This window comes from Vulpes lagopus, chromosome 13 (genome assembly GCF_018345385.1).
Source record: "Vulpes lagopus strain Blue_001 chromosome 13, ASM1834538v1, whole genome shotgun sequence".
Taxonomy (NCBI): Eukaryota; Metazoa; Chordata; class Mammalia; order Carnivora; family Canidae; genus Vulpes; species Vulpes lagopus.
Genome location: NC_054836.1, coordinates 7,517,979 through 8,671,411, shown reverse-complemented (window position 1 = coordinate 8,671,411; position 1,153,433 = coordinate 7,517,979). Strand labels below are relative to the sequence as shown.

General features: G+C 40.3%; 3 protein-coding genes, 1 long non-coding RNA gene, 1 other non-coding gene and 2 pseudogenes across 14 annotated transcripts; 3 read left to right on the top strand and 4 right to left on the bottom strand.

The window, feature by feature from the left end:
• Window positions 1-101,395: 101,395 nt before the first annotated feature.
• Window positions 101,396-136,643, top strand: SLC35B4 (solute carrier family 35 member B4). Its single transcript, XM_041727803.1, has 10 exons — window positions 101,396-101,905; window positions 106,537-106,650; window positions 119,221-119,323; window positions 120,679-120,728; window positions 123,002-123,083; window positions 123,303-123,363; window positions 125,290-125,399; window positions 126,833-126,908; window positions 129,624-129,699; window positions 130,563-136,643. Exons 1-10 carry the CDS (start codon window positions 101,829-101,831, stop codon window positions 130,807-130,809), a joined length of 996 nt encoding a protein of 331 aa, XP_041583737.1. The 5' UTR covers window positions 101,396-101,828; the 3' UTR covers window positions 130,810-136,643.
• A 36,366-nt stretch (window positions 136,644-173,009) lies between these two features.
• On the bottom strand, window positions 173,010-290,533 carry LRGUK (leucine rich repeats and guanylate kinase domain containing). 6 transcript variants are annotated; one of them, XM_041728194.1, is made up of 20 exons: window positions 282,162-282,749; window positions 274,108-274,215; window positions 271,611-271,692; window positions 267,634-267,734; window positions 264,308-264,389; window positions 254,207-254,331; window positions 250,072-250,215; window positions 244,479-244,559; window positions 242,607-242,693; window positions 240,924-241,030; window positions 237,104-237,223; window positions 230,060-230,156; window positions 226,070-226,183; window positions 223,224-223,425; window positions 222,490-222,585; window positions 203,489-203,628; window positions 186,457-186,545; window positions 184,165-184,287; window positions 179,220-179,371; window positions 173,010-174,080 (listed from the first exon to the last, which is right to left on the bottom strand). In XM_041728194.1, the coding sequence occupies exons 1-20, from the start codon at window positions 282,456-282,458 to the stop codon at window positions 173,950-173,952; spliced, it is 2,478 nt and encodes an 825-aa protein (XP_041584128.1). In that variant the 5' UTR covers window positions 282,459-282,749; the 3' UTR covers window positions 173,010-173,949. The 6 variants fall into 6 exon arrangements, with proteins under 6 accessions (XP_041584128.1, XP_041584129.1, XP_041584127.1 ...); XM_041728195.1 differs by lacking the exons at window positions 173,010-174,080; window positions 179,220-179,371; window positions 184,165-184,287; window positions 186,457-186,545; window positions 203,489-203,628 and adding exons at window positions 205,760-213,406; window positions 216,037-216,435; XM_041728193.1 differs by lacking the exons at window positions 173,010-174,080; window positions 179,220-179,371; window positions 184,165-184,287; ... (1 more) ...; window positions 203,489-203,628; window positions 282,162-282,749 and adding exons at window positions 205,760-216,435; window positions 290,383-290,533.
• A 3,964-nt stretch (window positions 290,534-294,497) lies between these two features.
• Window positions 294,498-308,978, bottom strand: LOC121474965 (annotated as a pseudogene).
• An 11,709-nt stretch (window positions 308,979-320,687) lies between these two features.
• EXOC4 (exocyst complex component 4) lies at window positions 320,688-1,075,861 on the bottom strand. Of its 4 annotated transcripts, XM_041727473.1 has the most exons (18): window positions 1,075,734-1,075,861; window positions 1,053,386-1,053,575; window positions 1,042,046-1,042,240; window positions 1,024,307-1,024,491; window positions 1,014,026-1,014,135; window positions 997,711-997,954; window positions 977,642-977,816; window positions 878,808-878,953; window positions 873,803-873,891; window positions 744,679-744,775; window positions 541,767-541,986; window positions 477,599-477,735; window positions 459,612-459,767; window positions 433,654-433,832; window positions 388,285-388,426; window positions 378,003-378,181; window positions 375,902-376,061; window positions 320,688-322,236 (listed from the first exon to the last, which is right to left on the bottom strand). In XM_041727473.1, the coding sequence occupies exons 1-18, from the start codon at window positions 1,075,817-1,075,819 to the stop codon at window positions 321,999-322,001; spliced, it is 2,928 nt and encodes a 975-aa protein (XP_041583407.1). In that variant the 5' UTR covers window positions 1,075,820-1,075,861; the 3' UTR covers window positions 320,688-321,998. The 4 variants fall into 4 exon arrangements, with proteins under 4 accessions (XP_041583407.1, XP_041583408.1, XP_041583410.1 ...); XM_041727474.1 differs by lacking the exons at window positions 320,688-322,236; window positions 375,902-376,061; window positions 378,003-378,181; ... (3 more) ...; window positions 477,599-477,735; window positions 541,767-541,986 and adding an exon at window positions 632,632-633,144; XM_041727476.1 differs by lacking the exons at window positions 320,688-322,236; window positions 375,902-376,061; window positions 378,003-378,181; ... (4 more) ...; window positions 541,767-541,986; window positions 744,679-744,775 and adding an exon at window positions 840,127-840,212.
• TRNAQ-CUG lies at window positions 561,160-561,232 on the bottom strand. The gene has a single exon. It is a non-coding gene; the product is annotated as a tRNA-Gln (tRNA).
• LOC121474541 lies at window positions 673,380-674,005 on the top strand (annotated as a pseudogene).
• LOC121474542 lies at window positions 788,903-857,170 on the top strand. Of its 2 annotated transcripts, XR_005983425.1 has the most exons (5): window positions 788,903-788,998; window positions 802,957-803,054; window positions 813,768-813,862; window positions 824,174-824,264; window positions 852,606-857,170. It is a non-coding gene; the product is annotated as an uncharacterized LOC121474542 (long non-coding RNA). The 2 variants fall into 2 exon arrangements; XR_005983426.1 differs by lacking the exon at window positions 813,768-813,862.
• Window positions 1,075,862-1,153,433: the final 77,572 nt, after the last annotated feature.

Sequence of the window (1,153,433 nt, the reverse complement as noted above, 5' to 3'; positions counted from 1 at the left end):
GCATGTTCTTTTCATTTAGGACCCTGAATATATCCTGCCAGCCCTTTCTGGCCTGCCAGGTCTCTGTGGAGAGGTCTGCTGTTACCCTAATATTCCTCCCCATAAAAGTCAGGGACTTTTTTTCTCTTGCTGCTTTAAGGATCTTCTCCTTATCTTTGGAATTTGCAAGCTTCACTATTAAATGTCGAGGTGTTGAACGGTTTTTGTTGATTTTAGGGGGGGATCTCTCTATTTCCTGGATCTGAATGCCTGTTTCCCTTCCCAGATTCGGAAAGTTTTCAGCTAGGATTTGTTCAAATACATATTCTGGCCCTCTGTCCCTTTCCGCGCCCTCAGGAACCCCAATTAAACGTAGGTTTTTCTTCCTCAGGCTGTCATTTATTTCCCTTAATCTATCCTCATGGTCTTTTAATTGCCTGTCTCTTTTTTCCTCAGTTTCCCTCTTTGCCATCAACTTGTCTTCTATGTCACTGACTCGTTCTTCCACCTCGTCAAGCCTCGTGGTTAGGACTTCTAGCTTGGATTGCATCTCATTTAATTGACTTTTAATTTCTGCCTGATTAGATCTAAATTCTGCAGTCATGAAGTCTCTTGAGTCCTTTATGGTTTTTTCTAGAGCCACCAGTAGCTGTAAAATAGTGCTTCTGAATTGGCTTTCTGACATTGAATTGTAATCCATATTTTGTAACTCTGTGGGAGAGAGGGCTGTTTCTGATTCTTTTTTTTGAGGGGTTTTCCTTCTGGTCATTTTGCTCAGTGCAGAGTGGCCAAAAACAAGTTGTATTGGGAAAAGGAGAAAAAGAGAGAGAAGGAAAGAAAAGAGAAAAAGAAAAAAGAGAAAGAAGAAAAAAATAGGGGAAAAAGAGAAGAAAAAGAAAGAAAAAGAAAGAAAGGAAAGGGGATCCCTGGGTGGCGCAGCGGTTTGGCGCCTGCCTTTGGCCCAGGGCGCGATTCTGGAGACCCGGGATCGAATCCCACATCGGGTTCCCGGTGCATGGAGCCTGCTTCTCCCTCTGCCTGTGTCTCTGCCTCTCTCTCTCTCTCTGTGACTATCATAAATAAATAAAAAAATTAAAAAAATTAAAAAAAAAAAAAAAGAAAGAAAGGAGAAAAAAGAAAAAAGGGGGGGTGGGGGAAGCAATCATAAATCAAGAAGAAAGAGAGAAAAAAAAAAAAGCACAAAACAAAACAAAAACTAAAACTAAAACAAAAACAAAAAAACAAAAAACAAAAAAAAAACCACGGGGGAGTATCTTCCGATTCTGTGTACTTTAAGTCCCTTGACTTCCCTTGGAACTGGTCCGTGTCACTGGTCTTCTGGGGGAGGGGCCTGCTGTGCTGATTCTCAGGTGTTAGCACTTGGGGGAGCTGCTCTGCCCCTGCCCCTGGTGCAGGGCTCGGTGGGGGTTGTTCACCCCTTGAGGCCCCGGGAGGAAGCCACAGTGGCGGGGGCAGCTCTGGGACCCTCGAGTCAGCTCCCGCAGTAGCTCCGGGGCTCTCCTTCTGCAGGGCCTGGGGGCTCCGGGGCGGGGCCGCTGATCTGCTCAGTTCCAGGCAGGAGCGTCCTTGCTGTCCTGGGCCCTCCCGGCCTCTGCCTGTCCCGGGGGAGGCCGGATCCTGGGCTGTGTCCCGGCGCCCTGTGCTCCGGGGCCTGCGCTGTTGGATTCGCGCTCCCGGCGGTGCAGCCCCCTCCGCGGAGCCGCCGCCCGAGCCTCTCCGAGCTGTTCCCGGAGCCGCGCAGCCCCCTCCGCGCGGAGCTTCTTCCTCCGCGCGAGCCGCCGCCGCTGAGCTGTTCCCGGAGCCGCGCAGCCCCCTCCGCGGAGCCGCCGCCCGAGCCCCTCCGAGCTGTTCCCGGAGCCGCGCAGCCCCCTCCGCGCGGAGCTTCTTCCTCCGCCCGAGCCGCCGCCGCTGAGCTGTTCCCGGAGCCCCGCAGCCCCCTCCGCGGAGCCGCCGCCCGAGCCCCTCCGAGCTGCTCCGGGTCCCGCCGAGCGCTGCAGCCCTTAGGGAGCTCGGCGCACTCTCCGGGGCGCAGTTCCTCTGTTACTGTCCCAGGGAGCCCGAGGGCGTCCCCGCCCTCCTGGGTCCTGCTCTAACTCCCTGCGGGCCCCTTTCCCCCCGGGAAGGTTGGTGCAGCTCCTGCTCCTCCGGGACGGGGCTCTCCTGTCCTGGGGACACTCGCCCCGGCCTCAGCCCGGCTCCTCGGGCCCCTCCCCCTTGGAGGCCTTTTGTTTCTTTCCTCCCCCTCGGAGGCCTTTTGTGTCTTTATTTCTTTTTCCCCGTCTTCCTACCTTGATAGAAGCGCGAACTCTTCTCACTGGAGCGTTCCAGCTGGTCTCTCTTTAAATCTCAGGCCGAATTCGTAGGTTTTCAGGATGATTGGATGGTTTTCTAGGTAATTTGCTGAGGACAGGTGACCTGGAGACCCTGCTCCTCCGCCATCTTGCCCCTCCCCCCTCATAAAGCTCTTATAAAATGAAAGTTTGATCATGAGGTTTCCACTTGAAGGCCCACAGCAGGTGCCGTTTCCTCAGACCCAAACTCTTCACAACTGGTGCCAAACTTCCAGAAGCAGCTGGCTCTGTCCCGCACAGATCCTTCCCTCCAGCCAAGCTGGAAGTTGCCATTTGTCGGGCCATGCCAGGGTCTCTTGGTCCTGTGGGCCTTGGTTCCTGCTGCGCCCTGCACGGGGCTATCAGTGCCTGCTTCATGCTGTGTATTCAGAAGGCCCTGGGTAGTGAGCTGCCTGCTGGGCCCGCCCCCAGGTGAGGGCTGGCGTTTGGTGAGGACACTTGCCCTCACCCTGGTCTTTCCGGCTTCCCTGCCCGCATTTGTGCCACGAGGGCACGAGGCTCCTGCTCTGCACAGGCTATTCGGGCGAGCCCTAGATGCTGCCACTCTCTCTAGTTTAGGAGTTTATTTAGTTTAGAGAATCCATTCCCCCTTGCATCCCCAGGCTCCGCCGTTGAAATGAACCAAGCAGCCACGTAGAAGGCGTGCACTCCGGTGTCCCATGAGCAAAGCCATATTTTGTCCTCTGCTGTGCATTTTCCTCAGGTCCTGACCTGAGGGGAAGTCAGGCCTAATGGTTAGGTGCAGCGTGGGCTCTAGATCCACACTCTCGGGGTGAATCTGGCTCCACCGCTTGCTGGTGGATCCTTGGGCAAGTCGCGCAGCCTCCCTGTACCCCAGCAGCTCACCATCTACAAAACGGAGGCGATGATACCCGCGTCTCAGAACCGTTTTGAAGACTGGATGGGAAAGCACGGCTGAAGCGCCGGCAGGCTGCGGGCATCTGCATCCTCGGGCGTGGTGGTTGCCCGCTGGAATATGGGCTCCTCTCCTAAGTCACTGCACTGACAGTCATTGCACTGGCTCCAGGCCCTTCTCTGTCATTCTCACGCCCTTCCCTGGTAAGGGCACATTGTCAGCCACACGGTCACTCCAGGCCCAAGATTTCCTGCAGGCTGCCCTGACTAGGCCTGGGCCTCACCTTGCCCCACAGTCTTGGTGACCGGCTCATCTCACCCTGACCATCACTCAACTGTATGCACTCAACCCGGATCCCCTCCAGTCCACTGAACCAGGAAGCAGCAATCAGTGTTTTCTCTGGCGGCAAGACTTCTGCTCCGTGGTTAGGACCCATGAGAATTTGGAAGTCCTGGCTGTGACGAACACTGTTATGGAAGCTGATTCAGTGAAGGTCCTTTCTGCGGCTCTGAGACATCCTGGGTGTAAACTGCAAAAACTAATGTGCGAATAAAACACACTGGTTGGAAAGGATTCTGTGGAAATAGTCTATTTCCCATCCCGGTTTTCTTTTTTTTTTATTTTTATTTTTTATTTTTTATTTATGATAGTCACACAGAGAGAGAGAGAGAAAGGCAGAGACATAGGCAGAGGGAGAAGCAGGCTCCATGCACCGGGAGCCCGACGTGGGATTCGATCCTGGGTCTCCAGGATCACGCCCTGGGCCAAAGGCAGGCGCCAAACCGCTGCGCCACCCAGGGATCCCCCCATCCCGGTTTTCTATCCCCCTCTCTGCTCATGTAGACTTGCAAAAAGCATCCATGCTTATCATTTCCCCCCCTTCTAGTCTTATTGAGAAAGAATAGATAAACATTACTGTGTATGTATAAGGTGTACAGCATCATGACTTGATGCACATATATTGCAAAATGATCACCTCAGTAACTTTAGCTAATATTCATCATCTCCTAGAGCTACCAAAAAAAAAAAAAAAAGGCTCCTCCCTGGAACAGCCTCCCCTCCTGTTCGTTTGACCCGGCTGTGGCCACCTTCTCTGGCCAGCCCACAGGAATCCCTTCGTCTGGATCCAGGATGCTCGAGTCTTGCTTAGGACTCCCAGAGTACCTGGCAGTAAAAAGATCCCCAGATCCTGGGTACGAGCAGGCCTGGGCCTGGAGTTTGATCTAGATTTGGTGAGGCTTCGCAGCCAGCTATCCTGCAAGCCAAGCTCTGAGGCAAGCTTCAGAGCAGCTCTGAGGACAACTAGGTGGTTCTATTGGCAAGCCGGACCTCACCCGGTGGAGACCTCTGACCTGGAGGAAGCACATTTCTGCCCAGCCACCCTGATGTATGCTAGAGGCAGACCCTGCTCAGTCCTAGGAAGTCGATACTTAGGGCAGGACGGGATCACCAACACCAGCAGCTCCTGGCCTTGGAGAGCCGAAGGGAACTAGAGAGTGGGTCTCCCCAGAGCACTCTGTCTCTGCAGTGGCTCGCCAGGGACTAGCTCCTATGGGCTCCTGTCTTTTCTTTCTGCTCCCACCTCTGTTGTGCTAGTCGCACCAAGCCTGATTCAGGCCTGTCATTAGAAAGGATTCCACAGACAGACACGCCTGTGACCTCACAGTCCTTCAGGAGGTGGAAGCTGCCACAAATCCTTTCTTACAGCTAAGATCCCTGCACCAGAAGCCTCAGTCCAACCTCAAAAAAGTTTTCATAATCAAAGAATTTAGAGCAAAATGGCTAGTGAGCTATTTTCTTGAAATACAAGGGCATGAGAATGAAGTCAGATGCTGCTGGAGAGAGTTGATCTCCCTTCCCCATGTCCCTCTCCCCAACCCCTTGAAACGTGGTGGGGAGCCAAGCCTGAGGCTGCCTCTGCTGGTGTATTCAGCACCTTCCTTCAGCTCTCCAGGGGAGGATTTGCCTGCTGCTAGATGTGGAGTCCTGCTGAGCTCCTGTCCCACATACCTATTTGAATTCACACTGGCTAAAAAAATAAAATTCCCTGAACAAAAAAGTGATCCAAATTCTAACTTCCAGGCGCACCCGGGTGGTTCAGTGGTTGAGCATCTGCTCAGGCTCATGATCCCAGGGTCTTAGGATCGAGTCCTGCATCGGGCTCCCCATAGAGAGCCTGCTTCTCCCTCTGCCTGTGTCTCTGCCTCTCTCTGTATGTCTCTCATGGATAAATAAATAAAATCTTACCCCCCCCCCCCCACACACACACACAACAAATTCTAACTTCCATTGTGTTTCTAGAAAGAAAGAATACATTCTAAATATTGGGTGACCCCATAAAAGGCCAAATTGAAAAAGCCCCCAGAAGACACCACAGGGCACATTCTGAGGGAGGAACCCAGGGACACAGGGGAGCGCTGAAGACCCCCTGGACACCTACCTTTAGAGAAACGTCTGTGTGCGTGCATGCAGGTGCATGGTGAGACCTGAAAAAGCTGTATCCCTCAAAAGGGCAGTATCTGGGCCCCAGGCTTGTCATACCTTGTTGGGGGTTGTCCCTGAGGGAAGGTGACAGAGAGGGAACGAGCAGTCCTTCCCCTTTACAAGACATCTGCTGTCCAGCAGGCCTGCACAGAGTGGTCAGCAGACACAGGCCCCAGTGGACCCCACCTCCGTGGGCCTTGGGCTGCCAGGGGTGTGAGAAGTGCAGCTAGCAGGGGGCTGCCAGGACGGACTCACAGACGTCTGTGAGCACAGGCAGCAAAACTCAGAGAGACGTGGAGCGAGGCGATCTGCAGGAGGACAGGGGCCCTGCCAACAGGGCAGGCCCAGCTCTGGGACCCGAGTTGTCAGGTAACGTACACGGACCGGCCTGTCTCCCCAGGCAGAGGAAGACCCAAGCTGGGTGTTACGCCCCCTGTTTCTCTGAAGGTGGCCTTGCTAGCCCCTAGGCTCCCCGGTCCTGCTCCCTCCAGCCCAGCGCTGCCTACAGCAAAGTACCCACCACCCACTAGGGAACAGAATTCCGGAGATGGCACTGCTTTCCTCTCTCCCCTGTCCCACCACGCCACCTTTCAAGGTTTTTCTACTCTCTTCTCTAAAACCACAAAAGGGCCTGAGCTGGCTTCTGGGGTGCCCCATGTCGAGGGCCCAGCTCTGTGCCCCGTATAAGCACCTTCCACCACCACCACCCCCGCCCCGGGTCATCCTGGGCAAAATACTTCTACCAGGAGGATGAGTTGGACCAGGAGGTCAACACGGTTTCTAACAGATCTGTCGCTCTGTAACTCGGGGATTAATCTGGAAAGGAGCATCATAAAAAGTCCTGCCTAAGCCCTCGGAGATGCGGCCACTCAAGGCTCCTTCTCCAAGGCCCAGCCTCAGACATGGCTTCAGGGAAGGGGGGGCGCAGAGGAGACTGGGAAGGAAAGACACTAATGGTCTCAAAGAGGGGTCTTTGTGAGCGGGGTCCCTGTTCAGACTTGAGATAAGAGAAGAGATCCCACCAGCTCTCTCGCCCCAGCTTTGGCCTGTATTTTGACCACAGTGGAAATCTACCCTCGGGGAAAATGGGTGGTTGTGGGGTTTTTTTTTTTTTTAATACCTCTGTGCTTTTTTGGTTTGAGTTTCTGAGGAAAGATTCCTTTTGGAAAATGCCAACCCAGTCTCAGCTGAATAAAAAGGAAAGAGGGTTTTTCCACAGAGGCTGTGGCTGAGGGGAACCCAGAGGCACCAGCTGACGCTTGTCTGAAAGCTGTAAACAACCAAGGACTGAGGGTGGTCGGAAGGGAAATCCCAGGAGGACTGGGGCTGCGGGGAGCCCAGGCAATACCCTGCTCTGCTCTCCCACCATCCTCTCACCCCCACAGGGTGAGGCTCTCACACTCTGACTTGTGCTTCTTCCAGAACTCAGCACTTGGGTTCAGATGAGCACTAATTATCCAACATATTAAATCAAGTAAGGGCATCCCCCTTACTTGCACTCAGTTTTAATTCCTCTTCCAAAAGGAAAACCCTCTGCCTGGAATTAGTCCAGAAAATCCTAGAATATTCTTTCACTTCTCTTTACCCCTAAGAGCTACTCTGTGACTTCTTCCTTCTTCTCCTCCTCCTCCTCTTCTGCTTCTGCTTTTGCCTCAGCAAGTATCTGAATGCTTCTTATTTTATTTTATTTTTTTATTTTTATTTTTTTACATATTTTTTAATTGGAATTCAATTTGCCAACATATAGCATAACACCTCAATGCTCATCCCATCAAGTGCCCCCCTCAGTGCCCATCACCCAATCACCCCCACCCCCTGCTCACCTCTCTTTCCCCCACCCCTATTTCGTTTCCCAGAGTTAGGAGTCTCTCATGGTCTGTCTCCCTTTCTGATATTTCCCACTCATTTTTTCTCCTTTCCCCTTTATTCCCTTTCACTATATTTTATATTCCCTAAATGAATGAGACCATATAATGTTTGTCTTTCTCCGACTGACTTATTTCACTCAGCATAATACCCTCCAGTTCCATCCACGTCGAAGCAAATGGTGGGTATTTGTCGTTTCTAATGCTTTTTAAAACAGATAATTTGGGGGCACCTGGGTGGCTCAGCGGTTGAGCATCTGCCTTCAGCTCAGGGCGTGATCCTGGGGTCCCTGAGATCGAGTCCCACATCAGGCTCCCCACAGAGAGCCTGCTTCTCCCTCTGCCTGTGTCTCTGCCTCTCTCTGTGTGTCTCTCATGAATAAAGCAATAAAAGCTTTAAAAATTTATATATAATATTGAGATAAATCATCCAACGTAAAATTCTCCATTTTAAAGCATACAGTTCACTGGCTTTTATTATAGTCTCTATTACGTGAGACTTCTTATCCCATTGACATCTTCCCCAAGACAGAGAGGAAAGGAGCTAGGACTGGAAGTCTCCCCCACAAGGTAGTAAGTCACCTCTGGTGGCTCAGCTGGTGAAGACCTGCTCCAGCTGGCGATGTAGCCACACCCTTCTCTGGAATTTCTGGGGGAAATCCTGTCCCAGGAGCTGGAATCCTGCCACTAATGGAACAAGTGGATTCTTTTTTTTTTTTTTTAATAAATTTATTTTTTATTGGTGTTCAGTTTACCAACATACAGAATAACACCCAGTGTTCATCCCGGAACAAGCGGATTCTTAAGCAAAGTTTTCCATTATCAGTCCCTAACATCAGTGGCACCAGGATCTAGCCATAAGGGGTTAGAGAACCCTGACCTCATGATGAAGTCAAGCCCTGAAGGTGAGATGAGCAGGCCAAGGCCTCAGGCTGGGGGGTCCCAGGGCCAATCATCTTGGAGAATAGAGTCCTGGGGATACTGGTAGAGTCCTCAGAATCACGTAGCTTAACTCCTTCCTCCAATAGATGAGGAAACTGAGACCCGGAAACCACAGAGTTGAACAACCTGGCAATGGCAGACCCAAGACCCAAGACCAGAATCCAACTGATCTCTTCTGACCCTGGCACAGTACCTTCTGTGCCAGATAATCCATTCACCAGTAAATGTTCATTGAACCTCCCTCCTGTGGGCTGGGGACTTCACTGGGTGCTGGGCATGGTTGATCTGGAAGTCCACATGCAGGCCACATAGCCCCAGCACTGGGCAGTGGATCAGGGAGGACTTGGAAACAGCTGCTCCATGCCCAGTGGAGGGCTAACCTCAAGAGGAAAGATCCAGAGAGAAAACCCCTGTTCAGTAGTGATAGGATACTTCCTGGGGCAAAATGATGATATGTTGGAACTTGCTGCTACCAGCCCATGAGACCCGACTGCCACGGTTTCAGTAATTTTGCAAAACCACCATTTCTTTTAAAAAAGGATAACTTATAATTAAATAAATCATATTAGACACAAAGGTAAAAAATACTCAAAATTCATCACCTCCTAATTATTTTATTACATTTCACTATGATCTGTACTCTTGGGGTTACAATTACATCTATATGGTAAAATACTCCGAGACTGTGTATCTCTTCTGTGTTCAGTGATGCCAACACGGTGGCTCGACATAGGCCACAGTGGAGGTATTTACACCACAGAAATGGGCAAATGATACGAACAAAGCTTTGGTTTGGTTTTTACATTTATCAGTCACCAAAAGGTCCTCAGATTAGCAGATTGTTTGCATATAACTACCGAGCTTCCAGAGTATAGCTGTTCCCTCCCCATCAGCCATTGTGGAAAAGGACCCAGTGGGACTCAAATCAGAGTTGCCACTGGGGCAGGTTACAGGGATGGACTGGAAGGGAGAAGAAAGAAGAGGACAGACACATCTGCCCAGCTCCTCCTCTCCCTCCCTCCTCCTTCCTTCCTTCCTCCAGCCCTCTCTACCCCCTACCCACCTTCCTTCCCCCCTTCCTTCCATCACCTCCTATCCATTCCATTCATCGAATATTTACAATCATTTTCCGTCAGGCACCGTCCTGGCCTCCAGGAGAAAACAAGTGCCAGAGAAATCACCGTTTTCTTTATCTGGAAGTAAATACAGCCCCTGTGAGCCTAGGTGGCTAATTTAAAACTTACAGAGGGTGGGGAACACAGCATCCCCGGTTCCAGGTAAGAGCTAAAGGTCCCCAAATGGAACTGGATTACTTAGGACTAAAACATGTGAGAAGTACTGCAGCTTAAGGAGCTTAACTCATACCTGATTGAACAACAACACAACAAAAGGATCATAAAAATCCTCCACCCAGCAAACAAACAAACCAACCAAAAACCTGTTCACTACCCACTCGACCCAAGGGGGGGTTGGTGGGGTGCAGGACCATGTGCGCACGTCTCTCGGTGTGCACGTCTCTGTGTGTGCGCGTGCTTGGGCAGGTGCCCACCTACCATTCGGGGGTTCCTTTCCCTTCAACTTTCTGTTTTAGGTCTGATCGTCTCTTCTGTGCATTGCCTTAACCATCATTCATTCATTCTCTTATGACACAGAGAGAGAGAGAAGCAGAGACACAGGCAGAGGGAGAAGCAGACTCCACGAGGGGGCCCCATGTGGGACTCAATTCCAGGACCCCAGGACCCCAAGATCAGGACCTGAGCCAAAGGCAGATGCTCAACCGCAGAGCCACCCAGGTTCCCCGACTTTGTCTTTTTTATACAAAATGAGTTCAGGAAACCTTCACAGCTCCTCATTTATTGGTTTCTGTTCACTTTCTGGTCCCAAATTTTAACATTCCCAGGCTGCCCAGGATGCTTGTTGGTTTTGTTTTGTATATTTTTTTTTTATTGGAGTTCGATTTGCCAACATATAGCATAACACCCAGCGCTCATCCCGTCAAGTTAAAATGCAGATGCTCGGTGCCTGTGCATCAGCAGCGGTCTGGCCTTGGGAGGTGTGGGGCGGGTCCAGGAACCTGCACCTGTACCAGGCTCTCCAGGGGATCCTGACGCAGGGCTAGTGGAAGAACAGCATTTTGCAAAATACTTGCCTGTGTTGCTGATGAGCTGTAAATAATACAGTTATTTACCGTTTTTCCCCCTAGAAAGGATTCGTTTCCGCGGCCCCCTTCCTCGCAGTTGTTTGAAGCAAGGCAGCGTCCGCGAGCCGCTCCCTCAGCCCCGCGCCCCACTGCGCCAGGCCTTGGGTCCTCAGGTTGCAGGTGCCCGTGAAGTTCCGGGACCACCTGCGAGCAAAACTGTCATTCGCAGTTTTACCGCGTGGTGGCGCCATTGCTCCACTTACCTTTTCCGGCCAGTTCCTCGTCCGGGAGAGTTTTGCGGACGGTTTACAGGGGGTTATTGTGGTCTTGATGTTTTTCATCCTTTGTCACGACTCTGATTCACATAGACAGTGACGCACGGAGAGCCTGGAGAGGAGACGCACCGCATCGTGTCCACGCTCGCCTTGGGTTTGGCGGGTGCATTGCGGATTGAGGTAGGGACGGCGGACCCAAAGCCCCGACAAGGCCTGGGATTGGGGAGGATCAAGTTGGGAGGGGCTGACCCGTGACCCAGAGTCTTGGGGAGTCGTTTCCCGCCTCCCCGCTTGGCCCCATCCCGTGCAAGGCAGAGACCTCGTGTTTGCTGTCACCTCCTGGGTGCCAAGCTCCGTGCGGTCCCCTCATTTAATCCTCAGGCTGATCTTGTAGTTTGTGTCTGTCTCCAGCGGGCAGGTGGCAGGCCTACCTAAGGAAACAGACAGAGGGGTCTCGATCCCACTTGCTTTCTGTACGCAGCATGGTCTGCTCATTCACTGGCCAAACATTGATAACCAAGCAGATTTGTAAGAGATTCTACTTTGGACAAACTGACAGGCACTCAGGCCTCTGTCTACACTCAGGAAGGAAAATATTGAGCCCCCAGCTGTAGAGTGGACACAGACTGACTCAGTTCTTTTGCCGAAGGTGGAGAGATTAAGGAATAAATGGGAGGAGGGGAAATGAAGTCCTTTCTAATGAATAGGCAAACAGTCCCACCAGCATCTAAAATCGATGAAGCAACAATAGATGGCATTTCAGTAATTTGGGATGAAGGCCTCCTGGGCCCAGAAGCCCACATCTCCTTCAGTTTTCTAAGGACATCTCCTGTCCCTCTCACATGTGTGGACTCTGCTACGGCTCCAAAAGCCATGGCAGGGGGTGGGGTGCGGGTTGGGGGGGCGTCCGCCTAGAGCCACATAAATAGTTGATGTCCTCTCTATATGGATAATGTGGGTACAGGCAAGGTGGGGTCCCGGGTTAGTTAAGGTACAAGTAGAACTTCAAAAGAGCTAAATTTAGGAATGACATAATGTCATTAGGGGGACAATTAAAAGCAGATATGATGATAGGAAAGAGCCATACCTGAGCAAAACCAACAGAAGTAAGATGCAGAGAGTGCTGAACCCAGGCAGGAGATGGAGAAAGCATCTATTTGGGTGGGCAGCTTATTTTCTTATTTTAAATGCCTTTGGGCTCTTTTGTCTCACTGGCATTCCATAAGCCTCCCATACACCCAACTGGCCAAGTAATCCGAGCCTCTGAGACTCCATCATGACCTTCCTGAGATCAACTCTACTCATGGGACTCCAAATCTCCCTAAACAAGGTAAAAGGGGGGAAACCCCACCTGATAACCTTTTGAGGTGACATGCAGCTAAGAGACTGTTGGATCTGATTTGCTCAATACTAAACTGTGTGCCAAAGCTTAATTGCAACTGGCAAGGAATTGTGCTGTGCAGCCTCTCCATGGCCACTCACAAGCTGGATGTTTGCTTCACATATTGGTTGGTGGCCAGACCTGGATGTGTGGGTGTCCTGTGGGCCCTGTCTGTGTGTGCTGGGCGTCACTGACACTTTTGTTCACTCATGTACTTGATTGGCAAATGGCTGTTGAGTGTCACCCACTCTGTGCCCAGCAGCCCTTCTAGGAAGTGGAGGCCAGGGGGCTGGGCATGATGAGGTTTCTGTTCTCATGGAGCTTATGTTCTAGCAATGGGAGACAAAAAATAAGCAAGCAAGCAAACCAAAGTCATGTGGTAACGAGAGCCAGGATAGACGTAAAGAAACATGGAGTGACCAAACGTGACCGAGTGCTTAGTTTAGAGTGGTTGGGATCTGTCCCCAGGAGCCGTGCACACCTTCCCCAACAGCACACTTACCCGGATTGACTCAGCCCTGGTTTCTGTAGGAGGGCAGCCCGGGAACAGGCATCATGGCAAATGGGTGATGTCATGGCTTCTCAATGATGCTATAAGTCCATGGGGCAGAAGATAAGAGATTTCTTTTTCCTATTTTTAAAATTTTTATTTACTTGACAGAGAGAGCAAGCACAAGCAGGGGGAACGGCAAGGCAGAGGGAGAGGGACAAGTAGGCTCCTCACTGAGCAGGGAGCCAAATGTGGGGCTCGATCGTAGGACCCCGGGATCATGACCCAAGCTGAAGGCCGACATTTAACCATCTGAGCTACCCAGGTGCCCCAGAAGATGAAACATTTCTGGAGGCATTGCCGCTCTAGCCCTGATTGGTGTGGAGAGGAAGGTGGAAGGTTGAAGTAACCTGTGTCTCCCTGGGGCGTAGACTGCTCCAGCTAAAAAATGCCCAATCTTCCCTTACAGATGAAAGAACTGAAGCTAGCCAGGCAGGGTGGGGTGGGGAGTGCTTCTCTGACATCATACAACTACCCACCTGATACTTATTTTCCGTTTCTCCTCTGGTCCCTCTATCTTTTGGAAAAGGAAGGGAGAGTATGGAAAAATTGACAAAAAATTGACAATAAGTTGTTTTGATTTTCCAGATTCCTGGTTTCCCCTATACATGGCAGTACTTGAATCAATTTAGGGGGAGATTTCTAAAGTCTTTCCATGCTCTACTATTTTGATGCCACCAGGAAAAGGCAGCAGGGTTGTTGCTATGCAGTGAAGGCCTGGCAGGATCAGAGTTGGCACAATGGCCACCCTTACTGAACACTTGTTGTGCCAGAGAACCATGCATGATTCGTCTTACTCCCTTGTATCCACCCTTCCAGTCGGAGTTTGCTCACGAGGAAGCTGAGGTTTGGAGGGGTTAGCTAACTTGCCCAGGTAGCACACTAAGTAGCACAGTCCAGATTTGAACGCAGATCTCCTTGACTCCAAAGCTTTCTTTTTTCTACTACAGCATGCCAAGGAGAGTGCTGGGGAAAATGAGAGTAAGGAATTAACCTATAATCTTTGCTCAAGATACCAAAGCTCTGAGCCCGCATTGTCCTAGCCTTGTGTGATTTGTGCGCTCGGGTGCCCCTGAGCCCCCAGCCATGCACCATCGCTAAGCCCTCCCATAGGATGACCTTGGCTCCTTGCTTGGGCTGCTAATATCCTAAGATGTGGAAACTCTCAGAGAACATCACTGAGCACCCAGCTTATGGTGAACAGCTGGGTCAAAATCCCGGCTCCACCTTCTGTGCTTTCCCTCCTGTATAATCCATTCTCCACACACCAGCCAAGGTGATGCTTTGACAGTTTGAAATCCATCATGCTCTCCCTCACATTTAGAATGAAATCTGGGATCCTCTGTGGACCCAGGGCAGGTGTCTGCTTGCCTCCAGGTCTTCTGGAGAGGAAGAAGACTTCTTCCTACCTCATCTCTTTCCCTCTGCAGGAGCCACACCCTATGCTGGCTGTTCGTACACTACAGTCCTGTCTCAAGACTCTTGCAGATGTGTTCCCACAGCCTGGGGATGGATTTCTCCCCAGAAATCCCTGGGGCTAGCTCCCTCACTTTATTTAGGTCTCAACTCAAGCATCACCTCAGAGGAGCCTCCCCTTGCCATCTGCCAGGACCTAGCCTTCCCTTCACATGCCACCACCTCACTCTGCTCTGTTTTGCTACCTGACACATTTAACCACTTACTCTTATTTTACAATTTCTCAACTCTGTCTTGACTGCCTGTTTCTTCCACTAGAACATGAGCTCTCGGAGGGCAGGGACTTTATATATAATCTTCTGCCCAGTGCAGCATCCATGAGGATCCGCGGCACCCAGTACACTGAGGACTCAGTAACTACTTGTTGAATGAATGAATGAATGAATGAATGAATGAATGAAGAACACAAGCTTATTCTTCTTATGAAATAGTGGTTCTGAGGAAATTGGAACCTTTTTGCAGGGAAATTTTCCAGCCATTCTTGGGCTCTCTGGCTGCAGGCGGAGATCCATATTCATGGTCTCGTTGCTCTCTTCAAGGACCTCTTTAGGAAATCCACCTCTCAGAGGCACCAGGAAAGGCTGGTCCCTGAACGCCGCCTGCCTTAGGATCTCACACCTTCCCATCTCCGCAACCCCCTCCTTCTCCTGCCCACCACCCTGGCAAGGCAGGATGGTTTCCCCCTCTCTTGCTCACAGCCTGCACCTTCACACTTCCTGCTTTGGTTTGGGTCAAGACCAGCTCCCAGAAATATGCCTCTGTCCTAGACAGTCTTGTTTGAAATGTAAGTCATTGATAATGAGGACAAAGAGCCTTGGAGGGAAGGGAGAGAGGGAGAGAAGGGAGGACCAGGGAGAAGTCATATGGAGGTTGGCAGTCCCTCTCAGGTCCTTTCTGGATTTTTCCTTCTGTAGCAATGAAGGTAGAGTCACACTCTACTGCCCTCCCTGGGGCAGGGATGTAACTCCTGACCCCATCCTTTTGCACTTTAAGTTTCCTGTTTGGGTCTCCATGTTCCCCTTTTGGGAAAAAGGTTGATGATAAAAACAAGGTCACCACAGATTCCACTTCCCTCTCCTTTGAGTGATGTCAAAGGTGACACTGAATGAATCTAGCAAAGAAGTATTTTCTAAAGCTTTTGATTCTGAAATGGAATCATTCATCCATGATCGAGCAACTCTAGAGACCAGATGCCCTACCCAGTTGGAACCACCAAGATGCTGCAAAGGCAGATTCTTCTCACTGGGAAGCCCAAGTTCCAGAATGCACATGTTTTGCCCCATCTTGCAGGTAATTCCCCCAAACGATCAAGGCTGCAAACATACCCCATTAGCCTAGGTTGTTGTGTAAGGATCTGTCACTTTGACCACTGGTCATCATCCACTTTGTCTCTTCCATTCCCCACTCCCATTCTTTTCAAATCCAAGCCTGCCCCTCCCTACTCCCCCAGCTTTCAAATGACTGTTTCAAGTGTAAGCATAAAAGTCTACAGCCTACTGATCCAGGACTTGTGCCCACGTCACACCAGTTTATGGTTGGAGGGTATTTTTGCTCTCCCAATCAGCACCTTCCCCTCCTACCCTATCTAGGGTCAGCTCCCCCTGGGAGCCATGCATGGCAGACCAGACCAACCACTGACAGCTCTGGCTCTTTTTTTTTTTTTTTTGTGAAATGCTCTCCTCCTGGCAGCCTGTAAAGTGGCCATTTAATAGGTGGTATCACACGACTTAGCTTCTACAAAGCCAATAATAAATTGCATCCCAGAAAAATCTATATTTCAGTATTTGCATTATTTACATTTTTCATTTATTAATCCTATTAGGAATGTTCCCTCCAGGAGAAGAATAAAGCTAGAACAAAAAAGCAAGACAAACAAGCAACTGTGAAAAAAAAAAAAAAAACGCCCCATTCAAAGGCTTGCTTTTTCTCTTGGGCACAGGCATATATATCACCTGTGTGCAAAAAGGACATCTGACCATCTGACTTGGTGCAGATACAAGACCATCTGCTGCTCAAAGTGTCTTCTAAAACCCCCTGAAGATGCCAGGAGATCCCAGCCTGTGTACAGCCTATTTTTCAAGGAACACTGCGGCCAAACATTTCTTTGAAATTCTGGTGACAGCCCTTTCGAATGCTACAAGAAGTGTTGGGAAAAAAAAACGTTGAAAACAAGATGTGATTTAAAGAAGAGCCAGGTGGGGATGCCTGGGTGGCTCAGTGGTTGAGCACCTGCCTTCAGCTCAGGTCGTGATCTCGGAGTCCTGAGAAGGAGCCTGCTTAGAGGGAGCCTGCTTCTCCCTCTGCCTATGTCTCTGCCTCTCTCTGTGTATCTTTCGTGAATAAATAAACAAAATCTAAAAAAAAAAAAAAAAAAAGCCCAGTGGAAGAGCTAGCAGGCAGGCATGGGCTTTTGGTTGGCTAGCTGGTGGTCATGTGTACAATGGCTACATATGATCTTATCAGCACTACGGTGAGTGTGATTGCCCTCATTTTAGCTCAGGACTCAGCACTCAGTAAGCTCAGGACCATGAGTCCATGAGTTACTAGCTCCTGGGGTCATCACTGCTGTTTCATCCATTAAGGATTCCAAGGATCTAAGGGAGGGATCGGCTCTCGAGCTGCCTCATTTGTCAAAGCATTCCAGCATCTGTGCCTGCTCTAAACTCCTGACAGATTGGGATCCTCTTCTTTTCCCTAATGTGGTAGTCTTCTGACTACTTTATGTCCCTTAATGGATGGCTTGCTCCACAAGAACTATTATTTTTATTCACTTCCTTTTAAACCACTCACATGGTATACAGTAGGGGCATAATGAATAAGCCATACAATCACGAAAGTTGAAAGTTGCCATATTTGTGTGTGTGTGTGTGTGTGTGTGTGTGTGTGTGTGTGTGTATGTGTGTTGGTTGCTCAGTTTCTGCTTCCCAGCTCTTGTACGATAGCTCCGGAGATGGGAAGAAGAGGCTACAAAGCAGATATGTGTGAGAGAAGGGAAATTCTCTTTCTCACTTGTCTTCATGTTTTAGCCTTCTTGGATTTTGGTCAATTTTTGTAAAAATCAAGAAATGCAACCCATTTTTGGAATATAAGGCGGAGGTGCAACTTCCCTAAGTAGTCACTTCTTTCTCCTCTAAGATAATAATTCCTCTTGCAGCCACCTCACAGGCCTATCATGAGGCTCAAATAAGATAATGTGCATCTGAAAGCTCTTTGCTAGTGGGAAAGCATGATATGGGTGTAAGGTATCATTATCCCTTTAATCTTTCTAGTCTCATAATGGAGAAAAATTTCCAAAGAGAAATTGGGAGCTCATTTCAGGCTCTCAGCTGCCTCCTGCTACATGAGGTCCATGACAATTAAATGCTGCAGAACAGTCTGGCTGAATTCAAATAAACAGCAATGTGAAATACATATGTCACCCTTCTAGCGCTGCTGCAGCCTGCCAGGATTCTCCTCCAGGCCTCTGGGACTCCCCCACTGACTGAGATGCCAATTTGCAGAAGACTGCAGATGCCATTCTGGGTAAGACCTTTATATCTCATGCATTTCCTGCTCTTACCTGCGACCAAGGGTCATTCTGCAGAAGAGCAGGGCCATGCCAGGTTGCTGAATACAGAGCCTCTGGAAATAAATTCTGGGAGCTCTGCCCAGAAAATCCCACCCTTTGGGATTTATAGACCCATTCCCCCAGCTGATAGGAGTCATGGCAGTTGATGGCTCTCAGTTGAGTCCCAAGTGAGGGCATCACCCTAAGCCTAAGAGAGCCCCTTGTCCAAAGCCTTTTGTCCCTCTCATCTTCAGTGACTGGTCAGTAATGGGGAGGGATGGTTCCCTTGCCCTGGCTCCCTTGTCTCACAGTGAACAACCCTGAAGGGCCATCCCAGCTCCAGAGTTCCCCATGGGATTCTTGAAGTCTCTGATTTGAGGCCGCTCAACTTCTCGTTGCCCAATTCTATGCCCCTCATCCTTCACAGCTGTTGTTCTTTAAAACACTACTTGATAAAGCTCCTGCATGCCAATGTCCAAGAAACTTTACCCACGACACCTTCTAAGCGGTGACTGGGTTACTCGTCTGCAGGGATATTGATCCGCTCAGCTCTTGGAGAAGCGAGGTCGGTCCAGTGTCAATCCAGGTAAGTTGCCTGGGCCATCAGCAGCATCCTCTACCTCCTGTGGGTTGCCATACAAGCATTATTTTCCAAGTCCCATGATAAAAGACTGGGAGCCACTAGTGTAGTATGTGGAACAATCAGAAATAAATCTATTTTAACATGACAGGGTTGCCTTTCTGACATCCGTTCTCTCTCTTCCTTACTAATGGAACCTGGTTTTAATTCCAGGCAGTAATGTTCTCAGCTTAAAAACAAAACAAAACAAAACAACAAAATAGCACATTTCCCAGGCTTCTCTGCAGCCATGGAGAGCCATGTACTTAGTTCTTGTTCAGTGGAGAGAGGCAGAAATTTGTTACTTCCCTAATAAAAGCATCTCCCTGCCTTCAATGTCATACTGCCTGGAATGGGAAGGGAGTGGTGACCAAGAGGAAGCCCATGTGTTGAGCGAATTCATCATCTATTGACACATAAAGAAATTACCTCCAAACTTGGAAGCTCTGGACAAACATTTATTATCTCACAGATTCTCTGGGTGAGAAATTATGTATCTATGATGTATATGACGTATACTATGATGTATCCTCTTGGTAACATGGCACAAATTTGGTATAACACGGGAGGGAGCTACACAAGTATATAAATAAATGGCAGGAGGCAGAGATTATTAGGGGCCTTCTTAGAGGCTGCCTACCCCCATCCATCCTCAGGCCCCAGTGGTAAACATCCATCCATCCCACATGCAAAAGATACTCTCTGCCCCCACCTCTGCAGGTCTCATCCCATTCCAGCATCAACATATGATTCAGAACTACATCACCTAAGTCAGGTCCAGGTGTGGATGAAGCACCGCGGGTGTAGTTCCCAGCAGCTCCTCCAAGACAGTACCACCCCAACTCATGCAGTCTCTACAGCATGACATTTTTGTTTCATGACTTATACATGAGTGTGTCGGGGAGAAGCAAAGAGAAGGATAATGTGGCTGTTATGTGGATGCACTGCACACTAAGCTAGAGTGTGCATATAGGAACCTGGACACACACACACATGCACACGCACACACTTCCTCCAAAGCACATTGTGAGAAGCAGTGCTCCAACCACATATGTGGACAAGACAAAGAAGACAGCACCCAAGCAGAAATGCCAAAGCTGATATTTTTGTGATGAGAACAACAACGTGATCAGAAATGTTGCTCACACGTGGCTCATTCAGCAGATGCCAAGTCTTCTTCAACCATCCCTGAGGCTCCCCATACAAAGCAGTGAAGGAGCAAGCGTGGGCTGGAGCAGGAGGTGCATAGCCAAGTTAGGAGTAGGGTGGTAAAGCTGGAAGCAGGAACAGAACGACAGAGAATTTCATAGGGCAGTGTGCCTGTCTTGCTTCAGCAATCTGAGGGGGGCCTCACCCTGGTGGTTTTACGTTGCCAGTAGAAACACTGTGTTCCACAAAGCGAGGGGTAAAGAAACACCCCTTGGTGAGACTATCTTCAGTTGCTAAATTGCTTAACTGTGACCTGAAGTCCCTCATTCCTAATTGATGGCGCATCTTTGGCCTTTGCATCAATTTCTGATAAGCATTCCAGGTGTGGCTCACTAAGCACTTGCTTCCTTGTGCTACCTGTGCGAAGAGTCGCACTTGAGGGCTCTGGGATGACGATTACAGATACAGATGGAAAAGCCCGTCCTGCACACCCTCTACTGGCTTTGCTGTCTATGCAGATGTTCCCAGAGATTCAATCACTCTCTGAATTTTTAAAGTTCATTCTATAAAATTAACATCAATAACCCACTGAAATGCACTCACTTTTTTTTCCAACTGAGGCCACCAAACCAGAATTTGAGGTTTAACCCTTTTCATCCTGTATCCAAGTAAGAGAAATTTAAGAACATAAACCACCTTGGCTATTAGTCCCTATATGATCTCTGTCTCTTGGTTCCAATAATTTCCCCTGCCTTTTTCCACTTGGCCAAGGCTTTGTCCTGAGCCCCAGTTCTAACTAAATCCTAGCCTTGGTTCCAAGAACTTCAGCACATCCAAGAACAGGATAGCTCCTTATTCTTCATCCTCCACAGACTGATGTCCTATTTTGAACCCAAATTCCTAAAAATGGATATTACCTGATGAAAGTCTCCCCTGGTCCCTTCTTGTTCTGAACAGATACTTCTTCCTGAAATGTGGGTTTGCTAGAACCCTAACTGTTCTCAGGTCAAGGTTGGTGGCCTTTCCACTATGCCCTTCACTTGTCAGACCACCTATGGGAGCATGGCATTCAGGGCTGGAAGGGACTTCAAACATCATCTAGTCCAGCAATTCCAACACATCTTGCCTGATGGTAAACTCAGGGAGTCATTCATACACTCTTTAGATTCAGAGCTCTCCCCTTATGCTGAATAAGTCAAACATTCCATAAAGTTTCTCTAGTATTAAGTGTCAGGGTTTCCTTGGAGATCTAGGAGTGCTATTTTCAGATTGTTTTAAAAACGGACTGGCTAATGGGCAGAGGAAGCCTGGCCATGATTGTCAGACACAGAGCCAAGTTTCATATGGCAAAGAGGAGATAGAGAATGAGAAGGAGGCACCCCACATACTTCTGACTTACAGCCATGGCCAGCTTGTCCTCTCCGGGGCTGGGCGTAAACACCCTGGCTGGTTCTTAATCCATTTCCAAGATGAAGCTATCTCAAATACTGTAGATGAGGTTTTTACCCAAACAAGGAGGACTAACCTATGAGCTTCAGTTTTTCATTTTGCTGACCACCTCAGAGCCTGTGGATCTGAATGGCTCCAGATGACCCTTTAAAACAAAGAAGATCCTTCCTAGACTCAAGACCAGCTAAGGAGCTATGAAGAGGCTGTGGAAACACACTCTCATCTCCACCCAGAGCTCTGAAGCTTCTTTGCAAAGCAACTACTCTCCCAGACTACTCCTTGTGGGTTTAGCCCTGTCTAGTCATATAGCCGAAAACTGGTCCTTGACCCAGTCCTGGACTGGATGTGGTTGAAACTGCATGCTTACAGACAAGCTCGTGCACAAGACACCCTGACACACCAGATGGCCAAACACGGTAGGGGAGGCTGCGGGTGTGGGACATGGAGAAGGCCAATCAACTGAATCTGGGAAGCCCATGAAGTGTGGCAGATTCTGGGCAAGATGGAATCAACAGGACACAAATTATTCAAAAGGTGCCCTGCTAGGAGCTCCAAAGCTGCTGCTGCTGCTTCGTTTTTTATCCCCCTGAAGCTTCTAACAGAAGGCTCCTTGACTTTACTCAAGCTCTTGAGAGTCAAGGGCACACTTCCTAAGGTGATGGCCAATGGCTGGGCAATGGGATAAAGACATGGAAGCACAAGGACTCAGATGCTTTGGCTGAGCCATTTCTAGATTATTTGTGGAAGCAGGTAGTTTGGAGGTAGCTTACCAAATGACCACGAATTACTTAGTTGTTCAACAAGATAAACCTCTGGGTCGGGATGGAGCTCACTCAGGACTTTTTGAGGGGCTGAGGAAGGAGAGATGGTGACATTGTGCAACTGTCCGTCCATGTGTCATGTATCAGCACCGCGAGCTGTGACGCCTGGGGGCAGAAAATACTGGTGTGACTCCAGCAAGGGGAAGACTCTGCAGGGGCTTCTGGGAACCAGGAACAGAGCTCACTCCTTCCAGCATCACACAGGCAGGAGTGTGGAATTGATGGGGTGCACTCAGATACGCAGAACTTCCCCGGGAAAGGCAATTCCAGGAGAAGGCAGGCCTGATTAATGTGCTGCAGCCTTTGAGAAGATTAATGAGTGGACAAGGGGAAACCAATGAATGTAATTTATTTAGACTTTCCAAAAGGCTCCACACTAACGGCTATTTTTAAAAGTCACTGTGCAATCTGGGTTTTAAAGAACTAGCTTTTTGAGGTTAATGCCAACAAAGACACCCACATTTCCCTGCTGCCACCACCACAGGATATGGATGACATGTGACTTTTCCCCCGGTGCAGCGGTTTCTGAGCAGATTCCCATCACCCTTTGCCCCTCAAGAAGTGACCTCCCTCTCTTACCTAACACTTCCTACCATGTGTGTAGTGCTTTCCCTAATGACTGGAACCCCCCAGGATGGGGACAGTGTCTTAGCCTATTGCTGTATCCTATAGAGCACTCTGCCTAGGATTCCCTGACCCTAAGTCAGAGAACACAGGTGACTTCAGACCCAGGAATCCTAACCACTACTGACTCCTGGTTATATGGCACAAGCATCTCCAGTTGGGCCTGGCCGCCTCTGCAGTCCCATCACACTGCTCCCCCCTGCCCTGTTCTTGGTCACAGCTCCACCCCCACCCACCTGGAAGTGCGACTTCTTTTCATCCCCACTGCACCAGCCTTAGCTCAGGCCCTCCTGCTGCACCTGTATCACAACACCTCCTAAGGGTCAAATCCTTCAAAGGCCCAGGGCCAGGTGGAGGGCTCCTCGTGTCCCCTCCTGCTTCTCCCTCCAGCCTCATCCTTTGTGCCGCCCTTTGTCCTGCCTGCCCCGAGCTGGGGCTGCTGCTGGACGAGGGCCCCTGCAGATGCCAGACAAGTAATAACACTCCTATTACTTCCCCCCTCTTTAACTCACTTCTTCCAGATTCTTCCTGTAGTGAAATCCTGCTTGTCTTTTATGTCTCATCAAGTGCTGTCTCCTCTAAGAAAATTTTTCTGAGTCCTCAGTCTGGATTTATTGTTTTTCTTATGTGCTCACTCATTCATTCCACAAATATTTCTATGCAGTTACTATGTGGCAGGTGTTATGTTAGGCAAGGGTGATACAATAGTGAACAGGACAGACACACTCTCTTTTCCTCCAGAGTTCAGCATCCAAGGAGGGGTGCAGTTTTACAAGGAACTATAAAATTACAGTAAGTGTTAAAATAAATGCCCCCTTCCTGCCACAGGGCCTTTGCATATGCTATTCTTCCCACTCTCCTCTCTAGAAGTCTCTCTCCCCTTGTCTAAATCTCCTTCAGGTTTAAACTCAACTAATTCCCCAGGGCTAAATCAAATCCCCCTCCTTTATGCTTTTATACCAGCTTGTACTTCTCTATCAAAGCATTTAACACAATTGTAATTTCATATTTATTTGGATCATTAGCTGATTAGTGACTACTCACTCCTCTAGACTGTACACTTCATCAAGTGCAAGGCCATGTCCATTTTGCTTACCTGAATAAACCTGGAATAACAAACTCATCAAGTATTAGTTGTAGGAATAAGTGCTAGGAAAATAAACAGTAGAAGTACCCAACCTGATTTAAGGAAGGTTGGTTAGACAGGGGCACCTGGGTGGCTCAGTGATTGAGCATCTGCCTTTGGCTCAGGGCATGACCCCGGGGTCCTGAGATTTAGTCTTGCATTGGATTCCTTGAGGGGTGCCTGCTTCTCCCTCTGCCTATGTCTCTGACTCTCTCTCTCTCTGTGTGTCTCTCATGAATAAATAAATAAAATGTAAAAAAAAAAAAAAAAAAAAAAGGAAGGTTAGACAAAGCTGCCCAGAAGCTCCTTGAACCTTGAAGGGAGTATAGAAATTAGGCCCTGAGTAAGTGGGCAGCAAAAGTGTACCAGGCAGCAAACACAGCCTTGGGGAGACTATGGCTAGATGGCCTGTGTTTGCAAGCACAGGTTTCCAAAGCAGGGTGCTTATTTCCAAAGGGGTCCATAAAATAATCCATGATGAAGCAGGAATAAGGAATAGTCACGTACTTTTGCTGAATTTTTAACAGAATAGGAGAAAATCAAGCTCTATTATTGTCTAATAAACAGGCTGAAACCAGCATATCCCTTAGTGTCAGAAGGTCACATGCCGTGGGAAGAATATGGTGTATTCTGGAAGCAGAACAGCCGGGCCCTAATGTGCAGCTCATCTGTGTCTATTACATGAACTCATGCATTATATTGCTTAGTCCAAACCTAACAATATAGTGTATTCACAGAGGTTTCTGCAAAGAAGCCACAGATGGAAGGTATGTAAGTAGATGTGAACAAGAATTTTTTTCTGACCACTCTGTTACACCATACACAAAAATTAAAGACTTGAATGTAAAAAAAAAAAAAAAAGACTTGAATGTAAGACTTCAAGGCATAGATCTCCTAGAAGAAAACATGAGTGGTAAGCTATTTGACATTGGTCTTGGCAATGAATTTTTGGATCTTACTTCAAAAGCAAAAATAAACAAGTGGGACTACATCAAACTAAAAAGCTTCTGCACCACAAAGGAAACCATCAACAAAATGAAAAGACAACCTACTGGATGGGAGAAAATAATGATATGTTGATGATATATTCAATGCCCAAAATATACAGCAACTCATAAAGCACAATAGCAAAAAACAAACAATCCAATTAAAAAATGGACAGAGGATCTGAATAGACATTTTTCCAAAGAAGACACACAGATGGCCAACAGGCACATGAAAAGACGTGAGTCTCAAAATCATTCATCGTCAGAGAAATGCAAATTAAGGGACACCTGGGTGGCTCAATGGTTGAGTGTCTGCCTTTGGCTCAGGTCGTGATCCCAGAGTCCTGGAATCGAGTCCTGGATTGGGCTCCCCACAGGGAGCCTGCTTCTCCCTATGCCTGTGTCTCTGCCTCTCTCTGTGTCTCTCATGAATAAATAAATAAAATCTTTAAAAACAATTTTAAAAAGGAATGCAGATTAAAACCACTATGAAATAATAATCACCTTACTCTAGTTAGAATGGCTATTGTCAGAAAAAAAAGCCCTAATAAATAACAACAAAGATATGGAAAAAAAGCAACCCTTATATATCGTTAGTGGGAACATAAATTGCTACAACCACTTGGAAAATAGTATGAAGGTTCCTATAAATATTAAAAATAGAATATCATATGATACAGCAATTCCTCTTCTGGCTATTTATCTAATGAAAGCAAAACCACTAATTTACAAAAATATATGTACCCCTGTGTCCATCACAGCATTATTTACAATAGCCAAAATGTGGAAACAACCTAAATGTCCATCAGTGGATGAATGGATAAAAAAGATGTGGTATCTAGATGTAATGGAATACTACTGAGCCACTAAAAGAGTGTAATCTTGCTATTTGTGACAACAGGGATAAATCTTGGAGTAATTCTGCTAAGTGAAATAAGTCAAAGACAAATACCATATGATTTTACTTATAAGTGGAATCTAAAAAACAAAATAAGCAAATCAACAAAATAAACAAAATCACAGATACAAAGCACAGAACGGTGGTTGCCAGAGGGCAGGTATGTTGGATAGTGGGTAAAACCGATAAAGGTCAAGAGGTACAAACTGCCAGTTACAAAATAAATAATGGGAATGTAATTGTAAGGCATGGTGACTAGTTAATAATATTCTTGAGTATAGTTGGAAGTTACCAAGAGAGTAAATCCTAAAAGCTACCTTTGTATGATGACAAATGGTAACTAGACTGATTATGATGATCATTTTGCAATGTGTACATATATCCGATTGTTATGTTGTGCACCTGGAACCAATATAATGTTATGTGTCGGTTATTCCTCAATTGAAATTTTTTAAAGATTTATTTGTTTATTAGAGAGAGAGAGAGAGAGAGGACAAGTAGGAGGGGAAGAGGAAAAGGGAGAGAGAATCTCAAGCAGACTCCTCACTCACCGTGAAGCCTGATGCAGGCAAGGGCTTTGTCCAGCAACCCAGAGATCACCATCTGAGCTGAAACCAGGAGTCTGATGCTTAACTGACTGGGCCAGCCAGGTGCCCCTATACGTCAATTAAAAAAAATTTTAAGGGGCACCTGGGTGGCTCAGTGTTTGAGTGTCCGCCTTTGGCTCAGGGTATGATCCCGGGGTCCTGGGATCAACTCCTGCATCAGGCTCTCCACAGGGAGCCTGCTTCTCCCTCTGCCTATGTCTCTGTCTCTGTGTCTCTCATAAACAAATAAATAAAATCTTTAAAAAAATGTTTTTAAGAATTTGCTTCTGAACTGACACTGCCTCATATAAGTTCTTTGTCAACTACATTATGAGAGAAAAACAATTATTTAATCAGATCTGACAAGAAGGCTGACAAAAGAATACAAAATTATCACCACGGTTTTTTGAAATATGTATTTGTATCCTCTGTTGTTAGTGTCAAATATTACCTTATTTATAGTTCTATTAGTAAATGGTAATAATATATGTATATAATTTATAAATAAATACACATATCTTGGAGTGTGTGTGTGTGTGTGTGGGGGGGGGTGTGAACCTAGAAGCTTTTTGCTTATTTATCTGTTGTTGTGTTCTAATTGGGGTATACAACCAAGACTTTGGAAACCATTTCATTAAAGAATGAAAGAAGGTCAATATAGTAGAACTGGAGAGTAGGGCAGGTCAGTGTTGAGAAATTGGACTAGACAGTTAAATAGGAAATGTATCTCTATATAGTATTGATCATACTATTTATAATTATTTATTTTAGGAGTTCATAACCTGGTACATAGGGTTAAATTATACTCAATAACTTATGAGTATGAGTATTTTTGTGGAGATGATTCATAATCCTCATACAATTCTCTAAAGGCTTATGTCTTAGTGAATGTTAAGAACCATTGATTTAGTTAATAGTCTGCCTTTCCCAACTAAACTGTGCTCCAGTGCCAAAGACTCTTATCTTTAGGATCATCATTGTAATAGATAGAAAACAAGGCCTCAACAATTATTAAGTGAATCAGGCTCAGTTGATTAAGTGTCTGCCTTTGGGTCAGGTCATGATCCCAGGGTCCTAGGGTCCAAGGCCCTAGGATCAAGTCCCACATCAGGCTCTTCCCAGGCTCCTCGGGGAGCCTGCCTCTCCCCCTGCCTCTGCCTCCCTCTCTCTACCTATCTTAAATAAATAAATAAATAAATAAATAAATAAATAAATAAATAAAATTATTAAATGAGTCAGCGATTTACCTATTGCGTTCTCTTCCAGCACTGGAAGACAAAGCCACCAGAAAAACACATGAAGCTATAAGTTTATTCTTTCATGAAAACAGACATAGACTTACATGACACCGACTGTGTGCAGAGATGATTTTTAGTACTTTAGTAATGTAAGCTCATTTAGTCCTCATACTAAATCTAGGAAGAAGGTACCATCACTGTCCTGTTTTGGGGATGGTGACGCTGGGATAGAGAGGTTAAGGGGCCCACCAAGGGTGTCCAGCTGGTAACTGGCAGAGTCAGGGATCAAACCCAGACAATCTGGCTGCAGAGCCTGTGCTTGTGACTGTTATCCCATGGCATGACCTACATGTCAGCCCACATGATGAAAGGGTCAATGTCATTGGGAGATGAACAGTGTAACCTGAGAGCAAAGACACCTGCCATAGCCTCCTTCACAACTTGGCAAAGAAGGCCCTTCAAAAGCAAAATAGGGAAAAGCATAATTAGATTCAAAGGGCTTGAATTCATGCAGCTACAAATCATAAAGCTTGAGTGGAGAGCTTTACTTTTTTAATGTAGCAAAGTGCTCAGAAAGGTGTGAGATTTCATTGTGAAAATCCTCAAACATGCCCAAAAGTGTAGAGGAAAATACAATGAGCCTCCATTTACCAATCACCTAGCCCCAATAATGATCAATACAGAATCAATCATGTTTCATCCATTCTCCCACTTAATTATTTTTAAGTAAGTTCCTCATATGTGATTTGATAATGGGACTTTATGTATTACTCCCTTAGAAACTGTCTATGATTGAAATCAGGGAACCTGAATGTGAGTCTTGCCTCTACAATTTTCCAGCTGTCCTTGAGCAGTAGCTTCTCCGAGTTTCAACTGCAACTTCTGTAAATTATGGATAAAGGAAACAAAAGCATAAATGAACCACTGGGGCTTCATTAAAATAAAAAAGCTTCTACACAGCAAAGGAAACAGTTGACAAAACCAAAAGACAACCTACAGAATGGGAGAAGATCTTTACAAATGTCTTATCAGATAAAGGGCTAGTATCCAAGATCTATGAGGAATTTATCAAACGAATCCCCAAAGAACAAATAATTCAGTCAAGAAATGGGCAGAAGACATTTACAGACATTTCTCCAAAGAAGACATAGACATGGCCAACAAGCACATGAGAAAATGCTCCACATCACTTGCCATCACGGAAATACAAATCAAAACCACAATGAGATACCACCTCACACCAGTGAGAATGGGGAAAATTAACAAGGCAGGAAACCACAAATGCTGGAGAGGATGCGGAGAAAAGGGAACCCTCCTGCACTGTTGGTGAGAATGTGAACTGGTGCAGCCACTCTGGAAAACTGTGTGGAGGTTCCTCAAAGAGTTAAAAATAAAGCTACCCTATGACCCAGCAATTGCACTGCTGGGGATTTACCCCGAAGATACAGATGCAGTGAAAAAACCGAGACACCTGCACCCCGATGTTTATAGCAGCAATGTCCACGATGGCCAAGCTGGGGAAGGAGCCTCAGTGTCCATCGACAGAAGAACGGATAATGAAGATGTGGTATATATATATACATATACTCAGCCACCAAAAAAAAAGAAATCTTGCCATTTGCAATGACATGGATGGAACTAGAGGGTATTATGCTAAGCAAAATAAGTCAGAAAGAGATTTATCATATGATCTCACTCATGTGGAATTTTTTTTTTTTTTTACTCGTGTGGAATTTAAGAAACAAAACAGAGGATCATAGGGGAAGGGAGGGAAAATAAAACAGGATTAAATCAGAGAGGGAGACAAACCATAAGAGACTCTTAACTGTAGGGAACAAACTGAGGGTCACTGGAGGGAAAGGTGGGTGGGGGCAGGAGGTAATTGAGTGATGGGCATTAAGGAGGACACGTGATATGATGAGAACTGGGTGTCATGTGCAACTCATGAATCACTGACCTCTACCTCTGAAATTAATAGCACACTATATGTTAATTAATTGTATTTAAATTTTAAAATTAAAAAAATAATAATAGTTTGGGTAAAACAGTAAGTAAACAACAACAAAAATTATGGATGATAATGCCTGTTTAACTATATGGTTTTGAGGATTAGAGAAGTCAACACGTGTGAGAGTAATTTTTCCAACTGTAAATTTCCAGATTGAACCTCAGCCTAAGTCTGCTTTCATCTTGCTACGCCACAAGGAGTGTGATGGTTAATTTTAAGTGTCAACCAGACAAGACCATAGCGTCCAGATATTTTGACCAAACACCAGTCTATGTGTTGCTGTAAAGGTATTTTTTTAGATGTGATTGACATTCACTGTCAATTGACTTTGAGTAAAGCAGATTACCCTTCATAATCTGGGGAGCTGCATCCAATCAGTTGAAGGTCTTCAGAACAAAAATTGATGTTTCCAGAAAAGAAAGGCATTCTGTCTCCAGATTGCAGCATGGAAACTCTGCCTGAGTTTTCTGCCTTTGGACGCAAGACTGCAACATCGATTTTCTCAAATTTTCAGCCTACTACTTGCCTGTGAGTTTTGGACTTGTCAGCTACACAGTCATGTCTGGCTTCAAAGTGAGATAAACCAATGGAACTCAGCAATCGGCGATTGGAGGATGAAGGGAAAGGGGCCTGGGTATTTATCCCCATGACTGTCATACGTCTCTACCAAGGTGGTCCTCTCCCCACTGCCCAGGTTCAGTCCTGGTGCCTCCAGCCCCCTTCAGATGATGGGGTGATGATGCTCTCCCCACATGGTTTCCTGCCCCAAACACTGTCCCTTGTGGTTTTCTCACACTGCCCACACCTTTGCAGAGTCTTTATGAAGCTCTCCTGAGTTACCCAGTGTGAGTTCTCCACCTATTTCCTTCTGGGACTCCAAGCGATACAGATGCTAGGGTAAGGACCTTACCAGGGACTCCGTGCTAGGTATGTGGATTAAACGTCTCACCAAGAATTCCATCAGGAAAACTTGCTCGCCAGTACCACCTTTTATTTTCCATCAGGAAAAATTATTCCATCAGGAAAATTATTCCATCAGGAAAAATTGCTCGCCAGTACCACCTTTTATTCCCAAGTCCTCAAACTGTCATGTTCCAAGCTCTCCAGCTCTCTAGGAGACTCAGCTAAGGAATGCCTCTTCCACATCCTCCATCCTCTTGCCCTACAAAGGCTTCCCCAACTGGGGACTGGACTCCCTCAGGTCCCTCCAGTCCCACTTTGATGGCATCTTAGCAGAGGGAGGACCAGCGTCTCCCCCACTTCATCTTCTTCCTTCACCAACCCCCGCATCCTCCTTCCTGTCCTCTGAGCCTTGCTCCCTTGGGCATCCACCAACCCGCAGCCTCTCTGAAGCCAGCTCAGCCCAGGCCAGTGGTTCCCCCATCCACCCCCCCAAATGACCTGCATGAACCCCCCTCACCCACGCGTGCAAAATGCTTCAGTTATTTAAATCACTCTTGTCCCTTCTCTTTCAGATGTGGTTGATTCACCAGCTTGGTCCTTCCTGCAGGCTACACAGTTAATTTCCACCCAGAGCTAATTGGACATCCTTTCATTTCCTCCATGAGTCCCCTAGTGTGGCTCCCCACCCCCTCTTGCCCCCATAAATACTTACAACTGCGCTCCAAATATTAGAAACAGTATGTTTTTTAAACACAGCCAATTTTACCAGGAATCTGTTATTATATTCAAAGCCGGTCACAGCCTTTCCTTCTTTGGCAGCTTACTCTGGAAGCAGGAAAACAACCTTTCTTGTTCATTAAAAGAAAGAAAGAAAGAAGACAGCTTGACCTCTATTCACCAACGCAAGTGTGTGTGGAAATTTTCTCTAAATAATTAAAAACACTGATAAACTACAAAGCAGCCCTTCTCCCCTGCCATAGCAAGAGATGTCCATTTTAATGAGACACTGATACGATAGAGCCATTCTGATCCGTCCCCTGATTCCATTAAAATAGGATTATGTATGGGCGGCTGTGTGTGGCCATAAGAGCAAACTCAAAGACCAAAAAGCACAGAAGCTGTTTGAAAGCTAATTAAAATGGCCTTCAGGATTCAGGGGGCAGGGATAAAGTAAACACCATCTCCCTGCCAAGCACCCTCTGTGTCACGAGCATTCAGGATGTAGGCAGCCAGCGAGCGTTTCTGCTCTTGGAGTTTTAAAACTCAGCTGGTGAATGGCCTGTGGATGTGGACATTGCCCACCCCAGAGTCATCATTCATCTGGCACCTCTTTAACACCCTCCCCCACTCAAACCTCCATTAGGGCCTGGCCCCCAGCAACGGGGGACCTTCTGGAGCAAATCCACCCAATTACACAGCCGGGGAAGGGTCTGCTACTCAATGGCGAGAAGACATAGCCAGGGACAAAGCTGAGAGTCTCTGGGAGTCAGGGCCACTGGGGCCCGCAGCCAAGATCTGGGGTGGGCCAGCCTGACCCCACCCCGCCTCACTGCCCACCCTGGAGATGTGGCAGCAACCAGAAGGCCCACACAATCCTCACAATCCTTCTAAGAGGAACGTGGCTTTCCTTTGTCGTTGTTAGCCACTGGCCTCCCTACCGTGGGAACCACTTAGAAATGGCAGGTGAGCAGTCAAGACATCTGCCCAAATTTGCCTTTTTGGGCACATTTCACTACCCTCCTCTTAAAACCTTCCCTTCCTTCTCTCACTGACTCCAAACCCAGTTGGACAGAGGGTGTCAAACAGCCAAAGGAAGGAAAAGGGTTTTACAGGGAAGTGTAGGTCTCTCATGATTCTCTTCCAGAAATAAGCAGCAAGATTGTGTGGAAGCGTGTCCTTTGGAATGTTCAGGACCTTCTGATGGGCTGGTCTTCACGTACCTCGGGAAGGAACCTTCAGGGTAAGGTAGACCTGCTTGCTATTTACTACTGGATGACTTTGGGACACTATTTGACCTCTCTAGTCTGCAGTCAATAAGCCTAATAATGGGACAATTGTGACGACCAAAATAGTTAATAAATGTAAAGGAATTTTGGGTAGAACTTGGGATGGATCAGGTCTTCCAGACACCACACTATCTGCCCGAGTCATTATAGGAGCACAGAATTCCCACTTTCTTGGAAACCGATAGTTAAGTTTCATTCTGTATGGAGATATTATGACACTTTCCAAGGGGAGACCCTAGCCTGGGAACTTTCAGGGACAGTCAGAGCAGTGTCACCAAAATACTAGGCTTCCAACAACTCTTATGAAAACTAAATTCTGTCCCCATGTTTCCTTTCTATGTACGGGAGGCCAATCCTTCCCCCCCCCCTCCTTTTTTTTTAAATGAACCAGAGGCTCAAACAAGGACATGATCCTGTTTCTAGGTCTAGCTATAATACTTCTTCCCACCAACTCTGCAGAACTTAAATTAGGTCTTCTGATTCCATTCTTCCTCCCACGATAGTCTATTCTTCTCACAAGAGTGAGAACTTTCTTAAAAATAAATTGGGCAGTGTCACTCCTCTACTTGCAGTCTCCCGAAGGCTCCTCATCTCACTCAGGGTAAAATCTCATCTCTTCATGGTGACCAGTAAGCTGCCGTATGACATGTCCTTTCCCCCACCTCCCATCCCTACTATCTCTTCAAGCTCATTTACTCCAGGCACACTAAGCATATGTCCACTGCAGGGCCTTTGCACCTGCTTCTCTTGACCTGAAAAGTTTATTTTTTCCCCACTAGAAGTCTACATGACTTCTTCTTCTGTCACTTCTTCTAAGACTTTTCAAACATTACCTCATCCATGAGGTCATCCCTAACCACCTAAAAAGTAAAATAGTTTGCACTCTTACTTCTATACCTGTGTGTTTATTTTTTTTTCATCCTCATCTAATGTACTGTGCATTGTTAAATTGATTTTCTCCTAGAGCAGTTTTAGGAGTATAGAAAAACTGAGCACAAAGTGCAGAGAGTTTCCAGATGCCCCACCCACTCAGTTTCCCTATTAGTAACATCTTGCATTAATATGCTACCTCAGTTACAATTAATGCGCCAATATCGATATGTTATTATTAACTAAAGTCTATGGTTGACATTAGAGTTCACTCTTTGTGTTGTGCAGTTCTTTGGGTTTCGACAAATGTGTAATGACCTGTGTCTACCAGCACAGTATCGTAAGGAATAATTTCACTGCTCTAAACACCTTGTGCTCCACACATTCTTCTCCCTTCCCTCCATGCAAACCCCTGGCAACCACAGATCTTTTTTCCTGACTCCATAGCTTTGCCTTTTTCAGAATGTGTTGTAGCTGGAATCCTACAGTAGCTAGCCTTTTCAGACTGGCCTTTTTTGTTTGGCAATACATGTTTCGCTTCCTCTCCCCGTATCTTTTGTAGCTTAATTGCTCATTTCTTTTTTTTTAATCACTGAATAATATTCCACTGTACGAAGGCATCACAGTTTGTTTACCCATGTGCCTGTGGAAGGACATTATGGTTGCTTCCAATTTGGGGCAATTATTAACAAAGCCGCTATAAACATTCAAGTGCAGATTTTTATGGGGACATAAGCTTTCAGCTCACTTGGGTAAATGCCAAGAAGCACTGGCTTTGTGAGAAAATGCCAAACTATCCTTGAAGTTGCCGTATCGTTGTGCATTCCCACCAGCAGTGAGTGAGAATTCCTGTTGCTCCACATCCTCACTAGTATTTGGTATTGTCACTGCTTGGGATTTTACAGATATGTGTGGAATCTTGTTTTAATTTGCAGGTTCCCTGCTGACATATGACGTTGAACATGCCTTTATATTTTTATCCCTCGTTCAACAGCCCGACAGTATTTTTTAAATGTTTGCTAAACGAATGAATGAATGCATCTTAAGAAGAGCAGGTTTTATTATTTTTAGTTTTCAGCCACACCTCATGTCCAAGATGACCCCCAGTGTCTTATGGAGATGGGGCTTCCAGCCACCTACCGCTGCAGACACCGGGAAGCTAAACACAGCTCCCAAACGGGTAGGGTGACAGGGGTAGTTTCTTATATCTTGGGGACTCTAGCAAGCTGAATAATAACCCCCTAAAGATGCCCACATTCTCACCCCCAGAACCTGTGAGTACAGAAGAGATTTCACATGTGTGATTACATTTGGCCTCTTGAGGTGGGGAGAGTAGCCTGACGCAGCCAGGTGGATCCAATGGAGTCACAAGTGTCCTTGTAAGAGGGAGGCAGGCAGGTCAGACTCAGAAAGAGGGTCATGTGGTAACAGAAGCAGAGGTTGGAGTGTTGCAGAAACAAGCCAAAAAATATTGGCATCCTCTAGAAGCTGGAAAAGGTGAACAAATGGGTTCTCCCCTAGAGCCTCCAGAAGGAACACGGCCCTGCTGGCTCATTTTCGGCTCCTGACCTCCGGAACTGTAAATGAACACATTTATATTGCTCTAAGACACTAAGTTAGTAGGGATTTGTTTCAGTAGCAATAGTCAACATGCAGGCAGCAACAGCATATAAGAAAATATGAAAATGTAGGAGGACTGCTAGAATTGAGGCTAGTCTTTCTGAAGGATGGATCTCAAAGATGAGGAAAAACTCTGCCTTCCAGCAGTGTGCTCAGAAGCCAAGGAGGAATAAGGGATCAGTCCCCTGGAGCCCAGCCCCCCAGGGGTGCAAAGAAAGGGTGTGTCCTCGTCCCCTAGATGTTGTGTTAGCCGTGTGGCCAGGGCCTTGTGAGGCATCAAGCACAGAGTTGGTGCTCAGGGAATTTTGCATGGGATGAATAGAGTGGCACGGAATGGAGTGGACAAGAAAAGTGGCGCAGAGGTGGGAGTCCTCCTAGAAACTACAGAGATTTGGGTATTGGCAGCTGTCAAGGAGGTGAGATCCTTCAGAGGATCTCCTCCTGCGGAGGCCCCTTCTTAAAGAGGGAAAGAAATGTGCTTCAAAGATAGTCAGAGGAGGTGGTCGCTGGGGTCAGTTTGTAGTAGTTTCTGAGCTGCAGCTGCCCTGGGCTACACACCTGTCTGAGCTCACCTGCAGCCCTGATGGGGGCACAGCTGCTTTGGGCTCTATTTGCATAATCACAGACCAGGCAGGCTGCACAGGTTTGATTTCAAATACCAGAAATATGGTGCTGCTGTACAGATGGCAAGTGGTCCGTCTCGCCTTCTTTTATCTGTGTCTGTGACCTCTGTTTTGCCCAGGGTGGACATTTACCCTGTTAGCCCTGTTCACAGGTTTCCATAAGAAATCCAACCAAACCAAATATTTTATAGTTTTTAATAATATTGGTAAAGATGAATTCCACTGTGCAGCACATGGTCTCCGGCACCCTACCTTATCCTTCCTCTGTTGTATTTTCCTCTTTCCATTCTCTAAGACAAAATAAAAACCGTTTTCTCATGCAGAATAACTTTGGCTCTTTCTCTGAAATCTTGGCACTGGGGAAAAGCCATGCTTCAAAGGGAACTGACTACACAAGTAAGCTTCTCAAGGCATTTTTCTCAAAAAGACAAGTCTCTTTCTAGGATAAATTCCTGTACTAGCTCTTAAATGGATGACATCTTCCCCATTTCACTGTGCCTCAGACTGTAGCTGGGTTCAGTAGGCATCTGTCACATAGACCATCTCCTGGCATGGACCTCAGGTGCTCATGGCTGCGTTCGGTAATAAAAGGGCAAATCAAATCTCAGCTTTTTCAGGGCACCTGGTGGCTCAGTGGTTGAGCATATGCCTTTGGCTCAAGTTGTGATCCCAGGGTTCTGGGATTGAGTCCCACATCAGGCTCCCCACGGGGAGCCTGCTTCTCTCCCTGCCTATGTCTCTGCCTCTCTCCATGTCTCTCATGAATAAATAAAATCTTAAACAAAAAACAACCAAATCTCAGAGTTTTCATCATCATCTCCAAGGAACTCTAAGAACACAAGACACCACCATCTTGGTCCCCTCTGCTCTGCTCTGCCCTGGTGGAACATAGCTCCAGGAGCTTCAGAAGTGCTACAGGACAACTCCCTTGCTGAGATATCTAGGTCTTCACACTGAACACCAGCTTATGGAGGGCTGAGGTGGTGACCGAGGTGGAAAACTTAGGCCTAGGTGTTGCTCTTGGAGTTGGCCCCATTTGGTATCACCCGATTAACAGGAAAAGGCAAACTGTAGATGCCACTGTGTAGCCAAGATAACTAATACACAGAATTCATAGGAGATCCTTCCTTACCCCCAGGGTGTCTTAAGCACTAGAAAGATAAACTGCCCTAGGTTCTCAGCAGTGGTGACCTATCAGGGGTCTCTCTGTCAGATTTCTGTAACAAATGGGAAATAATCCACGAAACAAAACATGTGCTTTGTGAATTTGTCTTCCATGGCATGTAGCAGTGTGACTTGTCTTGCTCAAGGTTATTTAAGAATAACTTCAAAGTGTTGAGGAAAATGAGCTTGGCTGACCCAGCCTTCACTTCTTTTCTTCACGGTTCTCCCATTTCTCTCTCTCTCCTTCCTTTCTGAGGCTCACAGGTTTGGAGACAATGGTTCTCTTTGCTGATTCATGAAAGGGCAGAGACAGTTCCATCTCTAATTAAAGATTAGAATCTGTGACTTTCCATAACAACGTCCCTATCCCTTCATCTTTCCCAAATCTTCCAGGAGACTCAGTTGATACATGGAGCTAAGATCTTGGTGCCTATGGTTAAGTGAGGCTGAAGCTAGCTCTGTTAGGCTACACATCCTGTTCCCATAAATCCAGATGGGGCCAGTGGCTTTACAGCCTGCTAACTCCTACAATCATTCTCCAGAGTTGAGCTGGAGCCCCTTGGTCCATCTGTTCCGCACTCCTTGTGTTGTCTTCAATATCCTTCGCAGCTCTTTAAGTTGTAAATAGATGAGCCACAAATTGGGGAAGACAAGAAATACACTGGAAGGGAGTTGTGAGTTCAGTGCTGTTGTCAGCTTTACTTGGTGTCAATACTAATTTGTTTCATCCAATGATCTGCATGGCAAGAAACATAAAGAGTACAAGAAAATTGTGCCTATGGTTATAATTCTTATACTTGGGGTCATAGGTATCAGAGTTCTATGGAGACCCTTTTGTCTCTACCTGACTCTCTCTCGGTGCTTAGAGCCATGACAGCATTCCCCTGGGCAGCACTGTTTCTAGATAGAGGTCACCCAGGGGCAGTAGCACCCTCTGACCTCATGCCATCTTCCTCCTCCCCAGAACTGCTGCTTCCTCCCTGGCCCACAGGAATGCAGTTCTTTTTTTTTTTTAATTTTTATTGGTGTTCAATTTACCAACATACAGAAAAACACCCAGTGCTCATCCTGTCAAGTGTCCACCTCAGTGCCCGTCACCCATTCCCCTCCAACACCCGCCCTCCTCCCCTTCCACCACCCCTAGTTCGTTTCCCCGAGTTAGGAGTCTTTATGTTCTGTCTCCCTTCCTGATATTTCCCAACATTTCTTTTCCCTTCCTTTATATTCCCTTTCACTATTATTTATATTCCCCAAATGAATGAGAACATACACTGTTTGTCCTTCTCCGATTGACTTATTTCACTCAGCATAATACCCTCCAGTTCCATCCACGTTGAAGCAAATGGTGGGTATTTGTCGTTTCTAATTGCTGAGTAATAAGGAATGCAGTTCTGATAGGCTTCTGAAAGGATGGCTGTTTAGGCATCAACATCCTTTCTGTCTCCCAAACTGAATTTCAAGCATTTCTCTGGACCATCTGCTCCACCTGCCATCTCTTCTTCCAAACATCTATGGGTTTTCTGTTCCGTGGGTTCATTGGTATTTTTAACCAGCTACCAATATCTATAGTTTGCCCTCATACTGTTCATCTTTAATTTTTAATATTTTTTTTATTTTTTTTTAATTTTTTTATTTATTTATGATAGTCACAGGGAGAGTGAGAGAGGCAGAGACACAGGCGGAGGAAGAAGCAGGCTCCATGCACCGGGAGCCCGATGTGGGATTCGATCCCGGGTCTCCAGGATCGCGCCCTGGGCCAAAGGCAGGCGCCAAACCTCTGTGCCACCCAGGGATCCCTAATTTTTAATATTTTTAATCTTTTTTTTAAAGAGAGAATGTGCACAGGGGTGTGGGGAGGGGCAGAGAGAAAGGGAGATAATCATAAGCAGGCTCCACACCCAGTACAGAGCCCAAAGCTGGGCTCCATCTCATGACACTGAGATCATGACCTGAGCCAAAATCCAGAGTCAGATGCTTAAATGACTGAGCCACCCAGATGCCCTCAATATTTTTTGTTCTTATTTCTCTGTCTCTCACACACATGCATGCAAAATGCCTATCCCCAATACTTCATCTCTTAGAGTTCCTTTTACCTACACAGTTTTTCACTTCCTATTGCCTGTGATGAAAACCTTAGACTTATAAGGGCCACACTCTTTTATACAAAGTAAACTGGCTATTTGTTGAGATTTCTGTAATCCCTGAACTAGAGATGCGGAATTTGGGAGTCAGAATGTTTGAGAAACCTGTCTGGCCAGTGGTAGAGCTGGGACTCCTGTCAGAGTCTTTTTGAGTCTAGAACATGTTTCCTTAACCCATGGTATAGTTCTAGTACTGAGTGTTTGAAACCAGTACGGACACTAACATCTGATTGCTATACTACTCCCCCTATATTTCCAGGCTCCCCATCTTTCATGTAATACCCGTGTATTTGGAAGAATCAGGAGATTGGGAGGTGAGGATCCTTGTGTATTCCGTTGCGCCTTGGCATCACAACGCCAGATTTCAGGTTGTACTACAAAGCTGTGGTCATCAAGACAGTGTGGTACTGGCACAAAAACAGACACATAGATCAGTGGAACAGAATAGAGAATCCAGAAGTGGACCCTCATCTTTATGGTCAACTAATATTCAGCAAAGCAGGAAAGACTATCCACGGGATAAAAGACAGTTTCTTCAATAAATGGTGCTGTGAAAATTGGACATCTAGAAGAATGAAACATTCAGGACATTCAGAAGAATGAAACTAGACCACTCTCTTGCACCATAGACAAAGATAAACTCAAAATGGATGAAAAATCTAAATGTGAGACAAGATTCCATCAAAATCCTAGAGGAGAACACAGGCAACACCCTTTGAACTTGGCCACAGTAACTTCTTGCAAGATACATCCACGAAGGCAAAAGAAACAAAAGCAAAATGAACTATTGGGACTTCATCAAGATAAGAAGCTTTTGCACAGCCAAGGATACAGTCAACAAAACTCAAAGACAACCTACAAAATGGAAGAAGATATTTGCAAATGACGTATCAGATAAAGGGCTAGTATCCAAGATCTATAAAGAACTTATTAAACTCAGCAGCAAAGAAACAAACAATCCAATCATGAAATGGGCAAAAGACATGAAGAGAAATCTCACAGAGGAAGACATGGACATGGCCAACAAGCACATGAGAAAATGCTCCGCATCACTTGTCATCAGGGAAATACAAATCAAAACCACAATGAGATACCACCTCACACCAGTGAGAATGGGGAAAATTAACAAGGCAGGAAACCACAAATGTTGGAGAGGATGCGGAGAAAAGGGAATGTGAACTGGTGCAGCCACTCTGGAAAACTGTGTGGAGGTTCCTCAAAGAGTTAAAAATAGAACTGCCCTAGACCCAGCAATTGCTGGGGATTTACCCCAAAGATACAAATGCAGTGAAATGCCAGGACACCTGCACCCCGATGTTCATAGCAGCAATGTCCACAATAGCCAAACTGTGGAAGGAGCCTCGGTGTCCATCGAAAGATGAATGGATAAAGAAGATGTGGTTTATGTATACAATGGAATATTCCTCAGCCATTAGAAACGACAAATACCCACCATTTGCTTCGACGTGGATGGAACTGGAGGGTATTATGCTGAGTGAAATAAGTCACTCGGAGAAGGACAAACATTATATCGTCTCATTCATTTGGGGAATATAAAAATTAGTGAAACGGAATAAAGGGGAAAGGAGAAAAAATAAATGGGAAATACCAGAAAGGGAGACAGAACATGAAGACTCCTAACTCTGGGAACTAACTAGGGGTGGTGGAAGGGGAGGAGGGCGGGGGGTGGGGGTGAATGGGTGACGGGCACTGAGGGGGGCACTTGACGGGATGAGCCGTCAATAACACTGGGTGTTATTCTGTATGTTGACAAACTGAACACCAATAAAAAATAAATGTATTATTTAAAAAAACTTAAATTTATAAGTGGTGAGTATGTTTTGCTGTTTTACCTCCCAAGTTGTAATAATTTTCTGCTTTTTAAGAAACAATTCCTGCTTTTACTGCTGCCATTTTATTCCTTCTATTAAGATTTGTTTTATTCTCACTATTCTTTTTTTCATTGTTTGCGAGGCACCTGGGGAGCTCAGTGGTTGAGCGTCTGCCCTCAGCTCAGGGCGTGATCCCAGGGTTCTCGGATCGAGTCCCGCATTGGGCTTTCTGCAGGGAGCCTGCTTCTCCCTCTGCCAGTGTCTCTGCCTCTCTCTGTGTGTCTCTCATGAATAAATAAATAAAAATCTTTAAAAAAAAAAAAACATTGTTTGCATCTAGGAATTTACCAAGTAGTAGAGCTTTGGCTACTTTCCATTTGACATCGTAGGTGACTGATAGAATTGTTTTCCCCTTGTTTCATAATCACAGTTTTAATATTCTGTTTGATTCAACAATAAAGAATGTTTTATTTTATCTTAACTAATTGGGAGTTTAGGGGTTTCTTTAAACTTTTACTATTTGGGGTAATAGCATATATGACCAAAAAATAACAATTGTCATGGTACCAATAGCTAACCTGTACCAAGTGGTTATTATGTGCCGGCCCCTATAATAAGCTCTGTAGAAACTCATTTGCCTCTCATAATACCCATAGAAGTGACCTATTATTAATATTCACATTTTACAGATTAAGAAACCAAGATTAATATACCAGAATGTGACCTTAGAGTTTCTGCATCGTATTTTCAGTCCTCATACTAATTTTCACTCATTTGAATTTTTCAGTGTTATTAGGGCTTTGATAGTGCCCCATGGGGTCTTTCCTCATTGTCCTCTTACTGCTGTGTATTTCTCCACCAAACTGTGAGCTACAAGAAAGCAGAGTGGTCTGCCACCATGTTCGAAAATTTCCACCTTAGTGTCCTTTGTTAGAAGTACTGGTTCTAGGAGGATAAAGTTGAGCTGCAGTTATGTTTTCTGGCATAGAGAACCTTATTAGCACACATAATTATAATGGCACAGACCTAAAGAATTATTAATAGGTGTCATACATTTACAGAGGAACTTTTATCCCTTATAAGGGGTTTCAGCTGTCTTTACATATATTTTTGTGTTTCCCATCCCAGCAAAGTTCCTGAACATAGTAAGTGCTGAGTAAAAGTATGTTGAGTAAACAAATGAAGGACTTTCAAACATGTTATCACCTTAAATGCTCACCTACAAAATCCAAAGCCAGGAGAGACCCTGACTACAAACCTCCTGATGTCATTTGCCTAAAGGAATGGGCAATTGAGAGCTGGAAAGGAGATGACCCATGATGACACACTTGTCTGGTGGGTGTGCATGTTCACTCACAAACTAGGGCAGGCAGGAATAAACTTTGTGAAGAGGAAGGACAATGATGGATTCACCTGAGCCCAAACTAGGTGCTGAGATGCCTCTTCTGAATCCTGTCGATTCAGCAAGGGGTTAATAGAAGCTTTCAAGCAAGCTAGATAATTAACGGGATTAAATCTCTACCTGTCAATTAAGCCAATATATTTGAGTATAATGCTATTTAATTCTCTACCAGGAACAGTGCAATAAATCAAAGTATACAGATGTCTTCAGCAAGCCCTTGATGGATGAAACACTGTAACTCAGAGGTGCATAGAAAATCTCAAATAAGATAACCTCCCATGTGATTAATATAGCTGTCTGCATTGGCATTGGCTCCAGAAGGTTCTAATCCAAACATGTTTAACATCACATACTTTATTGTGACAGATTTAGACACCTGAACTAACTAACCAGGCAAATGGTGCTTAATTATACTGACTCATTATGGACTTTAGCAATAAAGCTGGAACACAGAATTATGTGTTAATTCCCACCCACACAGTCACATACACCATAAGCAGCCCGGTGTCCAGAGGGCTTTACAGGTCTGGTGCACAGGCACAGGGTAGAAGAGTAATCTGATTCCTCCAAGGGATGCTTTCCTTCTTTCTGTTCAGTGACGCTTGTCCGTATACATTGTTCAGACTGAGTGGCCAGCAAATGCATATCACTGATCATCAGGAGAAAGAGGCAATGTCTCTATGAACATCTTCCCACTTAAAAACCAAAAATAATTGAGGTTCAAGTCTTTTTTCATACACAAAGGATGGTATCTACAAAAGCACACATGCATGACTGGAGATCTTGTTTAAGAGGCTAAACCAAATGCCTATCAACCCTCTGCATTGATTCTGGAAACTTCCAAACAGGTACACATATCTTAAGTTATCAGAAGTGAGCCCAAACCTTCCAGATACAAAACTTAACTCCCATTCCTGTTCCTAAACTGATCTTACTCAGAGGGGACCTCTCCATCTTATAGGAGTGTCAAAATATGCAAAATTAGTACAGATTTTTTTCAGTAGGACCAACAGGTTTGATGCCGTCTGTGCTAATGTCATGTGTCACCATGAGGCGTGGGTCTCCATCATTGCTTGCTGCTTGACTGAAAGATCAGCAAAGTGTGCCAAACATGTAAAGGTGGTGTTGGACAGAAATGAAACCTAACAATAGTCTCTGCTCCCAAAACCTCCCTCATCTATTTGGGGGAAGCAACTTAACACATACTAAGGATCAGTTATGGTGTTGCTATACACAAAATAAGAGCTCAACGTGGAGAGACCAACATAGGCTAGAGTTAGCCAAGAAAGTCCTCATGAAGAAGGTGAGTTTCAGACAAACGTTTCAAGGGATTTGGATAGGCAGAGAAGATGGAGTAGGACATTCACATTGGGAAACATCACACAAAAGCATGGAAGCAGGAGTTGATGTGTTGGGTAAGAGAGGCAGCGATTTAAGGAGTTTGGGCTGGGGCTCCCAGGGGTCTCAGTGGGTTTGACCCAGTTCATGATCTCAGGGTCTGAGATCAAGCCCCGGAATCAGAAGTCCTGCCTGATTCTGGGGCTTGATCTGCCTCTCCCTCTCCTTCTCCCCCTCCACCTCATACATGCTCTGTCTCTCTCTGTGTGTCCCAAATAAATCTAAAAATGTGTGTATATATATATATATATATATATATATATATATATATATATATGAGAGAGAGAGAGAGTTTGGGCTGCCTCAGAGTGGTAGATGGGATTGACATAACAAAAACACCTCTGGAAAACACCCAGAAATATCTGAACCAAAGACCAATAACAAGAAAACCGCATAAGGATGTGACAAGAAGAGAAGAAGGTTTTAAGAAACTTCCTCAAGTGGAGGCATATACAGAATGGACTGGAGAAAAGGGAGATGAGCTGGAGGAGGCAGGTGAGAAGTTATTGCAAAATCTATGAATAAAAGCATGAGACTCTTTAGCGTCTATAACACAGTAACACGTGGTAGTGATAGAAGGATTAAGACAAAAGGAAGCCACTCAGCAGAACCAAAGGGGATAAAATGCCCCAGTATGTCTGTTTCTTTGACTATAAAGTAGAAATAGAACTAATGTCTGTGATAGACTCCCCAGCATTCATTCCACCCAAACGCTCATCACCTTACACCTGCTCTAATGGTTCTAAATCAATCCTGACAATTCTGTCCTTTTCACCAGTGATGGTTTCAGGATGGAGCATGTGAACGCTTTGGGCCGATGAGCAGTGGCTTGTCAGAAATGCTTTTCTCTCTTTAAGCGAGAAACAGGATGAGATCATCTATCTTCTCCCTTTGAACGTTGTCCCGTGTGGATGTGATGTCTGGAACTGCTACATTGCCCCACTATCAGCTTTAGAAAATAATCTGAATCCACAACAATATAACTAGGTTGCTGAATGAGCTCACCCTGAACTCCGCAAAATCTCCAGACTTTTGATAATGTGAGATAATTCAGGTCCTTATTGTTGCAACTAGCTTTTGGTATTTGTAGCCAGAAACATCCTAACTGATCCATAGTTGTATCTTCTCAATAAAAAAAAACAAAACAAAACAAAACAAAAAAAAAACCACCTTTGTAATGCACTATAGTAAAAAGAGAAAATGGAGGGGGAAGTAATAACTCAAAAGTTATGATGCAATGGAGACTTCTTTTTAAGTTTTATTTCATGAGTCTATTGCTAAACAAAACAAAACTTTTAAGTTGCAGCACCACAAACTGAAATTCTTTATTCTTCAGAATTGCAAAATTGGCATTTTCTATTTCCATCAACAGAGATGCCACTAACCCAAATAGGGATTATAACTCTTCCTTCTTACCTCACGTGAGAAGTTATTAATGATGACAATACATATTTTGGTTATTCCTTAAGAATGCTGTGGAATGGTGGCTGGACATTTAACTTTTTTTAAAAAAGATTTTATTTATTTATTCATTAGAGACACAGAGAGAGAGGCAGAGACATAGGCAGAGGGAGAAGCAGGCTCCCTGTGGGGAACCTGATATAGGACTTGATCCCAGGATCATGACCTTCAGCCAGAGGCAGACGCTCAATCCCTGAGCCACCCAGGTGCCCCTGGACATTTAACTTCTAACATGCTGTGTGATTCCAGTTCATTTTGAGTGCTGACAAAATCTATAGCCAGCTAAAAGCACACAGTGTACTAATTAAGATAAGCTAGATGATGCTGTAGTAACACCACCAATATCTTAGGGGTTTAATGATATACTTAGCATTACTATTCATTTTGGATCTGGAAAACTCTCCAGGCAGCTGTTCTCCATGTGATGGCTCAGTGGTACCAGGTACTCTGCTCTTATGACCTTCTCAACACAGGATTCCATGTTCACCACAGCAGGAGAAGAGAGGGCTGGAGGTTCTCAACCTAGAGAGTAATCAGTCAGCCCCCATAGGACACCCTACTTGCAGCCCGTGGGCCAGCACTCATCACACGGTCAGCCTAACTGCAAGGATTACAAGGGCACATAGCCCACTCACATGCCCCCAGATATGAGTGGGCACCAGAGTCTCTGCCACACCTCCCAACATGGTGTGAAGTTCTCATTATCCAGTCCTGCTGTTTGGAGTCTGGTGAGAGATACAAGACCTTAAAGGGTTATTAAATAAAATAGACGTAAGTTGTCAATCAGAACCACTCCAACAAGGGGGTTCTTGGTGGACTTGCAAAAACTGTTTTTCCATTATCAAGTCTCCTAGCCCAAACTATTGTCCGCCTGGACCATTATCTTCCCTGTGGCTCCTAATTCCTTGAGCTCGGTACCTTGTAGGAAAACAAAATCAGGGAACAATAAAAAGATGGAACTGGATCAAATATGAGTAGGGGAAGTATTGGGGATAAATATCCAAGGACATCAGATATCCAGACTTTAAAAAGCCGTACAATGGAGAATGGGGAGTATTCTGTACTATAAAAGCTGTAGAGTGGAGAATATCCTGGTCTAGCCAGGCACTGCGCCAGATTCTCCTACTGACAAACTGTGAAACATTGTCAGTTGCTTTGTGAGTGGACATAATGTAATGCGGTAGGTTTCCCTACCCCACCCTTTCCCAAATTGCTCAGTATTTGGAGCAAAAGAGCCGTTCAGGAAGACTCAGCTTCCAGTCCAATGGGCTTCATAGTAGCAGGAGAGCTTCTCTAACCAAATTCTTGCGACACAGCCCTCAAAAATGTCATTTCTACTTGGTACTTGCCAGCATCATATTTTACCCAAATCTTTGCATTTCCCTGGCAATCTTTCCTTTCTATCATTAGTAAGAATATAGAATGATATCAGTTCTCTGAGATTTGGGAGCTTTCACTTTTTACACTCCCTCTAGAGTCCAAGGGAAATGCTGCTCAGATAGAAGTGTGTGGATGGGCAGTACGGGAGAGGTAGGGGGGATTTCTCTGCCCATCCTCTCACCACATTTCCTCCTCTGATCTCTTTATGCTCTTCTCACTAGCTCCTCCTCCCCCAGGACTGACTGATCAGAGAATAGGACATTCATTAAGTGTATATGGCAGAGGTTAGCATAGCTGCATCTACAGTCAGTAACCTGGGCTCCACTTCCTCTCTGGATTCTTGGGGACTTAGCCAACTATCAATAAAGTGCAAAGTGGGCAGAAAATTAGACTGATTATGATCCCTTCTCCCACTGCAAGCAGCTAGCGTCTGCAGAACAGGAAATAGATAGAAAACTCTAAGACATAAACTCCAATAGGCATCTATTCCATATTTAAGGGAAGTTAATCTGCTGGGTATGTCACAGGAATCTAAAGTGATGCCTGCCACCTAATAGATGCTCACTAAATATTTTTTAACAAATAACTGAGTAGGTTAATTGGGTTTGTGTCTGCTAATTGTTTCTCTTTCACGATTGAAACAGGCCTCCTGTAAACCCCAGCAGCTCTCCAACTTGCTTTGGGGCCTAGGGCAAGTTATTGAGCCTCTCTGAGATTAGTCTCCTCATTTATCAAATGGAAATTATGATGATCATAATAATACCCCACAGCATTGTTGAGAGGATCAAGTGAGACATAGTATATAAAATGCCTGATAACATAACAATAATCCTATGATTATAATGCTAATAAAGCTTCAATGCTCTCTCCATCCTCTTTCCATAATTAATGGATTTGACTGAAGCATTTATTTGGTAACTTGTTTCAACGTTCCTAATAGCAGCAGAGCACTATTGTCATATCAGCAACTCTTGAGTTTTCCCCAGGCCCTTTGTCACTAGAATTTCGGTTCTATCATTGGTCATCTGGTAAACTGAGTCAGCTTTCGCCTCCAAACTGTGTTTTCCGATTTTCACTTGACCAAAGAATTCCAGGAAGAGAACTTGTCTTGTTTTTTAGTTTCATTTTCATTTTCTTATTTTGGGGTAGGCAGTAGATGGGGTCAAATATTAAAATGAATAAAAAGCCATACCTTGAATGGGCTCACTCTCTCCTGTCCAAACCTCAGCCCTGAGTCCTCTCGATAATTATTTGCATTATTTTCTCTATATATTAGGTTTATTCCTTTCCATATGCAAAAGATAGTATACTTTCTAGAGTGCTCTGAATCTTGCTTTTATCACCTAACAATGCATCATAGGGCTCTTCCATATTAAAATATATGGAGTTACTAGATGCTTGCTTATTTTCTGTCTGTCTGTCTCTAACACTGCATGGGGTTCTGCTGTATGCATCTACCATGGTTTACTTAACCAATACCCTATTGTAAACAGTGATGCTGTTTCCAACCTTTTGTTATTACCAATAATACTGCAATAAATAATTTCACGCATATATCCCACGTGTGTGGAGATGATCAGGAGACCAGATTCTCCGGGGTTTTGCTAGCCCAAGGGCGAGTGTACTTCGCATCTTGATAGATCTTGCCAACATGGTCTTTACACAAATTCTACTACATTCTACTCCCAGCAGGAATGTCTAAGAGGGTGAAACAAGCATGCTTCAAGCAATTTAGCAAAGGATAAATGAAGATAAATAATGAAAGCAAGCAGAACCATGGGTAAAGAACCTCCAAGAGTGGTGGTGTCCTCAGGGACTCGGGATCCAGTTGCTTCTCTTTCTCCAAGACACAAAACCAGCAGCGAGAATCAGATGAGATAAAGCTCAGTGGAGTCTGCACGTGGTGCAAATACTTATAGGGAACAAAAGTGAAGAATCAATGGAGAGCGGTGCCATGGCCCCTCACCTTTAACACCTTCTTCTCTCACTCTCAGGGCTCTGCTCCAGTCCTTGCACCCGTGGAACCTCCTGAACAAGTGGGGCCCAACCACAATTGCCTCTCAACACACACCAGTTTGTGGAATGATGCACGGGTTTTTAATGCCTAAGTGTGGAGTTCAGGTGAGCCCCAGGAGAAGTCCCCTCTCTCTCCCCATCCTGATGACTTCCTCAGGGAACGAGAGCAGGATGGTCCTCAGCCTGAGGACCTGGAATGTGTAGCCCGGGCTCAGCCTACCTGGCCCCACTCCAAAATGGGCAGCCAGCTGGTAGACAGTTGGAATTGATAAAGGCATCTGAAGTTAGCATGGGGCTCTGCTCGACCACCAATGTTGGGGAGTTTCTTCAAACTTGAGTCTGCTCCAGAAAGTGTTAAATATAAATCTTTCCCATTTGGCTTGACTGAGTACCAGTGGCTGTAACCTGTGTTAGGGTACAATTGGAGGCTGCCCCTATAAGAAAACCAATGTCCGGTGGAGTTAATTATGAAAGAGTATATTTATTTCTGACTACTAGGCCCAGAGTGGGCAGCCCTGGCCAGAGGGGCAGCTCTCTCCATCCACTTCCTCCTTGCTCATTGTCCCACCATGCTGGAAGGCACTGGGCCTAGATGGCAAAAGCTGGGTCACCTCACCCACTTTCCCGCTTGCAGAAACTTAAGAAAAGCAATTTTCTCTTAAGCAACTGTAGCAAATTTGCACCTCAGCCAATTTCTCCCCATTCCCCTCTCCTTGGTAGTTCCACGCCGAGAGTCCACTATCATAAATGCAGAGAGACCAGCTGTTTTCAATGTGCCAGTGAGAAGAGAACATAAAATATAGACTTAAAAAATTTGGTACAGAGACACACAATTGATAGAAGAAGGGACTGTCACAGAGGAGGGGCTAAAACACGCAAGCTGCGACGCTGGGAAAAACTCTAGCATCATCTTTCCTGCAGGCCTTCAAAACATGATCCTTTCCTCCTGGAAACCTTGAACTCCCTGCAGATTTATGATTCTTATTACTGCAGCCCCTAAAGGCCTTGTCACCTACCCCACCCCCACCTCCCCATACCAAAAAGAAGAAAAGGCGAAGAAGAAGAAGAAGAAGAAGAAGAAGAAGAAGAAGAAGAAGAAGAAAAGAAAGAAAGAAAGAAAGAAAGAAAGAAAGAAAGAAAGAAAGAAAGAAGAAAGAAAGAAAGAAAAGAAAGAAAGAAAGAAAGAAAGAAAGAAAGAAAGAAAGAAAGAAATAGAAAGAAAGAAAGAAAGAAATCAACTTAGAAATAGTCTGTGTAAAGAGAAATGCTATCTGAGGAGAGCAATCAATTCCTAGATAATTCTACCTTCATGTTAAGGGATTTTGTTCCTTTTTTTTTTTTTTTTTTTTTTACTTTGACTGACTCTTTGCATGAAAACGGAATCACAGTTGGGCTCCTTCAGTGGTGCTATTCTTCTGTGTGTTCATATTCTCATCTGCTCTGTGACCTGACAATCAGCCGCCGTGGAGACGACCACATGTGTCAAGAATAGAGAATTTCATAATGACTTGCTACATCCTTGGCTGATAGTTTCTGTGATCATGTCAGCTCCTCGGCTGTTCTTGGAAGAGCAGATAAGATCTCCCACTGAACAGAATTCTTCTGACTCACATTTTGAAAACATATTTAATTCTTTTCTTACTCTCAACGATGCACAGATTGGTGCCCAGAGAAAGTCACCGTCACTTCACAGTTGTGGCAATCCCAAATATCAACAAATTACTGTCCCCTGGTTTTCAGGATCCACAGAAAGCAAGAGAAGGACCTGCATTTTTTTTTTAATTTTTTTTTAATTTTTTATTTTTATTTATTTATGATAGTCACAGAGAGATAGAGAGAGAGGCAGAGACACAGGCAGAGGGAGAAGCAGGCTCCATGCACCGGGAGCCTGACGTGGGATTCGATCCCGGGTCTCCAGGATCGCGCCCAGGGCCAAAGGCAGGCGCCAAACCGCTGCGCCACCCAGGGATCCCCAGGACCTGCATTTTTAAAAAAACTTTTATTTATTGATGATAGTCACACACACAGAGAGAGAGAGGCAGAGACATAGGCAGAGGGAGAAGCAGGCTCCATGCACCGGGAGCCTGACGTGGGATTCGATCCCTGGTCTCCAGGATCACGACCTGGGCCAAAGGCAGGCGCTAAACCGCTGTGCCACCTGCATTTGAGAACAAAAGAGCAGGCTGCCCAAGGGCTGTGAATGAGTGGATGTTTGGCAGACGCCTAGAAAGTAACTTCTTTCAAGGTGCTCTGTCTCTTCCAAAACATATTTCTCAATCAGATGAAGTTTCGTAATTAAAAACTCCTTCCTTGGACACCTGCTGAAAGGCAAACGCTAATTTGAGCTCCTGCCCACCCCCCACTCAATTACCTGGAGCAGGGAGATGAAGAGTAGGGACTTCGGGGATGTGGAATGGGTAGGGAAACGCATGGAGCACAGGAAGAGGGGCAAAGTGGGGAGCTGGGGATACCGGGGCCAATGTTTTCTTAGCGTTTCTTTCTTAGCATTTTTCCCTGAAGGCAAGAGGAACCCAAGGCAGAAGCTGATGGTGCCCACACATCTCTCCTCTGCTCACCTGAAGTCACCTGTGCAGCTCAATGGGAAGTTCCCATGCGGGGGGTTGGCTAAGCTCGTCAAGCATCACATTTTCCTCTGCCTCATGCTGGGAGCACACTACTCTGTGGGGAGGCCAGTAGTGTCCTGGAGTTAAAGCCCAGGAGCAAACTTCAGGTCAGTAAGACAGGATTGGATGAATCGAAACCTCGGCTCCCTAATGCCTGAAGTCTTACTCTTGGCTGCGCCACTATCCATTGTCAGCTTCGCTGGAATGCTTTATGCTCTTTGATAAACACAGGTTTATTCCCAGCTTTATTTTCGGATGCTTGCCTGTTTGGGCAGTGAGGTCTAACTTTGGATTGAACTTTCTCATGCTCAATCTCAGGCTAGCTATGAGGGTATTTGTGACGTTTGAGTAAAAGTCTGCCGCTCATTTTTAGTTCAGCATGATGAAAAAGTGATTGTATGTTGGAAAACTGAAATTGTTCATTTTGTGGTAAATGGTCAATTCCAAGAAAAAAAAACACCTGAGTGTTTCTCAGGTGACTCTGAGGTCCCCGTGGGCCGGAGCACCAGTCACCCATGGTGCCAACCCTCACTGACACACCCGCATTGGTTTCCCTCCACCCATCCCACTGGCCCATTTGGTCACCACGCATCCTGAGATTGCTTCCTGAATCAACTACCTGTACACAGTTCCTCATTCAAGAGGTGTTTTGGAAGGAACTTAAACCACAACAGCATGTCTTCTCAAACAATGGCAACCCATTCATTCCCACCGTACCACCCACTGCCCTACGTCACATCCTCACAAGTCCCTGCAGAGAAACATCTGTGTCAGACACTCTCTTGCTCGCCCCCTGCCTCCCCTCACTGCCCCCTGATGTCCATCTGGACCCATTTCAACATCTTTCGTCCCAGTCTTGGCCTTCCTAGAAGAACCTTTCCTGGCCTTTCTGCCTGCCTACGACTTTAAGACCCATGACGCCGGTCCTTGATGTATCTAGCAAAGTGATTTGCCAACATTGTAAGTTCATGTCTGCTTTTCCTCATGACCATTTCTCTGTTTAATTGCCTCATTAAAGCCAAGTGTATATCAATGATCCTATTAGAGGGTTCAAGAAAGAAATGCACCCTTGGGTTAACCTGATGACCCATGGCCTCTCTGTAACCTCAAATGACAAATGCTGGTGACAGAGACACCTGCACAGATAAGCGTGATAAAAACGAGGGGAATCACACAATGGGTGTGCATGATTCTGTTAGAGAAGGTAGTAGTAGGTTCTTATTTTCTGTCTTAACGAAAAATTGTAAATTGTACACTCTTGCAGAACCAATAAAATTGTGACTTATGCTTCAAAATTTATGTAATTGATTACTTGGATTTTTTTTTGACAGTTCTTTCATGCTTTCAACAAATACCCCTTTCTTCCCTAAGAAGCTGGTCATATGGTAGTAGGAGGGGGTGGTTCAGGGAGCCCTAATTATTTTCCTGTCTTTCAATTGCAAGGCAATTAGTGCCTAAATCATTTACTTGGCACTTAGCAGAAGCCACCTTGCATTTTAAATTCCTTTTTCTGCCCACAAAAGCCCAGCTTCCCAAGGTAGGCATCTTGCCTTGTACTTCTCTTAGGATCTAATCATTGCCAGGCATCTAAAAATGGAAAAATAAATTTTTCTCATTATTGAGAATGTTGACACTTTCCTGAAATGTATTAAATATTGTCTGACTTCTTGAAGAGAGATACCAACAGAATTGGATCTCAGCAATTGCACCATGCCCTAATACAGTTCTATCCGGAGTTTTGATTTTCTGTCTTTGTTCTTGCATCGGGCTGTTGGCCAGCTCTCCCATCCCATGGCACCCACCTCAAATGCCACCCTTTCCACACTACAGGTCACTGCCCAGTTCACAAATTACCAGACATCTGCCCTTTGTTCAGCAGCTCTGTTTGTCCATATGGATGGACATACCCAGTGCTCACAGATCATTCTCTTCCTATTTTCAGACTGGGGCTGTCTGTTGCAGAAGGCCAACATCCCTATGTATGCAGGGTCTTGGGCAAGTCTGAGCAGTGTCTGGTCAATGTTAAATGATGCAGACAAAAGAATCATTGATGCCCTAAAAGCCAGCTTGAAAATCTCCTGTGCATAGCTATGACTCGTGTACAATTTAACTCCCCAGACTTGGTTTCCAGAACTAGAAAAATAGAAGAGATCTCACTTCCTCAGAATTCAGAAACACTTGTGATCAATATCAATCAGCATTGCCCACACAGGACAACATTCCTCAGTGCTCCCTTCTGTTTATTAACTTTGCTTTGGCCTGTGGCCTGAAAACCTCACCTCTTGAAGGCAACCCCAGGCAGCTATCCTGGATCTACCATGGAAACTAACCGCAACCCATGTCCTCCTCAAGATGATAGAGTAGTGTTAAAATGTACACTCCAGGGGGAAACAATAACAGCAACATAAAATGCATTTAAAAAAATGTTCACTAGGAACACCTGGGTGGAGCAGTTGGTTGAGTGTCCAACTTTTGGTTTTGGCTCAGCTTATGATCTCAGGGTTGTAGAATCAAGTATTGCTCAGTGCAGAGTCTTGAGATTCTCTCTCCTTCTCCCTCAGCCCCTCCAACTCGTGCTTTCTCTCTCTCTCTCTCTCTCTCTCTCTCTCAAATAAATAAATCTTTTAAAAAAAATTGTTCATTATCTGTCTTTTCTACAAATGAGTGCTATTTGTTCTATAGGCAACTGCATGTTGCATGCAAATAAAAAGCTCTGTCTAACTGAACAACCGGTTGTGTTTGTAATATGAGATCTTGGGAAATTTGAGTTAGATCATTAGTAGACATGGGGCTTCTCAGTTTTAATGGACTTAGTCATCACAAGACTGTACACACACGTCTCCTCCTGTAGTATCAAATCCTTACCAGAAGAGTTTGCTCTGGCAGTAAGAAAACCAAGAAGCAGTTTGGTCACTTTGATGGAAAATCCCAGAAAGTTCCATTTTTCATGGCTGTTGTAAGTGTTGTGTAAGTTATTGCCCAGTCAGAAATAACCTGAGAAGTCTGTGGCTGCTAGCATGCTGGTAGTGTCAGCGGAAAGTTTCTGCAATTGAATCAAGTCAGCTAAAGAATATTCCATGGCAATAATGGTTCACACATTGTTAGAAAACAGCAGTGAAACCAGCAATTCCTGGAAAAGATTCACCAGCTTTTTGGTAGTCAAAAAGACTATGTATGCAGGTGTAACCGATACTTTAGGAATTCCGTGTTAGGCCAAGGTCTACCTGGAGATCCCACGACTACAAGGCTAGCCAGCAAACAATATGGCACCTCAAATATAGTTTGTGTGGACCAAGATGAGGCCAACCACATCTCACAAGCTGCATAGGTTCTGGGGAGGTATTTCTTATTTCCATTTTGTAAATGAGTCTCAGATTAAAGCAATCTGCCTAAGGTCATCCATCCAGTAGCAATTGGAGCCATTAAAACCTGACTTTTCCACTGAAACTACATACATATTCAGAGGAAGAAACTTAGTCAGAAATTAATCTTCTGGTGATGCAAGTTTTTTCCAGGAGTGATAGTTGAAATATTGAACCAAGCATATGCCAGGGCATTGACCAAATTGGAAAAGACTCAGCAGTTACTGTATACAACCTTATAGGTACATGTCTGCTAAATATCTGCCCCTCCAAATCAGCGCATGAATGAGCCTCAGAAAAGTGCATAGAAGGTCACTGTCATCAAAATATTTTATTTCAAATAATATTTTTGATGATATAGGTTGCATAAAATTACAAAACATTTAAATTATAAAAGAAAAAATAAAACTTTCATGTAATTCATGCACATACTCCTGTTGTAGGTAGGATCTTGACTTTTTCACTTATAAACCTGTTTCCATGTCATTAAAAAAATCTCTGGTAGCTTTATACTGATAGCTGCTTACTATTTAACTTTAGAGGTAACTGATTTAATCCTCATAAATTTTGAGGATTTCAAAGTTTTCATTTATATAAATAATGTGTTGATAAATATCTTTGTGCCTGAATTTCTGTTTGCCTTAAGTTTATGTCCTTAGAAACATTCCTATAACAATTATTGGTAAAGATGATCACAGAACCACTTAATATTATAAACCTGGACTCTTACTAAGCTGGATATTTATCTCAATTTACCTCTTCAGTGGGGGCAACTGCCCTTCCATTTATGACAGCTACCACCAATACCAGTAATTATCATCATCATTATTATGGTTATTACCTTTATGTGATCTATCACCTGGGACCCCATCACATTCTATCACATCCCCACCAGCTCCCCTTTCCTGGTTCCCCCATTGTGTTAGGCTAACACAATGAACTTTTATGTAGTTCACAAGGCTATGTGTGAGCTAATTTTGCCTTGCCCTCTCTATCTCATGTCTTGTTATTTTATCCTTGAACTCCATGTTCTAGCAACATTATACAACTTCCCATTTCCTAAATATACAGGAAGGTCTCCAAGAGTTTGTATATGGAGCTTTCTTGCCTGGGCCACTTCACCACCAACCCCCAACTTTACCTCCTTAGCTCTTGTAATCTCTCCAATTTATGCTTTGATATCTTCCTTAATAAGGAAGCCCAGCCATGCACTGTGCCCCATCCCAAGACTGGGCTATGTGCCCCTGGTAATGCCCCCATTGCACTGGGTGGGGTCCACCCTATTGTTCATCATGCTGTAACATAACTGACTATCTTCACCACCAAATACTAAGCTCCTTGAGAACAGGGACTGTGTCGTGCTGGCTATTCTATCCTCAGGGCTTTTTTCAGATCTGACCTATGGTAGGCAGGGAAGAGATATTTGTTGAGTGAACAGGACACAGTCTGTGTGTAAAGTACTGCTTTGCTGCTCTGATTGAATGAATCTGAGAAAGTACTCAGGAGCTGGGCAGTGATGGGCCTTGTGGAGGTGCCAATTTCTTGAAGGATTTTTTTTTTTCTGATTAGAAAATGATGCACCTCAGCAGAAATGGCAAGAAAGTCAAACCAAATGTGTAAGGCTCTGGTTAGTGAAAAGGCACAGAGAGAGGAGGGAAGCGCATCCATCTGTCATCACATGGTGAGTTTAGATGGTAGATCTACATGCTAAGTTCTAGTAGAAAATTCCCATTCTCATGAATTGGCAGGGCAGGAACGGATGAATAATTACCACTTTCAAAAGCCCACAATATGGAGCTCATCATCCCATCATGGTCTGAGGAGAAAAAAAGCAAAACAAAGCAAAACAAAACCATGTCCAAGGAGGTAGCCTCTCACGCCTGCCATACCTGCTTTCCAGACACAAAAAGGAAATGTTTTCTCATATGTATCCAACACTTAGGGATCAGCTACCAGAATGAGCTACTAGATTCCAGCACTTTCTAGAATCTTTAGAGGAGACGAGCTTGTGGTTGACTCATCCCTCCATGATCTGCTGTGCTCTTCCTCTCTCCCTTGAGCTTATGTGTCAGTACAAATGCTTCTGGGCTGGCCAGTCCAAGCTGTCAGAAAGCTATGTAGTGCGTGGAAGAGTAGAGAATTGGACATCAAACGAACTGAATTCTGGTCTGTTTTGTAAGTAACTTGACTGTGTCTATTTCTCTATATGTTTGTTTCCTCACCTGGAGATAGAGGTGTCTGGGGTAGGCCCCTCCTGAGATCACCTTCTACCTCAGATTTTCCTAATTTGACTCCTACACAGCTCTGCATGGCATTGTTGGGAATCATTTAAGTATACAACATGATTTCCGTCTCGAGGCAGATGTGTGCGGGAGAAAAGACAACCTGGAATGGTTTACACATTCTTCCATTTGTGTCAATGCCAAATAAAAGGTTATTATCACACTGTTGGAGATAAAGGAAAGACTTCAGGGATGGACAAACGTTAAGCCTGTCCTTGAAGTAAGCCATTTTGCAAAGGCACTTGGCAAGAAATAACCCCTGCCATAAGCCACAGCCAAAGGATAGCCCTAATGTAATAAAATTTACCCTCCACCAGGGTCCTAGAGGATCCCTAAGAAGTAGGTGCTCAGTAAAGCTTATAGGATGCAATAAGACTGGTGTACTCGTGCCCAATCTACACTTTACCACCACACTCAGCTGTAATTCCTTATTCAGAGACTAAGTCTCTGTGACAACACTATTAATACTTTTAAAAATTATTTTAGCTCAGCATTGTATGGCATGTCTATATTTCCAAAAGGTCTTACATCGGTCCCTGAAGTCGGAGTCTTAATCTCTGACCCTTCACCTTGGAGGAAAGAGGGATTGAGAACAAAAGCTGGGCATGCACTGAGTCAGGATTAGACGGCAAGGCCCCTCTGTGACTTACCTCCCCAACCCCTCTTTCCATCTGGACCTCCTGTTATCCAAATGAGTCATCTACTGCTTGCCTCATCTGGTAGGTTAACTACCCAATGAACCGTGGGGCTTTACAGGCTCAGAAATTTTCCAATGGCTCACTATGTACACCTACCACATACGATTGTGCTTCCAGTGAAACACAGGGACACCTGCACCCTGATGTTTCTAGCAGCAATGTCCACAATAGCCAAAATGTGGAAGGAGCCTCGGTGTCCATCGAAAGATGATGGATAAAGAAGCTGTGGTCTATGTATACAATGGAATATTCCTCAGCCGTTAGAAATGACAAATACCCACCATTTGCTTTGACGTGGATAGACCTGGAGGGCATTATGCTGAGTGAAATAAGTCAATCAGAAAAGGACAAACAGTATATGGTCTCATTCATTTGGGGAATATAAAAAAAATAGTGGAAGGGAATAAAGGGGAAAGGAGAGAAAATGAGTGAAAATATCAGTGAGGGTGACAAAACATGAGAGACACCTAACTCTGGGAAATGAACAAGGGGTAGTGAAAGAGGAGGTGGGCGGGGGGTTGGGGTGACTGGGTGATGGGCACTTACAGGGGCACTTGGCGGGATGAGCACTGGGTGTTATGCTATATGTTGGCAAATTGAGCTCCAGTAAAAAAAATTAATAAAAAAAAAAAAGATTCTGCTTCCCCTCCTGTGTTCACCTTTGGATTTTAAAAGGGAAAAGAAAAGGGAGGCACACAGAAATGGAGAGGGAAACAAGGCATGGGGGAAGGGCAGAAGGGGTGCTCCGGAATTGTTTATCTGGCTTGGAAGTAGGAGACTGAAATGAAATCAGCGGAGGACCATCTCTGTGCCACTCAAACTGGCCCCATGCCCAGCCTCAGGCTTCAAGTCTCCATTGTGCCCTGGAGAAGTGGCTGGGTGATCTGTAAACCGTGCAATGTGGATTCACTTTCTGAATTGTATTTTTCATATGCTATTAAAATGAGTTTGGACTTGACTTTATTAAACAACAAGGAGTTATCACAGGTTCTTAGTCAAGGGGAATACTTGAATACAGCAGCTTACATTTTGTATCTGCCAGAATCATGGGGGGAAACAAAGGCCACATTCCAAAGGGTGTTTGAAGAAAGCTCATCAAAGAGAGGATATTCAATGATGGGGGTGGATGTAGGGGAGTCAACAAAGGAGAATGCGGGAGACCTGGAAGTGCCACTGCAACTGGATCACGCTCTTGCTTTGGGAGGCAGGCAGCTGTCTGCCAGAAGCTGGAGCCTTCAGTAGAGAGGATCACAGTGTGGCTGAAAGGAAGGGAGCTGGTGAAATAGCTCTGACTTCTCTTCTTGCCTTCTAGTCCCCCATGAAAGTCTCCTATTGACTGAACACAGTGAGATTCACGGAGAGGGCAAGAGACCCTTGGATGCTGTGCATTCAGGCCTGCTCCCCAGCATCACAGCGGGGTGGGGATGTGAGGCACTGGGTCCACAGGGGCAAACAGAGAACATCTACCCCACATCTGTGTAGTATTTATGATATCCAGACATATAGCTATTCTATTTTGTAATGTCATTTGGTCCTCACAACAATCCTATAGGGTTTTCTTGTTTTTCAAACAAGGTCAGTGTGGCTCTCAGGGATCAAATCATTGACCCAACTAGAAGAGGTGGCAAAGTGAGGACATCAAACCAGCTCTTGACCCTTCGAGATGTCACTCCCTCCCTGTCTTTTCTCATCCTACTGTCCCTCTTCTCTTCACCTGTCCAGGGTTGACCTGTGCTTCAGGTTTAATTCAAAACTACTTGAACGAAGTAACTCCATCGGTCCCAGTCCTTCTGATTGCCAAGAGCCCTGGGTTGTTCAACAACGCAGAACATAGCAACTACTTGTTTGTATTGTTCTATGGTGTTGTTCCCTGAGTTCCAGGGTCTGTTTTCTTAAGATCAATAGAAGATTCCTTTGGATAGCAACCTCCAACAGCACCTGGCACATCCTACCACTCAGCCAATGATCAATAAGTATTACCTAAATGTAAATAAGCAACATGGGAAGGCAGTCAGGAAAATGGGCATGTGACTGAACATACATGTGTCAGGCAGGGTTCAATGCAGGACACAGCCACTCTAGCCAAAAGGGATTCAATACTGGGAATCAGGAACTCTCACAATTGGGTGAGTAGTAGTAAGGGGGCCAGCTTCAGGTGATTGGTTTCAAGATCAAATTACTCTAGCTGTACTCACAGGTCAGAGAGTTGTTACTGCTAATGACACCATGCAACTGCCTCACGCTTCTCAAGCAGTGACCAGTCCCTGAGAGTGGAGTGAAACCACCACACACAATGACCTCTAAGTGACCTTCTTACAACAGCTACCAAGCAGGCAGTTGACCTCAGCTTGCTTCTCCATTATTCACACATATTCATTTCACTTGGCTCAGCCTGAATTACACCTCGAACCCTAGCTCTAAGAAACAATGGGAAGGCAGTTTTTGGCCTCTCCTCCTTTGCAATATTGAAGGAGGTGGGAATGGATTCTAAGTGCTAACAGCGCACACACAGCACATGGCTATAAGTGTGCAGACAGACATAAGGCGCCCATATGCTGCCACAATTCAGAAACTAGATGTCATTGTGGCTCGATAACTAGGGGCATGGGTAGGCTTGGTTAGTTGGATTATTTTGAAGAGTGCTTTCATTCCAATCTGCTAAATTTGATAGGACCTTCAAGATCAGTCTTGGAGGGAAGCGTCATCAAAGAAAGAATCTGTACCAGGAAGGAGTATGTGGAGAGGCAAGGCAACTAGCCAGCAGGGGTGGAGAGGGGGTGAGTCGGCATACCAGATGCTTTTAGCAACATGAACCTGAGTCTCCTGAACATCATCTGCTCATTAAAAGCCTCCCCCCGGGATCCCTGGGTGGCGCAGTGGTTTGGCGCTTGCCTTTGGCCCAGGGCGCGATCCTGGAGACCCGGGATCGAATCCCACATCGGGCTCCCGCTGCATGGAGCCTGTTTCTCCCTCTGCCTGTGTCTCTGCCTCTCTCTCTGTCTCTCTGTGACTATCATAAATAAATAAAAATTTAAAAAAATTAAAAAAAAATAAATAAATAAAAGCCTCCCCCCAGCCCTCTGTTTCCCTCACCAGCCACACAGAAGTGTGGTGACCATCTTGAGTCTTCCTTGATCAACAGGGCCCCCTAGTGGTGTAGCAAAACCACCGTATTTTCTGTAGCGTCATAGCAAATTAAAAAGCTCAGTTTTATTTTTATTTATTTATTTTTTTTCTAATTGCATCACTTTATTTCACCGACCTCCACTCTCCACTCTCCGCTCTCCATCTCCCCAGCCCCCAAACCTCAGAGCAGGAAACAAAAAAGCTCAGTTTTAACTCAACGTATAGGTGGAAAAAACCCACAACTCTCAATGAGACAATGAGCAAGTTGGAACTTATAACTGGAACCCATAACACTTAGGCCACTGTAATTGGGGCAGCTTCCACCTCTCCTCCAGAGGTACCAGGCTGACTTCAGCTAGTTATGATTTAGACAGTGGTTCTCAACTGGGGCTGTTCTGCACCCACCCCCCACCCCCACCCCCACCCCTACCCCTAAAGGCACATTTGGTAATGCCCAGGGACACTTCATTGTCACTACTCGGGAGGAGGTGCTATTGACAGCTAGCAAGGAGAGGCCAGGGATGCTGCTTAAATACTCCACGGTGTGCAAGACGAGAGAAGGAAAGAAGAAAGAAAGAAAGAAAGAAAGAAAGAAAGAAAGAAAGAAAGAAAGAAAGAAAGAAAGAGAGAGAAAGAAAAGAAAGAGAGAGAGAGAGAGAGAAAGAAAGAAAGAAAGAAAGAAAGAAAGAAAGAAAGAAAGAAAGAAAGAAAGAAAAAGATCCAGTCAAAATGCCAATAGTCCCTCAGTGTAGAAATTCTGCCTTGGAAGAGGAGTTTCCCCCTCAGGATGTTCCTTGGGATGTCACCAGGTTCAAACCCTCTGCATTGCTTACAGTTCTCCTCAAATCTGAGACACTAAGAGAGATGCAAAAAGAAAAGACTTAAAGCCCACAAACTTCACAGCCATTAGGATGGTAGGATGGCTATTATTTAAAAAGAAAGAAAAAGAAAGAAAGAAAGAAAGAAAGAAAGAAAGAAAGAAAGAAAGAAAGAAAGAACAATAAGTAACAGGATGCTGATGGGAATGTAAATGGCACAGCCGCTATGGAAAACTATATGGTGTTTCCTCCAAAAGTGAAATCACGGGATATGACCCAGGAATCATTACACACACACACCCCAAAGAGCTAAAAGCCAGGATTCAAACAAATACTTGTTTATGAAATCATTACTCACAGTGATCCAAAGGTGGTTACAACCCAAATGTCCATCAACAGAGGGACGGATAAACAAAAAATGTGATCCATGCATACAACGGAATATTATACAGCTTTAGGGAGTCAAAACGTTCTGCGATATGCTATAGGAGATGAAATCTGAAAACAGTAAGTGAACTAAGCCAGACACAAAAGGACAGACACTTGTGATCCCCTTCATATGGGCTACCCGGAACAGGCAACTTCATAAACAGAGACAGTAGAATGGTGGTTGCCAGGAGCTGAGAAATAGAACAGGGAGTTACGGTTTAATGGGTACAGAGTTTCTGTCTGGAAAGGTGAAACCATTCCGGAAATGGACAGTGGCATTGCTCACCCAATATTGTGAATGTACTTAACATCGCTGAGTTGCACACTTGAAAATGGTTAAAAGAGAGGCGCCTGGGTGACTCAGTGGTTGAGCATCTGCCTTCGTTTCAGGGCGTGATTCCAGGATCCTGGGATCGCAGGGAGCCTGTTTCTCCCTCTGCCTGTGTCTCTGCCACCCTCTGTGTGTCTCTCATGAATAAATAAATAAAATCTTTAAAAAAAATGGCTAAAAGAGTAACTTTTCTTAAGAGTAACTTTTATTTATTTTTTTTAAGATTTTATTTATTTATTCATGAGTATACACAGAGAGGAGAGAGAGAGAGAGAGGCCGAGACACAGGCAGAGGGAGAAGCAGGCTTCACGCAGGGAGCCTGATGTGGGATTGGATCCTGGGTCTCCAGGATCACACCCCGGGGCTGCAGGCGGCGCCAAACCTCTGAGCCACCAGGGCTGCCCTAAGAGTAACTTTTATATCATGCATATTTTATTACAAGAAACCCCCTCAAAACTTGGGGTTCATAGCTCTTTTAGCTCACACAACAGCCAAGGTCAACAGGGTCCCCAACTTGCCAAGACCCTCCGACTGACCGACAAGGGCCCAAGCGTGTGTTTGCCAGGACTGGTGCCAGGACATGACATATTAGCCAAGGATTTGCTGCACATGGCTTTGATTGCCCAGGGCTCAGATTGGATTTCCTGGGACTGGGGACAGCTGGCAGCAATGCGGCCGCCCCTTTAGTTACCAGGAGGGCATTGCTTAAAAGTCTGATACGTGCTGCACGAGGGAGCTCCCTGGAAGGCCTTTTGGCCTTAGCTGCGGATTCAGCAGGACTGTCTTTCTGTGGGAAAGAAGATAAGAGACAGGGGCTGGAACTTGTAGAAGGAATGAGGACAGTGCCAAGTCCTTTTGGCTGTCCCGGATTCTCTGCTGCGCCTGTGAGGGGTCAGTTCTGCTCAAGACAAAGCTCCTTTACTTCCCTTAGTCCATTCCGCAGTGGCATGTCACCCTTTGCGTGTGCGCGTGCATGCCCACATGGGTGGTGTGTTTAACATTTTCCTTTAAGTCCCTGATCTCAGTCTTTAGAACATAGGAAGGGTGAGTCCAAGGTTGTAGGTTCGACTCCAATTACAAACAGCATTACAGGGTGCAAAGTGCTTTGGGTCTCAGAAAGCACCCTGGTCTCGGCTGACAGCTGTCACAGGGAATCAGTAGAGGAACAGGGATGACTCTGGACAAGCTGTCCACACCCAGCCATGCCCAAGCCCCCCAGGCAATGGAAGCCTTTGTAAAGCACTGAGTAGTGCTGTAGGATAGTGGTAACTGGGATACGGCACGGGCTGGTTTTCACAGAAAGGATGCCGCAGACAGACCCCAGGAATACCCTGTTGCTTATAGTAATCACTTCCATCAGCTGAATTAACCTGATGATTCTCTTTTTGCAGTTGCAGGTGGTATACACTGTGCACACCCCAACCTTTTCCCCAATAATCCTTTGGCATCCCCATCGAGAGGTGTCATTAGCCAGTGAGGGTGGTAGCTGGGCGAATGCGGGCCCTCAGCTCTCAGGACTGGAGACATCCACATATCCAGCCCCTGCAGAATCCACTGGCCAGCAGGCCACTCTCCTGGCGGAGACCTTGACCAGTGGTGCTAGTGCTGCTACAGGATTGTCCTCACAACCACAGAAAAGTGCTTCACCAAGGGACCGAGTGTAGGGTCACAAACTCCATGAGTACCTAAAGCCTGGATGGTAGGGGTAAGCCCACACCCTGACGCCAAGCATGTCCCCGTCCATTGCCCACATGTGCAAAGTCTGGGGCAATAGGAGAAAACGCATCTCTTGAATCTCTTTACTATATGTCTCCCCCCAAAATTCAGTGTACTAATTCCCGTCTCTGGTTTTGTTCATGTTGGTCTCCCAGAACCAGATGCCTTCCCATTGCCACCCATCTCTTGGATATCTCCGAGTTTTCCACCCATCTTTGCGCATCCTGGTGTTTCGGGTCCAGCAAGCCACCCCATAAAAAGGTCTTCTCCGGAAGCCTTTTATTTGCAACCCCGAAATCTGCCAGCAGGTGGCGGCCGCACGCTGCGCTCCGCGATCCCGGGGCGAGGGGCGCTAACATTTCCCCGGGACCCCCCTGCGGTCCACCACTCACCTCGCCCCGCAGTGACCCTAGTCTTGCCGTCCCCATTTTACAGATGAGGAGACTGAACTGCGGAGAGGCCACATAACCACGATCTCACCGCTCACGAGAGTCGGGGGGGGAGGGGTGGTTAGGGCTTTGAGCCCGGCCTGACTAGTATGTTGCCGAATTGCATTTAAATTTTAAAAAGTAAAAAAAAAAAAAAAAAAATTAACGCGGACCTAAAAAAAGAAAGAGTCGTGCCCTGAGGGCAGAGCGTCCTGAAGAAGCTCCTTCCGGCCCCGCCCGGCCCTCTCCCCGCTCCGTGGGGCTCGCAGAGGGGTCGACGCATGCCACGGGCTTGACTGGCGGAGTCCGCGGGGCGCGGGGGGCGGGGCACGGGGGGCGGGGCGGGGCGGGGCGGGGCGCGGGGGGCGGGGCGGGGCGGGGCGCGGCGCGGGGGGCGGGGCGGGGCGCGGCGCGGGGGGCGGGGCGGGGCGCGGCGGGGCGCGGCGGGGCGCGGGGGGCGGGGCGCGGCGGGGCGCGGGGGGCGGGGGCGCGGCGGGCGGGGCGGGGCGGGGCGCGGGGGGCGGGGCGCGGGGGGCGGGGCGCGGGGGCGGGGCGCGGGGGGGGCGCGGGGAGCGGGGCGGGGCGCGGGGGGCGGGGCGCGGGGGCGGGGCGCGGGGGCGGGGCGCGGGGGCGGGGCGCGGTGGGGCGCGGGGGGCGGGGCGGGGCGCGGCGCGGGGGCGGGGCGGGGCGCGGCGCGGGGGCGGGCGGCGCGGGCGGGGCGGCGCGGCGGGGCGCGGGGGGCGGGGCGCGGCGGGCGGGGCGGGGCGGGGCGCGGCGGGGCGCGGGGGGCGGGGCGCGGCGGGCGGGGCGGGGCGGGGCGCGGGGGGCGGGGCGGGGCGCGGGGGGCGGGGCGCGGGGGGCGGGGCGCGGGGGCGGGGCGCGGGGGCGGGGCGGGGCGCGGCGCGGGGGGCGGGGCGGGGCGCGGGGGGCGGGGCGCGGGGGGCGGGGCGCGGGGGCGGGGCGCGGTGGGGCGCGGGGGGCGGGGCGCGGCGCGGGGGGCGGGGCGGGGCGGGGCGCGGGGGGCGGGGCGCGGGGGCGGGGCGCGGGGGCGGGGCGGGGCGGGGCTGCTCCCCCGCTGGGCTCCGGGCCCGGCGCGCCCCTGCCACGGCTCAGGCCCAGGCTGTGCCCCGAGGACCCCCAGGCCCCGCTTGCCTTGGGCGCCCACAGCGCTTGGGGCCGAGCCTGCGGAGGAAGGGAAGGCAGGGGCGCCTGGGCGGCTCGCGGGCGGGGGGCTGCGGCCCCGGGAGGGGCCCGGGGCGGGCGGGGGCTCTGCTCGGCGGGATCCGCCTCCCCCTCCCCGGCTCGTCCTCTCTCATTCATAGACAGAGAGGCAGGGGCAGAGACACAGGCAGAGGGAGGAGCAGGCTCCGCAGAGACCCAGCGTGGGACTCGATCCCAAAACCTCGGGATCACGCCCTGAGCCCACAGACGCTCAACCCCTGAGCCACCACGTACTCCCAGCGACCTCCAATCTTAGCAGGAGACTCCCAAAGCTGGAGCCCCCCAAATGTCAGGGCCCCCAGATTCCCTCTGAGACGACCCACAGCTCACGCTGCGCCTTCTCGTAAAGTCGGATGTGATGCGGGCAGCAACCCCATCCAGCTGCTGTGCTGGGAAAAGGCGGCAAAAGCTACTGGTGCCTCTGAAGGGGCTGGGCTGGGATTTAGCTAGAATTTGATGGCAGTGTGAACTTTTTTTTTTTAAGATTTAGTTGTTTTAGACAAAAAGAGAGCATGAGCACGGGGAGGGGCAGAAGGAGAGGGAGAAGCAGATGCCTCCCCCACCATCAGGCAGGGAGCCCAGTGCAGGGCTCGATCCCAGGATCCTAGGATCATGACCTGAGCCAAAACCGGGAGTGGGAGGCCCAACCCACTGTGCTACCCCAGTGCCCCCCAAAACAACTTCTTATGTCACTTTTGAGGTAACCGATTTCAAGAAACCAGAAGTCGGAGGGAGAGGACTCAGGCGAGTCTGGAGCCGTGGGAAACCCCTGCAGGTACTTGTGCGGGAGCGCCCTGGAGGCGCAGCGCCCAGCACAGAGTAGCACAGGGGGGTTACAGTCCCGTGTGCTCAGGGAGCCAAGGCGAAGGCACTGGAAAGGAGAACACAAACACAAACAGGACAGACAGGCCCCAACCTGCTCCCAGCATGTGCCACCACTGCTGTCCCCAACAGAAAAATCCCTGTGTGACTCCCAACGTCGACCAGCAAGGGAGCATCCCGCTCTCGCAACTCCTTTGGCCAACAGCCCCGGTGGGAGACAGTATTTAACCCCTGTAAGGACCTCGGAGAAGGACACATACTATTTGAGCAGCTTTAGCCAAACCATCTTTCTTCCGTCACGTCAATATTATTAGCAAGCAGAGAAAATCAACCGTCCAACTGAGCCCTGTGCTGCTGTGGTCGCGTCGGGCCCACAGGCCCCGAGTCTGCCTGCGGCTGGCCTCTGCCTGTCTCCTCCCAGCTCACCAAGCCCTTTCAGCGTCCAGGCTTATTGGAGTCTCAGGAGTCTCAGTGTGGATGAAACCAAGGCCGAGAGACTGGATGTGGCTCCCCCAAGCCACGGAGCCGATGGGCGAGTCGGGACCTGAACTGCGGCTTTTTTTTTTTTTTTTTTTTTTTTTTTTTTTTTTTTTTTTTTTATTTATTTATGATAGGAACACAGTGAGAGAGAGAGGCAGAGACACAGGCAGAGGGAGAAGCAGGCTCCATGCACCGGGAGCCTGACGTGGGATTCGATCCCGGATCTCCAGGATCGCGCCCTGGGCCAAAGGCAGGCGCCAAACCGCTGCGCCACCCAGGGATCCCTGAACTGCGGCTTTTCATTCCAAATATCATCCCCACCTCATTTTCTCCTTTTTTTTTTTTTTAATAGGTCAGAGACAAGTGATACAAAATAAGATCGATCTGGGGAGTTTTTAAAAAGCAAAAATTTTCATTTTAGAAGATCATCCTGTATTCTGTGATCATTTCCTTCCTGCCTGTTTTTTTTGGGGGGGGAGTTTGGGGGGGGTGGCATTGAAATGTCCTTTCTTTACAGAACAATGCTGATTGTGGTTGGTGGGTCTAACACTTTTTCAATTTAAGCCCTACTTATTGAGATAGAAAAATGACAGCCCTATATTTGCCTCTAAGATTTCTGCTGGGAAACTTCTCTGGCGTTTGACATCTGAAAGCCCGAGGACCGTAGCCCGTGGTATACAGTCATGTCCACCTGCCAGATGCTTGGAACAGCTGGGAACCCTGGCAAGCCCACGTCTTCTGACTGGCCCTGCTAGAGTTCATGGAGGGGACCCAGGTTCTCCACCAAGGTGGTGACAGCCCTTCCAGTCCCTGGCTGCTGCCCATCTTAGATGCTCCATCACCACCTGGTGGATATTGGTGGGGACAGGAGAGACTCCATATAGGTCACACAGGTGGTAAAGATCTCCAGGCGCTGCAGCTGCTTGATATATCCTGGGAGACAGAAAAGACCTTGCCATGCTTCTCAAGCAACTTTGCTTATCTATAATATTCAGTTGTGCAAACTGGATTCAGTACTGCACCTTTTGCGAGAGAAGTTTGTGAACCACTAGACCCCAGCTGTGTACTAGTTTGAGCTGTAATCTTCCAATTCCTCTTCTACATTAAAATGCAAAATCCTAACTTGAGTCAAGCCCATGCACATTTCGGACCCATCGCCCTTTCCAGGAAACCCTAGCCTCGCGGTCCACCACGCCACAGTGTTAGTGGAAGCCATTTCACTCCCTAACACCCCCACATTGTGCCCCGTCCTGCCCCTCCCCTGAATTCACTATTTATTTATTTATTTATTTATTTATTTATTTATTTACTTATTTATGGGAAGGAGAGAGATAGGCAAGGGCAGAGGGAGAGGGAGAGGGAGAGAGAGAATATTAAGCAAGCTGCACACCCAGCATGGAGCCCAGCATGGGCCTCAGTTCCATGACCTGAGCCAAATCAAGAGTCAGATACTTAACTGATTGAGCCACCCAGGTGCCCCCAAACTTTTTTCTTAAAGTAAGCTCCACACCCAATGTGGGCCTTACACTCACAACCCCAAGGTCAAGAGTCTCATGCTCTGTGGACTGGCGTCCCTGGCGTCCCCCAGGACTAGACCTGACTTGGTTGTTGTCTGTCCTTCTGAGGACCTCAAAAGGCTATTCCATGCGTCCCTGGCGTCCCCCAGGACTAGACCTGACTTGGTTGTTGTCTGTCCTTCTGAGGACCTCAAAAGGCTATTCCATGTTTTCACCGACTCCCCTAGAAAATATGAGCCAGGACCTCTCACAGGAAGCTGTGGAAGCAATCAGCTCATAATTGTATGCTGAGTGTGTGGAGGACGGATGGGGTTGCGGCTCAATTCCCCACTATCCCCTAAGGAAGGCATGCTGTGCGATGCACTTAGCATCTCCCTATCATGGTGCTCGCTACCCAAATTGTCTTTTTTTTTTTTCATTTATTTTTTAAGGACTAAAGCTCCCCCAAACTACCCCAGTCAGATGTCAACATTTCCAGGGACCATTATGAATAGAGTTGTAAGAGAGGATGTTGGTAAATGGAATCGGACTTGATCTGCTTTGTGTTCGATATAAAAGACAGATGTTGTATGGGCTCCAGAACTCCTCTGCAATCCACTCTGGCCCCTTAAGCAGGTGACACATGCTCATCTAACCTTGGGGATTTGTTGGGAACACTGGGAGCCCTTGGCTGAAGTCCCTCACACTGAGAAGGAGACAGGAGCTGTAACTCCTCAGTGGTCTCTCGGTCTGAAGGCTTCACCTCCACAAGTCCTTTTGTGCAGAGACCCTCCCCTCCCTGCCCCCAACCCAGGAAGACTGCATGGAGAGAGATGTCTGTTCTCTAGACTCTTGGTGATTGAACACAAGGCTCCTTTAGAACCACTAACCGCTGCTCCCAAGCTGCGATGCCTCCCTGGACCTGTATGGTGCCCCCCATAGCCAGAGTGCCATCCTGGCTGGACGATCAAAGCCACCAAGCTCTGCTTTTCAACATAAACCTTCTGTGACTGCCACCCCACTGCCCCCTGGGGCCAGGGCAGTGGCCCCACCAGTACCACTGCTAGCAGAGCACACTTCCCAGATCTTCCAGAATCCCACCTCTCCTTGAGAAAGTACTGCTGTCCTGCAGAAGCCGGTCCACCACTGTCTTACTTGAGGGTGGAGGAACCCCAGTGGAGATCTTCTTGTTCTTCCTATCTCAGGCAGATGGGAGAATGGACCTCCCAATGCTACGTCCCCCAGGACTAGACCTGACTTGGTTGTTGTCTGTCCTTCTGAGGACCTCAAAAGGCTATTCCATGTTTTCACCGACTCCCCTAGAAAATATGAGCCAGGACCTCTCACAGAAAGCTGCGGAAGCAATCAGCTCAATCCACTGGCAATGAATGGGCTTCCTCAATCCCACACCCAGCAGCTGACCCGAGGTGTCTCATCAATAAAAGTATGTCCAGATGCACCTTTCTGATACCCACTCCCCATGATGCAATCTGGAGAACAAAGTCCTCTAAAACACCTTCCCCCAGAATTAGCTAAACTCAAGTTAAGGTTAAAGGCCAAGTGAGTCTGCCCAAGATTTCTGGCCCCAACTGCAAGCCTGGGGTTTTCCCAAAACCATCCTCAGTTTGGATCCTTCACTAGAATGACTCACAGATCTCAGGGAAGTGTTGTATTTATGCTTACAGGTTTTTTTCATAGCACAGAGAAACAAACCAGAACCAAACAGAGAAGGACACACAGCGCAAAGTCTAGGCGAGTCCCAAGTGTGAAGCTCTTGTGTCCTCAGGGACACGTTATCCTGTTGTCATCAACGTGTGACAATACAGAGTGTTGCCAGCGGCTTACCGGGACTTCGGTGTCCATAGTTTCTACTCTGTAGGCATGACTGATTGAATCTCTTGCCACGTGGTTGCCCAGAGCTCCAATCCTCTCATCACATGGCTGGTCTCTCCGACACGGCTAGCCTCACCCTAATCACCTGGTTAGCGTAAACTATCAGTGTGACCCAAGAGGCCTACCACCAGTAACAAGACATTCCTGTCACTAGAGAAACTCCAGGGTAGCTTAGCAGCTACCTCGCAGGCCAGACAAAGGCCAGACCTCTGTGTGGGTACAGCGAGGTCTCCACTACACACATCTCCAGGACAAAACAAAGTCCCCTGGGGTGGTTTGTTCTAACATTCCTCAATGTCTCATAGACCAATGGCCCAACACTAAGCACAGGTCAGAAAAGTCATAACACTGAGCTTATCCCGAAGTAATGTGGCCAAAGTGTGAGGCCCTTTTTATCTGCCTCAATTCAGGGGTAAATTGGAGTATTTAATACGATATCTCCACTGCACGCCCTACGCCCTAATGGAAAACTTCCATAAATAGAATTTCTCTCAGCTAAGCTTTTGAGAGCTAGCAAGTCAATTTACACTCCCTGACAACCATTGGAGAGCAGGTATTTTATGTTATGGCTAAGAGTCAAGCCATGTGCCTTAAGAGTCTGCCCAGCGAAGTGTGGGAATGATGGCCTCTGACGAACGTAGAAAGGCTAATGAGGATATGGACCTACAGAGAACTTCCCTACCCCAAATGTGATGAACTTTGAAGTATCCCTAGCACCTGAATGGATTAAAAACATGTCCCACTTTCCAAAATGTACGGGTGTATATCAAATTAGCAGCATTCTTTCTGCCAAAAGAACTTTCCAGGTCTATTTTTAAGTGTAACACTTTGGCAAGTAAAGGTATTCAAAACTCTGTGAGCTCAAGGAAGCCTTACTCTGTGAACAAAGTAACTTTTAAAAAAAAATTCTCAGCCATCAAAACAATATTTTAATGAATCTCTGAAAGTATCCCTATGTACCTGACAATGGGAGGCGTTTTTAAATTACCATTGGATCCATGCTTAACAATTGTGTCTATGCCCTGCCATGTATGATGCTTAATTAATTGGTAGCCATTGGTTGCGTACAGTCTAAAACAGCCCGTGGAAAATGGTGTGCAAGTGTCATCACAGGACAGGCTTTGTCATGCTAGGATCGGAAGACCTCAACCTGCCCCACCACATCTGCCATTTGGGGAAGTTTATATCAATTTCACCAATTCTATCAGTGTCCTCTCATTTTAATGTAAGAGAAAAGTAGATCGATGTAGTAACCTCACTTTCAAGAGTAGATATCATGCAGCCAATGACAAGAAAAACTGACAAAAATTAACATCCTTCTATGAGGCAGAATTTGTCAAGATAATAACTGCTTGGGGACCCCCACAAAAGGCATGAGCCAAATCATCACTTCGCTCCTCTTCCCAGCAAGTTGGCCACAGTACCCTCCTGACAACTTGTCCTAAGAGTGTGGTTGAATCTAAGGATTCACCAGCAGCCGTTTACCTTGTCTTAAGTTTCTCACAGTTAAGAAAAGAAATGCTCAGGCCAAACTCCTCTAAGGCAGGTCAAGAAACGATGTCCACCAAAGGGATCTTTCTGGATCCTGCACCGCTTTTGTGTTTCTGTGATAATGTGGCACTGTAGCATTTAGCGACATCACTGTGCCACTTTCCAAACCACGCTGGGCATGTTTTTGGCAAAAGTACAAGATTCTTTTTATAAATATGTTCTGTATGTTGGCAAATAGAATACCAATAAAAAAATAAATTTATTATAAAAATAAATAAATAAATAATCCTCAGTTCACTTTGTGTGAGTATTTACATATATCACACATATGTAAGGTATGTGTGTTCCTTGGAAGAGGGTAACTACAGACGTTCAACATTCCATAGGACCCAGAACTTTGCCTTTCACCAAACAGGTTCATATTTAATAAATGATTTATTAAATCATGGAAGGGTTTTAAGTCAGCATGTTACAGACTCCCCCACAGGGCAGACTCTCTACAAGAATTTCTTGTGATGTTACAGTTTGGATATATACAGGAAATATTACTGATGCAGTGCGCCTGAACTAATAGCCCTCCATCTAAGAGGAATCTTGAAAGAGATCAAAGGAGATATGTAATGGTGAAAGAAATGAAATAGTTTGGGTTCCACTTGGCAGTTCCAGAAATGTAGGTTACTCCCAGAGTATGTGTAGCCCTGGAAGGTTCTAGTCCTAGCACACCCTAGAACAAGTCTCAGGGTGAATCCAGAACAACTATAGCCCAAAGCACATAAATTATCATTTCCTGTGCACACTACCCAATTTTTTAAATTAATTCATTAATTAATTTGTTATTTTGATTAGCCATTGCTGAAACTTATTGCCAGGAGCCTATAGGAGAAATAATAATACGTTCATGGTTCACAGTTTACAAAACACTTTCGTGTCCAGTATCTCATCAAATCCCTTCTAATAACCAGGTAAAGTAGATGCTATTTTCAGAAGACAACGGCTTAGAAACGTTGCCCCTTACCCAAGCTGGGTGGGAAAATTGTGTCTCAAAACTGGGACTTCAGCTTCAGAGCTAGCTCTCCCCCACTCCGCCATTGCTTTAGATCATCTGACCCTAAAGAACATACTTAAACAGATCCAAAGGACAATGTGGACACAAACCCAAGTTGACTAAAAGTTATTATCTTGCATATTAGTAATTTCAGTGGGGTTAATAGTAGGGTTGTTTTGTCAAATTTTCAGAGTTCTTTGATGGAGAGATCAAATCCTTTTATTCCTTACTTGGAATTCATCCCCGGCCAGTGATTCTGATTGGTCTCATTTGTAGTTGGAAGATACTGGAACAACCAAAATGTCCAACCGCAGAGGATGTATTAGATCAACCTCAGTCTGTTGGCTTCTCTGCTGGAATTTGGAGAACCTCTCTCTCTTTTCTGTTCAGTCACCTGTGAGACTCTGGAAGCTTCTGGTCTCAGCCTCCCCTTGCCCACCCAGGCACAGGCAGGACTTCAGGAGCCATGCAACCATAGGAGTGACAAACCCTCTGCTCAGAATTTCTCTTCCTCACTGATGGATAGGGAAGCAGCCACCTGGTAGCATGTGTCACTAACACCAAATATGAAGTGCCACACGATGACTTGCTAATATGAAAATTAAGTTGTAAAACAGTAAAAACAAAACAAAACAAAAACCCACCCCCTTTACTGACTTCAGTTGTAGACCAAGGCAATCTTTTTTACCCTAATCAAGATTTCACACACTTCCCCTCTCTCCTCTCCTACCCCCACCCCACTGTATGTATGTTATCATGGGGAGCGCACTCATTTCAGAGGTCCAGTCCTCACGTGACAAGAAGGATTTTAAAATGAGAAAAGCTGAGGGTGGAGGATGGAGGAAAAGAAACAAGCTAGCTAGATCGACATGCCTCCAAATCTCAGGGGGACTGGCTAATGTTAGTGCAGCTTGGAGACCGCCTAGTCATTTAATGAAACACAGGGAAGAGAGAGATGCATTTGCTATTCTAAAAAGCCCCAAGTCAGTGAATGCAAATGTGCCCTATTCAAGAAAACCAAATTAAAGGAGCTGCTGGGAATTCTCTGCATAGTTAAGCAGAACAATTTTTCCCCCTTTAAGGCCATGTTTACCCTTCAGAAATCACATACCCTTAAGCACAGAGACCTAGAAATGCATCATTTTCAGGAAGGATGTATTGCATTAGCCCAGCCTCAGCCTTCAAAGAAAGAAAAGAAAAATCCATCATTATCCTGGACATCTGCCATGCTGCAAAGAGAGAGAATGGACCTCAGGGCTCCCATCTGACTCTGAGGTGACAGGTGTCTGGGGCAGTCAGAGCCTTGGCCCTGCTCTAGCCTACGGACACATTCCAGCATGAGGACAGTTCCAGAGATTTTAGACCAGGGAAGCACCTTCCAAAGCCAGAGACGAGACATAGGCAAATGAACAGGTATGTGGAGAGCTCGCACCCCAGTTCCTGAAATGTGTCACTTACAACGATTGATCCGAGATTCATATTCTTTGCTTAAATGGCTAAGAGAACCTTCTTCCAATTGTTCTGGCTTCATATCCAACCAGCTTATGCTGATTTCAGGTTATGGGAATGCGCTCAGCCTAGTCCAAGCCCAGAGGGGATTGATGTGAGGATTCAGAAATCTATCTCCTAAGGAAAAACAAAAACAAACCCAGCGTGGGCAGGGGCCTTTCCACCTCTTTCTCTGGGTTTCTCTGTGTCTAGGTCTCTCTATCTCTCCATCATGGTGTCTGTGTCTCTCCCCTCGAGAAGACTTTTCTTCTTGCTTCCTCCACATTGTCTTCGCTGGTAGGAAGTTCCTTCCCACAGCACCTGGAGGACTTGTCTGCAATGCAGACACCAGTCCTGATTCTCCATTCCAGATTCCTAGAAAATCCCTGAGCAAACGGAACATACCCTCTTGTCTTTATGGAACTGTAATGTAATAGAGACAAAGGACCCTGTCAAAACCAGGCCTGGAAATTTCTAAGTCACTATGTGAGAAGACGTCGTAGGCTGCTATGGTAGAGAATGGTTGGGGGGCTCTAGACACTGAATGTTTGTGTTTTCCAGAATTCTTGTGTTGTAACTTAAATACCCAAGGTGATGGCATTTGGGGGTGGGGCCTTTGGGAGCTGCTTGGGTCATGAGGGTGATGTCCTCATGAATGGGATTGAGTGTTCTTGTAAAAGAGCCCCCAGAGAGCTCCCTTGCCCCTGCCACCCGGTGAGGCCACAGCAAGAAGGCATCCATTTATGAACAAGAAAATGAGCTCTCACCAGACACAGAATCTGCCAGCACCTTGTACCTAGACCTCCCAGGCTCCAGAGCTGTGACAAATAAACTTCTGTTATAAACAACAGCCACCCAGTCTGTGGTATTGATTTAGCAGCCAGAATGGCCTATGACAGGGAGGATTATATAAATTGGGGGTGCCCAGAAGTGCTATCCTGAGGGACCAACATTGAGGCCGAACCCTGAAAGAGAAGTAGGAATTAGCCATTCAAAGAGAAGGGGAAGAAGAATATTCCAGGCCAGAGACCCACATGAACAAAGCCCCAGGGCAGGGAAGAGCTGAGCTTAAATGCCAGTGTAGTCAGAGGTGAAGGAGGTAAAGTGTAAATTGGGATAAGCTACAGAGATCTCAGGAGCTACAGTGAACTAGGGCTCACAGCCATGTTAGATTTTATAAGAAGTACTATGGGAAGCAATGAAAAATTTTCAGCAGAGGCACCACTTTTCTGTTTGTTTTAAAAGATCATTCTGACAACAGCATGAACTGATAACCAGAAAGCAACAATGGAGCAGGGAGGCTAGTTAGGAGCCCGTTTGAAGGGTCCAGAGGAGAAACTATGCTGGCTTGTTAGTTCAAGGTAATGACAGTGGAGACAGAAGAGAAGGTTCTGGGATAAATTTGGGAAATGGAAATGGCAGGTGTTGGGAGTATATATATATATATATATATATATATATATATATATATATAGTGTGTGTGTGTGTGTGTGTGTGTGGTGGGGGGAGGCAGGTGACATAGAGGGTAGAACTAAGAATGCTCCCCCAGACTTCTGGTCTGAGCAACTGGGTGAATGCAGGTGCCAGTACTGAGACCAGAAGCCCCAGATAGAGCAGGAGCAGATAGGGTAGGAGGGGAAACTGCTCTGTTTTGGTGTTGTACTTCAGCTGCCTCTGAGACTTCAAAGTAGAGTTGCAGGGTGGGTCATTGGGTATCTGTATATCACATATATGAATCAGAAGGAAGATCTGGCCAAGAAATTTGCATTTGAGAGCCATTCAGATCAAGAGGGTTTTTAAATCATGGGCATGGATGAGGTCACCCAAGGAGAGAGTGGAGCACGAAGTGAGAACAGGGTCTAAGGCTGAGTCTGGACGACTCCAACATTGGGAGCTCAGGGAGAGGAAAATCAACTAGGAAGTCTGAGAAGAAATAACTGGAAAGGAATGAGGAAAACTGGGCAAGCTGGCTGTCACAGAGCAAGGAAGGAGAGGGGGTTGTCCCACCCCTCTTCTGGTCAGTGCCCCAGAAGGTGTTAATTAACTATTATACATTATCTGATGATGACTCTATCCCTATTTTCCTTCCGAGCCCTTCCTGTTTTACAACTATTTCAGGAAACTTTTTATTCTAAACTCTAAATTGTTAAGCATCCGGTCATCCTACTCATGTATCCATCCATCCATCTACCCATCCATCTGCCCATCGACCTATCCATCTATCCATTTACCTAACCATCCATCGACCTATCCATCCATCCATCCATCCATCCATCCATCCATCCATCCATCCATCCAACCATCCATCCACCTGTCCACCCACCCATTTATCTAACCATCCATCAATCCATTCAAATCCAAACAAATCCAATTTCCCACTAAGGTGCAGGACACACAAGGGTCCACTAGGAGGAGCCCTCAGTCCTATTTCCTTTCCAAGGTTCCTTTTTCTTTACTGGTTTTTGTTTTCTGTCTCTGAAGGAATTGTACAAAATTTGCTGCACGTACATATAATGATATCCATTCTGGTAGTTGGTCTTGGGAAAGTGCCTCAGATCGCAGCTTAATTATATTGAGTTAGTAGTAGTAATAATAGCATTAATAGTAACACCGTGATTGGAACAATCTTCCCTTTAATGAAGACAAGGAATATTTCAGCGTCCATGTTTCCCTCACTGTGCTTTCATACAGTCTAGATTGCTTCTAACGCATTTGAGCCCACTTTCCTCCATTCACTTAGTTTCTTTCAACATTTGCTTTTTCTTTCAGCCTGTCAGCATGAAAACCCCTCATGTGGTGCTGTGCTAAAGGCCACATCACAGGGTGATGTGTTAGAGAGCTTCACAAAGGCTGTGAGACTATCTTCTGTTGTGCTGCCTCATTCTCTCCCCACAGCAGGGGCCCATCCTGGTTCAGCCAGCACTTCTGCCCGTGGCCAGTGTCCTCCCTAACTTCCACCACCACCAGAAACACAGGATCTCCCTGAAATTTGCCTTTTTTGTAGGTCACATCTCCATCAACTCTAGAATGGTGGTGGATTTCACTGAGCTTCCCCACATAGGCTCACATATGTCATAGGGACCCTACGTGACACAGATTATACACAAAGGCCTTACCAGCCTATCCTCAAATCTTCAACAGTGTCAGCATTTGCTTTTTTGCCACTTTCTTCTTTCTTTCTCTAGACTGTTTCAAAACAACTTGCAAGCGGTTCTCTCACTGTGCCCCTCCGCCTCTCCACTCACTGCCACTTGGCACATTGCAATGACGCCAAGTCCAGCCTGGATTTTCATGTGCTGAAGCCCGCCTTGGTCTTTCTTTAGGGCTCATATCACATAGCACTCAGCTCTTTTACATTCTCCTTTCCCTAAACCCTGAACCAACTCCATCAGCGGGTTGCCTCACACCCATTTGGAAAGCAGGTAAGGACGTAAATCCTTAGAAAAATAGATAGACTCAATCAGCTTGTGTTTGCTGTGGCAGGTGATGAATTGGGGGGATTAAATTTCCAGCGAGTGAGAGCCGTTAACACAGTAATGGCTCCACCAAAAAGAGGTTTTTGAGTGTCTTTCCCTGGGGGTCTTTCAAAATAAAATGAACCTGCTTCAGATGATTTAGGGGCACAGATTAGATGACTCTTCAAAATTCCATTCAGTGCTGAGTTCCCATTTGTCTCTCCCAGACTCTGCCCTCTGATTTCAGAAGGCTGAGTTAAGTTACACTGGGATGGACTGCACCCACCCTCTCCACCTGTGTTTTCGGTTGCCCCAGTTTTATTGACGGAGTGAGGTAACTTCTTGTAAATCCATCAAAAACATATCTGAAGCATGCTCTGGGGCACATATTAAATCTAGAAACCTGATATCCTTTCATTTTTGTCCCTGAATAACGATTAGGGATCTATTCCCACAGTTGGCCATGTCTTGAATTTGCCAACCTGATGATTTTCTTTGCCCAATGTTTATCTTACAAGTTTTGAGTGAATTTGAGCCACTGAAAGTCTCCCAAGAAATAGCTTAAAATGTGGAACTCTTCACTTAAGAAGTTAACTATGAACCCAGATGTGTACCAGGTGTGAAGCCTTTTACATTCAAAAGACAAAGAGGATTGATTCTCCCCCTCTTGCTCAGCCCAGGTGTATGGATTAACTGGGTAGCTGTGACTCCAACCATCTCCTTGCTCCACAAACATCACTGAGCACTCACCATGTGCTGTGCCCAGTGCTAGGGAGACTTCTGAAGACACAGCACAGTATGACTGTCTTCCAAAAACATAGCACATCCTACAACAGAGAAAGGAGAGAGCAGGAAAGAGGGTGAGAGTCTGGATTCTAGAGCCAAATGCTTCTGCCCTTCTAACCAACCCCAGTCACACCACTCCACAGCTGTGCAACTTTACTGAACCTGTTAGCACCTTGATCTTAGACTTCCCAGCCTCCAGAACAATGAGAAATAAATGTCTGCCGTTTAATTTTTTTTCTAGATCCTGCTAAGCCTTGGTTTCTTAGTCTGTGAAATGGGGCTAAACATTAGATTGCTGTAAGGATTGGGTGAGCAAATGAATGTGAAATGTTCAACCAGTGTAACCAGGGTTCAGAGCCCAGCAAACATGGAATAACTACTCCCAGCCCCTGACTTTAGCTGGGCTGTTTGATTGAAGGCATGTCTCAGCCCCAGGGCTATATTCAAAAGAAATACAAATTCTCCCACGGAAGGTTTTGAAAGTTAGTATTTACCTTCCCAAAAAGTATCTCAAAGAGGCAGAGAGAGAATGCGTTACACAATTGAGGGAGAGTGGGGCTCCCCAACAAGGATCATTATACCTCTCCTTCCCCAGAAGCACCCCTCTCAATTACAACCCCGCTTCTCTACTTTCCATAATCCTCTTCACCCTCTCATGCTCTCTCTCCCACTCCCAAACTACCCCCAGTACACCCTGTCCCACTTTCCCGCCACCAGGAAACCTCCTCCTGGAGCATCCTGAGTTGGTTTCAAGCCATGCCAGGCATTTGTCAGCCTCTCTAAGGACTGTGAAGGTTAGCTTGAGGGAAGTGATTTTTCCCACTTGTGTTAAACAAAACTGGATTTTATTTATTTTTTAAAAGATATTATTCATTTATTTGGGAGAGAGAAAGAGCATGAGCAGGGGAGGAGGGCAGAGAGAGACAGAGAAGCAAATTCCCCCAAGGAGCAGGCAGCCCAGTGTAGGACCCAATCCCAAGACCCTGGGATCATGACCTGAGCCGAAGGCAGACACTTCACCGACTGAGCCACCCAGGCACCCCAAAAACTGGATTTTAAAGAGAAAATCTCCAGGAGAATCTGAAAGGATGGAGGAGAAAATAGAAGAAGGTGGAAGGCAAAGGTTTTCCCCTGCTTTGCAAGGCAGAATGGGCACTTGTCTTTCCAAAGAATGGAGGGAATGACTATATGTTTACCCTGGGAGGAATGTGGGGTTACCAGTCACACTGAGATGTGAGTGGCACACCTTTCATAGGCTCCACAGAGCCTCTGGTTACTTCCCACCATCGCTGTGAGAGCAAGGCATTCTGCAGAAGCTCCGAGAATGCAGGTTAGCACCCCACATCTCTACCCAGGAACCCCAGAGAACATTACTCGCATCCCCCACCCTCCATCCCCAAGAAGAAAGAACGGAAGAAATGTGTGTTTGGTGGTGCCACTGGTCATCCAGCTCCACACTGCCAGGCCAGGCTGATGTCCTTAAGGTCAACCCTCTGTCTCCAAAGAGGAACAAAGCATTAAAGGATCTGGAGGATTCCACAAAGATGGTATGCAGTAAGCAGCTGTCCAAAGCCCCCGGCACCCCAATGTTTCTTTTTTTTTTATATTTTTTATTTTTTTTTATTTATTTATGATAGTCACACAGAGAGAGAGAGAGAGAGGCAGAGACACAGGCAGAGGGAGAAGCAGGCTCCATGCACCGGGAGCCCGACGTGGGATTCGATCCCGGGTCTCCAGGATCGCGCCCTGGGCCAAAGACAGGCGCCAAACCACTGCGCCACCCAGGGATCCCTACCCCGATGTTTCTATCAGCAATGGCCACAATAGCCAAACTGTGGAAGGAGCCTCGGTGTCCATCGAAAGATGAATGGATCAAGAAGATGTGGTTTATGTATACAATGGAATATTCCTCAGCAATTAGAAACGACAAATACCTACCATTTGCTTCAACGTGGATGCAACTGGAGGGTATTATGCTGAGTGAAGTAAGTCAATCGGAGAAGGACAAACAGTGTATGTTCTCATTCATTTGGGGAATATGAATAATAGTGAAAGGGAATATAAAGGAAGGGAAAAGAAATGTTGGGAAATATCAGGAAGGGAGACAGAACATGAAGACTCCTAACTCGGGGAAACGAACTAGGGGTGGTGGAAGGGGAGGAGGGCGGGGGGTGGGGGTGAATGGGTGACGGGCACTGAGGTGGACACTTGACGGGATGAGCACTGGGTGTTTTTCTGTATGTTGGTAAATTGAACACCAATAAAAATTAATTAAAAATAAAAAAATAATGCAAAAAAACACAAAACAAACAAACAAACAAAAAAACAAAGCCCCTCATGGGGCCCCAAGCCTCAAAGCCTCACGTGGCTCTGGGTGTGATGGGGCCGCAGTGACAGCGGGTGTCTGGAGAACACTTAGCAACAGCTCTCTCATACATTACCAGAGCTTTCTCCATTAACCCTGGCTCTGCATTTAATCAGACGTATTTTAAGGTGGATGAAGGCTAAAGAGACAGAAGTTCACTAGAAGGCATTCCATATGCCAGGAGCTTTACAGATGTGATTCTACTGAATTCTTGTTATAATAGGTAAGTGCTATTATTCTCTTTCATAACTGAAGAAACTCCAGCTGCAGGGGTTCGAGCGAATTGCATGAGGTCGCAACACCTAATAAGCAGAGTCAGGATTTGAAGCCAGATTCATCCGATTCCAAAGTAGCTACTTTTCCTGTAACTGCATGCAGGTTCCCTTTCCTCAGGGTTTTACATCAAAATGGCAGCCCCTTAACTTTTACAGACCAGCTTACACATTTGTAAATGAAAGCTGGATGAAGAGACCCTCCAAAGAATCATTTTCTCAGAAACAATCACGCATGCCGAGCTCGATTATAATCATCAATCCACCCATTACTCAAAACCCTGCTTGTCCTCTGCTGTCTTCATCCGTAGATTTACTTATTTCCTGGCCATGTCCAGAGCGGACAAATGACCGTGACAGCTGACATGCAAGTCAAATAGGATTTCTTTGCAAATGGAGGAGGAAATTCTCTTTTCGAGAACATTATGGTCCAGGTCTCAGCCCAACATAGGCTCCGAGCGGTTACGATCATTTGCCAAAACAGTCGGAGCACCCAAATCACACTGAACGATTAGGCGTTCACTGCTGCCATTCATCATCTCAGGAGCCAAAATAAATCTGGGTAATTCTTTTTCTTCTTTCCCCGAAAGATGGAGAATCAAACATCAAATGAACCTGATTCCTTCCCTCCTAAAGCACATTGCCTAAATGGGCTCCTTTTGTTCGCCCCATTAATGAACTCCCCTCACTGTCAGGTGAAAAGACCAAAAAGAAGGGGGAAAAAATCTTTGATTAAAAGAAGAAGAGGAGGAGTCCCTTAATCATTACCTGCCCAGTCTGGGAAGTCTGCAGAGTGTCTGGGGCAGCTCTATTAACGGTTTCTTTAAAATAAAAAAAAATGAAAAATGAACCTCCTGATATGTGGCTTTTGTGTTCTTACATGTCTGATTTGACCTTCCCAAATGACAGCTGGGTCTAGAAGGAGATGGCGTAGAGTGTCTCAAAGAGAAGAATTAAGGGAAGTCAACGGGCTCCTGAATCTTTGTTCTTTTATTATTTCTCAAACCCTCATAGGTAGGACCAAGAGGCCTGACCTGACTTGCTGAGACATTGGGCAGAGAGAAACCGGCAAAAATGAAGCAAAGCATGAACCCTCTGGATATCCCAGGAGAAGGGAGAGGAAAACTCGGGGTCCCTGGGTTCCCTCTGTCACACAGCCTCACAACACGTCCCTGGAGGTCTGGTGTCTGTGGCCGCTCCACCCTGGATTGCCCCGGGCTGGGCCATCACCCTCAAAATCCTTGCAAGGGAAAAAAGTGGTGTCAGCCTCTTCCCACACTGTGCATAGCCCACGATGGCCTCACTCCCCGAGACGACAACAGGTGTCACCCGAGGCTCAGCTTCTCAAAGCTCCTGCGAAGCTCTCCCATGAGGCTCCAAGGACCAGGCCTGCCTCCTTAGGGTCCACCGTGTATGTGTTGCTCTCTGGCGCATCGTGGACTCTGTATTGACAGAAATAAAAACGAGGCTGACACGTGCCAATGAGCGAACAAGAGGGGAGGAACCTCAGAATCCTCCTGATGCCTCCGCCGTGGCGAGGTGAGGACCCTCTTTGGAAACCTGGGCTGGAGAACACATCACCAGTGTGGCCGTGGCCGGTAGGAAGGCGAACCAGACGGCGGGCAGCGAAAGGAGAGGCGAGGCACCTCTCTCCACCCTCAGCTACTTGCAACCGCCAAGCAAACAACCAGTTGAATTATATGTTGTGCAAACAGCGCGTGCCAGAGACTTCAGGTCCCTGTAATTAGCCGCAGAGGGGGGTTGGCCTGCGTTTAGAGGCTTGCCTCTAACGAGATCATTACTTTCTACACTGATCCAATTCTGCGTGAGGAGTTTCTTTATGATCCCTTCACCAACTTCCTAAAAGTTTATGTTTGGCAGGAGGCAGGGGGCATCTACACCTAAAACTTGGACTCTGGGCCCCAAGAATGGTCTGAAAACTCAGGAGCTGCACGTTTAAATTGGACTCCTGCAGGATGAAGGTTTCTCAGGTTGCAATTTGGTGCCTCGGTTTCCCTATCTGTAGCCCTCCTGAATCCCGTAGGATCGAAAGGATAAGAATTTTAAGAGATTAAGAACATGGAGCAGACACAAAGCACACATGCAATTTATAAGGTTGCCTTATTCTGAGACAACCGAGGCACTTTAAGTAAACTCACTCAAGTAAACTCAACTTATTTACTGAGCCCAGGCTGTGGGCGCCCAGAAGTGATCTAGGTGCCGCTGGTGATGCAGTAGTAAAGGGAACAGCTAAGTTTGAGTCTTTAAGAAGCTTATATGCTACTCAGAGGAGACAGAAAACAAACTATAACATAATGTAACAGTGTAATATAATATAATAATTTCATGTATTGCTAAGTATGTTTTAAAAATAAAGATCAAGGGACTGGAGGCTGATGAGGGAGTAAGGATGCTATTTCAGACAGGGTGACCATACACCGTCTTTCTAACAATTTGGTATTTGGGCAGAAACCCGAACGAGTGGGAGCAACACGACATTTGAGAAAGGAGCACTCGAAGCCAGGGGAACCCACAAAATGCAAAAGCAGCTCACCTGTTGCTCAACATTGCAGTCAGGAAAGAGACCAAGATCTGTCTCCCCAGATGGAGGCCGAGAAGGTGAGGTCTGGGGAGAGGCAGAGACTCCGCAGAGTCCACAGGCTTTCACAGTGTGGCCGGGAGCGGGTGAAGGCAGAGGAGGCCTGGCAGCAGTGAATGTGGCTCCATCCAGCAGCTGACCGTGCATGCCGTGTTTGGATGCAAGCTGGAGCAGCCTCCCACCCTGAGACCCATCTTTCTCTGTGAAGATCCTTCGACTTTTTTATTATTATTATTTTTTGTAATGGGGATTGAATTGTGTGTGCCACCGAGCAGGGCAGCAGGAAGCTCTGCAAGTGGCCTGACACAAAACACGGCCCTTCCCCACCCACACCACACATGTGAGGGGGCAGCTAACCCCGCCAAGCCAGGGCCCCGTCTTCATAAACCAAGTGCCCATTACCCTCTCACTAAATATTGTTTTTGCAAGGGCTTGAGCAAAATGACAAGCCCCTTTACAGTCTGAGTGCACCCCACCGTAGTGCGTATATTATCTTAAGCCATAAAATGCTTTGAGGTTTCTTGGGATGGGAATGGGTATAAAATTACAGTCCATTATTATTATATATTTCTTTTCATTACTCTCTGTTATATTTTGTGGGTCTCACCAAGATAATTCTTGCTCCGCTGTTTACAACCTTCAGATATAAGTAGATGGTCCCTAAGTTCCCCCCAGAACATCATTTACCTATTCAGCTCTTTTAATCTTTCTTCATAAATCCAGCTGTCCTCTTCCATCACTCTGGTTGCTTTTCCCCCAACATTCAGCCCCATTTGTCTGTACCTGCCTGGTAATTAGAGGCTCAGAGCTGAGCACAGCTTTCCAGGTGGGGTCTCAGCATGGTTGTCTGTTACTTCAAGTGTTGCTTAGCAAATCCATTTCCACCTCCTCCTGGGCCCCACATTTCACCCCAGACAGTGTAATACAAAGGGAACCCCAAGGAGAACAACACAAATATTACCCCGACCCAGAAAATGGGTCCTGGGAGGAAGATTACAAAGCTGGGCCCTGTTCTGTGTAGAGCCCAGAAGCAGTCCCAGCAAGATGATATAAAGAGAGTAAGGATTCATTTTCTCCTTCATCTTCAGTAACAAGAGAGCAGATTTGACTCCACAGAGGACACATCTTGTGTTAAATGTTATTAAAATCTGCCTGGGGCTGAGCTTTCTGGGGTTCCTCTCCTCCCAGAAGTTACTAGAAAGCTCCTCTTCGGTAAGATGGGACACAAGGAGGAGTGTCCCGTCCCAGGACCAGCATGCTTCTTCTCCCTTCTCCACACTCTTGCCCCCCTCCCCCCGCCCCGCCATCCTCTTCCTCTCCTCAGTCATGGAGAGCGCAGCTTCCTAGCTGCTCACGGGCCAGACCATGACCTGGGACTGATGCATTTTCTCCTTGGCAGGTTTAGGTTTAGGGAAGGGAAGAAAACCACCTGGGCAGACAGCTTGCATGAGACTGTCACACCTCTGGCAATGGTATCAGCTTGGTTTTGCCTCATCTTGTTCACCCACCCCAACCCTAGAGAACATGTATTATAGAGTAGGAATCTGACGGGGGCTGGGGAGACATCCCCAAGCAGTGGGTTAGAATGTGTTTTTGTTGGTGGTGGTTGGTTGGGTTTTGAGAGAAAGAGAGAGAGAGAGAGCAAGAGAGAGAGAGCATGCACACATGCTTGAGCTGGTAGGGGCCCAGAGGGAGAGGAAGATAGACAATCTCAAGCAGACCTCCCGCCTGCAGTGCTTGGAGCCTGACATGGGGCTCGATCTCATGACCCTGAGATCATGACCTGAATTGAAATCAAGAGTCCGACACCTAACTAACTGAGCCACCCAGGCACCTTAGAATGCGTTTTTAGGGGATCCCTGGGTGGCGCAGCGGTTTAGCGCCTGCCTTTGACCCAGGGCGCGATCCTGGAGACCCGGGATCGAATCCCACGTCGGGCTCCCGGTGCATGGAGCCTGCTTCTCCCTCTGCCTATGTCTCTGCCTCTCTCTCTCTCTCTGACTATCATAAATAAATAAAAATTAAAAAAAAAAAAAAGAATGCGTTTTTAAACCAGACAGCACTGGGCATGGGGCCTCATTCTCCTGTCAGCTGTGTGCTTTAGGGCAGGCAATCTAATCAACCCAGGCCTCAGTTTCCCCATATGCAAGACAGAAGCATCTCTCGAGGTTTTGTGAAATGGAAGGGAGAGGGGCATAAGGAAGGCCCCTAATACTTCACAGGCATTTATTTGCTGTTAGTGTTTCTTCTCTGGGAGGGAAACCTATGATGGGGGGCTGGTTCTGGGAGAACTCATGACATCTTGTGCTTATAAAATCTCTGTAATTATCTCTACTTACGGAAAGTTAGTGTTTGGAGGGAAAAAAATTCAAAGAATACAGTCAGTCAAATCCATTAGCAAGACAGCCTGGAAGTTCATAACCTAGCTTTGATCTGCAATTTAGAGGAAGGAGTTTCCAAATACTTGAGGGATCATTTTCCCCCCTTGATGTGATGTTGGAATTTAACTCCCATTAACCGTTACAGATATAATGAGTTGGCATCCAGGGGAAACATACCCTCTAGTGCTTAATGAACACAAAATAAAACATTTCCTTTTATCTTCAACATCCACCAGAGTAATTTGAATGATGATATTCATATTCATGACGCATAAGACCCTTCCATCAGCTCTGTATTGTCACTAACACTCTTATAGAATGCCAATAAGTATGCTGAGATCTTTTTTGATGATACTGTGGTATGGAAGCTGCCGCTGCAGATGAATCATGGGGTCGCAGGTCAGTAGAAAGTAAGAAACATTCCACAGTGGCTGTGTCTTTCCATTGGAACCAGTGGAAGTTGGTGGCCTTAAAATAATCACTTCCAAATAGAACATAAATTAATAGAGCAGGGCTCCTCTACCACCTGATAGGATGAAAATAGGGCCGTGGCAAAAATGAAGACTGTTCTCCCAAGCAGGAAGTTCTACAGTTTGCCCAGCTGGGACTAGAAAGGGCAGACTTGGGACTTTGAAAAAAACTTCGGGGTAGAGGGGAAGGCTGTTCAGGCTGTGCACATATTGAATGTGAGAAAATCTCTGCAGTGAAGCCAACTCTCTCCCTCATTGTACCTGCAGGTCCTTGAGGCACAAGACTATGTCTTTCAGGTCTTTATTTTCCCTGCCTTTCCTAGCACAGAGCTTGGTGCCCAGTGGGTAGCAATCTTGAAGCCTTCACCGTGCACCAGGTCCTATGTTAAGCATTTTGCATCATATCATCTTATCCGTTTCTCATTACAAGTCTAGGAGAGAAAAAAAATAGTATTATTACTTTCCCTTTTTATAGGTTGACAAACTGAGGTCAGTTTAGGGAGTTCTAAAAACGTGTTCAAGGTCACCCAGTAGATGTCAGAGCTGAGACTTGAATCCAGGTCTGTCTGATGCCATAATCTGTGTTGAAGCTACACACTCTGGGGTATTCAGTGAAATGTTTGCTGAACAGCACTAGAGTCAGTAATAGGGTCAGCATGTGCCAAGGCCTTTTATACACAAGTCTGTGGATACAAACAGTAATTCCAATATGGGATAAGCCTAGAAGAGATATATAACATTCTGTAAAGAGCTATATAGTTAATATGTTGTAGGCTTTGTCATGACTATTCATCTTTGCTGTGGCAATTTGGCTAAGTCCAATAAAACTTTATTGACAAAAGCAGGTAGTGGATGGATCTGCATTGCCTTCCCATGTGGAATTTGCCAACTCTTGGTATTGCCAACAAAATCAATGGCTACATTAAGTTGGAAGACAGGTATACCCCAAAGAAGATGGAGTAGAATTTGACACTATCTCTCTAAGATCCCAGAGGGAAACAGATAACACACTCAATGAGTTAACTAAATAGAGTTTTTTTGGCAGGACTTCACCCAGAAATGTGCACAGAGATAAGAGGACCAATAAAGGATGGTGAAATGTCCAGGGACCAGCAACACTGGGAAGACATTACCAACCCTAGGCCTAAAGGGTCAAAGGGAAGAACATTATCACTGGAACATGACATGAACCATATTCATGGGAAAGGAGCTCTCTGTAAGGAATTGTGGCTCTAGATAGAAAGATGGATCCATTGCTTGAACCATGGCCCAAGAGATGAGGGGCAGGGTGACTAAAGACCCAACCTCTCTCACTTTGTGCCCTCTGATCTCCTGGCCTTCTACATGCCAAACTCACCTGGAAACCAGGAAGCAATGGAGCCTGGTGTGTAGCCCAGATGAGTAGAATTCTCAGGGCTCAAAGCAGGATGGAGAAGAGTGGAAGAAGGATCTGGAAAGATAATGGAGAATGATCATCACAGTTTTCTATGTTAAAGTTAAGCAGCGCTCTTCCACTAAGATGCTTACTAGTTTTCATGAATCAACCAATATTCTTCTATACTTCCTTTTCCCCATATCTTTTTGGGCCAAGAAACTAGAAAAGGGTATTTTCTGGACAAACTACTAGTGGTCCTACAGATGGTAGCTTTTTTGGAGAATAATTTTGCAGTTCCCTCTACAGATATACTGGAAAAGTTTCCTTATGTACAGTTGCCCTGTGTCTCTGAATGCAAACGTGAAACCAGGTAAAAACCAAACAATGCATAGTGAATCAATGAATACTAAGAGAGAGTTAATAACATTATTAAAAAAAGAGGATGCCAGAAGGTTGTGACCTCTGGGTGATTTTTTTCTTGATATTTTTCTGTATTTTCCTTTTATTCTGTGGTAAGCAGGAAAAAGACACACACCCACCCAAAAAAAAGAAGAAGAAAGAAAAGGGAGATCTGTCCTAATAACATACTTTATTGTTCCGAAAAATGTCAAGGTTTACAACTCCAGGCTCTCCCGAGGATGTGTTACCATTACCTACACACAGTCACTAATGCATTCACTCACTCATTTCACAAGTATTTACTGAGCATCTAGTATGAAACAATTAGGATGCTAAGCACTAGGTTGCCAGTGCTGAAAAAGATTAGCACAGCCCTGCTTACATGGAGGCACCAGAAATAGATAAATGAGGCCCAGAGTCCTTCACCTTGAGGTCTCCCCAATTCAGATACATTGAGTACCCAAGAGAATAAGTGCTATGAGACAGGTAGGCAGAGGAAACTATAAGCACCCAAAAGGTGCTTAACCCAGTCAGGATTAATGGAAAGATTCCTGAAGGATATAACTCCTGAATTCTGTTGGGAAAGAGATACACAAAATTTACGCAGAAGAATAAGGATGGCAAAGGCAGTCCAAGCTGAAGGACCAGCACAAGCAAAATGTTGCAAAAAGTGGGGGTAAAAGGCTCTAGAAGAGTGCCGTCCTGTTTCTTTGATGATGGAAAGGTTCTATAAATCTACCCAAAATGGCAGTCACAACCACCTGTTTTGTTGAGTGGCTAATCTGACTAAAGAACTGAGTACAGGGGCACCTGGGTGGCTCAGTGGGTGAGCATCTGCCTTTGGCTCAGGTTGTGATGCCAGAGTCCTGGGATTGAGTCCCGCATTGGGCTCCCTGCAGGAAGCCTGCTTCTCCCTCTGCCTGTGTCTCTGCCTCTTTCCGTGTGTCTCTTGTGAATAAATAAAATCTTTTTTTTAAAAAAAAAAAGAACTGAGTATTTCATTTTAAATACTTTACATTTACATAGCCACATGGGGGGGATCCCTGGGTGGTGCAGCGGTTTGACGCCTGCCTTTGGCCCAGGGCACGATCCTGGGGACCCGGGATCGAGTCCCACGTCGGGCTCCCGGTGCATCGAGCCTGCTTCTCCCTCTGCCTGTGTCTCTGCCTCTCTCTCTCACTGTGTGCCTATCATAAAAAACAACAACAACAACAACAACAACAACAACAACAAAATACATAGCCACATGGGTCTAGTAGCTACCAAATCAGGTGGACAACACAGTTCTGGAAGAAAAGGTTGGGGTCATGGTTCACAGCAAGAAGGCCATCAATTGGACTATATTCAATGGGCAACGGGAAGCCACTGAAGAGTGTTAGTCTGGAAATGCCCCATGGCCAAAGTTGTGTTCATGGCAAATTGCAGCATGTGGAGGATGAAACACAAGGTGCTGCAGAAGCTCTTAAGATGGGGCCCCAACTCAGGATGAGGGTGGAGGGATCATTACAGAAGAGGAGGCCACACCTGAGCTGACCTGAACCATGGGCAGACATTTCTCAGCTGGCCCTGAAGGCACCAGAGACCTTGACAGGTGCAAAGTGACAAAAGCTGTCATGCTCAGGGAGTCCCAGGTATTTCCCATAAACCAGGTTCTGATGCAAGAGGCAGTGGGCATGAGATGAGGCCCCAGAGACCGGGATGGGGGCAGGCCCTGGAAGGAAGCTTGGGGATTTTCCTGTAAAGAGGTAGGGGGTCAATGTAGGCTCTTACACAGAGCAGCAGATCTTAGGTGGGACTTTGAGTTAGCTATCAACCTCTCTGAACTTCCATTGCATGTTTAGGGAACTGCGAAGCAAGGATAATGAGGCTCCTTGCACAGGTGTGCATGAGGGCCACCAGCTCTCCTGCAGCAGAGGGGCTGCCTGGCCCCTCCTCCTCCCTGTCACCCGTGGCATCTCAAAACGTGCTGTAGCTTCCCCTTCTTAGCTGTCACCACCACGGCCTTGACACTGAACCATCTGGAACATCTTCTTTTCAAATCCACACCCCCCACCCCCAACATCCCTATTCTAAATCATGGGTGTTAGGGGCCTTGAGGAGGAAACCAAAGCTCACTCTGGAACAATGACAAAAAGCATCCGGATTGTTAGAGAATTTGTGAAAATAAAGAAATGCCAAGACTTTTATCTGTAGTGAAACCCCAGGCCGCCACACTGGTGCCTCATGGGAAACCAAGTTGGTATGAATTCTGAGTTGCTCAGATTTTGCACGAAAGAACTGTCTTCCTTCACCCCTTCCCCCAAACACCAGCTAAAGTGAATGGGGGTAGGCTTGTTATAGGTGAAATCTTCTAGGTCCACATTTTAAGTATTATTCTCTAGCAGATCAGGGGCTGACTCTCCATGTTCTGAGGGCATGATGCAACGTCTAGCAATCAGAGGCGTGCCAGTTGGGCTGCTTGCAAAAGCCACACTTGAAAACACACACACACACACACACACACACATACACACAAACCTGTTGCCACATCATTGAAAACTTTGGAAAACATTGTGTGTAGGAATAAGTGCTCCTTGCGTCAGGGCAGTGGGCAGTGACACAAAACCTCTGCCGCGGAGTTGCTCTGACCACTCTTCCTTGTTACTGCTTGATGAGTTATGTGTTCTTTCTGAGCCATTTGTCATGACTGAAAAAAAAGTTGGGGGATCTGAAGCATTCTAGAGGAAACTTGGTGCCAAATAAAGAGCTGCCCCATGATCTGACCCTTGTGAGGTTGTGCTACAGATGTTAGGTCGGAGCTTGAAAAGAATGATCCATTCTTCTCTGTTCTGTTAGAACTTGTTGAAATACCATTAGAGCAAAACAAAGGAGAAACTGTGTGCTCAAAGTTTTGCAGGTATAGACTGCAGTGTGCAAGGAAGCGAAGCCCTGGGAGGGTGAATTCTCAGGACATGATCCATAGTGGGAAAGAGCACACCCAGATCCCAGCTCGGCCAATGAGCCCAGGAGCACAGTGTTCAACGTCTCTGAACTTCGGTTTTCTTATCTGTGTCTGTAAAACGAGAAGAAAATGATATGCTTCTCTCATCGGGGTGTAACACAAGAGATAGTGTAATGCAAAACATCTGGCAAAATGCCTGGTGCAGAGCTGCTGTTCAATACTTATCAATTATCTGAAAGATAATTGCCATATGACAAAGTAATTTATTCATTTGGCAGGTGTATATATTGAGTCAAGCTATGTGCCAGGCACTCTTCTAGTTGCTGGACGAACATACAAAACCCTTAGTTTTCTGGAGTCTACTATGTAGTGGAAGGCACAGAGATTAAAAGTGAATATATAAAAAGATAGCTAATACCATATTAGGGAATAGTAACATAAAGAAAATAAAGCAGGCTACATTCAGGAAGAATGTCAGAGGATGTTATTTCAGAAACCGTGGTCAGGAAAGGTCTCTCCAAGGAAGTAAATTAAGCACAGGTATTAACAAAATGAGGATGATTGCCACAGATAAAGCTGAGGAAAGAGTGTTCGCAGCAGAAGGAATAGCAAGTGCAAAGGCCCTGGGGCAGGAATGTGCTCCACATATCGCAGGAACAGCAAGGAACTCAGTGTGGCCCAGAGAGCAAATTCTCAGGGAAGAGCAGTGGGTGAGTGGAGGAGAGATACCAATGGCTGGTCATAAGCCGGGGTGTTTTGAGAAGTGCTAGTAGTTTCATGTGTGTTTATCTTGTCTCTATGATGAGACTGAAAATCTCTTGGGTCAGTGGATCAGAGCAGTTATGACTCTGGTCTCTCGTACCTGGGGTGTTAGCCATGCTCAGTCTTTTTATATCGCTTTGAAAATCTCTCTTAATCTCTCTAAGCCCCAGTTTCTTCCTCCATAAAAGGAAGATGGAATGGTGCCTACCTCCCTGGATTTTTATGATGATTAAATGAGATAATTTTAGTAAAGTGCCCGGCATTAAGTGCTCCATATGTTAGCTATTATTATTGAGGGCAGCAGGACCATTCTCTGCACTTTCCCTTTAGCAATCAACAAACACGTATTAAAATCTTACCTTTTGCAAGCTTTGTGATATATAATCCCGTACTCCCCACTGTGTGTGTTGGGCACATAACTCGACTCTTAATTAATTTTTATAGCCTTACAAGACAGCAATACTTTCTAACCCAGCAATCAGCTGACTGATCACTCTGTGCAGAACCCAAGAATCAGAAAGAAAATAAATCTTTGAATTCCCCAAACACCCGTCAGAAACGATTATGCACTAAAGCTGTAAACTTGAGCGACGGCGAGCTCTTCATTCCTTCCGTGCTTTTAAACCCAATCACATGCTCAGTCGGCCAGGTTTTCTCAGGTCACAGAGGGTTGAAAGGGACGGTGGCCAAAGGCCAAGATGCTGAATGTCCAGAGAGCCAAGAGCACCAAAGAAGACAAAATCAGAGCTTTAAAAAAGCAGAGAGAATTCCAACTATTCATGCACTCCCTTATTTATTCAATAACTCATTCACCTGACTAATATTTATGAGGGACTCTTGCCAGCGAGGCACTGTTGTTGAGAGCTGTGCACACAAAAGTACCAAGAACATCATCCTTGCCCTCACAGGGCTTCTTTCAGCAAGGGATCTGACTCAAGAGCATGCTGAGTGCTAGGCTAGGGTCAGTACTGAAGAGCAGAGGGAGCTGGAGAAGCACCGATCGGTCTGGGGCCACCAGAGACCATTTCCTGGAGGAAATATGGGGCCATTGATATCAGGGCACTCAGGCTGTGGTTCATTCAGTGACTCAGTGAGAATCATCATGCTGCAGTCATGGGTGCTCAAAACCATGACGCTGAATGCACAAGATAAAGACAACCAATGTTCACTGTGCTACACTTGGTAAGGTGGGGAATTACACAAAGACGTCCATTCAAAATTATTTTAGTACAAGTTTCAGCTCCCTTTCAGCCTTTTTTTTTTTTTTTCTGAAGTTCACATTGCCTGGAAATTTTGGCTTAATTTCTAGGTTGGACTCTTGCCCTTGTGGCACTAACATTTATTTCCTAGTGAGAGTCAGTCTATGAGGAATTATTGTTAGGCTGTAGTTTTCAGACAATGTATGAGGTATACTGTGTAATATTTTGTATTATACCTAAGTATTAAATTAAATATCTGCTTTGGTCTTTTTTTTTTTTTTTAAGTATCTGGTTATAGGGAGAGGATTTAGGAAGAAGCATTCTTCACTATAGGAGACCTATGAAAGCTTGGTACTACCCAGCTTGGTACTTGGTACACTTTTGAATCTAGAAGACAAGTAAGTCTGTTAACTTGACTGTGACTCGTAACTAAGTAATGGCCAGTTGTCCACCTGTTTGGTTTACTCAGAAATACACGCCATTGATATTCAATGCAATGCTGTTTGTTAGAGTAAAAGATTGAGAATAATCTAAAACTCCAATAACAGAGCACTGGTTAAATAAAAGATGGCAAATCCATAAATGGAATGTTATGCAATCATTAAAAAGAATAAGATTATGCTATATGGAACATTCTCCAAGATACATGTTAAGTTAATCTATAAAAAAATAGCATCTAATCTTTTTTCATTTATTTATTTATTTTTTAAAATATTTTTATTTATTTATTCATGAGAGGCACAGAGAGAGAGAGGCAGAGACACAAGGCAAAGGAAGAAGCAGGCTCCATGCAGAAGGTGGTGCTAAACTGCTGAGCCACCGGGGGGTGCCTGCATCTAATCTTTTTTTTTTTTTTAAGATTTTATTTATTTACCCATGAGACACACACACACACACACACAGAGAGAGAGAGAGAGAGAGAGAGAGAGAGAGAGGCAGAAACACAGGCAGAGGGAGAAGCAGGCTCCATGCAGGGAGCCCAACGCGGGACTCGATCCCGGGTCTCCAGGATCACGCCCTGGACTGAAGGCGGCACTAAACCGCTGAGCCACCTGGGCTGCCCTCTAATCTTTTTTAAAAATAAAACCTCTTTTGTAATGAATGGGAGGATGCGCAAAACATTAGTGACAATGGGAGCCTCAAAGTAGGGGTGCTGGGTGACCAGAGTTTAGGAGAGGAAGGAAAATCACGTTACACTGGTAAATTTTTATGTATTACAAATTCAAAAACAAATTGCAAACAAAATTTTAAAGGAAGAAAAAGTAAAAAGTATCACCAATTCCAGAGGGAACACGTTGGGTGTAAGATGGTGTTACACACTGAGAAGGTGTCAAGCGAGGGCTGTCCTGGCGCTGTCATTTGGGGTAGAATCAGTGATCATAAGTCAGCAGTCTGCAGAGAGAATCTGTCTCCAAGATGGGTGTGCTCCATGCTTTAAAAATGTGGATTCAAAGGACTGAGCACACATTTCTCCAAAGAAGATGTACGTGTCCAATAAGCACATGAAATGGTGCCAAGCATCACTAATCATCAGGGAAATGCAAATCAAAATCACAATGAGATACTATATTCCATCGATTAGGATTGCTACTATCAGACAAATAGGCAAAACCCCAGAAAATAACAAGAGTTGGGGAGATATATGGAGAAAAGGAACTCTTGTGTCCTTTCCTGGAATTATAAAATGGTATGGTTGCTGTGGAAATAGTATGATAGTCTTCAAAAAAAAAAAATGAAATACAGAATTACCATGATCCAGTGCAACAATCTAGCAGTTCCACTTCTGGGTATGTATCCAAAACAATTAAAAACAGAGTTTCAAAGAAATGCTTGTACACCCATGTTCATGATAGCATGATTCCCCATAGCTAGAAGGGGAGAGCAACCTGAATGTCCATCAAAGGATAAATGGATAAACAAAATGTGGTAAATACACACAATGGAGTATTATCCAGTCATTAAAAGGGAGGAAATTCTGACATATACCGCAACAGGGATGAACCTGGAGGACATTATGCTAAATGAAAAAAGCCAGTCACAAAAAGACAAATACTGTGTGATTCTACTTACCGGAAGTACCTAGACTAGTCAAATTTATAGAGCCAAAAAAAGTAGGATGGTTGCTAAGGGCTGGGGGGAGAGAAGACGAGAGATGTTCAGTGGGAACTGAGTTTCCATTTTGCAAGATGAAAAGAGCTCTGGGGATGGACAGTGGTAATGGTTGTACAACCATGAAAGTGTATTTAATACCACTAAACTGTACACTTAAAAGGATTAAGATGATGGATTTTATGTTATATGTACATTAAATAATTATAAAAAAAATTCATGTGAATTTGGATGTATCCAGACAGACTTCCCAATTCTTCAACCAAATTCATATGTTTTGTAGCCAGACTCACACATTTGCATGAAAAATGGGTTTTGCACATTTACCTCACCTCCCTGGCCCCACATGCATCTAAGTTTGTGAGCCTTAGGAAATGTATTTAACCTTCTTAGATGTGTGGAAGTGTCTGGAAGCTGAAATCATCAGACTCTGTGATGTACTGCATTCACGCCCTGCAACAGATTGAAGATGTTTTGGTACATGGGTTAGTGACAGCTTCACATGCACTTTAGTACCTCAGCTGGGCAAAAGGTGACAGAATCAGTGCAGGGAAATTGAAATGAAGTGATCCCATGGGTTTGGGTTTGTTTTTTGTTTTTGTTTTTGTTTTTTTTCCTCCTTAACATCTTATCAGTCATTCCGGGTTGGGTGGGGAGAGGGGGAAGCCTGGTATGTAACTTTGAGACATGTCACACCATGTAGAAAACCTGGTTCTCTGCTATCATTTTTAGGACAAGTGATATAACAGTGTCTTTTCCTCATGGTTAGATTTTCCACCTCAACTCAAACAGGAATGAAGGAGGAAACTGTAAGGTACATAGATCAATGGGACAAGATTTCTGCAATTCAGGCCCACAGCCCCAGGCACGAAGGACTGGCACTGAGTGGCACTTAGGGACTTCAGATAACGATTCTTACTTATTTCTTCCATGGCAGGTAGCACTTTCAACCCCTTTCCTGTTTGTGTATAAGAGATCCCTAAAAAGGAGCTGGTTTTACTAAAGATTCCTCTTTTTCTTTTTCCCTCCCTCTGCTTGTCCCTCCATCCCTCCATTCCTTTTTTTCTTTCCTTCTACCTTGCTGCCATAACCATCACTTACCAAACTTCCGCTATAAGCCAGACATATCTAAAAGTAGAAGATACTGTGGCTACTAAGACAAAGTCCTAGACCTTTTCCCACTAACATCCTGGTTAGGAAGATTGCCTTCCTAGCCCAAACTCTAAAACTCTATGTGTCTGAAGGTAGTGCTCTGAAAAAAAAAAATCTGTCCTTGAATAATGTCCTTGAAGAAGCTAGAGTGCATAAATCCATCAATACGCTGGGGCGTTGTTTGAACCTGACCTCTGAAACAAGCAACAGAAATATTTTGACTTTATAAATAATGCCTTAAGTATATTTATAGTGTGTCTTTCCAGGACACAGCTCCAAGAATCTCAAGATTTATGTGATATATAGAGAGGAAAATCATCCTTGTGTGATACATATGGAAAATAGGTTTTAAAAAAATCAAGTGACAAACCTCTGTAGGGTAATCAACTTGAGGACACTTGTCAACCAGTATCCCACAGGAGTCATCTTACTTAATTTTTTTGTCAACAACGTGGTTAAGTGGATCTTATAAATGATTCAAAATATGTCTGAGTGGCTGGAACTAGAAGCAAAAATGGTTTTTCAAACAACCTTGACAGCGATTCCTGTTGACAAACAAGGGGGAAGAGATGATGAACGTTCCCAAAGTGATAGGTCCTTCTTCACAAGGGAAGGGGGTTGTGGGAAGGTTTAGCACATTGAGCCCAGCTGCTGTCTAAGAAATTCTGTTCATTCAAAGATGCCAGAATTTTGAACTCAGAGAAGAAAAGAAGAAAACATCTGGGAGACGAAGCCTTGCCTATACTGCATAACTTTGGTTTTACAATCATGTCATCGGCGAAGAGGGAGAGTTTGACTTCTTCTTTGCCAATTTGAATGCCTTTAATGTCTTTTTGTTGTCTGATTGCTGAGGCGAGGACTTCCAGTACCATGTTGAATAGCAGTGGTGAGAGTGGACATCCCTGTCTTGTTCCTGATCTTAGGGGAAAGGCTCCCAGTGCTTCCCCATTGAGAATGATATTTGCTCTGGGCTTTTCATAGATGGCTTTTAAGATGTTGAGGAAAGTTCCCTCTATCCCTACACTCTGAAGCGTTTTGATCAGGAATGGATGCTGTATTTTGTCAAATGCTTTCTCTGCATCTAATGAGAGGATCATATGGTTCTTGGTTTTTCTCTTGCTGATATGATGAATCACATTGATTGTTTTACGAGTGTTGAATCAGCCTTGTGTCCCGGGGATAAATCCTACTTGGTCATGGTGAATAATTTTCTTAATGTGTTGTTGGATCCTATTGGCTGGTATCTTGTTGAGAATTTTTGCATCCATGTTCATCAGGGATATTGGTCTATAATTCTCCTTTTTGGTGGGGTCTTTGTTTGGTTTCGGAATTAAGGTGATGCTGGCCTCATACAAACGATTGAAAGATTGAAGTTGAAATGACAACCCCCCACCCCCCCCCCCCCAAAAAAAAACAGGTTGTCCCAGTTGTTGATTTACAGCTTCTCACCTCCAAATTCACTCTTCACAGTTTTGCATGTGGTGCTGGCGCGCTGGATCCTGTGGACATCTGTCCTCTGCCAGGTGACCCAGTGAGGAGCTTTGTCACAGGATGTGCTCCAAGAGCAGTGTTGTGAGGATGCAGAATTCAGCAGACCTTTGCAGGCGTCTACTAGAGAGTCCTGTTCCAGAGCCAGAGCCGGCTTCCTAGGAAGTACCATATCCCCAAGCAGCTTCCTGATGAGTTGGCCAGTGACCCAGCTGGACTCCAGAGGGTGGCTCACAGTGAGTTTGATTGGCAGCTCACAGAACTCTGCTAGCCAGATGGCCATAACCACACCCTTTTCAGTAAGGCCCAGATCTCAGTTTGGCCTTCAAGAAGGCCGTCTTCCAAATTTGTTCCTTCCTTGGGTTGTCTACCTCAGTCTCAGGTGGGAGCTGCTCCTCGTATCTGCTATATGTACAATCCTGGGAGTTCCTTAACTCCTTAGAGTCACGAATGAGAATTCGTGTTACTAGTTAGTAATTCTTGAGATCAAACTTTCCCTGTTCACGACTGTGTGATTTCTGTTTCCTGAATCGCGTGCTTAATAGCTCACCAGAGGCTAAGTGGGGCAGATTCCATAGTAGTGCTATTCGTAATAGCTAGACTGTCCATTCCCAAAAGGAGAGAAATAATTTGTGGTATATTCATGGCAAGGAATGCTGGAGAGCAATGAGAGTAAACGAACTACAAATACATGCAACAACACAGACAAACAGAAACAGAATGTTGAATGAAAGAAACAGAAACAAAAGAAAATATGCTGTATGATTCCATTTATGTGAAGTCCCAAAACAGGCAAAACAAATTCTGGTGCTGGAAAGGAAGAAAAGTGGTTATTCCTGGAGGGGATTAGTGATTGGGAGGGGGAATAAGGAAATTCTGGAATGTTTCTTGGCCAGGGTATTGGTTATGTATATCATTGTTTATGCAAAGGAATTGAGCAGTGCATTTTTTGTGTTTATACTTTTGATGTTTAAAAATGAGTCATGGCTGAAAATATGTACTATGTAATAAAAATATTTAATAAAAACATACATATTTATTGAATGTACAAGTTATTAATTATCTGACTCAAGTAGTAAAGCAAAGCTCATTCAAGTCAACAAAAAAATATATGTACATAGTACAATATCAGTCACTGTATATGATACTGAGGATCAAGGGATGAATCCAATATTCTTGGTTCTGTCTGCAAAGGAGCATGGTCTACAGGGGAGACCGACTTGAAAGTGACAACTACAACACAACAGGTTTCATGGGTTCGTTCAGGAATGGATGAAGCGCTGCAGAGAGAGGAGGGAGCCGGGAGTGGTAGACTGTAAAGCTACACACAGAAAGGTGGTATCTGAGAGGGGACTGTCCCTCCACACGGTGCAGAAGTATGTGCTTGCTCCACTGTCCTCCACTGCTGTGAAGGGATGAGTAGAAGATGACCAGGGAGAACGGGGGTATTCTGAGCAGAGAGGACATGTGCAGAGATGTGAATTTTGAAAGTCACCATAAACTCAGAAAGCAGAGAGTGTTTAATGTGGTAAGAGTCTGGATAGCACTGAGAAGGACAGTAGCAGATGAAACTACAGAGATCAACTGTGACTTAATTGTGACATGCTTGTCTACCTTCTGCAAGTGTGGTTTTTACACAAGGAGCCAAGAAGTGCCATATAGCTAGTCTTCAAAGATGCCCTCCTGGCCCGCCCCCAACTGATGGCCTTGGTTAGACCTCTCCCACAGCGAATCTGGGTTGGCCAATGGAACTAATAGATTTTGGTGCAAGTGACACTATGTGACTTCTGAGGCCACTGCAGCTTCTGCCTTTGTTTCTTGGAAAACTCATTCGAGGGATGACAGTTGTCATATACGAAGTCCAGCAATCCTGAGACTACAGCATTGAGAGGAAGCACGGCCTAAGAGAGACCATGTGGAGAGGGCTGTTCCTCAGCCCAGCTTTCAGGGGACTCCAACCTCAGGTGACATCTGACAACCACTACATCAGAAAACCCCAATGGAGCTCCGTGTTGAGCATGTATAATATAAAGAACTGCAGGAAAGAATTTTTTTTTTTGGCTCTACACTATATTTTGAATCACTACACTTCAGTGTGATCTATTACACAGAACTAAACAACTAGAAAAGACATTTTAGCATAGCAGTGCGACACAGAGAGTTTTGCGTTTGTTTTTTGGAAACACAGTCTGGAGACAGCATGAAGGGTGGGCTGAAGAAGGCAGAGGTTGAAGGCACCAAGACATGTTTAAAGGCTTCTGCAAGAGGATAAGTGGATTGAGAGGCTGGGATCTAGAAGTATCTGTGAGGCATACTTGACAGGATATAGAGATCAAATAAATGTGCGGTGACAAGGAGAGGAAGACTGTGAAAATCTTTCAGGTTTCTGCCCAAAGAGAATAGGTGGATAGATAATGTCCTTAGTAGAAATAAGGGCCTATTGGGACACCTGGGTGACTAAGTCAGTTAAGTATCTGCCTTCAGCTCATCATGATCCCAGGATCCTGCTTCTCCTTCTCCTCCCGCCCCCTCCCCTCTCCCTGCCTGTGCTCTCTCTCTCTCTCTCTCTCTCAAATAAAGCAATGAAATCTTTTTAGAAAAAGAAATGAAGGCCTATATGGAAGGGTAGATGAGCTGTGAATATACTTAAGCTGAAGGGTTTACAAGGACATATTGCTGAAGAAGTCAAATAAGCAGTTGGAAAGTTTAAGGCACACAGGAAATTGGGGCTGTACCTGCCCATATATACACACACGGGCTCTGAGTTACATAGAATGATGGTTCAAGTTATGGAAACGAGATCACCTATAGAAAGTGTTTCGGGCAGGAAGAGGAGGAGGGACAAATAATCGGACTTTGGTAGGCTTGGGGCAGAGGAGGAAAAGCCCGCAAACAAAACTGGGGGAAAAAAAAATAGAGAAATAGAAAGAGAAGCAGGAGACTTGTGTCTTATAGGCAAACGGACAAGAGAATGTCAAGAGGATGGAGCTTTCATTGTCAAAAGCCACTGCAGGATCACGTAAGGTGAGAAGGTGGTATATGGTTTTGACAATTAAGAGGTCATCAAGAGTCAGCCTTCGATCAGAGTGAAAAGCAAAGACTATGAATTTGGATTAGTCTTTAAAGATACCTGGTGGCCACTGAGGGGTCCCCTGATGGGATGAGCCCTGGGTGTCATACTGTATGTGGGCACATCGAATTTAAATTAAAAATGTAAAAAAAAAAAAAAAAAAGATACCTGGTGGCAAAATGAAAAGCCAAGATAAGTTCGTCTGAGCAGGACAGTGAGCCATGGGGGTGGGGGGGGGCTCGGGGCAGGCTGGCCGGCGCCACGCCCCTGGACCAACAGGAGGGCCGAAACGGGTCCCCGGGCTCGCCGGTACGGGCTCACAGGCCTGCGTCTGCTCTTCCAAACGTGGTCCGCAGAGCAGCAGCGTGCGCGCCACCCGGGGGCACGCACCACGGTGCTGACTGACTCACAGCCTGCAGTTAGCCAGGCCCAGGGGTCCAGGTACCGCGGCGTGCCCGTGCCCGCCTCCAGCTGGGGCGAGCCTCGGCCAGGAAGTCGCCCGACGCAGCGGCGCCGAGAGTCTCAAGCTCTTTCCAAGAAGTAGACGAGCAAGTTCGCAGGCTCCGTGTCTACGCCCGCTCTTGTCAGGAGAGCTGTTTCGGAGGACACCGTCTCCCACAGTCCATCCCAGACCCGCACTTCTGGCGCCGTCAGCGCGACCCGCACAGCACCCCCGTCTCCGAGCCTCCAGCGGCCTCTCCGCACCGGAACTTCACTTCCCAGCAAGCCCAGCGGCGTCCTGCCGCGCGGGGCACGACGGGCACCTCGTCGCGCTCCCCTCTCCGGCGGAAGAACCTTGAACCTTGAGGCGGGACCCGACGTGGCCGGACGCAAGGGCGCGCGGCGCCCTGGGACATGTAGTCTGGCCCCGGCCGGGACGCCCCCTCGGATGAATGGGGCCCGGGCGGACTGCGAACTACAGCTCCTCGGCCGGCTGCGTCGGTGGCCGCCGCGGGGGAAAGGGAGCCGGCCGCGGCCCGGCGGGGATGTTCCGTGCGGCGGGGGACGCGGCGGCGCGGCTTCCTGGGGCGGCGGTGTAGGCGGGCGCCTGCTCCCGCGCCCCGGCCATGCGCCCGGCCTTCGCGGTGGGCCTGGTGTTCGCAGGCTGCTGCAGTAACGTCGTCTTCCTGGAGCTCCTGGCCCGGTGAGTGCCCGGCGCGGCGAGGCGCGGCGCGGGGCGGGGCGGGGCGGGGCCGCTGGGGACCCGGCATCCCCGGAGGGCGACGCGGGGCCCGCCGCCCTCACCGCCTCAGCCGCGCACGGGCGCTGAAGCCTGCGGAGGGTTCCCGGCCGGGCCCCAGGCGGCCGGCGGCTCGTGGCAGCAGCCGGCGTTCCTGCAGCTCTGGCCGTACGCCGGGCTTGCGCGGGGTCTGGTACTCGAGGAGCAGCTTCCACTCAGGTGGCCGCCGAGGCGTTTGCGCTGTTGGCCTTGGAGATGGCCTGGACCCAGGCGCCCCGCCCGCCACGGCGTGGACCGAGCCCCAGTCCGGAGTCGGGCCCCTCGGCCGCAGACAGGAATTGGGCCTTGCGACGCTGCAGCCCGCGGACCGAGGAGCGCGCGTCCACACCAGAGGGCAGATGGCGACCCTGCGCGGGGGGAAGCGCGGGTAGCTGCGAGTGGCTGCGGGGCTCAGTGCAGGCGCCGCCGCAGCGGACAGGCGGCGGGGGACCGCACGCGCTCGGCGCTCGGCCCGGACCGGCAGGTCCTGGTCTGGGCGTCCTTCTCGTTTAGCCGCTCTGGGCTGAGGACCCCAGACTAGATGTCTGTGGGGTCGTCCCGCGCCCAGGGTCCTAGGTCATGTGGATGTGTCTATGGCCCAGTGTGATATTCCGTGGCCTTCACAGGATCTCTGCCTAACGTTTCGAGCTCTGTAAGAGCGTAAGATTTCAGGCTTATCAGAACAGTCTCGTGTACCAAACAGGCCGGGAGTCACAGTCTCTTTACTGAAAGTGAAACAGGCCCCAAGAAGTTAGGTGAGGTGGCAGGGCCAGAACTGGAGTCCAGACACCTCTGCCCTCTGCCCCAGCCGCCCACAGAACTTGGGTCAGTCCTCCCGCGCAGCCCGCTAGGACTGTGTTGCCTTCGCGTTACCATCGATTAGTCATTCTGAAGCAGTCAGTTTGCTCAGGGTGTGGGTTAATTTTTGCTCTTACAGAGCTTGAAATCTTATGCAGAAAGTGTCGATGAAGATCCGTCACTTATTTTGGGAGTAGGTGAAGAGAGGTTTAAAAATGGAAAGAAAAAAAAAAAAGCATCCCGTTGTCAGTCTGGTACACGTGGAAGGAAGATCACTTCGGAAATGGATTTAAAAATATTAAAAAAGTGGTACGATTGGGGCAGCCATGGAAATGGAGGTCAGAGAATAATGTTATATTATAAATGTATATAAATATAATACTTGCGTTGAATATGCCATTAAATTAAATCATGCCACAGGCTGTATAACATCAGCATATGCTGGCACCTGAAAGCTCTCCTTACCAAGTGGGGCTCTTGGCTAAATTAGTTGAAAGGTGCAGGTGGTGGCTCCAGCCTCACAGGGTTTTGAAGGATTCCATAAAATCCAGGCGCAAAGCACCTGAAGCACATTGACTTCCTCTTCTAACAACTTCTGTTTCAGTACAGGTGAACCTTGTATTAACGAGCTACTCCTGAAAAGTCGTGGATAAATCTAACGTTATGGAATGTTTTGGTGAAATATAGCAGCTTCTATGTAGAACAGCTGGAAGAATTTATAAATAAATCCTTTTTTTTTTTTTGTAAATCTAGCTTTTTGCATACAGCAATGGGTTTTCATAAAGTGATGGAGGGATGCATTTATTAATTTAGTGACTGGTGTACACCAGACTGAATAGCAGCTTTTTCCTGATTTGCTCGGGCAACTCACAACGTACCTTGTTAAACGATCAATAAAATAAGAGCAGGTTGGACCAGATGGTCTTTAAGGTTCTTTGTAGATTTGGCCTCCTCATAAATTTTGACTTTATCATGGGACATTACAGTGGAAAGCTCGTAAATTTTTGTAGAGCAGGAACTGTGCTCTCATATGGCTTCCTTGGAACCATTATGTGCCCTAATAAGTGCCAACTAGAACACTAAATATAAATGGAAATGGTAGAGTGACTTGCAGGGAGAAGGAAACATTTTTATCCATTTCCCCCCAAATTGGAAAACAGATTTAGGTTTTTCTTTCTGATTTTTATATCTGTAATTGGGACCTATAATAAAAAGCACCACCCAGCCATACAGAACGGACATGAAGTCATGAATGGATTCCTTGATGTCCTTCCTGAAAGAGCTTGGAAACAAGATGCGCACACACCAGCTAACTAGCTAGCCAGGGTAGTGTGTGTCTTACGTCAGGAAAGCAATCTGAAACATTTTCTTTTTCCTATTTTATTTCACAATCAAGTGTATAATGTTAACTCAAGGAAGTTTCCTAAATCTGGAGAACTACAGAAGGCATAAACTTCTTCAAAGTTGCTTGTCTTTCAAGTAAAAATTTGAATTGGCAAAGAGAATTCAAAGTAAAAGAAACTTTGCAGTTGATTATAATTGTTAAGAAGTTAAAGTTCAAGGAAACAAGTGATTTAGAGAAAAGGACCCACAAGCTTTTATACTGAAGTTTTAAAATGAATTACTCAAGTTAAAACAAATAGTTCCATTGGTAGCCATACAACAGCGTGTTCCCCAAAAGAGCTCTCTAAAATGACTTTTTAAAAAAATTTAATTATGTGAGTACATTAGGGATATTTTTAAATCCTATGGGAATAGACAAAGTAGAATAGGGTTGTCAAGGGATGAGGGAGGAGGCAATGGAAAGGGACCCGGATGGGTATGGGATTTCTTTGGGGGATACCCTAAAATGGTAAGCTGCACAACTCTGAAAATACTAAAAACCACTGAATTGTAAACAGTTATATAAGGGAGCCTGCAGACATCACTTATTTGCCCTGTAGCTCTGGGAGACTTACCTGAGTCAGTGCCATGTGACCCTCAGTGTCTTTAGCAGTGCAATGGGCATAATAACTACCTCTGTAAAAATACAAATAAAGGTAAAATTAAAAATTATTATGCCTTTTAAAAAATTCTGTGAGAAATACACTTGTAAAGTGAATCATTTTTAGAAATAAATGGCTTCTTTTTATCTTTCACACAATACTAATATTTGAAGTCATATTTCCTTAAAGTGAGGCACCCTTATATTCATTCAGCCGCTTGAGTGAAGGCCAGATACTGCGCCCAAAATGCGGGGCACGAAGATGAATTGGACGTGGTCAGTCCCCCGACCTTCCTTCCCTGTGTGGCCCCAGGTTCTTCTGTTTCATACCCCGTGTTTGTCACCCTCATTACGTTGTCATCTCCTTAAGGGTTCAGGGATCATCGGTCACCACAGTGGGAGCTCCCTAGCACCTAACGTTACACTTGGTAGGTTCTCCATAATTGTTCTTCAGTTGAATTGCCTTGATCTATTGGTAAAGAGAAACTGGGTGGGAAGCAAGGAAGCTTGTTGAACCGCATTTGGGCTAAGCCTTGTGATTGGCACTTGACATTTTCTCATTGAATCCTCACTCCAGAATTAAAAATTTATCACCTTTTTATAGGTGAGAAAAAATGGTCAAGATAAATGTCTTTAAAAGGGTTACTATACTTTAATTGAAGACCTTCCAGTGTGCAAGATCCTGATGTTCTAGTCTTTACCTTTTTGCCCCCCCCTGTGGCACACTATCGAGTACTTTCCAGGGACTGGCTTATTTACTCTGCAAGAAACCATCGAGACAGGCACTAATACTGTTCTCATTTTAAAGATAAGTAAAGGGATCCCTGGGTGGTGCAGCGGTTTGGCGCATGCCTTTGGCGATCCTGGAGACCGGGGATCGAATCCCACGTCGGGCTCCCGGTGCGTGGAGCCTGCTTCTCCCTCTGTCTGTGTCTCTGCCTCTCTCTCTCTCTCTCTCTCTGTGACTATCATAAAAAATAAAAAAAAATAAAAAAAAATAAAGATAAGTAAACAGGATATAGATAGGGTAATTAACTTCCACTCTCACACTTCCATTCTAGAAAACTGGATCCTGCCTGCCATTGTGTAATTTTAACCACCATGGTTATTATTATTGCTCCTTATCTCGACTTACCCCTGTCAAAGACCTTTGTCTCTAGACACTTTTTTCCTAATCACCCTTCCACAGATACATTTTATATTCTTTCATGTGCTTGATACTTAGAAATACAGCATGCATCTCCCCACCCCAAGAATCACTTGTTGCCCCCATGGGACCTTATCTAAGTGATGTTCCAGTCACCAACAATGGGTCCATGTCTTCTATTGACACTAGTCTTGGTGGCTCTGGGGCAGGAGGCTTTGTGAACATTCCAGGAGACCTGAGCATATTGTTGTGCTTGTGCTTTGCTGCTGAAGCTGACTAGTAACCTGACTGAAGCCCTTTAGATGAAGTGCATATCCCAGGTACATACGATGAACTTCCCAAGTTGACTAGAAAAGTTGTATCGTAGTTCTGACAACGAGTGTTATTGGCGTGATTCTTACTCCTGGCCTGCTACACCTAGGAAAGAGTGAAATAAGCTTGGATTCTTCTCTGTGAGCTCTGTTGATAGTCTGTGTGTGATCCATGGGATATGAGATCTGAGATAAAGGTCAGTGGGTAATAGAAATCAATATTCCCTGTTACTTCAGATTCTCAGTATAACAAGTCTTGGTGCCCTTTATCTCAACTTTTTGTACCTTATTTGCCTTTTTGATATTTACTACACAGGAAGCATCCAGGATGCGGGAACATTGTGACATTTGCACAGTTTTTATTTATTGCTGTGGAAGGCTTTTTCTTTGAAGCTGATTTGGGAAGGAAGCGGCCAGCGATCCCAATAAGGTATGGCGCATTTTGAAGTCTCCTTTAGCCGTTTTTTGTTTTTGTTTTTTAAGAAGTTCAGGGCTATTCTGGTACCTAGATAAAAGGAGTATGAGACATCCTTTTATACGATCTGTGTAAAAGATATTAGTAGAATAATGTAATTCAATTTCTGAATTTAATATGTTGTAAAACCCCAGGGGGCCTATTTTTAGAATAAAATTCCCACCGCAACACAATAATTATGACAGAGACAACAATGTGTATGTGTGTAATACATGGTTGGTTAAAGGCTTAGTGTGACCACGATGCTTTTTAATAGTTATGTATGCTAGCCTCATGTTGGTAAAGTTATCAAAAGCACTAAGAGTGGTATTATTGTTCCCTTTTAAAAATGAATGGTTTTGGGGAATAAACAAGTGGTGCTTATGCAGCCTTGTGTTACACTAAATGCCACTGAATTGTTCACTTTAAAATGGTTGATTTTATGTTATGTGCATTTCCTCTCAATTAAAAGAAAGTGAATGGCAAGCTAAGGCAAAATTGTTGATTCCAGACCTCTACCCATTAGTCTAAATTTGCATAACTGTACTCAGGGGGCCAAATAGAAAACAAGACAGTTCTTCTAATAAGCAGTGTATTGAAAATTCAGCATTCTTGCTGAGAAGAACTTGAAATAAAAGTGTAATGCATCCAACTGTGAGTCTGTAGTAAGATCAGGTCACTTAATCCCTTTGATATGGATATTCCTGGTGTGACCCTATCCAAAGACTGGTTAGGGCTCATAGTGGTTGGTGTTCTTTTGCAACATTCTTGAGTAGCCTGCTATAGAAAATCTGGTTGAACTTTGTTATTAATCTTGGGCTTTTAAATTTCCCAGCGTGATGCTCAGTATTCTGAATAGGTTTTTCATTAGCTTTAATATCTACGTAAAACTTTCTGCTTCCTAGACCAGCATTTACATCATGGTAGGAGCCTCTTTTTTTTTTTTTTAATTGCTCTATTGTTTTATTTTCAAATTTTTATTTAAATTTTAGTTAACATACAGTGCAATATTGGTTTCAGGAGTAGATTCAGTGACTCATCACTTACATGCAACACCCAGTGCTCATGACAAGTGCCCTCCTTAATGCCCATCACTCATCTAGCCCATCCTGCAATCACCTCCCTCCATCAGCCCTCGGTTTGTTCTCTATTGTTAAGAGTCTTCCTATGTTTTGCTTCCCTCTCTTCCCCCCCACCCTTTTCCATGTGTTCATCTGTTTTGTTTCTTAAATTGCACATATAAGTGAGATAATGTGGTATTTATTATTTCTCCTACTGACTTATTTTACTTAGCATAATACACTCTAGCTCCATCTTGCAATCTTGCAAATGGCAAGATTCCATTCTCTTGAATGGCTGAGTAATATTCCATTGCATATATTTACCACATCTTTATCCGTTCATAAGTTGATGGACATTTGGGCTCTCTCCATAGTTCAGCTATTGTTGATAATGCTGCTATGAACATTGGGGTGCATGTACCTCTGAAAATCTGTATTTTTGTATCCTTTGGGTAAATATCTTGTAGTGCAGTTACTGGATCATAGGGTAGCCGTGTTTTTAGTTTTTGAGGAACCTCCATACTGTTCTCCAGAGTAGTTGTACCAGTTTTCATTCCCATCAACAGTGCAAGAGTATTCCCTTTCTCCACATCCTCACTAACACCTGTTATTTCTTACGTTGTTAATTTTAGCCATTCTGACTGACAGGTGTGATGTGGTATCTCATCGTGGTTTTGGTTTGTATTTCCCTGATTAAAGATATTGAGCATCTTTTCATGTGTCTGTTAGCCACCTGGATATCTTCTTTAGAAAAGTATTTATTCGTGTCTTCTGTCCATTTCTTAACTGGATTGTTTGGGTCTTTTTGTGCATTGAGTTTGATAAGTTCTTTATAGATCTTGGATACTAACCCTTTGTCAGATATGTCACTTGCAAATATCTTCTCCCATTCTGTAGGTTGCCTTTTAGTTTTGTTGACTCTTTCCTTTGCTGTGCAGAAGCTTTTTATCTTGAGGAATTACCAATAGTTCATTTTTGCTTTTGTTTCCTTTGCCTCTGGTGACAAGTCTAGTAAGAAATTGCTATGGTCAAGGTCAAAGAGGTTGGCTGCTGCCTATTTTCTCCTTTATATTTTGATGGTTTCCTGTTTTACATTTAGGTCTTTCATCCACTTTAAATTTATTTTTGTGTATGGTGTAAGAAAGTGGTTCAATCTCATTCTTCTTCATGCTGCTCTCCAGTTTTCTCAACACCATTTGTTGAAGAGACTCTCTTTTTTTCCATTGGCTGTTCTTTCCTGCTTTTTGAGTATTAATTGACCATATAGTTGTGGGTCCATTTCTTGATTCTCTATTCTGCTCCAATGATCTATGTGTCCCTGATAGCCAAAGCAGTCCTGAAAGAGAAGAACAAAACTGAAGGCATCACGATTTCAGGTTTCAAGCTATATTACAAAGCTGTGGTCATCAAGACAGTATGGCACTGGCACAGAACAAGGACACCCCACACACACATTTTTGATTCCTCTGACCCTTTTCCCCCTCTTCCCACTGTCTCCATTCAGGTTGCCACTAGCACAATTCAGGAATCCATTCACTCTCAACCATTAACTTGAATAAGGTGTCCTAGCTGGCTGGCTTCTTGCCTCCCATGCCACCCCTCCATCCCTGTGTTTTGACTTCCTACTGTTGTATTGTGACATCCCCCTCTCACAAGCACTCAGGGGGTCACCAGTAGGTTCAGAGAGGAGCCCAGCTCTCTAACCTGCCCTTTGAGGCTCCCCGGGATCTTGCCCCAAAACTTCTACCTCCATGTGTGTCCCATGGTGCTGGCTATTTTATTTTCTATCTGTGAAGTTGCAGTCAAAATCTTGACATCATGGAAATGCCATTCATCCCGAGGAACAGTTTCTAGGCCATTCTATGTAGGCGCAATGTGGAATAGTTGGAATTCATTATTCTATAAGGCCTTCATGAACTCTATCTCCGAATGGCATTGTTTTAAGAAAATTTGGCAAGAAACCTTGTAGTATTTTAGAAGCTGTGAAATAGCTGTTCTTGGTGTTAAAAAAAAAAAAATGTCAACTGAGTAAATTTGAAGATCTAAGTGGTTTTAGTAGATGATTCATGAATCAGGCAGTCAGTATCCATCTACCAAGAATAGAGGACCTCTACCTCAGCTAGAGAAGGGAAAGGATCTTCAAGGCAGAGAGCATTAAAAAAAAAGAAGAAAGGAATTTATTAGCAAGATATGCATTGTTTAGGTGAAGTCACCTCGAAAGGAGAGCAGAAGGGGGTCTATCAGAAAATTCCTCAGTGTTGACCAGGAGATTCTATGTTGGCTGGTTAAAGGTGACATTGGGTGGGGGGAGGAATAAAGTCTTGGTTTAATGAGGTGGGTTGTTAACCTAAGTGACACAATTTGGGGCCTGTGGTTTTCTTTTGAGCACTACCCCATTTCAGTCAGACTCTCAGCTCCACTGAGAGATGTGATAAACATGTAAGGCCTTAGCACCACTCTCCAGTTACTGCCCTGAAGTTCTTTAAGTTTCTGTTGTTCCTTTGTGTGATATCCATAGATTGTAACCTTTTTCTTTAACCTCTGTAGTATTCACAGGTCACAACTTCAGATTACCACTCCTTAAATTGGTTATTTTGTTCCTTAGATGTTCCAGTTTTAGGGAGATTGTTTGCTTGATGGTTAGCGTCTACATATATTTCAGGGTTGTGAAAGAATAAAATGCACCAGAGAGATTATTATCATTACCATAAGTGGGATAAATCCCAGTATTTGGAGTGCACTTTAGAACCATTGTCCCCAAGACCCAGACCAATCAAAATCAAACGAGTCCAAGACTCTGTGAAGAGTCACCTTTTTAAGCCCAGTGACTTGTTCTGTGATCCTACCTGAGTTTCAGCGTCCCCATGTGTCCTGTCCAGGCACACCAGGTGGTATTGGCCACAGCACAGGCACCTCCTTTGTCAGCTAATAGATAATAGCTGTTCTGTTATCTGGGAAATAGGGACCTGTCAAAAGGAGTGAATTCATCATGAATTCATGATTCATCATGAATGTCTTCTGGTAGGCCCCCTCCCCTTTTCTTAAAAAAAAGATCTATTTATTTTAGAGGGGGCACACAGAGGGAGAGAATCTCAAGCAGACTCCTCACTGAATGTGGAGCCTGATGCAGGGCTCATTCTCACCATCCTGAGATCATGACCTGAGCTGAAATTAAGAGTTGGGCACCCAACTGGCTGAGCCACCAGGCACCCTGATAGGCGCTTTCTAACTCAACAATGTAAATTTAGGGAAGTCGACCAATGAAGTGTCTTATTTTATCTGTGAAAAGTTAGGGGGGGGGGCACAGTTAGATTTTTTTCTATTTTGAAATAAAGGGTTGTTTAAATTTCAGAGGTTGCTGTGTTATAAGGACATTGAGACAACACAATCTGGCAGTGAGGGGCTATTTTTGCGGAAGCAGAATGGACTTTATCCACATGTGCCACAGTCTTACAAATACAATATGAAGGCTTGGTGTTATTTTTTTGACAGTGTTTTCCATGTAATTTACACATCAAATGAGCCTAATTCATTTAACAAGTCCTTTGGAATGTTTGGGTCAAAAAACTTCACTTATGATTTGGTTGAGGAAGTTACTAAAAAAATTTTTTTTTAAGATTTGATGTATTTAGTTGAGAGTGAGAGCGCAGGGGAGAGGGGCAGAGGAAGTGGGAGAAGCAGACTCCCCATTGAGCAGGAAGCCTATTGTGGGGCTGGATCCCAGGACCCTGGGATCATGACCTGAGCCGAAGGCAGACGCTTCACTGACTGAGCCACCCAGGAGTCCCAGTCAAAAATATTTTTTAAAAAGGTTTTAAAGTTCTTACCTAAATAGGATCACAGATTACCACAAAATCTAATACTTAAAAAGTGAAAGGGATTTTTACAGTCTTAGCCAAATGAGACCAAAAGCCTAAGAAAATCTTGTCCTTTTAATAGAGATAAAACCAAATTCTACTTTTCCACTAGCTTACTTTTGATATTAAAACTCATTTTTAAAAATAAATTTATTTTAATCGTAACCAGTTTGACCACACATGAAACTTCTTGTTTAAAGATTATTTTTCCACAAACCTACTACTTTTTTCCCCCTCTGCATTCCAGTTTTGTTCTATGTTTTTTCCCTTTAAACAACCAACCTCATTTTAGGACAAAATTACTTTTTTTCCCCTTAACAAAAAGTGTATTGATAATTTTTTTTTTAATTTTTATTTATTTATGATAGTCACAGAGAGAGAGAGAGAGAGAGAGGCAGAGACACAGGCAGAGGGAGAAGCAGGCTCCGTGCACCGGGAGTCCGACGTGGGATTCGATCCCGGGTCTCCAGGATCGCGCCCTGGGCCAAAGGCAGGCGCCAAACCGCTGCACCACCCAGGGATCCCCAAAAAGTGTATTGAAAGAGGACTTTGGCTGCCTCCATTTTGACCTCAGACATTCTAGTCGGGTTCTTCTTTCCAGCTTGTCTCTTGGCTCAGGCTGAAGACCATGAGGGCAAAGCATCCTGTGATGGGAACGGAAGCTACCCCCTCGAGTAGTAGGAACTGCCCTGGGCTAGCAAGGTCCTGTCCATGACCGACCTGAAGACAATGGTTAATTTGACTTTCACTGTCTATGTGTACATATCGTGTACATTACATTTTGCTCCACATTTTCTTAAATATAAATCTGGAAGTATTTTTGGCACTTTAGACACATTTTCTCCACATTTTCTTAAATATAAACCTGGAAGTATTTTTGGCACTTTAGACACAGTCTCTCAGATGTTAGTCCCCTATCTTCTGGATGTTGGCCTCACTGAAATAAATTCCTTGTTTCACCACCACTCTTTTTTCTTCCTTCAGATTTTGTGAGCAGCCAATGGCCAAACCTGGTCTGTTTAGGACCCCTGGAGCCAGGTGTTCTTGGGTTCCTGTGCCCTGGCTAAACTAGCTCCATTTCTCACTGCTTTGTCTCCTAAAAACACATCCTACTTTCCTGCCATACAGGGATGTTTTCCTTATTATTTCTACTAGCTTTAATTACATATTAATTAGAATTCTTCGTTTTTAAGATTTTATGTATTTATTCATAAGAGATACAGAGAGAGAGAGAGAGACAGACAGAGACACAGGCAGAGGGAGAAGCAGACACTCCTTGCAGGGACCCTGATGCAGAACTCGATCCCAGGACCCTGGGATCACAACCTGAGCCGAAGGCAGATGTTCAACCACTGAGCCACCCAGACGCCCTCTATTAATTAGAATCCTTAATCCTGAGAAACCTTAATTTCTATGAAAACTAAGAAGTAAGCTATTGGGGGGCTGTCAGTGTTACCAGCATTTTTTTGAACTTGAATTTTATGAATACATTTCAAAAATTTTAAAAGCACATCCCTTTTAAAATTTCCCAGTGGAGTATTAACATATCCAAATATTTTAGTTTCTCTGTCATAAGAAACCAAAAGTAGATAAATTTAGTTTAATAATTAACGGTTTAGTATTTTGTCTTTTTTGGAAATTATCTAGATTTGTTGTCAGTCTTTGCTTTACTTCCAGTTAGTTAACATACAGCATTATATTAGTTTTACATGTATGATACAGTGATTCAGCACTTGGATACATCACTCTGTGCTCATCGTGACAGGTGCACTCCTTATTCCCTGTCACCTAAGTCACTCATCCCTCCACCCCCACCCCTCTGGTAACCATTAGTTTGTTCTCTATAGTGAAGAGTCTATTTCTTAGTTTTTCTCTTTCTCCCCTTGGTTATTTATGTTTTTTTTTTTTTTAATTCCACATATGAGTGAAATCATGCGGTATATCCATTCTCTGACTTACTTAGCATTATTCTCTAGCTCTATCCATGTCATTGTAAATGGCAAGATGTCATTCTTTTTATGGCTGAAAAATATTCTGATATATATAGATACCACATCTTCTTTATCCATTCATCAGTTGATGGACACTTGGGCTGCTTCCATATCTTGGCTATGGTAGATAATGCTGCTATAAACATAGGGGTGCATGTATCTCTTTGAATTAGTGCTTTTGTATTCTTTGGGTAAATACCCAGTAGTGTGATTACTGGATCATAGAGTAGTTCTTTTTTTAACTTTTTGAGGAACTTCCATACTGTTTGCCACAGTGACTGCACCAGTTTGCATTCCCCAACAGTACATGAGGGTTCCTTTTTCTCTATATGCTCACCAACACTTGTTGTTTCTTGTATTGTTGATTTTTAGGCATTCTGACAGGTGTGAGGTGATACCTCATTGCAGTTTTGATTTGCATTTCCCTGATGATCAGTGATGTTGAGCATTTTTTCATTGTCTGTTGGCCATTTTTATGTTGTCTTTATTTATTTATTTTTTTTTATGTTGTCTTTAGAGAAATGTTCATGTCCTCTGCCCATTTTTAATTGGATTATTTGTTTTTTGAGTGTTGAGTTTTATAAGTTGTTTATGTGTTTGGATGCTCTTTATCAGATATGTCACTAACTAGTGTGAGAAGAATAAATATTAACTCTCCTTTAAATGTCCCTGTGAAGCCATCTGGTTCTGGACTTTTGTTTGTTGGGAGTTTTTAAATTATTAATATTGATCTGTTTATTGATAGTATTGATAGTTTTTGTAATTTATGGGTTTCTGGGAATTTATCCATTTCTTTTACGTTGTCCAGTTTGTTGGCATATAGTTTTTCATAATATTCTTTTATAATTGTATTTCTGTAGTGTTTGTCGTTTTTCCTCTCCCATTTGTGATTTTACTTATTTGGTTCCTTTCTCTTTTCTTTTTGATAAGTCTGGCTAGAGAGTTATCAATTTTATTGTTTCAAAGAACCAGCTCCTGGTTTCGATTTGTTCTATTGTCTTTTTAATTTCTACATCATTTATTTCTGCTCTAATCTTTATTACTTCTTCTGCTTGCTTTAAGCTTCATTTGTTCTTTTTTTAGCTCCTTTAGGTGTAATATTATGTTATTTGAGATTTTTCTTAATTCTTGAGGTAGGCCTGTATTGCTATAAACTTCCCTCTTAGAACTGCTTTTGTTACACATCATTTTAAACCATTGTGTTTTCATTTTCATTTGTTTTTGTGTGCTTTTTAATTTCTTATTTCCTGATTGATTCCATTCGTTGTTTAGTGGCATGTTATTTAACCCCCATGTATTTGTGACATTTCCAGATTTTTTCTTGTAGCTGGCTTTTAGTACCATAGCATTGGATTCTTTTCGAATAGTCTTTTAATTTGTTGAGGCTTGCGTTGTGGCCTTGATATGTGATCTTTTCTGAAGAATGTCTGTGTGTACTTGAAAAGAATATGTATTCTGTGTTTTAGGATGGAATGGTCTGGATATATCCATTAAATCCATCTGTTCCAGTGTGTCTTTGAAGGCCATTGTTTCCTTGTTGATTTTCTGTTTAAACTATCTATTGATATAAGTAAGGTGTTAAAGTCCCCTGCTATTACTGTATTATTATGAATTAGTTCCTTTATGTTTGTTATCAACCGTTTTATGTATTTGGGTGCTCCCATGTTGGTTGCATAAGTATGTATAATTATTATTTCTTCTTGTTAGATTCTATTATTACTATTTTTAGTATTATTTACTATTATTACTATTTGCTGTCCCTATTATTACTATTACTATTATTACTATTTACTGTCTTTGTCTCGTTATAGTTTGTTTTTTGTTTTTTTTTTTTTGCAATTCTCAATTTATAGTTTTTATTTATTTATTTTTACAGTGTTTGTTTTAGTTTGTCTGATATAAGTATTAATATTCCAGCTTTCTTTTGACATTCATTTGCATAAATGTTTCTCCATCCCTTCACTTCAATCTGTGCATATCTTTAAGTCTAAAATGAATCTCTTGTAGACAGCATATAGATGGGTCTTGTTTTTCTTATCCATATTGTCGCCCTATATCTTTTGAGTGGAGTGTTTAGTCCATTTAAATTCAAAGTGATTATTTATAGATACATATTTATTGCCATTTTATTACTTGTTTTCTGATTGTTTCTGAAGACTTTCGCTGATCCTTGTCTTTCATGGTTTGCTGGTTTTCTTTAGTGATATATTTAGATTTCTTCCTCTTTATTGTTTGCATATTTATTACTGGATTTTGATTTGTGGTTACCATTAGGTTTGTATGTATATATAACATTTTCTGCATATAGCCATCCATATTAAGTTGATGGTTGTTTAAATTTAAACTTATTCTTTACCCCTCGCTTCCCCACATTTTAGGTATACAGTGTCATGTATTACATCTTTTTATTTTGTGAGTACCTTGACTGATATTTTACAGAAATACTCGTTTTTACTGCTCTTGTGTTTTGTACCTTCATATTGTCATTTTTGGTCTTTCCTTTCCACTCAGAGTCCCCATTAATATTTCTTGCAGGGTTGATTTAATGGTCACAGACTCCATTAGTTTTTGTTCATCTGAGAAACTCTTTCTCTCCTTCTATTCTGAGTGATAGCCTTGCTGGATAGAGTATTCTTGGCTGCAGATTTTTCCCATTCAGCACTTTGAATGTATCATGCCACTTTTTTCTGGCTTGCAAAGTTTCTGCTGAAAAATCCCTTGATAGCCTTATAGGGGTTTCCCTTATATGTAACTGTCTTCTTTCATCTTGCTGCTTTAAAATTTTTTTTATCACTGTGTTTTGCCATTTTAATACAATATATATTGGTGTGGATCTTCTTTTGTTGATTTTGTTGGGGATTTCCCATGCTTCCTGGATATGGCATATCTGTTTTCTTCCTCTAGTTAGGGAACTTTTCAGTTATTATCTCTGCAAATAAATTTTCTTTATTTGCCCTCTTTTCTTTCTCTTTTTGTAGGACACCTGTAATGCAAATGTTAGTGTTTTATGGAGTCACTGAGTTCCCTAAGTCTGTTCTCATTTTGGATAATTCATTTTTCTGTTTTGTTCATCTTGATTACATTCCATTACTCTATCCTCTAGGTCATTAATTCATTCCTTTGCTTCCACTGCTATTTATTGTATCAGGCATGTTTCTCGTTTCATTTATTGAGCCCTTTATTTCTGTTATGTTGTTATCTCTGTGTTAAGGGTCTCGTTCGTGTCTTCCACTCTTTTCTCAAGCCTGATGAGTATCTTTGTGATCATTACTTTAAATTCTGTATCAGGCATATTATTTTTGTTTCACTTAGATCTCTGTCCATGGCCTTTTTCTATTCTGTCATTTGGGACAGATTCCTCTTGTCTTCCCATTTTGTGTAAGTCTCTACACCTGTTTCTCTGTGTTAGGAAAGGCAGCTACATCTCTTCTTGAGGATAATGGCTTTATGAAGAAGAGGTCCTGTAGTGCCCTGCAGTGTAGTGTCCTCTCTTACCCTGCCACTTCAAGGAGTGTCTCTAATGTGTACAGCATGTGGTCTGTTGTTGTGTCTTGGCCACTTTATCCTTCAGGCCAGTTGTCTACAGAGGCTTTCTTTGCCTCTTGTGGGCAGTGTTTGGTGTCTGGCCTGAATGTGCTGCATTTTAGCTAGTTGTGCACTGGTCTGCTCATGAAATGAGACCTTTCATCACTGCCACTGGAACCAAGGCCCTGCAGAACTCAGGGCCAGGTACACTTCAAGTCACTGGTGCTACACACTGTATTTCCCCAGGCTGTTTGCCCTACCTTCTCTCCAAGAGTGCCTCAAAGGCTCTATCTGAACGAAACCCACTGACCTCTAGACCTCCAGGCTTTAAGCTCTACTGACTGCAAGAACTCACGAAATTCAGCCCCTCTCACTTTCCAAGCCAATCACTGTGGGGATTTGTTTTCTCTGTTGCTCCACCTGTGTTAGTCTGTCTCTTGCTCTTCTCTGCAACAACAGCTCCAGGAGTCATTTCTCTCTCAAACTGTGTATCTGCACTTCCTACCTTCCTTGATGTGGCCTCTTCTCCACCTTTAGTTGGAGTTTGTTCTGCTAGTCTTTGGGTCAATTTCTGGGGTATTTAGGTTGATTTGATAGTTATCTGGTATGAAGTCAGCCTAGGGTCTTTCTACTTCTAGACATAATCTAGATATCTAATGAATTTAACTTAATTCATCATTTAACCTAACTCAGCAAAACTTTAAGGTTTTAGGTAACCAAAAAGAAATTGAGAAAACTATTAAGTAGACATAAATATTGTTGAAAGTTTATTTATGAACTTTTATTTATCTATTTAACTTACTTGTCTTTAATAACTATGTTTAGATGACCTATAAAAACTAAATTAAACATTAGATGAAGTCAGCCATTATCCTAAGCTATTAATTTTTGTTGACAGATCTTATAAAGGTGGGATCCCTGGGTGGCGCAGCGGTTTGGCGCCTGCCTTTGGCCCAGGGCGCGATCCTGGAGACCCCAGATCAAATCCCACGTCAGGCTCCCGGTGCATGGAGCCTGCTTCTCCCTCTGCCTATGTCTCTGCCTCTCTCTCTCTCTCTCTCTGTGACTATCATAAATAAATAAAAATTAAAAAAAAAAAACTTATAAAGGACAACAAGAACTTATTTGAAGGCTAGTAAACTGAACTAGAATAACAGTTACATATTTAGTGTTGGTAACTCTAAAGACATGCCTGTTTTAATTAAGCCATCAACCTTAAACTAGCATTTATATTGAATATTTTTTCAAACCATGTGAACTTGAAAAGTGGGTTAGTTTCTTTCTTTTTGAGAATTGCAGAATGCTTAATCCTTACAAGTGCCTGCCTTCAAACCAACTAAATAGAGCTTTTACAAATTAATTTTAGCAGAACCCCCCAGAAGTAGAAAATACCACAGAGCTACACCACGTAAATATAGATAGACATGAACATACAGACAGAGAGCCTTTATAGCTTCAGGGTTTTTTGTTGTTGTTGTTTTTGTTTTTTGTTTTGTTTTGTTTTTTTTATAGCTTCAGGTTTTAAATTACTGCCAGGAAATAGGTTAGGTACAGGATTTATGGTAATAATGATAAAAGTTAAATATCTGTTATTTTTCTGGTAGATGGAATAAGGCTATCAGTCTAGATGGCTAAAGCTTTGTTTAGTATTTGTGAAGACACTTAAGATTTGAATTTCTTCTTGGCAAGTCAAGTTCTAAATGACCTCTCCCCCTTGTGTTTTTTCTTGATAAGAATTACCACTCTGAAATTTGTATTTTAAAGGGAGAGACTAGAAAGGATTTCCTAAAGAAGACCAGTAGAATATTGAATATTTACATCTGAAAGCCACAGGGAAAGAACACAAGTTTCTCCTAGAAGGACTCTTACTCCCTTAAAGTCAGAATTTTTATACTTATAAGTCTTTTGAGATAGGGGAGTTTGTTAGTCTGGCTTTGGATGTATTTTTATGTGTGCTTGATATTGACTTCACATTATAGTAGTATTAGAATCTTTTAATCTGTAGGGACTAAAACAAAAATACCTTTCTAACCAAAAATGACTATTCCTTCTAAACTTGATTTTCTTGAAATAGTAGACTTTGTGTGATATGCTGTGATCTCTGCATTTTAGGTACTATGCCGTGATGGTAACCATGTTCTTCACTGTCAGCGTGGTGAACAACTATGCCCTGAATCTCAACATTGCCATGCCCCTGCATATGATATTTAGATCTGTAAGTGCTGCTGGCTCACATGCATATGTTCCTCTAGGAAATGAAGCTAAGTGGGTAGATTGAATACTTGACAAAAGTAGAAAGAAAATAAAGTGTGAGTAAAGGTTGGCTTTCATCTGCGCAGTAATGAGGAAAGTGGACAGTTGACTTTTATCCCTCTGAGGTCTTATGGGTGATCAATAAAAGCTGAAATTTCCCTGGGAAACAGATTTTACATTTAATTTCCTTCATCTGATTGATTTTATAGTCAGGCTTGCTATGAATGTTATTTAACTTATTTCTCATTACTTTTGGTTTCTATCCTAAAATTACACTTACTTCTAGTACATAAAATAAACACTTCCCTTTTCTGATGCCTTTTTTTTTTTTTTTTTTTAAGCAAGAGACTTTTGAGATGAGGGGAAATTCTTTTAAGGTTTATTTATTTTAGAGAGGGTTGGGTGCCTGCACTCAAGTGCTGCAAAGGGCAGAGGGAGAGACTCTCAAGGAGACTCCCCACTGAGTATAGAGCCTGATGCAGGGCTTAATCTCACCACCCTGAGATCATGACCTGAGCCAAAACCAAGAGTCGGATGCTTAACCAACTGAGTCACCCAGGTGCCCTAAATAAAGGGAAATTCTTGAATGTAAAGTTTGTCCCAGAGCAGCAGAGGTTTCTTCTTCCTCTAACGTTTGGTGGGAGATCTGCAAATGTGTATAAATAAATAAGAACAGAGCACTCTGTGAAGAGCGGGAAAAACTTCAAGGGGGAATGTAGTTAGGATTGCAGAAGAATGCAAATTGGTGACCGTTGGAATTACAATATTTCTGTGTAGTTTGAGATTTCTGTGAGACTAAAGGTGCTATCCCCAAAGGAACTTTTCAGAGCTAATTATAATTACAAAAATGACTTTCAAAGTACCAAGCACATAATAGACTTTCAATAAACTCTTGCTGATTGAGCGACACCTTTCCAGAGAAGAGAAAGATCCCTGCATGCCTTCTTTCATTAATTAAAACCAGGGATGAGGAAAAGCTTAATGAAAAAAAGCTTAGTAAAAGCTCTTGTAAATCTGATGGAAAATTAAACAAAATTAAATCTACAGTATAATTTGTTTCTGCTAGCCTTAATTTCAGCTCTGGCCAATATTTAGAGAATTGACCATTTTTATTCTCGTTATCTTTAGAAGGTTTATTTTACATAACATTTGTATGGTTTATACTTTTTGCCATCATAAGAATAAGTGAAGCTTACTAGTTATTCATCCTAACCTCCTTTCTGGCTCTTTTTTTTGCTTGTGCATGTTCATATTTATCTTGAATTATTTTCTTTCTCTGGTGCACTAAACCTCTATTACTGTTGTCTCCTTTTACAGGGTTCTCTAATTGCCAGCATGATCCTAGGAATTATCATTTTGAAGAAGAGGTAAACAGTACACTTTCATATTTTATGTACAAGAAGGATATCCAGAGCCCTGTCCATTAGCTGGATTCCTTTTCTTGTAGAGGTGATAAGTTTGCTTGTGATCATCTAGCTTGTTTCTTAGTGTTCTCTGTGGCAGTGTTGTGTATCTTGAGGCAGTGGGCCAGGTAAGGAGCCCCACCTGTGGCTTTGGAGCAGCATTTTCTCTGTAGAACTAAATAGCTCTTGTCATCATGAATCTTTAATACTGTAGTAACCTATGAAGCCAGTTGATCTAGAACTTCACTCTCCCATATGGTCTCCACTAGCTACATGGGATTATTTACACTTAAATTTAAGTTATTTCAAATAAAATAGTTTCTCACATTTTAAGTGCTTAGTAGTGACATGTGGCTAGTGGCGACCATGTTGGAGAACCCAGATACAGAACATTTTCAGCTTCACAGAAGTTCTTGGACAGTGCTGTCCTAGAAGGAGTTTATCAGCACAATGTGATGAAATAATGATAATCATCCATATTAGGAAGAAAATTCCTAATGAAGACCCAAATGGCCAACGAGATGGAACAAGAAGTTTTCAGGACTGTTCCATGTGGCTGTCACCAGTGGGGGTCTCCAGGATATGGTTGGGAAATACCAGAAGTATCTGGGATACTTTCTCAAAGTATGGATCTTCCACCTTCTTTCTGAGCCTTACCCCTTACTCCCAGGGAGGAGAGGAACTGGGGAGAGTCAGCACATTGTCTGGAACACTTCACAGGGAAAGTTCACCGTCAATGTTAAGATCACAACTGCACAAGCTCACGCCAGCTTTTCTGTGTATTCAGTATCTAGCCCCAGTGTTGGAACTCTAGACCAACTTAAAAAGTGCTGTGAATTAAGAGTGTGGGAACCTAGAGTTTTTAAGTAATAAGAGCTGTGTCATCAGAAGGACAGTTGTCCCTCCTGCTTAGGCTCATGAACCCATTATCTTCTGAGGCTTATGCATTCACCAAATGAGTACAACTGCATTCGGGTTTGTCACGTTGAAGTGACTGCTACATTTCTTGGTGGTATAGAATTCATGTTGGGACGGACCTGCTGTCCTTCCAACCTTTAATTTTGTGCATGATAGGGATACAGAAGATCATATTATGAAAAGAATGTATTCTCCTGATAGTGCTCTGAAATGTCAGGGGCCTTTGTTAAACATCCATTTCCCTGAAGAACTTGTTTTGGGTCTGACCCCTTGAGTCTACCCACGTAAGCCTGTGTGACTCTCCTTAGTGTGTATCACCCAGAGAGCAGGGATTTCCCTAAGGTAACTATGTAATATCATGAATTAGTAAGTTGCTGTCTCCTTTTGCGTATCTTGAGTAGAGCCCCTTTGGTCCATAGTGGGTTCCTCATTCCAGGATATGAAGACCAACTTTTTACTTACCTTAGCCTGCCCTTCATTAATTCTTAGGCCTGAATCATTTCCTGCCTTGCCCCTCTCTCCTCTGGTGTCCTGCTCTTGGCCCCGGATCTGCCGCTAGCCAGTTCTGTTGGCCCCTTATGAGGTGATGTGACCAGAACCGTACAAAGTACTTGACAGGAAATCTCGGGAGGTTCATCCTATCCATTTAATTCCTTTTCATTCTTGCCCGAGGCCTTTCACTTTTATCAGCAAGAGCACAGGAGAGATGTTAATGCGGTTGTTTTAGTTCATATGAAACGCCACTGTTCTTACCACCAGCAGTCCTTTTAGTGTAATATTTCTCCCTTTATCCAACTTATGTGCCAGCATTTAAAAACAACATTGATGTCATTCAGAGATGTTACAAAAAAAAAAAAAATCCTCTCTTGAAAATGGACAGTTGAATGATTTCTTGAGCATTGAATCCTGCTCCGAGCATTGAATCCTGCTCCTTGTCCCTGATGCTCCATTCTTCCTCTTGCGTGGCGTGTCTCTGACGCTCAGGTTTGCGGCCTTAAAGAGGAAGAGCAACAGGTGCCAGTGAAGACCTGTCTGGCTTTCACTGGAACTCTTGAGCAGAATGGAATGTCATGTCTGCTCTATGTCTTTTTTTATTATTTTCTGGTGAAACAGTCTGTCGGTCCACAGACTATTTAGGCAACACTGAGAAGGGGTGTTCAGTCCTCAGTCAGCATCCTGATTCTTTCACACACACATGTGATTCCATTGGCTATATTGTGGGGATTTGTACTCTTACCCAACATCCAACTGTGAATGTCATGTGGATATTCGTATCTGTGCATTTGTTTTCCTAAGGTGGTCTGTTCTTATTTTTGCAGATACAGCATATTCAAATACACCTCTATTGCCCTCGTGTCTGTGGGGATATTTATTTGCACTTTCATGTCAGCCAAGCAGGTGGTAAGAATCACTTCACAGATCCTTTATGTTCACTGCTTGCCGTGGGGGCCCCAGTACTTTTTATTGATGCGATACATGCACATGCTTATGCAATAGAAGGATTCGGGTCTCTGCAAGAGAAAAGTGGAGGTCAGTGGGTAACACAGAGGGTTCCTTTGTACCCAAGCACTTTGTGTGAAGTTTTGGCCTCTGTACCTGGTGTTTTTTCTTATTTCCTAGACTTCCGAGTCCAGCTCAAGTGAGAATGATGGATTCCAGGCATTTCTAAGGTGGCTACTAGGCAAGTACAGTAATTACACTAAAGCTAATAGCCTCTGCAGTCCTGTTTGCTGAGTTTTCTCCTGAGGGACAAGTTTCTTGGCAAGAAGCGTTGGCTCAACAGATTATGCCACCGAAGAGAGAGGCACCTGGAATCATCTAGCTTTGAACTTTGGTGTTGAACATGAAAAGAAGACAATGTCCATGTTTGGGGTAGTGTGTATGACAACACGGGGCCACGGTTTCCTTGGCTGCCACTGGTCTAGAAGGAAACGTACATGTCCGCTTGCCCGTCACTCTCCCTGGGAGTGAGTGCTTCGAGTGTCATCCATTTCTTCATGATCTGTCTGCTGAGGTGCAGCAGTAAATTTCCAGGGGACTCATTTCTAAGTCTTAGATTCATTTTCTTTATAAGCTAGCTGTTCCATAATGAGTGTTCCCAAACCTGCCTAATCATCAGGATCTCCTAGGGAATTTTTAAAAATAAGAGTATCTCTTTGTGGAATTAATTAGACAACTCCTATAGAGCTTTGACCTCATGTTGTAGGATATGGAGGTGGAACTCTTTTCAAGTGCAGTTGGTGGCAGCAGTACCAGATTAAGATGAAGTGGATGAGGGATCCCTGGGTGGCGCAGCGGTTTAGCGCCTGCCTTTGGCCCAGGGCGCGATCCTGGAGACCCAGGATCGAATCCCACGTCGGGCTCCCGGTGCATGGAGCCTGCTTCTCCCTCTGCCTGTGTCTCTGCCTCTCTCTCTCTCTCTCTGTGACTATCATAAATAAATGAAAATTTAAAAAAAAAAAAAAAAAGATGAAGTGGATGAGAAATAGTACAAAAACTCCATTCTCCCTGTTGCTTGGCTTGGAAACTATCCCTTTAGGTTGCTCTTCTTCTTCTTTTTCTTCAGATTGTATTTATTTATTCATATTGGGGGGTGTGGTGCGCAGAAGGAGAAGGAGAGGGAGAAGCAGGCTCCCCACAGAGCAGGGAGCCAAACACAGGGCTTGATCCCAGGACCCAGGATCACGACCTGAGCGAAGGCAGAAGCTTACCCGACTGAGCCACCCAGGCGCTCCTAGGTTGCTCTTCTTAACGTAGATCTGTATGAGCTGTTAGAAAACACTCTATCCAATAAGAAAAATTTGCAGAGGATATGAACATACAATTCACAGGGAAAAATTAATGTCTGATCATTGTACGTTCAAACTCAGTAGTCTTAGAATCTGAGAAATGCAAATTGAAACTAAAATGCAGTACCTTTTTATTTTTGGTCCATTTTTTAAGGCAAGAGAATGAATGATTATTTTCATTGCTGAGGGTGCAGGAAGAGAACCATTTTTGTATGAATTGTTTATGGTAGAAATTGACACAGCCTTTCTGGAAAAATTTATGTTTTGGGTTTTAAAAATGTCTGTACCTTTTGACTCGGTAATTCATTTAGCAAAGTTTATCCTAAGGAAATCATCAACATTTTGTTTAAAGATTTATGTCCAAGGATGTACATTGATTTTAATGGCGAAATAATTGGAAGTAATCTAATTCTCATGTTGTAAGACATTTAATATGGTCCCTCCACGTGATAGAGTCATGGAGCCATTAATTCATACTTTTGAAAAAATTTTAATGAATGACTTGAAGGGAAATCCAAGAAAAAGATTCTGAAGAAAGCAAGAGATACAACTGTGTATTCATTATGATCCTATTTTAGAGTAAAAAATACATACATAAATGTGTATATATATATATAGAGAGAGAGAGAGCAAACTATTATGGACTGGGTAGTTAGTATACTGTGGTTGAACTTCATTTCTTTTAAAAATGTTGTGTATGTTCTATAACTATCTCGTAATATATGTAGAACAGTCAGTGTTCTTTAGGAAAACATCTGGAAATGAGCAAATCTAGTATCCTGTAGCCTAATTTTTGGTTTTTGTTTTTTTTTTTTTAGGGATTGGGGCACTGACTTTTGCACTTCTGATGTCAGCAAGGATGGGTATTTTCCAAGAGACCCTATACAAACAATTCGGGAAGCACTCCAAGGAGGCTTTGTTTTATAACGTAAGCAATTTCTTAAACCTGGGGAAGATAGAAAGTACTGAATTGTAGTGTGTTATTTCAAATGAAATATGCATTTTTCTGATGTAGTTAAAGGACCAAGTATTTTTAATAGGCTACTACTTGTATTCTGAGCCACGATTCTCTACGTGAGATGATCATGATCAGTGAGCATGAAGCTAGCATGTCTGCTAACCAGGAACAATCCCTGGGAATGAGGACCTTTACCCCCAGTGTTCCTGTAGATAAAGTCAAGTTAAAACTACCATGGGAACTTAGAATAAGAAAATAAGTTCCAAAAACGGCATGCTGAGGGGGATGCTGGCAGGCTGGCAGGCAGGCATTTGAGGGAGAGGGGAAGAGGGGTGAGAGAAGTCCCTCCGGGGAGCGCTGCATATGATGGAGAGTTTCATTAGCTAATGCTGTGCACTTCCGCCTCTTTTTTGGAAGCTGCTGAGCTAGAGCCACCTCCTCTAACTCCTCCTCCTCCAGCCTCTCTCCTATGGGGAGAACGTCCAACCTAGGAGCGCTAAAGTTGCAGAAAATCAGTCTGAGATATTTAATTGGAGCTGGAGTATGTGGCTGGGCATTAAAAAAAATAAGGAACAGTCTGTGTGGTTCACATCTTTCTTTTAGGACAGTACCTGGCACAAAATGGCTGCCCCGTACTGTTAGCTATGATTCCATACCGTGGTGGTGCCGGGTTGTTGTCACACCCGTTTACCTGTGCTTCTGTGTTGTTTCCCCTTCATCCTCTTTTGATTCTTGTCTTCATTTTCCCTTGACCTCATATTGTCCTCAAATCTCATTTTTCCACAAGTTACCTGAATGCCCTGAGATCTGCCTTTGCTTTCTTCATAAATTGTATTTATTTTTAAATTTTTTCCAAGAATAGAAGTGTTTTTACTTTTTTTAAAATTTAAATTCAGTTAGCCAACATATAGTACATTGTTAGTTTCAGATGTAGATTTAAATAATTCATCAGTTGCCTATAATTTTTAAGTCCTAATATTTGCTATTTTCAAAAGGAGCAAAACGTCGGAAATTCTGTGGGCCAAATGACTAAGTTTAAATTTCCCTTTTGTCGCGGGAAGGATGCTTGTTCCTTTTATTTGTTTAGTGTGTGATGATCATCTGACTCCACTTCTGAAGGGCAAAAACTGTGGCATGTGGCCGATGGCACACTGAAAAAGCCATGTGGTCCAAAGCACCGGATACATTTAACCTAACGAGTCTAAATTGCTTTTCTTGATACTGCTTGTCAAACAACTTGTGAAACTGTAAGTCATTGTAAAGCCACTCTACATATTCTGTGAAGTAAGTGTCTGTATTTAAATTTACATGGAGCTTTGCGCACTGGCAGTATCGTAGCCAATGAGGTTTATCCAAGCCACAATTATTGCTAATTAAATTTAAAGGAATCTTTTTTCTCATAGCATGCCCTTCCACTTCCTGGCTTCATCTTCCTGGCATCTGATATTTATGACCATGCAGTTCTATTCAATAAGTCAGGTGAGTGTGGGGTCATCCAGTAGAATTACCTGACAGATTCTGAGGCCAACTCTCAGCCTTGCTATTGACTTGACCACCACTTTTGTCATGATCTTACCCAAATCCCTGCCCTGTTGGAAGCCATCCTCAATCCACCTCCCAGTAAGATAGTGCTGTTAGTCAGCAGTTGCAGCCACGAAAGCTCTATATAGGTGCTTTCTCAGTTATTTGCAAGTGATGTCAAAGTATCTTCAGATTTTGTCTTCTGCTTTGGAATTTGTTTTTGCGTTTGCATGTGGAATGTTTGATGTTTTGAGAATGAAAAAAAAAAATAGCAATAACACTCTGCAGAGATGGGACCGTGAGAAACTGGGCAGCAGTCCAGCTCTTTCTGCTGCCGCTATACCTCTTGTGCTGGTAAAGACAGACCTGCTCGCACACCCAAGTCCTAGCTCCCTTGGAGTAGAGGGAAACAAAAACACGAGGGGGCTTTTTTCTGAGGTACAGGATAAGTAGGCAGCAGGAATAAGCAAAATTTGCTTAGATGTCTACAGGGTAAGTTAGCTCTTGTTATAAAGTGGCTTTTTAATAAACTAGCTATAAATTGCCAATTAACTGGAAAGGAATTACTTATGTGATTATCTACTAAAAGACATACAGTTTATACAGACAGAGGAACACACAGGAACAAATAAACATTTGTAAAAATAAGGCTTTCCATTGCTCATGCCTAAAATGGTAAGTATATTTTGTAGAATGGCAGTGTGTGCCCTATAAACAGGTTTGCCATCCGAACCTGCGTTGTGAAGTTGTGAATGCTTTCTGTTTGAGTTTGCAGTGTTGCCTGTCCCATTCGCCCACAAAAAAAGTGTATCAGAAAGTTTCTATGTCTCTGAATTAATCATTTCTGACTTGTTTTTTAAAGATAAAATTGACACATAGCCATTTTTGACACAATGATTTTTTTAAGGTCTCTTGTGAGTCTCCACATAGTGTCAGGCTACTGAAATAAACATTATCAGATCCCTTGGGATTGATTTTGATATAGTTACTAGAATGCTGCTTCTGAAAGTCACAGGTATGGGTCTTTATATAAAATATTTTTTAGATTCTTTCAATTTCGGGACACTGGGGTGGCTCAGCAGTTTAGCACCTGCCTTTGGCCCAGGACATGATCCCGGAGTTCCAAGATCGAGTCCCACATCAGGCTCCTGGCCTGGGGCCTGCTTCTCCCTCTGCCTGTGTCTCTGCCCCTCTCTCTCTCTCTCTCTCTCTGTCTCTCATGAATGAATAAATAAAATCATTAAAAAAAAAAAAGAATCTCAACTTCTTCAAAATCATCCCTTAGTTAAGAATATGCTTTTTCTTCTCTTCCTTGCCTTGAGGTTATCTCAGATGAACGTATTATCCTTGAATTTGTTAAGAGAATTGAATATCCATCTAAATATTCTGAGTCCTACAGCTTGGCTATTCCCCAGCCAATTAATTCAGTGGATCTCTGAAGTTACTAAACAGTAATAATACTTGTTAACTTTCTTTTCATTTCAGTATGTCCTAAGTGTTTTAAAGATAACAGAAAACCAGATTATGGGAATTTCCCACAAATCCAGACAGTTATATTACATTTATGTATATGGCTTTTTCTTTTTTTGCCAGAGAAAGTAGCTATACTGTATATAGTTCAACCCCCCAAACAACCTGGGAATTTTTAAAAAACTGATCCTTTAAGGATCACTATGTCCTTACTCTTTGATCTTGAATATTTTATTTCCTCCCAAATATTTACTGTGTAAGCATCATTATATAAAACATAAGAATATATTTAAAGGAAGAAAAGTTAGAGTTCCATTGCCTTAGATGGCTGCTAATTTCATTTTGACCAGTTTCTTCCCAGACTGTTTCATATATTCCAACATAGTTGTCATCTTCGTGCAGATAAGATTTTATACTTGATTTTTGACTTTCCTTCTTTTTTATGTGACTGCATATAATCTTGATGATTCTTTTTTATTCAAATGTGTCATGCCTCACTTAGTGAAAGTTCCTTTGCTTACAGAGCCATTGCTCTAAGATTAGCCATTGAGATTGATTCAGTTTTTCCTCATTATAAATAGTACTCCAATCAATGGAGGACTTTCTTTTGCTTCTGAATGAGGATTAATTCCTAATAATGGCTATAAATACTTTTATTGCCCCTTAATATAAGCATTATGAAAGTGATTTAAGAAAAAATGCACACCAGTTGATACTACGACCAACTGAGTGGTTGCCAATTTCACTAGCACCTTTCTAGATTAGGATTTTATAAATTTTTAATTGCTGTTTTAATAGCTGTAAAATGGTAGCGTCTTGTTTAGTTTTGCATTCTTTGATTTACTAGTAGGGTTGCATGTATTTCCAAATGGCATTTAGTTACTGGTTGTCTTTACTCTTGTGTTGATTGTGTGTTAAGACCATGTCATGCTTAACTTCTCTGTGCCTCACAGTGTTTCTTTGTAAAATGAGGTCCTATTCAGATATATGGTAGAAAGTTTATTTTACAGTGTAAAGAAATCATAATTTAAGAAACCAATGTAATAACTCTTGATACCGATGTAGCCTGGATTCAAGACAAGTTTTACTGTGCTGTACAGTCCAGATCTGTTTGCAAAGGAAGTAATGCTGCGATCTCTATTCTGTTCAGTCTCCATTAAGCTGTCAAAAATATATGACGATCTCTCCTCTTAATCTTTGCAGAATTGTATCAAGTCCCAGTCATTGGTGTGACAGTGCCCATCATGTGGTTCTACCTCCTGATGAATGTCATCACTCAGTATCCTTTGCAGTCCTCTGCCATATGGTCTGCTCTGTGTTATTTTGACATAGGAATGTTTATTCTTCTAATGGTGCCGTGATAAGAGTTTCATTTCTGCCTTGATCTGTTCTGGACTACCGGAGACAGAGGTGCCCATCCAGTTAGTGCCTTCGTGGAGGGCCAAAGAAATGTTAGTGGTGCAGTAGGCCAGGAAGTCACTGGCCACCATAAGGAACTTGCTCTGGGTGGAGGGGTAGAAATCACTGGATAATTAAGTTCTGCTTAATTATTAGTAGATGAAATGAATGCTCTGTGATTTCAGCTGGGGTTTTTCAGTAGCCCAGGATACGTCATAAGCCACCACAAAATTCTGCAAGAAATTTCAAACTAATTAAAACCTATTTTTTTAAATTAAGGTTCTTTTGAACAACCTTGAGTACGTTATAAAAGTCATTAAGGCTTTGAAACAATGAAACAGGTTGAGATTGGTCTCATTCCTCTGACATCACCTAATAGATTTGCCCACAGAGCTCCTTTTTGGATGAGTAGGTGAGGCCCAGGTCCTATAAGGTGGGTTTGCTGACCTGTATTGAAAGTGTTTCCCACCGTCCTTCACTATCGGGGAGGGGACGCTCACTGTACACGGTGTGGAGAATTCAGAACAAGAACGGTGGGAGGTCTGCAGGCAGTTTCAAGTTAGGATCCACACACGAATGGTAGGACGTTCACCTGCTGGATGTTCTGCTAAGGAAGAACCTCAGAGTAGCCATAACGCACCCCCATGTTTTCTGGTTCTTATAATATGAACATTTAAACCAAGAGCGATTCCAGAATGTTCTCTCGATAGTCTACAGAAAACCACCTTAACCCCACTACCCCAGGTATGTGTGCATCCGGGGCGTCTTCATTCTTACCACAGAATGCGCCTCCCTTACTGTCACCCTTGTTGTGACTCTCCGCAAGTTTGTCAGCCTCATCTTTTCCATCTTGTACTTCCAGAACCCTTTCACTGTGTGGCACTGGCTGGGTACCTTGTTTGTCTTCATTGGGACCCTCATGTACACAGAAGTGTGGAACAACCTAGGGACCACCAAAAGCCAACTGCAGAAGGAGGACAAGAAGAACTGAGGTCTGCCTGGAGCAGAGACCAGTATGCTAATGTGCCAGGGCTGGTGAAGGTCTGGCCACCATTTCACTTTTGTTAATGCTGAAGTATTGAACCAGCCATGTTCCAGAGAATCCTCAGAAGGAGGGACTTCTCAGATTTTTTTAAGGCTGCACAGGCCAACGTTCGCGGACTCCAAATGGAAACCCCTCAACCACGAAATAGAAACAAGAATAGTTCTCTACTGTTGAACAGCCAGTCTGTTACTTGTTTTGTTTACCAAAATATTTAGTACCGTTACTTGTTTATTGAATCCTCAGTCCCCACAGCTACTAGTTTTCTATCCGTGGTCTCAGACAGGCTTTTCTCTTGTTGACATTCTGACAATTCTCTGCCATACGGTCATTCTCATCCCATACCCACCACCCTTTTTCTTGTCACTCTTCCCCTCCCCCACCACCTCTACAGCACTGGAGCCAGTCAGATGCTCCAGGCATCATCACCAGGAAGCAACTATGAGGGGCCCTGTGACATTGGGACTGGAAAGGAAGCGGCTGTCCCTGTGAGCTGAGCCCTGGTGACACTGGAGCAAGACTGGTGGTCGTCCTTTCCCACATCTTGCTTCCCTCCCCCCACCCCATGTGCAAGCCTTTTTGCTTTCTGTGCTTAGACCATCAGCATATCTGTATGGCACAGAGTTAATAAGAAAGAAAGGCTGTGTATGAATCAGGCAGGACGTTTTTCCCCTCAGTCTTCTATACAAAGCCCTTTAGCCCACAGTTGAAATGGTGATGCCAGGATGCCTGGGAGCAGCTGGCCCTCGTCGGCACCCAGGGCACCACAGCTCCCCTCTGGGCCCAGCCAGGCCCTCACGGGGCTGGTTTCAAGTGGGTGCATTCAGTGTTTGAAAGGCTTCTTAACCAGAGAGATTGAGCACTGTCTATCAGTGTGAGAGCTTCGTGGCCAGTCAGGCTAAGGAGTAGAGACTCTCATATACGATGGATGTGGGTGTGATGTATCAATCAGGTCCAGTCACAACTAAAATGAAAAGTTGTGTGTTTTCGTTTTTGTTTTTTTTTTTTTTTTTTCCTATAAGGTATCTTAGTGTTCTTGATGGGTATTTACAGGTGGTTGGGAAGTCATTTGTTTTACTCTGTGAGGAAGCGTGATGCCCCTGTAGGCTGATCATTTCAGAGGTGTGGTTTTCTTCCTGGGATAATTTTGAGAAAGAGGAACAGTGTCAATATGGTGTGTGTAGGTACTGAAAACTTGCATAGTTTGTGTGTGTGCACGCACGTTTATGCGTTTGTGTAGTTTCTGCGATAATATTAGAGGAGAAAATAGCATGAGAGTCTACTGTTTTATTTCCTCATTCTTCACTCAGCCCCGAACCTTCATTAAACTTGCACAAGTCCATGCTCTTCTCTCTTTTGCACACGTGAAAAAAGCCTTCCTCCCCCCCCCCCTTTGGATATAGATTGTATTCTTAAATTGTGATGCGGCTCTCGAGATCACCTTGGCTCACTCTGTGGTATGGCCTGTTTCCTCTTCCGCCTGCAGCTGTTCCCTGAATGGGTCTGAGATAAGTGTCCAAGAACCATTGGGTCACTCAGGGAAAGGAACTTAAGCTGCCTCATTGTTTGTTCCATAAAATGTAGATACTGTTTCTCCATCTAAGTCACAGGGTTTTCAGACAGTGTTGTTCTGGACATGGACAAATTTCTAGTGCTGATAATTGGTCTGTCCTAAAAAATGCCAAATTTGGTATGAACCCATTCGTGGAATCAAAAGGTATTTTCTTTGGAATATGTAGAGTTCCTCTGACTGATGGTGCTATGATAAGCATGAATTAAATATCCTCTTAAAAACAAAATAAAATTACTTTGTAAAAATCACTTGATAGAAGAACCCGTCCCTAGGGGCTATTAGATTTCTGTGTATCTGGAGTCTTCGCAGGCTGGAGCTTTACGTAACTTAGTGTCCTCCTTTTTATGTTGATGAACATTTTTAGTAACTGAGATGTGTTAATGTACACAGCATTTAACTGGGTCTATTAGGTTTTAGATTCTGGATTTAGAAAGTACCTGTTCCTCTCAGGCTGAATACTGCTGCTGGTTTTATTAATAAGAGATTACATATGGACAGATTATGGCATTTACACTAAGAAATATAAGAACAGAATGTCTGAAATGCCTTGTGAGTTGATTTTCTCTCTAGTGGCCAGATGTAAGAAAATATGTCTAATGGACACTAATACTTTCATTAGCAACTTCTTTTTTTGACAGTTTGTTTCCATAGGATAACTGATTTTTCAATCAAGGTTGAGATTAATTTCAACTTGTATTAAAGAGGCAATAAACCATTTTGAAGAGGACCAGACCCACGCAGCTGGAGGAGAAATGTCTATTAAAATGCTTCTCCTCTTTCTCTGGGTCGACTATGTAATAACTTTGTACCCCAGAGATAGTTTGCAAAAGGGATTGATGTTTAAGACATCCAAAACTCTGCCCTTAGACTGAAGATCATAGCAGATGACACTAGCCAGAAACTGTCCTGTGTGCGTGTACATGTGTACACATATCTGTGCACCCACTTAACAGCTTGACCAGCACCATAAAGTAACAGGAGAAGATGGTGGATATTTGAATTATATTAATGTAATACCTAGTTAGCTTTTACCACAATTCTGTCCTCACATTATGTTCTCTTTTGTTTTTGTATTGCTTTATCTTTTATCCCTTTTATTTTCCTTTTCATCTAAACCAATCAGTAACGTACTTGGTAGGTGTCTGTCGAGCTTTAGACACAATCTAGTTTTTCCCCCCTTCTTCCTTTCCAGTTACCCAAAATGAAATGCTACATACAGTACCTTATTCTGAGAAGATTACCTGACATTTTTAAAGGATTCTAATAACTTGGGGTCATTTCTCGAGCAGCTTTCCTCTTTCCTGCCCTATTTTGTTTTCCTCCTGAGCCCCACCTCCATTGTCCTCACTGCAGTCTCTGTTCATCTGTGCACTTCTCCACTGAAAACTTGCATAGTTCTCTGTGCCTGTCATCTTGCATCTGTTTATGCCTCTATTCTCTGGGGCCTCTCAGCTGTTTTTGTGGATTTTTACAAGGTATTTTGTTAGACATTGTTACAGGCACTGATACTTGGAGTGCGAGAAGATGTGGCCCATATGTGAATATATGTATAGATAAGTATAAACATGAGGGTTAATGTAAAAATGTTTATTTTGTTACCTGAAACTGGAACTGAGAATCTTAACCACTATGCCCTTCTATATTTGGAAAATAATGTTCTTGTTTGCTCTTTTCACCCCATGTTGAGCTCACTTTGTTCAACAGTGCCAAATGCCTATGGAGAAGGGAGGTGGAAAACCTCAGGAATTATTCAGAGCCAGTGAATTAGCTGTGGGCTGGGAGATGTGCTCATGGGTGGACCACTTGGCATGTTAGAGTGAAGGAGAGGAAGAAATTTTCCTCTGTTCAAGATTCTTCCAGTTGGACTACGAATTAAAATTTACATGAGACAGATTAACAGGAGAAAAAAAAAAATCGAAGTTTGAGTTTGTGCACCCAAAACCTAAACAGAGGACTAGAGCTGGCATTTTTAAAATCTACATTTTAGACAATAAATCTGTTAGGAATTGACAGGATAAAGAAGATGGATGTTTGGGAGTTTTAGTAAGGAATTCAGGCTGTAGTAATAGATTAGTAAAAATATAGCCAGATTTGTTTCTGTAGCTTTCTTGGCTTTAAATAAAGACATCTTTTTAGTTCTTAGTGCAGGGGGAGCATACCTTTCAAATGGGAGTTTTGTTTTCTGTTCTTAGAAGGACAGAGGAGACTCTGAGTATCCTTGTATCTGCTGCTTCCCACATAGCTTCAATTCAAAATACCGAGTATGCCACTGTGGTACATTATGGGTAGTCTGCTCTTGGCTCCTGCAGTTCCCTCCTCTGCAACTTCCCTGGAAGTTTCACACATTAAAAGTTGATAGATTGTTCCATTTCAATGAACCTGCTGGGTCCTGACAATAACTATGTCAGTTTCGTTAAACTCATTATAGGAGGTGGCTATGTGTTCTCAAAGTTAGTCCATTGATTCAAATCAGGTAATGAGTAAGAGAGAGGCATTTCTGATGGGAGCCAGCCAAGTGGATTTCTGGATAGCAGGCAGTGGCAATCTGATGTATTTTCTTGGTTTGTAATTTTGAGTTTTTTGGTGAACTTTTTGAGTAGCCCATAGAGCAACAGGCATGGAGATTGTCTACATATGGGCTGTTCTGATTTCTCTGAAGTTGTTTATGTGTAGTTTGCAGGGCTTCAAGAAAAAGGACAGTTTTTTAAATCAAGTTATTCCAAGTAAAAAAAGATTGGGGGGGGGGGGTGTTCTTTGAGGAAGTTGTAGCCAGACACTGGAGAAAACAAGAAATCAAGATCTTGTCCAGTTCATAATGAAATGTATGAGAATATAGTATTCACAAAGGTATGTTACTGAAATAGCTTTTCTCTTTATAATCACACTAACTTTTACCAAAGATAGCCCAATTAAGACTAATTGGTTTGCAAAATAAGTCTAGTGTTTAAAAATTTGACCTGATTATTTACACAAGTGCAGTAAGAATAGTAAGTGATCCTATAGGCCCTTTTTTAAGGACTTTCTAGACTGAACTTTTAACAGCCTCTCAAGGTGAGAAGCCAAACAAAAAATACTTGCTCAGACTTCCCCTGTAACAGCTGTAGGTTTGGTTAATTCTTTCTCAAGTCCCCAAAAGTGTCCCGAAGTTCTTGGACCTGCCAGGAAATGACCCTCCCTCTTCACCTGGTAAATCTGCTGGGAACCCTGTAAGCAAGGTATCAGGCTGTTTTTCCAGGGGGCACAGGGGGCTTTATTGGCTCTGTATAGTCAACCTTATTTCCTTAAGCTGTCTGGTGGTGTCTGAGTTTGTGCAGGTCTCCCTCAAATATGACATTCTAGTCAAAGCCTTGGTAATATAATCAGTGTTTCCAGTTGTGTCCTATTACTCTTATTGAACTTATGCAAATGAGTATATTATGAAAATATAAGAATATTGAAGGGATTAGGTAGAGAAGATAAATGTTTTGTTCACAAAGATATGTTTTATCAAATTGCTGTAAGTTATAGTTATCTTAAGAAAAAATTTCTTTAAAGCTGGAAAAAAAAATCAGTGTTTAACAAAAAGTCATAAAAATTACAATCATCCTCAATTCATTCAGTTCCATGTTATTCTTACTTTGCTTAAATCTAATTCTTTCATTAGTTCTGGAAATTCTTACTGAGTTCAGTTGCGTGATCTTAATTATTATCAGAGACACGTGTACTCAGATTTCTTTCCATGAATCTCAATGCAGACAAAACATTTGCAGGAGGGTTTGTAAAAGCATCTGAGTATAACTGTCTGGAAACAACAAAAGACAAAAGTGGCCATGGTTAGAAATCTGATTAGAGTTCATGACCATGCACTTGACAAGGAAATTTGGTTATTTCTGTGACACACAGCACTTTAAGATAACATACTAGGACATACCTGATTTCTAAGAGTTTCATAGAGTTCTTAATACCACTCCTACATAAATATAATCTGAGAGGGTTTCAGAATCAGTTGACAGAGCTTCCCATGTAACTTAAGCCTAACTAGCGTAATCTTTTTATAAGGAGACCAAATATTTTGAAAATTTCTATTAGATTGTGATGAAAGGACTTTTTAGAATTTGATTTTGGACGGGATCCCTGGGTGGCGCAGTGGTTTGGCGCCTGCCTTTGGCCCAGGGCGCGATCCTGGAGACCCGGGATCGAATCCCACATCAGGCTCCCGGTGCATGGAGCCTGCTTCTCCCTCCGCCTGTGTCTCTGCCTCTCTCTCTCTCTCTGTGACTATCATAAATAAATAAAAATTAAAAAAAAAAAAGAATTTGATTTTGGAAAGTTTGTCAATAAATATCAAAAGGCTTGAACATTTTATTAAATAGGATTCCTAATCATTATGAAATATTTAACCAAAGTGACAATAAGATATTAAAGGCAAATACCAAAGGTTACATCATTGTGAGCAAAACTTGGCTCTTTTAATATTGAAGACTCAGTTTTCCTGATGATCAAAGATCTGATGAAGACATAGAATCTTAGATTATTGGTTTGCTTTTCATAAATTATAAACAAAATTATGTAATATTAAAACTTAAATTCTGATCTTAGCCATTACTGACCATATATTAAATTTTTTTCTATAAACCTACAACTTTCTTTTTTACATTCATTCAGGTCTTGTTCTAAGTTTTCCCTCAAAATGTCTTTCTAGTCTTCATACCTTTCTTTTATTGAAAACATTTTCTTATGTACAGAGTTGTTTCCTTTATTTGGGGGTAGCTTTAACCCATTTGATTTGAATTCTTAACACTTAAAAACTTCACTTACAGGATAGTTAAGTTTTAACTTTAGTATTGGTTTATCTTAACACTGGTTGGAAAAAAAAAAAAAAAACACTGGTTGGCTCAGTGGCTGAGTATCTGCCTTTGGCTCAGATCGTGGTCCCAGAGTCCTGGGTTCAAGTCCCACATCAGGCTCCTGCTTCTCCCTCTGCCCATGTCTCTGCCTCTCTCTCTGTGGGTCTTTTATGAGTGAATAAATAAAATCTTAAAAAAAAAAAAATTCACTTCACTTACTATATAGCTTTCACTAGAAATTGAAGTTTGTGAAGTAGAATCTTGATCTTCTCTCTGGACACAGTGAATCTATAGCTATATAGATATATATACTATATCTATAGTTCCTCCTTAAGAACTGAGGGCTGACTGGACAACTTCTGCACAACAGAGGATGGAGGGACCATGTACAGAATGGTGAGAGAGAGAGATGGTGACAACTGGGAACCCCGACACTATAAACTGCAATGGGGAGGGATAGAATTGGACTGTGAGCCGATTTATCTACCCTGGGATGCAGCTAATATCTAGTTGCTGTTTTAAGCCATGGCTTTTTAAAGAAATAGCTCTCTACCAAGCAGTAGGGTTCCTGCTAGAACACTCTCTGGGGTCAGAGAGGCTACAACATGCCACTGTTTACACTCTTCCTCCACCTTGATGGTAATGCAGATACAGATAGGATCCTGGCTGGCCTGCTGTATCACCAAGGTGACACAGGGGCAAAGCATCCTGGTATGCTCCAGGTGACTTGCCTGGGCACCCCCTACACATATTGCTGTGGGACTTTCTGCACAGGCCTCCTGTGGCTTCAGCTGTCCTGCAAGAGTGCTTTCTCAGAGCCCTGGGATTTCCAGTTTACCCACCTGCTACAGCTCCAGTCAGCCCAAACAGCTAGGCACACAGTCCATACCAGATATCCTTACACAAGACAATTTCTTCAAGTTTAGAAAGGAAGTCGCTGTCCCATCTACTTCATAGAAATAAACACAAACTAAATGAACGTGCTCTAAACAAAAGCACAAAACTTCAGAAAAAGAACTAAATAAAATCTACCCAATAAAGAGTTCAAAGAAATGATTAGAAAAATGCTTATTGGAATAGACACAAGAGTAGATGAACTCAGAACTTCAACAAAGAGAAAATACAAAAAAGCAGCCATCAGAGTGGAAGAATACAGTAACGTGAAAAATACACTAGAATCAACAGCAAATTAGAGGTTGCAGAAGAGTGGATCAGTGATCTGAAAGACCAGCTAATGGAAAGCACCCAACGTGAAGAGGGAAAAAAAATTAATGAGGATAGCTTAAGGGATCTTTGGGACAACATCAGGCTTACTGACATTTACATTAGAGAGTTCCCAGAAGGGGATGGGGTGGGGTGGGGGGCAGAAAACTTACCTAACCTGGGGAAGGAAACAAATATCCAAGTCCAGGAGGCCTAGAGAGCCACAAACAAGATGAACCAAAGGAGGTCCACAACAAGACACATAATTAAAATGTCAAAGATTAAAGAGAGAATCTTGAACCAGTAAGAAGCAACTAGTTGTGTATGAAGAAACTCCCATAAGGCTGTTTTTTCAGCAGAAATTGTGCAAGCCAGAAAGGAGAGACATGACACATTCGAAGTGCTCAAAAGAAAAAAGAAACCTATAACTAAGAGTACTCTACCCAGCAAGACTGTCATTCAGGATTGAAGGAGAGAGAAGGAATTTCCCAAACCAAAGGTAAAGGAGTTTATCACCACTACACTGGCCTTATAAGAAATGTTAAAGGGAATTCTTTACATGGAAAAGAAAAGATCATAATTAGAAGAAAATTAGGAAAAAAAATTTCACAAGTAAAAGCAAATATACAGTAAAAATAGTGTATCAATCACAAAGCTGAGATGAAGATTAAAAGACAAAAGTAGTAAAAGCAATTTTATCTGATAGTTACATTGTATTTAAGTAGGGACTCACAAAATAAAAAGATACAAAATATATATACATAAAATATGGAGGGGGTGTAAAACAAGTTCTTTTAGAATGTGGACTTTTTTTTTTAAGATTTCTATTTATTTATTCATGAGAGACACAGAGGGAGAGAGACAGACAGACACAGGCAGAAGGAGAAGCAGGCTCCATGCAGGGAAGCCTGATGTGGGACTCGATCCCGGGTCTCCAGGATCACGCCCTGAGCCAAAGGAGGACACTCAACCGCTGAGCGACTTAAGCAACAATCAACGATACAGACTGTGTACTTAGGATGTTATATATGAGCCTCATAGTAATCACAAACCAGAAATCTATAATATGCAAAAAAATAAAAAAGGAAGCCAAGTATAACACTAAAGAAAGTCATCAATTATAAGAACTACAAAATGGCACTAAGTACATATTGTTAGCAATTACCTTAAACTCTCCAATCAAGACATATAGGATTCTCTCAAATAAATGAATAAAATCTTTTAAAAATAAATAGATAAAAAATAGATGATAGATAGGTAGGTAGGTAGGTAGATAGATAGATAGATAAATAAAAGGGGGTACCTGAGTAGCTCAGTCTATTAAGCATCTGCCTTCAGTTCAGGTCATGGTCTTGGAGTGCTGGAATCAATCCTGCATCAGGCTCTGTGCTCAGCAGAGTCCGCTTGTCACTCTCCTTCCTCTCTGCTCCTCCCTCTACTTGTGTTCTCTCTCTCTCTCAAATGAATAAAATCTTAAAAAAAAAAAAAACCAGACATAGGGTGACAGAATGAATAAAAGGGCCAGATCCATCTGTATGTTGCTTATGAGAGACATACTTCAGACTATTTACAGAGTAAAGTGAATGGGGTAGATAGATCATCCAGACAGGAAATAAGGAAACCGTGGCCTTAAATGACCCACTAGACCAGATGGACTTTATACATACATACAGAACGTTCCATCTAGAAACAACAGAATACACCTTCTTTTTAAGTACGTGTAAAACATTCTCCAGAATGGATCACATGTTAGGCCACCAAACAAGTCTCAATAAATTTAAGGAGATTGAAATCCTATCAAGCATCTTTTCTGACCACAACAGTATGAAACTAGAAATTACAAGGATGGAAAAAAACAAGCACATGGAACCTAAACATGTTACTAACCAGTGGGTCAATGAATAAATAAAAAATGAAATGAAAAAATGGAGACAAATGAAAATGAAAACATAACAGTCCAAAATCTTTGGGACACAATAAAACACTTCTAAGAGGGAAATGTATAGCATTAGAGGCCTACCTCAAGAAACAAAAATTCCAAATAATCTAACAACATATAAAGGAATTAGAAAAAGAATATTAACAAAGCCCAAAGTTAGTAGAATGAAGGAAATAATAAAAGAGTGGAAATAAGTGGAAACAGTAAAAAAAATAAAAAAGATCAAGGAAACCAAGAGCTGGTTCTTTGAAAAGCTAAACATAATTGATAAGCAAAAAAAGGACTGAAATTAAAATCAAAAGAAGTAACAACTGACATCACAACATTAAAAAGGATTATAAGAGGGTACAAAAAATATATGCCAACAAATTGGGCAATCTGTATAAATTCCTAGATGTATACAATCTTCCAAAAAAATGAATCAGGAAGAAATAAAAAAATCTGAACAGGCCAGTTACTGGTAGTGAAACTGAATGAGTAATCAAAAAAATCCTCAAAAGCCTGCTTCTCCCTCTGCCTCCCTCTGTGTCTCTCATGAATAAATAAATTAAATCTTTAAAAAAAAGAAAAGTCTAGGAACTGATGTCTTCACAGATGAATTCTGTCAAACATTTAAAGAAGAGTTAAGAGACCTGGGTGGCTCAGTCGTTTAAGCTCCAGTTCTTGGTTTCCACTTAAGTCATGATCTTGGGGTCCTCGGGTCAAGCCCTGCATCAGGCTCTCTGCTCAGCAGGGAGTCTGCTTCTCTCCCTCTCACACTGCCTCACTGCCACTTGCATACTCTATAAAATAAACAAATCCTAAAAATAAGTAAATAGGGGTTAATCTTGTTTTGTCAAACTATTCTTAAAAATAGGAAGGAAATCTTACCAATTCATTTTAAAGGCCAGCAATCACCTTCATAACAAAATCAAAGACGCTACAACTATAGGCGAATGTCTCTGATAAACACAGATTGAAAAATCCTTAACAAAATATTAAACTGAATCCAACAATACATTAAAAGAGTCATTATCATATGGGATTTACTCCAGGGATGCAAGTATGGTTCAATATTTGCAAATCAATCAATGTGTTACATCACATCAACAAAATGAAGGATGGGGCACCTCGGTAGCTCAGTTGGTTAAGTGTCTGACTCTTAATTTTGGCTCACGTCATGATCTTGGGGTCCTGGGATTGAGCACTGTGTTGAGGGTTCCATGCTTAGTGGGGAATCTGTTGGGGATTCTCTGCCTTCCTCTGCCCATCCCATTGCTTGCATTCTCTCTAATCTTTTTTTTCTTTAATAAAGGATAAAAACCATATGACCATCTCAAAAGATGCAGAAAAAGCATTTGACAAGATTTAACAAAGTGGGTTTAGAGGAAATCTATCTCAGCATAACAAAGGCTATTATGACAAACATAACTGACATAGTCAATGAGGAAAAGCTTTCATCTAACAGGTTTTCCTCTAAAACCTGAGACAAGACAAGAATGTCAGTCTGCTCTAGCCACTTTTATTCAACATGATACTGGAAGTCCTAGCCACAGCAATCAGACAAGAAAAAGGCATAAAAAGCATAAAAAGCAGGAAGAAGTAAAGCTTTCAGTATTTGGAGAAGACTATATATATAGAAACCCTAAAGATTCCACCAAAAAAACCGTTAGAACTGATAAATGAATTCATTTATGTCTCAGGATATAAAACCAATATACAGGAATCTTTCTTTACACTAATAAATAGCAAAAAGAGAAAGAAAACAATCCTACCTATAATTGTACCAAAAGGAATAAAATACCTCGACTAGTACTCTAAAACTATAGAATATTAAAAAAAAAATGAAAGATGACACAAAAAATGGAAAGATATTCCATGCTCATAAAATGGAAGAACTAATATTGTTAAAACGTCCATACTACCCAAAGCAGTATATAGATTTAATGCAATCCTCATCAAAATATCAATAACATTTTTCACAGAACTGGAACAAATAACAGTTAAATTTGTATGGAACCACACAAAACCCCAAATAACCACAGCAATCTTGAGAAAGAACAAACCTGGTGGTATCACAATCCCAAACTCAAGATACACTACAAAGATGGAGTAATCAAAACAATATGCTACTGACACAAAAGTAGACACAGATCATTGGAACAGAATAGAGAGCCCAGAAATAAACCCATGCATATATGGTCAATTAAAACAGAGGAGGCAAGGATATACAATGGGGAAGTGACAGTGTCTTCAGTAAACGGTGTTGGGAAGACTGGACAGGTATATACAAAAGAATGAAACTGGACAACATCCTTACACCATACACAAAAATAAACTCAAAATGGTTTGGAGCCTTAATTATGAGACCCAAAGCAGTAAAACTCCTTAAAATATTAAGACAGGGGATCCCTGGGTGGTGCAGCGGTTTGGCGCCTGCCTTTGGCCCAGGGCGCGATCCTGGAGACCCGGGATCAAGTCCCACGTTGGGCTCCCGGTGCATGGAGCCTGCTTCTCCCTCCGCCTGTGTCTCTGCCTCTCTCTCTCTCTCTCTCTCTCTCTCTCTCTCTCTCTGTGACTATCATAAATAAATAAAAATTAAAAAAAATTAAGACAGTAATCTCTTAGATGTTGGCCTTAACAACATTTTTCTAGATCTGACTCCCCAGGCAGGGGAAACAAAAACAAAATTAAAATTAATTTTTATTTATCAAAATAAAAAGCTTCAAAAGCTTCTGTATAGTGAAGGAAACCATCAATAAAACAAAAAGTTCAACCTACTGAATAGGAGAAGATATTTGCAAATGATATACCTGATAAGGGATGAATATCGAAAATATATAAAGAGCTCATTATACAACTCTACATACACACACACACACACACACACACACACACACGCACGCCAAAAAATCCAATGTAAAAATGGGCAGAGGACTTGAATGGTTTTTTCCAAAGAAGACATTCAGGTGGCCAACAGATACGTGAAAAGATGCACAACCTCACTAATCAAAGAAAATGCAAAACTGAAATGAGATATCACCTTAGACCTGCTAGAATGCTAAAATAAAAAAAGACAAAAAGTGTTAGGATGTGGGGAAAAGGGAACTCTCATGCATTGTTGGTGGGAATGTAAATTGGTGCAGCCACAGCAGAAAACAGTATGGACCTTCCTCAAGGTTTGGTAATTCCTTTTTATGATGACACAAAAGACACAAAGGAAAAGAGTGACAATCTCTTGGAGGAAATAAATCCATAAAACCAAGAGTAGCAAGCCCAAGGAACCAGTTCCACAATATTTTCTCCTAATCTAAATTTAGAGAAATTAAGGTTGTCACCACTCTCACTCCATTGGACTCTGTAGACAGAGATTCTGGGAGCTGGTGTGGTAAGAAATCTCACCTTCTACCAGCTATCTGTCCGATGTCCCAAGATCTCAAAGCTGCAGAACTTTCACGGCAAATATCCAGTGGAAGTGTAACCTGCCAACTAGGCCAATTGAAGATGAGGAAGATATTTTTCTTCTTTCCAAGGTTCTTCTGGCTGGACTACAAAATCTATAGGAGAAAATTAACAGGAGAAACTAACATCTTATTTTGTGCACACAGACCCAATAATGAAACTGAGATGTAAATAAATGAGCAAGGTGGGGAGTTTTTGTGCATTTTAGACAGAGACAGTAAATCTGTGAGAAATTGACAGCATAAAGAAAATGGATATTTGGTAGTTTTATTAGGGAATTCTAAGTGGAATTTGGGCTGAGGTAGTAGATTAGTAAAGGAAAAGTAACAAAGTTTGTTTCCATAGCTTTCTTGGCTTCAAAATCCTTTTCTCTGGTAATGAGGATATCTTTTTAGCTCTTAGTACAGAGAGAGTACCTTTCATATGGGAGATTTATTTTATGCTTCAGGAGGACAGGAGAGGGTCTGAGTGTGAGTGTCCTTGGACCTATGGTTCCCCAAGTAGCTTCAATTCAAAATAATGACTATGCCATTGTGCTACGTTATGGGCGGCCTGCCCTTGGCCCCTGCAGAGGAATGTGGCAAAGACCTGGGCAAATGCACAGATACACATTGAAAAGATCTCTATCATATAGGTTTGAAATCAAGATCCTACATTATTGTAGTTTGTTTCTCTTCAGCCTGGAGTAAATAGAATCATGAGTAATTCTGCCCTTTGAGGAACAAAGCATTTTGGTCTCAATAGCTTTATTCTGAAAAGTAGATCTCACCTGTGTGTTCATTCTTAGGTTGAAGCAACTGTCAATGTAGATAAAATCCATTAACACCTTATTATTGATCGATGTTTCAACATGAGTATGAACAATATTTGTAAGTAAAAAGTGGTCATAAGTGTTAGGATATGTTCATTATGTACCAAGCTAGGGTGGAGACTGTATTGTGCTCTCCTTCCAGCAGCTTCCTGCCAATAGACACTGCAGAGAAAGGAGGCACCGGGGACCAGTCTTAGTCGGTGCTGTAGTGCCAGCCCCAGCCCCAGCCCAGTGTCTGACTTGCATTAATGGAACAAGTGTACTTTTCCCAGATTTCTTACTCCATCAAGTTTCTGAGAAACTTTTTATTGGTTCCTGATACCTGTTCCCGCTCTCCATTAGCTGTTTGGCAAGGAAACAGTAAGAGGAAACATTTCTGAGACTCATTTACAAGACTTCTAACATTTCTGAGAAGGAATGGAGGACACACGCAAGAGATTGCTCTCTGATTGCCAGTGGTGTTGCGGGGGGAAGAGCATTCTGGATTTAGCACCTTGTGTCTTTTGATGCTTGGTGCAGGAAGATGCCTCTCAGGGTAGCATTAAAGACTCTCCAGTTTTTGAAGTAGGCTGCCCAGGGTGAAGAGCTGGTTGGCTGATGCCTGGAGTTCATTGTCTGTCTATTCTCAGTACCATTTTGAGACATCTCCTCTGAGATTTACCTACTTAAAATGCTAGCCATTCTACCAAATAATCCTCAGTTTGAATCAAGGAAGGCAGGCTGCAAGTGCACCAGAGGTTGGCGGGGTTGGGGTGGGGGGAAGCTTGGTCTCCATTTAAAAGAAGACCCATACCTTTTAAGAAAAAAATGTAATAATTTGTTAGCTTCTTGAATTATTTATATCTTTTGACATGTGAGAAGATGCCCGTGAACCAAGGGGAGAAGCAGTGGTTGTTCCTCAGCACAATGAAAACGTCTATGCATCACTTGCAAGCACAGATCATTTCTGTGCTAGTTGTTCTCATCTAGAGAATGGCCTCATCCTCCAATAAAAGGGATGATTTATAAAGTGGGACTTCTGAACAAATTTTGTGGAGGAGAGGTGGGAAGGGACAGGGGAAGTTTGATTTTTCCAGCCTCTTTGCTCTTCCTTCAGTTTCATACTTTAAGAACAGAGATTGGGGGAGGAGAAGGCTGCAGAGCAGTAGGGTGTGTAGTAAGGCCAGCTTAAAGACATGAGTTCATATTCAGATTTCAAGCTTATAAATACCAACACTGATTTCCAGCCTTCTGAGTTATCTGAGCAGAAAGTTCAGGAGGAAAGGGAAATTTTGTAATAAACTGTTTTTGCCAAACCGAATGGGTCTTTTTACCATGATTTCTTATGAAGAGTAATTTTCTACCTTCTGAAACAACTTATCAGACACCTGGTTTTTATCTTGAATCTGTACATTGTTTCTTAATAAAAGTGACAAATTTCTTGCAGGTGTTTCCCATCACCATTACCTTTCAAGTGCTCGTGTACTGTTTCAAAAGCTCTCCAATTTTCTCCTTGGATAGTGGCGGTAGTGCCTTTCACTACAAACATCGTAAGCAACCTGTCTTCCTAATGCCTAGCAGCTGGATCAATCGTAACCCACTTCTCAGGCTACACACAAGTCTGTTTCTACTTTAGAAATTTAAGGAAGATCCGTCTACTTTTGGAGGTTTTAGAGGCTCAGGCAGTAAGTTGCTATAGCCAATCTCTCAAATCTTCTTTAATAAAAACATGTTGATTTTTTTTGGTAATACTGCAATGGCCAGTTCTCTTTATCTCCAGTCTGTTGCTTTTACATAAATCTTAATATGAAAGCATCTTTCCAAGCAGTCGGCTACACCTAATCTATGTTTAATGTTATCCAGTAGCCCGTAGATCCAGGACACCGAAAGAAAAAAACAAATGGGAGATTTTGTATTTAAATATAGGATAAGTAAAATTCATCTCTTTAAAAAATCACAGCACAACTGTATTGGAAGGATGAGGCTTGATGTTCCCAACTGGCCCTGAGCCTATGCTGGACCAGCCTTGGCTGCTTCTGAAGCCCCTTCACACTCAAGTCATACAAGAACAGAGGACGTGGAATTCTACAATGTGAACTGCAAGCCTCCAAAACGTAGAGAACCCTCCAGGAGACTACATCATGGTTTAGGTCAGTGCCTTAGCAAATTTTCTATCTCCCCCGTGGAGCAGTCTTCTCCAGGGCAGCTTGTGACTCCAGCGTATGGAAGTGTAATTGCAGATAACACAGCAGTGTCTCAGCCTGAGATTTCTCTCATTAATAAGGGCTCGAGCATATAGGTGGAAGACAGAAAAGATCCAATTTCTTTGTCCCTGGCTTCTATTCGTCATTCAAGCAACCATCAAAGATAAGCACAGATCAATGAATTAAGTGTGATTAATGTCAAAACTTCTTCAAAGAAAAAGAAAGCACATCTGGCCATGCAAGTACTTGTTGAGAGTTTTTCAGTGATGTTCTTTATCTGCAAATTAACTTAATAAAATCATCCCATCATTAAAATTAAGTTATGTTCATGTCTGATTTTTTCTTAATAAGCATGTCAAAAATTTAGCATCTGGCTTCATTATTGCACGTGACTCTGGTACACAGATGCATTCTGAAGCTAAGGGAGCTTCTGGTGAAAATTATTAGAGTTTTATTATTTCCCGTAATAGCTTCAAATGAAGTTTACTGCATGAACATATTCCTTTCATGAAGGCCAAGCATCAATTTCCTGGAGTCTTTAACGTGGTTACTAGAATGGATTTCATCCCAGCAATTAAATGAGGTGACATGGTACTAATAGTAAACCTATATTTACCATGTATGAGGCACTGTGCTCCACCTAATCCTCATGAAAAGTCATTGAAGTTAGAAAATTATCTTAGTTTCACAGGCCAGGAAACTGAGGCACAGAGGAACTAATGGCCCAGTTAATCATAAGCAATGGAGCTGGTATTTGAACCCATGTAGACTGATTCCAGAATCTACAGTCTTAATCACAGTGTTGTGCCAGCACTAAAATCTCAGAGGCCGTTTGGTGTAGATCTCTATATGCTAAAAGTCAGTGATTAGTCTTGAATTGTTTTTTTCGCCATGATGTTAACATGCATCTCTGAATTCACAACTTACTTTCTACCTTTTCTCTGAGAACTTATGATCTGTTCTGTAATGCAAGCAAGAATATAAAACCCAGGAAGTTAATAGCAAAACAGCACCCTGAAACGGGGCTGGTTCTTAAATGTTCACACATCCAAATGTACCTAGTATTCCTGGTATCTGAATCCATGGCTTAACCCATGGCTTCTGGGTTAATCAAGAAGATCAAATACGCAAGATGGAAACTTAGGTAATTAAATCACAAAGCCTTTATCAACAATTTGCTTAAGTAGCTGTAATTTACAGAATGTTTAATGTACGCATTAACCATTCTTCTAGTTTCTCCAAGGCCCATCTCAGAAAGCATTTAAATTATGTTATCTCATCTACCTGGATACATGCCATCCCTGAATTATATGTTGATCATAAACCTTCAACCATTATACAAGGATCATTACAAGAGTTTTCATTTTCAATGATTCACTATCTGGCACAAATGGAGTTTAATGCACCATCCATTATCCACTGGATTGTCCAATATCCCTCTTTCACACAAGAATCAATGTTACAGTATTGCTCAAATTTTGATTCTAGAAAATATTGGTCTCTGTAGATATGTTTGCATATGTAATTGTATCAGAAAATGAAAACCTGTCATCCCTTTTATACAAGTGTTATCAGGATTAGGCTTAACTGTGTGTAATGGAGACCCAGACCACCGTAACCTAATCTAATGGCTTATTTTTCACAGGAGATAGGCCACTAGTGGGACTAGTTCAGCCACTCGAGGAAGTCCTCAAGGAAAGCATCTAGAAGCCATTATACAATGACACATCTGCAAAAGCCCTCTTGTCTGCCTGCTGTTACCAGAGGATCGATTATATGCCTCTCACTTCTGCCTCCCATGTCACACCAAGTACATGTTGTTCGAGGAAACTGTCCCCCATTACTGCTGGTGAATATTCTGGGGGATGTACATTGCAAGACTCCCAAACCCTCTGCCACAGGGGAGAGATTAGAATTACAGGGGCAGGCCAGCATAGTTGGGCCCGAGGCTGGACTATTAAATAATATCTAACGTCCAAACAGTGGAGTGAAGCAGCATGCTTCTGCCTAATGTGATAGGTCGCCTCATCCAAACACGCCACCCTTTTCAGTCACAATTCCCTTTGCTATCCTGTAACCTGAAACCAAAAATTAAGCCAACTGTCATATGTCTTATGGAAAATGCAAAGGGGTAGGGATCTGTCACTGCTAATAAAATTAATTTGCTAATGTCAATACACTAATCCATTCATAACAATGCATTGTAGCAGTTGTCTGTGAGGCCATAGTTGGTGTTAACAACTTTCTTAGTTGGCCTTCCATGCCGTGTTCCCTCTGCCCTCTGTCTGCCCCTCAGCTCCTCAAGGGGCTTTGCCTCGTGGAATGACCCCAACCTTCGATCCTCAAGTGCCTGGCACCTCTCCTACCTGTACCGGTGGTGCCGCCTTCCATGAACTTGAGCCTCTGGACATGTAAGGACCAGGACGGGTTCCAAATTCCCCCTCACAGTGACCACGACCCTCTCCTTTGCCTGTGGCCCCAGGGATGGAAGGAGCCAACAAGGACCAGGCGGCGGTCTCACCTTCTTCCTCCCCCAAAAACATTTGACACATCCCTTGGTAAAAGCATTCCTTCCTTGGGATCTCAGGCTTCTAGGCCAGCAGCCCATACAGGGAACAAGAAACATTTTGCAGGTGGGTTTGGTGAAGGGTGAGGGTATGAATCCACTTCCCTGTCTATCCCAGTTCTTGTCCCTGTGTTTTCTCTCTGGGGGCGGAAAGGGACCAGGTACAGGCATCTGGTTCAAGCAGATAGGGCATCTTGCAGGACAGCAGGATTTCATTGCTCAAGCACTCCAACATCTCGAGACCAAACCAAGCAAACGCTGGTGTGTCGATTTACCTAGAACCTTCTCTTCTGGCTACCACATGGGTGGCCCGTCTCAGGTGTTGGTTACCGGTCTAGGCCAACTTGAGTGACACAGAGTTGGCCTGGCTTCATCCGTCTCTGGCATCTTCCTCCAACACTGCTTAAACACATGCAAATGAACACACACATTTGCAGCGTTTCTGGTGTGAATCCTGAAAGCCACATTTTCTCTCTTTTTCTCCTGAAGGCTCCCTGGCCCCCGGCCCCCACCCGCTTTCTTTGGCGGGCGCATCTTAAATGTGTTAAATCTAGGAAAAGATGTCATCAAAGGGAGAGAAACAGGTGGGGAAGAAAGAGATGAAAACACTCTTTGACAGTTCACTTCTGTTTTGCAGCTGTGAGGAGAGCCGCAGATTTGAATCGCATTACCTCCCTCACCAAGCTAATTAATTCTCCTTTTAAAACAAAACAAAGCAACGTCTCCTTCCTTCAATCAGTGTCAACAGCCAATTACAATCTTTCATCACCCAGTGTAATAACACAAATGTTATCAAGGAAGAAAACAGTTGGACTGACAAGATTAGCAATTCACTCCTTCTTTCTTAATCTTGTAATCACCCGGGATGCAGCAGTTTACAATAATATACACCCAAGTTTGCCAGTAAATTACCCCATAAAGGCCACGTGTAAATTCCCCATCATGTCATGTCTACTTTTGGCACAGAAGCACGTGTCTTCCTGTAGGAGACAGGGGATAAATTAAGATCAACCCCTTAGAGAGCTTTTCCCTCATCCATTAACCACTGCAGAAGGCTGTTAATTATGTAAAGAGGGGCATGGTGGGTAGAATACATAACCATGGATGGCATTTGGGGGCGACAGAAAACGCTGGCAGCTGACAGTGACAGAAGGTATTTTGCCAGTGAGACGATCAGCACTTTGCTGTCACGTGCTAGAAGACAAAAGGCTTCTTGCCTTGTTGGGATCAAATGTTGGTTGATAGGACTTGGGTTTCTTCCCTGACATCTTTTTTGGGAAGCCTGACTTGGTTATCAGGGCCTAAAAACCACACTCCTTGCAACTCTAGCAGTTGTGAGTGTAATGGTGTGAATGCTAAACTGCAACGGGATTGTGAAAGCACGGTCACATAGAACTGCTAGCAAGAAAACGGTCGCAAAGAACTGATCCCCAGCCCCCATCTGATTGGGCTGGCGGGGGTCTCGTTCTCCATTGGGGTGCTGGCTCCCACATCTCCCTGGAGTAGAACAAAGACCCCGGGAGCTTCTATGATATCTAGAAAGAGGATGAGGGGTTCTGATATCTGTTTGCCCTTGGGTGTTGGGGTTTCCAAAGCCTGGTGACCCTGCAGCTCCAATCCTGCTCTGGAAATACTGTCTTGGTTTCCCCTTGGCTATGTTGCTCTCAGTGTTTCCGTGGCCCAAATGCCCAGCTTCCCTCAGGTGGGGGGTGCAGGGCCTGGACAGGCAGCTAGAACCACATAAAAGTCTTCAAGGAAGGAAAATAATGGGAAGGCAGAGGCAAGTGTAGAGCTTGCTTTGCCTACCTTGGGTGGAGAAGGGATGGGGGCTTGGTGAGAGGCTTCTGTGTGCCTGTACTATCCTAGCTTCCCAGAGGACTCACACCTACCACCACTTGGGTCAGAACAGGGTATAGCTGGTGCCCATGCTGGCCTGGAGGCCCCTCGGCTTCGGCTGCTGCACCTATACTTGACTCTGGCCCCTGAAGGAGGATTTCTCCTTCCTGCATAGCTATGGGCACTTTAGATCTTTTCCGAGATCTATCCCACTTCTTTTGGAGCACCTCCCCCCCGCCCCCCATTGAGGACACTTCCTGCTTTCCCGAAGTCCTCCTCATTGGTGCCAGGAGGACCTGTGATCTAAAACTGAAAAGCCCAGGAAGGCACTTGAAGAAGCAGACCCCACAACTAACCAGCACCGAGAGTGTCACACTTTCCACACAGGATCAGATCTTAGCGACGTGAAAGAAAATATCAACACAGAGTCGGTGCTGCTGAGAGAGTGATTCCAAATGGAGCCAGGAGGCCATCGAGGAAGCAGAGCTGATGCACATCCCCACCTGAAAGAAAAGATAAACTTGAAAATATAGGTCATTGCCAAGCATCTTGGAGCACCAGTGGCAATGCTGCTGTGTCAAGAAATGAACTTCTTTCTTCTTAGAACACAGACTTTTTGCTTAGTGATAGCCCTTAGCAACCAACCACGTGCAGGTGAGAATAGCTTCAGCTTGTCAACACCAATCACAATTCTTGACAAACAACTTACGTGGCTTTACAGGGAGCCTCCTCTTTGCCTTTGTAAGCCCGCCTCTTTTCTCCTTGCTTTGGAATAGATTTTTCATTCCTGCTCCTCAGTCTCTCCCAAACTGCAGGTCTCAGGCCCCAAACAAAAGTCTTTGGTGGTTTGCCTTCCAGTCTTGCTGAATTTCTTGTTCAACAGCAATCAACTGGGTAATGTGATGAGATCAGAATATTTCTTAATGACAACATACAGCCCAAAACTCCAAATCATCCTTAAGTAGCCAAAATGCAATCACCATAGATAATTTATGGAAGCCATGGCAGGCTCAGCACGCTTAGTGCCTCGTGTTTGATGACCTCCCACCAGAAGTGAATGGAAATACCTGTATTTCAAATCAAAGATGCACAAACTCTGCATGTTGAGTTCCTTTCACACAACTAAGTCATAAATTCTGCAAAAACACTTTGTCGTGGCAGCCTGCAGGCATTCGAGGGCTGGTGCCTCTGAGCCTCTGCCATTTCCAGGCCCCAGAATGCCTGTGGTGGATGCGGCTGGCACGGCCCTGTCTGCAAACAGAAATATATGATGATAAAAGAAATTTTAGAATACATGACCGATGACAAGTTATTGATCATGGGCTATAAAGGATTAAGTATTTATACTGTTTCTAAGGGCATTTTCTAATGAATTGTTGAGTACCACAAGTCCCAAGTGCAGTGCTAAACTATAGCAATACCAAGCTAAAATACTTGGTACTAATTTTAAGGTGTTTGCAGTCTAATGCAGTAGCCATACGTACTGGTGATTCCCACCCCTCAAAGACAGCTACTGAAAACTACTGGTATATTTCTTTCCGGTTTTCTCTATGCCTGCATATCATATACCAAAATTAGGATCATGCTGAATAATTCGGTTCCGGGTTCTGTGTTATTTACTTAACAGTGTTTTGTATGTGTTTTTTATGTGCTTTGAAAACGTGATTTTTAATGACATCATGACATTATTATTTGTATGTCCCATAACTATTTGAACAAATTCATTATTGTTGAACATTTCATGTTTATGCTTCCAAAGTTATTTATCAGTAGTGACTGCATAAACATCCTTGTATATAAATCTGCCTGCATTGATCAGAGCTCTTTCTTAGAATGCATGCCTCAAAACAGATTTATTGGTCCACAGCCTCTGAACAGTTTTAGATTCTTAAAGATATATGGCCAAATTTTTGTGGGTCTATACATCATATAATTCATTAAGCAAGTATTTTATTTTAAGCAAGTATTTTCTAAAGAAGCTACTATGTGCCAGGTATGGTGCTCCAGCACAAGGAATACATTGGGGAGCAAAATCAACAGAGTGTCTCTCCTTAGAGAATTTATAAACCACTGAAATAGAGTTTAGATATAACCTGAGAACTGAAAGCAAGAATATTTGTAGAATTAATGTTATATTTCATGCAGAATTAAGAGCTTTGGAGAAGGAAAAACAGAACAAAATGAAAATTTTGACTCTCAGAATACCATTTAGGCAAATAATTCTGATGTTATTAAAATTCGCTAAGCATTATAGCAGCTGTCAAGTTGCACATAAATTATGCAATTACCCATAAATTATGTGTTCAGTCAGCTAAGGTTATGGAGGAATATTAGAAATTGGTTTAATTCCAAATGGTACTCAGTGGGAAAAATAAAAAAATAATTACTGTATGTTCACAATTTGAAAGTGAAAATAACTCACATGTCAAATGAGTTGTCTATTTTTCCAAAAAGTTTGCTAGGAAAGACTGCTGGAGCAGCTAGGAAAGGGAAAATTTAAGAGGAAGAGTCTACTGGGAATTTCTATACAATGTGATGGGCTGAGCTGACATGGATAGATCCCCCTCTTATTCCAAACCCACAGATATTTTGGGGGAAAGTAACAAGGAAGGGAGGAAGAAAAAGTAGGGTACAAACAAGGAGAACATATTTGTAACATATATAGCTGATAATTGATTAATATCAGCATTTATAAAGAAAACTCTTATTTTTTTTAAGAATTATTTATTTATTTATGATAGACATAGAGTGAGAGAGAGAGAGAGGCAGAGTGTGTCACAGGCAGAGAGAGAAGCAGGCTCCATGCCGGGAGCCCGACATGGGACTCGATCCCGGGACTCCAGAATCGCGCCCTGGGCCAAAGGCAGGTGCTAAACTGCTGAGCCGCCCCAGGGATCCCCAAAGAAAACTCTTAAAATCAGTAAGGAAAAGACAACTGTAAAGAACAGATGACATGAGCAGTAATTCATGAATAAAAAAACACCCAATGGCCGGCCCCTATATATGAAAGGATGCTCAATCTCACCCCTAATTAGGGTAATGCATCCTAAAAGCAGAGTGATAGATCATATTACATTCATCAGACTGACACTGAAAAGTCAGAAAATAGCAAGTGTGGACAAGGAGTATATCAACAGAAACTACAAATTGGTACAGCTGACTTGGAAGATAATTTGGCATGATCTTTTAAAGCTGAAAATGTGTCTATATTGGGACCAGAAATCACTCATGGGTCTACCTATAGAGATACAGAATGCCTTTCCTTGGCTTTACTGTTCCTTTTGTTTCTTTTATTTGGCTTTCTGAATCATATACTGATTGAGCTTTTAAGAACTTACCCCAATTAGAAGCACATGGAGTTTAGGTAAAATTATTGGCCCAAGCAAAATCTTTATTTAGCAGAACTCATGGTTAGATCAAGAATTTTGCCACAACTTATAAGTACTGCAATTTCAGGAAATATTAGAGATTTTATATATGTATTTATTTGAGAGAGAGCAAGAGAAGGGAGAGAGCAAAGGGAGAGGGACAAGAGGACTCCATGCTGAGGCTGGGGCCCAATGTGGGGATTGATCCCATGACCCGGACGTCATGACCTGAGCAGGAACCAAGAGTTGGGACACTCAACTGACTGAGCCACCCAGGTGCCCCTCAGGAAATATGAGATTGGATCTCTACACCTAATCTCAAAAATACAGTAAATATAAAACTTAAATATTCCACAATGGCAATTGAAGATATTTTTGACTGCATTTGGTAGGAATTACTCTGTCTTATAGGAGGTAGGGAATTAGAGGTGTGCATTAGGATAATAGGATTTTCAAGAGAACCTTATAAACTAGGGTGAAAATTAGATTTGGGACTTTAGTGTCTAGGATTCTAATTTAACATGATGTGGAATTCACCTCATCAAATTGCTAAACTAAATCTCTCATGCGAACAACTGCTTGGGTTAATTAAAAAAATCCGGAGCTTTTCACATGTTAATAAATAAGAAAAGATGTAAAACTGCAGACCTTTCTCCTCTTAAATGCAAGCAAGTGGTACCTGACCTTAGCTGAGCCATTGTGATTTGATGGAGGCATTCTAATTAGTGGATCAAATTGCTCTCATTTTTCATAGTCCTTGTTCAACAAAACTTGCTGCATATGCTTTTTGAAAATGCAGTGATACCATAGACTCTGTCTGGTGCTGGGCTGATTGTTATACTGCAGAGGTCTTCTTTATATGTCAACTTCATCATCTTTGCAAACAACTTCATTACCAACGTAATTTGGGATTGGCGTGCTTTCATTAATCTGCAACTTTAGGTTTTGATGCATGACCACTTTTCAGAAAAGTCTGACAACAAAACCATACAATACCTATGCATTTGGAGACCAAAGCAGCGTATATCATATATTCAACTATGCAGTGTCTTACCAACGCTGTTATAAGAAATTGCTAAGGTGTAATGGGGTATGGGAGAAGAGGATGTAGACTCTTTGATTCATATCATCCAGAGAATTTTATCCTGCTGACTATGCCAACTGTTGAGGAGGAATAATTTCCTCTTCCCTTCAAGGTCCTTCTAGCTGGACTAAGAATCCGATTGACATGAGATAGATTAAGAGGAGACAAATAAGATTTAATTTCTTAAATCCAGGGAATCCACACAGACATGAGATTCCAGAGGCTGTCAGGCTGAATGAGGCGTATAGGTCATCCTGAACTAAGGAGAAGGGGCAGGGATCTGGGACTTTAAAGGCAGGGAATGCAATCCATACACAGGAAGATGAAAAAGAATAAATGGAATAAATGTTTGGTAAACACACATTTGCTGGGCCGCTCAGGGACAATGGGACACAGAGGACTTTGACTACAGAGGCCCTGTCTGCCACACCTAGTTCATATCATAATGTACTTATCTATAGTGATAGCTCTCTTCCTGGAGCAGATCCTTTATCTAAATTATTTTTAGGCAGTTGAGGGAGAGGCAAGGAGCTTTTCCTGAATCTGCTGGGCTTTAATTGCTTTTAACTCAAAAATAATCTTCGTGCCAAAGTGGCCCGTCTCGGGTTGGCCTTCCCTTGGCCCCTACAGGATCCAGGTTATTCTCTGGGTGACCTCACACTACTTCTCCCCCAAACAAGGATTCTGCTTGGCCCCTGCACTGTGAGAAGGTGCCGTGACCATAGAATTGTTGTGATTCACTGGCTTCCCATCATGCCCTGGCTTTCATTTTTTTCCCATTCTCTTTTAGTTTTTGGTTTGTTTTACTAAGAAGATAAATATTATGTATATATAAATATATTATAAGTATACATAGATATGTATATTATGTACAGTGATATATACTGATTGGGTTTTTCTAGATCTATTTTTTTTGCCTCATTTTCTACTTATATTCTTACCCTGTTTTACAACTTATTTAATCTTTGGATACTTTGTCTTTTAAGATTTATCATTACATGTCTTAATGTAGCACTTTAAAAGCACTCATTTTGAAATTTTATTTCAAAATTGTTATTTGGGGCACCTGGGTGGCTCATTCAGTTAAGCATCTGCCTTTGGCTCAGGTCATGATCCCAGGGTCCTGGGATCAATTCCCAAGTCAGGCTCCCTGCTCAACTGGGGGGTCTACTTCTCCCTCTTCCTCTGCCCCTCCCTCTATTCATGCTCTCTCTCTCTTGCTCACTCTTCCTCAAATCAATAAAATTTAAAAAAAAATAAAAAATTATTCTTTTGGCATACCTTGGTGGCTCAGTTAAGCATCTCACTCTTGGTTTCAGCTCTGGTCATGAGATTGAGCCCTGCATCAGGGCTTAGGATTCTTTCCCTCTCCCTCTGCCCCTTCCACTCACACATGTGTACTCACTTTCTCTAAGATAAATAAATAAAATCTTTAAAAATTATTTTTTTAATATCTCAAATGCTTTTCATTTAACAAGTCCAATGTGGAAATTTGTCCACTATGGTATTTCTTATTTACTCTTCTTTTCTATTTGAGTTCTTATTTATTCTTGATTTCCTGGTTTTGAAATTCTGATCCTTAAATTTTTAAGTATCTCACTAATTCAATTTTATATGTCTATATTTAAATTTTTACTCATATTGTATGAATAGGAATGGAAAAACTGACCCCACATGACATGCAAGCAGAGTGATCATATAAATTAGTATCTATACTAGGATGCTTTTGAAAATGAAAGTGTGTCCCACTTATAACTTTGCTGAGACAACCAACAGGTATAAAGTGAGACAGCCCCAAGCTAACTGGGGCTGATCACTTAACCCACAAAAACCAATGTTTAGGTCTTCCCTAATCCCAGCGCTCCCAGACACCCTAAAATAGACTAGTATTTCTGGTTTTCCATAATAGATCCTTCATGTCTTCTAAAAATGTCTTGCCAAAAATACTTATAAAAGTAAAAATAGCTTATGTTTGTAGAGCATTTACCATTTGACAGACACTCTATGTGGACAATTCTGAAGGGAACAGGGTGCAAACTTCCCCTGAAGGCAGATGTAGCCTCTTTCCAAACTGAGATGGTATAGCCATTCAGTCTTCCCTTCCCATGCAAGTTTTTTTGTGTGCTCAAACACAGTAGTAACTGATATCCATCCAGTTAGATTTGGGGCCAGTCTTGCCAACAATGTGCTATCACATAAGATGGAAAGGTCAGAGGAAGGGTCTACTGGCAGTGAATTCTCAATAGTCCTGGCTGACTTGGCAAAAAAAAAAAAATACATAACCACAGGGAAGTGGTATTGGAGGGGACCTGGGAAGCCTGTCCTCTTGCTTTCTACCTTCCTCTAATCACATATTCTTATGTTTATTGTGGCTAACTTAACTCTTCTCCCTTATTGAAAAAAAGGAGTTTCCAGGTACATGCAATTCCTTCATTATGAGGAACCTGGAAAGGGTTGATAACACAAGAGTTAGCCCTAGCAGGGCTTTTTCATAAAATGAGAGAGCGCTATTTCTGCCGAACACCTTCTCCAACAGAATCCTAACTGGACATCTGTGGCTCTCTTAGATTGTCACAAATGTGGAGGGATCCATTCTACCTCCCCAAACAAACCTTGCCTGCCTCTGAGGAAAAACTGGTTTCTTACAATAATTATCACTACCACATTTTATTGAATCCAAGATATTATAAATTGTAATATATAGCATTTTATTTTCCACCAAGAAAGAAAAATAATGCTGCTGATTCAACTATGGCATGCCATCAATTTTAAAATGTGCCTTGATTTAAAGATGTTAAAATGCAAAAAATGTGCCTCCTAGAATCAATATTTTTTTCCTTCAATTTCCCACCACCTGATTATTAATTTTCTTCTAAGACCCACCACAGAGGACTGGGGACTTGAGGCTGGAGACTGCAGACTATTGTACAACCTAATTCATTACATCCCTTCACCTTGCCCCCATGCCACTCCCAGCTCTGTGAAGTGACATCTCCATCAGTCCCTCAGTGACTAAGCCTAGCAGTTGAAGAAACAGAGTTGAGTAAATTGCCTAAGGTCAGATGGCTTCACAGGTGAATTTAAACATTTAAAACATTTAAAGAAGGGTTAATATCTTTTCTTTTCGAATTATTCCAAACAATAGAAAAGGAAGGAAAATTTCCAAATTCATTCTATGAGGCCAGCATTACTCGGATATCAAAACCAGACAAAGATTGCACAAAGAAAGAAAACTACAGGCTGCTATCTCTGATGAATGTAGATACAAAAATCCTCAACAAAATATTAGTAAATTGACTCCAACAATACATTAAAAAAATCATTCACCATACTCAAGTGGGATTTATTCCGGGGTTGCAATGTGATTCAATATTCACAAATGAATTAGCACAATACATCACATTAACAACAACAACAAAAAAGGATAAAAAACACATACAATCATCTCAGTAGATGCAGAAAAAAAAATCGAACACTTGACAAGTTATAACATCCATTCATGACAAAAACTCTCAACAAAGTAGGTTTAGAGGAAACATATCTCAGATAATAAAGGCCACATATGAAAAACCCACAGCTAACATCATACATGGTGGAAAAACTGAGAGCTTTTCCCCTAAGGTCAGGAACAAGACAAGACTGTCCACTCTCACCACTTTTATTCAGCATAGCACTGGAAGCCCTCACCACAACAATTAGATAACAAAAAGAAATAGAAGTCCTCTAAATTGGTAAGGAAGAAGTAAACCTTTCACTTCTAGTGGATGACATGACACTATATATAAAACGCCCTAAGAACTTTACCAAAAAAACTACTAGAATAAATGAATTCAATAAAATAGTAGAATACAAACTTAATATACATAAATCTATTGCATTTCTATACAGTAATAATGAAATAGCAGAAATTAAGAAAACAATCTCAATTACAATTGAACCAAAAATAATAAAATACTTAAGAATAAACTTAACCAAGGAAGTGAAACACTTGTACTCCAAAAACTAGAAAACACTGATGAAAGAAATGGAAGATGATACAGACAAATGGATATTCCATATTCATGAATTATAAGAATACTGTTAAAATGTCCATACTACCCAAAGCAATATACAGATTTAATGCAATCCTTACCAAAATACCAACATTTTTTTCACAGAGTTAGAACAAATGATAGTAAAAGTTCTATGGAGCCACAGAAGACACCAAATAGCCAAAGCAATCTTGAGAAAGGAGAAGAAAGGTGGAGGTATCATAACCTCAAATTTCAAGATATCCTACAAATCTGTAATAATCAAAAACAGAATGGTACACATAGATCAATGGAACAGAATAAAAAGCCTACAAATAAACCTATTCTTTTTTAGGTCAATTAATCTATGACCATTGAGGCAAGAAAATGCAATGGGGGAAAAGACAGTTTCTTCAACAAAAGGTGTTGGGAAAAGTGGACAGCTACATGCAAAAAGAATGAAACTGGACCGCTTTCCTACACCATAAACAAAAATAAACTCAAAATGGATTAAAGATCTAAGCATGAGACCCGAAACCATAAAACTTCTAGAAGGAAACATAAGCAGTGATCTCTTTGGCATTAGCCAAAGAAACATATTTCCATATATGTCTCCTTAGGAAAGAGAAACCAAAAAAAAATTACATTACCAAGACTACACCAAAATAAAAAGATTTCGTACAGTGAAGGAATCTATCAGCTCTATAAAAAGGCAACTTACTGAATGGAAGAAGATATTTGCAAATGATATATCTGACGAGGGAATAAATATCCAAAGTATATAAAGAATTTATAAAACTCAACACCAAAAAAACCAATCTGCTTAAAAATGAGTGGAGGACCTGCATAGACATTTTCTCAAACAAGACATATGGATAGTCAACAGACACATGAGAGAATGCTTGACATTACTAATCATTAGGGAAATGCAAACCAAAATTGCAATGACATATCACTTTACACTTGCCAGAAAGGCTAGAATCAAGAAAAGAAGAAATAATAACCATTGGTGAGGATGTGGAGAAAACGGAACACTTGCTCACTCTTTGTGGGAATGCAAATTGGTGCAGCCTCTGTGGAAAGCAATATGCAGGTTCCCCAAAAAGTTAAAAATAGAATCACCATATGATCTAGTAATTCCACTACTGAGTATTTACTCAAAGAAAATGAAAACACTAAATCAAAAAGATAATCCAATCATGAAATGAGCAAAAGACATGAACAGAAATCTCACAGAGGAAGACATACACGTGGCCAACAAGCACATGAGAAAATGCTCCGCATCACTTGCCATCAGGGAAATACAAATCAAAACCACAATGAGATACCACCTCACACCAGTGAGAATGGGGAAAATTAACAAGGCAGGAAACCACAAATGTTGGAGAGGATGCGGAGAAAAGGGAACCCTCTTACACTGTTGGTGGGAATGTGAACTGGTGCAGCCACTCTGGGAAACTGTGTGGAGGTTCCTCAAAGAGTTAAAAATAGACCTGCCCTACGACCCAGCAATTGCACTGCTGAGGATTTACCCCAAAGATACAGATGCAGTGAAACGCCGGGACACCTGCACCCCAATGTTTATAGCAGCAATGTCCACAGTAGCCAAACTGTGGAAGGAGCCTCGGTGTCCATCAAAAGATGAATGGATAAAGAAGATGTGGTTTATGTATACAATGGAATATTCCTCAGCCATTAGAAACGACAAATACCCACCATTTGCTTCAACGTGGTTGGACCTGGAGGGTATTATGCTGAGTGAAATAAGCCAATTGGAGAAGGACAAAAATTATATGGTCTCATTCATTTGGACAAACATTATATGGTCTCATTCATTTGGGGAGTATAAAAATTAGTGAAAGGGAATAAAGGGAAAGGAGAGAAAATGAGTGAAAATATCAGTGAGGGTGACAAAACATGAGAGACACCTAACTCTGGGAAATGAACAAGGGGTAGTGGAAGGGGAGGTTGGCGGGGGGTTGGGATGACTGGGTGATGGGCACTGAGTGGGGCACTTGACGGGATGAGCACTGGGTGTTATGCTACATGTTGGCAAATTGAGCTCCAATAAAAAAAATTTAAATAAAATAAAATAAATCAAAAAGATACATGACCCCTAGGTTGACTGCAGCATTATTTACAACAGACAAAATATGGAGGCAGTGCAGGTGTATATCTGCAGATGAATGGATAAAGAAAATGTGATATGTATACGTAATGAAATTAAGTTTGTCATAAAAAAAATGAGATCTTGCAATTTTGCAATAACATGGATGGATCTAGAGGATATCATGCTAAGTGACGTAAGTTAGTCAGACAAACACTATATGATTTCCCTCAAATGTGGAATTTAAGAAACAAATGAACAAAGAAAAAAAGAGACAAACAATCAAAACAGACTCAAATACAAAGAACAAACTGGTGGTTGCCAGAGTGGAACTGGGTGAAGGGATGGTAAAATAGATAAAGCAGATTAAGAGTGCACTTATCATGATGAGCACTGAGAAATGTATAGAATTGTTGAATGATATTGTACACCTGAAACTGATATAACACTGTATGTTAATTATAATTTGGTAAAAATATTGCCTAAGGTCAGACTTCTAGCAAATGGCTGGTTCAGATCGAACTCAGGAATTCCAACCACAGTCTCACATCGCTATGCTATAGTGCCTTCCTACGTATTTAGACGAAGCCTCGAAAAAAATTGCTTTTGTTTGAGGAGGAGGTTGGCATGCAGGGATTGTGATTTTGTACTACATAGTCAATGCTGGAGGACATCACAAGAAATGGTGGGGTCAAACTCAAGACTATTTAATGCCTGTAAGGTAGAGAGGATTGTGGCCCACATTTACACAGTGCCCCCTTTGGGAGAATAGGAACAAAAGGTCTCTGAAGTCTCCAGTGTACAGAAAAGCTATAGTGTTCCTGGGCGACCATTTGACTTCATCTTATGGTCACTGTGAATCTTGAAACTGTGGAACTGATCACACTTCCTTCACTACTGTGACTAATGAGGAAGCTTACTTTCGTGACCCCCCCTCTACTAATTAGGGCTCGCACATGATATATTAAACAGTGTTTTTTCTCTTTGCCCTAAGATCCTTACTTTTTCAGGTTCTGTCCAATTGAATTGCATGGACCATAATATCATGTCCTCAAACCTTTTTGGAAGGCAGTGGAATATAATACAGATATACATCTTCATGAGCTCTTGGAAATTTAATGCTTTCTAGAAACTGAAATGTGGGTGTCCAGGTTAACATGGTTGCACACAAGCAGCTAACTATCCTAGCTTCCCATTCAATAAATCCTGAAGGATGCCCCTCTTATAAAATCCAAACAAAACAACAATAATAAAAGTCACTGGCACTAGGAATAAAATCTAAAGGTAAGCCCATATGCCAAGTCCTGTTCTTATCAACTGAACACAGCCTCTCAGGGAGAGCAGAAAGAAAAGAACAGAAAATATACCTTGGGAATAGAATAAATGTTAGAAAAACATTAACAAGTTGAGTCACCTATCACCTCTCATTTCTTCTGCTGGAGTCCAGAAGTCAAGAAGATTCCTCCATACTATGCAGAACTATTTCTGAAATTGTCTCCTCCCCTCACTTTCCCTTGTGCCTGTATATTAAGAATGTGACAAAGGGGAGATCATCATACATAACAATTAGTAATAAATACTGAAACTACTGAAAAGTCCCGAGAGAAACGGAAGAACCAAAATATTTAACACAAGGCCAAAGCAGCGCTTTAAGATTTGTTTGACAAAAAGAGGGGTAAGTTTCTAAAAAATGAGTCCTAATTAAATTTATAATTATGGAGATGGGAAAGGATGGGGGGAGGAGAGTAAAAATATTTTAAACTCCATGATACTCATCAAAACAGGCAAAAATATCAAATCACTACAAATGAAAAGAGCAAAATATGTAGCAAATGACAGAAACCAATAAGTGAAACAGCCAAGAAAAATCCAAACTCCCCATAAAACATAAAACAAAGTCATATAAGTAGGACTGAACTCTTCTGTATTAAAAAGAAATAATTTTGCTTCATGACCAAAGAGGCAAAGACTCTGAATGAGTTAAAGAACATCCAACTTTGTTTCTTAACAACAGTCAGACCAAAATCAAATTACACAGAAAAAATGGAAGAGAATAAAATGTACCAGGCAAACAAAAATAAGAAGTAGCACTGATATTATCAAAGGAAAGTTCAAAGCAAAAAAGATTCAGTGAAACAAAAGGGGTCCTTGTATATGGAAACAAGCCAAGATCCATAATTATATAATAGTCCTGAGCATCTATGAGTTGCTTAACATAACCTCAAAATTTACGTAGCAAATAACTTTTTGGTAGATAAGAAGAGACAGAAATACAACTACAGTGACATACTAAATTACTCATATCATCTGTGACAGAGCAAGTTGATAAAGAGGATATATCGAGGTAGTTTTAATGATGTAATTAGTACCATTGAATTAATAAATGTAGCGAAACTTTATATCATACGCTTTCTTTTCAATTCCATTGATGATTTTTTTAATTGAGCACATGCCAGGGCATAAAGAACATGAATAAAGTTTATAAAATATAACAACATAAAATGTATTTTCATTCCTTCTTTATTCATTTATTCAAAATGATTGTCAAGCCAATAAAACCCCAAACTGTGATGATAGACCCTTTAGAATTGCATCGTTCCATACAAGAACCACTAGATACATATGGCTATTTGCATCTAAATTAACTAAAAGTAAAATTAAAAATTCAGTTCCTTAGCCACATTTTAGTCTATGACCACATCTTAATCACATTTTAATCAATATGGAGCTTGTGGCTGCCATATTGGACAATGTAGATACTCCTATGCATTCCTGTCATCACAGAAAGCTCCACCAGACAATGCGACTTTAAGAAAACAGAGTTTATGATAACAAATGGGGACCAAATAGTTAATACCTAATAGATCTCTCACAAGTATATAAGAGAAAACACTAGCATTCCAGGATAAAAACGTAATAAAGACATGAACTAATAATTCATAAGAAGGAAATGTTAACCAAAAATACACATATAAAATAAAAATTGTTAAACATAACATCATTTTGCAACTATCAAATTAGTAGTGATAAAAAATTATAATACACTTTACACTAATTAGGGTGTGGTGGAAGAGTCATTCATAAGTGATGAAGATAAGTAATAACTTTTGACAAATCACTCTAGAAAGCTCCCATTCATTAGTCATTTTAGAAAGCCTCATTCTAGAGAGCCCCACTCTAGAAGCAGTGGTTCTGACACCTGGCTATACACTGGAATCATCCTGGGGACTTTTAAAAAATACAAGGCCTGAGCCCTCATACCCACAGATCTTTATTTAGCTGGCTTGAGATGGAGCCCGAGCAATGGGTATTTTTCAAGCTTATAGAGTCTGATGTGCAGATTGGGCTAAGAACCATTATTCCAGAGTTATAGAGATATAACTTCAGGGCCTGGGGTACAGCAGAAACCTCATCTGAGTGTGGGGCTTTAAGAACAGGGACACTTAGGCCTACAGTTTGGCTTTCCATATAGAGCTGTACCACGTAGCCGGTCCACTGAGTTCCCAATGTACCCATGTGGTGGGAACTCACCAGGGAAAGAAGACTGGGTGGAGGTCAAGGCAGAGAGGGACTGAGACAGTCCTCTGGCCCCAGAATGACACAAGGGAGAAATTGGCTTTTTATATGCTTTCATGAAAAAAAAAAAAGTTTTTGTGTAAAAAAAGAGGGTTGGCCTGCCTGGAGTGGCCAGAATGATGGGGATGCAGCCACAGCTATCGTCAGAGACCCTGGAGAGTAGGCAAGACCAAGGTTTTCATATTAATGCAGCACACAGATGCCTTTCCAGACCCCCTGCCTCCCACCATGTCTTGAAACTCTGCAACGCTCTGGAAGTTGGATGCAATCTCAGGTGAAAAAGCAGGAGATGGAATCAATTCAGATTGTCCTGAATTGACTAAGAATAAGAAAGTTTCTTTCACTTTGGATCTGAGCTTAAAATTAAGAGTTTATGGCCTGAGTTACCATTCATTATCTAGAGTACTTATCACAAGAATCCCAAGCAGGCACTCTTATTGCAATCCTGGTTTTATAGATAGTAATGCTTTGATTCAGATAGAAAATAATTTACATTTCTAACATTTTTTTGCTTTATAGACTTTAATGTTATATGACTCAATTCATAAGGGCTCATGACTGTTATGTCTTAGTAATGAGATGCACCTGGTTTAATGTAAAGGGTGTTTTATGTATCATTCAATGATTTCTGTCCTGACTTCTTACTTTGATTATAATATTATATATCCAGCTTGTGTTTTTTATTTGTGTGATGTTACTTTTGATGCTTCTATAAGCATTTCTTTTATGTACCACTAATTGTTTTATAGTCAGCAGGTAATCCAGGAAGGAGGGAGGGAAGAGGGAGAAGAAACAGAAACCCAATCACTGTGAGGGTTTTTTTTTTTTTTCTAACATCTCAATATAACTGAATAGAAAAAAAACTAAAAAGAAAATAAATGATTTGAATAATATAATTCATATGACTAATACATACCTCATTTTTTGGTACCGTACAAAGAAAACCCCTTATTTTCTATATTCATTCATGGTAAATGATACTATTTTTTTCCCCAAAGAAGTTTAGGGATGCCTGGGTGGCTCAGCGGTTGAGCATCTGCCTTCAGCTCAGGTCCTGACGCTGGGATCCTGGGATCAAGTTTCGCATTGGGCTCCCCATAGGGAGCCTGCTTCTTCTCTGTGTCTCTGCCTCTCTCTGTGTGTCTCCCATGAATAAATGAATAAAATCTTTTAAAAAAAGGAAGTTTTTCTGCCAAAAATCTTTTTTAAAATTTCTTTTTATTGGAGTTCAATTTGCTAGCATATAGCATAAAACCTAGTGCTCATCTCATCAAGTGCCCCCCTCAGTGCCCGTCACCCAGTCACCCCCACCCACCGCCCACCTCCCTTTCTACCACCCCTTGTTCATTTCCCAGAGTTAGGAGTCTCTCATGTTCTGTCTCCCTTTCTGATATTTCCCACTCATTTTTTCTCCTTTCTCCTTTATTCCCTTTCACTATTTTTTATATTCCCCAAATGAATGAGACCATATAATGTTTGTCCTTCTCCGATTCACTTATTTCACTCAGCATAATACCCTCCAGTTCCATCCACGTTGAAGCAAATGGTGGGTATTTGTCGTTTCTAATGGCTGAGGAATATTCCATTGTATACATAAACCACATCTTCTTGATCCATTCATCTTTTGATGGACACCGAGGCTCCTTCCACAGTTTGGCTATTGTGGACATTGCTGCTATAAACATTGGGGTGCAGGTGTTCCAGTGTTTCACTGCATCTGTATCTTTGGGGTAAATCCCCAGCAGTGCAATTGCTGGGTCGTAGTCGGCCAAAAATCTATAGCAAATCTTACATATAAGAGCAAATCAGAAGTGAGATTAGAACACTTGACAATCAATTTCTTCTATTCAACACTGTTTTGGAGGTTCTCTCTAGGGCAGTTTTATTTATTTATTTATTTATTTATTTATTTATTTATTTATTTATTTTACTTTTTATTATTTTTTCCCAGGACAGTTTTTTTAAAAGAAAAAAACAGGGAAAAGAAAAGAGAGAACAATAATAGGAATAGAAAGGGGGAAGATGTCATTTTGGGGGGCCCCTGGGTGGCTCAGTGGTTGAGCATCTGCCTTTGGCTCAGGGTGTGATCCCAGGGTCTTGGAATGGAGTATGCATCAGGCTCCGCAGGGAGCCTGTTTCTCCCTCTGCCTATGTCTCCACCTTTCTCTCTGTGTCTCTCATGAATAAATAAATAAAATATTTTTAAATGTCATTTTTTATGTTATTATCTGGATGGAAATCCTGAAATAATCTATACATATATTGTTAGAATAAGTACCCATGATTTCTATATACCAGTCACTGAAAATATAATCAGAGAATATTCCATTTACAATAACCAAAAAAAAAAAAAGTTACCTAGGAATAAATCTCAATCTCACTAATGATACATATGTTCTTTATGGAGAAAATTATATGACTTAAAGAAAAACCCACACAAATGCAACATGTTTATGCAACAGAAATATCCAATATTATAAAGGAGCAAACCTCCTTAAGAGAATTTTAAAGAATATGGAAGTACACAACTTGTCCTATTATGTTTAAGTCTTACTACAAATATATAGTAAATAAAATAGTGAGTTAGAGTAGAGGGCCCAGAAAGAAACATTTATGAAAATTTATGAAAGAAATGTATTTACAGATTAGAGAGAGAGAAAAAAAAAAGGATGGAACAATTGGGGGGAAAAATTCAATCCTACCTCATGTCGTACACAAAAATCCATTCCAGGGAAAGTATAGTCCTAACTGAAAAAGCAAAATTAGAACACAAAAGGAATTTAGAAGAGTATCTAGGAGATTATATTTATGACTACAAGATGGGGGAAGGAATCCACAAGACGTATAAATAAAAGTCACCAACCATAAAAAAAAAACACTGACAAATTTAGCCACATCAAAACTTTAATTCATTCAAAGATACCATTTTTAAAAAGTGAAAAGACAAGACACAGCCTTGGAAAAGACCTGCAATACACATAGGTAACAAAGAATTAATAATCAGAATTCTGAAATAAATAAATAAATCCTAAAAATTGATAAGAAAAATACAGTCATCCAAAATAAAAGCAGGCAAAACATATGGATAGGCAATTCACAGAAGAGGAGCCATAAGTGGCCAGTAAACTTACAAAAGATGTTCAATGTTACTAATAATTGGAGAAATTCAAATTAAATACAAAAGTGAGTTTATATTAACAGCCATTGGATTAACAGTTAAAAAGATTATCAATTCCAATCCCCCAATGCAGGAAAATGGGAATGCTCTTAGATGCTGGTGAAGGCATAGTAGAGTAATTAATGTGGGAATATCTGGTAAAATTAAAAATTTGCATGCCGTAGCATAGCAATTCAACTCCTAGACAAGAATGCTTTTTGTTTTGTTTTAATGTTTTCAGCTGCATCCTTTGTAATAGGATAAAAAAAAAGAAGCAAATTTGGCATGCATCAACAGGGAAGTGGATAAACTATGGTATGGTACTACTGTGGGATATTATGGAACAATGAAAAAATTAAAATGAAAACAACATGATTTACATGGATGAATTCCACACACATAAGATGGAGAACAAAGTTAATCTCTGTATATATACAGTATACCCTGAAGTTTAAAATCATGGTGAACAAAAACATACATTGTTTAGGATAGATACATATACATACAAAAGTCTTTATCAAGTTGAGGAAAGCCTCTCCTGTTCCTAGATTATTATCATGGGAAGGTGTTGGATTTTGTCAAATACCTTTTCGGCATCAATCGATGTGATGATCAAGGTTTCTTGTTTGGCCTGCTGTTGGAGTGGATTACTTTGGCTGCTTTCAACCACTGAACCGAGCTTGAGTTCCTGGGATAAACCCCACTTGGTCAGGTTGTGTAATTCTTTTTATGTATTGCTGAATTTTATTTGTTAATATTTTGTCAAGGATTTTTGCATCTATTCATAAGTGATATTAGTTTGCAGTTTTCTTTCTTTTACTGGCTGTCTGACTTGGTATCAATCAGGGTAATATTAGCTTCATAAAATAAGTTGGAAGCCTTCCTTTTCTTTCTCTTTTCTGGAAGAGACTCTATAGAACTGGTATGAATTCTTCGGTAAAATCCTAGTGGGATTCTTCAGTGAAAGAATCTAGGCCTAGAGATTTCTTTTTCAAACTTCAATTATTATTTTGTTTTTTTTTTTCAATTATTATTTTGATTCAATTTAATTCTTCAATTTCTTTTAGATATTTATGGGGTTATTCAAATAATTTGTCCCATAGTGCATGAGCTGTGTTTTATTTTGAGGAATTGGTCCATTTCCTGTAGGTTGTCAAATTTGTGTCTGTAGAGTTGTTTGTAGTATTCTCTTACTGCCTTTTGAGGTCTGAAAAGTCTGTGGTCTCATCCCATTTCATGCCCAATATTGATAATTTATGTCTTCTCTTTTTTCTTTCTCAGTTTTTCAAGAGAGGGGTTGGCAATTTTACTGATCTTCAAAGAACCAGCTTTTGTGTTTTGTAAATTTTTCTCTATTGTTTTGTTTTCATTTTCAATGATTTCTGCTCTTACCTTCATTATTTCTTCCTGCTTACTTTGGGTTTATTTTGCTCTTTTCCTAGATTCCTGAGGTAGGAGCTTCTTGATTTAAAAATCCTCTGCTTTTCTAATGTATGCATTTAGTGTTATACATTTTCCTTTCAGCACCAGCTTAGCTGCATCACACAAATTTTGATACGGTGTTTTCTCATTTTCATTTAGTTTGATGTATTTTTATATTTCCTTGAGAGTTTCTCATAGACCCATGGGTTATATAGGAGTGTTCCATTTGTTTCCAGATGTTTGGAATTTTTCTCTTATCTTCCTGTTATTCTAGTTTGATTCTGTTGTGGTCAGACACTGCATGATTTCAATTCTTTAAATTTGTTGAGGTTTCTCTCATTGTTATATAATATACCTCTGTCTTTTGTCAAAAATTTTGCACTGAAGTCTACTTTATCTGATACTAATATCATCACTCTTGCTTCCTTTTGATTAATCTTTGCATGATATATACAAAAACGTTTCCATCCTTTTACTTTCAACCGCCCTATCTTGTTAAATTTCAAGTGAGTTTCTTATAGATAGTATCTAATTGGGTCATGTTTTAAAATCTACTCTGCCAACCTCTGCCTTTAATTGGTGTATTTAGACCATTTATTCCAATGTTAATTGATATATAAGGCCTTAAGGCTGCTTTTGGTTTTTTGTTTTGTTCTCTGTTCTCAATTTTCTTTTTCCTGCCTTCTCATGTGCCACTGAAATGTTTTTAAAATTCCATTTTATTTATCTACCTATTTATTCAAGTGCTTCTTGAATGTACCTCACAAAGTAGCTTTGTTAGTGGTGTTCTAGGTATTACATTATTCATGTGACTTATCACAGTCTACCACTGTTAACATTTTAACAATTCAAGAGAAATGTAAGTTTACCTCACTCTAAGTCCCTTTACTCTTGCTTATAATATAATTTCCTTAATTATCCATACCTTCTACACATATTGAGAATATTAGATATTATCATTTTTCCCCAACTGTCAAACCAAGTTTAGAAAACTCAAGATGAGAAGGTGCTTCTAGTGTATTTACCCATGTTTTTACTTTATTGTTCCTTTTTTTCCTTCTTGTTTCCAAATTTTCTTCTTTTATCATTTTGAGTCTGTTTTAAGAATTTTCTCTAGCCATTCCTTTAGGATAATAGATCTCCTGGCAACATGGTCTCTTCGTTTTCCTTTCACTTGAGAATGTCTTGATTTCCCCTTCATTCCTGAAGGGTATTTTCATTGAATACAGAATTCTAGAATAACAGGCTTTTTTTCTTTTAGCACTAGAAAATGTTGATCTACTTCCATGGTTTCTGGTGGTACCATGATTTCTGATGAGAAATCCACTCTCATAATTATTTCCCTATAATTAAGATATATTCTCTCTCATTGCTTTAAGATATTTTTCTTTGTTTTTAGTTTTCAAAAGTTTGATTATGAAGTGTCTTGTTGCAAATTTATCTGTGTTCATCCTGTCTGGGTTTCATCATCTTCTTGAATTTGTAGATTTTTGGCTTTTGCTGAATTTTTGGCCATTATTTGTTTGAATACTTTTTCAGCCCCATACTCTTTTTTGCTCTCCTGGATTGCTAATGACATAAGCATTAGATCTTTTCATATAGTCCCACATGTTCCTGAAGCTCATTTTATCTTTCAGTCTATTTTCTTTCTCTTGTTCAGACTGGGTAATTTTAATTACTCTATCTTCAAGTTCACCGACTTTCCCCTCCTCTGTCCTATTTTACTGCTGAGTCCATCCAATGAGCTACTGTCTTGTTCAGATATAAAATTTTCATTTTTTTCTTCTTTATGTCTTCTATTTACTTGTTAAGATTTTCTTTCTTTCTTTCTTTTTTTTTTTGGCTGAGATTGTCTGCCTTTTTCATTTTTTTTCCAGTCATGTTTATAATTGCTTCTTGAAGCAGTTACATGATAGCTATTTCAAAATCTGTCCAATCACTCCAATATCTGTTTCACCTTGGCATTGGCATATGTTGTCTTTCTCATTAAATTTGAAGTTTTTCTGATTCTTGATGAGTTTTGTTTTTCTTGTATTTTAACTATATCTTGGACATTTTGGATATTATGTTACGAGAATCTGGATCTTATTTAAATTTTCTGTTCCCCACATGACCTCCACTGACACTGCAAGAAGATAGGTTAGTGGTGAAAGTCCTGGATCTCCACAAGACCTTCTCCAACACTACCCTGATGGGAAGGGAAAGGAGTGCCTCAGTACTATCGAGTAGGGAATGGAAGTCCAGGTCCCTACAAGCTTTCAATGATACTGTGTATGTAGGGGGCGGTTTCACTGATATTGGGTAGCGTTGCAGCTCCTGGCTCTCCACAAGAACTTCTCTGACACTATCCCAGCAGGGAGAACAACAGGAACCTCCTTATAGCCAGAAAAGCCTCTGTTGACAGGGTAGGGCCACAGTTTTATCCATAGTGTTTGACTAAAGTAGGCTGTTATTGTCTAAAAGTTTTCTGTCTTACAAAGCTATCCCTTTTCGAGTCCTTTAGCCAAAGAGAGCAGCTTTTTGCTGTAGCTTTTGTGGTCTCTACCATTAATGTTTTGGGGTTGTAGTTTCTCTGGCCCCCAGTTCGGGATATTTGAGCCAAAAAAGATACCCAGGGAACTCATTGCTCTGTTGTTGCTTGGGTCCCGAGGTCCCCAGCTAGCCTGCCTTCTTCCTTCCACCTCTCAATCTTCTTATGTTTGTTTTAGATACAATTTCTAGGATTTGACTGTACTTAGTGGAAGAAATAGGGAAAAGTGCATCTCCTCCATGTTGTCTGAAGTTGGAACTATTACTTGTATATCTTCTAGTGTTTCTGAAATGTTTCATAATAACTTCTTAAAAGATTAGATGATGCTAGTGAGTGTTAAAGTATTTCACTCTCTGCCTCCTCACTGCTTTAGAGAGGACTAACTCCCTTTTCTCGCTCAGCTTTGTCCTTTCCTTCAAGTGCCCCCTTCCATCCCTCCCACCAACCCCAAGAAAAGAACTTTAAGTAGCTTCTGTTGATAATAGGGCTGGGTGGCAGACAGAAGCCAACAGCAAATCATGTTACATTCAAATTTAAGCATGGGAAAAAGGGTTATTAAAGGGGGTTTTAATATTTTTAAAAGGGAAGTCATTAGAGGGTTTTGATATTTTAAATATTTAACAATTAGTACAGTTCTATGTGAAGGCTCCTGTTCCCATGAATCATCATGCCCAGAAGATTCAGAGATGAGACCATCTACCAATCCAAAGAAATGTGTTGTTTCAATGTTTTTTTAAGAACCAGGATAGTCTTACTGGCCCATATCAGCCAAATACCAGCCTTATCTATAACTACCCAATGTTTTCTTCTGCCAGCAATAGGTAGTGAAGCTATTAAGATGAAGAAAGTTGTTTAGAAATATTTCTAATGACAAGCAGTACATAATCAGAGTCAGGAAATGGTGAACTAAAAGAAATAGCTGATAATTCTTATTCCTTCATATCGCTCAACAAGTCAAGAACAATGAAAAAATACATTAATTCCCTTTGAGAGATGCAGTCAATATTCTGTTGGTCACGAGTTAAATGGAACTCTACAATCCTTTCATTATCAGAAGACCAAATATTTCAATCCCCTAGAGTACACACTAATGTTATAAATGGACACACTGGAATTTCCAAAGCAGAATCCCAGTTGGATATATCCAAAAATCACTATGCACACAGCAATGCAGAGATCTTGGGAGAGTTTGCCATCTGATATTTCAAGAGCAGGAAGCAGCTGGAAAAATCATTAAGAACTACAAAAAAAATTACATTTCTAAAAGCTAAGAGTAATTTACATTTTAAAAGGACACTTCGAGAATCACAAAAGAAATTGAGAGAATTAAGGCATAGAGAATGTTCTTTTGTAGGTAGTTGATTGAGTGGAAAACAAGACCTAGGGCCAGATAAGACAAAGGGATTCACATGGTCAGGACAAGTTTTGTGTGTTAAGACCAAATGTAAACTACTGGTTTACTTGTAGCCCTGAGGGATCGGAGGGAGGGTGAGTTTGGTGTTGAAACCTGGGTGGCTGATGACCGAGATGGTGTGTCTTCTGTGTTGGACAGTCCCTTTGTCACATGGATGTGACAGTTTACATAGCTCTGTAAAACATTAAGAAGAAAAAGACAGTACATAGAGTTAAAATCTTGGTACACAAGAGATTTGTTTACAAAGAAAATAATTGCAATGTTGTAAGCCAGAATATTGTTTAGAATTAATTTATAACAAACTAAAGGAAACAAAAGACAACCAAACAAGAAAAATAGGGGAAGAGTTTCAGAATACATCAAGTGCAGGGTTGGATGAGCCTTAGGTTGTATAGACTTGCCCAATGATCAGAAGATTGCAAACCCAAGTAATTCCCATGCTACTTTTCTATTCTGTTTATATCTTCTGTACAATGCCTGGCACCATATTCCTTTACAACCATCCCTAACCACTAGATTTAGCACACACACACACACACACACACACACACATATATCCTAAAGTACTTCCTAGAAAAGCCTCATCCACTGTGTTCTAAGGTTGCTCTGTTTGCCAAGGATGAAGATACCAAGAATGGACCGTGGAGCTAGGCTCCATTGGGGACTGTGGGAAGCGTAATAAACTTGAAAGATAGAGACTAAAGATAAAGCACAGTGGCCACAGAGGGAGAAGAATTCTCCCTGGAGAGAAGCAGTGTAGTAGGGATTGAGAAAGTGAGGCAGAGGATTCTATAGAGAGTGAGAAAAATGGAGTGACCTATACCAAAGATTAAGCAGATTCCACCCATTGGGAACACAAAAGCCATCCAAATCACTGAAGGGAAGATGGACCTTTCTAAGGTATATTCAGAACAAGAAAGGCACACTCCCTGAAATGATATGTTAACAAAAGGAGGGAGAGAGAGGGAGGGAGGGATGGAGGAATGGAGAGAGAGAGAGAAAGAGAGAGAGAGAGAGAGAGAGAGAGAGAGAAGAAAAGGAAAAGTTTCTTCTTGTTTGCTGCTGCAGTTTCTTTTTTCTTCCCCTGACCATGGAGATGTTTTTTAAATTGGAAAGGGTAACAAAAACATTTTAAGACAAGTAAAGTCCTGAAGAAGAGAGAATATAGTAGAAGTAGGCTCCCCTAAATCAGTGTAAGTTTCCATGCCCAGGTTAAGTTGTATCCCAGGGTGCTGGAATCACTATAGCAGTGCTTTCACAGTTTGGTCTTGGAGAATTCATTGACAATAAGAGAAGTACTGGAGACAAATAATATTGCTATTTTTAACATGGGAACAAGGATTTACAAACCAGTACACTTGACTTAAACCTTAGCAAATTCAAGTTTGTGAAAGAAATATTTATAAAGCACCATACTGAATGATAAGTGTTAGAAGGTGTTTACAAAGAAAAAATCATCGCAAATTAACTTAATTTCCTTTTACTTGGGCAGAGGTCAACGAATTTATAGCCCATAGGCCAAATCTGGTCTGCAATATGTTTCAGTAAATAAAATGATTGGAACCCAGGCTATGAACATTAATTTACATATTGCCTATTGTTGCTGTCATACCACAATAGGAGAGTTGGATCATTGCAAAAGGATCTGGCCCTTTACAGAAAACTTTCTGACCTGTGAGTTAGAAAACACCACTGATGTAGTTTTGTCTTGATTTCTGCAAAGCACGTATAAAGGTTTCTTACATGAAGACATTAGAGAGATGTGAGTAGGAATCACATGGGAAGTAGACTGTCCCTGGAAGTGAGTCTCCAAAGACTTGTCACAGGACATTACTCCTGGCCAAGTCCTGGATCCTATTGTTGACAGTGACTATGACAAAGGCAAAGCTAGCAGGCTTGCTGGTTTTATAGAAACTTATAAAATTGTCAATCTGGAAGACAGATCAACACCCAAAATGATCTCATTGAACTAGAAAGTGGGGCTGAAACCAAAATAATAAAAAGACAAAAATAAAGGTTGCAAGAATGAAAAAGTCAAGTGCATATATGTTAGATGACAGAAACCTGGTTTAGCTGTTCATGTGAAAAAGACAGGAGTGCTAGCCTGACCCAGAGCCAGTTGTGTGATGAATTGCTAAGAAAACCACCCCTGAGAGACACAGGTAAGATGGTGGACTAGGGAGCTCCAGGCCCATGTTCCCCTAGGAAACACTGAACAGGGAGTCCAACTGGAACAACTTCGTAGGAGTGCTGCAAGTCAGTGAAAGAGCTGTAGCAACCAAGCGAATGCCCAATCGAGAAAAAGCCCCATTAGGGATGCCTGGATGGCTCAGTTGGTTAGGTGTCTGCCTTGGACTCAGGTCATGATCCCAGGGTCCTGGGATTGAGCCCCACTTTGGGCTCCCTGCTCCAGGGGGAGCCTGCTTCTCCCTCTCCCTTGGCCTACTGCTCCTCCTGCTTGTGTTCTCTCTGTCAAATAAATAATATTAAAAAAATAAAAATAAAAACAGTAGGAAATTTCAAGTTTTTCCCCCCCACTCACCTTTGCCAACCAGAGACAGTCGAACAATGTTCTAACCTGCCTGGGGGCTGCCTGATTGGTCTCTGTGTCACCAAACTCAGATGGCCAGAGGTGGCACAGCTGGGATCCCACACAGGTGACACTGCAGGAAGCAGGGGGCAGGGAAAATCCAGATCCACGCTCACCCAAGGCAAGAAATTACTGACTGAAGAGTACAAAAGAATGTCTTCAAAAGACCCCAAGAGACAGGTAGCTGGGGTAAGACTATTAGGGAAATGAAGATTTTATTATATTTTTTATAAATTTTATTTATTTATTCATGAGAGACACAGAGAGAAGGCAGAGACACAGGCAGAGGGAGAAGCAAGCTCCATGCAAGGAGCCAGATGTGGGACTTGATCCGGGGACTCCAGGATGATGCCCCGGCCAAAGGCAGATGCCCAACCCCTGAGCCACCCAGGCAACCTGGAAATGAAGATTTTAAAAAGCAGCTGTGTATTCTGGGGAACTGGAAAAAAGCAGACACACAGGTCCAGGAAAAGAATCTGCCCAGAAAAGGACCAGAAAGACCTTAGGCCTTCACACAGGACTGATCCTGGGCTCAGGACAAGCCCTGCATCCAGTACAGTGTGCACACTTGGAGAGAGGGCTGCTTTTTCAAATGCACTATTTTCAACAAAACATCACGTGACACATAAAGAAACAGGAAAACATGGCCCATTCAAAGGAACAAAATAAATCTTCAGAAACCACCCCTGCAGAAAACTACTGTCATCTTCTGCTTATGTGGGTACAAATGTGTAGCCATAATATCCAGTAGGTATCTAGCGCTTGACTTCTTTCTTATACCATAGCCCATCCTGTTGGCTCTGTATTATTATACCATATTTTATGTTACAATATAAATATATATTACATATATTATACAGATATTATGTTATAATATACATATATGTTTTAGTAATATATGGTGATATTGCTGTATTATGATAGGACAGATATTATTCTCAAGGCTCAGACAGTATCTGATTTGCCCAACACTATGTAGCCAGACACAGTAGAAATGGAGGTAGAACCAGGCCTTCTGATTTTTTTTTAAGATCTTATTTATTAAAAAAAAAAAAAAAAGATCTTATTTATTTATTTGACACAGAGAGAGAAAGAGAGAGAGAGCACAAGCAGTGGGAGCAGCAGGCAGAAGGAGAGGGAGAAGCAGACTCCCTACTGAGCAGGGAGCCTGATGTAGGGCTTGATCCCAGGACCCTGGGATCATGACTTGAGCCGAAGGCATACACTTAACCAACTGAGCCACCCAGGGGCCCCCAGGTCTTCTGATTTCTAATCCAGTGTTGTCTTCATGGGTAACAGACCCACTTCCCCTCTGGTCAGATTGTTTGGAACATAGTTTTTGCATGGATCTGGATTTTCACTAGCCCTGCCCCCTGCTTCCTGCAATGTCACCTGTGTGGGATCCCAGCTGTGCCACCTCTGGCCATCTGAGTTTGGTGACACAGAGACCAATCAGGCAGCCCCTAAGTATCTCATTTAAGGGCAGGGACAAGAGGCTAGAAAATAAGATGGGAAAGGTCTGGGAACACTGTCCTATGGGTCAGCAGAACCACGATGGGCCTTGGTGACATATTTGGTCCAGGGCTCCTGGAGTTTTGCCCTCAGGCCCCAGAGTGGCAGGTCACAGTCTTTAAGGGGTTCCTAGAACACTTCCCACAACCTGTGAGATGACAATAAAGTGTCTCCTTCAGAATCGGGGATGACTTCCTGGGGCTATGGTCTTAGGGCTCTCATCCTTATGGTTTGTGTCTACCGTCACAAGTAAAATGCTTGAGAAGACCTTATCTCAGCCAGCTGTCCTAACCAAAGTGCAGCTGCACAGAGGGTCCTCCACCCTTGAGTTGGTTAGAAGCTGCCTGCTGTAGGAACCCTGCCTCTGGACATCCTTTTGTCCCAGAAAAACTAACAAGTCTTTATTCTCTTTCTGGCTCCTCTGGTCGCCTGAGCAAGCAGGAGCTCCTCACGTCTCTTCGGGACCCAGGCAGACCTTTACCACCTCTCCAGGCTACAAATGGCGGCCCCCTACCAGCCTGCAGGTCCTACAGAATCCGCTAATTTACTCATTGCTCTCTCTGTTGCTCACAGAGCCCCACCTTCTATCCCAACACTGGTTACTTTCTCTCTCTCTCACTTCACCTCTACCCCTTCGGTCTCTTCAGCATTGGTCAAGGTCTTTACTCGCTGTCATTTGTGAACACCAAATGCCCATCTTGTTGGTACTGGACACATGCATTCATTCACATGTGTGTTGAGGACCAAGAGGCGTGAAGGGGGTGACGTGGGTAGGCTAGGCCAGATCCTTTAAATATAAATCCAACGGGATTCTGACAGAATCCAAGAGCAGAGTCCCAGAGCAGGAGACAGGCCAGCAATCTGAAACCTTCCAGCTTCTCTTCACCGTCACTGAATGGAGCCTGTCATCAAAGACCTCCTGCAGCAAGCACAGGCCCGTGATCCCAGAAGACCCCTGCGGGCCGACCGGCTGGGTGGGCCGAACAGTGGCCCATTCTAAGTGGCCTAAGTAAGTGGCCCTACACACATTCCCGACCTTTCTGAACCTTGTTTCTCATCTCTAAACACTTTGGGAGACCAAAAAAGAACCCCACCTTACCTCAGAGGAGAGATTCTGACTGAAAGCGCTCATTTAATTCAAACAATCAGTGGGAGATAGAATTATAATATTAATACTTTTATATGAGAACCGTATGTAAAATGATTCATACCTGTTAGGGTCTGCTCAGCCTCACTCTCACTCACTCCTGAGCCTGGGTGGGAATAAATACTGCCCTCCGGAGGCTGAAAAGACATTTCTTTTGACCATGGATAAGAATGAAATATTGTAGAAAAGCTCTTGACGATGCAGGAATCCTTGCCACTGAAAAATGAAAAGAGATGAAAAGCTACCAGGGGGCATCCAATCTACGCCTCGGACTTCTTCGGGTCACCTTTACGGAGCCATGTTAGTGTCTGTGTACGTCTCTGTTGAGCCAGGGTGTCCAGTGGTATCTGCACCGGGCTTATTAAAAGCCGTACATATTAGCATCAAGCTCTCCTCTAATCGACAAATCCTAACTGAACACCTCCTAAGAGCAAAGCGTCGTGATGGATGCCGGAGTGTCTACCAAGGGGGCAAGGCGCAGATACTAATTCCTGGGACTTTAGAATCAAGTGCAGTTTACATATTGCAGCTCCTGCTATTTCAAAGACGGAGGTAATAAGAGTGAATTAAGGGGCCTGATCTGGGAATACCTAATGCTAGCTATGCAGACTAGTGATCTTGATCCGCTTTTTAGGGTAAGGTTGGGGTGCGGTTAGGGTGCCTGACATCCCTGTGTTTGGGCCAGTCCACTTCTGGCCACAGGTGACTCTGCTCTGGGGTTCACCTGCTCCTAGGCTTCCTCCCAGGAAGGCAGCTCCACAGATGGGAGAAGAGAGGCGCATCCTGCAGAGCACTGTGAAGTAATGGAGCTTTGTGGCTTTAGTTCACAGTGAGATTAAACATTATTTCTTAATTTTTAAGTTTATCCATGTGTTAATTGGCTTTTTTCCTGTTGTTTGTAAACTGCCTTTCCTCACTTATCTTTGGAGGATGTGTCTTTCTGTTTGCCGTATCAATTTGTGTGAATTCTTTATATATTGAATGTTAACTCTTCCGTTATTTTTTAAATCACTTGCTGTTTTTCCTTTTACATTTGTTTTGGACCTAGAGAAACTTAAAATGTTTATATATGTAGTCAAAATGTACTCACCTTCCCCTTTATGATTCTTATTTCTCCGAAAACATGTTGTTAACATTTCAAGCAACTTACTACAGCTGACCCTTGCATAATGTGAGGGTTGGGGGTGCTGACCCTCCCTGCAGTCCAAAATCCACATGTGACCTTTGACTTCACAAAAACTTAACTACTCACAGCTTATTGGTGACGGGAAACCTTACCGATACCATCAACAGTTGATTAATACATATCTTGTATGTTATATGTATTACCTACCGTATTCTTGCTCTTACAATAAAGGAACATAGGGTAAAGGTTATTAACAAAATCATAAGGAAGAGAAAATATATTTATAGTACAGTAGTACACTGTACTGCAAATAATCCATATATACATGAACCCGTGCAGTTCCAACCTGTGTCGTTCAAGGGACAACTGTATATATGTACAATTAAAACTAAGTTATATTATATATAAGGGCTTAAAATAAAAAGCAGAAGTCCAAGCGCTACCTTGCCCAACACCACTTTTACTCTCCTGAGAGCCAATCATTTTTAACCATGTCTGTTTTCAGATATTCTGACAATAATCTTATTTTGTAAATAATACGTGACTGATTTGTATTGATTTATCAATTGTAAATTTATCTTCAGTAGATGTAGGTTTCTGCTATAATCAGAAAGGATTCAGCTCACTTAGTAACACACCCCCTGATTTCCTTCTCCTCCAAGAGCTCTTTTGCTATTTTCCATTCTTCCATCTGCTAGATCTACATTTTCATGGATCGTATTTCCAACCTCCATTTCTTGATTCATCAACAACAGATGATTATATTGACCTTCTATCTCTACCTCCTCAGCTTTGTCATTTGAGCTCTACTTTTCCCTGCCAATGTTGATTATAGTACGTTTTGTCATCATAGTTTTGTCTTTTCATGATTTAGCCACAGATTAATTTTAAGTGTTGAAAATTAAGAGGTGATTATTTACTGCAGAGCCTGTACTTGGCCGCAACTATGCTTTCTTCTCTATAGTTCCAATGTGATGACTACTATCTCAGCAAAGAAGGACATTCTAGGATCAAATGCCAAATTCAGGTTGACCTCCACTTGTTCACACTCCACATCTAACTTAAGTTCATATCTGACAGTAGCAAAGGCTGATGCAAATTGTGTCTATTCAGGATAAGGCTTGTCATTTAATGAGAGTGTCTCTGTCTACCAGGATGATATTATGACTGTAGCAGAGATGAAAAGGGTAGAAGTAAGTTTTAATGAGGTGTCCCCAGGAGTTCAAGACCCTATTACCAGGAAACACAGTCCCATTAGCTATCTGGGCTTGTCCTTGACCCAGAAGGAAATGTAGTGGGTGATGTAGGCATACTGAGGGGACATGTCCAGTGTGAGGACACTCCTGCGGTCTGTATTATGTTTGATTAGCAAGCAGGGGCTGCAGTGCTTGGGTAGTAGTCCATGACTGGAATCCAAAATCAGCTCTCCTGGAAAGCTCCCACACTGGGCATGGACACCTGCCTTCTGCTAAACCTATCAACTATAGCTAGGGCTAGATGGCGCCAACATTCCCAGGCAGAAATGGTCCAGGATGGAGCAATCTCTCTGCAGCTAGGGTTCTGCTCAGAAGTTTTGAGTACTTATAGGGGAGCCTGGGTGGCTCCACGGACTAAGCATCTGCCTTTGGTTCAGGTAGTGATCCTGGGGTCCAGGGAGCCCCGTGTCAGGATCCCTGCTCAGTGAGGCATCTGCTTGTCCCTCTCCCTCTCCCTCTGCTCCTCTTGCTTGTGCTCTCTCTCTCTCTAAATGAATAAATAAAATCTTTGAAGAAAGGAAAAGAAAGAAAAATGTCACTGAATTTTTAATACATATGATATTAGTTTATTAGGGCTGGTGTAACAAAGTACTGTGAACTCAGTGACTGAAATTTAATGTCTCACCGTCCTAGAATCTAAAAGTCTGATATCAAGGTGTCGGTAGGGTGGGTTCCTTCTGAGACTGTGATGGAGAATCTATTCTAAGCCTCTCCTCTACCTTCTGCTGGTTAGCTGACAGTTTGGTATTCCTTGGCTTCTACATCACTCCAAGCCCTCTTCTGGTGTGTGTGTGTGTCTGTGTTTAAATTTCCCCTTTTTAGCGTACACCAATCATATTGGCTTAGAGGTCTACCCTACTACCTTACTCCAATATGATCTTATATTAACTAATTACATCTGCAACAACCTTATTTCCAAATAAGGTCACACTCTGAGGGGATAGGACTCCAGCATGTGAATTTGGTGGGGCTAGGATGGGGGACACAACTCAACCCATAACACATGTTTTGGTCTCTTATTTTGGGAAAGAGTAGGTCTTCATTTAAAACGCACACCAAAAAAAAGGGAGGGGGGGATCACAAAGCAAAGTCTGTCTTTCAACAACTTCTTTTCCTATCAAAGAAAGTATTAAATGAAAATGCTTTGAAAGACAGATGTAAAGAAGTAGTGGGGTTGAAAGGCATATGTATATTACACCAGTGAATGGTCAGACTTGACCGTAGGTCTGACCCACCCTTTTCACCATAAGAAGAGATGATCTATAAGCCCAGTGCAGCGTGTTAAGCATTCCTTTTCTCTCTCTGTTATAGTCTGAATGTGTCCATCCCTCTTCCTTCAATTGATATTGAAGACTGCCAAACCCACACAACGCTTTCTATTTTTTTAAAGAAAGTGTTTTTTTAAATTTTTGAAATTTTTTTTTTTAAATTTTTATTTATTTATGATAGTCACAGAGAGAGAGAGAGAGAGAGAGAGAGGCAGAGACACAGGCAGAGGGAGAAGCAGGCTCCATGCCGGGAGCCTGACGTGGGATTCGATCCCGGGTCTCCAGGATCGTGCCCTGGGCCAAAGGCAGGCGCTAAACCACTGCACCACCCAGGGATCCCTACACAACCCTTTCTAAAGAATTCTCTACTTGGTTCTCTGTCACTGGTCAGGCCACAGATAATCAGATAAATAATGGGTGCTTGATATAGGTGCAACCAATCCATAGACCAGCCTATTTCCTTATGAGTATTCTGGCCACAAATCTCTATTCAAGAGTGCCGCCCCTACTGGATGGTGATTGACCCAACTATCCAGAGGTTTCCTTGGGAAGTTTGGATTTAAGACCTATGAAAAGATGGTCAATTGCAGAAGTAGATACAGCTAAAGCAGAAACAGAATGTAGTAGAATGCTGCAAAGGCCAAGCACTAAAATCAGTGGTGGAGTGTCATTTGTGGTCTATATGAGGTCTTCAACTCAACACATACTCAGCTTTTGTTTTTGTTTTGTTTTGTTTCTTTCATACTCAGCTTTTGAAACACATGTTGAAATATTAAGCACAGGAAACCTGAAATGCCTTTTTTATATATTAAACAATGGCTAGTAAACATTTAAAAACACAGCACTATACTAATCAGAGATGTTGACTGCAAATTACAAATACCAACTCTGGCTAATTTTAATATTTAAAAGCAAATTATTGAAAAGCTATTGATAGACTAATGGAAAACTGAAGAATCAGACCTAAAAACTGGTCAGGAATCAAGGTAAGCTAGGTGACAAGAACACAGCCAAGTCTCAATGAGGGAAGGGATTGGTAGATCATCGCTGCTTGTATTCCACAATGGATTCTCGACCTTCCACTACCACTGTCTTAAAAGACCTCTAACTGCCCTTGTATCTTTGTGTCACTCCCTCAAGATTCAAAAATCCCAGAGAGAAGCTTTTAATTGTATGAATTCAAGACTTGTGCCCATGTCCTCCCTACAGGGCCAGGATGTACTCTCCCTTCAAATTCCATGGTGGAAGGTGGGGCCCTGCTTCCCAGTTTTAGGATTTTTCTGAAGCTTAGGGAGAAGTGTTATAACCTTAACTAATTAACAGAAAATAACTGATTTTATCCAACAAAACTCAACTCACCTCTTCTCAGAATATGGTCCAATGGGAGTTTTAAAATAATCTTCACTAAGCTCAAAACTTTTCTGTAGTTCTAAAGATGTAAAATAATGTAGACCATTGATAATAGGTGCTGGCACTGGACCCCTGAAATCAGAAAAAATCCGAGGAATGTTGTAAAGATACCAAGCATACACACATGTAATACCTGACCGATAAATCACATAAATGCAAAAGCTAATAAAATCTATTTGGAATAATGTAATATATCCACTCAAACATTTGCTCCAGAACTTGTCTTAAAATACTAGCATTATTACATTCTAATTTGTAGATTAAGTGAATTTGTATTGTTTCGAATCTTCCTTTTTTTTTAATTTTTTTTTAATTGGAGTTCAATTTGCCAACGTATGGCATAACACCCAGTGCTCATCCCACCAAGTGCCCCCCTCAGTGCCCGTCACCCAGTTGAATCTTCCTTATCCATTAAGTCACTAATAGAGGCAAATTATCTTCTTAGCAATTGGTATGTATTCTATTATAAACCCTAGTCCATTTGTTATGTGAGGTCCAGCAATGTATCAATGGCTATAAAAACTGAAATAGATATTTTCGAAGTTTGTATCTAATCCAGTGCTTTGAAATGATACCAGAATAAAATATTTCTAAAAATTCTAGTATTATACTCTCAACTGAATTCTAGTGTAAAATATTCTTTTTTCATCTCTACTAGCCTGTTTCCCCAGAGTGGTTTGGAAGAATCATTAACTGTTTTTAGAGAAAAAATCCTGTTGCTATTCACCTCAGACTTGCTAAATAGAGTTGCTGTGTGCAAAGTAGCCCAATTGCATATAAATGTATGCAAATTCCAAGCATCTATGTGTCCTAGTATGACCCATTTGGAGCTTATATTTAAAACTGCTTCGTTTCTCTGTCCCCAGTGTTTTAATAAGCATGGCCCTGCTGCTGGTTGGAGGTCACACAGACCCCAGCTCTGCTGCTCTGGAAAACACTGCCTATCTCCTGGTCATTACCCTCCTGGTCCTTCAAAACTCCATGTATACCACACAACCTATCTTTTGAATCAGACTATCCAAAGATAGCCTATCAACATGGAGAGAATTCATCACACTTTTTGGATGTGTAACAAATAGACAAAACTTGGTTTCATTTATATTGGTTGAAGATTTTCAACAGACAGCTTAAAATTATAGACAATACAGAGAACTGAAATTGAAAAAAAATTTAAATGGCTTCTTTATTTTGTTCCTTGAATCACTGCATTCTAAAAAGCTTTTTTAAAATGCTATAATTAAGGTCTTGTCATGTTCTTACTAACTTTCTGAAAACAAGGCCTTCATGTTATTCTCAAATTTTCTAAAATGGGACAGAGGAAAGAGAATTCATAGTATCAAAGCCTGTAACATGAATGAGAAAATGCAAACATTCTATAGCCATCCTGTGACCTAGTTATTTATTTTGAGTAAATATTAAGGCCTAAATGTACCTCTTGATATGTAATAATTAACAGTACAGTAATTATTGTAGCCACTAACATCATGAAACCTTTGCTATCTAGAAGGGACTAAGTAGAACTTTTCATATTAAGAACTGAGAATTCATAGATTAATAAAGATACAAGCATTCTCACCCTCATAGAATTTACAGTTTAATATGGAAAGGAGGTGTTAAACAAATGACTTCACAAATAATTAATTACTATTGTTTTTAGAGTCATGACAGCCAAGAGCAAGATATTCAACAGGATATAATTAACCTTCAGTCATGAACAGCCTTGGTGAAGGCTGATTTTTATATATATAAAGTGTATATTCAAATTCCGCCAGAAATACTATTCTTTATAGTCTTCAAAGAATGCCAAAAAAGCCATCAGTTTCTAATAGCTATGAACATATTACGTCTTTTTAAAATATATATAAATGAAAGGAAAATACAACTTCTAGAACTGGGTTTACTACTGAATCACTGGATCTACTTTAGTACAAAGGCCTGTTTACCTTGATGATTTAGGAATCATCTGGTATCTTTGGATACTAGAGAATCGATCTAAAAATGCCTAGATCTAGGGATCCCTGGGTGGCGCAGGGGTTTAGCGCCTGCCTTTGGCCCCGGGCGCGATCCTGGAGACCCAGAATCGAGTCCCACGTCGGCCTCCCGGTGCATGGAGCCTGCTTCTCCCTCTGCCTGTGTCTCTGCCTCTCTCTCTCTGTGACTATCATAAATAAATAAAAATTTTAAAATAATAATAATAAAAATAAAAATGCCCAGATCTAAATAAATGTGATAAATTGCTACCTTTGAAATAGGAGGGTATGGTGAGGAGGTATCTTTCCCATCAGGGCCTGCCGGGCTGTCTCATATTGTCTCTCCAGAGAATCTCTTTCCTAGGCAAGAAATATGATCAGAAAATTATATTGATATCAAAAATATGTCATGCGGTGAAAGTAGCTATAATCATTAACTTCTTACTAGAGATTGCCAAATATGTGGAAAGAAAAAGGGTCTAAAAAACCACTGGTATTGGTTTAGTGGAAAGAAAAAAAACTTGATAAATGAAATATTTTTATGAATATATCAACTTTTTTAATTTAATATATCAATTTAATATATCAACTTTATTTGACATCTAAATAATAATGTGGTGATTCCTTTTTTTTTTTTTTTTGGTGATTCCTTATTAATGTTTATATATTTTTTCTTTCCAATGGGATTATCTCTCAAGGATATATATTACTATCTCTTTAGTCTTCCCAGATCTTCGCTCGCAGACTACTTCGACTTCGCACGCAGTAGTCAACTGATTGACGATATCCAACAATGTTTCAGTATGACCCTGAAATATCTCCTACATTTCACCAGCACATCACCATCACTATATACTTAGTAAACATTTGATGGGGATACAAAGACATAAAAGACACAATTGCTGTCTTCAAAAGGTTTATAATCTGGTGGCAAAGGGGACTTTAAAAAGATGGAGGGAAAAAACGAGATAGCACATGCTGTTTTATAAACAGTACAATGTGTGTCTATACACAGATTATATAATGGAGTGTGATCTGTTCAGTAACTATCCAAGTGCCGGATTTCCTCATTTTAAGCAAAGCTGACATATAAAATTCTTAATTTACAGAAAAGATAAATCAGCAAGTGCTTATATGTCCTACATAATAGACTCATTTAAAACGGGATTTATAATAACAGTTATTTAAACAGCAATATTTGCTTACGGTAACTGAATCTGAACTAAACTTGCTCTGACTTTAATGTCACCACCAGGCTCCTCTATAAGTTGATATTTGTTTAAATCACATAAGAGATGACAACAAATAGGTATGCCAGTGAAAGAATCCACGCCAAAGCTATGGTTGCAAGCCCACAACTTACAGCTAACCACTTGTTTTAGCCTTGGGGCTAGCATAGTTACAAGTGGTTCCATGTTTTGGGGGAGGTTTTCAAGAATCATTTTTTAAGGGTTAAGTTAATGTGCTTCTAAAAACATTTTTGTGTTACAGAAACTAATCTGCAGGAGTGGCTCTGCTCTGTGGTGATGCCAAGGTTGATGCAGTGAGCTCCTCTGGGAAACAAGTTGCATCCCCAAGACCAGAAGTCCCTTTGGTCACTCCTATGTTCCCCTGCACACAGCACAACACACTTGAGCACACAGTGGGAGTTCAATATATATCTTTAATGTACAACAGTATAAATCTGGGGAAGTAGTATAAAGTGTGAATAATGTCTACCATTCTTTATGATCTGGAATAGAATTTGCTGCACACAGTTGCTAGCTTGAGAAATTCAGGGTCAAGCTTTTGAAATTTTTAGACACCATGACACATGAGAGCTAACATGTAAACTCACCGAACACAGGCTCTCAGTTGTCTATTTGGCCACCAAGACCATTTAATTGTTTCCCTGACCATTAGCTCTGTGATTCTGTCTAAGCAGGATAAGGAGAATATATCTGTCAGGCTGGAGGGATGGGGTCTGTCATGGGACAAGAAAGGAAGAAAGAAATTCTACTTAAATTTCACCATTTTAAACTATCTGTTTACATAACTCCATAAATACACCTAAATTTGTTCATATTACTACAAAATTACTATATATTGACAAATTCTGCTGTCCTATCCACTCTCAGGTTAATTTGTCATTATTCTTCCTCAAATACCCTATCATAGTACATATATTTTCTATTGTGATTTTACTTTACACCATCTTAATTTTTTTTTTCCATACTGATCTTTCAATTATATCATGGCTGGGTAGATGAAAATAATAGTGGAATCATAGTCTGGATCTTTCAGAATTCCCACACAAAAATAATTAGAACAAGCAAAGAGCAAAATAAAAAAACATATCAAAACACTTACAAGAAGACTAGGTGAAGAAATATCCCCTCAAACTCCAAAATACAGGTGATAACAGTGACACCACCACATGGCACCAGTGTCTATTCAAGAGAAAGCCAAAGGAAGCAACAGAGGGCTAAAACACCTGTGAACAGGAGTACCTCAAAATGGTTAAAAAGTATTCACTGGTAAGAAAAGCAGCACAATTGGGCACCACAGCTGAAATACAGGGGGGGTTGTTTCCACCCTGACAGTGGCTTAGCATAAGGGGTCCCCGGTAAGTTCTAGAGGAACTGGGTCAACCATGACTTCTTGAAACTGACACACTGTGGCTTTCTCCTGACATGGCCTCACTCTAAAGAAAAGTTGATGGGAGTGAAATAAAAATCAACTACGACAGAGGTCAATAGAGAGGAAGAGAGAGTCTAGACCAAAGTGGTGGAGGGGAATCAGAGCCACGAAACCCCTAAGAGAAAATTGCTGCATGTTTTTACACAATTTGAAAGAATGATGCTTCCTTATAGAAGTTTGATAAAACCAATTTCACATAAAAATGAGAAATTTCCTAGTAAAATCCCAGAGCTAATATTTTTAAAAAGAGAAAAAGGAGATTAACACCTCTACATACAATGAAAGTATGCTCATAAAACAGATACAATTTGTAATCTACAATTTCATAATTAACTAAAAGACATTAAGGAAATTGAATAAAACATTAAGGAACAAATAAATTATTATATGTTATTTTATGTTATTAAGGGAGACAGCATATGAGCTGGGGGAGGGGCAGAGGGAGAGGGAGAGAATCTTAAGCAGGCTCCACACCCAGCACAGAGCCCTACACAGGGTTCAATCTCACGATCCTGAGATCATGACCTGAGCTATAATCAAGAGTCAGGTATTTAACCAACTGAGCCACTCAGGTGGCCTAATAAATTGAAATTTTAAAAACTCCTAAGTGAGGTGAAGGAACTCAGGAAAGAATTAGAAATATAAGGGAAAAAATAGTCACCTCAGAAATGAAAACTGAACCAGAAGGGATAGAAGAGTTAATAAAAACAACAACAAGTAATGCCCAGAGGAAGAGAAAGTGAAGGAGGAAATTTTAACTAAAAAAGAAATAAAGAAAGAAGTAACAAGATTCAAGGGAAAATGACAAATATTTAAGAAAGACAAAGAAGATCTAACATGCAAATAGTAAAGAGTCCTTGATAAAGAAGCCTGAACAAACAGGACGAGTGGCAAAATCTACAATTTGAGTCTTGAGTATCCCTGACTGTCACCAGCAGGCAAAAACTCAGGAAATGCTGCCCCCAGAGCCCTTCCTGTATCTAGCAGACAATGTGCCTAGACACCAAAACTACTAGACATTGGCCGGAGGCCTAATGATGAGTATGCAGGTACTTGAGAACTAAGACAAAATGAGAGTTAAAAGAGAGCAAGCAGAAGACTATGTGCTGAGAGTGTAGCCATAACACAACCACAAATGATCGGGTCTGAGGTGGGTGGAGAACATGCACAAACCAGATTTTTAACTGTCTTTGGTCTTTGTATGGGGCTCTAGTCATATTGGTATCACTATTCTGAGGCTCTTCTATATGTCTCAGAAAAGGATAAACGTGAGAAATTTAGTGACATTATAGTTCTATCACCTCCCATGTCTCTCAGAATCATCAGGATGCTCAGTGTGAAGGAAAGATATGTAATAGAGAAAATGAGTAAAAATCCTCAAGTCTTGAATCTAAATTGGAAATATTAACTTGAACTCATGAAACATTTTATCTATCTACAGAAAAGGCCTGAACAATGACTACCCCAATAGTGATGAGCACTCCTAGCAACCACATGCCCTTGCATGCCCTTGCACTACCATCTCCCACTTAAAGAAACCAGGGCTTCTTGGAGAAAAGATGTGTTGCAGATCTGGGGCAGGTAATGCACAAAAGAGCATGGAAGATCTTGTCCTAACAGAGAGCAAGACGGGAAGAGAGCAAATAGACATGGGTCATGGTAAAGGACAGAGGAACCAACCTGAACAAGGTCTCCCTGGCCGACAGTAGGATAATTCTAGTTTCAATAAGGATACAAAGTGCAGTGGGTAGATACCATTCAATATGTACAATCAAGAACATAATGATCATAAATGATATTTAAAAATTAATTGGTCACCTTCAGAGAATAAGAGGAATCCATTATTTTGTAAAAACACTTAGCTGATCCTTTTTTTTTTTTTAAAGATTTTATATATTTATTCATGAGATACAGAGAGAGGGTGGGGCAGAGACACAGGCAGAGGGAGAAGCAGGTTCCATGCAGGCAGCCCAATGTGGGACTCGATCCTGGGTCTCCAGGATCAGGTCCTGGGCTGAAGGCAGAGCTAAACCACTGAGCCACCCAAGCTGCCCTAGACAGCTGATCCTATATGATCTGTGCCACTTGGTAACCAGGTGGTTCGAGGAGCATCTCTTTGTAGTATTATTCCAGCTAATAAATCTGGTGAATGCTATGCCCTGAAAAATCCATCTGAGCAGAAGCAAGCACTTTTCTTTTGGAGTCAAAATAGACACTGCTAATCAGTATGATATTGGGCAAGCTCCCTAAGCCAAGCTTCCTCACAGTATTGAAAGGAAGTGGTGCTTAGTAGATATAGGGACCCACTATTTTGTCACCACAGATCCACCTTTCCACTGGCCTTCACACATTCAGGTACTTCATGGGATTGGACTAATCTAATTTGCCACACACATAAATTTGCTAAATTGGCTTTGAATGAATCGGTCATTCAGCAATTGTTGTGGAGATTCAGCTTTCAGTAAACTGGCCTCCTCCAGGAGTGAGGGTATCCCCTAAGGAGATCAGAAGACCTGGCTGAAGAAATAGATACCAATGAAGTTCAAGTGAAGGTTCAAAATCAAGCTTCTGAGCACTGGGTGTCATTCTATATGTTGGCAAATTGAACACCAATAAAAAATAAATTTATAATAAAAACAACAACAAAAAAAATCAAGCTTCTTCCGGAAGGCAAAAATCTAGTCACAGTTCCAGAGCAGGAAATCTTCACTAAGCTGTCATAGCCTTCACGTATGCCTCCCAGAAGTGCAAATGGGGGTTGCCATCAGTAAGGGAAACTAAATGGCTAACAAAACTTGTGAACTCCAAGTTCTGTAATCAATAGTATATGTGTCGTGTAAATAAAAACTTTCACTGGATAGTATTTGCCATATATCTTTTGCAGTGGTAAGAAAAGAGCTCTGCATTTTTTAAATCAAACCTTAAAAGAAAATTGCATTTAAGAAGTAAGGCTGATCAAAATTATATTTACAGTTCTCCAGGAATTTCTCAGAGATGCTCAAATTAATATGCTCTGGGAGTCACTCAGAAAAGTAAGTACATTTGAGAAGAAAGGAAGAGGAATGAATGAGAGGAAAGGAAGGGAAGAGAGGGAAGGATTTGGGGAAGGAAAGGGGAGGGAAGGGGAGCCTTCTGAGAGCAAAAGCTCCTCCCAGGATTGCTAAACTAGCAATGACAGAATGAACTCATCTTCCAGAAAACTGTCACACAGACTATGGACACTACTTTCACACACGGCCACACTTACCTTAGCTCATTATTTCTGTCTCCCCAGATTTACATTCAGGGAGATAGGAAGCTAAGTCTCAGCACTTCACAAGCTCTCACCCTAATGTGGTCTACTGGTATGGTCCGGATTTCTTACTCTCTTTCAATCCTTCATAATGATCAGTTGGACCTCTGTCTGGTTTTGGTTTCAGCATCACTCCTGGACTAAACCCTTATTGAATGCCCTTGATTTTTCAAGCTGCAGGAAATGCTACCAACCCCAGAGAGGTTGAGTAACTCACTGAGGTCTGTCCAGCCAATGAACAAATGGTACTTACCCCACTATACCAGGTATCCTCCTAAACCCCCAAAGGCCAACATACCTTGTGTCCTTTTCAACATTTACCACCTTCTTCCTGCTCCCGAGATAAGCACTCTCTTGACTTTTATGGTAACCACTTCTATACTTTTTCATGTAAACATGGATCCCTAGGTACTATGGTTTAGTATTGCTGATTTTTAAATTATATATTAATAGAATCATATAGTGTGCATTAAAGAGGCCACATGATGGGATGAGCACTGGGTGTTTTACACAGCTGATAAATTACTGAGAACTATATCTGAGGGCACCCAGGTGGTTCAGTGAGTTTAGCATCTGCCTTTGACTCAGGTCATGATTCAGAGGTCCTGGGATCAAGCCCCGCATCAGGCTCCCAGGTCAGTGGGGAGTCTGCTTCTCCTTGAGAGTCTGCCCCTCTCTCTGATCATGGTCTCTCTCTCAAATAAATAAAATCTTAAAAAAAAAAAAAAAAGAACTACATCTGAAACTAATGATGTACTACTATATGTAGGCTAATTGAATTTAAATTCTAAAAAATTATATAATGTGTATTCTAGTTTATGTGCTGTTGAAACGAGCACATATAATGTGTATTCTTTAGAGTCAAGAATACTTTAACAGGATGTTTGAGAGATACAACCATTGAGTGAAGTCTGTTCCTTTCCATTACTGTACTTCATTCATTCATTCACTACATGAATATTCAAAATTTTACTTGGCCAATCTACTGCTAGTGGACGCTTGAGTTTCCTGTTTAGGACTAATATATACAAGGCTACTACAAACAATATTGCACATATCTTTTGGTGCAGATGGCCACATATTTCCATTGGAATCCCACTGCTGAGGCATAGGGTATATGTATGCTCGACTTTAGTGGATGATGCCCACCTATTTTCTAAAGTGTACAAACTGAATCTCCTACCAGTGGTCTTCTAAGAATTTCAAGTATTCCACATCTTCACACCTCATAATTTGAGCTTCTAGTGTATAAATAGTAGTATTTCACTGTGGCTATAATTTCTATTTCCTGATAATGAGGTTGAGTATATCTCCACATGATTATTGGCCATCTAGATATTATCCTTTGTAAAGAGGTTCTTCCATAAGTTATTTTTTCTTGATATTATCCTTTGTAAAGAAGTTTTTCTGTTATTTTTCTCTTAATACTTTATAAAAGTTCTTTATATATTCTAAATAACAACATTTTGTTAGTTATATTTATTGCAGATATCACCCCCCCTCTCTCTGGTTTGTCTTTTTTCCTCTAATACTGTTTTTTTTAATTGACATAAATTGCTAATTTTAATGTTCCTCAATGTTTGAAACTTTTCCTTTGTAATTTGTGCTTTTTGTATTGTATTTAAGGAATCTGTACCTGCCTCAAAGTCATAAAAACCTTACATTATCTTCTAGAAGTATTACTGTTTTGTCTTTCACATTTATACAGATGATCCACCTTAAATTTTGTAATCGCACCTTGACATATATGTATAGTTAGAAACTATGCACAAGGAAAGGGTGGAATGTTTGAATAGAGGGTAAGACAGAAAGACTCATGCATACATGGAGTTTGGGGTGAATTTGAGCAGAGAGGAAGAACATCATCTTCAACATCTGTGGGAAGGAGTTTCAGAGAAAAAGAACCCCAAAAAGCCTAGACAATGGGAATATCCACCTATTACTATTAGATGGTGTTTCTAAAAGTGAGTATGAATATATTAAATCTACAGTGAAGACACCGAAAGAGCACAAAATGTTTACTTTTGGGGGGATACAATTTAATACAGGTTTTTGACAGAGGAAGTTGCAATTATTTTCTTCAGCCCACTAAAAGTTCTCAAAAATACATGGAAATTTATGTCGGGGAAAGTAAAATGAGCAAAATAACATCTCCCAAGGGTTGCAGTGAAAGGTACATGAGATAAATTTACACGAAAGCCCTTTCCAAATTACAAATGTGTGTAAAGGCTATTTATGTTCTCTAGCATTAACAAGGTAACATCTCTCTACAGCTTCTGCTGTCATGTGGCTCATTTTGCATTGTTAACAGCTACGCAAAAGGTTAAGAACCTAAAATCTAATAACTACTTAGAATTTAAAAATAGTGTTGAGTTCATCATCTTTGAAGGAAAATAAGGCATTAAAAATAACCTTAACGCATTCACCCCATATATACGACAGCAGCAATTTAGTATTTTGCACATATTTCTGTTTAACGTGGCTGTTGTTTGTTGAGGGATGTGATCTGCTTCTCTATGAATCTATCGTCCCCTTGTATCTCCACTAGCACTGATGGGCAAAGATACCAGGACGTCGAGGCTACACCGAGTTTGAGCATTATTACTATCGTGGATCAGGTACTGCTAACCCTCCCACCGGGGACACAGGCAATGGTCTACATCAGGCTATGGATGCCCTGGGCTGTGGGAATGAACAGTTTCTCAGGGAGGTGACCACAGATAAGCGGTGACCCGGGTCAAAGTTCACGAGACTACTTTGATCACAAATGGTAATACCTGTGCCCCTTTCCCATCTATCACCAAGTTGGCTCCTTCTACTATCACACTGCCTTATCCTTCCCTCTCTAGTTTCACCAAAGTGTTTGTTAGTTTTATACTGAAATGTTGGTCATGAATTATAGCAAGAACACATTGTACACATTGTGTGTGTATGTGGTTTTTTTTTTCCCATCTCTGTTCCTCTCATCCCCTGTTCTCTTAACTTCTACCTGAATGCCCTTAACCAGACAAAAGCTGTCTTTTATTAAACCTGAAGTTTTTCTTTTTCTTTTTTTTTTTTTAATATTTTGTTTATTCATGGGAGACAGAGAGAGGCAGTGCCATTGGCAGAGGGAGAAGCAGGCTTCCTGCGGGGAGCGTGATGCGGGCCTTGATCTCAGGATACCGGGATCATGACCTGAGCCAAAGGGAGAGGCTCAGCTGCCAAGCCACTCTGGTGCCCCGAGCCTGAAGTTTTTCTAATTTGAAGAAGATTTGTCATGTTTAAATAAATCACGAAACCCAACTAACTGGCAGAGCAGTGTGGCAAGTCAATGGTATGTATTTCTCATTAGTGTTTGTGAGGCTGTGTGGCAGGACAGCAGAACTGGGATGCGAGGGGTTCTGGTTGTTAGGACACAGACTTCATGGTAAAGGATAAATGTGGCTGAGGATTTGTTCTGGAGTTTACACTGTGGATATGCTATATCCTGGGGACATAAAGAAGAACTATATTTGCAAGTCTAAGCCCCAACAAGCATAAAGCCATACTATCTAAGGACAGGATGACAAGTATAGAGAGAAAGGCGTAAATTGACCCGAAAAGATCTGGATTTTCCAGCCTAGAAAGAAAGAGGCTGAGAGGCTCCTCATGGAGAAGGAGCCCCTTCAGGGTCGGTACTAGGCAAAGGTACTGGTAGCAGAGGATATGGAGAGTGCCAGCGCCCCTGGCTCAGAATGAAACTCAAGCTCTTAGACTAGGGACATCTCCATGGTAACCATGGTGGTCTGGAGGCCACAACCTCTTCCCCAATTTTCCAGGATGGTATAAAACTTGGGTTCTTGAACTTGATCCAAAAGATGGGAGTGATCCCAATTCCTTTTTTTTTTAAATATATATTTTTTATTGGAGTTCGATGTGCTAACATATACCATAACACCCAGTGCTCATCCCGCCAAGTGCCCCCCTCAGTGCCCGTCACCCAGTCACCCCAGCCCCCCCGGCTCACCTCCCTTTCCACTCCGCTTGTTCGTTTCCCAGAGTTAGGAGTCTCTCATGTTCCATCACCCTCACTGACATTTCCACTCATTTTCTTTCCTTTCCCCTTTATTCCCTTTCACTATTTTTTATATTCCCCAAATGAATGAAACCATATAATGTTTGTCCTTCTCCGATTGACTTACTTCACTCAGCATAATACCCTCCAGTTCCATCCACGTTGAAGCAAATGGTGGGTATTTGTCATTTCTAATGGCTGAGGAATATTCCATTGTAAACATAGACCACATCTTCTTTATCCATCATCTTTCGATGGACGCGGAGGCTCCTTCCACAGTTTGACTATTATGGCCATTGCTGCTATAAACATCTGGATGCAGGTGTCCCGGCATTTCACTGCATCTGATTTTTGGGGTAAATCCCCAGCAGTGCAATTGCTGGGTCGTAGGGCAGGTCTATTTTTAACTCCTTGAGGAACCTCCACACAGTTTTCCAGAGTGGCTGCACCAGTTCACATTCCCACCAACAGTGCAAGAGGGATCCTCTCCAACATCTGTTGTTTCCTGTCTTGTTAATTTTCCTCATTCTCACTGGTGTGAGGTGGTATCTCATTGTGGTTTTGATTTGTATTTCCCTGATGGCCGGTGATGTGGAGCATTTTCTCATGTGCTTGTTGGCCACGTCTATGTCTTCCTCTGTGAGATTTCTGTTCATGTCTTTTGCCCATTTCATGATTTGATTGTTTATTTGCTGTTGAGTTTAATAAATTCTTTATAGATCTTGGATACTAGCCCTTTATCTGATAGGTCATTTGCAACTATCTTCTACCATATGTAGGTTATCTTTTAGTTTTGTGGACTGTTTATTTTGCTGTGCAGAAGCTTTTAATCTTAAGTCCCAATAATTCATTTTTGCTTTGTTTCCCTTGCCTTCATAGATGTATCATGCAACAAGTTGCTGTGGCCAAGTTCAAAAAGGATGTTGTCTGTGTTCTCCTCTAGGATTTTGATGGATTCTTGTCTCACATTTAGATCTTTCACCCATTTTGAGTTGATCTTTGTGTATGGTGAAAGAGAGTGGCCTAGTTTCATTCTTCTGCACGTGGCTGTCCGATTTTCCCAGCACCATTTATTGAAGAAACTGTCCTTCATCCAGTGGATAGTCTTTCCTCCTTTGTCGAAGATTAGTTGACCATAGAGTTGAGGGCCCATTTCTGGATTCTCTATTCTGTTATATTGATCTATGTGTCTGTTTTTGTGCCAGTACCACACTGTCTTGATGATCAAAGCTTTGTAGTACAGCCTGAAATCCGGCATTGTGATGCCCCCGGCTCTGGTTTTCTTTTTCAATATTCCCCTGGCTATTTGGGGTCTTTTCTGATTCCACACAAATCTTAAGCTGATTTTTTCCAACTCTCTGAAGAAAGTCCATGGTATTTTGATAGGGATTGCATTAAATGTGTAAATTTCCCTGGGTAGCATTGACATTTTCACAATATTAATTCTTCCAATCCATGAGCATGGAATATTTTTCCATCTCTTTGTGTCTTCCTCAATTTCTTTCAGAAATGGTTTGTAGTTTTAAGAGTATAGATCCATTACCTCTTTGGTTAGGTTTAACTTATCCTTTTGGGTGCAATTGTAAATGGGATTGACTCCTTAATTTCTCTTTCTTCAGTCTCATTGTTAGTGTATAGAAATGCCACTGATTTCTGGGCATTGATTTTGTATCCTGCCACACTGCCAAATTGCTGTATGAGTTCTAGCAATCTTGGGGTGGAGTCTTTTGGGTTTTCTATGTAGAGTATCATGTCATCGGTGAAGAGGGAGAGTTTGACTTCTTCTTTGCCAATTTGAATGCCTTTTATTTCTTTTTGTTGCCTGATTGCTGAGGCTAGGACTTCCAGTACTATGTTGAATAGAGGTGGTGAGAGTGGACATCCCTGTCTTGTTCCTGATCTTAGGGGAAAGGCTCCCAGTGCTTCCCCATTGAGAAGGATATTTGCTGTGGGCTTTTCATAGATGGCTTTTAAGGTGCTGAAGAATATTCCCTCTATCCCCACACTCTGAAGAGTTTTGATCAGGAATGGATGCTGTATTTTGTCAAATGCTTTCTCTGCATCTATTGAGAGGATCATATGGTTCTTGTTTTTCTCTTGTTGATGACCTATCACATTGATTGCTTTACGAGTGCTGAACCAGCCTTCCATCCCAGGGATAAATCCCACTTGGTCATGGTGAATAATCTTCTTAATGTATTGTTGTATCCTATTGGCTAGTATCTTGTTGAGAATTTTTGCATCCATGTTCATCAGGGATATTGGCCTATAATTCTCCTTTTTGGTGGGGTCTTTGTCTGGTTTTGGAATTAAGGTGATGCTGGCCTCATAGAACGAGTTTGGAAGTATTCCATCCCTTTTTATCTTTTGGAACAGCTTTAGTAAAATAGATATTGTTACTTCTTTAAACATTTAATAGAATTCCCCTGGGAAGCCATCTGGCCCTGGACTTTTGTGTCTTGGGAGTTTTTGATGACTGCTTCCATTTCCTCCCTGGTTATTGGCCTGTTCAGGTTTTCTATTTCTTCCTGTTCCAGTTTTGGTAGTTTATGGTTTTCCAGAAATGTGTCCATTTCTTCTAGATTGTCTAATTTATTAGTGTATAGCTGCTCATAATACGTTTTTAAAATCGTTTGTATTTCCTTGGTATTGGTGGTGATCTCTCCTTTTTCATTCATGTTTTGATTAATTAGAGTCTTGTCTCCTTTGTTTTTAAAAAGGCTTGCTAATGGTTTATCTATCTTATTCTTTCAAAGAACCAACTCCTGGTTTTGTTGATCTGTTCCACAGTTCTTCTGGTCTCTATTTCATTGAGTTCTGCTCGAATCTTTATTAACTCTCTTTTTCTGCTTGGTGTAGGTTTTATTTGCTCTTCTTTCTCCAGTTCCTTTAGGTGCAAGGATAGCTTGTGTATTTGCGATTTTCCAATTTTTTGAGGGATGCTTGTATTGTGATATATCTCCCTCTCAGGACTGCTTTTGCTGTATCCCAAAGATTTTGAATGGTTGTATCTTCATTCTCATTAGTTTCCATGAATCCTTTTAATTCTTCTCTAATTTCCTGACCCTTTCATCTTTTAGCAGGATGCTCTTGAACCTCCACGTTTTTGAATTCCTTCCAAATTTCTTCTTGTGATTGAGTTCAAGTTTCAAAGCATTATGGTCTGAGAATATGCAGGGGACGATCCCAATCGTTTCGTCTCGGTTCAGACCTGATTTGTGACCCAGTATGTGGTCTATTCTGGAGAAAGTTCCATGTGCACTTGAGAAGAATGTGTATTCAGTTGCATTTGGATGTAAAGTTCTGTAGATATCTGTGAAATCCATCTGGTCCAGTGTATCATTTAAAGCTCTTGTTTCTTTGCAGATATTGTGCTTAGAAGATGTGTCATTTGCAGAAAGTGCCATGTTGAAGTCTCCTACTATTAGTGTATTATTATCTAAGTATGTCTTTGGTTATTGATATATTTGGCAGTTCCCACATTAAGGGCATAAGTATTCATGATTGTTAGGTCCTCTTGTTGGATAGATCCTTTAAGTATGATATAGTATCCCTCTACATCTCTTACTACAGTCTTTAATTTATCTTATAGGAGAATGGCTACCTCTGCTTTCTTTTGAGGACCATTTGAATGGTAAATGGTTCTCCAAACTTTCATTTTCAGGGTGTAGGTCTAAGATGAGTCTCTTGTAGACAGCAAATAGTTGGGTCTTGTTTTTCATCCAGTCTGAAACCCTGCGTCTTTTGATGGGATCATTAAGCCCATTCATGTTCAGAGTTACTATTGAAAGATATGAATTTAGTGTCATCATGATACCTATTCAGTCCTTGTTTTTGTGGATTATTTCTTTGGACTACCTCTTTCTTTTACAGAGTCCCCCTTAAAATTTCTTGCAGAGCTGGTTTGGTGGTCACATATTCTTTCAGTTCCTGCCTATCTTGGAAGCTCTTTATCTCTCCTTCTTTTCTGAATGAGAGCCTTGCTGGATAGAGTATTCTTGGCCGCATGTTCTTCTCATTTAGGACCCTGAATATATCCTGCTAGCCCTTTCTGGCCTGCCAGGTCTCTGTGGAGAGGTCTGCTGTTAATCTAATACTTCTCCCGATAAAGGTTAGGGATGTCTTGTCTCTTGATGCTTTAAGGATTTTATCTTTGGAATTTGCAAGTTTCATTATTAGATGTTGAGGTGTTGAACGATTTTTATTAATTTTAGGGGGGGATCTCTCTATCTCCTGGATCTGAATGCCTGTTTCCCTTTCCAAATTAGAGAAATTCTCAGGTATGATTTGTTCAAATATGGTTTCTGGTCCTCTGTCCCTTTTGGCGCCCTCTGAACCACAATTAAACCTAGATTTTTCCTTCTGAGGCTGTCATTTATTTCCCTTAACCTTTCATCATGGTCTTTTTTCTCTTTTTTCGTCAGCTTCCTTCCTTGACATCAACTTGTCTTTTATGTCACTCACTCTTTCTTCCACGTCATTAACCTTCATCGTTAGGACCTCTAGTTTGGATCGCATGTCATTTAATTGATTTTTATTTTCGACCTGATTAGATCTAAATTCTGCAGTCATGAAGTCTCTTGAATCCTTTATGCTTTTTTCCAGAGCCACCAGTAGCTTTATAATTGTGCCTCTGTGTTGGCTTTCTGACATCAAATTGTAATCCAAATTCTGTAACTCTGTGACAGAGAGGACTGTTTCTGATTCTTTCTTTTGTGATGAGTTCTTCTTTCTAGTCATTTTGCTCAGTGCAGAGGGGCTAGAAACGAATTGTACTGGAAAAAGGAAGAAAAAAAGAAGAAAAACAACAACAACAACAACAACAACAACAAAAACAACAAGGAGAGATATCCTCTGGTTCTATATACTGTAAATAAATCCCTTGACTTCCCCTGGAGCTTTCCAGTGCTGCTCAGCCAAGAACTTGCTCTTCCACTGTCCTTTCAGCTGGTCTTCTGGGGGAGGGGCCTGCTGTGCTGATTCTCAGGTTTGAGCACCTGGGGGAGCTGCCCGTCCCCTGCCTGGTGCACGGGTCAGCCGGAGCTGTTTATCCTGTGAGGCCCCTGTTCCCTGGCAGCCCCGCCCCTCCCAGGCACAGGGTGACACCAGGAGGAAGTACAGCCCCAGTGGCGGCAGCCAGCTCTGCAGCCCTAGAGTCAGCCCCCGCAGTAACCACGGAGCTCTCTGTCTGCAGGGCCTGGAGGCTCCGGGGCGGGGCCGCTGATCTGCTCAGCTCGGGGCAGGAGCGTCCTCGCTGTCCTGGGCCCTCCTGGCCTCTGCCTGTCCCGGGGGAGGCCGGATCCTGGGCCGTGTCCCGGCACCCTGGGGTCCCGGCCACAGCTCCCGAAAGCAGCAGGTGCAGCCCCCTCCACCCGGAGCGGCCGCCTGAGTTGCTCCCGAGGCCCCGCCAGGGAGATCGGCTGGCGGTGTGTGGGGCACTCTCCCCCGGGGGCCCCTCCTCTGTTAGTGACCCTAGGAACCTGGAGGCTCCACTGCCCCTCCTGCGCTTCTGCCCGGTTTCCCTGTGAGCGCCTTTCCATCCGGGAAGAATCCGGAGCAGATTCTTAAAGTTCCTGCTTCTCCGGGGCTGGGCTTTCTTGTCCTGAGGCTCCTGCCACCCAGCTTTAGCCTGGCTCCTCACGGGGCTCCTCCTCCCTTGATTCTTTTTTATTTTTTCCACCTTTCTACTTGTTAAAAGCAAAAATCCTTCTCTCTGTAGCGTTCCAGCTGTTCTCTCTTTAAATCTCAGGTCAGATGCATAGGTTTTCAGGCTTATATGAAAGTTATCTAGGTAAGTTGGTGGGGACAGGTGACTTGGGGACCCTACTCTTCCACCATCTTGCCCCGCCCCTATTCCAATTCCTACTGACTGACTTCCCATGGATCCTGGTGGATGGGAACAAGTCCAGAATTAATTTATTTTGGATGAATCAATATGATGTTACCTGCACCTAAGTATTGTGGCACAAATTCATATTATTTACATGTTTAGGGTGCACCCACCCACTGCTCCTCCTAAGAAGCCCTAATCTGTACCTGTGCTCTTTGCCCTTCCACAGGTGACTGGACAAGCAGTCTCATGTGGACTCTGTAGAATGGCTTGAAAAGTACAGCTGGGACAACTGGGTTCTCTGGGCCTCCCACAATATGAATGATGGAAAGAAGTTGTCAGGAATTGTAAGCATAGAGCCAAGAGGCCATGGAGAGCTGGGGCCAGCGTGAACGAGAGGGAGTTCAAGCTACAAGGGAGAGGAGCCGGCCTGAGTGGAGGAGGCTGGCCAGGAGGGAGGGTGCAACAGAACATTCTAGAAACAGGAGCAGAGATGACAGGCACTTGCTGCCTCTGGAAGGCAGAGAAACCCTAGCACCTTACTGGTTAATCCTAGAGCTGGTCCTGTGAGGTCTGTACTTCAGCCCTGTTCATGATGCACTGGAAACCCACTCGTTACATTTTTTTATTTGGAGGTACCTCTTACTCAGGCTGGCTTGAACGGGCATCTGTTCCTTGCCCCTTGAATACTGACATCCTATGACTTCCTCCAAGCAGACTGCAAAGTGAGGCCTGGATATACCACAGCCTGAGACTTTTCATCTGAAGTAACTAGTCTGATTCTTTCCACCACAGCCTATATGACGTGATGGATGATTTGCTCACAACAGCCTAGCCGTAAGGAAACACAAACTACGAGCTGATCACTGAAAGGCAAGTCCCATCGAATCTGGAGCAACTGCAGTTGCCGTGAGTTAGGCCTCTTCACATTCCCAGATCATCCTATGAAACCATCACAAAGGGAAAATGAACACGCCCTAATCTGCATGCAGTGATCCCTCTGTAGTCAGCACTCATGCACATATGGTTTTTCTGATTTTTCTGAGCGGCCCAAGAACTGAATTGGGACAAAATTGTATGATTGGCTTAAATGCTGCAAAATCATTAAAAAGGGGCCTCTGAGTGAACTTGCTTTGAAGGCTCAGCGCAAGAACACTCAAAATTTTACCCCACAAGAAAACAAGTTTTCTGTTGGAATACATATTTTATCATGTTAATTCTATCAAAGAAGTGCTTTTCTATTCTTGCTAAATAAAAGGGCTGTCAGAGTATTGACAAAGGGTAGGGAAAGGGACCCACAAAAGCTACACTGAATACTCTTTGTAGAACCCATGTCTATCCCTACAGGTGTAGAAAGAGGCAAAAAATTTGTCTTCAGCTGATACCAGAGTTGAGTTTTGGCGAAAGTTAGTCTGAAAATACCAAATCCCCTTTTGGGCTGATCTACCCCTCCCACCCCTCCTTACCACTGGGGTTTTTTTGGCTGCAAGTTTGGCCCATAATTTCACAAAGTAGTTTCTGTCTGTAGACTCCAGCAAATCACACAAAGTCCAAGTGGTGAGCTTCCTAGAAGGCTCTTCAGATTTCAGCTGAGGTATCTTAATATCTGGTAGGGAAGAAACCAAAGTTTACAGGTAAAAGGCATGAAAAGGGGTAGGGGAAACTTTGTGAAGTGAGGGAAATGCTTTGTGTCTGGACTGTCCCAAACACAGCAAAATGAATAAAGTGTGTGTGTTTCAACTTGAGAGTAAGATAATTAAAATATGTCTTAGGAAACAAGGTAATAATTATTATTGATTATAGGAAAGTCAGGTGATAGCACCTAGTAGAAATGTCCTGGGAGTACACTTGGTGCTCACCAGTATAGCCTTAGAAAGGGAACCGAAGTAAACCTTGGCACACACAGTACATAACTGAAAAGCCACACTGATAATTAAATTCCATTTGATAAAACTCCCCTAAAAGGCTAGAAAGAAAATAAAATATGCAATGCAGAGAATAAACTTAAAAAAAATAATGGAAAGGATGATGAGGTCACTGTTTACAGAATTTATTCATAAATAATGCTGAAAGTTTCCTTTAAAACATTAGACTGCCCAGAGACCTGGAATATAAAGAATAAAAGTTTCTATTACTGCTCACCCATAGGGATCCCTGGTGTAAGTGCTTTTGGACATATAGGAGTGTCAACATTTTTAGGAATATTGCTCTAAAGATGCTAAATTTCAAAATTTTTTAAATGCTAAAATAAATTATTTCCACATGTCCCACCAATCAATATGGCTGACTGAGCAGACATGGGAAGCTCCCTCCACCCAAAGACAAGAAAACACTTGGTAATATAGGACAGAAATTTATTTTGCATCATACATAGCAAAGCTGAGAAACCAAGAAAGAAAAATTTCCAGGTGCTGGAAGTGAAGGTTCCAAGTCGGAAGAGTGGGAACTGATACCAAGAAGTCAGAGTGCTTCTGGGGCTGAGGCTTCTGTACAGAGAGAGGGCAGCGCCTAGGTTCTTGATGCAGAAGACCTGGGCTCCTTGATGAGGTGAGGAGCTGCAGAGGGGGGGTCTGGAAGTCTCAGCACTCAGACCCAGGACTGTGCCTGGACCACAGGTGTCACCTGGACGAGGGCAGAGACACTTGTGGGAAGGCAGGCCTCAGATGCTGTGTTGTGTGCTGGTATGGAACCTCAACTCCAACCCCGCCTGCCTGCAACACCCGACTGCATGGCAATCCTAGGCCAATAAGGTAAGGAAAGTGCTGTTGTAGACAACTGAAAGTATTTAATCATGTTGGGAAGTCTAAAGCTCCACAACCCAGCACCTGCCTTGAGAGAGAGAGAGAGAATCAGAAGATGCAGCAAATGAGGGAATCCACATCCAAGGAATTCCAGGCAATAGTCCAAACTAAGGAACACTGAGGTAACTACGGTTATAACAACAGTCCTAGTGATAACAAGGGATGATCTTGTGTGGAGACCTCCTCTGTTAAATCTTCCTGATGGAAAAGCCATTAGATCCATATTTGTTGAGTACCTCCTGTGAGTCAGCCAGTGAGCTGGACGTTGGGGACACAGCAGCAGATTAAAAAGTCCTGAGCTGTGGGAATTACATTCTAATGTTGGGGAGAGACAACACTCAGATGATGGCAGGTGGCAGTAAGTACAACGAAGCAACGGGAAGCCAGATAAGGGGACAGAGTGAGAAAGGGTGTGATGGTCAGAGAAGTCCTCTCTAAGGGGGTGACATCTGGACAGACATCTAAAACCACAAAAGAAGCATTTAAATATCTGGGACAAAGGCATTATTGTGCAGAAAGAGGGGCTTCATATAAGGACCCAGGAACATACCTAACATAACTGAATTACGTAAAGAATTGACATGGCTGATGCAAGGGGTGGAATGAGATGGAGAGGATAGATCCTGTGCTCATTTAAAAGAGAGAGAGAAACAGAACACCTGTCCTCTTGATGGGACTCTAAGAACCAAGAGCATTGGGAAAAAGACCAGATAAATTTGAGAAAAGTTAAAACAGTAAAGAAATAGAAGCTATATTTATTGAGAGAATTTCCACAAAATTTCCAATATTATATATAAATACAAAAGCATACTCAAAGTACAGTATATGTGTCAGGGTTCCTTCTTCTACCTTTCTGAGATATAAGCAATCTGTCTTAGGTCTTACGTCATGGTGTGAACAATTCCAGTTCAATCTGATGATACAAGAGGACTATAATTCCAACAATTTAATGTCTTTATGGTTTCTCAAAAATATATTTTGGGTAAAGATAATGTGTTTCCATTACTATTAAATTACCTTGCAATGCCACTACTTCAATGACTTGGACTCCTATAATGAGGATTTCATACAGTTCTTAAGACAGTTTCTAATGTTTTAATATATCAATAGACAAAGTATTTTGCTTCTCAATTAAAAATATATAATTATCATTGTTATAATACCCTGCAACAAAAGTTTCTTAACATAATATTATTCAAAGTATCTAAATTAAAGTCAACCTTAAGGCAACATTAAAATATATGTATAAATCACAGTCCACAAAAACAACAAAGTTCTTCAGTATAAAGGGCTGGTTAAATTTATTTAAACACCTACCATGAAGCACAAATGAATTTAATTATGCATGACATATTTTAAAATTATTTTATATATTAGTATCATTATTAAATGCCAGAAAATATAAATGAATTACCTGGATCAAGTGGAAGTACATCTCAAATTAATTCTAAGTAGCTTAGACCTTTTTTTATTTAGACCCCTATCCCTTTGCAGTCAAGAGAGTTAAAATAATTCACATTAAACATTTTAAAAGCAGCAGCAGATAATCCAACCTAAATAACAAATGCAGTAGGAGCCAGGTACCCAAGAATAAAACATTTTGAGTATATATTTAATATCATACCATCACACAGACTAAACGAGGCCTTTTCCTACATAAAGAGAGGCAACACAAAATGTTGATCTGACATTACTGGCACACAGCCACATGGCCATGTCAATAACTTGTAATAAAATTAGAATTTGGGAATCAGACTGAATATTTTGAGAAACAAAACCCCTACTTTAATAACCAATTTTTCTACATTAATAAGCCTATTTATATAGCAAAGCAACTAAGTCATTTTCCTGTTCAAAAATATGAGACTAAACACTTGTAAATATATAGAGTTTTTGACATTTAAATAAAACCCTGGGGGAAAATGAAGAATTTGTCGCTCTTTGAAAAAAAAAACCTAGAATTTGTCTCTTTTTCAAGACAATCAAAAATGTATGACTTGGAAACAGGTTTTAATTTTCAACAGAAGTTCTCAGATAACCAATGGTTTCAGAATCATTCATTTCCCCCACCCCCACTCAAATGGGGTTTAAAAAAACAACAACACATGTTTATTCAGGTAACTGTTTTTGTTTTTTAACTGGCAAGAATAAGTTATCCCTCAATGATTAAATACATACATAATACATAGGTACTTGTAAAACCACTATAAAGGAGTCTCAATACTGAAGCTGTAACTATAAAAAAGGCCCAAACCAAATTAATGCACAACAATCTGTGATACACTGTTTATTTTTAATGAGATTTACATAATTTTAATGGAAAATTAAAGGAAAACTCAGTTAATTTGGAAGTATTATCACAAAACTAAAGGTTCTGAAAAAAGCTATATTTTTCTAGGGCAGAATTAAATCTCAAAAGTCTTATCTGTGCTTCCAAGGAAGGAATAAAAGCAAAAAACACACAATCACATAGTATCCATAATTTTCCATAGCAAAATAAGCTTTTATATGTGGAAAGCTAACAAGTCCAAGGAAATAGAGTAATAATGTCCATATATATATATATATATATATATATATATATATATATATATGAATACATTGATTAAACTGTTCAAGCAGTAAAGTGCTCTATTCTTGAGTTTCCAGTCAAAGAAATAATCAGCTACTTAGAGAACAGATTCTGAGGACAAAGCATGTGAATGTGTATTCTCACACAGAATGAGGTACAAAAGAGAAATATTTCTTTCCATTGAACTTCACACTGAAACCTGCTTGGTACAGCTGAACGAACGGGCTGAATACTTGGGCCCCGTATTTAGAATGTCCTAATTAGAACATATATAAGAGGGGTGCCTGGCTGGCTCAGTCAGTGGAGGAGGCGACTCTAGATCTCAGGGTTGAGAGTTCCAGCCCAATGCTGGGTATAGAGCTTACTTACAAATAAAAACATAAACTTAAAAATAAAATCAAATAAAACATATAACACTAGAACCCTGAATCTCTGGGGTTTTTTTAAGTGGATGAATTTATGACGAAGTAGTTAATTGATGCTTTGAAGGAGTTAAGATATAGGACAGGCAAATTTCAAGACTGGAAACTTGACATATAAGATCTGCATACATATAGCATTTGGGCAAGAGGAAGGAGGAGGAGGAGATCGCAAAGAAACCTTCGGGGAGCCTGCATAGACAGGAAAACCTTCTTCTTTAAATATGTTTTATAATGAGGCTGGTGATGAGACTTCCACCCAAGCCTAAACTCTCACCTCTGGCAAGCGTGAGGTGCTCCCTAAACACTTGTCCTTCAAGAACAGCCTTTTCAGAGATGTTATTTCATTGGTCAATTCCTCTAGGAAAGACTTTTTTTGGGGGGGAGGGGGGCGGGTCTTTCTCACTTTACTTTCCTTTGCGAAAACTGAGGGTCTTTAGATTAGGTAAGCTTGTAATGTCAGTCTTGGTCTTATCTCACCACAAAAGGAAAACAGAATGCCCACTATCTGGTAATTGAGTTCCCAGTTAAATCACTTGATAGTATTTACTATCTAACCAATCTGAAACATAGGATAGAAATGGTTTTATCAATAAGGAACTAACAATACTAGATAGCATTTAATGAGCATGTACTATGTGCCAGGTGCCATGACAAGCCTTTTATGCGTGGATCTGCAAGTAGAATTCATTATGACCCTAGGGCTGGTGTTTCCCCAACTCACTTCTCCAAGCTGCGATGCTGCATGTGAATGCCCGCAAAACAATCTCTTGATCTCAGCAACATTTTGCTCAACTTCAATTTCTTTCCAATATTATTCTAATTCTGCCTAAGCTCCTTAATTCGACCAAGGTTGTTGAAGTTTTTAAAAGGATTGTCAGAGAAGACCATCCTGTTTGCCAAGTATTTCTAATTTGACGTGTTAAATCCCATTAATGATAAAATGCTATTTTTAAGATTTATTTGCTTACATGTTCAGACTAACACTCATATACACACTATGTGCTAGACATTGCCCTTCAATTTATTAACTCATTTACTTCTCACAATCTTGAGGTAGGAACTGTTATTGTTTCTACATGAGAACCCTGTAACTTGCCCAAGGTCACACAGCTAGACTGTACTAGTGCTGGAATTCCCTATGGTTATTTTGACCATTGGTGTTATTTTAAATAATTTCTAAGGTTACAAACTTAAAAAAAAGGCCCCCAGCTTTTGCTAATCTTGCCGTCACTCTTGCCTGCACCTTGAAGATGAAAGATTTGGTGGTCTAACATTATTTATCGATCATCAATACAAAGAAACAGCTCAGCTCTTCTTATTCTCTTCTCTGAATGCCTGGTCAAGAAAGTGATTTCTAGAAGTAGGTCTTTCAAACTGAAGTAATTAAATTCATTTATGAACATATTGTCCTAGATACTATATAAATAGTGCAATTATCTAAATAGAATTTGGAGGATCTTTTACGCCAACAAGATGATTTCAGGGTTGTCATGGAGCAAAAGGAAAGGCAGTCAGCTAAGTACTTAGTGCTGAAAACACGACTGATCAAGATATTTTTTGAAGTTTTTTTTTTTTTTTAGCTTTTCATAAGAACATATTTGTATGCATATGATTTGGACATATATTCTCTGGAGCCCTTGAATTGACAGTGAGCGTAACTGCCAATACATTGCATCCTTGCTATTGTCCCAGAAAAGAATTCAGCATAAGTCATGTCAACCCATCCCGTCTCACGTGAAGCAACTAGAGCAGGGAAGCATCTTGTCAATAGGCCTCTAGGAACAGCACCATACCAAAGCTCCAGAGAGCTCAGGCAGGGTTTTTCTTAAAGGTTTATTATTTATTTATTATTATTAATTTATGATAGACATGGGGGGGTGGAGAGAGAGAGAGAGAGAGAGAGAGAGAAGGAGAGAATGGCAGAGACAGAAGCAGGCTCCATGCAGGGAGCACAACGCGGTACTCGATCCCGGGACTCCAGGATCACGCCCTGGGCCAAAGGCAGGCGCTAAACCGCTGAGTCACCCAAGGATCCCCTCAGGCAGGGTCTTTCAAACTGCAGGTTGCAAACTAAATTGTGGAATCCATTTAGTAGGCTATGACCAGCATTTTTTAAAATAAGGATTAAGCAGAACAGAAAACATCAGGCTGTATCATCACTGCAGTGAGTTTGTTTCATACTTGTGTCTCCTGTGGGTGTCTGTGTGTAGGTCATGATTTTGTAAAATATATTCTAGTTACAGGTTTGGGGTCTGAAAGCTTGGAAGCTACTGTTCTGAGTCCTAACTGGGTGTGATTTTCTAGTACTAAGCTCTACTTTCAATAAACTACAGTTCTGGATTCTTCATACCCAGCCAGGAGAGTCAGTTGTCACAAATGGATCATAAAAGGAACCTTAAGTTTTATCCAGTCCAACTAATCACCCACCATATGGAGGCTTCCTGTAAGATTCCCTACACAGAGCCTCTAAGTTCTCAAGAAAGCCTGTTTGTTCCTCTGTACAGGACTTCTAACTTTTAGAAAGTTCCTCATTATGCCAAATTGAAATAGAACATAAGGTTGCTCTTTCACAAGACAGATTTTCATATGTGTGAATGTGGTTCCATGTAACCTTTTCTGAATAAACACAGGTTCGCTGTAGAAAATTTGGAAAATACTAAAAAGCATAAATGAGAAAATAAAAATGATCCATAATCCAACCACCCAGAACAAACAACTGAAATAATGGGCTATATACACCTCCTAAACCTACTTCCTCCCTAATTGTAACAAATATTTTCCTCTTCTCTATATTCTTCTACAAAATGATTATAATGGCAACATCACATCCTACATATAGCTATACCATAACTTTTTTTCCATAACTTATTTTTATAATCCCATTGGGTGGCTGTATTATTTCCAGATTTTATTATAAAGGCATTAATAGGAACATCCTTCTAAATCGATCACTTCCTTGTGATAAGTCTTAGAGTTACTAAATTAAAGATGGGCAAAATTTAAAGGCTCTGACAGATACTGTCAAACTGTCCCCTCAAAAGTTGTGCCAACTTACTTTCTCAATGGCGACACAGAAAGTGTGCTTACCCTTAACCTCACCAAGAATAGACATTAATCTACTTTCCATCTTTGCCAGTTTGGTACCCCCTAAATCTAATCTATTTTAATTTACAGAGGTAGTGAAAGGTAACTATTTTTTAACATCTATTTTGGCCATTTTTCTCTCCTCACTTGTGAATAACCTGACCATGTCCTTTGTCCAATTCTCTTTTGAGGCTTGAAAATAACTGATGTTGTTCCTTAAATATCTGAAGGTTTTTATTCCTGTTTACTTCAAGACTAGGTGCCAGACTTCCTTTAAAAAGCTAAAGGATCATATTAGCTAATGGACTAAAGTCTGAAATGTTTTTTGCTTTCCCATAAAGATCACTTTGCTGAGGAATACAGCAAATGGAAGTCATATGAACTCTGTCAACATAGATAGAAAATGATAATTCTCATACAACTAAAAAGCACAAATTTCCATTATGCTGAGAACATAATAGCAGTAAAATTCTCCCACCACAGAATGGTCAATGATTGTCACTACTCCTTTCTTTGGACTACAAACAAAATGCTGCCCAGCTGCACTGAACCCAGGACATTTTATGTCCTATCAAAACACAACCCTTATGACATCATGAACCCCTGGGAAGGGAGCCAGGGCTTCAGCTAAGTAAGACAAAGGGAAATTTGGCTTTTCACTTCCGTTTAGAACCCTAATAAAAAAGCAACAGCAATGGCTTAAGGAGCCTCAGGACCCATTGCTCAAGGAGGAAACCCAAGTATTTTTTTTTTTTTTTTGAAAGTTCTCACCTGTGGTCATTGTGCCTCTGAAATGCTCCATTCACAGCTCATAAAATGAGGGGCAGTTATCCTTATTTTCTCCCTTTCCCATCTGTCCTTCCCCCCGCCCCCCCAAATCCAATCCAGATACCTCCTGAATCTGTCCATTCCTGCCACAGTGTCTCATTTCAGGCCCTTACCATCTTGTTAGGACTATTGCAACAGCTTCCCAGCCATCCTTCTGACCCCCTATATGGACTACCTTAAATTTATCCTCCATACCAACTCTAGACATGTACCTCTAAGATAAAAATTTAACTCTTCAATGGCTTTCCATTGTTAGAAAATCAAGTTTCGAAATTCATTATTAGCATAGCACAAGTTGCCCTTTGGATCTAGAGATACCTACAGCTCTCCTAACATTTGGATCCTTAGGAAAAAAAATCCTGTGCCTGCTCTTACTGCCATGCTTAGGCTTACACTGTTCCCTCTTCTGCGAAACCTTCACTCTCTCCTGTCAATCTAATTTTGCGACCCTGAGAACTCGGCTGAAAGAGGACCTCCTCTTGGAAGCATTGGCTGATCCAATTCTGCCATCCCAGGCTGCATTTGGTGTCCTTTCTTGGTATCCTGATGATATTCCAGAAAAGTTACTAAGTGGGTTTGCCTATTTGACATTGAACCTAGCCCTGTGTGCTATGGGGCTTCCAGCTGCCCCAATCACATGGTGGTGTAATGAACTCTCTTGTCTATCTCTTTCAGTAAAAGAGCTCCTTGAAGTGTACTCGTCATCTTGCTATGTACATCTAACAACTAGCACAGTATCTGGCATATAGGAGATGCTCGATCAATGCTGGTTGGATGATTGAACTCAATAGAAGTTATATGTTAAAAAAAAAATCACCTTATCACTATGATCTTTGGAAAACCAGATAATTCAAAGGGTAATTATTAGTATAACACAGGCTCTTCATGTTACAAAAGGACTGCATCTTGGATTTATAAAATGTCAATTTCCTGACCTTGAAATAATATTTGCCATACATTTAATTTTGTCAACACGTACCTTTTGTATATGGTAAGATCCATTTATATAGGCACTGAGTCCTCAAATTTTTGGTATTTTTTAAATACAGGATGCCAAACACAGCTTCAGATGCTGCTTTTCACACAGCAAGCACTCAATAAATACCTAGTTTTAAGAGTCAAATATTGGGTTGGCTGCTTTGCTCACAATTAGCTGCCTTCTGGGAATGTAGCCTCCATATACTTGAGGAGGAGGCCCAGTGGTTAATGTGTATGTGACCCCATCTCTGGCCTGAGTAGATTAGTTTAAGAGTGAGCACCTGACCTAATCAATACCTTTCCCTGAAAATTTTTTTTTAATTTTAGGATTAAGGAACATGTAAATTAATCCCTTTCTGGCGGTGGGAGCTGCCAGATGTAAAACCAGATATAAAACTTGAGAGATATTGGTAGCCATATTTGCTGCCATGGGTAGAAACTTGTATATAATCCACCTAAATCAAAGAGAAAGAGCCATCATGGAGAAAGAAAAACAATGAGAGTCCAGTTGATGACAGAAAATACTGGAGATGCTGAGTGTCTGCATTATGTTCAGTAACTGGTCTCCAATCTGAGGCTGTGCTGCAACTGTGCCCTCCCCAGAGTTTGGTGGTGTGAGATATTCCACTCCTTTCTTGCAGATTCCCGTAAGCTGGCCCAGGTTAGACTCCTGTCACTTGCCAGCAAGAGAATTCTTATCTATAAAGGAAAAGGATCGGTAAAGGAAAACTGACTCCCCTGGACCCTTTCCCCAACAACTCTTTCAACTGATTCAACCAGGTGGTTTGGCATAACAAAGGCATGGGCATGAGGTTCCTATTCAGGGACGGAAGGAAGGTATTCATTTTAAAATACATTTCAAGCAAAAGTTGCAGGTAACATGTGCCGACGCAAATCTACAAATTGGAAGCATGCTTCAGTCACCGTGTCCTGTGTGCAAACAACTGTGTCCTCTGCCCACAAATGAACCGTGGGGTGGGAATCTTTATGGGGGTGACCAAGGCCCAGAAACCGCTAAGGCTTCCTTTCCTCAGGGTTCTCCTTCTGGCTCCCTCAATGCCAGTGGTATGCGAGAATTTTCTCATTTAGAAGTGAACCTTCCTAATGAGTTAAGCAAAAACGACGGCAACATGACAGAGCCTCAGCCAGAGTTCGAATGCATACAAGTCTAGATACAGAGGCGCCCTGCTGACACCAGGCTTTAGGACCGTCTCTGGAGATGGCCGCAGGGGCACTGTGTGCGGTGTAGCCCGCTCTAGGGGCTGCTCCTCTAGGCCACAGCGCCAAGCCACGACAGAGGCGCTGAGGTGCACAGGCTGGCTGCCTTCTAAGGATCCAATGGCTGGAGAGGGCTGTTGTCCACCTGCCTAGGTTTCCTGGGGGGCAGAAGGAAGCTGCTATATAGACTCCTGGTGCCCTGGCCATAGCTTTCCTTGCCGTGACAGCGCTGCCTCCAATGGGGCACAGCCGTTAAAGACCCAGGGGCTCCAGGATGGCTTAAACCTTGGTGCTCTGACTGCCCCGAGCTCGCCGTCTTCCTTTCCAGTCGGCCTGCTCCTCAGCAGACACCTGAGCCTGGGGCGTGGCGACAGAGCTCTTGTCCTTTGCTGTTCCCCCATGTTTCCAGTCGTGTTTGTCTTTGGCAGGCTGCCTGGAAGCACTGTCCCTTCGGCCAGAGCTCTCTGTGGTCTGGCGGGTCCCTCTATGGGCTGGTGTCTGTCTGACAGGCGGCTGGGTGGAGGCCTGCTGTGGGGACCCCGAAGCAGCCTGCCTCTTCTGAAACCTTCCCCTTCTATGAGCCTCTTCTTTCCTGCTCGGATGCTCCCTGGGAGCAGAATCGTCTGGTTTTGACTCTGCAGAGGACACCACACTCTGGAGAGGTCTCCTGGGCAGGCGCTGACCCTCCTGAGTTGGTTGGTCACCACTGAGGGTAGCTTTATTTTCCTGAGGCACTCCTCCAGAATGCTCTCTCTTCAAGGGTGGTCCTGTTCGGGTCACGGCTACCTTCTGAACCAGGTCATCTGGGGGGACGTTGGCACGGGCCTTTTTTCTGGAATAAGGTACCTTCTCCCGTTTCTCTACGTGTAATAGGGGATCCTCAGGCAATGGTTCGGCCTGGGGGAGTTCAAAGATTTCTGGCATTTGGACTTTTCTTCTCTGGCTCCCCTGAGGGCTCTGAGGCAGGCTGGGGCGAGGGTGGTCGGGTACCTTTGGGGAAGTCAGCTTCCTCTGGGATTCTGGCTGCGAGGCTGTCTGACGGCCTCTAGGCAGTGCCTTTTTCAGATGCCCTGGCCTTTCAGTGGTCTCTCTTTGAATAGGGAGTTTTTTTCCCCTAGCTCCTATCTGCTGTGCTGGCTCCCGGTTTTGGGGTAAAGCCTGCACATCTGAAATCTTCTTGCTGGGGGAGTGGCCTGCTTTGGGCGCTTGCCTTTCCTTTGCGGGCCTCGAATAATGGTGAGCCCTGGGGTTCTGGGGCAGCTGTTGTTCTGAGAAGGGGGTGGGAATCTGTGGAAGCCTAACCACCTGAGCCTCCTCTTCCCAGGGCAGATCAGGGGCAGCCTGTGGCGTGTGCTCCTGGACAGGGGTGCTGATAAGAGGGAGTTTCACCTCCCTGACCTTTCCTTCCTGGACTTGTTGAGTGCTGTGGTCCAGATGGGGGCTCTGATTTTGTGGTGGTTTGGACTGGGGAGGGCTGATGGGAGGAAATTTACTGGAGTCTCCTTCCTGAGCTGCTGGAGGCCTGGGGGAGGGAGTCATGGTTTGATCTGAGGCTGTTCCTAAAGCTTCCTCCCTGCTGGGTGAGAGGAGTTTGGGTGTGGGCCTCCGACTCTGGAGTGGAGCAAGGACCTGCGGCTGAGGCAACCTGGTGGGAGCCAGCCAGCTTCTGGGAAGCAAGGTCATTGCGTTGTCCCTGTGCTGGGTCTGTTTGAGGTCTGCTGAATCCTGAGGATGTGGCAATTCTGGGTAAGGAGTGCTAACCCGGACATATTCTGCTTTTGGGGTTCCTTCCGCTAGAGGTTGTTGAGAATCTTCTGGAGATGGTCCTGCTGTTTTGGCCCCATTCGGGTGGGAAGGGTCTCTTGGAGGCTCATAACGGGTACTGTTGGGTGGCAGAGCTACTGATTCAGTTTCCTTATCCTGGGTTCTCCGGGGGCTGGGGGAGGTTGGGCCAGACCCCTGTAGGGCTTCAGATGGCAGAGGGTCAGTGGAGGTTACCTTGGCCTCCCCTGATTCCTCATCTTGGTCCGGCTGAGGGCTGTGAGCTGGAGTTGGGTCAGGGTGCTGAGAAGGCTCTTGGGAAGGAGTGATGGAAGGCTGCCCTATCTTACCTGCTTTCACCTCAGATGTCATGGACTCATTTTCGGGGACATTTGTCATTATTATTTTTGAAGAAAGATCTGATTGTTGAACATCCTTTTCCTTCTGGTTTGGGGATAAGTCCTGAGCCTGCTGGGAAACACCAAGTGCTGATGAGCTGGACTGCGGAGGAGGCTCAGCACTGACATGGCTACTGGGAGAACATTCTTCTTGATGGGTTGCTCCCTGAGTCAGCTCTTGGTTCTGGAAGGGGGCTAGGTTCTGGTTTTCAGGGACCTGTGTTTGAATCTGCATTCCAGAGAGACGTTCTGTTATCTGGCCATCTGCTTGCAGTTTTGCCAAGCGCCTTGGGGATGGGACCAGGTGTGCTGGCACCCCGGAGGTGGTCTTCTTGCTAGAAGGAGCTCCTGCTTTAATATAAAAAGAAGTTAGCTAAAAACCTCTTAACACACACTATGTAACTAAGGAACTTTAGAAATGACAAAAAAATACCTTTTCCTTTTCTGATGCACATAGGCCCTTGAAAAGAATAAAATTACACAGAGAGAACTATAACCATCTCTTCCCCTTGGGGATCCTAGGTGTCTAGAATTCTCTTATTTCATAGAACTTAGAACAATTTTAGCCAACTGAAATCATGAGCTTCGGTAAATAAAAATAGATAGGCTTATTCACAGAACCAAAATTTTATGTCCAGGTCTGCAAATGGCAAGAATTTTTAAGCAAATGAAATTTAAAATTTCCACAGCTTAGAAGTCAGTGCTGCTTTTGATGGTAGAAACTAGAGGGTATACATCTAAGCTAGGGCAAGTTCCATTTGTTTCCTTGTTTAATAGCAGTCCCCTTCAAGAAACTGGAACCAGGAAGGTACAGGAAACTCAACAGGCAGTAAGTCAGTACTGAATGGAAGGAGGCAAAGAATGGATCCCACAGAAGCATGCAGTGTCATGGCTTAGAGGAGCCACTCCTGAGGATCTGCCCTCCCAGCTGCTGCCCTACCTCCAGGGCCAGTCTTTTCCCTCCAAGTCTACCTGGGTTTCAGCAATGGCTCTCAGAGGCCACTAGCACATTAATGTCATGGGGTGGGGAAGGGGACGTTTCCTTCGATCACCATGGGAGCAAGTTCTCAGTGTGATTCTGGTCTCATGGACCAACCATGGACACAATCAGCTCAGCAGGCACTTGTTTATGACAGAAGCCCATATATATATTCTGGTGGTCCATATAACATCTTAACCCAGTCTTCAGGACATGGCTCTGAAATGCTGTGGTCAGAGAGGGCACAGCAGTGTGGAACAGCCTTGAAGAAAATAGTCTCAGCTCACTTTGAGGTGACTGTAAGCTGAGTTAGACCTCTCAGATGACCCAAGGTTGGTCCAACCCCAGAAGCAAACCAGGCTCCTGACTACTGTCCCTTCTCCCTCACAAAGCAGGATGAGCGCGGACTACTCTGTGTCTTCACTGAACCTCCTGGTCTGGGCCTCCAGTTGAACCAGATGTCTCTGGGGATGGTGTTGGGGAAAAGCAGAGACAAGGAAAAGCTGGCCTCTTGGTGAGGTTTCCGAGGGGATGGCTCTGCTTATCATTCCTATAGCCCTAGTTCATGACCGCTATAGATTAAATACGAATTTAGTCAAGCAACAAATTAAAATATAAGAACAGTAAAAATGAAAAATTAAAATTAAAATTTAAAAAAAGAACAGTAAAAATGTCTAGAATAGGCCAATTCATAGAGACAGAAAGTGGATGAGTAGTTACTGGGGACTAAAGAGGAGTTACTGCCTAATGGGAATCGAGTTTCAGTGAGGCAGGGCTGATAACTTTTGGAAACAGGTAGTAGTGATGGTTACACAACACTGTGAATGTAGCGAATGCCATTACATTGTACACTTAAAAAGCTAAGATGGCTAATTCTGTGTGTGGTTTTTTTTTTAATCACAAAAAAGGGAATTTAAAAAACAGAAGGGCATAAGAACAGTGAGACCCAATCCTGAAGGCTCTTCCTAGTTGTTAAACCCCCTGGTTTCCTAGGATCAGACATACAAGGATGTTTTCCCCACTTTTACAATTCAACAATTCACATTATTTGGCAAATGATATACTGCCCTTTATTAGAGATAAAGGCACCGTTTGGGGACCAGTAAATTGCTCAGTTTCCCTCCCCTCCACCTCCCCCCCATTTGAGTCATCACCATCATCATTTTCCTTTCCCATCAGTCAGAATTCTAAATAATGATTCACAAATATAATTTTGTTCTATGATCTCTATAGCAGGGACTCAGGGTGGTAGTTGGATCAGCTTTTTAAAAGCTTACTGGGAGCACCAAATAAGTATTCCGGAAATAGGTTGTACACAGACACATGGAGGATAAAAACCATCCCTTACACTGAGTTGTGAATAGAGTTTTTTCTTATTTTACAAAAGCCGTATTGTTTACTCAGGGTTTTGTTTTTTGTTTTGTTTTTGTTTTTGTTTTAGTTTTCAGGCTTTAGAAATGAATATTATCTGCATTGCTATAGGGAAAAAATAATAAGATCATCTGTACCATGGTTGATAAACATTTTTAATTAATGGTACATCTTAGTACCTCAAGGTTTTATAATCACTCTGTAATTCAAGTTACTATTTTGTATGTGCATTTAACGTAAAGTCACTTAGTCTCTCCTCTGGTAAACGTTCCCATTTCTGGGTCTAGGCTGATGGGGTTGCTACACTTATAACCTATAGATTTCAAGGTTACTTTGTTCTACTTTCATCATTAAGAGTAGAAATTAAAATTGCATTCTTAGTTACAAATTGGCAACATAAAATTACTAAAGATAAAGCTATGTATTATCACTTCAAATATCTAGGAATACTTTTCAGTTGGCATTGATACAGGATTCCTGCTTGCATTAAAACAATGCCACTGGCCACCAGATTTCTGTTTGTACTGGAGCCTACCTTATAGGCAGTCTAATTAACTGGGGGAAAAAAACCTCAGCAAATTCTAATTCCAGAATGGTCCATAATATTATATGTAGTTGGCTTTGCTTTTTAGAAATGGAAGTTCAAAGTGGTTTCTCTAATCAAATCAATGATTATTGATAAAATTTAGGATACAAGACTAAGGCTTCCTAATTCCAGTCCAATTTTCTAATTGCTTACACTGCCTTTCATAGAATCTTATAAATTTTTAATTTCTTACCTTTGATAGTTCAGTTATATATTAAAAATATTCCACTATGCTAAAATTATTGATCTAGGGGTCCCATTTATGTAAGTAATGGAAGTCTTCACGTAAACAGATCTGAACTACAGTACTTAAAATCAGAGTGGAAGCAAAAATATAAGAGCCAGCCAGGCCTGGGGCGGTGACCCCACTGGGGCTCTGGTTCCTTCTGGGGGAATCATGATGCTCATTTTGAGGTGACTATGGTTGGGCCCTGCTTTCCTGTGAACATCTGACCTGCCCTCCTTGGCATATACTTTACAGCCCTGAAACTCCAAGAGGCCACTGGCTCTACTCTTAAGCCACCAGAGATCCTTTAAAAGCTTTATTAGTAAGGACTATGCTCATTAGAATTTTTAAATACTCACTTGAATAATGTCTGGCCTCCACAAAGCCACTTTATGTGCAAGTTTATCCTTAAACGATCAACCAAAAACAGTAACGTCCTTCATGGATTAACTATTTAAATAAAATGAGGTGTTTGGCTTCTTAAGAAAACACATTATCTCCCAAAACACTAAACCTGCCAGGAAAATGGGGGTCTATTGAGGCCAGTGAATTGATGTATTAATTATAAACCCTCCCATCTACTTCTTAAAGCTGAGGCTCATATTAATCAATAACTAGATGGCCCCATTTCAGTTATTAAACATATCTGAGAGGGATAACATTTTAACAAATTGTATAATTCATACTTTCCATGAAATCGACAGGCCTAACCTAATTGGTCCAAATAAATGAAGTTTTATTACACCCTTTAAAACAGGAGTCTCTTTTCCTATGCACACATTATCTGGTCTATTAACCCGCTAAATGGCAACTACACCCAATAGTCAGCATCCTGGTGGTTGCAGGATACAGAGGGCTGGAGCCCTGCTGGCTGTACAGGCTGAGTCCTGCTCAAGTGCTGCAGCTCAGAGGTGCCCTCAGTGCTATGGACTGACAAACATGCTTCTCCCCAAGACTCAGAACTTCTCAGGCTCAGGGGACTGGCTGTGCTCATCGAAATCCACAAGGGGCTGATTTAAAAGCCAGAACATCAACTTATTAATTTACAACGGGAGATGGGCCTGGCTCAGGGAGCAAGGCAGGGTGCTCTCACGTAGGAAACTGCCCCCAACGGGACAGGTCCACCCCAGGGACCAAATTAAAGATCAGAAGTTGCTGGGTTAGCGAAGCTGGAGAGCAAAGAGAGTCAGATTTCCTCAAGAGAAACTTCCATCTAGCTACCAAAGCCTTGTAGATACATGGTGCACCCTGCCGGGCACAGCTTTCTAAAGAGCTGATGCCTGATGCGGAAGATTGGAGCAGTGCTGGATAAACACATGGGCACGCTCCTAACTGAATGTCCTCCTTCTGTAGACCAGGCACGGTCCTCCACTGCTCTACGAATGCCTATTTTGTACACAGGGCACACTTTCCTCCGGGGACTCTCCAGCCAGCAAGTCATACCCTGGCCCCCTATTGCCTAGACAACATACAGAGGACAGACTCGCTCTGTTATCTGTTGTTACAGGTTCACACTGACCTCCTTCCAGAATTCCAAGGGTACCTGATCTGAAAAAAAAAAAAATGTGTAAAATTGCAAAAGATTGGACTCTAGCAAAATCATGGCCTGGCCTGCTTCCGCCTGGTGGAGATACAACCTGGCCAGCAAATTCCAATTCGGCCAAGTGTCACAAAGGCTAAAGCACAGGAGCACACAGCAAGCCAGGGTCTCACGTTAACATTTTACAATGTGTGATTCGTGAATGCAGTTCAGCCCACTGGGGAGGACCTTCTCTCTCTTTATCAGGGTGGTAAAAATGCACGTAAAAAAGTTGCCCATCTTAACCACTTTAAAGTGTACTGTTCAGTAGTGTCACGTATATTCACACAGTTGTGCAACCAATCCCGTGAACTCTTTCCATCTTGTAATTGTGAACTATAGTTGTGAAGCAACAGCACTCTGTCCCTCTGCTTCCCCAGCCCCTGGCAACCATTCCATTTTTCTGTCCTTATGGATTTGACTACTCGAGGTACCTCCTAAAAGTGGCATCAGACTATATTTGTGTTTTTGTGACCAGCTTATTTCACTGTGCAGAATGTTCTCAAGGGTCATCCACACTGTAGCCTGTGTTCAGAATCCCTTTCCTTTTTAGGACTGAAAAATATTCCATTTTATTTATTTATTTATTTATTTATTTATTTATTTATTTATTTATTTATTTATTATCTTTTTTTTTTTTCCATTGTATTTATAAAGCACATTTAGTTTATTCATTTGTCTGTCAATGAACATTTGGTAGCCTCTCAGCTACTGTGAACAATGCTGCACTCACTGGTGTGCAAGTTTCTGTGGAAGTCCCTGCCTTCAGTTCTTGTAGGTATATACCCTGATGAGGAACTGCTAGATCACACAGTAATTCTATTTTTAATTTTGGGGGGAACCATTAGATTATTTTCCACCGGAGCTATACCATTTTGCCTTCCCAATTTCTCCACATCCTTGCCAACACTTCTTTTCTCTTGTTTTTTTTTCATAGCAGCCATCTCCATGGGCATGCAGTGGATTAGAGAGAAACTTCAATCCATCTTAAAACACTCATGTACCAAATTTCTAAGTTAGGGTTTTAGAATTCCTAGGTTCCAAGGAGATGGCATAGACACTGCTCTATGGCCTGTGCTATTTGCTGCACATGCTCCATGAGGCATTAACTCTCCATTATTGGAGGGCATTGCCTCCACTCCATCTAGCAAGACAGTCATTTGAAGCTCAGAACAGTGAAGCAGCTTGCCCAAGGGAGCAGGAGGGCCACAGCCAGGCTCACATCCTCTGACTGCACTCTTCTACTATAACCTCTAGTAGTACAACATTTTGAGGACAGTAGCAAGGCAAAGGAGAAAAAAAGCCTATTGGGTTGAAACAACACTAATACCAACCACCCAGCAGAACACCACCTCAGCTCCCCATCAGAGCCAGACTTCTGGAAGGCTGAGTTCTGAACTGGAAGGCTGACCCTTATTTACCATAAACCTTCAAGGAGGTACTGGCCATGTGTCCCTGAAGGACAGTCCTCTAAGTTCCACTATGGCCACCAAGACAAGGAGAGAGACAGATCCTGAGGGCTGCTTTGCACAGCTTTTGTGGGAACAACCACACCAGGAAGTAGAGGGGTTAGTGAGTTAGAACCAGTGTGAGGCTGGGGGATGAGTAACCCAGATAGCAATTCCCAGATTTGGTTTCCTGACACGAAAGGAATGGGGTAGTACCTGCAGTTGGAGCCAAATTCTTGGATGTTTCCTCAGATAATCCAAGGTATTCTCTGATGAGTTGACTCAGCTTTTGGTAGGCAACTTCCAGATCATCTACAGTAGGTGAGAGAAGGTACTTTAAGGCAACAGAATCACATCAAAATATAGTCAATTTGCAATTATTGGTGGTAACGAGTTTTTAAGCCACATCTAATTTTGTGACTATTGTGGTAGGTAGGCAGAATTCTAAGACCCTAGTGACACTTCACCCTCATATCACTGCCTCCCTTCAGTGTGGGCAGAACCTATGAATGTCAGGGGCTACTACTCCTATGATTATGTCAGGTTAAAGGGCAAAACGGATTTTTGAAATGTAATGAAGGTTACTCATCAGTTGAGTTTGGGCCAGTCAGAAGGGGGACCACCCCCAGGTGGGTCAACACTTAACCACATGAGCCCTATAAAGAGAGAGTTTTCTGGTAGTAGATGAGGAATGCAGAGACTTGGAGCACAAGGAGAATCTGATGTGCCATCGGTGGCTTGAAGACAGAGGGGCCCCAGGAACAGGACCTGGGAGCCGTCTCAAGGATGGAGGGCAACCCCTGGCAGACAGCCAACAAAAGAAGCAGGAACCCCAGTTCTACAACCATAAGAAACTGCAGTCAGCCAATAGTTAAGAATGTACGTTAGACTAGATTTTTCCCCTAGTGACCTTATTCTTCAAAAATAAAACTTTGCTGAAAGTTACTGACCTGCATTGATGATTGCATCAAAATATCCTGGAAATTTCTGATTGATTTTAATATAAAGGTCCACTCTGGAGACAGCAAATTCAATCTCTACACGACTGAATAATCCTTTCCTCCGCAAATATCCCTCATATTTTTCCTTGTCCATGGGTACCACCAGGATATATCGAGGTTCAAAATAGGAACATTTCAAACTTCTTACACCCTATTTGTTTAAAGAAAAGATAATAGATTGGAAACAGATTCAATTTAGAAATCATGTTGCAGACATCTGACAACACAGGTGTAATAAGTAGTCTTGTATTAAAAGATTTATTTGTATAATAAGCTATTATTTCCCTCTAAATATCTCAAAGTTGGATCACTTCCCTTTGTCAAATATTGTTATTGGAAATAAAAGAACTACCTGGATGTCATCTAACTAATCACTCTAATAAACATGACAGTTAAAAAAGAAAATTGCTGGGATCCCTGGGTGGCACAGCGGTTTGGCGCCTGCCTTTGGCCCAGGGCGCGATCCTGGAGACCCGGGATCGAATCCCACGTCGGGCTTCCGGTGCATGGAGCCTGCTTCTCCCTCTGCCTGTGTCTCTGCCTCTCTCTCTCTCTCTCTCTCTCTCTCTCTCTCTCTCTCTCTCTGTGTGTGTGTGTGTGACTATCATAAAAAAAAAATAAAAATAAAAATAAAAAAAAAGAAAAAAAAAAAAGAAAAAAGAAAATTGCTAAGGGTGCCTGGGCAGCTCAATCAGTTAGGTGTCTGACTCTTGATTTGGTTCAGGTTATGATCTCAGGGTCATGAGATTAAGCCCTATGTTGAGCTTCAAGCTGGGCTTGGGGTCTGCTTGAGATTCTCTTATCTCCCTCTGCCCCTCCCCCAATTCATGCTCTATAAAAATAAGTAAATAAATAAAATTTTACAAAATTGCTAGATACAAACAGGTACACTCATTGTAGTGTTGCATCTTTAGTACTGCAAAGTAACTTTTTTGTTTTTCCAGATTTCATTTTTAAGTAATCTCTAAACCCAACATAGGGCTTGAATTCACAACTCCTAAGATCAGGAGTCTTACACTTTACAGACTGAGAGAGCCAGGTGCCCCAAAGAAAAGTAATTTCAAGTCTGCATTTCAAAGAGCACCCTTGGAAGCTCCAGGAGATAAAGATATTACTACAGATAAAAGGTTCTCCCTGTTGCCCCTTTGTCATCTCCCCGGGACCCTTCCTATTCCTAAACCAGCAACCTGGTTGGGCTGGTTCCTACTATATCTCCCATCTTCTACCCAGAACAAGGGACACCCAAGCTCCTGCTGCCAGGAGCTCACAGGGTTGAATGGGTGGTCTGTGGATCAGAAGGGCTGAGCCATGACCGACCTCGTTTCTCCAGCTACAGTAGGCTAGAACAAAGCCTGCGAGCTCCCGGAGCACCAGTTTCCTCATGGGTGAAATGTAAGAGCCCTTCCAAATGAACTCTAAAGTTCCTTCCACCTTGATTCCATCATCAGGAGTTTAACTCAATGGTTAAAATCCATGTTTTAAACATTCGGGGTGCAGAGAGGAGAGGCTCTTTTGAAAAAAATAATTTCTAAAAGTGCCAATGACTAGAACCATTTGGAAAAATGCTTTCGCTTGAGAGAATCAGGGACATAAAACCAGGTTTATAGGTTGGAAACAAGTAGAAGAAAGTTCTCTGAGAGGAGAAAGGAAGCAGGAGCCAGCACTCACAGAACCAGTGGACTGGAGAAAGGTAAGCATACGGAGCTGGAGAGTTTCTTGTCTGAGGAAGATAGTTTTGGGAAAAGGCCTCGGTTATTTTTGTTTGTTTTTTGCTTATTAGCATAGAAACACAGACAATCTCTTTGAATATGTAAAAGCAATCAATTGTGGAAAGATGAGAGCTGCAGGACTTTGAAGTTAGAAAAACTAAAGAACTGGAAGAAACATGACCAATTTCACGGAATTGAGGCAACGCACCAATCCATGTGGTCAAAAAGAAATCATAGTCTCCTGCTCTGCCCAGTTAGAAAAGAAACGGGTTTTAAAGAAGTTTCAGAGTCGATAGTAAAGGATTATCAGACCAGCCCCAGATTTTGGGTTCTCTAAGTCTGATCCAACGGAATCGTTTTTCAAACTTCTGACTACAAAACTGTTAGACCGCGCAAAGCTACCTTAAAAAGACAATCCGTTGTCTTTAGAGATTTCATGTACTTAGTAAACCTATGAATTTTTAAAATAAATAAGTGGGATGGTCATGGTTTTACTTTGGATCTGGACTTGAGAGTAACTTCTATATATTCTGATTACTGAAGACCACTGGGGAAGATAAGATATGGGGGCAGAGAGGAAATCTCCTGAAATCGGCAAGTCTACACTGCTCAGAGCAGGAAAGGACTGCAGCCGCCGGTGAGCCAAGGAGAGTCAATGACAGCACAGCCCCCTTGTCTCCCATGAAGAATCAGAGACCACCACCAACTGCACAGAGCTACCAGGCCAGCCCTGAGGGGCCAGTGCACATGGCCCCATAGCCCTGCAGAGAAGGATCTTTACCTGTGTCACTTTATATAAACAGAGACCAGGCCCAAAAAGCAAAGGGATAATTTAGTGAGGAAATTAACTTAGAAAATAAGTCCTGAGTGGCATTTTTATTCACAGGATACACGCCATGCCTTGTGTCATGAGTCTTGTCATTTCATTGTTCATGTCTGGCCTCCCCCATAGGAAGTATAAGCTCCCGCTGTGCCTGGCAGTGTGGTACCTGCACATCGTAGCCCCTTCCTCCACCCCAAATATAGATATACAGACTCATGTTCACACACATTAAAAATAAACCAATGGAATGGAAAAACACTTACTTCTATTTCCATGTGAATACAGCTTGCTAAACCATCTCTTGCGATACCTTCAATGGTGTCCCTATTTAACCCGTAGTTGTGACGACCATAAGTGAATGTTAGAATGAACTTCCCCTGAAATTTGAGAAATACAGAGATTTTCATATCACAGCTGCCACAGTGAAATTTAATATAAAGTTATGTGATGTCTTACTTTCACGTACGTGCCTCCATGAAACTTACATACGTGAGCAATTGCATAATAGGGTGGACAGTGGGGTTACGAGACTTACTACCAAAATACAGTAGAGAAATCTGATCAGAATTCTCAGGTGGCAAAAAAAAAAAAATAGTTTTTAGAGATGCCGTAATTGGCTGACAAAACACGTGGGGAGAGAGTGAAGGTACTGAAGCTCGTGGTAGAATGGGTCATTCTGCTTACCCACCTGCTTCCTTGCCAACCCCGCACCATAAACTGCATCACTGAGAAACATAACAGATAGCTCGCCCTTTACCTCAGCCACGTGGGCTATGCAGGCATAGCAGGTACCCCAGGAAAAAGCTCCCATTCCCAAAAGCCCTGCATTCCCAGATAAGCCAGGAGGCCATGAATTACACGGACATCCTAAAACGTTTCTATCCTGAGATAAGCCATGAAAAACAGACCCAATTCTGGGGTTTTTTTTCCCTTATAAAACAGAGCTTTTTGTTGAAACTGTGCCAAATGTTTCTCAACAAAATTGGTGTGTTCCCTGTCGTCATTTGAGGTATAAATGCTGCCTTCAATCTACATTCTGGAAGCCCAGTTCCTCCCAAAGCTGTTTTCCCTTTCAAAATAGTCCAAGTAAAATTGTGCCTCTCAAACTGTCCAGGTGTTCTCTTTGGAGGTATTTGTTAAACCACTAAGTCTAGTCTAAACTGGAAAGCTGGGGATCCCTGGGTGGCTCAGCGGTTTAGCGCCTGCCTTTGGCCCACGGCGCAATCCTGGAGTCTTGGGATCGAGTCCAACGTCGGGCTCCCAGCATGGAGCCTGCCTCTCCCTCTGCCTGTGTCTCTGCCTCTCTATGTCTATCATAAATAAAATCTTTTAAAAAAAAAACTGGAAAGCTGATGACAAAAGAAGGAATAAAAAAATATGGAAGATCTTGGTGACTGCGGCCCCTCATGTACAGGATTTTACAAGAAATGATGACCACTTGCAAGGCTGAATCCCATTGATTGAATCCCATCAAATGGTGCCATCATCACTAAGGATAGTAGCAGTTGGGAGCCCTTGACGCTACATGCGACTCCTGGCTCCAGATGTCCTGGAGACTTGCAGGTGGGGGACAGGCTATCTGTCAAGGTGGTGTTGCAAGCCCGAGACACAGCATCTCTTGGGGGAGGGGGGTCTCTAGTGAATGTGTCTGCTATGAACGAGGAGGAAAATCCACACACCTCATAATCCAAAGAAGTTTATATTGTGTATTCTAAAAGTTAAAAACCCAACAGTAAATATCCTTAATGTTTTATTCCCTCAATGTCATACCTTTTTTGTTCTTTGGAGCAAACACTAGGACATCTTTTCTTTTTACAGATATATTGCATCTAGATAGATACTGAATCTCCTGTCAGGTATGTATTTATCTTGTTTACTGTGATTCATCCTGTTTTCGAATTTTTTTTTTTTTTTTGAAAAGGTAGGGAGGAGCAGAGGGAGAGGGAGAGAATCTTAAGAATCAACACAGGGCTCTATCTCACAATCAATCCTGAGATCATGACTTGAGCCAAAATCAAGAGTCTGATGCTTAACTGACTGAGCCAACCCTTGCGCCCCTCATGTGCACTCCTGAATCACATTTCAGACATATGAGTTTCTTGTGTGTACAAGGGCCTCCCTCTGTGGATCCCAAAAATATTTTCTGGAAGAATGCAGAGTTGGGAGGACTCTGGCGGTGTACTTTTATATATAAAACAGGCCCTGTTAAATTTTTTTAAAGAATTGAAATTAAGTGTTCCTCCAGCTTCTGGCTGGTGATTCTCCTCTCATACCTTCCTGCTTGCAGATTTCTTAATAAACAGCAATAATCACATTTCTGAAGCCTCCAGATCTGTGATCTTATTTCGACAAGAGAGGAAGAATATTTGCAGAGAAATGACTGCATTTATGCCCTGAAAAAAGGTTCACATATCAGTAAGCATGTGGTGGGTGACAATCCACGTGTTGGTGATGAAGGGATGGAGGAGTGGCTGGGTCTGACTGTCCACCAGAGGTGTCTGGGGCTGCGCCACGCCAAGGTTGTCTGTCAAGGGGTGAGGCAGGCTATCTGGGTGGGTGTTCTGGGGAGAGAGGCTGTGTGCACAGCAGGCTGAGTGCACTGGTGTGACTGGTGAAGCTGACAAGGTGTCCTGAGTTTGTAACCTCTAGGTTTGCCTCTTCATGAATCAGTCACAAGCTCAATCTCAGAAGCAAAATTCAAGTTGAAGAAAATGACATTATATTGAAATAATATATGTTAACAGAAGCAGTAAAAAACGAGTACTGCTCAACCACATAAGGATTTTGTAGAAATAGAAAGAGTCAAACTGTAAAACCAAATATGGTATATAACTACAGCTATCTTGTAGACTAGGAATTGAACCAACTTTGTTACGACCAGTACGATGAGGTATGGAACGTCAGGGGAGCATATGGGGTACTGAGAACAGATGAAATGAACCAAGAAAAAAAAGTCTTAGGCTCTAACAAGAGAAAAAACATGAATTTCAGGAACTAGCTGTCTTTCAAACCAAAGAGAAGGAATCCTTACTAAAATCCAGATAACGCTTTCTATCTCTATTAAGGCTTTTAAAAATATAAAATCTTAAAGTACTCTTGACACACTATAGTGAGCTACCAAAATACAGCCCTAGGAGAGAAGATTATAAAGAATCTCCAAGATGTTCTTTTGAGAAGATTGGAGGGGAATGGCCTAGGGGTTACAGGACTTTCTCACTTGAGTTTTTCTGTGAATTCAAGAGAAAGCATGCACTATGTGTAAAGTTGGCCATTTGAAATTAAAGTCCTAGAAACTTCAGATCCCATGCTTAACTGTACCATAGTTTTGTGCACTGAAGTATAATGTGAGAGGTTAAGGCTGTCTATGTGTCCAAGACGGGCCAAGTGACTAGGACACACCACGATAAAAGGGTGCTTAGGGCCACAACAGTTAGAAAGCACCAGTGATAAGGCACCTGGGTGGCTCCACCAGTTAAGCATCCAGCTCTTGGTTTCAGCTCAGGTCATGATCTCAGGGTCCTGGGATCGAGCCCTGCTTCAGGCTTGCCTTCAGCACACAGTCTGCTTGTCCCTTGCCCTCTGCTCCTCTCCCTGCTCCTTCTCTCTCATAAATAAATAAAATCCTACAAGAAGAAGAAAGAAGAAAGAAGAAGAAGAGGAAGAGGAAGAGGAAGAGGAAGAAGAAGAAGGAGGAGGAGGAGGAGGAGGAGGAGGAGGAAGAAGGAAGAAGAAGAAAGAAGAAGAAGAAGAAGAAGAAAGAAGAAGGAAGAAAGAAGGAAGAAGGAAGAAGGAAGAAGGAAGAAGGAAGAAGGAAGAAGGAAGAAGAAGAAGAAGAAGAAGAAGAAGAAGAAGAAGAAGAAGAAGAAGAAGAAGAAAGCATCATTAATAGCAAACAGGATAGAAAACTCCAACATTAAGGGATGCTCAATTCACAAGCTTCACACATCAGATCAAGTCTGACTAATAACAGCAGCAGGTGATAAACGCAGACCATGAGAACTCTTCATAATGTTCTTACTTCTAGTTTTCTAAAGCGTCTACTCATTCAGCTTTATTGAAAATTTACAATATTCTTTCCAAGATCGTAAAATACAGCAGCCTGTCAACAAGGATGTATATATGGTTTATGAAAGAAACCAAGAACACTTCTCTCATAACAAGCGGAAATATTTCTCTCTTTTTATCACTAGCTGCTAACATTGCTACCAGAGGACACGTATTTCTTGTGCAATACCAATAAAGAACGTTCTTACCATGTTTAGCATTTCATCAAAAACTTCCTGAGAGATAAAGTGATAATCGACTCGATCCCCTTCTCCAAAGTAAGGTGGTCTTGTGGTGTGACAGGCCCTGAAAGCAGAGTAGATAACTGGGCTACTGCCAGCAGCTTGACATTCAAAACAGAAAAGTTTTTTTTTTTGGTAAAAGTAGGTTTTAAAAAGTCGAAATTGACCCACGAATCATGAATGTTGAAGTAACGTGGTTGTGAAAGCACTGTGGTTTCGAAGTGCTAGACTCCATCCAGCTGCTGTACTCTAGGGATGATACAAATGCCGGACTATCCAGTCTTGACTCATTATGGTTGATCACCTCTGAACTACATCCTCTGCTGTCATGCACCACCACTTGGGTTCCTCACTCATGCAATCCTACCCAACAGTCTTGGTGTCCTCTCTGCTCTGCGGGCACTTCTCCACGGCCTTCCTCATCCCTCACCTGGCCAGCCCACCTGTCTCCAAGGACTCGTGGTAAGTGCCCTCTCCCGCACCTGCCCCTGCCCCAAAGCCTTTCTTGACACGCTACGGCTGGTCATGTACCTTCTCTTTACATGTCCACACGTGGTGCCTGCCACCCCGATTGCATCCCAGTTCCTTGAGAGGCCTGGGAACAGAAGCCACAAATGGAGCTCTCAGCTCAACCAGAGAGGCCCTTGCTGATCACGGTCTGTGACGCATCCCCTCCCTGTCCCCGGACCCCCCACTTCCTCTCTGTCTCCAAAACTGCCTTCCTTTATCCACATATCTGCTTTTTCCCTGTCTTTCCCCAGCAGGATGTCTGACTCATGAGGAGAGGACTTGATCTTGTTCATCTTACTTGCTACTGCTTTCCCCACACCTGGCCCATAGCAGGCAGTCGCTAGTTATCTGTAACATGAACGAGTAAATGAAACTCGGGAGGTGGGTAACAGGCATGATGAACTCCATTTGGCAGAGAACAACCAAAATGGCTAGTCTAAGGCCACAGAGCAGGCCGGTGTGGGTCTCAGAGCTAGATAATGGGGTCCCCAACTAGCCTACAACTCCTGATTTCATACCATTCTGCCTCCCTGGTGTTAAGTTCTGGGAAGGCAAACTGATCTTTATATTATCCTGTGATTTTATTTTATTTTTAAAGATTTTATTTATTTGAGAGAGAGCACACGCCGAGGGAGAGGGAGAAGCAGGCTCCCCACTAAGCAGGGAGCCTGACGCAGGGCCCACCCAATCCCAGGACTCTGGGATCATAACCCAAGCCGAAGGCAGATGCTTAACCGACTGACCCACTCAGGCGTCCCAGTATCATCCTCTGGTTTTAAAGGACATAGAGAAGAGCTAGATATTTGACATGTTGTTTCATTACTGTTTCCACTTTACAGATGATGAAATTGAGGCAACAGCAACTAAGTAAGGTGACTAAGTAGCAAGGCCAGGATGACTCTGTGTCCATCCCTTTTACTATCATGCTAAAACCATAAGTCACAACCTCAAAAGCCTCTTTGTTACCAAGTCAGAGTCCAGTTCTTACAATTTATACTGCTGTTCCCCTTCCGTTATGAACAAGAATTAACTAGACTACTAAATTTTAAGGTCTTAACATTATATTTAAATTATAGACCCAGGAAAGAGAGTATATCCTAAGAAAAGACTGTCAAAACACCGTGACATTTGTGTCATTGTGTGAATACACTGGCATTTCTTCACACACCTTGGCAGGGCCCTGGGACCCTCTGTCTACTGGTATCCCTGACAGTTGGGAGAGATAAATCACTGACTTGGCACCCTGTGCTGTCCACCCTTATCATAGCCTTGAAGTGCTGTGTTGGATTTGCATTTTCCAACAAAGGAATTGAGCGGCAGGAATTTTTTCAGAATTTCTAAAAGGAAGACAAAGCAAAGAAATAATCAGAAGCTTCTGAGCAGGTAAATAAACAGACGGCTTTACTGATGTGGAGAATGCGGATGACAGAGCCTATTCCACTGCAGAACCTTCCATTAAGAAGGACCTACGGGGATCCCTGGGTGGCGCAGCGGTTTGGCGCCTGCCTTTGGCCCAGGGCGCGGTCCTGGAGACCCGGGATCGAGTCCCACGTCGGGCTCCCGGTGCATGGAGCCTGCTTCTCCCTCCGCCTGTGTCTCTGCCTCTCTCTCTCTCTCTCTCTATGACTATCATAAATAAATAAATAAATTAATTAAAAAAAAAAAAAAAAAAGAAGGACCTACGATGACCTGTGGGTTTTTGAATCCTGTCATCCAATTTTCACATGTAGAAATGTTCCCTGTGAAGCGTGCTGCCCCAATGTGAACATCTTGAAAAGGAAATACTACCTATACCTAACGGAAGCAGTGTTTTACTCAACTTAGAGGAAAAAAATGGTGCCAAATTTTAGACAAAGACATTCGTTTGGGCCATCACCTTCAGTTTCCTTTTTCTCCCTGGTCTCAATACGATTCCATTTGTACTTCAGATTTCCATGAGTTTATTATTTACTAATTAATTTGCTAGTTAAGTCAAGGTGAATTAGTTAAGTCCCGGTTTGCAGTGGGAGCCACGCCAAAAGAGCTTTAATGTCGGAGCACAACGCTGGTCCTGAGGAGAGGTCTAAAAGTGAGTTCAGACATTCACAAGGCCTGCTCATGGGTCAGGGGTCATGGTTCTAAAGAACCAACCCTGTGGAGAAGAGGAGATGACCAGAGGCAAAGGAACCCACAAGGTCAGACCAAATCATGAAATGGAAAACTATCGGGGGAAACATAATAGGAAGAAAAGACGTCTGGGACGAGCTAGCCGTTGGATGAGTAGAAAGTTCTTCAGTTTGATTCAGAAGCATTCAGTTTTACAGTCTCAGCTCTGGACCAGGTTGCCTCAGGAAACAACAAACTTCTTGTTACTGCAGACATTTAGGCAGAGGTTTGGCTGCAAGCACATCTAAATTCAAGCACATGCTATCACACGGTACTGTGGGTATGTGAACTCTTTCAAGTTCAAAGGCTCTCCACAGAAGCTCAGGTCTTCTAGGACATTCAATAGGAAAATTAAATTGGTCCTAACCTTCAACGCAAATTATATGTCAACTAACTGCTGGGCATTTAAAAGAGATCGTCAACACCTAAGAATTCCAGCACTGGTCTTCCAGGAGGAAGGTGCCTGTTGTTCTCTCTGCCTGGAAGGTGCTCCTGCTTGAGTTCTGCATCCCACTTGCTGTCCACTTCTTCTCTCCTGGAGGCTCTTCACTTCCCTCCTCCTGACACCCATTAAACTAGCCTATTAGCCAGCGTTTACCTGCCTGCGCCCCACCTCAGCTCTCAGGATGGGACCCACATCTGCTTGTTCTCCAGTTTACCGCTGGAACAGGACCCAGGGCCGGTGCTCCATAAACCTGATTAGGTGAATAAATGAACCATTCTGCTGGCTTGTCACATCTGTATAAACAGACGCTGGATTAGACTGTGTTAAGGTAGCTGTAGCTCATACACCTCATTTAGCTAAACAGCTGTGGTCTTTTACTTTACTACCATACCAAGAGTAAAGAGATTCGGTAGTCAACATCATGAAAAAAGTTATAAAAATAGGGACTGCTGTAAAATAGAGATCGAAGAAAGAAGAATAAAGTTTTTCTTTCATAACTATTCAGATCGCTTTCAAGGCCTCAAATCTGGACGATGAACAGGTGTTCTGGCCCTGTTGTATGTTTCTCTCAGTATTCATTACTCTTCCGGGGAGCCACTGATTTGTGTGGTCATATTAAGGTTGGAAATAGATTTTGAAGGCAGTAAATTCATATCTCCATGTATGACTAATACAGGTAAAGAAAGAACAACCAACCTATTTCTAAAACCAAGAACAAAAAATCAAAATCTAAAACAAGAACAAAAATCTCTCAGCCATTCCAAGACCTGTCACACCACTGTGTCATGCTTTTAATGGATATACAACTCAGTGTGCGGGAATTTCATTGAATGTCTCAGTCATGGGTCAATGTATTTAAAAAGGAAGACAGAGGGGCGCCTGGGTGGCTCAGTCAGTTAAGTGGTTAACCTTCAGCTCAGGTCATGATCCCAGGGTCCTGGGATCAAGTCCCACATCATGGTCCTTGCTCAGTGGAGAGTCTGCTTCTTCCTCTCCCTCTGTACCTCTCCCAGCTCATTCTCTCAAATAAATAAGTAACATCTTTAAAAAAAAGTTTAAAAAGACAGAATACCAGAAGATGGAAAAGATTCAAGCAAATGGCAGAGAAAGTGCCTTTGTAAATACTTGTATGTTTCATGATGAAACTGTTTTCATGCCTTTTTCCCCATTTAATTTTAAAAAATCAAAAAAATTATGTTGGATAATGAATTTTAAAAATCTAAATGAGAGCAATGACTTGCCTCTGAGGATGTGCTTTGGTTTTATCATTTGTTTTAATTAGAAAGTTGCTGTTGACAAAGTAGTACTATCTTACTTCCTCCACGGATGGAATTACTAGCTACCTAATACCTTCTTTTTAATCCAATGCTATGACCTTTGATCCACGCCTTGATGGAATTTTTAGATGTGCCACTGAGCCAGCCCTGATCTCGGCCTTTGTGAGGATGCAGGTAATGCGGGACCAGGCTTCTGAGCCTATGAGGGAGGCGGGTGAGTGTGTACTTGGTAGCAAGGTAGTTAGGAGAATCTTTCCACACTCGCCAGTAATTCCATCCAGAGGAGAAAGATGGCAGCAGTAGTAGTAACGTTGTAGGCATGAAGTTAGTTTTAAGATTTTGTTTTACTGTCTTGTTCATGACATTAACTGAAGGTCTGAGGTCCCCACTAGATTACAAATTTCATGAAGGTTGGGCAGTCCAGGTGGCTCAGTGGTTTACTGCTGTCTTCAGCCCAGGGCCTGATCCTGGGGACCCAGGATCGAGACCCACGTCGGGCTCCTGGCATGGAGCCTGCTTCTCCCTCTGCCTGTGTCTCTGCCTCTCTGCCTCTGCCGCTCTCTCTCTCTCATAAATATATAAAATCTTAAAATAGGGATCCCTGGGTGGTGCAGCGGTTTGGTGCCTGCCTTTGGCCCAGGGAGCGATCCTGGGGACCTGGGATCAAATCCCATGTTGGGGTCCCGGTGCATGGAGCCTGCTTCTCCCTCTCCCTATGTCTCTGCCTCTCTCTCTCACTGTGTGCCTATCATAAATTAAAAAATAAATAAATAAATAAATAAATAAATAAATAAATAAATAAATAAAAATTTAAAATCTTAAAATAAATAAAATAAATTTCATGAAGGCAAGGACATTATCAATCTTGTTCCCGCTATATCTTTGGGGCTTAGCACATGGGAGGAACTCAATAAATGTTTATTGAAAGAATTGGTAAATGAATGAATTCATCCATCTCTCCATATTTCCACCATGGCAGTTGGGGAAAACCACCTATGCTTCTTATCACAGTAATTTCCCAAGGAATGCTGCATATCATACCCTTTATTCATTCATCCTATTCGCTCACTCCATCTGTCACTTGGTTAACAGGTATTTCTCATGTAGGTATAAAGTGCCTAGTCATCTACTGAACACTGAGAAGTGAACAGTGGGCAAAGCTGACATTGCTACATCCCTTCCTTGGGCTTACAGAAGAATAGGGAAAATTAGTATTAAATAAACCAAGCACAAGCATGGTAGATAAACATTCTAATAGGGGGAAGACAGGATAATAAAATTGATAATTGGAAGGCCCATCCAGGTGAGAACAGAGAGGATGATTGGATCACAATCTTGGTGATGAGTTAATAAACACCTCCAAGAGCACATCTGACCCAGCATGCCTCCATAACATGTAGCACAAACACATACGAAGGACCTGGCTCCCAACCTTTACAAATTAATTGAAAGGAATTCTGATCACAGAGAGTCTTGGTTCCCGGCATTCTGGTTTGCTGAAAGGTTCCAGGTTCACATACTGACACAGTAGCCAGGACACACCTTTCTGCCCTATGTTGACCTTCCGTTCATTGTGTTTCACTTATCTTTTAAAACAGGTTCAGAACCCCTATACAGGTATAATGGCACTCTAGACTTTTTTTTTTTTTTTTTTCACTCTAGACTTTTTTATTCCAATGCTAAGTTTTAATTTATTTTTGTTACTCCAGGGTGCTTAAAATATATTAGGGAATAAATCATTCTATATAGTCGAATCCTAGAGTTGTTCAAATGAGGGATGTAATTTTAGATATCTAAATAAATGGACCTGTTTAAAAATAGTATTTACATTGTTTGAACATGTATAGCTTAAGGGGAGGAAAGGCATTAGAAAATAATTTGCATTTATTTTTCTTGCTGTCCAAAATATCTTCACAGTCACCTCCTCCGGTCACCAACTAACATTAGTAATATAGAAATAATTGCTTTGCCATAGGTAAAAAACTAAGAGGAAACCAGTTTAAAAGACCACAGTGGTGACTCTAAATATGACTCCCAGAAACCTTTAAGAAGTCTGTAAATCCAGCTGAAGATTTTTTTTTGATTGGTCCCAATTTTTTTTATATTCTCCTCTATTTTAACTGGACCATCAGGGAATCACACAGCAAAACCTTTGCTCCAGAAAACTGGAATGTACCGAATGCTGACCCGAGGGAAAGGAAAGGAATGGAAAAACATTTGCTGTCATTTCTTCCCTTTCTCCTGAAATACGCCTCACAAGAGGATGCCCCGCATGGATATGAGGAATCAGAGCTGTAGTCAGTGTGAGTTCCAGCAAAGGTGAGAAGAGGCGGCCCCGGGGACACTGAACAGCCCACCCCACATCACAGCACATCCCATGTCCCAATGCCACCATGCTTCACGAAAAACACTTGGATTTTTCAAAACTTGGAGAGTGATTTCAGCTGTCAGTGAATTAAGGCAAACATTTGGAGGATGACAGCACAACAAAATGCAGTGTCTATCACAGTGCAATAAACAGCAGAGAAGCTGATGAGCTTTCTCTGTACATTTCTGAGTTTGCTTAAAATTAAGAGCCAAAAGGAGCAATAGTGCCAACATTTTACAGACTTACTGGCCAACACACAAACTTACCCATATCTGAAGTATGTGCTAAACTGTCTGCAGAGGCGGTGAGCAAGTTCTCGTTTGCCACAGGCTTCAGGACCAGCTAGCACCAACATGGGGTAAGGGGCATCCAGACGAGGAAGCGTGCTGGAACACAGAGCAGCCAGTGACGGGCCGGCTGTGGTCACACACACACACACACACACACACACAGGGCACCAGGTGTACATCATGGTCACACATAAGTCAGTGACGGAGCACCTGCTACATGCAGGTGCTGGAATCTGTGCAAGGGGAAGTAATGGGGCAGCAGAAGAGCTGAGGGGTATGCACTGGGAAGCTAGTACATGAACAAAAATCTGTACATCAGTATTCATAATAGCTGGATTTGTAATAGCCCCCAAATGGAACTGGCTCAGAAGTCTTTCAAGAGATGAATGGTTACACTAATGGTGGTGTATCTGTACAAGGAATACTACTCAGCAATAAAAAGGAATGTGAACTACCGATATATCCAACAACTTGGATGAATCTCCAGGGAATAAGGCTAAGTCAAAAAAAAAAAGCCAATGATTCCATTTGTATAATATTATTGAAATGACAACATTATAGAGACGGAGAACAGACCACTGGTTGCCAGCGTTTAGGGGAGTTGAAGAGGAAAGAGGTGGCTGTGGCTCTAAAGGGGAAGCGCAGGGATCCTTGTGACAAAACTCTTCTGTAGTGGTGCTTGTATGATCTACACATATGATAAAATTGTATAGAACTTAAGTGCACACACGAGTACATGCAAAACTGGTGAAATCTGACCAGGTAGGTGGATTGTATCAATGTCAATTTCCTGGATTTGATATTCTATTATAATTAGGCAAGATATGGACCATCTAAAATTTCTCTGTATAATCTCTTACAACTGCATGTGAATCTATGATTATCTCAAAGTAAATTTTTTTTAATGATTAAAGAAGAAAAAAAATTAAAAGTGACAAATACTGAATATAGGCAAAGGAGATCTTCCTGAAAAAGGAAACCAAAGCAAAGGAACAAATATTACACTGTAATTCAAGAATTTTCCTGAAATAAAAAAAATAGAACCATACGTTGAAAGAGTAAACAGCATACTTGAGCATATTAGCCCAGAATGGCTAATATTAAGACACAGTCTAGTAAAATGACCAGACTCTAAAGAAAAAAAAAAAACTGTTTAGCTAGAAAAAGAGAACACATGACTTATAAGGGAAAGAAAATTGTCTATCAGGTTTTGAGAGATGTTTTGCACAGCCTCCCCCCCCCCCAAAAAAAAAGAGTAGCATCTTTTATATGATCAAGGAAAAAGTGTGAGCCATGGATTTTAAATATAGTAAAAGTGGCTTTCAAGTATAAAGGAGAGAGAATATTGTCAACATGCAAGAAAGAGTTCAAGGGGTATTGATCCTCTAGCCCATCCTAAGGAGTCTACTGGAGACCAAGCTTCACACCCACTTAACTCAAGAGACATTAATATAAGGGCTATTGGTGAGCCATAAATATGCAGTTATCCATAGAACTACGACCAAATGACAGCAAAGGAGGAAGTACAGTGTGTGATGGATATACGTTCTGACAATAGAAATATGGTGCGCTATTTTTAAAGTGGGTGATTGACACCTCCATAAAATACATACAATAGGCAGATTCACAGGGATAAAAAGTAGATGCGAGGTCTCTAGGGATAGGGAGTAGCAGGCAGTGGGCAGTTGCAGTTGGGGGAGGCGGGATGAAAAATTCTAGAAACAGGTGGTGGTGGTGGCGGCACAACAGCGTGAATATAACTAACGCCACTCAACTGTACACTCTGAAATGGTTAAGATGGCAAATTTTATGTTATACGTACACTTAACCACAATAAAAAATGGGGGGAGGTGATGGGAAGAACATAGGCAAAATATGATTTCACTGTTTTCAGGAATCATGTTGGTAGGAGTATTAGCACTGATACCATTGTGTTACAATATGGGATTTTAAAAAAAATAATTATGGGATATTCTAAATTCATCTTCCTCTGTGTCTTCGATGTGGGAAGGAGGATACAGAAGTAATAGAAGGATTACTAAAAGCTCCACTATCATCTTTAAATTGAACGGTAAATATCAATATGAATTCAGGAGATATTTTATCATCTATCTACAAATAGATGCAGATAGATCTATCTAGATATAGGCTAGATATAAGCATATTGAATAGATGTATATAGAGACTTATAGATAGATAAATAGGATAGATGGAATAGGCCAATGGGTGGATAGAAGGGTGGGTGCGTGGATGGATGGATGACAGGAAGGAAATGCATTCCTAGCTGTGTCTACTAAAAAACCTAACAACAATGACCAACTAGGTAGCAATGATTCCCTCTAGCACATATTGTGACTGGGAGATACCTCTTCTCACTAAAACAAACCAGGGCTTCTAGGAGAAGTGGTTGATTCCAGAGTTTGGACAGGGCTTGTCCAAGATGAGCCTAGAGAACCTTGCCATACAAGAGAGCAAGAAAGCGGTCAATGACTGCGGTACAATTTTAGTACTGTAGCCTCACCCAGTTGCGCCAGAGGAAGGGACAGTAACTCCCCAATTACGCAGCATAAAAGTCTCAAGGTCAAGAGTTAGGGTTTCCTACTGGCCCAGACCAGGAAGAACAATAGCAGGCCTGCCCCTGTCTCTGTGAGTTTCTCCCAAGCACCTCTCCATTCTGAAGCATCTGGAGCTCCTTGGCCATTTTGCTTTTGTCTACTCGATAGCTACACATGATGAAGAAATACGTGTTTTTCAGACAATGCTGTAAATTTCTTTGATACATATTTTTATATAAATGTACCCTAAAGTATGAAACAACTAGCAATCTCATAAACTTGGAAAGAAATACAATGAGGACATAAATGCCCTTCTTTTAAATCAAACGTGCTTTTCCAGATGTATGCAAATAAATGATAAATCATTTCACCTCAAGGGCTTCCATAAATATATAAAACTGTCAATGTCTGTATTATTAAATTACATGTAAAAAATCATGTCCTGGATGCAAAATAAAACATATGCTCTCTATGGGAAACCAACCATGTGAAGTACAGAAGCAAATATCACATAAAGAAGAGGAGCCATTTATAACGAAGAGATTTTAAAAGTATTTTTAAAATGCCTTTGGGTATTGATAGAATTTCTGCAATATACTTATAGCATAAATGGCCATCTGCTCCAACAGATTGTTTAAAAAGAAACAGAGAAACTATGGTAAATCTGTCCTTGAACTTTGAGGTGAGAGACTCTGTTCACGTACTCAACTAAGCTGGGTGACTCACAGGCACAGTGCAATCAGCATAAAGACTATTTCATGTCTTCCTTGGGCTAGTTGGGCTTCCTTCCGTGGACTCTCTCATGATCTGCATTCGTGGATGCTCTTTGGCAGGGCTATCTAGCACTCACTCCTAGCTAAGGAAAAATTTACAGCGGACAGAAATCATCACAGTTCTCTGCTAATGAGGCAGAGGTCTGTGGTTCTGTCTTACAGCAGGAAAGTTGACCTATTTTTAAATATTCTGTTTCACTGTCCTATGTCACAGGCTAGCTACCATTCAAGGGGCTGGATGAAAAAGGGAAGATGAATCCACTCACCTCAATGCCTGGGAAAACACCAGTGATGAAACCCAAGCTCAAGCATGTGATGATAATCGCTAAAAGTGAGATAGCCGAATAAAAACCCTTCCCCCAGAGAAGGCAAGAGAGGGGTGAGTCACAGAGCAGAGGCTAGGGAAGATGAGGAAGTTGTCCTGGGCCTGCCCTCCTGAGTTCTACCCTGGGGATCCCTCACGAATACCTGTCAAAGATCCTCTGTGGCTGCATCACACTGTTGACGACATGGGTCAGGTGATCCTGGGCTGCGACCACTTCTGGGGGAGGGTCGTATCTATTCACTGCTGCAACCTTTTCCAGAATTAGAAATACAAGAGGGAAAACATGGTTCATTTCTTAAGAGAAGACAAGTCTTAGGTTTTCTGTCGTGAAACTTTCTGGACGTGCAACCAGGTCTGGAAAGTAATTTCAGACCTTTTGTACTCAGTCTTTATGTCTACTCTAACTTTCCTAAAACCCAAATAATGATTATTATCTGAAAATATGAAAAAAATTATCTGAAAATGTGGAGCTGGAGTCTCTGGGTCCCCTACTTCTTTATGCTCCCTGGTTTGGGAGGAAAGAAGCAAAAACAAAACCTCTCAAGCCCAAGATTACTTATAATATAGTAAACATTCCCACTTTTGGTATGAGAGGAAGGGATAAAATACATAGTTCCAAATTCTGGGTCATTGATATGGAGGGATATGTTCCTCATCCCATCTCACCAGGAACTCTCCCAATGATATCAGATGCTATCCAAACCTCCTCATTTTTCAGCAGAGTTTCCTGTGTTTAAAGAGAGGAGTCTTTCCCCCATCATGTACACTTCTCTATCCACATGTCCTTGTCACCCCTCTACATACGTTATCTTTGTGTACCACACCTTTACTCAATGTGGGATTTTTATTTTTTTAAGATTTTATTTATTTATTCATGAGAGACACAGAGTGAGAGGCAGAGACATAGGCAGAGGGAGAAGCAGGCTCCCTACAGGGGATGCAGGACTCAATCCCAAGACCCGGGATCATGTCCTGAGCCGAAGGCAGATGCTCAACCATTGAGCCACCCAGGCATCCCTAGTGCAGGCTTTTGAATTGCATTCCCTGTGCAAAATGCTAAAGATAAAGAGAAATAGAGAAATCTAGCAAGTGCCTCTGAGTTGGAGAGTAATAACGCACTAGCATCTGCAACTATTTTTAACTGCAATTTCAGACAGGCATGTGTGAAATGGAATATCTGCCCCTCTACGTGCTTATCCCTATTTTCATGCTCATCTCAAATTTGCATTTAGTGTATGAAATCCCTCGTTAGTGGAGATTCCAGCTGTCACCAGTCACTAAACGCAAGAGAAAGCATCGCCAAAGGTACAGTGGCAGAGGGGAAGATGCTAGCACTTAAGGTCCAGTTACTCTGGAACGATGTGTCGGTGGGGGGGTGGGGTGGGTCATGACTTTAAAGAGCACAATTAAGGATTTAAAATACTGAGATAATTATTTGAGTGCCTTCTGATTATATGTACAGTGACATGATAATAAATGTCATTATTAAATGAATATTTAGAGCAACACATAGAGAATCACACTCCCTCCAAAGATGACAGTCATCCAAGCTAAAAGACTGCCATCGTGCTGCTGCCTGCACAGACGGGGAGTGCAGCTTCTGTCCCCGTGGCCGGTCTGTTCGTTGCGCAAGGGCAGTGCCTTTGCTGCGTGGGTGCTGATGCTCAGCTTTTCAGGGGGTTAAACCACAGACTAAGGGAACACTCCCTAAACAAACAGTTCATTCACATATTGTCACGTGTGCCACTTATGGGGTACATTGGTCGTGCAGCAGAGCCTTTGAGCACATTAGTTCGCAAACACATGGAATAACACAATTTACATACCTTTTCTTCCACTTTGATCTTCTTCTGATCTAATTCTGTTAATCGTAGGAGCATAAAAATCACGAAGAACCAATATTCAGCTTTTTCCTATTTAAAATATCAAGAGGAATATTCAATTGCCTTCCTTTCCCACAGGAACAAGCACCAGCATGCCACTCTCACGGGCAGGTGTTTCGGCTTCTACCCTGTTCACTCACGGACACACCCTCAAGGTGTCTACAGCTTCACACTTACCAGTCCCCTTATATAAACTCAAATGCAGGCTGTGCCTTGTAGCTTCCAAAGCTCTTCAAACATGGGAGCATGTTAATCTCCTTGTGACATAAGCAGAACAGGTATGATTATCTCCATTTCTAAAGAGCAACTAAGCCTCAGAGTGGTGAAGCATTTCCCCTAAGATTCCACAGCCAGGGATTCAAATCCTATTTTCTAACTCCAAAGAGTTTCATTATTGCAAATAATGAACATTATGACTACTCTGTCATTTGTTTGGTATTATTTTGTATTAGTTTGAATTAACTTGTACCGTTTTGAATATCTTACACTAATAAATAACATTCATTTATAGAACAAATTCCTCATTACTCCCAACCATCTGCTATGTTAGGATTATCTGGCTTTTATAAATATAATTAAAGTGTTGTATTAAGAAGCTACATCTTTAAGAGAAAGGTATTAGTGGATGATGCATTTCATAGATAAGAATGCACATGAAATGAACATCCAAAGGTATCTTTTTTTGTCCTTCCATGTGCGAGTTGGGGTTGTTTATAATGCGTGTGAAAGGGTTTTTGTAGTGCTTATGCACACGCGCAAGCTCTCAAACTGGGGATCGATGGCCATTTTGTAAGCCCTGCTCCTTTCTTTTTTTTTTTTTTTTTTAATTTTTATTTATTTATGATAGTCACACACACAGAGAGAGAGAGAGAGGCAGAGACACAGGCAGAAGGAGAAGCAGGCTCCATGCACCGGGAACCCGACGTGGGATTCGATCCAGGGTCTCCCGGATCGTGCCCTGGGCCAAAGGCAGGCGCCAAACAACTGCGCCACCCAGGGATCCCGCCCTGCTCCTTTCTTTACCAGAGATGCCTTTAAGCTGCCTGCCACTGTTTTTATACCAAGAATTGGACTTATTTTTTAATCTGATTTCTCATTTTTGCTTTTTTTTTTTTTTTTTTGGCTTGCCCAGTCCTGTTCATCAAGATACACACACAAAAAAGAGGTATTCAGGAGATATATTTAAATTCAAGGGTCTCTGGAAAGGTAAGTGAAGGGTATAGGTATAGGTAGCAAAGTGGAATGAAGGACAAATGGAAAAAGAGGCAGGGACAGAGGCCAGAAGAAAGGGTCTATCAACTGCGGGGAAAAGAGAGCCTTGAAAAATGGAGCGGATTTTTGAACACCAGAGGTGAAAACTCCTTGGGAAATACAGTATTTCTTTCTATGATCATTTTCCAACACCGCAATTTCACAACTAGATCCAAACAAATTACTTTAGGTATCTGATCTTAGACTTTCTCTCCCCTATTATGAAACAGGAACCAGAGTCTGTCTACATTGCCAGCATCGTGCATTCTAGAAGGTAAAAGGCCATTCATTCATTGCTCCAGCGTCAGCAGCTCTGCCGTGAGGTCTTTACCACCATCCAGGATGGGGCAGAGATGAGCACACCCTCCAGGGAACCCCAGGTTCCTCTCTCACTTGTGGCTCTGCACAGCTGCTACTTTGCCTAAACCTCCTAATTGTTTCCTCAGAGATGGAGAATGAAGGTAAACACAATTTATTCACATTCCTGATGCTCCTTATCCAAAGTACTTCCTGAACAAGAATTCCAAGGATGTTCTCACCCCTCTCCCCTCATAAATCTCTCACCTGAATTGGATTTCTTAGAAAATTGAGAACCCGAAGGAGAGGTAGATTTTCAATGTATTCTATTTCACCCAGCTCAGCAATCTGTTTAATCAAAGAAACAAAATATTGTCAATAAACTGTACAGCAAAAAATATAAAACACTGTAAGAGGAGTGAGGATGGATCTTCTAACTTCAACTTATTTTAGAAGTTGCTGTGTTAAATATCTAGCCTCCTAAGGAGTATTCCCAATGCAGAACAAGGGAATTGCCACATGCTCCCTCACTAAATGTGAACACACATGGCCACATTTTCTTTTTTCCTCTCTGGCTAAAGAACAGTGAGCTGTTCCTCAGCTCAGCCATCCTTATTTTAAGGCAGAAGTAACTTTGTATGCAGAATCAGAGAAACAGTACAAAAAATGCACCTGAGGACTCCCTGGTTCTCCTCCCCCCTAATCCTTCCTACCCCTGCTGCTCCCAGTCTCCCTCCCCTACCCCAACGCTGCCTCAGCTGGCCTGGCTATCTGTGGCTGGTGAAGATTTCTTACTACTAGGGTGGTGGAAGGGGAGGAGGGCGGGGGGTGGGGGGGAATGGGTGACGGACACTGAGGCGGACACTTGACAGGATGAGCACTGGGTGTTTTTCTGTATATTGGTAAATTGAACACCAATAAAAATTAATTTATAAAAAAAAAAGATTTCTTACTACATGTAGCTCTACTGTTTTTTCAATAGGAGACAATTATTTTAAGGAAAGATAAAAACAAATTATACAACACATTTCTTGACACGGGTATTCGACTTAAAATTTTTGTTTAAACTCCCACTTATGTCTTATACTCTTCTCTGTGTATGTTATGTTTCACAACTCTAAAAAGTGAGGGGACAAGAGGTTGCTTGGCAGCTCCTTAATTTGCCCAAGGATAGAGCTTGGGTTGCAGAATGAATTTCCCACTAAAGACAAACCGTTATACTTTAATTTCCTGTCATTAGCATAACTACAATTTTATTTCAAATGTGGATATTGGACTTTCACAAAAAAAATCAAAAATCACTTTTTCACTATATTTCTCAAGTCATTCCTGTGTGCATTGTGAAAGCACTCCAAAGGCAGTCACTGATAACTCCTGAGTTATCCAAACACAAAGTACAGCTAAATGAAACCACTCCTAGAGCTAAATCAGAAGAACATATGCACTATGTTCAAGGGATGCCATTTTCAAAGACATAATATAAAAGGTAAACTCTGAGTCACCACATCAAACCTGCATTAGTTCTATATGTTTATTAATAAGCATTAATCTACCTATAGCAATGCTGTTCTATCAGATACAGCTCTTTTAACACAATGACTAGATCCATTTGAATGGCATTTTGGTCTTCCACAAGATAAAAGGATTCTTTAAAAAAACATTACATCATCCAGGAAGATGCAAAAGTAAACTTGGTTCACACTTCTTGGTCAGAACTTTTGAACAACAGATCGATTTTCCTCTAGCACACAGCTCTTGTGCTTGGACTCGACACAAATGTGAGGAGGTGTGTTTTCCTGCAGTGAGCATGTCTTACTGAGTCCTGGAGAGATCATTGTTTCTAAATTCCTAAAACTCCCATCATTATGTGATTAGAGTCATAGTAGAGTTCCATAATAGGAACACTATGCCTTCAGGTGACATCTCTGGTAACTGACAATGGGAAGATGTTGAAATGTCGCAGACAACATGAATAGCATAATCGTGGGTGACAAAATCATGACTAAAATGTCAGCTGGGGTCATCTGGTCTTTTGAGAGTCAAATGAGAGGGATCCAACTCCCCCCCACCCTCCCAGTCCTTCCAGAGGTAGTAAGAGGTTGTTAAGGGCAGAGCAAAGCAAGTATGGGGTAGCCCCACTTCAACATCCCACGCCTGAATAATTAGCCATGTTCAGCAGATACTGGCTGTCCTGCCTGTGCCCTCCTCCTCCCCACCCCCCAAAGACCTCACTCCACAGCAGACTCACCCTCATGTCCTCTTCTCAAATGCCAAGACCCAAGGTTGTGTGCATCACAGACCATTACAGTAGTGTAGGGGTACAGCACCCCCAAATGGCTTAAAGTGAAACATGGCCAGAAAGGTTCTACTCTTTTTTTAAGATTTTATTTACTTATTCATGAAAAACAGAGAGAGAGGCAGAGACACAGGTAGAGGGAGAAACAGGCTCCTCGCAGGAAAGCCCAATGCGGGACTTGATCCTAGGACCGGATCCTGTCCTGAGCCAAAGGCAGACGCTCAACCGCTGAGCCACCCAAGAGCCCCAAAAGGTTCGATTCTTAAAAGGAACTTCAGCCGTCTGCTGTGGAGAATGTCACACGGGCACAGCTGATCCCCAGATTCCAGATGCCCCTCTTCCCAAACCTCCTCTGCCCTGTGGGTTACTCCTAACCCCTAGCAGCCTGTCTACTCCAAATCCCTGGGGAGAGCAGTTTAGCTGACTCTCATTTTGCCATTTCCTCCTAGGCTATGCTCTCCAAGCCCCAGCATCCATACCTAAAGCAGCCTGTGAAGGCTTTTTCTTTGACTAATTGATGGACTGATTGATTTGTGAAATAATGATGCTAAAAGAAGTAAAACACCCTTCTCTAAGTAACTCTCCAATGGAAGTCTTGCTTGTGAAGAAAGGACTGAGGTTATAATAGAGTTAATATTTGGAGGATAAGTTTTAAATGCTCGAAATGACATCAACTCTAACAAGGACTATAAAGAGTGCTGGGCCTCCCCCAAATCACCAGCTGATGGTCAACATTTGCAAAGGAACTTAAGAGAGATGTTGGAACAATCGTGTGAGGGTACAGACATGTGGCAGCAGCAAAAACCAAGTAAATAATACTGATGAAAGTGCTACTGATAAAACATCAAATTAATCGTAGGAGCAAACAGCTACATTATATTTCTGTTGCATAATAAATTTTCCATCCCTGACATGGTATTCTCAGGAGTACTGAAGAAATCCCTGAGGAAATCTTTGGAAGGCACAAAGAATATTTCAAAGTACTGTTGGTTACTCCCCAACCTGCCCAGTGGGAAGCCTGGGAATTATGTTATTGTTATGGACTCAGCTGTTCCCAAAGGATTCCCTACTCTGGGACACATGGCCACTTTTTCTTCAACAGAGTCTCTCTAACATTTGAAAATTATAAATCTCCTTTACTCGCTGAATGATACCCCCTACCTTCCCCCCCACCCTTAAATGTTTTCAAATGTAACTTGCAATGTCTCTTGAAATGGAAGAGAACAATATACGTATTCACAAGGTCCTTCTAGAGCAGCGCTATCCAATATGGTAGTTACTAACCGCACATGGCTACCTAACACCTGGAGTATAACTAGGAGGACCTGAAATGTACGTATATACAAGCTATATACACCACAAATGTCAAAAATTTAACATGGGAAAGCAGTTATAAATCGCCTCCATCAATGATTTTAGTAGATTACATGTTGACATGATCATATTTTAGATGTATTGGGCTAAATTAATTCCGTTTCTTTTTACTTTTTTATTGTGGCTACTAGGAAATTTAAAATTGCATATGTGGCTGACATTTACAGCTTGCATTATATTTCTATCAGAAAGCACTCTTCTGGAACATTACGCTGTCTGCTTTTCTGAAGGAGGGGTCATTAGCATTTCTTTACTGTATTATCCTTCAGCATTGAGAACACTGAGTCTAGAGGCAAACCATTCTATATTTGCATCCTGGCTGTGCTGTTTGCTAGATGCAGAACTCTGGGCATGTTACCTAACCTCTCTGTGCCCCAGTTTCTTCATCTGTAAAATATGACAATAATAGGGTATACCTACATGAATATTAAATGAGATGATAGATGTGAAGTGCTTAGAACAATGCCTGTGCACAAGTACTCAACAAATACCTCTAGATGGTCTTATGACTCTAATTATTACTATTATTACCATTAAGCATTATTCCTGCCCCTGAATTCTGAGATGCATTCACTTGGGATTCAGTGTATGCATTCCATCTTTTCAACATTCCCTGGATATATATGAGAACCATTTTCAGGGAAATTTCATGAAAACAGGACAAAACAGGGATTGTACTGATGTCATAAGACATGTGGCACAGTGAACAAAAGTTAAATGAACTTTAGAAGTTGACAAAATATACAAATCCAGTAAAAATAAAGATGAATGGTTTTGTCTGTGATTAAATATCTACTTTTCCCAGACCTCAAGATGGCCTTTGATTGACGTTTAGACTAAAGGTGACACAAGTTCATTGGAGAAAGAGTCATCAGACATGACTGACAAGTAACCATCACACCTGAACAGAGACACGTCTCCACAGCATCACATCTCACTCCAGCTAAGATCATGGTCTCTTCCAGGGCCAAAGTTTGCATTTTCAAGAAGAAATAGTCAACTTCCTTATGAAGTCTCCAAAAAATGTGATAAAGTACTCAGTAAGAATAAAATTGTTTCGGGGTCCCCGGGTGGCTCAGCGGTTTAGTGCCTGCCTGCCTTTGGCCCAGGGAGTGATCCTGGAGTCCCAGGATCGAGTCCCACATCGGGCTCCCGGCACAGAGCCTGCTTCTCCCTCCTCCTGTGTCTCTGCCTCTCTCTATATATATATTTATGTCTATCATGAATAAATAAATAAATCTTAAAAAATTAAAAAAAAGAATAAAATTGTTTCATAGACATTATTTCTTAAGTAGTCAGATATACCATGATTATGAGCACAAATGCCTCACTGAAAATAAAGTATAATTAAGAGTGAATGCCAACTTATATAATTTGTGAAACAAAGGGTATATTAATCCAGCTGTGGAAATCTGAGTCAGTCCAATTCCCAAGTCCTACGGATTAGGAACATACACTATTGTTACTGATAGAATATAGAAATTCACTCCCCATGCCTCTTCTCTTTAAATGACAGGCATGGACCAACACCAGCCTGAGGCTTTTCCCATGTCTCTAATCTCCCTGCTCTGACATTTCAAGACATTCCCAATATCACCTGTCTACAAAAAATTTTAGATGAACACATCACTTCTGAAAGTCATGTCTGCTTGGTTGCAGTTTAAACCCGTAAAAGAATTAATTAGGAATCACCAGATTTTCAAAAATTAAGAATGCTGTTTATTACAAGCAAATGAATGAAATACTCCTCCTTCAACTACTGCTTCAGGAGATCTTCTAGAATAACATTTGTAAAGTACATCAAGACTGTTATCAAAAGTTTGTCTGTGTTATTGCACCTGACTTCAGGATACAAAAAATTTTTTTGCCCCGTAGTGCCTCTCCTCCTGGAATTGTAAGTTGAACACAATGCTAGTATCTGTTTCCACTGTGAAGTGGACATTGTTACAGAGAACACACCAGAGCCTTTCTCACTGTTAACCAAATAATGCGTGAATATATGATCTGTGTTGAAATCCCTGTAGTTTTACCTGTCGATACTGTCTGTCCTGTTGGAGAATACATTCTGGATGTTTAAAAAGAAATAGAATAACATTTCTAAGCCAGTATTACAAGTGACAGCCCTTGAGAACCAATAATGGGTCCTCTCATGTAGACACTGAAACCAGGACAGATAAAGTGAGATATTACCTTATTATCCTCCAGGTTGATCACTTCCAGGAAGTCATGGTTCTCTAAGCCCTGGAGGCTACTGATCTGATTATGGGACAGATCCACGATCTGCAGGGCTTTTAGATCCTCCAAACCTGTGATCTTCTCAATCTGGTTATTGCTCTAAAATAGGTAAAATACATCATGTCTTAAAAGCTTCTAGTAGGAAAAAGTGTAAGGCCAAGCTTTCATTCTGGATGCTGCCCAAATCTCCTAAAATCAGCAAGCCATTCTTGTGTCCCTGCTCCTACTCATTTCCACACTTAACCTCTGTAAACACTTACACATACACCACAGAAAGAAATCACAGTTTTAATGCTGGAAGATTCAGAATATTTTCATAGAAGTTAATGCAAGACAAATGTTCAAATAAGTAGGACAGACAAAAGCTAGGTAATGTAAGCTTTTAACATTGTTTACCTAAAGCCTGATGGTGGCATAACTCCATGTTTATCTTTAGAAACAAAATTTAATGCAACTCTTTCATCACCATCATGTTAAACCACTGGAATAGTATGATTCCCACATACCCTTGGTTTTCAGAAATATTCTGAATATAATCACTTCATATCCTGAGGGCTGTGGTAGTCCAATTCATGGCTTGAGCTATTCATGTTCTTGTGCAGGTCCCTCTTCTGGAACCTAGGACAGACCTACAACTTGCCTTAAACAAAAGAATATGGCAGAAACATGCCAGTTCCAAGTCTAAGAATTTAGAAGGCCTGGCAGCTTCTCCTCTTATGTCCTGGAGCCCAGAGCTACCATGTAAGGACTCTAGCTACTCTGTTGGGAGAGGATTTGTGAGAGGTCACGTGGAGAAGAAGAGGTCACATGGAGAGGGGCCCTGACACTAGAAAAAGTGGAAAAATCCAGCCATTCAGCCTCCCCACTGAGTGCAGCCCCCAGCCAATCTGTGAACCAAATGAGGCAAGAGCAGCAGAAGAACCATCCTGCTGAACCCAGCCCAGACTGCAGAACTGCTACCTAATAAAATGGTTAGCAAGTAAACTTTCTCCACACCTCTACGCTTTGGGTGGCTTGTCATTCGACCATAGGTAACTAAACCAGGTTCCTCAATAATTCACACATAAGCATCTTCTCAGACAAGAAGCATAAAGCAAAGATCCAGAGATCCTCTTTCCCAACCCCCATGGACTCAAAACAAGAAATTATAGTGGCAACAATGTTCTGCATTTTCTTGGGCATCTTCCAACATACAATTCCTTAGATTCCTTAGCCTTGAAGTGTAAGAACATGCCACAGTAAAATTATACCTTTAGTTTAAGTTGGGAATCATAAATACAATTTTGAGGTTTTAATTAATGACATAAAATGCCCATCTTTAAACTTTTAATACTTTTAATAAGCCCATAACTGAAAAATTAAATTACAATCTACAATATTTTTCCTGATATATGTTTCCTGGTACATTTTAATAGCAAGAGCTCATTTTCATCCTATCTTTCATAAGATTTCACTTCAATAATGAGCAAGATTTGTAGTCATTAGTTTAATTCTGTAGCACTTTAAAATATATTAATAGAATGTTGATAATCTACAAAGCTGGGTGATAATACATGGAGACTCATTAAACTATTCCCTTTTAAAAAATATATGTTTGAACAATTCCATAATCAGAAGGGAAAAATACTCATAACCCCCATTTGCCTAAGTTAAGTCAAATTTCCTACTATTCAGAGCTCAAAAAAGTTCTAGAAAGTGCAACAGAAAAGAAAAAACTACACTAAAGTTAACATAATATCCATACTAATTTAACTTATTGAAATAAGATCTCAATATCCTATTTAAAATATGCCCACATATAAAATTTATATACAATACAGTTCTTCCCAAAGGACTTTGAAGTGCTAGAACTGTGGAAGGTAGACTATAATAAATCTTTACAGTGTCTCTGATGGCTTTCAAAGTGGTAGATGCATAAGAGTAGAGTGAGGCATAGAAACATTTAATTAGCTAGCCTACGGTCATAAAGGAAAGCAGAATGGGGAAATATTCCAAATCGCAGAATTTGAGTTGAAAGTCATCTAGTCAAACCCTTTATCCAATGCTAAAAAAAGGATATATTACCCCTCAAAGTGGACATCCAGCTTCAGCATGAAGAATTCTTTTTGCTTCTTTCTCTTTTTTGTAAAATCGTGATTAGCAGGGAAAAGGGGGCCTTTAGAGAGAAGCTACTTTCTTAAACATATGAAATGGGAAATACTCATCTCCCCAGTATGGGAAGGGAGAAATAAATGGATATTACTAAAACAAAATGAATTGTAAAGGGTGGAATGCATTGTCCTTACTTGCTCAAAGAAGTGGTTGAGAGAACAGCTCATGAATGAGCCACATCCTCCCCCTCACATTTATTGTAAAAGCTGATGGTAGAGAATTAACTGATTTGTAGAACGAATTGTTCTTTTTTCTCTAAAACAAAAAATGTGAAATGAACTATTTGCAGTAGCAAAGCAGTTGGTTTTCTAATTCCACAAATTCAAACATAAAAGCATTAACTCTTGAAACAAATGTGTATCTTTTTACCTTATATGTTTCATTAACATTTGAAAAAGAAACTCTTACTATTATCAAAAATTTTAAGGGAAATGAATGATGGCATGGTCTGATATTTTCTGATTCATCGTGGGTGATGGGGCAGGGACTGGGAACAATCCCCCTAATCTATTTGTAGAAAAAAAGTCTTTTATGCTTGTTATAAAAGCCGCCTGAGATGGAACTGCCTATATGGATAATTTGTTTAGTTATTGAAACAAACTCTTAGTATAAAAGTGCAATGTGTTCCTCTTAATCATGAGTTCAATTTTTCTCCCTACTAAGCACACCCCCATATCTCTTCCCACATACCATGCTCCACTTAAAGTTAATGGGAATGCCAATACAAAGAGAGATGTAAAGAGAAGGGTAAGGTCCTAACGAGGTATAAACTGAGTAGTACATACTGCCGATACTCCTTTAAATGACTGTAATTTTTAAAATATGACTTTTATACTTTTCAAATTTGCCAACCAACTTATCAAATTCATTTTCTTTTATGCCTTGTTAACCTGCCTCGGTGGGCAGAAAACATGAAACCTCAGGAAAACTATTAGACCTTTCCACACCTCCGGTCTGTCCTCAGTACTGGAAATAGTACTCTGCCCTCACCTAACTCGCTGTAAGGGCTGAAGTCTCTTGAAAAGGCACATCAAGTTCCAAGCTCAAGGAAAGAGAAATTAATACTAGCCAACCTTCAGCTATCTGCCGTTACATAAGGTGGGAAGAGTATATTGTAAATGTCATAAATCTGCAGATAACCCAATGTGTCATTTCAAATTGCAGTTCAACACTCTCCTATGGGATAGTTCACATAAGAAATTAATAAACTACCAGCCTCATGGCTTGAAATCCTCCCTGCCCACCTTGTGACAGATATAATAAGAAATAGCAAAGTCATCCACGGGTAAGATGTAGGAGAGAAGAAGAAAAGAAGAAGAATCCTGAATAATCTACAAACTGTATTATCAGCTCCCAAATCAGTGAGTTATACTGTTATTTCAAAAGCACTGTATATATCTTTGGAACTATTATAATTCTGCCGATTTTTAAATAAATTACCTGCATTTTTATTCATAGTCACAGAGCACATCATACAGCTTAAGAAGAGTCCTCTCTCTATGGGAAAAATTTTAATAATTTCAAGTTTCTGATTGGAATTGTTCCTTTATTCTCAGCATCAATTCTGATTTTCTAGAATGGGAAACTAGCATATATGAATATAAAAGGGCTGTGAAAATTCAGTGCCCAGAGAACATCTTGTGTTTTGAGAATAAAGAGTTAACAGCAATAAATATTATCTTTTAAAAAAATTGAATTTAGACGCCAAATTAGAAAATCATTTATTACTGCATGAAATATATTGATCCAACACACACACACACACACACACACACACACACACACACACACACGGCTTGAGAGCAAACAAAATGTGAGACCGTAACTTTCATGAAGGAATCAGCACTCTTCATGAACTTGAAAAAAAATCCTAATTACCATTTACTTGCTAAACATTAACTAGTAGTTTCTATCAAAAATAACTTTTGGTTAGACTCACCAGACAAAGAATTTTGATGGGTAGTATGCCTAAGCCGTTAATCGTCGTGATCTTGTTCTTGGCCAGACTCAGGTGTGTCAGGCCACTACACAATTCTAGCCCACTGATCTCCTCTATTTCATTGTCTGTGCACCAGGACTATGTTTAAGGAAAATGTCATTAGAAACATTTTGAAGAAAAAAAAATCAGTATCAGACAATTAGAAAAATCAGACAACAGCATTAATAAAGCAGTAATACATGCCCAACACAGGATGAACACTAGATCTTGAAATGCAATTTTTCGTTATAGAAGTTAATACTGGCACTGCTTAATATTTTTTTTAAAGACACAGCTTTTGAGTATGCTCAGTGTCATTTGCATTGATATGTGACTCATTTAATCAGTGAGGAAAAACATTTCAGGGTGCCTCGAAGCTGCCTCCTTGGCAGTATTTTTCCTTGGTTCCTTAACGATCTCCATGAGAAACTCATACATTTTCCCACAAGCAGGACTTCTGAATACAGGGTCACTGTGCAGGAAATGGCACCAAATTTTATCATTGTCATAACCAGGGCAACAGCTTGGGAGATGTCATCTGTGGCGAATGGGTGGTAAAGAACCAATACCCTGATAGAGGGAGGAATGGCCTTTTCTGTCTATATTGGCTTCTCTTCTCCCTTTAAAATAAATGAGGCCTAAACTCTGTCTTCATTTTCTTGTGCTGAATTTCTAGTCATTTTAAATTTTAACTTCTGTGTTCCAACTTTATAGTCACCTAAAATTGCAGTTCCCAACTTAACCAATTCCATTCCCCTCTCTCTGGTCTCCATTTCTTTGGCAAACTTCGGGGTTTAATATCATTTGCCCACCACAGTGCAGTTTCCCCTCCCAAGTAGATGAAGACACCACAGTTCTCTCGGCCACTTGTAATCTTCAGGGCACCCAATCAATCAGCAAGGTTGACTTTTTTTTTTGGGGGGGGGGGGTTCTAAAACACTAATCATTCCCTTCCTTTCAGTTCACTCTGCTGCCAATTTAATTCAGCTTTAGTATCAATGGGTACCTCTAACATCCATTTCTTCCTGCCTCAAATCATCTAACACACTGTAGTCAGGTTAATTTTTTCAAAATATTGATGGGACATGTTTCAATCAAAAAATTCTCACAGGACGAATTCCAAATTCTTCACTGACTTGAAGCAAAGCCTGTTTCTCTAGTTTCATCTCCATTATAACCCAGTGAGAATTCCCCAATTCCTCCAGGTCAGTCTTCTCAGCAGTTCTGGAATGTACCCACAACTTGCTTACTTAGCAGTGTATCATTTTTTCCTATTGTTTTCCTACCTTTCCTAAACCCTGCTCATTCTCCAGGACTTAATTTCAAATTCCACTTCTTTAACGTACATTAAACCAACTTAAGTATTCTTTTTGAAAGATAACCTCATACTTTTATTTCTGTTGCTCTTCATCATGTAAGGATGTACAAATGATAGGCTGGGAGAACATATTTGCAACATACATGGTAGATGAAGGATTATTATCTAGAACACATAAAAAACAATTATCTAATTGAGAGAAAAGATAAAGGCAGAACTATCCAATAGAAAATGAGAAAAAAATACATGGAGAAAATTCCCCAAAGAGCAAATCCAAGTGGTTAATGAACATACGAAAGGACTCTGCTTCACCTATAATCAGGAGAATGCAAATCAAGATGCCACTCTTCATCTAACAGTTTAACATTGTGAAGGTTCTGAAGAAGAAATTGTTTCATATTACTGAGGCTTCATTATGTTGGAGCCACTTTGGAAGCAACTTGACAGTGCTGTGATTGTGAATTTGTCACAGCAACTTCAATTTTTTTTTTTAAGATTTTTTATTTATTTATTCATGAGAGACACACAAAGAGAGAGAGAGAGGCAGAAACACAGGCAGAGGAAGAAGCAGGCTACATGCAGGGAGCCCCACGGTGGAACTCGATCCCAGGTCTCCAGGATCACGCCCTGGGCTGAAGGCGGCGCTAAACCGCTGAGCCACCCGGGCTGCCCAGCAACTTCAATTCTTGATTCCACTCTGGACTGACCATTTCTTCCTTGAAGCCTTTTCTGGTCAACTTCCAACTCCCTACCTATCTCCTTTCATTAATCATAGAACCAAAGAACTTTTTTAAAGGGAAAGGAAAGATCATCATGTATCACAAAAAACATGTATTATGCCTCGTAATTCTTTGTAGTTCTCCTAACTCTACTAATTACTCATTATGTGACTTCACTTCTCTCTGCTCAGATTTCTCATCAGTAAAGAAGTGAGAACAACAACAAGCTGCCATGAAAACCAAAGTTTGATTATAGAAAAAAAAATCATCAGAATGAAGTTCACAAACCATAAAGTACCTCACAATTATAAGGCAAGTATCATTATAAGCACATGAGGGCAAGGAATCACATCTTCCACTTGTTGGCCAACAGCACAAAAATGGAAGATCAAAGGCCAGCATCTATTCTGAAAAGATGTAAGCCAGAGAAAGAGGTAAATTAGGAAACTAGAAGCAATGAGGGGGAAATATTGCCGAATGAAACAGAAATTCCTAATTTTTCTTCACTGGTTCCAGATTTGATCCTCGGGCTGAAGTATAGTTTCATTTGTCATCAAATATGCACTTTCAAATCTACTTTCATAAAGCTTTCTACCAGAATAGCTCTATAAAGAAACATCTATGCTCACAGACACCATCCTCTTTCTGCTTCTGTTTCCTTTGGCCTGTTTAAATAATCATTCTAGGATGAGAATGAAGATCAGATCCTTGCAGATACAGATTGTAACAAAGGATGCGAAATGTGGGAAACAGAGATTAAACTCTCACACCACTACATATGAAATAAAACGTCCTTAGAGTAGTGATCTTTGGCAAGAAAAATTAGGCAAGGAAAACTTCAAATGGCTATCTGTCTCAATTTAGCAGAGGAAGCAATAGTCTTTAGGTCCTATGTCAGGGCACTAGTGTCTGGTAGTTCTGCTCCAAGCAAAATGAAGATACTCTACCAACTGAAATGAAGATACTCTACGGGGAAGAGTAAAATAAGTGCCTGTGAGGAGCAGAGTCAGGAAGCATTCCCATGGGAAGGAGGTAAGGGTCAGAAAATAAGATAGGAATCCTGAAACTATCAAGAAATAGAGGGAATTGAAAAGGAAAGTTTGTTTATTGTGTATACCATAATTTTTCAAGATATCAGAGGCTAACCCCAATTCTCTTAGTACATCCAGCTTATTCATTAGCTTTGACTAATACAGCAAGTCCTGTTTTATGAAATTAGCACTGCAAGGGCCCAAAGAAGGAAGAACACAGATCCCTCACTGCAGTGGTAGTCCTGGCTTTTGCAGCTACCTCTGCTGTCACTCACAGCACTGGGGCAAAAGCCTGAGGAACTGACTGTGCACCTGTTGCGAAATAAGTTCATTTCAGAAAAATTGTCTATTTTCCAACTCTTCATTCCCCTTTAAATTTCAAGGAATTTCAACCGCTATTAATTAATCAGGTTCTTGAATGAAGAGTACTTTTCACAGTGGCCGAAATGTTTGTCCCTCTCCCCTGGCCCACCTCCATTCACCCCCAGACACATCATCTGTGACCACCAGCAGTGATGATGGTCAATATGCAAGACTGGTCCATACAGAGCCCTGAGTTCGCAGCCCACTTTCAGTTATACCTTTGACTCCCTAATCCCTCATTTTCTTATTTCAAGAACCTGCACAATATGTTACTTGTCCTTCCTCTGAACATTCTTCTTTTGTATTCTTTCATATAGGTCTGGGGACATTCCAGTAAGAACAACTAGAATCCGATAAGTCACCAAGCCATTTCAGTGAATTAGTGCATTACTGGGTTAACCCTCTTAGGTATGTTTTGATTTTCAACGGCCACTAATCAGAAGAAAGAGACTCAAAGAACTCAAAATCATCATACTGCATTCCAGTTCTAAAGTCTTTCATTTCTGTGAATAAATCTTTTAGAGTGGGATTTTAGATGCTCAGAAACTGAGTGAAGGAACCCAGAGGCACATAAGCATAACTTTACAGTGAGGGAAAAGCCCCACAACATATTTTTACATTTTGGTGATGCTGTCAGCTGTTTGCAGAGCTTGACATGAATTATTCACTGGTTCAGTATTCGCTCTTATTCATTTGTCTACAAACATAAAGTATGGTTTGGGTGTATAGAAAAACAGTTACTGAGAAATACACAGGAAATCCATCACCATTTTCTTAGTAGAGAGAATCCCAATGATAGCTTTAATCAAAACCAATCCTGAAAGATCTGTATCACCTTACCAGTGAAAAATGTTCTTCACTATAGTAGTGAATCTCTGAGAAATGAAACACACATATGCTTTAAATGGCTAGGTGATAAAAGGAGTGAATTGCAGCACGGGGAGAACAATGGAATTTAGAGGACTAATCTCAGTTCAACCACTGACCAAATTATCTTGGACAAGTCACTGAGCCTCGCTGAGTCTTACGCTCCTCCTTCCATAAAAGAATAGTTATTAGTAGTCGACAATCTCTAAAGTCCAATCTGGATTTTAAAAGCCTCTGAATCACTTTTTAAAAACCCCATGATTTTATAATCATGAAACAAGTTCCAATGAGCAATCTGTCACTATTTATAGGTAAACAATACACAGCATCCCTTCTTAAGAAATACATTTACTTATCCTTGACAAAGTTCACCAGCTTGCGATTTAGGGTGATTATCAATTAATCATCAGTTATCCACATGTGGAATGACAAAATAGCGTAAGATAAACCAAAAAGTTGATTATCTTACAGTAACCAATCCACGTCAAGGCACTGATATAATCTATAATCACAATGTCAAGCATTTTCAGGTGGATTGACTTATTTTTATTTTAAATAAGTGCCTTTTGATACTAATAATTACCACTTTATTTAACTATATTTTAAATAAAAGTGCACTTGTTCCCCTCAAATAGAAAAGACATGTTACACCCACTAAAAGAGCTTGAACAAATATAAAAAGCATAAAAAAGGTAACAACCAAACTCCTAAAAAGGCCACACAAAACGACATCAGATCAGGAAAGCATGTCCTGCAAGGTACAACATGGCAGACTGGCCAGCATAAAACAGAATCTTCAGGTACACACCTCACACCAGCAATATCATCATCACCTGGGAACTTGTTAAAAATGCGAACTCTCAGGTACCTCCCCAGACTTACTCCATCAGAAGTTCTGAGGGTGGAAGCTGCCAAGAGGGGTTTTAACAAAGCCTTCCAGGGGATTCTGACACAGCTCGAGTCTGAAGCTTGGTAAAGAACTGTTTTTAAAGAAATCAATAATTTTCAGATTTAGAACGTTTTCAATGAATGCAGGGACAGCATTTGCCCATACGTGGCCTGCTTGTATTTTTTTTTTTTAATCTAATGAACACTCTTGAAATGACCCCCGCCTCCAGCCCAAGCAGAACATGAGCAGTAACTTACATCTACCTCTGCACGTCTCTCCTGTGCATCCCAATGCCTCTCTCTGGGAGATCACCACTATGCTGAATTGTCTTCTACTTCTACCCTTTTCCCTTTGGCTTTATAATAAAATTACATTTAATTTTATGAAGATGCATCCCTACTGCTGCATGGAGAGATCTTTCATCCATTTTCACCACTTATGCTATTATAACATAATTTGTGCTTTCTCTTATCAATGAGCACATGGACTATTTCAATATTTTTACTACAACAAGCAGTGTTCCTATGAGCATTCTTATAGAAGCCTCCAGATACATGTATGCTAAACTTCCCATATGAAGGAATGAAAGTGCTAGGGCCACAGGAAATTTGGATGTTCAACCTTGCAAGAGTATAAAGTTGCTCTCCAAAGTGGTTGAATTGATTGCATGCCCAAAGGAAGAAAAAAGGAGATCCTCTTGACCTACATATTCTTCAACACTTGGCATTTTTAGATTTCTTGTATTTTGTCAATCGAATAGATATAATATAGTATCTCATGTGGTCTTGGGTGTTTCTCAGAATACAAATGAGGCTGACATCTAGTCATACGTACATTAGCCTTATCAGACTCATTTTCTATAAAACTCTTTTTATACATCTTCTCCCATCTTCCTGAGAACATGGGATATACTTCTCTTTAGTGAGGTCTTTAAGGCTCTTTGATAAAGTTTTATTAGATTTCTCTCATAGGCCTTATTCATGATTAATAAGATTTTTATTGCTCTTATAAATGGGGTCTCTGTTTTAAGTGGTGCTAATTGCTTATGATGTAGAAAAACGCAATAGATTTGTTTATTGAAGTCATATCCAACTACTTTGTTAAACTCTCAAAACTATTTCTAGTAGTTTATTGCAACTTATTTTTGATATTCTCTATGGACAATCATATTGTTTGCAAAAAATGACTTTTGTCGGGGTATCTCTGGGTGGCTCAACGGTTTGGCGCCTGCCTTCGGCCCAGGGCGTGATCTTGGAGTCCCGGGATCGAGTCCCGCTTCAGGCTCCCTGTGTGGAGCCTGCTTCTCCCTCTGCCTCTTTGCCTCTCATGAATAAATAAATAAAATATTTTTTAAATGACTTTTATCTTCTCTTTCCATCTTCATTCTTTCAATTTTTTTTCTCTTGCTTTATAGTGCTAAAACTTCCAAAACAGGGGATCCCTGGGTGGCGCAGCGGTTTAGCGCCTGCCTTTGGCCCAGGGCGCGATCCTGGAGACCCGGGATCGAATCCCACATCGGGCTCCCGGTGCATGGAGCCTGCTTCTCCCTCTGCCTGTGTCTCTGCCCCTCTCTCTCTGTGACTATCATACATATATAAATAAAAAAATTAAAAAAAAAAAAAAAAGTTTACATTAAAAAAAAAAAAACAAAAAAAAAAACAAAAAAAAAACTTCCAAAACAATGACGGATACAAGAGGCAATTGTAGAGATCTCGATCATGTTCCCAATTTTAAAGAATGCTTAGAGCATGTCCCCAGTTAGGATAAAGTCTGCTTCAAATATTTTTATAGACATTATCAAGTTGCAGAAATCCCCTATTTACTAGCTTATTAACTTTATTATAAATTATATTTTATTTTTATCTATTGAGTTTCTAGACCTACAGCTCATATATTTCCCTTAATCTGTTAACATAATGACTTGGATTGGCTCCCTAATATTAAACTATCCTTACATTCATGAGGTAGGCAAACTTGGTCATGGGGTATTTTTTTTAAAACACTCTCAGATTCCATTTGCCAATATTTGTTTAGGATTTTTATACCTAGATCACGAGTGAAAAGAGTGTTATTTTCTCTTATTGTTCCTTGTCTGCTTTTCGATAGCAATGTAATCTCATTAGAATGGATAGTGAATATGCCTTCTACTCCTAATCTTTGAAAGAATTTGTTCATTACTGGAAGATCTGTTCTTAACAGCTTGGATATGGTGGGGTTTTTTTAATATGAGGATTTTAATTTAATTAACTTTAATTTATATGAACTGTTTTTATAATTACAGGACTACTCAGGGTTTCAATTTCCAAGTTAGCATTTTGGTGTATATTTATCTAGGAATTTATCCATTTCATCTAAGTTTTCAAATGTACTGGCATAAAAAAAGTTGTTTAAAAATTCTATTACAAAAAAAAAAAATTCTATTACAAAGCTTTGCAGTCTTTTCAAAAATCTAATCTAATAACATAATTATACACAATATGTATGACACGCTTGAACAGAACAAAAGAAGCATATTCAGTACTGTTTAAAAACCAGCCTACTATCTTCTCAAAATGGTAAGCTAAGAAGTTTATTTCATTAATAGTTTATGAAGGGTAGCTTGTTTGGGCAACTTTCATTTGCATTTTAAAAAACACGGGCGAGGGGATCCCTGGGTGGCGCAGTGGTTTGGTGCCTGCCTTTGGCCCAGGGCGCGATCCTGGAGACCCGGGATCGAATCCCACGTCGGGCTCCCGGTGCATGGAGCCTGCTTCTTCCTCCGCCTGTGTCTCTGCCTCTCTCTCTCTGTGACTATCATAAATAAATAAAAATAAAATAAATAAATAAATAAATAAAAATAAAAAACACGGGCGAGGAACAATGCCATGTTACATTTTAATTATGTGTCCATGTTCCCAATTTCAATTGGTTCTGATGTAATAATAGCTTTTTATACTTTGGAGATAAGATTGAGTTGCTACACCTAAAGTCAGGTTAAAAAAAAAAAAAACAACTACCACCACCACCTAATTCCTTTCTTCATGATATCTGACATTTACAGAGTCATAACAGATCTTTACATGGGAAAATAAATTCACATAGAAATGAAGTCTTCCATAAAGAAATGCTCTAAACTGCACCCTCTGTTTTGAGTCCAAAATACTGTTGAGTGGTTGTCTCTGGCAGTTCCATGCTGCATATACAAGAGTAGTTTTCAGGACCCCTGGGTGGCTCAAGTGGTTCAGCATCTGCCTTCAGCTCGGGTCATGATCCCAGGGTCCTAGGATCGAATCCTGCATCAGGCTCCACACAGGGAGCCTGCTTTTCCCTCTGCTTCTGCCTCTATCTCTGCTTCTGTGTCTCTCATGAATAAATAAAATCTTAAAGAAAAAAAAAGTTTTCTGGAAGACAGAGCCTAGACTGCCACATGACTGCCTTCCTTCAGGGTACACTCTGAAGATTAGATAGAGCTCTGGACACTCTCTCCCTGCTGGCTAGTAGTTTTGGGGGCAGCTGACTTCTTGGCCAGTGCCTCTCAAGCTTTAACCTGTACTCCTCTTTCATCACCTGGGGTCTTGTTAGAAATGCAGGTTTCCATTTCAAAGGTCTGAGGTAGTGTCCCAGAGCCCGCGTTTCTAAGAAGTTCCAGGCAATGTCGATATCGATACCATTAATCTTCCTTGAGCAGGGTTCTTCCCTGTGGCCTGAGTGGATTTCTGAGCCAGGTGGCTTCTGGGCGGTCAGCCTCTACCCCCTTGCAAATTCAGTATGTAGGACTGTCAAGCATAAGTGAAAGTTCAGTGGACAAGTGCTGCTAATGAGAACTACTTTCAGTTTGCAGTCGAAACACGTTCATTTTGACCATTTTCTCATTAGCCTACATTTAGGAGAACTTGCTCGCTTCAAGGGCACCCTCTAAATGTGCACTAACTGTAAATTTTCACACACGGGTCCTAAAGAGCGTGGCACTAAGTTCTAAGTTTTCCATCATACGTGAAAAAAGTTTTTTTTCCAATAAAATAGGTCTTCAAGAAAATATACCTTCTGTTCTCCCCATATCTCAGCCTCATTACAAATGCAGTGTTCTAACTGCTGCCCCGTCCCTGGAGTGAGGCACCCAAGAGCAATCAATGCATTCCCCACTATGCCCTGAAAAAAAAAAAAATCCTCAGGTGTGTAAAAAGATACTGAGAAAGAGAAGACGCTGCTCCCTCATCACCCAGAAAACATCAGTCTCTGGTGTAAAGAGAGTCAAGCTCATTAAAGTCACAGATCCCCGATTAACCCTTTCAGCTCTCGAAGCTGGAGTGTGCCTACTTCAAAGTAGAAGCTCTGTTTGCATGGGAGCCTGACTCATGCAATGGATATGTTCCTAAAGATGGTTGTTCATAAGTTGTTGGTTTTGCTTTTTTAAAAAAACAATGAAAGTATATCTTAAAGACACCAGAGAAACTTGCTCTTTAAAGCAAACTTACTGTAAGTTCTTTTGTAAAATTAAAAAAAAAAATTACTTCTCTTCCTTTTGGTCATATCTGGATTTCCAGATACTGAATTTATATAAAATAGAACACAAGTTTACATAAATTTGAAGAAAACCATCAATTAACACAGAACGTATCTGGTTCCGGAGTTAAAAATAAGCCTATATTCATCAGAAGAATGACTGTCTAATGTAGCTTTTCAGGTGTAAGATACTCTTGGCAAGCTCTGACGTACAATCTTACTCCTTGATAAATAAAATATCTTTCTTCATTTTGTGAATAGCAGTTCTTAATCATTCAAATGAGTCACATATCTCCAGTAAATTGCTTATCTGGTACCACTCCATATCATCCAAGCACACATTTATTAATGGGCCTATTATCCAAATTTCCCCTTTAATCATTCAAAGGATACTGTCCAAAATTAGTTTAGTGAGAGCCTGGTATGCCGACAAATCACGCATTTCAGAAATTTGATTGTAGGAAAAATCCACCTTCTGGTGAGAAAAAGGGAACAAGATGTCAAAGTTTATTTTTTGTTCACTTAACGACAGTAATTCATCGCACAAGGAGGTCTTTCTGGATGTGCGGTTAGAATTCATGACTGAAAATATGCCAAGGCTAACACAGCTACCATATCTGTTCGTTTTCTGCCTGGACCCTTGTGTGTTCAGTCTGAGGGGTACCAGGGAGGAGACTCCTGCCCTGCAGCTGCTGCGAACATCCCCACCACCTAGGCTTTCCGTGCTGCCCCTCTCTCCATTTCCAGCAACCACTCCAGACCTTCTTCACCTTCCTTCAGGATTTACCTCAATTCGGCTCTTACCACCACTTCTTTCATTTCCTCTCCTGCCCGGTAAGTGCATTCACCTAGTTTACGCGCCCGGTCTTTTCTCTGCCTTTTCTACTCTCTCTCTCAATATATTCTCCTGTGTCACCTTCCAAGTGCCAGAAAAATCTTTCTTATTCATCCCTCAGGCTACATCTCAACCACTTAACACCCTTTCTCAAGATGGGCTATATTAGGAAAGCATTTTCAGCAACATCAGTTGTTCCCATTCAAAAATAGGAGACGAAAGAAAACGTGAAATAACTTTGTTTAAATATTCACCCATGAGCAAAAGATGAACAAAAAGGATTTTAAAAAAACTTTTTTAAAAACTGCATTGATAACTCACCTAGGCACATGTAATAGTTTTTTGGAAAACTATCAAATAATTATCTAATGAGCACTAGTCTAATTTTCTTGTGCCCTTTAAAAGAGTGATTTCACTCCCAGAAATGTACTGAGAATATTTTATCAATGTATTACATACTAAAAACTCTAAATACCGAATACTAAAAAACATGTTGGAAACTCAAGTGGCAAGAGAAGAAAACGGATTAAGGCGGTCACAATACAGCAACAGGACCACAATATCAGTAAAACACATGTGTGTGAACCCCATGAAGAAATAGTCAAGTGCAAACAAAATATCATGAGTATAAAAGGACCAAACAGTTGGAATACAAAATTTGATACAGTATATAAACTGCAGCTGTGTCAAATGCAGACCACAGCTGAAACAAGACGTCAGCTTAGCATGATGGAATAAAGTATTATATTTGCTCTTGTCTTCTACGTGATAATGATGGACTAGCAGTAAACATAATGATCTAGGTGTAACTATAATTGACACTTTTTCATCAACACTTCTCATGCTTGCACCTCTCGTGTCTGCTCCTGTCCAACTGTACCCTCCCCTGGGCACCTGTGATACCAGCTTTGTTGAGAGGCACCAAAGTGTTCTGACCGAGCTCTGACTCCCCCCGAGGGTTCCACTGGACCTGAAGTCTTGCAGGAAGTCCCATCCATCAAATGAACCTGCTGAACCTGCTGTACCTATTAAGAGCAAGAGTTCTGGGAAATAGAACGTGTGAGAACAAGCCCCTGTGCTTTAGGAAATGTACACCTTCTGTGGCTGGTGGTACCAAGCTCAAAGAGAAGTGACCAGGAAGCAGAGCTTTTCAAGAGGGTGGGATGCCTGGTTTACTGGGAAGAGACACAGGCTCTGGGTGGCCGACTTTGGGTTCTCAGCCCTGCTCTTAGCAAAGATGAAATACGTTATTTGCCCTTTCTGTACCCTGGAGTCGTCATGTGTGAAATGAGACCATCCCAGCTGCCTCCCAACTTTAATGGGAGGATGAAATAAGACAACACACTGAATACACAGGTAGCCTGGGTCACCACTCCCAGGCTCACGCAGAGCTCACACAAGCTTGGAAAACATCAGCAGGTGGTCTGGCACTTTGCAGGGACTTCTCTACAGTCCCCGATATATTTGCTCTTAACTTGCTGGCAGCTCAGAACCTTAAAGACAGGGCACCTGGTAAGTTTTTGTGCATTGGGGAAGTCTTCTTGGAGGAGCAGGACGGGAGGGTGAATGGAAGAAATTCCAAGGAAGTTTTTCCCAGGGAAGGGGTCACACAGTTGCCAGAACTCATTTCCCTGGGGCTCAGAACAAAGCAGAAGGGGATGGCAACTTGGGGAGAAATGAAACAGCTATGCAAATACAATTCCTGATAACCTGGAGACCAGGTGGCCCCACACACAGTATAAATAGGCACCTCATGTGGCTTATTTGGACAAAGTAATGTCACCTTGGCAATAACTATAATTTCAAAGAGGGGAAAAGAAAGCACTACTGATAAAAATGGGGTGAACAGAAGAAAAATGAAGAGCATTTTGCTGGCAGTATGGCTGATGTCAGATTCTTCATTTCAAAGAAACTCTCATATTTGTGCAAGCCCCAGTAGAATACTTGGGATCTAAGTTAGTTTGTAAATAAAACAAAATAGATAATCAAAAGCAATAAGTGACCTCCAATCCTAAAAATATTTAATAAAATACATTAGTCCACTAAAACACTAATCCCAAGCTCATAGCAATGTCTTCCAAATTTGTCAGCACATTAGAGCCACTTGGGGGTCTTTTAAAAATTCCATGCCCAGGCCTCACCTTGGACCACTGAATCAGACACTCTCGGCAGTGAGATTCAGACATGAGTAGTTTTTAAAAGTCCCCAGGTGATTGCAATGTGCAGAAGAGTCTGGGAACCACGAACCTATAACCTCTCTGCTTCAGTGTGGCCAATGGACCACCAGCAGTGGCATTACCTGGGAGGCTGTTAGAAACCAGTCTCAGGCCTGACTTCAGACCTGCTGGGTCAGAATCCCTAGTTTCACAAGAACCCCAGGTGATGTGTATCCACATTAAATAAAGCATGAGACACAATCTAGAGCCACCTGCTCCATCAACTACTGTTCAGAGTTTAATCCTGTGTTTCAGAGAAGCAAGATCTGAAATCATTGTCGGAAAAAGAAAAGGTTGGATAAATAAAAAGGGCAAAATTTGAGCGCCCAAAGAAATCTTTACACGTTTTCCAGGTATACAATTGTTGTACTATACTAAAAATATACAAATAATGACTAGTAGTTAGCTGTGGGAGAGAGACAGAAGTTAGTTCTTTAGCCTGAACACTATGTTTAGCAAAGCCTCCTACAAAGATTATCTGCAGATGGACCATCTCCCTTTTTCATAAATAAGTGATACCCAAACCCCTTTATATTTCATTCCAGACATTTATACTATTTACGCCTGTATCTTAGGCTGCCCAAATTCTCAATCTGAGCGCTGTTCTGCTTGTTAACATACTTTGCAGGCCAGTTCACATGAGTGACAAATGTATTGATCAAGTCTACCTTGAGATTCTTGGGTGGCTTGAAATTGAAGAACGTCGTCAGCTTATTGTGCGAAGCATTAAGTTCTAGAAGGTAAGGCATATAACTCACACAAGACAAATCTGGAGGGAAGAGAAACAAATACAAAATAAGGTAAGCCAACATCATCAAAATTAGACTAGGTCATTAGAAACAGCTTACGTTACATCAGGGCATTGTCTCAGTACACCAGTTGCAAGCACTTCTGAATTATTCGAAGTGAAATGAATAAAAATGAGAATGCATGAAACACACTGAGTGTAGAAAAACTCCCCAGAAGCTCCTAATCTGACCTTCTTCCCCAGGACCTCCCCTCTTCTCCCAACTCTTCAAGTGACTGGTGTTCCCTCCAGGTCCCAGCTCCCTCTCCCATGAGCTACCAGCCCGAATGCATCAGAAAGAACCAGCCTTGGAGGAAGGGACGAGAAACGAAAGCCGGCGATGATGCCCTTGATAATTAGCCCTTGAGTGACTGAAGTTTGTTATAAATTAAACGTTGCCTCAGTTGCACTTGATCCTAAATCTCATTAATTATTTGAAGTGATTTAAATTATTGCTATTATTTTCCTTTGGCTCTGGGCTGGTTCCAAAGTATGGCTAAGTTTTGCACTTTACCCCAAGCAAATATTCTGAACCTGGAATATGAAGTGAAAGGTGACAGGGCTCTAATGACAGTATGGATAAAACAAAAAAAAAAATGGTGTAGTACTGTGTGTTGCCTTTCTCTGCCCCTTTACGGCAGAGGCATAGGGGCAGCAGGATCAATTAGACTCTGGGAGAATCACCGGAAGACGATTTACGGCCCTGTTTCTAGCAGGAACTCCTGCCTCCACCTGCAAACAGTAATAATAATAATCATACTGTCTCCCTCTCTTTCCATTCCAGGTCATGGAACCAGCTATTACGCCACCCGCCCCCCACCCCAGAGGAAGGCTAGTGGGAGAAGGGAGCCACCACAGCCAAAGAACCAAGGGGACCACTTCAACCTGTCGCCAGGTAGCAGATGCACCCCAGCCTCGGAGAAGGGAGCCAGGCCAGCATCTGGGCTCCTGTCCTGGCACCATGAGCCACCCCCCTCAGCCCAGCTCCTGCCCCTACATCTTTCTTTCTCAAGATTACACCAAATTCTACATAATTTCTCTGGTCTAGATCACACCCTTCTTTAGCTTGTCTTTATAGAATTGTTCTAGGACAGACAATGCACTGGGACAGGAACGCTTTGGTGGGAATTAATGAGCAAATCAAGGAAGGCTGCCCAGAAAAGGAAACCTAAGGAGAAACTGTCATTACAGTCTTGCCTATTCATCCTTTCTGAGCTCAGTTCCATGTCTCTATCAGTCAGTCAACTCTATTAGCATCCACTGACCCCCATACCTCATTGGAGCTCACCTTTCTGTGGGCAGGTAAGTGCTGGACCATGGAGCTGTCTTAAAAGCAGAAGCAGCTGCTAGCAGGGACATAGAGCTAAGGAAATGGCAAGTACAGCCCAACTCTGTAGATGACCAATCCTTTCAACTCAGTGGGACAGCACAAAATGCATGGTCTAGGGTGCTGGGCTTCCACCTCCTGCAGGCCCTTGATCCCTACTTGGTGCAGTGACCTCCGTGTCCACCAGATGGCAGGAGCTCCTTGTGACTACAAGGGTGGTTCTCAAAGTGTGGTCCAGGATAGGGAACATCTGCTTCCCAGGGGAACTAATTAGAAATGCGAATTCTCTGGTCCCACCCCAGAGCTACAGAATCAGAACCTGAGGGTGGGGCAAGCCAGCTGTGTTTTCACAGGACCCCCAGGTGATTCTGATGCAAGTTGAAATCTGGTCAACATCAGAACATTAATAAAGTTGTTCTCATGAAAAGAAAAATAACTGTGCCTTACACCGCTAGGTTCTTACACCCAGTAGGTTCTCAAGCACTCAATGAGCTAAGAAAATGAGCCCTAAAAAGATTAAAGATGACAGATCTGAGGAAGAAAGCTCCATTTGCAACTGTGGAGTTCCAGCTCAAGTTAGCAGGGCGTGAAGCCACCACCTCTCTTTGCTCTTCTCCAGTACTAAGCATTGTTGCAGCCTCCCATCTCATTGCAATTCCTTTTCCCAGGAAGGAAACCAACTTGGGAGTGGTGAAGTGCAGGGCAGCTCCTGCCAGTAACACTACAACACTCTTTCTGATGACAGGATATTTGAGATTTGCTTTAAAATAACCCTGGGGTGTGGGTGGTGGTGCTGGGGTGACTCATTTTTTTAAGTGTCTGCCTTCATCTTGAGTCATGATCCCAGGGTCCTCGGATTGAGCTCCCAGTCAGGCTCTCTGCTTAGCAAGGAGTCTACTTCTCCCTCTGCCTCTGCCACCCCCCACTCCTGCTAGTGCTCCCTCCCCCCACCTCTCTCTCTCTCTCTCTCTCTCTCTCTCTCTCTCTCTCAAATAAATAAATCTTTAAAATAACCCTGGAGGGATCCCTGGGTGGCGCAGCGGTTTAGCGCCTGCCTTTGGCCCAGGGCGCGATCCTGGAGACCTGGGATCGAATCCCACATCGGGCTCCTGGTGCATGGAGCCTGCTTCTCCCTCTGCCTATGTCTCTGCCTCCCTCCCTCTCCCTCCCTCTCTCTCTCTCTCTCTCTCTCTCTCTCTCTCTGTGACTATCATAAAAAAAAAAATAAAATAAAATAAATAAAATAAAATAACCCTGGAGGAGACAGAACATAAAGACTCCTAACTCTGGGAAAAGACTAGGGGTGCTGGAAGGGGAGGAGGGCGGGGGGTGGGGGTGAATGGGTGACGGGCACTGAGGGGGGCACTTGACAGGATGAGCACTGGGTGTTATTCTGTATGTTGGTAAATTGAATACCAATAAAAAATAAATTTATTATTAAAAAAATAAAATAACCCTGAAGAAGGTGGCCAGGGAGTATAGGTGAAACCAGATGGGCTATGGGCTGATAAATATTGAACCTGAATCTTCATTACACTAGTTTCTCATGCATATGTTTGTTATTTTCCATTTTAAAAAAATGTATAAAACTGGAAAAAAATAACTCACAAACAGCATTAGAGGAATAAACTATGCTGGAATATTTCTTGGTCACTGAGAAACAAATCTGGTTTTTAATTATCGCTCCTAGGAGGGGAAGAAATCAGAAACAAGCCACAGAAAACCGTCTCAGCAACATTTAACCATCATAAAAAAAAGAGTAAAGAACCAAGTGGATCAAACCAAGAGGATCAAATCAGCAAAGAAAGCAGGTTGGAAATAACAACTGCTGACTTACCTCCAAGTCTAAAGAAAAGAAATTGGACACCTTAACTTCAAATAAGATCAGAAAATTAGGAACAGGAACCAAGTTTCGAAGAAAATGTGACTAATTTCATTAAATGTGAGCAAGATGTCACAACAGATAAGCTGCAGAGAACTACAAATGGTGGAGTTCAAAGAATCACTACATGTATAGACAGTGAAAGAGAGGAAAAAACAAATGTGTGAATCCCTGGCACTCAAGGAAGCAGCAGCCGGCCAGAATTAAAATGTAGACGCAAAATAAAGAATCCATTCATTAAAGGAGAAAGGGGGGGGGGGCGGGGACAGGTCTAATTCATCTGTACTGAATAAACTAATAGCGGGAAAGACAAGGGAATCATCAAATATTCAGGAAGAATTAAAGAAGTAATGAGCCATCTCTTACAAGGAAAAAACAAAGCAAACATTTCACGGGATACTCTTCATCACTGAGTACATTTTAACCATAGTGTAATGTTGCGTGTTTGCTGACCGGTATCTCTCCCTTTACTCAACACTTGTGGTGACATTTTTTTTTTTTGTACATGCAAAATAGAGCATCAATATGTAAATGGATCTGCAATAGCACTTATATCAAGTTTTGTAGTATTAATATATTACATACTGCAAAGCTCAAATTTCAAAAGAACTGAATGATCCATCAAACTACTAGAATGAAAATTACATACCTTCAATTTTATTGACTGAAAGATCCAACTTCTGTAGGTGAACATATTCACAGAGAATGCTAATGTCAATTAAGTCACAATTCTGAGAAAATAAAAGGTAAAAAGATTTAATGTTGCTTTAAGAGGTTAGTACTCAGCTGTCTCCGGACACCTACAAATAATAGTGGACAGAAAGAAATCCAGAATTTCTGGAGATGCAGTAAGGATAGTATAGTATACTTATAGTATACCATACTTACAATAAAAGCATAGTAGTTATAGCAAAAGTATACTTACTTACGGTAAAAGTTGAATAGTTAAGTGAGAGAATTAGATCTGAAGCCTACTACTAACAGGATCTCAAAGCAGATGACAAACCCATCTTAAAAGTGCATTTGTCTGAAGAAGAAAATTAGCTTGGAAAATTAGTAATATTAGCAAGAACAAATACAACATGAAAAGGCAAATTAAACCAGTGTCTTGTAGACCTTTAGAGTGGAGTTTTATTATTAAAGAGAAAAAAGAAAAACCCCACATAATAGCAGTGAGGCCGAAGCCTTTCTCTAATAGAAAAGGCAGATGCCTAGAATTTAAATGAAACACAAAGAGATCTCACGCGTCATCAGATCATTAATGACACTGTCACCTACACTTTCACACAGTCCTATTCAAAGCTCCTTCACAGTGATCTCATCTGATCAAATAAAACTGAGATCTGTAGGGCAGACTGTTCCCAATTTGGAGATGAGGAATATGAGGGACAGAGAAGGATGTAAATGATCTAAAATCACACAGCAAATTAGCAACAGACAAGCAGATCCAAGTCTCCTGAATCCTTCTCCAAGATTCTTTCTATGAAATCTTGCCTCTAGAGAACTTTAGGATGTGTTGGAGGGGAATTTGGTCCCTTAGGACAGATTCTTATCACTGGTTTATGTTGCAATGTCAGAATCAGAAAAAGCCAGCCAAGGAAGTACCATGATAAGTTCTCAAATATAATGATAAAAATGTTTAATGAAGGCCACAAGAATAGTGTGATAATTATGAAAGAATATCTATCACGTACAAGGCATTGTGCATGATGAGAAATACAACATAATGATGGGGGAGAGCTGTACTGTGCCCTTAAGAAACTAATGATTTTGGTAGGAAAGAGGGTATGTACTTAAGTAATAAAAAGGTAAAAAAAAAATAAATAAATAAATAACATGTAACATAAAAGAGTGAAAAAAAAATCAGGCAACCCTAAGAAAGTCTATTCAGTAATACAGGTTATAAAGGCAAAGTAATTCAACATGTAAGAGCTTAAATGCAAGGAGGTCAGGGGTAAAGTGAGTTAAACGTCAGTACACCTAGCTGAAATAAGATTTAAAGGATTTTTTTTTTTTGGCAGATCAATTTAAGGCATAGCACTACATACATAAGTAGAATATTGATTGAAGTGGATTTGTGTGGGGATGTACTAGATGCTGGAATTATCTACCATTCCAATGCCTAACATAGGGCAATGCACACAGGATGCTCCCAAAATGTACTGCTTAAATGGCTGAGTCACCCATAAAATGTTAAAAAGTGACAATGGGAAAAGATTACAGCCTTAATAATGCTGTCCTCAAAGGATATGCCATGAAACCAGAACAGGTGAAAAGAGCTTAACATTTCTTGGATAGTTGGCTAGTTCAAATCCAAGATGGAACAAGATTATGAGTTGTATATGCTTTGCTTCCTGTGAATTATATAAACTTTAGTCAAATTACAGTACACAAGCAAAATTTCAGTGTGTTCTTACCTATGTATCTGCATTTACTGTGTGGATCTCCAAGGAATATTTAATACTTTACAATATAAGGAAGCAAAAAAGAGTTAAATTATTTTTCTCAGACTATAGAGAAACAAAAGGAAGAAAGAATCTGAAATACAATGAGTACTTTGCTCTTACAGCTCCTCTTAGGATAAAAGTGAAGCCAAGATTATGTGTTAGTATTGATATACTGAAAATTGATGAATAACAGCATGTTTTTTCTTTTTTCTTTAATAATGGGTATCTTTTGGAAAGTGAACAATGGCCCAAAGCTACTTATTTCTTGACATACTTGGTGGAGGGGGGCGGGAGGGAGTCAATACCAATGTACTTTTTTCCCTTGGATTTAGATATTAACTTTAGTCCTGGCACTGATCAGAGAGAAAATTCTTAAAGAATTCTTAAAGACTCTGGGTTTCACAGAGTCAAATTCAACTTCTGGAAAGAAAGCATTGATTACTATAATATAGACTACTTAAGATGAAAGAAACAGACTGAAGGGAATGAAAACAAAGGAATTCGGAGGCTGATGACTGGCCTGTCCAGGTCTCTTTGATGCCTCGCATTATGTAAATAACACTCATCACCAGTCTCCATCGAATGAAAGACTCTGAGATCTGGGGCCACCACAAAAGTAGGAATACCAGAAAAAATAGATATGGTCCAACCAGCATCAAGATGGAGCTAGTCAGCTCATGGTAATCTTGTCATACTCACTGATAAAACGAGATTGAGGTAGACCTGCTCAGTCCCAGAGCCTGAGCGCCCCAACTGGTGAAGGGCATTGGCCACAACCTCCTCTCTCAGGACCCCATCAAATTCCTCCTGCAAAAAAAAAAAAAAGAAAAAACAACAGAGAGGTGGACAAAGGACTTCTATTAGAAGAAAAACAGTCCAGGGGTGCCTGGGTGGCTCAGTTGGTTAAGTGTTGACTCTTGATTTTGGCTCCGGTCATGATCTCGGGATTGTGAGCTCAAGCCCCACATCAGGATCCACACTCAGCGGGGAGGGAGTCTCCTTGAGATTCTCTCTCCCTCTTTCTGCCCCTCCCTCTACATGCTCACATGCACATGCTCTCTCTCAAATAAATAAATAAATCTCTTTTAAAAAATAACAGTCTACCTCACAGCACTAACTTATATACTCAGGGGCTGAGCCCTTCAGAATTTTTCAGCCCTAAGGAAAATACTGTGTTGAGGACCCAAACATAGGACATATAATGAAATATCCATCAAATCAGTGATTTTATTGCCACTGAATTTTCAGGTGGTCACTTGTATCAGCTATTCATAGTGAAGCCAACACAATGGTAAGGGACACATCACCATTAATGGTGATAGCTACATTGACTGAGTGCGTCTCTGTCCTAAGCACTGAGAGCTCTCAATGATCAACTCACTGAATCCTCCTGACAATCCTGAGGTAGGTACTGTCCATTCCATTTTATAGATGAAGAAACTAGGCTTACAGGGGTTAACTCTCCTGAAACCACATAGCCACTATATGATAGAGCCAGAATACAAACTTCAATCTGTCTGACTCCAGGGCAATTCTAACCACTCTTAGACTACTGGCCTCCACCCCAAAGGATGGTTATATCCAAATTAAGGCAATTACTTCGCTACATGTGGTATTCTTGTGGGGGAGGATGGGAGGGGGGGGCAGGTTCTCAGTTTGCTTTGTGTTGACTAATTCTACTGGATTCATACAATTTACAAGATTTATTAAAAGGGCCACAGTCACTGCCATAAGGAGGTTGGCCCTTGGTCTGTAGGGCACTCTGAGCCAGGAATGAGTCAACATGCCCTTTCCCCAGAAATAACCAACAGAAGAGACAGCAGGTAGGTCGGTGTTATGTCTGTATTGCCTTTAACTCTAGAATGACCAACACGTTACCAAAAACATTGGCTGAGGACACAAAATCCAGTAGTCCCAGCAGTCCCACCAATGTAACTAACCATGACTAACATGTGGACAATGATGGCAAAATATTCTTTCCAGTTCTTTATTAATTCAGGAGCTAACAATGCTGCTCAGGCTACTGGTACTGAGGCTGTAAGTATACAGGTTCGTGCTACTAGAAAGAGTTTCTCTGTGCTATGCCTCCTGCCCCTGCCCCTCATCATTTCTACCAGCCCAGGGAAGCAAATCTCACTCATATGGAGATAGTGCACAGGCTGTGGGGCTGCACAGACCTGTTTTTTTCCACCCCCCACACACACCTGGTTTAAACCCTAGAGCTACCTTTTTGAGTTAACGACTTTGGGGAGATAAAGTTTTCTCTGAGCCTCATATTCCTCATCTGTAAATAGGAAATATTCTTATTATCTTATTAATATTATCTTCTCTTAATGATTTAGGGAGAACGAAAACAAAAGGTATATTAAAGTTCTTAGTCCTTGTCTAAAACTATAGCAAATGTAAAGCCAATAAATGACAGTTGTTTCCACTAATTGATGAAGTTGGAAATTCCACACCTTAAGGTTTCATTCTTCCATACACGACAACCTATTTACAAATGGAGGAAAGACACTCACTTTATTTAAGTGCCAACTTCTTGTATAAGGCCTGGGAAGGATCAGAGGTGCAAATGCCTCCTTCCCTCCAAAACTTTCCATCTAAACCTCTGAAGTTTACTTCACCCACCCCCTCTATTTCCTGGATATGAGAAGATGTTGCACCCCTGACCAATAGTAGGTAAATGTTGGTGTTTCAGCACAGCCACTGATACAGAGACGGGCCACCCAGTCGGCACTTTCCCAGATCCCCAAGGTAAGACTCTCCATGATGACCCCCTCTCACCTCCGCTGAAATTCTAGCCACTTATCAGTATCATGCTTTTCTCTTCTGATCTTCGGTTATTTTCAAACCTTTACAAGCCCTACTTGATCTTGGGTGGCTTCAGAGCCTAAGGACGCCAGTCAATTCCCCTACCACTCCCAACCACATGCACATAGACATGTTTCTTTCTCAACTACAGACACTCGAAGTTGATCTCTACTCAGCTTCAGCCACTGGCTCCCATGGCCTTGCCCTGGACCGAGTCATCATGCTCAACTGTTCCACCTTAGAAACCTCAGAACCTAGTATTCTCTGTGATCCTACAACCTTTCCAACAACTATCTTATTCTGACCTTATTCTGTGATGACAACAAAATCCCCAGTCTATTCATCCTTCCCTTTCTCAGAGTCTGTCTCCTCCCACTTCCTTCCCTACTTGGGATCCCCTGAGCCATTTTAATGTCTACTTCATCCCCTGACTCAAACGACCAACAGACACCCAAACCTGAATCAAGTTCACCAACAACCACTGCGCTGAGGCAGGGATTGTGTCATGCTAACCATTCATTTGGGATAAAAATCTTTATAGCATGCCAGGCACATGCCAGCCAGTATGTGAGGGCTCGGTGGACAAAATCATGAATAAGACATGGTGCCTGTCCTTAAAAGATTTACAATTCAATCTGGGAGACAGACAAGTACACAAGCAATTTCAGTAGTTTGATAAATATTGTAAAACAAGTAGCAGGGTGCTTTGACTATAAGCAGGGCATCCATTTTATGCCAGTTCTAGAGGGGATTAGGAGGTTAGCAAAGGCTTGCTGGGGGGGAAAGAAACCAGGCTGAAACCCAAGTAACTGCATTACTCTGGCAAAGGAGAAGGGCAGGAAAAGAAGACCAAGAAGCGCACTGCAGGCGAAAGGGCAACGTGTACAAAATTCCAAAGGCAAAGGTGAGCATAGCCCACCGGGGAAAGCAGACTTATAACTGCTGAAGCATAAAGTCAGAGAGGGGATCCGAAGCCTGGTGTGTGATAGGTGCTCAAACACGGCTGAAAGAATTCAAACTGCTCCTGCCCTTGAGCTACTGATGGGCTGGGGGAGGCCCCACCACCACCCACGCTAGTACCTTTCCAGAGTCAACTCTGAGCTGGGCCTGGTGGTGTTCCAGGGCCTCGTTCTGTACCACCTTTCAGTGCCCCCCTCTTGGCTACCACATCCTCATCGTCTCCTCCAGCCTCCAACTCCTTCATCCTCACTCCATCCTCCTCACTCTCAGCAGATGCTTTGCTCCTGCACTTCCAAGGCAAAGCAGAAGCCATCAGACATTCACCTCCTCAGCCTTCTGTACCTGTCTGTCCTCATTGCCCTTCAATCGGGTCTCCGAGGCAGACTGCTTCTTTTCCAGGCTCAGGGCCCCTGCTCGGGGACCATCCCTCCTGCCCTCTTCGCCTGGGATTTCAACCAGTCCCTCCCCGCCGTCATCCTGCACCCCGCCAGTGCCCCAGCTGTGCAGGGCCATGGGTCTCTTCATTTCCTCAGTCCCACGTGTTCCTTCAGCTACAGCTAGTTGCCCTGGAGAACCAAGCTACTGCAGAGTTGCTTTTCCATCCTTTAGTGCCCCCTTGCTCACCTCCCATCCACTCTTCAGCCGCTTCAATTAGGCTTCCGTTAGGCTCCTGCCTTGCCACTTCACAAAACCGCACAGGCCAAGGTCTCCAATCACCCTCACCCAGGCAAAGTGAATGAGCACTTTGTAGGCCCCTTCCCACTTAACCCACCGGCAGCACAACTCATTTCCACATGCTTTTTTTTTTTTTTTTGTATTTTTTTATTATTTTTTTAATAAATTTATTTTTTATTGGTGTTCAATTTACCAACATACAGAATAACACCCAGTGCTCATCCCGTCAAGTGCCCCCCTCAGTGCCCATCACCCATTCACCCCCACCCCCCGCCCTCCTCCCCTTCCACCACCCCTAGTTCATTTCCCAGAGTTAGGAGTCTTTATGTTCTGTCTCCCTTTCTGATATTTCCCACACATTTATTCTCCCTTCCCTTATATTCCCTTTCACTATTATTTATATTCCCCAAATGAATGAGAACATATAATGTTTGTCCTTCTCCGACTGACTTACTTCACTCAGCATAATACCCTCCTTTGAACTCAGCCACAGTAACTTCTTGCAAGATACATCCACAAAGGCAAAAGAAAGAAAAGCAAAAATGAACTATTGGGACTTCATCAAGATAAGAAGCTTTTGCGCAGCAAAGGATACAGTCAACAAAACTAGAAGACAACCTACAGAATGGGAGAAGATATTTGCAAATGACCTATCAGATAAAGGGCTAGTTTCCAAGATCTATAAAGAACTTATTAAACTCAACAGCAAAGAAACAAACAATCCAATCATGAAATGGGCAAAAGACATTTCCATATTCTTGAGACGCCTCCTTGCCTTGGCTTCCCATCACACAGCCCTCCTTTCTTCGCCCTCCTACCGTTCCTTTCCATTCTATGCTCGCTCTCGTTCCTCTTCATCTGCTGTACCCCCTGGGTTCTTACCTTGGCCCCCCCTCTTCTCTTCCTGGATGATCCCAGGTCTCCTGCCCTGACTACCCCCCCACCGCCCCCGCTGATTTCCAGAGTCATGTGACTCCTATATCTGACCCTTTCCTGAGCAGCCACATGTGTTTTCTATTGTGGTGAATGGCCTTAATATGCCCCTAGGCCATGCCACAGACCTAGCAGTCATCCCAGACTTCCAATGTTTAATTAGTAAGTGTCCCACCTTAAATATTTTAAATGTCTTTGTCTTTGGTTTTCTTTCCATTCCCACTTCCACTGCCTTAATCCAGACTCATCTCTCCTCCACAGACATTGCTAGATAGTCTTCTCATTGATCTGTCTCCAGCCTTACCATCCTCTAATCCAACTCCAGTTGGCCACCAAGGCAGTTTCCCACTGCTTAGAGACCCAAGTCCACAGTCTGTAAAACAGTGTAAAACCTTCCACAATCTGACCCCCACCTCAGCTGCTTTTTTTGCTCTCACCTATATGTCATCAGTAGGAACAGCTGCTGTATGCCTGCACACACACACCCCCTCTCCACTCAGACAAGGGTCTGCTTCCCTTGAAATCTTCCATGATCCCTGCAATCCAGCTGTCATCTGCACACCTGTGTGTATAATGCTTTAGATGCTGAACAGCTGTGGTTTACTCACATCCTCATCTGACCTTGAATGCAGGGAACATCTATAACCACAATGACGTTCTCATCTTCTGCCATTACTATTATGCATTGCCTCTATAACTTTTGGGAACCTACTCTGTATCAGACACAGTATCAAGAACTTTAAGACTTTCTTATCCAATTTGATGTTTATAACTACCCCACGAGTAGGCATTATTACCCAGATTAAGTTACTGGCAAAGTAGTTTCCTGCACCAGACACATGTCATTGGCCCAGACGCTTCTGCTGTATGTAGTCAGTGGTTCCTACATAGCAATCAGCCAATGAATGTTTGTTCAAAGTCAGCTACATTAATCAAGTCACTTAATGAGCTAGTTAACAGATAAAAAAACATGTGTGTTATTACTGCTTGTATCAGTAAGAGTAAAAACAATATATTATGCTGTGTTTTATATATAGGTTCTCATCTAATTCTCACAACTCTCCTATGAGATAGGTATCATTAGAATTCTCAGATGAGACACAGAAGTGAAAGAACTTGTTCAAAATCTCAAAACTAAAGACAATACTAATGGAAGACCAGCTGTACTACCTTCCCTAAGTTTCTCAGGAGCTTCTGAAACTAATTACATTATAGGCACTCAATACCCACTGTTATGTTAACCATCATAGCATTAGAAGCCTTCACCAGGCTAGGAGATGGACAATAAATCTCTGGACATGAAAGTCTAAAACTTCCCTATTAGAAGTTTTCAGCTTATTCAGCATATTAAAACCATTTAGATTACCATAAAAAGCTAAAATAGGATGTAAAAACACAAAATAAATATTTAGAATGTAAGTGGAAGAAAAAATAAACTTTTCCACACATAGCCTACAACCAGTTCAAGACAACTCCCCCAATGGTTTGTTAATGGTATACTGAAGACAGATTAATACCAGCACTAATGAAGCCCATAGCCCAAGAGCATGTGTTAATTAGAATAATAAAGTAAACCGGTGCTTCATCTGTGAATTCCTTTGGGGCGGAAGCTGGTAGAAACCATACAAACATCTCAAAGTTGTAAAAACACTGCTACGGTTTTGTATTTGTTAAGGGTAGCGAAGTAAACCAACAAACCACAAACAACATAATAATTTTCTATCGTCCACTTTAAGAGAAACGAATGTGTAAGTAGCCCACATAGAAGGAAGTAGAAAATAAGTAAAGTCAAGATAGGAGCTAAGGGTGGAAAAATGGGCCAGGGATGCCTGGGTGGCTCAGTGGTTGAGCATCTGCCTTCCGCTCAGGGCTGATCCTCACATGGAGCCTCCTTCTCCCTCTGCCTATGTCTCTGCCTCTCTCTGGGTCTCTCATGAATAAATAAACAAATTTTTTAAAATGGGACAAATATTGAAATTGGACAAAAGGATGTTATGAAAGAAGAGAACCTAAGGGGAAAAAAGAGTGTAGGTGGTTAATGGGGTGAATACGAAGAAAGAGGACAAATGAGGAACAGAGTTTGTGAAAGAGAAAAGGAAAAAGAAAAAAAAAAAGTTTGGCCTCAAAGAGAAGAGTGGACTAGGAAAATGCTCCAAGATGTAGAGTGGGGAAGCCAGAATATCACAGAAAGGGGGGTGGGGGGTGTACCGGAAACATTCTATTTCTCGGTATTCTATCTACTTGAGAAAAGAGTTGGCAGCACTTTATACTATGAAGGAAGAGGAAACGGGACAGAAACCCTAAAGAAAAACTATATTGATTCGGAGTTTCCTGGCAGCCAAGTCAAAGAGGAAAACCCAACAGTTTAGTGAAAGGAAGCAAGTCAATTTATGTTTTCGAAGGAAAGCAAACAATATATTAGAAGCCAAGGGAAGCAAGTGGTGGAAAGGGACCAGGAAAAAAGCCTTCTCCAAACCAAAAAACAAACAGACCAGGCAGTGGTGTACAAAAGTAAGAGGCTCAAGATGAGTGTAGGATAGAAGCAGAAGTGGGTGATGTTTAGAAGAGGTGGTGCAGAAAAGAGAATTTATAGTTAATGTGAAGGCAAAGCCACACCTCAGGCAGTACAGGCGGGGAAGTAAGAAACCTTCACCTGCGCGAACAGCCCCACGGTGAGGGGCTGCAGGGGTGAGGCATCGCACACCCCGCGGAAGGAGTACCTTAGACTTGTTAGTCCCTTGGTCTGAGTCAGCCTTCATCGGATTACCTCCGGGGAGTCGTCACCACCCCCACCCCCACCCCCACCCCCACCCCCAGGAAGGAGGAAGGGGCCCGACGCGGGGGGTACTTCGCAGTCGCGCAGAAGCACGGCTGTGGGAAGCCAAGGAGGACAAACGTTACATGTTCTCATTCAGTGGGGAGTATAAAAAATAGTGCAAGGGAATAAAGGGGAAAGGAGAAACAACGAGTGGGAAATACCAGAAAGGGAGACGGAACACGGAAGACTCCTGACTCTGGGAAGGAACTAGGGGTGGTGGAGGGGAGGAGGGCGGGGGGTGGGGGTGATGGGTGGCGGGCACTGGGGGGCACTTGACGGGATGAGCACTGGGGGTTATTCTGTATGTTGGCAAATCGAACTCCGATTCAAAAAAAAAAAGAATACAAACAAACAAACAAAAGCAAGCCAAGGCTCAGACTCCCGTAGGAAGCGGTGGAAACTTTCACAGGGACGCTCTGTAACTTGACCGCAAGGCGCCAGGGTGCCGGGGACCGACGAGGGGGCCACCGGCGGCCCGCCCGGCCCGGGGGCTGCGGCGGGGCGGGGCGGGGCGGGCCGCAGGGGGAGCGGCGCACCGGGCCGGGGCAAGGCACACCTCCAAATTCAGCATCTCGGACTCGGAGGACTCCTCGGACTCCGCCTCGCCCTCGCAGTCGTCCCCGTATTCCTCTCCGCCCGCGTCCGACTCCCGAGAGCGGTGAATGAGCTGCTGGAGCAGGTAGGAGGAGGCTTTGTGGAAAGTACCTTCCGGCCTCTGCCCCATGGGAAAGGAAGACCTGCAAGAGCGACGCTCTTTTTCTGAGCGCAGCAGCGTGGACTGGCCTCCGGCCCGTGCGCTGCTCTGCCGAGAGGAAGGCACCGGCCCCTGGGGATCGCTCCCGGCGGCCGCCATCTTGTTTGTCGCGGTTGCCCAGGAGACGCGCCCGGAGAGGCGCCGCAGGGGCTTGTGGGCCGCAGCCCCGCCCGGCCCGCGGCCCGGTCGCTGTGGGCGGGGCCGCTGGCTCCGGACTGGGTCTCCCTCCCGACCCGCCGGCTCGGGCTGCTCCCCGCGCCCCGTTCAGTCGTTGGATCGCCGGTTTCTGGTCACTCGTTTTTCTTTTTCATTTTCACGTCTCGCCTTCGCACCCCGTTCCGAGGAACGGTGCCCCTCCTCCGCCCGCGGCCACCGCGAGCTCCGACCCCTGCAGCCCGCGCGGGGGCGCCGCGGGGCGGGGCGGGGCTGGGGCGGGGGGGCGGTGCGGCGGGGGGGCGGTGCGGCGGTGCGGCGGGGGGGCGGTGCGGCGGGGGGGCGGTGCGGCGGTGCGGCGGGGGGGCGGTGCGGCGGGGGGGCGGTGCGGCGGGGGGGCGGGGCTGGGGCGGGGGGGCGGTGCGGCGGGGGGGCGGTGCGGCGGGGGGGCGGGGCTGGGGCGGGGGGGCGGGGCTGGGGCGGGCTGCGCGTCTCGGGCGCCCGCGGCCCTCGGCCCTCGGCCCTCGGCTGCTGGGCGCTGTAAGCCGGGCGGCCGCGGTGTGGGGGGCGGCGTCGTGCGCCAGCGGGATCGAAGGCGCGGCTCCCGGCCTTATTATTTAAGTGCGGATGATAAAGAGAGGCTGCCAGGCGCGGACTGAGGGCTCGTTTGCGATTATGTCACATTTCCCCCCCTGAAATAATAAGCCAAGTCCTTGGGGAGAAAAACAGGCCGTGGTCGAGCAATCCAAGCCGAGAAAAGCCGATCGTCAGGTTGACACCGCCCCCGAAAGCCTCCGAAAAGCTATTAGCATCCCATACATCATTGTACTAGTCAAGTGACCTGCATTGGTAATTATTTTTATCTTGTTGCATAGGTTCTCTGTGCAGTTTCATAAAATACTCTTGCAAGATTGCAAAGCATGATTTTATGCTGGTGTGATTTTATGTGACCCAAATCCCATAGCCCTGAACTCCACAAAGTAGGCTATGGGAAAAGCAGAATGAAAATTATAGTAACTATAAAAAAAAAAAAAAAAAAAAGAAAATTATAGTAACTATCATTGCCATAGTGACGACAATAGAGATCCTTGCAGGGAAGTCGCCCTCATCCTCCTGGCCTTACAGGGCCTTACAGGGCCTTTTCTCCATGCTTCCGTGATAGCAGTTGCAAATACGAAATGATCCTGTCAATGGCTGTCAGGGGAGAAGAAGAAAGAACCCTCATGGACACCATCCATTGACTATTATCTTTTTCAGTGCTTGAGGGACCGTTAAAACTGACATAAAGCTTCCAGCATTACCTTCCTTCATTATCTTGCTAGTCATAAATGTAAAGGCCACAATGAAAATACCTCTTTTTGCTTGGCTCATCTTGCTACTTGCTTATGTCTTTTTCCAGTGGGTAGAGACTCCTCCAAGGGGTTTTTCCTCATCGTCACCCCCAAAGGATCTGGGTCTTGCTAACGGACATAGGGAAGAAGGGGGCACAAAGTATAAAAATGGAAACCCAGTGTGGTTTTGGTTTCTTAAAATAATAAGTGTTTCTAGCAAAGCAGGGTTTGCCAATGTCAATCTATTGAAGACAGTGTCTTAAGACAAAGTTAGGACCTGTCAGTAATTTTCAAAAAGTTAAAAGCATGATTCTCATACAAAAATGGAATAAAACACTGAATAAAACAAAAATTAATAAAACATTAATCAACTCATTAATTAATGAGAGAACCAGTAAGATGTTAATGGGGTATTTATAGTCTAAAGAAAGGCATTGGGAAATAAGTTCACTCAGTTAAAGGAAAAAAACTGGTTAAAACCCTATAGGACATTAAATAAACTATAGCCTCTAGAGTTATGTATTTCTTTTTTATTTTAAGATTTATTTATTTATTAGAAAGAGCACATATGGGATCCCTGGGTGGCGCAGCGGTTTGGCGCCTGCCTTTGGCCCAGGGCGCGATCCTGGAGACCCGGGATCGAATCCCACGTCAGGCTCCTGGTGCATGGAGCCTGCTTCTCCCTCTGCCTGTGTCTCTGCCTCTCTCTCTATGTGACTATCATAAAAAAAAAGAGCACATGCAGCAGAGGTGGAGGGAAAGGGAGACAAGAATACTGCCTGCTGAGAATGGAGCCAGACACAGGCTCAGTCTCACCACCCTGAGACCATGGCCTGAGCCGAAATCCAGTCTGATGCTTAACCAACTGAGCCATCCAGGTGCCACTGGACCTATGTATTTCTAAATGCTTTCTTTTCACCTTCACATTTGCCCTTTGTCTAACCCCATTTGACAGATGAGGTCACTGAGGCCCAGAGAAGTTAAATAACTGGCCCAAATTCAAAGGGTGATGCTGAAATCCAAACCCAGAGTGACCAGTTCCACAGTCTGCCTTCAACTACTGTTTTTGCAGATGGAAAATGTGAGTCAAGATAAAGGTGTACACGAGGTCCCAGGAAAGAAAAACATGTATCAGTTCATATTAAGTATAAATAAGGGAATTCACTCAGAGAATGACCCTTTCATATTAGAATCATAGCATGTCAGAACTAGAAAGAACTTAAAAGCCTATCTTAGCGAATTTTCCCTTTTACAGGAGAAGAAACTGATGGTCCACCAGAGACAATCACTTGCCCCAGATCACCCAACTTGTTAGCGGCTGAGCAGGGATTAAGAGTTTCAGCCTCTCCTTGCTCAGTCTTTGCTCTTTTTACCCTTACTCTTGACTTTTTGTGTGGAACAGGGGTTTCCCCCAATCTGGAGCCAGCATGCTAATGTAATTGACCATGGAAAGAAAATGGTTAAGCATCTCCCTTCAGCTCAGGTCATGATCTCCAGGTCTCTAGGATCCAGCCCTATATCTGGCTCCAGCTCAGTGGGGAGTCTGCTTCTCCCTTTGCCTCTTATCCTCTCCCTGCTTATGCTTTGCTTCCCCAACCCCAATCTTAAATGCATAAATAGAAAAATCTTAAAAAAAAAAAAAAAGAGGCAGGGACCAACCCTGTATTTCTCATAATTGGGGAGAGTACCTTCCTAGGAGTGTAGGATTCTCTGGGCAAAGCAAGGAATGTGTGCCTCCATCCCCTTCATGTACCTATATCCCAATTGTGTGCAAGGAAAAATAGTGGGACAGTGCTTCTTAGGTATGTTGAAACAGCAGCACCTTGAATTTGTGGTATTTTTTAATGGAATATTTAAATTTTTACAAAATATGAAATGGGAGAACAGATAGGCCATAGAAGGCACCATAATAACAATGAAAACATAACCACTACTAGTGTTTATGGGTACTTACTAATGTGCCAGGCACCCTTATAAGTGATTTACATATATCAATTCATTTCATCCCTCTAAGCACCCTACAAAATAGAGATTAAAATTATCCTCATATTACAGGTGAGTAATATAGGCATAGAGAGGTTATAACCCGCTAAACGTACTTTGTCACATAGTGGCAAAGCTGAGACTCAAACAGAGAGAGCTTGGTTTCCCAGCCCACATCCTTGATCAAATCACTGTACTTCATGGGACGCCTGGCTGGCTCAGTGGGGAGAGCATGTGACTCTTGATCTCAGTGTTGGGAATTCAAGCCCCATGTTGGGTGTAGAGATTACTCAAATAAATAAATTTTAAAAAGAAAACAAAACTTCCACTCAACTACTTTAGTAAAAGTTCATGAGGAGGGATGGTACGGACTGGACTTTTTATTCCCCTCCTCCCCTCAAGTTCCTATGTTGAAATGTAATCCCCAGTGTGATGGTATAAGGAGGTGGGGCCTCTCAGAACTGATTAGGTCCTGAGGCTGGAGTTCTCAGGAATGGGATTACAAGAAGCCAGAGAGCTAGCTCCCTCTTTCTGCCGAGTGAGGATACAGGGGAAGGGGAGAGTTTGCAAGCTGGCAGGTCTTCACCAGAACCTGAACCTGGCACCATGATCTTGTACTTCCAGCCGCCTCCAGAACTAGGAGAAGTAAATTTCTCTTGTCTGTAAATCACCTAGTTTACAGTACTCTGTTATAGCAGCCCAAACTAAGACAGTGGAGACCCTTAAAGTTGAGATAATTTAATGCATTAACATTGTACCTTTTTTGTTTTGTTAGCCCTTTCTATGAAGAAGAGATGATTCTTCATAAGGAAGTTCATTATCTAATAACAGGCTAGTGGGACTATAGGCCTTAAGCAAATAATTATAAAATTAAACATTTAATTTCAATGGCCATAAAGGCTAAAGAGGGAAAATACAGGAGTCATGAGAACCTAACCTGGGGTCTTGACACAATATGGTGTGGAAGGATCCTTCACAATGTTAAGACAGACACTCTGAGCCTCACAATTAGGTTGGGGAAAAATAGTACAAAAATGAGGGACTTCATTGTTATATTTGCAGAAATGAACTACATCCAGATTATGGTGGGAGAAATTCATTGGGCTGGTAGGACCTGATAAAATCTAGGCAGGACTTGACTGAGTCAAATAATATGTGTTCCAAGTAGATATGAAGGGGATTTTGGGGGGTGCCTCCCAAATAGGTACTCCCTATCAAATACTGGCATGGAGATCAAAAATAAAGACTACAATCTAGGAGGAGGTGATCTCAAAAGCTCCCAGGCAGAGGCAGAAAAATCAAGCCAATGAAAAAATGTTTGAAAAGGAACTGCAAGCATCAGGTCATGAGTAAAATCTGAACAGAGGACCCAGGAAAGGATCATTTCTAGTTCTAATTCATATCTGAATTTCTAGTTCAGATAACCTTTGAAGACAGAACGGTGGATTTCATCAGGATGGTCACAATCACTTAAGATCAAAATGAGTAAAATGTTAAAATGATGAAGAAGCCATGAGGACTTGAGAATGTTATACTAGGACATTCAAAAGAAGATCAAAGAAGACCAAGAGGTTGGGACGCCTGGGTGGCTCAGCCACTTAAGCGCGGAGCGTCTGCCCTTGGCTCAAGGTGTGATCCTGGGGTTCTGGGATCGAGTCCTACATCGGACTCCCTGGGGGGAGCCTGCTTCTCCCTCTGCTTATGTCTCTGCATCTCTCTCTGGGTCTCTCATGAATAAATAATTTTTTTAAAAAAGAGTGTCCAGGAGGAATTCAGAAAGAAATCATGTCAGGGGGGAGTAGAAAAGAGAGAGGGTTTGAGGGACATCTCAATGGCAGTGAATAATCAAACAGAAGGAAGAGCAAAGAAGACAGGTAATGAACTATATGAGAAATCCCACCACAAGCCCTATACTTCGAAAATCACAATATTCTTCATGTAGTGAAGAACCAGCTTGAAAGAGTGGTGCTCTATGGAAGAGCAGGCTCTGGGGGGAGAGCACAGGAAACAGCCAGGTAACCAATGCCACTGATCTCACAACCCGTGTAAGAGGGGCCTGTCTCAGGTACTAAGTACAGGAAAGGTAACTGTCAAGGGATTTGCATGATAGTTGGGCAACAGGATAGAGAGATTTTAAAAAAGGAATTAAAAGTACAGTCCCTGGAGGGTATTATGCTGAGTGAACTAAGTCAATTAGAAAAGGACAAACATTATATGGTCTCATTCATTTGAGGAATATAAAAATTAGTGAAAGGGAATAAAGGCAACAGCTCTACCTGCCCATGAGTCCTGTCCCCATGCTTTAATAAAACCACCATTTTGCACCAAAAACAAAAACAAAAACAAAAAACAAAAAACAAAAAAAAAGAAAGAAAGGGAATAAAGAGAAAGGAGAGAAAATGAGAAAATGAGTGAAAATATCAGTGAGGGTGACAAACATGAGAGACACACCTAACTCTGGGAAATGAACAAGGGGTAGTGAATGGGGAGGTGGGCGGGGGGTGGGGGTGACTGGATGATGGGCACTGAGGGGGACACTTGGTGGGATGAGCACTGGGTGTTATGCTATATGTTGGCAAATGGAACTCCAATAAAAAAATTAAAAAAAATTAAACCTATGACAGTAAACAAACAAAAAAAAGTACAGTCCCCCCTGACAGATGTGGAGGTAATGTTTCGGGTCCTCAGGAAGGGACCCAGTTGGAGGCAGGTAAAGGTCACGACTTCCCTTTGCCACTGTGGGCAGAGGCTCACTCCTCCCGGCCATCAAGCAGTCCAGTCCATGGGAGGTGTAGGTTGAGATAAATTCTGTGTCCCCAGAGAGGGCTGCTCAGAAGCTTCACCGATGACTTAGGAGGTGAAATGAGGCCTTCAAGGATGAAAGAGACACGGGAAGAGGAGAGTGGGGAGTCGAGCAATGGGAAGTAGCCTCAACTGAGGCAAGGAGGCTGGCCTGGATGTATTTCAGGAAGAGGCTCTGAGAAGTAACGGATATGGAAATAAAACCTGCTCACCCAAAGTGGGGAGGAAGGGAGGGTGCCACCTTCCTTGAAGAAGAGGGTGTGCATGAAAGAGCCGGTGAAAGGCCCTCATGTCAAAATATCTCAGAATCTAGGGGATGACAGTAAAGAAAAAGAGAGAAGAGATGGGCCTCGTAGGAGATTCTGACAGCCGGGAGGAGAAGGCAGGAGCCTAAGTCTTGGTTTCACAGCCACATTCAAAGGCCATTACCCGCAGTGCTGCTTTCCCACGAGAGTAGCCAGGGGCGCTTTTGGTCCCCGCGTTCTGTATGTTTCAGGCGCTGTACTCGATCAACATCAGCGCCTTGGGGCCAAACTTCCTCTGTTACCCTTCTCCACAGAGGGTCTCCCACTCTCCACCTCACTTCCTTGCAAATGTGCCTTGCACATAAGCTTTATAAAAAGTGCTTTATAAACATGTATTGACTACTCAAAAGCTTAGCTTTGTGGTGATTATACCGCAGGCCGCTGCTGCTTCATTCCTCCTGGGTGGAAAGACATCTGCGCAGATGAGTGTTCAGAATTAAATTAACAGGATGCCTGTCCCAGAAAAGAGTACCTGGACTCTGAGGCTGCCAAAGAAATCAAAAGACACAAACCAGAATTCCTGGATTCAAAGGATCTAATAAGGGAGTCCTTTAGAGTTAGACCTGGGATCTAACCCAGGCCAGACCTAATGCCTACCTCCCAAGGTTAGAGGGAGAATTAAATTAGGGGAACGTGAAATTGAGGGCTTCCGTGTGGTAGATGGCAAATACAGCCTTGGATCCTTCTTGTCCCTCCTCACCCCTTGCAATGGGACCTTAGCCCCTCCTGTTAAGAGGCGGAGCCTAATTCTCCACTCTGAGTCTGGGTTTGGCCAGGAGACTTGCTTTGGCCCACAGAACAGTAGCAAATGTGACAACAGCAGAGACCCAAAAGTGCTTGGGTGTTGGGCTATTTTTTCTTGCTGCTCCTAGGAATGCCGTAATCATCCTGGAAAGAAGCCAGGACCAGCCTTCGGGATGATGAGAGGTGGGTCTAGTTCCCTGGGGCTTTGGCCAGCTGCCTCCCATTCCCAGAGAGGTCAGTAAAGCCAGCCTAGCTCATCCAACACCAGTCAACCTGCCAACTGACCCAAGATTTCTGAGGAAACCCAGCAAAAACCAGATGAGCAAACACCAGACCAGAAGAACTGTTCAGTCAACCCAAAGAATCATGAGCTAAATAAATGGTTGTTTTAAGCCACTAAGATCTGGGATGGTCTGAAGGGCAGCACAAGTGAATTTCTACAAATAGTACCTGGATTCCTACAGTACCACCGAACTGGTTAGTAACACATTGACATTAGCATCTTTATCTTCTGACTTTCATTCAAGTGATTATTTTCATATTGGCCTTTGCCACTGTCAGTATTAGCTTCCACCATAAATCAATCTTTGCTGCTATCAAGGCCAAAAAAAAAAGCTCCAAACCTTTCCAATAATGCAGATATATTAGGGTTTTCCAAAGAAATAGAACCAATAGGAGATCTATGTGAAATAAGAATTGACTCACATGATTATGGAGGCTAGAAATCCCAAGATCTGAAGTTGGCAAGCTGGAGTCCTGAGGGAGCCAATGGTATAAATTTCAGGCCAAGAGGAGAGGAAGACAGATGACTCAGTTCAACAATCAGACAAGCAGAATTCCCGCTTTCTCGACCTTCTTTTTCTATTCTTCAATTTTGATTGTAGGAGACCCTCCCCCCCTTTATTAGGGAGGGCAGCTGGCTTTACTCAGTCTTCTATTGATTCAAATGTTAATCGTACTCAGAAACACTCTCACAAATAAATGCATCCACAGTAACGTTTGACCAAATATTTGGGCACCTCGTGGCCCATCAGGTTGGCACATAAAATTAACCATCACAGGAGGTAACACTTATGAGTGGTTTTTAAGTAAGGGACAGAAACAAAGTCCTCTGGGATCTGTGAAAGGGAAAGAACAAATCTCCCATCTTTTCCCATCATTGTACCCGTGGCCCTGTCCTGCCAAGTGAGCTTCGTGGATGCCCTGAACATGATCCTCCATTTCGTGCACCACTGCCTGGTGGAGCACGCTTGAGTTCCTTAGGTCTGTGATGATGCAAGCCACTAAGAGTATTAAGAAGTCCAGGGCATATGTAGAAATAATAGTAAGAATAATGATGTTAAAAAATGGAAAAGCCACACTTACATGAGAAATACAAGAGGTAGCTCTAGAATTCTATTCCTTTCAAATGAAACATTACATATTCCAAAATGGAGAAAGGATGATAAAGAGAGAAATCATACCTGGAGTCAGGTCACAGGGCCTTTTCGGACTCATGTGACGCTGGCCACCTCCATATCTGGAGAACAAAAATCAATAACCATCAGAAGACTAGGACGGAATCCTGACCTTTGGCCTCTCTGCCCTTAGATACCCAGGTGAGCAAATCTGTGTTTGGATTATTTATCTGCTTTGTCAACAGTCTTGCAGATACAAAAAGCTCTGAATATGCATAAGTATTTTCATTATAAATAAATAGAGGCTTAGGGTATTTTCCAAAGTTCATTAATTATTGAGGTCCCCTCAAGCAGCTCTTGCTCTGTCATGTTATGATTTTTGTTCCTGACCAAATCAAGTTACTAAAGAGTCTGTCTTGATTGTGAATTCATTCAGGAAGTGATTTATGGCTTTTATAAAATTCTTTGATATAAAAATAATGTTGGAAAAACTTGATTTTTTAACAATTTAGGTGCTGGGTTCTCCATACTACATTTTTTATTTTTAAAAAAATGTGGCAAAGTACACATAAAATTCACCATTATAACCATTTATATGTGTATATACAGTTTAGTGACATTAGGTATATTCACAGTCACCACCATCCATCCTCAGAACTCTTTTTACTGTGCAAAACTGACTCTGTATCCATCAAACAATAACTCCCCATTTGCCCTTCACCCCAGCCCCTGGAAATTACCATTTTATCTTCTGTCTCTATGACTTTGACTGGTCCAAGTACTTCATATAAGTAGAATAATAGAATATATGACTTTTGGTGACCAGTTTATCTTAGTTAGCATAATGTCCTTGAAGTTTATCCATGTTGTAGCTTGTGTAAAATTTTTCTTAAGTCTGAATAACTTTCCATGTACATGCCACATTGTGCTTATCCATTTATCTGTCAGTGGACTTTTGGGCTTCTTCCATCTTTTGGCTATTATGAATAATGCTGCTCTGAACATGGATGTGTGTAGACTCTGCTTTCATTTCTTTTGCATATACGCTTAGAAGTGGAATTACTGGATCAGATGATAATTTTTTTTTAATTTTTAAGGGTTTTATTTTATAGAGAGAGTGAAAGAGAGAAGGAGCAAAGGGAGTGGCAGAGGGAGAGGGAGAAGCAGACTTCCTGCTGGGCAGGGAGCCCAACATGGGGCTCCATCCTGGGACTCCAGCATCATGACCTGAGCCAAAGGCAGGTGCTTAACCAATTGAGCCACCCAGGCACCCTTCTATTTTTAAATTTTTAATGAACTGCCATACTGTTTTCCATAGCAGCTGCATCATTTTACCTTCCTACTAACAGTGCACAAGGGCACCAATTTCTCCACATCCTTACTAACTCTTGCTACTTTTTGGCTTTTGTTTGTTTTGCTTTGGTTTTGGAGAGTAGTCATGCCAATAGGTGTGAACTTGTATCTCCTTGTGGTTTGGGTTTGCATTTCTCTAATGATTAGTGACGTTGAGCATCTTTTCATGTGTTTATTGGCCACTTGTAGATCTTCTTTGAGCAATATCTATCAGTCCTTTCCCTATTTTTAAATCGAGTTGCTTGGGTTTTGTTGTTGAGTTATAGAAGTTCTTTATATATTCTGGATACTAATCTTTCACCAGATATATGATCTACAAATATTTTACTCATTCCATGGGTTGCATTTTCACTCTGTTGATTGTGTTCTTTGATGCACAGAAGTTTTAAATTTTTTACTTAGTCCAATTTATCTATTTGTACTTTTGTTGCCTATGCCTTTGGTACCACATCTGAGAAATGACTGTCATAGCAAATGTCTTGAAGTTTTTCTCCTATGTTTTCTTCTGACAGTTTTATAGCTTTTCCTCTTATGTTTAGGTCTTTGATCCATTTTGAGTTAACTTCTCTATATGGTGTAAGGCAAGGTCCAACTTTATTCTTTTGCTTATGGACATCCAGTTTCCTCAACATTATTTGTTGAAAATATACTACTACTTTTTTTAACCTCTAAAATTATCAAAAGAAACAAGGATTGTCTCTTTAGGCAGAGAGTATTACCACTGTACAAGATGGGACTAATTATAGGGCAGGCATTACCAACCACATGACCAATAATACTAATTTAATAATTTATAAGGCATAGGCACTGGGTAGTCTCCATTTTTCCCCTGCCCCCTCCGTTCCCTTCAAGTCTCCATAGCCCTGGAGGGGTTGATTCCTTCAGAGGACATCATCTGGCTTCCTTGCCTTGCCTTTTGTCTTTTAATTGGTTTTGGCCAATGGGGGGACAGGTGAGAGAATAGTCAGAGTTTCCTCTATACCCCCTCATGCCTCTGAAACTATTGCTCCTTGTCTGGAAGCCCCCTTTCATAACTTCAGGTCTTTTCAGGCTCTGGAATATTATTTGCTTCTTTTGATCCTTCAGTTCCTGCTTCAGCTATGCCCTGGGTATCTCAACATCCTTTGGTGATTTCCTTAACTCCACTCACACCTCTGTAAAAAGTCTCTTTATTAATTCTCTTCAGAACCCTAACCAAGTGGACCTAATATTTCCTGCTGAGTTCCTCACTGATATGAATGGTAAGTGAATATGAAGACAGAATACAGCCTTTGTTTTTTTTTTTTTTTTTTTTTTTTTACAAAAGATTTATTTATTTGAGAGAGACCATGTATGTACACAGAGGGAAGGGGGCAGAAGGAGGAGAGTCTTAAACAGAGCCTGAGCCTGCACTAGGTGCAGAGCCTGACCAGGGCTTGATCTCAAGATCCTAAGATCATGACCTGAGATGAAACCAATAGTCAGTCACTCAAACAACTGTGCCACCCAGGCACTCCAAAGATAGCCTTTCTTAAGGAACTAGTGAAGCTACTTAGTCTAGTGAGATATTCACCATGGTATTTACATCCTGTTTAGAAGTTGAAGGTTGAGGGGTGGGTTTTTTTGAGGAATTTTTCCTTTTTTTTTTTTTTTTTTGGATGCCAAGGAATTAGGAAAGAAGGGAAGGGAGATTCTGAAGCTTTCTTTTTTGTTTTTAAAGCCAAGATTTCAGGGATCCCTGGGTGGCTCAGTGGTTTAGCACCTACTTTTGGCCCAGGGCATGATCCTGGAGTCCCAGGATCAAGTCCCATATCGGGCTCCCTGCATGGAACCTGCTTCTCTCTCTGCCTGTGTCCCGCCACCCCCCACCCAGTGTGTCTCTCATGAATAAATCAATAAATCAATAAATCATAAATAAATAAATAAAGCCAAGATTTCAAAGGGAAAACAATTTTAAAAACTAACACCCCTGCCGAGTACTAAAGATAGCTATTATAAGCAGACTAGTAGGATTTTTATTTTATTTTATTTTATTATTTTATTTTATTTTTGTTAGAATCAGATGTTTATTTAAAAATCTGATCCACTAACTTAGCGTTTTCCACCAACTCAGGTTGTGGAAACCTTCACAGGCTTCACAATCTTTTGCTTAGGCAGCAGCCATTGCTGTCTTTTTAGACGCTTGCTTAGCCTTTTTGCTCCCTTGGCAGCCCTGATGGCCTGTTCTCGCTGTGCCTTCCTAACTTCAGGTTTCTGATTCCTCTTGGCCATTATATCGGCACGAGATGGGCCAGGGGTGGCCCTCTGGACTTTGCACGGCGGGTTCTTTTCTTTTGAATTTCTTCCGACTGTCCCTTTCTGTGCTTTCTCTGTAGAGGACAGTCCAGTTTATCTGCCGAGGGTTCCTCTTGGAAAGGAAGGCCGACTCGCATTTTGTGTTAAGAAACTGGAAAACCTTCCTGTCCATCCTGGCGTAGGGCCTGCCGTGTCCGGGGTAAATCTTGCACCCACTGAAACTGCACAGCTCGACCTTCGTGGCTGCGGAGGCTGGGAAGAAGGAAAGATGGTGAAGAGGACGGATTTTATACTACTAGCAAATTAGAGCAGCCAAAAGGGTTTCTCCAGTCTCCCCAAACCCAGTCGGAAAGTTAAGCGTTGTTTTTCTACCACTCAGCTATGAAGATGCATTTACAATTTGGGCATAAGAGGTAAACCCAGGGCTGGATTACAGTAAACAGTAATTTCTATCAGAAGTTAATGAGAGAGCTGGCTTGAATCTGGAAGTACCCAAGTATTCTATTTCTTTTCATCTTGATCCTTTAGTCACATCTTAAAGGAATTACCACCTCCCTTGGCTCATTTCTCTTCTATGCATTTGAACCTAACTAAAGGGCAAACTCAATCCACACCCAGCCCTGCCTCGCTAATCTGTGTCTGGAAGGGACCTCTGTCATGTAGCTGGACATGAATTGAATCATTCTGTAAACTACACCCAGAATGTTGTACCCTAGGGGTGAATCCTGGGAAACCTCCTGGCTACCCCTATTGCTGATTCAATCCATAAGAAAATGCTTCTGTGCTTATAAATATCCCCAACCACCTCCTGTCAGCAAGTTTCAGAATAGCAGGCTTATATTGCAGAAAGAAATAATCTAGTACTCTACTTGTGGGATATTGTGTAAACCCAACCTCTTCTGATGATGACAGTCATCATAATTCATAAGGTTACATGGCTAATTCCTAATCCTCTGCCATCTCAAAAATTACCCTTAACATTTAAAAGAAGTAAATGAATATGGATCACAGTTGAAAATATAGAGAGATCTTCTCCATGTCCAATCGGCTCATACTTATTCCCGGACTAGGAGGTCGGGACAGAGAGGTTCCGAATTTGATTCACATCTCCCAATTCAACCATTTCTCAAAGAAACTGCCAAGTCTTCTTAGATAAATCCTCAACAATATTTTATATTTTCATTATGCTTGTTTTTAAAAATGAAAGTAAAAAGACAAAGTATTTTTCACCCTGGCAATAAACCTGCACAGGCAGAGAATTAGATGTCAGAATCTTTAGTAGCAGCCACATTCTTTAGCTGATGAATTAATAGGAATTTGTGGAAGAGGAGGCAGGATTTAAAGTCGAAGCAGAATAACAATTAGGTCTTAGTGTCGTTAAAATTCTACTTTCAGCTGCTACTAATTTTCTTTCTGACCACAAAAGACATTAGTTTTTCTGAGTAAGGAGGAAAAAGATCTATATTGTTTTACAACACTACCCACTGAAGAGGCTGCCACTGTAGGAAGAGGTTGCCATTTAAACTGGATAGACAGAAATAGATGAACAGAAGGGGTGAAAAAATAATTGGGGGAAAAAAGAATGCACTGGGGTGCATGTGAGGATCTTGAAGGCATGAACAAATTCAGTGGTAGGAAAACAGACAAGGAAATGTAAGAAGAAATAGCAGAGGCCAGCATCTGAATATCAGCTGTCCATTATTGAGAGGAAGATCAGGTGTTTTGAAAGGGAAAGTTGGGGGTGTCACGCAAGGCCAAAGACAAGTCAACGTAACTCCAAATGACAGTGCAGTTTTTGGTTTTAAGACTTTAGCAAATTTTCATCATTGAGATACTAGTTGGTACTTGGAACTCACTTGGGGGGCAGCACTTAGATTCACAGCACTGATTATGTTTTACCACCCTCCCCCAAACAAATGTTGGTCTACTACCAGCATCACCAGGAGTATCCACCCACTTGATTCCTGGTTAGAAATAATTAATGTGGAACCTGAATGCATATCACCATGAAGCAGGTCCATTTGTGTATTGAGAGCTAAAGAGCACCAGCCTTTTACTTATATGGTAAACTATAGAATCTGAGCTGTGGACTGTTGAGACTATGATTCTGAGCCCAATCATTCAAAAAAGGAATCATAAAAGGTGAGGAAACATTACAGCATGAGGAATACGTAGAAATCCAAAACAAGATTGCCAAACCTCAAGACTGGAAAGCAAATCTGATAAACACATAGCCTCTGGAGAAGAGCAGCACAATAAAAATAAAAAAATAAAAAAATAAAAGTTGGTTTCTTAAATTTTGAGCTATTCTTACGGGAACAGAGGAACAAGAATTCCATCTCAAGGAGCAGCAATTAAAAAGAGCTGCCAAGAGAGGTTGAGATAAGAAACGAATGACACAGCAGGAAGATGGCAGCCCTTATAAACTGAAATGTGGGTCAGAGCCTCAGCCCTTCTTAGCCTTCCTAATGGCTCCTCCGAGGGCAGTTCTGTTAACTTCACAGCCATCCCTTAAAGATGAAAATGAACATCCCATGACCTCATCACAGCACTAAAAGGGGTCACAGTTTAGTTAGGAAATGGCAGTCTCTCTTTACAATTTACATACTAAACAGAAGCTTCTAGATTCCCGGAATTTCCCTTAGGGAGACAAAATAAATAAGGAAAGGCGCCTGTGATAACCCAGGGTCTAGTTGGAGAAGCTGAACTAAGTACAGATGATTCATAAAGATGGGTGGCTTTTGTAATACAATGTGAGAGATGCTAATGATGGAACAAGGACCAAGTGGTAAGGGAAGGCAGGAGGCTGTGGCTAACAGAGCCCATTAGGAACCCATCCTTTCTCCCCATCGTGGACTAGGGTACAAGTGCAATATCGAGTCCTAGTGAGGAGAGAAAGGGCATGCCAATGTTTTCTCTTTTGTTTGGATCCTTTAATTTGCTAGACTGGCTCTCGGTGCCTCCCATCCTCAATATTTATGAAAAAACACCTTATTGTACTTATTTTCTCAGAAGACTCTGTGGAATTGTAAAGTATTTCATAGGTTTCCCCTGAAAACAAATCTAGGATGTCAACTCCCCAGCAACTGAATAAGCAGCTGGCCTACCCAGCATTGCTACCATTTCTAATACAGATGTAGAGATTTCATGAGAAAGGTACCTGGTAAATGGCAGGCACTATTCTAAGTTTTTTTTTTTTTAATACTTTCTTAATATTCACAACAGTAGGAACTATTATCCCATTTTGCAAACCAGAAGACAAGAGTTAGGGGGTTAGGTGACTTGACTTGCCTAAGAGTACAATGAGCCAATAGGTAAGTAGCCCAGCAAACAATATAAATCCAGGTCTTCTTGATGTGGGAAACAGGCAAAAGAATAATTAAATTTCCTTACAACTTGCAGCCCATTCACAAGCCCTTACAACAGGCAGAGTGACATCCCTCTTGGAACTCAGCTGCCTTGGTGTTAATACTTTGCTAAGGGCCAAAGGCAATTTTAGCCCAATCTGCAGGATCCTGTGAATCTACTTCAACATATAAAGATTCCTTTGGAAACTTCCTTTATCTCTACCCATCCCACCCCCTCCTAGATACAGGTTGGCAATCATCCCCCAAGCATATGTCCCACAATATACATCTGAAGGGTCTCATGACTGAGTTTTTACTTAACACTAATAAATGACCTTTTCCTAACAATAGCTAGTCCCCTGGAAACCTTGTTTCCAGAATACCTGGGAGATTTACACTATTCCTAGCCCCCTCCCAACTTGAAAGTATATAATGGGCCACTCCTCAAGACCCCAGTGCAGCTCTTTCTGCCCACAGGTCCTGCCCCGTGCTTCTAAAACACCACCTTTTTGACTAAAGACGTCTCAAGAATTCCTTTTTGGCCGTTGGCTCTGAACCCTCACGACTTTCCTACATCAAGCTGATCCCAGAGCCTATTTGCTCTTTCTTTTTTTTTTTCTTTTTTTAAAAAAGATTTTATTTATTTATTCATAGACACACAGAGAGAGAGAGAGGCAGAGACACAGGCAGAGGGAGAAGCAGGCTCCATGCAGGGAGCCCGATGTGGGACTGGATCCGGGTCTCCAGGATCACACCCCAGGCTGCAGGCGGCGCCAAACTGCTGCGCCACTGGGGCTGCCCCTATTTGCTCTTTCTACTGCATTCTGCGCATCCCACAGAAACCTGAAATATAACCCAGTACGAAAGAAATCTCTTAGAAGAAAAAAGCTGAGGCTTCACTAGTTTAACAAGTAGAGTTAAAACACTGGGTCATGAAAATACACAAGCTGGAGCACATCACTAACATCTTTAGACCTAACATCTACTACCCCCCAACCTCCACTCCATTCCTCCATCCTCACAGCCCCTGGACCTCCTCAGGAAGTCTACCTACAAGCAGACAGGTGCTCTTCCTGAGGCCTGGCCCCATCCGGAGAAGGCCCTGCTGATTGATTGCTTTCAATCAAGCAGAGTGCCCCATTCCTTGCTGGCGATTGGCATAGTGTGTTCGCAGGAAGCTCATCTGGCCAATGGTATGTGCCACTGAAGGAGTTGCTGGGAGTGGGTTCCCACTTAGGAAAAAACCCCACAGTTTCAGAGGCAGAGATGGTCTCTTCTTGCATGGTTTAGGGACACTCCCACATAAGCCTCTTGGAACTGGGTCAGCATAAAATCGTCAGCCTTTGTACTCAGTGGGATGGGGTCAGAGGGAGCCTGGTTTCTGAAAAATAGCTGCCTTCTGCCTAGCTCAGGGGCCATCTTAGGCCTTTCATCACTTGCCTTGATCGTGGGAACCATTCTTGGATGTTTCCAATGGTTAACTGGTTATTTGAGTTAGTTTGCCTTTTTTGGGGTAGAATCTGGAGCAGTTAATCACCTCATATTAATTGCTTTTGTAATTTAGAGAGTCTTCTCTGTGAAATGCAGAGCAATTTCACAGAAGCCATAGGAAACTTCTTTCCCCTCATTCCCTTATAAGATCAAACAGGTATCTGTCAACAAAGGGCAGTCTTCCCTGTCAGAGCTCTTTAATGTGATAATGAGATAATGCAGGTCTCTGATTTCTCCTGGGCTTCTCAAGGGTCTGCAGACTTGCACCCCCGCCTGCACCTCTTCTCCCACTTCATCCGCCTCAGCAGCCTCCTCCCACCTCTCTCTTAAATGCAAATGAATTTCTCCACACCCTCCCTGTTCTTTACACTCTTAACCCTTTCTACCTTATAACTGTATGCTTACAGGGCACCCCGGATCTTTATCCTTACATTCAGTTCAACAAATGCTTATGGAGTGCCTCTGGGAGCGAAGCGCTGTGATAAACCAAGCGCCAGAAAGACCTGAGTGAAGTCCCTGCTCTCAGTTAGTGGGGAGGGCCAAGGCTGCGTAAAGTAAGCACAAAGTACAAAGCGAGCTCCCCTGTGTGACCGGCTGATGCAGAAAGGGCAGGTGGAACGGGGTGTAAGCAGACCGGAGGGACCGGGCAAAAGAAGGCTGGTCAGCCTCTCCAGCCCCACATCCAGTTTGCAGATCAAGCTATGGGACTGATTACAGAGGAAAGATGCTTCCAGGGCATCTTCCACTTCAGCCTTTCTGTGATCTTTCTTGCTCTGACCATTAACCCTTTCTGTGCATCTCTACCTTTTCTCTCAAATGAGGAGCTCTCTTCAACTACTTTAAACGACATACTATTCTGATTACCATTACCTGCAGCTCCCCTTGTCTCCTAAGTTGGCTATTTCCTGGGACCTTCTAAGGCTGAGCAGTGAGGCCTAGTCAGCTCCAAGATGTCAAGAAAGGCCTCGTTGTTCAGCCCATGGGGACAAGAGTTCAGTAGGAGAGATGGCCAAGGCTTTCCAGGGTACCAGGTAGCTGGCTTAACCTCCTTCTATGGATAATATTCCCTGCCCAGCTTCACTGCTGTGCTCAGAGGGACAGGATGAAGGGAGGTTGGTAGGGTGGGTTCAATGACCCACATGCCTTGATCAGGATGGGAGAGTCTTGGCACATCACATGGGCTGCATCTGGGCAACACGTTCACTGCTAAAGCCAAGGAAATCCACTTAGTACCACTATTTATAGGGTTGGCCTCTGTTCTTGTGTTGCTCAGAACCTAAGGGACCATTAATACTGAAAATGAAGGCTTCTTACTGGTTGCACGTAACTAGCTGTTACTGGTAGCACATATGTGAGAGGGTACAGAGCTTCTTTTATCTCCAGTTTTCTCACTGAAGGCTAGGAGTAATGAACATACTGCCTGGGTTCCATGTGAGAATTTCACAGACTAATGTAGATGTAGCCCCTTACGCAGTGTGCTGCACAGAGGCAGCCCTTCGTGGAGGTAGTTCTCATCCATCCCCACCATGTCCCTTTCCTAAACGTTTCCTTGAGATTCTACTTGGGCCTTAGTACAAAATAATATTTGGAAACTGAGTCCTGTGGCCAACCTTTAAACAAGAGAAAGTGCCATATAATTTTGAAGATATTTCTAGCAAATTCATGGCCCTCAAATTTCCAAGTAAGGAAAAATCATCTCTTTTGAAAATGATGTTGGAACCCCTCAGCTGATGTGGATGACTAGCTTAGCAAGGGCGAAGTCCCCCGGGGTTCAGGTCACAGTGCGACCCTGTGGCCACATGTGGCTGCAGAACCCTTGAAACGCGCCTGGTGTAAACTGAGATGTACTGAGAGCATAAACAGACGTTGGATTTTGAATCCTTCATACCACAAAATCCCTAAAATGCCTCAAAAAATTAGATACTAATTGTATGCTGACAAGGTAATATTTTGGACATCACGGGTTAAATATTTTATCAAAATAGATTTGATTACAATGAACTTCACCTGTTTCTTTTTAAAAGATTTTATTTATTTATTCATGAGAGAGAGAGAGAGAGAGGCAGAGACACAGGCAGAGGGAGAAGCAGGCCCCATGCAGGGAGCTTAACATGGGACTGGATCCTGGGACCCCAGGATCACACCTTGGGCTGAAGGCAGGTGCCAAACCACTGAGCCAGCTGGGAATCCCTTTACTTTTTTTTTTTTTTTTTAAATGTAGCTGTTAGCAGTTATGTAATTGGGGCTCACATTCTGTGTTTACTGGATGGTGATGAGGTAGTAAGTAGTTTTGGCGACAAGCCACGGTGTGAGGTCTTCATCACTTTTATTTGGCTGAATAAGTCTTGGTGATGAGATTGTAGGGGATATTAGTCACTTTTACCTGGCTTAATAACTTCTCAAGCGTAGAAAGAGTTAAGCATGGTCAGTATTCTACTAGCTCTTCACTGCTGAACTTCACCACAGCTTGAAAAGGAAGTACTTTCTCTCATTCTGTTGCAAAAAGCATCCAAGGTCTTCTTTCCAGATGCTGCTGCTTTTGTCTCTCTCTCCCGATGCATCAATTAAGAATACTTTGATGACCAGAGCTTCCTCCGTCAGAGAGCTCAGTGCTCACCAGCTAATTAACTCTCCAAAGAAAGCTGAGCGCTTTGCTTTCTTGCTCCCTCGGTGTCTCCACTTCCATTTCCTGCGAAGCAGGGAGACCACTCTTCTGGGGCTGCAGGGCCTCGGGCTTGCCTTTGTGCTTTTGTTTTTCCAGGTGGGAGAGACTTTCCCTGACAGTATATTTATTTCATTACCTCATCCACCCACCCGGAGACATGACTTGGCTAAAAGCATTGTTCAAGCTGTTTTGCCACTGACCGTATCTTTTCTTGGTTAATAGTACTTAAAACAACAACAACACCCCCCACACACACACACAAAAAACCAAACAACCACATTCGAATAGATTAGAACCATCTTTTCTTTTTTTAATTTTTATTTCTTTATTTGAGGGAGTGAGAGAAAGAGAACAAGTGGGAGGAGGGAGAGAAGGCGAGGGAGAAGTGGACTCCCTGCCGACTCAATCCCAGGACCCTGGGATCATGGAGCTGAAGGCAGATGCTTACCCAACTGAACCACCCAGGTGCCCTAGAACAATCTTTAACTGTATTGCCACACTGGCTTTTTCCTTTCCCCATTTCATTTCCTGGACACCAGAACTGCTTTTACAGTTGGCTTCAAATTTTCAGTTCCCACGTCAAGGTGAATGATTTCGTATTTTCTCTCAAGTTCATTCTCTTCTAAGTTCAACTGCCTGCTGGACTTCTCTACTTAGGCACCCCACAGATGACCCTTGGAGTCGATGTGTACAAAGGAACTCCTCAACCCCCTCCACCTGGGCCTCCCCTCCTTACCACACCTGTCAGTGGCACCACGGTCTTCTCAGCCACCAGGCTCAAGACAGTGACAACTGTCTTGATGCATGTGTAGCTCACTTCCTCTCTCCGCCTTCAACTTCACTCACCAACATTTGCCAGGTTGGCCTACAGTTTTATCTCTTGTCTTCATCCCCTCCTTGTTCTGTTGCCACCTTCCTGGCTTCTTCCTCAGCTGCCTGCAGCAGCTCGATGGATCCAAGCACAGCTTCCCATAGACATCTGACCGAGTCACTTCCCAGAATATAACCAGGTTCCCCTGTCCTACACACCGAAGTCAGATACCTCAAAACACTTCCAGTTAGAGTGGATGTAGGTGATCACAAAACAACCAAGAAGCAACCTCCCCCAGATTAAAAAAAAAAAAATTCCCGCCATTCAGAGCTCTGTATTGTCTGTCCCCTAAATACCTTCCCATGTCTCCTCTTCAGATTCTTGGTTCCATCAAAACTGAACCACTGAATGCTCCTGAGATGTGAGCCCAGTTCTTAAGAAGCTGGCGCTCTTCTATTCGCCCAACCCTCTCTCTTCCCTTGCCTAAAAATATAGTCCTACAGATCCCTCTTAGTTTGCTAGGGCTGCCACAACAAAGCGCCGCACACTGAGGGCTTTGAACAACATCAGTGTATCGCCTCACAGTCCTGGAGGCCAGTGAGAAACCAAGGTGTCGGCAGGACCGCGCTCCCCCTAAAGGCTCTAGGGAAGGATCTGCTTCAGGCCTCTCTGATAGCTACTAGTAGTTCCTTGGCTTGTGGCAGCATAATTCCAGTCTTCATATGGAATCTCCGAGTGTGTGTGTGTGTGTGTGTGTGTGTGTGTGTGTGTGTGTGTATGTATGTCTAAATTTCCCTTTTTTATAAGGACATCATTCACACTGATCAGGGCTCACCCTACTCCCATCTGACTTTATCTGATCTAATCACATCTACAATGACCCTCTTTTCAAATAAGGTCACATTCTGTGGTAGGAGGGCTAGGACTTCAACAACTGAATTCTGAGGGAACACAGTTCAACCCATAGCACCATCCTTATAGCCAAGCATGAATGTTACCTCCTTCTGGAAACATCCCAGACCCAGTCTCCATCTCCCCACCCTAACCATGATAAAGCCACTACCCCTCCTTTACCACCTCTGGCCTAAGCAAATCCTTCGAGTCCTTCGATCCTTTTCTGTGTTTTATGACCCAAACACCAGCTTTGCATCTGGTTTGGGCATTGAGTTGTCACCAGGCTGCTTTTTGAAAGGAACGTTGACCCCGCCTACAGCAACTCTAACTTGTACACCCATCCCTCATCTGGGAAGATGGGGGACGAAAAGCATAAATGCTTCAGTAGGCTCTCCTTGACCCCGGGAACCTGCTGTGTGGGATGAGGGGATGTCCCTGTGGCAATTCCGTGCCAGGACAGTTGCCCCCGGAACAGGTGCTGGAGTTCTGAAGACACCTCTGTGGACTCCTTCACCTCCAACTGCTCGAGGCTGTGCCTCCAACTGCTGCCATGGAAAGAAATGAGGGTGCCTTAAGCCATCCATACCCCTGCCAGCAGCTCTCCCTTCCAGAGCAGTTAATCTGCTATTTAAGATGCACATCTCGATTTCTTGTCGCAGCCTGCTCAGCCACATTTGGAGGTTTTGATTAGGAGATAGCACCCTGTGTGTAAGAATTGGGTCGGGTCACACCATTTAATAAAGCTATCATGACTGATGGGAGCATTACACACAAAAGGGAACAGGAGTCATTCAGCTGTACTCCTTGTGGCATGAAATCACGCAGCCTCCACTTGGGTAGGGACCTTTTTGATGTCACAGGGTGAGGGATTAAGTCATAATTATGTAGATCTAAATTACCTTCCAGCAAACCCACTGGCGGTTCTTCATTAACATCGCAGCAGGCTTTAATTCCAGCATAAGACTGATCACCCTTCAGCTGCCCGACATCCAGCCTGCAGAATATGTTTGGAATTAAGCAGGGACTTTGGTGAAAAGAACATCAGGTGCCATTTTTCTACTTTTTCTCTACTCTACTTTGTCTTAGACTTGATCCAGTTAGAGTGGATGTAGGTGATCACAAAACAACCAAGAAGCAACCTCCCCCAGATTAAAAAAAAAAAAATTCCCGCCATTCAGAGCTCTGTATTGTCTGTCCCCTAAATACCTTCCCATGTCTCCTCTTCAGATTCTTGGTTCCATCAAAACTTGAACCAAGGACAGGTTCCAGTCCTCCTTCCATGTCCTGCCTCCTTCCATGATGTTCCTTGGATGCATACTTGCCGGTTCCACATGGGTGACTTCACTACTCAAAGCTCGTGGCACTGAAATCTGAGAGCCTCGTAGTGGTACCTTGGATATCACTGATCACCTGACTTTTCACCAGAAGGCAGCACAACTCCAAGTCAGATTTCTTCCAACATCTTTTACCACTGAGGTGTCCCATGGATACAAACAGGAACCTTTTCCAGGCCCACACTGGATTTAGAGACACGACATCTTAGTGTCTTTTCCAGAAGCATTGAGATAATGAGGAGGAGAGAGGCTTAGGAATAAAAGGAAGCTGCTAGGAACTTGGATGCTTCCAGCCACATCAGGTTGTGGAGGTAGATCCCTGGTCAACATGCAGGATGCCTTATGATTGGTGAGCTGGCTCTTGTCTTGGGTCTCCCAGAAACTTGTCTCAGTAAGGATGTGTATAAGCCACAACCATCTCCTCCATCTTCCACTGGGGCAAACCAGGGGAGCTGCCTCCTAATGTCAGGTGAGATAAAATAGCCTTGCTTTAGGAGACTGCAAGACAGTTCCTGCAAGCAGCAGTGAGATCTACTTCTCTCCATTTAGGAGGGAGATAGGCTTTCTCATACTCATCTTCTGGGACTTCCCCCCCCCCCCATCTGTAGAAGGGAATGTTCTTCAGTTAAATCAGGAAACATTTAGCCTCTGACAAGAGCTAGAAAACATGACATAGAGAACATAGAGAACATGACAGGGTTGGGAGGGATAATCCACGCCAGTGATTCTCCAACCTAGAATTAGCTAGCAGGCTAAGAAAAAAAAAAGGAAGATGCGGCCAGATCTCACAAGAGGGGTAGGTCTCATAAGACATCAACATCTCCAGTGATGGGGAGTGGGACTTTTTTTTTTTCCTTAAACTGCCACGAAGCTTAATTTTCATTCCAGCAACTCTCCTAATTCTTCTGTGTGGTTTCTGGCCTCTGTTATTTTTATCTTAGCTTGTTTATGGATGTGTCATAATTCTAGACTATTTCAACTTCTTTTTGGAAAACAGATGGTCATGGTAGTAGTGGGTGTCAAATATAAGTAAATTTGAGAACAGAGGTCATCTGAAAATATCCTGTACCCACTAGAGAAGGAAACCACACTCATCATCTAGGATAAATGGCCAATTGATCTCCGGTTGAAAAATTTAAATGACAGCAGCGGACCACTTTAAAATGTGACTTATTCTACTCTAGGCTGCTCTCATTGTATAAAGCTCCTCCTCGCATTGAAGCAAAATTAGCTCCTGGTAACATTTTTGTATTGATCTGAATTCTTTCCTTTGATTATTTTAAAGGATTCTGCTTCCCAGCATTTATTAGTTACTTTTGCCACATAACAAATTATCCCCAAACTTAACTGCTTAAGCAACAGACACAGAGGGTGGGAGACACACAGTTTCTAAGGCTCAGAAATCCAAGAGCAAATTACCTGGATGATTCAGCTCCGGGGCTGGTGGAGCTACCGTCATCTGAAGGCTTGGCTTGAGCTGGAGGACTGGCTTCCCAGGTGACCCAACCACATGGTTGTTGGTGACACGTCTCAGTTCCTTGCCATGTGGCTCCTCAAGCATCCTCATGACAAAGCAGCTGGCTTCCCCCAGAGCACGTAATCCAAGAGAGCAAGGAGTAGCATCAATGTTTCGTACCTAATAGGGTGACCACCATCACTTCTGCCATAGGCTACTTGGTTGAATTCAGTTGCTAACTGCAGCCCAACTCAAGAGATGGAGAATTAAGCTCCACCTCTTTAAAACAAGTAATCTCTATTTGGTATTTCTCTATTTGGTGAAACAGTATTCTTATGCTTCCATTTAATTCTTTAGATAGGGCTTCCTTTAGTTCTTTAAACATATTTATAATAGCTGGTTGAAAGTCTGTATAACAGTTGGCCCAACATGGAGGCTTCCTCAGGGACAATTCGTATTGACTGTTTCCTTTGCTGGGTATGGGCCATCTTTTCCTGTTTCTTTGTGTGTCTCATAATTTTTTTTGTTGAAAATTAGACATTAAAAAATGTTGAGATATGTTACATACCAAACATGATAATCACACTTTAAACCGTACAACACAATGGATTTTAGTATATTCACAAGGTTGTATGACCATCACCACTATCTGATCCCAGAACATTCTCATCACCCCAAAAAGGAATTCCACACTTATTGAAAACTGGCCATTTGAAATAATATAATGTGGCAGTTCTGTAAATCAGATACCTTTCTCCACCAGGATTATTGTTACTGTTTTTGTTTTGTTTGTTTGTTTTAGAGAGAGAAAGAGAGAACACATGTGAGCCCGGGGGTTGGGGGAGAGAGAGGGAGAGAGAGACTCTTAAGCAGGCTCTGTGCCCAGTGCAGAACCCTACTCGGGGCTCGATCTCATTACCCTGAGATCATGACCTGAGCCGAAATCAAGAGTTAGACTCAACTGACTGAGCCACCCAGGTGCCCCAATGTTGCTATTTTGTTATTGTTTGTTTAGTAATTTTCTTGGACAAATTGTGTTGATATGTGTTCCCTGTCATGTTGACCACTAAAGTCTGTATTCAGTTAACTTAATGGTTAGATAATGACTGAAGAGAAATTTCCATGAATGCCTTGAACCAATTAGTCTCCAGCCTTTCCCAAGAGACAGTGTGTGTGTGTGTGTGTGTGTGTGTGTGTGTGTGCGCGCGTGCAGATGAGCTGGGGCACACTTCCAATGCTGCTGATGTATACAAGTTCCTGCTTGTTTAGGTTCTCAAAACCAGCCAGTGGTGAGAAGTTGCAACATTAGGTCCCTCTTACACCTTTCCTGAGGGTGCTCACAGTCCTGCACAGGTGTGTGGCCTTCCAGATCCTGTGATAATGTTGGAGCTTTGCAGAACCCCCTCTGAACACCTGATTTCTGAGATCTTCCTCTTAAATTTTTGGCCAGGCTCTTGTTGGCCCTAACTGATATCCAATCAATCGATGGTTGATTCTCACAGCTGCCATGATTCTGAAGCTGCTGGTTTTCATGACTGCTGAGCCAGCATGAGGGGATAGTGCAAGTAAAAAAATGCCACATTTGCTATTCTTATGGAGACTTAGCAGTTTTTCTAGAATAAGTGCTTCTTGGGTTGTGGGAAGCCTTTGGTTAATTTCCAGCATTTGGAAAAGTTGATTTTGACCATTTTTACAAGTAGTCTTACTGCTTTACAAAAGAACAGATTTTCAGAAATTCTTATCCCACCATTCTGGAAGACTCCCAAGTCCACCTCTTGGAGGGAAGAGTACCAGGGAATTTGTGGACATATTTTAAAACACCACACAGCATCTATAGAACTCAAATCCAGAGTCTTACCTGCCAACCTGGCACAGAGGGGCCATTAGCAGTTATGAGACGTGGCAGCAGAATTAAAGGATGGCGAAGCCTGTCTTTTCCATGAATATGTTTTTTTAAGAGCTGAACCAGGTGCTTTCCCAGGGTAGCTTATCCTCTCTTTGACCTCTCGGAAAACCTGTTCCCTCTGTACCTACCTGCCAGCCTTAAAAGGTGGGGAGTTATCTACATTCAAAGAAGCTTGCTGGAGGCTCTCCTGATATAAAGATAACCCAATGGCAGCCCAGGTATCAACCTGTGATAAGACAATCTGCCAGCCTTTTGGGACTTTCTCTTGGATCAGCTTTCCTGGTGACGTCACTCATCGTGACTTCTTGCCTGGATGGTACCCTACCAAATTGGCAGCTGAATTCTCACTTTTGGCAGTTTTTATGTAGTCCATGGTATCTTGATAAGCAATTTTACTACTGTCTTTTATGCTGTCTTTAACACTGGTAAGAGTCAAATCTCTCTGCTATTGGACAAATAAGGATGTACCCAGGGCTTCCATCGCAGTATTTTCGAATTATAACTTAGGTCTGTGCAATTGGCTCATAAGTAACCGCCTTCTTCACAGTGGCCATGTGTATATGGTGTTCAGTGTAATAACTATTCAGCAGAAACTCCACCCCATTGGCTGAGTCATATTTCTAGAAATGAACAGCTGAGAGACTAGGCTGTTTCTCTCTCTTTCACAGTGAAGGGCCTTCCCAGGAGAGCCAGGAGAGCAGTCCGCCAGAGCCAGACACCCTTGGTTTCCATCACATCTTGGTATCAGGGTGACCTCACAGGGGTTCTCTTTTGCTTGTTATAATAAGCCTAATTTTCTGCGGAGAAAGAGGCTGAGAGATTTTCACATTGCAATACACTTACAGGAAGCAACTGGCCCACATAGTAGAAGGACAGAAATAGAGTAACTAGAACATATGTCCTAGACCTTGCCCTCTTGGCGATCGTGAATTAAGAAGTGTGACAGATTAAAGATGGGTGAAAATTCTTTGATATTCCTCTTACTGAGAAGTGGCTTCTATTACTGGCCTATTACCTTGTGACCTTTAGAGTATGGCCAAAGTGATGCAAACCTAGTTTTAGGGCTAGCTTCTGTCTTGGTGTCTTAGCGTCCTAAGCCAGCATGAATAAGTCCAGCTACTCTGCTGGAGAGCCCATATGCTGAGGCCCTGAGAAAATACAGGGAAGGAAAAGGACCCTCAGAACCATTTGTGCCAATGTGTCAGTCATGTGAGTAAAGCCACCTCGAATGCTCCACACTAGCCTAGCTGCCAACCCAATACCACTGAGTGACCCTGGTGGATGCCACATGGAGTGGAAGAATTGCCCAGCTAATCTCTGCTCAAATTCTGGATTCAAAGACTCATGAGACATAATAAAAATGATCAGTTTAAGCGATGAGGTTGGGTTAGTGTTCGACAGCAGTATGTAACAGGAATGGGGAGTCAGTGCCCTTCCAGAATATGCCTTAGGCTGAGTGAAGGACCAGACCTAGACACTGATTTGTCTGCAGCTGCATCTAGATGGGGCTCTCCAGACCTTCTCAGGGTGTCAGGACTCAAGGGCCTGTCCTGTGCAGCACTGGATGGGGTATTCCAGAAAGTTCCTACCAATTTCTAGTTCCTTCTACAGAATGTCTGCTTCCTGCCCCCTCAGTAATGCGAGCCTTTATCAACTGTGGTAGTCATGGTAATCTCATGAATAATGCCATCTGTTTGTATGACTGCACTTTGCTCACCTGGGTGTCTGAACAAAGCAGGCACACAATAAAGGTTTTGTTGAATGAATAAAAGGCTTGGAAGGCTGCAAAGTCTATTCCTCCAACCCAAAGTCCTCTCTTGTTTACTCTTTTTTTCCCTAGATGTCCCACACTTGCTTCAAATTTATCCACTGGCTCCTTCACCTTCAACCCTGCTTCTCCTCTCCTCTCACTGACTGGCACTTCACCCCCTCAGTGAAGCTAAACAGAAACGTGGGAACCTTCCTTTGCTACTTTATCGCGCCCTCCTCCCTCTTCCCAGCCAACCAATGACTGCGTCCCGCAATTCTATTCAGTCTTCACCCCATGTCCATTCTAAAAATACTTCTTATCATCTACTATGTTCTAGGGACTGGCCTAGGTGTTGGAAATCTAGAGAAAAGATATAAATATCCCGGCCCTCCTAAAATGTATATTTTAGATGGCAAAGGAAAAAAAACAAATTAACAACTAAACTCTATGGGATGTCAGATAGTGATCAATGCTGTGGGGGAAAATTCAGCAGAGAAGGGTGGCAGGGTATGGGAGAGGGGCTGCTGGGTTTAACAGGCAGTCAATGAAGGACGCACTTAGGTGAAATCCAAGCAGAGAGCCATCTTCTTTAATGCCTTCTGAAACTATCCACTCCTGTCTACACAGCCACTGCCTTAGTTCAAGCCACTACCATCTTCCTCCTGGATTATTACTAGTCTCCCTGCCATCCACCTTCCTATTTATTGTCCATCTTCCTCCAGGGTGGTATTTCTCAAGTCAAAACCTGATCCCGCTCTTAAAATTCCTTAGTGGCTACCCTAAACCCCTTGAGGTTAAAAACCAACATTTCACACACATCTCCTACAAGCCTCCAGGACCTCCAACGCTTTGTCCTCCAAGCACCCCTTGATAGGGGGAGCTACTTTCAGTTCTTCGCTAAACGTGGCACGGAACTTTTAAAAACCTTAAGCTCTTTTCTCATCCCACAAAGAAAATACCAGGACCCTTTTTGTGGTTGTCGCCGTGGATTTGTTTTTGTTTGGATTTGAGGTGCATTTCAGAGTCTGGTTCCCTTTAACAGAGCCATTTATTCAGGAAGGGTCGGTTTTGGGGCAGGATGAAACTTTCTAATCAGTTAGGGAAGAGCTAATCATGCAAATGAGGGATGTTTGTAGCTTAACTAAGTCAGGGGCTGCAGCTTTACATTACTCCTCAGCTAAGGGCTGGTGGCATGGCCCTGGATATCCATAGCGGAAGGCAGGTGGTGTGAGAGGGGCACGAAGCTCTGTATCCTTGAAAAGAGAGCCAGTTTGCAGCAGCAACAGGGGGTAGGTTTGGAGGTTCTGTGTACCAGTTCATGGGGTCTCTGGCCCAGACTTCGTGATTGTGGGTGAGCGGAGTGGGGTGTTCAGGGGGGTCAGAGAGGCACCACGCACGTACCTGGAGCCAGACCTGGCTTTGCTTTGGGGAGTCCCTAGTCAGTGCCTTTGTGCTTGGAGGCAGGCAGGGACTAGACCCTGGGTCCTGCCTCACAAATTCAAGTCGTGGGGGTGGCCCACTCACTGCAAAGCCATCATCCACACCTAGGAGGACAATTAATACATTCCTCACGTGCGACATTAGAGGAAGGGACACTCTATCTGAAGGGTGGGATGTTAATGACAGCCGGGACAGCCCAGGCAGGAGAGGAACTGGACGTGGCTGATGCAACGTGTTCAAGACATGCACGTGGCTGCCAAGACTTTGCAGCCTTGTCCACCTTTTCATGAATGAATTTTAAAGTAAATAAACTCAGTACCTACAGCTATGTAACCGGATTCCAGGGCCCCGATCCCCCGTAATTAACACAGAACTCTGTCTACAGATCTGACTGGAAGGGGAGTCTGATCCTGTTGTTGCATTTTCCTCGGAATGAATGTTCCAATAACAGTGGTGGCCAGGGAGGAGGGACAGAGGGTGAGCACCTCACTGAACTTCCAGAGCATGTTGAAAGATGACTGTTATCTCAGCTAATAATGTTGCTAATAAATGTTGTGTGTGGTCTGCTTCCTTTGTCATGACCTGCTAGCTAAGTTGTGGGGAAGAGGCATATTTTTCCTCCCTACTTTTTTTTTTAAAAGATTTTATTCATTTATTCATGAGAGACACACAGAGAGTGGAAGAGACACAGAGGAAGGAGCAGGCTCCCTGCAGGGGCCCGATGCGGAACTCGATCCCAGGACCCCAGGATCAGGCCCTGAGTGACCCGGGCATCCCTGCTCCTCACTTCTGATGGTTGAGGCTACTGATGTTTGTTTACTGAAAGAACCTGGTACATATGAATGTCACATTGGCTTAGATCCGTGCGATGGTCTGAATGTTTGTGTTCCCCCAAAATTTCTTTAAAATTTTTTTTTCTTATTTTTTATTGGAGTTCGATTTGCCAACATATAGCATAGCGCCCAGTGTTCATCCCATCAAGTGCCCCCCTCAGTGCCCGTCACCCAGTCACCCCAAACCCCCGTCCACCTCCCTTTCCACTACCCCTTGTTCGTTTTCCCGAGTTAGGAGTCTCTCATGTTTTGTCACCCTCACTGATATTTTGACTCATTTTCTCTCCTTTCCCCTCTATTCCCTTTCACTATTTTTTTATATTCCCCAGATGAATGACACCGTATAATGTTTGTCCTTCTCCGATTGACTTATTTCACTCAGCATAATACCCTCCAGTTCCATCCACGTTGAAGCAAATGGTGGGTATTTGTCGTTTCTAATGGCTGAGGAATATTCCATTGTATACATAAACCACATCTTCTTTATCCATCATCTTTCGATGGACACCGAGGCTCCTTCCACAGTTTGGCTATTGTGGACATTGCTGCTAGAAACATCGGGGTGCAGGTGTCCTGCTGTTTCACTGCATCTGTATCTCCTCCAAAATTTCTATGTTAAAAATCCTAATCCCCTGTGTGAGGGTATTGGGAGGTGGGGCCTTTGGGAAGCACTTAGGTCATGAAGGTGGAGCTCCCACGAATGGGGTTAGTGTCCTTAGGAAAGAGACTCTAGAGACCTCCCTGGTCCCTTCTACCCTGTGAGGACCCAGTGAGAGACACAGCGATGAACCTGAGAGAGAGTCTCTTCCTATACTCCAAACCTGCCAGTGCATGGATCCTGGACTTCTTGGAACTGTAGGAAATACATTTCCATTGCTTATAACCTACTTAGTTTTCTGGTATTTTCTTAGAGCAGCCAGAATGGACTGAGACAGCAGTCAACAGAGGGGTGGGATGCAGAGCAAATTACACCCACACTTTTACTTCCCTTCTGAGCTCTGAGTAGGGTCAGGGCAGGATGCAACCATCTCAGGGGCCAGGACCTGTGCCTGACTAACTGGATCTAGGAAACATGGAAATAAAAATTCAAATGAGCGATAATAGTTAATAAACCTGCAAAACTTAAGAATTTCTATAACCCCTGTGAACACTCTTTAATGCTATGTCGCAGGTGAGTGAATTGTAGCTCTTCCAGGACCCAAAGACCCAGAATTTTGTGCCTTATTAGTATCTTGAAATTAGCCGGGGTAACAGCATTTCAGTGTTGTGTTTCCTCCTTTTAAAATGGCAGCTTCAGATCTTCTTCAAAACCATTAACATTTACTTCCATTGGGACACCAGAGAAATGCAAGGAACCCTGAGCTACTGAAGAAGAGGTTAGAAGACAGAAAATAGATTTTTTTCTGCCAGTCTTTTTCATGTTTTTGTGAGTGGGCCTGGGTTATCAGAGGATAAAAACTCAATTCTAGGGACTGGTATTGAATGGCGCTATGATGGAAAACTTCCAAATAAAAGGGGCTGGTCCAGGGAGATGATTAGACCTCAGGGAAAAATCAGGAGCGAGATGTGTGGCCTCTTGGTCAGGCATTCTGAAGCTTTAAAACAGTTCATCATAATGCTCTGTTTTTCTCTGTAGGTAGTGGGTATATGCAGAAGCTTCCCGATGAACAGAAATCCTGAACCAAGGGCCTGTGTACGTGGCCCACTAATACTCGGGGTATCAGCAGCTCAGAGGAGGCAGAAACATTAAAAGACATAAAGTGGGGGGCTCCAGGTCACTCCTTGGGTGAACGACACATCCCTGGTGCTTCTATCTCTGGCACAAATGTGCTGATGGAGCACTCGATACTGGCTAAGCAGCATCTCTTCTCCCTTGAGCCTCTAAATGTGGCTTCTGTTCCCATCACTCCATTCAAACAGTTCTCTTTTTAAAAAGGATGAAATTTAATAAGTAAGTAAATAAATAAATAAATAGGATGAAATTATTAGCATCAAAGTCCCTGGGGCACCTGGGTGGCTCAGTAGGTTGAGCATCTGCCTTAGGCTCAGGTCATGATCTCAGGGTCCTGGGAGCCAGTCCCTGCATCCAGCTCCTTGCTCAGCAGGGAGTCTCCTCTCTCTCTCTCCCTCTGAAACCTCCCCATCACTTATTCTCTCTCTCTTGCTCAAGTAAATAAAATCTTAAAAAAAAAAAGTAAACTGAAAAAGAAAATGGCCTTTGCTCCTTCTGCTCCCCTCTTGGTCAGCCTCTTTGTAGTGCCTATTAGGCAGGCAAGGTTTGGCTACGGGAACAAACAAGCCCTGAATTTCAATGGTTTACAATAAAAATTCGTGTCGTTCTCACATCACACGTCCACATGGCACGTCAGCTGGGGCGTCTGCTCAGCAGTGTCCTCCTCCTGGGACCCAAGTACCCTGAAGGGCTGCTGTCTGAGGCTGGAATGTTGCTGGATGTTGTGGCGGGTGGGAGCTCTGGAGGGCTGCATGCGGTAATGGGATGTTTTGGGAAATGTCACACTTCTACCCACAACTCACTGGCCGCCTAATCACATCGTTCCACCCAAACACAAAGGAGGCAGGAAACATGATCCTGCTATATTCCTGGAGGAGGAGAGCATGAAGTCAGGTGTGTTGCCCTGTTCTTTCCATGTGCACACGTCACGTCTTTGCAGGTGGGCCCCATCACTCTACTTGGTGGCTTCGCAGTATGGGGCACATGGGGGCTCCCAGATGCAGGGTCCCTGGGATTGGCGGTGAAGGGCTCTGGATCCTGGTCCCGCCTCAGTCACCAAGTGTCCCCACTCTCCCATTGGAGCTTCTTGCTTGACCCTTCAGAAAAGTGAAATGGTGAGGACAAAACGCTCTCTGAAGTTTGATCCAGCTCTTAGGAATCCTCAACAGGTGTGTTACTGAGAGACTGATGCCATTGCTCCACCCCAAATTGGAATAAAAGGAGCATTCCCTCCCTCGGCCACCTTAACGGGAAGATTATCTGGGGACTGGCTCCTGAAGCCCAGGCTCCCTTTACCCCCCAGGTGTGTGGTTAATAAACATCCTGTTTCAGGGCAGAAGAGAAGAAGGGCGTGGGTGGCTCAGTGGTTGAGCATCTGCCTTTGGCTCAGGGTGTGATCCCGGGATCCTGAGATTGAGTCCAGCCCTGGACTCATTGTGGGAGCCCGCTTTTCCCTCTGCCTGTGTCTCTCTCTTGTGAATAAAATAAAATCTTTAAAAAAAGAAGAAGAAGAAAGGGAGTGGATGGGAGAGAGCATTCGGGACACTCCCTTAAGCAGGCTACTGACTTGAAAGGTCCAGGCCCTGCCCATGGTTGGCAGGAAAACGGACTGTGGATCTGGAGCCAAGAGGGGAGAACTGTCCCACCTGCAGTGTTACCTCCAATGCTGGGAGGGGGCAGGTTGTGGATTCCGTGCAGCTCGGACCCACATGGCTCACTGTGGCCCCAGCCGGCGGGACCTCGGGGGGGGGGGGGGGGGGATTACTGCGGGGTGTGCCTGCGGAGACTGGGCACAGGGGCTTGAAGGTGAGCACGCACACGGATGATGATCCTGCCTTCACCCCCATTCTGTTGTGCTCCCCCCGCAGGGGCACGCTGACACAACCCAAAGGAAGGGAAGCCTCATCCCTACGCCTCCCTCCGGGAAACCACAAAGTTACTGCAGTTAAGGTTTTTTTTTTTTCAGTTAAAGTTTTTGCTGAGAGTCGTTAAATGGGAGCTCAGAGCTAGATTTTATGTATTTATTTATAAGATGTTTTATTTATTTATTCATGAGAGACACACAGAGAGAGGCAGAGACACAGGCAGAGAGAGAAGCAGGCTCCATGCAGGGAGCCCCATGCGGGACTCGATCCCAGGACCTGGGGATCATGCCCTGAGCCAAAGGCACTAAACTGTTGAGCCACTCAAGCAGTAGATTTGATTTAGAGGGAAGAAAAAGACATTTTTCTCACCTCAGATTCCTAGATCAGCTTACGAACTTATTTTAGAAATGTCCACCCTATCTGACATCACTCTGCAGAGGCAGGAAGGGGCACTGCACACTCAAACCCCAGGCAGAAGGCCAATGGGTCTGTGAAGGCCTGGTCCCTAAAAGGCACGGGAGCCTTCAGAGTTTGATGAGATGCGCACAATACACTGCAGGCAGTGAGTGCGAATCCGCTAACAGCTCAAAGGGAAGCCGACCCTGGAGGGCAACTGTCCTGGGCTGGGGACAGGCTCAACCAAAGGACAGGCTCCTAACCACTGCTGTCTGGTGGCTTTAGGCTTCCAAGCACAACAAAGCAGCCTCCCGGGCCCCGCCCCGCAGATCCCAGGCCTTTCTGACACTGAGTCCCCACAAAGGGGGCAGCCCACTTACGCCACATCCACAGAGCAGGTTTTCTAGATCTTGGGTTAACAGCTCCTCAAAGAAACAGATAAGATATTATTATTAGAATCTGAGTATTTATGATGCTTATGTAATATTTATTATATGCCAGGCACTGAACACCTCTCTTACTTTATACAGCAACCCTCTCTTACTTTATACAGCAACCCTTTATACAGGGTTGCTGTATAAAGGGATAGGAGTTATGGTTATCATCATTATTATCATTATTATCCCATTTCACAGATGAGGAAGCTGAAGCTTAGGGCATTTAATAGCTTATACAACAGCAAACCACTGATATGTAAGGCTGGGATGACGTTCTGAGCCAAGGTACATAGAGGATTCTTTTTATTTTTTTAAGATTTTATTTAAATTCAAGTTAGTTAACAGATGGTGTATTATTGGTTCTAGGGGTAGAATTTAGTGATTCATCAGTTGCATATATACCCAGTGCTCCTCACACCAAGTGCCCTCCTTAATGCCCAGCACCCAGTTACTCCATCCCCCCACTCAAGGCACAGAGGATTTAAAAACCTGAGCATTTAGTCCCCCACCTCAGGGCTCCAGCCTTTGGTCCAGGTATGTATGGGTCATCTTCAGCCTCCAGCTGGCTGGGCCCAGCCCCTGGGCCGAGGGTTCTTGTGTCCAAGAATCTTGCAGGTATATTGGTATATTGGTCACAGGGACCTGAGGAGCAGCAGTGGACAGTGGGAAGGACAGTCTTAAATTCAGTCTGGGAATGGTTCCCTCTGGGGGCTGTAGGAGAGGATGTGGAATGTCACTTGGAGCTCTAATGAAATATGTGAGGGTCTCCCCTTTGCCCCAAGGAATGAGAAGAGGAGTGCCAAGCACGCACTCTGGCATGGGCACTGTCCGTGCTGCATCTCACTGTGAGCCTTGGTTCCCTCTGCAAAGTAGGGATGATAAGAGTAACAGTCTCATTGGATTTTTTTTGAGGGTTAAATGGAATGATGTGGTAAAGCATTTAGCATAGCATCTGACACATATGAGGGGTTCAGTAAGTGATATCTAAAATAACATAATAGCAATCATAAAAATAATTGCAAAAAACAAAAACAAACAAACAAAAAAACAGGTGCTGTTTTCCCGATCGCTCAACAGTAAATAACCTTGTGAAAGAAAGCTTGGCCTGGTAGGTAAGTAAGTTTAGGATGGACAGATTGCCAGTTTTTCTCCACTGACACTATGTATTGCAAAGTCATCAGGCATCTGAGGCCACATTTCTAAAAGGGATTGAATATAATAGGAGCTGCGCTCACCTGACAGCTCCTAACCTCATTTTTTTTCATTTGCAAGAAAAAATATATATATATATTGCATGAAAATATATACAGAAGCTGTATATACATTTTAAAAAAACATATGCAACTTTAACAGGTCACCGCATCCCCAGGCTCCCAGGGGTTCCTGCTCCAGGTGTGCCAATGTCCCGGCAATATTTTAAATTACACACACAAGCCTTTGGCGGGGATCTTGGAGCAACCCCTCACACTGGGCACATTTCCTCAACCTCACACCTAGCCCCATTAGCAGAGTCTTCTCAAGTGTTCACCTCTGCGTTCACTTTTAAAGCAATCTCCAGCTTGGTGGCAGTGGCTTGTGCATCTCATTACGCTCCTGATAATTAGCTGTATCTCATTACAGCCCAGCCCCCATTGGAGAAGGATCAGTTGTTTTCAGGTGGAAACCGGTGGTGGGGCACCTCTTCAAAATTCCAGGCCCGCTCTGCCTCCGTCAAATTAGGACAAGCCCTTCCAGCTGCATACACTTCATTACAGCGTCCATTTCAGAAAAAGACTCCGCTGCATTTCACATCTGGCCACATGCTTATTAATGATGTACTTCTTATAACAACTATGCCTAATTAGGACAGAGCCGAGACCTTTGCTGAGCCAAGTCTCTCTTTGTTTTCTTCTTGATACCTCATTACCCTCCTTCCAAATTACGCCCAATTTGTTTTCCATCCCTGCCCCATTAAGACAATTGCTCTCAGGTGTGTGTATTTCGGCACAAACCTCTGCTTTTTCAGGCACAATCTTGCTGATTGGGACACTCCTTGTTTTCACATGGTATCCTGCTCAGGGGACAGCTACTTTGCCGGGCTTCTCACTATGTTTGCCTCCAGTGGAGTCGAGCCCAGCTACAGCTTTGTCCAGGCCTCTACTATCCTTTTTTTTTTTTTTTTTTTTTTTAAACTGTGGCATTTCTGTACCCCGGTGCTGGGAGGCAGCCAACAGCTATGCTCTGGGGTAAGAATCCAGAACACGATGACCTCAGGACATTCATGGAACCTGTGAGGCTGGCATCCATGTGTTCCATCAACAAATAGTAAAGGGTCAATGAACTTCCAGGCTCTGGCTAGCCAAGAGGGGCACACAGTCCCGAGCTTCCAGAGGGCAAGGCTCAGAAGAAAACAGCAGAGGGTCAGACTAAAGATGTCAGTCTTCAATCCTAGGAGATGTCTTGCTAAATGAAAGGGTGGTCTTGGTGGATTGAGTGGCAAATATAAACTCTGGGGAGGGCAAGATCAGAGTAGAAGTTGTGTCACCTGAGCTCTGTAACAGGCCATTACATCTCTTGACTGAATGAATGCAGGGACGCTAAGATCTTCATGGATAGGACTTGACTGGAAGATCATTGGGTTTGGTGGCCAATTCCACTTGGATATATTTGAGAGTTTCACCCCAAGCTATTGGAAACATAAATTAATGATGGTCAGGCTGAGGAAATATTCAGGCAAGAATGAGGTTCTGGTCAGGGGCTGGGGTTTCTGTGAAGGAAGTTCCTCCATCTGCATCCATTCGACCATCCATTACTGAACAGGAGACTGGCTGTCCCCGACCTGTTAAAAAGTGAGTGATGTGCCATCCTACAGAGAAATCTACGCCTTGAATGTCTTGGAAAAAGAGGCACAGATCACTTTTTGTCTGTACAAAACTCACATTTTTCAATCCTCTCATTATTGTAGCCAAAGCTGGGATGCTACTTTTCTAAATGCTCCCCCGCAGCAGCCCATCTGCCACTTCTGCTGGTTCTCAGTGTTTTGGCATTCTCCTCACTCCAAACCCATGTCCCTTTCCACATCCAATAAAACCTGTCTTAAGCACTCACCAATTCCACCCCTGGTTCTTCTGGCATCCATGTGACCACCCCAGGGTTCTTTACCTGGCGTGGAAGGAAGGAGGAGGAAAGGTACAGGAGCTATGTTGAGAAGCCATGGCCACTAAGAGGAGGCCTCCAAACCAAAGGGGTCGGCTCTAAGTTCCCTCATCCCTCTTCTCCCACTTCTTGGGTAGACAACTTTCCCATAATGTTGTTAGTTCCATGGTTCTCTCCTACATGGATTCAACTTCTTTCTGACCGGGCCTCTGAAGCACACAGATTTACGGTATTCCTTCCAGAACTGTCTGGAAAACCATCTTCCGGCTGACTGCTGAACTCCCACTGTCGGTCCTGATTTCTAACTCAGCCATGACTGTACATCCGTTAGGGTTGTGGTTAGAGGCCAGTGGCCATAGTGTCTTCAAGGTAGATAAAGTGGTGCCCTCTCTCACTGTCTAGTCTCTGCCCCTAGGCTTAGCAGTATTTGGCCCACATTAGGCCCTCAGGGAATGTTTATTGAATAAAGCATACAAGAAAAACAACACACAACATTTCAGCTTCTCAAAACATTCTTTAATTTTCTGCTTTTGCCACCAAGACAAGAGCTATACCAACAGGTGCACAATTTTGGACCATCACGATGTGAGGCATGGCCGTGTATGGTCAAAGTCCTTCCTACTGTCCTCTCCATGTGTTTCCAAGGTGTGTCCCGGTCAGTGCATTGCTTTCTCCTGTGACATTATCAACCATGGGTAGCAGGAGTGCTTGGAGACTTGGGGGCAGTGGCAGGGTCCAGCGTGCCAGGAGAGGTGAGCACCCAAACTACCCAGGAATACTTTAGAAACAGACTCAGCTGGTGGGTTGAGGTTGAATGTCACGCTGTCCCACCTTCCATGCACTCAGCTGAGTGGACCGGGGCTACTTTCTATGGTGAGAAAGACCTAGGGGCTGACACCCAGAGCAAGTAAGCATCTAAGAATCACTCACACCCAAACAATGTTTAACTGAGAATGAAAGCTCTCCACCTATTATTTTCTCTTGGAAAGTAGAGGCTAAAAAAAAAAAAAAAAATCACAAAGAGGGTGGATTGCCTTTCATTCTTCCACTTCTGTGATTCAAAGGCTCTTTGTTTTGATGCAGCGAAGTAAAGACGAAAAGGCAATACATCGACTATAACCTGTGTATAAGCTACTGCATACAAAACTCTCCCAGGGACTGAGATAAAAGCACTTTTCCCCCAAGCTCAGAAGACATCCTGTTTTGGTTAGGGAAACCTGTTGCAACCTACAGCCAGCTGAGAAGCCACTGATTTGACCTTGGCAAGAGACATAGAAAGCAATGCACATCCGCTCATCTCACCGAATTGTAAACTGACAGGGTCAAGAGAGTAAAAATCTCCTGTTTGCATAAGAGGACCCTACGAAGTGTTCTAGGAGGGGACTACAATTTAGGGAATGGTCTGCTTTCCAACGATTGCTGGGCAGTAGTAATTTGTGCATTCATTTTTTTCAGAGTCCAATCTGATACAACCTTCCTCCCATCCCACCCAGGGAACTCAACCCTTTGGAGCCAACTGCGCTCGAGCAGACGTTAAATCAAAACATTCTGTACTGCGGACTCCCTTTAGAGATTATATGAAAAGCCCAAATGAAAGAGACCCCCCCCCAAAAAAAAAAAGAAAGAAAAGAAAAAAAAGAGAAAATCCTCATGCTTTCTTTCCACTAAAGCATCAGGGTAGAGAAAAGCAAGTCTGCTCCAAATATACCAAATAACATGGCAGAGAAAGCAGGAGGTATGACTAAGTAACCAAACTTGGTGGCTTCCCCCCCACCTCCCACCCCCATCCTCAGCAGTGCGCTCGATTAAACCGTGGTTATTTTCTTATCCTTGGTGGCTTGCTTGATGGCAGCCTGCTCGCAGATGATCTCCTTGAGCCGCTGCAGCCTCATGTTCTGGGTGGTCTGGTCTCCCACCCCAGTCTGACTGCGGTGCAGCAAGGTCAGGGCGTGGATGTATTCTAGCTCCGTGTACTTCACGCCCTGGTCCACCACCAGGTTCAGGAGCTCGTCGGCTGTGTTGTACAGCATCTCATAATACTGCCTGAGGAAGCAAGAGGGGACACTGTTCACCATCTCCACTGTCAGCCGTTTAGATGGTTTTAGGTAGAATGAATAACCTGGTGATAAATCCTTATTCAGTAAGCATCTATTGATCGCCAGACTTGTTCTGGGCCCTACAAATATAATGGGGAGCAAGACAAGAACCATCTCTATTTTCTTGGAGCTCACTGGAGCTTGCTTCATGAGAATAGGTCTAAATGGAGACTCAGGAGACCTCAAATCTTTTAGGATCTCAGTTTGAGATTTGCCCTAAGGTTACATTTACCTAGGAAGATCCAAAGAAAAAGAAGTAGGAACAGAGCCAAGAGGGAGGGAAATAATCATCTGGCAGGCACCGTGAAAGCTGTTTTTGTCTTATTCAGTCCCTCATTGGTTCACTTATTCATTGGAGGCTCTTTGAAATGTCTGGTTTTCTCCTCCAAAGGTGGGATAATAATAGTACCTATCTCCTAGGGTTATGGGAAGAATTAATTCATCCACATAAGCACTTGGAATAGGGCCTGACAAACACACATGCTCCATAAATACTAGCTGTTATTATCAGAAATAATAATAATAATGTATTAATAGTAAGTAATGTAATGATAGTAATGGAAGTATACAATGATGAGCAAGACATCAAATAGCTCTCCTCAAATAGCTCCAAGACAAGTTGGAAAGATAATGAAAAGTAGAGAAATAATGGTTGCATTTTTATTGACAAAGTTCATTTCCATGTATTGTATCATGTAACCCTCACTATACCTAGGGAGCTATTATTCACTTTTTTCAGATAAGGAAACTGAAGCATAGCCAAGTTACAGGATTTGTCCAGTGTCCCAAAGAAATGAGGGGCTGTGGCAGGATATGCACCCAAGTTTCTGACTCTTGGTCCAATGCTCCTTCTTCATGGAAACAGACAAAAACACGCTCCAAGTGACATGAGGAAGGATAAATATAGATTTATAGCAGAGGAAGGAGAAATCCCACCATTCTGAGGGAAGGGTGTAGAATCAAGGAAGACTTCGTATGGGGTATGATATTGTCAGGCAGGGCTTCCAGGCAGGGAATTCTAGATTAAGGGAAAAGAGAGGAGCAGAAGTGAGACTCCTTCTGGGAAGAGGAATCTGGTTAGCCTGGGCAGTGTGGCTGAACAGCAGAGTTGTGGGAAAAGGTAGCTGAAGCTAGAAGGTGGACTGTTTGACATCAGGCTAGTTAAATTAATAAAGAACTTTGACTTCATCAAGTCAGTAGAGGACCTCTCTCCTTCACCTCCCAAGGTTCTATCGAGAGCACAAACACCATGCAAGTTGTGCTTCTGGAAGATTAAGGTGACAGGTACATAGAATGGTTTGGGAGGGGATTAGCTATAATGCTAGCAAAAAGTTGTGGACTTGAGATCCATTCGGCTGCAAGGCCATTGGCCTAGGTGGAGAGAAGAGTAGTACCAGTAAAAGAAACATGCATTACACTGAGTCTTCAGTGCAGACAGAAGATGGGGAAGGCAGGAGTCAAGAAAGGAGAATACAGCCACCTGCCCTTCTTGAAACCAACATTATGCTACCACTATCCCTTCACTGAGTCTACACTGAGGCTCAGACTTGCACATTTACTACAAATTACCCAAGAGGTAAAGTTCAGGGCAGGCTCTGGGCCCCACGATGCCATCACAGTTGGTTAGACAAAGAACAGAGAAGCCTTTCCAGACACAGTTTACTTCCTTCCCTCTTCTGGGCAGGAAAGGCAGCTTTGCCTCAGTGAAGGGAGGCAGACCAAGGCAAAAGGCCCAAAGCAACTCCAGAAATGAAGGGATCTTGCAGATCTATCAGGATCATTGGACTTGAGTCTTGAATTTGTTTCTTGTTCATCAGGAATATCTTGAAGAAAAGAATACCCTCTGGGAGAAGTAAGCTATCCTTATACTGAGGAATATATTCTGGGAGCTCATAATTTCAAGGATATTTTATATCAATTGTTGCTACAATGGGAATATGCTCAGGGAGGGTGTTGGTGTCTTTTCACATGGCTAGCTCCTTTTCCTGCTCTGCTAAACCTCCTTTTCTAATTAACATACCCTTTAAAAAAAATACACTTTCACAAATATTTCCTAAATAGAGGCAGGAATAATAAGTGCTCATCTTCTGTGGGCAAAAGTTTATGAGTGACTGCAGGCAGCAAATGGTTCAATATTCTTGTGCAGAGGGTCCTCGTGGGGTTACTTTTCTGTAAATGAGTGTTCACTTTAACCTGGAACCACATATTTAGAAATCACTGGTCAAAGGTAACCTTGAATGTAGACAGAGGTACTTCTAATAGAAGAGGCAAATCAACTCCAACTTGCAGACTTTTGGGAGGCCAGTATCAGATATGGTCAGGAACCTTGCTGAAGCTTCACATTCAGCTTAAAACCCATGAGAACTACCTATACTACACGATAAATCTGTTGTAACTTAAAAATACAATTTGCAAGAAAAACTTGATGCTGTAGGAAGATGCATCATATTTATCCTATGGCTTCGCATGTCTCTTGACATACTGTGGCTTCCTGAGAACAGCCCCTGTTTTGAGAAATGAGTCCCTGCATCATCTAATTTGCGTTCCCTCTGATGCACAGGGGAGGGAGAGGGCTGCCCATTTAGGAAATGACCTAAGAACACATTTTAAAACTTGGTCAAGAAGAACACATGTTTGGATCTAGACTTCTCAAGTGGAATGATAGAGAGGTTGGGGCTTATGATTCTTTCAAACCTAGAAGGTACATGACGGCTGTGGTTCTTGACTGGTGGTTCTCCAACTAGAAAGTGCTTGGAGGGCTCATGCAGATTCCTCAGGATTCACCTCAGCTATTGTGATTCCCAAAGGTCCAGAACCAGCTGGGACTCTGACCCAGAGTCTCTCTGGTGTGGGAAGAGTTACAGAACCATTCCCATCTCCTTGAGCCAAGGACCTAAACACATTAGGGAGGGAGACAGAAGCAGTAAGCGGGTGGTGATGCTTTTCACTGAGATTAAACCAAAAGAATTGGGTTTCTTTGTATTATGCTGTTGATATTTTCATCATTTATCTTAAGAAGTAACATTGAGCCCATTTAGCCACATGAAATTGGATTTCTTTTGAAAAATCTGATGAATTGTTTCCAGGGATACTGGCTGGTTTTCAACAGGGACCACTGTTCCATGCTGGGAGCAAACAAGAAAACAAAGATGCCTGGATTTCTAGTCCTAGATCCTCCGGTGTGATAAGTGATAAAGGGCGCACCTCTTAAGTCCTTAACGTTTCAATATCCTCTGTGCAATGAAGACCCTTATAAATCCCAGAATGACACTCTGAAGTGGACTCAGAGACAGAAAGAGTCCTCAAAGAGCCTCGGATGAACAGTGTCCCAGAATTGCAAAGCTGAGTTATTAAACAAAATCGACAGGTAACTGATGGTGTATTTTCTGTAGTTAGGGGAAAAAATTACCCATAACCACAATGATATATTAGGTCATAAGGAAACATAAATATTTAAAGATGGAATGAAATTCATTCATCTTGCAGAATAGTACCCAGCAGCAAAGACTACACTAAATCAGCCTAGCAACAGTTGTAACTGGAGGTAGAGAAAGGGTGCTACAAGGTGCCCCAAGGAGAAAATACAAAAATACCCCAAACTACAATTAGAATGGGCTTCTATGATAAACACAGACACGCTGAAATGAAATCATGTAACCCAATTGGAATAAATAATTTACCAGCACTTATTGAGGCTCCAGGAAAATGAAAGCTTGATCTTTATCATCAAGCATTACAATAGCAGCCATGGCTTCCAGGCATCACGTTTTGTATTAGACAGCATTTAGCTGCTGGGATGGGATCAGTGAACACACATTTGATTTAGGCCTTTTGTGGCTCATGACTTGTACAGCAAGCCCCTAACGTGCGGGGACCAACTGCCAGACGTGGACCAAATACCTATTCTGGAACCCAGAGTTCCAGAAGGTCGTCCTGATGGGTGGAGCATTCCACAAGGAGGTGGTTTCCTCCCGTGGTTTCTCTCTTTGCTGTGTACCTTTGGGCAGCAGTTCCCAAAGTGGCCTGCGTGGAGAGGGAGGCAGGTGGGGACAGGAGAACGGTGGGGTGATGTCACACAGATTGGTCTCCTGCACCCAGTCCAGAATATGACAGCATCCATACTCTGTTCTGGTGTGAGATGGATTATTTTCTCATACCTTCTTCATGCTTCCCTTTTCAATGGGCTGTTCTTCCCTTGCTTTTTTCCTTCTTAGCTTTATTTTAATGGTACCAAACCACAACTCTTGGTCCCCATTGATTGTGTTGGCAAATATTTACCCAAGTGAGGTCATGTAGGGCATGTTGCTTAATTGGGCAGATCTTTTAAAGGTTTTTTTTTTTTTTCATTTAAAAATTTTAAAACGAAGTTTGTTTTATCTTTCTCTGATTGGGAAATTAATATACATGTCATATAGACTATATGGACTAAACACAAAGATTAAGCAGAAAAGAAAGATTACTCCAATAATTCCATGATAAAGACAAACTGCATTTTCACATTTCCTTCTAGTTTTTGTTTTGCATATGTAATGTTCTACCAATTTCTCTATTACAGTTGAAATATTTAAGTTGACAGACTATTGAACATTTGTTTTCAATTTTAAACATTTTTTTTTTCCTGAGGATAGATTTCTAAAGCAGATTTAGTCAAAGTATAGTGTTTAGGACTTTGGCAATGCTGCTATCTAAAAAAGCTGCATCAATTTATCTTCCTACCAACAACATATGACAGCACCTACCTCCTCATGTTTTTTTTTTTTTTTAACACACATGAAGCTTAAACATTTTTTTACCTACTTATTGGTTTTTATTTTTATTTTTTTTATTTTTTTATTTTTTATTTTTTTTTAAATTTTATTTATTTATGATAGGCACACAGTGAGAGAGAGAGAGAGAGAGAGGCAGAGACATAGACAGAGGGAGAAGCAGGCTCCATGCACCGGGAACCTGATGTGGGATTCGATCCCGGGTCTCCAGGATCGCGCCCCGGGCCAAAGGCAGGCGCTAAACCGCTGCGCCACCCAGGGATCCCACTTATTGGTTTTTAATGTACATAGGTCTATACATACATATAAGTAAGTTGTTGATACTTTTGTATATTTTGAGTATGAGTGCTTTTCTTATTTAAGAGCTCTTCAGAAATTTCCATAAGCAACAAACCAGGACCATCCTAGTCTCTCATCCCTGGTTCTACCTCCCACTCTGCCATACTCATCGTAAACGTTATCACTGCGTCTCTGAAAGCTATTGCAAATAGTTTCAGCTCTCTCCTCTGTAAATTGAGGAAAGAAAGCCCCAATAAAACCAGCTATTCCCACACAGCAACTGTCATTCTTGGACCCGCAGGCAGTCCAGAAAGTCTGGGGGTGGGGGTAGAAAGAAGGTGCTAACTGGGGGCTGTCCACAGTCCCTGGGGAAGGTTTTGCCATCTGCCTCCCTTTACAGAGTGGGGTCCAGAGTCCTAAATCCTTGAACAAAAACTGTATTTTCCATGGCTACATAGCTATATCTCATGCTGGGTGTTAGAATCTGTCCTGATTGAGATGCTATTAATAATAATGTCTAAATTTTAGGTACCCTGGCAATTCACCCCTTTGAAGTAGTTACTGTAATCATCCACACTGCACAGATGAGCAAGCTGAACTATCTGGCTAAGGCCTCAAAATCAAGGACTTTGAACCCTGTACTCACTCCAAAGCCACATAATACAAACAGAATGGAGGCTGTAAAAAGCCAAAGTACTAATTGCAAAGAAAAATTGTGTAGCAAATTTTAGTCATGACTCAGGTAATATGGACAAAATAAAATTCACTAATTCAACTCTCTGCCTTCCATTGTAACGGCACAAGCCAGTATTTCGGCAACTCAAAATTCATTTACACACTTTGTAGTTATATTTGAACAACACTGGATTTAATCTGGGAATTCAGCACTCTAAAACAAATAATGAAGTCATGTTGTCAAGTCAGCATTCAAAAGTTACAGAAGTGAGTTTTGGCTTTGTCACCTATTTCTCACTTTTTTTTCCCAAAAGTTGGCTGCCCTTCTGATGGATTATTCCTTGAGGAAGAGGGATAATTAAGTAATGTCATTGTGAAGCCTTTCTCATCTAGTCCTTCCTGAGATAATGACAGTAATAACGTCAACAAGAGAATTAGGCTCTGAAGTGGACTTCTTAAATTTAAGTTTTGAAGGACGAAAATTTTACCTGAATATAACTTAGTATTGACAGTAGCCCCCCACATTCTTTTTAGCCAACAGTTGCAGCATTTTGAGAACTTAAAAAAAAAAAAAACCCAGTAGTAGATGGGTCACTAAACTGCTGGGTAAAACATTCAATTCCGGTTTTCTCTTTTCACTCAATAGCATACATGGTAATAAAAAGGGAAATGGAAAAAGAGAAAAGAAAGGAACTGAATAATCTATAAACTAGATAATCATCCCATAAATAATTAAGAGGTAGTTACAGGAGAAAGACTTAGAGAAGTAAATATTCAAGAGATCAAGTAAGCTCAGATTCTGGTTAAGTCTTTCACTCTCCGCTAACCAGTTGTGTGACCTTGGGCAAAGGCTGTTGGTTCTTTGGACTTCTGCTCCCCATACAGAAAACAAAGAGGTTAGAGCAGATGCAATTTAAGCATTTCTGAATTTTAAAACCTTTAGAGCATCCTCTGCTTGCTCCTTTAAAACTATGGGTTTCCATCAGAATTAGCTGCTGGTTTCTCCCGAACCCTGGTAGGTGAGATGCAGCTGTGATTGATTTGGAAATGTTCTGAACAAGTGTAAACTTAGCTCAGATGTGTACTTTCCAGACCAATAATAAAATGGATGGCAATCCTGTGTGTCAGAAGAATAAATTAGTTTATTAAAAAATATAACATAATCGCTCCCATTTATCTTCCCCTTCAAAGAGCTTAGAGTTCATTATAGACATGATTGAAAATTCTAATTGGAAATAGTGAAAGTTATTTCCATTTCAGGAATAAGGAAACTCAGGGAGAGAAGAGCTAAATACTTTTCGGGGAGTTAGTGGCATAATCAGATTTATGTTCCACAGGGATAGTTTTTAACATTCCTTGCAACAGATTGTGTGCAGGTTTTTATTCTGAGCAGGGCATTCCAGAAGAGAAAGTATGGTCTTTAGAAAAGACAGTGTAGAAATTCCCTCAATTGGTGGCAGTAGGAAATCATTCAAGAGGTAGTGAGAGCCTGAGATCTGCTGCGCAGGCCTGATGGGTCGTCTCCCTACATTTTCTCCATAGAGAGTGGCACACACACCACTGCCTTCTCAACAGCACTGTGCTTAAACCCCAGGTACCCGTTGGCCTCGTTCTGATAATCGGCACACTACAGTAGTACAGGGGGGTGTCTCTCCCAAGGAGATATTAAAAGCTAAAGTTGGCTGTGTTCATCTTTCTCGGGTATGTATCCTGATATTTTTGATGGTGGCTGCCAGAGCCTTGCTTTATTTCTCTCCAGAAAACACAACCACTCCAAACAAAGGGATTCCTCGGAGATCATCACTTTTGAGAGGATGACCCTCTCCCAGGCTCACTGAAGGCCCTGAAATGGGAAGAAAATTTCTTCCTGGCCCCTTAACTAGAAATTCTGCTCCCCCACCTTCGTAACACCTTCTAAATTTGTACTATCTGTGGCTGAAATTTCCTCCGCAACAACTTAAGGATTCATATGTCACTCCCTGCTCCATCAGATAATTTTTTAAATTAAGTTTTCTGCAGCAGAACTAGAGGAAGATCTGCATTTTAAATTTAGTACAATTAAAACTGTGTCTCTTTGGTCTGGCACTGCCTTCGGTCAAACCCCATTTGTATGAATAATTATTCAGTCCATTAAGAAGTCTGTTCAACTCCTTCTCCCATTTTGAAGGTTTTAATAAATATTGATCAGGCACATTTCTGTTTGCACTTGCCAAAGCAATTCTGATGGATTCATCTTCTGATGTTATCAAATAATGAAATATGAAAGAGTGAATAGAATTACCCTCTTGTTCTGTGATTTTTTATTTAGGTCCTTCATTTTACTTTCATAATTGTGTTTGTCTCATACTCCTGTAAATGCTCTTTTGATTATCAAAAGGTGAATCCAGGTTAAGGAGAGTTAGGCTGTGCTGAATATCACTTCAGAGAGTTTTTTTTTCTTCAATGAAAAACAAAAGATTTATCGAATATCATAGGTTGAAGGAAGGAGATAGTATCATGTACTTTGGTGGTCTCAAAGCCACGTATTGTTTACCAATTAGCACAAGGCCCTCACACTGTATATTATCTATATTTCCCAGATTAGCAATCTGGGAAAGGGCTGCTGTCATATGCAGAACAAAAATGAATCAGAGGCCCTATGGCTTTTTTAGTTTTATGCATTTATCACCTTTTCAATAAATAATGCAAAGGATTTCTTCAAAGGAAAAGGTAGTATCCTTATCGTTAGTACTTAGGAAGCTCTAATAACATCTTAAAAGTTAATACAGTAATGCCCCCTTATTCACAGTCTCGCTATCTGCGGTTTCAGTTACCCACGGTCAACCTTGGCCCAGGAGCAGATAACTCTCCTCTTGACATATCATTAATAGCAGCCTCATGCTACGTCACGTGCCTACATCATTCACCCCACTTCATCTCATCACACAGGCATTTCATCATCTCACATCATCACAAGAAGGATGAGGACAAGATACCCTGAGAGAGACCACATAACTTTCATTACAGTGGCTTGTTACAATTGTTCTATTTATTGTCGGTTACTCTTGTGGATCTCTTACTGGGCCTAATTTACAAATTAGGCTTTGCCTTAGGTATTATGTATAGGGGAAGGATAGTATATATTGGGTTGAGCACTACCTGTGGTTTCAGGCATCCATGGTCAGGTTCTGGAAGTTATTCGTTGGACATAAGTGTGTGTGTGTGTGTGTGGGGGAGGTGCTGTTATATAGCAGACAAACATACAGAGGTATAGTCCTTGCCTTCAGGAAGCTTCTTTTATCTACTCTTTAAAAAAATACGATCCAGAGCCAGATCAAAGGAATCTAAGACACTAGGTAAATACTCTGACATAAGACAACTCTGGGTTTGCCAGCCAGCCTGCCCATTTTGCTCCTCTCTCTCGGTACGTGGGAAAGAAGAGTTGGAGGGTACTAGACAAGGGACAGAAGCCAAGGATTCTGCTCCAGTTAGTTATGAAATGGAGAAGTGAAGGAGGAACTGGTATTGGGTTTCCATATGGAGATCCTTCTCTAGCTGTAAGTGTTTGCGGGGAGAAAGGTCAGTGAGGACAGGCATGGACTACATGGCTTTGATGGAAGAAACTGCCATTAGAATATTAAGCCAATGAAGCCCAGCAGCTGCCAGTTCATTCTGTTCTTTAGCCATTGACTCTGCCCCTAGTCAGCTACCTCACAGGTGCAGGGTGTTTAGACAAGGTCTGGGTGAGGCTGATGGAAAGCTTGCTGCAAGCCATTATCACTGCCTGGAGTCTAGATGCAAGAACAGCTATTGAGCCAACAGTTGGCTAAATTACTCGAACCCTAATGATTTTTTGTCCTACTTAGGGATGTAGCACACTTCTCCATATTGCTTCAGGGGATTTCTCTGCTGAGACAAAACCAAAACAAAACAGCACCCAACCCCATCTTTTAGGACCAAAGGGCCAGAAAAAAAGGGGGGGTTGGCAGAGGAACAAAAAAAATCAGCAGGTTATTTGAAAAGCATGAGCATATGCAAATCAGCAGGTCCTAATGGCAAATACTCCAGGGCATATTTACTAAACCCTTAGGTTATTTACAGAAGCGAGAAATCCTAAATAAACCAAAACTACAAAATGGGCCACCTGAGATTCAAGGACATGTGACTCAGAATGGATGTCAATTAGAAAAATGATAGACTAAATCAGAAAGAACTAATGGAAATATGTACAATATCCAGCAGGGTTTAATTAAGAACCCAAATACTCTGACAAATGTGATGGATAGCTTTGGGTAGCAATGTGAGGTTGGTGGATGAAGAGACCACTGTGGCCGATCTATATTTGGATGTCAGTGAACCATTTTATACAGTGCCTCTAAAAAAATATAACCTGCAAAATGAATTTATTTTGAATGGCTACCCCTGATAGAACACAGGCTGAAAAACAAAGGGTAATGATAAAGGCAAATCAACAAATTCCGAGAGAAAGCATCTAGTGAATGCTGAGGACACGGCTTATAACTGATCTCACTTAATACCTTAATTAATGTGCAAGCACACATAGAGTGGCGCAAAGGGCAAACGTTGTGAAGTGGGGAAGGGCCGGGAACAGCAACAAAGAAAGAGAAATAATGTAAAGGACTCCAGAGAATTCAGAGTTATGGGCAGAAAACAATGAAATGAGATACGTGTTGGAAAAACCCAAGTGGATTTCTCTGGAAGAAATTCTACCCTTCTTATTTCAACGTAGCAAGAAACCTTAGATCGGCACTGGTGAAAATGGTCCATGAGGGTGTGTACAGTGGGGTTGGGGTAGGGCAGGGGCTAAGGGCATGGAACCGGAGAATATTCTTACTACATGTAAAATATATATATATATTAGTTATAGGGCAAGGAGGTGATGGTAAGCCCTCCTTTGCTGTGCCTCATAGTTCTATATTGCTTTACACCCTAAGTCAGTTGAAATAAAATCAGAAAAGAGCATCAAATGGGATTAAAGGGACAGAAGGCTGGAGAAAAATAGGGGATTAAGAAGAAATTCAGTCCGGTGTTGGCTCCCATGTCAGCTTACCAATGAGTGAGGTTTTCTCTGACCACCTTCTAGAAAATGGTACCTGCCCCACTCATCAAAGCTTTGTTCTTTTAACTGAGCTTCACTTCTGTTTAGCGTTGATCTTCATCTAGACATAAATATATAGTCAAACTGTTTTCTGGGGACAGTTGTATCTTCGTATTATACATATCTTAAAAATGTACACATAAAGTTTGAGACACCACATGTTATACTGGTTAAGATCATGGATTCAGAAGCCAGGGTTCGAATCCTAGTTCTGTCTCTTACTATTTGTATGCTCTTAGGTGATTTGCTAATCTCTCCATGACTTACTTTCTTCATCTGAGAAAGGAAACAGTGATATGGAGTTGTACAAAGACCAAACAACGAAGAACAGTGGCTGCGATGGACTAAGTGTTGGTTAAGAATTTACTACATAAATGTCTGCCACCCCCTCTTGGAACACAGGGGCTGTGACAGGGTTGGATCTGTCTCACTCCTTGTTAGTCCCTGGCCTGAGAACAAGACATCTAGTGGGTGCAGAACCAATGAAAAGGAAGAATGAACGACAGAGCCAACAGTCTGTAACCTCCTTAAGTGATAGAGGACAGAGGGAAAAAGCAGTCTGTGAATCCCCAACACTGAGGGGGTATAACTATGAATAAAACAGGTGCTCCAGGTAAAAGGCAGAGGGGTCTTCCCCCCAGCTCTGGGAGGAAGGAGATGTGGAGCACCTCCCTGAGGGACAATAGGTTGCAAGTAAAAAAGGGGAGGCCAGAGGGGAGAGGCCCATTTCTGGTTAATGACAGGCCATCCTCCATCTTTTCTGTCATCCTCTGGTGCAATAATTAGGCACGAGCCCCACAACTTTTATCTGCCGCATGTGCCCTTGGACATTTCTTGGTCTCCCTGAACTTCAGGTTCTGCATTTATACACGGGGCAGATAATGTAACATCACAGGTGAAGGTGAGGATTACGTCAAATGACGTGGTAGGACACCTGCTGCGTGAAAACAGTAGCAGTAATAGCTACCCTGCCTGAATACCTACTACTTGCTCTGGACCGGCCCTGTCCAGGTTATGTCTTCAGACCTTCAGGATTGTATGAGGTACCATATTCGTCTCACTGAAATGGTTTTTTGCTAATCCGCTCCTTGTGCCTCAGAAGAAGGATTTCTTTTCTTTCTTTTTCTAAGATTAACCATATGCCTTGGATCCCAACGCCATTAGGACCCTGCTAGGATTCTGTTTTATTTTGAACTCCTGTCTCTAGTATCTACCCCCTTCCTTTCTTCATGTCTGTGTTCAAGCATCCTCATGTTTCTCCTATTTTGAAAAAACAAACACAACAACAACAACAAACCAACAAATGCAAACAACAAACCGCAAGGCGTTCATGTAATCCTCTGTCCACTCTCTCATCTTGTTTTTTTTCTCCTTTTCACTGCTAAGTTTCTGGAACAAATCATTTGTATTCACTGTCTCCCTTTCTAAAAACCTCCATTTTGTCTGAAACGACATTTTAAAAAGTCACCAATGACATCTTGGTCGGTAAACACAAAGGCTTTTACTTAGTCCTGTTTCCCTTGATTGTTTTCCATTCTGAACTCAATTCTCTGTGGACCAAGTTACTAGGTCCCTTTCCAGCTCCCTCAGACTCTTCCATTTCTTTCTTGGCTCCTCTTCTGTCTGCTACAGGCATTGCTCACGGGCAGGCCTTCTCTCTGCTTCCAAAAGTCTTATCTGTGCATGAGATGTTCTTTCTCAAGATCTGGTCTCTTGACAGGTCAAAGCTTCATTTTCATGGGTTTCCAGACATTTGTACTTGATGCCCTTATCAGGTGCCTAACTTCCAAAGTTTACAAAGCCTCAAAATATCCTTGTCACTTTTTTTTTCCTTAAAGATTTCATTTACTTATTCATGAGAGATGCAGAGAGAGAGGCAGAGACACAGGCAGAGATAGAAGCAGGCTCCTCGCAGGGAGCCTGATACAGGACTCCATCCTGGGACCCGGGATCATGCCCTGAGCCAAAGGCAGATGCTCAATCACTGGGCCACCCAGGCATCCCTGTCCTTGTCACTTTTGACTCTTGTCTGATCATCACCAGGCCTGTCAGTGTAACATCTTTTATGTTCCCTGCTTATTTCCAAGTCTCATTACTACAGATCTGAGTCTCTTCTCAATAGGTTATGACAACTAATCTCCTACTGGAATCTCTCATACCCACTCACTCCTCCCAGACTAATCTTTTCTGGTTCCAACCAGATCAGTTTACTATTCTGTATTTTAAGACAAACAAACAACCCCAAACAGAAAAACTTGCGTGTTCCCTGGTGTCAATAGGATCAAGTCTCCAAACTTGTAACACTGACATCCACCTTTTCTCCCATTTTCCCTCTGCATCAATCTTCTAGTTAAGCCAAGCTGAGCTAACCAATGTCCCTAGAAGATACTTTCTACTTTTTGGCACTGGACTTGTATCAGAACCTAAGTAACCCTCAGGATTGATGAAATCTCTATCCTCTGTGAAGCTATCCTGAACAACCTCTTCCTTCTTGGTTACTGCATGGGTCACCCACTCAATATATGACATTCAGACCAGTCTCTACTTTGGAAAGAGGTTATTAAGGTTCTTTACAAACTGGTGATACAATAATAATAATAATAATAAAAACTAGGATCTAACAGGAGGATAGTACCTACCACATAGAGTGTTAGGAGGATTTATTGAGCTAATACCTGTGAAGGGCTTAAAACAGTGCCTGTACCTAATATACAGGCGTTTGTTAAATAAGCAAAATAAAAGGTAAAAAAAGCACATAGTGCAAAGTCTTTTTTCCACTCCTCTCCAGCCATCCACCCGTTTGCTTTCCCAGAGACAATCACTGTTACTAGTTTCCTGGGCATCCTTCCAAATACATTTTAGACATACACACGCATAGTTTTGTGTGTGCATGTTCATGAGTGTGTGTGTGCACGCACGTGCACATATATTTCAAGAGAAATGGTGTTTACATGCTCTTCTGCACTTGGCTTTTCCCACTTAACGATATATCTTGGAGATGGTTCCACTTCAGTACCTATCGACCTGCCTCATTCTTCTTAATGGCTGCAGAGGATTCAATTGTTTGGATGTACTATAATATGTATTTACTATCTTCTCCCAGGATGCAGGCTTCCTGATGACAAAGACTATGTCTTAAGATTCTCTGAAGCTTCCTCAGTGCTTATATGGTGCCTTTCAAAACCATTCTTTGTTTATTTGCTCAACAAACATTTAAGCATCAATTACGCATGAGGCAGTATATAATAGGATCTGGGCCTGCAGAAGGGAGTGAGACTGTGCTCCCTGGAGAGGACAGTAGCTGTGTGATTACAGCAGTGTGACAGTAGCTGTAGTAAAGGTACACACGAGCCTCCCTAAGGTCACAGATGGGGGGAGCTGTACACTTCTTAGAGCAGCCGATGAAGTCTGGAGGCTACATTGGTGCTGAGGCAATGGAACATGAGGGCTGGGCAGGAAAGTAGGAAGAACAGGGTACCCCACGATCATCTATTATTACCAGGATTTTAAAAATTTATTCACTTAAAAGAGTGATTTATTTGAGAGAGAGCATGTGTACACATGTGTAGGGACAGGGGCTGAAGGAGAGAGCCCTGAAGCAGGCTCCCCGCTGACTGTGGAGTCCCACGTGGGGCTCGATCCCATGACCCATGAGTTCTCTACTTGAGCTGAAACCAGGAGTCAGCTTAACTAACTGAGCCACCCAGGTGCCCCTATTAGTAGGATTTAATAAAAAATGGCATTTTAATACTCCTCAAGTAGAAAGGTTAATTATTTCAGAACAAAAATTACTTTCTCTTTGATGAGAGATGCACAAACTCACTACAATATCATTATTTTTCTCATTGTTCTAAAGATGAGGACAGTTTGCTTCCGTTTTCACCCTGGGGGAACCAGCGCTGGGGCTGATGAGACGGCATCTGAAGACAGAGGGTTTGAGAAACAAGTCAGAGGAGATGACAACCAGGTTTTAGAAAGACCTCTCTGGCTGCAAGGCATAGGCTGGCCACTCTGAGAAGCAAGGGAGCCTTCCAACAGTTCAAATGAACCCAGCTTTTCCCTGGTCTGCTCAATTTCTCCTGGTCAGACCGTGTCAGTCTTCTGGGTGACCTTGCCACGTCCCCAAGCGTGTAGCTGGACAACATCAACCTCAAAGAGAGAAACGGATGCCAACATCTCAGCAGAAAAACACACGCTGCTGTCAGGTCTCGTGCCTGCCCTTCAGGTCAACACTGGCATGGACCCACTATGACACACTCAGCTGGACTTGATGGAGAAGAGGCAGAGAGGGAAAGGCAGGTGGCAGCAGGAACAGGATGCCAGGAGGGACACCTTTCACCAGAAGGTACCTGCTATCCCTACTCCTCTACCAGGCTGTTGGAAGACGAGGCAGGGAGGACTAAGATATCTATCATCATATATAGAATTAGGAGTATGGCCATCATCTTAATCTCTTGACAACCAGACACAATAGGCTTGATGACCTTAGCCTCGCAGAGAAAGACAGAATCTGAGAAAGAGGTCACAAGTCTTCAGGTACAGACACTGGATTCCAAGGTGGTCGGTGGGAGTCTCTCCTGCAGCTCTGGGGTTTCTGGGAGCACTGGTACCTGAGGGCTTCATATTGCATGGCAAGATTTTACACCAGATTCTCCATTTACAATCAGGGTGTGAGTCTGGGGAGGATGTCTGGAGGGAGAGGGGGTATAATAGTATATAATTAACCACAGGGAAATTCATTCTCAGAGTCTGTGGAGAAAATCTGGCATTGAGGGGCAGAAAGAGCAATTTTTTTAGACTGGTCCTTTCCATATAAAAAGACTAATGCGAAACTGTTCAACAATGCAGTTCCCCTAAGTCTATAAATAAAGAAAAGGGTGTTTGATGGGGGAAATATATATAGCATTTGCATTCTTTTTGCAGGAAGAAAAAAGTATCAGATTTGAAAAACCTCCCAGAAAGGGCATCTCTAGGAGAGGAAGGTCTTTGAGTGTGGTTAATACCTCTATTTAAATGCTAATGCTAACCTTAGCTCCGGACCACACAAAAACTAAAGTTTTTCAAAGACCGTAAAGTGAATTTAAAATGAAAACTTAATTTCCTGAATAAAAGTTTTTTTTTTTTTACTTCCGCAGAGAAGCCAATAACGTGGAATTGCACAAGAGTAAGACCCTGCTGGTCAGGGTATAAACCAGGTGGCAACAGGGCGCGCCAGGGTAGGGGCAGGGACAGAGGGGCTGCCTCTGTCACAAATCGGGTTTCCACTCGCTTGAAAGACTGCCCTTAGGAGTTCAGGGTTCACCAACGATTGTCCCTGATGGAGGGCGCTGCCTTTCCCCTCTGCCCTGCACCTGCCCATGCGGAGGGAGTGCTGGTGTCTGCAAGGAGGGCTGGCGCCCCAGACAAGGAGGAAGCACAAGGTTGCGGGTGGAGGGTGGTCCACGGGGCCCAGCCAAGCCAGTGGGACACAGACTGCACAGCTCAGGGCTGCTAGGAGGTTCAGAGCTGCTTTATTTCCCATGGAACCAACAGTAAGGAAGGAACGCAGTGACCAAGGCCCAGAGGTGGCAGGCACACATCTGTTCTGCCCTCCGCCTGCGAGGCCACATGCTACGTGTGCACGCAGGGACAGCAGCCCGACTACTCAGACGAAGTACCTGGGGGTGGGGGTAATGACCAGGAAGGGGGTGCACAAGGAGGCTTCTGGGCCGATTCTAACGGTCTGCATTTTTATCTGGGTGACGGTCATATGGTTGTGGCCAGGCTGTACAGTTACGGCTTGTCACTTACTGTCTTCATGTTACATCTCAATAAAAGCATAGTCCCTTCTTCCCCCAGCCAGCTAAAACACATAAAAGAGAAGGAGAGCAGGTGATAAGCCAGGTGTTGGGGGTGGGGGGTGAGGGTACCTGGGTACGTACTTTTAACTCAGCCTTGCATCCTAACACGATGACCGGTGCTGATTTTATGAACTCTGAAAACATTACGTGAGCTAGAAGAAGCTAGGACCACATGTTATATGATTCTGTTTAAATGGTGTATCCAGATTAGGTAAATCCACCGAGACAGGAAGCAGATGAGTGGCTGCCAGGGCTGGGAGTCAGGAAACGAGGAGAGCGAGGAGTGCTGCTAATGGATACACGGCTTCCTTTTGGGGTGATGAAAATGCTCTCAAATCATCTAGTGATGACGGCTGCACAACCCTAGACTCCACAGAAAAAAACCCATGAACCGCACACTTTAAAAGGGTTAATGTTTATGGCATGTAAATTACATCTCCAGCTGCTATAAAAATGCTAATTTTATGAACTGCAACCGGGGCTTCTTTAACTATACAGACAGACGATGTACACCCACAGCCAGTGGTGTTGTGTTGTGAGGATCGACCCATTAATCAAGACATTTGCTGCAGTTCAATGTTCGCCCAGGACATTTGCAGAAAAGATTCTGTCAGCTGACAGATACAGAAACATTTTCACCAGCTCCCATTTCCACCAAGCTCCCCTGAAATGTACTGAAGCCATTTTCTCAGGGCTTCGTAATTTTTGCTGTGACCACCCCCCAAACAACATCTTCACACTGAATATCTTTGAACTCCCTCTATTCGTGCATGCCAGTCTCAAGAAAAATTTATGACAACTAATAATGAATAACGACTCCTAGAAAAATATGTTAGAACTGGGAACAATTTTATGCACATGATTATGGACATAAGAGAACTATAACTGAGCTGAAGGTTCACAATTGATTATATTAATGCTTTATTAAGGGGAACAATTATTATTTACTTATTTAATGCTATGGGCCAGATGCTTTCTCAGTCTACTGGATTTCATCCTCACGGCCAGAGCTCACAAAGGCCTAAGGTCACCTGGCTGGTTCACAATAGCCTGACTGAATTCCGCCTGCATGATAATACACGACCTTGGCTTACCTCCCCCAGATCATTCCAGAAAACTCTGAGATGGGACATGAAGTAACAGTTTACACCCAGGAGCAAGACTGGGGAGACAGAAATGTTCATTCATAATGAAAGCCCCACTGAGGTCACATTTGTGACAGCCCTGTGTAAACTGTAAAGTGCTACATGAATACCTGTATGTGGCAAAACATATTAGTTAGTATTTTTGCTTGGATATTGGATGGGGAAAAGCTTGAAGCTGAGGTGCAGACAACTCCTCACTGTGTGACTGCTGTACTGACTTATGCTTAGTTAAAGCAGAATAGGAGACTTCTTGCAATCATCTGCTCTACACGGCTGCCCTTCAGGTCTGTATTCATGGTAATGAGTGACTTTTCAAGGTTGAGTTGAGGCTGCAGGAGAGAGGAAGGTGCAGGGCAGGATGGCCTGTGATCCCAGCGGGTACAGGTTTTGCAAGAAAAAAATATGCTGATCCTCAAAAGGGGGAAGTGGCAAGTTATTCAAAAGACAGCAAAAATAGTGCGGAAACCTGAACCCAGTGTTCCACAAATACTGATGGGGGCTGCAGGAAAGAGTGAAGGGCTGTATTCTACCCCTTTCACATCTGCTACCTTCAGAATCAGTGTCTCCTAACTCCAGTGCTTTCAAAAATGGAATGAACTTTCACATGTGGCTCTGTCAGCAAGCAGGATGAGGCCAACGGGTTCTTCTCCCGTGGCCCCTGGAAAATGCTGCTCTGCGTGATACCAGGATCAGCAGAGGAAACTCAAAGAGAGAAAGATGGCCCAGGGGATCACCTGGGGTTACCCATGAGTCAGGAGAGTTCTGAGCAAGCCCACTCTGCCCAGACCTCAAGTTGCTGATCTAGTCAGTAGACCATGTTCCAGCACTATGAGGCCAGTGCTGCTCAGCAAGGTTATCCCAAATACCCTGCCTCAAATTAGCATTACTGCATCAACTGCAGACACTAAGCAGGAAAAAAGAATGGGGAAGAAACCAGTAAGCCTTGGGTCTGTCCCTTCTACAGTGAGACTGTTTGGGCCAGTTTCCTGCCTCCTCTCTCACTTCCTTCTCAACAGTCTGAATTTGGGGGCCTAAAGCACCTGGGTGGCTCAGTGGTTGAGCATCTGCCTTCATCTCAGGGCATGACCCCAGGGGTCCTGGGATCGAGTCCCGCATCAGCACCCCCCCCCACCCGTGGGGGAGCCAGCTTCTCCCTCTGCTTATGTCTCTGCCACTCTCTGTGTGTCTCTCATAAACAAATAAAATCTTTTAAAAAAATAAAAAAGTAAATTTGGGGGCCCAGGGAAGAATACACCTGCGCCCCCAAACTTCCTACCTGTTATAGTTCAAAACCCAAGGATGGGACAGAATGAGGCCATGCTGGGAGATGTTACCTGCTACTTACAGGCCACAATGGAACTGCTATGCCTGGAGGACCCTGATGTACCCAACCAGGCAGGTGGTGGTGTCCCTCCCAATGCAGGCTTATACTTCTGCTTTACTGGGGAGCATTTCTAGTGTTTTTGAAGAGAAACATTTCAAGTGAGGTGGTGAAACAAACACTGGTTTGTGACCTAAATGTTTTTTGCAAATGTTTTCTCAGGCTGGGGGTGCGCGTGTTTACAAACCATTTGGGCAGCACACCTGAAGTGATGTTTCAGAAATAACTTGCTTGGGGGGGAAATCGCAATGCTATCAAGTGCAGCCAGGATGTCATCAAGAAAATGCCCCATGTCCCTTTATATTCCATGTGACAGTGTAGACATGTGGTGACATCTCACGTGCATCTATTGCAGTTCTTGCCCTGTCACTCACTAGCTAACCAGTGATCGTGACCACAGCCCTTAATTCCACGGTACCTCAGTTTCCACATCTGGAAGCATACATGGGTTAGACCATCTGAACACCATCCCAGCCCACGAAGGAGACTGAAGTGATTATTTCCATTTTCCAAGAAAAGACACTGACGCTTTGGAGAGATGAGCCCCCAGGCCAAATAGCTCATCAGTGGGAGAGCTTCCCATCCACAAAGCCCTAACTTTTCTATCACACCACACAGGCTCGTGACCATTTTTCTGGCTTCCTGGGTGCCTCTGTGCCAAACCACGGTGTACCTGGTCATAGATGGCCCACATTTGTTATTTGTCCTCTCACTTTCATTTCTTCCCCACCATGTATTTGTGTCACTCAGTCTGTGCTGGAGAAAAAAATGCTTTTGACAAGAGCATTGAGCGCCCTGGGAATGCAGTCGATGCAGCTTTATTTCAGCACATATTCAGTTGAAAGTAATAGTGGCTTCATTGTAGTAAAAGAGCTTTATTGTGCTTTGTAATGAAGACACAAAGCACTTAGTTGAAATCACAGTCTTTTAAACTCATCTGCTTTATGCTCTACCATAGAGATGCAGATACAAGGGAATTCAAAGGGAATTCTACAAAACGATTCCCTCAAAGTAGCCATAGCTCTGAGTGGGAACCTCTGCTTTGCCCAGGCACTACCTCTCGGGTCAGTTTCTCATCTTTTCTCTTTTCCTCACCATGTTTACGGCAGGCATTCTCTGATCCTTCTCGATGCTTATTCTACTTGTGAGGACTGACAGACTTCCCCCCCAGAGCTCCATTACACATTACATGATCTCAATCAGGGTTTACAAATCCTGTCCTACCTACCTCTATGCCCGCGCGTGCGCGCGCGCGCGCACACACACACACACACACACACACACACACGTGCACACCAGCATACAAGGCTGCTCGCTCAGTGGGAGGAAAGGGAAATGAGGATTTTCAAGCCTTTAAATAAAGATTATAACTGTTGTTGGGCTGTACAAAGATACAGAGTAATTAAAAAGCTCTTCAAAGAATGGAGTAAGTACATTAAATCCAGTTAAATAATTTTTCAGAAACACTGCAAGATACACTTCTTGCTGTTTCATTCTCTTACAATGAACTGAAGGAAGAATATCTCATTCTCCAAATGGAACTTTATGGAGTTTCAGTAAGCCCCCTCAGCACTTATCTGAATCTTTAATTAGTTCTATAATATACTGATGATATCAAGCCTAATTAAATTTATATAGATAAGGCGCAATGAAATTCTAACCAAGTGAGCTGGAAAGCATATATTAAATAGTAAATTTAATGGTTCAAGCTGATAACTACAATTTTCTATCAAAAAATTAAATTCAATTTACATGTTGTATTCAAATTGATTTTGAGTGTGCAAATTATTGGAAAAATCTCTTGACTATATCAGTAAAATTGCTAATCCAGTCTGTTTAAATATCAGTTATTAATGTCTGCATTTGCAAATAAGCCACACACATTTGCATTTTTACTGCACATGGTAAAAAATTATCTAAACCTTATGCCATTTTATTAAGAATACTAAGTGATTTTTCTTTTAGCTTCATACATAAATTAAAGAGCCAAAGAAATGACTATTGGGTCTAAAGAAGAGAGAGTCAGCAATTCAATACATAGCAAAGTAGAGATGATACATATATATTTTGCTGACTAAAGCAGTTTATGTTACTCTTTGGGAACAGCAATTATGATGGGGAAACCCTTCCTTATTTAGAATCAACTGGAATGGAACCATACACAAGTATCTGATGCCATAATCACAGAGAGAGGTGGACATACACACATTTGGTGGTGTTTGCCATCAGTTTTGGGAGAAGGGAAACACATGGTTGTGTTTATCAGAGAGAAAGGTACATACCAGATGATCACACTTCAGCCAAGAAATATGCTTGGGGAGCAATATTAAATATTCACTTGATTAGTCAAAGACAAGGCCCAACTATCTTGCAAGACGATCAATAATAGTGCCATTCTTGGTTTTCAGGGGTGACTGGCTACCATTTAGAATCATCGGCATTAAATACGCATCTTTTTCTTTGCTGACATACAAGAATATTGAAGATGTTATGAATATTATTAATTGAGCTTCAGTGACCTCAGTATTAGCTGCATATTTGTAAAACTTTGTGCATTGATTACTTGGGAACAGCCATTATCTGCTTTCCCTAAAACATACCCTTATCACTCTTGAATTCCACTGGTTAGAAAGCCATCTTTGAAATGAACAAGTATTTTTTAAACATCTATTATATGTCATGTGCTTGCATTATGGAAGATACAAATAATATGGCAATAAGTAAGAGAACAGAAAAATGAGCATCAAGCAGAGTAGCCGAGCATTCTAGAAAAGGGGTGGTAGGGCGATGCATTTTGGAGAGTGGGAAGTTCAAGTAAGAACAGTCAGAACAAAGGCATGGAGTCACATGTAAGAAGCACTGTGAGATCAGTGGGAATAGAAGTTTCTGGAATAAACAATGAGAAGAAGCTGGCCAGTTCAGAAAGGACAGTTAATTGGATCATTTTTATCCAAGCATATAGAGTTTGGGCTGGATAATCTACAATAAAGTTGCTCTAAGGATTGAGCAACAAATTAATTTAAGAGAAACAGTATCACAAAGGATGGCTGATACTGGAAAGGTATAAATACCAGCTGAAGGATTGTTGCTTTATTCCAAATGTGGGAGGGCAGTGATGGTGGAAACAGTACAACATCAGAGGAACCTAGAACCTTCTGGAGGAAGGAAGAGTCAACAAGTCTTTGTGTTTAACTGGATATAAGTGGTTGACAAGACTGATGAATGAGGGTGTCAGAAACTTCTGTAACATAAAATCTACAGTTAAGAAACTAAAGTTCAGATTTGGCAGACCTTGAGTCTGTTTTATGGAGAACCAAACTCAGGGTGAATGAACCTGTTAGTCTGTTACTAATATTTGAAAACTTGGAGGAAGAGTTGCTTGGACCTGATAAAGATTATAAAAGGGAGTTGGGAGCTAGTGATTATCCAGATTTCCCTCCTGAATGGAGAATGCTCTTAGGTTTAGAAGTGGGAACTTGTTTTATGAGAGAATAAGGTGGACTCTTTCCAAATGTAAACTTTTCTACAAAGTGAAAGCCTGTGTATTATGACATTGTCCTCCCCGTTCCCCCACCCCCACAGCTGTTCCTTCTGTTGGGGAAGCCCGGCCCAACCAGTCTGAAGAGTTGGGGACTGGTGGTCAGTTCTGAATGGGGAACTAGAATGGAGGGCGGCAAAGAGGGAATCACTTAGGCCTGGCAAGATTATTATCATTTCGGCATTAGTGTGATTGCCTATTCTCATCGTTAGCTTTTGTTAATGTACCAAGGGCAAGAGGGCTAATACAGAGGGTCAAAGAAAAGGGATGGGGAACCTCACAGCACCTTTTGCAAATTGAGTAAAACCATGACTGCCTTGCCAGCAAAAAATGAAATCGACATAAACACAGATTTCGCATAAACAATTTTAGGGTTTATGGATCGACCGGACCCCCTGAAGCTCCATTATGCACTCCGTGTTAGGAATACATGGTTTAGACTCTAAATATCACACACCCACACTGCCCCCCCAATATACATATAAATATCTTTGTATGGAGAGACTCATCTTTTCTACATGAACACATACCACACTTACAGGTGTGTGCGTGCACATCTACCTACTAATAAAGCTGCACATAGCTCTCTTTCACCCACTTGTGATTCTGATTAGTCAGGATCTCTCTTCAGATCAGACAGAAAGCAGGAGAGTGGGGCAATTTAAGGTGGGCAGGTCTTTCCACGTTGCAGGCAGGAAATGAAAGAAGTAACCTCCGTATCACCAGAAGTAGGAACTCAGGTTCTGAGATTTACTGGTACAGACACACACACATGCATATCTGTCCACAGGCCCTTTGAGCGCTTTGAGACTGCTGGGGTCAGCAGATGTTCACCTTCATTCCCAGGGCCCTCACCCAGAGCCAGTCAAGTCTGAGGAGGGTGCTGGTTCACACTTATAGCCCAGGGAGCTTCCAAGAGCCCCTCATTATTTCTGAAGCTAAGGTACAGAGATTGGAAGCGTCCCATGGTGTGCCTGCCCCACGTGGTCCAGACCTCCCACTACCACCTGAAAAGATGAGGGTAGGGGGCCACGGAGGACAGCCATGGGGCATAAGGTAAGAAACAGGGAAAAAAGTCCAAGAGCGGTGTGAATATACTAAAAGGAAGAGATAGGAAGAACTAAGGAATCAGAAAGAAGTAGAAGAGGATAAAATAACATTTTGCAGGTGATTTCTCAAAAGAGATGAATTTACCCACCCAATTCAGCTCAGCCTTCTAAGACAATCTAGAAGACACATAAGACAAATGAGAGAGGCCAACAACTTCTAAACAGCTGACTACATGCAGTGGCTCTCAAAGAGCATAAATATAAGTATAGATGCCTAGAGTATCGACACAGCAGTTGGGAAAAATATTTTTATTCTGGCAACATGTTATATGCCCTGGAATTAATAAAGGCTTGAGTCTTTTTATGTGTTCCCTCGATCACCTTGGGGGAGTCTCAGGCTGCTCCATCTGGGGCTGCATGTTGAAACCCGAAATCTGATGTGCAAAAGTGCAGCAATGCCCATCCGCCTGGTGCAGGTGCCTCTCAGCTGGATGAGTTCAGACAGGGCCCGGCTGCCAGCTAAGCCCATTCTTACACAATCAACACGCGATTCTTGAGCCTCTTGCCTCCCAGACCTGCCTCAGAAAGATGTGACGTCTATCCCACTGCACGGTCCGCAGAGGGTGAAAGAGGCCGATACTGCACCAGATTTTGTTCCTGTGTTGACTTTTTTAAAAGGAAATAGTAGAAAAACAAGCTACTATATTGGTGCCCTGTGCTTCAGAGTGCTAGGCATTTGGAAAAGATCTCCCTACAGAGGGTTCAGAGTCAGGATGCTAAACAGTGAGATGCTGAGGACGATGATGCTATAACTGGAATACTGGCATGAAAAATATGTGCTTTTTCAAGAACTTCTGGGCCACGGTTGGGGGACTATAATAAGTTGGAAAAAGTCACGGGAAGTCTTTAGTTCGTCGTGTCATGGCATTCCGCTCAATGAACTGTTCAATTATTATTGAATTAAAATCCTATAACGTATTTTATCCATCATCTCATGCTTTTTGATTATCTGAGCCTGATTTCTTCTTATAATTCAAAATGTTTCAGTGAAGAAATAAAGTGACCGTGGTCTCCTTCTGTGAAGGATCCATTCTACTGAAATCCCCTTCAATGGAGCTCCCTAGGATTCAGCTCAGGGCACTGTGGGGCGGCTCTGCAGTCTTTGACTGAGAAAACTTGGTCAAAAGCATGGATATCTTCACCCTTTGGTCTTTACCCTTGCTGCTTTTCATCTCTCCTCTTGTTACTATATTCATGCTTCAAATGAGAATCAAATTCTTCTCCCTTGCCTAATTTGACTCACTTTTTCCAAAACACTAGGTGACTATCAAACAATAAAACTCGGGGAACCAAGTGCTACACATCCTTCTTGCATGTTATTATAGGAAGAGTCAGCAATTACCCATCCTCCTTGTATTTATACTATTTGAAGTTTTGGGGGGATCCCCGGGTGGCGCAGCGGTTTGGCGCCTGCCTTTGACCCAGGGCGCGATCCTGGAGACCCGGGATCAAGTCCCACGTCGGGCTCCCGGTGCATGGGGCCTGCTTCTCCCTCTGCCTGTGTCTCTGCCTCTCTCTCTCTCTCTCTCTCTCTGTGACTATCATAAATAAATTTTTTAAAAAATTAAAAAAAAACTATTTGCAGTTTTGTTTAAGCCTTAAAACCACCCTACAGTGTAAGCAAACGACTTCCATTTTCAGAGCTAACTACAGCATTGAAAGGTCTGGAAACTACTGCAGGTTATGCAGCTTCTAGTAAGTGGTAGGGCTGGGATCGAAACCTGGGCTTTGCATTTTGTTTCCACTTTGCCAAGTTGCAAAACATGGAAGTTTTGAGAAGAGGCACAAGATCCTTCTCTCTATATAGAATCTGTATGCTGTTGTAAAACTATAGATTACCTAAAGGCATGAAGGATCTTTTAGGACCTGTAAAATTTACAAAGCTATTTAATCAAAGAAAAACTCGACTTAGCAGCTCTGAGGATCTTGATTTGATACATAAGTCAGAAAGAAGGGATCTGTATTTCTAGATCTCAGGGGAGGATTACTGAACAAGGCCACCAGACAGTCACGGTGGTCTTTCTCCCTCTGAATTATGTCTGTAATTGAACTACAGAGACAACAACTTTTCCTTGGTGGGTCTACTGCTATGAAATCTTATCAAGTAAGAGAGAGATGAGGTACCAGTTGTCACACCTAAGTCTTAGGTTCATGCTGGAATACAAGTTGCCATTTCCAGGGACCTTCCAACCAAGTGAAGTCAGCTGAAGAGCTGTTAAGGCAGCAGTCCACTTCTATTGCTAATCATTGGTTTAGAGGAGGGTATGTGATATAGTTCGGGCCAAAAAAAAAAAAAAAAAACCCACGAGAGGAGGTCTACAGCAATGTTTCCTTGAGACAAAACCAAAGCACAAGGAGAGAAACTGTCTTTTCCCGCTGGATGTTTTTGTGATGCTTGTCAGTGTAGGAAGCAGCCTGGGACCACTGAGGGGACTGTGGGGCATGAAGCTAATAGACTTTGAGGAAGGAACAGCAGAGAGCGGGCAAAATAAAATGCATATATACAATGGAGTATTATTCAACCACAAAAAGGAATAAGGTCCCACCATTTGCAATGACATGGATGGAGCTAGAGAGGTTAATGCTAAGTGAAATATGTCAGCCAAAGATGAATACCATATGATTTCACTCACATGTGGAATTTAAGAAACAAAGCAAATGAACAAAGAGAAAAAAAAAGTTGGAGACAAACCAAGAAACAGACTCTTAGCTATAGAGAACAAACTGATGGTTCCCAGAAGGGTGGGGGATAGGGGGATGTGTGACATAGGTGATGGGGACTAAGGAGGGCATTAATCATGATGAGCACTGAGTCATGAAACGCTGCCCTCTATAATTTAAGTAATTAACTACCTAGACCACTATATTGACTTCCACTAATCACTTGCTTGCCCTCGCTTTTTAAGAGGAAGCCATTAATGACCCCTCCTTTTTTTTTTTTTTTAAATGACCCTTTTGTAAACTTTTCTTACTCCCTCTCTGGTCCACAAGCCACCTTCTGTTGGGCCCCTTTTCCTTCCACTGGCTTCCATTTTCTCTCTCAGCTACATTTTAGTTTTGCCTGGGCTGTCCTACAAACACAACTGGGTCCCTCCTGCTTTGCTGCATGACGGATGGTGAAAACAGAGAGCATTTACACCAGTGTCCATACCATGCTGCTCCACGCCAGACCTGGTACTGTGTGAGGAGCACATTCCCCTCAGTCATAAGCACTGAGCCTCCTCGAGAGCAGGCTTCTGGAAGTCTGCTTTGATTTCGGACCATGAATCTCTTGTAGTTTTCCCTCCCCCTAAAAATTTCAGATTGGTTTTTCTTTTTTTCTTGCATCCTTTAGATTTATCATAGCTTAAGGTTTTATTTTTATTTATTTATTTATTTATTTTTAATTCTTATTCATACTATCCATCTTCTTGAGGCTTTCCCTTCCCAGAGCCCTTTTCCAGAGGGTATTGTATCCTATCACCACAAACTGGACTGGTTCTTCTCCATGCCAGCTTCAGGGCTGCCCTTTCACTGAGTGGGATCAGATGTTTTTTAGACATTATGTTTTCTAATGTTTTGGTTTATTTACTTGTTTTGCTTGAATACATCCTCAGTTCCCCAGGAAGAAGAGCATGAGAAATAAACTTTCTGAATCCTTATAATTCTAAAAATGTCTTCATCTTGCCCTCAGTATGGCTGATACACCCCCTGGACATACGTTTCTAGGTTGAAATCATACTTCCTGGGAGCTGGGAAGCAGGTATCACTTCATTACTTCCTAGTACTAAGTGCTATTGATCACAAGCCTGATGCCACTGACTTGTTTCTCTACCTCTCTCACTGAAGCTAAAAGCTAAAAGAACTTTACTTTGGGCATTCTGATAATTCACAAGGCTGTCTTTAGGTCAGGCTGTTTTTTTCATGCACTGCACTGGGCCCCCAGTAGACTCTTCTACTGTGAAGACATGGGCCCTTAGTTTTAAAAAAGTGTTTCTACCAATTTGGCAGTCCTTTCCCTTGCCTTTCATTTTCTCGTCTCTTTTCCTATGACTCCAATTAGTCGGATGCTAGCCCTTTAAAGACAGGTTGGCTTGTGTTCCTAAAAAGCCTCTCCTCTTGGTGGGAGTGAGTGTGAAGTAGGTAATGCTGAAAGTGCTAACAGGTAAATTTGTTTCTCTTTAGGATTAGCAGGTGGGGTGCCAACTGTCAGGTGGGAAGCCTCTTTCTCTGATGACACTTGAAGTGGGTTTGTTCTGAAGCTGCAACAGCCATACCAGATGCCCCAGCTATCCCTAAATATTTCTGAAGGTGGCTCTTTGAGGAAAAAAATTCCAGATGCTGGCATTTTGAAAGGCTGAATAAAACAGTGCTGTTATGACATTTTCACATTAATAAAATTGTCATTAACCCCTCTTTTCCGTTTCTCTTGGCATTCCGATTTTTGACTGTTGATTATAAACCTGCAACTTCTCCAAAGCACTCATTGCATATTCTAGCCAGAGGTTTTCCCCACCAGTTTATCCATTAACTGTATCCCATCTTCTTTCCAGCTTCCAGATGTCTGCTGGCTACTTTTGTTCCCCTCCTATTCTTTCTCAGCTATGGATTTATTTCTCTCTGGAAATACAGTTGTGAGGCCTGCCATCGCGAGTCCTATATATTATTTAAACCTCACAAGCTTTGAAAAATATTGGACATGATGCAAAATGTTTTTTTTTTTTTTGATGCAAAATGTTTTAACATAACTTTTAACGCATGGCACGGAAATTCGGTGTATGGTCAGGGAGAGCATAGTATTGCTGATTGTGAGCACCTAAGCAGGCACAGGGCAAGAAGCAAGTGGACCAAGCTGTCCATTGTGCTTGGAGAAGTTTCAAATTATCATCAACTCCAGAGACGAGTAAAGAAGAGAGATGCTGTGCTCTAACTTGTGGACCCTTAAAGATATAGGGCTCTTGGAGTCCCCAGGTCCAGTCTCATTGAGAGGCCCAGCTGCTTCTGCAGGTAGCAAGGTGACTATCACCCTCCCTTCACCAGCAAAGCCACCCAGCTCAGGGCTGGGCTGGTCCCAGCTGGTGTCATCGCTATGAGGGTGGTAATGAGCAGTGGCAGTAAAGGGTGTCAGATGGCTCAGAGCCTGGGGTGGTGAGCAGCTTCTGCACCTTGATGTGGCATGGAGAGGTGCCAATCAGTCCCATTAGCAGCAGGAAGACAGTGGCAGAGGCAACAGCTTGTTTGTGATGGCGATGACAGCAGCAATAGTGACGACAGGCTGGCAGCTGCCACCGATACCAGAGTGGCAGCCACTGGACAATGACAGCAGCTACAACTGCAGGAGAAAATGGTGATAGGCTTAGGGCAACACGCATCTACCACGTTAATATAATATATTGAAAATCACTCAGAATACTGCTTTCTGGGTAATGTGCTTTTAAGAAAAGATGCTCCTTAAAGATGCCTATGACAAGGAGGCCTCCTTTGAGCACCAAGGTCAGAGAACCTTCTAAAGAGACTTTGTCACCATCTCTGTATCACTGATTCTGCATTTCAGCTTGCGAGGGGTTCATTTGTTTCTAAAAGAGCTAGTATTTCTAGAAGGGCTGTACTTTTTGTTGTCATCAGGTGGCAATAACGAGTCATCATTTATAATCCCAGAAGGTATGGATTACTGGGGAGATCAGACACTTAGAATTTTAAATCATGACTTTGTAACTAAACTCACTGTCTACTTATTAAAACAACAAGCCAAACTGAGAAATTTGGGAGCAAGTGAAAACTCAGAAGAGGAAAAAAAAATATTTCTTGCAAATACAAAAACAATAGAATTCCTTACATTTCTTTAGCTATTCTTGACTTGATATATCTATAATGGAGTCTTAGATTCTTTCTCTTTCATTAGATGCATCTACTTTAACTTTGGGATTGCTTTTTCTTGAGCAGCCTTCTGCAGCATGGCTCCTTTCCTGTAATAAGAAAGTCTTCCTCCAGCTGGGATGGAAGTGTTTGTCAGATTTCCAACTAGTAATACCCATCGCTAGCCTCCCAAGTGCAATTTTCTCTTTGTCTAGCTGGAAGTTCTGTGGTCCTAATTAGCTCCACAATCAACTCCTAATAATGATTTTTAAAAATCATCAGGAGCACTACAAGTGTCCCCTTACTTCCAGAGGCAGTGTCTGTCCTCAACCACAGACAGTGATTCCCTTTTGGGGGCAGGAGAAGGAGAAGAGGGAAGGAGGGAGAGAGGGAGAATGAGAGAGGGGATAGAGGGCAGAGAGGGAGAGAGACAAGCTCCCTATCATTCTTTACCACTATTCTCAGTTTTAGGTCTTATTCGGTTTTTAAAAACAGCTTTATTGGGGTATAATTCACATACCATATAATTCACCTACTTCAAGTGTACAATTCAATGGCTTTTATCATCTTTATAGATAATGTGCAACCATCATCATAGCCGAATTTAGAACACTTTCATCACCTCAAAAAGAAACCCTGTACCTTTTGGCTACCACGCTCCCATACCCCCTGCTTGCCACCCAGCCCTGGGCAACTACTAACCTACTTTCTGTTTCTATGGATTTCTCTATTCTGGACTTTTATATGAATGGAATTATATAGTATATGATCTTGTGTGACTGTCTTTTTCCACTGAGCATAATGTTTGCAAGATTCACTCATGCACTGCAATCTTTTTTAGCCAAATAATAATCCACTGTGTGGATATACCACATTTGTTTATCCCTTCATCCAGTGATGGACATATGGATTGCTTCCACCTTTTGGTTATTATCCATAATAATGCTATTTATGTACAGGTTTCTGCGTGGACATGTTTTCATTTCTTTTGGGTATAGAACCAGGAGTGAATCTTATGAGGTTTTAATGTCCTTTCATATATTAATCCTCTCCGTTTTAATTGTTATCCCACTGTATTGTTCTCATTACTGAGCCCACCCTGCTACGTCATGTACAGGCACAAACTGGATCTTCATCTTTGAAGTTCCAGTAATGGTTAGCTGTCAAGTATGTTCAGTAAATGCGATGTATGAATGGATGACCCCTTGCCAGTCTGTCATAACCACTTAGAGCAACCGATTTCTTTAGGAAATGCTTTAGATATTGAAATCGTTTAAATTATATGCTTTTGTGCTTAAATGTGGCTCTACTCATTAAGGAAATCAGTGGTAAGAAGCTCCCAATGGTACATGGTTCCAAAGATGTGTAAGAGCCTAAAAAAAGGCTGTTTTAAAAGGTCCACCAAGGTGCTAATGTGAAATGTAAGCTTAATGGATACAAAGGAAATATCAAGCCACATATTTGGGGTGAGACTGTTATTCCTGACATAAGAAAATATGTTCTTACCATTGGATGATCATGCCTCGGTCTAGACAAGGAACACCCATTGGATGATCATGCCTTGGTCTAGGTAAGGAACACCCATTGGATGATCATGCTTTGGTCTAGACAAGGAACACCCACTGGATGATCATGCCTTGGTCTAGACAGGTCTTCTGCTTCCTATGATCAAACTAAGAAAACCATCCAAGTAGGCGGCCTGTACTGGGGTTCGGCTTCCTCCTGCTCCCTCCTGATGGCTTAGAAAAACCACTTTGGGGTTTAGGAATCCTCTCATGTCTACTCACTATTTAGTATAGTATTTATATTTATGGCAAGGTAGCTGAGAATATTCTTTCAAGGCAGATGGCAGCTGTCTAAATCTGAATAGATTCCTTTCAGGGAGGAAGTAAGAATCTGTTTTTTTGTGAGTGACCCCAACACTAAACTTTTGCTCTCCTTCAAGCTGGTTACAGGTATACAGATTCTCCCTGTCTACCCAGCACTTTAAGGGTGTTTCTCTAAGTCATCGTCATGAACTTGGGCGCAGGAAAAGAACTCGTATGAACATTTTTCTGTGGGAAAATGTTAATCGGAAGCAGCAGATTAGTACCAGAGTTAGCACTCAACAAGGCAGTGTCAACATTCCGATTCCAATCCTGGGCAATTGCACTGTGTCTACTGGTACGGGAGTCCAGCCACCCACCACATTGGTGCTGCCCTAAGAAATCCCGGTTCTCCTACTAAGGATCTGACTTCCTGCGCCTTTGCAACAGGAGAAGTCTCCCCCTCCAGTCTCTCCCTCTCACATAATCAGAGCTCTTATATTTTGTTTTGACTTAGAGTTTAGTAGAATTCAGATAGTAATTGTGTTATCATTTCTACTTTAATTTGCTTAAGAAAAAAAGATTCAAATTGATGTGGGCAGAGCAGATATTTATAGCTAAGAGAGAACATGGCAATACCAATATCAAAAGCTAATAAAACTAATAGTCTTCCTATATTTACTTAATAAGGTTAGGAGTATGTGCAGATAGTGAACAGAAGGCATAATTATTATCACAGAGTAATTTCTGTTTATAAAGAAGTGTCTAGCAGCAATATTCTTCTAGTCTTGGAGAAAGCAAACATTATGGAGGCCGGGGTTAACAAGACACTCCTAGAGTTGTGAAAGAAACTGGGGGGAGAGGTTTAAACCAGTCGAAGAAGATGATGTTCCTTTTCCTGAGATTGCCTGCCACTGCCCTAGGACAGCACTGTGTGTTGGGGCAGGGGGTGGGGGTGGGGGGTGGTGGTGGTGGGGGAGATGTGAACCCTGTGAAAGAAGACATCAGCCTATGGGAGGTACTGAGTCTTGGGGATGGGGAGGGGGAGTCCTGACCAAGGAGACGGAAAATCTGAGTTCTAGTCCTACCAGGATCATTCCTTGGCCAGTGACTCCAATCTCCCTGAGCCAGTTTCCAGCCTGCTGAAGGGGACAAATGACACCATCTTAAAGTCCTAGATAATGAAGACTTTCAAGGTTTCTGCAAAGACTATATGATGTAAGTAATCTGAGAGCCAATGGAAAGACTCCTCTGAATCAAATTTTTAACTCAATTCTGCCTTCTGCTTTCTTTTGCCAGTCTCAAGGAGACTATAGTAAGTTTTTGCTCTTTCTCTCCTCATACTGCCTCCCATCCCCACTCACTGGGTTTCAGGGAGGGCATGAGGAGGGAGCTGGCCTTGTTTTCTTTTCCTCCTCAGTGTGCCAGAGAGAGGTTCAACTAATTCACATTGGTGGAAACCTTCAGCTTCACAGGATCATAAATACAGAAATGCAGATTACTACTATTTCTGATAACTCAGCACCTACTGTTAATCAAAGTGACAGAGGGCAAGTGAATATATATTTTTTTAAGTCTTCTTTTTTGAGATTCCTAACTCTGGGAAATGAACAAGGGGTGGTGAAAAGGGAGGTGGGTGGGGGGTGGGGGTGACTGGGTGACAGGCACTGAAGGGGGCACTGGATGGGATGAGCACTGGGGGTTATGCTATATGTTGGCAAATTGAACACCAATAAAAATTTAAAAAAATAAATAAATGTCTTCTCTTTTAACCCTTTGATAACAGTCACCTTGGAACTTTATTTTTGTAGGAGCCCCTCTAACCCTTGAGATATCCGTTCATCATACTCAGGGTTACAAAACAATTCTTCCTTGGATCCAACTAAATTGGAAACTATAAGCTACGTTAGTAACCGAGCTCATGATTTCTTAAAGGTACAGTTTAAGGAGGGCAGCTGCACCCAAAAATTAGACTTTGGGAAGTTCTCTCTTTAATTGCTTTTGGTTCTGGACAAAGTGACCTTTTCTGTGTCTGTAATATCCTCCTCCTCCTAAATTTATCTCACCTCTTTCAAAGTACAGCTCAAAACTGCATTTTTTCTCTATTCCAATCCACTCTGAATAGTGTCCTACAGCACTTCCATCTAGCTCTTTCCATAAAATGATTTTTAAGTGTCTATCTCTTTTTGGCACATAATAAACTTGGTACTTTACTGCCTCTGCTACTGATTTATTATATTTTATTCATTCAGCACACTGTTATTGGGTGTAGGTGTTACATTGCGTTTTTGTTTTTCCAGGCTCCATCCCACTTCTTTTGGTAACAGAAGCTTTCCTTTTTTCTGGAACACTTGCTATGAGGTCAACTCTTCACAACAGGTGAGGATACATGATGTGGACTGTTCAATCAGAACGCCCCTTCTCCCTGGCTATAGCAATTGGCTCAGAGATGGAGAGGGCCATCAGAGTCTCTCCATGAGATTTGCTGTATAAATTTTGGAAAGGAGAAGGTTGCTTTCCCTAAGATTTCCTGCTACAAGTATGATGTTAGCTTGAGGCTACTATTTTTGCCACATGGGGAGATAAGCTATATAATAATAAAGCCAATCAAGAGCTTGAGAAGAAAGAAAAAAAAGCAAGAGCTTGATTGGAAAAAAAAAAAAAAAAAAAGGCTGAGTCCTGTTCATATGGTTTGAATCCTTGGATAAAACTATGTCTCAAATCAGTCATCCCTTGGAATATCCCAGTGTCATGATTCAATAAATTCTCTTTTTTGGCATAAGGTCGTTTGGATTTGGTTTCTGTTCCTTGCAACTGAAATAATCTTGACAAATACCTTGGATGCCTACTGTACCAGGCGCGGAGCATCTAATCTGCAGCCTCAAGTTCAGATATAGTGGTAGCTAAATCCCAAAGATAACCCCTAATGAACCATGCTTCCATTATTCATGCCTTTATGTAGTCCTCTCCTACACTAAATGTGGGCTAGCCCAGTGACTTGCTTTAACTAACAGAATGTGGTAGAAATGATACTGTGCCAGTCCTGTGTCCAAGCCTTTAGAAAGGCCTGGCAGCTTCTACTTGCATGCATTTGGGAGCCCTAAGTCATATGTACAATGTATGACTCTCCTGATGGAGAAACCACATGCAAGAATTGTGTGGAAGGTAGAATCTCTGAGACTAAAGGAAGAGAGAAAGAGAGGAACCTAGCCATCTGAACAACCCAGCTGAGCCGAGGCTTCCAGCTGTCCCCACTGGTCACCTAAGACAAGACATCTTGGATGTTTCAGGTCCAGCTGCCATCATATTATGGCCACGTGAGACACCACCAGACAATCCAGCAGACCCGTACGGGTGAGCCCCAGTCAATCTGCTAAATCAATAGAACTAATGTCATGGTTGTTGTACTGGTACTAAAATTGGGGATGATTCATTAAACAGCAATAGATACTGGAAACATATGCACAGAACTGATAATTACATTTTCACAGCTATGGGAGCCAAGCCTCAAGGCATGCAAACCAGGTGATTTTCCTTTCTCCTTAAAATATTAAAATTTCTTGATGGATATTTAGGTATACTAAAGAATTAGCCGAGATAAAGAGATACGACATAACTTTATATAAAAACTTCAATATTGATAAGTAATAATCAAATTAAAGTTGAAATGAAAACTTTAATAGTAATGAGTAATAATGTAAAACCAAGCTTTGTTGAGGACGGAAAGAATTAAAGGCTAAAACTTACTCAATTCACTAGGTTTTACCATGTAGGTATATAATAATCAAGGTTGTAAGTTGCAAAGAAGGACTTATTGAAGGGACACTGGGTAATTCATAGGGGAGCCAGGAGGACAGGAGAATCAGACTGGAGAAGTGAGCAGGAATAAACAAAGGCAGCAGTTGACATCATGGCCAGAATCACCCTAGAATCACTCTGCACAGCCTCATGAAGACACCACCACTGCTGCTAAACACAGAACATGTTTTGCTCGCTGGCTATGCCATGGCCACTCTGTTGTCACTACCCCAGGTAACTGGAAGGTGCCACCGCTGCTGATGCCACCTCCTATGATTCTCCATTACCCCTGAACTCGGAGTCCCTAGCTCCCTGATTAATCTGGAGGAGGTGCATCTGATTGGCCTGCTATAGGCTGGGTCCCCATACAGGAAGTAAGCCCTGACATTGTGTTATTATGATGGTGGATGGGCTCTGTCTCCCTCCAAGGCCATGTTGTGGGGGAATTCTCTACACACCGAAGGAGATTTGGAAGCTAAGTGGTCAAACAATGACAAATGTCAATCATAAATCACTCTTTTTATTTTTTTTTTAAATGACTAGGTTTGGGGTGCTTGAGTGTGGCTTAGTCCATTGGGCATCTGACTCTTGATTTCGGCTTGGGTCATGAGATTGAGCCCTGAGTTGGGCTCTGTGCCTGCTTGGAATTCTCATGTCTCTCTCTCCCTGTGTTCCTCCCCTCCCACTTTTGCTCTCTCTAGCTAAATAAATAAGTAAAATCTTTAAAATGACTGGGTTTTCTATTCATACAAAAACACCTATCTTCTTGCTTTCCCCTGCTTTCTGAATATTTAAAATTCACTAAAAAACCACAGTAGCTTCTTAAACGCTCTTTAAGGACAATTTCATTTCATTAGTCATTGTATTACCACCATATGTAGGTGTTCTGATACTTGGGGAATTAGGGTTTATGCTTGGCAGTGACCGCCCTCTCCCTGTGCTGTCTGGTCCAGCCTTCCTCCCTGACCTGGACACTCTCTAAGACCTCTGTGTACCAGCTCCCAGGGGCCCTACACCCCTTCCTGCTTTGGTTGAGCCTAACAATAACTGTGATCATTCCCAGACAGGCATTAGGTGCTGTGCCAAAATCTTTTCTGATAATCTTTTTGGCCTCCTTTTGTTTATTCCTGCAGACCTACAAAACATCTTTCAATTTCTTGCAGGGAAGATAAAAAATTGTTACCCCTCCTTGAAGCCCTTTTAACAAGGAACACCCCATCATCACCATTTAATAGAGTCTATAAAAATCACTGAGGCTGTGGTATATCTTCTTGAAATACTAATGCATTACATTGTCATGAGCTGTATAGAACAATAGCTAAAATGCAGATAGATCCGGCTTTGAATCATGGTTCTGTCAGTTGCTAGTTGTGTAGAACCTGGGTTACTTAATCTTTCAGACTCAATTTTCCCGTTTGTAGAATGAAAATGCTAATACCTAAGCACACTAGGTTATTATAAGGATTAAGAATAAGATAATGTGTGTATATCACATACATAGAGTACCTTGCACAAAGTATGTGCTCAATACATAGCGGTTATTGGTAATAATGTTAAAAACAGTAGAATAAAAAAAATTAAAGCTATTTATTGTTACTACCTTGTCTTACCTTTATGTGGAAAACTGAAACACTATGACAGAATTACAGCGGTATAAAAACTCCACTGTGCAGGATGGGAAGAAATTAAGGGGTTATAGTTGTAATCAGAGATTCTGACTTAAATTGAGATATCATATTGCCATCAGTTTTTAAAAGAAAGAGTAAACATAATGACATAATGCTAAAACTACACTAAATGCATTAGTGTTGTTTGATGATGGATGGGATCTTCCAGTCTCAGGGGCAAACGTCACGAACACCAATTATCACTGCAGTGAAAAAGCTCAGAAGTCCCCAGTTAGTATGATTTTCCATACAGAAGAATTATCTAATAGACAACCAATTAATAAATGAGATAAATAATAAGACACCCCACTCTTACTGCCCTTCTATTTGATTCTAAATATAAATGACAGATTGAAGAGAGAGATTAATATTGGAAAGGGAAAAACTTACTGTTCTAAGTAAGGGACAGCTTGATCCAGGAGATTAAGCAAGCCTTTGAAGTTAGGATTTATGACAGCTCACTGATCAGGAATGGACAAGACATTAGAACACAAAATCTTAATATTCATATTATAGGAGTTAAAAGGAAATATGAGCATGTATAGTTCACATTTTTAGGGGTGAGCCAGCCTTGGGGCTAACGGCAAGATATCTACCTGTGATAATATATCATGCTGGCTAGCATAGGGTCCTCACTACTCCATCTGCTTGGGTAAGGATCTCTTTTAAGATAGCTGTCAAAGAGGATCCCTGGGTGGCGCAGTGGTTTGGCGCCTGCCTTTGGCCCAGGGCGCGATCCTGGAGACCCGGGATCGAATCCCACATCGGGCTCCCAGTGTATGGAGCCTGCTTCTCCCTCTGCCTGTGTCTCTGCCTCTCTCTCTCTCTCTCTCTCTCTGTGGGTGTGTGTGTGTGTGACTATCATAAATAAATAAAAATTAAAAAAAAAAAAGATAGCTGTCAAAGGATATTTCTCTCTTATTCTGCAGGTGAGCTAACAAAGGGGTCAGTGTCATCCAAGCAGATCCATGCAGGTCCTATTGGGAAAAAAAAAAAAAAAAAAAAAAAGGACCCCAGGAAAGGAGCTGCAGATTTGATTGGAAATTTTTCTTTTTCTTTTTTTTTTTTTTTTTTGATTGGAAATTTTTCTTCCTTCCTTTCTTTCTTTTAATTTAAAAAAGGGAAAAGTGCTATTAGAGGCTCTTTGGCTTCGGGGCCCGTAATTTAAACATATGCTATTGGTGAGAAGAAACCTCAAAATGCCTGAGAGCACATTCTTTCCTTCTACACCACAAACAGTAAATATTTAAGGCTCATTAGAGAAACTGGCAAATAGCTAATAGCCAATAGCTACAAAACTTAACTAAGGCAATCAGCTCTCTGGCAGACATATGCTTCCCTTGTTCAAATGTTAGTTATGTGTCATTATCATTTCAATACTTTCATCCCCGGAGAACTAGGAAACCAAGAAAAGAAAAAGGCAAAATTTCTGAAAACTGAAAAATAAAAATGCTCCTATGCTATATAATTAAAGTTAACAAAAGAAACAGACCCACTGCCACGTACATGGAGCAGAGAGAAGCTGAAACTTCAGATGACTGATTTATCACAGCAAGTAATTACTTTCTGTTTTTCACAAACATTTGAAACCTATTATTACTTTCACAGCAGCACACATCAACAGAAGACTGTCACCTAAGGGAGAAATGGGGGAACTGGGCTGTAATTAATTTCTGGCCGAACCTATCCATGAAGACTTTAATGTTGTCAATAAAGTGCTCCAGCCACTAAAAGCCCCCAACTTCTCCCCTCCCTCTTTGGTGGTCCTCAGCGCCCCCAAAATGTTCATCAGAGTCTTTGTGGAAGAGAATGCTGCAAGGAGAAGGAGATGGGGTGCAACTGCCTGTGGCAGAGGGGAGGTCATGGCTCTACTCCTTCCCCTGACCCAGGTATTGAGAGAGAGAGAGAGAGAAAGATGGGTTGGTCACTCCTGAGCTGGCCTCTCCTACCCCCCCCCCCCCCCCCCCCCCCGCAATTTGTTCTTGCTCCTCATTAGGCTCCATCTGCAATTGACCAAAATAGGAGGTGGGCAGTTCTTTGGCAGAATTTAAACATGTAGATGCCAGGCAGTGGAAATCATTACGGCAGCAACTGAAGCCTAGATCTTTAAAGGTTAGAACACAAAGATTAAGAGTGCCTCCAGGAAAAAGTGAAATGGCTGATCTGAATAAAACCTTTCCATCAACCAGAAAACCACAGCGCGGCAAAGGAGATGAAGAGCTACAGCAGATGTGACATTTATATTTTTGAGCACCTACATGTTTATTTTTTGAATTACCATTCAGAGCCTTATAGGACCTTTATAGGTCAGGCAAAAGCAGTAGCCAGCTTCTGTCTGTCTTACCCTCCAGGAGGTGTGGTGTGCAAATGCCACAACAGCAAGCTTGACTGGAAGAAACCAGCCTCTGCAACTCATGCCTTCATTCATTCATATACACAAATGCGTTCATTTGTCCGTTCAGTCACCAAATATTAAAAGTGCAGGTACTGTGTATCTCAGAAATCTTTATGGTACCTTTATGGAATTAGATTGAAGTTCATTTGTTACCTTTCAAAAACCTTCCTGTAATAGTCTTATCTGAGAGCTGGTAGTCAAGGTGGCGCTCTGGACCTCTGAGCCCCATCTCTAGCTCTACCTCGTGCAAACTCTGGGTGAGTCATATCTACATTTGATCTTCTACTTGGAGCCTTATTTTTATCTTTTATTTATTTAGTTATTTATTTTTAAGATTTATTTACTTGATGTACAGAGAGAAAAAGAGAGCGCACAAGCAAGGAGAGCTGCAGGCAGAGGGAGAGGGGGAAGGAGACTCCCCGCCGAGCAGGGAGCCCAGGATCATGACCCTAGCCAAAGGCAGATGCTCAACCGGCTGAGCCACCCAGGTGTTTCCAGAGCCTTATTTTTAGACAAGGAAACTTCAGCTAAGAGAGCTGAAGGGACTTGCCCAAGTTTATACCATAATCATGGACTGAATCTGTTTATTGGCCACTTTCTAGATCAGTCAAGTACTGGTTAGTTCATCCCAAAACTTCCAAGAACACAGCCTGACCCTGCCTCAAAACAGTCCTCATTGTTGTTGTCACAGTCCTCATCGCTGTCATCATCATCATTATGGTGACTGCCCTGAGGGGCAATGTTAATGACTCCACTTAATCCAGAACAGGGCTTTCAGGCAGGTTTTACTTTCACTGCCTAGAGTGGGAGGAAGAAGGATTATGGGAACTAAAGGAGAATAAGGGGCTAAGAGAGAAACAGCCTAATGTGAGTCTCAAAGGACATGAGGGTAGGCCAGTATTTTCTCTAAGAGCGTCCAAGAACCATCTGCATGAGGCTCGTCTGGGCACTTGTTTGTTTTTTTCATTTTTAAAAAAGATTTTATTTATTCTTGAGAGACATAGACGGAGAGACAGAGACATAGGCAGAGGGAGAAGCAGGCCCCACGCAGGGAGCCCGACGTGGGATTCCATCCCAGGACCCCAGGATCAAACCCTGAGTCAAAGGCAGACGCCCAACCACTAAGCCACCCAGGTGTCTCCTGGGCACTTGTAAAGTAAGCTTAGATTTTTGCTCCCTACCTGCCCCCCACCCCACCTTCTAGATCTGAATTTTTAGGGATGGAGTCAAAGAACTCCATTTTTTAAAAAAGTCCCATATCAAATTCTTATACCATCTAGCCTTTGAGAACCACTTGGTTACTGTGCTTGGTGTTTTAAGAATACACATGTATGTACCTGGGATCAATGATAGAGTTTACCTGTGATATGATCATGTGCTAGTTCTAATTTATGGTATGGTTCTCAGAGAGTATTCTTTTTCTTTTCTTTCTTTCTTTCTTTCTTTCTTTCTTTCTTTCTTTCTTTTTTTTTAAGATTTACTTATCTGAGAGAGAGAGAGAGAGAGAGAGAGAGAGAGAGAGACATTGCAAGCACATGCGTGGGGAGAGAGGGAAAGATCTCAAGAGGACTGCCCGCTGAGCATGGAACCTGATGGGATGTGGGGCTCCATCTCACTACCCGGAGATTGTGACCTCAGCTGAAATCAAGAGTCAGATGCTTAACAACCGACTGAGCCCCCCAGGCGCCCCACGAGAGAGTGTTTTTGAATGTCAAATGTTATTGCTCCAGGACAATTGCTTGGAAGAGGTACAGAAGACCAACAATGCAGTGCACTACCGAGTACCAAGTACAGAATGGCTGGACAAAACCAGCCCTACTTCACACATTCCAGGGCAGGAGGGGTCTGCAGAGGCCTCTACAGTGACACTGCTAATGAAAGCTAATTAAAAGTGCCAGAGATCAGAGCTTGATGGAAATCAAGTGGGAAAGACAACCAGAAAAAATAAAGGAAAAGAAAACATTTGAGAGCTAGGAGCCTAATTGAAAAAGGAAATCATATTTTAATTAAAGCAAACAGAGACCCAATATTTACCAAATGAGAACCCTGATTCCATATGGCTAAGAACATACATGGGCTTTGGTGTTGGACTGACCTAAGTTTGAATCCTAACTCTTATCATTATTATGTAAACTGAGAATTTGCTTAGCCTCTTTAAGCCTTAGTTTTTTCATCTAGAAAATGAGGTCATAATAGTTACATAGAGAGTTTCAGGGAGGATTTAGTTAACCAGCAGAGGTAAAGCACTTCTTATGGTTCATGTCATGTACTGAGTTTAATTATATAATAGTAATAATAATGGGTCTTAAAACAGCACTGCAAGAAAGTAATTTAGGCCTCTGGGTAGTTTACAGTAAAGGTGGTTGTTTTCTAGAAGCTATCCTTGTTTCAGTGAAAATGGTGTGAAGTCTAAAGTCTGTAAGGCTAGGCACATGTTTACTTCTTGGTAACTGTTCCTATATTTAGCTAAGGATGCTCTCTGATACGTATGTGTAAATTCATATGTATCAAACACTTTGAAACGCAAATCATATTCACCAACATCTTAGATTGCTGTTACAGAGCAGCAGAGGGGAAAAAAAACCCCACCCAGAAACCAAAAACAAAACACATTTACGGTAACTAGTCATAAGAATTGTCTAATGGGAAAGGTGCGGGGGAAGAAGTCTGGCCTTGGTATGGTTTGTATGGGGTCATAGCTTGGCTTTTATAGCTATAGCAAATGTGCCTGTTTCCTACATTTAAGCACCAAAATTAAACAGTATATTTTCATTTACAAAACAAGAAAGGTCAGCTTCCATTTTCCAGTTATTCAGTAAGAATTCTAATAAAGTCAGTAAATGATCATTCTTGGGCTTGAGTCAAGAACAAGCTTCATATCTTTTCAGTACATGTCTTTATAGCACAATCATTTCCTGGCAGAAAAATGGCCTCGTTGGGTGAATTAATTTAATTTCCTAACCATGACAACTACAAAGGTAGTGCAGGGTATATAAATAGCACAACTGGATGAGAGATTTTGGGCAAGTCACTTCTGATTTCCATTCCCTGGGATCTTTATTGGAAATAATACTGTCTGTCATCTATGCTAATCTCTGAATCATTCCAATTCCAGCACATGTGCTACAAAGGGAGGACTACAACTATCTGCCAATAATCTTGAGGAACCCTAAATTATATATAGACATTATATATGTACAGGGCATGTTGACATTAATTGAGCATAATCAAAAGAACTCTCAAAGCCTCGTACATAAGATATGACCAATCAAACATCAATACGGGCAGGCATTATTTTTGAGAGCTTTATAAATACTCATTTTGGGGGGTACTCTCTGGGGGATAAAGAGTCCTCATTAAACAATTAATTAGAGATCAGTTAATTGCCAGAAGGTATGGAACCTACTATAAGTGTAATAAACACAGAAAAAGTAGATCAAGTAGAAAGAAGGATGGTCAGAAATAGTGTAGCAAAGTCAAATGAAGGTTTAATTTGGGAGATGTAATATTATTTAAATCTACTTATACAAATTTTAAAGAAAATTTTTTTAGGCAACAAGCCATACAAATTTTTGTTTTATTATTACATTTTATTAATAAGTACATTTCCTTCTCCCAGGGAGCAAAAGCTATTTATCCCATCATATTTCCCAATTTACTCTGGCCCCTAGGAAAGTCAGGGCTAGCTTTGTACCACTGTTGAATTCCAGAAATATAACAGAAATTTAGGGGGCACTACTATTAAAAGAATTTTGGTAGCAGACTGATCTCTCCTATAAAATTAGTCAAAAATCCCCATGATAAATAATCTTGAGTCAAAAATCTGGAGTTTTACAGGTAGAAGTTTGAAAAGGGATAGGTTATCCCAGAATTGGAGAAGTGGATAAGACCAAGGACAGACTAAAGGTAGGAAAAAACATAAGCAGAGAAAAGACCGTGAAAAATATATGCCTATGTATCTTTTCAGAAGCAGAATTGCTCTCTGGCAATCAAATAACATTTTATCTAATAGGTAAGGGCATTTCATATTTTCAGCCAGGCCACCCCCAAAGCTTCCTTCAGAGGCAGTATCCACTGCTGATTCATGTGAGTGATGGGGATTTAGGGAACCACAGATACGCATCCGTCTGGATGTCTGTGGGTATTTCCAGTAGATGGCAGCATGTCATTGCTAATTCCTGTCAGCCTATACCCTGGTCAGTCCAAAAGGGAAAACCCACACCTTTTCTGCAGAAAACCAAAGAGCTGTTCCTTGTCCAAGAGGTTTGTGGGATGAAGTTAGCCTCAACAGCGGCCTTGGAAGGAATTCAATATTCTCGGCCATGCCAGGGATCATTCTGGGCCTTAGACACAATACAAGGTCAAGGATAAAGCACGGGGTTGAATTGATACACATTCAGTTTCTAGGCTTGGCTTTGTCATTCACTCTGTCACCTAAATAGTTTGCCTCAGAGAGGAGTTGGAGAGGTTCAAATGGGAAGATGCTTTAATTTACTGGGAAGATCAATTTATGGGGAAAGGACCATTTCTGGGCAGGCAGCACATTCATGGCCTGTCCTTTTCTGCTCTTGTGCTGCAACACCATCCCCTTCCTGTCTTCTTCAGAGGCTCCTTTTCCTTCTCATGTCCTAACACATTGGTATTCCTCAGGGCATGGTCCTCCGTATACAGTGCTCATTTCCTCGATGGTTTCACACCATAATCTGAGGCTGATGACTCCCCACGTCTGTTTGTTCAATACAGCTCCTTTCACCCCCAGCTTCTAGCTCAAGTGTCTAGTTGCATGTGAGACATCATCACAGGCAGCTGACATTTCTCACGTCCACTGGTAACCTCCATCAAACCTCCCTCTCCCTCCTCCTGGAGGCTTTTTTTTTTTTTTTATATATATATACCTAATTGGCTTTATTCAATGATTTCTGCATTGGGCAACTGCCCATCTAGCAGATAGAAGGGTACTCCTAGGGGGATCCCTGGGTGGCGCAGCGGTTTGGCGCCTGCCTTTGGCCCAGGGCGCGATCCTGGAGACCCGGGATCGAATCCCACGTGGGGCTCCCGGTGCATGGAGCCTGCTTCTCCCTCTGCCTGTGTCTCTGCCTCTCTCTCTCTCTCTCTATCATAAATAAATAAAAATTAAAAAAAAAATTAAAAAAAGAAAAAAAGAAGGGTACTCCTAGGACCCACTTAGCTACCTATGTCAGAAGGTACCTTGATTCCTTTTTCTTTATTCTCATGGTTCCATCACTGTCTAAATCCTGCCAATTTTAGCTCCCACCCACTTCTCAACTGTGTCCTTCTCCATCTCCTTCCACACGGACCTCGTTCAGGCCCTACTCTCTCTTGTCAATCACCTTCCACTTGGTTTGCAGGGCCTGCAGTTTTATTGTCCTCCTCTCCACTTCCTCCCCTAGCGGCTCAAGGGATCTACTTAGAATACAGGCCTGACCGTCTAGCTCTTCCCCTGAATCCATTTACCCTACAGGATCGAGTCTGAACACCTTAACATCCCCCCATCCCCGCCAAGAATTTATGGAATGCCTACTACAGGCCAGGTCCAGGGCTAGAGAAGTGAACAAGAGTCCTTGTCTTAGGCAGCTCACATTCTACTTTCCACAAACAGGTAAGGAGCGAATGAACAAGAATAGGTAAGATGGTGATATGCGCTAAGAAAAAAATGCATCGGAGTAAGTAAGGAAAACAGGGCGTCCAGGGGGGAGAGGGAGACATGCTTTCAAACTTTCGAGAGGAGGCCTGTGAGGAGGGGGCAAGTGTGGTGAGCTCACCGGAGGCTAGCTCTGCTCTCCTCTTGCCTCATCTTCTACTACTTCCTTCCTCAAGCATCTGCTCCACTCGCCCTGAACTGCCTTTTCTGTTCAAAATGACTCTCCCTTCCCCGCAGGATAACTCTGCTTAAGAGTTATCAAGCATATCAAGCATCACCTCCTCCAAAAACTCTGCCTTGATCTTCTACCTCCCTGATAGATTGGGGGAAACTCAAAAAGTTAGATATTTCCAACAAATCTCCCTCCTCCACCCCACCCAATCAATGTAAGCAGAAAACATGGGCTACTCATTTCCTGTGATGGGAAGCTTTAAGCTTTAAAGTTCAACCTCTTTTTTTTTTTTAAGATTTTATTTATTCATGAAAGACAGGGATAGAGAGAGAGAGAGAGAGAGAGAGAGAGAGAGAGAGAGGCACAGGCAGCACAGGGAGAAGCAGGCTCCATGCAGGGAGCCCAATGCAGGACTTGATCCCGGGACTCCAGGATCACACCCTGGGCCAAAGGCAGGCACTAAACCGCTGAGCCACCCACGGATCCCTCAAACCTCTTTTTTTTTTTTAAACAGCTTTATTGAGATACAATTCACTCAAAGTGTACATTTTATACATCCTTTGTATACTCATAGGGTTCTGCAACCATGAGCACCATCTATTTTTGGACATTTTCATTACTCCAAAGGAAACCCATGTTCCCATTTTCTCCCAACCCTCCAGCTCTAAGTAGCCACCACTCGATTGTCTGTCTCTCTATAACTTTGCCGACTTTGGACATTTCATATGAATGGAATCATACTGTATGTTCTTTTGTGACCGGTTTCTTTCATTTAATGCAATGTTCTCAAGGTTCATCCATTTGTGATGTATCAGTACTTTTCTTGTGATACCTGGAAAATACCCATTGTGTGGGTTTATCAGATTTTATCTAGTGCTTGATGGGTATCTGGGTTGCTTCCACTTTTTGGCCGTCACGACAATTTGTGTACAGATTGTTTTGTAGATGCATGTTTTCATTTCTCTTGAGTAACACCTAGAAGAGGCACTGTCGGGTCATATGGCAAGTCTATGGTAAGTTTTAAGTTTTGAGGACCTGATGAATGTCTTCCAAAGCTGCTATGCCTTTTTACATTCCTACCAGCAATGTATGAGGATCTGAGTTTCTCCACATCCACTCCAATACTTGCTGGGGTTGGACTGTCTGCCTTTTTGATTGGTGGGTGTAAAGTGATTATCTCATTGTGGCTTTGACTTGCATTTCCCTAATAACATCTTTTCATGTGTATATCAAGCATCTTTTCATATGTGTATGAGCCTTCTCTATATCTTCTTTAGAGAAATGGCTACACAAATCCTTTGCATATTTTTTAGTAGTTTTTCCCAGTAGTTTTAGACTTACAGAAGAATCGAGAAGATAACACAAAGATTTCCCATATAACTTACACCCGGTCTCCCTATTATTAACATCTTATATTAGTATATTTATCACAACTAATGAGTCAATATTGATTCTTAACTGAAGTCCACAGTTGATTGACATTTTCTTAGTTTTTACATAATGTTCTTTTTCTGTTCCAGGATCCCATCCAGGACACTGCATTACATGTAGCTGTCATGCCTTCTTATTTTATTTTATTTTATTTTATTTTATTTAATTAATTAATTAATTAATTAATTAATTTATTTATTTATTATTTGTAAGAGAACATGAGCAGTGGGAGGGGCAGAGGGAGAGGAACAAGCAGACTCCCCAATGAGCAGGGAGCCTGATATTGGCCTCAATCCTAGGACCCAAAGGTCATGACCTGAGCTGAAGGCAGATGCTTAACCAACTGAGCCATTCAGGCATCCTGTCATGCCTTCTTAGTCTTCTTTTGGGTATAAACATTTTTCTCAGATTGCCCTTGTTTTTCATGACCTTGACAGTTTCAAGCAGTATTGGCCAGGTATTTCTATGAATTCTGGATACAAGTCCCTTATCAGATATATGATATGCAAATATTTTCTCTCATTCTTTCAGTTGTCTCTTCACTTTCTTGATTCAATCTCTTATTGAGCTAAGCAAATACGGTGTGTTGTACTTCTCCATATAAACCTGTGTCCTGAGGAGGCATTTCAGGCAAGGTTGATTTCTTCTTTGGTTCAGATTCCAAATGGTTGCTTCTTTACCAGTGATTTTTCTGTTGGCTTCTGTGATGATGTTCCTCTGTATGTGTACTATACACAGGGGATATAGGACTTTGCTGGTTAAGTAAGTTTATATAGAACAGCTCCAAAGGTAAACGAGAGTTGTTGGAAGGGAGTCTAGGGCTGTAGAAGGGAGATGTGGGGCATGTAGGAGCAGAGACTGACCTCTATTAAAAATAAAACCACTCGGTGTCCAATACGGTGTCACAGCTCCTCTTCATTGTGGGAAACATATAATGAATATATATGCTAGGAAGAGCAGGGCTTTCTTAGTGACTAATATGTAAAGAGAAGTTTCTAATTTGGTCTTCTATACATCAACCCAGAAATACTCTAATTGCATTTTTGTTTGCCATAAATGCATCAGACCCTACCACAGAAGTGAGGAGGGAGAAGCCTGTTCCCAGAGCTTGTTTCTGCAGTAGGCGTAGAGAAGCTTGAGTGCAAACCAAAGCATTTCACTCCTCTTATCAGGGCCCAATCCTCTGTCCTGAGCTAATTTAACCTACAGGCACCACTAGACACAGAAGAAGACACTCTCCTCTTAACACATTTTCTTCTGGGACACAGACCTCTCTCCTGCTATCTTCCTGCCCCTTCTCAGGTTCCCTGGCTGGTCTGTCTTGTGCACTCCAACATCTCAATGGTGGACTGCCTACCCAAGGCTCAGTTCTTGGATGGCCTTTTTTCTCTGCTTGTGTTCTCAATACGATCTCATCTCTCATTCCACCTTACGGCTTTAAATCCTATCTATATGCTGATGATTCCCAAACCCCTATTTCCAGCCCAGACATCTTTCCTAAATTCAGATTTGTATATTCAGCTCTCCATGATTTCTATTCGGTTGTCTGATGTGCATTTTAAACTCAGTATTTCCAAAGCCAAACTCTTGATAGCCCCTTCCTAGCTGTCCTGTTCCCACCTCCCAAACTCAGCCTGTCTTTCCCGTTGTCTGGCTCATCTTTTCAAGTAAATCAAAACTCCATCCTTTGAATTGCTCAGAACAAAAACCTTGCAGCCACTGGCTGACTTCCAATCCCTCAGCAAATCTTGTCAGCTCAATTTTTAAACTATATCCTAATCTGACCACTTCTCATCTTCTGTGCTGCCACCATCTTGGTTTGATTCACCACCATCTTTCACCCAGGTTATTGCAGTAGTTTCCTGACAGCTCCTTCTGCTTTTGCCTTTGTCTGCAACCTCCCCTCCCGAAATGTCTATTTACAACACAGCAGCCAGGAGGGTTTCTTTCACAGTGTAAGTTACATTATGGCGGTCTTCTGTTCCAAACCATCTGATAGCTTCCTACCTTACTCAAAGTGAAAGCCGATGTTATTGCAACAGCCTTCAAGATCTCAGCTTCTTCTTTTTTTTTTTTTTTTTAAAGATTTTATTTATTCATGAGAGGCAGAGACACAGACAGAGGGAGAAGCAGGCTCCATGCAGGGAGCCCGATGTGGGACTCGATCCCAGGACTCCAAGATCATGTCCTAGGCCAAAGGCAGGCACCAAACCACTGAGCCACCCAGGGATCCCCAAGATCTCAGCTTCTTAGAATAAACCTGTGACGCGATCTCGGACTTTTTCCTTTGCTCATTCACTTTAGCCATACATTCTGGCCTTTCTGCTATTCTTTAAATGCCAAGCATACTTCTCCCTTTGGTTCTTTCCTCCTACATGTCTTTTCCTCATATGCTCTTCCCCGAGATAATCACATGGCTTTGCTCTCAGTTCTCCTTTAGGTCTTTCCTCAAATGTTACACATCATTAAGGGCTTCTGTGACCACTCTAAAATTGTGGGTTACCTTTATTAGACCCTGGAATACTCTCTTCCCCCTTTCCATGCCTCATTTTTCACCATAGCATATATCATCATCTGAGATACTTTACATTTTGCTTTTAGTCTTAATTGCCTGAATTACAATAATGTAAATTCAGTGCCCAGCCAGACTTCTCCCGTGACACAGTGCCTGGACTCCTGGGTTCTTTCAGAGACTCAGTTCTGGAGAAGTGCATGGCAGCTCAGGGTAAGATGATTTCTGATGAAAGGAACTAAAAAGGCACACTCATAAATCCCTTCCATTTTCTAGTTAATCTGCAGTCATTTTTCCAGGACAAAGTATTGCCTTGAGTCTGAAAACGCACACTGGGGTCAAAAGGGTCAAAACCAAAGCAGAGATCATTATCATAGGGGACAGAGTTTCTCTGTAATTCTGGTGATTATACAGGTTCTGCTGATCCTTTGCTTACCCGAGATTTATCCTCCTACTGGAGAGAGAGTAAAGGTGTGTAGAAAAAGGGATGGACAGCAGTGCTACAAGTAGAAGAATCAACAGAAATGGAATCACTCCAGATTCCTCTTTATTACATAAAGGGTGTTTGAATTTTCCACTGGCCAGGGAGGCTCTGGAGGTGAAAAACCACAAGAGCCTTGCAACTTTTTAAGTAAGTTTTATGACACATGGCAACTAGTGATTAATTACTGTGTTAGAAGATAACATTCCTATAGAGATTTGCTGGAAATACAGATGCTGTCCATGCTTGATTAGACACTGCTTACGGAACGCTGAGGCTCGCTGCTGCAGTCTGTTATTTCTGGCTATTTTGGTATAGCTGTTATATTTATTTTACACAGCTTCAAATTCAGTGGAATTGATGGAACCCATTTCACGAAACCCGTCCCTACCAAAAACAGGAACAGAAAAAAAATAAGGCTATAAAGTGTGTCTATGTGTGTTTGTATGTAGGGGAGTAACAGCAAATGAGGGAGAAAGAGACAATGAATGGCAGGGATATATGGTTCCTTTCGTCAAGTGCTTTCTGCTCTAGAAGGATGCTGTTCTTTAGAGGCGTGTAAGAAAACTGACCCGTGTAAGCTAATTAAAGAACTTTTCAGGGCATTAAAGACAGACTAAACTTTGTCATTATCCAAGCCTTTCACCAACAGCAAAAGAAGCCTTGGTTGGATACCTATCCACTCCTCCAGTATACATGATGAGCACCTACTCTGACCCAGGCACTAAGTAAACAGACAGAAAGAGTTTTGGTCTCTTGGGACATACAAATCTAATAAGGAGAGGTCTTCTCAGGGGCATCTGGGTGGCTCAGTTGGTTAAGTACCTGACTCTTGGTTTCTGCTAAGGTCATGATCTCAGGGTTGTGAGATCGAGCCCCATGTCAGGCTGCCCACTCAGTGGGGAGTCTGCTTGGGATTCTCTCTCCCTCTGTCCTTCCATGCCACATGCTCTTTCTCTCTCTCAAATAAATATATAAATCTCAAAAAAAAAAAAAAAAAAGAAGGAGAGGTCTTCTGAACCAAGATTGGAAGGATAGCATCATCCAATGCTACATATTTAAGCTGCCTATATTTCCTTTCATAATCCATATTAAGAGTAAAGACAATAGTTGTAGTACCTCTCCAAAGGGGTCACATTTCAGCCCATACCCACTTCCTTGGACATCATTCACAAATCCAACTATAAGAGGCATGGCTCAGTTGCCATTCAATTCCTGAAGAAACACTGCTGGCACACAGCCCGCTGATGCCAACCTCAAGACTGCCCAGTCAGTATTTCATTATTCAGATGCTGCTTTTTTTAGTACATGTTCAGGCCCCATACTGTCTGCCAAAAACCGTTAATTTACTTATTTCAGCTAAATAAAAAAAAAATCATTTAAAAAAGGATGATTGAATTTAAGAATTATATTCCTCAGAGAATTAGTAATGCTCTTCTGTATCCCTCGGGCCTCCATGTTCTTAACTTCCCCTTGTCAATGTTATTATGAATAGACTAATTCAATAATGAGATCATTCCCCATAAGAGCAACCAAATAAATGCAGTATTCAGTCACACCTGGTTTCCTTAATCTGTGCAAAGAAGGCCTTCTACCAAATTTAGCCTAAAGTAGGGAATTTAATGAACACACCCACCCATATACCCACACAAAGGAAGAACAAGACCGGGAAGAAGGACAGAGAAGCAGAGGAACAGGGTAGCCATGGAACAAATGGAGGGCTAGATTGGAGAAGAAAAGTTAAAAAAGGAAGATCTATGGTTATCTTCTTTCAAAACAAAGACCCTAGCATATAGATCTTGATAACTGTCAAAGTAATGCAATATTTCATCATTTCCTAAAATGTCTTAAAATGGTTTCAAATTTTCTGGAACTTCTTGAGGAATCAAAAAATCGAATGAAATGATCTGAGAGTACAAATGTTGGGCAGGAGAATTCTAGACTATTGAAAACGAATGACTTCCTAGCCATTAAGGGGTTTACAAAATAATTCACCAAGGTACAAACAGGAATAAAGCACTAGGATACCATAATCATCATCGATCCTCTTCAAAACTGTTTTTGCTTTCCTCAAAGTACCAAAGGTCTGATGATTTAAGTAAAGTATAAATAGTGTTGAGACCACATGAAGAGAGGATAAAACAAGCTCTCAAATTGGAAAAGTGTATTATAAAGAAGCATTAAAAATTGAGATCAGCAAACCCAGGACAGGGAAAGTAAGAGTGCTGTTTGAAAGAAGAGCCTTCAAGGACATGAAGGGTGAGCATGGTTCATGATGAGTAACCACTGTCCCCACTGAAAACAAGAAGAGAAGAAGGGTTTCAAATGGGAAAGAGAAAAGAGATGAGGAAAAGACTCATATAAACATACATTTTACACGTTATTTATGAGGGAAAAAAATCCTAATGTTTACAAGTGTGCAAATGATTAAATAATGGCTAATTTATATCGTGGAATATTTGTTCAGGTATAAAAAGTAATACAGTGGACCCTTGAACCACGTGGCAAGGTAGGGGTGCCAACCTCCATGAATCACAAATCTGTGTATAACTTTTGACTCTCCCAAAACTTAACTACTAATAGCCTACTGTTGACCAGATAGATGCCTTACCAATAACATAAACCATTGATTTCTAAAGAATTTATTTATTTATTTGAGAGAGAGAGAGAGAGAGAGAGAGAGAAAGAGATGATATGAGAGATGAGAAAGAGAGAGAACATGAGTAGAGGCAGAGGAAGAAGCAGGCTCCCTGCTGGGAGCCTGATGCGGGACTCGATTCCAGGACCCTGAGGCCATGACCTGAGCTGAAGGCCGACAGATGCTTGACCAATTGAGCCATCCAGGTGCCCCATGAACAGTGTTAACCCATATTTTGTATGTTATATGTATTATATACTGTATTCTCACAACAAAGTAAGCTAGAGGAAAGAAAATGCTATTAAGAAGATAAGGAAGAGAAAATACATTAATAGTAATGTACAAAAAAAAAATCTGCATATAAGTGGACCTGCACAGTTCAAACCCATGTTGTTCAAGGATCAACTGTACTTTCAAGACTATTAGTGGCTTTGGGAAAAATAATGTTTTCAAAGAATATTACTGATATGGGAAAATACAATTAAACAAATATAAAATTACATTAACATAGTTCCAATTTTGTACAAAGAGAAATTATATGCATGCATAGTATGATAATTCACTTGTATCCATGGCACAGGCACAGAGCCAGGAGAAATTGTACCGACTGTCATAGTCTCTAGATGAAAGGCTTATAAGTAACATTTATTTATTTTTTTTTTATTTTATATTACATATCTTAGGCAATGAGCAAATATTGCTTTTATAAGAAAGTACTGAAGTTTTGTAGTAAGAGGAACTTAGGTTAGAGAACAGGAAAAACTCTGCCCCAGGGAGGTTAAACATCCAATAGAATTGTACAGAGGGACGCCTGGGTGGCTCAGTGGCTGAGAATCTGCCTTTGGCTCAGGTTGTGATCCCGGGGTGCTGGGATCAGGTCCTGCATCAGGCTCCCACAGGGATCCTATTTCTCCCTCTGCCTAGGTCTCTACCTCTCTCTCTGTGTCTCTTGTGAGTAAATAAAATCTTTAAAAAAATTTAAAATTCAAAAAATAAAAATAAAAATAAATAAATAAAATAAAATAAAATAAAATAAAAATTACCTTCTTTAAGACTCAAGAACATCTCACTGGTTCATTTTTTTTTTAAACTAACTTTATAAGTACTAAGAATCTATTTTTCCAAGTAATTTTTTTTTTAAAGATTTTATTTATTTATTCATAGAGACATACACACAGAGAGGGGCAGAGGCACAGGCAGAGGGAGAAGCAGGCTCCATGCAGGGAGCCCAACATGGGACTCGATCCAGGGTCCCTAGGATCAAACCCCGGGCTGCAGGCGGCGCTAAACCGCTGTGCCACTGGGGCTGCCCTTTCCAAGTAATTTTTATAGGCAATGGGATCTTGGCTTTGGTATGAGGGACTGAGCCCGATCTTTCCTCCTACCTTGCAAAGTCCAGGTCGGCCTCCCGCGACATGGTGATGTTGGTCAGATTCTGCTGAAGGACAAAGATGTTCCTACACATCTTCTTGATGCCGGACTCACTGATGCGCCTGAAGTACTGGGCACCATTAATGAGGATGCAGGAGATCAGGTGACCCAGTCCTGAAGGGCCAGCGCAGATCAGTGGGGGGAAAAGAGGAGACGGTTAGTACCACCTTGCATGAACTTATACACCGATCTGGAAGGGTTTCTCTCTTCAAATTCTCCACAAACTTAAATGACCAAAGGATGTCTATCCCTGAGGATTGTTGCACCCACTGATCTTACAATAGTTTCAGAGTATACAATGTCCTAGTAGTCACAAATGGAGAGGCTCGATTCAACATAACCACTGCTCCAGCCCTGCCATGTTATACCTCAAGCTACCAGGCCAAGGGCTTAGAAAATATGCCAGGTTGTTTTTTTTTTTTTTTTCCAGGTTGTTATAAACAACCGAAGAGCATGGAAACTTTCTTTTTCTGTAAGGAGGTTCTGGAAGCAGAGAAGAACACGTGAAAATACAATGATCCATTTGGTTTTCCCTTCCTCCCACAAAATGTAAGTACATGTATATAATAAATTATAATAATAATAATTAAAAATAAAACCCAGTAGAAGTTGTCTGCTTTAAATGATCACTATGCACTAGCAACTTCAAATAATATCTGATAAAATACTCCTTTCTGCCACGCCAAAGAAGCCTGAGACTCTGTTACCCCCATTCCCCACTCCTTGGCAAATTCAGTATTATGCCTTTTGAATTTAGAAAGTAGTATCACAGATAAATACCTAGAGGTTTTTACACAGAAAGTCTTCAATGCATTATTTCTTCCCCTCTATTCTAAGTCAGAGTGTTACACCCGTATTTCAAGAAGAGAATTGCTACTCATCAGAATGAGAGGTTAAGAAATGTCTGGGCAAATGAGAAGGTAAGTCTAGGAACTGTGAATGTTGATACTACAGGGCTTGGAAGAGCCACAGTCAAGAGCAAGGAGGCAACTGTAGTGAGCGAGGAGTGACTTCTCAGGGGGGCAACGGAGCTGCCAGCTCCAGAGGACTGCTTCCAGATTCTCAGTGCCATGGGGAGAATAGTTTACCTTTTAATCACTAATTCTTTTTGGCTGAAGTCTTTTAGGGATAATTCCTTTCAGAACGCATCTTTATGGCATCATTTAGTGGGAAAATAGGATTTCTTATTTTTTGGTCTGCATTTTGGGGGACATAACTGATTCTTAAAGCAAGCAATTGCCAAGCATTTCTTTCTTATCCCCAGGTTCTATAATCTTTTGCACAAAGAAACTTCTTAATTGTTTTTAAATAACATTGGCTTAATTCTGAGAGACACCATAGGTACCTTTGGCACCCAGGCCTACATATAAACAAACCAGAAGAAGAAGGAAGGGAATATAGTTTGAAGTCCTAAAAGACCTTCCCATGGGAGGAATTTGGCATGAAAAATGATTTGGCTGGCATCACATATTTCAAAATGTTGAAGCTGAATGCCATTACATGGAACTTGCTTTCATACTCTTCCTTGCCTGCCTGCCCCAAGGCATTTATGGATATGGACTTCCTAAAATCTCTGCTGATCAGAGGTTTCTGTTCTTTTCAGACAGTAGCGTGTTCTTTGAGAGAAAACTTTCATTTCTGCTGATAATTTTAGTCAATGAGAGCTCTTTTAGAATCTTCTCATTTTATGTGTGCTTCTTTTTCTTTTATGAGCTCCTCCTGAACTAACTCATGGTCCACTCTATGTGTTTACACAACTCTCACGAGTGGTATGTCAGGGAGGCAGCCAGGCTGCCATCTGCCTTATGTTGGATTAAATCTTCCCAACCAGGAGCAGATGGCAGCCATATTGTTGTCTACCTGCAGGATCACATCCCAGGCTGCAGCTATACAGAGAGAGAGACCAGATATTGCAGCTTTAATTCAAAAAGGAAAAACCAAACCAAACCCAAACCCAAACAACTACAAGTTTTGAACTTCAATAGTATAGAAAAAACAAAAAGACCTTCACCCTTCCTTCCTCCTCAAATCCTAGGCATAGAGGCAGGGTCTGACCTTCAAATATATATTGGAACTTGTGCTGCTGAAGGCTGGCACTCATGGCCTCTTCAATGGCACTGATGTCTTTGTTGAGCTTGACCACCAGAGGGTCATAATCCATACTTTCCACATTAGCAACGATGGCATAGTTCCCCTCCTTTGCAAGGGGGATGAGATAGTGGAAACAGTGAACCCTAAAAAAGGCAAAGATGGAGAGAGCAGTTAGCAATATATTTTCCTGATGAAAACAATAATTTTTTGGGACAGAATACTCAAATATTTAAGGCAGCAGTGGCCCTGTAAATATTTATGCACTCCTCTGCTTGTTCACTAGAAAGCCATCTAACGAATAAGTGAGTGATCTGGAGCCAGTCAGTTTCTGTGATCCTCACTTGCTTATTAATCCAAACATTGGGCTGAGCAGTAAATGAGCTCTAAAACTCCTTTCAAAGACTGGGGTTATATGCATAATGTGAAAAGCATTCTATCTTTTAAAAGATATTGCTGTAGCAAAACTGAGAGGCACAGGTCACAGAGCTCTAAAGAGTTGGCCTTGGAATGATACTACTTTGGTTTCAATTCCCAATTTCAACATTTACTAGCTGTGTGACTTCAGGCGCATCACTTCCTTTATGTCTTGGTTTCCTTATCTGTGCACCTGGGATGACAACAACACTTACCTCATAAGGTGCTCTGAGGAGCTACTAAGTACCAAGCATATGGCATAGGCCTGGCATAGAGCAAGTGCACTGGAAGTGTTGGCTATCATCACTCTTATTACAATTAGCCTGTTACTTAAGCAAAACACTAAAATAAATTTACTTATTTATTTAAGAATAAAATTGTGTTCGCATTTGGGAACGTGAGACATGATTTTGTGCCCTAAAAGACTCCACAGCCTCCTGGGGCAGACCAAAACATCCCAATCAAACAGGGGCACTTGAGTGGCTCAGTAGTTGAGCATCTGCCTTTGGCTCAGGCTGTGATCCTGGGGTCCTGGGACTGAGTGCCACATCAGGCTCCCTACAGGGAGCCTGCTTCTCCCTCTGCCTATGTCTCTGCCTTTCTCTGTATCTCTCATGAATAAATTAATACAATCTTTAAAAAAGAAAACCCAACCAAACAGCAACAAAAAACAACCCAATACAAAAACCCCAAAGAAGGCCTCTTCTTTTCAGAAGTGTCTCAATCTGAAGCACATGTGTCAGTGTGCCATGGACATCTGCCCTGGGGTGTCAGGAAGGGTTTGCAACAGGAGGTGATACCTAAATAAACAAGATGATCTGAATGAGCTTGAGGAAGGAGGGCACTCCTATGTTGGCATGGCCTGAGTCATTCTTTTTTTTTTTTTTTAAGATTTTATTTATTTATTTATTCATGAGAGACACACAGAGAGGCAGGGCAGAGACACAGGCAGAGGGAGAAGCAGGCTCCATGCAGGGAGCCCGATGTGGGACTTGATCCCGGGTCTCCAGGATCACATCCCAGGCTGCAGGCGGCGCCAAGCCGCTGCGACACTGGGGCTGCCCAGCCTGAGTCATTCTGACCATGCACATTTCCTAGGTTCTCTTTGGTAGTTATTGGTAACTGCCAAGAAGTCTGAGATGGGTAAGGACTGGCTACTCTGTGACTTTTGTGTTAAGCAGTAACAAAAGCAAGTTTCAGTCCAAATAATTCTACCTCACAGGCTTTTTTTAAAAAAAAAAAAAAAAAAAGAAAAGAAAAGAAAACAAAATCCTCCATCCATTGGCAGGCATACTTCAAACAGACTGTACTCTAAGCCCAGTGAAGTCGGAATTATTGTTTTGGGTGCGCTGTTTGATCGTGCCATGGGAGGCTTACTAGAGGTAGACGTGAAGACCCTCAGAGTGAAAACGCTGTTACCCTCATGGTCTGCATCAGGTGACAGGACATGTTCCAGACAAATGACTGCAAAAGCTTTGGGCATTATTCCTAATGATGGAGCTTCAGGCTTGACTGTCATCTTTCCTTTTTTTAAGTAAGGTTTATTGAGAAATAATTTGTAAACAGTAAAACTCACCCTTTTCAGTGTCTAGTTCTATGAGCTTTGACAAATGCACACAGTTGTAACATCACAACTATAATCAAGTTATAGAACGATATCATCATGCCCAGAATTCCCTTGAGCCCCTCTGCCATCAAGCCCTACCCAGACCCCAAGGATCTGGCCACCACTGATCTCTTTACGCTCCCTAGAGTTTTGTCTTGTCCGGAGTGCCATATAAATGGAATCATATAGTATGTAGCTTTGGGAGTTCTGCTTCTTTCTCTCTGCTTAAAGCATTTGTGATTTGTTCATGTGTGTTTGTTCCTTGTTACTGATGAGCACATTCCCACTGCACGGAAATACTACAGTTTACCTAGTTACCAGGTAATATCTGGGGTGTTTCTCGTTTTGGGTGATTATAAATAAAGCTGCTTTGTGTACAGGTTTCTGTGTAAATATAAATTTTCATTTGTCATAGGTAAATGCTGGAAGTGAAACTGCTGGGTCATGTAGTAAGTATTATTTTAACTTTAAAAGAAACAGCCAAATTGTTTTCCAAAGGAGCTATGCCATTTTGTTTTCCTACCAGCAATGATGCACCAGAGCTTACTGATTTTTTTTTTAAAGGTTGTGTTTATTCATTTTTAGAGACAGAAAGAGCAAGGGGAGGACAGAGGGGGAGGGAGAGGGACCAGCAGACTCCAAGCTGAGTGTGGAGCCCCGTGCAGGGCTCGAGCTCATGATCCTGAGATCACGGAACCAAAGCCAAGAGTTAGATACTTAACTGACTGAGTCACACAGGTGCCCCAAAATTGTAAGACATTTTAAGCACACATTGTGATTTGATTTGATAGACATACATCTTGTTGAAGGATTCCCCCAATCTATTCCCCCAATCTATTCCCCTAATTAATGTCTGTCACATATTTATCCTTTAAAAAAAAAGAAAGAGAACATTTAAGTTCTACACTTTTAGCATCTTAGCAAATTTCAATTATATGATATTGTGTATCAACTAAAGTCACCATGTTTTACATTAGATTCTGAGGCCTTATTCAAATCTTATACTAAAAATTTGTACCTTTACTAACCTCTATTTCTCCAACCCCAGCCACTACTTTTCTGCTCTATGTTTCTATGATTTTGACTTCTTTTTTTGATTCTGCATATAAGTGATATCATGCAGTATTTGTTTTTCTTTGTTAGAAATTTCACTTCAGCTAAAGCCTTTGGGTGTTTGTTGGGTTAAAAAATTATTTTTACTTATTCTAACAGATATATAGTTGTATCTCACTGTGGTTTTAATTTTCATTTTCTTGATGACTACTGATGGTGGGCATATATTCATGTGCTTATCCACCATCCATATACTTTTGGGTTCATAATTCTTGCCCAATATCCTTTTTTTTAAAGATTTTATTTATTTATTCATGAGAGACATACTGAGAGAGGCAGAGACAGAGGCAGAGGGAGAAGCAGGCTCCCCTTAGGGAGCCCAATGCAGGACTCGATTCCAGGACCCCAGGATTATGCCCTGAGCTGAAGGCAGATGCTCAACCACTGAGCCACCCAGGTGCACCTTGCCCAATATTTTTATTGGTTGTTTGTTTTCTTCAGTTTTGAGAGTTCTTTATATATTCTGGATACAAGTCCCTTATTAGATATGCATTTTGGGAATATTTTCTCCTACTCCTTGGCTTGCCTTTTCATCTTAACAATGTCTTTTAAAGAACGGTTTTTAATTTTGATGAACTTCATAATTTTTTTCCTTTATGGATGGTGTTTTTGGGTCATACATAAGTCATCTTGGCCCAAATAAACTCACAAACATTTTTTGTCCTAAGTTTTCTCTTAGAAGTTTTATGGTTTTAGGTTTTATATTTAGACCAATGACCCACTTTTAAAAATCTTTTAGAGATTTAATTTATTTATTTGAGAGAGCATCCACAAGCAGGCAGTGGGGAGGGGTAAAGGGAGAGGGAGAAGCAGACTCCTCCTGAGCAGAGAGCCAACGTGAGACTCAATTCAGTACCCTGAGATCAGGATCAGAGTTGAAGGCAGATGCTTAACTGACTGAGCCACCCAGGTGCCCTGATCCATTTTGAGCTGTATTGTATAGGATGTGCTATATTCTTACAACTTGCTTATGCAGGGGAATCTTAAGATCTTGACTACCAGCTCATTTTCATTATGGGTGATCATCTAACAGCTGCATCAATTAATGACTAATTTCCTTTCTCCAAAAAAAATTCATACTGGCATTCCTGTGCTAATCGGCAAGGTGTATAGTGTTAATCCAGACACCAGTAACTGCGCTGGTTGCAGCCCCCTCTGAAATGTGACCTTTCTGATCGTGAAAGCTGACCAGTCCTGGGGTGGGATTCATGACTAGGGAGACTGATTGCTACTGCGGTTGAAATTTAAACTGAGTAGCTCTTAGCCGAAAATAAAATCAAGCCATCAGTGCTAAAGTATTTTTATAGTAAATTACAGATGACATAACTCCAGATAATGGGAAAACCATGTACAAAAGCATGAGGCCTTTGAATGGCATGAAAGAAGGCCAGTTTTCGGGAATGACAAGGGGTTCCTTTTAGTACACACAGATCACATGTGAAGATGGAGGCACGAGGTGAGCTTGGGGAGATGGGTAGGAGCCAGGTGATTATCAGCTTTGGGGGCCATCTATGGACTGTGGACTTTATTTGAGAAGCCATAGGGAGCCTTAGGAGGATTTTAAGAGGTGAAATGATATAATCAGATACGAGCTCTGGCAAGATCACTTGAGCACAGTGTACAGGGTAGAATGATGGTGAAGAAGGGAAGCCGCTGACAGTACAGAGACGACTTTGGACATTCTCAGGAATTGGAGGTGAGAGCTTATGAGATCCTGAAGTGAGTGGTGCCGGAGAGAAATAAGACTGCTTGGAGGTACCCTCTTCCTCTCCCAAAATAGCAAGAGATGAAAAAGAAACTAAACTAGTCACTGGCAAATGTCAAATTCAAAAAGTGTTTTCTTTACTTTGGGTTCTGGCATGTTGTTGCTGACCTTAACACGACTTTGGCATTAAGGATCTCTGCAAATATTGCTGATTACACAGCAGGATGGGTGATTTTCAGAAAGTGCATGCACACTTTGGATCCCAACAGTGGCAGGCGGCTGCTGTTGAGCCCACTTAGAGCCCTCCTGATGGTGAGAAAAATCAGCTGATAAAGGCGACATTCCTGGCATCTTGGGCTCAAATGGCAACTTAATTTTCCTCTCCGAAACTTCAAATAGGAAATAAAAAAAAAACCTCAACAATTTTTAATGGTCGCAACACGTCTTTCATCTTTTGGGGGTGTTGTTTGCCTTATGCTTCAAACTGCAGAAAGGGGTGCTTGTTGGTTAAATGTGACCTACAGTGACACAGGTAAAATGTCCAATGCTCTTTGGATTGGTCCTTCAACAGAGAACCTACTGGATTTGAGAACACTTTCTGGTTTGAACTTGAACGACGCTACAGAAAAATATGGGCTATGGATATAAAGATATTTTGGTGAATAAGACAAATTTTCGGCATCTGAAGTTGTTTGGACTTCTTGCCAGCATTTCCCACTATTTTTTTCCCCATTAATTTCTTTGTCTATTCTATCTGTTCTCTCCTATTCCAGTGGCTTCTGGGGTAAAAGTACCAGACACAGTACTAACCAGCCACTTCTTCATTGCAGCAGCTCCTGAATGACAGGGCCTAAGTCCTAATTCTCTTTTATGGCAGGATGGGAACAAAACAACCACTAGGAGATTATAGTGACAAGGAAGACGCTGGCCACGCAGCCTCCGTACTTCTGAGATACATGTAGCAGATGACTGGGTGAAACCTGAGTCTCCAAATCATTTTCTTTCTTTCTTTTTTTTTTTTTTAATTCATTTTCTTTAAAGAACAACAGGTTTTGTTTGGACAAGAAGCGCTTACTTTGGGTTTCATTTCAAACCAGCTAATTCTCAAGAACCATTCAAGTTTTTATCGGGCACCTATTATGTAGCAGGACTGATCCAGGGTCTGGGGCCATAAGAATAAAAGTGGTACGCCTGATTCCTGCCTTCCAGGGGACAACAGTCTCTTCCACTGTAAACCACTGGGATAGCAGAGGTGCTTGGCACTCTCCTTATTTTAGCGTTACCTTAATTTAGCGTTACCTTATTTAGCGTTACACATACACCAAATGTGTATGGTACATTTACCAATGTACCATATGGTACATTGTACCATAGTACAATGTACTGACCTGCCAGTGAAATGTCTTACTCGTTTTATCGTATTAACTGTATAAACACACATGCACACAAACGCTTGTTACTGAGACAAGGAAAGAATGAAGTATGTCAATATTTATTACCTGAACCATCCATGGGGCTCTCTGCCTAGTTTTATCTACCATACTTTATTCAAAAAAATTTTTTAAGGTTTCCCATTGCTCTGTTTTTTAAAAAATTTATTCACATTCAATTAAAAAACATATACTGTGTTACTGGTTTCAGAGGTAGAGGTTAGTGATTCATCATTTTTTTAAAAAAAAATTATTTATTTATTCAGGAGACACACAGGCAGAGGGAGAAAGCAGGCTCCATACGGGGAGCCCGATGTGGGACTCGATCCCAGGACCCTGGGATCACACCCTGAACCAAAGGCAGATGCTCAACCGCTGAGCCACTCAGGCGTCCCTGATTCATCAGTCTTATATAACACCCAGTGCTCACTGTATCTCCACCATACTTTAAAAGGAACAAAGACAATGAGCAGCATATTCATAAGAAAGCAACCTGAATGTTGAAACCATGTTATATGAGAAGGTGAGGGAATTTAATTTAGAAACAATAAACATGTTTAGTGCTTTTCGTAAAAGTCAAGGGAAGAAAATTCTGTGTCAGGGACTGTAAAACTCGGTGCTTTTTGTTATTCATTCTTACAATGACCTTTATCTGTTTTTAAATGATTGCTGAAAGAGATATAGCAATGGGTGTTATTGTACTGAATGGTTTCTTGTAAAGTTAATAAATAATGACCAAAGTGTGTGCAGCATTAAGAATAGTACTGTCATGACGTACAAATATTAAAAGGGCAGAATACAGGTTAAGGATCTAAAAGACTTACTCTGACGTGTTGAAAATCTCCCACTCGGAATGAACTACACTCCAAGAGGCTAATTCTGGATGTGGAACACATTATGTTCCCAACACAATCAATAGCATGAATTCTAGGAGTTGTGATAGTAATTAATTCGATGTTCCCTTGCTTTTCTGTGCAACCCAAGTAATGGAGGCATTAGAATGTTTCTGATTTTTGTTTTTGTTTCTGCCTATTGCATGTATCTATTCATAGAAACCACCTGATTTATTTTACTGTCAGCTTGTAAATAAATATAAAACAAATCTAAAAATTATTGTAAAACAAGTCAGAAAACATAGTGGAAGAGCCTTTCTTTTTGGACAGCTGCATGTGAGAAATATCAGAAATGATGCTGTGTAATAAAACACTTCAAATCTGCAATGCTGCTTCCCTGACTCCTCTCATAAAGTGCTCACAAGCAATTAAGAAGTAACTCACTGGACAAGATAATGAAGAATGAAAAAAGCACGCGGCATACAAAAGAAACGACACCCACAAAACATGATCAATTATGCTTTGCCTGAGCACACCTGAAAGACATCCAAGTTCTAACTGGAGTCCAGACACATGAACTAAAATCCTATTTATGTTTTTAAAACCTTAATCTAGTAAAGACTCCAAATGAAAAAACAAAATGCTACATGAACTTTAATAATGTCTCATGGTAATACAGATGTATTACTATACAGTTTCCGATCTAGAATTTTCTGATCCTCCAGTTGCTAATGTCTGTATCCGCCAGCTGTCTATTTGATGTTGCTACGCAGAGGTCTAGTAAGCATCTCACACTGAAATCTCCAAGATGGAAGTCTTGATGTCCACCACCATGCCCCCATTCTTCTCCTCCCTCAGACTTTCTCACCCCAGTTAACAGCCCTGGCACCCACACAGTTACCCTGGCCCCAAAGCTGGTGTGGTTTGCCTTGGGTCCTTTCTTTCACTGCCACTGGCCCCTGCACCGAATCCAACTGACTGACACATCTCATCAGCTCTACCTTCGAAATATATCTCAAATCAACCCTTCTCAGACCTCTACGTCTGCCACCCTGGTGCTCGGACCTGGTCTCAACAGTCACTATGCTTCCATTCATATTTCCTCCTACAATCCCTTTTCCAAACAAAAGCTAAAGTGCCCTTTAAAAAATGAAAAGTAAATGAATGAATGAATGAATGAATCTCTCTCCCTTGCTTAAAATCTTTCTATGTCTTCTCCAGGCACTTAGAATGAAATCTCAACTTTCTTTTCTTTTCTTTTTTTAAATTATTTACTTATTTATTCATGAAAGATACAGAGAGAAAGGCAGAGACATAGGCAGAGGGAGAAGCAGGCTCCAGGCAGGGAGCCTGATATGGGACTCGATCCTGAGACCGCCGATCACGCCCTGAGCCAGGGTCAGGTGCTCAACCGCTGAGCCACCCAGGCATCCCTGAAATCTCAACTTTTACTTGGTCTGAGGGTCACTCTAATTGGCCAGGCTTCATGACCACACATGGTCAGGCCCTAGCATGCCTCTTTATGTAACCTTCCACTCCTCTTCCCGTCCTTATTCACAGGGCTAGAGTGACACTCCTCTCCATTCCTCAACCCTGCCAAGCTCTACTGTCTTGGGACCTTGGGGTGTTGCCCTCTCTGTCAGAAATTCTTTGTACAGATGGTTCCTTCCTGTTACCATGTCATATTTCCTTTGGCCATACTACTTGAAAGCCAAAAAAGCCAATACCCCTTCGTAGTCGACCCCAGCTACTCTCTCCAATGTCCAGAATGATAGGACTAACCACATGTGGCTGTGAAGCACTTGAAATGTGACCAGTCTGAATTTCAATGTGCTGTAAGTGTAAAATATGCAAATTTGAAAGGCTTAGTACAGAAAAAAAATGAAGCTCATCAATAATTTTTACATGAGTTACATGCTGAAATGATAGTATTTTGGATATACTGGGTTAGAAAAAATATAATTTATTATATTATCTACTTTTTCAGATGACTATTAGAAAATTTTAATTATGTGGTTTGAACATATAGCTCACTTTTATAGTTCTATTGGATAGCACTGCTTGATTTCATTATGCTATTTTATTTTGTTAGTTGTACTTATGTGAAATTATCTTTTTTGTTCATTCATTGCCTGTTTCCCCCCCTTAGAATGTAGTTCCATAAGAGCAGGGCCCTTGAGTGATTTTTTCATTGTTGTATCCCAATTCCTAGAACACTGCCTAGCACAGAGAGGACACTCAGTAAATGTCTATTGAATGAACAAATGATTGAAAACTCCCCAGTCTTTTCTTTCTACCATTTCCATAGATGTGATAAGAGAGGCCACCAAAGCATTAGCTTGTTCCACACCGCAGGGGAAAAAACAAGAGTCCAAAAATACGGAGTCTCTGAAACTATTGTCCTGAATTATTATTTAATGTAATTTCTTTTTGGGTTGTAAGTTCTTGAAGGAAGGGGTCATAGCTCTTGCATCTGTATACTCCTTCACTAATCAGCAGAGTACATTAGTAAAAATATCAGTGACAATAAAATCACCATAATCATAAAGTTACCACATTTTGAGCATTTATTTTGTGGCAAGCATTGTACTAATTATTATTTCATTTACAAAGTCTGTAAGTTAGGAATTACTGTTTTACTTTTACAATAAGAAAACAAGGTTACTGGGGTGCCTGAGTGGCTCAGTCAGCTAAGCGTCTGCCTTTGGCTCAGGTTATGATCCCGGGTCCTGGGATCGAGTCCCATGTCGGGCTCTCTGCTTAGCAGGGAGCCTGCTCCTGCCACTCCCCTCTGCTTATGCTCCTTTTCTCTCTCTCAAATGAATAAATGAAATCTTAAAAAAAAAAAAAAAAGAAAGAAAGCAGGATTGGTAAAGGTGATTAACTGACTTAAGATGGCTTAGTAGCTGGTAGAGACATTCAAATCCAGATCATTCTGATGTCACAGGCCAGGCAAACTCTGTATCACCATATTTCCGATACAGCACATGATTCCAAACTTTCACGGTGATTAACACTAAAAATCACAGTCAGTATAAAAAAAGGGCATCAATGATAAGTTATGGTGACACTTTCTAGAAAGAAGCAAGTGATATATGACCCATGATGCATTTAAACTGCAGTCTTGTGCTTGGCTGTGTCATACCTGACTTCCAGATGTAGGACCAGCAAGCAGCGGTCAGCCATATCCTGGAAGGATTTGGCAAGCTCACTCAGAGTCTGCATGATCTGCTCTGACACTGGAGGAAGATCCATGTTCATATGGCTCTCTTGAGCAGGAGACAACACTGAAAGAAGGAGAAGAAAATATCAGTCACTGCACCAGATACCTATAGATCTGCTTGAAATGACATCTTACTCTGTTGCTCATCATGTTTTTGCCAATTTGGCTAATGCTGGTGTTGGCAGCATTAGATGTCCAAGACACGATAGACTATTTCTGTACTTGATTCAACACTGATTGCCTTCAATCAATGCATAGGTTAATAGAACAGAATCTCAGAGATGAAAAGTGGCCTTAGTAGTCATCTGGCCCAACCACGTGGTCTAGGCTTGTGTCACTTGTACAACTTCAAGTGGCTGCTGTGCTTCTGGTTGCATATTCACACAAATGTTTGTGAAAGAGAACTTGATAATATTTAAGGCAATCTACTCCATCTCTGAAAGACGTGGCCATCTACATTTAGCCGTATCTGTTGCCATTAATTTCTAATCATTGGCTCTGATTCTACCAACTTCACATTCATTCTCACATGTGTTAGCACTTCAGGTATTAAAGATACCATGTCTTTTGGCTTCCTTGAAGTCTTCCTTTTCCCAGGCTAGTTATCCCCAGTTTTTCAGCTATTCTTCATATAGTCAGAGTGAATTATTTTACAATTCTCATAATTTGCCAACAAAAATATTCCAATTGTTCTAGATCTCCCTTGAAATGTAGCTCTCAGGACCAAACATAATAAATAATACAGAGTAGGTGTGTCCTGTCCGGACAGAATTATCAGCTCCCTTGTTCTAGATGCTATGCTGCTTGCACAGAAGCCTGAAATCTTGGGGTGGGGTGGAGCAGGAAGTGTGCCATATTCTACTTTAACTCATAGAGAGATTATAGTCAGCTAAAAGCCCCAAAAGGTCTTTTTGGAAAATTTGATAAAACTACTTTCTGTATCTCTATCAAGTAATTGATAAAAATATTTAAGGAACTTAGACATTTTCTTCGGGAAGATACTGAACAGCAAAAGTGAGAACTATATTTATGTCTAGGCCTCTGTTGCATATCCAGTTCCCCATAATTTCTCAAAGATCACCAACAATTAGTTTGGCAATTTCATGCAAAAGTTCTTTTGCTACTCTACAGTTTCCAAGACTGGCTTTGAATCCTATCTCCACTACTTACTTACATGACCAAGAGTGAAATACTTAAATTATGTCTTAGTTTCTCACTGTAAAACAGAGTACTATTACCTACAACATGTGGTTTTGAGGAGCATTAAATGGGTTAATGTGGCTAAAACACACAGAAAAATAGCATATCAACCTCGTTTAATATTAATACAAATAACAAGCAATTATTATTATTCTTTGGCGTGTGATTTGTCCAAGTTATGAGTCTTAAGCTTAATTATAGTGACAAGGTACTTAAAAGATAATTCCATCTTGAAATTTCATTATCAGTATTTTTTGCTTTTCCACCTGAGAATTCTTCTGTCAGAGGATGCAGTATCTTTTGGAGGGAGGGCACTTAGGGGATATGAGATCTGGCAAAGCATCACTAACTCGGGAGGAGGTCACCATACAGGGCAGAGAGTCACGTGTGGCTGTGGCAGGTTCTATAGTCACAGGCCTTTCAGAGCTGCATCTGTTTCTGGACTTTGCTAAGCCCAGAGAACAGCCCAGAAAGACAGTCCAGCCTCATAAGGCCAAGTTTCTCCTCTGGGAAACCAGACTTTAATAAATTAAGATATTTTGGCAAAGATTAAATGAAAACCAAACAAATTTGGGCCAAGGGAACTGATCCGTAAGAAAGAATAAAATGTAATGACGTAGATTTAAGATTACCACCAGCTTTGGCATTATTCAGGATGCTCAGTAACCCGCCCCCTCTCTAAGGGTAACATTGCCCAAGTTGGATGATTATAAGGCGAGATCACTGCCTTCATAATGTTTTCACTTGGCAGGCTGGATGAAAGCAACTTTTTTTTTTTAAAAGATTTTATTTATTTATTCATGAGAATACACAGAGAGGAGAGAGAGAGAGAGAGGCAGAGACACAGGCAGAGGGAGAAGCAAGCAGGCTCCACGCAGGGAGCCCGACGTGGGACCCGATCCCGGGACTCCAGGATCACGCCCTGGGCTGAAGGCAGCGCTAAACCACAGAGCCACGGGGGCTGCCCGAAAGCAACTCTTAAGTACCACCATTCTAATACTTGAAAGCATGTTAGGGCTTTTGAGTACCTGGACTCTGCTGTTGAATGACCCTAACTGGGGTTTGAGAGCTCTTTATGTGCCAATGATAAGGGGCAGAAATCAGAGCCCGAAGAGATCAGGCTCATGGCTTCAGGTCAAAAGTTATACCAATCTCCTAAACTCTATCAAAGACATTCTGGACAAATTCTACCATGAAAGTTAAAAAAAAAAAAAAATCCAAGCAGTTAATTAATGGAAGACAAACAGTCAAGGTAAAACTTGGAATGAGTGAGGCAAAAGTAGCTTAGAAAAGCAACACACACACACACACACACACACACACAAAAAAAAAAAAGAAAAGCAACACATTGTATATTTTGCTAGACTGCAATCTACAACAAAAACATTTTAGTAAAGCACTATGAAAAATCATGCCCAGAGTTCTACGGAGAAGCCGGCCTGTCAATTCCTAAGGGCTTATTGAGATTTACAAAGTTTTCTTAACAAGAAGGAAAATACTAAGCAAAAAAATGGTAAGCATGGCAAACAAATACAACACAAAACAGTGAAGTCTCTCCTAAATGTCAAATGAAAATCTACAAAAAAAGAACTGCTGACAGAATTGGCTTGGGATGCAGTGGAGGTAGGAGGTTACTGGACACACCCATGCACACACATCCTGTTAGAGGCTCCGTGGTTGTATACTTTAGGGATTGCGCTTCATATCCGCAAAGCCCACATCCAATGGACTTTAAAAATAATTAGCACTTGATCATTTTATTAAGACACACACTTCGAGTTATTTTGCTAATACTAGGGGATGGGTCACATCAGATCATTCATAATATCCCGTTGCTCTTAGAACCACTGCATAGGGATCCCTGGGTGGCGCAGTGGTTTGGCGCCTGCCTTTGGCCCAGGGCGGGATCCTGGAGACCCGGGATCGAGTCCCACATCGGGCTCCCGGTGCATGGAGCCTGCTTCTCCCTCTGCCTGTGTCTCTGCCTCTCTCTCTCTCTGTATGTGTGTGTGACTATCATAAATAAATAAAAAATTAAAAAAAAAAAAAAGAACCACTGCATAAAAGCAGGTGTTTTTGAGACTCTAGTTGTGTCACTGTAACGGTGGCTTTCTGTACGGACTGGTCAGTTAGGATGCTGAAGCTTGCTCTCCAGGGCAGACACTGCCTGTTAGGTGAACCCACACTTACTTCCAATTCTTCCTTGCTCGCTCTGGCTCAGACTCCAGAAAGCTAAATGTTTGTATTTCCAGCCTTGCTTGTAGCTAGAGAACCCCCACGTTTCACCATCTGCCCAATGAGCTTTTTTTTTTTCCCCAATGACCTTTTAAGTAGATTCTTCGGCAGCAACTTGATCTAACTCTGGCTAATTTGGCAACTCATCTTTTGACAGGGAAACGAAAGTATGGATTGTTACCACTGAAATGTTCTGGATTTGAATCTCGAAAATGCCTTCAGTGCCCCTTGGCTATCCTTCGCTAGTGCTTCTCTAGCTCCTTTTCCTTTTCTCAGGAACTTTCCCCAAGTCATGCAACTCTACTTCCTACTCTCTTGTCCCTCCTCTCTTAAGGACCTCAGATTCTCATTAAGGCTTCAAAGGACTTGTCACCACTTGCTTTCTCTGTGGTCTTGCCTTCTATTTACTCTCCCACACACCATAATCCTTCTGCCTTCACGTCCTGATTACATCATTATTCTGATCATCACCCATGATATACTAACCGCCAAATCCACTGGGTGCGTTACAGTACTAACCTCAGAAAGGCTCTGTGCTATGTTCAACATGACTGGCCATTTCCCTCTTAAAATTCTGTTTTCTTTCGGCTTAGATGGCAACTTACTCCTCTGGGTGTCCTTCTACCTCTCTGCCATTGTCTTCATCATTTCCTTCCCTGGATCCTCTTTCTTTAGCCCACCCCAAAGTGCCAGTGTTTCCAGGATTATTTCCTCTATCGATTTCCCTTATTTGTCATTCTATATGTTCTCTTTGAGTGAGCTCATCCATTTTCATGGGTTTTGCTATTATCCAGGGACTGAGGACTCCTAAACTTCATTTGATCAACTGTGTGCAAGCTAGCCTTACCTGTACACCCCACAGGCATCTCAAATGCAGTGTGTTCACAACTAAACCCATTATCTATCTTCAGCATCTGCTCTTTATCCCGAATTCCCTGTGCGTCAGTGGTGTAGCAATCTAGGAATCTCAGCTGCAGATTTGAGAGTAATTTCTGAGCCTCTCCCTCACTCTCCCCAGCAAAGACTAATTTCTGCCAATTTCATTTCCTAAATGCCTCCTAATATGTTTTATCTTTTCTGTATCCACTGCGACTTTCTAGGTTTGGCCCTACTCTCTTCCATGCAAGAATAAGCCTCCTGTCTTGCCCCTACCTTAATTCAATCCTCCATACTTAGCTCATTAAATGAGTTAGAGAAGGAGAGTAATTTTTCTAGAACACAGATGAGACTTTGTTAATTTTTTGTAATAATAACATCAGTGTTTCCTGCTGCTTATATGCTGAAGTCCAAGGTCTTTACCAAGGCCTGATTGCTCCTTTGCAAAACCATGATTTTTGGTTTCTAACACTTTGGTTTTTCTCTGTTTTTCACCATTTTCTCTTTCCTTTCTGACCTCGGCCCCTTGCCTTCCTGGCCCTTTAATCTGACACCTTTTTAAAGCAGGTTCCCTAAACATATCCTGCTCTTTCAGAATTCTTTACCTTGGATGGTTCTTAATACTCTTTCTACACTGTTTATACTTTCTGATTCAGAAACCATTGTCTGATTCTCCAGCCAGGGTCATTGACTCCTCTGGGGTTTTTTGTTTTGTTTTGTTTTTCCACATAATTCTCAGTAGTTACCATATTCCATTGACATTATCTGTTTATCAGTATGTCTTCCTACAGAGCACAGATTATCTATATATCTATCTATATCTGTTGGAGGCATTACAGGAGCTCAATCAATGCTTTTTTTTTTTTTTTTAATGAACAGAACAAATGATTTAATTGACCAACATGACAGGACAAATCATTCACATAGTAACAGATTGGTGAAAATCAGGGAAGAGAAGGCACAACTTGTCATCTAACAATTATTAACTCTTTCCTCAGTTTCTTGAGCATATTCTGGGGATAGAGTGGAGATATGGAAGTAGTTCACGGTAGCTGGTTTCTTGGGCTATTCAGGAATCCTGCAGAAGTACAGTCTAAAAGGAATTCTGGTCAATCCCTACAGCCCAAGCACTTTCCTTATAAATTGTGTTGCCTTAAGAAGTCACTTTAATTTCATGAGTCCACCTTGTGGCAGCCAAGCCTTGAGGGTCCTCTCTTTTTACTGACATAAAATCCCTGGCATATCAAATAACCAGTAACTATCAAGGAAAGCCAACATACTGTCATGGAGAAGCAATCAGCCTAGGACATTAGGGTGTCTCAAGTGGTTCCACATCCTAATATTAACCAGACTGAAATGTGTTTAAGTCTTAAAATTAGTCAAAATTGGATTCATTCAGACCCAGAAGAGCATCTGTTTTCAAGGGTGCAGCTGCCACACTTTCAATGGTAACTTACTGTGACTTCTTTAATTGATTCATCTGAGGATGTCCTTGTGCATCTGCAATATTATCTAAAATTGTTACAATATCAGCTTAGACTGACTGGTATCAGCTGTCATCAACATGATACATTGAAAAGAGAAAGCTGGTTACCATGGAAGAAAAAGAAAGGTTAACTCTGTGAATTCAAATTTCTTCGAAGATGGAAAGAAGACAATGAAGAAAGATCCCATGAGATTTTTCTCACTTGAAAACTTTAGATCAAATTTTGGTACAACCATTATTTCTGACTCTTCTTGCTATCTGTACAGAGAAATGACAGACACCACATGATGATGTCTGCTTGAACCTGGAATAAATTTATCTAATTTCCAATCTTCAGTTTTCCTATATAGAAAATTGTGGTAATAGCATCCTTCTAACTCTCAGAGCAGTGTGTTAGTAGGTTCTGTAAATAATTCTGAGATCCTTTGACGTTGTTACCTGGCTGACATTTTAAAAAAATAAAAATAGGAATGCTGACTAGGCCTATGACATTAACAACTCAAGGGGCTTGTAGAGTCAAAGTGGGCTGTGACAGGAGACCCTCCACCTAACCCTTCCCTCTCCTTACATGCCTGAGGGATGTGCTACTATCAAGCCCAACACTGAGGATTTAAGGGTGTCAAACACTCTAATGCTGTGGTTCCAAGTTGGAACTTCGACGCCAGCTAGCTCTGTCCTTGGTCTTCTCAATGTCTCTGTTCCGCCATCCCTACCTTTTATTAATGCCCTTGAATTTTTTGCAAACCTATACAAGCTAACCACCCTGGCCCCAGTACTTTGTACACAGTAGTCACTTTATAAGTGTCCATTAAAAAAATCACTTATCTATTTATGAAACTGACTGGTTTCTGGAAGCAGAGGTTATCTTCATATGCTCAAGGCTCTACTGTCTTTCTAGCATCAAATTTGAATTTTTTAAGAAGAATTTAATTTATTTGACAGAGGGAGAGAGAGAGAGCATGCACGCACATGCATGCACAAGTAGGCAGAGTGGCAGGCAGAAGGAGAGGGAGAGGCAGACTCCCCTGCTGAATGGGGAGCCCAACGTGGGTCTTGATTCCAGGGCCCTAGAATCATTACCTGAGCCAAAGGCAGACGCTTAACTGACTGAGCCACCCAGGTTCCCCGAATTTGAATTTTCTTAAGACAGAGATGTCCTTTCCTTCTGATCTAAGTCAATTACTCCAAACTACTGTTTTATGGTGACTCTTTTTGATCACTCTTTCTTTTACCGGAGACATATTTTTTAACCCCTCACTATTCTCTGCCAGCAGTCCTACCTTTTGGCACCGTTAGCAAGTCATTTATTTTGTCACTCCTTCCCATCTGCCAAACAATCCTGAATCTAGTGAAGTTCTGTTGCTACATTTCTATATAAGGACTGGCCTCATACAAGAAACATGCTTGGTAGGTTCTGTTCATTTTGCTTTCTATTTCAGAAGCAGTGGTTCTTCTGTCCTTAAATGTTACCTAGTTATTTTCAGTCCAGATTTCCCTAGAAATTTTTGGTTTGAACTAGTAAAATCAATTGATTTTGAAAACCAGAATGCTGACTCAGATTGTTCTTTGACCTATAGAATTACAATGGCAAAGAATGCGGGGATATGGGGGACATTATTCAGATGAGACCTTGTACAGGCATAGGTATAGCCAGCTCTGGAAACAGAGCCTACTCTATGAGGTCTAACACCCAACCAATGCATCCTTTTATAGCTGTTAGCCGTGTGGCAAGAATGCCAAGCCTTCTCACCGCTGCTTCTGGAAGGAAGCTAGCTCTCTTTTGTCTACTTTTACAGGAAGAAGGACAAATGGAAGAGATTTTTTTTTTTTAAATGGGGTGGTTAAAAATGGAAGAAATACATTACCAGGAAGGACAAAAGAAATTAAAAATGGAATAACTGGAGTACAAAGTGAACGTGTCTTATTTATGTTTGCTTTTTTAGGGCCTAATTACTAATTGATAATATATTTATGTCAAAAAAAAAATGTTCCCAGTGGGTATAGGAGGCAAAGACCTACTTTCTTTTCTGTGCTGCCATTTGTTTCTTAAATGAGCACGTGTTACACCTTTTCCCCTGTCAGTTATGGACTTATGGGCAACATAACTTTGCGTTCTTTGGAACATCTCCTTCTCACCTGTCTCTCTCCCCTCCTAAATGTCTTATATTACCCTAGCTGCAGGTGGTAACGCTTTGGGAAGAAAAGTATGCTTGTCCCACTCACTGTCCAGCCCAATGACACAGACGTTCAATAACATTAACAATGTGTTATTTATTATACGGCAATAAATAAATAAAGACCAAAGATTAAACTTTTATAAAGAACTCAGTTTTAAGGATGCTGCTTAAGAGTGATTTTCATTGCTGTGAACGTAGGCTCTTTCCTGCTGCTTCCCAGAGGAATAGAATTTATCCTCTCACTTTTTATTACCTTTAGAGCACAGTTCTTAACGACTGTCAGCCTCCTGTTCCTCACATGTCTTCTCAGAGAGTTGTTGTGAGGACCAAATGGGGAGCATAGCCTCTCTCAACAGTGCCTGCCACAAAGCTAGGGCCATCCTTTGAACTCCAGTAACACTAGGCCTCCTTCTTCCTTTTCCAGTCTTAGCATAGCTCACCTCATGCTGCAGAGAATCCCCCGGTAGCTTGTGAGATCCGTGAGAACAAAAGCCATTAACTTACTCTTCCAAGCATCTCTCCCAGCCTAGCTCTTCCTTACACTCAGCGGTAATGCCTGTTGCATTTAATCTGCAGGTTTGGGACAAATCACAGAATTTTGTGTCTTTTTCTTTTCATTTTATCACCACAGTGCCTTTAACCTAATGTCTTCCAAATAGCTTATTAGCTTGGAACATTATTCCGTTGCAGGGTAAGAAACTGAACGCCCAGAAAGGCAATGAGTGAAACGGAAGAATTATTCCAAATATTGACCCATACAGGGAAAACAAGGGAGATCCGTGTAAGGTTCATTGTCAAGGGCAAAACAAAAATAAGAACCAAGATAAAAAAAAAAAAAGGACAGTTGTTCCCTTAGGCTATCACAGGATAAGAGGCCAATTCTAAGCCAACAGGATAAACTACACACTGCAGTTTTGTCGAGGGAAGATCACATCCAGTTACTCACGAAATAGTGCTTGATGGTAACAAGCCTGAGCAAGCCCCAGGACCTCCAAGGCCGTTAGCTGTAGATTTGACTTCCAGACAATGCAAACCAGCACAGACACCCTGGTTTTTACACCTTTTGAGTGACAGTCCAGACCTCAGTCCCCTTTGGTCCTGGGGGGAAGTATTAAGATTGATTTTTCCTTTATTCCAAATAATCCTCCCCGAGGCCTGGTAAAAACCTAATCATCTACTAAAAAGGCGTGTGGTGTGGCCAATTCAGCTCCTGCCAGATATGAGAGAGAAATGGAGGAAAAGCTAATGAACAGCTCCTGTCCTTGTGCTGAAAGGCACTATTGTGGGACTCTATTAGATTTCCGTAGACTTTGTAAGCCTTTTGTGTTTCTGTAAAACCCTGCATCAAAAAGCATCTTAAGGTGTTAACAAATACTTAGCCAGATATTTTACGTGAATAAGCGACACAGATTTAAGTTTCAAAAGAATTTCAGAGGCGAAAATATTATGTGGCAAAGAGATAACATTTATTCATGTGTCAACAGGATCCCTCCAGCTTCAGCATTTGTAAATCTTCCAAAGAGCCTTTGGGATGGCTCGTTCACTGTGTAAATTAGAAACATTAGGTCTATTTACAAATGGTGAATCTGAACCAAACAGAAATAAAGCAGCCTTCCCAACAGGACATAGCAAACAAGTGCCCCACATGGAGGCAGAGCTGAAGGAGTTAACCTGCAAGACCTCTATGGGGTCTCTCTTGCGTGTGACTTTTGTTCATGACTTTCCTCTCCGGGCAGCTGCATCATTCATAAATTTGGACTTGACCTGACCTAGAGTTGGCACAACTCTCACTTTTTTTTCTATATCACTTAGAAAGGGAGGATCATCATACCTACCTCACAGGAGTCTGATGATTCAGTGAGAAATAACACAAAGGCTTAGAACTTGTTTAACACACAAGTTCTTACCACAAGGCAATTACTATTAGCATTCCAACTACTACTACTACTACTATTATGTATTCAATAATAATGTACTGAATGAATAAATAGCAAAACCCCAGGATCCCTCTCCTCAATCTACAGCTTTAAGTAAGTTTTGGAACAATGAGACTAGCTTTAGACAGTGAACGTGTTTTGCAGAACAAAACAGGTAGAATCCTAGAAGCACTGGCTACTCTGCTCCTACCGCTCTGATGACAAGACATAGACGGTGGACTTCTTCTCTGACCCTGCCACCAAGCACACAGACCATCACCAACACCTGCTGTGTAGCCGGTGACGGCTCCCTCTGAAGCAGGTTGGAAATAAGAAATACAGAGAGAATCAACCTGCTTACACACAGCGCAGGATTTGCAGGTGTAAATCTTGTCAGGAGAAATTTGTACTTGGCGAGGACAAGTGTGGCCACTTCTCCAGTATGCAGTAAAGAGAACAGTTAACTCAGTACCTCCCCTTTCATTTCGCTCAGGTCAGATACTGCCTCTTCAGGCTAAATGGATGAGCTAGTGCCACACACATATGGACTAATGCCTTGTAAAGGTTAATAATATACAGCCGTACTTCTGTCTTTATACGTTAGTAACACATGAAATGCTGTTCTTATACTCATTCTAGCTTTGCCATAAATCCCTAGAATAATTAACCATGCATCCAGAATCAACTGTTCTAAACACCAAAAGTTTCATAATCTATTTTTATGTTATTTAAGGGTAAGCTAGGTAGAGTAGCAGTCATTTACCTACCAAGTGATTGTATAATTGGAGGATACATATTACCTCACTTGAAATCTAAGTAACTTTCTTTCTCTAAGTGAAAGGACATGGGTATTCTCACAAGAACTATGAATCCCATTTTTCTACTGTTATAGAACAACATTTCTCTTGGATTTAACAAGTGCAGGCTCAGAAAATGGTGGTTAAATTCTGACTTGACCACGTAATAACTGAATAACCTTGGGCAAAACTGCAAGGACCTTGAACTGGAGTGATAAGAGCTTTAGCCTCAGAGGGTCATTGTAGGCTCTGTATAGGGAACAACAAAAAAGTGTCTAGAACAACGCAAGGCACATAGTAAGTGCTCAGTAAATCTCAGTTACTATTGCTGGACCCTTGCTGGGAACCCCAGAAGACGAGAACTCCTACACTCATCTTCTTACTCATTAAAACATCTTGCAACACCAGAGAGCTGTGGGCTTAGTTGTTCAGGCGTCTAACAGATGGAAAGAAACCAATGTAGTAAGACATTTACATGTGTAAACTCTGACGTTCTGCCCTTAAAATAAGGGATCACAGAAGGAAGAGAACATTACAGAATTCTGGCAATGTTCAAAGCAGGGGAGGGAAATGGGAAAAGGAGGGACTCTAAGTGGCAGGTTTATTTACTTACTTACTTATTTATTTATTTATTTATTTATTTATTTATTTATTTATTTTCAGTCAAACTTAGTTTTATTTACCAAGTAGACATGCTTGGCATAAGGAAGGAAATGTACATAAAAAATAATCAAGAATTGATGGTTAGCATATAAGCCCCCCCCCCCCAATTTAGGATAAAGACACCACTACATTTATTGGAGAAAAGATGATCTTTTTTTTAATAAATTAATTTTTATTGGTCTTCAATTTACCAACATACAGAGTAACACCCAGTGCTCATCCCGTCAAGTGTCCCCCTCAGTGCCCGTCACCCATTCACCCCCACCCCCCACCCTCCTCCCCTTCCACCACCCCTAGTTCGTTTCCCAGAGTTAGGAGTCTTTATGCTCTACCTCCCTTCCTGATATTTCCCACACATTTCTTCTCCCTTCCCTTATATTCCCTTTCACTATTATTTATATTCCCCAAATGAATGAGAACATACACTGTTTTAAATTTCACCTTCTTGGGACAGCCTGGGTGGCTCAGCGGTTTAGCACGGCCTTCAGCCCAGGGCATGATCCTGGAGCCCCGGGATTGAGTCCCACGTCCGGCTCCCTGCATGGAGCCTACTTCTCTCTCTGCCTGTCTGTGTCTCTTATGAATAAATAAATAAAATCTTTTAAAAAAATAAATTTTACCTTCTCATCTACAAAGCTAGGAGAATGACAGTCTTCAGCTTTGTCAATTCAATAAAAGAGGTGGCATTTCCGGCAGGCACAAGGAAGTGGAGTTTGGTGGGAAAGCAAGGAATGACACTCAGAAGCAGCTCGAGAGGAGATACAGTAGTGTTCCTCACATTATTTTGAGGGAAGGATGACAGAGATCTTCCTTTTCAAGGAAAGGATCTGTAGGGCGTGGCTCTGGAGCAAAGTGAACTCAGGTATTATCTTAGGAGTTCACAGGATGGCCAACAAAGCTTGGATATTGTGTTTTTGAAAGATCAGGTCTCCGCCTTACTCACACAGGGCTTGGAAGGTCAAATCTGTATTCTGCATCAGCATTTCCATCAGGGTCACAGATGATTCCTCGACCCGGGACCAAGCCATGATAAGGAGGGGGGAGAAGACACGCAGATGGGCGTGTATCCATGTGGTAGCAGGCAGCGATTGGGGAGCCGTACAGCCAGGTGGGCAGCGACCAGGGAGCCATACAGCCAGGCGGATAGTGATCGGGGAGCCGTACAGCAACTGGGGCAGCAATGATTGGGGATCTGTAGAGCCACATGGGCAGTGATCGGGGAGCTGTACAGCCAGGTGGGCAGTGATTGGGGAGCTATACAGCCAGGCGGGCAGCAATGATTAGGGATCTGTAGAGCCACGTGGGCAGTGGTCGGGGATCTATTTGTACAGCCACACGGCCAGTGATCCGGGAGCCATACAGCAAAGGGGGCAGCAGTGATCGGGGAGCCTAGAGCCCTAACATATGACCTGGAATGGTCAAAACTGTTATTTTCACCAAAAGAGCCAGAAGCTGTTATAAATTATTTCAATAAGAACATAAAGACCCTGACAGTTCAGCTCTCCTATCGAGGCTTAAAGCAGCTGAACCAGGCTCCTTTTGGAAAGATGTATTTTATATTTACTACCATGGGGAGAACTGTCGTTTCATTTCTCCTGGGGAATATGTTCCCCTCGATATTACCCTGGATCACATTTATTGTAGAAAGTGAGATGAGGAAACACGTGTGCTCTGGTCCATTGTCAACTCGGCCTCAGCCCCAGCCCTTTTCTGGAAGCTTAGGAACTGTATTTTCCAACTCCTTGCCAACAGGGTTTTGGGTTTAGAACCTGCCAGCAAGAGGCATTCCCAAAAGATGTGGAAGGCAGAGAGGGGGACGGCGTGATCCTCCTCGTGCAGTGGCAGAATGATGCTCAGACAGATGGCAAGAGAACTGCAGCTGCTTCCAGGGGAGCTCCCGGGACAGCTGCTTCTTACGGCAGTGGGAGAAAGTTCTGGTGCCTTCTACGTTCCCATTTCCGGCAAGCCGGCAGCAACTTTCCTTGCTCTTTACTTCCTTCCAACTGTTTCCTAAGCTTTTCAAGCCACTTTACAAACACCTATTTCCTTGTATTAAATTCCCTCTTGCTTGAAATACCTAAAATGGTTTCTGTTTTCCCGACAGAGTCCAGATGAAGAAACACAACCTTCTACTTATGAGATATTCCTGAGGGCATCTGGAGCTGGACGGAGTGCGAGGAAGAGTCCCTAAGAATCCCTCGGCTCCCTTTTCATGGAAGCTTGTACCCTCTAAGGCCTGGATGTTCAGAACTGGCTCAGTAGAGCCACGAGTCTCCCCATCTCCAGTCTCTCAGTTTCCCCCAGCTCCCTTAATCGGAAAAGCTCCACTTTTTTTGTTACCTATTAAAATTTGGCAGTAAAAATCTGCTGGAAAGGTCATTCATAAACCATTGCCCTTGAAGAGGAAGGAATCTGGTCACAAGCAAACCATTTCCCATTGCACTCCAGCTTCCAGATACTAGCCAAAGTAGGGATAAAAGCCAAATGTCTAAATTACAGCATAGCTCCTAAAGACTGAGGATGAATGGCAAGAATGTCTATATAAATCTTTACTTGGAAACAAGTGACCAGCTTTCTCTTTATTTTAGCCACATTAATTCAAGTATCTTTTTTTTTTTTTAAATGTGTTTACTGAGTACTGACCAATTTGTAAATTGCTCTCATTTTGAGGAACACATGCCAAGACTCCCTAGCAAAGCAGATTCAACCTTTCCTTTGGACAATGTTTCACGGAACCAATGAACTGTCCAATTTTCCAGGAAAGCCTACTATGGGCTTCTCTACTATTTCCCAACGAGATCCCAGGTTAAAGATGTAGACTTTCACAAATCTGACTTCTTAGTGAGGTCATTCAATTTGGAACTGCTTTTAACAATTACATAAAAATACTTCAGCTTAACACTGGATTTTTTTTTTTTTTTTGAGAGAGAGAGAGAGAGAGAGAGAGAGAAAGAGGGTGTGCATGCACATATGTGTGCACATAGGGGAGGGGAGGGGGCAGAGGGAGATAGGGAGAATCTTAAGCAGGCTCCACATCCAGCATGGAGCCCGACTTGGGGCTGTATCTCACCACCCTGAGATTGTGACCTGAGCCCAAATCAAGAGTCCAATGCTTAACCAATTGTGCCACCCAGGCATCCCAATACTGAATTTGTCTTCCAAATCAACTCCACATGTGTGAGCACACTAAGCATGTAACAATCTCTGGGCTCCACGATTTGGATCACTGGCCCTTTCAAGTCATGAAATTTATAGGGAACCACCTAATAATCCCTTTGTTCTTAGGCTCAGCCATCACGACATTCAGTTTTAAAAAGTGGGTGACTCATCAATTTTCACATCTTTCTCTGCTGGATTAAATAGAATTTTCTTTTTAAAGATTTTATTTATTTATTTATTTATGACAGACATAGAGAGAGAGAGAGAGGCAGAGACATAGGCAGAGGGAGAAGCAGGCTCCCCACGAGGAGCCTGATGCGTAACTTGATCCCAGGACCCTGGGATCACATTCTGTGCCCAAGGCAGGCACACAACCACTGAGTCACCGAGGTACCCCAAATTTTATTTTCAGGGAAACAATTAAGATGACACTGGTAAATGTTGGTTTGATAAGATACAAGAGGTAAACTGAAAATACATTCACATTCATTTGGAAATTAAACATACACATTGAGATTACAGCAAAACTTGGGTCTCTATCTACTAATTTTATAGATGTATGCATAGTGTCCCTGTTTCATCCACTATACATCCTGATCAGTGTCGTTGGGCACCAAGGATACTATTCTTTTCCTCTTATGAACCCACAGTGGCTCCTGCCTCTCCCCACATTCCTTTCTGGGTGCTAACAATCATGTTGGTGCTTGGGATCATGGCCAAACTTTCATCCAAAGTTTCTCTAGAAACTGAAGAATCTCTTCAGCTTTCACTGTTTTGAGAAAGGAATATATGCTGTGATGTGGTGTTAAGTCATCTTTCACATGTTCTACATTTTCTCAAATTCAGCATATTTCCTGAATACCCTAAGATAATCTATTTGAATTCTACTTGAAAAAAGCCACAGGCCATCTGATGCTTTCCTCGCACTTGTTTCTTACTATGACTTGTCTTCTATCCTTTCATCTGAAAAACACTCTCTTTTCTAACTAAAACAGAAACAGAAGAAGAGTAGAGTGGTCCTTCCTTCTTTATCATTCTGCCAATTGTGAGCCCATTTACTTTTCTTTCTGTGTCTAAATATGGCTAAATTGTATTGTCTTCAGTATCTCTCACAACCATTGAGATTCTGGGTGTTTGCTGCCCTGACACTTTACCTAAGGCTCACCTTACACTTTCTGTGCTGAGGATGCACTCATTCTTTCATTCTTGGGTCCTTCCACGTGTGCTCACAAGAGAGCTCTTTGGATGAGAGACCGCAGTGTGGAGATTACAGTTCCAGACTGGAAGCAAACTGGGTTAAGTTCAAATTCTGCCTCCACCACTGACTACTAAGTAGTTCTGTGTCCTTGGGTAAGTTATTTTACTTCTCTGTGCCTCAGTCTCCCAGTAAACAAAAATAGAGATAATCATGGCATCTAATTCATGGGGAGATTGCTAAGATGAAATGAGAGGGAGGGTGTGTATTTATTTAATAATATGCCTTAGCATAGAGTGTGTCTGATATTATTTCTTGTTGAAATTATTTAGCCTTTTATGGTGCATATTTTATGTTGTATCCTCTCCCCAAAATATGAACTATATTCTCTTTGATAGGTTCAACCATGGGATCACAGCAATAGTTTTTCTAAATGTCTCAAAATTTAACTTTCTGAAAATGATACATCCTGCCATGCCTGGTATTTACTTTGCTGTGTAAACTCCAATATGATATGGTAACATTATCCAAAGGCCATTATGATTTTCGCTTTCCCTCTGAATTCTTCCCTTTGGTCAGAATTAAGTATAGAATATTGAGTCTCAGCATTTTTTCCCCTCTTGGGAAGAAAAGTCATTCAAAAAACAACTCGAGAACTTAATTCTCATCCTATTTTAGCTGAATTAGACTTCTGGAAACTACCTGAAACCTCCTGTCACTGCCACCACCATGTCCGTTTAGTCATTATATCAAGAAAGCAACATTCAGGGCCTATATTTCACTGAGAGGTCGGTAGTGTGCTTTCATAATAGTATCAATTGCTTCTATTGAACTCACAATAAACATACAGGAATGGCAATAGAGTTTTAATTTCCTTCAGTGCTACAAACGTTCCGTTTTGCACGCTTCCATCATTTTAGGTGAAAGCACTGTATATACAACAAAGATGTTGGTAAGTAATTGCAAAATCAGTAGTAAAGTCAATTCTCAACAAAACTTGTACAGGAAAAAAAAAAACCTTGTACAGGATCCTGTATTTTATTTAGTTTTTCAGGGTCCCGTATTTTAATTTCAGTTATTGGCATCATACTTTTTCTACATTAAACCACTCACAAGAACTATTACTAAGTCGAGTTACTTTAGAGGCATTCAAGTGCTTACTGCCCAGGGTGGGCATTACCTCTGGATCCTTCTTGCTTATTTATCTTGTACTTATTATAACAGGTTTATACTTCCATATGCTAACCCATAAGCAGAATTCCTATTTCACTCCATCCCCCAACTTGGGACAAATGCAGAGTAGGAAATAAATGACATTCGAATGAGTCCATTTTGCTACTTCTAGACTAATATCTAAGGTTAGATTTGTATATTAGAGATCAAATACCACTAATTGCCTCTATATTGAAAGTAATTGCTATGAACCAGTCGATTGAATCTATCTCCCAAGAGGATATTTTTACAATTCCGTTCAACTACACAATTTGGAGGGTTTCCTTTATTTGCCTGTATTTATGTTTGAGCTGTACTACACATCTGTGATGTGCAGGTACCGTTTCATTTTATTGAGTGTCACTTCAGCATATGGCTCTACTGGCAGAGCTAATTCTTTATCGCAGCACAGGGCTTGGCACAGTCACAGTCCACCAGGTGCCCAGACAAGGACTCTGGAAAGGCCTTGGATGTCTGTATCCTGTACTTCCTATATTGAACTAGCAATGACCATCTACTGATCACTCTACCTTAATATCCCTGAATCCACCCCCACTCTCTCCACCTTGTGCAGCCCTCTACTATTCATCACCCACGTTAGTGTAGCAGGTTTCTAACTAATCTCTTTGCCTCAAGAATTATTCCTCTCCAATTTATACTCTTATGATCTTGCTGAAGAAATCACTCCAAAACACCATTTGATCACGTTTCTCTTATGTCTAAAAATCTTTTGATAGTTTAGCCTTACCTTTCACGGAACATCTCCACTGGTCCTTGTCCATAACTCTAGATTCATTGCTTGCTGCTCCCCAAAGTGAACCTTAGGTTCCAGCCCACTGAACACATGAATTACCCTGAACTCCCCTTCTTTTCTTCTTCTTCATAGGCTTTTCTCCTCCTCTCTCCTTCCCTTTTTGGTTTTTCCTCCATAAAGTGCCCTTCTATCCTCTCTTTGCCTGGTGAATTACTATTCTTTCAGAGCCAGATCAGCTGCCCCCTTCTCCAGAAAGGCTTCTCTGATACTTGTATTCTCCTTAAAACATGCTTCCTGTATCCTCACTGTATGTTATGGTTCCTCCATAGTCACCCAATCACAATATGGTGTAATTACTTTCAGGCCTAGCTTTTCCATGACCTATAAACCTCCCGCAGGCAAAAGGTGGGTCTTGTTTACTCATGTTCCTAAGGCCTAGCATATAGCTGGTACTTGTGTCATCCGTTAAGCCGAGTTGATCCACAAAGATTTACTGAATGAGTATCTTCTCTGATGGCCCCCTGAGACAGCGCTTCACTGGTCTAGTTTAATTTCTCTTGGATAAATTCAACAGAACACATGATTTATGAATTCCTCTCTATGCCTATAACCAGGGTGGCTCTCCAGCTGATTGACCATGTGTCTTTTTGTCTCTTTAGTAGCGGATGTCTACTAGAGAAGATGGATGGAGAGAGAAGCAGCTGGCCAAGCTGGAGAATAAAACAGGACAGTCAGAGGACAAAGGCAAAGACAGAGAGGATACCCAAACTGACTTTCCTCATACCACTTTCAGCATTTCCTTACCCTCTGCAACACAAAGAATCTGTAACACAGGAAAGCACCCCCAAAATTCCTTAATACAGTGAAAATCTCTAGGTTTCTGCATTTGCAGTGTTTGTCTGAGTTGTTTTATTTAAACACAAAGACAAAAAAAAATAAATAAACACAAAGACATGAAAATAATGCTCCCTCCGCACATCCTACCACAGTATGCTTTCCAAGATGCTTTGAACTTACTGAAGCAATTCTGGTATTCCAAAGTTTGTTAAAATGTCATATCTGTTTTTATTAGCTAAGGAAGTAACTTAAATGACGAGGAAGAGAAGGAAAGGACTTTCTAATCCAGGAACTAGGAAAGCATGCTCAAGAATCGCCAAAAAACAGATTTTTAGGAAGAAACAAATAAATCGCCTCACATGAACAGCTGGTAAAAACTGCCATATGAGAAAGTAGAAATCACCATAAGAGTGGACAGATGAATCATCTACAGTGAAGAGTGCTGCAAGAAAATAAAACTCAGAATATGAGAAGGAAAAAGTCAGAGAAGTCAAGGAACATTTCCTCTCAGGTTAATGAAAAGTCATGTGGCTCCCAGATCAATGTCCCGGCTCTGCCACTGGCCAAACCTAGATCATACTTCCATGCTTCAGTTTTTCCATCTGTAAAATGGGAATAAAGAAGCCAGCTTTATTATTATTATTTATTTCATAGATTATCTGTATTTATTTAGAGAAGTCTGGACCATGGCTGTGGGGATTAACACCTACAGTAGGAGTCCCAGATGTATCGTGCGAGAGGGTTTCTGCCGGGGAGGCAACAGGAATTGGGAAGGGAAGTAAACACAAAATGGAAAGAATGACTTCTTGGGTAACTCTGGCATGCTCATTTTGATCAAGAGAGGAGGGATTAAAAAAAAAAAAATGAGGAGGGATACCCAATGAAGCTCGGAAGGGCATGTCAACCCATCTGAGATGCACTGGGATAAGCAGGCCTGACTACATCTCCCCATCAGCTCAGTAAACACTAATGATGAAGAGACTACAGACTGCCACTGGTGATAAAGAGCCAGATAAACACTCTATTAGTTTTTCATTTCGTGAATTAATGTCCTTCATGGAGTATGTACACTAACCAGTAATGAATTGGCTCCTTAGAATGCCTGGGGTACTCCTCTCTGCCTCTGCAAGAAGGCATAAATTTCACATGGAAATCAGCACTTTTAAGGAGGCAATAACTCCTTTAAAAGAAGTTTGTTTTCAATTAGTTTCTACACACACCCTGCTTTAAGAAAATCTGCCTCTTTTCAACCAATCTTCCATCCTTCCCCATAAAGATGAAAGAAAAAAGAGGCAAAAACAGTCTTCCATAAGATTTTATAGATAAATGGATCACTCTGATTTATCTAAGAGCCCACATAAAAGCCAGGAATATTTAAGAAAACCAACCACTCTGAAGCCCTATTAGTCTTCCATAACAATAAAGAAAAATCAATCTCCTACTAGTCAACTCTTGCACATTAAGCCTGATGATTAGGTTTCTTCCATTCACCAAAGCCCTGTGAACCTTATCTACCCCTGCAGAATTAGAAAGTCAGGCCCGGGCCTTCTGAGACACATAATCGTATTTCATTTCCCTGGGTTGAAAACCACTATAGTTCACTAAGGACTAAGCAGTGAGGGCTGGAGGGTCTCTTTTCAGTCTTCGATCAGCCTCTCTGTGAGTTCGACTAGAAGGCACTTCTTTAAAAAAGACAGATCTGGGGAAGGCCCTTGGAACTCTTGGTGGCGGGTGTGTGCTCTGTGGGTGACAATCCTGATCTGGTAAAGCCAATACTCCTACAACAAATCTGAGTAAAAGTCTGAGAGAAAAGTATAGTTGTTTCTTCAACTGAGCTGGCTTTCTTTTTAATACAAAAAGTTAATTTCAGGGAGATTGCACACTGACATAAACAACTAGATGAAGAGCCAGGAGGTCTGAGTTCCATGACGGGTTCTTCAGCTGATTTTCCAAAGAGGGCTTTGCATTTATTTTCTTCTCTGAAATTTATATACTGCTTGTTTTCCTAGGAACTTCAAGTTCCTTGTCATATATTACCTTATTACTAGTCTTAGAGATTTTAATTAAAAAGATGTATTACATACATAATAAAAACCTCCTAAAATATATACTGCTAAACTCACATTTGTAACATTCATCCCTTGAAAGTCGAACCTACTGCTTTGTGCTTTTCTCTGTAATCTTCAATATTTCCTAGATAACTGTGTTCAAGCAGAAATCCCTGCATCGATTAGACCGGGCATCTGTATTCATGTCCTATATAGATAATGGCCCCAAATAACCTTGTATCTTCTTCTTTTTTTTTTTTAAGACTTTATTTATTCATTCACGAGAGACACAGAAGCAGAGTCACAGGCAGAGGGAGAAGCAGGCTCCCTGAGGGGAGCCCGATGCGGGACTCGATCCCAGGACCCCGGGATCACTCCCTGAGCCAAAGGCAGACACTCAACCACTAAGCCACCCAGGCATCCCCTACCTTGTATCTTCTGTTCATCAGTGAACTGACTTGCCTAACCCATTCCTCGCAGAGGGCAGTTTGAATGAGTAAAGTGACAGAATGAATGAAGGGACACAAAACATTTCTGGCTTGGTGTCAATGTCATCCTCCTCCTTCCCTTCAGAGAGTTCTCATCTTTCTTTTTTGATGATGCTTTAGTATCATGGATTCCTCTCTAATAATTTAAGTATAAAACCAGTCTTTTCCTTAAATCCTTGACCGTAATCATCCCATAGTTTGGTGCCCATAACGTTTATTATTCATCCTTTTTTTCTTCCCTTCACCCCACGCCTTACTTATCAGACAGCCCTCCTGAGCTCTGGCATTTCTTTTGCCCCTGGACTGTCTCTAGCCTGAAAAGAAGTTCTTAAAGGCTCAAAATTCCTGTGTTCTCCTATGGAACGTATTTTGTAGTTTACTGTATTGCAACAGTGCTTAAGTGAGGCTGATAGTTTTTCTTGTGGCCCAATTAGCATTGACAAAACACTTAGACCATACTCTAAGATGTCCTCTCAAACTAAAAGGCATTCACAGAGTTGGTTTTTTTAAAAAAAATTTCTGAGCTTTTCAAAGTGCTGAGCCTTTTAAATATGGGAGTCAGTCCCTCACACACACACACAAAGGGGAGCCCTTGCCAACCGTTCTGCGATAGCTGAGGCATAGTGAGCACAACTGCAGGGGGTGGCTAGCGGGGGCCACAGGCTGCTGTGTGTCTCACCCCGGGAGCCCTCCTTGTTTTTCTAATGCCTGCCACCCTAAGCATCTCAAAACCATCCCTACATGGACAGCATGTGAAAACATATTGAAATCCTCCTCAGATCACAATACATCTGTTCTAAGAGACTGGATGAGAGATGCCAGGGGAACATTAACTCAGAATTTCCTAACTCAAGTGCAATTAAAATCTCAGCCACAGTGAAGAATTAATGTAGCCCTTTGCATTTTAAATACATATTTTAATTAAATGACACCCATCTGCAGAATATGAGACTGCATTTTTATTGAGGATTTCAAATGATATAATCTGTTCCTATGAAGCATAAATGGCTTGGTTCATGTTTCCAGAAACCTCAGAAGAATTATATAGATCTGGCATAAGCACATGTGGTGACACTCAATTTTGCTTAAATTTAAATCTGTTTAACTTGCATGATAAGTGTTGTTTGTGTGGTAAGATTCAGATTGTGTATAAAAGTGACAGAAAAATAAGCGCACAGCCTTTTAACGTCTTGGATCGTTTGTGTGGCACGTCTGTTCCAGGGACCGCCGGAGTCAGGGACAGGGCAGCCCGGACCCGGCTGAACCTTTGCAGCCACCCTGACAAGCTTTTAACTCATTTTGCCTAAAGAGAAGCTTCCTCTAAGGTGAAAGATGCTAATGGGCCTAAGGACTAGAAAACAGACAGCTACCTGGCAGCCCCGCAATTCAGGTGTGAGACAGAAATGATGCTGGGTCAGTGTCAACTTCTAGGAAGCTAAACTAGCTGTTTCATGGGTATTTCTACATTAAGTATGTTCTTTAAGAGAAAGTCCTTGAGAGGCCAGGATGGAAGCAGATTCTGGGTCTGTTGCGGCACCCCTCTGATGTGTGTCCCTGGAGTCAGGCATTTGGCTCTTAGTCTTCTGGTCCACAAACTGGTTGGTGTTGAGTCAACCAGTCAACCTGCCAGCTATTGCTGCAGGTGAGAGTCAGGGCTGGGACTCACACCATCCTAAGCTCAGGTCCTGGCTTTGCTACTGACTACTTGCAAGAGTTTACAGAAGTTGCTCGATCTTTTGAACCTGACTTTTGTCAACTAGAAATTGAGTTCATGATGCTTATGCTATTAGCTTCCTAGTGCTGCACTGACAAAGTACTACAGATGCAGTAGTTTAAAACAATGCAAATTTACTATCTTCCAGTTTTGGAGATTAGAAGCCAGGCATGGGTCTCACAGGGTTAAAACTGAGGTGTCAGAGGCTGTGGGGTGAATTCATTTCCTGGTCAGTGCTAGCTCCTAGAGGCTGTCCACCTTCTGTGGCTTGTGGCCTCTTCTTCCATCTTTATGCCAGCAATGGAGGGGTGAGTCCTCACAGGGTCTCATTCTGACTGCTCATGTCTCCTCTTCCACTTTTAAGGACCCTGTGGTGACACTGGGCCCATCTGGATTATCTGGGATAATTTCCCTACAGCAAATTGAGTTGAGAAGCAAGTTTAATTCCCTTTTGCTGAACATACTTGTAGGTTCTAGGGATTGACACATCAGCATCTTTTGGGGGCCACATCCTGTCTACCACACTTGCCCTCACAGCATTATAAGAATTAGAGATAATGTTCTAAAACTCCTTGTATGGTGTCATGTGTATAGTAAGTTCTCAGTAAATGGCAGTGTTCATTACTGGGCTGACTAGTGACTAAGGTCCTGTCAATCTTGGAATTTCTGTTATCTTTTCAGATGGTGAAATGTTTTGCTAACAGCTTTATGCTTTGCTCATGAAGAAGTAGGTTCCACGTTCTGATCATACATCTATAAACATTTTTGTCTTTTAATGTCCAGAATATTATAACAGCATAGTATCTGACTTTCTAGTTAATCTGTTGGTAGAAATTTAAGGCAAGTTAAATCTTCTAGTGTGATTATTATACTCCTAGGGAGATTTGCCTCAAAAACTCTGTCTGATAGCTTGTGGAAATATCTTAAGACTGAATTGCTTATATTATTACTTATGGGGGTATAATGTCGTATCTTCAAATAATAAACACACTTGAATTATTTTACCAGTTTTTCTCATGTGTATGTTCATGCATGCACATATAATAAAAGGTTTACCATTTCATTATAACTAAGACTTAATAAATTATCACGATTGTACTATTTCATATGGAAGTAGCTGAGAAATAGAATCCAGTTTCATCTACTCTGTATTAGGCATCCCGTTGGTTGTAGCTGATAGTTCTTAAGAAACCAGAAAACATCTTGATTGAGACAGTATGTCCATAAGCAAGGCAAAATATAGGGAGGCCACCTGAGATCTAATTAAATATTAGATAGCATCTCATCCAAACACAAGCAAATAAGTTATTCTGGTATGATTTGGGTTTGGTGGTCCATACTAGCAATGAGGGCAGACACCAGTTACTCTTGTCATCAGTTTCACAGGAGAAACTGTGAAAGTCCAGATTCCAACTGACATTTGGAAAGGCCATTTTTCTCTAATTCCTGGATCTCAAGAAGACTGGAACTTTGGGGACAAAGGGCTCTTCCTGGACTGGGTCTACCTCACGTTTTCATACAGGCCTACAAATTATTCATTACAATTGATCATAAACTTAAAAGTGAAGACACAGGGAGGACTTCTACTCTTGTAATCACTTTTTAGTTCACTTTTTAAAAGATTATTTACTTACTTATTTAAGAGAGAGAGCGTGTACACAAGCTGGTGGAGGGGCAGAGGGAGGGAGAGGGAGAAGCAGACTCCCCCCCGAGAAGGGAGTCTGATGCGGGCCTCGATCCCAGGGTCCTGGTATCATGACCTGAGTTGAAGGCAGACACTTAACTGACTGAGCCACCCAGTTTGCCTCTAGTTTACTTTTTAATTGTAATCGAAGCTAGAGATGCCCATAAAGAGTAATTTTTATAAGCTTTTTCATGAGGCAACCCTTTCAACTCTTTTAGTTCATTTCCTCTTCTAGAGGAGGAGTTCTTACTCCTCTAGAGTTAAGAAACCTGTTCACTTTGCTGCTCCTTGATTTTCCACTTCTTGGTGTTTGTTGCCCTCCCACTAGCAAGATGAGGGCTTTGCTCCCTCCACATATGTACACCCCTCCCACAGCTTTCTTGCTATCATTGTGTCTTAACTTTGGCAAGATCTGTATGTCATGGTTATGTTATTCTAAGTGCCACTGACATCTAAGGCTGTGAAGTATTCCCTAGTTTTCCCTCCTTGTGCCACAGGGTTGTTTCCTCTGGTGCTAATAATGGCCTTGTTACTTACTCGTTTGCTTAGTTTTTTATGTCCTCAGGGATCATTCAACCCTGAACACTTCCTTCATCAAACAATTTCTTCCCTCCACAAATCCAAACACACTGGGCGTTCTATCAACACCATCTTCCTGAGCAGACTCTCCTGAGACCCTCTGGATGTCTCCTTTCTGGGCCAGTTACTCCCTATGCCTGTGGCAAACTGCCCTCCTCGGCATCTCCTGTCATTACCATTTTGGGCTTCTTTCTCCCTGTTATAATTTCCATTTCTTCTCACCACGCCTTCCTATTTTTATGTAAACTCTTAAAGTTTGGAAGATTCTGAAGAAGGCTGAATGGAAAATATGGTTTTTTTTGAGATCTTAGATATGCCTGAAATGTTTTTGTTTTTCTCTCACAGTGAACTGACAGTTTGGTTAAGTATAGGATTCTAGGTTGGAAATGATTTTTAGAGCCTAAAAGATATTTTTCTATTGTCTTCTGGCTTCCAGTGTTGCTTCTGAGGAGCTATTGCTTTTCTGCTTCTTCATTAATTTTTATAACTGTCCTCCTTTTTTTTCCTGTACAGTGTAGGGTTTTCTCGTTATTCTGAAGCTTCTGAAATTTTGTGATGACTGCTTTGGTAGGAGGAATCTAGCTTTGTTTTCATCCAATTTGAAAACCAATGAAGGTTTTTGTTTGTTTTTGCTTTTATTTTGTTTTGTTTGCTTTAGGAGGTTTTCTTCATTTTTCTTTGATGTTTCTCTTTATTTCTCTTCTCTTTCTGTGGCCCTATTATTCAGTTGGACATAATGGGACGTTCCTTCTGGTTAAGGACTGTAATTTTCACTTACTTTTATTTCATGAGTTCTTTTGTGTTCTCTGAATGTCCCTTTCATATAGGATACTACTTTTGTCATGGATGCAGTATCTTCTCTTCCTTCTTCTTCCAGGATACTAACTGTAGGGGTGTTTTCAAGTGCTTTTTTCCTCCGGACAATCCTTGTTTCCTCTAAGTTATGTAATCTGGTTTCCTCAAATGTCTACTGTAACTGGCTATCTGATCATATTTAAGTGGGACTGACCAGAGTTTTGTTAACTGTAGAGATGGAACTTGTAAACTGCAGCCATCATGGTAGGTGATCTTGTTGGTCTGCTTCATTAAGGAACTACAGATGTCAGGGTCTTTGGTTTCTTTTTTTTCTTGCACTGCTCAGATTCTTCAAAGACTTTCCAGTCTCTTGTTTGAAGTTATATACCTGGCTGCCAGCCAATTGGGGAAAGAAGGTGTGTCTTAACAGTCAGTAATGTGAACTGTGAGTTAGCTGCCCTAATTTCAGATGGTAGCCTCACATTCAACTATGACTTATGTCCCGCAGTCCAAGGAATCTCTATTTTACCATTTTTGGAAAACAAACCTCAAGCACTCTGTTATGATTTGATAAGAGCAGTTGCCACACCTATGTGAAATAGGGATGGGAGTCTGAGAGTGAATAATCTCACAAACTGCTTTCAACAAGTCTTCTTGTTTTTAGCCCCATCTTCATTCCCTCTTTCAGAGGTAGTTAGCTATGCCAATTATTATTATTTTTTTAAGGTAAGTTGTATAACGTTTTGGTGTACTCACTACTTGTTCAGAAATTAGCTTTCTTGAGTTTTCCGTTCTGTTGTCTTTGTTCCTGTGGACTTAGACCTTTAAAATTCTCCTTTGCTTTGTTTCAGTTGGGTTAATGGAGGAAGTACAGATAATTGTGTATGTTCATCCATCACCTTTTTTTTTTAAAAATTATTTAAGGTTTATACAAAGTGACAGCTATTAACTTTATCATTATATTACCATGTAGTTGGACCTGGGATGTATTTTACTATAAATGGCTTTCTTCCTCTTCCCCCAATCTATAGATCCATCACATTTGCTGAATATCCCTCCTAAATTCTACGCCAGTGTGTTCTCCGTGGCAAACTACGTGCCTGAGTATATCAAAGCAATATTTTATGTAAGAAATAGATAAGGCTTCAGGCATTGCACTTGATTAGTTATCCTTCCTAACTCAATGTCTTCAGAAGAAATTGTTAGAACAACATAAAAGATGGAGGTGGCAGTTTTTATTGATTCTTCACAGCTTCTAATTCCATGGACATAAACAATTCAGAGCTAAGTCTATGAGTTGAGTTCAACACCAATTTCCAGTTACTGGTATCAAGTTTATAAGGTGCTCTGGTTAGAGTAGAAGGTGGAAAGCTGAGAATTCTGCTGGCTCAGGATCCCTCTAAACTGTCTGGAAACCACTGCTCTGTGGCAAAAATTGAGGAGCCTATATCAACAATTAGTCTATTGGGGTGAACCAAGAATAGTTTCTTGAGGAGGATTTTGACTTGGCCTATAGCTTTTCCTTTAGCCCAACTCCAGACAAGTTTTCTTTGCTGGCTTTTATAAATGTTTACTGGGTCTATACCACAATATTGCCCTAGTGAGAGAGCCTATTCTTGTTTATACTACAGCATTAACTAAAGGCATATCACATTATTTTAGATGTACTCTCATGGTAAGTGAACATTAGAAATAAAAACTAGGGACCTATTGGGATTGTAAGGGTAGTTGGTAGAGAGGAAAGTTCTTAGATTGCTAACACAGGGGTTTGTCTTCTTGGGAGTCTTCCAGATAGAAATATATATTTTGCACTGGAATAATAGTATTAATGGAGGTTAAGGTCAATCTGCTTGTCCATTTATGCTAACTAAAACAATCCACATTTCTTGCAGCTTCTTCTATGTACCGGTACCATATTAGTTGGTACAAACAGGAAAGAGACCAAGTCCATACTTTCAAAATGCTTATAGTCTGGCTGGCAAGGCAGAGATAGAAATAGATAAATGACACAATACAGTGTATAAAATGCTAGAGATAGTGGTATTACAGAGCTTGGACTTAATTCAGTCTGAAAGGGTCCAAAAAAGTTTTTTGGAAGTGTGATGCTTAAGCTGAATTTTAAAAGAGGCATGGGTGAAGGAGAATGGGAAAAAGGTAGGAGAGTGAGTATTAAGGTCAGAGGAGAGAGCTTGAATAAAGATAAGGGGCTAAGAAGTGGCATGACAGGAAAACTAAGAACAGTTCAGTGTCCATAAAATCAGAGCTAGAGATTTTGAAGAAACCATCTAGGTCATGTTAAGGATCTTGGAGCTTGCCCACGGGATGATAAGAAACCACTGCAGCAAGCTGTGTGGTCAGACGGGCATTTAGATAGATCACTCCTATATAGCAGTTGTATCATAGGAGGAGAAGAATGGAAGCAGGCCAACTGGTAGCAGGCTACTGAGATGATGCTGGTGAGCAACAATGAAGGTATAAAGTAGAGCAATGACAGTGTAGGGATGAAGAAGAAATGACAGATGTCGAAATATTCAGGAAGTAAAAATCAGCAGATTTTCATAGTAACTATCAAAAATAGGCAATATTATTGTATCTGATTTAGAGATGATCAAGTTGAAAACTCAAAGAAATTAAAAATCATGTTGCATATCCCATAACCAGAAATAACAATGTTTCTATGAAGGAAATTCATTCAGAGTTTTAAAAAAGAGCTCCTGGATCGCAACACATTCATCAGTTGGTGAGTGAATGTTTGTGACAAAACAGGTACTGAAGGAAAGATAAAGGAAAGGGAAGACAAGTCAAAGTAGAAGGTCAGAAGGAACATTTTCAGTAAGTAAAATCCACATATAGCAAGGGATAAAATAGGTATGTAATTAAATATATTTCTTTAAAGAAGGACATTAGAGGCTAAAAATACTGTGAAAATCCAAAGGTAATTGTACTGTTTAATCTTAGGAGAAGTTCTTTTTTTTTTTTTTTAAGGAGAAGTTCTTAATGGAGATAAATAGATGGCTGGAAGGGAACCTTCCTATGCTCTGTAAGATAATTGTTACTATCAGTGCTTGAAATGAGAGGAAGAAAGAATGGGATTGAAAATACCTGCAGATATAAGAAAGGGGGCTGGGTCATTTGTAGACACAGATTTACCAGCTGGTTCAGCAAACAGAGATGTAGCAGATTTCAGGCTCTCCCTGCAAGCACTTTGCTAATTTAATTTAATTTGATGAAATATTTACTGAGTACCCGCTATGCTCAAGGAGTTACGCCTGAACTGGTTCTATTATTGATACTGATAATTGTATTGGCCTTGTCAACATCTGTACCAGCATGAAGAACTCACTGGGTCCTGCGCAGCACACCCAGGTTGGCTGTGGTTTCTACCCAGTGCTTTGGTTTACAATCAGAGCCGATGTGGAGCATTGATGAGGGAAAGCAGCCTTAGTGCAGGCTGTTTTGGCAGTGGTGCTGGGTTGTTAACTAATTCACATAACTAATTCAGTGTGGAAAGTAGGAAATTAAGTGAATTGCAACATGGGTAATTGACCCCTAATGAATTCAAGCTAAATAGCTATTTTCACTATTCTTGTTTCTCTGTATATTACTAGGATGTATTTTTCAACCGTTTAGATATTTCAAATGGCTCTGCTGAAGCTAACAGAAGCTCTGTGATAATGAAGACTTTTTGTTGTTTCATGGTGTATGTGAAACCTTAAGTGATCCTTGGTAAAAGCCTGGTATACAAAGAAAATCAGAGAATAATCAATTAACCAAGTAGTGGATGCAGAAAATACCACATTAGCGTATTAGCACTTAAGAATCCTTATAAATCAAAAGACCAGAATGGCTTGAATGCCTCAGACTCTTGTAGACCAAGTAATACCTGGCTATCAGAATCTTACTGAAGACTAAAGGCTATAATTAATAAAAATTGAGTAAAGTACGAGAGATATTTCAAATTAATGCATATATATTTATTTTTATTTACTTTTCTTTTTTATATTTATTTATTTTTAAAATTCCTCTCTTTATGGCATTAATGAAGTGTCAGTATCCTGTACATCTTCCTAGGGATATTCTGGCCTACTCAGATATTGAACAATTTATAGTTTTTCTTTCCTCTCCTTTTTCTTTCTTTCTTTTTTTCTTTCTTTTTTCTTTCTTTCTTTCTTTCTCTTTCTTTCTTTTCTTTCTTTCTTTCTTTTTCTTTATTTCTCTTTCAAGATTTTATTTATTTATTCATGAGAGACACACAGAGAGGCAGAGACACAGGCAGAGGGAGAAGCAATCTCCATGCAGGGAGTACCTGATGTGGTACTCGATCCCGGGACACCTGAGATCACATCCTGTGCCAAAGGCAGGCACTCAACCACCGAGCCACCTATGTCCCCCTAGTTTTTCTGCTTTTAAAAAAATAAAAGTTTATAAGATGTCTAACTGAAAAAAAAATTCATATGAACAATCAACTCAATGAGGCATGTCATGAGTTAATCCCCAGTAAGAAAGAGAATGCAGGTGAACACAGATAGGAGCCCTTGATGCCAAAAGGGCTCTGGGTTTGGATGGTCTGTCATCTTTTGTTAGTTTTTACTGAAACCACCAGGCAGCAGCTTCTTCATTTCTCTGTCTCCTGACACATTCAAGTACACGTTCACAGAGAAAGTCAATAAATGAGAGCTGAGGTTTAACCTAAGTTTCGCTCACTGTGAGCCTAAATAAACACCCCCTTTTGCCCTATGCCTGACTTCCATGGCCATGTGGCTTTTGGGAGGCTGTGAAATATAAGTGCTCCAAGTCTCATTTCAAAATGCAATGCACCAAAGATCGCTTGACAGTGAAATTAAATTCAAGCAGAATGGCCTAGCTAACAACAGGTTGGACAGGAGAAGGGGAAACCAGCTGGACACAGACCTGGGCATTTGTCCTGGAGTACCACCATGGGCAAGTGTTGGCAGCTGAATGAAAGAGTCAGAAAGAAAATATCCTCAGGATGACTAAGAAGCTCTGAAGATGAGAAGCAGCAGAAGGGGGAAAAAAACAAAAACAAAAACAAAACCAATAAACCCACCACTGATCTAGAAAGGACTGTTTGCTAGGCACCGTGTCTGGTGTTGTGCATCCATTAATTGACCTGATCCTATGAGAAATTCATAATACAGACAATGTCATGGATGATATTAAAAGTGCCTTGTCCAAGGTTAAGCTCATGCTTGTCTGTTGAGTTATGCTGGTGCTGAGGAACAGAAATGAGTAGATGTAGGTCTTGCCTCAATATTCCATAGGTAGGGCTGGGTCAAGAGAGAGAAAATCTGGGCACAGCGTTGAAGAGCAGCACCACTCCCACTTGTCTGTGGGTGGAGTTTCCGGCCACTGGTGGTGCGTGTGGCCGCCATCTGTCCGCCAATGACCCATGCTCTGCGTCCTGGAGCGAGGCAGAGACAGCAGCATATGCAACAGTCTTTTGTGGGGGCGTTTTCCTAGCACACTTCCAAGATTTCTGTGAAAAGCCCTAAGGCTGCTGGCTTGAGAAATATGGTAATTGGATTGTGGTACCATTAAACAAATAACACGAAGGAGTTCTCCTCACACCCCCTCTTGTAGAAGCAGAAAAGACAAGTTCTGAACATCTTCTCTCTCTGGGTAAAGTTTGAGCAAATATTTTTCCCATGAAGCTGACCCCTAAAGGATGGCCTTCATAGTTCCTATATGAAGAGAGATTCTGATGCTATTTCTGTTTTGATGCTTGCAAAAGTAATGAATATTTTGGTAAGAATTTCTCTCTGTACTTTATCAGTAGCCTAATAGCACTATTTGAAGACTGTACTGTGAAAAAAGTCTTCTTGTCACAGCTCTTGAGTGAAATTCTACACTGCCCTAAAAATTGCACAAGAGGCTCTCTTGGAAGAAATGGACGGGTCCTCACTAGACCTACAGAGTTTCCAACAAAGGACAAGAACCTGTGACCCCTTTACTCTGACTCTTTGTTCAGCCTGCTTCACCTAAATCTCCCAGGGATTCCTCACTGTGAAGAGAATACACTTAGTCTTCGTCAGAAAATAGCCCTCTTATAGGACAGTGTCCAAGAGAGACCCAGAGTAAAAGGTAGACACATCTAAGACTATGTGTTACAAATCAGTTGCAAAGCTTGGGAAAAATATATGCTTTTTAAAAAAACAATTCACTAAGAACCACAAAGAACTGAATTTTTTCAGACTTAGAATGTTCAGATTCTCAATAATGAGCCATATAGAGAAAGCGATATTGTTTGAATTTGCATTCCTCCCCCCGGTATTAGGCTAATGACTTTATCATTTTCCTTCCATGAAGTTTCTCATATAAAGACAATCTTTATATACAGAGACCCACTTACTTACTCTATCACCACCTTTACTGAGGTTCTATAATATAATAATTCTGATAATACCTCGGCTTGTCTCCTAACAACATCAAGCTTCGTAATACCTCATCTTTGCCATACGCTGTGTGTTTTAGAAGAATGAGGCTCTGAAGAGATACAGAATACACACATACTGGAAAATAAAAAGCATAAAAAAGGAGGAAACCCTCAACTGCAATTAAAATGCAGTAGTCCTCCACGACATGTCCCAATGCTAGTTAATACAGACATTTCCAATAACTTTAATCTTTAAGTGGTGATTGTCCAAAAAAAAAAAAAAAAAAAAGAAAGAAAGAAAGAAATCAAGTTTGCGTTTCTTAAAAGACAAGAGGGAAGAAAATGACTTGTCATATCTGACTGGTTCAGAAATATAAAATCCAATTCTGAAGAAGTAGAGATAAGAAGAGTGCGGTGGAAGTGCCATCAGCTTAGCAAACACTAAATAATGAACAATGCGGAGACTGTCCAGCATGATAAAATACTCTATTAGAGGGACTGTTTTTAAATGAGTGATAATTGTGGCACATCCGCAGTGAAAGGTTATTGAATTTTTATCTGTAGCAAGAAGCTTTTGACAGACTTGCTGAAAAGTCACCTACAAATAGTACCTTCTTTAGATGAATTTGACCAAAAGGGTTTTCCAGCATGTGACATCTTTCTGACATTTACAGGATTTTTGTTTCCTTGAAGAATCTGATCAGATATTCTTGGTTTCTAGAAAGACACTTAGGTTTTTCATCAGCCTTAGAGACAAGTCCTCATTATTCTTCCTTTCATAAAAATTGGATTAAGTTGTTAGTTAAGGACTGTAGTCAAATCCACCCAGGATTCAATGACCAGAGCTCAAAGATGTTAGTATACAGAATTAACTGCTGTTGGTAAACAACAATGTGCCTTGGAGACCTACACCTAATATGTACCTATATCTCCCATGAAGAAGGTCTTTTACATTTTTATTGTATGATTTATAATACTAGATATAAATTTATAGTACTCAACTTAGGACAATAAAGTAAAAGAGAACCTTTGCCTAAATACACGACTACAAAATTTGGTTCCAAAATAGATCCTTATTGTAGATGGGGGCAGGGAGGGGGTATAGCTTTTAAGCTTCAGCTTCTTAAAAAGGGTGGAATGCCAAGATCACTTACCCTCATGCCGTTTGTTGTTATTATTATTTTATTTTTAAATTTAAGTAGGCTCCAGACCCAGTGTGGAGCCCAATGTGGGTCTTGAACTCATGACCTTGAAATCAAGACCAGAGCTGAGATCAAGAGTCGGATGCTCAATCCACTGAGCCACCCAGGTACCCTGACCCCTGATCACTTGATGCCATTCATGCCAGGGACGCAACATCACATTCACCTTGCTGTAATTCAGCAGACAGCTGAAGATGAGCATTACCCTTGTGAGGAAACAGAGGCACACTGGTTTGGTGTTCTGAGGCGTACTGGTAACAGGTGCTTGTGTTGTTTTGCTAGATAGTGTGGTCTGCATTCTGACAAACAGATTGTAGTCTAGATTTCGTCACTCTCCCTTTTGACCTTGAGTAAATGGTCAAATTTCTGTTTCCTGATCATGCTTTGTAAAACTGAGACAATAAAGGCTGGCCTGACAACTACAGCTTGAGGCAGGGATAAGGGATTAAGAATTAATGATCACAAAGGACCTTGAAAGTATGAAATGCAATCTAAATGCTGAGTCCATTATCATCACTATGACGCCCCTTTGGGACCACTGCATGCACACATGATTCACACGTAGTGCCCCACTGCTATGCTTTACTGGGGCTGGCAGCCTGGAAAGGGTGCTTATGAACTATTGATTAATAAGTAAGCCGTCTGTGGAAGCATATCCAGTTTACATTTAGAACATTTTTCTAAATTCAATCTCCACAGATGGTGATTTCTTCCATTAAATTTGGGCTAGCCTCCATCCCCTTCATTTTTTCCCTGTCAGGATTCGTCTCTCCCACCTGCTGCGCTTTGTGGCATACCTACAGTTGGGTTCAAGGGTGAAGAAATGAAAAGACACACTCTTTTGCTAGTGAAGAGTTCATTAAGTCATGGTTAGTGGGCTTATCTCAAGTTTTAAAGCGCCCAACTATCTCAGGGCTTCTCTAGATAAGAGCTGAGATTTAACAGTGCAATCAGCACTGTCAGGCACAATCTCTCCCTCTCGTTTCTCCTTATAAGAGGCTTTTGTATTTGGCAGCCAAATCAGTCCCCTTCGATTTTTTTGCTCAAGTCTTACTGCCCTAATAGCCATACCTCCTCACCTCAGCTTGGTGTCAACTCAGGTAATCCTGCATTGGTATTATTCTCCTCAGTCTGACTCCTCAGCATGACATGTTAGAGCCCTCTCTTGTTGTTGTCCTCGTTGTTTTAAAGATTTGATTTACTTATTCATGAGAGACCGAGAGGGAGAGAGGCAGAGACACAGGCAGAGGGAGACGCAGGCTCCATGCAGGGAGCCTGATGTGGGACTTAATCCCAGGTCTCTAGGATCACACCCTGGGCTAAAGGAGGTGCTAAACCGCTGAGCCACCCGGGCTGCCCCCTCTCGTTTTCCAACCTCTTCCAGCCTCCCCCATTTCCCAGAGATTTTCAATTTTATTTCTTCTTCTGGTTGCCATTTTTTGGTTTTGTTTGAAGATATAATTGTTTGGCTGGAAGCTTGCAGCCACCATCCTTAAGTATCCATGATATTACCATATTTTAATAAAATATTTCCCTTATGGATACAAATGTTGGCATTTTCAAAGGAACAGCCACATAATTCGTTATGGACAGACACTTAGAGCTCCCTAATTACACTGAAATGCCCATAGCACTAGCCTTCTGTCGCTTCACAATCGATAGTCACCTCTTTGCTGAGGGAGGTGGGGTACTGCTTTCTAATCAGTTCTCAGGACAGGACAATGAACCCTACAGATGACCAGCTGATTGACAAGAAGGGAATTGTTTTTGGTTCTGTCTTTACATAATAACTGAGTCCTCTTTTCATAGTTTTGGAGAACAAAAAGGGTATCTTTTTGAGATTCAACTTTGGCTTCTCAGATGGGCGCTTGTAGACAGAGGTGACTTTTACATGCAGGTCTATTCTCAGAGACATTCCCATGACCTCTGAAACACTGGGGAACTCTGTGGGGGGAGAGCCAGGATTTACCAGAAATGATTCAGGAGCACAGATGTTGGAGTTTTAAAGCAACCACAAGACTTGAGATCAAAGAGAAGCCTTGAAAGGGGCGGGGAGGAAGGTCAAGGCTCAGCACTGAGGGAGGGGAGCAATGAGTGAGAGCTCTAGTGAAAAAGTTGAAATTAGGAACCCCGGGAACCCCATACTGAGTCCCTATACCATGTAGCACCCACTGCTAAGAACTCCCAAGTTCATCATCTCATTTAATGGTTTTAGGAACCAAATGACTTTGTATCATTGTTTCTATTTAACAGGTAAAGAAACTTATTTCACTCAGGAAGGCTAAATCATTTCCCTATAGTGATTCAGTACCTTGCCTCACATGTCCCCAAGTGCACCTGACTTTAAAGTCATGTATGTGTTACATGCTTTCTTGCCCAGGACAAGTATGGTAAAGAGTCCATGAATTAAAAGAACATCACAGATAGTCAGGAAGAGGCAAAAATGGCCCCAGTTTAGGAGGGCACTCAATGAGAGGAAAGGGAAAAAACAGAGTAGATGTGTTTAAGAAGAGGACTGATCATTGTGTACCAGTATTTAAAACGCACTAGAAGTAAAGCAATATGGGTCAGCCTGAAGCTGGGATGATAATCAGCAGTAATGGTACATAGTGCATCAATGTGGAGAAAGAGCTAGAGGGTTCCAGATGGTCTTCCTTAGGAAATGAGAGAACCACCAGCATCTCCACTGTTAGTAACAACAGAGTTTCAAAAGAGTCCTAGGAATCAGGTGAATACCCTAAGCAAAGGGACTTTCCATGCAAATTCCTTCTTAAGATGAATTTCAATCAGTTTATAAATAACACAGTACAATTAAGACTGAAAATGAACAAAATGGAATCATCATAACATTATCATTTGGTGTTTTTTACTCCTACAAAACATATGATTAGTTGTGAAATTGGGTACAACATGGATACATACTTGGACATTATTTTAAAAAGTGATAAAAGCTCATACAAATGTAAAAGTAGCGTCAATTAAAGAAGATCTAAATAAATTCAGAGTTGGACATTGGACAGGAAACTCATGAAGAAGATGTAAGACATTGTGGTAATTTAATTTTCTCAGTAAAAAGCATGATCATGAGGGGTGCTTGGTGGCTCAGTTGGTCAAGCATCCAACTCTTGATTTTGGCTCAGGTCATGATCTCACAGTTGTGGGATAGAGCCCCATATCTGGCTCCATGCTTAGTGTGGAGTCTGCTTGAGATTCTCTCTCTCCTTCTTCTGTCTCTTTCCCCACTCACCTGCATTTTCTCTCTCAAAAATCAATAAATAAAATCTTAGAAAAAGAAAAAAAAAAGCATGATCATGAAATTAACCAAGGCAGTGAATGTGGAAGGTATCACCAACAGAGGAAGAAGGATGGCAAAAGTAAAGACACAAAAGGAGAGTAAAGAAGATGACCACTAATAACACCAAAAACCGATGATGGCCTAGAAAGCCTAAGCTCGTGAAGATGATTAGAGAAACTAAATATGTAGAGTTGGGCTAAGCAATGCCTGACGACGAACTGTCTGATAACAGTCTACAAATATTTGAAACTTGTAAATACTGTAGGCAAGAGAGGAATTACCATGCGTGGAGTTTTAATTAAAAATAATCAGATGAAATTATGACAGAGAAAACTCTGACTTAATAGTTTGACAAATGCAAAGCTGAAACAGGACAGTATCCCATGAGATCTTGGCTAGGGACATTTTTATTCACATTTGTGTCAAGGCAGAAAAACATACAGCTGTAGGTGTGTGTATGGAGGGGTCTGAATTTTATCTTTCATTTACAAGGAAGTCAGGAAAAGCCCAGGACAGTGAGCGCTAGCATGGGAGAATTCATATTCCATCTTCTAGAAAATGTTAAATTATAGTAGGCAATGCATAAAGGCTTCCTGGTATGCCACAAAACCACGTATATGAGAGATGGGAGTATACAGACAACTGGACCTTTCCCATCCTTACTTTCAGTGATACAACTGACTTGTAAACACTTTCCCATTCATTCAGTTGGTTTGGCAATTGCAGCCTTTTGAATTAAGGGAGACAAGGATTCCTCTGCCCTTCTCATTTGGCTGGCTGTAGGAGGGTAAGGGGAATGTTTTTATTTTTAACCAAATGTGAGACATGGTTTGACTAATTAAACACTGCGAAGCAGAAGTGGGTTGTTGTCCTGACTCCGGCATGGACTCAAGGTATACCATTTTGTGTCTGGTGTTCTTGTCCAGAAAATGGAAGTCATGTTAATACCAAGCTTTTGAGAAGAGAACTGGCAAAATAACTACAAAGAATTTCCCTAATATAAGAGGAAGAGAAATTAAAGAAGACACTGTGTGTGTGTGGGGGGGGTGCCTCTGAATCAGTGGTTCTCCGTCTTGGCTATTTGTTGAATCACCTGGGGAGATGATAAAAAGCACAGTGGTTTGAGCCTCTCTCCCAGAGGGTCTGAGCAAAAGCTCCATAGGTGATTCTAATATAAGCCAAGGCTGTGACTCAATCCTTTAAAAAATAGTGGTTCTCAACCTCTGATCTGATTGGTTTGGGGGTGCCCAGGTCACATATTGGAACAATTAAATGGAAACCTCTGACAGTGGGGCCCAGCATCAGAATTATAAAAGCTGATTACAATTGACAGGTAGCCAACTTTGAGAACTGCTCCTTAACATTTCCCAGGAAGCAAGTCTCATTCATACACAGGTTTTGAGTCAACACCACACATTGGAACTTAATGAAAATGGGTGAAAATAAGACTTTTTAGTAAAGAAGATTCAGGGAACTCTTTTAATCTCAGCATGGCTTTGTCTGAAATATGATTGTGCACATTTAACTAAGGAGTGTTTAGCACATATGGCAACTAAGAAGAAGCTGTAAGCACTAATCAAGTGGCTCAGCGTAGAAAAAACAGCTCCTCCGACAGAGACTTTCAGAACCATAAGATTACATAATCTATATCAACTGCATAATTGTTTAAGGTAGGTAGACAACTATTTTTTTTAAGCAGCCATTCAACTTGTCCAAACATTGGGCTTATAACAGATGCATTCATCATGTTAAAAAATAGTCACTAGAAAGATAAACACACAAAGCAATTTGTAGTGGAAAAGTGGAAAGTTGCTCCAGAATTCAGAAAGAACTGTCTGGAGAGGACTACATGAATTGGAGGCATACAAACCAATCCCAGAACATCATCAGTGATAAGTCACATTGATAGGAGTTATTCTTGAAACGATTTGATGAGAATAGCACTTTATCTCTCTGGTTTGCCTTCCCCAAACCCATAAGCCCAGTGTAATCATGAGAAGAGATTAGGCCAACCTGTATTGAAGGACATCCTGCAAAATACCCAACCAGTTTTTCTCCAAACTGTCAAGGTCATCAAAAACGAAGAAAAGTCTAAGAAGCTGTCACAGTCTAGATGAACTTAAAGAGACAGAATGACTGAATATATTATGATATCCTAGGTGGGATCCTGGAACAGAAAAAGGACATTAGGTAAATCTAAGAAAATTCTAATAAAGACATTAGTTTATAGTAATGTATCAATAATGGCTCATTAGTTGTGATGAATGTACCATACTAATGTAAGATGTTAACAGTAGGGGGGAACTGGGTGTGATATATATGGAAAGTCTGTACCATCTTTTCAACTTTACTCTGAATCTACAACTATTTCAAAATAAAAATTCAAATAAAAGAATCAATCCCTGGACCCCTACAATAGACACATGAACATTTGAAAATGAACTGAGGTGTGGAACTCTATTAGTAACTAGAGTTTTGGGAACTGGGAGGAAGGTGCACAGTGATTGGAGAGGCATCAGTATCACAGCCAAATTCAAAACAAGCAAAAAAGAAAACCATGGTCATTTTATATTGCTTGACTTGAAAATTTCTAAAAATGATTAAACAAATCAAATAATCAACAAAATTGCAACAGAAATCGTCTGATGGTGTGCAAATTTGCCAATTACATGAAATTACATTCCTGCAAGAGTAAAACATCTGTCCTGTCCTGTGCCTGACTGTGTTGGGAGAATGAAAGATTCTGAATAAATTACATAAATATAGCATAGGACAGTGTTTCCCAGAAGTAGTCCAATGGAAGCAAAGTCCTGTTAAGATGCTCTATGGAGAGAGAATTCACTGCTAAGTTTGGGAAACACTGCATTGCTGTTAATGTGGCTAGTGTGACTGTAGAGCTGAATTTTTAGTCTCATTTAGTTTAAATTTAAATAGCCACACAGGGATAGTGGCTACTGTATAGGACAGTGCAGTATCTAGAATATATTACATAACATGGGTACTACAGGCACAGTTTCTGAGTTTGCAAATACTTGTAGAACAAAAATAGTGACAAATTTGAGAAATGTTCTATTACAACTATGATGAAATTCAAAAGGGACATGTGCAATAATTCTGTAAATTTAATGAATAGAAATTCTGGTTTTACACTAGCAATGATGATCAGAAATGATCACAGGTTAAATGTTGGCATTAAAGTGCTCGCACCAAAAAAATATGATGACCCCCCCCCGGGTGGCTTAATAGCAATATGTCATGAATGGCCCTACTAGCACTGCCAGTACTTAATCTTGGTCCTGGGCAAGAAAGTGATGTAGTGGAGAGAAAATTAAACTGGGAATTTGAAGGCTTGCTTCCATTCCAGTTCAGGCATCGACATACAGAATGACCATTATGAAGCTTTAATTTCCTCATGTGCAAAATAAATGAGTTGGACCAAACGATTTCTAAGATCCCTAGCACTAATCCCACTTTAAGAAAGAAGTATAATTTGTGCATGGATATTCATCACAGCATTATTCATAACAGCCAAGAGGTGGAAGCCACCCAAATATCCACTGATAGACAAATCGATTAAAAAAAAAAGGTGGTATATACATACAATGCAATATTATTCAGCCATAAAAAAAGCAGGAAATTCTGTCACATGGGCCACACTACAACATGGATGAACCTTGAAGACATTACACTAAGTGAAATAAGCAAGTCACTAGTAGATAAATACTGTATGATTCCACATATATAAGGGGGTATCTAAGGCCAAACTGATAGAAACAGGAAGTAGAATGTGGTTACCCAGAGCTGGGAAGGAGGGGGAAAGGGAGAATGGTTCAATGGGTCTAGAGTTTCATCTGTGCAAGATGAAAAAGTTCTAGAGATCTGCACAATAATATATTCAATACTGCTGCACTGTACACTTAAAAATGGTTAAGAAGGGGGCACCTGGGTGGCTCAGTTGGTTAAGTGTCTCTCGGTTTTGGCTCAAGTCACGACCTCTCTTTCTTTCTCTCTCTCTCTCACTCTCTCTCTTTCAAATACATACATACATACATACTTAAAAATGGTTACAATGGCATATTTAATATTACGTGGGGTTTTTTTTACAATAAAAAAAGTGGATAAAAAATTGTAAAACTAACACTGTGATTCCCAAACCAATTCAAGGAACCAATATTATGACATCTACTCACCCTGGAGGTTAAAGGGCTATTTTAACCCTCTGGTTTCTCAGACTGGAAAAGACTAGGGTATGACGTTTTATTGCTTATCATCTGTGCACATGGGCTCAGCAAGAACTTTAGTCATGGGAACCACAAGCAGAGGCGGATAGCCTGGGTCAAAGGAACCTATAGAAGTGCCCCACTTTCACAAACAGCCAAGCTCACCATCCAAAAGAGTGTGCGTGGACCTGCTCTGGGCTCCAAATTCTGCCACATTTGGTTGCCCTTAATTCAGAGACTGAGACTGTCAGGACAGAAGTCTTTACTATCTAGAGATGGGCAGGTAGGGGTTGTGGAAGTATTTTCAGATACATCCAGTATTTTATGGAGAAAATATTCAACAGTTAATTTCTGAAGAACAGGACAGAAGAAAGGGGGGTAGACTGAAGGAAGGCATTTTAGGAAAAAAAAAAAAAAAAAAAAAAGAAAGAAAAAATGACCTCCCAGATAGTAAGGTTACTTAAAAAGCAGAATATGTAATTAAGGAAGTTTTAGAATCTCTAATCCTGGAGTCGTTTTTTGTTGTTGTTGTTGTTGTTTGTTTTTTTACAGAATCCAAGACAGAGAGGAGGCCCCCTGAGGAAGCAATGTAGACAAAATAAGCCCTTGAGCCCCTCAGGTTCTCTGGAGTCTATTTTTAAAAGCCACACATCTCTAAAACAAAAGAATACAATATAAAGGAAAACCATTAATGTTCAAATTGAATACACTCCAACGATTTTTATGTAGGTCACACTTGCTGACAATTTTCTTAACCATAACAGTTAATCTCAGAGTCTTTGTTTAGGATCCTTACACACAGCAGAGAGTACAAAGGACAGATGTTATCTGGAGTCTGTACTACAAGGCTGAAACTGTGATCAATGGGGGAAAAATGTGTATAAACCTAGACCCTGAATGCCCAATGCGAAATATGATCCTGTTCGACTTCTCTGTACTGAAAACATGTCCTGAACATCAAGGGATTCTAGAAGAGGGAGCAGGAGACAGAGACTGAGTTGCAGGTGGGGAGAAAAGCAGAGTCAGAAAACAAGGCTTATACAAAGAGAATCAGAGAAACCCATGAGAGACTGTTGAGCCGGGTCAATTCACGACTTTTCTGGAACTGTTTCTGGAGCTCTTGGCAAAAATGCTCTTTTTGTCTGGGATCAAATAATCCCGGGGTTGCTGGTGGCCAATGATGTTGCCATATAGAAAGTGCTTGCCTGAGATGGAAAGCAACAAAGAGAAACTACCAAGAGACAGAGGAAAGGAGAAAGAAGGGTGGGGTGGGGGGCAGAGAGAAAGAGAATGAGAGTGTGCAGGAGAGCATGCACAGGTGTGTGAGCATGTCTGGGACATGAGGCTACCTTGTCAACCTGGATCCAGCCACACCTGAAGTCTTTGATTTACTAGTTTTATGAGTCAATGCATTATTTTTCCTTCAATTAGTCTGTTTCTTTCAATGGAAAGAATCCTAAGAAGAGTAAGTATAAGGAAGATAAGAGTGATGGGGGATACCAAGAGAAGGAACCAAGGAATGTTCTAGGACAAAAGTAAGAGCGGTGCCTTTGACGTAGTCAGAACCTATCTGAGGTGAGAAGACCCTTTCAAGTGTGAAGAGACAGAGTGACATTTAAGCAAACACTAAAAGAGACAGAAAAATTATCTTTGAAGAAATGTCAGCTTTCACCTCTTGGACAAATGGACAACCACGTCCTGGCACTAAAATGCAGTACTCTCTTTTGTATGATGTGAGATGTTTCGGGTGGACAACAGTCCTGCTGTAATATCTGGAGAGATACTCTACTATGAAAATAATTTTCTGAAAAATTCTTCCACTCCATCAACATCAATATACCAAAGCCTGGTATTCACCAAATAGTTAACAGAATATGGAGCCAGAAACCAACCTGAAATCTTCTCTTCTGGATTTCTTCCTATAGGACTGAGTACCCATGACTGCTAGATAAAAGGCTGGAATTTTCTTCACGTTATCTAGCTTCTAGATTTGGAAACACTTTTGTTGAGGCAATCATTTGGTTCACTTTTCATAAAGAATAATAAAGACCTATCCCTTCTTCCCTTTCTAGAGTCACACTGAACATGGAGCAATCAGAGTAACCCATTATCAGAGAATTCTCTGCTTTGCTCAGCTCATAAACATCAATGGGCATCTCTCCTGGGAATTCAAAGAACAGATGAGTGTGGGTGAGCCAGGCTTGTTGTTAGCAGAATAAACCAGGTTCGCTAAATGCTTTGTTTTGGCAAAGACAACATAAGTAGTGATTACAGCTCACTTGGGTTTTATAATGATCATCAAAATGCTGACAGTCACTTAAATCACTCACTGGGTGGAATAATCACCCTGAAAGGAACTGAGAGAGAGTACACCTTGTATTATAAAATGGAAGTGAACACAGGCGACAAAGTATTAATGGGTGTGGTAGACGAGGTCTTTGTCAGAATAACAGATGATTAAAGACAAGAATTAGATATCAAGTGAACTGGGTACTCTCAGTGACATGAACACAACAGGTAAATCGTGCAATTACAAAGTGGAGCATAACTTAGAGAACATCCTTCTCCTTTTGAAAACAGCCAATGCCAGGCTAGCTGTGTGAATCACTCAGGGGCTTGCTGTGAGGTTATGGACTATTTTGCCTTGCAAAAACCCTTTTAAGATGGACAGAGTAGAAATCTAGAATGCTGAGCCACTGGAAATAAGGGATTGCTTATTAACACTGCTGGCCCACCAAACAAGAGGGCCTCTTCCAGACATCACTGGTAAACTGACTAAACTGCCCCCTAGCAGCCCTACAATTGTCAAGGTCAAAGGAAACCAGGAAAGAAGTATGTGTTCCCTTTTCAGAACTGTTTGTTTGGCAATTAGCAAAAGGGAAATTAGCTCTGACTTTTATTTTTGGTGGAGCGGGGTGGGGCTGGGAGATAAACTGGATGGTTGAGCTTACCGCTTGTGACGGGTTGCCTGATGCAGGATAAGAAAGTTGAGGGCCTTTCAAGAATACCTCCTTTCGCAGATCTGCTCAGACCCAACCCTGTGCCCAAACTATCCCATTCTTACAGATGCCGAGAATACATATGTGTCATTGTAGCCACAGGTAAAAAGTAATGTTAAATAATAAGCACGAAAATAAAAGTATAAATTAAAAGTAGTATTTCAAGATTTCTAGAATCAGAGCATATAATCTCGCTCATGCTTCCTCCATTCTCCCTACCCACCACTGAGCTCCAGGATAGCTAAGCTATATCACCAGCATGAGGCTCCTGAAGCAGTGGGCGTTCAAGGGACTCCGAGACTCCAGGAGCCCGTATTTCAGGGGACAATTTACCCCTGTGAGCTTCATCCACACCTCTTCCACCTTGAGGCTGGAAACCCTGCTTAACCATATCACGACTTTTCAGAAGACAATGACAATAAATAACTTACTCTGAGGTTCACGATCCAAACAATGCTGGCCTTTTCCTTCTAATTATGGCCTAACAGTTAACTCTAATATTAAGTTTAAAGCTGATTTTGGTTCTTTCATGTTACTGCTGTTATTTTACTTTTTCCTGTTGTTTATTTATGCATTTGAATCTGTCAGTGCCTTTATTCCTTCTTCCCATTGTTTTTTTTCTTTGCTTTTTTTTTTTAATCTTTGCTTCTATTTTAATGACCTAACACATACTTCTGAACTAATGCTTTGAAATGTGCCCTAAAGTATGTATTTATCTTATAGCTAGTGTATAAAGTGGCCATGTCCTAAGTTTTCAAATTATTTTTCTCAGAGTCATTGGTCCTCAATTGGAAAAAAGTTCCCTGGTTTTAATTCATATCCTAGCTCTTTCTTGCCTTGAATTCTGTAAGTCATCTTCAGCCATCCCTTTTCGGGAATCACTGTTTTTCTCATGGTCTCTATTTCCTGGATCCTTCGTTACTTTTATCATTCTCTTGTTAGACACTTTTCATTAGCTTTATAGTGGTTAAAATGTAAACATCAGCTGCGTGCTCAGCTCTGAGACTCAGTTTATACCCTTGAGAAGTTGTAAGGAGGACAAAGGTATTGCTCTCTGTTCTTGAGACACAGTGGTGTGTTCTCACATGATTTACTGTTTTGAAGGTTTAACATGAAGCTGTGTGAACGTGAACCTTCTTTGCCTTCCACACCCTACACAGGGAAGCTGAGATTACTTCTTATAGCAGAATCACAAAATATGAGAGGTGCTTCCCAAGCAGAACTCTTGCACAGATCTAACACAGGATCTTCTGACAACCTGGATGTTTCCTCATATGGGACAGGTATATGCGCCCGCCTTTCAAATGTGACTACTCAGTCTAGTTCCTCTGCTGTCCCCACAACCGCCGCCGTAACAGACACTTACTCTGAGATGTAGAAAGATTGGAGAAGGCTGACTTTGTCCGACCTGCTAGCCACTCCAGGCTTTCGTGCATGTTGGCCAATGCTTTGAGGTCACTGACATCACGGAGGATGTCTTGTGGAGGGATTAATTTGTCACCCAGGTTCCCGATAAGAACTTCTGACTCCTTGCCGAAGGCTGCCCTGAGAAACAAATCAGAAACATATTTCACATTCAGCATGGAAAAGAGAGGGGTGGGCAAAACTTTTTTTTAGGCACGTCTAGCACAGTGGTTGTTATTTGTCAGTGTTTCATAGCATGCCATCTTTCCTAGGTTTAATGTTGTGAGAAAGCTATCATTTACTTGCTTAAAATCACTTCAGTAGGAGAAAGATTGTTCTTTTTTTTTTTTTTAAGATTTTATTTATTCATGAGAGAGAGAGAGAGAGAGAGAGGCAGAGACAGAAGCAGGCTCCCTGTAGGGAGCCCGTTGTCGAACTCGATCCTGGGACTCCAGGATCATGCCCTGGGCCGAAGGCAGGCGCTCAATTGCTGAGCCACCCAGGTGTCCCAGAAAAAGATCGTTCTTAGAAGAATGGGGTTGCCCTGATGCTCATACCTTCAATAGGAACCAGCACAGGCCTCACCTAGACAGTGATGGTCCCTGGGGATGGCTTTGGTGCTTGTTCTCCTGTGGGCTTTTTCTTGCCTCTTCTGCTATGGACGTTAACCAATACAGCATAGAGCATTAAAAACATACATGATTTGAAGGTTATTATAATAAAACCACCAGGTTAATCAGCTAGAAAATGTTTTAAAATGTTCAAAAGCAAAGAAGGTCCAGCCTCTTTAAGAGAGATTAGAGTTGAGATGGATGACAGGCCTCATTTGCTCACTATTTACTGGTTGTAAAAGGGACCCAAAGCAAATAAACTCCAAGGCACCAAGGTATGTACTATTCGAAAAGAGAGACCAATTAAAAATCAGTGCTGGATCCTTTTACTGACTAGAAAAATACAGTCAGGTGGTCTTCACACAAAGCCCAGCATGTTCATAATGTTTCTGGGAGGGGGAGACTGAAAAGTTGAGTCCTGTGAGGTCACAGAAGGAGGGAGTCAGAAGGGCCCTTGGAGACAATCCAGTGCTGCTGCCACCGCCCGGATGCAGGAGTGGAGGCTCGGATGGGAATTCACTGTGTCCACGTGACATACAAGTGGCGGAGCCGGGGCTCTAATTTCTCCAGCACCCATTCTTTCACGAAGACAGAGGGCTGAAATGACAGATGACGGACGATGCTAGGGAGAGAAATCCTGTCTTTTATGGAAAGTTCCACGTAGGTGGGGAAGCAGAGCCGCTGCTGGTGAAGGTTGCAACAGGCACCTAGAGAGTTTTCTGTCAGTCCCAAGGCTTTCTAAAACCTCCAACACCTTAAGCAAGCCGAAGCAAAGGCTTTATTTAAGTAGAAGAAACCAAATTAAGTTTCAAGCCAGCCGGGATGAGAAACAGCTGACATGGAGCCAGAACGATGCTTAATTGACGCATCGGCAGGTAGTGCCCGGCGCTGTAGCAGCCGCTCCACGTTCAGAGAAACAACTGCTGTGAATTAAAAGCTGGTTAAAGAATGTTTATGCTACCAGTAGTGACTCACCATTAGGCTTCTTACTTCAACAGAGGGTTATATATATATTTTTTTAAAGTAAAAGTCGTAATTGATCGACTGAGTTGGATAAGCTGAGGTCACGGAGGCAATGGAAATCCAGGACGGGAACCAGGAGTGTGTACCCACTTTACTTAGGGGACTTGTAAAAGGTCTTGGGGTGGGACCCACGCGGTCTGCATCTCTAACTAGTTTCAGGCTATTGTCTGGGAAGCATGCTTTCTTTGAGTCCTAAGAGTTAGAGCACAGGCTTCAAAGTCACACAAACCTGGCACCGAATCCCGACTCTGCCGTCTACTGTGTGATGTTGGGTTCACTTCTCTGAGCATCGTTAGCTAAGGGTGATGGTGCTGACCTCAGATGAAGTCATGCAGAAATAGGAGGGGGACTTTATAGACCTTTACTGGGAAAATTTCAGTAATTCCAAAAGTAGAGAGAAGGGTACAACAATCCCCCGCGGGGGAGTCTTCTTTCATCTATCCTGATCCACTTCCCAACCCCCTTGGAGGATTTTGAAACAATCATTCTGGTGATGTGAAGTGCATGACCCAGTGCATGGAACTTGGTGAAAGCTAACAGGCTGTAGCTATTACTGTTCTACGGTCTGTTGAGATGGCTGGTTTATTTGATGTCGACCCAGGGTAATGCTATGATGAATGAATTGAAATAGATGAGTCATCAGAAGTAAGTAAATTAGGGCTAGTTTTACAAATGGAACCTTGTAACATCACAGCAAATGTCACTGTGTCTGAGTCCACTCTTCCCAGAATCTTCAAGAGGTCAATCACTGTGATACAAACCACTAGTCACCTGGCCAGTATCCATTACCCCATTGCCTTCTTAGTCAGAGGATGCTGGGATTATGGGGGTCATCAGTCCTGTGTTCAACCTCAAAACAAAAGCAAACAAAAAAACCCCACTCAGTTTCATAGCCCTTTTTGCAGATATGGTGGTCAATGAGACATAAACTGAAATCAGCGGCTTTTTTTTTTTTTTTAAGATTTTTATTTAATTTCACAGAGAGGAGGGAGAGGAAGGGAAGAGGAGAGAGGGAGAGTGTGCGCTCACTCAAGAGCATGAGCATGAGGGGGAGGGAGGGGTAGAGGGAGGAAGGGAGCCCATCCCTGGACCCTGGGATCATGACCTGAGTGGAAGGCAACGCTTCACAGACTGAGCCACCCAGGCGCCCCAGTTAGTAGGCTTCCAAGAAAGCTCCTTTAAGCAGTCTTAGCTGGCAGGGACCTCTCTTGCCCTCTCCCTTTCTGGAATGCAGTCACAGAAGCTGCAGTAGTGCTTTCCAAACATCAAGTGACCTTGAGCATGAAAATAATGCTGAGAATAATGGAGCCAAAGACAGGAGGACATGGGTGCACTAGGCCACCATGGAGCTGCAGTGCAGCCCCAGACAGTGCACTTCTGGGCTTTGTGTTACAGGAGGGATGATGAAACTCTATTTGTTTCACCGCTCCCAGGCCCTAAATGCAATTCCTAACTGACACAATTATCTAATTAGCATAAATGATGTCACCCTCAGAAACTTTCTCTGCATTCAGACATCCCTAAAAATCAAGTTCCTGGGAAACACAAACAATGAGTCCTCCTCCCTGATCTGAGCCCAGCAGACAGAGTGTCTCCTCTGTGGCTGTCACTCAGGCAAGTTGTAAATATTTAGTTTTCTTAATCTGTCCTTATCTATCAACTCTCCCAGCCCCTTAATCATCTTTGATAGATATAACACAAAAAATGCCTCTGAGCTGGGTGGTTAAAAAGCAACAGGGGAGGCTAACGGCTTTGAAAAACAAGCTCGGAGGCATTTTTATGCATGTAGGTGTAACCCTGGGTGGGATGTGACAATCAAGACAAATGTATTTATGTAGGAGTCTAATCTGTTCGGGTGGGGATTTTTGGGCCTTGGGCATGTCTGCCGCACGCTTCCAGCACTGGATGCCTATACCATTTCCCTTTGGCTCACTCAGATTCGCTTAACCTCCTCCGACGGGAGAGCAACAGACTGAGAAAAATACAAACCACCTCATGTTGAATACATAGCAGACATCTCATTTGACGGGAATCCATAATCACCGCCTAACAACGCACAGAAACCATGACACGGGGAATCGATGATTGACAGCTATAACCATTTCACACACACACAAAATCATTCCTTCGAGGATTTGTGTGTGTCAAAGAGCGTAGTGGATGGTTTTTATGTGGTACAGTAACCTTAAGGGGATGGCTTTTGCTGCTCAACTAGAGATCTTTTTCTAAACCCTTTAATTCCTTAAATAAATTATGGTATATCCATACTATGGAAAACTATGCAGTCATTAGAAATTATAGAGTAAAAACACTGGATATTGTAGAAAAATGTTTGCTAAATGGCTTATTGGTAGCCACGATCCCTGCTGAGTAAAATAAGCTGTTCTCAAGCTGTACATACTGTGGATATTAAAAAAATTAAATTATTATATGTCTGTATGAACTAAAAAACTGGATAGCTACGTACCAAAATGTTAACTGTGTAGCTGGGTCATACTTTGTGCTTCCCTGTGTTCTGCATGTTTTCTCTAAATAGCATGTGGGCCCTCTAACTAAAAACAAAACTTGGAAACCCTACCACAAATGAGGGAACTTTTGAAGGGACACAAGAATTTTAGCAGGGATAGGCACCTGGGTGGCTCAGTGGTTGAACCTCTGGCCCAGGGAGTGATCCTGAGGTCCCGGGATCGAGTCCCACGTCAGGTTCCCTGCATGGAGCCTGCTTCTCCCTCTGCCTGTGTCTCTGCCTCTCTCTCTCTCTCTCTCTCATTAATAAATAAATAAAATCTTTAAAAAAACAAGAGAATTTTAGCAGGGAAAATTAGAGGACGTGGATATTACGGTGACTTAACCAAACTGGGAGGCAGAGAGTGGCTGGCTGGCCTGAGAGCTGGTTTGGACAGAAGATCCAGGCTTCCCCAAGAGGCGTCTGAGGGTCCACTATGGAGGGTCCTGCTGCCAGGACGACTGCTACCCAGCTTCTGGACCAATACTGTTTCCTCTTTTTAGATCTCAACTTCTAAGAACTCTTCATCTTTTGCTGAGCCCACTAATGAAGGAAGACGTGACATGTGTTTGAGGGAAACAGGCAGCAGAACAATCACTGTCTTGAGAAGGTGGAGTAACAGAAATTCAGAAGTAACAGGCACTCGTTCATGGCCCACAGGGAACAGGAATCAGAGCTCAGAGCTTGTGCATTCTGGGGACGGAGGCCCCTGTGAGGAACCAGGCTCATCAGCAGTAGGCCGACATACTCACGTAGGTGCCTATGAAGCTACAGTAGTGTCAAACCTGTGAAGCTTCATTTTAGCACACAATTATAATCTTTAAAGAGCTTGATCTGACAGGAATTCATTTAAGAGATTTTTGTCAAGAGTGTAAAACCTGTTTAATTTAATTTTACCCCACAATTATAATCTTTAAGGAGGTCTATCTGACAAGAATTCATTTAAGAGAATTTTACCAAAGATGCTGAAAATTGTCTCCATTTGGTCTTTAAATAGTTCTGTTAGTGGCTGAAATTTTAGAAAGGCCCCTCCACCCCCCAAAAAGAATTCTGCATTTTCAGCAGACTGAATGCACTGATGAAAGAAACATCACAAATAGCTTCAAAATGATTGATCTGCAGATCTGGGCCTTATTTGGTCACGTGACATGGACACTCAGACTCACTGCTTGCTCTCCCTGCCAATTCCCCCACACGCCCAGTCTTCCATCGTGGCTTCCTACTGCTGATCCCTGCTATGTGAGAATTGCCTACCAGCCCTGGGGACAGAGCCTCTCCACTCTCTTTCATCTCTGATCCAGGTCAAGCAGGGAAGAAAAGCAAGAACTGGCTCATAGAGCTAAACAGACTCAGACATCTTTCCAGGCTGTAGCAGCCACTTGAAGGATGGAACTGCTTTCCCTGCCTGAAACATGCCTACTAGCCCCACTGTTAGACATCCTCAAGGTCTTACTCATGCTCATGATATCCTACTCCACAATGTTTTTGGCCAAGAAACTTATTTTACCGCAAAAGAAGTATAAGGCATAGCTGATGTTCCTGGAATTTCCTTCTTGTTGCATACCCAGTACCCCCCACCACCCAAGGAGCTGGCCTGACAGAGGTCAAAGGGCAGGATTCAGCTAGGGGTCAAAAGGAACAAAAGCAGGAAAGGTCCCTCCTCTCGTGATTAGAAACACTTATGGAAGGATGCCTGGGTGGCTCAGTGGTTGAGCATCTACCTTTGGCTCAGGGCATGACCCTGGGATTCTGAGATTGAGTCCTACATCAGGGTCCCTGCAGGGAGCCTTCTTCTCCCTCTGTCTAGGTCTCTGCATCTCTCTCTGGGTCTCTCATGAATAAATAAAATCTTTAAAAAAGAAAAGAAAAGAAAGAAAAGAAAAGAAAAGAAAAGAAAAGAGAAAAGAAAAGAAGAAAAGAAAAGAAAAGAAAAGAAAGAATAGAAAAGAAAAGAAAAGAGAAGAGAAGAGAAGAAAAGAAAAGAAAACACTGAGGTTCTCCTCTTGCCCTCTCCCCCAATTTTGGGCTAGGTGGGTTTTCAGGTATTCAGGAAGGACTGTTTTCCAGAAGACAGAACCACGACTGCGTTAAAACTGGTAGCAGAGACCGTCTTCTGGGCTTGTCACCACTGAACCAACAGCAGAGGGAGCTTACTGTGATGCCAGTGGGGAAGTGTGTAGCTTCTGCACCGCAATGGCAGGCAGGCCGACGTCAGATTCCCTGGGACCCATCTTCGTGTTTCCATGTCCATAGTGAAATTAAGGGAAAACCCAGGCCAACCTAATAAAGACAGGACTGCTAAGAAGTCAGCCCTTTCAGGAACAAAGGCTTATTAGTTCAAGACATATGGGGGGGGGGGGGGGGTGAGCTCTGATGAGCTGAGGTGTGGGCAGAGGGCAAGAGCACTGTGGGATGGGTGGGTACAGGAAGGAAGGAAGAAGTAGCACCTGCTGCCTGTGAGCGTATCTACTCATATACCAATCAATGGTTTCTTTTTGTTTTCCACTTTCCCTACTACTTCTTATCTGTAATAAAATATACGTAACATAAAACTGACCGTTTTAGCCATTTTTAAATATACGGTTCCGTGACATTAAGTATATTCACAATATATGACCACCATCACTATCCCTTTCCAGAGCTTTTCCATCATCCCAAACGTAACTCTATGCCCATTAAACCAACTTTCCATTCTGTCTTTCCCCCTGCAAACTATTATTCTAGTTTGTGTTTAGGAATTTGCCTATTCTAGACATTTCAGTGAAGTGGAATCATACAATATGTGTCCTGCATCAGGCTCATTAGCATGTTTTCAAGGTTCACCCATGGTGTAATATCAGAGTCTCATTCCTTTTTTAAGGTGGAATGATATTTTAGTGTTATGTGCATACCACATACTGTTTATCCATTAATTGGCTGATGGGCATTTAGGCTGTTTCTACCTTTCGGCTGTTGTCAATAACACTTCCACGCAATGTAGGTAGGTGTACAAGTATCTACGTCTCTGTTTTCAATTCTTTTGGGTACAGAGAAGTGGAATTGCTGGGTAATATGGTAACTCTTGTGTTTAGCTTTCTAAGGAACTCCCAAACTGTCTTCCACTGTGACTATACCATTTTACATTCCTACCAGCAATGCACAGGCGTTCCATTTATTCTATATCCTTGCCAAAGTTTGGTATTTTCTGGTTTTAAAATTTTTAATTGATTTTTTAATGATAGCCACCCTAATGGGTTTGAGGTGATATCTACCTCATTATCTTATATGAGGAGCTCGTAGTGATCAACTTGCCAATTTTTGTTTTCTCCTTTTTTTTTTTTAAAGGGAAGGAGAGAGAGGTGGGAGGAGAGGCAGGAGGAAAGGGAGAGAGATCTTTTTTTTTTTTTTTTAAATTTTTTTTAAATTTTTTATTTATTTATGATAGTCACAGAGAGAGAGAGAGGCAGAGATACAGGCGGAGGGAGAAGCAGGCTCCATGCACCGGGAGCCTGATGTGGGATTCGATCCCGGGTCTCCAGGATCGCGCCCTGGGCCAAAGGCAGGCGCCAAACCGCTGCGCCACCCAGGGATCCCAGGGAGAGAGATCTTAATCAGGCTCAATACCTAGTGCGGAGCCCAATGTGGGGCTTGATTTCACAACCCTCAGATCACGACCTGAGCCAAAATCAAGAATTGGATGCTTAAACCAACTGAGCCACCCGAACTTTCCAATTTTATTCAGAGGTCACCAGATATGAGGTGCCACATCTGATTTGACCATGGAGGGAGGACACCGGAAATTTTAGGCTTTAGATGAATACCATGAGTGATGAGCAAAACTCTCCCTTACTGGGAAGAGGGGGAGGGAATGCCTTTATATGATGAATAGCACCTGATATTAAGCAGAAGTAGGACGTTCTAAAATATAGGCATATGGGTGAGAATGGAATCAGAGTAACAAAAAGGATAAGATGCTAAAAGTCCTAGGCCTGGCTGCCCTAAGACCTATTCCTCATTTTTCCCTTGCTCTGATCTCTACCTAGGGGGGCAGGGAGGGAAGGGGAACTGACCCCTACAGGCTGTTTTCTAGGTTCCCAGTTGGGTACTAATGAAGGCAGGCCCTGGGGGGGGGGGGACACTGAAAGGCAACGGGAAAGGAGAAGGCAGGGCATTTACCCCCTGCCCTCTCTGCCTTCCGGGTGATGTCTCTAGCAACAGATGCATCTCCTTCTTGGCTCCAGGACCTACCATGCTGTGTTCTAATAAATTCCTCTGTCCTTTGGCAGTCCAGCTAAAGGGAGGTAATGGCTTCTTGCTGTTGCTAATCTATGGGTTATCTTAATGTTCTTGTTTGATACATCCTCATTAAAATGTATAACCAATTCCCTACATTAAATTCTCTCGGAGGTAAACAGCTGACGTCATTTCCATTTTCCACATTAGCCTTGACTTACATGTTACACCTAATGAGGACATCTGGCCATATTCAATGCTGTTGGGGATTGAGTCAATTATTTGGCATGGGAATTAATTAGCTCTGCTAGATAGGCAGAGAAAGTGAGACATGTTAGGGTGACCTGTAGAGATCACTTAGCCAGTATCTGTCAGAGCCTAAACTGACGAAGGTTATAAAAAGGTCTGGTCACCTACCTAGATTCCTAATAATACTGACTGATTCTATCGAGATGTGACAATGACACATCCATTTATCATGTCTGCTTTTTACAACTGCTCAATCTTCAACCCTTTCAAAACTTAATTTGTCTGTGTCAAAAATAATGGGGGCAATACCATTCTGATGGGTCCTTTAATCAGGTTTTCAAAAACTGTTTTTCTAAAATGATCTTGGGTAAACCCTCATAAATAAGAATAAAATAGCCCAGTTATCTTGATTACAATATTATTTCTTTCTTCCTAGAAACTGCTAAAACTCATCACTAAGTCTATCCTTCACTGGTTTTCATGCGTGTGCATTTCATCACACACTCTTATGTGAATAGCTATTTTTCACGTTTAATAAGCAATTGGTCCTCTATAGAAATTTATCTCCATCAATAATCACAATCAAGGATATTTCATTTGCTTTCTTTGCCCACTGTTCCTCCACCATGCGAAACCTTGCAGTGCTCTGGCTTGGCTAGATGACACTGAACAGACTGCAATTCTGTGCAGAGACAGCCTGGAATGAGTCAGGGTGTTCCCTGCGATCAAGGTGAATATATAAAATATCAGCAACCTCTCTACCTCTGGGTCCTGCTTGGGGCTTAGAACAATATTAATTTATTGTTATTTTTTTCCCTAGTTGCTATGAAATTGTAGTTACTGGGTTTCAACTCACAGATGACAGCCAGAAAAATTAATCATGACCATCATGGGGGTGGCAGGTTTGACCACTGGCTCTTTCTCTTGCTTTATAAAATTAGCTTGCTTACTGCGACAGGTACAAAACACTGGACTCAAGGATTTATGATATTCTGGTACCAAGAGGGATCTTGGTATTTAGTCTTCACTCTGGCTATATATTAAAAGCTGAACTAGAAAAGCATAAACAAAATTCCCCATGCCAAACTCCATCTGCAAAAATTCTGATTTAATTGGTCATGGGTGGGGCTTAGGCATGGGCATTTTTAAAAATAATGGCTTTATCGGGATCTATTTCTTATGTCATAAAATTTACCCATTGAATATGAGCAGTTCAATAGTTTTCTGTATAATCACAGTTAAGTGATCATACAATTTAGAACATTTTCATTACCTCAAAAAATAAACCCTGTACCATTAGACTTCATCCTTATCCCCCAACTCCAACCCTCCAGCCCTACGTAAGTGCTAATCTACTTTCTGCCTCTACAGATTTCTCTAATTTGGACATTCATCTATGATTCCTCCTCATATAAATGGAGTCACACAATATGTGATCTCTTGTGATAGGTTTCTTTCACTTAACATCCTTGCTTTCAAGGTTCATCCATGTTCAAGCCTATATTATTACCAAATACTGTTCCATACAATGGAACATAACCACATTTTGTTTACCCATTCATCAGTTGATGAACATTAGGGTTGGTTTCCATTTCTAGGCTATTGTGAGTATCCCTGCTATGAACTCTTATGTATAAATCTTTGTGTGGGTACGTGTTTTCATTTCTCTTGGGTATATATACCTAGAAGTACAACTGGTGGGTGACAGGGTAACTATCCTTAACCTTTCAATTGCCATATTGTTTTCTAAAACTACTGGACCACTTTCCACTAGCATATATGGATTTCAATTTCTCCACATCCTTGCCAACTCGTGCTATTATCTTTTTTAAAATTACAGTCATCTTAGTAGACATAAAGAAGTATGTATCGCCTTTTTTTTGAAGAGCATGTGTGCATAGGCAGTAAGGGAAGGGCAGAGGGAGAAGAGAGAAAGAATCTTAAGTAGGTTCCATGCCCAGCATGGAGCCAGATGTGGGGCTTGATCTCACGACCCATGAGATCTGAGCCAAAATCAAGAGTCAGACACTTAACTGACTGAGCTACCCAAGTGCCCCAAAGAAATATGTATCTCCTTGTGGTTCTGATTTGCATTTCCTTGATGGCTAATGATATTGAGCACCTTTTCATGTATTTATTGACCATTTTATGTCTTCTTTAGAGAAATGTCATTTCTGATCCTTTGTTCATTTTTTAATTGGGTTATTTGTCTTTTGGTTATTGAGTCATCCATTCTTTACCAGACATATACTAGAGATCCATGCCATTACCCAGTCTGTGTCCTAGATCCACTAAAGCCACTAGTATGATTTCCTAGTCCACTAATAAGCCACAACCCAGAGTTTGGAAAATATGGTGTTAAAGTCTGCCTGGCTCTGTGAATGTCTTCCTTGACTGGGCCTCCCAAAGACGGGGAACACTGATGAAGCATTTTACAGAAAAACTAAAGCACACAGAGGAAGATGTGCTCATTCTCACACTGTAGCAAAGGTGGGAACAGAGCCAGTTTCTGTTCTTAGTTTACTAATCAGGGCCGCAGCCGCCACCATCCCTCACAAGTTACAATAGCTTTAGGGTTTCACTTTGCCTGGGGATTCTATAGCTTTAGGGTTTCACTTTGCCTGGGGATTCTATAGCCCTCAGTCATATGCCTGAAGGCATAAGAAAACTGCTTCTTATCAAGGAATTGGGCTTTCTTGAGCAGTCCACTCAGGTAGTGCTAAACGGGGAGTGGGGGCGTGGGGGGGGGGCATACACACACCTGTCAAATATCAGAGTAGAGTCCCTTAATAACAACAGGTACTTTCCTGCTTTTTAAATCCAAGTCTCATCACAGAAGTCCTTAAAAGTGGAGAATGTTCCCTGGCTGTGGTCAGGGAGAGAGATGTGATAATGGGAGGTCAGAGGGATGCTATGTTGCTACCTTTGAAGATGGAGGAAGGAGACCAAGAAATGAGGACAGGCTCTAAAAGCTGGAAAAGGTGGGGCGCCTGAGTGGCTCAGTGGTTCAGCATCTGCTTTTGGCTCAGGTCGTGATCCCAGAGTCCTGGGATCAAATCCTGTATTGGGCTCCTCATGGGGAGCCTGCTTCTCCATCTGCCTGTGTCTCTGCCTCTTTCTTTGTGTCTCTCATGAATAAATAAAATCTAAAAAGAAAAAAGGTTGGAAAAGGCCAGGAGGTGGATTTTCCCTTAAAACTTCCAGAAAGGGGATCCCTGGGTGGTGCAGCGGTTTGGCGCCTGCCTTTGGCCCAGGGCGCGATCCTGGAGACCCGGGATCGAATCCCACGTCGGGCTCCCGGTGCATGGAGCCTGCTTCTCCCTCTGCCTGTGTCTCTGCCTCTCTCTCTCTCTCTGTGACTGTCATAAATAAATAAAAATTAAAAAAAAAAAAAAACTTCCAGAAAGGAACATGGCCCTGCCGACACCTTGATTGTAGCACATTTAGACACATGTTAGGCTTCTAACCTAGAGAACTGTAAGAAAATGAGTCTGTGTTGTTTTAAGACACTAAGTCTATGGTAATCTGTTATGGCAGCAACAAAAAAATGATTATATCTCTAATGATGTGTGTGGATAGGAGAATGCCCTTGATCTTCGGAGATACATGCTCATATGTTTAAGAGTGAAAGATCACAATGTCAGTGCCTACTTTTGATGGTTTGGCAAGAGACAAGTACGTGCATTTATTTGGCGGGAACAGAGTGGGTATGGCAAGATGTTAATGGCCAGGAAATCTAAGTCAAGGTAAACATTCATTCACTGGACTGTTATTTCAACTTTTCTGTGAATTTATCATTAAAAAAAAAAGTTTAAGTTCAGGAAAAAAAGGAAAAAAAAGAAGCGAGGAATGTTGTGCTTTTCAAAATCACTGCCCAAAACCATTCCTAGAACAGCAGTGTCCCAGGAATCACTTCCTCACTGGATCCCTTGACAGCACTTCTTAAATTTCTTCCCAGAGCACTGACTTTCTGAGAAGGAAGGTTTCGTACCAAGTAGAACATCACATGTATGATAAGACTTTAATGCACCAAATTAAAAACTTGAACAATATTATGAAAGCAATCAGACGTCTCACAACCTGTTTTTGCTATTCTCATTTTATACTTTTTAAATCCAGAGAGAGAAAATTCAGAATGACAGCCAGCTGTGTTCTGATATGTTTAATCCACACAGGCCTCAATGCATAATTTCTTCTGCCAGTCCATCTTTCTGTCCTTATATAAGAATTCTGGAATAGTTGACATATTTTATTCTTATGGGTGAGCACAGAAAAACTCTTGTGCTCACATAATTTCCCTCTTGAAAAAGAGGGTTTAGAGCCACCAAGGTGATGGCAGGGCAAAGGCATCCTTCTGCTGAAGGCAGTTTACCTCTGTGCAGGTTCCCTAAGAGATACACAAAAGGATCACCTTTTGCATCATGAAGCCCATGGAGGCTGGGATGGTCGCAAAACACAAGGGTTCAAATAGTGAGTCAACAATTAGAGGCCAAGATTCTAATCACAGGTCAATATAAGTGACTGCGTGAGAAGTCCAAGTGTATGATGGGAGATTCACTATGGAAAAACACAACACAACACGACAAACCTCTGTTTCTATTTGATTGAGAACTGCATAAATCGTATGAGAAATGATTCTTTAAATTTTTTCTGTAATTACAGTTTTGTCATTTTTCTTCTCCAGCAGCATCTTCTTTTGTCTGTATTACTAACAATATAATCTATACATTGAACAGTTAGCTTTTTGATTTCTGGCTAATTTCCAATCACTAATGTAAAATTACAGCTCAGACTGTGAGTAAACAGATAAGTATTTTCACCCTGCTATGGACTGAAATGTATTCCCCAGTCCTGAAATTCATGGGGTGAGTCCCTAAACCCCAAAGTGATGGTATTTAGAGATGGGATCTTTGGGAGGTAATTAAGTTATAGAAGTGGAGCCCTCATGATGGCTTAATACCCTTATATGATTAGACATGAGAGAGATCTCTCTTTCTCTCTCTGACATGTGAGGATATAGCAAGAAAATGGGCCTTTGTAAGCCAGGAAGAGAGCTCTTATCAGGAACCAAATTGGCTGACACCTTGATCTTGGACTTCCTACCTTCTAGGACTGTGAGAAATAAATTTCTGTTGTCTAAGGTACCCAGTCTATGGTGTTTTATTATGGCAGCCTGAGCTGACTAATACATACCCTATATTCTAAGACTCCTTCTATTCTATTCTTTCTCTTCTATCACTCCATTACTGTAAGTACTAGGTGAGTACAGATATACATTCATGCAACAAGCATTTACTGAGCAACACTTGTGTGAATCATGCTAGGTCTGGCATTCAATACCCAAATTCTAGATCAATGATATTAGATTCAAGTACTCTGGTCATTAACCCTATGCCTTTGATATCAAGTGTCAAATCCTAATTTGACTAGGAACTGGATTTCAAAAGCCTTTCAGGCACTCTGTGCTTTTGGGGCAATGTTTTTCTGGAAAACAACAGTCATTGAAGACTAAATTTTCTTGTAAGATCAACTTAATAATTAAAGGTTGGGATTTGGGGACATAAAATAAATGATGAATGTTTGCAAAAAATATGCCATAAATGTAAAACATACTGAAACCGAACTCTGGGGCAGCCCGGGTGGCTCAGAGGTTTAGTGCCACCTTCAGCCCAGGGCCTTATCCTGGAGACCTGGGATTGAGTCCCACATTGGGCTCCCTGCATGGAGCCTGCTTCTCCCTCTGCTTGTCTCTCTGCCTCTCTCTCCCTCTCTGTATCTCTCATGAATAAATAAATAAAATCTTTAAAAAATAATAATAATAAAACCAGAACTCTGAGTAGTAGCTAAAAATAGTACAAAATGGACAGAATACACTAGGTATATTGATTACAAAAGGTCTCCAGCTACTCTAAAATGTAAATACACAACATAAATATACAACCCTAGTGGACATGAAACATGACCTAATGTAATGTATACACACACACACACTCCAGCCTATAAATTCTAGAAATAAAGATTGTCATTTACAGAGGAGGGACAGAGGTGCAGAGGAGCGAGGGAAGCTGGCTAAAGACACAGATTTAGGGGCAGGGTGAAGCAGAAGCCCAAAGTTCAGTCTCAGGGTTTTCTCTTCATTTTGTACTACCTTTTTGGAACCAAGTAGATGAGTACACTGATGTACTAGTGGGCAAGGAGAGTGAAGAATTCCATGGATATTGATACTGGGTTGGGGCCCAGGGTGGCTCAGTCTGTTAAGCATCTGACTCTTGGTTTTGGCTCAGGTTGTGATCTCAGGGTCATGGGACAGAGCTCCGTGTTGGGTTCTAAGCTCAGCAGACAGTCTGCTTGAGATTCTTTCTTTCTCTTTCTCTCTCCTTCTGCCCCTCCTCTGCTCTCACACATGCCTGTGGTCTCTCTCTCTCTCTCTCTCGAATAAACAAATCTTAAAAAAAAAAATAAATTGATACTAGGTTAAAACAAGCAAAGAGCTAATTGTGAACAGCACATTACTTTCAGGCTGATGGCACCTGCTCAGAGTTCTGATTTCGAATCCACATAGGGCAGCCTGGGTGGCTCAGCGGTTTAGCACCTGCCTTCAGCCCAGGGTGTGGTCCTGGAGTCCTGTGATCAAGTCACATGGGGCTCCCTGCATGGAGTCTGCTCTCCCTCTGCCTGTGTCTCTGCCTCTCTCTCTGTGTGTCTCTCTTGAATAAATAAAATCTTAAAAGAAATATCCATATGGAATAAAATTGCACTAAAGTGCTCTGATAGTGTGGAACATGCTTACTTTAGCCAAGTGACTCAAATAAGCCTGGTTACTATGTTTTCTTTGTAGGATGTTGTCAAGCAACACTGGATATAAACAATAAGGGCCAAGCCTTTTCTGCATGTGCTAGGACTTCTGAGGTATGCAGGTTTTTTTTTTTTTTTTTTTTTTGCCATAAGCCACTGTGAGTTATGCATTTATACAAATAGCAATAGTTTTCTATAAAGAACATTTATTAAGCTTCAATACAGGCTATCAAATGAAGGATTAAGCAACCAATAATTTGAACATATACTTTGGTTTTTCAACTACCAAGAATGATTGTAGATTTAAAAGTCAAAATTCATGTATCATTGAGCCTCCTCACCTGAGTGTGCCAACTCATTGATCATTCTGGTTATTTATCAAATTATCATACAATTTCCTTCTGATTAATCTAAATCTACTCAGAGCAGAGACACTAAATAACTAATCTCAAAGGGGATCCCTGGGTGGCTCAGTGGTTTAGCGCCTGCTTTCAGCCCAGGGCGTGCTCCTGGATGAGTCCCACGTCAGGCTCCCTGCAAGGAGCCTGCTTCTCCCTCTGTCAATGTCTCTGCCTCTCTCTCTATGACTCTCATGAACAAAGAAATAAAATCTTTTAAACAAAAACCAACTAATCTCAAGCAAAGGCAATGACTCCCAAGCTAAGCAACTAAATGGCTGTCTTCAAAGTAGCTTTCTTAGAAGAGAGAAGGGGAAGGAGCTGAGGAATGGATGGGATCCAGGAGTGATAGGAGGAAGACAAAGACAGAGATGGAGACTTCCAGGGAAAAGTGAGACTATACAGAGAAGAGTAATCCTTTGTGTGAAAATGGCTTAAGATTTTTTTTGTTTTCAGGGATAAAAAAATGTTAGAAAGACAGGGTATTTGTAGAGAAGTAGTGAATTGGCAGTGAACAGTAACAGGGTTTGAGGATTTGGGGAATTTTTTTAGGCAAACAAAATTAAAACCTAAGTAAGATTTACTCATGGTTAAACAACTTCTAAGGCGAAGCAGTGATCCCCTCTCCCATCCCTACCCATCCTTAGTCTTGTACTCCTGAAAAAAGCACCTACAGCTTATAAAAACAAACTATTGTTGTTCCTAATTCTCCCAATGGTTACATCCACCTCTCTATAGAATCTGTGGAAATTGCTACTCATTGACGTTTTAATTTTAGACATTTTGATTGTGACCATCCTTGTTCCTTCCTCCCAATTATACCCAATTCCCCTTCCTAATGTAGTCATATTATTATTCTTAGTTTATCTACTGGTCTCCTATATTTTTATACATGTCTTTACCTGTAGCAGGACTCCCCACACTATACACTGCTTATTTAACTACCCTCTCCGCCCAGAGATTATGAGTTCCTAAGGCAGGAGGGCAGCAGGGAGGGGTGCAGAGCAGGAGAGTTTTGTGGGGGAAAATGCTGGAGGAGCTGATACCTGAGCTGTATGTTCCAAGCACATCAGAAGAGGGGGTACAGGAGGCAGGGGTGGGATGAGAAAAGGGTATTCCAGGCAGAGGAATAGGCATGGCAAACACACAGAGAGGAAGGAAAGAATATGGCAGATGGAGAGCCTGAAAAAGTTCAACAGACACCGGTGAGAAGGTGAGCGCCTCTCCATCCCCTGGCAGGGACATCAGCCTGCAGCAGACAGCAGCCATCAGCAGAGACAGAGCTGGGAAAAGGCAACAGCAGGCACGGGCCTTTTCGGTGGTGGTTTTGGACTATCTCCTTGCTGGCTGGGTCTTAGGAATACATGTTCCCGCTCCTACCCATTCGAGGTACCAGGTATCCCTCCCACCACAATGTCATGGAACATCATTCTCAGCCTCTTTCTGAAGGGCTGGGTGGGACTAAGTTGGGGAGATTATTATCTTTTCTTTTAGTAAGATTCCAAATGAGAGAAAGAGGAATGGTGTTAAATGAAGTAAAATCTAAACTTAAAAAGTTAGATAATCCCATGATCTGAAAATCTACAAAAAACACAATGTAGAAAACACTCTATTAGGGACTTTTTAATAATACTAATAAATAATTATAATCCTCAAGTAACTGTCTAAATAGATGACCATTTATGCAATATATGGGGGAGATTTAAAGTTTTTTTCCATTTGCTGCTAATCTTATGCTAACAAGAGTGATATCATTTTAATATAATAACATAGTGCCTAATGCAATCGTCTTGAACATTAATTGATATGTTTTGTAGCTGAGTCTCCAGTTAATTACCTGTCTTTTTTGTTTAGTTTTCATTTTTTAAACATTTTTATTTATGATAGTCACAGAGAGAGAGAGAGAGAGAGAGAGAGGCAGAGACACAGGCAGAGGGAGAAGCAGGCTCCATGCACCGGGAGCCCAACGTGGGATTCGATCCCGGGCAGGCGCCAGACTGCTGCGCCACCCAGGGATCCAGATTGAAGCCTGCTTCTCATCTAGTCTTGCCTGCCACTGCCCTACATCCATCTATGACCTTCATCTTGTTGCATTGATGGAAAAAAACATTTTAGCAATGCATTTCTACTCTTATACTTACTTAATATATTCATATTTTCTGATTCATCTTTCCTATTATAATTATATTTTTAAAGTCATATTAAGTCTGTAGAAATAGTGGGATATAGGTCTCCATTCTAATGAACATTTTGTTCAAGCTAGCTGATTTTTCCTGCATTGAATCCTTTACTCATTCCTTCAAATTCATGTAAAGATTCTTCAATAGCTGTAGTTATTGGGAACCTTTTTTTTTTTTTTTAAGTAGGCTCCACACCCAGTGCGGAGCCCAGTGACAGGCTTGAACTCAAGACCCTGAGATCAAGTCCTAAGCCGAGGTCAAGAGCTGGATACTTAATAACTGAGCCACCCAGGCCCCCCCATTAATAGGAACCTTTTAACAGTTGTTGCTTATATTGTTTTGAGACTTTTTAGGTTTTTAAGTGGAATTTTTATGAAAATTATTTCTGCTGTACTTTATTCATACCATGTTTCATTTAAACATATTCCTAAGCCTACTCGATTTCTGCCTGTCTACTCTGAGCTGGTTGAAGAACCCAAATAGGTGTAAAGACCTACCAAAGGCAAAACCAAAATAAAACAGACTAATTAATTGCTGTGCTGAGGACTAGAACCTGGGCCTCTGGGCTTCCAAAAGGAAAAACTTCTACATGTGCAACTTTTAGAGAGGCCACTGAAGGCATTTTCTTCCAGTTAAGACACCGGCTCACCACTCTTTACATTTTATTCTTTTCATTTGAAGAGTGTATGATTCTTCCTATTTTTAAATTCAGTTTCATTCATCCAACATTTACTGAGGATCTAAGATGTACTATTAGGGTTTCATAGAAGGAAGATGAATGTGCAAACCTTTCTGCTTTCATTCTCTTTTTTTCATTAACCATTTAATATAGAACTCATACCAAATAAAATCTCAGGAATGGCCTTGCTCTTTGAAAATAATATTTTTGCTGTTCTTTAATCACACTGAGTTCCTAATTTCATAAGACAACAAAATGCAGCCTTAATAAACACAGCACTCACTTGATTCTCCAGATAAAATGAAAAGTTATCTTCTAAAAAACTCAGTAACTAAAAATAGCTAAAATATCCTTACTCTCTCTTCCCTATTCATGTCTGCATTACACTCCATCTGAAACCTACACAATTTCTTTTATATCATTTTTATATTTCCATCCTCTTTGTGTCATCTTTCTTTCTTCAACAGCGTTTCTTTTTCTTTGATAGGCAAACATAAAACTCAGAGAATTCGTAACAATGTAATATAATGAATACTAATACTTTCAAGCTGAATTTAGAGTAAAAGCACCTATATGATAAGTGATTAGAAAAGCAGCCAAGATTATAATGATCAATAAAAATGAAGGAATAACTCAAAAGTCCAAAACTGTAAATTTCTGATCTATTTTTAGGCTGGTGGATCCTGGTGGGGTAGTTCTTAGAGCTAGACCACCTGGGGTCAAATTTTAGCTGTCACTTAGTAACTCTGTGAATCTGGGGAAATTACTTAATTTTGTCACCCCTCTGTTTTCTCATCTGCTGAATGGGAAAAATGCTCCTGAAAACTCAAAATGTTGCCGTGCAGTGCCAGACACCGTCAGCTCTGATTGTTGTAACTGTTGTAATAGATTGTATGATTTTTTTTTTATCATTCATCTTTCTGCCTGCTATACTTAGACTAATTTGAAGGCTTTATATATTTTTTGACTTCTATCACATGAAAATTCTGGTCCTGGTCTCACCAATCATATCCCTCTACTTGAGAATTTTCAAACCTGGCTCTAGAGAAAGGATTCCTATTTTTTGAAATCCTCGGTCACTGACTGAAATGGGGGTCACAGATTTTTGGGGATGCTCTTTCGAATACAGATGGCCTTGCAACTCCTAGACAATCCCTCCCCACCCTGTTACTTGTCCCAACACCTTACCTCTTCTGTTAATTACATCTCCAGAAAGTGGGACTACTTTTATCAGTGGATATTCATTGATCTCAAAAGAATAAATATATACATATATATGACAGGTGCAAAGACAATGGGCTAGAGAGCCTGCTTTCAGCTTCTTGGGGAACCAAACGATATTTGCTATTTTCCCTTTTTCTATTAAAGCCCTGGCTTGACCTATTTTTTTCCCCCTCTATTCAAAGTTAAGCTTGGAAACAACACATTTTATTTTTGGGTTAAAAAACAAGAATAGAAAAGGGCCTCATTTAGTAATGAAGGGAACATAACCTTTATTCAATGCAAAGGGCACTGGATTCTATATTCATCCCTGCGCCAATAGCCCTCTGAGCTTTAAAAACTAATTATAGGAGGGGAGTGTGATTTTTCAGTCTCTTTGGCTCCTGCCATGCTCCATGGAACTCTAACGTGCTCAATAAAGGCTCTGTCAACTCTACCACCTTGGAATATCAATAAAGGGTGTTCTCTCCTACTCATCTTTGCTTTCAATGTCTAATCAGGATAGAGAATGTGAAAGATTAAGAGGAAAGAATCACAACCCAAACAAAACAGACTAAAAAAATTATTTTTCTATTCTTAAAGTAAATATAATTTGTTTTCTTTTTTGTTTTGTTTTCAATCTTTTTTTTTTTTTACATTTTAAATTCAATTTGCCAACAATAATTTGTTTTCAAATTGTGTCTACATGCAGAAGCATGGATGAATCCCTTGGGCATAATGCTCAGCAAAATAAACCTAATTCTATGATTAATCATATAAGATTTGGGCACATTTAAATCTGATATATGGTGATAAAAGTCAGAATAGTGGTTACCTTGAGGGCAGGTGTCCAAGTGCTGGGGGGATTCTGTATTTTGATCCGGGAGGTGATTCCATGGGCATAATCATACATAACATTTGACAGAGTTATATACCTAAGGTTACACTTGCCCTCATGTATACTATAATTCACCAAACATTTTTAAAAACATATATAAAGTTGTTTTGCCTTCAAATTTAAGATAGAAGGTGATACTACTCAGTGAGCAAAGCAGGAATAAGAAAGGGCCCTCATCCACCTTTACTGTATCAGAAGCATGAGGTGGTACATGGACATGTAGCTCTTTGGATCAACATTCTCTTTTTTGGAATAGGGCTAGAAGCCCATCCTTTTGAGCTACTGGAGATACTAATAAAACTAACTGAAAATCTCTTTGCAAGCATAGAAGACAATTAAGGAGTTAGATAATAAGCCGAGGAAACAGGAAGATTTACATTCATTTAACATAACCTGAGAAGTTGGGAAAAGTAATTTATCCTCTAGAAATTGGTTCTAATAAAACTATTCAGGTTACAGATATGATTTAGTGGACATACTTAAAGAGAAGGTGTGGGAATATGCTTATCCAGATCTCTTAAATTCTGGCAGCAGGAAAACGTGATGGTAATACTAAGAATGAATGGAGTCCATGGCCTGACTTCTGTCCTAAGGTCAGTTTGATTATTTTTACTTGAGGCTACAATTAATCAATGTCTCAATCATTCTTTATCTCCCTTGATAGATAAAAATCCTGAGGCTACTCTCTGCTATTATTGCCATGGCAATGTGATCTAAATTTAGGGGAACTGTAAAGAATAGGGATAGGAAATAAATATATAAGAGTTTATAATTTATTTCAGATGCTAGGGAAAAATATATTCGGCACAAAAAAGGTTCTTGAGAAAAATATCTCTATGATTTTGGTATAAGTAAGGATTTCTAAAATATCTATCTATCTCTAACAAAGAAGTTGCATCCTGATACATAAAGAATGCCTACAATTCAGTAGGGAAAAGACAGACAATGTAATTGAAAATTTGGCAACAGATATGACCAAATATAAGACAGCATATTCAAGTGGCCAGTAAATATGTAAAAGTACATTAACAGGTGCTCAACTTCATTGGTCATGAGAGAAATGCATATTAAGCCACAGTGAGAGACCTCTACAAATCTACCAGGTGGCTAAAATTAAAAAAAAAAAAAAAAGGGGAAATATTAAGTAGAGGTGAGATATTGAGCAACTGGAACTCTCATACACTACTATGGGTGTAAAATCTTACCACGACTTTGGAAAATTGTTTGGCAGGTATGTACCCAAACTGAACATATGCATATCCTATGACTCAGCAATTCTACTCATAGAATATAACCAATAGGAATATATACATATGGCTACCAGAATACATGCAGTACAATATGCACAGTAGCACTATTTGCAATAGTTCCATCCTAGAAGCTACCCAGGTTCCTATCAGCAGAATTAATATATATACATTCATTAATTCTACTGCTGATAGGAATACATACACACACACACACACACACACACACACACACATACACACACACACACAATTAAAAAAAAAGACTTGTGCATTCAAACAATGTAATACACTATATACTATAGAGTAATAAGGACCTATACCCAACAATATGGAAGAAGCTCACCAACATAAGACAAGTGAAACCAGTCATAAAAGAATACATAAGTGCATGATTCAATTTATATAAAATCCAAAAACAGATTCAATTAATCTATGTGTTTAGAAGTCAGATAAGGGTAACTTGGAGATGCAAGTAGTGACTAGCAGGAAGCACGAAAAAGGCTCCTTGTTGCTATGCTTTGTTTCTTGATCTGGGTATAGGTTATACAATAAAAAAAGCAGGGAAATTTACCAAGCTGTGCCTTTGATATGTGCTCATATATAATATAAATTCAATAAAAAATAACTATAGGTAAAGTAAACAGAGAAATGGAAACTCTAAGAAGGAATCACAAGGAAATGCTGGATATCAAACACACCACAATGGAAATGAAGAGTACCTTTGATGGGCTTATCAATACACTGAGCATAACCAAGGAAAGAATCAGTGAGCTGGAAGAAATGTCAATAGAAACTTTCAAGATTGAAATCCAAAGAGAAAAAAGAATGAAAAGACAGGACAGAATGTCTAAGAACTGTGGAACAATTAAGAAAGGTATAATATGTGGACAGAGAAAAAGGAACAGAAAAAATATCTGAAGAAATAATGACTGTGGATTTCCCCAAACCACTGGCAGACATCAAATCACAGACATAGAAAGCTCAGAGAATGCCAAGCATGAAATACATACACACACACACACACACACACACACACACACACACACACACTCACCCCTAAGCATATGATATTCAAGTGGCACAAAATCAAAAACAAAGAATAAAATCTTGAAAGAAGCCCGAGGTCAAAAAAATTACCTTATCTACTGAAGAACCAAGATAAAAGCTGCATTAGACTTCTCTTCAAAAACCATGGAAGCAGGAATAATGAAGTGAAATATTTACAGTGTTAAAAGAAAAAAAAATCACCAACCTAGAATTTTGTACCCTGCAAAATTATTTTTCAAAAATGAAGGAGAAGTAAAGACTTTTTTTGTCAAACAAAAATTGAGGGAATCTGGGAGCTTTCCTCTACTTGCTAGGTGGGGTGCCACTCAAATTATGAATCACGTAATAAAACCAATTAAGAAAATGGGGGAATTTGTCACTAGTGGACCTGGCTTACAGAAAATGTTAAAAGAAGTTCCTTAGGGCAAAAAAAAAAAGTTCCTTAGGGCAAAGGAGTATTATTTAGTTCAGAAACTTTGATCTACACTAGGTAAGGAAGAGTATTAGAGAAGGAATAAATGAAGGAAAATAGAACTTATTTCTCTTATTCTTACTTGGTCCATCAGATAACAATTTGTTCAAAAGAATAATAGCAACAATGTACACAATGATTATAGTCTGTGGATGAATGAAATAAAGAATGACAGCAATGTTATAAGGGATAGAAGGGAGGAATCAGGGATATTTTGTTATAAGGTACTTGCATTATCTGTTTTAGTAGTCAGGTGTTATTTGAAAGTAGACTTGAATTAATTATAAATGTATATAGCAAACTAGAGAAACCACTAAAAAAATGGTAAAAGTGTAATTTATATGCTAAGAGAGAGGAAAAAGTGGAATCACATAAAATAATTAAGATCAGAAAGTAGATGAAGGAAAAAGTGCAGGAAGCTGGATTTCATTGAAATGTAAAACTTCTGTTTGACAGAAGAAGCTGTGAAGAGAATAACAAGATAAGGCACAGACTGGAAGAAAATCTTTGTAAAACACATATCAGATAAAGGACAGTATCCAAAACATACAAAGAACTCTTCAAACTCAACAATAAGGAAATACAACCCAATTTAAAAATGAGCCGTATCTCAACAAAAATATATATACAAATACCAAATAAGCATATGAAAAGATGTTCAAAATCATATGTCATTCGGGAAATACAAGTTAAAACAATGAATCGAAGACTCACATCTGCACAAAAATCTGTACATGAGTGATTATAGCTCCTTTGTTTATAATTGCCAAAACTTGGAAGCAGTCAAAATGTCCTTCAACTGCTAAAGGGACAAAGTATAGTACATCCATACAATGTAATATTACTCAGGGATTAAAAAAATAGGCCACAAAAAGACATGGAGGAATCTTAAATTCATATTGCTAAGCACAAGAGGCCAATCTGAAAAGACTACACTTGATTCCAACTCTATTATATTCTGGAAAAGGCAAAACTATGGAGATGGTAAAAAAAAAAAAAATCAGCAGTTGGCAGGGCTTGTGGAAAGGAAGGCAGGAATAGCATGGGGAATAGGACAGTGCAACTATGATTCTGAATGATACTAATGGTAGATACACCCATTTTATATTTGTCAAGACCCATAAATGTACAACACAAAGAGCAAACCCTAATGTAAATTACAGACTTTAGTTGATAATAATGTATCAGCATTAGCTCATGAATTGTAACACATGTACCATCTTACATTAATGTAAGATGTTAAAAACAGAGGAAATTGAAGGTGGTGGGGAAGGGTGTAGAAGGGAACACTATACCCTTTGCTCAATACTTTTTGTAAACTGAAACTGCTTCCCCCTCAAATGAAGTCTATTAATCTAAAAAGTGAACCCTCAATCTAGTTAAATTACAGGTGTGAAGTTTTGGGTCTTGTGATTTGGAGAAGGTTTTAAATGGCTCTATAACAAATTTTCATAATAAAAGGTTGATAAATGTGTGGCACTATTATTCATGTATGAATACAGTTAACTTAGCAATAAAAACCTGCTAATCTATAGTTGCAATCCACATTCTGAGAAAAAGATGAGCCCGCGGTTCTATGATGAATTAAAAGTAAAATATTAGCCATTACTTCCCTTTATTCCTTTTCTGGTCTTTGCTCTTTTAAAGTGCTTTTATTTTATTTTTACTATTTATTTATTCACTTGGATAGGCAAAAACAATAAGAATAAACCTAATTTTAATGTGACAAAGTAATACTTCAATTCTTTTTTTTTACTTTACACAGCTCTAAAGTGACAGAGGTGGAAATATTTCACTGTGGCAAGCCAGTCATGCGGCCACACCGTCACGGTTAATAAATAATTTAAATTGCACAAAAGTAAATGTGGAGTGATAAAGCTGAGGCCTTACTTTTCTCAAAATAAAAAGGAAATAATTAGAGATAACATAATGTATATGAATAAACAAGAAGTTCATTTATATATGCAGAAGTTCTATGAACTGAAGAGCATGCGAAGAACAATTTTAACATACTCTGTATGGGCAAGAACTTTACATCGTTAACTCTCACATCACCAAGGTATGGCACATAAGGTCAATACAGCTTTGCTGAATAAATAAATGCATCAATGAGTAAATTACAAGCTTCCCCTTAGAGGGAAAAATGACCTACAAATTAAAAGATATTTTAACTTGATTCAACAATTCTCCAAATTTGATTCACATCAATCCCTTCTAAAATTTTGAGTACAAGGCATATTTACACGGGCAATGAGGTATGTTAGGACAGAAACAGACTTTACTAAGTTCAATTCATTGCCACTTGATATTTAGAATTGCCCCCAAACTTCAAGAAAGAATTAGCTAAACTGATGTTTTTGCTCCCAGTGCTTAATACAACATAGAAAATAAATCTTTTACCTTATGAAATCTTCTTCCTCTTCTCTCTTTGGCCTCAGCTGTTTGGGTTGAGCCATGTTAATCCAGTTTGGTAGAGATTTCAAGAGTCTGCTGATATCGTCATCTTTTGCCCAAGATGCACTGATGACAAGTTTCTCCTCTGACTGCACAATGCCCCTGAACACAATCAGTGGAAAAGAGACACTTGAGTACATTGCCTGGTATGCAGTTAGTACTTTTCATCTACCTTTGCTGTAGGAAAAAAAGAAGAAGAAAAAAAAAAAAAGATACCACAGCCATCTCTCTTATTAACATAATCCATTATCTGAGTTGGAGTCATGACATCCATTAACAGGTCACATTACTGGGAAACCATCTCTAAATTTCATTTTTATTGTCTTCACTGTTGAGTAATGGGGAAAGGTAAGGATAATACTGATTTACTGCCCTTATCATAGTTAGTCCCTAAGTATAAATAAAAACATATGGTAAGTTTTGGGGGAGATCTTTCAAGACGGATGCTGAACAAATAAGTGGGGTAACCACATAGAATTAAAGAATGTTATTAAGTCAGGATCCCTGGGTGGCTCAGTGGATGACTGTCTGCCTTTGGCTCAGGGTGTGATCCTGGGGTCCTGGGATCCAGTCCCACATTAGGATCCCCACAGGGAGTCTGTTTCTCCCTCTGCCTAAGTCTCTGCCTCTCTCTCTGGGTCTCTCATGAATAAATAAAATCTTAAAAAAAAAGAATGTTATTAAGTAACAACATAAATGGTATGGGAAAGGTGACCAAGTGTTATAAAAGGTTGTTCTCTGACTTCTTGGTTTAAACTACCAATTAGTTCTACTTGAAGGTACTTTTTGAACTGTGGACACTCCTCTATTCAAAGTAAATCTACCATCATAGAGAAACCTTTTGCCCCTGATGTCAGGCAGAAAAAGTCTTTGATTATTGCTCTCTCCAGAGGGCTTTGACTATTGACCTAGAGTGACAGGCTTCAAGTCCTTTAATAGAGCCCATGGGTTAGTTATTAACACTGCACTTACCAGAAAATCCTTGTAAATTCATCTTAAATGTTCAATTTCAACTTAATTAAAAAAACTTCTTCTGTTCAACATTTGTCACTATAACTAATTTCAATGGTCTAAAAATCATCAGCAACTCGAGATAACAGGAATAACATTTATTTACAAAGGGAGTGCTAATTAGCTGGCTACCCCTCTGAAGTTCGCCCAGACTCCAGGAGATTTCCCCCTCTTGCAGGCAGAAATTTATGTTAGTGTAAGAATCATAAGTGGGGGGACATTATGCACTTCTTAATATATAATATATGTATGGTGTGCATGCATGATCAAGCTTCCTTAACCAACAGACAACTCAATGTTTGCCAACAAAAGAAGCTGGAAAGCCTAAAAACTTTGCCTCAAGGCAATCTCACTCAAGGTAATAAGATTTTATGTTGTAGGGAGCAGTATTACTCTGGTTCTCTGAAAATAAGCTAGAATAACTAAAAGAACCACAGCTGGGGGCGCCTGGGTGGCTCAGTGGTTGAGCATCTGCCTTTGGCTCAGGTCATGATCCCGGGGTCCCAGGATCGAGTCCCGCATCAGGCTCCCCGTGGGGCGCCTCCTTCTCCCTCTGCCTGTGTCTGCCTCTTTCTCTGGGTGTCTTATGAATAAATAAAATCTTAAAGAAAAAAAAAAAAAGAACCACAACTGATTCCTAGAATTCTTCTACTCACTATAAGCAAAAGTTTTCTAACAGTAACTATGGTCAGCAATACAGAAATAGATCACAGGACCTTTCCTTTTACACGTTTGGGGGGCGGGGGTAGGGTTGCTGGGCACTGTCTCTCATTTATGATGCTGCGTGCCAGGTGGGCCCTCAATGTTCTTTGGTGTTCCTTTTACCTGTCTCTGGTCAGCTTCCCCTACCATTCCCTCAGTGCTATTTTTTTAAGCCTTTGCCCTTTATCTCCTCATTGTTTATCCCCTACATTCTTCCTGACACAGAATCTGACACAGAAAGGAGGATTCTTAATGACATACTCTCAAACATTTCACCTCTATCCGCCACAGAAATATTTTCAAATCTGTTTCTTCCTCATTTACTTCCAGTTAATCCCTTTATCTAGGCTCTTGGGGATCCTCCCTACTGTCCCCCAAATCCCCTTTTCCTTTTCCCTATCTAGGATCTCTCTCAATATATTTCCCAACCCCCTATTCCTTTTTTTTTTTTTTTTTTTTAAGAATGAATGAATCAGCCTCTTCCTTCATCTAGCATTTCTCAGTGAAGCTCCTCCCTACCTGTCACAGACACTGTCACTCCAATGAGTGGCCTTCACTCATTGATTGCTCTTCCTTATCTCTCACTCATTGTTTTCAATTTATGAATTCTCTTTCTCCAGGATCTACTCTGGGATTTAACCCATCTAATACTTTTTGAAATGTTTTCAATTATTGTATTTTTCCTTTCCAGATTTTTCTCTTTAGTTTTTTTTAAGAAATCCACTGCCCTCCCTCCTCTAAAATGATCTTCCCTTGTATTAATGGATTCTATTCTTTATTTTTTTTGAGTATTTTATTTTATTTTTTAAGATTTTATTTATTTATTCATGAAAGACACACAGAGAGAGGCAGTGACAGGCAGAGGGAGCAGGCTCCCTACGGAGAGCCCGAGGTGGGACTCAATCCCAGGATCCCGGGATCATGACCTGAGCCAAAGGTAGACTCTTAACCACTAGGCCACCCAGGTGCCCTATTTTTGAGTATTTTAAAAAGCAGCAATTTTAAAGTTCTTACACGTGGCTTTACATCTTTTGGTGGTTCTTTGGATGTCAAATGTCCTGTGAGTTGCATTTTCCTTCTTTTTTTTTTTTTTAATTTTTATTTATTTATGATAGTCACAGAGAGAGAGAGAGAGAGAGAGGCAGAGACATAGGCAGAGGGAGAAGCAGGCTCCATGCACCGGGAGCCCAACGTGGGATTTGATCCCAGGTCTCCAGGATCACGCCCTGGGCCAAAGGCAGGCACTAAACCGCTGCGCCACCCAGGGATCCCTGCATTTTCCTTCTTTTCTCATGTGATCAGCTATTGGCCTGCAAGCTCCACCTCAGTGGGAATCTCACATTTGCTCTGAGTTTTAGAGATGTCACTATTAGGCGATTTGCATTTGCCTCTTCTGGATCCTACAGGTTTCACTAGTTCCAAGTAAGGTTTTAAGACCCCCCCCCGCCCCTTTTTTTTAACTTAAAACATTCTCTCCCAACATGGGAAGGGCAAATTGAGGTCCTTACTTGCACCTGTGTAATTCTGATTTCTTCTAGAGGCCACTTTTCTACTCTCCAAGTTGGGTGGCTCATTCTCAAGTCTAGAGTTTTCCTGGTTCCACCCACAGGAAAAATCCCTTGCATAATTTTTGCACAGATAAAACTCCCTGCCATGCAGGTGTTAAGATGCCAGCCACTACTTGGGTCTGAATTCAGCTATGATCTGAATGTCTGTGTCTGTTGAAAACTCACATGTTGGAATCCTACTACTGATGTTACAGTGTTAAGAAGTGAGGCCTTTAGGAAGAGACTAGGTCATAAGGGCCCTCATGAGTGGGATTAGTGCCCTTATAAAAAAATCCCACAGAGCTCCCTAGCCTCTTTTACCATGTGATAAAGCAATAAGACGTCTCTGACCTAGAAGAGAGCCACACCTGACCCTTCTGGCACACTAGTCTTGAACTTCTACCCTCCCAAACTGTGAGATATAAATTATTGTTTTTCAGAAGCCATCCTATCTGTACCATTTTGTTACAGCAGCCCAAACAAAGACAACTGCTCTATGAAGTCCTGATACTTTTGTGGGCCACTCAACTTCAATATCTGCTTACTGCTATGGCTTTTAGATCCTCTTTTATTTGGGGCATATGGAGAACTGCTTTTCTTCCTTTCGAAATTGGCTACATATTTTTAAAATTTTCTTGAAGTTTTAGATATATATATTTAAGACTTTATTTGAGATAGAGAGCATGAGTGTGTTGGGGGGTGCGTGGGGGGGTGAAGCAGTGGGAGAAGGAGAAGAAGACTTTCGGCCAAGCAGGGAGCTCAACGCCAGGCTGATCCCAGGACTCCAAGATCATGACCTGAGGCAAAGGCAGATGCTTAACCAACTGAGCCACCCAGGTGCCCTTAAAGTAATATATTTTTAACTGGACTTTATGTGTTAGGAGTAGGAAAAGAGGGATCCCTGGGTGGTGCAGCGGTTTGGCGCCTGCCTTTGGCCCAGGGCGCGATCCTGGAGACCGGGGATCGAATCCCACGTCGGGCTCCCGGTGCATGGAGCCTGCTTCTCCCTCTGCCTGTGTCTCTGCCTCTCTCTCTCTCTCTCTCTCTGTATGACTATCATAAAAAAAAAAAAAAAAAAAAAAAAATTAAAAAAAAAAAAGGAGTAGGAAAAGAGTTTCCTAAATCAATCAACTCCACATTTTTTACTGAAGTCAAAATTCAGTCTTAAATAAATCGCAATCAGGGTTTTTAGAAGCACCATTCCTGCAAAACTGCTCCACTGACCCATGGGTATTTGTTATTCTTCACACTCTTTGATTATTCTAAAGCATCTAATACTTTTGATTATTCCCTCTCTGAAATATTAGTTCTTGGGTTCCCACTTCACCATTTGTTTTTGGTTTTACTCCTGTTACCCTAACATCTTTCTTTTTTTTTTTTTTTTCCTAACATCTTTCTTAGACAAACTGATGGCTCATTTCCTCTGTCCATTCTCTAATTATCCACCTTTCCCTCTCCCAGTAAACATCTAGCATTCCCGTTTTGGTCAACAGTCCAACCATCCATCCTGTTACTCAAGTTAAGAACACAGAGTCATCCTATTAACCCACAGTCAACATCCTGTCAATTCCTCCTCCTCCAGTATTTTACAAATCTGTCATTTTCCTATGTAGGTCTACTGCCATTAACCTTTATTTAGACCCTCACTATTTTTTAACTTGGATTTCACAGTAACTGGGCATCTTGCTTGGAACTTCTATACCATCAGTCCAATATACCACCTTAGTTGGAAGTTATTTTCCTAAAACTGTTCAAATACAGTCATGTTGTTCTCCTTAGAAATCTATTGATTCCCAATTCTAAGACCAAGTCCAAACTTAGCAAGGTATGAATGAACATCGACATTTTCAGCTTCATCTCCTGCTATTGCTTTCCTCCTCTATGTTCACTATTCCCTGCCAAATCCCCACCTGTGTTGGCTAAACACCGTATTATAATGAGTAATCTAGAGTTTTTTCAATGGTGGGGGAAAGCACTGTTTCTTTCTTCTCTGTATTATCTGTGCCTGGAAAGTCTTTTCCTCATCCTCGTTTGATTCTATTGGTTAAGCTTTACTTTGATTCCTCCTTTGGGATAGCCGAGCCTTCTCTTCTATGTCTCATTACCCTTATGTCAGAGATTTCCAACCTTGATTATATGTTGGGGTTGTATGTGGAGCTTTTAAAAAAATAGATGCTGAGTCCACACCCAAGACTAAGTAAATCAATGACTGAGGGTGGAACCCAGGCATCAGAATTCTCACAAGTTTCCTATGTGATTCCACTGTGCATTCCAAGGTAAGAACCACCACCTTACATACACCTCTGTGCCCCCTGGTCCTACTGCACTTCTTTACAAGTTGGGATCCCATATTGGACAGTGAGTTCTCTGAGGTACAGTGAATTTTTCTTTGGTTTTTGTGTCCCCAGTGTCTAGTACAATACCTGGTACTTGGAAAATATAGAAGAACTAAATTGGAGCTAAAAATAAGCTCTCTTCAGTTTTAGGAGTCTAGGTAACTTATTAAACTAAAACCATCTTAGTGGTTTAGTGTTTTCTTTTACTTGTTTTCTATACTAAATGATTTAGGTGAGCTATCAAGTTATTTGATATTTTAATCAACTTAGAGATCACTCTGCCAGACTCTCACATACCTCTCTGAATTCAATACAAATCAGAATCATGAATACAAGTGGGTATCCCTCTAAAAAATTCAACATGAAGAGTTCTGATTCACAAAACAAATTATGGAGTGATTATTGACACAACTTCCCTCTTCTACACCACTTGTTTCTTGGTGGCATGTTCTTACAAAGCCTCCTCAAAGTCTCAGGTTCTCTGTGAAGAATTTGTTAACTATGTCAGTCTACAATAATCTCTCCCTTTGGAGAGCAAATGAACAAAAACCCTCCTTTTGTAGTGATCACCTATACTTTGCAATTAGAATTTTGTCCTATACACACTGGGTTTGGTAAACTATCACCCCTGAGTCAAGTCTGCCCTGTCAGCTGAGTTGGTATGTCCTATATAAACTATGAACATGGCTAACATTTTAAAATGCTTTTTTAAAAAAGTCAAAAGAAGAATATTTTGTGAGATGTGATAATTATATACAATTTAAATTTTAGTATCCATATCTAGAAAGAACTCTGGCTGGGTGGTTCAGTTCCTTTTAGACCCATACTACAGGTGAAATTCTGCTCCATAGAGTTACAACCTGACTTAGTTTTCCAGCATCTAAATCTTTGAGCCCATGAATGCTGCTCTAGGGTTCAGGAAAAAGGTTGGATGTATAGATGTGAGATGGTATGGTACATTTGGGGAATCTAAAATTTTTCATTTTAGCACTAGGTGCGATGAAACAAAATAGCTTAGGGAAATACCACTTTAAAAGGCCCCACATTGTTCACTTACATATATTTTTTAACAACTGGCTTAATTCAATAATCAATATTTGGTTACTGGCTTCACAAATATTCACAGATCCTATTTTATTAAAAACAGTGAACTAAGATACTACCCATAACCTGCCCTCAACAAATTATTAATTCACACTGGAATGAAGATCAATCCTAAATGCCATTCCAAGTATGCTTATTTCAAATACTGGCATTGATTAGCAATGTACAATCACCCTAAAGGGAATCTTTCATTCAAATGGCAAAGTTTCCGTCCTAACCAATTGCATTTATTAGTTTATCATTTTGTGATAAGCTAGATTGTGTGGCCTATAAAATTCTAGGACATATCCAAATAGCCTCAAAAAAAGAAGAGCTAAATTTCCAACAATTATTCCACAAGCGGAGTAGGGTTAATCACCACTACCAGAACCATAATCTACTAATTAATTCACAGCTCAATGGGCCACAGACAGAGCCATCTGTGTAACTATTTGTACCTGTTCCCAAGAGGAAGAGAAAAATAGGTATACCTCTTGGAACAGGTGATAAGGATGCCATGAGAAGGGCCTACCCTCTAGACACAGCTGAGTGAATTTCATTCAGAAAACATCTGCTGGTGTTGACTGGCTCTGATGTGCATTGCTTCCTCTCTGGAGCAGTTGAGGATTGCAAGTGTGCCTCATCCCTGGACACAGCTGGGGTATGGAGTTTTTCATTAGGTAAATAACCAGGGGCAGGTGGGACTAATTGGATTCAACTGTTTGGTGACAGCCAGGGCATGATGTTTACCTTCCCAGGCTGAATCTTCCAGATACTTAAAAAACTAGGAGCCAAGCTAGACAGATGAATTCTGGACAAGGATGGTTCAAATTAAGCTGCTGTAGTGGATATTGTACTATGAATGATTTGGACTTGCAGCAGGCCAAACTGTAGGGCAGTGTCCACTGACACGGGGATAATGACAATGGGAGAGTCGCAGAAGTAAGAGGTAATGCTACACCACTCACCGTAACAAATCAAACACAAAAACAAAACCCAAAAATCCTTTAAGATAAGATAGAGCAGTATAAGCAGGAAAAGAACAGAGAAATACTAGGCTATTTTTGTATCACACTCAATGCTGGTCAGAGGGCCTCATGATGGTACTCATGATTCTTCTACTGAAGAATGACAACTTTAGAAACATCTGATTACTCTGGGGATGGCTCAAGGGAAACAATTTAAGAGGACCAGTGGGAAATGATTTGAAATTTGAGAGTTTATAGAAAGTAACTCTTGGACATAATTTAATAACCTTTAAATAGACAAGTTCTCCTTTGAAGGGTTGTAACTGATACTTAAAACAAAAAAAACCCAAGAAGAATTATATTGTAACAGAGGATCAGGAATTAATATGAAATTTGTCTTAGCTGTCAATGTTTAGATTTTTATCATAAGCAAATTTAAGACCTTTATGGAAAGACATCAGACCAGGTTAACTGCCTGTTTCAACCCTAACTGCATGTCTTCTTACAACATTTAGAATAAAACTCAAATTCTCTGGCCTTGAGATCCTTTGGTCAGTGGTCCTTAATTCTGGTGCACATTCAAACATTGGGAAGCATTTTAAAAATTTATCAATTACACATTCTAAAGTGGGGCTCAGCATGGCTAACTTTAAGCTCTCATATGATTCTAATCTGTAGCCAGGAATAAGCCAAATGATCTGACTACTGCACCTGTCCAGCCTTGCTCAATATTCACTTCTCCCTTCTTCTTTTTCCCTCTCTTCCAGTTACACTACATAAAGCACTTAAGCTTTGAGCCTTTTGCCATCTTCATACTTCTCCCTCCTTTGCCTGGAATGCTCTTCCCCGTATCACCATGTGGTTCCTTTTCAACCTTCAGAATTCAGCTCAAACAACAGATCCTCTCTGAGTTCTTTCCTCTCTGCTTGCATCTTTCTTTCTTTTTTAAAAAATCACATTATCCTTATTTCTGAGAAATTTATTATTTGTTACTTGATTATATTCTGTGTCCTTCAGTAGACTGTAAAATCCATGAAGGCAGGACCCTGCCTAGTTTATTCGCTTCTATGCTCTTAGATCTAGAATAACGCTGGCTTCAGAAGTACTTCATAAATAACTGTGGAATAAATAAAGTAACGGGTCAATGAGCGATAGTAGTGAAGCACAAAGCACCAGGGAAATAACAGATGTTATACAGAAATGTTTCTTTTGCCATCTTATTAGTGAATGACATTATCAATAAATTAAAAATAAACAATAAGCACCAGCAGCAGTAACCATCACCTGACAGCATTTACTATGGACTAGGCTTTGTTCTCAACACTGTACACGTATTAACTCTTGCAATCCTGCTAATAATCCTGTGTGCTAGGCATGGTGATTCTTCCCATCTTATAGATGAGATACTAAGGCCTGCTTAGGATCAAGTGGCCTGAGGAGGACAGAGCCGGAAGTGAGCCTATACCGACTGCTCTGGAGTCTGTGCTCCTATTAGAATGTCTCTGAACCATTTGCAACATTTCTCAGGTTCCCTGTTTCCTCTTTAATTCCACTGCCTCTTCTCTGGGCTTTAGAGCTAGACACACCTGGCTTAGAGCGTACCTACAACCCGCCCCGTGCCCTGTGCCCTTATCCGGGTTCTGGATCTTTCTGAACCTCCATTTTCTTATTGGTGAGGTCACAGGAAGTCTTGTCTTCAGGAAGGTCATGGCTGACAGGACGAATTAATGACTGACAGTCCTTTGCACAGTGGCTGAGTGCTTTCTAGTCCAGGCTGTTAGTACTTTGTCACAAGCTACCGCAAGAGACTCTTATCTGATCGTGGTTGGCTAAGTTGCATGGGAGAAATGAAGACTGGCTGCTTGCTATGGAATCTGAGGGACACCTGGCTGCATGGGCAGCATCTCCAAAGGCAGAGGGAAGTTACTCATTTGATCAGTAAACATGTGGCAAAGGCCTCTGTACACACATTGTGCTAAAAGTTGGATATAACTATGTGTGAGGGGATCCCTGGGTGGCGCAGCGGTTTGGCGCCTGCCTTTGGCCCAGGGCGCGATTCTGGAGACCCGGGATCGAGTCCCACGTCGGGCTCCCGGTGCATGGAGCCTGCTTCTCCCTCTGCCTGTGTCTCTGCCTCTCTCTCTCTCACTGTGTGCCTATCATAAATAAATAAAAATTAAAAAAAAAACAAAACAAAAACTATGTGTGAGAAGACCTATGAATTTCCTCCTAGATTTTCAAAGTTTAGATCAGCAACACCCACAAGAATCACTTTTGGGACATTTTAAACTACTCTTGCCCAGGCCCAAACGCTCAGGGGGCCAATATGGGAAATCCAGTATGGATGCTTTGAAGTCTCCCCAAATAAGTCCAATGTGAATCCACGGTTGAAAAACAATGTCTTTAAGAGAGAAAGCCATGTAAACCACTAATTGATCAGATAGTTCGTGCATATGAAAAAAAATTTAAATTGTGATATGATGGGATGACAGAATAGAGTTATGCAAAATAAATTACGGGAGCAAATAAAAGCTCTCATTCACTAAGTGCTCTCATGAACCAGACAATGTACATATTTTATAAGTGTTCTTTTGTATCTTGTCAGTATTTAATAAAAATGAATGTATCAGTGCCATGTAAGCCAAGGGGTAATGGATAGAACATAGTTCAAGAGGCAACCAGAAGCCAAGCTGGCATGGAGCTTACAGAGTTTCTGTGGCCTTTTTCTGATGCTTTTTTTTTTTTTTTTAAGATTTTATTTACTTATTTATTTATTTATTTATTTGAGAGAGATCATGCACACATGAGTGGGGGGAGGGGCAGAGGGTGAGAGAACCTTAAGCAGACTCTGCACCGAGCACAGAGTCCAAAGGGGTGGGAGAAAGGGAGGGGGCTTGATCTCAGGACCCCAAGATCACGACCTGAGCTGAAACCAAGAGTTGGATGCTCAACCAAATGCACCATCAAGGTGTCCCTTCTTGGCTCTTCTGAGATTCAAAATTAGTTTAGGGGCACCCGGGTGGCGCAGCTGGTTGACTGTCTGACTCGATTTGACTCAGGTTGTGATCTCAGGGTCCTGGGATCCAGCCCTGTGTCAGGCTCCATACTGAATGGGGAGTCTGCTTAAGATTCTCTCTCTCCTGGGGATTCCCGGAGGTTTAGCACCTGCCTTTTCGGCCCAGGGCATGATCCTGGAGACCCGGGATTGAGTCCCACATCAGGCTCCCTGCATGGAACCTGCTTCTCTGCTTGTGTCTCTGCCTCTCTCTCTCTCTGTGTCTCTCATGAATAAATAAATAAAATCTTTAAAAAAAAAAAAACAAAAAAGATTCTCTCCCTCCTCCCTCTGCCTTTCCCCCCACTTGCTCTTTCTCAAATAAATAAATCTAAAAAAAAAAGGTAGTTTAGGTTTTAGGTTTTCCAACTTTCCTCTTTAATTCCATTGCCTCTTTGGGCTTTAGAGCCAGACAGACTTAGCTTCTGGCTCATGCACTCCCACTCCCAACCCCCGTGACTTTAGCTGGGTTATGAACTTGGCAAGGCAAGCTTGACCAGGCTCTCATTCCTGCAGGACCCTAGCCCCTGGCTACACAGGAAACCTTAGAGTTTCACGACCCATCACAGGCCCTGGTCCCTTGTTTCTGCTATTTAACACAATGGGGCCAGGATCATGGAGAAGGTAGGTCATCCTTCCTACCAAAACCTATGATGGTATTACTTCACTTAATATAGGAAATTTTCAGAACTCCTTTTTCTGCCCATTCCTACCAATTTTGATTTCTCAGCCTCTCCCCGACACATCACATCCACCCATGCCCCCCCCCCCCCCATTGCTTGCTCATCCTGTTCAGTCCATTAGGAATTTCCTTATTCATTCAGCAAACATACTGAGGGCCAATGAGTTGCCCAGCCTGGGGCCAGACCTGGTTTCTGCCACCAGGGATTGCAAGTGTATCCCCACATCATTCTTTCTTCCTGCTCTGGCTGGCATGAGTTCTCAGTCCTCTGTAAACCCTGAGGGTGGTTATATTTTCTCTAATAAAAACATGCCTGTGTTTTCTATCAGCTGCAAAGACTAGAAGATGTTTTATTTGTATTTTCCACCAGGCCCACCCAATGCAGAAAGGCCAATAATAATAATAATAATAAACTGATGCTGAATTGGAACAGGCAGAAACTTTAAAAAAAACTGATTTCCAATCTTTTAATAACTATTTGGGGGCACCTAAGCTGCTGGTTAGTACCCCAGGACAAAGAGGGGGAGCAGGAGGCGAGAAGCACTCAGAGTGGAAGTAGCAGACTAATGGACCGAGTGTCTGATTGCTAATGCAGCGCCAGGGAGAATCCACAGCTGAGTTTTCCTCTGAGCCCCAAGGGGTGTGACTAATTAAGGAAAAGACTTCTAGTCCTCATTACCCTTTTAGGAAACTTCTCTTTATCCAAAGCATGTAACATGACATCATTGGACAGCACGGTCTTTCTCTCCAGCGTGAGGTGCTCACAGAAAGGGGAGATGTTGCTGACCTTCCCTCAGATCTCTCCACTCCCAGGGGATGCTCAGGGTTTCATGGTAAACTTAGAAAACAAGCCAGCTCTCAGCAGAGGGCATTGTGGGCTTGTGGATTCGATCACTGCTGTAAGAGATATCTGCTGAGAAATAATCTGATCGCGATGTTTCCCTGCTCCCTTCCTCCTTCCCCAGTGTTATATCATTTTGGATCATTTGAATTGTATATGGCTTTCTATTTAAGTCAGTCATTTGCTGGCAGCAGAACTAGAACATTTCCTGTTTTTCCTCTCACTGTAATCAGGATTTGGCTGTCCAAATTAGGACTGCCCTAATTACTCCTCAGCAGGTGCCAATCCGGGGGAGGGCACTAAATGGGAAGAGAGGAAGTGAGGACGCTTTGCCATCTTCAGAGTCATACAATAAGAAAACACTTTCTCTCTGGCTGGAAAAACCGGATTAAGTAATAGGCAACAGGCACCATGGGGTTATATATGGATGGGTGTGTGTGTGTGTGTGTGTGTGTATGTGTGTGTGTGCGCACACATGCGCGGGAAGGAGAGTATGTGTTGTTTTATAGCAGCCATATAAACGATTTTCTATTTTTTCCCCTTCAAAACTTCACAGAATTACTTTCCCCATCCGTGAGATAATTCATCCCTGGCCTATAATTCAGCAACTGTGGTGGATCACTACAGATATTACTTTGTGTCTCAAATGAAATGATCTGATAATGGGCACCAGTCAGTGGACACCATTCCAGACAATTTGGCCAGGAGGGATACCACAGTGGTACAGACTCCTGGGGGAAGAACTCAGGATACTCTTGATGCCAAACCAAAAGCAACAGCCATGTTCCAAGGGAAAGTAATATAGTGGGAATACAGTTGTACTTTCTGGACCAAATGGCAAAACACGAAAGACAAAGAAATAATTCAGTCCCTAGAAGGACAGCCCACAGCAAACAAAACTATCCAGGTTCCTGCCCAAAGCCTGTTACTCCACTTGTGGTGTTACACCCCACTCCAACTCACTGGCCAAAACCAGAATTTTAGCCATTTGCCCCTCTCCTTCCTACGTCAAGCATCTTCCCTTTCTCTTAAATGATGCTCTTCAAATACAAACATGCCATCTCTTCTTTTTAAAATGAACTGTCAAATGACAAAACACCCTTCGTGTGACCTCAACTCTCCAGCTAGCACCACCTCATCTCTCTGTTCCCCTTGGCAGCTAAACTCACTGTAGGGGTTTCACCTATACTTACAGGTCCCCCCACTCTCAGGTTCCTTCTTAAGCCCAGGCCCATCAGGGTTTTGCTCTTACTGGGCTGCAGAAGCCACTGTCGTCACTCCGTCACTGCTTGGTCCGTGTGCAGACCCAACACTGATCGCTCCTCCACCCCCTACTTGGTTTCAGGGACCCCACGCTCTACATTTGCCTCCTCCTTCACTGACTGCTGTTTCTCAGTGGCCTTTGCTGGTTTCTTCTCTTGCAAACTTCTTCAAGTCCCCAGTCCTCTTCTCTGCCATGTTTACCCTTACCCCTGGGGTTGAGGGGGTGTCATCTTGTCCATGGTTTTAAATACCATCTATATATAGTGTTTCTATGTCTATGGCCAGACCCCTCTCCGTTGGGTGCCTGTTCCCTCTCTCCATGGGGATGCCTCAGAGACACCCCAAATTTAAATCCTTCATCTCAATTGTTGGCAGCTCCATTTCTTCATCATTCAAATAAAAAAAAAAATCCTAGGCGTCATCATGGACACCTTTCTTTCTCTCCCACTCTCTAACTAATCAGGTAGGGAATTCTGCAGGCTGGCCCTTCCAAATATATCCAGAATTCACCAGTCCTCGCCATCTCTGCTGCTTACCACCCAGTATGAGCAGTGTTCATCTCCCACCCGGATTGCCACAACAGCCCTCACCTGTACTCCCTGCTTCCACCCTCATTCCCTTCCAGCTCACTCTCAATGCTGGTGTCTTACAATGCGAGTCACATCATGCTGCCCCTACGCACAATTCCTGCAGTGCCTCCCCATTTCCCTCAGAGTAGAGGTCAGCGTCCTTACAGTGGCGTACAAGGCCCCGCATGGTCTGGCCCTCAGTTCATTTTTGGGCATCTTCCCAACACCCTCTTTACTCACTTTACCCCAACCACACTGGCCCCCCTGCTGAGGCTCCTGAAAAGTGTGATGCCGAGTCCTGACTTAGGGCCTTTGCCTTTTGCCAGGGCACTCTTTCCAGATATTTTAGCTCCCAAAATTTCTTTGAGCCTCTTCTCAAACCTCAACTTGAGCGGGCCCTCTGGAGCACCCTATTTAAAATGGCAGGCTCCTTCTCCTATACTCCAGTTTCTATTTGTCCTATTCCATTCCCCCTCTGCACTCCCCCACCCAGGACTATCTTAAAATTCTTGGTATTTATGCATTCTATTTATTGTCTGTCTCCTCTCTTCCACCTCCAACAGAACATAAACCCCCATAAGAGCAGTATCTTAGGGATCCCTGGGTGGCACAGCGGTTTAGCGCCTGCCTTTGGCCCAGGGCGCGATCCTGGAGACCCGGGATCGAATCCCACGTCGGGCTCCCGGTGCATGGAGCCTGCTTCTCCCTCTGCCTATGTCTCTGCCTCTCTCTCTCTCTCTCTCTCTCTCTCTGTGACTATCATAAATAAATAAAAATTTTAAAAAAAAGAGCAGTATCTTATCTTTTGGTTCACTGCCGTATCTATAAACTCTTATGTAAATACTCAATAAATATTTGTTGAATGGATGAAATTCTAGAAAACAATATATTGTTTTAAGGATGGAATAACCAACTGTGTCAACAGTTACTGCAATTGAATAATATTCTGACAGGTTTAATACATTTAGGAAAGGACCTTGGGGCACAGAAAGAATTCAAAGCAGAGAATCACAGAACCATTCATGATAATCTTAGAGGTATCCTGGCAAACAGTGAAAAATGAGAGCAAGGATGTTCATGGAAGAAATGAAAGTCAATGCCAAAAATGGGTGAGTTTGGAGCTCTAGGCAAAATTCTAGGACATGGTTTGTGAACAATTAGGAAGTGTTCCTCACTGAGAGCCAGAAAGACCTCACGACGCACAAGTCACATGCCTTTGTTCCTATCCTAACTTGGGAGGAGCTCAGTGACTTGATGGAAGAAATGGTAAATTTGCCTCGAGATCAAGAGTCTGGGTTTCAAAGGGTAATTGGTAAGTTGTCCGAGATAAGAGTTCTTACCAAAGGTTCAGCAGAGTCAGGAGCAGGGGGTCCTGAAAGTGGAAGGATACCTAGTATCGTGGAAATGAGAGGACATGTACCTGTACATGCTCATTCTGGGGTGGCCTGAGGGAGGGGGAGTTGGCATTATAAAGATTAGGACTAGCAGAACACCAGCAAGAAATCTAACATGTCTCCTATGGGGGCAGATGATAAAATACAGGAGGTGCTATCATCAACAGTGGTGAGGGTGATCTTTGTCATCAGAATCGCAGATAATCATTTTGGGGAGAAGCTTACTATTGTGCTAAAAACAATTCTGAAAGACTAATATTTTCAAAATAACCCTATGACAGAAGATCTATTATTATCCCTTTTTGCAGATGAGAAAATTAAGGCACGAGAAGGTTGAGTAACTGTTCAAGGTCATAAAACCAATAGGTGGCAAAGTTGGCATGCAAATGTAGGCTTCAGAGGTACTGCTCTTGGGGTACCTTCTGGATTCTCATTTAGAAAACCCCCACGAACTCCTCAAATACTCAGTAATATACACATGAGAGTCTCAAAGGAGGTCTTGAGAGGTATGGCCCCCCAAATTCTCAACATAGCCCTGTCCTGTTGAACATTTCTTTTCAAATGACATACATAAAGAAATGAAAAGATTGCTTATAAAATCAAGAATGACAAGGACTTTGGGGAAGAGCTAAGATTTTTCTGATGACAGAATGAGAATTCAAAAATATTTCAAAAGACTGAAATGATCAGCTAAAAATAACATTAATGGGTAAATGTGAGATCTGGAATTCAAGTTAAAAAAAATTCTCTACAAATAAGCATAGGAAAAGATAAGGCTAATTTCAACTGGTACTTCTTCGTATATCTCCTTACATCCCTACAGCCAACCAGTGGCCACGTCCTACATATTTGTCTCCTAGTGTCTCTGGGTCTGTCCCTTCCCCACTACCTCCCTGGCCTCTCCTTCAATTCAGGAAATTGCTGCCTCTCCCCCACTGCCCCTTTTGTCTTTCCAGTCCATCTCACACAAAGCTCAGGTGTGGGCCTGGTACTCCCCATTCATGCACCCTCAGTGGGTTCCCACTACCTAATCTGACAAGGCCAAGTATCTCGAGCCTGGCATTCAAAATCCTCCATTTTGGCTCAGCCTTCCTTTCCCAAACCCAAACATCCATCATTTATTTTCTTTTCATACCCCTCCCACCTCGACGCTGCTCTGGTTCCTTCCTTCAGCTCCCGTAGCCTGAATCCTGCCTCAGTCTTCACAAGGCCTACTTCCTACCCTTCCTCGAGTCGCTCCTGTGCTTAAGTTGTTTCTCCCCCGCACAGCGTGTCTACCTGTCTTATCATATTTTCTTTCACAAGTTAACACTGTGGACATAGATGTCTTTGTCTCTGATTTCCCTTTCTATCCTCTACCAAGAAGGCAAACTCATTGACAGTATCCTCTGTGACTCACTGACTTCTTTATCCACACACACTCACAGTTGTCTTGGATCTGGGAAATGCTCAATAAATCCCCGACAAACGCACTCATGGAATATAACAAGCAGCACCGTGTCTAGCACTGGGTCCTACACAAGGAAGGTAATAGTTTTGCTGAACTACAAGGCCACTATGCTGGTGTTTCTACTGCGTCCCTGCAATTTCCTTCCTTCTATCCGCCTCCCTACATCCCATCTGTTGTTATAACACCCGGCACACATCTCACCTGTGAATTCTGACTCCAGGCTCCCCTTCTGGTTTTCTCTCATCTTTCATTCCTTCTGCTCTTTTGTCCCATATCGCACAGTACATGTACTGATGATGGACTGTGCTTTCCTACCTCTCCTTAATTACATACATTGCATAAAATTTAGTATTTTATCATATATTCTTTTCTTCCCTAATTGTATCAGGTCTTGTCAACCAGACCATAATTTGTTCCTATTATTAGCTTCTTACCAGGAGTGCTACGATCTTTTCCACAGCTCAGTGAGATTTCTGAGCCCAGAGAAAAGAAATTAGAGGGAAAACTAAAGGTTTTCAAGCTCATAACAATGGTTTTTCATTTCTGCTGATGCTGGAAACACGTGTAGCTGTCCTGTCACGACAATAGGAAGGTTATGGATTAATAAGCATCAGGATAAATACATTTTAAGAACTAAAAAGAAATCCTACTCTAGATTATTAAGGGATACAAAGAGTTTGAAAGTGCCTTACTTTAAAGATCTTTTAGGATTACAAGGTGGACTAACCATGATCTGGCATTTCCTCGAAGTAAGACGAATCTCACAATTTTAGATTTTCATGAAAATCAAGGCTGACACCTTGTCTATGCCACACAATAGCAGTCCTGAGAGGCTCTGTCCCTCTGTCCCTCACATTCCCTCCATAGGTTCACACCTATTACACACGTATTCAGGAGACTAGGTGGCAGGTGCTCTCATCAGGCCCCTTGACTAAAGCAAAACTGGTCCTTTTCTAAAATGGTGGAAAAGGTAGGCTCTGAAAGCGGGATCGCCAAGCAGGGCAGCTGTCAGGTGCCCAACCCAAGCTGTACCTGCAGGCGGTGGTGCAGGTGTCCTTGTACTCCTGGAGCTTCACACACACCATGTTGAGGAACTGATCCGAGTATGCACTCAGGTCATGCATCAAGTTCATGAGGTCTTGCACTGTCTTCTCCACAATGATCGTGCTCTGCAAGAGGACACAGAAATTCATGCGTTGTGTTTTTGTTTGTTTGTTTTAATTCAAGTCATGTGTAGGACAAGGAAGGACAACTGAAAGGACGCAATCATTTAAGATGTGAACTTTCCTGGGAGGATGCAACACTTTCAAACACTGATTAAAAACAGCCAAGTAAGTATCTTACATAATGCTGGTCTTCCAAAGACCTGAGAAAGTACTCTCTGCGGAAGGACATGGGACAGGGATTTGCAGATTGGCTCCACAGAATTATCAGCATCCACAACATCAGGCTACGGCTTTTAAGGAAGATAATGTACATTCAGTTGGAGACTGCTTTATCGTCTCTGGGGCTCTACCTTGAGGTTAGGGACCTACAAAAGGCAGCACAAAGAAAAGGTACCCTGTGATCTGTTTTAAAAGTTTCAAAACTATCAACCTATTCTGAACAACAGCTAACATTTGTATTGAGCCTTACAGCTTGTGGAATGTTTTCACATACACAGCAGATGCTATCTTATTTGAGACTCACATTAATCATGGTAATCATGAATGCTTACTGGGTTCTTGCAAGTGCCAAGTCCAGGGCTAGGCACTCTACATACTTCAGCTCATCTAATCCTCTCAGTGTGCCTACCAGGTGATTCCCCAGTCACCCCCAATTTAAAGATGAAGAAATGGGTTGAGGAGAGCAAGGGAGCCGAGTAAGGGCTGCAGGCTTCACTCTTTTAACTACAGCAATCTGCCTCGGAGCTAGCCTAGAGTTCCTCTACCTATAGGCCCCATCATTTTCTCCTTAGATCAGAGCAGTTCCTGTTGTTGCTGCCGCTGCAGAAGCTCTGTCCACAGAGACTCAGACATATTTTAAAAACGGAATTAGAGAAACATCCTGGGGAAACAATAATAAGCCCATCTTGCAGCTAGAGACTGACAGTACTGTGCAGCAGATCAGGGTTCTATCTGTGGAGAGGCATACTCAATCAACTCTAAATCTTGGATTAAGAAAAGACTGAGTTGTTTAAACCATGAGTTCCTGTCTCTTTTAAAAGGAGCAGAATTACACTGGAGTAAATATTAATCACACGCCCAGCATCTTGGGAATCCTTTGATCAATAACTGCTTTGTCGAAGATATACTTATTTACATAGAATTACATAAGCTGTGTAGGCTTGTCCATAAAATTAAAAATTAAAAATTAAAAATATATTTTTTTCTACTCTGACAGTGACCTGGGGTGAAAAAAAAATCAAAGGCCTTTTATTCTGCTTAAATGCAGACTATGGGGGTACAGGATCTTGGTTAATTGTTTTTCTTCTAAAAAGAAAAACAGGGACACCTGGGTGGCTCAGGTCGTGATCCTGGGGTTCTGGGATCGAGTCCTGAATCAGGTTCCCTGCGAGGAGCCTGCTTCTCCCTCTGCCTGTGTCCCTGTGTCTCTTATGAATAAATAAATATAATCTTAAAAAAAGAAAAAGGATAAAAGTGTACAGCTTTTCTCAACACAATGGAGGATCAGGTGAGTCAGGAGTTCATGCATGGGTGCTTATTCAAGATGATCTGGCTGTGGAGGTTTTTATCTTCCTTCCTGTTCTCCCACCACCTGCCCTGTCCCGAAGTAAAATAATCAGACGGTGAAAAGGAAGGAACAGTTATACTCTCTATAAGGTAAACCTCACAGGAAACCAAATTACAGTCTCTATGGAATCCCAAGTTCAACCTCCTTTTCTGTATCGATTTTAAGAATAAAGCACTGCAGCTTCCCCTAATCCATAATCCCACTCCTCTGTATTTGTGTGTGAGTGACAGGAATTGATTCTGCTCAGCTCCATGTCCCCACGCTGCTCGGAAGAATCTAAAATCCTCATTCTGATTCAGAACACAGGATATCCTGTAACATGCAGACGGCAATTAATACGGGAGAGTGGAGTTCAGCCACCGTAACAAAGCCCCCCTTAAAGTCTAAGACACTGTAGGGAAGAGGAGCTCAGGGAGATTGCTTAGGTTTATGGAGAGAAAAGGGCCTGGTCCTTTCTATTGCTTAATTACCTCTAGGCAGGTTTGGGTAACCTCTTCCTTTCTTATGACTCCATGTAGTCTTCTAATAACCAACGATAATTTGGTGGCTCCTCCACTGGCCTTCATCACTCTGGGATTCAATTGGTGTGCTGGTGCTTTGACACAGAGGAAAAGATGTCTAAAGGGTCTTGGATGTGTTTGCTCTTCCTGGTTATATTATCAACTTCTCAAAAGCAAGACTGACATTCCTCATTTCCTTTGTCCATCCCCCAACCTTCCCCTCCCCCACTGGTTTACGACATCTCAGGACCTTCAGGACAGTGCTCTGACTGGAAGAAACGATACTAATAATGTCAGCACACACAGATAAACCTCTCCGAATGCCACATATGTGAGGGATGCTAGACATGGGCATCTGCATTCTGCAATCTCGCTGGGTGGGTACAGTGTGGTCTGTATTTATTCCTGTGACAGTCGGAGAAGAAGGGGAAAATGTAAGCACATGGGAACATTCCCCAGAGATAAAGGTTTTGGGGTAAATAGGAAGTACCTACAGGGAATGATTAGAATGCCATAGTTTAATTCTAATGATCGTGCTCAACAAAAAGCCTATGTGATACTATATGATTACATATAATTTTCCAGCTATTTGGTTGGTTTACCTTGTCATGGAAGCACTCTGGATATTCAATCACTACATTCTCTTCAAGGAAAATGACACTGTAGTTTGCCAAATGATGGGTATTTTTACAGGGGAAAAAAGTTCTCATTTTTCAAGAATTTATTACAATTTCCAATTCAGTGGCTCTGACAGATAAATGTTGAAAATATCAAACTTCTAACAAGGTCAATTCTGTTTTTATTTATTTGATCTCTTTGGCATCTCAAATGATGTATTGACTTGTTATTAACTTTGGGATTTGCCAATGTTGAATATAATGACTTTATAATAAGTAAAACCCTGATTACATTCATTATAATTTCTACTAAACATATCACAAATGATTGATATTTGTTTAGAAACAACTCAATTCTCATTTCTTGCAACTTATTACCAGGTAATAAAGTCTGGGCATGACATGAAAAATGAGAAAAGGAAAAAAAATATCCCAAGATAGCAGATGTAATAAAAAAGCCATTGCTATGAAAAATAACTAAAGTTTCTTATACACCAGAGGACTAACATAGAAAGAGGGTGAATAAGGACCAGCTCTTGGGTTCTGCACTTTAAAAGAATTTAATGAATGAATGAAGATGATTGGACCTTTAAGACCTTGTCCATTGTATGCCAAAATGGGGCTCTGTAGCATGATACTAATACGAATGTTACAGAAAATTGACTCTAAGTTCAAGTAATTTGGAAAATGTGGAGTTAAAGAAAATTGAAGTGGCTTCTTCACTGGAGGATTTTGGAAACTTTTACTATGCTAATGTTGCCGCAAATCTTAGAGAGACAAATGTGGTATTCAATCTTCCCCTAATTATTTAAGTAAAGCAAACATTTTTCATAGCACAGCACAGATCTGTTCACATTTTCTAGAATGATGTTTCGGGAACATGGTTTAGGAATGAGTCTCCCCAGTTCTCTGGTCATACTGATGACCAGTGACATGCTTGAAGACTCATACAGAGTACAGCTGAGAACGAGGTGAGAAGCTGAGCCTCTTCCTCCTCAGTCCATGCTCCTTTCTACATGTCCAGCCTTTTAAGCTCTGGCCCCTGTCCACCTCTCTAGACTTCTCTCCAGCTCCACTGAGCATGCTATCCATGTGTTCCAACCACACTAAACTATGAGTTATTCCTTGACTGCATCAAGCTACTTCCTGTCTCTGTGTCTTTGAGCTTCCTAATCTCTGTGCCTGGAATGCCCATCCTAGCACATGTCTGTCATCCTTAAAAAGTCAGCTCAAAGGCTACCTGCTCTGATTTAAATGCCCCTCCTCTGCCTACTAGAACACCCCAGGCACAATTTAGCCCAAGCCCTAAATGGAGTGAGGCACCCACTGGTTCACTTGACTGTCCGCTAGACTATCGATTCCTTTGATGGGTGACATAGCTTCATATCTCTACTAGCAAAGTATCTGGCATATTGTAGGTGTTCAACAAATGTTTATTCATGAAAATGCATAGCACATTCAGAACAGTGAAAAGATAGATTTATAGTAGAATTATGATGCAAAATAGTGATCCAAAAGCCTGACATGTGAGGAATCAGTCCACGGCCTCTTTATTACTATATAACTGTATCTTAACCCCCACAGTCCTAACAACTAAACATTAATTGTGAATAAAGATTTTTAATTTTTCTACAAAAACATTCTGAATTTCATTTGACTGTATTATCTTCTGTAATGGCAACCCATTATACACACACAACCAAATGTGCTAATTTTAAAGTTTTAAGAAATACAAATAAATTCACAGTTCAGGAAAAACAAAAACAAAAAACTTCAGTTTAGAGAATGCAGTTTCTGTTATGTGTGTTCTTTTTGTCCCTGGTGCAGGGATGGTTCAGAGATGCCACAAAGAACCTAAGGTCCTTGAGAACTACTTTAGAAAGCATTTGAGAGAAAACAGTAAATTCACACGCACCCTCACACTACCACACACACACCAGCAATTGTGGAGGGAGGGGGCTTCACAAACGTGAGATAATGCTTCTGTTTCTTGGGACATAATCCACCTCTAGGTCAGTAAAGCTTGTCATACCATATTGTCCTTCCAATTATTATCAGCTCCATGTTACAGCTCCCTGTAAACAATAATAGCTATAGTAATGACAGTAATGCTAGAAGCCAAAAGGAAGTCTGCTTTTCATTTTTTAATCTATATTTTGACTTGTATGATATTTTACATATTCTGAATGGGACTCTCCTTTTTTTTTTCTTTTAAAGATTTTATTTATTTATTCATGAGAGACACAGAGAAAGAGAGGCAGAGACACAGGCAGAAAGAGAAGCAGGGTCCATGCAGGGAGTCCATTGTGGGACTGGATCCTACGACTCCAGTATCACGTGCCAGGCCAAAGGCTGGAGCTCAATGGCTGAGCCACGCAGATGTCCCTGGGCCTATCCTTTAATAAGTTATCTGGTAAAAATCTATGCATCCAGGGAGCTGGTACCTGAGAAAATGCCATTCTACTCTCTTTGCCATCATCTGCTGCCTCAGCAGCAGCAGAAGGATCTATTAGAAACTTGTCTTCTACAGATATGAGTGTTTTTGTCCATCAAAAGACATGAACATAAGGACTCATGGCAGTTTTATTTATAATAGCAAAAAAAAGGGGGGACATTTGTCATGTGCATCGGTTGAAAAGGCAGATATTGTGTGGTATATTCACACAATGGAATGCTACAGAGCAATCAAAAAGGATGGGCCACAATTACCAGTGACAACATGGATGGACCTCACAGGTTACAGTTCTGTAACGCACTAAGTAAAGCATTCAAACACAAAAGAGACAACTGCACAATTGTTATTACTGTAGTTCAAAAACAACCAGAGATCGTCTCTGTTGGGAGAAGTCGGAATAGTGGCTGCCCTTGGAGGGGGTGGGTCCTGACTGAGAAGGTGAGAACCTTCCAGGTGTTGGAAGCATCTTGATTGGGCAGCTGTTCCATGAATAAACACATACATAAAAATTCTTCACCTTACAATTCGAGCACTTAACATTTTATGAGTTTCATGGCAAAAAACATTTAAGGTGGTATCTGATTATGTCTCTCACCAACTTAAAGCTCTCGCATGCAAGAGGCCTCACATTCTTCAGATAACCTGCAAGGCCCCTCATAACAGGGCTTTTGTCTACGCCTCAGCTTCATGGGCTACCATTTCCTCTTGTCTCTCTGAGATCCGGCTCCATGGGGCTTCTTCAGTTCTTCATTTCCATTTTAGAGACCAGCACTTGCCTGCAAAGTTCTGTCCCCTGTCTTCCTTTCTTAGAGTACTTTTCCTTCTCTTTCAGATCTCAGCTAAAACCACCTCTCTAAAAAAAAAAAAAACCCCAGAAACCAAACAAACAAACAAAAACCCAGAACTCTTCCCAACCCCCATTAGGTCTTCCTGTTAAAAAAACCTAGAATATCTCTTCCCTGCCTCAAAGGTATGAATATACCTTTGCTAGGGTAGGAGGAGATCCTGACTGGGAGGGACATCCGGTTGGTGGTTACGTATGTGCATGTTAGATGTCAATTATAAATAATTCCGTCCAACCATTATACAAATGAATAGGTACCCCTTCAACAACCTGTCTCAGAGTACTATCTTTAAGTGCATATTCTCCTAAGTGGTTTTCATTCACAGCTTATGTTTAAAATATGAAGATGTAGCAATGTTATTGGCGATACCCCAACAGACCACCAGATGATAACTGTTGGGAAGGATCAGAAGTTGTCTGGGAATAGGGCAAGGAATTTAATTAATTAAAGAGATACATATTTGTTAGTAAATATTTTCTGTTAGCCAAATATTGGGCTAACTGCAGGAGAAAAAAGCCATATAAGACAAGGTTCCCGAACTACAGAGATCTTAAATATTAGTAGGAGGAGACCAAGGCGTTCACAAAGACAATAAAGTCTCAATATACAGATGCCCAGGTATTATCCTGGGCATCTGTATATTGTACAGCAGAGGCAGAGAAAAGGAAAGTTAAGTGCACTGGGGGCGGTTGGGGAGTGGTGGGAAAGAGGAAGTTATCATTGAATTGATTACTGAAAGATCAATAGTGACTTAGAGATTGACAAAAATGGGGGGAAAGTACTTCAGGTAGACAGAGCGGCATGAATGTGAAATAGTATGGGATTCAGGGAACTATAAGTGGTTCTTCATGGCTATGGTGAAGGGTGTGTGTGTGTGTGTGTGTAGATTGGGAAGGCTGTGACCGAAGTCAGAGCTAGGTCCTTGTATAACAAATATATACTTAGTACCTAAATATTTTGAATATTCCTCTTTTACTCTCTCCAGCAAGAGAATACAAATCAATCCTGTCTGATATTACCAATCATTAGATGATCCACTCCAAGTGTAGGAAGATAATTTCAAAGGTTCTACTCTTGGGAAAAGATAAACTTATATAACCAACAGGGAAATACATTCTGAAACTCCTTTTGGCAAGCTGAAGAGAATTATTGTTTATAAATAATAAATAAATAATAAAAAAATAAACAATTTTTTCTTTGTTTAGACAAAGAAAATAGGAAGTCAAATTTTGGGCAACCAGCAATACTCTCTCTCTTTAGAATTCATGTAAGTGATTATAAAATTTATTTGCCAGTTAATAACTTAGAAAATGTATACAATGTAAACTTCTAATAATATTTTCTTAACATTTTGGCTAGAAGATCACTTATGGTTGAATAAAATCTGTGCCTAACATATCTTATAAGCACAGCTGGCTCTTTATGAAGTTTATTTAGGGGCTTGTGATTTCATATTCAAAACAAAACAATGTAGCAGGAAAGGGGAAAGAAATATACAGAGGTTGAGCTTAATTAGACTGTGAGATCCCAGGGGCTATCTTTGTTTTCTTACATGCTTCAAATCAATATGACTATGCCCAGGTTATCGATTCCCCTTGATATGTAATGGAACCCAGGGAGTGGAAATATATCAACGAAGAGGTGAACATTGGCACCTATAAGAGATATCCTCAACTCCAGCTCCCCAACACACACATGTGCACACTTCACAAGCACCTTAAGGTTGCTATTCAGCCGAATACACAGTACTACACAAGACACAGACGTAGAACAACACGAGCAGCTATAGTATTTCTTTTGTGCTGAGCCATGCTCTTGATATAAAGCATGGTTTGTTTGTTTGTTTGTTTGTTTTCCAGGAGGAGCTGGTGATCTAGTTGGGATCATTTAGAATAAGAAATAAGTGATATAGGGGCACCTGGGTGGCTCAGTGGTTGAGCATCTGCTTTTGGCTCAGGGCATGATTCTGGGATCCTGGGATTGAGTCCTGCATTGGGCTCCCTGCATGGAGCCTGCTTCTCCCTCTGCCTGTGTCTCTGCCTCTCTTTCTCTCTCTGTGTCTCTAATGAATAAATAAATAAAAATCTTTTTTTTTTTTTTAAAGAAAGAAACAAGTAATATTCCAGGAGAAGATGCCAGATGCCAGTTAAGTGCACTGACACTGTAGGGGCATAACAGTGAAAAGGTGGGATATGGGGGGTGGGTGAGGTTCAGGATACAGGAGGAGGAAGAAGCAAGGCATTTCAGACCAGGGAAAAGCTGGTCTTGTGTAGCAAACAGGACACAAGTGTGGCTGGAGGGGGAGATTCCTGTTGAGGAATGTGAGGGTCAAGGGTTGACTGGCCTGGGGAGCCCACCTGTGGAAGGCCTGAATGGCAGGCTGGGGTTTCCTCTTGTGGAGACAGAAGCAGGGCAGTGCATGAGGTGGGGTGGGGGGTGGGGCTCAGAATCCCAATATTTCTAGAGCTGAAAGCAACCCTTTTGTTATCTACAGTCCAATTCTCTGGCTTTACAAAAGAAAACCAAAACAAATATTAAAGGGCCTGTCAAAGGTATACAGCTAGCTTGCTTATGACACTTCAAAATTCAAAATCCAGGTCTCTGAACATCCTCTGGCCAAAGCTGATGATCAGACCACTGAATAGAGTAAATTATTATAATTGATGATTTTTATTGAAAAACATGAAAAATCAATGTAGAGAGAAAGTCAGAAAAAAACTCGTTTGTCACCATCTGAGGTGACTGCTGAATCAAGTTCTTGTTTGAAAACTGATAGAGAAAGAATTATGCATTTACAGTCTTTCCAGTAGGAACGAGATCTATTTCAGGGTTACCAGACAGGAAAAAGCTCTACTTTAATGAAGAATGCCAACTGGGCAATATAGAGGAAATAACAAATAGAAAATCATTTTGTTGCCTCTAATAACACAATTGATTTGGGTAAGGATTATCAATTGGTATTAAAACAAATAGATGAAAGTTGACAGGGAAAATGATCCGTTTTGTAGTGGCAAAGATACACCACACATTACTTTCTGGTCACCCAAGGAGAACCATAACTGTGCTACAGAGGGACCAGATGGCCACAACTCTCATCTGGGGGTCAACCTTCATGTCGCTAACGTTAGGAAGCCAGCTCTCATAGGTCTGCGGATGCGATGGAATGTGATATCTAACATCCTCTATCAGATCTTCTTACTAACACCTTTAACATCAATCTAATCACTCTTTTCTAACATCAAGGGAGAGGAAATAGGATGCTATCAGACAAATAAAGAAGATGGGATATTGTAGAGCACATGTGGCTGGGTCTGTTCAACACATTGGTGTTGGACAAAAAACAATCACTGTTCTAGATTAAAAGAGACTTAAGCCGCATCACAATTACAGCCCTAGATGGAATCCTACTTTGGACAAACTAGTTGTAAAGAACATTTTGCCAAAATGTAGGAAATTTCAAATTTCTAGATATTAGAAGATATTAAGAACCTCCTGCTCGTGCTCATACCCGTGACGACGTGACTGTGATAATGAAGAAAATAAAGTATTCTGGTGCAAAACAGCTTGAAGCCTTGCTTCGAACATAAGAAAACCAGATAAAACATGTGAAGCACTAGTTCTCAGATGGTGCAGAAGGAAAGTCAATGAGGTGAGCCCTGCAAATGCTCCAGCTGGAGTTTCCATCCACAGTGCAGGAAACAGGGGACCCGCACGGAGCCTGGGAGTCGTTCTGAGTGGAGGAGACAGCATCTTGAGCTTTGGAAGGTGAAGGCAAGTAGGGCTTTGTGGGGTGAAATACTGCAGGGGAGGGAGCTGTACTGAAAGCAAGGGAGAGGGAAAGATCAAGATCTTTCTGGAGGTCTTTATAAGAGTCCCCTCAAATCTTTGGCTGAGCACTGATCTGTGCTTGTGGGACAGACATTACTAATGCTGGTGAAAAGAACCAGACCTCACACAGGGCCAGGAATGGTTCCCATTAGCCAGGGTGGAAGAGCCACTTCATAGATAGGGCATCTGGTAGAGTTCTCACAAATGTATGGCACCTCGGGTGGTGGGGTCAATTAGCCTCTGTCGAAAGATTGCCCTGGACATGTCTGACAAAGCCTAGAAGCAAACCTCGAAGCGATCAATGTAATTCTATCACTAACATGTGCCTTAAAACAAAGTTCAAGAATGTTTAAAGCACCACAACAAAATCCAGCACCCAACAATGTAAAAAAAAAACAGACAAAATCACCATGTCCAGCATTCAACAAAAGGTTACCTGGCATGCAAGGACATGGAAAAATACATAAGGAAAAGGAAAATCAGTTAAGAAAAAACATTCCCAGAAATGCTGCAGATAATAGAATTAATAGACAAGGAGGTTAGAACAACCATGATAAATATGCTCCTATGCTCAAAAACATAAAGCAAAACGTGAACGTGACAAGAGAAATGGAAGACATAGCAATAGAAACTATCCAAAATAAAACACAGAGAAAAAAACAACAGTGATGCAACAGAGCCCGTGAAATGTCCATGGGATGGTATCAAGCAACCTAATACACGTAACTAAAGTTGCCAAAGGAGATGGAGGATGGAAAAAATATAATGGCTAAAACCTTTCCACTTTTGATGAAAATTATTTGCCCACAGATCCAAGCAGCTCAGCAAACCTCAAACAGAAGATGACAAGGACTATAGTAAGACACATTATCACAAATTGTTGAAAACCAGTGAGATTAATAGAAAAATTGTAAAAATATCAAGAAAGAAGGAAATGAAGTCTGAAATGAAAAATGAAGAATTCAGGCCTTTTGGTTCCAATTTTAAGGTTCTCTTTAGCGCCCCTCACTCAGCCTGGCCCTGGGGATGCTGGCGTGAGATGGATATGGAGTAGACTGGATGAGAAACGTGGGGTATCACAGCACGGAGGCTGCCGGCAGTAGTGGAGGGTGGCTTGGCCAGTGGTGATAGGTGGAGAAGAGGATCCAAGAAAGAAAAGAAGAGGGATGAAGACAAAAAAAGTGAGGAAAACAAAGGATACCAAAAGCCAAGAAAGAAGAGTTTCAAGGAAGAGGGGTAGTGTCAGGGCATCTGATCTTTATGAACAAACTGACCACTCACAAAATCCCCCAGAGGTGACGGGAAATCCTCTAGTGTTAGACTGACTCCAGGTAACAGTGTGCCCTGGAGTTTCATTTTTCAGTTGTGTATTTCTAAATATTGTCTTTCTGCTTAAAGTTTAGGCCCATTCCATGCTCTACTGTCTTAAAAAAAAAAATCCTTCATTCTTTTCCTTAACCCAACCGATGCAAATTGCTTTTTTTTTTTTTTTTAAAAAAAAAAGGTAATTTATACAGAGAAAAAAAAATGATAACAAGAGGCAGCCTAAAAGTAAAAAGGTATGAAGAAGAACAAATATAGATGAATTTACAGGACTCATCTATTCAAAGGTAACCAAATTTTAGCCCCTAGTTGACCTGATTGATGAAGGACCCTTGTTTCCTTTCTCTTATTTTGGATATGGCTGTAAATATAAATAGCATTTATATAATATAAATGTGACTGTGAGAACAAGCTACCTACCTGTCTATCCATCTGTCAATCTATCCAGTATTTACTGAACACCTACTAGATGCCAAGGCACTACCACTATGCCACATTCTAGGAATACAGCAATTAAAAAGAAATGTGCCATATACAGGTCTAAGAGCTTCATAGGCATTATCTCATTTGACTCCTTACAGATTCTATTCAACTATCTATAAGATGGGTATTATCACCCCCATTTTATAGTTGAAAAAACTGAAGTACTAAGAGATCGGAGCCATCCAAGGACATGCAACTAGAAGACTAGCTTCAGCCAGGAGGTGAACTCAGGCAGCCTGAACATTGGCTGCTCCCAGTAAAAGCAGAAACAGTGAGTGATGAATTAATTTTCTCAGGCAGTCTACACCAGCCAGGAGCAGCCTGGTCCAGGGGAATAAGGACAGAATATGGAAGAACGTCACCGTGACCTTCAGATGACAGTTTCCGGGGTGCAGCTGGTGAAACCAGAACCAGATTTCCAGGAAGCTGTGAAGGCAGCGGGTGGTGAGGGGACAGAGACACTGATTTGAGACATCTGTCAGTGAAGGGAAGGTGTGAAGTAACCCAGCAAGCAGACAGGAGAGTCAGGATGGGAAATGAAGACTGAACCCTCCTGCTGGTCATGAGGCTGCTCTGTATGACCAGCCTTCTGCAGACACAGGCCACTCCAAAGCCAGCTGTACAGCAAGAGACTCTTCAGTGACAGTTCTGAGGCAGCAAGGGCTCTAGGCTCTTATCTCTTCATAACTTGCCTGATACCTGGACTATGGACCTAATATCGCCATACAAGCTCAGGCCAATCATCCAAAGTTATCTTTCTGAAATTATGTTCCTGCATGATTTTCCATGCCCTGCTGACAACATCACCATAGCAATTTCTAACACCCTTCTTCCTGAGAACTCAGAGTGCTTTGCAAATATCTCAATCAATATCCCAACAGATTGCAAGAAAGTAGAGCAGTCATTATCATCCCTATTTTTTTTTAGTAAGTCTAACACTTAAGGCAGCTTCAAGGAACAAGTATAACACTTAGAAAGACGTTTTTAAAGAACTCCAGAACATCAAGCTGCCACCAAAGGTGGTTTTAAGTGTTTGCATTTCTTTCTAGTTCTCAAAATCTCATTCCTCTTGGACTAGTTTCTGTCGTGTCACAAAGCATCTGTACTCACAGAAACCCTTCTCTTGATGTAGTAGTCGTATTCAAGAGGTTTATGTGATTATTTGGTCCTTTTGCAGATTTAGCCACTCCATTTAGTGCAGCAAACAGGGAAACCTGGAGATTAACAGAGCAGGACCTTTGCATTTCTTCTTTTTGCTGGTAAAGGCAAGGTCTTTGTAGCAGGAGGCTCAGTGACCCCCAGTGGGGCACACGATTCATTAGGGAAGAGTTCCAAATATATAAATCAACGTGTCAGAGGAGAAAGTCTGGCCGGACCCAGTGGGAGATTATACCACACACAGTTGTCCCGCTCTGTGCTGGCTCACCTGTCTTTGGTGGCTCATTCCATATAACAATCAATTATGCTGTCAAGTTTCCCTGCACATTGTTTCAGCCTCAGTTACTCACGTACCTCAGAGGTGAGATCTGCAGCCCTCTTAGGAGAAGTATGAGCAGGGAGCTTGGCTTCCAGGAAAATAGAACATATGGAACTGTTTGGGGAAGACAGCATTCGAGCAAGCGTGCAAGCAGGCACCCACAAGGGACAATTTGTTCAAGGGTAGAGATACAACTCAGATATGCCTCATACTGGGAGAGACAATAAAATTTGTGAAGAACTATTGCATTTTTAAAAGTAGGTCTTGTTTCTGACAAAACTGGCTGTCGCAGACCCAGCATTCCCACCCATTAACTAGGAATAAAGGTAACTGCTCCATATGATCTCTGCCTGCTGCACAAAACACTACGTGCCACGGGGCAAAAGTCAAATGACTAGTACCCAAGAGACCTGGACTCTGAATATGGTTTTAACACTAACTTTGAGATATCGAACAAGTTGTTCTCCCTTTTTTCACTTGCAAGGACTGTAATACTCTTTGTGAACCATGTGACATCTCCAGCCTGCCCATACACTTGGCCTTTACTTAATTTTCCAGAGTTTGGAGAGGAGTCATTTGCATTTATCCTTCCTAGATTTTCATTATCAAAACACATTTATTTATGAAGAGAGAGACCTACAAGAGATTAGAAATTACTACAATAGATCCTGATGAACTCAACTCAACAGCAGCCTGCCCAAGTTCGTGTGAAAGGAACCATAACAGAAACACCCACATGAGAAAGGGGAACCCTCTTGCACTCTTGGTGGGAATGTGAACTGGTGCAGCCACTCTGGAAAACTGTGTGGAGGTTCCTCAAAGAGTTAAAAATAGACCTGCCCTACGACCCAGCAATTGCCCTGCTGGGGATTTACCCCAAAGATACAGATGCAGTGAAACGCCGGGACACCTGCACCCCGATGTTTATTGCAGCAATGTCCACAATAGCCAAACTGTGGAAGGAGCCTCGGTGTCCATCGAAAGATGAATGGATAAAGAAGATGTGGTTTATGTATACAATGGAATATCCCTCAGCCATTAGAAATGACAAATACCCACCATTTGCTTCGAAGTGGATGGAACTGGAGGGTATTATGCTGAGTGAAATGAGTCAGTCGGAGAAGGACAAACATTATATGGTCTCATTCATTTGGGGAATATAAAAAATAGTGAAAGGGAATAAAGGGGAAAGGAGAAGAAATAAGTGGGAAATATCAGAAAGGGAGACAGAACATGGAAGACTCCTAACTGTAGGAAACGAACTAGGGGTGGTAGAAGGGGAGGTGGGCAAGGAGGGGAGGGTGACTGGGTGACGGGCACTGAGGTGGGCACTTGACGGGATGAGCACTGGGTGTTATTCTATATGTTGACAAATCAAACACAAATAAAAAATAAACTTATAAAAAAAAAAAACCACCCACATGGTGCCCAGGGAAGCAGCTTTGCTCCTGAATCCGGTTAGTGGTTAAAAATCAGAATATTGAAGCTTTGATGTGTTTCCTTCTAAGACAAATCTTTTCACGCAACAAACACCCACGCCACTGTAAAGGATACAGCCAACACATGTAGAATAATTTCCAGACTTTAGGATTTCACCAACCAGGAAAAATAAATGAACCAACACAGATCCAACTTTGTATTTTGCCAAGTGATGATGCTTAAAATAAGACAAAACAAAAACAGATCACTTACAATACCACTGTTTTTATCAAAGTATGATGAGAGCATGGATATTTTAACAACAAGAAAATGGAAGAAAATATCAGAAAAAAAAGTCATCCTCAAGAAAGTAAACTGGGAAAGACACACACACACACATACACACACACACACACACACACACAAGCTCCACTCCACTGACCTTAGTCTTCCCATTTTTTGTGCATCCCATGTTAGAATGGCTGGCCCAGGTTGGCCTGGACTACTGTGCTGGAGAGGGGTTAGGTGTCACTAGCAGAGTACCTGCTTTCCAGATCACTATGCCTAATGAGACACAAGTGCCAAAGGACAATGTCCAATTGTTGTGATGGTGTTCAACCTTAGGGTGGGGAGGTAGGGGTGCAGGGTTTTGATTTTAAGTGAGAAGTCCTCATTCTACCAAACCGGGGCTTCGCATTTATTCTAGAGTCTCTTACTAGACCAGGAAGGAGGACATGAGACAGGCTCACATGTTTTTAAAAGCAGGAGAAATTGAGTACACAAATATTCAGCTGTCACAATGTTATCTTTGGATTTTAAGTATAAATTTGTTTAAAACATAAAATTAATACAAAACTCTCAAGTATGAAATAAAATAATAAAATTGTTCATAGTCTCTTCCTGTGGGTAACTTAGAAGGCACTTTAAGAGCAGGCAGATACAATTTGGAAAAGAAAACTCTAATGATTCATAAAATTACCACAGTTCCCATGTAACTGAAAACAATAGAGCCTACTGCAAACTAGAGACAGAGCATTCAATTCATTTTAATGGCTTCTCATTTTTTTTCCTTTAAACTCTCTGCTCCTTTTATCACTAAGATTTTTTTTTAAATGAAAAGTAGAATGTCCCCACTGCCCATTTTCTTCTCGTATTGTTTCCCCTTTGTTCTAAAAATGAGGGTAAAATTAAGTGCTTAGATCACTAGAGATTTCCAGATGGTCAGACAAATGAATCCTGAGGCTCCTGGGCTTGCGTTTTTCATAGACACGGACATCCCTCACTCGGTCTCCATGGCTCTTGCTCAATACAAATCTGATTTAGCCTAAGTACCTTCAGTGTGTGACAACCAGATTTCTGCCTAGAATAAGGATCCAAATTGGCTTAATTGCTTCAATCAAAATGGAATTTTCTCTGTATTTCTAAAGTATTCCTTTATTTTCCTGGTATATCTTATTTGCAATAAAATAGAAAAAGCTTATGTTACATATATTCGAATCTTTGCAGATTATTCCAGAATGTGACCATGTTTCTTATATTATCTCCCTTCCTGCACTCGGTCTTCCTCTGGTTTATTTTGTTAACCCTTTCCCTGGTTGCCTAGAGCTACTGTTGCTGTGTCACCACCCCAAGGCCAGGCCTCCTATTCCTTATTTTCCTGCATTTCTTTTGCTCTTTTAGAAGGGAGAACTTCAACTCTCTACCACACAATAAGTCTGCAGGTCGGAGCTGGATAACAGCTAGAAGTGTAGATTTTATTAAGTAAGTATGCATATGTTGTCTACTGTCTGCCACACATTATTCCAGGTGCTTTCAAATTGTTAACTCATTTATTTATGAGGTAGATACGGTGATCTCTACTTGACAGATGATAAAACTGAGGCATGCAAAGCTCAATAACAAGCCTGAGGTAACACAGTATAGTGAATGGTGCAGTCTGAGGAGAAGCCAGTCGGTCTGGCTCCAGAGTCCTTGCTTTTAAGAAGAATAAGGAGAAGGAAAAAGGAGAAGGGAGAGGGGAAGGAGCAAACAGAGGGACAAAGAGAGAACTAATAACTGATTCACTGAGGATGAGAATGATGGAGGGAAGGGCAACCTAGGAGTAGCCATGGTTCTACTGTAAACATAGGGGTCTGGCGTTCATGAGGGCTCTGGGCAAAGAAACGTAAAGCAGGCATGGCCACACTGGACAAAGAGTTTTGTCACCTTGAAGATCAATGTGGCTGAAGATCATTAGTGACTGTAATATTGGCAGCAGAAGAGGATACCATGACTGGCAATGTGTTGGGAAATGTCTCACCACTAACTCTCCAGGGAGATGAGGGAGTCCCGATTTCTAGTCTTCGCTGGTTTCCATGTGTGCACGCTCCCACCATGGCCAATTTCACTCTCAATGTGATGCCACTGAACTTAGAACTGGAAGAGATGCCCAGGAGCACCCATGATAAAAGAGTATTTCTGGCATTACCTCAACAGATGCAAAAACCCACGAGCACCGATAACAGTAAAATGTGGTAAAATAATCAAGAAGTGACGAGTTTGTGTATTTATTCCTTTTGTTTTTAGTACTTTAGAACTTACTTTTTAATAATGGCTGTGCTTAATCCTGGCTCACAAAATTCTGAAAAATTTCCCAACCAGCTCTCCGTTGCCTGTAGGAGCCACCAGCCACAAACCACTGAGTGTGACTAACTGAACACATCTAGTTTCAGATAAATGGATGGACAGGGGTCTGAAGATTTGGACCTCATAGATTCACCACAATGAGGAGATAAATGCAGGAAGAGAGAGACAAACAAAAGTGACAAAGCTTATGAAAAGCCAGAATATCCACTTTAATCTGATGAATGAAGAAAGAGGTCAAGCGTGAAAAAGGGAATTTGAGAAGGTCAGTTCAGAGAAGGCCTGAATCTGTGTTCTTTAAGATGCTAGAGACCATGAGTGGCGAACCAAAGAACCATGCAGAATCCTCCCACCCACCCTCCTGCTCCCAAAGTGAGGTCTTGCATCTTTGTTTTCTGCTCTATGCAGACTCTTTATATCTGGATGTGGACAGAGTTCAAGCTGGAGCCAGAGGACATTTCCTGAATGGGTGAACTTTAGGTGAACATTAATGATAAACTGTGCAAAAAGAACATAAGATCAGGAATTTAACAAATACTGTTTGTAGTAGACACATCTAGATATGGCACAGAGAAAAATGTGCCAGGAAAGGTGTGAAACAGAGAAGAAAAGATCAACTATCACAGGGAACTGGCAATTCCTCCAAAGATTTATTTCATTCAGCAAGGTTTCCCCTGAGTCAAGCGCAATCATATTCAGTAAATGTATTTTTCACTAAATGAATTTCCATTATATCTGTTCCATGAGGTAACTGTCTTTGAGATTCTTGTCACTTGAAAATAAAGGGACACTGTGTGTCTATGACTGAGAACTATTTTTTATGGAAAACTTTCTTTTTCTTGGTTGCTCAAGGTTCTAGCAATATGTGAGAATTCATGAGCTCAATGAAGTAACGCACATACTTAATGACCTCCAGCTCTTCATATAACCTTATGAGGTACAGCGTGACACAGAATTCTTGTGTGTACGGGACTTACCGAATACTTGTTGAATTCAAAGATTAGTGCAAGATTCATCTCATTACTCCAAACTGCCAAATACTGGGCTATTTTGCTAATTGACACCTGAACATATAATTATAACTGGCAACCCTACATAGCAGACTACCTTAGGTCAAAAAATCAGCTAGCTTCCAGATCCTAAGTGGCAGAGAGCAGACTGAACTGGAACTTAGCTAATGTGGTAGTAGTTCTCACTTTTATAATTTCAAAGAGGAAGCACAGCTGCAAGCCTCAGGATGGCTTTGGTAAAGCCAAGACTGAGACTGAGGTCCTTTGGGTTTTATCAAATACTGTGTTTCGGCTCCCCAGGTCCCCCCTTACTTGAGCAGTAAGGATTTCCTGCCATAAAATGCTGGTTGATGTAGTACAACTTGGATAAAGAAAAGTATAATGTCTAGTGAATAAGCTTTCTCATCTTTTTTTCCAGAACATTCACTAAGTGAATATTCTTGAGTATCTGCCACAAGGCCAAGACTATGCTAAGGAGATGTGAAAATAGAAGTGGGGGGTAGGGGGGGGCACCTAAGCTCCATCAAATACCTTCTGTTTGCCAGGGATTATGCTGAGCAGTGCCACACTTGTCATCACATAACTCATTTTATAGAGAAGATAAGGAGCTTCAGAAAGGCTAAAGTCCCTGTCCAAGATAACACGGTAGGTTGTGGGGTCCGGAGCTTCCCTCAGACTGATCCTGCTCCAAACCGGTGCTCTTTCCACTATTCCCCTTGGCAACTTAAATCCCAAATTCTCAGGCTAGGCCTGGTGTTAGGAGCCTACAGTGTAGTTTCAGTCTTCTTGGAGAGGATATAAGAGATCTACACAAAGAAATCCAGCATGAGTTATATAGTGCTTTTCATCGTGGCCTGAGATGTTCTCAAAGGTTCTACAGACAAGCTACAATCTGAGTTGGGCCTTCAGGGAAGGTGGGTAGAAAAGATGGGCCTTAGTGGCATGAGGAGGTAAAAAAGAAAGGGGGCAAGTATTCCACACTCCTCCAGTTACCTGACAGGAGAGGCAGGGCAGGGCCTCCTGAGTAAAGACACAGGGAGCAGGGTGTGAATGATGTACACAGGGGAGAATTCACTTCTGGGTAAGGAAAACAGATTTAGCAAACATGTCTATTCTCTCTTGCTCCTCAAATCTCTGAAGTGACAGTAAAAAGATTATTTTTGTCCAAGACATAAACCTCTAAGGAGTAAGAAGAACAGGAGGGGAGAAAATAGAAGTAATACAACTCTGGAAGCTAGAAAACCCCTGGATTGGTAAATGCCTCTAATAGACCTAAGAAAGTGCAATCCTATGTCAGAAAGTGGAAAGATGAGAAGCAAACCAATCTCTTCTATGAATTCCCGACAGCCCTGCGTACATCTAGATGCAGGGGCAAAAGGGAAGAAGCAGTTACTATAAGGATTAGTTGAAAGTCTACTTTGGAAATTGTCAGTTTCTCAGATCTTTTCCTCAGGTGGAAACCAGCGTGGTCTCTCCTTTACCCTGGTAAAAATCTGAAGGTTATTCTCTGAAAGAGTAAAAGAGGATCTCTGGACTAGGAGACAGGATAAATAATTAAAAACGAGGGGAAAAAACAACAACGGAGAATTAAATGAATATTTAATTCATTTAATTGGCATATCGGAGGCCAAGAACCCCCCAACCCTCTCTCCCATCCTCTTCCCATTTGGTTTCCTGGAGGCTGGTGGAGAGGCCTTCAATCTCCAGAGAGCAGACCACAAAAGACTTCTCTGTGGACTCTGGTTCAAGAATGATCTAAAGGTACTGTCACTGGAGGTTTCCCAAACAAATGGCCCAATCTAATCTTCATGGTGCTATGACCCCAGCCCAAGCCAGGAAATGAGATCAGAAAAATAAATAAAAGCTAAAGAGCTCTTGCCCTTAATATCGGAGAAAGAGGATCTCTTAGAACCAAGCTCCATCTAGAATTATTAAAAAAGACAGTGTAAAGCATTGTAATTTACCTATAGGAGCAAATTCTCACTTTTTACCTTCTGTGTTCCTGGCAATTATTTGATTATCAAATTGATGAAATAACCTCAAATTCATGCTGGTTTAAATGAGAAGGCCATTAACACACATGTTTTAAAGACCCCTTGGAATCATACAGTGAGATAACTCACGGAGTGCAGTGCCTGCATTATCATTGCCCTTTAATTAAGTTAATCAATACACATTTGCCCAGGGTTCTAGTGAGAGGACCTGGTCTCTTTCAATATGCACACCTACCTCTGTGGCTTCTAAAAATTAGTCTTTGGGAGGTTTAAGTAAGTGATTAGAGTTTTCCACTATTACCCTACAGGTCATATCATGTATCACATTTAAGTGGATGTGGCAGGATAATTTTCAGAGACACTAAATTGTGGTCTCCGACAGTAACTGCAGGGGGGCAGGTGGAAGAGGGAGAGATGACTCAAAGAGATTCCTCTCCTTCTCTGCTCCCAGTTGCAACAAAAGAACCAAATCTTTGGTTCCCTGGGAAAAGATTAAGAGCTTCCTTCTGCTTCAGGGAACTCCCCAAAAGAAAATCTACCAGCCAGGTCTCTGGAAAGAAGAAGCTGGACCCCCTGAGGGAGAAGGGGCAGGAGGTCTGCATGCTTCAAAAGGATTATGGCAGTGATGGTGAGGATAGCAACACCAAGCCTCTCCTGAGAGCTGACTACTGTGTTAGGAAGTGTGCATAGGAAAATGCCAATTAGAAATTTACACATTGATTTACTTAATCCTTGTGACAGTAATCCTCATGACAGCCCTGTGAAGAAGGGACTATTACTGCTATTTTGTTTCAGAGATAGAGACTGAGAGAGAGAGAGAGAGAGAGAGAGAGAGAACAAGAGCAAACATGAGAGGAGGGGCAAAAAGAGAATCCTAAGCAGATCCCTTCTCCCCTGATCCCTGCCCCACTGTGAGCTTGGAGCCTGACATGGGGCTTGATCTCAGGACCCAGAGATGATGACCTGAGCCGAAATCAAGAGTCATTTAACGACTGAACCACCCAGGTGGCCCTGTTATTGCCATTTTACATGCATAACAATCCTTCAACTATGCACTTTCATTTTTCAGACCAGGATTCCTCAAATAAAATCCTAATCCTTAAAAAAATAAAAAATAGAGGAAGAGGGGCAAGATGGAGGAAGAGTAGGGTCCCCAAGGCACCTGTCCCCACCAACTTACCTAGATAACCTTCAAATCATCCTGAAAATCTACGAATTCGGCCTGAGATTTAAAGAGAGACCAGCTGGAATGCTACAGTGAGAAGAGTTCGCGCTTCTATCAAGGTAGGAAGACTGGAAAAAAGAATTAAAGACACAAAAGGCCTCCCAGGGGGAGGGGCCCCGCAAAGAGCCGGGCTGAGGCCAGGGCGAGTGTCTCCAGGACAGGAGAGCCCCGTCCCGGAGGAGCAGGAGCTGCACCAACCTTCCCCGCGAAAAGGGGCCCGCAGGGAGTTCGAGCAGGACCCAGGAGGGCGGGGATGCCCTCGGGCTCCCTGGGACACTAACAGGCACCTGCGCCCCGGGAGAGCGCCCCAAGCTCCCTGAGGGCTGCAGCGCGCACGGCGGGACCCGGAGCAGCTCGGAGGGGCTCGGGCGGCGGCTCCGCGGAGGGGGCTGCGGGGCGGGAGCGCGAATCCAACAGCGCAGGCCCCGGAGCACAGGGCGCCGGGACACAGCCCAGGATCCGGCCTCGCCCGGGACAGGCAGAGGCCGGGAGGGCCCAGGACAGCAAGGACGCTCCTGCCCCGAGCTGAGCAGATCAGCGGCCCCGCCCCGGAGCCTCCAGGCCCTGCAGACGGAGAGCCCCGGAGCTACTGTGGGGGCTGACTCCAGGGCTGCAGAGCTGGCCCCGCCACTGCGGTTGTTCCTCCTGGGGCCGCACAGGGTGAACAACCCCCACTGAGCCCTGCACCAGGCAGGGGCAGAGCAGCTCCCCCAAGTGCTAACACCTGAAAATCAGCACAGCAGGTCCCACCCCCAGAAGACCAGCTAGACGGACCAGTTCCAGGGGAAGTCAAGGGACTTAAAGTGTACAGAATCGGAAGATACTCCCCCGTGGTTTTTTTTTTTTTCTTTTTGATTTCTGTTTGCTTCCCCAACCCCTTTTTTTCCTTTCTTTCTTTCTCTTTCTCTTTTTCTTCTCTTTTTTTTCTTCCTTTTTTCTTTTCTCTTTTTCTCTTTTCTTTCCTTCTTTCTCTCCTCTCTTTTTCTCCTTTTCCGAATACAACTTGCTTTTGGCCACTCTGCACTGAGCAAAATGACTAGAAGGAAAACCTCACCTCAAAAGAAAGAATCAGAATCAGTCCTCTCTCCCACAGAGTTACAAAATCTGGATTACAATTCAATGTCAGAAAGCCAATTCAGAAGCACTATTATACAGCTACTGGTGGCTCTAGAAAAAAGCATAAAGGACTCAAGAGACTTCATGCCTGCAGAATTTAGAACTAATCAGGCAGAAATTAAAAATCAATTGAATGAGATGCCATACAAACTAGAAGTCCTAACAACGAGGGTTAACGAGGTGGAAGAACGAGTGAGTGACACAGAAGACAAGTTGATGGCAAAGAGGGAAACTGAGGAAAAAAGAGACAAACAATTAAAACACCATGAAGATAGATTAAGGGAAATAAACAACAGCCTGAGGAAGAAAAACCTACGTTTAACTGGGGTTCCCGAAGGCGCCGAAAGGGACAGAGGTCCAGAATATGCATTTGAACGAATCCTAGCTGAAAACTTTCCTAATCTGGGAAGGGAAACAGGCATTCAGATCCAGGAAATAGAGAGATCCCCCCACCTAAAATCAATAAAAACCGTTCAACACCTTGACATTTAATAGTGAAGCTTGCAAATTCCAAAGATAAAGAGAAGATCCTTAAAGCAGCAAGAGACAAAAAAATCCCTGACTTTTATGGGGAGGAGTATTAGGGTAACAGCGGACCTCTCCACAGAGACCTGGCAGGCCAGAAAGGGCTGGCAGGATATATTCAGGGTCCTAAATGAGAAGAACATGCAACCAAGAATACTTTATCCAGCAAGGCTCTCATTCAAAATGGAAGGAGAGATAAAGAGCTTCCAAGACAGGCAGGAACTGAAAGAATATGTGACCTCCAAACCAGCTCTGCAAGAAATTTTAAGGGGGACTCTTAAAATTCCCCTTTAAGAAGAAGTTCAGTGGAACAATCCACAAAAACAAGGATTGAATAGATATCATGGTGACACTAAACTCATATCTGTTAATAGTAACTCTGAACGTAAACGGGCTTAATGACCCCATCAAAAGGCACAGGGTTTCAGATTGGATAAAAAAGCAGGACCCATCTATTTGCTGTCTACAAGAGACTCATTTTAGACAGAAGGACACCTACAGCCTGAAAATAAAAGGTTGGAGAACCATTTACCATTCAAATGGTCCTCAAAAGAAAGCAGGGGTAGCCATCCTTAGATCAGATAAACTAAAATTTACCCCGAAGACTGTAGTGAGAGATGAAGAGGGACACTATCTCATACTCAAAGGATCTATCCAACAAGAGGACTTAACAATCCTCAATATATATGCCCCGAATGTGGGAGCTGCCAAATATATCAATCAATTAATAACCACAGGGAAGAAATACTTAGATAATAATACACTTATACTTGGTGACTTCAATCTAGCTCTTTCTATACTAGATGGGTCTTCTAAGCACAACATCTCCAAAGAAACGAGAGCTTTAAATGATACACTGGACCAGATGGATTTCACAGATATCTACAGAACTTTACATCCAAACTCAACTGAATACACATTCTTCTCAAGTGCACATGGAACTTTCTCCAGAATAGACCACATACTGGGTCACAAATCGGGTCTGAACCGATACCAAAAGGTTGGAATCATCCCCTGCATATTCTCAGACCATAATGCCTTGAAATTAGAACTAAATCACAACAAGAAGTTTGGAAGGACTTCAAACACGTGGAGGTTAAGGACCATCCTGCTAAAAGATGAAAGGGTCGACCAGGAAATTAAGGAAGATTTCAAAAGATTCATGGAAATTAATGAGAATGAAGATACAACCATTCAAAATCTTCGGGATGCAGCAAAAGCAGTCCTAAGGGGGAAAGACATCGCAATACAAGCAGCCATTCAAAAACTGGAAAGAACTCAAATACAGAAGCTAACCTTACACATAAAGGAGCTAGAGAAAAAACAGCAAATAGATCGAACACCCAGCAGAAGAAGAGTTAATAAAGATTCGAGCAGAACTCAACGAAATCGAGACCAGAAGAACTGTGGAACAGATCAACAGAACCAGGAGTTGGTTCTTTGAAAGAATTAATAAGATAGATAAACTGTTAGTCAGCCTTATTAAAAAGAAGAGAGAGAAGATTCAAATTAATAAAATCATGAATGAGAAAGGAGAGATCACTACCAACACCAAGGAAATACAAACGATTTTAAAAACATATTATGAACAGCTCTATGCCAATAAATTAGGCAATCTAGAAGAAATGGACACATTTCTGGAAAGCCACAAACTACCAAAACTGGAACAGGAAGAAACAGAAAACCTGAACAGGCCAATAACCAGGGGGGAAATTGAAGCAGTCATCAAAAACCTCCCAAGACACAAGAGTCCAGGGCCAGATGGCTTCCCAGGGGAATTCTATCAAACGTTTAAAGAAGAAATCATACCTATTCTACTAAAGCTGTTTGGAAAGATAGAAAGAGATGGAGTACTTCCAAATTCGTTCTATGAGGCCAGCATCACCTTAATTCCAAAACCAAAGACCCCACCAAAAAGGAGAATTATAGACCAATATCCCTGATGAACATGGATGCAAAAATTCTCAACAAGAAACTAGCCAATAGGATCCAACAGTACATTAAGAAAATTATTCACCATGACCAAGTAGGATTTATCCCCGAGACACAAGGCTGGTTCAACACTCGTAAAACAATCAACGTGATTCATCACATCAGCAAGAGAAAAACCAAGAACCATATGATCCTCTCATTAGATGCAGAGAAAGCATTTGAGAAAATACAGCATCCATTCCTGATCAAAACTCTTCAGAGTGTAGGGATAGAGGGAACATTCCTCAACATTTTAAAAGCCATCTATGAAAAGCCCACAGCAAATATCATTCTCAATGGGGAAGCACTGGGAACCTTTCCCCTAAGATCAGGAACAAGACAGGGATGTCCACTCTCACCACTGCTATTCAACATAGTACTGGAAGTCCTAGCCTCAGCAATGAGACAACAAAAAGACATTAAAGGCATTCAAATTGGCAAAGAAGAAGTCAAACTCTCCCTCTTCGCCGATGACGATACTCTACATAGAAAACCCAAAAGCCTCCACCCCAAGATTGCTAGAACTCATACAGCAATTTTGTAGTGTGGCAGGATACAAAATCAATGCCCAGAAATCAGTGGCATTTCTATACACTAACAACGAGACTGAAGAAGGAGAAATTAAGGAGTCAATCCCATTTACAACTGCACCCAAAAGCATAAGATACCTAGGAATAAACCTAACCAAAGAGGTAAAGGATCTATACCCTAAAAACTACAGAACACTTCTGAAAGAAATTGAGGAAGACACAAAGAGATGGAAAAATATTCCATGCTCATGGATTGGCAGAATTAATATTGCGAAAATGTCAGTGTTACCCAGGGCAATTTACACTTTTAATGCAATCCCTATCAAAATACCATGGACTTTCTTCAGAGAGTTAGAACAAATTATTTTAAGATTTGTGTGGAATCAGAAAAGACCCCGAGTAGCCAGGGGAATTTTAAAAAAGAAAACCATATCTGGGGGCATCACAATGCCAGATTTCAGGTTGTACTACAAAGCTGTGGTCAGAAAGACAGTGTGGTACTGGCACAAAAACAGACACATAGATCAATGGAACAGAATAGAGAACGCAGAAGTGGACCCTGAACTTTATGGTCAACTAATATTCGATAAAGGAGGAAAGACTATCCATTGGAAGAAAGGCAGTCGCTTCAATAAATGGTGCTGGGAAAATTGGACATCCACATGCAGAAGAATGAAACTAGACCACTCTCTTTCACCATACACAAAGATAAACTCAAAATGGATGAAAGATCTAAATGTGAGACAAGATTCCATCAAAATCCTAGAGGAGAACACAGCCAACACCCTTTTTGAACTCGGCCACAGTAACTTCCACAAAGTTACATCCACGTGGAAGATACATCCACGAAGGCAAAAAAAACAAAAGCAAAAATGAACTATTGGGACTTCATCAAGATAAGAAGCTTTTGCACAGCAAAGGATACAGTCAACAAAACTAAAAGACAACCTACAGAATGGGAGAAGATATTTGCAAACGATATATCAGATAAAGGGCTAGTTTCCAAAATCTATAAAGAACTTATTAAACTCAACACCAAAGAAACAAATAATCCAATCATGAAATGGGCAAAAGACATGAAGAGAAATCTCACAGAGGAAGACATGGACATGGCCAACATGCACCTGAGAAAATGCTCTGCATCACTTGCCATCAGGGAAATACAAATCAAAACCACAATGAGATACCACCTCACACCAGTGAGAATGGGGAAAATTAACAAGGCAGGAAACCACAAATGTTGAAGAGGATGCAGAGAAAAGGGAACCCTCTTACACTGTTGGTGGGAATGTGAACTGGTGCAGCCACTCTGGAAAACTATGTGGAGGTTCCTCAAAGAGTTAAAAATAGACCTGTCCTACGACCCAGCAATTGCACTGCTGGGGATTTACCCCAAAGACACAGATGCAGTGAAACGCCGGGACACCTGCACCCCGACGTTTCTATCAGCAATGGCCACAATAGCCAAACTGTGGAAGGAGCCTCGGCGTCCATCGAAAGATGATGGATAAAGAAGATGTGGTTTAGGGATCCCTGGGTGGCGCAGCGGTTCGGCGCCTGCCTTTGGCCCAGGGCGCGATCCTGGAGACCCGGGATCGAATCCCATATCGGGCTCCCGGTGCATGGAGCCCGCTTCTCCCTCTGCCTGTGTCTCTGCCTCTCTCTCTCTCTCTCTCTCCCTCTCTCTCTGCGACTATCATAAATAAATAAAAATTAAAAAAAAAAAAAGAAGATGTGGTTTATGTATACAATGGAATATTACTCAGCAATTAGAAATGACAAATACCCACCATTTGCTTCAACGTGGATGGAACTGGAGGGTATTATGCTGAGTGAAATAAGTCAATCGGAGAAGGACAAACAGTGTATGTTCTCATTCATTTGGGGAATATAAATAATAGTGAAAGGGAATATAAGGGAAGGGAGAAGAAATGTGTGGGAAATATCAGAAAGGGAGACAGAACATGAGAGACTCCTAACGAACTAGGGGGTGGTGGAAGGGGAGGAGGGCGGGGGGTGGGGGTGAATGGGTGACGGGCACTGGTGGGGGGCACTTGACAGGATGAGCACTGGGTGTTGTTCTGTATGTTGGTAAATTGAACACCAATAAAAAAATAAATTTATTTAAAAAAATAAAAATAAAAAAATAATAAAAATAAATAAAAATTAATAAAATCCCAATCCTAACAGGTAGTTGACCTATTTCAAAACAATATTTAATAAAATTCCAAATACAACCAAACATGTTATATAATTTCTTACACTCTCATCTCTGGTGATTTTTCTAAAACATATTCAAATATGGAAAAACATTAAAGAAAGACACAAACATTCACCTAACCATAAATTCACTCAAAATAGTTCACATACTTAAATGTAAATGCAAAGCTATAAAAATCCTATTAAAAACACAGGGGAAAATCTACTTAAGTTTTGGTCTGTGATTTAGATACAACATCAAAAGCTTAAATCCTGATAGAAATAATAATGTGGAGTTCATGAGATTTTGCCACTTACAATAACACGGATGAACCTAAAGGTTATTATGCTAAATTAAGTCAGAGAAAGACAAATACCATAGGATTTCACTCATACATGGAATCTAAAAAGTAAAATACACAAAAAGCAGAAATAGACCCATAAACACAGACAACTGGTGGTTGCCACAGGGGAGGGAAGTTGGAAGATGGGCAAAATGGGTGAAGGGGAGGTAACATACAGGCTTGCAGTTATGGAATGGATAAGTCATGGGGATAAAAGGCAAAGCATAGGGAATATGGTCAAGGATACCATAATAGCACCGTATGGTGACAGATAGGAGGTACATTTGTGGGGAGCACAGCATGATGTGTAGACGTGTCAAATTACTGCGTTGTACACATGAAAGTAACGTAACCCTGTGGCAACTATGCTCCAACTAAATGTTAGTGAGTAAATAAGTAAGTGCACACTTCCCTGTCTATTGGAGTGGAATCCATACATCTTACTGTAACATCATAACAACTCATTACAAATGAATGATTCGCCATTATTAACATTAACCTTTCTGCTTAGCAACAAACCATTGCCCTTAAAGGCTATCACGGCAGGTAGAGGAGTCTGCATCCCACTTAAATGGCTCCAAACCAGCATGTCATTTATTATTTTATAGTTTTTCTTTTTTATAGATCTTTTTTATTTGAGAAAGACAGCAAAGAGAGAGAGAGAGAGAGAAAGAAAGAGAGGGAGAGATCATGAGCAAGGGAGGGGGAGAGGGAGAAGCAGAATTCCCCCTCAGCAGGGAGCCAGATGTAGGACTCGATCCCAGGACCCTGGGATCATGACCTGAGCCAAAGGCAGACGCTTAACCAACTAAGCCACCCAGGCATCCCTATACAGTTTTTCTTAGAGATTAGCAGCTATTAAACCTCAATGCTTTGAATAAAAAGTAGCAGTAGACTCTTACTGTTGTCAGTTTCTGCAGTTGCCAATTTGCTGCTTAAAATATTGTGAACAAGAAAATCAGATACACTTTTCTAGAATAGGCTTTGTTAAGGGTCTGTGGGTAAAGCAATATGGACTCTGGGACCTAGGTTTATCAGGACCACTATTTATAAAACTCAGATGGTATCAATTTTGCTTGAACTAAGTAACTTTTTGCACTTATTTTCTAAATCATGTACTGAGAGGCAGTAAAATCAAAGGACATGTCTATCCTCTGCAACAACCAGGTATCCAAAAGCCAGGTTCATCTCACTATGAATATTTTGATGAAGGAGAGAGGATTTGTGATATAGATGTTTTTTCATATCCTTGTGTTAAAATTTAAATTTCTTGAAAGCAAAGCTCGGTCTTACTCATTTCTTTGTATCTCAGAGCACCTAGAATTGTGCCCTATATATAGTTAGCTATCGATGACTATTTCTTGAAATAACCATTGCCTTATGAAAGAGGTGACAGTTGGAGCTAGTAATATTTAGATATTTGAAGATGGGTGGAAAGACATCTCAGTAGAGAAAAGTAAAGGAATAAGAACATAGAAAAATGCTCTGTCAAGAGAACAGGGAACAGCTGAGCTTAGCTGAGGTGCCTGAATTATTCCTAGTAATACATAGAGAAAAAAACATGTGCATGAGGACACCATGTATGGCTTGCATATAATGCATTTAGGTAGATGATGAGATCATATGGATGCAGAGGCTCTTTTAAAAGTTTAAAGTGCTTGGATATTAGTACTCTTTAAGACCTAAAAAAATTTTTTTTGAGAGAGAAAGAACGTGTGTGCAAAGAGTAGGGAGGGAAGTGGTGGGGAGAAGGAGAGAGAGAGAATCTTAAGTAGGCTCCATGCCCAGCAAGGAACCCGATGCAGGACTTGACCTCATGACCCTGAGATCATGATTTGAGCAGAAATCAAGAGTCTGATGCTCGATGGATTAGAGCCATCCAGGTACACCCCTCAGGACCTAAAGAATTTAAATTTCATGCCTAAAACTTGGAAATAAAGAGGAAAAAGAGAAACAACATCCATTAAGCACTTATGTGCCTTGACTGTATTCTAGATACTTTACTATTTGATCTGCAGTTCACCAACATTTGTCTGAAATATTTTCCTTAGTACGAAACCAAACTATTAGACATTAAGATATTTGCTCAAAGTCACACGGCTGCTTTATGGGGTGTGTGTGTTGGGGGTGGGGGTGGGGGTGGAGTTTTGCTCTTCATTTGTTTTGCATGATTTCCTCTTCCGTTTCACAAATGGCCAAGCACCTCCCCAGAGATCATGGTAAGTGGCACTTTTGAGGAATGAGGAATTGCTGGCTCCTTTCCTTTCTTCCTCAGAACATGCAGTTTGATGGTGTCTCCTGCTCTGTTAGCTCGACTGCAGTGTGCAGAAGCACTGTGGAGAAGGAGGCTTGGTGAGGGGACGTGAGCTGGCCACTATGAGCCAGTCTGCGTGACCAGCTGTTCCCCGGCACGCGATGCTGAGGCCTATTTCTGACTCACACACTTTACAGCTTAGAGTTGGGCTCCTCTCAAGGACATATGGGTACTGGCCTGCAGGCTTTGGAATTTTTCAAAGGGGAAAACGTATCCACGGAGGGGCTGGCCTTCAGAATGGTATCTAAAAAAGCCAGCAGAGTAGCTTGGCCTACATGAAACCGTCAGTCTCTGACCTCTAAAACGAGCCATTTTAGAACTTCATGGAAGCATTCAAGACCTGTTGTAAGGAATTTCTGGCCCACTTGTGGCTCTGCTTTCTAGATGATAACTACAAAATTTGTTGCAAATTTCCTGTATCTTTAAAAAGCTTTAGCATACAAGACAATGACAATGACACTCCAGAGCGCTCAGGGCAATATTCACCCTGGGCTTTATTTTATCTTCAGAATCCGATACGCTGGGCACACACAAAACCCCCTTGCTTTCTCAACTCTTAAAGCTCAGAGACAAACCTCATATTTTAGGTCATTTGTTCTGTCTCTAGAAGGATTTTATGACTTTGCTTTCTCAAAAAAAGCAACCAAACTGTCCTAACTGATCAAGGATGACATGAAAGCAGCTCTCTGGTCCTTGTCTTCAATCTGATTTCCTTCCAACGCTAATGACTGTGAGCCACTACCCTGTGAAGAAACCCATTTAGGTTTCCTAACGCCAGCTGCAAGGAGGAAATTAGGGTAACGCAGTTTCAGCGTGGGCACCCGGATCCGAGAGCCACTCATCCATTAACCAAACAGCAGCACTTGCACACCCAGCGGGAACCAGGAGCTCCCTGCTGAGAAACAGAAATTAACTTTGCGAGGAGATAATTTGTCTTTAGATGGTTGTCATATTCCAAAAAGCTCTCTCAGGATGAGGTGGTGGGAAGAGAGGAAGAGAAGCTCCTGGACAATATTGCCAAATATAAAACAAAAGCTTCTTGGGGAGCCAGGTGGCCCTGAAGATTGATGTTCTGCTGCACTGCCTCTGGGACACGTGCGTGAAATGTAGCAGGAGCTGTGGGGCCACCGGCTTCCAATGGCTGCTTGGGGAAACGAAGACTGCACAAACTACAGTTGTAGACTTAGCTCAATCACAAAGGATCCATGGGACAGGTGGACTGAGGTATCTGGAAAGCCAGTTGGTGCTGATGGGTGGGGTTTGGAAGGTTTTGGGGAGAAGAGTCCAGTGGCCAGAGAGGGCACCAAAGAAGGCAGCACAGGGACCTGCTGGAGTGGAAGGCTGTCACGAAACAAGCAATTAGAACTTGAAATGCACCCTGGGACTGGGCAGCAAGCTGCAACAGGATGCCATTTGCTGTTCTGGACAGATGAAGCAGAAGAGATGCCTAAGAAGGTGACACCGTTTTGATTTGTCTGAAAATAGTTTAATACTACAGGGTCTGGATTAACTGCCGTGGGGGCAGAAGCACAGGAAGACTCTGGGGTTTGTGAACCGAACAGAACACCATTTAATTTCAGAATCAACGTTTCCTGAACACCTGCAAAATGCCAAATCAAGGAGTTTCCAAGATGTTTTCTGCAAGGCACTGGGAGTGTCTTCATCAGAGCCATCTGGCAAATAAAAGATGTCTGTTTGGTCTTGGGGGATTAGAAGGCAAGCATCCAGGTAGATCAAGTGGTGGTATTCCTTTTTAAAATGTTCTACTTCTCCATTGCATTTCTGGCTTTAGATTAAGAACCTACTGAGCAAGGAAGTTGAATCAAGAGGCCTGCAATGCAGGAGGAAAGCAGCATTGTGGGTTTTGTACAAGCTACCTGAACTGCCCTCCCAGTTCCAAATGAGGATCATCTTTACAAATGAAAATGACACCTATGGGGTACTACAGTATAATAGGAATGGCAGATTAAAAAAAAAATCATGTATGTATTTATTCAACAGCCTATGTGTCAGATACTCCACTAGGAGATGGACATGCAGTGAGAATATACAGCCTTTCTATCCTCAAGTAACTCACTCACTTGTGGGTGACAGAGAAGAAAATAAGCGATCACTAAAGAGGTGGTGTCACACGTTAGTAAGTGGCAGTGCCAGCAATAAGGCCTGGGCAGTGTGTCCCAGGTGCTGAACCGACCCCAGTTGCTACAGACCATACACATATTTTCCCACTTACAACAGCACAGAACCTGCATTCATAATGTATTCTTTTATGCATTACTTATATAATCCCCATACTGGACCTCTAAGGGTCAAATTAGTATTACAGTTGATCCTTCCTTAAACAGCATGAGTTTCAATGGTATGGATCCACTTATGTGAATTTTTAAGAATACAGTACAGTATACCATAAATGTATTTTTCTCTTCCATATGATTTTCTTAATATTTTCTTTTCTCTAGCTTCCATATTGTAAGAATACATTATAAGATATACAGTACACATGAAATACGTTAATCAGCTGTTTATGTTACAGGTAAGCCTTCTGGTCAACACTAGTTATGTTTTGGGAGAGTCAAAATTTTATGTGGATTTGCTGCGCATCGGGTAGGTTAGTGCCCGTAACCTCCAAGGGAAGTCGGCTTCCTGTGGAAGGCCATGCAGCTAGTGACTAGCAGGGTTTGGATCCATCCCCACATCTAATTTCAAAGGCCTTGCTTTTTGTTGCTGTTAGGATTTCATTTATTTATTTCTTTGGGAGAGAGAGGGTGGGAACACACACAGGGGGAAGAACAGAGGAACAGGTACATGCAGACTCTGTGCTGAGTGTGGAGCTCGAGGTGGGGCTCAATCTTATGACCCTGAGATCATGACCTGAGCCGAAATCAAGACTCAGATGCTTAACTGATGGAACTGAAATCAAGACTCAGATGCTTAACCCAGGGCCCCCAAAGGCCATGCTTTTTTAACTATTCAGGTTCAGCTTCTTAAAATCAATATTCACATAGGGTTTCACATAAGAGCACTTTGCTCTTATGTGTTCCAGGCCATTTAATCTTCCAGACAAGGCTGTAAGGTAAATATCTCAGGTTACAGGTAAGGAAATTGAGGCTCAGTGATGTTAAGGGATAGTATCCATCTACATGGCTGAAAAGTGGTAAAGGTAAAGGTTTACAACAAAGTGCCAGATTCTAAATCGAAGCTTGTTCCACAGGAGTGTACATGTATAATGATCGTCACCAACACTCTCGAGCGTGAAGGAGAATGCAGGGTTAACTAGCTTGACTTGCAGATGAAACAGAAGCTGACTTGATGCCTACTTTCCTATCACTAGTTGTGTCTATCCTCTCCTCAAAGAAAAAGGTAGATGTTAATCATTCTATGTTGTGTACTACTATTACATCACCATTTGGGCACTTGACACAGAATTAATTTGGAGATCTGAAGGCTCAACTATGCCTCTCAAGGCCCTATATTCAAAGCCACCTATCTCCAAATGCAATTGTGCTGGTATCTTGAGAACAGAGATAAAGGAGCAATCCTGCCCGTCCGGCAAGTGGAAGACATATGGACAAGGGTGTTCTATCTTCTTTCACATCTTATTGTAAAGGAGAAATCTTTCTACTGTAGCACAGAACAACAATTAATAGTCACAGGTGAAACTAAGTTGGTGTTCTGCTTCAGATTACTCGATCATTCCAGGAAGGCTGGTGGTTTGAGAGGGGTTGAGAAAGGAGTAGAAGATGGCAAAATTACTCTCTACGAATAATGCCTGGGCAAAGTTGTACTCTAAAAGCAATTGTCCAGTTCTTTTGGGGGTGAAAAATAGCTGATTTGTCAGTACTCTAGAAAATGGAGAGGAGACATCTATAATACCATGGTCAGCTGGAGGGGAGCACTGTTATCTACTTCCTGCAAATATGAAAGGCATGAAGCCATTAGTGACTCACAAGAAATAGGGGTCATATACCACACATGTCTCCAGCTGATGGTCTAGATCACAGGGCTCCTTCTTTCTTTAATTAATGCCAAAAGACAAGTTCTTTTTTTTTTTTAAATTGGTTTCTAGGGAGTAAAGGAAAGAGGTAGTGGGGAGGATTCTCCCCAAAAGAAGTGGCTGAGAGGGAGTATTTGTAGATAGAGATGGGGTGAGATTAAGAGACTCAAAAGTTTAAAGTGCTTCAGGGCCCCACACAGTCTCTCAATTTTGCTGATGGCTGCACTTGTGTTTTAAAAATAAAATATCTGCTGAGTGGATTAAAAGAGTGAATTGAATTCCCGAGGCTCCGATTACCTTTTCCTTTGCCAGTTTTTATCAGCAACGATCAGTAAGACTGTCAGACCTGATGTAAACTTCTTCCCTCTTGCCCCTTTCTAGCTTCAGAGCATATGAAGTACAGGATTAATTTTCTTTCTTTTTTGAACAGTTGAGCCCAGGAGGAGAATGTGCTGGAAAACCACCCAGGAACCAGGATACCAATAAGAGAGGGCATGCACGTCTGAGAGGATGCTGTCTTCAGAGCCTTCAGGGCACTTCCCTCCCTCTATCTCCAGGGCTGCCCACAAGCCCCATGTCTCACAGCTCCACCCCTGGCTCACCATGAGAAATAGGAAGCCAGACGGTCAGTGTCTGGAGAGGCAAGTGTAAAATGACACTGGTAGTCTGTCATCATCATGAATCTTCTCCCCAGAGCCAAATGGGATGGACTGTTTCACACACTCCTCTCCCATCTTGTGGGTTCAATACTCTACCTCCAGAAGGCAAACGTAAATACACTGTACCCACCAGGGCTGTGAACTGCCAGGACCTGCTAATGAGCGCCCCTGTGCTCACAGGTGGGCCAGGGAAAGCACACCCTGGAGGGGAGCTCTCTAGGGGGAGAAAGGGCAGAGCCTGGAGGAGGAAACTGTACATTCGGCTGTACAGACGCTTTTTGGCCAACATTGACCACAGGATTCTTTGGAGGTTAAACCCAACCTGAAGCAGGAAGGGTCTCTAGAACAGGATCTCTGTGCCCCTGGAGACAAATATGATCATGAGCACATGGTAAGGGCTCAATAAACACTTGGTAAACTGGAATAAATTGGTTCAAGATGTCTTGAGTGGCAGCATTTGGGAATGGTTTGCTGGGCCTCCAGGGTGTCTAAGTCTCATTTTAAGCAACTCAGATGTTAAGGCAAAGGAAGATTTTCTTTGCCCGTAAAAAAACCGTGATGATTACCAAAACAACAGATGAGACCTCGCCAATAACAAGGTTAAGAAGGAGTGGATGGCAACAGAACCTGGCCAGCTCTAGGAAGCAAGTGCTCCTGCCAGTGACAAAGTGCATAGTTAGCTTTGTGTCACGCTAAAGCATGGCACTCTTTCCAAGAAGCCTGAACCCACCTTGACTGCCTAACACACAGCCGAACTGCATTTAACCTCAGGCTAGAGTCGTTTCTTGGATTATGAACATTAGGAGCAAAAAGACAGTTAAATTGACTAAATCTAGCTTCTAGGAACTTAGCCCATTTCAGATCTCCTAGGCCTACAAGGGATACTTCAGAGCCAAGATACCTGTCTTGTATTTATTTATTGTTATGTTTTTGTGCTTTTAACAAATTATTAACCCCTAGGTCACTGTGGTAGGGCTCAATAAATATAAACACATTTTGTGTGAATTCCTGTGAAGCAAGGATGTTAAGTGATGGGAGATGTTGCTACTTCTTTCTCTTAGAGACAATGTTTTTATCAAAGACAACTCTGTGAGTTCTGCTTACTCTCTCATCTCCATCCGACTGAAGTGAGGAAAATGCTGTGATTATTTTTTAATATGGGAGATAATGCATTTGAATTAATTAAATTTCAGTCATCTTTTGGGTTATGAGCATTTAAAAAAGCAAATGTGATCTAAGAGCTACCTTGCATTCAGGTATGTTAAATTCTCTTTTCTGACAGAGTCATCTATATGCCTTCATTTATCTTGAGGGCTATCCTTACAGTGAAAATATGGGGTGGACGATAGCTCATGGACTCAGGTACTAGTAGCCAGTTGGAAGGGTTGTTTACTGGAATCTTTAAACCTGAAGGGACATTCACAACAGACTATGGTCTTCGGAAATAACCTGTAAAACAATTTCATTGACAATTCTGAATAAAGACATGTAAGTTTTAATAAATTTTAAAAACCCGGAAAACTGAGACAACTGCTATTAGTACTGATAATAAAGTCAGGGTTTCATGTTATCCTGATAAGCAGGAAACCAAAGTTATGGAATTTAAGAGTGACGAAAGTTTTCTCCTTTGATTCCAAACTACTGGCTTTGGTCAAGAGCATTAAAAAAAAAAAAAAAAAAAAAAGGCTGGGGAATTTTGATTTATCAAAAATCAAAAGGATTTAGAATTTGATCAGGTTTAGAAAAATAACAGCAATAGCCAAAAATTCTGGCCTGAGTTAACAGCAGTAGAATATCCTATCAAGTGTAGATCCCCTATACCCTCAATGGAGATCAAATAAACTGGAATTATCCCTTAGAAGTTCTTTTCACCCTCTGCTTCTCTTGGTATGCTATGCTCCACATGCAGACCTTCTTCCCTGTGATACCACTACCCACAGAGGCTCACTCTTGGTTCCACTCTATCCTTCAAGAACACTTCAAGCATCACCTCCTCAGAGTCCTTCTCTCATCACTAACCTAAAACAAGCCACTTGCTTTCTAAACACTTTCTAGCACAACAGGCATTCCTGCTTTGTAGCCTTCATAACATTTTTGACTACCTGAGATCATCTTCTTTATTTATTAATTTTCTGGTTTCTTTTTTTCTGCTGCTAGACCATAAGTTCCATGAAAACTCTGACCCCACTTCATGTTGTTGGCCGTATTCCCACTGTCTAGGATGGTGCCCAAAGTATATTAGGGGCTCCACAAGTATTTGTTGAATGAAAAGTTAAACATTTGTGCTTGGCAGACCACAGCTGACTGTAGTCAGTTTTAGGTATTTCATTTGGAGAAGGACAATATAAATTATCCAGAGGAGAGTAATTAGGATGAAAAACTTCCTCATATGAGGAAGAGATGAATAAACTGATAATGTTCCATTTAAAGAAGAGAAGGAATAAAAAAAAAAAAAAGAAGAAGAGAAGATTACCAGAAAACATGATAATTACCTTGAAGACATGGAAGCAAACTTGTTTTGCTAATATTCCAGGTGGCAAAACTAGAAGTAATGGCTAAGGTACAAAGAAACAGATTTTGGGTTCAATCATAAGGAAGAACTTTGTTTAAGAAGGGAAAAAAAAAAAAAAAAGGACAGGAGTCTAGCAGTAGAGTGGACTGCCTTGGGAGTGCCAAGTTTCCTGCTAAGGTACGTATTCAGCAAAGGCTGGCTCACCATCTGGTGGAGGTGATGCACAATGGATTCTGACAGGTGGGGGGAGTGGGGAGGTGACCTAGGTAGCCTTTAATTCAATTCTAAACATTACATGATTCTGTATATCTGTTCATATACGAGTGTCAGAGTTCTCAAACATCAGGTCCTTGAGATACAAAATCTGGGAACAAATTCATTGGGAAGCAGTGTATACTGTGTCCACTTCTGGAATGTGCTACTGCAAAAAATACGTGTTTAATGTTCAAGTAATTTTTTCCCAGACCCATTTTTACCTTCAAACTGGCTCTTACACAGTACCATTAACCTCCTACTGAGCTGGGTCCTGTGGAACACACTTCGGGAAACATTAGCCTATACCACGGGAAGAATATTCTTTTTTCTTAAAACGTCTTAAGTGCAAAGATGCTAGAATTTCTAATTCTGGTCAGTGACAAAGCTACAGGATGAAAGTATGGGACTTATGCAGGACCCAGAAAAAAAATGAACAATTTTTGCAATTTTACAAAGACAAGTAATCTGCATATTACAGGAATTGGTAGTGTTTTGTTGGTTTAGAAGAACACAAACAGATCAAAGAAATTGACATTCTATTGAAAAATAGTTCCTAAACATATTTATATTATGAGTTGTTTCTTTGAACACTATGCCCATGAATAACTCACATATCCTTAGTTGCAAGATATTGAAAACATTAATATTTCATATGCTAAAGTGCTGAGAGATAAACATTCATAGAAAGTATATTGTCAAAGCTGACCAAAACCAAGAAAATAAAATTTAGTCTTTAGGGAAAGAAACTCTCATCTTTTGTTTCTCGGTGTATTAATTTGGAGAGAATGCAAAAGGCTGAAATGATTCAGGCAGTCACCAAATACTTGAATATCTCCTATATGCTAGGCATTAGAGATACAAGAGTGAGTAAATCAAGATATTGTGCATGCTTTCAGGAGGCTCATTATTTAGGAAAGGAGGCAAACAATTAAATTAACCATTATAATATATTGTAATAAGACTAGTGATGTGCTGGGGCTGGCCCCTATTAGCTCATAAGAGTGAACTGTTCCAAAATGATGAGACCTTCACTGAAAGGTTAAAACTACCAAACAAAATTTTTGTACCCAGGTATTCTTGGCTTTTTAAAAGGCTCTCCCATATCAAAAAAATATATTTACTTCTCCCTAAATATATTTTCATTCAAAAATATGGGCAGCCCGGGTGGTTCAGTGGTTTAGTGCCGCCTTCGGCCCAGGGCCTGATCCTGGAGTCCCGGGACCAAGTCCCACATCAGGCTCCCCGCATGGAGCCTGCTTCTCCCTGTGGAACACACACTCCCTGTGTCTCTGACTCTCTCTCTCTCTCTGTGTCTCTCATGAAGAAATAAATAACATCTTTAAAAAAAAGAAAAAAACAAAAATATGTATTAAAAATATCATATTTAAGACATTAAGAGGTCAAGAAAATGCCATGTATGCTTTTTTTTTTTAAAAAAAAGATGTTATTTATTTATTCATGAGAGACCCAGAGAGAGAGGCAGAGACATCCTCCCTGCAGGATCCTGATGTGGGACTCGACTCCAGGACCCAGTGATCACAACCTAAGCCAAAGTCATATGCTCAGCCACCGAGCCACCCAGGTGCCCACCATGTATGCTTTGGAAGACAGTGATCAGACTAATTAGAAACTATGTTATACAGAATGCATCATTCTACATAAGATACAATTATCTTCAAGTGCTGTTCCTTATGAAACATGTCTACAAGCCAGCCTCACCGGTATTAAAAAATATGGAAACCAGGAACATTTCAGCATGATGTCCCTTGAGAATATCAAACACTTCCTCTCAGGTTTAAAATTTTCACTTGAGAACATCTGGATGGAAATTAGACTCTCCATAATACTGACCCCACCAGTGACTGCCAGGCTTGCTGGAAAAGGTATCACACCACATGAGTATCATCTCCCTTCTCCTGCATCACTTTCCTGAAGCTGTGTACTCTGGCAAAAAGGGCCATTTCTGATTTCTTCTCTTTGCTATGTGATATGTTGTTAGGATTTCAAATTAGAATCATATGCGTATGAACCTTCCAGGAACAGCCTATCTCCCAGGTGTGGGTCTCTCTGAGTTCCAAGACACTCTGATATCGTTGTGGGAAATTAGAAGTGAATCCTGTTTACAGAGTACTTCATAGTGAGTAAGTCTTATTCACCTATATTCTCCTGTTTAACTTTCTATGGGAGGCATGACAAGTGCTATTGCTATAAATTTTATGAATAAATACATAAGTGATGAGACCCATTTAAGACCACATTGTGATGATATGGGTTTTAAAGTCCATGTGAAAATCCAGCGGTCTTATTACCACTATACCAGTGGTAATACCACTATACAGTAAATATATTTTTTAATATACCAGTCAGTGGTCTCAACTATGGTCTGTGGGCCAGATCTGCCTGCTACCTGTTTTTGTAAATCAAGTTTATTGGAAGAGTCGTGTGTGATTTATGTACCTTCCCATTACAAAGGAAGGTGGAGCTGAATAGTTGCAAAAGAGATCATGTGACCTTGTGACCTGCAAAGGCTAAAAATATTTACCATCTGGTCCTTTACAGGGGAAGTTTGCTGACCCTGCACCACAGTTGAGTGATCCTAAATTTCTATCACCAACAGCAGGGACTCTTTCAGTTTAATACAAGTGGAGCAATCTACAGATCCTGGGTACTGAGAAGGGGTTCGCTAGGCCCCGACTACTGGCAGGGATGTATGCTACCCACATGAAACCACACCTCAGCTCAGGGTGGGCACGAGGCTGTGCTTATAAGGTATTTAACTAACATCGGGTTGACAGCCTATGATTTCTCTTACCTGCATACTGAGGTTTATGAGAAGCTGCAGGAAACAAACTAAGCAGAAAACCAGAACTGAAGACTTTAAAGATGAAATGAAAGCCTAAGGTAATGAAGCAAGCAGCTGACAAAGCTGGAAATGGATTTTCAGCTTGCTTCTCATATTGTCCTTCCTCCAATTTTCTTTCACCTTATCCCCTATTTCTTTGCTTGATTGAAGCCCAACTAAGGAGATATAAAATAAGTGTCATGTCTTACTATTTTTTGCTATAAATTCAAAATCTCCCCAGTGTACGTGTGCGCATGTGTGTGCGCATGTGTACATGTGTGCATGCCTGCACAGCCTGCGTGTCCGTGGGAGGGAGTGAGGAGTTGAGAGGAGTCATCATAGAATTCATTGCAAAGTCTCTTGGTTTATTATGGTGAACAAACACCTGCATTTTATGTTCTTTTAAATCCTCTAAGACTGACAAGTTTAGCCAGTCAACCAGAGACACTTCATTTCCCCCTGAAAAACAAGAGTGCACCATCAGCACTCTGACACCACTGTGACAGAGACCAGATTGTTGTGACTTCTGTTGATGACATGACTCTAAAATGAAGCTTTAATCTGTTTTTTTTTTTAATTTTTTTTTTTAATTTATTTATGATAGTCACAGAGAGAGAGAGAGGCAGAGACACAGGCAGAGGGAGAAGCGGGCTCCATGCACCGGGAGCCCGATGTGGGATTCGATCCCGGGTCTCCAGGATCGCGCCCTGGGCCAAAGGCAGGCGCCAAACCGCTGCGCCACCCAGGGATCCCGAAGCTTTAATCTGTTAAAGTAAGGAGAGCCTCCTTTAACTCACTGCATGGCAACAAGAAGTGGAACGTTTTGTTTCAACCAAGCTTCCAATTGGTATTGAGACAGATGTGACTTGCTAGGCGAGAGGGAAATGGCATGGCTGGGGCATGTGGTAGGAGTTGCATGCTAGAGAGCTGCCATACATCAAGTGCTTCTGTCAGGGAGAAAGCCCACCAAGCCCCACGAAAGGGTTTTTGGACTTTTTGGGAGAACCAGATTCCAGATGGTTCCGGAGAAGTCTAACCCCCAGATATCCCAGTCCGTACAGTGGGCAGAGGCTCTGTTACTAACCCTGCTGTCTCCACTAGTTGGCCACACTCAACACATTTCAACTGAACGGAACATTCCATTACCTCTCCTAAGATGGCCCAGGACACAAGATGTACCTGGATGCTGCAACTGCACTCCTGCACTAGGAAAAAAACATAAAGCATGTGTCTACCTAGTCAGAGTGAGCCTCCATATCATCCTTCCAGATAGATAAGTTTATTCATATACTCAATTTCATATAAAGAGAACACATGTAGCATTAGAAACCAAAGTTCCCATGATAAAGAGGCTTCTCATATATACCAATCTTAATTTCAACACCTAAGTTTTCACTTTCAGGTTTGAGTTAAAGAAAGGCCCTTTTATATAAAAAACAAAGCCAAAAAAAATCCATACGAGAAAGATCAAAATCACAACCAAAGTAGAAAATTTAGTGTGGTTTTAATGTAAAACGCAGATATTTTCAAGAGGTAGTGTAGATCTTCTTTTTAGTCAGGAACAGCCTTATGAAGGAGATTTTAGGTTTGGTTATAAAAATGGGGTGGAATCTGAGGGAAAGGACAAAGCAATATTGTTTCTCGTAGGGAAGCATGGCAGAGAGGAAAGGCCAAGGACAGGGAAAGAGGGGTGAGCAGGAAGGACCGCTTATGTCAAACTGGTAAGAATAAAATGTGTAGTGGAGTAGACACTCAGTGAAACTAACTTGGGTAAAAAAATAAAACAGGTAATGTATAGTTTGAGGTGACTGCTGGAATTAATGAGTGGGAAGGTGGGCAACTGAGCAATTTTCTTGATAGGATTATGGGGGAAGTGGTGGTGACTTATATTCAACTGAAGAAGTAGGTATGACTAATAACCTCTAGGTAGAGAAAGAATGAATCTGACAGGAGCAAGAGCTACAGAAGAAAAGGCCTCACCCGGTATGAATACACCATTCCTCGTCTCAACAAATGCCATCTTTCCAGTCGACAAATTAAAATTTTGGGTCCATCATAGATGCTGGCTTTTCCTACTCAACTGAAGCTGTAGTCATGGGATTCTATGGCCTGATCCCTTTCATGGCCACTCTTCCATTTCCCATCACCCATTTCAGTTTTTATCTTAAAAAAAAATCTCTTTTATTGTGAAATATAACCCATGTATTTTACAGTAACATCTATATGAAAATGTTTATGACAATGTACACTCCTGTTACATGAAGCAAACGCCCAGTGGAACCACCAACATGGTAAAGAAATACAACTCACTGGTATTCCAAGTACTCTTCGCCCTGGAGGAAGCCTTTCCTCTTCTCATCTGTGGTAACTTTTTAAAGAATCATTTTTCTGCTCTTTGTGTATCATTTTACCACTTGGATATGTGTCCCTCAACTACCCAGTATAATTTTGCTTCTTATGAATGGAATCATATTTTACATATTCTTTTGTGTCCTGTTTTTGAATGTTATTTTGTTAGATTCATCCAGACCACGTACAATGTGCAGGTCATTCATTTCCACTGCTGTATGGAATCCCATCCTATGTACGCAGATGATGTATCTATGTTCCTTAATGTGCTATGCTATTTCATGCCTCTATACTGTGTTCATGTCTTTTCTTCTGAATATGCCTCACCCTTTTGGACTCAGCTGAAGTATCCATCCTTTGTTAAATCTTTCTTGAATGACCACTCCCCGCTCCTGAACTCCCAAAGTGCCAAGTACAAATGGGGACAGATCACGGCAGGCCTAACACCGGTTTGCTAATATGTCTGCTAATCTCTTGTCAACAATAACCTTGACAGCAGGCCTCAGGTCTTTTTCATCTCTGTAGCTCGGTGTCTTACACCATGCTGTGTTTTGAGTACACACAGCGTACATGCTGGCTAAATACACGCAAGGAGACTTAGATAACTTTCAGGTTTAATGCTTAAGCCCTCAAAGAAATAAAGTACATATGACCTATATAAACAGATTTAAAAGTGGAAACTGCCATGCTGGCCTGAGGTTCGGAAGTTTGGATTTCAATTTTCCCATATAGTACTTGTCGCTGTAAGATTTGGATACTGGCACAAGTGTTCCACGGCTGATATTCTAAAGCTTAATACTCTTAAATGATGGCCCTGTTTGGTCTTTATTCTTTGTTGATTACTGACTCATATGCCCATTTCTCAGCTACCGGCAGAGGCAAATACTAAACAACCTTGCCAAGGAAAATAGGGTGAAAATGATTTTATTAAGAGTGTACATTCTTCACCGGAGCACAATCTTCAAAGCAATATGCTGCACTGTCATTATCTCATTACAGTAATTTCAACACTTGTTCCTGTTAACTTATTAAAAAACATTTTAAATCATTTTCTTCATTGCAGGCACAACAAACTATCTCATTACCCAAATATGGATCGGTGCCAAATGATATGGCAAGGGATGTGATAAAGGAAGTGCACACACACAGGAAAAGAGTCAGGGTTCATAGAGAGAGACGTGCCTAGAACAATATATAACTGTAAACCACTGCTTGCCAAACAGGAAGTGGGTTTTCAAATTGTTGTCACATTATGCCACAACAGCACTAAAGCATGAAGCTTCTCACCTTCTTTCAAGTCCTCTAGAAAGAAAGGATTATCTTGTTTTTTGGCCTAAGCGGTTTGTTGTTGTTTTTTTTGCATACTATCTTGGTAGAGCAATTTTAACTTCTACCCAATTCATATATGTGCCTAACACTGTAGAACAATCTCTTGTAAACATTTGGATGAAAACCCTAAACTTTTTTTTAAATTTAAAAAAATACATGTAGCATTTCAAAGACACTGCCTAAAGCAGGTCTTGGCAAACTATGGCCTGCAAGCCACATCCAGCTGCTGCATGTTTTTTTTGGTAAGTAAAGTTTTATTGGAACACTGCCATGCTCGTTCATTGACACATTGTCCATGGTTGTTTTTATAGTACAATGGCCCAACTGTTCAAATACAGACCATATGGCTCGCATAGCCTCATGGAAATATTTGCTCTCTGGCCCTTTACAGAAAAAAGTCTGTTGGTCCATGGTGTACAGCCTTCTAGTCCAAGTATGGCTCACAGACCAGCAGCTTCAGCATTAGTTGAGGGCTGGTTTAAAAGGTAGAAACTTAAGACATCACCAGACTGACCGAATCATAATATGCATTTTAAAAGGACCCTCTCTGGTGATTAACATGAATTTTAAAATTTTAGAAGCACTGGTCTAAGGAACACAGTATAGATAAATAAAATGAAGATAAAATGGTACAAAAGAGGAGGGCCTAATACTAGACTGACAATATTTTTTTTAATTAATTTTTATTGGTGTTCATTTACCAACATACAGAAAAACACCCAGTGCTCATCCCGTCAAGTGTCCACCTCAGTGCCCGTCACCCATTCCCCTCCAACACTCGCCCTCCTCCCCTTCCACCACCCCTAGTTCGTTTCCCCGAGTTAGGAGTCTTTATGTTCTGTCTCCCTTCCTGATATTTCCCAACATTTCTTTTCCCTTCCTTTATATTCCCTTTCACTATTATTCATATTCCCCAAATGAATGAGAACATACACTGTTTGTCCTTCTCCGATTGACTTATTTCACTCAGCATTATACCCTCCAGTTCCATTAGACTGACAATATTTTATTACTGGACCATAGAGGAGAAGGTTGCTTGCAAAGATTTTCACAAAGATGAAGAGGGGGAAAAAAAGAGGAAGACTGAAAATTAGGGACAGCATTAAGATTGTATATGAAGGGGAGAGATTTCTAGCATCCATTTACACCTCTACAGAGGATGGGACATGCACAAACTGCTTTACCTCAGATGGCTAGAGGGTTTGTTCTGCTTTGTTAAAAGAACCATTAACTGGCGAAAGTAGGGCTAGGCTGGGTATCACTCTCCCCAGTGCAAAAACAAGTAAATAAGAAACAAATTTGCCAATTTCAACCAAGTCCATTTGGTTGTCATATTCATTTCCTTTTTAAATACTCCATTTTCCCTGTGTAACAGGAAAATTGTTTCTCCAATAAGGCAAATGGGTTATGATTTGCTCCCTGAAATAAACATGTTGTAAAACCCACTTTAAATCTCTCTTTTATTATGTGTTATTTGTGTTCCATTTGTAACAGGCTATATGCTGTCATTTTGGGTTTGCTTTATCTGACAGTGTAAGGATTGGACAGAGACGAATACCATTTCTGCTCAGAGCTACAAAGCCTGATCTATCATTACATTTATATATCATATCTTTACGTTTTCTAAGTTCCTGGGTTGGCAAGTTTCACTATCTCCAAACTAGGTACCTCCAAAAAGAAAAATAACAATATTTAAAGAAATACAAGAACCATTTTGTGACCTTCCTTCCAACCAACGGATGTCACAATTCAGCCTTGCAAAAAACACACATTAGAATCCAAATTCTCCCTAGAAAAATGGCTTCATGAGATGGAAAAGGGATGTCAGGCAGTAATTGGAGAGGAAAAGTTATTGCTCCTTTGATAACAACTTGCAGTTGCTTAGAGATTGCCACCTTCTGCTCCCAAACACACCCGGCTTCAGGCAAGCTGGACTTCCCAGTAGAAATATATTCAAAAAATGTAATCCTTTGTTTAAGAACTTTCAGGCTGGACCATCTCTGATTTCAGAGGTGACAACCTGACTTCTGTCACAGGAAATTTATACTTTTGACCACCCTCCCACACTTCGAATTAGATCGGACAAACAGGGAAGGGGGCTGACACTTGATGGTCTTCTTTCAGAACATTAGGGACTATGACAGCTGGAAGGACCTCCTGAAGAGAACCAGGATCCTCTGTTTGGAAATGAGAAGCGCAGGCCTGGAGAGGCAAGTGCCCTGTCCAAAGCTGTGTCACAAGTGGGTAGCAGATCACCAAGATATGTGATCCTGGAGGCCACTTTTTTTTCTTTTAAATTTTGCACTTAATGCTCAGTCCAGTGCCTGGTACACAGGAGGCATTCAGAACTTGTTTATTCAGCTGCATAGAGATGCCTGAATTCCAGCCCAAAGTCTCTTCCATTGTACCATGCTTGTTCATGTTTAACAATGGATTAATCTCTCTTTTATCTTCCAAAAGAATCAGAAGTCATATTTCAAATTATGCTTTTACACAGGTATAATTAAATCTTTAAAAGGTGGGATGGCAAAGAAATTAGAGGTTAGAGCATAGCAGACATTTTACAACCTGCAAGATGCCAACAGCAGGCAGCCTACCCTACTCCGCCCCCCTTCCCCCACAGTATAACGGCAATTATATTCCAGGGTGAATAATATAATTATCTAAATGAAACCAGGAAGAGAGAGAGAAAAAAAAGGATGCAACATAAATGGATTAACTGCTCAAGGACTTATGGCTGGGGGAGGGAGGAGGATGGATCTAGGCTGACAATTTCATAAAGTACCATCAATTATTTAAATCACTGTGACTTTTCAGACAGTATTCTGGACAGCACGGGAAAAAACATTCTAAAATTTTGAAAACCATAAATTAGGAGAGAGATGCTTGTTATTTGGTTTTGGAGTGAAACGTGCTCTGCCTGTAAAGAAAGGAGCAAAATGTAAAAGCAAAGTCTCCCTCAACAGGAAGGGGGGCAAGATGTTACTTTTCTGGAAGTTCAGCAGAACAAAATAGTTTCCTTCTAGTACAAGCGGCAGTGCTGCTGAAATCCAATGTAAATAAGTCGCTCATCACAAGAGAGGAGCAGGTTTTAAACAATATGGCAGGTAGAACACAGAGAGAACCAGGTCAGCATAAGAGGGGCCCAGATTATACTACTGGAGGTGTCATTCATCAGATACGTCATGTTAGACAAGACACTTAACTCCCTAAGCTTGATTTCAGTCACAGAGCTGGATTAAAATTTTAGCTCTAGAATTTCTAGAGCTCTTTGGGAGCCTAGTCTTTCTGTGATAGAAAATACCAACATTTGCTGGGGAAAATGTCTCCTATACTACACACACTCTTTTTCTAAGCAGAGTGAGGACGTACACAGAATATTTGTCTCATGTATGAGAAGTCTGGTTACAACATTCCTTGTCTGGGAAGTCTTATGTCTATTATATAAGTAAAGCAGCATGTGCCTGTATGTTCAGGACCCAAAAGGAGTAAGGAAATAGACTAATATAAACCTAAAATGCGTGCCATTACTTGAAGCATTTGCATTTGCTAAGCTAGCTCTACACAACAATTGATTATTTCTAGCCAGGTACAAGGCCTGCAGTTGGGTTAGTACTCAGGAGGTCAATCTGGTCAGTAGTTTCATGAGCCAATTAGCTTGGTTTTCCCTAGATATAGTTAGTTGGGAAAAAGTAGAAATAGCTTTCGATCCACTCACTTATGATTTTCTCTGTAAAACTACTCCATAAAAAAGCAGACATTATAAATATATAACTAGTCACATAAATATTTAACTAATGCATTTTAGACAAATATATGAACTACAGCAAGATTTTTTAAAAATATAGTTACCCAGGGATTAATTAAAAATACTCACCAACTAAACTGTAACATTTTAAATTACAACTTAGCTCTGAATTCTTTTGTTTTTCACTTAAAGAAAAATCTTTAATTTTCTCTTATTTATGTTCTGTACATCAAAAAGTTTCTGATCACTGGCAGCTTACAAATTTCTTGTCATGCTGGGTGTTGGAGAAAGTCCTCTCTGCACTTAAAATTTGGTCCCTCTATCTATACTCCTTCCCCCTCTTTTAATTCCTCTGAAAACAAAGAGGACTTTGCTAACCAGATCAAGCCTCTGAGCTCATGCCATATTTTACTAATATCAGGTCATCCTGTACATTCAAGGATGTACATGGACCACCTCTTGTCCATTCCACCTCCCAGGCTGTAAAGACATTTTTCTTCTCGATCTACTTCACCACTGACTGGTGAATACAAATCAGGCTCCAACTGGCCCAAGTGATCCTGCCATCCAACATTCAAAGGGTGCAAAGCAGAAAACAAGAGGTCCCTTAACAGACCCCTGGCATCTCTTCCTGAATGTTTAACACAAAAGCTCTTCTTGAAAGATACAAGCTTAGTCCTTGATAAAGCAAGGATTCGTTCCCATGTGGCTAGTTCCTTTGGGTTTAGCTCCTTCTATAAGAAATTCCTGGAGGAAAAAAAAAAAGAAATTCCTGGAGGAGGAACCCCAAATCCCAGAATAAATTTACTCATCGTTAGCAATGAATGACTTGGTAAAACAATTTTATTTCTTCTTTTGGCCTATGAATTCCATGTTTGTAGGGAGCGAAAAATCTCTAGTCTTTTTTTTCCCCCTTCTAATAGGCAAGAGCTGTTTTTTCACCTTTACATGGATTCTCTCCTATTATTTGAGCTGGAAGATGACAAATGATAAGTTCTGAGGGTGTCTGTCACCAGTGAATTCCTAGGACTCTCTTAGCAGACAGAAAATGTTTGTACCACTGGACTCAAGGTCTTTACTGTGGCTGTAGCAGCAGGGCTTCAGAAAGCTGGTTTTACTGGGTGGGGTAGGGTGGGGGTGGGGGGTTGGAGGGTGAGTGTTTTTCTTGGAAAGGAATGTTAAGTATTCTTTAAAAAATAGAACCTAAGAGTAAGTTTTAAAATAGTACTTAAGAGTAAATTTAAGTATTTCTACTTTTGCCTTTTTTTTTATATTCAAGGTTACTTATCATGCTCACACTTCCCTTACAGCACTTATTACCATGATATATTTGCTTATTTATAAGTCTGTCCTCACCACTGTCATCACCCCATTCATCCTCACAACTTCTAGAAACAACTGAAAACAATATCCAACTAATTTGAAAACTTATGCTCACACCAAAACCTACAGGTGGATGTCTACAGCAGTTGTATTCATCACCATCCTAAATGGAAGCAACCAAGATGTGAATGGATAAATAAACTAGTATATCCATTCCACATGCCACACCTATAATCCGTACCATGGAATACTGTTCAGTAATGAAAAAAAAAAAAAAAAAGAGCTGTCAAACCATGAAAAGCCATGAATGAATTCTATGCATATTGCTGACTAAAGAATCCAGTCTGAGAAAAGCTAACTACTGCATGATTCCAATTATATGAATTCTGGAAAAAGGCAAAACTGTAGTGACCATAAAAAGATTAGTGACTGCCAGAGATGTGGGGAAAGGCGAGATGGGTTGAAAAGACGAAGTACAGGGATTTTTTGGGGAAGGGAGAGGGGTGGTGAAAGCCATTTTGTATGATGCTATAATGGCAGATATATGACATTATATAGTTGTCGAAACCCATAAAACTTTAAGGCACGGAGAATCAATCTTAACATACGCAAATTTTTAAAAAATCATTTAGAAGGTTAAGAGATCCCAGGATGGAGCACAGCATGTGATGAAACCATCTAACTGTATTACAAGTACATAAAACAATTTTGAAAGGAGTAGGAGAAAAAGGTGCTGGCCCAAGCAATTTAGAAATTAGTACACAGAATTAAAGACAAAAGAAATTGTACAGAAGAACTATGCACTAGTTGATAAAGTGGCTTCCCACATGGGCATGCGTTAATAATTCTGATACTGCTATATACACAGTTGCAGGGCTAAACAGCCAAGCAAATAGTGGATAGTGGGAGCCAGGTTTTTCACTTTTGGAGAAGGAGGTTACAGATAAATAAAGGAAGAAGAGGAAGCTAGAATGACTCATATAGTAACTCATTAGAGTTGGGAGACATTAGTATGAAATTTTTAGCTTAATATGTAAATACACATAGGGGCGCCTGGGTGGCTCAGTAGGCTGAACATCCAACTCTTGGTTTTGGCTTAGGTTGTGAACTCGGAGTTGTGGGATCAAGCCCTGCTCTGCGCTCAGAGGGAAGTCAGCTTGAGATTCTTTCTCCCTCTCCCACTGCCCTTCCCCACTCCCCCTCTCTTTAAAGTAAATAAATAAATCCGCAGAAATATGGATGGGTAGGAGTACATACAAGGGTTAGTATAAATGCATATATTTCCAGCTTAGAGGACCTAGAAGTAATGATGCTCAAGTAGCAACAATCATACCAAGTCCCCAGATTTTGATTGCCAATACTATTCTCCACTAACAGGAACTGAGGCTCCTTGGGAAAATTGCTACTTCTAGGACTGAGGTAGAAAATATACAGATGGACTTTGGAGTACCTTGTAGTGTCAGAAAACAAGGAATGCAAAAAAAAAAAAAAAAAAAAAAAAGACAAAGACAGGGACACAGGTGCCAACTGAAAGAACTTTCAACGGCCAAAGCTGGAATAATCTGAGCAAGAAAAATAAAGTAGTATTGCATGATAAACCCGCTGTCTCCAACAAAAATCCATGAGCCCATACTGACACAAATAAGTGATCAAATAAATATAAAAATAAGAGAGAAGAGATAAATGTCTCATGCAGAAGTATTCCAAATAATTTATGCAAGTTACTCTACCCTCAAGGAAGTGGAGCATAACTCCCTCCACCCTGAGTGTGTGGGCTGCACAGTGACTTCCCTCCAGAGTAAACTATGGAAAGGAGGTAGAAAAAGTAACTTTCTAGTAGATAAACCTGACAACCACTGCCTCAGCCAGGTGCTCTGTGGTCTTCCTCCCCAAACATACCATCTCATCAAACCACAGGAAAAACCTTCAGACAACCCCGCATTGCCGGACTTTCTACAACACACTTACCCACTGTCAAGGCCATTAGAAAAAGGCTAAGTTTGGGAAATTGCTACAACCAAGAGGAACCTAAGAAGTTAAGATGGCTAAACGTAATGTGGTGTCCTGGATGGGATCCTGGAACAGAAGAAAGAATTCAGGTAAAAACCAAGGCAATCTGAGTAATTATGGACATTAATAAGAATGTATCAATATTGGTCGCTTAAATGTAACAAATGCACTTAGACTATTAGAAGATGCTAAAACAGAGGAAACAAGGTATAGAGTGTAGGACAACTCTTTGTACTAGCTCTGCAACTTTCTGTAAACCTCAAACCTTTTGAAATGAAAAGCTTATTAAAAAAAAAAACACAAGTATTTAACACTACCTTCCTTGGCAAACAACACATGCTTGCTTCTACAGTGTGTCCCTACCAGTGTAAGCCAGAGGCCTCCTTTCAACGTTAGTTTTTGGTGATTTCCATTTTGTTCATTCACCAAATGAACACCTACTATGTGTCAGAGATTCCTTTTGGCTAGAAAGCAAAACTCTCCAGAGGATGGAAGAAAAGGATACTTCTTGATTCTGAGAGGCAAGAAATGAATGGACAGGTCAGCCCTCTCTATACAAGCAGGCTGTTCATTTGAGTAAAAGCCTTGAGAGCCATGGGCAAACACAGCATGCAAGGTGACCGGAGCACTTCTGTGAGCACCTGATAGGCAGCCTTGACCTTGGAGTGACCACGGGGAGAACAAATTAAAACATGCTTTGTAGAATAAAAAGGGAGAAGCAATTAAGCTCCTGTGGCTGAAATGGGGCAAGGAGAAGTCGGACGTGTCCAACGAAGAGAGGTACAGAAAGCCTTTCATTTAAGTGCAGTGTCTGAATTTGACTTTGTAGCGATTTGCAAGTGAATATACTCAGGGTATCCTGGCCTCCAAAGATAGGACCATCCATCATGGGAATAGCTGAAACTATGGAAGTCAGAGATGCAGATAAAAATGAGGAAGAAAAAGAAAGGGAAACCAGAAGCCTAGATGGATTTTTTTTTTCCTTCTCAAAAGACTATTTCCAATGTGCACAATCCAAAAAGGACATAATGAAACAGATAACCTGTTAATGAGCTAGCTGCATATTGCCTTTTCCCCAAAAGTAGGACTTTAACTGACAGAGCTCCTGTGTGTCTAAAAAGCTAATAAACGAAAAATATACAGCTTAATTTTTAAACACATAGGAACACGTTGCAACCAAAGGCTGCTCCTGTGGACAGAGGCAATGAAGAACCCCATCCAGTCACAGCCTATGAGGGCTCCAAGAAAATCCTGAGTACAATGCTTGTCCCAGAAAGTCAGCCCATTTGGCCAATTATGACGAGCAATCAAAAAGAATGGCTTCAAATGTTGAGCTGAGCAAAATGTGGGGGCAGCCAGGAGGTCACTACCCGAAGCTTTGGTCTGGAGAGCAACACTCACAGGAAACTCTCTGTCTTCCCTTCTGAGCTGGGGGCTCCGGGATCCCCACCTCGGATGGCCTCTCTGAGCCCATCTGAGAACTGCTGAAGCCTACTCTCCCTTATAAGCTCATCCATCTGTCAGGCAAGATCCAGTCTGACAAGAGCCAACGAGCCCCTTCACTAGAACCTTGCAGGACTGTACCTCTTCCTACTCTAAAAGTAAACTCTCCTGCTCAGAGTTGAAGGCCTTAAGAGTTTTGTGCCCCCTGTTGCCCTGATTTCTCACTCCCCATTCATCCCTTTGCTCAAGTGGTCTCGCTTCACCATCTCACAAATGTGCCATTTGGGGCTCCCTTATGCCTACAATCCTGGTTTGGGTTACTTTCTCCTCTGCTGCCTCCATTTCTACATGGCCTGTGGTGCCCTGTTCAGGCTCTACAGCTTGCCTACAGTCTCTCAAATTCTCTGGCTCTCAGTGTTACCAACGCCCAGACTGCAAACCCTCTGGAGCACTGCGTTCAGCAATAGTTACCAGCTCTCCTCCACTGCTGCCAGGTCGGGAGGCAGGAGCAATTTGGGTTCCCTAACTAAGCTAGAAGCTCCTGTGAAATGGGATCCCCACGCTGCCTTTTCTAGCAGTGGCATCAGGCAGATGTTTAACCAAGATTTATCACTTAATGTTATCTGGAATTTCAACAGTAGAAATTACTCAGCTGCATGTGCTCTATCACTCGTCATGGTCCATGTGTCAGATTTTTTTTTACCAGCCCATCTTACAGTGTCCAAAGGAACATATAAATACCTGCAAGTTTATGGGTAGGACAGGATCCTTGAAAAGCCAAAGCAAGAAGAACGGCTTTATTTGAACAGTTACTCTTGAAGGGCCAATTAGCCTTCAGACTAAGATAACTCTGCTTTCTTCCTCCTCATTTTCTCCCTAGAACATCTCCAAGTCGGAGCTGCAACATCAGGCAGGGCAAAAATTACTTAGGGTGAGAACCTCACCAATTCCCCAAGAGCAGCCGTTCCCCATTTACACTCATCTGGCTCCTACCAGCAATCTGGCCAGATCAGCAATCCCGCTGCTCCCAGGAATGATAACTCTCATCTGCTTGGGCTGTTGCGCCAGCCTTTTCTCTCTTGGTATCTTTTGATGGGACGTTCTTCCTCTCCTCTAGCATTTAAGGAAAAGAAATAAATCTGAAGATGCCTTTGTTAGCAAGTAAAGTCAAACATACATTGGGCAAAGGCAGCTCTCCGCGGATCTGAGCGACAGAGTGTTAATGTAGTTTGGTCCCTGTCAGCAGACCTGTCATAAGCCATTGCCTTCCCTTGGGCTCATCCACCAGGAGGGGGCTGAGGCAGGATCAAGGCAGACGGCAGCCCATGAATGTCGCAAACAACCCAAATGCACCCTGCTTCGTAGAGCAATCCAAGTGACATCTGAGAGGCCAATCCGTGGGCCTAGCCTGACTTAGAAAATACATTCAGAGTTACCGTTTAAAACCCGGGGCTTATCCCTATATTGATGTCACTCTGAAATGGCCTCGTGCTCAGAGAAGTTTCTTAGTACCAAGCAAAGCTGGTAAATAAGTGTCACTAACTATAATTACTTTCTCATTCAGCAGTCTCTTGTGACTTCTCCAACGGCACAGATAAAGCCTTCCAGCTTGTTTTTTTCTTTTTTTCACACTGACCTCATAACCCAGATACATGATATTCTTGAAAAGTTGCATCTAAATTAAAAGCTGTTCCAAACACACTATGAGGGATGATGGATTGTTGAAGAAAAACATTTGTAACTATAACTGACTTGAAAAAACAAACTTTGAAATCATTAATAATTCTTATGCCAAGCATAGGGCTGGTTGCAAAGATTTTCTACACACATACAAAGAAAAATCTTCATTTTCAGCCCCTCTGGCCGTGACGTGTGTGTGCCTGTTCTCCCTCTCTATTTTCCCCTCTCTCCTTGCTTTGCAGAAAGCTATTTATAGAGGTCTAGTGAAGGAGGAGCTTTCTAAGATAGCCATCTCATTCACAGATAAGGCAATAAAGATATTTGTAAAAATTCAAGTTGACCATATGACATACCTGTTGTCTGCATATAAGAATCACCTCTTGTTTGCTCACTTCACTCTTTTCCATCAATAGTTATGAGGACAAATTCCCTTGTGGTAGCATATCAATAAAAGCAATACTTATAGATTAATCACAAGCATCGGCTGGACCATTTCCTATTCCATGACACTATTTCAAGGAAGCCTTTAGGTATGGAGAACTGTTAGAATTAGAACAAAGAAATGACTTTCCCACTTAATTTACTTCTATGTTCAGATTTTTCTAAGGTATTAAAAACCTGTGAATGACACCATGGTAAAGTACTTAGGAATGACTGGGAATTCACTTCTGGGATGGGTGAAGAATTAAAATGACCAGGTTTTGTTATGCTATGAAATAAATGTGGCATAAAGTGTTAACTGTAGAATCTGGATGGTTGAGTATGTGGTTTGGTTTTTTTTTTCCCCCACCTTTTTAGGAATTTAAAATATTCATGGTAAACTGTGGAAAAACTATTGCCAAGTTCTTATAATTGGTTGTCTAACCATGTATAAAACACGCTGTTGATAAAAACTCGTGAGGCTTTCCTTCTCACAGGAAACATTCTTCATTCCTATAGGTTTTTTTCTTAACATCATTCCCTTTCATGCTGACAGACTTTTCTGAATGCAATGATCAGTATGTGTGTAGACCAATAATGGTTAAGTTATGAAGCAACAACTCAATATGTAAAGCAGTTCCCAGAGCCCTGCGAAATACATGAGCCCATGTGGACTTCCCACCTTAGTATTATGAGGCAGCTTGAGCATCATTCCCATTTTATAGATGAGGGAAGGGAGGGGTGCCAGGGAAGAGAAGTGGCTTGGCTTGTTCAAGGTCACTGAACTGACAAGGAGACTAGATCCACATTTTAGATGCTTTTCCCACATGCCATGATAAAATTTACATGAGTTATTTTCCCAAATGACTAAGAAGCATCACAACAAAAATTCCACAGAAATAACATATATTAAACTAGTAATAGAATTGATACTACAAAAATAACACAAAGACAATCTGAAGATACAAATGAATATTGTAAGATCACTTAAGTCCCCATTAGTAATGAAAGCTTTAATTTGCTCAGCTCTCTTTCTGAAGTGAACAGGTGAATATTGAAAGTCACAGAGACAACATAAACAACGAAAGACAAGAATAAAGGCATCTTTTACTCCATCTTCCTGCCTAAAGCCTGAAGTGGCTACTAACCAGTGCTTGGTTATTTGAGGCCCCCACTTGTCATAAAGGGACCAAATAATATTGCTAGTGAATAAACCGTTAAGAGTAAAATCTGAAGAAAATCAAAACTACAAACTGCGGTAAATTAGTTATTTCTTTCAGTCTAGACAGACACTGACAAATCAGATCAGACCCGAAGGCAGTTTGGGTCTAAGGCTTATTTTAGCACAGTGGGACCATTAGTACCACCCCTCAGAGTGTACAGGGGGGAAAAATCAATTGATCAGCTCCCTTTTCAACTTAATGATTTTCATGATGACTTCCAGCAGACCTTAAATGGGACTAATCTATTTACGCTAATAAAAGCTGAAGCTTTTCTGTACCAGAGAGTAGATGGCAACCGGGATGCAAATACCACTCAGAAGCAACATTCTTCATATTAACATAATTTGATATGATGAAGACACTATGCTCTTGCTTCTGGCTACACTTCCTTGGGAAACTAGCAAGAGGTTACTGGCAGTACCCTGGCTTTGGGCATCAGCAGAATTATCTCTAGCGAATCATTATACTATAGGCAGCTGTGTCTACCATCCTTTGGTGAGACTCACTTGGAGCTCCAGCAATCACTCGGCCGACCACCAACTTTCTTTTGGAACCTTGTTGACACCAGAATCTGGACCATCCTGCTCCCTTGCCTGAATAGCAGTGCCTCTACACTGCTTCCTATCAGAAGGTTTTCAAGGAAAATGCAGCAAATTAAATACACTGCATTCTGTATAATTTGCTTCCAATGATCAGCTATAGTGGGTTGAACAGTGTCCCTCCCCCCAATTCTACACACAACCTCAGACTGTGATGTTACTTGAAAATAGGCTCTTTGCAGATGTAATTACAGTAAAGACGGAGGAGGGATCAGGCTGGATAAGGGTGGGCCGAAATCCAGTGAGACTTCTAAGATCCAGAAAAGGCCATATAGAAACACAGGGAAGAAGGTCATAGCAGGGTATAGGCAGAGATCAGAGTTATGCTGCCAGGAGCCAAGAAATGCCAGGACCACCAGAAGCTGGAAGAGGCAAGGGAGGGTCTTCCTCTAGACCCTCCAGAGGGAATGTGGCCCCTGGCTTCCAGAACTGCTACCAAATATGTTTCTGTTGTTTAAAGCCACCAAGTTTTGGTAATTTGTTATGGTTGTCGCCCTAGGAAATGGAGACCCTCACCTTAATGATCATACACACTGCACGCTACTGCTGCTGCTGACAGACCCCAGGGAAAAGAGAAAGAGGTCAAACACTATCACCACTTGTTGTCACACTAGGGTGGGGGGAGGCAGGGAAACAGAGGATACTAGGTGGGGGCTGGAGCCCGAAGGACAGGAGCAGGTCAACACAAATTAGTCACAAGAGGAAATGCACGGGTTCTGACATCGAGGCTGCTGGCAGGCGTGAAGCATCAGCAGAAGTCCAAAGTCTGTAAAGGCAAGAGTGAAGGGGCAAGCGGGTGACACGTGCCCCAGCAGTCAATGCTCAAATCCACACACGCGTGACAGGGGACGGAAGAAGATGCATTTTACGAACATTACTCCATCTAATCATTAGGAATAATTCCTGTGTTCCTGGGACACCTATTTTATTACTCCTATTTTACAGGGGAGGAAAAATGGGTACAGAAAATTAACAGTTTGGTCTTGGCCACCAAGTTACCCACTGAAATGGCTGTGATGTTAAATCCGTTGGTATCTGATTCCAAGGCTTATGTATCAAAGTTGGTTCAAAGTATCAAAAATACCTGTGTGCCATAAGCCTGACTGAATTACATAATGTCTCAACTGTACTTTTCCATACACTTCCTCTCAGGGCAATGACTGATTCGATGGAGTAGAAAGATCCAGACCAGTGGCACTAATTCTGGACACATGCTGGGATCGTCCGAGCATCTTACAAAAAACACTGATGTCACATTCCTGATCAACTGCATCGAACCTCTGGGATGGGATCTGGGCAGCTGCTATTTTGAGAAAGCCCCTGGGTGGTTCTGATGGGTACCACTGCTGAGAACCACTGGCCTATGCACACAGGTCAGAGTGGGCATGCAGCGGGCTGGGGGGGACGGCTGTGTTGTTAGCTGGCAGCTCTCACTGCTTCACATCTCACAAGCATTCTGACAAATACCAAATATTCTGATGTAAATGAAAAAGTGCTTTAAATCTTTCAAGAATGCCTCTGTTGCTACTTGCACAGCTTATGCTTTTTTTCTTCAATGATGTGGGAATTCTAGCCTAAGCATGAAGAAAGCTGCCTCTTCCTCTCATCCCTGCATGAGCCAGAAAATGCGGGCTCATCCTGTGTTTGGAAAGAATTCTGTAAAATTCAGCAATGTGCTAGACTAGGAAGCAGCTTCTGCTGCCACTGCAAATATTGTTTTTACAATTTCTGGGCTCATATGAAACAAAGCTGGATAGGTTTTTTTTTGTTTTGTTTTTTGTTTTTTAAAGGTGACTACTCTTGTTCACTGCAATGCTAAGAGCCCACAGCGTTAGATCCCATTTACTAACCTCCAGCTGGGTATGGTGGTGGTGCGCTATATTGCAATACTCTTAAAACTTCAATCTCTATCAAAATTACTGGAGTGGGAGGTGGGCAGGAGCTGTTTAGAACAAAGGATTCTTGTAGGAACTTGCATTTCTCACCTGCTTGGGTGATGCTGACACTAACTTGCAGACCATGCTTCCGGTTGCACTGATACAAAGTAGTGCTTCACAAACTCTGAATGTGCATGGAGATCACACACTGATACAGCATAAATGCAGGTCCTGACTCAGAGGCCTGCTGTTCTCTTCCACGGGCCACTCTCCATGTACCAAGGATATAGCATAGTCCATTGGGGGTGGGGGAGAAAACTTCACTCGTCCCTCTGTTCACACGGCTGGATGCCCATTCAGCAGTTTGACAGGTAAAAGACAAAACCCTTGAGCATTAGTCTCCTAACGCCTTTTTTTGGAGGGAGACACAAAAAAGAAGTGAATTAAATGACATCCTCCCAAAACCCAGTGGCTGTTTCCTCATGTCTGGGCATGAAAACTTTGTAGACTCCTATAGGTGTCTAAAGTACTGAAAGGCTATCCACGCAAACGGACTTTTTCCAAGCTCCATGCCCAGAATGCCAGATGCTCATTTCTCTCCTCCTAAGAGATTTCTTTAATTTGAATCAGCATGCTTTGCCTTGCAACAGGTGGAAGCCATTTTGTAAAAATAAAGAAAGAAAGAAGAAAACAGGGATTGCACCAGAGGAATCAGGCAATAAGGCCATGAGGTATGTTCAATCCTGCGTTCATGTAGATACAGCACCAGAGGAGTGAGAACTGTAACATTTTAATTCAAGCATTACCAGCAATCTTAAACCTACAACCATGGATCCTGGATGGGGGGGAGCATGCACACATGTATCCATGTACTAAGGAAGCCATTATTAATTCATTTACTTTCAGTCATTTAGCCATTCATCCATTTATTAAATATTAAGTATCTCCTCCATAGTAGACACTGTTCTAGGAGCTGAGGATTTAGGAGAGAACCCCCTGTGAAAAATATTCAAGCTATTCCATCTATTGGAAGTGCTTTGGGCACCAAGGTGGGAGATGATTGGTTCTGTGTTCTACCTCTTTCTCTCTGAGGCAACATAAAGGAGTAAGAAATTTAGGGCAGTGTGTCCCTAACTATGGTGAGAGCCCAGCCCAGGCCTGTCCACCCCTCCTATGTGTTGTAGATTGATACTTTTATAAAATACAACAGAAATTGATTAATAAATAAATTTTTAAACCACAAAGATTTACAAAGCACAAATCCTTCTTTTTTGATTATTAGTTTCAATAGGCAATGTCAAATTCCTTTAAAAGGAGTGAGGGCGTCTAAACGCTTACTCTCAAATTCTGTACATCTCACAGCAGACTGGTAACAAATAGCTTGCAGACAGGCATACTCCTCAGGCTACATTTTGAGTAGAAGTCATTTAGACCCTGGACTCCACGGTTAGGTTGCCTGGGTTTGAATTATAGTTCCAGTACTTGCTAGCTATGTGACTGTGGGCAAGTTATTTAATTTCACTATTTCTCAGTTTCCTCCCTGTAATAGGAACGCCACCCTCATTAAGCTGTTGCCAATACATGTAAAACACAAGTCAGCACATATAAAATAATCAGAATCGTGTCTGGCTCATATTAAATGCTATTAAAAGTGTTAGCTGCTATCATTACTACTACCTACTACTATGAATACAATTGATACTGTAATTACTATCAATCCTATGCTATTGTTTTGGGCCAATACTCGCACAGTTGTTTCACCTATTAAGATGGTGTTTGTCATCTCCTTCTTCCAATGTACTTCCTTCCCTTCTATGAATTCTGTGTCCAGACAGTGAAATTATGGATTCAAAAACATGTTATCACCCATGGAAATGCCCCTTATAACAGACTGTCTCTACTGCCCGATGCCATTTCAGGGAGGTAAGGACAAAGCATTCTGGGGTTCTCTGCATCTGCACATCATCAAACAAATGAAAGCAGCACTGAGACAGTTGTCCTTCTACTCCCCCCTGGAGAATTCAGTTGTGCTGATGCTGTGTGACACTGGGTGCTGCCTCAGGGCAAAGCTACAACCCTTTCTTCTCTGACCAAAAAACAGTCCAGCAGAGGGAATGGTTTCAAAGGACATTTTTATACTTCAAGTAACTATTTAACCCACTTGCATCTTTTACACATATATGTATTTCTCCAAACTCCCTTCTTAACAGTTGTTTTGGACTCTCAGCAAAAATTTTTGAGAATTATTTATTTTCTCTTCAGATTACTCACCTACAATTAGCCTAATAAAAATGTTAAGGTGATGAAAAGAAAGTGTTAGGGTGACATTAAAGAATCACTGAAACTTGACCATGAAAAATTATGTTTGAAAACAATTTATGATGATTATAAAGCCAGAGAATGTCTCAAAATGTGAAAGGAAAATAACCATCTCATTTATTTTTTTACATCTCATTATTCTGAGAATATTAAACAAATGTATTGATATGGTCTAAAATTTGCATTCTCAGAAAATAAAATTTTTATGAAGGAAGGGCAACAAAATAAATAAGAAAGCAGGTGTTTTTGGTTGTGACAACAAATTTGGGGATGAAAAAGTTGAAGGACCTTAGTTTAAAGATTTAGTCACATAGAATTCTATCTTGACTCAGATAAAGACGAGGCAGGTGAACTTGGAGTTCTCATCTAGCCTCAGAATGGAGTAATCAGTTTAAAAAACAAGCTGGTGATGAGGCTGGGAGCCGTTTAATAAGACAGCAGTAGGCTGCCCCGAGATGTCATTTAGCTGGCAAGGTGTGGCCCTGACATGGCCCAGATTATAGTCAACTAGTTATGAGTTTTAATGTGTTTTTGCTTCTCAAGCTGAAAATCATAACGTAAAATACACCAGCATCTTTAGTACGCAGATATGCTCTATAGTACATCGTTGCCTTTGTTTTCTTTGGAATTCACTAAGCATATTACACATATTCACTAAGCATATTAAAGTTGTTCTGTACTGCTAGCAGGGAGCATGACACAGCAGGGACATAAATACTGGAAGGTTTTCTGAATGAGAGGAAGTTAATTATACGGTCTGACAAAAGCTAGACACAAACAAGGTTTTGTCACTTTCTATTTCTCATCATCCCACACCGACTCTGTGGTTATTTCAGACTCTCAAAACTAACCCACTGTGTCTACCCATCCATCCATCTATCCATTCGTTCAATAAATTATTTATCAAACTACTTTTTGCTACCTGGTACTGCACTATGCTTTTGCAACTTACATTCTATTGGGAAAAGACAGAAAGCTAGAGAATTGATGAACTAATAAGTATGGTGGTTGTGTTTAAGATGAAAATAGAACTAAAGAGTTAAAATAGTGACTAACTGGAGAGATTCCTTTGGGATCCTGAGAAAAAAGAGAATTCCATGCAGATGATTCAGATGAGGAAACATTAACAAAGAGGTGGAATTACAGAGGTATGGACAGTACTGAAAGAAGCAACAAGGGATGGGGAGGTGCCCAGGGACTAGTCATAACAGAAAGCTGTCATCAAAGGGCAAGGGGCAGAAATGACATTACCAGAATCCAGTAGGAGCTGGGGCTAGGGAGCAGGTGTCACCTGGCAGGACCTCTGGCTCTAGAGGGATGCACCCAGAGCCAGGCCAATAATCCAAAGTGGAGAGGAAGGAGATAAGAAACAGCCCTAATCTCTCTTCTCTCACCTCTTCTAATTTGCTTCTAAGGCTTCTCATTGGCAGAACCAGATAGTAAATCACCTGGAAAGGGAGCTTTGATGATACAGTCCAGGGACTTCAGCTTCAGTGTTGGGACTAGACTGGGGGTTGGAGGGAGGGAAGAGTGTAGAATAATCAGAGAAGGGGATGTACTTAGGTAGGACAGTCAGGAAAAGCTGCCCTGTGGAGGTGACATCTCAACAGGGACTCTGAGATAAAGTCCCAGCCATGCAAAGAGCCCGTGGAAGGGTAATTCATGGGAGGGACAAGTAAACCAATGGCTCGGCCATTCTCACTTCCTTGCATCCCATACTCTATAGATCCTGCACAGGGAACAGATCTCACACAGGCCCAGATGATCCAAATGAATGCTTTCCCAGGTATGATGTTCTTATTATGCAAGCTCTGGGAGAAGCCTCTATTCTGGTCTCTCAATACCACAGAAGAGTTTGCTCCTAAAAAAATATGCTCATGGATGCCTGGGTGGCTCAGCAGTTGAGTGTCTGCCTTTAGCTCAGAGTGTGATCCCAGGTTCCTGGGATTGAGTCCCACATTAGGCTCCCCGCAGGGAGCCTGCTCTTCCCTCTGCCTGTGTCTCTGCCTCTCTCTGTGTGTCTCTCATGAATAAATAAATCTTAAAAAAAAAAAAAATAGAATGCTCATAACTAGAACACTTGCCTAAGAAAGTAGTCTAGCATTGGTATTAACTCAAAAACCAAGGAACACACAAAAAAAGGCAGTAAGTGCAAGCCACTAAAGTAACTATAACTCCTTTCGGTTTACATAAGTTTTTTTCGAAGAGCTCAGGTCTTCCACACTTGAGATATCCTTATCTTGTGCAACTTATATAAAAATATGCTATTGTACCCACCATTTTCTCAAATGAAGAAATACTATAAAGATACAAAAACATTGTAATAATAGTTAATGTACATATGTGTAATAATAGTTAATGTACATGTATAATTTATTTATTTTTATTTTTATTTATATTTTTTTGTACATGTATAATTTAAATTCATGCTAATGTTCCTTTGGTTTTATACTTACATCTAAGACATTGGCTAAAATGGATATAAAATAAATTTACCTCAAGCCTATAAATCCAAATAACTACTAACAAATTACTTCATTTCTGTTGCCTAGACACCATTTCCTTATATAGTCAAAGTAAAATCTTTAATATTAACAAGATCTTGAATTAAATGATCTGACTTTTAAAGGCCAGTTTGCTGGTGGGTTCAAATTTGCTGTGAGCTAGCGTACTTCTTTATGTTAAGTCTGCCGTAAAATGGCACAAGGGTTTCCTTGTTGGTAGTTGAGGTTTGGCACAGTAATTTTCTTCCCTGAAGTCCTTCCTACTCCTGGTACATACACCAGGGGAAAAGGAACCCCTTTCAGGACAAGTTCCAGGCAAATAAGGAGGAGGTGCCTGCATGTTAATAGACTCACCATCTTCCCTATGCAAAGCCAATCACCTTTCCTTAAAGATCTGAAGGAATTTCCATAATCTCTACATTAGTTCTAAATTTCCCTAGTGCCGGTTTAATTTATTTCCTCTTGTTTTGTCTCTGGTGAATATAGAAACAGCTGGTAATTTTTCTTCTCTTCTTTTTCTAATTTGTGCTTCTTGCCAAGTCCATGAAAACTGCTGATAAAAATAATACAAAGTATATTATTACCTGCAGAAGAGGCCGCTGCACCCCCATCACCTTCATGGTGTCTGCATTAGCTAGGATCTTCAAGGGGTCAGATGTTTTGGTGACTCCTTCAATCTCCTTGTTGATTTCTGCCAAGACTTGATTGAGGAAGATATTCTTGATGTACACAGTGAGAAAGTCTCGAAGAGGGCACTGTTTGGCTGGGCCAAGTCCTAGGGCATGCTCAATCTCCTGGATAAATCTGGAGGACAGCAGAAGAAAATGGTTGTCAAATACACCAGAAAAATAGTCCTGAAAATATCACAAAACACATATGGGTATTTCTAGGCTTTGGCCTCTTGTTCTATGAAGAGGTGAGGGGAAATTCGCAGCATTCTTAACAAGAACAGGTCATCACTTTATCATTTGTCTACTATTTGCTTTTATTTTTCTAAGTTATTTCACTAAATGAATAAAAATAGGACAAAATAGAAAATACCACTTCTACACTAGGGGGAAAAAGGGAGACATCAAAAGATATTTGTATTAATTCAAGAAGGAAATAAGAATATAAGAAACAAAGGAAGGCATGATGAACAGAAAACAAATTATAATGCAAATTTAAAAGCACACCCACAAATACTGCATATTTCACTGAGGCCTTAATAACTGTAGTCAGAAATGTGTTTTAAAAAGGGAGATTTGCATTTCCCTGATGATTAGTGATGTCAAGTTATCTTTTCAGATGGCTGTTGGTCATCTGTATGTTTTTGTAATGTTTATTCAGGTCCTCTGCCCATTTGATACGATTGTTTTTTTGGTGCTGGGTTGTTTAAGTTCTTTATATACTTTGGATACTATCCCTCTATTGGATATGTCATTTGCAAACACCTTCTCCCATTCAGTAGGTTGTTTGTTGTTGTTTTCCTAATAGTTTCCTTTGTTCTGCAGAAGCTTCTTATTTTGATATAATCCCAATAGTTTATTTTTGCTTTTGTTCTCTTGCTGCAGGAAGCATATCTAGAAAAATGTTGCTACAGCTGATGTCAGAGAAATTACTGCCTGTGCTTTCTTTTAGGATTTTATGGTTTCAGGTCTCCTGTTTAGGTCTTTAATTCATTTTGAGTTTATTTTTGTGTATGGTGTTAGAAAATAGGCCAGTTTCATTCTTTTACATGAAACTACAATGAGATACACCTCACACCCGTTAGAATGGCTAAAATTAAGAAAAAAAGAAACAAATGTTGTCAAGGATGTGAGGAAAAATGAGCACTTGTGCACTAGTGGTGGGAATGTAAATTGTACAGCTACTCTGGACAACAGTGTGCACTTTCCTCACAAAATTCAAAATAGAAATACCATATGATCAATCACCCCCTTCCCTCCTGGTATTTACCCAAGGAAAATGAAAATACTAACTCAGAAAGATATATGCACCCCTATGTTTACTGCAGCATTCTTATAATAGTCAAGACATGGAAGCAACCTAAGTGTCCATCAATAGATGAAAGGGTAAAGAAAATGTGGCACATAGATACAATGGAATTTCTATAACAGATTTTATTTACTTCTTGAAGAGAGAGGCAGAATGAGCAGAGGGGGATAAGCAGAGGGAGAGGAAGAGGAAGGCTTTCTGCTGAGTAGGCTCGATCCCAGGTCCCCAGGATCATGACCTGAGCTGAAGGCAGATGCTTAACTGACTGAACCACCCAGGTGCCCCTATATATACAATGGAGTATTACACAGCCATTATAGATGAATGAGATTGTGACATAGGAGGCAACATGCATGGACCTAGAAAGTGAAATAAGTCAGACTGAGAAAGACAAATACCATATGATCCACTCATAAATGTAATCTAAAAAATATGAATGAATAAACAGCAGAATCAGAACTATAAATACAGAGAACAGACTGATGGTTGCTACGAGGGGGACATTTGGGGGAGTAAGTAAGTGAGGCGGGGAGGCAAATACAGGCCTCCAGTGATGGAATGAGCAAGTCACATAAGGAATACAGTCAGTGATATTGTAATAGTGATGTAATGGAAAAGGTGGCAGCTACACTTGTGGTGAGTGCTGTTATAATGTATAAACTTGTCAAATCACTAAGTTGTACACCTGAACCTAATGTAACATCATGTGTTGACTATATTCAAATTAAAAAGAAAAAGGGCGGCTCTCTTCCTCTTCGGGGGCGGAGAGCCCGTTTGCGCAAACGTCCAATAAACCCTCTTGCTAATTGCATCTGCCTGTCTGGGGTCTGAGTCTCTGGGGCGTCCGCCGGGACACGTTGGCACCCGTGAGCCAGGGTCCAACATTTGGGGGCTCGTCCGGGATCCGAGACGCCCCAGGCTCAATCCTAAGACCGGTAGGAGGTAAGACCGAGCTCGCTAAATGTCATATCTGTCTCGTCCGATTGTCTGACTGGCCGGGTCTGTGCCGGGTCTGTATTGTGCCTGCAGGACGCTGTACTCTGTATTTGGACCAGCGGGGGAGGCAGACGTGCCCTGAGACCCCTGGTCCCCCTCCGGAGTCGGACTCCGGAGTGGTCTGGAAGAGGAACGGAGCCCCGGCACTCCCTCCTCTTCAGGGACCGTCGTTGTTGGCGACCGCTCCCATCCGAATCCGCCGCGCCAGTCCTGACATTCGTGTGCATCTGTTCGTTCTGTGTCTTTCTGGTCCCGCTCCGGAGTCGGACTCCCGAGTGGTCTGGAAGAGGGAGGGAGCCCGGCACTCCCTCCTCTTCGGGGAGGGTCGCTGTTGGCGACCGCTCCCGTCTGAATCCGCTGTGCCGGTCCTGTCATCTGTGTGCATCTGTCTGTTCTGTGTCTTTCTTCCTGTCCTCTTCCTCCCCGCTCACCTCTTTTCTACACCCGCGGGGCAAACTGTAACCACCCCTTTAAGCCTCGCTCTAGATCACTGGAAAGAAGTCGCCGGCGAGCACACAACCTTTCGGTCGAAGTCAGAAGACGAAGATGGGTCACCTTCTGCTCCTCAGAGTGGCCGACTCTCAACGTCGGGTGGCCCAGGAATGGAACTTTTTTTTTTTTAAAACAACTCAATCGTCATAGAGGAATCACTGTTCCCTTTTCACACAGTTTGGTGATATTTTAGGGGGGAGTGAGTTTATAGCCTTTGCTGATTTTTTTTTTTTAATTTTTATTTATTTATGATAGTCACAGGGAGAGAGAGAGAGGCAGAGACACAGGCGGAGGGAGAAGCAGGCTCCATGCACCGGGAGCCTGATGTGGGATTCGATCCCGGGTCTCCAGGATCGCGCCCTGGGCCAAAGGCAGGCGCCAAACCGCTGCGCCACCCAGGGATCCCAGGAATGGAACTTTTAATATTGATATTATCTTGCAGGTGAAGGCTCCGGTCTTTCAGCCAGGACCCCATGGGCACCCTGATCAGCTCCTGCAGACTCTCCTCACCACGGAGGAGAGACCGCACGTCTACAGAAAAACGTCCCCGGGGCGGATGGGAGGCCGCCCCAGCTGCCTAATGAAATTGAGGACGTTTTCCCCTTGGTTCGCTAGACACTGCTGCTGGGAGGGAGCGGCTCCATCTCTATCGCCAGGTACTCCTAGCGGGTCTCAGAGGGGCAGGGCGTCGCCCCACCAATTTGGCAAAGGTACGTGCTATAGTGCAGGGAAAAGATGAGACGCCGGCAGGTTTTCTGGAAAGATTAATGGAAGGCTACCGTATGTATACTTAGAGAGAGAGAGGAGAGAGAGAGAGAGAGAGAGAGAGAGAGAGACAAAATAAAAGAGATAAAGGAAACGCAATAAAGAACTGACTGGGATACTGGCCACCGTAGTACAGGGCTCAGGGCAGAGTAAGTCAGGACAGAGTAAGGACCTGGGAGACAAAAGAAGACCACGGGTTGAACGAGACCAGCGTGCCTACTGCAAGGAAAAAGGACATTGGGTTAAAGATTGTCCAAAGAAGGGCCAAACGCAGGGACCTAAGAAGAAGCCCATTCCCGTACTGTCCCTAGAGGATGAAGATTAGGGATGTCAGGGCCAGGAGCCCCCCCACCCCCAGCCTCGGATAACCCTTAAAGTGGGGGGGTCAACCAGTGACCTTCCTGGTTGCTACGGGAGCTCAACATTCAGTTTTAACTGAGGCAGAAGGACCCTTGAGCTCTATCTAGAAGATGCATTCTTTTGCCTAAAGTTAAGCTCTCAAAGCCAGCCTATTTTTGCCTTTAAATGGAAAGATCCTGAGACGGGATTCTCAGGACAACTCACTTGGACAAAGCTACCACAGGGATTCAAAAACTCTCCCACCTTGTTCAACGAAGCCTTGCATCAGGACTTGGCAGACTTCCGAGTTGGCCATCCGGACCTCATTCTCCTGCAGTACGTGTTTGATTTGCTCATAGCGGCTAAGACAGAACAGGATTGTGTAAAAGGTACGGGGGCCCTGCTCGAGAGACTGGGAGGACTGGGGTATAGGGCCTCCGCCAAAAAGGCCCAAATAGGCCAGAGACGAGTGACCTATCTGGGATATCTCCTGGAAGGAGGCCAGAGGTGGCTGACGGAGGGCCGCAAAAAGGCTGTAGCCCTGATCCCAGCACCCACTAGTGCCAGAGGGCTACGAGAGTTCCTCGGCAGTGCTGGGTTCTGCCACCTCTGGGTACCCGGGTTTGCAGAGCTGGCGGCTCCCCTATATCCTCTCACGAAATCCAACACCCCCTACCACTGGGGAAAGGAGCAACAATTGGCTTTTGACAAAATAAAAAGGGCCTTATTGACCGCCCCTGCCCTGAGCTTCCCAGATGTAACCAAGCCATTTGTGCTATATGCTGATGAACACCAAGGAATACCCAAAGGGGTCCTAACTCAGAAACTGGGACCCTGGAAAAGGCCCGTGGCATACTTTTCAAAAGAAAATTAGACAGAGTGGCTGCAGGATGGCCCCCATGTCTCCGAATAATAGCGGCTGTGGCAGTCCTGGTAAAAGACTCAGATAAGTTGGCCTTCAGCCAACCCCTCACTGTGGTGGCCCCCCCATGCCATAGAGACAGTCATCCGCCAGCCCCCTGATCGATGGCTCTCAAACGCTCGGGCCACCCATTATCAGGCCATGTTACTGAATTCCGAGCGGATACGGTTCGGAACGGCTACATCCCTAAACCCGGCCACCTTGCTTCCAGAAGCCGAGTCCCCCTCCCTGGTAATGCATGATTGCCACCAGATCCTAGCCGAGGTCCATGGCACCAGAAGGGACTTGACGGACCAGCCTTTGCCAGATGCTGAAGCAACCTGGTACACCGAGGGGAGTAGCTTTCTACGAAATGGTGAACGTAAAGCCGGGGCGGCCGTGGTAGATAATTCACTGTCCGGGGCATCAGCCAGGCAACGACCCAGTAGCAGAGGGGAACAGAATGGCCGATGAAACAGCACGGGCCGCTGCACTAGGCCCACAGGAGGATGGACAGAAGCCTTCCCCACCAAACGAGAAACTGCCCAGGTGGTTGTCAAGAAAATCCTAGAAGAAATTTTCCCCCGGTTTAGACTGCCCAAGGTAATAGGGTCGGACAACGGCCCCGCCTTCGTCTCCCAGGTAAGTCAGTTGGTGGCCAGATTACTGGGGATAAATTAAAAATTACATTGTGCATACAGACCCCAGAGCTCAGGGCAGGTAGAAAGAATGAATAGAACAATTAAAGAGACCCTAACCAAATTGACATTGGAGACTGGCACTAGAGACTGGGTCCAACTCCTCCCTATGGTCCTGTTCCGAGTCCAGAACACTCCCGCGCGCCATGGGCTAACTCCTTACGAGCTTCTCTATGGAGGTCCCCCACCAGTAACGGACTTGCTAGATTCTGCTATTGACCCTCTTGCTAACACTCCCGGTTTACAGGACAGGCTAAAGGCGCTCCAGATTATCCAGCGCCAGATCTGGAAACCCCTTGCGGCTGTCTACCGCCCCGGAGACACAACCGACCCACACCCGTTCCAGATCGGTGACTCCGTCTACATCAGGAAACATCAGTCCAGGACGCTTGAGCCCCGCTGGAAGGGCCCATTTACTGTACTACTGACCACCCCAACCGCCTTAAAGGTAGATGGCATTGCTGCTTGGGTCCACGCCTCACACGTGAAGCGCGCCCCATCAACGAGCACCGCTGACGCCAGCCAGGCGGACCGGACGAGCCACTCCAATGGAAGCTCCACTGCACCCAAAACCCGCTCAAGATAAGACTTTCAAAAAATTGTTCAATGACAGTTGTTATATTCCTACCTCTCCTAGCGCTCTTCACCTCCGCCAAAGGTGACCCTCATGCCCTCAAAAGGTTAACCTGGCAGGTACTAACGTCTGGGGGTGACAAGGTCTGGTCTATAACTAAGACCGCCCCCGTGGGAACCTGGTGGCCTAACCTATATCCTGACCTATGCAAGCTAACCATAGGGGCCCCTAGCCCATGGGACCTAGAGGGATACTTCGACACCTCTAGAGCCTCTAACCGAGAAAGCCCTCCAGGGCGACTGGGATTAGACCCAGGGGGAGGATGTGGCACGCCTGACAGAAGGGCCATGCTAAGCACTCTTCCCTTTTATGTCTGCCCCGGGTACCACAGAGATCGCAGGCTAAATCCCACCTGTGGAGGGGGGGAACACTTCTATTGTAAAAATTGGGGGTGCGAGACTAGGGAGACACAGGATGAGAGGCCCTCCTCCTCCTGGGATCACATCACTGTCAAGGCTAACTATACTCACCCGGGGTTACCAGGAACTCTGCAATACTACCGCCCCGATTTTAGGGACTGACTCTTACCTGGAGCCCCAGCCGGGAACTTGGTGGGCATGCAACAAAGTCCTCACCCCCTGTGTGTCAGCTAAGGTTCTAAATAGTTCAAACGACTTCTGTGTCATGGTGCAGATCATACCCAGGGTGTTCTATCACCCTGCTGAAACTCTAGAAAATCAGTATAATGAACATCCCACCCGTTTCTGGCGCGAACCTGTCTCCCTAACCCTAGCCGTTATGTTGGGACTAGGGGTCGCTACTGGGGTGGGTACTGGCGCAGCTGCTCTGATCCAGGGCTCACGATGTTATATAGAACTCCAGGCAGCTGTAGATGAGGATCTACGGGCACTAGAGCAGTCCGTTTCTAAGTTAGAACAGCCCCTCACCTCACTTTCAGAAGTAGCACTTCAAAACAGGAGAGGCTTGGATTTACTACTCCTGAAAGAGGGAGGACTGTGTGCAGCCCTAGGAGAAAAATGCTGTTTCTATGCAGGCCATTCTGGAGTCATCAGAGACTCCATGGCCAAACTCAGGGAAAGGTTAAATAAAAGACAAAGGGACCGGGAGGCCCAGCAGGGCTGGTTTGAAAGCTGGTTTAATCAGTCTCCCTGGTTGACCACCCTAATCTCTACCATTATGGGCCCTCTAGTTATCCTGCTCCTGCTGCTAACTTTCGGCCCCTGAGTCCTCAACTGGCCGCTCCAGTTAATCCGAGAAAGATTGTTTATTACCCAAGCTCTGGTATTAACTCAGCAATGTCGGGCCCTCCAAACTGAAGAAATAAATGTTCCCTAAGATTTTAAGGTTAAAATCAGCCCAAACAAGAGGAGGGAATGAAGAAACCTCCCCCCTTGTAAGTAGGGCCAGCCCTAATCCAGAGGCAGCCCATCCAGGCGTCTTCCTGAAATTTTAGCAACTAAAAGCATTCTGTTTACAATAAGAAAACCATTTCCCCCCACACCCTGATTGGAATGTCCCTGAATAGGTTCATGTTGACCCTCTGTGAAATCAATAACCTGAATGCTATGCGACTCCCGAGGTTCTTTTGTCTTTAAGCGTTTTTTTTTTTCCTTTTGCCTTTAAAAGATACCTGTAATTGCTAATCGGGGCTCTCTTCCTCTTCCGGGGCGGAGAGCCCGTTTGTGCAAACGTCCAATAAACCCTCTTGCTAATTGCAAAAAAAAAAATAAATAAATAAAAAATAAAAAGAAAAAGGGCAGGGGGAGAGAGAGAATAAATGATACTCTTTTAATTCATGATGACTGTACGTGGGGAGGGAAGGAATGGAAAGAGGAAGGGAGGTAGGGACAAAGGAGAACTTCAACTTTATTTGTCATGATCTGTTTCCTTTACTGCGAACACTTAAAGCATAGACAACAGAATGTGAGTAACTTTCCACGCTCACAGGTGAGTATGAACATATTTGTTACGTTATTCTATGCACTTTTTTTATTCTGGAAGTTCCTGCTTTGCATGGTTTGGATATGCACAAATTTAAGTCCCTACCACTCAGTTAATAAAACCAGTCCCCCAAAAACAAGATTTAAGTTCCAGTTAACTTGTATACTAACTGTGACTAATGGCGTAAAATGAAAACTCTGCTGCTACCTCCTCAATCCAGAAATCCCTATGTAAGTAACTGATGTTCACCATGCTCAATGGATCAATCATGTCACTTCTTTCCAAGTCTATCAGTGGTTGATAATGGCGTATTTGTTATTCAGGTCATGTTCAGGCAGCAAAGTGTGTAGTTGTGTTGTCTTCTTGTCTCCTAGTGAAAAACCCATGAGGCATTTTATAAAAATGGATAATTAAAAGAGGGAATTGACCAAAAAAGGATAGAACTACAGCAAAAACAAACAGTGACAATACTCGGGGTGAAATTGAGTAGAATGTAAGTAGATTTACAGAAGAAACAGCTAGGAATGTTGACACTGCCCCCATTTCAGGGGCAAACACAACCTGAGAGAAGGTGAACTTATTCACCTCACCAAGCAAAGTCTTTGTGATGAAAGGGATGAAGGCATCGCAGAGGAAGTGAGGTGGCCCAAACTGCACACATCTTGAAGATATTTCATGAAACTGAAAAGCAAAGAATAAAATGCTGGCAGATTCAGACTTAACCCAAGTAAGACATTCCACCAACACCTAGAAAAGATGCTCAGTGTATCATAAAGTACACAATGAAAAGAAGGCACAAGCACTGTTCAAACTACTTTAAGACTTTAACAAAACACTTCATTTCTTAATGTTTCTAATGTCAGAGAGTGCTAAACATGTATTGGTTTTCTTATTTTTTCTTTTTTGGATACATTTATAACTGACAGCAAGGGAGTTTTTCATGTTTTGGCAAAAACTTGCTCAAGTCGAGAAACAACTGTGATTTTCCCCATTAAGATTGCTTTGCATGGTGATTTTTTACAGCTCCACAATGCTATGCAAACAAGGACTGTGTTATATTTTAGATTTTCTTCGAAAAAAATGTAGAAGGGAAATAAAATCAAATCGAATCAAGTAAAGACAAAAACTGAATGATTAACTGGAAAGATATATTTGCAACTTCTATCACAGATGAGTTAGAAAAAAAACCAAACAATTTAGTAGAAAAAATGATCAAAGGACAAGAAAAGAAAATCTACAGTAAAAGGAAAACAATGGCCATTAAGCATGAGAAAAAAATTCTTAATTTTGTTCATAATGAACACAATGAAAAGTAAACTACACTGAGATGCCTTTTTTTTTTTTTTTACATCCATGCATTGACCAAATTCCAAAAGTCTGAAAACATACTCTTTTGGCATAAGTGTGGGAAGAGGCATTCTCATGCATTTTTGATGGGAATGAAAAGCAGTACAACTCTTCTGAAGGGCAAGTTGGCATCATCATTCAAAATTACAAATGCATTTTCTTTTGACCCAGAAATCCCACTTGTGGGAAATACTTCTGACAGCTATAAGTAAATATGATTACATAGAGCAGTGTAGCATTGTTTTCACAGCAAAAGACAAAACAACTAAAAAAATTCATCATTTATGGATGAATCAAATAAACATGTATCTACACATTCGAATACTGTGCATAACCTCAACCCCACAATGTGGACGCTCTCAATACACTAACGTGTAAAGATCTCCAAGATAAATTGTTCAGTGAGAAATGCAAGCTGCAGATCAATATTTAGTAGTACTCATTACACTGACCTTTCTGTAAAAATTATATATCCTCATTTGTTTGTTTTCTTATAAAGACACCGTAGGAAGACTCACAAAATAACTAACCAAAGGAAGTACCTGTAGGAGGAAGGGATGGAGTGGGGTCTGGAAGTGAAGCGGAAATCAGACTCTTCCATTATAACTTTTAATAATCATTTGACTTTTTTAAAAGATAATATTGGCCTTTTTTAACAATTTATGAATCAGCATCCTAGCTAGCAAACAGAAAAGAGCTCTTGTAACCATTGAATTTTTAAAGACTGAATGGATCAGCTACTCAAAATTAAATTAGAAAATATTTAAAAATTACCTACACATACGAAAGAATGTGTTTCATAAAATTCTTTCTAATTGGACCACATTTAAAGTTTGGTGCATAATGTTCTTTAAGTGTAGCTGTTTGACCTAATAAAGAGTTTCCTTTACTCAATAAATAAATACATCATGGTTAATCTTGCGTATTACCAGCTTAACATTCCATTAACCTTTGGGTCTAGGGGGGTATGTGTGTATGCGTGTGTGCACACGTGCACATGGCAGGGTAGAAGGAAGGGAGGGCTTATACATATAGGATTATCACAATGATAAAGTAAGCCAAAGAATGTAGGAAAGAAAACAGACATTGAAAAGCCATGAGAAACACTAATGAGGCTTCTTTTTTTTTTTTTTAAGATTTATTTATTTATTTATGAGAGAGAGAGAGAGAGAGAGAGAGAGAGAGAGGCAGAGACACAGGCAGAGGGAAAAGCAGGCTCCATGCCGGGAGCCTGACGTAGGACTCAAACCCGGGACTCCAGGATCACGCCCTGGGCGGAAGGCAGGTACTCAACCCTGAGCCACACAGGCCTCCCGAAAACCACTGTTTTTAATTTGCTTATGAGTAACCACACCAAAGACCTTTTCATTTCATAATTTTCTAATATTATGGGGCTCAATCATCAGAATCCCTCCTTATGCTTTTCAATGGGACTCAGAAAAAGAGTCTTCTGATAAATACTTCCTACATTTTCAAAACCTTTATCATTTGTTAGAAACAAATTCTTACCAGTTAACCTGCTCCTAAACAGTGGCAGAAGGTCTAAATTACCCACATTTCTTCTTTCCTATTTCTTTATTTGCCTTTGGGGTCCTCCAAATATGAAACAGCTCTGAGCAGCACTGATGGAGGGGTAGGGCTCCCATCGCTTTCGGCCGAATGATTTCTTTCCAACATGAATCTCTAAATCCCTACAGCAGGCACATCAGTCTAGAAGGACACATCCAGGTTGATGCTGTCATCTCTTCCTCAAGGGGACCCATTCAACATGTGTCCAAATCGGCTTCCAGGGCAGTGCGGGCCCTCACCGTGCAGAAAGCATGAAACTTGTACAAGAGAATGAAAAAAGAAAAAACGCAGCTGTCTGATCAGTCCGTTTTTACTCTCATCAAACAGGGGAAGCAAATACATGAAATGGGCAAACTGCCCTTTCCTGGGCAGGAAGGACACAGGAGAGAAAGTCTCCTATGCAGCCAGAAGGGAAAGGAGACTCAGGGTCGCTGGCGAGAGGAGGGAACCAGAGGGGCCCCAACAGAACACTGAGAACAGGTTTCCCTGAGGTTGAATCCCCAACATACACTGCGGGGCACGTTATTTAGCCTCTCTGGATCAAAGAAAATTGTTCTGCTGATTCAAGGAGGAACGTGAAAGTTAAGCACCCAGTACAGAAGGTAGCACCTAGTAACTGATGGTTAACTGGTCACTACTATTTTTGTGGCTACCACAAAAATACCACTACTATTTTTGTGGCTATCAGTACATGAACCCTGATAAGATGGGCACAAGGAGGCAAGAGCAATATATTTTCTGATTTTTTCTTAACCTTGCCCCTTCACCTTCCCATGCCTGCCCATAATTGGCAATTTGGACCACAAAATAAATACTTTGACTATTTTAGGAACAGACTGATGTGGGAATGACCAAAGCCCCATGTGGCCAGAGGTCAAGTATAAATTGTTCCTCCTGTATCCTCAGAGCCTAGTGGTACTTACTCTATGGCTAGCACATAGTAGGCTCTCAGAAGAAATTTTGTGAAGGGAGTACTGAATACAACAAGCATTTCCTTTAACTTCAACCTGGAGTTCCTGAAACGAAGGTGCAACCTCTGTGACAATGCCTTCCTCCCAAGAATCTGGACTAGAAGTCCAAATAAAATATTAAAACAAGGAAGAAAAGTCTCCACCCCCTAGGTGTTAACAGTTGCCTCTTACTGAAGGAAGGTTCTCAAGTTCTTCACCACATTCCCAGCATTGTTTCTTTTACTTTCTACAATACAGTTACTGACACAACTTTACATTCTGCTGTTTTGCAGAGTATTATAAACTCATTCCATCACACTAATGAATACAACATTATTAAACCAAACATCTATTAGGGAATGTGAATGCTACCCTCTGGTTTTATTATAGATAATCCTACAGTGAACATCTTCATTCTGCCTTTTTTTTTTTTTTTAAGATTTTATTTATTTTATCATGAGAGACACACACAGAGAGAGGCAGAGACACAGGCAGAGAGAGAAGCAGGCTCCATGCAGGAAGCCCCACGTGGGACTCGATCCTTGGACTCCAGGATCATGCCCTGGGCTGAAGGCAGGCGCTAAAGCACTGAGCTACCCAGGGATCCCCATTTTGGTTTTGTTGAATTACCACCACAAGTTATTGGGAGAAGCTCCTTATCATTTTTCATGGGCAACTCGACATTTTATTTCCCCCAGATTCTCCACAATGTATTGCATGGCTCCTTTTACCTAGTAAGTACTTTAAAATTGGTCTGTTGAATGGGAGACAGGAGAGAGAGTCAAGGGTGTAGAGGCAAATCATCAAAAAGCTCAGTTTTTCCAACAATGCTCCTAATCAGCTCTATGGAAGTAAAAAAGCACTGAATTTTTAACAGCAAAAAGAATCTCATTAGGAAAGAAAACACTTCACTTCAAAGTTAAGATGGAACACAGATGGAACCCTGTCAAAAGGGTATTATCTAATCTGGTGAAGTGCTTTCACACTAGGGACTCCCATCCTGTAAATGATGAGAAGGCAAACACAAAGCCCAGGTACAGCTATGAACATGGAAAGGAGGAGAAGGAGACTAAAAAAAAAAGTAGCTACAGAATGCCACATGCAGAGCATCTAGTAACAGGATTTTGAGGAACCTTATTCAGATCAGTCTCCTAAACCGAAGGCTGTAAAGTAGGATAAATCAAAAAACAAATGCAAGTAGGCAACAGATTCTAATGGCACTTGAATGTCTTTAAGTATGGATCTCATTTCCAAAATTCTAATATTGCCCCTTGTAAATATTTAAACAAAGGTTTTCTTTTCAAAACACTGTCAACTAGGGGGCCTCCTAAAATATGGCCATAGGCAGTACCTATATTTTAAACTTGCTCTTTCTTATAGCAACTGTGTGCATACATGAGCACATACTACCTATACATGAAGTAGTATTCTCAAATTTTTTATCTTGGTTTGATTTCTGTCCAGGAAAATCATAAACTAATTAAAATCTCACTCAAGCTTCCCAAGCTCCATGGTTGATCCAGCCTCCCTGCCACAAATTGTTTCATTGCAAAGCTCCATTTCTTCCATTTTATCTCAGCCCAGAATTATGGCTGCTACCAGCTGGAAATACTGTTGAACATGGAAGGCCTATATTATATCTTAGAAGTTGCAATGGGAGTAATGATATTTATTCATTTGAATAAAAGTAGTTACTCAGAGTAAATATGTATTCCTACCATTCACGCTCTAGTGAGTTTTTTAAGTTTTACGGCCAATATTATTAGCAATGGGACAAGCTGATATGTACCTCCTAATAAGATAGAGAACGGTACAGCATCACTTCTCTGATATTGTCAAAAACGTATAACTTAAACACAGTCATGAGGAAACATTTTTCCATAAAACCAAAACACAAAATCAGACATACATATTTCAGAAAATTCATATTTGCCTGGCTTTTGGGGCACAAGAAATTCAGTCATGTTTATCCCATGAACAGTATGTCAGCTTATTGCTAATCACAATATAATGTATACATTTATATATAAATAAATATAATACATAATACATTTATATATAATGTATACAGTTAACGTATACATTTGTATATAATCTATATCATACAATATATTAATTCTTTTCACTTTGATATATGATCACATATGGTTTTGGTATTTTAGGCTGCATAATGCACATAAAATATTCGTCTGAAAGGCTGAAGATTTTTCTCATGATCCCATGTATTGGAACCAGCAGAAATGTGTAGAGGGATTTATCCCTCTGACCACCTCAATCTCTCCGCATTATCATAATATTCTACTAATGTACCTTCCAATATAGATGCTCTGCAGAGATGTACCATGCTTACCTTCACCAAGAATCTCTCAATCTCTTTCACTAAAAAATAGCTTTAAAGCCATTTAAAAAAAATCTGAGCCATCTTCTTCATTTTAGTCCAAAGTTTCTATGTGAAAAGTTGCATGATATTTACAGGCCTGAAGAAGGTCTGCTTAGGTGCTCACGCATACTTAACCATGCTCACTGTGTGGTACTCTACTGTCACATTTAATATTTGCACATTTAATAATACCACATGACACAGATATTTATAAATGTGTACACTAAAAACTTAGCAATCAATAGTGATGCACGGTTCATGTGAGAGACATGGAATGAGATGCTTGTGCTTTTAAAAGCCAGGATTCTGAATCTGAATTTTCTGAAATCTGCACCTTTGATTTTGTGCTTTGGTTTTCCGGCACAAATGCAAACAATAGCAGTAACAACAACCCTATAGCATGGATAACACAGGCATTAGAAAGACAACATAAAATTATGGTCCCCCCCCCAATCCACAAAATAGAAATAATCTTCAGACACACAGAGAACAGAACATTGAACACAAAGGCAGAACTTCCCTGCAGAAATATGGGCCCATGGAAAATGATGCCAAGGAGTAGTGATAACAGAGTCCTGCGTGCTGATGACACTTCTCCACACTGTCTTCTAAGAGAAATAGTAGATTTTTATGAGAGCACAGTATACTCAAAATCCCTGCCATGCTTGATTTGTATGCAAGATAGCAATCAATAATCCATAATAAAATCCATTCCTAGGCATGAGCCTATCCTTGTACAAAGAACTGTAACCAGTTAGGGATCCCTGGATGGCTCAGCGGTTTAGTGCCTGCCTGCAGCATGGTCCTGGAGTCCTGGGACCGAGTCCCACATCAGGCTCCCTGTGTGGAGCCTGCTTCTCCCTCTGCCTGTGTCTCTGCATCTCTCTCTGTGTCTCTCATGAATAAATAAATAAAACCTTTAAAAAAAAAAACTGTAACCAGTTAGATGGAGTACTAAGGTAAATGGGCCTTCAGAATCAAACCTGAGTTGAAGCCACACAAAAGGCCAGAAACTGCTCAGTAGGCACAGTCTGCCTGGCAAGCATGGCTCCTTTAAGACAGATTCCTCTAGGCATTCACTTATTCTCAGATGTGACATTTAAGGCATAGAGCAAACTAAAACAACTTGGGGAAAAGAAAGAAAGAGAGAGAGAGAGAAAAAAAAAGAGAGAGAGAAAGAAAAAGGAAGAAAGAATGAAAGAAAGAAAAAGGAAAGAAAGAAAGAAAAAGAGAAAGAAAGGGGAAGAAAGGGAGAAAGCAAAAAGCAAGCTCACAGGAATTGACTGGAGATATAGTCAACTTACTTGGATTATCTGACTCAAAAAAAGATCATTTAGAAATGATTTACAAGGGACTCACTCAGAAATAGCAGCAACAGGCATATTTCAGACCATAAATCAGTGGAACATGAAAACTGAAGAAAAATCCATAAAGGTTAATGCACTTTGGAGTGCATTTGCCTCTTAATTCATAGGAGTAAGTCATCGGCACATCGGGAAGAGGCTCCCCCAACACTGTGTAATTGTTCATGCTGAGTGTAACTACTATCTGTGCCTTTTGTATATAAAGATTTTCTGGGTAAAAGTGCAAAATAAGCTCATCATTGCTGAGCCCAATCATGTCCTCAGCCCATACCCCTAGGAGACAATTTGCTGAACTAATGAAATAAAAAGGGATTTGGGTGCTCTTATTTGTAATGAGTAAAATTCATGCCTAGCACTAGAGGGAAAAAAAGAGGTAAAAATCATTAAGTAAAGGGAGAAAAGAATATTATCTACAAAATTTGAACTCTGCAAGCTTGTAAACAAATATAACTTAAAAAAAAAATCTTACCACGAGTACACTGCAAGTGATTTGTGCCTGCATTTAAGTGTTCCCTCCAGACTGAAAAGCACTTTAGGTAAAATGAAGTAAGCTTCTTTAAAATGACAGCTGTTTAAATTTTTTAAGCATATAATTTGAAAATTGAAGCAATCCAAACTCTAACCCTTAATATCAAGCAATCTTCTTTTTTAATGAAAAAAAAAAAGCATATAAATAAATAAATAAAGGCCACTGATTTAAAACTCCAAGGCAAAATGATAATCCTGCTTTTCCAATAGGCCTGGAATTCTTTTTTTTTTTTTTAATCCCTTCCACTTATTTATAGTTAAGAAACCTCTCTCTCTCTCTCTCTCTCTCTCTCTCTCTCTCTTTTTGTTTTTTACAAAAGATAAGGCTGTTTGAAAAATTTTCAAGAAAAATAGCAACTTATTACAAAATGTCTATCATGTCATCTGGGAGCTTACATGTAATGTTTAAACATTTTATATTTTAGGGGTTCCGCGTCAGTTTGGCCTTAGATATTCTAATGTAAGACACAGGGAGCTGGCCAATCTTCCATAGAAGCAGCTCTATTAAGAATTGCTTACATCTGGGCAGTCCGTGTGGCTCAGCCCAGGGTGTGATCCTGAAGACCTGGGATCGAGTCCCACATCAGTTTCCCTGCATGGAGCCTGCTTCTCCCTCTGTGTCTCTGCCTCTCTCTCTCTCTCTCTCTGTGTCTCTCATGAATAAATAAATAAAATTTTTAAAAAAATTCAGCTCTTACCATGTCCTGATTGAAGAGCTTTATATGGATTCTTTTATGTAATTCTCACAATAACTCGATGAGGTCTGCACTATTGCAGTCTGCATTTTATGTACAATGAAACCGAGCAAGTGAAAAAATATTAGTTGATAGTTACATTGTGCTTATAATATGCCCACAATGTTTGAAGCAACCACCCCATGCTTTGCTTCACTTTTTCCTTAAAACACGCCAAAGAATACTTTTATAAATGCTATTTGGAAGAAGAAATGAAGGCTTAGAAAGATTAAATACCTTCCCAAGGTACTAACAGCTACTAAGCAATGGAGCAAAGATTTGATCTTGGGAGGTTTGGCGAGACTTCACCACCACTCTAGACAGTGGACTCTTCTAACACTGCTGCCTCCCAAATGTTCACCCTTAGGGGAAGGACTCGGAAGGGGGCTGGTAGGGGGAGGACAATCAACATTAGTCCATGTGAAAAGCCCTAGAGTTTGCTGACACAGTGGAAGCTTGCATGGAATGAGAGAACTTTCACATTGCTAAATACAAATATCTGGATATACATACCGGAGACTGCCTTATTTCTCTCGGGATACAGTAAGTTTTATTTCCAGCTCTGACTTCTTCCTCTAAGACCCTGATCTGTATTTGTAATCTGTTAGCTATTTCAACTGGATGTCCTTTGACAATTCAAATTATCTCAAAAATGGAAGTCTTCATAGCTGCCCTCCCACTATTATTATTTCATTTCTCTCCCTCTAGATTCTCTATTTTTGTACCATCCTTGTTCCAGTTACCAGGGCTCAAACACAATCATTTTCACTTCTTCCTCTCTTATCTTCAGCCTTGCTGCTCATGAAAGTAGCTTCCAGACTTAGAGGCATTCTCTTTATGCGTCCTCTTAGTTCATGCATTTATTCATGGGTTCGTTTCTTCATTCATTTAAGCAAGTACTTGTGGAGTGCCTACCTTATGCCATGTACTGTTCCAGGTTCTGGAGCATCCATGGTGAGAGAATCATGCCCCAGGGACTATCACTGACAGCTATGATAGGAATGGCGCCACTTCAACTCGTTTCGTGCCAGTGCCTGGACGGACATTCCCGTTTCCATTTGTTAACATCCAGCACCATAATCCAGGCTTTTATTAAATCAGATGACGTAGGGGTGCCTGAGTGGCTCAGTGGTTAGGCATCTGCCTTTGGCTCAGGGTATGATCCTGGGGTCCTGGGGTTGAGTCCTGTATTGGGCTCCCTGTGAGGAGCCTGCTTCTATCTCTGCCTATGTCTCTGCCTCTCTCTGTGTATCTCTCATGAATAAATACATAAAATCTTAAAACAAAAATCAGATGATGTAGATGGATGGACAGAACTTAATGTAAGGTGATATCTTTTCCAGGCCTTCCTAAAACAATTTCCCAGTTGCTGTTTCTCCTAATTCTTATGTTACACCCATATAGTAGGGGTTTTTACCCTTATTTTACAAATGAAGCTCAAAATGGTCAACTAATTCAGACCCCAAGGCATTACCAAGCAAAGAATTGGCATAACAAAGTTTGGACCAGGTCTCCTGAATTCTAAAGCCTGAGCTTAAAAAAAAAATTACTGGAATTGATTTTCTTAATCTTTTGTGAGAACAACAGTAGTATATGAGCATTGCAGATAATTATGGGGAAAAAAGAGAATAAGCAAAAACAAGAAAATAAAAAGTTCATATTTCCACCATTCAAAAAAAAAAAAAAAAACCAAACAAACAAAACCATATAACAACTTTAGTCTCTTCCTCCTCCAATTTCTCTAATGTACAGTTGTTATATTAGTCTCACCAAGGCACAGATTAAGTAATTGCAGCTTCCTCAGGGCATCCTATGTGCTCTTGCCTCCAGGTCTTTGCACCTGCCAGCACACCTGCTAGGATACTCCCCTCCAGACCCTTTCCCCAGCAGTCCCTGGTCCTTCAGTCACTAGCTTACATACAACTTCTTCCAGGAGGCCTTGTCCTATGAGTCTAGGTGGACAAAATGCTCTTTGCACTTTGCGCCCATAATACTGTGGAGTCCACAGAATATTCCTGTTGACATGTCTGTATTCCCTGCTAGTTTCTAGACATCCTGAGGATAGGGAATGTGTCTTTTTTATTGTAGTCAGCGTTTGGTACCCAGCAGGTATCAAGAGATAAGTCTAGTATATTCTCACTGTTACTCACCAGCAAATTTGGCTTTCTGTGTACTCCTTGCATTAAAAAAAAAAAAAAAATCCCATGCCTTTTCTCATCATGTCTATATGGTCTACTTCTAGGGTATCCATTTTCCAAACTGTGGTATATATAAGCTAGAGTAGAGGCTTGAGAAGCTCCCATTTTCACTACAGCCTTCCTTCAAGGGCCAATTCAAAGCTTGCTCACTCATAAAGTTTTCCTGAATCTCTTTATTTATTATTTTTGTAAAGTAACCTCTACGCCCAGTGTGGGGCTTGAACTCACAATCCTGAGATTCAGAGTCACATGCTCTACCAACTGAACCAACCAGGTCCTCCCCTGCCTCTGATCTCTTTCAGCTACTTTACTAATTTGAAATAGTTTACTTCATTACATACCGCTAGTGCCTTTCTCCCTATTTATTTTCTCTCTCCTTTTAGAATTAAGCTCCTTCAGAGTACAAATGTGCTTTAGGACATCTTTGAATCATACGTGAACCACTTAACACTGTCAAGTACTGTGGACACAGTTAATGTTTTAAGAAATGGTAATATTATGTTTCTATTACTACTTACTTGGGCTTGTCTTGAAAGGCTAGTGCTTTCCCCCTCCCCGCTAAGATTTTATTTATTTTGAGAGAGAGAGAGAGAGAGCACGCGAGAGCGCGAGCAAGTAGGGGGAGGGGCAGAGGGCAAGGAAGAGAGACATTCTCTTTTTTTTTTAATAAATTAATTTTTTATTGGTGTTCAATTTACCAACATACAGAAAAACACCCAGTGCTCATCCCGTCAAGTGCCCCCCTCAGTGCCCGTCACCCATTCACCCCCACCCCCCCCGCCCTCCTCCCCTTCCACCACCCCTAGTTCGTTTCCCAGAGTTAGGAGTCTTTATGTTCTGTCTCCCTTCCTGATATTTCCCACACATTTCTTCTCCCTTCCCTTATATTCCCTTTCACTATTATTTATATTCCCCAAATGAATGAGAACATACACTGTCCTTCTCCGATTGACTTACTTCACTCAGCATAATACCCTCCAGTTCCATCCACGTCGAAGCAAATGGTGGGTATTTGTCATTTCTAATGGCTGAGTAATATTCCATTGTATACATAAACCACATCTTCATTCTCAAGCAAGACTCTACGCTGAGCCTGGAATCCAAAGCAGGGCTGGATTTGACGACTCTGACATCAAGACCTTAGCTGAAATCAAGAGTCGGATCCTTAACCAACTGAGCCACCCAGGTGTCCCTAAAGGCCAGTGCTTCTTAAAAGGATTACAGTGCATAGATTATTATAAGGTTATGTGTTGGGGAATAAATATGGCTGGCCAAAAAAAGGTGAAAAAAAACAACAACAAAAGAATAGAGACAAAGTGAAAGAAAAAAAATGATCGTGAAGATAAATGATGTACACATTATGTTTAAAAACTGTCATTTTTAAAGGCATTTTAAGGCAAACCATTGGCAAATCAACACCTGCTCACATTCCTGGTAACATGGAATTTAGTGTATCTGGCCTAATTTAGTGCATACTGCTTGGACATAAATGACCGAAGTCAGAGACTGAAATTTCATGTGTCAAAAACACAAAATGTGAGCCTGCTGGGATACAATTACACTCTAAGTTTGCTAGGAGAGACAGGCTGGCCACTTGGTTCTCTCCTTCACTGTTTCTGAAAAGGATGATTTCATTACATTTAATAAATGAATGCTCTGGAAAACTCAGTTTGAATTATCTCTAATGAACCTATTTGGCAGCTAAGCTTGTTCCTGAACTTAGCTTATGATGATTTCTTATCTCACTCTTGCGTTTATTATCACTTGATTAACTGCCACCCTGAAAGCAAAGTGCTCTAAGAAAATGTACCTGGAAAATAGAGAATGATCTCCTAGTCAACGATTTGGATATCTATGAGTTATAGACACCTCTTGTTCCCTAAGCTTTTCTACTTTTATCTGCTTTGTACATGTATTTGATTATTTCAAATATGGTCTTCTCATTGGTTCCTTTCTCTGCATCCACACTTTCCCAGACCGGCATCTATAATGATCTTCCAACAGTATGTAAATTATTATCCATAATGGCTCAAAGTCTTCCTCAAATTTACCTCCTACAAAGCTCTTTCCTATTTGGAAGACGTCTTCTGCTTTCTGGAGTCTCCTCTTGGCCATCTATTGTCCTATCACACTCATGAGGGGGTTTCAACATCACACAATGGGTTGTTAACACTGATTGCTTTTAAGCCATCTCAGCTGCCATTCTATTATGGTCCTACTTTCCTTTCTAGGGCCTCAGACACATGTCCTTCTTTATAGTTAATTTCATAAATAGGTCCACTTACAAGATAGGATTTAAAGACTATAATTCCTACCACTCTGTTTCATTCAAGTTTTTATATCCTCTGCAAGGCTAAATCAGCATTAAAAATTCTGCTAACACGGCAGCCTGGGTGGCTCAGTGGTTTAGCGTCGCCTTCAGCCCAGGGCCTGATCCTGGAGACACGGGATCACGTCCCACGTCAGGTTCCCTGCATGGAGTCTGCTACTCCCTCTGCCTGTGTCTCTGCCTCTCTCTCTCCCTGTGTCTCTCATGAATAAATAAATAAAATCTTCAAAAAAAAATTCTGCTAAACAAATCCGAGCAGCAGAAAAGTATATAGATAATTACATTTGTACATGGAATAATACAGAAAAAAATAGTCTCCTGTCTAGCTGATTACCTGTAGGGAAATATCTATCAATCACACAGGCATTAAAATGATGAATACACAACAATTCCAAAGAAAAACTAGACCTTATCGAAGAATTTTGATTACAACATAACTGATATTCCTCTGGATTCTGTTGACGACAAATACCTAAAACACATAGAAGACCAAACAACTGTCCACCAGTCAGTGTCTGCAATCCAGTTACTCTGCTCAGTGAGTTTACACTCTTGCTGACTGTTGCTACTAATTATAGCTGAATACGCACAAGATAGCAAAAGCCTATGGAAGTACTTCAAACATAAAAAAAGAAAAATCCAATGCAATCCTGGTTTCACCCGAGAAGTGTTTCCTATTTTCAAAACAATGGGTAAAAAAAAGGTAAGGAATATATGCTTCATCACAGCACACATCGGAAGTACATCTTAAGGGAAAAACATTATTTCAAAAAACTATTTGGTCTCGTAAAACCTACGAAAAAATGTCTAGCTCATCAGACTGATGGCTAGTTTTTTCTGACAGTTTATTTTCAATATGGTAGTATACATAAAATTGTCCATTTTTATGAGGTCAACAATGAAAAGTTATGGCCACAGGCATGAGAGCCACAGGCACAAGAGTTAGTTTTGTATTTAGCAACTATATATTCAGGTTGTTACTATGTACCTTCATACTTATTAATAATATCTTTAAATGTTTTTATATCATTTTCCCCATATGCATATTTTGTTTGATCACACCTCTTGCACAGGAGGTATTTGTTGATAAAATCCTTAAAAAAGTGTGTGTGTGTGTGTGGGGGGGTGACACTTGGGTGGCTCAGCGGTTGAGCATTTGCCTTTGGCTCAGGTTGTGATCCCGGGGTCCCAGGATTGAGTCCAACATTGGGGTCCCCTTGAGGAGCCTGCTTCTCCCTCTGCCTATGTCTCTGCCTCTTTCTGTGTCTCTCATGAATAAATAAATAAAATCTAAAAGAAAGAAAAGAAAAGAAAAGAAAAGAAAAGAAAAGAAAAGAAAGAAAGAAAGAAAGAAAGAAAGAAAGAAAGAAAGAAAGAAATTCAGAAGAAAGCAAAATAAATAGTCACAGATACAATGATCACAGAAAATTTCCCAATGTGCTCATTTCCAAAGATGGAAAGGCCTATTTTTCATAACTAAGTTTTAGATATTTTGGTTAAAAAATATCGGGAAAGTCCAATGCATACGACCGTGTTGAAAAAATGAGGAGGCAAAAATGCATGCATGAAAAGGAGTGACATGACATCCCCTCCTTACTGGTGCATCTGCTTCTACAAGAAGGATCACAGGGTGTGTTACGACAGGACACCAATGTCATACACAGGCCTAGGCAGCTGGGAGGGATCTGTAATTTTCTAAGACTCAAGCAGAACATTGGGCCAAGCACAAAATCCACATCTTTTGTCTCTAGTTCGACATTCTATTCTTCAATGACAAAAGTGAAAGAATAATTAGACTATGTGGGTTTCCCTTTAACCTGGTTGGCCATTTCTTCTAACAGCACAATTACCCTACTAATGAGATTACACTCGGTTTAACTAGAGGATTATTTCACAGCAAAACCCTGCTGACTCCTGTTCCCAGAGGCCCCATTTTCCTATAGATGCGCCCATCTAAATTTGTTTTTCTTCATGAAAGCCAGACGTAAAAGCTAGGCCTGCACAGTTGTGAAAACACAAGGGCTTTTGTTTATATTGAAAAAAAAGCCTCATTTAGTTCATCTGAATCTCTCTAATACCCAGTGAAATATTTATTAATGAGTATCAGCACTGCAAACCAGAAAGTCTTATTTGCATTAATTTAAACCATAAATAGTTGAAAGTAGATTTCATTCCTGAAGTCATGGATTCAGGAAAAAAAAACAAACCCTGAATTGTGGGTTGAATTAAAGGAGACCATTAGCAAAGTAAAATGTATGAGACATTGAGGGTGGCAGATATTTTTCCCATCCTTGGGCTACATGGATCATTTCTCAATATATAATTTATTACCCTGCTTCTAGTCACTTCAGTGGAGGTGACAGATGGGGCAGTGATTTTTTTTTTCTAATTTCTGTCTGTTAGGGTTGTAGGGAATATATCTGTGCTAATCATCAGGTTGGATCAAAAATTAGTTGAGTATATCTGGGTATCCATTCATTCACTCACCCAACAAACCTTTAGTGTGCTAACTGTACATCAGGCACCACTAGATGATAAGACTAAAAAATTGGACAAAACATACTGCTTGGTCTTAAAGGGTACTTGGGCTAAAGTAATGCTGGATCCAAACCACAATCCACACTCTCTTAGTTAGTGGTCATGAAATAACATTAGAAAATTGCAATCAGCATCGAGAGACAGGGAGGTAGACAGGGACCGAATAGGATAGAACTATCAGATGTATTGCATATATTAGTGGCAAAGATTGATTTGTGTAATTGTTATATGTATGTATATATGTGTGTGTATATATGTGTGTGTGTATATATATATGTATGTATGTATATATATGTCCGTGTGTATGTATGTATCTATTTGATTTTTAAAAAATATATACATGCAGAATGTGCTGGATCATGGTATCAAATATAATTTTTACTGAGAAAAGAGTATGCAAGTGATGGATCCTAAAAGAAAAGAATTAAACTCTACACAGGCTGACAGCACTAATGGTATAGACTGTTTGGTAATTTGTTTACAAACTGTATCCGGCGACATGACTTCAATTCTTTGAGGGTAGGATACTGGTCAGCTGTGTCAGTGTCTCCCCGCCACCCCATTCCTAGCATGGTACACTGGTGGAAGTGCAATGTAAGACTCCTTGCATAAAGTTGGAAATTGAGGCAGCTTTGAAATTGGTCATAATGTAAACCAGCTACCTGAGGGCTATGTTTCACTGAGCACATGTGAGAAAAATATATATCCACTTCCTGCTGGCTAGTGTTTATGGTCATTTTATACTTTCATCTTCTTTATCCATGACAATTCGAGCTAACTTCACTTGTGCAAGCTCTAAGCAACGCAAATTCCAAGTCTCTACCTTAAGGAAGTATGGAGAAATTACAATGAATATTGCTGCTAAGACAAATCGTGCCTCTTATTGGCTGGGTATATGCTGGTGTAGGGGGAGGGAAGTAGGCCTACTGATTATTCATAAAGAACGAATACAACACACTCAAGCAACAAGAGAACATCAGCATGAGGAGGCGCTAGTAAATAATGCCTAGCTCACAGCTAACAAGAAGAAAATCACTGCCAAATACAGTCCATGCTTCTCATCTCAGTGCTCCCTTTGGAAACAAGCACAGGAGTAAACAGCATGGTTAAGAAAGTGATAATGCATGAAAAGTCAACCTGGCCCCACATGCCAAGTCTTCCTCCTCTTCCCTCACTGTGTGACGGTATCTGGTGCATATCTGCCACGCAGGTCGTGGCTCTTGGCCAATTGTCAGGCAGCAATTCTTGTTTTCATCTGAAGAAAGATGGGCTTGATCAACTTTGACCACAAGGCCAAGCCATGCTATTTCCCAAGGTAATTTATGTAAGTTTCACTACTGGAAAGGAACAAAAGCCTATGATGCTCTTAGAATTTGTGTATCTTGCTCTCTGACTACTCATGCTTGCCACTTCACAGTGCTGTTATCAGAGAACAGAAGACACCTGCCTGTTAGGTCTCTACTCTGGGAAAGTTTAATCAGATGTCAATATTGTTCAGTTATTTGGGTCACCTTAAATCTGGAAAGCAAGGATCAGAGGATGTTGGTGAAATGTTTTCATGAACAAACTTGTTTTGAATATTGTTCCAGGTCTGTCAGAACTTTGGAAACAAAAGATAGAAACCTGTACCATCAGCGGATTGAAAAATTCAGGGCAGGAATATTGTTTCATACTATGATTACTACTTAATACTGTCTTCTGAGGAAAATAAAAGGGATGTTATTAAAACAGATCAACACAACTTTTATTCTTGGAGTGGTGACTTTTTTGTTCATGGCATCAAAAAGACAATCAAAGGGTTTCTTTCAGGTCTTGTGAGGCAGCAGGAAGAGTCCCTTCCTCTTGGGTCAATTCCCTAGGAGGGGCTGTCATGAAAATGCAGAAGGAACGGTAATCACTGGAAACTGGGTCATGGAAGGATATATTTAAGTTCAAATGTCCAAGTTATGTATCTAAATTCGATTTTAAGTGAACCCCAAAGGGACAAAAACAAAATAACAATGATCATAGTGTGGCAAATTTGTCTTCAGAATGAGTCCCTTTCATATCCATTACTTAATGCCCACCACCATCTTCCCAGTGCTGCACTGGGACTGTTACCTGGGGAGGTAACGTGTTTGTAAATTTAGAGAGGGCGGAAAGAATATAGAATGCATGGATGGATGATAAAGCACATTGCAAAAAGCTATAGCTAGCCAATTTGCCAATCGATTTCTTGATACTTAATCCGTTCCTTTGGATGTGCATTATTCCCTTTAAATTACTTTAATGAGATCAAGAGAGGTGAAACGTCAATAATCATCTCCAAACAATCCCATCTCTATGACTGGTCTAAACCCTCTTCTAGATTAATCTGTCTCTGGACTGGTCTTTTCCATTCCCACCTGTCATTTTACCACCAGATTCATCTACACCAAACATCTCTTCTGCAGTGATAATTCCATTTCTCAAAAATCTACAATGGCTTCTAATTTCATCACATGAATCTAAAATTCCCTTTCCCATGATTTGGCCCCATTACTTTTTCATAACTCTGAAGGATGCTCATTTGGCTTCTTGTATCATAAGAATGCAAAATTATTCCTGCCCTGGACCATTCCGTTCGTTTTTTCCACTTTTTCAGAACATACCTCATTTCGGCAAAGTTTCAGAACGCCCATATTTTATATATGTATATATGAAATCAGTGATTCATGAGCTGAGAGAGAGAGGGCAACATAAATACAGCAAGGCATCCAGCCTGCCATTCTACTTGACGAGAATGTGTCCCACGGTAAGCAGGCCAGGGAGAGAGATGCAGATCCAAGTCCCTCCATCAGACTCACCTCCTGGCTACCCTTTGTGGTGTCAGCATCTGGTCACTCTGAGTGGGACTATGTAACCTGGTACTTTAAAATATGTATTTAGTGCAATATAATGCCTATTATTCACAGGGCAAATACTTCTTTTAAAATATATGTAGGGAGGAAACCTTGAGGGAAAATGTAGCTGCACTGTATTCACCACAATGAGAGAAGGTGGCTCACTTCCCACTTGCTAAGTGATTTTCACAGGTAGTCCCAATGATACTCAGTTTTCACCGTAGGTACAGGAGTAGGTTCTAACACCCATACATGATCAGGGCTCTATAATACAGCCTACTGAAATTCCACCTGTCTTTGAAAAGCTTGGCTTCCAGCCTCTTGTCCCTAGCCCACTTTAGCCTCCCTACCTTTCCTAGCTTTCATAGTCCATGGAACACAATTATGTGTTTCTACTTTCTCTTTCACTGTCCTCTGTTATTCCTCATGGTATCATCTCTTGCCAACCAAATTTTCATTTCTCTGAGTACAGAGCCTGTGCCTTTTTTTTTTAAAGATTTTATTTACTTATTCATGAGAGACACAGAGAGATAGAGAGAGGAGACAGAGAGAGAGAGGGGCAGAGACACAGGCAGAGGGAAAAGCAGGACCCATGCAGGGAGCCCAATGTGGAACTTGATCCCAGGTCTCCAGGATCAGGCCCTGGGCTGAAGGCGGCGCTAAACCACCAAGCCACCCGGGCTGCCGGAACCTGTGCTTTTATTATGGTTTTTCTATTTCCCATGGTTCCTAGCACAATGGGCCACTCAAATTTTAAGAGCTCCTTGACGTGATCTTCTGGACAATGTGGCATATGGAAGAGGAGACACGGTCTCTCTCAGGTTAGAAAGTCCTGGGTTGGAATCTCCGGGATCTCAGATACTGAACTATAGGATTTTGCTGACCCCCAGGCCTGTAATCTCCAAAACAGGGCTAATACTTCCCTTCGAGGGTTACTATAAGGTTGGCAGTGATGTTGGTCCTACACTAATGCCTTCTATTCATCTGATGTCTATAAGCCAAGTGCAGGAATATGGCACTTATACTCACAAATACTCACTATGTGGTAGTGATACTCCTAACAAGCAATTCATTTGTTCACTTATTTGCAAATGTGCCAGCCAAATAAATGACAGAGTGTCTGTATCATAATTGTTCTGTCACAGCCAAGTCTCTTTCAGTAGGAAATCCATTGGAAATTTTCACACCCCACTTTACAACAATGGAGGTCTGCAGAGCTCATCTGGAGCTTACTAGCAATATCTTAGGTCTGCGTATCATTTGGAATTTCCAACAGCCATTCAAACGCATTGTTGGACTTTCCCAACTGGCAAATACGAAATGCTGGGGACCATTCTCAGGCAAAGAACCTGGTGATGCTGACAGAAATACGTCAATTGTGCGCTGGGTCTCTGGGTGTGCCAGTGCCCTGGCCTGGGCTGCTCTTGCTCCAGTCATGCAACTCATCCTATCCCTTCCACCAGGTCTCTGCACACATGTATGCGATCCCATCCATCTTCCGAAGACGTTTGAGGAGGCCCTGACAATGAAAATAGCTCTCCAATCATTATCTCCTTTCATTGCTTCTTCCTCTTTGTAGAACTTATAACCTAGCGCCATATTTACTAGCTTGTTTTCCACATTTAAGCCCATGAGGGCCAGGCCATAAGCTGGCTCACAGCTGTACACCTAGAACCCACAAAAGTGCCTAACATGTGGCAGGGGCCCTAGAGATACTTGGTGAATAAACGTGAACTTGGTTGGATCCCTGTCAGCTTCTCTCTGTGGACTCCAAGGATTGGAAACTCCAGGAGGTTACAATCTTCACTGAACCAATTAGTAATAAATGGAAGTAATGTCTGTCTTTACAACTTTCCCCCCATCACCTTCATCCCAGGTCACATTTAACCCATCCAATGTACCCCCTGACTTCCAGGGATGCCAACCGTGACACTGGAATTAGTGAAAGGAAAAAAAAAAAGTGCTTATGCAACACAGCCTCAGACCTTGTCCCATTCCTTTGATGCCTCATTAAGACTATCATTTAATGATCACACCTGAAAAATAAGAAACAGGTATGAGTCTAATGATATTACTTGGGTAGAATAGCTTAAATTATTTTTTGAATTATCACCAGTAGCACATTCTTGCCTGTTCAAATCCTGCAGCTCTCAATCTGGCCCCCTGTAAAAAGTAACATATGCTCACAATAAATCTTTAAAATGGCTCTATTAATAGAGTGGCTACAGTGACAGTTTTATAAATGGGCCCCATCTTTATGCAAACTGTGTTTTATTAGATTGCATTATAATGATTTGTAATAAGAATACAGAGATGGATTCCGAGAGAAGGAACTCCAAACGTTCCTAAGCTGGTCAGGGGTTTCAGAGCCCATGAATTCTGTGTGGCAGACTGTGCATTCCGGGAACAACAGACATCATCAGATTAGTTTTTGCTACAGTTGTACGCTTCTCCGCCTGCTTTTTTCAATCAGATAATAACAGTCTAATAACTGGCTTTGTGTCTGTCAATCCAATTACTTCCTATTTGGGATGTGCTGACACTCCATTAAATCGGCAGACAGATGGCAGAGTCTTTCATTACCCTCCGACTGAATAATTAGCTTCCTGGGCACATAACTAAAGAAGGAGCCCATCTATAAAGTCAGGTGTCTTCCAAATAGAACCAAAGACACAGATCACTAAAAATAATCTTGTTAGCCTAATGTTATGTCAATGCCATGCTTGTAATAGGCAAAGCCATCTAGTTCTCCTTCTGAGTCAACTCAGAAGCCTTTCCGGGCAGTCTTATTCAGGAGGAGTGGCCCTCGGGCTTCATTTGCACAGGTCCTCTCCCCCATAAATCTGATTGGTAGCTGCTCCAGGAAAAACACAATCTGGGAACCAAATCATGTCTCCTTGGGGAAGTGAAACTGTTCTTTCATCTGACCTAACCTCACTGAGAAATTAAAGGCACACAACACTCACAAAAATAAACTGCCTGTAGAGAAGGTTACATAGCATTTAACCAGAAACTTTTAAGACTAGAGGACTAGATGCCTACAATAAATTAAAACACAATCATAAGAATCTTAATGAAGTTATCTTACAACTGTACAATTAAGGAAAGAGAATTTAAGAGAAGGCACTATCGTGTCTTCCGTATTTCCTGCTCTATTTACCATGATGATGTGCCTTTAACAGGTGTTCCATTGACTCTCTGTGCATCAACTTGGAAATGCCTTTACAGAAGTTTTTAATATCATGATGCCAATTGTTAAAGGGAGAAACTGTGATATAGTTGGTGAAATCTGTGCCCCCAAATGTAATGAGAGTTTACTTCTAAGAAACCACATGGGTGACAAGAGATCCTTTTCTACTTCTCTGCCCCACTTTAGCAGCTTTGTCATAAATGTCTCAACTGTAGTAAGAGATTTAGCATTTCATGCTTTCAATGGGCTAGAATTCAGATGAAAAGGTTAATTAATATGGAGACAGCATGGAGCCACGAAACGAATATGGCCTGAGAAGGCAAAGACCTAGATTACTAGATGGGCTTCACAGATCGTTTGGTTACAGCCCTCACATTTCATGATTTACTATGGGGTGCTGGCTTGAAAAAACAAAACGAAACAAAACAAATGGGGCCCATTAACCATTGTTCTCTCTTTTCTTTTTTTTTTCTTAATTTTTATTTATTTATGATAGTCACACAGAAAGAGAGAGAGAGAGAGAGAGAGGCAGAGACACAGGCAGAGGGAGAAGCAGGCTCCATGCACCAGGAGCCCGACATGAGATTCGATCCCGGGTCTCTAGGATCGCGCCCTGGGCCAAAGGCAGGCGCTAAACCGCTGCGCCACCCAGGGATCCCTGTTCTCTCTTTTCTAAGTGTCTTTGTTCCTTACTTATTGAGGGTACAAGTTATAATTCAACCCTAGTTATATGTGAACTTGGTTAAAACTTGATTCTTTTGACTGTACAGTCTCTTGATTCAGCAATTAAAGCACTTGCAGGGAGTAGTTGCTTTGAAAACCAGAGTGATTAACTGGGAGATGCTCAGTCAATGGAGCCAGAGAATGCTGCTCCAGATGAAGAACAAGTGATCAGTGGCAGTGGTCTGGGGCACATTCAGGCTTATTACCCACCGCCTGGACAGCTTCCAAGGAAACTGATAGAATAATGAAGGGAACTCTTGGGCCAAAAGAATGGAAACTTGAATGACTCTCAGGTGCTATGAGAAGAGATGGGGTAGCCCAGTAACTGAAGTTCAAAATCGGAAAAACTTGATTTAATTTTGAGATTTTACAATCACTAAAAATTAAGGAAGAATTCCAAAGCAGAAGAGGTAGGCTCTATTACCAGGCTTGCTAAGGAGACCAGGCAGTAGCTGTACCATTAGCACAGATGACAAGGTGCTAGGCTGCCAGTGGCTTTTTGACTTAAAATGGGAGGAAGACACACAGTCCATGACTTGTCTGGATGGCAAAGATGAAAATACTGCTCTAATTACTGACGTCATCTGAACGTGCATGATGTTGGATTTCTACAGACTCATTATTCCAACAAAGAGCCCACACATTAGAGGCCCTCAAGAATAAGTCAAAGTCAATTACAGACACTGGAAAACAGAAAGAAAAAAAAAAACACTCAGTAGCCAAGGGTGGGCCAGATAAGGAGAAGAAACTGGTTTCCCATGCTTAAGGACCTCAAATCTAATTTCTCAACCAGTCTCCTGCTAGATCAGGAGAGCCAAGAGAGGCAACTATGTATAAAATGCAAAGGGGAGATTTTCACAGTGGTTAGGAGGGCTGAGCTGTACAAATCCTTTTGCAGTTGGGTGTTTGCAACTCCCCGTTCAAGAGTTACCCAAGGTACCTGAGAAATCCAGGGATGATCACTCGAGTACTACTGCCTCTGTTAGAGTCTCTTTAAATCACTAGAATTAAAATAATCAATGAAGATGGTGAAAGGGGGGAGCAGGCTTCCCCCACAAGCTCCTCTTTAAGGATTTCCAAGCCCCACTTTCATGAAACACCTTCATTTGTCAATTGAACGTGTTGTGGTTGCTTTCCTAGTTATTGAAGTATTTTCACAGGTCAAGAAGATTAAGGGTGGGATAAGTTGGGTGGGGGGGGAGAATGCCTTCAAAAAGGGAAATGAATGTTCACCTTCTCCTTTCTTACACTGGCGCTGCTGATGCTCCAAAGTCAACAAGAACACACAAAATCCATTCACACCACCTGAAGTTGAGTTCCTTATGGTACCTCCTCTTGAAGAACTAAATATGCATACTATTTGTAGACACTTTTTTTCAGGACATCAAAATCGTCTCAGTTTTTACAGTTCCATTTCCATTTCGGAATAAAAATGCATATTCTACAATAGCTCCATTTACGGCTTCATCATAGCACAGTAATTTAGAATTTTGTTCCTGTGAACAATTTTCTTCTACAGCATTTTTTTAATCATTTTCCATATTTTTAAAAAATGAAAATGCCTTAGTTGTAAATAATCACTTTCAACGGACAATGTGTAAAGTATCTTTTGGGGGGTTTTTAAACAACGAAATATTATGGGCTGTTTAATTCTGATCTGAGTGGAAGCAAATGTGAAAGTGCTCAAGAGAACATCCCAAACCATAAGAGAAACAAAAGGAACGGCAACGCAGTCCCTAAACCAGTGTCCTCATCCTGGGCTCCATGAATCACCCAATTCTATGCGTACACCTCCATGGGTCTGCGCATCCCAGGATTTCTCACGGTTCCCGGGTGTCATCGGATCCTCAAAGGTAGTGATACAGCCTCCACCCCCGCAAAATACCCTAAACCACACAAATTTCCCTAAATAACATCTGCACGTGAAAAAACAACGTTCACTTCAGTTTCTGTACGTCATACATAATAAAAGTAAGGAGGCAACTATAGAGGCTAAGTTTTATGTGGAGCCACAGATGTTTGATTTTTAAAGCTCAGATAACATCTTTATTTCACAAAGATTAAAAATATACAGAAACACGATCTGTTTTAGATAATAAAGTTTGTAGTGGGAACACCGAACCAATAGCTCTAGATCCTAATCCATATCCTGCCACTGCCCTGTTGCTCAGGCTGGAGCAAGCTAATTAACTTCTCTGGCCCCTAGTTCAGAACTGTTGAAAGCAGTTTACACATCTAGAACTTACTTTACTAATTTGCTATCACTGAGATTTTGTTTTGAAATATTTTTACTAACTCGACTACATTTCTTAAAGAATCAATTTCTCCTTTTAAAAATCAGTTCAAGTTTATGTAACTGTCAAGAGAACATCTAGTCATTTCTTCTTCCTATTTGTCCAACTAGCAAACCAATAAATATTAAGTCCCTAGCCATTTGTGAGGCTATATCCAGGGAACCAAAAAGCATGACTGAATTAGGCAGACCCAGCCTGACAGTGGGTTCCATATCTTGACCTGATAGAACTCCAGCCAGAATACAAATAAACCTATTTGTAATTTTGTGACCAGATCATATGTGCATCCATACTCTCCAGTCTACCAAAAACTAATTGTGAAGCTTATCACCAACTTCACAAATTCTAGAAGTGGGAATCCTGGACTATCAGCTGCTAAATGAGATCAGCTGTCAGATTTCTTCTAGTTCGAAAACATTAGGATCTCACCTCTACAAGTGGAGAAGACGGATCCACAGTTCAATACAAGTCCCTGATACCCAGCCCTAATAAAAATACTTCAATGATTACAACACTCCCACAACTCCCCAATGTACATAAATGTCTTCTTTCACTAAAACCTAATTATGTCTATAACTAAAGTAGATATTTATACTGATAATTCAATTTCTGTAATGTACCTCTTCCTCCATGCTTCAGAGAGTTGAGTTTAAATGCCTTTTTTGATTACTAATTATTTTCTAAGTGAGTTTAATGCTTGTGAAAGCTATTGGGACCATACGCCTGAGGATGAATGTTCTGTCTGACAAGCAGGTTCCACAAAGCCCTCAGTGGTGTACGACGTGAACCTCTACCCGCAAATCTCACTCTAGAAAGGCTTGTTCTGTGAAGCTGAAGAATGTTTCAGTTGTGAGATCTTCCCTTCTGTTACTGGCAAGTTGTAAATGTTAAAGAAAAGGATAACCTAGCTGCAGTAATAGCAGATGCATTATATGAAGAACGTGCCTAACCATTTATTTCAGGTGGAATGTGTGTTGCCACTTGTGAAATAAAAATTATGTGGAATAGGGCTAATATGTGAACTTGTGATGAAAGCGAATAGCTTCCGTGTATTTTCTACCAGTCATGTTTAAGTTCTTTTGCTTTGGTGCAATTTGAAGTTTTGCAGTTATCACCCCCATAGTTCCAGGAAATTGAGTCATGGTTTTGAATCATTTGCCTCAGCCCACTCAGTGCTTAGCAACATGTAAGTGCCCCCAGTGGGGTGGGCAAAGACTCATTAGCAGCTTAAAGCTTTAGGACTATTAAGCGCTCGCAGGTAAAGACATCTCTCAGATTTTTCCAGTGAAAATCAATTCATCAAATTCCTTTCCTTGTCTACATTCTATTGCATGCTCTGCTGCTCCTAAAAAAGCTGGTCTCTCTTCCAGCTGGGGTGATTGCAGTTCACTCAGCAACCACTGATTCATTGACCATACTGCGGACTGTAAAGTAGGCTGACTGTCATTTCCACTGGGAAGATCAGGTTGTGTTGGTTATGTGCTCATTATTTACCAGGCTGGAGGCAGCTTCTGACTCCCTTAGGAGTTGCCTAACATCAGTGGCGTCAGGTTTGTTACATGGGAATCATATATTTCTTCTAATTATGTGGTCAAGGGGCTGGCGATCTTGCTCTCCAGGAAAAAAATGGCAAGTCCTTGGACATTTTACACTAGGTGATCAATACAATGGCTACACCTAAGAGGAAGAGTTAGGAACTAAATCAGTATAATATCGCTGGGATGGTTAAAACACACAACGAACACACAGAGTCATTCACTATGTTAAACAACAGTGTGTTCTTAGAGAATGAAATGTAAAGAACAAAGTCTTTTTCTGTCATCCCTCACCATCGACAACATAGTAACATTTTGCCTTTGAAATAAAGAAGACTTAGACTGATTAGCAAACCTGCAACTGTTATAATGGTACCACAGTCTTGTAAGCAGCCCAAATAACTAAGGTATGGAGTTTCACAATTTGACCAAAGCTATATATCTAGGTCAGCACTAGGCCTAGAAACTACGACTTACAAATTCCATTTTGATCTTATTTCCAGTACACTTCATTGTTTTGTTTTATCATCAAATGGTAATTTTATATCGTTAGTGTAGTAGACTATAAAATTACATTAGAAAGCTTCCTGGAAGTTACCAATTGAATAAGTTAAGTGCAGCCAAAGGAAATAAGTGCCAGTGAGTGTGTGGTGGGGGGGAGGGTGGTGGTGAAGAGGCACAGAACTGAATAAAGGGGCAGCAAAATACAAGGTAGCACAAAATGGAGAGTTCCTGTATAGCCTTGAGTCAGAGGAAAATTCTTAAGTTTTCCAGAACTTTTCGGATACAGAATTTCCTTCCTTCTTTCCTTCCTTCCTTCCTTCCTTCCTTCCTTCCTTCCTTCCTTCCTTCCTTCCTTCCTTCCTTCTTATATTCTAGCTTCATTAAGATATGATTCACATACAATTCACCCATTGAAAGTGATTTTTAATGCAGTCACTGAGTTGTGTAGCCATCACCATGATCCACTTTAGGACATTTTCATCACCCCTCAAAAGAAACTTTATACCCATTAGCAGTGACTCCATTTCCCCCACAACTCCATCCCACCTTTGGCCCTAGGGCACCAATAATCTACTTGCTACTTCTACACATTTGTCAGTTCTGATCTTTTTCATATAGATGGAATCATACAATAGGTGGCCTTCGTGACTGGCTTCTTTCACTCAGTGTAACATGTTCAGGGTTCATCATGTTATGGCATGTACGTGTGCTTTATCCCCTTTTATGGAAGAGTAACAAGTCACTGCATGGATTTACCACATTTTATTTATCCATTCATCAGCTGGCAGACGACCTTTCCTTTTGAAATGCTAAAATCCCTCAAGTCTCTTCCTTAATTTACAATCCACTGCTATTACTACTTTTATTTTTCATCCACAATCACTGATAGAGTAGTGTTTTTTTTCCTCTGAGGAAACCAACATCATCCAAATATGAATGGAAAACCAGCTTAAAGATAACTGAAAGGTCATGGATTAGTAGGAATGATAATCACATTAATGTAAACCGTTAGTGAATACTAAAAGAAAGCAGCGTGGATCTTAGGAACCAGGTGATGTGTTAGGAAGACACAGGGATGTAGTTACAACAGCATCACCACAGTGTAGTGACTCAGCAGAGATGGTGGCTTTCCTTTTGCCTTCCTTGTGACTTCTCACTACTTCACTAGAATAAGGCAATGCCACTGCCAGAGTTAACCACCTGCCAGTTCCATGTCTTACACATCTCTGAACCTCCCCAAAAGCCTAGAATAGCAGGTGGCTGAACTACAGTTAACAAATACTTATTAAATAATCATATATTCCAGCTTCAGGGTTCCCTGTCCTTGCACTGGGATCTCACAGCAGACTTTGTAAGGGACCAGCAATTTGAGGTCATTGCTGAGTATGAATATATTTAATTTTTGGAATTGTACTTAAAATTAGTGAATTGGTTAATACGGAATAAACATCTGAACACAACTGCTAATCAGTTTACAGGAATTTGTTGAGGATCCACTGTGTGGAAGGCCCTGCTCTAGACACTGGTGACCTAACAGACAAAGCTGCTTAAAATGTGGCTTATGTTCTAGTTAGGGGCGACGGACATGAAACAGACATGTATCCAGCAGTGACAGATGCTATGAAGCAAAATAAGGGAGACTGGGAAATGGCAAGTGCAGCATGGTTGGTCTTCAGAAGGAAAAGGAAAAGCCAGGAAAAAGCCTCTGGAGAAGGTGACATTTGACCAAAGACCAGAATAAAGTCAAGAGTGATACGGATTTTTGGAGCAACAGTGTTCCAACATGGGGGAACAGCAACTGTGAAGTTTCTGAGGAAGAATAAAATTTTAGCATTCAGAAAACATCCATGAAGCCAGTGTGGGTGAAGCAGGAGGGTGGGGAGAGACAACACCCGATAAATCACTGGGGGGCGGGGTGGGGAGCAGGTCATGAAAATTTTATATACCATGGTAAAGAATCTGAATTTACCCTGATTGTCATGATCTACTCTGTGTTTTAATGGTATCACTTGGACTGCCATGTGGACAACAGAGTAAATGACTAAAGCAGTAAGAGCTTCAGAGAATAGGCTACAGCAACAGTGCCAAAGAGAGATTATGGTGGCCTGGGCCAGGGCGGGAGCAGTGTGGATGGTGCCAAGTAGTTAGATTCTCTATACAAGTCTGAAGGAGGCACACACAAGATTTGTCAAAGACCTATCATGTGCACGGTATAAAAGAAAGAGGTGGCAAGCATGACATGGAGAGTTTTGGTCTGAGCAAACAGATGCATTGACTGAGATGAACAAGACAACAGGAAGAACAGGTTTTAAAAGAAATCAAGAGTTTTCTTTTGGACAAATTTAGAGGAAGACGCGAATTAGACAGCTAAATGGAGAGATCAACTGAGCAGTTGAATAGATGAGTCTAGAGCTGAGAGGAGAGATTGGCAGTACAGATAAAAATTTTGAAAATATTAGTGCACAGTTGGTACTTCAAAGTCATAAGATCAGGAAGTGCATCTCCTAGAAAAGAAGAGGGGTCTAAAGATTGAATCCTAAATCTCTTAATTTAGAAATGGAAAAGACAAGGAGATGCCAGCAAAGGAGAAGCCACAGCAGCAGGGTGAATCAACCAAGAACTTAGTAATTCTAGTGTTCTGAATATATATGAACTTTATTCCCTTTCCTCTTGGCAATTCCCTAGAATATGTCGCGTAATGGTTAAGAAGATGAGCGTTAGGAAGGAGTATCTAGGTTATGTTCCTACTACCTGCCTGGAACAAGGTGTTAACCTCCATGAGCCTGTCGCTTTATCTATAAAACAATACCACTTTCATGTGGAGAGATTAAATGACACAACCCATAGAAAGTGCTGCTCAATGTGGTATATGACAGAAAATGCTCAATAAATGTTACTTATCATCATGGTTATTCAGGAATCCTTCCTCTTTTCTGTCTAAAGTACTTTCTGTCTATACTGGATCATTTAGGATTTATTTACAACCCCGAAGTATAATAGTAACTACGTCCGTATTTGTATCTTATGTTATCAACTCGAGTGGAATTTCTTCTCTGTCTGCCTGATGTGTAGAAGGGGAAATTTAAATTTAACTTAATAGGTTGCATACTGTATGTTCCCTGAAGATGCAGAAGCCCAAGTGTTCTGAGAGCCAGGACAATGACTTTATCACTGCTGGAGCTCAGGCAGCCTTCTGTTGGATCTTTGGGAGGCAGGGAAAGGAAGTGGCAAACTACTGAATAAAGGTCAGCAAAATATAAAATAACACAGAGTGTAGACCTTCTATGTGGTCTTAAGCCTTTTCTAGACCTAGGGTTCCAAACTTCTCAGGTACTAAATATACTTTGAAAACTTTCGCTGCATTTCTAGAATGTGTGCTCATCTAGAAAGCTTTCTGATATCTTTTTGATGAACTAAAAGGAAGCCCCTGGGACCTTACCAACATGGACACTTTTTGGATGGCCTACCCAGTCTCCTCAGAAAGAATCCATAAAGAAAGAAGGTTTTTTGGCTGCATGGCCCTGTCTTTGCACTACTTGGCCAAAGTGGGAGCCCTGGTCATGTAATAGGAGCATTACAGAATATTCACAGATTCTTCCTGCTGACGTTCCCAGAGCTGCCCTGGTTTCGTTCCTTCCAAAGGTCTGGATTCTTGAGACACTCTATTATCTTTCCAAATTTTCCTTTTGTGTGTATGTGTGTACTGGTTTCTTTTACTTACAAAAAACCCCAAACAAACCAACCAAAAAAAAAAAAAAACTTCTTCACTGATTTATCTAGCATATTGGACAGAATCTGAGCTTTGAAGCAGACTTTTTTTTTTTTTAAGTGTTTCTAAAATAAAACCAAGAACACAGAACACAGGCCTGTTTTTTTCCTCTGTCTCTTCCTCGGCCTCTTGGTTTGGTGCCTGGAGAAACTGGCATTCTCAGGTGCTGGGGATGGGAGGAGCCAGCTAGTTTTAAGAAAGTAAATACACGCTTAGGGAAGAAGGAAGGAAATAAATGGGGTAGCTTTTGCTCAAGTCACCTGGGTTCCTCCCTCTGCTACCATTCTACCCTACTATTACTCAGTAAACAAGAGACCAAAGTCCTCAACCATGATACAATGTCCTAAACCAGATACATAGGCGAAGGAATAAAATCTAGTGGGAAAATATCATTTCTGTAGAAGGGCCGAAGAAAACAGTTTATGAAAAAGCTAAGACTTGATCAAGTGCTGGCATTGTTTTTTGTATCTCACAACAGATCACCAGAAAAAAAGTATGAGCTGGTTTTAAGTCACAACACTCTGACACCCAGTTCGTAAATATTTTCCACACCCACAACCAATTCTCTGAAACTCTCATCACCAACGAGATGTCTGATGACTCCATTCAGTTCTGATACTAACTACCTGGAGGGTTAGCGTGAGACACTACAAGTCAAAGACTGCGGCCCACAAGACTGCCTCCACTTCAAACACCAATCATGAGCCCTGGGCCTCTCTGACATCTGACTGACTAGCTATAAATCAGGGTTCCCACAACTTCATCCTCAGGTTTGATCATCTGCTAGGATAGCTCACAAAACTCAGGGAAAATAGTTAGCTTAAGATCACCAGCTTGTTATAAAGAAACAAAGGAACAGCCAAATGAAGGGTACATCAAGTGAGGGCCAGAAAGGTCCCAGGCACAGGAGCTTCTGTTCCAGTAGAGTCCAGGTAATCACTTTTCTGACAGGTGGATGCCTTCGCCAATCTGGAGAGGCTCTTGGATCCTGCTGTGTAGGGGGTTTTATGGAAGTCTCATTATGTAGGCATGACTGATTATATCACTGGCCATGGGTGATTGATTAAATTCATTTCCAGTGTCTCTCCCCTCCTAGGAGTCTGGGGGTTGGGGGGCTGGGGGTGAAAGTTTCAATCTACTCCTGCCTTGGTCTTTCTGGTGACCAGCCCCCACCCTGAAGCTACCCAGGGGTACCCAGTCACTAGTCATCTCATTAGTCACTCTATCACTCCACAGATTCCAAGTGTTTCAGGAGCTGTGTGGCAGGAACCAGGGACAAAGGTCCAAATAAATATTTCCTATTGTACTGCAACAAGTAATAATACTTTAATTCTAAAAATTGTGTTCTTATCCAAGGAGGCACAGACATCATAGTCTTAAGGTATCATTTCCATAGTGGTGGTACTTTGGGGCTGGTCAATAAAGGTTCTTTCCATGGATCCCCTTTTGTTATACGCAGCGAGATGGCAGACGGCTAACTAGGTCTGGAAATAGGGTAACTGGTGATTTAATTTAGCGAAGTTAGTTGCTCCTGTGGGAACTAAACTCATGGCATTGGCCTCAGTGAATCTGTGCTCCAATTAACAACGATACACTATTCCAGGGTCATGGAGTAGCTGCTAGCTGCCTGGGTTAGCACAGTGGTTCAGAGGAAAAACCAGCAGCTCAGCAGTTAACCGCATTTGGGAAAGAAAAAAAGAAACATTTTAAAAAAATGCCTTCTTTTTTTAAAAGTTAGCCTGATTGCAGCTGTGATTCTTGAACAGCTTGTTCTGAACCACATGGCCTTACCAGCCTCCCAATCTTCCCACTATGTTCCATGCTCAACTGGCTTTCAACAGCTTTCCCGGAGCAACTCTTCAGCATACTAAACTTGGGATTCTTTAACACCAAGTAACACTTTTCTCTCTTTAATGGGATAATTTAGCCTTCTGACTTTCACAGCAGATGCATTTAAGACTTAGTGATGTCATTTAATTACAGACTCTGAAGAAATCTGAAAGCATCATTATAACTAGCCTGTGCTGTCAGCCCTCTGATGGAGCCCACCAGCAATGCCATGTACAAGAACAGATTCCAGGCAGGAAGAATGAAGAGAGAAAGGCACACAGGTCAAGGCCTGTGCTCCATCACCTGAATATTGATGTCCAACCTTCTCCATCTATCATCCACTTAAATGCAGATAAAACCCAGAAAGGCAAAGACCGAGGATCCAAATTAGCAGGCAAATGAATGATCAGGTCAATATACCTACAGAACAATCATTAAGGTGTATTTTCTCAGTTAGAGTGATCAAATTAAGATATCAAAGGTACATTTTTCTGTCCTCTTAATGGCCTCTTGAAGTCTTAACCACTGGAGTTCAATAGCTACTATGTGCCATTACAAGCACTTGCACATGACCTCTTTGCCTAGTCAGGGAAAGATGATGAAGATTAAGAGAAAAAAATATGGGCATAGGAGAGCTTACGTGTTAATCAAACAAGAAAGTGCTTTAAGGAAAAAGATTAAAAGGCATAATTTAAAATTTTATTGTTTTGAATTATTAACATAATAATTATTAATACTACCATTGAAAATGGAAAGATAGATAAAATGAATGTTTTAAGCTGATGATTACTATTCTTTAAGAACCGAAGAATGGGGGTGTGAAGAATTTATCACATTTGTAAGTTGTGCCGAAAAAGCAAATCAAAACAATGAAAAAACAAATATGCATTTCATCTACTGTGTAAAAAAATTTCCCTTAGTACTCACTGCTATCAACTATGGGTCAGAACAATTAAATTGTATAGAAGAGTTTAGCAAAATGTCAAAGCATCCACAATCACAGATCTGTATTACCTCCTATTACTAAGAACATGTATTACTGGTACATCCTAAGCAAAAGAACTAAGTTATTTTTGTTTGTCAAAATCTGAACTTCCTCCCTTGCAAATAATTGACAGTTTTTAGAACTGCCTATAAGCGATGATCCCATCCACTAACTTTCCACATGGTTCAATGAATGCATACTTTATTACCCTACTTAAATGCAAGAGTTCAAGAGCACAAACATGGATGAGCAATTTGGTGTGGTGAAATGAGATGAACATTCTGGCCTTATGCCACTAGGAATCATATAAAATTCACTGTTCGTAAAAGCAGCTATGTCCCAGGGGACCTGCAAGTAGGATGGCAGCTGGGGCCACGGCTTGATATGATGTCACACATAGCAGTGCTTCACCTGCAAGCATCAAAGGCCACCTGGGTATATAATCATGATCCACTCTTCCAACAATCAACCATAGACAAGCCCTAGTCTCTAGATATTTCCAGCCAGAGCTGGTCTTGGTAGCCTATACAGCCATGGAGACAGAAGGATGCCATGAAAACATGGATTCTCTAAGTCCCCTACCGCTGGGAAGTAGTAAAGTTTTACAAGGGATACAATGGCTCATATCCATAGTAGAGGATATGAGTTACAGAAGGTTCTTTAGAAAGTCATTTATTGAATACTATGAACCACATAAATTACTATGTATACTTTATTACTAACCTTCATCATCCTCCCATGAGATACATGTCCCTATTTTAAAGATGAAGCACAGATGTATAGAACTTGTCCACTGTCACGAGGGAGATAAAAATGGCATAGCTGTGCTTCTAATTCTATGTATACTGACACTTGAGTCTTTCCACTCTGTCACCTTGCCTTACAATGGCTTGAGCCATTGACCAGGGAAGATCAACTAACATGTAGCCTTAAAAGCAGAAGTCATGTCTGTGGAGACTTACCTTTCTGTAGACTTACCTCTACAAAACACTGCCATTCTTTGACATCATGCCCCTTTCCCTATCTGCACAGTATGACTATGGTTATGTACCCGGGTAGTGGCAACATTTAGTGTAAGGGTAGTCATTCCTGGTATTCATTTAACCAGATTTTATCCACAAAAGAAAGTGTTTCAAGAGACCCATTAAAAGTGTGATTTGCCCCAGACTTCACTTCTGGTATAGATGATGCCATGAAGATGGTTCCCACGTTGGGATCATTTTTCTGCCCTGATTCGAGACTTATCCTTTCACAGCTTTCGGCCTGCCTGATCTGAGTCTCATCTGCTCAAGTAGATTATTGCAAAAGAGACTCCTTGCCTAGTGAGATCAATATGCAGGGAGCATCAGATAATGTCTAATTGAATTTTGCATCACTTTGATTAATGTTAATGCCCTCAAGGCCCCAAGGATGGGTGCATTCTTGTGATTTGAAATAATCCAACAATTTTATAAAACCAAGAAGGGATATTTGCTTATTTGTAAGCCCAGAGGCCCAGGTATCTATCTAGTTTGTATCCCAGAATGATTTCATGCCCTCAGAGGTTACATTTATTTTAATAAACCTAGGTATGTATAAATATAACATTTCCTAATGCAGCATTTTGACAAATGAGTAGCAATGTCTGCACTGATGACCTTCTCTGAGCTAAGGAAGCTAACATGTTCTCAACAAAGGCTTAAAATACACTGAACATAAACAATATTGTAACCCTTGGCAGCTCCTTGATACTGACACAACTTGGTTGAGTTCCTCCCCAAAGACAAATTAGTAGAAAGACTCATACACATTAGGATCACAAAGAAATGATTTTTTGAAAAAATGAGAAGCCATAAGGGAATGATTAAAATTAGAAGAAGTACATTCTGACATGACAAAAGTTTTTTTTGTGTGTTGTCACTCTTGCAGTGGCACGTCTGGAAGAATATTATTTGTGTTCTGTAGCTGGCTAAACTAAAAATAAGTTAGACAATTTCCCCAAAGGAATAATAGCTGTGAATCAGTCAAGAACACAATTGGGAGCTGAGGGCCTGAGCCCCTACCTCTCCTCTGATCACAGTGAGTTAGTGTGGAGCCCTTATGGGAGAATGTGCAAAAGGCCCAACACAAGGCACATTCTCTGGAAACGTCTCAAGCTCTCCCACACACTTCACGTACAGGGATGGCTGGGCTTCAATTACCGGGAAAACCTCAGACATTGGTTTTAGGATCAGTGGATTTTAGAATTAGAAAGGGTCTCTGTATTCACTGACATTCCACCTCTTGAATTTTGCAGATAAAGAAACAACCCCAAAAAGACTAAGTTAAGATGCTAAAGAAAACACAGTGGCAGACCCGGGCATCAAAACTCAGGTCTACCAACTCCTAACCCACTGTTCTGTTATCATCACTGCTGTGTGGACAAATCATCTTTAGGCTTCAGAACCGACAGAAAGCCAGTTTATTTTTACAGTGAATCCAGGAACCCCAAAAAGTCTAGTTTAATCGAATTTGACGACCTCTGTAGGCTACCAACAAATGATCCAGATCACCTAAAACAGCCTTCTCCACAGCCTGTTTTGAATTTTACATTTAGAGAGGTTTTTTCTTTTTGTTTTTGTTTTTTTTTTCTTCTTTAGACTTTCTATTTCCCCTAGGAAGACATTCTAGCTAACAGTTGTCATTTGCTTTTGAACCAAACAAAGTGTTGGAAGGAACATAGGAAGAATATTCCATTTTCATCAGTGTTGCTAATGCACTGGCCAGCATCTCATTCTTCCAAAGACTAATAAAAAACCATGTGGAGTCACCATGAAGCAGGCCTATTATAACCAGAGCAACTTCTAGCAGATCAAGTCATCACTCTGCATTTTAGGGGGCAAATTTTAGTAATTCTTAGTTTCAAAAAACACCAACATGCTAACAGGGACTATGGGCGGCCATAGAAGTTCTCCATTTAGATCTCCCTTTAAAAGCCCATGCTGTGGGGAACTAAGGTGATTGCCAGTCTAGAGGCACCACACCTTTGAAACTCCTCAGTGGTCATTCGGGCCACACTTTGTGGGGTTGCTCCAGCCAACAACGGAACATGGCAGGCATACTTTAACTTGGCCACTGCGGTCCAGTGTGGGATTCATTATGACACTCTGATGCTCCAAAATGAAAAAAAGACACTGTTCCTTGAGAATTATTCACAACAATTCTGGTAGATTCCTGGTAAATCTGGGACACTTGCTAGGTCCAAGCAAGATGTTGTCTCTATTAACATAAAAGGGCAGTTTAAAAATATATATACATAGGAAAAAAACTTGTTTAATGACAAGGTCTTAAAACCAGTTTTTGAGCTCCCAAACCCATTACACCCCTGAGGCTGCTAAATCATTAATGCTTCCCTCTCCTACATTTACACAGTATAGTTTTTTTTTTTTTTTAGATTCTTAAAAAGCGGGGATCCCTGGGTGGCGCAGGGGTTTAGCGCCTGCCTTTGGCCCAGGGCGCGATCCTGGAGACCCGGGATCGAATCCCACGTCGGGCTCCCAGTGCATGGAGCCTGCTTCTCCCTCTGCCTATGTCTCTGCCTCTCTCTCTCTCTCTCTCTGTGTGACTATCATAAATAAAAATTAAAAAAAAAAAAAAGATTCTTAAAAAGCAATTATAGGAAGGAGAAATTATTTCAAATACGAAGAAAATGAAGAATTTGGGAGGGAAGGCTGTTAACTGTGAATGTTAAGGCAGTTAGGGTACTGCTTGATGACTAGAAATAAGAACATTGCTAGTTTGCTAGTACTGCTAGTAATTGCTAGTAAAAAAAAACATCAGTGACCATTAGTTCTGTGCTAATATCACTTGTCAGAAGAAAAGCTATCCCTTCGGCATCCAATGCCTGGTCTTCCAACCTGCCAGAACACATTGCTCTGTTCCCCAGTAAATCATCAGATAAATCCTCTGACCTGGACATCAAGAAATCACGAACTGAAATTTCTCCAATGATCCAAAGGCCTACTGAGTTCTGAAACATTTCAAGGAACATAGTTGCTAAGTTATTTGTTCCTTCTCTTTTACCCCTCACTCTTTGCTTTATGTAGTATCATAAATCCATGCTTCCCATCTAGCAATACAGCAAAAATAAGAGTTAGTAGTACTGAGAAAGCCATTAAAAAAAAAAAAAACCCTCATTTTATAGACAGGGAAATAAAATGCACAGTATTTAAACCTCTTACTTATACAATGAAGATGGCAAGTAGATATAATTTTACAGTATTTAAAAGCAAACCTTGTGACCTACCCAAACAAAATTATCTTTCTAATGCAACTTTGCAATGGAAATTTCAACTCCAAAGGTAATTTTGCCTCCAAGTACTTGCTGATATATGAATTACATTTACAAAGATGAATCAATAGAATTTGTTTGATAGCTTCATCATCCCCCTCCATCATATCAAATCTTCTAAGGCAGCAGGAAAGATCATAAGGATGTTTGAATTGCCTACTTGAAGATACAGAGGAGGCCAAATCCTATCATACCTATTACAGAATAGAGCCTGACCATGAAAACTTAATTAACACTGTAACAATTTACTTAAAAGTCTCTGACACAGCCCAAGTGAGGCGAAATCAGAAGGGAAATGCTGTTAGCATTTTAGAAGAATTAAACTGAAAGAAAAAAAAATGACACGGCAGGGGCCACATTACAGACTAATAAGGGATTTGATAAGGCAATTATTGCTTGGGCAATGTTTCTGCTATGTGATGGAATTAAGGGGACACAGCTCTGAAACTCCAGTTAGATTATGACTTTCCAAATGAATAGTGGTGGGAAGACAGTAAGAGGTCCACAACCTTCTTACTTTCTCCAAACTCTAAAAATAGTGAAGTTGTAAATGAGATAATATCTCAGACCAAGCCCTTTTTAAAGTTAATAAGGGAATCGTGAGGAGCTTGTTTTACGTATTTTTTTCCCCTCATTAATTACCCCTCTTAAGTCAGAAACAAGAGACAGAACAGGATAAAAGGCAGCTTGGGTTAGAACTCATTCTCCACACTTACTACCCTTTGTCTTAATCACAGTAGAGTATGTACAATTATCATCAATGCCTACAACTCTCATCAGTCAAGAATACTTTTATAAGTCTTTCAGGGATACTTCTATTTCTTTTTAAATGAAGGATAAAACAAAGGGTAATGTTAGCAGATACCTAGGCTGCAAAAGTGTGGAAGAGGTGGAGTTCCAGGGAGAAGAGAAAATCACTTGGTTAAGGTATGGCACTACGACAATTTTTATGATGAACCAAGATAACAGAAGGTGTTACATATGACATGTACTAGTCACATGCTAGAGACTAAGAACTTCACATATATTAGCATGCTTAATCCTTATAATAACCCTTTCAAGTAGGTACTGTTATTGTCATCCTCCTATACCAGATGAGGAAACTGAAGACAGGTTTAGTGACTTTCTCAAGATCATACAACTAAAAAATAACTAGACCAGGATGTGAACCTAGACAGGATGGTTTCCAAAGTGCACTCTTAACCACATGCCACCATCTCTCATCTACACTGCTCAACTGCCTCTTACTGTAATTCCAAAGCAGGCCATCCCTGATTGTGTCAACAATACCACCTTGATCTTTAGAATGACATTTACTAAGAATGTAAAAGCATTTTTCAGCTCTAGAGTAGCAACTTCTCACATGACCCTCTACAGAAGGTATTTTTACTATATCCTGGGGTTCAAAAAGAGATCCTCAGGTTGTATGGCTCAGACCTAAATATAGAATCCAGTAGTGAGGTTCTCTGATAATACCTTCTGCAGATATATCTGTGAAAGCAAAGTCAATTGACAAAAAACAAACAAACAAACAAAAAACCCCAACTACATATGTATTCTCAACAGAACAAGCAGAGGCCTAGAAGAAAGAACAAAGTGTGTGTGGTTTTTAATCTTAGGAGAAATTTTGATAAATACTAAGTTCAAAGAATTCTCCTTGATAGGGAACAAGAATCATTTAAAATCCTAGTAAAAACATTTGAAGTCTATAATTTTAGCAGACTAAATATAAAGAAATCAATAAGAAAATATAATTATAAAATAATGTCTCAAAATTAAATTAATTATCTTGGCCCTTAAGTGGTCCTATATTGACAATAAAATTAGAGCTTGTACTCTTTTTTGTTTTCAATATAGTTTCTTTCCAGAAGGCTAAAAGGGCCGTCTTGTTTTTGTTTTTTTTTTCTTAAAGATTTTATTTATTTATTCATGAGAGACAGAGAGAGAGAGGCAGAGACACAGGCAGAGGGAGAAGCAGGCTCCATGCAGGGAGCCCGACATGGGATTCAATCCTGGGACTCCAGGACCATGTCCTGGGCCAAACTGCTGAGCCATCCAGGGATCCCCAAGGGCCGTCTTGTTAAAGACAACTTTGTTTCATATTTTTATTTATTTTTTAAAGATTTTATTTATTTATTCATTCATGAGATACACAGAGAGAGAGAGGCAGAGACATAGGCAGAGGGAGAAGCAGGCTTCCTGTAGGGAATCTGATGTGGGACTCGATCCCAGGACCCCGGGATCATGCCCTGAGCCAAAGGCTGAAGCTCAACCATTGAGCCACCCAGGTGCCCCTGTTTTATATTTTTAGTAAGGTAGTGAACTAAACATAAGTATTCTGACATTAAAAGCAATTAAGAGGACATCAGTAAAGCAGGGAACAAGTTTGTGGCCTGTAACTTGCAATAAAGAAATAGAGAAAATCATACTTTGTTAAGAACACCCATCTGAAGACCCAAAGCAATGGGCTTCTGAACTTAATCCAAATTATCTGCCGTGTGAACAGGCTTCTTCTGGGCCAAATGTTAGTGCTTGAACATTTGATAACTCTTAAAAAATATTTCAAGGATTTAAGAAGATACAAATCAAATGTGATTTATATTTGTCATAATTTATGCATGATCTTAAAAATTAGAGACCAGGATAAATGAGTCCTGTCCACATTCACAATGGAACTCAACTCCTCACTCATATTTTCTAGCCCATTATTCGCAAAGAGGTCAATGAGCCTTCTCTGGTGGTCCCTTTTTTCCACATAAAGACATTGGGCTTGGGGTAGCACATGCCTATGTGTCTGCAACAAGAGACAAGATATTCAATGAACTCCTGAGAGATGAGGGAATAAATTCATATAGGACTAAAACTGGTACAAATCAAGTCAATGCAGTTAGCATTGGAAAAGAAGAGTAACCTGTAAGAAGGATACTGCACCGTTGCTTTATTGAGCAATGATGTAAAGACATCACCATTCGTATTCCTTGCACTAGAGAGTGAAATTAGAAAACATACTGTAGTATCAGTAAACGGTCAGAGAACCAAAGAAACCAAAAGCTCAATTTCTTCAAGTAACTAACCTATTCCTTAAAATCATACTTGCAGTTTGAAATATCTACTTCTTGAGCTTTATAGCCTGGCCAGAATAAATCTCTACTTTATTTTGCCTTATTTCTTTAAGAGTGCTTTTAAAAAAAAATTAAGAGAGAAAGAGAGAGTGCACGTGTGTGCACACAAGTGCAGCAGAAGGGGCAGAGGGAGAGGGAGAGAATCTTATGCTGATTCCGTGCTGAGCAAAGAGCCCCATGTGGAGCTTAATCTCACGACCCTGAGATGATGACCTGAGCTGAAATCAAGGGTTGGACACTCAATTGACTGAGCTACCTAGGCATCCCAAGAGTGCTTTTTATCCACAGAATACCCATAAATGTCTTAAAAAAAACTAAAGTCCATGGAGACTATAAGCAAGGAGAAGATGTATTTCCTTCAAGGGAACTGATGATGTGGTTTTCTTCTAGCATTAAGTCTAATTTTATACTTCCTAGGAATCTTTTCTCTGAAGTGCCAGGAATGCTAAACTTGAGTTGCTCTTTTAGCAAAGACACTTCAACATCCCAAATGGTCCACAGCAGTGACTTACCTGTATTGAGGGTCCTATACAAAAACTACCATCTCCCATGTCTACAGACTTAGGACACTCAACAGAAAAATAAATGAACAAGTTTGTGGAATGACAGGTGCCTCATAGGAGATATGGACAGGGAAAAAGATCTCATATTTTCTTGGCTGTTTTGATGCCTTAACTGTGTTACAGTCCTCCCTGCTGTATTAGATCCACAGAAAAGTATGGGGAGATAACATTAGTGTAGCTGTGCATATATTCATCCAGGTTCATCTGCTGAATGTTTCATAGAGAAAATTAGTCTTCCTGTCCAACTTTATTAAAGATGATAAACAAAGACAGGAGTGCCAGGACAGTGCTACAGTGTGTGCACAGATTAAGAAAGCCATGTGTGTGCAGATCACATTGTGGGTCTGTCTACATGACTACATCACTGAATGGCCTCACGAGTGGCTTGAGGTCATTTTGCCATGGTGTAGGCTAAGGATGATCAATGTATACTCTTCCAATTTACATGAAAGCCTCACACAAGGAGGTTGCAGAGGAAATTGATTTCTCTTCCTTTTCCCCCAAAGGTAGGCATATTGCAGATTAAAGAGACAGACTCTGGCACATGGTACTACATAGTAAAGGGTTGAGAAGAAAAATGGAATTCCTCACTTGGGACATGACAAACTAAGGGAAAGAACCATGTAAGAGATTGTCTACCTTGTTCAAAAATTGCCACAATTACGACTCTGTGAAGAGTTAAATCCTCTTAAGACCTGCAGACCTGGAACCCTGACATGAAGGCAATTGCGCCACTTTATTCCATGTGTCTGAGTCACCATAGGAGGTGAAAGACTTCGGTTTGGTTAACTATATTTTCATCATTATGCATTATTTATTCAATTAATGGGGGAGGGGCCAGTTGAGTGGAGTATTAGAATCTTCAGGGAAAAATTATTACAAACTTTGAATTGACACTGTGAGGCAGCCATAAGCCTCAGTCATTCTTGAAATTGGTCCCGGGAAGAGCTTCATACAGCCCATTTAACGCACCTAAAAACATACAATTCAGTAAACCCAATGGAAATATGAACTCAGGACTAATGTCTATAAGTTAAGGACCATATACTATAATATGCACAAATAGAGCAAGAAGTTAGGCTTGAACTAAGTGGATTTATAAAATTTCTTTTTTATAAGAAATCAAGTTTAAATGCCTTCAAGTTACTAGGCTTAATATCCATGGACAATGTGCCACTGACATCAGTAATGACCTGAGTTAAACAGCAAAGATAGGGATCCCTGAGTGGCGCAGTGGTTTAGCACCTGCCTTTGGCTCAGGGCGCGATCCTGGAACCCGGGATCGAATCCCACATCGGGCTCCAGGCAGCGGGAGCCCGCTTCTCCCTCTGCCTATGTCTCTGCCTCTCTCTCTCTCTCCTGTGTGTGTGACTATCATAAAAAAAAAAAAAAAAAAAACCAGCAAAGATAAAGAATAATAGTAATAAGCTCAACTGGAGCTAACATTCACCGAACGCTTACTATGTGCTGCATTCTAAGCTAACTGTATGTATGTTATTTCATTATCTTTGTCTTCTTTTTTCAATGTCTTTATTCGATGTCATTCAACTTCCTACTGGAACATCTTGAAACCTTTACAAACTTTAGGAGTCCACAGCTGGTAGGGAGGCTGTGTTCATTTAGAAAGCAAGTGAACCATTACAGTAACAATATGGAATTGACTAAGCATACGCTTTCTGCTCATGCCTGAGAATAAGGTTATCAGTCTGGATCTTCAGGGATGCTGATGGCCTGCACTCCTGTACCCTTTCCAACTCTGCCCTGGGGCTGGTTAGCTCACTGGATAGAGAATCCTACAATGAAGTCCAGAATATGACTCAATCAGCTTTCTGATACCAGTTTATGTCGCACAAAGAATAAATCGCTCAGCATCACACATAGTAACCTTAATCCCAGCCACGTGTTTTGAAAATACATCTTTAATTGTAAGAGGGTGGGGCTTCATATAAACTCAGCCCTATTATTAGGATGATGGGTGAGGGGAGCTTAAAAATCACCACAACGGGGGAGCCCAGGTGGCTCAGCAGTTTAGCTCCACCTTCAGCCCAGGGCATGATCCTGGAGACCTGGGATTGAGTCCCACGTCAGGCTCCCTGCATGGAGCCTGCTTCTCCGTCTGCCTGTGTCTCTGCCTGTCTTTCTCTCTGTCTCTCATAAATAAATAAATAAAAATCTTAAAACAAAACAAAACACCACAACCACAACACAAAACAAATCTTAGACATGTTCCCTACTGGTAGTTCACAGCATACCTATGTTCACAGACACCGGCTATCTATTTGAGTCCATCCAGGTTGGAAGGGCTGAAGATGCTGTGGTGGTGGAGGTGGGGTGTGGGGGAGCAAATAGCAGGGGCAGTAGCTTTGTGTGTGTCTGAGTACAGAAGAGCAAGGAATGGAAAGCCAGTACCCCCAAGAATTTATCTGATTAGCTTGCTGCTGACATTTCCACTTTCAAAATGTAAAAGTTAATTAGAACCCACAAGAAAGTATCCAGAGATTTTAGCTACTGTGGAAGGTTTGTATTTGGGGATATGATCTGCTCTGGTAAGACTGCATCTCCCAGGCAGTCAGCTAGGGAACTCAAAAAGCAAAAATCAAAGAAAACCTAGCGATTGTATCAAGGCTCTGCTCCAAACCTACTTATTGCATTAGATTTCCTGGGCGGGGGGGGGGGGGGGGGTTAGGGGGAGGGACTATATGCTGACAGGAGGATAGAAGTAGGACAGGAACAGGAATCTATACTTTTAAGAAAATCTCTAGCGAGTTCCCACTTTGCTATGCTTGGAAACCATCACCCTAGAGACATTATTATGAGAACTTGGGAGCTGAGAAAGATTGGATTTCTCCATATGACTTGCCATGGTTCTAAACAGGAAACAGAAGCTGAGTGGATCACCTGTTAAAGAGTTTAGTTTTCAACCAGAAAGCTCCAGTGAGCCTTCTTATGCCCCTCAGTGGGTGTTGATGAGGGCTCGGTATGCACTGGGCAAAGATGCCATGTGATAAAAGCAAACAGAGGGCAGGGGTCCTGGGTGATGCAGTCGGTTGAGTGACCAACTCTTGGCTTCAGCTCGGGTCAAGATCTCAGGTTCATGGGACCGAGCCTCGCATTGGGCTCCAGGCTGGGCGGGGACTCAATGATTCGGATTCTTTATTTCCCTCTCCCTCTGCCCCTCCCATGTGTGCTCTCTCCCTCTCCCTAAAATAAATAAATCTAAAAAACCAAAACAAAACAAAACCCAAGCAGAGGGCAACAGAAGACTGCCCAGAGTTCTACAGATGACTATGGAATAGCTTCCCCATTTACACTCACTGCAACCCTACGAGGAAAGTATTATTTCTATGCCCATTTTACAGATGGGAAAACTCAAGGCTGGAAAAGTCTTAATGATTTGCACAAAGCCACTCAGACAATAAAGTGGGAAGCAAAGATCTAGAGGGAAAGGAGGCAAAGCCCAAAGTCAGGACAAGGGGCTCTAGCTCAGTCTTAATCTAGCACTCTGGTCCTCAAATGTCTTTGCACATATCGGGCACCTGGGTGGCTCAGTGGTTGAGCCTTTGCCTTCTGCTCAGGTCGTGATCCCAGGGTCCTGGGATCGAGTTCTGAATTGAGCTCCCCACAGGGAGCCTGCTTCTCCCTCTGCCTGTGTCTCTGCTTCATTCTTTCTCATAAATAAAGAAATAAAATCTTCCAAAAGAAAAAGTCTTTGCACATAAAGGGATTGAATTATACCACTCATAATTTTAATAATTTTAACAATTTATGATTGTAAGCTATCACAAGGAGGGTTTCTGCTTAGTTCCCTTCATGTTACACTTTACTGCCATGTGATAATGATGTTCACCAAAAGGGGGCATTGAAATTTTAGGTTAGATGCTACTGCATGAGTTATCCAAATTTAAGGTTTGTATGTATGAGAATAAATAATTTTAATCAATGCACTGCAGTTTCTGCTTTAGGAAAAATTGTGGTGGGAGCAGAGTTGGGGGTTTGAGTTCAACAGCGTGAAGGATTGTGTTCAAATGCATAAGGTGCAACGGTAAGTGGCATCTTCCATGAGACCAGGTGTTAGAGGCTGCTGTGTAAGATGTTCCAAAATATTGCCAGGGCTGCAGTAACAACTCTGTCTGGGAAATGCATGCCCGGCATAGCTGGGATGCAGAGCACATACCAAGTAGGAAACATAAATGTGCAGAACGGCTGCATAATTGTCGAACTCGTGCCTCATATATTCATAGTTAATTTTGGCAAACGATTTCAGTTACGGGAAGGGGGAAGATGGGGAGGGGGTGACTTCTCCTGTCCTTCAACTTCCCAGAAATGTATTAGAAATGACAGCCTATGATTGCTGCAGACAGTATCTAATTAACTGTCATTATAAAACACATGTCAGAGCCTGGGGCCTATGAGGGATCTGATGTCTAATTTCTCTCCAGAATAATAAGAGTCTCCTTTGAAACAAGCTGGTGAATGAATTTTGTTGTCTTATTAATCAACTGATTTCAATCTGACCCCCTATTTCCCCTCCCATACCTTACTCTTTCCTGTCACAGCCCCCTCCCCTAACTACTTTGGGACTTGTATCTTAGACAAGTGATGGATTGAAAACAGCGTCCTGTCATCTTCTGCCGAGGCAATCGCAATAAAGAGCTACTGTAGAAATATGATATGGAAATGGGAGCTGTTTGTAAAACCTATTAACTCAATAATGAAACAATTATTCCTAAACAACCATGAAAATTACTTACAAGCCTTATTTTCTCTCATTTTGCCCTACCATGGATTGCAATTCTATTTCCATTCCTATTAATTAGAACAAAGAATTTAATCCTTTTCTCCTTCTATTATGCAAAAACAAGCATGGTTATTAGGGAGCTATCTAGTTTCCAATTAATTTTATTTAGGGATGAGTTGCAGAGACAGAATCATTACTGATGTCTCCTAACTAGGGAGTTAAGACAAAATGCGGCCTGAGTCAACACAGAAAGTAAGTAATTTCCCTCAGTTCCCTTTCCATTCACAGGATTACTCATCAGCTTCCCCCCAAACAGATCCATGACAGTTTGCAACTATGCAAGAAACATTTGCAAATGAGGCTGAACGAAGCAAGAAAAAGAGACTGTCAGTTGACTGAAGTTGTGTTAGGATGCTGCATATAATACATCCATGTAACTCCCACTCAGCCTCTCCAGGAGTGGTCTAATGCACATCCACGTAGGGTTTTCTGGGACTGGAGGCCACATTCTGTACTCGGTTAAGTCTGTGTTACTGATAATGACTAAAGCCATGTTTTTCAACCCAAGTATCATAAAACCAATACAGGATGTACTGACATACAGTGGAATAGGACAGAACAGAAAATATCAGATATTACAACATACGGTATACCTGTATATAGTATACCGTATGTTGTAATATCTGCTTCTACACATCTCTACATACTTGCACACTGTGGGTCACAGCAACATTTCTGAAAATCCTTGGTCTAAGACGAAGGAATGGTCAACAAAGATTCATTAAACACACATATGACCCCAAAGCAAACAGAATTAGCATACTGCTTGTCAGCTACTTAATGTACCTCACACTCTACCCATTAGACCTGCTGCCATCTTTCCTCTGTGAGAAGTAATAAGACAGTGTGAGAATGATCCTACTGCCAAAGGTCTAAAGAGAACCCTATGACTGACTGGTAAAGTAAGCTGCAACCTCTGTTGAAGAATTAGCTGAGATCTGGGATGCTGGTAAATGTTGAAAAAAGCTCCATTATGTGCATTATGGAAATGTAAAATAAGTCATAATATTTTATCTAAGTGATCAGGGCAGATAATTACATTCAATTTTTAAAATAGTATGATCTTGACTCCACAGTCAGAAGTAGTCATTAATTATGACATATTCAAGAGCCTATAAAATCCAGTAATCTGTGCATACATGAAATGATATTTACATCTGCCCATGAGAGTATGGATAAACAATTACCACATTGAAAATCACATTCTGGGTTTTCCTACATTAGCTCTGCTTGGAATACCTTGTCCACTTTTATGCGGCCCGGGCTTTAGACAGTAAAACTGGCCCACAGGTTTAAGGAAGCTGATGGACTTTGTGAACTCGGTAGCCATACACAGGGTCAGCTCAGGACAAAACTGTTCATTTGTCTATACATCTATTTATGGATCCAGCTAGTATTTACCGAATGATAACTACATATCAGGCATAGTGCTATTACTGGGGAGATGTACATAAAAGCATGTTTTTCTTCCCCAAAACCGTACCATCTAGTAAGAGGAAAACACACGAGTGCATTCAACTAGAGATTGGGTGACAAATATATTCAGCATCCAGTAGGAAGAGAAGGAGGGAGAAACCAGTTCTCAGGAAAGGCTCATCAGAGGAGAGCAGATACTGAAGCTGGACAATGGCCGGAGGAGGAGAGGACATGAAACATTCGGGGATGAGACGGGGACAGATGCAAAGCAGAGCAAAATGAAAGAAGAACCTGCAGATGCAGGGCCAGATCTTCATGAAGAGTTCAGACTTCAGACCCAGGAAGGGAGGAAGGGCTGTAGGTTAAAGTTAACAACGTAATTGGCCAGGTGTTTTACAAACACCACTCTGAGGAGAAAGGCAACACTCAAGAAGTCCATTTATAAGTTACTGACTCTAAATCACTCAATTTAGGGGTTTATCTCCTCAAAATTACACAGTCTAGCTTTCTCAACACTTAATTATTTAATACCCTCATGCTGCTTCATCCTAAGCGCCTTAGCTTCCCACCTAGACTTCATTCTTTTTTAAAAGTGCCTTTTTAAAAGGAAAAAAAAAGTGTGCCTCAAGATCTCCCCTCATTTCCTTTATGCTGGGGTAAAATATATTTGATTGGGGTAAAAATATTTATTTCCAACGCCCACTACACTTTTATATAATTGAAGCACTATATAAGATATCCATAAGTAAGATGCCTACTTTGTAGATGAAAGAAATTTAAATTTGGTGCATGGGTGGTATTTCTCATCCCTGACACCCAGCCTAAATGTCAACCACTCCAGGCAGTATACCCTCAATCTCTTGGCTTAGAAGTATTTCTATCCCTCTTTGAACTGCCACAGCATTTTATTTAAACTTCTTAATGTATGTGTTACAGCTCCTTTCAATCCCATGTCTCTTCTACAGTGTTATTAGGTCCTTAAGGAAGCACTAACAGACAGAGAACAGGCTTTTGAGGAAGGCAAATCTTAGTAGGAACTTCAATTCAGCCCTAGGTAGCTGTGTAAACTTGGGTAAGTAACTTCTCTGAGCCTCACCTATAGAATATATTTAACTACCAACCACCTTTCAAGGTTGTTTGGAAGATTAACTGAAGTACCTGGGACAGTGCTTGGTACACAGTTTGGGCTTAGAAATCGCTACTTTGGTCTCCTCTTCTCCTGACAAAGGATCACACATATCTTTATCTCTTAGAATTGCCTACAGAGAAGGGAAACACATTGAAGATATGCAACAGATAATTGATGGTTGAGTAGATAAAGAGTGAAAACAATAAATCCCCAGGAGCAGAGTTCAGTTCCAGTAGTAGACTCAAGGGAGAAAGACTTTTGGACATGGAAGTGTCCATGGAACCCCTCACATGAAGTCATGAAGACGACAGTCTCATGACTTTAAGGAAGCCCTCCTGTTAGGTATGCAAAGAGTCAGTCATGTAATTTTGTCGATTTCTTGGGAGCAGTAAAATATGTTGCTGATTAGATGTAGAGTCACTCTGAATTATTATGGTACAACTGCCTCCTGGAGTTGATTTATGAATTCTAGGTATTTCATTGCTCCCACCCCAACTACCACTGTGGTTCTGAAAGCTGCCAAAAGCAACTTTTATACCTTTGGCTGAGACTTGGTTCTTTAGAGTCAGGCAGTTTCCCACAGGGGCCAGGCATGATGCTTTTATACATAAAAGGTGCTAATCATTTAGGATTTTCACCAGTAATTAATCAAAATAAGACCTCTTGTTTACAAGTTGCTAGAGAAGATACATTTGGGCTGTCTTCTTTAGCAATACAGACAGGCCACAGGACAGAATTTTCTATTAGGATACAACAAAGAAAAATTTTAAAAGAACTGCTTCCCATAATACCTTCTAAATATAATGATATACTATTCCATAAAAGGCAGAGTAAAATATGTCAATGGAAAGAAGACAAGCATTATTTTTGAGATATGAAGTTATTGGGCTCCTGTGTTCTTCTACAGTTTGGAAGTTTCATTCAAGATCCTCCTCCTACCATCAAGCTTCCATGCCTCCCCTAAAAATACTAAAGTTGCAATTGATATATTTTATCACCAAATTGCTTGAATCATAGTTAAATTCTTAAAACATGTATAATTTTACAAAGAGAACTTTTAAAAATAAAAGTTCTTGGGGTGTCTGGGTGGCTCAGCTGGTTAAAGTGTCTAACTCTTGGTATCAGCTCAGGTTTTGATCTCAGGGTCATGAGTTCAAGTCCGAAACTGGGCTCCATGCTGGGCGCAGAGCCTACTATACTTAAAAAAAAAAAAAAAAAAAAAAAAAAAAGTTCTAACTGCGGCTTTACTTACAGATTATTCTTGCTTTTAACCCTAGTCCTAGATTAGAATCCCCCTTATAACTCATCCTGAATTCATTTCTTCAAATCAAATTCATGTGGAAGCTTGTCAGTGGCAGCAAAAATTATTTCATGGCAGCTTAAATAAAAATCTATTCAATTATTCTCAAGTTGTGCTGGAAAAACATTCCATGGCTATTCTTTAATTCATGCTGTTGGAGACAATGTCCAATAGGCTTTGGCTGGTAGGGTTCTCTCCTTTGTTTACGCGGGATAGAGCAGACTTACAGGCTACAGATATGCTGAGAATAGTTTAAATTGCCTTTAACATGTTACCCCAATCAGCCATTGCCTTTACAAATTATTTTGGAAAAAAGAACTCTCTCTCTCTCTCTCTTGTCCGCTCTGAGTCTTTTTTTTAGAGGAGTCTACACTAGTGGTGGGTACTACCTCAGCTACCTGAATGGCTCTCACAGAACATGCTTGCCTGAACGTGATAGGCGACCTCTTGGTATGCTCTTCCTCTCTTGGTCTCTACATTATCTGATCCTAGCACCGGCATTCGCCCCCTCACGTGAGAGGGAAACACATGGACAAGAATGTTCCATTCCTTGTACACTTCCCTTTTTTTTTTTCTCCACTGACTGCTCCTCTTTGATCACTTCAGCTGTATTTTTTCCATCTAACCTGAAATACCAGTGCCACAGCATTTAAACAGCAATGCCACAGCATTTTATTTAAACTTCTTAATGTATGTGTTACAGCTCTTAACTGCTATTAATTGCTATTTAAACAGCAATGCCACAGCATTTTATTTAAACTTCTTAATGTATGTGTTACAGCTCCTTTCAATCCCATGTCTCTTCTACAGTGTTATTAGGTCCTTAAGGAAGCACTAACAGAGAACAGGCTTTTGAGGAAGGCAAATCTTAGTAGGAACTTCGTATGCCCACGTTCAAGATTACTATGGTAGTAGCTTCAAGTCATCTTATATACCAATGATTAAAGATTCATGACCAGTGTTTCAGACACAAAAATTCAACTACATGCTGTGCATCGCCACAAGCATGACATAGAAGAAGCTCTGGTTCAAAATGTACAGCTTGACCACTAGCCCCTTTCTCGATCCAAACCCTTGCTCTCCCTACTGTATTCCATATACTCTGGCTAATGGCATTCCTATTTGCCCAGTTTAAGTGTCATAGCCTCTGATATGATATTTTCTTTTCTGTGTTACTGTAACTTGCTCTTTATTATTTTTCCATAGCACGTGTTGCAATATTTTGAAATGATCCATTTACAGATCTGACTTCTTTACTGGTCCGTGGCTCCCTAAGAAGAGGGGCCTTGGGGATCCCTGGGTGGCGCAGCGGTTTGGCGCCTGCCTTTGGCCCAGGGCGCGATCCTGGAGACCCGGGATCGAATCCCACGTCAGGCTCCCGGTGTATGGAGCCTGCTTCTCCCTCTGCCTGTGTCTCTGCCTCTCTCTCTCTCTCTCTCTCTCTCTGTGACTATCATAAATAAATAAAAATTAAAAAAAAAAAAAAAAGAAGAAGAGGGGCCTTGCCTTTTTCCTATTGTACACAGTTCAGTGCCTGGTAAATGGCAGTCACTCAAAAAACGTTTGTTGGATTCAACTGAACATCTACCATAAGTTCTGGCATCAGATTTTAGGGAATTCATTAGTATTAACATGTAGCTAATAGACAGTACCTTCCTGTGAGCCTAGTACAAATTTCCAATGGTAACAAGGAATCCTTCTCAAAAAACACTGCAGTATCTCCATTTTGCCAATTACAGTTCACTAGCCAACCTTAGTAATAGTTTAACTGGATGCTTTACATATGTCATTTGATTTTTCTTTGGTAGCCCTATAGGCAGACATGTCTGATAGCCCCATTCTATAATTAAAGATCCCAATTCTCAGGTAATTGGCAATCTAACTGAAAAGGCATGTTTTAAACCCATTTCTGTCTGGAGCCAAAGCTCTTGAGAAAAGAAAATTTCTGATGTGAATTAGGGAGAGTAAACGAAGAATAAATCTCCCCCAAATTTAAGTTGATATTTTAAAGAAAGAAATTAATTTTAAACTAAATGAAGGTTAAAGAGAAGAATCACGAACAGATGCAAGGATACATGCAAATGAAAGGGGACAGTTATGTAAATAAAAGTTCCCAGCTCATCAAAGGGTTAAGTGGGAAAATTTTTTTTAAATATCTAGTGTCTGACAAAGAGTGGGAGGAAGGGGAAACCTACAGAGGAAGGGGGAAATGTTTGAAACAAAGAAGGTGAAAAGAAGGAAAGAAAAAACCCAACTCTGTTGGATCTTATTTTCACTCTAATCTGCAAGCTTGAGAAAACCTCTAAATATATTAGGTATCACGAGTGCTTATAATCAAGTTACCTGGGCATCTGACATTAAACAAATGCTTCAGAGAAGATGTTAGAAGGTAAACTGCACTTTTTGGACCTTTAAGAATCATTGTGAAGTACTAATTCTCTCCCTCTCTCTTCTAGAATAGGTGATATAGAGTTTCAGAATGACAGAGAAGGTTTTCCTTAATAGGTAAAAATAATCCTTTGTGTGGATAGCATCAGTTGGTGGTTAGGTATAATGTCGACCATTAGATTCTATACTTCACGATTCCCAGTTATAGTCTGGAATGAAAATAACTTAAATTTTAGCCAGTCCAAATTTCATTGAGTTAGATAAATATTTTCCAACTACCATTCTAATAAAATGTCACTATTATTATTTTAGAAAGGATATTACATTGGAGTTTAATTTAAATAGCAAGTGAGTTGCTTTCCTTTAAAGAATTACACTGTTTCCTGTGTTAAGCAAATAATAATTAACACAAGTACATACAGTTATAATTAGCAGGGAATTTAATTAAACAAATATGCCAACATAACCAGATGCATGACAAAGTAATTGTAATATGCTTTGCCAATGTATTCTTTCCCACTTCACAGTTCTTACATAGTAATTATAAAGCTATCTCTCTTTTTTATAAGCACAGAAGTTCTAAATACGAGCCTCCTAAAAGCAAGTAATAGAAAGCAAATAGAAGAAATCTTACTGAAAAGGAAGCATCGATAATGCAATTATTTCACTCACAACTCCTAGTAAAAGCCCAATTGAATTTGATTCTTTAACTCTTCCTGAAATTCATCAGATTTCATTCTACTTCAGTTTTATGGGGCTGCATCCCTAAGCTGGAGAGAAAATTTTATATGAATATATATATATATATATATATTCACAGTTTTCTTTTAAAGCCTGAATGCCACTTTGCATCCCAAAGAGTCTCAAAAGAGAATTGGGAAATAAATTACAAAAGGAGGAGGAACTATAATTCACAGGTAAAGCCTAAGTATATATACTTATTTAACACTGAGGAAATAATGATAGGTTAATCCGATAGTTTCCTTTTTTTTTTCTTTTTTTCCGATAGTTTCCTTATAGGAAAGATTATAATACAGAGGAAGGTGAATAATGCAATCAAAAGAAAAATTGTATTAGGTCATTTCTAGAAAAGCTCCAAGGACAAACTTTATTACAATGCTATACTATACAGAGCTTAAAATACATTCCTTATTTTTTATTTTTAAGTAATGTCTACACCCAACATGAGGCTCGAACTTCCAACCCTGAGATCAAGAGTTGCATGCTCCACCAACTGAGCCAGCCAGGTGCTCCAAAATACAGTCTCTTCTTCTATTTGTCCTATACTTACAAATAACATAATGCTTTTAGTGATTAAGAAACAAATGACCTATTCATGGTTTAAAAAAAAAAAAAAAAGCACATCTACAGACATACATACAACTTCTAATTCCCGAGTCTACCATAGCCAGAAGTACGCCATTAACCTTGGGTTTTCAAAATGAGAACCAGCCATTTTTAATTCCTATCTGCTCTGCAAAACTATTCAACTTTTAACTGTTTACCTAGCACAGGTTACATGTAAATCAGTGATAAATTCAATCACTAAAAGGCAGGTGGGTTATGACTCTAGCTGCTAGAGATCATTTCCATTTAAATATTAAGACCTGAAAAAAATAAGTATTAAGACCTGAAATCAAAGGAAAAAAACAGGGATTCTGATTAGATACAACACCCAGTCAAATGAAAGTATGAACTCTCCTGAAGCAACACAGGATATGCTCATTATAGGAAACTAAAACAAAAGCTTATGTTCACAAAAAATATAAGATAAAGATAGCAGACAACAGCCTAAAAGGTCCACCTACCTTTGTTAGGACTTCATAGGTTATCAATAGTTTCCACACATTTTAGCTTATCTGATGGTCACAACTATAGATCTTTAGTGATTATCTGTACTTAAGTATGCAGGAATTGAGACCTGGAGAGGATAAATGTCCTACCCAAGACCACCTACCTAATAATGGTATAACCAGGATCAAAACCAGGTCTTTGAATTATGAATTTACTCTCTTTCCTACCACCTTGTAGATGTCACACAAAGAAGAAAGGTCTATATGTATGTATAATAGATCGCAACATTCTTCAGATTAGCAAAAGCTTGATCAATATTAAGCAACTCCTTAGCTAATAGAAAGTAACCTACCAAGCTATTCAATACACTTGAAACTTCTTTCATTATTTCAAATATTCCCCAAAAGAACACTGAATGTCAACTATACATATCTGAGATACAAAGTTACTTTCCTGACTTTGTCACAGGAAATCAGTCCTCTAAGACTAGGAAGCTTTTGAACTGAGAGCCTCAAACGAAACAAATTCCCGTGGCATGTCTGCCTCGGTAAAACGCCAAACTCTTGGGCCAAATCTTCTTAGCCGAGAGCGTGTTGGAGCTCTCTGAAGAGGGGGGGGTCAATGGATTTGTCCCCAACTTAGAGACACCATGATGAAATAGCCAAGAATCTTCTTGCATCAGAAGAGAAAAGGGGGCTTCATATCTTCACTGCACAAATTAACTTCTTAAATCACCTCTTCTCTTTTTTAATGGCAGGAGTATTGGAGGATCAGAAATATAATTTCTTTCTTCAATTGTGACCTTCTGGAGAAGTCTTTGAGAAAGGATGCCAATCTTAGGTAAAAAACACCCTGACATCTACTTAACGTTTGAAAACTATGTAGAAAATGTGGGATGCAGAAAGATGAGCAGAAGTGAAAGTTGGGAGGTAAAAGAAAATAAACATTTATTAAGTTGAATCATCTGTTTGTTTGGCACTCTGCTCATTCACGTAGCCACAATCCCTCATTTAATCTTCACATGTAACCTATAAGGGAACCAGTGCTTTCATCGTTATACATAAGAGATGTGGGCAAAAGTCACAAGGTTAAGAAATCCTACTGAAGGTATGGGGTGCCTGGGTGGCTCAGTCAGTGAAGCATCTGACTGAGGCTCTGGTAGTGTTCCAGAGTCCTGGGATTAAGCTCTCCCCCACCCATGTCGCATCCATCTCCCTGCTAGTGGGGAGCCTGCTTCTCCCTCTCCCTCTCGCTGCTGCTCCCCCCACCCTACTTGTGTCTGCTCTCTGTCAAGTCAATAAATAAAATCTTTTCTAAAAAAAAAAAATCCTACTGATTCACAGTTATGTGAATCAGTATTTTTACTTTTTTATGGCTACAAAAATCAAAAGAAAACTATGAAACTTTGAAGTCCTTCTGAGACGTCCCATAGTTGGTAAATCCTGGGACTGTGAGGGTCACTAAAAGCAGAAATGTCTGCCATCAATCTGTCAAACTGATTTCAGAGAACTCTATTTCCTCCACAGTCCTTTCCCCAAGATTTATTCCTAATAAAAGGATTCTAATTTCCCTCTCTTAAGTGTTTGGTGTTGCGATGGTGTTTTTTTTTTCTTTATCGTTGTTATTTTGCTGAACACTCAGATAACTCTTCCTTTTTGGAAAACATTAAAATGCAAGCTGCCCTGTATAAAAGCAACAGCAGCTGCTCCCATTTATTAAGCACTATTCTAAAACTTGTATGTTGATGCATTTAATCCTTCCAACAACCCCACGACGTCATCTTACAGATGAGCAAATGGGCAGCAAGAGGTTAAGGAATATGCCTACCGTCCCTAGTAAGTTAAGGGAGCCAGCAGTCTAATTCCCTCTCTTTTAGGATTCCAAAACTGTGCTCTCTACTCCTTAATTCATTTAATACACCAACCAACCTAACTGAACATTTTGCTTGTTGCCAGGTCCTGTGCTGGGTAAAGGGATGCAGAGATGAAAGGCAAGATATCGAGTCCTTAGGGCAGACACATAAGAAGACAATGAACAAACCATACTCTAAACTTTCACGTGCTAGAGCTGGATGACTTACAAAGAGACAACCATTTATACTTGGTGCTCAGTCCTGTTTTAAAATAAACCTAGTTACACTCGTAAGTTTCTGTGAAGTCCCCAGATTAGCAGCACCAACTCCACCTGGAAACTTGTTAGACATGGTTCTAGGTGTCCTTTGGCTTGGAAGATAACCTGACTATAAATTGATGTCCAGAAAGCAATTTTTAAAAATGTCCTCCCACATTATAAAAGCAATACATGTTACTCACATAACAATGAAAAATGGAAAAATGAAATGGAAATAACCCATTGTCAATGTTCTGATGCATTTTCTTATTAGAGAAAAAATAGTTAACATCACATTGTATATACCATCTGGATACTACTTCATTCCCTTCTTATATCCTAGACACTTTTCCATATCATTAAAGACACTTGGTAAATATCATTTTAGTTATATAACAGAACAGCTTATGATGAAGCACAATACCATTCCCCTATTGCTAGTTTGTTTCTCATCTCCTGCTGTTAAAAACAAGCTGCCGCTAACATATTTGTGCAAAAATATTTAGTCACATATAAGTGTACTACCTGGATATAAATATCTATAAGTTAAAACACTATTTAAATATTTCCATACTTAGCAGTTGTATTGTTAAATGATTCTTCTGGTAGAATGTAAGACTATTCATTGGTTTACCATTTGACAAAGGTAAGGAAATGGCTTAAAGTTCAGTTTTTTTTTTCCCTAATAATGTTTAATATTCACCAGCCATTTATGAAATTTTTTTGCACAGATAGGCTCTCATTTGTTGATTTTAAGCCATATGAAGTTGCCCTTCTTTTTTTTTTAATTTTTATTTATTTATTATAGTCACACAGAGAGAGAGAGAGAGAGAGAGAGAGAGAGAGAGAGAGAGAGAGAGGCAGAGACACAGGGAGAGGGAGAAGCAGGCTCCATGCACCAGGAGCCCGACATGGGATTCGATCCCGGGTCTCCAGGATCGCGCCCTGGGCCAAAGACAGGCGCCAAACCGCTGCACCACCCAGGGATCCCTGAAGTTGCCCTTCTACAGGTAATGTTGAGAGTCTTCAATTTCATATTGTTCAAATCCAATAGGTTAACTTTCAGGATTTGAAATTTTATCACTTAAATTGAAAATCTTATCACTGTATCTGAGGACACAGGACATATATACATGAAAACAAGAAAAAAAATTTTCTCGATGATTTTGGTATCATCTTGGGTCCCTCTCAGAGCTCTGCCTCCTTCTACAACCGAGTATCCATTGGGATTATAAAATTTATAATTTATAAAATTTATAATACCACCTTAATGTCTTCCCTTAATAGCATGCCAGTTTCTAAAGTAAAAGGAAGGGGGGAGGGAGGGCTATCAAATCACTGGAAATCTGTCTGTCCCCTTCCAATCTCAGAATCTGGTGTCATCCAGAACAAGTCTCCCTTCATCTTAACCTATCTACCTGATGCTACCTCATACATGCGCTCTTTCTTTCCTGTTCCAAAGATGTAGACAGAGAAGTCCAGGCATGAGAGAGATGAACTCAAGGAGACAGTGAAGAGGATTCACATCTCTTCATGTGCCTTTTGCTCATTGCTTTTTTTTTTTCTTTTGAGAGAGATAGAGAAGGGAAGCAGGGAGGGGCAGAGGGAGAAGAGAGAGTCTTAAGCAGGCTTCAATTATCTTATATACCAAGTGTTCCCAATATGGGGCTCAGTCTCATAACCCTGAGATCATGACCTGAGCCAAAATCAAGAGTCGAATGCTTAACGGATGGAGCCGGATCAAGAGTCAAATGCCTCAGGTGTCCCTTTTGCTCACTGCCTCTTGGTAAGCCACTTCAGTTAAGTTTCATGTGAGGAGAGAGAAGAAAAACTTAACAGGAACCTAAACTGTCCACTGAGGTCAGTCTCCTCATCAGAGGTAAAAATCACTGTGCTCAGGGAGAAGTATCTGCTTCTTGATTAGTAGTGCTAGTACATTATAAAGGGAGATAGTTAGAAGTGAACCAAGTCCTACAGAGAATACACTTAGCAGCTATTATCTCAATCAACAAAGTTGATATCACAAGAAAAAGAAGTCAAATACCAGTCAAGCAATAGGGTAGGGTGGGAAGAGCAGTCCTCTTCATCTTTTCGGCAATCTAGGGTCTAGCCCTCACTCTTTCACTAAGACTAGGTATGGTATGGGACTTTTGCTGAGTTGAGAGCCAATATGTATGTATCAGTTCACATTTCCATTAAAAAGCAAGTAAACAAAAAGATAGTTTAGAAGTACTCTAAAGTCTCTTTCCAGTCCTCAATTACCATGAAGACACTGACAATTGGATAATACTACAGCCAGCCTCTTTTTCTCTCAACTCTGGCAATAGTACATTTTCTCAAGGGAGTTTCATAGCAAATCTTTCAAAGTAGGCCCTTAAGCACCCTTAAACTCTCACATATGCTAGAAAATACAGGAGGTTTTTTTATGAGTTTCATGAGTCTATTTCACATGCTTTAGAAGAAATAGTATTATCCAAGCTAATTAATTCATTTCATCTGTGTGGCTCTATGCACTTGTTGGGATTTTTCCAAAAATGCTCCTTGGGGTATCTTCTGCTTACATTGTTTTTTTCAAAATTTCAGAGGTAAACATCAACAGAAAATGCTAATCTTCCTTTAAGACTTCTTAATTAGGGGAGGCTGAAGCCCCAGTAGATTCATTGTTAATAAAACTAAAAGACAACCTACAGAATGGGAGACGATATTTGCAAATGACGTTATCAGAGAAAGGGCTAGTATCCAAGATCTATAAAGAACTTAGGAAACTCACAGCAAAGAAACAAACAATCCAATCATGAAATGGGCAAAAAACATGAACAGAAATTTCACAGAGGAAGACATACACATGACCAACAAGCACATGAGAAAATGCTCCGCATCACTGGCCATCAAGGAAATACAAATTAAAACCACAATGAGATACCACCTCACACCACCAATGGGAAAATTAACAAGGCAGGAAACAACAAATGTTGGAGAGGATGTGGAGAAAGGGGAACCCTCCTGCACTGCTGGTGGGAATGTGAACTGGTGCAGCCACTCTGGAAAACTGTGTGGAGGTTCCTCAAAGGGTTAAATATAGATCTGCCCTACGACCCAGCAATTGCACTGCTGGGGATTTACCCCAAAAATACAGATGCCATGAAATGGCAGGACACCTGCACCCCAATGTTTATAGCAGCAATGTCCATAATAGCAAATCGTGAAGAAGTCTCGGTGTCCATCGAAAGATGAATGGATAAAGAAGATGTGGTTTATGTATACAATGGAATATTACTCAGCAATTAGAAACGACAAATACCCACCATTTGCTTCGACGTGGATGGAACTGGAGGGTATTCTGCTGAGTGAAGTAAGTCAATCGGAGAAGGACAAACATTATATGGTCTCATTCATTTGGGGAATATAAAAAATACTGAAAGGGAATAAAGGGGAAAGGAGAAAAAATGAGTGGGAAAAATCAGAGAGGGAGACAGAACATAAGAGACACCCAACACTGGGAAACAAACAAGGGGTGGTGGAAAGGGAATGGGCGGGGGTTGGGGTGACTGGGTGACAGGCACTGAGGGGCACTTGATGGGATGAGCACTGGGTGTTATGCTATATGTTGGCAAATTGAACTCCAATAAAAAAAAGTATATATAAGAAGATTTGTTGTTAATACTAAATTCTTAATTTATTGGTTTGGTTTTGCTCTCTCTCTGATCATTGATAGGCTAACACATGCAAATTTTGGTGTGGGGTTGTGAATTGGCTGTCTTGTTTTCACCATCAAATTGTAAAGGCAAAAAAAAAAAATTGTAAAGGCAGGTAATTACAGGTCAAAAAATGATAATGGAAAATCCAAGAAATGACACATACATGTTTATTCTGTTATAATTCTCCTGTATCAACTATTGCTTGCAAATAAGGAGACCATTTCCAAGGCCATGTAAATATTTTTTTGTTACAGAGAACTTTCTGATGTCTAGAAAAAAGACTTCTTTTAAATTAGCCTAATAAGACATTAGACATGCTATGTTAATTCTAACTTCTTTCTTTCAGAGAGAAGATTCTGTGGTAGAGCAGAGATGATAGAGGAATGAAAGCCAGGAGACCTAGCTAGCTACCTGGCTTTGCTACCAGTCAAGGTCTTTCCTAAATGAGGCCTAGGTTGGCACAAGGTCCAACTGTCTGGGCAGAAGTGAGGTCACTGGGACAGCAAAGACAAAGCACAGGTGTGGGTATAACATCAGGTAGAGAGGCCAGGGGAGTGGAGACTCATCCTGGAAGACACTGGATTCTGAGATTCAAGGGGACAGGTTTCCAATGATTGGATAGCCCTCCCTCCGGTCTTCACCCTCACTCTAGGAACTGACATCCTGCTACGGGAAAATATTACAACAGTGTATGCCCTTCCTTATGCTATCTCGTCACTAAAGCAGTCTTTTGAAAAAATTTCTTAAGAGTATTACACATCCTTAAACATAGTTACCGTTCAAAAACACGACACCAAAATGCTACTCTCTTCACTAAAAAACACCAGCCAAGAAACAGCAAGGCTTCCTGAATGCCTCTGTTATAGCAATGTGACTCAATACCACTTGCTGTGCCCGTGGGGTCCCAAAGGGTCTCACTACATGGAACTGAACATCACAACAGGATGAGTAAAAACAGAGGTTATCTCCTGGTGATTTTTCCTCTAAGGGATTTGATTCGTCCTCCTGTTTCCATCTTTTGTCAGACTGGTGCTGACTTGGAGGCAATGATTAATTTTAACCTGTACTCTGCTTCTCATTTTTTCTCTACTTCTTGTGTCTTCTTTTCTTATGGTAGAAGCTACCTCTAGACCAAATTGGAAAGCAGGTGAAGTATACCACCACCCTCGCACTTTACTTTTCTTCTACTGGACTCCTTCTTGAACTCTGGCCACATACCCAACTGCCCCCCAACCCCAACATTTAAGGACTGCGACCCTTTCTTTCTCCTCACTCTTTTCTCTCCTTGTCCATCAGGACTCTGACTCAGCAAGGTGCTTCTCTCAGCGTGCTGGCATGGAGAAGAGGGGTCGATAACAAAGTGACTATAGGCCGTACATATCTGCTAACTTTATGTGTGGTACTATACAGTGGTGGTAACAAGAGAATAAAGACAATAGTGAATCACCCTTTACATTTGAACTTTTTTCCGGTTAATTCACTGATGAGTTTATTTAATGTAAAGTCAGTGTCACTATTAATTATATCAGTAATCCCTTGGACTTTGATAAATATTTTATCATGGTAATATAGCAAAGAATTAAAACAAGAAGATCTGAATTATTGTCTTGTTTTTAAAAATATAATTCCCATTGTTTTTATGTCACTTCATCTGTCTCATTTTTCTACCTGGAAATTAGCAATAATATAGAATGCCAGGTAGTATGTTTCCTTTTGGAAAGGACTCTGAAGACAAAAAAAAAAAAAAAAAAAAGAGAGAGAGAAAGCCTGATGGCCAGGATATTCTCAATATTGTTATTAACCTGTGTGTTCTTAATAACAATTAATCTGAAAATAAAAAGGGGGAAAAATGTTAAATGAGGAAGGTCACAAGACTGTTGTGTTTTACAAGGTAAAACACACAATGCCACTTTAGATCCATGCCTGGGATATAGTAAATATGCACTGAAGCTTAGATATTATTTTATTACATCATCAATTTGTTATTACTAGTCATCATCATTGATTAGCTTCTCTCAGATCCATGAGAATTTTAAAAGATGATTGCTCAGAGAAATAATATCTTAATCTAATATTCCAAGAAAAAAAAAAGAATCATGTGTTCATATAAATTTGGTAAGTACTGGGATAAATAAAAGTAAATGATTTTTTTTCCTATTATGGGAGTTTTTAGAATCTTTACTATCTTAAGGAGTAATTACTAAAAAAGGGGATTAGTTGTAGTATTTTCCAATTTTATTCTTATTTACTTGTTGAAACTATTTCCCCTGGCTAGAACATTGCTTAATATTTTGCAAAATAGAATTCTACAAAACCAATTCAGGACAAAGTGGCTTAACCTAGTCGATTTTAATGGTATAGTTTCAGGCACTGTTTTAAGCTGGAGGGAGGGAATCTTTGGCATAGGGATTGATCCCTGAACCTCACAGGATTTCACCATATTGAAACCACCTTGCCTATCCAGTTGCCCCTGGCCCTTCCCCATATTCTTCTCCAGCTTCCAGAAATGCCTCAGAAATTCAACATTTCTTCCTTAAGTACTTCAAACTGCCAAAGCATGTTAATTCTTGATTTTTCCTTAAGAACAACAGGATCTTTGTACTCTCTATAACCTAAATATTGAAAAGGTCCAATGAATTGCAGAAAAAAATACTATATATTTTAGTTATGTTATTAAACTTCAAAGTAAGAATCCTTTGGATAGCCAGGCAGGAATAACTAGTGCTACTTTATACATACAGGTGTGTACCTGACACACAGACACCCACACACACTTTCAATGTAACTGTATACCGTATTTCAGTTCTACTTATTAAAAAATCTATATACATACACAAAATAGGGGTGAAAAAGAAGCATATGTGTTCTTCTCCAATGATCTCACTGCATTTGTATATATTTCACTACGAAAACTCCCTTATCCTAAGTGTACCTGCTGGTTTGCATGTCTGTCTCCCCTAGACAGTAGGATATGCCCCTTGGGGACAGAATCCTGGTCTTTTCATCTGGCATGGTGCCTGAGAAATCACAGGCACCCAATAAATGTCCATTTAATTCAATGAATAAATTATGCATCGATTTAATTATTTTATACTAGCTTCTTGACTGTCCTCCTGGGTCAGTCATATGCATTTTAAAGATGTTTCCTAAATAGTTCATCAGTTGAGAATTTCCTGACTGAACAGAGAATAAAAGCAATCATAAAAGTAATCCTTCCTTAACCTCTCCAGATAAGAAAGCAGGATCTGGATCCAGTAGACCTGAGGTCCAATCCCTGCTTCACAACTTATTTGCTGTGTCAACTCATGCAAGCTGTTTATATATATATTTTTTAAGACTCTGTCTCCTTGTCCGTTTGAAAATGGGGATGATAATAGTACTATATTAGTCAGGGTTCTCTGGAGAAACAGAACCAATAGGATGTGATAACTCTGAGAAGAATCCATTATCTTGTTAGCGCAGTAAGAAGAAGTCACTCTTAGTGATGACTTCACAGTCTCTCAGGAAAAGAGCTGTCTGCCAATATTCTTCTCTCCTATCTCAGCTAGGGCATTTCCAAAGCTGAAGCATCCTCTTGATACTCCTTTACACATCTAAATCACAAAGCAAACAGCAGTTACATCTTAACAAATGAGATGCTTTGTATTTCTTTCTAAATTTTTTTCCTCCTATTTTCTTTAACTCAGCAGAAAAACCTTGAGCAATTTAACTAGAGCCATAAAATGTGACTTATGTTCAATGGCTTACATTCAACATTACATCATTTCCCCATTATAGTCACATTTTAAAGTATGAGCCACTACCTTCATATGTAGGAAGAGGGTCGTGGGAGAAAGTGTTCTCATCTGTATAAAGGCAGGATATTGGTATCTGCTTATCCACTTACAAACAGAAAACAAAATCTCAACCAACCAATTGCACAGACAGATTTAGCAATAACATACAACGAAGCTAGGGAACATATTTAGTCCCTTAATACCTATTTTAAGAAGGATTTACTTATTATATATATATTATATACGTATATGTACATATATATAGAGAGAGAGACAGTGTGTGTGTGTGTGTGTGTGTGTGTGTGTGTGTGTGTGTGCGCGCGCGCGCGCGCGCGTGCACTCACAGGCTGAGGGGGCAGGGGCAGGGGAGAAAATCCCAAGTAGATTCCTTGCTGTGCACGGAGCCTGATGCAGGACTTGATCCCATGCCCTGACCCCAAAGTCTGTGACCTGAGTTGAAACCAAGAGTCAGTACTCAACTGACTGAGCCACCAGGAGCCCCTTAAGTACATATTTTTAAAGCACAGCCAAACAATCGTGATCATGCCCATTTCCCTCCTTTCCTCCTGGAAGCACGAGTCTAGCACTTCCATGGAGCTCCAAGAGTCATGATCTTTGACTACAGTCACAGTGACTGTTCTAAATCAAATAATCACACGCAAATACTTAAAGTTCATTAAACCTAACTTTACAGTGTGTGTGGTACATGCCTTTTTAGAATTTCTTCCCATTTTCTTCTTTCTTGGTTGCACAAATTAGAGAAAAAAGTAATATCATTTTTCCCACCTTTTCAAAAAGGAAATACTTTCTGAATCCTCTGTCATTTCCATAATCTTTCTTTCCAGTGCTTAGAGCAAAAGATTCTTGGTCCCCAGATGGTCTTGTGTGAAACATTTTTTGTGTTTGTGCATAGTGGTATTTTTAAGTGGAGAGGGTCCAAAGCTTTTGCCACATTCTCAATGGGGTGTAGGAGGAAAAAAAAAAAGCAAAGAACTACCAATGCCATCAAGGTTTACTACATTAAAGCAGAGTCTCAGATTGGCTACACTGTAGAAGGACTTTAGAGTCTTATAGATAAGATAATAAAGCTCAATACTTTCATTCTATAGGTGGAACAATGGAAGTTCAGAAAGGTCCAGTGAATTTGAAAAAACTTTTTTTTTTTTTCCAAAAAGTGACATTATCAACAGGAAAACAAAGTGTCGGTGGAGGTTTCCTTAGCTATTTAAACATCCCCAGCCTTTCCCTTAATCTGTGACACAGGTACTTAAAGAACACAAACAAGAAGGGTGAGCAAGATCGTAATTTGGGGTGATTTATTGCCTGTAATGGGGTAATACTGTTTTTATAATGAAAATGATAATTATGGAAATTATATGGAAATATGAAAAAATATGATGTGTAAGAGGAAAAGCAGAATACAAATTAGTACATGTGGTATTGTATGAATATATATGCAGGAAGAAAATGACTGGAGGCTATGAACTAAAAAAAAGAGGCTGCTATGTTGTAACAGAATGATAGTTTTTTTCTTCATCCACTGATTTCACTGGCATCGACACTGTTTTCTCGATGATTTCATGGGGAAGGGAGCTGCCATGCAGACTGGAGAAATAAGCTTGGAGGACGAAGAGGCACCATAGGGAAGGGAAGGGAAGATACTTACAGCAAATGTTCCACCTTGAGTCATGACATGAAGAAATTACAGACGGGGACATCTGAGGGAGGACCCAAGTTCAGCGCTGGTGGACACTCAGTTGTGAGGGGAAGAGAGAAGGCATAGACTGCGCCTGTTGGCACAGAACCTAACCCATCTTAAGCATTCAGCAAATGGAATTTAGTGTTGTTCTTACTATACTGTAACACCTTAAAAAAAATTCTACACAGGGGCAGCCCCGGTGGCGCAGTGGTTTAGTACCGCCTACAGCCCGGAGTGTGATCCTGGAGACCTGGGATCGAGTCCCACGTCGGGCTCCCTGCATGGAGCCTGCTTCTCCCTCTGCCTGTGTCTCTGCCTCTCTCTCTCTCTCTGAATAAATAAATAAGTAAATAAAATATTTTAAAAAATTTCTACACAAAAGGCTACTGATTGCTTCCTATGCCCCCCAATGTTGTGAGGAACATTCTACAGCATCTAGTGGGCTGGTGGTAACAAAGCTGGAAATGGAGGATTTGTTAGCACCTGTTTTCTGGTGGTCTTTGGTCTGATTCTCAGCTGTGGAATTATATTTGAAGTAGGCTATGTTTCTTGAGGAAGGCGTATGGGAGAAATGCAGGGTTGGCCTTTCTGCCAAGATTTTCTTTTTCTATAGGAAAGTAATCATTATCAATAAACATTTACTAATCACCAACTAAAATACTCTGTTTATAAATCTCAGGGAGAATGTGAACTCCTCTGTTATTCGCAAGGACATGAGTGAAGAGAACAAGAAATCAATTTGGTTTCTCTAAGCAGCTTTAGACCTGATCTTAGAAACCACATTTAGTGGTTAGTAGTCTTAGACCTTTGAGGTCTAAGAAAGAGAGGAAAGTAGTCAAATTTAATATTTATTAACTTGTAATTCATTACTAATTAGGCATAGGATGTCTTATCATATTTGTTGGCATTAAAGTAAAATCCAGTTGGATTTTAGAGTGTTACTATGTATCTTTCATAGTACATGGCCTCATGTAACCAATCAATACTGTACAGTCATGACGGTTGGACAATTTATGGCCGTGAAGAACTACAGTAGTTTGGAGTAGTATCACTCCATCCTCCTTCCTCTGACTGTTCCTTAAGTGAGAGTGTCCTCTAAGGTATCACCCTTACTGAATAAACTCCCTAGCCCATTTCAATTATCGTCATGGCTTCAACTACCACCCAAATACCATCAACCCCTTATATTTACCCCCGAACCACATGACCCACATGAGCTCCTGAGAGGTATTCCTAACCCATGCATTCCTCCTCGTCAGGACCAAATGCCCTAAGTTCAAACCTAAACTTACCATCTTTGCCCTGAAGCCTGCTCCTGCTCTCCCAGTCTCGATTTCAGAGGAAGGCCCTGTCACACACCCAGCTAACAGCCCAGGGCAGACCCAGAGGGGCTGTCCTGGCCTCCTGCCTCTCCTTCACCTCCAGCAGACTATCCAAGACCTGTCAATTCTGCTGACGAGACCCCTCCACTCCAGACTTATCAAACAATCTTAGTTCAAGACCTCATCATTTCTCAGCCCAAATGTCATAATAAACTGTTCTCACTGCCTCTGATTTTGCCCAGTTCAAATTATTCTCTACATCACTGACACACTCCTGTGGGAATTGGTGCCACGGAGATTTAGTGAGTTAGTGTATGTGAAGGGTATAGACACTATCTGGCACATTGTTGTTAGGAATGCTATCATTTCCTCCTCCCTTCCTCCACCCTCTTGTTTACATTCCAGCCATCCTTTGACTTTAATTCCTTCAGTGGTCCCCAATTCAGAAAGTCTGAACTGACCAGCCCTCCATATAAGGGGACCCCAGGCTCCAGCCATAGCCGGTCTCTCCAGCCTCATGTTCATCACCCCTCCACGTACTCAGCACTCGAGGTTCAGAGTGACTCCTAGTTCTGCAAGTGTGTGAGCATCTTTCCAACATTATGATACTTGCATGTTCAGTTTCTCAGGTTAGGATGTGATTTCTTCCTGGTTCACCTGAAGAAATCTTTGCCATACTCTAAGATTTACCATGAATAATTGCTATGGTGTGAATGCTGTGTGCGCCGCCCCCGATTCGTATATTGAAATCCCAGTCCCCAAAGGTGATGGTATTAGTAGGTGAGGCCTTTGGGGGGGGGGGGTGATCAGGTCATGAAAGTGAAGCTATCAAAAGTGGGCTTAGTGCTCTTGTGAAAAAGATCCCACAGAGTTCTTTCACCCCTCTCCCCCTTGGGGGCTGAGGATACAGCAAGGAGTCCACAACCCAGAAAAGAGCACTCACCCACACATGCTGGCACCCTGATCTAGGACCTCTGCCCTCCAGAACTGTGAGAAATCAATTTCTGCTTTTTATAAGCTGCCCAGTCTGATATTTTCTTATTGCAACTTGAATGGACTAAGAGAATGTGTGCAGTGGTCATAGAGGCTTTCTGGACCTCCCATGTAGAGGCCCTTTAATTCCTCCCACGCATTTCTGCAGCACTAATGACATCTCACGGTACCCTTGAGACAGTAACATCTCATTTCTAGATCTTTTGGTCATTGTTTAGGTGGAATCTAAAATTATCCCTGAATGTTCATTAGTATGTTTCCTTACTTAAAAACATCAAGTATCTTCCATGTATCATATTCTTGGGTGCGCCGGTGATAAAACAGTATTCTCTAGCCTGTGCTTCAATGAGATCAGTTAAGATGGGAGATTTTTAAAAATAAATACGTCATACAATGAAGACTACAGAATTGGTCTTGGGAGAGAATAGTTATTTCAGCTTCTTGGTGTCCACATTTCTAACAGATGAAAGACTGCTATATTTATAAATTTAGTCTGAAAAGATTCAGAACACACAAATAAAGCACATTCTAAAGAGATGAAGCTCTTTGATCTATGAAAGAGAGGGTCAACACAGTGGAGGAAAACATCAAGAGTATTCCACAGGATAAAAGGAATGGTGTCGGGGTAGCAGGAGAGACCACATCACAGAGAAAGGAAGCAGGCTTCTCCTAGGCATGGTAACATGAACAAAGCAGGGCCAGATGCAGGCAGTGATGTGGGAGAGTGTCTGACAGAGCCAGCAGAGTTCAAAGGTTGAGACAAATTGGAAAACTCAGACTCTGGTGAAAGACTTGCAAAATTTGCTAAGGGCGGCAAAGCATGGTCTATCGTAGCTCATCTTCCATGATGATATCCCATTGACTTAACATTTATCTGTTGAGCAAAGCTGTCCATGACTCCTCTCATCTCCTTCTCCCTGCTAGAAACCAATCAAATGAAACTTTGATGGCTACAGACGGAATGTCTCTGTCCCCCTAAAATTCATATATTAAAACCTAATTCCCAATGTGATGGTATTTGGAAGTGGGCTTTGGGGAGGTGATTAGGTCATAAGGGTACAGCCCTTATGAATGGATTAGTGCTCTCATAAAAGAGACCCCAGGAAGCTACCTTCTGTCATGTGAAGATTTAATAAGAAAGCCATCTACGAACCAGGAAGGAGGATCTCACCAGGCACTGAATCTGCTGATGCTTTGATCTTGGACTACCCAGCCTCCAGAACTGTGAGAAATAAATGTCTGTTGTTTCAGCCATTTAATCTACAATATTTTGTTATAGCAGCCCAAGTGAACTAAAATAGCTTCTCCTTGTTTCTCCCTACTAATGCTCCTATGGCATTCTGGACTTACTCTTCTTTGCTCTTAAACAGTGATCATACTTGTTACTACTTGTCTTAATGTCCACTTTTCTCACTATACTGGAGGCATCATAAGAGCACAGACCACCATGTCCATCCATCTTGAAGCCAGACTATTGGCACAGACCTGGACACAGAGTAAGAGCTCCACACATATTAAGAGCTCCACACATATTCTGAATGAAAGAATAAAAGGCATACACTAACAAATGAACAAATGAGAAAACAAACATCCCAGCAGGATGGGTGCCATTAGTCCCATTCTGTGATGAGAATATCCCCACTCTGCAAAGGTAGCTGACTGGACCAAACTCTCAGAGACAGTGAGCAGCAAAGCCAGTCATGAACCCAGAACTACTCAGACCCTACCACCCATGCTCTTTCCTCTTAATTCCATAGCTTCCCTTCGATCGTAATGCAAAAAAGAGAAAACAGTGGGAAAAATGAAATGCCTAAGTATTGTAGAGATACAAGTGAGTTCCCAGGAAAAGGAAGACTAACTAGAAAAAGAGATTTTAGATGCTGGTCCTAAAGTAAAATAAATCAGACATCTATAATAGAGTAGCTCTTCCAAATGAAAGGAATGGTATCTAAGAGGGTAGTTTCAGGGGCTCCTGCAGAAACTAAAATAGAAAATTAGATGTATTTCACACTTATGTTTTAAGACAACATGCAAAAACCAGTATGACAAAAAGAGCTGTCTATGAAATGGTGGTTCTGAGGGAAACGAAGAACAAAGCCTAACAAGCACTCAAACCAAGATGCTGCTATATATGAAGTTTACTCACTTATGTTACCCACCTAACTTTTCCTTTCCTGCCTCAATTCAGCCCATGAAAACCAATTATACTTGAATGAAATGGAAACCAAGCAGTTTCTCAGAAGACGCAACACCCTCTTACATGCTGACAAATCAAATTTGGGGGAGGCAAGGCAGTAAGGAAATTTCAAACTATTTTAGGCAGTATGTTTTCTTGGGTCTTTCCCTTACTAACCCTTCCCACCCCAGATATTTGACTAATTGGAACTCTAGATTTCAAGCTGAAGTCTTGAGCTATAATTTGTTACATCTGCTTTAAAATGTGACTGGAATCTCAAATGATTTAATTGTAACATTTGGGACTGGTGAACACTAGTGTAATTACAAATAACTACCAGAGAAATGCTAATAAATGTCATTTTGTTGGAAAAGGAGAAAGACAGGATCCAACTTTATGCAAGCAATTAAAGGTGCTTTTGTGACCATCAAATACCCTGGCCTTCCAAATATTTGATGTTCTTCAATGAAACAAGAAACCCAAGAGATTCAGGGATCCCTGGATGGCTCAGCGGTTTAGTGCCTGCCTTCGACCCAGGGTGTGGTCCTAGAGTCCCACGATCGAGTCCCATGTCGGGCTCCCTGCATGGAGCCTGCTTCTCCCTCTGCCTGTGTCTCTGCCTTTCTCTCTCTCTCTCATCTCTCATGAATAAATAAATAAAATCTTAAAAAAAAAAAAAAAAAAGAAACCCAAGAGATTCAATAAATTAAACCAGTCAGGAGATAAATTCCTTTCTCTGTGATGGTCCTCCTCCATGCTAATCCACATGTGTGGGTATAAAATACAAACGGCTTCTCCAAGGAGATTGACTCTTGCATTTCAAAAATCTTCGCATTTCCCAAAAATTGGTTTTCTTAAGTTTTTCCATTGAAAAGACCCAGTCCATAATTTTCTCACACATCAGCTACTCATCTCTCATGTCCCACACTCTTACTTTAAAACTGGGTTCTCCAGGTTTTTGTTTTTGTTTTTAACAACAGAAATTTATTTTTCCTTCGTTCTGGAGACTAGAAGATCCAAGATCAAGGTCCATCAGGGTGTATTCCTAGTGAGTCCATCAGGATGTATTCTTAGTGAGAGCTCTCTTCCTGGCTTGCAGATGGCTGCCTTCTCCCTGTGTCCTCACACACAGTAGAGAGATGGGGAGGTGGAGAAGCAGAGAGGGAGAGGAAGAGAGAGTACTCTGCTCTTTCTTTTCTTTTTAAAGATTTATTTATTTATTCATGAGAGACACAGAGAGAGAGGGAGAGACACAGGCAGAGGGAGAAGCAGGCTCCATGCAGGGAGCCCAACGTGTGACTCGATCTTGGGTCTCCAGGATCACACCCTGGGCTGAAGGCAGCGCTAAACTGCTGAGCCACCTGGGCTGCCCCTGGGTTCCCCAGTTTTTTCTGCTTTCTATATATATTCATTCCCGAAGAAACCAGTGATCTACCAATGGTGCTCTGAATCTCCATCCAGGGAAGCACATATAAAGCCAAAATGGCCTAAAACTTCCTGAGAAACTGGTGCTCAATGGACACATTGAAAAAAGCATTTTAAGCCAAAGATTCTTAAGATTTTGATTGACCGAGAGAGAGAGGGAAAGAGAGCATGAGCTCTGAGAAGGGCAGCGGGAGAGGGAGAGACAGAATCCTCAAGCAGACTCCTTTATGAGCATGGAGCTCAATGTGTGGCTTGATCCCAGGATCCCAAGATCATGACTTGAGCCAAAATCAAGAGTTGGACACTTAACTGACTGAGCCACCCAGGAACCCCAAGCCAACAATTCTTAAATATATTGGCATCTAAATATACTTGAAATACAAATTTCCATTAACATTGATAATGATGGCTCACTATTAAGAGCATATAGAATCCATACTCTTGTGGACAATGGGAGGCAGATGAAGCACAGAAACACCAGCCTATGTGATTGGAGTCCCCATATAATTGTAATGTATACCTCCTTTCTCTGCAGATGAGTAGAAAAATCCCAACTTTAGGCCTTGTAGAGCTTTCCTTCACTTCAGATATATTTTAGAGATCCCATTTTGGTCTCAGAGGCGTACCTGTTTGGTTCTGACGGCAACAAAATCCAGTGGCTGAGAAAAAGACAACTAATCTTTAGGAAGGCTAACAAAAGAGGGCAAAAGTATTCCACAAGTGGCTAGGATTCTTTGTCTTTTACTGAACCTCAAGGTGGTATAAAAAGGGGAGCAAATTAGTGAGGAAAAAGGATTACATTGATTTCATGTTAAAATACTAGTTCACCCTGGGTCCTGCTCAGTGCTTAAACTAAGGAATTTGAGACATAATACTATCCCTTTGAAGTGTGATCAGATCAGAACTACATATGGCATAGATTGAATAAAACTCAAAACAATTAATTCACATTTTTAGAATTCTTCAATATGATTAATACATAAAGCCTTTGAATATAGGCTCCCATCCATCAGGATCCAGAGACAGGGATAAAATTATAAAGTAGGTCATCTGGGGGAAATCTCTGTCCTTTTCATCACCCCTTCAGACTTTACTGAGCTCAATGATGTAGCTTTACTAATAATTTAGTACTAATACTAATTTAGCTTTACTAAGTAAATTTAGCTAAATTTACTAATTTAGCTTTACTAAGCTTTTACTGAGCTTTACTGATAGACATCAGCTAGGGCAGGGATTCCTAAACGAAAGAAGAGCATGACACTAGACTCTTCTGATTTTAATTCCCAAGTAATGAAGATCCCTCTAATTACTACCACAATGAATCATCTTTACTGATTTATAAGGATAGAAGTATTTCATATTGATGAGAAGAGAGATCATACCTAAAGTCAGCTGTCCTGGTCAGGTTGTCCTTTAGCTTTCCAGCAAAAACTATTGGAGCTTCCTTGTACAGAAAATGGCTAACAGAGCAAGCCCAAAGCTGCTATCTTAGGAAGGGCTTGCCAACAGAGCTGGCCATTGGTTAGCTTGTTTTAGGAAAGTGTTTTCACCTTTCTCTAAGTGATAAAGGTGGCTTACTAGGCCTGCATTGTTTGTACAGTAAACAATGTGGTTTATGCTCAACACTTGGCTTTCCTTCTTGGAGTCTGAAATTTTTGTATGTGTAAGGCAGAGGATGCCTATGTGACCAAATGCCCCATCTCTGACTTTGGGTGCTGAATCTCTCAGATATATTGCTACTTTTTTGTTATGGGGAGAAGGGTGTGCTCTGTGTGACCTCCTCCATCCCTCATAGGAGGGAGAGAGCATAGGGAATGAATTCCTAGAGACCTCACCTGTGTTTTTTTTCTCTTATCAGCTAAATGTATACCTTAGTTACTGTATCACTATAATAAATCTTAGCCATGGGTGCAACTATATGCTGAGTCCTTCTAGTGATCTCCAAACATAGGAGTGACCTGGGGGACCCCTCAATGAAACTATGAAATGACTTCCCAGACTAGGCCTTTCCATTAGGAACTTCCCAATCAAGTGATTTCTCTCATCACAGGGGCTCATTCATTGGTAGGCTTCACATTCTGTCTCTTGAAGCTTGTCCTAGTTTATAAATAAAGTATATTCATGAAGAAGAGTTACTGCAGACCTCTAGGATAGATCTGAGGTCTTCCTTCAAAACTATGTAATTTTCAAACAAGTAAACTTCTGTAGAATATATCCTCAGGTTGATTGACTAATCCAAAGTATTATTTTGGGCAGTAGACATCTAAGGCCAGGTAGAAAGAGTTCAAGAACTAATTAGTAGAAAGTATTTTGTCTATTTCCTTGTTTTTAAAATATTTTGTATAAAGTAACCCCTATACCCAAGGGTGGGCCCTGAACTCAAGACCCTGAGATCAAGAATGGCATGTTCGGGATCCCTGGGTGGCGCAGCGGTTTGGCGCCGGCCTTTGGCCCAGGGCACGATCCTGGAGACCCCGGATCGAATCCCACATCAGGTTCCCAGTGCATGGAGCCTGCCTTCTCCCTCTGCCTGTGTCTCTGCCTCTCTCTCTCTCTCTCTCTCTCTCTCTCTCTGTGACTATCATAAATAAATAAAAATTAAAAAAAAAAAAAAGAGTGGCATGTTCTACCGACTGAGCTAGCCAGGTGCCCCCTAGTAAGAAGTATTTTGGAGTAACACAAGCTTTGTAGTGACTCAACTCATACTACACCAGCAGTGCCCAGATTTGCAAATAATGGGGTTGGTTTAGCACAAAAAGAAGGTTTAAGGGAAATACCCCTAGGAAGAGAAAAGTTACTGGTCTCCTAGCCTCTGAGTATAGATTTTCCTTTTTCTTTCTTTCTTCTTTCTTTCTTTCTTTCCTTTCTTTCTTTCTTTCTTTCTTTGTTCTTTCTTTTCTTTCTTTTCTTTTCTTTCTTTCCTTTCTTCTTTCTTTTTCTTTCTTTCTTCTTCTTTTTTTATTTTTAAAGCATTTATTTATTTATTCATGAGAGACACACAGGAAAAGGCAGAGACACAGGAAGAGGGAGAAGCAGGCTCCACACAGGGAGCCTGATGTGGGACTCAGTCCTGGGACCCCAGGATCACAACCTGAGCCGAAGGCAGACACTCAACCACTGAGCCACCCAGGCGTCCCTAGATTCTTCTTTTTCAATATGAGAACAGGAAGCAAAAAGTTAAATGAGTGATTCTAAATCTAAAACACTAAAATTTCAGGCAGCCCGGGTGGCCCAGTGCCATCTTCGGTCCAGGGCATGATCCTGGAGTCCTGGGTTCGAGTCCCATGTCAAGCTCCCTGCATGAAGCCTGCTTCTCCCTCTGTCTGTGTCTCTGCCTCTCTCTCTGTGTGTCTCTCATGAATAAATAAATAAAATCTTTAAAAAAAATTTTTTTAAATAAATAAAAGACTAAAATTTCAATCAAAATATAGATGTTACAATTATGAGGTGATGGCTGATAGGCAAGAAAATAATAAATATTCTCCCTTGTTGCTGGTTTTTCTTGCTGAGTCATACAGATTTTATTTTAGATACTGCCTCAGAAGAGGAATAGTTATGTTGCATTGTGGATGGGGAGGAGTCAGAGAGGCTAACTTAGGCTGCATGATTAGTGAGGGAACAAATAGCTCAAATCACCTTTATTTTTGAGCAGAGCAATTTAATACACAAAGATCGAAAGACATCATTACCATTTTACCAACAGACATTTTATTGTATATGAATTTTGAAACCAATTCACAAATTATTAAACATATTAAATATCTTGCCTTTCATCTTCAAACTATAGAAAATTTTACACTGACAATCAGAATCGACCAGGGGAAATTCTTTAAAGAAAAGCTGGATTAAATGATCTTTGAAAGAAATATGTAAGGAGGGCATAAGGAAAACATGAAGAATTTGCCACTGAAATTTGCAATTGAAACATGAGGCTTTTGCATTTTCCTGGGACAAACATCATCTCTTTTATATCAGTATATTATGCATGGTGGTCTTCCAGGGAAGGGAGGAAAAACTGCATCAAGATAAAGTGAAGCAAGTCAACAGAGAACTACCATTTAGAAATGAGGAGGCTCTCTCTGCAACTTTTTATATCTCAGATTATCCTCAATCAATGTCCTGGTTTAGGGTAAAAGTTAGCAGGATTGGGACACCTGGGTGGCTCAGTGGTTGAGGGGCTGCCTTTGGCTGAGGTGGTGATCCTGGGATCAAGTCCTGCATTGGGCTCACCGCAAGGAGCCTGCGTCTCTCTTTGACTATGTCTCTGCCTCTCTGAGTCTCTCAGGAATAAATAAATAAAATCTTAAAAAAAAAAAAAAAAAGCAGATGTTACTTACCATTTATTCTTTCTACTTGGTATATAGTCTTTATTCTGTATAACTGTTTTTATTGTAGACTGGGCTACTTTCTATAGTAAATGCTCTGGGTGTTCATTCCAACGCATTCCAATATTATATAAACATAAAAAATAATAGGTCTTAATATACGGCAATAACAAGATTTCAGAAAACGGAAGCACTAGCAAGTTGGAATTGGCCTGACTTAAGGACTCAATGAAAGGAAGTCTCAGACCTTCTGAGTGACAAAATGCTATAGCATGATTCACTCCACACATCTAGTTTATGTCACCGCTAGCATGGATCTAAAGCTGTAGATGCTTTTCTAAGTGCCGCCTGAAACAACATACCTTTTGCCTCGACATCCCTGAGTCCTAATTCCCCTGGTGTGGCTGTACTAGGGTAACCTTCTGAACCTCGGACTCTCTCAATTTCTCTCCTTCTCTTCAGCCCTTGGCTTTGGCGCTCTCCAAAGTGCTTCAGTGAGCTTCTCTTTAGAAAAGAGAAAGTTCTGGGCTGACTTATAAGTACCATGACAGATGTGCTGCTGTCAGTCTAGCAGCTGAATGAGGAATTGTGGGAAGGATGGGCTGCATCTCTGCAACTTTGAAATTTTTTAGCAACAGATGAAAAGGTTTCTGCATTCTGTTTGAATTCTCTCTGTATGAACCTGTGTGTACAGTTACAGTCCTCTTTTGCTGAAATTTTTTTCAAAAACGAACACTGACTTACAGCTACCAGAGAACTTTATGAATCTCAACACTGAATGTAAGGCCTACACTTTTACTGGAAAGGAAAATATCTGGCACAGAAGCAAGGACCTCCCCTCACTGCCACATGTGCAAGTAATGCAGTCTTAGGCAGAGATGCACATGGTTCAGTGGGGCAAAAATATTCTCACCAGTGATCCTGACATTGAGAAAATGAACGCTGAATATACCACTGGAGGGATCCACGTCTAAATTAGTTCTGGGTACAATATTTTGAATTTAAAAACTGGAATATTTCTTCATTTATAGTAAGTCTTTATAGTAATACTTAACTAGCAGAACAACTGAAGCTCTCTATGTAACTCGGAACTGGCAATTATCCTAACTATAAAAGAAGAGCTTTAGTATGTTTAAAACAAAACAGTGGAAAATCAACGCATGTAGGATTTTTCTAGGTGGATTAAAAGCTAAAGAAAAAAACCCCAAAATAAATAAAGACTGTGAGTTGGGGGATGCCTGGGTGGCTTGGCAGTTGAGAGTTTGCCTTTGGCCCAGGGTGTGATCCCAGGGTCTCAGGATCGAGTCCCACATTGGGCTCCTCGCATGGAGCCTGCTTCTCCCTCAGCCTGTGTCTCTGCCTTTCTCTCTGTGTGTCTCTCATGAATACATAAATGAAATCTTAAAAAAAAAAAAAAAGACTGAGAGTTGGAATGGCCACTGCAAGAAAAACAAGGCAACATGTAATGTGAGAAACATTTTATTAGTATTTGCTACCTTACCATGGATTGTAGAGCAATGGGATACCTTTAGGAAGGCTGAGATAATGTTTTTAAAATAGCTTTTCCTAAACTATAACAACAGAAAATTCCTATTAGCATAATTGAAAAACATGGAACAGTAATAAATAAATACATTCATTCAACAAACATTTATTGAAGGGATGCCCTGTGGTAGGTACTTGACACAAGATATACAATGGTTAAAAAAACCACCATGAAAAGAGAAAAAAGAAAAAAAAAAAAACACCATGTGTTCTTTCTCAGAAAACTTCCATTCTAGAGGGAGAGACAATCAAAAATCCAGTAAACAGATCAATAAAACAACTGTGTACTGTGGTAAGTACCTCAAATTTACCACCCCCAAAAAACCCCCTAAAAACCAATTACTAAGAATTAATAGGAAGCAATGGTTCTAAAACAAACCACAGTGAGTAGTTTGATCTATTTATCACAGTCCTTTTAAGAATACTTAAGTGCTTGTTTTTATAGCTGTAATCCTATGTCATCTTATACATAGTATCTTTCATTTAAAGTTCTCTCCTGAACATTTTCTATGTTGTAATACCTAACTAACGAATATTAGTGTAATAACAGTTTTCATTGTTAAATATGCTAACCCTAACACAGCACTGTGTGTAAGATACTTTCTATGTCAGCTCATTTAATCTTTGCACCAAGCCTATAAGATAGGTACTTCTATTATCCTCATTTTATAGATTATAAAAAAAAATCTATAAGTTTAAGGAAAAAGTTTAAGTAACTTATTGAAGATTAAGTAGTTAATTTAAAGCACTGCTAAGATTCAAACCAGGTGGTTGGACTTGCATTGAAGCTCTTGCCACAAAACTATCTTAATGGTTGCATAATATTTCATCACTCTTACCTGGTACTTGGTACACAAACTTTTTATAGAATAAAAATGAAAACAAAGACAAAACATATGGAGTGACATGGAAGCAACAAAAACTTTTTTTCTTTTTTAAAGCAGAGAAGCAGGGAAAAAAAAGCTTCCTTTGCAATTTCTAAATAAAATGGGTTTAGGGAGAAGAGGAAAAACGAGCTTTCATAAATTATCCCCTTGGCAAATTTCTAAACATATCTAATCCAGAAGTGATTATGCATTTAGAATAACTTTTTTTAAGTAAAGGAACAAATGCTTATTATGTACTATTTTCACCATGAAAGCATCAGTTATAACCTTCCAAACATTTAGGATCATGGGCAATGAGCGGCGAAGAAATTGAACCACCAGATGTGTCCAGGCTTGGCTGTGTTTGTGATGTGCTGGCCTCAGCTGATCTAAAGGGTACATGGAATCTTCTGAGGGCCTTGACACAATCTCACAAAAAATGCCAGACTCAAATCACCAATCAGAAGTGGTTTTACTTGCTGGAAGTTCTACATATAGAAGGGATTCCCATGTGCAAGCCAAACCATTGGGGGAATAATAGAAAACCGTTTGTAACATTTAACAATAAAGAACCTAACTCTCATCTAAAGCTCTAGTTCCACCTGTGCCTCTTCATCTCACTTCCCAATGCCTTTGGGTGTGTGTTTTATTCAGTACTTCCTAGCTCCACACCGTAGCATCACTATCATCAGTCAGATTTGAGTTCATGGAGTAAAGACCAGGCTACAAACATCTCCTATTCCCCTAGAAAGTCTTCTTATTAAGCTTCAAGTAAAGCTTAAAATGAAATAAAAGAGTTAAGAGCTTGTGCTTTGAAATCAGACTGTCCTGGAATCAAATCTTAGTCCCATTAGTCATTTCTGTTCTACAAACTTGGAGGGTGGGGGCAGAGAGTTTACTATTTCCTGTATCTAGGTCATCTTCCATAATGCTTCATACATAGAAGGTGTTCAATAAACAACAGCTTCATATTATATTCCAACATATCTAAATTTTCTGTGTATATTTAACAAGATCTAATTCTTCTCTAATTTTTTTTTCCCTCTAGGAAATATGTACCTGGCAGATGTTTAACAGCTACATATCAGCAGTGAATGAAATGATGTTGGTACATAATTTGGTTGTAAAGTTTATAAAGTGCTTGGAGCTGACAGAAATAGTGCAAACGAAGACTGTAAATGGACATAAAACATGAAATATCTCTCTCACCAACCTAGCTTTTCTCCCTAGATTTATCTCTCCCAAACTAGGGAGTCCTCTGTTGGTTTTTTTCCCCCCTTCCCCTAAGAGGAAGACATACCAACCTCATTTGCAGCAAGCAGCAACAGGATGACTCTGATTTATTTAGGACTCCAGCACCAGGGCACAGAAATGTCAAAGTGCCTCAAAATCAAAGATGAGGCTAGTTCACTTACGGAGGCCCAACAGGTGGACAGTAATCCCTGTCAATTATGGCCACCAAGAACGAGGCTCAAAGTATGGTCTACACCGGCAGCCATGAGATTCTGAGTTATTTCATGGTTTATTGCAAGGATGACATCTAATTTCCAAAAAGATCCTGTGTCTGGGGAAAAATTCACCCTCTGTCTTCCTCTGGAGCTTTGGTACATGACATGTCACAGAGCTTTTGAGTGGGCTTCGGCTGGTGGTGCAAAAACAGGGCATAGACCAGGTACCAACAATGGCCCAGCTGCTAAGGGGGACACTGAAATCAATGCCTATTCTTCCCATGCCATCGTGCAAAGCCCCTTTGACTGCTCTAAAACAAACACAGCTTAATTTTATTTCCTGCCTGGCTTTGTATAATTTTGACATGTCCTCAGTCAAACACGACCCACTCCTTCAATCAGGCCCTATTTTTCTGGAGATGAGAAAACAAGAGGAAGCTAAAGTAATTATTGAAAACTCATAAGCAGCAGCTTTAGCCTAATTACCTTGACTTTCCTTTTTAATTTTTCCATCGATTGTCTCTTGTTAATATACAAGTATTGACAGAGCTGGTGGAGCCTGGTGCTCCACTGATAAGAACAGATGCTGTTGGGAAGCGCAGTGTAATTAGGAGGCCCAATATTCTGCTCATCCTTTTCAGAAGCACACACGTACGGCACAGACTTTGGTTTGAGACCCTCTTAGGAATCAACAGCAGCATCACAAGGCAAGAATCTTTGTGAAAGGCCTTTGCTGTGTGCGATGCCTTTGCCACCAGGGGGCAGCTGGATAAAGAAAAACAACCTCTTTTTCTTTGTTTCCTCTTTTGATGTTAAAATATGTTTCACCTATTTTCAGCACAGATTGTGTTAAAAGTCCCAGGTCAACCACTACCGGGGGATGAGCAACCCAGGAAATCAAGGTGACATCTTTTTGAGCCACGTATTCCCTTTTAAATGTTGTTGTATTTAAAGTTTCAATTTGAAAGTAACTAAGCAATATTGGGTGAATGGCCCTGAATACTAATTCATCATTGACAAATGCTCTTAACAGTTCCTGATTCCTTTGTCAGGTAGAAAAGTGAAGTTTGCTTGCTGTAAAATATAAAATTAGTTTAAAAAAAATAATTACTTCTAGGGGACTTTCAATTTTTCAATTTCTTATATATCTACATTTTCTAAACATTAATAATAGTAATAGGTTGAGAGTCTTAAATTGCTATCAAGGTGCACCTCACTGTAAGCAGACGCAATTTAGTAGTGTTCTGTGGAAATCAGTTTTCTAGGAGCCACGAAAACCTTGGCAAACCTGGGTGTCATGCTGCCTTCTGTTTTATGTTATCTTTTAGAGCAACTCTAAGAGAAAATCAAGCAGGAGCAGTTACCAAGGCTAAACGTAATCACAAATACCTGGAAGTAGGAGTTCTCAAAGAATAAACTCTGGTTGCAAATCCTATTACATATTCCAGAAAGAAAGAAGCATTCTTAAGGACTGGCAATAGTCATAAAAAACGAGTTGGCGGTGCAAACTCCAAGAAGAACAGAGGATAGGATAGGAGAAGGAAGCCAATGGATATGAAGGGGAAAAAATGAATGCAAGAATCATTAGGCAATAGAAGAGGTTAAAGACTAGTATTTAGCAGAAATGGTACACCGAGCAATGGAAGCAAAAGTAGCAGAAATAGTTTAGAACCTATATAATGTGTTATAATGACAACAAAGGTAAATCAACTAAAAAGTCACAAGTCTGCAGACTTTGGGGAGCAGTTGGTGAAAGGGCAAATGGATTTCTGTTAAAATAACTTTATCAGTCCCTGAGGGCATCATTGTAATCAGCTAGTAACAGACATAAATATATCATCAATCCAGATCAGCAAATGGCAAGCAATTCATTGGAAGGTACAGAGAAATAGTCATACTGTAATCTATACAAAAGGACATAACTATACAAGTACATAATCTGTGTGTAAAAAGACAAAGATGGGAAGAGAGACAGAGACACCTGCTGAGAAGCAACTATGGGAGACAAAGGGAAAGGGAGTCAAAAAAGAAAAAGATAGGCTAATCTTCCAGAAATTGAACATCTTACCGACATTCTAGAGGTGACACAATGAGAAGACCTAAGAATCTGTTGTCATACAACATGGATTGAGATCCTAGCTCTGCTATTACTATGTATGTAACTGTTACAACCTGGATTATTTCAGCTATAAATAATAGAAAACTGACTAAAGGTCATAAAAGATTTCACTGTAAGAAACAGAAACCACTGGAGTTATTTTTAGCAAAAAGAGACTTAATGTTGGCATCTGATTACTAACTGCTTAGTTAATAAGTGTGTAATATGAAATAAAACCACACATTAAGTCATAAAAAAAAAAAGAGACTTAATGTGAGAGATTTGGTGTTTACCATATCATATTAAAAGCTGGTGGTGACGTAGTCTATGTATACAATGGAATATTACCCAGCCATCAGAAGAGACGAATACCCACCATTTGCTTCAGTGTGGATGGACCTGGAGGGTATTATGCTGAGTGAAATAAGTCAGAGAAGGACAATCATCTTATGATTTCACTCATATGGGGAATATAAGAAATAGTGAAAGGGACCATAAGGGAAAGGGAAAAGAGTGGGAAAAATTAGACAGGGATACAAACCATGAGAGACTCCTAACTCTAGGAAACAAAGGGTTGTGGAATGGGCGGAGCGTAAGGGAATGGGGTAACTGGGTAATGGGCACTGAGGAGGGCACTTGATGGGATGAGCACTGGGTGTTATGCTATATGTTGGCGAATTGAATTTAAATTTTAAAAATGCAATAAATAAATAATTAATTTTAAAAAAGGAAAAAAGAAAAAGGAAATAAAAGGCTAATGGAGCTGTTCAGAGTTATGTTTCTAGGAATTATTCCAAAATAACACTAAAGAACTGACTTACCAGAGGAACCATGACACCTGTCGCTAACAGGAAAAGCAAGTGATTTGGCTACAATGACCTCTGGGTAGTCCTGAAACTAGTCAATGACTTTTAATATTGTTATAAAAATACCAACACTTCCATACTGGCTCCCAGAAAACAGCCTTCACCTCAGTTCCCCCTTACACATATCACACAAATGAATCTTGTAGGAAGAATCTAATTTATTACCTAAATTCTGCTGCAAGGGACACCAGGATATGTGGTCAGGGAAGGCAATGAGATTCGAATGTTATCTGAGTGCCAAACCACCAGATTCACAAGTAGCTTAAACAACCATGATAGACAGTAGCATCCTTGACAAGAAATCCAAAGGCAAGGCAGCTTCAGAACTGGTTAATTCAGTGACACTTCCATATCATCTAGGACTCAGGGTGTCTCCATTTTTCTATTGTATTATCATCAGAGGGTTGTCCATTTTTGTTTGCAAAACGGCTGCCACGGCACCAGGTAACTCAAGGACCTTTGACACTGTTGACAGAAACAAAAAGGCCTATTTCTTTGCATTATCTTTCAGTCAGAGAAAACCTTACCCCAAAAGCAGACCTTCTCCAGACCAGAATTTTTTTATTTGTGGCCTAGATCATCCTTGGGAAAAGAAACAGCACTAGCATGACTAGTCTAGACTAATCATGCTGTGCCCTATGGGCAGGAGAAAGGATCCTTCCCAGAGCACATTGCCATGGAGAGAGTGTCACTAGAATAAAACTACTATTTGACAGCTAGGAAGATGAGGAGGTGGGTACAGGGTGGTAGGAAATAAACAGACTAGTAAGCAGGTTGCTTGAAACCCACTCTCAAAAAAAAAAAAAAAAAAAAAAAAAAAAGAAACCCACTCTCAGTTCTTACTCAATTCTAACATGAGGATGGTAACATCTCCCTACTCAGCTAACAGGGGCATCATGCATGGTAACCTATGCCTGTGATCTCACTGGACCATCATTCCTGGAAGATCGTGTGAAGTGACATATAAAGACTTGGGCAAACAATGTGAGAGATGATCATTATTACTGTAAGGAGGAATGAGGAAGGAAACTTTAGTTCTCACAAAGTACCACCCTCTCTAAATAGTGTTAATTGAAAGGGCAAATAATTGTCTTAAGAGAAAGCAATTTGCTGAGATGTGTGTTTCTGAAGCATTTTATATTGTCATTATGGACAAGAAGGCTAGAATCTATCCAAAGAAAGATGACAAATAATCCATGAAGCTTCCCAACACTTGGAATGTCTCCAGGGAACTTTTTTGTTGTTTGTAACAGACACTATCTTGAGCAGTGTCACTGTTGATGAAACAACTGCATTTATGATGCATGTTAACCACCACTGCAGCAGGGCTTACTATTAATGCACCTGCTAATACCCATGCAGGATCTTACATGTAAAATTTGCAGATAATTGCAAATTTCACAGCCCTGGGTTTTCAAAGCATCCTATGCTTACCTGTTGCTTTCATGGCATAAGCTAATGCATATCAATTCCTCCTGCCAAGTTCAAACTTTTTTTGTACACTCAGTGGAATTCCATTTCATATAGGTATGTGAAAGCAAGGATGACTGCCTATTAATATGCCTGTAGCATCTTTCTGCTTGCCAAAGTTAATTCACTGAATCAAATTACATTATAATACGAAATGTTATTATAGAATTGATCTCATAAATTGCTATTGAAACTGTTCAAAGGAATTTTCCCTAATATTCTCATTTATTTACTCTCAATTTCACCACATTAGAATCCTATACCTTCAAATACATTGAGCCATTATATAGGACTCTCAGCTCCACAGTAACATTACTGATGCAATTATACAAAATGCCTATACTTGGAATTGTCATCCAGATATTATGAAAAGGTTGGGAAAAGCTTCAACTTGGAGAATAGTACCCTTTTAAAATGATAAAGAGTTATACAGAAGGCTAAGTTGTTATTAGGGTAGCTTTGTAATGTGTGCACTTGGCCAAGCTAAACTACATTTCCTTAACTTATCTTTCTTGGGTGTTTCCAGTTACGATGGGCTACAAAATACTTTCTTGCTTGGAGATTTGAAGGATGGAAGTGAACAAGTAACCGCTGTGTTCTACAGATTCAAGAGGTTAGGGTCTTAATATTGTTGCTGGTTCAACTCCTTGGCCTGGGTCTGCTCTATATTCCCCTGATCCTTCTGTAGCTTCTTAGACTCCTATGCCAGGCATGTTTTAGCTCAGTGATGAGAGGGCCAACTCCTTCTGTAGGGCACTCATATCATCAGGATTGGAGACAGTGAGAAGTGATGCAAATTCCAGTCATTCTCATGGGTTCTAGCTTGTGCTTGGTCATCCTCACTTGCTATCCCTCCCTCAGGTCTATGTGAGCTGTGAGGAAGACATGTTTTTAGATTATATACGCACAAACCTTCACATGCTTCTGCTTTTCTAACTGAACACCAGATTTTTTAAGACTGACTGACTGACTGACTGACTTATTTATTTATTTATTCATTTATTTATTTATTTATTTATTTATTTGAGAGAGAGAGCATGGTGGTGGAGGGGTGCACAGAGGGAGAGAGAGAATCCCAAGCAGACCTCCTGTTGAGCACAGAGCACAGGGCTTGATCCTACGACTCCAAGATCATGATCTGAGCTGAAATCAAGAGTTGGACACTCAACTGACTGAGCCACCCAAGGAGCCCCTGAACACTAGTTTTTAATACCATAATTAATTTGTTGGAATATTATTCCATGGCATACTGCCCATAAAAATCTTTATTTCTGGGATCCCTGGGTGGCGCAGCGGTTTGGCGCCTGCCTTTGGCCCAGGGCGCGATCCTGGAGACCCGGGATCGAATCCCACGTCAGGCTCCCGGTGCATGGAGCCTGCTTCTCCCTCTGCCTGTGTCTCTGCCTCTCTCTCTCTCTCTCTCTCTCTCTCTCTCTCTGACTATCATGAATAAATAAATAAAATCTTTAAAAAATAAAAAAAAATAAAAAAAATAAAAAAAAATAAAAATCTTTATTTCTTTTTAAGATTTTTATTTATGAGAGACAGAGACAGAGACAGACAGAGACAGAGACAGAGACAGAGGCAGAGAGAGAAGCAGGCTCCATGCAGGGAGCTGAATGTGGGACTCGATCCCCAGTATCCAGGATCACGCCCTGGGCTGAAGGCAGTGCTAAACCACTGACTCACCAGGCTGCCAAAAGTCTTTATTTTTAAGAGAATAGACTAAAAGGAAGTTTTTAAAGTTCCTACAGTCCAGTAATTGACAGATTGTGAATCAAGAAATAGATAGCTTCTTTAAAGAGGCAGAAGGATTCCTACACACTTAAGAGAGATTTCTATTTGAAAAGGTTCAAAACTAAGTTTTAGCATTAAAAGCTAAACTTCAGGGATCCCTGGGTGGCGCAGCAGTTTAGCGCCTGCCTTTGGCCCAGGGTGTGATCCTGGAGACCCGGGATCAAATCCCACGTCGGGCTCCCGGTGCATGGAGCCTGCTTCTCCCTCTGCCTGTGTCTCTGCCTCTCTTTCTCTCTGTGTATCTCTGAAGAATAAATAAATAAAATCTTTAAAACAAAAACAAAAAAGCTAAACTTCAATTACTTGCTAAATTCTGCTTTCAAAACTTATTCTCCAGTCATTTTAGAAAACTTTGCCATTGCTGTAGTTGAAATTTTGACTTTTCAAAACACACGTATTAGAGAAAATTATAAAATGAAAGTAACCAAGAGAATATTAAAAATGCAGATCTCTATATACAGGGATGGTAATCACTGCATCTATCGGGGAAAAGGTTAAGAACAGGAGTCTTCTAAAAATATTAATTGTTTTTATGGTAAATACAGATGTATATAGTTCTGCAATAAAAGTACACTGAAAGCGGGGTGCCTGGGTGGTGCAGTTAGTCGAGCATCTGACTCTTGATTTAAACTCAGATCATGATTTCAGGGTGGTGAGACTGAACCCCATGATGGGCTCTACGCTCAGTCTGCTTGAGAATCTCTCCCCCTCTCTCCCTCCCTCCCTGACTCACACTCTCTTTCTCAGTTAAATAAATCTTAAAAGAAAAGAAAAGAAAAGAAAAGAAAAGAAAAGAAAAGAAAAGAAAAGAAAAGAAGAAAGAAAAAGTCAGTCAGTCCAGGGAAAATATGATCTTGTTTTATGAGTTTTAGATGTAACGTTTTACCTCAGTAACATCTGAATATCTCTCTTGTACTAATGAGGAAACTAAGATGAGACAGAAATAACTTTCCTAGGATTACTAACAGGAAAGTGGTAGGACAAGCCATTGGACTCACTCTTGTATTCCTACTCTCATGCTCCAACTTTTAAAATTTATACAAGATGTTTAGAAACTGAAATACTGCTTATTATATTCAATTACCCAATATATAATGCCTCTGTCTTATCTCAGTGCCCCCACTCATATTTCCTAACCAAATAATCCAGGTATAAACCGGTTTTCTTAGATCGGAATGCAAGATACACCTGGGGTCATGTCTGTAACTTCTTCCTGATGCTTCTAGATACTTCAGAATAATAGTCACGGTTTTTGTGAATCAATGGTTTATGGGATTTAAATGCCAACTGGTATAAGCCTCTTAATGCCATATACCTTATCTTTTATTCCCTAGCATTGTTTCAACTGTATACAATTCTTTACAAATGGAAGAGACTCAATAAAGTCCTATTAATTTTAATAGTCAATTGGCTTTTTAATCTGGCAACATGAAGCTGAAAACAGATACACAACCAGATTTTTTTCACTGACAAGATCTACAAAAATGATATGTAGACTCATTCACCAAATGGCTTAACTCTACAACAAAGGGAGGGTCTATCCTGAAGCATAAAGTCCATTTCAGAACAAATCTGAGAAAGTATTATAAACAAGGGAGCCTGAGTGGCTCAGTCAATTAATCATTCAACTCTTGGTCTCAGCTAAGGTCTTGATCTCAGGGTCATGAGCTCAAGCCCTGCACTGGGCTCCACACTGGGCATGAAGCCTATTAAAAAAAAAAAAGTATTTTAAACAATAGGTAGAAGATGTATAGAACTTGTTATTCAAGGAAGCAATGCAGATTAAAAATAATAAAGACTGTAAAAGAGCTCTGATAAATTAAAAGTACACATTAATTGTAAAAAAAAGATAAGGTAGGTTGATGTCATGAAGTTCAATGCTGTCCTTTCACAAAATGTCTTTTGCTGCCCTGTTAGAAGAAGAATAGTCCTACACTATGGTGGGTATTCTTAAAAGGCTGTGGAGGGAGGAATATTAGATTTCAGGCCATCACACATAATTTGCATTTATATTACACTTTATAGTTTAGATTGCACTTTCGGATCTCAGGCTTTGTTTCAGTCTCCATTTGGGCCAGCTAGCTTCATTCTCCTCCACAGCAACTTTCAAAACAAGCAATCTATTTTATTTTTAGTTTTTAAAGATTTTATTTCTTTACGAGAATGAGAGAGAGAGAGAAGACACAGGCAGAGGGAGAAGCAGGTTCCATGCAGGGAGCCCAATATGGGACTCAATTCCCGGCCTCCAGGATCACGCCCCAGACTGAAGGCAGCGCTAAACCGCCGAGCCACGCAGGCTGCCCTAAGCAATCTATTTTATTAGAAGTTCTACACATATAAAGGAAAACTAGAGCACATTCATTTTCAGTTACTGGGGAAGAATTAAGGAGTGGAAGTAACAACACAATTTGGAGTTGGAAGGGAGCTTACAGACATGCTAGTTGATATGGTAGCCCATCTGCAGCATCCTTGGACACAGCAGTAGCAATATCTTCAAATCAGAAGAAGCTAATTGTTAAGACAGTTCCTAATGATCACTATTTGCAAAAAAAGACTATGTTAACTCACTATAACATACACCTGAGACTAATAGGATATTATATGTCAATAATACTTCAAAAAAAAAAAAGATAACTTCCTAATTAAAAAAAAAAAGAATTTAAGTCAGGTTCTTTGAAAATGTTCTCAAAACACCAAAAATACATTTCCAAAATTGTCTATGCAAACAGGTCATGATGACTGAAACAGCTCAGCTTTTGCAGACATGCAGAGTCTGCTAGTTAATCTCTAAAGAAGGCTTTGTGGCAGGAAGCTCAAATAGCAAGAAGTTATCAGTTTGTCATTCCATTATCCACACCTTCAAGTATAAAACTCATTCTGCTAAAAGAATTCTTGTCTTTTAAAATGTTGCACTAAGCGCTATGTTGCTTCCCGGCAATGCTAACCACAAAGGTAATGATGCTGTACATTTAATTTTTCCAGCCTTCATGTGTCTGCCAGCATTATAAATGAGTCATTAACAGTCTCAAATAGATTGACATTGTTGTTTGCTACTGCTGAGAAATCTCATTTCTTTCAAGACAGCAGGAGACAATTTGGTTTTAATAATTGAGGGGCACCAGAAAGCATACAAAGTTAAAAGTTAAAAGAATCTGAAAGAATACTGGTCTAACTTTCTAGGATATTTATTTTGTCACTGAACTCAAAAGCAAAATGGTATATTTCATGAGAAGGTCCAGGCAGGGAAGACAGACTAGCCCACAGGAAACATGAGAGTTGTCTAAGGAAAGAGTGAAAAACCTCATCTTTACCTTGCATACTGGAAGGAAAGCACAATTTGTCAGACAGGTCCTAATGTCCCATGCATCACAATCAGCCACAAGCCAGCCTTCTAATGTACAAACACCCTTGTCTAATGATATCCAAGCAACCAGAAACCTGAAGCTATTTCGTTCCACACGGACTTTCGAAGTCCAGCTGTATGAGAAGGATCTACACAGTCTAGAACTTTTATGCCAAAAATTACTTTCTCAGGGATTCAGAAAGAAGAAAGAAGAAAGAAGAAAGAAGGAGGAGGAGGCGGAGGGGGAGGGGTAGAGGGAGGGGGAGGAAGAGGAAGAAGAGGAGGTGGAGGAGGAGGAGGAGGAAAAAGAAGCAGCAGCAGCAGCTTCATAGAATAGAACATTTATACAAGAAAAGGAATGTCAGGGAAAAAAAGTTTAGAGGCGAGGGAACAGCTAATAGCCCACTTTAGCTGAAGCATAGATTCTTATGGAAGGGTAAGGGGGATAAATTAAAAATGCTGGCAGGGACCTACTGTCAGGTGCCTAGAATTTCATGATAATTGTATTCAATTCAAGTCAATAAGGACCCACAGAAGATTTGAAAGAGCAGAGAAAATAATGGAACTGTGATGAAAAATTAATGTAACAGCACTGTATAGGACACAGTAAAGACCACCAAGTGGCTAGTGGCTACTGTCATTGTTCACATGCAGCTAGAGGAAGATTAATGACTGTGGAAAGATTAGAATAGCAAGCTAAGGAGCAATTCCTAGAATGGAATCTAAAGGATTTAAATAATAACTAGTAGTGACAAACAGGAAGATAAAACTGAAGATAAATATGATGCTTATGGCACAGGCGGCTGAAAAAACAGAAGCTAGGAAAAAAAGAAAAAAGAAAAAGAAATTCCAGCAAGATAGTAAGTTCTTCTTTGGACATAAGGATCGATGGTATATGGAGATAAAGATGTCCAGAAGGCAGTTTACTATGAGAATTCTGGATTTTGGTACAAGAGTACAGGGTGATATTACATAAATATAAGGATAAGGCAAAGACATAAGACCAGTAACCTAGATTATATCAACCAGAAAACCTACCTAAGTTAATAATTTGGGCAGAAGCAATATTTTAGAAACAGGAAGGAGGAAGTAGAGGCAAAACAGGACAGACAAAATGAGCAGTCAGAAAGGCAGGAGACAAATGGAGTGTCACTGTTCCAACCATGAATTTATGAGCTGGAAGAAAAGGTTTTCACCTATTTTGAAAGAATCAGTAAGTCAAGGAGGATACTTACTTTGGAGAAAACCTATTGGATTTAACAATTAGAAGGTTATTACAATCATCATTTGGAACAGTGGTCCTCAACCCCGCCAGCGCATCGGAATCTTCTGGGAAGAATTTTTTAACTATCAATGGAGATACTTATCACTGACCAATTAAATTAGACTTTGTCCTAGTGGCACCCAGCCATATGTAGTTTTTGAAAGCTGCCCAGATGACAGAATGCAGGCAGAGTTGAGAACCACTGTCCTAGACAGAATGATGGAAGCAACAATGTAAACAAAGAAGAAGGAAGAAGAGGAAGAAGGAGGAGGTTAGTGTTAGTGGGTGTTAGTCTACTCCATGGATACATTTGGTATAAAAAAGAGGTCAGTATCTTGAGTAGATCTCTGGTCAGAGGAGGTTTTCCAAAGGACAAGGAGAGAATGAGCATGTTTGTAGGTAGAAAGAAATGAGATGTGGAGAAAGTATCTTCCGGGAATGAAGAGATGACTGAGGGTCAGAAGGGAGTAACGGAACAAGATTCTGGAAAATTTGGGAGAGGATACAATCAAAGGCACCAAAGAGGAGCTGAGCTTGATATGGTTGAAGAGGATTTGCTCTTTAGGAGAAAGAACACAGGAAGAGAAACTTCTGAGGTAGAGTCTCACGGGGGTACACTAAGGGAATCCTCTTTAGATGATCTCACTAGGCAAATAAATAAATGAAGATTTGGGCTTGCAAGAAATGGAGAAGGACTTCACATCTGAAAAGGTAGACAATCTAGGATCCCATTTAACTGGGACAAGTAAATGATCTTGTGTAACTCATCAGACTTCTCAGGAGAACCGGGAAGATGACTAGAGTAGCAAAGAGGACTCTGAGAAACTTTCAAATTGTCTGGTGGAGGTTTGTTTATAAATGATACGGCTGAAGATCAGAAGTCAGGTAACACCAGAAGGATCCACACAGCCTGGAGCTTTCGTGGCATAGGCCTCCCTTCCAAGGGATTCAGAAGAAATTACCAAGACTGCCTGAACCCATTTCAACTCATATCTGCGTTATGTCTGAAGAAAGCTAAGTTCTGATAGAAGTCTTAAGTTAGGAATGGTTTTAAAACTGTACTAAAATTTACTTTAAGCTTCAAGAAGTACTGACAATGAACTGTTGAGTCATAATCTGCCAAGTCCCTACAATTTCACCAAGTTGCATGAAATCAATAGAGGAAAAATTAGGATGTCAAGAAATTCTTGGATTTATGGAAAATGTAACAGAAACTAGGAAAAAAAAAAACTCTAAATAAAACTTTTCCAGTAAATGGAATGTAACAGAAACAATCAGAAATTGCTTTAAAGTTTCAACCTCATACTCATGTTGCAAAAAAAAAAAAAAAAAAAAGTGAATTTTCATGAGTAAGTGAACTTTGAAGATTGCATTTACATTCTGCTGGGTCCTGTTTAAAACAAAAATGGAAAACCAATTTATGACCCATCACCATCTCCCTGCTTAATGTGATAATGACTGCACAGGCTTAAGAGGTTTAATTTTAAATTCTTTCTAGTACTTGGGATGTTCTCATCAATAAGTTTTTAAGTGTCACCAACTCTTACCCTGGGCTGCTAAGAGATGCTGTCCCAGGAATACTATGAAGCTCTCCTGTGGATAACAATAAACCTACCTGTACAAATTTGATCTGCCAAAGGCGCTATTGTCTAGTGCTCAGTAAATGGTTTGTATAAAAATCCATATATTGAGTTGAGCAAAAATGAAATAAAGTCTGAGCAGTGACAGAATGTCAATTACAGAGTTGGTAAAATAGCCCCTTTAAAAAGTTGTTAACTTCGGCACTTTTGTGATTCTAAGAATTTTATTTAAATATTATATTTCTCTGTCACAAAACCACATTTTGAGAAATAGCACAAACTACTGGGTGAAGAGGAGAAAAAGTAATTCTTTTAGGTGATCATCTTCTTGGGACTTCATTAAAAATAAGATTTGCATTTTAAATTGCATCTGCAAGACATGTTTGGAAGAGAGATCAAACAACAATACTTCTCTTATTTATCTAAATAACAACAGCTTACGTCTCTGTTATCTGCATAGTATCCTGAAGAATTAGAAGTGAAGGGCAGTCTCAAAAGATCACTCCAACATATCTACAAAGATGTGGTGGGTTCCAAATACCGAAAAGGACTTCATCACAGACATAAAAATTAAAGTCAAGAGGCACCTGATCTGGCTCAGTGGGAGAAGCAGTAAGACTCTTGATCTCAAGGTCATGAGTTCAAGCCCCACATGGGGTGTAGAGATTACTTAAATAAGACTTTTAAAAAATTTGAAATTTAGGAATAGTAATAACTAAAGAATGACAGGTTTGTCAAACATAATGATAAAACCTCAGTGTGGGATGTTTATATTTGGCAAGGAAAGGCAGTAAGAGGAAAAACAACCCAGATGCATGGCTTAGTGACATACAAATTAACATTTCAAATGAATTCTGATTTTCAAAATACATTGGCATAAGTAACTCCTTGGTTCCTTACAACATCCCCATGAGCACTTTTAAAATACCCATTCTAGAGCTAAAGCGACTGAGGTGCAGGGAAATTAAGTAACTATCCCAGAAGCAACCATCTAGATTCAATGTTGGGGCCAGGATTCCAAGTAAGGTCTCATCATGACAAATGCCATGCTAGCCCACTGTACTGGTGAGTGAGTAAGTGACTGTTTTATTTGACTGCACAAATTACTATGTCTCTCTTCATCTTCTCTCTCTGCTGTTTTGCAAATTAAGTGGCCCCAGCAGTGAGTATGATTTTCCCCCCATCTTTTCTCAGCAGTAAGCAGAGTGTCTTCAGTTAGCACCTACTACTTTACCAAGAGTCCAAGGATAAAGGGCATTCTTTGATCCATGTTCCACATAAAAGAAGTCGAAAGCAGTAAGAAGGGCAATGGGGTGTCATTGCGTAATGGATAGGATTTCATTTTGGGAAGAGGAACAAGTTCTGGAGACGGGTGATGGTTGCATAACACAGTGAATAGACTTAACATCCCGGAACTGTACACTTAAGAATGGTTAAAATGGCCAATCTGATGTTAGATGCATTTTATCACGATAATAGAAAGCAATACACTTTTTTTTTTAATCACACTAAAACTTCAAAATTTTGCTGCGAGAAAGACAAATTACCACAGGGTAAAATCTACTGTTTTTGATTATCTATGTTAAATACTCTGCTGTTCTATTTAAATGTGACCCATATTTTAAGTAAAATCTAAAGTAGAAAAAAACCTAAATCCCATTTTCCATTTGAACAACTAGATTCACTTTGTAATGATTATCAAGTGAGTCTTGTAAAGTCAAATGAAATCTAAGAGAGAAGAGTAGAATATTTAATCTTACTAAAAGCTTATGTCTCTTATAGCATTAAACGTGAAATGACTGAAGCTCCCCAAATTAGCATATATCTATTAATGTGAGTTAATCCATACAAAACAGAAAAAATAAAGCTCATAATTCTAAATTGTTTAATATTCAATACTGGTATTTTTCAACACTTTCTGAAAATGCTCTGGATTGTCAGCTCCATGAGCATAAAGACTTGTCTTATTCTTTGCTGTATGTTCAGAATTTAACAAAGGACAGAAGGAGGGGAGGGAAGGCAGAGAGGGGAGAAAAGGAAGACAAATGGTTTTATAAACACATCCAAACAAGCATCCAGAAAACTTGGGATCTGCCAAATCTGAAATAGTTGGTAGTTGAACAAGCTGACTTGATTATATCAAAAAGCTATTTTCCTAGAGCCATGCTCAGTAGATATGGCAGCACCATTAATAATATTTTGCCAATCTATCATCTGTTTGAAAGGAATAATGGGAATTTAGAACATTTCAGTAAAGGTTCATCATAGGCAATTAATCCTACGACTCTATACTTGCAGATCCTGCTGACTAACCTCTAGGATTTCCCCTGTAAGGTCAGGTAGAAATTTCCCCTGTTGTCCAGGTAGAGAATATAATTTCAAATCCATTTAACAAAATTCCCATTATTGTCACTGGTAATTATTGCCTTTTTTCCAATCATCTCATTTGTACTCCATAGGTCAGAAAGAAGGTCAGTGAAAATCTCAGCTGCCTTTGAGAACTATAGAGTGATTTCTTTTTTCCTTTTTTGTTTTTAAAATCTTCCTTGCTTTGTGGTTGTTGGAAATAACAGCAGTAGTAGAATAACAGAAAATCAAAGCCATGCTCTTACATGGGCAAAATATACGTCATTTATTTCTTTCTATTCCTTTTAGCTAAATCTAAGAAAAGCAATCACAGTTGCCAATGATTATTCATCTGAATGCTACAGTATTTAATTTCTAGAGGTCAATTACTTTCTGTCTTGCTCTGGGAGGTTTCCAGATTAAGATTTAATTAGTCTTATTCCTCTAACCAAGAGACTAAGCTATTTTAGACCTAGAAAAGGAAGTTTACTTAGTGTTCTGTGGTAAGGGGAGAATCTAGCTCCTGAATTCATAGGAGTGTTTAGAAAAGGAGAATAATAAATTTGATCTTAACTATTTCAATTCTTAAAAAAAAACCTTAAAAATATGACTATAAGCTTAGAAAAACTTATGAAATCTAATATTACATAAAAACTCTTAACTGAAAATAAGATAACATCAGGAAAGCTTGAGAAAAATCTTACATGCTCCAAGGACCCAAGAAGATCTCTTGCTGGTAAGCACTCTCTTCCAGTTATGCCAAATATTATTTTAATAGGGAGCACAGTGAGGTGAGTCCTTTCCATTACCCTAGTGAACTAATAGTACTGCCTCCCTCTACTAAGTAAGGATTTATCTGGCAGTATCTTTTATGTATTTCTCCCTTTCCCCATTCCTGCAAATTGTAGTCTGCAAGATTTGTACTGTAGGCCAACATGAGTCCAAGTCCATTGATTGGTGATGAATAAGCGAGTAGTAGTGCTATACAACTATTGTACAAACGCTAAGGCAATTATGGTCTTATCAAAAATATAAGATTTTTTTTTAATGGCGTAAGGATATTTTTACTCAACAGAGATTAACCAAGTCAACTGTTGACCTTTTTTTTTTTTTTAATTTATTTATGATAGTCACACAGGGAGAGAGAGAGAGAGGCAGAGACACAGGCAGAGGGAGAAGCAGGCTCCATGCACCGGGAGCCCGACGTGGGATTCGATCCCGGGTCTCCAGGATCGCGCCCTGGGCCAAAGGCAGGCGCTAAACCGCTGCGCCACCCAGGGATCCCCCATTCCCACATTTCTTCTTGCAGTGTGCCCACATTTATATTTAGCAAATAAGGGATTTTGTGGGGGTTTTTGTATTTGTTGTCTGTAACTTTTCTGGAAACTAATTCTAAAGAAAAACAAAGGGAGAAAATTCATCTATCACCATTATCTCAGAATCTACAGGGTTTATGCAACAGAACCATGTTCTTGTCATCCATAAAGTAAAAGGACTATTTTGTGAAAGAACGATCAGACTAATTCCTTAAAAACCCAAAGGCAAGAGCTAGAGTGGACAGGTAAAAGGCTGCAAGGGACAGAGCGTTTTTGCACCAGAAGAAGGCTTTCTGATGGGCAATTTCACTGAACAATGAAATGAATTTCCTCAAAAAGTGGAGAGTTTTATAAGGTCTAAATATTGGAATGGATAAAATTCAAGATATAAATAACTATAGAAAAGACCATACGTTGGATTGGAGGATGGTTGGATTAGAAAACCCTAAATGTTCTTAGTAAAATGATCCATACATGGGAGTCATTTTTCTCTTGTTGTTTGCTAACAAATAAGTGGGTTAAGAGCCCAAGAAGACTTTACAGAATAGAAAAAGTTTACATCATGTTATAGGGGAACATTATGTAGATTACAAATAGCTAGAAGGCAATGAGGTAGTAATTGTTACTTGTCTTAACAACAAGACAAAAGGACAGAAAATCCAGCCTAAATCTGACAAGGGAAGGTACTCTTCGGTTGATTCAATATAGTCAAAAGGGTTTGAGACATTTTCTAACTCCCAATGTTATCTACAGTACTGAAATGAAAGGCTGTCTTCAGTAAATACTATGCGACAACATCAGTGGAAGTCTCGGTAAAAATTTCCCCAGTACACTCTGTCACAGAACCAGGGCTTTCAAGACAACTCTGTAGCAAATAGTTATTTTCAGGAAAGAACAGCTATGCTTCTTGCTGCTGAAAATCCCCAAAGCCACTAAGGAGAGGTCTGGCTCTCCATGTAACTCTCCCTTCCTCCACCTGATGCACCACCATAAATTTTTAATATGTTTTAAGGTCTAATGAAAAAGTTATAAATATTGACTTTAGCTGCAGCTCCTTCTCACCCAGAGATGCTCAGCTGATTAACAAGAAAAGTGGCATTTTGGGGCAAAGGAAGAATCAGGGAGTCATGTGCTTTTATCAAGTTAATAAACTGTCAAGTGGCAATTATTTAAAAGAACTTCAACAAAGATCGTAAAATGAAAAAAAAAGAAAGAAAGAAATTCACCTATAATTAACTTCAGGCATAAAAGTTAATGCTTAATCTTTCTAATGTAAATAATTTAAGAGGAGGTATGTGTGAGAGAAAGTGATAAACACTTTATGAGATAAAAACAACAATCTCTTTATGACTTTTCTTTGCACAAACTTGTTCAATAAATTATTTACACTGAAAAGATGCTGCTTTGATCTGACACACAGTAAATTCAAAAAATGCATACAATAAATATGACTATCTCAACTAATTGTCCCCAAACCTTTTTTTTTTTTTGGTCCCCAAACCTTATTTGTCTTAATTTACAGGTAAAGAAATGGAGCCTCCAGAGCTTTAAGTTACTTAGTGAAGTCACAAGCCAGTAATGGCAGAGCTGGCATTTAAAAACAGTAAAGACAGGTTTCTTTTATACCATCCTCCATGCTTATAATCACTCCACTCTAGGGCCATCCTCCTGCTTACAGGGAGTCCAAAATATCATGAGGGAATTAAAATGAACAACTGGAATCAGATGTAGAGCTGGGGGGGGGGGTGTGTGTGTAGAATCATGACAAGAATTTAAGAATGGGTGACAAGGAGAGACGGTGGGAGAGGGAAGTGAGGAAGTATTAGCAGAGAAGAGAGCATCTGAGTTGGCCCCTAATAGACTGTTAAGATATAAATAGGTAAGGATGGACAGAATGGCATTTCAACTATCAATGGATTTGAAGAGGATGTGTAAATAAAAACATGTCAAATTGCCGGGCTTCTTGGAGACTTGTGAAGACGTGCTGCGGTTGGGCTTATAGCCCTAAGACTATGTCAAGTCTTGGTCAAGGACCTGGACTTTATTTTGTAGGCAAAGGAGATTCATTAAAAGCTTCTGAACAGGGAATTTAGATGTTATGTCTCAACAGAAGTCCGAATAGAGTAGTGGGTGCCCAGTGATTCACTGACTCCACTATATACATACACATGCCCACTATGTTTCAGGAGCATTTGGTAAGTACTGATGAATGTCTCTGACACACTGCCATTTGGTTGCTATAACATCACTTTCCGGGTGGCTCTGGATCTTTCCTTACATTCTCCTTGGCTGTGTGGTTTCCTTACCTATTTTACCTCTACACACTAGAGGATGCCAGGGGTTAGCACTCAGACCTTTCCTCTTCCCCAGCAGACTCTCACTCTAGGAGATCTTACTCATCCTGTGGGTTTAATGCCATACATTTCAATGACTATCAACTGCATCTCTGTAACAGTCTAGACTTCTCTCAACTCTAAGCTCCCCCTGGATGCCAACTGGACAGATGAAACTTAACAAGGCCAAAATCAAACTGGGTCTCTCCTTCCAGGCTCTTATCAGGTCTTCTCCATCTTAGTAGCTGGTAACTCTATTTTACAAATAGAGAGGACAAGCCCCTTCAAGGCACTGCTTTAGTCTTCTCTTTCATATTCCATATGCAAGCTCCTGTCAACGTGACCTTTAAAGCACCTCCTGGTCCAAGTCACAGACCCACGTCATCCACATCAGAGGTCAAATCTGACCAACCAATAAAGAATTTCTGAAACACAACCATTTTATTTTATTTTTTTTAAGATTTTATTTATTTATTCATGAGAGAGACAGACAGAGAGAGAGAGAGAGAGAGAGAGGCAGAGAGACACAGACAGAGGAGAAGCAGGCTCCATGCAGGAAGCCCGATGTGGGACTCGATCCCGGGACCCCAGGATCACGCCCTGGGCTGAAGGCAAGCACCAAACCGCTGAGCCACCCAGGGATCCCCAACATGACTATTTTAGTTCATCTACATATTGTCTGTCCTGCTTTCATGCTACAATGGCACTCTTGAGTAGTGGTAAGGAACACCATGTGACCTGCAAAGCCTAAACTTTTACTATCTGGCACGTTACAAAAAAAAAAAAAAAATGCTAACTCTCGGTTTGGATTATTACACTCAATTTCAAAGTCTTCTCCTTGCTTCTATCACTCTACCTCCCTACATAACATTCCCCACAGAACGTAACATTCCCTACTATTCTGTCCAATATGCTAGTCACTGGGCACATGCTGCTATTCAAATTATAATCCTATTAAATTAAAAAAAAATCAGTTCCTTAGGTGCATTAGCCCCAGTTCAAGTGTGCAGCAGCCACAAGTGGTCAGTGGCTACCTTACTGGACGCTGCAGGTTTTAGAACATTTCCATCATCACATAAAGTTCAGTTGCTCAGCACTGCTTTAAAATCTACGATCATCTCCCTCCACTTCTTGAAAACTTCCATTAACTTTCTTTTTTATTCAACATAAATGTCTTTGCTAAGGCCTATTATATGACTATTTCTTATCCCCAGTCCCCCATAAACTTCTCTGGCCTCATTTTCTTTCACCTCTCATTATTTGTTGTGTTCTAATCTTATGGGTCCTCCCACAGAGCTCTCAGAACAGTAAGCGAACACTCCAAATACTAAGGGTTTCAGGCACTGCATTTGCTATTCCTTCTACCTAAACATCTGTCTCTAGATATCTGTATGAATCATTTCCTTACTTCCTTTGGTCTCTGCTCAGATAACAACTTCATAGAGAACACTTTCCTCCCTGGCTCATCATTCACTTTACCTGTCTTCTTGGTACTTGTCACCAACTGAACTATAATTGCATCTATATTTTATTATTCACTAATAAAATAGATATGACATTCTTAATATTTGTGTTTTCCCACCAGAGTATAAGCTCCAAGAAGCAGGAATTTTGTCGGCTTTGTTCTCTGACATACCTCCAGAACTTTACATCAGGTACACAGTAGGACCTCAATAAATATTTGCTGAATGAATGAATAAGAATACCTTGCAGAAGAGGCTCCAGAAGGATTAAGATGGAGGAGGTTCTGTTTTAAAGTCTGCCTTGCTAACCTATCTTCCAGATGTGGGTTTAAAATTTTGTCTTTTACTCCCACCAAAGCCCAGTCTGACTGAGATCTTCCAGTTGACTTTGGAGTAACTGATACAGTAAAAGTTTCTCAACAGATCCAGTTGAGTCCTTTTGTGTCTCACCTTATTCAACAAGATAGGGTATAAGACTGGAAATCTCAGCTTGGAGAATCCAGCCCAAAACTATATTTACCAGCCCAAGGGCAAACTTGCCATTGCCAGATCTGCAGGCCTGGGGTTATTCATTAATCTTGATAATGGGATTCTGGAGTCACATAATTTAGAGTGACATGACTAGCAATCACATGTAAGATTTTTTGTTTGAGGCACCTAGATGGCTCAGTTGGCTCTGCCTTCCACTCAGGTCATGATCCCAGGGTCCTGGATCGAGTCCCAGGTCGGGCTTCCTGGTCAGCAGGGAGTCCGCTTTTCCCTCTGCCCCTCCCTGATGCTTGTGCTCTCTCTCTCTCTTTTGCTCTCTCTAAAAAAATAAATAAAACATATATTTTTAAAAGATTTTTTGTTTTATATAACTCAGGGCTTCACTTTAAATTTTGAGAAGTCATTATGGAAAAAAGTTAAACTTCCTTAGTAACTCAGGATATTACTCATGATCAGGTCAAGAGGTATTGTCATACTGCTGCCCCAAGAGAGACAATATTTATCTCTTAAACAGTGCTCGGTTTCTCCACACCAAAGACTCCACTGAGGATTTAATGAAGGAAAAACAATGGAGGTAGAAGGGTTAACACAACAGCTCAAGGTTGGAGGAGGCTCCAGGAGGTCAGCTGGTGCCAGCTGCAGCCAGACAGACTTTCATACAGATCACCTGACCTCTCCTCTGCCCTTCTAAACACTTTTTATTTTTCCAAACCAGCTCCTAATGGGCAACAGAGGAATAGCACAAATATATGCACCCATCTGACAACTTTCATTTGGCAAATTTGTAATGTATGAATTCCAAAGCAGGTAAATAATTACTAATGTAAGTGGAAAAGTAACATTTAACTTATAAACAATACCCATAAAGAAAGGAATTTTTGTCCTCTGAGGTATACAAATAAGAGCAAATCCATGAGATGATCACTGACCTAGGAAAAGGTTAAGAGCAGCTTAAATAATAAATGCAGAAGTAGAATTCAGACTGACATAAATTTATTTTTCTTGCTATTGCAACCATATGGCAATAATCCAATCTGAGAAGCTAAATTTATGTGGTAAGGACATAACTCAAAGCCGGCTTGTTTAAAAATTCAACAATTTAGGGCAGTTTGGAGTAGTGATATTATACACCACTTTGCATTTTGAATGGCAGGGAAATTTTACATTGATTTTCATGGAGGATGCTTAAATGAACACTAGTAAAAATTAATGGATTATTCTCTCTTTCCCGATGACCTTTAAAATGCCCAGAATTCAAGCTGAAGTACCTAACAGTTATCACTCCTGCTTTACTGCACCACTTACATTATACCAAAGGCCTAAAGTTTCTATAATCTTTCCAAATTGGCTACTGATAGAGCCACGTAATTGCCCAAAGCAGAGTTTAACAATAGCCAGTTTGCCTTTCCTTGTGAAAAGGATACATTTCTTCTTTAACATTTCTCAAAATGTTCTCAAAAATCAGATTTTTTTTTCTACAGAAGAAAAAAATCTTTAAAGAAATCTTTAACTTTCAAAATCAAAGTGCCTTATCAATAGATTTCCAATGTTTCACTGCAATGAAACAATAGTTTTAAGACACATCCCAAATGTGTGGTATAGGTAAGGTCTGTTTAGCAAGAATTTTTTTTTTCCTGAGAGAGAGAGAGAGAGGGAGAGAGAGAGAGAGAGACTGTGGGCTAGCATGAGTCAGGGGTCACGGTAGAGGGAGAGGGAGAGAGAGATTCTCAAGCAAGGCCTCAACTCACAACCCTGAGATCACGGCATGAGCCGAGATCACGAGTTGGATGCTTAACTGATGCAACACCTAGGCAGCCTTGTTTAGCAAGAAATTTTAAAGTTACATTTTCTATCTTGAGGTCTGACCCCTTCTTGCTATCAGAAGGCAGGCATGCCAGTCCTTACATGCCGTTGCCAAGAGCCTCAGATGTCTAACTTTATCTTTGTACCCTCCTTCAAAATCAGGAAGTTCAAAGTCAACTCTGTCAAGAGTTGTGATGAGTTTTGCCCTACTTGTAAGCTAACAAGTTAGTCTGCCACAGTTTTAAGAATGCTGGCAGGGAAAACAAAAAAAACAAAACAAAAAACCCAAACCAAAAAACAACCAGCCCTCTGGATCAGAGACAAACGACATTTTACCACGTGCAGCAACAGCAGCAGCCAGAGCACCATCATTTCCTTGCTCTGGTTCCTTGTGCCTATTTCCCACAGAGCCCCATGATGAGGGTCAGGTAATGAATGACAGAGTGGGTCCAGGACAAGAGGGGACTCCTGGGGTCAGGAAACCTAATCCTTTATTATGAGCGGTAAGCAAACCTGCCCAGTCTTTGCTCTCTATCACAAGACATCATTTTTATGATACTGAATGGCAAACAAACTTGTCCTTGGTTCTAGAGAGACTTTTTCTTGGTTCAGCTGTTCGCTGAACAACCACCATTGAGAGGACTATCCACAACAAAAATCCACCGTGTCCTGCTTTTCTGTTCACAAGACACAGAGAACCCCAAGAAAGCCATGGAAAATTGTCTCCCAACAAACATCTTCTGACCATGTATGTAACTGCCCAGGGGTTACATGTGAAACAGATACTTGACTCACTAGTAGGTCACGAAAAGACCTGGTGTTTCTGGTTGACTGCAAAGTCTAAAACTGTATCTTATACTCAGCATTGTGTTACATCTGCATTTTTATTTCCCTGAATCTTATAGTGACCTATGTCTACTGTGATAAAATCCAGTCTGTGACATGGTAACAATATTAGGAATAGGAACGATACCTCTTGACTGACAAACATATATATATATGTGTGTGTGTGTGTATATATATATATATATATATATATATATATATATATATTTTTTTTTTTTTTTTGCCACATCACACTGCCTCCATATGAAATGAGATTCTCTATATTATTAATGGTTCCAATTATCAGTTTTGACTCCTGGTTCTTTCCCTAAGGGTACTCTATGAACCCCAAATAGGTAACACTCAGAATGTATGCTTGATGATGTTTCAAAGTAATTTTCTTTATAATAAGCTCCTAAGAGTATGGAAGATACTAAACTGCAAGGTGATGGCACACTGATAAATGGACAAAATGTGTTTTCCTTAATCTTAATGAAAAAAAAAAGGAAATGAAAAGCCACATTTTCTCATCTTCACCCAAAACCAAGGACAGTCCATTAATTTAGTAACAATAAGAAGGAGGTCTTTGAATTTCAAGTTCTCCATTTCTCCCTTAATTGGATGTAGATAATAAATGTAATGACAAGTCTACCAGAGGCAAAAGGAATAGAGCAAAATGACATTGTAAAATGAAACTTGGTTCCATATTTACTATAGAAAAACTGAAGGGTCCTATTTAATACTAAGAAGTTCTATTTTAGCTCCAAGTTATTTCTCCCTGAAATTATCAGATAAATTTAAACCCTGAGTAACACTCCTCTATTTTGGAGGTGGCTCATTTCAAATGGCAGTCAAGTTTCAATCTCAAGTTATCTATCACCTTGCTGGAATGTTAACTTTTCCACATCTCCAAGTGGTCTATGTTCTGCTTATCTACCATGGAAACATTACTGTTTGCTAAACACCACAGCTGGGCTGCCATAAGTATCAGCAAGTTAAAACAAAATATTGTGCTGTCCCTCTTAAAAGTTATGGGTCTTTTCTTCTCTACTTTAACTGAGGAACTGAGGAAGGACAAATTGTCAGAAATTTCTAGAAATTGTACAGCCTGAGGTATCCAAGTAACTATTTCTTTTTGTTTTACATGAATAAGAAAATACCTTCAAAATCAGATTCTAAGGTTGACTGGTTTGCTTGTGAAAGTTGTGAAAATGAAACCTCACTTGAAATGAAGCTTTGAGGGGCACTCTCACACGCTACCACTTGATTTCACTGTAGGCCTCAATAGGCATACACTTCCCTTACATTCTCCAATGAGAGAAACCTTACATTACTACCCCAGCAAAAGAAAGAAAGATTTCCTCCAATCCAGCCAATGAGAAGCCATCCATTCCTGGCCTCCTCCAGTGGACTCTTTGTCAGGGCAACCCGTTCCCAACTGTCCCCTTTCCTTTATGTAAGCTCCTCTCCTTTGTTCTCCAGACTTGTCTATGGCTGTCACAGTTTGCTTATCTCTAATTGTAATTCCTCTCCTATTCCTGAATAAAACAAGTTTGCTGGTAAATTAACTGACTTTAATTTTCAAGGTTCCCAAAAATGGTGTTTCCTTATTGGTGGTTGTGCCTTGAATTTTCACAGGCAACACTCATGAAATAAAAACCCTCAGATTTAATTATAACTCAGAAATATTTTTAATTATGTTTTAACTATTATTTAGTAGAAAATAGTGCTATACACATTTTTACAGATAAGGAAACTAAAGCTAAGAGATCCTAGCCTCTCCCAAGGCTGAGAACACAGTCCTTTACCAGTAATGTACTCTCTTAAAATCCCTTGTTTAACCTTATTTCAGGGACAGATTCACTTAGTCAAGAAATACTGAAAGACTACTCTAGGCATTAAGCAAGGAACTAAGGATACACTGCGTAAAGAGGCACAATCTTTGCCCTGAGAGGCCACAGTCCAGTGGGGGTAATGGTGGGAGATACATCAGACAACCACACATAATCAAGTATAATCCAGTGGGGGAAAGGCCATTCATTTTGGATTGCTTCGGAACCCATCAACTCATTCATCCATCTATCATTTCTTGATTAGTCTCTATCATGCTAGGCAGGGTTGAAAAACAAAATGCTAAACAAGATATTTTAAACTTTTTAAAAACTCTGACTTCATTCATTCATTCATTCATTCATTCATTCATTCGAGATAGTACATGCACAAGCAGGGGGTAGAGGGACAGACGGAGAGGGAGAGAGAGAAAGGGAGGAGCTCCCTGAAGTAGGCTCCATCTCATGACCCTGAGATCATGAACTGAGCCGAAATCAAGAGTCAGATGAATGCTTAGCCAATGGAGCCACTCAGGCTCATATTTTATTAAATATAAAAATGTTTATTTCTTGAAAAGGGATAGCACTATTTCTAAGTTTCTGTCAATTCAATTTAATGAGAAATCACCAAAATCCACTTTAGAGAAATGCCATATACATACATATATGTAATATACATATAATATATATAATACATATATTATATATATATAGTTTTACAGTATTTTTGTTAGCCTACCTTATTAAAAATAATTTTTAACTGTTTTTACAATGCAGCCTCAAGCTGTGCATACAACGAAGAGTAACAGCAGATGGACAAAGGTCTGAAAGCATACTGCAGCTAAGATTATAACTAACTAGATGAGGGTTAATGGTAAACTGAATGGAAGTCAAAGTTCAAGCAACTCAAATCCACAGCTTCCTGGAAAATAAATTATTTTTAGCCTACAAGGTCTTCCTGCTTTCAGTTTCTTTACCTTTTAATATACCTGGAATGCCTACTACCACATTATTTTTCAGAAAAATTCCTCTACCTGCCATATTTTGACAAGAAAATCTTCAATGGTTCCAAACTGACTGAAGGATGACTCTTTAGTCTTACATTAAGCGCCCACCACAAATCCAGTCCTATTTTCCCCAAAATGAGTCCTTACCCTGAACAAACTGGTCCACTCACTGTCCCTAGAACACACCTGCTCTCACACAAACATTCTCACTATTCCCTTTCCTGAAGAATCATTATCATTCCTTTATGGCTAATGTTCACTGAATATTTACTAGGTGCCGCCGTCTGTTTTATTTAAATCCTCACTACTGGGCAGCCCAGGTGGCTCAGCGGTTTAGCGCCGACTTTGGCCCAGGGCATGATCCTGGAGACCTGGAATCGAGTCCCACGTCAGGCTCCCTGCATGGATCCTGTTTCTCCCTCTGCCTGTGTCTCTGCCTCTCTCTCTCTGTGTGTCTCTCATGAATAAATTTTTAAAAATCTAAAAATAAATAAATAAATAAATGAAATCCTCACTACAATCTTATGAAGAATCAGTTATTATTATTCTAATTTCACATTTCAGAATACTGAGGCTTAGAGAGGTGTAAAGTCTACAGTCACAGAGCCAGTAAGTGGGCAAGCAAGAGTTTGAATTAAGGTCTCTAATTCCAGGGCCCAAACTCTTGAACACTAGTGCAATAAGCAGGATTATCTGTTTATTGTCGTGAAGCCAGTCTTCGAGATCTGGATGGAATCGAATGGACAAAACCATCATCTATGGTGTCTTTTGGCATACACCTTATCCACTCTTTCAAGGTTGAGCTAAAAATCCCATTTTTTTCTATGAAAAAGTTTCTGATTCTCCTTATTGAAGTGGGATCCTTGAGCCTCTAAACCATAGCATCTGAACAAAGCACATCTTTGATATATATCACCATTAGTTAAGGCATCTTATCTACCAATATGCATGTAGATTCCATTGAAATTTTAATTTTCCCAAACGTGGGGGAGAAACCCTATATATTTAGCACCTTTAACAGACTGAGGGGCAACCCTGAACACACAGCATTTGATATATATATATTTTTTGGCTGTATGTGTATAAGAATGTATGCATATTTCGTTCCTCAGAGGGCCACATTTCATCCACCATTACATACATATCAGCACCTAGTATATGCTAAGCCCTGTGTTGGGCCCTGGGTTTACAATAACACTGTTCTGACACAAGGAGCTCCTAACATAACAAAAAGATGGATTTATAAGTGGTATATTATAATAAAATCATACAGAACTACAGAAGGGAATGGGGAGAAGACCATGGAGAGCTTCCCCATGGTGTGGGGAGAAAGGGGGGTTCCCATGGACAGAACACTCACAGTCTTCTTGGGCCTTGATGAATGAACCAGACTAAAAGGGAGAGAACTTCTACAACTGAATGAGAGAAATACAACAACTCTATAGTTATTAAATGAATAGTGCTAATTTAAAAGGAGATGATTCCTATCACTTGTAAAATTATAAAGCTCACTTAATTTTCAGTTCTTTTACCAGTATCGACCTTGAGTTACACAGAAAGGGGCAATTTTACTGATTTCATTCTTTGGCATTAGCCGCCTGAAAGGGTAAGAAAGAGTAGTGAACCTTTCAGAAATTCTAACAATTCATCTCATCTGAGCCTCTTTCTCTTGTGTTTTTTTTTCCCCCCTTTTTCTTTTTTTCTTTTCTTTCTTCCTTTCTTTCTTTTTTTTAACAGCCAAATCTAAATCTCTGGAAAGTATCAAATAGAATTATTTGCTATCAAACCTAAAACAAGTCACCCAACTTAAAATGAACTAAAAAATAATTTATTGTTTCTTTATTTATATCTGAGTCTAAGGAACACAGAGGTTGTGTGATATATTGCCAAATGAAGAAATCTACTTTTAAATAACATTTTCTAGAACTAATATTTTTTCAAAAACTAATTACACAGAAATATTCTAGGAGAAAGCTTCAATCAGGGGATATTTTAATATTCTGCAGTGGGAGATCAGATCTATATTAAAAATCATTTTAAGTCTTCCAGTCTAACAGGCAAGGCCAGATGTGCAAAACTGTATACTTCTACAGTGATCAGGGAGGATTTCTCTCACAGATCCTTCCAAAGATGTGCTCTCTTCTCTCAAAATTCTCTAAGACCACATTTATAAATAGGTTGTGTTCACACAAAAGCTGCTCCCATACACAGGTGTTCCAATTCTCTAACAAGCCCTTGCAACCACTTGTTCAATTCCTTCTTTCTGCCATATTGAGAGTAGAGTGCAGTGCCAAGTTTTTCATGGCTCTGTCCCCAGCACTTAGTAGTGCTCTGCCAACAGGAAGATTTCAATAACTATTTGCTGAATGAATGAATGAATGAATGAATGGAATGCTTGTAGAAAGGGATATTTAATAACTATCAATGTTAGGACACACCTCTCAAGGTAGTATTCTAACACATAGTCTTTGAGAACTTATCATGTTTTTAAGAAAAAAAATCTTGATTGGGATTTGGTATGCTTTCTATGTAACTCAAGGCAAAACTAAATGCTTTAATGACTGTGCATCACCTAGAAATGGTGCTTCCAATTTCAACAGAAATAATATGGCTATTTGACATTAACTGTCCTATGAAGAAATATGCTTTCTAGACTAAGAGTTGCTATGAGAAGTTACCTGCATAGTTTCATGTGTTTGTACCACAAATACCCAATCTGCCCCAAATAAAATAATTAAAGGCTCTGGCACCCTAAGACCCTCCCTTTTGCATTCTGCCCCAATGACCCTAATAATGAAAAGAAGACAGGCAAGCAAGCAATGTCTGGTAAAACAACACACAAGATGCAAAAGTAAGAAGAATCTTTGAATTCATCACAATTAGGTCAGACAGTCCCTAAGAAGCAACATAGGAATTAAAAGAAAAATATAGAAGAGCAGGAATAGGTCAAAGAAAAGATTAAGTCCCCAAATGCACCTAAACTATGGGGGCCTTTATGTTTAAGTCTAACTTTTCCTTTTAATCCTTAACCTGGGATCTCTCTCATTTGTTGAATCTCAATCTTACCACCCCACTTACCCCACTCCCCCTCAATCACTGGAAAACATTAAAGATTTTCATGGCTACTTTAGGGTCAGCAGGGAAAGGAGTCACAGACCAGATCCATTTTTGTAATCTACACTCAGGTGAAGAAAGACCATTTCCAGTTGGGTGCATTCAGGGGTGGCAACAAGAAACAGGAGGACAATTTAGACCCCTGAAGTCCCCAAATACCTGGCTTGGCATTCCAAAGCCAAGAATGCTCAGTGTGAAGTTATCCATAATTGTTATCCTCTGCCTTCTAGCTTTCCTCTATTTACACAACCTGGCAAGAAACTGTCGCTCTTTTGTGAATATTATGATGATTTTGAGAGAAGACAACACAAACATGGAGAAAACACATTAATGCAATCAGATTTATACCAAAAAAATTGGAGATCCACAGACACAATCTACTCCATGACAAGGAAGAGAAAACCGAGGCCCAGACACAGGATGTCTTTCTCTATAACTCCTACAGTGACAGAGTAGAAGTTAACATCCAGTACTATTCTTTGTAGTCCAGTAGTATTTTTACATTCTGACAGCAAATATGATATGAATGGTAAAGAGAGTGAGAGTTGCATTCCAAAGATGAGGAACTCTAATCCTGGTTGAGCCTTAGACAAGTCACTTCACCACTAACTAGATCCTTCATTTCTACTCTGTTAAGATGGCAATGATGTTTGCTAACTTACAGGATGGTTTTCTAAAGTGATACCATATACATGAATGTACAATAGACTATGGAATACCACCATCCGAGGTGATCTATCCACCAGGATGCTTTCAGCAGCACCAGTAAGACAGTCTATTTTCTCATACAGTAAGTCCCAAAGGTGGTGAGGGCTGCAGGCACAGTAAAATCAAGGCTCTTGTTCCAGTTGTCTTTGATTCTCTTGGCTCTTCACTCCTCCATAGTCAGCTTGGTTATCTTCCTTTAAACCTGCCAAGCACAGAAAACCTTTCCTCCAATTCTGGAATAAAAATCCTTTCAGTTTGATTGGGCCGGAAAATAATTTGGACTTCCACCTTCTTCTTTAGCTGAGTTTCCTAAGAACACCTAAAGGAGCACAGCATTAGAAGTATTCAAGGGCTAGTAGTATAATGGCCCTGATTATAGGCAGGCAGAGCCCAAGCCAGCAGAGTCTGTGTTCCTCAAATTGCAGGGGGTCTTATCAATATCTAGTTGAGTCTATTTTCCCTATAAACACCCTTGAATCACTGAATACCATGTGCTTCTTTGAGCCACTCAAAAGTGATCACGTGTATCTTATCTGTAGATTTCAGTTTGTGCCTCCTTCTTCAAAAATCCATGAAACTCTCTACTTTGAGTTTCACTAAATCCATTTCTCTCTCATTTCAGCCTGAACATTGCAATCCAGCTCTACAGGTAGCAAATTGAAATGTTTAGTGGCCCATTGCAGACAGATTGAATCTGAAAAGAATACAGCAATAAGAAAGAAGCAAGGCATCAATATCATATAGTAAAGCTCTTGCCAACGACAGTGATGATGTAGGTGAACGACTGAGCATTTGTTAAATTTCTCCCATTGTGAAAGTAACCTATTATTTTCCTGGTTGTGCAATGAAATGCCTCAATCACCAAAAGAACAAGTCAGTAAAAAATGACACAGCTTATTTTCTACCACTGTTGTTCTCTGGGGATGGCATGGCACCCATTGGATTCCACTTTACGAATAGTGTGCTTATTTATTTATCCCTGTCTGCTGTTCATTCTGTAAAATGTTTGATATGCTGGTGGTGACGCCTTTTCCTTTTTTTCTTTCTTCTTCTTCTTTGCTTTTTGTTGTTGAGAAAATTAAGCCTGACATTGTTTAATTTTAAGGCTAACATGACACAGTTACCTGATTTAGGACTACTTATACAAAAGAAAATAAAAGGCATTTGGCAATAGCGTCAAAGCAAAACCAAGAAGAAGAAAAAAAGAAATGAATAGCAGTTGCCTTCTTTGTCTGCACAGTAAAAATAGTTGAAGGTAAACAACAGGTCTGAGAGTAGCATTTCATATCTGCAAATACCGATTTATGTCCCAACTGGTTTCCATGTCCCCTTCGTCTCAGCACTGAGAAATCCCTCATATACAACATGAGCCACAGCAACTACACTGACTCAAGGCTGTGAACAAGAGGAAAGACACAGGTAGGCGCCTGCAAGATCAGATGCAGAGGTGATGAGCCTATTCCCAAGGTCTATACCTACCTGAGATATGAGCCACCTGTGTGTTTTCTGCTGCTCTTCTTCCCAAGCGCCAGGGACTGAATGCTATGTCCCCCTAAAACTCATGGTGACAACCCAATGTGATGGTGTTTAGAGGTTGGGACCTCAGGAAGTTACTAGGTCTTGATGGCAGAGCCCTAGTGAATGAGTGCCATCATGAGTCATGAGAGAGATGATATCTTTTGGCAATGTGAAGATACAGCAAGAGAGAGGGCACCTGCAAACAGGAAACAGGTCCTCATCAGCCACAGATCCGCTGGTGCCTTGATCTCAGACTTCTAGTCTCCAGAACTGTGAGAAGTAAATTGCTGTTATCTGCTACCTAGTCTATGGTATTTTCATTACTGCATCCTCAACTGACTAAAATACCACACACGGTATCCTCTGTGCCTCACTACTCCTCCATGCATTGTTTTATTAAATTCACAAGGTCTTCCATGGCTGATATAAATGTGTCAACATTCATAGGCAAAGTACTAGGAATCTAAAAGTAAATGTTCCTATTCACCTGCCATATGGTGCTAAGAAAACAATGGTGACCAATTTAAGTACAGCATGATAAGATGTTTGTATCAGTAGAAACAACAATCCTAGTAACAGTCCTTAATACATGTAGCATTTACCATGGGCTAGGTACTGGCCTAAGTGCTTCACTCACAGATTCTATCAAGTGAGTTCTATTGCTATCCCCATTTTACAGATGAGAAAATAGACATAAATCCCGTGCCCAAGGTTTCACAGCTAGGTAGACAGTGGCACCAAGGCCATCAGGCTATAAGAGCCGCAGATTCTCCACCATGACACTAGGATTTCACATCTCTCTGCAAAGGGAACAGAAAATGAATGATGGTAGTGATGACTCCACCGCAGGAAATCTTAAAAACAATGCTAAGTTCACCTAGGCAATGAAGAAATGTCATCTCCCAGCAACTAGTCTGGGATTTGGCCAAACACATACTAAACATGATTATGGCCCTTTCCCTAGGGCCGGATGAAGTCAAAACCTTAGTGTGATAAGAAACAAGAGGATGATACCACTTGGCAGGTGCCAACTCTAACCTGCTAGGACAGAGCCCAGCGACAAGCTGCTGCTGATCATCAGTTTGCAAAATGTTTCACTGTAGCTGATCAGGATGTGGGAAATTGTCTTGCCTCCCTTTTATCTATTTTTTTCTCCCTTGATGTCACCTTCCGAATTCTGTCCCTTCACAAAATCTATGTGTTTCTCTGGCACCCCCGCCAAAAGTCAACCTTGGCGGACAGTGCCTGATTATAATTGGTTGTCCTTTGCTATTACACAGACTACACTATTAAAGAGGCAATTGCTTATCAGAATCACATTCTGAAGATAAGCACCCATTAAGAGTCTTCCTGTTGTTATTGAGGGGAAGTAGTCATTTGTGCTACCAATTCAGACTAAACATATCACATGTAATTTCCTTTGAAGACATAGCTAAGCCCCGTACTACAAAATGACTGCTTGGAAAAAAAGCAAGTGAGTGATGAGCAAACCTAAGGGCTCTATTATTACTAATGCTGACATTTGGCAAAGTATGCTCATAAAAAGGGTGAACTGGGAGATGGTATAGTAGTGGAAATATGGGGTAAACGGGTCAGACAGAACAAGGTTTAGTTACCATTCCTGGTGCTTACTGGCTGTGTAATATTAGGCAACCTCCTGAGACTCAATTTCTTCATCTTTAAATTGGAAATATGATAATGGCAGAGGCTGTCGTCGGACTTTTGAAAGAGTATCAAACCCAGCATGATGCCTGCAATGAAATAGAAACTTCTCTCCCACCAGAATTTAAGCTTCTTTCTTGTCTTTGTTCTCTAGAAGTTAATAAATGCTCAATAAATATTCAATCAGTAAAAGAATAAAAACACTGGTTGCCTTTTTCCATGAAACAGTGTCAATTAAAGTCAGGTCCTCTTTTTTTGTTATCTTTTATTAGGGCTCAAGTAAGCTACCTAATCCTTTCAGTCAATATGTCCCTACCTAGCCAACCAGAATATTTGTTCTTTGCCAAACTCAGTATCAACAACTCAATTATTTATTTATTTTTTAAATGATTTTATTTATTTATTCATGAGAGACACACAGAGAGGGAGAGGCAGAGAAACAGGCAGAGGGAGAAGCAGGCTCCACACAGGGAGCCCGACGTGGGACTCGATCCCGTGTCTCCAGGATCATGCCCTGGGCTGAAGGCGGCACTAAACCGTTGAGCCACCCAGGGATTCCCTCAACAACTCAATTAGAGCTTGTGATGATACAAACCTCAAAATCATCATTTGTCTTAGTTTCCAAGTCACTTACGAAGAACTCCTTTTCCTGTACTGACCATATATTCTACTTTTTTGTGTTCTTTTTCATGTGATTCTTATAAATCAGGAGATTCTGCTGCATTCTGATAGAAGAACTAAGGGGTCTCTAAGTCAGAAGCAGGATTTACCATGCCAACAGCTGGGTGGCCTTATCCCCAAACTTCTCTGAGTCTGAGGGTTTTCATTAGGTTCTATCTTGAGTATTTCAAAAAGGCACTTTATAAATAATATGAACTATAAAGCACCATGCAAATTTCAAGTATCATTTATATTATTCCATTATCTAAGTAATTGTCCACTGTCCCTTAAGATAGCCAGAATTTCAGAATTTCAAAATGTCAAGTCCTTATACCTGCCAGAAATAAAAATGGTAACATAGCTTTCAGGAATAAGCATTTGAGAGTTGAGGGGAAAAAAATGAGCAGATTTCTATAATGTTCTATAATGTTCTATAATGTTAAAATAGAAGGCTGTTAAATTAATTGGTATTTCACGGTCAACTTTATTTTGTTTCCTTTTAACAATGGAGTTTTTGTGGGGTCATTTTATTAACTAATCAGTGATGTAAGTTATCATTTGATCAGTAAAAGCTTCAACTTAAACCTTCAAAGCACCTGATAATTAATTATATGCTAAATGAGTCTCCTGGCTTCAATTTTATGTTGGTTAAAAAAGAAACAGGTAGAAGGAGTGAGTATGTACCCACAAAATAGTGTAAGAACACACTTGAGTTAGCAAAGCAGCGATGGACTTGGTGTTTGTGTCCCTGATAATTCATAGGTTGAAGCTCTAAACTCCAGTGTACTGGTATTTGGAGGTGGGGATCCTTGGGTGGTAATTAGTTTAGATAAGGTCATGGAGGTGGAGTCTCCTGAGGGACTTAGGGCTTTTATGAAGAGAGACAGACATCAGTGCTTCCTCTCTCTACCCTTTGATGGCAAGAAGGTGGCCATCCGTAGGTGAAGAAGAGGGAACTCACCAGAACCCGAGGAGACTGGCACCATGGTGACCTTGGACTGCCAGTCTCCACCAGGTGAGAAATAAATTAGCTGATGGGATGCCTGGGTGGCTCAGCGGTTAAAGCATCTGCCTTTGACTCAGGTTGTGATCCTGGAGTTGCGGGATCCAGTCCCACATGGGGCTCCCTGCAGGGAGCCTGCTTCTCCCTCTGCCTGTGTCTCTACCTCTCCCTCTGTGTCTCTCCTGAATAAATAAATAAAAATTTTAAAAGAAAGAAAGAAGAAAGAAAGAAAGAAAGAAAGAAAGAAAGAAAGAAAGAAAGAAAGAAAGAAAGAAAAAAGAAAGAAAGAAGAAAGAAAGAAAGAAAGAAAGAAAGAAAGAAAGAAAGAAAGAAAAAGAAAGAAAGAAATTTGCTGCTTATGCAGCCCGTTCTAGGGACTAGGATACGCCCTTCACATTCATATTAATCGGGCCTGAGCATCTGTAGTTGCAGAAACTTCCATTTGCAATCTCTTCTGAGAAGCAAACTACTCAAGTAAGGGCACCTCCCCTCAGAGCAGCTCTGGTCCCTGCCCCCCACAATAGGAATGTTAATGTAGGCTTCCCATCTCTGCAGGTCTCCAGAAGTGTGAAGCCTGCAGGCTTTTCTTTCCCCAATCAGAGAAGGAATCCGCAAGGACTGTAAATTTCTGTGGTCCTTATCCTATTCTGAATTTGAAAAAATGTGGTTTCTGTCAGCAAACAAGAAGAAATAATTCAGGCAACTCTCTTGGCAGACAGTCTTTGTGTCCACGTATATTTAGAAAGCTGTCTTTTCTTTGCTTTTTTTTTCTCCCTACCGTGTGTGTGTGTGTGTGTGTGTGTGTGTGTGTGTAGCAGTGACTACTGGAGAAGCTGTTGAATGATCTGATTTCATCCTAACGTCATTATTCTTGAAGTCACTAACCTCCTTGCTGCTCACACTGCATGTACACACTGATGACAACCCCGTGCTGTCCAATACAGTAGCCACAAGCCACAGGCAGTTGTTAGAACTTCCCAGGTGGCCAAACTGAGATGTGTTCTAAGTATAAAATACACACTGGGTTTCTAGTATTAAGTATAAAAATCAGAATGTAAAATATCTTACAATTTTTATATTAATTACGAGTTGGGAGTTGTGTAAAATTAATAAAAGGAAATCTCATTTAGAATGGAGGCCAGCAGGGGGTGCACTCATGCCCTACCATTTATTACACATGGACCCAACAGGAAGAGAAGCACCTTGGGCAAAGAAATTTCTTAACTCTCAGCAGGAAGAAGACAGGCTTTCCTCTTCCCTAGGAACAGCCTAGCCAATGAGACACAATCACAACTCAGCCAACAAAAAACAACTATACTTGGAACTCCCAGTTTACTTCAATAAGCTTTTTGTTTATAACAGCCTTACTGAAGCCCGCCTCCTACCCTATTTTCTCTACAAAAGAGTATACTTCTCCTTTGTTGTCTAGAACTGCCTATGGTTTGTTACAGCTTGCTTGTCCCTGACTGCAACTCTCTGCTATTCCCAAATACATCCATTTTTTGCTGGTAAAATAACTGGCAGTTTTATTTTTTAAGATGAACAAAATGATATTTTGGATGTAGTGGATGAAATAAAATATACTATTAAATTTATTTCAAACTTAATCTTTTTTAATGTGACTCCTATGTCTTTGGGGGAGTGTTGATCTGTACACTCATTAGTCAATAAAAAGCTATGTTATGTCCAATGTTGACCTAGGACCTTGTATATGTGTATAAATATAAATACAAATATACTCATGTGTGTGTCTATCACCACTGCAGTAAGCATTTGTTTTGTTTCTGTTTTTAAAGATTTTATTTATTTATTCATGAGAGACACAGAGAGAGAAAGGCAGAGACACAGGCAGAGGGAGAAGCAGGCTCCACGCAGGGAGCCCCATGTGGGACTGGATCCCGGGACTCCAGGATCATGCCCTGGGCTGAATGAAGGCGGTGCTAAACCACTGAGGCACCAGGGCTGCCCTGCAGTAGGCATTTGTAACTGATAAAACTACATTTGTAAATTCTTTTTTTTTTTTAAGACTTTTTTATTTAGGAGAGAGAGAGAGAGAGAGGCAGAGACACAGGCAGAGGGAGAAGGAGAAGCAGGCTCCTTGCAGGGGGCCCAATGCAGGACTCGATCCTGGGTCTCCAGGATCAGGCCCTGGGTTGAAGGCAGCGCTAAACCGCTGAGCCACCAGGGCTGCCCCATTTGTAAATTCTTAACAAAGCAGAAGGAAGGTACCATGCTGGGAACAGTTTAACTACATTTGTTCATCATAATAATTGAATTATATTAAGGCAAATGGAACTAACAAAAAGGTATACACATGTATAATTTTTCACACACACAAATCTGCATGCATACATACACATGGTGGTCATACAAATGATAATTCAAACTAGTTGGGAGGGAAGTCCATTCACACATTAGCAGAAAGGCCAGGTGAATACTACACGTTTATTTTTAAAAAAGCTTTCATCATTTCTAAAGTCCTATAAATGCAGCGGAGCTTCTAGCTAAAAGTGCTATCTAGTAGAAAATATAATACACAAATAAATCACATGTGTAATTGGCATAGCAAAGCCCTGGTGGAAACAAGTTCTTCAATGGTACCTAAAAATTTGATTGTTAGCTTTTGATCTGGTTGATCTTGTTTAATCGTGTTAATGTTCAAGTTCATTAAAAATTTTAAGGTAATATGCTTTAACCTATCTCCAATTCAGATTATCCTTGTCACAGACTGTGAATTATGCAATCCTATTATATTCTGTACTGATCTTTTTGAGGGTAAGAGCTATTCAAATAATGAAAGACTTCTAAAGTCTAGGGATACATTTTAATTTTAATTACTCAGAAAAATTCAATTTGGAAAATTATGACTTTCTAGGTGTTTTTAACCCTTTTGTGGAATATCACATGCAGGTTTAGATGCTGTTTATTTTCATTGACATACATCTCCACATTTGTATTCTCAAATTGTCTTCTTATCTGGTCCTTTCTGTTTTTTTTCCCCCCAACCAGGTAAGAATATGCTATAATTGCTCTTTTTAATAAACAGATGATAATGTCAGCATCCCAATAAGAGTCTTTCCAAAATACTTGCCAACGGATGTTAAGATATGTGCCTCAGAGCTGCTGCCACTGTTAAAAATATTCTACTTCAGAAACTGCCTTTAAAAAACGAAACAGTGATACATCTTTGATTATTAAAGATTTTCTTGGACCATTTAACATCATTTAAACCTCAGTCTAATGAATGAAGAAGTAAAACAAATTAGGTAATAATTTGATTTTACAAAAGTATATGTGTGTATATACATACACATAAAATACATTTAAGTATATATATAAATATATAGTAATATATAAAGCAATTATACTTAATTTTTGGGTCCCTAAATTTGCTCTAAGGTAATTCCAAAGAATATTTTAAAAAAAAAAACACTGTTCAGAAGAGAAGGAAAAATAAAGTAAGAGAAGGAAAAATAAAAACAGAGGGAAGCAAACCATAAGACTCTTAACTATAGGAAGCAAACTGAGGGCTGCTGGAGGGAAGGGGGTGGGGGGACAGGGTAACTGGGTGATGGGCATTAAAGAGGGCATTTGATGGAATGAGCACTGGGTATTATAGAAAACTAATGAATCACAAAATTCTACCCCTGAAACTAATACTACACTATGTGTTAACTAAATTGAATTTAAATTAAAAATAAAATAAAAACCAAAAACTCAAGGCGAAAGGGAGGAGGGACTATTTGGAGCACTGGTGGCATTTTTTATATCAAAAAAATTTAAAGCATTTTTACAGATAAATTCAACTAGATGATCAAATCTGTAATATTTACTGAAAGAAAAAAAAATTAGTCCTTCTATGATAATTCTAACACATCAACTAAAAAATCAGTTGCAAAGACATGTTTAGTTTTACTTTCTTCTACATTCCTAGCTTAGAATCATAGAATTATAGTCATAGTCAACTTCATTTTAAGAAAATGTAGAGAGAGCTATCCAAAGTCATCAAGCTAGAAAATGGTGGAGTCTCCCATCAGGTGTTAGGCTCCTACCATGCTAATTCCCCTTCCTTTTAAAATTAAAATAGGCCTGGTATTCTCATTCTCAAATTCACTGTGTTTATTTTGTATGGATGTTCTTTTCCAGACTACATTTAACCAAATTAAGCTACTTAGTCTCTTGAGGAAACTATAAAAACTCAATTGGCCCTTCCACCATCACGAATTCCACGTTGTGATGGCAGTAATACTCCCTTCTACTGATTATCTTGGACACTAATGGGTTCTTTCTCTTTACAACTAGTACTGTGGATTCTCTCTCTAAATCCAGTCTCTATTTGCTTTCAGAGGTGCCCTTCTGAAATTACAACTTCCTCTAACTACCCTCTTGTAATTAAACTTTAATTCATATGAAGCCTAGGATCTGAAATTGATCAAGTTAAATTCTCTGAAAACAGATCCTATGTTAGTATTTAACAGCAGAAAAGAATTCCATTTCTTTCCCTTTATTAACTAACAAATAAATAAATTATAACAGAAGACTGGTCCCTGCAATGTTCCTTGGACCCCACTGGATAACTAAGTCTCCATATAAAAAACAATCACCAAGCCAACTGGACTTCAGGCAATAAAATATAAATTGAGTAATATAAGTGAATGGGTATTGTATTGTCCATTGTTATTTGTTACAACATTATCTGACATACACATCTTGACTAGGACCAATTAGTGAAACAATGGACTACAGCTCAAAATCGGGAATTCCAAGGTTGAATTTTTGACCATGTGTCTCCCCAGATATCCTCTTTATCAATGAATAAATGGAAACAATTTCCTGCACTTTTGGAATCTGTCAAAACTCATAGAGTGAATCAGAGACAAATGCAGGAAAAGAGTCCACAACCAATATCTTTATTTTGTTCACACACAAAGTCAAGATGACTTTGGTATAAAGAACTTGAATCAACATCATACAGAATTCATTTAGTACAGCTTCTCTAAATTGTATCTTTAAAAAAAAAAAAGAGGGATCCCTGGGTGGCGCAGCGGTTTAGCGCCTGCCTTTGGCCCAGGGCGCGATCCTGGAGACCTGGGATCGAATCCCACGTCGGGCTCCCGGTGCATGGAGCCTGCTTCTCCCTCTGCCTGTGTCTCTGCCTCTCTCTCTCTCTCTCTGTGTGACTATCATAAATAAATAAAAATTTAAAAAAAAAAAAAAAAAAAGAAGTCTCCCTAAGAGAAGAGTAAATTTAAAAAGTGGACACCTAACTTTGGAAAATACTGCATGCTGTATCAATCTTTCTGGCACTCTGCACTTCAGCACATTACAGTTCAGAAAAATCCTGCAGTAAAAAGAAAAACCCTATTAAATGTTACTTAACCAAGGGTTTTATTTCCCCCCTCCCACCAAATGCTATCTTTTTCCCTTACTGGCCATAACTGCAGTTACATTTCCTGGGGCCCTAGTGCCTTGTGCAACAGAGTTTGGCAAATGCTGGTTTACTGAAAAGTATATAGGATTGAAAGACAAATGAACATAGTGTCAGACTAAATTTAGAGAACCTTCTATATGATGTTAGCAAGCTTTTTAGCTACACTGGGCCTCAGTTTTCCTAAAAATAGAGTCATAGTATGTATCTCACAGCTAGTAATGCACAATCAATTGCTCTAGTACATTTTCCACTGCAACGGCAAAGAAAAAACTTTCTTTATTAAGCCAAAATCAAGCATTTAGAGGATGTGCAACATTTTAGACTGTGCCAGAGCTCCTAGAGACCATCCTTCTATGAAGGAGCTCCCCTTAGTAGAGAAGACACACACTTGGATAAATCACTATAGGAAATAATTCAGCCTATTCATTGATTCAGCATAGAAACGGTCAGACAAATCAAATTCTACAGAGAAGACCTGAGGGATGATCATCACTTTGCTTGAGGGGCTAAGGTGAAGGGTGCCCCAAAGACACAGAAGAGTTTGAGTATGAAACTTTCCACAGGCTAAGTAAGTGTAAATATATCCCTATGTAAATATAGTTCACAATAGCCTCTTTAAGGTGTGTGTGGTGTAATTTCACCCTTGCATACATTTATAAAAGGTGAATGTTGATACTAATTAGCAGTAACAGTACTTTTCAAAAGGAAGCTCAAGGGGAATGCCTGGGTGGCCCAGTGGTTGAGCATCTGCCTTTGGCTCAGGTCATGATCCCAGGATCCTGGGACTGAGTCCCCATTCGGCCTCCCCACAGGGAGTCTGCTTCTCCCTCTGCCTGTGTCTCTGCCTCTCTGTTTCTTTCATAAGTAAATAAATAAAATCTTAAAAAAAAAAAAAAGCAACTTCAAGGTTTGTTGCAAGGTTAGAAATTCTATACGCATGGCATCAAACGGGTAAAGCACTTGCCTGCTCTTAATGACCAATTTATTATCGAGACCCTATTTTTATTTCCCATTTTATAGACACACGATACCCACAAATAAATTAACCATCAGCGTCCAAACTTTAATGTCCTATGTGAAATCTAAATACATGGCCTCAAAAAACAGCAAGAGAGAAAAATAATAGTCAATGTACTTGAAGGAAATAAGAAAGCCAGACATGAGATCCTGGTACAGAGTAACATGCCTACTAAACGTTAATAGCTATTTTCAGATGCTTAAGAGATATATAATGTATAGTGCTAAAAAATACAGTTGTACGATATCCTCATGCATCTTCCTTAAGATTAACAGTCTCAACTCAAAAAATGAAATCACTACTTAAAACTATACGCAACGAATTAAAAAAAAAAATAGCCTAAGGCTTCTTTACATGGAAAGGCAGTGATCCACAGAGTACAGGAAAAAAATAAAATCAAAGTTTTCTTTGTTCTTAAAACTGAACACATATGTGGTTATTAAGCACAGCACATTTTTAAAACAACGGATTTCTATTTCTACAGTACACTGGGATAAATTAGGGGGAAAAAATGTGGGCTCCTGAGTTACACAGCTGCAGGTTTTCGACCATACTGTAGCACTAACTAGATGTGTGACCTCATGTAAGATTTTATAACCTCCAATGTTTTATGGAAAAAGAAAATGAGAATGAATAATAGTATTTACTCCACAGAACTGTAAAAGTCAAATAAAACAATCTATGTTAAAGTGCCTTCTTCTTCTTTGAGCATTAAAATAAGCCATCATCTCCCTTTTTTACTTCTGGTTTGCTTAAAAAAAAAAAAAAAAAGATTTCATTTATTTATTTATTTGAGACAGCAAGCAAAAGAGCACCTTGCTCTAGCTTGAGGCAGGGAAGGAGCAGAAGGCCTGGGATCCTGAGATCATGACCTCAGCTGAAACTGAGAGTCAAGACTTTTAACTGCCTGTGCCACCCAGTTTGCTTCTCTGAAAGAGAACAAAGATAATGAAAAACAGAAGCAAAGACTATGACAAAAGATAAGTAAGAAGACTAACTACTCTAGGTAAAGACCATCTCTTTATCTATCATTCAGCCCTAAGGGAACATCAGAACTGCCCTGGGGGCTTTCAAACTCTAGCCTGCCAGGTCCCAGGCTTTAACCTATAGCATGTGAATGACCAGGGATGGGACCCAGAAATATGGTCTGTTCTTAAGATTCTCTAGGTTCTGATTCTGATGCAGCCAATTCCAGACTAGTGCTTAGAATAAATTTCCTCAAACAGTAAACACACAAAGTTGGTGCTTAATAAATCTTTATTAAATGAATACATTGTGTGTGACTGACGGAGCCATTTGTGGCATCCTTTATTATTTTTTTAAAAGATTTTATTTATTTATTTATTTATGAGAGAGAGAGAGACAGAGACACAGGCAGAGGGAGAAGCAGGCTCCACGCAGGAAGCCCAACGCGGGATCCCGGGTCTCCAGGATCACATCCTGGGCCAAAGGCAGCGCTAAACCGCTGAGCTACCCGGGTTGCCCAAATGCTATTGGGCCAGAGAGAGGCAAGGTTGGGTGTGAAAAAGACACAATTCTATTCCTTCTGGTTGCAAGAGAGAAGTGAAAATAATATTCAAACTCTTGAAATAAGCCATGGGTTTCTCACCTTCTAAGCATTTATGGTGGTTCTCAAAATAGAATGCAAATCAGGATCATCTGTAAGGATCTGCAAAAATGCAAACTGCTGGGCCTGACCTTTAGTGTTTCTGATCTCATAGGTCTGGGCAGGACAGAATTTGCATTTCTAACAACCTCCTAGGGGATGAGATGATGGTGGTGCTGAGGTCACCCTGTGAAAACCCTTTACCTTTGCTTTATTGCCTTGAACAACCCTACACAATCTGGTCACGCCCGCTGAAACTTTCCTCAAAAATCATCTTTTCGCTAAAGCCTTCCCTGAGACCCTCTCTGTGCTTTCCTATCCTACTTCTCCCTTCTTCTAACACAACCCCCCCTTTTATTTATTTATTTAGTTCGTTAGTTATTTTTAAGATTTCATTTATTTATTCATGAGAGACACAGAGAGAGAAATGCAGAGACACAGGTAGAGGGAGAAGCAGGCTCCACCCAGGGAAGCCCGATGTGGGACTTGACCCCAGGACTCCAGGACCCCGCCCTGGGCCAAAGGCAGGCACTAAACCACTGAGCCACCCAGGGATCCCCCAACCTCCCCCTTTTAATAACCCTTCGTTTTTAGGGGCTACTGACACTGAGTTGAGCATGGCTGTCTCTCTTTTTATCCTCAGTGTGTGGACACATACAGCATGACACACATTTTTACTGATTTAAATGCATCTGACTGTCATGACAGCAAGCTCTGGCCTCTGATGCCTGGCTTTGAAGCACGACTCAATGACTTCCTCACCATGTAATGAGGGGCATGTTACTTAAAGTCTCTGAACCTCAATTTCCCCCTCCAAAACAACAAAGATATCAACAGGGCACATCACATGGGGTTATTTGTGCAAAGTAAAACGTGTGCGTTGAAGGTGGTTAGCATGGGGTCCGACACGCGGCAAACGCTTAACACGAGATTAATTCGGTGGCAATGTTATTAAGAAATACTGATTTCTAAGAGAGGGATAAGTTGCTGCTGGAAAACTCTTGAAGAAAACAGATCTTTACAGCTTCCTTTTGCTCTTTCCGCATATCCCCCCAGCCCCTCTGTCTTCTCTGAACAGGGAGCAGCTCTCCCGCCAGGGCCCCTTGTCCCCTGACATGTAGGCCTGTGTAAAGTTAGTCTCCACCCCCTTCTTGGTCAGGAGCACCTCTCAGCTGCTGAGCCCATCACTGTCTGCAGTGGTGCTAAAACCACCGGAGACGACAGATCAGAGCCTCAGCATCTTGGCAGCCCTTGATCTCACTTATTCCTACACACAATTTCCGTCCCAGTGCCATTTCAAGGGACAGTGACACAGCAGCCAAGTTCACTGGGGCTGGGGTTGCCACGGTAAAGGGGGCTGGCTCTGGGGCTGGAATTGGGACTGTGTTTGGGAGCCTCATCATTGGTTAGGCTGGCAAAGCCTCTCAGAAGCAACTGTTCTCCTACTCCATTCTGGGCCTTGCCCGCCCGGGGGCCAAGGGCCTCTTTTGTCTGACGGTGGCCTTTCTTATCCTCTTCACCTTGTGACAGAGCCAGTCCACTTTCCATAGGTCTTCCTCTCATGTCTCATCTGCCCTATAATCTCCCCAGGCAGCCCGGGGAAAGTGGTTGGCTCAGGGTTTGACAGAGGAAGACAAATAAATACTATGTTGGTAAGAAAACAAAAAAAGAGGATCTTTAATAAAGTTTTGCTGTGAGGGCAGCCCTGGTGGCGCAGCGGTTTAGTGCTGCCTGCAGCCCAGGGTGTGATCCTGGGGACCTGGGATCGAGTCCCACGTTGGGATTCCTGCATGGAACCTGCTTCTCCTTTACCCGTGTCTCTGCCTCTCTCTCGCTCTCTCTGAATGAATAAATAAATAAATCTTTAAAAAAATAAAGAAAAATAAAGTTTTGCTGTGAAATGAATTTTAATAAGTGATTTTTCTCTTCTTTAAGAAAACTGGGAGTAAAAGTCTTTATTACTTCATAGCTCTCAAGACTGGACTGGTGTGTGAGGACTGGGCCACAGGACTGCTCAGTTTCCCTTACCATAGTGTGCTAGAGTCACGAGATGGGAACGGAGCTAGGTGAACAGTCAGGAAGGGAGCTCAACATGGTCAGGGAAGGATTTTCAGTATGGTCACAAACACTCACCTCACTATTAGAATTCTCTACCAAGATATAGCTGGAGGTGTGGGCTGTTTTACTTAGAGACCAAAAGGGAGTTTCAAAACTGGATTTCTTAACCATTTGACCTACAGCAATACATGTGGGGATGAGAAAGACTGGACTGCATATGGAAGAAACTATGAAGATGGATGGCAATAAAGAGCAATGTAACAAGAACAGTAATAAAAAAGTATTATGACAAAAATATGTAAGCAAAGAGGGTTTTTCCACAATTTCAGACTGTACACAGAATATTGCAAATGCCCGACTGGTAGAGGAGATATCATTATTCAATTCCAGAAGAACTGGCATTCCTCGGTTTCCAAGTACTCAGAGTATAATATAAATGTCAAAACTTTCACCCGGGAAACAATGAACCATCTTCTGACGAAGAAAAATGGGCCTGGACCATGGGGCTATGTCTTCTGAAATGTTTAAAATGACAGACAAGTTAAATTACGTTTGAAGGTTTTATTTTTCTAAGGCAGACAAACGACATTTTTACTAATACTGAAAGATAATTTACTTGTTTAAAAAATATATATATTTAGGCCATATTCTTCTAGTTCCAGAGCTTCCCATACTGCTTATAGCAGAGAATACTAATGACTAATAAAATTGGGCACCATTTCTTATCTGTCCCAAAGGAACAATAATCATCACTATACTGTCATTTCAAATGTAAAGTAAAATCACTAATCCACTGGGACTCAAAGTAGAAAGCTGCAAGGTATTGTCTTATTGCTGCCACTTTTTTCAAGACCTATTTTCATTTTGTGGAAGACTTCATTCTAGTTAATTAAAGGTTATGTTGATCAAAGGAAAAATGCATGTAGATATATACACACCATATATAATGCCTGTTTTATATATTTGTGTGCCTATGCAAAGAGTTCTATGCAAAGGCTTCCCAAAAAGGCCAGCTCTTTCAGAGTTAATCATGCTAATAAAATTTACTACCTTCTTGGCTTTGGTGAAGATCCCTATAAAATTACACAATGACCTCAGCACATTTCTATTTGCATTATAGGGTGTCTCCATCATGATTCTGACTCTGAGTTCAATGGTATGTAAAGTGATGCTAAATAATACTACTCTAGACCAACTATCTTAAGAGTGCTTCAAGGCAAATATGTCCTCTAAGCCTACTTTAAAAATAAATTTTAGGGGATCCCTGGGTGGCGCAGCGGTTTGGCGCCTGCCTTTGGCCCAGGGCGCGATCCTGGAGACCCGGGATCGAATCCCACATCGGGCTCCCGGTGCATGGAGCCTGCTTCTTCCTCCGCCTGTGTCTCTGCCTCTCTCTCTCTCTCTCTGTGACTATCATAAATAAATAAAAATAAAATAAAATAAAAAAATAAATAAAAATAAAAATAAATTTTACATATGTCTGTATACACACACAGTTTCCTAGATCCAAACACTAGTATGTTAAGATTTAACATAAATACTTATGTTAATAAATATCCTTATCCAATAGGTTTTTTTTTTCCTCTTTAAGGCACATTTCTTGGCAACTGATTAATAACCAGGTAAGCTAAAATAATGAACAACTCCTTGAATTTATTTTAAGGCCAGACTGAAGAATTCAACTAGCCTGCAGAAAAGTTAGGACTTGTATCAATAACTGGGTCATGAAATATGGAGGACAAAGGAGCTAAGAGACACTAGAGAGGGGCAAATACCATCATAGAAATTCGGACTCAAAATATATGCAACACGGATGTCTGGGTGGCTCAGTGGTTGAGCATCTGTCTTTGGCTCAGGGTTTGATCCTGGGTCAGGGGATCAAGTCCCGCAGGGGCTCCTTGTGGGGAGCCTGTTTCTCCCTCTGCCTATTTCTCTGCCTCTCTTTCTCTCTCTGTGTGTCTCTCATAAATAAAGAAATAAAATCTTTTTTTTTATTAAAATTTTTTTAAATTTTTATTTATTTATGATAGTCACAGAGAGAGAGAGAGAGAGAGAGAGGGGCAGAGACACAGGCAGAGGGAGAAGCAGGCTCCATGCACTGGGAGCCTGACGTGGGATTCGATCCTGGGTCTCCAAGATCGCGCCCTGGGCCAAAGGCAGGCGCCAAACCGCTGTGCCACCCAGGGATCCCAAGAAATAAAATCTTAAAAAAAAAATATATATATACACACACACACACACACACACACACACACACACACACACACATATGAAACAATAAGGATGCTGGAGAAAGCCAAACATTAAACTTAGTACCAAATACTAAACTTAGTACCAATTCTTTGCCTACAGATTTATCAAAACTGTGCTAGCCCTGTCAAGTCTCAGTTTGTGCTAGCTGGTTAGACGGAAATCCTACTCTGCTGGCTGTACATAGCTGGATATAAAGAGGACCTCAGTGACCTCCACCATCACTGAGTACAGCTACTCCACATATGGTCCCTGTGGATGAGGTCAGACTAGAGACTTTGTTCTACAGCATGATTCCATCCTACCCACTGTAGCTAAGTGGATCAAGGGTAGGTGTCTTACCCAATGACAGCCAATTCAATGGCAGGCTAGAAGCCAAGATCATATTCTTACTCAGAAAAAGCTAAAAATTAAAATGAGGTGAAGAAAAAAGCAAATGAAACATTATGATGTATAAATCCAATTTTTAAAAGGACTCAAATTGTGAGAACAAAAAACTATAAGGAGGGCAAAGCAGGCATGAAGGTTAGCTGAATCATTTACTGGAAGATGAATATTTGTGGGCCAGTTATCACCACATTCTGTTTCCTCCTATCTCAGCTTTTTATTGTGTACTTCCAATCTGCGATTCTCTTGCATTTTTTAAATAACTCCCGGCTACATCACATACATGCTGTAACACTCGCAATAATCTAAATGAGTCTCTATTAGCAAAGAAAAGATCCAACTAAAAGACTGAGCAAAAGTTTTGCCAAGGGATTTGAAAATCAAGTTAAATCTCCAAGGAAGCTGTTATCTGTGTAACTCATTCTTCTCCATTTGACCAAACTGCCATTCGAAAGAATAAAAATGGCCGTAATGGCCTCACAACCACCATTCTTAACAACTTAATGATTGAAAATGACTTCACTTCCCATCTGTCTTTCTCTAGTCTTGCCCCACCCCATATGCATCCCATCTCTTTCCCTTTCATACTTACTTATAAAGACTTCATTTATAGTTGACAAATCACAGTGATTGCCAGGTGTTTGAGAAATGAAAAACAGTCATCTTCATCAAAAGATGACAGATATTCAGAAGAACAGAAGACTTTTAAGAATATAAGGATTTTTCAGTGGCATCACTGATGACATAGAAGTTCAAATTCCACTTTGTTCATTATCAAACAACATATGCCATTCATAAACAATCCCTAGACTTCAACCATAAGGGTCTATATCTCCTATTTTACCTCCTCCTCTCCATCCACTTCATCAATTCCCCCCTTGCCAAGGTTCAAAAATCTCCCAATCTGGTAGAACTGACTTCATGCCAGATCTGCTTTGATCTTTCTCCTATGTGTTTAACTATTCACTTAACCCCAAAAGGGGTAAATAGGATTCAATTAATCTCTATCCTCCAAATCTTTTCAGATTAAGTATGTATTTCCTTCAAGGAGAAGTTATACAGCTTCCTAGTCATCCTATTCATTGAATCTTCCTATTCCTGTTCAAAATTATATTATGAAATACTCAAATGTTTAAGTACAAAGAATAATGAGCATCCATGCAGCAACTATCCAGTTAAAAAAATAAAACATTAGAGTTAAAGCCTTGAGTGCAGTCCTCTCCAATCACATTCTTTTTCTACTAGAGTGACTTTTAATGTTTATCATTCTGAACTAGGTCTTTATCTTTTATACATGTAAGGACTACTACAGGATAGAGACATATGTACAGTTTCTCTTATTTTTAAACTTTGTATGAATGCCATCATACTATATTTTTTTTCAAACATGCTGTTTGGGAGATTGGTTCATGTTGAGGTACACAGTTCCTATTCAATTATTTTTTACTGTTGGATAGTCTGGGTAGCTTTTCATTGTTGTAATGTATCACACTGTATTTATCAATCCTTCTATTGATTAACAGAACATTTCCAGCTTCTAACTATACTTAACAATGCAAGTTGTACTTTATTGCTAATTCATCTATCTCTTTTCCTCTTTGCTTGCTTTTAATGTATTAGCTTTGACTTTGGTCTTCTTTTTTTTTTTAATTTTATTTATTCATTCATGAGAGAGAGAGAGGGAGAGAGAGAGAGGCAGAGGGAGAAGCAGGCTTCATGCAGGGAGCCCGACATGGGACTCGATCCAGGGTCTCCAAGATCATGCCCTTGGCCGAAGGTGGTGCTAAATCACTGAGCCACCTGGGCTGCCCTGACTTCGGTCTTCTATAGTTGTATTTTGCTGCATTACAATATGGGTCTCTTATCTTCCCTGCTTGGAATTCATTATGCTTGTGGGATGCAAGGATTCATGACATTTATCAATTTTGAAAATTTCTCAATTTCTATGTCCTTAGATATTGTCTCTTCCCCCATTCTTTCCATTATCTTCTTTTGAAATTTCATTTATGTGTATGTGGTAACCTTTTGTGTTATCTCCAAAACTTACTGATAACTGCCATTCTGTGGGTTAAGAATTCTTTCTTTCTTATTTCAGAAAGAGAGAGTGTGCATGAGCAGGAGGGGCAAAGAGAAAGGGAGATAGACTCTCAAGTAGACTCCTTGTTGAGCACAGAGCTGGGCATGAGGCTCAATCTCATGACCCTGGGACCACGAACTCAGTCAAAACTAAGAGTTGGACATTTAACTGACTGTGCCAGGCTGGTGTCCCTATGGGCCAAGAATTCTAATAGGGCAGAGTAGGGATGGACTAACTGTTCCATAATGTCTGGGACCTCAGATGGGAACACAAAACAAGTAGGAGTGACCTGAAGATCTAGGACTGGACCCTCAGTCTGGTTCGATATTTCTGAAAACATTGTAGCCTCGTAGTAATTGGATTTCTTTAATGTCACCTCAGGGTTCCCAGAACAATCAGCCCAGCAAAAAAGGTAGAAGCCGTATAGCCTTTTACGACTTAGTCTCAGAAATTACATAATGTTATTTATACCATATACTTGGATCAGTCACAAAACTGCCCGGTTTCAACGGCATGGACTCTATCTCAAGATAGGAAGAGCATCAGAGAACTGGTGGTCCTTTGTCAAAGTGGCCCTGCAACCTACATATTTTAACTTCTCTTTCACACTTTCTATATTTTTTGTCTTTATGCAGTGTATTTTAATTATTTCTTCATATTTGTTTAGTAGTTTGCTAATTCTCCTGTGTCTAATCTGAAGTTTAAACCATGACCTAAATTTTTAATGCAAAGATTAAAATTTTCACCCCTAGAAGTCTTTTTTTTTATCAAGACTGCCTCAACATGTTTTTGATAGCATCTCATTCTTTTACGTTTTTGATGCAAATTTCATTTTTTAAATGTTTGAAACATAGCCATTTCATAATCTGTAACTAGCAACCCCATTTCTCAAATTATTGGGAATGAACTCAACTGCGTTTTGTTTCTGCTTGACTCCAGCTCATGGTTACATATCCCCCTGTGCATTCTGTAATTTCAGGTTGTGAACTCATGTGTTAGGCAATTTTATCCATAGGAAGAACCAAGGCCTAAATTTATGGCATATTCTTCTAGAGAATAATTGTTTGCTTTGCCAGGACAAATTTCCTTGTCATCTATCCTTGCTGATAAGTGCATTTGATTTCTATTCTACTCTTTTACTACAGTTAACAACCCTTCAAAAAGTCTATACTTCACAGGGTGGTTTTAATTCTAAAATCCCCCTCTTGTACAGGCCCAAGGTCCTGTCTCCAGTAGTGATGCAGCTGTTAAAACCCAAACCTCTTGGTTACTGAAACTGACAAATGCCCCTGAGCAGCTGTGGTATCAGTATCCGCTTACTGCTCTGGTTTTTCGTTTTCTCTTTATTTTCATCCCCAGGAGACCTCTTACTAACAAGGTCAGCAATACATTTAAAAGGAAGTTTATTACATTACATCCAGCATTTCTAACTACTTTGTACTGGGAAAATTTCCAGGTTTTTTAGCTCTCAACCTTGCCAGAAATCCAAGGCCCTTCCTTTTATTTTTATGTGGCCATTTCCAATATTTCTTCTTCCCCATTTCCTTTAACCCAAGCCCCACAAATGTCTTATATCACGCAAAGTCGTTTCTACTTCATCAAATGCAATCCTTAAAAAGTTGATGTGGTAATGTGGTATTTTTCCAATTACCAATTCTTAAAAGTTGAAATCAACTATTAATGTGGTAATTTTGTACTAAAATTCTTCGTTTTTCTAAGTATATCAAGTTTGCAATAGTACAGTGTAACCATTACTTCTTCATCTTTTGAAAAGTTATGAGTGCACTAAAACCCAAAGAATAAAGCTTTCTGTCATTTTAAGCACATTTTCAATTAATTAATTCTAATTTAGCAAATTATCATGAAGGATTAATGCTTTATCTTTCCTTTGTAAAACACTACATCGTAGTTTACTTGCAGTCTTGCAAAGTCAGAAGGATGATAGGACATCTAGAGGCATCTTTTCCGAACTATGACCAGTCTCACACAGGTTCATCATATGTGTGCTAAGTAGCATCTGTTAAAGATTGTTAAAGCAGAGGTGTTGCAACTAATTGGATTAACCACACTTGTTATATTGGCAGAATTATACATCTTTAAAATAACAAATGTGATTTTGTGACTTTCTAAACTGATCTAGGACAGCTTACTAAATACATATAAAGAAACCTGGGAGCACACTGTGATCATCAGCTTAACACGCCATGTTTTATTTTAAAAAAGGTGGAGGGCGGCCCGGGTGGCTCAGCGGTTTGGCACCACCTTCGGCCCAGGGCGTGAGCCTGGAGTCCCCGGATCGAGTCCCACGTCGGGCTCCCTGCGTGGAGCCTGCTTCTCCATCTGCCTGTGTCTCTGCCTCTCTCTCTCTGTCTCTGTGTCTCTCATAAAAAAAATAAAATCTTAAAAAAAAAAAAAAGGTGGGTTGAATTTCTGTTTTTCAGGTGTTTTAGATCTTTATAATTTGGTTGTATAGATTTATAGGTAAAATATTCACCAGCTTTTCATATTTTGGTACTAATATATATTACCTGATTTTCTTTTCTCATATGAGTGATGTGTCATAAAAGGGACAGCTATTTTAACAAAAGTCACAAAATTGCTTTTCTTGATTCAAGAATGCCTAAGATTCTCATGAGTGCCCCCAAAACTCGGCAAGAGAGACAGTGTGCTGTGCAGAGACCATAAAGCTGTACTAGAGGCAGGGCTTTCAAATGAGGATACTACTGGAAATTATTCTAACCTTAAACAATATTTAATGATCAGTGAAAGAATAATTATCACCACGTGGGTATGTTCGATTCAAAAGCTACAGATATTAGTTATAATGGCTCAGATGAGCAAATTATAAGCTATTCAGTCTTGTATTGCCAGCCATTTGACAGTTTAATATATATGTTAGATACTGAGCCCTCAGAGATGAGCCAACTATGGGACCCAGGAAATTTAACAAAAATCCTCTACCCCTGGACAAGCAGACCAGAACTAACTCCATTTTGTGCTACACCCGCCACCTCCTGCATGACCCCCACATGACCTGCTTATTGCTTAAGGTGCTGCCCCACCCTCATCAAACTGCTGGGCACACCCTTACCGGAAATCGGCTCATAACAATGTAACCCCGCCTTGTGCCCGCCAGAACTGCGCACCAATTCCGACCAGAGTGATAGGCCAGTTCAAATGGTCACTATAGGGTAAACTGTGATTCAACTGGCCACCTGCGTGTGGACCGACATGACTGTGCAACTTTCTATATGTGTTGCAATCCCCTTGGCCACTGGCCCCTATAAAGCTGCTACGCCTCTTAGCCTTGGGGTCCAAGTCCCTACTCCGCTGTGTCGGGTGCACTTGGACCCAAGCTCGAGCTTGTAAATAAACCCTCATGTGTTTGCATCGGTGTCGGCTCCTTGGTGGTTTCTCGGATTCACGATCTTGGGCACAACACCAACAGTGCATACTGAAATCGGCACATTGTGAGTTAAATTAACAAGTCAGATGTAGAATAAGCTGCAAACTGGATACCGATCAATTATGCCCCAAGCAGAGCAATCAAGGAGTGCTATCTTTGAAAGTAAGCCTGTTGACCTGAAAGAATGAGAAACAACACTCACAGTGATTTTACTCCTTCTAATCTGTCTGCTAACACTAACAAAATGTGTCAGCTGGAATGAGCCATGTAATATCAACACACAGGGAAGAAGCATGGCCCCACAAAAAAAGACCGGAGTAAAAGGAGAAGAGAGATGATATTCAAGAGTCACAGTGCTCGGAAAATCAAGGTGGAAGGGCAGTCTTTTAATCACGAGGCCCCCCCTTTCCTAGAATGACAAAGTCTTTGAAAGATCAGGACACCAACTTGTTTAAGTAAAAGCATTTCATGGTGTCTGGCAGAGAAGGGAAATCCATACATCCCTCTGCCACGTGTGGACCAACTCCTTTCCTTCCAAAACACAGATCTGGTGCTGGAGAACAGAATATGCTCTGGGACCCAGCAGGTGTAGCTTTGAGTCATTCTGACCCAGAGCCTCAGCCCCTATGAGGTGGTAAAAGGGTCTGATGGTAAACACTACTTAGCATCTGGTACGGAACTAGCAGGCAATGAAATCATAATGCGTGCACAAGAAAGGTGGCCTATGAAATTGCTCAGGGTATGCTTCTCTTCCATAAAGCGGGGTGTTTTTTTCAGTAAATGTTATGGTATGAACCTGCTATACGAATTCTCAGGAATGGGGCAAAATGGTTGGTTGGTGGTTTGTTACCATTTGGGCTTTACCTCTGTCTCAAGTTTCTCATCTTAAAAGGAGAATAATAACCACAACTATCGCATAGGTTACAAGTTTTAAGTGTAAGGATTAAATAAACTAATGTATGTAAAGTGTTATAAAACTGTGCTAGATTCATAATGTTCTATAACTATTCTAGTAGCATGGCTGTTATCATGCTTAACAGGCTCACTTGTTTTCCTGACTTCTGTATCATTTGTCCAATTTGCAGATATTTATGTTTTTCATGAGCTTTAATTTCAGCCATTTTGATATAACATTCTTCCTCTAGGGTAAATGAAAAGTATTTGTTCTATATTTTTAAATTTTTATTTCTTTAAGATTTATTTATTCACTTATTAGAGAAAGAGAGAGAGAGAGAAGAGGTACAGAGGGAGAAAGAATCTTAAGCAGACTCTGCACTGAGCATAGAACCTGAAGAAGGGCTCCATCTCAGGTCCCTGAGATCATAACCTGATCCAAAACCAAGAGTCGGACACTTAACCGACTGCACCACCCAGGAGCCCCACAGTGTGAATATTTTCAAATGAACATCAAATAAAGGGAAAGTGTTAAGAGCTGATCTGCCAGAAGGAAAAACAGCCCAATGAAAATGTGTAATGGATTTGTGCTAAAATGGTAAGAGATATTAAGTCAATATTTTATACAGTAGCAAAATTTCATTAATCAAATTTTAAATTACATAGATTATATAGATTCTCTTCATTAAACACAATGGATGTATTTTTTAATGGATGTATTTTGAATGAAGTTATACACCTGTATGATTCTTCACAAGTACTAAATATCTTTCTTTTATTTTTAACAATTTATCTTGAAAAAGTTGTACACTTACAGAAGAGTTGCAAGGAGAGTACAGAGAGTTCTGTATACCTTTCAACCCACTCTCCCTTATTTAACCATGGTGTCACTGGTAAAACTAAGTTAACATTGGTACAATACTCCACTACAGACTATATTCTGATTTCCCAAGTTTTTCCACTAATGTCCTTTCTCTGTTTCAGTATCTAATCCTTGATGCCACAATGAATTTAGATGTCATGTCTTAGGCTCCTTCAGTCTATGTCAGTCTTCTGACAATTCCTCAGTCTTTGTCTTTCATGATTTCAAAACTTCTCAAGAGTACTCACCAGTTATTTTGTTCCTTTGATGTTTTCTCAGGGCTTAGACTGTGGTTATGGATTTTTGGGGAGAAATACCACAGATGTGAAGTGCCTTTCTCATCTTATCACATCAGGGGATATATAACATCAATAGGTCTTATTACTGGTGATGTAAACTTTGATCACATGCAAGGTGGTGTCTATCAGGTTTCTCCACTGTAAAGTTACTCTTTTTGCCTTTCCAGAAGTTTATCATAATGTCCAGCCCACACTCTAGGGCAGGGGAATCAGGTTTTGGAGGGAGAGGCATCAAGGCAGCTGTGGATTTATGTTAAAATCTCCAGGATAATTAATAAACACTTTGGGAGAGATACTTTGAAGTTTATACAAATATCCTGGTTCTGTAATTGAGATGTTTTCAAAAGCCATTTTTTACTTCTACCATTTCCTTTGACCTTCCTAAAAATCCTTTACTTAGTGAATAAATAAACTGAAAATGATGGACACAGCTCACTATAATTAAAGTCTAAAGCAGACTCCCAACTTCATGCTATAATCATAAATCCACATGGCAGTGCTAATTTTGATGCTCAAACCAGCACTGAACGATTTTACTGTCCAAACAGCAATGGGGCATAAATAGGCATGCATACTCATTAGGATTAACTCACCCTACTAAAGACAAAATTCAAGTAACAGAAAATAAGGAAGAGGGGTAAGCCAGGAGACAATCAAGTGTTTGATGCTTGAGCTCTGTATGCACATCATTGCCACTCCCCCTCTAAACCAAGGGTATTATTTAATGATCTCAGAATGACTATTTGGCTCTTTTCCCATAAAATAAACTGGACTCTGGACTACCTAATCATTTCTTTTTTTATTATTATTATTATTTATTTATGATAGTCACAGAGAGAGAGAGAGAGAGAGAGAGAGGGGCAGAGACACAGGCAGAGGGAGAAGCAGGCTCCATGCACCGGGAGCCCGACGTGGGATTCGATCCCGGGTCTCCAGGATCGCGCCCTGGGCCAAAGGCAGGCGCCAAACCGCTGCGCCACCCAGGGATCCCTCATTTCTTTATTGATGTCTGAAACCCAATGGGAACTATAGTTTAGGCATAAGTCTAAAATACAGTTTAGGGGAATCCCTGGGTGGCTCAGTGGTTTAGCACCTGCCTTCGGCCCAGGGCGTAATCCTGAGGTCCCGGAATCGAGTCCCACATTGGGCTCCTTGCATGGAGCCTGTTTCTCCCTCTGCCTGTGTCTTTGCCTCTCTCTCTGTGTCTTTCATGAATAAATAAATAAAATATTTAAAATATAAAATAAAATAAATAAAATAAAATAAAACAGTTTGAGGGGTGCCTGGGTGGCTCAGTCAATTAACCATCTGCCTTCAGCTCAGGTCATGATCCCAGGGTCCTGGGACTGAGCCACATGTGGGTCTTTCTGCTCTGTGGTGAGCCTGCTTCTTCCTTTCCCTCTGCCTGCTGCACTGGTTACCTGTGTTCTCTTTCTAATAAATAAAATCTTAAAAAATATATATAGTTGAGATAAACCTAGTTTCTAACTTTAAATCATACTTCATTCTTTGTTAAAAATTTCAGTGATTATTTTTAGCTAATACCAGCCAGTTATATCTGAAAGTTCAAACATTTAAATTAAAAAAAAAAAGCCTAGATGGAGTATTTTGTATGCTTGCAGATAATACTTATAAAGCACTTCCACATACATTTCCTCATACAATCCTTTGAAGACATTATCAGATAAACAGAAAAAAATGACCTTATTTCTATTTTACAGATGAGACTTCTAAGGTTTTAAGTAGTTTACCTATGATCAACTACCCAATAACTGGTAGGGTCAGGACTGGAAACTAGAAAATACATTATGCTGTAAAGCTATATTTGACCTAAACTGGTGGATATTTACCCTTTTTTATTTATATCTGAATTTGCCTCAGCATACTTAGGATATATCAGATCATTTCTTTCCAAAAAAATGCATTCTTGGATACTACATTGGAGCTACTGGCACTTTTTCAAATCACATTTTTTTCACAGCACAGAACATATGCTCATCTGATGAAAACATTAAAAATACAGAAAAAGTTAAAAACTAGAAAGGAAAAAATAAAACTCAGGGACAACTATGTTCATTATCTGTTATACTACCTCCCAGAGGTATCTGACACAGGATCACAGTGTGTCTACAATTTCTTTTTTTTTTTTTAATTTTTTATTTATTTAGGATAGTCCCACACACAGAGAGAGAGGCAGAGACATAGGCAGAGAGAGAAGCAGGCTCCATGCACCGGGAGCCCGACGTGGGATTCGATCCTGGGTCTCCAGGATCGCGCCCTGGGCTAAACCACTGTGCCACCCAGGGATCCCTACAATTTCATATTCACTTGAAACACATACTTCTCTCTACTAACAGAAGTCTCCAGGCACAAAATTTTAAACATACCATTAATAATAACAGCAAACAAACAAACAAAAAAATAATAATAACAGCAAACAGCTCTATGATGTTTGATGCCAGTCACTATTCTAAGTACTTCACACATATGAATTCATTTAGTCTTCATCTTTGGACTATGAGGTGGGTACTATTATCTCTATTTTTCAGAGGAAGAAACTGACCTCATGGCCATATAATGGTACACCATCTGAAAATACCATAATTTACTTAGCCTTCCCACTATTTCTTGATTATGAGACTGTTTACAATTTCTAAAGCTGTAATTGCCATGGGTAATGCTAAGTTCTAAGTCTACATGTATTTTTAACATAAATGTGTATTCATTTGGCTAAAACTGTGGATTAGGTAATGTAAGAGGTGAAACACAGTCTTTATTAGCCATTGTTGGAGTTAAGTAGTACCAAAAGGTGACAGAAAGCAAGGCTGACTTTCTATTTTCAAATGTCTTGAATGGTCTATAACGCTGACTGCTAAGTCTCATGGCTAGGAACTCGGTGAATCATATTTTTGCCTGAGGAACAGTCATTATAGGTAATGTCACCTTCCCCCTATGACCATAATACTTAGTGGTATGGCTTAGGATATTGTGACGGGGCAAAGGAAAAATACTCATGTATGGTCAGTCAATCAACAGTCAGCTGGATCAGAAAACATTACCTGGGTTAACAATTTTGGTCTGGCAGACCATACTGCCTTTCAATTTTAAAACAAAATAAAAACATTCCAAAAGTCCTTCCAAAAAAAAAAAAAAAAAAAGCAAAAGTCCTTCCAAAATGTTTCTCTAGACTGCAATGGGAAGACTGAGGTCCAAAACTGAATGTGAGTGGAGGCCCAGGGACTGGGGATACTTGCTTCCATACTACCACACTGGAATTGTTTGTAAAATAAGTAGGTGTCCTGTTTTGTTATAAATACAGACTTTTCTAACTACGAATATGGAGCAAAGGCTTCTTTTTAAATTAAAAAACAGGAGATCCCTGGGTGGCCCAGCAGGTTTAGCACCTGCCTTTGGCTCAGGTCGTGATCCTGGAGTCCCAGCATCAAATCCTGCATTGGGCTCCCTGCATAGAGCCTGCTTCTCCTCTGCCTGTGTCTCTGCGTGTCTCTGCATGTCTCTCTGTGTCTCTGCGTGTGTGTGTGTGTCTTTCTCTCTGTGTGTCTTTCATGAATAAATAAATAAAATCTTTAAAAAAAAAATTCTCCTTCGAAGCAAGCTTCCATCATTCAAAAAGATATCTGAGGTGAAATGCCCTTTACCTGCTTTATTTACATGAGATACACAACAGAAAGAGACTTTATGCTCTCTACCATCTAATTTCTCTAAGCTACAGCCATTGATTCTTTGTAAGTTTATTTATTCAAAACAACAGCACAAACAATTCTTTTTTCTTGGGTCAGCAGCTTACTGAATTAACATCAATCATCAAAGTAGACGGGGCTGAAAGGAAGATGGAAGCCCATTTTCTCAGAGATTGATTTTTTTTAAGCCAAAACACACAGGCATAAGCAGGAGGCTATTTACCATCCAAAAGGTTCAACCTGAAAGTCACAGCCAAAAACGGAGTACTCACAGTACAGATCGGTTCCCTTGAAATCTTAAAGAAGTTGGGTTTTGTTTTATTTTGTTTTTCTCAACACTTAAATTTATTTTTTGATGGCCTGGAGAGTTTGATTACTTCACTATATAAAGCCCACCTGAATAGCTTAAAACAAGGGGAGGGCAGATTCCAAAGGGGAGAGAAGTAGATCAATGTTGGTGTTTATTATAATGATTTTCTAATGGCTTTCTCTACTCTCTTTACTTACTTTGATGTATTTAAAGTGGGAAAAGTTCATCAAAGACCTCTGTGATTAGAGTCTTAAATGTATTTAAACAACTACTTTTGGCATGTTTGAAAGGTGATTTGCTTCATAGGTCCTAGCAAAATTATTCTTTGAAAACCCTGATCTGCTTCTTGCTCAGAATTCAGCTCATTTTTCCTTGCAAGGTGAGGGTGGAGGGTTCTTGCCTGAAAATGAAGTCAGAAGGGTCAGTATTCCCGAGACTGCTCTAAGAACTGCAAAAAGTAATTGGTTTATATCCATTATACATCCTGTCGTGTTAGGGTAATGTGTTTCCTTCCTATAGCTTTTCTGGAGATTTACGTAAGGTGAGGAATGCATTAGACCCAGCATATATAAACTACTAGACTCTAGTTCAGTAGAATGTGCTATATTCTTTATTTCAGATATTTTTAAATGTTCGCGATGTTGTTAAATCAACTTTAGGAGAAAATGTTAGATTTTCATTTTAGGGGACAAGTAAATGGAGGAAGACCAAAAAGAAAACAAAAACAACAACAACAAAAAACAACAGAAAAAAAAGTCCCATAACCCTGAGTTGGCTGGCAGGATGACCGGTGTTATTGCTATTTTCTCTCAAATTGAGACAAAATTTATTTCAGTTAAGACTTTGATATCAAAGCCATCAATCACCCTCTTGTCTGAGAAGGAAGCAAGAACATCCACTTGTTCCCCAGATGTAAAACAAAATTTTTTAGCCTCTAATTCACAGGGATTGCTGAGGAATAAAGGTTGTTCTTTAAAAGGAAGAAATAAATCATTAAATAAAACCAATAAAAACCATGAGACTTTCACCTTAAAAAAAAACCACCCACTACTTAACAATGAGATATTGTGATCTGTTAACTATTCTAAACTTTCATTTCTATTTTCTTCCATACCTAGATCACATGCAAATTAGCAAACTAATGTTGTCTGCTGTATCTTACCACCTCTGGCCATTTCTGAGTAACCTTCTAGATCCAACATTCCACAGAATGTTGTGCACTGAGAAAATACAAAATCTAGGAGAAAAAAAAAAAGGCCTATCATAAATAATGACTGGCCATGTCAACAATTATAAAGCATTATAGTTCATACAATGTTTCTACCATTCCATGAAGAGAAGATTGGATTCAAGCAAAGCTGAGGAAAAAATAAAAACACAAAACAACTCCCCAGAGCCAGCTCTTGGGCACAATGCAACGGCTTCAGTAGGAGCTCCTAACATATCAGGTGCAAAGTTCTGCTCTGAGTGGCTCTGTGATGGACATCCTCAGTGAGAACACATCTCAGAGCCTTCAGAGCACCGACAGAGGGATGATAACTGACCACTACCAGTTAGGAGATGGAGAAATTAAAGACAATACTATCAATAAAAATGCTTTGAAAGAAGGTAAGTTAAAAAGCATGATTTGGAATAAAGATGGCAAAAGGTAAAATGAAAAGAAAAAGGTCTTTGTAAAATTCTGAAAATAAAATTTCCTCAAATTTTTGAAATTGTGCATTCATGTTGATTTCTCTCCAAATGAACAATTTACGGAAGAGAAGCATCAGACTTACAGGATAACAGGTGAAAATACGTCCTGCTTTTCCAACTTTGGGAGTGTTGATGAAAACACTCCAAGGCAAGGGCCTAAATGATTAGAATATGACGAGCCTGAACTAAACAGAAGTCCTGAGACCAGTTTGAACAGATAAAGAATAACAAAAGAAATATAAAAATAAAATACCTAATTGAAAGAAGTGACTGACTGAGATCTACCAGGCAGGAAGAAAGAGCACAGCAGTCATTAGAGCTGGTGTGGTGACACAAATGTGGGAATTTAAATGGGGAAATAAAAGGAGGAGGACACCAGGTGTGTGATTAAATTTGTGACCTCCAAAAAAATAAATAAATAAAATAGTTTCAAAATAAACATAACCTTGAGAAATCAGTTACTTTAATAAAGGGGTCAGCATGAGGGAAACAGTTGGGAGTAAATTGCATTAAATTATTTCCCTTTGAGTGAACACACAGTGTAATAAGCTGTGAAGAGCGTAATTCTGTACTTACATTGTGTTTTGCAAGCAAAGTGGGAAATTGAGAATTACTGAACCTTGCTGAAGTTCTTATCCAAATGAGTGTTTCAATTAGTTAACTAAGATTTCCCTATGCTTTAGAACTGGAGTTAGTTTACAAAATATAGCAGTGTATCTATGGTGCTGCAAAATGGCCCTGCAAATTTGTTATATGTGCGATTAAATCTAACCAAAGAAAGCTTCTAAAAAAAAAACCAACAACAAAGAAAGCTTCTTGTATTTATAACACACAGCATTATTTAGATAAGATCTTTTATATATGTGTGTATATATATAAGTATATATATATATACACTAAAATATATTTATATCATTTTCATACCATACAGTTCATCTTTTTTAAAAGGTTACTCTGAACCTGGAGAAAGTAGAACCTATTGAAAACGGTCAATGAAAGTTTAAGAGTACAATTACAGTGATGCCCGAATACTGCTGAACACATTACGGGACTTGAAATAAACATTCTAATCGACTAAGTGATGCAGGCTCTGTAAAACACACCTATGGACCAGTGAAGGAAACTTAAACAAAATGTCTAAAATATTTTAGTAATCAACAACAACAAACCAGAGCATTCTATCCTGTTGCTATTTAGCAGGGAAGGGAAGGATTTAAGAGAGACTGCTTTTCTGGGTTGCTTTGCAGTGGGAAAAAACAAAGGAGCTTTCATTTACCTTTTTAACTGTCAAGGTGTTGAAGACAGTTCTTCGCACATAGTGAACATTTTAAAAATTATTTGCTAAATTAGAGACTGAAGGAAGCTGGAATGCAGGAAGAAAGCAAAAGCCAAAGTAAAAAAAAAAAGAAAAAGAAAAAGAAAAAAAAAAAACAAACAAACAGGAAAACAAACTTGAAAATACAAACCTAGAATTCCAGATAGAAGCTTTGGAATTTTATTATGGTTAACTCCAATGATGTTCATTGTTTTTATTTGCTTTTAATGCCTGCAGTTCATTTAACAAATGAGAAATTCTGCTACATATCCCTTGTGGGGAGACCAGGATGGCTCTGACAAAGATGGAAGTGTCTAAATATGAAATCATGAATCAGATCAAGCACAGTAAATCACCTGGAGAGGGCCATTTGACCTGTGGATTTGGTAGAAGGTTTGTGCAATGGTAAAAACAAGGGGATTCATCACTGGTTCCTAGAAACAGCAATATGTCTTAACTGTAACAAAGATGTCAACAAGAATATTTTCATTCTTTTTTCTAGAACTTAAAAATGAGAGACAAGAGAAACAGTGAGTTATCAAACCAGTTAGTTTCCCGCACAGGAAACAGGAGGTTAAAGAAGGCAGAATAATATTCTACAAGGATCACACAGATTTCATCAGTATAAACGAGTATGTCAGAATAAAGGAGGCAAGAATGTGGAGGCTTGGAGATTGATCACTTCGTTCTCATTTTTTCTCCACACCCCACCCCCCGTCTCAATCACTCACACACACACACACACACACACACTCACACTGTATTTGTGTATCCCCAAAATGATAACCGTATATGACTTTTTGAAAACTTTTCTGTAATATATGTGATAAAGAACTTCCTACTGAAAATAAAATCTTTTCACTAACAAAAATTATCAGGAAAATAGTTTAGGAGTATACATATTTGGCTCTTCCACAGAGTATCCTATTAATTAATGAAGAACCCCCCCCCCCGCCCGCGAGTGGGACAAGGCCTAACCCTGAGGCAGCTCATCCAGGCGCCTCCCATGAATTCAAGTAACAAAAACATTCTGTTTTTGCGAGATAAAAAAAAGAAACTATCTCCCCTCGCCCTGACTGGGAAAGTCCCTGAACATGGTCGTGCTGACCTTCAAAGAAATCAATCATGTCATAACCCGAATGCTATGCTACTCCCACGGTTTTTTTGCCTTTAAAAGATGCCTGTAATTGCTAATCGGGGCTCTGCCACCTCGGAGAGCCCGTTTGCGCAAACGTCCAATAAACCCTCTTGCTTGTTGCATCTGTTGCATCTGCCTGTCTGGGGTCTGAGTCTCTGGGGCGTCCACCGGGACGCGTTGGCACCCGTGAGCCAGGGTCCAACATTAATACATTTACTTAATGAAACAGAGAAAAGAGTGCCCTGGGAGGAAAAAGGAGAGGGTGGTGGCTAATAAAATCCTTTACAGGAAATTCATGAATCCCAGAAAGCATAGTGCTCTCCTTTCTCCTTTACATAGTCAGATCTCATCTTGAATATTACATTCACTCCTGGTTCCTATATATGAAAAGGACAATACAAGAGAAGAACCAAAGAAAAGCAATCAAACTACTCAGAAAACAACTGTTGACGAACAAGGGTCACTTGGTCTGCACAAAAGGCAAATGTGACTAATTTATTCAATGGCTGTCATAAAGGGATTTATTTATTTTTTAAAAAATGTTTTATTTATTTATTCATGAGAGAAACAGAAAGAGAGAGAGAGAGGCAAAGACACAGCCAGAGTGAGAAGCAGGCTCCATGCAGGGAACCTGACATGGGACTTGATCCCAGGATTCCAGGATCACGCCTTGGGCTGAAGGCAGGCGCCAAACCGCTGAGCCACCCAGGGATCCCCTCATGAAGGGATTCAGTTCTACTTTACAGTGTTCTCCAAAATCAGCACACACAGTCTTTTACTCATTTAGAAAATAAAAAATAAAAACTTTTTAAAAAAGATTTATTTTTAAAGATTTATTTATTTGTTTGTTTATTTATGATAGGCAGAGAGAGAGAGAGAGAGAGAGAGAGAGAGGCAGAGACACAGGAGGAGGGAGAAGCAGGCTCCATGCTGGAAGCCCAAAACGGGTCTCTATCCCGGGACTCCAGGATTGCGCCCTGGGCCAAAGGCAGGAGCTAAACCGCTGAGCCACCAAGGGATCCCCAAGTGAACGCGTTCTAAATGTACCATGCTGTGCTAGATAAGGTGGCATATACAAAGGTAATCAGACAAGAATCCTGTTCTTATAGACTATGTAGTCTAGAAAGGAAATTAAGATATCAAGTTAGAGACTGAGTGCCACCTAGCATGTGGAACAGAGCATGGTCTCTAATGAGCACTCAGTAAACGTTTGTCTGAATGAGTGAATGACTGCAATGCTTTACCCCACTGATCCTGCAACTCTCTGCCTGCCTGAGTTACATCAGCTGATATGGCTGCCTCAAGCTGTTCATCAAAGCTGTGGGCTCAAAAAGTAGTCAACCTTCCCAAATAGAGATGAGCCTTTTTTTTTTTTTTTTTTTTTAAAGACACTTATTTGAGAGAGAGAGTGAGAGAGCACAACCAGGAGAGGCAAGAAGGGGGAATATCAAGCAGACTCCATACTGAGTGTGAGCCCGATGTAGGGCTCAATCCATGAACCTGGGATCACCACCGAAGCGAAAGCCAAGAGTCAGATGCTTACCCGACTGCACTACCAAGGTGCCCCAAGACAAGCTATTCTTTATTCATGATGCAAATATGGATAATACACAAGGCAGAAACGATCATCTGCCAGAGTAGAGACCCAAAAAGTACTAAGTGAATTTAGAATCTGAAGAAATTAAAAGTAAAAATTATAAGAAGATAGATTTCATCTCAGTCTAATAATTAAAGGCGTCCAACCAAGAAGCAAGTACTAAACTCCCAGCTCCACAAATCAAAATTGTGCCTCTGAAGCCTCTCACCAGAGGATTACTTTACACTGTTCCTGACTCTATCATCTGGATATACAGTCTGGGGCTATTCACTGTGCGGGGCCATCAGGAATACAGTTTGCTCTAAACCATAGAGTCTGCAAAGTAGATGATTTGTCCACAGCAAAAGCAGATAACTAGTAAATTAGCCTTCAAAACCTTTCAGACTAAAGCCAACTCTTACCTGATCAAGAACCACAGCTTTACAAGCAGCCTATATAGAGTATTTCTGTAATATATTCCCTGGTTTATATGAATAAACTGGGGTTTTCTGAGGTGGTATCACATATTCTTAAATAGAATGATGAAGACAAAAAGTCCTCAGAGTTGGTCACTATTACATACACACATATACTGGCCTAGTTGTTACTAAATAAATCTTATCTACAGAAACATTGGGTTGTATGAACAGATCAATAGTTCTCTTGAGTATCATATGATAAACAATGAAATTATGACTTTAGCAAATGCCTTTGAGTGAAATGAGAAAATCCTTGGATACTTATTTTTTTTTAATGTTAAATTTATAGTTGATGCCTCCATTTGATGATGATTATGCTTATCATTTGCTCGTAGCAAAACACAATCACCAAATCATCATCTAGGACTCTATTACCATAAAAGTAAACCTCAGTATATCCTCCTATCATGTATCTATTTCTAAAACACAAAAAACAAAAACAAAAAAATTCTCTTGATTTTAAAGACTGAAAGATAAAAATGCAATATAAAAGAAACACTAAGTTATTTTGTGTTTATTGAGGTACATAAAACTCTACTTTGCAATGCCTAACTTCATTCAGCACTCTTTCTTTAAAGATGTGTTGAGTGATTTAATTTCAAAGAAAAGCCCTAGCAATGCATCATGTGGCAAGGGCCAGGGAGAATCAAAATGGAGGCACAATGTAACTGGTAGTAAATGCCTCAAGCTAACAGTACAATGAGAGCCTTGATTGTATAAGCATTTTCATGAACTTGTAATTTAAAGCAGAACTATCACACTGGCAACCTATAAACCAAAACCAGAGTGCTGACATATGTGATAGGAGACCATGTTATTTAATTTTAAAAAATTAGATGACAATCAAATGCATGAGGATTTTACACAGTAATCAAAGGCATCTGACTTTTTGCTTGTTTTTCAAATTTAGACAATCTGGCACCACTGGGATTATCTTCTAAATGACAGTGATTAGCTGAACCTGACATAGGCTAGCCCCTCCAGTTTGGCTAAGTCTCCATTTACGCCAAAGTCACTCATTTAGGTTATTAGTCAAGCTCCTCCAGGCATGTACATTTATGATGTGACCTTTTACTTCAGGGAACAAATGTCTAATGAAAGAAAATAAAAGCAAGGATAATACAAAGATAACCTGAATAATCTCAATATAATCAAGTACACATACACAGAATTTTAAACATTCATGAAAGTTAAATCTTTCTAAACATTTTTTTTTTTTTAAGATTTTATGTATTTATTCATGAGAGACACAGAGAGAGAGACAGAGAGAGAGGCAGAGACATAGGCAGAGAGAGAAGCAGGCTCCATGCAGGGAGCTCAATGTGAAACGATCCTGGGACTCAAGGATCACTCACTGGGCCGAAGACAGGCCCTCAACGGCTGAGCCACCCAGGTGTCCCTCTTTCTGGATTTCAATTATGAAACAGAATGGCCCTACTGACCAATGACCACAGTGAGATATTTCATCTATTCATTTCATTGTAGATATTTCATTTATGGATAGTTGACAGGTCATCTTGAAAAGCTCCAAAATGATAAACTGATAATGAAGGAACTGTGAAACAGTGTCTCCCTCTGCACACTCCCCACCTCCACCACTGAAAAATCCAAAGATTTTCCATGGGTGAAGATGGTAGAAAATACTAACCAAACATGTATTTATCACAAGAAATCAGGTGTTGTATAGTTTTAAGAACCCCTTACTTTGAATTGCTAATTTGGAGCTGATATAATCTTCCTAAATGTTGCTAATATGACTGAGTCTTTTCCTTCCCCCAGCCTCATTACATTCAGACACTGGTACTAAGCCTAATGTTAAGCATTGTAATTCTGCCTTTATTAGATTCAGGTATATAAATGGCATCCCAGTGAGCGTGGTGAATTTTGATCATTATTTCTCCACTCAAGTTGTGTTCATCTTCCTGCTGAGAGGATGATCACGGAGTTTTACCACAAGCCCAAGGGACCCATTATTTATTATATTACATTTTATGGTGTGGAGTAAATAAATAGCATTAAAGTGCTAAATTCATTCACAGAGATGAACTGTATTCATAAACTGGAGAAATTCTTTAAATCAAGCCTATATTGCTAATGGGCTCTTCATAAAAATGCAGAAAACATTCATTGTAATATGGCAGCAATAAAAGGAGGCAGCTGGGTTAACATGCAAAAATATTAGAAGGCCAACATTTTAGGCAAGGCACACAAATGGCATATAACCAAATCATGAGGTTAAACACACAAACCTCACTTACTAATCTGTCATTTTCATGTAAATGGACTGTAAAATTCACACCTTAAATATAATTATTGTAACAGCAAAATTCAAGATAAACTAAGTGTATTAATGTGTGAAGAATTCAGCCACCCCAAGCCCTCTTAAGGTGTGCCTTAATTAACTGTGCATTTTGTCTTAATCAGCTTGTCTTACATTAAAAGGCCATTCAGTCAGGAATATGTGTACATCTGTCTTTTGTATTATGTATAATCCACTCCCATTTCCATCTCTAATTTCTAGGGTCTCCCACAATTGTTTTTGGTATGGCTTTTGACTATAAAAGATTTGCCAGCCACCAATCCTAAGGGGTTTTCTTTGCCCATCCATCATGTGACTTTTAATCATTTAAGGCAACCTATAATCCTGCATTTTTTCCTTGGCAGATATAAACTCAGTAGTGCTAGAGAGTGACACAAATTCCTTGCGGCCCTTGGACTTCACTACAGAAAGTCACTGTGGGTCTCAAGCATCTGGCCCCAAACTACCCTAGCATCTGTTCCTCCTTATAGTGTGCTGTGCCAACACTACCCACCTGACTATTTTTAACAATAGGAATGATAATGAATTTTCTGTGTCAATTACAACACTCACTGAGTATTTTAAGGTGGTACAATACAGAAATAAAGAAAAAGGAAAATGAGTATTAACAAAGTATCATGGTAATTATTTTAAATCACACTTTAGAGGATAAACATAGAAACTATAATCAACATATAAAAGGGGGCAGGGAGAAAGGCATGCCTGTTGTGTCTTTGTTTTTGAGACTGCTCTCTCAGCTAATCAGTGATCATTAGAAGCACTGTGTCACATACAGAATGGACGCTAAGGCAGAGCCAGGTGAACAGAAAGAATCAGAAGCCTGGGGACAAGGAAGAAATTCCAAATGAAGGCATATGAGGGAAGAGCAACACAAGACAACAATGTGTGCGGTTAGACTAAGTAACAATCTGAGTCCCCGGCACACATAAGAACAATGAATGGAACTTTTCAAAATGGGAATAAATGAAGAAGAGAACAAGGAAAAAAAAATACAAAGGAGAATTGGCAAAAGAGACAAAGTTGACAGTCAACACAGAATCCAGAAGAACTAACAGGGAATCTGGCAAAAATGAAAAAAGAAAAAAATTTAGATCTAGGTATCACATTAACCAACTTAAAAAGCCATTACCAGTGTTTCAGCGACTTGGGGTAAAATTACTTGCTTCTTCCCAGCCATCCCCAGCAACTACTTCATTTGATCCTGTGGCTGTGCTAACAGGCCAAATGCACAGCTTTCAATTTCCCTACCAGGGATTCCCTTTAAAAAGGAGTCCTTTAAGGAATCACCACCTGAAAGGCAGAGTAAGGAAGAGGGAAAGTCTAGGGCAGATAATCATTCTTTCACTTCACCTCTGGGATAAGAAATGCTGATGCTGTCTCCATACCAGCTTCTCCAAAATCATGTCCTGTGAGGACTAGTGAGGGCGTGTGTGATGGTGGTCGGTTCTGGTGGGTCAGGAGTAATAAGCACAGTTTGGGATTTCCAGAAGGTACTTCTGAAATTTCAGTGACATTAAACACAGGAGCAAGTTCCTGAAAATGAGTTTGTAAAAGCTGACTGGGTGATCCAGTCATTTGTTCCATATTCTTCATTTTCCAAATACTTACAAAGCAACAACTATTTGGTAGGCTGGAGGACAGCCATCTTTAAAGACATAAGTCCTGGGAACCCTGGGTGGCACAGCGGTTTGGCGCCTGCCTTTGGCCCAGGGCACGATCCTGGAGACCCGGGATCGAATCCCACGTCGGGCTCCCGGTGCATGGAGCCTGCTTCTCCCTCTGCCTATGTCTCTGCCTCTCTCTCTCTCTTTCTGTGTGACTATCATAAATAAATAAATAAATAAAAATTAAAAAAAAAAATAAAGACATAAGTCCTTCAGTGATTCACTGTATAACGAGGCTGATGGATAGCCTAGCAGCATCTGACAGTCTCTCCTGACATCTCTCCTAAAAACTTGCTCTACCCTTGGTTTCCTAAAAACTGCCTTCTCTTGGTCTTTTGCTTCCTCACTGTTCCTTTTTGAACATCTCTTGCCCAGAGCTCTGCATCCTCCTAACCTGCACATTGGATGTCCTGGGCCTCAGAAAACTTTTCTTTACCTGTGCTCTCTCTCAAGTGGAGTTTATCCTGTTCTAGGGCCTTTCGCAGCACTGGAATGTTGGTGACTTTCAAATTTATATCTATGGTCTTCCATGCTGACCAGTACAGTAGCTCTGAACACATGTGACAGTTTTAATTAAACTCATTAAAATTAAGAAAAATAAGAAATCAGTCCCTTAGTGCACTAGTCACATCTGAAGTGCTTAATAGCCACATGGCTATCATACTGGATAGTGAAGTTCTAAAACATGGAAAAGTTCCACTGGACAATGTTGCTTTAGTTCTCACTCCCAAACTATAAGTCTTGCATTTAACTAGCTACTCAATGTATAAACTTGGCTAATCTAACAGGCATCTCAAATTTCCATTTCTAAAACCGAACTCAGCATCTTACTTTCTGACTAGCTCTTCCTGTAGTCTTTATCCTCTTTGGAAATCCCATCTTCATTCTTGTTACTCAGGCCAAAAACCTCTGAGATCTGCTTGACTCCTCTTTTACTCACACCTCTATTCAACTATTGGCCAGTCTTCCCAGTATACCCCAACTGTGACCCCCTCACCTCTGCTGTGGCCAACCTAGCTCAGGTCATCATTTCTAACCCAAATTATTGCAATGGCTTTCTACTCTCTGCTACTACTTTTGTCCCCCCTGTAATATATTCTTCATATGGCAGCCAAAGCAATCCTTAAAAAAGTTGTATCAGATTACGACATTCCTTTTACCAAAACTCTCCAAGAGTTTCCCACCTCACTCAGGATAAAATCCCAAATGCTTACCTCCATCTAAAAGATAATGGGGATTAAGGAGTGTACTTGGGATGAACACTGGGTACTGTATAGAAGTGCTAAATCACTATGCTGTATACCTGAAACTAATATTACACTATATGTTAACTGGAAATTAAATAAAAATATAAAAACTCTTTCTGCTGCCTACAATGCTTCTCTCCTAGGTAAATCATGGTTTGCTCCCTAATTTCATTCAAGTCTTTGCTTGAACACTTTTTCTGAGCACCCAATATAAAACAGCATCTTACCCAGTTCCTTCCTACCCTGCTTTTATTTTCTCTCATAGTATTTACCATATCCCAGGTATTTTATTGTCTGAATCCCCACTAGAAAATAAAATCCATAGAATATAAAATCTCCCATTAGAATATAAAATACTTTGGATTTTTTTTTCATTGCTTGACACATAATAGAAGCTAAATAAATATTTGCTAAATATAAATAAAAAATTGTATCATTGTGGTAAATGCCCTAATAAAAGAATGTATAAGAATGTTCTCCAGATCCAGCAACTCAGTCAACCAGGTGGGATAATCCACAAATATAGAGACTCAGGTACCAATGAACATCAGGAGAGCTTCCCACTAATAATAACAAGTGACAGCTAGGGAGAAAGAGGCAGAATTTGGGAATCTAGGAAGGAAAGAAGCAAGTTCTGAGAGCTCCCACTCCTGACATAGAAGCAAGTCTTTCAGGCTGTCCCCATCACTGAGCAGCTCAACAAACATCTTCCAAACAGACTGGGCTGCTGTTTCTCTGTCTGCTTACTAGCAATATGCCAAAAGCACACAGTCAGAAATGAAATCAATTAACATGAACCAGACATTCACTGGGCATGGGCCTTTCCCCTGTGTCATCTGAGTTGACACCAAGAAAACTACCAGCTAGTTATTATTTGCTCCATTTTACCAGTGAGGAAATAAGTTCAGAGGATTCAAGAACATGCTCAAGGTCACAAATCTGGCCAGGCTAGAATTTTAACCTAAGCATGACTCCAAAGACTCTGAAGCCGATTGTAACACAGTAAGCCAAACAGGTATTGAGGACGGCATCCAACTTAGTGATGTAGACCCCAACCTATGAATCGATTAAGACATCATGGCAAAACACCCACTCACCTAAGTTACTTGCATCAATGCTCACCACAGAAACCAACTGTGAATCTGTACTACCAAAAGCTGAGACAACGAATTACCGGAAAATCTATCAAAATTTCATCAGAAACCTCAGTCTTAAAAATAAAATGACTTCCTAACTGTGCACTCCCCTCATCTCATAGCTACAAAACCAAATTAGGCAAAGGAAATAACTGTATGAAAAGAAAATGTTTTGATATAAAAATATAAGAGAAACAAAAATCCTTTGGAGTCCTTTTAGATGTTCCTCAGAAACGAGGTTCTCTCTGAATAACCTTTGAGAAGCTTTAAGTGAATCAAAAAGCCTCTCTTCTCAGAATATTCTGAAGGGTTTTTGTGTGTCAATCTGTCTACCCTGCCCCTCTTTCCAACCATCCTCTCTTACTCTCAAACATACACAATTACATTTTACTGTACCTAGAAGGTTCAGGGTAAAGGAACATAGCAGCTTCTTGTACGATCAGGCTATTTAACAAATATGGTTCTTCACTGTGATGTATGAATATCTCCTAAAATCCAATTTTTCATAGAAAGCTTTCCCAGGATTTGTCACCGTAGCACAAATTCTGATTCATCGGGCAAGCACTAGAGATTCCCTTCAATCAGACACCCCCACATGCATACAGATGCCCCAGCTTAGTCATGAGGTTAGCACTGGTTTTCTCTCCCCCCACTTCACAATGACTCTCCTGGCACTGATGCAAGAATCCAGCTCTGCACTCAGGCAGCCTCATTACCTACATGCCTGAGCTGGGAGGCCAGAGGTCTCCTCTTTTTTTACCACTGCTAGAAGCATCCTAGTCCATCTCCTTGCACCACTGCAGGTTCTGCAAGCACCAAAAACAATTTGTTTTGCTCATCTCTCCCTCCAGACATGGCCTCCTTGAGGAAGGGAGCATCTGTTTTGATATACAGATAATGCCAACGAAGAAGAGAAAGATGAATGCCATCTTATCAAGAGAAAGGGAATTCACCCAATATGCTTCAGTAACTAGCAAGGGAAAGAAGATGGAGTAGGGTAAAAAGAGAGAGGCAAAAAGGGGAGAACAATTCGGTTGTGCCTATGAAGACGGATCCCATATACTCCCCTCCATGCCCAGACCTTGTTACCACGCTTTCCCTTCCCAGAACTACCATCTCATTCCAGCCACATCTTGCTTCTCACACCACTGACCCCTGGAAACTCTGCCCCTCACCACCTACCTCTCTCAAGTAAGAAACCTCTGCTCTGGTCTTTGGTAATCACAAGTAGGGCATGTAGAGGGTAACATGCTTAGTCTCTAAACAAAGAAGATTGGACTGGATGATTTCTAAGGCCCCTTTTATTTACCACGTCCCGAATTGCATATGAGCTTCTGACCCTGCTGCCAGGTTTCAGGAGGAAGAGATGTGTTCCCAGAATCTCAAGCCAATTCTAAATCCATTCCCACGACACATGCTCATACATTAGTTAAATTTGAGAAAGCTACAGTAAGATACTAGAGATATGTTGTGGATAACACTGTTTGGCAGAGGTTTGCAGTAAATGAGAAAATGCATTGAGTTCCAAACAACTAATAAATGAACCACACATATGCACTATAATCTATTCACAAGTATGAAACTATCCTGTTATGATGCTACTGGATACCCTGTTGCAGAAAAGCTTCAGAAAACAGGCAGTTTGGCAAATGACCGTGAACATGACTGAAAGATGCCCATGGACTATTATACAATGCATGTATACATTTTTATTTGACTTACATGCATTTCTGGAACACATTCATGAGAAAAGCAAGGCCTTCTTATAACTTATTTTCCATTCATAAATTTAATGGCTTTTATTCCCCTGCCTAGATTTATTGCACTTTCTTTGACATTAAAAAAAAAAAAAACAACAACAACTTACCATTCAAAATATAACCTACATAGGGCTTCTGTAGTGCATCAGATTTTAACAGTGAATCATTATACTCATTTGCGGAGCATGGAGGAGGGAAACTCCCCAGTGCCTAAGACACAGGTTTATTTAGGTAAAGAACCCAAACATTATAATGGAATAGATAGCAGGTAAGCAAACACAAAGTAAACAAGGAATAGATATTTTGTGGGAAAAGGGCAAAAAGCATTTCTTCAGTTATCTGATTATAAACTGCTACTATTTATGTAGCAGTTTGTACTAAATACACTGGTTCTTAGAAGTTCCAAGTATTTGAGGTAGAAAGTTTCTAATCATATATCATCTGAGACAAAGTATGGTGTCAGGAGACTTGGATTATCTTAGGCTCTGCTTCTACTTCTATTATCCTAGGTAAATCACAAAGCTTATCTATACCTCTCAAGTTGAATATAGGGGCTAGACTAGGTGATTGCTCATCTTTTCATAGTCTCGTTAATACAAATCTATAGGTTGAGCATAAGTTTGAGTGATGGGTTTCTCTTTCATAGGTTGCTACTCAGTGGTGGGGAAAAGCCAGCTTCAGATAATGATGAGATTAAATCCTTAATGGCTGTCCTGACAAAGCTGGGTTGTCTGCCCATGATCATCATTTCTTCCAAGTGTGTTCTCAAGAACACTAACTCCAAAATCTACTTCTTGAATAACACGTTCATCGTTCAAGTAACCTTAAAAAAAGTTACATACACTATTTGCCTCTGGAAAGTCACAGTGAACTTTGTGTATCAGAGGCTCTGAGAAGTTCTACAATAAAGAGTTGCTTATTTTAATATCAGGCAAACAAAAAAATGTATGACAGTTTTTGTGGTACTAAAAAGAATTTACTAAAAAAGAGCTTCTTGGGAATGAGAACTGTATCTTAATTCACCTCTGGCCATGGCCCCGAGCACAGTACCTGAGGTATAACAGTATTCACATTTTTTGAATAACTGGGTGACTGAACCTGGAAAAGCCTAGAACCTGGAAGAAAGGCTGATGTTCTTCTAACAGCTCAGGAAGCTCAAGTGAACAGTAAAATGTATTAGGAAAATGCAAATGTAAAAGTAAAGCATACAATAACAAAACAATAGCTTTCCAAGATGCCAAAAGAGTAAATTCAAGCCAGTACCTTCCATGGAATATTTTCCTTGAGAAGCAAGGAGGAAAACTAGAAACAAAATATACTTTGTGGGGCTTATGAAAATATTATATTCCACAGAAGCTCAATCAACATTAGCTGATGTTTCCCAGCAGTGTCCAAAAGTTATTTATTTACCCACTCAGATTCTCAATGCCTCAATTTCCCTGCCTATAAAACAAACAAATATTTACTGTAAAATAAAAAAGCAATCCATACTCTCTGAGGAGCTGGGAGGCTTACTTTCTGTTACAAGAGTATTTGGAAAAAGGCAGATGATAGATGGAGTATCAATCATCATCATCATCATCACAACTGCTATTGCAGTGAAGAGGTTAGAAAGGCAGCAGGCCAGGACACCTGGGTGGCTCAGTGGTTGAGTGTCTGCCTTCAGTCAGGGGCATGATCTTGGAGACCCGGGATCGAGTCCCACATCAGGCTCGCCACATGGAGCCCGCTTCTCCCTCCCCCTGTGTCTCTGCCTCTCTCTCTGTCTCTCATGAATAAATAAATAAAATCTTTAAAAAAAAGGAAACTTATATTTAAAAAAAAAGAAGAAGAAAGGAAGAAAGAAAGAAAAGAAGAAAAGAAAGGCAGCAGGCCAACTCTCCCGGCTCCTGTGTTCTCTGTCACGGGAGATGTGTCCCTTTTATACCACCACACACTGCGCAGTTTCTTAGGGTATGGAGGAAAAGATGAGAATTGATTGCTAAGGCAATAAAAGTGAAGATAGCTAAGGTCCAGTGACCTGCATTAATAAAGATTTCCTCTTATAAACTATGGTAAATATTTCTGCCCACAAAGTATTTACAAATTAAATTATTTACTAGGAAGAGCCAAGATAGAATAGAATAGTTAAGAACAAAACAAAACACAATATGGTACAGGTCGGGGCTTTGAAGAGTTGGGAGAGGGAAAAAAAAAAATGTTTGATTAGCATCTTGGCTGTGTACCACAGGTTCCTAATCCATCAGTTTGTAAATTACTTGAGCACAGGGGCTGTGGCAATCACTCTTACATCCCTCGTGACTGGAATAGTGTCTGGAATACATTACATAGTAAGGTGAGGTTGAAGGAATGGATGCAGGAACACCCATACCTCAGTGTTTCATCAAGTAATAATGAAAACATAACCGGCTACGTAAAGGCTGATGCTAATGGTTCAGTCATTTGTAAAAGGCTATAAAAGAAAATTTTAAATGTTTTTACCCTCACAGCATAAGCTTTAGAAATAGGAAAAGAGGGGGGAAAACATCCCCCAGCATCTGTATACTCTACGTAATGTCCACCCACTTAATGTATGACACAGCTATCAATCTGTACACCAGTCACTCCAATCCATTCTGGAGAAAAATCATTGCTTCCACCATAATACACTAAAACAAATTTATAAATGTTAATAAAATTTTTAAAAGGTCAGGTCACAACTTCCTGTAACACATGTTAGGGGGAACCTAAAACATCTCAGTATCAGGTCATTGGCAGGACAGCTATGACATTAAAGAATGGAGAAAATGGAATTTTTTCTCTTTAAAATTAGTTAGCCAGCACATCCGTCTATTTCCCCCTAGCTGTCTGGTATGCAGCAAGCACTGTAACAGGGGAAATTTATTGAAACAAACCATTAAATCAATATGGCAGAGCACTCCACTTTATAAGGGGCTATAAAAGTCATGCATGTGGGAAAGCTGAAGGAAACAAACTGACACTGAAAATAAGAACAAAAATATTTTTAAAAAAGTAAATTGACTCCTAGAATTTATAAATTTAATAGATCAGGGGGCAAAATCAGGGTCCTGAAATGTGCCTTATGATCCTTTCTTCCTAGGCTAAAATTAGAGCTAGCTCTCTTATTCAAGAAACTAGCATGAAAATGACAAACAAAAGTGAGGGTTCTGGCTGAATTATCAGAAATTACTTTGGAAGAAGGTAATAAAACTGGATTTACAGAAAAGAGTCATACCACGGTTTTATTTAGTAACAAATGGAGATGCTATTCTTTTGTAGATCATCCATGGAGATTCAGAGGGCAGGGAAATACATTGTCAAATAATCCTGCTGTAGAGTAAAATGTGTCCTGAATATCTGAGAAGCAAATGGTGAAAATACAGTATGTGTAGGTCATACTGACATTGTGATTAAAAATAATACACATACATATATGAAATATATATATAAAAGATACATTTATAATGTAAAACCTGGGGTTTCCAAGAGTTGGCCATACATACATATATAACCCAATTATAAATTTAAAGAATATACTAGCAAGATTGCTTTTGGAATACTTAGAAACACCTTAGTCCTACAATTGAAAGGAGTCATAGAGATCAACTGGTCTAATCTCCACAATGGCATCATTAACTTAAATGTTTACAGTAGTTATAAAACATATTTATACATAGGTATTTGATCCTTGAAACAGTCACATGCAATACAAGAAGTTAACTGATTGACCCAAAACTACTCAGCTGACCATGTGAAAGTCAAAAGGGTTCAGAAGGATGTCTAAGGTCAACAAGCTCTTTGCTTAAATTCAGAATGGGAAAGGAATCCACAGAAAATAAAATCAATCACTATAATAAAGGCATAAGAGCCTATAAGTAAAAATAACAAGCAACTAAAAAAATCACTTTTACAACCTGCATGACAACGTATATGCCACAGAAAAGGAAACAAATGAACCACACCAGCTTGCTACTGAAGATAAAGAGCGCTGCATTTCTATTTAATACAGCAGAGTCCCCATCACTGTACAATGACAACAGCGTAAGCATCTTCTACAGTCAAAATGCATGTGCTTCCAAAAAGGAAAAAGGAAAAACAAAAATCCCATGAAAACCACCTCGAGCCTGGCCTGCAGGCTGTTTCTTTGCATTTTTGTATGTGATTCGATTTTGGGTTTTTTTCATTACTATTATCAAAAAGAAGGAAAAATCTCCACCTTGCATGGCAGCAGAGCCTCCAGAGACCCATTTTGTCACAGGCCATTAGTGTTCATCATTACACAGCTTAATGCAGTTGTCTGTTCCCTTTAGTGAACTCTGCATAGATTTATCTTCAGCTAATGCAGCAGAGGCTAAGGGAAACTACAAAGGTCTCTGAGTTTGTTTGCCTTTATGGGATAGCATTTTGAAATTGTTCTGGGCCAAAGGACTCCACAGAGTTGGAGAAGGTAATATGTGCTTCTTCCCTCTACACTGGCTGTCTAACAGGCAATGTTTACTCACAGGAAAAAAGATGTGGGCACTCAGAGGCACCTCTGTTCAGAGGCAGAGAACTCTTTTCTTGGCACTGTTGCTCAGAAATCAAGAAAAAATTTGTATTCACAAACACACACACACACACACACACACACACACACACACACACACGTGCATACCCTGAACTCTGTAACTGTATTTGAGGCTCTGAAACTTTATTCATTCATTCAACAAATATGAATTGAGGGCTTACTCTGTTGAACACTGTTCTAAGTGACAGGGAAACAATAGGGAACCAAGCAGGCAAAATCCCTACCCTGATGCAACTTGCGTTCTCAGTGGGGAATGTGGGGGAGTGGGGGAGACAGTCTAGAAAGACAGGTACAAGGTTAAATAGGCAAATGGTGACAATGGAAATGCGGTGAGGGGCAGACAACTTACAATTCTAAATTGGACAGCCAATAAAATCCTTAAAAAGCAAAAACAAAAATGACTGGGTAGCTCAGTGGTTGAATGTCTGCTTTTGGCTCAGGTCATGATCCTGGGGTCCTGGGATTGAGTCCCACATTAGGTTCCCCACAGGAAGCCTGCTTCTCCCTCTGCCTATGTCTCTGCCTGTGTTTCTCATGAATAAGTAAATAAATAAAATCTTTAAAATAGATAGATAGATAGATTGGAGCAAAGTGATCTATGGAGAGGCCTGCAGACAACACACTCCACAACACCCAGTAGGGGCAGATCATGCAGGGCCTTTGAAGCCACCGTAAAGAATTGTGGCTTGTCCTCTGCATGAATTGTTATCGCAGAGTTCTGGACCCCCAAGTTTAGATGGCGTAACTTATATTTAAACAGAATTGCTAGGGCTAAAAGGGAAGAGAGCCTGAGACAGTCAGGAGCAGAATTCCAACAACCAGGCCAAAGGTGACAGTGGCACAGACAAGGATTTTAATTATGAAGGTGGTAGCAATGGTTATAGATTCTGGGGACTATTTTTGGAAAAGTCCAAAGGATGTGCTGAGAGATTATTTCTGGGGGGTGTGAGAAGAGCAGGCTCCTAGGCTTTGGGTCTGAATAATTGGCTCCTACTGCATTCTACTCAAAAGTGCCATTTCCTACCCAAGGGCAGCAGTTGGTGAACAGATGGTACGGAATACTGCGATCTTGTTTTGGGACATTTTAAATTGGAGACTCCTATGTGACATAGAAGCCGAAGTATGGGGCAGCCTGGGTGGCCCTAGCGCCACCTTCAGCCCAGGGCGTGATCCTGGAGACCCGGGTTCGAGTCCCACATCAGGCTCCCTGCATGGAGCCTGCTTCTCCCTATGCCTGTGTCTCTGCCTCTCTCTCTGTCTCTCTCTCTGTCTCTCTCTCTCTCTGTCATGAGTAAATAAATAAAATCTTAAAAAAAAAAAAAAAAAAAAGAAGAAGAAGAAGAAGAAGCCGAAGTTTGAGGTAAGCCAAGAAACAGAGGCTTTCCGGCTGTCCAGGCTAGAGATGCGAATCTGGGAGTCACGGGCTCAAGATTGGTTTGAGAGTCCTAAGATTGGCTGAGATCACCAGGAAAGTGAGGGTGGCCGAGAACAGAACCCCGGGTGCTCCAGGCTGAGAGGTCAGGGAGGTGAGGGGGACACTCACGAGGAGGGAAGCGAGCAGAAGCTGGGAGGAAGAGGTGGACAGAGGCTGCACCCAATACTGTAGGTTTAGTGGTGTGTCGAAGGAGCCAGTGACAAGAACAGGGATGCTCAGTGCTGACCAGCAGGAAGAGCAGAGACCAGGAGACAATGTACAGGAAGAGAAAATGGGGGTTCCATCTGTTCTCTGCCATTCCTTCCTTTGTTTCAACTTCTCCATTGAAGGAAAAACAAGAAGAAATTAGCCTTATCCCTTATGCATGCTGTATTTATGAAAACTGACCATGCCTGTAACATATTTGGAGATCTTAGTAAAAAGCACAGGGAATCTCGCTCCCACCAGAGCCCAGGAAGACCCCAATCACATCACCTGCTGCCATTGGCCTACTGCTGCTCTGACTGCATCTTTTCCAGGCAAGACCAAGACATTCTGACCTGCTGCTGCTGTTCTCAGTATGCAAGACGCTCTGCTGCTTCACCCCCTTTGTTTTCTATATGGGTTTACTGATATATTTTGAAGGCAAAAAGGACTGGGACAGAAAGGGAGTGCCATATAGTTCTCATTTGTTAAACACTCTGCAGAAAACTCTTATCTTCAATTAAGTAGTGCTCTTGAACGTGACATCCAAGGATCATGATTGAGTAAACAAGTCCAAAGCTGCAAAAATGAGCAACATATTAAGGTATGATTAAATACTGTGCTCAAAATTGCTCTACTCGAAGCTCCCAGAGACACATAATCGCTCTAATAATTTCTCTTCTTGATTTTTCTGCAGCTTTTAATAATTCTCTACTTCTATAAAGCCTCTTGCATCATTTCCATAACTGGCTTTACTTCTGTGTCCTCTGCTGTCTCATCACTTCCCTCGTCCTCTTTATAGGGAGTGTTCCAAGATTAAACTGACCTCGGCTTTTAACTCAATTCAAGGCTTAAAAATCCCCTCTATGCACAAACTACAGGGATTAAGAGCTTGGATTTAAACATCATCAAGATTTGCACTGAAACCTCACTGTAACAATTACTAGTTGTGTGACCTATGGCAAACCATAAAAATCTTTCCTGTGCCAGTTTCCTCATCTGCAAAATGTGGATATGCAAACTACCTGCTTTATGGCGCTCTGTGAAGGTTTAATGAACTAATCCACATAAGGCTCAACATCAAGACTGGCACATATTAAGCATGCAAAAAATGTTGAATATTATGATGATTCTCAAATATAAATTTCTAGCTCCGGCTTCTCTTTATTTCAAGTGCACTTTCTACTGCCTACTTAGAATTAGTCATTTGAATCCCTCAAACTCTCTGTGAACCAAAGACAAAATAATTTAGGATATGTAGATTAAAGAAAATCTACTGTTGAATCATTAGTAAGTTAATTACAGCAAATCATTCAATAAATGTTAGTCTAAAGAGAGCTATGAATAAAATGGTATTTCAGTATTGGAAACCTAACTTGAAATAAAGACAGTGTCTAGAAAGTATTTAGCCTATGCCTCCTACAATGCTGTTCTGTTCCATCTTCTTTGCTGCATCAGCTCAAGATTCATTGTCACAATTTTTACTAATAAAATATGTTTAATTAATCAATCATCCTCTCCCAAGACAAAAGTTACAGGTCTAGAAAACATCTTAGGGAACTTTAGAATACCATGATTCTGAGGCATTTTCCTCTTAAAGCAAAACAAAAACAAAAACACAACCTTCTACTGTTAATGTATGCTCAATAACAAATCATTTCCACTTAAATCTTTTTTCCTGGGGTTCCTGGGTGGGTCAGTCAAGTGGCCAACTCTTGATTTTGGCTCAGGTCAAGATCTCAGGGTCATGGAATCAAGGCCCGCATCAGGCTCTGCACTCAGCAGGGAGTCTGTTTGGGATTCTCTCTCTTCCTCTCCCTCTGCCCCTACCCACTTGTTCATTCTCTCTCTCTCTCTCTCAAATAAATAAATAAATAAATAAATAAATAAATAAATAAAATCTTTTAAAAATATTTTATCTTATTACCCTAAGAGTCGTTAGGTAGTTCTAACAGAGGACACTGCGCACCCACCCACAGTTGTCCTGTTGTCACCTGGGAAAAGCACTGCAAACTCCTGCTGGATACATAGCTCACTGCTTATTTTTAACAGGAGACTCTATTTGTTGTCACACCTAAATTGGCCAATAATCTTTTCTGAAATATAGATTCTCACTGCCATCAAACTTCTTTTATTTCACAAATATATAGCCCCTTATCATAAACACTTGATAAAATATAACTGCAGGGCCAGTAAAACGTGTATTTTACCGTTTCTGTATGCACTTCCTATATACTTTATAGCTATAGACTTTTTACTTTTGCCCAGAAGGAGGGGATGGGATGTCACTAGAGCTCAGGGTTTACAGGTGGTCACTAAAATGCACAGAATCCCTCCTATATTGCTCCATGACCACACACAGTAAGATGTATATATGGTTCATGGTGATTTTGTGTTTCTTTCCCTCCAATGGCAGTTTGGTTTTTTTATTCAGGTAGACTTGACATACAATATTGTATTAGTTTCAGATGTCCAACATCGTGATTTCACAATTATACACATTTATGCTGTGCTCACCACAGTAAGTGCAGTCACCATCTGTCACCACACAAAGTTAGTATCATTGACTATATTCTCTATGCTATACTTTTCATCCCCATGACTTATTTTATAACCGGATGCTTGCATCTCTCAAAGTGGGAAATGCCAGCACCTTACTCTTGGAATACAGAGCTGTTCTGCTTGTGTGAGGCAAGAGGGGCCGGGGAGAGTATTCAAGTATAGTGTGCTTACCCTCATCACCCCTCTCTTTCAGCTATCCCAACTGCCTATCCCTTTCCCTGAAAATGCCCTGGCTGGTTTGAATGGTGTGCTAGCTGGCAAACTTAAAGACAGACAAATAGGGGATCCCTGGGTGGCGCAGTGGTTTGGCACCTGCCTTTGGCCCAGGGCGCGATCCTGGAGACCCGGGATCGAATCCCACGTCGGGCTTCCGGTGCATGGAGCCTGCTTCTCCCTCTGCCTGTGTCTCTGCCCCTCTCTCTCTCTCTCTCTCTCTCTCTCTCTCTGACTATCATAAATAAATTAAAAAAAAAAAAAGACAGACAAATAGGAGTTCAAATTTTAAATTCACCATATGGTACTGTGTTCAATGACCTTGAGCAAAGCATTTTCTTTCTTTCTCGATTCCTGATTTTTAAGTTAAATGATAGTTCTGAAAATTAAGGCAAGACATGAAAAGCTGGTGGTATACAACAAGTACTAATAAATAGCAGTTCCCAAGCACAGCCCAGTGCATCTACCCTTTTCATTAAACCCTGCACTCCATTTTAATGAAGTGTTTGTTGGGTATCCCCATGGAATTGAAGTGGCATTGGGTGTCTCCATGAAGTCATCAGAAAGAAAAAAGTTAAGAGAAGAATGGAGGGGGAGGAAAACACAAAATTGCACTCAAAGGTTTAATATTCTTCAGATTGGAGGCTTTTAAAAATTTGCAGGGTTGCACCAGGTACATTCAGTGGGGAACATATGTTTTTCCATGGCTTATAGAGATCAACATAAAACAAAACCAACAGGCATTCAAGTGCTCCCAGCCTGTTATCAAGAGGTCTTTCACATAATGCAGCAGAAATGCTACCTCAGGGGGACAGGCATCTTTACCAGTATTCTTTCTCCTCTTCCATTTATTCTTTTAAAAAATTACTGCAGTCAACACAGGCAAGCAGCTGCCTCTCTACATCTCAGCATTATCTAGCTCCCAGCAGTAGTTTTCACATACTCACCTCTGCTTGGAAAATACTCAATAAAGAAATGAGTGGAAACAAATTAGTCATTCTGCAGTCTATTGATTAAGCCCCATTAAATCAGGGTCACATTGGGTGCGCTTTGGGGGGAGAGAAGCAATCAAATTGAGGGCTGCAAAAAAAAAAATTAATGAAAACACACTCAGAAGTTTCAGTCCTTTTTACCTTGTTATTAACATTCAGGCTGTGAGTCCTGAGCATATGGCCCAAGGGCCCTAACGAACCCTACGACCAGGAAAGGGGAAGTGTGTTATTAAGGAATTACACTGAAGGTTGATGGCAGATGGGTGCTCACTTCTGCTTCTTGAATTTTACAGAAATGCATGCTGGTAAAAGAAGATGCCTAGAGTGGAACATGGTTCAGGCACATCCTACTTCTCTCTGGAAAAATCCATGTCCTTGAAGGGCTGCTAAAAAAGTAAATTGCTAAAAAAAAAAAAAAAAAAAAAAAGTAAATTGCTGTTTCTCCATCTGGAAGAAAGCGAGGAGGATTTTTCAGGAGGATTTTTCTGGATCCCAAGCCATAGAAAGCTTATGTAATAGCAAGAACAGGAATGTGGCCGCTGGCCTTTTCTGAAGCGTAGCACCACATGAGAAGTCAGTGAGACCACGTGATCCCAACAGGCTGCCATTTTTAGGAATCACCTGGAAAATTTGTTTAAAATGCTGGGCATTTTGTGCTCTGGGCATATGCTGTGCCCAGAGTTCTGAATCAGCAGGTCCAAAGTAAAGAGTAAGGATCCACATTTTTAAAAAGTTCCTTTGCTGATTTTGATACAGGTTGTTCTTGGAACACATTTTTACAAACACTATAAAAGTATAAGATAGAACCAAAATAAGTAATAATTTTGACTGGTGGCAGGCAGGAGGGATAGGGGGAAGGACAAAGAGATTCAAGTAACAAAACCAGGCTTCTCTCCTTGGAAGCAGGCTAGATGACAAGCCCCTTTGAGCATCCTCAGTACAAATTCACTTTGGGAATAAATGAGTCAGTGTTCTTGAGTTGTATAAGAGTTACCATTAATTGAGTACCTACGTAATCCTCAATGATTCTATGAAATGGATACTACTACTATAGCCTCATGAGAAAATTAAAGAAACCAAGACGAAACAACCTGCCCAATGTAACACAATCAAGGAATTGTGGAGCTAAGTCTACCTTACACAATAGTCCTATCCACTATGGGTAGATAATGGCAAATGACTGGAAGGCATTTCTCCTAAGAGGAGACACCACAGCTACCTCTGTCCTGGAGAAACTAGCCCAAATAATGGCATTTTCTCCTATTTATCTTAACCACAAAAACCATTTCCCTGAATTCCTGGACATAGGATCTCTTTACCTGGACACAGGACAGATTAAAGTAATTTTTAACCTGCTAGAGTTCTGTAAGACTCTTGAAATATACTGGGAGGGGAGAGGCCCATTAACACTTGGTTGTACTTTCAAGGAAGAGCAAGGGCTTAATGACCAAACAAGTTCATACCAACACAATCTGGTGCTGGTAATACAGAATCACTGACCTTGACAGTCAAGGTCTTAGACTCACATTAAGTATTCATGGATGTATGTTGGGACGGGGGGATCTCTCTGTCTCTCTCCCTTCTTCTCTTCCTCCCACCCCTATCCCTTACTGCCTTTGCGTATGACGTATTCTCTGATAGGAAAGTTCCCCCCTAATCTTGAGCGTAACTCATCCTGCAGGTCTTAGTGGAGACATTGCTTATGTTATTATAAGGACATCAGTGACCCTTACAGGCTGTCTCTACTGTATTCTCTCACTCTTTGTGGCACTTAACTGATTTCTTTGGGAATGCTTATCCAACTCCCACACCCCCACCCACCCTAGCCTCTAAACACACAAGGGCTGGGAGTGTTATTCATGTGGTTTTACTCCCTATTGCCTTGTATAGGACCAAACACAAGTCTCCCTGTAGCAATAAGAAGTGGCTAAAAGCAATGACTTGATTTCTTTTGAAAGCACAGACCAATGCAAACCATTAAAAGAATAATAAAATAAGACCCACATCTCTTGGCTCCAAATTTTTCCATGTCACCTCAGTAACTGATTCAATTATCTTCCAAAACTGATTCCCACTCAACCAAGCAGGATCCACACTGATTTGTAAAATAGTATTGCAACTCTGGTTAGATGAGAAACTGAAAAAATACACTTTTCCAAAATAATATGCTCAGTAAATTGAAGATCATTTCTACTTAAACTATGGTTTATAACTAAAAGTATAATAATTCTTTCTAGCGAAAGTATATTTTCAAATTTGGAACATCACTGAAATTTAATTCTGTCAAAGCAGTTGGGATAGATTAACAGAACTTCCAATGATGTTTAAGATCCATGCTAAAAAACATGTTCTTAATTAATAAAACTCTATTCTCAGTAACAAAATCCTAAGAACTTAATAGCTATAATGTTGGTCTCTTGGGGCATCTGGGTGGCTCAGATGGTTAAGCGCCTGCTTTTGACTTGGGTCATGATCTCCAGGTCCTGGGACTGAGCCCCACATTGGGCTCCCTGCTCAGTGGGGTATCTGTTTCTCTCTTTCCCTCTGTCCTTCCCACCCTGGGTGCATGCTCTCTCTCTCTCTCTCAAATGAATAAGTAAAAAATCTTAAAAAAAAATGGAGGTCTCTTTTTGGTGGTGAATGTTAATTACGAACAAAAATAGACTAATATTGATTTTCTTGTACTGGACTTAAGTTAAAAAGTGAGAAGTTATCAGCAACAATCATGCAGGTGGCATGACTTTTTTCTTTTTGTTTTTACATTTTAAATCATGCTTCAGTTCCCAAAGAAATACAATTTGATCTTACTACACTGAGAACAATCACATACACACACACAAAAAAAACCCCACAAATACTATCTGCCACTTCTGATGACCTCTCTGCCTGTCTTCTTATCTTCACAAGACATGTTAGATTAGATTAATGTGGATTTTTCCTAAGTGTCATTTATTCTTTGAAATGCTCTTCTGAATTCTTCTCACATCAAATCCCCAAATCAGATATTCTTCTCTGCCCCCAGGAATTAATTCTTAGACCTGAATGTCAAAAATAAAATGCAGGCAGGTGCGCCTAGGTGATTCAGTCGGTTGAGTGTCTGCCTTCAGCTCAGGTCATGATCCCGGGGCTCTGGGATCGAGCACCGCATCAGGCTCCCTGCTCAGCGGGGAGCCTGCTTCCCGTTGCCTCCACCCACCTACTGCCTACAACTCACCCTGCTTGTGTTCCTTCTGTAAAATAAATAAAATCTTTAAAAAAATACAGACAAATATCATATAAAATATTAAAATAAGTCACTATAAACCTGTACTATATCATTGCACAGAACTGCAGTTGATGTTAATTTACTGGACCACATCCTATATCGAGAGTCAGGCTAGGCTCAATTCGTTCTAATCACTGCAACCCTTATTATTTGGGGGGTTGTTTCTGCTAAAGATGGAAACATTTTCATGCAAGTAGCTGCCTACCTCTTTATTCTGCTAGGGTTCACCACAGCACTCACTTGATTTGTTTAATGTAAATGTGTCTGTGATGGGTAATTTTATCTATATTCTGCTACAACTTCACTTACAGCATTATTCTAATTAATGGGTCATTCATCATTTTACTAGAGCTGTTTTATATCGGAGGAGGGCTACTGTTACCTTCATAGTAGTTTCAGAATTTGAAAATCATTCTCACTTCCTCAGTCACATACTTTGGATATTGTTACAAGACAAAATTCATTTTCCATTTCTTCCCATCACTGGCAGAAGAGAAATGACAGTTTTGCCATTAAAGCTTAAAATTTAGGGATCCCTGGGTGGCTCAGCAGTTTAGTGCCTGCCTTCAGCCCAGGGCGTGATCCCAGAGACCCGGGATTGAGTCCTGTGTCAGAACTCTGCAAGGAGCCGGCTTCTCTCTGCCTGTGTCTCTGCCTCTCTCTCCCTGTGTCTCTCATAAATAAAATTTAAATTAAAAAAAAAAAAGCTTAAAATTTAGCCCTTAAGAACTTATTAAGCGTAAGCAATCTTTCCCGAAGTCCCCCTATACTACAAACACTATGGTGGAGGCAATATATCCCGTTACTTTACTGTGAATGAGCCCTGAGACATGGGAAAAAGAAAGACAGACAACTGCTTAGGCCAGGACTGAGGTAAGAGGGCAGGGACAGATATTACACACACGCACATGCCTCCCCCAAAATGCTAAGCCCCCAAATGCTAAGACCTCTTCGATCGTCTAAAAATGGCAATCCATTTAACTATCTATTTTCAATTTCTATGACAACCTCTACAAACATCAATTATTGAGACGTTGCTGTTTCAAGTTTAAGTAATCTATGTACATTGGCTCATCTTCTAACAATCCCAACAAAGTCCATGGTATTATTCCTATATTACAGATGAAGAAATTGAGACTTCTGGAAGTTCAGTGACTAAAACGGGAATGGAGTCTAGACTGGTTTGACTCCAACACCTGAATGTCGATTGCATTTCTTCAGGGCTAAACAACTTCTCTCAGAGCTCTCAGCAACCTAATGAACTTAAGGCACTGCTTTAAATTCCTACTAAGGCATATTCTTTCATGCAGAATTGATTTTTATAAACCCTTATTCACACATGCATAGAATCAGTCCTGGAATGACATGGATGGCCCAGTGCACTAGCTGATTTCTTATTAAGGAAAAACTCCATATATTAGAAACCCTGTTTTATGAGTCCCAAAGGGGGAAAAATACATAAAACCTAGGAGGAAACTCATTTCTTCCCATGACTGCCTGTGTCTTTCCTGACAAGTTCTCTTTGTTATAATTAGACTTCCTCATCTCCTATTCCTCGAGCCCCGGATTCTCTGCTGTCCTGGACACTCTCACACCATGCAATTATAAGAACAAAGTGCTATGGACAGAGAACACATCATTTTCACATACTTCTACTGTTTCCACTTCAATTTCTGCTGTGCAGTTCAGAAACAAAAGTTGTTTGAAAAGTGACGAGAATGCTCATAAAGTCAGGCTTCCTCTTTCTTATCTGTCCAGAGAGAAGAAAATGGAGTTTTACAGGGAAGAAAATGCAGGCTATACAGGGAAAAGTATTTGCTAAGCTTTGGAGAGTTTACAAGAAGAGGATGTTTGCAGAGCTGAAGACCCAGAGAAAATAAAAAGATTAGAGAAGGTATTTACCCTGTTAACCTGCCAGAAAGAAGTCAATGTTCTAAAAGGTAAACGTACTGCTATTGAAGGGGTTCAGAACAAGTCTTGTGCTCCAAAATGCACCATTTGGGCATGTGGACTATTTTGAGCTGAAGGCAGTCAACACCCAACAGATTCAAGAAAAACTTTTATCCCTCCCTTAATCTATTTAACTAAAAAAAAAATTTAGATAGGAGGTTTTGACCAGAAACAGAGCTAATTACCAAGAGCTAACTTTTTACCTATCTATATAGCACGACAAACATCTAATTACCAAACATCTGCTCTTATCAACCTGTGAATAATCTCCTCCTTCCCCTTTGAAACTCCTAACCCCTTCCTTAGCTCAGAATGGCATATAAGCTTCAACTGCCCAGCTTTCCCTTGGGTCTCATTCATGTAGGGTCCCATATGTATGTAATTCAATTTTTCTCCAGTAATCGGTCTTATGTAAATTTAATAGACCAGCTAAGTAGTCTGGAAGGGTAGAAGGAGATTTTTTTTCTCCTCAATATCATGTGTGTGAGGAAAGGCAAAATAGTGCAAAATAGTACAGTACAGTTTTGTATACCCTTTAAAAATTACTCTGAGACACTCTTTTATAAATAAAAAGGTGTCTTGATACAGTAAGTATTTTCAGCTGTAATACGCAAACACATTGAGAACTATTTCACAATAGTAAAGTGCAAAGGTTTGCCTTGACCTTTAGGGGGGAAAAAACTTCTGAAAGTGGAATTATGGTTTTGGATTCCAAGCCAAATCAATGTAACAGAAAATAATATCTATGTACAAATATAAAAATTATTAAGACTAATAATGTTCTCCTTCCCCTCTGAAGTTTCAATGGAATGCACCCATCAAAATCCCATCAAAATCTACCGGAAAAAGCTACATATGGAAGCAAATATATAAGTTTAAGGTCTCAAAATCCTTGAAGGACACATTCTCACTTAGCGAGTGCTAATGTTGCTCTCTTCCTACAATTTTCCCTAATTAGAAAACCGTAAAGTATTGTCATTGCCATTGTTATTTGTAGTTTTGAATTCCTATAATTTCTGGTTCTAGAGATTTTTACTGTTTCTCTTCTTTTCTACCAGGAAAAGGCAGTATTAACATTTATGTCCAAAAAGGGTCTACTTTAATAGTGTCTGGCCTATAAATTTTTAGAATATTGCTACAAAAGCATTAAAGCTATTTTAATTTTTATATCTCTATGTAAAAAAGGAGCATTGTGAACCAGAGTTTTGAGAATGGAAAAAGTCAAAATTCCCCAATAAAACAGTAAAAACAGCCAATTGTTTTGAGGCTGACAAAACAAGGTGGCCACACAAGGCCCTTGACCTTGGGGCTGCTATCCATCCTCAGCTGCCCTGCTGTATCCAATTCTCTCTTACTAGGTTGGTCTTTTCTGTGAACCTAGACTCATTCTTTCCCCCACTGTTCTTCTTTCTGGATCGATGTCACTCTTTTCTTTCTCCTTTACTTGGCTTCCTTTAGCCATTCACCACTCCTTCCTTTTGCTCCATTCTGTCTGTTAAAGTGGCTTAAATGGAACCGAAATGTTTTAAACATTTTTATGCTTAATAAATAAAGCACTAAAATCTCTATGTTATGTTAAATTAAATATCTTATATTTCTCTAAGAACAAAAAAGAAAGGAGAAGGAAAACTTTTTACCAGTATGTGGCCTTCAATTTATTTTTGGATAATTAAGAGGAAAAATGCTCTCCCCCAACTCCTACTTACCTTCATTGAAAAGACTATACTTCTGGGGCAACTGGGTAGTTAAGCAGCTGAGCTTTGAGCTGAGCCCTTTGGCTCAGGGCATGATCCTGGGTCTGGGGATTGAGTCCCATGTCAGGCTCCCTGTGAGGAGCCTGCTTCTCCCTCTGCCTGTTTATTTGCCTCTCTCTCTGTGTCTCTCATGAATAAATAAATAAAATCTTAAGAAAAGAAAGAAAGAAAAGAAAAGAAAAGAAAGAAAAGAAAAGAAAAGAAAAAGGAAAAGAAAAGAGAAAAGAAAAGAAAAGAAAAGAAAAAAGAAAAGAAAAGAAAAGAAAAGAAAGGCAAAGAAAAGAAAAGAAAAGAAAAGAAAAGAAAAGAAAAAAAAGAAAAAAGAAGAGAAAAGAAAAGAAAGGAAAGGAAAGGAAAATAAAAGACTGGACTTCTAAGGCTATTTGTGATAGTAATCATAATTCACATTTTTTCACAGATCAATTTTTAAGAAATACATCCTTATATCATAAGTACTTCCATGTTGGTAGCTTTTCATCTATAGTGAGAATATTTACTGTAGGTATCACAGGAAAAATGGCAGTTATAAGCTATCAACATCATAGCCAAATTACCTGGAAAAGGAAATCAACCAGCTTTTCTGTTTATCTCTAAGCTAATAATGAGAATCAATTTACCAAGTACTACCTGCCTACTAGAATTCTGGAGTTACACAGTGAGGTCCTTGTGTGCAATTCTGATATCAGAAAGAAGTCCTCAGAGTAAATATTTAAAATCATCCTATTCAATGAACAAGCAATCTGTATCTTCATATTATGGTTTAATGCTATGAGGCTAATTCATACCATAAGTGATCCAAAGCCTATTTCTATGAGAGTCAACAATCCTTTTCTTATGATAATGCAATAATTTTTCAGACTAATGAGTCATGATGTTTTTCTGAAAATGTCCAATTCAAAATAAATATAGAATCGGTAGTGCTAAAAGATTATAGGTGTGTTTTTTTTTTTTCATTTTGTTTTGATTTTTAATTTTTGGAAGATGTATCATCCTTTTCCTCTAGATTTATTCAAGTTTGAATGAAAAGTTCCTGCTTCAGTTCAGAGCTTTGATCTTCTTGGCTATGATGTCTTCCTTGGCCTAGACTCTAATGAGACTAAGTCTATGCATGCTGTCAATCTTCTACATCAAATGCTGGGAGTGAGGAGAAAGCAACTTTTTATTACAGAACTCTGAGGCCCCTCTTTGGGGAGAAAAAGGAAGAAATGTAGTATAATACTTCTTTCAGTTTTTCTTCTTTCTCGCAGGGGGAGAATATATACTTTGGACATATTCAAAGAACGTTTTACAGTTATAATAATTAAATCAGTAAAGAAATTCCTTTCTCCCTTTTTTTCTTCCTTTAGGGACCTATAAGAAATGTCTACTACAGAAATGAAACTGATTAATCTCAATACTAAGAAATTTTTATTTATAAGCCACGATGAACTTTTTTGTAATATAGGATAAAATAACCAGGAAAATAAGAATGTATCTGCTGGCTTTTCTCTCTCTTTGAATTTCTTCCCCTACAGTTATTTTACAGATTAGAGTTAATCCCCCCAAACAGCGAATATCCAGCAGGATAGGTTACTGATTACATCTTACGATAAGAATACTACTCCCAATTTGGGCTTCAACACTTTGAGAAGAAGTCAGTCAGAATTCTTAGTATAAAGTCTTAACATATGGTTCATTTCCCTGTTCTAGGGCATAATTACTATAGTAAAGGACCTTGAAATGGCCACTCCATTAGTTTTAAGTGGTACTAATTAGGATTTATAATTTAGATTCTATGTAATACACAGAATCAAACACTGACTGTGTGAAGTTTTGGCTCTTCCTATAAGAAAACACCAATTTGAAAATTAAAAATAAGATTAGGTAGTCCTAAAGGGCACAATTTTCATTCTAGAAAGGAAATAAGCAACCTCAAGTTCCTGCCAGTGGGAGGAACAACTGGGTTTAAAGCCCCATTTCACAAATTAAATTCTGGCTGCATTTTTTAACACCAAGACTTTTTTTTTTCCTTCACAGTGCCAAAAGTACATTCCAGAGCCAATGTTCTCAAGTGAAAACATACAGTATTTAGACAAGCAGTAATTCGCTAGTAATGTTTCCACATAATCATTTCATGCACGACTGCTAATCATGCCATGTGAGAGAAACCTCTAAACAAGGGAACATATATATGGCCATAAAATTACATTATCAAACTTATAAAGGAAAAATGGTCAAATAAAACACTGTTCTAAGCTCATTCAGAGTATTAATAAATTCTGTTTTGGACAGCTTTAGGTATTTATGAAAGGGTACAAATCTAGAACATTACCTAGTCTTAGAAATATAAACACTTTTTTTCTCTTATTACTGAAATACATAACTAAGGAAGTGGTTCCCCAAGTAGTGATGTAATATTTAATAGGTCCCCATTCTGTCACTTATCATGACTTCCAAGGACTAAGCTCTTTAAGAATTTTTGAGATTCATTCCAACAGTGCTACCACCAGCCACACTCTCCCTCTTAGTACCTTCACAAGCTACTGACGGGCAGCAAGAGAGAGACCTCTGAACTACACCAGAGCTTCCAAGTGCATTCTCTTGCCTAGAAGCAAGGCACGACATTCAACTCAATTCCATTTTTCTCCTCTTGCTCAAAAGGAATGACAGAGACAGTGGTGACTGAAAGCATTAGTGGGTTTACACAGAGGAAAGCCAAGAAAAATACTTGGTACAGGCACATCATGTCTTCCCTTCTTCAGAAACACAAATGAGCATGGAAGAAGTCAAAATTATATATAATCTTTAGTGGTAAAAAAAGTAGTAATGCTTCACACATGCAGGGTCTGGCAGAGTATGGTACGGAGGCAGCTTATGAAAAGCTTAGCTATCAAATTAATTCCAGTTGGCTGGGATATAAACCCTGTCATATATATTGAGAACTAGATGAAACATAACTAACTGTAATGATAAAGAGCGATGAAAGTGCTGCTGGAAAAATAATCACTAAGCTTCAGGTTTGTTTAATGATTTTGTCAATATGTGGAAAAGAGGAATTCCATGGAACCAGAAGAAATCTCAGGGGGATTCTGCAAACATTAGGAAGAAATTATGCGGAGGGTTTGCAATGCTAGTACTTTAAAAAGGGAAGGGTGGATTTTCTTTTATAATAATAAGCTCAAAAAATGCTAACCTAAATTTCAAAGCTTAAAATGATTTTTCCTTCATGAGTTGTAGGCTGAGAGCACTCTACTAAAGATTCACTGTAATCCATGGTAGAGAAGAAATCATTTCTCTTTCTTCCTAATATTTAAGGTACTTGATGGAAACGCACAGGTATTAAGAGAAATGAGCTAAAAAAAAAAAAACTGTAAACATGTCCATTGTTTTCCTTTTATAAATTGCTCCTGGCATGGTTTCCCTACAACATCAGTTTTTAACTGCTCCTCAAACAAAATATTTAATCAGCGGTCTCACATTGTTTTTACAAAAGCATAACCACTAAAAGAACAAATAAGTGAATTTTAAAAATTAATGAAGCTTCTGAATCAAACTGCTAATCATTTACTCAGTCTACCCAAATAAATACATAGATATGTCCACTCTTCTTCACAAAAGAGTAAGGTTTAACAAATGGCCCAGGTTCCGTTAGAATGGTTTTCCTTCTCCTTTTTGGGGCTTCTACTATATCATCCTGCTCTAAATAAAAGACAAGGAATATATCATATACAGGAAGATATGTGTTTAAGGCCAATTCATAAATGCCATAAAGACTAAACATTTGAAAACATTATACTTACATTATCTCATTGAAAAAAAAGGACCTGCAATATAGTGAAATGCAGTTTTTGCATTGAATGCATTGAAAAAAAAGGACCCGCAAAATATAGTGAAATGCAGTTTTTCAGATGATAATGCCAAGAGAGGATGTTTATAAAGACATTCCTGCAGGTAACATCATTCTTGAAAGTTTTTGTTTTACATCACACCAAGACCCAAAGCTAATATAGGAATCACAGTGTTCTATTTTAGAAAGTCAAGAGCCATCTCTTTCTTGAAAGGGAGACATTTCTTATCTGTGTAGAGAAATTTACCTTTAAATAAATTAAATTACATTTTGGATGTATTTTGAAAATTTACCTTGGGTAAATTTATATAATAAAAGTCCTTACGTTATACAAGTATGACTAAATTAACCAGTTAAATTCATAAAGTTTTCTTCTAACTCAGACCAACTATTTTTAGATAATTATCTTTTAGAAGTAAGACTAAGAGAAGAGAACAGTGATTATGGTTAGACCACCATGAGAAAGCACTTTGAGGTTCTCATCTTGACCTGGCCTGTGATGTCTCTGGGACCCAGAACTGATCAGATTGTCTTTCATCTAAAAATTTTTAAAGAGAAAAATGATTTATTCTAATCCAGCAGAGGAATGATGTTTATGAACTGCTTTTGGAGTGTCCTACTGAAATGCTATTCCTGACTCCAACAGCCCCGTTAGAGACACCATGAAAGAGACCTGGAATTTGAGAAAGAACCTTGTATTTTCAGGGTTGAATGGAAAGTAGAAGGTAAGAGAGAAGGCTCTGGAGTATTTCTGCCTGGGCTCGAATCCCAGCCCCTCCACTTACAATAGTGTGGTCTTAGTCAATCCACTTCAATTCTCTATGCCTCAGTGAGGTTCCTCAGCTATAGGATGGGGAAAATAACAATACCTCCCACATAAAGTTGCAGCGAAGACTGAATTAGATAGTGGATGCTAAGCATTAAAAAACATAGCTGGGTATATTGCTAGTAGGGTTCAGAAATTTTAGTTTTACTATGATTTACTTGAGTTGACAGAGACTTTTACAACATATAAACAGACTGTAAAAGTGAGACTCAGAAGGTACACTTAAGACAATTCTATCCTGCATTAGCCCAACATTCCTGGGATTCAGGATGTTGCATAACTATTACTTCTGCTCGTGTATATAATCGAAAACACAAGAATTCAAGGTGTATGCTCATTACAGTTTCTCCGTACAAACAGGAAACAATATTAATGTTGTAGAAATTCACCGCTTGCATGGCATCAAACTTTGGGTACCAAATTGGATGTGAGCAATGCAGGTGCCATCTCTAGGACTGCCTCTGAAACCTAGCTCGTTAAGGCTCTGGTGATCATTTTCCTGGAGTTTGCTGCAATAATGAGTCTAGACAGCCTGGATCCATTAAAGATCATGCCTGCTGTCTTCATGCATTCCCTCCAGTAATTCAATCATGTTTATTTGGGAGAGACTCTGAGTTTTCTTAGGGACATTCAAATACCCAGTTTCTCGAGGTATGCTAATATTTAAATTAAAGAGGGGATTCCTGATTGCATTAGAAATGCATCCATCTTCCCCTTCTTGTCTTTGCAGAGGGCATGCCACAGGCTTTGTCACAACCAAATGCGAATTTCTCCTAGGATGGAAGTGCAAATTTTATTTTGAAGAGCAACATGCTTCATGCTCTGTAGTTATTCATCATCCACCAAATAAAATAATATCTGAAATATGTGTAGCACACAAATGTTTTTTCCCTCAACTCCCAGGAAAATACACATGTGGATGTATCCCAAGAGTGGGCTTTCTGTAGAAGCGCTAAAGCCAATGACAAAATTCCTCTAACATTTACATCTGTAATGATTTTTCTTCTAGAGAGAAGAGGAAATATGGGGAAATTAGATTTTTGACAGCCTTTGTGATGTTTAGAAAGGTAGAAATATGTTTGCAAACTTCAAACCTGAGCGACTTGTTTTAGCGCCTTTTCTGACAAGGCAACATTAAGCAAATGTCTCAGAGGAGGTTTCTCTGGTGTGTGTGTGTGTCTGGGCTCAAGGAGGAGAGGAGAGGTAGGGTTTCATGTGCTGTCATGGGAAATTAACAGTCTACCTTAAGGTGGTCTACAGACTATCATTTTTAATCAGACACAGGTAGCCCATCCGCTAACATAAGCATTCAAGAGAGCAAAATAAGCCACTTTCTAGTAAGAATCACATCCACTTAAGTAACTGTACCATAAAACATATTTGGAGATTTATCTTCATCATTTATTGCTTTGGGATACCAAAAGTAATCCCGAGAAGGAAGACTATGTACAAATCTGTTTAGGCAGTAATGACCCTGAGGCACACGGGGAGCATAAAACCAGAACCATGTATTGTGTATGGTCACCAAACAACTGGTGATCTATCCTATTATCACGGTTCTGATGGGGAGAACTGTAAGTCATCGCTGTCCATGAAAAGTTTACAGTATTCTCCTGGACATTTATAAGAACTCTCCACAGGGGCACCTAGGTGGTTCAGTGGTTGAGCGTCTGCTTTTGGCTCAGATCGTGGGCCCGGGGTCCTGGGATCGAGTCCCTACGTGGAGCCTGCTTCTCCCTCTGCCTGTGTCTCTGCCTCTGTGTCTCAAGAATAAATAAAATATTTTTTTCTAAAAAAAGTTTACAGTATTAATTTACTCACCTAACATTTATGGAGAACCTAGTGTATGCTAGACATCAGCAAAGTTCTGGCTATGCAAATCCAATAAAAAAATGATCACTAACATCTTATGAGGAAGAAACATGAGAATCGAGAATACCCCTTGTTAAATCAGCAAGGGTACAGAGGAAAGGGGTAAGAGAAAGGGTACAGAGAAGGGGTAAGAGACATGTCTGACAGGTATCCCAAAAAAGATGCTGCTGAGGGATGAGTAGAAAGTCACCAGGTAAAGGAAAAGGAGAGGCCACCAGGTAGAGAGAAAACATAGCCAAAGGAAGACAGGTGGGACAGAGAATTAAGGTTTGCACAACTTCAAAGAGCTTACGATGGCAAAAAGAGACTATAGGAAGTATGTAAGAAAATGAAGGAAATGAGTTTTAAAAGACAGTTCTCCTATCCTGTTTTTCTCACCCACTTACTGACCAGAAAGAATCTGAGGGCCTAGATGTGAGAAGAGCCACAAAATGAAGGTGACCTGGACCCCCTCATCACCTTATAGTACATCCCATGAAGAACCTTGGGCAGGCTCTCTTCATGCCTGGGTTCCAATCCAACATTGTGCAGAATGCAAGGATTTAGAGTCAGAAGCCACAGGTGTATGTCCTGCCTCCAATACCATGTTGTCTCGAAGAAGGAACTGAATGTTTGAGCCTTCAAACTATTTCTCAGGGTTGTGATGCTGACGGAATAAGACAATGTACTTGGAAGTTGCTATTTTAATGTTAGCTAGTTAATGCTATTATATAATTGATGTAACTCAAGTAAATGCATAATCATAGTAATAAAGTTATTATTTATGTTCTAGTAGATCATGGCTTTGCATGCTGGCCTCTCCCTTTAGACCTTTATAATTATAAAATAAATATGGTGTCATTCCAATAAATTCAGAAAATACAGGAAAGGATAACAAAGAAGATAATCCCACATTTATTTCTATGTAAATGCATACTTATAAACAAAGATATATATGTATATACTTTGATCAAAATGTGGTCATGCTATACTTCTGTTTTGCAACCAGTTCTTTACTCTTTAACATATCTTTCTAAGCTTTTTTTTTTTAAATATTATTTATTCATGAGAGATGGGGGGGGGTGCAGAGACACAGGCAGAGGGAGAAGCAGGCTCCCTGCAGGGAGCCCGAGATGGGACTCATTTCTGGGACTCTAGTATCATGCCCTGGGTGGAAGGCAGGTGCTACACCGCAGAGCCACCCAGGGATCCCTGTGTCCTTCTATGTTAATAAAAATACACCGACTATACAATTTGCAGTGGCTAGACAATATTGTATGCACAGAACATAATTTATGCAACCAATATCCCCTAGACAGACAGCCCAATAGATGAATATAGATCTTAGCTAAACATTCCCTGTGATCTGTTCTCTTCAGGTTTTTAATCCTTCTCTTCACCCCATTCTCTCACCCACATACCTCTGTTATCCTTTTGCTTTGTTTCTTCGCCAACACTTGTATTTGATCTTGAGGATTTTCCGACAGTCCTCAATTCTGCATCATCTGACTCAATATCATGCTAAGTTTCACTTTGTTGTACAATTGTTCAGTGACTTAACCTATAAACTCTCATCTTCACTACAAAGGCCATTAGCACATCTGGCTCACACCTTTCATCCAGGAATCCCATACTTGTCCTTCACAAATACTGTCTCCTCACACCCATCTCCAACTTCCAAGTAAATACCTTGAGTTTGAATATAATCCAATTTGTTTCTCATCCCTAATCTTCTACCTTCTTGAAAGTCATCACTATTAATTGTGGATGTTTTCTCCTAATAGGGACATTATTTTCCTATTATAAGATTTTCACTGAGGGTATATTTTTAAATTTTTATTTATATTTATATTACATATATTATATTATTTATATTTATATATATTTATTTTTATTTAGAGCATGAGTGGAGGGAGGAACAGAGGGGGAGCAGACTCCCTGCTGAGCTCCATGTAGGGCTTGATTTCTTGGCCCCAAGATCATAACCTGAGCTGGAATCAAGAGTCAGTTGCCAGGGGGACCCCTGGGTGGCTCAGCAGTTTAGAGCCTGCCTTTGGCCCAGGGCGCAATCCTGGAGTCCCGGGATCGAGTCCCGCGTTGGACTCCCAGCATGGAGTCTGCTTCTCCCTCTGCCTGTGTCTCTGCCTCTCTCTGCCTCTCTGTCATAAATAAATAAGTAAGTAAGTAAATAAATAAATCTTAAAAAAATAAAAAATTTTTAAAAATAGAGTCAGTTGCCTAACCAACTGAGTCATTCTGGTGCCCCAAGCATTTGACATTCTTATCGACAGTGCACAGGGTCCACCTTCTCCACATCCTCACCATTGCTTGTTATTTTCTTTTTTTTTTTGGCCATCCTAACAGGTGTGAGGTGTTGTTTCATTGTGGCTTTCATTTACCTCTCCCTGTCCCATTTACCTATCCCTGATGCTGTTTTTTTTTTTTTCTTTAATGTAATTTTTAAAAGATTCTAGTATAGCGACCATGCAGTGTTATATTAGTTTCAGGTGTACAAAATATATATATATTATTTATTTGGGGGTGGGTAGTAGAGGGAGAGGGACAAGTCCCCTGACATGGGACTTGATCTTAAAATCCCGGTATCTCAACCTGAGCTGAAATCAAGAGTCCAACCAACATTCAACCGACTGAGCCACCCAGGTGCCCCTCTTTTCATGTGAGACATAATTACGAAGTAGAACTGATGAGAAGAGTGACTCTGGATGTGTAAGGGCAGGGGGAATAAAGGCTTCCTAGGTGGACTCCTGAACTTCTGTGGTCTGGATCACTGGAGAGCTGGTGGCATCATCTCTCAGGACAGGGCACAGAGGAGGTGAAGAGGCAGATGCAGAGCAGGACACCAGGATGTAGGTATGTGCAGAGGAGTAGACGCTGAGAATGGAAGATTTAGGCAATGAGACTATTAGTTCAGTTTTAAAACTGACCCTGTGTCCTGGACCTTTTGAGAGAATTCCAGTTTGGAGATAATATAAAGTAATAGCTGAAACTACTGAATGGGTAAAGATAATGGCGGAGTAAGCAGAAAACAGTTCTGACAAGGACTTGTATTGAGGGAGGAGGCGGAGAGAACCGAACCTTAACAGGCCTGAGAATGAATGGTCTCAAGGAAAACGAGAGGCCAGAGATGGTGATGACAGAGAAGGGAGGGGAAAGTCCAAATATAAAAGCATGATCAGCTGCCTAGAGGGCTGACGGAACTCGATAACCTAAGATGAAAAATACCCTTCATATATGACAATTAGATCAGAGTTGACTGGTCAGTAGGATACCGAGTGAAGGGGAGGTGAGGGAAATGAAGAGCAAGAATATACCTCAGCAGATTAGTAGGAAGGAAAAGAGGAATTGAAGTGGTAGGTAGGGACGGAGGGGTGGAGGGCAAATATGCAAGTTTAAGAAAAGGGATTTTATAAAGGGCAGAGACTGAGCATATCTGTGGGTCCCAGGGAAAGAATCAACAGATCAGAAAAGACTGAAGATCCAGAAGAGACCAGATTGAACAAAAAAGAACAAGATCGCAGAGGGGATGGAGTGGAATAGGACTGATTAGAGGAGGAACAGCCTCTGAAAACAAGAAGAACACACAGAGAGATGTGCTTCTCCAACAAATGAGTTTCTGAAGGTACATGAGGGAAATTGAGGAAATTTAATACTGGTGGAAAAATGGGATATTTTTGGTCATGGATTTTTTTTCTTTTTTCTCAAATTGCCACAATATCTAATTAGGAACAAAAACTCCATAAAGACAAGGACAATGTGTGGCACATGGTAAGCACCTGAATATTTGTTTAAAAAAATGAATAAATGGACGAAAAATAATTAACAGAAAAACATGGCCAAATTGAAGAATTTTTCCTCAAAATTCAGGGTTTTTTTTTTTAAGTCGGAGTTGCATCTTGAAAAATCAACGTCAATCAAAAGCATGTAAAAAAAAGAAAATGTAAAGAAGTAAGGCAGAAGGACTTCCAACTTTCAGTGAAAGATGTTGGTTCTCTTTACCCTTCAGGGAAATCCTCATTTCAATTTTCTTGAAAGCTTCAAAATAAGAAAAAATTGGAGATTCACTCAGTTGCATTTCGGAGCACTGATGCACCTTTATCAAACCTGCTCAGGATTTGTAATTTCATTTCAAAGAACGGATATAGTGGTCTCTTTTTATACAACTTTCTTTGCTTTTCTTATTTCCACTCCTATATATATTTTTAAGATTTTATTTATTTATTCATGAGAGACACACAGAGAGAGGCAGAGACACAGGCAGAGGGAGGAGCAGGCTCCCCGCTGGGTGCCCAGTGTGGGACTTGATCCCAGGACCCCAGCATCACGACCTGCGCCAGAGGCAGACACTCAACCACTGAGCCACCCAAGTGCGCCTCCACTTCTATACTTAAAATTTTCTTTCACCATATTGCACATAGATTTTTGCAAAAAGCGAAAGTAAAATATGCAAACAACATATTGATGGCTTTGCTGGTGCTAACACCCTGCTGGTCTGTGGCTGGTATGGCACTGCTGCCAACAGGGGGTTGCAGTAACCACCAGAAAAGGCTGCAGTTATAGGAAAACCCAGAACACAAAGTGGCTATGACACATGTGACCACAGAGAATATAAATATTCCATAACCATGGCCGACATGAAGGCAGTGAATGAATATAATTTAACAACAGATCGAAGATAGTATAAAGAGTTAAAAATACAAATGTTTTAATTTGCAAGGATTAAAATGCAAGATTCTAAAGACTTACTGAAAGAATTATGCCCATCAAGTTTATCTTGTGCTTTTAAAACTGGCCCACCCACTTACCTATAATACATCTGCTCATTTACTCAAAACATTTTTACTCCCTTCTTATTATGGATCAGAACCACATGATTTACAACCAATACCTACTAACTAAAATTGCTAGTGCCTCTAATCTAGCCCATGACTACTCACTGCTTCCTGTGATACTCCCACATCCCATTGGTTCTTGGTTAATCCTTCATATCACACTTCTCCCTTCCTACTGGCTGAATTTGTTATTTCCAAACACTAGCCTACATATTAATGTTGGCCTAAGAAGGTTGATTTAAGTGGCCAGTTATCATTCTTTGAAAAGGATGGTTCTTAATTTCAGGGTACTATCTTTTTTCTTTGGGGTGGGGGGGGGGTGGGTAGACTCCACACCCAGCATGTAGCCCAGCTTGGGGCTTTAGCTCATGACCCTGAGATCAAGACCTGAGCTGCGATCAAAAGTTGGATGTTTAACCAACTGAGCCATCCAGATGCCCCAGGGTAGTTTTACTTTTCCTGGTGTTCTAATTCATTCTCTTTAACAAAACTGGCAACCTATGATAGTTGTCAATTATTTTTTCATTGATTTGAAAATCTCAAAGTCTAAGAAATACCAAGTTAATTAATTTTAGCTGCCCCAGCTTTTACTTCCAAGGCTGTAGGACAGTCTATATTCATCATCTAGATAATCTGACTCTGGGCACCCTGGCTCACTGCCTGGCTGGACCACAGAAGAGCCCCCCAGGATCTCTTACTTGCCTGAGAGGTTCCTTGGTCCCCCAAGATAGGAAATCAAAAGAGTTCTTAAAAAGTTGTTTTGAAGAAATTTAAATTATAAGCAGTATTTAAGATCCTAATGAGTTTTCATTTATTCTAAAATAATGATTGAATACTGTGTTCTTACAACAGCAGATTTCAGTGGTATATTGATACAAGGGATAATACATAAGAACCAACTAAAAAAAAAAAAAAAAAAAAAAGAACCAACTAGTGGTTGTTACTACTCATGTAGGTGACTAGCACAGACATAATGTTTCCCAAAAGCCACCAGACACCAAAGAGGACATATTGTATGATTCCATTTATATGAAGTTCAAGCATAGGCAAAACCAATCTATGAACAATGACAGAAATTCTACTGATGGTACTTTCTCACCTATTCATGATGTGGTGGCTCACAGGATTAGGCTTTGGAGAGTGCACCTTGATTTTAAAAATAGTAACCACAAAATAATTACAGTTCTTCCACAACTGCAAAAACTACTTGAGGACACTGAAAACTCCAGTACCTATTCCACTGCAAAACAGAAAGATCCAGCACTTCCAAGTTCAAAACCATCCGTCTTGCCAAAAACTGAAATTAAGGTCATTAAAAACCAGAACTTCTCTTCTGATATTTGCACTTGTATTCCTTGTATCTGGCTGTTCTTGCTTCTTTCACTTGAATCAAAGACCTTTTCTTTCTCATTTATGAAATAACAAAGTTTCAAGATAATATTGTTGCTTAGTAGTTTGAGGTTTCTTTTTGTTTGTTTTTAACTACAAAAAGAAGAAAAAAGGGATTTTTTCCCCATGAAATGGAAAATATTTCACGTGTGATACTGTATATTTTAAAAACCATAGTAGGGGAGCACGTGGGTGGTTCAGTGGTTGAGCATCTGCCTTTGGCTCAGGGCGTGATCCCAGGGTCCTGGGATCGATACCGCATTGGGCTCTCCCTGCAGGGAGCCTGCTTCTCCCTTTGCCTATGTCTCTGCTTCTCTCTCTGCATCTCTCATGAATAAATTAAATCCTTTTAAAAATTAAATAAATAAATAAATAACCATAGTAGGCAATATTAATGAGTAAATGTTCAAATGACAATTAATAAAAAGTAAAAAAAAGATAAAAATGACCACGAAGATCCCTTGGTGTGTATACAGAAGCCTTTCAAACAAAGTAAACAAGAAAGAAAAGAAAGAAAAGAAAAAAAAAAAACAAAGAAAAGAAAAAACAAAGTAAAATAAAGCAGAAATAAGATAACAAAATCAGTGTGTGTGTGTGTGTGTGTGTGTGTGTGTGTGTGTGTGTGTGTAAGAAAGAGAGTTTTCTGAGTGGCAAGCAAGGGGAACAGCAAAATAAATTTTCCAAATCATATAGAAAACCAATGTATAGCCAACACCCATAGTAACAGAAGTTATATTTAAGAGACCAGGTTTTTCCTGTAGGTATTCATACATTATTTTTGATACCAAATTACATTATCAATTTAGGTTTCAAAATCAGATGTAAATGAGCCTGTGGCTGGACATAAGCTATTTCAATGAATGCTGAATAGGCATATTTTGGCTATTGCAGTCCAAGACAAATACATGTTCAGAATACATAAAACACAGTACACAAATTATACAAATACTACCCACTGAAAAAAAAATCTTCTCTACTGTCTTTCATATATAAGCTAATGTTAATTAATAATTATACAATTTAACTCATAGGAAAAAACTGAACCCAAAACATCAGCATATTTAGGCCAAAATCAGTGGCAGACATGATGACTTTAGGTTTATTTGAAAATATAGTTTCAGTCCCAGATTAGCTCACAGCAGAGGAAAGCCAGCTTTCTTTTTGCCTTACACATCACTAAGAGTTAACTTATATTCACATGAACAATTACTGGCACAGGAAAAAAAATTAAAAATACAAACAGAAGAGAGATAAAAAGGACTGAGGAGAGAAGGAACTCTCTAGTTAGAAAGGGTGGAGTTCCTCTAACAAGTGCTCTACATAAAGCCACAACAGAATTCCCCTCTTTCCCTGTGTTAGAAAAAAAGAAAGTCAAAGCTAAAAAGATGCAGAAGTCTACTAGAAGTCTTTGGCTTACCGGCTTACCCAATGACCACCATCAACATTAAACTGAAGCATGAAAAAGTAACCCAAATGAGCAAGACTGGAAGAAATCCATTCATACCGAGCTCTGAAGTTGCACAGTATATTAGAAATCACAGTATATTTAATCATATATCTAAAGAGGGTAGACTCGACAACTCAGTGTGTAGTTAACTGCATTTCCAAGAAGGATGCTGCCTTCGAAGGGAAGCTTTCTCCCTTTGCCTAATTCATTAGAAAATTCTCATTTCATAGAGTAGAATCTCTTTAACATTCAACCAACCAACTAGTTCCAATCCAGATTTGTGAAACAAGAAACAAAATGATTTTATCTCTTTTCAGTGATAGACATTTACATATTTGAAAAGAGGTGTCAAATATTCTGTTTTTCTTCTGTTTTTCACTGAACTTGCCACTTTTTTTCTCATAGGTAACAGCCAGTCATTTCCTCCTAAGTGGACTGCCATGCCTGCTTCTCTTAGTGTTTTCATTGAAACGTGCTTGATATTTGGGTTGCAGCTTTGATCATCCCTCCAATGCAATTGGTAACACAAAATTTCCAGTTAATCACAATCACTGTTCAGCCCTATACCATATATAACACAGTTTGAAAATACAAAAAGGAAAAGCTCTGAAAAATAAATTTTAATCTCTGAAAGTTAATTTGAGGATTAAAAGCATTTAATATTTGTCACATACATTCAAAAGCAGTTTCCCAGATGTGGGGTTTGAAATCTAAATGTGCCACTACTCAGTCCTTCACAGACCTTCACGGGTCAGACAGTCTGAAAACATCGCACTATTTTTCATAGTTCTGAGGACAAGGGGGAAAAAGGTATGTTTCATAAAAATGCAATAGGGTAGCCACATTTCCTCCCATGCATGAATAATGTATGATCCACAATGTTATTTGCTAGACTGTCTAATCACTAGCATCTTTCAAAATGCCTATATAAGCTTTAGCTCATTAAGAACAAACATGTATCTGTATAAAAATATCACATACCTGTGAACACTCAGAATAATATTCTGCCAAATACCAATACACACATCAAACTGACACGGGTATCCTACTTTTGAGCATTTCTCAAAAATAAAAATGTTGGGAAAAGAAATACAGAATAATTATTTCAGCTTGTGACACTCATGCTTACTCTAAATAATCAAGCTTAAATCCCTCTTTCAAAACATACCACACACACACATATATATACATATATGTATGTATGTATGTGTGTGTGTGTGCGTGTGTATATATATATATGTGTGTGTGTGTGTATATATATATATATATATATATATATATAAAATCAAGGAATGATCCAGGGACTGTTGCACACTTTCTAAATAAAAGTGAAAAAAAAAAGTGGCAGAAACAAGAGGCTAAATAAAAAAGCTTTTAAAGCAAGGCTTCTTCTATTAGAAGCAGTTTTATTATTTTGAAAGGGGCTTCTATGATTCATGAAAGAGTGATAAAGCAAAAGTACTTCATACAACTATAAGCTTTCAATGTAGTAATAAGAGAAAGACAAGGTGAAAGGACAAAGTATCTAGGTTTCCCATAAATAACTGCTAAAAACAAACTATGAAGCTAAGGTACAAGAGTAGTTCTTTAGGATCAATGCTGTTAAGAAGAAAGGAAATAAAAAGTTCACCTTTATATTTCTGTATTTCATCCTCTAACAAATACTTTTTAGTAACAACAGAAGTAAAAAGAAATCAAAATATAAACAAAAACCAAAATAAAACCCCCCACACCCACTATTATACCACTTCTAGGTATGAAAGACTGCCTATTTCAATATCATTACTAAAATGAATTTCCTTTATATTTTTATTGGTATCTGATGAAAAGGAAAAAAAACATTCATTTCAAATCAACAGACATTTGCTAAGCACCCTTCTAAGTGACTCATTAATTCTTTAAACAGATATTTGTTGTATGCACCATTCATATAGAAGGTACATTTGAACTGCTATCTTCCCTTCATTGTGGAAGTAATGTTAGAAAAGGAGGTGAGAAAAAAAAAAAAAGGAGGTGACCATGAAGAGAAATCAAGGTGTTACAGAATGCAGATTTGGAGTTCTGAAGACCTAAAATAGTCTTACCAACTTCATTCACTTATGAGCAACAGTTAGTGCCAAAAAGTGGAAAAGATGTTATGTGCTAGGCCAGGTTTAGATTAATATGTACAAAATTCATAAGGAGTTTACTGAATGCCCTGAGTTATTTTCTGTAAGAAAAAGATGAGGTTTGTTGGCAAAGTTTATCACAAAAACCCCACAGGCCTTCTGCAAAGTGGCCCACCAAACCATACTACTTCTTTAGAAGAAAACAATCTAGATGTTCAACCACAACTGCTCTGTAGAAACTCTCAGCTATCCAGAACGTCACACGGTATAAATCCATAATGACATGTTAATAACCTTATGGCATAGTTAACACTTGCTCTGTGTCTCTGGATAGTATTATCAAAGTGGACTACATGTTAAAGATTTCTTTTCCATTTCAGGAGACACAAGTGTCAGGAGGGACAGAGATTTTCACTATACCAAACAGAGTTGTGCTAATGACTTCACCCTTGAAAACAGGGCTTCCCAAGCACCCCACATCCAATAAGATGGTTTCAGAAAATGGCTTTTGCTGGTAGTCTTTCAAGCTCTCTCTAAGCCTTTAGAACCTTTGGAAGTTTCAGATCTAGTCCCAAAAGCTTCTTATAAACCCAAATATAATGCCCTCTTTGTCATCTGGGCAAAAAAAAGAGAAGTTTCTCTACCTTGACTATCCTGAGTACAGAGCTTCTTGCTTATCTGCCCCATGGCGCGCTGAGCGCCAGCAACACACACCCTTCAAGTCCATCCCATCACTGTTCCTGCAACATTTCATCTTCTTTTCCATATGCCATTTCCTCTGCCCAGGTCATTCGGCCCCAGATATTCACACAGCATCCTCCAGCACTTTGTTTTCCACTCTAACCAAATATTATCTTCTCAGAAAGGTCTACCAACTGCACCCTAACTAAAATAATGGCCTTGCCTCCACCAGCAACTATGCAAATTCCTAACTTTTGTCCATTGTTCTTCCTAAAACTGTCACCACCTACTACTGTTGTCTGTGTGTACTGGTTGACTTTTTTACTGTCTGGTTTTTTTCCACCAGACTAAATTCCCCAAGGGTAGATAAAGACTTAGATGGAGGGGAGTCGACACCAAGTAAGTGCTCAATAAATTTTATTAAATGGATGAGCAAATGGATTTTTATTACACTTAATTATAACAATGAATTTTATATGCCTCTGATCTACCAGTATTGTCAATGTGAGAAGTACAATAATAAAACAAAAATATAAAATGCAAGTGTTAATCACAATTTGTCATTTACTTTGGACTATCATTTTTAGAAACATAACCTACTACATTCATGGCCTAATCAATTTTGGTGCCTTTCATTGCTTGAGGTTTTATTCTGACCACTTCCTAACCTCCTAACTTCAAGCCCTGCTTAACAATTACAGTGATTTCACAGCCAGGTCCTGACGACCCCTTAGCCAATTCCCTATACCGCTGCTAAATGGCAGATACTACACCTGACAAGATTAACTTTTAGAAGCTACTCTTCTCTGTAATCAGAGACAAACACAATTACATATTATGATTACTTCTAATTATTCTAAGCAGTTCTGCTGTTTGCCTTAAGAAAGGCACACAGCTAACTGCAGAAATTCTGACCATTACCATAGTCAAGTTGCCAATAAGTTTTATCTCCCTAACTAATCTAAATGCCAACCTATTCCTTACTGACCAATGAATATTTCATTTTCTGTTCTACTCAGAAAGCCTTTAATTGCTGTCTGATTTTAATGAAGTGCGGCTGATAATAAAGTGAAAAATGCTCAAAGACCAGATATTCAATATTCGAGTTGTGTTCAACAGAGGAAGCATCAGTGTAACATTTTTGTAACTTTAAATACCATCATCATCTACTATGTCTCCAGCCTCTTACCTCCATTAAGTCATCCTGACTGCAAACATCTGTTCTTCAATTGTCTCATAAGAAATGTACTTCATATATACAAAGTGATCATTACTCTAAAGAGCCAAATGTCTTTTAAAAGCTAGTTGAAGCAAAATAAGCAAAAGAAACATACTGTCATTTGGACTTTTACATTTTAAAATGTCAGGCCTTTGGAGTCCTTAAATATTACTAAAGCATTTCCCAGTCATACAATCACAAACTGTAAAGGCAGAAAGCAAAATCCAGACCTACCGATTTTGTTATTTTATAGGTAGGAAAAACTAAGACACACAGGGATTTGGCCAATACCAAAAACTAAAATGTGGTCACCCGTACCCACTCTCCCAGCTTACATTCAGTGGTCTCTCTATATATATCATGAAATACACAAATCCACTTCCCATCTAAACAATGGCTGGCTCCAGTGCTAAAAGAATGAATAAATAAATCACTTAATAAATTAATTTCCCAAGTTTGTTCTAATTGCAAAATTTAATGTACATTTTCAGCAACAGATAATTAAGGTTAAATGAGGTCATAAAAGTGGGACCGTAATCCAGTAAAGCTGGTGTCCCTATAAGAAGAGGAAGCAGCTCCATCAGGACACAGTGAGAAGGTTTGCTTGGATTCAGGTGTCTGTATTCCTGGCCTTCCTAGCTCTCAAGACTAGGGATTTTGGGGGATTTCTGGGTGGCTTAGTGGTTGAGCGTCTGCCTTTGACTCAGATCCCGGGGTCCTGGGATCAAGTCCCACATTGGGCTCCCTGCATGCAGCCTGCTTCTCCCTCTGCCTATATCTCTGCCTCTCTGTGTGTGTGTCTTTAATTAAAAAAAAAAAAAAGACAAGGAATTTTTGTTTCTCGCTGATGGGCTACATGAAATCCCACTACTTCTCTTTGATGATTCTATGTTTGAAACCGAAAGCCTCCAGTTTTAAGACAGTTGAGTGCAACAGAGTCAAATACATAAACTTTGTTTCTTTCTTTAAGATTATTTATTTATTTATTCATGAGAGACAGAGAGAGAGAGGCAGAGACAAAAGCAAAGGAAGAAGCAGGCTCCATACAGGGAGCCGGACGCGGGACTCGATCCCAGGACTCCAGGATCATGCCCTGGGCCGAAGGCAGGCGCTAAACCGCAGAGCCACCCAGGGATCCCCAATAAACTTTGTTTTCAATAGCAACACTCCCAACCAACTTGCCTTATTGGCCCAGAATGGATACAATCACAAATGCACGGAATGAATTAATGAATGAATGAATGAATAAATAAATAAATAAATAAATGATTTAAAAAGCTTGAGAATGTCTTCGAAATACTTTAGTTATATGCTGAATTTAGATCTGTAAAGGAATAATTTTTGTTGCCATTCAGATTTTCCTATTTGAAGGAACTGCAGTAACAATCTAAGGAACCATATATTCTCTGTGGGGGGTCTTTAGAGAATAAGTAATAGTGATAAATGAAAAAACAAAGGGAGAAATAAATTCTCCCACCCTCCCCACAAAATCCCACAAATAGCAGCCACAAGGTAATTTCAGATTTCCAGAAATGGCTACATTATTCATTAATTACAACTAAAAAGTGCTACTCTGTCAAACTGTGATTGATACCTCAACAAAATGCATTTTGTTGATAAAGTTTACCATGATGTAACCATTCAAAAATAATTTGTGTAAAAAAAGAAATCCAAATGCGTGTCTCATCTAGACAAAAGAAAGTCTGTCATTCAAATATCACCATTCTCATATTTTGTTTCTCAAATTGAAGGCCTATAAAACAATTTATTAGATGACTCCATCCATTCCTCTTGACTGTTTCCAGAAAAAGCTAAAAGGCAGCAACTATGTCAGTGAGGGGGAGAACAAGTTACTAGGCCTATCTATTTTGGTGAAAGTATCAGAATCTACCTACATATAAGGAGAAACCTCTTCATTTCAATATGTTTTGTTCATTTAGAACCAGTGGTAGCAAAATTGATTAGATAAGCTCTTACCATCAAGACCTTAAATTAAGGCTCTAGTTTTACACAACATCTTTTGAGGTTAAGCGTTAGAGCAAGCAAGATAATACTAGAAACTTCCTTTTTCTAAAACATCATTCTCTGAGACAATTTTTTATTTCTTACCCAGAAAGAGAAAATAGTAAGGAAAAGCATTAAATAAACAAGTCAAGGGACCAGCAGAATTAACAGGTAGCAAACAGACTGTAAGTCCATATACTTGTCTCTGACACCCTGTGAGATTTCTTACTGAAGAAACTGCAGTCTTTAGGAGAAAAGTATGAAAATAAACTTGCAAGGTTGCCAGATCTAGGACCTTGTACAATGATTTTACAGGAGGGCAGTAAAAATTATGGCAAAGAATAAATAAAACAACATAACAGGAATCTACTGTGCAGTGTTCTTGAACAGGGTGGTTCTGAGTTTTCAGGACGGCAAACTTTCATGCAGCTAAAAGAATGTACTACCAATGAAATAGAAATGATGAAAAGAACATCTTTAATAAAAAAAAAAAAAAGAACATCTTTAATAAATGAAGTATACACAAGCCATCTGCAGTGTTTCAGGAAGACAGAAGAATCCAAGTACCACCAGACATAAAGGAAAAGTACTGAAGGGAAATAAATGCCCTACACGCTTGAAAAGGTTTCACCCTTCTAACGAAAAAGATCTCCATTCACTGAGTGAGATAGTGTAAGAAAACAATGACAGTGTTTAAATGGGTGATCAAAGCCAACTTGTGGTCAGCTCCTCCTGAACTAGAGTCTGGGGAATTAGGAGGGGGAACCGATGAGTCCTCGTGTCCGAAAAGAAGCACACAATCAAGCGAAGTGCTAGGTGAAAGGCTATGTGATTGCTCACTACTGTCTGTGTGCAGGAAAGGCTCAGCCGTCCACCTACTAGGTGCAAAAGATCCCACTCAGCTCCGTCCTCACCAGTCAGTGGTGTTAATGGGCATCTGTTTTTGCTGCCTATGCAGCTACCAAGGGAGTACCTTTAGGCAAGGATTTGATGACACTTTTTCATTTCCCCAGGACCTGGCATAGAATCAGAATCCAGTAAATAATCAGTGAGTAAAACTGAACAGAGGAACCTGGCTCTGAACCTAATTTGTTGCAATTTTCACTTAAAATTTCAAATCCTGTGCTTTACTTCCCCATCTTTCCATTCTTCCATGCTAACTCTCCCACTAGATTATACTATCTTCTACATAATAATATGCTAAGTCACCTTCACTTTGAGCTAGCACAGAAATAAAATGAGTGGCATACCAAAGGATGGAAAATATATGCACAGATACTGTATTTAAATAATCCCATAAAAATAAGAGTGATTATTTCTAAAGAAGAGTCCATACTAGACTTAGAGAAGTGAAAACATGCATCCTAAGTGTCCGATACCCATTTGTTGATCACAAATAAGTGAATGACTACAGGAGAAATGTGGAAATTTAAAGAGTAAAAATGAAATGCACTAGTATGATAACGCACACTGACTCTTCTCATTACCAAAACTTCCAAACTTTAGAAGAAATAATAAATCCGATAATCACCAAATGCTGAAGTGTAAAAATTAGAATAAGAAAAAAAAAACCAACTATAATATCTTAATCATCTGAAACTCCATAAGCCCATTATGGAGATTCAGCTAAGACTTCATAATGGGCTTGAGAAGCAAGGCTATAATTTGAGCCAAAGGCTAAAGTCTATATAATGATCACCTGCTTAGAAAGGAATTAACTTACCTTGCAGACCACATAATATTCTTGTGATTTCCATGAAGAGTTACACAGTGAATGAATGTAAACCGTATCATGCAACAAAACTTTCACCTGTACTAATCAGTAATAACATTCTGAATGAAAGTAGAGACAAACCAAGTTGAGTAAAACTAATAGTATTATCAAGCCTTAAAGCACCTCTCTTGTAAAGTAGGATAAATGCTAAAAAATAATTGTTAAGAACTGCAATATGGGCAGCCCCAGTGGCACAGCGGTTTGGTGCTGCCTGCAGCCTGGGATGTGGTCCTGGGGACCTGGGATCCAGTCCCAAGTCAGCGGTTTGGTGCTGCCTGCAGCCTGGGATGTGGTCCTGGGGACCTGGGATCCAGTCCCACATCAGGCTCCCTGAGTGGAGCCTGCTTCTCCCTCTACCTGTGTTTCTGCCTCTCTCTCTCTGTCTCTCATGAATAAATAAATAAAATCTTTAAAAAAACAAAACAAAACTGCAATACATTGAACTCTATCCGTACTTAAGCAAATAATGCATTTTATTAACTGTGAAATAAGGATAGTTTTTCTTCCCCATTCTCCTAACTTCACATTTAGAAAAGGCAAAAAAAAAAAAAAAAAAAAAAGTTTAAAGGGAAAAAAATTTTTTTTTTTTTTTAAGATTTTATTTATTTATTCATGAGAGACAGAGACATAGGCAGAGGGAGAAGCAGTCTCCATGCAGGGAGCCCGATGTGGGACTCGATCCCAGAACTCCAGGATCACGCCCTGGGCCAAGGCAGATGCTCCACTGCTGAGCCACCCAGGCATCCCGGGAAAAAATCTATTGCAAAGTGGTGACTGACACTACAGCCAAAAAACGATCCAAAGGTCTTCTTTGATGCTTTGGAACTAATGTAAGCATAAGGATTACATTTATCCATGCCATAGTGTAATTCAGCAGTAAATTATGGCGTTAAATCCAGGTTAGGAGATGCCTATAATGATTAAAGTATTTTCCCATTTTCCTAACAATTACCAACTCTAAGTAGAAATCAATTTAATTGAAAATGAGAGTGAATACTAAACCAATTACCAAAGTCAGGTGTAATAAAGATGAGCACTGTTACTTAATCTAGAAATTCTAGATGTTGTAATTTATGCATTTATATAGAAAAACAACTGAATTTATAGAGGAATAGTCCTAATTCTCTTAATTACATGATTCTTAAATTCCATGATATACTTCCTGCAAATGTTTGCTAAAACAGATTTTTGAAAAATTAATAATTCTTTAAAAATCTCTGTCATTGCATGAAAGGATTTTTTGTTGTTATTTAATTTACATATTTGTGTTTCTGCATTTAAAACTAATTGGGTGAAGTGTTCCAATACAATTTTTTTTTTTTAAATTTTATTTATTTATGATAGTCATACAGAGAGAAAGAGAGAGAGGCAGAGACACAGGCAGAGGGAGAAGCAGGCTCCATGCACCGGGAGCCCGATGTGGGATTCGATCCCGGGTCTCCAGGATCGCGCCCTGGGCCAAAGGCAGGCGCCAAACCGCTGCGCCACCCAGGGATCCCCCAATACAATTTTTAAAACTGGTTGCCTAAGTAAGAGATCTGAATTGAACTAGTTCTAATGGATTTTAACTTAGTAAGTCTTCGTTAATGAGAAGGTAGGATACTTCCCATATAAAACTGCCTATGTTTCAGAAAAAGCATATACAATATTTATCTGGACAATTCAGGAGCACTTGCTTGATTGTTATTTCAAATGCCTCAAACATTATAGAAGTCATGTGAGAAAGTTTAATGTGATTATCTGAGGCACTTATCTTTTACTGAACCCAAGAGTTTCTGATTCATTGTATGAAAAAAAGCAAAAATATACACTGGTTTATTACAGAGAAAAACATACAATTAATATTATATTGGATATCTATGTTCAAAGAGTACCCTATTTTACTGGTGGTCAACAACACCATAAAATTCACCATTTTAATCTTTTTTAGGTATACAGCACAGTAATGTTAACTATACACACATGGTTGAGTAATCAGGTCTCTAGAAATTTTTCATCTTGCAAATCCAAAACTTCAGATCCACTGAATAATAATTCCCTTTTCCTCTCTTCCCCAAAAGTTCCTTTTTAAAAGTACTTAAAACTTAGAAGCTTTTAAAAAGGAAGTATCACAGATTTTTATTTAATAATCATCATTCCACAATAAACTGAGTGATATAAAAGATCTCATTCTAGTCAGCATTGAGATGTCCTTTATATATAAAATCCTATATATGGCTGCTAGAATCTTTCAGTTTCAGAAGTCATATTTGTTCAAAGACTTGCCAATCCTCTAAGGATATCTGAGTCATTAATGTAAATTAGTGAGACAGATCATGGGTTAGCCATTTTTTCCTGAAAAGGGCCAAAGTGTAAATATTGCAGGCTTTGTAGGCCATATGGTTCCTCTTGCAAATATTCAACTCTGCAACACTGTAGCACAGAGCAGCTATGGATAACACATATATAAATGAGCATGACAGTGTCAATAAAAATTTATTGAAAAAAAAAAAAGGAAGAAAAACACATGACAGACTGGATTTATCCTATGGGCCATAAGTTGCTACTCCCTGAAATAAAGAAGGGAATAGAGAGACAATGACAAGAGAAGGAGAGGGGCAGAGACAGGGCATAGGAAACAAAGAAAATTATAAGAAAGTATTTATGGAGCCTTACTCCAGAGAAAAAATAGGTACTAAACAATACATTAAAAAACATGTTCCAAAATAAATAAATAAATAAATAAAAATAAAAAAATAAAAAATAAAATAAAAAATAAAAAACATGTTCCATTTTCTAGGGCTTTACGATCCAAGTTTGTCTATAAAACAAATAATATCAACTCCACTGTTTTATTTTGTTTGTTTGTTTGTTTATGGCTTGTGTCAACGTTGACCTACTGGCATTCAGTACATTAGCATAAACAATGAAAATACTGACTTCCGTAAGTACATAGGATTTGACTTACCTTAGCAATGGATGGAATATGACAGTAATATTTCTGGCTCCAGGTTTGCAGACAAATTTGGTTCCTCCACCTTCAATTAAGTTGTCATCAGGACCGCCTTTCAGGAAAAAGAAGAAAATTTAGCTTACTAGGACTTTTACAAAAAAATAAATCAAGGCTATTGAAATGAATGTTATACTATCATAAGAAGGACCATCTTTGAAAACAGTTGTCTTCAAATCTATAAAATTATTTTGAAAGACTGCATCCAGTCTCTTCACTGCATAAACTATAGAGCAGCATTTTCATTCTGGATTGAGAACATGGAAGCTCAGTAAAAACAAATGGAGTTTTTAAAGAAATATTGTAGGGTAAAACCTAGTTAAATGGTTAGATCTGCAATGACCAGTGTCTATCTTAGTACAGCACGTGAAACTTTCCCAAAGAGAAAGTACCACTCAAGGTCGTCCAGGGCTATAAAGGTTGGAGCAGAGATCCATATAAACCTAACTGATCACACTTCATCAAATCTGAGACCCCACAAATTTTAAGATATGCTACTATAACACTCAATTTTTAAAACAATTCTGCAAATGAAACTATACAATGCTTCTTTATTACTTAGAAGAGTTTTTTTCTCATTGAAAAGCTCCTTATGGTTGAAATACATATAAGTAGGTTATATAATTCTAAGTAAATATTTAAGATTGTTAAGGCTTTTAAAATAAACAGGTGTTTACCATAAATCTCTCGCATTTAATACAGAAATATAAGAAAAATAAATTAAGGTGTTCTTACAACTACGTCATTTTCAGAATGCAGCTTTTCTTAATGACTCAGAGTTGCTAATATGCTTGTTTTATAAATGCTGTCACTAAGTGGGTTTCCTAAAGGAGTAAATCCAGTATTTTATTCCAGCTGCTAATACCAATTCTGCAAGGTTTAACGTTGATATGTACTTGATGTTATCAGAAGGTTGAAAGAGAAGGTCTATATCAGCTGAAACTCATACTCTTTCCTCAAACAGTCCTTAAGAGATCATCAATTGAAACATTGAAGGCTCATGGTATGAAGAATATCCATTCAGTTTACACATACTGAGGCAAAAACAACTCATTCTGACTGTCTTCTGGTCTACAGCCACAATGATGCCATTGACCTAAGATATCATCCTAATTTCAGAGGGTCATGAAAAAATGTGTATCTTAGGATGTTGGGAGAAATGCTCCCCCTTCCACACACTACTCATGTTACCTACCAATGAATGAAAATTTGTAATCCCTGCCTCCCTCTTTTATCCATTCTAGGGGAAGTGAAGTAACTCCCTTGGTGAAATTGAGAAGACAAAGCCGAGCATGCATGTCTCAGCAACCTCTTTATTGCACTTTAGAAACCAGAATGTCTGTAGGTGGTAAGTGTTGTCTCACAAAGTTGAAAAATAAAGGTCTTGCTTTGTCAGAGAAGGATGAAGTGGTGAGCAAATGTTTCTAATTTTGATGTTCAGTTAGCAAACTCATTTGGTTCTCAAAGTAGACTACACCTTCCATTCTAGCGTCTGTCAGTATAAAGGTTGGTATTTCATCTTCCATCTACCTTATGTTATTTCTTAATAGTTTCTGAAATCTGACAAAAAGATGCCATTTTGTAGGCTTCCCTTCAAAATCCTAAAAATCTACACTTAAAATTTCTTTTTTCTGGGATCCCTGGGTGGCGCACCAGTTTAGCGCCTGCCTTTGGCCCAGGGCACGATCCTGGAGACCCGGGATCGAATCCCACGTCGGGCTCCTGGGGCATGGAGCCTGCTTCTCCCTCTGCCTATGTCTCTGCCTCTCTCTCTCTCTCTCTCTCTCTCTCTCTCTCTCTCTCTGTGACTATCATAAATTTTTTTTAAAAAATTCTTTTTTCTAAGTTAAATATTTTCTTTCTAATTAGAGTTCTTTGCATGATACCAAGCACAACTAAATCTCATTTGGGTTTATTATCTATCTTAATGGTCTCTGAGGTAACTTGGAGATTGACTGATAAAAACATGTAAAGCCTCAGAAATCCATACCCCTGGATCATCAAGACTTCCCAGAATGTAGGTCAGAATGTAGGCAAGTCCCATTTGGATTAGTTGTTTCCACCAACTAATCACAGCACAGCTTTTCTTAAGGAAAACAGAAAATATAATGGTATGTACAGCTCCTGATTCAAAACCATGAGCTATTTTTTCTCATTTGAAAAAAGAAATCCATCTTGTTTTACTATATTTGCACCAGAGATATCAGTGTTCTGCTAAGTCAGTGATTTTGCAAAAGGAGAGCATCAAGACTATCATAAACACTACTCCTTTGACAAAACCCTCCTCTAAAGGTCACATGGTATGGTTACAAACACAAAGAACAGAATAAATATATCTTATCAATACTTCTCAAAGATCGTCAGATGAAGTCAGTATTGAATTATCCAAAAACGTGTATATGCGTAGCAAATAAACAGGTTATATTCTGCACTCCAGGCACAACATAAATAACTTCCCATGAAGTAAATCTACACAACAATATAATGAATTCATTTACTGAATATATAAGCATTTCTTTTAAAGACAAATGTGAGTTAGACTACAAGGATCTCCAATGATTTCTAAAAATTTTTAGGTTTTATGATCTTAGGTACTCAATACTTATATAGAGACCAGATTAACCTAGCTCCAGGCGAACTAGTACCTTTATGCAACACCAAATGCACTAAATGTGCATGCACTGCCATGTCCTGGTTCACACCAGGCTTTCATTTAGTGGCCTGTGCCCCCTCCTACCATTCCTTTAGGCACCACATCCAGCCTTCAACTGTCGGATGGCCCTCTCCCAATTGTCCACAATTCCATTAGCAATGACTTTACATAAAATAAACAGATCACCTGTATTGTCATTTGTTTTCTAATGCTTACATAACATTTTCCTGACTGGAATGGAACTTCCTGGAAAGTAGTTATAAAAACATCTGCTGAATGAAGAAATAGAGACCCACCTTACCAGAATGTTATTGGACTTAGATGAGAAAGTATGTGTGCAAATCCTTTGTAAACTGTCAAAAACCTAACATAAGCAAGCCTCTCTGTCCCCAGAGTCTTACAGGGAACAGGTGTGCTTAATAAACATTTGTTGATGACAATCAGAGAACACAGATAACAAAAGATATAATACCAAAAATAAGGCCCACAGGCCACTAGAAATGTCGGTGAGAGGAAGATTTGGCTGTGAAAATGAAGGATGATGGCTAGCATTCAGCTGTAAACTAAATAATAGTTGCAACTGTTCCCTGTTAGCTGCAGAAAGATCATTACTGCTTTACAGAATAGAGTTAACTAAATAAAAAGTAAACTTTGGGCAGGACTAACTCACCCCCCAGCCAAAATTCCACCTACAGGAACTTCATCTATGCTTCCAGGCCCACTGCAAACCCTATCTACCCTGCATTTGATGTGATTTCCTCTTTCCTACAGGCTCAAACCCAACCTACTAAATTACCAAAAGCAACACCAACCCAGTAAAAATATTCTTGAAAATACAAAGGTAAAGAACCAGAAGTAAAGACTGTGGCCCAAGATCTTATGGTCTGAGTGTCTAATCCTCTGAGATGTAGTCTAGCATTTCAATATTCTGAGTGAGAAACAAAACTGGCCTCTCTTTGCATGCCTTCCCATAATCAGGTAATCTGGAAGTCGCTGTCATCAACGTTCTAAGGGAACATATTCAATCCCGAGAAAAGCACAAAAGTGCCAGAACACCTCCTTCCCCTTCATTCATTATGCTTACAGTCTAATCCCAGCTGTCAGAGGCCGGGTGATAGGCACCAGAGAAAATGCTGAATGATGATGGATGGTTGCAAAGAAAAGGAAACTGACAGTAGTATTACAAGTAGAATATATCTTGTGCAGAAAGGAGAGGAAATGCTCTACTCATATTTCAGTTTCAAACAATGAGGACAATGGTATGACAGGCTCTTGCAGACAACTGGCAGGAGGCACCAAGGCCACCCAGTGACTGCTGGCATGACAGCATCTTAGGGCTCGCAGTCAAGGCCTTTCTTTTAGAATTCATTTACATAGAAGTAATTAGCTCCTAGGCTTATTTATTCCTTGATTCTTCCCAACTGGAATTTGAAGTCATTTATAATGAATATAGTCATTTTAATAAAACAGAAAAAGAAAACCCCAGCCTAAGACACGGAAACAAATGTCCTCACTGACAGAATTATGGTACAGTGGGAAAACTCACTAAGATCCGTGTCACATCCCAGATGTGCTACTTAATACTCTAAGTGCAACAGAATTATTTAAATTTTCTGAGCCTTAGCTTTCCATTTATAAAATACATATTGAAATTAACTGTTTCAAAGACTTGTGGTGATAACGTACTCCTGGGGATTCAGTATGGTTTTGACACCTAGTATATCTCAAATAAATGGTCTACTTTTCTCATTAGAATTACCAAGCAGTTATGGATCTAGTTGATCACATACACACATACACACAAAACATCCCTGGAACATAAACTAAAAAATAAAAGATCCAATTTAAAAAAATATTATTCTTCCTACTTTAGGCAGCACTGTATGAGTCAATAGCATTAAAAGGACCAATTAGAATTATGTCTGTCTTACTTGGGGAGGGCATTGTTATTGCAGTGAAAGATTAGAAAATTGCTGAGAACACTTACGGCATGACAGAATAAAATTTATCTTTCTCTGCTCTTAATTTTTCAGTTAAAAATAACCAATATTGGGATGTCTGGGTGGCTCAGCAGTTGAGCATCTATCTTTGGCTCAGGCCATGATCCTGGAGTCCCGGGATCAAGTCCCACCTCAGGCTCCTGGCGTGGAGCCTGCTTCTCCCTTTGCTTGTGTCTCTGCCTCTCCATGCCTCTCATGAATAAATAAATAAAATCTTAAAAAAAAAAAACAATGTTGAACATATAGATACAAAGATTATGGACTGTCTATGCCAAGTGCTTAGAGGAAACCAGTGGAGTCTGATGGTCAATTGAGTTAAGCCATAGAAGGCAGCCTTATCTGACATGTTTAACATGGCCTGGATTTCAAGTTGGCCTTTTCCACACTGAAAAAGAACCACAGTGAAGATGATTTCTTTTTCTTTTTTACAGCAAATACTTTGCTTCATAAACATTTATTTATTTATTTATTTATTTATTTATTTATTTATTTATTTATTTATTTATTTATGATAGTCACACACACAGAGAGAGAGAGAGAGAGAGAGAGAGAGAGAGAGGCAGAGACATAGGCAGAGGGAGAAGCACCGGGAGCCTGACATGGAATTCGATCCCGGGTCTCCAGGATCGCGCCCTGGGCCAAAGGCAGGCGCTAAACCGCTGTGCCACCCAGGGTTCCCTGCTTCATAAACTTTCAAAAGATTATGAAAATGCATTCTGATTGCAACAATATACGGGGTCTTTAATTGGCTCTAAGAGCCTGCTAAATGGTCTAAGAATTCCCTGAATTCATAGCAGTCCCTTAGTTCTTTTAGATTAAGTTCTTTGCCAAGTACCCATTCAAAAGCACAGACTAGGGGTGCCTGGGTGCCTCAGTCGTTTGGGTGTCTGCCTTTGGCTCAGGTCATGATCCGGAGTCCTGGGTCCTGGGATCAAGCCCCACATGGGGCTCCTTGCTCAGCATGGAGTCTGCTTCTCCCTCTCCCTCTGCCCCTCCCCACTGTGTTTTCTCTCTCTCTCTCTCTCTCTCTTTATCTCACACATACACACACACACACACACACTCTCTCTCTCTCAAGTAAATAAATAAAATCTTAAAAAAAAAATCAACAGACTCAAAAGCACAGATTATCATTAGGACTTCATGCTGTCACTGCTGCTGCTGCCACCAATGCCCAACTTGTGACTAGGGACTATCTATGATCTTGGGGTCTGGTACTAGATTAGGAAGAAAAGAGAAGTACAATACTTATTCTTACCCTTGAATAACTTACTATTACAGTCAAGTCAAGCAAATCAGTATTGCTGGTAAATTATTGTCAGACCTGGGAAGGAAATCTTGGCAATAAATACCTTGAAGGAAAGAATCGTCTTTTGGACTCAATTTGAACCAAGTCTATAATTATTAACAACAGTACAGGTTTGTACAAGGATGGATCTCCTGTGCTTAGAATGGTTTCTGGGACATGATAAGCAGTAAGTATTTATGGAATGAATATATGAATAAAAAACAAACAAAAAAATTATAATGCCTCTTTTAGATCAAGTGAATTCTAAGTATGAACCACCTAGGAACAAACAGCAGTTGTGTTTTGCATAAAGTATCCTAAGTAAGTAATGCATGTTTCAGCAAAATGCTGAAAAATTATAATAAGATATTATTTGTAGAAAACAATCTCTCAAGTAGAAACAAATTAGTTATCCCCACCATTAGAGGAGTAAATGCCTTGTCTATAATTCTCTGCTCAATTATATTTCGTTCCTGGGTAGCTCTAACGTTGTACTGTGTAGATAATTAAAACAGGTGTCAAGTATTACACAGAGTATGCAGGAAGAAGGTCAAGAGCTGGAAAGGGGATTCACGCTTATTAAACATTCACCAGGAAACCGGTACTGTGCTGGACCCGTAACATAAAATATCTCACTTAATCCTAGTAATAGCCTATAATATTATTACCCAACACAGAGATGAAGAAATGGAGGCTCATGAGGGTGAGGGAAGAAGTACAGAGTCTTGCTCAAAATCAAAATCACACATGGTAGGTTCAGTATTTAAACTATTTTTTCCCAACTATATGTACACTACAATGCACTTAATATCACTTCATGCTCTGAGAAACTCATGAGTTGAAAAAAATAATACACATGACGGGTGATATAGGAAAATTCTGAAACAGGGAGCAGTAAACCCTGATTTTATGGTGGTTTGACACATAAAATGTATTTTCTATGGAATCTACACTAAATACATCAGTTGGGTTATCCAAATCAATGCACAAGAAGCCTTTTTGATCAAAAATGTGAGTGAAGCCTGACAAAAACAACATTTTATAGATAAAACCTACATAAACAATGGTTTGGTAGATAAAACCATATAAACAATGATTCTGGGGGCAGGGGGAACAACACTTAATGGTCCAACTGAGGCCAGAAAGAACACTTTCCTCTCTAAATATAGTCCCAGCAGCAAGGACCAGAATGAACTTTACATTTCCCCATCTCTCCTGACTAGCTAGTACAGAGTATAATGACCCCTTCAACTCCAAACTACTGGTTAGGGTTCTTTGGAGACCCAGAAACAGGCAGGTAGGTAGACAAGAAAGGGTCCAGCCCTTCAGGGAGGAAACTTTGGGGAGTTTACCTGTATCCATACCCAAAATACTGATAGAAGCCATTTATTTTTCTGCTTCCCCTTTTTAAAAAAAATTCCAATAGCTCTCCCTTGCTTTGTTTTTTTACTGTAACATCTGATGAAGGATTTCTTGATAATCCTTCCCTACTGTTGAGTGCACAGGTGAGGTGAAATTACTACAATTTGTAGCAGCACCATATTATTATGGAATATTCTAGAGCAGAAATAAGAGTAGAGAAGAGAAACTCTGAGAGTTAGAGTTGAGGATTTACCAGCTGGTTATAGCAAAAGAACAAAGAGAAAAGGAGTCAAAGGTTCTGACAAAAAAGAAAGTCAGATGATTGACCACACATGGGTCAACGCTTGGTAAGAAATAAATGAGACTTGGAAAAGACTAGATTGATGATAAGCAATGCAAGCTGACACATGGGGTTTTCTCTCAGATCAGAATCTTTATGGGGGAAGTCAGAGTGAGAGAAGATTGAAGAGGAATGAAGGTTGGTAGTTAGGGACAGGCTAAAATTGTATCTTTTCTCGCTTTCCTTGTGATCATCCCAGGAAGCCCTCCCCTGAGTTAAAAATGAAGTGGTCAGGGGCAGTAGGTTTGATGTTTGCTGGTAAGGAATCAGAGAGCAGCAAAGTTTGGAGGTGGGGTAAGAATGAGAAATGAAAGAAATAAAGGAAAGTCGAAGGACCTCAGCTCCTTTTGGCCTGTCTCTAGTGTCACTTGCAGGTATAAAACATAATGTACAGAAAGAGGTCTAAACTAGAGACTGCCTAATGATTGGTTATTATGAGACAAACAGTCCATGTTGTGAAGTATAAGGAGCAGTACAGCAGATGAATGTCCAAGATCTTATGTCTGCTGGAATTTCAGTGTGAGCAGACTGCTAGGAAGCAAATCCCTCACCTGAGTTTTGCTTCAAGTAAGACCTTCTCTCCCAGATGTTTGGTTAAAGACCATGAAATAGGGATCCCTGGGTGGCACAGCGGTTTAGCGCCTGCCTTTGGCCCAGGGCGCGATCCTGGAGACCCGGGATCGAATCCCACGTCGGGCTCCCGGTGCATGGAGCCTGCTTCTCCCTCTGCCTGTGTCTCTGCCTCTCTCTCTCTCTGTGTGTGACTATAATAAATAAATAAAAATTTTTTAAAAAAGACCATGAAATAATTATTTTTTGGTCACATAACAGTGTTGTTTTTATCATGAAATAATTATTATAAAGAAATAAAAGTTATGGGCAGCCCCAGTGGCTCAGCGGTTTAGAGCCTGCCTTTGGCCTGGGACATGATCCTGGAGTTCCAGGATTGGGTGCCGCGTCAGGTTCCCTTCATGGAGCCTGCTTCTCCCTCTGCCTGTGTCTCTGCCTCTCTCTCTCTATCTCAAGAATAAATAAAATCTTTTTTAAAAAGAGAAATAAAAGTTACGTTCTTTTGTTGTTCAAAAATTGAATACATTCTAGCTCCCAAATAACAAATGAATTTTATATTAATTCTTTGGGGGTGGTATCTTGTATTACAAAACAAGAAAAAAAAAAAACCTTAATTACCTTCTTTTTTTTTTTTTTAAAGATTTGTTTATTTATTTATGACAGACGGGGGGTGGGGCAGAGACACAGGCAGAGGGAGAAGCAGGCTCCATGCCGGGAGCCTGAGGTGGGACTCGATCCCGGGACCCCAGGATCCTACCCTGGACCAAAGGCAGGGGCTAAACCGCTGAGCCACCCAGGGATCCCCCCTTAATTATCTTCCTAACAATAAATTCAATGATGTTTTGCAAGATAGAGTGACGAGGAACCAACCAAACAAAAAAAACCCAACAAATTTTAGGGTTAATAATAGCTCACTCTAAGCCATCAGTAAAACATGTTCACCTGGAGCTCTTCCATGAGCATAAGTCAAAGGCAGCTCTATTAGTAACAGTACTGACTGTTTCTCTAATGGAGTCTGAAATGGCATGCTCTACAAAGAGCACAATGTAAGATATGAACCAATTACCAAAGGATCCACAGTCACTGCATGCATATTTTTAAATGGTTGATCAATAAGGCATAAGGGAACTTTGACCATTTCTGAGAAGCATTCCTATCTTAGTGACATTATCCTCCAACTCACTTTAAGGCTACATAAGGAGACTGCACTGATTCTTTCTTCTTCCACTGTTTAACTGATTCCCTAGTTTTAATTATCTTGAATCTACTAAATAGATTTTAGTGGCTAGTTGACTATATCTAGCTCAAGGGTTCTGGTATGTGTAAGGTGGAGTCCCCTCCCTTATCATGTGTGTGATTTCTTTCACTGAGCGCGTTCTCAAAGCTCATAAATGTCATGGCATTTATCAGTACTTTATTTCTTTTTAAGGCTGATTAATATTCCAATGTAGGTATATACCACAGTTATACATTGTATAACTCCAATGTATGTATATACACCACAGTTATACCAACTGATGAATGTTTGGGTATTTTCACTTTGGGCTATTATGAACAATGCTACTGCAAACACCCATGCATAAGTTCTGCATGGACATATGTTTCCAATCCTCTTCAATATATACCTAGATTTGAATTGCTGGATCATATAGTAACTCTATGTTTAACATTTTGAGGACCTGGCAGGCTGTTTTCCAGTCTATTCTAATGTTTACTATTGTTATTATCTTTAATAAACTAATTATTTAGAAGAAACTGGTAGCCGGGGGGTGGGGGGGGTGTTAATGTGTGATGAGCAGCACACAGAGAAGTATGAGTAGTTTGTTCTCCAAAAAAACCTTTCCCACCAGCCAGAGATCTCTCCCTGCCTCTTCTAGAGGTGGCCCTGTCTGTCTTGAAAGATCACCGAGGAAGCATTACTAGTGTAACAAGTGATGGCAGGACAGAAGCCTCTGGAAATTGGTACAACTGGGAAACGCTCTGTGCTATCTGTACTGTTTCAACTAAGTGTCTGTGCTGGTTCATCAACCATGATTAAAACCGACAATGAGTATTCTCTCCTCACTCACGTTTCAGATTGCCAAAGATTTTACTGTTTGCTCGGTAGTTCTTGTGAAAATAAAGCCAAGAGTGATATGAAGGATGACAGAATGCAGTGACGTTCTCTAATCAGATGAGCCCATCTCAGTGCTGACCTAACATGTATGTTTGACTAGTCAGGAGTCTTCCGATGATGTCTTGCCGGCTGAGTGGTGGATTTATGGTGCAGATAAGCATCAAGCTGAAAACAGACTGAGCCCATCAATCTTATTTTGGCTGTTAAATGGTCTATGATGGAGCCCAGGCCACTGGAAATGACGAATGCATACATATACCGGTTCATATAGAAGAAATGGTGTCGTTAAATGCTCTCATTGTCTCCATCCTCAGAGATGTGCTTAAACCTAAGGATGCTAAATCTAAGGTAGAAAGAAATTATTTTGGAGGGCTTGTTGTGACAGGCAGAAAGTATAATAACCCCAAATGGCCAAAAGAAATAAGACAGATAAAGGTCTCCTTAAAGACAAATTTTGAGTCAAAATACAAGATGCAAAACACGGTAGCATTTAGCTTACTGACAAAGATAATGAGTGCTGGCATCCAAACAGAAACAGCATTATTTCATCGCTCATTGGAAGCATCTGGATGACTAAGGCACAGGTGGCTTTAAAAAACTTTACCAGCAAACCCGTAGCCACTCTTCAGGTTTAATAAGCAACAGTCAACTTTCCAGCCACTCTAGGCGACAACTCTTGGAATATTCTCATAGAATTAAAATTGGGTCTTCCAAGCCAGCTAAGCATGAGCCATGACAGGATCAACACTCAAAATCACAGCTGGCAGGGGATTTTTTTTTCTGCTTCTATATAAATAGAGCATAACATAGGATTGTGCATACCCTATGTTCAGCAAAAAACTGATTTAAAAAATAGCATTTTAATCTATCCAGACAGTCCTTCCCTGCAGCTCTCCAATGTCCAATACATTGTTTCTTGACCCAAGCCAAACCAAAAACGTAGTGAATTTTTCCAATCTTATTTCCTCCACATTTATCTGGCATGCTTATACCTTGCACTTCTCCAAAATTTTTTTTTCCGTTTCATCACTCATGATTGTTAAAAAGCAAATAACCTTCAAAGTTAACATTATATATACTACTTAACCCTATGATTCCAGTTCTTGGCATTTCCCACCCATCCCCAATAAGAAACACAATCATGAGTGACCTTAAGATTCAGCAACAAGAATGTTTATCATAGAACAGTGTCTTAAACTTTTAAAAAGTCACTTAAAATGCAAAAGAACAGAGAATTGATTATAAAGCTACACACATATCAACATATACGTGATACAAACATGTATGTAGGTATGCATGTATGATTGGAATATGATACAGCCATTAAAATATATAAACATTGCAAGATGGCAAGAAAAAGACTTAACAGGCAGGAGTCATTATGGCAGAGTTATTAATTAATATTATTAGATAAGCCAATAGTATGTGTCTCATAATTGCAATACGGAATGTCTTTGCTGATTTGATTCTTTTGTCTTCTATCCCTGCTGAAGTTTGTTCCTGATCCTTTTTTCTATATGTATCCTTTATCATATGTATCCTTCATCATATGTATCTGTGTATGTACTTGTGGGTATATGTACATTATATAAATTTATATTCCTTATAAATTTATCTGTAACAATTCTTGAAGACTGGTTTAAAGGTAGGTATCATCAGAAAACATTTGCAATAGCTTCTGCTAGAGAACACCTAAGAGAACTACCAACCTGGAACCCATTTTAAACTAAAATTTCCCTTTAAAAATTTCTCACATGAACCAGAGGATGTTTATTTCAGCAACAAACCTGGTTTTTCTAGGGATTTTTCCTGCCTTCAGCCTATGCCAAGGTGACCAATTTTCTTTCAGTCCCTTACAGGAGGTGGGAAGATTATGGGGAAAGGGACTGTATCTAGATGATCTATGTACTCTATATGGATTTGGGGGTAACTTTCTATTAGACTCCCAGGTTGGGTAGATTCTGGGCTTTGTTCCTATACTGCACCTTACAAGTTCATTTGAGTTTGGCAAGTATCTTCAAGGTAAAAACTGGCGTGGAAGTACATTCCTCCATATCTCTCTGCAGTCCTTTTTTTTTTTTTTGCTTCCAGTAATTCTTTCTTTTCAGCTCATCATTGCAATTTAATACATTTTTAAGTATTTCACCCAACACTTTAAATGTTTTCACGGGAAGATCAACAAGATTCCAGTTCATACTGCTAAGAAAGAGAAGTATCCACACAAAGCACTCTTTACAGAACAGTCTAAAAACGATTTCCCCTCTGAATTCAATTATTCCAGTGAAAGCATCTTTAGATTGTATTCAGATATCCCTAATACTGTTTATTGTTTGTTTTTAATCAATTTTCATACTTATCCTAAGATAATCATTAGAAATGCAAAAAAATAAACAGAATAAAAATAACATAGCATTTGCCTTAAATGTTATCAGTTCACTTGATATAGCAAAATAAACGATCTACAATGTAAAATGTAATTTGATACAGATTATAATCAAATGTTAAGAAATGAAGTTTTCTTTCTAACTTTGATATCAAGTCATTTTGTTGCAACAGGAAAGTTGCTTAACCTCTCTGAGACTTCTACTCTATTCTTACCAATAATATAAAGAACCAGATAGTGTATTCTTGAGAAGCCTTTCCATATATGAACTTTTATTTCCTAGCTCATAAGATGTCCTTTGGAATATATTCTACTCATTGGTTTTATTTACATTTTTTGATACTGTAGAACATAATATAGTAGCACTTTTATCAAGTAGAACTTTATGCCAATTATTATAATCATTGAGGTACCATATGCAATAATTCTAATGGGATTTTAAATGGGAATGAACTGTATTTTTGCTTTGGGATATTAGTTATGCTTCAGGAAAAAATAATTAGTATCATTTGGGGCTGACATTTTTACACCATCTAATTATGATTATCGATGCTCTCTTTCTTTTATGGGAAGCATCTCAGATCCTGCCTTGATTATCACAAGAATTCCCTAATGCTGAGAAATAAAACGGGCGAAATTCATGGCATGCTTGCAATTCTTAACCTAAAATGTTTCTGATTCACCCCAAACCAGGTATCAGAACTTTATATAAATCACTAAAATCAATGGTTTTCAAAATAGCAATTCTGACAGAAATATATTTAATAGGAAAACACTTTAATTCAATCTAATAAGTAGGAACTCGGCACCTTGGTGCTTTGAGTGGACTCATGATGATATAAACCTAACAGACAGGGATCCCTGGGTGGCGCAGCGGTTTGGCGCCTGCCTTTGGCCCAGGGCGCGATCCTGGAGACCCGGGATCGAATCCCACGTCGGGCTCCCGGTGCATGGAGCCTGCTTCTCCCTCTGCCTGTGTCTCTGCCTCTCTCTCTCTCTCTCTCTCTCTGTGACTATTATAAATAAATAAATTTAAAAAAAAAAAAAAAAAAACCTAACAGACATAGTCCATGACTTCAAGAAGTTTGTTTTGATTGCAGTATAAAAAAGCACAAACCAGAAGTTAGAGACAAAGATATTATAAAATAGAGCAAAAGAATTAAAATACATCATTCCAAAAAGATAAAAGTACTACTCTTCAGTTCGAAAAACAACTTACATAAGCATAATACTACTCACAGAAGACATGTGAAGTTACAGTTGTTTGGTAAAGAAAATAGGACATTGATCCTCTATCAAGTAGTCTGATTTTAATAATACAAGAAAACAGACTGACAAAAGTAACCTGTAATAAAGAATGCCTAATATAGGCATAATTGGTATTACTGGTATCAGATCAATACTCCATTGGGCTGAGAAAAAACAGTGATTCAATCACATAACAAAGGATCTACTTAACATCTTCTAAATACATCATATAAAATTCTTGCTACAACTTTCTTCCTGGAAAAGTACATTTCTTTTGTATTTCTTCAAGGATCTGTGAACTTGCTTTTAAAACATTGTTTTTCAAAAGACTAAAATATAAATAAGGCTTTTATTAAAATAAAATGCACAAAAGAATGACTTGCCAATTTAGCTGAAGAAGGACCAGAGACAGGCAGAGGTTACCCACAAAAAGGCTCTGAAGATATAGACAGTGCAACTTAGACCTATAAAGTAATGGTCGATGGACACAGCCTCAGTGTAAACATTTTTTTAAATCTAAACAATCAATTACCACTCCAGCGATAGAGAACTAAGGGGAAATAAAACAAAAAGTCAAGAGGCAGGTTAAATTCAAATACATTCAACAAATATTCATTAGGTGCCAACCATGTATATAGGTTCTGCATGAGATCCTGGCAGTAGTAACAGCAACATCAACCTCTGATTGCTCATGTCTGCAACTCTAGACTCAACATCACTCTTCTCTTGTTCATGCCTCTTATCACATCCACCAGCAAATCCTATCAGTTCAACTTTCAAAACCCAGAGTCCAAGTATTTCTCAGGACCCTAACTGCAAACTACTTTCTAAGCCACCACCATGTCTCTCCTCATTTCTGGTCTTTTAACTGGTCTCCTTGCCACCTTTCAGGGGATTCTCAAGATAGAAGACAGAGAAAGCCTGCTAAAATACAAGTAAGAATGATCCAGTTACTCCTCTATCTAGAATGCTCTGCTTCTTACCTCATTTGGAGGAAAATCAAAGCTCCTTGCAATGACCTACAACAGCCCATTCAATCCTATCCTGTAAATTTCTGAGTTCATCTCCTACTTCTCCTTCCCTGTCTCACTCTGTCCAGTTACATGAGCCTGCGCGCTCTTCTGTGAACACACCATACATGCGCCTGTTTTGAGGGGCCTCTATTCCTCCTATTCCCTCCACTTGTCAATATTCTTTCCCCAGTCTATGTGGCTTCCTCCCTTATCTCCTTCAAGTCCTCACTCAACTTGCGTCCTTCCCCGGCATGCCAAACAAGAGTACAATAAGATAGAAATAAAATCATTTAAATAATAAGTTTAGTCAGTAGCAACTATATATTTCTATATACTGGCAACTCTAAGTCTATAAAAAACTAAGTTTCTGAAGTCTGGCCAGGATGATATAATTCTAAAGAAGACACTACACAGAGAATATGTACTGAAACAACATGCATAGCCACAAAACACTAAAACCACATGAATAAATAAATGAGCCAGCTTTTTGCTCCTACCACTGTATTCTGGATGTCTTCCCAAGTCATTAAATATTATGTAAGAATATAATTATTAAAGATTGCATAATACTGTAGCAACCCATCAAAGACTCACCATTCAACAATATTAGCAAGGCTGCTGCATGCCAGGCAGTAGGGGAAAAGCAGTCAAAAGGACACAACCCATGCCCATCCAGAATTGACATTTTATTGAAATAAGATATGAAGCTATCACAGAAATACATAATGACAAAAGACAGTTTGTCTTTTGTGTTTGGAGTTTGGAACAGACTGTCAGGAGAGACCATGATACCTCTGTAAATATTTAACAATAATCTCTATAGTATCTACTAGGGACTAATTTACTCCAAAGACAGAGAAAACTTCTCTGAGGGAATGATACTAACACAGAGCCTGAAGGATAAGAAGGAAGTGGTCTGTCAAGAGTAGAGGCAGGAATGTTCTAGGCAAAGGGAAGAGCATGTGTGAAGATCCTGAGGTAGTAAAGAGTGAGGCACATTGGAGGCACCAAAAAAAGATCAGCGTTGGAAGGCTAGTGAGGAAGAAGAGTCAACTGGCAGAGCATTAGGCAAAGTCAGGTCACAAAGGGCCTGGGAGGTCACGCTGGGGGAAATAGACTTTTTTTTTAATCCTAAATATAACAGGAAGCTTTTAAATATCTGGAGCAGGGGAGTGATAGGATTTAATGCAAATATATGAAGATCATGTTTTAAAGACCCAGAGTGATCTCTAACACAACACTTTCCTTCCTTTTTATGCCAACATAAAGTCTTGCTTCTAAATGCCTCATGTATCTTCTCCAAAGCAGTCTCTGGACTGCCTCCTTCAATTCTCTTTGCCAAGCGGCTCACAGAGTCCGTAGCTTCTAGGACCACTATCAACCAGGCTAAAGGGTAGTGCAACCCCTGGCCACTATGCCCAAGCCTATCCATATCACTCATTCCTAGGTCATTGGCCAATCAATCTCCTTGGATAGTAACTAACCACTCCTAGCCCATCATCATCATTCATTCTGAATTTCCTTGCTCCTTCCTGATTCAGATCCTACTTGTCTCCAATCTCCAAAATTCCTCACTATTTATTATCCCCTGGCTTTCTGCCATGAACATCATTTCTCCACCTGCCTCTAAAGTACTGGTTACTTCCTCTCGCATAGGCAGGAGAACTGAAAATCTAGAGTGTCTAGTATCCCAAAGCAGCTTCCAGACCACTGTACCTCCAGCACTTGAATAATAATATATATATATTTTAAGTTCTGATGCTTTTGGGCCCATCCCATTGTGCTGTGTCATTCTATCTTTTGCCACCACTTACTAACTTTGGCACCTGATTCCACAATCCAGTATCTAGCATGATGACCTCAACATTCATGCTTATGGCCCAAACATAGAAGCCTCTAAGGGCTTTGACATTCTCATTACCAATAACCTCCTTCATTCTACCTTGCCCCTGTGGTCAACACAGATATAAACTAACCAGTATACAGTCTCTAGCCATCAGTCTTCTAAGCATTTCAAACAGAGTTCCCTTAATCTAAAGCTAATATCTAAGAGTCCTAGAATAATGAATGAAAATTCAGCCCCAGTCAAAAAACCAAAGGGAATTGATAGCACACATGAAACTCTGACATAAATTCAGTATTATTTAATGAGGCATGACAATAAACTAGTAAAACTAATTCCTTACACCAAATTTGTTTTTTCAAGATTTATTATCCTATTGTTTATGAAACTAAGTTCTAAATTTTTATTTTTTTAAAGATTTTATTTATTAAAAAAAGATTTTATTTATTAAAAAAAGATTTTATTTATTCGTGAGAGAGACAGAGAGAGAGAGAGAGAGAGTGAGAGAGAGAGAGTGAGAGAGAGAGGCAGAGACACAGAGGAAGAAGCAGGCTCCACGCAGGGAGCCCGACGTGGGACTCAATCCTGGGACTCCAGGATCATGCCCTGGGCTGAAGGCAGGTGCTAAACCGCTGAGCAATCCGGGCTGCCCAAAGTTCTAAATTTTAAAACTTAAAAAGAATGAAAAAATTTATTAAGAGGCTATTAAGATACATACCATATGTGTTTGAAAGACAGAGATCTGCTTAGCTCTAAAATCTGTAAGATGTTTATTACATATTCATATAACACAGTCAGTTGATTCAACCTAAAGAAAGGTATCTTTGTCCAAGGACATCTCAATAAAAGCCTTATCTCTCCAGAAAGGAAATATTAAAGTCAAATCTTTTCTTTATTGAAGATTCTACCTCCAAATAATTTTCCGATGAATAATCTTCAGAGACGCAGATAATACAGCAATGGTTCTTCACCTTTGGGGAGGTCACAGAAGCCTTTCAGAACCTGATCTAAACTATGGATCTTCTCAGAAAAATGTACCTATGCACGAAGACAAAATTTTACAAATAATTCCGGGAGTATACAGACAGCCTTCAGATGGGCAACTCCAGGTTTAACAGAATTACTAGAGTTTCTAAAGTCAGAAAGATCTGGATTCAAATTCCAACTCCACTGCTTCTGTGTCTCTCCCTGGCCAAGGCATTTAGAATTTTCCAACCTCTATCTACTTGTCCATAAAAAGAATACTACTCTTCTGTGCCCTAAAAAATTATAAGCAAATGAAAGTATGTGTGTGAAAGTTTTCATAAAATTTTTGTGAAGCACAATATAAATGATTATTATAACATGGAAATGGCTGTGTTTTGTTAATCCCCACAAGAAAGAAGCTCTAACAGTCAAATCCTCAGAGGACAGCAGAGTCAAGTCATCGTTTCATTCTCAGTCATAAAAATCAACAGGGTGGAAGCAATGAGAAATGTTTAGGTTGGAGTTAAATTAAAGGAGTTAAATTGCATTTTGTGGTATTAGGATGAACAGGTTGGGACTTTCAAAAAGGCAGATTTGGCTTTATAAAAGGGCATATTTACCAGGTATTGGAAGAACATGAAAAAGCAACAACTATTTTAGGAGACCATTTCTTCCTTGTAAGTGAAAGTCTTTGTTTTTTTGTAAGACAAGATGATTACCCATTTGTCGTGGTACCTTAGAAAAGGTTTAAAGCAATGACTGAAAAGAAGCAATCCCAACAGTGAGATTCTGGCATTTCACAAAAAATGTCCCGGGATTAAACCCATAAATATAATTAAGTCAAAGACCATCACCAAGGATTTTGCAACAGTCAACTTCCCTCAGGAATTCACTATTATATTCTGTCACAGTTATGTAGGATCATAAAAAAGGAATTAAACTTATAACTAGTTATGTCTACTCGTACAAGAATAAAAGGGAATACTACACACGTTGAAGAGCAAATGATCACAAAGCAATGTGAACACTCTTTTTTTTTTTTAAGGCTAAGAGTACAAAACAAAGCATCATTTGGCTCTCATTGTACAGGTAAAGTGTTTTTTTTTTTCAAAGATTTTATTTATTTATTCATGAGAGACACAGAGAGAGAGAGGGAAAGAGAGGTAGAGACACAGGCAGAGGGAGAAGCAGGCTCCATGCAGGGAGCCCGAAGTGGGACTCAATTCCAGGTCTCCAGAATCAGGCCCTGGACTGAAGGTGGCGCTAAACCGCTGAGCCACCAGGGCTGCCCACAGGTAAAGTTTTCAATGGATTATATCCAGTGCTGTGCTGGTAAATGTTTAATCACCAGTTTGGGGAGGGGAGCAGAAAGCCCTGATTTCTGTGAGGTAACTACTCCCATCAAGGCCAATTTTAACCTACCGACATGGCATCACTGAACACAGAGTAGGCTGGAAAAGTTCAGGGTCGAGATTTCCAGCAAGCCACTGTGAGGATAGCAAGCCACTATCCTTATGATTCTTACCATATAATTTTACTGCGACCCTACTGCCTCCCCACAAAACAAAACAAAACAAAATGTAAAATAACGATATCTCTTCTTTACATACAGGATTTTTCCATTTTGGTTGTAATTATGTTTTACACATATAAATTTGTATTTATGTTTCAGTGTGAGAGCTGCAGTTTATAGGAAAATATTACCCCATTAATATTTCTCCTCAGCTGATTTCTACATACCCCCTGTGCTTATCACATGGAAGGAGAACAGAGTAATTGCTACAGTCCTATTATGAGTTAGTAATATCAGAAAATTTTTAGCTTCCAACTCATGGTAGGCACAGTACACGTGTAACTGGAATGTGCTAGATTCAAAAAAGCCAAAAATAATAATTTAGCATAGATATCCAAATCAAAATCTTGAATTGCAAGTTTAAGTTCAACTATAAGCTCAATTTAAGTACATAAAATAATATGAAGGAGTTCCGTATTTTTATATTGGACTTCATATAACAAAAATGACTTCTTTTCTCTACCACCTCCTTTTAGTGGATGAGCCCTAAATAGACACAAAATATACAGTTAGAGTTCCCAACATTTTCACGGGGCTCAGGACAGTATTATACAATTGTCAGAACTATGTACATCTAAGAAAGTATTCTTAGCATTTAAAGGTGCATATTCAAAAAAAATTTAAAAAATAAAGGTGCATATTCAGGTATGCAGGAATAGGATGACATCATGTCTAGAAATCGCTTCAACATACTTCAGCAAAGAATGAAAAAGAAAAAGAAAATAGATGAAGTAAATAAAATTTTAATTCCTAAATGTGGATGATAAGTATACATAGGGTACACACACAATTTCTCCAATTTTTGTTTGTTTGAAATTCATCCTCTACCCCCCAAAATAAAAAATGCTTCCAGAAATACACTACTTATATTTAACACAGAAAATATTTATTAATTTCCCATGCCTCTACTAGAGACGTTGGTAAACATCTCCTAAATCCTGTTTCAGCATGTCTGAATACTACAAACATATTTATTATTAACGCTTGAAGGATAACAACACAACTACTAGGCACATAACTGTAGATAGTACTCTCCAATTCCAAAATAGTTATATAAAGCCATAAGACCATCCTAGGGTTCTTTGACCTTGCAGAGATATCACTCACAGCATTCATAATATTAATTGTTCTCCTGTTAAAGGAAAGTCCCTCAAGGTAAACACTCACTATTACTCATTTTCAATTTATTTTGCTGAGTACTGGCCTGGCAAATAGCACACATGCAGTAAGCCATAGTTCAGGTAAACTAGAAGGCTTGACAGCATGGCACTCAATGTAGATCAGAAGCATTGATTTTAACAAGAAATGCTTAGTGGGTGGCATTCAATACTCTCAAAAGTATCTAACTAAAGAAATAATCTGACTTAACATATGCTTATAGGACTCCGGCAAATCATAAGGCAGGCTGGAAGGAAAACATCACAGTTGGGTATAAGTTGGTCACAGGTTTCTTTTTATTTTTCTTTTTTTTAAGATTTTATTTATTTATTCATGAGAGACACAGAAAGAGAGACAGAGACACAGACAGAGGGAGAAGCAGGACCCATGCAGGGAACCCAATGTGGGACTCTCGCTCCCAGGTCTCCAGAATCACGCCCGGGGCTGAAGGTGGCGCTAAACCACTGAGCCACCTGGGCTGCCCTGGTCACAGGTTTCTTATAACTGGAGAAAAGTTTCACATTCTAGGCCCAGGACAAATGACTGCCCTGCCAAACAGCTCTCATGCATCTTATACTTTAATACTTTATTTCATCTTTATTTTTATTGCATTTTGAAACCTTTACCTGTATTTTTCTCTTTCTCCCCAGGGTCTGCAACCATCTTGAAGGTAGAGTTTGTCTCCTACTTAAGTATAATGCCTAGAGCTCTAACATATGGTTCAACTGATGAACAGAATAGATATAAAACTCTGAGAAGGTATGAACTTCCCACAAACTTTTAAATGAGGTAATCAAAGAAATTGTTAACCTAGGTATCTTTTAGGAATATAAGAGAAGATGTTCACTAGATTCATCCTCTTGATTTTTCCAAGAGAAAATAAATTTCCATTTCTGTTCTCCATTCATCCAAACGAAAAATAGTCCCAAATTCAGATTAAATTGTTCTATGTTAAAGATCTAGGGCAGCCCCGGTGGCGCAGCAGTTTGGCGCCGCCTGCAGCCCGGGGTGTGATCCTGGAGACGCGGGATGGAGTCCCACATCGGGCTCCCTGCATGGAGCCTGCTTCTCCCTCTGCCTGTGTCTCTGCCTCTCTCTCGCTCTCTGAATGAATAAATAAATAAATCTTTTAAAAAATAAATAAAGATCTAGAATGTAGCTTAAAACAAAATCCAAGGAAAATTCTGCTATAAAACTTTGGACATCCTCAAGTTGAAGCATATTCTAATGACTATTAATGACTTATTAAAAAAAAAATCAAAGAAAAATTTTCTTCCTCCACTTATAACCATAAAAAGTCAATAAAAGATTTAAAATTTAAAAGATTTAAAATTACTTAATGATATCAATTTTTGCTTGCTTTTTCTCCCCCACATCTTCACAGCCATGCCTGTTTTACTTCCCAAAATCTATTATTGTACCTGAGATGTATTCAGTTGTCCACAATGGTCCACCTTATATCTGTCTGTGAACAAGAAATGATCATATAGCATACATTCCAAGCTTAAAGCAGGCTCACAAGCGCTAATGCAAATTTGTCCATTATAATAATTTGCATTTCTACTGTTAAGTGCTTCTGATGAGAAGCCTATAAAGTGATTATAGTCTTCTGATCTTCTTAAAGCACAATAGAGAAGGAAATATTAGAGTGATCACAGAATGCTTGTGGTAATACAATTTCTGATCTCTTTCATGTACAACTCCACAGAGATCTTGAAGGCTCTTCTTGGCACACTATAATTATTTATTTACTCAATTTCTGAGCCTGATACCATGCTATGGATTTCAATATTGTCATGCATATGATGCTTAGGTACAATGTCCTTCTAATGCTGCCTTATCTGTTTTTACTCCCAATATTATCTTGTCTACTATCCAACACCATATGCATTGAAATAAGTTGTTCTTCAATGTTTCAAAACCTGATTTATTAGTTGTTCACATTCCATCTGCCTCTGAAAACTGCCATGTTTTACTTTCACTGGCTGCACAAAAGGTTGTGGCTCGATTTCCCTTCACTTTTTCATCTGATCAGCATATCTGATACGTGTGTTAAGTTCTCCGTTCAACTATATAAACCACTTAAAATTCATGGTGTTTTTTATTTTTTTAAGATCAGGTCAGTACAGCAGGAGCTTGACTAATGAATTTGTCATCTTCCATATTTACTAATGTTTCAGAAACCTGGCTTCAAAAACCTGTCCTTGCTATTGTAAAACGCAATGAGGCTGGGCTGAAACAAACGCTTGCCCAAACTGGGAAAAACTATCATTAGCAAACATATATGGATGATCTACGGCTAGGAAAAAGACAAAACATTCCTAGGGTCTCAAAATAACTACAATAAGGAATAATAACAGATGGGATTATCTGAGGGGGTGGGACTTCTTAAGGAGAAGAGAAAATGGTCTGGAGGAGGCAAGGGAGACACCTATCACGTGTCTGTATGAGGCAGAGAGAGCCACTATTTACAACAGCAGCAGGGGAAACAGGCTCTTGAAGTGCTAATAGGTTTTAGTTCTAATTGTTCTTGGAACAAGGTTAAAGAACAGTCAATAAAGATGTTTGGGAGATAAGAGATCTATAATGATGAAGCAGGTAAATTCAGACAGAGGACCCAGTGGGAAATGGAGATGTAGCAGGCAGTATCGGGGACCAGGGGCCTCACAGTGTCGGCTAAGTGGGGAACTGTGGGCTCTGTATGGTAACTAATGTGGCTGAGATACAAGGCATGAGGATACGGAACAGACTGTAGATATGAGCCTGTAAGAGTTATGGGGGAATGAGGGCCATGAAATTGCTTAAGAATATACATAGTTCAAGAACACTCATGCTCACTTTGGATGGTGACTTGGAAGCTACCCTCTTAAAATGGTCTTAATGAACAATGCTCACACTCATCCTTCCCACTGGACTTAGCATCAACTGACAAAACCAACCAACAGTTCCTCTCTCTCTTTAAAAAAAAAAAAAGATTTTATTTACTTATTTATGAGACACACACAGAGAGGCAGAGACACAGGCAGAGGGAGAAGCAGGCTCCATGCAGGGAGCCCACCTACTGACTCTTATGACACTATGGATGAACTTAGAAAACACGATGCTAAGTAACTGAAACCAGACCCAAAAGGTCACAGATAAGTTCATTTATATGGGAACCCTGGGTGGCGCAGCGGTTTAGCGCCTGCCTTTGGCCCAGGGCACGATCCTGGAGACCCAGGATCGAGTCCCACGTCGGGCTCCCGGTGCATGGAGCCTGCTTCTCTCTCTGCCTGTGTCTCTGCCTCTCTCTCTCTCTGTGTGACTATCATAAATAAAAAATAATAATAATTAAAAAAAATTTTTTAAAAAAAGTTCATTTATATGAAATGTCCAGAATAGGCAAATCAATAGACTGAAAATAGATTAGTGGTTGCCAGAGGCTGGGGAAGGAGGAATGAGAGTGGCTGTCAGACACAGATTTATTTTGGGGGTGATAAAAATCTTCTGGAATTAGATAGGGGAGATTGTCATGTAACTCCGTGAACACACTTAAAATCAATGAACTGTACACTATAAGATGGGGAACATTGTGGTATGTGAATTTTATCCCAATCACATTTAAAATTAAAATAATAAAAGATCATAAAACTTTGTTTGCCCTTGTATCTCAATCATCTTTAACAACATCTGACAACAGTGGCTACCCAAAACCTATTTGCTGAACAACAGATAAATTAGCCTCCAAAGTTCATACATACATACACACATGCCTACTACTGTGTATATATTCTATGGTTCCCACTTCTTCATACATTATTACCTAATGACGGATGAAAGAGGAGGAGAGATAAGACCAAAAGTCCATTATTCTATCTTGAAATTAGCCCTAAAAATTAAAATAAATAGGAAAAAAAGCTGAATAAGAAGTACCAAGTGTGTTCAGAACTCTCTGTGGAGGTAAGTCGAGGTATTTGCATAACACTGCATTTAAGCTATAAAACGAAATTTGTAATTTAAATTGTGGTAGAGCACAAAGGGTAAATTCTAAATAAACCTATAAATAGGTATTATAAAGCATTTCTGTACAGTACAGTGGCAGAAAATAAAAAGTCTAAGATACAGTGCCCTACCCTCAAGGAATTTATAACCTACATGAGTAGAAAATAAATACCCGAGACCTAAAATTTCCAAAAATTAAAAGATGAGTAAGTATGGGCTACACATAGTGACATCCTTCCCCCAAAAGTACATACAGGGTGGATGAGGGAAAAGAGTAACTATGTAAGAGGAAGAGCTGGACAAACCCGACCTCAGCCAGATGATCAAGATTAATATCAACAGAAATAAATCATCTTGAGAACATGTGCCTTTGATATGAAGTGTTGTGTACTATATTTGCCCTCTGCGGTCTTCCTCTTCAAAAATACCTAACTCCAGGCTAATTATAAAAGACACTAACTACCGACTACAGAACATTCTACAAAATTCCTAAGTGGTACTCTTGAAATTTTTCAGGGTCATCATATAAATTCTAACCAAGAATATCCTAAGGAGATACGACTGCTAAATATAATAATGAAGTCTCCTGAATACAATCATAGAACGGAAAAAGGTAAAACTAAGAAAATCTGGGGGGGGGGGGGGAACCATAGCTAATAATAGCATATCACATTGATTCATTAATTTTAATAATAAGTCATATTGATATGAGACTGTAATAAGACAGGAAACTAGATCTGAACTAATGTGAAATCCTGCACTATCTTTGCAAATTTAGAAATCTAAATCTATTTTAAAATAAAAAATGTATTGGGACCCCTGGGTGCTTGCTTTCAGTCCAGGGAGTGATCCTGAAGTCCTGGATGAGTTCCACCTCGGGCTCCCTGCATGGAGCCTGCTTCTCTCTCTACCTGTATCTCTGTCTCTCTGTGTCTCTCATGAAGAAATAAATAAAATATTTTTTTAAGTATTAAGCCACCTGTTTATTTAAAAAAAAAATAGACCAGCAAGTAAAAGAATATAATTATGTATGATTTTAACTTGGTAGCACCTGAAAAAAAAATCTATCTAATATTCTTAATATTTTTAATCTGGCAGTTTTTCTTTCTATGTGAAAGAGAACTTTTCATTAACTGGGGTGGAGGTAGAGATTCAACAACTGTTTTCGTTTAGATGACCCTAACTTCACAGTATATCTTAAAACCTACAGAACCATAAACCTTTCACATACACACACACACACTTTGTTTTCAACACCATAAAAAAGCAGCTGATTTTTCCCTCCTCATTGGCAGGCAAAGAAATCCCTCCTCAAAGCACAGGTTTCCCAAGTGTGTTGCCGCCTGGGGTGCTCATGCCAAGGCAAGAACACACACTATCAAGAAGAAAGGCCCAGCTGAAGCTGAAATATCCGGTTGCCTAGATTTCACCCTGCCTCACCATATTCCTCAGCCTGTTCATCCATAATCTCTTTTGGATGGATTTCTCTTCTTTCTCATCATGGTAGTGTTGTTTTGTCTGAAATCCATTCACAAATGAATTGGACTTTGAAATATTCCCATTCTAGTTCTGCAGTCACATCAGAAACCCTAGACCCCATGTTAATTTTGTTACTGCTTTTAGTTCTCACATTTCAATGGAAAAATCACTCTTCCCTCGAGAATGCCACTGCAATTGGCAAGGAAGCACAAGGGGCTGCCACACAACTCAATCGCCAATAACAAGCGGGGAAACTCAACCCTCAGCAGACATTAGTAATCATGGGAGAACAGCCAGTACTTTAATCACAATTCTTTCGAAAACAGCCAGGGATTTCGAAATGTTGTTATTCTAGGATATGACCCTAATACAGTGCTTAATCAAAGCCACTGCCAGTACAAGAATAACCTGCAGACTTTAATAAAAACCAATTTCATAAAAGTCAGTGTGTCAGCATCATGCTGGACCCAATTTAGGAAAAGTCTAAAAAGTTTACATACATACACATTCTATAGATAAAGTTGGATACCATACAGCCGTTCTCTATTCAGAAGCATGTGTTTATACAACCACATACACATGCACGCAAAATTCACACAGATGCTGCCATTTAGACATGTGGTCACACAATTATGGTCAACAAAAGTCCTAGAAAATGTGAACCTGTCTAACTGGTGACCAGCTGGGTGGGCAGGTGCAGGATCTGGATTGGATTGCTCCTGTATCCCAGAGAGGATCTGGAGGCTTTCTTCAAAATAGAAATTTGGGATGAAGTGGTTTTGGTGCCAAGCCTCTTCTAGCAATAGACCCAAGTCCCAGATGTTCAGGAAGCCATGAAGCTTAACTCTGCCATTGGTTCTATGTTTGGACCATGTCCTGGCGAAATGGCAATGGCCATGGTCATACCTTAAGATTAAGCAGCTGCCACAACTGTTCGTGTAGCTGAAGAGGGCACAGTCAAGCTGTTCCCTGTCCTCAAGTAGAAGGAAAGAAAAGCAGAAAACTGCGAGGCCAACATCTCTGCTATACTCTCATTTACAGAGCTTTCCTCTCCTAAATAGGAGAACTGAGGAAAGTGACAGGGGGCAGAGGGGCACGGAGACCGAGGCCATTTTAAAATGTTTTATATATTTAAAAAGATGACTTCCATCAGGGAATATATATAATATGTAATGGTGGGATAAACAATTCAGAATGATTTACAGCTTATGAGAATTGAAGGGGATGAGTTCGCTCTTATTTCTTTAAAAATATATATGTCCGTATATATGTGTGTACATATATACACATACATACATAGACACATACATACATAACTCCAAACATTTCAACAGACTGCTTTTTGGCCCCAAATATTTCCACCAGATCTTTCTGCTTATAAAAGAAATTCCTCTGAATACAAATAATGTGACTATAAATAAATAATAGTCATGAGTGAATATCCCAGGCCAATGACCCCAATTAACATCAAATAACTAAAAAGCCAATCAGTTTTTTTATCCTGTAAAACACCACCTCAATCACACAGAGGTCTACGCAAAAAAAAAGAGAAAAGAATATGCCAAATAAACTATTTCTTAATTGTTGTTGTTTTAAAGTAGCATATACACAAGAGAGACAGTGGGAAAGGGAGTCTGCATCTGTCACATTTCCATGCACTGCTGCCAGGACAATCTAAGACATTATCCCCAGGATAGGTGAGTCACGGCAAACCTCCTTTCAAATGTCTATCGACAATATTTAATTGTGTGCTTTCCTGGCATAATTTGTATGCAGTTGATGCTTCTATAGAAGCTAATAAAGAGGCTATTTCTCAAATAGCCTATCTGACTAGACAAAGGTGTAAAATATTAAGAAAATAAACCAACAATGCTTTAAGCTAGAACTCTTCACTGGTTAGAAACACAGATGCATATCTGTCCCACAATAGTCTGTAGGGGAACAAAGGGAGAAGATAGAAAAGTTGTAAAGTCTCGTATTTCTTCTGAATAAGACAATTTTGTTGTTTTTGATTCTAGAATTATGAGTTCTTTGAACATGAGAGAGATCCATATATATAAGTGAAAATGCTAAAATACTTTCTAAATGATTTTCTAATTGTCTGCCTTTTTGGAAACTGCACAACACTGATTCTCCCCATTAGTGCAAATAATAGAGGGTGCTCCACACCTAGCTGAGCTGGCAAGGGGGAAACTGCAACCCTCCTTTCACTGAAGAAGAAAACATGTCTACATCAATAATAACACCTTATGATAGATAATACAGCTACTGAACATCCAAATTGCTTTTGCAATTATACTCTCATCTGAGCCTCCCAGTACTGACGTAAATAAATAGGTGCTACTAAAACAACTGATGAGGAAAAAAAATCAAGATATCAAAAGGTAAGCACCTTGCCTAAGAGCTAGACAGTGGGTTAGTACTTCCAAACAAATGAAAATGTTAAGGCAATGTGAGGAGCATTCAAATATCTCAAAAGTCAAAGGATTTGTCTAGCGTCCCACTACTTGCTTTATAATTAACTTCCAGTGTGATATTTAGGGGAAATAATGTCAAGTTGGACATGAATCTGTACTTTGTAGAACAAGAACCTTACCACTTCCCTCCAACTATCTCATCATTGATACTATAATAAATGAAATGATAAAAGGCAGGCTTTGGACACAAAACATTCCAACAACTTCAAGAAAGACTTACTCTGTGCTCACCAATCTCAGAAACAACCAATGTTCAGGATGAGTTTGTAGCAGATGTGGAAGTTAATGTCAGAAAGGCTAATTTGGTATCTGGCAGCAAAGCCACAACAATATACCATATGCAGTGAAGTACAGCACAAGAGGATTACACAGCATGGTCATCTTCTGTCAAACAGCCATTAGACAGCAAGTCTTACCTGAGGTAAGGGAAGGCTAAAGGGACCTGAGGTAAGGGAAGGCCAAAGGGGAGCATCAGAAAGGGGCAGGACAATGTCGAAGAACAAGACTGGAACAAGAAAAGAAAGAACATAGTAGAACAGAGGTGAAGAGAACAGAATATAGTAGCATCCAGCAAGAACAACTGACAGAAAGATAAAACACAGCTCTCTCTACTCATCATGGAATTTCTGCTTCCTCCAAAAGCAGGAAATGTTAGCAAACCTCTTCATTTGCACATGGGGTCATGTCCTCAATTGAGAGGTGAGGCTTTCCAACGATGCTGACCAATGGGAATATGTGAGGCACATGTCATTTAGAATTTTCCAGTAGCCACATTAAAGAAGTAAAAGAAAACCGGTATATTAATTTCATTACTATTTTAACTTAACCCCTAAACATCCAAAATATTTAAACATGTAAACACATTTAAAAATGGAGGTATCTTTTACCTTTTTTTATACTGCCTTTGAAATCCAGGTTGAATTTTATACTTAGAGCACAACTCAATCCAGATGTTAAATTTTCACCAAAAAAACCTGACCTGTATTAGGCTTCATAAAATTTCCAACTGGAAAAGTAGATTTCACACACTCACGCTGTTCCAGATATAATGAAAAGTTTTCAGTAACTGAATTGGTCCAGTTTTTTATTTAAATTAATTAAAATTAAATAAAATTTAAATTTTTGCTCTTCAGTTGCATTAGCCACATTTCAAGAGCTCAAGAGCCTTATGTAACTTATGCTACTATGCTGGACAGCACAACCATATACGGTAAGTTCTATAGTCTCCAGAACATCAGGTATCATTTTGCCCGTATTGGCAAAGCTTTCCAAAGGACAAATGGAGGTGAACAAAGCCCAAATACTAAATAATGGATCATCTGTTCAATAAAAGTGCTTAGACTAGAAGGGTGTGGCAAAGACTTAGTTGTAGCCAATAATCACTCTGCCATACTAATAGCTCTACTGATTTTTCAGTTAAGCATCCAGAAATTCAGACTATCTCCGGCCCTCTCTCATAGTAAGGTGTGGCTCTATGACAAAGTTTGGCCAATGGGAAATAAGCAGAAGTGTTGTGTTGTAGCTTCTTAGAATACCCTTAAAAAACAGCTAGAACAAGCCCTTTGTCCCTTTTCTATTTTGTCTCTTTTTCATTCAGTGTTTGCAACAGCCACCATCTTGGACTATGGTTCTGTCATAGAATGAGTTGGAAATCATTCCACGACCATGAATTGAAGGAACTCAATCATTCAAAGAGTCTGTGGAACAAGACCATCATACATACCTGTACTACCTAATTCTGACTTCTAAGTAAGGGAGGAAAATATCTACTTTGTAGAAAAACAACGATCTTGTAGAAGCCATTGTTACTTTAGGTCTTCACGACTTACAACAGAACCTAAGCCACATTGACAGAGTGGGTATTCTAGTGGACATCAATTCACCGAACTTGGTCTATATGATGTGACTGGTTAAAAGGATTTTCCACATATGTTGAAGAAGATAAAACTGATAATCTGGCTGGCTCCAAATTCACATCCCCATCCCCTCCCCCTCAGTTTCTGCCTTTCAAAAGAATTCTGATTTTTTTTTCCTGTACAGCAGCATGCTATATGAAGGCTGACCCCAGTGCCCTTAAGAGTCTGGACTAGATTTAGACAAGGGTCTGTAATTCAGGCCAGTGAGATATGGCATCTTCTGAGAAAGGCCCTCTTGCTTTATACCGGAAATTCAAAAAAGAGGTGGGCCTTTGTTGCCTCCAGAATTTTTATGTGGATGTGACAGCCATGAAAGCTAAAGTTCTTGCGTGACTGGCACCATCTTGGTGCCAATGTGAAGATGAAGTCCACGCTTGGAAAAGGGAAACTCCATGAGAAGAGCAGAGAAACAAAGCAGGAGGCCCTCTGTACTACCCTACTGCAGGAGATTCTTGCTGAGCTGACTTGGAAGCCAATTTATTAAGGGGAAGAAGTGTCATGTCATTCTATTACTAATAGTCAAAGGCATATAAAATAACAATTTCTCCACAAAAGCATCTCATTTTTTCCAAGCTCCAAAACAAGCAAAAAACATGAAATTATAAACAACGACAAAAAATACACCACTGAGTTAGGGGAACAAAGGTATCGATGATGAAGGATGGAATTTAATAGCAGGAAAATCTGATTTTAAATAGTTCTCCTATTCATTTTGCAGATATGAACAATAGAATGTATATTTTCCCTATCTTTAAAAAAAAAGGTAAAAAAATAGAAAAAATACACCAAAGGTAATGTTATCTATTTTTGTGTTTTCTCCCAAACAAGGTAGCACATTAGGAAATTAAAAAAAGACAGCCAGAAATCTCACAAAACTTTTCATATACCCATGGTACAATTTCTCTTTGCAATGTAAAATAAAAGAGCCAAAGAGCATTTCTCCTATTGAAGTTAAAGGACAAGAAAGAGATCCAGATTCGGTCAAGGATAAGAATGCTCAACAAATGGAGTAGCTACACTGTGGGATAAGAAAAAGACACAGCCCAGGGGTATGGGGGGGAAAATGGACAACACATGAAGAAAACTAGGGGGTGAGAGCAAAGCTGGCACAAGGCAAAGGATGGAGTGGAAGAAGTGGCCAGGGCCACTTGGAAGCCAGCTGTCATTAGCTACGACAAAGACAGAAATGCCAGAATCTGGGTTTTGACTCCTTAGGAGCCACAGAAGACAGAGAGGTCTGATGGGAAGGAACATGGGCAATCCCCAAATGCAGGACTCTCCATCAATTCCTTAGAAAAAAATCCAAGAGTCGAGAAGTTTGGTGAGAAAACACAGGAAGTGGGAGATGCAGGAGGAATTAATTGTTGGTGTTAGGCATGCTTTAAGAGTAGAAAGAACAAAGTTCAAAAAACAAGGTTCAGGGGCACCTCAGTGATTGAGTGTCTTCCTTTGGCTCAGATCGTGATCCTGGGGTCCTGGGATCGAGTTCCACATTGGGGTCCCTGCGGGGAGCCTGCTTCTCCCTCTGCCTGTGTCTCTGCCTCTCTCTGTTTGTTTCTCATGAATAAGTAAATAAAATCTTTAAAACAAAAAAAAAAAGTTCAGGGCAGCCCTGGTGGCGCAGCGGTTTAGCACCGCCTGCAGCCTGGGGCGTGATCCTGGAGACCCTGGATCAAGTCCCATGTCAGGCTCTCTGCATGGAGCCTGCTTCTCCTTCTGCCTGTGTCTCTGCCTCTCATCCTTTCTCTGTGTCTCTATGAATAAATAAATAAAATCTTTAAAAAAAAAAAAAGTTCAGTATTTGCTAGAAGAAAGAGAGAAATGTCTTCAAATGGAAAAGTTTTCTCATTCTTTTCCTACACTATCACTTATAACCAGCTTTTATATTCTTCCCCTTTAGATTTTTACCATCTGTCTCACTTACCTACAAAGCCTCACATACTTTTCCCCTTTTGGTCTAAAGAAAGCAGCCTTTAACCTGAATCAAACTGGTTCCCCTTTAAGGTTTCTGGCAACTGTTAGATTCTCTCTGAGTTTAGAAAGGGATAGTATTTCCTCCATGACACCAAACCTCTGGGATAGTCTCTTCATTACTATGCCCCATTTTTACTCATTAGAAGAATATTACTTATTTTTATCTAACATACCACTAGGCGTCACAGGATATTTATTTTGGAATGCATTTTAAAATATTATTAAGTTTTACTATGTCTTTATATAACCACATAAAATGTGCATTCTGATAGGAAATTAGAATGCATTTATTCTTGCTTTAATATTTAATAATTAACTTTAATATTTAATAATTGGAAGGTTTCTTTTTGTTTGCTTAATAAATTCTTTTGTATATTGTTTTTAAGATACATATTTTACTACATTTGCTCAAATATGCTTGCTCATCTATTATAGAAACACACTGTTACAAGCATTTTGGAAAAGTGAGGTGGAGGAGTTGTGACAACTGAATGTAACAACAACGACGACATAGGATTATCCTTTAAAGCTAATCCTTCAATATGTGGAAAATACAGAACTGAAAAATCTAAAACCAGGAGGGACCTTCATAATTCAAGAGCTTCTATCCATAAAGATATACTATGATTACTGACTATACAGATATGACAACTGGACTTCATCAGCTATTCTCAACCCAGAATCCCAAAGACAAACTGACTGCCACCTCTCCCCCTTTTTTTTTCTGACTGCCCTTTTAAATTACATACACATTGCTAATTCAAGGAGCAAGAGGGCCTATGGCTTAAAGATTTCTAGCTGGATTATCTCCAGGTCTGAAGGTTATGCCTGCTAGGTAAGGATTAACAAAGTTAATTTCAGATAGTGAACTGGAGATATCAACACTAATGACTCTACAACCAGAGCAATAAAGCAACATCTCCAATCTTGTCTAGACAAATCTCTCTTTGCCAGGATGTTATTCATTCTGTTTCACTTGTAGAAACAAAACAAAACAGCACCACAATACGTACCCAACCACAGATGTGGTGACTCTTCACAGTATTCTCTCCTGTGTTTCTTATCAAATGAAGCCTGAGAAGAATTAGTAACACCAAAATAAAGAGTCTTCTGACATTTTTGAAAATTTAAGCCTTTGATTAATATCTATCAAAATTTAAGAATCTATCAATTTGGTTGTGGATGGATCTTTTAAGGGCTCTCCAGCTAATCCCAGGTGTGACCATTCCCGTGTGCAATATAGTAGTCAAAAGGAATCCTTTCCAAAGGCGTCTAAGGTTGCAAGGAACTCAAATCCAGACTTTGCCATACTTTTGTTTGGCAAAGAATAATCACAGATTGGTGAATTTTAGAGTTCTGAATGGGAAAAATTACAAAAACTGGTCAGTCTCAACAGAGTCAAATTACATCCTCAGGAACATGGCGCACAGCACTGGCCCACGTCTGCATATCTGTATCTACCTCGCTGCCACTGCATGAGGCAAAAACAAACCAATTCTCAAACCTACATTCATTCAATCTCCCAAACCAAGTGTTACCTTTTGTAATCCAGTGAGCTGCCCATTCTATCCAGGAGGGTGTAAATCTAAGAGAAATCATTTCTGCAGACTAAGTGTTTAATAAGCCCCTTAGCAAATTCACATCAGCAACTGAGTTCCAGAATGTGTATTTTTTAACCAAATATATACAGTGTTAAAAAGAAGAAAAATAGGCAGTGTTGCTAGGAAATAAGATGATTGTATCTATCTATCTATCTATCTATCTATCTATCTATCTATCTATCTATCTCCCTCTCTATATATCTATATACAGAATGTATCCATTCATTATGTACCCATAAATTAAAATTGAATTACATCAAAACAGCTGAAAAGGGAGCAAAAAAGTACTACACCTTCATTACTTTTTTTATTGGACATTTATATAAAATAGAAGATAATGGCAAAAGTCAATCTTTGTTACTATTTTGTTTAATGGCTAATAAATTATTTTCCTCCCCAACAGAAAACAATAAATAAGTACACCAAAAATACTAAAACAAATGGCATATCATTTGCTTTTAGGATGCTATTTAATATTTTCAAAGGGTGAAGTGGGGAGGGCCACGTGAAGAAGGAAACAGAAAAGGAAATCATTCATTTTGTATACATGGTATTTAATTTCTTTTCTGGATAGAGTGGAGGATCTGGGTCTCATGAATCTCAATGTTGCCACATAGCTCAGTTCCTAATAATTGGTCTATTACACTATAGTTGGATTTATTTGAACAATTAAATGACTTGTCCAAAACAGAAGGCATTCCTGCCTTCCAGTTAGATAAAATATACAAATTCCCTGAGGGGTTGAATATGGGGCAGGAATATAAAGAAGTGTGTCTAACAATGGTAAAAATGTCAGGAAACAGAAAATGTCAAATCCCCAAGGGAAAAACAAACTCAAACTTTGGTTAGAGTTCAGGTACCACTTTTTTGTGTGATGAAATTATAGTCTACAGTCTCCCCTAAGGGAACAAAATGCTCGAACTAATCAAAGTGTAGTGTTTGCTGGGTTTTCTTTTTTCAAAGTTCAAAACAGAAGCAATAGCAACAACCTAGCTTTCATGTCATTCTTGGCAGGAAATTTACCTCTTCTCGGGATAACTTTTCTTTGGAAAAAAACGGAACCAGAAATAAGAGTTGCACATTCTGAGTTCCTCTCTCTGATTCCAATTTCCTGCCTGGTATGCTGGAAGCTCAAGCAATCCGGAGGACAAATTTAACGGTTAGTTACATATTCAAGCCATCGTGTGATTTTGCTGATGGGTTCAAACAATGATGTGTAAAACTTGGGCATCTTACTTGGTGATTTCTGTTCCATCTGAAAGGCAAATGTCTTTGTAAAAGACAAAAGGATCTGAATAAAATTGGCCGCGGGTTCCCCATCCTTCCAAGGCCAGTCAAATTCAGTTTGTGTGTGAGCACTGGAGTTGCACTTAGTTCTGAGCTTCAAGGCCCAGTTGTCCCTATGAAATTCAAAGGCACCATCATCTTCATTCAGTCTCCAAAGAACAATTAACAACTCCTACTGGAGGCAACTGGTCTGTACTCTTCTGGTTTTGAATTTGCAATCATAAGTGCCTGGCCCCAATAAAAATTAGAAGAAACAAGTATTAGATACTTAACTTTCCTGGAATTCCACCAACCTCTTCTCAGCTTTGAGGGCTTGGCCTTTTCCACTATTTCCAGTTATATTTTGATATTCTATCCATTCCTTGTCAGGATGATGTATTTCCACTGTGGCGTTAAGTGGGGTGAGGAAAACAAAAAGCTGATACAAATCATCCCTCAGCATGAGGAGCCCATAATGGAGCTGAGGTCAAAGCTGAACATACAACAGCATGTCACGGACTAAGTACTAAGAGTTTGTCACGTGTGTTTCACAAATCCTAACAAAGAAAACTAAGAGAGGCGTTCTCCATCTACCCCATTGAAAATGTCAACCTTCCCTCATGCCTCCTTTCCTGCTATAATTTTCTTCCTTAGCCCTTATCATTATTACAACATTATTTAAGATTTTTTATCCTGCCTATCATCCTATCTCTTCTATGTTCCATGATGGCAGGGATTTTTGTCCACTTTGTTCAGTGCTACATTCCTGCTGCTCAGAGCACTGTCAGGGCAGCTATTCATTGCATGAATGAATGAATGAAATGAGTAGGACACCTCAAAGGGACAGGGATCAGAAATATTAACTACCATGGTTCAATTTCGCTTTTCTCTAAATTAATTTATCTATCCATGAGCCTCTTTCACAAATAAGGGATCTGAAATTGAGTCAAGTTGTTCAAAGTGACACAGATAATAGGTAGCTGATGAGGATTTGCACAAAACTGTTTATACAGCACCACACTGCCTCCTATTCAAAGAGGAAATGAGACCTGAATCTTTCAGTTGGATCTGTGTGTGAGGAAGAGTGAAGGTAATGGAAACGGCCTAAGAAAACACAGACATGAAAACTTGCAAAGATCCAATACAGCAGAATGGCAAACCTCTAACATTTATGTGGAGATTTATGTAAAGAAAAAGAAATTAGATGTAGACTCTGGAGGGCCTTGGTTGCCAGGACCTGTACTTTTACAAAGGAACACTTTCAAAGTTTTTTTTTTCTTCTACAGTATAAGTTTTCTTCGTCATTAGAGAGCTTCTATAGAATTCTTGTATATTAAGTCAATAAAAAGTTTGAGAGAAACTTCTGAAGAGGATAGATTAATAGAAGATGACAACAGACTAAAACCAAAGGCCTAAAAACAATAGCACAAGTGGAAAAGATAAGAAATGACAGGTTTGAAACATCCTGTAAAAGAAAAAAATGAAAGAAGTTGGTGACAAATTAGGGAAAGGTAATGGCCAGAGAGGACTTGAAGTTTTGGACTCTAAGTACATTGTGAATGCTGCTATCTTGAGAGAACAGGGAAATTTAAGAAGAATGGGGTATTAAGGGGAGATGATGGCTATGACTGTAGGTCAATGTGCTCTACTCCATACCCCCACCCCGGCCCTTTACATGGGAGGCCCTGAGATTCTGTTCTCCAATTCTCTGCTCCTCTGCTGCCTCCCTGAAAGATTGAAGGCACCATTATGGTATCAACTCCCACCTGAATGCTAATAAAACCCTGCTAAGAGTGCCCTGACCTCTATCCCAAACTCCAGATTTCACCTGAATATCTCAGACATTTCAATTTCAATGATCCAAACACCTCATCTCTACAACTTGGGCTTCTTCCACCAAAACTGGACCCTCTAACCACCCAAGTCCCCGTGCCAGTAGTCATCTTAACACTCCTTCCTGGCCTTCCTACCTTTTTCTTCCCCCACCCAATCAATCAGTCAGAGGGAGTGAAGGAGTTTCAATTTTACTTTACTTCTTCCTGCACTGCTTGAATCTCTACATAACTTAAAATCTATAAACAGAAAATAAGCAGTGTTGGTGGGGCTGTGGAGAAATTGGAACCCATGAGCACTACCAGTAGGAATGGAAAGTGGAAAACAGTATGGCAATTCCATTAAAAAAACAAAACAAAACAAGAATTACCATATGATACAATAATTCCACTTCTGGGTTTAAAAGGAAATCAAAGCAGGATCTCCAAGAGATAACTACATATCCATATTCACAGGAGCAGTATCTACAACATCCATATATTATTACTTATATAGCCAAAAGCAGAAGGCAACTCCAATGTTGATTAGATGAATGGATGAACAAAATACAGTATTGCATACAATGTAATATCATGAAGCCTTAAAAAAGAAAAAAGTTCTTTCCCTCTAAAAAAAACAAGGGGGGGGAGCACCTGGGTGGCTCAATTGGATAAGTGTCTGACTCTTGATTTGGGCTCATCAGGTCATGATCAGGGTTGTGAGATCGAGCCCCATGTCAGGCTTTGCAGTGGGCATGGAGTCTGCTTAAGATTCTCTCACTCCCTCTCACTCCCTCTCCCTCCGCTCCTCCTCGCCCCCCATCCTTCCCCCAAAGGAAGAGAGGTTCTGATGCCTGCTACAACAGGAACAAACCCTGGGGGAATTATGTCAAGTGAAATATACCAGTCACAAAAAGACAAATACTTTGATTTCACTTACAGGAGGTAACTAGACTAGTCAAATCATAGAGAGAGAAACTAGAGTGGTGATTGCCGGGAACGAGAGGCGGGGGAAATGGGGTGCTATGTTTAAATAGGTATGGCATTTCAGTTTGGGAGGATGAAAGATTTCTGGGGATGGATGGTGCTGAATGCTGCACATTGATTAAGGTGGTAAATCTTATGTGTGTGTTACCACAATTAAAAATAACCAAAAATTTAAAAGTCAATGAAGCAACTAAAAAACCCCTAACTAGGGCAGCCCCAGTGGCCCAGCGGTTTAGCGCTGCCTTCAGCCCAGGGTGTGATCCTGGAGACGGGGGATTGAGTCCCATGTCGGGCTCCCTGCATGGAGCCTGCTTCTCTCTCTGCCTGTGTCTCTGCCTCTCTTTCTCTCTGTGTCTCTCATGAATGAATCAATAAATAAAATCTTAGGAAAAAAAAAAAGAACCCCTAACTACCTAATAAAGGTAAACAGTGTGTTCAAACAAACCAACAAGTGTATGCGGGCAACAAAAGATAATCATACCAAGTCTGTACCCATTTCTTATCAAAAGAAATGATGCACTGCAAGGATAAACAAATCGTTTACTCCTTTCAGGTACTACATTTTCATTTCCAAGACAAAAAGCCAATAGATTATACTTTATGTTAAAGTATTCCTTCACTGCTCATCAACTGTAAATGAAACTCTTTATGGATGACTAGAGACCTAAAACTCAAGTATCAGTATACCATTAATATTTTAATTAAACCATGAATATTCACAGGCATTTATTTCTTTAAAGAACAAGGTAAGATAACTGAATTATTCTAATATGCAAATTTCAGCCCTGACAAGACATCTTCCCTTCATCTACATTACAAAAACCAATGCATTTTGGGCCCATTCATTATTTATGTAATCCCAGAGTTTTTCAGGTTAACAAGAGCTACTGAGCAACAGTAACATTTTCTCAGATGGGGGCAGAGAACTGTGGTGTTCCAAAGTCATTTTGCCCCAGCCATCAGAGAGAGTTGTATTTTATCTTCTCATGATTCCAAACTAATTTCAAAACCACCCCCAACACCTGTTCTTCTCTGCAAGCCCAAGAGAACTAGGAAAATGCAATGCTATTAGAGATTTGTTTCTTGGGATCCCTGGGTGGTGCAGCGGTTTGGAGCCTGCCTCTGGCCCAGGGCGCGATCCTGGAGACCGGGGATCGAATCCCACGTCGGGCTCCCGGTGCATGGAGCCTGCTTCTCCCTCTGCCTGTGTCTCTGCCTCTCTTTCTATCTCTCTGTGACTATCATAAATAAAATTTAAAAAAAAAAAAAAAAAAGAGAGAGAGAGATTTGTTTCTCAAAAAAAAAAAAAAGATTTGTTTCTCTGCTTTTTCTTTCAATGCCCTGGGACACTCTACCTCTTAACACTGCAAAAAATTTTAAGAACTTTGATAGCTTTGCCAACTGTTTTATAAAACTAATTGTGCATTCCTTCAATTTCCAATTATAAATAAATTTATGCAAGTTGATTGACAGTCCCCCAAAGTGAAGCAGCACTTTTTGATGCAATGGCACAAATAACCTATTGAGTCAAGGAGCTATGCACAATACGTCACTACATTAGATTATATTTTAAATCATGTTAGTACTGCAGGTGAGTCATGGTGGTAGGAGATATAAGAGTTAAAGATTCTATGAGAAATGCTAATTCTCATTGATTTTGAGATACAAAAATATATCCTAAGTTAAAGGCCTTGTAACTTGAAAACAAGAGGCTGAAACTTTTATTGCTTAATAAACGGTCAGCAATCTGGGAACCACACTCAAGCTTCTGTAGCATCAAGTAAGGTAAAAAGATTCCTTTCCATGGACTAAGGATGGACAAGAGGCAAGTGTCCTGAGCAGGAACAAGGAGATGTAGGTTCTCTCTCTGGACTCTGTGACTTAATTTGTTGGGCAATCTCTGTTCAGACAACTGTTCTGGGGCCACAGTTATCCCTTCTATAAAACACACTATACATTTCCCAAGAGATCTTCTCACTTTATAATAATCATTGGAATCAATGTGGGAGCAGTTATTTAGGACGAATTATTACCAGGAAGAGAATGGAAAATGTTTACGATGGTGGTCCAGGAATTTATAAGGTGGCAGTTTCATAGCTCAAAATTTTTTCACGGAGAAAAAATACTATTAAATTGAAGGGGAAAGAAGACACATGCAGGTTTGTTACTTCATCATATATTTGCTAGCTTCCTAAATGAAGTCTGACGATTGCAGTGAGTAAATATTTGAAGGCAAGTGGAGGTTACATATTTTGCTTTTCTAATCCAAAATATTATCCCAATTTTAACAAAGGTGCATCCCAGCTCCACCATTTGCATAATTTATTCTTTTTTATTATATGTATCTTTAAACTACGTTGGAAAGGAGACAGCCAAGTCCAGCTCCTGTGCCTACAGGTAGGAACATCTTCTTCCACTTATCAAGAAATGAAAATATATATTCAAACTGAGCATATGCTCTTCTCTCTCCCTCATGCAGCACTCACATGCATACAATGAATAACAGAATTAGAAAAAAAAAAAAACATACAAATTAATTTAAACTTAGCATCTTTTTATAAGCAGAGGAATAAATAACCATAATCACCATCACAGGAATTAGGTATTATAAGATTGGTATAAAATTCCAATGCTTTCACAAATGCCAAATTAATAATTATCAAAATCATGGATACTGGGAGCCCCAGTGGTTCAGCGGTCTAGCGCTGCCTTCAGCCCAGGGTGTGATCCTGGAGACCTGGAATCAAGTCCCATGTCAGGCTCCTGCATGGAGCCTGCTTCTCCCTCTGCCTGTGTCTCTGTCTCTCTATCTCTCTGTGTCTCTCATGAATAAATAAATAAAATCTTTAAAAAAAATCATGGATATTTTAAAGGTCATTCTATAATCTGTCATGGATATTTTAAAGGTCATTCTATAATCTGTCATCACTGAAGTTAAACAGATAAATTAATTTCCCCTATATCTCAAGGACTTCTATCAAAACTTGCTGCATTATACAAGGGTTACAAGGGTGCAAAGGCCCCATGGTTATCTCTACAACAGCACACTGTAGCCCAATACCTTGTCTCTGAGAGAAACAAATGGTACCTTGAGATCCCATTTCTCACTTCTGGATTATTTTTCTACTGAGACTGCATGAGATCACCTCTAGCGTTATCTGGATGGTGACTGTTACCCCCTTAAGAAACCATCTTTATAGATCTGGGATTATTGGGGTCCCCTCCTTTGCTCATTTTGACTTTGCTGGCTGCTACCAAATTGACCAATGTGAGAGAATGTTTTAAATAATTCAAGCTCAACTAACAGATGCCCCCTATAAATGGGTTAAATAAGTTTTTTAAACATTCATAGTAATATACTACATAATGGTAATTTGTGACGGAGACTGTGGATTAAAATGAAAGAGACAAGCCAACCAATCACTTTTCTTAAGGTGTGATCTGCCAATTATCTCAACCAACACAGATCCTAATATTATCATTCTAGGCCATATGTGTAATTCTCAGGCAAAAAATAAATCTTTTAACAAGTCTGTAAGAGCTGTTGGCACCCATTCATGCCAGCCTGCACTAACATCTTGAGAATTTTGTCTATTCCAAAAAAATATATAATGAGAAGGGAGTGGAAGAGGTAGGAGAGAACCTACCATAAACGTGATTTAGTTATAGGTTCAAAAAAGATGTAAAGTGCCAAGCAATTCTTTTTAAATCTGCTGATAGATAATAACAAAAATGCTGGCAGTGTTCACCACTCGTGAGCTGAAGAAGTATGTGGAGGTCCAGAACACTTTCAATATTCACTGTGCCCATCTGTCAGCAACACAGTCACCGAACAGAACGAGCAATTACCAAAGCCCTTTTCAGATATAATCTGTCAACCATATCTAGTTCTCCTGCCAAAAGAAATCAGAACTGAGGAATGCAAAAACAGACTGGCCTTATGGGACCAAGAAGAGGTTCATTTAAGATGAACCTGGAGGTGAAGAAAGGAAACAGGAAAATTAGAGGACTGTTAAGAGCACTCACTAGAATATATTTGAATTGAACACTGGGCATCAAAGAAGCATGAAAGGAGAGAGGCACTGCTATGATAGAAGCCCATTTTGCTCTACTGCACTTACTATAACTTTAAATTCAAGAAATTGTCTACTCATTCCCAGAACTGGTTCTTTCCAGACAGTGAACATACCGGACTGACCCCTCTACAGTCATCTCCTTCCCAGACTCTACCACCAAAACAGAATTTTTCAACAGAGGAAACTGTTTCAATTCTTCAAAAATGTATTAAATCTTCTCAACATCTAAAGCAGTACTGCAGGTGCTATGGCTCTGCAATTTTCTTTTAAAGTGGGGAGAGCTCTTCCAAAGTTAATGCTGCACTACAACCAGCAGTTCCCCTGTCTACTTTGTGATCATGTCCACAGTTTACACGAAACTAACGTGCCCTGAAGAGTACAGTGTACAGAACGGATCAGAATTAAGAGAGAAAACATGAGGTGTATATTAACTTGGTGTAAGGGGATTAAGACTTGAACACGCTGGTAGCAGTGAGATTAGGAGCTACAGGAGGTAAACCTAAAAGAGGAAATGACAAAATGTGAAAGTTCTGGGGGTTGAAAGAAATGTGGTACCTCAAAAAGCACATGTGATGGATACATACTGACTTCCTTTAGGGGGGAGAATCTTTTTTAGCTGAGAATTAAGCACATCTCTTTCAACAGATCTGCATAATCAAATATAATTATTTAATTATTGGTGAGCATGTCACTGATAGAGATAATATAAGAGTATGCTTAGTTTCATGAATAGCATCTATTTCAAGAATAGTATCATCTGGGGATCCCTGGGTGGCTCAGCGGTTTAGCACCTGCCTTTGGCCCAAGGTGCGATCCTGGAGTCCCAGGATCGAGTCCCACGTCGGGCCTCCAGCATGGAGCCTACTTCTCCCTCCTCCTGTGTCTCTGCCTCTCTCTCTCTCTCTCTCTCTCTCTCTCTCTCTGTCATAAATAAATAAATAAATCTTTTTTAAAAAAGAATAGTATCATCTTTAGTACAATATTCCTTCCAAAAGGTTGAAAGTTTGGCTCTAACAGATTTATCATCACTACTGAAGATAAAGGACAATAATTTAACTCTTAAGAGGTTCCAAATCTTCACCAAATAGCATCTCTGCAGGTGACATCTTTCCAGATGCATTTGGGTACAAAGGGCAGAGGCAAAGCTGTAATGAAAAAAAGATGAAGAAAAGGAGAGCACCAGCATGAGATCAAAGTACAACAATATTAACAGGAGTGAGGATATTTACATTTCAGAGAAGCAATGGCTGTGCTGACCATGAACTTCATCTTTCATCCACGTGAAGAACACACACTGCAGGATAGAGGCAGCATCCAGGTGGCAGATCAGCGGCCCTTTAGAAAAACTGACTGATGGATGTGCACACAGAGGCCTGACCTTAACTGTTCTTTAGAAAAGATGTCTACCTTACTTGGTACTAAAATTGGGTCAATCAGCAAATATTTTTATTCAATGTCTATTAAGTGAGAGATACAACAAGGTAATTTTAAAAATAACCACTCTCAAGAAGCTTACAATCTGGTATAAAAGCTTATAATCTAGATTCATTCTAAGCCCTCCCTAAATACTTAAAGAAGCGTGTATGTGTTGGTAAATGGTAAATATTTATATAGATCTTACATACATATATATGTATAATTATATATAGGACTACATGGAATTATATATGTATACACACACACACCCCTTGGTTCCACGCAAGAGCCAGAGCTACTTCTAAATACTATACACTTTCTACTCATTCCTGTCAGATGTTGATTATAAATTACAATGTAATTACCCAAACTATTAGTAAGAATCCAACTTAGTAGAAATCTTACCTACTAATCAACGATATTGAGATGGACTTAAAGAGCACAAAATGTTTTACATATACTAAATAATAACGGGAAATAATTATAACCAAAAGTACTTTTAATCTTTACAAGGCTGAAGAATCTCTCTGCACAGCAGAAATATCTTTGCTTTGTGCTTAACATAGAACATGCAACCCTTACAGCTTGCATTAAAATCCCAGGTTGGAAATTAAAAGCTCTAAGTCCATGAACTTCTGCAGGACTATGTACTTTGGGGTGCATTACCACAAGCTTCCTAGGTCCTGGACTCCTCCCCAGTGTCAGAGCTGCCGCTTGGGATTCCTCAGCTGGACCCAAGTAGAAGAGAGGTGAAAACCTGCCAGAGGCTGAGGAGATTAAGGTACTATCTGTACTATCACTAAATCTGGTTCTTCCTCCATTCTTAGAAGTGACTCTAGGATCTCTCTGGATTGGTGCCCAGAATACCTGGGCTCCTACTTGTCTACATGAATAACTCATTAATTCCTCTCCCTAGTTTTGTCACTCTGTAAAAATGGGGTTCCTTTCAGCTCTAATATTCTTTGTGAAGTGAGATGTATCATATGCATCACAGACTAACTAGTATTGGCTTTTTTTTTTAATTAATCAGAAACATCAAAGTCAACCTGTCAAGATCTGACTGTTCACGTATCATCACAGCTATATAGGACCACACTCTTTTTGTTTCAGAATTGGTATAGTTTCAGATTATCTATATATATATAGTAAGTGCTTTATCATATGGTCATATCCTCAAATGTTATCTTAGAATCTGGCTAGAGCTTCCTGGTAAGTGGAAGATATCTAATTGAAAAATTCAAAAATAGATTCTTTCCCAGTTTCCTTCTTCCCTCCAGCACTCTGAGGCTTCTGTGCTGCTCCTGTTTCAGGCTACCCAAGGTCACTGTTCCACAGTAGACCCCTCTCTCTTTTTACCTCAACATCTCCATCACTACTTGCCCATCTTATAAATCAAGCTGCTCAATCCTATCATATCTTAAAAAAATTTTAAAAAAGCAGCCTTCCTTTGTTCTCTCCTTTTTACACCAAAATTCTAGAAGTTGTTGTTCACAGTCACCATTCCCAGCTCCTCAGCTCCCATTCATTCCCTAAACAGATTTCTGCTCTCAGCAGTTACCTACAGAGCTCACCCCAAGAGCATCAGGGACATATTTCCAGCCCTTTCCTGCTAGAAAAAAACACAAATCAAAACAAAAAAACCCACCATAAAACCAGAAACAAAACAAAACAAAAAACAGAACAAATCTCCCCATTTTCATAATGGGGAAATGAGTTTATTAAACTGTAAAGTTTCTAGCAGTTATGAGTAGGAGACTGAGTCATAAGCCTTAAGTCATTATAGATCACCTTCAAATACCAGTATTCTTGGATTACTAATCAGCAATCAAGATCCTGCTCTTTTAGAGAGACAACATTTAGAGATGTCCCAAAAGCTTCCAGAATCCCAGAATCCCAGGAGCTCTTCAAATCAGTAACCTGTCTTCCCTAAAATTTATTATTTTATTTTGCTAATGTGATTTTGTTATATCAGAAGGAATTCCTTTTATATATCTTTTTGAATGTACTTCCTGTATTCTTCCATTACCTTTCAAATGCTAGAAATCTTTCATATACACAATTAAATTTTGCTTGTGTTGTTCAAAGTAAAATGATTATCCAAGCAATTGATTGTTCATTATTCTTGATTTATTGCTATTTTATAATGCGTAAGCTTTTTAAAGTTTTTTCCTAAGCTTATTGATTTTTCAAGTTCCAGTCTTCTTTTCCAGGCAGGTTCACGTTTTAGACTGCTCAAGTATTCAGTACTATGATTCTGATGTACTATTTACACTGCTACAAATTTGGAGAAATTTAGACAGCATTCTAAACAAGAGTTTAACCTGGAATGATGCAGAAACAAAAGAAAATAGATTGGAATGTTGAGTTAAAGTACCTCCAAGCACAAACAAGTAAGACCGTTCAAATAACTGCCGGGTTTCTTTAACGTCTGCTGACACTTAAAATTCTTCCTTTGTAAACAATACTGCCTTTTCCTTTCTTTTTTCTTTAAAGATTTTTTTTTTATTCATTTATGAAAGACAGAGAGAGAGAGAGACAGGCAGAGGCACAGGCAGAGGGAGAAGAAGGCTCCATGTAGGAGCCTGATGCGGGACTCGATCCTGGGACTCCAGGATCACACCCTGAGCCAAAGGCAGGCGCTAAACCGCTGTGCCACCCAGGGATCCCCAATACTGCCTTTTCCATTGGATTCTCTCACCATCTTCTAGTTGATTTCCACCTGCTGACTCAGGAAAACATGAAATCTCTACATCTACTTTCTCAGTGAATTCTAATTTTCATTAATCTTCCTTTTAGAGGATTCATTTTTATTAATAATTTCCACTCTCGGGGATCCCTGGGTGGCTCAGTGGTTTGGTGTCTGCCTTTGGCCAAGGGCGCGATCCTGGAGTCCCGGGATCGAGTCCCCCGTCGGGCTCCCGGCATGGAGCTTGCTTCTCCCTCTACCTGTGTCTCTGCCTCTCTCTTTCTCTATCATAAATAAATTTTAAAAAAATCTTTAAAAAAAATAATTTCCACTCTCACTAGTTCCCTTCTGTCTGATGATATCTGGTCCACATGGGCCACTAAAGTGGCTTATCTAGTCAACCACTCTCACACCTGTCTGTCCTGTGAACCACTCTGTGACTGAGAGCCACACAAGCAATCATGGAATCATCACTTTAACATTATTCCTTAATTGTTTATGGATTTAAGTTGTATGTTTCACAAACCTATAAAGTTACATAAAGGCAGAGTTCTTAAGCAATTCTAAAGTCCAGTGGCTAAAAAGGAAAGACCACCCAGGATGCACAATAGGACAATGATTGGAAAGCATGGAAATACCAATACTTAAATTAGCATCTCTAGTCAGTTTCAAAATAAACTGTTGCTTACACCATTAGTTATCATGGTCTTATGTATTTTAAATGCCTATATAAAGGTGGCAAAACTTAATGCCTTAGCATAGTAAGTGTGTGTGTACCTATATACTTATATACACATACATATGAAATATAATCCACATATACTTTGGGGGGGTTCTCCAGTATTGGGTCTTTTTCACTGTTTACTCTCTTAAAACATTGGGCTAATGCACATTTAACTGTAAAATTATGTATCTCTATTCTGCTTTAAAAACAATTCTCTTTCATTTCCAATGGAAAATAACTACCTGCTGGTACCTGACACCAAATTTCATTTACTATTCTGTAAGTTATGCATTCCATCTTATATTCAAAACTTAAGCTGTTCTTTTTATTATTTTTTTTCTGTCTCTGATCATTTCTGTCCTTTAGACTGTTCTAGCAGCTCTGCTGTCCACTTCATTCAGACTCTGCAGAGTGATTAAAAGTCTCTGCTTACTTTCAACTGTTCCAAGTATTGTACATTTCCCCACATGATTAAGCTTCTTTTCCTTTATCTTCTTTACCTCCCAATTTATTCTGCCACCTTTCTAGTTACCTGAGCTCTTTTAAATTAATATTTGGGCCTTAAAAAAAAAACCTTAATTATTATTAGTTCTTTCTCAAAGGAGTTCCAAAATCATAAAGTTGGTATGTTACTATTCTTATACTATCATCTTCTCCTCCATCTTGAAAACTGGCTCTCAAATTTGTTTCCCCAGTTCTTTTTTTTCCTAGCTACAAAATATATCACTAGGGATGGCAGGCTTATAACTTAGTATCATATCATCAGTTAATCTATTCATACCACACATTCAACATCCTTATAACTCAGACTGGAACTGTTGTAAATCAATCTTTCAATCAGCAACTTATAAAACAAAATTTTTTAAGACATTGATTGGTTCAAAAATTATTATGGGTCTGCATATTTCTTTACTATGAGTAAAGAAAAGATCAATACAGATCTTTCCTGTCTCACATATAGAAAGAATCAATCACTCTTTTCTTTGCATTCCCAAACATCTCTACCATTGTACTTATTATGCTTGTGTTATTATTTGTATAATTTTTTTTGGAAATCCACCCATGTTTCTTTCTTTTAATTTTTTTAAAGATTTTATTTATTTATTCATGAGAGACATAGAGAGACAGAGAGACAGAGACAGAGAGGCACAGGCACAGGCAGAGGGAGAAGCAGGCTCCATGCTGGGAGCCCAACATGGGACTCAATCCCAGGTCTCCAGGATCACATCCTAGGCCGAAGGCAACACTAAACCTCTGAGCCACCCAGGCTGCCCCATCGACCAAAGTTTCTTTTCTTTCTTTCTTTTTTTTTTTATTAAAAGATTTTATTTATTTTTTCATGAGAGAGAGGCAGAGACACAGGCAGAGGGAGAAGCAGGCTCCATGCAGGGAGCCCAATGCGGGACTCGATCCCAGGACTCCAGGATCATGCCCTGGGCCGAAGGCAAGTGCTAAACTGCTGAGCCACCCAGGTGTCCCATCCACCAAAGTTTCTTGCACATAAATGATACTCAATAAAAATCAATTGAATCAGTGAGGTCACAAACAAAGCAAATCAAAGCAGAAGTCAAAGGATTTCCTCACAATTTATATTTGGATAATTTCCAAATGGACTAAAAATTTTAATGTAAGAAATTAAAGTATAAAGGTAATAGAAGAAATAATGAGAAAATTCCTCATATTATAACCTCAGCCAGTGTAAATCTTTTGTAACTATGCCACAAAGAATCCATACAAGAAAATCTTATTATACTTAAAGTAGAAATCAAACATTTCTGATAGCAAAAACTATGGCAAGGAAAGTCAAAAGATAAACAGGAAAAAAAATGAAAATTCATATCTCAAAGTGCGCAATTACCTGTTAAAGAATTCCTACAAACCAACAAAAAAGAGGAAAAAATGACCCAATTCAAAATTACTCAAAATAATATAAATAGGTCACCAAAAAGGAAATAAAGTTGTTAAATATATAATAAAAGTTGAATCCCAAAAGAAAAATACAAATTCAAACTATAACAAAACACTGGTTTTTGTTACACATCTGAATGGCAATGAGTCAAAGCCAGGTAATATAATGTGTTGATAAGAATGCAAAGAATCAGTTTTAAACATAGTTTGGTGAAAGTATAAACTGGCACTACCACTATAGTGGGCAGTATAGCAGTGTCATCAAAATCACCAATGTCTGTAGACTCTACCTCCAGGAATTTATCTTTCATATCTATTAATATACATGCCAGGGCAGCCCTGGTGGCTCAGCAGTTTAGCGCTACTGGTAGTAGACCCAGTAACTGAGTTTAAATATGCATCTTTAATCAATGCATATTGATCATGCATCATGAATAAATTATATTTCCTGATTTTAAAAACCCACAAAGTTTAAATATGTATCTTTAATCAATGCATACTGATCATGCATCATGAATTAATGAATTAATGATGTTTCTTGGTTAAGAAAAAAACAAACTTAATTTAGAGGATCTATTTACAATGGGTTAAGAATTTACTCACCAGAGAGAAAATTTGAGTTTTATTAAATCCTAATCCTACTGAAGCACTTAATACACGCTAAGCCATTATGGGTATATACTCGTATCTACTATGTTCCCAACCACCTTAGAAGGTGGATACCATTATTATTTCCACTATACAGATGAAAACACTGAGGCTTGGCTGAGTTAAATACCATCCAACTCTAAAACTCATGAAATAACCACTCTCTTACACTGCCTCTTGTGTGCCTCCAGTTTCTGGTTTCCAACTTACAGAAAGACTACAGATAAAAGTACAGATGAGTTTCAAGTCTGGCCCTTGGCCCTCTCACTCCAAACCCAAAATATCATTCCTGGCATTAGAAGACTAAATCTAAAATTCATGAAAATGTGGCTAAATTAAAATCATGCTTAAAAAAAAAAAAACCGAAATCTATTACCTTCACACTTCGTTTAGGCCAATGCATTTACATACTTTCATGAGTCATAGTGAACTCATGTACTTTCAAAAAATTGTATTGCATACCTATAACCTCCCACTGAACTGTCCCTATTAGCCTGGTATCTCTGACATCCTTTGAACTTGCAGAGAACTTGAGCTACATCTTGTGCTATAGTTATTTGAAAAGAAAGGTTATCACAGTCCTTAGTTCCATACGCTGCCAATACTGAGAGGTTCTCAAAGTGTGGCCCTGAAATGCCAGCACAAGCAGCTACTCAGAATGAACTGACAGGCAAATACCCAGGCCCACCCAAACTAGAGTTGCCAGGTTCAGCAAAAACAAAGCAAAAAGCAGGATGCCTAGTTAAGCTGAAATTTCAGATAAACAATGGACTTCTTTTATGGGGTAAATACAGTATCCCTCCCTATCTAAGGTTTCATTTTGCCTAGTTTAGTCACCACAGTCAACTGTGGCCCAAAAATATTAAATGGAAAATTCCAAAAATAAACAATTCCTCCATTTTAAATTGTTCTGAGTAGCCTGATAAAACCTCACGTGATCCCGCTCCATCCAGCCCCAGATGTTAATCATCCCGTTGTCCAGCATATCTGTACTACATATGTTGCCAGTCTGTCAACCATGTATCATCAGTATGTATGCGCAGGAAAAAAAACACTAGACCTAGGGTTCCATATTATCCACAGTCTCAGCCACCCAGTGGGGTCTTAGATTAGGTGCAGGGAACAACTGTATGTTCCAAATTCTGCATGAAACATCATACTTTAGAAATTAGTTGCTTTTTATCTGCAAGTTAAATTTAACTATGTCACTCTACACCAGAATCAAAAGCCAGTCAAAAACCTTTAAGGTGCATCCCAGCAATCAGCTGTAACAGGTCCTTTAACAGGTCAAGGTTGTGTGATGCATGCTTAAAGTTTGAGAACCACTGGCTTAGACTCAGCTCCCTCCCTCAGCCTCCCAGCCTTCTAACCTAGTCTGTGTTAAGTTAAATCATTTGAGTAACACTATAATAGCCAGCATATGTATTGAACACTCTCTATGGAGACGCCTGAGTGGCTCAGTGGTTGGGCATCTGCCTTCGGCTCAGGGTGTGATCCCGGGATCCGGGATTGAGTCCCGCATCGGGCTCCTTGTGAGGAGCCTGCTCCTCCCTCTGCCTGTGTCTCTGCCTCTCTGTGTGTGTGTGTGTGTGTGTCTCTCATGAATAAATTTAGGGAAGGGGAGGGAAGGGGAGGGGAGGGGAGGGGAGGGGAGGGGAGGGAAGGGAAGGGAAGGGAAGGGAAGGGAAGGGAAGGGAAGGGAAGGGGGAAGGGAAGGGAAGGGAAGGGGGAAGGGAAGGGAAAGGAAGGGAAGGGAAGGGAAGGGAAGGGAAGGGAAGGGAAGGGAAGGGAAGGGGGAAGGGAAGGGAAGGGAAGGGAAGGGGGAAGGGAAGGGAAGGGGGAAGGGAAGGGAAGGGAAGGGAAGGGAAGGGAAGGGAAGGGAAGGGGGAAGGGAAGGGAAGGGAAGGGAAGGGAAGGGAAGGGAAGGGAAGGGAAGGGAAGGGAAGAAAACACTCTCTATGTGCCAGTACTCTCCATGGATTTTCTCTATGAATCACATAAACAACTCCACTGAGGAAACAATTATTATTAACTATTATTATTTCATAGATAAAAAAACTCAGAATAAAAAAGGTTAAGTCCAGCATCCAGCATGCTGGACTACCAACCTGCAAGGCATGCTCAATCCCTGGGATTAGCTTCCCTTTGACTCCTAATTAGCTATGATTCCCAAACCATTTTGCTATGGTAATGAATGGGCAAAGTCTTTACCAAGGCCACTGAGATTCTAATTCAAACTAAAAAGGGGACCCAAAACCACTAATCACCAAGTTAGAAGTTTCTAATGCAATTGCCTGGTCACCAGCTTAGAACCCTGGGTTATCTATCTATAGTTGGAGGGGTAAAGCTTGAGTCTACCTTAAACTCCTTCAATGCTACAAATTCAGACAGCTGGACATGGTCTTAGCTCAACCTGCAGTTCTAGAACAATCTGTAGCTATGCCTGAGATTAGGACATAATCAATTTATATTGGTTTCCTTTCTGTCCTCATATGTCAAAGGCCTTACATATTATAAACCTTTAAAAAAATACTAAGCGACTAGTGAAAATCTTAGCCTGTATCCTACTGGTCAGTCACCTAAATTTCAGCATTTTGACTGGTTCTAATCTTCAAAATTGATCATTAGAAGTTGGTTTAGTAAGACAAGCTAAAAGTATGACAAAAAGTAACTAAACCATCTAATTTAGCTTCTTAATTGGAGAAAGAGGGCAAAAAGGTAAAAACTTGATTTGATCTGCAACTGAGTAGGCAAAATATGAGAATTCATATCAAGCAAATCATCTTTCCATAAAGCTCAATATGACTCATACCCATGTCAACAAAAATAGATTCTCAAGACCTTCATATTTTTCTCTAGAGTAACTCCATTCTACAAAATCATGCCCAAGTGGGTAACTCAGCAAGAAAACTCAGATGGACAAAGTAGCTGGTGTCAGAGAGTGGTCTCAACATGTAATGAATTCAATTCCTGGCAACTGTGCCTAAACAAATTGCTATCATCATCCAATTTTGCATTCATGTTGAAAGTGCAGGCAAGTATATTTGAATCACTGTTTTACGGCCCTATTTTGCAAGCTTTTCATCTAGTATTGGGCTTGCTCATTTGTTCCAACTCATGCAACTTAGTTTTACCAAATCCATTTCCATGAAAACATAGACAGGAACCATGTATCAGACACCTCCCACTCCAACCACATAGAACGGGGCTACAGCTGGTACAGATTCAATTCAACTAGTAACAGGTGTTTGGAGGAAATGCTCCAACAGAGAAGTGCACTTGTGTTTAGGTTCTTAAAAATAAATGGAGCATCTTCATTTTTCTATACAAGCGAACCCATCTAACCCAGGCAACAGGAGATAAGAGGAAATCAACTGACCTATAACAACAGGGAAGTAATGGAGAAATAAAGCTGGAAACCTCCCAGCTAACAGCAGCTGCAGGGCAATGAAACTCCATGCTTACAGATGTTCCTGAGAGAGCTAATTTGCCCAATTTTGATTAACTTTTTAAAAATGTACACTTCAGACTTCAGAAAAAAGCCCATTTAATTCTGGAAACTTTAGTAACTAAGAAACATGGTGACCCTTTCTTCTAACACCTCAGTCCCTTTCAATTTTGCAGGTCAATAGAAATAGCCATTAAAAATGACCACTCATGGCAGTGTGTGACAACCCACCAGTACAAATCAAACAAATGATATTTAACACTCAACATCCCAAATGCTGATCACAAATAGTCCTCCTTGGCCATATATAGCCATCTGAATTGTTCTGTTTTGTTTCGTTTTTTTCCTTTTTCAAGTGGCACTGAAATGACCAGAAAAACTTCATCTTCTTTTCATGACTTTGAGTCACCAGCCTATCCCTGCAGACCAGTACATTCCTGATGAGTCTTTCTATTATTAAAATTAATGAGTACTCTGTTTGGCCACAGGGAGGCTAGCAACAGAGAAATTTGATGACTAACTCAGGAATTAAAATTAAAAGCTCTTATTAAGAGGCACAAGGATTACGAAGGACATATTAAGATCCTTTTATTTTAGATTTCAGAAGTAACAAGGCCCCAGTATGATACATGAGCCCCATAATGCATTAGTTGTATCATTAGACACTACAATGATTCAGTGCCCTCAATCCTTCTTTCAATTTGTTGCCTTGGTACAAAACAAGAATATTTCAGCTCTGCTTATCTGAAACTAATTGCAATTTTCCAGCTCTTCACACACTTGTGAGAACAGCTATGGTTAGACTAAAGCTAATATTTTTCCTAGGTAGGAAAGAACTCTATTTGTCAGGGGTATGCCATGACCACAGAAGCGGTAAGACCTAATAACAATGACAAGTCTGGAAGTGCCAGATAAATGAGATTTCAGAGAACCACAAGAACCAGAAACACAGGGCTGCAATTTCAGGAGGTGGAGGAATGTAGTAAAGCAGAACCCAAGAGTCAGAGAAGCACCAGGAGTCTAATGCAGAGGTCAGGCATGGCCTAGTGAAACCTGGCTGTCTTTTCTATCATGGTAACAGAGACCAACCCCTGGGCCTGCATGGCCTGGACCAGGCAAGCAGAACTGAGAGCAAGAGCACCCTTCCCAGAAGTTCAACTATTCTTTAACAGTAAAAAGCAAATGAACAAACCCAAACAGAGTCACCACTCCAACTAATGAGGAATGGCTAAGGCAATCCAGTCTTAATGAGTCAAAGAATGGCATTTAAAGCTGATGACAACCAAGTGTACATTATTTCTAGGGTTTCTAGGACTCTGTTCTGCATTGTACAGGTGGTAGCCAAGTAGAGAGAATGGCTTCTTAGAAACACTGGAGGGGGGGAAAAACTGAGGACTTAATTAAGACGTATTGGGACATACTGGCTTAAGAAGATGTAGAGGAACCTAATCACCTTTGGCACAGAACTGGATTTGTACTGTTTAAAATATTTCCAGTGGTGATTTTTACCTTATGTGCAAAGACAGGCAGTATTGACTGGCTATCCACAACTGATCCAATCTCACTCACCATGATGAGACTAAAATGCCAAATATGGCTTTGATCAACCTTATCTGCCAGAGGAGTGGTCAAGTGATCAGACATAAGCCAAGGTGGTCTGAAAAAGCTTTTCTTTTTCTGGCAACACGGGGATAAACTGACACATCCCATCCCTTACTCTCTTGCCTCAAACATGAATATAATGATTGCACTGGAGTAGCCATCTTATGACTACCACAGAAAAGCCAAAAGAACTATACAGACTAAGCTCTGACTCCATTGAGTCATTGAACCAACTGCCTATCTTCAGACTTTTTCAGTAAATAATATAAACTCCTACTATCACTGGGTTTCCTGTTACTTACAATTGAATGCATTCCCAACCGATACAAGTACCATTTTGTTGTATCCTAAAATTCAACCCATCATGTACCTCAAAGCAATGTGTTATCTCTGAGTGGCAGGATTACAGGAAATTTTTTCTTCTTTTACTCACATGTGTTCTCTAAATTATTATTATTATTCCATAAAGTTTTATTTGGCTAAAGAGAAATCACAAACGAATACTCATTTGACACTGATATGGCCATTTAAGATAGTTTAACATAAAAGATACATCGAAAAAAATGGAAAGTTATATACCGTGATTCTAGAAGGTAAGCTCAGAAAAAGAAGCCCATTCTCAGCTTATAAACCTATAAATTCAATATATTCTCATCCCCCCCCAAAAATGTGTAACAGAACTTGACATGCTACTTGTAAAATTCATCTGGAAGAGCAAATACCAGCCAGTAATATTAAAAAAATAATTAGAAAGTACTTGTCCTACTGGTTTCTGAAGACAAGAGAATTGAACTGGGACAGAGGTAAATAGCTAAATTATAACTTCTAGAGAACCCAGAACCATACCCATGTATGTAAGGTAGTAAGGTAGGTGGGCATCTAAGAAGTATTAGCCTTTTACTGGTCACTGCACTTTTATCCATGTGGTTCTGGTTGGGGCTGCCTATGTTCTTACATGACTTCATTTCTAGGACACAGTCAAGGGCAGATGACTCAGACTGAAATTTTTAGACCAAAGAGCAAGACTCAGTCTCTTTCTGGTAGATGAAAAGCTCAGGAGCCATTTATACAAAGATAGTCTATAGTAAGAAGAATGAAACCAATATGGTACAGATAAGATGATGAGAAATGGAGACAGAGAAAGAGAATGAAAACTTGATGGCATCCGAGTCCCTGGTCAAAGTTGTTATCTCAGGGAAGGTTTAAGACAGAGAAGCTGTAGAGGAAGAAAAAGACAAAATTAATGGCACAAAATCTTAAACTTTTGCATAATGATAGATACTACAAATAAGGTTTAAAAAAGAAAAAGAGCAACAAACTGGGAGAAAATAATTTTTCCATATTTAACAATAAAACATTTCCAGAAATCAGTAAGAAGTAGAGAAAAATGGTCAAAGGATGAGAAATTTGACAATTTGGAAAGAAGAAAATAGAAATACATACCAAATGCAATCCAAAGTTGGGGGTAAGTGGTCGAACTGCTTGAAATCGGATAAGCAATTTACATAATTACTGTGTAGTATCATAGATTTTGCTTCATATGCCCTCCCATCTTAAAATAGTAATGAGCACTAATGTGGTCAGTCTTATGGTATCCAAGGAGGCTTCTCTTAGAGGCTACCAGTTATCATTCTCCATCTGGGCAACTGAGAGCTTAATAGATGATTTAAAGAAGTATCAGCAGCATTAACTCTGAAACATCTTAAATGATCAGGATTCCATTAAATACAATTTACATCTTTTCTCTCTTTAGTGAATACTTCTATGTGTATGGAGACTTTCAGAAAAACAGAAAATATTAATTCCTTTAAAAAAACACTGAAAAAGGAAGAGGAAAGAGATTTAAAGAATATGTATAAACATTTGTTTGTAGTTTCTGAAATTATTGTTTTAACATTAAAAGCAGGGAGGTGTTAGCTTAAATACATTTTTCCCATTAAAATAGTTAATGTCAAAAAAAATAAATAAATAAAAAATAAAATAAAATAGTTAATGTCTACACATCCATCCAAAAATGCCTGAGGTATTTTATGAACTTAAAACAATTAGTCATATATTTAACTGAAGAAATTGATTATTATGAAGTTATAGCTAATAAATGAATATAAAATATGTAATAACCCTTAATTTCAAGTTATACCTGAACAAGCCACAATTCTAACACTGTTATTAGGTTTCCCTTTTACAAATTTCCTGGGAATCACATTTATAACAGATTCCAGGACAAAAATGTTTTTACTAAAAAAAGAAAGAAGAGAACCAAAATGTCTGCTAACATTTCCTTTCAGGAAGCGTCTCACTGTGGGTGTTTTAACAGGCATATTCTGGCTTTGATCAAGGAATAAAAAGCAGATGAATTAACAAACATATGACACAGGTCAGAAACAACGCATGAGGGGAAAACAGTTATCATACTAATTCTCCATGCTTGTGCTCTTTTAAGTACAATGAAAAATGGACTGCTGGATTTGGGCAGTTAGTATCAGGAGAATTTTCTTTACTATTTAGAGCTCCGTAAGAATCATGCATGTTTTATGCACCACACACCTGTATCTCAACATCCGGACAGGTTCTAAGGGTATGAATCTAGTAACTATGTACTCAAAATGAAATTCTAATTTTTTCAAAGCTCATGAAAAATGAAGGCTTTGATTTTAAAACTAAATCATTAACACTAGGCTCATGAAATCCATTGGTCATTTATAGAATGCATGTGGCATGTATCAATTAACTGGTAGAGAATCAATATGCAACTTCAGGTTTTTGTTTGTTTTCTTGAGAAGGAAGAGAGGAGGCCAGGTGGTATTTAAGAATATGATACCTACAACAGTCTAATAAGCAAAATGGGTTGAATAAAAGCTGTATTATTTATGTGGAAGGGATGGACATCTCCTGGTCAAATACCCCAGTTAACTGCTCTAGGTCAGCTGCTGCTTTCTGAAGAGCTCAATGACCAACATGATGCACACAAGTCTCCAAAGAAAGCCCACCCTCTACCTAACAACGCAATTTCTCTCTCTGACTTAACTTCACTCACGCTCACTCACTGCTGAAACACAGGGGAGCAGAAAGGGTCAATGAAAAACCTGGGGAGGAAACCCAATCCAGTCTTTGGATATGGGAAAGGTACCCTTGCTTGCTTGACTTCTTCTCATTTCACTTCTGCTTCACTTCAGATTACCTGGAAACAAAGTCCTTAGCCCTCTGCTCTTTTTTTTTTTTTAGCCCTCTGCTCTTGAATCCACCATTTCAGCATTTCATTCATCATTTCCACCAATTCCCACCAAAACCACTCCATTAGTGTCATTTTTTTAAAGATTTTATTTATTTATTCGAAAGAGAGAAAGAGCATGAGAGAAGAGGGAGAAGCAGACTCCCCACTGGACAGGGAGCCCCATGTGGGGTGGGGGGAGAAGGGGTGTGCTCAATCCCAGAACCCCAAGACCATGACCTGACCCGAAGGCAGATGCTTAACCCATTGAGCTGCCCAGGTGCCCCTCCATTAATGTCTTCTTTTCTTCATATCCAGCCCCAGAATTCTTTCCAAAGTGGTTAATTCTCTTAAGACTCCTTCTGTAGGTCTCAGACATCTAGGCAGAAATGCTTATCTGAAACACCAAAATTCATCCTTATCCTGGAGCTTTTTATTTTTTTAAAAATCTGATGCAGTATATTCTATTAAATGTGAAGTGGGGAACCTGACTACTTTTTCTCTCTGGCCAGTGTGGGGGTCGTGAATCTGGCAGTGATGCAGGAACTGAAGATGGAGGGGAACATGAAGTTACTGGACACTAAAATCAAGCTCATCCTAACAAAATGAGGTGGGTAAAGTAGGGCAAGAAATCTCCTCTCAAAATAAGAAGAATTAACTCTGGATTCCTATGGAAATTCTATTTAGGATAAGAATCAGCAACAGGAAACAGCCAGAAGGGACTATTTGTACTGAAATACAAGCCATTAACTTGAGCCCAGCTAACAGCAAATGACTGCAGTGGCAACTGCTGGTTGCAGATAATTAGTTTAGAACCTATTTTAACATGAATATTTTATCATGCAGCACAAAAACTCGTTATGGAGAAGAATTAGAGAGCCAGGACGTCTGAAGGCTCTGGAGAGGTGATCTGTCAGCCCCCAATAAAGAGCCTTCTAGGAGAAAGCAGGTTTAGTGATTCAGCAAGACTGGATTTCATTAAAATTACGGCAATCCATTAGGAGCATATCTGGTGACACAGAGTACAGGCACCAGGCTACACAGCAACAATGTCACTATGGGCAGCAGTTTACAGGGAATCAGTGGAAAAATCACCCCAAGTGGTCACAATTTTCCTTGGGGATGCACTCATCCTGTTTCTGTCACAAACAACCTAACACGCCTGGTCAACTCTACTGTAAAAGCATAACTACCCTATGTGCTCATGTATAAAAGGTGAAACATTCAACATTTTGTAAATTTAAAAAAAAAACTGCATTTTTGCCTGCTATGGAGAAGTGTCATGCTGTTATTGTCACTTTGAAAACAGTTGCGTATTGCGTGTATGTTACCACAGCTAGCAGCCATCGGTGACAGTCTAGTGTGTTATCTATTTATTCTCAGAATTACCCTATGAGGTAGGTACCACCCCTGTCTTATTTTGTAGATGACCAAAACAGCTAAGCGATGCTAAAGGCAATTGTCTAAACTCATGCAGCTCAAGGAGCAAAGACAAAATTTAAATGTAAATCCAGAGGTCTGATTCTGGAGTCTGGGTTATTTCTGCATGTATTTGAAGGAACCCGAGGGCTTCTGAATATAAACGTGGTTCATAGAAAAACAAAGTTACTGCCTTTAAATTTTATTTAAAAAATAAAATTAAAATAGGAGCGTTTAGGTTTTACTTTAAAAAAAAAAAAGGAACTATTGTAAAGAAAAAAATGTACCTAAAAAAATTATTATAGGTTATCTTTGAGGATGAGACATGAAAAGTCTTACCTGGGAAAAGAGTTAATATATAGCTTATGTACTATATTCTCAACCACTACATACCCAGTGACCAGCAAAGAAAAAAGGTATTTTAATTATTGCTTCTTTTTCGATCTATCTAGATGCCTTATTCTCTACACAGAATAGCCAAATTTCCACAGCTCCCTAGCCTGATGGGGCACTCAGTAAATATCTGTTCATTGTTATTTAGATAAATAACTTGCCCAGGCCATTCTGTGTTATAGGAATTAATCCAGACCCCAGGGGCATTACAGGCTACATTCATTTTTCCAATAACTTCTAATCTACTGCTTGCCCAAATATTTTCCATCCATAGCAATGTCTTGGAGGTTTCTACATATTTTCTGACACACTGCTACACCGAAAGGGAACTAGAAGATGAAGAATCTTCTGCTTGTTAACCTATCTTTTTTTAATTGAAGTATAATTAACATACAGTGTTACATTACTTCCAGGTGTAAAATACAATGATTCCACAATTCTATACATTTTTCAGTGTTCATCAAGATAAGTGTACTCTTAATCCTCCTTTATTCACCCCTTTCCACCACCACATCCTCTCTGGCAACCACCAGTTTGTCCCCGTTAATCCACCTTTTGATTCCACAAACATTTACTGCATGTAAGTTGGAAGGCACAGGGTGATTTTTTTTTTTTAAGATTTTATTTCTTTATTCATGAGAGACACGGAGACACAGAGAGAGAGAGAGAGAGAGAGAGAGAGAGAGAGAGAGAATGAGAGAGGCAGAGACACAGGTAGAGGGAGAAGCAGGCTCCATGCAGGGAGCCCGACATGGGACTCGATCCTGGGTCTCTAGGATCACACCTGGGGCTGAAGGCACGCTAAACCACTAAGCCACTGGGGCTGCCCATGCACAGGGTGATTAACAGAAAAAAATTAGTAAGCTAGGATTCTTGCCCATAAGGATCTCACAGTCAAATTTGGAAGACAAATGTATAAATAAAAAAAAATTGTAAGGCAATGTGATGGTTGTCAATATATGAGGAACTACTGAAACAGGTAAGAGAAGACATTGAAGTCTAAGAGGCCAGGCAGGGCTCTACTGATGAAAAGTGATACAAAGAATGCTAGCCTGTAGCATGACAGGCAGGCCTGGGACAGAGCAGGCTCATGTAGAGTAATGAAGACAAAAATGACAATGGAGACCAAGCCTAAAACCTGAAATGCACTCTGAGAGTAATAAAATTACCATGGATCAGAATCCTAGAGAAAAGTCTATTTGGCTGTATTATGAAGCACAGAACAGACAGAGGGGCAGAGACACCACCCTGGTGCTGGAAGAAGGTTGAAGGACAGAAGCAATGAGCTTCTCACCCTAGATCAATTTATTTTGAAATACACCAAAATGATAATAATTCTATTTTCAGTGTAGCTAGCTTAGAAACTTAGAATTTAAACATATTTCAAGGGCAACCCTGTCCAGACCCCTCTCACTTTTAAGAGCTTTCTGTTTCTCTGCTTAATAAACCTCCATTGCTTTGCTTACCTACCTACCTACTTACATAAAATAAATATTTCAAGATTCTTTTTACTCAAGACTTATTAGCAATAAAGACTTCACTGAAAGCTAACGTTTAAAGTTTGATTAACAGTAATATAGCCTATTATGTTTACAGCTTTCAGGAAAAGGCCTGGGTTGCATTCCTATAGATATTAACACTAACATGGGATAAAGCATGACTTAAGCTGATACTCAGATATATAAATTTATAAAACAGATAAACAAGTGTTCCAATACACAACTGAATTTTCACTTTCAAGACAGCTTACCTCTCAACACATTTGCTAAGGAATTTACATTCTAAGATTTAAAATTTGTATTATATATATTTAATAAAATATTTATAGATCCACATAAAAATCTACTTATTAGGTAAAGCTTAAGCACCATAGAATAGACATGAGTGGGGGCAGAAGGTGGTGGTGGTGACATGCTACGTTTGAGTTAAAAACCTACCAGAGGGGAAAAAAAAAAAAAAAAACACCTACCAGAGGCAGCCCGGGTTTGGCTCAGCGGTTTAGCACTGCCTTCAGCCCAGGGCCTGATCTTGGAGACCCAGGATCGAGTCCCACATCAGGCTTCCTGCTTAGAGCCTGCTTCTCCCTCTGCCTGTGTCTCTGCCTCTCTCTCTCTCTCTCTCTGCCTCATTCTCTCTCTCTCTCATTCTCTCTCTCTCTTTCTCTCTGTGTCTTTCATGAATAAATAAGTAAAATCTTTATATATATAAAAAAAAATCTACCAGAGCTTTAAATTTCCCAGCAGCAAAACAAACCCTGCGATCACCTCTCACCACATTTGGGAACATAGAAAATCAAACTGGGCCCTAATGACTTCCCCAGGCTGTCACTCCTTATTGCTGGTTCCCATGACCTACTCCATTTCTATAAAGGAAAATTTGAGTCTGGTAAAGTAAGGAAGATACTTAAGGGCAGAAAATCGTATTTGAGATGGACTTTGCAAGATAGATTGTATTGAGTGGATACAAATTAAGTTTTGTTTTTTTTTTTACAAATTAAGTTTAGAAGGGACAAAGGATTCTAGGGAGAACTCATAGCACATGTAAAGCCCCCAGAGGTGGCAAGGATTAAGAGCCAGAATAATAAAGAGTTCAGGGAGTGGATTGAGAGGAAGAAGTTTAAGACATAATGAAGTCTTGAGAAGGAAAGCAACATATTTGGAATATTATTTGAACACTACTCAATATATTCCATAAAAAACAGAAATAAGGGGATCCCTCCCTGGGTGGCTCAGTGGTTTAGCGCCTGCTAAGGGCATGGCCCGGGGCGTGGTCCTGGAGTCCTGGGATCAAGTCTCTCCTTGCGCTCCCTGCATGGGGCCTGCTTCTCCCTCTGCCTATGTTTCTGCCTCTCTCTCTCTCTCTCTCTGGGTCTTTCATGAATAAATAAATAAATTCTTAAAAAAAAAAAACAGAGATAATGAATTTCTTTAGTAGAAGACAGATGTAATCTACTACATGTGAGGTAGCAAAAGGCCTGAATTAATTGGGGCAGTAGCAATGAGAAAAAAATAAATTAGACACACTGTGATTTAATAATATATTTTAAATGTACATCATTTTTTATAAAACATTTCATATCTATTATCATATTTGATTCTCATAATAATCCTGTAAAGTAGGGCATATAATACTGGCCCTACCTGAACAATGAAGAATCAGTGCCTGAGACGTGCCCAAAGCCACCAGCCCACCAGGAAATGGCAAGGGTAGTATCAAAGTTCAGTGCACATCAATTCAAGGATCCTTCAACTGTACAAAAATAGCAAACATATCAGACATGAGGAAGGGTGGTTCTCTTCCTTCCTTTGTTATCTCAAACATATCTTGTTCAAAGATTTATTAATTTTTGAAAAAGGGAAATATGACATATGTGCCTTGATTTCATAAATGCTTAAATATGGAAAAATATGTTTTATTATCAGAAAATACGGTGTTTAGCACTTTGCACCAGACACTGCCAGCTGCTATAAATACCATGGTGGATACATTTATGTGGTCTGAGTGGGCTGTGTTGATTAGATGCATACAATCGGTTCCATCACTAGTCCCAACTGGAGATATCCCTACCTCCAAGCCCATTCCAAGTCACTACTGAGTATCAGCAATAACTATTCAATTTGCCATATGCTCCTGGGGGTGGCTGTGATAGAAAAGAGTAATTCCTAGTGTATCTTGGCTTTTGAAATAACTTCAAATGTCAATAATTATGCCTCAATTTCCCAAACACCTGGGTATCAATAAAATACACCCAGTTAAAAGTCTCAGATGTGTCTTAAACTATACAAAAGAAGTACCTTTTTTGTTTTTACATGACAACAGTAACACAGACATCTTCAATGATTTCTGCCCTATTAAAACACCTGCTTTGAAGAGAAGCTAAAACATTTCAGATGCAATGTAAAATAATGCCAGCTGACATATAAACCAATAACTCTGTCTGGAGCTTAGAGGAACATTTTTATGAGGTCTGAAAACCAGGTTCAATGGAGTAATTTTTTTTTTTCTGAAATCAAAGATTCTTAATGATATAAAACAACTGCAATATCATGAAGTCAGAATGCAACTAGTTTTATTACTTTTTACATTCAATCAAAATGCCAAATGCCATTCATAATACCATTATTCCTGAACCATGAAAACATGCTTAAATTCATTATTATTATGTTTAAACATGTCCAAAATGATCCAACTCTATCTTCTCATAAAGACTCAATAAATAAAAAAATTAATATCCCTCTCCACTCCACAAGTCAGAAATGGATACACTGCTCCCCGCTGTTAATGAGATAATAGAAACACTACTGCTATAGCACTAATGCACTCCGTTAATGAATTATTCTTTTTTCTTGGTAATTATTATAATAATAGTAACTCATCCCCAACTTCAGCATTTTAATACGAGCATATTATTTCCATCTCCATATTTAGTTTGCTTACCTCTTGGAAAAATTTAAATGAATGAAAATCAGCTAGATTACAGGTGGTAAGGACCCCAAAAGAAACACCATATGGAGATCCATATGCTTTGGCACTTTATCAGCATGTGACAAAATCCTGGACTATATCGTCAGAATAACTGACATCCTCTCTGTATCAATTCTCTGTACTGGTGCTCTAGAACATTCACATTTTCAACCTTATGCTAACATATCCTACATCTAACTACTAAATACAGTAAATCAAAATGCACAGCAGTTACTTTCCTCCTTCCAAAAAAGTAAACAGAGCAATTTCAAAACAACTAAAATTACAAAAACAGTATCTCCCTATACTCTAGCCCAGAAAAAAAAAATAAATCACAAGATGAAACTTTCTTTCGGAAGAAAAACCTGGATTTAAAAAAAAATCAAATGTCAAAGCAGTGAGTAGCTACAGCAGTGCAGTTTATGGCAGCTGTGTATCAGAAAGAAAGCATGCAGAATGGAAGTATTTCTCATCTAATAAGGGTCACACAGCAACTGACTTATGTATTAGGAACCATGCTTGGCATCACAATTTTCATTATAAGATTATCAGAAACCACCTATCTGAGGGGTAATTTATCAGTCATGGTTCAACCAGAGAAACAGTACCAGTAGGAGATAATGGTGAAGAGACTAGAAGGAAGTCATTGGAGGCTGCCTGGCAACTCTGAAACCCACAGGGCAGTCTCTCAAAGAAGGCCAGGTGCTACCTCTCAGGCTCGAACTGAAGTTGCTGTCCACAGACAGAATTTCTTCTTCAAACAAGTGGCATCTCTGCTTTTAAGGCCTTTGGCTGGTGCAATCAGGCCCACCCATAGTAAGGATCTCCCCACACTTCAAGTCAGCTGATTCTGGACTTTAATCACAGCCCCAAAATAACCTTCACAGTATCAGTTAGATGAGTGTTTTATTGAATTAACTGAGAACTATAGCCTAATCAGGTTGGCACCTCAAAAAGACCATCACAGGTGATAATTCTGAAGCTAGCACCATTCTCTCATTTGTAGGGTTAAGGACAGTGGACAACCTTCATGCAGTTCTATCTCACCTAAATTTGAATGCTTTCTGCTTTTTTAATCCATTAAAAATTGATCCTACAATATAAAAGGCCTTGTATTAATGATGCTGCTGGTACTAATAATGGGCGAGGCCATTACTGTTTAACAAAGCTGATGTCATTAAATACTAGAACTTGCTCAGAGATAGGGGTTTTACAGTCTTAATCAAGAAGCTCTGATTTTTTAAAAACCTTTATTATTTAAATTCACGCAGGAAAAATAACTATTATTGTAAATGACAACCAGAGCTGTATAACAAAAGAAGTCTAAACAGAGTGTGGTTCTGAATACAGTACATTCTGCTATGGAAGGGTTGGGCTGTAGTAGATATCTTTCTCTAAAGAGTATACCCACTGTGTATCTGACATTCTGCTTGATACTGGCATCAGAGTAGTACACAAGGGAGATGTGGTACCTGCCCTCAAAGAGTTTATTTGGCCAATGGAACTCATTTACTACATATCTTCTCTTCCCTAGCACTGTAGGGTTAATACCTTAATGAAAGTGACCCAAGTTTCATAACAAAAACCATGGCTTCCATTCAAATACAGAGCTTCTTACAACATACTCCACAAAAATTTTGATTTGTAAGAAAAAAATCAGTTGAGAAACAAAATTCATTGGTTTCTTACCTCTTATGGTTAATGTAAAGTACTAGGCATATATATACACATTTCAAATATAAACCTGTCAGGGAAAAGAAATGACAGAGAGAAACGGGTTTTAATAAACAATGTACCGTATGATACTTTCAAAGTCCCACCAGTGGGCAGAAGAGGTTAGACTATTATGTAATGGAAATGGCAGAATGAAAATTGCGCTCCAGTATTCCACCTGCCAAAGCTTCTTGTGTTGTCCTAGGTTAAAATAAATGAATAAATAGAAATAGAGTAATATTCTTGGACATGTTGTGCCCAAGGTTGCGAATCTGAGAAACCACCAAGGAGCCAACACCGATGCAAACACACGAGGGTTTATTTACAAGCTCGAGCTTGGGTCCAGGTATACCCGACACAGTGGAGCAGGGACTTGGACCCCGAGACTAAGAGGCTTAGCAATGTTATAGGGGCCAGTGGCCAATGGGATATGCAGAAAGTTGCACAGTCATGCTGGTCCACTTGCAGGTGGCGATTGAGTTGCATTTTATCCTAAAGTATCCATTTGAACTGGCCTATCACTGAGCCGGATTTCCGGTTAGGGTGTGCCCTGGATTTGACTAGGGTGGGGCAGTGCCCTAAGCAATAAGCAGGTCGACCTATCACTGAGCCAATTTCCGATTAAGGTGTGCCCTGGTCCTGACTAGGGTGGGGCAGTGCTCTAACCAGGTCGGCGCAAGGCGGGTACAGCACAAAATGGAGTCAGTCCTGCTCTGCTTGGCCAGGGGTAGGGGATTTTTGTTAAATTTTCTGGGTCCCACAGACAGATTAAAGCACAACACAAAAGGAGACTCGTAAGTGACTAAATGTCAACACAGAAAATGTTCTTAGTATCAAACAAAGGTTCTGTTCTTTGCTCAGTTCTTTGGTCAGTCTTTTACTTTTTGACAACATAAGTGAAAAATAGAACAAAAGGCCTATCAAGTTCATGCATGAGACTGGGAAGACAATACAAACAATTAGGATTCCAGGAGATCATGACAATCTAGAGCTATCAATGCATCCAAGCAACGATGAAAGAAAAATTTAAAATAATAAAGATTAAGTTCTACATTAAAGCAGAAAAATCAGCCATGTAAGAATACAAAAGTATCTAGAAAAGGCAAAGTTAAAACAACAGGAAAGGTGCCAGAGGCTGGGGGTAAGGAAAGAGAATAACTATAAAGGGGCACAAGGGAACTTTTGGGGGTGAAGAAAATGTTCTAGCTATCAGCTGTGGTGATGGTTACATGACTGTATACATTTGTCAAAACTCATCAAACTGTGCACCTGAAAGAATGAATTTCGCTTTATGTGAATGAAATCTCAATAAACTTGATCTTAAAATTAAAGTGGACAAATCTGCTTTAAAATGGCACGAATAAAGAAGGCTTAAAAGTCAGGATCAATCAATAAAGTGTGTTATAAGATACATCTAGAGTAATATTAGATTAATTAAGAGATGTACAGTTTCTAGAGCAAGAAAAGTAAATCAGCCAGTTCTCCTCCAGACAGGTCAAATCATGTCTGTAATGAGCATCCATTTTCTATGAGTGATTTGAACCAATTGAAATGATCAAGAATATCCATTGCTGGCCCCCCTCATGAATCTCCAGGGTGGTCATGGGAGACTGAGATGAGCCTGTTCTCTGAAACTAGTTGGGGCCCAACTAGGACCAGTGTGCTTAAGCAAAGATGTAGACTGGAAAACCAACAGAAGTAATGCAGAGTAAATTCAACTATTAGGAGAATAGTCAAACTAGGCAGCTTTGGGATCCCTGGGTGGCGCAGCAGTTTGGCGCCTGCCTTTGGCCCAGGGCGCGATCCTGGAGACCCGGGATCGAATCCCACATCGGGCTCCCGGTGCATGGAGCCTGCTTCTCCCTCTGCCTGTGTCTCTGCCTCTCTCTCTCTCTCTCTGTGACTATCATAAATAAATAATAATTAAAAAAAAAAAACTAGGCAGCTTTTTAAATCCTTTAGCATCAAAAACAGTTCTAGTGAGTCATGTAAAGGAATGTGAACTGGCAAACAGTAGCAAATATGGAAAGACAAGAAAACTATTTGGATATAAAATCTAAATGTTTTCATGAACATAAGAACGTGAAGATATCAGAGAAAGGAAAGTTGAATCAAGTTATGATATTCAATACGAAAGAACAAAGAACCTAACGGCCCTCTGATATCAAGGGCTGTTCTAGGTATTTCATACAGGTTTAATCCTCAGAATGAAGGGATCCCTGGGTGGCGCAGCGGTTTGGCGCCTGCCTTTGGCCCAGGGCGCGATCCCAGAGACCCGGGATCGAATCCCACGTCTGGCTCCCGGTGCATGGAGCCTGCTTCTCCCTCTGCCTGTGTCTCTGCCTCTCTCTCTATCTCTCTGTGACTATCATAAATAAATAAAAATTAAAAAAAAAATTTAATAATCCTCAGAATGAAGCACTGACATGGGCACTGTTACAAAATCATCTTTAGAAAAGAGGACATTAAAAAAAAAAAAGATGACATTGAAGCTCAGAGAGGTCTGACAATTAGTTCAACTTCTAAAAACTGGGAGAGCTAGAATTCTTACTTGGATGTGACTCAAAAGCCCATACAGTGTCCACTGAACGCCAATGTGATTCCTAGTGGTAGGATTTAGTTATCTGGAAAATTAACTTTTGAGAGATACTTCATTCCTTAATGATACTGACAAATGAGGCATTACTATACTTTTTCTCCATAAAGCAAGAGTCTTGAACCTAACAAGTTGGAGGGGTAAAATATCTCCTTCAGGAGTATTTGGCAGAGAAAATGACAACCAAGCAAGAAAAAAAAATTGTTTAATCTTTTTATCCCTTGCAAATTTTCAACCACCAAGCATATCCAAAGATCCCCCCAGCTTTCAAAACAACCAAACAAATGGAATTAGCAAAATAATCAGAACAAAAGGTAAAGACTTAACCTCCCACTCCTTCAAGCCTTCTCTATTATTTGTAGATTTCCTTCCTTCTTTTTTCCTGGTCAGCATGCTTCACAGAGATACAGCAGCTGAGGCCTGGGGACCAGGAAAAAAGATGGAAGGAAATCTACAAAAGGAAGATAACAATGTTTTCTCCTCAGCCAATCAATCCAACACATCAATATCCTGTTGCTTTAGAAACAACACATAAAAGGTTACTACTTTAATTCCCTTGATTTGGTTAAACCTCAAATTTGACAAAATACCATCTAACAAACTTATTAGCATGGTCTTGGAGAACAAGAATAGAGAAAAGGGGAAAAACATGACAGTGCTGAGGTTCTGAATTTCATTTAAGATGCAGAAGAAAAAGGCATTAGACACTGTGAGGTGACCTAATTTAATTTGTTCTAGGAGTTGATAAAAATGGGTTCTGAAGTCCTTGATCCTGACTGACAAAGAAAAGACAATTTCAAAACAAAGATATCAGAACCACATGGAGAAGTAAGGTAAATCAGTTTCCTACTGGGAAAACAAATGAATGGCTGTAAGTTACTATAAAAGTCACTTTACCAGCAGGAATTGTACTCGATTTCAATTTAACTTGATCTTTAAATGATTAGAGGACTAGAAGGAAGACAGATAAAACATTAGTCCTCCACACGCTGAGATGATCAAGATTTAAAAATTTATTTTAGATCTGAAAAAAAAAAATCAAAGCACGATACCTGGTAAAAATTCATCTTAAACATGTATTTTTCAGTCTATTTGAGTATAATTTTCAAGTTAGGTTGCAAGCAGAGTTGATGGGGAATCTTTTGTTCTCTTCAGGAAATATATGCTGAGATCTTAACACTTCCACTTTCCCAAAGCACCATTATTTGGTGCTAAAAGCCCAGCAAGAAATACATGTATATAATGATAATCAAAATGTAGCCCCTAGCCTTTACTATTTAACTTCATTGAAAAAGGTATAATTCAAAATTTTCTAAGTAATGCTATTTCTTGGAGAAATAAGATAAACTTAATTTCATTTCTAGGCTAACTAAAGACTGAGGGCCCATTTATCATTTTTAAAACCTAGCCAGCAGATGAGTTTCTGTCACTCACAGCACTGTCAAGATGACTCAATATGATTGCAAAGTCGATTTTTATGGCCATATTTGAACAAATAATAAATGTTCCCATGGAGGCTTCAGTTTGAAGATCTCTAAGAATTTGACTGATATGTAGGATAAACGACGAGCGCACTTCCACCAGGAGGTTCATTTTATAATCTCATAGTACTATTCTCTAAAGAAAATCTAGGAGGAGCCACTAAAATTATTAAAGCCTGTATAGAAAAAAGGTTAAAGGAACTGCGATTATTGTAGCTGAAGAAAAGATAGCATAAGGATAACCTAATAATAGTTATTAAATATATGAAAACTTATTGTCTGAAAGATGGGTCAAGCTGAGCAACTCAAGCAAAAATAGAATTAAAGAATCAGGTAAAATGAAGAAAGGAACTTATCCACGGTATAACCATTAGATATATATATATATATATTTTTAAATTATATTTATTTATTCATGAGAGACAGAGAGAGAGAGACAGAGACATAGGCAGAGGAAGAAGCAGCCTCCATGCAGGGAGCCTGACATGGGATTCAATCCCGGGACTCCAGCATCACACCCTGAGCTAGAGGCAGGTGCTAAACCACTGAGCCACCCAGGGATCCCCTATATATATATTTTTAAAATATTTATTTATCTGAGAGAGGGAGAATGCACACATACACAAATGGGGTAAGGGACAGAGGGAGAGAACCGCACAGCAAGGTCTCACTGAGGGGGAGCCTCATATGGGACTCGATCTCACAACCCTGAGATCATGACCTGAGTTGAAACCAATAGTCAGGGCAGCCCCAGTGGCTCAGCAATTTAGCCACACCTTCGGCCTGGGGCGTGATCCTGGAGGCCTGGGACCAAGTCCCACATCTTGCTCCCTGCATGGAGCCTGCTTCTCCCTCTGCCTGTGTCTCTGCCTCTCTGTGTGTCTCTCACGAATAAATAAATAAAACCTTTAAAAAAAAAAGAAAAGAACCAAGAGTCAGACATTAATGCACTAAGCCACTCGGTGCCCCTAAATACTGAGAGTACAAAAATACTCCTCTGAAACTCAACACTAGGAAATATCAACTGAACAACATACTGAAACTCCTAAGAAATAATGAAATAAATATAAATAGTAAATTAAATAGAAACATACAAATCTGTCTTAGGGAAAAATCTTAGGCTATAAAGAGATTATATTGGGATACTCAATCTACATGCAAAAAGAGTTTTGGGAGAGTTCTAAAAAACCTGATTGCCTTCTTAAATAATTACGGAAGGGAACTAAATATCAAAAACCACACTGCAAAGCCAACAAAGAGTTTAGGGACAAATCTAAAAAGGTAAAGTTTCCAAAAACGCACAAGCTATTACACTTCTGATCTAATGAAAATAAGCAAAAAATTATTTTGACAACTGTGGTCATCTTATAGTTCTCAACTGATGTATCTCCAGTCTAAATACACTTATTAATATTTTTAATCTCTAATTTTAATTCTGAATCCATCAGTTTGAAAAGAACAACTCACATTTTCCTTAATACAAAGAAAAATAAAACTGGTACTGATAGGCAAATATAAAGTTAATGCCATTCACTAAATCACTTTGAAACCATTTCAAACCACTTTTGTAAATACCTTTAAGGAGGCATTCTCTCACTCTAGTCAAGAAGACAAAAGATAAGTGTAAGCAAGTATGTGGAAATGAGAGAACACCTGTACACCACTGGTGGTAATGTAGATTAGTATAGATACTATGTAAAACGATATAGAGGTTCCTCAAAAAATTAAAAATAGAATTGTCATATGATCCAAAAATTCCACTTCTAGGTATATATCTAAAGAAAATGAAAACAGGATATCCAAGAGATACCTGTATTCCCATATTTATTATAGCATTATTCATAATAGCTGAAATATGGGAACACCTGTGTGTCCACCAATGGATGAATGGATAATGATGTGGTGTGTGTACATATATATATATATATATATATATATATAGTGTATATATAGAGTATATATAGAGTATATATAGCGTGTACACACACACACACACACACACACACACACACACAATGAAATGTTATTCAACCGGGAGAGTGAAGGCCATTCTGCCATTTATGACAACACAACCGGACAGTAAGGGCATTATGCTAAGTGAGATAAGTCAGTCAGAAAAAACAAATACTATACAATAATATTTATATGTAGAATCTGAAAAGGCTGAACTTGTGATTAGAATGGTGGTCATCAAGGGTTGAGGAGTTGGGAAAATTGGAACAAGGGTACAAACTTGCCCACCAGTAGATAACTCCTGGAGACCTTATGCACAACTTGGTGGTCACAATCAACAATACTGTATTATAGACTGCAGAGGTGCTAAAAGACTAGATATTAGCTGCTATTTTCACCATAATAAATGAAATTATAATTATGTGATAGCGGTATTAGCTAATACCATGATGGCAATCACATGACAATATATAAATATATCAAATCAACATGTTATATACACTTTAAACTTACTGTTGTATGTCAACTATATTACAAAAAGGAAAAAAATGGGCATTTTCTAAGTGACATATTATTTCAAAATAATTTTTTTGTGTTTAATTTTTTTATTTATTTATGATAATCACACAGAGAGAGAGAGAGAGACAGAGACAGAGACACAGGCAGAGGGAGAAGCAGGCTCCATGCACCGGGAGCCCGACATGGGATTCGATCCCGGGTCTCCAGGATCGCGCCCTGGGCCAAAGGCAGGCGCCAAACCGCTGCGCCTCCCAGGGATCCCCAAAATAATTTTTAAAGTAAGTTTATAAAATGGAGTTACACTGTATACTTAAAAAAAAAAAAAAAGATAGGATCAAGAATCAAAAGTGCACAACCACCAGAAGAGAGAATTAAGCCTCTGCCTTCATCACTGGAAAGGTAACTCCTCACATAATGCAAATATAGTGCCATGACAAAACTTCTTTTCCCTCATATTACTGCCTAGTTTATCACACTGCTCAAATATCCACCAAGTAAAGACCACAGAGAAGTCCACAGATAAGATTTTTCTTTAAAATACAAATATTCCTGTGTTGATGATTCACACCTAAAAGCACCATGCATTGTTATTCCCAAGTGTTAATGGCCAACATCCTTCAAAAGTATTCAGAGATGCCACCCAGAAGTGCCTAAGAATGGAGTAGGTAACATTCAAACACAGAAAATTAATCCAGGTGCCCTCTGGCATAGATTTTCAGAGATGGCATACCTAACATGTGCTTCCTGGGTAGTGTTCAAATTCTCAAATTGTTTGAAAAAAATGGGGAGGGTCATTTCCAATAAAAAAATAAAAGTAGGGATCCCTGGGTGGCGCAGGGGTTTGGCGCTTGCCTTTGGCCCAGGGCGCGATCCTGGAGACCCGGGATCGAATCCCACGTCGGGCTCCCGGTGCATGGAGCCTGCTTCTCCCTCTGCCTGTGTCTCTGCCTCTCTCTCTATCTCTCTGTGACTATCGTAAATAAATAAAAAAATTAAAAAAAATAATAATAAAATAAAAGTAAATAAAGATGATGATTAGCCCAATTAAACTTAATTATTTCATAGAGACATAAAAAATTCACAAGATGGACCACGAATTTCTGTATTGTTACCTATTGTAATGTGAAATCTCTCATGGTCCTAATTGTTTTTGTTTTTGTTTTTGTTTTTAAGATTTATTTATTTATTTATGAGAAACACACACAGAGAGAGAGGCAGAGACACAGGCAGAAAGAGAAGCAGGCTCCATGCAGGGAGCCTGACGTGGGACTCTATCCCTGGTCTCCAGGATCACACCCTAGGATGCAGGCTGCACTAAACCGCTGCGCCACTGGGGCTGCCCTCATGGTCCTAATTGTATTAAAAATACAATTGTGGGCAGCCCCGGTGACTCAGCGGTTTAGCGCTGCCTTAAGCCCAGGGCATGATCCTGGAGACCCGGGATGGAGTCCCACATCAGGCTCCCTGCATGGAGCTTGCTTCTCCCTCTGCCTGTGTCTCTACCTCTCTGTCTCTCTCTCTCTCTACTCTCTGTGTCTCTCATGAATAAATAAATAAAATCTTTTTTAAAAAATACAATTGTTAGTAGTGTCAGAAAAAGAAAAATAACTGGCAATAAGTGCTTTGATTCATTACGTAAAAATACCCCACATATCAAGGGATTCCGAATTTCAAAACAAAATAGGTTTTTAAGAAGTTTTTTGATGGGAAGTGAACAGTGAATAACTCAAAGTATTTCTGCAAGAAAGCCCTTCTCTGCTTTACCAAAGGAAGCTATTAGCTGTGCAAGTGAAACTGGAAAAGTCTATCAGGTCAATACATTGTTCCATAACATACAAATTGATAACTGCGGGCAGGAATCCTTCAGAATAAGAGATCCACAGCTTTTGAAACAAGGAAGAAATGGCAATTCACCAGAAATACATACACACACACACACACACACACACACACACACACACACACACAATGAGCTATGCATTTAGCAAATGAAAGCCACAGATTTGGAAATTATGTGTGTAAATTTGAAAGTAAATATAAAGGCAACTTAGCAATTTAGCAATTGGTTATAAAAATGAAGCCATGCATGGAAAGCTTATTAATGTTCTTTTAACAGTTTTCTGAGGTCATAGGAACTATGATGGGGGTAGTCAGTTGGGGTTTTACTGGGTTTTAATATGCTTTCCATTCCTGGCACCAGGTAGCATATATTCCCAAGAAATTTCATTAGGGGCTCACTGACAAATGGGGCAGAAACAGTATTCTTGGGCTGGAGTTTGAAGAAAAAGAAATCCAGCGGCAACATTTAGATGGTATGTGGTTTACCACAGATTACATAATGACAAAAAGTGGCCATCAGGAATAAAATTGCAGCTCCTGTAAGCAATTGCATTAGTAAGGCAGGTGGTACATAAGTGATAACAAGGAATGGCAACAGTTATAACAAAAAATGCCTCATATTTATCTAATGCCTTCCTTTGAAAGTACTCAAAAGTACCAACAGGAAATAGCTAACCATTCCTGCCAGGTTTTGGACGTTGCTAGTGGTGATTTTTTTCACGTATCTGAATTACAGAATGCTTATCAAAGCATCATAAAGCAAGAAGGGATTCTGAGAGAGAATATCTACAGTGAACCCATTACCTCTGGAGCAGATGTGCCCCTAGAGCAAGCCTTACAATTTTCTGGGAGAAAAATCTACAAATTCTCAGATTGAGGGATTCCTAAGTTTCATGGAGCAACGAACTTCTTCCAGAAGGACAACTAAAAATTCAGGAGATATCCTTGATGGAACTAGGAAAGTTTTCATGCTTATGAAAACGTATTATAATTTCCTCTCCTCTATTTGAAAACTGTGAAGTCGTCACAGAAAAAAAGAAAAAAACCTCCAAATTATTAAATCATTACAACCTACACAGATATTATAGTTAGCTTTGAGAAGGAACCTATGCCTGAGACAAATGGCTTTTCTTGTTCCTGATTGACAGGTACTAAAAATAGCCTGTCTTCACTTACATCATCAAGAAATGAAGGCAACTGAGATCCAGAACTCTGTGAAGTCAGTCTTGCCAAAGAAAGCTGGTTCCTGAGTTCATAATTTGAGTTCATTTTAAAGTTCACACGTTGGCAATCATGCAAAATGGAAAAATACAGCCCAAGAGGTATAGTGAAGGAAAAATGAGATACAGGAGAGAGAGCTATTTGCATCAGACTGTAGCTTACGACAATAAAGAAAAAAAAATCATACCTAATCAAAGCATCACAGTGCTTGAAGTAGAACAGAAGGAAGAATGACACTCTTCCCATCTCTGGGCAGTGGTAGGATACACTGCCACCATCTCCTGTCCCACCCTTTGTAATTCTAAGATGATGAAGTGTGTTTCAGTGTAAATCTAAAATTGTTCTTTCTAGATGTAACAGGGTGAAACGGAGTCTTAATGCATAGCACAGGCACAAGGTACCAGGGTAAAAGATAAAGACAATTAAGTACACGTTTCTGAAATAGAGGACAACAGAGCAGTATCAGTTTTAAAATCTGCAGCATAAAGAAAAGTAAAAGAGGGACACCTGGGTGGCTCAGTGGTTTAGTGTCTACCTTCAGCTCAGGGCATGATTCCAGGGTCCAGGGATCGAGTTCCACATTGGGCTCCCCACAGGGAGCCTGCTTCTCCCTCCACCTGTGTCTCTCATGAATAAATAAAATCTTAAAAAAAAAAAAGAATAATAAAGGAAAGAAAGCCATAGGCATGCAGCAATTACACTGAAACAGGTATGCCAATGTGACCCTTTCCTCATACATGCATTATATACCCCTAACGAGGTTTTACGCTCCTTGAGAGCATGGACATAATTTTAAATATATATATTATAAATTCAATCCTAGAAGAAAAAGGAAAAGGACAACAGGTAAAAGATTTTAAGAAGGGGAAGGAGATCTTTGTTAAGCTATGGATGAAAACTGTTTAACAGTAAATGAAGGTTACCAACCCTACTCCAGCTGAACATTCTGATAAAAATGGTGGTACTCCCATCAAGGATGGACCATCCATTCTGGAAAAGCAGCAACAGGAATTCTGAGAATTCCCAGTCTGTGGTAAGTAAAAAAATGCCCTGACTTTCCAGCTCATGTACCACAGTACAAAAGGAAGTGAATTTGGATTCGAAAAATCTCGATTTGAGGCTTAGGTCTGCCACTTACTAGTTCCCCAAATTCTGCAACCAGTTATCTCATTTATTAAAATAAAAATACTTTTACATAGCTCTCAATCACAATAAATAATGTGAACTTGTGGTTGCTGCTACCCAAAAAAGGAAACATTTATAAAAGAAAACAAAATGAACCAAAAGTATGGGCTATTGTGATCTATACATAAAACTGTTTACAAGTGCATCTTCAATACAGTTCATAATTACCCTTGACTACTGATATATCTTAAATGTGGACTATATTTCCACAGATGCTTTGACTTAGAAATAAACTGAAGAGTGCTATACCACCATTATTTTGGTGGAAGACAATCTTAAAATTCACATGTTGGGGGGATCCCTGGGTGGCGCAGTGGTTTGGCGCTTGCCTTTGGCCCAGGGCGCGATCCTGGAGACCCGGGATCGAATCCCACATCAGGCTCCCGGTGCATGGAGCCTGCTTCTCCCTCTGCCTATGTCTCTGCCTCTCTCTCTCTCTCTCTGTGACTATCATAAATAAATAAAAAATTAAAAAAAAAAATTCACATGTTGGACTACTTTCAGAGGAATGTGGAGAAAAATCCAACATGGTGTTCTGCTAGATTTGCCTGCTAAGTGTGCAGCCCATGACCATGGTAGCTGATTCACGCAGGAACAAAGAATTTGACTGATAGAGACTCTTTCTACTTGGCCAAATGAATAAAATAGAGTATAGGTGATACTCCATTTCCATAGGTGGCATAGACTTAAAAAGATAAAGTGCGGTCCAATAAGTAAATAGGCGGCAACATAAATGGCATAAAAGAAAAGCATTTGATTTCCTGACGCTTTCAGGATATAGCACATTTCACATAAACCAACAAGGCAGCCACTGCTAATATTTGCCCTCATATATCCAGTCCCTCCTTCCCAGCATATGGATGACTGAAACACATCACTTTCCTGAGTGTTCCTTACAGCTAGTTCTGGCCAATGAAATATAAGAGGAAGTGAGTGTGGGCAGCTGCCAGAGAGAGGAGCACATGCCACTCTGCCCGTCTACTTGCTGCTGACTGCTATGTACATAATATGGCAACAGTTCAAGGATCCATCTTGGACAAAGAGATCTTAGGAATGGAGCACACACGTGACAAAACATTAAGAAGAAAGAGCCCGGGTCCCTGAGGACATCTGGATCACATACCAGAACTTGACTACCAGACTTTAATGTGGGAAAATAACAAAATTCCATCTTGTTTCACCACCACTGAGTCTCTGTTGTTTACAACTACACCTACCCCACAGCCAAGTTCAAGATGTTTAATAGTAACTCTCGCAACCAGATCGGGAGAGTTTGAAAATGAATCAACAAGAGGAAAGAAACAACCTCAGATAAAACAGGCAACAGGGGAGACAATAGGTGTGACTGGGCAAAGTAGAATGAGGAAGACTGGACCCAGGAATATTTTTGCTGAAGAGTGAAGTCTGGTTAGAAACAACATTGATGAGCCTATTTGTCTAATTGCTAATGACCACAGCATGGTCAAAGTAATCTTCCAAGTAGGGAAGTGTGATCTCTTAGAATCACTAAAACTTTGGGGTTGTGAACAGAATGAGAAAGACAAAGTGGGAGAGAAAGAAGGAGGGAAATGTAGTTAATCTAAGTAGCGAATACAGTAGCCATTTCTTTTTTCGTTGCCCTACTTAATCCTCATAGTAACCCAACGAATCCCTACTATTACAGATCAGGGTAATGTGGCTGGAAACTCCTCAGTAACTCAACCCATAAGGGGAGGACTAATTCAGGGCTTTGTCTCAAAAGCCCATACTCTTCCCATTACAGGATGCTGCTGCCTCAAAGGAAAACTTCCCAGGCTCTAAATAGAAGCAAAGTAAAACATCCAGTCTGGCATAACAGACAAGAGTAATAAATGTGATAGCACTCTATTAATCTGAGCCATCAAAAAAGAAAGAGATAATGTGATAGTAAAAGAATCTGGGAAGAAAATAAGTATGTTCATTCAGTTTAGAACAGCAGCATACTGTATGCTGGAAATACTTGACCAGGTACCCACTAGTCTTAGAAGAAAGGAAATGACAACAGGCTTCAAAGATATAATTCCAGGGTGAGAGTTGACAATAGAATGTATACTTAAAAATCATTAAGGCAAATGTTTTAATCAGATAAAAGAATTGATACTACCTTTAAAAAAAAAAAAAGATTTATTTACTTATTCCTGAGAGACACAGAGAGAGGCAGAGACCCAGGCAGAGGGAGAAGCAGGCCCCATGCAGGGAGCCCAATGTGGGACTCAATCCCGGGTCTCCAGGACCATATCCTGGGCCAAAGGCGGTGCTAAACTGCTGAGCCACCCAGGGATCCCCCAGAATTGATACTACCTTAAAACCAGGCACAAAACTGGTTTCCATAAAATAGTACCAAAGTCCTGATCTCCGTGCTGTCCTCATTAGTTTGAATGCAAATCCTATAATCCTCCCAGAAAATGTTGGTGTAGACTTTGGTAACATCCTTGCTTTCCCCAGTGTTCAGTTATCCTAAGTGAAGTCAGGATTCTCAATGGCTATGGTCATTCAGATATGACTATAAGCATCAAGGCAGGAGGAATTTTTAAAAAACAGAAACCTCTGTCATCATTTTCTGGCATCATATTAACAAATCACAAAAGCAAGACAGCTGCTATGTGGTAAAAGGCAAAATCACCAGACCTGGAGTCAGAAAGACTTGTATGCAAGGCCCAGCTTTTATGTATGGATAGTGTGACTCTAGATGAGTCTCTTACCTACTCAGAACTTCATCAGCAAAGTCAGAATGATACTCAGCTCCCAAAATAAAAATACCATATCAAAGGTCAGGTACACTAAGACACTGGGTTTTACAGTGAACACTCAAAGTACAGTGTTTGAGTTTAACTGATGCACCAAAAAGTTGTTTGTGAAAAATAAAATGTACTTGTTTCATGCGCTTGAGCAGAAATATTACATAATATGACCTCATTTCATCTCCAGATAAGGACAACCACGTCTTTGTCACTATTGTGCCTCACTAGCCTGAGAACCCAAATGTGCGTTAACACATCTGCAGAAGCATCACTGAGAAGTAAGTGACCACGTGGGGTAATGTCAGCTCTGAATGTGAAATCTATCCCATGTGCCCCATAGTCTTTCAGTTTCTGTCCCCAAAGATAGTGTATTTTCAATCAAGCAGTTCTTCACCTGGGTACAAGTGACTCAGTGTGACCAAGGACGAAGATGCTGTTTATTGTCTTGAAATCACAAGAAAAGCTATCTTCAAAATCTATCCTTTCCTTCCTTCGTTTGAGTCAACCAGACTGACTTTGAACACTCATGTTATACTATTCCATGTAATGTGTACGTAAACATATATACATGTTAATGTAATTCAATAGTACTAGCTTAAACTAAAGAGAAAACATTTCTCAGCCCTTGATTAAGGCCTGCATTAAACCATCAGACCCCATCACAAGCCTTGCTGATGAGTAGCTATTTGGACACACACAGAGCTGTGATTTCCATCCACTTTACTAATCAGCAAGTTCAGATTTGCTGCTAATGTGACATTGATGAACAGGAATGATGCTAATGTGACAGTGATGAACAGAAATGACAGCTCAGGGTTGATTAAAATTAGCAGAGGTTCTTCAGCCCAGGACCAAAATGGAAGGGCCCTGAAAACAACTACAGCCAAACAGGCATCTCTAAAAGAGAAAGGAAACACCAAAAACATGTGTTTACTGATTACACATAAATTGGAGCAAATATACACCACAATGTGACACCCTTTAAAATGCAGGTGATCATTATTCAAATCCTGCACTAAATCAAAAATGGCAAATAAACGTGAATACACAGAAGCCAAGTGCCGAGCAAAATGCAATGTCAAAAGGTAGAGGATATGATTCAATGATGAAAACACTGGGCATGCTGGAATCACAAAGCAAGTGCTTATACGAGCTGAAATAAAATTCTCTGATCTACGATCATGTAGGAAGAGCGTTCTCATCTGCCATGTGGACTTCTTGCATTTGTCACTATGAGAGACTTGGAGTTAGAGATATTACCCCCAGGCTTCAGTACACTCACCTCACCCTTTTATCTCCTCTCTCCTCTCCATCTACTCCCACGCCATCGTGACCAAGTTGGTATATTAATACGTGGGGAAACAAAAGAATCACTGAATCAGGCTGGTTAAGAGTTGAAATGTACTCCTGCCAAAACAAAAGAAGCTAGTAACATATGTCTCCTTTTCTAACATAGTGTTCTTACTCCGTCCACCAATGTTTCTAGCAGCATAATCCAGTTTTGAAAAACCAAAAACCAAACCAGTACCTGGGTGGCTCTGTGGTTGAGCATCTGCCTTTAGCTCAGGTTGTGATCCTGGGGTCCTGGATCGAGTTCCGCAACAGGCTCCCTACAGAGAGCCTGCTTCTCCCTCTGCCTATGTCTCTGCCTCTCTCGGTGTGTCTCTCATGAATAAATAAATAAATAAATGAATTTCAAAAATCAAACAAAAACAAAATCTACACAGAAATGGCATAGATGGCCATGCATCAGCCATACCACTGCCATAGCTTGTCAAGAAGGTGACCATACACAATACAGAGGGTACCGGCTACCTTCAGGACCAGGGTAAATAGAATATACATGTGATTGGTTTGTTTGTTGTTTTTGTTTTTTTTTTTAAAGTAAAAGTCCATTCATACATGCTGCCACTGTTAAATTCTAAATAAAGTACCAGATTCTCATGTTGACAGTACTGAATTTAATTCTCAAAGACAGAGTTACTCAAAACATCAGCTGTACTAGTGAATTATTTTAAAAGAGTTGGTATCCAAATGCTACAGTGTCCTGCCACAGGTTCTCATACTAGCATTGAATATCAGGATTTTAATATATTCATATACATGAGGTACTAGAAGAAGTAAGTATATTATGTACCAAAAATATTGGTCATGGAATTCTAGCAAATTTTTTTTTTTTAAAGATTTTATTTATTCATTCATGATAGTCACAGAGAGAGAGAGAGAGGCAGAGACACAGGCAGAGGGAGAAGCAGGCTCCATGCAGGGAGCCCGACGTGGGATTCGATCCTGTGTCTCCAGGATCGCGCCCTAGGCCAAAGGCAGGCGCCAAACCGCTGCGCCACCCAGGGATCCCAATTCTAGCAAATTTTAATTCAGGTTCTATATAATGCCAATATTGCTATCAACTGAAATATTCTACTGGTAAACACTAAACAGAAATAGTTAAGTGGCCTTCTAAGACTCTAAAAATCTATAGATAGACCAGGTACATTTTACAAGCTTTACTGAAAGGAGGTAACAAAGGAGATCAAAGAATAAGATACACTGCTCAGAGCTTCTGTAATCAGATATTGAAAGTCAATCAACACAGGCAAATCTTCAATTACTGTATTCCCAGTGGCAATCATTGACAGGGCTGTTTCTGGGTCATACTCCATCCATGTAATTTTCACCCTGAAATCTCAGAAAACAGACTATTTTCAAAGAGAATCTCTTGTTCCAAACTCTAACATCTATAGTAAGCTAACTCTCTTTTTAGTAAATAATCTTTCCTCATGCATAACTGTCTAAATTATCCTTTATTAGAATTCCTTCGCAAAAGTAAATTTACTGAAATTATCTGAATTACCTTATTGCTTCTAAATAATTATAGGAGCCTCTGAACAAATTTATATGGGAGTAAATAATTCATTTTGTGTGTGTGTGTGTATGTGCTCAAGTTCAAAATCTAACATGGTTTCCAAACTTAAGAACAAATGCAGCCAATTTATGACTGGCCACACCAAACTTTTAGTCACTTCTAAAAGAAAAAGGTAGTAGGGGATCGCTGGGTGGCTCAGCGGTTTAGCGCCTGCCTGTCTTTGGCCCAGGGTGCAGTCCTGGGGTCTCGGGATGGAGTCCTGAGTCGGGCTCCTGGCATGGAGCCTGCTTATCCCTCTGCCTGTGTCTCTGCCTCTCTCTCTCTCTCTCTCTCTCTCTCTCTATCGTGAATAAATAAATTTTAAAAAAAGAAAAAAAAGGTTGCAAAAGCAGGGTTTCTTGTAGGTCAATGGTTTCTTTTAGCATTGCCCTTTGTGACATTAACTTACCACCACAGCACCACATATGAAAAGCACTCAGGTAAATAAATTACTTAAGTATCACCTCTTGGTTACTCTGCCCCTCTCTGATTACACAGAGGGAGGATGCAATTGATAATCATCTCCTAAGGGATTATTCACTTAAGCAATTTATTCTACTCTTCTTATTCTGAGCTCATCCCTTGCATCTGTCTAAAATACTTAATTTGGATCAGCCATATGCTGATGATGAACATGGTTAATGAGTCAAGTTCAGGCTAATGGAGAAAGAAAAAGTTCAATTTTTGGAAAGAAGTAGGCTCCCCAAAATTATAAACAGTGCATACTAGGTACCTGTAGTTCCACTAGGCCTCTATATCCCAAAACTGATTTCTAAAAACTATCCAACAGAAAATTAATTTTTTAAAAAAATCACATTATTTTTGGACAGATCCACTGCAAAGAAGCAGTACAACAGCATTCTCAACTCCACGAAGGATTTATGTTCCTAAGGACTACTAGAATGTTCACATAAAAAGAATTTTTTCATGTGTTTTTTTTCTTATTGTGTTTGACAGACCTGCTCCCAAGCCTTCCCTGGGTCTCCATGGAGTGGCGGTGCCCCAGGCCCTGACTGTACATAGCCAAGTCTTTCTTGGTTTTATCACAGTGTTCCTTCTTCTCCCTCCAGTTTTTCATTTACTTGTCAACATTTTACAAATGAATATAAATTCAGTTAATGAAGCAGGAGTTAGAAGCCAAGTGGACTACACTCTAAGTCTAAAATGCTAAACATGAAATAGCTAATTATATCAAGACTATTTTGAAAAGCATGGATACTTTCCAACATGGATGGTTAGATTCCATACAACACTGAAGGCACCTTCTGTGGGTCGGGAGTTAACCTAGGGAAGACCACATTCATTTATCTACAGTCAACAAAATAAAGATGCCTTCTCAAACAAAGAAAATATCAGCTATACTTTAAAAGCTATGAATAATATTGGGTACTATACTAATTTTAATTACAATCTTTTCCTCACTAGAAATGTTACTTTGTTCTTTTCCTACAGTGCTGTTTTGCTACAGAAAATATGTACATTAAGAAGTATGTGGATTTATACATATACCAAGAGATGTCTATTACTCCATCCATGTTTAATATCAATCTGTACTAGGTCCTGCCTCCCCTGAATCTTGTCATGATGTCTCACAGAGCTTTAACCAGGGAAAAGAAGGGTTAGGGTAAGCCCCTCCACCATGCTCAAGGTTATGCAATTAATATGCCAAAGCACCTGACATCATGTTCGTTCTTCACATATGCCTTGGAATGGAAAGTAAACTGACACATCCTTCACTTCCTTTTACCTTTGACAAAGCTGCCTATGTACAAAACCCCTAGCCTTTCTTTGTCACCGTTTCTGACTTCTTTTAATTCTCAAAACCCCCAGTTCCTTCCATTTATACCCAGGCTAGAGTGACTTAGAATCATGAGACCAACTTTCTTGTATTAATCAAAAGTATACAGAGTAACTTTACCCATACTTTAACTTTTCTTTATGAAATTTGTTTGAGGAGGGATAAATGTACCTCTGCTTTTTTTTTTTTTTTAAGAATCATTTATTTATTCATGAGAGACACAGGGAGAGAGAGAGAAAGGCAGAGACACAGGCAGAAGGAGAAGCAGGCTCCATGCAGGGAGCCCAATGTGGGACTCAATCCCAGGACTCCAGGATCGCGCTCCAGGCCAAAGGCAGGTGCTAAACCGCTGAGCCATCTAGGGATCCCATGTATCTCTATTTAAAAGATATTTTTATTTAGCTGATGGGAAAGGAAAAGGCCAGGTGTTCAAATAATTTAGGTCTTTTCTAGGCTACGGTATCATACCATTCTCGTGTTTTAACTGCCACTTTTTGGCAGTGTAGCATAGAGATTGAGTGTGAGCTCTGAAATCTGATAGCAGCTCTTGCCCGAACTTATTCTTGCAGGCTGTGTGAGCTTGGGCATATTACTCAACTCTGAATGCCATTTTCCACATGTATTCCTACACTTCCTAGAGAGTTAAATGAAATAATGCATGTATGTGGTTAACACATTGTTCTCTCCCAATAAATGTTAGTGAGGAGATTGAAATGTTTCTCTCTCCAATTACAAAGGAGACTACAGACTGCTATTCTTGATCATCCCCACTTATTTCATTTGCAAAGATGGAGTAATTCGCCAAATTGAAAAATGATGACCTAGACTTGCCTCTGAAATCTCCAGATAAAAGTGGTATTTTAAACACAATTTCTCTAATTGTCTTTTTGTTCTGAATAATCATGCCTCATAAGCAATGATTGCCACATGAAAAATGAACATGGACATGTAACTCATCGAAAGGTAACACAATAGGGATTAGAATCTGAAAGACACAGGTTGGAATCCCTGCTCCACAATCTACTGTGTTATTTGTTCTTTCCGATGTTCAGTGCCCCATCTACAAAATGGGAAAATACTTACACCCCGCAGATTTATTACCACCATCAAATGAATATGAGTGAAACACCTGGCATAAATAAGGACTCAAATATAAGCTCCTTTCCTCAGTAAACATGATAAACTTAAATTAAACCCCTTCTCCAGCAAAGTTGCTTCTTATTCCAGAAGCAAGGGAACAGAGGTATCTGGAAGATAGGGATTGACTTGTGGAAATCTGTTCTTAATACTGTTCTAGTTATATAAACAAGTGATATGTACAAATTACACTGGGGCTTTACTTTTTGAAATAAAAAGCACACCATACACCATAAACATAATAAGAAGGAGAAGAGGATAACAGGGGAACAGCTGGTATAAACTGTGCACCTCATTCAAAGAGGCAATGGGGCCAATAGAGTTTTTCAATAAAAGCAAAGAGAACACTAGGTGGTAATGAAATGGATACTTCAGATCTTGGAAAGCAAAACATGTTCACTACTCTTTGGGATGCCAGGGGAGGCTTGGATAACATCTCCTGTCTTAATGAGCTATCCTCCATTCCCAGCTGTTCAGAACAATGACAGAGTTCAGTACAGCAGAGAATCCACATACAAAAACTCCTACAGCCAGAGGTGCAGGGCAAATGCTAAATCATACATCTGTTGGTGTTTGGATGTATAAATGAACAGAGATTTAAAACAAACAAACAAACAAAAACCTACCTTGCACATCCAGGATCTTTCATATCCAGATGAGATCGGGCATGTTTAGGGTGATATGGCCAAAGGATCTTTCTTATCCAATAACTGTCAAACCTATGTATATTTTCTAATCCCTTTTCCTTTTGTTCAAAGGTTTTGGCTTTGAACACTTTTTTATAAAAATTAATCCTCTTCATTTTTTAGACTAGTTTTAGGTTTACAGAAAATTGAATAGTGCAGAGAGTACCCGTATGTGCTCTCATTCTGAGCACTTTTAGCACTCATTTAAAATATTGAACAGTAATACAGAATTTGAATAAGCCAATAAATTCAGTGACCAAAGAAGAGAATTTTAAATCTGAGTCCCTATTTAGGTTTGCATAAACCAAATGACAGTAACAACAATCTGAATACGATACAATGATCAGCCACCAAAAAAAATCTCAACCAAACAAAAATGTGTAGCTGGTGGTTATCCAGGGTATCACTAAAGTCAAACTCAAACTCATAGTAACTGATGGAACATTAAAGTATGTTTGTAACAATCAGAATTCACACAGCCTATTAATGGCATTAAGCTCCATATCTGCTAAGACCAAAAGAAAACATTTCATAATGGATCAATCTCCAATCTAAAGAACTATGACTGTTCCTGAGATCAAGGCTCACAGCCCTGTGTTCATTAGACAGCCTCTTTTAACTATGGAATCATGCCCTTTTGTTTTTAGTAAGATGAGGTAATCTAGTGGGTCATGAAGACACATTAAGCAAAAGATTAACAGGTAAGTCATCACTACTGCTAGGAAATAATAATAATAATAAAGTGGATCATACAGTGCAGAGGTTCTCAAGGTGTGATACCTTACCTGTTAGAAATGCAAATTCTTATGTCCCAGTCCTGGCCTAAGAATGCATCAGAAATTGAGGGGGGAGGGAGTGGTACCAGTCTGTATTTTAAGAAGCCCTGCAGATGATTCTGATGCAAATCAAGTTCAACAATGGTTGAACATATTCAGGGATGTCTGACCATGAAAAATAAGTGGAAATAACAGTAAATATGTCCCAAACCATTTTTTTTTTGTTAAAAATAGGAAAGAATTTTTATTATTTTTAGAACAATGCTGCATTTCATTTGGGGATTTTGAAAACTGTTTTGTAGGGTTTCCTACAGTGGTCTACTGAATAGAATACTTTCAACTGTTGCTATTTTTCTCAACTGGGTGCAATTCACATTTCTCATTGCATCACAAAATGAAATGAACCCTTTTGTTTCATCCATATACAATTTTCCCCTTCTCTACAATTTGAAAGCAATTCTAACCTGGATTTTTGACTACATTTTTTTTTCTTTAGTTTTACAGTGACTCTCCAGCTTTCCCAAACTACACTCCACCACACTGCCTACATCTCATTCCTCTGCCTAAGGCTCAGGGTATAATACAACAGACACACCCCAGGAATACCCTAGGTTCAGACAAATCAGGCAAAGGTCTCTGTAGCTCAAGCCCTTAACCAACATAAAAACAAACAAAAAAACCCCACAACTACACTATGACTTAAATACATAGACATTTATGAATATATATGTATATTTCAAACCAACTACAGATGCAAGAAAAATCCAACTAACAGAAGTGGTATCATGGGTAATGTCCCTATAATTTTGCTACCTTTTCTACTGTCACCTAAATCTATTTCCCACTAAGTTTCTGCAGTAAAATTAGTTATATTCTATGTGCCAATCCTCTCTGATGTGCCAAAAGAAGTGAAAGGATTTTGTGAATTGATTTGCAAAACTAGATAGTCATGACATATTTGTTTGCTGCAGGAAGCTTTATCCTGGGAAAATTCTCTCCTGAGAAACAGAATACAGGATCAATGGGAAAACTTTTATAGAATCTTAAGATCATGTATTTTTAAAAAAAGAATTCTCCTCAAATCAATTTGGTCTTTCTTCTTAGACCATTGAATAACTGGTTTACTTCAAATTACTGATCCTATATCATATATTCCTAACCAGACATCAGTTTGGATAAAGGAGGAGTGGTCAACATTTATAAATGGGATTAACTTATTTTAGCAAATTGGAAAGAAAAAGCTTGGATATTTCTGTCAAACTGATTTATGCTTTGGTCTACACCATCCCAAAGAAATAATTTCTCAACAGCTTGGGTAACAATATTGTATTGGCCTCTCAAGTAAAGAAAGAGCCAATTATTGGGGAAAGGAAAATAATGCACCAAACATACGTCTCTCCTGGCAGAAGACACTAAAGACACTGAAGCCTTAGCAGCATTATAGGACTCATCTGCTAAGGTTTAAGAAAGTTGGTCCTTCAGTAACAAAGGCAAATAACTTTCTTTCTAACTCAGGAATATTAACGTAGGAAAAACACTGATAGGAAAGAAGCAGGAATCCCTTTAGGAAAAGGCTTCTTAATCTGGGATCCATGGATAGAATTCAAGGAGTACATGACCTGGGATGGGAAAAAATTTATCTTTATACTACTACTGCTAATGGAAATTGAGCATTCCCTTCCATTAAGATCACAGGCAACAACAATAGCATTAACATACCTGCAACTTTGTCACCAACAGAAATCAACAATATTTTCATGTCCTATTACAGTTGTTTCAAGTGTCTCAAAATTGTGCTCAGAACTGCTTTGAAAATATAATATCATCAGACTTGCCACTAAATCTTGTTACTTATAACTGTATTTCAATATAGTTGGTTCCTTTTTTACACCTGTGTATTTTTAATCCATTTAACATTATTCTGAGAAGTCAAAGTGTTCATGATTCAAAAACTGTTAAGAACCCTACTTTAGAAAGAAAGAAGTAGAATGGAGAAAAGGAAATACTCCCAAACAGTCCCAGAATCTAGCATAGACCTCACTGTAAAGCATTTTCTACAAAAAATATAAGCACATTGTTCTCTTCTGAAATCCACAAACATATCAAGAAGTAACACCAGCTTACTATTCTTACTTGGAAACTACAATAAAACCTTTAGAAGTTTCAGATGGCTTATTTGGTCTCAACAGGAATAATTTTCAGCCATCAGTTTGACCTTGGAAAGATTAACGGAACAGCAGTGAGTATTCTCGGAAAAGGAAAAGGCAGCTCAGAGATAACTTAGCAAACACATCGTCAGGAGCCACATTTTCCTCAGTCCAAAATACTAACTAAGGTACCATTGAAAGGACACTATGAGGCACACCAAGAACCAACAGCCCTTGCAAGCATCAAAGCAGCAACTAGCAAATAACCTGTGGTGGATAATTCAAATGGCTAAATGTCACACTTACAAGATGGAATAGGTCAAAAGCTCTCTGTATAGAAAAGATTTCAAATGCCCTGACAACAGAATACCTTTGTGAAATTCCAGACAGGAGATGGAAACAATCACAAACCAATATCTGTAATTATCAGAAAGGCTTTGATGGTTCAATCTATGTACATAGTGCGTATTCCTGAAATAATTGTTTATAAGTCAGATACTTTCAATGTGCTAAGAAAGAATGCATTATTGAAAGGACTCTTACAGTAAGGTTTGAGTTGTCTGGACCATGCTTTGAAAAAACATGTCCATAAACTATGATCTCAACATTACACAGATGTACCCAAACTAATTAAATATATATAAATCCTCATGGAATTTAATATGTAGTGTGTCTGCTTGAACAGAGGTATCTACTACCTAACTAGTCATCTGACATTTATGCTATGAGACTCTAAACTTACACTTTTCTTTCAGGCATGATCTTTTTATATCCTAAGCTATCACAAAAGTGGATAGTCTCAAGCAATCAATACATGAGAAGCTGTGCCATCGTATAGTTATTAGCTGGAAATGTAACTAAGGGTAAATAACAATTACCACTATAATGCCACTCTAGATACATTCCTTTGTGGTATCAGGGAAAAGCAAACACAAAGTGGAGAGTAAAACACTAGTAGGCTATTTGATTTGATTCAGGAGGGAAATGTTGCAGTGCCCTTCAGATGGGACAGTTTCTGAAAAGAGTTCGAAACAAAACAGTTGGCCTTGGCTTTCAGATGGCCATGTCACAGACCCTTGGGCAGTTAGGCTTCAATTTCATTCTCGTCGCCCCTACAATGAAACAATTTAAAATCATGTGTGTACAAGGATCTTACAAAGGGATATTTCTGAGACAGATTTCATGCATTTAAAATGCTCTGCAGCTGAAAAGAAACACTTTTTCCTTCTCTGAACAAAGAATTTTCTATTTTCCATACAACTGTGCTATAAGCCATCTCAATTCTTTAAAACTCTGAACACACAATTATGATTCCATTGAAAACAAAGATAGTGCCTCTATAATTGTGCCCAATGAGCCCAAAATATTAAACTTTTATTTTCAAGTATGGCTTTCATCACTCCCTTCTCTAATGTGGTATATATGATAATATATTATTTGTTATTCAGAAGAGGAAGAGTTCCATACAAAATGAGTGACTTCAATTGCCTTATAAATAAAACATGGATAAATGTCTTGGCAAAATAAATTAAAGGAGCATTTGTATTTGATCACTTCATCACATTACTGTCTTTATCTACAAGCAAAAGAAGCTGTTGTTGCCTATTTCCTGAAATTCATTACGTGTAAAGTCCATAATGGAGAAAAACTGCCACTAAGTTATGGCTGAAACTAAACAAATCATACATATTATGCACCTCAGAGACTCAAAACACATTAATGGCACAAAACTCAGAAAAGATAATGGTGGCCCACACCTGTAGTTTAGGAGTTTGCATGTTTGTTTCGGAAGGGCTTTTGCTAGCTTGGTGATTTTTAAAAATTAAATTTTAAAAGCGACAATAGAGTTTAATATCAACCTTGAGTAATGTGTTAATTTTTTAAAATTAAAATGGATGAAGAGGACAAACATTAGTCTTGATGAAATATCTTTGCTGACTTTGATTTAATGAATCAAAGATAAACTACTTAAATCCATTTTTAAGGAAAGCTGAATCCATACCATTGTTTTCATATTCTTAAAGTTGCAAATACATATGAAAAAGAACTGAAATAAATCAAAAACCATTCAAAGTATTTATTACTGTGGGGGCATAGTTCTAGGTTATCTTTCATTTTTCTCCCATTATGAATTAAAATGCATTGGGGTGGATACAAATTTCAAAACCTATAGAAATAAGGCAACATATTATTATTTAACAAAAAGTATTTTTAAACAGAGATGGCTAAAATTATTTTCAGTGAGAAAATCATGGAAGGAAAAAACCTTTTTTCTCACGGGTTATGGCAGAGTGATTTACAAACCTAAAATCTTAATTACAGCCATCATTTAAGATTAGGTAAAATGAAAATCATCCAATTTCTAAGGATTTTAACTTTTCAAGAAGTGTTTCCCATAGTGTAAACAACTCTAGAAGAATATTAAAGTAACGATGGTAAGGATATTCAACGCAGTAAAAGTTAAAACCTGATAACATACAAATGTCACTCTGCAAATTTATAAACACTGTCGTTTCTACTAGCCAATATTAAATTGGCTCAGGTACCATCCAAATCATGTAATTTGCATATAAAACTCCAAAGGGTCAATATTCCACGTAACATCCTCTTATTTTTCTTTACATCCCCAACAGTAGTCATTCTGCATGGGAAGCTTACTTCTCATCATGCTGGCATTATCTGAAACACATACATGATTGATTCTTAAGGCCAAGGGGCAAGAGGCATAAATGGAACTCAGAAACTCCCCTTTCTCATTGAGCTTGTTGTGAGGCAAAGAGGGCATGTCACAGGAAAAGAGGAAGGTGAGAGACAGAGAGAGAGAGAGAGAGAGAGAGAAAGGTAAAGAAAGGAGATGAGTGAAATAAGACCAGAGGCATGAAGGTAGGGTTTTAGGAACTAAAAGAGAGAAAAATTAGCAAGGGCAGCAAAAAGACCTCCCACCATTTATATAAACTAATAACCTACAATATGACTCTAACAGCCATTCTTTTTTTTTTTTTTGGAATATATATTTCATCTTTTCAAATATTTTACACCATAAGTCTATAGTTATATAATAATTTGAGCATTTTTCTGCCCTTTACTCAAATGGGTATCATCAACTGAAATCCATTTGTAAGCATTTCACACCTCAGTAAAGCAAGGGTCCTAAATCTAATTCCATCATAGTCAGACATTATGGAGTTCCTTCTATGGGCTAGATTTTGTGCTTGTCCCAAAAAAATGCAAAAATGAATACAGTACTCCCACTGAGACAGGCAGAAAAAGAATAATTTTTTAAAAAAACACTGGAGTCAGTACATTAAGGAGACATGCACAGGTCTTATGGTGCACCCAAAAGAAACTTCTAAAAAAAAAAGGTAGTTTGCCAGAGGGAAGGGGACCCAGGAGACAGGTAAAATGGAGTGGGAAGATACAGGCTTCCAGGTATGGAATGAATAAGTCATGGGATAAAAGGTGCAATCTAGGGAAAATAGTCAATGGTATTTAATAGTGTTGTATGGTGATAGACAGCAGCTACACTTGTGAGGAGCAAAGTGTAAATGCAGAGTTTTAAGTCACTATGTAGTATACTCAAAAATGTTTGTCAACTATACTTCAATTTTTATTTTATTTTAAAGTTTGGTATTTTTAAAATGCTCCCCAGGTGATTCTTTTTTTTTTTAAGACTTTATTTATTTATTCATGAGACACACAGAGAGAGACACAGGCAGAGGGAGAAGCAAGCTCCATGCAAGGAGCCCGATATGGGACTCAGTTCCTGATCCCGGGATTGAGCCAAGGGCAGACACTCAACCACTGAGCCACCCAGGCATCCCTATACTTCAATTTTTAAAAAAGAGGCTTGTATCTGTTAAGGACTTCAGTCTTTCTGCCATATTTGCTGCAATATGATTCAATTTATTTTTTACTTTTTAATTTTATGTTTTGATTATGAAGTTTTTATATTTTTTTAAAGATTTGTTTATTTATTCATAGAGACACAGAGAGAGAATGAGGCAGAGACACAGGCAGAGGGAAAAGCAGGCTCCATGCAGGAAGCCTGACATGGGACTCGATCCCGGGTCTCCAGGATCACGCCCTGGGAGGCAGGCAGCGCTAAACTGCGGTGTCACCGGGGCTGCCCTCAAGTTTTTATATTTTTATGTAGCAATATTAAATTATCCTTTCCTTCAGTTTTTTAAAGTCTTTACATACGCAAACACTTAATATTTACTTTTACTTTCTAATTTTTTATGTTTTGCTACTACTCTTCCAACCATCTGTAATCAGTTTTGTCTGATATTTCACAAATTAGATTTTTTCTAAATTATTCTAATACTGTTCAATGACCATATATCCATTCTATACTGGGTTATCATACACAGTAAGCTTTTATTTTTTTAAAAGATTTTATTTATTTATTCATGAGAGACACAGAGAGAGAGAGAAGCAGAGACACAGGCAGAGGGAGAACCAAGCTCCATGCAGGGAGCCCAACATGGGACTTGATCCAAGGTCTCCAGGATCACGCCCTGGTCCGAGGAGCAAGTGCCAAACCGCTGAGCCAACCAGGTGTCCCCAAGTAAGTTTTTAAATAAAATAAGCAGTCTATTCATTCTCATGGTCTAGTGGTCTGTTTTCGATTAGAACTTCACCTTAAGAGCATCCCAGGTGGCTCAGTGGTTTAGCACCGCCTTCAGCCCCATGTCAGACTCCCTGCATAGAGCCTGCTTCTCCCTCTGCCTGTGTCTCTGGCCTCTCTCTCCTCTCTGTGTTTCAAATAAATAAATAAATAAATAAATAAATAAATGAATGAATAAATAAATAAATAAATAAATAAATAAATAAATAAATAAATAAAAAAAATCTTAAAAAAAAAAAAAAAAGAACTTCACCTTAAAACTGCTTCCTCATGCCGCAGATTGGCTAACATGACTTCCTATGCCTAACCTGTCTCAACTACCCACAATTCACATTTGGATGTTACTCAGTTTGTAGTCAACTTCTATCCAACTTTTTTTGGTTGTTTATTTTCTATGAAGAAGTCTCTATGGATTCCCCTCTGGCTTGGCTTTTCTGTCTTCTGATTATTTTTTCAGAAACTTCTCTCACAGTTCCAAAGGTAAACACAAGACTGTTTTTATGTATTTATTTACATATTTGTACTATATAATTTTCATAAATATTGTAACTATTTCTTATTAATTTAAATGTTTATTAGGGTATTAATATCTAATATTTCCTAAAATGTTGATGAAATACGCACTTATCCAGCCCCACGCCGGGTATAAAGAGTACTTAAGAAATATGCACTTACCTACAATTTCTTTATTGTGAAGCATTTGGGTAGTTGTCACTATTTTACTGCTGTAGTGTGTAAATATATACATATATACACATTTGTATATATATACAATTTATATACATAAAAATATATATTTATATATGTATATAAAATATATATATACATATATTTTAAAATTTTTTATTTATTTATTCGTGACAGAGAGAGAGAGAGAGCCAGGTCCTTGTCTCATGAAGTCGAAGAATGAATCTCATGGACAAAGGAGAGTGAAAAAAGTGATAGAAGTTTATTAAGCAAGGATACAGAAAAAGCTCTCAGGAGTGACAGGGGTCCTGACAGGGTTGCCAATGGGGGTTGTAGGGTTGGTTGTTTATTGAAAGTCAACCAGAGAACCTAAATCCTTTTAACATATTTATGATAGCACCCCTGAGTAAGGACTAGTGTTAACGTCTTTAATGGTCCATTTTCCCTTTTAGGGTCCCATAATTCCCTGTTGGTCACAAGTTGCTGCATAATATGACTCTACCTCTGACACCTAGAACAGAATGGTCTGGTTTGTTTATCTCTGGTTTCCTTTCATCTCCACATTTTTGGGATTTTTGCGAGCCTAATTCCGTGGCCCCCTATCTCTTCTTACCTACCCTCCCTGTCCCTTACTTAATAATACATAACATAAAATTTGCCATTTAACCATTCTTATTTATTTATTTAAAGTAGGCTCCACAGTCAGCATAGAGCCTAACATGGGGCTTAAAACTAGGATCATGAGGGGATCCCTGGGTGGCGCAGCGGTTCGGCGCCTGCCTTTGGCCCAGGGCGCGATCCTGGAGACCCGGGATCGAATCCCACATCGGGCTCCCGGTGCATGGAGCCTGCTTCTCCCTCTGCCTGTGTCTCTGCCTCTCTCTCTCTCTCTCTCTCTCTCTCTCTCTCTGTGACTATCATAAATAAATAAAAAAATAAAAAAATTTTTTTAAAAAAACTAGGATCATGAGATCAAGACCTGAGCCTGTAGTTCATGAGCTCAAGAGTTGGAGACTTAAGCCACTGAGCCCCACAGTCGACCCTAACAATTTTTAAGTGTACAGTTTAGTGACATTAAAGTACATTCACACTTGTTATGCAACTGCTACCGCCATCCACCTCCAGAACTTTGTCATCTCAATGTATGGAACTCCTATAACTGTGTGAAGCTCTCATTTCGTCATTCTTGTCAAATATCAATTTCTTTATGGTTATAGTGTATCTCGCATTCCTTAGTTCGTAAGAAGGATATGTATGTAAGGATATGTGACTAGATATATGCATTTGGGGTAGAAAGAACAGACCTACGTGGATATCTGTGCAAATTGTAGTTAGTGAATGACCCATGTCATAAATGGGCAGGTTCAAGCATTAGGAGAACAAAGGGTAAACAACTCACCTTGAAGATAATGACCTGAAGCAAAAATATCTTAAATGATTACTTTCTACTGTGAATGGTTCAAATTCTGTAAAAAAAATAAACACATAGTTCTGAAATAAAACATAGTTCCCATATCTTCCAATCTTTCAACTTCTTGGTACATACATAAGCAGAATGAAGCTTGTGTCCACACAGAATCTTACACATGAATGTTTATGCCCTATTCATAGCCACCAAAAAGTGAAAATAACACCAATGTAGAAATAACCCCAAAAGTGAAAATAACCCAAATGCCCACCAACTAGTGAGCAGATAAATAAAATGGCTACATAATGGAATATTGTTCAGCAAGGTAAAGACACGAAGAGCAATACTTGCTTTAATACGGATGAACCATGTGGATGAATAGAAGTAGGAAAAAAAGTCACAAAATGCGACATATTATATGATTCCATTTATATGAAATGTCCTGAAAAGAAAAATCTATAGAGAAGGAAAGTAGATTAGTAACTGCTGAGATCAGGGGAAAATGGGAGGAAATGAGGAATATTGTACAGGACTTCTTTTGGGGGTGATGAAAATGTCCTAATATTGATTGTGGTGATGGTTATACAACTCTGAATATCCTAAAAACCAATACACTATATAGTTTAAATGGATGAATTGTATGGTTTGTGAATTTCAATAAAGCTAGATTTACTTTTTTAACTTTAAGCAAAAAAAAAAAAAAAGCAATAAACAACAACAAAAAAAACCACTGCCCCAAATTTTCTAGTGTTCATACAATTGCAGAGATAGTCATATGACCCAAACCAGAGACTGTATTTCCAACAATGATGCATCAAATTCCTTCCAGAGACTGTATTTCCAACAATGATGCATCAAATTCCTTCCAGTTTTCTACGGGCGCCTGGGTAGCTCAATTAAGTGTCTGACTCTTGGTTTTGGCTCAGGCCATGATCTCATGGTACATCAGACTCCACACTCAACAGAGAGTCTTGCTTGGGATTCTCTCCCTCTGCCCCTCATGTGCATGGTCCCCACCTCCCTCTCAAATAAATAAATGTTTTTAAAATGTTCCTTCCAGTACTTTTAAAGCACTGCCATTGAGCCACAATTCAATTCAAAGATGTAGTGATGAGAGATCAATTAACATCAAAGACACGTTTTCTATTCAGATTGATGAAATCACAGTTACTGACAACATTTGCTTCAAGGCATGTTTTCATTACCTTTCACTACCATGTTTTCATTACCTTATAAATTGTAAGAAGACATGTGTTGGCAAGTTCTTTAAGAAAGTGACTGTACTGGAACATTGGCTTTTGCTACAGTAAAAAACTGAGCTGATGACAAATAAATGTCATTGGAAACTTCAGTGTCCATGTTACTGGTGGATTGACCTTCAAGGTCATTAGATGGAAACATTTATATCCCACATGAAGAAAGTATGCTCTGTAGTTCTTGCAATACACTGTACTGTGCATCAATATTAACTAGTTGCAAAAAAAAAATTAGTTCACTTCTTTATTACTCTCACAGTATAATAATTCAAATTAACAATAGTATAAAGTCATATCACCAAAAAATAAGCAACTAATAATCAAAGTCGACTACCTTGTAAAGACATGTACAATAAAACAATATGTTCTAAAAATTTTCTTTTGACATATTGTAAGAACAAGGGTTTAATACTTGGCTTAGCAACCTGAACCTATGATAAATAATACGTAATAAACTGGTAGTGGAAACAAAAAGTTCAGACTATCCTTCTTCATCTAATGCATGAGAGAAAAATTTTCTTATATGCAGAGAATTTAGTGTAACAAACCAAATACTGGATCAAAAATAATCCATATCTCCATAGAACCCCAATTTTCTCATTTAAGTGCCTAGTACCAAGCACCCTTAAGTCTAAGCTCTGAGAGTTTCACTGTTATTTAACCAAATCAAAAACTCTAACATATTTTTGGTTACACGCTTTTGTATTTTTATTATTCTCCTTTTAACGACTTTGATGCTTCTTGCTGCTTCTATGAACAGTCTCTAAATCTGGATTAGGTAGCTTCTCATCAATAATTTACATACTGAAGATGTTATCTGACGCTGTACAGAGTACCTCTTTGTCAAATTTTCTGAAACATTCATTCCAGAGGTAGATTTATTAGAAATTACCCAGAGGAATTTCTATTTGTCATAAATACAGAGATGTTCGTAAGAGTTGAATATTAGAGCAAAATTAATCAAACTGAGTTGCTTAATAGTAACAAAATGTTATCACTATCATTAATACATGAAAATCACCCAGAACAATGTCTGGATAGAACACTCAAAAAATGTTAGGTATCACACTACATACATTAACAAGCATGATGTAGGGCCCTGAACCAGCCACAATTGTGCTAGAAAAATACCACTCAGTGGAACAACCAATTTTGCCCTCTGCCCAATTACCCTCCAGCAATTTGGACAGCAGACACAGCACACATACATTCAGCAATTTCCTGACTCTAGATAATAATAAAAAATTGAAAACAAAAAAGGCCTCTCAGGGGACAAGGTGGATGTCAAAAATTTCATAAGCCTTACTACTCACCTCAGGTCTATTTACTTTTACTTTACACGGAGCAACACATTCTTATATCTAATTTCTATGTCTAAAAGACAGAATGAAAACAAGATTACTAGAAGAAAGCTAAAAGCACAAGAAAATGCCTGAAAATAAGGAAACAAAGACATAAGAAATAAATAAAAAGTATGGGGATCCCTGGGTGGCACAGCAGTTTGGTGCCTGCCTTTGGCCCAGGGCGCGATCCTGGAGACCCGGGATCGAATCCCACGTCGGGCTCCCGGTGCATGGAGCCTGCTTCTCCCTCTGCCTATGTCTCTGCCCCTCTCTCTCTCTCTCTCTCCCCGCCCCCCCGGGTGTGACTATCATAAATAAATAAAAATTTTTAAAAAAAGAAATAAAAAAAAAAAAGAAATAAATAAAAAGTAAAAAGTAGAACCCAGAGAGCAAAAAGGATGCTAGATGATCTGAATCATGGACAAATGGACCTAAACTTTAGTATAGTGTACTGTTTCAAGTTCATAACAATGACTCCCAAGTTATCAATGAAAAGTTGTATTCTGTTTAAAATATTCTTTTTAAGAGAATAAGGAATATGTAAAATATCTCTAAGTTTTTTTTTTTTTTTTTTTTTTTTCAAAAAATGGGTAAACCTTTAAAAACTAAAAATAGGGCAGCCCGGGTGGCTCAGAAGTTTAGCACCGCCTTCAGTCCAGGGTGTGATCCTGGAGACCCGGGATCAAGTCCCATGTCGGGCTCCCTGCATGGAGCCTGCTTTTCCCTCTGCCTGTCTCTGCCGCTCGCTCTCTCTCTTTGTGTCTCTCATGAATAAATAAATAAAATCTTTTTAAAAAAAATTAAAAAAAAATAACACCAGACATAGGGCTAAAATTTTCAGATACTTTATCTTCAATTCTAGGTGTTTCCCTAAATAAAATACATATTTGCACACTGCCATTTAGAACTATAAAATATGGTTCTGACCCACCAAACCCTATGAACCAAAACATCACCACTTGTGCATTACCAGAGGATCCTAACACAGTTACTACAGCTTCTGCTGTGATCTGTACCACTTTGTTCATAACGAACCTAACAAAGTATCATGACAATACTAATTAGTCATTTGCAAACCTGGGGGCCCCATTATCACCACCCACTGTGCATTACTGAAAATCACTGTAATGGTGTGATTTGTATTTAATGCACACTCTTAAAACACTTTTATTGCTTGTATGTCTCCAGCGTTTCAATTTCTCAGTAGACGATCTCTTAGAATATTTCATTTCATCCCCACGGCAACTCCACAGAAGACTGTATCATCACCTTTTTTAGAGACAAGGAAATCACATTGTTCAGAGATGAGCAGTTAGGTAATTTACCTTGGGTAACTAGACTCCAGGCATAGGAACTAAGGCTCAAAGCCAGGTGTGTCAAAGCCTTGGGGAGGAATGTTCACAGCAGCATTATTCCAAACAGACAAAAAACAAAAAACAAAAACAAAAAAACTATGAAAACCATCCAAATGACTGTCAAGCCAAATGAATGGAGAAGCAAAAGGTGGTACTTACATGTAAGGCTAATGTATAAAGACAGAAAGTAGATCGGTGATCGTCTGAGGCTGGGGTGGGGTGGGAACTCACTGTGAATGGCTCAAGGGATCACACTGGGCTGTCAAATTCGTGCTAAAACTGGATTGTGGTAATGTTCAAACAACTCGGGAAAATTCACTAAAAATCACTGAATTGTACCCTTAAAATGGGTGAAGTGTGTTATTTTAATGATGCCTCAATAGGGTGGTCAAAAGTAAAACAGATGTATTTGACTCCAAACCATGCTATTTCACAAGGAAAGAAAGAATAAAAGGTATAGGATGAAATGGATGAAGCCCTAAGTGTGAAATCATTTTTTTAAGGTTTATTTATTTGGGGTTGGGAGGCAGTGGATAAGTGCAAGCAAGAAGGGCCCGGTGAGAGAAAAGCTCAAGTAGACTCCACAACAAGCAGGGAGCCCAATGCTAAGATTGATCTCAGGACCCTGACATCACAACCTGAGTCACAAACAAGAGTTGGATGCTTAACCCATTGCGCCACCCAGGTGCCCCATGTGTCGGATAATTTTTAATGAACTTACAGGGGCAGTGATGAACATCTCAAAGATTTGGAAGATATGTCCTTCTTTAAAAAAAGAGTAAATATAATCTTCAATATTAACAATTTAAAGGTCTGCTTATAGGTAACAGAAAACATACACAAACTGCTTTCAAGACAAAGGCTTATTTCTCTCTCCAATCTGCAAGTACACAGGCCAGGGCTGGAATGCTAACTCCGCATTCATCAGGGACAGGAGCTCCTCCTTGCTCTGCAACATTACTGTTTGGCTTCCAATCTGAAGACAGCCTCACAGCCACAGTTGGCAGTTGAAATGTCAGCCATCACACCCAAATTCCAGGCCAAGAGAAGGAGGACAAGAGAGCTATAAAAGGTCACCTTCCAGCTGAGTCAGGCCTTGAAAGAATTTTCTCAAAGCCCTATCTCCAGCCACTTCAGGTCACCTTTAACTGCTAAGGACGCTGGAACATTTATTTACTTAAAGCTGGGAACAGGGCAGCCCAGGTGGCTCAGCGGCTTAGCGCTGCCTTCAGCCCAGGGCGTGATCCTGGAGAACAGGGATCGAGTCCCACGTCAGGCTCTCTGCATGGAGCCTGCTTCTCTCTGCCTGTGTCTCTGCCTCTGTGTGTGTGTGTGTGTGTGTGTGTGTGTGTGTCTTTCATGAATAAATAAAATATTAAAAAAAAAAAAGCTGGGAACATTACACCTAGATATAATCAGAGGTGAAATAAAAAAGAAAAGTGGCTCAGTGGTTGAGGCTGAGCATCTGCCTTTGGCTCAAGTCGTGATCCTGGGGTCCTGGGATAGAGCGTTGCATTGGGCTCCCCGCAGGAAGCCTGAATCTCCCTCTACCTATGTCTCCGCTTCTCTTTCTGTGTCTCTCATGAATAAATTTTTAAAATCTTAAAAAAAAAATTTAAGTCTCAAGTTTCTATTGGGATACCAGTTTGGAAACTAGTCCTTCATCCTTCTAACATCCTAAACATTCTTCTCTCCAGTCTGTAACTGATGCATAAAAAACAAATGAAGGAGACTTGAACCAACACACCCAATTACAGAGGCTGGCGATTGTTAATTTGTTACTACAGGTTTTATGTCATTTTATAGGAATGTGTCTTTTCAAATTGCTCTAAGCCCAGGGGAAAAGGCATGAGGTTGATGATCTCTTAATGCACATGCATAATTCTATTAGGTTTGATCTCCAAGGGAAATAAGGTAATTCCTAAGTGCTATAGTGTAAAAGAGGCAACAGACACAGCTGGTCAGACACAACAGGACTAACCTGACCCAGCATCACCATTCTTCATTTTATTGCACCATTTAGAGCAGTGGTTCTCAAAGTGTGTTCCTGGATCAGCAGTATCAAGCATCATGTAAAAAACATGTCAGAAATGCCAATTCTCAGACCCGACCCTAGACCTAGTAAATCAGAAACTCAGGAAATGGAGTCCAGCCATCTATGTTTTCATAATACCCTCCAAGTATTCTCATGTGCTCTGAAGTTAGAAAACAATGTCTTGGGATATACATCATATTTCACATCTTCCACTGAAAAGGTTTTCAAGGACAAATAAGAAATGTCATTATACATTCAACTATGTGATTTACAGTCATAAATTAACTGTATATTTGTTAATTTTTTATTTTTACAGGAGAGGACTTATAATGCCCTAATTTATAATTTATACCTCATCACTGACTGCTGGTAATGGAAAAAAGAAAAGTCAGCTAGTCATGCTAAAATTCTTGAGCCATACTCAGCTATAGTCCTCAGTCAGGAAGTAATAATTTGTAGAGGTCTTAAGGAATAGAACACAAAAAGAATACCACACATTCTATAGAAATACCACATGGTGGACCATGTATTGCTAGACAAGGTAACTATGCCCTGTATGCATGACAAATGCGTTTTATCTTCACAGCACATCTCAACAGACCGAGATGCTAATTTCTGGGTCTGCAGTGGTGCAACCGTCAGCAAGTTACTAAAACCCCTGTTTCTCCTTCCTAAAAATTACAGCAGATACCTGTTCACAATCTATCTGGAAGAGATACTAAGATGATTATAGTATATAAAGCAGACTATTTTTAGAAGAAAAATTACAGTCAAGTTTCTACTTAGTAACTAAAGATTTAAAACATTAATTTAAAGATAATAAAATTTTGGAATTTTATGTTGATAGGAAAATTTTTAGACTGCTAAGTAAGACTAATTAACCATAGAAGCATAAATTAATTTCTAGGCTATCTACTCTGTTCCATTGATCTATGTGTCTGTTTCTGTGCCACTTCCATACTATTTTGATCACTACAGCTTGGTGGTACATCTTGAAATCTGGAATTGTAAAGGCTCCAGCTTTGTTGTTCTTTCTCAAGATTGCTTTGGCTATATCCAGGGATTTTTGTGATTGCATACAAATTTTACTATTATTTTTTCTAGCTCAGTGAAAAATGTTACTGGTATGTTGATAGGAATTGCATTGAATCTGTTGATTGCTTTGGGTAATATGGACATTTTAATAATATTAATTCTCCTAATCCATGAGCATGGGATTTCTTTGTGTCATCTTCAAATTCTTAATGTTTTGGGACACCTGGGTGGCTCAGTGGTTGAGTGTCTGCCTTCAGCTCAGGGCATGATCCTGGAGTCCTGGGATTGAGTCCCGTTCCCTGCATGGAGCCTGCTTCTCCCTCTGCCTGTGTCTCTCTGCCTCTCTGTGTGTGTCTCTCATGAATAAATAAACAAAATCTTTAAAAAAATTCTTAATGTTTTATAGCTTTCAAAATACAGGTCTTTTATCTCCTTGGTTAAGTTTACTCCTAGGTATTGTATTGTTTATAGTACAATTGTAAATGAAATTGTTTCTTAATTTTTCTTACTGCTACTTCATTACCAAAGAAGAAAAGAATATATAATGGGCAAAAGACCATTTCTTCAATGGAACCCACTGGACAGCTACATGCAAACAAATGAAAATAGACCTCTTCCTTACACCATACACAAAAATAAACTCAAAAAGAATTAAAGACCTAAATGCAAAACCTGAAATTATAAAACTCCTAGAAGAGAATATAGGCAGTAATTTCTTTGACACTGGCCAGAGCATTTTTCTAGAAATATCTCTTAAGGCAAGACAAATAAGAGCAAAAATAAGCTACTAAGACTACATCTAAATAAAAAGCTTCCACACAATGAAGAAAACCACCAAAAAAGGCAACCTATCAAATGGGAAGAAATATTTGTAAATGATATATCCAATAAGGAGTTAATATTCAAAATATTTAAAGAACTTATGCAACTCAACACCAAAAAAAGCAAGCAATCAGACTGAAAAATGGGCAGAGAACCTGAATAGACACGGTGCAAAAAACACATATAGATGGCCAATAAACACATGAAAGATGCTCAGTATCACTCATCACCAGGGAAATGTAAATCAAAACCACAGTAAGATATTGCTTTTCACCTGTCAGAATGGCTAAAATTAAAAAGACAAGAAATATAACAAGTGGTAGTGAGGACATGGAGAAAAAGAAATCCTCGTACATTGCTAATGGGAATGAAAAATTGGTATAGCCATGATAGAAAACAATATGGAGGTTCCTCAAAAAATTAAAAATGGAAACAGACTACTAAGGAAGCTGACTTGCTCTTTGGACTAACTGAGGATATTAATTTTTCCCTAATTTTTAAGGTGAGAAACAAAATTTGTAAGAACTCTGAGAGGCTGGAGGATATTACCCAAGGAAAACTGCAATTTCTACTTAAGAAACTTTAAAACTTCTATCCATCCATCTGAAATAAATCATACCAAAAACACTGCTAGTTTAATGGCTTTAAAATTACTTTTAGAAAAATATTATCCCACATCCCACTCAAATTAAATCTGATCAAAGGGTCAGACTGGGGAGGGGAAAAAAGTAACAATACATTTACATCAAGAACATATAAGAATATCTAAAAATCATTAAAAAGACTAACAAAAATACACAACCCCATAAAAAGTAGCAAAGGGGTAAATGATTAAATGGTTTTAGAATGTAATTCAATGAAAAAACTACAAAGGTCAAATAAATGCAAAAAAGATGCTAAACTGGCTAAATCAGGTATGCACTCAAAAAAATTTTTTTTCTGAGAGAGAGAGAAAGAGCACACATGTGCACAAGTAGTATGGGGGAGGGACAGAGGGAAAGAGAAGAGAGAATCTTGAGCAGGCTCCATGCCCAGCATGGCACCCCACTTGGAGCTCCACCTCAGGACCCTGAGATCATGATGTGAGTCAAAATCAAGTTGGACACTTTAACTGAGTAACCCAGGCACTCCTCCGCTCGAAGTTCTTTAAAAAAAAAAATGGATAATATCCAACAGTGTCAAGGATATAAAGAAATGGATGCTTTCACAGATTTTTGGAAAGAGTGTAAAATGGTAAAAAAATTTTGAAATGTAATTTGATAATCTAGTTAAATTCAAATTTTTGTATTCCAGTTTTGAACACGCTTATCCTCTTAACCAAGAATTCCTCTTCTAGACACTTATTTTAAGGGAGTATTCACAAATGTTCATGAAAATGTTCAGGGCAACATTTCTGAAAGAGCGACATTTGGAAAATCTGTGTATGTGAAATCATGTATAAGTGCATAGAACAGGAACTGGAAGGATGCACACCAGATTCCTTACAATGGATAGTCTGGGCAGAGGAACAAAAAAAGAGTGAGACGTTGAAAATTTTTATTTAACTTTCAAAAAATTCATCAAACACGAACAATAATTTCATGTATAAAAGTAAAAAAAACATAGGATTATGCAGAACACTTGAAAGAAAAAAATCCTATACATTTATATACTTACAGTGATCATAGCATAACATGTAGAGTTGTCCAATCACTATGTTGTACACCTGTAACTATTGTAACATTGTGTGCCACCCTACTTCAATTAAAAAAAAAATCTTATGTAAATCCCATCATATCAAGCAGAACAATAAACTTCAGCCTCCCTGATTGAAGCTTCCAGAGGAGGACTAGGAATCTTGACTGGTCCATTTCTTTAACCTTTTTAGGGCTGTAACAATTCTAGAGGATAAGTTCAGTTTTCAAACCACCAGATAATACGAACTCAGAAGATGCTTCCTAGTCCCACAGGAGAATATAATGTTTTTGATGCATTTAGTATCACTGAAATCCATCCAAATTTCAGTCACATACATGAGAGTACACCTGGATTTTAGACCACTGCCATGGAGTTTGGCCTTCAACTTAAATCAATCATACATCAATATTAAGAAATGTATCTTCCTAGCCATTTATATATTCTAGGACAAGCCGTCAGCAAACTGCCAAACAGAATACAACTACCAAATAAGCCATCTGCTATGGAAAAAAAAAGAGTAATTTTGAAAATATTTCTTCAGCATGTCTTCCATTTTAAAGAAACTCTAGTTAAGGAAGACCATTTCAAAGTATCTGTACATTCACTGAACACACAAGAAAGGGATTGTTCGTTCATTCATCCTGTACTAAATGCCTCTTAGGGACAATGCACAATGAGAAAGCAGGAGATCTCAGCAGTGGTTAATGGCAATTACGTTGAACACAACCACAAAATCATAGTAATTTAAGACTCCCAGAGAGAAATGTGGTTAGTCATCCAAGCAACTACTCATTTATAACTTTTTTTAATGTTATTTAAGAGAAACCAGCTATAGAACATCAAGATTTTGTCCTTATACCATCAAGCTTTTGTTATTATACTATCAAGCAATTAGAAAGAAATCTGAAAACATTCATGTGATTTGCAATACTACTTAATGCTTAAAGGAATCAGAGGAAGTCTGGAGTCCTCTCAAGAACCTGGGAGGTCTTGCAGTCACCTGGGCCTCAAAGAAGGTTCATATAAGAGATGGAGAGAAATCCTCGGTGTTTTATTTAAAAAATTTTCATGGCTCTAGTTCATTTCATGTCATCAGAACAAGTTATTTCCATTGGGACAAGATGCCATTAGCTAGTCACACATTGTTTTTCACTGACCATTTTCATCAACCATTTCACTGGCCATTTTGCACAAAAGCTGCAGAAGTCCTACAATTCTAACTCAGGAACTTGTATGTAGTCAAGAGCAATTTATTACACCACTTAAAAAAATCTTGGTTGGTGATGTTTGCAAAAGATAGGTTTAATATTTTTAGATATGCTTTATATATACTGGGCTCACAAAGGTATAGTTATCAAAAGCAAACATCAATAATGCTTTTTTGGGAACTACTGAGGTTTTTAAAAAGCTGAAGGTAGAAGACTTTCACACTTAAACATCTTAACTTCCACTTGCCTGCCCTCTCCCTAACTCACTGAAGATACTCAAGTTTTGTGAGGATTGAGGTGGTCAACCAAGGCTTAGTCTTAAGCTTCTCTCGGCATTTATCTTGACTTTAAAAGATAGTGATCCCAGGGTTTCTATCAATGATCCCAGGGTTTCTATCCACCACACAGATGATGGATGGATTTCAACTCCTGACCTGAATCTCTCCCAAGTCCGGGCTTGAGACTCCAAGGTGTCAACCTTTCATTCCACTGGCCTCTACTGATCATTGCTCATAAAAGTCAGATTTCTTAAATTACATTGATCAAGATCCTAAAAAAAGGGGGGGGGGGCTCCTTTGTTCCTATACTATTTCAGCTAGAATAAGACATCCTTATCAAATCAAGTATTTTAATGAGAAATGGGATTAAAGAATAGAAGGCTTCGGGCATTCAATAACAATGTAATTTTCCAAGTACAAAATTCAATAAGAATTAAATATTTACCTGTATACTTAATAGTTAAATATCTGTATCTACACAGAAAGATATAATCATATAAACACACGAGTCAACCACAATCAAAGATTGACTATGTTCTACTTAAAAGTAGAAGCTATCTTTTCCAAACATCGCCAGCAAAGATTTTTCAATCTTAGCCTATGCCCAAGTCCATCATCCACCATGATATAAACTGAGCACACAGCAAAGCAAACAAAGCAGAAATGTTGCCAGTAGAATAACTGACACACTTACCCCACCACTGGGAATTTCAGATTGGAATAAAGTTATTAACAATTGTGAGCCTCTTAAAGCAAATCAAGTTCCTTAATTAATTATTTGATGAATTGAACTATATATCAAACTGTAGTTTTTAAAAAACCTAACATTAAAGGAAGGGGGAAAAAAAACCCTAGAATATGCTTGGTTTTTCCACTCCACTAAACAATAATCCTTGCTTTCCTTTAAAAGATTCATATTTAATTAGAATGCTTCTGATTAATTTTCCCAGTTTCGATAAATTCAATTATTTCTGTCTTTGACACTGAAATAAATATTTGAATATAGGTATGTCCATGCTTACTACAAAAGGGTATCATTTCACGTGCTTTTGTTGGAGTGGTTTTATTGTTTTCTTCTATAGATAGTAATGGTTTCACAGTTAGGAACTGTATTTATATACATAGTTGTGAATCTATGTTTACATGTAATAACAGTACTCTATTATCACTATTGCTAATAATAGCAATATTACTATTATTGATATTATTTTCTATTTCGAAAACTAGGCACCTTCTTTCCCTTTCTGCAACAAACCTAAATACAATGCTGGAGTTAGACTCCTGAAGGCCGTCCATGTACCATCCTTGTGCCCCCCACCCCCGCCATGCATTATGAATCCTTAATTCATCAGCTTTAGCTTCCTATGTTGTATATCTGAAAATGTAGAAACATTTTCCAACAAAGAAAACACCTATAAACATAACCCTATAAATGCTTTTAGCAGATATATTTTGGATACCCAACAAGCATATAATCGTCAACATCTAAAAACATGAAGACCAGCATTTGAGGGTGATGGCTACAAATCTAACAGGATCAACTCTCCAGCCCGATTGGCAGTTTTTCCTCCTCCTTGCCCCAAGATGAAACTGCAGCCAATTTTCGTCCAGCCGGTGATAGAAACTCTTCACCAACAAAGGAAAGGAGATTAAGCAAAACTGACAAATAAAGCTAAGAATCCACAGTGGGACTGCAAGAATGATCGACGAGATCAATGACTCTTGTTCCTAAATCAGAGATACTTTCAAGACAAAAATGCAAAGACAGAAATCACTGATTATATAGAGTCACCATAGGTCTCTTCCATTCATGCTTAGCGTAGTCCAAAAACTGCTTATAAATCTGTTCTTTAAAATAACTCCCAAGATTCCAACAAAAGTTCCTACCCTTTAGATAAATAGAGGAGATCCAGGCTGGCAGAGCATTAGAAAAGCCAGATTCACAATCCCACTGCCACTGTAGGCCTAGGTAGGGTCATCACCTGCATTCCATCTTAGTACTGGATTCAAACAATTTCCCTGCTGTCAATAAGCAGGCAGTCCATAAATGTAAATATTGGCAGCTTTAGAGGTGCAGAGCACCACTGTGAGTGCAAAATAACAGGGCAGTGAAGAGCATGCCCGGAGTACTAACAAGAGAACTCCCAAGTACTAACAAGGTCCCTTTACCTAAAAATCTTAGAATCTAATGGGTAAAGAAAAAAAAAGATAAAAGTCTCACCCTAGCAGAATAAGCCAACATGAAAGATACATGCTTCTCTCTTTCCCAATCCAAATTAGATGTCTAAATTAAAAAAAGAAGGGATGAAAAATATTTTCCAGAACAAATGAATTTTCATTATGTTGCATTTCCTTGGGGAGCACCAATTATGCTGATGCCAGAATACACTGCCTTAAAGGAGGTCTGGGGTTCATTGCTTCTTATCTCAGGCACCTAAGCTTGACAAAGGTCACTTATCATTAAGTGGTAATCTATGTCTTGAGATAACTTACTACCTAGATTATGTCCAATTGATTTAATATAATTAAAAACACCCCCCAATAAAGCAACAGAATAAATAGACTCCCAAAATAGCAAACCACCATTTAGGAAAAAAAAAAAGGTTCCTTTGCTAATGAAAGAAATGTTGGCTTCTCTCCAAAGCATATAAACACTTTAAATATTTGTTCGGCAATTGAATACATAAACAAAATTTATTGGAGAAAAATTGAATAATAAGTAATAATGCAGGAACAAAAAATTTCACCATGCTTCTAAAACATATTCCAAGCAAACATTTACAACAGATACTTTGCATAGCAAATAAGGCCACTAAAGAATCAGGCATTTCAGATTCTTGCATTTTCAGACTTCTTGTTTTCTCTTCTCTGAATTTCCTACTGCCTTAATGGCAATCTCAGAATTAAAATCAAAAGATAAATTTTCTTTTTTACATATAAATTTCACACTCCCCCACCCCCGGTTCGCTGTCAAGTGTCTGACCCTGGTTTGATAATCTCATTTCCTGAGAATCAAAAAGCTGGAAATTTAAGCTTCCTAGAGTGTTAATTGCAGCCCTGCTCCATTGCTAATCAAAAAATTGGATGTTTTGCATGAAAATGCTTCTCTAATTAATTCTCAGTCATAAATCGCCCTGGTTTTAATAACCCCTCCTTGATTGGATAGCCTTTGAAGAGACAGTGCAGCTAATCCGCTAAACTAGAAAAAACACACGCAGAGGAAATAATAAGTGGGCTTACAAGGTATGAACTAGATGATTGCATTAATACTGTCAAACTAAAAAAAGTGAGTCTCCTTTCTGGGCTTTTCATGCCTCACCCTGCACCCCAGTAAAATAAACCATGAAACTAGGAATCATGAACAAAGTCAACTGTCACAGAGGCCATGCATCAAAAGTCAAATCTTTTCACCCTCCTTCCATAAAACAGCTATTCCTATCATTTTTTTTTAAAAGAGGCTTCCCTTGGCATTTTTCCCCTAAAAACTGGAGATCCAACAATGTCCACTTGTCACATTGTCTATTTTAATAAGACAGGGTTTCTGCTTCCCTCCTTCCCTCTGCTCTTGACTGACAATATATTATCATACATATCTCTAAGAGGTGCTGAACTGGATTTTCATTATCCAAAATGTCAAGATTCGTTTTTGTCATCACAGAACACAGCTGGTCTACACCAGCAGCCCTTTGATTAATTCAAATGGAACAAGTCACCTATACATAACTTCATTTTCCCCAGACTGGGTCTTGCATTCTGCAATTTTAATTTACAGCTTGTCAGTATGAGATACCATTTGCTGCCATGGTGGCACTCAAAGAAAAAAAGCAAGTCCTTAATTAGCAGCACTTTGCATTAATCCTGTGATTACTAATAAGGCAACACTTGGGGATTTTTAGCTTCAGAGCAAGGCTTACTTAGAATTTACTCACTATTGTTTAATAATATTGTACACACTTTCAGAAGATCCTAGAACAATACAGATGCACAATAATGAATATATTTAACAAACTGTATTTTTAACATATAAATGAATATAAATGTGGCTTTCCACTTGACTTGTAAAATAGTTATGTCTACTTTCTCTAAATTCATGAAGGTAGATATAAAAAAATTTATGCTAAAAGAAAGGACAGAGTAACAGGCCTGGACTAATTATTACAACAAGAGAAAATGGACTTAAAGTTAATTCTGACTTGGATATAGAATGCTCAAATCCATAGGTTTCTTCTACCATCAATGTGATTAAAAAATTGACGAGATACCACTGTACACCCACTAGAATGTCTGAAATTAGAAAGACCGGGAATACCAAGTGTTGGTATATACTGCTGGTGGAAATATAAAACTTTAAAAAACTAGCAGTGTCTTAAAAAGTTAAACATATAGCTACCACAGGACCTGCAATTCCACTCCTAAGTATTCCCAAGAGAATTGAAAATTTATGTGCCATACCAAGACTTACTGGTATACAAATGTTTAGAGCATCATTATTCACAATAACCAAAACCTGGAAATGACCCAAACATACATCAACAGCCGGAAGGATAAACAATGTGGTATATTATATCTGTACAGTAGTATATCCATACAACACAGTCCCAATGAACAATAAAAAAGGAACAGATTACTGATAGATGCAGTAATATGGGTAGATGTCAAACTCATTATTTCATTATTTCATCTCATTTCCTGAGAATCAAAGAAGCCACGTCACAAAACTGTATACTGCAGGAGTCTATTTATATAAAATTTAGAGATTGCAAGCTAAACTGTTGGGACAAATCATTTCAGTAGCTAACTAAGTCTGAGAATAGAGAAATCGTCCGAAAAAGGGCAGAAGGAAACTCTCCTTCTGAACCTGGGTGATGAAAATGCTCAGTATCGTGACAGGTAAACACACCTATCAAAACTCAACAAATTGTTCATTTCAAATGAATATGGCTTATTGTACATAAATTATCTCAATAAGAGAGGGAAAATGCACAAGCTATTTCAAATGCATGTTATACTGCAAACCCTATATAATAAATTCTGCAATATCAATTGTTCAGCTCTATCATTTATCAGTTGTGGGCCTTTGGTCAAGTTACTTAACCTCTATGAGCCATAGTTTTCTTAACCATAAAAACTTACAAAATAACACCTCCTTCACAAAATGAATACAAGAGTCAAGTGATAATTTATATGTACTCCAAAAAAAATGACATCTCAGTAACTTTACTCTCTTCTCTCAAATATTAGTTTCCCTCTACCGCCTTCCTAACTTTTTCCTTCCTTCTTCAAATATTGCTAGCATATTAGAAGAAGTTCTAAACTTAAAAAGACCTAACTTCTATCTAGTTCACCATTTGGTTAATGTGCAATATTGAACTTCTTTTCATTTGCAAAAAGCATTAATATTGATTGGGTGCTTACCAAAGATGCCAGACACTGTACAAGGAACTTGAGATGTAAGGTAAGCTCAACTGACACGATCCCTGCCAGCTTGGAACTTAGGATAAATACTGAACACCCATTTTGCACAAACAATAAGGAAATATTGAGTAATTATAAGCATGCCATGTGCTAGAAATCAGGGAGCTAACCTAATAGTCGGGCAGGGTGGGGAGGGATTTAAAAAAACAAAACAAAAAAAGTTTCCTCAAGGAAGTAATAGTTAAGAAAATAAAAGAAGACACTCCATGTAAAATTTTTTAGAATGCTGATTGACAAATGGTAAGTACTTAATAAGCATTATTTAAAAATCATACAAAGCAGAGAAGTACTTAAAGTTGACAACTAGTTATCAAGAAGAAAGAGAAGATGGGGTAAGCCAATTCCAGATAGAGGGAGCAGCACCTAAGGAGGCCTGAATGAGCATGGCATGACCTGAGAAGCCCAATGTGACTGTGGTCCAAAAGGAGGCCACAAAGAGTGTACGTGCAAGTGGTGCCCAAATGAGGTACAACATTATTAGGCATATTAAGGACATGGCACTTGGTACTAAGAGATTTTTTTTAAAAATCACTGACTACTTTTAAATCACTCTGGTTGGGATCCCTGGGTGGCACAGCGGTTTAGCGCCTGCCTTTGGCCCAGGGCGCGATCCTGGAGACCCGGGATCGAGTCCCACATCGGGCTCTTGGTGCATGGAGCCTGCTTCTCCCTCAGCCTGTGTCTCTGCCTCTCTCTCTCTCTCTCTGTGTGACTATCATAAATAAAAGAAAAAAAATAAAAATAAATAAATAAATCACTCTGGTTCCAGCATAATGAATAGTTTGGAAGGATTCAAGGTAGAGTCAGGACCAAAAGATGGTTAGAATCTGGGTGGAGGCAAGTCACCTTTAAAAAATAAATAGTGGGTGGGTTTGTAATAGCAGATGGGTTAGGAAGCAATATCAGTAGGATTCTGGGAATAAATTAATTGCGTACAGCAAAGGAGGAAGACAAGGGTGGCTTCCAGGTTTAGCAACTGATAAGTCAATAATGCCATCTAATGAAATCCAATACACTGAAAGAAGAGCGAGTTTTGGGGTGGTGGAGGGAGTGGAGATTGTGTGTTTGATTTGGACATGTTCAGGATCAGGTGCTCAAGAGACAACCCAGAGAGGTAAGAGAATCTGTACTGCTTTGCCTCAGAAAGCTATCATGATGGCAATGGTTTTGTATTGGTGTATATATAAGTTATTATAAATATTTTTAAACTGATATTTCCGACTGTAAAGTCTACAGAAATATAGAAAACTATTAGACCTTCATCCTTTCTCAAAGTCCATCTTGGCTTCCACATCAAAATCACAGAGAACTTGAAAGGAAGGAAGAAAGACTGACAGCTAGAATAAATTTGGTCTTCTCCTTGCTTAACGTAAGAACTATTCTATCAAGTTCTACCTGTTAGTTTGTGGAAATATTTGAGAGTCTCAGAGGGAAAATCATGGAGTATCAAGACTGGGTCATATATTAGTATGTTATTGACATGTAACAAGTCACCACCTTTAGCAGCTTAAAATGATATAAATTTACCTCACAATTTCTGTGTGTCAGAAGTCCCGGCATGGGATCACTGCTTCCTAAGCCCAGGGTCTCACTAAAATCTAAAATCAAAGTGTCAACCAGGGCTGCAACCTTATCCCAAGCTCAAATTCCTCTTCCTAGCTCATTCAGGCTGTTGCCAGAATTCAGTTCCTTTGGTTGTAGGACTGAGGTCCTTGTTTCCTGGCTGGCTGTTGGACAGGAGTTCCTCTTGGCTTCCAGAAACCACCCTCAGGTACCTACCACATAGTACACTCTTCTCTCAAGAATTATTTCCTAGAGGCCAGCATCTGCTATTGCATCTTGTCCCTCTTAAGGACTCACGTGTCTATGTCAGGCCCACCAAGGATAATCTCCCTTTTGAATAACTTAAAGACCATCATTAGGGACTTTAATCACATCTGGAAAATCCCATGACAGTTGCCATATAATGTAACCTAATCATGGCAGTGATACTCCATCATATTCACACACAGGAGGAGGAATTATAAAGGTTGTGGGTGATTGGGATCACTTTAGAGTTCTGCCTACCACCAGCAGGAATATCAGTAAAATACATATAATAAAGACATAATTCAAAATAGAAAGCCATTGACCAAAAAATGGCAAAGAGGAAAGAGAGGAGATACCTTTATATACCACCTCAAAAGCTCTAACAAATTAATAAGTGATTTATGGCAAGAAAGGCCACCTAAGAATTCTGGGTAATAATGCATATACACAATCAGACCTTCCTAGGAAGAACACAAACAATAAGGTCATTCCTCTATAAAAAGCTATACTATAAATCAGTGAATTGGGATATAGCCTGTAAACTAAATAACTGTATCCAGAAACTCCTGTCAGACTGAGGGGAGGAGAAAGGCAGCACAATTAGGGAAAGCTCAGAGATTCTTTTTAAAAATGAAAACAACAGGGATGCCTGGGTTGCTTAGTGGTTAAGCATCTGTCTTAGGCTCAGGTCATGATCCCGGGGTCCTTGGCTCAAGTCCCATAACAGGCTCCCATGGGGAGCCTGATTCTCCCTCTGCCTATGTCTCTGCCTCTCTCTCTGTGTCTCTCATGAATAAATAAAATCTTTTTTAAAAAATATGAAAACAATAGGGGCGTCTGGTGGTGCAGTTGGTTAAGCATCTGACTCTTGGTTTTGGCTTGGGTCGTGATCTCAGGGTTGTGAGATGGATCCCCACATTAGGGTCTGTGCTCAGTGCAGAGTCTATTTGAGATTCTCTCTACCTCTCAGCCTTTTGTTTGTGTTCTGTCTCTTTCTCTCTCTCTCTAAATTAAACAAATCTTAAAAAAACAAACAAAAAACTGTAAGGTAGACTACACATCCACCAGAACGGCAAAAACTTAAGAGGCTGATAAAATCACATTTTAGTGAGAATGTAGAACTGAAATTCTGTAGCAATTTCTTATTAATTTCTATAATTGAAGAATGCCTATTAGTATCTTCTAAAGCTAAACATATAACTACCTCATGATCCAGCAATTCCACTCCTAGGTATATCCCTAAAAGAAATGAGTGTTTATGTACAAAATTGTTTACAGCAGATTTGTCATAGCCTCAAAGTAGAAATGATTAATATCTATTAACAGGAGAATGAATAAATTATCCCATATCATACAACAAAATAGATAGCAAGAAAAACTGATATGTACAATAACATGAATGAATCTCGTGGGCATCATGTTGAGCAAAAACAGTTAGATACACAAGATGTTATATGATTCTATTTATACAGATTTAAAGAATAGGCAAAACTAAGTGATAGTATTATGAATCAGAAGAGTGGTTACCTTGAGGAAGTGGTACTGACTAGGAAGTGGCAGGAGAAAGCCTTCAAGGGGCTAGTTACATGGGTGTGTGTGTAAATATATATATATATATATATACATTCAAAAAAATTAGCTCTATTTTTAAGGTAAGTGCACTTTATATACTTTATCATAGGTATATTCTACTTCAAGAAAAGGGAAATAATAAAATAGAATAATAAAATTAGGTAGAAAAAAGGAAGAGCAGAAAGGATTCAGTTCATTAGTAAAGACAATTTCTGTTTATGTCATATATTCTAAACGTAATTGAGACAGCTACAAATTTTAAAGTGTCAACAAACAATTATGACTAAAATCTCAACAAACACCATCTAAAACTGAGCTAATTATTCTCCTTGGGCATTATATTTGCCCAAAAATGTCCTAGAAGTGAAGGTATAAAAGGAACCATACAATCACTTAGGTAACAAAGGATGTCAATTTCTCAGGAAATAAGTCCAAATTCTGTATGTCCTGAGGAAACTATAACCATTGAGTTCATCAAAATAAACAGTTTAAAATAATCAGAGACAACCACTGAATTTAGATGCTAAATAACTTTTATGGCACAAGATCTTCTCTTGAGAAATTTTTAAAAAATGATTCAGTAAGGAATTCAAGGGGTCAGGATCATGGATTCCCAGTAAGAGTCACAGAATCTAGAAAATGGAGATAATCATGGATGAGTGGTGTATCCCATCAACAGCCTCGCTTTTATCCATCCTCCTCCTGCAACCACGCTGTGGGGAACAATGTTCATAAACAATTCACCGCTTACCTTCCCAGCCAAGTCAAAAATGTCCCTTGCAGATTAGCTGCCCTCTTTTTTAACTAGTTTGTCACACACGTTTTATTGTTTTTAAGAATTTATGTTGTTTTCAAAAGATCATTTCCCTTTATGATACTAAACTCTGATCTCTGCTAGTTCTAGGATTCTTTAGGTTAAGAGTTGTTAGCCCTCAGACTCCAATCTTTAGGAAGAGACCAAGTTCTAAGAATCAAGAACCTAGAGCTTTGGACTAAGGGTTGCAGAAATCATTTAACTTCTCCCTATAACTGAGAAAATCAGTTAAGTGACTTGCACAAAATTACAAAGCAAGCTGTTAAGCAAGATGAATTGTAGCTTGATTTCAGTAATAGAAATACAGGTCCATCTAGGAATTAAAAATAAAGAATTCATATTCTTCAGAGAGTTTAAAATGAGCATTCAAATTAATAGATCAACCAAAGCCTAAAAAGGAGAAAGTAGTATTTGCAATTTAAGAGGAGGAAGAGGAGGAGGAGGAGAAGGAGGAGGAAGAGGAGGAGGAAAAGAAGGAGGAGGAAGGAAGGAAGATAACCCTGATTCCAACACCAGACTTTGGAAAAGGAATGGTGATAGGTAATCAAACTGCTGAATGCCTTAAATATGAGGGAGTCGATGATAGATTAGACTAGATGTGGTTACATTAGACTGGATAGATTTAAACAAAACTAAAAGAGAAATATGAAAATATATGTTAAAAAAAAAAAAGGTGGTATCTTCACTCCTAACACTCCATAAAAACTACTCTCTTCTTGCATTTCCTATCTTAACAAATAACATCATTACCTACCCAAGTCACCAGATTGGAAAACAGAATCGGCCAAAATCCTTATCTTTCTTCAAACTCCACACAGAAGGAGTCATCATGCCCACCGCATTCTTCCTTGAAATTGGCTTTTGGATCTACTTCCCTTCTCTACACTCTCTACTGTTATCTCCAAAAAGACTGGCATGCTCTATAAGCTCTCACCTGAAATAACAATACAAGTTACCTTACTATACTCAATTCATCCTCCACAGGGTCCCCAGAATACTTTTTTCTAGAATGCATATTTGATTATGTCACTCTTCTACTTTAAACCCTTGGTGGGTTCCTTATCACCCAGAGGATAAAAACTATTGCTTCTTGCTGTTATACCAGGTCCTCTGAGACCTGCTTGCCTGTCTCCCTTTTCCAAACCCCATCTCTCCCAATATTCTCTGCTTCAAGTCCTAAATACCTACTATCCCATGAAGCTCTCATACATGGGGGTGTTGTTTCCATCTTCTCCCTACTCTCAGGGAGTGCCCTTCTCCAGGGGAAGTCTGGTTAACTCTCCTTTCCAATTACAGTACAAAGATTCCTCCTTTGGGGATCCCTGGGTGGCGCAGCGGTTTGGCGCCTGCCTTTGGCCCAGGGCGCGATCCTGGAGACCCGGGATCGAATCCCACATCGGGCTCCCGGTGCATGGAGCCTGCTTCTCCCTCTGCCTGTGTCTCTGCCTCTCTCTCTCTCTCTGTGACTATCATAAATAAATAAAAATTAAAAAAAAAAATTTAAAAACAAAGATTCCTCCTTTGTACACCATCTATGACTCCCCCTGGCAACGTTCAGTGTTTTCTCTTTCATACTCCCTATGGTACTCATAGTATTCATTAAAACTGTATTTGTTTCCAAGTCTTGTCTTCCATGGCACCTAGAACTCTCCTATATGCAGATGTTCCAGAAGCAGGCCTAGAGTACAGGTAATTTAGAAATGTTGACTATACATTGTCACCTCTGATACATCAACTGATACAACAACCCTAAGAAATAGGCAAGGTAAGTGTTGGTAACTTCATGATACAGATGAGCCACCCAGGGCTCCGAAAGGTAACGTGACTTGCCTGGTAAAAGCAAGATGAGTAATAGATACTCCTTCCATTAAACCACCATGCTCCCCAAGCTACTCAAAGCACAAACAGCTGCACCAATATTCCACATATGAACATCACTAACCAACTGAACAGGGATATGTAAATTAGTTAACTGGTGCTGAAATCAGACGTTAATGTGCAAACAAACAGGGACTTATTTGAGCTAAGTGGGCATGAATATGCAAATGAACTGGCTGCAATTCAGTAGATGTCATCACAATTCTAGGAATGAACATCCTATATTATGACTATTACAATATTCATGTAGCATTCATACATACTATCATATATTACTGTAATATGGGCTTTTTGAGTTTAAATTGTGGTGAAGCCAAAAGTAACTTGATGCATATTTTCATCCACACAATTACAAGCGGGAAATCAGATGTGAGCACACAGAACTCTGCAATCTCCATATATAACCAAGCTGCCATTCTCAGTCCAAGATGAACAAGGTACTCTGGAATTAGGTTAGGCTGGTCCTTCATGATCCAGCCCCTGCCAAGATCTCCAGCCAAATCTACCTTGCACAGTCTAAGACACTACAATACTTGCATTTACAACAGTTGTTTTTCCTACAGAAGTTTTAATAAAGGGGCATAACTATAGCATTTGAAAACCCCTCAGAAAATCCAATACATTGTTACGCTCAGTTTTTACTCAGGTATTATATGACTTTAATTTCCTATCATGGGATCCCTGGGTGGCGCAGCGGTTTGGTGCCTGCCTTTGGCCCAGGGCGCGATCCTGGAGACCCAAGATCGAATCCCACGTCGGGCTCCCGGTGCATGGAGCCTGCTTCTCCCTCTGCCTATGTCTCTGCCTCTCTCTCTCTGTGTGTGTGTGAGACTATCATAAAAAAAAAAAAAAAAATTTCCTATCATCACCAATTCTATCAATTCTTATCACCTATCATCACCAGTTCTATCATTTCTTAACCTCTTAATTGTTATTACCAACAATGACCCAAGCCACTCTCAACAGCTTTGGTGTCCCTTCTATTATCTCTGGTTCCTGAAAGTAACAAATTATAATCAGTAAAGTCTGTACACAGAAACTGATTTCCTGGGGCACCCAGGTAGCTTAGTGGTAGATGGTCTGCCTTTGGCTCAGGCTCCTGGGATCAAGTCCCACATCGGGCTCCCTGCAAGGAGCCTGCTCCTCCCTCTGCCTAGGTCTCTGCCTCTCTCTCTGTTTCTCTCATGAATAAATAAATAAAATCTTTTTTAAAAAGAAGGAAGGGAGGGAAGGAGGGAGAAAGGAAGGAAGGAAAAGATTTCCTTAATAGAAAAAGTTAGGGGTGCCTGGGTGGCACAGTCAGTTGAGCATCTGACTCTTGGTTTTGGCTCAGGTCATTATCTCAGGATCATGGGATGGAGCCCAGTGTCAGGTTCCATGCTCAGTACAGTCTGCTTGAGACTCTCTCTCCTTTCCCTCTGCCCCCGCAATGCATTCCCTCTAAAATAAATAGATCTTAAAAAAAAAAATGCCTGTATCCTTCTAACTCATGTCATGAAACGAGAAAAGATTACATGCGCACACTTCCATACATTCATCTCTGCCATGCCCACTGCCTGAAATGCCCACACCTTCTTTATCTGCAAAGCCTCTCTTCATCTTCTATGAGTAGCTAGAAACTTACTTAGGAAAGCATTCCTGCCATCCCAGCACTGTATACACACCTCAGTTACAGATCTACACAATTCCATCATACTGCGGGTCACAGTGCCGTGATCACACAGTTTGCACGTTGAATTCATCAGGATATAAGCAAGGCTGCAAGTAGCAGAGAACTAAAATACCACTGACTTAAACAAGACGGTTTATTCCTCCCTCATTGAGAAGTTTGGGATGGCACAGTGGCTCTAGTCATGAGAAGTCTGATGGCTGCACAGTATCCAACTCAAGCTGCTTTTATCTACCACCTCATCTGCAAGGCCTGACAGCTCCCCACATGTCATTCGTGCTGTGTGTGAGAACACACTCACACATACACTGGGCTGGGAGAAAAGGGACAGCCAGTTCCTTTCCTTTAAATATAAGACCTGAAGCTCTACACATGACTTTCACGCACATTTTACTGGCTCGAATTAAATGGTTGCTGCATGGAAAGCTGAGAAATGTTTGTATTTTGGATGGCCATGTATCTGGCTAAAAATTAGGGGCTATATTCACATGGAGGAGAGAGAACAAATGCCAGGGCACAAGTGCTGGTCTCTGGGACATGGTCATGGTCCCTCTGCTCTTTTGCTCTTCAAAGGCAAAACTTAGTTCTGTTCATTATTGTATCCTCAAGGCCCTGTCCAGGACAAGTAAATGTAATAAGTCTCTACACATTCAATAAATACACTGAAAGTCCTAGAAAACACAGGACACAAAGGAGAACAGCTGCTGACCTCACCTGACACTGGTTTCTGATGTGGTGGACAAGGCTGAGGGAGAAAAGGGGGCAGGGAAGTTGGCAGGGAGCACTTATACTCCTGAAGTATTTTAGGGTTGGTCTGAATTCAGAAGTAACTCATACCCATGTGACCTGGCAATGCTGGACCTGGCATTGCAATGGAATGGTGCAGGCCAAGAACTAATAAAAGACTTTCCTGCAGGAGCATTACATTACATATATGGCTAGGTCTCAGGAGACTTAAGAGGCCTTTTAAAAATTGTTATATTTGTACTTTTTACGAAATGTATAATATATGAATGTACAGGACATTTAGTACAGTTTTAAAACTACAACAGCATCTCCATCACTTAGCTTAAGAAATAGAACAGTACTATTATCTTTGAAGCTCCATGTGCTTCTCTCTGATTATACCCTCTTCTATCCTTTCCCAAGCTGATCTCTTTCTTGAGTTTTATGTCCATGCTCCCTAGCTTACCTTCTTCACATTTCATCACATTAAGATATATGCCTAATGATATTTCAATTCTGCTTTTGACCTTCATACAGATGGAATTTGACTATCTATAATCTTCTGTGATTGATTTTGAGAGCCAAGTTAATGCACAGTACAATTCATTCATTTTCGTTGCTATATAGTATTCTACTGCATGTCTATGCCACGATTTAGAAATCTATTCTCCTATCTATGGCGTCTGAGTTGTTTCCAGGCTTTTGTTATTCAAACAATTCTACTACGAACTCAAGCGTCAATAGGTTTTGCCTTTCACATTTCAGTTCTCAATGCACTCAAAATTTATTTTCCTAAATGATATGAGTTTCAAATTCAACATCTTTGTTTGTTTATAGTTAATCAATTGTCTGACCACCCATTACTGACTAGTCTGTCCCATTCCTACAAATCTATAATGTCATCTATTTCCTTATCAATTTTCCTCTGGATACAGCTCTGCTTCTGGGAGTCTTCAGTTTTATAATGGCACCTCAGGTGATCCATAGACGAGAGGAGCAGATGGAGGGGGTCTGGGCACATGGGGCTCTGAGTCCCAGACCCCACTTAATTAAACCAACTCCACCTCAGTCTGCTTTCTATACTCAACTCTGAAATAAAACATACAGAAAACAGGCTCTAGGACTAAAATAATAAGTCTGAAAAGTACTAGGTTATGAATTCCAAAGCACTTTCTACCATCAAAGCCTACTGTTTTATTTTCTAGGCCTCATACTATATGCACATGTATGTCAATTTTTTCTGAATTTTGATAACATCACTTCACAGAAGGTCATCTCTAACTATTAATGTTCCTAGAAGGACTCAATCTTCATTCTGAAAATGTAAAACTATCTTATGAACTCTGTTTTATTGGGACAATGATCAAGTTGCTCTTTGGCATTCTCATCTCATTATTTTCCCCACGACAGACTATAAATGTTCCTGATTTTCTCTATTTTCTAAAATACCTCAATCAGAATTAATTGCACCATATAAACTACTAAATTTGGCAAAAATATAATTTCCTGCAGTCCTAAGGAAAAATCTAAGGAAATAAGCAAAGCTGTTATATTAATTTAAAAAATTAATGTAGGCCAAATGATAAAAAAACATGACAGAAAACAACTTTAAAATTTTTCTGATACATGTTACAAATTTGTTATTCCTTCATATTTTCTCTTTACATAAAAAGAGAAATGCATATGTGTCACTTTTTAACCTAAAATATACACCTCACTTACCAGTATTCAGTCTTTTCCCATATCTATATGGATGAATGAATAAATGGGTAGCAAAAAGTTTTCTTAAAAATAAGGTTTTATGTCATCAACTAGTTCTGCATGATGACCAATGATCATTTCTCAAGAGTGAGGTTCCCAGGCTCTACTAAGGCTTTGTGATGGCTGTTTTGCACTCTCAAGGTCCACTGTCCCGTGACCTCCGGTCCCTCCACATGGCTCAGATACCAATGGTTTGTCCAATGGGTACAGAGGACTATCTATGAACTAGAATTCCTCAGAAAATAAACTCACATCATAAATTAAATCCAAAAGCAAAGAACATTTTTTTTAAGATTTTATTTATTAATTTGAGAGAGACAGACAGAGGGCATGAGAGTGAGCCAGAGCATGAGCAGTAAGGAGGGGCAGGAGAGGGAAAAGCAGACTCTGTGCTGAGCAGGGAGTCTGATGCAGGGCTTGATCCCAGGACCCAGTGATCATGACTTTAGCTGAAGGCAGATGGCTTAATTGACTAAGTCACCCAGGCATCCCTGGCATCCTTTAAGAAAGAACATTCTTAAAATAAATATCTACATTGCAAAGGTTATGGCAAAGAGGTGATACATTTGGTAATAATCTCAGCATAAGAATACTTCTATTTCCTAAATAATCTGAACTAATGCATTAGTCTGTTCATGACCTGAGGAAAATATATTACTTACTACCTCTTAGGAACATATAAAGAAAATAGCATTTATAAAAATTCTATTATAACTTCATTATAAGACAAATCTTCCATATGAGGAAGTTAAGAACAGTCTTTTAAAAAAATCAAGAATATAAATATATAAAAGGAAAGGGAATCAATTTTTATACACTATTTTAGAACCTAAAACAGAAAAGAGAACTACTAAAAGATCAAGGTTATTTTGAAATAATTATATGCAATTTTAAGAAGAAAAAATGTATTTTTTCACATCCCCTGCATATTGCTACATAGTTATTAGCAAAGTCATTACCCAAAATTTAAGACTACAAAGAATTTTCTAATCATATTTCAAGATATAAAGCTTTACAAGTGCTTCTTATATTTAAGGCTATGGAACAAACGTGTGGTATGAGTGTAAAATTGCTATACCTCACTCCAGCCAAAATATCCCTGAAAATGTGTGCATAAATGAAATCTTGCTTTAAATGCTCCATTATAGAATAGCTTGCTATTTGAGAGACTCCTATTATAAATCCTTTTGTAAAAAAGGAAAATCAACTCATGGCTAATGTATTTCAAATATCACTCTACCTTAAGGCGAGGTACTTCCAAACAGATTAATTACATACGATATTATTAAGTATTCACAACCCCCCAGTCACCAACAACCCATTAGAGAGAAAAACTCAGAAAATTCAGGTCAGGTCAGTATAGGAGCCCAGTTTTCCCTGATGCCAATACTCCCTTATTTACCATGTAAAGCAAATCCTCTTAGAGAAGTCAATTCTCAAGTGGTTGGAGCCTTAGAGAATATCTTAATGTCAGGGCTATAGAAATGCTACTCATTAGACTAATGGGAATAAAAATAGCACTCTAAAGGTAATATTATTGAGTACAAACAGAAGTACTAAGTAGCCCCAAGACAGAAAAGAAACTGTAATCAAAACTGACTATACATTTCTACTTGGATCAATGACAATTAATATACTCTACACATTCGTGAGTTTTATTAACCTAAAAACGAATGAAGATGACAAATCGCAGGACTCCTAACTCTGTTTATTAAACCTCCCACTAGGTTTTCTCAAATAAGTAGGACTCTACCTACAAATATGGAGACAAGGGGGAGAGAGGCCTCCTCTCCTCCATCCTATTCTTTTTTGAGTGTTTACTTCAAGCCAAGCATTGTCCCAGGCATTGGAATGCACTAATGAATGAGACTTGCATTTTGGGATTCAGAGGCAATTGTAGAATATCACCAAGTGAGAAAGACATGCAGAAATTAAGAATTAGGTGGGAAAAAAAGAATACGTGATAAAGTATGATAGGATGATGAGGAGGAGGGGGCAGGATGCTGGAAGAGGTCAGGAAACAGTAATTCAGGAGACCTGTCTGGAAGTCATCTGCACGGAGGCACTAAGCCAAACTCAGTATGGGCTGAGACATCAGGGACAGTCTCCAGAGTGAGCACAAGACCGGTCCCACAACCAACCCTGAGACCCTCCAATACGTGCAGGCAAAACAATACATGGCTGGCTGAAACATCAAGTAAGGTAAATACAGGGAAGCGAACACTCAATCTGCCAAGACGAGGGGCGGTAGGGAGGTCACTGGTGACCTTGAGAGCAGCCAACTCAGGGGAGCACTCAGGCTGGAGCAGCAGAGAAAACAAGAGATAAAGAAGTGGGTGAAGTTCTCCCAATTCCAGAGAGAAATTTAACTTAAATTTCTTTAAGCGCCATTTTACTTTAAATCAATTACTGCTATTCTAATTTTTCTGGAGCTTTAAAATTGAATTTTATAGTCTCAATATCCCCCTAATGTAGTCAAAATTGCTAAAAGCTCCATTTTGCAAATGAGAAAACTGAGGCACAGTGGGATTGATTTACCTAAGAGCTTATTTTGGTCATGAGCAGCAGTTTTTGATTTTTTTTTTTTTAAATCCTCACAAGATAATATGTTCATCAGTTATCTTATTCTCCCGAAGAATCTGAGAAGCTATATTCAAGCTAAATGTTCATTAATATGACTGTCTCTCTAATCTGTAACTTGGCTATCTAAGCAGCACAATGAAGTAGTGGAGAGAAACAGGAAGTCTCTGATTAATGGAGACACACAAGTTAGATTTCCACCTGTTATCTTGTACACTTTGAAACAACACTCCCACCTCCTCGGCCCAACTGCCAACAGCAGACAATATAATGAACCATCTGTACTAGAACAGAGCCAACTGAGATGGGTTGATGATACCAAAGAAATCACATTCCCCTTTGTGTTGTTGGGTTGAGTAACATTTTTAATTGCATGATAAATTGAAAATGTTGGTAAAAACTCAACTTTTATAAAATTTAGGCTTTGTAACGTTAGTTTGATGGTCTTTCTGGTGGATGTTCTTTGCCGCAGAAGGAAATGTTGACCCTCTGAACCAAACCACTGGGAAACAAAGCCTGCAGCTACGTGGTGATGAAAGAAGAGACAAAAATCTTCCGCAGGTCTCTTAGGATTTGACTGAACTTTTCAATTATACCTTTTCAAGGATAAACTCAAATGTAGATCTCACTGTGGTCCTTGGACAAGTAGGATTAATAGAATAACTGAAAAGGGCAGGCCTTTTCTTAATGGAAAATAGGTGTGATTTTCCCCTTTTCCTGCTGAAACATTAAAGCATTCATCAGAGACACTTTTGCTCCTCAATGAAACACCACCAAACTTTTACAAAAACTCATCGGCTGAACTATTCTCTCACCATGCCTGTGATCTGTCAGCTCAGCTAAATTAAATTATATTTTAATGATTATTATGAACACAATATGTTTGCTGACCACTTTCTTCTCTGCAACCGGAGATAAATTCTCCTATTTTGCTGAACACTGCTAAGTAAAATATACTATTGCATATGGTTCCATATTTCAATTAACTTTCTGAAAAAATGAGAAAGTTCCTAGTTAGATAGATTCTTCAATTATCCACCCTCATGGAATAAACTTCCTCTATAACATAGCTGGATTTAAAAATGTTTTTCAATTATATACAGCAGTACTGTCCTAGGCCAGACAGCTCAGTGGTAACATTTCTACTAAATGAAGCTACGTATGACTGCAGGACAAAAACAGATCTACACACAACATCTACTTCTCCCTAAACTTAAAAACTAATATAACCAGTGAAGCTGATACTAGTTCTCAGTGGCCCCACCTCCCTTTGGGGCCCTTCTTAACTCTCCATCCCACGATGGACATCAGCTGTCCTCATTTGTTCTGTTGCTGAGTGAGCCAGTATTATTGAATATTTACCATACCAGGTACTGTGCTAAAGATAGGAAATAAAATTGTATTTCTCTCATGAACTTATAGTTTTGTGGCAGACTCAAACAAGTGAGCATTAATCCATAGAACAGTGTGAAAAGTGCTCAGAAAGGGAATGTTAAGGATATGGTAGGAGGACACAGTCGGTGGGGGTGGGGGGGGGACATAATCTGAGAAGAAGGGGGGTGGTGGACAGTCATCAGAGTAAGTGACAACTAAACTGAAGTTGGAAAGTGGGAAAATTAGAGAGGGAGACAAACCACGAGAGACTCCTAACTCTGGGAAACCAAGGGTCACAGAACGGGAGGTGGATGGGTGGATGGGGTGACTGGGTGACAGACACTGAGGACCCTTGATGGAATGAGCACTGGGGGTGTTATACCATATGTTGGCAAATTGAATTAAAAAAAAATTTTAATAGTTAAAAAAAAAAAAAGAAAGAAAGCAGAGTAGGATTTAGCCAAAGAGAATGAGTATAAAAACTGAAGTGGGATCCCTGGGTGGCGCAGCGGTTTGGCGCCTGCCTTTGGCCCAGGGCGCGATCCTGGAGACCTGGGATCGAATCCCACATCGGGCTCCCGGTGCATGGAGCCTGCTTCTCCCTCTGCCTGTGTCTCTGCCTCTCTCTCTCTGTGACTATCATAAATAAATAAAAATTTAAAAAACAAAAAAACAAAAAAACTGAAGTGATGGGACCAGCAACAACAACAGGGCAGGAGGAAGAGAAGATACATTTCTGACATGGTCAGCACTTCTCTAAACACTGCCCATAGCTTAACTCAACATAGCTCCTGAGGTGGGTACTGTTATCTCTGTTCCCATTTAGGGGCAAGGAAACAGAGGCACAGAGGTTAGGAAACTAGTAAATGGGGAGAGCTAGGTTGTAAGTGTAGGCAATCTGAGCCCAGAACTCTCCCCTCTTCATTGTGTTTCCCCACTGCCTCGCCATCTGGTGGACCACCGGGGTCGGGGGGAGGGGGGGTGGCGGAAAAGCCACCCTGCATGGCTGAGAACGCAGAGCACTCGCTATCCTCACTAACAAAAAAAAAAGAAAAGAGTCTACCATCAGTCATCTGTCTTGGTTGACTAATTATGCTTTAATCTGAATGAATGACAGGTTGCACTGCTGTCCCATTAATTATGTCATCTACCTCTTCATCTCTAAGTGTCAAACACAAGGCTTCCTTGTAGGGATGTTGATACAAAGGGAGGCTGTGTGTGGGTAGGGACAGGGGGTATGCTGGAAGTCTCTGCTCTACACTCAACTTTGCTGGGAGCCGAAAACTGCTTTAAAAAATTAAGTTTATTAATGAATAAAAAGTGAAAGGATCTAAAACAGAAAGAAAAAAAGAAAGGCTTGCTTTGTCCCCATGAAAGGAATTTCACATACTACAAAGTGGAGAGAAATGGTTGGAGATAAATTTAAAGTTTCTTTAAGTCAACTCTGCAATTAAAATAAGGACACTGAGTACAGAAGGTGGCTCTGGCTCTAAACGCTCAGTGACAGCCCCTGTGTGGCAGTTTAGTCATGATCAGTCCTACAGGATCATGTGTTCTGTTACCATCATTTCCAGAAAAGCTTCTGGGTCTGGCCTCTCCTCCCGGGATGAATCTATCCGCTAGAGCCTGGGTCACCTTCTGCCTTCACTCCCTGACTTATTTCTATCCTAACTACCCTTTGCACCCATGCACCTCAGGACTCCAAGATGCATACTTCATGTTTCCAACAATGCCGAGCAACACTATTATTAAATAAAATGTTGGCAGGCTAATTTCCTTTTCCTGACATCCTCAAACATATTTCTAGGCTTTTAGTTCTGGTGACTAACCATATACGTGAGCTGTGGAATTATTACTGTGGTATGGGCATGGGACAGCACAGTAGCACCTTTGGAAAAATGTATAGGCATTTAGATTAATAGTGAAGGCAGAGGTAGAAATGGCTAGGTGGTGGCCCTTAAATCCAGAAAAGCTGGTAACTTCATAGTAATAGTTTGATGTAGAAACATGATGAATCTTAAAAACTAAATATTTAATTGTGTAGGCCATTCACTGTAAAATATTTCAAGTGCCTCTACTGCATCCCCAAACATGGAAGGGTTCTTTGGCATCCTTCATGCAGGAAGCCCATAGTTTTAAAATACTTTAAATCATCACTCCCTTCTCTCAACGGCTCGAGCATTTTCACGCATACCATCTACTTAGCTGTTAGCACTGACTTCCCGATACTATTACTGATACTCATGCCTTACTCTCATAGCTGGATCTTAAGGCTTTATCTTTTCTTTTCTTCTACTAACCTCCATCCCCTCCGGTGCCTAGGATGACAGACACTTAGCAGGACTTCATAAATCTTTCTTAATTGATTGCATTTATCATGATTAGCATCCTTCTTGTCACAGATGGAAATGTTATTGGATTTTTAATTTAATTAAATTTGCTTACAATTTATTTTCTCAAGTATTTGCTTCTACAGATTACAACTCTTTAGTAACCATGTGTGAATATCAAATATCCTGTATATCAAAGCCAGCTTGATTACAACATCCTACCTAGAGACACTGTTCCTCCTTTTAAATAATGAGAGAGGCTGCATTTACCCTTTCCCCAATCCTAGGTACCCTTGCTACATTCCAGAAGGCATGGAAAGCAGTAACTAAGTCTAACAGTGACAGCTACAGAAGACTAGCATTCTCCTAGACTGTGACTGGACTCATGTGCCATGATTAAGCACGAAGTGACTATTTTTACATTGAGTTCTCTCTTGAATGGTAGCAGGTCTACAAATCCTGCGGTCATAGCAATAGTTTTAGCTGCTTGGCAGCAGACATTGGTACGTAAGAGAAGAAAAAGATTATCAAATCTTCAAATCTTTGCTATGTTGAAAGAATCCTGTGAATGAAGGCCACAAATTCATAGGTGCCAAACATTTCAGATCTTCTTCCAGAAACTAATTTTTCCAGAGAAGTTCAATCACCTACCTTGAAGTTCTCCACTGCGACTGTAGAGCTCTCGTCTCTGCTCTCGCAAATAGGCACTCATGCTGATGGCATGGGAGGAGGATTCGAACCTGTAACCAAATACAGGGTAAAGAAAGAGGCAGTAACCAAATAGGCAGTGTCCAGCCATGGATTCCAAAAAACTATTCTACTATAATCTGTGTGGTGCAGCCCAGGGTTCCACGACGCAAACATTCTGGCTACTCTGTGACAGGGCCAAAGCAGGCTGCCACAGACCTTGGTTTATGAACAACATTTCCTGGCTAACGCTCCTCCACAATGGCATTTGGATCATTTGCTCCTTCTTCATTTCAGCTGATATAACTCTCATCTGTCACACTTTCTTCTTTGCCAGGATTCCTACGCACACGCAATAAGGGATTCCCATAAAGTCATCCTAATTGTGCTACTACCCAGCTCACAAGGCACAAGAGACTGCCAGCTGCCTCCATGGAAATACTGGCTGCACAGAGCAGACATCTTGCTTCTCAAACTCCCTTGGTTAGAGAATCAGTACAAAAGGCACGCTAGCAATGCTGCTGAATACACCAACGAAGCAAGGCCTCTGCAGTCTCTCCTTAAGAGTCCTCAGAACCAACAGAGTTTCTAAATGGTTTCTGATCTGCCCACCTACAACATGAAATATTCTCAAAACTATCAGGGGACAAAGTGTGTGTTCACACCACCCCAGGAATCACTTCAGAGGTCAGCAACATGGAGGAAAGGCACGTGATACAGAACAGGTTTCTAAAGGCAAAACAATGACTCAAGAATAAAAAAACAAAAGAAAAAAAATCAGTCTTAAGAGAAACCTCCATTCCACGGGGCATTCAGCTTCTCTGCTCCCTCTTCAAACAGCTGTGTGCTCAGGAAAAGTGGTTCCTCTCTGGCCCAAGACTACCAGCAGAGATGACCCCTGACTGTTTAAGGGGGAGAAAACAGGTAGAATGAAGACTGTGTCAAAAGTAAACTCTCTGACGCGTTAAGAAATTTCATTTCAGAGCTGTATTTTCAAAGACAGAGGAACAGGCTGACAGGAGGAATCCTCCAAAGAATGATTGCCACTAAGTGGTAAACAGCAACATCACGGAAGAGCAACAGTGATAATGGCATAGGTTTCTGGCAACAAAAAAGGAATGCCACCACTCTCTTAATTATGCCTTCTTTATCCATTCTTTGACAAGGAAGATGAATGTCTGTCCAAGGGAAACACTTGGGTTGCTTGATCCTCTCTCTGCACCCTGCCAAGAACTGAGAGAGCCCTCACAGCCAGGAGGAAGGCGAAGTGTGTAGTCCTTCAAAAGTGCCACCTGCCAGTCAAGTACAGAAAAGAAGCCGCTGACCTCCAAAAAGCATGCTGACAGCTATTGATCAGAAATGGCAAGGGAAAAAGAAATAAACTCTTGAGCAAAGAATAGAGAGGCACACATTAGACAATACGAGAGAACTTAAAACACACTGAATTAACCTTTCTAGGGGCAATTAAGAAGAGTAATAAAGTCCTTCACAGATGTCATAAAAACAGATTAGAGCTCACTCAAATCTTAATCCTTTATGACCTGATGTATTTTTGCTACTCAGGAACCCTCTGTATGTTTGCCACAACTCGTAGATTGCTATAATTTTATGGTAAAAGAGGCACTAGAGATGATACTGTCTCACCTCCTTATTTTATAGCCAAAGGACAGAGGCTCACTACAACAGGAGACCTACTCTGGCTCGCATGGTTCATTAACAGTAGAACCAAGACTAGAAGCAGGCAAATCTGTAAGAGTAGTCTAATTCTGCGTGGGTGGTGAGTTTTTATTACTATGCAATACTGACAAATGTTTAACAATTACTTAAGTTCACTTATTCAGTCCTAACCATTTATATGTTTTTCAATACCACAATTTCAGGACTGGCTAAATGTGTTAAAATGTCTATGTGGTCTGAGGCTGAAAGTTAAGGGTGATGGTTGAGAGCATGAAATCTCAACACGCTGAAACCTGCTTTCTGCGATACACCTAGATTTACAACAGTGAGTTGAGGTAGGAAGAGAGAGAGAAAGAGAAAGCATGCCACACAGCAAGCGGGAGAGCAAAGCAGAGGCCTAAGGATTAGGCAGCATCTGAGGCCATCCTAGTTGATCCCTTTCTTCCTTCCACTATCTTCCCTGTTTGCTGGCAGAGCCCCCATTACATGGGGGATTCGGCTTCTCTGTTCCCTCTTCAAACAGCTGTGTGCTCAGGAAAAGTGGTTCCTCTCCAGCCCAAGACTACCAGCAGAGATGACCCCTGACTGTTTGAGACAATCACCATGGTCTGCCAGGGACTACTTTAGGAATGAACGTTAAGACCCAATCCTAAAACCTGATGCAAACTTGCAGAGGGCCTCTGTCACTGACGGAAAAGATGAATAAATAGATAACAATTATTAATTTTAGAAAGATCTGAAACAGAACAGCCACTTTGTAAGAGAGTGTGGCAGTGTCTTACAAAGCTAAACATAATCTTACCATAGGATCCAGGAATCAATCTCTTAAGTATTTACCCAAATGAACAGAAACCTTACATTTACACAAACACCTGCACGTTTACTGCAGCTTTATTCACAATGGCCAGAAATTGGAAGCAACCAAGATGTCTTTCAACAGCTGAATGGAAAAAACCAAGGCACATATACACAATGGAATATTATTTAGCAATACAAAGAGATGAGCTATCAAGCCACAAAAAGACATGTGGAATCTTAAATGCATATTGCTAAGTGAAAGAAGCTTGTCTGAAAAGAAGCTACATACTGTATGATTCCAACCATAAGACATTCTGGAAAAGATAAACTATAGAGAGTGATTATCAGGAGTTCAGGGGGTAGAGAAAAGAGGGAAGAATAGGTGGAAAACAGGATGTTAGGGGCAGCGAAAATATTCTGTATGATAACGTGATAGGGCATTTATCAAGACCCAAAGAATGTACCACACACGTAGTGAACCCTGAGGTAAACAATGGACTTTAGTTAATAATGATGTATCAGTATCAGTCCATCAGTTGTAACAAACGTACCACATAACAAGGAATACAAGATGTTAACAAAAGTGGAAATTCTGAGGAAGAAGGGCATAAGGGGACTCTGGCCTGTCTCCTTGATTTTTCTGTAAACTGAAAAGTGGCATAAAAAATAGTCTATTAGGGACACCTGGGCGGCTCAGTGACCAAACATCTGCTTTCAGCTCAGGGTGTGATCCTAGGGTCCTGGGATCAAGTCCTGCATTGGGCTCCCAACATGGAGCCTGCTTCTCCCTCTGCCTATGTGTCTGCCTCTCTCTCTCTCTCTGTGTCTTTCATGAATAAACAAATAAATCTTCAAAAAAATAGTCTATTAATTTCAAGAAAACGAAAAGTTGCAGGAAGAATCATACCCCTTCCTCAGCATCACCATTATCCTAGAGTGGGACCAAATGGCAGGGAAATGAAAGGTTTGGGTCCCTGAGGATCCCACACTGTTGAATTACGGACTCTTCCACGTTCCTCCTTCCCATGTGAGGTAAGAACCTTCAGCTGTGTGGGATCCTGTGTTACCTGTAGACTAAAGCATCTTAACTAACAGTGCGTCTATCCTCTGCACAAAATGGTAAGACATAAGAAAGCATTCAATGCACAGAAGGCATTTTATTACAATGCAGGCACATTCACTCCCCTCTTCTTTACACCACAAGATGAATGCACTGCTGAAATTTTCCATAACGATTAAGAACTCTATGAATCTATGATAGAAACAAATCTCAAAGGTGAATCAATAAGAGACACTGGAGCTTCAACTATTCAAAAATAATGAATTCAAAATACAGAAATAATACTTCTGTAGTCCCTTTCTATGCTTAGATTTACAGGTACAACTTCTTAACCCGTTATTTCCCAACTCCTCAGAAGAACACACAGACCTGCCAAGATTGAAATCCTGCTTCTACCAATTCCTAGCTATGTGAATTTACCTAAACTGCTTAACCTCACTCATATCTCAAGTTTTTATGTGCAAAAAAGGATTAAGAATAAAACCCCAACCCAGGGGATCCCTGGGTGGTGCAGCGGTTTGGCCCCTGCCTTTGGCCCAGGGCGTGATCCTGGAGACCTGGGATCAAATCCCACATCGGGCATCCGGTGCATGGAGCCTGCTTCTCCCTCTGCCTCTCTCTCTCTCTCTCTGACTATCATAAATAAATAAAAATTAAAAAAAAAAACCCAACCCATAATATTGTAAAGAGTAAAAGAGATAATCCATGAAAATGGCACCATGCTTTTACTATTACTTAGCAAGGATTCGGTGTTAGCCACTACTCCTGCTGCTGAAATTTGACATAATCTGAATTAAATTATGTTTGGGATTATTTTGAGATACTCATTTCCCACAGTCTTACTGTGCTTTTACCACAGTAAGCACTCAAGTGGTAGCTATTGCTGTTGTTACGATTAATGAAAATAATATCAACTATTAGCTGTTACCAAATGACATACACTAAGAACATGGACTGGTGGCATCAACTAGGATTGTAATTAGAAAAAAAGAATTCCTGGACTGTTCCTGTATTAAACCAAATAAAATCCAATGCTACTTAGCTAAGGAAATTTGTGTAAACTTTAAAGTTATTTTTTGGCACTTCAGTTGTTTTTTTTTTTTTCCCAAAAGCTGACATATTTCATTTCATATAAAAGTCCCCGGAAACAACTGGCAAGATTCATTCCCTTCATTTTATATAAAATGCCACGGAAATAAATTCCAAAAATTTTTATTAGAAATCCTAGATAGTCCACTAACCATATTCCAAAATAGCCATTTCCCCTTATAAAACAAATGTATATAAAAATTTTAAAATGTATTTACTTCCTATAAATTATTTCAAATTAGCTTTAACTGGGTGATGTACTGACTGCCAATAAAATAGAAAGCCATCCTACTTGGATCAAACACTTCTTGACACCTGCTATCTTACCATTGGGGAGGTACTTACTTAAAAAGAGAATTTTTTGGCCTTTGAGGTTTCTTCTTGGCAAAAAAAGCTGCAAAATCTCGTCCAGTGCTGGCATAACTTAGTTGAGCTGATGGTTCAGAGGCCGTACGAGTATTTTTCATATCCAAGTACTCAGTCAACAGCATCTGTACAATCAGATAAACAGTTTAATACACACATTTATGATGTGCTACTAAGAAAAGCAATTTAAAGTGATGAAACCTAATTTTAAAAACTCATCCTTGACATTCAGAAGTATATTAACCTAGCTATTTATATTTCTAGTTGCAGATCTGAGAAAAGATTCATTAGAGCCAGAAAGTCATCTATTTGCTATCTATTCCTAAAACTGAGAGTAGGATGTGTTGGGCATTTGAATATGGGGATAATGGGGGACATTTTTAGTAACAGTCCGCTATGTGCCAGGTACTGTGCCAAGTGAGTTAATCAATATTTATAATCCTCGTAATTGCAAAGGCCATAATATTTACTGAGGGCTTATTATGTTATAGGCAAGAGGCTAAATTAGATGTATTTATTTATTTAAAGCACAACATTTGATCAAGTGAATTCTCAGACTGCAGATAAGGAAGCGGCTTAAGGGTTGCAGAATGAACCCTGGGGACTCACTCTGGAGCCCATGTCATACCCCTCACTCTATAGCAAAGGGGATTAAGTAACTCTAACAAACTTGCTAAAGGAGGCGAAGAGGTGCTTACCTACAAATAATTTCTAGGGCCACTACTCATCTTGATAGCTTCAAAGCAAGAAAACCAGCAGCTTTTGAAATCACTACAGCCAATGGGTAATGCCTACAAAATCACCCCACTTTACAGTCTCAGAGGGTGGAGCTTGGTCTAGAATCAGTTGTTGTATTTTTCTTTCTTAAGATTTATTTACTTATTCATTCATTCATTCATTCATTTTATTTACTTAGGGGGAGAGACAAAGAGCAAGCATGGGAGCAGGGGTTGGGGCAGAGGGAGAGGGAGAGAATCTCAGGCAGACTCCCAGCTGAATGTGAAGCCCAACGCAGGGCTTGATTTCATGACCCTGAGATCATGACCTAAGCCAAATCAAAAGTCAGATGCTTACCTGACTGAGCTACCCAGGTGCCCCCAGCTGTTGAATTTCTAAGACAACTACTATAAAAAGTTCCTACTGTTATGAAAGAAAGCAGCAGATCTGCAAGAGAAATCACCACAGTTCCTAAGAATATCTAACATGGGATTAAAGTATATCAATTCATTTTTGTAATCACTTGCCACATTTAAAATTTTAAGATTGCAAAAAAAAAAATTAAAATAAAATAAAATAAAATTTTAAGATAACCAAGTGTTACAGCACATGTAAGCAAGCATTTCTACCCATGACTGAAATAAAAGCTTTGTAGAGACTCAGGTTCCAATAAGTATTCCTTCCTGTCCTCAAGGTGTGTAATTCATTCATTCGCTAATTCATTCAATAAATATTTGAGGACCATACTAAACGTCATCAGAAAGCATTTATGAAGCACTCTGTGAGCATGACGTTATCCCAATTAAAGACAATTATGTCTGTTATGAGCACCATATGCATTACTAAATATTTATCAAACATCAGACATCTTTGGGGATCCCTGGGTGGCACAGTGGTTTGCCACCTGCCTTTGGCCCAGGGCGTGATCCTGGAGACTCGGGATCGAATCCCACGTCAGGCTCTTGGTGCATGGAGCCTGCTTCTCCCTCTGCCTGTGTCTCTGCGCCTATCTCTCTCTCTCTCTCTCTCTCTCTCTCTCTCTCTCTCTCTGTGACTATCATAAATAAATAAAAATTAAAAAAAAACATCAGACATGATCTTTTTTTAAAAAAAAAGATTTATTTATTTATTCATGAGAGATAGAGAGAGAGAGAGAGAGAGAGAGAGAGAGAGAGGGAGAGAGGGAGAGAGGCAGAGACAGGCAGAGACTGGCAGATGGAGAAGCAGGCTCCATGCAAGGAGCCCAACACGGGACTTGATCCCATGTCTCCAGCATCACATCCTGGGCCAAAGGCAGCACTAAACTGCTGAGCCACCGGGGCTGCCCTTGAAAATGATCTTAACTCGATCCTCCAATCTATGAAAATAGAGTTACTACCTATATTTTAGAGATGAAGAAACAGAGATTTAGAGGTATTAAGAAACTAGCCTGTATGCATTGGATTAATGGGAAATCTCTGTATCTTCCCCCCCTCAATTTTGCTGTGAAACTGTGTATGTGGTGTTATGAAAAAAAGAAGAAAAAAAGAGAAAAAGAAACTAGCCTAAGGTCTTATAATTACAGAACAAAAGATCAGGATTTAAATTGCCTGGTGTAGATGACTCCATAGCCTGGCTCATTCCACAACAATCTACTCTTACTGAAAGCATAAAAACTGCCAACAAGAATGGCGATGGGAAGCAGTAAATAGACTTAATTTTCTGTACAAAGGAGATTTCACTGGGAAACTATAAAACATGTTAACAGATCGGTCAGTTTTTTTATATGTTTACGAGGCTACTAGAATATTATGCAGCACAGTTATAAAGTAATATATTGACAAATACCATCTCTGTTAATACATCATCCAAACTGCCCAAGAGTCAAGGAGAATATTAAATTGGGTCTTGACTTTAGTAACAATTCAACTGAAGGACTTGATGACTTTGTAGATTTGGCACTCAATTACTTGGCAGATCTGACACTGATGCTAATAAGGTTTGTGGGAATTTGTGATCAAAAGAAGGCTACAAACCAGAACAGAATTTTAAATTGATATGACACAGCAAAACACCTGCAAAGGTACTTATTTCACTCAAGTGTTGGTTTTAACACCAATCACTATGCCAGAAATATACCAAAGCATGAGGATACACCAAACCAGTAATTCTTTTGAGGTACTTCTTGTCCTAGAACTCAACGGTTGGCCTTGTACAATAAAATACTGACTGACCACGGCCTACCTGACGAGCATCCTTCAAACTCAGGAATTTTCAACATCATTGTTCTTTTTCTCCATGTCAGTAAAGTCCTCTTAAATATCACCCCTCACTTTATGATCTATACCTTTTACTTTGTTTTCTATTCTTATACACTGGCTTCTCCCCTTATTTCGACAAACACATACTATTTCTACCTTCTTTTTTTTTTTAAATATTTCATTTATTTGTTCATGATAGACATAGAGAGAGAGAGAGAGAGAGAGAGAGAGAGAGAGGCAGAGACACAGGCGGAAGGAGAAGCAGGCTCCATGTTAGGAGCTTGATGCGTGACTCGATCCCGGGACTCCAGGATCACGCCCTGGGCCAAAGGCAGGTGCTGAACTGCTGAGCCACCCAAGGATCCCCTATTTCTACCTTTTTTTTTTTTTTTAATTTATTTATGATAGTCACAGAGAGAGAGAGAGGCAGAGACACAGGCAGAGGGAGAAGCAGGCCCCATGCACCGGGAGCCAGATGTGGGATTCGATCCCGGGTCTCCAGGATCACGCCCTGGGTCAAAGGCAGGCGCTAAACCGCTGTGCCACCCAGGGATCCCCTATTTCTACCTTCTTAAACAAAATCTTGCTTTGGTCCTGATTCTCTATAATCTTTTCTTTCCCTCTTGTCCTTAGGTTCCAAACTCACAAAGCAGCCATCACACGTATTTCTGCTACCATGATGTAGTTTAGTTCCAATCTCTCTCCCATGCTCCAGTCCCACGATGTGACGGCACACTTGACATACTCAGACATTTCTCTGCTAAAAATCAACCCTAAATTCTAAGACCTAAATCCTTTTCCCATAAAATGGTTAATTCCTTCTGTCTTCTTTCTGTGCATAGTTTCTTATTCTCACTGGCTCTAGGTTTAAAATTTCAGAACGATTTTTTGGTACATTCTCTCACCTTTGTACCCAGGCTGGAGTAAGTGCCCTGGGGCATTTGGAACACTTTCTCAACTCCCTAGTAGTTTGCCCCTACGCATCCATCTGACAGCTATCAACTCAGTTCAACTCATGCAGTTTCTCTTATTGTCTGCCCCTCCTCTCTTCTCCTTCTGGGCCCTCCCATACACCACGCAAACAGAGTAGTTTTCCTAAAACACCGTTGTCAACACCATCTTAAGGCTAGTTATTTTGTCATCTACAGCGATCTGACCTCGGTATCTACTCCTAATCATAGCTTAGTCTCCTCAATATGAGCCCAGCACTCAATCAGAATCAACTACTTGACTCTCCCCTCTATATACACACATGCCTGGGCCCTCTCATTTTTGGAATGCCTAACTTAGACTACCCTCTTTCCTCGATACCCTTCCCAAAAACAGATTCAACGTCTTCTCTCCAATGACTCCTTGCCAGGACACTCTAGGTCAGCTGTCCCCTTTCTGAGCTCCAACAGTACCCATATGACACCTCATTCAATAAGTGTTCATCAAAAACTGTGTGATACTATGACTTATCATTTAAGAAAAAGACACCTGACTACCCCAACTTTTATAGTTCTTTATTTCCAGCACAGGGCCATGAAACATGCCAGAAAATCATACACACACACACACACACACACACACACACACACAAATTGTTCAGAGTGAATTTTACAAAATGTAGTAAGAAACCTTGATTCATGTTTTTAATACACATTAGAAACAGTCTCCAAAACAGAATGGAGCCCTGTAAATAACTCCTCAATACAAAAATCTACAAGTAAAATTAAAAAGGGATAGATATAAGGGTAGCCCGGGTGGCTCAGCAGTTTAGTGCCACCTTCGGCCCAGGGACTGATCCTGGAGACCCAGGATCGAGTCCCACGTCAGGCTCCCTGCATGGAGCCTGCTTCTCCCTCTGCCTGTGTCTCTGCCTCTGTGTGTGTGTGTGTGTGTGTGTGTGTATGTGTGTGTGTCTCATGAATAAATAAAATCGTCAAAAAATAAAAAGGGATAGATATGATTTTAGCCACAGGCTTTGCCATGTTTGTTTCTTTCACTGATTTTGCCTCTTTTCCCTAATATCATTTACCACCAGCTGGAAAATACTGTATTAAAACAGGTAAAGTTTTATTTTACACCAAATTGGAAAAAGTGCTTTTTAAATATCTCAAAGAATGAAAAAAGCTCCTTTTTCTAAGATGCTTTAAATTTATTTGAATTAGACTACATCTTCTACTACCAAATCTTGATACAAACATCAGACACTGTTATTAAAATACAACCATGTAATTTTTTGGCTATTCCATATCATTGTGGATAATGTACTGCATCTTCTAAATTGTACATAAACATCCTAAACCATTACCTTTGAGTTCAAATTTACATTTTTATTAAAGGAAATAAGCCACACAGGTTGTTTTTTGCTTGGGGAAAATCACCCAAGACTGGAGTTCTGGATTGAAGAGACCTTACATATGATAGCAAACATATCCTGCCCACAGAAAATTTACAGAAGGTTATCCCATGTTCTTGCTGACTCTAAATTCCTTCGTATCTTTTTTCTTTTTAGGTACAGAGAATTGCTATTTCTTCTTGATCAAGTATTCCAAAAATAAAAGTCAAAGTTGATGGGTATTTTTTTTAGTTGAACTTCAAAGGCACTAATTTGTAAAACCAAAGACAAGAATTATAAAAACATGGCTGCATAGCACCAGAACATCTATACACCCCAGTGGTACCAGAGGATCTTTATGTCCCAGTGATACTATGATCCACTATATATTTTGAGTACTTGGTATGTTGATGGTTCTGTGGTAGAAGCCAAGAAATATAATGCTTTAAGGAACATATAAATTGAGGTGGTCAGGCATCTCTTCTGCTATAATATTTGATTAGCAGTTGCTAAGATGCTAGTCAGAAAACTCACACAAAGCAGGGCCAAGATTTTGAGATTTAGAACCTGCCTAGCATTGGCAACATCATTCTGAATGAATCCCTCATTTACCATTCAACCCTCTTTATTTAAAATATTGCTGTGGCTGCTTATGTCATACACTCAGAGTTTCCTAAATATATATATGGAATTTACCAGCTTACAGTGAACATATCTCCTGTCTTCAGCTTCTATATTAATCTAAGTAGAAATATCCAGATCCTTCTAGGTACTTAATATGGTGAATCCCTTTCAATAGCTTCCCAGCTTATAAAATCCTTACTTCATCTAAAAATTGTTCCCCAACTATGCAGTGGACTCTGGTAGCCATACCTATAACCCTAGAACTCCACCCTCTCGGTCAGAGCCTATTCCACCACGGAGACGGCCAACCCCCAATTAGGCCATCAGGTACTCTTTCCCAGGATGCGTTAGTGGGATACAGTCTCTGCCGATCAATGGCGGTGAAGAGATGTAAGTTCTTTAGGGCAACCATCTTGTACCATGTGGATGAAAAAACAAAGAAAGCTAATCTGCAGAGAGAGAATTTTAAAAATGAACTAGATGACCAGATAGAAACAGGAGACCCACGGGAGAGAGATTTAAAGGTTGCAACGTAAGATTCCCATAATTTACAGGTCTCAAGTCCAGTTGCTAATAATGTCTTAAAATTTCTACTCTTTGGTTCCACAATATATCCTTTTGGCTTTTAATATATTTTCCTCATTTTTTTCTTATGATAGCTTGAATCGGTTTTTGTTTCTTCACCAAGATACCTATAGATAAATAAATATACACTAATATGCATCTAGTGACATTTATATCACAAATACTGTATTTTGCACAGCACTGATATCTCATGATCATAAGAGTAGCAGTTTATACAGATTTCAATCTGTACAACTAAGAAACCAATTCTCCTCACTACTAACTTCAAATGTTCCATGACTTCACAGCAAAGCCATACTGTACTGTCCCATGTGATGAATCTGAAAATTAGATTGCTTATGACAGGAGCAATAGTAAGGTGAAAAAAAAACCACTATGAGTTCCCAGCATGAATGAAGACTCTACTTCTCCTGAGCAATATCTTGAATGTGACTATATTAAATATCATAATTTTTAATAATTTACTTTTCAAATGCAGATGTCCAGGAGTTTTCATTCCAGGTACAGCTAAGTAGCTTCCATTGGATTAACCCTTATACTGATAATATTTATAAAAGCTAAAAATTCAGACTAAAAAAAAAAAAAATTGAAGGCTATTGGAGAGAAACCAAATTAGGCAGAAACTGGTAGAGAAGATCCCTGAAAGAAGCAAAGCACACTATCTGAGGTCCTCTGGCTTCTTCCAAAAGGGAACTTCCTACTTTCCATGGAACAAGGGTAGAACCCAAGCAGAAACTATAGTCTTAGTGGATGGACGAGAAAAGGCTAGGTCCAGGGATACCAGAACATCCAAAATCTGAGAAGAGAAATCCAAAGAAGGGAGAGGAGCAAGATCAGTGTAATATGCCCTTCGAACTATTACCTTGATGCCAGAAAATATTAAAAGCAGAAAACGAAGTAATATTTTCAAGATTAAGATCATTTAAAATTACTAAAAACTACCAGATCTCCCCCATGTAATGTTAATGACAAAAGAAAACAGAAAAAATTATTTTTTCAAAGTAGCACTTTCATTTCCCCATTGTATAAGGACTAAAATATTCTGCAGTAAGGAAACTAAAAGAAAAAATAAACAGTCATTTTGAAAATGGAATGGCTGCCTGCTTAATTATACTCATTATCAACGGCAACTGTGTAATTAAAACAGCTATTAGTATGATCTTGTGAATAGTTCTTTAGTATTTAAAGTAAAACAAACCAAAAAATTCAATGAGCACACTTGTATTTTCTGGTCTTGAACCAAATATCTGATCAGGAAAACATAGATCATGTTTAGCTCCCCACCAACCCCAACAGATGTGTTCTTAACCAAAAAAAAAAAAAAAAAAAAAAAAAAAAAAAAAAAAAAACACCCAGTTAATAGCTTCCAAAAAAGTTTTCATTATTTAATTTATGTTGAATAAACATATTTATTTAAAACCTAAAATATGCAAAGTATTGTGCTGGATATAAAAACAAGACTCAAAAACAAATCCTTCCTTACCACCAAAAGGAATGAATTTTACTATAGATGTAAGTACAAATGTTAAAGTGTTAAGATTTTTTTTAAAGAGTTAAAAGCCAAATCAATCAATCAATTCCTTCCCCTCAAATGCTTATCTAGTGATAGACACACATATGAATGACTACAATAGAAGGAAAAGTGGTAAGTATCAGGACAAAGAAGGCACTATGAGGACTTATCAAAGGACCAAACTAATCCTAACTGTAACAGTGAAACAAGGTTTCAAGATCGTGGGACATGTAAGACATAATCTTAAAATGTGTAAAAGGCTGAAAGCCACAAGAGAAGAAGGAACAGATGAAATTGAGAAATGGTGGTGGGGAAATTCAGAGTATCTTTAGTAAAGAGCAAATAGTCCAGGTAAGAGCAAAATGAAGACTGAGAGTAGACCTGGAAAGTTGGTAAATGGACAAACGTCCTAGGACCTTTTAACATCAGGCTCACATATGATAGAAGCCAATACAAGACACAGACAGAAGGTTTTGAATAGTTAAGTAAAGTGGTGATAAATCTACTTTACATAAATTAATCTAGCAGCATATGAAATAAAAAATTAGAAGGGAGTGGGATTGGGGGCAAAATGAATGATTAAGAAAATAACACAGAAAGAGAAAATCCACTAAAATAGTTTTTAAAAAGAAAAAGAAAAGAAAAAAGCAAAAGCAAAAGCAAAAGCAAAAAGCAAAAGCAAAGAGAGGGGACCTTCGGTAGTGTAGTCAGTTAAGCATCTGACGCTTCCTTTCCGCTCAGGTCATGATCTCAGGGTACTTAGATCAAGCCCAAGTCTGCTGAAGTTTTTCTCTCCTTCTCCCTCTGCCTCTCCCTCTGCTTGCTCTCTCTTTCCAATAAATACACCTTTAAAAAAAAAAGAAAAAAGAGGCTACCTGAAGTAGTGCGACTGAGATTGTACAATTAGGAATACCTCTGAGGGTCAATGAAGAGGGGGAAAAATGAACAAAATTTAAGGGCAGCCCAGGTGGCTCAGCGGTTTGGCACCATCTTCGGCCCAGGTCGTGATCCTGGAGACCCGGAATCAAGTCCCACGTTGGGCTCCCTGCATGGAGCCTGCCCTCTGCCTGTGTCTCTGCGCCTCTCTCTTTCTCTCTTGCTCCGTCTCTCATGAATAAATAAAATCTTTAAAAAAGCTTTTAACCAGTTATTCGGCAAAGGAAAGAGGTAGAGAAATAAAGATTGCTCATCTGAGGAAGGAAAATCCTATGGTTCAATGAATAATAACTAGGAATTCAGGAAGAGTCTGTTTCATATAGACAATAAATTTGGTTTGAAATATACTCCCTTGTGAAGCATAGGATTATTCACATTCATATGTACCCTCAAATGCATAATTATGAAAGGGGAAATAATGTTGATGAAATTTCTGTGATTTACACATTAATTAACTTGCATTAGGACTATTAAGTATATTTCTATATGGTCTCTGTAGGACACTTTGAAGGACATGTACCCTTGAATATTTGTAATGCAATTTTATTCCATAGTATTTTGTTGAGGTATAGTATCTGTACCATGAAATTCACCCATTGTAGTGTGGGGTTTATTGACTTTTAAGTAAATGTATGTAGTGTAATCAGCATCACAATCATTCTAGAACCTTCTGACACCTCAAATTCCCCTTATGATGTTAACTGCAGCCTTTACATTGAGCTTTTTGTCAGGTTGAGAAAGTTCCTTTCTAGGCCTTGTTGGCCAAAGGTTTTTGTTTTTTAATCATCATTGGGTGTCAAGTGCTTTCCTGTGTCTACTGGGATGATTAAGAGGGTGTGACTCCTTACTCTATTAATAATTGTATATTACACTGATTTTTAAAATAAATTCCAATCACGGTGCCTAGTACAGTTTTATGTTGACAGATCCAATATACTAGTATTTTCTTCTAGAATTTTCCATCTATGTTCATGAGGGATACTGCTCCATACTCTCCTGTGAGACCTTTCCCTTTTTATCAGGCTAATACTAGCCTGATACTAGAATGATACTAGCTGATACTAGCCTCACAGAATGTGTTGGAAAATGTTCCTTCATATCTCTAGGTTCTAAATGAGTTTGCAGAGGATTGGTATTATTTCTTCTTTAAATGTTTGACAGCACATGGGTGTGGCTTTTGTATCCCCTTCACCCATTTGCCCAGCCCCCCAGCCCTGCTCCCTTTGGCAACCATCACTTTGTTCTCACCAATGGGTGTTTCTGTTTTTGGTTTTTAGGAAAAATTTTAATTACTAATTTGTTAGAGGACAATTCAGATTTCCTACTTCTTGAATCAGTTTTGGTATTTTGTGTCATTCTAAGATTTCTCCATTTCATTTAAGTTGTCTAAATTGTTGGCATAAAGTTGTTCATAATATTCCTATATAAACTTTTTAAATTTCTTCAAGGTGTGTGGTAATGCCTCTTCTTTCAGCCCTAATTTTGGTTATCTTTTTAAATCTTGCTGTTTAATTGATTAGTCTAGCTAAAGATTTATCAGTTTTGATCTTCTCAAAGAATCCACTTTCAGGTTTCATTACTTTTTTTCAATTGTTCTTCTGATTTTTATTTCATTGATGTTCCCTTTAAACTTTATCATTTCCTACCTCTGCTTGCTTTGGGTTCTTTTTCTTTCTTTTTCTTTTTCTTTTTTTGGCTCCTAGGGTGCAAAGTGACATGGTTGATTCTAGGTCTTTTTCCTTTCACCCCTGGTTTATTTGGAGGTTAACTTTTATTTCCAAATATTAGAGAAGATTCCAATTTTCCTCCTGTTGTTTAATGCTGTTGTGGCCAGAGAACATCTTACTTCATGATCCAATCTGTGGTCAAACACGTCACTGTGCAGTAATCTCTGTCCCCGTGGTACGGAGCAGTTTACCTTATATATCAGTTTCCTGTAAGACACTTAATCCTGTTGTTCAAGTCTTATGCTGTCTGTCCAGCTGTTCTATTAGTTTCTGAAAAAAAGCACTAAAATCTCTGACTTTAAAAGCCACTGATTTTTCCACTTCTTTCAACTTTGGTTCTTCCTCCTTATATTTCAGACCCTATATTATTTTGATGGTTATTTTTAACTCACTCATAGAAAACAGAAGACAAAAGAAACTATGTTGGGGTAGGACACGAATGTGGTCTCAACACCCCAAAGTACGTTTCTATCTCAATACATTCTCTGCCCACTTCATTCAAACATATTTTAAAGTTCATTCTACTTCTATCACTTTTTCCCAAACTTGACTACCAAGCTCAATGATGTTCTTAACACCATTACAAAGTGAAACTTCAGATACTGGTTCAGCCTTATTCTGTATGAAGACAGGGATGTTTCATCACACTATGTTAATGACTACCTTTTATCATTATAGGGCCTTTCTCAGTCTCCTCAATTTCAAAGATGTTTCAATTCAACAGTCTTGCTCCTTTACCATCTCCATGATCAGTCTCCAACTCTAAACCCTCCATCCACTCTGACCACAATATTGTATTTTCTCCCAACTAATACATATCGTTTTCTTCTTATTTTAGGCTCAAATTTGGGAAAGACTGGTCTGCATGTTAGAATAACCTCAAGAACTACTTTAAGATAAAGATTAATGTGCCCCACCTTAGAGATGCAAAACGAGAGGGTGATATGAAAATGCAGGAAATTTATGTTTGAAATTGGCTCTAGGGATGCCTTGGTGGCTCAGCAGTTGAGTGTCTGCCTTTGGCTCAGGGAATGATCCCGGAGTCCAGGAATCAAGTCCCGCATCGGGTTTCCTGTGTGGAACCTGCTTCTGTCTCTGCCTCTCTCTCTCTCTCTCTCTGTATCTCTCATGAATAAATAAATAAAATCTTAAAAAAAACGAAAAGAAAAGAAATCGGCTCTACAACTCACTAGCTATAGGACCTTCACAGGTTACTTCATCTCACTAAGCCTTGTTTCCCTCATCTGTGAACTAATAACAGAATCTACATCCTAGAATTAATGAGAATGAAAAAGAAAAAAACACATAAAATACTTAGCACATTACAGGCCGTAATTATCTCTGGGGATGAGGCTCCGAAGATGTGCTGTTGTCTTTTTTTTTTTTTTTAAAAGATTTTATTTATTTATTCATGAGACACACATGAGAGAGAGAGAGAGAGAGAGAGAGAGAGAGAGAGGCAGGCAGAGACACAGGCAGAGGGAGAAGCAGGCTCCACGCAGGGGAGCCGGACGTGGGACTTGATCCTGAGACTCCAGGGTCACGCCCTGGGCCAAAGGCAGATGCCAAATCACTGAGCCATCCAGGGATCCCCCTCTTGTCTTTTTAATGCATCCGAAGAGCCATGTAACTAAGACATTATCTCCCTCTGCCTTAGAACCTTGGTTTTCTCAACTGTAAAACAGAAGTAATAGTATCACCTGCCCCAAGGAACTATCATCAGGATTAAATGAGTTAATGCTATCAATCACTTAGAACATCACCTGGAGCACATCAAACACTTTACCTGCATTATTAAATAAAACAAAATTATCTCTACATCCTCATCATCTTCCCACTGCTATCTTCTCTTTTCTCCTCCCCCCCTTCTCTCTATAATAAAACCTCACTGGCTAAGTCTAGGTTTCTGCTAATATTCATTCTCTAAACTTATGGAACACTCTCTGTGATTTCAGTGAGTCCCACTACCATGCTGTCCAATCCAACTGTTGGAATGCTGAATATCCTTGCTCTTGGTTCTTGTTCTCTTCCATTTTAATTACTTCTACATTTCAGACGATTCTAGTATCTCCCTCCACCAGTATACTTTCTCCCAAGTTCCAGAGATGCATTGCCATTGCTTGCAAGAGTGTCGATCTCGTTTCCTCACCCTTTTTATAATTAGGAGATGAAAACAGCACAGCAGACATGAACAGATTGCCGAGGCATGGGGTCAGCAACATCCTGACCAAAAACAGGCTTTATCACCACCATTCTTCAAAAAGCGGGTGGGAGGAAAGAAAGAAAAGCTCCTTTAGTTCCCTTCGTGGTTAATACCATTATCACTTTACTAATCTCCCAGCATCAAAACCTATACTCTGCTTTGACTCCTCTCAGGCTGGCTGCCCAAATCACCTGCCAAGTCCTACAGATTTTATACTATGCATCTCATGTCCATTTCCTCTTCTAAATATTTTCATCCCTACGCTCATCATTTTAAATCTGGTCCTCATTATCTTTTTCATCAAGTATTACAGTAGTCTCCCAAATGGTCATTCTGCCTCAAAGGCCTCATGACCATCTATCCTACAGCAAATGCAGAGCCCAATGCCATCATTCTTCTTCACAAACCCTTCAATAGCTTCCCCCTTGCCTGTAAAATAGATCCTATCAAGAAAGTGAATTTAAGTACAGCCTGATTTATTTTATTTTATTATTATTTTTTACCTTGATGTATTTTAATGAACTACAGGTGCTCTATTCGGATATACTCAGAGAGGATGTCAACCCCAGATATAAGGAAGAAGAGGTAGGTAAACATCTCTGAAGTTTTATCTTCTCGTGGAGGAGTAATCTCCACCCTCTTCTTTCAAAGTTCCTTCTTCAGCAGTCTTTTAATGTTACTTACCCTTAGTCTTAAGATGACAGCTACCTGCCTCTATCTTCACTTTAGAGGTACATGTGTGAAATATGCTGGTGGGTAGGACAGACCTTTCTGCCTGGAGGTCAATAACCCAGAGGCAAACTGACATCCAAATTGAGACTATCAGACAACCAATGAGCTCATCTCCAAAATATACTGGCTCTTTTTCTGTTTTTCATATACTCACCATACTTGTTTTAAGATCAACACTGGACAATGATAATTTATATCCCACAGAGGGAAAAATATGTGAAAACCATAAATGTTTCTGATGATCTAGCTCCTATTTTACCATTATATATGTATATGTGTGTGTGTGTATATATTCATATTGACACATATATTTAGATATTCTGAGAAAATAAACATGAGAGGGCATGCTGTATGGACCTGTCATAGGTCTCCTGGTAACCTTCTGAGAGGTTACCATCTATCTTGACTGTTAACTAGGATATCACTCTCATTAAAGCCCATGCAGCTGTCTGTATCACTCAAGGATTTTATCTTATAGCTATCTGCCTTCTCTCCTGCCTCCAAGTTCAGGCCATGCCTTTCCTTTGTATCTGTTAACATCTAGCAGAGTGTCTTGAAAAAGTAGGTACTCTCTAGTAGGTCACCTAAATTCAAAGTAAGATGCTCTAAAGGGCAGCTATATATTGATGTTTTACATTCGCAGATGAGCTCCTTGGAGTAGAACTACAGCACCCATGGTGAAACTTCAGGCTTTCTGAGGTATGTTAATTGACTCACATCACAGGAATACCATTTATTAAATTTCTGCTCCAATGAGATAAGTGCTACCCTAATGACCTGAAAGAGTTAATGCATCTTGGAAAAGACCCAAATTGCTCTCTGGAGATAGTTTATTCAATTAAGTGGCTCCGACTTAGAATTTTCAATTAGCAGTTCAGTTACTACAGGCTCCTTCATATTGGTTATCTGTAACCTGTGAACACTGACACACCTATAAGAAACAATGTCTGCTTATAGTTCATTCAAAATCAAATCTTTAGGAATAACAAGTGCAGATTCAGACTCCATTAACATTTATTTTTTGCCTACTGAGTGCGAGAAACTGTGCTAAGTACCTTCTCATGAGGATCTGAGGGGAATATTCTAAAGCGTGGGGTATAACGGGCTCAGAGGAAATAAGTATACAAAGCATGAGGATATGAAGACAAATAAAACGGTTCCTTCTTTAAATAATCTACATAGATCTCAACTGAAGGCTTTCATCTAAGGCTTTCAGAATCTGGTTTCAGGCTATCTAATCACATCTTACACTCTTCTTATGAATCATGTATATAGTAAATTCAATAAGGTACTCAATGTTGTGAATACGTGCATATTATCCTTATCTCGAATGATCTTCCCAAATGCCTAATCCTCACCTTCCTTCAAGGACCAGTTCAGCTTCTATCAAATACACAAAGCCTTCTCTGACCAATCTCTCTTAAATCATCCTTTACATTGCTGCAGTATCCACAGATGGCTACTTGGACTTGGTAATCATATACTGCTGCTTACTGAACTTGTCCAGAATTTATCCCTTAAACTCCCAATGTGATTTGATGAGAAGGCACTTTGTCTAATATTCCCTTGTATTACCATAAATTCACATCACACTGAAATGCCTTGACTAAAACCCTCCATAGCCAAGGAACAACTTAATATCACTCATTTCTAGATTTTGTCAACTCCTGTATCTATAAGATTCTGGGCACCTAGGTAGCTCAGTGGTTGAGCGTCTGCCTTTGGCTCAGGTTGTGATCCTGGGTCCTGGGATTGAGTCCTGCATCAGTGTCCACAGGGAACCTGCTTCTCCCTCTGCCTCTTTGTCTGTGTCTCTCATGAATAAATAAATAAAATATTTTTTAAAAAAAGATTCTGTCTCTGATATAAGCAAAAATCTTCTATCCGAAGGTGACGAAATACATAGATATCCCTTTAGGCAAAACACTAACCTGATGACATGTACCTGTCAACAGCTTGGTTAAACAAAAAAATACTACCACTTTATCCGTTTTGTTTTGAGGAGAAAAAAATTGCCACATCTATAACAAAATCTGTAATTTTTATACATTATTTCTACTGAAAATGTTCTAGGTTAATACAAAACATGGGATTAAATGACTTCATTTTTCTACTCTACTTGAGGTTAGCACCTAATCTGAAAGGTTAACCAAATTAATTACAATGCTGGTTTAAGCTTATCGTAAATATAAAAAGTCAAGGGTTCAAAAATAGAGACCTACTTTATTGATATTTATGGCATTAACTTTAATTCTTTTAGACTGAATTTCTTATTTAAGTTTACTTTTTCCCAAGTAGTTGTTCTATTTTGATCTTTTATTTGAAAGTAAAATACACTCATGAAAGTTTCAAACTATACAGAAACATGTAAAGATTCTAGTCTTCTTTAACAGTACTGTTATATGCAATATATTTCATTGATTTACCTTTGGTGATAGTTCATTTCATTATTTTCTCTTATCTTTCCTCTCAATGATAACAAGCACAGTATTCTGCACAAACAAAAGACCTAAGAAATGCATCGTGTCCATCCAGAGAACCCAATTCTATCAGCAAGTGAAATAAAACTTGCCAGATTGGCAGCATATGGTCCAATAAGATCCTTTTGGCTCTCAATTAGTTAGCCCCTATTTTCCATATCACAGCACATCTCAATTTGTAAACTATACTACACCTGCGTGCTCCAACACATTTAACTCCTCCTTTCTGCCCCTAGGATCTAAGGGCCATGTCTGAACAGCTGATACCAAAGAGTTTAGAAAATGAGTTGCATACCACAATCATTTCTCTCTGTAAAATCTACACCTGTTCATTTTAACTCTCAGAAAGAAGACCACACCCAGCAGAGGGATGCAATAAAATGCAGAGCGGTAGGATGGTTAACCTGACTCCTTACCACTTGGGAGTGAATGTTTGCAAATATGACTTGGGAACATCAGAGGGAGGGAGAAATTGAGCCTAACCTTCCTGGTTATGAAAACTGCCACAGCTGCACCTAACAATTCTTGGCCCTATTCTCACTGGGTAACAAGCTTATATCATAAAAGCAAGTCATCGAAAAGAAAAAGACAGCATGCTGTTTAAATACCAACCATGTTAACTCGGAAGCAATACAGTACAATTCATGTACCTCGTGTTCTCTGCTAATTGCTTAAGACATCCTGCCATGGAGGAGACAGCAACAGTAGCCAGGACCTAGTCTTCTTTAAATGCCAGCTCTTAATAACAAACTCCAAAAAGGTCTTAATTGCATTTACCAGGAGCTCATGAACTTTAAAAGTTGTTAATCAGATTTCCATGTAAATGGAATGACGATTAAAGGTTAAGTGTAGGTTTCTGAAATTTCAGAAGTTGAGAATATATTGCCCTTCATAGGGAAAAAAAACTATCAGCCTTGACAGGAACCAAACATCTTAATTAAACATGCAGAAGTACCATGCTTATTTTTATGTGAAGTTCTATTTTCAAATGTCAAAGTTAATCATGCACTCGACTAAAAATGTGCACTATTCACTCTGCCAGAGAAGAAATACCTTAGTATTCTTTTCTGAGACAACATCTGCAGGTCTCTAAAACTCCAAAAACTTCCCTCATGTCCCCTCAGGCCTGATCCCTGCCTACACGAAAGCCTGAGTTTCACAGTGAAATGCCTTCCACACAGAGATCTTAATTGCTCTCCATCTGAGGAGTAATCTAAAGCCACAAGTTTTCAATCAAGTCAGCTTCATATTTATGTGGCTCAGGAGAAACACGAGATGCTTCCTCCATAAATTTGCTGCACCTGTGTCCCTGGAGGGACATGTTGACAAATGAACATGACATCTCCTCAAACTCCAAGAAAAATTTATGGTTCTTGGAAAGAATATATTTGATCAATTATAGTGTCATCACAGTTGAAAGCAAAACCATGTCTTTGGAGTGCACTTCACAAAATTTGTGAGGGATTGTGTTCTGTGATAGGATAAATGACGATCCCAAACCCTCGAGTCAGGTCTTCCTGCTCTAATACTCAATCTCAGATTCTCCAGCTCAAGAGAAGCTAGGCATAACCACCACTGAGTGTGATAATGACTAAGATGAATAGCTGTGTCGTGCCCTCGACAAAATATCTACAGGGCTCAAAACTGGAAAATATTTGTAGTGTAATATCTAGCTATCAAAAATAAATAATTATTCTTTAAGCTAGGTATCTACTTATGGAAGAAAAAAAAATCCCTTCTGCAGCCCTACTTTTTCTGCTTTTGTCCTTGATTATACTTTTCTAATTCTCCCTTCTTATATTCCTTCTAAAAGAGCAGATTTCAGTGTTTGCTCAATACGAGGTACCTACGGGACACTTTAATAGAAAAGCATGGGTTCTTAGCATTACTGCCAGAACTGTAGCTACAACTTCTGTGAGAATTATTTCTAGCAATTGTTGCTAGCATGATCAAATTTGGCCACAGAGCAAACACAAGCTCTTGTGTTTTAAAGAAATCTAGAAGTGAAAAAGTAATACAATATCATCATTAGCTAATTTAAGGTGAAAAAAGAGGCAGGGAAGAATTTTTCAATGGTTCTTTTTGGAAAATGCTTCTGCTGAACTATGAGGTCCTCTGAAGGGCATGCGTGCCTCTCAAAGGCTGACACAACAATGGCATCTACCAATTTTAAGCTACAAGGGGCTCCTTCTTCCTGAGGATAGAGTTTCAATTTTACATTTGATTCAAATCCACCAAGTGTCAGTAAGGCTTTTAATAAGCATTCCGATTGAGAAAATGATCCCACTCAGTATGGCAAGCTCTGAACTGCTGGAAGATAGATGTGCTGAGAAACCACACTTGCTTCTTGCTAGTGGCCCTTTACGACCAAGAGCATATGGCAAGGCAGTGGATCAGGAGTTAGAAGATTATGAGACAGCATGTTCCTTCTGTGAGACAGACTTTCTCAGTAGAAAAGTGTTTCATTCTCCTGTTTCCTCAAAGAAACTTACTGGGTATGTGTATGTGTGTGCCATTTGTGTGTGTGTGTGTGCATATACAATCAATGCCAACTGAATAAATGGCTTTTATTCACATGAAACCCATAAGCTTGTCCTCACTAGAACCCTGTTCTCCTAAAGCACCCAAAAAGATAATCAGGACAGGGCTTTAATAAGGACAGAACACAAAATTCTTAGGAACTGGTCTTTAAAAACAACCTCTTATCAACCATTACCACCACAATATCCAGCACAGGGTTCTAATGAGACTGACCTATCCAATGTCTCACAAAAGTAAACACCCTCATTCCATTATCTGTATCTTTATTCAGAGTTTTACTAATTTGAAAAACTGTCTCATTTCATTCTGCTACAAATTCAATCACCTCCCAAGAGCCAGCACAAGTGTCAGCTTTACATTATAGTTTCTATTCATTTAACAAGCATTTATTGAACACTAGACACTGTGTTAGGTCCTACACATACAGAGATGCAGGAGACCTTGTTCTCCCTAAAGGAGGTCTAAGGATTGCTCAATGGTCTTCCATTCCTTTGAACCACATCATTTAGTTTCTCTTCTAGCTGATACAAATAATGCTACAAATAAAATTAACCTTTAAAACATTACAAACATCACAACAAAGGTGTACATTCAAAAGTAGCACTCATACAGATATTTTAGCTACGGACATGGCTCTTATCTTGGTTCTCCAGATCCGCTGGCCTATTTCTATCATTTCCTTTACTGGTTTAAACAGTATTTATAAGTGCTTTCTGTATGGTAGGCATCAACCTAATACCTTAATTTGTCACTGAGATGCTATGTGGAATGACACAGTTCTCCAAATCACATCGAGTGTCCTTTACCCTTAGCACTATGAAAATGGTGATGGCTGGAGCCCAAAAGAAGGCCCTGAGAAGCTGGGAAGGCTACCCAGGCTACATCTACCATCAGGTACAAGGTTATCTACACCATTCTGAGCAGCTTGCAGAGCTCAATCCATGATGTCTCCTGACTTTTCTCATATGTGAGACATGGATTAGATAATCTAGAATCTAGTTTTCTCTTATCACCCAATCTACCGGAGTAGCCCCATCTGAAGTTTCTCTCCCTCCTCAAGGTGTTCATATGATCAAATCAATGTAAACTAAGACGGTGTGCTCCATAAAAGCCAACAGAGCTTATCATTCCTGATAGTGATGTACTTTCATGCAGTGATGATAACAATAATTAGTGCCCATTTTGTTAGCCTTGGTACAGCTATTCTTTCTTCTGGACCCACAATGCCACTACCTAAACATTTTCTAGCCACACATTGACCCCTCAGAATCTGGTGACCCATATGAATACAGTGATTCTAGGATTCGGTTACAGTAACTTGCAAGCAGAAATCAGAATCTTAATGACAATGTATACACTGGGATACAGTTGCTTTCATTTCCTTTGCACTTACTTTCAACTGGAAAACATGTATTTACCTTTAAATAATAGCTTCCATGGATAAAGAATACACCTAGATTGAATGTAGAATGTAGCATAGCAACCAAAGACATTTCAGTTTAGTGCAACATGGAAGGAAACAGCTACCATAAATAATTTCTCGTATATTCTCAGAGAGTGAAGCTATTATAGTCAATAATCCTTAAATTAATAAGTAACATAGTTAAATAACAAAATTAAGTTTTTGTTATTTAAATACAAATTTATGATTTGGGACACGATGGACAGGGGAATGTTGCATGGAATTCTGTTTCTTTTGCTGCCTGAAACATTGCTAGGACCATAGATAGATCATTTTAAGTCAAAACAGCAGGAAGTTAAAAAAAAATAGCAGGAAGTTAAAACCCATAAATCTACAGAATGCCAATTATGCATATTATATATGTGGTTTTTAAAGTTGCAGTCAGCATTTTTCCATCCACATAATCACTAGCTGAGTCTTCTCCATCGATATGGTTTCATATATATATCTACTCTGAAACAGCTTTCAAACAAACCTAGATTTCTTTCTTTTTTTTTTTTTTTAAATTTTTTATTTATTTATGATAGTCACAGAGAGAGAGAGAGAGGCAGAGACACAGGCAGAGGGAGAAGCGGGCTCCACGCACCGGGAGCCCGATGTGGGATTTGATCCCGGGTCTCCAGGATCGCGCCCTGGGCCAAAGGCAGGCGCCAAACCGCTGCGCCACCCAGGGATCCCCCCCAAACCTAGATTTCTCATAATAAAAAGGTTCTACAGGGCAGCCCAGGTGGCTCTGCGGTTTGGCGCCACCTTCAGCCCAGGGCCTGATCCTATAGACCCAGGATTGCATCCCATGCCAGGCTCCCTGCATGGAGCCTGCTTCTCCCTCTGCCACATGTGTCTCTGCCTCTCTCTTCCTGTGTCTCTCATGAATAAATTAATAAAATCTTAAAAAAAAAAAAAAAAGGTCCTACAGGTAACAACTTCAGAAAATAAAGACTATCAGGGTGCCTGGGTGGCTCAGTCAGTTAAGCTTCTGCCTTCAGCTCAGGTCATGATCCTGAGGTCCTGGGACTGAGCTCCCCCAGTTGGGCTCCCTGCTCAGTGGGGAATCTGCTTCTCCCTCTCCCTCTGTGTGCTTGTTCTCTCTCTCTCAAATAAATCTTTTTAAAAAATAGAAAATAAAGACTTGTTTCTCGTGTGTCAGTTATGATACTTCAAAAAAAAAAAAATCAATGGACCCTAGATGATGGTATTCTTGAAGCTTCGTCACAAATGGGTTGAAAGTTGACAAGATAATCGTTTTATTAAATAATCATCATATATTGCCACCTTAGAAATATCTTCCATTTCTAGTGGAGAAAAAGTTCTGTTTTGTGACCTTCAGCCTAACGATGAACCAAAGCAAATCCTCTTAAGGAATGAAGGTAGTGCTGGATAAATAGTTAAAATATAGTATAAAATATATATAAAATATAATACAAAACATAAAAGCAGAGTTATTCTAGTATGGCAAAAATTTCCTTCTAGAAATGAATTCAAGAAAACACCTCCTAATCTATTAGAAACTGAATATTGAGAATGTTTTTAGTCCAGTATGTGTGAATAGGGGTAAAAATGTAATAGCACCTGTCTCTAGTTTTCTTTAAGATTGACATTTAAAAGCGGCCTGAACCACACAATTTAGAACTTAATCATATATTGTCTTGAAATGTCAGCGCTGTAAAAAATAATATTAGTTTGATCTCTACTAGGAAGCAATCTAAGAACAAGCACCATCTTATACTTTTTTTTATCTCCTGCATTATAGAGGTTGCTCAATTCCAATGACATGAATAAGGCACTTTTTATGTAAAAAGAATATCAACCTGCTTCCAAAATAAAGTTGTGCGTTTAACATAGAACATATAACTCTTAATCATGTGTGTTACACGTTACCAAGAAAACTTCCTAAAGCAAGGAATACCTTGTTTGCTAAAACAGATTAATTAACTGAGAGGATGCCTTTAGTAAAGAATACTCTCTTTAATACATGTTTAGACGTTTATTAACTTACATGTTTATATGATTAATTTCCCTTAGAAAAATCTTATTAAAATAAATACAACAGAAAAAAATTAAGAGATTCTCTGGATGCTTTATAAGTAGCTCAAAAGTTAATCACTAATTTTGGAGAAATGACTTTTTAATTAATGGAAAATATGATGTTTGAAATTTTCAATACAGACTTTCAACTTTAAGAGTATTAAAAATCTGTATGGTATTACCTAAGAGATAATACCTCTGAGAAAAGGAAATGATTTCATTTGAGGATACCCTGACAGCAATAGAAAGCAAATACAATCTCCAACAGAAGTAAGCATTAGTGTTCCACGCTATCAATTATCACCAAGAATTTTCACTATGGAACTTTCAATTACATTCCACAGAATCTGGTCAACCGAAGTTATTATTATCTTATTATCACTGAGCCTTATTGTAGGAAGAAAAAGAACTATATTTCTGCCTTCATATAAAATGTTTCTAGAACTCTGCTGTATTATTTACAATTCACAGTGATTTTTATATTCTCACAGCCTACTACAGATTTTTCTTAGTGATTTATGTTAGGCTCTTTTAAAGCCTTGTTCCTATTTAGGGTTTACTCTCCTCCCAGAAAAGGTAACAATCCATTCCATGTATGTGTGTCATGAAAAATTTACAGACTGGCAGAGGATGGACAAACATAGACTCTATATAATGGAAAGGAGACTGATGAACAGCTGCGATGCCCTTATAAGATACTTTTCACATGGAAGAAAAATATATGTGAACTGCAGAATTCAACCAACCCCCAAAGACAGAATTTTAAAGGGACATATATTTCAAATGTCCGTATATTGCTCATTTGCTCAGAGTAAACACAAAGGCGAGGAGTTCACACGTGTAACAGTTTGCTGGCTATTCTGTCATTATTGCCAAGAACATGTTTCCACGGTGTACATTTGTTAAACTGTCAGCTGCTGTCAATAATCCATGATGGTGGAGAGTCAAAACCACGTAGTTAAAAATAACTTTCAGAAGAAAAAAAAAAAACAACAACAACTATTGTCTATACCCACGAGCCCTAGCCATTTTGGACGTGTGAGACAAGCAGAGAGCTGGAGGCTGGGTAAGGTACGGAGGTGGTGGCGGTTGCTATGGCTGTCAAGATGTCCCTTGATGCTACTGTACATTCTATGCCTGTGCTGTGGTTCTGTCCTGCCTCTTTGGTCACCAGCTTTCTCCTAAGACACAACATTTACTGCTTCTTATCGCTGTAAATCGCCCTTTCTTTCTTCGAACCCAGGGTACATACTTCCTCACATTTTACCATATCTAAAATAGTTGTGACTCATCTAAAGATAATTATTGGGGGTCCTGGAATTGAGTTCCACATTGGGCTCCCCACAGGGAGCCTACTCTTCCCTCTGCCTATGTCTCTACCTCTCTCTCTGCGTCTCTCATGAATAAGTGAATAACATCTTCAAAATCAATCAATAATAAAAATAATTATCAACAGTTGCTTTATACAACAGATGTACGCATTTTACTTTTCCTTTTTCTTTCTAATCTTATATTTCTTAGTATCTTAGTATTAAGGACTCTGCTGGAAGGTCTATTTCTAATGGAAGCTGTATCTTCTTCCCTCCTCTCTGCTCTCCCCTCCTCTTTTATTGTCTCCAGTTGTTCTTCAGGTAATTCTTTCATGGGGCACCCTGGGTTGGTCAACAAATCACTGGACTAATTATCAGAACCTCACTTCTTCTCAGTAGGAGAACGACTTAAAAGCAACACAGCAATGTGAATATAATTAACACTACAGAACTGTACACTTTACAATGGTTAAGATGGTACATTTTTTGCCATGTGTCTTTTTAACGATTATAATAAAAAAAAAAAGTAAAAGCAAGGCACAAGGTCTCTCTGGAGTCATCCTGTTGTACAGTTAGGTCTTCTCAACTCAAAACCATTGACCTCTTTTCATTGCATCAATTAGCTTTGGGCAAAGCACATCTACCCTCGTGACACACTGTTAACTGGCATCATGCTGGAGACCCTACTGAAGAAACATCAGTATTGGGGGTCCATTCCATCCCTAACATAGCAGTTCAAAGCCCTCAATAAAAGCCTGTAATTCCTTCTGTCTCAAGGTTTTTAAATAAAATACATCTGGGGAAGAGGGAGACTATGCAAATCAGAAAAAAGAAAAGAAAAAAGTTTCAATACTATGAGTCTATCAAATGAAGAAAGAAAAATACATCTGGTCAAGAATGCAAGAAAGAAAATTATTATGTAAAATGTTAGCAAATTACCTGAGTTAATAAACATTTCTATTAATCTGTGTTGAACACATATATTTATAGTCTCATTTGAAGGTAATGAAAATAAAATTACAAGACAATCTTGACCTAAGGTGCAAGTCAATATAAAACCTGTAAGTACAAATGAGAAACAAACATCAGATTTTCAAGTTAAAATGTTGAGTTGGTATCAGACTCTAGTACTCCACACAGTATCCCCTTTATGCCCACTAAAATCTCCAAAAGTGCAAAAGAAGACCAAAAGAAAAAAAACAACTCATGATGCTAAAGCCCTGGCGCACACACAACAATTGCCAAATTTTTAAAAGAACTTGAACTAAACGCAAGGCTGATAGAATGGGGTTAAAACTTCTACCTTTTTGGTTTACACTTAATGGTTTAACTGTTGCAGGCTTGGAAATAAAGTTAGCCTGCTTGCCCGGAAGTAGGTACAGTACTCTCCAAAGCAAACAAAATTGAGCAACATTAGCTATGACACAGATGCTGACTTGAGGTAGCTAGCCCTCCTGCCATCACCTCACACAAGCACTTCTTGTCTTACATACATTAGAAATAGCACTTCACCGGAAACAATTTGCTAGCAAGTAGGAGAGGCCTAGCATGGGGCTCTGCCAAATAAAATCCTCTATGTAAAAGACTATAGATGAGGACAAAAATAATCATGGAAAATGCATTTGTTTATTTTAATATGCCATTTCTTCTCTATGTAGCAGGGAGTCAAGCAGAAATGAAGGTTGAAGATGCCATCTCAAGGAAATAGATTTGCATCATATAAAAACCAGGAACTAAGTTGGCAGATGTACATATGACACTGATTTTAGCAGTGAAACCCAGAGAATAATTTCAATAGAACCCAAATGTTTCAGTAATAAGCTGAAAAGCAGTCTTCATATTCCAACAGTCAGCAAACACTGAGTCTAGGAGGATTTTTCTCTCATTAGAGAATGAGTAAATGGGAAAAAGAAAAAGTGAGCAAAGAGGAATTTCAAGAAACTACAAACGAGAAAATTCAATAAATTCTGGCATCTTCGGTAGCATACAAGAACACATGGCCTCTTGTAACAATAAAAGAAATCTGTGAAAACAGGCTGAAAGGAAAAGACACCAGGATAAGATTAAAAAACAGACAAAGGAAAGATGAGGATTGCAAGGAAAGTAGAAATGCTGCAATAAAAGAGAAACCTACATGAAGAACAACAGGTTAATCATTTACATTCCATAAAGTTAAGTCAGAGGTGCAAAAAACAAATTTGAGAAGTACTCCCAGATGTAGATGGAAACAACATGATTGAAAAGACTGAGAAGAGATGATGGCTATCAAGGTTTCAGAACAAGGATTCAACTTAAGAATTTTAGAAATAAGACTTTTTTTAAAACATTATGTTTTATATGTACACACACACACACACCGTGAAGTATATTTTCTCACATTGGGGGAAAATATCATGTATAAAACAAAAGAATCTACCACATTTGCGGAGGTGGGGCGGGGGTAACAATGAAATGACCCTCATCTAGTTTGATCTCATTTGGGATATAAATGAAAAAAAAAAAAGGCAGAATAAAGAATTTCTAAAAAGAACAAAAATGAGAATAGCCTTATACTATATGATAGAAGACTATGGAACACTGTCTATAGATTTTTAAGAGATCCCTGGGTGGCGCAGCGGTTTGGCGCCTACCTTTGGCCCAGGGTGCGATCCTGGAGACCCGGGATCAAATCCCACGTCGGGCTCCTGGTGCATGGAGCCTGCTTCTCCCTCTGCCTGTGTCTCTGCCTCTCTCTCTCTCTGTGTGTGACTATCATAAATAAATAAAAATTTTAAAAAAAAAGATTTTTAAGAGAAAAGAGAGTACCGAAAAAATTGATATATGTATATATCTATATATGTATCATATATATATGTGTGTGTGTATGCCTGTGTGTATATATATCACTTGAGACACATCAGAGAATAAAGAACCAGTGTTCGGGATCCCTGGGTGGCGCAGCGGTTTGGCGCCTGCCTTTGGCCCAGGGCGCGATCCTGGAGACCCAGGATCGAATCCCACATCAGGCTCCTGGTGCATGGAGCCTGCTTCTCCCTCTGCCTGTGTCTCTGCCTCTCTCTCTCTCTCTCTGTGACTATCATAAAATAAAATAAAAAAAAAAAAAAAAAAAAAGAACCAGTGTTCTTGGGAGTATCTTGGTTTCTCGGGGCTGTGCTAATGAAGTACCATAAACAGCGTGGCTTAAAAACAACAGAAATTATTCTTACAGATCTGAAGAAATCAAGTATCAAATCAAAGTGTTGGCAAGACCATAGCTCTGAGTCACCTCCTAGTTTCTGGGGATGACTTGTAGATACGTCACTTCAATCTCTGCCTTCAAGATCACATGGCATCCTCCCTTTTTTCTCTATACCCAAATTTTCCTCCTAAAAGGATATTAATCTTCATATTAGGGCCCACTCTGATACAGTATGACTGCATTTTAACCAGATTACATCTGTGAAGATCTTATTTCCAAATAAGGTCACATTCACAGGTACCAGCAGCAGACTTGAAGCTATCTTTTTGGGGTACACAATTCTACCCACTGTATTGTGGAGGGAGGGGGGGGTTCAGGTACTCTAGGCTACTAAAAATGAGTAGAAATTAGGAATGAAAACAAGGAAGTCATGACACAAAGGACTGGTGGGTTTTCCCAGGCTTAACGTTAATCACAGAACTGGACTGAATGTACTGAACCACACTAAGCATCGTGGGCACAGAACACTCCCCCAGTTTGTGCCTTCCCTCTTCTGCCCTTCACCTAGAATCACTTATTTTGACTCACATTCAAAATATTTCAATTAGACACTTGAAACAATAGCAGTTTTACTCTTTCTACCACTAATAATGGCTCAACTATATTAAGCACATTTGGGACAATATTCCAGGAGAATTACTAAATAGAAAGCATATTGTTCTTTCTAAAAAAGAATTGCTACACAGAGCAATGTAAGTATGGTCTTTTTTTTTTTTTTTACCTAGAAACTTGAGAAATAATTTCACATCTTTGAAACTCATACTGAATTACTTGAGTCCTTAGATTTTTTTTAATGAACTCTTCTCTCCCCTAGGTCCTATGACTACAACTGCATTATATACCCTTAAAAATAATTAGCATGTGAACTCAACTATGCTTTTAAAAAATCAAAAGTAAATAAATATAAATTGAAGTTAAAAATTGTCCCTGGGATACAGAATTCTGGGTGATTTTTAAACTTTATATACATTCTCTAAACATGTCTATAATGAACACACAACTACATCTATAAGCAGAGTAAAAGGACTTATTTATTTTTTTAATAAATTTATTTTTTATTGGTGTTCAATTTACCAACATACAGAATAACACCCAGTGCTCATCCCATCAAGTGCCCCTCTCAGTGCCCATCACCCATTCACCCCCACCCCCCGCCCTCCTCCCCTTCCACCACCTCTAGTTCGTTTCCCAGAGTTAGGAGTCTTTATGTTCTGTCTCCCTTTCTGATATTTCCCACACATTTCTTCTCCCTTCCCTTATATTCCCTTTCACTATTATTTATATTCCCCAAATGAATGAGAACATATAATGTTTGAAAAGGACTTATTTAAATAAGCAGAAAGAATTTTACATTCCCAATATGATGACAATTTTATGATTTTTACTGAAACCAAAAGTTAGAGAAGGAAATTCACTAAAATGTAAACAACATTTATTTCTAGATGCTGGGAACATGGAAAAATTAACTTTTTCTGTATTTCCCAAATTTCCTGTAATGAGTATGTCTTATTCTTGTAACAGGAAACAATAATATAAGAAGAAAGTGGGGGAGGAGACTTGCCTGGTGGACTCTGCAGGAAGAAGAGACTAAATCCACTTTCCTTTCCCATCTGTAAGATCTCTATACTCTGGTTGAGGGAAAAGCAAGTACAAGTCTCTGATGGCCTAACACAGTGTGTAATAGCAAGGAATCAATGTTGATATTTTCATGCCTCAATATGCCTTAGAAAATTATATATCATCTAGAACATAATAGCGTAGAGCCAAAATACATCTGAATATAAAAAATGATGAAATGTTTAGTTGACTTGGCCAGACTCAGTTAAAAATGGGAACAGAAGCTGCCAAAGCAAACCAAAAGCTCTTTTTCTCCTGTAGTACTGGACTCATGGTTAAAAATCCAACGTTAAATCTGCCAAAATGTTCCTGGGACTCCAAAAAGCTAAATAAATTTATGTAAACGTAAAGGCATTCTCAGGAGGACAGGTGGAAAGCATCATAAACATGTAACTTTAGGAAATTATATGGGGCACCTGAGTGGTGCAGTGGGCCAAGTGTCCAAGTCTTGATTTTGGCTCAGGTCCTGGTTTCATGAGTTGTGGGAAGGATGGATCCCCATGTTAGGTTCTATGCTCAGCATGGAGTCTGCTTGAGTTTCTCTTTCCCTTTGCCTCTGCCACTCCCCCTCCACCAATTCTCTGCCTCTCAAATAAATAAATAGGAAGGAAGTTAGTTACATAGTAATACTATTGAGTCTGGGTTCTAGGGTGATTTCCATTGCCAGAACCTGAGGTTTATGTCTTCACAGTTTATCACTCTTTATTCTCAAAATAGTCCCAAATCAAGAATATCATCACTGCTTATCTAGGAAAAAATAGGGGTGGTCCTTATTCCTCTCAGCTTCTACTGGGTTCAGAGATCTAGTGCATGGCTTCTGAAATCATCTGTGAGGATCGATCAGTTTTGATACTATTGTAAAACACAAACAGTATAACTTTAAAAACACTAAGATAAAAATCAAAGATCCCAGTTCATTTTTATTGTTCAGACATAAAATCACTCTGTCCAACCACTAAGAGTTTCTAAATGCTTAATCTCATTTCTATACTTATTTTGTCAAGGATAAGTAACACAATGCTGTCAGTCTAGGACCATGGCTTGAGTAGCACTAGTCTGGTCAAGCGAGAACCAAGCAGGTATGCACTAGCTAACAGTGAACAAACTGGAGAGGAAGCCACCTGCATTTTACAGATAAACCTGAATTAAAGGCTGAGAGTAACCATTCAAAATACCACCAAAGCACCAGAGAGAATTTGACAGCATAAAAGAATAGCACAAATACAAAAGCATATCTCCGATCCTAAAAACTGGACAAAGTCCCCTTTTAAAGAAGAAAACCGTGTTACTGAGGGGGTTTGGTTGCCATTGTATTGGGCTGAGGGCAGAAAAGGGTTGGTCCAGCTTTGCTCATCTCCTGTACAGGCACAGAGAATGCTGATGCCAGAAAAAGAATGTGTGATGCATTCACACAACCAAAGAGGGAAAGCTGATACAGTGAGAGGAAGGGGCTGTGCCTGAGATTTTACTGGTAAAGAAAAGAGAGGCCTTCCTTACCAATGTCATTAGAAAGCCATCGCCTGGAGAGTGTAAAAATAGGTATCGCTGTCCAGGCCTCTAGGGCAAGGCCTGAGCACAGTGAGTTGGTTTCCGTCCCCACAACGCTTCTAATATGCAACCCAGGCTGAGAAGCACAGATGTAGCGGACAGAGCCCCAGCACTGGAATTAAACCCTTGGGTTCTGAGACGGCCCCTAACAGTTTTTGGCTATGTTGCCCTGTACAGGTCCCCTTATAGTCCGGGGACTTACTCCGCACAATTGAAAGGGCAAGGGTACACATGACACTTTCCTACCTCATGGGGGTTTTGGGAGCTCGGAAGTGTGTTAACTGTAAAGCACTCTACACGTGTTGCAGCAATCCTTTTGAAATACAATATTTACTAAGAGAGGGATTTCAGGGACTCTTAATCAATCTGAAGATCAGAAACCTATGACTGCATATGCACACTTGAGTAGATTCTATAATGAGTTTAAGAAAATTTCAAATTGGGGATCCCTGGGTGGCGCAGCGGTTTGGCGCCTGACTTTGGCCCAGGGTGCAATCCTGGAGACCCGGGATCGAGTCCCACGTCAGGCTCCCGGTGCATGGAGCCTGCTTCTCCCTCTGCCTGTGTCTCTGCCTCTCTGTCTCTCTCTCTCTCTCTCTGTGACTATCATAAATAAATAAAAAAAATTATTTAAAAAAATTATAAAAAAAAAAAGAAAAGAAAATTTCAAATTGTCAGAATGTAAGTTGGAAACTTTGAGAAATGCTGCCTTTTAGAATCAAGTATATGGCAGGAGAAACCTGGGTATCAGTATACGTGATTCAGAAATGTGAAAGAAAATATGTATATATATGTACACAGGAAATCATATCCATGTCCTCAAAGTTGTGCCGAGTTTTTAAAAGTTTCTTCTATTTAAAATAAGATGTTTATATGCAGTTAATCTCTAGGCAAATAGACATGATTAAAAAATCTCCAAAACATGTGAGCTCAAGATTCCAGCCAGTCCTGTGACTTTAAAATACAATCTATCTGCTAAGACCTCTCAATCTATCAGCCCAGACCTCTCCTGTGAACACCCAGAGCATACAGCTCCGTATCTAATGTCTGACAACTGCCACAACTTAATACGGCCAAATAAAGCCCCACTTCTCTTCCTTTCCCCAATCTTAATGTGGCTCAACTTAAATGTCATCTCCTCAATGAGAGCTTGCTGACCACCCTGGCCTGAAGAGAACACCTCCAGAATAAATCACTCCCTGCAGTGTTTCATCAGGAAGAAAATTATCACATGGATGTATGAATTTACTATCTCCATCTCCAGGATTCTGTTATTCACTGCTGTAGTCCCAACAGGTAAAACTGTATCTGGTACAGAATCAGTCCTCAATAAATACTACTCTCCAACTAACCTTGTTTGTGTCCAAATAGAGGCATTTAGTCTCCAGGCACTTGCCACTTACTACTTTGATCCTTTCTTTTTTGGTCCATTATGCTAACTCTCATCCAGAATTTCCCTTGTACCTTTGGAGGAAAAATTCCTTTGGTCATCAGCTTGACTATAATTTGGCTTTTCCCAAAGACAACACTCAGATTGAACCATTGGCCAACCACAGTCAATGAGTGAGCTTACACTCCACTCTGACGCAGATCTGGTTCTGTCTCTTTTTGACCAGGACACCAGTACACTCAAGTGTCCTGGGAACAAGAGGATAGGAAGTGATTGGAATTCCCAGAACCACATAGTTTCTGAGGTCTATCATTTGTCCCGGGGCCTGGCAAAATGATCAAAATAAAAGAAATACTCCATCACAAGCATCCTGTATCCTCCAGCTGCAAATACTTCTTGTACAGTTCGACCTTTCTGTGCACAGAAGCTAACACCTCACTTAACTACCACCTTCCACTTCGAGGGGCCATTTCCTAGCTGACCTTTCTGGGCATGTAACTCAGAGAGACAAGGATGAAGCCCCAGGGCCCACAGTAGTATGCTTGGTTCTGGCCCCTCATTCCAGCCAGGAGGTGGGAGAACTCATACCACTCATATAGGCCACTCATACCACCCACCAACACCCCCAGGGAGCTAGCCAAATGACATGCAACTGAGTCTGCTGAGCAGCAGAGACAAACACTCATCCAGGGTATATGCTGCATTCTGCACCTAGAACCATAGCAAGGGTCATTGAGAAGTTTTCTCTTTTTTTTTTAAGATTTTTAAAATTTATTTATTCATGAGAGACACAGAGAGAGAGAGAGAGGCAGAGACACAGGCAGAGGGAGAAGCAGGCTCCATGCCGGGAGCCTGATGTGAGACTCGATCCCGGGACTCCAGGATCATGCCCTGGCCGAAGGCAGGCGCTAAACCGCTAAGCCACCCAGGGATCCCCAGAAAGTTTTTGATATTTGTGTTTACACCACCAAAATCAAGACAAGATTCAGGTGCAACTATTATGTACTTCACAGACCAAATCCTTATCTACAGGCTTTTCTGATTCCATCCAAGCCTGACAAGTTACTCTCTGGTCAGGAAAGGAGAGTCGAGCTCACATTCAGCATGGGCCTCTCCCGCTAGAATTCCCTGCAAGCTCATCCTTCTGTATCGACCACTACTTGCATTTCCTACACCATGTCTAGCCTGGACAAATGCATGAGCCCTAGAAGATTTTCTGAGGATGACTGCCTTGGCACCGCCCCAACAAAGAAATGAATGGCTTTCAAACTCCATGCCTCCTTCCACAGCAGCTACAGCTCTTTGCTCTACCACTTGCACAACGCCCCTCCCCTTATCCCTACAGACATGCACTTCCTATTTTAGATTACATCATTATTACACTCCTCTCTGATCAATGGTGCTCGCCCTTATCTTTCACTGGTCAACTTTATCCACCTTCACTACCAGCTTCCTATTGGACTTCCATCATGTCAAACTCGGATGGGTTTAAAATCACTTATCTTCTCTTTATTACAAACAGTACCGCCATTCTTTTAGTTACACAAAGCTTGGTCAGCTTTGATTTATTCCTTTCCTCAATATCCAGCCAATCTTCAAGTCCCTCAAATTCCTGTATTTGTATTTACAGGAATGTAAATACTGAATGTATTTATTCCCACGCCCTCTATATTTCACTTCATTCACTAATCCTTCCTCATAAACCTCTCCTAGGTTCTCTCCTTTAGCTTTATAAATAGGTTCCAATCCCATCTTTCTAAAACTCCCCTGTGTCCCCCCACCATCATCACTAAACTGAGGAAATCCCTATTTCCATAGCATTTCAGCACTCTTCCAGCACTTAGCATAACATGTTGTCACAATTTATGTGACTGGCTGCCCACTAGTGAGGGCTCTTTAACACAGAGGTTGCAGGTTTTCAACTTCAATCTCCACAGTATAATAAATTTCAATAAATGTTTACTAAGTGAATAAATTCTCCTTATAAATCCTCGCTAATAACTGTCTCTTTCTACTCTCATGGTCCTTACAAAAGGGTCTTTTTAATTGGCCTTGACTCTTTATCTCCTCCAGTTCATCATGAAAACTACAGCCAACACATCCTTCCTACGACAGTAATTTCATAACAACAATTCCAGAGTTTAAAAAAAAAACATACCCAAGACACATACACAAAAACCAAGACAACAAAAAGTCTCCAATGGTTCCTACTGCTTATGGCAGGCCTAGTCAGCAGGCGTTGATCCAAAAGTAATAGATCCAAAAGACCCATGTGGGCAGAATCCCTCACAGCTTTCTAACATGGCTCATAGGAGAAGAACTCAGCCAGCAGAGCTGCACTCTCCTCCACTCTGCTCCAGGCCTCTCCTCTCAAACATACCCATTAGTAAGCACCCTGTGTTTGCACACAAGCACACACATATCCAAACATAGGCTCAGTGGTTTTAGTCAGAATTAGCCCCACTGTACCATTCACAAGCCCCATCCCTTACAGGATGGACTAGAGCTTTATAGGGAATGATAAGGATCTCTTTAAGATGTTAGAAATGCTTGGTCCATAAAACATAAAACTGAACTTCTTTCGCTGGGACTTCTACGGCCAGCCCCAACCTACCTGGCCGAAGTTCTCACTCATGCATGTCTTAGATGTACAGCTTCTGTGTCAGCTTCTGCAATATGGTTCCTCCCCTGACACGCTGCTCATCCTCTCCTGTCTCTACCTTTTCTGGCATTGCTGCCCCTCTGTAGTACCACTTCCATCCTGAAGCATTTTCCAACCACTCCATAATTTCTCCTTTCCTTTAACTCCTCTGGTACTTGGAGTCCACATCACTGGTTTGGCACTTACCACTCTAAGCTGTTAAAGTTACAACTTTTGAAATCGAAGATCTTAACCAAAATCTCCCAGTAGTATAATAAATTATATATAAACATATATGTTTATATATATAAAACATATATGTTTATATGTATATAAAACACCTCCAGTCAAACCACGAACACTGATGACCAAATGCAGCATAAGAAGTTAATCCTAGAGCCAAACGTGCCTGAAAGGAAGAGGGACTTGAATGGGCAGCCAGGAGTAGAGATAAAGGTGGGAAGAATAACAAAGTGAGAGCCTTCATAAAGGTACAGAGTTGATTCTGGTACTTTTCTCTGCATCCCTTAATATGTCACTCAGGAACAGTAAGACTCGGTAAAAGCATGACAAGAAAATAAGATAGCCCTTGTAGCTTCCAGGAACTACAATTACTTTTTTTTAAGTTTAAAAGGTAGTTGGTGTTACCCATGCAAGAACTGGCTTGGGAATAGTTAAAGTGTGGTGCTTGGGGCGGGGGGTATAAGAGAGGGTTGCCAGCAAGTGATTATTCAATTGAATCACTAAATTTTTTTTTTAATGCTTTTAAATGAACACATTTAATTATTAAGAAAAAAATAAATAAAGAGGTTGCAACTCATGAGAAGCATTGTGCTAACCCAAGTTTGGTTTCTTTGAGCTGTCTGAACTGAGTGATAGACACAAGTTTCCCACTGACTTACAGTCACTCTGATTATTTTATTATTAGAAATCTCTATATATTCCACAAATTGACAGTGAGGCAGATCCAGTGGAAACACAGAAGGGTCACCTGAGCTAGGACACTAACCGTCTCCCACTACATCTTTGTTTTTGTGTTACAAACTTTATGTCTCTTAACAAGTTGCAATTCTTTTACAAGGGCCAGACCAGAGGTATACCTTCTTAGGTCCCAGATAATCATATGTCAGCATCATTACTGTCATAAACACACATGCACACACATATGCACATTCAGAAGTCAAAACAATCCAGGAATCCAACTCTCCTGAAACAATTATCCTTTTATGTTCCATAAGCTTGTCAAGAAAAATACTGAAGAACTGGCCCAGTGTTACATGTAAATAATAGGAAATCAAAAAAGTTTTCAGATGAGGAAGATACGAAGTAAACAATTCAATATACCATAAACATAAAAGGTCAGGGACAAAGTCACTTTTGCTCATGATGACAATTCTGAGGGCCCAACACAGTGCCTTGCAGATAGCGGGCATTTCATAAATTAATTTGCAAATGAATGTTCTGAGATGAAAATCTGGCTGTTGTATTTAAGGTAAAGGAAGCAGCAAAGAATCACCAGTAAGCCAGTGGACCACTTCATCAAAACCTCTTGGATGCCTCCTAAAAATGCAGATATCTAGGCTCTTCACAGGCCAAATGTATTAGAATTTCTGGGCTTAGAACCCAAGAATCTCGAATTTCAAAAAGCATTCCATGGTGATTCTCCTGGCCATCAAAGCCTGAGACCCCAGGTGTATGAGAAAACAATGACCTGTACTAGAAGCAAGGGAAGGAAGGAACTTCACAGAAATCAAAATTTAGAGGTTTTTCTTTTTTTTTTTAAATTCATGATAGACAGAGACAGAGAGAGAGGGGCAGAGAGAGAAGCAGGCTCCATGCCGGGAGCCTGAGGCAGGACTCGATCCTGGGACTCCAGGACCGCGCCCTGGGCCAAAGGCAGGCGCCAAACCGCTGAGCCACCCAGGGATCCCCTGAATCAAAATTTAAATCTAAAGAACACGGGGAATTATAGAAGATACAGAACCTGGGCTATGTGGGGGTGGGGTAGGGGTGGGAGGACACAAGGAAAAGTTGGTTATAAACTAATGCTAAGAGCCATTTAAATATAAATGTACAAACATTAAAGAATCAGCTTTGAGGAGTCCTGGGATGAAGGATTAATTTCATTAGTGTGCAAGAGGCCAGGAGTACCATAAGAGACATCATTAAGATAATTAAATAATTAACACACACAGGACTAAAATTCCTCTTGGGGAAAATGATAATGAACAAGAAACACCTAACGTAGTTTCATAAATGACTCTTCAAATATCCAAGAGACAAAGACAGATCTGAACTAAATATGGAGGAAAGTGTAAAGTATCTTGATACAGTCAGCTAAAACTTATAAAAGAGAGTCAGAGGCAGCAAATTAATTCATGCTACTCAAATAAGTCACTCATGAGAAGATGAGCTTTTAAAATTACCAAGGGGAGGAAAGATGGAGAAAAGAAAAATGCTGCTAAAAATGGAGTGGGGGATGGAATTAATGAAGACTGAACCGGCCCAGAAACTGAACTAATTCCTTTTAATATGTCTTTGACAAGAAAAATGAAGAAGACATATTTGTATAATTAGAGAGAATGAAGATTTTGCAGAAATAGCAGCTGACAAAAAGCAGATGGGGAAACACTTGACAAAAACTGAACTCAGACCAATCAGCAGGCCTGGATGATGGGAGCTAAGCCTCCTAGGGAATTCACTCACATCCTTGAGGAGTCATTTATAATCATTACAGAGATCACAGAAAAAAAAAAGGGGGGGGGGACAGAAGATTTGAAGGGAAAAAAATTAGACAACTAAATATCCTATGAATCTTAAAATGGTTACAAAGAAAGATTATGGAAAATGTTAGTGGTAAAAACCAGTGACACTTTCTCCCATGCAGACTGTGGGCTCCACAAGGCCAGAGACATTCTTCACTGTATTACACTAGCACCAGGTTTAGAGCAACCAGCAAATGATCACCAGGTAGCTGAGTGCATATAAAGGCAATAAGCTAGAAAGTGAATGGTACCAAACTTTTCCCTTTCTTCTAAGCAGAAAACTGCACCATAGAGGGGGTTATAGCCCGTTTTTTCCTCTCGTGTAGGAAATAATATAGTAGGAAAAGGTAGACTGCATGAACATCTGGTAGCCAATTAAGTCATAAACCATAATCAGAATAAAACTATAAACACTCTAGGAATACAAATAGAGTAAATTTGAGAAACTATAAAATAAAAGCAAAAGAAATACAATATACACTATAAATCTGAGCAAATATTCTCAGTACTTTCTTTATAAAGAAACCATCTAAAATATTTGGAGAATATACTAACCTTAAAGAGAAGCCAGAAGTAAACAGAAATTCTAAAATCTACATTTACTATGATCATTATAATTCAATGAATCATGAAAGTATCTCATACACACATTCCAACAACCCCCATGGAACATCAAACACCCAAATGTTTTTTTGTCAATTAATTTATCCTCAATTCATAAACAGGGAAGACAGGCAAATTTATATAAAGGCATATGCTTTCAGGAGGTTGAAACTAAGCTAATGGGGAAAGATCTCAAACAGTTGTGAACAGAAGCAAAAAGACTAACTGCTACCTTCCCCACCAGCTAAATAAAAAAGAAAAGAGGGGAGACTCCATCTTTGGGCATCTCTATCTGTAGCACAGAATGCATTCCATGCTATATTAATAACTACACACTGATTAAGACAAATTGAAAGCCACTGAGCTTATATACAGAAAAGGTATACAACACTTTAGAAGGCTGTTTACATCCCAGGTCAGTCCTACTTTTCTGATCAGGTCCTATACGAACTTAGTAAAAAAGGATTAAGCTAGTAGACTACCCCTCAAGATATGAGTGATGTTAGGCTTTTGTTTTTGACCACATTGCCTTCTCTCAGGAAAAAGGAAATGAAGGGGAATAGGAAAGGGTATTGGCCCTGATTACTAAGAAAGGGAGTTTCATCACCAATGAGTCTTTATGCCAGATGAAGAACAAAGAAGAAAACAGACCCAAAGGTACTATCATTTATAAGGATAACAACAGCTCTGGCCTACAGAGGATAAAGAGTCAAATTCAAGACCTCATTCAGAGGGCCAAGTTCCGGGTGTCTGGATGAGCAGGCACAGACATTCCAACTGAGAGAGGAAGAGGGAGAAAATGAAGGCCAGACTATTCTAGGTTTGACCCATGTCACATCCAATTTGTTTGGATGCCAAGAAAAAAAAATCTTTCAAAAACAATCAAGCTAATGCAGAGCACTGATCTCTTGAAATGAGTGGTAAGAATAAATTCTATCTCCTTAAACAAAGCAGAACAAAACAAATGCCAAAAAAGCGCTGCTTAAGAAAATTCAAACACCCTTATTCTACCCTGAGAAATAAAAGATTGACAAGAACAAACTACGAGATTGTTTCTATATGTTCACTGTTGTGAGTAATGCTGAAACCAAAGTGTCCATCAACAAATGAATGGACACAGCAAATATCACTCTCAATGGGGAAACACTGGGAGCCTTTCCCCTAAGATCAGGAACAAGACAGGGATGTCCACTCTCACCACTGCTATTCAACATAGTACTGGAAGTCCTCGCCTCAGCAATCAGGCAACAAAAAGAAATAAAAGGCATTCAAATTGGCAAAGATGAAGTCAAACTCTCCCCCTTCGCAGATGACATGATACTCTACATAGAAAACCCAAAAGACTCCACCCCAAGATTGCTAGAACTCATACAGCAATTTGGCAGCATGGCAGGATACAAATTCAATGCCCATAAGTCAGCGGCATTTCTATACACCAACAATGATACTGAAGAAAGAGAAATTAAGGAGTCAATCCCATTTACAATTGCACCCAAAAGCATAAGATACCTAGGAATAAACCTAACCAAAGAGGTAAAGGATCTATACCCTAAAAACTACAGAACACTTCTGAAAATTGAGGAAGACACAAAGAGATGGAAAAATATTCCATGTTCATGGATTGGCAGAATTAATATTGTGAAAATGTCAATGCTACCCAGGGCAATTTACATGTTTAATGCAATCCCTATCAAAATACCATGGACTTTCTTCAGAGAGTTGGAACAAATTATCTTAAGATTTGTGTAGAATCAGAAAAGACCCCGAATAGCCAGGGGAATTTTAAAAAAGAAAACCATATCTGGGGGCATCACAATGCCAGATTTCAGGTTGTACTACAAAGCTGTGGTCATCAAGACAGTGTGGTACTGGCACAAAAACAGACACATAGGTCAATGGAACAGAATAGAGAACCCAGAAGTGGACCCTCAACTTTATGGTCAACTAATATTCGACAAAGCAGGAAAGACTATCCACTGGAAGAAAGACAGTCTCTTCAATAAATGGTGCTGGGAAAATTGGACATCCACATGCAGAAGAATGAATCTAGACCACTCTCTTTCACCAAACACAAAGATAAACTCAAAATGGATGAAAGATCTAAATGTGAGACAAGATTCCATCAAAATCCTAGAGGAGAACACAGGCAACACCCTTTTTGAACTCGGCCACAGTAACTTCTTGCAAGATACATCCAAGAAGGCAAGAGAAACAAAAGCAAAAATGAACTGTTGGGACTTCATCAAGATAAGAAGCTTTTGCACAGCAAAAGAAACAGTCAACAAAACCAAAAGACAACCTACAGAATGGGAGAAGATATTTGCAAATGACCTATCAGATAAAGGGCTAGTATCCAAGATCTATAAAGAACTTATTAAACTCAACACCAAAGAAACAAACAATCCAATCATGAAATGGGCAAAAGACATGAAGAGAAATCTCACAGAGGAAGACATAGACATGGCCAACAAGCACATGAGAAAATGCTCTGCATCACTTGTCATCAGGGAAATACAAATCAAAACCACAATGAGATACCACCTCACACCAGTGAGAATGGGGAAAATTAACAAGGCAGGAAACCACAAATGTTGGAGAGGATGCGGAGAAAAGGGAACCCTCTTACACTGTTGGTGGGAATGTGAACTGGTGCAGCCACTCTGGAAAACTGTGTGGAGGTTCCTCAAAGAGTTAAAAATAGATCTGCCCTTCGACCCAGCAATTGCACTGTTGGGGATTTACCCCAAAGATACAGATGCAATGAAGCGCCGGGACACCTGCATCCCAATGTTTCTAGCAGCAATGGCCACAATAGCCAAACTGTGGAAGGAGCCTCAGTGTCCATCGAAAGATGAATGGATAAAGAAGATGTGGTCTATGTATACAATGGAATATTACTCTGCCATTAGAAACGACAAATACCCACCATTTGCTTCGAAGTGGATGGAACTGGAGGGTATTATGCTGAGTGAAGTAAGTCAATCGGGGAAGGACAAACATTGTATGGTCTCATTTATTTGGGGAATATAAAAAATAGTGAAAGGGAAAGGGAAAGGGAAAAAATGAGTGGGAAATATCACAGAGGGAGACGGAACATGAGAGACTCCTAACTCTGGGAAACAAACAAGGGGTGGTGGAAAGGGAGGTAGGCGGGGGGTGGGGGTGGCTGGGTGGCGGGCACTGAGGGGGGCACTTGATGGGATGAGCATTGGGTGTTAGGCAACATGTTGGCAAATTGAACTCCAATAAAAATAATTTTAAAAAAATGAATGGACAATAAAGACATGGGATGTGTAAATACACACACACACACACACACACACACACACACACACACCACAGCAGCATAATATTCAGCCATAAGGAAAAGGAAATCCTGCCATTTGCCACACCTGAATGGACTCTGAGGGCATTATGTTAAGTAAATACATGGAATCTTATATGTGCTATCTTTAAAGAAAAAAAACAGTCAAACTCATAAAAAGGTGAGTACAAAAGTGGTTCCAAAAGGCCAGAGGGGATGAAGGAAATAAGAAGAGGTTGAAAAAAGGGACTGAACTTCTAGCCATAGACTAAGTCAAAAGATCTAATATTAAAAAATAAATAAATAATAGCAAATTGGGGGGAAAAAATCTAACCATGAACTTGACTCAAAGGAAAAAATAATTTAAGCGCTTCAGTGTCAAAAGAAGCAAGTTTATTTATTCACTTATTCATTCAACATAATCCAGGTAAGACAAGAAGCAATGGCAGAAACTTTTATTTATAGAGATACTTCTGGAAATTATCAAATTTCTAAAATTTTGGAAGCATTTTTTCCAAAAATGGATATGCACGGAACATCTAAAACTTGAGTGATAGAAACACAGATGCATGTGACTAGGAGAGAACATTCTACAATAAATGTGTTTTTAGTGTCATTTGATCACCACTGTTGGCACAGTAATCCCTAATTTATCTGGTAATGTGGACCGCTCAGAACTTAACAGGAAAGAGAGACATCGCTATAGGCAAAATTTACTTATATTACAAAATCCATGCTTAGGAGCTCAAACACTTGATGCCAATGAGTGTTCTCTTGATTATGTATTCTACATGCAATTCTAGCGACCTTGGCTCCTGTCTTCCAGGCTTATGCCATGGTAGTTAGGCAGTTTAGAAGGCAAGAGGAGCTTGTCTGAAACAGACATAATAAATGTCTAGATAGGATTACCTACCACCACATGGCAAGGGAAGAAAAGATAGATGGCCTGAAAAGTAGACAAATGAGACAGAAAGAAATGTAAGTCTGGGGCTGGTTTGAAATGCAGGCAATACTATGCAGGCCCCTGGAGGTGACGGGGACCTCTGACATGCCACAACACACTCAATAAAGGGTACTGTGCAGAGTGCAAACAAATCATCAGTAACCAGGCTCAAAATGATGTCCCTTCAAATCATCAAGATAAGTCTCAACGTGCTCAGGATTTTGTGGCAGAGAGACGTGAAAGACTTCAGCACACGTAACCCCAAAATAAGCCCTTTTGGCATATTTTGAGTTAAAGCCACTTGAAAAACAGCAAATACAAGAAAAACATTCTGACCTTCCTTCTTTTTATTAAGAGCAAGAGATGAAATTCCGATATAAAGGATGTCCTCTCTAGACCAGAAGGAAAGGAACATTCTTTTTTCTTTTTTAGATTTATTTATTTATTTATTTACTTATGAGAGAGAGAAAGGAGAGACACAGGAGGAGGGAGAAGCAGACTCCATGCCCGGAGCCCGATGCAGGACTCGGTCCGGGACTCCAGGATCGCGCCCTGGGCCAAAGGCAGGCGCTAAACCCCTGAGCCACCCAGGGATCCCCAGAAAGGAACATTCTTATCATCAAAGAGAAGCTGGGCGTGAAAGAACTGTATACAAATAGGTCTTAATACAATCATTCTCATTTACCTTTAGCCTCCTCACATAGCTCAGTCACCTGTTCATGGTTGCCTTTTTGTTCAACCTAATACAACAAAGCAAGTAGGTTTTGCCATGTCTTTGAGCCTTTCTTTAATGAAGGAAGCTGCGTCACATAAAACTTACATGAAATAAACTTATATGCCTTTCTCTTCTTAGTCATCTTTGCCAATTTTCAAACCCAACCAGGGACCGTAAGAAGGAAAACTTTTTCCACTCGTACAGATCTAATGAGAAATATAGTTTATCAACTTTTCTACTTAAAATTGTTAGGTTACAACCTTTGATACTGAAAGGAATGAGGTTTTACTTTCTAAAATATTAAGCTGCATTGAAAATCAGATTTCTTGACAGTGTGAAAGAAATTAGACATTACCAATCTTCTTTCTAGAGAAAATGTGATACAATAGTTAAGAGTTTACTTACAATAAAGCAATCAGTCTCCATCAGAACTAAGATTACCATTTAAGAAAAAAAGCAGTAAGGATAAAGCTTTAATTACAAAAACAAAGAGCCATATGGATTTGGCTATTACGACAGTACAATCCTGAGGTCTATGAAATGCAACTCATTTCAGTCCTGGCACTTATAAACCTTAAAAAATGGTTAAATAAGCTCAAAATATCTTTGAAGCATCAATGGTATACTGGGTTTCTGATTATTTCTGCCATGAATTAAAAGTTAATAGATGTTGCAGGCAGTTTTTCTGCATTCCTTAATCGGCAAACCCCCCAAACTCTAGGAAATAAAAGCAGCCGCCCCTACTATAGCTTTGCAGTCTCGAGGGACAGCAAAATGACATGGTGGGGGAGCTTTGAAGTTTGTTAATAATAGAAAGAGAAATATACCATGAATGCCAGAGGGGGGAGCTCAGAGCAAAGGGAAAAATCATGTTTATAATGGGCAAGAAAGAGAAATTCTGAAAACCTTCTGAGCTTTCACACAATATCCTTTTTTCTCTTTTTTCAGTGTTCTCTTTTGAACGATGGGTTCCAATACCCTTTGAAATAAACAATCCCCCCCCCCATCCCCTACCACCATTTTTTCCTAGGTTGAAGGAAAAATAAATAAAAGTACTGCCGACTGTAACCAGCTTAAACAATGGGCAGGTGTCGGAAACCTCTGCTTGGGAAGTCTCTGGCACACAGCCTCCCCTCCTCTAATCAGTTTTGTCTGCAAATGAACCTACAGAGAAGGATTGGCATCTAATGATGCTGGAGGCACAGTGAAGGAATTAGCCCAAGACAATCATTATTTTAAAGAGGTGTTTGGCTTCCTCCACATTCCTTTATATGTTTACTTCTAAAGACAAAATGGAATTTTAATAGGCTCTTTCCATAATTAAAGAGACTATCTTTGTGTATTCACTGCCCTTTTCACCACTTAGGAAATGCAATGACTTTACCTAAGAAAGGCCATTATCTTCTCCTAGAAACAACTTCCAAGTACAGACTGGTTTGCAGAGATAGCCAAGGTCAACCAAGCACCCTTCTTCCAGCTCTGAATTCTTAGCACTCCTTTTAACTGGGCTCTCAATCCTGAACAATTCTGTCAGTGACCTGAGACACAAAATTGGCATTAAAATAGGTATAATCAAACAATAAAGTTTTTGATTCTATAGGGAAAGGTAAGGCTCCCAAATGTGTATATAAAGGAAATCTTTATTTTAAAAAACAGTATCCAGGGATCCCTGGATGGCTCAGCGGTTTGGCACCTGCCTTCGGCCCACAGCATGATCCTGGAGTCCCAAGATCGAGTCCCACATGGGGCTCCCTGCATGGAGCCTGCTTCTCCCTCTGCCTGTGTCTCTGCCCCTCTCTGGGTCTCTCATGAATAAATAAGTAAAATCTTAAAAAAAAGAAAAGAAAAGAATAGAAAAGAAAAAAACAGTATCTCTTTGTATCTATTAGCTACTGCCACAATAATACTGAGGAATAAACCACATTAAAAACTCAATAATGTTCAACAATGAGCATTTTTTTTCTTGGACACATATATCCTGGTTATCCAAATGCACAAGCGCATTTCAAGCCTTTGCTAGTGGCATTATCTGCTAATGTCATTGGTCATGATAGGTGACCTGTCCGAGCCTAGTATCAATGGAAGGAGGAAGTACACTCTCACAGAGACACGGGTCAGGGGTTGGGGATGACTATTTGCTCAACAATCTACCACATCCTCAGATACAGTCTGCTAGAGTTTTTTGTTGTTGTTTATCCACGCCTGGCATCCTGCTGTTAATGGAATACAAAGGTCTCCTCACTACATCATCTTAGTGAAAGAGATCTAGCTTTATAACCATGCCATTTAGAAGAATACTAGAAAACAAGAACAGAGGGGGGAAAAAACCTTTGGAATTGGATTATATTGTACTTCTGAGTATAAATGGACATAATTAGGCATTTTATGAGCACGTCAGTAATCTACTGACTAATGAATTGTCTACCTTACATCAGCATCAACAATCTTTTATACAGTATTAGCTTTACACAGAAATAGCCTTTTTAGGCAGCAAACTTAAAAAGAACAGAGAAGATCAAAAAGATCACGCCAAGGTTTCCAAGTTGGGTAATGCAACCAATAGGGATGGCATTGACAGAAATTGGAAAAGAGTGGAAAGCACTTAAAGGACTTACAGAAATGACTAACAAATCTCTACAGTAAATAGCATTATAAGATAATTTTAAAAGGCTCTGATTATCCATATACAGTTTAAGAGTTACCTGGTCAATCACATAAACAGTTAAATCCTACTAGGAACAAAATGTGGGATGGAGGCAGATGTGTGTATGTGTTGAATGTACATATGTATGCACACATACACAGATACATAACAAAACTTGATTAGGACAGGCCAATGAACCCCAGGTTCAGGTTCCACTGACAATTTACTGAATGCCTACTATGCATCCCATACAGTATCCCACAAGAGCCACATGTGAGGAATTACTATTATCTATGTTTTATAAATGAGTGAAGTGAGCCTTGAAGGTCTGTGGTTTAAACAAGATTACTCAGGGCGCCTGCATGGCTCAGTCAGTACAGTGTCTGCCTTCAGTTTGAGTCATGATCCCAGGATCCAGGGATTGAGCCTGAGCCCTGTGTCAGGCTCCCTGCTCAACAACAGGAAGTCTGCTTCTCTCTCTCCCTCTGCCGCTCCCCACACTCATGCTTTCTTTCTCTCATTCTCATTCTTTCACAAACAAATAAATAATCTTTAAATTTAAAAAAATGAAATAAACAAGGTTACTCAACAAGTTAGTCCCAGAGCCTGAATCTGAATGCAAATCTTCTAAATAAAAGCTTGCCTTCCCTCCTCTATCAACCCAGGTTAATCCCCCCAAATGCCTTTATTTCTTACCTTAGCCAAAAGGCAGATTCTTTTATATTTTTCCAATCTCAATTCCAAACATTACATGAATGAAGTAAACCAGAAACACAATTATTACCTTAACAGATGTATAATGCTCCCTAGGAGATGTCCTACAGATATCAACAAATACAACCAGAGTTCAGGAATCTGTTAAAGCTCTTACTCTAATACCAGATATCAATCAGCTGGTGATAAGTTACAAAAAAGAGGAAAATCTTGATACTTTCAAGCAACATCTTCATATTCTGCTTCCTGGAATAAGTTTTAACTGAAGTAATTGAACTGTTTCCTATAAAGCCTTATAAAATAGACTTTGTCAAAAGAAAGTGAAATATATACTCTTTGTATTCAAAGGCTCTAGATTTCTACCTACAGTCTATAGTTTTTACACAGTGATTCTCAACTTCATTAAGGGTCCAGTCTATAAACCTATCCTTCATGGCACACAACTCCACTTAACATGCAAATGTGGTTCCAAGAACATTGCCTCAGATACAGGGTAATCTATGCTTACTTACACTATGCTACATTTAATTTATACATATATTACTCCGGAATAGCAGAGTAAGGAGGAAAGACTGATAAAATGGATTCCTCCATCCACAAGGGTGATTAGGAAAGAAAGAATACTAGTAAATAGACAGAAAACCTCCATTAACTGGTCTCACTTTCAGATAATTAGTTGTGAATCTTTTAAGGCAAGTGACTCACAAGGGAGGGTACAAATTTATTGTCTTCTACAATCTAATAATCTTGGCAGCTATGAAAGTTATCTATTTATTGATGGGCAACTGTAATTTATCTTCCCTAGGTAAAATGCAGTTATTTAAATGTTTTTCTCCTTTCATGAATGCTGGCCTCAGCAGTAAACATGTAAATGACTTCACAAGAACAAAAACACTCATTAAATGTCAATAAAGCCCAAAGTAAAGCTATAAACTGTCAGAAAATGTTGTAAGAGGTCAGTGAGGTCAGAGTTGCACCACCAAGCTCAGGAGGAGTGAATTCAAGATAACTATGATGATAAGAGCCAGGCAGGGAAATCAGGACCAGGATTCCAGCAGTTGCTCTGCCATTAAGTCTCTGTGTAACCTTTAGAAAGTCACCTGATTTCTTTGGGCATAATTTTTGTTATTAAAAAAAGAGAGGAGCTGGATTATATTCATTTATTCAGAAACTTATTTATTTACTGAGCACCTACTATTTCATAGCACTGATCTAGGTGGATCCATTAGAAAGCCTTCAGCTCTAAAATCATATGACCATTCAAAGCTTCAGGTCATAATTCATTTGTATACATCAATTTCTGAAAGGCAGGAAACAAATGGTAAATTTTTAACAGTATGTCAGTTAAATTTCAAATAATATGCCCAATATTGTGGAAATATAAAATGGTGCAGCCAATTTGGCAGATTGGCAGTTCCTCAAAAAGTTACCATATGACCTCAAAATTCCATTCCTAGATATACTCAAATTCTAAAGGCATCTTCACACAAAAAACTTACACATGAATGTTCACAGTATTCATAATAGCCAAAAATGAAAATAATCCAGAGATCCATCAAGTTACAAATGGATAAAGCAAATGTCTGCATGAAGAAATATTATCAGATAATAAAAAGGAATGGTGTACTGATACATGCTATAAAATGGATAACCTTAGGGATCCCTTGGTGGCGCAGCGGTTTAGCGCCTGCCTTTGGCCCAGGCCGTGATCCTAGAGACCCGGGATCGAATCCCACGTCTGGCTCCCGGCGCATGGAGCCTGCTTCTCCCTCTGCCTGTGTCTCTGCCTCTCTCTCTCTCTCTCTCTCTCTCTCTCTCTCTTCTCTCTGTGACTATCATAAATAAATAAAAAAAATTAAAAAATAAATAAATAAAATGGATAACCTTAAAGACATGATATTAAGTGAAGGAAGCTAGTTAAAAAAGATTATATATTGTACAATTCCACTTACATGAAATGCTCCAAATAGGTTAATCCATAGAGAGAAAGTAAACGGATAGTTGCCAAAAGGCTGAAGAGGGAACTGCTAATGATGAGTTACTGCCAATGACCAGTTTCCTTTTTGGTGTGATGAACATGTTCTGGGATTAGATAGTGATGAGAGATATACAACCTTGTGAATATAATACTAAAAACTATTCAATTGAACACTTCAAAATGATGAATTTTATGGTATGTGGATTGTAGCTCAATTTTCTTAATCTTGAAAAATAAAACAATTACGGAAAATATTGGTCCCAATATGTAATAAAATCAAAGTGGCGTACTGAAATACAAAGTAGATGATTTGCTAGTGAAATATTTATAATATTAGATTGTAAAGATTAAGATTTCAAAGTAAGTTTTACAGTTGGCTCATTATTTTAGGTCCATAGCAAACACTGTTAAAGTCAATTAAAAGATATGAAAAGCCATGTTTCTATCAGTTCTCTCCCTAATATTCTAAGACTTCATTGTTCCAGTACGCTTGCACCTAAATCAATATACTCCCTATTTCTCCTTCCTCATTGTTCTTCTAACCCATATTATTAATTACCTCAATCCCTATTCTCAAATCGTATCTCCCTGGTTAATACTTTCCCTGCCTCTCTAGCCTTTCTAAGCCATCAATATTTGTACCATCCCCCTTTAATCAGTTTTAACTTAGTAACAAATTAGTATTCTTAGATATATACATTCATGAGGTATCTTTTGATTAGTGCAAAAGAGCAAGAGATTAAACACAAGAGTGCAAAAAAAGTGATGATACTCTCTGTAAACAATTTTACCAAAATAAACCTTAGGTTAATATACATATTAACTCAAATATGATATGACCCAAATCAGAACTAAATATACACAAGAAACACCAGTAAATGCGGTGGAATAAACAAGTGGAGTAACAAGACACACTGATAGAGAACGCAGCTAAAGAAACCTGGAAATTGTTAGAGAAGTCACAAGCCGTGATAATTAGATCTGCCTACTGACCTGTAATTTCCTGTAAATTCTACAGCAGCAAATTCCGAACATAAAGTTTGTACATACTTAGCCAAACCCATAGAAGCTCCAGGGATTTTTACAAGAACTCTATGAGGGCCTGCATAATATACATAATAAAATAGGAGCACAGAGTGATCTCCATCTGTTCTGAGATTGTTGCTTCCTCCTGGTTACTCTACAGCATGTGCTCCAGTTCATGGCACATGTTTTTGACCGTGGAATGACAAATGGCATTTAGGCGTCAAGGATGAACAAAGTCAAGGGTGAAAGAAGCGTTTGTAATCCTCTGAGAAGCCCAAGAGGGAAAGAACTCCTTAGAGCTCATTCTGGTTGGGGCTGACCAGAAACTTACTCGTGCTAGAGAAATTTACATTCTACTACACAACACTACAGACAGGATAGCTGTTCCTCACATCAGACCAACTGAGTAAAATTGGAAAATTTTAAATCAGGACATTCTCTATGCTGAGGTTTAATAATCTGTAGACATATAAATCACTGTCAAGTATGATCCAGCAATTCTGAGAGCTGAATTTTAAGCTTCCATTAGGCTGGAGCACTTTTACCATGATCCTATCAGTCATAAGTTGAGAAGTTAAATAGCCTATTTCTCAAACTCTTGAAAGCATCACAGACTGAAAGCAAATAATTTGCAAACACAAGATAGTTATGTCTCTCAGCCTTTTCTGTAATGAAAAAAAAAATGATTTATCCTCAAAATCTACCAATTGATTTTTCTCCTCCCTTTAATCAGGATTATTAAAAAGTAGTATAATTGCAGTATGTAGGAATTTCCATCTGAAAGGGGCAACAGCAGAACTGTGGATCCCCAAGATGTGTGTGTGTATACTGCCCTCACTCCCACACTCCAGAAACACAGTAAGAAAATTTCTGGCCATCAGCCTTCTGATTTTTAATCTCTACCATGGCAATCCATGGAAGGGGTATCAAAGGCAAAATGTTAACTTACAGAGCTCAGTGGTTCAACCTTTCCTATGCTACCCCCCATGCTCTCTAGCACCCCAATGCACATGAAACCACTAGATGGCAAAATTAGGTTGGAGAGTAATAGATACAAACTAATCCAAGATACAAAATGCTGTTTTCCTTTTGGAGTTGATGTTAAAATTCCTCCTCTACCAAAAATTAAAGCAAAAGTCTATTCTGATTCTTCTTCCTGTTTTGTGAACAAATGATTAATGACAGACCTTGGCATGCCTTAAGATAATAGTTTCCAAATTATGTCAAAGTTGTTGATGAAAACATACCGAGGGGTGAGCAAAATGTCTAAGATTTAGCATATAGAGAGCAAACAAAACGGTAACCTAGTGGAGGTGTGTATCACCCTTTTTGAGAAGAGCATTCAGTGTATTAGCTTGGCCTGGAAAGTTGGACAGAAAAACAATTAATCCTTACCCTACCCAAAATGATGCTTAGCTTATGAAGCATCTCATATATAATCCATATTAATGACCCACACGAATTGATAATTTTGAAATAAAAGAACTCATCTAATCATTCCTAAGGTACCTCAAAGAACATACACATTCAGAAAGATGGAAAGTGTTAGCAGGACACAGAAGTTTCTTTAGAGTTATCTTTTCAAAATGAACCCAATCACTCATTAGCAGAAAAGGCAGAGACCCACACCATGGACCACACTGTCAACATAAACTGTTCAATTCCCTGTGTTGCCTTAAAAGAGGAAACATCTGAAGTTCACCAAGAAGTTGACATCAAAAGGTGTTCATGAAAACAATCAAGAGAAAATCAATCTGGGCTGAACTACTCGAATGATAATATTCAATAAGAGCTTCTGTATGACATAATGATGCTGATGATGGCATTTGTTTAAGGCAAAAATAAATAAATAAATAAATAAATAAATAAATAAATAAATAAATAAATAAATAAAAGCTCCACATGCAATTAACAATTCTTGGGCAGCCCCAGTGGCCCAGTGAGGGCCACTTTCAGCCCAGGGTGTGATCTTGGAGACCCGGGATCGAGTTCCACATCAGCCTCCCTGCATGGAGCCTGCTTCTCCCTCTGCCTGTGTCTCTGCTTCTCTCTCTGTCTGTGTATTATGTCATGAATAAATAAATAAAATCTTTAAAAAAAAACACACACACACACAAAAACAAAAAAAAAAACCAATTCTTTCTTCACCATGTATACACAAATATTGTCTTTAGAGCTGCCCTTGGCAAAGCAAGGATAGCAAGACAAAGCAACAGTTTTCACAATTTCAATAAAGTATTTCTGAAACAAAGGCAAAGGAACCAAGTATTTATCATTTTCCACAGGAAAATTAGCAGAAAATTGAGTCATGTAAATAAACTCACCATAAACATCCAACAGATACTATTATTATCCCACACTTCATGAGCAACAGTTATTTGCATGTAATTAATTTGCTTATTTCTGGTGCCTCAGACAATATAATATGTTTATCAGCTTGGTTTCTCAACAATAAGTGTTTAACTCTTCCTTTTATATTTATAAGAAAATATTTATCTTGCTCTTTCCTTGACAGATTCAGAACCATCTGCAGGCATAAGACAAAGAGCTGCTTCAGAGGCGATTGTAGACATAACCCCAACTGGGGCATGACGTCACCAACTTTAAGGTGAACAGAGAATTAGCTGAGGTTGAATTCAGCAGCACCTCTTCTATCCAGGCAAGTATGTTGACCAGTAATACAATCTGTACCAAAGGTATCATTGCCAGAGACAGAGAAAACCTGTCATGGGTGGAGTGGAGGCTACCAAGCACTAAACCCAATTTCTAAGTCCCATGCCCCCTTGAAAGGGCAATCCTGTGCCAACATATCCCCCCACCCCCCGTCTCCTGCAGCTTTGGTGGCTGTGCAGCTCACTGTCTCAGAGCCCCGCTCTACAGATCTGTAACTGCAATTCAGGGAGCACACCCTCGCCCCTAGAGAGCACCCGGACAATATCTTATCCCTCTCCTGAACTCTGGCCTTAGGAAAAGAGCATGGTTTCCTCCACCACAGTTGCTGTCACCATTGACTTAGTTTGTGGCTGTGAGGATTCCCCCAATCTTGTCTACCCACTGGCCAATCTAGACAAAGCTTTGTCTGCAGAGAATTTTGGTAGTCATTTGCCAAGTCATGGGTTAAAGATGAAAATGTCCCCCATATTGAGCCCTCTCACTTACCCTTCTTTTCTTGATTTAAAGTTAGATTCTGACAGAATAGAAGAAATAAAGAGTCAACTGATCACATGTTTTATGGATTTACCAAGCATATTCATAGCAATCTCATATCAAATACACAATATCCTAAAAGACCAAAATTGATGTTATATATACATTTTTCTGGCATACTTTTGTATGAATGATACTTGTAGAATACAGGGATATGTGAATAAAATAACAAATATGCACCCTGTGTACAGGGTACACAGCGACAAGGAGGTAATTACATGGTTCTCATTTTACATGAGCTTAAAATGTAACAGCGAAGAACCTGACAAACGTGTAACATACACACAGACACCACACACACACACACACACACACACACACACACACACACGGTTCCTAAATGAGCAAAGTGATAAGATGAGATAAAGAACGCTATGGGAAAACATGACCCTAAAGAAGGCAAGAAGAAAGGTGGGATGTCTAAGCCTGAAACTCATGATGTACTACTATACTTTGGCTAATTGAATTAAAAAAAAAAAAAAAAAAGAATATCCAAGCCAGTATTAATTTTACCTTTGGTTTCACACCTCTGTATTATGAAGTCACCAGAACAATTCTAGAATCAATCTCTAGGATTTCTCACTTCAAAGAAATTATTTAGCTCATCCTTAGGTTACTCCATTAATTCTATCACTTACCCTAATGGTATTTTCAAAATAAGACTAATTAGTTCCTTTCTTCTTTAAAAATAAATAAAAGCCTTTCCCAGAATTTCTTTAGTAAGATAAAGCTTCACATACATCTGTAAAATTCTAACTACAGATTTTTTTCTATTATTAAAAATAATGAGTGATCCCTGGATGGCTCAGTGGTTAAGCATCTGCCTTCAGCCCAGGGCGTGGTCCTGGAGTCCTGGGATCAAATCTGACATCAGGCTCCCTGCATGGAGCCTGCTTCTCTCTCTGCCTGTGTCTCTGCCTCTCTCTCTCTCTTTCTCTCTCTGTCTCTCATGAATAAATAAATAAAATCTTTAAAAAGAAAAATTCTAAAAAGAATTGAGATTCCTAGGGTTTTTTTTTTTAATTTATTTATTTATGATAGTCACAGAGAGAGAGAGAGAGAGAGGCAGAGACACAGGCAGAGGGAGAAGCAGGTTCCATGCACCAGGAGCCCGACGTGGGATTCGATCCCGGGTCTCCAGGATCGCACCCTGGGCCAAAGGCAGGCACTAAACCGCTGTGCCACCCAGGGATCCCGTTTTTTTGTTTTGTTTTGTTTTTTGTTTTTTGTTTTTAATTGCTCCATGAATCCCCAAGTGATTTCACCAATGCCCATTTCAATCAACTCTAAGTTGAATGTCATTCTGAACTGGGTCATTTTGAAAAGCCATATGAGCCAGTAAAACATATAACCTACATAACCTCCACATTAAGAAAATGTAGTTCTAAAATCAATCCTACGCAGTTTGCCTACAACTTTCCTGGCTTCCATCTCATATCAGCACCCATCATGTCAGGCAAGCTACAGAAAACACGCAACTCTCATATTAAGTGCTCTTTTTACTATGCAATGAAAGCTACATAAGCACCCTTTTCATTTCCTAACATGAGCTATAGGGAACACAGAACTCATATTAACTATCCTTTTTGGTGTACAATGCAAGCTAGAAGTAGCCTTTATATATACAATGCTAGTTTATGGAAAACACAGAATTCTAAGAGCAACCTTAAACAGAGAAATGTTCAAATCGCCCTCAGATAAGGGTGACCTGGTCATCTCAGGAGAGCAAACAGCTTCCCTGAGCAAATTTTTTAAAAAGCATTTCAGATCAGAGCTTCTGTTTTGTCTCGTTTCCAGTTTTGCCTACATCACTGTAATTCCCTCCACCTATTTTGATCAAGAAAGGTTTATGTGGCCATTCCGCCAGGCCTGCTTGTAGTATTCAGAGGCAAGAGGCAAAAATGATAGGTTCAAAAGCATCAGTCCGGACCTTAGCACCAAGTCAGGGACAAAAGGGCTGCAGGGTCAGGGCGAAATTCTTAAATGGCTTTAAGTAATGCTATTGAGCAAAAGATAAAGATTACTTCATAGGAGCTGCACATAGTACTTACTTTTTTTCTTCTGCCTAATATTATAGGTGGTCATTTACATGTCCATCTCCTTTAGTAAATTAAAAATTGCCTGAGGGCAAGGATATTTCTTGATTTCATATTTCTAAAATATCTTGAAAAAAATAATCAATGAGGAATATAATTGGCCTTTAGAAACAAATTATGTAGGAAAAGAAAAAGAAGTGGTTAGGGGATTAAAAAGAAATTTTAAGTACCATACTCATTGGCCTTCACTTCAGCCCTCTAGTTGAAAGTAAAGAAAATTTAAAATAGCTTAAATAAAAAATGGAATTTATTATAAGAGTTTAGAGGTCTATTATACAACTCAAAGGCAAAAATGTAGCCAGAATCAAGAAAAGCAAGCGGGAAATGGAAAATAGATAAGATCCCTCAGAGTGAGTCCTCTCTCTCCATTATTCTGATTCTTTCTGCAGGTCTAATTTCCCTCTACCCTCTGTGACAAGCTTTCTCATTTACTCCACATAACAGAAGAGAGCTGAACTAAAGCTTCCTTGACTTCTAGTCTCCTCATATTAGATCAGCAAGGCCTGAACTGTCTCTTTTTTAAGATTTTATTTATTTATTTATTTATTTATTTATTTATTTATTTATTTATTTATTATGAGAGCAAGAGAGCACGCACATGTGCATATATGCATGCATGCATGAGGAGGAGGAGAATTAGAGGGAGAGAGAGAATCTTAAGCAGTCTCCTCACCGAGCACAGAGTCCCATGTGGGGCTCAATCTCACAACCCTGAGATCATGAACCAAGTCAAAATCAAGAGTCAATGATGCTCAACCAACTGAGCCATCCAAGCACCCGTGAACTGTCATCTTTTGGTTTCAAATTCAAATTCCAAGATGGGGAATCTGTGTGGCCCTGTTTGGTTCAGTCTTCGATTCCTGCTCTGACAGACTATGGCCCGATAGGCACGATCAAGGCACAATCATGACTTTTAGGTGCCCGTTTCTATTGGAAGAGAGTAGCACTATGCATGCTACAACATGTACATGTTGTAGTAGTAGTAGTATCAGGCATGTACAACAAAAGAGGTCCACTGCAAACATTATATAAGGCTTTACAGTTTGCCGACAACTTACACATTCATTAATTCACTCAATTCACACTACAGCCCTGTAAGAAAGGAATGCTAGCACTCACAAGAAAACAGGAGCTGAAGATACAGTCCAAGGACCTCCCCAGAGTTTCTCTGCAACCAGGACAGGGATGAAAATCCACACGCAGTAGTTCCCATCAAATCCCACGACCAAATGGAACAGTGAAAGGGAAAAGAACCCTTTATCAAAAAGTCAAAGTTAGGAACTCACAAACTGGGAGAAGCATCCAATAGCATCACAGAAGTAGAAAACACAACACTTAATGGAAGGTGGGCAGCGGGGTTGTTAGTGCGGACAATAGAAGAAGATACAACAAATTCTCTGAGGTGAATAAGCCTTCACATACAAATCACTTTCAAGTCATTAAAACAGTTTATCTGACTAAGGCAAACCCAGAGAGTTTTCTTCTTCCTCCATGAAACTCTTTAGGCATCTACCATCTATAACACTGCTTCGACCAGACAATCACCTGGGGAATATAGTTAAATTGTAGATGCTGATTTGATAAGTGCCACAGACAGACTTAAGATGGTCCTCATGATCTCTGCTTTCTGGTAGCCACAGTTTTGTGTAAATCCCTCCCCGTCGGGCCTGGAGAGGAACTTGTGATTTGCAGAATATATAGCAAAGAGGGCTGGATGTCACATTACGTTTATAAGACTTTGTCTTGCTAGGAAACTCTCTCTCTCCCCACTACCTGTCTCCCCCACCTCCACCCCCAGTTAGTCAGTCTCCATTTAGCTGGCTTGGAAGAAGCAAGCTGCCAGGAATCCTGGGGCAGCAAGGAAATGAATTTGGACAATGACTAAGGAAGTCTAGATGCAAATTCTTTAGTCAAACCTCAGAGGTAGGTGGAAGCACCAGGCCGGCAGCCCGGTAAAAGAGCACGGTGAAGAGGAACCAGCTAAGGGACCCAGATGCCTGACCCATAGAAACTGAGATAACAAATGTGTTCTGTTTTAAATCAGTAAGTTTGTGGTAATTTGTAAGTCAACCATAAAAACTAAGAGAGTAGGTCTAGATTGGGGCCTGAGATCTGAGATTTCCACTTGAACAGCATCTACTCATCCGACACCAACAATGGCTGCCTTCTGCTCGGGCCCACCTATCAAGTTGCTCTCATCCCCAGTGGACTACAATCTCTTTATAATACAGCATTATACTCCATGGCTCCCAGGACAGTATTCAATAAATACCTCTGAGTGTTGGCTCTCTTCGTGTCACTGTGACCTTCCTGGTCTCTCACTTCATTGAGACTTTGTTTTATCCTTTTAAATCAGCTTCACATCAAAACACCAGAGGCAGGTGGTAAATGTCTTTATTGCTGGTTCTCAAAATTTACTTAATTCTCTCAGTGATGAGTGCTAAGTTAGAGAGTGGGAGAACTTCAAACTTGTGTCTGCAAAGAAGCCCTTAAACTGTTCCCTGCCCTGAGCTTCCTTTCCTTCCTTGACATTTTCCCAGTCTTACTGACCATGCATCAGCTCATTGGCCCCCGTACTGTCATTTCATAATCACCAACATTCTCACTAGATGATTCATCTGATGTCCCACAAATTGAAACCACCTTGTTATTTTCTTGAAATCATTTCTCCCCTCTATCCTCTGCTCCTCCCTGTACCTCCCTTTAACTCTACCCAGACACCCCGCTACTTGAAATAACACTGATATTCAGAGGAGTCGGCTGTACTACATTCCTTGAATTCACTCATACCAAAAAGATCATATTGAACCACTTAATCACTTCTAAACACAGCCAACGATGACCTTTCCTAACAATGAAAATATCAGTTGTCCTTAGAACTTACAATATTTTCCCATAAATGACCATTTCTTTTCTTTTTTAATTTAAATTCTAAAAGCTTATCATGTATGAGGGCTTTATCTAATCCTATATCCTACATAAGAGTTGCTATAAAGCAGCTGGCCAATTACAAGGGCCCCTCAGTCCCAGAGTGTATTTACCAGTACCACCATGCTCAAATCACCTATAGCTGACAATATTTACAATAATCCAAAAAGTAGCTATAGGTAATGGTATACATAATGATCCTAAACAGGTTAAAAATATATATAGAATCCAGGGAGTGACTCTACAGCAGATCCTCAGGAGGTAGGTCATGCCTTTAATAAAAGTTTTTACCAGAGATTTTGTTAGGGTCCCTTGAGGGCTGCAGCCCCTACTCTCGTCCCAAGAGAATCCATATACTGACCAATTTTTTCTCATCAGCATACCCACAACCTATGCACATTTCAGACATTCTTCTTAGTAATTCCTAACACATTGTTTTCTATGAACACTGTGACTTAAATTGCACAGTATCTTAGCAATATGACATGGAACCAACACACAACCTCAACAAGCCAAAGACCTACCTGGTCAACCTTATGACACAAGCTATTTTTCCTTTCCTTTCACATACAGATGAAGCAAGAGATACTACAGTAATCAATGCTAAATTTCTGGGCACTAATAGGCCATTTTCTTACTCCGTCCACCTTGTGATCATAAAACCTTTTAACACCCTAAGTCTTAAAAAGGTTTTTAGTTGACATGCAGTCAGACCTTCCATCTTCACATCCCAGCCCCTCTTTGAATCCTTCCCCTGCCCAGAGGGAGACTCCCTATCTCTTGAAACACTGTATTCCAATATTAGAAAGCTCTATTATTGGTAGGTACCTTCACTGAGCAGAAATAGATCTTACTTCCAGTTACTTAGCCTGAGTTCTGTCCTCTCATAAAGTAGAATTAAAAGAATTACTTACTCATATGAGAACTGTTCAAACATTTAAAAGGAAATTGCCATGTCTCTACCAAATCTTTCCTTTGCAGCCCTGTGAATCTCTTTCTTTCTAATGCACATTCTGTGTGCCTTTCTACAATCCCAGTTTCCAAAGCATAAAAATCACATATTCACATAGACCTCATCATTCCCACTATCTAAATTCAAGTGAACTCTCAGTGTTGCCAGACAGTGCAATTCAGTCATCTGCCTTTTACTTCTTCACTCATACAGAAATATCATCAATGCTCTTCATTCTCTGTAATAAACCTACACTGCCACCTCCAACACCGCAGGACCTTCTCCACACACAGGGCACTAGCCACATATCCCATCATCCTTCTCTACTCCAACACTGGCTTACCCTGCCTCCCTCCATTCCTCCTTTACAAAATCTAGCCCTGCCATCCTTTCTGTGTCTTCTGGAATTGTTTTCCTCAATTATATCCTCTCAAATATCTGGGAAGGGAGGGGCTCTAAGGGAATACACCAACATTTACTGACTCTGAGTAGGGTATTTTGCACACACTTTGTACACATTATATCATTCAATCATTCCAACTTATTTTTAAATTTTTTAAAAAAAACCTTATTCATTTATTCATGAGAGACACAGAGAGAGAGAGAGAGAGGCAGAGACACAGGCAGAGGGAGAAGCAGGCTCCATGCAGGAAGCCCAACGTGGGACTCGATACTGGGTCTCTAGGATCATGCCCTGAGCCGACGATGGCGGTGCTAAATCGCTAAGCCACCCGGGCTGCCCAATCATTCCAACTTTTTGATGGCTTTCCCACAAGGTCTCTCCATGCTGAATAAAGTTGTTCCTTTTAAAATTAAGATATATTATTTATCCACCTACTATATGCAAAGTACTGTGCTTGGCAGTGGTAAAAGATGAATAAATCACCCATTACTCCTTCGTTCAAAGGATCTTACAAGCTGGAAAGTGAAATAGCCATATATGCAAATAATATAATGTTTTTAACAAGGGAAGAAGGAGAGAAGATATGAATAAAGAAGTAAGTCACTCTCGTGTTTCTAAATCTGAACACTGTTGCTGTGGTGCCACTTAGAAATTCCAACCTGCTCATGATGATGGTCAAGTACAATACCAAGTTCAATGCACAAGGCTGTATCAACAGCTTTGATCTATCTTTCCTTTTAAGCTATTGCCCTATTTCCTTTCTTCAATTCACTGACCTTTTAAATGTGCATTACTCTGATTTTCTCACACACCATATACTGCTTGCCTCCAATTAAATCTGAACTTCATTTCTAAAAAATCACAACTCTATCTTTGGAGGATATTAATGAGCTGATTACTAAATTAAAAACTTTTGCTTTTTATTTAACAAGACCACATTCTCTCTCTCTCTCTCTCTCTCTCTCTCTCTCTCTCTCTCTCTCTCTCCAACACGTGACAATGCTGACAACACTAATTTGTATTTGTACTAAGAAATGATTCAATTTGCACCTGTGAGCCAAAGTTATTTCTCACATCTCACCAAAATGGAAGCATGCACCAAAGCATTTCTGACATTTTTTTTTCTTAATCCTCCTACAAAAAATTTTCTACTCACATCAACAATCTTTTTTTTTTTTTTTTTAGGTAGCTGCCTCTCTCTCTCTCTCTCTCTCTCTCAGTCTCTCTCTATACACACACACGCATACACACATACACGAATACAGATTTTTTTATACGCATATACACACAAAAGTAGAAAACAATGTAAAAGACAATTATGTATCTACCACCATGATTTAACAAATGCTAGTATTTTGCCTTACCTATGTCATGCCTTTATTTTTTAAGAAGTAAAATGATACAAATACAGCTAAAGACCCACTCTCTCATCTCTTCCCATTTTAATACTTTAAACATACATATATAATGAGAAACAGTACATACTATTGTTCTATATGCTTTAAATACATATTTTTATTCATACACACAAACTTATGAAAAAATGACCAACGTCATTAGTCATCAGGGAAACTCAAATGAAAACCACAACGAGATAACCACTTCACACCCACTATAATGTTTAAAATAAAAAAGATGGTCAAGGAAGAACTAAAACCACCATATGCTGCTGGTGATATTGTAAAAGGACACAGCTACTTTAGAAACAGTTGGGTGGTTCCAACATTGTTGAATTCTATATACATAGTTATCATATAATCCAACAATTCCACTCTAATGTATACACCCAAGAAAAATGAAAACACATGTGCACACAAAAACTTGTACACAAATGTTCATTTTCACATTATGCAGAAAGGGGAAATAACCCAAATGTCTACCAATTGATGGATGAACAAATAAAACATGGTATATCCACACAATGGAAATTTATCTGGCAATAATAAATGAAGGACTTACACATGCTACATCACGTGTCAACACTGACAACATGATCTACCTGAAAGCAACTAGTCACAAAGGAACACATATGGTATAATTTCATTACAGAAAATGTCCAGAATAGCCAATATAGGAAGACAGAAAGTAGATTAATGGTTGCCCAGGGCTGAAGAGGTTGAGAGACTTGGGGATGGGGTACAGCAGCAAAGAGTTTCTTCTGGGAATAATGAAAATGTTCTAAAATTGACTGAGGTGATAGATGCACAACTTTCAATATTCTGAAATCCACTGAATTATATACTTTGAATAGGTGAACTGTGTGATATATGAATTATATCTCAATAAAGCTGGATTTTTTCATACATATAATACATGGTACACATTATAACTATATTATATTACATATATCTTATTATATTACATATATATTACAAGCTCTTTCTCAGTACTATGTTTCTGAGATTCATCCATGTGGGTAACTAGTTTATTTTAACTGCTCCAGCGCATGCGGGGGCAGGGGGGACCACACTGCATTTATCAGCACCCCTACTTTTTTTTTTTCTATTTGAAGTAGTGCAAGCAAGAACATCCTTGTTCATGTTCCTTTTATATGTGTGACAATTCTCTAGGCTAACACCTAAAACGAGAATGGCTGATTTGCAGAATGTGCACATCTTCAACTGCACCAGATATTTCCAGATTGCCTGCTAAAAATATTAGAGAATTCACTCCCATCAGTTATATGCAAGAGTTTCTGTCTCTTCTCATCCTTGCCAACACTTGGTGTTAGCAAGGTGATTAGGTTTTTGCCAATCAATAGGTGTAAAATGGAATCTCACTGGGGTTTTACTTTTCATTTCGCTGATGACTAGTGATGCTGAGCATCTTTCATCATAATTGGCCATTCAGTCTTCTTCCTCTGTGAAATGCCTCATCATATCCTTTGACTGTTTTCTACTGAGTAGTTTGTTTTTTTTCTTACTGATTTGTATGACTTCTTCTGAACTCTGGGTACTTACCTTTAATCATTTAGAAAAGTGCAAGTATGTGCTCCTAGTCTGTGATCTGCCTTTTCAATTTCTTTTTAATGCCTTTTGTTATATTGAAGATTTTTATGTTAATGTATTCCAAAATGTCAGTCTTTTCTTCTAGGACTTATAATTTTTATGTCTTAAGGAATTCTTCCCATCACAATGTCATGGAAAATTTCATTGTGTGTTCTCTTATGAAAGTTTTGGAGTTTTGCTTTCCACATTTAGACCTATAACTCATCTGGAACTTAGTTTTTTGTGTGGTGTTAAGTGTAGATTTGATTTTATTTTTTTCAGATAGAGAGCTCTACATCCATTTATTATTATTTATCAAATCTATCCTTACCCCACTAATAAATAATTCCTATATTACTCCAAACCTGTATTAGCTATTTTATAATCACCAAGATAATTAATTCAAATGAATCAAAACTGGATGCATGAATTATCTGGTAAAACGTTAAGAAAGAAGGATAAACAAATGGTCTCTAAGTATCACTCTATAGGTTGCTTATTATAAAGGGGACCTGTTTCCTTACAATGAAAAGAGTTAGAGGAAATATTTTAATCGAGTGATCAAACCCAGCATCACCAATAACAGAACAAAGCGATATGCATTTCCTAACAGAATGGAAAGCACATAATACCTCCTATGTAGTATTAGTGTCAAACTTTGCCAAACTGAATCTAATAAGGAGGAATGAATTAGACAAATTCAGATGTAGGAGATTCTTACAAGACAACTGGTCTGGACTCTTCCAACTTATCAGAAACAAAAAAAGTGAAAGGACTATTCCAGATTAAGAAAATTAAATAGGCAGGACAAACAAAAATATAACATAAAATCCTTACATGGATCCTAAGTTACTCTTAAAAGACTGAGCGTAAAAAGTATTTTTGAATAATAGGAAAAACAGGAATAGGGACTGAATAGTAAATAATATGTATCAATATCATGTGTAATAACAGTACTGAATTTAGCCACCTAAAAGAATATTCTAATTGTAAGAAGAGATGGGCTAAAACATTTAATCATTAATTATTAATAATAATTAATTATTAATGTTTATTATACTTTCCTTCAGTATATTTCAGAGTTTAAATTTTTCAAAAAGAAAAGGCTGGGGGTAAAAGTTATACTGCCTCTCATAACATCTATTTTGGCCTACTACTGTCTTTTGCAATTTTATCTTTTTTTTTTTTTTTAAAGATTTTATTTATTTATGAGAGACACACACAGAGAGAGAAAGAGACAGTCAGAGAGACAGGCAGAGGAAGAAGCAGGCTCCATGCAGGGAGCCCGACGTGGGACTCGATCCCAGGTCTTGAAGGATCACGCCCTAGGCCGAAGGCAGGCGCCAAACCACTGAGCCACCCAGGCTGCCCCTGCAATTTTATCTTTGACGACCACTGTCATTTTGATTTTGACCTAAAATAAGTATCTTTTTCCCAATATAGCTTCCCTTTCTAACCTTCCAATTTCTTTTTTTTTTTTAAGATTTTATTTATCTATTCATTAGAGAGAGAGAGAGAGAGAGAGAGGCAGAGACACAGGCAGAGGTAGAAGCAGGCTCCATGCAGGGAGCCCAATGCAGGACTTGATCCCGGGACTCCAGGATCATGCCCTGGGCCGAAGGCAGGTGCTAAACCGCCAACCCACCCAGGGATCCCTCTAACTTTCCAATTTCTATCAAGTTGCTTTGGTTTCACCTTCTCTATTAGACTCAAAATTTTGTGCTCAACTTGTAGGGTAACACAAGGTTATTAATAAAAAGTATAATAATTATTTATTGAGACCAATTTGCCTGAGATTAAAATTTAAAAATTCTTTTATCTAAATAGACCAGTAAGTAGAGAAATAATGCATAACTCTGAAGAACTCACCTGATAAATCTGTAACAGACAAGGTAAATCAAAGGAGGATTTCAAAGAATGCTGATCCAAAGACATTTCTTCATCACAGAGATTAAACACAGGGTTGTTCCAACACCAGACCTCTTAGAACAAGAAGCCAATCAACTGACAAGACATCTTGGAGTCACAGCATAGAGCTGATAAGGTATCAGGATCTTCTGTTAACCCACAGTTCTGGGATGTATCATCAATATGCAAAGCAAACTTCCAAATCTGCCAGAGGAAGTGCTGATGCACCCAGCCATCTCTGCAGGCACCCAACCATCTGTGCATGTATCCAGCATTGGAGGTTATTCCTGGATCCTGTGAACCCTCAGGGCTGTAAGTTTGCCTTGACTTCGCGAGAATTTGACCACTGCTGGCCCAGTGCAGAATCTTTCATCAACCTACTTCTAATGAGCATTTATTGAGTGCTCATTATATGCCATATATGGCATATTATATGCCATATATATGCCCATTATATGCCATAAGCACTATTCCAGGTGCCAAGAAATCAAACATGAATTCACCACAGGTGCTGGGCCCAGGGAGGTCACAATGAAAATGGCTATATAAACATGAAAGCCCCTCCACATGCTAAGTCAGAGGAATAAACGTATACACTATGCAGATCAGGCAGTTAATAATTCTTTTTGAGGATTGGTTTATCTGAACAGGAACACAGAAGGCTGACTAGAAATTCACTAGGCAGACCACAGAGGCAAGGCACACAAGCAGGAGGAAATAGCATGTCCACAAGCAAAGAAGCCTGAAGAGCATGAAATTTTCTGGCCTTCCACATGCACTGCGGGAACACAAAGGTTAGGAGATGAGAGGAGAGCATCACATCATGATAGAGGAAAAATTCTTAGCTGCTACACTAAGAAGTGTGTAAAAAGGCAAAACTGAAAGGGTTTAAGCAAGAGACACAATGTGACAGTAGAGGTGCAGAAGGTGTGTGTGTGTGCACACACAGAAGGTGTGTGTGTGTGCACATTACTGTCCACACACGTGTGGTCAGTAATGACACTGTGATTAATAAATGTATTTTTTTTTATTTTTTTATTTTTTTAATTTTTCTTTATTTATGATAGTCACACAGAGAGAGAGAGAGAGAGAGGCAGAGACACAGGCAGAGGGAGAAGCAGGCTCCATGCACCGGAAGCCCGATATGGGATTCGATCCCGGGTCTCCAGGATCGCGCCCTGGGCCAAAGGCAGGCGCCAAACCGCTGCGCCACCCAGGGATCCCCAATAAATGTATTTAAAGGAAATAGCACTTACTAAACAAACACTATGAACCTGACATTATCTCATTTAATCTAATCCCCTCAACAGCCTTCTTTTTTTTTTTTTTTTTTTTAGATTTTTATTTATTTATTCGTGAGAGAGAGAGAGAGAGAGAGAGAGAGAGAGAGGCAGAGACACAGGCAGAGGGAGAAACAGGCTCCATGCAGGGAGCCTGACATGGGACTCAATCCTGGGTCTTCGGGATCAGGCCCTGGGCTGAAGCAGTGCTAAACTGCTGAGCCACCCGAGGTGCCCCCCTCAACAGCCTTCTGATATACATATTAATTCCCTCATTTTTACAGACCAGAAATATAAGGCAAAAAGAGGCTAAGTACTTCCCAAGGCCACACAGCTGGTAGATGGCAAAGTGCCATTTCTCTCTCCTATTTCATTAGTACCTATGGACTCTTGCTTCATTCACTCTCTCATAATGATTATTCCAGACTCCCCTCTGTGTGATCCATATGGATGCCAGATTAAGCATCCTAATACACTGCTTTAGCGTGTTACTTCTCTGCTCAAAAAAATCTCAATGGCCCCTTATTACCTATAGGTAAATATCTAAATTCCATAATTTAGTCTCTATCTTCCACAATCCCAAACTGGAGTCCTCAGAAAATAGCCTCTGAGACAGAGTTTAGCATGCAGGATGTTTATTTAAGAGTGTTTTTGGGATCAACACCCACAGCTTCTTTTCAGAAGAAAAGCAGGATGGAGAGAAATTTCAAGCCACAACAAAGACCCAACAAGAGCATCAGCTGACGCTATGGGGAGCAGGGAGCTAGAATGGCCCATTGGAGCTGTGTGAGATGGCCTCATTTTCATGCTCCTTCATTGATCGACATGAATAAACCCAAGATTCGGCACCTTGGGTAGTCTATAAAAGACTGACAGCCCAGAGTCCTGGCTACCAAAATCTCTGATCCAATGGACGATGTAAATATGGATGGTCTCCTATTTAAAATTCTTGGAAGATTCCACTGTCTTTCCAACAAAGTCTAAACTCCTTAAGCGTGGCCCACAAGTACCCACGAGATTGATAAAAAGCCACTTGCAAGGCACCTAGGTGGCTCAGCCAGTTACACATCTGACTCTTGGTTTTGGCTCAGGTCATGGGCTCAGAGTTGTGGGAACCAACAACCAACCAACCAACCAACCCCATGTCGGTTCCGGGCTCAGCATGGAGCTGGCTTGGGATTCTCTCCCTTTCATTTTCCCCTTCTGCCCCTCTCCCCACTCACATGTGCACATGTGCACTCTCTCTAAAATAAATAAATAAAATTAAATTAAAAAAACAAACAAACAAAACTAGGCCATGCACAATATCCCAGAGCCAGCCAAGATGGCTAAACTGAAATCAAGCAGCAGTCTGACATTTTCTAATGTCTAAGATCTCACCAATACAATGTCAATGCAAGGGTATGGAAGGGGATTCAAGCTAGGGAGAACTGAAGAAAGACCATCTACAGCAACATTTTCTTAAGGGCAGTTTTACCTTTTACTAAGTCCCCATAAAACATGACTATTAAATGAACGAAGAATGCTTCCCTAATAAGTCCTTTAGATTTAAGCACTGAACAAAATAACAAGGAATTTGGTTCTGAAATAACCAAATTACCAGTTTCAACATGACCTCCATTGAAGCCTATAAATCAGAAGAAAATTCAACGAGCTGTACAAAAGGAAAATCACTGGACTCAACAGAAGGAATCATTATAACACGGGCCTTCGGTAGATGGAGCTCTCCCCTCTGAATTGGTGCTGAACCACATGGAGCAGGGAAATCTGAAGAGCTAGAAATACAGTCATTCAGGAAAAGGTTCTGAACATTTGCAGTGATTAAAATGCCAATCACCCTTCTCCTAAGAGCACTGGCATTAACCCTGGTATACCAGCCACATTTCAACTCTGAGTAATGTTATTATTAAACATGAACTGAGCACCAACAATGCCTTCAGCACCTGTAAGAAAGACTGAGCACTTGCCTAGTAGTTTGCCATCAACCACTGTTTTGAGAAAGCCAGTAGGATGACTATACACCACTCCTGGATTTTATTTTCTTGGTGAGAGGTGGGGGAAGGAGGGAGTGCGGAAATGAGCCTCAAAGTTTATCTCTCCCCTTAAATTTTAATATGATTCGATGGTTTATTTATGGGAAAATGTTCTTTATGATTGCTACTTCTTTCTCATGCTTGCTGCAGTCACATGAATTAGGCTTATGACTAGGCTCTGTTTCAATTAACTCAGGATATTTGATTCTACATGTTCACTTGGCATAAACACACAATTGTGAGGTTGCAGAACTGGGCTACCCTTAGATGCTAAAAAAAATTATATATCTGGATGTCATTACTACAAATAAAGATGAAAATACTAAATATCCATATATCTAATCCTCCAAATGCCCCACCACAACATGATACTTTTTATCAGCTCATTATGCCAGCCCACCAAATACTGGCCCAAAAAAAGCTGAATTCTGTATGAAACAGCCCAAGTGTCCATCAATAGATGAATGGATAAAGAACATGTGAGATACACACACACACACACACACACACACACACACACACACACACGGGACTATTATTCAGCCATAAAAATGAATGAAATGTTCCCATTTGCAACAATATGTATGGATCTAGAGAGTATTATGCTAAGTGAAATAAGCCAGTTAGAGAAAGACAAATACTACATGATTTCAGTCATATGTGGAACTTAGGAAACAAGGGGAAAATAGACACACAAACCAAAAAACAGACTCTTAACTATAGTGAGAACAAACTGATGGTTACCAGAGGCAGGGTGGAGGGGACGCATGGGTGAAATAGGTGAATGGGATTAAGAGTACACTTATCTTGAGGACCACTGGTATTACACAGAATTCTCTTTTTTTTTTTTCAGGGAAAATGAAGCCGGCTTTATTGGGGAGGGGTAGAAGGTGGTGGTCTACACAGAATTCTCGAATCACTATATTGTATACCTGAAATTAATACACCACCATATGTTAACTATACTGGATTTAAAATTGTTATAGACTTTCTTTTAAAAAAGCTGAATTCTTAAGTACTCAACAGGTATCAATTGGGAAATTCCATATACCCTAGAAATTCTTAACAAGGCTTAAAGTTAGACTGTCCACTCCAGAGCAGAACTAACCTTGACCCAGCGTTCAGGTAACAACTGCCAAAAAGCAATATAATCTTATAAACTAGTTCACTAAAGGACAGGTTATTATTAGTTCATGATCCACCTAAATTAGTGTCCTACCTCCTCTTTTCAAATACCACATTTAGAAGTAAACTACACTAGAGAGGAACAAAACACTTGAAATTCAACATCAAGGGGATAAAAACTGCTTTGTTATGATGATTCATCCCATGACTTTTAAAAAGACAGACAGCAGGTGAGAACATACATTCAAATAATTCAGTATAAATGAGACTGCATGAGTTCCAAATAAACTATCATGTTCCACTTGACATTGGGACACAGCTTTCCCTGAGATGGCCTACTTTTGTGACCTTGAGGATAAGTCTCTCATAATCTGATCATAATTTGTACCTAGAGATGCCTTCCCTGGGCTATTTGATTTTGGGGTTTTTATTCAAACAACTTTCTTGAGAATGTCAATATGTATTTAGATGGAAAGTAAAGACCAAGAAATTGTTCTATTTTGTGATGCTGAGTCCTGAAAATATTAAGTCTACAGATACAAAAATCTGTGATAAGATCTAGTTAGAATTCTGCAAATGTAAGAATGTGCTAAATGTACTTGGCAGAGGTCAGGAAAAGCACAGAAAAAGGGAAATGTCTTTATAATACATAAATGACTAAGAATATTTTTATGTAATAAGAATCCTCTAGTTCTAATGACATTTCACAGCCTACTAAGGACAATGCTATGGTAGGTAAAGAGATTCATTGAGAACCTAGGATCTATAGATGGTAGGAAGATGCTTGAACATCCTTCTATTTGGTTAATGCTTCTATAATCAATTATCTAGGCCCTCTCCTTTATAACCCAAAATGACTCTACAGATATAAGATAGGATGCAATTTCACTGTTTTTCTTTTTCTTTTTTACAAAAGTGGATGAGTTGACACAATCTTTGCCAAGCTCCTTTTGATATAAAAGATGAATATCTTTAAGATAGCTGACCCTAACAATCATTTTTATGTATTTTATAATTTATAATTTTATAATTTTTTTTAAAATGTAGTCAAAAATAGAAAAGCAAATGACCCAAAGATCACTATTATCAGTAATTTTAGGCCTTTAAGATCATAGTTGCATTCTAAACATTAGTAAGATGAGAGATGGTGACACAATTTAAATGGTCTAGGGCTACTGACACTAATGTAGACTTCAAACCAACCTTAGTACCATCTTTTGAAGACTTTAAATGCATTTACTCAAACAGAATGCATGAAAAAAGACAGTAGACAAATGCCCACATGTGCACATTGTGAATGCATGCACAGACAAGGCATTCCTCAGTCTTAACGTTCTTTTGATTACCCTACACAAAATTAATTTCTCTAATAGAATGCTTTTTTCTCAAATACAGTGCTTTCTTTTCTCCCACCTCTGATATCCTGTAAGATAGATAAGTCCTGGTAAGGAGACTCTGAGCTACCTTGAAACACACGCCTGACACGTCATTATGATCCCTATGGGTTAACTGTGTGGTGCTCATGGACATAAAGCCATTTCAAAAGTACATTCACTGCGTATTGGCTCAGCAGGCTGGGCTGTCAGGAAGCAGGGAGGGAAAACGAAAATGCAGCAAGGCCCAGATAAAATATAATTTCATTTATTAGCCTAGAAAAGAGATTCCCTGCAAATCTACATGCCTAGTTCCTTATATCTTTATTTGTTAAAGCTAATAATTTGGAATATTCTCTTAAGAATATCATCCACATAAGCTAATTAATAATAATTGAGAATAAGAAAAATGCACAATTATTTTAAAAGTTTAGGTGACTGCAGGTTTCCCTGCAAGTAAGGTCCAGTGATTTCTAGTTCATTCAACCTTCCTCCCTAGCCCAGTAAGCTGATTAACTAACCCAGAGCTACAAAGACCAAAGTACTTTCAACAGGCTAAATGTAACATTCTTCAGAATACCAGATCCCTGGGGTAATTAAAATATATAGAAAAGAAAGAAGGAATTAATTGAAAGATCACAGGTTGCCATATGTCTGAATAAGACTAGTTGTTAGTATGTTCCACAGTAAGAAAAGTTGAGTAGGGGTCAGGACAAGGATAGAAGAAAGTCATGCACACTGCTTTGAGCTAGTGATCTCTGAAGGTAATAACAGAAATCCTCACAGAAACAAAAGCAAATCAACTCTTCTGGCCTTTTCTGGAAATATTTGGAACATCAACAAAGAAATTTAGCCACCAGTACATTCTGCTTCTCATAGCTGGTGAATACTCCACATGATTGCTTTGAGAAGATCAGGGTGGAAGAGGGAAAGCACTGTGCTTGGCTGCAACGTGTAGCACAGACATTACACATGCAACTCTCCTCTCACTTAGGCAGTATGCAGGTTTTGTAAGAGGAATGAATTGGGAGAGTAAACCCAATACAGCCAAAATTCTAGTATTTTTAGACTATCAAAACGGTAGCTTTGTAGTAGGAAAACAAAATCAATGAAGTGGCAATAAAGCCTGATCATTCTGTTACTGTATTTTAACTAAACATGTATAAATCTGCTAGTTTATTGTATAATCCCTCATGAGCAAGGCACCAACTATGAGTAAAAATGATGATGATTTATCTATATACTAACCCACAGGGAGGTTTACCTGATTTTGATTACATTTTTATGCAGTCATCCCAGATAGCTCCAGCAAGAGAAAAGTTTATACAAGATGGTCGTAACACAGGCTACCTATGGTCTTATAAAGTGTCAAATATGAGAACATGCAAAAGCAAATGTGAAGAATCATGGATACCTGTTCAGTTATCTTCTCCTAGCCCCACAGTCCCAGAATCCATGGCTAGTGTCAGTACTCTATGAAAATACATAGAATTCATGTATGATGGACTGAAAAGAATGTAAGCAGCAATCTAATATCCCAGTGGAATATAGAGACACTGGTGTCAGACTAATTGAGATTCAAATCTGAGCAATCACATCATGTGGCAATCACATCATGAGACACTGACAGAGCACTGCAAGGTAGGGGAAATAAGATTATCACCAAACTCAGGACAAAAGAAATCCTCAGAGTAGCAGCCAACTCCACCCCAACCACCATCATGACTAGCAGCATCTATGTCATCACCACCACCTCAATCCTCATGAGCAACGCCACCACTTCCACTACCATCACCACCACTGTCATCACCTACATCAGCGTCACCAATACCATTTCTCTCACAACCTTCATCATCATCATCATCATTTTACTGGTTTGGGGGTCACATTTGGATTTAACTTCTAGTTGACTTCAAATAAATTATTTGATAATTTTTAGCCTCAGGTTTCTCCTCTGAGCAAATGAAAATAAGTAATGGTCTTGGTTTGGCATAATTATTGAGAGGACAAAAAAAATTAAGTGAGACCAAGCAGACATTTGTAAATCTAGGTATTCAATACAGACCACTTTTAACCCAAATTCTATTCTCTGTGCTTGCTCTAGTTTCATTTTAAAAAGCATCTTTGCATCAACCAAGGAAAAATGCTCCATAGTTTGGTGATTTTGGCACTATCAACATTCTATTTAAAATGATCTAACTCTAGTAACTTGAAACAATCCTTTTCAGTTAGCTGGAGACTTCATCTTACAAACGTCTTGTTGCAGGCCGCTGTTCTTTCATAGCTTAGTTTCTATATTTTATATTTTAATATAGTAGATATTCCTTTCCTTTAATATTAAAGCACAGTGATTTCAACCTTTATAGTCAATTGCAGACTTGATTACTTGAATTGTTTTTGCTGTTATGAATCTGTTAAAGAGAAAATCATTCTGGGGCCCCTGGGTGGCTCAGTTAAGCATCTCACTCCTAACTTCAGCTCAGGTCATGATCTCAGGGTTTGAGATCAAGCCCCACATCAGGTTCCATGCTCAGAGGGGAGTCTGCTTGAGATTCCCTCCCTCTCCCTCTGTCCCCTCCCCCTACCACCACCACACACACACAATCTTTCTCAAAAAAAAAAAAAAAAGAGAGAGGGAGAGAGAGAAAATCATTCTGATGCCTGTTAAAATGATAAGGAAGACTTCATCCAAGACTATTGCAATAGGGGAAAGAGAGAGCTCAACTCTACATCAGAGACAGCTGTGAATTTATAGATGACAAGCTGACTGAGGGAGACAGTAGACCAAAAAGTACTAGAAGGCAAACACCAAGAATAAGAGAATTCTTGCTAAACACAGGTCAAGGACTTAGATATCAAGGATGAGGATGAGGAATTTGGATCAGTTATCAAGTGATCAAAAGTGATCAAAAGTCAAGGGTTAGGAGATTCTCCCTAAACTGACAGGATTACTGCTAAAACTGAACCCAGTAAGAAGGAACGCAGAAGCCCAAGGCCAAGGCCTAGTCAAGAGGATGGCTAGAAGAACCTTACTGAAGTTTACTCATGGATAGGGTCTTTGTCAAATCCAAGAGTAATCAACCCCTAAATAAGGGCAAACAGTACCCATCCTAATAAGACCATGAGGTTCACTGCATATATATTCTGGGACATTTACACTATCAACAGTAGACCACTTCCTATCACTCTCTGTCCAAGTTCAGGGTTATAATACCACTTTTTATTCATTAAGCATAGTATATTTAATAAACCACACTTACATTCATTTTTATCAATTGATATTGGCAATAAAAATGACTATTGCCTAAATACTTCCTGTATAAAGCAGATATATCTATAAGAACTACATTTTACTTATATGCTAGCATCCCAAAAATATATTCTTTATCTAAAGTTCCTTCTAGCCATAAGAACTTCATGTTTTATATTTTATCAATATAGCAAAGAAATTACAAGAGGCGAATGCAGTCAAAAGAAATTTCAGGGCAGCCCGGGTGGCTCAGGGGTTTAGCGCCACCTTCTGCCCAGGGCATGATCCTGGGGTCCCGGGATCAAGTCCCACGTCGGGCTCCCTGAGTGGAGCCTGCTTCTCCCTCTGCCTGTGTCTCTGCCTCTCTCTCTCTCTCTCTGTCTCTCATGAATAAATGAATATTTTTTTAAAAAAAGAAATTTCAAAAAATACTATCCTTTACATTTAAATTAAAAATACAATCTTAGAAAACCATTAACAGTGAAACTCTGATTGTAATGCTTTAAAGTAACAGAGATTCAACAGTAATATAGTGGACACAAGTTTGGTTGTATTAATCCACAATGCTCAAGAATTACTACACACTGGAACACACGCAGTAATTTTTTTTAAGTATTTTTCAAATCATGATCTTGAAAATTTGCTGAGGTTCTGTGAAGTATTCCACAGTAGCCCATGAAGAACAGAATGGTTTAGAAAATAGTATGGCATTTGGAATCAGAGCCTATCCTGAATTTCAGTTTACTTTCTCCTGGGCTGCCATGTGACTTTGTGTAAATTACTCTCTGTCTTAGTTTCTTCATCTGTCATGTAGGAATAAAAGGAGATGAGGTACATGAAAGAGCTTGGCAAGCAGTAAATCACTATGTAAATACTAACTACACTGTGAATACCAAAGCAGACTCACGCTTGAGATGTTTTTGTAAATTATGGACATATTTTCTCTAAGATCATATATATCTTGTAGGCAACTCCAGCATCTTGCCCATAGTGGACTCAAATATTTGCTAAGTGTGCCAGATGGACAGGTAGATTGGTGGATAGAATTTCATTCTCTTGCTAGCCCTAAATTATAATCCCATTACCATTTTCTGGTGGTACATTTGCCCTGGAAAACAAACAAAAAGCACATTTGGAAAACAAGAAGTTATAATATCAATATCTGTTGGTAATGCTTACACTATTTGACCACAATCTGAACAAAGAAACCACACAAAAGGGAAAAATAACAAAATAACCTTATTTTTAAATAATTTCCACAATGTCTTTATCTCTAATTAAATATTTATTATTGGTCTTATGATGATTATTCCAGATCTTTTCCTTCCTCATTCATATTTAATATGGATCTTTACCTATATACCAACATAAAATTACAAATTTTGTCTTATTGAAGTTTGTTCTACATGCACCATTAAAACTTTACTAGTAAATCAATGTGGTATGATTTTAATATAAGGTTTCCATAGCCTCAAAAGTATTGTAAATTCTGCCTCAGGCAAAAGAGAGATAATATAACATTTTCTTCATTGAGTATCTTATTCAATAAATATGTCTACGTATCAGGCACTAAGAATACAGCTGTGAGTCTTTTTCACAAAAAGTACAGGAGAACCTGGATATCCACATGCAAAACCATAAAGTTGGACCCTTACCTAACATCATATATAAAAATAAAAATACATTAAAGGTCTAAATATATGACCTAAATATGTAAAACCCTTAGAAGAAAACACAGGGCAAGAGTTTCATGCCACTGAATTTAGCAGTAATGTCCTGAGCATGACACCAAAAGCCAAAGGCAGCCAAAGAGTAGGTAGATAAATTGACTTCTTGAAAATTTTAAAATTATATGCATCAAAAGACAGTATCAACAGAGTAAAAAGGCAACCCACAAAACAGGAGAAAATATCTGCAAATCATGTATTGGTAGCGGGTTTAAATCCTGAATATAAAGTACTAAAATTTAACAAAAAAAAAACTACCTGATTCAAAAATGGGCAATGGACTTAATAGACATTTCTCTAAAGAAAATCTATAAATAGCCAAGAAGCACATAAGAAGATGCTCAACAACAACAACAACCCAACAACAACAACAAAAAAGATGCTCAACATCACTAATCATTAGGGAAATGCAAATCAAAACTATAATGAGATACCATCTCATGGTCAGTAAAATGACTACTATTTAAAAAAAAACAAATTCATTCATTCATTTGGGGAGTATAAATAATAGTGAAAGGGAATAGAAGGGAAGGTAGAAGAAATGGGTAGGAAATATCAGAAAGGGAGACAGAACATGAAGACTCCTAACTCTGGGAAACGAACTAGGGGTGGTGGAAGGGGAGGAGGGTGGGGGGTGGCGGTGAATGGGTGATAGGCACTGAGGGGGGCACTTGACGGGATGAGCACTGGGTGTTATTCTGGATGTTGGCAAATTGAACACCAATAAAAAATAAATTTATTATTAAAAAAAAACAAAAAAAGCAAACAAACAGTAAAAAAAAATAACAAGTGTTGGTAACGATGTGGAGCAACTAAAACCCCTGCACACTGTTTTTAAGAATGTACAGTGGCACAGCTGTTAACAAAAAATTGGAAATAAAATTACTGGGACGCCTAGGTGGCACAGCAGTTGGGCGCCTGCTTTCGGCTTGGGTCATGATCCCGGGGTCTGGGATCGAGTCTCGCATTGGGCTCCCTGCAAAGCGCCTGCTTCTCTCTCTGCCTATGTTTCTGCCTCTCTCTCTCAGTCTGTGTCTCTCATGAATAAATACATAAATCTTAAAAAAAAAATAAGATAAAATAAAATAACCACATGATTCAACAATTCCACTCCTGGGTATTTACTCAGAAGAAATGAGAGCAGAGTCATGAAGAAATATTTGTGTACTTGAGTTCCTAGCAGTATTATTCATAACAGCTAAAACACAGAAGTAACCCCAGTGTCCACTGACAAATCACAGACAAAATGTGATGTATACACATGATGGAATATTATATAATATTTTAAGATGATAAATGTTAGGTGTATTTTACCACAATTTTAAAAATGGGGGGAGGGAGGAATACAGCTGTGCACAGGACCCAGTCACTGCCCTGAGAAAGTTCCCAGCTGAGCTGAGAACAGGAAATACAGGACACAAACTTCTAGGGCAGCAAAGTACAGTGGGCGTTAGGGAAGTTCCACATGGAGGTGCCTAATCCTCCTTGGCGGTTCAGTAACTGACTTCCAGAAAACCTGACATCAAAGTTCAGAAAGAAGTGAATGATAAATGAGAGTTACCCAGGGAAGGAAAGGTGAGAAAAGGTATCTTAGACAAAGGGTACAGTAAGTGTAAAAAAAAAGTTTGGAGGCAAGGAAGAATAGGACCACACCAAGGAACAACTGACCCTTGAACATCGTTTTGAATGTGTGGATTTTCTTTCCCCCAATAACCACAGGACAGTACTATAAATGTATTTTCCTTATGATTTTCTTAATATTTTCTTTTCTCTATCTTACTTTATTGGAAGAATACAGTATATATGTAACATACAAAATATGTATTAACTGGATGTTTAAAGCTGTCAGTAAGGCTTCTAGTCAACACTAGGCTATTAGCAGCAATGTTCTTAGGGAATCTAAAGTTTTACACAGCCTTCAGACTATACGTCAACCTCTCTCACCCCCACGTCATTCAAGGGTCACCTGTAAAGTGAGATGTAAAATTGCCAAGGCCAGACTCAAGAAAGGTCTTATAGGGATGTCTGGATGGCTCAGCAGTTGAGCGTCTGCCTTTGGCTCTGAGCATGATCCCGAGTCCAGGGATCAAGTCCCGCATCAGGCTCTCTGTGAGGGACCTGCTTCTCCTTCTGTCTGTGTCTATGCCTCTCTGTCTTTCTCATGAATAAATAAATAAAATCTTTAAAAGAAGAAAAAGAAAAGAAAAGGAAAGGCCTTATATGCCACGTCAAGTTTGGACATAACCTTCAGAGTTTAAATATTAAGGAGGGATTCATCATTTACAAAGATGATTGGCTGCAATGTGAAGAGTAATAAGAACTGGGTTAGAAGTTTAGTTAACAAGTAATACAATGACCTGGGAGGAGAGAAAGATGCCCTTAACTATAGAGCTGTAGCCTTGGGGTTGAGGGATGGGAATAAGAAGACTTTAGAGATGGAAAGGGTGGAACGGTTAGACTTTGGTGCGTTATGGGGATGGTTTTGACTTGGAGCATCTGCAAGCGTGTAACATTCCAAAGTCACAAAGGTGGAAAACAGCTGGCTTAACACTCAGCATGGAGTTAAACAGAAAGGCAGGACCAATAAATAATGCTAGCATCATTCTAGCAGCCAAACATAGGCCAAATTCTCTTCTGCTAACGACAACAACCCACCAAGAAGTTCAGAACTTGCTTTCTGGGTCAAATGTGTTGCTCAGCCAGGAATTTTTCCACAAATAAGGTAGACTCATAGCAATTAGGGGGAAAGGCTACTAAAGGACAAGAGGAGAGATTACAGCACTTTAAATACGCCAAACATCTCCCGACCTCTCAAGGTGAGAAATGCTAACATTTCTCACCTATGGGTGTGTGTATGGGTGTGTGTGTGTGTGTGTGTGTGTGTGTGTGTGTGTTCTGGCCTACAATCAAAGACACTTCTCCCCTTGTTCCAGTAAATATTAGTCTTGCTATTCCAAGTGTGGTCCAAGTGGTTTTGGCATCACCTGAGAGATTGCCGGAAATACAATCTAGCTCTGCCCACAACTACTGAATCAAAGTCTGCATGTTAAGAACAAGTGATTCATATTCGTGCTGAAGTTTGAGAAGCACTGAATCAGGGGACCAGTCCACAACTCACCTCCCTAAAACTCAAATGAACGTGCCAGCATTGCTGTCCCCGTAGCTGTTTGAAGCAGTAACTCAACAACAGCCTTCAAATTCTGCAACGTACAGAGCATTACACACTGGTACTTACTGTCAATTAGCACAAATCAAAAAGTAAAGTACTTTAAGTTTTCCTGCATTCAGTACACCACAATGCTTAGGGGAAACTAATATAATTATGACTTGTTCTTATTTAAATACTTTCCAGAGAAAAAATTCATTTCCACTTATTTAGTACAGCAATACATAACTCACATATCTATAAGTCATCCTGGATTTTCTGGTTTCCCATAGGGCTTTGCAAAGACCTTAATTATAGACTAGTCGGGGAGAACTATTTCATTAGCTAATTTTCTGCGCCCACCTCCTTTTGTCAGGTGAAAATGTGTAACCACGGTGCTTAGTGAAGGCACAGTTAATGTGTTTTGGATAGTGATTTGCCTTAAAAGGGGTAATTAGTATTCTAGTTTGAAAATAAACACCATATCTATTAAAAGTACTGCATTCAGGAATAGATTAAAAAGTTGAAAAAGCTAAACTTACGTCAAAATTTGGACCGAGAAAAAAAAAAGTCAGGCAAATGTCGTTGTATATATTATTTAATACGTTTGGTTATTTTAAAAAATCTTCATTGGAAAGACTGATAATTTATCCTCTAATTATTAAGGAATGTAAAACTGTCCGTGTTACAAAAGACCAAATTTTAGGACAATTAAGATCACTGGGACATTAACGGACTGAATATTACAGAAGACGGTTCCCTAAATTTAGATTACTATTAATACGAAAGCTACTAAAAGAGGCTCAATCTTTTCAGAACGCCCAATAAAGAGACGTGTGCACGATAGCATCAAGGAACCGTACTGTAACAAGTGGGGACAGTAATCAGGGTTCTTAGGCACACCCAGAATAATATGAAAAATCATGGCAAGTCTTCCAGGTGGCAGAAAAAACAAAAGACATTTTTATAACTTCACTTCTTCCAGCACTTGTTTTTTAGTTTCAGAACCTGACGTCAACTACGACCCTATGGCTACAGATAGCTCCGAGGTCCTGCATCTTTTCACTTTCCCTGTCCTGTTGTCACCAGATGCATATGCTTCACTCCCTGCAGCTGTTCTTTTTCTCTATCACAATTTATTTTCCAAAGTACCCACTCATCTACCAAACTATATATGCCACCCATCTCAATATTCATCCTTCCATTATCTAGTTTATTAACCTACCGTGTACAAAACAGGAGAACAAGACTTCTCAGAAGGGTGATGGAAGGAAAGGAGGGCCCAAGACAAACTTTAGACAGTTGTTATGGCCAACAGCACTAAACTGGGACAAAATGTTCAAAAGTAATTCCTCAAAGAAATCTGACTTTGGTTGCTAAAATGATGGAATGAGAAAGAAAAAAATGATAAACCCTAAATTAGATTCAATGACCTGACATTAACACAATGCTGTAAAAAAGAAAAGCAAAAATTCCTAAGAAGAACATGAAGGAAAGAGCACTGTAACACACCATCATCAGTCACAGGGTGACTCCTGCATAACTGGTTATCTACAAATATTAGGAAGTCACTTATTAAATGGTTGCCCCCAAATTAACCAGTGTGCATCAAACCTGGTATAGAGATGTGTCCACAGTAGGGGATTAATAAATATCTACCAGCTAACTACTCTCATCACCTGTTAACTGTTCTATTGGATTATATGTAAAATATGAAGAAAATCTTAAGTTTCTATTGTCTAGACGAGGGTCTTCAAGTATCTGGATTCACATATTTTAGGAGCCAGCCTAATCGAGGTCTCATCATCTCAAATCAGATTGACCCCAGTGGCCTTCTAACCAGTTTTCCTGCCTCCAGTCTCTTCAGTTCTCTCCAGGCTACTTGGATGTCTTTACGCCACCAGCCTCTGCATCCACAGCCCCAGCTGACTTGAGTATAAACCAAAAGGTAAATAGAAGCACTGAGCACCATGCCTAAACATAGTATGCATTAAGTGTCAATATACTATGAGACCTTGGTGGGCATTCAAAAGCCTCAAAACTCTGGCCTCTACATACTTCACAGATTTGAATGACGACTAGTCCTTTACAGGGCTTCTCTCCTCCAAAGTGGGATACTACCTATCACCATAACATGCCACATGTTAAACACCTCATTTCTCCCTCCTGGGACTATATGCTGCTCCTACTCTCTTTTCACCTTCTCCTAACGCAATCCTACTCTTCTCGTGCAAGCTCTCCATCCACCACCAGGGGCACCCAGCTCTATTCTCAAGTCCACGTGAAGCTCTCCTACAAAGGTCCCAACGTCACTCCTGTGAGGTCCAATGCTGCATTTTGCCTACAGCACCTGTGAGGTGTGCATCTCTTTCTGTGAATATGAGGTACTACTATAAACTGGTGAGATAAAATTTCTGAAATGCATAAAGACAACTTTTTCATAACTGAAACATCTCAGCATGAAATGCATTATGCCCATAATTCCAGCTATAGAGATTTATCTCTCGTCTATAAGACAGAATCTTGTCTTCAAATGAACTTAATGAACAAGTGAAGGGAGAGCTTCAGAGATCTTGCTAGTGTGTTATTTCTTGACCTGGGTGTCAATTTCTTGGGTATGTTTAGTTTGTTAAAATGTGTGAAAAATACACTCTTATGGTGTGTACACATTCTTGTCTGTATAAGCAAGGCAAGATAAACACACAGAAGAAACGTGGAGAAGGGGAGAGGAAGGGAAGAGAAAAACCTAAGATCCACAATCTTACAAAGGAAAACTTCATTCTCACATACTAGCCTGGCAGCCATCATGGTAGTTCCAGGCACCTACTTACCTTTCAGAGTATTAAAAATGTTTCCCTTTAGAGGCTCAAACGCTATTAATCACTTTCACCCTTTTAACAAGGTATAGTTTGGCTGAAATAAAAATAATAACTATAAAATATCAACATTTCACAGGATAATACCAACATAATTTACAAAAATGCCAGGAGGAACAGCTAATTTACATGAATAAAGCACTCTGGAAGTGCAAATGGTATACAAATTCTAAACGATGATGATAATGATGGTTGAGTTATCAATATTTTAACCTTTATAAATGTAATTAAAAAATAAGCACTTAAATACCATTTTACATTCTCTAATCAGTTTAGAGGTACTAATTAAGCCACAGGTCATCCTCAGAAATATATGTAAATAATTCCATTTAGAGAAAATGGAAGCCAGGTCACCAACATAGGCTCACATTGAAAGAACTAAAGATATCCAGTTCTCTTTGGTGTTCACAACTTCAACTGAGAATGTGGAACATACTGACATAAACCAAGGAGGACAAGAAAAACTCAATGCTCTTGTTCTGTTTTTGGCCTCTGCTGTAAACTTTGCTTAAAGAAACATACGCTCGCTGGGGGATGTCTGGGGAGAGAATTTAAGTAAAATGATGCCCCACCCTGCCATGGCTACACCAGAAGCTCAATACAGTCGAACAAAGCAAATGGAGAGAGCAAGTGGGAAATACAGAAAAGGGTTTATAAGCGAGTGTACAAAGCCACTAAGGTCCTGAATTGAAAGGAACTGCTTCAACTAGGAAAATGCTGACTCAGTCCTATTTCATCACAGAGCCACGTATGCACCCTTCTCCTTATCCCTACATTGGAATCTACTGAAAACGGCATGCAAGCTTAAGTATGAACTCAAGTGAGGAGATATGAAAATATGAAATTAATCTTAACCTCGGAGGTTGTAGCCCATTATGGCCTCCTGTGATATTTAGGTCCCTCTGCTGGAAGATTCTCAAGATTCTGTGTAGTTCTGGCCAAGAGGGTCTGTCTAGTAGTCTCTACATGTTTTTTTTTTCCGACTGCAACAAGCATATGAAGCTTAATATATGAGCAAGATATAATAAAAAAGGGGGAGCAGACAAAGCCACAAAAGCTTATATAAATTTTGAAAAACCAACAGAGACAATACATCACAGTGGTTAAGTGTCTAACTGGAATTAGACAAAGCGGAGTGTGATTCTCGATCTCACCACTTAATAGTGGGGCAAGTCACCAGACTTCTATTTAAGAAGTTTGACTTGTCACCTAAAGCTAAGAATAATGGCATTATCAATGTGGGGATTAAATGGAATAATGTGGGCAGCCCAGGTAGCTCAGCAGTTTGGCGCCGCCTTCAGCCCGGGGTGTGATCCTGGAGACCTGGGATCGAGTCCCACATCGGGCTCCCTGTGTGGAGCCTGCTTCTCCCTCTATGTCTCTCTGCCTCTCTCTCTTTCTCTCATGAATAAATAAATAATATTTTTTTTAATAAAAAAATAAAAAAAATAAATGGAATAATGTATGTGAAGTATTAAGCATAGTGACATGTGGTAAATGCTCAGTAAATGTCAGCTGCAATTTTTAGATGTTTTAATTATTAATGGAGAGACCAGAGAGAACAAGAGAATGGTATATCTGCACTAGGAGAATGGCAAATACAACTGCTCAGAGGTAACAGGAGGAATTATGAATACTGAAAGATAAATGGATTAACAGAGGGCAGGCTTGACAATAATAGGAAAAGATAGCAAGATAAGAACCAAAATATTAATTCTTTACAAAATTATTGAGTGCCTGCTCTGAGATGTTATAGTATTAGTTTACAGATTAAAAAAAAACAACAACAAAGAAGTCATCCTCACTGCAAACAGATCAAGAGCTATTAATTCAGCTGCAGAGCCTATAACTTTAGGTGACAGGTAGGGGGGGGAAAACAACAGCAGAGAATATGTACAGGGTTAGATAAAATGGCAAACCTGGCTCTGTTTGTGATAGATCCTGGCTGGTTCAAAGGCCGTTATGAATCAAGGCTTGAGATGGATAAAGCCTTGATGGTTGTGACAAACAGCAAAGCTGCAAGTCAAAGAAATACTTAATTTTTTTTAAGATTTCATTTATTTATTCATGAGGGACACAGTGAGAGAGAGGCAGAGACACGGGGACAGGGAGAAGCAGGCTCCATGCAGGGAGCCCGACAAGGGACTCGATCCCAGGTCTCCAGGATCACACCCTGGGCTGAAGGCAGCGCTAAACCGCTGAGCCACTGGGGCTGCCCCTCAAAGAAATGTATTTGCAAATAGACTCCCAGATAAAATGCACATGAAAGTGAACTTCGGCATCTTGGTTAGTTTGTATTTTTTTGCTCTTGGAAAGGTTGATAACAAAGTTTCAGTCCTGCAACACTCATATCAATGGAAGCAAACTACAGCTCTTCCATTGAATAGGGATGATGAGACCTTGAAAACCTTGAAAAATAAAATCACGCCACTATGCTAATTTTCCCAGTCTGAAGTGAAAGCCTTGCTGTAAAAGACATGGTATACTATCCAGGGAAGTCAGTCATCCAAGGAATCAAGACTCCCCAGAGAAAGCATGTTGTTCAGTAAGAGATTAGGGTAACTACATGAATATAAGAAAATAAAGGCAGAGATGTGCTAGAACAGAGTTCTAAGTTTACACCCTGGGCTGCTCTCAGCACCCAACTTGTTATGGAACCTCCTGGGAGCCTCCTTAACATTAGTTGTGAAAAGTCACTATAGGGGCTCCTGGGTGACTCAGTCGATTAAGCGTCCAACTCTGGATTCGATCCAGGGTCATTCAGATGAAGCCCCATAGGCTCATCACGGAGTCTACTTGTCCCTCTCCCTCTGCTCCTCCCCATCGCACATGTGCTCTTGCTCTCTCACTCTCTCTAAAATAAATATATAAGATCTTTGTGGGGGAAAAAAATTACTACAATAGTCACTTAAACCATTCTTTTTAGAATCTCCCTATTCAAAAGTGGTAAAGACGATAAATGTTGACATCAGACTAGGACTCAAAGCCTGGCTCTACTGCTTACCATCATGAGGACACAGTCCTCACGTGAGCATGGAAATAATACCTCCAAGCTCTCTGAAATGTTATGACAATTGAAAAAAAGAATACATTTAAGGCTTGGCCTGAGTCACAGTCATTAGCTTAAATGAGTATGAGAGCTGAAGTTTCTTTTTTTTTTTTTTTAAGATTTTATTTATTTACTCATGAGAGACAGAAAGAAAGAGAGAGAGAGAGAGAGAGGCAGAGACACAGGCAGAGGGAGAAGCAGGTTCCATGCAGGGATCCTGGGACTCCAGGATCACGCCCTGAGCCAAAGGCAGATGCTTTAACCACTGAGCCACCCAGGTGTCCTGAGTGCTGCAGTTTCTTGAAGAAACACCAGTATTTCCTTTTTACATCCTACTGTCTAATTCCATGGTTCTCCTGCACATCAGAATAACCAGGAGGGCTTGTTAAAACACAGATCACAAACCCCATCCTCCCAGAATTTCTCAGTGTTTCTGAGCCAGAGCTCTAGAATCTGTACTTCTAACGAGGCTGGCAAGTGATGCTGCTGATGCTGGTCTGGGGACCACACTGTAACCACTGGTCCATCTAACATCATTCCTAATGCCCCTGTCCACTGTGAGAACTTTTCATGCTAAACACAAAGAAACTGACCTCTTCCAGAAGGAGTCAGAAAAGGCTAACATCAAAAAAAAAAAAAATTGTTGGCCATGTACCTATGTAATAATGAAAAGACAGCACTGGCTGAGCTAACCAGAAAGAGAAAGTTAGGGGTGCCCCCCATAACCCATAATCCCTGGTACTCTTTTTTATAATATATTAGCACAGGTTTATCCTGTACAAATACCAAGCAATTCATGTCTGGTTAAATCCCCACAGACATGTAGGCAGAATGCACAGATGGCTTCTTCCTTTCTAAATACTGTATGTATATTTTTTTTTCTTTCCTTTCACTTGAGCAGTAAAACTCACTGCCTTCAGACTCTCATGGGGCCTAAATATGAATAATCTCAGTGCATTCAGAAGCACCACAGTTCTGGGGTCCTGTACACTTGCTCTTCCGATACCATGAACTGCTCATACCTGGCTGGAACCCAGCTGGTCATGAATGGAGATAGAGGAGATAGAAAAAAAACTCAAGAGCATTATAGATCTAGAAGATGAGGGTTCTCTCAAGCTCTTCTGGTTGCCTCCAGGTTTTGATTTTCCAGAAAAGAGCTCTACTCTCCAAGGTGTACACATTTGTACCCCTCTAGTCCTCTGATTAATGACCTCAGAAGATGAACAACTGCTCACACATACTAAAATGGAGCTTCTACATAGGTAGAGGAAAATTAAAAGACTATTTTCTATTAAAAATTCAAACTTCCTTTGAACACTTTAAGTGCCCCTACTTTGCTTTAGGAATTTCACCTTTATCCTTCCACAAGTAAATGGATTTATCATCATCTCCAATTGCTACCAGGCTAAAAAAAAAAAAAAAGCAAAAGTACTGCTATCTGACCAGCAACAATATAAAGACTTGGTGACCATGGCAAATTATACTAATTACCACAGACTAGCTGGACATCTTCAAATTGAGGCTCTCTGAAGTAATTTACTATGATAAACTGACTGAATTACAGCAATTTTAATTTCATATTCTTGTAGTCCCTTCCTCCCCCCCTTTCCCCGGTAACTTTGCTTGTCTTTAAAAAGGCCATTTTGAGGCACTTTGGGTAGGATATTTTTTTATGCTAGATTTGTAGCATTCTCATGAAGCTTGAAATTAAAATTTCTTTTTCCTACCAATTTAGTCCCTTCCCACTTGGCAAACATCTTTTTTGATTCTTGCATCTCTAATGGAGCTGAAAATTAATACTTTTTTGCTTAATTCTTTATTTATGCAAAAGAATCATCAGTGATGTTTTAGTATGGTTCTTTCTGCATAGTAGGGACTTGTAATAAAAACCTTACATTTCTATAGCACCTCATCTCTGAGAAGACCATAGAACACTTCAAAAACTACTCAGAGGGAACATCTCCACACCACTCACTTACAGCTGCCCCTCAGGTGAAATGCATGCTCTGACTAAATGGCATTTACTCAGAAGAATTACAGAATACAAGCCTAATGATTCCAAAAAAAAAACTTAACACTTAAAGAAGGTAATTACACACAAAAGTGTCATTGAAAGAAGTGAATTTGATTTACAGCAAGTGTAGTTCATTTATAGCAAGGTATGCAGGAAAACTTTAATAAGGATAAAAAATGGAAATAAAAAAATCAAAATGTAAAATCTTTCCCCCCCAAAGAACTAAGGACAGTTTCGGTTAGTCTCATTTTGACTTAACCTATTATCAAATTTGTCACCATTCTTCCACATGTGTTGTCACACTCATACTAAAAATGAGTGAGCCCGGGTTAGCTAGGAATGATGCTGTGATCATCTCCATTATTAACAGTTTTTCTTGCCAACATTATTCACGCCCCTTATCTGGAAGCCTGAGTTAACCTGCCTGGCCAAGAGAAAGCCTGGAAATGATTTAACTACCATCCAGTTTAAGAGAAAGGTGATGAAATGGTCTCCTGGGAACATATCAGATATTTTCAGTTTTATGATTCCTCTGCTACATGATTTTTAAATCTACCAAGTTCATCCCATTTACAAGGCATTTAAAATTCAATCTTAAATCAATCAATATCTATTAGGTATCAACCACTCATTCATTCATTCAAGAAATATTAGGGACATACTGCACCTAAGAAGCTGTGCCAAATTCCGGGGCAGGGGAGGGGGGAAACAACGATTAATAAACAATGTCCCTTCTCTCCAAAGAGTTGAAAAGGAATTAAAAACTGCAAATGCAAAAGCACAGCAAGAAATTTAAAGACATGTAAGAAATGGTCCTCCAGAGGACTTCTAACTGCCTGAGAAGGAAAGATGTGGATTCGATGGAGGAAAAAAAAATAACTATGAGATATGGCAAATGAATAGTAAAAACAAGAAGTGCAATAAGCTCTGGAAAGGAAATCACAGGTAGCTTCATGGATAAGATAGAGCACAACAGAGAAGGTACTCAGGCAGGGGGGGCAAAGATGGTGGGAAAGATGTACAGTATAAAGGAAAATACTGGTGTGAGAAAGAACAGAGTCCAAATTCAAGGACAGAGACACTAATTTAATCAGAGTATTTCTATAGGAAAGGGGTAAAACTAAGTATGGAAGAGTAGGCTCATCCCAATTGTTGGAGGCATCTGAATGCCAAGCTAAGAAAATAATCTCATTCAGCAAACCAGATTATTACAGGGAAGGAGACCAATTATAATGACCTAATATTTAGTTTGCACTTTCAATTTACTTCTTTGATTATGCAACTATGCTGTTCCAGACAAAGCCTGGTACATCCATCAACACCACAGCACGGGGAGTCAAGCTGTTCTTCACGAGTCCTTTCCCATGCAAGAACTTAAAATAATCACATTTCTATGGGATGTAGGAAGAATCTGTGGCCATCTAGCCTGCTAATATCCTTTTTCTTTGCAGTAAAATCCTAGGGGAACCGGTGGGAGCAGAGTTGAACTGGCATTGCTGCCTACCACTCTTCTATTCCCAAAGCACCCCAGTGTAGCCAGCTGACAACCCTAACAGATAATTAGGTATCTGTGAAGAATACTGTGATACCATCAAACCAGCCCACTCACCAAGTTTATCTGCCTTCAGTGAGGGATCCCAGTGACCCTACACCTGTGCTACATCCCAAACAGAGGAGTAGTTCCAAAAAGCCAGGTCAACCTCGGGGCAGTGAATCTCCAAGGTACCCTATGTCAAAGAGCAGAACATCTAAAATGCACCTGGGTATAGAAAAACAAGAGATGGTATTTCTAATCACAGTGGGTGAACAGATCATCAGCAAGGTCCCAGGATCAGAGAAGAAATGAGGAAGCCTGCAGGGATATTCAGTCTATTTCCCTGGTGATACACATTCAATTCTGTCAGGACCAAATGCCCGAGGAAATCCAGCCCCATTTTCCTAGGGGACTATCCTGTAGCCCAATAGTTCTCCCCATGGAAGGATTTCCTGACGTTCAGTTTACAGTTTGCATTTCTTATTTCTCTCTGCCATGCTCACCTCCACTGTGGTGGAAAGTAAATAATCCCTTTATTTCTTATTTGAATCTTTAAAGATAGTGAAGTCTCACCTTCACCGTCCCCAAGTTTACCTTCTGCATTTCTATTTCCAATCAGAAGGACCTGAGCTACATGATCAGTTATTATTTTGTCTTTCCTCTTCCCAGAATAGCAGGCACAGCCACCTTTACCACTCCTTTGATAAATGCACAAGTGACAATAAACAAGGACTTAATTTTGCTTTGCAGCTATGTGTGAAATAGCTTGAGTCACCCTGCAATGTGCTCTGTACTGAAGCTGCGCCAACTCCTGAGGACTCTAACTTTGCTGCGAGTGACTAACTTAAGAATGACGGCATCTCTTCAGGAGCATCTGATCCCCAAAAAGGTTAACGTCTATTTGCTTCCGTGCTCATTCCTAAACGTGCCAGTTCTTCCAACCAGCATTGGAGCTTGCCTCCTCCCAAGTCCTCGGTCGCTACAGATGCTCGACCCATTTGTCGAGTGCCCGGGTGCAGGAGTGTCCAACATGGCATCGGGGACGCCGTCCCACCCAAGCCAGAGAAACGGGATGACGAGCCCTGGCTCCACCAAAAATACTCCTGGCCTTTCTCATTGCCATATCACGTTGCTAACACATATCTAACATGCTGTCATTCATCACCCCCGTGAGACTGGCTACTTCGTGCTGAGCTCTTGTCACCTGCTGCACAGTGTTTGGTGGCAGCCCGTCTTCCTGAGACAGAAACACAGTCGAAGTGGTGAACTGTGTTATGTACTGTTCACTTTGTATTGTTAAAAACCTTTGAAACTTCTAGGTAGCTGAACCAAAAAGGTTCATACCCCTTACCAAGAGGACAGCTCTTTGGCAAAAGCAACGAATACTGCCGGGAAGCCCAGCACTACTTTAAATAAATAAATAAATAAATAAATAAATAAATAAATAAATAAATAAATAAATAAGGAGCTTCGAAGCCTTTAAAATTTGATATATAATCTTATTTGGGATTAAAAAATGTAAGTGATTTTTAAGGAAATTCCCCTGTGAAGGGCCCATTATCTTTTTCAGGGCCTCCCTGTCTTGCCGACAGAGACTTGACAGCAAATATTGACTCTGTCCATCCCTCTAGAGATAGGCAATGCATGCATAAAAGATAGATGGGTGAATATGATGCTCTTAAAGGGTTTAAAACAGACCTCTGAATAACGCATTTTCTTAAGAGACTTTAAGTTGGAAAGGACTTCTTTAGGGCAATATGTCATTGTTGTGCCTTCCCATCAACCACATTCCCTGGATTTCTGATGGATGGAAGACAGAAGACATGGGAGAGGATACAGAGAAACGCTTGGTGCCCAAACCTCACTACCCAGTCCTCGGTCATTGTCAGCCAGGCTGCCAAATACAGACATCTCGAGGGAAAGAAATATCAAGTCACCTCAACTCCAAAGTCTTTCCCTTACAGCTGGCCAAAGATACTTGTGGCCCTGCTCACTCTGCTGCTTCACATCCCTCTAGGCTCACCTCTGGACCTGTGAACACAAGCCCTTACCCCCTCTCCAAGCTGTGTGTCCATACCCGTGAGGGACTTGCCAGCTCCTGAGAGCCAGCCCCGCTGGCCTGAACAGCAGGCCATCATCCTGTCACCCGCACGCAATGAAAACATATGTAAGCGAAAGGCAACGTGTGGCATCATTGAAAGAAATGCCAGTGTCTAGTGATCGCGTGATATGCCCCCTGTGGCAACTGCAGAATGCTAAGTGAGCCCATGAACTGCACACGCAACTCCTCACTTCACTTCTACATACGAGTTTCCAAGCTCATCTACTTTTCAGCTTTAGTTGTTATCCTCAGGCTGAGAGATGAGCCCTACACTTCTACTTCCTGCCCTCATCTCTCCCCTGGCTTCCCGTACTCACTCTCTAGTTACCTAGAGTAACACAATTCCAAAGGGATACTCTGACAATACCTCACAGGTAACAGGCACAAAAGCACCATCTTCCCGATCCTAATCCCCAACCACCCAGGTCAGAGTTGACATTAGAAGGTTTTGGAAAATTCACTCTTCCTTCAAAATCTCTTTAATCTCAGGACGCCTGGGTGGCTCGGCGGTTAAGCACCTGACTTCAGCTCAGGGCGTGATCCCGGGGTCCTGGGATCAAGTCCCACATCAGGCTCCCTGCAAGGAGCCTGCTTCTCCCTCTGCCTATGTCTCTGCCTCTCTCTGTGTGTCTCTCATGAATAAATAAATAAAATATTTTTTAAAAACAAACAAAATCTCTTTAATCTCTGTCCTCTTGCTTTTCAGCAGCCCTGCCCTCACCTGGCCTTTCCCTCCTACACTGATTAAGCCTGACTTCTAACCAGGATCTCTCTATCCATTTCCTTCTCCACCAACCCATTTTGTACACTGCTTCCAGATAAATCAACCTAAAAATATTAATTTCACCATTTTATTTTTCTATCAGAAAAGCATAATCTCTACCACCAGTTAGGAAGTAATTATGCTCCCCCAAAATTAACCTAAATCTGATGAAGCTTCTAGACCCAAGTTACAAGACAATAAAAAATCACAAGCGATACCATGGAAAAGCTATCAACAGAAGCTAGAATGTGGAAAATTCTATAGGGCAATGATCTAGTTTCTTCAATAAATAAATTTCAAGGGGTAAAAATAAAAATGAGAGATTTATAGATGGAGTTTTAAGAAACTTACCAATCACACTGCAATATTTAACCTTATTTGGATTCTGATTCAAACAAACTACAAAGAATATAGAATTATAGCATTTGAGACAGCCAAAACATGAATAGTGACTGGATATTTTGGTTGTAAGAAAATTATGTTTTTAGGTATTGTTATTTTTTTTAAAGGAGTCTTTATCTTTCAGAATTCATATTCCAACATAGATGAAACAGAGTCATCTCTAGGAGTTTTCGGAAAATAATAAAAGACAGGGAAATGAGCAGTGGTAGAAATAAAATAATATTGGGGTGCCTGGGCAGCTCGGTCAGTTAAGCATCTGACTCGATTTCAACTCAGGTTATGATCCTGGGGTTGTGAGATCCAGTTGCAGGTCAGGCTTGTGCTCAGCAGGGGGTCTGCTTGAGATTCTCGCTCTCCTTCTCCCTCTGCCTCTCCCCCCCATCGTACTTGTCTGCTTTCAAATAAAGCTTTAAAAAATAATGATAAAACAATATTACCATGAACTGATTAACTCCTGACATGGGTCAAATTAGATGATGGGGGTTCATTGCACATTTCTATGTATTTCTGAACATGGTTGAAATTTTCCACAATAACAAAACAAAAAACCAGAATAGCAGCTCACTGCCAAAATGAACAAGTCCAAACTGCCCAATCTCTTATTTAATCTCCCTGTCACCCAAAATTATTCAATCTAGCTTTGGTAACACTTTCCAAATAACCAACTAACCACCAAAACCTTCCATTCTCCCCAGGTCTCTAACATACTAGTTGCATTATGCATTCAACCCTAACCAAAATGAAATGGGCCAAGTCTCACCTTGACCATGAACTCCACTACCTGAACCCATTCTGACCTCCTCCTTCTCTGGTCTTCTCTAGCACTGGTGTTCACAAAGAAAATTTTCTCATGGGGTCATGAACTGCTCTGTAATTGTCCTTGTCAATGTTTCTGTCTTAACTCCCTGCAAGGTTATACTTTCTTAAATTCCTTTTAATGAATATGTTTAAAAATAAAGAAATATCTTTTTCCCCCTCAGTTAAAAAACAAAATTTTTCCATTAACATAAATTTAGAAAATTCATACAAGTAAAAAATGGGAGGAGGGAGAGGCTACATAGAAAATCCCCATTTTTAATAAAGACAGGAATAAACCTTCCAATAAAATTACTTCTGATCCAAAAAACAGTCTTTTTTTTAATTTTTTTTTTTTTCAAAAAACAGTCTTGGATGAAATCATGTATTTGTCCAATTCTCAACTGTTCAAATCAAAAATAGGAATTACCTGCTGTCCTTGAGCTGCTAACTCTAAATAAAGTTGTCCAAAATCTGTGAATGGAGATCAGTGGCAGCACAATCATGCAGTTTTTCTTTTCCCTTTCAAGTGTGTGTGTGTACTAAAGCATTTTCCACCATCTTTATGGAGTTTCAGCATCTTATCATTTGCTACCTGTCATGGAATGCAGACATTCCTAAACAGGGGACAGTGACCTTTTGAATTTAAAATAAATTCACTTTTTGTAAACCTCTCTTACTCCTTAAGATTGTCTTTAACAGCTTTGGTTTTAATGTGACCAAACCTCTGACACTTGGTAATCCTGGCTTTCAACTTGGAGCATGCATTAGAATCAACTGGAATCCTACCAAAAACAGGCTCTCCAGAGGTGGGGTGCAAAGGGAATCCTCACCACTTACTATACGGCCTCCTGGTTTCTAGCAAGGACCCCCACCCTCGGCCCAGGTGTGCCACACCTTCACAAGCACACCATCTTCATAGGGACCCTTACAGCATCAGTAGCAGCAGAAGCCTGATGGGCACATGACTTGTAATGCTCCATCCTCTAAAATCTCAGACAAAACCAGATAGAGAAATACACTTTGGGAGTAGTAGGCTGCCATTTCTACCACTGTTTCCTCCAGATCAAGATCTAATCTGACCCAGGCAGACTCTGCCTGGGTAAAAGGAATTTAAGGAGAGCAGATTTCCCCCCCAGATCTACCTTATTTTGAAGTATTTGCTGCTGAGCTACTATTTTAGAGTTTGACCCAATGTACTAAGATGTCCATGACATTTGCCTCAGGTTTCCCTGGGCATTAGGCACCTTAGCACTTGCCACACTTGTACCAGGAGCCAGAGGGATCTCCTTGGCTACCCATCAGTTCTGGCTTTAAGCATTAGTAGTAGTGAACATGAAACAATACAGGGTAAGCCCTGATACTATGGAAACTGGCTTCAATTTAGAGGAAGATTTTTAATGTAACTTTCTAAAGTAAACTCAGTTTTGTTCATCAAGCAGCATACTACCCATTGACAAGACACAATAAAAATTCCAGGAGCAAGCACCTTTCTGGAGATGCAATGGCATGGCTGATGGTGATTTTAATACGCCACCCACAATACAGACTATCAAAAAGTTTTAAAGCCTGAGAAACGAAGAAAAACTTTCTGCAAGGATAATCTGACAAGTTATCTGGCTTGGAATATTGGGGGGAAAATGGTTTTACTTCAAGATCTGGAATCCTCAGCTAACAAAATATCAAATGAAACCAAACCCAAGAACAACCTAGTTTCAGACCTGGATTCAAAACAGAAATTGCATTTGTCTCCTTGAAAAACTCCTCCAGGTCATGGATCAGTACCAATAAGATTTGTGGATTTTCTTACCTAACAGCAAACTTCAAAGTTCTCTCAGCATGAGGTCAATTTTATCACTATTTAAATATTTATGTGGCAGTTAACAAAAGTAAAATGATTTTACATTATGCCTGTGTTGATCTCAAGAAAAAGAGATCAAGGCACTAAAAAGTGAAGTAACTTCTTCGGGGTGCCACTGTCAGTGGTAAACACTGTAATTAGAGCGCACTGCCTCCACCTATAGGACACAAACGCAACTACAGAGTGCACAAAGGGGTTAGCGTTTCAGCCAATAACAGCTAAAGGGGCAGTTTGTTTTGCAAGGAGATATGAAAGAGGAGATTATTTTTTTATTTTTTACTTTTTTAAGAATCCTAACACCTGTTCAAAGTGATTCTCTTATTTCCTGTTGGGCAGAATTCCACAAGAAAGAGAATATTTTGTTTCTAGCGCACCTCAGTCTTATGCACTTTAAAATGTGCAGCCAACAGTATGACAGACATGTCACCAAGTAGGTGACATTTTGGAAGGTGCTGCTGCTGCTCAGAAGGGCAAAAACATGTATTTCTATTATCACGGTTTCAAAAAGAGTGTAAAACTGAAAAAGGGAGTGCAGCGGTGTGTGGTCATGGGGCTGACACCAGGAGAAAACTCTGACACCCTGTTACTAGCATGACTGCAGCCTTGTCTCCTCACAAAGCTGTCTCCAGACACAAACATGCTGAGACAAACAAGCCTTTCAACTGCAGGACGGATTCTGTCTGCCAGGGAGAGCCCAGGTTCCAGTGGAGAGAAGCTGCTGAAGTCTTTAGAAGATCAAAAATTATTTTCTTTTCCAAGATTTAATAAACAAAGAGCATTTCCGTTTTTCTTTTTTATTTATTTATTTTTGCATTTCAGTTTTTCAGCAAGAAACATCTTCCATTCAAAGAAACACTGAAATTCAAACTCTACATATAGAGATCCATTCACGTTGTATACCATCACCTCCACTCAAGCTGGCTCATGCTTAACTTCAGGCATCTCCTGATCTTCTCCTTATTTCATTCTCCAGAATGGATTTTAACCCACAGAGCAAGCCACCAACAAGTATGTGAAAACTAAACTGGCCTAAACATAAAACTCTACATGGAATTTAACCAAGGGTCTTTTTTTAAACCATTCATGTCAGTTTAGGAAAAAAAGCACTCTCCCGTGTTACTACTCCTACCAAATCTCTAACAGTGAATTTAGTGGAGAAACATACATGCCTTGCAGGCTCCTCCTCACTTCACCAGTGAGCTCTCCATTTTGGGTTCATCTTTATTTCCTAATACCTCGTACGCAGCTAGGGCCAACAACTTAATAGTAAACCGGAGTTAAAATATCTGTCACAATGGAAAGCAGATTCCTGAGTTGACTGCATGGTGTCATAGATTTTCCAAGACTCCCAAAAGATTTACAAATCCTTCTCGCCTTTGTAATTCTTTACCATGCCCCATGAAAGCCTGTCTTGTTTATTTCACTATTAGACAATACTCAATACCATCCACAGACCCTCCCTGCATTAGTCTCTAACCACTCTGCTCAGTCTTTTTCAGTGCCAGCACACCAATCCTACTTTATCTCATCATACCCTGATCAAAATCTCCAGTAGTCCAATATTACTGGAAACAAAGGTCCCCAAACTTCAGCACGCATAGAAATCACCTGAAGCACCTGTTGAAACACAGACCATATGGACATATCCCTAGAGTTTACGATTTGGTTAAGTATATGGTAGAGATAAAAATCCGCACTTTTAATATGTTCTTAGGTAACACTGGCCCCAAGTGATGGTTTCTAATTTGAGGATCCTAAATGAATACAACAAAAGCACCTTAGTCTTATGCACTTAGGAACTAAAACCAAAACAAACAAAAAGCCCTGAAACTACAGACAGAATCCAGTCCTTAATCACAGGAGTTCTCATTCAGGACGTCTAGAATGGGGCTAGGAATTAATCCCTGGGTAAAATCAAATGCATACCCAGCTTCAGAAACCATCAGTCTGAACATCGGTCACAAACGCCTTACATGGCATCAAAGGCTCTCCACGAGCTGTGCCCAAACCTACCGAAGCCAAACCATCACTTCAACATGTTTCGACACAATTATATGACACACTGTGCCAACTGTCTTCTTATATTTAGTGACATTAGTTCATCTGTGCACCTGCCACTGCGTACTCAGTTTACGGATGGGTATAGAGTCTAATATTACCTAGTAATCTGTGACGGAAAGAACTGTTTGAAGGAACTAGAAAATACAGAGAAATAAAAACAGTGTAAAAGGTGCAGAATACATCTCATTGTCTAGTAACAATTCAAACTATTTAGATGAACTTCTTATGCAAAAGTGCTTCATTCTCAAATCTGTGGGTTAATAAAGATGAGTAGAATGGATAGTTAAGAAGCAATGAGAGATCAATTCACATCATGACTAAGGTCATTCTTCCAACAACATGTCTCAGAAAACAAAAGAGGGGGGCAGCAAAGTAGGTAAGAGGAAGAGAAAAATGGACTCAAAGAAGCAAAGAACATGGTGAGACCTTGATCTCCAAACAACTAGACACAATAAATGAAACAAAAATGATATTTCTATGTTAGACACCTTACCTTGTATTATTAGGTCAGATTCAGTTTTATATTCTTTAACTGTCAAATAGCTTCCACCAATGATACATGAACACACTAACATCAAACAATAACAGTATTCCAAGCGCACAATTTGAGCACCATCAGTTTGCTGAGACCTGTAACACATAACTGAGACCTCTCTCCTGTCCTCAACACATCTTGGGGATGAAAGCAGTGGGGAATAGCAAGCAACTGCTTAATGGACACAAAGTTTCTCTTTAGAGTGTTGAAAATATTCTAATATTACATCGTGGTGATGGTTGTACAACTCCATTAATTTACCAAAAAACCACTGAAATCTATACTTTAAAGGCACGAATCTTACGCCATGTAGATTATATCTCAAAAGAGCTGTTTAAACAACTCATATTGTAATATGAAGGGTAAGATCCCCAAATCACTTATTTGAAACCATACATGTGAAAGGTACAAGTCAGTTAATAATAAAGCCACAAACACACATTTTAAATCATGTTTACATGTCAGGATGTTCACGTCTCATCGAGTTTACAGTTCATTAGTATATTATAAACATTTTCAATATGAGTTGGTGGGTTTTGTTTTCAAAAGTGTGGGAATTGTATATGTTGGACAAATTTAAAGTAAGTAGAGCTAAGTAAGGCATATCTAACTTTGTTCATTATCATAATTAATTCTTCATTATAATATTATAAATATGATAATATCATAAATAGACTTAAAAGTTGTTTTCAACTTACAACATTAGTCTAAGTTGGTCAAATATCAGAGATCAGAAGAACTGGTAAAGTATTTAAGAACTTTGCAAAACTAGGTTTAGATATTCCATAAATACTTTCTAGGGCTTGATATAGTCAATTATGAAATGCTGTTCAGTACTATAATACAAATAATTCCATATGTTAATACTTCATATTCTAATAGTGTCCAACATGTTTGCATAATACAAATAGCTAATATTTTTTTAATATTCTATTCATATATTTTTAGTCTATCTGTATCTATCTACCTACCTACCTAATTTATTTGAGACAGAGAGTATACAAGTAGGGACAGGGGGAAAGGGTAGAGAGAGGGAGAGAATCTCAAGCAGGCTCCATGCCCAGTGGAGAGCCCAACATGGGGCTTGATCTAACAACCCTGAGATCATGCCCTGATCCAAAATCAAGAGTCTGACACTTAACCAACTGAGCCACCCAGGCACCCCAATCTGTATCTTTATATATAAAGAGCATCTCTTAAACCCCAAGTGACAAACTCAACAAGACAGGGGTATATTCTTCAAAATACCACTGAGAAGTTAGTGGACATTATAATTATTGGTTTCTTTTAGGCACTGTGTCTTTTTCCCTCTGGCTATCTTTAAGAAGTTTTACTTCAGTTTTTCAGCAACCTGATGATGATGTGTCTATGTATTGGTTTTTTCTGTGTTAATGTTGCTTAGGATTTATTGATCTTCTTGGACCTGTGGGTTTCTGTTTTTCAAAAAATTTAGAAACTTTTGGTTATGATTTCTTCTGTTAATTTTTTGCCCAAGTAACTCTCTCCCTTCTCTCCCATACCTGCAACGACAAAATGTTAAACTGCAGGATACTGCTGCATTATAGACAATATGGCTTTGTTCATTTTTCTTTGCAGTCAAGCTTTCTCCCTGTGCTTCATTTTGCATCGTTCTGATTGACTCATGTTCAAGTTCTCTGATCTTTTCTTCCATAGCAGGTAATCTGAAGCTAATGCCACCTGGTGAATTTTTCATTTCAGATACTAATTTTTATCAATTTTCTTAAATCTCAAAGTTGCAGTTTTCTGTTTTTTCACAAACATAACTGTATGCTTGACACTGTGGATGGTTCACTACTGAAAATGTGGATTGTCTTACTTTAGAGTGAGTTTTGCTCTGGTAGGCAGCTTATGTACAGGTGGACCAGGCTGATGCTGTAGAGACCTGGTTATGCAAGATCTAGAGTAACCCCTACCCTAAAGCCAGAACAGTCCTCTTCCTACAACATAACCTTTCTGAGGCCACATCTGAAAGTACAGGGTACTCAGCAAGTTCACCTTACTCTGGCCACTTCAACTGACTTCCAAGCATCTGGCAACATCTGGAACTGCTGTTCAACATAGTCAGTCCCACAGTGGCTGTTTTCTGCCAAGCCTTGCAGTGTATCTGCATAACTTTATATTTGACCAAAGGCTCCAAGGCATTCTTTTTCAGATTGATGAGGCACCTCCTCTGTGCAATTCCCTCTTCTCCACCTCCACCATCCTAACCCACAGATTCCAGCTGCCTCCATATCCTCAGACTCTCATCATCTCTGCTTCCACTGCTTAGGGAGCCTGCTGCTATCTGCCTAGATTTCATTTCCCTGTGCCATGGTGTGGCAGGTGTCTCCGAGGAGGAAGCTGGAATGAATGCACTCTCTACTCTCAACTGAATGTGCTGACTGCCTGAATCTAAACGGTTTTAGATTGCTTACAACAGGAGGCAACTTTATCATGGCTAGAACCAAAAGTCCCTCATTCTATTTTTGAAATGGCTCAGGAATCCCTGGGTGGCTCAGCGGTTGAGTGCCTGCCTTTGGCCCAGGGCGTGATCCTGGAGTCCCACGATCAAGTCCCACATCAGGCTCCCTGCATGGAGCCTGTTTCTCCCTCTGCCTGTATCTCTGCCTCTCTCTCTCTCTGTGTTTCTCATGAATAAATAAAATCTTTAAAAAAAGATGTTAAAAAAAAAAGAAAAAGAAGTGGCTTTAAAATCTATTATCTTAAAAAAAAATAAAAAAATCTATTATCTTATTTCATCCTTAAAACAAACATGGGACGTCTTGGTGGGAAAAGTACATATTTTCATGATATATCAAGATATAAAACATTAAAGAACCAGTTTCTACACAATAAGAATATTTTTATTCAAAATACAAATATTCATCAAGCATCTATTATGGACACACAGCAATAGACAAAGTGGTAAAAGGAACTCAGGGAATGTAAATGCAACCTACATTCTTTTCAATGAGTCATCAATAAAACACCTAGATTGCACCAAAAGAGAAAAAAAAAAAAGCCTAATGAATAAGTAACCAAGAATCCACCATTCACTCCAATAGGAGCATACCTATACTCTTGAAAATGACTACAATTTACATTCATGATTTATTTTTTCCTGCAAATACTATTTGCCATGCAAGTAATTTTATTCCTACACAGTTATATTTTTCAATTTCCTACATATACTTAATTTTTTTCATATTAGTAGGTACTATCTAACCAAGTCACTTCTATTTAGCTAGGCCAAATTTGCTTCCACTAACTGTTAAGCGTACTTCCAATCCTCATCTGGCCAAATCAAATATATTTTCCTAGCACATGGAGAGAAAATATAATAAAATTTCTAAATACCATCTCTGCAGCATCATACCAAACAGTAATATCATTTCTCTGATCTCCAACAAATCAAAGTGATACATTTATACTTTACAGTTATTTTCATCTCTCAAAACAAGCTCTTGACCTGTCATTTACCCCAATATATGCAAGAGATGACTGTAGGAAAATGGTTATCATACTAAGCTACATATGTTTATAAAATACTGTTTAAAAACATCTTAATATTGATTACCTTAATGTATTACCATTTCCAGTGAAGCCAAGTACATTACAACAGAAAGCCAAACACTGTACATCCTTGATTGCTACCAATTGAGAATCTCCTAATTTTAAAGCCTGCTAAAAAAAAGTTAAAGGGTCTTTTGAAGATGATAGAAGTTGATGACATCGGCAGCCTCCCCTTTAAACAGCAACACTGCTTTCTCACTGTTTATGAGTAAGGGAACATTTTTGGTGGCAGTTTTTCATTCCAATCTGTTATTTCAAACTAAGATGGCACCTTCTGTAAAAGTACCTTACCTGCAGAACATCTTGGATCTTCACCCACACGTCTGCCATATCATACAGCTTGACATCTTCCTGCTGAGTCAATGGAGCTACCACAGTGTCTTGCAGGTACCCCAGGACCACAGAGTGTGCAGTGGCTACAGCGTTAAACTTGTCAAACAGCAACTCCAGCAGTTCTAGAAGTAACCTGATGAAAAATCAGATAACATTTACATCCATACACGCACACATGTGAAGAGGGCTTTACACTGGCCCTCACGGAAACCAGCAACTGCGGAAACAGCACATCAGATTTCCACAGACTGATTTCCAACAGTTTTATGATCGAAGCAACTTGTGAAATCTAAGCCTTAGTCTCCTCTACTATAAAAGATGATGTAAGAACTTAAAAACCAGTTGTAATGTCTCTAAATCATCAGTAGCTGCTCATGTTTCCTTTTTATCATATTTCATCGATCACCACACTACTACTTTGTATTCATATACAGTTTCTCTGAGAAATTCAGGCAGTTTTTCAGACAACAGTTCTGATGCTACACAGAACATGCTATTTCCCAGCAATAAATTGGGCACTTTGGTAAGGATACTAATCCTTTTAGTCATGGAAGGCTGTGCCTACCATTCAGATGTATGGACTAAGTTGTGTGAAAAAAAAAAAATACACACCTGCCAAGCAATCAACTTTCACCACAGGGTGCTGCTCAGGCATCTGCATTATCTCATCTTTCATAGTGAGAGATGCTGGACACATATTATTACATCAATTTTATATACTCAAGGACACAAAATGAGGTTGCAAGGCAGCTGAGCCTAGAACAAAAGTTGATTTCCATGTTGGTGCATTTAGCCACGTATCTCTTGCTATAGTTCTAGAATGTAGATGTGTATTTAGAGATAGCTCGAAGCTTTATGTCAGGAATACCACGTAATTCTTCTATCACTGAGCCTTACAGCTTCACTGATCACCTCGGCTTGAATCATTCTTTCCTCCCTTGAACTTGTATTTTATCCTACTTGTAAGGTAATTATATGTGGCTCATATGTGACTTAATAAGTGTGGGTATTTATATAGAGACATTTTACCTTCTTTCTTCATTATTAGTCTTTTGGTGTGGGAAACGGCTTTATACATCCATGTATACTTAGGAGCATTTAAAACTGTGATAAGCAAGTATTTCCTGAGTTTAATGTATACCATGAACAAGTCTGGAAAATTCTGGAATGTGACCTTTATTGTATATTGTGGGCTCTCAGTTCAGAGTTCCTAAGGAGACTTACAAACCAACCTGAAAAGTAGAAAAGGAAAGCAAAAGAGCTTGTCAGCAATGTCAATTAACAAAATTTTATTACCATAAATAAGAGGTTATAAACTACAATTTCATCAAAATGTATAGCCTATTAGCTATTCCTATGGCTACTTTACTACCCAATTACTATAATTAATGTGCCAGTATGGCAGCCAATAACTATGTTATGATAAAACCCTAACGTCTGTTTGACATTTTAATTTAGATGAGACAGAATCAATAAAAATTTATGTAGTACTCTCAGTTTAGAACACACATAATCCAGAAATTAAACATTGTATTTGTAAATAGGTGCCATTCTAACGTTTGGAATGATGGGGTTTTTTTGTTTGTTTTGTTTTTTGTTTTTTACTCTTTTAAAGGTCAAATCATATTTATACTCACATATACCTGAAACAATTCTTTCTCATCTGTGTTGCTGGAGGAATTCTCAAATATTAGCAAAAGGTACAAAGGAAGATGTGTCTAACCTAACAGCCAAAGTAGTTTATTTAGCATAGGGAAATGATCTATATAAAACTGGTATCTGGCATCATACAGAGCAAATTCCTGATTAAGTGAAGGTCCTACTTTTCAAATAATGATTTAAGTACGTAAGCCTTACAGATCCCAAGTATCAATCCACAGGTCACTGTGCATTTTTCAATGATAGAAAGCAAAATAAGAGTAGGAACATATATCAACTTTAAACACAAGTAAATTCATTTGGTGTTTGGTACTCAATAGGAAAATCTCATTTTCTGTCATGATGGCAATTACATTGCCAAATGTCCTTACTTGACAAAATTAAAAATAACCTTATGCTATTCCTAACAGTTCTTAAAACTGAGGTGCACTGCTCAGACATCCAGAAGCCTGAGGCGCACTGCAGTCCCACTTCCCTCAATGGCATGAAGTTCCAGGTACCGGTCTACAAACCAACAATGAAGCAGAAAACACTGGAAAAGTAGTGGCTGCTCTGAATGGAAGGGTGCTGCTGTCTGGTCACCTCCAGTGCCACCAAGCACCATGACTTTACACCTTGACTAGCACTCAAGCACAAGAGCAATTCAGCAACTCAGGACAGTGCTCTATTTATTAAAAGAGACGCAGCAGGGGACTGAGGTTTCAGATGAGATTTGTGGTATCTATTAATATCATGGAAACAGCAAATCGTTTGATAAAATGCTAACACAGTGCCAGCCTCTCTCAGTCCTGGTCGATCAAGGCCAAGGTAGACCTGTCGTAGTATGACCATCATAGCCATAAGACAGGGAAGAAAGAAGGGAGGAGACAGGCCAGAAGGAAAGAGAGTCTACTTGCAGTTCTACCTGCATTTGAAACGTCAACCCATTTCAAAGAGAGGGACATTCGCTCCTGCTATACACAGCACAAACAGGGCAATATTAATAAAACCCACAGTTCTTATAGCACAATTAAAGAATTTTATGCCACAGTTGATACCAACAAGTGAGTGAAAAGACAACCCACAAAATGGGTGAAAATATTTGAAAATCATTGATCTGATGAAAGATTTGTATCTAGCTTATCTAAAGATTTTTTATAACTCATAATAAAAAAGATGAATAACCAAACTCTAAAATGGATAAAGGTTTTGATTATATTTCTCCAAAGAAGATATCCAAATAACCAATAGGCAAATAAAAGACATCCAATCTCACTGACTATCAGAGAAATTCAAGTCAAAACCACAAGATACCATTTCAGCCCATTGGGATAGCTATATCCAAATAGGCAAGTGATAAAAAGTGTTGTTGAGGATGTAGAGAGAAAATGGAACTCTCAATACAGTACTGGTGGGAACGTAAAATGGTACAGCTGCTCTGGAAACCAGTCTGGCAGTTCCCCAAAACATGAAACATACAGTTCAGGAATTCCATTCCTAGGTATATCCACAAGAGAAATGAAAACATACATGTGCATGGAAACCTGTACACAGATGCTCACAGCAGCATTATTCCTAGGAGTAAAATATTCTAATAGTAAAGTTGTAAAAATGGACATAATCCAAATGTCCATCAACTCATACTCATAAATGGACAAAAAAAATATTGTATATTTTGTATAACACATTATTTTTTGGCTATCAAAAGGAATGAAGTGCTGGAACACATGACAACATGGGTGAATCTTGAAAATGTGCCAAGTAAGAAAGTCACAGAAGACTACATATTTTATGATCCTATTTATATAAAGTACCCAGAATAGGCAAATTAGAGAGAAAGAAAATATATTCATAGCTACTTAGTGGTAGAACTGACTACTAATGCATATGGGGTTTATTTTGTTTGGGTGGGGGGACTAGACTGTTCTGGAACTGGAGAGTGGTGGTTGCACAACCTGTGCATACACTAAAAGCCAGAGTTGGACACTTACAATGGATGAACTGTCTTGTATGTGAATTATATCTCAATCTGCCTATTTCATTTTTTTAAAAAGTTTTATTTATTTATTCATGAGAGACACAGAGAGAGGCAGAGACACAACACAGGCAGAGGGAGAAGTAGGCTCCATGCAGGGAGCCCAACATGGGACCCAATTCTGGAACCCCAGGATCACACCCTGGGCTGAAGGTGGCTAAACCGCTCAGCTAAACCGCTGAGCCACCTGGGCTGCCCCAATCTGTCTATTTTAAAAAGAAACCCATCAGCTATGGCATTGAGTAAGGACAGCAGGGCCCAACATCTCCCCTGTGTGAAAAGAAACTATATAAAACGTGAAAAAGGAAACTGATGTCTCAAAAAGCAAAGTATTATGAAAGCAGATTCCTTTGGACTCTTACTACAGGAGGACATTAGCTTTTCTCTTTTGGTTTACTTGCTGTAAAGTTTGTTTTTTTTTTTTTAATTTTTTTTTCATTTATTTGTGATAGTCACACAGAGAGAGAGAGAGAGGCAGAGACACAGGCGGAGGGAGAAGCAGGCTCCATGCACCGGGAGCCTGATGTGGGATTCGATCCCGGTTCTCCAGGATCGCGCCCTGGGCCAAAGGCAGGCGCCAAACCGCTGCGCCACCCAGGGATCCCTGTAAAGTTTGTTCTTCTCACTAACATAAGTAACCTGTAAGAAATCAAAAGATTCACGTTATTTCCCAGCATCGATAATTCCTGAATTTTTTAATGAAAGAAATCTAGATTCTCCAAAGTATTAATTAATACCTACTCTAGAGTTCTCAGTGAACTGCTGGAAGAAGCACAGCAGAACATGGATTGGACCAGAGAGAGGGAAGAGAGTTCTACGCCCCACCCCCCTTCCGGGTTTCTAGCTTAAGCAACTCTGAAGATGATGGTTATCTTTTCCAAGAGTGAGAGCATTCAAGTCAAGATAGAGATTTGGAAGGAGAGATGTTGGGTTTAGATCTGGTTATGTTCAAGGTGTTACGTATTTAAGCACTTGGATATGCAAATCTGGAGCTCAGGGGAGAGACCAACACTGGAAATTTTTTAAAGTGATAAATATTTGAGAGGATGAGATCACTTGGGGGTAATATGCAGTTAGTAAGGCAAGCAAGGTCCACAGCCAATACTTCCCAAAATAGTAGCATTGAAAAGATGGTTAGGAAGTAGCTAGGGAGGAAGGATGAAGCCAGGAAAGAAAATTGGGGAAGATAAAGGAGAAGAGGATATCCACTGTCAAGGCTACACTGAGGTCAGAGAAGGTAAAGACAGAGAATCATACAACTCACAGGTCCCATGATCTTGACAAGAGGATTGCAGAGGGGCGCTGGAAGCTGACCCCCACAGCAGTGGGATGAGGAGTGAATGGCTAATATGGAAAAAGAAACCAAAGTCAAAACACATGCTCTGCAAACACCATTCCTCACCAGCATATGCAGTCCTTAAAAAAGAAAAAGTAAAACGACTCTCTCCTGAAGCATCAAAGGATAAGAGAGATTGGGAATCACTCACAGAAATAGGACATAAATCCACACTAGTCTGGCCCAATTTAAAGCCACCAAAAGCAACTGAAACAGGATGAATATTCATAGCTACTCTCCAACTGCCCACACAGCTCTAGATGCAGGAAACAAGTGTTTGCCTTCAGCTGCAGACATGCTCGGGGTCACCCAAACACACAAAACCCTGCTAAAATTATCCCCCCGCTCCCACCACCCAGTTTAAATAAATAAAAGAAAGAAAATATCCCACTGTGGTTGGCTCAGTTGCTTACATCATTTCAGGCTCAAGGTCTTCACCACTGATCTAGAAGACAAGAGCAGCAGAATCGTGAAGTAGAAGTAAGAGACGTGACAAGAAAAGGCCTCTCATACGAAGAAGCCTTAAGAACCTCAGAGACTAAAATTTCAACTATTGCCATCTCCACCCTTCGGGGAAAAAGCACACAGATTCTCTCACCCGCACCATAGAGGTTACTTCTATAGCCACAAAATATTATGTACTAACAGCAATACAACGTGAAAGTTGGCACAAAGGGAAGTACTAGCCCTGGGATAGCAAGACAGTCTAAATGGCATGGCTGTGATGCCAGCATTCTGCTGCGTGCCCCCGGGGCCCCGAAGATATCACGAGGACGTTCCAGATCATAGGTTCCTCAAACACAAACTTCTGTCACAATGTCCTGATCACAGGTGGTGAGAATCACATGCAAAAATGGATGTAAAAGTATACAAGAAAAGCAAACCTGAATTGTTTTCTGTACCTGTAAGAGTTACCATCTGAAAGGGTGTGTGGGAAAGAGTCACAGGAGATGCTCCAGATGTCTCCATGGCTCAGCCCCATCTGTCATTCCTACAGTTTGGTTAGTAAAGCCCCTCCGTTGGTCAAATACACCAGCATCATTTCTGGAAAACTCCCACTTTAATTTAGTTGGATTTGGGGTCCGTCACTGCTAACTGATGGAGGCCTAACTGACAGAGTAAGAGCCAATTCCTTCATTCCTCTGGGATTCTACACTCCCTCCAAAAAAAACCCAGAAGCTCACTGTGGCCCCTTTGAGTGGTGATAAGCATGCATGGCCTCCTGGGCCAGAAAGTAAGGATAGGGTGTGTGGTTTATGCCTCCTTGTAACCACATGTCTCCCCCAACACAAGGCCCAATGCCTAGAATGGAGGAAACTGTCAAATTCTGTGTGTGCCTGAGTTCATAAGACAATGAATGAGCAATGCAGGGTGACTGCAATATTAGAAGTCTAGGATCAGAGACACTGACCTGGGGTCCTCAGCACGGGGCTGGTGGCTCAAGCTGTCAGAATGAAGGAGAGGGCTCTAAAATGGTAGGGCTGACATAGGAGGAGGAAGAGGACATGGACTCCAACAAAGACCACTGCGTCAAACAGCAGCCACATTGAGTACAAGCCAGGCCCTGTGTGAGGTGCTTTACTTGGATTATCTCATTTAAATCTTTGAGGAAGGTATGGCTTTTAACCCCATATCATAGACAAGGAAACTACAACTATAATGTAGATAAGGTTCAAACAAAGGCCCCAATTTTAGAGGATGTTCCCTTTAAGGGGTATTAGGAAAAAAGGAAGTCGTTTTTTTTAAAAAGAGGCTGGGAGGAGCCTGGGTGGCTCAGTTGATTAAGCTTCTAACTCTTGGTTTCAGCTCAGGTGATGATCTCAGGGTAGGGAGGTTGAGCTCTGTGCTTGGCAGGAAGTCTGCCTCAGAGTCTCCTTCTCCCTCTGCTCCTCCCCCTGCTCTCATGTGCTCCTCTTTCTCAAATAAATAAATAAATCTTTAGAAAAAAGGAAAAGAAAAAGGTAGGTAGGTAGGAGGAAGGGAGACCAAAGCCATATCAGTATAGTCCAATGCCAAGGAAACCAAGGCTGGAAAAATTTTCAATAGAACTTTCTATACTGACTCTACCTTCACACTGTAAACGAGTTTTTATCCCTGGTATTCTACTAAAACAATTCTTGCAAAAGTCTCCAAGAGTCATCTTCTTCCATCTAGAAGACACTCTTTGGCCCTTATTTAAATAAGTACGGGCACTTGTTTCTACTGACTATTCAATCCTCCTTGGAACACTGCCACTGGTCCCACTGGTCCACAACCCTAAACTCTTCAGCTTTCCTTCTACCTCTCTGGTGGCTCCTCAGGAACCTCTTCCTCAGCCCGTTCCTGGAATGCTGTGAATTCTCTTCCCAATCCTCATACTCTCTCTGGTGAGCTCACTCAGCAGTCTTCAACATTCTACCCACAAATGACTCCTACATGTATTCTCTGGCCGGACCACTCTCCTGAGCTCTGGACCTCAAACCTCACAGGACTTAAACAGAACTCATCCTATCGCTCCCCAAACCTACTCCTCCATGGTCCCTACAGCAGTGAATGGTACCACTTGTCCCAGCAAATCACCTCCACTTCCCTTCCGTACTCAAGTCCAATCAATCAGTCACCATGTTCCTCTACTTCTACCTCTTTACTATCTTGCAGATGGACTGCTTCCCCCCATTGCCTGGTTACTCTGCTAATTCAGGCCATATCACCCACTAAAACAGCCCTCCACTGGTCTGCTTTCCTCCAGTCCTTGCCTCTACCTCTCTAGACCATATACTCATTAAGGGTAAGGAACTGTGTCCAACTTATCACTCTATTCCAGTATTTGTCATAATGTTCAGCATATGATGATAGCCAATAAATACTAGTTGAAAGAATGAAAAAATGAGCCACCTGGGTAGCTCAATGGTTCAGCATCTGCCTTTGGCTCAGGTCATGATGCCAAGGTCCTGGGATCGAGTCCTGCATTGGGCTCCCCTTGAAGAGTCTGCTTCTCCCTCTGCCTATGTCTCTGCCTCTCTCTCTCATAAATAAATAAAATATTTAAAAAAAAAAAGAAAGAAAAGAAAAAGAAAAATTGAGCTCCAGCAGATGGGAGAGATATAAGTCTGGTTATTGATAATAAGGTGAAAAAATCTGTTACATATTATAATCTCCTGGTTTTAGAAGCCCATAATAAAAACATATTTCACAGATAACTATCCTCTCAAACACATAACCTTATCAACCTTAACATGAAAATCAAAAGTATAGTTCAAGCTGAAAGATACAAGCACTTAGAGCTAACTTTAATAATACTGTAGTAAAATCTACTTGGTGTGGAAAAAAAAAAAAAACCAACCACGGAAGGGTCAAATTGAAGAATTTGTTCTTTAAACATACATCCAATTACCTAGCAAGTTTTGAAAACAGCCCTTGTATAAATTAAATGTTACTTATTTTCCAGATCTTCTACTAACTTCCCACTTGCAGCTCCCCAATCTGTCTCATCTTCAAGAAACAGAAGAAGAAAATGTTGAGGAACAGGTACAAGGTTGGACAAGGAGTGTATATGGTATAAAGTTGTATCATCAAGCTGTGAAAAATGTTCAATATTTAAGGTGAGATATGACTATCTGAATCTAAATTTAACATCCAGGGAACCCTGAATTAGTCATTTGGCTGGAGAACCCAGGTTTGCAGCCAAGAAACTGCCTTAGTTGGTCACGAGGCAAAGACACACACACAAAGTAGAAAATCAGTTCCGTTCTACTACTTATCTGCTGAGACTTTAATATCAGGGTTCTCCATTTCCCCACTGACAGATAATGGCAAAAACCACAGACTATGCTCTAAGAGATAAGAAAACACCAAACTCTGAGCTTGGGTCTTACATGAAAAATTAAAGGAAATCAATCATCAATTATTTCCTATCAAAGTGGTCTTAGCTTTACATGTCTCTACCTCACATACATGGTTTCATATTAAGCCTGGCTGAGCTAGTATTTTTCATTTCAAACAGGACAGAGATCCCATTTAATCTTCAGGGTTATCTAACACCTACTTTTCAAGGGGGGCAGAGATAAGTTTTGCCACTTATTAATAACAATCTTCATGTAAAAAGAAGTTACTATTTGAGGAATGCTGACTAATTCTCCATCTGCATAATGAAAAGAACAGGAAAAAACTATTAGCAATGTAGAAAGAAACAGAGCAAAAATAAAAAGCTCACTGAAACGGGCGCTGGGTGACTTTCTTCCTGTGTCGCTTCCCAACTTGCCAAGTCAGCCTCTCATGCTCAGTTCCTGAATGCTGGGTATATGACCCAGTGAGTTTTTAATTCTAATGGATGGTAAACTAGTGACTAAAATTAGAAAACAGACCCAGGCCTTCTTCCTTTTAAAGTATTAGTATCATTCTTTCAAATGTCTTTCCCAGGATAACCTCAACAGAAGGTGTTGGGAATACTAGAAGCCACATGCAGAAGAGTGAAGCCGGATCACGATCTCACACCATACACAAAAGTCAACTCTAAATGGGTAAAGGACTCGAATGTAGACCTGAAACCACAAAACTCTTAGAAGAAAACAGAGGTAAGATCCTCGATATCAGACTTGGCAATAATTTTTTGGAGTTGACACCAAAAGTAAAGGCAGCAAAAGCAAAACCAACAAGTGAGGCTGCATCAAATTAAAAAGCTTCATCACAGCAAAGGAAACCATCAATAAAATGAGAAGCAACCCACAAAATGGAACAAAATGTTTGTAAATGACAGGGGTGCCCGGGTGGCTCAGTCAGTTAAGTGTCTGACTTCAGCTCAGGTCCTGATCTTGGGGTCCTGGGATCAAACTCCATGTCAGGATCCCCACTCAGCTTCCCCCTCTCCCTTTGCCTCTACACCTTTCTACTCGCTCATGCACTTGGGCATTCTCTGTCTCAAACAAAATCTTAAAAAAATATATGTATTTGTAAATGATACATCTGATAAAGAGTTAATATGTAAAATATATAAAGAACTCACACAATTCAGGAATAACAAAAAGGCACATACACACAATCTAATTTAAAAACTAGGCAGAGGGATCCCCGGGTGGCGCAGCAGTTTAGCACCTGCCTTTGGCCCAGAGCGTGATCCTGGAGACCCTGGATCGAATCCCACGTCGGGCTCCCAGTGCATGGAGCCTGCTTCTCCCTCTGCCTATGTCTCTGCCTCTTTCTCTCTCTCTCTCTCTCTGTGTGTGTGACTATCATAAATAAAAAAAATTAAAAAAAAAACTACAAAAAATAAAAAAATAAAATAAATAAAAAAATAAAAACTAGGCAGAGAACTAAAGAAGACATTTTTCCACAGAAGATATACAAATGGCCAAAAGGTACAGAAAATGGTGCTCAGCATCACTCATTATCAGGGAAATGCAAATCAAAACCAAAATGAGATACAACCTCACACCTGTTAGAGTGCCTATCACCGAATGACAAAAAACAAGTGTTGGTAAGGACATGGAGAGAAGGGAATCCTCGTGCTCTGGTTGCCTGGCAATGTTAATTGGTACAGCCCCTATGAAAAATAGTGTGTGTGGGGGGGTCCCTCAATAAATTAAAAATGCAACTACCATATGATCTAGCAATCCCACATCTGGGTATATATTCCAAAATAAATGAAAACAGGACCTCAAAAAGATTCTGAGCTCTCCTGTTCATTGCTCATAAGAGCTAAAATAGGAAAACAAGTGCCCATCAGTGGAAGAATGGATAAAGAAAATGTGGTATATATGCACGTGTATATATATATATACACATGTACACACACACACACACACACACACACGTATATCAACGTACCATGGAATACAATTTAGCCACAAGAAAGAGGGACATCTTGTCATTTGTGACAACACGGATGAAACCTAAGGGTATCAGGGTAGGTGAAATAAGTCAAGCAAATACTATATGTTCTCACACACATGGAATCTAAAAAAGCCAAACTCAAAGAAACAGACTAGAATGGTCGTTGCCAGGGGCTGGAGGTGGAGAAAATGCAGAGCTGGTCAAACAAAACAAACCTTCAGTTATAAGACAAATAAGCCTGGATAATGTTTAGCATGATGACTACAGTTAATACCATATTATAGACTTGAAGGCAGCTAAGAGTAGATCTTAAGTTCTCACCACAACAAAGAGATGGTAATTAATTGATGTGGTGCAGTTATTAGCTAATGCTACAGACAGTAATCATTTTTGCAATATATAAGAGCATCCAATCAACATGTTCTACACCTTAAACTTGTGCAATGCTGTATGTCAATTATACCTCACCAAAGCTAGGGGGGGAAATGCCTCTCCCCCATCCCAAAATAATATTTCATCATAGTGGAACATTAGAAAAATTATCCATAAATCCACTTCTCAGAGATAACTAAAGATGTTAGATGTGTATTTTTAGTACAAGAATGTGCTGGGTCTCTAGGGAAACTGCTTAGGTATCTAAGTCATCAGTTTAATTCTCAGGTGAGCTAATTAAGATTTATTTACTCTGTGGCTGCTGATCACATTTCTTAACATGTCCAGCTATCTCTGAGAGGCCTGTCATTGATCACAATGTGGAGAGTCTAAGTAAAAGAATGGATATGTCAGTGCAAATACTGTCCTTCTCCAGTGGAAAAACAAAACCAGGCCCAGGCCCAGGCCAGGAGTTAGGAGTGTCATTTTTACGTAAGACAGAAAGCAAAGTTACATGATGGAAAGAGACTACTTCTACTCTTGATTCCACCACCACCAAGCATTGTGAACTGTCAAATTATCTTGGCTTTCACATTTCCCTGAGTACACCTGGGGTTTATAATAATGCCCGTACCTGTGACGAGGCCAAAAGTGAGGCTCCGCCAGGTGAGGTACCAGATGACAAACTGCTTTGCAGAGCCTAAACGCTACAAAAGTAGAAAACTCTGTGATGTCTGTATTCACAAACATTGACATGCATGAGAATTACCTAAGGAATAGACTCCTGTAGGCCCTGTACCCAGAGATTCCAATTTAATCGCCCCTCCATTTCTAACTTTCAAATGGCTGATCTTTAGACCCGGCTACTGTAAGTATGCAGAGATTTTTTTGAAACTCACTTCCTCTTATTATAAAATTACCTTCTTAGCATCTTTTTCTTACTCATTCATTAAACTTCTTGGGCATTTACTATGTGCCCAGCCCTCGATCAGTCTGCAAACACAAAGTTAAGCCCCCTTTTACAAACTCACAGTCCAGTCTGATTAGAGACTGTGATAATGGAATGGGAGAGGAGTTAGAAGAGCCTCTATGGTATGAAATACAGTCTAAGATACACATGACGATGCTTTAATCCCATCTAACACAACCCTAAACATCAGGAGGGGAAGCCTGTCATTTGACACAAGTTTGTTATTTGTGTGTTTGTACAATAAAACTAATGTCAGTTTGAATGTAGAATACTTTCTAGGTCTAACACCAAGATTTGCACAGAAAAAAAAGACCTAAGATAGCTCCCACTATCTGCAAAATTGAGAAGGGAACCCGATGCAGCATGAAGGCTCACACTTGAATGTCATCAATAACCTATGAAACAGATTTTATCTGCCATTCCCTTAACTCGTATGATCTATGATCTCTAATTCAAACCTGCGATACCATGCAAAATAAAAGAATTCAAAAGCAGGTTTTGTTGTGTGAGTGATGTGTTTTTAACTCTGACAAATATAAGTGAAGATTTATACACTGTAATATTTAGACCTGTCCTGTTTAGCCAAACACCCTTTCTCAGAAGACTCTAACCCAAGAACAATACAGAATCAGAAAGACAGCTGTCCAATTTCACGTTTACAAGAGAGTAAAGAACATTACTAACATTACTACTTCACTGGATGTGTTATGAAGCTCTTGCCAATTAATTTATTGATTCTTACTAGGACATCCATAGATTTGGAACCTGTACTACCCTCCATGGTAATAAATTTTATGTTTTAGTTAACAACTGGTATATTAAATCCCACATGTGAAGAATCAACTCCTTTCATTTGTTCTAAAAATACTACAATAAAGCTGCAGGGGATATGTTCTAGTTGAAAGTAGTGGAATTTCTTCTGTATGTCGTTGGTTCATCCTATTCGTACCCTTCAGTATTTAACAGTTGAGTGTATTTAAAGCATGTTCTCACTGATATGTGTAATCAAAAGTAGAGATTTAATCAAATGATATCATAATCACTGAAGTTAAATTTACTTGCTTCCCACTTGCTTTGATTTGAATTAACTACTCATCTAAATTACATCAAGGCCCTCCCTGATTCCAAGCATGTCCAGGTGCTACATGCAGTGCTTGGGAATGGCTACAAGAAGCCACAAGGACAACTGCTTGACCTTGCTTCAAAGCTGCTCTTAAGTGACTTTTGGTCAAATAAAACAACCAATCTCACAAAATCCTACATTTCAGAGACTTAGGAGAAGGAAAACTAATAGAAAAAGAAAAAAATGAAAGGAAATGCTACTTATTTGAAAAAGACACACATCCCTGAGTCCAGCCACAGGTCTTAAAAAAAAAAAAAAAAAGGAAGTGTTTCATTTATTTGTCTTTTCATAAACACTGCATTTGTACTACTTGGGGACTGAGCCTTTAGACTGACTCATAGAACCACTTTGTAAGAATGCCCTATTTTATCAATATGCCCTATTCCAAGTTCTGGACTCTGAGTTTTAAAAATTTCCTTAAAGCTTATTTTTTTCAACTTTTATAGCAGTAATTCAATGATTTCTGCAAACCTACCAGCCTTCACTGACTGACAAATCAGGAGAAAAAAAAGTTTTATGAAATGAGACAAATACCAACCTTGAAAAAAAAAATGACTATAAAGTAAGTGATTCAGCATTAGAATGATTCAGCAAGCATTCAGCTAACACTGACAATAAACTATGAGGTAGATACATAGGAGGCAGAAATGAAAGGGGCATACAGCCCGCTGTAATACAGTTCAGTGCTACGTCTGTTTAAAAGTGGTGTGGCCACTCCTTGAGATTCTAGATATATCAAAGACATAAATATTAAAAATGAGACTATATAAATCCTTGAAAAAAGTTGAGAAATTTTATTTACAGTCTAAGAGTAGAAAAGACCTAAGTATGACACAAAACTCAGAAGCTATGAAAGAAAGCTTGATAAATATAGCTTCATAACAACAAAAACTATAATCATAATATATGCCAGACATCATAAACAAAGTCTCCCATCCAAGTACTAACCAGGCCCAACCCTGCTTAGCTTCTGAAGATCAGATGAGATCAACAGCAAAGTATTTAGGATAGTAGGATCGTAGATCATAAACAAAGTCAAAAGAGAAAAAATGAGAGGAAATTATTAAATAAATCCCAAGGAATTAATTTTCTTAATAAAGAGTTCCTATAAAGCAATTTTTAAAACCCCAAATATACCAGGAAAGTAGATAGTTCACTGAAAAGGAAATAAACATTATCTGAACCCTGTATTATTGAAAATTTCGAATTTTAAAAAGGACAAGAATAGGATAATAAACCATACCTATTACCCTGCTTCAGTATAATTTATGGCTAACATTATTTTATCTATATCTCTACCCACTCTCAATCCAGATTATTTTGAAGTTATACCCAGGAATCATAACAAATTACGTTCTTACACAAAAGCTTAACCTTACTCATATTAATGAAAGAAAAAAATGCAAATCAAAACCACCATGGTAATACCATTCTCACCTATTAGACTGGCAAAGATAAAAACGTTTGCTAATACAATCTGTTGGCAAGGGAACATAGAAGCCCTCAAACATTAGTGATGACATGAAAACTTGGTACTAGAAAAAGGACAATGGGCAATACTTATCAAAATCTTATCAAGCACAGAGGTCAGCACAAACTGTAAATGGTCTGTTGAGAACCTAGAAGCTTTCCTCTTGCAGTTAGCTTGACTAACTGCATGGCAAGAAGCGCAACTGGTAGGTGTTATCAGATGAACAGAGATTGATAACAACTATTACAAAATGTAGCAGCTGCCTCACTTTATAAAAACACTAACACAAGAAACACATCAATGCTCACTTACCCCGGCCCAATCAAGTGTCAGTGATTGATTATATGCTCTCATGGCACACTTTGTTTTTCCTCTATAGTACTTAACACAATTTGTAGTAATATACATATTGAAAAGTTCTTTGATTAATGCCTGTCTTCCCCTCTAGACTTTAAACTCTGTAAGGACAGGAACTATGTCTTATTTGTGTTTCAGCCCAGTGTCTGGTCCATGGTAGATATTCAGTGTATGTGGAATCCATTCTTCCATTCAACAAATATTCACTAGCGGTCAGGTGGGCAGTATGCCACATTCTGGAGATAGGGTGCCGAGCAAGGCAAACTCATTCTCTCTCAGGGCTTCTGTTCTAGGAGCAGTTAGAGGATAACCAAACATACACAGACACAGATCATAGAAGGTAATCTAATGGTCATGATCCTGTTGGTCTCCAAACAGGTATATTTTTCCATACTGATACCCCCAACTGGCATTTAATTTTCAATTATTTCTTCTGTTTGAAATAACTTCAGGGGGATCCCTGGGTGGCGCAGTGGTTTGGTGCCTGCCTTTGGCCCAGGGCGCGATCCTGGAGACCCGGGATCGAGTCCCACATCGGGCTCCCAGTGCATGGAGCCTGCTTCTCCCTCTGCCTGTGTCTCTGCCTCTCTCTCTCTCTCTCTCTGTGACTATCATAAATTAATTAATTAATTAATTAATTAATTAATTAATTTAAAAAAAAGAAATAACTTCAGTACTTTAATTCTTAAACAATGAATCTACTTTTCACCAGAACTTAGTAATAGTTACAAAATAAAGAAAGAAAAATTTACATTATCCAAACACAACTACATTTAACATCAAAGCATATTTCTCTCCTTTGTTTCCCACAAATCTTTAATATCCCGGTGAGCACAGAACATGTAATGTTCCCTGCTTTTTAGAGCAGACATTTAATCTCCCTTTGTTCCTAACAAAGATGAAGGAACATGGCAAAATGATCTCTTTCCAAAAGGAAAAGAGGTTTCCATAGCAGCCATGGCTTCATCGCATTCAATCTGGTCTGCCCTCTCCAAGACCTGCAGTTCTACCAAAGCAGAGTCACTCTCTAGCACCTCCTCTTGCAATGATTTGCTACCTCCACATTTAAACAGGCCCATTTTCAAATAGATGGAAGAGGTGCCTCACACATGCCAATCACTATCTTTTCTCCCATTGCTCTCTCTTCCATATTCTTGACATTGCACCTTGAAAGGATTTTCTTTCTTTTGCCTCTTCCTCATGCTTTTCCTATTTGTTGATTATTACAGAACTTCTTCTTCCAGCTTCTTGGACACAAAAATGGTATGAAATGCTCATGAGCTAGATTTTGGGAAAGAATCAGTAATTAGGCAGCAGCAGATGAAGAAATTGGTAATGAGCTGCCCAGACTGCAGACCACATTAGCCATCTGAAATTGAAGACACTGCCTGTCTTTCTGAGGAAATTATGGGTAGCAGGAGGTTCTGGGAGATTAGCAAAGCACATGCTGCTCTAATGTTTATACCGAGTTGGCAACAATATTTGAATATTTTTAATAGTAAGCAGAGGTTTATAGACACTTCATAGATTATGAATGAACAGCAAGACTATCTCTCCTATAAATAGACAACTGATAGTTGGGAGAGAGGTGGGGGAAGATAAAAAAAAATAAGTGGGTCACCAAAGTGATTTTTAAAAACTGGCTACAGAAGTATTCTGGCTCTGCAGGAAGTGAAGTATGACAATTCACTAGCCTGGTTCCTTCTTTTCTAGCAAAATAGCACACCACATTAATTCTCTTTACATAAAGACAAATGAAACAGTCCTGCAATGCATCACAACCAGAATATATTTAATAAGATGATGCTGAACAATGAAACTTTTAAGGAAAGTTACAGTACTGGTATCTTGCCTCAGAGCAGTATGTATATGCTAATGATTTAGAAGAGGTTATTTCACTGGGGGGTGAGGGAAAGAAGGTACATTTGGGGGGGGGGGGGAGAATTTATGGTTCTTTTTGCCTATACTCCAACTTTAAGAAAAACAGATTCTTGTACTTTATCATAAGATTCCATGAATGATAAATAATATAAAGTATTGTGACTTGACTTCTTTCTAAAATAAATGCCAGTAACATATCCCAGTACAGTTTGATGAACACAAAATACTATATAAGCTTCAAGGGATAATCTGACAATATCCCTTCTAAAATTTTCAGCCTCTAGAAGCAACAATGCCAATCACTCTTGAATGACACTTCCAAGGTCATTAATTTGTGAGTTTTAAAGCATTTTAAAGCTTTCAAGCACAGAGCCACCACAGCCTAGTTCAAAATTATCAGTCATTTGGAATCCCAGCCCAAGACTTTAATCTTTGATCTTCAAGAAGAGTGGTTCACTCTAAGTATTTGCTTTCTCTGGTCTAATTTATCTCATAATAGTCTGGGCCCAATTTTTCAGATTCATACATGTTATAAAATGGGATCATGCCATACACCTGAAACCAAGATAGTTTGTTCACTTGCCAGTATGCAACACATCCTGCCTATAAAAGCTCTAACTACCACCAACAACCAAAAGGCTTAAAGGGGGGTTTGGGGGGGAACCCTTCTGCTAACTCATTCCTCATAGAGAAACATTTATTATTTCCTCGGGCACTATGCTGAATTTCTACTTCTACAGCTGTAATTTCCACTTGTGAATTGTGGAAAGGGCTTAGGGAATGGAAGAGGAAGGGGTCAAAATTCTATGAAAGACACATTGCTTTTAAGGGTACTGTAATGAGATTTGCAGAAAAGTTATTGATCCGTGCCCTTTCGTTTTATTTCCAATATACACTACAGTCACGTTATTTCCCTATGAAAGTTCAGTGTATTCATCTAGGGACTTGCAGCAACAGGGCAAATAGCAAGCCAGAATTTTGGAGTATTCATTAGTAAGGAGGCAAAAGGTCTTCACGGAAATCCAGGCACCAGGCAAAGAAAGAAGAAAAGCAAAGTTCAATTTAGAACCATTCCCCAGCCTCTCTAGATGACAATGTGAGTGATCAAAGAACATGGAAGTTCAAGAAGGAAGCAAAAATAAAAAAATAAAAAGTGTGTGTTCATATATACTTATGCATGTAATAGTTCTTCCTGGTGCTACTTTACTAAATTCTAATCACATGACCTCATCTAGTGCAAGCAACCCTCTAAGACATGGGTTATCTTCTTCAGATTACAGCGCTGGCATTCAAAATCAGGTCTGCTTGACTCCAAAACATCAAAATACATTCTTTGAAATGGTCTATGGCAGGAGATGGGTGGAAGATGGTTTCTTCACCAACAGCATTTTTTTTAAGACTTATTTATTTGAGAGAGAGAGAGGAGGGGGAGAGGGAGAGAACCCTCAAGCAGAATCCCCAATCAGTGTGGTCTGATGTGGAGCTCAATCCTATGACCCATGAGATCATGACCTGAGTCTGATGCGGGGCTTGATCCCATGACCCATGAGATCTTGACCTGAGTCTGATGCGGGGCTCAATCCCATGACCCATGAGATCATGACCTGAGTGGAAACCAAGAGCCACCCACGTGTTCCCATACCAATTGCATTTTTTAAAGAAGTTTTTAAGGGAATTTATTTTTGACGAGTTTTTTTTTTACAAGTTTTAAAGTATAATCAAAATCAATGTTATTTAGATATATCAAAATATAGAAAATGTAAATAGAACACATTAATTTTCCCAAAATATTTGAAGTCTGGGGAATTCTAAGCAAGCTATGATTTCTCCTTAAATTTATTATTTGCTCTTTAAAAAAGTATTTCTTTAAGTCCTAAGTACAAACAGTAGAGTTTCCTTAACAACAGATCCATGAGATTATGATCCCTTCTATATACTATCTGGCACCTCCCAGGAACTTACATTCTTGGAGCAACTGAGAAGACCTTCTCCACTTTGCCCTTTGTCCTCACACAAAGTTGTAGTTTCCAGTGGTTTTTCCCTACCTCACACTGTAACAAATTCCTGCCCTGGTATACATGGAGGGGGACAGAAGCAGAGAAGAGGGGCAGGGAACAGAACCTGTGTAGAGTATATCTTGGATTTTCTAGAAAAGCCTCCATTTCAAATATCTTGTCCCATGGTCAAGTGATTTCAGTCTATTATGCCCTGAACTCTGGTTTGGAGACATGATCTCTCAGTGTATGAGTCAAGACAGAGTTAGGACTATAGAACAATTTTAGGTTCCCCTTATGAAACAAGAATTATGAAATCCAAATCCTATTAGCTATCTTAAATAGATAGAGGAACTCCTGAAACGACCTATCTTTTTGGTAAATATCACCACACATTAAAGAAGCAAGCACAGGACAGAGAAAGACTATATACTGCATTCAACTCCAAGGCCAGTCACTTTTTCTGTCACCTTGAACTAATTACTAGTTTCTGAGCCCCAGTTTCCTGGACTGTAAAATGTAGATACTAGATAAGTAGCTCATAAAGTCGTAGTGAGAATTAAATGAGATAATATATGCAAATGACTTGAGTACTGCTTAGTATTTAATATTCAATCACTACATTTTTCATTTTTTTCATCTGAGTATGAACAATACTCTTTAAAGCTTCTTTTTTTTTTTAATTTTTATTTATTTATGATAGTCACACACACACAGAGAGAGAGGCAGAGACATAGGCAGAGGGAGAAGCAGGCTCCATGCACCGGGAGCCCGACGTGGGATTCGATCCCAGGTCTCCAGGATCGCGCCCTGGGCCAAAGGCAGGCGCTAAACCGCTGCGCCACCCAGGGATCCCCGCTTTAAAGCTTCTTAACTACATCAAAAACCAGCTGAATGATGCCTATTCAGCCATTTTCATCAATCTGAGTTTGTATCAGCTCTAGCAGCCCAAGTCAAAGAAATAACATCAACGAAAGTTGTTCACCTAACCCCCATCCTAAAAATGTAGAGTTCTCAGAACAACACATCACATGCCAGTTACCTTGGCTGGTTCTCCACAGTGAGGCTCTCTCCCCTCTGATAGCCACTGTCTGCCACCTGGGTGGTAGACCTCTTCACAATCTGCTGCAACTCCTGCTCCAAGCGCTCTTTGATCGCCTTCACTGTCTCTGGAATCTTCTTCAGTTTGGCCAGTCCTTTGATGAGAATGCCCATAAAAAGGGTGCTATTCTCCTCTGGATCCAATTCCAAATCCTCCTTGATGTCCTGCAGGTTTATCTCCCTTGCTGTAAGAAAAAGAAAAAAGTTCCATTACAAGATTCAAAAACAGAACAAGTTGAATAAATGAGATCACAGCTTTGATTACGTCTTAAAGGAGCAAGAGATTTTTCAATTAAATTTTTAATTAAATTATATTCACATAGTAACGAAGAATCACAAAATAAGTTATATTCCGTGAATCATACCCATCAGTTATAATAAGAGGTGGAAGCCATTAAAAACAAGCAAATGTCCACAGAAAGTTTCCCACAGACTGCCACTTCTACGATGAGCCAGTCAGTTCATGACATTTATTAAGCATTTGCTGCTTATAAAATGCCATACTTGAGTGCTACAGAAGAATTCTAAAGAGCCTGACCACAGTCTCAAAACTCTTATTTGGTAGTTAGAAAAGAAAGTAACTTGATAAAAAGAGGTAAGTTAAATAAGGTAAATCAGTTAAAACAAATGGCTAGAGATATAGAAAAATGAAGAATGATATGTGCAAGTGAGACAATACTCTGAGGGAAAGAGTAATGAAGAGTTTTCATAAATACAAAAGAACCACCTTCTATTTTTCTTTAAACACAGATCTACTATAATACTGTCTACAGAAAACAGGTCTTGCTAATCCATGTTAGTTTTCTGAGAAATAATTTTATGTGTCAAAAGTCTCTGCAGATCTGTTAACTATAGCTTTCATCAAAACCACCTGGTTTGGGAATGAAAGAGGACAGACTAGCACAGCGGTTCCTACCGCCCAGTGAGGAGCTGGGGAAAAGGAGGGATAGGGATCTGAGATCTCTGCTATCTATTGACCACCATATGCCTTCCCCTCAGACTAATGCACACACACAGAGGTATGTACCCCAAAATACTCAAAATAATTCTCTCATTTTAAAAATGATTAAGAACGAGTAAAGCAAAAGTGAGTAAAAGCTGAAAAATGAACCCTACATAGTTAAAGCCTTCCCCATCTTCCCTCTTCTCTATTCTTCAAAATAACTGGCAGGTTTTTAAAATATGTGATATCCTGAAAGAGAATGCATGCCATTCTACTTAGTAGACTCAAGCTCAGTGATACTATGAGTTCACTCCAGGGTTTTCAGCACCACTCCGATCTATTTATTAGGGAAGAATGAAAGTATCTCATGATGGAGTAAATCCTTGTAACCACTGCATAAAGTCTCCCAAACCCCTACTTCACATGATATGCAGGCCATTTTCCTCATACCCTTTTCTTTTTGTTCCCAACTCACAAAATGTACTTAAATCTGAGCCCAAAGAAGTTAAGGACATGCAGGACATAATTACTTCAATGAGCTCGATCTTCACTGAAAAAGTCCCCTACGTACTTATCCATTAGGCAGAAAACCATGTGGAGACACAGAAGCATATCAAGAATGACCAAATTCCTAGGATTTTCTTTGCAACATAGAGGACTTTTGATGATGTGGTATTTAATTTAATAAATTTTAATACTAATCAAGTGGGAGTAGAAGCAAGGTGGCTTAAGCCTCTGAAGATGACAATTCTGATGGCAAATTAAAAAAAAAAAAAGGCTTTGATATTTCCAAATGTGACGTTCCAAGAATAGACATTTTAGTTACTGGTTTTGTTTTTATACATTAAGAACTCGATACCTCAGACCACAGAATTCCTGCATCCTGCAAAACCAATCCCAGCAGTGAGAAGAGAGAAATACTTAGCAGCCAAGGAGTCTCTAAATTCAGCATGTTAGAGAGGGAAAATGAAGCACAACTATAAGCAGAGCTTCAGGCAGGGAAAAAAGTAATAGAAACTTAGCTGAGAGAAAATCATCTTCACGAAAGAGCACATATGAGTCACCAACAGACACAAGCCAAGGGCCACCTGCATGTTGCAACCACCTGCTACAGGAGCTACTGGTGATGAGATAAATGTACTTTAAATCAATGAGGCCCTAAGATGGTGTGGCATATAGCTACTTACATGTGTACTAATATGATAGATGAGCTATTAAAAAAATAACAAGTATAATAAAATGCCACAGCCCCAAATGGCACATTTGTTTAGAACCTTATCTTTCTGTTTGTCTCCTGAAATCACCTAGAGCATAAACACTGAACAGATCCAATATTAATTGATTTATATTATCTATTTCACTTACACCAGCTGAAAATTAAAAGGCAATTTAAAAGGATAATATGATCAACCACGAAGACTAGCCCAATAATCACAAAAACCCTATGAGGTCAGATAGAATTATTGGTGCTTTATGGAAAAAGTCTTGTACGAAAAGAATGCAGCTGGGTCTCACACCACAACTAGAACAAAACATACATACTTCCCAATGACGAAACACCAAATCCTTCCCTTGTATCTATAGTGATATAATATGTACTCACTGTGTAGGTTTTAGAACACTTTATAATTAGAAATACTGTACTCTCTTACCCAGTTTTCTCTGACCTTTTTTGCTCTGAAGATGCTTATCAAGCAAGGATTTCTTGAACCTGGTTTTGAAGACCCTCACTGGCAGGACTGTGCTAAATATTGACTTTCTTGTTCTTATTCATTACTATTACTAAAATCCTACTGGCTCCAATTGTTCCTTATACACGCATAGACAGACAGGGAAGGAAGCAGAGAGAGATGGATGTGTAGATATACATGCCTAAGTCGTGTCTGTGGTTTCAGGCTAAGTATGGATTCATGAAGGTTTAACAAGACACTTTGGGACTCATGCAATGATTAACTAGATGGTATCTCCAGTCTTTTCAAGCTCCAAAATTCCATGATTCTACTACCTTAGAACAAACCTATACATCTCTGGTTCCATGGCCTATAGGTAATTATGTGCACCTAGATTACAGATAGCCCATTTAAAAAAATGACAGATGAAGTGAATAATCCATTTAATCAGCTAAGTGTTCTATAAAAGAAAACTAACTTTTGTTTCCCAGTGAGTACAGGAAGCAATGTAGACTAGTCCATAACTGCTTTCTTTTCTTGGTACATCTGGTAAGAAAATATTAGTAACACATGCCATGGTTATATACACATATCATCAAATTTGCACAAGAACCCTGGTGATACATTTTAACTTTGTACTGAATAAGCTTTACTATTTAACTTAACATTTATGCATGTTCATGAAATTTTAAGAGATAATGGTAGTGTTTCCCACAGAAACTCCTGGTAAACATCATGCTTTATACTATGCATGGAAACTAAAGAAGGTAAATATGATGTATATGATTTGGACCTATATATATGACTTCATTTACATGCTATATTCAAGAACATTATGTCTATATAACAGGAGAACTGTGTCATGTTGAACAGAATCCAATATGGTAAGGAGACTTCAAAAAAATTACGAAGCCTAATTAGCCCAATAAAGTATCAAGAGAATTACATATCCACAGTGCTGCCCCCAAAGATGGGAATCCATCCTCAGAAGAGTGATGATACTGGCAAGTAGAAAATAAGAAGTTACCACTTAATAATTCTGTGTTTCTGGCCAAAATGGCACTGTAAATTCTCAAGATAACCCAATCTCAAAACACAGTTATACACAAAATATGAACTAAGAAGTTATAAAGAAATACTCTGGTTCAAAATGGAGAGTAACACTTCTGTAGACCAGGAATAGAAAAAATAAGTGAGGCCAGAGTCTGTGTCCAACAACCTCTGTGTGGAGAAGCAGGCAGGCAAGGTCTGGCCCATGGGTGTTACAGAGAGGTCACCTGCACCACTGGCCAGATGAGCTGATAAAATCCTCCATCAAGGGCTATGAGCACACGACCAAATCAAGCTCTAGACCAACGAGGTAGGCTTCTGGCCCTATCAAAATCCTTATCTTCATGTCCCAGTGGAGATAACTGGTCAACTCTGTATCTTAAATACCATTCGTTTCACCGATGAAAAATTACTTCTAACATCTTTTATTCTAATTAATGCACCCACTGGTACAGATGGAGACAGCAGCATCTGATGCACTGGTTGCCCCTGGAGTATAGAATCTTGATTAGGGTCTTTCAAATGTTAACTAACTACCCCTGAAGTGTGGATTCCTTGATTAAGGTACTTCAAAAATGTTAACTAAGCACCCTTAAGGTGCAGATTAAATTACTTTAAAGGAAACTACAGACAATATAACACCCCACTCCTGAAAGGAGGCTGCCAAAAGCTACTGCTAAATGCTACTTGGAGCTATCATTTAATGAAGCTAGGGGTTTTTTTCCTTCCTCAGCATAGTAACAGTTTCAACTCAGAGGTAGAGATGAACCCCACATTGCAGTGAGATAGATTTGAAAGCACAATGAATATGCACTGGTCCTTCCATAAGAGAAAGTGGGTCATGGGGAAAATGATGGTATGTTTCAGGGGGAAGATGGAGTGCAAGGTAGACTAATACGATAAAAACAAACAAAACTGACACATGTTCAGTTTCCCTTGGGACAACACTTGACGTAAGTTCTCTCTTTTGGAGCCAGGAAGATGCATCTCTGAAGGTCAACGAGTAGCCACCAGCAGAGAAGTGGTTACTAAAAATTTTAAGAGGGATATAGAATAAGAAAAGACCCATGGAACCCATAAAGAAATCGACAGTTTATATCAATATTCAATAATGTGTTAGGCCTTGTAAGTTCAATTGCTCAAAGAGACAGTACGATCCTGTAAAAAGAGCAAGAGCTGAGCATCATACGACTTTAAATTTGATTATCAACTCTACTACATTCTCATTGTGTAAATCTCTCACAAGTCATTAAATCTTGCTGGACCTCAATTTTTCCATCTGTAAAATGGAAATAATATTATCTACACAACTGTGTATATTAAATGAGATAATGTGACATCAAAGCCCAAAAACAAACACCCAATAAAGTAAAAAAAAAAAAAAAAAAGTACTTTTAGGACTTCTAGCTTTAGGAACTCCTGGATTGCTGGAGACAATAGTAGTTGCTTAGGTGCCCATTTCTCCTTATTTCCTCCAAAACAACATAGAACAACCAGAAAAACAAACAAAATTCCTACAAATCATACCCTCAGGATAGCCTGAAAGACAGAAATTGCCCAAAATTCACAACTGTAAGTAAAAATTAAAAGAACACCAAATCCCAGCACACAATCTCTCAGGTTCCTGTCCCACCCCTACTCTGACACAAGGCTTTGTTACAAGCAATAGCAGGCTATTGAAGAAACTATGAAAAGACATGGGGGTTGGTGACTGATCCAAAACTATCTCTAAAAAAGACTACGTCCACCCTAAAGTTCAAAATACTCAAAAAGTATCCAAAAAAAGAGGAGATCATGGACTACAGAGAAGAAAGTTTAAAATCAGACAACTTGCAGTATTTGAGACCTCCAGCTTCTATGGGAGAAATAAGACAAAAGAAAGAGAGAAAGACCCTTTAGCTACTGGATGGTCAAGGGAGAAAGAAGCATTAAGGGAAAATTCAGGATCCCACAAGAGTTAAAATTCTGAGAACAACCTTCTCTTACCATCAAATCAATTAATACACTCAAGGATTAGGATTTTGCTATGCTGACAGAAGAGGGAGCCAATGAGTTAGGAATTCTATAAAATACCCCAAATCCATAAAAGAAAAAAAATGAACAAATTTGCATAAAGGTATACAGAAACATCCAACACACATTAACACAAGAAAACTCCCTTGGTGCAACCACCAAGAAGCACAAGGAAATTAGATGACAACACTCCAGATGGTAGGAATATATTCAAACAAGAATTTGGGGATACAAAAAGCCACATTAAGTCAGAAATCCTAAAGCTAAGAACAGACACAGACCAATAAAAGAAAGGTATAATAAGAAAATGGACTAAACTCAGGAGAGATATGGAAGAAAAAGGCTATTATTTCAGATAGGAAGAATAAATTATAAAGTGTCCAAGAGAAAACAGACTCAAATGAGTATCTCATTAAGGGTACTAAGGAAATTCAAGGAACCAACAGAGAATAAAAGGGATATAAAGAAAGAAATACAAAGACCGAAGAGAAAGTAGTAGAAATGGAAGACAGGAAAAGAAAAAAGTAACATATTAGAAGAAAAACAAATAACAGAACAGACTACTTAAAATTATAAAGCAAAAAAAAAAAAAATATTGAATCTACAATATGAAAGAGCCCACCGGGCATCTGGGAAAATTAACCACAAAAAAAAAAAAAAAAAATTCCAGGGTATATATCCCACTAAAACTGTTAAGTTCCTAAGTTAAAAAGTCCTCAAGGTCTACAGAATCACAACTTACAAGGGCAAACAATGCAAACTGGTGCAGCTACTCTGGAGAGCAGTATGGAGGTTCCTCCAAAACTTAAAAATAGAGGTAACCCATGACCCAGCAATTGCACTACTAGGTATTTATCCAAATGATATAGAAATAGTGATTTGAAGAGGCACACACATCCAATGTTTATAGCAAAAATGCCCACAACTGCCAAACCCATGGGAAAAGCCCAGATGTTCATCAGCAGATGAATGGATAAAAAAACACAGGATATATATATATATAGATATATATAGATATAAATAGATGATATAAAATGGAATATTATTCAGCCATCAAAAAGAATGATTCTTGCCATTTGCAATGACATGAATAGAACTAGAGGGCATTATGCTAAGTGAAACAAGTCAGTCAGAAAAAGACAAATTCCCTATGATTTCACTCATACGTGGAATTTATGAAACCAAACAGATGAACATAGAAGAAACGAAGGAAAAATAAGATGAAATCAGAGAGAGAGACAAACCATAAGAGACTCTTAACTATAGGAAACAAACTGTAGGCTGTGAGAGGGGAAATGGGTGGTGAGTGGGCTAAACGGGTGATGTGCATTAAGGAGGGCATTTGATGTAATGAGCACTTTTTTTTATGTGTTATATGAAATGAGACAATATTTTTAAATGATAATGTAAACATTAAATATCAATGACTATGGGGCACATTTAAAATGATGAGAAAAAAAAATCCTGAAATTGAACACTTTTATCCATAAAAATGAAAGAATTAAAATACATGACCTCAAATGTCTAGATCAGGAGAAAAAATAAACAAGAAAGCACAAAAAAGAAAATAAAAGCAGAAAATGAGGTAAAGAACAGAAAAATAGCCCTAATCAATAATTAAAATACTGGTTATTTCTTAAAAATTAAAAACAGAAACAAAAAACAAAACAAAAAACAAAAAAAAACCTAAGACAATAGCTAAACCACCAGTTACTGTGATCAAGAAAAGAGAGTTAGTGCAAATAAAAAGAAAAAAAGGGGAAATTGTAAAATCATTAGAAAATACTTCATAGATTTTTGTATAAATAAAATTGAAAAACTAAACGAAATCAATAATTTCCTAGGAAAAGACAGATTATTAAAACTGATTCTAGAGACCCTAGAATGCTTAAAGAGAACAATTTATGGAAAAAATAGAAAATATTAATAAAGAACAAAAATATTTTAAAATATCAGATCCAAGTGTTTTCACAGGGAAATTCCCTAACCTTCAAACATCAGAGAACCCTAATGTTCCATCAATTGTTCTAGAGCACTGAGAATGAAGACAAACTTCCCAACTCCTTTTATGAAGCAAATTATTATACTGAAGCCTTAATCTGATGTGACTTAGTATCATTTATAAACATCGATGCAAAAATTCTAAGTAAAATATTAGCAAACAGAATTCACCACCACATTGAGAAAGTAACACACCATCATCAAGAGACATTTATTCTAGGGAGTGAAAAATCAGTTCAATATTGGGAAGTCCATTAACATAGCACAGTAAGAGAATTAAAGATAAAATAGGAAAAAAAGTGGATAAATGACAATTCACAAAAAAATTAAAATGGGCTTTAAAAATAAGGAAAATTGTTCAAACTGACTAATAAGAGAAATGCAAATTAAACAATATTGTGATACCATGTGATATGCTCTCAAATGGGCATAAATGAAAAAGTATACCACCACATTATTTGGGAAGGCTGTGGGGAAAACAAGCAGTCTCACATACTCATGGTACAATGCAAACTGTTACAGCTCTTCTAGAGAATTTGGCAATACCAAAAAAAAAAAAAAAAAAATACATATGGCCTTCTCTTTTGATTGTGCTATCCCTCTGCTAGCTGCTTACCCTAAGGATACACCTTCAAAAACAATGAAAATACATATGCACAATGTTATTCATCACATCACTACTTATAAAGACAAAATACTGTAAACCCCTATACCCACACATGAGAGTGATTGAACTATGATAAATCAACATAATGGAGAACTATTCAAGCATTAAAAATAATAATAATAAAACAATCTATATAAACTGAAGTGGAGTGCTTTCCAGGACAAGTGAAAACAGGAAAATATAAGAGAGTATCTAACATAAAATTCCCCTTCATGGAAGAGGTATAAAATAGACACACAGATACTTATTTTTTAAAAAGAAATGCAGGAAGAATAAACCAGAAACTAATGAAATTGATTAACTATATGGGGTGGGTGGAAAAGCAGAAAAATGATTAGCATCCACTTAACTCTCTTACACAGTAATAGAGAAAAGAAATGGCCTAATAAAAACCTGGCAAACAACAATTTACAAGAGACCCAAATGGCTCACATACATGGAAAAATTCTCTACACCACTAGAAACCTCAGAGATGCAAACTAAAATAACAAACTAAAAAAATACAAACACGAAGCCTGTCGGATTTGTGAAAATCCATTTGCAAAAATTAAAAGTCTAACAACGCCAAATTTAAGGGCAATAAATAGAGAAACAAAAGCTCATGCACAGTTGAGAGAAATCTACATTGGTACAATCACTTTTAAAAAGCTATCTGGCATGGGCATCTGGGTGGCTCAGTCAGTTCATCATCTGACTCTTGATTTTGGCTTAAGTAAGGGTTATGAGTCCCCAATTGATGGATTCTACTTAAGATTCTCTACCCCTCCCCCAACTCTCTCGCTAAAAAAACAAATAAATAAAAAATAAGCAAAGATAGATAGCTAGCTAGTTTGGCAAGTGAAGTTCAAAATGCCCATTCCTATACATACAGAACATACACGGTACCCCAAGAGTAAGGCTTCCTCACTTTGGGGCATCGTGGCACATATGGAAAATAATAGTACTTATCCAGCACAACTAGGATAAATGGAGGTGGCTGCATGTTGCTAAGGAGAACTTGCCTAGAGATTTCAACTGGCCCAAGATCCAAATGGCTATACCAAAGGCTGAAGGGTTCAGTATCTCAGATTTATCTACAACCCATTCCCAAGAGATCAGTGGCAGGGAAACTGTCCTACAGAAATATGTACAACAATACTCATTGTTATAAGGTTCCTAATAATGAAAAATTGCAAACTTGTAACTTGTCTACCTATAGAATGGATAAATTGCAATTGCATAATAAAATACTATAAGGGATCCCTGGGTGGCGCAGCGGTTTAGCACCTGCCTTTGGCCCAGGGCGCGATCCTGGAGACCCGGGATCGAGTCCCACATCAGGCTCCCGGTGCCTGGAGCCTGCTTCTCCCTCTGCCTGTGTCTCTGCCTCTCTCTCTCTCTGTGACTATCATAAATAAATAAAAAATTTAAAAAAAAAATACTATAAGTAGTTAAAACAAATAAACTAGAGCTACATTGTAACATAAGAAAATGCAAAGATTACAATGTTGAGTTTAAGGGTGGCTCAGCAGTTGAGCATCTGCCTTCGGCTCAGGGCATGATCTCTGTCCTGGGGATTGAGTCCCACATTGGGCTCCCTGAGAGGAACCTGCTTCTCCCTCTGTGTCTCTGCCTCTCTCTCTGTGTCTCTCATGAATAAATAAATAAATCTTTAAAAATAAATAAATAAAAATAAAACCTAAGCAGTAGAATGATACATATGATATAATTAACTACTTAAATTATATCATTAAAATCAAGTAAATATTGGGCAGCCCCGGTGGCTCAGCAGTTTAGCGCCACCTTTGGCCCAGGGTGGGGTTCTGGAGACCCAGGATCGGATCTCACATCGGGTTCCCTCTGTGGAGCCTGCTTCTCCCTCTGCCTGTGTCTCTGCCTCTCTCTCTCTCTCTCTCTCTCTCTCTCTCTATGTCTCTCATGTATAAATAAATAAAATCTTTGAAAAAAAAATAAAAGATTTAAAATCAAGTAAATATGTAAACTAGGCTATACAATTTATATAAACTCTAAAATAATATACTTTATATAAACATACACAATATTATAACATTTACATACAAATACATATGTGAATATATAAAGTATGTGATGTTTCTATATTTACAAATATACAACATATATATACACACACACAGTAAAAGTATGAAAACATACTGGGGAAAGATAGGAACATTTTCAAAATAGTAGTGACCTTTAGGGTAAAAGAGAAAGGAAAGGAATTGAGAAAAAAATTAATACATTCATTGGGAGCTTCAATTATACCTGCAAAATTTTTTTTAAAGAATCTGAATCAAAGGGCAGCCCAGATGGCTCAGTGGTTTAGCACCGCCTTCAGTCCAGGGCCTGATCCTGGGGACCTGGGATCGAGTCCCATGTCAGGCTCCCTGCATGGAGCCTGCTTCTCCCTCTGCCTGTGTCTCTGCCTCTCTCTCTGTCTCTCATGAATATATAAAATCTTTAAAAAAAAAAAAAAAAAGAGAGAGTCAAATATGGAAAAATATTAAGATTTATTAATTGGTAGTTAATACATGATGATTGCTACATTCACATCCAATGTGTGAATATAATATTCATAGTTAATAAATAGATGTATTTTAATTAACAAACTCTGGCCTTGCTTTATTTTTACATTTACAGGTATCTGAACTATTAATTCTATTTTGCCTCCTTTGTATATAGTCCTCTGTTCTACTTATGATTAATAATAGAAATCAACCAAGATATTTAATAGCAAATGAAGGATACTTTAGGAACAACTGATTTAAAATTCCAAGGGAGGGATCCCTGGGTGGCGCAGCGGTTTGGCGCCTGCCTTTGGCCCAGGGCGCGATCCTGGAGACCCGGGATCGAATCCCACGTCAGGCTCCTGGTGCATGGAGCCTGCTTCTCCCTCTGCCTGTGTCTCTGCCTCTCTCTCTCTCTCTGTGTGACTATCATAAATAAATAAAAATTTAAAAAAAAAATTTTTTTTTTTTAAATTTTAAATTCCAAGGGAGGTCCCAACCTCAGGACAGAAGTAACTCACAAGGCATCATATTGTTTTAGAGAACTTTCACTATTCTAGACATGTGAGTTACAAGAAGAAAAAATTCATCTCCTTTTACGTTAGGATTCATAGCTCTCACTCCATGTAGAAAGAATTTATATATCAAATCCTAAATTTTTTAGAAAAATACCAAGTCCCAGAACAAGACTTTATGAAATAAAATGTACATTAAAAAAGCAGCAAAAGAAAAAAATCATTTAATTTGTGCTCTCTTTAGGTTTTATTGCTTAACCTATGCTAGTACCAAAAAGAAAAGAAGTAAGAAGTCCAGTTTCATTATAGTTATAGTCACAGCAATCCCAGCAGGAGCATGCATAAAATGAATAAAGAAGCCACAAATGAAATGCCTGTGTACCCCGGGAGTAATTGCTCAGTCAAAATGTTCCAAAGGCAGGTTGCCAAATAAAAGGACACAATGGGAATCCAAAAGCTTAAACCAACATTTTACTACAATTATTGGCTTTTTTCCACACTTCTCCCATCCTTTTACCTAAGTTATAGTTGAATTACTACATCTAAATTAGACATTAGTTTCCTGTACATTACAAAATACTGTGACTGATGAGAAATAGGAGAAAGGCTTGCAAAATACATCTCTTACTTATTTAGAGTGAGAACAGCATGAGGCCAGCTTCCAACAATTACCATCTGGTGAACCTGGACCAACCACTCAACCTCTGTGGATGGAATATATATATAAAGTGAGTTTTAAAAATAATACCTGATTAACTAGAGTGTATAAGCAAGCTTTCATATATTTACTACACCAGCTGCTTATGCATATTTGTGCCTATTTTTAATATATTACATTTGCATATTTTTTGCTTATTAGCAGCTTCTTTTATTGATTTATAGGGGTTCTTTATATATTCTGGATGCTTAACCTCTGTTGGATAAATGCCAATCTTTCCATGTATATGGACTGACTCTTCTGTAAATTGTCCATCATTTGTACAGTTCTTTAAAATGACATTTCTTCTCTTCACTAATGTTCAGGAAAGCTAAATGGAAGCTAATCATTTTTCTCTTAGTGCGTTTCTTGCTTCTGCCAATCTGTGTCTTGATTTTACATTTTGTAATTAATATTTTTTAATTGGATGATGCATACACATCCACAGTTCTCTACTTTTATAACTTAAGTATTTAACAGACTGAAATATGATAGCCATAAAAATAATCACCATAATGACAACAGTACCTGCCATAACTACCTCATAGGACCACTGCCATCAGTTGAATGATGGAATATGTTTTGCAAACTATAACATGTAACTATATACTATAATAGAAACTATAATAGAAAATCTCACAGAAAAGTCACTCACAACTCTACCTGTAAAGATGTTTGAAAAATGACTCCTTTGCAAACAATCAAAATTCTTATTTAATAATAATCTGAAAGTCCTCAGGAATCACCTCCAACCTTAATTTATGGCACCCCAATGACAGATCTGTTCTATCCAGGGATTCCCTACTGGAACCTCCTCTATAAAAATGTCAGTTCTAATGGATTACATCCTCCATCCTACTATTTCACAAGATGAGAGGGGAGTTTTAAAAGCCTATGTTAAATTCCCTTCTGAAAATGACTATTACATATAAGGCTGACTTGCAAGGCACATCACAAATGCACTCTTAGGACTTACTGTTCATTAAGAATAAGAAAATATCTGCCCTTTATAGTGTATTTATTTCATCAGCCTCACACTTGTATGTGTACTTAGTAACATTTTATGCAGTTCTCTACATAATTTACATCTTCCTCATTTATACAAGCCCCTTTCTTTAATCACGTGACCCAGATTAACATAGTCCTTACAACTGGAACCGCAAGGATTTAAAAAGATTTCACATATAATTTCAAGAAGGTCAAAATTTTACATATTGGCTCCTCAAGATAAAGCAAGTCAGAAAATAACCAGTGCAGAATGGGATATCCCAAAAGATATCCATGTTCTAATCCCCAGAATCTGTGAATAGGTCCCATGGCAATGGAGACTTCACAGATGTGATTAAGGTTAAAGACCTTGAGCTGGGCAAAGTGTCCTGAATTATCCAGGTGGAATCAATCTAATCACAGGAGTCCTTAAAAGAGGGAAGAGGCAGCAGAAGGGTGGGTCAGAGATGTGACACATTGTCCCCAGTTTTGAAGACAGAGGAAAAGGGCAACAAGTCTTGCGGCAGCTTCTAGGAGCTGGGAAAGGCAGGGAAATGGACTCTCCTGTAGAGCCTCCAGAAGGAACACAGCCATGCCAACACCTTGATTTAAGCCCAGTGAAACCCACACTGGACTTCTAACCTACGAATCTCTAAGATGATAAATTTATGTTGTCATAATTTGTCGTGGCAACCAGAAAAACCTAATACTCAGAGCATATCAAGCTTTTTTGCAGGAAAACAAACTGGTTAGAAGAGCATATTCTGGGAGGACCCAGCTCCTTACTGGAAATCACAGCCCTACTGGCTTGCCAACTCTGTCAATTTAAACCAATTATTCACACCCTAGGCCCCGGTTTTCTCATCTGTTAGAATGGAGCTGTTAGAATAGTATCTACCTACAAAGATTGTTAAAGGACTGACCTCATTCATGCAAGGCACCTAAAATGTTGTTTTACATAGAGTAGGGCACTACACTCATCTTTAAGTACTCCTAGTACGCATTTCAATTGGTAATATCTCAACCACCTGCTCTTTTGTTCACCCACAGAAAAATCAGAAGATCAACAGTCTTAAACAGTCAAAGAAAGGAGCCTTTCTAAAGAGAAAGGTTTGTGGCATATGTACAAGCAGTCCCCATAATGGTCCCAGCTCTGCTGACCCACAATGCAGCTCTTCAGGAGTCATCCCACTAATGATGGAACAGACTGCTAGAGAGCAAGTCTCACCGTGAACTCCGCTAAGTGAGAAACGCTAACTACAGGGCCTGACAGAAAAGTGCCCATCAAAGAGTAGGCTGTCTTATTAAAAATAATAGATGTAGCAAAATTAGTTTCTACTGAAATTTGCCATAATTAGCATTTTGTCAACTTACTTGGTACTTCAGTGCTTTTCATTTGCAGAATGCCTACCCTATCATTTCTTCATAACCAGTTCAAATTTTTATTTCACTTGGCCATCGACTTGGCAACATTTATTTAAATTGATATAACCAGACTAAGCAATGATGGTTCACACTATAAAAATACGAAGATATAACAACTGATAATTTTTCCTCAAGGAAGAGGTAAATTACAAATCAAAGGTATAAATATATATATATGGGTTTTACAATTCCATTTTCTACAAAGCTTGAAGCAGTGCCAAAACTCAAAGAATAGCAACACTATGTCAGCAAGAGGGAGAAAACAAAACTTTTCAGCTCCAGGGAGAGGCTTGAGTACAAACCTTGTAAAGTGTCATAATAAATAAATGTAAGTATTCTGAGGGGTTTAAAAAAAAATCGGTAAGTAGACTAACAGTAAAATTATAAAACAACTTCTACACTTTTCCTACAGTAAAAGCAATAAATTTCAAGATTCCCAGCCTAAATAACCCTAAAACTTAATAAAATGATATTTTAAAAGGTAATTAAATACGCCCCAGCAACAACAATATACAGTTAGGTTCTCAAAAGAAACACTCTCAATTAGTCACACAAAATGTATTGATTGACTCCAAAATGATTTTTCTACCTTTCCACCTTTTCATTATTTCAAGCTCTACAGGACTACAGAACTAGAAAGAACTATAAGAGCTAATTTATACCTGCAAAGCCAACAATAATCGACATTACTCATTCTTTAGAAGGTACTGATGACTTTAGCTATGACATGAAAGCACCTGTGGGATATCTCACAAAAAAATCCCATCTCCTTCTCAACCCAGAACTGCAACAGTTGAAGGTTCTTCGCAGAGGCCCAGAGACAATATGGGCCAAGCTCAGCTGAACCCTCCAACAGGGCAGGTCTGAACCATTCCAGAAATCCCCTAAATCAAATCCCCTATATTCAAAGCATATCCTCCTTCTCCAACTTTAAATACAGGCCATAATGGCTCTTATTCAACAGAATAGTGTGTAGCCCAAGAAGAAACATGGCTAGTTTGTGGATATAACCTCAAAGTACATTATGCGTGTGTGCATGCACCTAGTGCACCCATATGCATTCACATATTGATGTGGGCAAGGCACTGTAAGATACAAGGTATCAGGATAAAAGACACAGGATACAGAACACACACACAGAAGCTCTCAAGGACCAGAAAGAAATGTAAGGAGGAGTAGCTGGGTGACAGCTGACAGAAATAACAGAGGTATAGGGAAAAAACAAAACAAAACCAACTCCGTGCATAAAAAAAATTCAAATTCCACTACAGGGGATCCCTGGGTGGCTCAGTGGTTTAGCGCCTGCCTTTGGCCCGGGGCGCGATCCTGGAGTCCCGGGATTGAGTCCTACATCGGGCTCCCGGCATGGAGCCTGCTTCTCCCTCCTCCTGTGTCTCTGCCTCTCTCTCTCTATGTCTATCATGAATGAATGAATGAATGAATGAATGAATGAATCTTTAAACAAAACAAAACAAATTCCACTACCAAAAAAGATACAGTGCTAGTCAAATAAAGCATAAGGGCATCTGGATTCAGGAGACAGGCCAGATTCCGAGGCCAGTTTTCAAAGCTGATAATGCAACAGGCCCAACCAATCATTTCCTATCTTATTCTGAGGGTGGCAAAGAGCTCATCAGAGGCTCTAAGTCACTAACCCAGGACCTCCTGGCCCTGATCCCCACCCTCACCCCACCCCCCATCCCGGGCCACCAGAGTTCCCCAGGTCTTTGCCTAGGAACTGCAGCATTATGAAAAGGTGAGTGGCTAAAGAATTAAATACTTACCACTTGAGCTTCCAGGAGTAGAATACTGAGAGGTATCAAGGAATTTTCGAGGAGTAGGAAGGTTTGTAACATCAATCAGAGGAACAGGAGAAGCATCTTTTATAAGGGAGCTGAAAGGGAAAGGGAGATGGTTGCTACTTTCTCTCTAAAACCAACTGAAGTCCCACTCCATACTCAACCCTTCTCATTTTTATTTTGTCACAAGCCCTCTGTCCACTTTGACTTCTAGTGTCTGTCAAGTTATTTCCAGTAGTGATTGTTACAGAGATGGGTATAAAGATGTATCCAAAGGGTTTCAAGTATTCAAGTTTTTGTCTTTTTATTGCAATGCTAGGTCTAAAAATGTCAGCATGATCATCTGGATAACTACCTTATCACCATTATGCTATGAAATTTCAACACCCTCCGTTGTTCCGATATTAAAATTAAATTCACAGCAAAAAAGATCAAATGTCACCATATCATGATAACTGAATGAAGGTTTAAGCAGTTAGGCCTTGTCTAAAACACTTCTGTTAAAAAAAAAAAAAAAAAGATAAAACACTTCTGTTTTTCAAGCTGGAGTTTTTGATATATTCTGGGAGTTCGCTAAACTTAGTTTTCTTTAAGAGGTTCATAAATTTCAGAAAGTTGAGAATCACAACAATAAAAGATGATTTAAGGAACTCAAACAGGTTAATTCAGTACTTGATTACTCATTTCACCTTTCCCAAAAAGGCCTAGTACCTCATCTTAATGATTAACTTTAGCATCTCCAGAATAAACACATTAATTTTAAATGACAAAAAGACTATAAAAAACAATTAAATTTTCACGTTAATTCGCATTTATAGCCATCTGCTAAGTGAAACAAGCAGGCAATTCCAAGGCAAGTAAAAACTATGCTCTACTCTCAAGAAACTGAATCATCTACAGGGTACCTGGCTGGCTCAATGGGAAGAACATGTGACTCCTGATCCTGGGTCATGAGTTCGAGCCTCACTTTGGGTGTGGAGATGGCTAAAAAAATTAATAAACAAACTTGAAAGAAGGAGAATAAAGAAAGAAGTTGAATCATCTAATCACATTGCATCTACAACAGAAAAGCTTCTCTAAGTGCCAAGAGTAGACAGGTCAAAGCAGTAGTTCTCACCTCTTTCCAGACCCATCAAATCATCCGCAGCAGTGGCGGACTACAGAAGTGATTCTCACAGTGGGTTGTAAAGGGAGAATGGGCAAAGTGGAGGGCGCAGGGACAAGACTCCACCTTAAGGAATGATTTCTCCAAATGGGAAAGACGTTCACCGTTCGAAAATCTGCGCCCACACATCCCACGGTGATCTATCCCCATCTCCCTCCCATCACTCCTTTAGGATCCAAAGTGCTAGGTATGTGTGTATTTTTAATCTAATAAACGTATGCATGTTCTTTCAGAAAACTGATTAACAGACTTCATGTTAAAGAGCAAAAATCATCATTTAAAGTTTTTTGTTTTTTTTTTTAATCAAGTGCTAATAATATCTGTTACTGACCCAGGCCTTGAGGTTAACAGATAGTTATCAAGTTTCCCCTTCCCTCTTACTACAAGGAAGAAGGAATCATGATTCAGACAAGTCTTCAGGGCTCAGTACTGAGGATTCAAGGACAACTACTATACGAGCAAAACCAAACTTAGCCCTATTTCCAACTGTTGGAATCACTCGTAGACTCATGGGAAACCTCAAGTATAAGATATAAAAGTAACAAAAGTAACACCTGGAATTAAACTGACATAGTTCTCATAAACCTTCTCCTCCAATATAAGACTGGTTAGTTCCTATTTACCTAAATCTTAAGAAACAGAGCCTTCAAATCCACTGATTCACCACAATAGTTTGTCTTACAAAATCAGTTAGATCATAGATTTATCTAGTCATCTTTTGCCTACTGACCACTGCTCTCATCTCCATTTTTCCCTCAACTACCTCACCTCATCCTCTGCCCTGCATTTTACTCACAACTGCAAAACTAGGTTCACACACCTCTCTAGCCAGGATACACAAACCCAGAGACAGAGGATAACAACTGATGTTTATAGTGCTGCTACTCAGTATTAAGAAAAAGTTCATTTCAATTCTAAATGATAGGAAAAATATATAATACATTTCATAAATATTTCCATAACAAGAATGGACAAGTTATTTTTAAAGAATTGGTAAATGAAGGTATCAAGTAACAGGAAAGTTCAGGTGTATGGCTGTAATACTGCCTGCCATGCCTATAGATGAAGTAGTACAGTTAGTACATATTTGTGTGCAGTGATATGTGTATTTTTATGAATATAATACACACTTCTATAAACACAGATATGCACAAGCTTCACTTTAGATTAAAACCTACAATTATTTTCTCAATTTTAACCTAAAAATATGTTTCAATTAAATACAGGGTGATAAATGTCTTGCCATTTTAACTTTGAAAAACATAACTTACTGATTTTATTATCAGAGACAGAAGGGCCCTTAAACTCCATCAATAAACTTTTAGAAAGTCAATTTACTGCGAAACTATTTTCATAGACTCATCTCTCTAAAATTTTCCCCTGGGCTTCAATTTTCTCTTTTGTGAACACTAACCCAAAGGCAAGTAACTCTGGAAATTACTTTTGGTTTTTCTCTTATTCCTTTATGAAAGGACTTAGTCTCAAGAATTCAAGAGGAAGTGGGCACACCCACTCATTTAGTTACTACAGACCCGAAGCTCAAGAGGAAGGTAGGTGCTATTACAGAAGACAATATTTAAAGAGTGTGCACCTCCATTTCTATTTCTGAAGAAATAAAGCTGAGCAACTAGGAGTACTTCCAAAGGATTCTGAGTGTCTCTAAGGAAATATTTTTGAAAGTAAAAAATAAAATCAAAATTAGACTATTCTTCTCAAGTTCATAATTAATTTGAGTGCTCTGAACTGCTTTATTTTGAAAGACACACTGGTACAAGTTATTTTTCTCTTTAAACATATATGATTATGAATTTTTATTTTAAATCCATTTAGAGTCATTCACAGCTAAGTTGTAAAGGACAGCTGACGTACATAAAATCCTTTCCAGCATAAGATAGTGCCCCCAAATTACTAATTGCTTATTGTGATTGAATGTTTGCTATTTACTAACCACAGGATGGCAGACAGGAAAACTATAAAGCAAATTATGCCAGAAACAATCCCTACGACCAAAACCCTAAGGACTTCTTGGTCATTAACTATCCATCTAGTAAGGATCTACTTCTATGTGTTTGACTTCAACAGCCATGAAAAGTTTGGGTTTTGTCGGGGTTTTTTATGAAGGGTTAGAAGTACTAGCAGCTTATTAAACATTTACTTTTTAATTAGAACTCATTTCTGTTCCTTCACTTAATAATATGTCCAAAATTCACAGGGCAGCTCCCTTGGCCGATTTTATTGTCAAACTAAAACTTGACAGAAGTGAGTTGAACTTTAAGTTGTAAATCTAGTAATGAATAGATTCACCTCTATAACCCCAACAGCTGGCACAGTACCTGGCAAAGAGCAAGTGTTCGTAAAAGTTTGCTAAATCAAACTGAGCTAAGAAATAGCTGTCAAAGATAAAATGCCCTTAGTAAGAAAATTTAACTGAATAATGAAACAGGAATGGCTGGATAAGTAATTCTCTGTAGTTCTGAGATCTGCCTGAACATACAGAAAGAATAATGAATGATTCAGAGGGTATAAAAGTCAAAAACAGTCATGGTCTCAAATGACAGATCAAGAGCAAAGACATGTAATACGAAATAAAGCGAAACTAAAATCTAGGCAAAGAGGGAAAAAGAAGAGAAAAAGAACTGAAGATAAAAAGAAAACTGACACGATAAAACTTTAGAAGACAAAATAGGAATAAATAACACAATGGAGTCAAGCATGCTCTTTACATCCCCACAGACAAATATGGACTCCAAAATCTACAGGGCTGAAATTTTCTCCTCCATGAGCCAGAGAGCATCCAAGGAAACAAGGTCAAATCAAGGGTAAACCCAGGATGCATGAAATAAAAGGATTAACTTAAAATAATTTTTATTGATTTTATCAGCCTATAAAGGCATTTTAAGTTTTTAAAAATATATATTAAGAAAATAAAAATAATCTAATATGTAGTGCCTTCCAACACATTTAAAAGAAAAGAGTCTGTCTGCCCGTCCATCCCTGCCCCCTCTATACATACACATGCTCATACACACAAAATGAGCACACTTTCTTTTTCAACATTATTTGGATCATCCTCTATAGAATTTTAAATCCTAGGTATGTATGTATGTATGTATGTATGTATGTATGTATTTGAGAGAGAGGTATGTATTTATTTATTTGAGAGAGAGACAGATAGTGATACAGATAGTGAGAAAAAGCAGAGTAGGAAGGAGAGGGAGAAGCAAACTCCCCGCTGAGCAGGGAGCCAGGCTCCTGGCTTGGTCCCAGGACCCTGAGATCATGACCTGAGCAGAAGGCAGATGCTTACCCAACTGAACCACCCAGGCACCCCTAAATCCTTTGTTTTCATTTCAGCAGTAAACATTTTGCCATTTCATTAAAAATATTCTAAGTGTCTGGGTGGCACACTCAGTTAAGTGACCAACTCTTGGTTTCCACTCAGGTCATGATGTCAGGGTTGTGAGATCGAGCCCCGCATCTGGCTCTAAGCTCAGCACAGAGACTGCCAAGGCTTTCTCTCCATCTCTCTTTCTGCCCCTCCCACCTCCCTTTCTCCCTAAAATAAATAATTAAATATTTTTTTAATTAAATATTTTATAAAAAATATAAGATAAAAATAATCTCCAAAAGCATCATCAATAATTGTATTACTATTAAAGTAATAACACATGCTCATGATGAATCCATTCCCAGTTGTGAGGGTATGACAAGTACTTACAAGTAATTCCTTATATCAGTGTCAGCATTATCTTTCCTGGAATTTTCTAGAAACACACATTCATGTCTGCATATAAAGGATACATATTTAAATACATATCCTCTCAATTCTTACACAAATAGGTTCATCCTATACATATGGTTTTTCAATTGGCTTTTTTTGGACCCAAGAATATATCTTAGAAATCTTTTCCTATCAGCTCAAAGAGATCTGTCTCATTCATTTAAGAATTACATGGCATGGATATGCTACATAATTCATTTAACTATATGCCTCTTGATAAACATCTAAGTTGTGTATTTGTTGTTCTTATCAACAACATTCCAATGAATATCCTATTACATATATTTTTATGATATGCTATTATATTTGTAGGATATGGGCCTACAAAGCCTCTTCCACATACTTTCTCTTAACTTTTTCTAACACTAGTAAAATTTTATCATATGATTTTTAAATTGAGTTAGGATTTTTTGTATATAATAACAGGTTAGCATCTACATTTACTTTCTTTAGCCAAATGTCTAAACACCAATTTCTAGATAGCTTTCATTCCTTCCACTTACTTGGATTATTGTTAAAAAAATATTAAAGTCCCATATATCCTGCATTTGTTTCTAAATTGTTTTGCTGTACCTATCTGATTTTCTTTTTTTTTCCAATCCAATTTTCTTTGCATACCTGTACTATTTTGATTAGTTTTAAAATATATTTTAGTATTATATAAGAAAGGTCTTATTATCTCCCTTTAATTTTTTCTTAATAATTCTTACTCATCGATTCTTCTATGTGAACTACAGATCTGATAATTTCAAAAAACCCAACTGGGCTTTAACTAGAACTGGTATCTTTGAGTTAAGAACATGGAAGGTCTCCTCATTGATGTAGGTCTTGTTTCATATCCTCCAAATACCATTTTTATTATTTTTCCATCGTGTTCTCTCTTATTACATCTACTAGTTGTCTGTTTCTACTTCAAAAATATCTGTTCTTGGGGCACCTGGGTAGTTCAGTCGGTTAAACGTCTGCCTTCAGCTCAGGTCATGATCTCAGGGTCCTGGGATGGAGCCCCACATTGGGCTCCCTGCTCAATGGGCAGCCTGCTTCTCCCTCTGCCTCAGCCCCTCCCCCACTCATGCTTTATCTCTCAAATAAATAAAAACCATTTTTTAAAATTTGTTCTTTATACATAGGTGCCTTCATGTGATTTTTTTTGTTCTCTCCCACAGTAGAAATTTGTTGTTGAGTGTTTGTGTTTGTCTTTGGATACCAACAAATGGAACAGTTTTTGTGTTTGGAAAGACCTTCCATTGTCTGGGTCAAAGCAAAGAAGAAGGGACACCCAGGTGGCTCAGCAGTTTAGCACCTGCCTTAGGCCCAGGGCGTGATCCTGGAGTCCTGGAATCGAGTCCCACATCGGGCTCCCTGAATAAGCCTGCTTCTTTCTCTGCCTATGTCTCTGCCTCTCTCTCTGTGCCTCTCATAAATAAATAAAATCTAAAAAAAAAAAAAAGCAAAGAAGAGAGCCCAACTTCCTACTGTAAAAGTTAAAGGAGGCCAGACGTGTCTCAGATGCTTCCACCAAGGACTCTGAATCTTGAGGGAATAAGGACAGATGCAAAGACATTTAGAGGTCACTGGCCTGAAAGTGAAAAATCCAGCAACCACAGGCATGGTGACAGAAGGGCAACAACCCAATCAGACCCTTCCCTAAGGCTTGTCGATGATGTGTGCCCAGCTGCTTCAGCTCCCCTGGTCCCTCCTGACTTTAGAGCCTGATTTTACAGTCTTCCTTCCCTTAAATTCTATGACCTACCTTACCACTTCCCACTTAATTCCTTTCCTTATTTATCAGGATTGACTTCTGCTACTTGCAAGCTAAAACACTGGCTAATAGATAATCCTTTGTACTAGATAATATTTTATTTGCTTCTCTTCTAATGATTTTCAACATAGAAATCTTTAAATATATATATCTAGCTTAATAAACACGAAATTAAACACTTTTCCCATTATTCAAATCCAGAACTTCTGATTCATCTTATACAAGAATTAGCATTCCTTTTTATGTCCTGCCTGTCCAAAGTTCTGAGTCTCAAACTTAATATGGAGATATGAATCCCCTTTATTATGGAGTATCCTTTGACCACATAGACCTTTTTCAAAAATAGCTTCAGCTTTATTTTTGATTTTGCCAAAATACATCAGTTATTTAAATGCCAATTTACATATTTAATGCCGTGTGGTCCTTACAGTAGTTTCAAACTACCTACAACTTTATTGTTCTCAAGTTGCTGATTGTGGTTTGTATCATATTTGAATATTTTTCAAATACTCAAAAAAACCCTACTTCTTTCTGATGTTAATTTGTATCTGAGGATGTCTGTCTGCTACCCATGTTTATCCCTGTCCATTTGGCTGGGTATATAGAAACCTTTGGTCCCAACTCTTTTCCATTCAACACTCTGTAGACTCTGTTCCATGATCTTCTGGCATTTCATGTTCAGCAAATCCTGGTGATCCTGGGTTTTGCTCCTATTTATCAGGCCTAGGTTTAACTGTATAAAATTGAAGACTCAAAAGAGCAGTGGCCTGAGTACCTGAATATAATAAAAATTTTCCTTCCTCTCATCCATTTAGGGATATACAGGAGGAGCCACGCCATCAAAGAGTTTAGGATATGCCTTCCATACTCAAGATCACCTAGTATTCAAGATGGTTTGATGGTACCAATCCATGTCCCTGACAGGAATTAAAAGAAGAAAGTGAAGGGTAAAAGAGCGAGCATACCAGTTTGGCTGGAACCTTTAATGAATTTTCCTATGAGCCCAGATTCAAAAGCTTGCAAGCAAAAGTCTCACCTTAGGCTATGCAGGAGGATGAGTAATATAGCCTGTTAGTTCCTATGAACAAAATAAGGGTTGTCATTAAAAATGAAGAAGGAACAACTAGGCATCAGGTGGTCAAATAACCATCTCTGTCTCAGGAGATAATTTTTCTTCCTAGTCCTTACAGAAATTTTTCAAAATTCATAAAGATTTCCTGATCCCATCTAAGAATAAGTCTTTTCATTAATTTTAACTTAAATACTTTTGATTTTCAGACCAAGGTCTTTTGGATTGGGGTTTGTGTTGGTTTCTTTTTTTTTTTTTTTTTAAAGTAGGCTTCTTTATTTACACTGTAATTATTGCCTCTATTTCTCTCTGTATTCATTTGCTAGGGCTGCCATAATAAGGTACCCCAGACTGAGTGGCTTAAACAACATAAATTTATTTTCTCACAGTTCCGGAGACCAGAAGTCAAGATCAAAGTGTTGAAAACGTTGGTTTCTTCTGAGGACTCTTTCCTTATGTTGCATTACATCTTCACAAGATCTTCCCTCTGGGCAAGTCTATATCCAAATTTCCTCTTAGACAGACACTGGAGTAGGGTCCACTCCAATGACCTCATCTTAACTTCTTTCCTCTGAAAAGACTCTATTTCCAAACCTAGTCACAGTCTGAGGTACTAGCACTTAGAACTTTCATACCCCAATTTTAGGGAGGCAAAATTCAGCCCCAAACACTATCATGTTATTGTTGTTCTCCAGAATAACTAAAATCACTGTTCTCCAACTTTCACATCTACTATCTTTCTATCACCTTCTGTTTTTCCTCTTCATGATGAGGAAACTTTTCCTTCCCTATCACCGATACAACTCTTTAATGGTTTAAGCAAAGATTGAATTTCTCTACTTTATTTCATTGATTCTTATATCTTGCTCATGTTTTCATTAGTTCTTTTTGCATCTCTACCAATTCCATTCTTACAGCTCTCCCTTAACTTTTCATAGAAACCATATGCTTGTGCATACAACCACAAGATCTCAGTTATGTTCAACAATTCAGCATGTATTTTGGTGGTTGGCTGATCCAGGCCAGGAGGCTAAACTGATCTTAGTTCAGTTCCAGGGGGTCCTCATCCTCCTCTGGACCTAACACCATCTGGCCAATGGCAAAGGCACAAGAGGGCATGCTCTCTGCCACAGGCACATTTTGGGCCTCTCCTTGTTCACATGTTAACAAGTAAGCAAAAGCAAGCCTCCCTTCCCTCTCCCTAAAAAACCACAAAACAAATCAAAGATCAGGAAGTATTCTCCTCCCACTACAGCGGAAGAAAGAGTAATCATTCTGAATAATCTATTATATCATCTTGCATCTTCTGAAGAACTCAAGCATCTTAAATTTTCCTGTTTTGATTTATAAAATTGTTTTCTCAAATAAATGCTCTTTTCTGAGACTTCAAGGTAATGCTTATTTTTCCCTTATGTTATAGAGTATCTTCATAGGACCCAGAGTAGTTTTGATTGTTGTTTTTTTTTTAATCCCTACATGGGAATAAATCTATTCAGACCTGCTATTTACCACCACACACTATGGAAGGAATTTCCTTAGCACTGGCCCAACACTACTCTACACTAAGGAGTTAACATACTATCCAGATCCAGTGTTGAAGTTAAGTCTCCAGTACCTAACCCTCAGGTCAATTTGTGTGCCCGGCAGAAGATTTTCTAGTGCCCATCTGTAGAAATGAGATAGAAACTTCTCTTTCTGTCAGGGTCTCGGACTAAATTGAAGCATCACGCACAAAGTTGGCAATTTTTGTCTGAACAGGATAGGATTTCAAAGACTTCATTTCCCAGCATGCATTGCTTCCAGTGCTCCTTTTGGCCACAGCTGGATGAAAAAATATGAGCACGTGCATTTCAGCAGATACTGCTAAACTGCCCTCTGAAAAGATCTTACAGCTATTTTAAAGGAATGTTGGAAAGACATGCACAGCTATCTGATACATGTTAGAAATGTCAGTATTCTACTGTCTTAACTGTCTTTAAGATCTTGCCTTACTTCCTACCAGGTCTAGACTAACCTAACGAATTTCTTGAGTCCACACGCCAGTTCTTAAGTATAGGTCTATGCTAAGATCGGCCCAGGGATAAAAGAAAAGTGTTCTCTTTGAAGCTCTCCAGAACTATTCCAGAAAGAAGATTGTCCAAAGATGAACACAACCCCAAGTAATAGTCTTTTAACTTCAGTTCATGCACTTATGTTTCTACATTACACTGACTGTACTACACAATTTAAGGATCTTTTTTCTCTTCCTTCTGAGATACACCAGAGCATCTCTGATCCAGTATAAAGGCCCCACAGCAAATGTTTCTTATCTTTACATTAAAGGATCATAATAAACGCAATGAAGGAATGAAGGTGGGAGAGGAAGTGGAGAAGAGGGAGAGATGTGGAGGAGGAGGAGGAGGAGGAGACAATAGGACTGTAGGAAACAAATAACATTCCTTCAAATTCACCACCACAAGACACGGTAGCCAAGAGCCTCTTTAACCAACCTCACTCTCCCTTTCTCCTTGTTACGCTGCACGACTCGGCTAGTGGATTTGATGTACAGGTGCCGGTGCAATTCATCTATGAGAACCAAATGGAGGTTCATCTTCTTGCTATGAAGCTCCAACCTAAGGTCACTCAATCCCTCCACCTGGAGCAGGGGGCCCTCCAAGGACTCGACTGCTGACACCTGAAGGGGAGGGGAAAAATGATTAAGTAGGACAACTATAAAACCTCTCAATATTAGAAAAATGAGACTATTTTTATTTGAGACTTTCTTTTATGAGACTATGAGACTTTATTTTGTAAAACAAGATGACCACATTTTTAAAAGATATGGTATAAAAAAGAGAGTTTACCAGAACCTTATCAACATACATCACACTTTGAAGAGTATCAGGTGGGGAGGCCTAGTTCTGCCTTTGAAGGGTCTAACATCTAAGTGAAATAACAAAGAACATAATAAACATGAAGACATCTAAAGTGCTGCAAAGCTGTACATGTTATTTATTTCCACATGCATTGCCTGTTACCAGACACAAGTTAAATGACCTTCCCAATTAAATTATACCATTCATCCATTCATATTCTCACAGGAAGTCCACTTACTAATGATTTAAATAAACTTTTAATCAAATTTAGCTTTTTAAGACTAAGACTAAATAAAAGGACACTACATACATTTTTAAATAATTCTCAAGGTGATCATGAGTCAGAGTTTGGTCAGCCTAAATCTGTATGTGTGTCTACCTATAGTGAGATATGTATCTCTCTTGCTTTTTCTCATACACACATACACACAGGGCAACACCCATTTTACATAATGTTACAAGGAGAAAACAGCAGTCATCACCTCTCTCCTTGGCTGATCCATTTCAATAGAAAAAAATGGGACATGAGTGGTAAATAGGAGATAAACTACGGAGAGGGAAATACTCCTAGTATTAAGTATGATTTGGGAGATCTTAAGACAAAAAAAGACTGGATGAATAAAAATGGCATGGGAAGGCCTACAACAAATGAATAAAAGGAATTCAGAGAGGGAAAAACCCACTTTGAAACCAAAGCAGTTAACCGCAAAGGAAAAAAACAAAACAAAACTATGTTAATTACATGATCCCATTTATTCATGTATGTAAGATTATGTTTTTCTTTAAGAAATATATAGATATAGATATATATACACACATATATTTTAAAGATTTTATTTATTTATACACAGAGAGAGAGAGAGAGAGAGGCAGAGACACAGGCAGAAGGAGAAGCCATCTCCATGCAGGGAGCACGATGTGGGACTCGATCCTGAGTCTCCAGGATCACGCCCCAGGCCGAAGGCGGCGCTAAACCCTTGAGCCACTGTGGCTGCCCCAGATATATATTTTTTTAAATATATATATACATATATATTTTTTTTAAGTAGATTCCACATGCAGTGTGGAGCCCAACATGGGGCTTGAACTCACAACCCTGAGATCAACACCTGAGCTGAGATCAAGAGTCAGATGCTAAACTGACTGACCCACCCAGGCACCCTAAAATCTAGATTTTCTTAAAAGAAAGTAACAAAGTGAAGAGTATACTCTAGGTACTATTCCTTAGGAGAAAAATAAAAGCAAGAAAGAAATACAAAGGATGCAATAATAATAGTAATAGTAGCAGTAGTAGTAATAGAAAAGAGAGGACACAAGCTGAACTCAGAGGGAAAAGAGCCCCATGAAGCTTCGCAAAGGGATTCCTATGCTATGACCATTCCCTGCTTAGGTTATACTTGTAAATATTCCTAAAAGGTACAAATAAAGGCAGTAACTAATAATACTTCAGGGTAAAAATAATAAATATAATTAGGGATATAAACATGCTCCTAAAAAGTATGGCATTTATATAAAAGTAATAGATAATAAAAGCCATGAAACATACCAATGTCCCGAAGTGTTGATCACAGCCCTACACCAATATACACAGTCATTTGGGAGCAGGTGGACAGCAAATACAGAAAGCCTGGGAGCCACCAAATACAAACTGGCCTGAGATGGGGAGGGAAATGCAATGGCTTACCCACAAAACACATCACTTGTTACAAGATGTGCTATAATAAAATGTCAGTAGCAAGTAAGTTTCCCTAAGTTAACCAAGAAAGAATCAAAGCATGAAAAAAGTGACAAGCTCTGGGCCAGCCTTGCCCCCTTGCAGCCCGCATTTTCATGCTGACTTGCAACTGCCCCTGGGACAAGGGCCCCTGGGCCTCATGTGAGCTGCCAATGATTCCAAATGGAAAAGCAGCGTCACAAAATGACCACCGTGTCCCCGAGGAGGAAAAACAACAGCAAATTCATTTACACTTATGCTCTAAAATGGATTTTAACTCGGGTCTCTAACAGAGAAAGGGGATGCATTAACCTTTAGTGACATCGAGTTCCAGAAAATGAAAAATAATTTGGTAAGCCACTGGCCCATCATGGAGCCTTATCCCTTAAGGTAATTAAATCCAGCTGAGATATTTAAGCTGAAAAACCACCCACTGCACATCCATACTCAATTTGTTTATAGGAATTTGCATGAAGATTTTTTAACCCAAACAGTTCATGTTCCAAATATAAAATTATAGCATAATGTCAACTTTCAAAGCCACTTAAATTTTTTTTTTAAATATTGGTAAACCACTTACCACAGTGCCTGGCACATAATGAGTGCTCGATGACATTAGATTTTTACCAGAATCTATTTATTCTGTGGATAAAGAAACCTCAAAAGGTGTTACTAACATTGCTAATGCTATATCTTCAGTAAAGTGTTGTTTGTTCATAGTATCATTATAAACCTTTGAATGACAATCTTTCTGAATATGTTTTCCTAACCCAAAATCAAAGTATAATTAATATATATATCTGAGTAGTCTTAGAATTTCAAAGGCTTGAAAACCTTACCACAGAGAAGATAGCATAGTCTTATATTTATCTGAAAATACAGTGTTCTAATTTTCTGGCCCTCACTTATTGAAAGCTATAATTATGAAAGCAGGCAAGGTAACTGTCCTTCCCTATTCTAATCTTACTAAGTGGTACTAAAACTAAGTTTAAGAAAATAGTTGTCAGAAGAAGAAATACAAATGGCCAACAGACACATGAAAAAATGCTCAACACCACTCAGCCTCAGGGAAACAAAAATCAAAACCACAATGAGATACCACCTCACACCAGTCAGAAAGGTTCAAATTAACAACTCAGGAAATAACAGATGTTGGTAAGAATGGAGAATGGAGAAAGGGGAACCCTCCTCCCCTGTTAGTGGGAATGCAAGCTGGTGCAGAGGTGCTAGAAAACAGTATGGAGGAGGTTCCTCAGAAAGTTAAAAATAAGAGCTAACCCATGACCTGGCAACTGCACTACTTGGTATTTATCCAAAGGATACAAAAACAGTGATTCAAAGGGGTACCTGCACCCCAATGTTTATAGCAGCAATGTCCACAATAGCCAAACTATGGGAAGAGCCCAGATGTCCATCGACAGATGAATACATAAAGGTGTGGTATAGATATACATTGGAATATTACTCAGTCATCAAAAAGAATGAACTCTTGCCATTTGTAATGATATGGATGGAACTAGAAGGTATTATGCTAAGTGAAATAAGTCAGAGAAAGATTAATACCATATAATTGCACTCACGCCGAATTTAAGAAACAAAACAGATGAACACAGGGGAAAGGAAGGAAAAATAAAATAAGATAAAAACAGAGAGGGAAGCTGGGGCACCTGGGTGGCTCAGTTGGTTAAACATCTGCCTTCGGCTCAAGCTGTGATCTCAGGGTCCTAGGACTGAGCCCCACATCGAGCCCCCTGCTCAGTGGGGAGCCTGCTTCTCTCTCTCCTCCCCACTCTTGCTCTCTGTCGCTATCTCTGTCTCTCTCTCTCTCTCTCTCTCAAATAAATACATAAAATCTTAAAAAAAAAAAAAAAAAAGAAGAAGAAGAAGAAAACCGAGAGAGGAAAACCATAAGAGACTCTGAACTATAGGAAACACACTGAGGGTGGTTGGAGGGGAGAGGTTGGGAGGATGGTGTAATGCGGGATGCAAGACATTAAGGAGGGCACATGATGTAATGAGCGCTGGGTGTCATATGCAACTGATGAAACACTAAATCCTACCCCTGAAACTAGTAATATCCTATGTTAACTAAATTGAATTTAAATAATTTTTAAGTGGTACCAACATGTTACAACATGGACAGAACTTTAAAATATTATGCGAAGTGAAATACACCAGACACAAAGGATAAACATTATATGATTCCACTTATATGATGTGCCTAGAACAGGCAAATTCAGAGAGACAGGAAGTAGAATCATGGTTTCTGGAATATGGGGGGAGGGAGTAAAAGGAGAGTTATTGTTTATTAGGTACAGAGTTGCAGTTTGGAAAGACGAAAAAGTTCAGAAGATGTATGGTAGTGACGGTGGCACAACATAAATGTAGTTAATGCCACTGCATGTTTAAAGAATGTTGAAAGTGGGGTTCCTAGCTGGCTCAGTCAGTGAAGCACACCACTCTTGATATTGGGGTTGTGAGTTCCAGCCCCACACTGGCCATGGAGATGACTTGGAAAAAATAAAATAAAATCTTTAAAAAAATAAAAGTTGTCAGTGCAACACTTTTATCTCTAGGACATCAGTTTATAGAAACCTGTCACTTACGTGGTTTCAAGCAGCTTATACCATAAAGCTTACACATAAGGAAAACTTGGTGAGGCAGAAAACAAACCAACCAACCACCAGTGATGGTCACATTGTTGGGGGAGGGGAGAGGACCTGGTTTCCAGGCATTTACTAACATTTACGCTTTATCAGAAATCATTAAATATCCTTGGAGCGTCTGGCTGGCTCAGTCAGTAGCACATACAACTCTTGATCTCCGAGTTCTAAGTTCAAGCCCCATGTTGTGTATAGATTACTTAAAGTCTTAAAAAAAAAAATCATTAAATATCCACCTACATTTAGATATATATAACTAATGGTAAAAGTGCAACTGAAGAGTTGTGTTTTTTTAATGGGGTCATTTTATGAATCATTTCACTGTTTCCCAAATTTAACGTCTACAGAGTACTTCTTAAATACCACTGATGAAACATTAACAAGAATTCAAGAGATGCAGTTGCAGTAGACAGCAACAAAATGATCTCAGAGGGGAGTTGTTATGAGAAATTATTAAAATTGGGTTTTTAAGTGCACATACTGCATTAAATATATATTGTTACAGAATAAGACATACCAGATCAAAAATCAATACACAACATACAGTACAGAGGTTCACTGGTAAATGCTGTCTATACCTCTATCACAGATGGAGTAACAAACACTCATGCCCTGAATGATCTCTAGTATGACAGTCTAGAATTTGCAGAGAGGCCACACCATCTTTTTAAGGTAGATTAGTATATAATGAGCCAATTAAATGATCTGGAAGTTTTCCTATACATATTTTCTTTTTTTTTTTTAAGTATTTTATCTATTTATTCATGAGAGACACAGAGAGAGGCAGAGACACGGACAGAGGGAGAAGCAGGTTCCCTGTGGGGAGCCTGACACAGGTCTTGATTCTGGGATCACGACCTGAGCCAAAGGCAGATGCTGAACCACTGAGCCACCGAGGTCCCCTCCTATACATATTTTCAAAAATACAATTAGGGGATTGGGGGAGATACTACAAGCAGGGAATGTTTTCATACAACTCTTATTACTACCCAATTGAACATTAGTATTCTACTCACCACAACTGGAAACCGCCTAGATAACAGAACTCTGTTCTGGACTTGAAAAACATTTCCTTTAGGATTATGAAAATAAGCAAGTATTTACAAAATGTTTTAACACAGGATACTGAACAGGGAAGCATGTTTTCCTACTAGAAACCTATCCACTGAAGAAAACAAAAATCCCAAAAATGTTTCATAACTAAGTATGTGAAAGGTACAGTTAAAATGCACATAATTGGGCAGCCTGAGAGGCTCAGCGGTTTAGCGCCACCTTCAGCCCAGGGCCTGATCGAGAGCCCATGTCGGGCTCCCTGCATGGAACCTGCTTCTCCCTCTGCCTGTGTCTCGGCCTCTCTCTGTGTCACTCATGAATAAATAAAATCAAATAAATAAATAAATAAATAAATAAACAAACAAACAAATAAATAAATAAATAAATTGCATATAATCAACAATTGTCTGGTACTTCAAAAAGTTTAAATTGAGAAAGAAGTTTACAACAAAGGCCATCTTTGTAATTATGAACTACAGTGCTCTTAAATTTTCTTTCCCAAATGTCTATTTCTCAATTTTATTCTAATTTAAAGTAGGAAATTATTATTTTATCATTAAGTGTTTGTCTTCTGCTAATCTCACTCAAGTTGATTAGGTAAAATGATCTAGTTTTGGGCTTTACCGTAAACCAATGGACATGTTTTGGAGGAACACCCAAGTGGGCCATTCTGGACAGCTGTTTCATTGAAGAGATACTGGAAAAGAAACTACTGATCTATTATTATTATTATTATTATTATTATTATTATTATTTTAGTTGGGGGAGGGGAAAGACACAATGGTAACTGACATTAGTAACTGTTTCTAACTAAACTATCTGTTAGCTAAGATAAATGCTTATGTTGGCAATCATGTTCCCCTAAAGAAAGCAAATGTATCGCCACTGTGAGATCCAAAACAAGTATTTCCTTCAGGACTCCAATAATTACATGGTTCCAAAATGTTTTATCACTTTTCCATAGGTCTGTATGTTTCCCTTAAGGAAGCATCTGAAAATGTTGCCTTGGCTCAACTTACAGATGCTATAAAAAGGTATGAAATTAAGCTATTCCAGAGAATGGATACCTTCTCCCTTCCCATATGTACGTAAGAAGACACAAGTTAAACTTCTGGAACAGTCTCAACTAAGAATACCAGAAATCTCTGGCTATGAACACAAGAGCAGCAAGCCTCAGAATCTGACATTTACCTAGTACCCAGGCCTGCGGCTAGTTGCCACCAGAGCCCCTTGAAGTGCTAGAAGGCAAACTCACGTGGCTTCAGGCTGCCCCTCAAGACAGCACTCCACCCAAAAGTCTCTACAGTCAGGCTCAGGGAGTCCTAGATGGACACAGGAAGTCTCCCTCTGAAGGCAGAACATGCCATACCCATCTTTACACAAGCAGTGAAGATGTTTATCACCAAGAATCCCAGATCAGTCACTTACCAAACATTTCCATTTTGCTACACCACAGTACGCAAAGGAGAAATCTGGCTATTAGACAGGAACATTTAAAAAATCAAAGACCGAAAAAACCAACAACTAACACTCCCAAAAACAAAAATACAGTATCTTTAATGCCTTAGTTTGAAATTTGAACCATAGGAACCTATTCTTATAAGTCAAAAATGACCCAATACTGGCTGTTTCATATGGTTTAATCTAATAGTTTTAGGAGGTCTAAAAGCTTTGATGCATCTAGGACATCACAGCATTATTGGTAGAACACTGTGGCCTTTGTAAGAAAATCCTGTGTATTAATCGCTTCTCGGCCTTTTGGCTAAGATCAAGTGAAAATCCTGTGTATTTAATTGCATCACAGATCTAGAAAAAATTTAATGAGTTATTTTATATGACATAAAACCACAAACATGTGACCCCAAAGAATTTAGTGGATCAAAATCCTGTTGAATATAAACTTAAAGCAACTGCTCCTCAACCTGTGTTTATGACATGATACCAGCCAGCAAAGGGGACATATGTAGAGGGACAGCTTAGACTGCTCTTGGTACAAAACAGCTGGGGTAGGGGGAGGAGAGGGAATGGGGAGGCAGAGTGTGGGCCATACAAAGCAGAATGAGGAAATCTACTCAAGGCCCAGGGCTAGAGTGGAGGCTTAGAAGAGTCTTCCCGCACCTCTAGGAGAAACAGAATGCCTGATCCCAGCTTTCCTGGAGAAAATCTGGTTCCCCATGGTTCTGTTTTGCCACTGACCGCAGGCCCCCAGGCTACTGACAGCTTGGACCTGACGAAAGACTTCCCAGGAAAGCGGCATCATGGGGCAAGGCCTGGAGTGGGAACACTTTTTTCCACCCTAACTCCTCCTCAGCCTGCAGCCAATCCACAGTGAGCAAGCCAGGCAATCAAAAATGCCCACTCTTAAAGTCCGTTTGCTAACAGAATACTGATCAGCCCCATTCAGGTGCCCCTTCTCCCTCTGGAAACCCAATACCTATAATGCAGACTCAGCATGCTCTCGCCATTAAAAACAGGATGCTGTCTACTTCCATTCTCCTTTCATTACTGCCAGGATTATTACATGTTTTTATTTAATAAAACTTCATCAGTTCAAATGAAGGGTTGTTATTAGTTGCGCTAACAGCCAAATGATAATGCTCCAGAGAGATATCAGTGCTTGTTGGTGCATTAGCAAAGAGAGGAGAAGGGCTGAGGTCAAGCACGTGTCAACGTAAATGAGGCGATATTAGGTAGTAAAGGCTTAATGCAATAGACTGCCCGGGAACTAATGGAATTTACAGGATAAAGCAAATGAGATGAAGTTATTGATAAGTGAATAAACGGAGAAGGGCCCGCAAGATAAAGTGCTGTCAAAGAAAAGCCCTTTAACTTGTGAATTTCTTCTTTAAAGTATCTTCAAATCTATCTTAGAAAACAAAACTCGTGAGAGATCAAAAGCGACTTCGAGTTTCGTAAAAGAAGAACCCACCACTGCTGTGAAACACAGGCTTGCTTGCAAAAACATACCATTTGACTAAGCTAGTCTTAAGTCTCCTTTGGGGCTTCTGTCTCTTTTTGGTTTTTTCCTAAACATCAGGGCATTATACCACAAATAATTCCCATAATTTAAGCAAAAATCTTTGGGTTTTTTTTCTCTTACAAAGTAGGGGTGACCAGGTCTGTGATATACAATCAGTCCAAGCCTCACAGAATGACAGTATCTGAGAAATGAAATGCTGTATTTTCCATTGTAAGAGATCCTCAAAGGCTGTGAGTACTGGGGTCCCACTCCAATTTCACAGATTTTTTTTTAAAGGCCCAAAAATGTGTTTCTTAACCTTTTCCTTTCAAATTATAAAAAATACATGATCAAGAAAACCTGAAAACCACAAAATCACAAAGGAAAAAGACAGGACACCTGGGTGGCTCAGCAGTTGAGTATCTGCCTTTGGCTCAGAGCGTGGTCCTGGGATCGAGTCCCACATTGGGCTCCCTGCATGGAGCCTGCTTCTTCCTCTGCCTATGTCTCTGCCTCTCTCTGTGTCTCTCATGAATCAATAAATAAAATATTTTTAAAAATAAAAAAAGGAAAAAGATGGTCCACATTTTCACTAATCAGGTAAAATACATTTTAACCTGATTCCTTCCAACTGTTCTACCACATAAAGTTTTTTAAAAGTATTGTTATTTTTAAATATGCTTTTTCCATTTGGCCATATATTGGAAACATCTGCCCATTACCCAATATATTTTTATTGTGCATATGACGCCATAAAATGAATATTCCACAAATGACTTAAACCATTTCCCCATACTAAGTAATTGCTATTCTTTTATTTTTACATATCTTCCTATGATAAAAAATATATATATATATACAAGGATAAGTATCACATAATTAAAATTCTTAACTCCTTCCTTATTCTAGAAGTAGAATTCCAAGTCCAAAGTTATGCACGTATTTAGGGCTTCTAATACATAATGCTAAATTAAGAGGCTTATTTGTTCTAAACGGACTTATAACGTATCAGTTCACAATTACTTCCTGATGAAATTAAACTATACCTCACACCTTAAAAGACAGTTAAGAATTCTAATTGCTTATCACACATACACACACACACACACACACACACACACACAAATACACAAATCCTTCATTGTTCCTAATCTTATGGTCCCTCCAATTCTCAATTCCCAACAATGTTCCATAAAAACAGCATTAAATCCTAGGTTTCTACTCCAAAATACAAGAGAAGAGGTCACTAGGAAAGATACTCTCATTTGACAGGTGTCCTAAAATCACTTACTTCCTTACTTGTTATCATGTTACTTGTTACTCTGGGACAAGAAACAGTTACAGCCTTGGCAAAGGAGGTCTATGAGAGTCACAGCAGACTCACACTTGAATCAAGACAATTTCGCCCACTCTCTAAAACCCCCAAATCCATTAGAAATGCTCAGCACCTACACAGCTCTTTACTAACAGCAACTATTAAAATCCCACAAAGGAATGTGAGAGGAATATGGCTTTTTGCATTTTCAGGGCTAGCAACGACAAGTAATTAGTACTCGGATGAATCGCAGAGAAAAGACTCCAACAAGCTCCTCCTATCTGGTCAAGCCAAGTAAAAGCTACTGATCTGCCTTCTCAGACCATTGTCAGGTTGACACAGAGGGCTCCCATCAACAACATGAATCTTCACCTGCAACAATTTATACATACATAGGGTCCCCATCTGGCCACAGGTTGACCCATCAGAAACCTGTTCAAGTCCACATGTGAGGCTGAAACCCACAATATGAGAGAGAAGGTCAGCAAAGGGCTTGTGTGTTATTCTTGGCTGAGTTTATTCCTCCTACAGACTAAAGTGTATCAATGTACATGTACACACAGATAATCTGATTTAAATGACATGTATGCATTAATTATGGTAGCTCCAGGAGAGAAAGGCTGCTCAGTATAAATGAGTCCCAGATGACTACTTTTCCTCCTACCTAGCACTATGTGATAGTAATGATGATGCTTACTTACACTTCTTAAGATTTGTATATTGCCTTATGTTTTACAAAGCACTGTAAACCTACAAAATTTCATTTTTATTCTCACAGCCATTCTGTAAACTAGACAGAGGATCCACAGAAGTAGTATCGACAGAAGAGGATACTACAAAACAGGCAGAGACAGTGATTTGTCTAAGCTCACACAACCTGTGAGATGTTGAGTCAGGACTAGAATTAAGGAACGTCTGGCTTCTAAATCCATTTTGTTTGCACTACACCATAATGTACCTAACTACCACTTGTCAATAAGTCCATTTATGCCCTCATTTCAACCCATGAAATTCCAGTGAGAAGTCAGATAAGAAACCACAGTAAGAATGCAGGAATTAGAGCACCAGGAGAACAGTCCTGAAGAACTCGAGTCAGCTCGAGCCTGGAAAGCATCTCATTTAACCATTCAACAACACTGCTACTGACCAAATCATCAGGCTATGATACCAGAGTAAGAGCCACATACTCCTCAGCTCTATCCAAAATCTGCAAGAGAGGATGGCAAGAAAGCAACTTCAAACTACAACATTTCTACATAAATGTATCAATCACCGTGTGATCTGTCTTATGCAAATATGAGGTTTCTAACTCCTTAGAGCTGGTGTTAAATTAAGTCAAGGACAATTAGTTTTACTCTGTTGCACTGCATAGTAAGCTATACTCCAAATCTATGGCTCCGAATTTATCCATACATTGGAACCACCTGGAGAACTTCAAGTCAGTGTCCTAAGGCCAGAGATTTCAATGTCATCAATGCAAGGTGTGACCTGGGCTTTATAATTCCTGAATGAGTCCCTGATGCGCAGTTTGGGAATCACTGCGCTAAAGCCTAGCCAGCCAGCTGAAAATTGCTGAACCTTATGAGGTTTAGTGCAATCCAACTGAATTTCTATTTAATAAAACAGGCAAAGACGAGCAGATAAAAAGAGCAAACTAAAAGGGAAGGAAAGCTAATACTATACCTGGTGCCTATCAGTGTGGCTTTTAGAAACCCTAGCCTTCAAATCAAATATATATAAAAAGGGCATTGAGCACCACCAAAAACAGTTTGTGTTTTTACTCTCTAGGAGAAAAATGAAGCTGCCACACTAAGCCTACTCATTCAATTTTAGACAAACACCAAGGGTTCTTATTTCATGACCTTGTTTTCAGCTCTTCCTAAACCTTTTTGAAAAGTTTGGATGTAGGGCAGCCCCGGTGGCCCAGCAGTTTAGCGCCACCATCAGCTGGGAGTGTGATCCTGGAGACCCAGGATCGAGTCCCGCATCGGGCTCCCTTCATGGTGCCTGCTTCTCCCTCTTCCTGTGTCTCTGCCTCTCTCTCTCCGTGTCTGTCAAGAATAAATAAATAAAATCTTTAAAAAAAAAAAAATTTGGATGTAGGTGTCTGAGGGAATGAAGAGCTTCTCAAATACAGCTTGAAGCAGCTACAGAGGACCAGCTTATTTAAATAGCAAACCATATTACCCCACTTCAGCCCAAATATCCCTGGTCCCCATTTCTTGCCATGCTCATCATGACACAAGACACTACTTGTTCATTCATCTTTCCTTATTAGCATGTAGGCTCCTTTAAGGTTAAGGCCACACCGAGATACATATATCAACAACGCATGTGATTAACAATGTCATCATCCCGTTCTTTATAAGTCTATCAAAACATGTGCCTGATTCTTTCCTGTTATTAGTATAGAAAATTGGCATTGGTCTTTCAAATCAATATTCTACACTAGAAACAGATGGGTTTAATGGTGGCTATTTTATTATTGATCACAGATATATTTTTTATCACGTGTAGAGAAATCTATATGGAATATTGAAACATTTTTGCAGTCACTTACCACTTTCAAGTTAAGTCCAATAAGTTCACTAGAATGTTCCAGCTCTTGCTATTTATAGAGCTTTCACTTCATACCATTTCCATAGTCATAATGAGAAAAAACAGTCCTGTGAGATCTTAGAAACTCTCAGACCAGATGAAAGGGATGCACACTTTGGCCCCCTTTTTCTTTCTTGTACATTAATCATTTGATAGTGGATGCATGATCACCCCTGCCCTGCCCATAGTCTGAGGAAAAAATTCGTCTATTTGCTAATGACACAGTTTTAATGGCAGCAAAAGGAACAATCTCACTGCTCCACTGGTCCTGCCACCTAAGCCCTGCCAGAAAGAATAGCTTAACCTCAACTACTTTAGAACACTAAAATCGACATTATTGATAAGGACCCTCCAATAGTGAACTGGCTTATATCTAATTACAATACTAGCAGAAAGATAGATTTAGTTCCCTAAGAGTAGATTTTGCAACTGATCCCAGATAGTTTACCAACGAATTGCATTGCTTATAATTAGACAGTAGGTACCCTATGAACATAAAGTAGGTCAAAAAAGGTGATGGAGGCAGAATCTAAAATGTTGTCCATGTCTAATCTGAAATGTACGGCAAAGAACTTTGGGGTCCTGATCACCCTTTTGAGCAAGTGTTAGGTCAGACTAGGCTTATTTGGGGGGAACAATTTTATCTCTGCCTGCAGGACCTCTTTTGTATAAAGTGTGGGGTAGTCTTTCATTTGGATAGATGTCCATTTGAGGCAAAAAGGAATCAATAATGCTTAACCTAGCCAGCTCTACTTCAACTCTATCAGCTCAAAACAAGTCCATCTCTGACCAGCTTCTGAAATTATAACATGGGAGCAATCACCATATCCTTCTCATAGCAACAGTTACGTCATTATAAACACATTTCTAAGCACTTACTGTGTATACTGTGTGTAGACTACATAAATAGCTTAGCATCTCACTTAATTCCCTTCAACAACCCTTGGGAATGTATGTAATTCTCCGCTCCAACTTCCAGCAAAGTCAAATTAAATAATCAGCCCCATGTCATCCAGCTAGTGAAAGTCAGAGTGGGATTTAAGCACGGGTCCGTGTGACCCACACTAAGAGTCATGCTGACATGCACAACCTTGATCGTTATCTAACAAATACAAAGGATCTTGTGAGCTGAAAACACTACAAATATACTTTTATTATAGGAGCTTAGAAAACTCTGCAATTAAGAAGCTGCTTTACTCCCTCTATGCCATATGTGGCCACATTTTCCCAGTGTAAGTGATGTCATTCCACCATACCATTCTCTCAAAGCACTCTGGGATTCTCTGGGAAGAATGCAACTACATAAATAATAGTTATTATTATAATAATCCTTATCTCACTATATAGCTATGACTTTTTAAAAATATATAAGTAAATGATTAAGAGACATTCAAAATCCCTACAGTCTCAGAAAGACTTAGAAGTGAAAAAATTTAGCGGCTGGCCCCGTGACTGTCAGCCTAAAGTGCTTCACAACTGCTTGCACCTGCTTAGTTTCCACTGATTGAACACAGTTATGAATGGACTTCTATGGGTTGATAAATCAGAACTTATGTAAGTGGTTTTCAAAGCTCATCTGTGCAGCTTTAGTCTGATGCAGACTGCCACATAAATTTTTCTTTAAAAAAGTTCATAAAAATATTAACTATCATAAAATACCTTCCTGGTTAGCTCATGCCACTGGGAAGAAGCGGCTATTCTTATATTAACAATTCTTCCCCGAATTAATCAGTCATTGTACATTAGAACCAGCAGCTGGAGTGTTTTGGGTGATAATGAAACCTGTAACAAGGCATCTTCAGCCGTCTTTTCAAGACAATAAGGGAATTAAAATTTCAATTTAAATGCAGAGGTTTGAAACACGCTTCACTGGCAAAATTACTTCAATTAATGTGAGTGGAATACAAAGGACAGACTGCAGAAATGTGATGCAGCAACCAGAAATTATGTCATTAATGTGCTTGCATCAACCCAGCACAATGACTGCAAAGGTCTAATTTAAACCATACATATCACAAAGCTACAGGCTACAATATTAATCAAGTCTCTGATTTCAATGTGATGGATACAGGCTTCTTGTTGGACCACTTTTAGCTTTTCATAAGCTAACAACAGCTGTTTACCTTGAAGAAGGAAACAAAAGGCCATGCCTATTTGCAGACATTCCCTGTCATGACAATTTAATTATTTTATGCAATACTCAGGTTACATATCAAAAGAAATAAGTAATCCCATCTAGAAGCCAAGTCTATAGCTATCAGACCAGCGTGAGGGTAACGCAGGAATTGTAGGAGCTGACAAGAGCCACGGGTCACCACTGATTTATTTACTTTGGATTTATGAACCTGAGTAGGGATTAAATTACTAGCCATCTGCACCTGCCTTACATGGAAATGCAAAAATCTTTTGATAAACAAATCCAAGGAAATCAGAGAGTTTTGAAAGACTCAGGTTTTTGTTTTTACTTTCCTCTGATGTCTTTCAGCAAAGATTTTTCATTTGGACCCTTGAGATGCTTTAAGTAGATTTTACTTCTAATAGCACATAACCATGGGGAAAGGAAATGTGATTACTTTTTCATAGGAAGTCTAATGAAAGAGCAATTGTAGACCTTACGATTCACTCATATACAAAAGGCCAAACTGGAGGAAGTTTCCAACATTTTAAGCACACCTTAAATCCTACCTTCATACAATTACTGCATATTAGGATATGCCAATTCCTCAGATCATGCAAAGCAACTTGCTCATCTGGAAAATGGGGAGCACATCAGAAACCTCTTTCTCAAAAGGTTACTGCAAGAATTAAATGTTAGCAAATGTAACAGACTTAGTAACAGAACATAATGAAAACGCAATACATATTAGCTGTTATTATAATTACTGTTTGTTCATTTAAATATTGCAAAAAAAAATTGCAAAAAAAAAAAAAAAAGGTTGGAAACTAGAGAAACTTGCCATAAAAACAAACACTGAAACCAGAGAAAAATCAGACCAGAGCCCCTAGAAAGGAAATATCCTATTCTGTTTAGTGTTATTAAGGCTTTCCCATGGCTACCCATTTGGCTAATGACCCTGACTAGACGAGGCACACTATGCTAAGTATGGGGCAGACAAAAATAAATAAGATCTAGCCCTTGCCCTCAATGACCTACCATACAAACAACAGTAGCTGTATTGTAAGTACACATAGCTTATGAAAACAAACAAACAAATAAAAAAAGCATCTACTCTGGGTAATTTATTAAGACAATAAAAAAATACTTTTTTTTTTTTTTTTTTTTTTTTTTGAGAAAAGAAAAGCATTTAATCACCTGGGACATTCAGAGAGCTAATGAAATTTGAGCCAACCAAGTCTTCAAAAATAAATCATCATTTTCCAGGCAGACAGGGTTGGGATTAGGTTCAGGGAAATATGATCAATTCAACAACATCTATCACATCCCTACATCAGCAACAAATAACTAGAAGTTATTATTAATAAAGAGCTACCTGCTTTAAAAAATATGATAGCCAGAAATAAAACATATTTAATACCTCTAAGCAATACATTACTAAGCATTATTACATAGAACATAAATGAAGACATCAATAAATGAGACCTGTTCACTGAAAGACTCAATATTACAAAAATGAAATTCTTATATTGAATCAATCTCCTGACACTTTTTAAGGAATGTGACAAGCTGATACCAAAATTCACATGGAAGAGTAATGGGCCAAGAATAGCACAGGTAATTCTGAAAAGCAAGGTGAGGGAATGTCTCGATCTGCTATTATCAAGATATATCATAAAATAATAGAAATTAATACAGCACAATTTGGGTGCAGATATAGACAAGACCAATTGAACAAAACAAAGAGCTCAGGGACAGACCCATGCATACATGAAAACTTGGTATGTGACCAGCATAGCATTAGAAGTCAGGAGATAAATTCAGCAAATGGTCTGAGCCATGTGGCTATTTATATAGAAGATAAAATTAGATTCCTAGTTCATACCATATATGGAAACAGATTCCAAACGATTAAAGAACACATAGATTTTCTGTATGACATTGGGATAGAAAAAAAATTTCCTGAAATAAAAACTGGATATGGTGTGCCTGGATGGCTCAGTCAGTTAAGCATCCAACTCAATTTTGGCTTAGGTCATGATCTCAGGGTTGTGGGATCGAGCCCCCAGATGGACTCTGCACTGGGCGTGGAGTCTGTTTAAGATTCTCTCTCTCTCTACCCCATGCCCCCCACACCACTCATGCTTACTTATTCTCAAAAAAAAAAAAAAAAAAAAATTTAAAAACTGAAAATAAAATGGTTACTGTGAAAAAAAATTGGAGAAAGGAAAAACAAAGAAATTTTATGACATTAAATTTTAATACTTCTTTGTAACAAAAGGCTTCATAAACAAAGTAAGAAGATATATTACCAACTAGGAGAAGATATTTCAAATACATCTGACAAAAGATTAGGATCCAGAATATACAAACAACAACAAATAGGGAAAAAAAGGAACTTCCAGGAAAGGTAGCTCATATACTCACTTCTTTCTAGAGGTAACTGCTCTTCCTTCCCACCCCACTCCCCAGACCCCACACCCCACATACACATAATTTTAGTTAGAAATGACAACAAACCTAGACCTTACCCCCTTATTTTTTATTTAAAATTTTTCCTCTGAAAGCTGTAAATATGTAGGCCACAGCCCACACCTCTTCTTCTCTCCCAGACACCCAAACCCAAAATCTGTGTCTCTCATGAATAAATAAAATCTTTAAAACAAAAACAAAAAAAAAAACCACTTCTTACCATGCCAACATAATTTAGGTACTAGTTTCTTATCATTACATGACTTGCCATTCTTCCGAAGGCAGATAATACATGAAAAATCGCCTACCATTTCAAACACTGGAATTGGGAAGAGAACCAGTCAGGCTTCACCTGCAAAGGCTTGTGAATCCCGAGAGGACAGTTTATAATGTGCTACATGAAAGACAGCATTCAGGGAACAAGAGTAGGGCCTTTCCCATCCTAGCAGAAAGAACCATTAGCGCCGCAGGCTCTTTTCTCACCAGCATGTCGGTGGCACTGAGATAGTGCTTGCTGACCATGCACTGTTCCAGTTTTTGAGGTACTTGCTTGATGTTCTCAATTTCATCCAGCAGATTCAGGACATGCTTATGCTCAATTCCTTCAATCCACAACTTCCGAAGCTCATCCCTTTTGCAATGCAACAGCATCTTGCATGAAAGCAGATTCTCTTTCACCTACAATGAAACAGATTCGACCTGATGTCAGTCCAAAGTCTTGCCATCCTAAACTTATCATCTAATTAGTAGTCTTCATTAGTGTCACTAGAAGTAAACAGTTCCTAATTCCCCCTTCACTCACTTCTCATAGTGAGTCGGCTTGCAAAATTCTAATCCTGGTTCTGACATGGACTCACTTGGATAGGTCTGTCTCTACCTCAGTGTATATGTGCTCTCCCTTGAAATGAGAAAACTACTCCCAACCTACCTTTGGGTGAATCTAAAACAGTTACTTAGGACATAGAGCACTCTGAAAATATGTTAAAGTATCTACCCACTGATCTTAAAATATCTAAAAGAGAATCCCTCATAGAGTCCATACTATTAATCCTTCCCTGTTCTCTGCATGTTTCCCATTCAGCTGATAGGTCACTTGGACCATCCTACATCTATAACTTGGTTGAAGTTCAGAGCCAAGGAACTGTGCATTCATATCAACTAACATGAAAATAAGCCCATGTTCCAGAAAAGGGCACACATCCAGAGATAATCTCAAAATAAAAGGAATTAGGACATACCAAGGATTTTTAGATATTAAATAAGACAATCTCAAACATTCTCATAGTTTAGTGACCAGTATGGCACAGCCCGACAAAAAGAGGAGGAACAGGCAGGGGTACTCACAATGTACATGGTGAGCACACTTTCATATTCATAATTAAGACTTTCCAATTTTTGTGACATGAAATAAAAAGAATCATGACCTTTCACAATTCACAGAGCTACTTTCATATACTTTTGACATTCCTTACATGTATTTTTATTTAAATTAGAATTTAGTATTTGTTTACAGTTTTATTAATTTTTTTAGAGTTGGGGGGGTGTAGGGAGGAGAAGGAGAGCAAGAATCTCCATGCCCAGCACAGAGCCCAAAGGGGGACTCAATCTCATTACCCTGAAATCCTGACATGAGCCAAACTAAGCCACCCAGGCACAACTCCCCCACCACCTTTTTTCTTTCTTTCTTTCTTTTTTTTTTTTTTTAATTTTTATTTATTTATGATAGTCACAGAGAGAGAGAGAGAGAGAGGCAGAGACACAGGCGGAGGAAGAAGCAGGCTCCATGCACCGGGAGCCTGATGTGGGATTCGATCCCGGGTCTCCAGGATCGCGCCCTGGGCCAAAGGCAGGCGCCAAACCGCTGCGCCACCCAGGGATCCCACCTTTTTTCTTTCTTAAGAGAAAGAAAGAGTAGTTGTTTTGTTTTTTGTTTTTTGTTTTAGGTAAAATTTATGAATACATGTTAGATGTACTATTAGATGTATTTTAGCAAATCCAAGACACCTGTATAATTCAAACCATCAACTATAGAACATATACATCACCCTAGAAAGCTTACCACGTTTTTGATCATTGAAAATCCATCTTCAACAAGATTTGCTGAGGAGGTGCACACACTCATGAACATTATACTTCTGGTGATTATAAAACTACATCTCAACATTTTTCTAACACACATGGAAAATATGAAGATAGAATGCTAAGATCAGAATGTTTTTTGAGAAAGCATCTACTCTATTCCTATAACTTTAGGACAGTACCTAATCCTAATTCTAAGAAACTCCAATGTAAAAAGAATCCTAAATAAGGAGATTTTGTAATCTCTCTCAATAAGCACAGAATGATCATTAGCTTTCAGGGGAGACATAGACCCCTTTGAAAATCTACTGAAGATGGTCCTAATTGCCTCCACTCCTTCCTGCAGTCCCAAAGTGATTAAAAAAAAAATCTGCTATGCATAAAGCACCTAGAAAAGAGAACAGAGAAGAGGGAATGGCACTTTTGAAGTTGGCAAGAAGCTGGAACATGGGTAATTTAGCAGAGGAGAGCAATCTGAAAACCTCAGCATGGAGTGGGGTACCTCCATTGACAAAGAGGTACCAAGAACATGGAAAGTGGGAAAACAGGGCTAACTCCTTCCATATTTTGAGCCCTGGATCCTCATCACACCACCCAGATGGAAAAATCCTCCCCCCACCCCCCGCCCTGCCTCAACTACTGGCCACATAGAATGTGTATGACCTGGAGATCAGAAAAGATCTGGGATGAGGGGAGGGTGTGAGGCACTGGACAACAAATCAAAAATGAGACCCAAGTGGGCCTATGGAACAGTAAATTCCTCAGCCCCCTCCAGAGCCTCGGCCTCCTGCTAGAGTTGCTTCTAAATACACTCAGCTTGATTTCTAGCTCCAACACAGGAAGCATAGGGCTTTCCCTGGGAAAGGTGACCAGGCAAACAGACCTGGAGTTAGTGACATCTGAAGTTTCACGAAGGAGACTGCTAGGTCCCTGCCACTCATCACTAGACGAGGCCCATAACATGCTCTGAGCTTCCAATCAGCTCTGTATTGCCTCACTCTTCCACCAGACAGCCAAAGAAAGCCTGGAATATGCAAAGTCAGGCACCAAAACAAACAAAAAGAAAAAAGAGTTGGGGGGCAGAGGGGGGGGCAGGACAAAAACTATGCAGGAAACAGAAATTTTTAAAACTACAATGAATATCCCTTAGGAAAAATAGGAGGAGGCACTAACATTGATGAAACAAGAATAGGATGCTATAAAAAAAAAAAAGGAGAATCAAAACAACGCTTGGAAATTAAAACATGATAGAAAAAAATCCAATATAAAGGTTAGAGGGTACCCTTGAGAAAATCTCCAGAGAATAAAACAAACAAACAAACAAAAAAAACAAGAGATAAAAGATAAAAAGAAAATGAGGGGGATTGATCCAAGAAGTTCACTATCTGCCAAATAGAGGAGTTCTAGGGGAGGGAAAATGAGACAAATGAAGTGGGAAAAAATATCAACAAAATAATAAAAGAAAATGTCCCAGGAGACATGTGTTTTTAGATTGAAAAAGCACACCAAGTGTTCAAGAAAATGGAGTGGGGAAAGACCCAAGCCAGGGCACATTATCCTGACACGTAAGGACACAGGGGATAAAGAGACAATCTTAAAAGCTTTCACGGGGGTGGGGGGGGAGGGGTGTAGGGAGGAACAGAATCCATACAAAGAACTGTGAATCAGAATGCATCAGGCTTTTCCCAATAGGAGCACTAAAAGCTACAAGACAAAGGAATAATATAGCTTCAAAATCCTAAGAGAGAACCCTTTCCCCGAAAAACTATCAATCAAGTGTGAGGGAAGAATAAAGACATCTTCAGACATACAAGCTCTCAAAAAAATAAATAAATAAGCCTTCTATGCACCATATCTCAGCAAGCTAGTGAAGAACGTGCTCCATCAACACAAGAGAAAATCAGAAGACAGAAAACACAAGATCCAGGAAAGGGGAAAACCAAGGCAGAAAACTTCTGCCTTTCTGCAGAAGAAAGGCAACAGGAATATTCAATCATTAATCGCAAGGAAAACAGCCAACAACAAAATTGCTCAAGCGCACACAGTATGCTGGATGGCTGACAGGTAAATATTTATGTAGTTTTAATAAAATAAGCACCATCTATTTAACCAAAAACTAGGATACAAGCAGAGAGAGAGAGAGAGAGAGAGAGGATGAGGGAGGAAGATGGGGTGAGATATGGGAAAGAGTGAGAGAGGGACCTATATCCTCATCTTCCATAGCTGCAAGCTCATATACCATGTCTAAAATAGAAAAATCAAGAATAGTGTAAGCATTTTACTATGAGTAAAAGTCAGTGCCTTTAAAGTTTTGCAATTTAGACTAGGGAAGGATGAGATCAGGAAGTAGTGGTTTTTATTATCACTTATGGTTTTTTGACTTTTTAAATTTTTAATTGGAAGTATAATTGACACATAGTATTGGTTTCAGGTATACGGCACTGATAGAAAAGCCATATAGATTATAAAATGCTCACCATGATTAAGTGTAGTTATCACTGTCACCATACAAACTTAATTACAATATTACTGACCATATTCCCCATGTTCTCTTCATCCCTACAACTTATTTTGGAAGTGTGTATCTCTTAATGCCCTTTATCGGACTTTTTAAACATATTTCTCAAGGATATTCCTAGATCCTCTTGGGAACTCTTGGTCTCTGGGCTAGAACTCCAGCTATTATATCCATTCTCTCTCAAATCTTAGTTAAAATCTGTTAGAATTTGATTTCTTTTTTTTTTTTTTTTTTAATTTTTTAATTTATTTATGATAGTCACAGAGAGAGAGAGAGAGAGGCAGAGACACAGGCGGAGGGAGAAGCAGGCTCCATGCACCGGGAGCCTGATGTGGGATTCGATCCCGGGTCTCCAGGATCGCGCCCTGGGCCAAAGGCAGGCGCCAAACCGCTGCGCCACCCAGGGATCCCTAGAATTTGATTTCTAATGTTCTACTCTTCTCGCCTTGGTTCTGTAATTCTCAGATTTTTCTTTTGTTTCACAGTTACTAAGGAAATTGTTAAAAAATAAATGCTATGTCACGCAACACCCAGCTAGGCTCTCAATCAAAAGAAGGGGGGATAAACTTACTGAGAGTCAGGAAAGCTTGGCAAACTTCTTTTGACTGGAAAAAGAAAGGCAATTATGCCATTTCACACTAGGATATATACAATATAGTCAGCTCACTTCTCATTCTTGCTTACTGCATGGAGGCAAACTGAAAAGGAAGATAGAATTTGTGTCCATGTTGAGGGGTAGGGAAGATGATATTAGGCTGTGTGGAAAATGAACATCACCAAAATTATTCCCTGAACTAAGTTATTAGCCAAAGCTGCAGACATAAGGAGCTACAAGAACTTTTAATATTAGATTGCCCTGAGGCGTCGGCTCTTTGATGAGAAAGTCAGTTATGAAGAAATGTTATTTTAAAACTTGGGTGGTGGGGGGTGGGGAATACTACTCAGCAATAAAAGAGAAGAAATCTAAAGAATCTCAGAAATATTTTGCTGAACAAATGAAACCAGATACAAAGAAGTACAGACTAAAGTTCTGGAACATACAAAAATAAAAAATAATCAATAGCGAGGGGGTTCAAATCAGTAGTCGTTTGGAGCAGGACATGGAGAGGGGTAGGGGACAAGAAGGGGAACATGGAATTTTGACTCCAAGGAAGGAGGGAACTCTCTGGGGTGGATGGGAATACTTTAAAGGATGTGTACATTTGCCAAAACTCATTGAACAGTACCCTAAAATGCTGCATTTTACTGAATGTAAATTATAGTTCAATGAATGCTTTTTATACAGGGAAGAGAGAAACAGCATGATATCCATCAATGAATAGCAATAACTAAAATGTGAGAATGGGACCAAGTTATGCCTAAACTGCTATTTCTCGATGTGGTGACAATATTTTAATTCTATTCTACTGAATTTATCAGGATCATTAAGATTGAAAACTAATGTTACTGTTTCTTCCTGAAATAAATCTATAGTCAAACAATTCAAGTCAAGACATTGAAACCCAAGTACAGAAGTCCTTCTTCAAACTCAAGTTTCCTTTGCTTCTTTAGACTTTGAGTAACTTCACAGTTTGCTCCTGATAACCTGTTTATAGCCACAACAAGAATTTGTTTCAATATACAAGAACCTCCAGCCACTCTAGTTAGAGCGTATCAGAAAAAGAGAAAATAAGGGATGCCTGGGTGGCTCAGCGGGTTAAGCGTCTGCCTTCAGCTCAGCTCATGATCTTAGGGTCCCAGGATCGAGCCCCGAGTTGGGCTCCCTCCCTGAGTCTGCTTCTTCCTCTCCCTCTGCCCCTTCCCCTGCTTGTGCACTCTCATGCACGCTCTCTCTTAAATAAATAAAATCTTTAAAAAATCTTAAAAAAGAGAGAAAGAGAAAATTAGGGTAACAAGCCCCACAAGGGTTATTGTGAATGAGTAGGTGAGATGATACAGAAAGCAGAGAAACAGCTATCTGCAGCCCTGCCCTGGGGAAGATAAAGAGAAGAAAACTACTTAGGGCCTCTGAGTAACAACGTGGGTGCATCTGTGAAAAGAGGAACAGAGATATATATGTAAGAGGCTGATGGATACAGGCCTCATGTCATCAAAGTCAATGCTTTTCTGATTTTGGTCAAGGATAATGGGAGGAGGGAATGCCTTTGGGTGTGCATATTATCTGTAATACAGCACAACAAATATGCAAGTGCCCCACTGAAACTACAGGCTAGAAATATTCTATAAAGTTCCCCATAAGCAAAAGATGGTAAATGAAAAATAATGTAACAGTTGATGTTACTCTTAATTCTCAAAGTACAAAACTTATTTTCTCCTCTGTAGTTAAAAATCTACATATAAACAGGTTCATGGATATTCTCCTAACATGTGTCCAACCCAATTTTTTCCATTGTGTTACAGAAAGTGCCTGGAAGCAGTGACGTGCAGAAACACTACTCACTGTTCTGTTTTAAAGCCCCAGAGGGCACTTGGGTGGCTCAGTGGTTGAGCGTCTGCCTTTGACTCAGGTTGTGATCGTGGGTCCTGGGATCAAGTTCTGCATCAGGCTCCTTGCAGGAAGCCTGTTTCCCCCTCTGCATCTCTCATGAATAAATAAATAAAATCTTTAAATAAAAAATAAACTCCTTTAGAACTACAGATCACTTTTAAATTACCCCAAACTTGTATGCTTTTGTTCCTTCCGGTGTTTTTGTTTCTTTGTTTTCTTTAGCTGCCATTCTAAGGTCTTAAATTCTCTGAGAGTCTCCACTGAACCTTTCCAAGGGCAATACTTTAAATTATAGAGTCTGGATCTTGTACACAAATACAGATAGTGTTAAACTTAATGGAAACATTACCTCATAGTTCTTGTGACAGCATTCATGCACTCCACTGCCTAGACTTTAAATTATGCCATCTCATTATTGCCCACTGTTTAGCATGTCCCTTTCTAGGCTTTTCTTCCTTTATCATAGAAGCAGCCAGGATTTTTCCATCTTACCTATGAGCTGTAAATAATTTCCTACCACAACCATGTGACTTTTTTTTTTTTTTTGTATGAAGGTTACTCTTTGTTCTCATTCTGCCTCTCAAGGTATGCTTTCATATAAAAGCCACAAAATGATTTTAAATGTTAAGTAATGAATGTTGCACTACTCAATGATTAAGCCCTTAACAACTTCATTTGAATAATCACATATAGTTATTTCTAATTACAGGCAAGAAAAATGAGTTAAGAGCTTGATCTAGTACCAACAGGGCAGCTGAAATTGGGGTGATATGTAAAGTGTGCACATTCACAAAAGAGACAAGTATCTATCTTCTCTTCAGCCTACCAGCTCCTGTGATAAACATTAGACAGATATTTAGTATCTTTAAAGAAATCTGATGTCCTGTCATCCACCCTCTAAAGCACAGAGCAAACACTCAAATTCAAAGACAAACAAGTATCACCTATGCTGCTCAAGTCCCCAGGTATGCCCATTCATAGGCATCTATTTTGGCTGCTACTGTAATAGTCATTATTATGAGATACTGTCAGAACCTATGGATTCTGAGGTTTTCTAGTACAGTGACCTGTCATTTTGACTGCTATCAATATGTATTCAACAGTACAGGATAGCCTAAGTAATTTTGATTATCCACATTACTTGACCTGATCAATCATACATACTCTTTATTTACATGTTTGGTTTTTTTTTTTTCTTGAACTTAGAAAAAAATTCCCAGTAGACTTGACTCTCTGGGAAAAGAGTCAACTCTATCTGCCATCTCATTATCCACAAAGACTTAGATTCTGCCAATATAAAGCCATATATGAAACTATTATCATAATGGGAAATATCAGTAGTTCTGTGTTCTCAAGCTTTCAAAGCATGAATATGAACACCTTTACCTGCCTTAGTCCTCACTAAAATCTACTCTGTATAGCAGCTAGCGTAGCCTTTTAAAAATGTTGTATCATGCCATTCTCACATTCAAAAGCTTCTTACAGTGGATTCTCACCATACTCAAGAGTTATGAACCAAGTCCTTATAGTCACCAAAACCCCACATGACCTGACGTACTCTCTACACCTCACCCACCTGCTGTCTCTCCAGCCACTCACCTCTCTCTCCATCCCATTTTGCTCCAGCGCCATTGGCATCCTGGCTGCTTCCCCCAAATCCCTATTATGTCCTTGCTTCAGGACCTTTCTGCTCCAGCCATTCCTTCTTCCCAAGGTGCTTCTCCTGACTCGCCCTTACTGCCTTCCGATGTTGGCTCAAGTGTAACCCCAGTCAAGCCTTCCCTCACTGATGCATTTAAACAGCAACTCAAATCCTCCCTTCCTTGCTTTTGGTTTTCAAAATACCGCCTGTCTTACCCCATTGTACCACATTTTACTAATTTATAGTGTGTCTCCCTCAACTAGAATGTCAACCAGGATATAAAGTCCAGGAGGCCAGGAATTTGTCTTATTCACTTCTATACCCCAGAGCCTAGAGCAATGCTCAGCACCAAACAGACACTTCACACAGAGACTAAATACATGTAGTTAAATATCACCTACTTTGTTTTCCTGTCTCCTCCCACGGTATGTGAGTTCCATAAGGACAGGGATAGATGTCTGCCATGGGTATAACCCCAGCAATTAGAACAGAACACGGCACACAATTAGGACTCCACAGATATTTGTTGAATGAATCATCACTACGTTCTTTTGGCAAGAGCAGAAAGAAAGTTTCAACTCACATCTGCACATTCTCACTATCTTGCTGGATATGAAATAAAATAATGTAGCCTCAAGATGATTCTATCATCCCCATTTTTACTTTAAAAAGATACATAAACTAAACACACCTATATTTTGTATATAATCCAAAGCACAATTAAAATCCAAAAAAAAAATCCTGGGTGGCTCAGTGGTTTGGCGTCTGCCTTTGGCTCAGGGCATGATCTCGCAGTCCCTGGATCAAAACCCACAGGCTCCCTACATGGAAAATGCTTCTCCCTCTGTCTCTGCCTCTCTTTCTCTCTCTCTGTCTCTCATGAATAAATAAATAAAATCTTCTTTAAAAAGAAAAAAATCCAAAAATGACAGGGAAAGATCAGTAAGAAAACATCAGTGTTTCCCTGGTGATAAGAAATAAACTTTCACAGTACAAAACTGTCAAAATATACAACAAAAACAAACTCACTTTCATTCCCCCCCCCAACATTTTTTTCTCCCATTTAGTAATTATTAGAGGCTTTTATGAAAGGAGCTCTGGCCCTTTCTCTTCCCAATATTGAGCTAATTCATAATAGAATTATGTGACATTTTACTGTAAATGCCTGATGTACTTTTCTGTCTGATGTAATAAACACAAAGTTTTCTTTCTGTTTTCTTTTGCTCAAAATTCCAGCGTACTTAAAAATGAGGGCAGTGAACAGACTGTAGTAAGCCAAAAATGAAATAATCCAGAGGAGACTCTTTTTCAATACCAGCCAACACTGTCTGGGCAAAGAGGCTATTGACTCCAAGCGATAGGGAGTCAAGGCAGAAACCACCACAGCTTTCCCCTGACATTAGGACAAAGTCCTTTCAGCCAAGCAGACTAATCAGAAAACAGGAATACCAAACCTTCACCCTTACTGTGATTAACCAGGGTAAAGCCAGAAGGTTTTACTGACTCCTCTTGAGCTTTAGTATATTCAGTCAAAATGGACTACAGCTTACTTTAAACTGATCTATAGTTTTACCTCATTTCACAGATAAATCCACAGGACGAACTCACCATTTATAAAGGCTAAGAATTACCACATTCCTTTTGAAAATGCCCAGTTAATTTTACAATGTAAAAAGGTCACCAAATTCCTTCAAAAAAGGTTAAGAGCTTGCTGATTCTCAAATGGTACTCTTAGAGGCTGGAACTCACATATCAACAGCATTTTTAGAAGAATGACTTATATATCAGCTTAGAAAATCACAATAAGATCCGGAAGACAGACCAGAGCATACGTTAGCAGTTACTGCCAGGCAGGTGCAGGGAATTCACCAACCAACCAACAGCACAGACGGCGCATTTCGAATGGTTCACGCAGCCCTGTGGCCACAGTGCTGCTGGAGGTGCAGCTGCAGAGCTTTAAGGAGGGGACCAGGCATGAGGCGTGGCATCTCTGACCCCAATAGCACACAAGGGGCAAGTATTATGTCGGGGTTCCACAAGATAGCTCATTTTAAGAAGGGAGACTACTGCCTAAAAGGTATCTGAAAACCAGCAGCAAGGACCTTAGAGTTATGGAGACCAACATTCAAATCCTACATCTGCTGAGGGAGAAATGGTCATGCCTAGCCAAGATGCAGTGCTAAATGGTGGCAATTACTATTAGCAGAGTGGTACTAAAAGGGATTAAAGGAGTGATCCTCAAAACACACAGCCAGTGACCACAGGACTGTGCTTTGAAGGTCAGTTCATCCCTTGGCCAAAAGTAAAAATACACCTTATGAGCCCACTTTGTCCTTTAGACAGTAAAGACATGGTAGCCAGGAACCAAGAGCATTTCAAGGACCTGCTATGTAAGGAGGTGGGCAGGGATAGAAAGATGTTAAGAAACAGAAAGAGGGAGAGGAAGAAAGAAAGAATGAACAAGAAATTGCTGCAAAATACATGGAAAATGACAAAACAGAAGTTATTACATGCTTATTACAACTAAGGAAGGATTTTCAAGAATTTCAGTAACATAAATACATGTCTCAATCACCTGTAAGTTAGGTTTTCTTGTCCAAATCACAGCTAGAATGCCTAATGACTACACAGAAGTCACAACCAACTTCAAATGAGGGGACATAAAGCTGAAACTTCAAAAAAATGTTTCAACTGCTACAGCAATACACATATGCACACACATACACAATGTGGAACAGGAACATATTAAATACACTGAATACAGAGAAATGGGAGCCTCTAATAGTAAGAGGCTCTAGAGTCTTAGAACAGCTCCCCTTTCCAGTGTCCTCATGTTGGGTCCATGTTCCCCAGGTCCTTTCCCATTGCAACAAGTAGCAGCAGAAGCCAAGGATAAGTCACAGGAGGAGGCGAGCCTCGGATACCCTCCGTGATCCTCCTGAGCCAGGCTTTCCAGACACTTGCAAAATTCCCAGAAAGCGTCATTATACGTCACTCGCTAATAAGGCCAGTCACCACTATCGTAGCACCTATACACGCTACAAGCCTGGGGCCTGACGGTAGGTACAACAATCACAAGAGGAAAAGAAGGCCCACCTGCTTGATTTTATTTCGAGAGTTGGTGATACGCTCGGTGATGCTCTGGTACGTGCGAATGGCTGTCGTCAACTCTGTGTAGTGCTGCACGATCAACTCATCCAGGTCACGGTCACACTTCTCATAGGCTTCTTCAAGACGCCCTTTCTCATTTTCTCGGTCTTCCACATCATCACTGGTAGACAGAGTTCTGGTGAAGATAGAGACTGCATCAAGCTCAATGAAATTTAAAAGCAAAAAAGTAAAAGGAATTAAAACGCAAGCACACACCCCTCACGAATTCAGTAGGAAATGAAACAAGTCACTCAGAAAATACAAAACCACCTTCCTAGTAAATTCCAAGAGCCCATCTAAGTGGATTTGTTGGCTGCCCATCCAAAGAGCCCTGCCATCCAGCTTTCCTTGGCGTACCGATTTTAATCAGAGAGCAGGTGCCACTACTCTGCCAGAGTCGGGACAGATCCTAAATTGCCTAAGTGAATTCCAGTCTCCATTATTGGTGACAAGTCTGGCCAATGAGACCTAAGGACTTCTAGGAGTAATTTTCTTGCAAAATTAACAGGAAGCAAGACCCTTCTCCTGACACTGGATATTGTTAAACAAAGCCAAGATACTCAAATATTTCACCCATCTTCCAATCATGGAAGGGAAAATCAAGAGAAATGCCAGGCTACTGCACTGATATCATTGGGCCACGAAAGCAGCCGACCCTAGGGCTGCTTTCCCTCAGGACTTCTCGTTAGGGGACACAGGAAGTATCCACTGTGTAAGTCACCCTCAACCAGTCTTTTATATAAAGCTAAAAGTACACTACCAATAAAATTACTTATACACTGAGGAACTACATTCCAAATAGCTCATTTAAATGAACTAAATTTGGTACAGAGCCCCCAGTGGCCTGGAAATAAGGTCACATCAGTACTAAAATACATTACAACAGCAATAATATAAGCTATACTATAAGACAATCCCTACTTTTACCATTCTTCCAACAGCATTAACAAGATTGATATGAGTCAACAACAACCAGGGAATGAGACAGATACACTTATTAAAAATCTTTCAATAACTTAGTTTGATACATGGGCCACAGATCTTTGCTTCTTTTATTATCTTTTTGGGGTAATTTTTTTCTTTCTTTTTTTTTTTTTTAGTGTTATAATCAGTAATAAAGAAACCTTTTTCTCTTATCTCTTGGCTGCAGTAATTTAGAGTTTCATTAAATTCCCTCATATTTGTCAGCTTATATACATTCAGCATAGCTTATTTCAATTATCTTTAATTTAGGGAGGGGGTAGTTTAGGCTTTTGATGATGGATGCAATCAATTATAAGTCCATCATTAAAACTGCTTTCAGAGATGGTCTATCAGTGAATCAATCACATATCTACTTCCATATATTCACAAGCAAAATACCATACAGTGGTTTTTCCCCCACTGTCATTTAGAGCAAGAGATCTTAATTCATGAGCCACATAATATATAAACCTTCCTTCTCAATTTAGAGGGAGATTCAGCAGGCCACTCTTTGAAATCAATCTAACCTCTAAGAAGAATTTTGTAAATTTGTTACGGATGCCAAGAGACCAGTTCTGGCAGGAAGTGGTAGGAAAGGGGATGGAGGAAACAAGACAAGAAATAAAATGAAGGAAAATGCAAAGCCTCTAAGGGTTGTGGGGTGCACTCAGGAAAGCAAACCACTAGGAACCCCAAGACTTGGAAGTAGGCCTTTATCATGCCAGATCCTGTGTCTTCCTCTGTCAACTGGCGATCCTACATCAGACTACCTAGCTCCAAAATTACTTTCAGGTAGAGAATAGTGCACAAATATTTGGCTAATAAAATAAATCAGAATGGATAACCTAGGAGAAATATGGTTTCAAAGACAGAGCTACCAATATCACTTGCAATATTTGGGTACAGGGAGCTAAGTGTGCCTTCCTATTGTTTCTATGCTACATAACTTTGCTCTTTAAATTTGAAACCTTTAAAAAAAATAAATAAATAAATAAATAAATTTGAAACCTTCCAGGCTGTTAATCTAAAGAAAAGCACAATCAGAAAATGCCTTTGATTTATCAACTGTCCCAAAGGGAAGAGTTCCTTGGTATTTACCTCTGATTTCCCCTTCTAACAGCAAGCAGCCACGGATTTGTCAAAGCTACACTGGATCAGTTTGCCCATCTTTACAATGCTTTGATTTCCTCTCCACCCCCATTTGTGGAAGGAAACATGCCAAACATTTCACATTGTTTACATTAACTAGGAGAATTACCATTAAAGAAAATGTCAGGCCCAGAGAGGACACCTTCTCGGGCATCAGCTGTCACTGTAACACATTACCACCGCATTAGGAGTTATTTACGAAATAGAAAGGGCTACTAAAATGAAGATTAGAAAGTAAATTGGGTCTACAGGGGTTTTTAGCTCCTGTTTTCATTTTTAGGGAAAATATTTGTATAAGGATAGAGCCTGTGCCAGGTTTCAGCTCCTTTAATTTCATTCTCTTAATGTAAACTGGGCTGAATGATGGTTTGCCTTTAGTTGGAAATAGAGAATAAAACCACCAAATTTTTGTTATTAGAGAAAAGAAAGGCAATAAGGTTAATAATAGCCACAGATGCTGCCAGCAGCCAGCAGCGCTGTACACTTACAGAACGTATGCTGAATCCTCCTGACAGCCCTTAGGAGTGGTATTATTCTCCTCCCTTAATGTTCTGAATCCTGGCTCCACCACTTAGTACCTGTATGAACTTGGTCATGGCATCTCATTTTGCTCATCTGCAAAATGCAGAGACTAAAGATATAGTCCTTACAGAGCCACTGGTGAGAATTGAGGGAGATCCAACAAGGCCTGGGGGATCATTAACACATAACAAATGGCGATGGAGGTGGCTGGCTATCATTGTCACCAGTAGTAGCAATAAGAGCAGCAAGGGCAATAGCAGTGTTCCACGATGTCATGCAAAGGACATCCTTTGGAGACAAAGGTTCAAATTCTATCACTCCCAAAACACTAGAGCATTTGGCGCTGGGCATGAGATTTAACCTCTCTGGCTCACTTACTCCTCTGTAATGTCAAGAACTGCAGAGAGTCTGAGATTTTATCCTACTCACAAGCTAACAAGTTATCCTGACTGAGTTTCACAGATGCTGCTACAAGACACAAAACAAAGGACTTTTACTCACAGCACAGCATGTAGCAGGAGCACCAACGTATCTGCAGCAGGCCCCCACCTGGGCTTCATAGCAACTGGACCCAACTTTGTGCCTGTACATGCCGTGAGTGACTAGAGAGGAACCTGAATGTAGGAAACTCCATCTTTTATACTGGTCAGTACACATGCCTGCCATTCTTCTACACGGAGAGAATATATCTATCTTCCAAGCATCCAAACACACATCCTTGGCAAGCCAATCTGAAACAAAGGGCATGCAGTGCTTTGCTTATAGGAACTTCAGAAACAACCCTCCCGAGGAGAATGGCCCCCCAAAATAATGAACTGGAATCCCCGGGGTTCCTTCAGAGACTGCATGGTGTCAAGCAATAATAGACATTATCTCCAACCTCTGTTTTCTTTTCTGCAAAATAAGACCAGAAACATGCAATGTCTCCTACAATAAGTATCTGCACAATGAATGAACGATACCCCATGAAAGCAGACTAGAAGTCTAGGGAGAAAGTTTTCATGCCTGCTGCCGAAAGGCAGCAAATTTCAATATGGAACTATCTTATGTTAAGCCAGTCACTTGACCTGAACTGAGGGCAGGATAGAAAAAAACATGAGTTCACCTTGCCAGCCAGGTCAGGAACCTCTCCCCAGCCTTCTAATAAACCTCTGGGAGATGGAAAGCTCACTAGTTCACAAAGCCATTCACTGCAATTCTGAACAGCTCTCCTTGTTACAAAGCCTTTCATGAAAATAAAATCAGGCTCTTTAACATTTCTACCCATTGATCCAAGTTCCACCTTTTTTCAGTTACATAGGTCTATTCCCTCTTCCGTACAATTTCTCTTTCAACAGTAAAGGGCTCTCAGTACTTCCTTCTCAGGTTAAACATCTAACTGCTTCAACCGTTTCTCCCACAACATGCCTTCCATGCGGCCCACCATCCTCGTGGACTTCCTCTGAAGTCCTGTCCAAAACAGCTAACACTCACACAGAACTTACTGTATGCCAGACGTTAGTCTAAAGGGTTTATGTACAATAATTCATTTATTCCTGACCTCCATTAGAGGTAGGTACCATTATCACCCCCCTTTTCACAAACATGAAGCAGAGTTGTGTATTGGAGGCATAGAACTTTTAAGTAGCAGAGCCAGGCCTCCAATCTGAGCAGCCTGGCCCTTTAGAGCTTCCCCATCCTGCTTCTCAAGATGTAGTACAAGGACTCAACACAACATACTCCTAATACAGTCTGGACAGTCCAAACAGGAAGAAGTTTTAATATCCTATATAACACAGGCACTATATTTTTTTATAATTGGCCTAAAACCACATCACATTTTTTTGTAAATATTGAGTCCATAATTCTGACAGTTATGACAGATGAGTGCCAGCTTTCACTCATCTACTTGGGAAGTGTTCAAACTAAATACAGAAATGTACATGCATCCTTGTGTCTTACATTTGAGAAAGGGAAGATGAAAGTGAAGCACAGAGTATCAGTTAGTGTCCATCATATGCCAGAGAATGTGCTAGCTATTTTGTACACATGATCTAAGATAATACTCAAAAAGTCTGGCAAGGTGGTATCACCACCCTTCTTACGGGTGAGGAATCAGAGGAATAAAGAGGTAAGGAAACTTGCACCCACACACACAGCTAACTGGGAACTGGACTTGAAGCTAAGTACACCTGACTTCAAAGCCCATGCCTTCTCCACTATGCATGTTAGAAACTCCTACCTCTTTTGCCTTCAGCATCTTCATGCTCACATGTGAAGAGAAGAGTAGATGGCTAGAGATGTAGACAGTACTAAAAAAGCTAAATCCTCTAACAGTCTTGAGTCTGGACAAGAAGCATGAGCTTGAAGACATGAGCAGAGGAGAAAGATTTGAAGTTGCCACCCCAAGATGCATTCGTTATTGAATCACTTATATATTTCCCCCAATCTCTACCTGAAAACCATTAAGATTTACAAACTATTGTCAAGTTCACAGAAAAACATAAAAGCATACACCAAATTCTAGTTAAGCCAGACACAGAGACATTTCTGGATCACCAAGATTTTTTCACTAAGACAGCTCTGGCATTTTGCATGATCAATTACATCGCTAACCAAGGAATTTATTTACCCAATGGGCTGAAAGGACTACGGTACACATGCTACCTCTAACAGCACCTAGTAGGAACACATGCTCTACGATTCTAGTGAACTCATAGCCATCAGCGCCAGGCGAGCCTTACAAACAAGCATTTAACCCAACATATGTAACTGCAGATCTAAAACTGAATTTGTCAGTTTCCTTTTTTTATACCAGCTTCTGTATTTCAGTCTAGCCAGTCAAGTGTTTTGAAATGAAAATAACTGGTCACCATCACTGACTCCTTTTATGGAACAATTTTGCCTTCACCGTGGACTTAATAGAGTCATGAAGTCCAGACAGAGAAAGCACACAAAAGTCGATAGTACTCTTAAAAAAGTAAGATCAAATAAAAGAAAAAGCACACCTATGAAAATAAGGTTAGTCACCCAAAGGTAACCCATCACTCGAGAAATAACAACCTTCAGCCAAAGACAAAATGAAAGGATGCAAAGAGAACACAAATCTAAAACTGCCAATTTGGTATATATCATAACTTTCTGACTCCTCTCATCATACACGTCAACCGTGAGGCATTTGCAACTTCCAAGCTCTTTAACCTTGGGCCAGTCACTTAGCTTCTTTCCTTGCCAAACAGAGGACAGTAAGTGCCTGCCTCACCAGGTGGTTGTGATTGGCAAAGTACGTGAAAGTGCTTCTTAAAATATAAAGTACCCCTGATGTGTGTGGGCTGATACATTGTTAGGAACCAAATAAATCATCTGTGAATCACAACACTGTTAGCCCAAGCCTTCCCTATTCGAAAGTTCCTGAAGGTATTTATTCACAAACTGAGGTCAGACCTTTTCTTTATATTCTTACAGTGCCTGGCACATTAAAAGTGCTTAGGGAAGCTAAATAATGAGCAGCAGCAAGATGCAGGCTCTGAAGAGGTCACAAAGGACAGTTCCTGCCTTAAGAAACAATTGCTACTAAATTATCTCACACAAAGAAGTGCCTGTCCAAAAACCTCTAGGAAAGAACAAACAATAGTTACCTCAACCCTATTCAGTTCATTTAGTCATTCAACAAAGTTATTAAACACCTTGCACTTGGCAGGCAAGTTCTAAGCAGCTAGACATAGAGCTGGGAATAAAAGCAATCCCTCCCTCAGAAAGCTTACATCTAAGTGAGGAAGCAGGAAATGCAAGAGAAATCTACAACACATGCAGGCCAGGAAGAAACAAGTATGGAAAAGACAGAGGCCAGGCTGGAGAAGGGGAAGTATTTAACACAAGGAAGCCAGAGAAAACCTCCCTGATAAAGACAGCATTTGAACAAAGCTTTCTAGGAAATGAGGGGGAGAGAGGTGGCACTGTCTGGACAAGCAGATTTCGGAAAGAACAGAAGATGCACAGGCTCTGAAGCAGGGTATGTTTGGCCTGTTGAAGGTACAAGGAATGGCAAAGAAGTAAATGTGGCTTCAGAGAAGCAAAGAAGGGGACAGTGATAGATCAGGTAGGAAGCTGGAAGCCAAATCAGGTACAGCTTTCTGGACTTTTACTTTAAAAGCATTCTTTGATGCCACCGGGGGGTTAGCACCCAGATAAAGAGTAACAACTTTCGGGGTGCCTGGAGGGCTCAATGGGAAAAGGAGGCAACTCTTGATTTTGGGATAGTGAGTTTGACCCCACGATGGGTGTAGAGAAATAAAAGAAAAATAAATAGGGGTGCCTGGGTGTCTTAGTCAATCAAGCATCTGCCTTCATTCAGCTCAGGTCATGATCTCAGGGTCCTGGGATAGAGCCCTTCATCGGTCTGTCTGCTCAGTGGGGAGTCTGCTTCTCCTTCTCCCTCTGCCTGCCACTCTGCCTACTTGTGAATGCTCTCTCACTCTGTCCAATCAATAAATTAAAAATCTTAAAAAAGAAAAGAATGACAGCTCTCAACCAGTTTTTAATAATGAATACTGAAATGCAAATATTCAACAATATTTCGAGTTTCATTTTACATCTATCCAACCTCTTTCCAAAAAAGATCAGAGATCATTTGTACAAGAATATAGATAATACAAATGAGAAAGTGAAACTAGTTAAGGTGATATGGGATAAAATGATGCCATACAAATGTAGGACACAGGTACGCAGGGCATGTGGAAAAACACAGTTGACAAGAAATAAGCCCTCAATCTAACTCTGAGGTTCCTAGTCATGCAAAAAGGGAAATGTAGCCAATTAAATCACTCTCATTATCAACAAGATGGATTCCAGTTCCTTCACTGAGGAAGCAAACTTTAAGCTGCTCCTAAACTCTAAAAGAAATCTTTAACTTAAAACAATAAGGAAGACAATATGCAATATAGTAAACGAGGTCCTCAACCACCTTCTGAAAACAATAAATTTTGCATATTCATTTCTTGTAAGTTCCTTCCAGAAGAGAACTTTAAAATGCAACTCAGACTGAGAGATTGTGACTCTGAACATAGTCCAAGCATGAAGCTTTTCCAATGATACATTTTCATCTCAGGATGGAATTTGGGGAATTTATAGGATGAAATGAATCAAATCATGTTTCATTAACTTCTTCCTCTCAGCAAGCCCTTTGATAGTTCAAGCTGACCAGAGAGCGAGCAGTCCTTTGAAGAGCATCAATAGTACAAGTATTTGGTATCAGAGGGTTAGCAGGGGACTGTTAAATACTATAAGCCAGAAAAGCATGTAGAAAGGTTGGCAACCAATTGTGAAAAATTAACAACCTGCCCAGGGCTCTAGCCTGAGCCTCAAGATCACCCATAATAATGATAGACTGTCACTGGAAGGATTTTGGGGGTATTTTAACAAAGTGATAACTCTCCAGAATACCACCTGTTATAGACTAAATTGAGACACATCCTCCTACCACTACCAAATTTATATAGAAGTACTAACCCCCAATGTGACTCTTTGGAGATTAGGGTCTCAAAGGAAGGTTATAATGGGTGATGCCTCAATGACATAGAATTGGTGTCCTTATAAGCAGAGAAAGAGACACAAAGCAGCCCTCTCTCTTTATATACTCACAGAAGAAAAGCCATTTGAGGACACAGCAAGAAGGTGGCCATCGACAAGCCAAGAAGAGAGGCCTTCCCAGAAACCAACCTGACTGGTACCTTGATCTTGGACTTCTAGACTCCAGAACTGTGAGAAAATAGATTTCTGTTTAAGCCACCCAGTCTGTGGTGTTCTGTTACGGCAGCTAGAGCCGACTTATACACCACCCCATAAAACACAAGCAGTATTATTTTGCTTGGCTAAAATCTCAAGGCAGATGTTATTGGTCATGCCCCTTAGCCAATAGCAACCCAGATTCTCAACAAAACCTCAAGAATTAACTGCTTAATACATTTTCAGATAACTAAACTAATTAACCTGCTATAAGAAATATTTAATGCAACACACCTGAATTTTGGTGACACCTGCAGAACAATTAGCATTAAGTCATGCTATCTGAAAACAGTTAATACTCTTAATTCTCTACTAAGAGCATTCCTTGTTGGTATCCAGTGACCCCTCTTCCAGGAATAATAAAGATTAACAAAACAATTAGTGTAAATCCCTTCAAACAATTCAGAAAAACTAATTACAAGTAAGGTCCCACAAAAATCACTTATCAGGAAGCTACAGCTATTCAAAGCACAATCTACACTAGGAATCAAATCTCAGTGACACCCTTTCTAGGAAATACTTAGAATAGGCCTCTTACAGAATCCAGAGGTCCTCCAGCCCCTGCACTTTTTTCAGGTACCTGAACACCTCAACCAGTACCACCTTCTGTGTTAGGGCAAATCTAATGAATTTGTTTAGTCACATAACGGAAAGAGCACCAGACAAAGGGTCCTCTTTATTTACAAAACCTTCTAATATGTCAGAAGGCAAAAATTGAGTATTTTTAAACCCAAATACACAAGGGTTAGTTTCAGACCCTCATTCCAAATAGGAAAAAAAAAAAAAAACCTATTAGCTTAGTGAGCTCTCCAGAACATTCATTTTTGTTACTTACCCCATAATAGAAACAAAAAGTCTAGAGCAGACAAGATTCTTGAATACGTGAACCCCATTTTCTTTAATAAACTGTTCTTAGGTTAGACTATTAGATCTGCTTAGTCTTTATTTCAAAGCATAAGAGTAAGATTTTCCTTTCATTTAAAGCATGAAACAGCCAACCTAAATGCCTGACATGGGCACCCGGGTGGTTCAGTGGTTGAGCATCTGCCTTTGGCTCAGGTCATGATCCCGGGGTCCTGGGATCAAGTCCTGCATCAGGCTTCTCACAGGGAGCCTGCTTCTCCCTCTGCCTATGTCTCTGCCCCTCTCTCTGTGTCTCTCATGAATAAATAAATCTTTTTTTAAAAAAAGAAAAGAAAGAAATGCATGACAGTAACATGGCAGCACAGAAACTAAAGACAGTTCTAGGGGCACCTGGGTGGCTCAGTCAGGCATCTGCCTTCATTTCAGGTCATGATCCCAGGGTCCTGGGATGGAGCCCCATGTCAAGTTCCCTGCTCAGCGGGGAGTCTCCCCCACACACACACCCCTCATGCACACATGCGCATACACAGGCTCTCACTCAAACAAATTTAAAAAATAAAAAAGACACTTCTAGGTATGAGTAGAGAATAAATTCAAACAAAAGGGGAGGAAAAGATATCACCAAGAATATAAATACTAAGAAATTGAGAAGGTCTTGAAAGCCTATTCTACTAAGCAGAGCACTTTGTATATGATGATTCATCTACAATACTTCCAATGAATTAAAAAAATATGAGAACCTCATAATTCTGAGTTTGCGTGGAAAAAAATCACATTAAATGTTTGAGATGTGTATCGCTATATAATCACATAAGATATGGCTTCACTCAAAGCATAACCAAATCTACATTACACTTTTTAATCCGATTTTATTATATTCAATTATACACTGCAACTGCTTGTTTCTTAATTATGTCTTATTAGATCCCACAAAATACAAGATAATCCCATCCCAATTGATAGCAATTCATGATGACAAGTCCTTCTGAAAAACTTTTCTGATGCATAAAAACAACATCCCTTAATTCACTACAAAGATTCACTTAATATCAAGTGACAGTAAACAATTTCTGCTTTAAAGTCAATTGAAAATTCACTGGTGTCTTGCTTCAGACAGTACTTAGGGCTAATTACTCAACCCAATACATGCAGTTTTTCAGTATTTCAATTAACTAAATCATACAAAATACTTCTGGGGACCAAAAGCTCTAAGTCTTACAACCAACAGAGAAGGCCATTGTCTGAAATTAGGTAAAATCAGCCTCACTACAGCATAAAACTGAGTCCGGGATTGACAGAGTCAATTTAAAAATCTACCCCCTACCTTTACTTAAGGGAGGTTACCTCTTTTCCCACTACCATTTGGAGCTTCACATCCCCCTTAAAGCCTTCTCCACAGTGAGCTTATTTTTCATCTCCAGGGGAATGTTTTAGTACTACAACACTATTATGGCATTTGGTCTTTTTTTTTTTTTAAGATTTTATTTATTTATTCATGAGAGACAGAGAGAAAGAGAGGCAGAGACACAGGCAGAGGGAGAAGCAAGCTCCATGCAGGGAGCCTGATGTGTGACTAGATCCTGGGTCTCCAGGATCACACCCTGGGCTGAAGGCAGCACTAAACCACTGAGCCACCCGGGCTGCCTGGCATTTGGTCATTTTAAAGGCGTAGACTACTTCCTAATATGGAGCTTCCAGTGAGTTCCTCAGAAATCCTATTTTAGAGGACAACAGTAGGTGTTGCATGGTATTAGGCTATCTTGGAAATTCTGGACTACACAAATTGAAACAAGTTTCTTAACTGCAGACATCCAGGAGACTTTAATACATTTGTGTGCCAGGTGTTCTAGGAGGGAGGGCAGAAGCTGGGTGGGCAAGACATGAAGATTATGTAGTAATTCTCTACCCTCTCCCCAGTCCATAAACACACACATACATTTTCATGGAAATTTTTAAACACATACAAAAACAGACTCCTCAAATAACCCAGCTTCAACAAATATCAACACATCCCAGTCTTGTTTCATCTATACCCTAACTTCAACCCTCAACCCGTTGTTTTGAAGCAAATTCTAGACATATTTCTATCAGTATATAGTTCACCATATATCTCAAAATAGTATTATTTCCAGTATAATCTACATAGCATTATTTCGGTTCCAGGTGTCCAATATAGTGATTCAACAATTCTATACATGACTCAGTGCTCATCACAATTACATGTACTCTTAATCCCCTTCACCATTTTCACCCATCCCCACCCGCCCACCCCTCTTGGCTCTGGCAACCACCTGTTTCTTCTCTATAGTTAAAAGTCCGTTTTGTTGTCTTTTTCTTTATTCATTTGTTTTGTTACTTAAATTGTAAAAAATAGCCAGGATACCACTGTCTCAGCTTTAAAAAGTTAATGCTCATTGGTTTATTTCCCCAACTAAAATATGTCCAAATGACTACTCAAATACCCTGGTAATTCTGTTAAACTGCTCCAAAGTATTCTGCTCAGGTAGGTCAGATGGTGAATGAGAGTCTGCATTTTTTTTTTTTTTAAAGATTCTACATTTCCTGCAAGCTCTCAAGTGGTATTTTGGGTATAGAATGATGTTTCCCATAATATTTAGCACAATGACAGGCACCAAATTTTAAATGGAAAACACTTTTTGCATTATACACCACTTTATTTTTTGCTAAGGCTTTATAAAAATCTTTGAAACAATAAAAGATCTCCTAAGAAACTTAAAATATTAAGTTTTCCTACCATGTCAAACAGTACACGAGAACTTTCCTGTTAAATGGTGAGTTCCCATTGTTTTTCTTTTTTTTATTTAAAGATTTTATTTATTTATTCATGATAGACAGACAGAGAGAGAGAGAGTCAGAGACACAGGCAGAGGGAGAAGCAGGCTTCATGCCAGGAGCCTGACATGGGACTCAATCCCAAGACTCCAGGATCACACCCTGGGGAGAAGGCAGGTGCTGAATCGCTGAGCCACCCAGGGATGCCCCCCCCCTATTGTTTTTCAAGGCAAAATTCCCAAACATATAAAGGACTGGCTACTAAAAAGACCAGAACTCATTTCATGGCTTGGAAGCAGTTAAAAACGTAAGGCCCAGCAGAGTACAAGACCAGAGGGAGCAAAGCTCACAATTGCAAACTGAAAAAAAGCAAGCACAGACTGGAAACCTCCAAGTGCAGGCAAAAACAAAATGCAAAACAAAACCACCAGCAACAAAAACAATCTACATGCTGTGCTACCCAAAGAAAACCAATTACCAGCTATATGAGAGCTGAGGCTACAGTGAACAGTACTATCACAGGAGAACAAACTTTTTTTTTTTTAAATAAATAGTTTTCTTTAAGTAAATAGACGCAAAATAGTTCCAAAGTATTTCTAGGACTTCTGAAAGGAAAGTCCCCGGAAAAATACTATCTGAAGTGGAAGTTATTGAACTGTTTAATTAAATATTCTGCAAAATACTGCAAAATCAGAAAGGCCATTAGGACCAAGATACCTAGTTCACTCTCATGCCAGAACTTTATACACATCTGATTACTTTATTCTTCCTCTCTGTGAATATGCAACTGATGAAATCTGACCAATGAAAATTAATCTTTAAAGATATTTTTCAAAATATGAAGCACTGACAGACTTCTGCTTCTGACCTAGGTGAAATAACTAGGACTAGATTTACCCCTAGCATCTGAAAGTAACAACCACCAAAGACAACGATTTCAAAACCTTCAACATTAAGTCAGTTAGAGTTTGCAGGGCAGGTGGAAAAGAAAAAGTATAGCCCACTCTGGAGATCTGTTAGAAGTGCTCCCTTAAAGCTTCAGCTCCCTATCATCAGCCCATGCCTGAGAGAAACCCATTCAAGGTCAGGAAAAGAACCATCAATGAGGAGTGGGCATGATTATCTGAAATCACACACAGCCAGAGGAGAAAAATCTCCTGATTCGCAGAGCACTTGGGTGGAGCACACAAAAGGATTTTGCCATAGTAGTGAGACAAAACTAGCCCTAGACCAAATGATACTGTGCCCCCAAGCAAAATTTAAAATAAGACCTGAGAGAACCATGATTTCCAAGTTACTTAACCAAATCCTAGAACAAAATTCAGGCACATTTACAGGAAAACAAAGACATGCACTATCAGTACCCAATAAGGTAAAAATCACAGTATCTAGTATCCAAAATGTATGTAAGGCATGTAAAAAAGGAGGAGCAGATATTAATCAACTAAAACTAACCCAAAAATGTCATGAGACAAAATTAGTAAATACGAACATTAAAATTATTATAATACGGGGATCCCTGGGTGGCGCAGCGGTTTGGCGCCTGCCTTTGGCCCAGGGCGCGATCCTGGAGACCCGGAATCGAATCCCCCGTCGGGCTCCCAGTGCATGGAGCCTGCTTCTCCCTCTGCCTATGTCTCTGCCTCTCTCTCTCTCTCTGTGACTATCATAAATAAATTTTAAAAATTAAAAAAAATTATTATAATACTTGTATTTCGTTAAGAAGCTACAAGAAAGACTGAATGTGCAAAGAGAGCTATTAAAGATTTTTTCTTAAAAGACCCAGGTCAAACTTCTACAGCTCGAAACCACAATCTAAATTACAGTACATAGGATTAACAACAGATTGGAGATTGCAGAAAAGATTAATGAATTTGAAGACACAGTAATGATAGACCAGAGGGGAAAACACTAACATTCAATGAGGTTTGGGACTTGAAGTGCCTAAAATACTTAAATCTGACCAACAATATGTAAGACTTACACATTGAAACCTATTAAAAAATTGCTAAGAGAAATTAAAGAATTAAATGAAGACATACACCTGTTCACGGATAAAAAGACTCAATATGACCAAGATGTCAATTCTCCCATATTAATCTGTATACTCAACACAATCTCAACCAAACTCCCAGCAGGTTTTACTGTAGAAATTAACTAGCTAATTCAAAAATTGTTATGAGAAAAAAATAAAAGGTAAATAAAATTGATGTGGAAATGGGCAGCACGGGTGGCTCAGCAGTTTAGCACTGCCTTCAGCCCTGGGTCTGATCCTGGAGACCTGGGATCAAGTACCACAACAGGCTCCCTGCATGGAGCCTGCTTCTCCCTCTGCCTGTGTCTCTGCCTCTCTCTCTCTGTCTCTCTCTCTCTCTCTGTCTCTCATGAATAAATAAAATCTTTAAAATAAATAAATAAATGAATGGTGTTGGAACAACAGGAAACTCTTGCATTAAAAAAATGAACTGGAAAAAAAAGGACAGGGATGCTGTGTTTGTCTTACACAGGTAAGTGGTTACAAAAGTAAAAATTCATCAAGCCATATACTTAATATATGTGCACTTTACTATATGCATGTATTCCTTAAAAAAGGAGACAAGTCAGCATACAAGTTAGCAACAGAGGGACGCCAGGCTGGCTCAGTCAGAGAGCATGTAACTCTTGATCTTGGGATTGTGAGTTCGACCCCCACATTGAGGGTAGAGACACTTAAAAATGAGTTAGCACATAGAGTAAGATCCTATATTTATTTTTTAAATAATATTTGTTTGAAATTTAAAAAATCCTATCTATCCATCCAACATTTCCACATACACACACACACACACACACACACACACACACCGCAATGTCTAGAATTAGGTTCATCTAATATCAATGACAGTAACTTACAAAGCATAAAGTATAGAATAATTTTCATCTCCACATCTTCCTGAATTTCCATTGTTTGAATTCTTTATGGTGAATGTGTATTGTTTTTATAACAATACAGTTATGTTTCTAAAACTAGAAGCAAAGTTATTAATAGTGTTTTAATTCTGAGTAAAGAGAATATGAGAATTTATTTTCTTCTCTGTAATTTTCTATATTTTTCAATTCCCCTACTTAAAAAATATTTATATAAAAAAAAAAATTTATATAAATCCAAAGACTACAGCAACATGAAAAAATTTCGTTATGCTAAAAAAGTGTTAAGTTTGTTTTAATTACAACCTTTAAATTTCTGTATGTACCTAGACAAGATCCACACAAAAACCTTACAAAGGAAAATAGATAATATTTGGGAAAGGAGATTGTTGGACTTCTTTTTTATGACTTTTTTTTTTTTTTACAAGTTTTTCTGATACAGAAAGGGGAAGTTGCAAATACAAGTGTGCACAGGAAGAGAACAAAATGCATGGAATGTTGCTGAAGATCCCACATATATCCAACAATACAGAAGAGAGAACTATCTTTTCCATAAATGATGCTGGAACAACTGAACGCCCACCCACAAAAAAAAAAAAAAAAAAAAAAAAGGAATCTAGACACAGATCTTATAGCCTTTGTAAAAATTAATTCAAAGTGGACAGTGATCCTAAGTACAACACAAAATATGGAACTCCAAGCACTTAACATTGGAGAGAATTTAGATGATCTTGGCAGGGTGCAGACTTCTTAGATAACAACGCCAAAGACATGACTAAAGACAGAAATCACTGATGAGCATTATGTGAGCATGATGATCACTTCATTAACATTAGAAACTCCTGCTCTGGGAAAGACTCTGTCAAGAGAATGAGAAGACAAGCCACAGACTGGGAGTAAATATTTGCAAAGTGCATATATCCACATACATCTGGATACTCACTGCAATTTATTTTTAACAGAAGATCAAAAAAAAGAAAAAAGAAAGAAGAAATTAAGTGTTTGTTATAAAAGGTGTGGGAGGAAAAAAAAAAGGTGTGGGAGAAGGACCACCAATTAAATAGATTATGGTGTATCCATAGACAGAATACCACATAGCCATTAAAAAGACAGATGGATCAGTATGTGCGGTTAGAAAAGATCTCCAAAATAAAGAAAAGCAAAGTAACAAAGAGCTAAAACCATAGATCAGATGACCCCATTTGTTTAAAGAATATAGAATATAGAATCTTAATGAATATTCCTTAAGTGTATATAAATTCATAAGCAGCATATATTAGGTATTAAAAAATATTCTTGTTTAAAAATTATCATTCACACTTACTTATAAATATAGGCTTCTATTTCTCTCAAGGAACGAAAGGACACTTAACAGAGGTATTTCAGGAAGGAGATAAATAGGGTGAAAACTCTTCATTTTTTATTTTGTTCCTCTGGAAATATTTGAATTTTCTAAATATGTAACTAAATTTTTTAAAATATATATGTGATTTTTTAAAAAATCACATATATACAATTTTTCAATGGCAAAAAGGCTTATGTAGGCAAAGACATCATAGGCCTTTCAATTTGCTGGTTCATAAACTTTCTGTCTTTAACTTAAAAAACATTTTATACTTTATGGCTGTTTATGTTTTATGTTTTACATGCACACATAAGCATACATATATTTAAATCTAGCTTCTGTGGCTGACTCTCAAATTATCAATAATTACCATCTTAATTTAGCTACACAAGGTTTCTTGATTACAAAGTGAACATTCTGACAACTGGAATCAAACATTCAAGCCAAACTAGGAAGGATATTTGTAACAGAAAATTAACATCATATCATGGTTGCTATCTAGTGAGCATTACAATCAAACTTCTAACCAGAGAAGCAGCAGATCCTGAAAAGGAAGAAATGAATATTCGTGTGCATTCTCCATGCCAAACCATATTAGCCCCTTTATACACTCTTTAATTTTCCCCAAAACCATAGATCATATTATTATCCCATTTAACAAATGAGGAACTAGACACAGTGGTCTCAAGTAACCGGTCCAAGGTAACTCTAACATGGGTAATACAATTCAGTGAGTGCTACTAACTATACCCAACTCCCACCAAGCACTGTGACTACACATATCTGCTCTAAGTAGTGGCTTGAAAAAACCTGACCCTATCACCCAACATTAAACATATCCACCTCAAAGCCTTCAGGAAATCTCAATGCTAAAAATTACACATGAGGTCAGAAGCTAAGACATGTGTTCCCAAGATCTTAATTCATGTTTAGCAGGGGAAAAAAAGGGAGGGGGGGATTATTTTGCCCCTTCTATCCACATATGCTGTCAGAAGTCCCAGGACTTGGAGAAAAAAAAGTGTTTAGTGTCCAGACAGCCTCGCAGTAATTTTCAAACAGCACCTGAATTCCTTGTGCCAAGATGCCTCAGGGTACAAAGAGAGCTAGCTGGAAACCCGAAACACCATAATGAGGCTCAGATGGTCTCAGATAAAGAGAAGAGGTAGTCCTGGAAACAACACTGACCACCCAACACAACTTCAGGGACTCTGCTCCAAACACAGTGACCACGTTCCTTTCTGCCACAAACTGTGTCATGGAACTCAAAGCTGTTTGTTCAAAGCCCTGATCAAAGCCTGGACCCCTTCAACAAAGCTCGCTTTGAATTAAATATGGGGCTGACCAAAACACTCTCTGTGGAGGAAGGGAATTTAACAGGTGTCTACAATAAAGGATTTTTCTAAGTTTTTGAAATTCCAACTTCTGTGAAGACATGAAAGTTGATGAAAACGTGAGCCTTCAACTGCCTTCAGACCTCCTTGACATCTGTAACCAGAGTCTGTCTACAAAAGCTCTGCTCTGAGGTTTCAATAAGGTCGCCTCAAGTCACCGCCAAAGTTTGTCTTCCCAATTAAATGGTCTATTAAAGGCCAACTTATAAAGAGAAGAGAGTCAACATTTAATTGGAAAGCAAATCACCTAACAGTAAGTGGTAGACACATTTCCCAATTAAAAATCTGACAAGAACACACAAAAATAAAACAGCATCTCCAAAATGCCATCTTGCTTATTCCCCATTTAGAAGGGCTGCCTGCTCCGATTTCACACCAAACTAAAGGTTAGGAGGGGGAAAAAAAATCAATAGAAAGGTGGGAAAATGCTGTGTGTGGGCACATGTGTTAAAACTGTCCAAATTTACATCAGCAGGTGATCACAACTCTGTCCACCCAATTAGTTCCATTTTAAAGGGCCAGTGGCAAGACTTGAAACCAAAAGCTGCAGTTAGCAGTGGCCTCCGACAGACTCGGTCCCAAGCGCTGTCCCTCTCCTCATCAAAGCCCCACTTCCCAGCCTGAGGACCTCTTCTGCAATACCTGGGGAGCCCACCCTTTGAAACATCTGATTGTCCTAAAATATTTTTACTCAATAATTTTTAAACGGTTAAGAACTTCATTTATGAGTCTCAAGATACGTAAATACCCATTGACCAAATATAACATTTTCACAACTATACTATCCTTCTTGAAACTCTTTTGATTTTTTTTTAAAGATTTTTTTATTTATTCAGAAAGAGAGAGAGGCAGAGTCACAGGCAGAGGGAGAAGCAGGCTCCATGCAGGGAGCCTGATGTGGGACTCGATCCCGGGTCTCCAGAATTACACCACAGGCTGCAGGCGGCGCTAAACTGCTGCGCCACCGGGGCTATCCTCTTTTGATTTTTAAATGCTTTAAAGTGATGGACAATCACACTAGCAAAATACTTATTATTTAACTATTTGGTGGAACAGCTGGAACTAGTGATGAGATTTGGCTGGTCCCCATGTCTATACCTACTGTGTCCTTTGAACCCTTATCCACCTGTTGTTTTCTTATCCAGTGTTAAAAGATAACTAACAATAAATACTGTCTCCAGTCCTAGAAATAGCTTTAAATATAGGTGTGTTATGCCTACATGATGAGGTATAGAAATGACTTTTTCTTTCTTTTTTTTAAAGATTTTATTTATTTATTCATGAGAGAGAGAGAGAGAGAGGCAGAGAGAGAAGCAGGCTCCATGCAGGGAGCCCGATGTGGGACTTGATCCCTGAACTCCAGGATCACCCCCTGGGCCAAAGGCAGGCGCTAAACCACTGAGCCACCCAGGGATTCCCTAGAAATGACTTTTTCTAAAAAAATATTTATTTGAGAGAGAGAGAGAGAGCACATGCACACATGCATGCAGAGGGGCGGAGCATAAGGGAGAAGAAGTAGGGAATCTCAAGTAGACTGCCCACTGAGCACATATCCTCAACCTTGAGATCACAACCTGAGCCATAACCAAGAATTGGACACTTGGCCAACTGAGCCACTCACATATACCTAGAAATGGCTTTTTTAACGTATCTGAGCAGAAGAACCAAAGGGGAGTTTTTAATATTCACTATTCAAAAAAGAAAACAACAGCTCAGTGATATAAAAAGATAAAGCTAAGCTAATCAAACTTTTCAAAGGGCCATTGCTGACAAGTCATTTATTTGGTGACAAAATGACAGGTCCAAGGAAACCTAAAGGAGAACTGGCATGTATCAGATATATCTTCAAGGAGGCTCAGATGTTACAAATATGAGCCTAAAATGGGTTCAGGAAAGCTTTGGTCTTTGAGAATATGAAGAGGTCAAGGAGAAGACAAGGTAATCCAAATTTTACAGGAATTAAGAATTATGAATACAATGTTGCAAGGATAGCACAAGGAATACAAACTGAACAGATAAACAAAGCAGCAACTTCAGAGTGACAGACCAATTTACCAACAAGAAATATACATTTCCCATTCTTTTTTCCTCAGTTTTAGAGGATGCAACAGACATATAACACCATAGGTGTTTAAGGTATACAACACGGTTTAAACCATATATTGCAAAATAATTACAATAAAGTTAGATGCATCCACCTCACAGTAACATTTTTTTCTTGTAATGAGAACCTTTAAGATCTACTCTCTTGGCAACTCCATTCCCCATTCTATTCTCCCCTGAAGTACTCTCCCCTGCTTCTCCCCACCCAAACATCAAAGTAATACTACCAGCCTCCTCTCATTAACAGCCACTGTTTGTGAAATTTAAACCATTGCATATGTTCAAGAGCACATCAGGGAGGAAACAAGGAAAGAGAGCTAGCAACACTCTCAGGTCAACCCCACAATTTTCCTGTGACTCAAAGAAATATTGATATATAAACATTAACACTCAAAAACCAACAACAACCAGTCTTAAATAAGGCCATATGTAACCACGAACTCTAATCCTTACTAAACTTGCCCAGGATGTTAGATCTGGACACTCCATTACAGTGTGCTAGTTAACAGATGTAATAAGGTGTTATTCAAATGATCTGTGGTGGTCGAGGATAGGGAAGAAAAATGAAAAAGATTAATACACAACAGAATTCAGCCTAAAAAATGTGTAGGCCTAAATCATGGTGATAATGTGAAGGTAAGAGAGATGGGCATAAGAGATGAATGAATAACCACAAAATCATATTCCACACTTTCCAGCAAGAGAGGCCCCCTGAGAACAAAGGAATAGTCAACCAAGGGCAAATTTGAATCAGCATCAGTAAAAGAAAAAAGCTTTACTTTGGTTTTTATGCTTTCTTCAAACGTACGGCATTTAGAATAACTATAATTGGCATTTAAGAAAACTGATACACGGCAGAAAAGAAATGGGCAAAGCCTACAGAATCCTAAGTGCACCGTGGAAATGGTACCTTGACATCCAGCTGTTATGTTCCTTAACCCCTACTCCACTCACCACTCCTCCTGGATTCCCAGTATTCTGTTCGTCTGTTTCTAGTCTCACGTCATAGTTTTGACTTCCATCTTTTAGCCCTCAAGCGAATTCTACTCTCATGGGTAACATCATGTCTGATTTGTCGTTGCAAAACTCAGGGCATTCACTTATTTGTTCAACAAAAATTTATTATGTATGAAGCCCCAGGCACCATAGGACACACTGGCACTAAATACACAGTTTAAATGAATGTTGGCTATAATGCAGAAAAAATAAAAAGTTCAAAAAAGAATCCAAATAAACTCATGTACTATAATTTCACGGAGGATTAAGATGGGACACTAACAATATTCCAGTTGTAGTATCATGACCCATCTACCTCACCCATAGTGTCACAGCGAGAATGTGAGTCCACAATAGACCAGCCTTCCCTTTCCAAGGCCTACCAAGTTCATTAGGCATCTCCATACAGAGAATTATCATCTTACTTCTTTAAAAAGAACAAACAAACCTCTCGTAATAATGGTTTCATCATCTTAAATTAGAGGCCCCCAAATAATACCATTCATAGGTGGGTCTTTATCAGTCCACGAGTGGTAGGCTTGAGCTGTTCATACCTTCAAACCCTTAGTGACTGCCAGGCACCGCGAGGCTGGGTTTGAAAAAGCTCATCAGGACAGTGGAGGAGCCCTCCTGGAAGTCAACCAGTCTGGCATGAGGGGGTGGGGGGTGACGAGGAGGGGCTTATGCTTTATGAAAAGTCATCTGAGTTGGAATTCAAATGTCAACGATGTAAAAACGTGTCATAATACATTTTATTCAGGTGGTTGTGAGCGCTGCCTGGATCATCCTTCATGGTGTTTGAAAGGCCTCTCCCGTCCTTAACCTAGCTCCCATTCTGAAAAAGGAGCCCCTGGAAAGGTCCACCGCTCCCATTCCCACTCCCACCGTACACATCCTGGGGAAATCACGCGCATAGAGGACAATTAGAAATTTGTTTCGTCTGGAAGGAACAGCCCGGGTCAGGGAGGCAGAACCCAAAGCGAAAAGGGATGCACCAAGGGGTGGCCTGCCGCCCCGCAGCCCTCCACGAGCTCACTCCGGGCTCTGCTGGGCTCTGCGGCTGGAGGCTGTGGCCATCCACAGGTGGTGGGAGGTGTCCCGAGTGAGGACTCCCTCGGCGACTCGTGGCGGGAGTCCCCGGGCTGCAGGAAGCTAGGCGCCCTCCTCCTCCCGGAGCGCTGCAGGCAATCGGGGATGCACGGAGTGACTCGGAGCACCCCGGGCTTTCTCCACAAGCCCCGAACGGCGAGCTTCTGCGGCCCAGGGGCCCCAGCGGAAGCCTCAGGTCCTCCAGGAACGACGGCGAGGCGGGGCTCCTCCCTCCAGCCCAACCCCAGGGAAAAAGGGGCAACGGTGGGGGCCCCGGGGAGGGGCTGGGGGAGGCGAGGGGGAGGGGTCGGCAGGGTGGAACCCAGGGGCCCCTTCTCCCTTCCAAAGCGGAGGTCGAGCCGCTGCCCGCTGCCCCCTGGCCCCTGACCCTGCCTCCTGCCTCCCTCACCTGATCACAGAGATGAGCAGCCCCGAGGGGTCTTTGCTTTTGCTGACTGTGCTTCTGTACTTCCCACCAGCTGCTTCTGCCGCCATCTTGGTACCGGGCGGAGGTGGAGAACCAGCGGGCCCGCGGCGGGCCGCGAGCGGGCGCTCTGGGAGGGACGCGCTGGCGAGCCCGCCAATGGAAGAAGAGAAGCCCCCGGACGCGGACCTGAGCAGCCCAATCGCTGCGGTAGGGAGGCGGGACGAGGCGGCAGGGGCGGGCCGCTCGCGCCCTGAGCACTCTGGGAACTGGAGTTTTCGGCTGTGGCTCCTGGGCGCGCAGGAGATCTGCCCCGGGAGCCGCTTGAAGTCTCTCGGGGACTGTCCGTCTGGTTTGTGTTCATTATGACCTAGTGCGCTGTTTTTTGTTTTGGGGGGAGTTTTTTTCCCAGTTTCGTTGTTTTTAGAATTTTATCAGATTTTTCATCAAATTGCCTTCCAATGCCGAAACGTGTATATAGGGGTGTGTACACTTACATGGGGGGGGGGGGCATGAGCAGGATTTTACGTTACACACAAGTGGTTTAAAAAAAATTTGACACTTCGTCGGGGTTTCATACATAGCAAAGCGATCAAAAAGATCTTGCGATCTCTTGAAAGTCAGCCCTTGACACACGCAAAAAAAAATTTTGTAATAAATAAAAACGGTTCAATAAACTGCAAAAATAAGGCACAGAAATGCTTTTCTTTAGAGATAAAAGCTTATTCTCTAAAACTAAATGTTATTACATTAGCTTTATGTGTGAATTCCGTTATCTTCCAGTGTGACGGTATTTCCAGGTGATCCTAAAAATATATACTTGCAAGAGCACACAAACAAGATATTGACAAAAAGACGAAAAAACAAACAAAAAGGACCAAACTGCAGATTTTTTTCTTCCCAAGCTAAATAAAACATGCATAGTCATAATGTACTTGTGCTTTGCTAATATTTTCACTGGTAGGCCTTTATATTTCTTTCATTTGACTCTTGGTTCAGTCATTAATTCAGAAGATGAAATTTTAAAAAACAAAGGTTACCCTGTGTATGAAACGCATACATCAAGGAACAGGAAGAAAAATAAATATGAAACGAGAGAAGGATACTGCTTAGTAGCTGAAGAGATTTAAAAAAACTTCAGAGATGAAGAGAAAGCAAATTCCGAGGCTCTGGGTCGTGGAGCAACAAACAGAACACATCAACTACTTATATCAAAACAGCATAGAAGTATTAAATAAATTGTAGACTACCCATATGAGGATATAACATATACTCATTGGAAATCATAATTTGAATGGCTCTTAATGAAAGTGAGATTTTCAAGCTCTAAGTACAAAAAGCAGGTTAAGCAAGTTAGAGAGAGAGAGAAGTAACTGGCCCTAGTGGCTAAGAATGCAAGCAGTAGGGAAAAAACCATGATCATTGCAGTGATACAGAAAAAGCTTTTGACAAAATCCAGTATGCTTTTCACAATGAAACACTCAGAAAACTAGAAATGGAACTTCTTCAACATGATAAAGAATATTTATTAAAAACACACAGGTGACATCATATTCAATGGTGAAACACTGAAAGCTTTCCAGCTGTAATCAGGCACAAGACAAGGATACCCACTTTCACCACTTCTATTCAACATAGTAGGTGGAAATTCTAGCCAGAGCAATTAGGCAGAAAAAGAATAAAAAGCATCTAAACTGGAAAGGAAAAAGTGAAAGTATCTCTGTTTGTAGACAATATGATTTTACATATGGAAATCCTGAAGAATTTCTTTTCATGATTAGAGCCAATAAATTAACTCAGCAGAGAGAGTTGCAGGATGCAATATCAAGACAAATCAGTAGCAACAAACTATCCAAAAGAAACAAAATGGGGCATCTGAGTGACTCAGTCAGTTAAGCATCTACCTTTGGCTCAGGTCATGATCCCAGGGTCTTGGGATCGAGCCCTGCATCAGGGTCCCTAGGGAGTCTGCTTCTCTCTCTCTCTCTCTCTCTCTCTCTCTCTCTCTTTCTCTCTCTCTCTCTCTCTCTCTCCTTCTGCCCTTCTCTCTGCTCATTTATTCTCTCTCTCTCTCTCTCTCTCTCCCAAAAAATAAATATTTTTAAAAAGAAATTTAACAAAACGATTCCATTTACAATAGCATCAAAAAGAATAAAGTACTTAGGAATAAATTTAACCAAGGAAGTGAAAGACTTCTACACTAAAAGCTACAAAGCATTGTATATAATAAGTTAACTAAACAAATGGAAAGACATACTGTGTCCATGAATTAAAAGACAATATGATTAAGACATCAATGCTCCCTAAAGCTATCTACAAACTCAATGCAATTCCTATGAAAATTCCAATGGCCTTTTTTCCCAAATTGGAAAAACTTTTCCTAAAATTCACATGGAGGGAAGCCCCAGTGGCGCAGCACCGCCTGCAGCCCGGGGTGTGATCCTGGAGACCCAGGATCGAGTCCCACATCGGGCTTCCTGCATGGAGCCTGCTTCTCCCTCTGCCTGTGTCTCTGCCTCTCTCTTTGCTCTCTCTGAATGAATGAATAAATAAATAAATCTTTAAAAAAAATAAAAAATAAAATTCACATGGAATTGTGAAGAGCCCCAAATACCCAAAGAGATCTTTAAAAATAAATTTGGAGAACTGAGTCTTCCTAATTTCAAAAGATACTAAAAAACTAGAGTAATCAAAAGTGTGGCATTTACACAAACACATAGATAAATAGAATATTATGGAAAGTCCAAAATGAACTCATATATCCATGATCAATTGATTTTCTACAAGGGTCCCAATATCATTCAACAGAAAAAGAAAAGTCTCTTCAACAATGATTCAGGGGAAACTGGATATAAACATGCAAAAGAATGAAGTTGGATCCTATCTTAGTCCACTCAAGCCGCTATAATGTAATACCACAGACTGAGTAGCTTATAAACAACAGTAATTTATTTCTTGAAGTTCTGGAGGCTTGGAGTCCAAGACTAAGACACCAGCATACTCACATTCCGGTAAAGACCCTGTTCCTGGTTCATGGCCAGCGCCTTCACACTGCGCCCTCAGTGGTGGAAGGGACTAGAGACTTCTGTGAAGTATCTTTTATAGGAACACTAATCCCTAATCACTTCCAAAAGATCCTATCTCCTAATTCTATCGCCTTTACGGATTAGGATTCAACAAATGAATTCGCAGGTCAAAGAGAATACATTCAGACCCCACAGCATATAACAATATTTAACTCAAAATGGATCAAAGACCTAGACAGAGAAAATTCTTAGAAGAAAAAAATGGGGTAAATCACTATGACCTTAGGTTTGGCAATGGATTCTCCTATATCACACCAAATCGTGAACAGCAAAAGGAAAGATAGATGACTTGGATTTCACCAAAATTAGAAGCGTTTGTGCATCAAAGGACACAATCAAGAAAGTAAAAAGAGACCCCACAGAGTGTGAGAAAATATACGCAAATCGTATATCCGATACGAGTCTTATATCCAGCATATGAAAAGAATTCTTACAACTCAACCACAAAAGACAAAAACTTCAATTAAAAACTGGGCAATGGACTTGAATAGACCTTCTTCCAAGGGAAATATACAAATGGCCAACAAACACATGAAAAGATGCTACATAACATTAGCCATCAGGGAAATACAAATTAAAATCACGTGAGATACCACTTCACACCCACTAGCATGGCTATAATTTTAAATAACAGAAAAAAAATGTTGGCAAGAGTGTGAAGAAACTGGAACCCTTGTACATCTGCTGGTAAAATAGTGCAGCCAATGTGGAAAACAGTTTGGTGGTTCCTCAAAAGTTAAAATTACCACATGACCCAGCAAATTGACCTATAGGTATACCTCCAAGAGAATTGAAAACAAGTGCTCAAAAAAATCTAGTACACAAATGTTCATAGCAGCACTGTTCGCAATGGCCAAAAGGTAGAAACAACCCAAATATCTATTAATGGATGAATGTGGTATAGTATATGGTTTATGATTGAGGTATAAACAAAATGTGACATATCCGTACAAGTGAATGAAATACTGACACATGCTACAAAATTGATGAACGTTGAAAACGTTATAAGTGAAAGAAGCGAGACACAAAAGGCTGCATGATGTATGATTCTATTTATATGAAATATCCAAAATAGGCAATTTCACACAGGCAGAAAGCAAATTTCAGGGCCAAGGGCAGAATAACCCAATGGGCCACTTGGGCATAAATATTATTTTTGAGTTAAAAGGCAATCAAATCCCTGAAGATTCAGGAAAATCTCTTTACCTCCCCCTCAACTGCCTAAAAAGAATTTAAATAGAGGACCTGCTCCAGGTCCGTAGATAACCACATTGCAATCTGAACTAAGTATTAGGTATGGTAGATGGGAAGAAACCCAGCAAGGCCTGTTGGATCAAAGTCTTCCATGTGCTATCGTTTCTGAGTGCCCAAGAAAACATTTGTTTATCAAATACATAGTCTTGTTCATCTTCCTATAAATTACATTCCTTCCCTTGGAAGCTCCACACCCCATCCCCTCCTCCTTAGTTCAGGATGACATATATACCTCATTCTACCTGACTGCCTTTGGAATCTCATGTTTGTGTGGATTCCCCATACATACGACACTAAATTTTATTTTCTTCCGTTAACCTGTGTTATATCAATTTGATTTTTAGTCCAGCTAGAAGGACCTTGAAGGGCAGAGGAAATTCTTCTTCCCCAACATAGATTAGTGATTCCCTGGGACTCGGGGGAGGTGGGAATGAAGAATGACTGCTTTGTAGACAGAGGATTTCCTTTTGGGACGCGATGGGAATGTTCTGGAACGGGATAGTGATGATTGTTCCACAATTTAATGAATGTATTAAAAGCCACTGACAGATATACTTTAAAATGGTTAAAATAATAAATGTTATGTGTGTTTGACCACAATAAAAAAATAAAAATAAAAATGTAGGTTGTGCAGTAGGACTACCTAGACTCAATCCCAGCTCTTCACTTACTGGCTAGGTTACCTCAGGCAAGTTACTTAACCTTTCTTTGCCTCAGTTTCCTTACTTGTAAAGCAGGTGACATAAGGAAGTCCCTTAGAGAGAGGAATAGTGAGACTGTGTGAGATATGCGTGTTCAGCATTTGGCAAATATCAGCAATTACTACTAAAGTAAGATACTAGTTTTATTCAAATATATCTGTGTTATCATGAAGTCGTTTTGAGGAGCAAGAATACAGCTATTTTTTCCCATTTTTTAACACTTTTCTGTGTTTTCCAAATTTTCTATGAATAGGTTGCCTTTCCAAACAGAAATGAACAAAAGACCTTTTTTAAAAAGCAAGAATTGGATAAGCACCAAAATGATGGCTACTTTTATCACCAACTGGAAAAGCAATTATGTGATCATGAATACACAAACCCCAATTAAACCTTAATTCAATGAACTGCTTTAGCTTCTCTATTCCACTTCCTTTATATCCCCCTTCCAGAGATCTTACCCATTGCACCTTTCACACTGCCTCTGTTCTAGGTGACCTAAACTAAGCCCAAACTTGCACTAAACTATGAACAATGAAAAAAAAATCAAGGGAATACTTTAGTGGGTCTGCCTATTTGTAACCTTTAGCCTTCAACCACAGATTCCCCAACTCACCAGGCTACTTGGAACCAGATGAAATGTACGAAGATCTAAGGGACTGATTATAGACTTTGCTGTTTCTATAGGAGGGCTAACCTGCTGTACAAGGAAGTAAACGAAAAGGAAATGACTATAAATCACAGCATCTACTCAATGTCCAAAGAATAAAAGCATACGGGCTGCAGATGTTTCAATGGGATATAAGCAAGGAGAGCTAGAATGGCTATAGAAGTCTTCATGGAATAGGTGGGTTATAATTAAGCCAGACCTCCTCCGCCAAAAAAAATAAATAAATAAAGAGAATAGAAACTAAAATACTAGAAGAGGAAGGAAAGAACCTTCTAGACAGGTGGAGGTGCAAAGTATAAACATGCATCCTGTGTTAAAATAATAATTTGAATAGAATAAGGGATTCATGGAAAAGAAATGGTGTCATAGGGGAAGAGATACATGGAGATCCATTCAGAAAAGACCTTGAACCCCATGGCCAGGCATTGGGTATGTTTATGCAGTGAGGGTGAAAAGCAGTGTATGTTCAGGTCTTGTTTTATGTTGTCTATTATATTGTAAACTGGGCAGACTGTTTCTTATTATTACATTTGTAAATATACCCAGAGGCTCTTAAAACCATGGAAACATCCAATTAAATTAAAATGCTTTGACCTCTTTGGATGAGAGGCTCTATATAAATCCAAGGTATTGATATTCTTATTATTGCGGATAAATGAAATATGTGAGTAAGGCTGTCTCCGCAGCAGATTAATAAAAGAATGCCAGGCCGGGGTGTCTGCAGGACGCCCAGCACAGACCAGTAGTTTAAAAATGAGTGTCTCATAACACCAGCCACGTGGGCAGAACTCTGGAAAGAGAGCTATTTTACGTCCTCTTCAATGTTTCCTGCTTACAAGAGTCAGTTCATCTAAGATATAAAAAATGTGCATTAGGAATGGCTGAGGAAATCAAGGCACAGCCTATAGATTAAAACCAAAGGAAAAAAGTTAATGATGCTTTCATCATGGAAAAAACAATGGTTTTATTCAAGATCTCAACTTACCAACTTTTCCAATTACTTCATTTTACATAAATCTTATGAAAATATTAGTTTGAGATACACGCACTGTCTTCTATTTGGAAGGAAACATTGTAAGTACATCACAATAGGCTGTACAATGTCCCACCTATTGATTTTGTTTGCCATGTTCTTGGTGCCTAGTTGCAGTCTATGTTGTCTGACTGCAGAAGTGTGGTTTAATCTTCACATTGCATTTGAGTTTCTGAGCATTTTAGGAGGTTGGCCTGGAATAGTATTTTCAATAATAAAGTACAATTTTGTTATACGGAGAGTGTCCTTTGTTTCAGTGGGACACAAACCTGACTGCTGGTCGCTAAGCCAGCAACTGTACCCCAGCTTCTCTCCCAGATTCCAACATCCAAGTGTGTAAAATGTTCCAGGAACCATGCATAGTCAAATACCCTCTGGGACCTTCCACCCAGATTTGCAACTAGACCTCCAACTGAACCCACCTCTCCTACCCCCTTTTGTCCCTACTTGCTTCTTCCCATGTGTTTCCTGTTTCAACAAATGGCTCAAAAATCTGTTGGGTGAAAAGACAACCTATGTAAAGGGACAAAGTATTTGCAAATGATATAGCTGATAAGAGTCTAGTATCCAGAAAATAAAGAACTCTTATAATTCAGGAATAAAAAGACAAATAATCCAATCTTTTAAATGAGCAAAGGATCCAAATAGACATTTCTCCAAAGAAGATATACAAACAGCCAACAAGCACATGAAAAGATGCTAAACATCATTGGTCATTAAGGAGACACAAACCCAAATCACAGTGAGATACTACTTTGCACCCACTAGAATGGTTATAGTCTTTTGAAAAGGAAAATAACAACTGTTGGCAAGTATATGGAGAAATGGAAACCTATGCATCACCTGTGAGAATATAAAATGGTGCAGCTGCATTGGAAAATAGTTTGGTGGTTCCTCAAAAGGTTAGACCTAAAATTACCATATGACCCAGCAATTCTCAGTGTGGGTATATGCACAAAAGAATTGAAAATAGGTTTTCAAATAAAATTTGTATGCAAATGTTTATAACAGTACTATTCATAATATCCAAAGGTGAAAAGAACACTAAGGCTCACCAAAGGATAGGGGGAGAAACAAAATGTGGTATATCCATACATTGGATTATTATTCAGCCATAAAAAGGAACACAGCATTGATCAATACTACAACATGGACGAATCTCCAAAACGTTATGCTGAGTGAAAGAAGCCAGACACAAAAGGTCCCACATGTGTGATTCCTTTTCTATGAAATATCCAGAAAAGATAAATCCAAAGAGAGAGAAAATAGATTAGTGGTTATCAGAGGCTTCGGGGAAGTGAACATAGAGAGTGACAGCTTTATGGGTGCAGGATTTCCTTTGGAGGTGATGGAAATGTCCTGGACCTGGATCATATTGCAGACCATTGCAAATATGGTAAATGCCACTGAATTGTACACTATTACATATATAATAGCTATATATATATACACACACATATATATATCACAATATATAAATTATATATAAATTTATAATATATGTTTTGTCATTTTATAATAATATAAAGTTTTAACAGATAATGAAAGAGAGAAAAAGGAAGTGAGACTAAGCAAATTCTATCAATTTGACCTACACGATGGTCCTTAATTCCATCCCCTTCTTGGCATCCCCTTCTCAGTGCCTTAATCAGGACATCATCCACTCTCCTTTAAAACTCTCATTAGTGTCCCATGTGTGACTCCTTTCTCTGACATTGCCCTTGTTCCGATCCACCCATCACACTAGTAGAAATCTGCCAGTTCAAATATGTTGTACATGGTGTTTGTGGCCTTGGCCGACTTGGAGCTGTTCTGTAAGGTTTGCTTATCAGCGAATGATTTAGGGATCCAACTTCACAGCACTTTGTGCATTCTAGATGTTCAAAGCTTTTTCTTATGCATCATGTCTGATCTATCACTGTATTAGTGGAAACTGAGACTTTACATACTTTTTATGTGTTGTAATATTTCTTCACATGAATCTCTCCTATACCCTACCCCAATACGAGGAATCTGATCTTTTTACTCCTGCATTAGGAACCTCCAAGGACTCTCATTGCCCACAGCACTGTTTTACAAACTGTTTACTTGAGAACCAGCTCCAAAAGATCTTTCCAGCTCCCTTATTGATTACGCCCGATTATATCTTACTCTCTAGCCATGTCCCAAATATGCCAGGTATTCTTATATTTTCCTTTGTTCTACATGCTTTTGCTCAGTCTACAATGTGTCTGAGCCCCAGATCCCCTATCTGTGAAAACATGACTACCTAGCTTCAGGCTTGTCAAGAAACTCGGAGATAATAAGATATGTATGTAGGAAACTCAACATATGGTTACTTTTAAGAAAAAAAAAATCTTTTCCATTTACCTGGTTAAAATTCTGCTTCCCTTTAAAGCCAAAGGTCAGTAATTCACCTAAGCACTCACGTGCCACACACATATGCACACACCACAACTCCCTTAATTCTCTGTTAGCAGCAGTTACAGTAAAATAATATGGTTGTTATAGAGGTTGTGTTGTTTTCCTTTAGCCTTGTTCATTTGTAAATTTGAGTGCAAAAACAGTGTTGTGTTCATTTTCATACCCCTATTGCCTTCCACAGAGCAGAGTCTTAGTATTTGTTGAATGGAAACATCCTCTATACTCCTTTAATATATAATGGGTTAAGACCAAATCTTCCAAATCTTTAATACTTTAAAGAAAGTTAACCAGAGAGGCTAGTAAACATCACCACAATCATCACACTGATAAGCGATTTAAACACAATATTTCAAAAAAAAAAAAAAACACAATATTTCCTTCAACAATTTATTTTTTTATTTTTAAAAGATTTTATTTATTTATTCATGAGAGAGACAGAGACATAGGCAGAGGGAGAGGCAGGCTCCCCATGGGGAGCCCGAGGTGGGACTTGGTCCCAGAACCCCCAGCCAAAAGGAGATGCTCAACCACTGAGCCACGCAGGTATCCCTCCTTCAGCAATTTAAAAAAAGATTTTACTGTTTAGTTGAATTAATTAAAATTTAAGTTGCCTTTGGGGAACAATCACAAAAATAGAAATCATTTTTGATAGATTTATAGATTATAATCTCATTTTATTATATATAAAATCATGAGGAATATTAAAATAGAATCAGCGACATCATTTCCTATCTGTAATTTTTCATACTGTCTGGATCAAAATCCTGTAATGTGTTGTCTCCACTTTGCACATACATAAGTGAAACAGTAGACAATACAAAGATCCATATATTTGTTTTGTAAAACTGCTTGTAGGTGTTTATTATGGAATGAAACAAATATTCAAAATGCAAAAGCTTCTGAATTTTTGTTTAAATAATTATTTGATAATATTTTTGTTCTTAGTTGGCTCATTGGTGGTTAAAATAAACAAAAGATACTTGTACCAGAAAATTAAGCAATGAAGTTGTCTATTCCAAGATTTCAAGGATTAATGACTCCAGAAGTTCAATCACCCTGAAGTCACACCTCCATTGCAATGGGATCAACAGCAAGACTATCATTTATCTTCAGCTGTTCTAAGAGAATCTTTAACCATCTACTGAGAAAATTTGTTATGACAATGCCCTAGGATATCTGGAGACTGGGAAGGCATTGCAGGGGAACTGATTCACAAATAGGATCAATTATTCTGCATAGACTGAACATCTATTGAACAGAGATTGTCAAGTTGAATTGGCTCAGCTGAGGGATGAAAAACAGCTACCTACTGGGTAACTTGATTAGCTCTCCAAAACTAACTTTCCTCTGTTAGTCCTCTTTCATAAAAACCCTTGTGAAAAAAGCCATTGTATGTGTGGAGGGAGTGAGAACATAATAAGACTTATTTACATCATATAGATATGTATTTTTTCCCCAACAGATATACGAGTACATGTGTACAAAGAAAAATGCAAAAGACACTCATAGCTGCATGATTCATAATAACCCAAAATTGGGCAATACAAGGAAACTCCCAACAGTGGAATGTAGAATCAGTGCAATAGTTATACAACAGGATACTCCAGAGCAGTGAAAAAGAAGCCAATTTCAACGACCTACAACATGAATGAATCTCAAAAACATAATGTGGAATAAGCAAAGACAGACACAAAATAATGCATACTGTATAGTTTCACCTATACAAAGTTCAAAAACAGGCAAAATAAACATAAACAGTCACCTTCTAGGTAAAAGGCACAGGGTAGCAACTAGAGGAGAGAGGTGCTGTAGTGTTCTGTTTCTTGATAAGGTGGCGATTACATAAATATTGAACTTCATTTTTATTTTATTTCTCATATTCTATTTTATTAACTTTAGTGATAACAATGTATTATTAAAGGAGCTGTTTGCTTTTCTGAATGTGACCACATATACTGAACTTCTAACTATATTTACATATGTTTTATATCCTTGTAATATAAGAAGCTGATAATATAACCATCTGGGTTGGGGCACCTGGGTGGCACAGTCAATTAAGCATCCAACTCTTGGTTTCAGCTCAGGTCATGATCTCAGGGTCATGATATGAAGCCCCCACTACCGGTTCTGCGCTCAGCATGGAGTCTGCTTGGGTTTCTCTCTGTCTCTCCCTCTGCCCCTCCTCCACCTCAAAATAAGTAAATAAATCTTAAAAAAAAAATACATGAAATCATCTGGGTTGACTCTTGGGAAGGAACTGGGTAGCTGGAGGGTAGGGATGTATTTTAAAGTGTTTAACCTATATTAATGTATTATCTCTTCAAACAATAATAATTTAGATAAATTATTCCAAGCTTTATCCTATATACAGAGTTCTGGCAGAATTTAATTGTTCTGAGATTCTGGCTTTTACTTCCTTTGGTTTACATATGTCATCAATATCTTGCATTGCAGAGTTCACACTGGTGTCCTGCTAAGGTGATAACAGTCCCTTGACTATTAGTATCTATTTGAGAAATACAGTGGCATTTCGTTCTTCCCATTTCCTATTCTTCCTATCCTCCAGCATCCTATGTCCACGTTCCATTTTAGCCTCCAAAACTCTTTCCTAAGATTTCATTGGCAATTCTGATGCAAGTTTTCAGGATTCCTGCACACCGTTCATTCACTTTTATACATTCTTAAACTTTTCAAAGTTTAATTAAATAATTGCTCAAAATCTCATCAAATTCTTTAATTATGTAAATAATTGCTCAGAAGCACCACTTTTATAAACACTTGTGTGCATTAAGTAAACGCAAAATAGATGACATTTGTTTAACTTTACAGGTTTGTGAAATTTTCACACTTAATTTCAAAAATATTAAGTAAATAAATGCTCAGCTATGCACACAATTCTTAAGAAACAGTCATTGCCACCTGCTACCTGTTCAGTGCCAACATTTGTAAATTAATAAAATATGGTTTTCACCTGAGCACCAAATGTTGCATTCTTTGGCTGGAGTTATCATGTAGAAAATGTACTCTTCTTCGAGGAAATATAAACAAGATTTTTATATATAATACATGCACATGCATGTAATGAAAAGCAAAGTGCAGAGAATTATGGGAAAGGGCAACAAGGGGACTTACCACCTTAAATAGTAAAAATTGCTAAATCCTAAGCCTACTGAGTGGACTTGACAAAATAGCAGACGTTCTAAAATAATTTTTAACAATAATCTCAGTTAACAGATGGAAAACTAAAATAGACACAGTGATTTGGAATGTGTCTATTCAAGGCTTTCATTCTTCTAATCCAGGAGAGATATTTTTAAAATTAAGAATGTTATGACACAGGGACTGATCAAGTAGAACAGATGTCTCAGCCGTGGTCCTGGAGGTCATCTGTGGTGCCAGGAATTAAGACTTTAGTTGCTGCCCTCTGAGAGGTGTGAGGAAGGGAGGACGTCACAGGGACTCCCGGCAATGGCTACGCCCCAACAATACAAATAACATAACATTGTGTATGCTGGTGCTCATCAGAAGACCAGCCCTGTTCTAATCCCAGGAACAATCCTGATCTTTCCAATAACAAATGCCATATATATATGGTAGGCTAGGTTCTAGAGTTTCTAAAAATGTTATTCCTAGTTCCTCTATAATCTTTCTAGGTAGAAATAATTTTTTAAAAAAGATCTATTTTTTATTTGACAGAGAGAGCACACACAGGAGGAGCAGCAGGCAGAGGCAGATGGAGAAGCAGGCTCCCTGCTGAGCAGGAAGCAGACAGGACTCAGTCCCAGAACCCCGGATCGTGACCTGAGCACGAAGGCAGACACTTAACCAACTGAACCACCTAGGCGTCCCTCTAGTTAGAAATAATTATTCCAGATTCTATCAAGAGGAACCATGAGATAGACAAATGATTTTCAATTTCCACATTCATTCAAAGTGACTTTTTTGGATATAAGAACAAAATGCAATCCATGAACCTTAATGGGATCCGAGATTTTCAAAAAGCAGTAAACCAATTATAGCAGACGTTCTTGAGATGGTTCTTGAATTTTATTTTTTTTATTTTTTTTTTTTTTAATTTTTTTTTATTTATTTATGATAGTCAGAGAGAAAGGCAGAGACACAGGCAGAGGGAGAAGCAGGCTCCATGCACCGGGAGCCCGACGTGGGACTCGATCCCGGGTCTCCAGGATCGCGCCCTGGGCCAAAGGCAGGCGCCAAACCGCTGCGCCACCCAGGGATCCCGGTTCTTGAATTTTAAATATAGACTGTATATTATCCTTTTTTCTTAGGTGTTGTGATAGTATTATGTTTATATAGGAAAATGTTCTTGTTTTTAGGAAATGTGTTTTGAAATATTTATGGATGAAAAAATCATGGTTTCTGTGCTGTATTTCCAAATGGTTTAGAAAAAAATATTTATGAGTGTAAATAGATAAAGCAAATGTGGCCAGATGTTAGCAATTGGTAAGAATACAGTTTTTCATTCAACTTCTCTGTAGGTTTGAATGTTTTAAAAATACAATATTGAGGCATAAAAGGAAAAGTATAAAATGTGTATATGGCCAAGGCATATTTGTTGGGTACTTAATACATACACAGCAATGAATCAGACATGGACGAACAGAAGAAAATGTGAAAATAGTGCTCACCTTGTAGTAACACACCAGCAGTTTGGGAAATAACACAAACAGGTTGGTGCCTACGATCTGATGTTACTATATGGTTTTAGAAACAAAGTGTTTCAAGAATAACACCTTTGGTCAATGGTGTCGGAAGAGGATGTTTAATGGTGTTATTTAGAAAGTACCATGGTGTAGCTCAGAGAAGGATCTTCAGCTGCCAAACAGGAAGTGATACTTCCTGCCAAAGGGGGATGCACCAGTTCTATGATCCATCACCACCAGACAGGGAACAGAGAATGTGCCAAAGCAAAAGCAGAGGCCAAAGAGACTCAAGTGTGTGCTGCACTCTGAGTGGAATAAGAGATGCTTTAGCAACATGCACCCATTTTTGTTAACAAGGCAGCCATGCAAGCAGCAAGTAATTTGTATAATACGTGGCGGAGAGGCAAACCTTCCGTAGAAAATATGGAATAAGGATCAGTCCTTAGAGGTGATGCTGTGACAACATGGAACACATAAAAGGGGGGCACCTGGGTGGACAAGTCAGTTAAGCATCTGTCTGCCTTCAGTTCAGGTCATGATCTCAGGATCCTGGGATCGAGCCCAGCATCCGGATCCCTGTTCAGTGGGGAGCCTGCTTCTTTCCGTCATTCTCCCTCTGTTCTCTCTCTCTCTCAAATAAATAAATAAAATCTCAAAAAGAAAAAAGAAAGAACACGTAAAAGAGGGCACAAACGAAACCAGAACCATTCTCTTCAACACTTCGGTTAATCGTTTTTGCCAGAGTGTTAGAAGCTATGTTTTAGAGCATATTTAATGTAGGTGCCTAGAGAAAAATAAGCAATTTTCCTTCCAGAGAGTGTGCTCAGCCTTTCTCAACAAATCTTTTCTGCCACTTTCATCAAGTTCAAAGACAAGAAATTTGTCTAAGTATTCCTATATTCAGATACCAGGACCCAACAAACCCCATACCATTAAGTCTGGATCCCCTGTCCTATATAGGCTGAAGCTAAGTGGCCTTCTGCACAATCTGATTTCCACAGTTTTATTTCTGTCCAGTATGTTACACTAACATGGAAGGTGCCAAGAGTAGAGGTCTTAGAAGATTGGGAGCTGGGAATCGGAGTAGGAGAAACAAAACAGAGAGGAGCAAACATTAGCAGGAAACCCAGAAGGTAATGTGAGGTTATGCAGGAAGGAAGGGTTTGCTGAATAAGGATTAGGAGTCACACAGGAATGAGTGACTGTGGGAAGTAAATCCCCTCAACGCACATGCTCACATCTTCACAGACATGCATGCACACTCACACACACATGGTTTTCAAAAACTCTGCAGGCTGTGAACATTTGCCTCTCCCCGGAAGATCAGAATTGTTCTTCCTACAATAGGAAGTGCTCCCAGGCTGAACTCCCCTTCACAGCCATCAACCCCACCTCCTCTATCCTTCTCTATCACTAAAAAGAAAAAAAACATAAGCATCAGCCTGCAGCGAATTCTAAAAGGCCTTTGGCATATCACATTGGTTTTGCATCAAATTTATTGCTGAATTTCACTGGCTTCTCCTGATCTGGTTTATTGCTGATTTTAATCTTGTTTGCTTTAGGCTTCTGAGTCCCACTGCAAAATGCCTAATACACTCTTTGTAGCTAGACACTGTATAAATAAAATGTATTATATTCCCATTATAACCACACTAGATCATCCACATTATGTAGCACCCATAGGTGGCCTACATTTTTAATTATTTCCCTCCCAAAACTCTAAATTACTACAATGAATTTAGAAACGCCTCTACTTCTCATCAGAGCAAGTAATTGAATACTCCATTATGATAATAAACCATTTTTCGTTGTAAGTGCTCATTCCCAGAGGGCTTTGCTCTGTGCAGTAAGGCTGCAGGCAGGGGCTCTGGAAGGACAATGTGTACTCAGATAACAATGTTTGTTATTTTGCCTTAGATCTTAAACCACATTCACTAACAAACTGTCCCAGTATTCTGTTGCAAAATGTATCAGGGGAGCTCCACTTTCTGGGTAGAAAAGCAATTCCTGGCACAAGGAGGCCACCCTTCTCATGGGAAATGTTATGGCTTGTTTTTAGGTAGAAAGAGGTGAAGTCCAAGCGGCCTTCCTGCAGGTATGTTTCTCAAGGGCCTCCAGCTGAAAATAATTGCTATGCTAGGGTAGCATTTTTTGGGGTGGTGTGTCCTGAACTCCTCCAGTTGGATGAGTGGATAGCCAACACCATGATGACTTTAGAGAGCTGAAAAGGAATTTTGTGGAACAGATTGATCTCCCCTATCAAGCTACAGGGGTGAAAAAAATCACTTATCAGTCCTTGGCTTCACATCAGAAACTCTTGAAAGTAACAATAAAAAAAAATACTGATGAAGGGGCAGAGGATGATTAGCATTTGGTCAGCTCTTCTTTCAAAAGCCCACAAGGATTCCTGATTCCCTGACAACACATTCCTCCCCTTGCTGTTACAGCCCTCTGCTAAATGGCCCCAGACTGCTTTTCCCACCTGAACTCTTGATGACTTCCACATCCATCTTAGCTCTGCTCATCGAGCTGCTGCAAAAGTTTATTCTAGCTAGAAATAATTCATCTCAAGGCATCTTGTCTAGGGTGGGGCGGGGTGGGGCTCTTTACCTAATCTGGGTGTGGGAACCTTTGACAGCAAATGCTACTAAAGCCAGTTGACTTCCTCTGTCTATCCCTGGCAATACCTAAAGGGTTTTCAAAACAGAAGGGTTAACTCTCCGCATGACAGTGGGAGATTTATATACAATAATAACTAACAGTTGATCTTCAGCATAAACCCAGCTATAATTGATATACAATGTCCTTCTTTTGCACTTCCTATCCTTTTACACTAAAGGGCAATGTGTGCTGTATACTCAGCACAAAGGGAAGAACCTGTTCCCTGATGAGTGAGGGGTGGAAGGGGAGGCTTCTGAGGGGGTGCCCCAAGGCAAACACAGAGCTTCTTTCTGAATCTGGTCCTTTGCACCATGCAGCCATTGTTGTGAAAGCACACGAGTGACCGGCAAATAATAGGTAGAACATTTGGCAGATAAGCCTGTCTTCCACAGAAAATCATACAGATTCAAGACTTAAAGTCAATTCTTCCACAGGAAAATGCAAAGGGGCAGGAGGGACCTTCTGCAATGCTCGTTCTGTTATTTCTTGATCCGGGTGATAGCTACCTAGTGGTGCTCATTTTGTGGAAATTCATGCAGCTGCATACTTATGAGTTGTGTACTTTTCTATATGTGAGTTATACTTCAATTAAAAAGCTCATTAAAGTATTAAAGAAAATTGAATATATTAAGTGTATGCAGTAGTTGAAATTTTAAAGGAATTTTAATTAACTATGTAAATGGCTAAATATTAATCAGCCAGTTAAAAATTTATCGTTCAGAATTTGCTAATTCTATAAAAATAGAAGATTTATAAACCGAATTTTAAAACTCAGGGAAAGTATCATTCATCCATAAAAAGATAAATGGTACAATGTGGATGAACCTCCAAAACAGGCTGAGAGAAGCCAGACACAAGGTCGCAGATTGTAGGATTCCATTTACATAAAAGGTCCAGAATAGAGAAATCCACAGAGAGAATGCAGACTGGTGGTTGCCAGGGTCTGGGGGTGGGGAAATGAGAAAAGACTGCTTAATAGTAATCTACGTAATCTGAGCTTAATTAGATTAGGTTTGCCAGATTTAACAAATAAAAATACAGGACATTCCAATTAAATTTGAATTGCAGATAACACATTTTTGTTTGTTTTTAAGAACACATTTTTAAAAGTCTAAGTATATGCCATACATTGTTTGGCATATACTTAGACTTAAAAAAATTATTATTTCACCTGAAATCCAATTTAACTGAGTATCCTGTATTTTATTTATTTTTAAGATTTTGTTTATTTATTTGAGAGAGAGAGAGAGAGAGAGAGAGAACAAGCAGGGTGAGGGGCAGAGGGAAAAGCAAACTCCCTACTGGGGAGAGAGTCCAATGAGGGCTCCATCCCAGGACCCTGGGATCATGACCTGAGCCAAAGGCAGATACTTAACCAACTGAGCCACCCAGGTGCCCCAGCATCCTGTATTATCTGACAATCCTAAATTAGGGGTGTGTGTGTATTAAGAAGGAAGAGACACTGAGGCTCAGGGAAAACTTGGTGCTTGTCCAGTTTGCCCGGTCTTACATGGTGAAACAGAGTCTCTGTTCATTTTGCCCCAAGGTCCTGTAAAAAAAGGTGAAACTGTGGCCTAAAAAATGTGCTTTTCTTGATTCCTGTCTTGCCTGATCCTGCTGTCCTGCCTCTGTCTTTTCTGCTTTATGGCCAAACAGATTTCTAATTAACCTCTTCTGTCCCTTATATCAGCAATCATCCTCATGGTTTGTCTCTCCAATGAACCTGTCCCTTTCTCCCTGTTTTCTTATCCTGACCCCAAGGTTTAATTCTATTTAAGAGTCTTCTCAAAACAATTCGAAGGTAAATGAGGACTGTCAACTTCCCTCAACCTGGACTGGGCATAGGTAGGGAGGCAGCAAAACGCAAAGCAAAGGAGAAGAAAAAAAACCCATCTTTCCCCCTTTTGGCTCTGCAGCCTGGAATGTGGGACTGGCTGTGTCCATGTATATTTACCTTAGAAACAAGCTTTGTGTAAATGGGGTGAGCCACTTGACCTCAGGTTTTTCCACCATAAACACAACCTCAGCCAAAGATGGCAGGTAGGAGAAAAGGGTGTGAGAGTACTTTAGAAAATTCTGGGGAAGTTATTTTATTTATCTTAATTTATTTGAGAGTTATGGGAGCCTTTTCAGTACATGTTATCTCCTCCTGGGATAGATACCACATCTCAAACAGGCTTCAATCCCTTTTAAAAGAAACATTGTCAATATAGTCCCTCCACCTGTACCCTAATCCCAACAGCTCTTCAGAGGTGTTATGAACAGGGATAAAGAAGCTTACCTGAGGCAGGGCCAAGTGCCACCTCCATCATAAATCACCAGCACCTGACAGTTGCCCTGGGTTAAGCCCCTGGGTTGGTTGGAGAGAGCCAGTGATGGTCAGAGAGAAGCAGGCTCTTTAAAGCCACACTGGAGTCTCTAAGGAATGTCAATGCTTCAGATGCCTGAAAGGAAACGTTCTGGAGCTAAACACCAGGAAACATCTATCAAAACCAAAGGAAGCGACAAATTACTGTATAATATGCAGGAAAATATAAATTTGAATGATCATCTCTTAAGACTTTTTTGGGAGGGGGAGAATAACACATTTATAGATGTTATGGAGGAGGAGGGGTGACTGCTTTATTCTTCTATTAAATCTTCCCAGAAAAGGAAACTTTAGAGACTCAAAAGATGCTTGCAAATCATACAGTTGCTCTCTTTATCTATTCTCTGACTTTTGCTCTCCACAGACATCACAACCCTGATATCACATCCATCACCCATGTTGGGTCTTGGCTGCAAGGTTTTGGTTTTGTTGTTTCTTAAACATTCTTCTTGTGGTCTCATCTTTGCAGCTCCACAGAGAATGGCTAAGTGTTTTCTAGCCATTGTATTCTTATATCCCTTGCATTTAATGTAGTGCTGTAAATCCAGGTTGCAGGGATTCCCTTCCTCTCACAAAAGGGGATGTGCCTCTCAGGAGTCCCTGTTGGAGGCCTTATGTGGCTATTCAACACCATTTGTCAGCCTTTTTGCCAGCCAAGAACTAGAACCATGGGTCTCTAAAGGGAGAAGGCAAGGGAGACATATGATATTCCAGGGATTGGGTAAAGTGGTCCATTGGTATATGAGGGAAAAATAACAAAACATCTATTTATTTCTCTCTGTCAAGAAAGAAAGAAAGAAAGAAAGAAAGAAAGAAAGAAAGAAAGAAAGAAAGAAAAAGAAAAGGAGGAGCGTTGTGGCTGAGCGTCTACCTTCAGCTCAGGTCGTGACCCTGGGGTCCTGGGATCGAGTCCCACATCAGGCTCCTCCCTGCATGGAGCCTGCTTCTCCCTCTGCCTGTGTCTCTGCCTCTCTCTGTGCATCTCATGAATAAAATCTTAAAAAAAAAAAAAAAAAAAAAAAGGAAAGGAAAAGAAGGGAGTAAACTTTAAAACTTATTCTATAGATTGACCCTGCCATCCTCACTTGGTCCATTCAGGCATTTGTCACCAGTGATCTGCCAAGTGAGCTGGCAAGAGTGGGGATTCTACAGTGAGTTGCGATCGACTATGAGCCCCATGTTCATTCACTGTATTTGATGCGATTGCGAAATGGTGTAATTTGCATGCATACAGTTACATGATCTTACAGATTATCTTGTGTGGGTTTCATCCACTAAATGAAGAAGTAGCTTTAAAATATTCCTACAGAGGGCAGCCCCAGGGGTGCAGCGGTTTAGCACTGCCTGCAGCCCAGGGTGTGATCCTGGAGACCTGGGATCGAGTCCCACGTCGGGCTCCCTGCATGGAGCCTGCTTCTCCTCTGCCTATGTCTCTGCCTCTCTCTCTCTCGCTCTGTGTCTCTCATGAATAAATAAAATAAAATCTTTAAAAAACAAAATAAAATATTCCTACAAAGACACCATGAATTGAATTGAATTTTAATAATGCCAGCGCAAAGGACAACAAGAAATTGGCAAAGCTGACATATGGCCTTCTCCTGGCATACCCTCTATGTCTACAACCTTGCTGGTGAAAACTGTGATGATATAACAGGGCCAATGCATTTGCTAAGTAAGTTTGTTTCCATTGAAAATAGAATGTTTTATATCAAATAAATGTAATAAAATCTATTTTTATTTTTTTTAAAGGTTTTTATTTATTTATGGGATAGAGGGACAGAGAGGCAGAGACACAGGCAGAGGGAGAAGCAGGCTCCATGCAGGGAGCCTGATGTGGGACTCGATCCCGGGTCTCCAGGATCAGGCCCTGAGCTGAAGGCGGTGCCAAACCGCTGAGCCACCCGGGCTGCCCAAAATCTTTTTTTAAATGCTGTTTAATCTCCCTTAATTTTATAACATATTAGTGGAGTAGGGCATGCTATTTTTTATTATAAACTCAAAGAATTGCTCCTCTTGGCATACACAACCACAGAAGCTTGGCAACCACCAGATGAAAGTCAGTGGTGTGCTGGAACCGGCTTATATGGGCTCATAAGAGCTGACTGTTAAAATGATAGGAATTTCTCAAGCCATACATTAAACATTGATATTATTAAAAATTAGTTTTATAAACTTACAAGTATATAAATTTTGTTAAAAACAAAGGTAGTAATTGTTTGAACTTTTCATTTCCTAATTATTTTACTGTCTGTTCTTGAGGTTATTGACATCTATTTTATCTGTGTGGTGGTGTATCAGTTACCTATTGCCGCATAACAAATTACCCCCAAATTGAGCAGCTCAAAATAGCAATATGTATTAGCTCACGAAGGTTCTAGATCAAGAATCTGAGAGCAGCTTAGCTGGGTAGTTCTGGCTCAGGGTTTCTCATGAGACTGCAGTCAAGATGTCTCGAGGCTTGCCCGAGGCGGGAGGGTTTGCTTCCAAACAAATGTTAACCAACATGGGCCATTGGCTGGAGGCCTAAGTCCCTTCCTGCATGGTGTCTCTATCAGGCTGCTTACAGCATGGCAGTTAGCCCCTAAGTGAATGATGAGACAAAGAAAGAGAGAGAGAGAGAGAGAGAGAGCACAAAGCTGTAATGTTTTTTATAGTGGGGAGTAACTTACCATCACTTCGGCCACATTGTATTGGTTACACAAACCAATGTGGGAACGATGTGGGAATAAATACTAGGTGTGAATACTAATCTTACAGGCTAATCTTACAGGCTGGCTTAGCCCAGGTGGAAATATGATATAATGATGTGCTACTGTGTATGTTTTTCTAACTCTGCATTCAGTGACATCACAGATTGTTTGACATTGACTGTGGTAGAAGTATTTATACCACAATAATCAACACATCTACATGTCAAGTGGTTTTGTTGTGGCTTCTTTATGGGTTATTTTGTTTGATTGGTTTGCAAGGAGATCCAGTTAAATGCTTACTAACACATTCCTGATTAGAACACACACTGTGCTATCTATGCTAAGTTTGGCGAGTAGTGGGGGAGGGGACAAGTAACACATAGGTAGGAGTATGTGGCATGGAGAATTAGCTGGAAGTTATCTGGGACCATATGAGGGTTAAAGAACCAGGGTAGAGGTAGCAATCCAAGATGGAGGTGGCAGGAGGTGGGATCAAGTGAGGGGCTGGTCTCTCAGTGGTTTGGAAGGAGGGCAGAGTGGCCTGCAGGTCACTGCGTGCTCATTATAAATGTCTAGGACAAGGAAAGACTAGACAAATACTTACAAAATATGATGTGGTGTGCATCCAAGATCTCTACTCCCTAGGGGGTGACAGACTGCATCTGAATTTTGACCTTTAGCTCATATCAATGCCCTAATCTGAGACTAAAACAGTAGTCACTGAAAAAGCAAGAATTTGAAGCAATGGTTAAAGAAACCAGCAGAGAAGCATGGTAGAAGAATAAGAATCAATGGGAATGGTCTTCTGGATAATAAAACTCTCTTGATCAAGAGTGAGCAAGGTAATGATATTAGTCATGAGAGTTGAATCTGTCTTATGAGAAGAGATTTCAATCTCTATTCATACTAGATCATGAATGTAGGCTTGTTTCATCATCAATTTTACCATTCAAAATTTGATTCAATAAGTACTTCTTTAAGGCCTACTGTGCACCACAGGATGGGCTGAGGTCTTGGAAACAGAGGTTGGGTTCCTAGGTAAGAGAACTATATTCAAGTATCTACTCTAGATGATATTACAGACTTTTGGTCTGGTTTAAACACTTTAAGGGACCTCCAATTCTTTTTCTAATAAAAAATAAGGATTTTGGAATTTAAGATTTGTGGTTTTTTTAACTGCAGTAAAATAGACATAACATAAAATGTATCACTTTAATAATTTTTTAAGAGTTTACAATGAGGTGCCATTAAGTACATTCATGATGTACAACCATTGCCACTATTTTCAGGAGTTTTTCATCATCTCAGACAGAAATCTGCACCAATTAAACAATAACTCCCCAAGGGATGTTGGAAATTTTAGTATTTTTTTAAAAACTTTTTTTGTTTAAGATTTTATTTATTTATTAATGAGAGACATAGAGAGAGAGAGGCAGAGACACAGGCTAAGGGAGAAGCAGTCTCCCTGCCATAGTCTGATGTGGAACTCGTCCCAGGATCCCAGGATCCCAACCTGAGTTAAAGGCAGACACTCAACCACTGAGCCACCTAGGCACCCCTGAACTTTCAGTATTTTGATTACTTTTTTTTTTCTTTTTCTTAACACCATCCAAGTCTGGACATTATGCATTAAATATGGAAGCATAAAAGCAATAGCCAGTGTTAGTGAGCATGACATGGATTGAAATGTTTTAAACCCAAATAAAACAAGGCTTTTACCTACATCATATAGCTGCTGATAAACTAAAACTGAAAATTTGAAGATCAATGAAAAAATGGGTTAGTTGAATAATTACAGAACTGGAGAACAAATGAATGTAACTGGCCCAGAAACAAAGACCAATGCCTTCAAATACACATTTAATGAGGGAATTATGTGGACTGAAATAAGAATCATAACTGTATGTTTTATAACCTGGCCTTTAAACTATGAATGGAACTCTGAATTATTCTACTTAGGCTTGCATATCTCTCACCAGATAATATTTTATGTATATATAAAAACATTATAAGTATATAAACAAAATATGCTAAGTATATATTTTTATTAATTTTTTTGAGAGAGTGTGAAGGGGAAAGGACAGAGGGAGAGAGAGAATCTTAAGCAGGCCCCATGCCCAGAGGGGAATCCAACATAGGGTCTTGATCTCATGACCTGAGCCAAAATCAGGTGTCAGATGATTAACTGGCTGAGCCACCCAGGCACCCCTATTTTTAAAATTAATTTAATAATGTATGTTTTATATATATTTAATAGAAATATTCTAGAGAATCCAGTAGTCTGCTTCCCCATCCCACCCCCACTCTAGTTTTGACAGCTAGACCTATTTTATGTTCAATCTTAGGAACCATTCCATGGGAGGAAGGTTTGGATAACAGGTGTGCAGGTTAGGAGAATGGGAAAAAATACACCTCAATTCGGTATTCTTTAGTTTTGAATTTTGCCAGAAGCAGTGTTTGAGACAAGTATTCAAGCGCAAGTAGTTTCATCTGGAGGGGCAGGGAAGAAGCTCCATAAGGGAGTGGGGAAGTGAGACAGGGATGGGAAGGCAGCCAATAAGATGTGCATTATCAAGCTAACTTCCACCTGAGTGACTGTAGCTTAATCCCATAAGAAGCTCTGGTAAATGTTACAGAACACACACCTGCATCATTCAAGCCAAGGGTTGAAGGAACTGGGTATTGGAGAAGAAAAAGAATTTTCCCTGTACCATTCTGAGTTCTAAGCTGAGACCCCTGTAATAAAAAACAGATTGACAAGAAAAAAAACTAACAGAAGTTCATTAATATGTATACCTCATATAGGGATGAAAGATACCCAGGGAAAAATGTATAACTCTCTGAGGTGACTTAGAATTCAGGCTTAAATACCTTGCTAATAGGATCAGGGGAGGATTGATGATTTTTAGAAAAGATGAATGGGCCCTTAGAAGAATATATGGAAGATATGATAGTTTATGACAAAGTTGGTCTGCTATGGTGTTGACTTCTGGTCTCCTCTCCTGTGATAAGAGTCAATCTTCCTTGGTTGATGAAACTCCTGGGGAGGAGATTTATGACAATTGAGTTCCTTTTGGAGGGTGGGTCTTTAGACAGATAAAGGGAGTTCACAGAAAGCTCTCCTTGCATTGCTGTTTCTTAAGTGCTTGCAGCTCAAAACAATCAATATATCAAAATGGTGTATTTTGGGGTGGCATGTCCTGAATGTCCAATTTGCGGGTGGTAGACTCTTCTCTAGTATTTATACACAAATCCCAGTAGTCATTCATCCCAATGATGAATAAAAAAAAATAGCACAAAATGAAAGGCTGCATTTGAATTCATATAAGAAGTTGGAGAGGGAGGCCGAAGACTGCAGGAACTTGAAACATGATGAGCAGTTAAAATTTTATTCTTGGTACCAAGAATTTTGTTCAAGAATTTACTCTTGAGTGATTGGAAAGTATTTTCATTCAGCATGGTGATGAAAGCATTTCAGCATGGGAGTATTATCTGGCTGAGTTTTTTGTTAAGATTACTCTGGCTGCTCTGAGAAAAATAAATTGTAGGACAGCAAGAGTTGAAACAGAGAAACCAACAGAAGCTGATGGATGGATGGATTGGTTATCGGAAGTGATTTTAAGTTACTAATTGAGGCAAGAGCTGATGGGGGCTCAGGTTAGGGTGAGGGCAACAGGGATCGAGAGTCGTGGAGTGAGTCAAGATACATTTTGGGGGTAGAATTAACGGCACTGCAAGTAAAGAGTGAGAGAAAGAGGAAAGGAAATGGTGGCTCTCAGGTTTTCGACTTGAACAACTGGGCGGCTGCCAGTGCTTTGCTAATTCTGGAAAGGCTGGGGAGGCGCACGTTTGGCGGTAGAAATCAGGAATTCTGTTTTGAATGTGTTATGCTTGAGATGTCAGTTAGATGCACAAAGGAAGCTGTTAAGTAGGCAGTTGGAGCTACAAGTCTAGATTTTAAAGAATTCTGGCTTGAGATATAAATGTAGGTCTTAATAACATCAACTTAGGTGGCAAACGGAGATAACTTTTAAAGCCAGGAGACCAAACTTCCAGTTTTGAAATAGCTACAAGAAGACATTTCTGCCTGTGTCAGATTATCTTCTGTCTGTCCCTCCAGACTATCCTCCTCCTGTTTCCACCCTGCCTCCTGCCTCGAGGGGACTGATAAGCACATAGGGAGGCACCCATGGTCCCCCTTGCCCTGACTCAAGGTTGAGGGCCACCAATGATGGGGGTGGGGGGTCACCCTCTCTCTACCCCCAGGGGATGAGGAGAAATGATGAAGTTCCTTGGTTGCCTCCTTCAAATGTCATCTCAACCACAGGCCACTACTATCCTCTCAGGATGGCTTCCTTCACTTAACTCTCTCTTTTGGATTCTGGTTTCCTCTTCCTGTTTTCCCCCCTCAGGCTGGGGCAGCAGGTGGCACTCTCCTATCCTCTGTTGCTCCCCTCCATCCAGCTCATACCTTTGCAAATAGTCAAGATTTCTTTTCTGGAGAAGTTAAACCAGAGAGAGTCCAGATTGGAGCAGGAAGTAGAAGCTCTAGGAGGAATATTTCCAAGAAATAAAAATTAGAATGGATCCACTTCCTGACAAGTTTGACTATAAAGAAAATTCTTTGCAGTGGCATTTTACATTTCTCTGTGATTATACAGGAAAGCTTAACTATTCATTCAATGAATATTAAGCAAATGAAAAAATGAGCATATTTTTAACTCCAGGTAAAACAAAAATTTGCACAAGAAAATAATCATAATTATAGCACATCAGTTGGCTCAGCAGTGAACGGTATTTATATATTCATTATACTGAAAACAGATTTAACAGGTTATTATATTGGGAAGAAGGGGAAATACCCATTAACTTAAAATGCACATACCTTATGGCCCAGGAATTCCCCCTAAAATAATTTGTACTGTGCATTTGCACATACTCAAGGATATTAATGACAGTGTTGTTTTAAACAGCAAAAGGTTGAAAACAACCTGAATGACAACAATAGCATTAAATCAATAGTATTCCAAAAATAGAATAACATTAAACCATCCAGAAGAATAAGGCAGTACCATATATACTGACACTGAAAAAAAACCTCCAAGGTATACTGTGAAGTGATATAAGCAAGATTCAGAGTATTACACAAACTTTATGTGAAGGTGTGTTTGTACACATCTAGTACACCTCTAGAAGGAAATACAAGACACCAGGATCATTGATTGCCTCTCTGAAGGGAAGGGAACCAGGTGGTCAGGGCTTGGTATGGGAAGGGGGTGGTTTGAGATAGGGAAAGACAGTGATGTTTTGTTATAAAAGCCCCTGGTGGGGCTCCTGGGTGACTCAGTTGGTTAAGTATCTGACTTCAGCACAGGTCGTGATCTCAGGGTCCTGGGATCAGGCATCAGTCTGGCATCAGGCTCCCTGCTGAGTGGGGAGTCTGCTTGTCCCCCCCTCTGCCATCCCACCCCCCCGCATGTGCTCTCTCTGTCCCTCAGATAAATAAACAAAATATTTTTTTTTTTTTTTTTTTTTTTTTTATTATTTATGATAGTCACAGAGAGAGAGAGAGAGAGAGGCAGAGACACAGGCGGAGGGAGAAGCAGGCTCCATGCACCGGGAGCCTGATATGGGATTCGATCCCGGGTCTCCAGGATCGCGCCCTGGGCCAAAGGCAGGCGCCAAACCACTGCGCCACCCAGGGATCCCTACAAAATATTTTTTTAAAAGGCCCCTGGCACTGTGTGATCTTTTTTTTTAAAAAAAGTATGCATATAAAAGAGCAGAAACAGGGATGCCTAGATGGCTCATTTGGTTGGGCGTCTGCCTTCAGCTCAGGTCATGATCCCAGAGTCCTGAGATTGAGCCCCACATCAGGCTCCTTGCTGACGAGCAAGCCCACTTCTCCCTTTCCTTCTACCGCTCCCCCCTACTTGTGCTCTCTCACTCATTCTCTATCAAATGAATAAATAAAATCTTTTTTAAAAAACTGAAATGAAATAAAAAAGCAGAATCAGACCCATAAATACAGAGAACAAAATGATGGATGCCAGAGGGGACAGGGATGTAGGGGTGAGCAAAATGGGAGAAGGGGAGTGGGAGGTACAGATTTCTAGTTATGGAATGACTAGGTCATGGGAATGAAAGTACAACACGGGGAATATAGTCAATGGTATCGTAATAGTGTAGGGTGACAGCGCAGCTACGCTTGTGAGCACAGCATAGAGTTGTTAAATCACCTGAAACTGATGCTAACATTGTGGGTTATCTTTATTTCAATAAAGAAGACATTTCAAAAATTATTTATTTTTCAAAAATCACTTTAAGAAAATGAACTCAGAAACAAAAGATTGGTGGTTGTTAGAGGTAGGATGGGGTAGGGGTGGGCAAAAGGTACAAACCTCTAGTTATAAGATAAATAAGTCCTTAGGATGTAATGTACAGCATGGTGACTCTACATACAATGACGTTATATGTTTGAAAGCTGCTAAGAGGGGGATCCCTGGGTGGCTCAGTGGTTTGGCACCTGCCTTCAGCCCAGGACATGATCCTGGAGTCCCGGGATCGAGTCCCGCATCAGGTTCCCTGCATGGAGCCTGCTTCTCCCTCTGCCTGTGTCTCTGCTTCTCTCTCTGTGTGTGTCTCTCATGAATAAATAAATAAAATCTTAAAAAAAGAAAGAAAGCTGCTAAGAGAGTAGATCTCAAAAGTTCTCCATATAAGAAAAAAAAATTTAATATGTGAGGTGATGGATATTAACTTATTGTGCTGATCATTTTGCAATATATGCACATACCAAATCATTATGTTGAGCACCTAAAACTTATATAATGTTATATGTCAATTATATCTCAATTTCAAAAAAGAAGCCAAAAAGTTAAGAATTAAAATAATTAGAAGTATGCATATGTACAGGTCCCCCCCAAATGAATACTTCAGCAGTCATATGTTTTTTTTGTTTCTTTGTTTTAAAATTTATTTATTTTAGAGAAAGAGTGTGAGCAGCAAGAGGGGCAGAGGGAGAGAAGTAGACTCCCTGTTGAGTGCGGAGCCCTACACTGACCTAGATCCCACCACTCAGAGATCAGGACCTGAGCCAAAATCAAGAGTCGGATGCTTGACCTACTGAGCCACCCAAGGCACTCCTGGCAGTCATGTTTTTTAAATGCTGATTTCAAATCCAGTCAAATTTCTGAACTTCCTTTGTCAACCCTAGTAGTTTTAATTAATTATCTTGAACATTTGAATTAAACTGTAATTTGTAACAAATAAAGGCAGCTATCTTACTTTCCCCCAATATTTGTGACTTATTTCTTTGTCTTCAGGCTTGAAGCTCCAGTACAATGTAGAACAGCTCACTTGACCTAGATACCCTTTATCAGGTTAAGAGTTTTAGTTTTGTAATGTTAATCAGAAATAGGAATTGAATTTGAGGAGATTTTTAAAGCATATACTGATGTTGACCTCCCTATTTGTTAATTTAGAAAATTCCATGAAAAAAGATTTTCTACATTGTAGTATCCTTAAATTCATGGGATTAAATGACACTTGGCTGTGGGTTTGTGAGACTATATACTTATAGATCATTATTTTATAATTATTTAGTATATTTATTTGTATTTAGAGTTATATATATATATATATATATATATATATATATATATATATCCCCAGTTGGGATGCCTTCCATCTTATTCTATTCCTGAAATAATTTATGTAAGAATTATTTGTTTCTTGAAAGTTTGATAGTACCTGTCTATAAATTTTCTGGGACTGAACCTTTAAGGGATAGATCTTTAATTACCTATTTGATTACTTCCATAGTTATTGAATAATTCAGTTTTCTACATCTTACTTCTCCTTAAGTTAATATGAAGATTTATATTTTTCTGGAATATAATCTAATTAATCTACACTTTCAAACATAATGCTATAAAATGTATATATCTTATGTAATTTTTAAAAACTACTGCTGGACCTTTAGTCTACTTGCTTTCTTTTATCTAAGCTTCATTATTTTTATATTTTCTCATTTATCTTTATAAGAATTGCCAAACTGTTTATTTTGCTATTCTTTTAGAAATAATTCATTCTTGTTTATATTGATCTAGTCTACTATATTTAAATTCTGTTTCATTAATCATTTTTATTTTTGTAACACTTCTTTTTTACTCTTTTGTGCTTTTCAAAAGTTCTTGTAATGAATGACTAGTTCACTTTTAAAAAATCTTATTTTCTAATAAATACATTTAAGGGTATAAGTTTTCTTGGGCACAACCCACAGATTTTGATATGTGGGGCCACTGTGGCCATTCATCTCTCAATAATTTGTAATTTCAGCATTGATATGTTATTTGTAAACCAAGAATTATTAGAAGTGTGTTTTAAATACCTAAGTTATATTTTAGGGGGACTTGAATTTCTTTTTTTTTTTTTTAATTTTTATTTATTTATGATAGTCACACAGAGAGAGAGAGAGGCAGAGACATAGGCAGAGGGAGAAGCAGGCTCCATGCACCAAGAGCCTGACGTGGGATTCGATCCTGGGTCTCCAGGATTGCGCCCTGGGCCAAAGGCAGGCGCCAAACCGCTGAGCCACCCAGGGATCCCTTGAATTTCTTTTTTGATACAAGAAAAGGCACAACAATGTGAATATACTTAATACTACTGAACTGTACACTTAAAAATAGTTAAGATGGTAAATTTTATGGTATGTGTATTTTATCACAATTAAAAAAAATTTAACACAAAAAATAAAAAGGAGAAAGAGAGAGAGAGAGACAAGTGGATTTCTGAGTAGGTTCAGTGTAGTCACAAGACAGAGGCAGAGGAAGCAGAGAGATGGCAGCTTCAGAAGGCCTTGGCCCACCCATCCTTGTGGAACTTGAAGATGGAGAAAGGGACCCTGAACTGAGAAATGCAGCAGCTTGTAGAAGCTAGAAAAGGCAAGAAAACAGATTCTCCTCTAGAGCCTCCAGAAAATTCCGCCAATACATGATTTTAACAGTTCATTTAGCCTGAAGTTCATATAAGATATTGCATTATTAGCCCCTTTCTATATTTGATATAAAGCTCATCTAAGCATAGTGATCTGTATGGCCTGGCATATAAGCCATAGTGGGGAGATCTTCCTATAAAATACTCAAAGCCTCTTGTCTTCTTGCCATCCTTTTGCGCAGCCATAGTGCAGACAGCACCATCTGAGTTTCTCAGGGAGAAAATGGAGGAGACAAAAGAAAGGCTCCTAGACCTCGGGGATCTCAGCGGTGGGCAAGGGAGTAGAATTTACTAGGTCAGGGCTATCTGCATCATCCTAACTGAGCTCTCTCCAGAATCCACCCTACCCAACCAGGATCGGAACCTGCAACCAGTCCCAGTGAGGCCCAAAGAGTAAAAGCTTGGGAAATATTAACCTAGAACACTATTAAAACTTTCAGCTACAGGGATTAGAAAGGTGGTGGAGAGAAAGGCCACAGCCTACCAGACTCTTTGCCCTCTCAAGGGCTTAAGGGAATTTCATTCCTGGAAATGTGTACAGAGCCTTTGCCACTGTGTCCCATGTGTGTTCAACTTGCTTATCCTTTGAACTTTAGATTGCATTAGAAGAGCTAACATTTGCTTGTGTAGAAGGAGGCTGAGCCTCTTCTCTACCCTTGTCCCTGGCCATTTGAGAAAGGTCTGAGACAGAATGATTCCTTTAATAAATGGATACAGAACTGCAGCTTGCCAACAATATTTTCATCATCTTTTCTTTTACTATTTTTTAAAGATTTTTATTTATTTATTAATGAGAGACAGAGACAGAGAGAGAGAAAGAGAGGCAGAGACACAGGCAGAGGGAGAAGCAGAGGGAGAAGCAGGCTCCACACAGGGAGCCTGACATGGACTCAATCCCAGGTCTCCAGGATCACGGCCTAGGCTGAAGGTGGCACTAAACTGCTGAGCCACCCGGGCTGCCCTTCTTTTACTATTTTTAAAACAAAATTCAAAGTGTTTTTCAGATTTGGTACAACCTCTCTGACTTTTGATTTCCTAAGTTCATGGACTCAGCACAGGACTTTCTGGCCTACAAGGTGAGGAAACTGAGCGGGGGAGTTAGGGAGTGATGGAGTCCAAGTTACTCAAGATTGGAAAGGAGATTTGAAAACCCATGATAGCATCATGAGTTGATGAGAAACTCAATGAGAGAGTTTCCAATTTTGTCTCTCCTTCCCCTCAATGATTCCTCAGAATCTTAGGATAATTATCTCCTAGGCTTCGACTATAGCTCTGCTTCAACTACAAGGCAGAAAATGAAGGTGAAGATGAACTCCCCACATTTAAAGATGAAGCAATACTGTCTCTCCTACCCTGCCTCCCCAAATCATCCAAATAATTTCTGCAGTCTTTGAGGCCTGAAAAAAAAAAAAAACCTTAAAATCTGCTTTAAATGGTTTCCATTTTTTGGTGTTAAAACACTATTCCAAATGTGAGTTCTGCAGGCAAAAATATTTGCACACAATAATTTTTATTAGGATTTTTACAACGTATAATCTTTACAAATGACTTTCTTCTGCAATCTTCCTCAGAAAGTAGTTTACTTAAGAAGGCAGTTTATGAAACTTGTAAGTTGTTAAAAAGTTACTAAGGAAAATCATTTATGTGCAAAATAAAATATTGATCAAATGGTTATAACTTGAAGTGAGCTCTCACATAAAAGAAAAATAAAACGCAAAGATGTAAAGGCACTCAAGTGAAGAGAGATCTAGAAATAGAATTAATTACCAAGAGGTTTTTTTTGAAAGGCTGAAATACCTTACCTGGTCATAATCTCCTCCCTTTCCTGCTCCATGCAAAGAATCGATAAAAAGATCTAAAACTTAGAAGGAACTACTTCAGCAAAAGCTGTTAGAAAGTGGAGTCACTGAAATGCCTGTTTAAGCTAAAGCAATGGCCAAGAATTGATGGAACTATGAAAACAACATTTCACCTTGAGGCAGTGAGTCTATAGAGCCATGAACACGAGCCATCTGATGCATTATATGACTTAAAAACAGGGATTAAAGAGAAATTTTAAAAAGATATTTTAAAATCAAGTCTTGGGATAAGAAACTATGCTGTGAATGCTAATGTTTAGAATTCATAAGAAATGCACTGAGTTTTACATTATAACAGGGATTTTTCCCAAATATTGCTCATAGTTGAGTGTATCTGAAGCAAAGGGCTCTAGAGATGGAATGGAAGTTTCACTGATATACGAGCCTTTTCCGTTCTACCTGAACATGCCAGGAGACTACATTCCCCTTCCTAATTTACAGTTGGGTGTGGCCTCTCGATTGAGTCGGGCCCTGGACTTATTATGGCACTGCAGTAAACACTCCCACATCCTCCATCTACTCACATTCTCAGTTTTCCTTTAGTCTCTGGCTGGAGGCTGCTTTTTCACACAGAGGACTCAAAGTCCCTGGAAGATGACAGACGCAGGAAATGTAAGGGGTCGGAGTCCCTGAATCTCTGCCTGGAAAGCTGCCAATCCATTTGGATTGGGCTCTGAGCAAGCAATGAGCCTTTTCTGGTGTTAACAGTCTGAGGCTTGAAGGTTATTTTTTACTACAGAAAAGCTACCTTTATTAATACAATGCTTATTAAAATTACAGATTTCGGGCAGCCGGGGTAGCTTAGGGGTTCAGCACTGCCTTCAGCCCAGGACTTGATCCTGGAGACACCGGATTGAGTCCCACGTCGGGCTCCCTGCATGGAGCCTGCCTCTCCCTCTGCCTGTGTCTCTGCCTCTCTCTCTCTTTGTCTCTCATGAAAAAATAAATAAAATCTTTTAAAAAAATAATAAACAAATAATAAAATTACAGATTCCTTGTTCCATTCCAAGACATATTGAATCAGAAATTCCTGGAACAAGATCTAGGACCCTGGAATTCTTAAGTTTTCCAAGAAAGTGTATACACATTGAAGTTTGAGAAGCACTGCTTTAGACTTTGATTCCTTTAAAAGTTATCCATATATGTATATATTATAATATACATTTTCTTATTTATTTATGTATTAATTCATGAGAGATACACACAGGGAGAGGCAGAGACACAGGCAGAGGGAGAAGCAGGCTCCATGCAGGGAACCTGATGAGGGACTTGATCTCGGGTCTCCAGGATTACACTCTGGGCCAATGGTGGCGCCAAACCACTGAGTCACCCGTGCTGCCCTATATTTTCTTTCTTAAAATTGTTAAGTTGAACTATGCAAAAGAGTTTTAAATTTGTTCATATACAGTAATGTTTCGAAACTATTGATGTTGTTAAGTGCCACACACATAGTCTAAATCATATAGATCAAAGTGTCCAATATAGATTGAACAAATATTTATTAAGTACTCATTTTTTAAAATTTTTATTTATTTATGATAGTCACAGAGAGGGGGAGAGAGAGGCAGAGACGCAGGCAGAGGGAGAAGCAGGCTCCGTGCACCGGGGGCCCGATGTGGGACTCGATCCCGGATCTCCAGGATCGCGCCCTGGACCAAAGGCAGGCGCCAAACCGCTGTGCCACCCAAGGATCCCCTATTAAGTACTCATTATGTGCCAGAAACTGTCCTGGATGGTGGAGATACATGATCAACAAAATAGTCACATCCCCTGCTCCAGCAGAGCCTCCTAGTGCTACAGATAAGTATTAATACATTGTGATAAGTGGAAATACCTGGTGCTCTGAGACCATAGGAAAAACATTTAACCCAGGTGTGGTGGATTCAGAAAAGACATCTCAACCTAAGCATAAAGGATGAATAGAAATTAGCCTGATGAGAGGGAGGAGGAAGACATTTTTCCAAATAGGCAAACTAAATAGCATGCACTAAGATGAAAAAGTGGGAGAAAGCATGTGACACAGTGTTAAAGATGGGCATGAAGAGATGTGAGGCTAGGGAACTAAGTATGAGCTGGGTCAGAAGGCAGCAGAAATCAATTTCAGGAACTTGGACATCATCTTGAGGGGAGTGAGGTGCCGTTGAAGGGGTTTAAAGGGAAATGCACTTGGGGATCCCTGGGTGGCTCAGCGGTTTAGCGCCTGCCTTTGGGTCCAGGGCGTGATCTTGGAGTCCCAGGATTGAGTCCCATTCGGGCTCCCTGCATGAAGGCTGCTTCTCCCTCTGCCTAGCTCTCTCTCTCTGTCTCTCTCTCTCTGTGTGTGTGTCTCTCATGAATAAATAAGTAAAATCTTTTAAAAATGCACTTTATTAGATTTGCTTATTAAATGATTGCAGTTGTATTGTTCAGAATGGATTGGATGGGCCAAGACTGGAGGAATCCAGTTAATAGACTGGTCTGTATGTGTTACCGAATTCCAAGTAATAAGCTAACTAATTAATTTATTCATTCAACTAATATTTATTGATTCCCCATCCAAGGGGCTTGGGGTACAGTGGTGACAAGGCAGATATGATCTATCTTTATGAACTTTAAAGCTGAGAGAGAGAGGCTTAATATGTGATAAAATGATGATAGTGGCACAGAGTAGCCATGGTAAGGATGGAAGAAATACTGGTAATTGAGGAAATGTGGGAGTGAAGGGAAGAGAAGCCCAAGATAATGCTCTGGTTTCTGGCATGGTGAATGGTACCACCAGTCATGGAAATAAAGAAGACAAGTGTAAGACTAGGTTTAAAGGAGAGAATGGGTTTAATTTTAGACTTAGACACTACCTGATTTCAACACTTGTAAAGATATGGTAATCGAGACAGTGTGGTATTGGCATAAAGATAGATAAATAGATCAATGACAGATTAGAGAGTTCACAAATAGATGCATACATATATTGTCAATTGATTTTCAACAAAAACATGAAAGCAATCCAACGGGTAAAGCTAGTTTTTTGAACAAATAATTTTATAACAGTTGAACAACTATATGCAAAAATAATCCTTTGGTCTATAACTTATACCATATAAAAATAAACTCAGAATGAATTTTAGAGCAAACTGTAGCTTCCAAAACTAAAGCTTCTAGAAGAAAATATTGGTGGCCTTAGATAAAGATTTCTTAGATGTGGTACCAAAAACACAAACCATAAAAGAAAAAAATAGATATGTTGGATTTCATCAAAATTAAGAACTTTGAAAGAGAGAACTTCATCAGGAGAACGAAAAACCACAGACTGGGAGAAAATATTTGAAAATTATGTATCTATTAAAGAACTTAGATCCAGAATATATGAAGAATTCTCAAAGTTCAACAATAAGAAACAATTATATTTAAAAATGGATAAAAGAGGGATCCCTGGGTGGCGCAGCGGTTTGGCGCCTGCCTTTGGCCCAGGGCGCGATCCTGGAGACCCGGGATCGAATCCCACGTCGGGCTCCCGGTGCATGGAGCCTGCTTCTCCCTCTGCCTGTGTCTCTGCCTCTCTCTCTCTCTCTCTGTGACTATCATAAATAAATAAAAAAATTTAAAAAATGGATAAAAGATTTATTAAGTCACTATACCAAAAAAGATAAATAGATGACAATCACAAGAAAAAATGCTCAACATCCTTAGTCATTAGAGAAATACAAATTAAAACTATAACCAAGTGCCACTGCACACCATTGGAATGGCTAAAATTTAAAGAAAAATGAACATATATGTCTGTACAAATCTGCTATGATTTATTTGTAATAGCCCTAAACTTGAATCAACCCAAATGTTCAGCAACAGGTGAATGAATAAACAAATTTTAGTATAGCTAATACAAGGGAATACTACACAGCAACCAAAGGAATTAACTCTTGATATGTGCAATAATATAGATTATTCTCAAAATTACAGAGATAATTGAATAAAGTCATGAAAAAGGATATATGCTGCACAAATTTATTGAAAATTCTAAAAAAAAGAAAAAAGAAAATTCTAGAAAAATCCAAATGAATCTACAGTGACAAAAAGCCGATCAGTACTTGTCTAGGGACTGACAGGGAGTGGGGGTGTGAAGGGATTGGAGAGATGGATGATAAGCGAATTCAAGGAAACCTTTGTGGTGATGGATGTATTCATTATCTTGACTGTGGTGGTGGTTTCAAGGATATATATATATATATATCCCTCTTTTTAAAATATATTCCAGGGCATGATCCTGAGGTCCTGGGATTGAGTGCCACATCAGGCTCCCTGAATGGAGCCTGCTTCTCCCTCTGCCTGTGTCTCTGCCTCTTTCTTTCTGTGTCTCTCATGAATAAATAAATAACATCTTTAAAAAGGGGGGGGGGAATATATATATATATATATATATATATATATATATATATATATATTTATACCCTAGGAGTATAATTTTCTACAGAAGTACTGAATCGGAGGAGCACTGGGTGTTTTTCTGTATGTTGGTAAATTGAACACCAATAAAAATTAATTAAAAAAAAAAAGAAGTACTGAATCATCTAAACTAGCCAAACCCTATTATATATATATATATATATATATATATATATATATATATATATAAAGTTTTTCAAGGGTATATATATGTGTAAAAGTTTTAAAGGTTTTCAAATTGTATACTTTAGATATGTGTAGTTTCTTGTCTATCAATTATACCTCAATAAAACTGCTAAAGTACTTAAAAAAAAAAAAAAACTACGTAAGTGGGCTTCATCCAGTCTGTTAAAGGCCTAATAGGATAAAAGGCTAAGAAAGAATTTTCTCTTTGCCTGTCTTCAGCTTGGGACATCAATCTACTCTGCCTTCAGACTTGGACTCACACTATAACTCACATCATTGGCTTTCCTGGGTCTCTAGCTTGGGACTACAGCTCTTAGACTTTTCAGCTTCCATAAGTGCAAGAGTAAATTTCTTAAGTAAATGTGTACATATATGTACATGCACATACATATATATGTAAATATATACATAGAGAATTTGATGTGATATAGAGTTCTATAAATTATATGGTTATCTAAATATCATATTCATATATTTTTATATATTACCTGTTAGATTACATGATTTTATATAGATTACAGAATAGAGAATAGGAGATGTGTATACATCTCCCATTATATAGGTATATAGACATTTCCCATTAGTTCTGTTTCCCTGCAGAACGTAGACTGATACAGAAATAGAAAATGTGGACAGTTAGATCCATCAAGGAGTTCTCTACAGCCAGGTAGTAGAATTAGACAGACAACAAGACAAGAGTTGAGAAATGGTAAAGCTGGGAAGATGGAAGAAAGGAGCAGCTTTCTGCTGGGGAAATAGCAGGGCCTGGGGAGTGGACGCATCAAAGAGTAAACTAATAGATACAGAGAGGATAACAAGTGAAGGAAACAGTCATCAAGATGAGAACTTTAACTGAAAACATTTAGAAACAGCCTTCTAGACAATGGCAAGATCCAGGGATGCAGAAGTAGATGGCTGAGAAAAAGAGAAAGTGATGTTTATCCACATTGTGTGAAACAAGGACATGATTGACTAGGGAGCTGAGTCATCACTGTGTTCTTGGTGAGAGGAAGATTTAAAAGAATTCAGGCTGGCTGATATCAGCATCTCCTACTTGCAGGTTTGGCTAGTTTAGATGATTTAGTACTTCTGTAGAAAATTATACTCCTAGGGAGCCTGGGTGGCTCAGTGGTTGAGCGTCTGCCTTTGGCTCAGATTGTGGTCCCGGGTTTGAGTCCCACATTGGCCTCCCTGCAGGGAGCCTGCTTCTCCCTCTCTCTCTCTCTCTCTCTCTCTCTCTCTCTCATGAGTAAATAAATAAAATCTTAAAAAGAAAATTATACTTCTAAATACATACAATGATCATGGAAAATATCATGCATGCCTGAAGTATTTTGATCAGAAAAACTGTCTTTAGGGACACCTGGGTGGTTCAGTGGTTGAGCATCTGCCTTTGGCCCAGGGCATGTTCCTGGAGTCAGGGGATTGGAGTCCTGCATCAGGCTCCCTGCATGGAGACTGCTTCTCCCTCTGCCTGTGTCTCTGCCTCTCTCTTTCTGTGTCTCTCATGAATGAATAAATAAAATCTTAAAATTAAAAAAAAACTGTCTTTGATGTTCTAGATGGTCCAGCCCTTTCTTCTCCTTTCATGGTGTTTTCAGCCTTGTAAGCTATAGGACTTAGAAAGTCTTATTTAAAAAGTTTCTTTCCTGTGATTGATCTTTCCTAATCCCTCACCTGGCAGCTCTGCTTTAGCACAGCGACTTGAGTTAGTTATGATTGGATGGGCCTTATGAAATGAGGGCATTGGATTAGATCAGTGAGAGATTCTGGACCTTTTGTTGTTGTTGTTGTTGTTGACCCCTTTGGAAATTTGATGAAAATATGAGTTATTTTTCCAGGAGAATGAATGTTGCACATATCCACACAATTCTGCATTCAATTTAAAGGCAGCTCATAGCTTGTCACTTAACCTGAATTTGATAGCTTGTACTATAACCTGAATTTGATTACCATGAGTATCTTTTCAATTCTGCAATATCATGACTACAGTTATACCACAAAATCAGTTGGCCTGTTGGCAAAAAAAAAAAAATTGTTTTTAATTTTATTACAATCCTTTCCCTTAAAGTTGTCCCTGAGATCCCTTTCTGTAATTCGTGAGGTCTAAAGCTACTATCTACATTTCTCTCTGATTGTGGCCTGACATTTCTCTCCTGGTATGACCCTTCCCTGTCAGAGCACCTGAGAGTCATGTTATTCACCCCAACAGATTTTGTTTAAAAAGGATCAGTCTCTTCTCCTGAAACAGCTGAGCCTGACATCCTGTTTGTTGACTGGCAACAGCCCAATCCTGCAGCTGAAGTGGCGGAAAGGACATCAGAGACTCTTATTGTCTTGCCAATTCACTCTGAATGGGGAATACAAGGTGGAGAGACGAGTTTGGCACAGAAGGCAGTGAAGGGAACTGATGGGCTGATGACAGGGTCTCTACTGCACATATTTGTGCTTGTGGTCCCAGGAGTGTTTAGAAATGGCAAACCTAGGAATAGACCATGGAGAGAAATGAGGAAAAGAGGGAGCAAAAAAGTCCTTCCCAAGCAAGCAAGCAGCAAACATATACTGTTAAAAAAAAGTCTTGTCTAGTGATAGACTTAATTTTGTATTCTTCTTAAATTAAAACCAGTCACCATCATGGTAGCTTTCTCTTTCTGTTAAAAGGTCACTAACAGTTTGTCTAAGACAGCAGTAGGAGATCTGTCTGCTTAGTAGCCAGAGTAAATGCAAATTCTAATCCTTTTTAGAGAATGGGCTCTGTAGATGACATTATTTCTTCTTGCTCTTCCTCTTAGGCAGAAAGTTACCTTTGTTCTGTTTCTCATTCTCTATTCCTTTTCTTCTTCTGTGGCAATTCATTTTCATTCTCTATCAAATTCCAAGAATGGTGATATGAAAAGTATGTACAGTTTATTTGCCTAGTACTTTGATTTTATTGAAGGATTTGCAATTATTCACAGTAAAGACTAAAATACTAGAAACTACTAAATGACTAAGAACCAGAAAGATAAGAACAAGAAACCAGCAAAAGAATAAGAGCCAAGCAATCAATAGATGAGGAGTAGCTGTGCATAAAAAAAAAACACTTCAAGCTAAGCAAAACTACTTTAGTCAACCCCCAAATATAGATCTTGAGTTCCCTGGGAGCCAAGGTAAAAAATAGAGTGATGGAGTGGCCTTCATTAGCTATTAAATTAAATATACCAGCTTAAAACATTTTTTTCCTATCATTAAATCCTCAAGCAAATTTACTTGTGCAGATATTCAACTAATATGGTGGATTTAAATACCTTCAATTGTATTTGAGATACAGGGACATTTTTATATGGAAAGTTCTCAGATATATTCCTGATAAGTGTCAAGGGGAGGATATTAAGTCATATACTTGTTAAGGTTTTCTCAGAGGTAGCTTAAAGAAGTCTATCATCAAAGTGTTATTTGCTAGTTTTTGACTTGGCATGAAGATAAAACTTAGACTAGAAGAGAATTTAGGCTAAAGGAATACATCTTTAGCTATTCTTCTTAGAAAATTCTTTTCAATTATCAGTTGTCTCAGGTGGGTAATTAACGGAAAGTGAATGGCAGGTAATTTGAGACCTAAAGCATAGATCTTCCACACTTCTGATGGAAGAAGACTCATGTACTATAGGCATTTGATGTGCAGAGCTGAGATTTTATTATGAAACTAAGATGCTTGATTTGTATTCTTCCTAGGTGGAATTTATACCCTGGGTAGTTTTCAGATGCATATGCAAGCAATGCCAAGATTTTTTTTAGGAAACAGTTTTGGATAACTAAAATATCTCTTGATAACCAAATTAAATAACAAAGTTGTTTAGTCTGAAAACTGGAGCACATCTACCCATGGTAACTATTTAGAATTTGGCACAATTTTAGGCTCTTTTTAAAATAGTCAATGGGATTACTTGCAATGTCAACATCAAAGAAGAGCATGCATACGTTCCTGTTTGCAATGGGAAGACAGAGTGCCTCCAGCTCATCCAAAAGTTTTACCAATATTCTGGTATGTGTTCCACGGAATGGGAAAGGAGTTAGACAGTTGCAACTAAGAGTACAAAAGACCTCTCATTTCTGCTTCTCAAGATTCACCTAAAGTCACTGTTGAAATTAGACCAAGTGGAATCAGATTTACACTATTCATTTCAGTAAGGACAAAAGGGGACATAGTGCAAGCTATAAAAAACATAAGACTCATAGTGTAAGCCTGGTTGTTAAAGCAAGAGGAAATTTGCATTACAGTTTTCCATATTGTTAAAAAAAAGAGATTTCTGTTAGAGTCAAAGTCCACTCAAGTATCTTGTCCTATGATTTAGCTTTAGAAAACAAAGAATTCCTTTGCCCTGTATTCAGATTTTTTTTCTCCCTCTTGGAATGTGATTATCTTACAAATTAGTAAATAGCCAGACAGAATGGAGATGCTGAGAAGAATTTATTTATTTATTTATTTTTTGAGACGAATTTAATAATGACAGACACTTCTTTGAGTTTAGGATTTGGAAAACTAGTCCAACCAATGTTGGCAGCGTGTAGTGAACAGAGGAGAATCATCAATAGAACCAGAGGTCCAAATAAACAATAAACACAACAAAATGTCTAGATTGAAAAATAGACTTTAAGTTAAATTCAGTTACAAGAGACAAAGATGGTTACTATAGAATAATAAAGGGATCAATTCAACAAGATGATATCGCAATGGTAAATATATATGTGCCCAACACCAGAGAACCTGAATGTAGTGAGTAAATATAAACAGATCTGAAGGGAGGAATAGACAACAATACAATAATCTCAGAGGACCTCAGTACCTCAATTTCAGCAATGGAAAGATCATCCAGGTAGAGAGTCAATGAAGAATCATTCAACTAGGGCAGCCTGGGTGGCTCAGCAGTTTAGCGCCTGCCTTCAGTCCAGAGCGTGATCCCGGAGACCAAGGATCGAGCCCCACATCAGGCTCCTTGCATGGAGCCTGCTTCTCCCTCTGCCTGTATCTCTGCCTCTCTCTGTCTCTCATGAATAAATAAATAAAATATTAAAAAAGAAAAAAAAAGAAACATTCAACTTGAACTACGCCTTAGACCAAATAGAACTAACAGACATATCCAGAACATTCCACTCAGGAGCAGCAGAATACACATTCTTCTCAAGTGCAAATGTAAGAAGGGTGAAACCATATCCAATATGTTTTCAAACCACCAAGGTTTGAAACTAGAAATCAGTAATAGGAGGAAAACTGGAAATTTCACAAATGTATGGAAACTAAACAGTACTCTCCTGAACAACCAATGGATCAAAGAAGGAGGTAAAAGCAAAACCAAAAAATATCTTGACACAAATAAAAACGGAAACACAACATTCAAAATTTATGAGATGCAGCAAAAACAGTTCTAAGAAGGAAGTTTATTGTGTCAAGCTTCTACATTAAGAAAAAAGAAATATTTCAAATACACAACCTAACTTTACACCTCACAGAACTGGAAAAAGAAGGACAAACTAAGCTCAAAGAAAAGATCAATGAAACAAATTGCTTGTTTTTGAAAAATAAACACAACTGAAAGTGTTACCTAGACTTGCCAAAAAAAAAAAAAAAAGGATAGTTCAACATCCACAAATCAATAAATATGATATTCCACAGTCACAGAACAAAACCTAAAAAAATCATATGCTCATCTCAATAGATACAGAAAAAGCATTTGACAAAATCCAACATTCTTTCATGATAAAAACTCTCAAGAAACTGGATATAGAAGAAATGTACCTCAACATCATCCTTAATCGGGAAAGGTTAAAGACTTTCCTTATAATAGGGGCACCTGGGTGGCTCAGTTGGCTAAGCATCTGCCTTCAGCTTGGGTCATGATCTCAGGGTCCTGGGATTGAGCCCCTCATTGAGCTCCCTGCTCAGCAAGGAGTCTGCTTCTCCCTCTCCCCATTCATGCTCTCTCTCTCTGTCTCTTTCAAATAAATCTTAAAAAAAAACAAAACACCACTTTCCTTATAATAGAAATAAGATAGGGGAGCCTACTCTCACCACTCCTATTCAACTTTGTACTGGAAGTCCTAGCCAAGGCATTTAGCTGAGAAAAAGAAATAAAAGACATATAAATTGGAAAGGAAGAAATAAAATTCTCTCTACCTGATGATATGATCTTATATATAGAAAACCCTATAGATTCCACCAAAAAAGTTTTAGAACTAATTAATGAATTTAGAAAGTTGCAGAATATAAAATTGACACATAAAAATCAATGGCATTTCAATATACTAACAATGAACTCTCTGAAAATGAGGTTTAAAAATTTCATTTACAGGGGCAGCTTGGGTGGCAGACTTCTGGTTTCAGCTCAGGTTGTGATCTCAGGGTCATCTCAGGTCATAAACTCTGGGTCATGAGACTGAGCTCCGCATCCATATCCAGCTCCAAAATCTTCTTGGATTCTCATTTCCTGTCCCTCTGCTCCTATCCACCCTCTGCTCCCTCTCTAACAACAACAACAACAACAACAACAACAACAAAAACAAAAAACAAAAAACCTTTAAAAAAATCCCATTTACAATAGCATCAAAAATAATAAAATACTAAGGAATAAATTTAACTGAGGTGAAAAATCTGTATGCTGAAACTGTGAGACATTGATGAAAGAATTTTTTTAAAAAAATTTATTTATTTATTTATTTATTTATTTATTTATTTATTTATTTATGATAGAGAGAGGCAGAGGGAGGAGCAGGCTCCATGCCGGGAGCCCAATGCAGGACTCCATCCCGGGACTCCAGGATTGCGCCCTGGGCCAAAGGCAGGCGCCAAACCGCTGAGCAACCCAGGGATCCCCCTGATGAAAGAAATTGAAGAATAAATAAATGGAAAGGCATCCCAAGTTCATGGATGAAAAGGATTAGTATTCTTAAAATGTCTGTACTGCCCAAAGCCATCTATGGATTCAAACCAATCCCTATCAAAATTCTAATGGTATTCCTCACAGAAATAGAAAGAACAATCCAAACATTTACAGGGAACTGCAGAAGTACCCTAACAGCCAAAGCAATGCTGACAAAGAACAGAGCTGGAGGCATCACAATTCCTGATTTCTAACTTTATGACACAAATCTAGCAATAAAAAAGCATGATATTGGCATAAAAACAGATACATAAACCAATGAAACAGAAACAAGAATCCAGGGGCACCTGGGTGGTTCACTCAGTTAAGCATCTCCCTTCAGCTCAGGTCATGATCCCAGGGTCCTGGGATCGAATCATGCATCAGGCTCCCTGCTCAGCAGGAAGTCTGCTTCTCCCTCTCCCTCTGCCCTTCCCTCAGCTCATGCTCTGTCTCACTCTCTTGCTCTCTCTCTAAAATAAATAAAATCTTGAAAAAAAATGAATCAAGTGTCCAGAAATTAATCCATGCATATACGATCAACTAATATTTAGCAAGGAGTCAAGAAAAATTCAATGGGGGAAATGATAGTCTCTTCAATAAATTATGCCAGGGAAGAATGAAAAATGAAGAATGAAATTGATCTCCTATGTTATACCACTCACAAAACTAACTTGAGATGGATTAAAGATTTAAATGTAAAACCTAAAGCTGTGAAACTTCTAGAAGAAAACATAGGGGGGAAAAAGCTCCTTCACATTGATCTTGGCAACCATTTTGTGGGTATGACAACAAAAGCAAAAATGCACAAGTGGGACTACATCAAACTAAAAGCTCTGCATGGCAAAAGAAACAATTAACAAAATAAAAAGGAAACCTATGGAATGGGAGAAAATGTTTGCAAGCCATCTATCTGATAAGGGATTAATATTCAAATATATAAGGAACACGTACAACTTAACAGCAAAAAAATAAAAAACCCTAACAACCCACTCCAATTTTAAAATGAGTAAAGAACATAAATAGGTATTTTTCCCAAAGAAGACATACAGACGGCAAACAGACACATGAAAAGATGCTTAAATCAGTCATCATCAGGAAATCACAAATCAAAACCATAATGAGATATCACGTCACACCTGTTAGAATGACTATTATCAAAATGACAAGAGATAACAAGTATTGGCAAGGATGGAGAAAAGGGAACCCTTGTGCACTGTTGGTGGGAATGTAAATTGGTACAGTCCCAAAATAAAACAGGAAGGTCCTTAAAAAAATTAAAAACAGAGTTTCTGTATGATTCACCAAGCCCACTTCTGGGTATATATGGGCGGTAAGTAACAGCACTATCCTGAAGCGGTGGCTGCGTGTTTAATGCACCATTATTCACAATAACCAAGACACGGAAGCAATCTGTGTCATCAATAGGTGAAAAAGGAAAATGTGAGAATGTGTATATAATATAATTCAGCCGTAGAAAAGGAAACCCTACCTTTTGTGACAGCATGGATGGAGCTTGAGGTTATTATGCTAAATGAAACCACTCAGGCAGGGAAAGACATACTGTATGACCTTAATTTATTATCTTACTCCCCACCCCCCCTTTATAGGTATATGGATTCGAAAAAAGCTGAACTCAAAGAAATTCAGAGTAGAGTGGTGGTTGTCAGGAGCTGGGGGTGAGGGAAATGGGGAGATGTTGGTCAGAGGGCACAAACTTCCAGCTACAAGATGATGCACTTCTGAAGATCTCACATACAGCATAGTGACTATAATTAACAATACTTTATTACATACTTGAATGCTGTTCAGAGAGTAGATCTTACAAGATGTCACCTGACTGGCTCACATGTGAGCATGTGATTCTTGATCTCAAGGTTGTTGAGTTCGAGCCCCATGACTGGGTGCAGAGATGACTTAAAATTAAAATCTTCAAGAAAGGGATTTACGCACGCACACAGCAAGTAATTATGTGAGGGGATGAAGGTGTTACCTAACCTTATTACAGTAATCATTTCATAATATGTATGGTTTTGGATTGTCTGAACTCCAGAACTGTAAGATAATAAATTGATGTGGTTCTAAGTCACCAAGGCTGTGGCCATTTGTTATAGCAGCAAGAGAATACCAATCCCGTGGGCAACATGGCTGAAATGTATCGTCATCACGTGTTGACATAAAAGGCCATCTTAGGCTTGGCAGGCACTGTAGTGGGACAGTTGGGGGAGTGGATTTGGTGTGGTCTCGGCTCCTGCCAGGCAGAGCCCATTCTCCACTCTCACTCATTAGCTATTAGCATTCAGAAGTGAGGGGCAGTGGGGCCCCTTGGAGAAAATGTATTAAACTCTCTCCCCTTCCCCCTGAGTATGAAAGACAAGGATACAGGTGGCGGACTATTCCTCCAGCCTAAGGCTGGACTGAGGAACGGGACACGTGGGTCCCTGGAGAAGGTACACCACAAAAGAGGAGGAAATGGAAGCTGGAGGCCCCGACCCAGCACAAGTGGTTTGGCTGCCAAGGAAAGTGTTGGCTTGAAGCAGAGCCCGTGGACCAAACCTTCTCCTCACCCGGCCTTCCCAGCACTCTGAGACCTCTGTGGTGGAAATGGCTATAAATTCTCAAAGCTGTGCCCCTCTGAGACCCAGGGCTGCCTCTCCTGGCTTTCCATGCGGCCCAGCGGCAGGGGGCAGGGAGGGAAACTCCAGGCCGCAGGGGCCCAATCTTGTCGTTGTTGTCGATCGGTTGGCCGGCCTCAAGGATAAATGAATCCTCTGGCTGCCATCAGCAGGCGAGCCCTGAGGGGGCCTCCCTGGAGAAACCGGGGGGTTCTCAAGGAGGTCTGGGCAAGAGCGACTCAGAGGTCTGGTGACTTGAAGTCTTTTTTTTTTTTTTTTAATTTTTTATTTATTTATGATAGTCACAGAGAGAGAGAGAGAGGCAGAGACACAGGCGGAGGGAGAAGCAGGCTCCATGCACCGGGAGCCTGATGTGGGATTCGATCCCGGGTCTCCAGGATCGCGCCCTGGGCCAAAGGCAGGCGCCAAACCGCTGCGCCACCCAGGGATCCCTGGTGACTTGAAGTCTTAAAGAGAATTCAAGCATCTTACATCTTGTCCTAAGCTTGTGGGTCTGGGCCATGCAGGTTAGCTGAGGTGCCTCTTTAGTCCTCCATTTGAACTTAGAACCAAGAAATGACCACGTGTAAGTGACATGCTGGGCCTGGTGTGCCTACCAGGTGGGGATGACCTGGTGTCCATCAACAGCGATGCTTAAAATGACAACGTTTCCTAGAGAGGCTGCTTCTGTCTTACCAAGGAAGATTCACTTGAGCAGACCACCTGTACATGGAAGACAGGGAGGCCCTGTGGCATGAGGAAGGGTAGCAAGGCTGCTGGCAGATAAGGGCTTGTCTCTGAGAAAGGACAGAGAAACAAATCAGCCCTAAAAGGGAAAGGGAGGAGGGTTTCGGGTAGGGCCTCAGGGACTCTCCTGCAAGCTGGGAGGCTGGCTCTGTGCAGGGGCTGTTGCCACCACACCCAATGCCCACTCCCCAGGGATTCAGCCCTTAGTGTCCACTGAGCATTGGGAGTATCAGGGTGGCCTCCAGGGTGAAATCCTGGGCTTTCTGCCAACGGTCACCTGGGAGAGTTTTGTTGTCAGGCAAATAATGGGGAAAGCAAAAGAACTATGACCAGAATTGCACCTTGAGTTTATGGGGCAAAGGGTCATACAATTGACAGAAACGATGCTCTGTTTCCTGAAGCATTTGGCCTTCAGGGAGACCATCTCACCGTTTCCCTCCTGCTCAGACACTGCATGGCCTTGTTGTTTAAAACTACAAACAGGGGGGTCTTAGCAGAAGAGGCTGGGAAATACTTGCATCACCCCTTGCCTGCATCCTTTGCAAACGGTTCTCTAGACAAGCATCGCTGGCTTTGTCTGACACTTGCCAGATTCCTGCATAAATAACCAGTACCTGCATCTCTAGCAGCTGGGAAATAAATAAGATTTAATAGGTTCAGACTGATAAGGTGGTCCATTCTGGCTGACTGTGTTTTGAAACAAGATTAGATACCCTTATAGGAGCTGTGAACGTGTAAATATGTGCTAAATGTAGTGCTGAAAGCCTGGTAGACACAGCTCTGGGCTTCACAGAGGTGTGAGGGGGAAAAGAAGTTTCCTCGGTGCGCAGCTGTAGAACATGTTAACACCCTCTGTCTCTGTGGATGAAATAGTGTCGTTCTGTTAGCTCTCAAGCCTCTCCATGTTCTTCTTTAATATTCCATTTTATTCAGAGAAAATGATGTGTGGTCATTTGTGTGTGTGTGTGTGTCTGTGTGTGTGTGTGTATGGTCATTTTTAAGAGGGAGCTATCACTGGGAGAGATCAGGTTGGAAAAATTCACTGCTCCAAGCTGTTGGCACTCTGATTAGGGAGCCAAAATGTATGCAGATGAAGACAAAGATGCACTTCGAGGTGGAGGGAGCACTTAGAGCAGGTCGGTAAAGAGACTTGAAAAACATTTTCTCATAAGGGAATGACCGCTGCAGAGCCTCCTGCCGGTGACGGACGTGCAGGGTGGCGGGGTGAGAAATCTCTTCCCAGCAGCACGGAGTCCAATCCAGGACTCCGTGTCCAGTTAAGGAAGGTCTGGAACACTGATGGGCATGAAATGAAGTGAACGAAGTAGAACAGGTGGAAGGAGAGGGAGCGTAAGGGAATTGGTGATAGAAAAGGCCGACAGGATGAGTAGATCTTCTGTTGAAATGTCTTGCAGCTGCTCACTGATACAATTAACAATTCAAAGCAGCCCTGGATCTCAACTGTCAGTCCCAGAGGGGGTGCTTTACCTGATCCCAATCACCTGGCGAGGTGGGTGCTTTCCAGGTACAGGAGAATGAGTGGCTTGCAGCAGGGACACATGAATCCAAAATTTCGGGAAGCTTCCCCGCATTCCGAAGCTCTCTGGTGGCCCTAGATTTATAGGACCATGGCTGGGCTCATCCTGTGGCCTGATGGTGGAGGCAGAGCCACGGACACTGCACCATACATACCTAGTTGAGGCCACTTAGAACTCAGGTGGTCAAGCCCCATGTTCCAGGAGTGAAGCCGGAGGTGTCTATCAGCAATGGAGCCTTCAGAAACAACATAAGACACTAACAGCGGGTTGGGTAGAGAATATGGACGAGCATGTCTTGGTGCTGGTGACAAATGTGAGATAGGGAAATAATTCTTTGTACAAGTGTAATGTAGTGCCACTGACCCCAGACCCTTCAGATTTTAGCTTCCTTAAAATTCTAGATTCCAACTCAGAGCTGGATGCTATATTTGGTTGGTTGATGGGCTGAGACCCATCAATTTCAATATCCCTATATTACAGCAAAATCATTTAGAGGCCCCTCTGACTGATGGGCTATTCTTTTTCCCTTCCATCATCACAGCATGTCGACTGTGTGTTTGCCATAATTAACTAACTTAACGTTAATAGCAAACTTCAATGATGTATATCGGCCCTCAAATTCACTAACATCTTAGGAGGACAAAAAAAGACTAATTTTTTTTTCTTACTTAGCACAATCCCCTGGGGAAATCAGAAGCTGAGGAAATTTCCAGCGATGAAATTAAAAACTATTCCCTCAGTGGATTAAGTCAAATAATAGGGAACAAGAGTGGCTGTAAGTTAACTGTAGAGGACTTTGGAGCATCATTTCAGAGTTGGCAGTGCTGGAACACAATAGGCCTTCAAAAAATGTTGAAAGATTTTAAAAGAGATGGGAGAGATTGAACAAATGAGAGATGGATAGAAGGAGGTGGGAGAGAAAGCTCGCTAACTCAAGTTTAGTTCTGATTTTTGAGGAAGCCAATGAAAAAAATATATAGATAGATCTGCTGGAGAAGTATTTAATTGCTTCCCAAAACTTTTGACATGTCAACAGTTACACTGACACATAACTTACAATCAAGAGGATGCTATAAAAATATTATAGAGTGGGAGGAGTCTCCAATATTGCTTGCAGTTATGATACTGAGCATCCTCTGGAACTGAAATGAGTAAGGTGTATCTGAATCAGGTAAAGATAATACCAATAATGGGGCACCTGAGTGGCACAGTCAGTTGAATGTTGGACTCTTGGTTTCAGCTCAGGTCAGGATCTCAGGGATTGTGAGATCTGGCCCCACATTGGAGTTGCTTGAGACTCTTTCTTCCTTTCCTTCTGCCCCCCCCCAAAATAAATAAATCTTAAAAAAAAAAAAAAAAAGATGACACCAACAAGGAAAGGTGTCCTCTTGAAACTTTTGGGTTAAAATGAAAAAACAATGGTACTCAATATTCTCAATCTCTTAAAAATATTATATATACACATAAATTTTAATTAAAGGATTCAGATGTGGAAGTGAGCACTCACTTGAGACCCTTTCTAGTGATTAAATTAAAGCTGTCTATAACACTAGAGAAACCATCTTTACAATTTGGAAGCTGAACATTAGCACAATGTTGACAGGCGATTTGTCCTAGTCCATAGTATTTTAGTTTGGGGCTCAGGGTTAGGTTCATATCCACCTTCATCAGTCTGCCAAAAATTCTAAGTCAAGGATGTGACCTTAATCCATAGATATTAATCAAAACCCAATTAAATACCAAAGGACTAATGATGACAATCTCAAGTCCCTCTTTTGAACTCATTTGAAGACCACAAAATACATAAAAATGGAAATTGGACCAAAGGAAGAGAAAGGTGGGAAGAAGGAAATCATGAGAAAGGACTTGAGAAGCAATCAAAAGTAAAAGAAATACCAAGAAAAGTCCCAAAGTCTTATGTCCAGAGCCATTTGCCTCTACTCCCTCCGCTGCTCTTTCTGAGCCACATTTTCATTTCTTTTCTTCTTCTTCTTCTTCTTCTTCTTCTTCTTCTTCTTCTTCTTCTTCTTCTTCTTCTTCTTCTTCTTCTTCTTCTTCAGCCACATTTTCCACATAAAACAAACTCCAGCCTCCATGTTGTAGAGACCTGAATATTCCAACTGAGCAGGGAGTGAACACCAGGCTCACTGAACCTGCTTCCCACACCAATAAGGTACCAGCAGGGGCTTCCAGTTTTCTTTCTCAGCTCCACCTCTCTTGCCAGTTCTAGGGTATATATTGTTAGACCCATTATCTCTCCTTCTATTCTGTACCCGCCAAAGTTCTTTCTCTCTCTTCTCTTTCTTTTTAAGGGTTTATAGTCTATCATGCCTTCCCCTGTTTGTTGTGCATTATAATTTGAGTGTAAGGCAATAAATCAAGATTTTGTTGCTATTGTCATAAGTGACAGACTTATGCTCTTATGCTCTTTTGTGCTCCTGACTTCAGCACAAAAACAAATGAATAGGTTCTCATGATGGAAAAATCTAGAACTTCAGGTATTACTGGGTCCACATCAAATCATTATAACTCAGTTTTCTTCTTTCTTATCTTTACTAACATCAAAGAGATGGTCCCCATATGGGAGTTCCCAGCAGCGTCAAGCCTCTATCATCCTTATATTAATGTCTAGTAATATCCTCAAGAGCTTATCTTTTCCTATAATTTCAGTGAAAGGCATGGGTTGCATTGCATCACCTAGCTTGGATTGCATACCCATCATTGAACTGATCGATGTAGTCAGCAAAATGCATTATGCTGACTTGCCACGCTGGGGTCCCATGCCGACTTCCGGACCTGTGGGCACCATCAATTCTACAGAACGACACACACAGGAAGGGTGTTGTGACCAGAGGAATTGCAAAAGCAATCAATGTCCACCACATACCCTTTCTTCTCTTTTTCTTTTCCTGAAAACTTAAGAAGGTCCTTTTGTTTGCTTTTTCAGGAACCACTTCTCCCAGCTTCAGTTCCAATCAGAAAATGAATTTTTCAGTTAGTTATCAACCTAAGCGGTGTGCTTCACATTCTCTGCCCTCCTTTCCCTTCCCTCAGAGCTTTCAAACTAAGTGAAAATATTCCCCTCAGCATTTGCTGCCTACTTTCAAGGCTCTTCTAGCTGACTTGCCTCTGCTCAGGTAATTTCTCTTTCTGATTACTTCTGCTTTTCTCCAGATCGTGTTCTCTCATCCTACGCCACTCTGTGGCTTGCTTCCCTTACCTGTTTCTACTAGCATCTTTGAGTTTCCAGGCCCAAAGCCCTTTAGCCTGCCAAGCAATGCTGACTCTAACAAATAGTAACACAATTATTTGTCAAACTATTCACCAAAGAGAGGTAGTTTTTAAAAGCTCCACAGAAAATTGGGGGAATGGTGGGTAATTTATGATAATGAACAATGGTAAGGATAGCAAAATTATTTATCGCACATGAGTAAATGTAAGGAATGATTTCACTTTGCATTCCATTTCAGGGGCTAGTAATTTTATAGTATGGCAAGTATCCTAGGAAGTTACAGGGAAAATCCTGAATTTATAGATTGGGCTTTCTTTCCCTCACAAGATGTATAATCCTACATTGTAAACTTCAATGTCTGCAGGAGCCTGGTGGGTTTGACATAAATGGGAACATAACTGGGTCTCAGGCAGCAGAGAGTGAAGGGTAGAGCTGTGGTGAACCGGAGCATGCATGGCCCTTTGAATGGTCATGCGTAGTTCTTAAGAGCACACATTCAGGTACCAGACAGTCTGAGTTCAAATCCTGGTTCTACCGTCTCTTACCTGTGTGATCATGGCCTAAATATTTGACCTCTTGGTGCCTCCGTTTCCCATCTGTAAAATGGGTAAATCATTGGGGTGCCTGGGTGACTCAGTCAGTTAAGCACCTGCCTTCGACTCAGGTTGTGATCTCAGGGTCCTGGGGTAGAGCCCTGTGTCAGGCTCTGTGCTCAGCAGGGAGTCTGCTTGTCCCTCTCCCTCTGTCCCTCCCCCAACTAGTGCTTTCTCTCTTTCTCTCAAATAAATACATAAAATCTTTTTAAAAAATGAGCAAATCCCTGAACCTGCCTTGTAGGATCGTTGTGATTACCAAGTTAATATATATAAAGCATGGGTAGTTGTTCCTAGCACATAATAAGCATTATGTAAATGTTGACAATTATTATTTTCACATCCAACCCATTATTTCCATACGGGAATGTTCTCTATCTTGTGAGATCTTCTGGTATTTCAAGACAAGCTGGAAATACAGTTGACCATGGTTAAATTCCCTATGTAAGTTGGATCTACTTGAAAAAATAAAAAATATTTCAAAATACCAAGAAGGCTGTGTTGGTTAAGAATGCATTCAGTTAAAAAAAAAAAAGTTAAAAAAAAAAAAAAAAAGAATGCATTCAGTTGTAAGTTACTAAAAACCCAGCTTATAATGGTTTAATCAAACAGCTATATTTTTTTCCACATAAAAAGATGTCTGATGCAATCCCTTTGGAAAACTATTTATTTTTATTTATTTTTTTAAAAACTATTTAGCAGTGCATATGCTATGACCCAGCAACTCCACTCTTGGGTGTGTACTCACCAGAAAGGAGTACACGTGTTTATCATCAGACTGTTTATGGATGTTCATTGATAATAACCCAAAACTGGAGAGTATACAAATGCTTCTCAACAGTAGAATGGATAAATAAATTGTGGTGTATACACACATGAGATACCGTACAGTAATGAAAACCAATGAACCACAACACATACTAATAAGGGTCTCATAAATATAATATTGAGTGGATGAAATCAAACATAAGATGATACACACCGTACAATTCCAATTATATAAAGTACAAAATCAGGCCAAAGTAATCGATGGAATTAGAAGCAGGAAGAGAGTTGTCTTTGTGGAGGTAAAGGGCGAAAGGTTACATGGGGGTGATCTGAGTTCTGCAGTTTGTGAGGTTTTGTTGAGCTCTGCATTTATGGTTGGTGTCTTTTTTATACGTATATTACAATGCCATAAAAACACTTTAAAAGAAGAAGAAGAAACATAGAGGTGAATGGTTGCTGGTATTGATTCCAGGACCTAGGCCTTTATTTGTGCTCTACATTCTTAGCCTGTTGGCCTTATTCCTTAAGCCTATTGGCTCATGTGACACTGCACTTTGTGTCTTATGTTTACCTTCATGGCCTGAGAAAGAGACCATGACCCTTTTTTAAATCAGGAAATCAAAAATTATTTCCCAGAAGCCCCCCTCCTCCCCACCCCAGCCCAAAAGCCATTCACTTCCATCACAAAGGCCAAAATTGGGCTCTGTGGTCACTCCTGGTTGAAAGAGAGACCCTCTCTCCCATAGTGAAAGGTGCCAAGGAAGAAGACATTTGGGAAAGACGTTTTTGCAATCAATCAACAGTAATTGCCATACAGGCCAAAGAAGATACATTTGTAAGTTGGATGTCATGGTTGCTACTTTTCTGGATCCCCAAGGAAGAGTGTTTTCCTGTGTGTGTGTTCCTGAGTATAATTTATCATATTGAATTTAAGAGATATTTTTGAAATAAACACGACTAATCACTGACTGATAAATCAGGCCTACCCCAAAATGATAAGTTAGAAAGGAGATTGGGCATGAGGATGATCCAGAGTGATAGGATCCCTTTGGCACATGAATCGTGAGACTTTTTTTTGACTCAGTAACGACTGTAGAATCGCTCTTCTACAAATATCTGTACTAGTCAGATTTTAGACTAGGAGGGCTAATTTGGTGCATAAGTAAAAGCAGGTTTATTCTTAATTTGAACACTGTCTGAACACACCTTCCAAGAATCCTGAGCCCTTGGGAATACCTAATGAATGTTTTTGTCTCTATGAATTTACCTCTTCTCGATATTTCATGTAAGAAGAATTAAACAGGGATCCCTGGGTGGCGCAGCGGTTTGGCGCCTGCCTTTGGCCCAGGGCGCGATCCTGGAGACCCGGGATCGAATCCCACGTCGGGCTCCCGGTGCATGGAGCCTGCTTCTCCCTCTGCCTGTGTTTCTGCCTCTCTCTCTCTCTCTCTCTCTCTATCTGTGACTATCATAAATAAATAAAAATTTAAAAAAAATTTAAAAAAAAAGAAGAATTAAACAATATTTGCCCTTTTGTGTCCAGCTTATTTCACCGAGCATAACGTTTTCAAGGTTCGTCCATGTTTTGGCATGTGTCAGGACTTGGTTTCTTTTCATGGTTGAATGATACTACAGTGCATGGGTGTACCACACGGTGTTTATCCTTTGACCCATCACTGAACATCCGGGTTACTTCTACCTTTTGACTATCATAAATAATGCTGCAGTGAACATTGGTGTGTAAGTATCTGTTTGAGTCCCTGTTTTCAATTCTTTTGGCTATATACCTAGAAAAATTGCTGGGTCATACGGTAATTCTGTGCTTGGCTTTTCAAAGAACCGCCAAACTATTTTCCACAGCTGCTGCACCACTTGACATTCCCATCAGCAACGTAATGAGGGTTCCAATTTCTCCAAGGATATGTTCTTTAACTGAATTTCTCCACTAATGGACACATTCCACATCTGTGTGCCCTCGTTTCACATTTCATGTTTCTGAGAAAGAGAGTTCCATTGGCCCAGCTTGGGTTGGATCAGGGGCTTGCCCCCAGATCTGCTGGCAATGCAGGGAGGGAGAGGGATCATGTGATAGAGATGCAGTCAAGTGCTCGGGGGAGATGGGATTGTGTGAGCTGAGCAGTCAGCCCAGGATGTTTGTATACTTGGGCTCCTGTTTTCTAGGATGGGTATAATACTTCTCAATACGATGCACCTGTGTGGATTGACTAAGGTCATGCATAGAAAGTTTATAGTAATTGTCCAGCACTTAATAAGTACAGGTTAGTAGCAATAGTAGCAGCCGTGGTCTGAGAGTGAGAAAAGGGATGCTTAGTGGGCAAGCATAGCTATCCTTTGTCAAGTGTCAAGTATACCTAGCTTTCCCATTACAAAGGAAACCTGCTCTTGTAGATTTATAAGCCTTGAGTTTATCCAAAGCAATTTTTTGAGCCTATTTCTATTTTCAGTCTATCGCCTTCAGTGGCAACGTGTTTCATTTCTTTACTACCTGCTTTGTTCAGGAGTAATTTGTTGTATTTGTCCCGAAGCCCCTCCTCCTTTTGAGCTCCTGAAACAGCCCCCAGGACTCTCACCACAAGGACCTGTTCACATTTCTGACTTCAAGTGAACAGGAGCGTTTGTACAGGTGCCAGGCTTTCTTCTGAGTTGCCTTCCAAATCACGTATTTTCTTTGCATATCTTCACAGACAAGCTTACAGCCTTTTTAGCTTTATTGAAGTGTCAGAGCGAAATCACTTCTTTATAGCGTTCATGCGAGTTGCTGCCTATGAGGACAAAGCTGAGTAGCTGCTTTGTGACCCGCTAGGTGCCACCACCAGCTCTAGGCCTTGTCACCCAGCACAGGCCATCCAAATTCGTGCCGCAATAAAAGGGCAAATTATCTTACCTGCCTTTGGAGTTACACAAGCGAAGATTCATGAATGCAAGAGTCTACTGATTCAGAAGTTAGTGAACACATGCATTTTTTTAGCTTCCTTTTCCTTTTGTGATTAGAGGTGCAATTAGGGGCATCTAAAAGGAGAGTTTTCTCTATATAAAACCACAAAGAGCTGACTGTTGCTCTTCCTTGGGCCCCACCAACGGAGTTAATCACATTAATCCAAGCTCTGAGAAATGCTACTGCGATGTGATCCATATGAGACAACTGTGTCTCTTCCCCATACACAGTCACTCCCAATTATCTGCACAAATGCAGGGGTGCGGTGGTGCAGATAATTCAAAACAGCAAACAATCCAAATGCCATTTCTGCTTGGCTTGAGAATACATTATGCAAATTTTGACAGCAAATTTACCTTCTGTATTACATTTTGCTCGGATTTATATTAAAAAATTATTTGCATTCTCTATGAGTGTGTGTGGGGAGGTGAGGGAGGGGGAATAGAAATGGCATTCCCAGGGTTCAAGAGAATCCTAAAACTTGGCATTGAAAGAAGCCTTAGAAATCATAGTGCAAATACTCCTTTTTTTTTTTCTTTTAGAGAAAGCAGCTGAGGCCCAGAGCACTAATGTAACCTACGTCAGATCCCAAAGTTGACCGGTGGCAGAGCAGGCTCAGGAGGTAGCTCTCTGGCTTTTTTCATTCCAAGGGGAGAAACACACGGCGTTAAATCAGAAGCCCGACTGGAGTGCTCCAGCTTTTTCAGGACAAACCCAAATACATAAACCCATCTTGCTAATGCTTCCCAAAGGTGAAGCTATCTGCACTCTTGCTCCTGGAGGAACAAAACTTCCAGAACAAGGCCGGATCAGGAGGTTCTGCATCCGTGTGGACTAGACAGTTGCTGTTTCCCCAAGGCAGCTAGCTGATAGCCCTGGAGTGCTCTGAGCCTTCTTATCACAGCCTGTCAGGGTTTGAACTGCTTAGCATCAGCTAAGAGCTCTCAAGGAGAGTCTGCTGAGTTCTGTGTGAGTCGGGAGCAGGGAATTGCAGAGAGGCCGCAAACCCTGGAATCAGTGGATTGGGCCTTGGAGAGTTGTTGGGAGGGAGAGTGTGTATAAACACGGTGCCTGGCATCAGGACTCCAGCAACGTATGCCGGCCTGAAGGGTAAGTTGGGACCCGGCCACTAGTGAGTTAAGTTGACCTTGAAATAACAGCTAAAGAGCAAACATGCAACAGATAGGCCAGCCTTCCCCTCTGGCTAACTTTCCTAAGAAGTATAGCATTGAGGTTCAAGATCATCCAGCCAGCGAACATCAGCTTGGGCGCCTGTGGGGAGCGGGGCACCTACAGGGGGACAGTAATGAGCTCTGCTGGGGTTGCCCCACTCCACATCAACTTTCAATCCCACTAGCAGGTATGCCAAGGGGCAATAGCAGGTAAAGGCTCTTTGTCACTTGGAGCCAGCTGGCAGTAGTTCCCTAACCTTTCCCGTGGAAGCAGGTGTTCTCAGGACCTTGAGTCCTCCTGGAGCCATTCAGCAAAAGGTGCTAAAGCACCTGGAGGTACCCAAAGGCTGACTCAGCATTGGAGGCTGGCTTCAGATGAGAATGGAACCCAAAGGTTGAGGAGATGCTCTTTGCAGGGAAACAGGCAGGTTCACTTTGAGCTTTCAGTCTGGCAAGTTTGACATATCGCTGCCACTTGCATGTCCTGCACACCCTTATTTTCTGCCGAGAATGAAGACAAACATAAAGTTTGAGTGCAGAATAATGTCTGAAGCTACTTAACAGGTTAAAGTCTTCCCTTTTAATCAGAGATGGGTTTTATTAATGCTTATTCGTTCTTTTTAGGCAAAGCCTTTTTCTCTGCTCATAGCAACATCTGCTTGGAGCTGCTAGGGTTATCAATAATAATGATGTTATAATACAGTTACCAACAATAATACATCATAACAATACAACTTTAATTTATGGAAGATTAACATTGATAGAATAGTTTGTACAGAATTTCCCATTTAATTCCCACAATAGCCATGTAAAGTAGATAAGAGCATTTTATTATCTCCAGGGCTTCAGGGAGCACAGTAGGATAGAAACTTGAACCCAGGTCTTACAATTTTCTTTTTGCAGGTTCTGTGGCTCTCCCTCCAGATTTCTGGGAGGAAAAATAAGATGGCGTATGATAAGGCAAAGTGAGAGCTATAAGCTGGACCCCAGCGCTCAGCGGAATGCTCTGTGCACAGTGGGCAGAGCAATGCTGCATTGAACACACTGCTCAAGATTATACCTGACATTTGGGTTGGGAACCTTCCATTACTAGCTCATAGAGGACATGCAATAGGCAGTTACCTACAGAGGGTAATTTGAAGATAATTAGAAAGAATTGGAAATACAAATTCTTAGGCCCTCTCCAGATCTACTGAATTAGAAACTCCAAAGGTAGACACAGCAATCAGTATTTTAGTAGGCCCTTCAGGTAGCTCTGATGCTCGCTTATGTTCAAGAACCACTGGCTGAGACCAGGGGTCAGCAAATTTTTATTTATCTGTGTGTCTGTAAAGGACCAGATAATAAATATTTCAGGCTTTGACAGCTACACAATCTCCATCGAGATTATTCAACTCTGCCATTGTTGTGAAAACAGCTCTAAAGAATATGTAAATAAATGGATGAGGTTGTGTTCAATCAGAGCTCACTTGGTTAATGACATTAATGCATACCAGTGTAAGTCTATCTATAGAATAAATTCCTGTAAGTAAAATTGCTTTTTCAAAGTATAACACACTATTTTATGAAACTTTAAGAAGTCTTCCTTATTTTTATTTTCTGAGGACTCATCTCTAGCCTAAGATACCTAGCTTTTCAGTATTACAAAGACACCTAAGTGGGTTGTTTCTCCTTTTTTTTTAATGAATTATATTATTTTTAATATTTTATCAGTATATATTTTTATATCTATATATGTTATGTATTTTTATATCAGTATATATTTTAATATCAGTATTTATATCAGTGTCAATACATACTGATATATTTATCAGTATATATTCTTTTTTATGTTTTATCAGTTAGCTTTGCTGCCTAACCAACTAACTCAAGCCGAGTGACTTAAAACAGCAACGATTTGTTATTGTTCCTGATTCTACAGTTCAGCTGGATGATTCAGCTCGCCTGGGCCAGGCTTGGCTGATCTTGACTGGGCTTGCTCATGTGTCTGTGGTCAGCCAATGGATTAGCTGGAGGCTTACTCAACTAAGATGGCCTCGCTCACACATCGGAAGGTTAGCAAGTGATGATGATGATGACTCAGACACATATCTCTCATGGGACCAAGTCCAGGCTTATTTATGTGGTAGCTGGGCAGCGCTCTAAGAGATGTAGTGAAAGGCCACAAGAATTGAGGCCCATGCTCAGAACTGGTTCAAAATCACCTCCGCCATGATCTGTTTGTAATACAATTTACAAGGTCAGCCCAAATTCAAATGGGGAAGACCTAGACAAGTCCTCTTGATGAGAGGAGCTGCAAAGGCACATAGCAAAGTAATGTAGATTCAGGGAGGAGAATAATTGTGACTACTTTTGCAACCTACCACAGAGATGCTTTTAATTATCATATCTGGCTTTTAGAAAGTTCTGAAAAAAACTGCATTGATCATCAAGCAAGCATAGAGTCCTGCATGACATTTTGAGCCTCTCTATCCTTGCTGATCCCTCTGGGAAAGAATTATGTTGACCCTTAGGCCTTATGGGACCCTAATTACCTACCTAGTGCTGTGAGGAAAGGCTCAATGAAGTGGGATTATTTTAGTCTCATCTAATGATCTGTGAAGCTAGAACTATTTTGGAATCATTGTCCATTCCCCTATTCCTTGTCCCTCTCTGTCTCTCTTGCTGAGACCTAATGAATGTGCATACAATAAAATTCACCCTTTTTAATGCAGTTCTGTGAGTTTTGACAAATGCGTATTGTTCAACCCACAGCACAATGAAGATACAGACCTATCCCATCACTTCAAAAAATCCACACCTCCTCTCCCTCCCCTTATCAGCACCTGTAGAGTCAACCCTACACTCTACTCCCAGCTCTGGCAATCTCTGATCTATTTCCTATCTCTATAGTTTTACCTTTTCCAGAATGTCATAGCAATAGAATCCTACATTATGTAATTTTGTGGTTCTGGTTTCTTTCCCTTAGCATAATTCCTTTAAGATTTATCCATTTTGTAGCATGGAGTTTGTTCTCTTGTACTGCTGAATACTATTCTGTGTTTTTTTTTATTTATTTTTTATTTTTATTTTTATTTTTTTTGTGTGTGTGTGTTTTTTTTTAAATACTCTTCTGGAAATTAATTTAAGACAAGTTCAGAGGTAGGCTCTATTCATGCAAACATGTTCTTTTCTACTCCAAAATTTATAGAATTAGCATAAGAGCAGGAAAGAGGAAGCCCATGCAGGGGAAGAAAAGCTTTTATTTAGCCCTTGACATGCTAGTTACTTTTCATACTTTTCTCCTTTGAGTGATTTCTCTCCTTTGAAGTTTTTAGTAAGTGCTTTTTGAAGTTAGGAGTAATTTTAAAGATCACCTACTATTACCCCATTATTATTTAAAAGTAAATGTTTACTTTTTATCAGGTTATCACAGGCAGATAATTTTTAAAAATTGAGGAGCACTGAAAGACATAACTAAAAGTCACAGTCCCAGGCCCCACCATTTCCTGGTTCCGCACAGGCCACTTTTGTTTCTTCCTTCCAGTTTTTACCTTCGCATCTCTAGGTCATGAGCTCATAGCCATGTTTGAGCTACTCTTCTGGTGTTTTCTATTAACTGTTACATCAGATGAAGATTCAGGTTTCTTATGCACTCTTTCCTCTCCCTCCAGACTCATAATGTACTCATATCACAGTTGAAGGTTAAACTGACATTTGTTCTTACATGACATTATTTTGGCTGTGTAAACTTTGTCCACTGGTGCACCTTTCTTAGACTTTTTCCTTTGGTATTAATGACTGCCTAATATTTTTCATTTCCTGTTTTCTTTGTAAATATTTAATTTTTCATCCAACAACCTCCCAATACAATTTTCGAAGGTGACACATTCATCAGATGATCAATCAGTTCCTTCTTTTCCCTGAAACCTTCCATTTCCTTGCTCCAGTGTTGACTGGTTGCTCTCTGGGCTTGGTGCTCTCATTCTAAGAATTCTCTTTATCTTTCTCTCTTGTGTTGGGTCCCCAATGACCTGTTTCACATCTTTTCTTGTGTCTGTTTTAATCCTTTTTGTGGAGTGCACTCTTCCTCTAGTAGTTTCTAAAGAATGATTAAATCAGAGGTAAAGATTTTAAGTCCTTTTCTACCTGAAGATGTCTTTATTTTACCCCCACAGTTGATAGTTTGGCTGGATATAGATAGAATATAATTTTCCTTCAACATTTTAAGGATATTTTCCCACTATTTTCTAATTTCCAATAATGCTTCTGAGAAATCCAATGCTGTTCTGATTCTTGATCTTTTGTATATGATTTTTAACAAAACCTCTAAAAGGCTTAGGCTCTTTATTACTGATGTGTTGAAATTTTACAATGATATACTTTGGTGTGGATCTTTTTCATTCTTTGTAGTGAAATTCTGGAGGCTCTTTCATTTTTTTTTTTAATTTTTTATCTATTTTTGATAGTCACAGAGAGAGAGAGAGAGAGAGAGAGAGGCAGAGACACAGGCAGAGGGAGAAGCAGGCTCCATGCACCGGGAGCCCGATGTGGGATTCGATCCCGGGTCTCCAGGATCGCGCCCTGAGCCAAAGGCAGGCGCCAAACAGCTGCGCCACCCAGGGATCCCTGGAGGCTCTTTCAATCTGGAGATCCATGTCCTACAATTTTCTTGTATCATTTCTTTGATAATTCCCTCCCTATGCCTTCCTTTGTTCTCTCTTTCTGGTATGTCCATTAATCAGATGTTAGGGTCTTTTGGTTTGAGCCTCTAATTTTCTCATTGTTTCTCCTATAATTTAGCTCCTTGTCTTTTTCTTATACACTCTGACACATTTCTTTTTTTTTTTTTTAAAAGATTTTATTTATTTATTCATGAGAGGCAGAGAGAGAGAGAGAGGCAGAGACACAGGCAGAGGGAGAAGCAGGCTCCATGCAGGGAGCCCGACGTGGGACTCGATCCCAGGACTCCAGGATCACGCCCTGGGCTAAAGGCGGTGCTAAACCGCTGAACCACCTGGGCTGCCCTCTGACACATTTCTTAAACTCTTTTTTTCTACCTATTTATTGGAAAAAAACATTAAAAATGTTTTGCTGTAATAGTTTTAAGTTTCGAGAGCTCCTTTTCTCTGATCATTCTCTTTATAGTTCCTTCCCCCCACCATGGATTTATTATTTTCATTATTTCTAAGAATATAAATTATATATATTTTTGGAAATAATTTTTTGCTACTTACATTGTCTCTGTTTCTTTGTCATTCCTTTCCACTGTGTGTGTGTTTTAGTATCTTTCATATTGGAAGATTTTCTCAAATGTCAAGAGATCCTTGGGTGTCAGTTCATATTTTAGAAGGAGCTATTAAAGAGTTGATTGGAAATTCCATCTGTAGAGCTGAGCTTGTTGGCTTCGTTGTAAATTAGTGTAGTAGTAAGCTGATTGATTTTTATTGGTGGAATTCATATCTGTATTTCTAGGTATTTTCTTTGGGACGTTCAGTAATTCCAGAGAAGAATTCCATAATTTATTTTACATTCTTTGGGTAGAGGGTAGTAGGGAAAGGGGAAGGCCATGGCAGTAAATCTGGTTGCCAGTGTTTTGGCAGCTAAGCATTGCAGAGGAGGTGGGGGTCTTGCTGTTCATCTTACACATAATTTACTTTTTTAAATCTAGTGCTTATTCCCTGCCTTCCACTGGGCTGGTGACCCTGAGTTTGAAGCCACTATGCTTTAATTCCCACTCAGTCCTCGGAATGAGAGAAATACACACATGGCTGCTTAGGATGGGGTGAGGTTCTGAGGGGCTCTCTCGGTTCCTTATATAAATTGATTTTAAACAATCTCCCCGTGTTTAGCCACTTTCCACCTGCATTGTATGGTATTAAGTGTCCTAAGAATCCTATCATTAACCAACTATACAGGCTTTCTCTGTGCTGCTACCTCATTTAAACTCTTGCATTTGTTTTCATATGTTATAGTTTGAGGTTATAAATATTTCCTAATTTCATGCATTATGGAATTTGTGTTTTCTCATATTCCTTGTTGGTTTGGGGTGATTTCTTAGAAGAAAAAGGCTCAGGAAAAGACCACACTGCTCTCTTAAATTGGAAATCTCTAATAGCACATTTTAATTTTGATGCATATTCTCAAATTGCCCTCCACAGAGTTTGCAACAATTTATATACAACAATATAAAAGTGTCTCTTTCCTGTATCATCACCATCTTAATACATTAACTTTTTTAAAAAAAGATTTGATTTTTTTGTTTGTTTGTTTTTGTAGAGAGAGAGTGAGAGCACGGTGAGAGGCAGAGCCACCCAAATGCCCCAATATATTGACTTTTTAATCTTTGTCACTCTTTATGAAAAATGGAGATGGCATAATTTTTACTATATCTTTCATAAAGGGCAATAAGACCTCATTTGTTCTAAATTTAATCATTCAGTAAGTACATGTCCTTGCATATAGGTGTTTGTAGATAAATTACTATAAATTCCTCTTTGGAAAATATCTCAAAGCATTGACTGTTCTGACAGTAGATCGTCAGGAGAATTGTGTTTATATATGAGAAATTGCACATGAGCTGGCTTGTTTGTACATAATAAAGGGCCTGGGGAAGGGGAATCTGAAGAACTCTGGACCCTGCCACATTATTCCCTAGTTCGCTTTCTTAGAGTTCACTCCAGGGATACAAATGCAGGTGATGATAAGGGATGGGGACCCTTATCCTACATTATGCCTTCTTCTCAGGTTCCTGATTTCTGATCTCTTAGTATTACATACTGTGTGTCCTCTGTGCTGTTCAAGGTGGTCGATAATCTCTGACAGTGAACATTTCATAAACTGCACAATAGCCCCACCATTAGATACCAGGCTAAAGGGAAACATTTGGCCCAGAAGTGAATCTGAATCTCTAGCCTGCCATCACTGAGGGTTGTGGAAGAGTTTAGCAGAGAAAGATCTGATAATGAAATTATCTTTCCTCATGTTTAAGAAATGGAAAGGGATTGGATTTTGCATTTGATGGTCAATTCTCCTCCACCAGGGTCCTTGTCTATCTGGAAAGATAAAAGACACTATTGGAAGGTGTATAAGAGGGAGTTGTGACATTTTAACTTAGTCTACAAAATTGTAAAAATATTTTGCCATTATTTGGAAGAACTGCTTCTTTGCCCTTTATTAACCTTTTATGGCAATTAAAAATATTTTTATTTATTTATTCATGAGAGAGAGAGAGGCAGAGACATAGGCAGAGGGAGAAGCAGGCTCCCCGTGTGGAGCCTGACATGGGACGCAATCCCAGGACTCCAGGATCATGACCAGAGCCAAAGGCAGATGCTCAACCACTGAGCCACCCAGGCGCCTCTTTTTATGGCAATTTTTATACCTAATTTCCAATCCCTAGCTTGTATCTGTGGCTAGGTTGGGTAAGTAATCTCAGTTTGGGGAGAGGTTAAGGGAATAAACAAAGAGGGATTCCTATTTAGTGTGGCATATTAGCTACACAAACACCCTGGCACCATCTCTTACTTTTTTTTTTTTTTTTTTTGAGCCTTAATGACTATACCTTGTCTTCCAAGGTACTTAAATCTCTCCTCAGAGATTTAAATGGGTTTTTAATGTTCTGAAGAATTTATAAAACAAATAAAAGGCTGATTTCATTTAAAGATGACTTATGGCTATGAATCTACTTCACTACATTTCATTATAAAAAGGAAGAATGGAAGTAAACCTCTTAATTCCTTGACATTAGAGGAGAAAACACAACTACACACTTTGCCAGACTTTTCTAGGTGGAATATAGACAGGGATCTATGCCTTACATTTCAGCAAAGTTTCTAAGCAAAATTTTTAGCTTCTCAAATGAATGCCTAACACCTGTTTGTCTCCAATGCCATACTATATTTCTTTTTTATTTAAGAGACACCCAGCAATTCCATCAATAAGGTTTTTTTTTTGTTGTCACTTGACAAGGGAACAATATGCTGACAGACTAAGCTCACAATAGCTTCTATCAATCAAGCACTTTGGGAAATCAGAAATGACAATGAAGCCCACTGCATTAAATAACCCACGGTGCTGGGAATTAATCAGAAATCTGGTGTTGTTGAAAATAAATGAGTTTTTAATAAATTAGATTTGAGAATTACTTACAAGCTGTGGATTATAGGTCTGTGCAGAAGCAGCTTCTGATTCATTGGGAAACCTGCAGGGGGTAACCGCTGCTATAGTAGACACGAAAATACACTCATCCCCCTGGAGAAAAGAAAAAGGAGGTTGGTCGCCCAAAGATGCGCCAACTTCTCCGCTCTGGCCCGTTCCCGCACTGGCCAGGCCAGATCTTTACTTGAAGCCCCTGTGTTCTCTGTTCACATTGATACTCAACAAAGAAACATTTTTCCTACTTAGCACTCTTACATGAAACATCTGCTTATCATCTTAGATTTAAATTACCTGGAGTTTTATAGTAAATTATTTCAAATATGATGACACTCAATTTCATAATTAAATTAGTCAATTTGGTTTAGGAGACATTCAGCTAATGATCTGCACTAGGCAGCAAGATCTGGCCCACCATACCCTAACAATCAGTTAGATTTAACTCAAGACAATACAGCAATTAGTTATGGAGTCCCTACTATGTGCGTGATCCTATGCCATGTATTAAGAATATAAAATTGCCAAAGGACTCTCAAGGATCTTAGAATCTTATGAGGAAGTTGGATATGAATACAAAGCAAGGTGTCCTAAGTGCTCAGCTGAAGTTACAGATTCCCATAGAGTGATAAAGGAGGAACAGGAAATTCTAGGTTGAGTTGTTTGAGAGGACTTCACAGGTATAAGGGCATTTGAAGTGGATGCTGGATAACTAGTCTAATTACAGCAGGGGAGGGAAGGGTTAAGGCAGTCCAAGCAGGTGGAACAGTATGAGCAAACACTAAGATGGGATCTAGCAAGTGCAGGATAAATACAATTAACAATATTGTATTATAAACTTGAAACTTGCTAAGAGCATGAATCTTAAGTGTTTTCACCACACAAACACACACACACACACACACACACACACAAAAGGAAAAGAAAGAAAATGGTAAACAGGTGATGGATATGTTAATTAGCTTGATTGTATTTATTTCACAATGTGTGCATGTATCAAAACACCAAGGCATACACCTTAAATATATAAAATTTTTATTTGTCAATTATACCTCAATAAAGATGAGAGGGAAAAGAAAGTGCAGATTATATTTGAAAATTGTAATTCATTTGTTCATCCAACAAGCATTGAATGCTGACTCTAGCTTAGCCTCTTTATGATGAAGCTGAAGTATAAAGTTGAGGAAGGACTGTAGCAGAATATAAGGCAAGGCGATGTTTGGGAATAGAGACTGAAGGATCAAGAGTTCATGTAAAACATTTATTTTTATTTTGTTTAATGTCGTTTTCATACATGGGGTTATACTGAGTCTATTTTTCTGTCACTTAATTTTTTTCACTTAATAAGTCCTGGAAATACTCCCATGTCCATATCTGTAAGACCATTTCATTATTTTTTTAATTTATGTACCTGATATAAAAAATGAACTATAATTTATCTAACTATTTTCCCTAACTATTTGGGGAAATAGTTAGATAATATTTAGATGAATGAATTTAGATAATATTTAGATGATGAATATTTAGATTGAGGAAAACTATTAAACATTTTCTTTAATTAAAAGAAGCCAGCTGAGGGCCATTACTATGTTGTAGAACTTTTTAAAAGGAAGTTATATTAGTGCCAAGGCTGGATCATAGCAATCGATCAATTAATCAATAATTTATAGAGGATTCTATCAGACTCATGCCAGAAAAAAAGAGAGTGCATTCACACTGGGTACCTGAGAAGAGTTTACTAAAGTTTTATGAAGTCTGATAAAGTAATAATGTTTAGTAAAGGCAGTATTTACTAAAGTATAGGCAGGGTTTAGGGAAACTCACAAGGGATGATGTTATACCCCACAGTCGAAAATCAGGAAGCTCTCATCACCTCTAGGCTAGACGAGTAGGGAGGAGGAGAGGTTCCTGGATACTCTACAGAGAAGGGCAGCCAACTCCTCATGACCAGGCAAACAGGAATCCATGGGGATATACATCGTGACCTCATTCTCTTCCTGACTCTTACCTTTCATCTGGGTATTCCAGTGGCCAAACCATTTAGCAGCCAGAGAGCAAGATGATGCAGTCCACACAGGTCAGCCCTCTGGGTCATGAAGCAGGACAGAGAAGGATGGAGAGAGAATCTGGAGGTATACCTAGAAAGTCTCTAGTAGAAAGATTAAGAGTTATCAACATTTTCATATTAAAAATTATACAAAGGGGCACCTGGGTGGTGTAGTTGTTAAGCATCCAATTCTTGGTTTTGGCTCAGGTCATGATCTCAGGATCATGAAATCAAGCCCCTTGTCAGGCTCTGCACTCAGCTCGGTGTTGGCTTGAGTTTCTCTCTCCCTTTCCCTCTGCCCCTCCTACCCCCACTCTCCCTCTCAAACAAATAAGTCTTTTTAAAAATATATTTTTAAAGATTTTATTTATTAATTAGAGAGAGAGAGCACAAGTAGGCAGAGTGGCAGACAGAGAGAGAGAGAGAGAGAGAGAGAGAGAGAGAGGCAGGCTCCCCGGTGAGCAGAGAAAGAGTCCAGTGTCAGACTCAATCCCAGGCCCCTGGGATCATGACCTACGCCAAAGGCAGATGCTTAACTGATTGAGCCACCTAAGCGCCCCTCTTTTTTAAAAAAAATTATACTAAAAGATGGGGAGTTTTCATTGAGTGTCTTGGAATTAGTACTTGTCAGGAAAAATTAAATATTATTGAGTGTCAGAAATAGAACATCTAGGGCATTCTACAATATCCCTGATTAGTATTCCACAAAAACAGAACTTCCGAATTTTTATTCTTGACTTTTCTTCTGAGTTCCAGACTCCTCAAATTTCAATTGATTGCTGGGCCAACTTCCTTCCTTCCTTCCTTCCTTCCTTCCTTCCTTCCTTCCTTCCTTCCTTCCTTCCTTCCTTTTTTTATCTCTGTAGGAAGTCTGATTGTATTTTATTTTTTGTTTCAAATTTTTATTTAAATTCTAGTTAGTTAGCACAGGGAATAATATTGGTTTCAGGAGTAGAATTTAGTGACTTATTACCTACCTACAACACCCAGTGCTCATCACAGTGCCTTCCTTAATCCCCACCACCCATCTAGCCCATCCCCTACCCACCTCTCCCAAGCAACCCTTAGTTTGTTTTCTATAGTTAAGAATCTCTTGCGGCACCTGGGTAGTTCAGTCTGTTGAGAGTCCAACTCTTTATCTTATGCTTGGGTCTTGATCTCAGGGTTGTGAGTTCAAGTCCTGCACTGGGCTTTGTGCTGGGCATGCAGCCTTCTTCAGAAAAAAAAAAAATAGAAAAGAAAAAGAGTCTTTAAATGGCTTACTTCCTTCTCTTTTTTCCCCCTTCTCCTATGTTCATCTGTTTTGTTTCCTAAATTTCACATATGAGTGAGATCATATGATACTTGTCTTTCTCTAACTTGTTTCACTTATGCTCTAGCTCCATCCAGATTGTTGCAAATGGCAAGATTTCATTCTTTTTGGTGGCTGAATAGTATTCTATTGAGTTATATACACCTTCTTTATCCATTCATCAATTAATGGACATTGGGGCTTTTTCCATAATATAGCTATTGTGGATAATGCTGTTATAAACATCCGGATGCATATGTCTCTTTGAATCAGTGTTTTTGTATCCTTTGGGTAAATACCCAGTGGCACAATTGCTGGGTCATAGGGTAGCTCTATTTTTAGCTTTTTTGAGGAAACTCCACACTGTTTTCCAGAGTGGCTGCACCAGCTTGCATTCCCACTAACAATGCAAGAGGGTTGCCCTTTTCCTACATCCTTGCCAATACCTATTGTTCCCTGTGTTGTTAATTTTAGCCATTCTGATAGGTGTGAGGTGGTATCTCATTGTAGTTTTGATTTGTATTTCCCTGATGATGGGTGATATTGAGCATCTTTTCATGCATCTGTTAGCCATCTGGATGTCTTCTTTAGAAAAATGTCTATTCATGTCTTCTGCCCACTTCTTTTTTTTTTTTTTAAAGATTTTGTTTATTTATTTACTTATTCATGAGAGACACAGAGAGAAAGAGAGGCAGAGACACAGTCAGAGAGAGAAACAGGCTCCACACAAGGAGCCTGACATGGGACTCGATCCCGGGTCTCCAGGATCAGGCCCTGGGCTGAAGGCGGCGCTAAACCGCTGAGCCACCCGGGCTGCCCTCTGCTCACTTCTTAACTGGATTATTTGTGTGTTGGTTGTTGAGTTTGATAAGTTCTTTATAAAGTTTGGATACTAACCCTTTATCAGATATGTCATTCACAAATATTTTCTCACCAGGCATCATTTCTATGTCAAACTTAATATGCTTCACTCCTACCTATTCAGACCTGTCCTTGACCCTGGCCTACCTCGACTACTCTCTCTTTCCCTGCCCCTGAATTTCTCAATTTCTAGTACCTAAAATATATATATTAGATACATATGTAACTAAGTTTTTTCCTCCACTACATTGTTAGATTGCTGAACTCAAGACAAGGATGTGGCTCCTTTTTTATCCTCCACATGTCCTTGGAGAGCTTGTCTACCTGTATCTTGGAGAGAAATGGGAACTTTCTCCTACAAAGCAAATCTCTTCCATAGAACTCACCTTAATTTAGATTACCTTAGTGGTTCCCCACCCATTAGATTTTTTAAAGCCATTTCTTCACTATATTGTAAGTTATTTGAGGGCAGGGACCATATTTATTTGTGTTGGTATGCCTCCTGATGTCCCATTTTTTTCCTGGAAAGAACTTAACACTCAGTAGGAAACCAATGGCTACTGTTGATGTTTTTGCTCTCAACTGTTAATTGTGTCTGGAGTAAACCATGTCTCAGCTTGGGCCCATCTAAGTTTACCAGGCAAACTACAACATGAGAACTAAGTTTGGAGCTGTAATATTCAAGATGGATTCCTGTTGTGTCAGGGCTCCCCACTGGGAAAATTGTTTTCAGTTCAGCCTGTTTTTAACTGCTCTGTCAGGTGACATGAATATGCAAGGAGAAAAAAGGCCACCGACAGATCACAGGGTGGCTTGGTGATTAGGCATTAACAGACAATCAAGTTTGGACAGACCAAGTCTTTAAATGCCGCAGGTATCAAGAAAATGTGCTAAATCGTTCTGCTTTCATTGAAATGGCTGTTAGACAAGACTGAAAAATACTTGATTATAACTATCCCTTTGTGGGTCTTTTCCACATTCATTTGAAAGAGGTATGGCAGCTCGTAAAGAACAGCAACTTCCTTGCAAGCCAGAGGGCTTAATGAAGAATTAAAGATATTGCAACCTTGTAGCTGAAATAATAGAAAGAAAATTGAATTATTCTTCCCATATTAAATGCATATATTTCTGAGTGTTTCTGCCAAAATGCCTTTGCTAACCCGTGGAGTGAAACACACTTTGTTTTCACATGGGTGCATTAAAAAAGCTGGGGCTCTACTACAACTGCTTAGAAGGGAACAAAAAAAACATCAGGATGAAAAAGCACACTCGACGTATGGTTATATCAGCTCTAAATTGTATCACAGCTGCTTCTGGTACCATTAGACGGAACACTGGGCAATTTATAGAAGTCATTTTTAACAATTTGATTGTTGGTATATATCTGCTGAATTGATTGGTTGCGGAGACAGATCTTTATTTTTGTAATAGCAATAACATCCTTTGCAGATTACTGCTCAATTTATTCCTGATGCTAACATTACCAACCAGCATCTATCAATTTATATTGGAAAAATATGTTCTTATTTCTTAATTATCTGTTTAATTGTAGGGAGACTAGAGTCCCATGATGGCCCTGATTTGCCAGCACTGGGGAGCCTGCCAGAGTCAATGAGAGTCTCTCCGTTTGGCTTCTAGAGAGCTCTGTGCAACCTCATGGTATTAACAACATTTACCCCCATGAATAATAAGGCTCTCGTGCCCTGAATCACAGCCGGCAGCACAGCTTGCTTCTCTGCACCCCAACTGAAGTCTTTGCAAGCCAGCAAATGGCTTCTCTATTGACCTACTTTCCTGCTGCTCTAATGTTGCCAGCTCTCCTCCTGTCAGGAGTCCTGGAGATCACATCCTCCAGGGGTGTTACTTGGGCCTCTCTGGAGAGTGACTGGTGGGAAGGCAGGACAGCCCAAGTTTTGTGGCAGCTCCCTGGGCTAAATTACGGGCCTCACTTTTGACCAACAGAATTCAGATTGGTCAAAATGGAAATTGAACACATGTTGCCGGTTTCCTCTTCACCCCAGCCACCATTCCCACTAAATATAAACATAGTTCTGTGTAATAAATGTACGTTAGAAAGCAACTGCTATAGTTAAGTCATATTTATATTTGCCCGCTCTTTTATTTTGACATTTCCTTTATTTTTTGTTTATTATTTTTATTACAGTAACCTCGATGTAACCAAAAATTGACCATTTCAGCCATGTTAAGTGTGTCATTCAGTGGCATTAAGTACCTTCACATTACTCTGTAATCATCACCACCATCCACCTCCAAAATGGATAATATTTCTCCATCCCCTGCTTCTAGACCCCAGCCCTTGATAAATCCCAATCTACTTTCTGTCTATAAATTTGATTACTCTAGGTGCCCTGTATAAGTGGAATCCTATCTACTCTCTAGTGTTTGGCTTCTTTTATTTAGCATAATATCATCAAAGTTCACTCATGTAGAATATATCAGAATTTCTCTTGTTTTTAGGGTTGAATAATATTCCATTGTGTGGGTAAATCATATTTTGTTTATTTTTTCATATCCATCAATGGACATTTGGGTTGTTTCTGCCCTTGGGCTATTGTGATTTATTTTTATTATTATTATTATTTTTTGTATAGTGGCGTGATTTGATTTATCTTTTGTGTACTTACCTTAGTTTTATTTTCCTTTTTTAAAAGTTTTTTTTTCTTTTTGGTCACCATGAGGTTTACATAGAACATCTTGCAGTTACAGCATTCTATTTTAAGTTGGTTACTGTGAATAATGCTACCATGAACATGCATGTACACAAATCTGCTTGAGTCCCTGCTTTTAATTCCTTTAGTCTTTGCTTCTTTTTTAGAAGTACTGCTCATCTTCTTCACAATATGACCACATCACCCTCATCTCCTTGTGACTCATAGTTCCTGCCAAAGCCTTTCATGGTTGCTATCTGAAGGTCACCTCTTCTCATTTTCTGTACCGCCTGCATCCTCTTCTTCAGCCCACAGGCTGTGATTTATTCCCAAACCTCCTTTCCACCATCATTCTGCTATGGAAGAGGCAGAAGCTGAGGGCTTGACTCTCGAAGAGGAATGAATACTGCCATCTCTTCTCACTGCTGCCCACTGGCCAGGGTGGGTCCCAGTCCCAAGCCTTCTACAGCCAGAAGGGGTAATTCCTGATTCCTACCTGGTAGCCTATGTGAATGCACCAAAATCATGCCTGATTTTGAGACCCTGGCAGGAAAGAAAGGCTGAGCGTAAGCCCCATGGTGAAAGACCAAAAACCAGAACCGTGATGATGGCCTCAGCAACTTTGAACTCCAAAAACGCTATGGCAGGAAGAGGCAATACTTGTCCCAAGTGGGATCCAAGATCAAGTAAAGACCGTCCTCAGTCCTGTAAGGAGGAAAATTTGGTTAGGGCCAGCAGCCGTCTCGGGGGTTATAATCACTCTTTTCTAAATCACTTCGATGTTTGATTGTTCTTTTCATCACAGTCATCATTATTTTAGATCACTATCATTTCTTGCATGCTTACTACCTACAAAGCACGTAGTAAGAAACTTACTTGAATTTTTTCTCTTCATATATTTTTAAACTCACTGTGACTTGGAGGCAGAATCCTCTGGAACTAGACTTCCAAGTTCTAACCCCACTACCTAATGGCTTGACCTCTCTATCCCTTACTGTCCTCATGCAAGAGGGGACAAGAGCAGTCTGTGTCTTGAAGAGTTGTCAGGATTGAATGAGGTCACCGGTGAAGAGCATTAGAATCATACCTAGCACAGGGTCAGGACTTGCCTGAATTAGTTCTTTCTCCATTTTAAAGACGAAGAAACTAAGGCAGAGCAGGTTAAGAACGTTGCCTGAGGCCACGCATTCGGGATCTATTGACTCGCAGTATTTCTCAGCTTTGTAGATGCTTACTCTGTTGTCCTCGGAGGAGGAAATAGAAAAAGCTGTATTTCAGTCTTTTATATACATTACAAATATGTACCCACCCCAAGATATATTTTGTGTTAACCGGCCTACCTCTACTTCAAGTTGCGAAGAGAAGATAATACAGAGTTAAATAAAATTCCTGCCTCTAATTTTTACTGACCTAAGGCAAGTAGATATCTAAAAGGCTGATATATTGATATCTCCCATGTACAAACACACACAGAGCGTGGAGATTCCTTATCTCACCCTCTGCTAAATATCTATTCTCAACATTCCCAGTCACTGGAAAGCAGACTATTAATCCTTTCTCCTATCTCACCACCCTCATCACTCTCCACAAATTGGTACACGAAAGATAGTGAGTGGAGATGGCAATTCACAGAGCCGGAAATGATCTCCACAGGTATTCTTTCTGCAGAAAGCTGCCCATTCCCCAAGAGGAAGGACCAGATGAGTCCTGCTCAAGTGCATTTCAAAGTCATCCCAGTGAAATTCTTTTAAAATCGGGATTGTTTCAACATCACCTTTAATAGACTTAACATTTAATTCTCTTGGACTTGACCCGCATCAGAAACAGTTTGACCTTATTCTCTCTGCCATAAAACCTCATTCTGTGGTTGATACCAATTGGCTATTTACAAGTGGCATGGCTACAATTGGCTATTTACAAGTGGGCATGGCCCATCTGACCACAGGAAGGCAATAGGATGCATGTCTGAATGTGGACAGTTTTTGTGTTTTTTTAAAGATATGTATAAGAGAGAGAGCGGTGGGGAGGGACAGGGTCGAGGTTGAGAGAGTCTCAAGCAGGCTCATGCTGACATGGGCGGGGCGGGGGTGGGGGAGGCTCAACCTCAAGACCCTGAGATCATGACCTGAGCCCTCAGCTGAAGCTAAGAGTTAGAGGCTTAACCTACTGTACCACTCAAGTGCCCCTGAACACAGTTTTAAATTGAAACATAATTTTGCCTCAGCTGTGATAAGTCCCTGGACACAGTGGTGAACTCATCTTTGAGAGGCGATGCCAGGTAATACAGACACGATAGAATGTGGGTGCACTCTTCTTAAGAGTTGGTTAACAAAAGACTGGTGGGCACATGTCTAGATTTATGGAAACTTTTCTAGCAGAAAACAGGTGTTAGACTACAGAGTGAAGGGTAAAGTTTCTTTTAATGTCCACATTTTCTGATTCTATAGAAAAGAAGTGGAATGTGTGTACTGGAGAAAAGATTATGCCTAGGTCAGGGGTTGGTACATTTTCTGTAAAGGGAAAAGTAGTAGATAGTTTAGGTTTGCAGACCATGAGGTCTCTGTCACAGGCCCTGCTATTGTAGCAGGAAAGCAGCCACAGACAGGATGTAAGTGAATAGTCATGACTGTGTTCTAATAAAAGTCTGTTTGCAAAAACAGGTTGTGGGCTAACTCAGTCTGTGGGCCATATTTGGTCAGTCCCTGTACTGGGTTCTATGCTAGGCACTTTTACACATCAACTCAATTGCTCAGACCAGTGAATGTAAGATATAGTCCAGTTATGCTAATGTAGTTAAGTTATATGAACAAAAGTAAAGAGAGGTTTTTCTCATACATCAAGTAAGAAATAGTAAATAAGTTGGCCTCAGACTTCCACAAGAGCATCCAATGCTAGAAGAAAGTAAATGAGAAATATCCTTAGAGTTCTGAGACAAAGAAACTGGGACCTGTGAACATTACATGACCCAAAGAGTGTTCATGTAAAAAGCCACAGCAGATTCTTTCACGTATGAAATAACTCAAATAATACAGACCCATGAGCATTTCTGGAAAAACTGCAGATAACAAAATTCTACATTGAGGTTAAATCAAAATAAAGAACTCAAGAATGGACATTCCATGATCAAAGGATTGGCAGAAAGCATTAAATACCTTAGAATAGAGGGCCAAATCTAGAGCCCAAACCAGATATTAAGGAACTATGGGAATTATGTGTACAGAAATTAAAAGGAAAGTCATAAATGTGGACAATATAAAACCAACTATACAGCAAACAGAGATCAGGAGGTGGGCAAAGGGAGTTGGGAGGAATTGAGAGAGTACTGACATCTGAAAGAGAACTATGTGATGTCTCCCTCCGCTGAATAATTTTCACATTCTCATCTTAACTTTGAAGAGTTCTTTTAGAAAATTGTTTCTATGGCAGGTGAAAGAAATAGTCATTTGGAAGATCCATGGTTCTTCTGTTTCACGTCCATCAGAACAAAGCAAAATTAAGTTTAATTATTTTAACTTAAAGTAGCATGTATAGTGTGAGCTCATTTTAAAAAATGTATTTCCATCTATTTCTAGTTCCACATTTGCATTTTATTTTATTTTTAATTTTTTTTCACGTTTGCATTTTAAAAAAGTATCTTGGGTAACAAAAAGGTTTGTGTTGTGTTATTCCAAATAAAGAATAGAATTTTGGGATAGAGGGATTTAAGCTGTTTCTAAATCTCTATTTTTTTTTTTTTTTACATTTCTGTTAATTGAATTTACAACCTGAGCAAGTAAAATAATTGTTTTTCAATAAAATGATGGAGTGGTTTTCATGAAGAAAAGAATGAAAAAGAAAAGAGAATCAAACATGTTAGCAGTAGTTAACTTTTGATAAGGCTACAAAAAAATGGAATATTTCATTTTGTTCATTTACATATTAAAACAATAAAAATTACATGAATTTGTAAAAACATAGGATATATTGTCATAGGAGCCATAGAAAGAGCATTTTCAAGGAAAGAATGGTCAACAAAGCCTATTCTAAAAAGAAGTTAGGTAAGATTAAGACAAATATTACCAATAGAAAAGTCACAATTGACCTTAATGAAAACAATTTCTTTCTTTTTTTTTTTTTTTAATGGAAACAATTTCAAGGGAATGATAGAAGCAGAAGCCCGAGAAGTAAGTAAATGTAGAGGGAGCGGGAAGTGAAGAAGTGGAGATTCTGAGTTTAGGTAATTTGTCCCAAAATAAGTCATTCTTCCTCAAGACACCTCTTAGGATAGATGATATTTCCTCTATTCTTATAAGGAAATTGAAGTTTGTGCTCCTTAACCAAGGTCACATGGCTGGTAATTTCTGAGCCAGTGTCCCAACCCAAATCTGTCTGATTCTGGGCCTATTCTCTTTCACTGTACCATGATTTGTATGAAGTTGTGGTTGAAACTTTTGGTTGGAGGATGTGACTATCCTGGCCATATTGAATGCACTAGGGTGGACACTCAGTGGTCATTACCGACTGGACTGGAATAGACCCAAACACAGCCTAAACCTTCCAGGAATTTTTATTAGAACTACAAGATGCAGTTCCTTTTTTTTTTTTTTTTTTTGCCATTTGAACTAAGGACAACTGAAATGGGTCAAGATAGCTATATTTGTCCTCATGCACATAAAGAGGCAGATAAAGTTGATCAAGAGGGACCACAAGATGGAAGAAGGCAGAGATGGAGATGGAGAAGGGGGTGGGGGGAAAGCAGGGAAAGGGAAAGTGAGAGGCTATGTGGTTCTAGAAAAGGAAAGGGACCCAATGAAGTAGAGAGAAGTTGCTTGGACTCATCTGGCTTCCCAGTGCTGGATCTGGCAAAGTCCAGCTGTACTTTTTTGATTGAGCTTGTTGTTTCTGTTACTGCCAACCCATTAATCTTGACTAAGGCAGGAAGATCAGAATTTAGTCACATCAGAGGAAGACTGATGGGGGTGAGGCGTGACCTGACATCGCTGAAGGGTGACCTGACATCACCATTGCTCTGGGCCTGCTACTCACCAGTGGATCATTGTTTAGACTGCTTATCCCTCAGAGCGTTCCAATTCTACTGAATATAAAGAAGTTTCCTGAGGAATATATCCCTGACCCATCTTCCCAGATGCTTTCCTCCCTCTCTGACTGGGCCAAGAGAAGC

Bases quoted from the DNA above. Each gene is read 5' to 3' on its own strand.
- SLC35B4 (XM_041727803.1), top strand. From the start codon at position 101,829: ATGCGCCCGGCCTTCGCGGTGGGCCTGGTGTTCGCAGGCTGCTGCAGT. The intron at 106,651-119,220 runs GTATGGCGCATT...TCTGCATTTTAG, and splicing joins CGGCCAGCGATCCCAATAAG to GTACTATGCCGTGATGGTAA. The intron at 123,084-123,302 runs GTAAGAATCACT...CTTATTTCCTAG, and splicing joins TCATGTCAGCCAAGCAGGTG to ACTTCCGAGTCCAGCTCAAG.
- LRGUK (XM_041728190.1), bottom strand. From the start codon at position 282,458: ATGGCGGCCGCCGGGAGCGATCCCCAGGGGCCGGTGCCTTCCTCTCGG. The intron at 244,560-250,071 runs GTAATATCTCAC...TTGATTAAACAG, and splicing joins TCAACCTGGAGGATAATAAG to ATTGCTGAGCTGGGTGAAAT. The intron at 230,157-237,103 runs GTAAGTTTGTGT...CTCTGCTTTCAG, and splicing joins AGCACATACTTCAGATATGG to GGCCTGTCACACCACAAGAC.
- EXOC4 (XM_041727473.1), bottom strand. From the start codon at position 1,075,819: ATGGCGGCAGAAGCAGCTGGTGGGAAGTACAGAAGCACAGTCAGCAAA. The intron at 433,833-459,611 runs GTAAAAGATTTA...TTTGTTTCTCAG, and splicing joins GAGGAAGAAGATTTCATAAG to GGCAGCCTTCGGCAAGGAGT. The intron at 388,427-433,653 runs GTAAGTGTCTGT...TCCTTCTTTCAG, and splicing joins CAATCTTTCTACATCTCAGA to TGTTGTCTCCTGCTCAAGAG.